The sequence below is a fragment of the Centropristis striata genome, chromosome 16 (genome assembly GCF_030273125.1).
Source record: "Centropristis striata isolate RG_2023a ecotype Rhode Island chromosome 16, C.striata_1.0, whole genome shotgun sequence".
NCBI classification, from domain to species: Eukaryota; Metazoa; Chordata; class Actinopteri; order Perciformes; family Serranidae; genus Centropristis; species Centropristis striata.
The window spans coordinates 18,728,360-19,713,489 of record NC_081532.1 but is presented as its reverse complement, the minus strand read 5'-3'; the positions used below and the strand labels follow the sequence as shown (position 1 = coordinate 19,713,489).

The 985,130-nt window shown below is 39.0% G+C and overlaps 10 protein-coding genes across 16 annotated transcripts; 5 read left to right on the top strand and 5 right to left on the bottom strand.

The window, feature by feature from the left end:
- Positions 1–161,221: 161,221 nt before the first annotated feature.
- On the bottom strand, positions 161,222–165,998 carry pcare1 (photoreceptor cilium actin regulator 1). The gene is made up of 2 exons (XM_059353552.1): positions 162,637–165,998; positions 161,222–161,754 (listed from the first exon to the last, which is right to left on the bottom strand). Exons 1-2 carry the CDS (start codon positions 165,996–165,998, stop codon positions 161,631–161,633), a joined length of 3,486 nt encoding a protein of 1,161 aa, XP_059209535.1. The 3' UTR covers positions 161,222–161,630.
- Positions 165,999–168,021: 2,023 nt separating this feature from the next.
- spdya (speedy/RINGO cell cycle regulator family member A) lies at positions 168,022–172,324 on the top strand. Its single transcript, XM_059353548.1, has 7 exons — positions 168,022–168,150; positions 169,304–169,600; positions 169,718–169,776; positions 170,653–170,738; positions 170,857–171,028; positions 171,220–171,577; positions 171,861–172,324. Exons 2-7 carry the CDS (start codon positions 169,348–169,350, stop codon positions 171,920–171,922), a joined length of 990 nt encoding a protein of 329 aa, XP_059209531.1. The 5' UTR covers positions 168,022–168,150; positions 169,304–169,347; the 3' UTR covers positions 171,923–172,324.
- A 792-nt stretch (positions 172,325–173,116) lies between these two features.
- Positions 173,117–179,675, bottom strand: trmt61b (tRNA methyltransferase 61B). 2 transcript variants are annotated; one of them, XM_059353239.1, is made up of 7 exons: positions 178,088–179,675; positions 177,869–177,971; positions 176,325–176,515; positions 176,147–176,238; positions 175,051–175,245; positions 174,807–174,895; positions 173,117–173,325 (listed from the first exon to the last, which is right to left on the bottom strand). In XM_059353239.1, the coding sequence occupies exons 1-7, from the start codon at positions 178,844–178,846 to the stop codon at positions 173,291–173,293; spliced, it is 1,464 nt and encodes a 487-aa protein (XP_059209222.1). In that variant the 5' UTR covers positions 178,847–179,675; the 3' UTR covers positions 173,117–173,290. The 2 variants fall into 2 exon arrangements, with proteins under 2 accessions (XP_059209222.1, XP_059209221.1); XM_059353238.1 differs by lacking the exons at positions 173,117–173,325; positions 174,807–174,895 and having other exon boundaries at positions 175,045–175,245; positions 176,143–176,238.
- A 473-nt stretch (positions 179,676–180,148) lies between these two features.
- Positions 180,149–198,544, top strand: wdr43 (WD repeat domain 43). The gene is made up of 18 exons (XM_059353237.1): positions 180,149–180,389; positions 181,242–181,376; positions 182,149–182,270; positions 185,385–185,505; positions 185,670–185,788; positions 185,883–185,985; positions 186,222–186,286; positions 187,024–187,183; positions 188,148–188,234; positions 188,386–188,511; positions 189,024–189,170; positions 191,348–191,434; positions 191,641–191,672; positions 191,832–191,895; positions 193,107–193,220; positions 195,160–195,229; positions 196,955–197,019; positions 197,434–198,544. The coding sequence occupies exons 1-18, from the start codon at positions 180,183–180,185 to the stop codon at positions 197,584–197,586; spliced, it is 1,977 nt and encodes a 658-aa protein (XP_059209220.1). The 5' UTR covers positions 180,149–180,182; the 3' UTR covers positions 197,587–198,544.
- A 102,061-nt stretch (positions 198,545–300,605) lies between these two features.
- alk (ALK receptor tyrosine kinase) lies at positions 300,606–808,377 on the top strand. The gene is made up of 29 exons (XM_059352649.1): positions 300,606–302,082; positions 491,039–491,149; positions 516,917–517,081; positions 604,763–604,967; positions 692,686–692,819; positions 714,675–714,806; positions 722,575–722,709; positions 724,503–724,606; positions 727,931–728,103; positions 731,983–732,077; positions 743,687–743,803; positions 755,730–755,895; positions 761,479–761,626; positions 767,811–767,921; positions 769,363–769,504; positions 771,964–772,131; positions 772,693–772,791; positions 778,260–778,415; positions 779,651–779,764; positions 782,176–782,362; positions 783,149–783,239; positions 784,548–784,612; positions 784,706–784,835; positions 785,047–785,144; positions 789,554–789,646; positions 801,601–801,702; positions 802,027–802,161; positions 804,976–805,066; positions 805,741–808,377. Exons 1-29 carry the CDS (start codon positions 301,317–301,319, stop codon positions 806,884–806,886), a joined length of 5,379 nt encoding a protein of 1,792 aa, XP_059208632.1. The 5' UTR covers positions 300,606–301,316; the 3' UTR covers positions 806,887–808,377.
- An 11,179-nt stretch (positions 808,378–819,556) lies between these two features.
- Positions 819,557–859,005, bottom strand: LOC131988207 (CAP-Gly domain-containing linker protein 4-like). 3 transcript variants are annotated; one of them, XM_059353280.1, is made up of 15 exons: positions 858,906–859,005; positions 853,188–853,319; positions 851,917–852,056; positions 851,411–851,504; positions 851,028–851,189; positions 849,126–849,244; positions 845,050–845,298; positions 837,977–838,112; positions 837,124–837,255; positions 830,475–830,654; positions 829,258–829,392; positions 827,077–827,200; positions 820,724–820,788; positions 820,503–820,581; positions 819,557–820,171 (listed from the first exon to the last, which is right to left on the bottom strand). In XM_059353280.1, the coding sequence occupies exons 2-15, from the start codon at positions 853,303–853,305 to the stop codon at positions 819,814–819,816; spliced, it is 2,091 nt and encodes a 696-aa protein (XP_059209263.1). In that variant the 5' UTR covers positions 853,306–853,319; positions 858,906–859,005; the 3' UTR covers positions 819,557–819,813. The 3 variants fall into 3 exon arrangements, 2 of the variants coding, with proteins under 2 accessions (XP_059209263.1, XP_059209264.1); XM_059353281.1 differs by having other exon boundaries at positions 819,557–820,168; XR_009395864.1 differs by lacking the exons at positions 819,557–820,171; positions 820,503–820,581; positions 820,724–820,788 and adding an exon at positions 831,897–831,937.
- Positions 859,006–861,615: 2,610 nt separating this feature from the next.
- On the top strand, positions 861,616–862,671 carry c16h2orf50 (chromosome 16 C2orf50 homolog). The gene is made up of 3 exons (XM_059353755.1): positions 861,616–861,909; positions 862,124–862,163; positions 862,280–862,671. The coding sequence occupies exons 1-3, from the start codon at positions 861,680–861,682 to the stop codon at positions 862,475–862,477; spliced, it is 468 nt and encodes a 155-aa protein (XP_059209738.1). The 5' UTR covers positions 861,616–861,679; the 3' UTR covers positions 862,478–862,671.
- Positions 862,672–864,252: 1,581 nt separating this feature from the next.
- slc66a3 (solute carrier family 66 member 3) lies at positions 864,253–874,809 on the top strand. Its single transcript, XM_059352827.1, has 7 exons — positions 864,253–864,504; positions 868,606–868,688; positions 870,689–870,758; positions 870,882–870,939; positions 871,297–871,417; positions 872,902–872,943; positions 874,336–874,809. Exons 1-7 carry the CDS (start codon positions 864,359–864,361, stop codon positions 874,434–874,436), a joined length of 621 nt encoding a protein of 206 aa, XP_059208810.1. The 5' UTR covers positions 864,253–864,358; the 3' UTR covers positions 874,437–874,809.
- A 391-nt stretch (positions 874,810–875,200) lies between these two features.
- Positions 875,201–923,868, bottom strand: rock2a (rho-associated, coiled-coil containing protein kinase 2a). 2 transcript variants are annotated; one of them, XM_059352825.1, is made up of 32 exons: positions 923,001–923,868; positions 904,057–904,138; positions 903,846–903,946; positions 903,328–903,465; positions 902,858–903,118; positions 900,318–900,465; positions 900,004–900,142; positions 899,581–899,672; positions 899,269–899,428; positions 899,096–899,150; positions 897,138–897,226; positions 896,980–897,028; positions 896,401–896,536; positions 894,961–895,052; positions 893,975–894,221; positions 891,821–891,927; positions 890,292–890,451; positions 889,419–889,579; positions 887,724–887,908; positions 887,546–887,615; positions 886,991–887,094; positions 886,601–886,787; positions 884,780–884,873; positions 884,607–884,701; positions 884,313–884,507; positions 883,955–884,123; positions 883,138–883,208; positions 882,965–883,053; positions 882,745–882,823; positions 881,619–881,883; positions 881,317–881,521; positions 875,201–877,613 (listed from the first exon to the last, which is right to left on the bottom strand). In XM_059352825.1, exons 1-32 carry the CDS (start codon positions 923,103–923,105, stop codon positions 877,610–877,612), a joined length of 4,134 nt encoding a protein of 1,377 aa, XP_059208808.1. In that variant the 5' UTR covers positions 923,106–923,868; the 3' UTR covers positions 875,201–877,609. The 2 variants fall into 2 exon arrangements, with proteins under 2 accessions (XP_059208808.1, XP_059208809.1); XM_059352826.1 differs by having other exon boundaries at positions 881,327–881,521.
- A 4,888-nt stretch (positions 923,869–928,756) lies between these two features.
- sobpa (sine oculis binding protein homolog (Drosophila) a) lies at positions 928,757–982,305 on the bottom strand. 3 transcript variants are annotated; one of them, XM_059352654.1, is made up of 8 exons: positions 981,958–982,305; positions 967,137–967,257; positions 964,486–964,695; positions 960,015–960,166; positions 958,239–958,262; positions 945,276–945,371; positions 937,782–939,810; positions 928,757–935,085 (listed from the first exon to the last, which is right to left on the bottom strand). In XM_059352654.1, exons 1-7 carry the CDS (start codon positions 982,051–982,053, stop codon positions 937,783–937,785), a joined length of 2,727 nt encoding a protein of 908 aa, XP_059208637.1. In that variant the 5' UTR covers positions 982,054–982,305; the 3' UTR covers positions 928,757–935,085; position 937,782. The 3 variants fall into 3 exon arrangements, with proteins under 3 accessions (XP_059208637.1, XP_059208638.1, XP_059208639.1); XM_059352655.1 differs by lacking the exon at positions 981,958–982,305 and adding an exon at positions 981,704–981,814; XM_059352656.1 differs by lacking the exons at positions 945,276–945,371; positions 958,239–958,262.
- Positions 982,306–985,130: the final 2,825 nt, after the last annotated feature.

The following is a 985,130-nucleotide window of genomic DNA, read 5'->3' as shown; positions in this document are numbered from 1 at the left end:
CTCCAAAAAAACAACATTTTCTGATAAACTTACCACAACTAACTGAACTCTACAACTCTAACAACTTCACCTGGTTACCTGGTTAAAAACATATTATTACTAAGATCTTCTCGACAGAAAATATTTCTGCTGAAACTTTCAGAAATTTACATTTTGAGTACTTTTTTTTGAGTACCAGTGCATACAAAATTCCATTCACCTCCACTGTTTTTGGGGCGGAGGCAGATATTTCAAAGATGGATATCACAAACCTGTGTAAATACAACCAACACCTCTTCATGGATAGGTACCTATGGAGATAGATGAGAAAATGGGTTAGTTTTTTCTGTAATCTGGTCAAAGTGACTCTTTAACCTGCCCTCTGTACCGGTGACATCATGTAACACCTCTTCCACTCTGCTAACTGAGAATACAGTTTAAGTGTGTACTTGACTCGACATAGTCATGACTCTCACCTGAGGTTCTAGGACAAAAACAAGAAAAAAAAAAACTGTTTCTGTGTGAAAACATTTTGCTACAAAAGAATATAAAATATTGATTAATTCCTATGAACCAAACTTGCTCTTCTGTGTTTTCTCTTCTTGCAACACATCACAAATGCAGCCTATTATTTCATATGGTTTGGATTGCAATCACATAAGTGTTACCTTACTGTGCCTACCACAAGCCACATAATACAAAGTAGCTAATGGAGTGTCCTTCCTGTCTTGCTGTCTTTGTTTACCGGGGTTGAGCCAAGGGTTTTCCTCCTGAGGTCCAGCTGCTGTAATCAGGCCAGTCGCGGCTGACTCACCTCAGCGCTGCCCTCATTACAAATCACCGGTACATGCAGCTCCTGGCCAGAGCCCATAATAAGGCCTTAATTCATATAATCTGTCAGGAAAGGTGCTTACAGCAGCAAAGAGAACATAAAATCTCCACCGGGGCCAAGCGTTGCATGATAAGACGGCTATATGCACCTGCTGGAGGCTTAGGAGGGAACATGTATGTAAGCAGGTTGTTATTATCCGGCTTTGTGCAGTCACGATACAGAACACATTCAGTCCAATACACAAACAAAAGAAAAATTAAAGGTGTGTGCTGAAAAGTCATCTGGCAGCAACACGAGTGTAATAAGAAAGTAAGTAAACCGCCTTCACCAGTACTTTCATAGCGATTGAGTCATCTACAGCTATATTTGTGAGAGCAGGTGAGAATATCTCACCTTGCATTAAATAATACTTTTGAAGTAACAGTAAAAAAAGAAGGCACCCCGAACAAAGCTGATAATATTATTCTTACATTTTCTCAGAATGTCTGTTCCTCTCTGTTAGTTGAAAGTGACAATTTAAACAAAAGCCGGATGATTCCTGTGATATCCTCTGAAAACCTTCAACGCCATGAAGATATGCGGCTCGTTATGTTTAAAAGTTGACAGAAAACTGGAAAAGGCAAAGAACAAACAAACACCAGAATTTGAAGTAGAGTGCAACTCTTTACTCTTCTCTGCTCCGTCACTGTGTGTGCATCTGATTTTCCCAGACTTTTCATTTCATTTGCACTCTGCAGATGATCAGTCAGTGGTGATAAATCAGGTGCGGAGGACATTTGTACACATTTCCATCCCCCCTCGCAGATGTTGCACCTCTGAACAGGAGCAACTTAAAATACATATTACATGAGAACATTTTTCAGCAGTGCCACTTTTATTCCTTTTCACGAGCACAAACATCAGTGCGGTCGGCCCTTTGGGGGGATTTGTGGCCTTTTTTTAGGTTCCACACAGTAAAATTGCAGTTGTCCTTACTCCCTACAGAGCCATGCCAGCAGCTCTGAGCGTCTGTAATGCGGCACAGAAGAGCTTTAAGCAAAATGCATCAGTATTCAAACGTGCTTAAATGCTGATATTCAGGTATGATATCCACCTTGTTCACCATCTTGGTTCATGAACATCTTAAAATGACTAAAAACAAATCATAGACTAATGCCTGACTGTTGAAGTGCCTTAAACCCGCATTCTGTCTCATGGCCAGCAGGGGGCAACTCCACTTTCAGTTCATTGAAAAAATCTTGTTCAATGTTTGGTTGTACTAAAGGTCACTTTTTTCCTAGTTATTTAAAGCCTTTCTTTGCTAGCCAAATTAGCATCACAATCAATATCACAGTTACCTTAAATTACAGATACATCGCTGACCAAACCAGCTAGCACTAGCATCTTAACACCTGAATATGGTCACTTTTGGCTCCAAAAAATCAAGATGGGAACAGCCAAACCAATGGGTGACATCAGGGCGGCTACGTCCACTTTTTTTATATGCTTTGTGGAACAGATCTGCAATCAGTTCTGCAGGTATTTGATCAAGAATGAAATTGAATACGACATTCTGAAAATCTGTCCCCATAATGGCTCAATTTCTGGATGCCTGTGAGATCACGATTATGTTATGTCATCCCTTAACAATTATTCCTTTAACACCTAAGCCTCAAAATGTCCACCTGGACTTTTTTGCTTATTTTGACAATAAAAGGGTCAGAAAATGTCCTGTGAGTTAGTGCTTTGCCCATTTTTGCAGAACACTTAGAACTTTAAATATCTGGCAGTTACTTACAATTTACTGCATGTTTTAAGAGTGAAATAACAGTCTAAAATGAAGAAAAATTGTGGGGGAAAAACAATGCAAGTGAGCAACAATAATGGATTTTTCAAGTAAAACTTTAGTGTCTGACTCCGGAAAGAAGTGGAAGTGGAAAAAACAATAAAATTCCCCTAAATTACTGAATCACTAGCCCTAAGCCTAACCAGATGAAACACATTGAGGCTATTCCATGTGATCTTCACGAATGTAAAGTTTTCTTCACTTCCATTCACTGAGCCTCCCTTCAATCTGCTTGGAGACCCCCTAGTGAGGCCCACCTCCCACTGTGAAACCTCTGCATTAGATGGAAGGTAAAGGGATCAGTCAGGTCAGTAGGATTTATTCTCCGGCGACTATAAATATCTGCACGTTTCATGGCAATCCATCTAAGAATTGTCGGGATATTTCCGTCTGGAAAGCCAGACAGACAGACAGAGCGACCGGCGTTGACATCCTTCAGAGCCCCGCTGTTAGCACGGCTCAAAACATGAAAATTGTTGCCATTTTCAATTCAGTCTAAGTTAAAGAGAAATGTCAAAGAGGAAACATGCCCTGAGTCTTTTTATTAGGCATGAAGCAAGTGATTTGACAGGACTCTTGCACATGTGCCAACACATTCCGATTCAGTGCCATCACTTGAGTGGAATTACTGGTTTGATATCCTGTCTACTTGGACAAATCAAAATAAATACTTCTTTGTAAGAAACAGATGTTTGATGCATACAAAAAAAGAACAGAGGATTTGTTGACTATCATTGTTAATTTGACTGCGATGCCTAGCGGGGACGTTAATTCTTTTACTCCTCTCTCATCTACGACCTTCACTGTCGGCATTTTATTCCAAAAACTACAACAAAGTTTTGTTTTGCAGGGCAATAACCCCTTTTAGGCTTCTGAAGTATTTTCTCTGCAGTTTCTTTTATGCAGCATTTTCACACTAGCAGCCCTGCCGTGCATCTATCCATCATCTTTTATGCCTGAGCACGGCCCGCAGCAGTGTGTTTTGTCTTTTTATAGAGAGAAAGCACACTATATTGGAGGTCATGACAAAAAGTTTGCATAAGGGGACTCTCATATTCCCCATAAAAGTGGGTGTCCAATACAGAGAGCTGAAAGCAAACTTTATCTATCGACGGCTTCTGCAGCCTCATCACCACTTCCATGGGGATTCTTTACTTCCAGAATCCTATATTAATAACCTCATTATTAATAATGCCTGAGGTAGCGGCTGACTGTGTGTGAGGTTTGTTTATTTCCCAGACAAAGTTGTCTGGCTGGAAAAGTTCTCCAGTAGGATTGGAGAGGGAAATTTGAGCCTGCCAGAGTTTATTTAGTCTCGCCTCAGACCTCACTCAGTCTTAATAAGTATCTCATCCGCTGTCACTCTTTTTCCTTCTCTGTAACAAGCAATTAAGCGATACCTGCTGGATAGTGTAATAATGTGTCAGAATGCAATAAAATGATCCTCTGGATGGCTCGAAAATGCAATCACATCACCACATTATTACATTACCTGTCAATTATGGCATTTCTTCATCAGGGTGTCACACATTTTTAACTGGTAATGTGATCAAACCTGATGTATTCATGTCTGGCATTATCAATAAATAATATTGCGGAATTTGAGTTGATATATTTTGAGTAACTATGTTTACTTATATAAGAATCAGCAGTGGAAGATGTACTCAGATCATCACTAAAAGTAATAGTAACTAATTGTAACAACAATACCGTATGGTAATATACTGTAATTACTAGCAAAGCATTCAAAACTTTAGTCAAAGCTGCACTGGTCAATACTTTTATATTAAGAATGGATGAAATGACTGTTAGTGGATGTCACTCACACACTTTTGGTTTTACGAACATGTCCTTATACCTAAATGACAGAATAATTATACTCATAATGACATATACACTCACTGGCCACTTTATTAGCTCGTAGTAAGGTGTACCTAATAAAGTGGTGGTGTGGTCTTCTGCTTCAAGGTTGGACGTGTTGTGCATCCAGAGTGTCTTCTGCATATACTGGATTTAATGAGTGGTTATTTGAGTTACTGTTGTCTTTCTATCATCTCCAACCAGTCTGGCCAGTCTCCACTGACCTCTGGCACCAACAAGGCAATTTGGCTCACCGGTTATTTTCTCTTTTTTTGAGCATTCTCTGTAAACCCTAGAGGTGGTTGTTAGATCAGCAGTTTGTGAAATACTCAGACCAGCTCGTCTGGCACCAATAACCATGCCATGTTCAATGTCACTTAAATCCCCTTTCTTCCTCATTCTGATGCCCAGTTTGAGCTTCAGCAGCTCGTCTTCACCATGTCTACGTGACGAAATGCATTGAGTTGCTGCCATGTGATTGGCTGATTAGATATTTGCGTTAACGAGCAGTTGAACAGGTGTACCAAACGAAGTGACTGGTGAGTGTATGACCTCTTACTTAATATACCCAAGCAGCAACCTCTAGGGCTGAAAAAGGAAGGCAACACAGAAGTGTCTAAAACTGCAGTTATACATATGGCCACTTGAGATTTGCTCCAAAAAGCAGTCATTGACTTATTTATTTGTGATTGCTTGCAGAGTGTCCAATAATTCCTGACAACTGACAGCTACTAAATAGTTCAGGTAAACTGTCTGTTCACCATTCTAAATTAATGCTCTGGCTAACAACTTGGAGAATATATGTCTTCAGGAATTAGATTCAATTGGGCAACTTTTAATTGTCCTTTCATGTCAGCTTGTCTTGACCGGCAGAGCAGAAACAGCTGATCAGTCATGTGAGTTAAATGTTCGTTACGTCAGAACTTAGTCAGAAAAAGTGTTTCCATCCGTTTACCATTACTACTTTTTTGAATAAGACAAAAAAAAAACACATCAAGCTAGCAAAAAAAACTTTCCATCAAGGCTTCCATCCATTTCTCATGCAAATTTTTCTTGAATTAAGTTGTACTTTGTATCGCATACGTGATCATCTCACATCCCATTGGCTACTTCAGGCTGCATATTATATATACTATTTAAATCTTGCAAGCATAACTGGCTAACAGAGCCAAAGCGCTCTATATGGCGAGCAGACTAGAAATATCTCCTTTTGTCATGTCATATTCAAGGTTTGTCCTTGTCCCAGGTATTAGTTACCAAGTTCAATTGTTACCAGGAAAACTGATACAGATGTTTTTTTTTTTCTTTGGAAAGTAACCATAATGTAAGTGGCTATTATTATCTCCAATGTAACTATAAACAGGAATAAATGGATGACATGGAACCATCCAACATGCAGCCCTATAAATAATAGTTCTGGCTTATTGGTATGAATGCATTAAGCAGCATATTTGTTGCAGCTAGTCAAGGAAAAGCAAACTCATATGCATTAGGCACTTTTGTCAATAATAGTGCTTCAGATTGTATGAACGAATGACGTATTTCTCTGTAAAGTAGAAAATTATTCAAATTAAGGAGCATAAAATGAAAATATTTGTGGTACATTATTACCTACTGTTGTATCATGATTTAAACCATTAACAGGGCCATTTCTGTATCGCATTGAACTGTGTTCCCTAAGTGTTAAATAGATTTCACCTTCACTCTTTTATTTCCTGTTTAATTAGTTAAATCTGGCTAGTTTTGAGAATCGGGAAGAGATTCACACCCCTGACTGATAGACTTCCTCCTGCGATGCACCTCCATTACGCCTGAGATCCCTCTCCCTGCAGGGAGACATTCAGTTGTCAAATATCCAATCATCGTGTGCCTCGTGTTGCACCAACACCTCTCCACCTCAATTGATTCTTCTTTCACCGTCTCCAACTTCTCATCTCTTTCACTAAAAGTATGTCCGAGCTCAAGGACTACTGCAATATTTTTGACCCGTCGTTCACCTCGTACGTGATGAGAGATTTGGCAGCGGAATCACCTCTGTCTGCTGTCGATAGCTCCGTCCTGTGAGCATGTCAATACTCGCCGCTGCAGACTATGAACGAGCAACTTGTAAAGCTCTTATCTCCATAAAACTAAAACCCAAATCTCTCTGTCAAATAGTCTTATCAACAAACACACATTTCAATAAATTAAAGTCTGTTTGTGTACAAGGTTTTACACTTTATCTTTTCCCCGTTGCAGTCGTACACCTGCCAACTCAACATATAAATACTTGGCTAATACATCACTCACTTGACAGCTTATCATAACAATCGGACTGAAAGTAAGCTCACAAATGTTTGTGTTGACTTCACCCAAAAGAGAGTAAAAAGAGTAAAATTACAATTATAGCTGCGCAGTTTGGAAACGTCTCCGGATAGGAACTGGAACTTTGACGAATGTCTTTGAGTGACAGTGAAATAACATTTCGACATCATCTTGCTTTCCTAATTTCATACGTTTCCTTTCTGAACAGATTGTTAGCGGTATTGCAGGGAGACGTTCGGCAGCTCAAATCAGTGGTTCACAGTTTTGTTTGAGAGAAGCAGAGAGAAAGGATTGTTCAACAATCTGTGACAGTTTGAGTCGAATTAGTGACTTACTGCGGCTTGTTGCTGTAATACAAACATTTTATTCTGTTTTTAGCGAGAAAAAAAACTTGCATAAACTCACTGTAATCTAATTGCCCAGAACCAAACAACAGTGCTAGTTAGAGATGAGTGAACAAGTGGACTAAGAGCCAGAGTGCGTATTAAGAGTTGTTGTGTCCCTTAATTAGTTGAGTGGGAAGAAACCCCAGCTGTTTGCAACAACAACTTTATTTAGCGTAAATTATAGGATATGGTTTTGTTGCAATATATTACTGACAAATGTGCTTGCTTTATGCAAATGAAAGAAGATTTAGTATTTAAAATCAATTAAACAAATACTATGTTTGTGTGTGTGTGTGTGTGTATGTGTGTGTGTATTCATTTATTTATTTAAATATCTCAGAATCAGCAACACTATACTGTATTATACTACTACTACTACTAACAATAATAATAATGATAATATAACCTGCTGAAATGAGCTATTCTGTATGAGGAGTACTTTTACTTTTGATACCATAACCCTTTATAGGGCACTCCTGGAAATTGAAAATGTCAACCCTGAAGTGTTATTGGAGGATATTACAAGACTTTTTTCAAAAATGTTTCATTTTTATATTGCAAATCAAGGTCAACTGAGTCTTTATTATTATTATATTTATTATATTATAATATCTCTTTCCCACAGCAACCCTAAATCAACAATAACACATCATTTGCATCCATCAGCACTTTATCTTTTACCTTTAATCTATTTATTATCTTTTTAGACTACTTATTATAAATGCATAATATCTGAATGTCTTTTTAAAGCACCTTATATATGAGAAGTAAATTTAGTCGGATACTTTTTTAATACAGTGACAATAAATGAAAGCTTGAATCTTGTATGATTTACTGAAGCTCAAGTTACCAAATATGGTTCTTTGCCTGATAAAGGGTTAAAGCAACCACCAGAACTTTTTGAGTGGTTTAAAGTTCAAAACTTAGACAAAACGAATTATAGCAAGCGGAATGGAAGAGCCTATGTTTACATTTTCCCAGCAGGCAAAGTTTGGCAGTGAGTCCTACGTTTAAAGTTTAAAGTTTTCAGTTTAAAAGTAGCAGGAGGAGATTTTTCACATTTCTTCAGAGAACTATATTTTTGATGGTATATTCTGTGATTATGGCTGATACTGGGGCAGGATCAGCAAAGACAAAAGATAAAAGGGACAGTGATAGAGCACAGGCCAAAAAAACACAAGTCGACCTTCAACAGATGGAGAGAATTGATTTGAAAGGATTCAAAACTTATCCTGAACCGACCCTCTTCCTTTAAGACAGGTTTGTCTATTTTATTCATGAAATGCATTATGCATGCATTTACATCAGTAGATTAGTTAATGTTGGTGGTGATAAAAAAGTTTGCTTTGCTATGTAACAGTTCTTAATGTTACATAGCCATAAATAGATACCTTGCCTCATCACGATGCATCGTGCAAACAGCTGTTTGTGTATTAAAAAGTTTAAAATATGTCAAGTGTTTCTTTCAGTTGCTTCCAAAACAAATACATGCACTCATCAGATCAAGATCTTTACAACACTGGGCGAGGGGCTCATGGAATCACTGCCACTTTTCTCCACAGGGCGAGCCAAATCAACAGATAATGAAAGTTCTTATTGTAGTTCTCATAGATTTTATAAATAATGCACGTAGTCACTGTGACGTCACCCATTGGTTTCGTGGACTGCCCGTTTGAGGCATCAAGTTCAGCGTTACACTCGTCGCCATCATGTGGACTGTGGAGGAGCGAGAGGGATCTGATGACATTGACTACACGCCTACATTGGCAACCTGACTGAGCGAAGCCACTGCTAATTCATGTTAGCATTAACAGTAGTATTAACTGGGATGTTAATTTTGGCTAGCAAAAAACAAAAACAAAATGTATGTTACTTACTTGGAGTGTCCAAGTCCAACCAAACGCTGAACAAGACATTTTTAATGAACAAAACAGTCAAAAAAACTGTCGTTAAGTGAAAATACAGTATTAAAGGGTCAAAGTTTTGAGACGAAACTGGTAAACATCCTTTTTTTTTTTTACTTTATTGACACAGTGCCGTGGATACCATTATTCTACTTCTCTTCGCTTTGTTAGTGACCTGTCAATCAAAGGTAGCAACACCCCAAATCATACGATTCTTTATCTTCTATTTTCTTCTAAATGGGGCCATTTTTAACACTATTAACATCAGATTGTCTTGAAGTAGACTTTTTACTAGCGAATGAGACCATAATGTTGTCCTAAAAAAAATCTGAGGTAATAAATCAAATAAGAAGTTTTCTCATTTTGTATTGAAATTAATGGACCAAAATGCTTTTGCAGCTGCCGTCAGCGCCCCCCTGTTTGAATTTTCAGTGGAATGCAGCTTAAGGCACTTCCTGGTTTGCCTCACTGCTCAGACCCAGAGTTTGCTGTCTGGTAGTTCTACTTAAGTAGTTACTTTTTTGGAGTATTTTTCGGTGTAGCATTGCTACTTTTACTTTAAATGATCACACTTCTTCCACCACTTATAGATCATACTGGTAATAGATCACAAATTACTATAAATAACATCTTGATGCTGGCCTAACCCTCGCCGGCAGATACTTTCTTGCGACGCATCTGCAGAATCACAAGTTGAAATATGAATACCATCCAAGGTTTTATTTGCAAAGGGGAAAGCAATGTATTGATTCCTGTCTGAGCTGTAGCTCAAACAACCAGCAGTGAGCACAGAATAATGTGGATCAGTATGGCATCTGAAGCGCGGCGTGATGCATCTCAGCAGCTCACCTCAGCTCACCTCTTTGTAAAACATTGTGTAAATGTCACTCAGTAAATACAGCAGAGGAAGTGTGTGTAACCTTGAACCATTTCTCTCGGCTGCTCCCGTCCCCGACGCGCCCGCACCCGCCTCCTTGTCATCCAGCTGGTTGGGATGATGAATGGGACTAAATCATTGCATCCAACTGTAGCAGGTATACGTGATAAACTTGTTTGCAGATCTCATGCATAAAAATTTCCGCTGTAATTGAGGCGAGAGATTTTCTTTCTCAACAACAAGCTTTATGAATATTTTATGGCATACTTTCAAGTCGTAAATGGTCCAGGAAATAAGCTCCATCCAGAAATTGTATTAACTGAAATGATATTTTCTCAGGCCTATCTGCCAGGTAAGCACTCATCCTCTGGTTATATCTGTTTTGTTTGCCTTTACCAGTGGGGGAAATTGGAGTGAGACCAGCAACGATTCAGATTTATTCTGGCGTTTCCACACATTTCCCAAAGAGGAAAATGAGCAGGAAAATGAATTTGAACCAGTGTGTTTGTTGTCTGCTCAGGTAACATGGGACACATTTATACTGTGTACTCTCTTTTATATGATACCTGTTATTTTCCTCTCTTGTATAAGTCTATTTCATGGTGTTATAATAAGGCAATGCTTATCTAAAAATACAATAAAGCCAGAAGATACAATACACATTTGATCAAAAAAGAGAACAGGATCTGACTTCTGCACACTGTATGTATTTATTATATTAGCCATAGAAATGTATAATTTGTGTGAAAGCAGCATATGAAATGTGCAGTGCTTTGGACAAATGCAAAATGTGTGAGGCTGTATTTTAATAAATATGGATCAGAAGATTTTTTCAGCCGTTCAGTGGCAGGATCAGAGAAGTCTTGGTTCATGCAGTAATAAGCTTATCACTGAGGTGGACTCAAACAATCTATCCAAAAGTAGAGCTTTCACCATACAAAGTGCACTAATGGGGTGAATTTCCTGCAACACCTGCAACGTTTAGACAGAAAACAATGTGTAAACATAACAATAAAAACAAAATTGATACCAACTGTTCAGTGTCAACCCAGCAGCCAGCAGCAGTCAAATCCACCTGTCCTCTGAGACAGTAGCAGAGGTTAGGAGTGTCTCTCAGACAGATAGACTGAGTCTGAGTAAAGCTGGCTGCACTTCTGTGTCCTGCAAGCATACCCTCCGGCCATGTCTGAAATCCCACTGGACTACCAGTGGAATCTGCTGACAAACACAAAGAATAAGTCAGAAAAGCTGGATATTATTTGAAGTGGAAAGAGTCACTGTGGAGAGCTTACTGCTTTTCAGTTATGTCAAAACTGACGTCAACGGCACGTGATTGCACTGTTACAAAGAAAAGTATGAGACTAGTACTAGAAAAATACTCCACCTTCTTACAAACACTTTGGTTTAAACAATATCTTGGATATATATAAACCATTGCAATGTATTGCCACACATAGCACTAAGGGACGTTACTAGTTGTCTACATAATTGTGCCTGAAAAGGCATAAAAATAAGGCATTCCAACCTTTCTACTACACAGTTGCCCAGTCTAGTATTCCAAATCCGTTATCTCAAATTAAATCATGTAGTTACTCCTCACTGTACATTAGAGAGCTGTAATGTTGGCCATTCTTCTTCCAATTAGACACATTTAGATAAATTCTAACTAAAGTTAAAATGTTGATGTAATGTATCTACATTTCCCGAAGATAGATCTTTCCGGCAAACAGCACTGAGAGATAATGATAGAAACCGAACAATAACTAATGATCCATCTCCGTATGCAGCAATATGAGCACTGATGAAAAATCTCACAAGATGCAATAACACAGTTTGTCTCGGTGCGGCAAAGAAATAAAGACATAAGGATATCAATGCACACACTACAGCTCCATATGGCTGATGTTTAGTGCTGTTCTTCGCTCCATTAACCTGCAGCGTTTAGCTACAGCAGGCATCTATGCAGTACATGTGGGTAATTAGTCCTCATGTGTTTCCTTGTTTTTAGAGCATTGTTCAACATTGTACTCCACAATCTACATGTTAACTTGAATGTTTGGTTTCATGTGTGGGCTGTATATAATGGAAGAAGATCACATCTATTCTTTACTCTCGCTCGAACTCGTGGTACACACAGTAATATACGCTGACGGGACATATCGCATTTCTGGGATTGTCCAGGATTGTCCCGTTTTCCGGGATGGGCCTGAATTGTCCTTGTTTGTCCAGGATTGTCCTGGGTTCTCCTGTTGGGTCCTGGATAGTCAAGGATTGTCCAGGACTGTTTTAAACGAGGTTCCCTGAGTCCTGGGAAATATCTGTAAAATACTAAAATATCTCAGTTTTCAACATTCAGTCCCAAATTGTCCTGGTTTTCACCACAATCAAAATAATAATTGTAATATGATACTTCTTTCAGCACTTAAAGAGATATTCACCATCTTATTATTGGTCCACCTCATTATTCCTAACCTGATTAAAAAAATAAGAATAATAACCATGATGCAAGGCAAGTCAAAATGCAAAATTGATGACACCTACAGTATGTAGGAGGGGCTTGCCGGTGCTACAGCTCCCCCTAGTGGTGGCATAGCACCCCCGCAGCACCCCCATGAAATCCAATAAAAAATCATTAAATAAATATATTTTTAAGACACTTTGTATCAGATTTCTGTCCGAAAATGTCTTAAATTAAATTAACTATGTGACGAAATGTATTTCTCGATATTAACATGAGGTCAAAGGTGAAATGTCAGGTGGCACGTATTTGCGTCGGCTATGTTATTATTATTTGAATGATGTTTGTCTATGGTCGGCTGAAAAATGAAGCATTTCCTCACCCCAATATCACCATCGGACGGCCCCCCTACTTCTCGTCGTCCTCCTATCTTGGAGAAAGATTCCGTTATGGACAACAGTACCTCAGAGTTGGATGGGGAGTTGGAGTGTACGGCGACTGCCTCAAGCGTTGGTTCCTGCCCGCACCCGGGGAGCTACTCAACAAAGGAGTTTTAACCGTGCTTGGTATGGACAATATGGATGGTTGGAGTATTTAGTTACCAAGGACTCAGCCTTCTGCATTTTTTGCTGGCACTTGGTCCCCGTGGCTAGTGGATTTCGTTTCGCGCCTGCTTTTATTGCGTCTGCTTTCCAGAATTGGCATAAAGCACACAAGTCTTTCAAAGCCCATAATGTCAGTGCAGCACATAAATATTCAATGCAGGCATGGTGTGAGTTCAAACAGAAAAAGCAGGATGGTTCCACAATATCTAAAATGTTGGGTGAGGGGCATCTAAAACTGGTACGAGAAAACCGGGAGTATATGAAGGCAGTGGTGGAGAGCTTGCGATACACAGCATGCCAGGGAATTGCTTAGCGAGGCCACAGAGAAGACGATCAGTCTGATAACAAAGGTCATTTTATTCAGCTCCTAAATGTTATCGCTATGTTTGACAAAAATGTTGCAAAAAAGACATTACAAAACCTGTCAAACGCAAAATATACCCACCATGAAATACAAAACGAAATATATAATATCATATAATGCATATACTCCAGTGACTGTGCAGTTATTAAAAAAAACATGACAAGACAACATTAATCCGACTAAAAAGGAAATAGAAAAAACACACTGATATACTCTAAACTAAGTATACAGTTAACAACAGAAAACAACGACTATTCAACAAATCAATTAAAAAGGCATAGTGCCAGAGTGACCGTACTGTGCAAAGTGATGATAAAAATGTATTTCTAGAAGCATCCCCAGTCAATGCTGGATCACACTCACAGCACCTGCAATCAAATTTTTCTGGTGCCTTTTTTGGTTGTGCATGGAGGAACTGCAGATACAAGAGATTATTTAAGCAGCAACTACAAGCAGGAAGCAGCACCCTTGCGACCTACTTCAGCAGGGCGAATGCCAACGATCTGAAACGGGCAGTCAGGAGGAGACATTTGCCTACCACCTTGTGAAACACAATCAGAATTTCCTATCCTTCAACAGTCCAGAAGGTCTTAGGAAATTCTACAATAAGCATTTTACATGCACTCGCACCAAACCCAATTGAAAGCAACATAAATGCCCCTCACGCCAAGGAGATGATGCAAGAGGACACCATGGATCTCGATCTTTTTATCTGTAAAGTGTTCTTTAAAGTTCTTTAAACCAACTGGACTGGCTTTTGGCTGACAACATTAACACCAACAGCGTGTTAGAGTAGGCTGCATGGCACGCAGAGTGCACAACGCAACACAGCCTGCAGCAGATAGTCTCCAGTGTTACATTGAGAGCTCTGTTGTAAAGGCTTTCGGATTCTTTCATATCGACACTAACCACACAGAAGACCTGAAAGAATACTGGACCTTTGTCATCACACTCTCCTGGGAAGGGGCAACATTGGCTGGCTGTCACTTGGACATGCAGTCCAGAGGGTCCTGAAGCTTTATTCTGCATCACAGTTTTATTTCAGCTCCCAGGAGAAAGCCACCACTGCAGCTCTGATCATCCTCAAAGACCTCGAGTGTGAGGCCTGGATGTGGTTTATGCACCACCAACTGATGGTCTTTAATGACACCATAATGATGATGGTGAAACAGAAAGTCACTGTCAGTTATTGTATATAATATTTATGATGTTTCAAACAACCACAGCTGCTTAAATGTGCTGAACAGGATGAAAATATCAAGAACATGAGCATGAAAAACTCTGAATCTTTAAGAGAGGCAGCTTTTTACCTTGGCTAGAAGTCTTCACTAAAAAGAGTGTTTTGACAAGTGAATTGATCTGTTTGTCAAGTTTAAGGTTGCTGTCAAATATCACACCAATATTTTTAACAGAACATTGATTTGAAGATATTAAAGGGCCTAGAGTGTCAAGAGTATTCAACTGCTCAAGGTGTCCAAACATCACAATCTCAGTCTTATTTTCATTAGGATTGCAAAGGTTTAAAGCCATCCAGATTTTCATATCTTTTAAGCAGGTCAGCAGAGAATGCTTAGAATCTTACTTTTTGTTTTTGAAGACGTATAGGTATGGATATTGTCAGCAAACAGTGCCCCAGCTCTTCAATATAACCTCATTGATCTCCAGGAAAAGATAGTAAGAGAAAGGCTCTTTATTGGACTGAAGGTGAGTTTAGTTCAATTAAAATATATGGATATAAGAGTTTATTAAAATCCAGGTGTTAAAGTGGCACAGTGACAGAATTATATAGGCTACAGACAACTAGAGAAGGTAAAACAAGACAATAAATAAAGAAATAGACACAATTAGAACTGCATACAACTAGTTTAAAGGTAGAAAGTAAGAAAAATAGAGCCATACAAAAAAAGTTAATCAGTAAAATTGTTACGGCTCAAAAATGACATGGTGTGATTAATAGCAGCAAGTCTACGTACACAGTAAACACTAGAAATATATTCTGTGATTAAGTAACAATACTTAGTGTTTTCTGCATGTATATGTGTAAGAATAGGACTATGATTTAATAAAAAAATATGATTATGAGTCACTTGTTGCAATAAGTGCATGTTTTTTGGACTGTGGGAGGAAGCCGGAGTACCCGGTGAGAACCCACACTGACACAGGGAGAACATGCAAACTCAGACACAGGAGAGCCGCAGGCGGGAGGTGAACCAGTGACTCTCTTGCTGTGAGGCGAGAGTGCTTACCACTACACCCCCGTGTCTGTTAGTCCAACCAAACGCTGAACAAGACATTTTTGATAAACAAAATGTTTAAACAAACTGTCATTAAGTGAAAATATAGTGTGAAAGGGTCAAAGTTATAAGACCAAACCAGTAAACGTTCTTTTTTATATCTAGATAAGGTTATATATAACTTTATTGACTCATTGCCATGGATACGCATTGCTCTGCTTCTCTCCTGATGACGGCCCTCCTTGTCAGTGACCTGTCAATCAAAGCTAGCCATGCCCCAAATCATACGATTCTTTATCTTCTATTTTCTTCTAAATGGGGCCCTTATTAGAACTATTGACATCAAATTGTCTTAAAGATGATTTTTTACTAGCGATTGAGACCATAGTGTTGTCATGAAAAAATTGTCTGATGTAATAAATCAAGTGAGAAGTTTTCAAATTTTGCACTGAAATGAATGGGCAGATTTTTTTTGCAGCCAAACTTAGCACCCCCTGCTAGAATTTTTGTTAGAATGCAGGCTTAAGGCACTTCCTGGTTTGCCTCCCAGCTCAGACCCGGAGGTTGCCGCCTGACTAGAACATAATATCAAATGTAACTATGGGACAATATCATAAAATATTTTATGTATGTAGTAAAATATGGTATATATATATAATACAGTATATAGTATGAAATTAATAGAAGTATACTGGAATATAGAAATATATATTAAATAAATAGGAAAATATTTTAATAACTCAGTCCAACATAGTGATGAGTTTGCCAGACAATGTGGCCATTGTGTGTTATTATTTATAGGCTATCAACAAAAAGTTGATTATTTTTTTATTTTGCTGTTGTTATAGGTGAAGAATCTCCTGACGGCCATTGGTGGTCCACAGAAAGATATTCCACAAGGTGTCTGTACCCTTGACCACTGTTGCCTCTCACAGGAATGGAAAAACAGTATGTAACCTCAAACACATTGGTGTCATCTGTCAGCACTCCTTGTGTTTACCTGGCATGAATGCCCCTGTGTAACATATCTTTTCCATTATAAATAACACCTGGATGGAGTAGAGGAACCGTTTTGGGACTGACAACCAAAGCACTCCTCATTACACAAATAAACTTTGATGAAAGCTGCACAGAGTTCCACACAAAACTCCTGGGAAACCACGGTCGCAGAGAGAAGATCCTCTCCTCGAGTTTGAGATTTCGGGCTATTTGCTTCCATAACATGTTTGTAGTGGAAAGAAAACATCCAAAATACACATTTGGGTGTTTACTTCACTACACTTTGTCCTCCTGTGTCTGTAGACTTCTCCACAATTAACCAAACGTGAGCAATAGATAATATATTATTTGCATATTTAAACATAGAATTTAGGAAACCTGTTTAAAAAAAAATTGTTTCAATATAAGTAATCAGTGAGGAACATTTTATGATTATACTTTTTTTTTTAAAACCCTATTTTTCTGTAGTGTAAAGGCCCTTCCTGGTTATTGTTATGAATGAGGTGTAATAGTGTTTTAATTTTTTGATATTTCTAAATTCATGACCAGCTTGTGGCATTGTGTTGTGATGATGTATGTTGTGTTATAGGCTATGATAGGCCTTAAAGGAATTTATACCATACATACTACCTTGTGTATTGTTTTTTTTTTTTAAAGTATGTGACAGTCAATAAATAGTTCATCCAGTGTTTTGTGCTTACTTTTGTTTTCACAAGGGGACGTGAAAGTCCGCTGTTTGTTGTCTAAGCTCCATCCACAAACAAGAGGTCTTTTCAACGAGGTTAAAAAAAACCCTCATCAAACTAATCTCACTACAACCCATCTTGCTCTGATGCATGTTCAGGGGGATATATTGAACAGTTTTGGACTTTGATGCCCTCTTGAGGGATTTTATCAGTGCCAGCCCGGAGAGAAAGGCCACATTTGGAGTTCTGCATGCAGGCTGGCAGCAAGGTAAGACAATAATAGGCTATATTTCTTGATTTTGGCTGATAGGTCTGTGTGTTTGGGTTGATTTCTGTGCTGTCGCTGTGCAGCCTGCAGTTGTGTTTGAAGATTACATGTGCTATTATACTTTTTATTGGCATCTAAAGTCAGACACAATCTTACATTCATTTCAAAACTGTTATACAAGCATAAGCCCTCATGTATGTATAAAATGCCACATTTAAACAGAAAAGAGGAAAAGTGAAAATAAAATGGGGGAGTGAACTGTCACCACCTCATTACAGGTGTGTAAAAATAAATTCTGCCCTATGGGGTGTTACATAGTTAACCCATCTTTCCCAGCTGGACATGAATAAATCCAATTATTATTTAACATATAATAATGTCCACTCTCCTGCAATAGCCATTGAATATATATATTCAAGACATATTTGTCTCTTCTCACCCATCCTTGAGGCATGAGTCCAAAAAAAGAGTTTTACTCTCTGGGGGGAACTGCCATCTGAAAATGCCTTGCATGGCATTAGGCCTATATATTTCTTTCCAATAATGCTTGATAACAGGGCAATCCCATAGAACTTGGTAAGACTTCTCTAGATACCTGCAAATCCGGCATTATGTTACAAAAGAGGTGAAACTTGTAACAGAACCTAATCAAAAAGGCATGCGATTAAAATACTGGTGGAGGAATTATTTCATGTTTGTGTAAAGAACTGTTACACCATAAAGACCACTCAACTATAGGCGCGTTTCCATAAGGGTAAAGAGTGGCTGCTGGGAAAGTCTCAGGCTGAGCCCTCTCAAATGGCCGCTCACTCGGCGTGTCCCCATTACAAAAAAAAAAGGCCCCAGAGGGATTTACAAGACTCCAGAGGTGATGTATGGTTTTCGATCATTGCTTATTGTAAACAAACGGGCTTATTGTAAACAAACGGGCATGCTAACTGTGCACAAAGTGTCCGCCGCTGATCGTAAATTAACTGGCATCACTAACTGTGCACAGAGTGTCTGGTGCTTGTTGTAAACAAACAGAGATCTCTAAGTGAACACATACTGCTGCAGCACACACTGTACTATTACAGAGCTTACTGTGTAGCCTATTAGCACTAGCGCTACTATGCACCTTGTTCAGTGATGCTGGACTGCACTATGAAAGGGCAGAATATCACACCTTCATGGGATCACTATGAACCTAAGGCAAAAAGCCGGCACTGATCTTTCCAGCAATATAGCGCGACATTTGCGGGGCCGTACTATGAAAGGGGCTTATGTTTCTTGTCGCTTGTGACTACTCGTTACTTCGCCGGCTTTTAAAAATACTGTTGTGTTGTGCTGTTGAGTACTACGTCACATCCCCCTTAGTATTCTATCCAATCAGCAACAGGCATTTTTCAAGAAAAATGGCCCTGCTCTTCGACAGGGCCAAAAAAACAGCCGGTCAAACGGCCTCTAGGGACTGCTCACAGTCAAATAAGGGGCGTTTTGGCAAGTGAGACCCGCCTCATTCCAGGTATTCATCTATAGTGGAAACGCACCTAATGCATGTTAAATCAAAATGTGAAAAGGAAGGGGGGGTATTCATATCTAATGAAGGATCGACAACAATGTGGATGTATTAATGGAAGTGCACTTGTTCACACAACTGGAGGGAGTTTAGCTGGAAATGTCTGATACTATAATATTACTTTACACCATCCCAGAAATTCCAGTACAATACTAACTTAGTTTTAGGTTCCATGCTGCCGCCGCCCAGCCTGCAGTTGTGTTTTGGAGATGGTGCTTTGGCTATAGGCATATGTGTCTGTTTCGATGCTGCCGCCGAGCAGTCTGCATTTGTGTTGATGTTTTTTTATGTGTCATGCATGAATCAGAGTTGATGTTCAGCACCATGGTCATCGTGAACAACAGCACGGAAACATATCAAATTGAATACCAACTGTTTCTGGTCAGTGTATATCCAGTAGTAACCCAGCAGCAGCAGCAGTCAGAGCTACCTGTCCCCTGAGACAGTAGCAGAGGTTAGGACAGTGTCTCCCAGATATGCAGCTCCTGCCACAGTAAAGCTGCCTTTACTTCTGTGTCCTGCAAGCATACCCTCCGGCCATGTCTGAAATCCCCCTGGAGGGCCAGTGGAATCTGCTGACAAACACAAAGATTAAGTTAGAAAAACAAGACATGACTTGGACTAGAAAGTTGGAATTACAGGTCTTAACCACTCGCAGAGACTCGCTGTGGAGAGCTTACTGCATTTCAGTTGCGTCATTATTATTGACATCAAGGGCACATAATTGCACTTTTACAAAAATGACCCCTTGACATGCTTATTCATGCATTTTCTTTACCTGCTAATTAGAGTTCAGGGTCGCAACTGGAGTTCATTCAGGCAGGCAGCTGGACAGAAGGCAGAGAAACACCCTGTGTGAATCATTTCCTCTCTTTAAATGAACAATAATCAGGCTCTTTCCTGCCCTATAATCCTTAGATGAGGAGGATAAATATGTTAATCAACATCAGGGTCTCAGGCAGCTGACCGATGACTAGTGGATGAAAGGAATTGATGAGAAAACATGGTTGGAGCCCTGTTGTTAGACTTTTAGTGTAGCATTATATATAATTGATCATATGTTTTTTTTTAATACATTTTTCTGACTTTTAATTATCTGGTGCCTTCAAAAGTTGTCGTACTTATAGAAACAGCATACAATGTATTCTAATGTTGGGTTAGTAAATCTAGCAACTCACTTGACCTGGCAACTGTTGAAAAAGAATTAAACACATTGTTCTATGATGGAAGTAGCTGAGCAGTGAGCCATCTCGCTTCCTTCTCATCTTTTTTGTGTTGCACATTTGCAGTTCCAATCTGGTTCTCAGAAAATGGTGGTGAACCAAGACATAAGCCCCTTTCATAGTGCGGTCCCACAAATGTTCCGCTATATTGCCGGGAAGACCTGTGCCGGCTTTTGCCTTAGGGCGTTCATAGTGATCCCGCGATGGCGTGATATTCGTGCCCATTCATAGTGCAGTCCGGCGTCATGGAACAACGTGGGAGGAGACGATAGTGACGTGCGACAGAGCAGCAGGAGTGCAGCGCAGTAGCACAGTGCTAATAGGCTAAACAGTTAGCCCTGTAGCAGTACAGTGTGTATGTGCTGCAGCAGTATGTCTTCGGTTAGCAACCTCGGTAACACTTTACAATAACCATCATTTATAAATGGTAAACAGATAGTTTATTAATGTTTAATCATCATTTATAAACCGTATATAAACCATTTATAATGGTAAATACATAATTTATTAATGTTTAACTAACTACATTGTTTATGAATGACAAATAGATGGTATATTAATGTAAGTTTATAATTACTTTACCATAAACAATTAAATTATAATTAATAGTTAATTAATAGTTTTAGTTGCACTCATTATAACATTTTTAACACCATATTAAGTATAATGATTTTGAAATGATCCATATATATTTAAGAAATTGGTTGAAAACATTTAAAGATTAAATATGTATAGCACTTTGTAAATGGTTAATAATTGGTTTATAAACCATCTATAAACATCACTTAGTTGGTTATTGTAAAGTGTTACCGCAACCTCTGTTTGTTTACAACAAGCACCGGGCACTCGGTGAACAACTAGCGATGCCTGTTTATTTACAATCAGCGCTGTGCACAGTTAGTGACGGTGGCTGCAGTGAACAGTGATTCAATGACTGTCGGACCAAGTGGGAGGCGTGTTAGACGCTCAACGTCAAATATTCCGCCTTACCGGGAAGGCCTGTTCATAGTGGTCCCGCTTCCAACCGACCCACCAATTTTCTGCCTCTGTGACTACCTCTGGAGGTGGAAAATTGATAACAGGAGTTTAGTTGGGTGGTGTTAAAGGATTTGGGCTAAACTCCAGCTCTGTATTGCACGATTTGCCATAAGTTTAAGAGCAAGGCAGATAACGTGGGGTCATTTTCAAAGGAAAAAACTTTGCAGACAGGTTCTTGCTTACATAGCAGCAGGGACGGCTGTCAGCAACCCCATCCTCATTGTTATTTGATAACTAATAAATAAAATGTGTATCTTAGAACATTAATAACAAATAAACCCTTAGTGTGCATCAAAGGAGTAGGAGTTGAATTATTTCTTGAATGGCTTGCCATTCATTTAACAGTAATTGCAATGTATGCAAATGATTCCACAATATATATATCAGAGTCACATCTGGATAAAGTCTTAAATGAGGAACTGAACTTAGTGAGAAAATTGCTCAAACCATGCAGCTAATGCATAATAGTAGGAAACATCTGACCCGTCCAGTAACCCAGTCACTGCTGGGCTTCTGTGTCTGTGGGTGGGTTGATTGTATATATTTATATGTATATTTTTATAGCCGTCGGTGCTGGGGCACACAGGCCTGTTTATCTAATGGTGAATGTTCGAATGACACTTTAAGTGCCATGATGAACCATCTTATGTGGTGCCGTTATTGTAAAATAATGTTAATCATGCAGAAAAATAATAAACTGGACTTAGTTATTTGTTTTGTGGCTGGAATTTATTTGCATTGTTTTACAATCTGTTTGTAGCTTACACACCTGAACAATTTGCTGCTTTACAAGCTTTAAAAATATGTCAGCAATTACATCCTGTAACATAGTTGAAGGCACAAATGTACTGTGCTTGTTCCTCTTGATATTGCAGTTCTGTGTTTCAGTACATTACAACTGAGCTTCTGCACATTTGGTTTCTGTTTCTCAGATTTTTTTCATTATTTTTGTATGAGCCGAGAAATCCTGCTTATTATGCCTTTAACAAATAGTTTTGTGTACAAACCAAATCAAACTATAACCATAACCACAGCAGTCATGCAATTTTAATTTGTAACAATGTTGAATATTTAAATATCTAATATTTACACTGTGTCTACGCAAAGTTTAAGACATATTTAACAAGTATGTGAGGGAGAAAAACGTATATTCTCCAGTCTCTTTCATCAACTTCACTTGAACTCTGAAATCCAGCTGTTCATGAATTTTTCCTGTCTAAAAGTCTGCTATTAAATATTGATTGACAGCGCTAATGGCTCACATTACATTGTGCAATGCACATCTGTCTTTATTCTCCCTTCCTCAGGAACCAGCAGACACTGGTCCCCGGAAAACCAGCATCAATGGTGCATGCTGGGAAACGGTACAGCACTGAAACCACGGGGGGCTGCGGGACATCGAGTGCCTTTACTGTGAAGTGTTATCCCACAGCAGTCTGCAGAGTACTGCTTGGTGTTGTGAATGTACTTGTGGCGTCTTTATGTTCTACAAAGCAAGTTTTCCTTCCACCAGTATTCAGCGATGCATAAAATATCGGGGAATTTCAGATAACTGAGTCAACTTTTCTTCAAACTGAAAAGAGCAGGTCACATTCTGGATTTTAAAATCTTGTACAGGCATTATGCTCTCAAGAAAAAGTTCAGCATTTCTTGGCAGAACTAGGACAAATGTAGAGGAAAGTATTATTTTGGCACACTGTGAGCAACCCAAGAAACTAAATTATTGCTACTGAGAGTGTGTGCTATTTATAAGACACCCCCGAAAAAAATGACAAAAGGCCTGGAGGGATCAGTTTGAATCCACCTCCTAGATGATGCTACTTAGCTCTGCCAGCTGAGTCATTTATCAAAAGGTCAATCCAGACATTCATCTGAGGGCTCTTTAAGAAAATCAATGGCAAATTAGCATATATTTGGGGTTGTTGAGGAAAATAATCAATTCTTCAATAAAGCAATTGGCGAGTTCTCAAAATAGCAAATTCGAAGCCTTAATGAGCAACAAATTTAAAAGTCAATGAGCTATCACTGACTTACCCTGTCGCTGTGTGTTCACAAATTAACCTGTAAGTAAACAGCATTGTGGGACTGGTGGAACATGTTAAACGCAAATCTTGATCATGGCTTCATTTATTCATATAGAGTTTTGTTCATGTTGTCTTTTGTAGTGCCTTTAAGGTTTAATGACATCATATCTGACACAGACGGTAAAATGGATTTGAGTGCTCACTGAACACTGACAGTCAGACAGGCCTGTGCTGAAGCAGGGCTCCACTACATACTCTGCATTTAAAGACTTTGGAGAGTGTTGTTGTTGTTTTTCCAGTCCAGTGTAGATAGCATTCACAGCTCTGTATCTCCATTAGATTTGGGGAAACAGCCTGTGTATCATGAACAGTCTGTTAGCAGAGCAGCGGGCGGATTATTGACGAGGCTAAGAGGTCACCCATGTTTTGGCAGCGCTCAGAGGACACAAACATTGTAGATGCGTGGGTAAAATGGGGTAAAATGGACTTGAAGCGTGCTTTGCATCGCATTTACATGTTTACATGTTGTCCTATTTACTTGTACATGCAGTGAAAGTAAAGAATGAGGCATTACGGGGCCTGTGGAGTGCAGCTCAGGCCTCATATTTCTGCCTGAACCTGACCTGAGTATGAGAGAGTAAAAAACGACTCGAAACCACACAGCCAAACCAACCCGAGCTCAGTACAGACAATGTAAGCTGAAGCACTAAGTTTGTGCTACCTTGTCATATTTCTGTACATAAGGCTGTCTGGGAGCGCTGCTGGAGCTGTAGAATCGTCTGGTAGAATCATACAGACAATATCTTCACCACAAAGAACTTGAAGCAGCGCCAAGAAGGCCGAACCCAAGGGTATACCAAGAAGCAACAAGATCTCAAACCTAAACAACAGAATAGGTTGTCTGTAAATACCAAGCGGCAACCCCTTGGTCTGAGCAGTGAGGCAAACCATCCATTCATTTCAATAAAAATTAAGAAAACTTCTCACTTGGTCTCAGTCGCTAGTAAAAAATCTTCTTCAAGACAATATGATCTTAATAGTATAAATAATGATCCCATTTAGAAGAAAATAGAAGATAAAGAATCGTATGATTTGGGGTGTGGCTCCCTTTGATTGACAGGTCACTAACAAACCGAGCTGTCACCAGAATAGAAGAAAAGCAATGCGTATCCACGGCACTGCATCAATAAGGTTTTTTTTTTTTTTTAATCAAGGCCGTTTAACCGTTTCCTCTCATAACTTTGATGCTTTCACACTGTATTTTTACTAAATGACAGTTAATTTCAACATTTTGTTCATTAAAAATGTCTTGTTCAGCGTTTGGTTGGACTAATAGACACTTCAGGGAGTCGCTGTTCAGTTTTCAGGTAAGTAACATACATTTTGTTTTTTGCTAGCCAAAACTAACATCCCAGTTAATGCTCCAGTTAATGCTAACATGAATTAGCAGCAACTTCGCTCAGTCAGGTTGCCAGTGTAGAGAGGCGTGTAGTCAGATCACTCTTACTCCTCCACAGTCCAAATATGGTCTGCTCCCATATTCCGGAAAAAAGATGGCTACACAAGATAACGATAAGTGTAAGGCTGACCTCGATGCCTCAAACGAGCAGTCCACAAACCAATGGGTGACAACACGGTGACTACGTCCATTATTACTACAGTCTATGGTCAATACCACCCAAAACGACCCATATGAGCATTTTGCTGGTACAGAGCAGATTATTAAAAGAAAATAGTGTATACGTCATGATACCAAAAAGTAATGTTCGCTGCAGTTTTGTTGGATTTAGGCCACAAAACCACTTCTCTAGGCTTAGGGTGAAAAAGTTCCTGATTAGGCGTTATAAAAGACAGTTTAAAAAGGAAATAAATGCACATACAGTTGAAACCAGAAGTTTACATACACTATATAAAAAGACACATATGCTTTTTTTTTTCACTGTCTGACATGAAATCAGAATCACTTTTCCTGTTTTAGGTCCGTTAGGATCACCAAAATTATCTATTTTTGCTAAATGCCAGAATAATGAGAGAAGGATTTTTTTAGACAATTTTTTATTACTTTCTTCAACGTCAGAAGTTTACATACACTAACATTATTGTGCCTTGAAACAATTTGGGAAAGCCCAGATGATGCTGTCATGTCTTTGGAAGCTTCTGATAACATTTGAGTTAATTCACACCTGTGGATGTATTTTAAGGCACACCTGAAACACACTGCTTCTTTGTGTAACATCATGGGAAAGTCAAAAGAAATCAGCCAAGATATCAGGAAAAGAATTGTGGACTTGCACAAGTCTGGTTCATCCTTGAGTGCAATTTCCAGATGCCTGAAGGTGCCACATTCAGCTGTTCAACTAATTATACCCAAGTATAAACACCATGGGAATGTCCAGCCATCATATCAGATGAATGTGGCCCCTTCAGGCTGATTTTACGTTTTTAGTTAAGGGTAAATATGGGTTGTATTGAGCTGCTTTTAGAAACGCCCTATAGGGTCGTTTTTAAGGGGAGGACAGTCCTCCCCAAAAGGTTTGCATGCAAAAACAGCATGTTTTCGTGAATGCTGACATGAATGTATCCCTCGAGGATAAATAAAGTAATTTTGATTTGATTTGATTTGACACTAATGAACATGAGCATAGCAAATTCTGGATTAACAAGGATGAATGATACTTGTCCACTTTTCTCCTGTGTTTCCCTGCTGTTAAAAATTACACTTTTTCCTTATTGCTCCCCTCTGTGGTCAGGGGTAGAGAAGCCAGAAAAGCCAGACACTTAAAATGAGGTGTATCAGATGGAATAAAATAAGCAGAGGCAGCACAACAGCACAAACCCAGGGTGCGTTTTCGTACTTGTGTACCCATATGTGTTGACGAATCTATCCATCCATCCATCCATCAGCAGGAGTATCCTGCTTTTATCACACACTGTTGACAAAAGCAGCTTACCTCAGTCTGAAATCAAGGACACTTTATTACTGAACATCTCAAGTAGTTTATCTCCCACTGTTATCAACATAAACTGCATCTGTGACTTGCACTAATGGAAGCTTAGCAACAGTAATCAATAAGAGGTTGTTGTTTTTTTGCTTTTCATCTCAAAGGATTTGGGATAATATGACTGTACATAAGCTTTCAGTGATCAAGGGTTGGTGTTTACAGAGTTACACTAACTGGCCTACTTGCTGCTGAATCAATGGGAACACAGTGCATCAAACAGGAGCAGGGGGAAACATCCCTCCCAAGAGTCATGACTTTTCTGTGTGTGATCCCCACAGCGCTGAACCCCCACATCAAGCAGCGCAAGTGTTTTTTTATTCTCCTAGGCTCTACCCCACCACTGCTCTTTATGAAATAAGAAAAAAATTGAAGTGCATGCCAAGGCCATTTCTAAGGCGAGCCTGGTAATGGTGCAGCAGGGGAAAAAATATTGCTTTTTCCAAACAGTGAAACTCCCTAGTGTATTACTTAACTTGTAACGGAAAGGTCAGGTCTCACAGGAGTGGAGATGCAAGGACAGCAAAGAGTGAAGGGTTTCAATGAGAAAATGCTTACTGGTGTAAATGATCCTGTAGTGTATGTGGATAATCTGTCTCTACTTGAAAGACTGACTTTGAGCCACTTGAGTTTTATTTTCTGCTACAGATTGTACTCATTATGAATTAAGTTTGCAAACATGAAACTTTAAAAACAAATATAGTCCTTGGATTTTTTTATTTTTATTTTTAGCCTCTGGTTCTAACATTTGTGTTTTATTTGTATTTTATTTGGCTCTGTCTGTAGTTCCTGCGGTTAAAATAACATCTAAAAACTAAATCTGTTAAAACTGACCTGGCCAATACAATTCCAGTATCAGATACGTTATAAATGCATTTCAATCAGAAAACGAATGTAGAAAGGATCATGATGTTAATGTAGAATATGTGCATTGTAGATGCTCTGTGTGTATATGGACTTCTTCACTCCCCACAAGTATGAGGTGCCTTAAACCTGCATTCTTTCTAATGGCCAGCAGGAGGTGACTCCACTGGCATGACAAGTCAGATTGTATAGAAGTCTATGAGAACATGACATGACCATAGCTTCTCACTTGACTAATTTCCTCAGTAAAAATTATCATAATGTATGTATGATCTCAGTTGTTAGTTTTTAAGTCTTCTTCAACACAGCATGATGTTTGTTTAGTAAATAATGGTCCCATGTAGAGTAAACTAGACAATAAAATGGTATGATTCAGGGTGGGGCGAGCTTTTGATTGACAACCATGGTGCACAGTGTGTTTTCATTTCACAAAAGTTAAGTGTAACAATTTGGTCGCAAAAAATTGTCTTGTTCAGTATTCTGTAGTGGTGGGAGTTGTTTTCAGTGAAGCCTGCTGAATCTTTAGAATCCGTTTTTTAAAAAGATTCGTACCCCGAATCATCAGTATTTAACCGGAGCTCTGTGTGTCAGTACTCACTGAACTGAAACATGGCAGAGCGCTCTGTTCTGCTCGCTAAGTGAACTAACAACGACCATACATGAATAAGCCAATGAGCTGAGAATTAAGTTGGATAAAGCTACAGTTTGAAAACAGAAAGTTGCAAAAACAGTTATAAAGACACAGAAATACAAGAGTATTAATTGGAGCAACACTAGCTTACTGTAGCAAACCTTGCTAGCATGAATTACTAAGTTTAATTTTATCCAATACTTATTTAAATACAAAAAATACTTAAATATGCAAGATTACTGTGAAAACTAACCTTATGCCTCTTTGGGGGCTAAAACATTGAACTCCTTGGCGATATGTTTACAGTATAATCTCACTTGATTTAGTTTTCCAATCAACAGGATGTCTCTTTTCGTCCTGTCAAAATAAAAGCATCTATTATCAAAACAGGCGACTCCCACAGGGCTCCAATTCACTGTACCAGTACTTCAGTGAACTGAATGGCCGAGGCAGTATGTTCTTTGAACATCTCACTGAGTGAGACAGAGAGCGAATCAGGAATCTCGTTCAACTGTACCAGTACTTCAGTAGTTGAAATGAAACTAGGCGGCAACCTCCGTGTCTGAGCATGGAGGCAAACCAGGAAGTGCCGTAAGCCTGCATTCTACAGAAAATTCCAGCAGGGGGTGATAAGTTTGGCTGCAAAAAAATATGTCCATTCATTTCAATGCAAAATTTGATTTGATAACGTTATATAGATATAAAAAAGGACGTTTACTGGTTTGGTCTCATAACTTTTACCCTGTCACACTGTATTTTCACTAAGTGATAGTTTATTTGAACATTTTGTTCAGTACAGTCTGGCGAGAGACACAGGAGAAGGGACGGGAGTTGAGAAAAGAAGAAAACTTTTCAGGAAGATTCAGTACGTTTCGTGCTGCCAAGTAATTCATTCTTTAGCCCACATGAAAAGGGTTAGATTATTATAAGTATTATCGCAAAGTAAACATGCACAGAGTGTAATAAACAATGGTGTGTCATGTTCTACTCGTTACATGCATAGTGGCTTTTCAAAATAAACCATTCACAGGATACTTCTAACTTTAGGCAATAAAACCACTTGACTAAGGTTAGGGTAAAAGGTTAGGTTAAAAAAAACAAATACTCCCACACTTTATTACCCGATGTAGCTCAGCAGGTTGATTCCAAATAATGACACTGCCTCTTTTTTTCCACACAGAGCACGAACACCGGTCTCCAGGGTAGAAGTCTAGGAATTGTTTGACCCATCCACCTCCCCTCCCTCCCATCCTGAGTGGACCTTTGCTCAGCGGATGTTTTCTTGATGTTTACATGACATCATTAACCTCTAACCTGTCAAATTTTGCAGATGTTTAAGGGTGCCATGTGCGTCTGAGTTGTGCCTCTAGTGTTAATTGGAGATTTTGATCATATTACATGACCTTTATCGGCAGGTTGAAGGTGCAATTTGCAGTTTAAAACACTTAAAAAAAAGTGAAGAAGTGACAGTTTTGACTTTATGTCAAAGACATAAAACATATTGTTTGGTCCTTGAGCGTTCAGCCAGCATCCACTATTCTTCTTCCATTTGAACGCTCTGTTTTCCTTTCAGTATGAGACAGCTCACACTTATTAAGTCACACTGAGGCACGTGGCCTTGCAGAGTTACTGCTGAGCGCTACAGATTAATCATGTGGGGGATCGGCGGGTTCATCCTGCTCACACACCACCATCCTTTTCCCCTCTGTTGTCTCTTTTCACATCATCTCACCTTTTTTGATCTCACCTGACTCTTATTTCACACGCCATGGGCAGTGGAGGAGTTTTTTTTCCTTCAGACTTACAAGGATGAGAGGATGTGTGCTTTTTAAATAGAGCCTTCTAAGACTCCCGGTGGATTGGAGCCACGCTGGGACCTGCACATCACAGTCTGTCTTGTGATTTTCTCTGAGTTACGATATCAGGGCTTGACCTCTCAAGCAGCCACTCTAACTGTTAGATATTGTCACAGCGGAGAGAGAGAATGGGTTCAGCCGGTCATCTGGATTTAGATAAAAACCTGCTGTATGGTGGGGTTGCATCGAACTGAGAGACAGTGCCTCCAGCATTTCAAATTAAAATGTGAATGTTATGCTTCCTAAGTCTACTTTACCCCCACTCCAATCATTTTGCACTCCATGTGGAATGTAATTGTACTTCTTGACATTTCATCACCTTAAAGGGTAACAACTTTATTGTGTCAAAGCTGAATTACCTGCTGCGCCTGCTCAGAAACCCTGAATAAGAATAGAGTTTGTAGGTGAATGATGTTGAGGGATCATTTTTTCACCGACACCTCTATTTCTTCCTGTCAGTGTCAGTTGATTGACAGCTGACAAGTAGCTCAGTGCAGCGCAGATGTAAAAACAAAAAGAAGAAAATGTGTTTATCCTATTGTAATTTTTACAAATGTGCATTGAACAAAATCTCCAGATTCCTCAGAGGGGGGGAAATTAGTTGAAAGGGACTTTTTCTTTAGTCTGATTTTATTTTATTTTTACATCCCAAAGTTGTTTTGTTTCCAACAGCAAGAATTTGCTGATCACCGTAGTTCACAGTAAAAGGGTTCTTTTGTAGTGAGTGCTGCTCAGAAAATGCCTTTAGTAATAGAAAATAAAGAGGGAAAATGGGAGAAAATGCCAGCGAGCTGCTGACTATGCACCAAAGCCCCTTAAAGTAATCAAACATTAAATCACAGAGTGAAACTTCAGTGTTGTATTGGGGTTTAAACCTCAGAACCCAAAGCAGTTCCAGGCTGTTTTCTGCTCACTGTCGCCTCGTGTTTCACTGCAATATATAAGTCCCGGACCTCTATTGAAACAGCACAACCATGGCTAAAAGTATGGAAAAATCCAAATGTCCCTTGTGCAGTAAAATATAGTTATGAAACCATGATAATTTATTTGACAAAAAGTGTCATTTATATATAGCCTACATACAACATTTTCCAAGTGACCACAAGTTACAAACCTGACCTCACTGGAAATTGTTTGTAAAAGGGCAGAAACGTTCATTTATTTATTTATTTTTTGTCCATTATACTGGGATAAAATGCATTTTGCAGTATATTGTACATTGCAGTTGTGGTGTCTGGCTCACCATAACTCACTTACTGCTCTTAGACAGGTTATAATTTGTAGAAACACTAGTGCAGTGCCCGTTTAAGGGTTCCTGTTTTGAATTATTTGCATGGGAAGACTTGAAGAAAGTGTTCCTGGGGGCAGGAGAGGTGTTGCATTCACCTGCAGGCGTAGGTCATGAACACACATCCACGTTGCTTGAGCACAGCAGAGCTGTTTGGGGCTGACCTTTGCTCAGTTCTTACTGCCATCACATTTCTACACGGCACTTTCATGAGATCACCTGTCAATCAAACAGAGTGGGCTCACTCGAGGCTGTTCTTACCAGAAACTTGCACTGGTCATTGGTTTGAATGCTGAAAACAACCTTTGTTTACAATTTTCTGATGATGACTTCTTGTTGGCATGCAAATCACTGCTGCTGTGTTTGTGAAGCGTACAGATACAATACAATGACTAAGAGCCCTTTACCAGAGATCACTGAGTATCGTGTCTCCTATCAGCAGTCAATGTTGGTGACATTTTAAGATGACCACAATCTTTTCCAACAAGATCTCCAACCTAAACGACAAAATAGGTCATTTGCCAATACAACTCACAACGACCCACATGAGCATTTGTCAGAACAACCTATATGAGCGTTAGGTACAGTTTAAACAGTAAATAAATGTGCGTAAATGGAGGGCCGGAAGTGAAGTGGTTACGAGGACGACGTGACTACCACATAAACGTAAGGTTCACAGTTGTTAAAAAACGTCTCCAGTTTTGTTGAATTAAGGCTACAAAACTGCTGGCGTTATAGGTAGAGTTTAAACAGAAAAGAAATGTGTGTTAAAGCCGAAAGTGAAGTAGTTAAGAGGGAGTGACGTGACTACCGGAAGTGACACAGTTACATAAAAACGCAATGCACAGAAGTGATGTTTGAATCACATGGTTTACTTTTGTTTTCACATGGGACATAAACTCCGATCTCGTGGGCCACCACTCCACCTGGCCCGATTGCTACTTTTGCCATTTATATGCCGAATCGGCGTCATTCATAATTCCTATGACCGCTAGAGGAAGGTGGAGGAGAGTCTAAAACATTAATATGGGTTGTATTTTGCGCCTGTATAAACTAGTGATGTCTCGTTCTTGAATGATTTTTTCTAAAGAACGAAAAACATGGTCGACTTAACGTACTGAATCTCTTCCTGAAAAGTTTCGTTCTTTTCTCAACGCCGGGGTCATCTCTTGTGTCTCTCACTCCAGACTTTTTCTTTCTATTTGTGTTTTACCTGCAGTTTGCAACCAGCAATAGGTGCACTAGTGCCACCTTCTGCCCCGGAGCTTCCTCTCGCCCTCTCAACGGAACTGCCATTTCCTGTCAGTGTTTCAGTTCATGTACTGAAGTACATACTGCCTCTGCCATTCAGTTCACTGAAGTACTGGTACAGTGAACTGGAGCCCTGTTAGAGTCGCCTCTTTTGATAACGAACCCTTTTATTTTGAAAGGACCAAAAGTGACTTCCTGTATATCGGAAAAACTAACTCAACTGAGATGATACTGTAAAGATGTCAAGGAGTTCAATGTTTTATGTTTTAGCCCCCGAAGAGGCATAAGGTTAGTTTTCACAGTAATCTTGCATATTTAAGCATTTTTTATTAAACTCAGTAATTCATGCTAGCAAGGTTTGATACAGTAAGCTACTGTTGCTCCAATTAATACTCTTTTATTTCTGTGTGTTTATAACTGTTTTTGCAACTTTCTGTTTTCAAACTGTAGCTTTATCCAACTTAATTCTCAGCTCATTGGCTTATTCATGTATGGTCTTTGTTAGTTTACTTAGCGAGCAGAACAGAGAGCTCTGCCGTGTTTCAGTTCAGTGTGTACTGATACACAGTCAGAGCTGTGGTTAAGTTAAAAAGAACGGATTCTAAAGATTCAGTACACTGAAAAAAACTGCTTTTCCCACTACTAGTATAAACGACCTATGGGGTTGTTTTTTCCCAACCTTAATTAACCCCCTGAAGTCACAGAAAGCATTGGCGCAGTACTTCTTCATGACGTCAGGACATAAAAACAAAGCAGCAATGAGCCCTGCCGCCAACCGTCATTATATATATTCATTAATATATATTTGTAGTAGACGATAATTGTAAAATTAAATAAACTGCTCAAACAGGAAAGATTTGCTTCAGCCTTCTAGTGTATGAGACTTTCTCTGTAAAGCTATGGTGGCTACAACTGATTCTAACATTCTAACTATGTAACTCTTTTTGTTCAACAAAATAAAGCATATCATCTTTGCCAGAAAAGATGAGAAAACTTTGATGACCTGGGTTTAAAGCTGCATGTATTCGGACATTTCCTGAATCTAAACTGGTGGCTATGAGGCTATCCTACAGAGATGCAAGGGTGCACTGCATTGCTGCCATGTTATATTTAGTAATATGCAGTGTTTTTCACTTTCTGTGCATTGCTCTGGCTTGTACCAGCTCGCCTCCTCCTCCAGCTCAACCTCTCCCACGATCATAACTGAAAACAGCAGCGTGCTTCCCCCTCAAGCACCTGCATCTCACTGATGTCTGTGAATTCCAAAAGCATCAAAACATCCTCCCTTCCTCTCTGCTTTCTCATTTCTCACTCTCTCTCTTGCTTCATATCCCCGAGCCTCCCCCCGCCCCCTCTGCCTCATAGTCAGAGACAGATAATCAATATCCGTGGCTCGGCGTCCCAAGCCTTATTGACTTTGTTTTTCAGGAAGACTCCATAAAGAGTCATCGGGGAGATCCTGTCACTGCCTGTTCCATCCCCTGGCATTAAAACCTCCTTCGTTGCTGCCAAAGACAAGAAGTTGCGGATGAGCTCTAGCTGCCCGCACGACCACTGGAATACCAAATAACAGTGAATGGAGACAGCAGTGCCACTTTCCACTTGCAAGAGAGACAAGGTTCAACAACGTGTGATGAGAATACAAACAACACCAGGGGTCCTTCAGAGATTGACAAAACACTCCTGTGGTTTTCGGATGAGGCTGCAGGATATTTAGAAGATTTCACATGATAACCTGCCTTGGTGAAGCGTGTATCAAAGGGGCAGTAGGTTTCCAGGGACTGTCCTGCCCCTCAAAAAACACCCCAATAGGTCATTTGTACAAGCATCTCATTAGGACCCATACCTACGTTTGTTTTATAGGGCAGCAATCACAAGTGTGTAGTAGTTATGACATGAGCAAAATAGGAAATAGGAAAGTATAAAGAGCAACAAAGTCCACATGGTATTCACATACTTACATACATACTGATTTTAACCCATACCATGATCTTTTCCTCAACCTAACCAAGTAATTTTGTCGATATGAGGTATGATTATTAGGTATGAGGAAGTGTTGATCTTCATGGGTAGAAAATTATCTTGTGGGTTGTATTACAAGGTAAGAACAATTGACCTATGCAGTTGTACGGGTTGGAGGACTTATTGACCAGAAAATATCCACAGGATTTGCTGGAGTTGTTGATTGATCCATACAATAGAATAAAGTTTTGCTGGTATGATGCATTTTTGTAGGCCAAGCTGGCCAAGATAGGCTCTCATTGTCAAAACTGAAGTATTGATGTAATACAGATGTATTTTATGTCAAGAACAATACATGAAAATGTCTTAAGCTTGTGTTAAGGACAATGATAAATAGTTCTACCAACCAACTAAGAAAGATATTTTTTAAGCAGCTGGAAAACTGTTAGGTTTTTGTCTCAGTTTCAATAGCAATATATTAACAGCAGAAGAAAAAAGGCAACGGAGACTACAATGTTATTAATTCATAACTGAGGATAGCAAAAGTAGATGTGAACCAGCCTGGATTACTAACAAGGCGGAGTGGACAACTGCTCAAGACCCCAAGAAGCCAAGTTAATTGATTTTTTTTTATGACCACTGACCACTGCCTTGGTTGGTAGCCGATTGGTTATGGTGCACGCAAGATATTAAACCAACGCCTGGGTTTGATTCCTGTCTCGGAACTGTTGTTGCCTCTCATACCACTCTCTCTCTCCCACTATTCTACACTGTTAAATAAAGGCATAAATGGCAAAACACTTTAAAATCAACACATAAATTGGAAAACTGCAATTTTGCTGCAGAATTTTCATCACAAATCAACAAAGGTTGAACGAAGGCTGTATCATTACTGTTATGTGTCTCTCAATCAATATAATAAAAGATAGGGCAAGACCACTCACCACTAAAACTGCCAAATGCAGCAGTATCATTGCAGTCAGTTTCTCACAGTTCTCACAGTTTCTAAAAAAAAAAAACAGTTTTCTCTGATGCTGTTCGACACGCTGACTCAGCTTGTTTCTCTGATAACTTAAGGTCCAGATGTATGATGAATTAAATCCTTCAACTGGTTATAAGTTGAGTTATTGAGTATACAGTTAAGTTACCAAAATCTAGAAAGTGCATCGAAAAAATGTGGTTTGAAAGTGGATAAAAACTCTTGGCAGACAAGAACACAATAGACAGGCGACAAGAGCAGAACTCAACAAAATACATGAGATAGGTTGAGTCGTTTCTCAATATTTTAATGCATAAATGTTATATATTATACTCCTACAGCAGTACTTTTACATTAGTTTTCGCATTTCCATTAAGCTGTGTTGTTGTACTGAGATATATTATGCTGATGAAAACAACATTAAAATCAAGAGGGAGGGTAAAGTTTGCATCAACAGCAGATTCAAAACAGGAGCAGAACAAAAAACAGGTGGATGTCTTACTAAAATATAAGGAAATATATTTATTATATACAAGCTCATAAGGCCTGGTTCTCTCTGCAGCTGAGGGGAATATATGTAAGAATGTATGAGAGGTATGTTATGTAGGAAGATTGATTCTGTTTTTACAGCAATCCATCTTTAACAGAAGCATATGCAGTGATGATGCAGACAGATGTGGTCACAGAGTACACAGACCAGATCATTCCAAGCAGCCTACACATCCCCTATGGTGAACATGTGGGATAATCCCATTAAAGAAAGGCCACTGCACATAGCTGTCATAATGACGGGGAATATACCAGGTGACAAAGCTTTGAGGATAAGACAGGATCATCTTAATTTGCTTTAGCACAAGATGCATGGATCTATAGAAGGATTCTCACCTAAAACACATGCAGGACATGCCTCGTTAGCAAGAAGTGTGGGTGTGTGCTTACAGCAGTGGTGCGTGGGTGGCTGTGTATGTATGATGTGTTTATTTGTGTACTAATGGAGGCCCATGCTGTCAGTCAAACAGCTGGTGGAAGTCTTCATGGTGATGTGCACCTCAGGAGATCACTTTTGACTACATCTATTAATCATCAATCAAATTTTATTTTCCGGCGCAGCCACCTCTTAATTTCACCCCGAGAGCTCATGCATGATGTTTACGCAGACAGAATTAGTCTTGTGAGGACAGTATAGAGTGCAATGTAGCAGTGTTATTAGATCAGTGTCTGCAGATGGCTCTTTCATACAAAATTACAGTCTTGCAGGTAAAGTTTTGTGCATTTTTATTCTTGTCATTCTGGACTTTGAATGACCTTGTTTTAGCTGGCCTGCCTCCATAAAATCAATAACCCTTTTTCCACATAAAAATGTGTGAAGACTGGTGAGAATTTGCTTATTGCATTTGAAAATAGATTACTTTATATTGCTTGAAACCTATGAGGCTTACCAGTCCAGTTATGAGCTTCCATAAGCCCTGATGGCATTAGTTTATACCTTTGTTGGTAGGCGGCAGTGGGATATGAACGATGTGTGTGCCGGACAATATATAGATCCAAAAATATACAGCATATTGTAATATTTTATACCTACTGTGCATAGGAAGCCTGATCACAGCTATTCTATTGAAGAATGTATGAGAAAATCATTACTCATTTGTGCTTGCAGGTCCCAGAGACGTGTACTGAGACAGTAATCCATACAGTAATATATTTTTATTAATACCTCCAACAGAATCCCATTAATGCTAAGTCTTGTCTAGCCGACTGGAAAATAAGACTCGCTCGATACAAGAAGTTTAGTTGAACTTTACCGTGTTGTGTCTCTCTGTTTTCAATACTGAGGCAGCTGTCAGCCTGGCATGGATCTGTGTTCATCGATAGCTTGCTGTTGCAGGAATAAATCAGTACTTAAGCATTTAGTTTCCAGATAAGTAGAGTCAGAAGGGACAAAACACAATTCTATTTCCATCACATTCTATTAGTAAGGGCCAAATGAGTGAGGTGATCTCAGGACGAAACATGTTACACCGGAGATTAAAAATATGTTGGGAGCTCTTGAAAAAAACATAAAGAAATTTGGAACAACAGAAGGAAAAAAATATCCACTTTTACGATCTAGATTTATTTTGACTGATATTGCAATTGCCATCTGATCCATGACATTGGAACAAATGTTTTTTCGCATCTAACTGCATATATGCATATAACTGCTACAAGCAGTGTAGGGTTGTATGTACCCTAAGCTCTAAAGTAAACCAGACATTATGAGATGTTTGGGGCAACAAATATAATATAAATGCTGCAAAGGGTCATGCTTTTTGTTGGATGGGACAAACAAACCCCACACTTTGAACCAGAAGTCCTTATTTGGAGTCGACCTAAATTAGTGCATCCAGTAGTTATGTGTTGTAGTAGTTGGTTTTTAGCCCAACCTTTTGTGTTTTCACCCTGACATTAGTCAAGTGGTTTTGCTGCATTGGGGGTTTATTTTGAAAAGCCACAATGAAATTAACAAGTGAAAATTTACATTCCCGGATTAACTGAATAGGTTTTGGAGGTTAGACGCACAATGACCTCATGCCAGTCTCATTCTTTGAGCAAGTTTGAAAGTTTGAAGAAATTGCAAACTAGAGGATGGAATAACTTTAGAAAAAACACAAGACAAGTACAGCTGCCCTAACCCGGATTGGAACTATGGTTGCTGCGGCAACAACGCATAGTGATAACCACTATACAATCACGTCTACTTGTGTTACTCAGTGCTTGGTGTTTTGATAGCATATTTGAACTTCTGACCAAATCTACCATTATTTTGTCTGATTGGGTTTACCATATGAAGTTTAAAAAATGACTGCTCCATTGATGTTTTATCTTGCACAGCATTTTCTTTTATTTTGGGACAATCTATCTATCAAAACAAGAAGCTTCTGTGTGTGTGTGTGCCTAGAGCATATCTCGCTGACCGTTAGTCAGACTGACCTAAGATTTTGTATGTGGCTTGCGCATGGCACAAAGGTGTGCATCCTCTATTTTGAAGATTTTTTAAATTCATTTGTCAAAATATCATTATTTATGTAGGACGCATTGCACTGATCGGGTGCCTTTTAGGGGAGCTCGGGCCCATTGTGTGATAGGCCTACACCTGGTCAGTAACCCAATTCTCTCTGGATTTACACGCCTGTCTCATCTCATATGGAAGTCTATTCAGCCTACCTATTTTTCAGAGTTTTAAAGTGCGCTACAAGGTTAGATTTTCCAAAAATATTTAAATAGTTTCCAGCGAATATCAATGTACAATGTGTATGTGCTGGATGGTGTGGTACCTTATGAAAAGTAAGTGTTTTATGGAGTTACAGACATTGTAGTGGTCTGCATGTAATGTACAAATTCTGTTATTCACATGCTAAGCAGATTTAACTTCATTCACTTCTTATGTTGCATTACTATGTAATTCAGGGATGACATTCATGTTGCTTAGCATAATGCCCGTAATCATTTGATATGAGATATTTACATGCAATATAGTATATCAGCTAATTGGGTTCATGTTAATGTACTTTTAGTGCAGCATACTGCATAATGTGCTATCTCAAGATTAGCATCCTAACAAATACATACTCCCTATGGGCACTGCACTAGGTTTTTTAAAAAACATATGAAAAGCTTGTCATACTAGCAAAACCACAGAGGCTTTTTAAACGCTGAATGACATTAAGGTGTTCCGAGGAATTTATCACACATAGGAAGACCATTTACCCATAATGTGGCTCTTTCCAGATATTAATTTAATAGAGAGTTTGTCAAAAAGGTTTTTTTTTTAAAAGAGGCTCAATGATTTTAAGCTAAAATTAGTAAGAGTGTAGAGGAGTTACCCATATTTTAATCAATATTGTAATGTAAAATAAAAAGTTAATATTACTACGGACATATTGTATTTTATTAAAGGCCACAATACCATTACTGCATACTCTATGTTTATATATATATTAACAAATATATGTCTTGGTCATTTGAACAGAAAGATCTGATGTGAAATGAGTTGAAGTTTTTCAGTCTTGTGTCTCCTCTCTGAGCTAAATTCCTGCTGGCCGCTGCCAGAATCACACATAAACTTCAATTTCGGTGAGTGTTGGACCATTTCGTGCCATACAGGCCAGGCAGAGTGGAGCGACTGCATCAAACCTGCTTTAACAAATCTTCTCTGACTGCTGCTCAGTCATTGGCCAAGGCCAAAGTCAGTCTTTCAAAGCAGGAGGATAATCTGAGGACCACCATGGCCCAGTGCTGACTCACACCAGTGGCCACAATGCTACAGCCGGGCACAGCTCCAGAGCTAAAATACACACTGTGACCTTCCCTTCAGACATGTCCAAGAAAGAGATTATTCAACAATATGGAGGAGAATCAACTTGGACAAGGCTATAGCTTTTTATGTGCAGTTGTCAGGAACCACAATGACAGAGCTGTTATTGTGTTACTTTGTTTTCAAGGGTTGTCTTTCTGTGAAAATATAAATGTTCTTCCTTATTTTGTGAGGTTTAAAGCTTATCTTTCATCTAATATCACGATTATGTTCCTCGTTTAACTTACCCCGTTTATACTTTGTTTTAAAATGCATTTTGGGCAATCGGATCACAAGTGGTTAGCGCTAATGTTGGGACAATGAAGCTTCATAAAGCATTTGCTTTATTTACAGAGCCCAAGAGATGGGACACTCAATTACCATTGCTGAAGCCTTTTTTTAAGCCAAGACCGCCATCTAGTGGGGTCAAAAAATAAAGCAAATGCTTCATGAAGCTTCATTGTCCCAACACTAGTTAGCAGTACATACAAGTGTAAACAGGGTCCAAGACACATTATGATCGGATCACTCAAACCACTTGCTGAGGTGGTCTAGAACAGATTTAATCACATATAATGTAGTGTAAATGACGATGTGTCATGATGCGTCCTTGACAAGGGCATAACAGGAAAATATGCCATAAATAGGGAGGTCTTTAAAATGAATCAAATCAAAATCATATTGTGGAAAACTTTGTGATAACTGCAAATATTGTATCGTCCAGAAAGAAACTATATACAATTATTATTATGATGATCAATTGTGCTTTACACCTGTACTAGGTTTGGGTGTTAGATAAATCTAATATTTTAGTGCATTTTTTAGCTGCAATATACAAAATATTGTGATCAGCTCCTGATTTACAATTAAAGTACAAAAAAATGCATTACATATATTTTCATTGTGAATTAAAAAGTGGTCATATAAATGGCCATGGGCTGTAGTTTGATTATCACTGCTGATCACACAGAAGTTACAGTGGGCAAACATTGTTACAGATAATATTTGATATTTGATGCTCCTCAGGCCTCGGGACCCAACTCTCTTCCCGCTGGCTTGCAGAGTCCCCAGATGTGAGTTCTACACTCATTCTGTTGCTCCAAACGTCTGATAAGATGCAAATGTAGCAATTAATAGCAATTAATTAGATAGAATGATTGGAATTCATGACTTGTCCTCACAAGGATGAGATGTGCTCACTTTGAACCCACATTGCTCATCTCACCAACAACACTCAATACTCTGCAGGAAAGTCTTTTGAGAGTTTGTGTTCCTTGCTTAAGACTGCATTCTCACACCATGCCAAGCAGAGGTCAACTGAATCCTGCAGAGTCAGGAGACAGCGATATAACACCGACAACCTTCTCATCGTTTTAGACCTGCTCTACGATAGGGCCAGCGACCCTCCCACAGGCTCTATTATTTTCCTCCTCTGATATAATGGATCAAGAACCTCCTGTAGAGGGACCAGATGGTCAGAGCTGAGCATAACCCAAGGTACTTCTACCCACGGCTACTTTTCTTTTCCTCTTTTGTAATTATACCTTAAGGGGAACAACCCGAAGTGGCTTTTCAGCTTGCAGCTTGAGCTCCTGACTCCGTCTGAAAGAGAGGGATGTCGTGGCTCGGATTGTCGGGTCAGCGTGACAAAGAGAACTTCAGCTGAGCTCGGTGGTTTGAGAAGATTAAATCCTAGAGATGGAGTGAGGACTGAAAAATACACTGGACCTGTGCAAATCACATGTAAGGATGAATAACATGAGGTACGAACTGCACTTGCTGGAAACCATTAAAGCACACAATAAGGCAGGAATACTGCTTCTTTTAAGAGCCAAAAAATGATAAATGGGAATCTATTTATTTTTTTATTTAAAAAATGTCACAATAGCAATAAAGGGCCAGAGGTTAACTTATTATTAAGGCATCAGCGAGAGAGAGAGAGAGAGAGAGAGAGAGAGAGAGAGTATAGTTAGGGCTAGAAAATATAACTTCCTGTTATTGTTTTTGATGCGTACATCTTAGTATGTGACCTTTTTCTGGGTTATGAGAAATTAGAGCAGCTATTAAGAACGACCTCAGCACAGCAGCAAAGCACACACAGACACACAAGTGAAATACCCTAGATTGTGTGTCTGGGTAAATTATGAGGGGCTGAACAAAGAGAGCAGACTGTTTGTGATTCTTCCAGAAGAAAGAAAGAAATGCAATAAGTGACCTCGAGCACATGAGGACAGCCTGAATTGAAAAAAGGCAATTTGTCCAGGGCAAACCCTTTTCGCTGCGTGACAATTCACACAAGGGAAGGGTGTGTGAGACAAGCCAAGCCAAGTGAGACCTTCTCATACACTTTTATAATTAGTTTGCTATGGAATCTTGCTTAGTTATAAGGTGTCATTACCTAATTTTTCAATCTTCTTCTTTTCCATCATAATACATTTCCAAATTGCTGCCAAGGGAAATGTAATTAGCTCTTGTTCATCTGCTAGCCACAGTCACTATCAGCAGGTCATTAACAGTCCAATCTCATGCTTTGCTGCCGACTTGTTTACCTAATCTCAAACAACAATGCAGCACAAGAGAACAAAAAGGGCTTTATGTTTACAATTTAATTTCTGACTTGTAATTCTGTAATATATCTGCTGTGCTGAACAAGCACTATAGAAGTAATGGTATTCAAACAGCATTGGGATTTATATAAAGTTTGGGGTTGTTTTAATTGAAAGTAGGAATCTAAATATATCCCAATAACATTACAAGACGTGCACCGTATAAAGTACAACATTAAAATGTTGTTTATAACACTTTGTTTTGTCTCATGAGTAACAATTGTATTTCTTTAGCTAGCAACTAAAATGGTGCTACTACATCCATACAGTTAAAACCATGTCCAAGAAACGAACATTGTCATGTATGGGTCATACATGGTGATATCTTACAAAATGTTATGTCCAACACTTATTGTTTCTGTCTGGTCTCATTGTCATGCCATGGCATTAGGCGCGTTTCCATTAGGGTAAAGAGTGGCCCTTCGAAAAGCTTCAGGCCACAGCCTCTTAAATAGCCGTTCACTCGGTATGTCTCCATTACAAACAAAAGACCCCAGAGGGATTAACACGACTCTGGAGGTGACGTATGGTTTTTGATCATCGTGTAATCGATTAGTGTCAGTTTCGACTGTGATGTCAAATATGTGATCGATTTAACATGGGAGATGCGGCAAACGTAAACAATAAGGAAGGAGACGCCAAGATGGAAGGAGCAGAGCTTGCTGTGTTTCTTGTCGCTGTGTTCATGCACATGGCGACGATGATTATGGACAAGAGGAGACGAATCCTCTTGCTGCTACCGCTCGGCTTTTAAAAATGGCGCGTGTTGTTGTGGCCTCGAGTACTATGTCACATCTAGCTTAGCGTTCTATCCAATCAACAACCAGGCATGTTTCAGGGGAGAAAAATGGCCCTGCTCTTCGACAGGGTCAGAAAACGGCTGGTCAAACGGCCGCTAGGGATGGCTCACATTCAAATCAGGGGCGTTTTGGCGAGGGAGACCCGCCTCATTCTGGGTATTCGACGATAGTGGAATCGCGGTTATTGTCCTCAGAATGTAAAACGGCCACACCATAAGGCACCTTTTCTTGTCCGTATGAGAGGCACTGGGCTTTCCATTAACTCCAATGTAAACCCACCCATGAAAAAAGTGCACTTAGCGCAACAGATGTACAAAAAAAAAAAAAAAACTGTTTTCGGCCACTTTGCTTATTTACACATCCAAACACTACTGTCAGTGTGTAGTCATATTTGTGTCCAAATTATAAATATAAGCAATATTCATGCTTTCTGCTCAGTCTTTTCCAGTACCTGAGAGAAATGTGTGGTTATTCAGATGCTAAGTGCTTCACCAGCTAGTTGATAACTGTGTCTGTGTGCTGAACAGGAGGTGTATGGTTAGTTTCCAAAGGTTTTCACCAAAAACAGCTGCAGTCTAAAATAATGCGTTGTGAGTGAGTGAACCAGAACAGTAAAGTTGAAGGCCGGACAGATGAAAATTAGCTGAATTTTCTATAAATAAAGCTTGTCATTTTGATACATTGTTGTTTTTGCAACAAAACAACAAAATTAGAATATTTGGAAGTCCACAGAAAGTGAATTGTGGAATTGGATAGCACCAGCAGACTTCCCAGTAACATGGGCGTTAAAGGCATAGGGATAGCCAGCAGTCGGTTAGCTTAGCTTAGCATAAAAACAGGGACAAACAGCTAGCTTGGCACAGGTCAAATTCTCACTCACTTAAAATTAAGTGGAAGATCTCCCCCCCGAATAATGTGGTGGTGTCTGGATCTGCAAAAATCTTGTCCTCTGCCAGTATTTTCCGTTTTCTCTATATTTTGTTGTGCTCGGGACATTTTTGGCCATGAAAATAGCAAACACAGCACCAAAAAAATCCCAAATGCAAGTGGACAAAGCACATTTTGTGAGAGTGAATCAGGCTTTTGCTTCACTTTTACTGACCGGGGGAGGGGCCAAAATTGAATACAAACAGTATGCAGCAATTCCTGCATAGTGTAGCTTTAATTAGTTATATGTTGTTTGTATTATTCATACATGTAACAACAGCTTGCTGCTTCAAAATACTTGCATGAATTGTTTAATAACAAGCATTTTAGATGGCAGTGAGAACCCAGACACAACCTATTTTCATGAAGTAGGACGACTTTTCAGTGCCGTTTCTGTAGAAGAACAAGTCTGTGAGAGGTCTCTGATCCTATTGCTGTCTTTTTTGAACACATCTTTTTTGAGCAACTTTAAAGTATTTAATGACTGCAACAAAACAGATACCGAAGTTGAAAGGGAAGGATACCCAGGAGATGAAAACAGGACGGGAAAAAGAGCATTTATTGGATCAATCAGCAAGCCTCATTTCAGGTGAGAAAAAGGATTCTGAAAATCTGATTTTGAAATTAAACTGGCCAGTCTTTCATCTCGTCTCACCCAAACTTTGAGAAATGAAGCCACGCAGTAATATTAGTAGCAAATAGACCATCAAGTAAATGTGAGGTGTTGTGAATGTAAAAACCCAGAAATATTTTCTTTCAAAATGACAGACCATGGCGCAAACAGAAGCTTAATTAAAATGATTAAAATGATTGACAGCATCAGAGTTAGACGTATAATTATGGTGCTTTCTGAAGAGTAGCAGGTACAGAACATTGAGGTAAAGAAAACTCTTGGAGAGATTGTCAATGATACATTTTAAGTAATTATTTTTCAGCACTTTGGGGATAAAAACACTCCTTTCATGTGTACTTGAACATTCTGGACTTATTTTGACTGTGCTCCTGTCAAAACAGGTAGTTTCCACATAAAGAGATGACACCCGTGTGCTATTTTCATCAGCGGCTACAGAGAATTTGAATCGTGTACAAATGCATCCCAAATTATAAGTGACGGGGAAGAACAACACATCTTCCTTGCAATGTTTGAGTGAAGTTTAAACTGCAAAGCTTGATTCCACCTAATGTGGAGGGTGTGTGTGTGTGTGTGTGTGTGTGTGCATGCGCGTGAATTGTACCAGGAGCTTCCATGCCTCAGAACCAATTAATCCGGCCCATAATAGACTGTATGCCAGTGGATTATTTTACTGATTGGAAGGTTCAGACACCAGCAGTTAATTAGCTTTAACAAGTTCGACTGACATCCACATCTCTCTTAACTCCCTAATTTAATTTTCAATCCTAATATAATTATCACAGACCTAATTATTGATCAGCTGCAGGTATGCTGTCATTCAACAGGAGGAGAGAAATAATTTGTTTCCATTGGAGACAGGCAGAAATACCAGCTGCTCCTGTCTCCGCCTGTCCACACTCTAATAAAAAAAGTTACATGAGGACACATGGTGTGAGCGGAGGAGCAGACAGGGTGTCCAGCACTGTGATGGGAACTAATTGGTGGCGACAGGGAGCTGATGGGCTGACATGATCCGGGTCATGGTGTCACTGGGAATCTTCCATCTTTCATCACTGTCCAGCACCATTTTTAAAGCAGAACACTTAAGAATTTGTTATTTTACTATGGATTTTTGGTAGTTATTAAACATTCTATTCTACATTGGGAGGTACAATTAGGGTTGCAAATGGGTGGAAATTTCCAGAAACTTTCCACTGGAAGTTCAGTCGGGGAATTTTGGAAATTGCAAAAAAACAACAACAATTATTTAATTGAACAACAAGAACGTGAATGTTGAGTTAAATATTACTCACCCCCACCCCTTCAAAAATTATGTAATATGACCCCCCGCCCCTCCAAAAATCCCCAAAAAGTCCCATTCAACATGTAAATGTTGAATTGAACATGTTATGGAGGAATGCACGGTGCATGTTTCTAAACTACAAAATGTCAACTTTAATGAAGGGTCCAAGTTCAAAAACAAAAACACAGTGCACTGTGCTCGCAGCCTGTTTATCAAACGGTAGTTATGCCTTACAATACACCGTCTACTTTATATCGTCTACTTCACTCTGAATGGGACCATCATTTACAAAATGAACATCATGCTGTATTGGAGAGACTTGAAACTTAAGATTGAGACCATGAATTAATTTTGAGAATGTTTACTGAGGTAATAAATCAAGAGAGAAGTAGGTTCATAATCCTACAGACTTACATACAAACAGACTGCAGCCAGTGGAGTCGCCACCTGCTGGCCATTAGAAAGAATGCAAGTTTAAGGCACTTCCACATTGGCTTCACTGTTCAGGCTCAGAGGTTGCAGCCTGGAGATAAACATCTGACACTTTTGTAACCTAGTTGCAAAACATGGTTATTTAAAGATGATATAATTAGAAATATACATATCTACATATATATATATAAACATTTAAAAGAAAAAGTAGTGTTCTAGGCTAAAAAGTATTCAAAAGTATCTTAGAAATGTTTGTTATCATTTTAAGATTGTATTTGTTTATTCATTTAGGTAGGAACCAATGTTCTGGTAACTGTCTGTTCTAATTGTATGAGGTGGTCTGAGCGTCTGAGAGGCAGGTTTTTCTCACGGACGAAAAAGGGGGGGAACAGAGAGTAAGGGGAGGAGAGACGACAGATGTATGAAAAGGCATGAGTGAGCATGAATGTGATGACCAAGTAGCGAAAGTTTTTCAAGAGTTAAAAAGTGGGACACTGTGTGTATTTGTGACTGCGAGTGTTAAAGCAACAGTCGGGACAGTACGAGTGCATGACAGTTTTGCCGTGACTTCAAAACGAAACTGCACGGTGTGTCGCGCTGATTAAGAAGGAAGCTAACGCTACGAGGACAATGCATTAGTTGAGTTTCGCCACAACACGTGGGCGTACTAGGGGAACTGCCAAGCTAACGCAGCTGGACGGAGCCGAGAGGAGCCGCTGTTTCAACGAGAAACGGAGGAGACCGGAGCTGTGTGTGTCATCCCGTGGAGGGACGTGAGGACGACTGCTGGAGGACGTAGCGGCACCTGTGCGGTTGGTTGCAGACACAGACAGAAACGTGAAGGTACCGATTCATTTATTTTGCTCAGCTGGAGCATAACGGTCATTTTGTTTGAGGCCGCAACGAACCCGAGCCACGCATCAGGCCTGCAACTTTATTTTGATTTGCATAATTAAGTAGTGCCGGTGCCGTGCCAAAAAGTGATTGCCTGCCAGAATCTGATTTCTGGCTGCGGGAGCGCGCACGGCAGCCCGTTGAGCGGTAGCGTAAACACGTCTGCTTTTCTCTGGATTAAACGGTCTTAATATGCAGATACACACAACTGTATTATAATGTAATTATAGCAAAGGCATGTGGCTTCGAAAGTTTAACGTTTGTTGTTGCGTAATTATTACAACTGTGGCCAAAAGAAGTGTAGTTTGTAGCGAAATCAGACATGGCAACTACGTGATAGACACGTCTATTTGCTTGGTATGTCTGATGACTTTGTTTAGCCCTGTCTTTGGAAATTAGACAATAATGAATATGATTTATTGTTGGGGTTTCAATAAAGATATGATAACTTTTGCAATGATCCTCGTGACTCTGCATTGTTTTTTATCTGATCTGATCCCTACATAGTTTTTGCTTCCCATGTTTGGATGTGTGTTGCAGTTTTCAATCAGTTTTCACCTCGCAAAAACTGATTGAAGGCATAGTATAGTTACTGAGAGGTTATTTCTGCCTAAATATGACTTGATCTCATTCATGAGCTTCATAATGTAAACACTAGAGCTCACAGGACAGCTTGGAATTATTTTAAAGGACCATTACAACACAAAATAGGCATTTTCACCTGCCAAAAATTGATTGACGGCCAAATACAGTTACTCAAATACAGTTCATTATTTTTCCTGCACACTCATTGATACAATCTAATCACAGTGCCGTCCTGCCATTACATTGAAAAATAAAATGGCCAATCATGAAACTTGAATTTGCTTGACAATAACTTTTTTCTTAATCCAACTGGATAATTAATTGCATTGCTGTTTGGGTGGAAGCCTTGTAACTCCATATTTTGTTTTGGACACACTAGGTTTCCAAAAGTGACTATCTAAGGATGGGTCAAGCCTTGTATCTTATTTCTGTGAAGTCTGACCAACAAAAAAAAAGTATTTTCATGGAGGGATTGCCCCTATGGTCGATCATAGGCTATTTCTTATGTGAGAAATTATTTAAATATTAAATAGCTTTCATAGTAAATAAACATACATATCTTATTTGTAATTGCTCATAATTCATTCAAATTCATTAACTTTTTTTTCTCTCTTTTTATAGAGGGTCACTTGTACTATGTTAAGCACAAAGGACAGCCTCATTGTATAAAGGTAAAGGTGGTCCGTGGAAAAGAGGAGGCCGATTCGGTTTTCGTGGACTTTCATGCCAGTAGCACTGGTGCCCACTGTGGCCAGAAAAAGACCAGAGAAGCGATTGCAAAACGGTTTTACTGGCCTGGCATGTCAGAGGACATCAATCAGTGGGTCAGTATGAATCTATGCTTTCCTATTAGATAGTTGTTAGTCTAAGTCACAGTTTGGGAAGATTATATATATATATATATATAAAATATATATAAAAATTAAATCAAAAACTGCAGAGGAAGTGACACAGTGCATCCTCAAGTTTTTTTACCAATTCGAAGCCCCAAAGAGGATTTTAACTGATCAAGGCCGGGAGTTTGTCAATGACGTATGTATGAATAACCACAAAAATTACATATATATATATATGTATATATATTGGTAATCACCATTTTAACACTGCATAGGCTCTCTCAGTCACATCTTATTCCATCTATGACTATTTTCTAATTTGCTGTCTTCATTTCTTTTCAATACAGATCAATCAAAAGGTATGCCAAATGCTTGGTATCAAAAGAAGCCTCTGCTCACCTTACCATCCTCAGACCAATGGACTGGTGGAAAGGATGAATGGGACCATCCAGAGGTATCACTTTGAAATATTAAATAATATATATTTATTTCTTGTCAAACCAAAAAACGTTCAAAACGTATTAAGAATTGTTCTGTCATTTTTCTTTTTCCTAGGGCACTGTCCAAATTGGTGCAAAATACACTTCTTTTGGCCACAGTTGTAATAATTACGCAACAACAAACGTTAAACTTTCGAAGCCACATGCCTTTGCTATAATAACATTATAATACAGTTGTGTGTATCTGCATATTAAGACCGTTTAATCCAGAGAAAAGCAGACGTGTTTACGCTACCGCTCAACGGTAAAGTAAATAATTGAGGTTTCTTTACTTCAAACTGGTGTTTGATCATTTTATTTGCATGATTCTGAATAAGGATTTATTTCATAGGTTAAAAGGACAAATAGGTTAAAGTTTGATAAAATAATTGATATTAAAACCAGTGAATTACAGAGTTTAAAAAACAGAGGGGTAATATCATAGAAATACAAGATTATATCTAAAGTCTGTAAAATTAGGGTTAAAAGTAATATTGCTAACAGAATAAAAGAACCCAAAAGCTCTCCCCTTATTGAATATTATTGAGGGAAGCGCTACACTTTATTTATCTTAATTGTGCACAACATACAATGACTTTCTGTTATCAATCATAGCCAAAATAACCAGTATTGCTGCTTTGTACTTGTGGTGGAAGTCTCTGATATGTCTGAAATCTAAATTCTGTCATGTCTGGATTAGATGGATCAAAAGGATTCCAACATATGCATGTCATAATGCAGACAAGTAAAAAGTCTGAATTAATGCTTGTCAGGTCTATCTGCAGGACTGCATAAAATGTTATGCTGAGTGCATCGTTCTAGCTGACAAGGCGTTTTTAACGGTCAAGTTACCACATTGATGAATTGTAAGAACTTTTTATCTGGTAAATTATCAGGTCAGGATTTTCAGTTTGCTTAGTGTATTGCTTTATGACCAAATACTAAGAAAAAGAATTACATTCTACAGCCTAACAGAGGCTGCTTATCTTTTTTGACAGGGAACAGAGTTTATGTAGGATATTGATGTTGTATTTAGCTATTAGTTGCTCATAAATTACATGGATACCACAGGTAGGTGGTAATGGGTAGCTCAGGGACGTTACAGGTCTTGAAAAACTCAAACAGTTGATTAAAGCTGCTGACAAACAGAAACTCAGCCACCTTAGTGTGTCTTTATAATTAGCAGGAGGCTGGAAAAATAATAAAACTGTCTGGTTTCTGCATCCAAGTTTGCTACATTTGCATGATGTAATAAATCCATGGAGATGGTGTTAACTTTTAAGGCTGTGTTAGTCTTTTCCAACGAAAAAAATGTTTGTGACATAAAGCAATGCCTCAAATTCAGATATAGTACATGCATGATTTAAGTTGTTGGTGAAGTAAAGAAATAAATAATATAGTCAATAATTCTTTGAGCGTGTCCCCTGTGAGGTGGTTATTAGTTTTCCCTCGCCTCCTTTGACACATCTATCTCAATCAGCCGACACACTATGCTCTATTGAATTGCACGGCAGAAATAGATTTGCAAACTTTGACAAAGCAAGTTTAAGAACGGTGCGAGAGGAGGACGTCACTGTGAGTGCAGTGATTAACATGACAGGGTTGGAGGTAGAGAGCAGATTGATGCAGCACTCACACTTTCCTACTGTTCATTAGCAGTTTCTGAACCGTAGGCTCTTAGTGCTATTTGGAATAAGCGAGAAACACCATCAATCATTTTCAGACTGCTGGCTTTAACCTGCATTGTGTAATTTTTCTTTCTACCACTTGACTCAATTGTCTTGCTTGCTTGATCAGTTGGAAAGCCTTTTAGCTCAGCCACTACAGGATTTATGGAGCGGACTTACATTTGTCTATATAAAAGGGATGTGAAAAGTGTTCATGGCAACACAGCAGACCATTAAATATTACCTCACTGCTAATTCAATAAAAATCCATTCGCTGGTGAAATACAGAAGAGAGGAGCTCCTTAGGGAGAAGTGAAGGGTTAAAGCTACCATTTAGACCCATGTGACGGGTGAGACATCACAAACAAATGTTCCCTGTGAGTCAGGCATCTATTGTCTATTGTCCTGTCCTGACGCTCACAGTGGCCACTGAAGGCTCAAGTGGTGACTATATCAGCTATTGGCTCATTTAACAAGCAACAGACTCAGGGGAGCTAATTAAAGAGCAATCAGGTGAAGTCTTACGATTTCTAATTGCCTCCCGGGGGTCTTAGGGCTGTGAACTGAAAGAGAGTACGACATTAAAGTGGATTTATATACTGTATAAAGAAAAAGACAGAATAAAAAAGTGCCTCGAGGAACATTTTCAGTTTGACTGTGATGGTCTAAATGTGAGGATAAGGAGATTTAGAGCCAGCTGTAATGTATAATTTGACCCTGTATTTAATGTGCAACACATAAATCACAGCAATTGTGAATTTCACTGATAAAAATTTAAGCAAAAATAACTTTTTGGGATAGCAGATAGATACCACAAAACATGATGTAGCTACACATGCAAGTTAAATAACATGCATAACTTAAATTGATAATGTTGACTTATAGTTTTACTGGGGACACAAACATCGGTCTCCTCAAAGTCCTGTTTTTGCTTGACCCATATTCTGACATATAATCATCATCCCACTTCTTCCAGATAATGAGTAAAATTATCTAGCATCACTGATTTATATTAGGGTTTCAAAATTATGGGAATTTTCAAAGTTGGAAACTCAATGGGAATTAACGTAAATTAGTCGGAATAAAATTGAATGTTGGCCCTTAACAGGGAACTTAAATATAGTTGGGGAAAATATATTTTAGCATAATATTGACTTAAACAACCAGATGTCATACACATAGCACACTGCTTACTGTAGGCCATGCCCTCTACAGAGGCCACGCCCCTGTACTGTGCATTCCTCCATCACATGTTCAATTCAACATTTATATGGGACTTTTGGGGGATTTCTGGAGGGGTGTGTGAGTAATATTTAACTTAACATTCATGTTTTTGTTGTTCAAAGAAATAATTGATTGTTCAATAAAATAATTAAAACTTGATAAAGTTCTAGTTACTAAAAAGTATTTTTAAAATGTCATGTTTTTTTATTTGAAATATTTCCAAAATTCCCCAGCTTAACTTCCCATGGAGTGTTTCTGGAAATTTACTGGACATTTTTCACCCCTTTGCAACCCTAATTGTGATATGATTGTGATTAAGAGCTGCTATTCACAGTCAGCAGGTTTCATACATACTGAAACACATTGTGATGCCCAGATTTGTTGGCTGGAAGCTACTGAATGAGATTGGATCATTTTTGTTGAATGATCTTTTGGTCAAGATCTTTGACTGCATTTCAATTCTGTAAAACAAAAAAACAGAAATATTCTTGCTCTCTAAAAGTGTTTGCAACTTGCTTCTGTTGTGGATAATTCCGACAAGAAGCTTACAAATTGTAAGTCCTTGGATTTTACGCTAAACTTTGGGTTTTTGTCGGTGGCAATCTGTTTCTTTTTACTCCAAACTGGCCTCTTGCCCAACTCTCGGCTTGAAGTAATATGCAAAGCAGAGAAAAATATTTTTGGACAGTGGTGAGAGAAAATGCAATAACGGTTTCAATCAATGAGCGTGATTTCAGTTCCTGTTTCTGCTGTTGGAGTGATTCGAAGCAAATGCATGCCGAGGGCTTCCTGGGGAGTAAAGTGCTTTGACTAAGTTATTGTGGAGAGGTTCTGACTCACTGTCATTTGTATTTGGCTGTGAACTAGCTGTAAGCTTAAGTGTAAATACAGGGTAGTATAGATGAGTGCACTGTAGTGCTTTTAAATCAGGTGGCTTTTCAATGTTGAGTGCAGAAATGGGAAAGGTGTTTATGGAACATGAGGTACTTCAGTTTTACTCAACCATCCTGTCTGCTCCTTTATTTAACACCCAGTCAACAGTTTGAAACTTATTTACATATTGATTGACACACAAATGACAAAACTGTTATATTGGACAGTTTTACCACATCTATATGATGAATGATAAACTTAACACTTGCATTGAGCACATACTGCAGATGTTCAGCAAAGTGTTTCTTTCAGGGGCAGGGTTAGGGAAGACACAATATGCATATAACTTGACCTGTGATTATTAATAATGAGTAGTGTTGCTCTACGAGAAAAGCAGATAACTTAAGGAATAGCTGTAGTGCAGTGTTTTCATGGTAAAGTGAAGCAGCGTTTAGAGCATCTTTAGCTTCTGTCATGTCACGTTTTCTGAGTGAAACAGGATATGTTAGCTAGGTTTATTGGGGGAATGAAATCAGATCAGTTTTCATTGGGTCGCTCCATCCTCACAGTGTCTGTAAAGCCTAATTTCCACCGGGCACGTAACGGCTGCACCGCGGTCACTAGAGCTGATCGCTGCCACTCTAATCAATGAGACCATCCCCACTGGGCGTGCTACGTAACGTCTCAGCAACATCCCAGTAGCGACTCTCCGCTCTGCAGCGTGATCAATCCATAGCACTTCTATTTTTGTTGCGAGCCGTTGCTAAACCGCGTGAAGCTCAACAGAGCAGATTAAACCAGACAGGAAGTCCAACATGGAATCAACACAATTCCGCCCCCTACCAAAAATGAAACACAATACAATTCTACAATGTCATTTAGCAGATGCTTTTATCCAAAGGGACGTACAAATGAGAGTTAATACAACACAAGCAAGGATGAAGTCAAGAAACATAGCAAGAGTAAGTGCCGTTAAGTTTGAGTCCATTAGGACACAAGTGCTTTTTAGGTCGCAAGAGTGGTCAGTGAGATACTTGTCATAGTCATCAGTGTAGATCAAGAGTGAAGGTGTTCAGTAAAGAGTTGGGTTCAGTCTCTTCTTAAAGATTGAGAAGGACTCAGCAGAACGGATGGAGTTTGGAAGTTCCACCACCGGGCACTACAGAGGAGAAGAGTCTATGAGACGTAGAGGCCTTCAGCGGGGGAGGAGCCAGACGTCTTTCACTCAAAGAGCGTAGTGGCGGGAGGGTTTGTGGACCTGAACAAAGCAGGGGCTGTGCCCGTTGCTATTTTGTAGGCAAGAGACAAGGCTTTGAATTTGATGCGGGCTGCGACCTGGAGCCAGTGCAGAGAGATGAGGAGTGGAGTGACTTGTGCTCTCCTGGGCTGGTTGAAGACCAGACATGCAGCCGCGTTCTGGATCATCTGCAGAGGCTTGGTGGTGCAACGCGATAACACAAGGGCCTGAACCAGGGGTTGTGTCGATTGCTCGTTCAGGTAGGGTCTGAGAAGGGTAAGAGAAACCATGATTGTGCCAAGTGAGGTGGTGTAAATTGAGAAGAGAAGGGGACCTAGCACTGATCCTTGAGGCGCCCCAGTGGAAAGGTTTTGTAGTTTGAACACTTCTCCCTTCCAAGATACTTTTTCAATTCAGTTTGTGTAGCCTATCACAACTTCACATCAACGTAACCTCATGACTGGGGCACCAGGTCAGCAGTCAATCAATCAGGGATAGCATACAATCATTAGTCATTTATGACCTAACACATCCTTTTTATAAGGACAATGGACGAAAGGACAAAGACTGGCATTTACCTGCAGGATTTTGGGGAGTGGATGGTGAGTACAAACTACTACTTAAGATGATCGCAGGGTCTCGCATACGTTCAGGATTTCGCATTCTCTCGTGTGAATACAGCTGGCTCACTACGCTGCCGTTACCCACCCGGTGGGGATTGATGCCGGGCAGAGGACGGAGCAAAACCGTGGCGCAGCCGATATGCCCTTGAATAGTCCCATGTAATGTTGATGCTAGCTAACGTTAGCCAGATACAGTCTGTTCGCTCACAACTCCATGGCTAGCCAACATTAGCCTGTTAACAAATTCTATCAACCCAATCGTTAGAATAAAATGTTCTGTTTCAATGGTCATTGTAAAATGAAATGTTTGTGTTATTTAATACTGCATTAAATTGACTTGACTTGACTTGACTTACCTGAAACTAAAGGACTTGGAACTTGGGTCAAGTGACTTGAGTCACATGTCTGAATCATGGAAAAAATATTATACCAACCTTTTTCTTCAATTTCTCATTCATTTTAATGCCTGGTACAACTGAAGGTACATTTATTTGGACAAATATAATGATAACAACAAAATAAGAGTTTATTTTAAGAGCTGATATCTAGCCATTTTCATGGTTTAATGGATAATCACCAAAATCATTATCAAGAAAACCATGGAAAATGAACAATAAATTGAAGAAAACAAGGGTGGTCTAACAATTTTTTTTTTGTATATGCTATCTGTTAACACTGACAGAAGGTCAACTTTACTTTTTGAAATTTAATTTCTTGTACATTGCTGCTTTAAAGAGTCTGCAAATCTAATCCAACAGATTTTTTGGCTCAGATTCGGAGAATATCACTGAAAGTTGAGGAAAAACATAAAACAAAAACATAATGCTTTGGATTAAATACCTTAAAATTGTTGTCTGACTCACCTGGTCTATAATGTTGGGATAAGCCTGCCATTGGCCGGTTGTTTCAGACCGTATTCTCCTCCCCTTTTACTTAGTATTTTGCAGGGGCAAGCACAAGACGAATGTGATTAGTTAAAAGAAATACAAACAAGCCAGAGCATTATCCTGGAATTGTAATGGTTGCAGTCAGATCTCCAGCGCTGCCCCAACACTGTGGGGGTACGTCAGACTGTGTTACACTGCCTTAAAAATAATATCAAAAATCTACTCCAGAACAGCAGGCTCCCCTTTTAATCAGCCCATAGAAGTTAATGGAAGTGTGCACATTTGTAATTGTCTTTGCCCTATGAGGGACTGGCAAAATGTCTAGGTGTTCCCCGACTTTAGACACAGTTTCCCGCCAATCATTTTCCGACTCAAGTACACTAGAAAGCTCTGACTTTGATTAAGTTAGTGGCCCACTTAAAAACACCTCTGGTGCACTGGCTTGTGTTGCAGCACTACAATATGTCCCATGGCAATGCTATGAACCAGGAAAAATGACAGGGAAAACAGTTTAAGTGACAGAGGGCACAGGTGTATCTGAGAGAACAGGTGCTGCAAGTGTAGCAAAAGGAAAGAAGAAGAGAAAGAAGGAAGGAAGAAGGCCCATTTCTTTGTACTTCTGGGGAAACTGGAGGTTATAGAGGCAGAGAGACTGCAGACTCCTCGCCAGTGTTCATTTGTTTAGTCATCAGGCCTTTGTTGCTTTGCATGCATAATACAGGCCAGTGTAATTTGATAAAACCTCTTCGCTCTCGTAAAATGAGTGTAAGCACTGCAGAATAATATCAGGAGAACATTCATTATTAGGCGCTCTCCGGGAATCTGAGCTTTGGGTATTGAGCGGTTACTCAGTTGTTTTCTCAGACAATGCCTCTCAGCCATCTTTCTTATCTCATGCTGCTCTTATGGGCCAACTGCCACTGTCAGTGTTATGGACTCATTTGTTTTTCTCTACCAGAGGATATTGTACTGAGGTGCCAAAGGTGGTGCTGAGAGTCTGATCTGTCTGTGTCTTAGTTTTCTCCACGCCTTTAAGCGGTGGAAATGGTAACATCTGCATAATGCATTTCTACTTTTCCACGTGCTATCATCACCTGCTTTGGCAGAGCTATTTCGCTTTAGTGCATTATTCCAGCAGAACCTTTGCCATCGAGCACTTTACTCCCTTACTTATGTCACAGGAAAGAATGATTATCATAATAAACACGCTAAAATGAGAGAAAAGTGTGACATTTATGCAGTGTCTTCAGCTTCTCTAGGAGCAGCACTCTGTCATCAACTTCATCACAGATGAAGCAAACTGCCAAGGGCGGACTGAAGCTGTACGAGGTACAGGGGTGGGAAAAAAGGGCACCAACACAAGGGCCCACCCACAGAAATGGCTTGGGCCCTGAAAGGGTCCAGTGGGCTGGAAACTGCTTTACTCATTTAAATATATCCAAGTGCTCTCTCTCTCTCTCTCTCTCTCTCTCTCTCTCTCTCTCTCTCTTTTCTATTGAATACCTGGCTTCCCATGGGAATTTAGTCCAACATTACCAAAAGGTTTATATGAAAAATTTTCAGGTAATTTGATTGTCATCATTTTTGCAAAATAAACAAACAATGTCAAAAAAAACAATAACCCGTACAATTTTCATTCAATCATTAAATTTTTCATTATATACTAGTCTAATTTGTTTCTTTGTTTCTTTATTATATTATAAAGAAAGACGTGTGAAATGCAAGACTGTTAAGCTGAAGCTATGCACATTGTATTTAAATCTATGTATATATACAATATTATTATACATGTATTATATAATAACAATTAAAACCTAAGACTAATCAAAGACCGTAAAAACTGAAAACCCAAGTGGTCCCAAAACATTTACTTCATCAGTCTAAGCATTGCTGCAATGAGGCAGGTAATGATAATGGATTCATGAAAAATAGATATAAGAACAGGGTAACTAGTTTCAAAGTCGTGAGCCATTTAGGGTATTCAAGCTGTAACTTATTTTAAATGTAGTTGCTGCCTTAAGTAAGCCCATATCTGCATTATAAACATAATTATAATGTGTTGTAATTGTATAGAACTTTATGAATACAATTTTCTATAACAAATTATAACAATAATTATAGCACAGTATAAGGCATTTTAATGACTTATAAGGTCAGTGGCATTATAATTAATCATGTTTTTGCAGTCTCATGTCTGTTGTGCATTAAAATTATATTATTTATTAATATATACCTAACCTTATAATCACATTATAATGCATTATAACAGTGATTATAATGCATTATAGCACTTATAATGTATAACATGTATGGGAATTATAATAAACTATGATACTCAAGATTATAAGTCATTATAAATGCTTTAAAATGTGTTACGATTAATGTTATAAGGCAGTATGAATTATTTTTTATTGTTAACTGTGCAAGCAAGCCTAATATAATGCATTACAAGTACTATTTCAGACATTGGCATCACAAAAAGTGATTGACCCAAAATGATTTATGATAAAATTATATAGCACAAAATAGTGTAATACATTACATAATAGTAGAAAATAATATGATATAATTATGAGAACCTGGTCTCACAGGAATCCGTGAAATAGCCACGGATTCGCTTAACTCAAAATCCATGGAATAGCCACGGAATCACTCAAATTTCCGTGAAACTGACACGGATTTCGCTACAATGCAAGTTCGTGACAGTCATATCCCGTGGCTATTCCATGGATATTTTTTCCTATTGGTTTGTTCCAAGTCACGTGACTTTCAAGGTCCAGGCGGTCAGAACAAAAAACATGGCGGACAGTTCTCTCACTTTTAGTGAAAAAATTAATATTTTGACTTAGTTTCTGCATAAAAATGGATTTTGATCACATTTCTAGAGAGAAATATATGTTTATTTTTCTAAATATTCACTCAGTGAATGTACATAATCACTTTGTATGTTAGAATAACCTCGGGATATGACTGTCATTAACTTGCATTGTAGCGAAATCCGTGTCAGTTTCACGGAAATTTGAGTGATCCCGTGGCTATTCCACGGATTTTGAGATAAGCAAATCTGTGGCTATTTCACGGATTCCTGTGAGACCATGTTGAATTATGATAATACTATTGTCGCATTATATAAATATGAAGATTTTAATATAATACTATGCTACATGGAGGAAAAACACAATATATTTTATAACACATTGAAAATCATGATGTAACCCTGTAAGATGTGCTTGTGAGCCTGGCTGCTAAGTCACTCTAAGATGAGCCCGCATTGCATCCTCCTCTCCATCTTTACACAGGCTCTGATGCTGAGGAAGACTGATTCCACCAGGGAGGCTGCACCACCTGCCTCACTGTGTTTCCTTCCCTCTGCACTCAGCTCATATTCTCCAAACACACGCAGCATCCTCCATCACAGACCCAGCAGGACCTTCACCCTGCACGCCATATGAATTCATAAATGACCCCACCGAGGGTTATGTGTGTTTAACAAATAATATGTTCTGGGTGTTTTACTGCTGCAACCCCATGCGACTGCAATACAAGATAACACTGTATGTGATGTGACATAGTACCAGAATGCAGGATATATATGACCTAATATCACATGGTATGAGGCAGATACAAACCTATTAAACTTTATGTGTTACATAAAACAAAATAATGATACAATATTGTGTGTACTACTGAACACAGCACACTATAACAGAATCCTGTCCCATGTAATTTATGGGGCAAAACACCTCATAGCAAAGAAAATTAATAATCCTTATCCATATTAAGTATTTGTATACTGGAACACAGTGATCTTAGTGCACCATAATAAAATATAATACAATGTGATATAAAGTAAAACCCATGTATGTAATGATACAAGCTGTAATACTGTATGAAGTAATAAAATAATGGGTCATACAATATGAGATGGGACAATATGTGATCTTTAAAAATCTTTTAAGTCATAAAATATCAGTGCAGTGTTTATAATGAATAGATTCACAATCACATGTAGTTTGTTTCTGAAAAAAAGAAGTCACTTTTCCTGGTTACAAAAAGAAGCTCAAATGCATAGAAGTCTATGAGAAAATGGCCTGATATCTCACTTGATTTATTACCTCAGCAAAATGCATTACATTAAATTACAGTACATTACTACATTTTGTTTAAAGGTTTTTTTGAAGGGCAAAATATGCATACCAATTAGTTTCATAGTCGACCGAGTGGCGAACTACAAGGCTGCAATGTAAAGCCAACACAGAAGTGCCAAAAACTGCAATTCCTTGACCAACGACTTGAGGTTGGCTCAAAAAGGAAGTCAATCCCCATAGACCCCCGTGTTAAAATGCCCCACTTTTAGCTGGAAGTCAAGCCACTTTGAGCTTCGTTTCGGCTCTTCAGAAACCTATACTGCCCCTTCAAAGCCTAACTGCAGTAACTATGCATAGGGTAAAGCTGGAGAAAAAAAACTGGAGTTTTTTAAAAGTTTTTTACTGGCAAGCCAAAGGGGTTATAGGTAGGTAAGTGATACAACACTTATTGCTACATGTATTGATGATGTCATTTTTATGCTCAAAAATCATGATAATTTATTTGACCTTTGACCCCTAAAATGTAGTTACTGCACTCTGGTTTTGCATTGCTGTAAAATCGTCTAATAGTAATGGACAAACAGTGCAGTTACTATAATGTTGCTGTCTTCTTTCAGCTTTTATATTTTGTTTTCAGTGAATAAACATTTTCAATTTGATTTTGTTGAAAGTGTATTTTAAAGTGTTTAACTCTATTCAAAGATTTGCGTATTATAGACTTAATATTATAAAGTAATGTTATATTTTATTCTAAATATAATTCTATCTCACTTTTTTTACTTGATCACTATCTAGATAATAATTTCCCAATCAAATAAACGTATCATTTCTATTATTCTTGTCTTTAATATTCAATACAATGAAGAAATACAAGGCTACACTGGATCACAGTCAAATCTGAGCACAATATATACAAATGTGTTATATATATATCTTTGCTTGTGTCATAAAGACCCCACCAAAAAAATCACTCATCATTGGCATTACTTGTACAATTAGGCTGCAGATCCACCCCATGTTTTGAATAATGACTAAGATCGCATTTATTCTCAACATTAGATACAGATGTGGATGGAGCCTTCGCTCCATAATCTGTATTCATTTTGTCTGTATTTGTGCATGTTTCCTGAGAGCTTTAGTACATTGACAAAACATGAAAAGTACCAGCAGAAATCATGGGGACAGAGTAAGAGTACACAAGAAATATATTTTTTTAAATGGGATATTAGTGCTAAAAATTCTCCATCCACATGTTGTGATGTAATTAATGACCTCACAGGAACTTTTGTCCCTGAGCTGGGCTGCCCTCTAGTAGATATTTTTGCTCAACAACCATGCCAATGTACAGGACACATGGAAGTATGTGGCAGTATCTACATTGTGCGTAGAGGGAGGATGAATGAGGCTTAACAGGTTGAGAGAGGATGAGAAAGAGCTCTCTTGTTTTTGATTGAAAGGACCCTCAAAGTGCATGGAGTAGGATACAAGTCTGACTGCAAATGGGTGCAATGCAAATGCGTTACTATGGTTACCGAAAAATGTACATAAATATTGCTTGCACAGATCGATTATAAGGTTGCTTCCTGAGCAGGGAGGATTTATAGTAGTGTAACCTTTGAGTTCTTGCTGAAATTCCTGTTATCAGAATTTCTGTGGTTGGTCCGACCACAAACACACCACACCAGACTCCAAGCCCTATTTTTTACTTGGTATTGGTCCATATGTTTGGTCCACATCCAGGTTCCATTAACAGCTGTGAAACCAGTCTTGATATTTGGAAAAGATAAATGCACCAGGTTTGTTTTAACCAAACCAAATAGATTAAGTGTGAAAGCACCCTTAGAAACATTGCTACTGTGTTTCATTACACGCCTGCACCACTTGCTCATAATAATAGTCAGGACTGATCTGTAATGATGTATATTTAATGCACTGGGTCATTTGTCTTTATATAGGCCCAACAAATTCATAAAAAGCGACATTTCACTTCAGTTTATCCCCCGCGCCCTCTTTGTAGACATCTTTTGCATTTGAAGTATTTCTTTTCAAGTTGCAACTTCAGCCTCCTTTCGTTCATGTGTGAGTTAAGTGTAGTGGTGGTGAGAAGTAAAGGTTACAGTGTAATTTCATACCAATTGGCTGTAACAGGCCTTTCCTTTCAATGTTCTACATGAGAGAACAGACTGTGCTCTTAGACTTTGTAGCTCAAAAGCAAACAGCCTACATTTAATCTCAAAGTATGAATGCATACACCTGGTCTATTGAAAAAATATCTTTTGGAAGAAATGATCACAGTCAGAGATGTGAAAGAGAAAAATCCAAACACAGGCACCATGTACCTGAACAACAAAGATGGAGTCAAGACAAACTAAAACATTTTTTCTCTCTATTTTTTAACAGTAATGGACCCATTTACCATTGTTATAGTCAGAACTCTGTCATAAAAATTTGGTCAGTGCTTTTTCAAATGTTGAAGTTTAGAGTGTATAACATTGTGATGGGAGTACATGATGGGCATCCCCATGCTCAATTATGTCTCATAAATTGTTGGGCAGTCTTTGGGTTGATACCATTTCTTACATATATTTGGTGCTAAATTTAACCTTTTTTTACCACTTGAGAATTGATACAAATAGTCATAAATTCCATCTAAATATCCAAATAAGACACAAAGAATTCAAACAACACCATAGGAAAATCCATAGTGTGGATTGGTTTCGAAAACTTTTGACACTTTAGAAATTTCTGCAAGGATTGCATTTTTCGGTGGCTGTATGGCAAGCACTTTAGTTCTGGAAACTGCCGGGAAACCCTGTTATCGTCAGTATACCTAAATCAGCCATACCTGTGGTTTTGAAGTTACGAGTCTGTGATTATCCTCAAGGTCACAACAGGTCATTTTATACAGGAAGTCAAGTTTTGAATGACTACTATGACTACACACATGAATAAGATCAAAATCAAAATCACTTTATTTATCCCTGAGGGCAAATTCGGTCAGTCTGTTAGCCCTGGAAGAATGAGACAGCCTGATGGCTGTAGGAGTGAAGGATCTTTTGAATCTCTCCGTCCTACAACAGAGAGAGAGGAGCCGTCCACTGCTGTTATTTTGGTCCATAAAGGTTTTGTGTAGCGGATGATCTGGGTATTTCAAGATGGCCTCGAACATCTTGACAGTGCATCTCTCCACCACCTCCTCCAGTGTGTCCAACCTGGCTCCAACCACAGAACCAGTTCTTTAGACCAGTCTGTCCAACCGCCTTGCATCTCTGTCTGATGCTGCCTCCCCAGCAGACTGCAGCATAAAACAACACACTACCACCACAGACTGATAAAACATCTGCAGCATCTTACTACAGATGTCAAGAGATCTGAGCTTCCTTAAGAAAAAGAGGCGGCTCTGCCCCTTTTTGTAGAGAGCGTTAGTGTTTAAGATTGGGCTCATTGAGTCCACAACAGTTTCAGCTTTCCAGTCATACCCGATTTATGCAATTCCAAGACTCTTTAGTGACCCCAGTATGCAGAAATATATAGTAGGTGAAATTAACATATTTATACAGCATAAAAAAATGCATGATTATTGCCCCACACTTGCATGAATTAGCATAAAACGTGGATGTCTGTAAATGGGGAGACTTGTTGGTACCCATTTCCATTTAAATAGCTTGAGGTCAGCGGTCAAGGGACCCCTTGATCAAAATTTAGCGGAAACTAGGAGCGCTACTTCCTTCTTGACAAAATATAATGACATGCTGGTTGGTCCCCAGGATTCCTCAGGTCTTCTAGTTTCATATGAAACCAGTACCACGTGTTTCTTCTGGCATAAAAAAGTGAGCCGGCTCCGGCCTCTGAAAGAAAGGAGGACCACCAAGGCGTTTCAAGGAGGTGAAGAGTTCGAAAAGAAAAAAACAATGACATTTATGTGTCTCTCTGCTTTCTCCTGAGTGCTGATGACGCCTTTAGTGCAACCCTTGAAAAATCCCTCAAAGCACCGAGCATAAAGGATCAAGCAGCTCCAAGTGGAAGGTTATTAGTAATATGTCTGAACTTAACAGGCATGAAGATGCAGTCATTACATGTATGTGAAGCTATTACTGTTACCACAGGCCACTGACTATTAATCTGTCTCCTCTGATTAAGTGCAGCTATGAAAGAAAGAGAGAGACATCAAGAAGAGATAAGAAGACAAATGGTTGAGGCGTGATAAGCATTATAGATGTAACAGATGCCTACTGTACATGAGCTAAGGTGACTATAATGTACTTTAAACTTAGGCCAAAATCAGAAGATACAGTTTCGCTCAGGGAGAATATATATGACATGGACAACAGTTTTAAAAAAGAAAAAAAAAACACTCTTGAATAGCAACAACTGAATTAGTTCAGCTATGACTGAATTTATATTTCTCTATGTATCAAAAACCCAGTTGAATCAACCTAGATATTTACCATTTAACAACCTCAGTTGTAAATAACAACATCAACAAATTTTACAGCTTGTAAAAATACTGTTCAAAGTGCAAATGAAATAGAAAAAAACTATATATGGGCCCAAAATAATAAATAAAACAAAGTCCAATAAAGTCCAGGAAAAAGTCAATTGTCCAATTAAGTCAGTTTGTCCACAGTTTGTGTGTTAGTCCTTCAATGTATGGTGTTGTAATTGTTCATCTACCCGCGTAGTGTGATTTTGTGTCTTATCTGTATGATGTGATAAATTTGCTTTCTCCAGATGCACGATGAGCTGTTTCCCATGTCAAACCCTCCACGCATGTAAGCCGGTGTCCTGCTCCACGTTCCTCGGGTTTGGGCTCTGGCTCGCCATCAGAATCGATTCATACACCAAAAAAAAAACAACTGGAATTTTCTCTCGAAAAAACACAACAATGGGGCGTCCCGGTGTCTCACACCGGTAGAGCGCTTACCATGTAGGCTGAGTCCTTGCTGCGGCGGAGCCGGGTTCGAATCCGGCCTGAGCTCCCTTTGCCGCATGTCTTCCCCTCTATCACCCCCTTTCTATCTATCACTATCAATAAAGCAAAAAAAATGCCAAAAAAATAATCTTTAAAAAAAAAAAAAAAAAAACCACAACAACATGGTAATGTCCGGCACCTCAAAAACCTCCTCACGGTTGCAGATACCTCCTGGGATCAATAACTCAAGTCAAAATAAAGTTTTAATGACTTTATGTATAGTTATTAACATTAGCATGCTCTCTCTCTGCTGTAGTGTGTCTGTCTTCATCAACAAGCAAGTAATCAGGGATCTACAAGTGTGAACGGCGCTTGAGTGTGAGGAATGCGCACTGTGTTGGTGAAATTAAAGAACTACAACTATAGACTCATTCAGACTGTATAGCTCAACATGGTTAAACTAGAAATATTGGGGATTACACTGCCTGTGTAACTCAATGGTGTTACATAGAAATATACAAGTGTGGAATTTATGCCAATCACAGATATTGTATCTGTCCTGTTTGAGTTTGCTTGAAGTAATTGGAGACTAAACCCTGACCCTTGTGGTGTTGAAATGGAGCTGGTTAAATATCCATTTAATTTAACTGTTATTGGATCTCTTTCATTTGACCCATTAAGTCTTGAATTTTGACTTTGAACTCATTCCTTCTGTTAATATTTGCCGCCTTTGCATCATGCTTTGGCTTTATGCATAACTTTTAACCTAAATCTGAGCCGCCAAATGAAAGAGATTTTTGTTCAAAGCTGCAAACTCTTCAGTATTGCATTTCACTGAAAGGTGCTTATTTACATTCTGAACACATCATGCCAACAACCTGTCAAAAGGGTTTGCCTGCGTTATTTCAGTTTGAGTAACACATCTTTAACCTTTGGAAGAGGCCTGCTCTCTGCGCCTTTCATGAAGGACATGCAGTAGATTGTTAAGACAGAAATATGTGCTTGTGCTTCCTCTGGCTGTGTCCAGAATCAATCTCTATTACTGGACTATTGTGCACTATATTTACTGTCTCACACTTTATTTTACTGTCTGCATGTGGTGGGATTTTTTGCTCTAAGTAGGGCAGACAAAGAAGACATCCAAGTTGCTTGAGGTGGTAAACAGAGACCCTCAGAGATTCAGACTAAAGTCTTTGGGGCGTTTTTACACCAGTGCTTTTTAGGCCAGTAGCGAGCCAGCCGTATACACGCGAAATAACGAGAACACGCTATAATCCTGAACGTACGGGAGACTGCGAGGTGCCCGGTGGGAATGGAGTGGCAGCAATCAGCAACAATGACCGCGGCGCAGCTGGAAAATCAGGTTTAACGTGAATCATGTTTTTGAACATAACTTACGTTTTTTACATAAATTGCGGCAGTCACGTGACCCTTGTAACTACTTCATTTCCGGCATTTATGTACATTTATTTACTGTTTAAACTGTCTTTTAGAACGCCTTACCAGAAGTTTTTTGCCCTAAACCTAAGGGCAATAGTTTCACAACATAAATCCACAGAACCTGCAGTCTTTTTTACAACCACGTATGGTACATGTGTGCTATTTTTAGAATGCACCATTGTACGTAACATGTGCCGCAAAATGCGATACGTGCCAACGTGCCGTAATTTGTGGTACTGACACACGACCTCTTCTGTTGTTTATGTTGGAGAACTTGTTGTGTGATTAATTTGGGCAGGTGTGAACACTGTAATCGTACTCTGGGATGGGCCAGAACAACTGCATGGAGACCCTTTGAGCAGGTGGTCTCATTCCAGTCCCAAACAAACTTTGTAGTGGGAACATGATCTGACCTCATCCCAACCCAAATACCAGATGTACCAGAGCTCCTGTTGCCAGGTGTGCTTTGCATTATGGGATGTAGCAGAGCATGTACTTTGCAGCAGCTACTGTAGATGGAGAAATACAGCAAAGTTTCTCTCACAGAAATATACTCCACTCTTTCTGGTGTCACCCCAGACAGTTATGATGAACAAGCGGAGTTAACGTTCTCACTTGGTTTGTAGTGATGCATTTCGGTTCGCTTGGATTTTCCTGTGTGAAAAGAAAGACAAGATCCCTTATTAGCTGCGCATTGGGGTGTTTTTACAGTGTTACAGCAGCAAAGTGGATAGTGCAGCAGCTACTGGTGCCAATGATTCAATTTCATTATTGTTCTATCTTCTATCTAATACCAAACTAGAATGGCACTCAGAAAGCACAGTCCTTCGCCAAGACCCAAAATTGTTTGGATTCTTGCTTGGACCATGCTTCACCCTTCCACCAAATTTAATGAAAATCAGGCCAGAAGTGTTTTTGTAATCCTGCTGACCAACAAAACACACTGAAAATGTATTTTTCTAACAACATTTCTACACTATTTGTACTTTTTGTTATCTGGTGACACCACAAATTGCAACAGCAGAGAGTTTGCTTAAGAATTGAACTTTTACAATTGTATGTTTGTCTGGGTAAAATATTTTTAAAATGGCATTATTAAATATTCCTGTGCTTCACTTCTCCTCTCATTGAAGGATCTTGTCTGAAATGTTGGAGATGCAAAGTTACAATCTCCTCCTCGGGCACTCATACGAGAGTTTGGCATTTGGGATGATAATTCTATCTGCAGTCTCTTTGTATTAAGTAGTTCTGCTTGCTGAATTGGAAAACAGTTGAGGTCATTTATAAATAATTCAGGTCAGTGTGAGGTTCAGGAGACTGGAGGACGAGATATAACCGCCAAAGAGGCCAATGAATTGCTGTTAATCTGACCTGCACTTTTGCTATCAAATACATCATTTTGAAGAGCAGGTTTTGCAAGTTGGCATACTTTATATAAATCTCAACTTAAGAGACTTGTATAAGTCAATATGAATGTGAGATCAGGGGTGATAGAGGATGAACGGTTTCATATGTCAGTATAACAGCAGGATTTCTATGTCTGGCTAGGTTTTATTAGCTTTTAACACAAAAAAAAAAACAACTTTTTTTGCAACTCATGGCAGTGGATATATAATTTCCATATTTTTTCATTATTATTGGTCAATTTTAGTCAAATATACAAAATTAGGCCTCATTTCAAGAGGAAAAAAAAGTAATAAAACCTGAATATTTTTTTCAATAATTATAGTGACATAATAATTTCTTGATGGGAATGCACAGAGTAAGTTTTGTGAAGTTTTAGTCAAACGTATAATTTGACTATGACTATGGTTTTTGGATGGTAGCAAAAATTTAAAAATAATCACACCCATGGTCCTCAGGGGCCAAAAACCAGTCTAATGTCATGGGGACCTTTTTGACCCCCGAGGACCATGGGTGCTATAAAAATGTATAAAACGTGTAAAAATGTATGGAGAAAGTTGAAATTTATTTTATTAATAAATATAGCAGAGAGGCACATATGCAAGCAAGTCTATGAAAGTTAACATATATTAATGATATGATGAAAATTATTTGGGGTCAAAAAGGACCACAGGAGGGTTAAACTGGTAAACTAATCAAAAAGCTAAAATGATCCACTCACATGCATTCAGTCTTTGCTTTTTCACCACAGTAAGAATTCCTGCAGCAAAATATAAGCAACCCGCTCTGCCTTCACTGCCACTTTTAAAAAAGATGCTATGTGAAGGCTCAGGGAGATGCAAACAGAAACCAGCCTTGACCAAGAGCTTTTGTTGTCCTTCGCGCTCCTATTGGATTTGACAGCAACATTTGCCAGCAAACTAGCCTGTTTTGAGAAGTAAGGTCCTTAAAAAAGTTCAAGGGTGACTTCAAAGTAATGTCTCTCACACTTTGATGAAATTGGACTTCCCTGCATTTTCTTTTCTCAATCCATTTCCCTCTGAATTTCAGTGTTCTTTTGCTCTCAAGCCACTATTTGTTCTCCGAGTGACTGGACACTGAGAATTTTAATTTCTCTGGGTCGTGATAAGCTGTATGCGGTTAGAGCCTGACTGATAAGGGCTTTTTCGGACAATGCAGATTTTGGAAGGGAAAAATTAACTTTTGATTACTGATATGGCAGCAAATATAGTGACTTTCCAACCTTTTCAGTATGGGTTGTGCATCAATTTCGCAACCAATTTGACTGTACAAAGGTACTCACCAGGCCGATTTCTTAAACAAATAACTTTCTAAGAATATGATGTTTAAAATGATTTTATATTATACATAGAATTGATTATATTTTCAACCAATTCTAGAGATGAAACTGGGAATATATAAATACAAACCAAATCAATTGCAAAAAAAACCATTAATACTGATGTTCAGAATCTGACAATTATTGACCGGTTAAATAGAGAATAAATAAAAAATCTAATAAATAGCTACATAAACATTAACTCTGTATCTTCAGTAATAATTTATTGCTGACTATTTAAATAATGGGATATATAAAACCACTTATCCGCACTTGGGTCACGGGGGGCTGGAGCTGATCCCAGCTGACATTGGGCGAGAGGCGGGGTACACCCCGGACAGGTCGGCAGACTATCACAGGCAGCTGACACATAGAGACAGACAATCACGCTCTCATTCACACCTACGGGCAATTTAGAGTCACCAATTAAACCTATGTTTAGACTGTGGGAGGAAGTACCCGGTGAGAACGCCAGTTCACCTCCCGCCTGCGGCTCTTGTGTGTGGAGTTTGAATGTTCTCCCCGTGTCAGTGTGGGTTCTCACCGGTTTCTCCGGCTTCCTCCCACAGTCCAAAAACATGCACTTAGGTTTAATCGGTGACTCTAAATTGCCCGTAGGTGTGAATGAGAGTGTGATTGTCTGTCTCTATGTGTTAGCCCTGCGATAGTCTGGCGATACCCCGCCTCTTGCCCAATGACACCGCGACCCGATTGCGGATAATCGGTTAATGGTAATGAATGAAATGAATGAATGACTTTATAAAAGAGTAGCGAAATAAACATTCAAACTGTTCAGTATCAGTCAATTGCTGTCCATTTAAATAAATAATGAATAAAAATAAATACCATCCACATTTCTGAATCCAAATGTAATTTTCTGTATTATTCAAAAAGTTTAATTCTGCATATTGGACAACATATACGCTGATACTGATAGACTGCGGTATGTCTGTGATAGGCCGATAATATCAGCTGACTGATAAATCGGTCGTGCTCTCATGCTGGGGTAAAAGAAAATTAAATGTGCTGCATTTAGCTGCAGGTTTGACAAGTCGCGACAGTTTCTCAAATCAATTTCTGTGAAGATGACTAATGGAAAGTGTCAACATAGTTAATGAGGAAAGAATGCTGACCTTAATACATTTTTTTAGATGCAACCATGATAACAAATGATTCTGTGCAGCCTGTCCTCGGAGTCTGCGACACACCGTAAAACGCTGACCTGAGACCTGCATGAAAGACATAATCACCAGGTGCGCCAGGCAATATCTCTTGATTTATTGAAGTATTGATTTTGTTACTCAATTTCAAGATGGGGCCGTGGTAATATGGGGCTGGTGGATGAAAGATAAATGTTATAAAAAACTGACATACCAGCAGAAAACGTGATTTACTCATTGCATCAGTGTTTTGCGGAGCTAACATGAGGAAGATGTGAAGCATGGAAGCATGCAGTGCTGGTCTTCACACACTTCCAGCACTCATCTATCATCTGCAGTGCCCATATCAAGTTATGGCATCTGTGAAAAATTAAGAATAGGTTTATGGAGAGTCTCATAAAGCGTATAAATGTAATATTTTCCAAATCCCACTTCAAAGAAGTCACTTAGGATTATTTACTTCAATGTACTGATGAATAATTGATGCAATGGTTCCCTCCTTCCGTTTTGTGTCCAGAGTGGAATAAAAAATAATATTTATGCTTGTTTATTCTGCGCCTAAATCATGGAGGCTGTGTAATATTTTTTACTTGTTGTTGATGTTTTTCTGTGTCTGTTCTTGGCGGCAGGCCTAGTCACTCTGTATTCACTGCAAATACAGTAGTAAACAAACAGTACATTTAGAAGAATTTCATTGTGATTTACTAAGACCATTAAAATGTTCCATTAGTGTACTCCAAGCAAAAAGAGCTTATGTAGAGTAATGACTATATAAACTAGTGAAAGCCTGTACTTAATGAAAAATAGATACTTTCTGTGAATACAAAGCATATTCCGCGCATATGGTGACCTAGCAGCAAAAGGAGATGTAATTGTTTTTCCATGCTCAATAGGCTACCTGGCTTTTTTCCCCTTAAAGTGCACATTATTAGCTTGTGCACTGCAAGCTATTATGTTGTATCTGCTCTGCTCTTCACACCGGACGGCGATGCCTCCCTGGAGGATGAGATGAGGCAGTAAAGCGAGTTTTTAAAAACAATCAAGATAAAGGCTGCAGCTAAAGTGTTTTTTAGATTCTATCAGCTGTCCACTCTGATCTCCTGGAAGAGATCAATAATCATATATACGATGTGTTATTATATCTGATAGAAGATTGGAGAGATAGCTGTAGTCAGCAAAAGTGACTGTCTGGAGTTTCTTTGTTAAAGCTCCTTTGAATTCAGTATGTCAGCCAGTTGGTAGTGGTGTAATTAAATGATGCCATTCTTCACTAAGTGTGAATATTATTTGCATGAACAGCACTGTGTATACAGCTGTGAAGTAGATCTCTCAACTTAAGTTGGCAATATATGAGTTTTACATGACTTCTTCAGCATTTTGGCCATTGCCATCTTGGTTTATGGCTATCACCTTATTGTTTTTTGCAACCAGTGGATGTGCAGAATGGATCCGAGTTGGAATGACGCTATTTCATCAGCTAATGCTAGTGCTAGGTAGCTAGTTGGTTAGCAACGGACAGTCGTTCTTCAAAATTAACAGCCAACTCCTTGTGTCTTTTGGTCCAACCAAACATCGAACATGACTTTTTTAAACAATATACTCATTGAGTTTTGTTTCACAAAATAGACACATAGGTCTCAAGAAAAATACAAAACAAGCAAACATACATGAACATGGCGGCCGAAGGTTACATTAGTTAAGAGCATGAGTCCTTGAGGATCCATTCAAAAGAGAGTACTAGTGTAGAGCATAGACTGTATAAATAATGGATGTAGTCACGGTGACGTCACCCATTGGTTTGTGGATTGCCCATTTGAGGCTTCGAGCTCAGCGTTACACTCGTCGCCATCCTGCATCACCATCTTGTTTCCGATACGGGGTGCAGACCATATTTGGACTGTGGAGGAGTGAGAGGGATCTGACGACACTGACTACACACCTCTCTACACCTCAACCTGACTGAGAGAAGCCGCTGCTAATTCATGTTAGCATTAACTGTGGCATTTACTGTTGGATATTCATTTTGGCTAGCAAAAATAAATAAATAAATGTCCGTTACTTACCTAAGAAAAATGAACAGCGACTCCTTGGAGTGTGTATTAGTCCAACCAAACGATGAACAAGACATTTTTACTGAACAAGACGTAAAATAAACTGTCATTAAGTGAAAATACAGTGAAAGGGTCAAAGTTATGAGACCAAACCTGTAAACGTCCTTTATACATGTATAACTTTATTGACACAGTGCTGTGGATACGAATTGTTTTAGCAACCTGTCAATCAAATGTAGCCACGCCCCAATCATATGACTCTTAATCTTTTATTTTATTCTAAAAGGGGCCATTATTTACAATATTAACATCATATTGTCTTGAAGAAGTTGTTTTATTAGCGACTGAGACCATAGTGTTGTCCTAAAAAAAAATGCTGTGCAATTGCTGCCTGGTGTACACAGCAAATGGACATAAGTACGCAGAGGGTATAATGATTATGCTCCAGGTCTGTTCACTTAATGAGCCAGATTATTGTTCTTAATATAATGTTTAAATCGTCCCCATACTCTTTGAAACACCTCTTGTTTGTCCTTAAGTGTATATGTTATTCTATCCAAGGGTAAACATAAAGCAAAATACTGGTGAAATACTTGGTTTAGCAATGTTTTTCCATGTTAAAGCAATCACTCTCTTTGCCTGTAGCAAACACATATTAAGAAAAATGTGTTCATGATTATTTATGTTATACCCCTCTGGGTATAGACCAAGTAAAAAAAGTTTGGGCTCCCAACTAGTCTAATCGATATTATCTCCTGAACTGATACTCTAACCTCTTCCCAAAACTCTTTGATTCTTGGGCACAGCCAAAACTAAGGAAAAAGTGCACCTTTATATTCACCACATCTGGTGCATGAATCAGGTATGTTACTATTAAGTTTGTTTAATTTTACTGGTGTAATATACACTCTACTTAACCAATTAAGAACAAGACATTTTTAAGTGACCAAGAAGAAAACATGCAGATGTTTCACTCTGAATAGGGCCACACCCTAAAGCACATCCTTCCAAACATCATCTCATAGGAAGGATGTGACAGTTTGACCAATGCTGGGGCTTGATTAAGGGTTTAGTCCAGAGATTTCAATCAATAGAGGAGAACACTGAGGCCAAGCCCAATTAAATGCATGGGCCCATTATATCAGAACTGATTGCATCGGCAGCACAGCTCCACACTCGACAAAGAGAGCAGTGATCAATAGACAACCTCTCAAAACGGACAGGCTTAAGATTGTAGATTTTGAGGCGGTGAGTAAGACGACTGAAATCCTTTAACTACCTTTGAGTTGTACTTCTGGATATGGGACACAGATTTATAGATGTGGAGAACTATTAAAATGGAAGTATGTGGTTGGCCAATATTCAAAGAACTGAGCTTCACACTGATTTACTTCTAAATATAAAAGATGTGCCTGAATGGCCTCCCCACAAAATGACATGTATGGCAGCCATGCTTCTTTTCGCATAAGTAAATATTCACTGTTTATTATATGGTTGATATTTTATGTATACGTGTATGTCATTGACTAGAACATTAACGTGTGAGCGGTAACACCTGCATCAACAGGCTAATGTCCTGTCATCTGAAGTATCAAAATGAACGCACCAGTGCCTGATTTACTGTTAATAAAAGGACTAAAGCTACTTTAAACCTGTCATTTTGACAACAGACATTTTTAATTTCACCGTGCGTATTACTGCAATTTCATGCTCTGCTGGATTTGTCCTTGATTGTGACCCTTTAGTCCACTGTTCCAAGCTGATGGATATTCCCTCCTGCAATGTTTTAGTTTTTCTGAACTGCTTTGACAAGATATTCGGGCAAATGGGAGATATGTTTTGCTTGGATGACATAATGAGGAACAACACGTTGGCGGAGCTGCTGGGTGCTGCTGCACTCCTCATTAATCGCTGGAATGTAGGAGCCAACGTAGTCTCATCCAAGTGCTTTCTTGTGCATGTAATTTATCAGCAATAAAAAGTATGCAGCTAATTACATACCTTAAATAAACTGTTTGCCAATGCAATCAGTCTAATTGCTTCAGAGTCGATGGAAGGCAGGTCTTTGAAAGCCTCGTAAATATGTAATTTGTAGTCGTACAGTGTGCATAATAAATACCATTTAAAAATACCAGAGTTGCAAGTCAGTTTACATGTTTGCCTGGAAACACGATTAAGGAGAAATGCATGAGCACTGGATGCAGAATTACAAAGTTTTGCCACAAGGAAGGTGTACTTACTGAAAAATTAATTAGTTTGCAGTTCTAGCATGAATCTGGACATCCACATTTAAAAAGAGTAGGAGAAGGAAAAGGAGGACTAGCCCACACAACAAATCGCTAAAATTAGTAATCTGTTCATGCAACTATCAGGGCTGTTTGTGGCACAGGCCATAAAACTGTGACATTTATAAAAGTGTCAAGCTACAAAAAAACAGCTTAAAAAATATTTTTCCATGACCTTTTATATGAATATAGTACCTCTATGACCTCTATGTATCTATATTATGTATTCATATTTATTATTTGTGCACATATGAGTGCAACTTATTCACATCCCAACTCATCTGATCCTCATGCACAAGTGCCGGGGATGGTTTATTAGTTTGCACTAGTTACATCGTGGCTTTTCACACACAAAAAAAAAACTTTTATGTTCACGGGAAACTTTATGCAAGTTTATTTATATAGCACATTTCAGCAACAAGACAATTCGAAAATGCAAAAGCAACACGATATAAAAGGACATTTAAATAGAATTAAAATGATTATAGTTACAGCGCAGTATCAAGAAGGACTAATTGGTTAAATCAAAGGCATGACAAACAGAAAAACACTTCTGTCTTGATTTAAATGAACTGAAAGTTGTAGCAGACCTAAAGTTCTCAGGGAGTTTGTTCCAGATATGTGGTGCATAAAAAACGATGCTTCTCATGTTTAGATTTGACTCTGGGGAAAGAAAGCAGACGACGAGTGATCTAGATGGTTCAGACTGTATCAGAGGATCAGAAATGCACTAATGGCCCTAAACCATTTATAAACCAACAATTAAGGTTTTAAATCAATTCTCCAACAGACAGGAAGCTAGTGTAAAGACCTCAGAATTTGATTGATGTGGTCCACTTTCCTAGTCTTAGTGAGGACTTGAGTCCTTTGTAGTATGTGAATAGTATTGCTTCAAGAATGAGTTGGTAGATACGTTTTTGTCTGGTATATTTGGTAATTAAATTACTTTGTTCAATCATTTTGGACTAGACAAACTAGGCAGACATGTAAAAATAAATTGTGTTTTCAGAAAATAGTCTCATATGAACTGTTCTGAGCATAGACTGTATATAAAAAATGGACGTAATCACCGTGACATCACCCATTGGTTTGTGGACTGCCCGTTGGAAGCATTGAGTTCAGCGTTACACTCGTCGCCATCTTGTGTCGCCATCTTGTGTCGCCATCTTGTTTCCGATACGGGGAGCAGACCTTATTTGTTTGTGGAGGAGCGAGAGGGATTTGACGACACTGACAACAGGCCTCTCTACACCTCAACCTGACTGAGAGAAGCCGCTGCTAATTCATGTTAGCATGCACTGGGATGTTAGTTTTGACTAGCAAAAAACAAAAACAAAATGATCGTTACTTACCTAAGAAAAATGAACAGCAAAAAAAAAACGTCAAAGGGTCAGAGTTATGAGACCAAACCGGTAAATGGCCTTTTTTAACAAAAAAAAATGTATTGACACAGTGCTGTGGATACGCATTGCTTTTCTTCTCTTCTGACGACGACTCGCCTCAAATCATAGAATTCTTTATCTTCTATTTTATTCTACATGGGGCCATTATTTACACTATTAACATCAAATTGTCTTGAAGAAGATGTTTTACTAGCGATTGAGACCATATAGTTGTCCTAAATTAAAATTTCTGAGGTAATAAATCAAGTGAGAATTTTTCTCATTTTGTGTTGAAATGGATGGACCTAAATGCTTCTGCAACCTTCTTCAGCACCCCCTGTTGGAATTCTTTGGTAGAATGCAGGATTAAGGCACTTCCTGGTTTCACTGCTCAGTCTCAGAGGTTGCTGCTTGGTTCTGAGTCATGCTTATTGTTGTTGTTACCTCAGCAAAAAATCAAGTTACTTATTTATTGGTTGCATTTTTTGGCCACATCAGGTTGTCTATATGTGTGTGTTGTCTGGTTATGGAGGAACAGGCAGCCACTCCTGTGCATTGTGTATCCTATGGGAGACTCTTCTTGCTCTTAATCATTTATGTGCATCCCACTCTGGCCTGCTTCAATCACTACTGTATTTAATGGTGAGGACATAGCTTGACATCCTCAGTGGGATTCTTTATTCTACACAAGGTGATAGGACTGTGAGAGAAGATATAGAAGACAGCCAATGCAAGCTTTAATCCAGGCTAAAGCTTTAATAAGTGTTCTGGGGGGACGCATGATGCTGTTACATTGTCAAGACAAGATTCCTTCTTATAACTTTTGATGCATGTGACTGACTGTGTAGAAGGAATAGCTTTTTACAACCAAAACTAAGATAGCTAGCATGATAATGCAAACTTTAGTAATAAAAGTGAAGCCAATGCAGAAGTGCCTTAAACCTGCATTCTTTCTTAAGCCAGCAGAGGGCGACTCCACTGGTTTCAAAAATAAGTCTTACACAGTAAGGCTACAGGAAAATTACACTACTTCTCACTTGAATTATTACGTCAATATACATTATTTTTTGGTCTTCATTGTTAGTTTTCATCCTTCTTCAATACAGCATGATGTTCATTTTGTCCAGTATGGACCTATTTAGAGTAAATACAGTTGTAGGAATGAAGTCCTAAAATGTGGAAATTTGGTAGCATTTTAGCACTTCCAGTTCCCTTGTCTGAGAGTCAATGTTTTTTATTCATGGGTTTTTGATTAGATAACTGAAATAAGCACTATGGTTAACACAAGCTTAGGAGATTTTCAATATTTGTTCCATGACATAGAAGAAGTCAGTTAATACCCCACTCTTGAATTTGAATGCTTTTACGTATCTTAAAAACAGCGAGTGAGAGTGGCTTAACGAGACCACAGAGGTTGTCAGGGACAACTTTGTTTTCTTTTGGTGATGTTGAAGTTGTGACATCGTGCTGTAGTTTGTTAATAGTCTAATGCTGGCTTTTTGCTTCTGGCAATTGCATTTATGTTTTACAAATCATAGAAGTGGTGTTTATTTGTGAAAATTATCAAGCTAAACAATGCATGCAAATATCATAAACTCTTGTTTGCCACAGGGAATATTTTGTGCAATAATCCAAAATCCTAAAATGGAAAAATCCCATGGCTTTCTTTCAAAGGAACCAGAGTTTTGCGCACTCCTGTGTCGGCCTAAAAAATACATCATCCCTCCACGACTCTTTTAACAATAAAGTACAATTAGCTTGAGGGTGGGGCTACCTTGTGCTTGACAGGTCGCTACCATGGTGCACTGTACTGTTTTCAAGACTTTGACCATTTCACAGTGAATAAATCCATACAAATCCATTTTGAGTATGCGTTGGTTGCAAAAAACAAGATGCTTATTGTCAAAAACCAAGATGGCAACAGCCAAAATGCCAATCTGAAGGCCTCAAAAATACGTTCATTATTTATCGACAGTTTATACTTAGTAGTGAGATTAAAGATTTCTCAGGGCTTTTTTTCCCCAAATATTAGCTAACAAGTGAGAAATGAGAGGCATGAGGTACAGATGTTTTTCGATGTTAACTTTATGGTGCTGGATAAGATACCATCTCTACTTTTGTAATTGTTTGAGATAACAACGGCAGCTTTCAATTTCTCTCCTTTCCTACACCATTCTGTTGCTTCCTGACCTTTCCAATCCGTTCCAAGTTTGTGTCCTTTGCCAAATGAAACTAATCAGTCTCTATCTCCAACCTTTGCCACCATTCTGCCCTGTCTTTTATCTATACACTCACCTGGGGGGTAACACTCTTCAGCCCACCGCTCATCCTTACCATCCGTTCTGCCCTTTTCTATCCTCATTTGTCCGAACAATCAGCCCTTCTTCTATCACATCTTTCCACTGCACTGCTGAACTGATGATGTGCTGCAAGAGAACATATCTGTATCCTGAATTTCATCCGTGAGAAAATACTGTATGTACTCATGTAAGACATAATAATGAAAGCATCTTCCACCGTGGAATCTTAAATCCAGAAACAAAGCTTTACGATCCATCTTTATAGCTGCATCCATGCTCATTGATTTACATCAAAGCTTCACTACACCTGATTTTGTTGTGCACATCTGGATTGTGTTTTATAAAGTGAGAAGAAAAGGTTCAAGAGCAAACACTCCTCTGGGAATAGGTGATGCCATGATGGCCATCATTTTCAGCGAGAATGTAACAACACAAAGCGGCACTGCTTGTGCTGGAAACTATTTATTCTTTAGCAGCATGTTGGTTGAGAAAACAGGATGTTACCTCTTGGGAGTTGAGCTATTTGTTTGTTCTCCTTTTATGAGCCACATTCGATGCTTTTCATTTTTTTTCCTTAGAACTGTTAGCAGAAGCTTTACCAAGAGCCACATTAGGCTTACTTGAATATTCTCTCACGGGTGGGCAGGAAGGAAGAATTGTCTATTATTGTCTGCACTGAGGGATAATTGAATTGATTGAACAAGTACTTTGAGAGCCAGTTTTGTTTAATTTCTACTATTTAAGGCCTTTTTAGGGGCCCTTAGCTGTTGTTAAAGTAGTTACCTTTCTTGTTCCTCCCTGCTCTGCTTCAGCGCAAATTATGGGGTTATTTATAACAAGAATATTGCAGGCAGAAATAACAAAAAAAAAGGCTCTTTGAAGGCTGAATCCACCTGTGTTTTTTTCTGGGATTTTGACATACAAACACCAACTAGGCCTTGGCAACAAGCAGTGACGTAGGCTAACCAAAACCATTGTTACAATGACATTTACTTAAGAGTGTTTAGGGACACTACCAAGGTGCATCATGACCAAAAACCTAAATATGTCAATTAATGTCTCTGTTGCAAAATATTGAATAATTTTGATTGGCCGTACTAGCGGTATGTATCAAAGGATGGCCTTGTTGTTGTTTGCTCCACTACTTTGGTCCTAACTGAAATATCTCAAAAACTGCTGGATGGATTGAGAGAACATTTGCAGAGTAATGGTCCCAGATGCAAATTCAAATAACTTTGGTTGTGCCTTGACATTCAGGTACCAGCATGAAGCTGACATTGGTGGTATTTTTGAGTAAAATTTCTCAACAACGGTATTTAAATGGATTCCAAGAATTTTGTACTGACATTCAGAATGGATTTTGATTTGGTGATCCCATGTCTTTTTCATCATCAGTTCTTCTGCTTGTACTGGAAACTATTTATTCTTTGACAGCATGTTGGTTGAGTAAACAGGATGTTACCCCATGGGAGTTTAGCTATTTGTGTGTTCTCTTTTTATGAGCCACATTCAATGCTTTTCTTTTTTTTCCTTAGAACTGCCCATTTTTTCACCCATTGGTTTGTGGACTGCCTGTTTGAAGCATCAAGTTCAGCATTACACTCGTCACCATCTTGTGTCACCATATTTTTTCTGTAAATGGAAAGCAGACCATATTTGGACTGTCAAGGAGCGAGAGGGATCTGACGACACTGACTACACGCCTCTCTACACCGGCAACCTGTGTTACTTACCTGAAAACTGAACAGCGACTCCTTGGAGTGTCTATTAGTCCAACCAAATGCTGAACAAGACATTTTAAAGAAGAAGATGTTTCAATAAACTGTCATTGTCCAGTGAAAATACAGTGTGAAAGGGTCAAAGTTATGAGAGGAAACCGGTAAACAGCCTTTTTTGTTTTATTGACACAGTGCCGTGGATACGCATTGTTCTGCTTTTCTCTTGATGATGGCTCGCCTTGTTTGCCACCTGTCAATCAAATTTAGGCACACCCCAAATCATATGATTCTCCATCTTCTATTTTCTTCTAAATGGGACCATTATTTACACTATTAACATCAAATTGTCTTGAAGAAGATTTTTTACTAGTGACTGAGACCATAGTATTTTCCAAAAAAAAAAAAAGGCACTTCCTGGTTTGCCTCACTGCTCAGAGCCGGAGGTTGCCACCAGGTTTTGAAGTTGTAGTGCTGTATTGAAAGTAGGACCTGTCCAATTACGCAATGATGCACATCTGCATCCATTCCAATGTCATTTGTGTTATACTAATGATGGGAAGGACCCTTTTTTTGCCTCTGTAGGACCCAACTTGCAAGGACCTGTCCTATCAAGGAAGCATTGACTTTGGGAAACAGCATTAGTCATGTTTAAATTTGAGTCTTCCAAGTACGCCAGCTATCGAAGAGCACGCCTCTGATTTCTTCATTGATTCAGATAAATCATGTGCAGTGTGGTGGACTGTTTTCAAAAGAAAGGGCTCAAATTATGTAAACTGGATTTCAAAACTGAACTAATTCTAACCACCAGCATCATTAACCTATTATTATTTGTTCAAGCTTTCGACCTTTCAAAAAAATGTTTAGTCCAGGGACTGGAATACAATAATTCTTAAAAACTGTGTATAGCCTTGTCAGCTTAAATAAAAAACAAACTTAGTAAAGGGGCTTTAGAGTCACCAAATCCAGTAAGAAAGTTGGTTCAATGTAAAAAAAATAAAAAATAAAAAAAATAAAAGTTTCATTCTTCTGTGAACTTCTGTGTGAAGTGAAAAGGTTGTCAGTGAGATGGATAAGTTACTTGCTTCTCCTGCAAAACAAAACAAAGTAAGCCGCTCTCTCAACATGAAGCAGGCTTCAGTGAACACAATGTCAGGCTGTATTTATGAAGTCAAACAAAATAGCAATTCAGTCATGCTGATTTCCCCCATTTGCCCTTCATGTAAGCATTAAATGTTTACTGTCTGGCATGTCTATCAAGTCACAAAAGAAGTGATAGATATTTTGTTTTTCATAATAAATAAATGTAATATTTTATTTTAAGGAGTTAATGAGGATAGCAAGCAGACAGCTTGCATGGTTTCTCTTATCCATTAAGTCTCTGAGGGCTGGGATATTTGCAGATTCTTATTAGGTTCGACATCCTATTCTGTGCATGATTCTTCTGATGAATATGACTGATAGTACTTTATTCGATCAGGACCCATTTACTTTGTGCTGTCTGACAGATTCTGCTATAAATTCTATTTACATCAAGTCTAAACAGCTTTTTCTCTGAGTCTCTAGATATTACTGCCACATCTCATACTCGATGTTTATGTTATATATTTCCTGTCTGCTCTCAGGTTTTTGCTGACTTGCTCCTATCTGAGTCTTGAAAGATGTTTTCAGTTAAAGTTTAGAGTAACATCAGAAATCATGGCATTTCCTGGCATTTTTCATCTTTAGGGAGGCATTTATTTGACACGGTGGTGTCACCTCAGAGCTTTCTGTTACAGTGGCTGCAAGATAAAGGAATGTGTGTGTGCGTGTGTGTGTGTGTGTGTGTGTGTGTGTTTGTGCGTGTGTGTGTGTGTGTGATTTCTTGAGACAGAGAGAAGGAGCACCCTTCCACCTCAGCTCTCTCCCCCTCCCACACACCCATCTTCTCTCCTCCTACGCCATCCGTTCCATTACAATGATAATAGGATTTGGAGGGCTGCATTATTGCTGCTGTCTGAGCTGGGCCTTGTGATATCCCTGTCCGCACCGCGCCTCCTGACTTGCATGTTAGCTTCCTGATTCATACTCTATTCGCACAGGCCTCCATTAAAGACTGAGGGGAGTCATTTGGTTCAGGGACGTTATAGCCCTCTGCTATATGGACTGCTGAGTTTTATTCTTGGCGGACTGACCAGTCAAAGAAAAAAATCTGATCTGAGCTTCAAGGGACTCCTGTTTAATGGCTGCTCTGCTGCAGCCCCCAGCGAGGCTTATTTGTTCAGACGGAGGTTATGTTTATGGCCATTCATAAGGGCAATTTTGAAAAGCCATAATTTCCAGTGCCCACTGCTGCCTTTTAGAGTTTTGCACTCATTTTTAACAACTGAGAAGTGAAACAGCATTGCCAAGGTCAGAACTGAAGCCAAATCCCCACTGAAGTTAACATACAGTATGGTAGCAGTGATAACATGGCAACTGCAGAAAGCAGCCGCACAGTTTGCAGCACAACATGGTCAGCAGTGCCTCTTGCCATATTTACACAAAGACAATTTATCATTCATATTATTTTGAGTTTATTATTTTCTATTAAATTCAACATTTATGACTTATTTTCTGTTATTGGCTACTGGCAAAGTGGTGAAAAACAATAATCATCTGATTAAAATGTGTCAATATTCATTGATCAGAAGATCAAGTCAAAGTCAGTTATACATGGTTTTCTAATCAGCAATAAATAAGCAAATAAACACAGAGGCTAAGTCATCACCAGAATGATATGGGTGGGTTCTGAGACTGTCCACCGTCAAGACATTTCATTAAGAACCAGGTGGATCACTGGTAGAGTGCATACCACTAAGGCTGACTCCTTGCCGCAGCAGACCCAGGTTCAAATGTAGCCCTAGGTCCCTTTGCTGCATGTCTTCCTCTCTGTCTCCCCTTCCATTCTTTCTGTCACAATCAAATAAAGCATGAAAATGCTAAAAAAAGAAAAGAAAAGAAAAAAATAACCAAATATGTCAATGATGCAAGACGAAAAGTCAAAGGAATCCCATAGTCAGGAGGATTCATCTTCTGGAAACCATAGACCCTGTTTCCATTTAGCAGTAAGATGTGGTCTTAGTGATCCGAACACAAGTGTAAAGCTCTAAATACAGGTGAATACACTGTCAGGACGCATTGAGATCGGATGTCAAAAACCACATTTGGAGGTGGGTCAGGCCGAATGTGTCCACATTCAGATAGTAGTGAGAATGGTTATGTGACTCTTGTCCACAGTAGTGGAAGCATGTTACTGCTAAATGGAAACAGGGTCATAGACTCTATAAAGAAAGGACAATGCGTCTCTTGCAGTGGCATCCCTTGGCTAAAACATTCAGGGCTATTTTTTATTTTTATTTTTTTTAAGATCACATCCTCAAACTACGGTTATCTTATGTCGAAGCTTCGATAAAACAGTGTTTTTGGACAGGTTTGAGTAACAATTAATTATTTTATTTTTTAAAAAGCCACTAGGCTACTTTGGCTTTGGCACACAAGTGGTTAACACCTCCAGGTCTCACGTGACATCATTCACCCGAAACAGCGGTGTCAGGCAGCAGGCGCACTTGACAACAGGCAGGCTTGACAACAGCAAGCTGTTCAGCTGAAGTGTAACAAGATATCATGTTACAAAAAAAGATTTCCATGTTTTCCCCCCCAAAGGTGGTCAGCAATCAATGAGGTAATGAGAATAGAAATATAATAAATAATATAATAATAAAAAAAGAATAAAATAGAAATTATCTAAAAATGTATAATTTCGAAAAGAGTGTTGCAGCTGGAACTACGAGAGGGAAGTAGCTAACGTTAGCTAGCTAGCAGCTAGTTGATCTTACATGGGGGAAAGATCTTTTATTATTAGCATCTGTCTGTAAATACAATTGTAGTGTGTGCGAATTGTGTACCTAAAAATAATTAAGTTTCTAGACTCTAGAAGAAGCCCAAGCTTAATTATTTTAAGGTACACAATCTATGAATCTAGAGGGGAAAGTTGCTAAAGTTAATGTTAGGCTATAACGTCGAACCATCTTCTCTATTTTCTTTTACATGCATGATAGCTCGAGCTAGCAGACAGGGATCCTGCACAGCCTGCCTCTTTTACTGTAGCTGCTAATGTGTTAAATGGAAAGACAATGTGTTGTGACCTAGCTAGCTAATGTCAGTACATGGGTGCAAACTAAATTCAAAATGGGTCATTCATTTGATGATGGGATTGCATCGTTTTCACCTTTTTCACCGGTGATATGACAGGTTTGCAGTGCACCCCTGTACTTAACCAAGCATTCGTCTCTGAATGGTAAATGGTAAATCGACCTGCACTTATATAGCACATTTGTAGTAACTTTGCGACCACTCAAATCGCTTTACACTACAGACTGCGCTCATTCACCTGTTCACACACACACATTCATACTGGTGGCAGAGGCTACCCTAAACAGTCCCACCTGCCACCATTGGGAATTCATTCTCACACCGATGAACGCAGCATCGGGAGCAATTTTGGGGTTCAGTATCTTGCTCAAGGATACTTCGACATGTAGGCTGCCATGGACAGGGATCGAACCACCAACCCTCCGATCGGTGGGCAACCCAATCTACCAACTGAGCCACAGTCGCCCCCAAGAATGCAAGTGTGAATGGTGTGTTCTTAGGGTATGTGGAGAATGTCTCTATATCGCATCTGCTTAACGCCCCTGGTCTCTTCTTCCTCCCATTAAACACGGTGAAGCCACACTATCCTAGACACAGAAGCTGCCATCTTGCGTTGGTGATGTCATTTGGAGCCAGAATCTGTGCAGTAGTGATAAAGAGTTTAGTCCATGTCATAGAGTTCCCACCTAAACACCCATCCGTCAGACCAATCCCAAGTCAATTACAGCTGTCAATCATTACATTACACCCCCATTTTATAGAATCAAAAAACTAATTAAATCCAAACAATCAGAAAAATGAACACTTGAAATTAATGCCTAAAATGACAGAAACCATATTGGAAAAACGTATTTGACCTCTTCTTTAATATTTCAGTTTGGCTCATTTCCCGTCCACTAACAGGGTGGGGTTTATAACCTATACTGCAACCCGCCACCAGGGGGCGAGTAACATGTTATGGCCTGACTTGTAGGGAGCTATCCATCTTTATATACAGCTTATACTGCAAATAATGAATTATACAATCAGTGTCCATGTCTTGGCAGTCCATCCAATAGTTGTCTAGACAGATGAATCAACTCACTGAATAGTATGGCTGAAAATAAAAGAATGGGAAGTGATTTCTGCCTCTTCAAGCAGGATGCAATGACACTAGAATAGCAGACGCTCTAGACCTCCACTGTCACCGTGGCAGGGATGGCACCGTTGAAGAATGTCATGCTGCACTCCAGCTCACAAGTAGGTGAGGTAAATCATCTGCAAACAAAAATATTTTTGCTCTTAAACCTCTCTGCTTCTTCTCTCCTCAGTCACTGTGCGGTGGCATTTGGCACTTCTAGCTGTGCTCACCGGGCTACTTCCTGTCCCTGCCACAGCTAGATCAATCACTGTTGGCCTGACGATATGGCAACTGTTCAGAAAACTGCATCTGTGGCTTGTCTGCTGTGCGAGGAATGGGCTTTTTTTAGGGGTCACTGCAGTTCAAAAGCACTTCCTAGAAATGTGTCCCTCCTGGATAGTTCTTATAATTAACTCAGTGGCAGTTTAAGTCTCACTGTGGGGAAAAGGAATGAAAATGTATTTATATTTGGTTATTTGGGCGTTCATGTCATCCTTGAAGATAGCTACCTCTCTATTTCTGTCACTTTACTGTATTGTACTGCACAGTATGTCTAGTATATATTAGCCTTTTCAGGAATTAATGAGCAGACTGCAGCTTCATGTATGATCAACACATTGAGAATGTGTTTGAGCTATATTCAGCTTCACAGAACCTCATCCTGCTCAGTAACACGCATCTCACGAGTTCATATACTGGCTCATTAATGGTTACATACAGAGAAAACTTTAAATGCCAACCTGGTTTCAGACCTCTGCCACCCACAGCTTCCACGAGTCTATGTCTTTCTATAATTCATAAAATAGTTGCAGCAGAAGTACAGAACACATGTGTATATACCGTTGAAAATCGTAAGGGCTATAAATAGGGTTGCAAAATTCCGTGAATTTTTCAAGTTGGAAACTTATCATGGAAAGTAACGGGAATAAATGGGAATTAATTAATTAATTTTTGAAAGGGTGGGGTCAGGGCAGACTTGTAATATTTAACTCAACAATGAAATAATTGATTGTTCAATAACATACTTAAAACTGGATAAAGTTCTACTTACAAATAAATCTGTTGACTGACTTTCCTATGTAACGTTTCTGGAAATCTACCGGAAATGTTCCACCACTTTGCAACCTTAGCTATATATTATAGTTTTTGAGCAATTATTATCTGAATGAAGGCTGTCACTTTCCATTTATCCTGCCTCTGATTTCCCCTGTCACAAGACCTTCCAGCTCACACAGGTGTATGGTGATTGAATGTGATATTTGGCTTGTGTTGAGCGAAATCCCTGGCTGACACTGCAGCTTACTGGTCAGACCCGCTGCCTTCCAATCCAATCGTCTGGGGTGCAACTCCTACAACACCCAATATGTTTGTTTTATCAGTGTGCTGTCCAGAACAGCTGGTTGTTTTCAGATTTCTAAGCAGCTTCATATGCACTTACGACTTAAGCGAGCATATTAAAATGTACTTTTCTAAAATTATGTCTTTTCAAGTCGATGTAAAATATGATTAAATCAATAAATAGCACTCACCTCCAGGGATTTGTTATCTTTTGCACCTGTTCAGCACACTACGTGAACTGCATGAGGTGGTTTTGTTTCTTTTTGCAAGCACTTTTCATCCATTTATTAAAAAGATTACAGACCTTGTAACATAATTGATCTGAAACAAGCCAGTGTTAAAAGCAAAGCATAACACAGTGAGCAAATCAATTAAGGAGGTGGGTATTGTATTGAATAAAGGTGAATATAACAAAGAACAGCCCTGTATTTCATTAGAGCTGGTGACAAGGAACTAACTGTGCATCGCTGATGCCCAGCAGCATTTTTGCCATCTTGCAATGTGCCTCAGCAGGTTCTGTGCAACGTCTTTACCTTTTGCAGCTTTGTCGTTTCTCCTAATCACGCTAGTTCGGAGAACTTTGGGTGTCAAGCCATGCAGCATGGCTTTTAAAGCTGGCATCATCAATCTGCTGGTCGGTCCACCGCCTTGGTTCAGACAAAAATATCTCAGCTACCATATACACACTTGATTGGTTCATGAAGCTTCATTTGGACATCACCACAGATATCAAAGATGACCAGGGGATGTATCCCAATGATACTGTCTTACTCTCCCATACTGGCCCCCCAAAAAATCTCCAAAACCAAATAATAAAATAATAAGAGCATATAAAAACATCAAAGCCACATTTGTGCACATTTATACTCATGGCATTGGCATTGCAGTACATTTTTAAATCACACCACATAATGGTTACAGGTTTGGTCAGGATATGCCAATTATTAATGATTTATGTTTCTGCAGAGGTAATGTTACAAATATTAAAACGATTTTAGAACATTTTTATTTTAAGTAAAGTTTATAACAATAAAAAAATCTATAATAAAATATTATTTTTTTGTTTGTTTTTATTAGAATTTTTGGTTCACTTCTTCGAAAATAAATAATAGCAACCAATATTAATGCAACCAACAAATAACCACTCTTTAGTGTTCTGTTAGTAACTGTAGGCTAGATGCTGTCTTGTTGCCAAAAAAGACCATTAATTGTACATGGTCAGGATTTTCAGCTTTCCTCAATAATAAATTCAGGTAATAAAAAGATATTGTGTGCCACTGTCAGCATTGTGTGTATTAATATTTGGCCTTGTGTTAATGTTGTTGGAACTGTTTTATTCCCTGAATACACTGCAGTTTTTCTCATCCCTGTTTCCTCTTACCTTAACCTGCACCCAACCTTAACCCTAACCCCAACCACTCCTCCTATGAGATACTTAACCTGACCTCAAACAGTTATCTAAGCTACACCTAACCTTAGGGCTTACCCCTACCACAGAGGAGGAAAAACTCTGACAGGAGGGAAACACTATTCAAAGGGCAAGCAAACTTCAACACAAGACCTGTATGTTTAAATGATCAGTATATCCCCCCCAAAAAGAAGAGAAAACAACAACAATGTACTTTCTATCTTACCTCTGTATCCATGTCCTTAGTCTCGGTTTCACTACAGATTTGAGCATCTGTCGAGGTTTCTGCCTCCACCTACTCAGTGCACATTACAATGGGGGTGAACAGGTAACTGAAATGGAAATGAACAACCCTTCAAGGTAACAAGAAAATATGATGGTAGGTACGAAGGGAGATGGTTTGTAACTGTTTTAATGAATTCTTTCTGACCAGAGATGGTATGACCTGTGGTGGTCAGGAGGAATGAAAAAGAAGGTGAGTTACAGATGTAAAAAAATATGTAAAAAAGGTTCTATGAAATCTGGATTACCACAAAAGTGAGTATTTCATACCGTCTCTGGAAGTCACGAAGAATGAAAATTAGATTTTTTGGTTTTAGGCAATGCTCATTGTTTCAACACATACATTTGAAGCCAGAAGTTTACACACACTAAAAAATACACTAATAAAAAGCTACATAACCTTTTTTTCACACTGTCTGACCTTAGTCAGACTAAACTTTTCCAGTTAAGATTACCAAAATGATTTGCAAAATGCCAGAATAATAAAAAAATCTTGAGAATTCTTTATTACTTTATTCAAAGTCACAACTAAAGTAATGAAAAATTATTTAGAAAATTCTCTCTCTCATTACACTGGCATTTAGCAAATATAAATAATTTTGGTAATCCTAAGAATTACCAAAAAAAATAAAGGTTTTATAAGTTTTTATACAGATACTTAGATACAGGGATCAACTGGTCCTACAGTCTGAAAAAAATACACCCTGAAGTGTAGTGAATGCTGACGTGCTTCTTCAAAAGTTGTTCGTTTTAATAGTGTGAGAATGCTGTTGTTAAGAAATGGTGGGGTTCAGGCCCCTGAATAACTTGGTGAGGGTTAAAGAAAGATCACTTCTTGGGACTATTAGACCATCAGCACCTTTGGTTTTTTTTTCTGTGGTATCGAATTGGGTATGGAGAATCATGGAATTACACTGGTATTAGGTCAACTCCTGAATTTCTGCTATCATGACAGCCCTAGCTGCAAAGCCATATTGATGGAAGAATTTATTTGGAAGAATAACTGTACATTTATGACTAAACATGTAAAAAGCCAAGTTAAACAGGTTGTTACCACCACTATTTCGCCCGGTTCCCTCTTTGTAAAACCTCACAAAGAAGATAACGCACACTGAAGTTACCAGGCGGCAACCTCCGGGTCTGAGCAGTGAGGTAAACCAGGAAGTGCCTTGAATTGCATTCTATCGAAAATTCCAGCAGGGGGTGCTGACGGCGGCTGCAGAAGCATTCGGTTCAATTATTTCTATACAAAATGCAAAAACTTCTCACTTGATTTATTACCTCAGAATTTTTTTTAGGACAACATTAAAGTCTCAATCGCTAGTAAAAAATCTTCTTCAAGACAATTTGATGTCAATAGTTCTAATAATGGCCCCATTTAGAAGAAAAAAATGGTCGATAAAGAATGGTATGATTTGGGGCGTGGCTACATTTGATTGACAGGTCACTAACAAGGCGAGCCGTCATCAGGAGAGAAGCAGAGCAATGCGTATCCACAGCAATTTGTCAATAAAGTATATGTATTTACCAGTTTGGTAACCTTCCACACTGTTTTTCACATAATGAACTTTATTTGAACATTTTGTTCATTAATAATGTCTTGTTCAATGTTTGGTTGGACACTCCAAGGAGTCGCTATAAATTTTTTTTTAGGTAGGTAACGAACATTATGTTTTTACGTTTTTTGCTAGCCAAAATGAACATCCAAGTAAATGCTAACATGAATTAGCAGCGGCTCTCTCAGTCAGGTTGCCGGTGTAGAAAGGTGTGTAGTCAGTGTCATCATACCTATCTCGCTCCTCCACAGTCCAAATATGGTCTGCTCCCAGTTTTCAAAAATAAGATGCCGACACAAGATGGCGACGAGTGTATCGCTGAACTCGATGCTTCCAACGGGCAGTCCACAAACCAATGGGTGACGTCATGGTGACTACGTCCATTATTTATATACAGTCTATGGATGTTACAAGGCAGTAAGTCAGTTTTCCAATTCTATGTCAACACTAAAAACTTTTTGTTTTTGTTTCTGCATATCTTCACCCGGGAAGAGTTTTTAGTTAGCTAAAATGGCCAAAATACACAGAAAGAACTACTCTTTAACAATACCTGTGGACTAGACCTTTGTCACTTCATCGCCCTGCCTGTTTATTTCCAACAAAACCAATGCAGTTATTTCAGTCTGGGCGACAGCTGCATGTGGGAACGGTGTTTAATGACAACTCTCGTCTGCAGCCTCCCCTGTGCCAGCTTCTCTCTACTCGACCGACCATTACCACATCCAAAACAAGCCGGCAGATGTGCTTCTTCAGCGGAACCTCTGGCTCATTAAGCTGCTGTTGTTGATGGACTTGAGGAGTCCACTCAGGGCTCTTCTCAGTCTGATTAGTCTCAGAAGTCTCTCTGAGGATAGCATAATTGTAATTACCGGCTTTTTCATCACTTTCAGATTGAAAATGGCTTTGATGAGACAACTTGTTGTCCCTAAAAGAAATAATGATCTCAATGGCCTTCAGTCTTCTATGCTGGCTGCTTTTCTTTTCTCCATCTGAGGACTCTACTCCGGTCTCGTCTTACACCTCAGCTGCTATGATTCTCACTTTATATAGGTTGTCTGCTTAGTAAAGGTTATGGGAGATGTTTCAGAATAAATAATTTAATCAAATGGAAGTTCCTCCAGACAATAATCTGCCCATTCTATGAGGCAATCAGCTGGACCAAATCAGGGGAAATTACACTACGTACTGTAGTATACCAATCAACAATCTAAATCCTACAGTCCCTTCCCGAGAATCAACCTCATTCCCCCTGAGACATTTACAGGCTTTTAAATCCTAATGTTCTTTCAGAGAATTATACCTGCAGCCATGAGCAAAAAATAATCTATCTCATGCAGCTTTCAGATAATTGATTAAGCATTTCATGGTAAACGTATGGACCCATACTTTGCCTGATGCACAATTATATCTGGTAGATTTCCCCAGCTGCACAAAACACAACAATGTCAGTTTATCACTATAGCAACAACCTGTAGACTATAATTTACACCACTTGTTATTGATGTGGAAAATAAGCCCAATGTGAAATATTAACTTTATCAATAATTCCCAGACAGCAAGATGTGTAATCTTTTTCTGATCGTTACAGTTGAGATCAGTATGTATTAGTTGTGTGTTTAGTGTGTGACGGGTTTATAAGCCCTCACACATCAATACTTTTGCATTGTGTGACCAGTAGAGTATGTCACTTATATACACTAGTTCTTTATTCCAAGGACAGGTCCAAGAGTCTCAAACTGACAAATAATCTTTTATTGAAATAATACCACTACATTTGACATGTTTTTGTGGATACTCTCCAGAGCCCAGGCCTGGAGAGTATTGTCACAAAATTTCACCCCACTTGTGATCACACTGTTCATGAACATTTATCTGGTACAATCAATGTTGGAATCATTTACGATACAGGAGGGTGCATGAATCAACTAGGTACATTTCCCCTGTGGTTGCCTGATAAATTCCCCCTGCACTGGAATTGCTTCTAATTTAATCAAATCCTCAATACAGGACCAGCTGAGGTCACATTTGTCCAATAATGCAATTATGGACTTTTTTTTTTTCCATTTACATTCCGCCTTAATAAAAGGGCTGATTGGGATGTTAGTTTTACCCATATGTTGAAGTCACAAAAGTTTATCAAGTATTGTTGATAAATGTACATATGAGTTATTCTTTAATTCAAATGAGTTCAGACTGTAAGATTTTACTAAGGATGTGAGGTTAACTATTCACTGAGACAAAAGATGTGGATGAGCTCCACTGCACTGCATCTGTTTTGCATAAAACAAAATAAGATTTCCAAATGCTCATGCATACATGCTAGTACTGATTTAATACTATTTTCTATGTTAGTGTAGCAGGGCGCAGAATGATGTCACACAGGCTCAATCTGGTGCTACACATTTAATTTAGGTTGTTCTGCACATTGCAAGAATAATACTTTACGTTTGCAATTGCTACACAGCGTTTTGTGCTTCCCTCTAGTACACAGGCATTCTCATTATCTGACATGCTCTATTTAACCACAAATGAAATTCACAACCATATAACATAAAAGATAGTTCCTCCTTTCAACATACAGTATGTCTAATTATGTTAGCTGGAATGTGTTCGACTAGTATAAAACCATTTTCTTATTAACAATATTTTACATTCTACAATGAGAAGTCGATTAACTCGGGCACCCTTGGACGAGGGCTCATTGTCAATGTTCTAACAAGGGCGGTCCGAGGCCTACTTGGTAGCCGCTAATGAGATAGCATTACATACTCATCTTCACAGTCTAATAAAACTACAAGAACTAACACAATATTTACAGTGGGTTACAGTGTCAACATTAATCACTCACAGGGTATCTCTATCACATCAAAAAATACATTTTGTTTTTGTTTTTTGCTAGCCAAAACTATCATCCCAGTTAATGCTGCAGTTAATGCTAACATGAATTAGCAGCGGCTTCTCTTAGTCGGGTTGCTGGTGTAGAGAGGCGTGTAGTCAGTGTTGTCAGAGCCCTCTCGCTCCTCCACAGTCCAAATATGGTCTGCTCCCGGTATCGGAAACAAGATCGAGACACAAGATGGCGATGAGTGTAACGCTAGACTCGATGCTTCCAACGGGCATTCCACAAACCAATGGGTGACGTCATGGTGACTACGTCCATTACTTATATACAGTCTATGTCTCGTACACAGGGATTCTCATTATCTGACGTGCTCATGCGGGACTTCATCATACTCACGCGGGACTTCATTGTACCCGATACCCTGGCACCGCTTGTACAATAACACTGGCAAGAAATTACACTGTACCCATCATTTTGAACAACATGAACACTTAACAGCTCTAAGTACATTCAAACATATAACACAGATGAACACTCTTCCTTACTCCCTGGAATTATTCAGTTTCACAACCTGTGTATGACTTATTGTGCCACATTAGCATTCTAGTTAGGTGTGTAAGCATGCTAACATTAACTCATTTGCGCTAACACAAAATAATAGCTGAGGCTAATGAGAATATCATTAGTTCTGCAGGTATATAGTCATACATTTTTCAACAAATTAAACCTGCTAAAAGCACTTATTGTAAAATCATAGGATCACCAAAGTTATCACTTGTCACTTCCCGTCTGGACTAATGCAACTCTCTCCACTTTGGCCTCCCTCACAAATCACTCCATAAACTTCAACTGGTCCAGAATTCAGCTGCCTGCATCATAACAAGAACTGCCTCTATCCACCACATCACCCAGTGTCCTCCAACAGTTCCGTATTCAATACAAAGTCCTCCTGGTAACTTTCAAGGCTATTCACAACCCCGCCTCCCCATATCTGTCCGACCTCCTCCATGTTCCCACTCCCTCAGATCCTCTTCCTCCATACATCTGTCTGTACCCTCCACCCGTCTCACCACCTCTGGAATTCATAACCACCCCAACTCAGAAACATTGATTCACTCCCCCAATTTCAAATCACAATTTAAACCACATCTGTTTAAAACTACCTATTCCCTCTGATGCCAATTGCCCTGTCCAACCTATTGTATTGTTCTTAATTTTGTGTATTTTATTGTTGTTTCTTTTTTCCATCTTTTTTGTACTGTGTCCTTGAGTGCCAAAAAAGGCACCTACTAAATAAAATGTATTATTATTATTTATTATTATTAAAATTCATCATTAAGGGAAACAAGAATATTTAAACTGAATATGATGCTAATCAATCTTGTGAATGAAATTTGGTGCTTCTTTCATTGTGGGATAAGAAGTAGGCGGCAACCTACTTGATATTCGAGACGCAAGGCCTTGTGGGTACTCAAACTATGAACTTAACTTTGACAAGACCGTGAGAGAGGGATATGTGTAAATGAGTGACCTCTGACCTTAAGTCATGAATGATAGTAGGAAGATAGGGCCGCATTGGGTCTTTCTGAATGGCCAACGCTGAGAAATACAACAGTCATAAGTCGAGCCGTGTGTGGTTTTGTAAAAGAGCCATTCAGAATAGGGCAGTGTATGGAATATGAATGTGCAAATTAAACCTTCTGAACAGAGTATTGAGTGCTTCGTTTCTGGTCAGCTCACCCATTAACGTAGTGTAATCCACAAAATTGCCACAACGACCTGTAATCCAGACTCATGTCAATGGAAACCAACTAAATTATTTGTATCTGTATTATGGACCGATTACTAGTACTTTTAACCGGAGGTGGGTGGGACATAACCACAAGTTGATATTTTAAGTCTGAATTTATGGGTTGAGCAGAAGTTGTTATGTTTACTATTTTATAGAAAACTACTTACAGAACAGACTCAAAATTGAGATTCAGATAAAAAATTTTGATCACAATAGTAAGACAAACTATATATATAGACCACAGCTAGCACATTAAACTTCAGGCAGTGAGGTAATCCAAACAGCTGGCCCCTACAAGAGTTGTTTACTCATTTTACTTAAACGATATGTGCACTCGTAAGTACATTATCTGTACTGAATGCTTATTTTATCCAAGTATCTGGCACAATCCGACTGGAAACTAATACTGACTGCACTGTGGTGCCAATCCATCCATTAGATATGTTTCTGGCTTCGTAGAAACTTTGACCTGCCTGTGATGCTCAGGGTCATTGTCTGGTGACCAGGAATGTATTTTTAAAAAATCATGGCAATCTCTCTTAAAATGGCTGAGACATTTCAGTCTGGACCAAAGCAATGGGCCGACCAACTGGCTGACTGGCGGATCTACCAACAATACCATCCCTAGAGCCATGAGCCAAAAATAGCTTTATTGGAGATCAAATAAAGTATTGGCTTGGTTCTGGTTTGGAACCTATTTTGTCTCTTCAAAAATACAAATATGAGGTGCTGGCAGAACTTTTCTGCATCATTTACACAGCTATAATCCTTCATACTTGATAACAGAAGGTTTGGTAAAGAAAAATAATAAAAAGCTGTGGTTTCCTCTCAAGCTCAGGGACGCCTGTCTCACACCTGTGCATCCATCCATCTCTGCAGCCCCCTGTGACTCCCACCACCTGCAGCCACCGCACTACAAACAGTTCAACACGCCTTAGGTATTTATTTTTTCCTTTGTTTCTAAGCTAACACTCTGCACTGACAGATAAGAGACAGAGACAAAGAGAGAGTGGCTAGGCAGGTGACAAAATTTGTCCAAGCTACGCTGCCCTACAAAGCCTAACTGCAGAAACTATGCAAGGGGTAAAACTGAGAAAAGCTGCTTTAAGGTATTCTAACTGGCAAGCCAATAGGTTATAGGTTGGTCAGTGATATGACACTTATTTCTACATGTATTGATGATGTTATTTTTATGCTAAACAATCATGACGATTTATTTGACCGTTAACCCCAAAAATGTCGTTACTGCAAAATGGTTTTGCATAACTATTAGAACCTTTTACAGCAATGCAAAACCAGAGTGCACTAACTACAATGTTGTTGTCTTCTTTAAGCTTTTATATTTTGTTTTCAGTGAAGAAACATTTTCAAATTGATTTTTTTATAAGTGTATTTAAAAGTGTTTAACAACTCTATTCAAAGATTTGTGTATTTAAGACTTAATATTATAAAGAAATGTTATATTTTAATCTTAATATAATTTTATCTCACTTTTTTACTTAATGACTTAATAATTTCCCTATCAAATGAACTTATAATTTCTATTATTCTTGTCTTCACTATTCAACACAATGAAGAATTACAAGGCTACACTGCTTTTGTTTTATGTTTAAATGAGTATATATATACTGCAATTTTATATCATTATTTCTCTGAAATAAAGAAAAATTGAAATCTAAAACTTTGTCACAAGATAAAACTGACATCAAGGAGTTCATTTTTAAATATAACTCAATTTTGACCAAAAATGTAGTTACTGCAGTTAGGCTTTGTAGGGCAGTATGGTATGCACATGTGAGAAAAAAACAGAATAGAATGAGACCAAGAGACATGTTTTTCTCCTGTTCATTCCTGAAGACCGTTTACTATTGGCAGCATGTGGTAGCTTTGGGAAAAAGTAGCAAAGTAAATTGGGGACTGAGCTCATGGTTCCCCTCCGGTGACTTTTTTTCGGCCTCTAGGGCAGAGGAAGTGTTGGTTAATCCCAGTGTGTGTGAACAAAAGCAGCATGCCGGGTCAGGGGCAGGTAGGCAGCAATGTAGAGAGAATACAGCCATAGTGTGAGCATGGTTGCATGTGTGTGTTTGTTTGTGTGGGTGGGGTCTGAGGTGGGTGGAATGATAACTGCCATTTGTATTCCATGATGGTGTTATAGACTCACACCAAAGGACAAGCACACAGGGACACAAGAAATCTCCTGCCCGGTAATACACAAACACAGTTTCAGGCTGTGAGCCAGTAGTTTTAAGAGCCTGTATTCCCTACAGGGCCAAGAGCAACATTATGATGTATGTCCTCCTTTCCACCCGGCAGGTTTGGAAAACAACCGATCCTTCTAAAGCAAAGGGTTAAACACCTTGTCATCCCCTTACACATCATCCCCTATTACCCACAAACCCTCGGCCCAACTCAGCAATCTATCTGCGCGCTAATAGTTAGGGGAAGACAGGTGCGTCGGCCCATTGGCTGTCCCTCCAGACTCAACCGTCCCTGTAAGCCTCCCCATACCCCCCACTTGAGGGGCTTGTTGCGTCGTGAGTGAATCTGTCACAGATGTGCTGCAGTGGGGCTCGAGAGTTATGAAGAGCGGCTTCAAAGACTGAGCAGGGACATAATTCAGCACTTTAGTAGTTGGATTTCTTCATCTTGTCATGGCGGTGATTCAGTCCCAGAGCCTTGAGAACTCTCCAGTGCTTTTATTAAAACTTTCCGTCACAAGGAAGCGCTTCGGCAGGAATAAAGGTAGCGGCTCAATATTCCCTGATGGAAATTGCTGAATGTATAGAGGCTTCAGCTCTGATTGAAGACGCTTCTTAAATGCATTGCAGCCATGCCTGCATGTCATAAACATGTTCTCTGAAGATGTCGTTAAATCAAAAATATAATTTTCCAGCTATACGACCACATTGTGAGTAAATATCACTGTTATTAAAACTATATATTCAGTGATATTCCTTGAATATTTAACTTATTACAAAATTAATCTGTGCTCATGTTTATTAATTTTCCAAACTAAGGAAATCACCATATCTCTGCTGACATTTAGGTCCAGGAGGAGAGCATCTCAGTCATGGCATCTTAGTGCCAATTACTAAAACAGACTTTCTGACTGGCTTGCTAGTGACCCCGTAGGCATTAGCTTGCTGCTGCACCAGTTTGTGGATGCGTCAACTCCAAATGTTGGATTCGCCATCAATTTTCATAAACTGCCATGTTTTAAATTACAATTTCTTTGGATTTCTTGCATAAAATTATCCGAAGTGAATACAATTTTTTGTTTTTTGGCAACAAATGAAAGGTTAATTTCCTGTAATTGGGTCAGATTACATTTACAGTGCAATTGAATCGCACTAGGGTTTGATTGGAAACGGACTGAGACCCCCTCTTGCAAGTGGTCTTGGACGGGTTGTTTTGGTCCACACCAGAGTACAATTGGAGTATTCACAAGCGACCAGATGAATTGTAACAGGGATTTAAACTAGGGTTGGGCATTAGAAGTTATACCCATATATGTTAGAAAGACATATGTAGTTGAGACAATATCGCCATACCGATATATAATATCTTTTGATGTTGATGTACTTATGGCCACTATGTGTTACGGCCGGTTGCTCCTCTTTGTGCCTGACAGGCACTGAGCATTCTCTGCTGCTCATACTCTTTGGCTCAACCCTGCCCCTTGCAAGTGTATGTAGGCTTCTCCAACACAACGACGCAACACAACAAACTTTTCAAAAAAACATGGCGGACACGGTGAAGGTTGATAAAGAGCAAGAGCTAGTTCGTAAGAAGAAAAAAAACAATGGTTCTGTTATTTCGAGGGATTATGGATTTCAGATTGCAGATGAAGAGCAACACGACGTTTGCAAAACATGCCGCATGCAAATTGCTTCAAAAGGTAGAAGGTTTTTTGAAATTGATAAAGTCTTTAAATAAAACAGGTTGATGATGATTACTTGTGAAGTTGAGTTAAAACTAAACACTTTGCATGTTATGTTTAAAATAAAAGCAATAAATCCAACATATGGTATATCACCATTTGGCCTAAAAATACCAGGATATGAGTTTTGGTCGATATCGCCCAGCCCTAAATGAAACGGACTAAACTTTGGGTTGTGAAAGCACCAAAGATGAGATCTGTATTGATATTAAAGGCATTATTCCGAACAGCATGATATTATTGTGTTACTCATTATGGGACTTAATTTACAAAAAAAAAAAAAAAAAACGTACTACTTAATACTCAAATCAAAGTCCTTGCACAAATGAAGCAATCCCCTAAACAATCAAGAAGCAACTTGCAAAGAGATGTGATTTTTTTCTTCTGTGGGAGTAATCAAAAAACCAATAATGACTCCATTATTTTGTTTCTGAGCAAAAACCAATTTATGTCATGTCTGAATGAAAACACAGCTATCACAAAATCATAAAAAAAGCAAAAATAATGAGTGTGCTCAGCACTGGGCTTGCAGTAATCTCTTCTGACAGAGCATGTCTGAGGGAAAAAATTTGTCCAACAGTTTAAATTAGTGGTGTTACTTCTTGGTGTTGCAGCTGGTGGCCTTTCAGGTGCTTGCTAGCACCTTATTTCCATCTCCAATCCCTTCCCTAATAACCCTTCTTGACTGTCTACCCTCATGCCATCACCACGGGGCGTAACATTTGGTCTCTGTCTTTTCTACCTCTCCTCCTTCTGCTCCTCTAGACCTTTCCATCTGTCCCCACCTGCCTCGGGAGTCTGAAGCTTTTTGTACTAAACTCACAGGGCTGCAAACATTTGAGAGAAAGTGGCAGAAGCCTGGCTCCAAGACTGACCTCTCTCTCTTTCAGTCTCTCCTGTTTTCAGACTTGCTTCTTTCTCTCCTGGTATCAATCTTTTCCAACTCGATTTTCTGCATCTGACTCTTTTACCCTCTTTGTCACTTTGCCTTTATACTCTGAGAAGGTTGATGTCTCCCAGCTACCCTCTAGCTCTGTCACTAAAGCTTGTTCTTCCCTTTTTATCTAACCTCACGTAAAAAAAAACTGCTGCATTTAGCTGTAATTCAACATCAGTAATCACTCCCAGTTTACCTTATGTTTAATTATGAATACAAATAGGCTACTTCTACTTCTCTTTGTATTTACATGCTGCAGATTATATTAAAGGAATTTATAGCACAAAACAGCAGGCATAGCAGGGATTCTCAAAGTGGGGTGTGGGGAACCCAAAACATCTGTGGCACCCTGCCACGGGGCCCCTAAAAAAGTTCATCATCATATAAATGTATACCAAAAATGTATATATATAGTATATAGATTACATTTAATCTATAAATATGTCTAACACATGTCTAATACATTTCTCTTGTCCTTTCGCATAGATAAACTATAGACATTAAGAAAAAAAGGCTATGTTATTCAAATGAACATAAATGCAAGGAGTCATCAGTAGTGTTTTCATACTTCAACTTTATACATGCATTTTGGTAATTCACATGAGCAAAGCTTGATTGAAACACTAAAATTCAATAAAACTTTGCAAATGTTCAAAAAAGTTTTCACGCTCGCTTGAGGTGGTTTTTGTCTTTTTAGAAAACTATTTAATGCGCTAAATTGGAGATGTAGCGAACATTTAATCACATGACTCAATGCTCTGACATGAAGGAACAATTATAATTTGCCCATCTAGAATCTAATTCCTGTAGACTCTCCATTTTCTCTCGTGGGTGGCCAAAGTAAACAAATCTCTTTTTTGTTGTTGTTTTTTCTCTCGTGCACATTCTCATCTTCTTCTACTGTTAACTGACTGATTGACCTACAGCAATTACATTCCCCTGCCATCTTCTGACCAACGTAAGTTTATGCAGTTTCTCAAATGCAACTCTTCAAAATTCTGCCTCAAAATTTGCTTCGACTTTTAATGGAAACACGGCTGGTGGCTAAAAAGAAGAAAAAGATTGAGAATCTTGGAGCAAAAGAGATATTTCCCACAGGAGTTAAAAGAGAGTGGATATTGGATTCACCTGGTGGGAACACACACATCTCCAAATACATGATTATATTACACAACTGCCGGATGTGTAAATTGTGTGCATTGTTCTACTACTTGTACTTGTAGGAGACCATGCAAACCGTTCATGAGAACAGCCTGGTCAATGTTGTGTTTACAGCTTTTTTTGCTGCCCCTAATTGACCACAAATGAATCTATGTATGCAGATTTAAGGATTCAATATACAGATTGCTTGAACCAGCAGGCCCATCTGCACTGTCTCTCTACAGACCATTGCTTTTAATCTGTAAAACCACCTGCCTCTCAATAACCCCCCCCCCCCCCCCCTCTAAGACCGAAGGCGAAGCATCTATGCAGCTTCAGATCCGCCACAAGAAATCCATTTTCAACCTCCAATCCGTTCAGTTTATATCTCCACCATTATATCATTTCTTCCCTTTCTCTGTCTCCAAAACAAGCCCCCCTTTGATCAGCTCTGCCAATATCACAGCAGCCTCTCCATCAGCACTGGCTTCAAACTGCAGCACCGTGTTTACTCTGCGCTGTCACTGTCTTTCCGTCGAGCCAGAAATCACTGCTGAGCCTATAGTGGAGGTGTCATGGGTCTAATTCAATAAAACATCCGTGATACCCGCATTCACACACTCAACCTTGTAACATTTACATTAGGTGACTGCTGAATGGTGCTGCCTGTTTAATGGTCCTGCAGATTGATGATGGCATACCCTGATGTTCTCTATTGTCACCACTGTGGGTTAGTAAATTATCCTATTGACATCTGAATTGGGTTTCTGTGTGAATCCTCACTAAGCTTATGGTAGAGAGCATTGTTGTTTTACTGGAGCCCCTCCAGGCTAAAATCCCCTCCCTACTTTGGTTAAATTGGATCCTGCATCCACAACATTTATCCCCATCCAGTGTCATCCCCAATTTTTCATACTATAGTTACTGCGACAATGGTTAACACTCCTTTCTTCTACCATGGTGTGAGTTATAGCTGCCGTACAAAGCTTAAAGTGCAGCCAAAATCTAATCCTCAGAAGCTGCACCACACGCGTTAGCCATCTTAAATCTAAAGTGCAACTCCCCCCTGAAACGTTGACCCACGGCTCATTAAGACCTTTGCAGGCCCCCTTCCCTTCCTCCTCTACAGATCATCTTATCTCACTTTCCTCTTATACTCCCTCCAATGATGGCCTGTGGCTACTCAATTCCAAACTCCTGTGCTGATGTACAAGGCTGCAAAAGGATTTGTACCTTCACATCTCCAGCTTATAGTTCAGCTCTACCGCCACTTCGCCTCCAGGTCCACAGCTGAAAGTGAGTCTCATCAGAAGTTTGGGTAAGCCAACACAAGTTTCACACTTAACTTGGCAATTTGTTCAGTTGCACCATTACTGTTTAACGGCAAACGTATCATGTGTGATATGCAATACAAAAAGACGTGGTACAAAACCGTGTAGGTCCCTATAAGGGGGACAGGAGGGGTGGTGGATGGATCATACAAACCCCAGCTTTCAACCAAGAGACCGGTAGACAGGCATTCATGTCCCTTTCATGTCCTTTTGGAAGTTATACAGAAGTATTTTTATGTAAACCAAACCCTGCCTTTTTTCCCTAACCTTAAACAAGTATTTTTGATGGCTAAACCTAATTTAATACTTCCATTCCATAACATTAATAATCTGTTTAAAATAGTGTTCATACAGTGATCGTCATATTTCCCAGGAAAGCATACAACTTCCAGTGCATTACATTTTGTAGGAAATCAAAAGATTTGCATCGAAAGGAGCCAGCTGAGATGGTTCGGGCATCTGGTAAGGATACCTCCTATTAGAGGTGTTCGAGGTACGTCCACCTGGTAGGACGAAGACCGAGAAAATGCTGGAGGGACTATATCTTTCGCGTGGCCTGGAAATCCCTCGTAGTCCCCCAGGAGGACTTGGACATTCTGGCTGGGGAGAGGAAGGTCTGGAATACTTTGCTTAGTCTGCTGCCCCCGCGACCCGGCCCTGGATAAGCAAATGAAAATGGATGGTTGGATGGTTGGATGGATGGATGGATGGATGGAGGACTCATATGAACCCGGTTATGAGAATACATTGATCTTCATAGCATGCTTCGCATTCTGGCCCTTTTCCAGCATTCTAGCATGTTTGTCTACTGGGTCTGTGACCTCAGTGTCTCACATGAATCTCCCCCTGCAATCTCTACATGCTGGGTCTGTTTATGTCAAAGTCACTTGTGTCTCTGAAGTGTGAAATTCACTTGTGAATGTACATAAATGCCTACACAGATAACTCTGATTCTGGAACATTTCCAGTGCACTTTGCCAGATGCTGTGTAAAATTGGCATAACAGAACAACAGCCAAGTCAGGTGTAATGAAAGTATTGTCACAGCATAGTGACAGCTTTTATCCTGTGAAGCAATTGGATGATGCAGGAGAAAACAACAAGAATAATTACAGTTAGTTGTTATATAAAAGTCCTGCAAAACAACAACAACAACAACTTGCAAATATATATAAATACAATATTTGTCAAATATAACATACTCATCTAATATGAATCAAGTAGCAACCTCTGGGCCTGAAAAATGCAGAAGTACCTTAAATCTACATTATGGCCAACAGGGGGCGACACATCCCATTGTATGAATGTCAATGAGAAAATGTGCCTAATTCTCACTTGATTTATTACTTCTGTTAACATTTTTAAAATTACTTTATGGTCCCAATCACTTATTTCAAGTCTTCCTCAATACATCACGATGCTTATGCCAATATTAAATAAATGCAATCATTTGAAGACTGAACAATTACATTGCCAGTGAATATAATGTTAGAAAATACAACATTTTGGTGGATTAAACTTGACGTCAGGTATAAACTACACCCACATCCTGGCATCTCTATGCACCTCAGGTGTAAACACGTCTCATGAATACTATCAATCACTTTTGTGCTCCAGTTTATTTAAGATAATAGTGGCATTGCCGTATTTGACCTCTTTAAAAAGGAGTTAAAAATTGAAAATATAGTGTTAATGAGGTAGTACCACCTTTAAAAGACCACAGAACAGAGCAACAAAAAAAATCCTAGCCTGCATAATGGTGTAAGTTAGTAATAGTGTAACTGCCACACTATATTCAAACAAAGCATGGACTGCTTCAGCAGCCTGCACAGGTTCTTCCACTCCTACACCCTCCCTGGACAGCCTCCTTTATTTGCTCTCCAGTCTGTGACATAATGGCCCCCCATTGGTGGATTGACCTCTCCTCTTAAGTCAGAACAGGAGTGTACCCCTCATCTATTGTAGGTTAAGGATTCTTTTTTTTAACTGGTACAATACGTCAGTCTCTCTGAGTCACATGCTTTCACCTCTGCTCACTCTAATCCCTCTCACAATTTCTCTTCCTCTTCTCCTTGTTGCTCATTTTCCTTCCCTGCTACTTTTCACTTATACAGCAGTTCAGTGCTCGCAGAAAATTGTGAGGGCACCGTGACTTTGAACTTTGCAGTTTTTTGCACTTATGAATGCATGTGTGGGGAATGGCTTGCTGCTGTGGTTGTCACGCAAAATATGATTACACATTCTCTTTACAATGGAGAACAGGGGTGGAGCAATGTAGCAAATGACTGCTGCCAGGGCTCGGTGTCCCTCGGGAACTACAGGGTTCAAATCAAATTTACATTGGAAAAGGAATAATAATGACATAATAATCTGTTAGTAATTAGCTTACCTGATTGATGGAGTCGATTGAAAGTGTGATTGGGGGTCAAAGGTTTAATGATCCCAATACAAGCAGCAAATAACTTTTGGATGATGGAGAGGCTTTGTCGCCTTCACATAAATTCCTCCGCCAACGGTTCCTTTTGAGGATGGAGCAGCAATGAAGGCAGTAAATCAGTCTGTGATTATGGATGAACGCTCTTGTATCACATAAGCAGCTTCTAGCGTTGCACGTATGCAGTTTTCAACTGAGACAGATATGTACTCCTTGAAATATGTGCCAGTTCTTTTAAACAATTTATCATCTTTTTTGGGACCGGAGTTGTACTTTAGTCAAAAGCAAACAAACACAAGCCAATAATTATTAAAAAGCATTGACCCGCATGTCACTACTACCTCCAAGACCAATTAAATTTTACCCAGGAGAAAGCTGTTCAAGTCGGGTTAAATCAGCCAGAAAAGATCTATAGTTGAAAACATTTTTTTTCAATAAGGACAACACAGAATAAAATATTTATCAAGTACATTTCAGCTCATGTATAACACTATAATATAGTTCGAGCTGTATGCTGTTATGCTGTATGTACTACAATTACACCATATTGTGGCCCCACTTACTTTTTCCACTTGAATGGTTTATTGCCAATGGATTTTCAACTACAGGTGCTCCAAGAAATCCTCCTACTCTTTCAGTCTGAAGGATTCACCAATCTCCTGACATGACAAAAGATCTCTATGCATATACAGGTCCCCAATTTCATTCAAGTTCTACATTGGGCAAGGCTAGCCATCCTTTACATCTTTGATTTCTTTTTTGTCTGGGAACTTTTAGCAGCAAATTGGGGCCAGAGAATACCCACAGCCCATCAGTAAACAGTCATGCAACATGTATAAGAATTTCTTCCCATGTGAAACATAGTCTATACACGGCCTCAAAAATATATAATTATTGTGGCAAGCCGCACTTATCCCCAAATAGCAAGTCTAACGCCTGGATTCCACTGGATGCGTAACGGCTGCAGATCCGTCGTCGGAGCCGTTACGCACCCATTATAATCAATGTGTGAGATTCCACCGACTGCAGATCCACTGCGTAATGAGTCCGACAACGCATGGCCATCCGACAGCCCTCGCAACACTTGCGCAGAGCTTCTATTTTTGTCGGACGACGGAGCACTACGCATAAATTCAGCACAGAGCAGATCGTTCGGGACAGGAAGTCTTGCACAGACACAAAATAAAACACCGGTATATTTTCAAAATAAAATACCTCGGGTTCACTAACGAGGTCGGCCGGCTTGTTAACGAGCCGGCCGCTCGTTAAGACGGAGTCGCTGGATTTGTCTCCAGTCATTAACGAGGAGATGTTGATTATCTTCCAGTTATATCAATTGATTAGGCGTGAATTTGCGAGATCTCGTGCGTCCTCGGGACTCTGCTGTCCGCAACAGCTCCGACACAGACGGATCCGGTGGGTGTTGACGGACTGCGTAGATACGCAGCCGTTGCGGACAGACCCCTGTCGGAGTCGTTACGCATCCAGTGGAATCCAGGCGTAATGCTGTGTCTAAATGTGCGTATGTCTGTACTTACAGTTGGTATTTTGAATGCATGAAGTGAACACGATGGCATAGAAAATTGCTGTCCAATTGCACTCATAACGGCAAAAAATTTGAGAGTGGAGCGGTTACCGGACCAATTTAAACCTAGTAGTGAGGAAGCTGCTGCAGTCGTCCAATAAAATGCCAAACACCATCTTTAAAAAGTAACGTTATACATCTGTTTTTTCCACCAAGTACCACTATACCGTGGTCAGATAGAAGCCATTGGTGGGTTAATTTCCCATTATTTTTTTTCAAAGATTATTTTTTTGGCATTTTTTGCTTTTTATTGAAAGTGATAGACAGAAAGGGGGTGATAGAGGGGAAGACATGCGGCAAAGGGAGCTCAGGCTGGATTCGAACCCGGCTCCGCCGCAGCAAGGACTCAGCCTTAATGGTAAGCGCTCTACCAGTGTGAGGAATTTATGGGAATAAACCGTGAATTTACTAAATTGAAGGTTGGCCCTTGACAGGAATCTTAAATATAGTATATTTTAGCATAATCTTGACTAAAATGTTGTTCAATGAAAGAATGAATGGCTCAATTAAATAATTAAAACTTGATAACGTTCCACTTACAAATAAATCTGTTGAAATGTCATGTTTTTTAATTTTGAATATTTCCAAAATTCCCCATCTTAACTTCCCATGGAAAGTTTCTGGGCGTTCATAGTGATTCTGCGAAGCCGTGATATTCGTGCCCTTTTATAGTGCAGTCCGGTGTTGCGGACCAAGGTGGGAGGAGACGATAGTGACGTGAAACAGAGCAATAGTAGTGCTGCACAGTAGCACAGTGCTAATAGGCTACAAAGTTAGTTCTGTAGCAGTACAGTGTGTATGTGCTGCAGCAGGATGTGTTCAGTTAGCAACGTCAGTTTGTTTACAACAAGCATTGGACACTCTATGCACAGGTAGCGATGCCGGCTTGTTAACAATCAGCGGTGGAAACTTTGTGTACAGTTAGCATGCCAGTTTGTTTACAATAAGCAACAGATGCTGTGCACAGTTAGTGACGGCTGCAATTGTTGTGCAGCTGCTGATTCGATAACTGTCAGACCAAGTGGGAGGTGTGTGTTGGATGTCAAATGTTCCGCCTTGCCGGGATGACCCGCTCATAGTGGTCCCGCTTCCAACAGTCCCACCAATTTCCCGCCACTGTGACGACCTCTGGAGGCAGAACATTGGCGGGATATTTGATCCCGGCATCCCACTACTGGATCGTTCATAGTGCAGGCAAGACGTTACAGAGCCATACATGTCCTGGCATGAAATGGCACTCTGAAAGGGGTTAGCCTTGGAACTACAGTTACACTATAGGTTACTACTGTAGGGTTACAGTAAAGTTAAAGTTTTCAGTTTATGGTTGAGCAGAAAAACACACTGGGTAGTTCATTCTGAACTGTTTTTCTGAGAAGGTGATAAAAAAGCCCAGAGGCTCCAAACTCATGAATAAAGTGCTGAATACACTCCAACCGCAGCCTCATGCATACCGCTTTAACATGGAGAAATTCAAGGCTTGACAGACCTGCCATGCATCATTTCAGATGCATCATTCAAATAACAGGAGACATGGATGCATAAGTAGGCAAGAAAGGAAAAAAATAATCTTAACCTTTAACAAATCTTATCACTTACTTGTCATATAAGGCTGGAGGAAAAGTTAATTACATTCATTCAAATCCCAGGAAGGAGCCATACATCATCTTGATCCTGGCTGCCTTCATCTTTTCCTTTTTTTGCACTGTTTTATTATTTTTCCAAAGGCGACACTCCTAGTGCATTTAACATATTACAAAGAGCTCAAGGTTACATAAATTGTTGTCAGTTTAGAAATGATTTTCAGCCATCAATATTTCCCTCTAACTGACCGAATGCACCCAGCAGACTTCATAAAGACGGAATATCTTATCTTGTATGCAGTGCCTACATAGCTAGGGGCTTCTATAGCAACACAGCAATAAGCTGAAATCCCTGCTGGGAGTTGGCCGAGATCCCAGCATTCTATATTTACCATCTTCAGTGTTTTTAAGTGGGAAACTCCGACTGACAAGCTGATGCTTTGCGTTACACGGGGCCAGCAAAGAGCAAAAGCCGAATTTAAAATAGGATCATGTTTATAAAATAGCAACAAAGACACTAAGTGTCTTTCGGAAGAGAAAGATATGATGTAAAATTCAGTTTACTTCATGTGTTGATGTATTTTGCTGTCAGTAGATGGCAGAAACTGCAGTAAGAGTGATGCAAGAAGGCATTGTTATTACCTTCTTAACTATAAAGGTTTGGAGAGGCATTTTGGGCAACTAAAGTGACTTTCAAGTACATGTCCTCAGAGGACATGATGAATTATTTCATGTTTCATTGCATGTTGTCAGAGTCAGAGCACGTTTTTTATGAGGCAGAGTGCACCGCTGAGGAAAAGCAACAAAGAGAGGCAGATGCACAGGCTGGTTTGGCTGGGCAGAGCCACAGCCGGCCAGATGCTACCTGACAGACACCAAGTCACTGTGGCAGAGTTTTAGAGCGAGGACTGGTCTGGGGTCCGCCGCAAACGCCAGCTCAGAGTCACTGTTGCTTTGTGTGACGCAGGGAGGCTGGACATTTCCATAAAATTCAAAATAGACCATCAACGCCAACAGAGTGAGCAATGGCATAATTCTGACAAATTATGTTCATATGCAAATGTTTTTTGACTCACTACCTGAATGTTCACTGACATTTTTCAAATGGGAACTTTTGGTAATTATGAATAAAGTCTCTTAAAGTATACTCAATATACTTCAAAGACCGTTATCACTATTTCTGTTGTGATGGCAATAAAATGGTCTACTAACAGTATTATAAGCAACCCTTAGATTAAGATGTTCTTTTTATGAACATCAGCTTTCAGCTAGGTGAGAAAGGCTGGATACAACTGAGGGATGAAGTTCAGGTGAATTAATGATGATGATAGGTCAGCTGTGCTCCCACTCGGTTGGAACAAAACCCTGCAGCAACAGCGGCATTTTCATCGATCAGTTTGACACCCTGAACAAACAAAGAAAAGAGCAATGGCTAAGAAACAAGTGAAAATCAAAATTAGATCCAAAAAAACACACCTGCAATTACCACTAATTGCCAAGATTGACACCGTGACATCACCCATTGGTGGACCGCCCGCTGGAAAGCGTCGAGTTTAGTGTTAAACCCATCTTGTGTCGCCATCTTGTTTCCGATATCGGGAGCAGACCATATTTGGACTGTGGAGGAGTGAGAGGGATCTGACGACACTGACTAGATGCCTCTCTACACCCGCAACCTGACTGAGCTAATTCATGTTAGCATTAACTGGGATCTTCATTTTGACTAGCAAAATAAAAAAGAAGAAAGTTTGTTACTTACCTCAGAAAAATGAACAGTGACTCCTTGGAGTGTCTATTAGTCCAACCAAATGCTGAACAAGACATTTTTAATGAACAAAATGTTCAAATAAACTGTCATTTAGTGAAAATACAGTGTGAAAGGTATGAGACAAAACCGGTAAACGTCCTTTTTATATATTATTAACACGTTGCCGTGGATACGCATTGTTCTGCTTCTCGCCTGATGAGGGCTTGCCTTGTAAGTGACCTGTCAATCAAAGGTAGCCACGCCCCAAATCATACAATTATTTATCTTCTATTTTCAACTAAATGGGGCCATTATTTACACTATTAACATGGACTGAAATTAGCAGCCGCTGTCAGCACCCCCTGTTGAAATTTTCTGTAGAATGCCGCTTAAGGCACTTTCTGGTTTGCTTCACTGCTCAGACCAGGAGGTTGCCGCTTGCTTTGAAGAATGCATAGATGACTGCTTCAGTTCCCCGTCTTAAAGGGCTGTCTGACAGCAAGGTAAAGCGGTGAAACTGTTCTAAAAATAGTGTACACTTAAACTGAAATAGATGGTAGTCCTTTTTTATGTAGCTAAAACATGTTTTGTTTTGCCCCGTGCCAGTACATATCACTCAAAGCCACCAAACTCCTTTGAAAAAACTGTAATTTTGAGGAGTTGTTGCTCCACTGATGCCTTGATCTTTTAGCTTGTTTATTTTGTTGTGTGACTTTTGATCTAAAAACTAAGGAGGCTTTGACAGCGATACTCTTAATGTACTGTAGTACAAGCAGTGCTTAGCTTTGGTGTTGGTACTCTATCAGGTCATACGAGAAAAAGTTTTCAGAAGAGCTTGGACAATGGCAATATCCCTCTAAAACACACAAACTTAGACAGAAATGTGAATGTTTGGATATGAATACATCAAGGAAACCTACAGAGTGATATAAAAAAAACCCTCAAAACGATGTACAAAGAATGGGGTCCAGGACAGACTGGATCATCTGTACAATATGCCACAAAAATACTTTTAATGGTATATGACATAACTCATTTTATGGTTCAACACAGTTCTGAAAGCATGCATTTACAGCCTCAGAAGTCCATTATGGTATATACATAAACAGCAATTATCAAAGCATAAAAGTTCCATCATCCACTTAGCAAGGCAGACATTATTTACTTGCAGACAGGTGCTGTGTTTCTCACATTATTTGAGGAAAAACAAACAAATGCAACAAACTATGTTTTGAAATCTGTGAAGTGGGAGAGTACTCCTCCCACATAACAGCAGACAGACGTAGCGAGGAGGACGAGTCATGAGCTTCACAGCATTTCGAAGCAGTTTTAGATGAAACAACTGTTTTCCACATTTTGGACCAGGATTTTAGTTTTTTTTCCTATGAACCTTTCTGTGGGCCTAAGTAGAGAGAAGCAAGTTGTGTTTTTATGCTGCGACATCAGACATCTTTCCTAAAATAGCTGAGAAATGTAAAATGACTTTAAGAAACTAGAGGAGAGGTAAAAAATAATCTTGCACATAATCTTTAAGTCAGGACCGGAGCCACTGGCGAACAAAAGTAAGATGAGAATACGAGCTTTGTTATTTCTAAAAATATTCCAAAAATAATGAAGTAGCTGCAGGTGAGTCATAGAAGTGCCTCCTGTTCTCCTTACCTGCTGTTAGAAGTTGTTACAAAGCCAGACACCTTGCAAAGTTTTTGGAGAGACTTCACATTTGATTTGAACTCATTTGCCTATAGCTAAGCTAGTCTTTTTCTATCAACTTTAATTATAGACAGTTACAATGACAACTTATTTTACAGCTTTACGAATGAGTCTCCAAAAAAAGGATTGCCATCAGGATTCTCTGTACATTTTTTAAAGTGATGCCAAAAGAAACACAGTACTTGTTGCAAGCTTTCACAACATGCCCAGTTAACACTCTGGCAACCGCAGCCACAAGCTCCAGAGCTTTTTTCAGATTTGTGACTCATAACGGTTATTACATTTGCTTCTGTGTGAAATGAACATGATGAGTTTTGGCACTCTGAAGAGTTTGGCATATAAGATTCAAATATACTTTTGACCTAATTTTGTAGTGACATGAGTCTCTAATGAGCTGGATAAGACATAAAACTGTTGTGACATTAATTCAAAAAGAGTCTGCAGACATGCAAGCTGTGCTAGCATGATAATATTTGTTAATTAGCAGTAAGCACAGCTGAGGATGATAATAATATCATTACCTTTGCAAAAGTACTCCAAACCCGATTCCAAAAATATTAAATTGGAGAAGGTACAAAGACAATATGTTTAATGTTTGACTTTATCATCATGGATATTTGAAAATGCCTTTTATGAACCAGAAAAGTTGGAACAGGGGCAACCAAAAACTGGGAAAGTTGTGGAACGATCAAAAGGAGACTGGTCTCCCCTCAAAAACGTCAATATAAGGTGTTTCTCCCTGTTTGAACAAACATCACTATGAAGTGCATTGGTAGCAAATCATCTGATATCAAAATCATGTCAGAGAAGAGATGAGAAGTTTTGTTTTGAAACAAAATTTTGAACTGAGGCATGTTGGTTTTGAAAAAGCTGACTTTTCAGAATGAAATAGATCACACATGCAGCCAAATACAACTCACATTTACATTTTAGACAAGCGGCAACCTCCGGGTCTGAGCAGTGAGGCAAACCAGGAAGTGCCTTAAGCTGCATTCTACCGAAAATTCTAACAGGGGGTGCTGACGAAGGTTGCAATAGCATTTGGGTCCATTAATTTCTATACAAAATGAGAAAACTTCTCACTTGATTTATTACTTTAGAATGTTTTTAGGACAACACTATGGTCCTACGGGAATAGAAGAAAAACAATTTGTCAATGCATATCCACGGCACTGTCAATAAAGTTAAAAAAAAAAGGCCGTTTACCGGTTTCCTCTCATAACTTTGACTCTGTCACACTGTATTTTCACTTGACAGTTAATTTGAACGTTTTGTTAATTAAATTGTTAATTGTTTTTGGTTTTTGCTAGCCAAAATTAACATCCCAGTTAATGCTACAGTTAATGCTAACATGAATTAGCTGCAACTTCACTCAGTCAGGTTACCGGTGTAGAGAGGGATGTAGTCAGTGTCGTCAGATCCCTCTCGGTCCTCCACAGTCCAAATATTGTCTGCTCCCCATTTCGGAAGAAAAGAGGCAACACAAGATGACAACGAGTGTAACGCTGAACTCGATGCCTCAAACAGGCAGTCCACAAACCAGTGGGTAACGTCACGGTCACTACGTCCATTATTTATACAGCTTATGGTTTTAGACTGGTTATGATCAATGGCAAACGCAGTTTAAATGCTGGATGTCACACTTGGGGTGGATGGTCCAAACAAATGGCAGACTTTCACCTAGGAGAACAGGGTTTCTGTCCTGCGTGAAAACTTATGTTGTGTTACATTGTTTATGTAACTTCTGTGCCTCACGGTTTGTGAATCAAATCATTTTTTTATGCAACATATGTTTTTTATGTAACTTCAGTGGCTCACATCACCCTCGTAACTACACTAAATACATTTTTAAACACCCATATGTGTCGTTATGGGTGGTATTGAAAAACAGTCTATTCTGTCGTTTAGGTTGGAGATTTTGTTGCTCAAAGACATCAGGTTGTTAAACAGATTAATTGGTAACAGGTGATTATTGGGTATGAAAGGGGCAGTTGTTCACAAGCAAGGATGGAGCAAGGTTCACTCTGCCAACAGTTTAAGGAAAACGTTATTTATTTCTGGTGGATTGATAAAGTTATCACTGCTGCAGCTAGCAGGCACTGGCATCATCGACAGTAATGAAATTGTTTGTTTATAGTAAATATTGTAGAATGTTGTAAAACATTTTGCAGTATCAGCTTCAGGAGTTTTCTTTCGTTTCTTTTTCTTTTCCACTCTAGCTTTTTGTCTGATGAGGCCCTTATTATCCTTTTTATTTGTTTTTTCATTGAATTATTTCAAACTTGATATCCGACATTACATGGACAGATCCACTTGAAGTGGTAGGGGGAAATGGCGACAGTTGGTCCCACTGTCTGCCTGAGGGAAGGCAGCTGATTGACAGTTTTGGGACCATGTAACCCCTAATCCAACATCAAGTGGGCTGCTGCCAACAGCCTCCCGATAGGTGGGCCAGCTTATCTGTCGTCTGCTAGAACTGCCAGATTGTCAATCCAAACCTGCTAACAGACTTCATTTGATCACATTTTCTCTCTCTTTCTATGTCTCTCTCATGTTCTTTACATGAGTTTGGGTGACATTTATTTTTATGTGTTTTTCTCTCCATTATATAGAATAAAGTGACAATGCAGACTGAGGGAGGATGGAAAATGACCAGAGGGTTACAGCTAATGGCATTATCAGTCAATTATCAGTCTCTCTCACACACACTTTTCCTCCCATTCTTTACATTAGCAGCCGAAAATAATTTGCTCGAACCAGAATAAAAAGACACATTGAGAATACACACATGTATTATTTCATAGATAGTAATTATTGTAGATTAATAAAGACAAGATTGCCATTAACATCCATCTTTAAGAAAGAACTGAGTCTACATGGACCAAACTGTGGACTCTTGTATTGCATTGGAACCCAAACATCTGCCACTGGGGCAACGGCACCATCATCACCCATGCCTGGACTTGCCACAAAGGAGAGATAGAGAGAGTGTGAGAGTGTAATTGAGAAAGTGAGAAGGAAAGAGACTGACGGAGAGATTAAGTGACTATAGTGTGTGTATCCAAGGACAATGGGAAAGAAAAAGCTTCATGAGTTTTGTTTTCCATTTGATTTAACCTATAGCAGAGGTCAGATGTTGATTTCTTAAGGACATCAAATCAGCCCAACATTCATTTCCCAAAGTCAGCCTCCGGATCAACTCAAAGGTCCTTCAAATACGCATGGTTTAAATCCATGGATTGAGTTGACTCAGAAGTTAACAATGCCTTCTGCCATAGCTGCGGAGTTGCTGAAAAGCTAAAGTTGTTTTCATTTCAAACTGCAAAGACGGAGCCTTCACTTCCCGTGGTTTTGGTAACTGGAGGAAGACAAGCATGACATTTAAAACCCATGAGAAGTCGCTCGTAAAGAGGCAAAGTCCTCCTACCACTTTTAATTGTATGAAGATTTACTTGGAATGTAAAACAAATTATAACCTCAACATCCCCCGAGAGAACTGCAGAGGCCACTCTTATGATGGCTGGGTTTCCGGTATCCAGGCAAGAAAAAAGAGGATACAGTCAAATGCCTTCCCAGTACACCATTGACCTGGTCCAGGATTGGGTCAACTTTGTCCGGAACTCGGCAAAGCGACAAACAAACATTTCTGGCTACTGAGGAATGTTCAGAGCCCCTGCTGGGCCTGAATCACTGGCCCAGATATATCCTCCAGATACCCTATCTCCCACAGTCCGCCAAGATCAAGCAAGCTTGGACTATGCACTACACTCCAGCCACTATTCCCAGTGGTACTGCTCTGTTTCGTGTCCGAGAGGTTTCAGAAAACATGCATGAATACGGACTAAATGAAAACAGTGTATGGACAGAAGGCTCCATCTGTAGCCGTGTCCAATACTGACTAAATGAGCCTTTCCTTGCTCCTTGATTCAGCTTTAGTGATTGAGTAGTTTCTGTTTTGTTCAAATGTGCACTCACACAAAGGCACAGGCTTCTTTATACTATACTATATTTTAAAAGAAGATCATTCAGTCAGACTTTTTCTTTCATTACAGAATGATGAATTCATATTTTGTTTGTTAACTACAAAGCACCATTTTAGTGCTTTGGACATCACATATATTGGCAGTTGTTAAGTCCATTCAAATAAGTGTGAATGCAATTAAATATATTTTGCCACGCTGAACTGAAAAACAACAATGTTGTTCTGTTGATGCTCTTTGAAATGTGTTGCAAGCATTTTAAATAAAATGTATGTCTTTTTCCCAAAGGGAAATGGATGAGTTACTTATACTGAGGTGAAACTTATGTTTTCATTAATGTTCAATCATTTGTTATTACACAACAGGAAAAAAATTAGTCTTTGTTTTATTTCGAAGAAGAAGAGCAGCAGAGAAAAGTGTTCGGCAGGTCAGGCCACATTGTTCTGCAGCTAAGGAGAAGTAACTGTCCTCTTAGGAGTTGTTGGAGCTTACTCTTGACACACAGACGTGTTCTCTGCTTCCAAAGCGAGGACGGCTTCAGGCGTGGAGTGCCACCTCTGGAAGTTGTGGAGAGCCACTGTTGCTTTTACAAGCAAAACCACATTCTTAGGGCCCACTCCAGTCACCCACTGGTGGATCCTCCACAGCCTTCAGGCTCGTGAGAGGGAATAATTGAAGTTCCTCTTCTGCCAAGAGAGGTTTCTTCAAGGATAGGGCAAAAGTCCTTTATATAAATCAAATGCGTAGAAGAAGATATAAAATAAATACAATTTATAATATAAACATAATGGGACAATTGTATGTGTTGATATGGTATAAAATAATGTACATAAATGAATATAGAATAGCAAGATCTGCGTAATGGGCAGGCAGCAACCTCCGGGTCTGAGCAGTGAGTGAAATTCCAACAGGGGGTGCTGACGGCGGCTCATAACTGTGACCCTTTCACTGTATTTTCACTTAATGACATTTTTAAGTGAACAAAATGTTCCAGTAAAATGTCTTGTGCAGCGTTCAGTTGGACTAATAGACACTCCAAGGAGTCACTGTTCATTTTTCTTAGGTATGTAACATACATATTGTTTTTGGTTTTTGCTAGCCAAAACTAACCTCCCAGTTAATGCTACAGTTAATGCTAACATGAATTAGCATCGGCTTCAGATTTAATCCGGCCCGCGAGATGATTTTGCAAAGTACAAAAATGAGCTGTAATCTTTCCATGAAACAAACTGCTGTTTTAAATGTGTCCACTGTACCACTGTAGTCCATGCCTCTAAATCAAACCACAGACACATTTTGATACACCTTGCTATGTTTTAATTGCAACTTGAATTCTTATTAATACACATTTACATGGATTAAGTTAAAAAAAAATCTTCTGACTGAAATTGTCTTCGTGCTACAGCCAAGTCACGTGCAGTGTGTGAAACATGTTCCAGGTTACTTGACACCTGCTTGAGAAAAAGTAATGCATAAGAATTCAGCACCAAATGCAGCCATCACATTTAAATGATCAACCAATACTGTTTTACAGGAGGATTTTAAACAGTTGTTCTACTGTATCTATTGCATTTTTTTTGTCTTTTCAATTTTTTTTATTTTTTGCAAAGCTTGTCTTTACTCTCTAAAATAATCAAGCATCTACACAACTTTTCATTACATGTTTTTATTTTTCTTACTATTTCAAGTAAAAATTTTATATATTCTGACTGCTCAGAGGACCTTCACAGCTTCCCTCAGTTTTCCTTTCCTTTTGTTTGTTAAGCTTGGAGTGGACTGGTCCCGCGCTGTCAGCCTGGCTACAGATGGTGCACCCTCAATGATCGGGAGAAAAGCAGGTTTTGTGACAAAGTTCAGAGAAAAAGTGCAGACTGCAAATGGAGGACGGGATTTTTGGACTTCTCACTGTATCTTGCATCAGGAGGCTTTTAGATTAAGATCCATTAAAGATGGATAATGTCATGAAGGTGGTCGTCCAAACTGTTAATTTCCTACAATCCAGAGGCCTGAATCACCGTCAGTTTGACAGCCTTCTCAGAGAGAAAGACCACAACTATGGTCTGCCGTACCACACCGAGGTAAGATGGTCAAGCCGAGGTGATGTGTTGAGGCGTTTCTTTGATCTTCCCGAGGAATTTGAACAGTTCATGGCAGAAAAGGGCAAACCAGTGTTAGAATTTCAGTCCACAGAATGGATGCAAGACCTTGGACCTTATGGTGGATGTTACAGAGCACCTGAATAACTTGAACAAAATGCTGCAAGGGAGCAATAAAGTTATCACGCAGTATTATGATAGCGTATATGAAGCTTTCATTGTGGGAGACGCAACTCGCAGCTGGTGATGCAGCTCACTTTCCTTGCTTGAAAGGTGTGAGCGCGACCCAATATGCCGCAGACATGAAGTGGTTCAAAGACAAAATAACAGAACTATTGCGGGAGTTAGAGCAACCCTTTCAGATTCTTTTGTGAACTAGAGAAAGACTTCAATGTTTTTCGCCATTCACCATGAATGCTTCTGATCTGCCCGTCAACATCCAGCTTGAAATAATAGAATTGCAGTGTGACTCAGATTTAAAGGGCAAATTTGCAGAAGCTGGCTTGGACACATTTCATCAGTATCTCTTGCCAGGTTACCCCAACTTGAAAGCCTTTGCTGCAAAACTGTTGTGCACGTTTGGAACCACATATCTTTGTGAGCAAATTCTCTCTGTAATGAGCATCAATGAAACAAAGCTGCACTCAAGGCTCACGCACAAGCACTTGACTAACATCGTGAAATTGGCTGCCACTCAGGATGTGACACCTGCTATTGATGCACTTGTGAAAGCTAAAAGATGCCAGGTTTCAGGAGTAAAATAAACAGTGGGTAACCCCACTTAAAATTTTGCATGACACACTGCACCCTGATATAGTTCTGTGAAAATGATTGTCTTCTGTGGAAATTTAAAGAAAGTGAACAGTGTGTGATGTACTGCAATGCTGTCTGTCACTACACTTTATAAGTTTGGTTTGTTGAAATTGTTCATGCATTGCACAGCTTTTATTTTTCTATCAATAGTGTAGCCAAGGAAGGGAGTAACTCAAACCTCTTGAATAGTTTCTACCTCAGTGTGTATGGTTTGTTGAGTTTGCACAGGATAATTTGTGGAAATGACAAATGAGGTATTTAATACCTATAAAAGTTGTTTTATTCATTTATTATTTATTTTGTATTTTGTTCAATTCCAGATAGGCTGTGACTTACAGTTCAATGGCTTTGTAGATACTCTGAGACAAGTCCAGTTCCAGTCACTGAGGCATTGTGTTCTTGAAATTGGACCAATTATTTCCTCAGAATTTTCAACTAACTTGTGTGTTTCATCAAGAGGATTATTTGTGATGTTGTCTTGTACAATTTTGGACCAAAGTAAAACAAAGAAAACAACCTGAAGTTGTTGTAATTTTTAAGTTATTATGCCATGGTTTTACCGGTCCGGCCCACTTGGGAATAGATTTCCCTCCATGCGGCCCCTGAGCTAAAATGAGTTTGACACCCCTGGTTTAAACTGTGATCTAAGTGATTGAAACAAAAAAGGAAACGCTGACTGATGTTATCTACTACATAGTGGAAGCCTTTATAAATTCAATATTCTGAGGACAGGCACTAGACCATGCAAATCTTGTGTGTAAGGCATACAACTTTAAAATATCTACCAAGACTTACCTTGAGAGAAAGGCCGCAACTCCCATGAAGACATGAGGCATGGGGCCCTGGTGGTTGGCGTGTGGGAGAGGAATACCCTTTGAGAGGTCCAGCTTCTCTGCCCTCAGAGCTTGTCCGAGAGTGGAGGCTCGTCACTGCTCCAACCAAACGCTCCAACATCCACCATCCTGAGAAGATATTTGGCGTCCACAAGTGCCAGAAGTACAACATAGTATGTGCCGTTGTACTTGAACAAATGGGAACCTAAATCTGCTGGTGCCTGGATCATCACTTTCCCATCCAACGATCCCAGACCTATAGCCCTTAGCTTAGCATTTGGCACAGTCAGAAATTCACCCTCTAAGCTGTCCCAAATAACCTCAGTCATGTTTGGCACAATGTCTCCTATACTGGAGATGCCAACACAGTAACTGGAAGCAGTGGTGCTTTCGGAGTCAACAGTTGTCAGGAATCTAAAATTTAATAAGTGCAAAACACCATTTGTGACATTTATTGTGTTCCATAGTGACACCACAAGACACCAGTTTACACCCAAACCTGCTCACACCTTCCCTGCTGCAGGGATATAGGTGGACATACAAAAATATATACAATCATGGAAAAATTAGACCACCCTTTTCTTCAATTTTTTGTTCATTTTAATGCCTGGTACATAGCATTCTTGATAATAACCAAAATCATTATCAAGAAAACCATGGAAAATGGCTAGATATCCGCTCTTAAATTAAACTCTTATGAGCTATTTCTGTTGTTATCATTATACATCCAGGTATTGAAATGAACAAGAAACTGAAGAAAATAAGGATGGTCTGATATTTTTTTCCATGACTGTATATAAAAATTCCTACATTGTAAGTCCATAACACATTAACAAAAAATTAACAACTTAATCAGCATTGTTTGCATATATATATGCAAACAATTATTATATTAGTGTATTTATTTAATTTATTTTCTTTATTTGGTTTTAAATGGGTTATCAGCTTTTATTTTTAATTCTTATATTATATTTTCATACTATAGTGATGGACAGCAGTGTAGTATACGGAGGGAGGCCTCATTATTACATCTCCTATTTGTCCATGGGTTTAAAAGAAAAACATACATAAATGTTTTATCACTGTGCTCAGTGTAACTTTGAATTTGTTCAATAGAAATATTTTTTGAAAAGCCTTTTATCTTCAGCTATGCACTGGGTTCTAAAGCGGTTCAAATGCACAAGAGATCAGAGGATGGTAATAAATCAGAGAAGCATTATCTCTATGGAGCTACGACTTTAACTGCTCTATAATAATAATAAAAAAGTGAGGTTACATGGTTCATATGTAACAACAGAGCTATAACTGCAGGAGCTGTCTTTGTACGAGATATTTAACGGTGGTTGTCAAACTTTTTGGCTCGTTTAAATGAAGCAATCCCCACTGGCGACCTCACATGACAGGCTTAATACGCCCACCAGAGGTGAGCAATGATTCAGCCTCTTAAGGATGATGCTTTTGATTAATTATCAAAGACCTGGAGGCTTGAAATGATTCAGTAAAAAAAAAGAAGCAAAAGCTGATACCAGATAATTTAGTGTAGAAGAAATATGATCTTTCTTTCCTCTTCTATTACTCATCTCACGACCCTTCTGGCTTATCTCGTGGCCCTGCAGGGGGGGTTAACCGCTGATTTAGATGCTCCCAGCTTTCTTTAGGGGTCCACACCAAGTGACAGGCCTCTAAATCCGGCTGGCAATTAAGTTCCAACATAGCTGGGAGTCGGGTCTCGCTGGGTAAGTGTGATTCGAAGTGTGATTGTAACTAGCAGGAGATAGGAGGGAGGTGGCCTTTACTTTCACACAAACACACACACACACACACACACACACACACACACAGATACTCGTCTTTCTCTGTTAAACACTTAAAATTCAGAGACTGGACCCCCTTAAAAACGTCAATACAAGCTGTTTGTACATGCAGCAAAATGCGACTCATATTTACGTTAGACTGTCCTCCGCCGCCATCTTGCAGACGTAGTGGTAATGATTGATGGCGATGCAGACTTTAAATGGTTGATATCACATTCAGGGCAAGAGGGAGGGGAGGTGGGTGGGTCGAACAAACGTTTTTTGCATAACTTACGTAACTGCCATAGGTCGCGAGTTTGTGAATAACATTTTTTCCAGCATTTACGTACATTTATTTACTGTTTAAACGGTCTTTTATAAGGCCTTACTAGGATTTTTTTTGCCCTAATATAATAATAATAATAATAATTAAATAATAATTATAATAATAATTTGTCTCAATAATATCTGCAAACGCACAGAGGGTGATCTATAAATAGTCCTTGATTTGCACACATGTTTTGTTATCCACAAATATAAATTTCTAATTTGTAACTTGTATTTTGTTTTTTACAAATACGTGTTTATTTGTAAATATATTGTGTATTTGTAAATACCTAATTTTCCATTTGTTAAAACAAAATAGACATTTGTTAAACTGAAAATTCTGTTTGTGAAGTGTGACTCTGCATTTGTGAATCATCAATCACAAATGTAATGTAGAGCAAGGAAAAATAGTTTTACATATGTACCATGGCTTTACCGCAAAATCGAAACTTAAGTGTAAGTCCACCTTAAGCAGAGTCCAAACCATGGACTGTATATAAATAATGGACGTAGTCACCGTGACGTCACCCATTGGTTTGTGGACTGCCCGTTGGAAGCCTCGAGTTCAGCGTTATACTCGTCGCCATCTTGCGTCGGCATCTTGTTTCCGATACACGGAGCAGACCATAATTGGACTGTGGTGGAGCGCGAGGGATCTGATGACACTGACTACACGCCTCTCTACAACGGCAACCCGACTGAGAGAAGCCGCTGCTAATTCATGTTAGCATTAATTGGAGCATTAACTGGGATGTTAGTTTTGGATAGCAAAAAAACAAAAACAAAATGTATCTTTCTTACATCAGAAAACTGAGCAGCGACTCCTTGGAGTGTCTGTTAGTCCAACCAAATACTGAACGAGATATTTTTACTGAACAAAACGTTCAAATAAACTGTCATTAAGTGAAAATACAGTGTAAAAGGGTCAAAGTTATGAGACCAAATCGGTAAATGTCCTCTTTTCTATCTATATAACGTTATATATAACTTTATTGACACGTTGCCATGGATACGCATTGCTCTGCTTCTCTCCTGGTGACGGCTCGCCTTGTCAGTGACCTGACAATCAAAGCTAGCCACGCCCCAAATCACACGATTCTATCTTCTATTTTCTTCTAAATGGGGCCATTATTAGAACTATTGACATCAAATTGTCTTGAAGATGATTTTTTACTAGCGATTGAGACCATAGTGTTGTCCTGAAAAAAATTTCTGAGGTAATAAATCAAGTCAGAAGTTTTAAAATTTTGCACTGAAATGAATGGGCAGATTTTTTTATGCAGCCAAACTTAGCACCCCCTGCTGGAATTTTCGGTAGATTGCAGGCTTTATGCACTTCCTGGTTGGCCTCCATGCTCAGACACGGAGATTGCCGCCTGGTCCAAACCATAGACTGTATATAAATAATGGACGTAGTCACCGTGACGTCACCCATTGGTTTGTGGACTGCCCGTTGGAAGCCTCGAGTTCAGCGTTACACTCGTCGCCATCTTGCGTCGCCATCATGTTTCCGATACGCGGAGCAGACCATAATTGGACTGTGGCGGAGCGCGAGGGATCTGACGACACTGACTACACGCCTCTCTACAACGGCAACCCGACTGAGAGAAGCCGCTGCTAATTCATGTTAGCATTAATTGGAGCATTAACTGGGATGTTAGTTTTGGCTAGCAAAAAAACAAAAACAAAATGTATCTGTCTTACCTCAGAAAACTGAGCAGCGACTCCTTGGAGTGTCTGTTAGTCCAACCAAATGCTGAACAAGACATTTTACTGAACAAGACATTTTACTGAACAAAACGTTCAAATAAACTGTCATTAAGTGAAAATATAGTGTGAAAGGGTCAAAGTTATGAGACCAAACCGCTAAACGTCCTCTTTTCTATCTATATAACGTTATATATAACTTTTTTTTTTTTTTTTGCCGTGGATACGCTCTGCTTCTCTCCTGGTGACGGCTCGCCTTGTCAGTGACCTGTCAATCAAAGCTAGAAACGCCCCAAATCATACGATTCTTTATCTTCTATTTTCTTCTAAATGGGGCCATTATTAGAACTATTGACATCAAATTGTCTTGAAGAAGATTTTTTACTAGCGATTGAGACCATAATGTTGTCCCTGAAAATTTTTTCTGAGGTAATAAATCAAGTGAGAAGTTTTCAAATTTAGCACTGAAATGAATGGGCAGATTTCTTTTGCAGCCAAACTTAGCACCCCCTACTGGAATTTTCGGTGAATTGCAGGCTTTATGCACTTCCTGGTGGCTTCCATGCTCAGGCACGGAGATTGCCGCCTGGTCTAAACGAAAGCTTCGTCAATGCATATAACAACACTGCCACCTAATGTTGAGGAGCGCGGGCCATTTGTGAATCACTGTGTGTTTGTGGATTCTCTCAACAAGAATGTCCCAAAAATACATCATTGAGGAAAGAGATGCGTGTGTGTGATTGGCGATCCACAAATGCTGAATTGCTGCCATTTACAAATGGCTTTTTTTTTTTTTTTTTACAAATACACATTTATTTGTAAAAACCAACACACAAGTTACAAATCATATGGCGGCCCATTTGTGAATCACAAGCTATTTATTTGTGGATCTGTGTGGATCTTGCCAACAACATCTCAAAAAATGCGTCTTTGAGGAAAGAGATGCGTGTGTGTGTGTGATTGATGATTCACAAATGCAGAGTCACACTTCACAAACAGAATTTTCAGTTTTACAAATGTCTTTTTTGTTTTTACAAATGGAAAATTGGGTATTTACAAATACACAATATATTTACAAATACACACATATTTGTAAAAAACCAAAATACAAGTAGCAAATTAGAAATTTGTATTTGTGGATAGCAAAACACGTGTGCAAATCAAGGATTTGTATTTCTATTTGTAGATCATCCTCTGTGCGTTTGCAGATATTATTGAGACAAATTTAAGCCCATATAAATCTAGGTCAGTAGTTTTGTAGCCTGAATTCTCAGAAACTGATCCTTGTTTACAACCGTGAACTGTATAAATAATGACGTGTGCTATTTTTACAACGATCTGCAATACCGTGAGTCGTGGAACCAGCGTTGCCAACTTGTCACTATATTTAGCGACTTTTCAGACCCCTCTTGTGCCAATTTTTCAAAAAATCGACCAGCGACAAATCAATCGACTTTTTCTGGTGTTACTGGAGACTTTTGGAGACTCGTTGTTAGAGTGTAGGGTTTTTTTTACTCACTTTTTGTCTCTCCCACAATGTTATTCCTCTCTCCTACAGTGTCCATTACAAGTACATGCACATGGTAAATTATGCAAATTAGGTGGTGATGTAATTTAGCGACTTCTAGGGATTTTTAGGACAGCCAATAGCTACTTTCCCGAGTGAGGACTTGGCAACATTGCGCGAAACACTCATTTTGACAAACGCTCATGTGTCGTTATGGGTGGTATTGACAAACCATCCATTCTGTTGTTTAGGCTGGAGATCTTGTCGAAAGATCCAATACTCCCATCGTTCTCATCTACCCCTGTCATAGTCTCCTTCACATTCACCCTAAACTCTCTCACTGTCTCTCTATTTCACACACACACACACACACACACACACACACACACACACAGACCTGAGTACACTGACACTTTGTACAGCATGTCAGTGTTATCATTGCTTTTAGAATTAGCTTAATTAATTACACTTCAAGCGCCTGGCACCTGAGAATGAAAGAGCATACATTTACAGAAGGAGGAGCAGAAGTGATTAGTGTAGTGTAGTAAGTGCACTCCAGTTCCTTTAACATATGGTCCTGGTCAAATGTCTTCAGCAGGCGACGGATAAACTTAGTTTACATTTCTATTAGTTGTCTCCGTGTTATACCAAGACAAACTACAATTCAACTCATTTAAGTTTTTCTCTTACATTAACTACTTAAAGTATTTACAATTCATCTACTATTTCAACTCTTGCTCAGTTTAAGTGCTTAACCTTTAGCTTACAAATTAATTCTGTCCAAATACTATGTGTTCAGTAGGGCTCTAATAGTAGGTGAAACATTTGATTCGGTACATCCTGTAACCTGCAAGTCAAAATAGTAACTGTCTACCACTTGCAAATGGAACAGATATTTCGAAGCACAAATTTTACACAGAAATCTTTAGCTGTAGTATGCTAGTTAGCTTACAAGGATACAAGAACAAACTGTGTGTCAGACTGTAAATTTGTTTTGTGAATTAAGGCTGTAAATTATTCCCTTGGGATTGACAAGTTGCTCACAATCAGAATGGAGGTGTAGCAAAGTGTATCCCTGGAACTGTATACATTTAAAAAGCTGTGAACCTATTTTTGGGTGTTTGAACATTTCATACTGTGTTTTCATTTCATCAAAGTTAGCTAAAAATATCTTGTACACTGTTAGGTTGTACTAAAAGACACTCAAGAGTCAGCTGTTCCATTTTTTCAAAGTTAACATGAATTATGAATGCACCTTGCTAACCAAACTAGCTAGCTAGAGCTAGCGTTGGTTTGTAAATGTTACGCTTGCTTTGCTAACAGTACCTGGCCCTGCAGGGCTGGTAACCTTTGGTAACCAAAGTTTTGCTAAAAATAAACATAATACTGACGACCAAAATGCCAAACTAAAGCCTTCAAAACAACACTCCACAAACCAATGGGTGACATCGTGCTTGCTACTTCAACTTCTTTTATACAGTCTGTGATAATGAAGCAAATCTTATTAAAACACAGTGATGCACTTGGACCGAAATGAATGGACACTTAAGCTAAAAGAAGCTTCAATCACTATAATGATTCTGGCGTATTCTTGGAACAGCTTTATTACAAGCCACTGAATAGAGTCCAATAGGGCTGTTTTCTTTTTGTAAACCGATAAACACACCAGCCGGCCGAGCAGCCAGAGCCACATTTGAGGTGTGCATTTATCTGGTCACTTGTTCAAACAATAGGAGTGGATTTATTGATTTACTGCGAAAGAGGCCGGGATAAGCACAGCAAAAATGGAATGCTTGCAAAACCCTGACAACACTGCGGTAGTGACTTACACGCATACTAAAATAGACTGCCATACACATGCACACACACTATAAGTCAATGCAATCAAGTTGTCTTTGGAAGCACACAATGAATCAGCAGTGTGCCTGTGTTTGAGCCGAAAAAGAAAGATAAGAGAAAATGTATCCACTTTATGTGAATATGAGGGAATATATCAAAGCACGGCATCCGCTATGAGAAAAAAATACCCATTCAGCGGTCTATAATTTCTAATGAAATGTCTTTTTCATCATATGTTTTCATCCCTCTGATTCCAGCAGAGTGTAAGGGTATGTTTTTCCGACCAGTGGTGATAGTGTTGCGGCCTCATTGGCTCAATCCCTGAACCTGCTGAGTGCAACAGTGCAAATGGAAAAGAAACAGAAGGCTTATTCAAGTGAAATAACACACTCTCTGGCAATTGTCTTGAAGGTCTTTTTTAGGAAAAAGTGGCTATGTTTCTAAAAGTATAACCATAACATTTCAACCGTTTTAATCTTTTTTTTTCCAGCTGTGGGTTGAGCTCAATCACCCAGATGTCCCTCTCCCCACCCAGGTCCTGCTCCTCCTGAGGGATCCAAAAGTAGTCCCAAGGCAGATGGGAAATGTTATCTCTCCTGGGTCTGGGTTTGACCTGTTTGCTGCCAGTAAGACACACCACCAGGTGCACGAACAGCCCCAACTGGCTCCATTACAAGAAACAGAAGCTCTATTTCAGTACCTAACACAGGTAGGGAAATTCCTTTTAGCTACTTATATCTGCAATCCCATTCTTTCACTCACTACCCAGAGCTCATAATCACGGGTGAGAGTTGGGACTTACTTCAGTGTCGTAGTGCTAGGCTGATATTAAGTGAGCTTTATTGTATATTCATGTTTACCGATAGAATGCTCGCTTAAATACTCTGTAAACGTTGCTTGCTGACCTTAGAAACATTAACAACTTTAATTTAATTGGCTTACTTGCTATTTCATTGATAAACTGTCTCAATAATTGATCCTGGGATTAAAAGAAAAAACTGACTGACATCACACTTCAAATTTTCCTTTAGATTTCAATGCCAATGTTAATGTTAAGGTGAGGGGCAGATTGTGGTGTCTGCAAATACATTATGTCATGCCACTGTTGATGTTAGGAAACTGCAGCTCTTGTTATAGGTTACCCCCAAAATCCACCGCGTCATCGCGAGTAATTTGTGGCAATTATAGTCAATTTATCAACCTCCACCGGCTCCGTAGCGCTCCGTTTCAGACGCTTGGCCACGCATCTGTTCTTTTTTTGACACTTGATGCGAGTAGCACGCATCAAGCTGGACAGAGAGCTGACCGTTCTGACAGGAAGTCAGACAGAAATTGCAGAGCGAATCCGGTCATTTTTCAAATTAAACAGCATGAGCAGCCTCTGGGTCGTATTTCACGCAAGACACGCTTTATTTACGCTCCTGGTGGGAGTTAACGCTGCGTGGAGATCGAAAACAGAAAAAAAGAGTTTCACGGCTCACGGTACAGCGGTGCATTCTAAAAATAGTACACATCATTACACATACACGTATGGTTAGCTGTTTTAAAAAAAGCTGCTGTTATATATATCAATCAATATATCAATAAAAAATATATATATATATATATATATATATATAGGCTATATATATATATATAAGTGTTTAAATAGTAATTAAATGTACGTAAATGCTGGAAATGAAGTAAGGCATGGGAATTTACGTTAAGAATGTAAGTTACATTTAAAGTAATTTACTTTTGTTTTTACACAGAGTTAACCCAACCCTAATAAACATTTGTGGCCTAACACCGGACTGCACAGGTATACTAGATTTTGCCACTAGGTGTTGCACTCGACACAGCAGCTATTTCAATGAGTGTGTGGAGATTCCAGTCCATGTGATGGTAGTAATGCACCTACAAGCTAAATAAACAAAGCAAGAGAGTGAGGCTCGACTCTTTCATCAAAATGTTTCCATATTGGCACAGGACCCATTCTCAGCTAACAAAAACACTAATGATTCTTAGTTTTTAGGTGATTATACAATGATAAAACTTGATTTTGAATATTCTATTCTATTTCTCCCAGAGGGAAATAGATCCCCTAAATCCTTTAAATAGTGAGGCATGGAGTGGTCCAAAATGGACAAGATTACTGATGATACTGAGCTGAAAAGCTGCAAATCAGTGCATTAAGTATCTCTATGTAAAACTGGCCACGTTTATATATTTAATCTTGATTAAATCAAAACCACTTCTCCCCTGGACCTCAATCGTGGTGAAAGAGGAGGACTTGGACATTTATACTGCAACTGCAAAGTTGCCATAACTTGTCAAGTCGTTGAGAATTTCTGGGCTCCTGTCCTGCGTCGTCCTGTTCATTAGTCTGCTGCTGGCCATGCGTAGATACAGGGGGACAGAGACAGTCTCTTGACAGCCGAGACTGCTGCGGCAGCACAGAGAAAAAGTTGACTGGAGCTCTGCTACAATATCTGCATTCTCATCATCTACTGTACTGTATGAAATCCTCCTTCTGTAGTAGTTTGCCGTTCTGTGTGAGCTTGTCAGTGAAGAGAAGCCAGTTTTTACTCCTCAGGCCACCTGTAAATTCCCTGCAGACTTTTATTCTGTGCTCTACTGCGTGTACAGAGCTGGGACTGCTGGAGAGAATGCATTATAGCATGGTAGACATTTTCTTCAAATGCTCAGGGCTCATTGATTCCCCCAAAAAACACACTCAACAATTAAACATGTCTGACGTTGTTTCCTCTAATATACTTTACAGGAACTGAGGGGGTGTTTTTGTCAAAGAGAGAGGGGGGTTTAGAGTGGTTGCTCCTTAAGATTGGGGTATTTCTAAATTGGGCATTTTAAGATGGCTGAATGAGGAACTAGTTCACTGGATTATGTTTATTTTCACAGAACAGGAATCTTTTGAGAACAATATCATGTTGTTGAAGTTTACATGTGTTGGGGTGAACTGTAGACTGAAAGTTGAAGAAGTAAAAAAATAGGAAATAATTTGCTCATTTGTTATTTAACCATTTTAAAATGATGATTACAAATTGTATTTTCTAAAGAATCTTCTGTTGTAATATCAAATACTTTGTATTTATATTGAACCTGGTGCCATGTGTGTAATATGATAACATATACATAGTCAAAACAACATAAGATATATCATCATCCGGCGTGTCGGGGTTCGGTGGGGGAGCATTGGTGGATGGGTCAAACAAATCTCAGACACTAACCCAGTTAGTGTCCCATGTGAAAACAAAATCATGATGTGATTAAAAAAATTCCTTTTATGTAACTATATCACTTGCAGTAGTCCCGTCGTCCTTGTAACAACTTCACTTCCAGCATTTACATGTTTTTAATTACTGTCTTTTTTAATGCCTAAACAGGACGGGGTTTTTTTGGTCTAAACCTAGATAAGGGGTATACTGACGTGTGCTATATTTTAAGAACGATCTGCATTTTTAGGTCGTATTGACGGATGAGCTATTCTGTCATTTAGGTTGGAGATCTTGTTGTAGGGAGATGTCATAAACCTCTTTTACACAGCCTGTTAGATACAGTAATAGTGTGACTTTATTCTGCTGTGCCTTCTGTATTAAAGTTACGGAGGAGGAATAGGGCAACGGAGTTATTCGACCTCTGAGCCACAACAGAGGAGAGCCAACATCTGGGTAACAAGAACAGCCAGTGTGGTGGACTACACGCAGGTTAACCAATAAGTGTCAAAGCAGCATTCAGAGTTATTAACCCTTAATAGGGAACTCATTGAAATACTTGCAAATTCCAAATTTCAACCCTAGAGGATATTGGAGGATATTACATACAGCCAGAATGTGTAAAAAAAAAAAAACATACAGACCTGGGGGAGGCGGGTAATATTTTGAGAAATAAATTTACGAGATTAAAGTGGCAAATCTACTAGAAAAAATGTGTAGATTTATGAGATTTAAAGTGGTGAATCTGCAAGAAAAAAGCTTTTTTTTTCACTTTAAATCTCTTAAATCTGTGACTTTTTTCTTGTAGATTTGCCACTTTAATCAAGTAAATTTGCAACTTTTTTCTCGAAATATTTTTATTTTTTATTTTGGATATCCGCTGAAGTTACCAAATACGGTTCTTCGCCCGATAAAGGGTTAAGAATAAACACTATGGGCTGCAGTTCACCTTCCACACATTTATCCTTCTGTCTTTATCCTCCTCTTCTGACACTATAGTGCATAAAGTTAGCGTTTACAAGTCGGGTTTGAGTGTTTGATCATGTCTCTTTTGATACTGCACTGCCAGCATGCTGTCTAAAATCACTCACTGGAGCGGCATTATGCTGCTGTTGTTTGTTGTTCAGTATAAAAAGACAAAGCTGGTGTAGAGGCAGACCTTCATTACACCAGTATAGTGGAATATCTGTGTAAAAGACACCATGGATAGACAGAAGTCTCCCATGACAAAATCCCTTACCTCGCTGACTCAGACATCCACCCCAACTTTGTCCCTCTGTGGACTTTATCCGTGGACGTTCTTGATAATAGCTTAACAACTTCCTCCTTTGCTCTTGATGGATATGATTCATGATTCAAGGCGTGGCTGGGTATTTATCTGCCAGCTCCCTCTTATAATATGCTAAATTCCTACTCTTTGTGAAGCATTTTCTGTATCCAAGAAATGTCTGTGATTTATTCACGCCTGCTGATGCCTCTATTGCTTCTGTCCCTCGTCTTCTTGAGGACCCTACCTCTGGGTTTGGCAGCCGTTGTCTGTCTCACATAGTGAGGTCACATAGGGAGTCATTTTGGCAGCTCCTGCCGTCAGAGCTTGCCAGTCCTTTTCACAGCCATTGGTACACGGTGCCAAACTGAAAAATGAAGCGTGTTATCTGTAACTAATACTGTCCATCTCTGCTGTGGGAGTATCTGACATCTCAGACTGGGCTGTCCACTGTGTGAATTGCTGCTGATCTACCTGAAAGATCAACACGCTGTAGTCGGAGCAGCTGTAAGCCTGCTTGATATTTTAATAAGCAGATTAGGGCATGGCATTACAAGACGCTAAGAAGCAAGAAATGTTGAACCAACTGCAATCTCAGCTGGAAAACTAAGAAATATCCAGTTTGTTTTTTATGCTGTAAAATGAAAAAGTGATTTTTTTAACGGTGCATTTGATGCCTTTGATTCTACTATATTGCACACTTCAAATGTTTGTTTAGACTGTAGATCACATGAAACGCTAATCGCATTTGTTCTCATTTACTCTGATATAAAGCAGAATTCTCCGGAGGCTCACTCATGCATTAATTCATCTTTTCACGGCAGATTTAGAGCATTCTTTTGTCCGCGAGTCACCACTTTCTCAGAGTCAGCTGCACCAACACAAGCAATATCTCCATAGACAGAAAACAAACAGTGAACAGTCATGTCTTCCAGGCATGCGGTTGACAAAACTGCAGATCAGTGGGTGTCAATTTATTTACAAAACACATCTAAGTGTAAGCTCGGAGTCAAATGGAGCGTCCAAACTTGCAGTTTGTTTATGTGTGTTGTACAGAGCGCTGCCCTGGGGAAGGCTACGCCATCCTCTCTTATTCCTGTTTGTTTTCCTCTGTTCCAGGGCCGAGGACACGCTGGTGAAAACACTTTCTATGCTGACAAGTTTATAACTTTCTCTGTGGCGTGCTTTAAATTCTCAGGGATGTGAAGGAAGACATAAGAAGTTTGAATCCTTATTTTTCTAAAATGAGGTATTAAGAGGGGTAAATACGAAATTCATATGGGAGTTAGATTAAATGGATTATATTCACAACAAGTATAAAACATCTTACCTGTGTCCCATATAAATGAAAAAGAAAATACCATAATATTTTGCTGTGGTTTCTCTCCGGGTCCACCATCTTCCTCCCACAGTCCAAAGACATGCAGCTTAGGTTTAATTGGTGACTCTAAATTGCCTGTAGGAGTGAATGAGAATGGTTGAATGGTTGTCTGTCTCTATGTGTCTGCCCTGCGATAGTCTGGCGACCTGTCCAGGGTGTACCCCACCTCCCTCCCAATGCCAGCTGGGATAAGCAATTAAGGATAATGAATGAATAATGAATAAAGAAACCATTAAATTGTAAAAGAAATGTCTTTATTCTTGGACTTTTTGGGTTGCTGGAGAAAAAAGAGAATAATTCCTGACAATTTCGTATTGAAGATATCTTTGACTACATACAGATATTTGATGTCCATCATGGTGCCTTGAAACTGCCAATACCATATAATGTAATCAGAAATTATTATGTTTGTAGTCAGAAATGCCCTGACCTGAAAAATATTAGTCATTGTCAGGAGTCGTGTTTTTGTAGCACCTCAAGTATTTGGGAATGTAGGTGTTTCAATGTAAAAAAACCCCGAAATAAATAAAAATGGGACTTTTACTTTGAAAAATCTGTACACAAATGTGTCACTGTCAGCTCGATCTGGGCCCTTTGCTTCAAATGCATTTAGGTTGACTCGACCCAAACATAAGTACCAAAAGGAAATTTACAATATTTTGTTTTCTCAACATAAGTTAATTTTCACACTGTGAGTTCTAAGACGAAAACCCAGACAACACCCAAAAACAAGTTCATGGTCGTTTAAATGTAAACGCATTGCTAAGCCTCTATCCTGATTGACAAGTCGCCGTGTTAACAACTTCTTACTTAAAGGCAGCCTGCTTTATCTTATATTTTACTCTCAACAAGACCATAATTTACTAAATGAACATCATGCTGTATTGTCAAAGACTTGAAATTAACAATTGAGAAAAATAAACTCTTTACGAATTTGTTTTACTGAGTTAATAAATCAGGTGAGAATTGGGGTTATTTTCTTATAGAGCTATCTACAATATGACTTCTTTTTGCAACCTGTGTAGTCGACCCCTGCTGGTCATTAGAAAGAATGCCGGTTTGAGGCACTTAGTACCACTCTTGTGCAGCCTCTGCTAGCATAACACAACCAAATATGTGACCTAACTGCTTGGTTGCATTGTGACTAATGTAGGCACCAGGTTTTAACAAGGACAGGTAATGTTAAATAAGCAATAGAAGTATCTGTTTCTGCTGTATTAATTTGATTTTACTTTTTTTTTTTTACTTTTAAACTCTCTTTCGACACATTTCCTGTGTTCTGATAAGATGTAGTAGTGTTTTCCCTCACAACTGTTATTACCCACCTCTATAATAAACAGACAAATAACATTATCCATTTTTTAGATTGCAGATAACCACAATTCTAAACCTGGGAAGTGTGAGTTGTAATTGGTGAATTCACATGAGCCTGTCTATAGAGGACCCTCTTTTGCTGGATGGATCATCAGTTAAGTGAATGTCTTCCAGGTCTTAAAAGATGAAGGGAACCTGGAAATGGGCTGTGATTGTTAAGGATTTCAGGAACAAGGATGAGCAGGATTTTAATCTTTGCTCCTCTAGCAGGCTGAGGGCACAATTGCAGAGGAGAAAGTATTAATGAGTGTGAACAGAGGGGGACCATAATGAGCTTGGCATTGAGAGTGTAGAATCGCCAGCATGTTGGTTTAGTGGCAAGTACTAATTTGTTGAAGGTATTAAGAGATACTGTCTGGGGAAACTGCCTCAGACTGAAAGATTACAGGTGGATCACAGGACACAGGAAGAGCATACTCAACAGGAAGCACAACTCTGGTTATGTAAAATGTGAATCATCTCTGATTAAGTTAATTTGTGATTAAGGGAACTTTTTAAGTCTGTTGACATTAAACAGAGGGGAAGGTTTGAAATGTCATCATCAGTTTATTGTGGTTGTCCTACTCTGTTTTGTAGAACTACCTTGTTTGTTGAATGACACTTTCAACAATGTTAGTGATTTTTTAGTCTGAAGGCCAGAGAACAAAACACCCACAAATGTGGCTTTTGTCTCTCGTGCGGATGGTTACAATTGTCATTCATTCTCAGGATAAATTACTCTGCAGTAGGCATGGTAGCCAGTTTGTTGGCCCCAGCTTTGATCTGCAGTGATAGAAACATGACAGCAGGATGGAAATGCTACTGGAACTCTGACTGCTGGTCGTGTGGCTGCAAAGCAAGATCCAAGTCTGTGTAGGGCAGGTTTGACGCTGCAGAGTCCGCTAGAGTCTGAGCGAATGAAGGTTAACGAGAACCTGCATAATTTCGTCAGAATCTGACCTAATGGCACCATGGCAGGCATTTAGAATAATCATACAATGGCCAATTTTCTCGCTGACATTATGTAGGTCATTTAGAGGCATTAATATTAAATTGAGACAGTTAAATGTTCCTTGTAGTTGCTTAAAGGCAGACGAACATTATCTGGAAAACATCAGATTTATTAACTTTACATTGAGCTAAAATTATTACCAAAATATGTTGAATCCCGTTTGCCAAATAAGTTGGTGTGTTTATGTGTTGTAAGAAATCAGAAATTGTCTATTGGAAGAAGCAGATACATTTAACAATACATTGCTAAAGGTTTCCTCTGAAAGTAGGAAACAGCTTTATTTACATTTGAATCATTTTTATAAAGATTGTGTGAACATGATTACTGGTGGCGTTTCTGGATGTCCAATAGTAACATCTTACTTTATTTAATTTACCTCACATAAAAGTGATGTATCCTCTGTGTTAATCCAAATGTGTTTAATTGAGCAATATGTTAATGGAGTCTGGCGAGAAGTAAACACCAGTGTGCTTGTGACGTCGAACATGACACACAAGAATAAAATAGAACTGCATACACGTCTATTAATATTGGGAGTAGAATCTATCGCCTATTTTAAGTAGGTATTCCCACGTTTAAAAAACATCCATATACAATGCTATTTTGGTTGGATGAGTGTATAACATTTTTGGATCCTGCCACTCCCAGCTGCCCTGCAGTCACTTCTGTGATCGCACTATTCCTCATTAGCTGACCTCCCCTGCCTATCTGCACAGGTTCAGCCCAGCAGCATACCAACTGGCCCATTTCCATTAATTCCCTGCCAGATTGTCTATTGTGTTTCTGCCTTAGTGGTCCAGTCATTTCCTCTGTCTGCCTGAGTTTTGCCTGTTAGGACCCCTGCCTGCCTTTGGACTACACTGATCCCTATTGGATAAGTGTGCCTCACCTCCCCTGCCTGCCCTTTGCCTGATTTCAACCTTGAGTAAACTTGGAGGTTTTTATGGTCTCAGAGTTTTTGAGTTCAAGCCTGTTTTTATTGTGCTTTTCCAAAGGAAAGTATGTATTTTCTGTTGGCTGCAGAATACATGCAACTTTTTCACACTTGCTCAGGTGTAGGAATACACTGCTGTTGTTGATCTAAATCATCATCAAACACATCTTTAATTCGGATGAGTTCTGATGAAGTGGTGGAGGGGTTATTAATATTCTGATAATTCTAATTAATTTAGCTATTTATCCTTGATGTGATGCAATAATATTTGATGTTTGCTTTTATGACATTACCCGACTGTGATTGAAAATCACACCAGTGTGCCTGCAGGGGAATGTTTAGTCTGCAAACAATAGAAGAGCATATCATAGAAATGACTCCACTTGTTCATCTGCAAATAGCTATTTAGTGCAATCTTTCCTTTATGTTGGAGGTCCCACTGGGATCAGCTATTCAGCTTCAAATGGTTTCCCACTCCGCAGGAATAACAACGATTCTGCAACATTTTTGAAAACTATATTTATTAGACTCTTTTCTTATGTGCATTTGTATACAGTACCTATACAATAGTAAACAAACAAATGGCTTCCACCTCAACCAAAGCTTACACTGAGGCAATATTTGCTGTAACGTCTCAGCAATGAGCAATCTTTTGTACATCCATAAAATCCTAAGAGCATGTTAAAATTTAAAGAAATCATCTTTACAGAAAGAATCTCTACTGCGAGATTTTCATCAGGGAGGACTTGTTCTTCCTCTTCATCATCTGATAGATCAAAAATGTAATTCTGTTTCCCTTTTCATGAATACATCACTCTTTATGAAGGAATGATTATTAACATTTGCCTGACCCAGGGGTTGGCAACCCTTACAAACAAAAGAGACATTGTTGGCAGAAAAAAAAATAGAGAAAAAGTCGGAATGGAGCCACAAAACTTATTTAGGGCCTTACAAAGAAGATAAAACAGCCTATTAGTCTAAAATAGGCACACAATGAGTATTTATTATTTAATTAGGTTTTCTTTATTACTATATTTGTGTATGATTTTATCGTATTTTAATAACTGCACAGCATATTGGTCAACCAAGGTTGTTTTTAAATGTGCTCAATAAATAAACTTTGACTTGACTTGACTTGACTATTAATATGATTTTGTCAGAATGCAGCGAGGACCCAAGTGCAAATTAAACCCAAAAAATATTTTAGGAGATTTGGATTTGAAAGGAAAACACAAAACTAGACTTGAAGCTGGCAAAATTTAGAGGTTAAGGCACCAGGATGAGACTTTTGTAAGCTTTGATGCACATTTTAGCTGCTGAAAAAAAATGTAATGCCTTATATAAGCTACACAATTTTACAATTATAGAATACAAATTGCTTTGGGCCTACACCTGTGATAAATTAAAATTATAATGTAAGGTAATAACCATTTTCAGAATAACCATACTCAGAATTCTCAGGTGAATTGGACAGTAATAAATCATAGAATTCTGATGTTTAATTCTGAGGGTTTATTTAGGAAATGTTTTGACTTGTTCCAATAAAGCTTCTGTGTTGAAGGTATCTAAGAAATATTTTCTATCTAGGTCATGTTTGTACCTTATTTCTTCAAATATCAGTGTTAGTTAAATACAAATCCTCACTTTTTTTTCTCCTCCATTTGATGCCCATATTCTAAAAACAGCATTTGCTCTTCATAATTTAAAACACTGTGTTCTTTCATGAACCGTTTACCTTTATCATATTTTTGACAAATTTATCTGAATATAAATTACAAGAGTAGCAGAAAACGTAGGTATTCTAATTCAATTTATGTCCACTGAAAAATATCTCTTGATGCAAAATAAAACTTGCGCCAAATAGTACCAGATTATATTCGGACATTTCAAACCTTTTTACTATTTGTGTAGTGTAGAAGGGGGCAGTCCAATTATAGCACAAGTATTTTTCCATAAGTATTTTTCTACGTGTTTTTAATAAATTCAGTATTTTAGGGAGTGTGTTCATTTTCAACTGTTAATTCTGACAATCAAGGACAGATAAATTTAACTATATTAGTGGGACAACAAATAAAGAGAGATGAAAATCTATTTCCAGAGAGAATGGTGCCCGGTGCAGCAAGGTACAGTGGTTCAATTCTAATTAAAAGTTCACTCTAAAAGTTCACTAAAAGATCACTAACCTTTAGACTGGGCCAAAAGGGTCAATAATACATTTCAGATCAGGACTTAAAATCTGAAATGAGAAAATAGTGTGGGTGCAGTTGTTAATTTTCTTAGTTTGGTTTATTTCATATATTGGATCATGAGGATAATTAACTGAAACAGATTTCACTGAGCACCAGCTGTGTGCTCATTAACTTCTTCTTCTCCACACAGCATCTTTCTGATGATACATCCAGACTTTTTACACATCAGCATCATTTTGTACTTATTTTGGCATACTTTTGATTAATTTATTGCAATCAAGTCACAGCAGAATCAGTTTATCTTGTGTCTATACTGATGTATTAGTGCAGCAGTCATCCAGACACACTTCCAGAAAAAGGTTATGAAATTCACTGAGCTGTGTGCACCTCCTGATGATATTATTCAGCCCGACATTCTGACGTATCTGGGATATTCACAGCTACATAAAAGCAATTGTGGCTACTTTGGCCATGGCTGATGACGGACTTGAATGTTAATGGTGGCGTTGTTTACACAGGTGCATCTCGCGTGATAATCATGAATAAACACAGATGTGATCCTTTCAAGCCCACCAAAATAAAAGCATGAGGTGAGGAGGAGTGAGGAGTAAATCACGATTAGCAATCAATAAAACGGCTTTATCAAAAAATTATGAAATGTTAAGTGTATTAAGTTACTTAAGGTTAGCACTTCCGCCTCACGGCAAGAGGGTCACAGGTTTGAAACCGGCTCTCTACTCTTCTGTGTGGAGTTTGCCTCCCCATGTCAATGTGGGTTCTCTTCGGGTGATCCGGCTTCCTCCCACAGTCCAAGGACATGCAGCTTAGGTTTGATCATAAACAAACCGGCATGCTTACTGTACACAGTGTCCGCTACATTGTAAACAGGCATCGCTAAGTGAACACATACTGCTGCACCACATACACTTACTGCTACAGAGCTAACTGTGTAACTGTATAAACTGTATTAGCACCATGCTACTGTGCACCTTGTTCCGCAGCACTATGAAAGTGCAAAATATCACACCTTCAGGGGATCACTATGAACGCCCTAAGGTGAAAAGCCGGCACAGACTTCAGCAATATAGCGTGACATTTGCGGGGCCGCACTATGAAATGGGCTTGATGTTTCTTGTCGCTTGTGACTACGCACTACTTCGCCGGCTTTTAGATATGATGCATGTTTTTGTGGCTTCGAGTACAATGTCACATCCCGCTTAGCGCTCTATCCACACAGTAACCAGACTTTTTTCAGGGGAGAAAAACTGCCCTGCTCTTCGACAGGGCCAAAAAACAGCTGGTCAAACGGCCGCTAGCACGGCTCACATTCAAATTAGGGGTGTTTCGGCAAGGGAGAACTGCCACATTCCGATATTCAACTACAGTGGAAACACACCTGTCTGCCCTGCCCTGTGATAGTCTGGCAATCTGTCCAGGGTGTACCCCGCCTATTGCCCAATCTCATCTGGGATTGGCTCCAGCCCCCCACATCCCAAGATCAGATAAGTGGGTAAGGATAATGAATAAATGAATGAGTCACCACAACCATGAGAGGTGTTTCAGCAGACAGTATTATAACAGACAGATTCACAAACACGTGATCTTAACTTGTCCTGCTGCCCAACAGAGGCCAATCTTTAAAACTATGATTATAAGAACTCAACATCAGATACATGATGAGTAACAGAAGAGAAGCAATCAATACTCTTGGTTAAGATTGACACACAGCAAATATTGCCCAGAAAAAAAATTTCATGTTTAGAGGTGAGCCATGCAGCTAAAGTTTGAACAACAGGCAATAGATTTATGAAGAAGAAAAAATGAATGAAGATCGATAGATTACGCTTTTTACAAAATCAGGGACTTATTTCTTTCTAATTCCTTTTTTATATTTGTCTTTCACATGCTCATCAGGTATTCAGGTTTGGTTCAGACATGATTCAAATACAAACTACTGAATGCTTTGAGAGTGCACACAGGGCAGAGAGAAGGGAAGCCACGTGTACAGGAACATTGTTTAAACAGTGACACCACAGGTGAGAGGAAACAGAAGAAGCACAAAGGGTCGACAGCTACTGTGAGGCTGAAGAGACGAGCCGGAGGAGGGGGATGGGGAGGGCATGCTGGTTATCCAGCTCTGCATGAATCACTGTTCCCTAATCCTTTATGTGTTACCAGGTTCAAACAAGTACTTTGAAGGCCTGTACCTTTACTGATAAAGCTGGAGGAGGCAGAAATACTTTGCGTCATTTGGCAAAAAATCCATGAAAATTCTTAAGTATATTATAATTCAAGCAGCGTGAGCTGTGCTATATATTTATTTTATGGCTCACTATCTATCTTTAAGCCCCTCCCACCAGTTGAGCACACGCTTGATGCAGGAACCTGTAGGAGTACTTGTCATTTATTTTAATCATCTGATGCTGTTATATAGCTGCATTTCTATGAGAATTGTCATCATGTGTTCTTTGCAGACTTTTTTCAAGTGTTTGAGATGACAGACTGGCTGGCTCCATAAACATGAAAAGCTGAGGCAAATTCAAGACTACATTATTAGATAGATGGCAATAAAGTGCCTTATATATCAACAGTGCAGTGCAGCACAGAGGAACCAAACTGTGGAAAAGTTTGTTGAGTTTACTGTTGCCAATGGTACATATTTTTTTGCTAATATTTTATATTTCACCATGTTTGTGCACCTACACTGTCAAGGATATACAGAGTTTCCCCCAGTCTAAAACACTTTCTAGGAATGAATGTTCTTATACCAAAGTCCATTAAAAGTCTCCATTCAAACTCAAAATAATGAAATAATGAATGACTCTAACTCTTCGGCTTACATTACACTGAATAAAAAGTTAATGTCTGAGCAAAATTAAAGTTTATTGCAGGTTTTAGAGCTTGATTCTGTATAGATGGGAAATTAATTTTCATGGTGTATAACTCTGGCTGTCCATTATGCAATATATTTAAGAAGGTATATTTTATGGCTTTTTTTAACCCAGTATATCTTTGGTGTTTCTCTTGAGTTGTGTACTTATTGGGTGAGTCCATCATTCGGTCAATAAATCAATACAACCAAACTAATGATCAGCCTCTGTTAGAATGTAATATATGACATCCATGCCCCTATATCAAGAGTGATGTTGTCAAATATGTTACCTAAAACCTAACCTTTTATTTTTGTTTTAATTATTAATAATTTTGATATTTATACTTGTTTATACTGTATATTGTTAATACTTTTTTTATTTTTTACTTGTTTATTTGCTAATACCTCGTATATTCTAGTTTATACTGCTGTTTACTATTTATTGTTTTGTACTATGCACTTTGCTGCTGTAATTCTTGAAATTTCCCCATTGCGGGACTAATAAAGGAAATCTTAATCTTAAAAGCGATTATTACCCAAAAAAAAAAAAATCTCTCTCTCTCTCTCTCTCTCTCTCTCTCTCTCTCTCTATATATATATATATATATATATATATATATATATATATATATATTTATATATATATTTATATATATATATATATAATATATATAGATAGATTAATATAAAGGTTAATAATATATATAAAATAACAATAGCAAGATTTTTATAGGTAAATATATTTAAATACACACACACACATATATATATATATATATATATATACAAAAATTTGGCATGCTAATAAATTATATTTATTAATTTAAATTAATTTATTTTTTGGCCATCTACCTTGAAAGTGTAATAAAATAATATAAGTAAAAACACTAAATGTTGCAAAATGGCACACATATCAATCAAATGTAAATATGTCAGAAGACTATACAGTATGTTGCATGTATAAATAATTATATTCATGACATAAATATCAATTAATGTATTATACATATACAAACAAACATATTTATATGGGCTGGACATATGTTAAAATATGAAATTGTTCCAATTTCGAAAATGTTCCATATCAGGGTTTCATTTATGTTTTAACTTCATATGTATATTTCATCTATATAAATTGAATATACGGACATGCATTTCTATTGGTAATTCCCAAATGTTAAACCAGAATGGTGAACATGTTGAACATTATAACATTGACTCATCATGCTGGCAAACAGTCTAATGGGGAGGCATGATTGGTCTTAACCACTCCATCACCAGCGACCCCGGTACGCTCCTCCACCAGTACTGGTGTTATCCTACCAGATAAGGTCCCCTGTCAGTCACATCGACCCCTGGGACATTGTGACATTTGGTGAGTAGAACAATGTCACAGCTGCTTACCTGACCTTTCACAAAGCCTCCTACAACAGCATGTTGGAAGAACCGCAGAGTTGCTCACAAATGCATGTGTGGACAATCTCTGGCATGAACTCAATTTGTGCTGTGGAGAAAAAGCTGTAATGACGTTGCACATGCAAGATTCTTTCATTGCCACTTGCTGATTGTCCTGCACAACCTCTTTTGTGGGGGAAGAGGGCATAACATATTCTGTTTTACATCTGCAGAACTTCCATCATGGGTTTGGTTTTAATATCTTTATAGGGGGCCTGTTAATATGTGCCTCTACATGCAGCAAAATTGAGTTAGGCGAGGAAAAAAACATTCAATTATATTTTCCTGGAAATAATCACCAACATTAAAGATCCCATGACAGGAATCCCTTTGCTAATACTGCCCCCCGATGCACAGGAAAAGTATTACACTCATTTCCCTGCAAGGTAACAGCACTTTTCTGTCTCACGGTGATACAATGGAGACAATGCAGCTCCAACACAATACCAAAGCTAAGTGACTTTATTCAGTAACACTAACTACAGACATTATCCAAAGAAATAAAGCAACTGTTTTCACTGCATTTATCTAATCATGCATGCTCTTAGTTTGCCAGTATTTGTAGTCCAGCAGAGTTTACAGACCTTGCATGCTAATAGTATTATTGAGATGCAGAGCATGCCAGCACTGTGCTGGGACCCGAGCCTTCATGCAGTGAGAGAGTACAAAGCCTAGAGATGTATGTACACGCTCTGAACTAATAGCCTATACAACATACACATACACACACACACACACACACACACACACACACACACAATTTGTCTTTAAAGATGTTAGGGCATCTTAAAGCTTAGAGATCTATTCCTTATATGCTGATTCTGCATTCCCTCTGCTCTGAATACCAATAAACCTGACCCGTTTGCCCTTCCCTCTCACTTCCTTGCTATTTATTTTCATTATTGCTTGTTTTCATACGTGGAACTGATTGAACCTGCTTCTGTTAATCATCAGTTTTCATCCAATCATCACTTGGAATCTTAAGCAATCTACAAATTCAAACGCTCACGTCATCGCAGATCTTTGATTGTGCTATCTATATGCAAATAACCTGTGCAATCCGGCAGTAGCTCAGTATATAGCAGACATTTTTTGGGAAGACTGTACCAAGAAACCTGAGTAACTCAACATCATATATATAAAAAAAACAAGTCACATATTCAATATGTTATAAAGAAGCTTTCTGGGGTTGCATTTTTATTTATTTGCAGCAGTCTGGCATAACTATCATAACAATATTCAGCCACAATCTAGTCAATGCAGTGTGTGTACAGCTGCTGGATGTCTTGATTTCTCTGCTATAAGCTTCCTTGCCAACACTCTATATGATTGCATATACAATACATAGCACAGCATGCAAATCTCCCACATGGTAATGACACATGATAGGCTCTTACACAAGGTGGAGATGAATAACATTTAAATAGAAACGCTTTAATGTAATTTAGTATCTCAGCTCTGAGTTTTATAATTATAGGGCTTTACATTTTCCTTGTACAACTGTAGAGGAGTGAGATGTCACAGAAGCACACTTGTGATGTGTGTGCTTTTAATGTTAATTAATGTATGTTAAAACATGTATAATTAAGCAATAGTGAGCTATTGCTTTTATAAAACGGTTACCAACTATGGCAATATTAAAGTGATGGATATATTCCAATTTAAACAGTGTCTATTAACAAAAATCATCCAAAAAGCATTGTTCGTACAAAGACATAGGCCGCCCTGGATGGTGGTTGCTATGGAATGTACTTTCTTGTTGCTGTCCTGTTAGCTTATCCTGACATAGCCTACTGGTTTAGCCTTATCCCTGCAGTCAATCCAACCTCATAACCTGATTGACTGTGTTAACAATCAATCAGTAATGGAAATTGCGATAAATTAATTTTCAGAGCCGATACTACGGTGGCCCGGAGAGCTCACATCGCTGCAACTTAAGAAAACACATCTATAGACAGAAAACACAAGCAAATTGAAAAAACATCTTCATCAATTTGACACAAGTGCAGCATTTACAAAACGCGCTGCGCAAGACAACACAATAAGAAAAAGTTCTGCAAATAGACCACAACACAACACAATAAGAAAAAGAGGTGCAAATAGACCACAACACAATTTTGCACGTGTGGACACACTTGTGAAATTATCACGTTATTTCATGATAATGATATTTTCATGCTTTAATGTGATATATAGCGTTAGCCCACTAGCATTAGCCCACTAGCCTGTATCAATCACATTGCAGTTAAACAAATCAAATAAATAAATGATACACATTTTAGTTGGTCTCTCTCAATGGCACCAAGTTGGTCTTGGTCTTGCTAGCCCGCTAACATTAGCAAGCTAACATTCACCGGCTAAAGTTAGCACGCTATGATCGGCCGCTAACGTTGGCATGCTATGATTGTATAATTGCGCATCGGTGTGTCCTTTATTCATTAATTTCCAACTAACCAAAACACATGTGAACAACCGGAATATAAACAATGAAGATACGCTACCTTAAAGAAGTAGCATCAGAGACTAAGCATATATAGCTGAGTAAATGACACAGTATGGTGAATTATGTCCAGTGTCCACTACAATTTGTTACATGTGATCATATAAGTACAATGGCAAGTTGGCACTGCTCGGCGCCGTCTGCAGTGCTGAACTGGTGACGGCCGAGACAGTGGAGATTTCTCTCTCTCTTAAGAACATTCACTTAAACACAAACAAAGACTGGAAGGATATAGATTTTCGGAGGGTCTCTCTCCATTTATTTAGTCCATAGGCGACTATGGAGGTCGAAGTTGTCCATAAATGTTTCCATTTTGTAGGCTAGAAAACTAGTTTGATAGGCCTACTAATAGTTTGATAATGGGAGATTAAAGAGACTGCCGCTGTTTTGGTTGCTTAGTAATGGCAGGAAGTCCCAAGCACCTCATATGAAAAGATGAAAGCGGAGTGCTATAGAATTGTGACAAGGATTTGGACATCATAACCGTGGTATACAGGATTTATACAACGGCTAACAACCAATCAGATTGCTTGATTAAAGCCATCCATTTTACTTCCCAACGTTTAATTAAAAATGGTTTTGTCACTCTTTGTAGCTGTTTTGTCTTTTTGGAATCTATTTCTCATTTTATGTTTTGTTTTTTTGTTGTTGTTTTTAGTGTCTTCCTGGTTGGTGTGTGTCTCTTGAGTGGCATTTTGTACGACCCTAATTCCAAAAAAGTTTGGACGTCATCTAAAATGTAATTAAAACACAATGTGATAATATATTAATCCTTTGTGACATAAATTCAATTGAAAACTGGGCAACAATATTTTTTCATCTCTTAAAACCCACATGCCTTTCTGTGGTTAAGGGCAGAAGTAGAGCAAATAACTTTTTAACTGATGGAGTTTCAGTGTTTTAGCCACTAAACAAGCAGAATTGCAGAAACTAGCAGATGTTACCTTTCAAGCGAAACCTCATTCATGCATTTTGTCTTAATAATTTTTCTGTTATAATCCAAACCCTTCCCCTCACCCTAAACATACCCAGTCAGGTGGATTTTAAGAGGTTTCTGTTCTAATTACTAAACTTTTGTTTTTGTAAATATAAACTCTGAATTTGATACATTATTTTTGTATTCATGTTTCACACATCACCCCAGATTCTGTAGAAACAGCTTTGTAGGTAAAGGCCAGGGGAGAGTGTGGTGGGAGGTCGAATATTGCAGGGTTTTTTTTTTTTTTTTTTAAAAGCAAGAAGCTTACCAACATTTTGTAGTTTAAGTCACGTAACAGTGACTTGTTCCACACAGGACACAAACACCGGTCTCCTGGGTCAAAGTCCTGAGTTTGTCTGACCCATCTCCCAACCCAGGGGTGGGCAATTAATTTTCCGAAGGGGCCACATGAGATACTGTGAAGTAGGCCGGACCAATACTCTGCTCAATATTAATTTAATTGCTTGATAAAATGTTGTAAATGATATGGTTTTGAGCTGCTACTGGTAATAATACATGTTAATGCAAGACTATTTTAATGTGGAGTAACTCAAATATAGCAGTAAAAAACTGCTAAAACTAAAAACCAGTCATTATCTCACTTTTCCATTTATTTTAAACATAACATACATTCAAACCACAGAATAACAGAGAGCATGTATCTTATGCAGTAAACCAGCAATTTATTAACTTTATGCAAAAAGCATTTTTCACAAGCTATCTCAGTGTTTCTTGTGGAACACATTTCTGTGCATATGTATATGCATGCGTGAAACATAGGTAAATCGCCTTCAAAATAAAAGCACAGTGGTTGTAATGATTTCTAATTTCCGGGTAACCTCACGCTGGCCAGACAGGGATAGCCAATGGGCCAGATGTGGCCCCTGGGCTGCCTAATGCCCAGGTCTGTTCCAAACCTTAGTTGACCTTATTGTTCTTTATACTCTGTATTTTACCTCCCTTCCTTTCTTTTACACTCGGTATAATTTATATTATAAAAAAACATTGTTTTTTCATTATTATTTAACTTCAGATTTAAATATGGGTCAATTTAAGCTGCTGTTAATATTACTCATGGGTTGTTTTTTTATGGGGGGGACAGTGTTGACTATTTGAAGGCTGAAATATAAATTTGGGCTGAGGAAATAATGAAAATGTTCTCTCAAAAAGCCAGACTACCTTCCCTTCAGCAAAAAGAAAACCCACCTTTTCTTTTCTTCCTCCCTCTTACCCTCCCTAATAATTTTGTACAGTCTCTAACAGCTCTAAAACGCTCATGTTCTCTGCCTGTGTCTGATACCTGATGCTTGCAGGAAAATAATCTAATAATCAAGTAATTTACATAAATATCAACACACGAGGCAAACCAGTTTGAATGTTTCCTAGCAAGCAATCAGCAAAAATGAACATCATGAGACTCAGTGTGAGCTGCATTGTTAAGAGATGAAAGAGTGTCAGAGCCTGAGGGCAGGCAGATAACAAAACAAGAAGCAGCTGATCTACAATAGATGAAAGACAGCCGTATATGCAAGAAGTGTGAAGAATCCTCTTGTGAATACTTCTGCATATGGCATTTTAATAAAGCACAACACTTTGGGAAACATGTATCATGATTTTAAAAGCCTGTCTTATTGCTCTTTTGTTGTATGTCTTGCATAATAGAATTAAAATTTCAACATCTAGTGTCCCCATTCACTCAAATTTGTGAATGAAAAAGTCTCATGGATCACTATCATATCAATATCAAATTAACTGCCACCTACATTTCAGCTATTATTGCTCGATTGGGGAAATAAATATTTCTTGTTTGCTCAGAATCAGGAATTTAGTGGGTTTTAAATATCTATTTATGAAGGTCTTACAACTACCCTCACCCTCACTAACACTCAGGTTCAAACATGTTCTGCTTGGTTTTCGCTAATATCTTCCTATGTTGCAGTATATAGCAAATTAAAAGGAATATGTGATATAATATGCTTAGAAAAGATTAAATATATACATAGAGACAGATGCATAAAGTTGGGATATTAACGACAAAACAGAAAGGGAAATACAAGAAAGGGACTAGGTTTCAGATAACAGATAAGAGACTCACTGAATACTGTATGAAGTTTATTATAATTGGCTGACAAGTCATGTTAGAAGTTAATTTTTGCTGTTACAATACACATCATTTTGGCATGTGATAATGGCTTGTCACTGGCCACAAAAGTACAGCTGCACCCTTGACAATGGCTTGGGAATGTACAGAATATGTATCGATTTTTGACTCAAAAAGTACACATAGTTGAGGTCCAATAATTAGTCCTCTGGGGTATATGTAGATTATACATTAAGGGACAGAAATGGACTCTTACTACTCTCCTATTGCTGATAAGACTATTTTTTTTCGTTTTTGAAGGCCAAAAAAGCAGCCGTACCTTAGAGGGTATTGCCACAGTGTCAAGCCAATGTGCCCCTAAAGGTACAGATTCAGCACATTATTTCTGAGAGTGTAGGTATTTTGAGGCTACATCTGTTGCCATCTCAGTTTCATGCCGTTGCTATGGTTACAGGTGTCATCCTTATTGCATAAAGTAGAGATAGCTTCTTTCTTTAGCAAACATCCAGAGGAAGATTGAGATAGTTGACATTAATCCTGGAACTTTTTCATTTCTTCCAATATCAACATGGCATACAGATAGCCGACTGAAAGTTTAACATTAGCACTGGATCATATTACATTAGCTTACCTTTTTGTAAATGTCAGCCTGCTGCCTGCATATTTAGTGGTTTGTCATGTCTGTTTCGGTCTTGTTTTTCTAAAGAGATACAGTATGTTGAGCTGCAGATATAGGCTACATTGTGTGATTCTGCATATGCATGCAGGCCATTGAACAACTATCATAGGTTACTTTTTAGGTTTAAACACAGCAACAGCTCTCAGCTTTGTACCTTTCAAATCAAACAAACAGGAAGGGCAACCTCTCGCCCAACATCCCTCTAAATAAAACCTCCACTAACATTTTAACATCCCCATCTGACCCTAACCCTCAGACATAGGGAAAATAAATAAAACAGATTTTTTTAAAAATACATAGATGTATAGCAACATGCCTTTACTGTTTCATAAAAATACACATGTGCCTAAAACTTCAAAGAAAGACATCATATACATATACATATTCATACCTATATCCATGCATGCACATTTATTATGCACATACAACCAGTGGTGGAAGAAGTATTAAGATCCCTTACTTAAGTAAAAGTACTAATACCACACTGTGAAATTAATATGTAAAATGTACTTAAAGTAAAAAAAAAAAAAACACCTTATCACTTTAAATGTATAATAATTTAAACTGCAAAAGCATCTAAAACTGTCAGCTAAATGTAGTGGAGTAAATACAATATTTACCTTAAATTGTAGGGAAAGAAGTATGAAGTTACATAAAATGGAAATACTCAAGTAAAGTACAAGTACCTCAACATTTTTACTTAAGTACATTACTTATGTAAATGTACTAAGAAAAAATCCACCACTGACTGGGAACAGCTATTTCTATGATGTTGCTCACATTTCTTTAACTACAGACATGAAACCTACATCAATATGTTCAGCAGAGCCTTATCTTTCTGATGAGGCATACTATTTTGTTGTTTTTTGTTGTTTTTTAAAGAGTAGTTTGAGTGCACTCTCCATTAAATGACTCAGCTGTTAGATATCAAGTGATAGTGTGAGCCCTTGCCCTCTCCACTCTCTAATGCTGCATCATCACCAAAGCAACCAGACCACATGAATGAGACAGGCCATGATAACCCAGACATTCAAATTAAAAGCCCCACAAAGTAATTTGTATAAAAGTTTATGTTTTTCAAAATAAAATTCCCCACATAACTATGTCTGTAGTTTGAAAAATAAGAGCCTTAGAGCTAACAGGAAACCCAGGACAAAGCTGTTTTTCAAAATAAAAGCCCCACAAACTATAACTGTATCTCAGTAGTTTAATAAAAGAAAAGCGTAAAAGAAGAGTAGTTTGAGAAGTGAGCTCTCCATTAAATGAACTGACTGATCTGTTAGACATCAACTAATAGTGTGAGCCCCTACCCTCTCCACTCTCTAAGGCTGCCCTCATCACCATAGCAACCAGCCTGCATGAGTGAGACAGGTCATGATGACCCAGGCCTTCAAATAAAAGCCCCACAAACTGACTATATCTTAGTAATTTAGTAGAATAAAAGCCTGAGAGGTTATTGTGTCTTGACAGGAAATTCAGGGGTACAAGTACTCATAGAACTAGTTTTATGAGTTTTATTATATTATGGGGTTTTTTCATATTGAGAATGGATAAAAATGGTCAAAAAACCCTCCAGAATATTGCATCAATACACCAAGACCTTTGGAAAATCCATGCTGTGATATAGCTTCAAAAAAATGTGTCACTTCTGTTCTCTAAACTGCTGAGAAACCCCTTTATTGTCAATATACCTAGGAAAGCCATACATCCTCTGAATGTTTGTGGTTGTAAAGTTTCATGAGCTTGTGATAAATCTAGAGGTCACACACAGTATCTCAATTTATACACTGAGTTCGAGACTCAAGAAATGCCCTTACTGCAATGAACTGCCTACTACTGATGACTAACATCATCCCACATGAAGAAAACTGGGCTCACTGGATTCACATGAGTCTCAGCTTTCCAGTGATACTCAGTTCATGTAATTTAAAGCCAGTTAAAAAAATAAAAACACAATTTAAAAAAGAAGTTCCATTGAAATTAATAGAAGATTGACATGACAGGTGTTGTTCAGAAACACCTACCGGTAATTATGTGGCTGTGCCATCTCGCTATACCATAACGTAGAAAAAACATTAAAGTTTCACACGGTCACACGGTTTTCATTCAATTGCAGTTTAGGTTTGGTGATTTTTTTTCCCCAGAGCGTTTCATAGTTTATAATGTATATTGGATGGAATGTTCAGAGTAAAAGTGGATGACATCACTGGAGTGGAGAGAATCTTGGAAATGATCTAAAATTTCTTTCTTTTCAAACAACCTGTCAGACTTACAGAATTGGCTCTGTAGGCCTGAATGCGACAGCAACTCCATCCAATTGTCCCATAGAGTCTGATGTTAACTGGGACTAGTGGTGGCAAAAAGTATTCAGATCCCTTACTTAAGTAAAAGTACTAATACCACGTTGTGAAAGTATAGCCGTCAGCTAAATGTAGTGGAGTAAAAAGTACAATGTTTAGCTTACAATGTAGCGGAGTAGAAGTATAAAGCTACATAAAATGGAAATACTCAAGTAAAGTACAAGAAGTACCTCAAATTTTTACGTAAGTACAGAACTTGAGTAAGTGTACTTAGTGTACTCCACCACTGCATACAACACACACAAATAGACAAAGTTGCAGTTTTTTGTTGGAACCCCACAGTTTAATTTCAGTGTATTTTTATTGTGAAACAAAGGTTGTCAACAAATATTTTTGTCATAGTTTCTATTTAAAATTAGTTTCAAGAGAGCAATATTTGGGTTCAGGCCGTATCTTACACCCAGCACAAAGCAGCCAACAGGGCAGCACAACTGTCATTGGTATTTTTTAGTTTTGTGGGGCACTGGACTGGGTGACAGCTGTAAGGGTTTTGCTTTGGGCTTTGAGCTTTTCAAGTCTGCAGTACTCAGCACATGTGTCTTCCCTTGGTGAATGTCCCTCGAGCAAGCCAGCTCCCTGCCTCTCCAATGTCTGCTCTTTTTATGTTTTCCTATACAATTAACAATGTTGTATATATTCCTGTGTCCAGCTCTGGGCGGCAACAGCAGAGGGTCAGCTCACCTCTCCAGTTTGCCAAATCCACCATTTAAACACCAATGTCCATGCGCACCTTTTAAAGAGAATGGGAGATGACATTGATTGGTTCATATTACGCTCAAAACACACCTATTTTTAATAAAGACTAAATTTGATCCATTTGCCACTTGTGCCTTCCTCCTTTCCTACATTATTTGAAGTTTAAATTTAAAAAAAGTGGAGTTTGATATTTGAAAATAACCAGGGGAATCCAAAAACTTCACTGAAGACAAGATAGTTCATACAGATGCATAATGCTGTATATAATAACTGCTTGTTGTGGGAACTCAAGGCATTCTAGTGTTTAAAGGAGACATCATGTGACCATGCAACACATCCAGCTGATAACAGCATTTTGGAAGCATATGTAATGGCATCAATTTGTCTTTAATATAAAGACATGCATTTATCTTGCACAAAGTTACCATAAATAGCAGACATATATGAACAGAAATGCTTTTATCTCAGTGGTCAGTGATGCAGGCATGCAGATGAGATATCTGTGCGAGTCCGTCTTGCCAGAAATGTCTGAATGCTCGCCACACTCATCCCTCCCAATAGGCCGTGTTTTCTGCATCTCTGCATCCGCATCCACGCAGCCCAGCTGGAGCTCACCTTCAGGTTAGGGCCATTTGACACAGACGGTTATCAGATAGTATTATCTGGGAGCTGCCATGTTCGGACCAGCACTGGGCACACACAGGGCCTGATAAGAGGCATCCATGGCAGCTGGTGGGTCATGTTTTTCCTCAGCCCCACTGGACCTGAGAGATCAGTAGCTGTAAGCCAGCCGGAGGAGTCAGGCTGTGCAAACGGGATAAAGAGAGACACTGTGGACTTATGTATTTACTTTGGTTTCAGATTTGTGTAATGAATGGAGTCTGGGCCACCGCAGCAATATGTGGAGAGTTTTAGATAGTGGTACTTATTAATATTGTGTCAGAGATCTCCTGCAAAGATAGCTGGTGCCATCTTGGAGGATGCATTGTAGCGTGGTGGGCAGATGCTAAATGTTACATTATAACCACATTGAAAATAAATAAGACCTGTCTAAATCAGATACAATGTTGGTGAAAATCCAGGTAAATTATCTGAAAATTTGTCTCTTTGATGTAAAGCTTGTTGTGACTCTCCAGCAACTCTTGAGGGAAATATCTTTATTTTTGTTTGCTCAATGCTCCTCTATGGTCACTAGCAAATTGATAACTTTGCAATCTTGCTGTTTGGTGCCTGAGGCTACATTAGCCACGACAAGCATACGTATTATACTCAGCCCTCCATTTTTTTTATTTTGCACTGGCCACTTACAGTACTGCAACTATAAATCCCCTTGTGGCTTTAATAGCGTTTTCCCCATAGACCACCATTATAAAAGAGGCGTCTGTAAAACTTTTGTCAGGACACCTAGAACTGAGAACAAGGTCAGCTTTGTCTTTTTCTTATACATTTTGATCCATGGAAATTTTGTATGTGTAATACGTCCGGCCAGAAAAAAGCAATTTACAGATAAACAGTACAGTAAAGGCTGAGATGGAACTCAGGAATAAAGGAAGGAATAAAACCAGAAGTTTTGGGCATATGGCCAATCAAGCAATTTTCAATGACTGAATAGGTGTCTTTGAGTTCGGTATCTGGTTAAACATCCATAAGCATAATACATCTCCCATTGAAAGTTGAGAGACATAACGTCAACTTTAGGTTGTTTTCCAATTTTGCAGATTTTGTTATTTTAACTACACAATCTTTTGTTGAATGTCAAAATTAATTTGACTTTTTATTCACATTAAAAATGTATCCTAAAAGTATGAGCACTGTGGATTAATAGCAAAATTAGTCTTGCAAAAAGGACAGGTGCTTGAGCACCACCTGGGGTCTGTGCTCATGCCTGTGCCAGATGGTGCTTGTTTTTTTGTTTGTTTTTTTTGCTACTTTTTGTCTTATTTTGCAGGTAAATATATAATATTTGATTGCTTTGATTGAGCTATGTTTTTATCAGTCAAATCTGGCAACACTGCATACAAATCTTTCAACTTTGACACCAGAGACCATCTGTCCATCCTGTCTCCCCCCAACAGTATGGATTGTTTTTGGAGGGCACTGCCAGGCTTTAACAGGCTGTTAAATTGTGTAGGTTGGAGGGCTTGTTGCTGTAATGACTTTAGTAAACCAACTTCAAAAGTGTACATTCATGGATCATACACAAATTTAACATGTTTACATATGCAGCATGTCAGCCAGAAGGCAGTGTGCTCATTGTACATGTACAAGTATTTCTTCATTTCTACAATGATTAGAATTCATATTGTTATTTGTATTATTAATGTGGACTTTTTTCTGTTAGTCTAGTTAATGTCTGCACATCTACTGTGTTTGTTTTTCCAGCGTGGGTGCTGTCCTATGTGAATTGATGTGGACCAATCAGAGCCAGACAACAAATGCAAATTTTGGAATCGTGACATCCATTGAAGAGCTGGAGAACAAGGCAAATGTTGATTTCACCTCCTGACAGGTTGTGCAGACATGCAATAACAATGTGGAGTAGGCAATTATGAGAGGAACTCATTCAGTAAATACCACTTTAGCTCCATCTCATTAACAGAGAAATAAACCACAACAATACACAACATTAATACATAATTTAACTCATCATTTACCTCCAATAATTAACATGCCGCATGATGCTTTTTATATGGGAACGAGTGCGATGTTAATTGCATAGTACAATGTTCCTGTTCTGATCATCTCATAGCCAGAGAGCTGTGATGTCGTGCTGAGGTTCAAAATGTCCTTTGATTTCTGTATTTATGATGTTTCCATTCAGCTAAACGCAGAGGCCATGAACAATAGTACGTCTCCCAGCCAGGGACAAAAGTCATAGTTCTCACACTGTGTGGCAATCACAGCAGGTTGGTATGATCATAATGCAGCTGAAACGTTTTTCCCGACATAATAATAATATCAAAATTTCTACTGGCCTCCTACATTTCAAGGCAGTGGAAATTAGAGCCCTTCCTCCAATCAGTGGTAATTACCACCAGTGGCGGACTCAGGCCTCCATGGTTGAAAAAGCGCGCTAAAGTCACCTCAAGAGTGGTGAAAACAAGAGGAAGTGCCTTATTGGCTGCCCTTTACACGTGCAAAAAATGATTGGGTGCCCTCTAGGGTGCCCCTTCGCACAATAAATTATGAGTTTGTGCCCTCTAGAGCAAGAAAATCTGATAACGTGCCTTTATGAGTGCCCTTCTGGTGCCCGTCTGCTCGTCTGGTACCTCCATGGTTGAAAAGGTGTTGCTAAAGTGCCTTCTAGATGGTAAAAACGGAAGAAAGTGCCTGATTGGCTTCCCTTTACACATGACAAAAATATTGAGTGCCCTTCATACAATAAATAATGATGATCTGCCCTCAATGCAAGAATATGGCAAACCAAAAAAACATGTTGTGGTTAGCTTATGAGGTGCAGACGTTCCTCTCTTTGGTAGCTGATGAATGGGGAATACAAAATAGGCGTTGCTTTCCTTTTGGCGTCGTTATGACGAATGTGAGGTGTTTGTGTTCTCATTTAGCTCTCAGAGTGCACAAGATTGATGCATTTTACTTAAAAATTTAGACATTTTCTCACGGGGGGGCATGCCCCCGGACCCCCCTAGATGGTTCGATTCGATGGTTTTAATTGTCAATACCATTAATTACTTTGATCTGGATCTCCTTTTAACTTAATGCTAATCTTAATTAAGGATGAGGACTATTTCATCATACATCAGGCATCATAGCTTTTTGCGCGTTGGTGGGGCCCCATGTTGTGCAGAATGTGCCCTTTTTATTTTTTCGCCCCTGCCCTTTAAACAGTCTGAGTCCACCACTGATTACCACTAACAACTGCTGTTTCATGTAGTATGAGGTTATAATAACACGTACCTTGGGTGAAGGGTCTCATTGTATAATGGTTTCTTTTACTTCAAGCATTGTGGACCATTTTTAAAAATGGTTGCATTTTACCTTGACCTGTAATTCTAGGATTTTTCTTGCATCTTTAAAATCTACAGATCAAACTCAGATAAGACAGTTGGCTCTTTAAGTCTTCTTAGTAGCTCATAGATCTATTTTGATCTGATAAACATAATAGCTGTGGTGGTTTTGACAGTAAAGTTGTGTGGCTGATGGTTGGAGCTCTTCTACAGCTTGGATGGGCAATAAACTCTCCTGGTTAGATAATTATTACAGAAGAACATCTGAACAACTGTCTTAGATCATAAGTGGTTGTTTGATATATATATTTTTAAAAAGTCAAAGGTATGAGTCGTTTACATTAAACCACTTTTTGTGGTAGAACTTTACCACAACTACCAAGGTGCAGAAAAAATATCACAAACCTTAAAGGGAAATGTTTGTATTTTTCAAATGAGCCTAATGGTTCCCATGTTTTGTGGCTAATAAAGAGTTATCTATAGAATACCTTTTTGTTTTTTGTGTTTATTGTATGAGGGACCTTTAAAAAACTGGTTGCTGTTGTCTTGAGCGCACCTGATTGGTTTGTTATGACGTAGAAGTCATAACATTTGAGTAGAAGACGTAGAAGACATTTGAACGGATTCTTATAAAGATGCTCTTTTGCTGTCTGAACACGCTGTCACGTTACTTGAATATACCTAGAAGAATACAGTTGCCGCCCAATAAGGGGCTCAAACCCATGACCCTAAGATGAAGATTCTCATGCTAACTGGGCTACAATCACATTTAAACACCCTTTTTTTTTTTGAAACTGCATCATGAAGGAATCCTTCAAACCTGTTGGACCAGTTTTTGGGTTCTACCAACACCAGCACTGCAGTTAAACACTGCAAGTAATAATACCAAACAGTAACTTTCTTGCAGTTGTTAGCAAATGTACACAAAAGGTAAAAATGAATCTGTAAACAAAACAGGAACTGGGTAATGGAAGGCCCAACAGCCTCAGCTTTGTGTTTAGCGCTAAATACCAATAGTTAGCATGCTAACAGAATAAACTTCGATAATAAACATAGTAACCACTATACATGCAAAACATCAGCATGTTAGCATTGCCACTGAGCGCATGCATGTTAGCATGTTGATGTTAGCATTTAGGTCAATGCAATGCCTCACAGAGCTACTAGCCAAAGTGTGAACTCTTACGCCAGTTATAAAAGCTTAAACATACTAGATACAAAAGAAATTATATATCACATAAATGGAAACTTAGCATGAAGAAACACTTCACAATTGTTTCCTGTATGCTAATCAGACTCCCGTGATGTGTTTTTGCATGTAAGAGTGAGTCTTTGTTGCACTGTGATGTGTAATTTTCCCCTCGTTTTTCCCCCAACAAGGACCAACAATTGATCTCAGTGGCAGTCTTTACAAAACCATCTTCAAATTGAGAAAGGCTATAATTATACACACATAAAGCACTTGTTAGTCTCCCACCACTTGTTATTCATGTGCCTTCAGCATTCGATTTTTTTTTGTAGTCAATAAATGAAGACCAGTGGGGAGCCTTTATGAAATACCATTGAGACTCACAAGCTAAGAAACTGTAAATGTTAGATGGACCAGACTGTATTTACAAAAAGGCGAAAATACATGCATGGAAATTAGTGTGCTTTTCATAAATCCCTTCTTTTGTGATAAAGTAGTGTATTTGTGTGCACATTCATAATTTATTTATGAGGCATTCGGATAGATTATTGTATTTTATTTCTATTTCTAATAAATAAAGACATGTATGAATGTAAACTTGTTTCATAAGGGAAAATTGTCTTTGGTGACATTTGCATGGCGACAATCTGATCTAAACTGACCTACATGAACCTACATAGCTGTCACATATTGGTAAAACACAGCACCACTAAAGGTTATTTAACATATATAATAAGGCAATTAACTCAATATGAACCTAAAAGTCCCTTCCCTGTCATTCTTAGGGAATACTGAAAGATAAAGACTTGAAAATGAATAAATTCTCATGTAAACATTCCCTCATCAACCTAAGGATTGTTATATTTAGTGTAACTCCTTTGGTATAATCCACATATGTTTGTATTAGTGTCTCTGAGGAGAGGATTGAGATCCAGCAGATGTATTCCACCATGTCCTCCTTTACATTTCCTACACGTGAGAATTGTGTTTCAGACATATAATACATACACTGTATAAAATAGGTTTCAGAAGCAGCAGTGTTGTCTGACACATAAGATCATTTGATGATGTTTCAGATGTTTGTCCAATAATCTAAAAATAACACATTGCATTTGCATTCCATCTATGTCCGTGCATCCTAGCCAGGTGTCATATGACTGCAGAGGGTGATGGGAGATGGATTGTGGGGTGAGATACTCCTCTGGTGGAGAACACATGTTACTACAGCCGGTGCCGTTTCCACCTGAGGACACATAGTTACTAATCCACCAATCACATTACTGCAGCTCATGTGCGTGCAAAGGTTGCTTTAGTGAAAGAAGTTTTTTTGCAAAAGATAATTTATTATTTAGTGGATAATATATTTATATTAAGGAAATAAATTGCATTGACTATGAGTTATTAATGTTAGGCCTAATAGTCTTTTAATTGTAGTCCCTTTGTTGTTGCACTGAACAATCTTTTCTTCTGTGTATTTTTGATGAATTTAAATGTAGATTAAATTAAAAAAACAACAATAACAACAACATTATATTCAGATTGGTTTCAGCCCTTAGATAAATAGTTTAAAATGGCTAAAACAGCTCCTCTGTTTGTTTGTTTGTTTTTGCTATATACATTTTTCAGAAAAATTTTATCAATCCCATACTTGGGAAATTCAATTTAATTTTTTTTTTTTTTTTTTTTGTAATTTTTGTGAAGTGTTTTGTTTAATTAGTCAATTTTAACTGAGATGATTAGAAAGTTTCCTGCACATTTCCTGGTTATTTTTCTGTGCATTTTGATGAATTTAAATGTAAATTACATTATAATAATTTATTACACATCCATCAAGAGTGATTTTAGCCCTTAGATAAATAAGTTACGGGGAAAAAGGATGGGGTATGCCTAAAAAAAAACACACTTCTGGACATAATTTCCAGCACCAAACAAAGGTCTCATGGTTGAAAGAGCTGGGGTTTAATCCATCCATCAGTCAGGCCACTTATGTGGCATTTCATAATAATTTGCTTTGTTACTGGTCAAAATTCTGTGGGATACCCACAACATCCAGTGCGTTACTTTTTGTATGAAATGGATGTAATGTTCATGAGGGCAGCCATATGACCACATAGGTTGTTTGTTCCTTCCCTGTTATACTACCCATAGAAGCACTCCTCCCAGTTTCAGGAGCCCATGATGAGCCCAAATGTATATATACAGCAGACGGGGGATCTAAATGTAACATTTGCCGTTTAAAACATGTGGTTACCACTGTGAAAAGAATTGCAAGTATGTAAGTTTAGGAAAAGAAAGTACATGGTTAGGCTTAGCAAAAGTGGTAAAATAATGGTATATGAATGATACTGACTACCAGAAGAGAGGTAGTTATAAAGATGACGTAACGAATGAGTTAAAATGTGACATAGACGCAACATAGCTATTCACAGACTACGCACTGACTTGGTGTCCTTCATAATAACAACAACGAATTTCAACACTTTTGGGGGTAGGAGAGTCTCAGTGCAGCACATTGTCACATGGTTGCGGCAAAGCTGTCCTTGCTGTCTTTATGAAAAGAGAAACCACCTTGGAACAGCTCCACTGACTGACGCACAGAGGCACAGAGAGCATTGTGACTGAGTGTCTGTCTGGGTCAAGTCAGTGCACAGGCTTCAAGTTTGTATTCATCTCAGTCTTCATCATGTGGCAGCTTTAGTTCCCATGATGGGAACTTACCAACAGGATTGTTTTGAGCTAATCATCTTTGCAGCTTTCTTCGAAATCTGTCAAGAGCTCAAACAAACACACAAAAGTGCTTCAAATGAAAACATTTAAATGAAAGGAAGTGTCTCCAAAACATAAAATGAAAGGGAGGATATTGTTCCTATTTGAAAAATATGAATTGAAAGTATTCTGCAATTTCTGCTTGGAAATCTTGACCCTTGAAACCTTTGTAAACTTGATTTGTACTGTGGTGTGCTTTTATGAAATTTTGTACTTGAATGGGTGATGTGTGAAGTACAGTCATTGCTGTAGGCTATTTTATATTTTTCTATCCTCGAAATGTTTTTTCTTTATTGTTTTACTATTTATTCTGTTTGTTTTGAGACATCTCTATGGTGAAACCAAAGAGGAATTTCCACTCAGTGGGTATTAAAGTTTTCGTAAAATATATCAGAAGTAACAATAAAAAGAACAGCATTATCCAAATTATACATATTTTTTGTGAAATGCCAAATTTATATTTCTAGAGTTATAGAAATAATACTTTTTAATTTATGTACTTAAAAGTCTGATGACACATTCAGTCAAGTGATTCATAAAAGCAGTACAGTAGGCTACAAGTTCAACTATTATGCTGTATAAATATTCATAAAGGAAACTATTTTTTTGCCTTGGTGTTAAACGAGCAAAAGCTTATTAAGTATTCTTTCCTTACATCAAAGTGTCACAATCACTTTCAGTTTTTGTTGCCAACTGTTATTCTATTGTTGTATTATTTCCTTATTGAGTTAAATTGTGAGAAGGAAACAGATGATTTATTCAATACAGGAAAAACAATCTTCAGTGCAGCCTCATTATAATGCATGATTCTATCAAAGGCAAAAACAGAAAGTACTCCCAGTGCTCCGGCACAGGTGCTGGACAGGCTCTTCATCAGCCTGAAACAAATGATTGTAATGCACTTTCAATAATGTCACACTGGCCTAAAGGAGATGATGATATTGTCGATGTTGCATGAAATGTAACCAAGAAGTGATGTGCTGTCAGGCTCCTACAGATTTAGAATTTGTTGAATTCTCTCCAACTAAAGAATTGAAAAATCCCATGACATTTTATAACAAATCATCTCCAGCTTTACTGGATCTATGCTTAAACCGTATGCCTGGTGTTTTGTTAGTGGGCTAAAGGTCTGTACCTAAGTTAAGTCACAGTTACCACTGTAAAATCTGAATTATTGCTCCTCCAAGTCCAATAAGCTGACCCTCTTTTTCACCGACTGTCATTTCACTGGTTGTTGTTTAAGGGAGCTGTACTGTATCTCCTCATGGATTTGTTCTGCTTCAAGGCTTCAGACACTAGAAGCTTTTGTTGACCACAATTTGCAAAGCTGACGGAACCGAAGCAAAAATAAATTAGCTTTGACGTGTTTGAACAAGGGACTGACATTTACTGCGACATGAGCAAATCATCTCAAAGCATATTTATAAAAATTGCGAATAAATTATTTGAGGGAATTGACTCTCGTTAGCTTCTGTTTGCAAATACAGCTAGTCAAGACTGACCTAGAAGTAGTTTTCCAAATCATGGTCTTGTGTGCACATTATGCTAAAAGGAGCATATTATGCCTCTCTCCTTAAAAAGCCTTGTCTGTTCTGATTGGTCAGCATCGGAGAAGTTGCACCTTCAGAGCTTTCTGCCACAAAGCCTTTCAAATACTTAGCTAATATTGTGAAATTGTTTTTTTTTAGCCCAAACCCTGCTTTTTTAAAATAAACCTAACCAAGTACGTACCAAAATCTATAAACTGCAAATGAAATCTGGGGTTCTCCTGAATGAAACATGTACACTGATTCATTCATCCACCACAACCTTTGATTGAAATTTTGTCACCTTCCTAAAATTCATTTTTTGACAAAAAAAACATTTTATCTTTTTGCCAAAACATCTCCTCACGATGCTGGCCCCAGTTGTTTGTGTTTTCTAATAATACTTTCTGGAATGACGCTTTCTGCAAGGGGAGCAAAATCTAAATGACTTGTTAAATCCCATGTTTTCTGATCCAGGCAGCCCACATAAAAACTCACTAGGTTGTCTTATTTTACACTCCAGATATCCAAATTTATATACAAATGCACTGAAAAATTTAATTTTTCATACGTCCCATTTAGCAGGTGCTTCATCAACTTTACCCATGAAGATCAATTTACTTGCAGTAGAGCTGTACTCATCTTATATGCATTTAAATATAACCCTGAGGATGTCATCATCAAGCCTGCAGTGTAAACCTGAGTAGAAATTACTAGTCAGGGTCTAATGACAGTTGCTGCTGAGTTGCATCGTGGGTATTGTAGGATCCAGTGTTTTTGGAACTTGACTTAAATATCCGTTATCTTTACCTCTGCTGCCTCAATTTTGAAATGATAATTGATAATGGAAGTGCAATACTGTAAACTCTTTTAGTGATTTCACTGAAGCCCACTAGGTATTTTTTAAACAACTGACTGCTGAGTTAATGTATAAATGAAGGACATAATTGATGGAAAAGATAGTATAATAGGACATGCAAAGGTATGAATGATTGTAAGAGTTTTTTTATTAATAAACAAATTGTATAAATGTAACGTTAAACAGAAAAATAACAACAGATTTAAAAAAAAAAAACTGAACTGAACTTGAAAATGCTGGAAGATGACTTTCTTATATGATATTATAACAGTTATATGATCTTTCATTTTTGATGGTGACATACTTGCTTGGATTATTCATTTCTAAAATAATTATTTATAATGACATTCAGATCCTGGAATGGTTCATGGCACTGATGTGATCATGTTACTTCCAGTTCATTCAATGATGTGTTTCATTTGTCAGTAATGCAGCAATACATCTCAAATTAATATTTTTTTAATTCTTTTTTTTTTCAAGGGATAACAGTTAAAAAATGAACTGAGTGAATGAACTGAAAGTAAACTTACAGTATGTTACTTTGTGTGAAGCTCCTTTAACTGTAGTTTTTTAATGAAGCCAGGCTATGGTTTTATATATTGTTAACATGAATTTGTGTGTATATTTTCTCTCTTTAATACATGTATAATTCACAAAGTTAAGAGCATAATTATGGCCACACAATGCATGTCCATGCAAAGATGCACAGCTTTTTACCACACTTTGTTAAAAACATTGGGAAGGTTTGTTATTGCAAACCTTATTGCAAAGTGAATTAAATTAGCTCCTCCTCTCCTCACAGCAGCACACTGTCTTCTTAAATCCTTGGTAAAGCCTACTAATCTATAATCCCACTGGCCCTGCTATGGCCCCTTTAGTCTCTGTGCAAGGCCTGTCCAACAACACACAGGTCAGGGTGTGATGCTGAGCGTAGTGCAGCTCTGAGGTTTGATTGACTCCCCCATAGTTCTTCGTCCCTGGTTGGTTCATCGTCCAGCCTATAAGAGTGAATGGAGAATGTTGTCAACAGCAATTAGGGAAGTGGGCCAGGTGGGTTTGTGTCAGTTATAAACAGGAAGAGTGCATGACTGAGATTAGCTTGTAAAGTGACACTCAATTACCCTGGAGGAAATCATGTAAGGCCACATATGTGCAGAACTGAGAAAGATACTAGAAACTAGAGGTCAAATAACCATCAATACACGCAACGTTTTAGATGATTTCTGTATTAAACACAGAAATGGCATGATAAATACAGTGGTGGCAGAGAGAATTAATTGCAGAGAGATTAAAAATAATGGCTTTATATCTTTTATACCGTATGCTATACTTTCTTGCTGATGTCTCTATAATTCAAATATTCTCTTTTGTCCTTAATATACCCTCACTACTTCTCAAGAACATGTCTTTATGTGTAGATGAAGCTTGAATAAAAGGTCGTTGAAAACTTAAACAAGACATTGTATTAATACATCATTATCAAACACTACTGCACAAATGAAATATGCATGCATTGGTTATTCTTATTAAATATGTGTAGGACTAACAAACTAAACTCTGTGTGTGTGTGTGTGTATGTGTGTGTCAGCCATTTTTGAGGGAAATTAGCAATGTAATGTTGACTGAGTGATGGTAATACTTTTTACAGGTCCCTTACTTTCCCATGAAATTTCAGTAATTTTTTTTTAGTAATTTCCTTAAAAGAGGCTGGATATGTCCTGTAATTACATGAATACTCTACTGGTAGTCAAAGTTAACAAACAAAACTAAGAAATAACCATTTCATACAAGCTAATTTACAGGAACCATTGCATTAAGGTACATGTAAAATAAACCATAAAGAAAGATTGAATGAAAACACATATTTAAGAATCACTCACCCCTGTGACCATATTGCTGGCTCACTTCCACAAGTCTCGGCCACTGAGATGCCGGGTGATCTTGGTGGCAGAGTCAGACTTGGCCTTCGGTCTGAATGGCTACGTCGAATGAAGGGTCGAGGTCCTTGAACAGAAACAGGAAACCTCCCACGACTCCCCCAAGAACGTGAAAGAAAAGAAACTCCGGTGGAGGTCCATGCTTGAGGGGGTCGAGGAACCGAACATGGCTGGGCCTCAAACAGGGATGGGGAGACAGGGCAGAAGACTGAACGTGCATTACTGATCATCCGAGTACTAGATGAGTCTTCACTGCTGTTCTCCCTTGACCATCTTTGTACTTTTGGCGAGGCTGGTGGAGACGGTGCTTTGAAAGGAAAGGATGTGGATGAATTTGAGTTTAGAATATTCTGCTTTGCCACAGGTGGGCTAGGGAGCCTCCCTTGAACTCCTGGTGGTGTGGGGAGTTTCCTGTTAGCAGGGGGGCTAGTTGAAGAAGGTGGAGTTGGTTGCCTTTTGAAGTTATTGGGACTGGGAAGTCTTCGATGTAAACCGCTTGCTGTAGAAGGTGTGGAGGGTAACATTCGTCCCCTATACATCGGTGGAGTGGCAGGTGGTTGGCTCCTAACCACTGAAGAAGGAGGCACTGTGGTGTTAGAGCCAGGCACTGAAAGGTTGCCACCATCTTGTATGTCTGCTGATTCTTCTTGACCAGCAAATGAAAGTGTTGCTACATTACTAGTTGATGATCTCTTTGAGTCTAAAGAGTGTCTTAGTTGTATGAGCCTTCTGTCTTGCTGGTTCAAGGAATCTGTTTCCTTTCCTCGTTCTGCCTCCAGTTGAGCATCTGGTTGACAGACCTTTGACGGAGCAGATGTGTCTTGTTGATCTGCTCTAGCAAAGATAACCTTGGAAGCTTGTGGCCGGCCTCCTTTACTCGGCAGCACTGACTGAACTGAGGCCCTTAGTCGTTGGGATACTGAAGTCCTTTTTAATATAGGCGATTTTCCAACTTTTGTAGCCCCTTCATCCACTACACCCGTTGAAAGACATTGGGCACTTTCAAAGGAATTGTCCATTAATACTTCCAGTGGAGGTGGAGGAAGACTATCCAGATCTAAATAACTGGTTTTCTCAGATGAAGTGGAATCAGATCTACAGCTGGTTATCCCAGTGCTAAGCACAGCTTCTACATTCCCTAAACCAGGTAACACAGGAACACCACACTTCCGTACTCCTTTAAGAGGCCCCAGACTTTTAGCACCTTCTTGATCCTCTATTCCTTGACTGAAGGTATCAATGAGTTTTTTGACTGAGTTCCGGCCTCTGTAAAGGCCTGAAGATGGTCGTGGTGATGGCGGAGGGCTAGGGGGTGGGGTGGCTTTTATAGGACCTTTCCATGTTTTCTTTTCCTTCAGTTTATCTTCTTCAGCATCACTGGTTACCTCCTGTTTTTTACTGTTGCGCCCCGTGAGGCCTGCTTTGTCATCAAGTGGTTGGGGATTGCTGTTCTTCTGTAGTGAGGGATGTTTGCGAGTTATTGCTGGAGATTGTGCTGGTGAGGTTCCTTGATTTTGTTTTGACGGAGTACTCTTTATGTTTCCACGAGACTTGTTTTTACCCATTCTCTGCAACCTCTGGCTCAAATCCTTCTGGGTCCTTTCAAGTTCAAGCAGAGTAGGATCTTCACCTTTGCTCCGCAGGGATTCTGCGGACTGGGAACGTCGATCTCTAGTTACCAGGGCCTTTTTTACCACTGCCTTCCGAATAGGTGCTGTTGTTTGAGGCCTCCTTGGAGAGGGTTCCCCCTCCTCCATCCACTGGCATCTATTGGTTTTTGGGCTGCCAACTACCTTTGTTTTGGCACTAGTGTTCTGTGATTGAACAAACTGTATTTTACCACTTATGGCATTTTTCATTTTGAGAGTCATTTCCACATTTTGAGGATTCTCTATGCGCTTTGGGGGTAGACGGCGTGGTGGTTGTTGTTGTTGTTGTTCACAGTCTTCAGGTGAAGAATTTGATCGCTTTCTAAACCCTACTTGCACATCTTTCACTCCTCTGTCCGTCTCCTCATCGTCATCATTGTCATCTTCCTCCTCATAGTCTAAGGAGACTGATCCTAGCAATGAGTCTCTTTGGTCATTAGCCATTATGGTACATGTAGAACCTAATGAGATGAGTGAGCTAAGGGAAATACTGGGACTTATTTGACTTCCAAGCTTTTGCCCTGGTGCTCCTTGCCTAATGGTCATGGAGGTGTATCCCATAGGACTAGTTCTATTTGTCCCAGTAGATGCACAACTTTCTCGTCTATGGCGTCTTTCATAACCAGCAAGGGATTCATTCTCAGCCCCGATACCACTGTCCTCACTGAAGAGAGCTGAATCCTCTGGCCCAGGCTTGCGCAGGGAGGCCATTTCAATGCGAGTTAAGAGTTGCATTAGCCTAGTCTCTGTTGCACGCTTGACTTTCAGTTTCTCCTCTAAAAGCTCTGAGACAGAGGCAAAGTACTCCACTGCCTCCTCTAAAGCAGAGTCCCCAATTCCACCAACAGTCTGGCTCACATTTCGCATTCTCTGTGTAGTGTACTGAAGCAGCTGCTGCAACAAATCCGGAGGGGGCTCAATATTAGCAGAGCCAGACTTCAAAGGTGGAGAAGATGAGAGGTTTTTCATTTGACTTGGCCAAGCAAGATGTTCTCCATTTTCTTTTAAAACTTTTTCTCCCTCGTCTGCCATTTCCTCCAGACCCTGAATTATTTCCTCGTAACGTAGAGCCATAAAAGCAACCATAGTTTGCACAGAACCCTGTGTTTGGGTTGCTTGTTCCAAAAGTCCCAGTAAAAAGTCATATTTGTCTATGTTAGGATTCAAAAAGGCATACGCAGCTTGGTGAGCTTTGACCAAAGGTTCTGGGAAGTCCACTTTTTGCTCTGTAGATGGTTTATCTTTGTCCTTCTTCTTTAACCCCTTAGTACCTCTTGTATTTTTTTTAGGTTTTCTGACAGGCTTTTTTTCTGTGACATCCTGCTTGTCAATATTTTTGTCCTTTCTCTGTGAAACTGGGTTATTATCAAGTCCTTGACTCCCCTGTTTATCCAGGATTACTGCTTCAGGCGCTAGCTCACTCACATATCTCTTTTTTTGTGGTGTATTATGAGCCTCTTTCTGAAATACCTGGGTTTGTCCAACTGTCTTCCTCTCCTTGGTATCACCATCTGTTGATCCAGTTGAATGACGATTCTCTCCATCTTCAAAGTGGGAATCTCTGGGGCTTTCTTGAGGTGCAGGGGGAAGCATTCTCCCCTTCCTAGTTGGACCCAGGATTCCAAACTGGTTACCTTTGGATGGTGAGCAGCCCATTTTGGATGTTTTCAAAAATACAAGCTGATTTTAGCGTCTTCTTTGAGACATCAACACGGCAATGCAGTGATGCAGAAAATAGCCAAGGTCCTTAGCCACCTGCTGTATCTGTCATTTTCAGATGGCTCAGGTTGTTGAGTTTGATAAGATCCCTCTCCACAAGGATGCCACCAAAACAAAACACTAATACATCCATTTTGCAAATCTCTCCCACCTGTCATAGATAGGCAAAATAAATCCACAGATCGATGGTCATGTTTATAAAAATGTCCTTGTAGCGTGCGGTGAAACGCATCCTTCCCTACCTTACTAAGGACAAGCAGCTGAAAGGATTAGTGAGGCTTTCAGTGAACTCCTCAGCATGCACATATGCCACGTTAAGGCATATAAAACTCACCTACTTGTAAGACTATAAGCTCATTTGCTTAATGAGAGCTGGCCTCAGGTGGCTTTTTATAGCCTGCAAAACAATATCTCCCTATTTAGCCTTCAGGCCATTTCCATTGCAAAAAAGGAAAACAAATCAACTCATTTTAAAAAGCTCAAAGGCATTTATTTTCAATTGCAGTTATGCAGACAACATGTACTTATAGCATTCAGACTTAAAATGTAAAAAATAATTAAATAGCCTTGTGTTATAGCTGTACAGTAAGTTATTTTGGGGGGTTTGCTGATCTTCTTTTAACTTCTATATCTAGCATCAGTTCACTGGAACAGTCAGGCAAGCTTTAAAAATACCCCTGCCTCTCTGTTATAGATACAGGAAAACCATGATGCAATAAAGGCTTTTAAAAAAAACATTATTATGATTTTTGCAATTTATTTGTTACAGCTGGTTTGGTTATGTAATGCCCACATTCCTTATGAAAACATTTCCAATACTCTCATTTTGTAACTCTTTTAAAACCTTGTAAACCTTGTAAAAATTAACTGAATCGTTTTACTATGTCAAAAGCTTAGCACTCATGACTGTGTCCCTGACTTCTTGCCTTCCACAGGGAGTCAGATCACAGCATGACGACAAAAACGAGAACTACAATCAATTTTATTATCTGTGCAGAGGAAACTAACCATTTTGATCGTATCCATGTCTTATACCTATTATAAACATATTCTCATAATAAATAATTTATTTGGATTTTTTAAAATAAAAAATATAATCATTATTGAGCTATGTTGACTCATTTACATGTATTTATAAATCTATTGCCTTATTTATTTATTTTAGGATTTATTTAATACCCATATTTTATAGGCATATCTATTCATTTTGCCTATGTATTTATTTAATATTGATTAACCTATGGTCTACAGATTATAAAATGGTCTACAGATTATTAAAAAATGGTCTACAGATTATAAAGAATTTATTAAAGGGCTCTTTCACGGAAATAACTGATAAGGTTAGGTATGCATCTGGTGTCATGATTTCCATAATCATCTCCAGGTCTTAATCTGCTTTTTTTTTTTTTTTTAATTGTATTAAACTCTATGATTCTCTCTCCCTGGTTTGTTCTGCTACACCCCTATCAGGTGTTGGATTTATTTTTATATTTCAGACATCAATATATAGCCTACCACCAGGTGGCGCAATGAGTCTGAAGCTGTGGATTAAATGAGAGAGAGAGAGAGAGAGAGAGGTTGCTGTTGTTTGACCTGAAAAGTAACTAAAGCTGGCAGCTAAATGTAGTGGAGTTAAAAGTACAGTACCACCACTGATTTCAAATAAATAGAACTTTGTAAAATAAATGAATACAACAAAATATTTTATTAGCTATGCATTTATAACAGTATTTCCCAAAGAATTGAGAGGTCTTGTTGTTTGCAGCAATGTTAGAAAGAGATATTGTAGTTAAATCATATACTGTACGCCTATAAGGGAGTTAAACACAGTAAAAAAAGATGGATATTAGTTGTGTGCAAGTTTAATATTAGAAATACAGACGGGAGATAGAGGGACGTTTCGCCACTACTTGAGGAAGATAAAGAAGAAGAAGTAGAAGAAGAAGAAGAAGTAGAAGAAGAAGAAGATAAAGAAGTAGAAGAAGAAGAAGAGCCCCGGGATTGGTCTTTGGCCCTCGCGTGCGGATGCACTGCTTAGTTAGTGGCGCGCATCGTGAATAAAGTAGTTCCCAAGATACCGCCTGGTCTGGTGAGTGCCCCGTAAGACTGCTTTATTCTCAATTTTAGCTTTTTAAAAACGTTGTAATTGTTCGCATTATGTGCTACTCTCAACGACATTAATCACTTCAGCTCTTGGCGGTGGCAGGTTCTGCCCCGTAGTGCCGCTAATTCACACGGGAACCTGTCGAGTTTGGTCGGTTTTAAATCTCAACTCTCCTCGGTTTACTAAAGGAAGAACCGCGGATGTGAGGATTTGTTGTCAGGATTAGGTCCACCTTAACTGAGACTTGTTGGCCAAATTTATTGAGCTAGAGCTTGTTCGGAAATAACGTGACATTCAACGAAACAACGTAAAAAAACTTCCTGTCAGCCCGTGACTGACAGCTTAGCTTAGTATCATTGAGATGTATTGGGTTAAAATAGTCACTAAGGCAGGGGTCTCAAACTCAAATTGCCTGGGGGCCGCTGGAGGCAGTATCAAAATGACCAAAAAAAGACACAAAATGACTGAAAAAACACGAAATTATTTTTAAAAAAATGACAAAAAATACACAGAATTACCAAAAAAGACACAAAATTACTAAAAAAGACACAAAATGACCAAAAAAGACACAAAATGACAGAAAAAACTAAATTACTTAAAGACACAAAATGACCAAAAAAAGACACAAAATTGCCGAAAAAGACACAAAATTATTAAAGAAAGACATAACATAACACAAAAAAGACACAACATGACCAAAAAAATACACAAAATTACCCAAAAAGACTCAATTACCAAAAAAGGACACAGAATTACCCAAAAAGACACAAAATGACTGAAAAAGACACAAAATGACAAAAAAGACACACAGTTATTAAAAAAAGACACAAAATTACAAAAAATAAGTAATTAAAGGGACCTTCCACACACAATACGGTAAAGTGCCATTCATATAAAACTCACATTAAACTTTCATATCAAGGTGGGGGCAATATCGTCACGAGGGCCGCAATTGGCCCGCGGGCCGCAAGTTTGAGACCCATGCACGAAGGTAAACTTAGCTAGCTGTCTGACTGACACTAATAGTCACATTACATACTGTCAACTGCTTAATTTTATAACTTTACTTGGGTTTACAGCTAATTATGTAATGGCCAGTGGTCATTTTTCAACCTCACACTTCATTGTTTGCTTTCAGAATACACCAGTAAACTCCCCTCCTCAGATGATCTAAACTGAAGCATGATGAGGCACACACACAGTTGGTGTGAGGCTACTCCCTCAACAACTGTTGGAGTGAAACCCAGTAATTCACACTCCCTCCAAATCAGAAGAGGTCTCCGGCTCAAGAGAGCCAACGGCAGAGACGCCCAGGGCCCACCAGGGAAGAGCCAGCCGAGCCAGTGTCGGGATGAACTCTATTATAACAAAATGACCACATCCTCAGCTATTGTCATCCAGCGGAAGGAAATGGCATCATTCTTTAGGCTTTTGGGTAAATTAATGCCTTTCACAAAGCATGTTTTACTTCATTGGTGATCTATATCCCCTATAATCTTGAAAAAATGAAGAATATTTGGCATTTGTGTGAAGTATTTATGCTTGTTTACAGATGATGATGTGATCCATGACTTTCTGTGGATGGACTGTTGCTGTAAACTGACTGACAAGGTAACATGTTCATCCCTTGATGGAAGATAGCAGGTCAACTGTATACCACATACAGTTCTTTCGTATTCATTTCAAGCATACATGAACATTTACCTTCTTTATTTTTGTATGTGAACGAAAGGGGAAAAAAACCCAATAAAGAGAAGTTTAAAAAAACACATAAGATAGCAGGACCTTGATGAACACCATAAAAAACTTTAGACATTTTGGAGATGTCTACAAGAATTGTATATTTTCAGTGATGGTAAGCACTTTCATTCTGTAAACTGCAGAGAAACCTCTTTATTGTCAATATACCTAGGAACCTTACATCCTCTGAATGCTCTAGGTCTCTTGTTTGTGGTTGTAAAGTTTCTTGAGGCTGTGATTATCCTAGAGGGTCATTTTATACAGTGAGGTTAAAGTTTAAATACAATGAAATGGCTTCTATGGGGACTGACATCATCACACATGAATACAGTTGGCCTCATTTAATCAACAAGAATCTCAACTTTCAAGTCATACCCAATTTATGCAATCCCAAGACTGTTTAGGGATCCCAGTATGCAGAAATATTCAAATACATTAGGCAAAAATAACACATTTGTACTGCATGATAGTTACTGCATGGTTTCTGTGCCAAAACTGCATGAGATTAGTAAAAAAAATTGGGATTGCCTGTAGACTTGCAAGTATGCATAGAACCCATTTTATTATTATTATTATTTTTTTACTTTTGGAGTGTAAATTTAACCCTATAATGACATGGCTGATATTGATGAAGTTTTATAAGGTTGAGTCTGCATGCTGTCAAAATGTTTTGGGGGTCAAGTAAATAATTTGATGAAAGTGATCAAATCTCTTGACTGAATCCTAATTGTCTCCTTCATTCATTAGTACCTTCTAGCCATGACCTTTGTGTACTTCAAAAGGGCCCACTTCACTATCGCTGAATACACCAGGAAGAATTTTTTCATTGCACTGTAAGTTTAAAAAAAAAAAAAAAAAGCGATTCTGCTTTTGTTTCTTGTTCTCTTATTAAGTGAACTATGTGCCTTTACTTCCACTGCTGGATAACCCTAAATGTGTTCCATGCTTTAGGTATCTTGCAAACACCATGGAGGAGGATGAGGAGGAGAGTAAGTATGAGATTTTTCCATGGGCGCTGGGCAAGAACTGGAGGAAGCAGTTTCCCCGCTTCCTCAAGCAGCGAGACAAGCTGTGGGCTCGCGTTGAGTACAGAGCTGCCGTCAGCAGGTGCTGCTGTGAAGAGGTACACACGAGTATAGTTTCCTGAGGGAAATGATAAATGATGTTTCTCTGGGATTCTTTTAAGGGTCTTGTTTGTGCTGCACAGTGCAGTTTTTATTACTTTGGTTTATTGCCAGAAGTGCCATCTCTGTTGTTTTTTTCTCTGATAAAGCTGTACTTGTGTATTTCTTTATCTGTGTCTCCATGCTGCAGGTGATGGCCATCGTGTCCTCTCACTACGTGTGGCAGAGAGAGCGCTCAGTGCACCACAGCGGCGCCCAGCGGCAGTACGGAGACAAAGACCAAACTCGTGTACCCCGCGGGCCCTCTGCCTCCCCGCTCTCCTGTGCCCTCTGTAACCCCGGCAAAATGTTGGCTCAAGACCGGGGCACCTCTTCTCCCTCCAGAGGCTCTTCTGCGCTGACCCATGACCCCGCCTTTTCACACCCCTTCACCTCCGCACTGAGGTTGGAGGTCACCCCACCCAGGGCTGCAGCCTCTCACAAGAAGGCAGCGGAGACTCAAAACCAGGCCAAACGTTCTTTCTGCTGCTGTGCTGAGGGTGTTCCCAGTAGGTATCACATTCACAGAAATAAAAGGCTGAGATAATCCAGGATTTTGAGCACCACCTTAGCTGAATGACTGTAAAATCATTGTGGAGAGAAAACTAACCTAATGACTTTTATCAGATCTTTGCAAGTTTTGATCAAGCTTATTTGGGAGTTATTTATTAATTGCCTGCTCTACAGTGGCTTTTTCAACTTTTTGTACACAATTGTGTTAATAATATTCTGTAAATAGTCCCATGTTCAAGTTGCACTAAACTACATTTTTCTATCCTTCCTCTTTGTTAGAAGATAAGTCTTCGTGCCATTCCACATACGACGCCTCCATGGACTGGATCGGTGAGGAGTAGACTGTCACATCATGTCAGCAGTACAGAACAAGCTGTTCTGTCTCTCCTCTTTAATATAACTCTGAAGTAAAGGTCTGAATCACAAGTGCAACCCATTAGTTTAATGTTGAATCAGTTCATATTAAAAGAGGTAAAAACAAAACTGGTCAGAACAAAATTAACTGTTTAAATGTATGTAAAGATGTTTAACCTGCACTGAGTTTTTGTATTTATTTATTTATAAATTTATTTATGTACTGAAGCACTTCTGGGTTATTTATTTACTTGTTTATTCACAGATGTTAAATGAAATGGTCATGTCACATAGTTGGTTTCTACTGGGTGTTTTTGATATTGTTGCCACTGCTCCTGTTAATGAGCCAACACTGCCTTCTGGGTTTTGAATAAAGACTTGAAATGAAATTGGTCTTTTTGAAAGTGTGTTTTGCCAATGTCTTTTATGCACAAGGGACAGTAAACCCCAAAATCAAAAATAAGGTTAATAAAGCTTTTGATAAGTAAAATGGAAGTACTTTCAAGGTACCTCAATCACAAACTATCAAACTGTTGTTACTATTAATACAACTACAAAAAATTCAATTTAAAGAGAATTTACACTCGCAACCGATTTATATTGACACTATTTAATTTACGAGCTGTTTGTGTTAACTTTGTTGTGATTGAACCTTGTTCAGTTTAATATACAGGTGCATCTCAATGAATTAGAATATCATGGAAAAGTTTGTCAGTTATTCAATTGTGAAAATAACAGTTATTTAATTTCTTCTAATTATGATTATGGCTTACATTTAATGGGGACCTAAATTTCAGGGTCTCAAAAAAATTGAATTACAAAAGACCAATTTTTAAGTAACCTTAACTTAACCAGTTTTTAAGTATGTTTAATATGGAAATGTTGGCCTCTGAAAAGTATGTCCATATATATGCACTCAATACTTTGTTGGGGCTATTTGACTTGAACTACTGGAAATGGACTTTTCCATAATATTCTAATGTATTGAGATGCACCTCTATTGTCTTTGTACAGTTTTAGATTTAATGTCAAAAGGGCATTTGTAAGTGATCCCCACCTTTTTAGATTTGAGGTTGAAAACATCAAGCGGATTGTTAATAAATCAAGCATTTTTTGCAAATATATTGCTCTTTACATGCATGAAATGAACATGTATATTCATATTGATCCATACATACAGGGCCAGTTCACTGATAATTTATTGTCTAGGATTTTTACAACACAGACTTTTCATTAAAATGCATATCAAGAAAGTACTCTGAACATTTTGACCACCTTTATTCTCAAATGATTTACAGTAATAATTTGGTTAGTATGTAACACTCTTTTTGTCCGAGGTTCCACAGTCAGAACAGCTACCGCACACACTTCCTCAGCTGCACCAGGAATGCTGAAAATGGAAAAGCAGACATAGATTAAATCTACATCATCACGTACTGTTAGACTGAGAAATGTTAAATGAAATAGTCAACAACGTTGGCTGAATCAAAGTTCAGCAGCTATACGTCACATAGTTGGTTTCTACTGGGTGTTTTTGATATTGTTGCCACTGTGCCTGTTAGTGAGCCAACACTACCTCCTGGGTTTTGAATAAAACCAGTAAAGTGACCTTATTCCACCAGGTCACCTTACTGGTTTATTTGCACTATCTCTGTTTACATCTAACCAAATTAAGCTTATCTTAAGCCTGTAGCACCTTATAATGTAAATGGTAAATGCAGCGCACTGGAATGCGCTTTCATCCAAAGTGCTTTACACTACACGCTACGCTCATTCACCCGTTCACACACACATTAATACTGGTGTTAGGGGCTACCAGGACACACTGGTGCCACCTGACACCATTGGCAATTAATTAATACATCGATGAACGCAGCATCGGGAGCAATTTGGGGTTCAATATCAAGGATACTTCAGCATGTAGGCCACCAACCTTCCGATCAGTATACAACCGCTCTATCAACTGAGCCACAGCCGTCGATTATAATATAATTTCCTGACAATGTAATAAAATGTGCGCTTAACTCGATCGAAAATGTAAGAAAACCCAACAATGTAATAACTTCACCAATAATGTAATAAAATAACTTAACATATCAAAAGCATCACAACACTAGTGACTGTATAATGGAAAATCTGATATAAACATGTTACTGACATTACCAGCAGACAGTGTTGCAGAAATTATGTCACATCAATAAAACGGGATTTAAATCTTTAATCTTAGAAATAACATTCAACTTCAGAAACCCTGTACAAACCCCAAAAAGGAGTTGACATAGAGTAAGATGTCAATTTGGCATTGAAAGAGATATAATAACCAAATATCAGTCGGGATATTTTATTACATTATTGGTGAAGTTATTACATTTTTGGGTTTTATTACATTTTCGATCGAATTAAGTGCAAACTTTTATTACATTTCCAGGCGTTATTACATTATCAGGAAATTATTACATTATAGGGTGCTACAAGTATTTTTCTATATAATACCGTATATATGTCATTTACCACTTAAACTATACTGTGTATATCTTTACATATATTTAAATATATTTATTTATTGATGTTCATACTACTATATGCAACAACTTATTTAAGCAATTTAACATGCTAAAATATGTTTTCTCCAATGTGCAATATCTGTAAAATGCAAAGTACTTTCAGGAAAACAAACGCAAAAAATATATATTAATAATAAATGCCAAATGGGAGAAATGTATGTATAGAATGTATGTGTATGTCTTATTTTTATATTCTTTATTCTGTTTTCTGTATCTATGTGTCTGTATCTTGAGCTGCTGTAACAACTATATTTCCCCACTGCGGGATAAATGAAGTCATCTCTTATCTTATGGAGTCACATCTGACCTGTGTGGCTTAACTGCTCAGGATGAGGTCTGGCTATGTAGGGGATGCTCCCGAAGGCTGGGTGTTTCTCTTTGGTCATCTCTTCTGAAATATGACAGTAAAAGAATATAAATAATGACAAAATAATCACAATCACAATCACACAGTTCTATGGTGTCACTTTAGATCACCTTCATCAGCTTCATCAGCCTCATCTGACTCCTCCTCCTCCTCCTCCTCCTCCTCCTCCTCTTCCTCCTCTTCCTCCTCTTCCTCCTCTTCCTCCTCTTCCCTCTGGTCTTTGTTCAAGATTGGGGCTTTCCTCACGCAGTAGTTCCCGTCTTTCTTGAGGGCCGGAGCCACCACCCAATATCTGATGGGTACCTCGATGATGCGTTCACACAGCAAAGGGAGCGCCAACCATCGAATGCCTTCCAGCAGTTCCATAACCTGTGTGATACTGTGTTACAGAGAGAGAGCAGTTAAGTGTCTGCTCTGTTGCAACATTAGAAGAAAATGCAAAGTTCTGGACTTTGGCTTGTAATGGAGACATTTTTTGTGGGGTATTAATACTTTTACTTATGTAAAGATCTAAATGCTTCTTCCACCGTAGTGTAAAGTGAACATTTGTTTCAGGTCGTGTCCAGAACCAACATGAGTATGGTTCACACTGTCACGACACTTACGATCAGGTCTTCTAGCTTCTTTTTGTTCTGCCTTCATCCTATTTTCTCTCTTATTCTTATGCAATCAAGACAATCTAAATTTCACATTTTGAACACTATGTCAATCAAGCCATATCCTACTTTTAACCTTCTACAAGTGGGATTTATTTTTGCCTATTTGGTTTAAACACAATTCATACCATATCAGTTCAAACATGGTCCAAAAAGTGGGGTTTGCTTAGACCTTTTGGTAACGCTTTATAATAAGGTCCTTAATAACCATTAATTAACAAGTAATAAGGCATTGTTCTCGCTTTAGATCCGGTAGTTGCAAAAAGCATAGTTAACTTATATTTAACTTATAATAGATGAGCAATAAAGTATATTTTAATATCAATAAGCAAACAAAATAAGATTAATAAAGGCATGGCAAAGACATAATGGGGGGGTCATGGGTGTTTGTAATGCCATTATTAACACTTATATAAGCTTATAAACACACAATAATGTTAATAAGCATTTTGTAAGGACTTACAAGGGCCTTATTACTTGTTAATTAATGGTTATTACAAGGACCTTAATATAAAGTGTTACCGACCTTTTTGGTACCTTTGGACAGACTCGGGCTAACAGTTTCCGTGTTTCCAGCCATTATGCTAAGCTAAGCTAAGCATCTGTAGTTTCAAACATACACACTTGGCGATGTAGACGGCACACACAGCTCCATTGTGCAGATGTGGAAACACTGTGGGTAAAACCAGGTGAGGGTTGACCATGTCGAGAGCAACCTGTAACAGACAGAACCCATGTGATGAACGATCAGATCACTGTCTCACTGTCTGTTTATGAAGTGTTCTTTAAACCAGACACTGACCGCGTTGAACCCCCGAGCAGTGAGGAGCGAGGACTCAGTTCGGAGGTCAGTGTTGTGAAAGTGGACGTTGTCGGGCCACTCGTCTCCTCGCCGAAGACTCCACGCTTTCCTCCAGCGCTTGTAGTTAAACATGGCTATCTTGTGGTGGTCCTCCCTGACCTCCACACTCAGCACGCTGCCCTTACTGCCAACTGGGGAAAACATACTGAAATGTCAAACCTCTTCTATTCAGACAGACATTTCATTACAGTATGCAGTAGGGTTGTCAAAAGTATCGATACTCAAAAAAGTATCGATACTAAAACGTTGTATCTGGATACAATACTCATTTTCAAAAGTATCGATACCGCCAAAATATTATGCCAAGTCCCCAGAAGCTATGAAAATAAACAGAGCTGTGGCAGAGTACATATGTATGGATCAGGTTCCTATTTACACCGTGGAGAAACCTGGGTCCCAACAACTTATTAAGCAGCTAAACCCAAGGTATGCTCTTGCCTAATATTGTGCACAGCATACAACTTCAAGATATTGTTCTAATTGTTATTGTTTATTGTATCTATTTATTTTTTGCCATACCACAGACCTGAAGCTTGTTAACATAGTTGCAGTTTACTTTTGCACAACTGTTTTTTATTATAAATATTTAACCTGTGGTTCTGTTAAATTTTACATGTTGCATTTTTCTTGTTAATAAAAATATTTCTGTTCAATGTTTGGGTCTATCGAAAATGGTATCGAGTATCGAATATTTTCCTGAGTATCGGTATCGAGTTGAAAGTTTTAGTATCGTGACAACCCTAGTATGCAGGAATACAAAACATACAGAATTCCATGATTTGCATAATTTGTTTTTAGGTCATTTTAGCCACTTTTCCCCATTGCACTGTAAAACATCCTAACAGTTAATCACCTGACATATAGACTATCACTGGATATATCAGTTGATTCTCGGCCGACATTTCCTCATCAAAGATATATCATATTGGCATATGTGTTGTTTTATATGTGTCAATATCAAATGTTGTTATTTTATAGACTACAATGCAGAAAAAGATGTTTGGTTAATTCGAAAATGGTGAATTTGTATAGCAGTGATGGGAGATTGGACTAATATATTGGCTATCGGCTCTGGTTAAAAACAAAGCAACTGTTCTTTTGCCTCTGTAGAACTGCCACGAGAGTTCAGGTGGCTAAATTGTACCTAAACACGGAACACAGTGGAATCCAGGTTGAGCTGCTTTTCAAAAATAAAGTCAAATTTGCATTTTGGAACATAAAACAGCAACTGTATGAACCACTTAGCCCATTCTGTGGATACATTATATATATGAGTGTAAGAGTAATGATATATACAAGAATATCGACCAATACATTGATATCTAATTTTTTTTAATTAGATTTTTGTCCCCCAATATTGCCATCAGCCCCAAAAATCCAGTATTGGTACACCTCTAATATAAACTCTGTCACTCTATAATTTCATTTCAGTCCTAATGCAAGACAGTCAAAGTGAGACAGACAGAAGTATGATGGGTCCAAACCTGCTCTGGACAGGAACAGAGACATGGCCCCGGATCCAGATCCTGACTCCAACACGTAGTCTCCCTCTGTGATATCCATCATCATCAGCATCGTCGCTGCATCCTGGGAGAAGAAAGAGCAAGAGACAAAATATCATCTAGAACAGAGAACAAATGATCAACCTGAGACAGTGAAACAGGAACACATGTGGGCTTCTGACACACAAACAGACACTGTACCTTAGGGTAGGTGATGGCTGGCCCCCTCTTCATAAACAGTACATAATCCTCCAGACTGGACCGACGTATGAAGATGAAATCCCCTTTGCTTGTCTTTAGGAAGCTACCTGCAGGCAGCCCGGCTATATCCTTGTGCATAATAATCCCCCAGCTGCTCATAAGACGAGTCCCTGGCTGAAGCTTAAACATCTTCCTGAACTCCACCCGGCCCTTCTTATGATACTCAGCGACAAGCAGCTCCCCGAACTCAAGCAAACGCTCCCCAGGAGGAGTGGGGGATAAACTTTTTTCAGCTGAGTTTAACTGAGTGTCTGGAGTTTTTGTCTCCATTGCTGCATCTGATGCATGCTGGGTCTCTTGATCGTCCTCTTTTGGGACTTCTGCATGTCCTCCTTCCTCTTGTGTGTCTGATACTACCTGGGTGTTTGTGTCTTCTTGCTCGGTCTGCTCCCTCAGCTGCATCACCTCGTCACTCAGGGCATCCTGGGGCAGCAGGCTGCTGATCCTCTCCAGGGGGGACAGGGGTCGCCTCCTTCTAGACAGCAGTTCTTGCCTGGAGGTCAGCTTGGTGCTTGGGACTGATGAGTCCGAGATGTCTCCCTTATTCTCGTTACAGTTCACAGAAGCAGTTGAAAAAGCTCTTGTCACCCTCCTAGATTCATGGAGTATGTGCCTACTGAGGTGTCTTTGACTGAATGTGCTAATTCTTACCAGTTTGTGCATAAACAGGAGTCCAGAAAAGGGCATCTGCGCAGCCATTACTTTAAACTATAAAATAATATATTAATTAAATCAAAGTTGTGTCCTGAGATCCTAGCGAGTGCATTAAAAGCAGATGAAAAATAGAAAATGACAGCTACAGTTGTAAAATATAATAAAATCGCCAGCGAAATACGTATCATTATAGCATTATTGTAGCAGTACACCTGCTTGAAAGTTCACTTACTCCACTTATAGTGTAACAACAATTCGTCGGTCTTCATTTCTCCCACCCGGCTGTATTTGCTATGGGTGTATAAAGAGACGGAGGTCACCATGCTGGAAAAACACACGTGATTCACGTCATAACTCAGCGACCGATGTAGTGATTTACGTGTACCAGCAGAGGGCGACATTACATCCTTAATTTTTTTATACCCTTGCTTATCCAAGTTTAAATGCATTGTACGCTGAAAATTCAGCTGTTTCAACACTGTAATTGTTGTGTTATTTAGTTTTATGTCTTTCAAATGGGAATACGTGGCCCACTTTTTTTTTGTAATACTGGAGCCACAGAAAAAAAATGTTAGATTATTGCCACATTAATTAATGAACGTGGGCTACGTAAAATGCAAATAGCCTATGACCTGGTTTTGGCTTGAAGACAGATCTACAAAAGTAGGGATTCTCAGTATATTCTCAGTAGAAAACTTCATTGGTTGTTGATGCATTCATGTACAATAACAAAATCGTATTAGTAGCAATTATGGTATCCAAAACGTGATGAGAAAAATAAAAGTAGCCTAAATATTAGTTAATCCAACCAAGAATAGAAAGAAATACAATATAGTTGAAAATATGTTAAAGTACAGACATACGAAAATATAAAACTTAAAAAATATATAGACTTATGAAAAGATAGACTTAAAAAGTATACGAGCGTAAAAAATATACTTTTTTTAAATAGACAAAAATATACAAACTTAAACAATTTAAAGACTTAAACAATAAACACAAACATATGGAAATATACAGAATTACAAATTGTCTTAACAAAATATAACACCTCTAAGAATAAAGATATCTTACCTTTTTAAAAATTATTCAGACTTTTTTTTTTTTTTTTTTTAAAGCAAAAGCAAATAGAGATCCACAATCACCGCGACAATCAAACAGAGGTACCGGGGATAGCTCACTTTCCTTCCTGAGTCATTGCCGTTAAGAACTAGGTGAAGCTTTGGATGTTACGAGGAGCCCTGAATGCAGCATGACGGACGCTTGTTGTGTGGTAGCGGTAGCAGGAGGGCGGGGCTCCGACGCTCTACCGCGCATGTCCCCAGCGGTCCACACGTGGTTTGTGTAAACCACGCACGCAGACGCAAGCAGTGGCTCAGAAATGGCGGCCGATACTGGCAGCTCTGCGCTGCAGCTACCCTGCGTTTTTTCACCAAAATCACGACAGTACTTAGCATTGTGTGCCCAGGATGGCAGACTTCGCATTTGGAACACAGATAGTAAAACAGTTCACCAAGAATACGTGCCTTCAGCCCATTTGAGCGCCACTTGTATCTGCATAGCTTGGGGACCATGCCGGACAGTCAAGGTACGTGAGGCTGAATTCTCTGCTGTTAGCATCAGTAGCTAGTGAGGCCCGAGCAAGCAGTCTATGGTAGTTTCCTTTTAAAGTGCATACAATACAAATGAGAAAGTGTCAGTATTGCCAAATTAAATTTTACAGAAAGCGTGGAAGCTTCTGCTATGTGTTAATACTGACGCTTTCATGTATCCGACACAGACTTGGTTAGTAGGGAGCCACGTTAGCAGTTAGCTTTCAGCAGCTGCGCAGGACGCACATGTTAGCCCCACATGGTAGTGAAGAAAACATGGACATTATTTTAATTTGGTATTTCAGGGTGAATTAACTCCAAAGAACATTTATCATTAGTAAAATTATCTGACCATTTATTTTTTCAGTCTGTTGAGAACGTTAATACGGCAAATAAACCCGTTATTCAACTTAGCATTCAGCTTGAGAAGCGTGTGCCACCATGACACTTCTTCTAGTTCGAGAGGTTCAAAAAGTTTCACCCCAGTGCATTAACTAGTTCACCGTTTCACTCAAGTAAATATGTTTCGGTTGTGGCACAAATGTAAACTTTTAGTTGTAGTTATGTTTTTTAGTAGTGTCTCAAATGTGTGACCCATTTTACATTAGTGTCCACTACTTAAGAGGTTGTTGAGCATGCAAATAATGCAATTTTATTTCAGTTAAAATATTATTAAGCAGCAGTCAGAAAAAATGTCTTGTTTGCTGGTGTTGAATATTAACCCACTTAGTGGAATAAAGGAGCTTTTGATACAAGCAGAGATATTGCCTCCCAACTGGATCATTTCACATGTATCATTATTGGAAAATATTTAGGTAGGTTTACATGATATAGTGCTTTGTTTTCAGGAGGGGCCTCAGAGGAAGAAGAGGAAATCAGAGGCAGGGCAGGTGGAGGAGAAGGCAGACCTGTTGGCGATGGGCACAGCAGCGGGTACTGTGCTTATCTACAGTACAGCAAAGGGAGCACTGCACTGTACTCTGGTAAGTCTTAACACCTACATTCTGCATAGTGATTGATACATTAGGACGATTGAAGTCATGTAAAGATTTAAACTTTTGTTTCTTCCCAAGCCTTTTTGTGTTATTAATTATGGATATTTATTTACTTGGTCCATTTTCTAAAAAATGTAAATAAGTTACTTGAGCAAACAGACACTGTAAACAATAACAGTGCTAAGTAAAGGTTCCTATTAAGTTGGGAAGTTGTGTTAAATGTGTAAAGTTGTTTGATTTTCTCCGATGCAAAAAAATAAGATAACTATCATCATGAAAAGGCCAAATTGGCCGACCTGCTTTGGATAAACCACTAATCCTGGCTTGTAGACTACAACACAAATGACATAAAAGTTTAATTTAAAAACTTCACAATGTATTATATTCAGAACTATAATGTGCACTTCTAAAGACAAAATATCACCAGTTTGAACATGAAATTTACTGTCTTTGTAGTTTTCAAGTGAATATATGTCAAACAGGATGAATACATTATCACAATTTAATTATGGTAAAGACAATGTCCCGACATTTTTGGAACAGCCTTTGTACATCCTATAAAAGGGAAATTAAATTTAAGATGGTACAAATGTTGTTTTTGAGATTCCCAAAATTATATATTGGCCCATGGAGAACCTGGAAATTAATCTGTGTAAAAAAGAAAAACATTTTTTAAAAAAAATCATTAGTATTGTATTATAATAGTGATAATTTACCATTTGTGTACCCCTGCTAACCTATAATTGTCTGTCTCCGCCAGGATGGAGGCCACAGTGGAGGAGTGAATTGTGTCCAGTGGCACCCTGAAGACAGTTTATTATACAGCGGCTCAGATGACACAAACATCATAGAGTGGGACCTGCAGACGGGCAAGGCGCGAAGGTCTGTATCTAGTTTATTGGAGATAGAATTTAAAAATAATAAGGAATATTGTAGGAGGCGCTCCTGAGTCCATTCAGAACTAGTTAAACCAAACACATTTGCTAAATTGAGTAACAATGTTGCATTTGCTGTTAGATTTATGAGAAAATGGCATAGAGGGTTAATACAAAGTCTTGGAAGTTTGGAAAATGCTTAAGACTTCAATTTCGGGAGTATATTCCTTCCAAAAATGCTTGATTTTCATTATAATTGAGTGTTTGAACTTCACAATGACTTGGATATAAACCTAAAATCATTTAAATAGATGAAATGAAACTAATTTTTTTGTGGTCACACCAGTTGAGCTAACCTGATAAAATAAGTCCCCTGTTGATCCCTTGCTCTGGAAATTTGTTAGCATTAAATAATCCTAATCAAAACATTAAATAGAATTTATTAGGAACAGCTGGTTATATAAATGAAATAAACACATACATCGATTGCTTTGGGAATAAATTCAACTGGCAAGTTATTTTTAGCAATTGAATTTGTAGTAACAATTTGTGGGATAACAAATGCTTTGAAAATCTGGATATATTTGGTTTAGGGACCTTGAAAGTGCTTGAAATTTACTCTTAAAAAGCTGTACTAACCATGAACACATAACATCCAGAGGCAGCTTCAGTCAGAAATACTTTTTTACACTTTTACTGCATTTTTTTTCTTCTCCGTAGGTCTTGTTTAAATACAAAAACACACTCTGTACACTAGTATTACAGAGCGTCTTTTCAACTGCAAGCAATCTTTGATTAGTACAGACACAGGCTTGCAGAGGGCACATAAATCTGACAGCAGTTTCCTTTTTGCTGTTTTATCGAATGCCACCAATTAACGACAGAGGACATGACCTGCCTCCGGTGACATTTCTTATTGTAGCCGATGAAAGCAAATATAGCAACCAGGCAAAAATTAAGCCTGTAATCTAAATATTTCCTTTTTCAGTCCAAATATCCCCTTCTGTTCAAACTCAGCACAAATACCAACAAGGCTGACATGCTGTTCTAACAGCATTGTAAAACGTACAATGTGATTAATCTATCACTTTTCATCTTAATGTCTCTAATGACCCATGTACTGACTGGTGAAAACAATCTGCTCACTAAAGTGCAGCCCTTATTGCTCGACTGCTTTTTCTCAAAACTAATACTTTTATAATGTTTAGTCATATTAGGCATGGCAACAACGTTATAATGCAAAAACCCTAAACTTCTCCACCAATGGCAGACATCTGTATATGTTTGGAAATTGGAAGGTTGGTCTGGAACCGTTGTCGGAGAAAGTTTAGGAACAGGATTTGGTAGACCTCAATTCATCCCAACATGGACCAACAACAAAAGTCTAAGTGCAACTGTACTCAATGGAATGTAGGTCAAAGGATTTGCAAATCATTGCATTCTGTTGTATGTTTTTCAATGTGTCCCAACATTTTTGGATGCAGGGTTTCAGATTGACTGGCAGGTGTTTAAAATCATACAATAGATTCTGTTGCCATTGTTTATCCGTCAAACAGAAACGGCATTTGTTTGAACGACATGAACAATCCTTCAATGAAGCTTGGTCCCAGTTATGGACTCCCTCTCCACCTTTTAATGTACCAGGGTTATTTACTTGTGTATTCAAACAGGAAAATGATATTATAACCATAAGCAAACCCACCAGAAGTTACTTGAGTTTCAGTGATGAGAAAAAAAAAAGTCCTAAACCCATTTGAAGTGCAGGAGAAAAACATCACAGGGTTGGTATTGTTCTGTAAGTGACAGTGGGTGAAAATCCTTTTAAGAAAATGACAGACTGGCTGTTGGAGATGTTTTCATCAAGTCACTTCTGCAGAATGGAGTGCCAAAACGTATTGATTCTTTCTCACAGGGATATCTGTTTTGATTTAAAAACAAAGGCTGTCTTGGTTATTTATGGCAATGAATAACTATCAACTTTTCTATCGGTGCGCCATCTGTTTTGTTCTCATGGCTGTAAAGTTTCAGCTACTTTTTATACTGTCAAACAATCACCTCCCAGACGAAAACGTGCTTGTAGTTGGCTCAGAAAGAGTGTCCAGTACATGTTATTTCTAGACTTAAGTAGTCAGTGATAGGTCAGGCCCACGTTCTGGTTGTTGAAACTAATACCAGAGACGTCCGGACCTGACGCATCACTCACAAACAGTGCAATACACCAACAAGCCATAACATTGAAGGCTCGAACATTCTCATTCACTCTCACTGTATTTCATCGTAAACACCTTTTCTCTGCTGATGTAGTAGCCGCTAAGTCAGCAGGTAAAATCATGTCACCATGAATCCTGACTAGATGCCTATTTGTGGTCCGCAAATGGTTTGTATATTATTTGTGTAATGTATGCTCTTGAATATAGCTGTTAAGTTTCAGGCTTGTCACTTAAATATAAAGAAACGCTGTGATTGTAAACTCAACAGAGGAAGTGCTGCTCAGACCTGACAGCGGTGACCAAAGCAGTTGCTTCTGGTGCTCCTGATCTGGGTGAAAAAGTCAATAAAATAAACAAAATCCCATGAAATGCAGTTAGATGAGCCCAAAATACATTAACACATGCACCAACAGTTGTCATTAACCCTTTTCATACTGCGTTAATGCAAAAGTGCTGTAACAAGCTCTGCCGTCATTTCGCCATCGAACCTTAAAACTGGCGTCCACAGTCTGAATTGCCATTGACATCTGGCATTGTGGATGAGTGTAAGGACACGGTAGTGCCATTTAATAGGGCAGCAGCAATACGTGTACAATAAGCGACGAAGATCTGCCAGTCATGCTGTTTCTCTCTGCAGAGATTCTACAAACTCTGCAAAGTTGTTCTGCATTTTGCTGATTACTGTTGCACTCAAGTGAGAGGTGTGGTTTTGATGATGCGCTCCACTTTTCTTTTTACCTGGATGTTGGTCCTAATGTAATGCCTCTGTCACTCTCTGAAGGCGGCACAGAGCCGGGATTTCCCCCATTACGCCTCTTGGTCGTTCACATTGGAGGCGAAACATCAGAGGCATGAATATCTCTGCTTGAAACGGCAGTCTGAACAAGCCTTTTGTGACTTTGTTTCCACAGTAAGTGGAAGGCGGACCGTGCAGCAGTGACCAGCTTGTGTGTGAGTCCTGATGGCAAACTGCTGCTCTCAGCTGGTCAGATTATCAAGATGTGGGACTTGGACACCAAGGAGGTTTACAGGGTGAGTGTCTGGTTTCCATTCATACTTGTTGTCTTCTTAGACCAGGATCAACTATTCTGGATTTGCATGTCAGTCTGCTAGAAGCCACACTCTAACTGGTCCCAGTTTAGTTGAAGAGAAACAAGATTCGATTGGTCTGCTCTTTGTCATTGTTCCCTGTGCAGAAGTTCACAGGCCACTCCACAGCTGTGACGACCCTGTGCTTTGCCACCACGCGGCCTCCTGACAGCAACGGTCTTTATTTCCTGTCCGGTGCTGCACACGATCGGCTGCTCAGTGTTTGGTGAGTGTACACGTTAACAGCCAGTTATGTTGCTGTCAAGCTTCGATTGCCAGGATTATTTTCATGGAACTGACATTAAGTTGTCTCACTGCAGGCAAGTACGGGAAGATGGAAAGGACAAGAACTCAGTGGTGTCCTTCACACTGACGGACGAGCCACGACACGTAGACCTCGTCACGTCCAACAGCAAGGAAGAGGTCAGAGTGGACGAATGTCTCAACATTGCATTACTTTAGCAGACGTCTTAATGTACACCAGGAGTGTAACGATTAAATTGTTTGGAGAGAGAGCATGGAACTGAAGCAGTTGCTTAAAGCGCTGCTAAAATGTTTCCCTGTGGTGTAATTATGTTGGAGCTATACAGACATATTGCATTTTTTCTCTAACCAATTACCTTATGCAAATGTTTGTGTGTATTATTTGTTTTACACAGGCGGTGAGGTTGGCAGTGGTGTGTAAGGACGGGCAGCTGCATCTCTTTGAGCACTTTTTAAATGGGTAAGCTCTCAACTCAACTGTATGTTGTACGAGGCAACATATGTTAAATAACTAACGTAACTGTGAGAAACATTTGAGGGAAAAGCTATGTCTTTTGTTCACAAGACATTTTGTTTTCTACTCCTAAGTTTTAAACTTGTTCTCTCTCTGTCCAAACCTAAAACCAAACATTGGATATAATGAAAACCAGTGTGTAAACTGAAAGGACTCATTTGTTCAAGTTCAACTCTGAACTGCACAGGTGTACTTTTAGATGCAAAGCACCTCTGTGGAGGAAGTCATTATTTATCTGTTTAGTAGCTCACATTTGGTGTGTGTGCCCCCTCATGGCTGTTAGGGGACATTGCAAGACCAACACATGACCTGAATCAAGAGATATTCACTTCTCTCTGCAGTAAATCTTAATTTGTGTTGAACACTGGGTTCATACAAAGTATGGAAAATACTAATTTTAACAGTAATGATTTCAAGGTGAGAAATATGCTTGAATTTCAGTATAAATAAAAACAATGTTTGGGTTTCCCACATAATCTGGTGTTTCATTTACAGTTTTATATAAACTGAATTTTTTTGTGTTTAAAATAAATCCTCTTATCATATTTCTTGTCTCCTAGAGTGAGAGGTGGTATAAGCTCTAAAAAGCTGTATGAACCCTGTGAACAATAAGTCTAATCTACCACATTTTATTCACTGCTGCATACTAGCCGTGCTCATGGCGTGTCCAAACCTACACACAGGCCCTGTAAGAAGCCGTTGTCACCCTCGTGTACGGTGCAGATGACGGACACAAAGGACTCCCCGGTGCCAATCCCAATGCTGGCCGCTGCCCTGGGAACTGATGCACGGACTCTGCTGCTGGCCTACGGGAACCACCTCCAGCCAGTCATGGAGAAAGTGGTAAGTACACAATGAATGTGTGTTTAAGGATTAGACCACTATGAAGTGGTAAGCTTCTATAATCACACTTCTTCTCCATATCTGCTTTATATATATCTTAGGGCCGGGACTCGATTTAAAAAAAAATGAATCTAATTAATTAGAGGCTTTGTAATTAATTAATCGAAATTAATCGCATTTTAATCGCATATAAATATTTGAGAAGGACAGTGAGAAGTAATTTTTTTCACATGGATTTTTAGTATACCATTGAATAATGACTGAATACATAAGCTTAAGCAACAAAAATATTGTTTATTTTTGTTCAAGTCCAACAGACCAGTGCAATTTTTGCCATCAAGTGTAGCGATGGCATATTCAGACGCTAGCTGCTATAGGTTTTGCATTGAGGTGATACTTGAGGCTCGATGTGCTGCGGTGATATGCGAATTCCTTGTTGCATAGCAACACAACCATGCCCTTATCAGCGCTTCCATCCGTTCGTTTTTTGTAACAAAATTTCCCATCCATGGGGGCCAACCAAAACAGTCTCATCAGCTTCTTCGTTCATGTTCACTGTGGTTTGTTGTTTTCTGAACTCATGAACGTTAGTTGGTGCTCCAGTATAATCGGCCCGCCTGAAACTCATCCAGTGAGAAACGTTCCGCGGCGCAAAATTTTTTTTTTACCGCTTTAAAGTCCCGGCCCTAATATATCTGCTTTATACTATCTGATCTAGGTGTTCATCGACTGTACTAAATGCCAAACAGCATAAGTGATGTCTTAGCTGTAACTATCTGTCAGATTTAGTTTATACATTCCTGATGTTTGATGTCAGTCTGTATTGGTGAATTGTATAATTTGAATGTGTTGATCAGCTTTGGTAGCTTCAGAAAAATCCTGTTTGTATTATTATCAACATTTACATACTTTGTTGGTCACACCCTTGATTTACCTGCCATGGTCCTTCCTCCTATCTGTGCAGGAGATAGACACAGCAGAGAGACACGTCTGTTTGACTCGGGATGTTCACACCAGCTTGTCCCTTTCAATGGAGACCACAGTTTCCAAGGTAACAATCAGGTCCTATTTTGATTAATGAGTCAAGATGACCAGTATTGACTTTGCATGTTCTCCAGACCCTTTTAATGCTCCTATATCAATTCATGCTCGGCGGATACATTTTGAAAGATGAAAACCCGTCATTCTGCTTTGTGTTCCAGGTGAAAACCCCGATTGTCAATGCCAAGAGCAGAGTGTTGGTCCCAGGGCTTCCTGGTCACCAAGCCCCAGTGAAGGGAACCTCACAGGGATCAGAGAAGAGGAAAAAAGACACCGACACCAAAGAGGTGGGTTCAGTGTTGATGATGTTGCACCAAACCAGTGGCTCACTGCTTCTTTCCATTTCTCACTCTGATGGCTTTTTGGCTCAGACTCCAGACTATTTAATAAATACAAAAATGTTTGCACCACAGTGTTGGTGCAGAGATTAGTCTCACACTGATCAGAACAAGCCGGTCTTGATAAACGTGAACCAAAGGACCCATTTTTACTTTTTTAGAACAGTGTATCTGCAGCAGTAGTTGTGGACAGCTTCATGTATTTACTTAAATGCCTTGTTACATCTTAATTACTACATCTTCTTATTGAACAGTTTAATCTACAGGAGAACACATAGACTCCTTTCTGAAATCCACAAGATTCTGGTTACATTGGATAAAAAATGACTTATTCAAGTATAAAGTATTCTGCATAGTACTGCCCTGTTGGCTTTTCATGCTTTCACTAGTTTTCAGTGATGTGGTATTGGCGTTAAACTTCTGCCATTTTGTTGACCTGAAATAACTCTGTTCTCCTGTAGATGTCAATAGCAGAGCGACTTGGTGAAATCGACCTGTCCACAGTCTCCCAGAAGGGTGCTCCCAAGGGGACGGCCTCTTTACAGACGGACAACTTTGCGGTGCTGTTGGTACAGGGACTGGAGAGCAACGACCCCAACATCCTAAACGTAAGTGTTCTCCTCAGAGTCTGAGCTCTGAAATAAAACATTCAGCTTTGATAGATGAAAAACCAAAGTGAATTTCCTACGTTTGTTTTGCCCACAGATTTGGCTCATTTGCCATCCAGAAGGTTAAAAATGCATGTTCCACCAGCAAAAAGTTAAATTGATTTGGGTAGGAAAATTAATAACTGAATCCCTGAAACATTTTTCACAGTCTGAATGTTTGACCTGAATGTCCTGAATATTCCACTCATGTTGGTGCAATCAAGAGCCTCCACAGGGGTGAAACATCATGCAGAAAACATGGAAGGAATTTTATAATAAAAATGGAGTCATCTGCCCGTGAACAACAGGTGGTTTAACTCCAGGCACATTACAGTGAAAGAAAGCTTCCGTAACCTGGATACGGAATTTTTTTTGCTGTTACCTTCTGACAGATTAGACATGCTGTGTCTTTATTACATTCCACTGCCAGCTGCCTTGGACGTAGCCAATGCACCGCCCAATACTTAAATTAATCTCATTTAATTGAAAGTTAGCTCTGTGTTGATGATGTATTTTCTGAACCATTTTTGTTCAATTTAGAAGTTTAGAAATGGTCAAATTCAGTTGTCAGCAGTGTGTAGACTTGTCCTCTTCATTTACTTATGTGAAGTGAATTTATAGAGTTAATCTACTTTTTTTTAGTTGATTTAAAAAACCTTTCATTCTTTCTTTGAGAAAAAGAACCAAGGTATTATCTTAACCGTGGCTCAAACTGAGGTCTGAACTGTGCTTTTGGAGAATTGTGACACTCCCATCATGTTCCAAAAAAGTAGCCAAATAAAAAAAGGTTCTACCGAGTGAAAATGTGATGCACAATTCAGAAGACAAGTAAGATTCAGTAATAAGAACTCACTAGAACTTCCTGATGAATGTTATTTTCATGGGGAGATGTAACTTTTTCCACCTTGTCCCAAGCAATACTGGGCTCAGTCTGAACCTCCCTGATATCTGAGCAGTGGTCACAGGTAATGCAGCCTGCTGCCTGAAAGCATACAGAGAGTTTCAGAAATGTGTGATGCCCAACAGTGTGCATGTGACCCATCTCTGCCATGTCATCAATCTGCTGGATGAGACGTGCCAGCACTTCAAATACTGCTCCTGTCGGGGAGATCTGTCTCCTACAGACAAAGGTTCCGAGCAGTAACCACCAGATGAAATATCATGCAGAGCATGTCCATCTGCTGGCACAAGATTCATCATCCAAGGAAACAGAAGAAGGTGCACGCCCTCACAGTCAAGCTCATCTCCTAACTGATGATGCTCTGACAGTCCTGGAAGAATCCACCCTCCCACAGCAGTTTCTGCACACAATGTAATGTAGGCTTTGGAGTTGTGAATGGGATGGCCAAAGCATGTGGGTATGGTGCCAAGACAGATGAGCTACTGAGAAAGACGGGGATTCAAGAGTCTCACTCCACCTGGCTGTCACAAAGTTCTCTAAGCACCAGGACACACATCCAGCCAAAAGAGGTCTACAGGCTAGGTTAGAGTGTTTGATCCCTGACATGCTCCAGCCATGAAAAAGTAGATTGAAGCCTTCACACAACCAAACTCCCCCCGGCGAACCCATCAGCAGAGCTTAGTGGAGAATGGATTGCCTATTAACCGTGTGTGTGCAGGGAGCCCTTCACACCTGGTTTGGAACTTGTTGAATCCTGGAGGGGGCCCCTGAGTGTGAGACTTCTGAGGGTTGCAGGGGTGACAGCGCCCTACTTCTACTTCCCAGTCAGCTCAGTCGACAGAGGAGCTGCAGCAAGTACAAGGCTCTCCTCGCAGATAAGCAGGAGGCACTCGCCGAGCTCAACACAAAGAGGCCGACAATCATGCACTCGAAAAGAGATGTCTGTGAAAGATGAAAGACACAAAGGCAGAGCTCATCAAGCACTTCCACAAGTTTAGCCTGGATTGCACCAACAGATTTTCATTTTTTTGTTTCATTTATAATGTGAAGCACCTGATGTTACAAAATTATGGAATGTTTTGTTTTTTAACTGTATTAAAGCACTTTATTTTTAGTTTATTTAGTTTTGGAAACCATCACCCTGGCTGGAGTTTTTCCACATTGGTTGCATGTTTTTTTATTTTTTGTTTTATTTGTGAACAGTATTCACTCAGAATTTCCCTTTTCTCTCCCACAGAATGTCCTCCAGACTCGTAAAGACATGGTGATAAAGAAAACAGTTGCTCGGCTACCCCTCCCTGCTGTTTTACCTTTGGTGGAAGAGGTGAGTCAGTTTTTCTGTGCCATGTTCAAACCGCTCCATATTCCTCTGTGACACATGTCAGGGTTCATTCCTTTGTTTGTCTTCTCTGAGCTGCTTTACGCCGCACATATCGGATGTCACTGTGAGGATTTCTGAGTGAACTTCTGTTAACTCAGTTCAATGATTTACTGCAGCTCTTAATCAGCTCTTTATCTCTTTTCCTGTAGCTCACAAAGAGGCTCCAAGGTCACCCTTATGCGTAAGTCGAAGCATTTAATTGGCTTCAGTTGACCGTGTTTGTACATATAGACATAGGTCACCAATTCAGGCAGTGATTTTTGATGAGCCCCAATGTGTATATACAGTAAGGCTCTTCTGGTTCCCACTTGACAGTATATTAATTTTCTCCTCCCTACAGGGCGGTTTTAATGGTACGGTGGCTCAAGGCTGTGCTCATGCAACACACATCATACCTGGCATCGGTGAGTCCACTTTACCAACATGTCATTGTGCCCGTACTGCTGCTGTGAGGCCACCAGACTCCTGTTTTTGGAGCTTGTTGGACTTGTTCTGCAACGCCTTCTGTTCAGATGCACATTTAAGGCTCTCCACGGTCTAAACGGTGCATAATGTGATTCCCCTAACGCAGCACACGGCAGTTTAAACAACACAAGCATACAAACAAACACACAGCATCCTTCTGTGCATAGCTCCTTCCTTTGTCAACATTTATGTTTTAATCTTATTTAGATCTACAGCCATTACCTCCACCACACAGCAGAGATTAGGCATCTGTCCGCTTGTGTTACTACGACCAAAATATCTGTATAACTACCAGTTAAGCTATACCAGGGTGTCCATTTACCCTGCACAGTGCTGCTGTCCCGTAGCACCATCAGTCTGCTAATATTTTGATTTTCAAATGACAAATCGTAATGCTGCATTGACAACACTGCTATCATATTAAACTAGATCTCAGGAATAAATAGGTACCAAACATGTCATGATGTCTTGTCAGGAACAGGAGCGTAATAACACTTGCCCTTTACATTTTCAAATTGGTCCCTTGACCTCTGACCTCAAGATATCTGTATGAAAAGAGGCTATGTGGTTAGCCTTGACTCTCCCCTTTTACAGAAATGTCAATTTTATGCTAATCCCATGAAGTTTTCATGCAAACAACCTCATGTGATTTTCCCCAGTGTAATTTTCACTAAACTAAAATGATGTATTTGAATATTTCTGCACACTGGGGTCCCTAAACAGCCAGTTTCGAGAACAGAAGTGCTCCCCTTTCCAAAGTTTGCTAAACCAAATCACAACATGGATTTTACTACGGTGTTCCTCAAGGTCTTGATATATTTTGGAAGATTTCCATCAATTCTTGAGTGGTTAAAATTGTTTTTAACCACTCAATAGTGTTTTTATTGTTTTTTATTTTTTAAACAAATCTGTACACCAAAAAATGCTGCATCTACTTATAAGACATAATTAAGCATTGGAAATTACTTCATATACTTCAAACATAATCTCCCAGTATTAACATTTCCATATGCGCCTTAGCAAAGCAGTGTTTTTTCCAGATTTATGACCAGAAAAACTGAGTGCTGGCTTGTGCTGCTGAAATGGGTTTTTTTGTTTGTTTGTTTTGGGTGTTTTTTTTTACCTCCAACTGATCTGTGTTTCCCAACAGCTGCCAGACCTGGTTACCCAACTGGGAGTGCTTTATCACATGATTGAGAGCAGAGTCAAGATGTTCCACAAGCTAACGAAGCTGCATGGGAAACTCTATCTCCTAATGACACAGGTAGGTGTCACCATGTACACAAATCTGTATCTTGTACTAGATATAATGGGTATGAATTGGGTCTTAGGGTGTGTTTAAATCCCCTCTTGGATGCGTAGTGCCAAAATAGCACCCTCAAAGTGCACAATGCTCTCCCAGCTCACGGTTTTAAACTTGACTGTGAACTCCTGAGCTTCACCTGTGTGCTGAAAGGATTTCTGCATTTGGTGCACTTAAAACAGGCACTGTGGTATCAAAATGATCTTTCATGCTGAAGTTCACTGCCTTTCTCTCGTCCTGTAATGTTCTGGATACATCACTGTTAGAGTGCAGAGTGCATTGAGTAGTTTTGTGCAACGCTGCTAGTACCAAAAATGTCTAAAATGTTGAAAAACTTGACAGGGGTTTAAAGAGTGAGCAGTTGATTTTGTGTCAGCAAGTTACTCTAGTGGATATATTGAAGAGTGCATATTCTGCTCAGCTTCACATTCATGTTTTTTACTTGAATATGTTTGCTCACTTTAATGTTCAAAAGACACATTTTCTCTTTATGTTGGAATATACTTGAATTTACCCTTTAGTTTAGTGTCTCTTTAACCTTCTATACTGCAAAAATACAGTTCATAATGGAGAGAATGTCAAAAACAATCGGGCCTTAACTGATTTTCAATTTTCTTTATAATTCATTTTTAAAAACTGAATACATTTTTCAGTCTGCTGGTATTATTTTTAACCTTGAGTTTTGGCTGGTGCTTTCCAACCCAGTCCTCAGGCACATCTGTCCCACAAGAACTGCTGCCCGTTCCAGAAATGCAGAGCTGATGGTTGTAACCTTGTGGCAAAAAGTTCTTTTCACGTCCTCTTGGATGCTGCAATCTGTTTATGAAAATGGACAAATATTCTTCCAAACACGTTTTAGCTCCGTCCCCGACATCATCACACAATAAATTCAGACAAAGACGCATCTGCGCGGTTTACAAGGACAAGGACCTACGGGGACGATTATCAGTTCCCAAAATGCAAAGTTGACAGCTTCTGACCTTCTGGAGAAAGCAGTCAGCAGGCGATCTGCTTGAGAGCAGTGTGCACCGATGAATTTGCACCATTAAAATCACTGTTGGAGCTGTCTCTTGTAGAGGTCCTTTTTATTTTTCCAGAAACAATGCATGTCAGTGCCTTTGCTCCACTTCTGCTCTGACACACCTAATCCAATGAAGGTGTCAGGAAAATGTAGAGTCGCTGATTGGATCAAGTGTCCCAAAACAGGACTGAAAAAAGCCTGTTTGCTTTAAGGACCGGGCTGATGAACAAACACAGTAGCTATATTTCCATTAAAGTCTGAGCAAAATTTTGAAATGTTGAATTAAAGTTTGTTCCAAAATGTATAATAAATAAATAATAATATAATAATATATAATAATAATATAATATATATAATAATAATAAATAAAAATAAATAATAAAAATAATAAATAAAATAATATAATAAATGTTCCAAATTTGCATAAATGCAAATTTGGAACATTTCCATCAACTGGTTTAGAGCACTTAGCAGAACTTATTCAGCGTTTCCATCTCCCATTTAGCTCATTCACTTTTTTTTCTGAAAAAGACAGAAGCCACCTCAAGTGAGCATAAAAACATTTTTGTGCATCAAAAACATTTTTTTCATCACACTGGTGTTTCCATCAATCTTTTGTCATGCGAATCTTCAAAATGTACAAGAAAATTTGCTGATGGAAACAGTTTTTATCTTGCAGATGAGCAGAGTACAAGGCTAACATTCATTAATGTGAGATCAGTGTGATCTTTGTTAACCTAAACATGGCTCCATATTGCATAACATGCCCTTTTTTTTGTGACAGTGAATTTAATTAAAAAGTGACATGGAATAGAATCATGGTCTGCACATATCCTTCATTGGATCTCTAATACTGGATGGCTTCCCTTTCACCACTAGGTGGCGACAAGTGACAGCAGCAACAGGGTGACAGATGTTGACCACACAGCTAAGCTGGTGTATGAAGAAGGTGAGTGTTTGTTCTTATGTCCCTCTTTATGTTCAGCCTTACTAATCCTCTGTTTGCCTGCTGCCCTGATGCCTTTAAAACCTTCTTCCTCAGTAGCAGCACAGTTTGTTAGTCTCTTCAGATGTGGAGTCACAGTGTAGGTCATGCTATCAGGGCCAGCAATGATTCAGTGTGACGAGTGGTGTGAGTGGCAGCTGACTGAAATAAAATTATCTCGTTTTGACGTCTAGCTCAGTTGTACATTTGAGCTGCGTGATTGACAGGAGTTGCAGTGCAACAGGTCATACTGATGCTGCCCTGACAGACTAATGTTGTCTGATTATTCTGACTGGCATTCATTATCTCAGTGATTCACCTCAAGTCATTCAGGACTCTTCATGAAGTCCGCGCTGAATCAGTTGAGATTTATGAAGCCAGCGTTGGCCATCATGCAGCCACTCTTGGCGATGCACCGCACGCAAACATGACTCCTGTTGCCTGGCAACCTGACCGGCAGCGTTCAGATCCTCCCCTTTGAGCGGAACAACAAGGCCCCGCTCTGTTCGCTCTCATTTCTCATTACCGTACTGTATAAGACGCTTTATTGAACCACGTAGAAAATTGGCTTTCATGAAATAATTAAACAGCTCTTTGAGTTCCAATACCCCTGTCAGTGGTCCAGGATGTGAAGGTTCATTTAAAACAGAAAAGTTCATAAAGAGAACTGATGAACAGGAGGTTGTTACAGTCCTGTGTGGATGCTGATGTGCACTGGGCTTATTATGGCTCCAACATGGGAATCTGACAGGAAGATGGGAAGCTTCAGACTTCAGTCTACTAAGTCAGGTTGTGTGGACAGTAACAAACTGTTGTTGTGCTCTCATTGAAGTGGTTGTTGTTGTGTAGGTAACATTCATTTTGAACTGACTAACACTTTTCTAACATGAGTAGCTGGTGAAATGTCTGCCATAATGCAGTATCACATTAAGGCCTGTGTAAATGTACAACAGTCTCACAGATAATGGAATGTTAAAGAAAAAAAATAAATGCCTTTTTTTTTGTCCCGATTGAATTGAGGTTGCATGTTCCAGTAACGGTAATAGGCTTTCAAGTATGTTTCATCCTCCACTGTATTCCTGCCACTTGTCTTTCAGTGGGTATGTGTGCATATCCATGTTACCCAACATGTATTGTTGGTAAAAGCCCCTTAAATGTCAATTAGCCTGTATTGTGTTATTTGTGATTGTGGCTCAGGAACAAACAATTTCCTCTCTGCTGAGGCTGTTCCCAAGAAATTACATGTTCCATGTTCTTTTTGTTATAATTACCTCTGCCTTGCTTTCCTTTTCTACAACATACAAGCATATTAACATTATGACACACTGTGTTGGAGTATTTAGTAATATCTTTATAAAAGTCACTGTTGGCTGCTGATGATGTCAGGCTGACCTAATAAGGCAGGTAGCCTCAGCGAATCATATTGACATTCCTCCCTCCTGCTCTGCACAGTTGGTATTGTAGTCATAACCAAACGGACCCGCTACGGTATTGAAATGCAAATATCTGCCGTCGCTCGCATGATATTTATACATAAGAGAGGGCATGGGAGGCTTTTTCCTTTCTCTTCATCCTCGCTGTGGTTTCCTCCTGTGGGAGGGGTTGTACCAGCATTGATGTGCTGGAAACACTTTTTTTTTGCAGCAGCATCAGTTGATGGATTTGTTTTCCTTTGTGTGCCCTTTACAGAATCATCTGATGAAGAGGAGGCTTCTGGTGACGAAGGTCTTCCTGACGACGGCGACGACTCTGATGTAAGTTATGAGAAACTGGCAAGTCGAGACAGATCTACAAGTGTCTGTTCAAAGAAGACATACTACAACTAGGGCTGACACCTCCTGGTTGGTCGGTTGATTAGATGTTTCGTGTGTCCACCAAAGCATTTTGTCCCAGCCGAGAAAAACAGGCATTCTTCTGACACCAACTTACTGATCTCTAGAGAGCTCTGAGAGGGGCAGTGTTTTTTTTTTTTTTTAGCTGAGACACTGGTCAGAATGCAGAATATCCACATAAATACAAAAAACTTCCTATGGATGAAAGCAAAGATGAAACTGGGAGAGAAGAAGAACCGGCTGTACTGCCGTACTGTTGCTGCTGTACAATAGTCCAAGCTCACGAACCATGCTTTTATTAGACTGTTTATATTTTTTTCTTTTGCTCTTTCTCAGAACTGGGAGGAGGAGGAGGAGGCGACAGAGGAGAAAATGGAAGAAGACAAGAAGGATGAAGCAGACGAGGAAGAGGACGACCCAGACAGAACAGATTCCAAAGCCAACGGAGAGGAAGACATGGAGCATGAAAACGAGAGCGAAGAGGAGTGAGAACAAATGAGGAGAAATGCCAATCATACATTTAAAGGATGGACCTGAAAGAGTTATATATACTTTCATTTTATTTTCATGCTTTTGATTTTATTATCAGAACAAAGTATGGTTTTACAAAACAAGGGACACATGGTGTTGAAACGTGGGCAGCTCGGCCCCCTGCTTCACCACAACACTGTTCAGCCACAAGGTTGGTGATGTCATACCCCCCCCCATCTTTTCCCCATCTGAGGAACAGATGCAGCATTTTGTGGAGGAGGGCAAAACATTCTGCAAAATGAAATTCATGCAAGTTCCCCTTCTGTCAGTCCAGTCTGCATCCCAGCTCTATAACCTGATTGTTTGCATTGAAAATGACTGAATAAATCTTTCTGTGGCGTTCAGTTTGCCTACACTGCAATCTGCATTCCAAATTTTATGTTATGTAATAAATAGTATTAATAGAGTATATTGTATGACCATCTTAACAGTAGACGAGGCAGCACTCTGATCAGTTTATATTAAAACACCTCTGTAGGCCATCTGGTACACGCCTTGTTATTCAGTGCAGGTGTAGAGTTGGGATGCAGGGCCCTCATACAGGGCCCCCAGCTGTTTGTTGTACAGAATAGTGCTCAATTCAGAGGTGGATACATCATGTCCCCACACTGTAAATCTGTATGTACAGTGAAGTGTTTGTATGAGCTCTTCCCTCTACAGCTATCCCCCTGAAATGCTTGGGATTAAATGAATCTCTGTAAAGTCTCTTGAATGTTGATTTTTTTTTTTTTTCTTTTTTAATATTGTTTACTGATTTGTTGCAGCCCCCTTGTTTTCCTTGTCTTCTCTTTTTGTGCGTTTAATATTTGGACATGCCCTGATGTCCACTGCCTTGAACCCATAGTCACAGCAGCAACAGAAAAAAAGAAAATGTGAACTTTGCTCAAATAGGTGAATAAATGGGTTTTCAAAACGGCTTGCTGTCTGATGGGGACGGGGGACGGGTAATAAGACACATGAAGGGGCCAAATCAGACTACACAGAAAGTTGGCATTTTAAACTGCCCGTTATAATTTTTAAAGTAACGAAAGTTGTTCACATGTAGTTGAAGAGTGTGTGATACGCATACAATTCTGTGTAATGGTATATTTTCTAAAAATAATTGTGATAACAGAAGAATGTGCTTTTGGCTAATCCAGTAAATTAAATAATTGACAAAGGTACTTAATTACATCATTGTGAGAATATAAAAATCCAATATTGCCATAAAGCATTTCAGCACTAAGCACAAAGTCCCGATGCATATATGAAAGGGGTCCTGTAGATATTACAGCATTCATGCTGTGGAAAAATATCTTAATGGCTGATGCATTTGTATCATATTGTTCAGGCTTGTTTGCCTATACTCCCAGAAAATGAAATCTTTAATACAGTTTTCTTGAGCTGTAAGTATATCAGTTGATTTCCTCACATTTTAATGGAGAAAACTTGAAAGAACTCTTCAAATAGAACATAAATCTTACTCCCGTTTAATTTAAGTGTTGAATGTGCTCATTCTTGCCCCTTGTGGCTGTTGAGGGAGAAACAGAATGAATCATGTCTGAAGTTGCTCACAGCTCAATGAGCTCCATCGCCTTCTCCAGGAACTGCATCAGGATGACTACCGGTTTATCGCTAAAACATTGGTATGTATCCAAAATAAACTGATTTAGCTGTGATTTAATTGCAATAACCAGATGCAAAGTATGCAGAAATGACTACAGCATGATGCCGATGGGAAAGAAGTCTAAATGTTATACTTTCAGGTCTCTCTGCAAGATGACAAGCAAACAACTTTTAAAAAGCTTGTTTTTCGAATGGAGTTCAGGGCGATCAAGACTGTGCTGCTACTACAGCATATACTCAAAATAAACTCATTTTCCTGTGATTTAATTGCTATAGGTGAATCAAAAGGATGCCGAAATAACTACTATAACCTGCAGAAGGATAAAAAGTCTGAATTCATGCTTTGTCAGGTCTGATTGCAGGACGGATCTCAGATCAACCGTAGCTGTGCCATTCCTATTCTCAAAGTAGGGGTGTGCCATATCGTATCGTTCACAATAATCTCGGTATATTTTTTTAATGGTTAAAAAAAATGCATATCATGATATTGGCAACGTTCTTACTTCTTCATGTAGTGGTTAAAGTTGTTTTAATCACAAAAAGCTACTTACTCCCTGTCGCTAAACACATGCAGCTTTCAAAATAGGAGCACAGTGTGTTAAGAGAATCCACCACAGAATTTACAAGAAGACTGTCAAAATAAGATGCCGTAAATAAAACATACAAAAACCTTTATTCTCCTTTACAAAATGTCAATAAAAATAACCATTTAGGGGTTCCAGGGGCATATTTTAATGTTTGCTCATACTCAAGAGTAAACATTTTTGTATTTGGAAAATGTTGAGATTTGCACTTCAAACAACATTTTAGATTTTTTATTATTTATACAGAAAATAAAAACATATTTTCTATATATTTTTAAGTATTTCCTAATATCGTCAAGAATATCATTATCGCAAAAATAGCCTGCAATAATATATAATGATATTCGTTTAGGGCTATATCGCCCACCCCTATCACAAAGCCTGGGAGAGATCTGCACTCGGACAAGCCCAAATGCTGTGGAGAAAGCTCTATTTTTCGGGGTGTTAAGTCATAACCACTATAACATAACACAACTATTACAGGTAATAGCAGTACATGGTGTAGTGAAGTGTTTCAATGTGACCTTAAAGATTCAAGGGGCAGACAATATTAATAAAGGTGAATGTATTTTCAAACTTTGAAATCTGTTGTTGTTGGCTTTGTTTTTGCTGTTTGTGTTTATATCTGCTCCTGAATCTTACCTCGTCATTTATTTTAAGTGTACCTCCCTGCCAGCGATCATATAAAATATCAAAATTTAATTTGGAAAATGGAGTGAATTTATGAATTGCAGGGGGAAAGGATGCTCCCCGGTGTTCCAGCACCACTTTGTGATTTAGGCTGACAAGGTAGGAGGCTCTGAATGTTGAGCAAAGTGCCTCTGTGGTCCTGGTCATTTCACACAGAAAAGGATGACTATCCATCATGCATTCACCGCTTGGTCTTTGTTCTTCTCTGAAGGAGCCTGGAGCTGCATACCAACCATCTCATGTCATGAGTGCAACAGAGGATTTGGGAAAGTGCAGACATGCCTCGGGGTTGTATATTGATATCTTTCAGCCGGGGAGCTGTCTTTGACATGAGTGAATGGCATCTAAAAATTGTGTTTTTAATAGCAAATATCAGCAGTTACACTCACAAACAGGCTTTCTACGCTGCCTGTAACAGCTGAGCGAGTCGACCATGATGGAGGTGATGGAGCATGAGTTCTTGGTCCCCTGGTGGGAGTCCGCAGCTATGAGACTTTTACAGTTAATGATGATCTCCTCACACAGAGCCACATCACCAGTGAAGCCACGGTTACTTTAGTAAATCTGGGTGTTTTTCAAGAAATTATTTTTCATAAAGGAGGTTTACAGACTGAAGTTACTATGACAATTCATCCCTCCTGTGCAACCTGGTTCAAAGCGTTTCATAAAGCAGGATTACCCATTAGACCAGGAACCTGTTTCAAAAAGCCAGTTTACCAAATATGCCAGGCTTATTTCAGCAAAGTCAACATAGTTTCTATGGCAATGCTGAAGAAGCAGTTATATTTGCTTTATATTTTCTCACTTATTGAGGAAATTGTGTTTTCATACACCATACATATTAAACACACCTATATTATATATATATATATATATATATATATATATATATAGTTTCTACCGAAATGCTGAGGAAGTAGTTATATTTGCTTTACGCTACGGCAGAGGTCAGCAACCTTTATTGACAAAAGAGCCACTGTTGCTTCTAAATAGAGAAAAAATGTTGAAATGGAGCCGCAAACCTTATTTTAACCCTTAAAATGACCATAAAACAGCCTACTAAGTCTAAATTAGCCTACCAGCATTACTAATAGGTCATAATGAGCATTTATTGATATGATTTTGTCAGGAAGCAGCGTGGAACCAAAAGGGTATATAAAAGGCTGGACAGAAATATACAAGAAATATCTCACGAGATTTGGAATCGAAAGCTAGACTCGCTAGACTTGAAGTTGACAAAATTTTGAGGTTAAGAAGCCAGGCCTTAGACTTTTGTAACCTATGATGCACATATAAGTTGACTAATATTTAAAAAAAAAAAGTCATATAATGTCATATATAAGCCCACGTTTTTCCAATCGAAGAACACAAATGTCTTTGAGTCAACAGGGCCTACACTAATGTTAAATAAAAAAGAAATAAATGTTTCATTTATCGTATAAATGTTTTGGTCACAGCCAAAGGGAGCCACTGCAGACGGCCTAAAGAGCCACATGTGGCTCTGGAGCCGCAGGTTGCCTACCTCTGTGCTATGGCAATGCTGAGGAAGTAGTTATATTTGCTATATGCTTTCTCACTTTTTGAGGAAATTGTGTTTACATACACCATACAAATTAAACACACCTGTATATTTTCTTAGTGAGCTTCACTTTAAGCTGAACCATAGTTACAGTCAATCAACACAGTTTTTCCTCCCATGTCCTGTGTAGCACAGGACTTTTATTTTGAAGAACCACTAGAGCATGACTCATGCATAGCCACAACGACAGACAGTCTGAAGAGCACAGGGGACATAATGCACAACGAGGCTGGTATCATTTTTCTCAGCACAACCTTATCGACTGTATATGACGTCATAATTCATTTTTCACTTTGACTTACTGGATCAAAATTTTAAACCAGAAAAAACAAGACATGATATTCAATTTTCAAAATTATGTTGTTTTTTATTTCAAAACACAGTCATGCTCAACGGATAATTTTAAATGTTGTAAATGTGAACACAGGTTGCAAATATGACATCTTAAAAGGCAAATGTAGGTATATGATGCCTACGTGTGTTGAGTCAGCAAAGGTAATGTTAAATGAGAAAAGTTGATCTAAGAGGAGAATAAATATTTGAACACAATACTGAATGTCTGAGAGCCTAACTGCAATATTAAATTGTTAAAAGTGTCAAAGGGTGCATGGTTTTTGTGTTCATATTTACATTAAAAAATTGGCAAATACCAATTCATAAGAATGCAGGAACTGAAGACACTCATGTTTTCCTCGGGGAGGATCTCTAGAGCCTCCACTTAATATGTGTCCACTCCAATGTCTGACATGAGCTGCACTTCTAGTGTATTTGAGCTCAGTCTCTAAGGTATCTACACAGACTTCCACTCAACATACAGTGTGTGCTTCTGAAAGCACTGCAATTAAAATAAGACTAATGATGAGCCTTTTACCCATGGCAGTAGCATTTGTTCAGTCTTTATAAATGTAATTCAAAGAAACTTAAAGAAACAGACACAGAAATAAAAAGACTTAATAGAAGCGGGCAGACAGCTGATATAAATGTATTTAAACATTATTTCCACCATATGGAGTCTATCCTGTCAATTGTACAAACCAAGAATTTACATCCAACTGAACTTTTACTGAGAAAATGTTACATTTATTTTCCTGCTGTCAAATAAATAATTTGTCTAGGATCCTGTTTGATGTTTTAAAATCATGTCAAATCTCTCACATCTTGTACAATATTTTTTAGCACTGACAAAGAGAATATACATTATAGGGCTTGACATGTTTACAAGCAGAATGTTGCAACAAATTGAGTCAGCAGAGTAATCTCTAAATTGTGTTAAAGTCTGGCAGAACTGGATGCCAAAAGTTTTATGCTTCATAATTTGCAGTAATGTTGTTAGTTTTATTAAATGAATCTCCATCATTACTTAGTGTGTTTACACCATCCATCTTGTTTTTGTTGTTCAAAATTGGCGGTTTCCCACCTTTCTCCACTTGTTTATTATGACGTAATAGGTCGTCGGGAAAGGGGGCTGTATTAACCCGCTGAAACTACGCATATCGCCACCTATTGTTAAGGAGGACACGTTCCGTCAGTTATTCAATTTTCTCAGTTGCATGAAACTGGGACAAAGACAGAGTCCGATTAGACACCCAAATCAATTTTTAAGCATAGCTCAATTAAACTGCATGTAAACGCACTGACTGATTATCTGGGTGTCTTAATTGGAGTTGGAGAACTAACACGTTTTTACATGCACTTCAGTTGTCCAGTTATAATCGGATTAAAGCAATAATTCGTTTTTTTCGAGTGTCATGTAAACATAGTAAGCATAGTGACATTCACCGTTCAGCTCTGCACCCTCCTGCTCATTCCTGCAGCCAGTACCTTTCAGCTCCTCCCACCGCATCAGCCAGCTCCACTCACCTGTGCACCCAGCTGCCTCTGATCACCAATCAAGCCAGTAAATATTATAACATATATTATTAATAATGAGAATAATAATAAAGCCGTGCTTCACACACACATTGCCAGATTGTTTGACGATCTCATGCAAGACTTTCCATTGGACTGCTTTTCTATTGCCTCTGACTCACCTGCTATGTTGACTCCCTGGTAAACGCCTCAGTCTTCTGTCTCCGACCATGAGTGCTATCTCTGCTCCTCCTGGTTTCTGTCGGCCTGCTCCAGCGGCTGTTTGGCTTCTTCCTGCCTTGACATTGCCAAGTGAGAAGTGAGTTTACCTGTACATACTTACCTGCTGGCTTCTCGATCCCTCGCTTGGCTCTCATCTACTCACCTACAGCGTCGGCTGCCACAAGGTGTGTTCTGTTGTGTTTATGTGATACCCACCTCGCTGTACTCACCTGTTGGACGGCTTGGCCTGCCTCGCTTCGGTCTCCAAGCCCTCCCCAGACCCATCGAGACTCTAATCCGTTTTGCTGGATTGAACTGTGCTGCCACTTACCTGTCTGCTCCTGCCGTTGACAATAAGTCATTACAAACTGTTCCTGCTGTCGGCTGTGCTGCAATTGGGTCCAAACCATACCTGTTACAATTACTATGTTTAATGTGTTTCACTGCAGCTGTCTTCCCTCCAGATATGTTTAAGAGCATCCAAAAATACCGTACTATGATTACTATTTTGCTTAACATGGTTTTCTCATGTCAGTCAGGGACACTCATCATAGATTTAACCATTTTTTGCGACAAATGGAAATACAGTTAGACTTGGCGGTGCTGAAGGTTTAGTTACAGAGTGCTCCCTGGATTTTGCCAAGCAGCAATGCTATGCCAAAACAGGGAGAGGAATGCAGAAACCCTTTTAGAGGGGCCTCTAACAAGACATTACAACCATTTCTTAAGGTTTTATTTTGATAGGGAAGGATTCAATCAGAGGGCTATCAGCTGGTTATAGCTGGGGAGTAATGCGTAGCTTAATTTACTCTTAACCCTCCTGGGGTCCTTTTTGACCCCAAATCATTTTCATTGTACCTTTAATATAGGTTAACTTTCATAGAATTCCATGAAATTCAGCATATGTGCCCCTCTGCTTCCTTTATAGATAAAATAAATTTCAACTTTCTTCATACATTTTAAACCCGGCTGAGGAGGACAGCGAGCAAGAGGTTGAGGTCAAAACGTGTGTTTGCACATATTGTCCATTATGCATATAAAGGCACATGCACACACTCACAAACACACACACACACACACACACGCACAGGTACATAGGACACACAAACACACTCACAAGCAAACAAGCATGCATGCATAGTCAAACTTGAAAATTAGGCCCTAATATTGTATATTTGACTACAGTCTATGACAAAAACTGACCAATAATAATGAAAGAAATATGAAAATTATATATCAATGTGTTGGTCTTGAGTTGCCGTAAAAGGTGAAAAAAAAAGTTGTTAATTTTTTTTCTGTATGTCCTAAAACCAGTCTATTGTGTCCTTTTTCACCACAGGTGTGATTAAAATAAATAAATAAATAAATTAGCTGTCATCTAAAATGTACAATGTTTTCAAAACATAAGTTTAATTAAAAGTTGACATAACCTAATCTGTGCAGATGCTTTCCCCACTATAACTATTGGAAAAAAATATTCAGGTTTTATTGCTTTTTTAAGATTTGAAATGAGGCCTAATTTTGTATATTTGACTAAAATTGACCAAGAATAATAAAAGAACATGAAAAATTATATATCAATTTGTTGGTCATGAGTTGCCTTAAAAGGTGAATAAAAAAAAAATGTTTTCTACATTCTAATGTCATGGAGTTGTGTTCACAAGATATCACACGCACAGCTTTTAGATTCATACTCACATAAAAACAATCCTAACCTGAACAATTTCTCAGATTCACGTGTATGAAAGCAGAATTTTGTGTACAACTATTTTATTGACATACAAATGTTTAACATTACAAATACAAATGGTTGGAATCATGCACACATCTTTATGACAGCTATCTTACTCCATAAATAAGCAGTCTACTTAACCATTTTCATTAGGGTTTTTTTTTTTTTTTAAATCACCAATGTGACCTGTGCTTTAGTTCTGTGCCTTTTATGAATCTCCCATCTGGTCAGTTTAAGCTTGATTCCACCTGCATCCATCTGTAAACCCTCACTGATTTAGTTCCAGCCTGTTTTCCCGTAAGATGACAATAGGTTCATCTTGGTGCAAATCACCACAGGACTCGTCTGTTGTCAAATTTACTGGGTGGAAGCCACATTCTCTTTGACCTTGGATTTGCCCCGTGGGTCTCAAAGATGAGAGAAAGCTGTCCAATGTATTGATTAAAACTCCCAAGAGAGACCTCTTCCTGTCATGTTATTGACCACCTCTTGGCCCATAAGACTGAACATGACGGAGAGAAAAGATGTTGGCTCATTAACGGAGCCAGTAGTTGAGCTGAGGTTAGACGAGTTCAGCCGAGGGAAGAGAAAACCATGTCGCTTTCCAAATGATTGGTGATGACTGGTTACCCGGAGCCACCAGCATCGGTGGTTAACCATCCATGAAGTGTTATATAAAATGTCACTGTTCCACTAAAGCTATAATTGTGTGAATGAACACCAGAATTGTTGCACATTGAATAATGCATTTATGACTGTGCATGAATAATGGACGGGATGCATAATTGAAGCTGCGGCTATAGTTCAAACTTTTTAACGGTGCAACATTTTAAAACCGTCTGTGTTTCAGAGCTGACCCCCGACTTCCTGACATGACGCTGAGGTTCTGCAGAAAGTCCAATCAAACACGAACCGCATCAGTCTATCTGGATGAGCGGGGAGGTTAGTCAAACACTTGAGCGGGACTTTTTGTAAATGTGGCATGAAAAGATAATATATTACATAAATGTGAAAAAGAAAAGAAAGTTTGATAATGGTAAATGGAGCTGAACATTCTGTGATGTTCGCTTGTTTAATGAGGACATTTTTCTTTCGGGTTATAGAAATGTGTGCGGCAGAGAGACTCGTGCCCCGTGTCCTCCAAATAGGACATTTCTGTTATGTAAATTAGACCTTTTGAAATGTTTTCTCTTTGAAAGTGTGGATCTCTTCATCATAATGTCCCATGTGATCATAATGGTTGCTATTGCTGTAAAATGTCTTGTACAGTTTTAGGTCCATCCAGGACCTGGCTGGACACATTTAAATCAGTCAAAGAATGAAGCCATGGTCAGGTGTACCTGCTGGGGGGCCCTGAGGCAGAAATATGCTGCTGTGTGCCTATTAAAGCTGTTCCTCATCCTCTTTGTGCTATGTGGATAGTGCAGTCTTGTCTTACTAGGAGTTTTCGATGTCCTTTCCGATTCGAAAATGTCTTTTTTCACAATGGACTTGTTTTTGGTGGTGTAGGAGCATTAGATCAATTGAACATTGGCTCAGAATTTTATACCACTCTTTCAGCTAATCCTTTAAGGATTCTGCTGCTCCTGTAGTACACATTTAAGTGATCCTCCTTAGAAAATCTGACATGCACCTTATATTTTACTGCTCCTGTGCTAAAGTGGTTGTCAGCCTCGGGGTCCTGAGATAATTTCTGGGGTCGCCAGATGGTTGTGGAGAAAAACGCACACATTTTAGATTGCGGCATGGTTTTCACATGTACTAGCAATATAATTTGCCTTAGAATAGTTTTTATTGAGTGTTTGTAAGTCAAAGAGGATTCTGTTCCAGCAGGTCAAAAATCCATAGTTCCTGAAGCACATGAGATAACACTCACACAGCAAACTAGATTAAACTTTAAAAAAAAAAAAAAATTAATCACAAACAAAGCATTATATATTTATTAATTATTAATCAGAACTTTTACAATAATCATTCAAAATCAGCAAGGGGAGGCACTTTTAAACAGCTTGTTTGCATTTCTGTCTCTGCCTCGTTGACTGTCCCTTCACCTCCCAGTTGATTCTCTTCTGTCTGAGTGCTACAAGGGAAGGAAATGAAATTAGGGCAGAGAGTTCTATTTACAACCTTGAAAAGCATGCAGGCTAAGGAACTGTGACATGTTTTCCCTTGTCTATGTGTCTATCAATCCCCTCCACTCCATTTCAGTGTTATGGACAAAATCCACACACTGACCATCTCATTTAACATTTCACAACACAAACGCACACTTTCTTATTTGTGCTGCTAATCATAGAACAAAAATAATTAGACACCTGAAAGCATTAAACCACTTGCCTCTGTGGGGGTGAAGAATCGCGCCTCTAGCTGAATGTATGGCCTCTGTTAAAGAATACTATGTAACATTTCCACATTAAAATGTATATATAAAAAGTTAGAAATCTTGACGAGTTGTGTTGGGTGTTATCCCAAATAATTTTGACAATGTTCAAACCCAAATCTGTAATATAAATCAAGAACATGCTCTGTGTCCATCACCTGACAGTGAGTCTTATCTCCAGTATTGTTGTCTGCCAGAAGTTGTCAGAATTTATTTATTTTGTACACTTTTAAACTTCAGTTTTATGGTACACTTTTGAGACCTTGGTTGTTTTTAACTATACATTTCAACTGTATGAAGGATTTTAGTCATCGGACATCTGCTTCTTAAGTAATCAGAGAAACAAGCTGAGCGTATGGCTCCAGCCCCTCTGTCGGTGTGCTAAACCGCATCAAAGAAACGCTCAATTGTGAGGAAAAATGACTCTACTCAGTGTTGTTACTGATTTAAATTACCTAGGGCCTCATGCATTATGCCATTAAAGTGGCTGCGTATGCACAAAAACATTGCGTACTGTTTTTCTTGCACACACCACATATATGAAAAGTGAACTAGCTGTGAGAATGTGCGGACCGCTGCGCAATCTTTCGAGCTGACGTGAGAATGCATGGTGGCACCGCAAACCTTTGTCTGGAGGAAACTACTGTCTTTTATGCTCTATTTAAAATGTGTTTCATATCTAAACTAAAACTACACCAATTGGCATTGAGTTTACAGTGTATAGCTCTAGGACAATGGAGGAAAATTCCTTTTTCCATCCTTAATAACCCGTTTTAAATAAGAGGAGGATAGATGATTTGAGATGCAAAGGCTGCTCTGTTCGCTCTGGAGGATATAGACAGCCGTGGATTTTATAAGGAGCGTGTGTGTAGGGACACTTCTGCCATGGTACGGGTTTCTGTGACACCTTGTTGCTGATCCCAGAGCCGAGGCACCAATAAGCACATTTTCCTGCCTCCACTTCGGAGATCACCTTGTCCACCTGGCGCGCAGTGGCAGCACGTTGATTTGCCATTGTACTTTCGACAATCAGCGGGCATGCTAGCAAATTTATAGTAATTTGCATGTCATCTGCGTATTTATTTGTGGGAGGAGCCGGGGCGTGGTTGGTGGCTGGTGCATGTGCGCTCAGTTCCACGCTGATTGGGATGTATCAAGGAAAGGTGTGCAGAACCTGGCAGAACCTTTGATACATATGGAGGTATGTTTGCGTACGTACTTGTCTATTTTTGGGAGTACGGCATCTTTCAGTATGTATCTTTGATACATGAGGCTCCTGGTTCATTTGATTTTGAAAGGAGGAGCCCTCTGCAGACAATTTGGCTTCGGGTAAAAACCTCCTGAACATCTCAGTCCTCAGTTATCATGGAAAAAAGATGAACAAGCGTTAGCAACAGGTGTTGCTAAAGCCACACTTAATTGGTTCCACTCTTACATTACTGACAGGACACAGTCTGTTGTTGCTTATGGTGTCAAATAACCCCAAGGTGTTCCCAGGCCTCTCTAGGAGGCATCCTAATCAGCTGCCAGAACCACCTGAACTGGCCGCTTTAGATGCAAAGGAGCAGCAGCTCTACTCCTTGCATTCATACTATTTAATAATAAAGTCCATGGAAGCAACATCCATAAATATACGGCTAATATTTGATGTCTTCAGCTTCTATCTGCACCAAATGGAAGCATGAACATTTTTTAACTAGCCTGATAGCTTCACATTTTATTATCTTCATGCTTCAATTTCCTGTGTAAATGTATGTAATAAGGTGATCCACCAGTCTCCGGAGGGGATGGCACTCCAACAATACCATGGCACATCTGTCAGAAAACCCCTGGATGTGGCTCTACTGGAGTTCCCTCGTGAATTTCTATAAGCCCCTTCCAGCTTTGTCCCATTTCAGCTGAGCAAACCACAGGAGATGAAGGGGGCAGAGGGCAATGCTAGATGTGCTTCAACTGCCAATGGGAAATGTCAGACCCTCTCACAGACGAGGAATAACAAATAGCCTCTTGAGTGTCTTGACAAGAGATGGTGGCTGCAGCAAACTTAACTTCACCCGATGTCCACAGAGAATTATGCATGACATGAGGAAGAACAGCCTGCCGCTACCTGGGAAATTTATCTCATCTAGTGCTTGAAGGCATTTTGACATGAGTATCTTACATATTTCATCACATTTCTCTGGTAATGCAAAGTGGTACCAACATCCAGTCATAAATTGAGAAGGTTTGACATTATTTACTCTCAGTCTGAAAGCTGAACATCGGCTCATTATTTATGTCACAGTGCATCAGCAGAGAGGGGAATAATTTTTCTGATTTAATTCAACATTTTAGTCCCGACATACACTCGGTTTCAGTTTTTTCAGTCAAAACTGTCCAATACATTCCCTTTTTTTTTTCTTTTCTTCAGCTGCTAAAATGTTGCCAAGAGTGATTTCCTGCAACTGCAAACACTTTCGGAAACTTTGGGAAAAAAGTGTTTATGGGTGCACACACTCTCACACAGCAGGTTTGTCCATGTTAAAGTGAAATCTTCAGTGATGGCCCTTGACATTTGAAGTCAGACCATCTTGGTGACACAAAAATTACATTGATTTTACACTTTTCAACCCACACACTGACCACTCTCCTTTTCAGTGTCTGTCACCCCCACATCTGCCTGGAAGTTTCATTTAAAAACATAGAAATATAAATGTAAGCCAGTATTCCCATCTCAACTTTTTGTCAAATACAAAATGTGACCACTACCTGTAACACCATCTATAAATTTTGTCAGGTGTATTTTTCCAAAATGCTGACTCCTCATTTTTCTCTTACTGATAAACACACACATTCCTAAATCGATAAACACATTCCTCTTTCTCATCACTTAATGACATTCAACCAGTGATCTCTTTGTGCTTTGCCTGATTATTAGATCTGGTCAGTTATTAGCTTTTGTTTGATCACTTAAAGGTGCAATGTGTAAGATTTTGCAAAAAAACCCACAACTAAGCACATCAAAATTATGCTTTATGATGCTATAGGTCTAGCAGTGTAACTAATGACATTCCTATGTTTCGGTATTCCACTATTCTGACAATATTTCATGAAGGTAATGATATCCATGATGAAATTGTCAGCATTTCTGGAAAAACGGCAGCCTTCATTCTAATTACTTTTCCTTAACATTGCAGGCTTTATTGTACACTTCATACTATTCAGCCATAAGAATTGTGAATAATAAAATTCATCAAGAACCAGCTACCATTTTTTTAGATTTAATTATCTAATATAATAATTTCATTGCCTTCCGCCACTTATTTTTTCAAATTTAGTTCTAATTAGATATATAAATTCCAAGTTAAATGTTTACATTAAACTGAGGAAACTTGGTTTTACAAATTGCACTGAGCAGTAGATTAATTAATGGGAGACCACTAGATGTCGGTATTGTTCAGGTTTAAAAACATGCAAAATTTCCCTGTGATTTGGGGTAGAAAAAAGCAGAGTTTAAATAAATAATTTTTTTTACATTAATTTGAGTTGCGTGCAACATGATGTGATGGTCATACCACAACACCCAAGGCCATTCCCTCCAAATCAGACCAGCTGCCACAATGCAGAAGGTCAAGTTACACAGTGACCAGAATGAAAAGATTCTCTCCTCTTGCTGCCTGAGGACAGCTCCAGCAACATGTCGCACTTTTGATGTGCATGTTGGTGTGTGAGTATCTGTCAGTGTGTGTGTGTGTGTGTGTGTGTGTGTGTGTGTGTGTGTGTGTGTGTGTGCTTTTGTTTTGGGGGGTTCAATAACCTTGCAAGCTCTTGCTGTGGCTTTCTATTGGTTGTGCTTATCGCCCAGAGACAAGGTCTATGGTTATCACTGCATGAATTTGATTCTGAGCATCAGTGCTTTGCAGTAATGCTGATTGAAACCACTTTTACCAGGCCTCAATTGCCTCCATTTTTAGCATAAACTGCTGAAGCATGATAGAAATTTACAAACTAAGCAAGGAAGCGCTCAATAGAATGCAGAGCTCCGCCAAGGTCTAATCATCTCCTCCTCAGTTAGCTGTTACTACCACAGAACATTATGCTTGGCAGGAGACAATATTTATACAGGGATAGCTGAAGTTTGGACTGATGGAGACACTAAAGGAGAGGTCACTGTTGGGACCCTTGATGTGCACAATTTTGTTCATTTAAAAGCTTTTTTCTCCTGTAATGCTATAAGTAATACATGCTGTTCGATGTTAGCTACGCGGACCAAACAAGGTGATATTTCCTGGTTTCTACAAGTGCTAAAATGCTGGGGAAAGTCATTTCCTGCAACTGCAAACACTTTCAGATACTTTCAAAAGTGTTTATGGGCGCGCACACGTGCACACACACACACACACACACACACACACACACACACACACACAGAGCAGGTTTGTCGATGGTAAAGTGAAATCTTCAATGATGACCCTCGACATTTGAAGATGGACCATCTTGATGGCACAAAAATTACATTGATTTTACACTCCTCAACCCTGCGACCACTTGACACTCTACTTTTGATTTTTCCTCTTTCATACTTAGCTAAATACTAACACTGACCTGCCCTGCACGGTGTTGCAGGTGCAGGCTTGAGACCATGCATACAGATAAGACTCTGTTGTGAAAATAATAATGAGAGAGTGGACAAAACAAGGTGCTGTTCCACAGGTTTCTCTTGGCAGAAATTATTTACACATTGTTAGAAATATAATTTTCAAAACAGCTGCAATACAAGGAAAATGTTTTTTGAAAATGTATTTCCATCTCTTTTTAGCTTAATTAGCAAGCTGCAGCAGTTCAAATTGACTGTTTCATACACGCCTGAAATTAAGTAACCAAGTTCAAAAAAAGTTGAGTGGTAAATCTCTCATTTTTATGTGTACTGCTGCCATTAGTGACTTCTGTATAGGGACAGACTGCATTTAAACTCCGCCCCCACCAGAGGATAAAGCAATCCATCGCTCTCCATTGACTTTGTATTGAATAAAGAGAAGCTTCCTTGGCAATTCTGTCTATTAGCAAACAACAGAAAAATGTCTAAAAGTTGCTGTGTGGTAAAATGCAGCCAACAGGGTAAAGAACCCACAACAAAGTTTTTAAAATCTGACGAATTAAAAAAATGATCATTTTAAGAGGACAAAAGTAGATGCAGTCGTGAGACATCAGCAGTTACAATCCTGAAACTCAGTATATGTAACGTTAGCTTACATTTGCAGTGCAAACATTTTTTGATTTACTCCTTTTGTTGGCTTTTAAAATGCAGCATGTATGTAATTGAATGGCCATTTTGGAAGATTATGGCATTCCATAATTCCAAATTGGTTCAGTAAAAAGGCATGAAATTCATGTCATGAACACATGGGGACCTGGTCTTTAAGAATGCACTGGAGTTTGCTGATAACAATTTGATGTACTTATTTTATTGGAGCAGCATGAATGCAATTGAATGGCTATTTTGGAGTCATGCAGCTGACTTTATAGATGTTATCATGTACTTTTTCCCACCCAGGTGTTTCCTTTTTCCCAATCCTCAGTATTTTTGCATCCTTTTCTGTTTTTTTTCTCGGAGGAGTAGTAGTGGCATTACTGCTCGAAGGTGCATCGCCCCGTAAAGTTGTAACCTACACATGCTGCTTTGTTGTCTTCTGCTATCTTCTCCTCGACCAAGGGATGAGCATATTCTGCATATTCTGTATATTCTGTATTGTCATACTCGTGTGTGAATATGCTGTCAGCTCATTGGTCACAGAGCAGGACGGGGCCTGGGAACAAGTTTACTGTGAGTTTACATATAAGCGCCTGTTATTCATTTTTCATTGGCATTTACTGACTATTTTTTGACTGTCACAATAATATGGGACAAAGAGAGTCCCTTTTGCCCTAATCCTAGGTAAGTGGTTTTGAAGCCTTAATCACAGAAACTCCGGCTTTTTTTTTACAACTGCAAACTGTATGTTTATGGATATTGATGTGTGAGCAAATTTTTAGAACACTATGTGGTACCGTGAGCCGCCAAACGCTCATTTTGAACGCTCATATGTTTAGTTATGGGTGATATTGACAAACGGTCTGTTCTGTCGATTGGGTTGGAGATCTTGTTGCAGAACCGCTGGTTTACTAGCCAGCGATCCGCTAGTTAGCTAGCTAATTCTGCCCTGCTTTCATGCTACACAGGTTCCAGAAAATGAGCTGAACAGGGTGGGTTGGTGGCCGCTGGGTCTTACCTCTGGCTGCTAGTCGACTACTTCACCTGGTTGACAGGAGATGACAGCTCTGGAGATTAACAGCTGGCTCTGAGCTGCTTCAAGGACCCACTGACGTCAAGTCAAGTCAATTTTATTTATATAAACCAGAATCACAAATCACAATTTGCCTCAAGGGGCTTTACAGACTGTACAGTGATGTGGGTTATCACGGTTATAGCTGTCATCATTTCTATATTGCATCTACCTGCCAAATGACCATGGCAACAAGTCTTTTCACTGTTTTTATGTCAGTGAATCCTTTTAAGATTGCCATGTGGAAAAACAAGGATATGGAACTCTGAGTGACAGCAGCGAGTCAGTGGAAAAACTGTGTTTGTGTCAGATGCATGAGTGCAAACCACATATTAACAAGAAATTAGTCAGCTAATTTCTGAAAGAATAAGGAAACAGATGGGAGGGGGGGCAGACAGGTTGAAAAACGCTGTAATCTTCTGAGATCTGGCATCGCAGTCTGCTCTGCTTGATGTTCCCTTCACTCTCCCACAGGAGATAAGACAGAAGACAGACGAGGGAGGAGACGTGCAGGAGGTGGAGTGTAAATAAATCACACAGACTCATATATAGATGTAGATTATTTAGATAGGTGGTGTACCAGGGAGTTTTGTTTGCTGAACTTGAGTTATGAAAATACCATTTAGAACTGTCATCTCAATTCTCTCGCAGACAGACAGACGGGCAGATGTTGTCATCCAGGAAAACAGAAAATTGGATTTTTACTTATACAAACATTTCTCAGAGGCAGAGCTGTCGGGTGTCAGAAATTGGTTCAGTTAAACCTCGCTGGGCAGAGAACCAGTTTTTAAATCTGCCAGTTAGGATGTCAAAGAAACACTAAAACAAAAATGATACATATGACATTTTATTTTTGTCTTCCACAGTGTTAATCAAAGGGCTAGTTCCCAACCCATTCTGTCCGGGATACCAAGACAGCCCTATGGACCCTTTATTGACACCACCTGTCATATGACAAGTGTGTTGAATTGACTTTAACTTGAATATAATATATATAACACGATATAAAGTTGATATTAAATAGGACAAAACTGCAGGGTCCCTTTTTAATCTTCTTATCTGGGCCATTTCAGTCAAGTTTGCACAGTTTGTAATATCTATATCTAATAATCTATTCTATTTTATTCTGACTTCCCTGCTCATTTGCTAACTAGCTCTTTTGAGGTGTTTAACATACTTTCAATAGCAACACTTCCTGTTCAGGTGTTATGGCTGCCTCAGGCTGGTGGAAGTTGGGCAGGTCAAGGACGACGAAGAAGGGAGGAGGTGAGGGTGGATCTCAGGGGCAAACAAACAGGACTTTAACCCAGGAGACTGATGTTTGTGTCCCAATTTGTAACAATGGCAGTCAGTTAACGTAACGTCAGATAAGGTAAGGTCAGTAAGCATAATGTCAGTTAACATAATGATGCTACAAGTATTTAAACCCAAACGGTGTTCTTTTCCTGATGATAACTAATAACCAGTAGTTTGGTTTCACAACAGTTACATGACCTTTATCATCACAAACTGTATTTATAAAAGTGACTGTGTTTTACAGAACTTTATTTGAAAACCTCTTAAAAATCTGGGCTTCCTTACTTCTAATACACTTTTATATGTCAAATTTGGGGAGTATCTCCTTGCGAGCGTGTTTGCGTGTGTGTCCCTTATGTCATTAGTTTTCATGTTTTATTTTGTTACCCATATTGTCTTGTTACTCCCTGCTCCCTGTGTGTTCCCGCTTCCTTGATTACCCACACCTGCCCTAATGTGTCACACCTGTGTCTCAGCCCCTCCTTTTTCAATATTAAAGACCTATCCTCCCCTTTGTTCTGTGCTAGTTTGTCTTGTACCCTCGTGCAATTCGTTTGTACCAAACCGTGCTTTAAGTAAAGAATGTTCCTAACAGTGAACTGTGTTTATGAGTCTGCTTTTGATTCCTCATCCAATTTATTTTTGTTTTGAACTGAAATATTAATGGCCGGCTAATGTTAGCATGCTATGATCGGCCGCTTACGTTAGCATGCTTTGATTGGCCGCTAACGTAAGCATGCTATCGATTGCCGGCTAACGTTAGCACGCTATGATCGTTACAACATGAAATTATCATTATCTTGAAATAATGTGATAATATCGATAATAAGCGTTATCAAGCGTGTCCAGACATGTGTATCACTTTTAAGTGTCCTTTAGAAACACTTATGTCATGTTGTGGTCTATTTGCAATGGCTTTTTCTTATTGGGTTGTGGTCTTTGCAGTGCGTTTTCTAAATGCTGCACTTGTGTTGTCAAATTGATGAAGATGTTTTCTCAATTTGCTTGTGTTTTGTGTATTTGCATGTTTTCTTAAGTTGCAGCGCTGTGAGCTCTCAGGGCCACTAATGTCCATTAAAAATAACAGGAGTTTATAATGAAATTACATTGCAATCTGTTTTATATTTTTTGATACTGACGGATCGACCGATTGTGTCGTCCCTTGAGTCCTGACACACGGATGGCTACAATAACTGATTGACAAGTATTACAACAACATCTACTGGAGGCAGCAGGAAATGGGAATAGCTGATTATGTATATCATAATAAAGAACACACGGCTTATTATTGGATTCCTCATACATGAGAGAGACTCTGGCTTATTGGCTGAATAATTCGATCAAATATAGATTTGACTAATTGGATCAGAATAAAACGGGAAGAAGAAAAAGACCTTGAGGTGAAAGTAATAAGAAGTAAAAAGTAGAAGGTGAGAAGGTAAATTGCTCCATTAGACAACTTATCATGGCTAAGATGTGTCTCTATTTCTGTAACAAGACAGACAAAGGATTCAGATAAAGCGTGAACACTGAATGTCTGAGATTGTTGATGGTGTTTTGGCTGAAAGCTTTTCAAGCTGCCAAATGTGGACCACCTGTCAGAAGACAGGACAACACTGATCAAAGCTGAAGTAGGCAGGAAACTGGAAAGGGCAAAAAAACATACCCACAAAAGAACAACACAGATTTTCATATTTTCTCCTCTTCATTTCCTGTCATTATGGTTTTGAGACACAATCATCCCTCGTTGTAATTTCTAATTTGGTGAAGGGAAAAGCTGCGTACATAGATTCTGGGTTTGATATTGAGCCTGGCGAACACTGGAAAACAAGGCTATATAGGCTATAGACCATAGACTGTATAAATACTGGATGTGGTCACCGTGACATCACCCACTGGTTTTTTCGACTGCCCGTTGGAGGCATCGAGTTCAGTGTTATACTTGTCACCATCTTGTTTTCGGAAATATTTGGACTGTAGAGGAGCGTGAGGGATATGACGACGCTGATTATACGGCTCTCTACACCAGCAACCTGACTGAGCGAAGCCGCTGCTAATTCACTGGGATGTTAGTTTTGGCTAGCAAAAACAAAAGCAAAATGTACGTTAATCACCTAATAAAAATGAACAGCGACTCCTTGGAGTGACTATTAGTACAACCAAAAACTGTGTAACTGTGTGAAAGGGTCAAAGTAATGGGACCAAACCGGTGAATGTCCCTTATATATATATATATATATATATATATATATATATATATATATATAACTTTATTGACACAGTGCCGTGGATATGCATTGTTCTGCTTCTCCCGATGACGGCTTGCCTTGTTAATGACCTGTCAGTCAAAGGTAGCCACACCCCAAATCATACAATGCTTTATCTTTTATTTTTGTCTAAATGGGGTCATTATCACTATTACCATCAAATTGTCTTGAAGAAGATTTTTTTGTAGCGATTGAGACCATAGTGTTGTCCTAAAATTAGCAATAAGCAGCCAATGCGGTGACCAGCTCACTCCCCACCCAACTCGTAATACTGTGACATGTAGAAGTCCTACTACATGTCTTTCTGTATCTCAGCTGGGCGGCACTGAATCAGTTGCTAGCACCTCATTTTCTGGCTTTACACCCCTCTCTGAGAGTGAGGTATCCAAACTGTTGACATGTTGCCGTCCTACTACATGCTCGTTGGACCCTATACCAACAAACATTCTTCAGCCCAACCATCACGCCAGCTATCACACATGTGATTAACGCCTCACTGTCCTCCGGCACTTTTCCCACTGCACTCAAAGCAGCTCGGGTAGCACCTCTACTCAAGAAACCCTCTCTCAACCCTGCTGAAGTCGAGAACTATCATCCTGTCTCACTTCTTCCATTCTTATCCAAAACTATTGAACGGGCGGTCGCTAAGCAACTTTCAGAATTCCTTCTACAGAACAATCTTCTTGATCCAAATCAATCTGGTTTCAAAAGCGATCACTCAACTGAAACTGTTCTGTTGTCTGTGACAGAAGCCTTAAAAGAAGCAAGAACAGCTGCAAACTCAGTTCTAATTCTGCTTGACTTGTCAGCTGCGTTTGACACAGTTAACCATTGCATCCTCCTCTCTACTCTCTCTAAAATGGGCATCTCTGGCTTGGTTCTGTCCTGGTTTGATTCCTTCCTGAAAGGACACTCATTCAGTGTATCCTGGCATGGACAGTTGTCTACTTTGCATTGCCTCTCCACAGGGGTTCCCCAGGGCTCAGTGCTGGGACCGCTGCTATTTGCTATCTACACCACCTCTCTGGGTCAGGTTATCCGCTCACATGGCTTTTCCTATCACTGCTATGCAGATGACACTCAGCTCTATCTGTCATTTCCTCCTGATGACCCATTGGTCTCTGCACAGGTCTCTGACTGCCTCTCTGACATAGCCACTTGGATGAAGGCACATCACCTCCAGCTGAACCTTTCAAAAACTGAACTGCTGGTCCTCCCTGCTAAACCTACAATACACCACAACATCAACATCAAAATTGAAAAGTGTCTTGCCCCCACTAGGGTGGTGAGAAACTTAGGTGTGATGATTGATGACCAACTCACCTTTTCCAGTCATGTCACCTCAGTTACCCAGTCATTCCACTTTGCATCAGAAAAATCAGACCTTACCTAACTCAACATGCCACTCAACTCTTGACACAAGCTGTTGTCATCTCAAAACTTGACTACTGTAACGCCCTGCTGACAGGCCTCCCAGACTGCACAATAAAACCGCTTCAGATGATCCAGAACGCGGCGGCGCTCCTGGTCTACAACCAGCCAAAAAGGTCACATGTCACACCGCTGCTCATTGAGCTCCACTGGCTAACTGTTGCAGCCCACATCAAATTCAAATCTCTAATGCTCGCCTCCAAAGTTGTCTCTGGTACTGCTCCTACCTACCTGGACGCCCTGATTCAGACATATGCTACCTCATGACAGTTGCGGTCTTCCAATGAACGGCGTCTGGCTCTACCCCCCGTTGGTCCAAGGCAATCCAGACTCTTTGCATTTCTTGTTCCCCGCTGGTGGAACACACTACCAGTTCCAACCAGAGCAGGGGCGTCCCTCTCTACCTTTAAAAAACTCCTGAAGACCCAGCTCTTCAGAGAGCATCTTCTTTCCTAGCACGACACAATAATTCTACTCCTTAAAGAATTGTCACTAGCACTTATTGATGCACTAATAGCTCTTATTGCACTATACCTTGATTGTTTGCTTTTATTCTTCCTGTAAATCGCTTTGGATAAAAGCGTCTGCTAAATGACTAAATGTAAATGTAAAAAAAAATCTGACATAATAAATCAAGTGAGAAGTTTTCTCATTTTGTATTGAAATGGATGAATGCAAATCCTTCTGCAACCTTCGTCAGCACCCCCTCTTGGAATTTTTGCCTCACTGCTCAGACCTGGAGGTTGCCGCCTGCCAGAAACGGTGTGTACCACTGTATATAAAGATGACAACATGACTGCTCCCTACTAGTGAGGTCAAAACATTTTGATCGCCCCCTGCAGGTGGGCGGCAGTACAGGTTATAAATCTTGCCCATGTCATAAACCAAACTAAAGACTCAAAGTAGAGGTCAAGTACATGATTCACAAAAATGGCTTCTGTCAGTTTATGTAGTTTTTATCACGCAGATGTTTGTTCAAGTTTGATCTTCTGATGGTTTCCGTTTTATTAAGTTCTGTGATGTGAAGAAATCACATGACAGCTTTAATTGACTCAGGGCAGGTATTTGTTTGGTATCGTGGGCTCCACTGAGTCATTACTCAGTCATTACTGAGTACACTCTCTGGCCCCGTGTGATGTCCCCATCACAACACCGCCTCTGTATCCAGGATATTAAGGCCTTGATGAAGTGGATGCGCATCACCAATTCTTTATATATTCTATTGCACGTATGCAAGGTTGTGTTTTATAAATCTAATTTATGTTGGAGCTCTGTAAACATTCTCCTCCACTCCCACAGTGAGCTATAAATGGATGTAGAAACACTGTTTGCACATTGTTACTTGAGCCTGCTCTACCTCTTATTAGACCTGTCAATAAAAATACAGTAAAGAGGAAGTTTCACCAAATGTCGCATCTGCGTGGTTCAGCAGAGAAGTTACATTCCATACATGTGGCTGTGGCTTTTTTATAGCATTCATACCAAAGGTTTCAGCAAACCATCATGTTGTTAAATCTCAATTAACAGCAGAAGCTCGATCAATGATTCATTCATAATGCTGATGTTGAAACTAACTTTACAAAGTGCTTCATAATTCAGCATAAAACAAAACGATCAACAGGAGAATTCATAAATGAGTCCCTGTCTGACATTTAATGCCGTGTAGCAAAATAATAATGCAATCAGTGAGAGTGACATACAACCTTAAAAACAATTTTAACTCTCAATTGACATTATAATACCCAGCGTTATCTCTCCCCACATATTCATTCATAAATACCAGTTCATGTGACAGAAAATAATTTACACATCTGGTCCTAGTAGACTTAATAAAACCCATTCTGATGTGCCAATGCTGTGACTGAATTAACTAAGGAGGTTTGTAAAACTACTGGTAATACAAAAACGCCAATAAACAGCGATTAAAAAAAAATCAGTTATTCACTGATAGATATACTATGTAGTAAAAGAAAAACTTAAAAATCAATCTATTTGTTGACCTTGCTGCCCTGACATGTGGTCTTTGTGCCCTCTAAATACTGAGAACACCAAAGGCCAAATGACCTTGCCCCTAAGATGTTTAAATTCCAGACCGGGCACAGAGTAAGTTTTCTAAATCAATGGCGTAAAAGTGGCGTGGGACACAATTCAAGGGAATGAGTTGCTTGAGCAAAACAGCCAGCACACAATGGTGAAATGTGTACAAAAAAATAGTATGATAGAATATGCTGTTTTATTGATTTATCATTTGTATTTTACACATGAGTAACACTGTGCTGTAAACAGAATTACACTCCTTGTGACTGCAGAACACTAACGTTATCAAATTAAGCACGTTTTTACACCATAGAGGCCCATTTCTATTTGATTTCTGTGGGTTTTTTTTGTTTGTAAAACTGTCGATTGATAGATCTCATGCATTGTTGCGGGGCAACACAGCTATAAAAAATAACTCCACAACATATACATACAGCCAAGTTATAGGCCCCGGGGTGGGTCAAGTACTGAAAATCATACTCAAGTAAAAGTACAACTAGAAACTGTGTTATTGAGGGTATAATAAGATCACTAAACATCACTAAAACATCGGCAGCACGGCTACTGAGCTAGCTGACCGCAGCTAACAGTAGCTGCAGTTAACATTACTTTAGGAACAAGTAAAGCTTTCTGTCCATCAAGAAACTCCATAAATCAGTCAATACAAAACATCACAGAGAAAACCAGAAAACATTCAACCTTAAACAGTCTGTTGCACTTGCACAATAATCCTAATAGTGATGGTTTCAACAAGTTATTTAGATAAAAGTTCCCTACTGTAGCTTTAAGGTTCCAAGGTGGTAGATTCAGCCCAATACGAAAACACAAAAATGATTTTGTTTCCCTGCTGGAGAACTCTGAACTTTCAGAAAATGTGGAAATTATGCGCTGTTTTAAAGCTTTAAATACGATTGATGTGCTGATTTGCTCTTTAAAGCAGAAGTGCCCCCTCACACCACAGCACTGGAGTGTATTTTTTTGTCCTGCCTTCGTCTGTCTCTGTGGGTCACATTCACACCTCGACACTTGTCACTTGTCTTGATGAGCCTTCTGTACTGAAATGGCATCCCGCCTCAGGCTGAGATATCTAGAATCCATAAAGTCAAAACAGAGAAGAAGAAACAGATGGTGGATACAGCCAATGTGCAATAAAAAAAAACTGTGATGGTGTCTGTCGTATTTTGGGTTGACGCTACCCTCTGCTCATTTAACCTCACTTTTCGTTTTGTTTGTCCATGTTTTCCTCTGTTGTTGTTGCTCTGACGTCCATATACAACCCGACGCACTGCTACGAACGCCCACACCAAATGGTTTACAGCCCAGAACTTTCCAGCTAAGTACATACCTGAGGCAAATGCACATACATACTCCAAATCTATATGCAACTTTTGGCCAAAGCAGAAGTTTCACATAGAGTTATCTGGAATAACTTTGTGAAAATTTCACTCAACCAGTGAGCTTATTTTCTCCTTTACAACATTCTGCTTGGGTAGATGATCTTAGACCTTTTGAGTGTTGTAGAATAAAGACTACAGTCATGTCTACCCATAATGCCCTTCCAAAGCCAAGTACATTTTTTTGAGGTACTTGTAATTTACTTGAGTATTTCCATTTATGTAACTCTATACTTCTACTCCACTGCATTTTAGCAGCACATATTGTACATTTTACTCCACTACATATAGCTGCTGGCTTTAGTTACTTTTCAGTTCAAGGTTAGATTTGAAATTATGCATTAATATGCTTTTTTTATATAGTGCATTGATTTCAAAAGTGACAGACAAAAAAATACTTGCCAGTGAGAAAAAGTACATTTCAGACCCTGCATACAGTCTCTGGAGAGAAAGCACTGACGCTAGCTTTTTCTTTTTATGTATAAAAAACCTTCCATAAATGATAAATATAGCAACATACAAGCACTTTGTCCAGACAGAGAAAATCAAATATTCAGCTTTTTCATTAATCCCCAGTAGCTTCCTTCACGTCAGCCCAGAACATATGCTCAAATCTAATACAATTAGAATAAAACTCGCTTTCCAAATGCATCCCATTGAAACGTCGCCCAATTTAGACTCCAGCTTTGGTGACTCTCTTTCATATCACATTAATAGTGGTGCAGCACGGTGAAACGATGGCATAACTGCTGATTAGAATGGTGTCTTTCCACATGAGTGCGACAGGAAGCACACGCTGGCAGTTTTCTAATCGCTCTGTGCACCGTCGCGTGGGATTACGGGGATGAACTATTTGCTCCGGATGAAAATTGAGGTAAATCAATTTTCCATTTTCTTTTAGGACTTCACTTCTATCTGGTGTCAAGCTAATGACAGCACGAGCCACTGGGACAGGAGTCATTCATCAAAGGCGTTTAAAAGCAGACGCCGAGCCGGCTCCTCTCTCTCTCTCCGCTCATTAGTTCAAACAAAATTACTTCTGAGGAGAGCTGCTTGAAGCTATCATGCTCTGCTTGTATTGGAGGGTGGGGAAGTTGGGGGACGGTGGGGCAGCAGTCTCCTGCTTTGACATAATTATGATCTTTTCATGATGGGCTCAAAGCAAACAAAAGTCAATCTTCAATCTTGCCAGTCTGAATGTGGCAGATGAGTGATGAAGGTCGGGAGTAATGGAGACCGGGATAGATACTTATGGGAGATTTGAATAGTGAGGTGAAGTTCCTTTGTCACTGTCTACAGAACACCATGTACATTGGTAACAAATTAAAAGAAAAACCTGAATAAATGACTGGAGAAGGACAATGCCAATGAGTGCCATTGACTAATCACTTAGTTGAATTGCTCAAAGCCAATCGAAAGGAACCCTGATAGCATCACCTTGGTTATTTTCCCAGAAGACACTGTTCTATTTTCACAGGTTGTATAATACTTCTTAGGATAAATGTGTAAAATCAGTGGTGTACCTCTTTTAAGGTGCAATGTATAATGCATGGCCAAATAAAATGGGTGCAGCATTTCAACTCCCACCTTGCTATATACTCCATAAAGTATAGGGCACCACAGGAATGCGTTCTTAAACCTTTAAGTAAATTAGCATGTTAGCGCCCTGGTGTCTCTCCTCTCAAATTCAATGAGGATTTTGAATGGGCTTTTGGTTAGATCCGTGGTTAACACAAGCTTAAGAGATGTTCGCGTTTTGTTGTACGTTGTAATACGTTGCTAAATACCCCCACTTGAGTTTTGGAGTTTTTACGTGTCCTTTAAAAAGGTGTTGTTAACAAGTGGCGAAATGAATTTACAGTGGGTTGTCGGGGACATTAAATGTCATCATGTCGGACACGGGTGAGAACTCTCACTAGTCGGCCTCACTACCTCTAGTCATGTTTTTCAGTGCTCTTTGCAAACTCTTGTAGATTATGTTATTATACTAACGATTTATTAGGCTACGGATTAGCGACCTTGTCAAAACTGCTGGTTAACTTGTCAGAGAGCGTCTGAAGCTCGTGACGTAGAAGTCATGCAGCCATGGTGTAGTTCACTATAGCATAACATTAGCTTTTGACGCTTCACACATCATAAAAGTGGTGTTCATTTGTGAAGATTACCCTGCTGAACAAAACATGTAAGCATCAGAAACATGTGTTTGCCACAGAGTTTATTTTCAGCAATGATTCAAAATCCAATGCAAAAATCCCATAGGTGAATTCTCAATAGACCCCATAGCAATGCTACTTCCGGGTTGGCCTACAAAAATACGTCATTTCATTTGCTCTCTATAGTGAACTTAGCAAACTTCCAATCTTGCCTCATCCCATACAGTAATGCCAAGTGGTCACAATATGGTGGACTGATCGACTTGCATTTTTTCAGTCAGTCTACTACTGGGTCCTTACTATCTAAATGTACAGTTACTTACTAACAAGAGGGCAAGAATATTCTTTTTAATATCACTTCTATCTTTTTGTGGAATTGTGGATTCTTGCCCGGCAGTTGGGATGGAGATAAAGGTCTCCAAGAGCTTCAGCCATCTTTGTGTTTGTCTTTGTGTTGAGTCAGACTGCTCACTAAAGCATCCAAACATTTCATCACATCTTAATTTATTTTGGATGCAGCATAAGAGTAGCCTGGGAGCGGAGAGAGGACTGAGTGATGGGATATTCTTGTATTTAAACAGTCATGTTAAAATGTATCATTTTAAAATAGTGGCACCAATCTTTGGGTCAAAATGAAGTCATATTTTCCAGACAACGAATAGCTCTGTACTGCCATGTTTAATTTAAGTTCAGGCGAAGTGAGACTATTAAATTAAATTCCAATGAACAATGAAAGAAGTTCTCATTTAACCACAATACAAAGATGGGTTTAGGCACTGGGAGTCAGGAGGTGAATTATATATTCATGAAGGTTTTGTAGCTACTTTATTGGCTTTAGGCTAGACCTCAGCACCGAGCCTGTAAACTGAGTTTGACAAGCCCCCATGTAGAGCAGCAGGAGCGGGAATAAGCCTCTCACTGCTCATCCCTCCTTTACTGCCTGGAACCTTCTGGATCACAACAACAGCAAGTACAACATGAAGGAGCTGATATGGAGATCAGCTCCCAGGGAGGTTAAGCGGTGGGTACCCACATCTACTTCTCTGCATTTGCGGAGGTTGGTACGAAATTTTTTACTTTGAAGGAGGAAATCCTCATGGAAGCTGAACTGCAGGATACTGTTTCTAATGTGTTGTAAAGTTTTGTCAGTATTTGTCAGTATTTTTAAAACATGAACGAGTCTCACAGGACGGTATGAAGCAGACAGCTGTGTCAGGAGACAGAATGTGCACTGTGACGGTGACAGGGAGGCAGACTGTATACTAAATGTTTGAGAATTTACACTCCAGTGAGGTTAATTTAATAGCCGTTATCAAGACACCCAAAGTTTGTAATCAATAAATATATCTCTAACCCTGGAAATAGACTTGCATGCACTGAAGACATGCCACTCCAAATGTAATATACCAACCCATATAAGCCCATAGGTCATTTCTTTCTTCCCTCTAGTACGACCCACAAGAGCATTCCCTAGATTAGCACCCACACAGATAGCAGGAGATCCACACCTCCTCAGACCTAAATGCAGTGGTCTCAGTTTTAAACACAGGATTAATATGTGAACAGTTACAGTCAGGTTTCGGACAAGATCAAGATTCGGTTTAATATAAGAATGCTTGTTCCATAATTTAAGTTATGTAAAGTGCTTAAAAAATGTATTAGACCACCTGTCATAAAAACAAGAAAACATCAATATTTTAGAAATCTCTGAGAAGTCAGAAGATGACTCAACATAACATTTCACCACTAAAACAATTTTTTTCTGTTAAGGAATGCAAGTAAGTAACTATAATTTGACAAGAAATAATAATGTGCTTCATTATTTTTACAGTCTTTTTTTGTAAAACAGGGATGTTTTTAATGGATAACATTAATAATTCTATTTTAGCATTGAAAATATAATTTTGGTTAAAGAGCTTCTTCATTCTGGTGTATTAACTATTACAGAAACAAATAATGACAATTGAGTGTTCTTTCATTCCTTTTTTTAACACAGAGCTCCCTCTAGTGGTATCAGAAAATAAAGGAAATAGTTCATGAAGCTTCATTTGGCCACAGTACTTTTGTTTTTTTACACAGGACCTGAATAACTTCCCTAGATAGTACTCTTTGTCGCTCTTTATACTAACAAGAAATATAAACATGGGCTGAAATAAGCTGCTTGTACAAACAACCTAGAAGGTAATTTTTGGGGCATGGGTTTTCTATATTCAGCTCACTCTTTTCAGAAAATGGGACCTCTTGGTGTCCTGTCAGCTAAGCTGAATAAAAACTCTGTGTAAATTCACCAAATGCATGAAGAAATCTCCCCTTTCATGGCCTTCAAGGGGAAAACTGTTAAAAATGTGATAGGCGGTTATACTCAATGTTTTGGCTTTTTATTGTGGCATAACAGATGATCTCACTTTATTCAGTGAGTATTGCTGTGATGCAAACAGGTGCTCTTGAATATGCATGATGCAGTCAAATCCTCCCAAACTAAACTTCAGAGTGACTCGCAGCAGGAGAGCGTTACTCACCGCCTGACTTGTCAGTCAGTGACAGGTGCAGTCACCACCACTATTTCCCAAAAAGCCAACTTAGGTACTGTGTGTGCACATATTGAACACAGAGTAGTTTTTTTGTGCAGCTTTAACTGACCTTAAGGCTCTGAAATTCAGTATGAAATGATCACAAATCCATTTTAAGTGGTAGCTAGGTTCCATTCTGAGGTATCTGCAGTGGGAACCGTAAAGGCTGCCTCTGCAAAATGACTCCTGGCATTAAATACAACTTATTATCACTTATTGAGGTTCTTCAGAGCATTTTTACATCTTTGTACAACGTAAAAAGAACTCCCAACAAAGAAAGCATTTATATTTTAAACACAGAATCCCCCTCAACATTAATTTATTTGCTGACAAACTCAAAACTCTCGACTGTTTAATTTGTGACAGAGTGCATGTTCTTACAGTCTGTCTAACAAGGAGCTCCTGAAATTGGACATCTTACAATACTTCCTTAATAGATATATAAACTGCAGCTAACACTGAACCAGGGTCTGTCACTGGATTGTGTGGCGGCCTTTGTGTCTATGGCAGTAACTCCAAGTTGTAATAAAGGTAAAGGTAGCAATTTTGTTTCTCCAAAATGGACACACAGGCCGAGTATGAAACCCTTCATTTGCAACTAAGGACAGAAAGAGAAACGGTGTGAGTCACAGTGCAGCAGAGCCACAGAGGGTCAAGTTGGTCCATTTAATCCCAGACAAGAAGCCACAGGTCCATCTTGTGCTGAGCACATTCAGAAGTACCCATCTCAGTGGACAAATGCTCTCCGTGATGAAGATCAACAGGCGGGCTGACAAAAACCTCCTCTTCGCCGTGAGAGCGGCCACGGCTCGAGACTTAACTGCAAGGATTGATGAAGTCACATAAAAGCAGAGACAGCGGCTGTCCAGAGGGAGCGCATAGGTCAGAGATCTCCACAGGACTGTGGCTAAATACCACACAGCCACTGGTGCGTCATGCAGAGGCCCCTGACACAGGCTGTGTGTCACTTCTATAGCCAGCAAGTTCAATATGCTGTCATTTAGTCCAGGCACTTAATAAATCAGCAAATACTAAATCGGCTTGTCACACGTTTCCTGTCCTTGAGCCTGTGAATCAGCATTTACCAAGTAGGGATGTCCCGATCAAGTTTCTGATCAGTATAGATATTTAAAAAATATTTGTATGCAAATAAATTCACAATCAATATGAAAATAAATTAAAATGGTCATAATTATTTCTTTTAATTTCGTAATTTGTCTTTATTTTTCCACATTTTTGCCTTTACTTTTCAATCATTTCATTCAATTTTTTTTATATTACTCCTATGACTACATACCACAGTGCCAGATACTAGTAAAAAAGTAAATGTGTCAGCTCCAAACAAACTGAATTTATTTTCCTGTTACATATGTTTCCTGTCCTTGAGCCTGTGAATGAGGACATATGAATAAAAATGTCCCAAAAGTTATTTTACACGAATAAATGAACTAATCAATGTGAAAAAATGAAAAGAAGAGGGTTATAATTTTTTATTGTAAATCTTCCTTTACATTTCCAGATTTGTTCATTTTATATGTATCTTTTTATTTATTCCTTTTTACATTGACACATTTATTTTGAATATTACTCCTATGACTACATACCACAGTGCCAGACAAAACAGTAAATGAGTAAATGTGTCAGCTCCAAACAAACAGTGAATTAAAGTGCAAGGACTGGAATAAATAACTCACATTTGACATCCCCTAACGCTTTCATGAGGAACTATATTTGGAGCATCTATGCACACAATGTAAAAGTTTGTAAGAGCCTAATGAAGCCCATGGGTCATGAGTTATGCATCGCAGATATAAACTGTGATGAATCATTGATCTCTCTTGATGGTCCTTGTTGGAAATTCTAATATTACCTTGTAGTCCAACACTGTGGTTGAGATGAAGCCCAATTTTCTTCAGTGGAGCTCCCTCGTGGCTGAGAAAAATGTCACGATGCCGGTTGAGCAAAGCTCCCAGGAGCTCCATGACCTATATAGAAAAGCGGCTAATTTGGATGTTAAAACCGTGTTGGTGGGTGGTCACAACAATCATGTACAGAAGAGTATACACTTTTTTGTAGTGTATTGTATTAGCAGAATGCATGATTAAATGCCAATTAAAGCGAGGTGTCTTTTAATAAAGCTGGTTGTAGTTAGGATAAAAGGAAATTCAATGTCAAATAATTAAATTACACTTGCTTTTATAGTTCAGGCTTGTGTGTAAAGTTAGCCAAATGGACATACGCCTTCCGTCTTTTACTCTTTCCGTTTGATCCCTCAGTTTCCCTTTAAATTATATTAAAATGATATATCATCATGCTGCTTCCATTTTCAGTGGATGGATCACTGAATATATTAAAGCTGGGTCCAGGTGGAAATTGCAAGAGGTCTAAATAAAGTACACTGATGATGGAGTGGGGACTCAATAGCTTGACATCACATGTGGATGAAATGATCAGGTACAGCAGTCAGTGATGTATATCGTCATACATGTTGACATCTGAAGCATGAGTGTTTTCAAAGATCTGCAGTAGTTACATTTGTAAGGCTGAAATCAGTGAAAACATAAGGGACTGATGGGAAAAAAATTAAGAAAAATAAGGCTCTATTGTGCTGGGCTTTTTAGGGAGGGGGCCTTAAAGAGACAGACACCAAAACAGAGCTTTTTAGACAGGGGGTTAAATACAGGCATATTCAAACAGACAGTACATGTTTGTTATTTTACATTTATGAATGTAAACAAGTATTAACGTGAAAATAAGCCTAATATGTCCCCTTTAACTTTGCTGTCTTGGAGCAGCTGGTTGGATCTAGATGGTAACCATAGAATTGGGTAAAAAAATAACCAACAACAACAAAGATTTGAAAAAAAGTGAAGCTGAAGAGAAAATTAAAGCAGGTCATGACCTGCTCTCCGGCTGCACAGTCCTGCTCCAATTACCGACCAAAAATAAAATTAAACTCAGCGTCTTTACTGAATCTGCCCAAGCATCTCCTGTAATTTCACAAAAAAACAAAGTGGAGCATTATTTAAATTCTATTCAGGAATTTGACCCCTCTTCTAACCAGACAATTAATTAAGATTCAACTCTTCTTTGTTTGTGGGATGAGATGGACCTGGCAGAGATCTGCACACTACTGAGTGCACTTTAAAAAGACTAAACTAGTTAAAAAAATATGCTTTGATTCTTCCTTTTTGTTGACCAATTGGACCGCAATCTGCAGCGATATATCGACATCACGTCTATTTTCTCTACGCTAATTTGACAATTTAACAAGAAAACACTATTAAAAATTATATAAAGGATAGCCTGTGTTATATATAGATGTATAAAGTATTTTATTCTGCCTGTGGTTGTGGCCCACAGGCTGCCAAGTGTGCAATTAAACCACCACAATCTACCTGCCTAGTGTCACATGAAGACGTTTTTTCTGTTGTTGTTTTGAATGACCCGTTAGGTCTTTAAAAGCATTTATGCACAGTGTGCTTATACGGACCATTATCTCTTATTGACTGCTCACGTTATGTCAATCTCAAAGGAGAAATAGATAATTAAAACAATCAGTGAACAACAGAAGGGTTTTAATCTTCAAGGCATCAATTCTGACTACAGCTCAATATCAGGAAGGATCTCTTCATATTACAGCATTGATTGCGTGGTAGAGAATGCACAAAGCTTACGTTAATGTTGAGTATTATTAATTCCATAAAAGTGTCATTGTTTTTCTCCCTGGACTCTTTTCTTTATGGGTTCTTCCAGAACATACATTGAGCACTTGCACAGCAGCACTCTTTGACTGCCCATGTCTTTGTTTCTGGTAGACACAGAGAGGTGGCATGAAAAGAAAAATGTCTCTCTCCAGAGACAAGCCAATCTTTCTTAACAGCTATGATGGCAGGGCAGGAAAAACTAAATCACTGTCTCTCACAGGAAATTTCAGACTGTCTATGATTACTTACCAGGAAGCACAATTCTCTGGTTTATCAGCAGCTGTTTTGGCCACTATTTTCCCAGAATTCAAACTGCCTTACTTTTTTAATATAAACACGCCTGCACACAAATACATATGTACTATTTGTGCATGCCTTCACATTACTGAAATCCAGTATTTTAAAGGCCAACTCCATCCATTATTTCATACGTTTCTGAAATGAAAACACCCACTCAGCCTTCACAAATAGCAGTGATGTAGGTCGCCACAGTAAGCAAGCGGGTACTTAGTCAACAATAGCTGTGCTAACTTTGGAAATCACGGCATAGGAATACTGCTGTAGATGTCACATTAGTTCTGATACAAAAGTCATACATTAACACAAACAAACTAATCCAATGAGGCGTCGGTGTTTTGTACCAGCTCCTCCTGTGTTCTGTGAGGTTGAATTGCAGTTTTTTTCAAAGGAGTCTGGTAGCCTTGAAGTCAGCATAGATAATTGCTTTAGTTCCCTGACGTTAAAAGCTAAAAGGAATGAAAATATCCCTAATATACAATGCACTTAAACTGATATAGATGTTTGAGGTGGTCCTTTTTAAGCTTTCTAAAATACATTTTGCTGCTGCCTCCGTCCACTGCAGTAGATATGGCTCTCCTCAAAGCCCCCAGACTCCTTTGACAAAAAAACTAATTTTACCTTGTACTCAGCAGTGGTTGTTTGTTTGTGTTATATGTACTTTTTGGTCTTGGATCTGAACTAAAGTGGCGTCCGCAGCTTATTACTGTGCTTCACTTCTGCGCCAGTACTGCTTCTCTGAACAAAGAATACACCAACCACTGTTGTTAATACACACTGGCTATGTATAAGGATATTTATGTAGCAAGGTCATCATCCAGAAAGCCATGTCTGGTAATGTTTTGGTAAAAAGTTTTCAGAAGGGATTGATGGTAGCATTTCTGCATTAAAACACACCCTTTGACCAAAAATTGCATGTTTGGATTTCAATGCATAAGGAACACTACTGGGAAGCTCCAGAATTATATAAAACTGCCGTTTAAGCAGCTGGCCAGAAAAAGATATGTTTTTAACATCCATGAATATTTAAGCAACGCAATGAAGACTTCACCCTGATTTTCACATGAAGTTTGTAAAATGCGTTTTGCTGCTGCCCCGCAGTAGATATGGCTCTCCTCAAAGCCACCAGACTTCTTAGACAAAAACACAAATTTTACCTTGAAGTCAGCAGTTGTTGTCTACCGCCACATCAATCAGTTTCTTTGTGTTATTATGTACTTTTCGGTATTGGATCTGAACTAAAGTGCCGTCCCCAGCTTATTACTGTGCTTCGTTTCTCTGCCAGTACTGCTTCTCTGAACAAGGAATGCACCGACCTCTGTAGTTAATACAAATTGGCAATGGATCTTGATACCCAAGTCAGGTAATGTTGAAAAAAGTTTTCAAGAAGGGCTTGGATAGTAGCATTTCAATGCGAAAACACATATACTTTAACCAAAATGTGCATGTTTGGATTTGAATAAATGAGGGACACTACTGGGAAGCTACAGAATGATCTAAAACTGCTCTTTAAGCAGCTGGCCAGAAAAAAAAAGTTTTTAACGTCCATGGAAATATAGCCCACGCAATGAAGACTTTACCCTGGTCTTCACATGAAGTTTGTAAAATGCGCTTGCTGCGCTTTCTTTCTCCCTCTCTCCCACCATGACTCAGTTTTTATGTCCCTTATCTTGTTGTCTGAGGCACTCTTCTTGCCTTTAAATCAATTGCCTCCATGGGGATTAATAAAGTTGAATTGAATTGAACATGAGCTGAAGCAGATATGAAGATGCGAAGGCAGTGTGGCATCTCTTTTCACATATTGAAATGAAATATAATGTGCTTATCCTAAATGCCTCTGACAGGATTAACCGCAACGATTTAAGGTTTTTCCCCAGGGAGTTCAGCACGAGAACCCCCGCCCGCCCTCCTCCCACAGACACACACACACACACACCCCACGATTGGACTTCAATTGCCTTGGTTGGGGTGGTAAAAGCGGGAGAACACACAGCAGCAACTCACTGGTTCAGAAGTGTTATTTATGAGTGTGCTGCTAGCTCCAGGCCAAAACGATACTGTCTCTGTCAGCATTGTGTGTTGGCCCCGAACAAAAATGTAATAACATGCTCTGTGTTGCTGTTGTTTTTCCAGACGACTAACACTGTTTGGGCCGAGGACGAATACGTCCTGGGGCGCCGCTGTCGCTGCTGGTGGTAAATATGAAGTCTGTCTATAACATGGTTTCCTTTTATGGTTGTCTCATTCATATCTGACAGAAGGGGGTCCTGCAATGAAGTGACGGGGAAACTTCCACAGAGCCATAGTTAAAATTAAGGCATAATTTCCCTATATGAGAAATGATAATCATGCATATGTGTGTGTTAATATGCAGAGTTTTCATAACTCCCACTCAAAGTAATGATACTGGCAGTGAGAATGGCAGACAGCCTACGGCATCAGACAGCATGCATCGACAGTGACAGCTACAGGCTTCATGGTGTACGTTCTGCATACCACAAACATCAAATACATCAGTAGAAAGATTTCCAGCCTCCCTGCTCCACAAAAGAGGCACATTTTTCCTCAGCAGCTGCTTTCTGCAGGGTGTATCCCCAAAGGGACAAAACAGCCCCGACCACAAAAGACAGGGCTGCTGTAATCGACGGACGCCTTGGCTCACATCAAAGCGCTTGGCGAGCTGAGATTGCATCTCTCTCTCCACCCACTGTTTCTGTCCCCAGCCGTCATTCTGGGCGAGCGTTTGAGCTGCAGCCATGTCTTGATCACAGAGATGTGGTAGATAGTGTGATATGGCTAAACTGCTGACACAAGGCTCTCGGGCAGATGGCACCTTTTGATTCCGGGCCAAAATGTTTCCTCCATTGGCAAGGAGCTTATTTTGTTGCTATTCATGAAATTTTCATCGACTGAAAAAAAAGGTAAAAAAACTCTATTTCACTAAAATGGGTTTCAAAGGAAACAGTTGTTATAGTAATAAAGAATCACAGCCTCCCGCACTACATTCTGTACAAGCGACAAGAGTCGTCTTTAACATGCAAACTCATGTTTAATTCATTCCCTACAGCAGCGTAACCTTAGCTGCGATCCCAATTTACATTTTAAATGACAATCCTCAATGCTAACAAATTAGGCTACTGTATAACAGAAGGGAATCCCCTTGGTGCCGCACATAAAAAGACAAACAATCATAGATCTTACAAAGGGAAGAGATCAGCTGCACTATCACGTTCTTTTTATATAATTTTATATCTTAGGTCACCCTCAGCTAGTTTAATGACTGAAATATCAACAGAAAGACAAACCCTACCCAACTGTGCTGGTCAGAATAACATAATGACAAATTATATGGGGCAAAATGTGTTCAGCAATGATATAAATGGTGGGAAAAAAATGACTTAAGTGCCACTTGATGCCTCTGTGGTAGATAAAACATGATGAAGTGCCCTCTGAGTGGACTAAACATGCATACAGCACCACATACAGCAGGTGTCTTTCATAAGATTTTTCTGCCCCGCAAAATGTCCGCCAATGATTCTCTGGTTTATGTGACTTAAATTTGTGTTGTGCTTGTATGCTTTGGGTGGATGCCAGTATATAAGCAGGTTAGAGTGTCCATTATACAAACAAATTTAAGCAGATCTGTTCCAATAATCTCATCGGTTCAATCGCAGCTTTTCACATCAGTCAACTAGTTTGCCAAATCTTTGACTAGACAGTAATTTGATGTCACCTTCTGCCAACTGGCAACGTAAAGTTTTTGAGAAGCCCCACTGAATGAAAGTCTCCTTCTATGCTTTTTCTCTGCAAAACCGATGCATGGATCCTACTAGATCAACCTGTTTGAATGACAGGCTAGTTCTGCTAGCTTTAACTGAGGTAGGTTTTCTGTTACAAACGTCAACTTCCAGGTCTGAGCAGTGAGGTAAACCAGGAAGTGCCTTAAGCTGCATTCTACCGAAAATTCCAACAGGGGGGCGCTGAAGGCGGCTGCAAAAGTATTTCGGTCCATTCATTTCAATACAAAGTTAGAAAACTTCTCACTTGATTTATTGCCTCAAATTTTTTTTAGGTCATCACTATGGTCTCAATTGCTACTAAAAAATCTTCTTTAAGATAATTTGATTTTAATAGTGTAAATAATGATCCAATTTAGAAGAAAATAGAAGATAAAGAATCGTATGATTTGGGGTGTGGCTACCTTTGATTGACAGGTCACTAACAAGGCGAGCTGTCATCAGGAGAGAACGGGACAGAAGGAAAGCAATGCGTATCCACCATAGACATAATAAAGATTATTATATTTATTATGTCTATGGTATCCAGCCGTGAACTTGTTTGTCGTTGTCCGTGTTTCTGTCCGGTTTCATCTCATAGCTTTGACTTTTTCACACTTTATTTTCATTTAACAGTTAACAGTTATTTAAAACATTTTGTTCATTAAAAATGTCTTGTTCAGCGTTTAGTTGGACTAATAGACATTCCAAGGAGTCGTTGTTCATTTTTCTGAGGTAAGTAACATATTTGTTTTTGTTTTTTGTTAGCCAAAACTAACGCTACAGTTAATGCTAGCATTAATTAGCAGTGACTTCACTCAGTCAGGTTGCTGGTGTAGAGAGGCGTATAGTCATGTTGTCAGATCCCTGTTGCTCCTCCGCAGTCCAATATGGTCTGCTCCCCGTTTCCAAAAAAAAGATGGCGACGCAAGATGGCGACAAGTGTAGCGATGCACTCGATGCCTCAAATGGGCAGTCCACAGACCAATGGGTGACGTCATGGTGACTACGTCGATTATTTATAGAGTCTATGATCTACTTCTATAAAATGTTACTTTTTTACAACTTAATGCATACAATGCGATCCCCTCAGCCCCTTCAGTGGGTGCATTAGTTATAATACAGCTAAATTTGTCCTGATTGGCACACAGAAAAAGAGTCAGTTGATTCAATGTTGTCGTCTGACACGCCAGGATCCAGCCAAGTCTTGGTGAAACAAAAGACACCACAGTGAGATAGTCAAGAGATGGTCTTGTCTGAATCATACCTGTCCATCCTATCCTCAGTATTTACTGTGATTTTTATATTTGTATTTGAGAACCTTAACCAGCCAGATAGCAGAATTGTCAGCAGGGGAGTTGAGTTGATTTTCCAAACCTGATATAGCGTACTATATCAGTCACAAAAACTCTAAAGTACATGTAACAGCCTTCCCTTCATCTTGTCCAATCCAAAGTAATACTAAAGTGAGATAGCTTTAGATTTGATTGCTCAAAGTGAAGACCCACTGAGTTGTTCTGATGTACAGAAAAGTTCACCTTGTGTTTGTTTCCTGTTGTAGGTGAGTGACATAACAGCACAGGATGTGTGTCAGAACACTTGCATCTTTTGATCTTTATCTGAAATCCCACATGTTGGTGGTATCTTGGCATCAGATCCGCTCCTTGGATTGGCACAATTTGGCAACTGTGCCTTGAGTACAGCAGTCAGTGTGAGTTGCACTAAAAGGATAGTTTCACTTGAAGCTATTTTGAAGTGGTGCCAAGAGAGGTGGTCATGGAAAAAAAGTGGCAAGAAATATGCCCTCAGGCTCCCCAACAGGAGTTCAGTTTAAGAACTGTCACCTTTTCAAACAGACTTCCTTTGCAGACTTGGTCATTAGAAACAGGCGCAACATATATATGATACATAAGGTACTAATGGTAATTATATGTGACCATAGTTCTTAAATCAGCTGCTGCTCAATTTCATGATAGGTAACTGGATTTATATTACCATTAAGGCCTACCTCAGTCAGGCTGAGTAGAAATTGCAGCCAATTGGAGCAGATGATAAAAGCACCAATAATTCAGAAATGTCCCGCTAATGAAAAATGTAATGCAATATATCTGTGTGACTGTAAACATAAATTCAAAAACAGTAATTATAATTATAAAAAAATAGTCATATGTTCTTTAAAATACATAGTTTTGAATGTCTATCATTGGAAAAATAGAAAAGTTTAACAGAGTACAACACCTGCATGCACGCCTACACACACACACACACACACACACACACACACACACACACACACACACACACCAGGGTACTTCCTTACTTTGTGACCTTGGTAACTCAGCTTAGAGTGATAAATGTCTTGGCCATCTATTAAAAGGAGATTTTCATTAACCCCACTAGCCACCCACACACACATGCAGAGCGAAACACTTACAGTAGAGTCTACACCTCCACTCCACCACATTTGTGCAGTTGCCTCACTGTGTCCATGATTGCCATTGAGTGCCCTCATCAGCCACTCACTGAAGCCACATGGCTCACTTTGTTCGTAATCTAATCCATCTAATTATGACGACACTTACTAGACACAGTTGTGGTTGCTGCTGAATGACTCGCTTTCTCTAAAGACCATTTCTTTTTCCATAGAACATACAGCTAAAACATGCCACCACAGGGGGTAAAATATGTTCTTATCCATATCAATGAACCACACAGTAAATACTGAGTCACTGTTATTTTCAGTCAGGTTAAATGAATGCCAGGAAAAAAGTGGTACAAATGATGAGCTGTTCGAGCAAAAAAAGGTTTAAGAATTTTTGAAATGTTTCTTCTGGTCAAAGTTTATTAACAACAAATTAACATTTTCTTATCTATATTTAAACCCATGCCAAGTAATGTTGACTCTTCTTTGGATTCTTCTTGAAAAATATCTGGCTCTGTAGCATCCAGAATGTTTTTTGTTGCATGTAGGCCAGCCTATATATCACTGCAATATCAGTTATATAGTTTTTTCTACTGGAAGGCCACCCTTGAGTGTTCCTACCCCAACCCTGAGTCCAGTATTCATAATCAGAAGTATTCAGATGCCTTACTTAAGTAATAGTACTAATACCACACTATGCAATTACTGAAATTAAGTAATAGTGCTCGTTATACTGAATGGACCCAATCAGACTGTTTTATATATTCTTAGATTATTTGTACTGATGAATTTTATGTAACAGTTTTTTTATTTTGTAAAGGAAGGGCTCATTTTAACCACTTCATATACTGTTATAAAGTTTAATAAAAGAAAAAAAAGTCTAATCACTTTAAATGAAGCGTGTTTTTCATGTTAAATCTCAACCTTCAAAGTTACTAAAGCTGTCAGCTAAATGCAGTGGAGTAAAACTTACAATATTTTCCTCAAAATGCAGTGGAATAGAAGTACAGTAAGTAAAGTTACACACGATGGAAATAAAATAATCAAGTAAAGTATGAGTACCTCAATACTGTATTATGTACAGTGCTTGAGTAAATGTACTTAGTTACATCGCTACACTGGTAAACAACCCACCATCAATTTTGTGAAAGCAGGGGGGGGGGGGGGGGCGTTGCAGAGTTAGGTGATAATTCTCTAGAGGTTCATCAATTTCGATGGTAGCTACTTTGAAGAAACTTGAAACCAGTTTTTTGTCAAACATGTACGTGACTGCACTATTTAACATTTAAAACATTTTCTTACTAAAGTTTGGTATGTATTTATGCCGCTAATAGCTTGAAATGAGGTAGATGTAGTGAGAAATAAACTGATACAAATGTATGATTATACAGTAATGCATGTCAATTGTAAAACAAGAATACATTACTGGTAAAGACTTTGATTTCTGACTTAATGGAAAAGCATCAGTGCATTTTGCACAAAGACTAAAGTTTTGGTCCTCTTTTTCTTCTAGCACCTACTACAAACAAGCACCAGACCGCCCAAAGGCACAAGAAGGCATTAAGACTTTCATTATGCGATTGATTAACCACTGAAAGCAGTATTTGTAGTATATACTTCAGAGCTAATGAGGAGAGTCGGGCAAATTTGGAGGCTTTGAAGTGAGGAGCTGAAACCCAAGTGGTCGGCTTTCACACCCACTGGCTGATTTAAGCGCATTATCTGCCATGATTGGTCCAACTTAGCTCCCCCATTCCTGCTTTTAGTGAGAGAGTGACAGCTGAAAGCAATGGCCTGATGAAGGAGGGGAATCAGAACAACGGCTCCGCGGAGACACCGACAGGACAGAGGACTAATGCAGAATATGTTGCTCTCCTCACGTACTGCATGACGGACTTGTCTGTAGTCAAGGACGATGTAGTTTGGACTAACGCTGTGTCACATCCAGCCAGGGGTGACAACTCGGTGCTACGTGTAAAAGAAGCTCTTATTTCAAACATTTATCCAGGCAAGGTTTTAAAAAACTTTGAGGTTTAATATATACAAATTGCCTTTGTGCTTCTTCCTCTTTCTTTGTACAACTCAACTCAGGAAGGAAGGACTAAACTTTTACAGTTTGACTCATCGCCATGCTAATATCCTAACCTGACTGCCTTGAGTATCGTAAAACAACATCGTAGCGATGATTGGAAAACTAAACTAATGAACACGACATGACAATTTATCTTCAATTAGATTTCATTCACATCTCCCAGGCCGTGGAGATGAAGAAGCATAAAGCATATAAATGACGTAAAGCGGCAACACAGAGGATGCAATTATAGGAACGAAAAGATGAAGAAGTGAGGAGCGTTTGTTAGTGTTGAGGCCTAATTGTGCTGAAGGTAATTAGGTGAGCAAGGTACGTCATCATGTTCAATGCAACAGAGGAAATTACATTGTATTTCCACCTTTCCAATGAGCCCTGACTCATTATTATCATTCATTTGCCTGGGGTTTCAATGAAAAACACATTTCCAAACTAGCAAGGGAATCCTTCAGTAAGTTACGGAAAGAGATTGTTATTTGATTGTCAGTTCCCGGCAATTACAGGAAACAAAATATGAAGTAATACTGAACTGATTTCACGTGCGTGTACTTCCTGTAATGAAAGGATTTTTATTTAGCTTTCTAAGCCACAGCTGTGGCTAATTCAAGGCTAAACTATGAGGTAAGAGAGACATTATTGTCATCTAGCTATATACATTGCAGTAGAGCACATAGAGGAATTAAATAGTGTAAAGAGGTAGTTCAGTTTATTGTCCAGGGAGTGGACATTTGCTGTGAAAAAATCAGGAATAATATAATCAAGGTCTGTGGCTGTGTGGAAGACTTTTTTATTCGGTTGTTTTATGTTTGTTTGATAAAAAAGGCATTGATGCTGATATAGATAGTTACAGACATCTGACTATTATAAATACAGGCAATACGATAATTACCAAAATAGTTAGCAAATACCAGTGCTTTATGTTTTCACTCACACTGCCTCTGGTGTCCCTTGGGTCAGACTGCAGCCGCAGTGACGTGGCTTCAGGGTCCGGTCCCTCTAGCAGGCCAAGGCTGCACAGCTCCTCCATTAGAGCAGCTTCAAGGTTGTGTGGAACTGGGTTAATATATACCAGCAATATCAGGCAGCCGCAGAGGTATCAACATTAAAATCAACACATAGCACTGTGTTTTTTCAGGCTCGGAGCGGCCTGGTTGTCCTTGCTTTATCTTTAGCTACAGTTAGCAGAAGGCTTAACTATTAGCAACATTTTATCTCTATCTTGGAAACATTTTGTATATATATTAACTTGCATTTATTGTCTGAGTCATAGTCTAACACATATTGTAAAACCAGACGGCAACCTCCCGGTCTGAGCAGTGAGGCAAACCAGGAAGTGCCTTAAGCTGCATTCTACAGAAAATTCCAACAGGGGGGGTATTATTATTAGTAAGTATTTTGGTCCATTCATTTCAGTACAAAATGAGAAAACTTCTCACTTGATTTATTACCTCAGAAATGTTTTTAAGGACAACACTCTGGTCTCAATCACCATTAAAAAATCTTCTTCAAGACAATTTGATGTGAATAGTGTAAAAATCGGCCCCATTTAGTTGAAAAGAGAAGATAAAGAATCGTCATCAGGCGAGCCATCATCTGGAGAGAAGTATAACAATGCATATCCACAGCATCAATAAAGTTATATATATATTAAAAAAAGGATGTTTACCGGTTTGGTCTCATAAGCAGACACTCCAAGGAGTCACTGTTCATTTTTCTTAGGTAAGTAACATAGATTTTGTTTATGATTTTTGCTAGCCAAAATGAACATCACAGTTAATGCTAACATGAATTAGCAGCGGGTTCGCTCAGTCATGTTGCCGATGTAGAGAGGCGTGTAGTCAGTGGCGTCAGATCCCTCTCGCTCCTCTACAGTCCAAATATGGTCTGCTCCCCGTATCGGAAACAAGATGGCGACAAAAGATGGCGACGAGTGAAACCCTGAACTCGATGCCTCAAACGGGCAGTCCACAAACCAATGGGTGATGTCATGGCCACTACATCCATCATTTATACAGTATATGTGTAAAACGCTTGTCAATATTGATTGCATTTATTGTCAAAGTCGCCTGAACCTGCCAGGATGATGGGGCCTAAAGCTGTGGCATGTCCTACTGCTTCCACCTGATCAAGGAGACGCTGGAGGCGGCGTGAGAGGTAGCGAAGTGTGGTTGACTCATCGCCATGTTAATATTCAAGCCTGACTGCTGAGTATTGTAAAATTGGGTCGCCCACTGATCGGAAGGCAGTCCAGATTGCAGTCTACATGTCAAAGTATCTTTGGAGAAGGATACTGAACCCCAAATTACTCCCGATGCTGCGTCCTTGTGTATAAACGTTAATTAGCAAAGTGGCAGGTGGCACCTTCGAGAGTAGCCTCAGACACCAGTGTATGGATGAGTGTGAATGAGTGATTTGACTGGCTGCTATTACTAGAAAAGTGCTATACAAGTGCAGTCCATTTACCATTAAAACAACACTGTAGCGATGATTGGAAAATCATTAAGGAGCTAATGAACATGCCATGACAATTATTCTTTAATTAGATTTAATTCACGTCTCCCATGGCCACGGAGATGGGAAGCATAAAGCAAATAAATGACGTAAAGAGCAAACCGTCAAGATGAAGAAGTAAAGAGCATTTGTAACTGTTGAGGCCTAAGGTGTGGTAAACGAGCCAGTGTTCATGTTAGTCTAAAAGCTAACTCTAGCAGACAGGAAGCTCTCCTGACTGTTCCACAGCAAATGTCTGCTCAATGGACAATAAACTGAACTACCTTTTACACAGCTTGGCTCCTCTTGCACTGTTGATAGATAGATGACAATAAAGTGTCTCTTATCTGATAGTTTAGCCTTGAATTAGCTGCAGCCTTCCATGTTTGTGTTGCCAGACAGAGCCTCAGATCATCAGCTCAAAGTGCTTCACAGGTCCTCAAGTTTGAAAAGAGGCTCTTGTTTTCGAGTAAAGAATAAAAAATAAAACTAAAAAAAGAAAGTATGAAGCACGTACGTACATTGGCACAGACGGGAGAGATGCAGGAGGAGAGCTGTAGCTTCAAAGTCTGGCTTTTTTTTCTTACCAGAAAAATAGCACAGCTAGCACCACTTGGATTATAATATACTGAAAAATTATTATGGAATTGTTGCCTAATGATGCCAAATATATCTGCCTCTTTAAGACTATATTGAAATAAATATACATAAAATAATCCAGATTTCCACAGAAAATTGTGGTCTGAAGCTATCTTTACTTTGTCTGATGTGTTAAAATTATGATTTCGTTTGACACTTAAGCAGAGTTGATTGATTGCAGGTGTTTCACTTAACGACATCCAGCTGTGTTGGTAGTCATATGCTCGTCTCACTTCAGCTCTACACTGGCTCCATCCTAGTGGTGTGTCATTAATGAACGTTATATTTACTTTGAACTAATCTTTTATATGTCTGGGGAGTAATGAGTCGTCTCAGTGATTCGTTCATTTTCATGTAGTACGTTCCCTAATCTCATGGCAGCTGCATAAACTCAATCAGGACCATAGATAGGGTTGCTTACCGTCCCTTGAAAAACATGTCACGTATTTAGAAACAAAAGCACCCGTCCCGTATTGAGGTGAAAAGGGACGCACTTTGTCCCATATTATTCTGACAGTCAAAAAATAGTCAGTAAATGCCAATGAAAAATGAATAACAGGGCGATTTATATGTAAACTTATGGTAAACTTGTTCCCAGGCCCCATCCTGCTCTGTGACCAATGAGCTGACAGCATATTCACACACGAGTATGACGACACAGAATACGCTCATCCCATTGGTCGAGGAGAAGATAGCAGAAGACAACAAAGCAGTATGTGTAGGTTACAACTTTACGGGGCGATACACCTTCGAGCAGTAATGCCACTACTACTCCTCCGAGAAAAACCCCCAGAAAAGGATGCAAAAATACTGAGGATTGGGAAAAAGGAAACACTTGGGTGGGAAAAAGTACATGATAACATGTATAAAGCACACTGCACGGTGTGCCGGCACTCTTCTTCCATAGCCCATGGTGGACTGACTGATCTGAAACAACTTACAGTTTCCAGTACTGTGGTCACGCCATCTGCACTTTAAATTTTAGTGCACAATTACATTGCACTTTACGGTAGCCCGTTTGTCAGCTGCATGACTCCAAAATAGCCATTCAATTGTATTCATGCTGCTCCAATAAAATAAGTACATCAAATTGTTATCAGCAAACCCCAGTGCATTCTTAAAGACCAGGTCCCCATGTGAAAAAACATAAACAAAACTTATGTTACTTACCTCAGAAAACTGAGCAGTGACTCCTTGGAGTGTCTGTTAGTCCAACCAGACGCTGAACAATACATTTTTACTGAACAAAACGTTCAAATAAACTGTCATTAAGTGAAAATACAGTGAAAGGGTCAAAGTTATGAGACCACCTGTCAATCAAAGGGAGCCACGCCCCAAATCATACAATTCTTTATCTTTTATTTTCTTCTAAATGGGGCCATTATTTGAACTATTAATATCAAATTGTCTTGAAGAAGATTTTTCACAAGCAATTGAGACCATATTGTTGTCCTTAAAAAAAATTCTGAGGTAATAAATCAAGTGCCGCCTGGTCAGGTCGGGAAACAGAAATGATTTGTTCACGATGCACAACAATGCTGCACCGATCAGCATCCCAGTGGTCCCAGTACTGTGGTACTTCTTGATTGTGACATTTGTGTATTATACTTTGTCAACTGAAGCAAACCATGGTTGCCTTCAGTGTTTGAGAGCTGCTCTCTCTTTTTTTTTTGACATCGCCCTCAAGAGGGCTACAGGACCGCACTAGCTAAAATGAACTAAATTACTTAAAAAAAGGTTCATTAAATTTTCGGTCCAAGAGTCAGTGATCCAAGTTAGAACTTCCCAACAGAACTCTATCCTCTGTGCCCACATTAAAATTTCTAGGTCTTTCTCACTTCCCACAGCTGTTACCTCCACCAAGGAGGTTATGTTTTCGGTTCACTTTGTTTGATTACAGAAAAACTGCTGGCCTGATTGTCAGAAAACTTGGTGGAAGGGTGTTACATGGGCCAAGGAAGAACTGATTACATTTTGAGACAGAACCAGTGACATGGAAGAATGTAGCCTGTGCCGAACCTAAATCCAATGCTCAATGAAATACCCACAATGCACTGCACAAAGGAATTTGAGGAGACACCAGGGGTGTTAGACCAATTAAAAATATTGGCCAAATCATGGTGCCCCAAAAAGACTTTTCCCATTTTTTTTGAGGCACATCATCTTCCCAGGACAAACACTTAAATAGCCCCTATGTAAATGCCGTATGTAAATCCATACGTCCTAAAAGTTGTAAAGTTTCCCAATATTCCTTCTTCCGCTCATGTGAACGAGCCTGAGAGTGAGCGGTTGGGAGACGATTCCAAAGGGTATAGTGCTATTTCACCATGGCCCATAGATGTGGAAGATCCGGATAATTTCTATACACAGATGTTGAACTTTTTCTGTCTGTATGCAACTTAATAGAACTAGATGGCTCTCCACCTCTAATGCTGTATTTATTACTCTTTATAAATCCATGATGCAGAACAACACCAGTGAAGGGCTCATCTTGTGAAAATTTAATGCAAAGCTTTGAACCTTTGGGAAAAATGTTCCTTTTTGTTTTATTTGCAGTAGCATCACGGCAGAGCAGGTCCCTTATTAACTGCGGAGTGTGTTCTGTTTATACATTGAAGTGCCCTTGAGTGAGAAACTGAACACTTCAGTGATCCTAAAGTGTGTCGGAATAAACTTTAACCAGCTTTGGATAAAGGCGTAGATCGTGATGGTACAAATTGGTGGAGTATATTGTTTTCTTACCTACTTGCAAAAATTTTACACTATGACAGTATAAAGTGCGATCTTTGCACAATTACAGCACTATGTGAAATGTTAGGGCTGTCCCAGACGCTACAACCATGCCTTTCTGAAGACAGGACCAATAATTTTGGAGCCTCGTACAATTTACTGTGCTTGAAATGCATATTATAATAAAAAGACACTGCCCCAGGCTACACTTTAACAAATTCCTCTACTACAGGACCTATGAGATATTTAAAAATCCCCTTCCATCAGTAGCATGTTTTTCCTCATTGCATTCTTTTTGTAGAAGAGTCACACATGTTGACTTGTATTATGGCTGCACTTATTATACAAAATCATTATTCTGGATAAGAGTGTGAGTGAAGAGCTTAACTTGTGCACCATGAATCATTAACGCTGCTATATTTCGTACAAAAGAGGAGAGACTTGCCAGTGTGAGCACTCACTCACAGGCTGGCTTTTCCATACACCCACAGCCACACACACAGAGTCAGCCTCTGAACACCCTGGGAACAGTTGGATGTTTAATGTGCAATTGCTGTGAAAATGAAACCCCCCCCCCCTTCCACCCTGAAGTGGCTCTCATCAAACATTTACATTTGCAAGAGAGGATTAGCGACAGAGAGATTCCTGATGTGACTGTGATAGTGTTGTGCCTGACACTGCAACGGGGCAACTTTGTTCGACACATTGATTCGGTCTTCTTTGTAATCGCCGGATTAAAGCTTCATGGAGCAACTTTTCAGAAAAGGAAGGATGTTCATGTGCGCTGACATTTGACTGCATAGAAGTGCAGAGATAAAATCATACATAAGCTTTATAAGAAACATAGTGCAGCAGTGATGATTCAGCACAGAGAAACCTGGACCAACATTGACAATAAGGTACAGAGAGCGGTATTAAGACGTGAAGGTCTGTGTATTCACCTCTGTGGAAAATGTTAGAACTGTCCTTCGCTAACATTCACACTGACCCATAAAGGGCGCGATGAAAAAAAGATGTCGAATATTTGCATATAGATTATAGCCTGAAATATGTCACGGCTGTAATGTGATTGTCTATCTAATGCTCGATTCATCTGAAGAATTCTCTGATCTGGTGCCATGGCTGTTATTTGCCAGACTTTCCAAATGTGTCAAATCGACTCTGAATATTGTTTCTATTTTAACATCTCTCTCTGTCTTTCCCTCTCCTTCGATTTCAGTCTTTTGGAATAATTGAGGTATTTGGGTCATGCTGTCAATAGAATAGCATCCCTTTGTCATGTAAGGACTTCCTGGGGAAGATTATTAACCAAAATAAAAGATTATCAGCATACAGTGAGGTCTTCATTGATTTGCCCGTAGAGAGGGGTACTCAGCGTGATAAATGAAGAAATATTATGCTGTGAACTGCAATATTGCCAAAACGACAGCAGTTTTAGAGGCATGATATAACCATTCCGGGGTTGTTATTTTAGACTAAACTATGTCGTTAAAAAAGATCCCAGCAGTAACTGCTCAGTAAATCACTGAATACAAAGATGTATCCATCATCTTTCAAGCTTTTATGTCACCAGAGAGCCAGAAGTGGGCTGGAAAACACAAAGAAGCGTCTCCTGCCACATTCATCACTAATAGAGGCTCGGCACTTGCGTCACAAGTCTCCTGGCTGTGTCTTGTCTGCTGGTGTCATCAAGGAGGTCCGCTTGAGATTTGCAAATAATATCTAAATATATAACAAGTGGGCTAAAGGAAGAGAGGTACCTGAATAAGAATGTTGCTGTGTGCTTGGCCCATTCAGGACAAAAGGGAAGGGCTGATAAGGTGCATTAGTTTCTATTTTAAGTTACATAAAAGTGTGTTATCTGTAGCCCCTCTGGTCCTGTCCTTACTCTGAACCACTATGAGGTGCAGTCTTCTAAATTAAAAAACTGCACCAGTTAAGGTGACAATAGACAACTTTAAACTTTCTAACCTGTGCCCCTCCAAGTTCTTCTAAGTGGTAAAAAGACAACCAGATGATCTTTGGTTTTCCTCAGAGGCTGCAGCCTAGTTACTGCCAACAACACAGGACACAGTGCACTTAATCCCAATTTCCATGAAAAAAATTTGACTTTTGGACTGCTGGGGGAGGAGGAGGAGGAAGAGGAAGAGGAGGAGGTTTTTCGGATCTGGGATGGAGGGTGGGAGCTGGTGGGGGGTGTCGCCAGTGTTGCACCTGAACTTGAAATAGGTTAAGCAGCCACTAATGACATCATAACACAAAGCTAAGAGACTGAAGAGCATGTTGACAGAAAGGCTAAGAAGATAAAATAAGGGTGAACGAGCAAGAGGCCGCCAGACAAGAGTAAATCTCATTCTGGCTTTTAAAGAGCTTTGCAAAACAAAAGGCTGGAAAACAGATACCAAGCTGGTCATTGATGTTGGACTAGTGAGTAATATTTGGTGGCCCTGCTTTGTTGTAGTTCCTGGTTCATTTTAGCGTTAGCAACATGGCTATTGAAAGCTGATATAACGAGTCCCAATTTGAAATCCAATTTCAATGCCATAGTTCCATCGTTTGCCATTTCAGCTATCTGGGGAAAGCTACTGTAGGCTATGTTATTAAGTTTTGGGCTGTTTTGTTTAGTTCTAAGCTATTTTGTTGAGTTGCTTTTGTGAATTGTTATCCATTTGTTTTTTATTGTGAAAGAAAGCAACAAAAGTAGTGAAGCTGTGATGCGCTACTGTTGACAATATACGGCCTTGGTTCAGACTATGGATCGTCCCTGATCTTATTATTATACTTAAAACCTTCATGAGTATAGCTGCTACTCATAAGAACTTTCTTGGTGCCATAAAGTGAGCCTTCATTTTCCCCAGGAGATCGGACGCGTTAACAAACCCATCTAAATGCTGAAAATGTCATTATTCCATAGCCATTACACTGTGCAATCAACATTTACTTCATAACGATAAATTAAAGCAAAAACGTGTCTATTTCAACTTTAAATTTCTTTTTAAATTTGACTTGTTCTTCTTGCCATTGCTGCCCTTTAAAACTCTGATCCCACACTTCCCTCCTGTGAGTCTTGAGCTCCCATTGTTTGCAGAAACCCAGTAATACAGCTTACAGGGGCAAACTGCTGCCTGGCCAAATTATATGCCATTTACGAAACCAAGCTTTATTAGCGATCATTTGATGTGGCTATTCTTTTATCATCTGCAATAAGTTTTAATAATGCAAAAGACTGCTGCACAGTTATGCTAAAAAAGGAAGAAGAGCAGAGTGAAAAATCCATAGGTTCAGTACATTGTACTGTATTCAGCTGTATTCTACATAAAGAGTTAGAGTTAATAAATCTCTTGCAAAAGGACAATAGACAGAGCCTGCATATTTTATCAGCACTCAGGGCTTGTACGAAACACAATAAAGTAGTTCACACTGGGTTGGGATTTTATCATAACACATTTGGATGTGCTGCTCTGGTTCTGTTTCAGTACTTAAAATCCATCAGGGGTGAGAGATTACCAGAGTTTTTTTTTTTCTTATTCATAATGATAAGTCCAGGCTCCATCTCACACTGATGCGAGGGTGTTTTAAATAGAGCATTGGTTTACAAAGCACTGTTTTTTAAGCATTAATCAGCACTGTCTCATTATCTTATGACTAAACTGTCTCCACAGATGATAACCTCATTTAGCTTAATAAGAAATTACGCCCAAGTACATCACTAGTTTATCATTCAGGAGCAGGGTTCAGGAGCGATGCATGGGTCTGAATTGTTATGTGACAGTGACAGTATTATATATATATATATATGTATGTATATATATATATATATATATATATATATATATATATATATATACGGTATGTATATTAACAATATAAATGTATTTTAAAGATCTACAGGAACATTACAGAGGGATTCATTTAAATTCACATCATTTATGGGAATATTTAAGTATCCATAGAATATGCTCTTTTCCAGTCTAATGTTACATATCACATTAGTTATTCAGGTCACAGATACAATGATATGTTCATCTCAGCAGTTCAGTACAGATGAATATCACAGTGTGTATGCTAACCAAGCAGCAACATCCAGGCCTGAAACATGATGTCGAAAAACAGTTGGCCACTTGAAGTCAATCCCCATAGACCCCCATGTTAGAATGCACAATTGTACAGGAGAAATAAACACGTGTACAGCCCAGTAAAAACAACTGTCTTGGTCTCTATAGCTTATTTCTTTGTTTATGATAACTGTCCATTCATCCATCCATTTTTATCAGCTTATCCGGGACCGGGTCACGGGGGCAGCATGCTAATAAAAGCACTCCAGACCTCCCTCTCCCCAGCTACAATGTCCACTGTTACTGTTTTAAATCATATTAAGGCTTAAAGTAATGCACACTTTAGAGTGTGGTTGTTTGACAGGTCGGTGCTTTCACAGGTTTCAACAACCTGACTTGGCCCACCTCAGCTAAAACATGTGCCATTTTAGAAAGACTTAGAAGAACTTCCAAGATGGTGATGGCTGAAGCAACGCACATTGAGCTTCACATTGGCTCTTCAGAAACCTATGAGCAAAGTCGCAGAGACTACGTTCATATATATGGAATATCAATATTGAAATTTGTTCCTCCCTAATATCGGCATCACCCCTCAAAATCCTGTTGGACTCCAGTGAGCATTCTAACATTTGCAAAATAAAGTACAGCTGGAGCAGAAAGGAATATCATTGCATGTAAGGCACATATTGGACAAAATCATTGGACCTTGATGCTAGACATTCACATCCCCTGCAGGGAATTTAAGTCTGAGCCAAAAATTAGCTGTTTAACATTTCACCCAAAACCACAAATGTCAAACTCATGGTAGCACTTGAGAAAAAGTCAGGAGCTCACCAAAGTGATTGGGATTCATCCTCAGGGGGCCATTTATTTCAGCATAGTTGTTGAGATTTTTTAAGTATGAACAAAAGTAGTGGACTTTCCAACAGACTGACATTTCCATCCCTACAGCCATGTCATTAACATGGCTTAAAATGTGAGAGAATGTACAGTATGTAATCTTTATGGATGGTATACAATTCCAGCCTAATGATGGCTGAGCTCAAGAATTGCAACAATTGCAATGACCCATTTATCCCAATTGCTGGCGGAAACATTGTCAGCTAGCTGCTGTATTTTCTAACAACCTACATTGGTCATTAGTAAAGTCCGACAAACCATCTAGAATAAATAAGATCTTGACACTTGCACCTTTATGTTCACTGTAGTTAGGAACAATGATTAAAACACAAGCTACAGTTGAAAAATAACAACAAAATGTTTAATTGGGTCAGGCAGAACAAGCAGTGTAGCCATGCAGCTAACAAGAAACTAAGCAATTATCTGCAACAAGAGTAAGGAGCATGGTGCTGTAGCAGCAGAGAGTTGTAGCACATGTAGAGTAGAGGAAGTGATCATTAAGTCTCCAGTAAGGACAACTGTTACTCACTGCTGCTGCTGGGAATGCTAAACAAGCACCGACGCTAATCAAACTGCATCAGAAAACATAAAGCATGTAATTTATGTCTTCAATCTTATATATGTCAATACAAGAATTCTCCATGGAGCGCTGGTCGATCTGGTCTAATAAATCTTGGTTGTCAGCAATGGCTGTCCTCACCATTGAGGTCAATGAGGTCAGGACCTCCGAAGTGTATATAATAAAACTCCTTAAATAATTTATTGGTAACACTTTACAATAACCATCATTTATAAAGGGTAAACAGATAGTTTATTAATGTTTAATCATCATTTATAAACTGTATTTAGGCCATTTATAAATGGTAAATACATAATTTATTAATGTTTAACTAACTAAATAATTTATAAAAGGCTAATAGATAGTTTATTTACCATTGACAAACAATTACATTATAATAAATAGTTTATTAATGGTTTTAGTTGCACTCATTTTAACATTTTTAACACCATATTAAGTATAATGATTTTGAAATTATCCATATACATTTAAGAAATTGGTTTAAATCATTTAAATATTAAATATGTATAGCACTTTGTAAATGGTTAATAATTGGTTGATAAATCATCTATTAACATTACTTAGATGGTTATTGTAAAGTGTTACCAATTTATTTAATAAAGAAATTTAATTTTGTGTGTCAAAGATATTTTTGTATGACGCCAACATGGCCGACTTGCTTGTGTGTGGTTAAATGATCTTGTCAACATGTGGTTCTTTGATCATGTCAACAGCTCAAGAAGCTGGATCCATGTGAACCATGATACTGGCATTGAATTTTACCAGTGAACTGCTTATAGTTAATTCATCCCCATACATGACCTAGCCAATACATCTTGTGTGATCATGCTATTTAGTTTCACATACATTTTGACCCTGTTTACTTTTTTCAGTGAGACAGACAAAAAATATAAGACTCTGGCTCTCATTTATCAAACGAGTGTACGACAGAAAGTGAGCGTAAAGTGGGCGTAAGATTATTTCTATGCAAGGCTCGGCATTTATCAATTTGGACGTGAGTGGAGGGTACGATTAGATCTCAGTTTGCTCTCAGCTTGTGTATGCAAATCTGAGTCAGCGTGAAGTCCACATGTCTGAGTCAGAGATTGATATTAGACTATTGTATCGATGCCTGGAGCTGATAAAACTCTTTGGTGTTTTGTTTTTTAATGGTGACAAACCAAAACATGTTTAGACTACATAATTTATCATTAAAACATAATTTAAAATAAATACACCCTGCGAAATTGTGAAATTCTTTAATCAGAATACTAGCCGAGGCTATTAAATATTGTTATCTTCTGCTGTTTATCGTTATCCAGCTCCGACACCGGAGCGTCAGCGTCTCTTTTACCAGCGGTGCTGCCCGAATAGAAACATTTCCAATCAACGCTGCCATACGCTCCTCTAACTAGGACATCATTCTTAGTAAATGTAAAGAGGTGAATAATATCTTTCCATAATAAAAATAATAACAATATTTGGATATTATATAGATTATTAGGCTTTATATATCACAATGTATTTAATTACTCAAACCTCGCCGGGAGTTTAATGCTCCACTGCTACTCTGCTGACAGCACCACTGATTTCCTTCCTTTTCACTTTTTATGCTGCCAAACAAAACCAGTTTGTTCTGTTGCAGCTGTTGGATGTCCGCATTTCATTTTCTGCCTCTGAGAAATTCCTCTTCATTTTGTATTAAAACTTACTTTAAAACATTGTTTACCTCCTTCAACCAAAAAGCTGTGAAAACTTCTGTGAAAAAAAGTCTGTGCTCCAAATGTAAAATATTCAGTGAACATGGTTGAGTTTATAACTATAAGTACTTTTATTTCATAAACCTCTGTCGCTGCGTATTTCTGTATATGTATATGTCTATATCGCTCCTGTTGTCATTTGTAACGGTGCACTTTGCTAATAAAGCTGACTTTAGGGGGGGAAAAATTTGGCCGCATTGCGTCCTTCGGTGTCGTAAACTCTCAGGGCGAGCCTTCTGAATCAGGTATATATTAGGGCCTGATATTTAAATTACATTGGTTTGAGCCGCCACATTTATCAAAAGCTGATCATTTTTACGCTGTGATTGGTGAGATATGATCGTTTGATGAATCCCAAGCGAAATATACGCTCTGTGCCCGTTTGATAAATGAGGGCCTTTGTCACTCAAAGATCAACTTTGAGAAGAAAAAAGACGGGACAAGATGAGGAAAGAGAGAGATGGTCTTTATTTGATTTCTGTAGTGTAAATTTCACTTACCACTTAAATTAAATGAAGCAAATGTTGATTTTCAGATGGTTTGTGATCAATACAGCCCTTTTCTGTATTTACAGATTGTAGTGTGACTCATTTATGGAAACATTTCACCAGATTGTTATCTCTTCCTTTTTGGTGAATCATTTATTCTACTGTCCCCTGACATGGCTTCAAACATATAAATAAAATAAATGATAATAAAATATGTTTTACCTCTTTCCATGAAATGATTGTGACAATTTATTATTGACAGATAAAGTGTATAGCTTCTCAAAATGTATTGATCAATCTCTTCCAAATGTATCACAATGAAAATCAAACCACAATTAACAGAAGATTGTGTCTGAAAACAAAAGTATTGCAACTTTATGGGCTGCCGTGTATTAAGAACAGAGAAATCAAAAAGTTAGCCTCCAAGTAAGCCAAGTTTTTGGACCTTGGTGTTTCTGAAATCATACATACAGTCATGGAGTCAGCTTGAATCTCTTCGGGACCACCTCCAGCTTCTGTGGAGGTGTAGCTGTGAGAAATAATTTTCTAACCACCTGCTCTTCTTGAATTTTTCCAAACTTCTGTAAACTGTATTTAATGGAGGTGACAAGTTCACAGAAAATTCAATTCTTTTTTATCTCAAGCAAGTATCAAGGACTCAAAAGAAACTGCAAAAATAGTCAGAAACTGAACAAAGAAGAAACTCTATTGAGATCCTACAAATCCAAAAACATGAAACATAGAAGTACTTAAGCGTAGGAGGATACAAAAAGTGATTTGTAAGGACAAAAAGTAATGGAACTTTGACTATACTGTGCTTAAGGCAGATTCCCTATCATCAGAAACATGTGAAATTGCAATGAGTTGAAGCATATGAGGCAGAAGAAACGTGGTTGGACATGTTTTTCTCGTCTCATATGCTTCAAATAGGACAGATGGGACATTGGCCAGCGCCAGCTTCTGTGAATGTAACTGTCATGAGGAGGCACCGTGTTGGAGATGGGATTCAACACACACAGAATCACAGGCAGCATTCATATCAACTGCTAAGTAGGAGGCAGCACCCACACACACAGCCGTACAGGAGCTGTGCTGTCCCCAGTCCGGGCGGAGGAAGACAGGCGGACAGGTAACGGTGTAAATCACGACTCATACACTCACACTGACACAGATAGCAGACGTCGGATTAGTGTGATCTCACAGCAAACACAGAATGAGTTTCCATCAGGGTCCCGTCTGCAGATTTCTATATCAGTGCTGCGAAAAGAGATGGAAATACTTCCAAGCCAGAGTCTTCTAGTAGTGATTTCAGTTTGTTTTTTTTATTGCAAGGATGAGATCAAACCAAAGTTCTTTCTTTAGATTCAGGACACCACCTCCTCACTACAAAGGTATTGCTTTCCAAAACAGAAACAGCAGAAGAACTTTAATGTGAGACTGTGGCTGCGGTCGAATAGTCAAATTTGCTTAGGAACCTTCCTAACTGAGTGAAATGACCCGGAAGTATTATCGTAGCCGCCATGATAAGAGCTGTTCGAATTCTCTAACTGTTAAGGAAAGGAGCTTCAATGCTTCCTTTAGTATCTCCTTTAGCATAGGATACACCGGACCATCCTTTACGAAAGGAAAGGAGGTAATGCCGTCCCACAATTCCTTGCGGTAGCAGCATATAAGGCCGACCGGTCACGAGAAGAAACGACGTCATCAACATTCGCCGTCGCATGATGACGTAGACTAAGTGTAAGTGCAGTCGGATTCTCTAAAAACCGCGATCGTCTTCTCCTATCTCCTCATGAATTCTCCTTCTCATCTTTCCTTGACCTCGTGACGTTTTCCATTGAGGTTAAAGAAAAGTGGTTAGGAAAGGACTTAGGAGCTGATTTTTTTGACTATTCGACCGCAGCCTGTGACTGACCGGAAGGCAGAGTGCTTTCCACGACACAAAGACAGTAAAAAAATAATTACTTTGTTTTAAATGTTTTTTCATGTGTTTTTAAAATTAGGTACTGTACATCATTGTTATAAAAGCACAAGTATAGTAATGATTCTGCCCCAAGCTTTTTCAACAAAAATAAGAAGTTGATAAATGTAATTTTGGATCACTATAAGAAGTTTCAACTTTACTATGATGTTGAAACAAAGATTTGTTATTTCGAGCTCACATGTATAACCCAACCCTGCTCTTTAACGAGATCTCCAAGAACATGTCATTGTTTCGTCATTCGGCAGCTGGAGGGCAGGAGAGGACAGTCTAAAACGTAAATATGGGTCGTATTAAGCTGGTTCTAGAAACGACCTATGGGGTCAATTTTAAGGGGAGAACATTCTCCTGTTCCTTTATCCTAATTGTAGACAAGCCAAGTTAACTGTTACCTGTGAACACCGAAGTTTATTTTAAAAATGACACATCATTCCTGACACATCGAAAACTGACACGAGATGGTGGTTTGTGCATTGGCCCTAATCCTCTTCCGTAGGTATGACATGCGGAGGGTCATGACAAAGTGTCAGTATCTGATGGATTGGGATGAGAATGTGTTGAGTATTCAGTATTAATTCCACACTGTGTTCACCTGTAGTATGTAGTAGGATTTGGTTCTGACTGCAGCCATGGACAGAGACAATTAATACACATATTAGTGGGCAATTTAGAGTAAACATTTAATCTAACGCCTGCATGTGTTTGGACTGTGTATGAAGCTGTCACACTCTGACTCAGAGTGAGGGTATGTTGCCGTTTGGCAGACTGGAAAAATTCCCCCAAAACCAATTTGTAAGGGAAAACTAACAAAAAAAAAGCCTTACAAAGACAATGACAAGCCGCTGTCAAAAAGTGAAGGTGCAAAAATCCCATTCATTATGGTCAACCACAAGAACTATTTACATCAAAAGAAAACTACCAAAACATCAAATAAAAATTAAAGAGGAAACAAAAATACATTTTCTACAAGGTAGGGTCAGCCCAGCTCAGCAGTCCCGCAGCAACTACCCTAAGTGAGCAAAAAAACTCCCAATATAAAGTTCCTAAAGTATAAAATATAAGCTCCTCCCTCTGGAACAGACCATTCCAGGCCATTAAATAATAAATTCATGTTTAAATGTTTACATAAGTACATTGGACATCATCACTCAAATATTTCAGGCTTATATCAACATGGTGATACATATTCTACAGCAATACTTAAACCAATAAGCCCTGAAACAAAGAGGAATAAAAGAAACATTGGTTTGGCCCAATTATGTCCCACATTCCACACAGGCAAATAAAAGGGCAGCATTCACTGTCCTCGGGTCCTTTCACCGACCAGGAAGTACTGCAGGCGGTAAGAAAATAATGCATAACAAACAACCAAAGATACATAAACTGTGTAAATGTTAATGAGCTACTATTTCTAGCTTTAACTCTAGTTCAGTATCACATGTATTTGTTGTTGAGATCTTAATATTCCATTCAAAGCATTTGGTTTGTGGAAATGATGTTTCTATGGCAATGCGCCTGAACCCATTCACACAGACTGCATCCTGTATCCTGCGTCATACCCACCACATTGTGCTAAAATATACCCTTCACATCAATAACAAATAACTAAAAATAAAAATACATTTGTAAAAAATGTACAATAATGCCCTTTTTGTGATGACAATGACAGCAAAGCGCCATCCGATCATCCCTTTGGCTCAGATCTGCATCACCATGATGAGCCGCCAGCAATCAAAGTCCACTTATAGCTCGCACAGCTGCCTGCTCAATGGAATCACAGGTAATATGTGAGGTTGACCTGCCACATAATAGGTTGTTCATGCTATATGCTACACTGGAGATCAGCCTCAATTGTTCATGTTTCACAGGAGGAAGAGCTCTTGAAAGGACTGATTCATATGCTGTGGTTACAACCATTGTTCCAGCGCTGCACTTCTCATCCACTCAGGCCGTGGCACATTAGGTGACAGGTCTGGATGGACTCTTACAGAGATCAGATACGGACGAGGTCAGGAGGTTGATCTGTGATCTGAGTTCTATATTTTTTGGACGAAAGCAATGAAAAAGTACAGAGAATACTGCAGACTTTGATTTCAGTATCTTTTATCTCTTGAAATATATATATAACAGTATAAACTTACAAAAAGTAGATACAAATTCTTGCCTTACAAATTTGGGAACTGTGAGTCTGAGTTTGACGTCATGACCATGAAAGACTTGACAATATTTTCTTCATGTTTCAAGTAGGGAGAGGATGTAATGGCCTTGAGAGGAACTATCTCAATTCAAACTTATCAATGAAGCATCAAGTGGTAAAGACAATGCTGCAACAGTTTTCTATGCAGTTGTCATTTAAAGATGACATTCATTTCTTAAGCACACTTTTCATCTATTAAGCACCAAACTTTCTATATGCTCCTATTAAGAATAGGCTATAATCATTTATTTTGAAATCTGAGCGCTTGATCAAATGACTACATATATGTGTCGTGCAACATATTCTCATTCCAACTCGCTACTGACGCTGTCATGACCATCAGTGTCATACCAATGAATAAAGCATCCTTTTGACTCAGGGACGGTGTGACACTTTCTGCTTGTTACATGAGTAGTGCCTTTCAAAATAAACTTCTGTTGTCACAGGAAAGGCTTAACAGGCAATAAAACCACTCGACTAAGGTCAGAGTAAAAGGCTTCAAGGCTGAAAAATGCCTTCCTCCACACGAGAGGGATCTGACAACACTGACTACTGAGCGAAGTCACTGCTAATTCATGTTAGCATTAACTGAAGCATTAACTAGGATGTTCATTTTGGCTAGCCAAAAACAAAATATGTTGTATGTATGTTACTTACCTAAGAAAAATGAACAGCGACTCCTTGGAGTGTCTATTAGTCCAACCAAACGCTGAACAAGACATTTTTAATGAACAAAATGTTCAAATAAACTGTCATTAAGGAAAAATACAGTGTGAAAGGGTCAAAGCTGTGAGACCAAACCAGACGGAAACCCAACGACAAACAAGTCCACGGCTGGATACCATAGATGCTGGATACACATTGCTTTTCTTCTCTCCCGTTCTCTTCTGATGATGGCTCGCCTTGTCAGTGACCGGTCAATCAAAGGTAGCCACACCCCAAATCATAAGATTCTTTATCCTCTATTTTCTTGTAAATGGGGCCATTATTTACATTATTAACATCAAATTGTATCGAAGAACATTTTTTACTAGAGATTGAGACCATAGTGTTGTCCTAAAAAATTTTTTGGAGGTAATAAATCAAGTGAGAAGTTTTCTTATTTTGTATTGAAATGAATGGACCCAAATGCTTCTGCAGCCGCCGTCAGCCCCCCCTGTTGGAATTATCGGTAGAATGCAGCTTAAGGCACTTCCTGGTTTGCCTCGCTGCTCAGACCTGGAAGTTGCCGCCTGCGTCTGTCAAAAGGCTCCCAGCTGATTACGTGCTTTGCTTGCTCTGAGGCTGCGTTTTGGCTTGTGGATATGTGTTATTTACCCTAGACAACGACATAAACCCTTACCAAATTATTAATAGCATTTGCTTGTGGCTTTTGTTTGACACTCCCTGCTGTTTTGGCTTTCCTTTCTGACTCGTTTGTTGTGTGCACCACCAAGTATCTCCCTCTCCTCTGAGCTCTGGGCCTGGCTGCCATGCCACTTTTAAGGACACATTTATGTTTTGCATTACTTTCCCTTTGCATTATGTTCTTTTGTTGCATCACTGGACAATGGAGTGTGAATGAAAGTGAGTGGGTTTCATATATATTGACCAGTGTTTCCTTTTTGTTTCTGTCTGCTCACCAGGATTGTACAGCACCTCATGGGAGTGTTTTAATGACTCACTTCTCTTCAGTTGACAGGTGCTACGGGCACAAGGCGGCAGACCGATCCTCTGGTGGAGGCGTTTTTACTCACAATTCCCTTTTTTTTGTTGGTGTGCAGTTTCACAGGTGGTTAGTTTGTGGACCCTTCCCCCTTTGATCTCCTGCTGCCGTGGTAAGCCCTAGCCCTGTCCTCAGTCCCCTAAATTCCTGCCTGAGTGCAATTTAGGTCCTGGTGTTTATGACATTTTAGTTGAACATTGAATTTTGTTAAACTTTTGTTAAATATATTCCTTTTTTTTAATTGTAATACATATTTAAGCCAGTGGATTTATTCAAACCTGTTATCACATCATTGTAAAAACACTCTATAAAACACTCTGAATAACTTCCTTGGGTGACATTCCCAAGGTTGCATTATCGCAACAAACAAATGAATTTTAGAGACTGGATGTTTTCCTGCTACAGTTGAATCTTACTTGCCTCAAGATCCACCTATATAACAGTTATATAGACAATGTAGAGGCTGCCTCTTTATGGTGTTGAAGGTTGAATGTGTAGTATGTAGAACAAAGCAAGGCCAGAGAGAATGGTGTGCTACGCTGGGCCTGAGGGTCAAAACACTTCAAAACATCACATTTCAGAAAAAAATCATGCTAAAAAAAAGAACTCAGTCGGTAGATTCGCCGCCCACTGATTGGAAGGTAGGTGGATCGATCCCTGACCTTGGCAGCCTAAATGTCGAAGTATCCTTGAGCAAAATACTCAACCCCAAATGGCCCACTGATGCTGCGTTCATCTTTGAATGAATGAATTCCCAATGGTGGCAGGTGGCACTGTGGTGATGATGATGACTTTCTTCATTTTTATTAAGAAACTATTTTTGTCATTGTGCTTTGGATGAGTTGCGCTTTATATATTGTTCATATATCACGCCAACATTCCACCCACTCCCTGAACCAACCAGCGAAGCTTTAAACGTCATCAGTGATGTCACTCACCCTTAAAGAAACAAGCCTCGTTACGCACTTCATGAAAGACTTTGGGATTTCTCGACACCAGTCCGAAGCCTTGGCACAGTCCGTCCCATCACTACGTCCCAGCTTTCTGAAAAGTTGCAGTCATTTGCTCTGCTTACACTTTCCTGCATATAAGGTGTGTGCGCGTTTTTTCTTTAAGTGATTGCGTCACGTCAACTACCTGAGTCCTTAGGTATACAGAAAGTAATTTAAATCCTGTATTAAAGCTATCTAGCAGTTTGCAAACACCAGGAGTTCTCTCAACATGCTGCATTTAGGTATACTATTATCTGCACTGTGCACTGACAATTAAGTTGTCAAATTGTGGGTAATATTTGCACTTTTCACAACCCAACCCCAAGAAAACTTTGCAGCAACTGGTCTGTCTTTACCCCAAGAAGACCAGCCAGTGCTTTGGAGATTACCTCCCATGCTTCTTGTTATTGACATCATTATAGAGAGGAAGAGTGGTGTAGAGAAAGTACAGCCACACTACTTGTCCAATAGTTTCTTCTAACAGAGCACAACTTTTTATTTGGAGGTTCTACTAGAAAGGAAAAGGCTGTGGTTAGTGAGAATATTAGGAGTGATAACGTTCTGTGATAAAGTGGACAGATTTTTCATAAATGAGAATGGCTTTCATTTTGTCAAATATTATCAGCTCATCACTTTGGTCAAGCACAAGAACCATGTTTTTCTTGTCTTAAGTCCCTTTCACTTTCACTCATAAAATGTAAGTGTTTGACTGACAGTTTGACAGCAACAGCTTCTCTTATATCTTCTTTATAATCTGCTGGGGGAAAAAAAGATGTGAGCTTCAAGTAGCTGATGTCATTCAGCAAAAGTAGAGCACAGCTTCTTTGATCATTGTTTTTCTGTTTTCACTCAAACCTGAGTGTCCAGACGAATGAGAGAACTGTTTGCTCTACGTAATGAGTGATGTAATGGTGCTTTGCCCTCAGAGGATGATCAGGAAATAGTGTCTTTTGAAAATACAAGTAGTCCTCTTATCATTACCTTTTAAGCAGGCGATCTATCCAGAAGCAATGGCAGGTGCTTAAATGAACCTCGCCATCTGTCGAAGCTGCAGGACAAGTTGCCACACATCATTATCAGCTGGTTTCCTAATCTTGTCTCCAATTAACACTGGCAGCAATCTCAGGAAAACCCAGTTCTGAACAGTGTCAGTGTCTCACTCCCAGGAGATTCCTAACATGGCTTATCATTCGCATCATTGCCAAGGTACTTGATGTATCCATCCATCCAGTTCTTCATATGAGAATTGTTTGCAGCCAGGTGTGTACGCCAAAATCACGAGACACAATACCTTCAAAGAGATCGTGCCCAGTGCATGGAAAGAAGCCACAGCTCACTGAATCATAAATTCGAATTTGACTCTTTCTCGTCTGGTGCACTTCATCTTTCTGGACATTACCTTTTTTCTGAGGGGGCCTTTTGAAGGCAGGTCAGCTGCAGATGTGAGTCTGTCAATTTCACTGAAAGAAAATGTTGTTGCTGACACACCCAGAGGAATCAGAGTCTTGATTATCTCCTGCAAAGAAACATACAATCCCTTTCTGAATGTGACTAGGGATGGGCGCTTGGAAGAAACCTGCCAAATCGATTACCTATAACATTAACGATCAATTAATCGATTAATTGATGCATGCATACATGGTCAAAAAACTATGAAAAAGCCTGTTTTGATAACGGACGCTTTTATTTTGAAAGGACAAAAAGAGACTTGATCCTGTCAATCCTAAAACAAAATCAAAATGAGGTGATACTATAAAGATAACGTCAAGGAGTTCAATGTTTATGTTTTAAGCAATCTTCATATTTAAATGTGTTTTGTGTTTAAACAAGTTTTGGATAAAATTAAACCGAGTAATTCATGCTAGCAAGGATTGATACAGTAAGCTAGTTTTGCTCAAATTAATACTGTTTTACTAGCTGTTTATACTGTATTTCTGTGTGTTTTATAATTGTTATTGCAACTTTCAGTTTGCAAACAGTAGCTTTATCCAACTTAATTCTCAGCTCATTGGTTTATTCATGTACGGCCGCAGAACTGAACACTCGGCAGTGTTTCAGTGAGTACTGATACGCAGTCATAGATACAATTAAAATGAAAAAATACACAAATCGATTTAAAATTCCATGTTATCGATCAAATTCTTAACGAACATTAATCGATCATCGATTAATTATTCCCATTCCTAAATGTTACCATCGGGCAGTCGGATGCAACTGACCATGAGGTCTTTGAGATCCTTGACCATTTGTCTCACTACCACGTCTTGAACAAAGTACTTAAAAATTGTGCTCTCTGCAAAGCGATCAAGTTGCATATGGTCAGTTGTTGATTGTTAGCCAGATATCACTTTGCTTTTTTTTTCACAAACCCAATGAACCGACTACTTCAAAAGTGTCCAAATGACTAGATACCTGAACTAAACATATTTTCAATCCCAAATATCATTCGTAATGTCTGTGTCATGGACTTCACTTGGTGCATTTGTCGTCATACACAGTAGGATGAATGAATTGTGCAAAACTCTCTTTTCTCTCCTCAGTGTTACCTCAACAGATGGGAACTGGCTTGCTGTAGTTGGAGCTTTGTTAAAACACAGTTTTCCTTCTGAACTGTTTCCAATGTGAGTGTTAAAAAATCCAAAACAATAGCATCCCTTTTAACCTCATCTGTCACTGTTTTTATCTGTGCCTTAGGAGGTGTGAGAAAGACCAGTTTCTCATTTAGTTTTCTGAGCAAATTTGACTGGCTGATGTCATGTGTTTCTTGGAAGCCTTTAATGACAGCTTGAACAGAAGAAGGAAACAACAACCTTGCCTCTAACACGAGCTAAAAAAGAGCCAGATTTTGCATATCCACCAGACTGCTACCTTGATTCTCACTTGTTCCCTGAACAATTAGACTGTGCTCAGTCTTTTTTTTATGGCATCTTGACAAAAGGGATGAAAATGTTGACAAAAAACTCTCCTTAAACTGTTTAATTGGTACTGCTGTTCCCTCTTTCAATTACTTTTTGGATGTAATAAGAAACAAGTCTAACCCTCAGATACATTCAACATGTAACGTCAAAGCTAGCCTGTCACTATTAGTGGACTCAGGGGAGGGGTGGGGTGAGAGGTCGACCACTCCCTCTTGAATGCCTCCACAGTAGAAATAACATGGAGAAAACTTGAAAAAGTTCCCTTTAGGCTGCCCTTCTAGTCGATAAATCATGATAAAGTGCCGTCTAGGGTAACTGCAAAAGGAGAAAATGTGATAAAGTGTCCTTTAGAGCGCACACAGAGAGTCTGACTGCTTATGGTGCGTTCAATGTCTACACGAATGTCAGAATTTTCGATGTTGTTCCGAGCACCAACTTCAGACTGTAAATTAAACATACCATAAGGCGTTACATTAAGAATGTGTTAGGCCCGCCTTAAAAATAAAAGAAAACACATGTAGCTTTCAAAATAAAAGCACGCCTTAAATAAAACCCTTATTCTCCTTTACAATGATTCATTAAAAATATGCAAATATTAAGAGGGAATAGTGGCATTAGAATGTGCGTGAGGCACCGAATTTAGGCTTTTAGGGCAAAAATGCTCCCCCGGACCCCCTTACTGTGTTTGGGTCCCCCCATCATAGGCTCAGAAAATCCTGACAGATGAGAAAATGCCCAGCAGTATGTTCAGGGCGATGAAAGGAGGAGAGATGTTTTTGGGTCCTTTATTGAGTCAGCTTCAAGTCAGTAAATTTGTTTGGCTGCACTGGGAATTTCATGTACAAACTTATTTTTATTTATGTAAATATGTTGGTTGTTGTTTACACTACAGTTCATTTAAAAATGTTTAAATAATAAATAAAAAATTGGTTAAGGCATGGAGTGGAAAAGTAACTCATTGAGTTGAAATAATTTGCTTACAGCTTTGTCCCCCCCAGTACAAAAATCCTATCTGCGCCCCTGCTCTAGAGTGCCCTTAAATGGAGAAAACTAAGATGGCCTTGAAATTAAGAAGAAACAATGCAGTATTATTGACTGTCTAATGTTGGAAAACTTGCATACTGGTGCCCAACTGCATGCAGTTGGAGCATTTTTTTTTGTGCCCCTTCCCCTCTTACAGCCTGAATCCACCACTGCTGTCATTATGACATATTTAAGTGTGAATGTGACTTAAGTGCATTAAATGTTTTGGACACCACACTGCATTCCATGCTAAAAAGCACCCATGGCAAATCCCTGATTAGTTTCATATGCGTTGAATATTGCCAAAACAGGATTAGTGTTATTGTCCCCAGAATGCATTGCTACTCACACAATAATCTACTGTATGAGGAGCAGCCAGCTCACTTTTTACAGCAACTCATTACAGTGTATCCCATTAATTCATAGATTAAAAACAAAACAATGAACTCAAAGTAGATTGCAGAGGCAGAGTGGGTTTGTTCGGTCATTTCTGGAGCCTTTTTAGCTGAGAAACTGTGCATTCGTCCAGTTTTTAGTGATTTATAGCTGTACACAGACTCCCAAGGCCCACCGTGTTCACTTGTTATGGAAACAGTGAAAGAATAGTCCCTGTGGTCCTGTAAGTTTTCCTGTCTGACAGTCATTACCAATCTGTAATCTTGGAACTGTGTATTTATTTCGACAGCGGACAGGAGAAGATAATAAGATGGTTAAATATGAATTTATATCTGCTACGAATCTCGCCTAGATGTTCTCTTTGTCATCTTTTACTCCCACTCTTCACTTTTCTGTCTGGCTTGGTAACAACACATACGATAGGCTCTCACCTTGCTGGTTGCCAGGAGGTAATGAATTTTTCATATACAGTGTATGGTACTACACACAGGAGTGGCGGAATCCTGACAGTGGAGCTCTCGTGGGTGGGCATGTCAGTCCGTGGAGATGGAGGCATCGATTAATGGAAGTAGGAAGTGCAAACAATTACAGTTTGGGTAGCACAGACAAGGCAGCAGTGAAGCCTGAGCGGCTCTGTGCAAGGAAGAGTGAAGGATCTGGGATTCAACCTGCAGTCCCAGGTATCAGCTTCAGGAAATTACAGAGGAGCTTTGAATTGTTAAATCGCTCCGCTTAATGACGAGAATAGATCTCAGCCACGATACTCCAGCTTACATTTAAATGAAAGAAATGCATAATGGAAGCTGGTGTAAAGGCATGTAATCCATATGCAGCAGCTAGGTGCACCGGCAGGCTTACCCCAGGCATGCATTTTCCACTTTTTGTGCATTAAAGCAGTAGATGGATTACTGGCGTGTTCAATCACAAAATGACATTTTAACATGAACTTTTAACCTCACTTTGTTCTGCTAGTGCTCACATCTGTTGCTGGGTTTGAAGATAAAACTACATGGAGCCTTTGTAATGAAATTCACTGAGCTAGGAAAGATATTATTAATCAGGACATGATGGAGTTTGGTTTTCCCATATATCTGGGACTTCCACAACACGTACAAAGCAGCAACAGTGATTATTTCAGTCATGGTTTCTGCAATTATGAACATTTATGAGCGCATTGTTTACACTGGCTCCTGCAAGTAACATGATAAAAACAAGAAAAATATTGCACATCTTTTTCATATACAGGTGCGTAGAAGAGGCAGTGGTGGAAAAAGTATTCAGATCCCATCAGATACATCAGTAAAAGTACTAATACCACACTGTCAAAATACTCCACTACAAGTAAAAGACCTGCATTCAATACTTACTGAAGTAAAAGTACAAAAGTATCAGCATCAAAATGTACTTAAAGTATCAAAAGTAAAAATACTTGTTGTGCAGAATGAACCCACTCAGATTGTTTTATATATCCAAAATATATTATTGGATTATTATTATTATTATTATAAGATAAGATAAGATAAGATAAGATATACTTTATTCATCCCAGCAGAGAAATGTAGGTGTTCCAGCAGCCAACATACACACAACACAATGTATATGTATATGTATACATACATATTCCACCTATACAGAACATGAGCCCACAATACATAGCCTCGTATAGAAGAAGTGGAATGGATGGTCCATGTGCTTTAGTAGCTGTTACTCATAGATAACAGTTACAGCAAGTGTGCAAATATACACTCAAGTGTCGGAACAAAAAACACATTTGAGGTGGGTTGTGTGACAGCAGAGCGGAGAGCCAGCAGCTGGATTCTGCACACATGGTCAGTATTAGTATTGTGTGTATAGGCAAACAAACAAACAACATCAACCGCAATGACCATTATTCATTGCGTTATGACATTTGTGGGAAGTTATTACAATATTGAAAGTTGAAGATTTTCACTTCCCCACAAACTTAATAAGTCCCTGCAAACGTAATAGTTCTTACATTTGTGGGAAATCGCGTGTTACGTTTGTAGTAGGCAGCGGCTATTACGTTTGTGGAAAATGTATTACGTTTGTGGGATTATTGCATTAAAAGCTGCAGATTTTTATTACATTTGTGGGCATTATTACATTCTCTGGTGTTACAAACGTACAACTAATTTAAAATTGTACTAAAGTACAGTACTTGAGTAAATGTTCTTAGTTACTTTCCACCACTGAGAAGAGGGATGAGTAATTCAAAAATGCAAAGGAGACTCACTGTACATACGGCACACTGTCAAATCATGCAAGACATATATTTATTGCAATGTTTTGGGTGCTAGACCTTCATTAGGCAAATGTTTTTTTGAAAATGAGAAGCCATTTTATACAAGGAATGTGTCTGTGAGCCTGCAACCAGTCACGTGCCAAAGAAAGGCATAAATAGCAAATATCAAATCAGAACAATCAATTGTAATGAAAATAAATGTTTGTCTCTGCAAATTACAGTATGCCTGGCAAGTTAGAAAGAGTCTTTTTTGTATTTTTTGACATGAATAAATGCAAATGTCTTCCTCAAACTCACGGGGCGCTGAAATAAAAAGCATTAGGATCTACGATGCTCAGCAATGCATATGCATACGTAATATAGCCTGCAACAGACCAGGTAAGGCTTGTTTTAGCTTGGCTGATTGCTGGAAAGTCAAATTATGAATTAATGCAACCAGGAGAGGTCCTTCAGCATACAGTCATAAATGTGCAAAACAAATATGAGAGTGATTGGTTCGCCCGTTCATCTCAACGCTTGTAATTACATGTGATGCACTTTATCATGCTGGACGTGCTGCAGTGACTCAAGGAAAACTGGAGCAAGCAGCCACTGACTATTCTGATTGTAACTCTGATGGGAAAACATAGGCTTTAAAATTAGTATGCTCAATCAGAGAACACATACCAACATAGAAACAAACTCAGCCCTGACAGTGTTATTTCTTCCCCATTTCAAACTCCAAGCTGATGCAACTGTGTGCAGGCGCAGCTCTCCCCTCTCTGCAGTGTGTTCTTGTGAGGCCCGAGGATGCTCTGAGACACTCTGAGACAAAATAATGAAGTCCAGTTATGTGATTCAGTATTCAATCCTTTCATTCTCTCATTGACGCAGATGAAGCTTACATCATTGTTAAAATACCAAAGCTTTCTCCTCAACTCACCATACACCCTAGAATTGTTAAAAATAGATAAATATGAGGTACTGTCTGCATGGATATTAGTTCAAATTAGAGAGGACATCAATTTAGGATGTCTGCTCGAGACCATGCTAATTTACATATTTTTTCCCTGACCATTAGCAGACTATTGTTAACTGATCATTAACCGTTAACTGACATTAGCATGCAGGGGTGCTATGGTTGAAGCCATATAAGTGTCAAGCTGCAATGATAACCCAATCCAAATAAACACTCGACATTAGCGCCTGTCCACTTACCCGGGGCAAGTAAACTCTATGTTCTGGCAAGTGAAAAGTAAATGTGGTGTCTAAGGTAATGTTAACGTAACTAGAAAACAAACTGCATGCTGTATGGCTGAAGGATAGCTTTTCCAGTTGAAAAAAGTTCAAGGAATGATGAGCAAAATCTGACATACTGGACTCTATATAAGGGTAATGATGCTTTTACGACATAATTTGCTAACATTAAATATCTCCAGAACTCTGGACGTGATTAACTTACTTTTGTTTCGCCAGGAAACTAACCGCTGTGCTGTTCCAACTAACACTGTTTTTTGCATCAGGCTGTAAACATGCTTATTGCTAGAAAGTTGTGCATTTAAGAATGGGAGTATAAATTACCTTTAGCATGGTTCTTTGTGGTGTATTTATACTATATAGCTTTATGTTTTTCCATGTTTGCTAATTTTCCAGGTGTTTCACTATGTTGTGTGGCTTTTATTTTGAAAAGGTGCTTCTAGTGTCCTTGTGGGGCAGGTGTTTTTTTAAATTTTTTTTAAAGATCGTGACAGGAAATAGAAAGTCGAACGTAATTTAAAGATGAAAAGTAAATTAAAAACTGTATTTTCTTCTGTCAATTATATAAGTGGTTATTTTTGTGGTCTTATCTAATTTAAAAGTGTTTGTGCTGATGCTTATATTTGGCAGTATTTTTCCTTCTCATAGCTCTTAAAAAGGGTTCAAAAGGTTGCCAAGGAATGTTTTATTTTAATATACATTTTTGTGGTGCTACGGTCTTTAAATAAAACCATCAGTAAAAGAGTTGACTGTCAACTGCCAGCCAGGCATTTTGAAGCTAGCCTCAAGTGACCAGACGAGGAACTGCAACTTTTGAATTCTAGATAATTCGGATCAGCTCTTACTTGACCCATGCTGCACTCTTCGACCATAAAAATTGGGTGAGTATTTTTTCTCAGACAGACAATGAAACCTACAAACAAACCAAACCAGTAAAATAACCTTCCTGGCAGGTATTATAAGTAGTTGAACTTCTATTAATAAGGGTAATAAGGTAACCCCTACTGGGGTGAAGTCACTCGGAAAAGTCATGCACTTGAATTCATAGCCATCATATTAAATGCTGTCCAATGATGAAGCAATGTGATAAAAAAAAGCCCTGATAAGGAGGGAGGACAACACAACCAATCTAGTACTTTCCACTGGAAGATGGTGTTTGTATTGAGTCATTGGAGGTTATGGCCGAAAATTGTGTTTTTTCAGCCTTAACCAAGAGGTTTTGGTGGCTTAACCTTAACCAAGTATTTAAATATTTTTAAAGTGTTTAAAACTTGTCACATGTTTGCAGCAGCAATGGTCGTTTTTGTAAGAAGTTATATCAACCTATTCATAAGAATACTTTGAATCACTGCAACCCAAAAGAACCCCATCTATTGCAATGAAAATCTATAAATAAAACTCTAGCCACACATTCTCCTACCTCACATCAAGCTAGTAAACTCCAGCAGCTGTGGCACTACAAAGGTAGAGAAACAGTTCAGAGTTAAATAGCTATCATCTAGCTGTTCTTGCAATAAACAGCCGTTGTAAATGCTAATCGGTGTTCTGTCTGTCAAACAACACGGAGCAGCTGCTGTTTTACACAGCTAGCAAAGGACAGAAATGTTGATGATGCTGCATATTGTCATACTTTGTCCCACAGACACTAATACCTGTCTCCCGCTGGGAGAATTGTGGGGATAATCAGCTGTGTATAACACAACAGACAGGTTAATAACTGCATAAGAGAGCTAGAATATACAAGTGAGTGACGGTTTGGAAAACAAACCAACATCAGTGTCTTACTAAGGTGTTGGGCCGACATGAACCTCCAGAATAACTTCAAAGCATCTTGCCATAGATTGTACAAGTGTCTGGAACTCTACTTGAGCGGAGTCAACATGTATTTGGACTGACAGGTTAGTTATTTCACACTCACCCTGCTTCATCAGTGCTTCATTAAATCTCCCATAGGTGTCGAGTTGAGTTGACTGTAAAGGCCGTAGCATATGATTCACTTCATTTTCATACCCATCTAACCATTCAGTGACCCTTTCTCCTGCCATCTTGATGGAAAATTGAGGTCAGTAGGGTCTCCTCCTCCTTTTTATGCGTGTCACAGAGCATGATGGGATGTTAATTGTTAAATTGTATCATGCATTTCATCTGTGAGTCCTTGAAAGCATCAGCATTCGTTCTGTTTCTACAATCATTTATTTAATTTATTGGGTCCATATGTAATAGAATAAAGTCTGGGTCAATGGCAAAGTGTGAGAGAGCAAGGTGCAATGCTTCAAATCAGAGACAAACGTATCCGGTAGAATGTAGAGTTTGCAATTATGCATCTATAAGACCAATTCAACCACTTCCAAGTTTCAAAGATATCAAATATGTAGGCTTGACTGTGTTAATACAACAGAAACTGTCCTTACATTCTTGTGAGTGCAATACCCAAATAACGCTTCAAAGGAATTGGACTCATGGATGAACTGATTAGATTTTGGGGGTCAAAGGTCAAGGTAATTGTAACCTCCTATCCATCTCCTGGTGATCAGAATATCTCAGGAATGGCTGGAGGGAATATCATAACATATTGCACAAATAACCACTTGAACTCAATGAGAACCTGATTCGATTTTAAAGGTCAAAGGTCACACAAATTTCACACAAATGTCTAATAGGCCAGGGGTGAGATTGTATATCAAGAGGTCAAAGGTCAACTTCACTGTGACATCATAATATTCTGCAAAAACACTTTTCTGGACAAAACAACAGGTCAGGGGCGGAAAGTATAAATATTCTTTCCTGCATATATTTTTTTCTCATATTCATGCCTGGAAGAATTATCTTATATGATTTTGTGACACGTTTTTTTCTGCTAGGAGAGGAGTGAGTTCAAAGTTGTAAGATTAGATGCTGTATTAGTACATCTGCCTACTTGGTACTAGGACAGTGCAGTATTGTGTGGGTCTGTATGTGTCTGGCTGGTGTCTGACTTGCTGGCAGTTTTGTTTTAAGAATTCTGTGTTGGTGACCCATGACTAGAAATGTTGTTGTGTGGTATGTGCCCCATGAGCTCTTGTAATGGATTTTATTTGTCATCGTCTACAGACTGCGGACCTCAACAAGCAACTGTACGGATCAGGGGTCAGCAACCTTCACTAACAAAATTGTTGTCCAAAAAAAAAAGACACAAAATGTTGGAGTAGATGGATAGATAGATAGATAGATAGATAGATAGATAGATAGATAGATAGATAGATAGATAGATAGATAGATAGATAGATAGATAGATAGATAGATAGATAGATAGATAGATAGATAGATAGATAGATAGATAGATAGATAGATAGATAGATAGATAGATAGACTTTATTTATCCCAAGCTGGGAAATTACAGTTTAGCAGCAGCATTACACACAGAGACCATAACAACACAATTAAATAAAAAATAACAACCTAGGCATACTTTAAGCAATAAAAAAATATGAAAATACAATTAAAATACAATAAAAAATAAAGTGTCTAAAGAAGGAGTATGTATTAAGGAGTAGAAACTCCGGCCCCCACGGCTCGTTAAGAAAAGTAAGAAAGAGTCTCCAAAAGTCACCAATAACACCAGAAAAAGTCGCTTGATTTGTCGCCAGTCGCTTTTTTGAAAAATATTCTCTAAGGGGGTCTGAAAAGCCACTAAATTGGCAACAGTGTTCCGCCGGCTTTTACAAATGGCGCGTGTTGTTTTGGCGTCGAGTACTACGTCACATCCTGCTTAGCGTTCTATCCAATCAGCAACCAGGCTTTTTTCAGGGGACAAAAACGGCCCTGCTCTTCAACAGGGCCTAAAAAAGTCCACTCCGGACAGCTCAGCATTCAAATTAGGGGTGTTTTGGCAAGTTAGATCCACCTCATTCCTGGTATTGGGCTGTAGTTGAAATCAGCTATTACTACACTTTACTACTGGATGCAGTTAATGTAGACTGACTACCAATAACCACATTGACTCTTGGTGTCCAGGGTTTGTTTTATCCATCCACCACAACTCCCTTCCACCCTGAAGGGACACGCTCTTTATACTACATCAGTTACTTGAAGCATTTAATATTGCTGCGGTTGAGTTTTCATTGGCGTGAATGGTAATCCCAGTATGTCTCATACAGATAATAAAGAGAGCCTTGGAGTTGATATCGGACACAGTAGAGTGACAAAGCAACAGTATCTGTTCAGTTTTGAGTTAGACCGGACTCCGAAGCCATAACACAAGAGCAGACAGACAGTTTGTGATCATATTTCACATTTGGTTGGATACTGAATTTGGTTGGATACTCATCTTGGGTGCTGTCATGGTTACATATGAGTCTTTACTGTTTGGCAGAAGCATACAACCATCATTTTAGTTTTAATTACTTGTCGTGCTAAAAGGGCATGTTTACATTTCAGCTGTATAGCGATGCATTTTTAGATGACTGTAAAATATAAATAATGTGGGGTGCAATCACTGGAGGTAATTCTGGCTTGATCGGATATGCAGACCTTCTCCTCAACAGGTGAATCATTAAGAGCAGAAGTTTGCACGAACATTACTTTAGAGAATAAAGTATGAATGCATCTAATGCCACCGCAGCAGGAATAACTTCAGGTCAGCACTATAAAGGAGGGGAGGTATTAAAAAAAATAAAAAGACATGCTGAAAAGCAGCAAATTCAATGTTTCTGTATGGTTTGTATTCACATTTGCACTTTGAAGAAGAAGTGTTTTTAGTGTTATACTAAAAAAAAATCAACATATTCTTAATTTAACAGAATAACTCCAGAGAAACTAGACTAAATCAAATTTTATGAATACTTAACTGCAGCTGTGTTTTAATTTTATAATCAAGTCGTTCATTATCACAGGGTAGCAAGTGTTACTTTAACCAGTAAAGCATGACATACAGGGATGGACAAAATGATTGAAACATCTTGCAGTAAAATTCACTGCAACAACAACAATTATAAACTCCACCTGACAGGAGGACTATTGGATTGGAGTGGGTAATTGTTCATGTTTTTCTATGCATCTGTCTGAAAGAGTGTACATCAGTGTTTGAGCTGCATCAGACATGTATATAGGATTCTTCAGAACGAAGGTTGGATCAACATCATCTTACAAAGTGTTGCTTTGTTTATGAAATAGCACAAGAATCATTGCATCATATAATCTTGTCAGCTTCAATACAAACATGATTCAACAGATGAATCTATTAGCGAGTCCTTGAACCTAAAAGACTGAAACAATTTCAGTATAAATTAATTTCATTACTTCTTTTTAATCAAGTGTTGTGCATTGATCACCACTATTCTATCGTGTCTCAAGCTTTTGACAGAGATTTCGAAAAAAAATCCAGACACAATAGAAACTGCAACACAAACAAATTGAATTATTTCAATAATTTGTGAAGGCTGAAACTAAATAGCATTTAAGTACTGAAACAATAAAGCACTAAGAGCAATATCTCAAAGTAAATGAGAAAAATAGCCCATGGTGTGATTATAGGAATACAGAACAGAGTGGAAATATACCAAAAAAGGGTCTCTGGACTCCTTGAGGACCTGCAGTTTAGTTTTTAGAGTAGCTCCCACTCTATAAAGAACAAGCTTTAGAGCAAGTAATGGGAGAAAGTTGATGTAGCTGGGGCAGAGTGGTCTGAATGCGGCTGGTCCTGGAGGTGAAAGGAGTTTATGTGAGTGAGAGAAAGACTGAGATTACATGGATCAAGTCAAAATACTCCCTGAAGTACAAGTCGTCCATCACTGCCTCTCAAAAGCTGAACGCTGGAATTCTTGAGAGTTAGAGAGTAAACTTTGGGTAAGAACCTGCTTCTGAGGCAGATTTGAAAGAATTCTGGTGTGGCCACTGACTTTTTTAAAATACTTTTTTTTTACATTACACACTGTGGGAATAAGATGACTTGACACTTTCAACACAGACTCGTCTGCGAACATGTGAGGCTGTCTTCAAAATGGGGATGTTAGATAAATTGGATCAAACAAGTCTTCTGTTTTCCGTTGCATCTTCAAACCACAAGAGGCATGCCTTCATTGCCTCCGTGTAGATTCCATGCGTGTGTCAGCCCTGTGCATGAAAAACCTCTTATCATCCATGCACAAAGGGCTCCTTCTGAAGGGATGCTGGTGGTGGTGTGCTCCTCGGGTCTCTGCTGTTTTCCCTTTTCCCCCAGCGGAGAGCACCGTCTGTCTAGCGGCTGTCTTCCTCTCTGTCAGGAAGCCCGTGTTGTTGGGTGGAGTGACGCCGAAGGCTTGTTTACAGTCGTCCCCGTGGGGGGAACGTGATGTGAAATAAGAGGCGCCTGAGCTGTTAGAGGGGCTAAGGAGGGATCACTCTTGAATGTGACTGCGCTATAGTTTAAAACCCTTAAATCCCAGGGGAGAAGTGCAGAGTCAGCGCCGCAGACTTGTAAAGTCTGCAGGTCTTGCTCTTGCAATGCAAAGTCTGCTTGTAGGAACACGGCGGCGTAATGCAACCCTAGTAAAAGCTTAAGTGGAGGTTCCTGAGGGGACAACAAAAGGTTTATAGTCGAGTGAGTTACTGTATCCAGTGAAAACGGTCCGCCTGCAATCTGACTTCATTGTGCATTAATGACATTGTTGCTGTCGACCTCCATCAGCATCCTTTAACATGAAAAGATCTCTTTTCTGTCCAGCCATAAAACCTCTTTAGCCCTGGAAAGCAGCCACTGAGAGGATGTCAGAGGACAGCAGGAAGGAGGTCAAATTAAGTCTAGACAATCATTCATTCTTTACTTATGAAATGGGTTTCTCGAGATCGACATACAGTACAAGGACATTTTTTTCATGACCTCTACAAATGTCTTTGAAGCTGTCCTGCACACGAATAACACAATTGCCTTGAAATATATTAGGAAACATTTAGAGAAAAGATGGAGAGTGAAAGAAGCGAGAGAGCGGACGATGGAGCTTGCAATTATTTTTTTTTATAATACCTTTGTCCCGAGACAACACAATAATTAAATTGTCACCTTGAGAGAATGAGTTTTCCGTTCCTCACAATAACGAGATGTTGAACTCATTATCGCGTGAGAAACAAGGTTTTGTTAGCTCAAGATATTGAGATTAATAACTCTGTAAACTGGAAAAACAATCTTGAGATAAAGAGGTAATTAACTTGTTATCTCAAGAAAAATCTGTTTCTTTTACTGTTCGTCTTATATTGTTGGAATCACAAAATCAAGCAATTTTTATTGTATCAACTTAGAGATTTTTTCAAAGTAAAAGTCTCATATTTGTAACTTGGAATACCTACATTTTGGATACTTCCGGTGCTAATCTTTGACGATGATCAGTGTAGAATATCTGTGACTTCACCCATACTGACAATCAAATATCTTTTCCATATTAAAAGTCTCTTTTTTAAACAACAACAACAACAGCAACAACTTTGCAATGATTGCATTTCTGAATTTGTGTGATGTTATAAAAAAAAAATCTTTATCATTTCTGATAATTACCCATATGAGTTTAGGACACATTTGACTGCAAACATACTGAAATGACTTAAGTTCTAAAAAGAAATAGAGCTTTCTCACAAGCTCCATGGGAAATCTCTCAATTGATGCAGGTAAAATGCTAGAAAAAATGTTTTTCATTCTGTTCCTCAGCACAGATGTCCTGAACCAAAATATAGGCCTATAAGTCATTGTCAGGAATTATGGATCAATGTGCTTTTATAGAATATTAAGTATTCTGAAATCTAGGTTACCTAGTTCAAAGTACAAATATGGGACTTGATTCACCTGATTTTGTGTTTGTGTGTAGTTAGAAATGTCTTCATCGTAAATCTATCAGTGTTTTGTCTGGAATTACTATTACTACTATTACTATTACTATTCATTTTTTTTAGCAACCCAAAAATCTTGAGAATAAATTTAAATAATGAGATAAGAGCATTAAAAAAAATTAAATTGCAAGCACGGCTGTTTTTTTGTTTTCCCTGTAAAAGCTGTATGCTGGTAGCCTGGCTAACACCAGACAAATCTCAAATGAGATGTGGTCTGGGAACCAGCCGTTCATTTCTCTGTAGAGGAGGTGTGCTTTACGATCCTCCGGAGCCGTTTATTGGGCACTTAGAATGTCTATCAAAAGCGTCTGGTAGCTCTTAGCCAATCGTATCAGTTATACCAGATGACGTAGTAGAGCAACAGAAATGGATGTTTGTTGTGTGTGTGTCTGTGAGAGAGTGTTGCTTGCTGCGTTGCTTCTCCAGTTCTCGCTTTCTGCAAGATTTATTTTCACGCTTTATTCCCCCTCATGTCATTCAGCCACACACATCCACTGATTTATGGGCAATAAACAAGCTGCTGCGGGTCTCTCGGCGGCGCTAATCACCGGCGCTAGCGTAACGGCGGTGATCTCGCTACGAGCCGGGGGACAGCGGAGCCGCCGAGAGACCTTTCGCCTTTCAACGTTCGCTCTAAACTATTAAGAACACCATCTACAGCTAAAGAGAGTTTCGCGTCTGCAGCAGCCATGTTGGATCCGTAAGAAAGCTACAAGCTTCCAAGTGCCGAGTAGTACGCGTCATCGTCTTGCCGTCCCTCCCCGCTCTGTGATTGGATCCCTAAAACAGGGCTAAGAAAGCTTCCTGGTTTCCAGACCGCCTGGAGGTTCAAAATTAAATTCGAGCACGCAAAGCAGTCTGGGTATACCCAGGCTAGTATGCTGGTGTCATATTCTGCCAATAAGTCAAAGCCTTTGTGATGAGGTTATATAGGGAAGTGTGGCCCTGCTTTATAGAAATGAATAGAATCTAACAGAGAAAACAAGTATGACAGTTATACAGCATGCCTCGAGGACAATCCAGCACATAATGTTAAGAATGCCTGAGTGCATGGAAAGAAATAGTCACCCTGACCTTACAATATCATGCAAACCCTTTTATACCTCTTCAATTAAATTGCTGTGTTGCAGTTTTGTTTCATGGAATCATTTGATTTAACTGGTAACCTTGTGCTTTTACATTTATGAGTTTTTTCTATTGCTATGATGCAAAGGACAGCTTAATGTTCTGAATGTATGACACCCTCTTTCAACAGAGGGGAAATATATATGACACGAACCCCTGCGCTGCGTGCAGAAAGGCACTCAGGATGTGCAGCTCTACTGTCGTTGGAGCTCTTGCTTTGGCTCTATTTGAGCAATTAATCAAGCTGACAAATGGCATTCTGTAATGTCGGTTGTTAAAAACATTGCTCCCCTAAATATTAAACCCATTTACATTTGCTGGGCTTCTGGTAATTGCCATAGAAATTGCATAAATGTAGCCACATTATTAGTACACAAGAGAACACAGACAGATATTTGTGGACAGAATCAGTACTTATGACAGGAATGTTGGCAGATGCGTGTGTTGCATGTGTTGCATGTGTTGCATGGTATGGACATTGACCATAGACTGTATATGTAAGGAGATATATAAGGAGACAACGTAGCTCCTGCGATGTCACTTATTGGTTTCTGTACTTACATTTTAAAGCCTTGAGTTTTCAGAAGTTACCATATTTGGATAAGAGGGTGGATTGAACTGACCGTGTTCTGCAAATTCACTGCTGACACTACAGGAAATATCAAGGGATCACCAAAGTCATTGGGGTCCATCCTCTGAGGATGATGAATGTGCATGTACAAAATGTCAATTTATCCATTAGTTGCTTGTTTTTTTCAGTCTGGAACAAAGCGATGGGATGACCTATTGATTGCCCAATAGTGATGTCCAAATGAGGCTTCACACACCATTAGTTGTATTTGTTGACCCCACTAGATGGCGCTAACTGGCCCGTAACTTCACTTTCGGCATTTACATATATTTATTTACTTTTTTAAACTGTCTTTTATAATGCCCAACCAGGAGTTTTTTTCACCCTAAACTTACCGGGAACTGTACGTGTACGTATAATGACGTGTGTGCTATTGGTAAAACGTTCCACGGTAACGTGAGCTGAAAAAGCTCATTTAGACAAACTATCATATGGGTTGTTATGGGTGGTATTGACAAACTGTCTATTTTGATGTTTACGTTGGAGATCTAGTTGAAACTTCACACAGTTTACCTTGTGTTGAATCTATTGGACAACCCTAATAGTCCAAAACTGATGAAAAGGGTACCCTGTGACCAAAGAGTCCTAAACGGTGTCACCTGCCACCATTGGGAATTCATTCACACACCGATAAATGCAGCATTGTGAGCAATTTGGGGTTCACTATCTCGTCTAAGGATACTTTGACATGTAGGCTACCATGGTCAGGGATCGAACCACCGACCTTACGATCAGTGGGCGCTGCTCTGCTAACTGAGCCACAGCTGCCCGATCCTTAACGCGAGTCAGTCGCTAAAACACTGGACCCTACAGAATTCCCATAATGCACCTCAATAGCATCTTGTCAGACCCTTCTTGCATAATAAATGCCCATATACTTAATACTTTAGATACCACATACCAAGTTTGTAACACAGGCTTTTGGATAAAGACCAAAAGTTCAAGCAAAGATAACCCCGATGACATCATCAGGGTTATTTATCTAGCCATTTCCTCCAGAGTCACAGAGGGCATTTTACAGGCTGAGTCGTTCTCCCCGAGACACGTTAAGTCATGTATAAAATCTGTTGAGTGCCCCTTTAATTAAAAATTCTAAATACTTCTCCCACCGCTGTAAATTACAAACAGTGTCAGAGCCTCCATGCTCCATTAAGCACGGTCCACTTGACCTGTGTGAACTCCTAACTACTGCTGGATAAACTGCCTTTGTGCTGGCTCACTCTTTTCCCCTCCCCATCTGCCCTCACTCAAGCCCAAGACAGTTTTTAAGGAAGAGGTGAAAATATTTATTAGCGAGCCATTAATAATTCACTTGAATTTAATGTGCATTCAAGGACATACTGCGAGTCACAATTAGAGATTTAAAGCTCCAGTAAATCTTCAACATATGGCAAGAAGCATGCAACAGCCACCGCCCAGTCTGCTCCGTTTCTTTGGATATGATTCATTCCAATGACAACGCGGCGGCAGTGCTGCAGTACGGCCAGGCGCTTCTTGCGGTGGCAACTTTCCACGTATGCTATTCATCATGAACGACACAGAAGAGGTGTCTGCCAGATGCTCTGCCGTCGCTTTGCAAAGTAGCATGTAAATATAATTAAATGATGACATAACCAAATTATGTAAGAGCCTCTAATGGAGTCTGTAACCTCTTTCACTTCTCCTCATGAACATTGTTGTGTCAGGCAGTTTGGGAAGACGTGGACCACAACCGAGCAGCAGAATTAATAGGGAGGGAGCGGGAATAAATGCAATATTATGGGGAGCTCTGACCCTTATGACTTGGTTTAAGGGTGTATTAAAGGGAATAAAACCTGACTGCATGAATGAGCTGATTCTCCATGCTGGGCTAGACAAAGTGAGTATGACAGTGGTGGGACAGGCGCACACAGAGAGAGGCAGACTGCGAGTAACACGGAACAAATAAAAGCATGAGTCACATTAGTGGGAGAAAGATGGGGTGCTGAGAGGGGCACACAAGTAAACAGGATTATGAAACAAACCCTCAGGCAAATGAATATCATTGAGAGGTATATCACTGCCAACAAAGATGAATCAACTCCCTCTGGGTGAAAAACTTGTCCCACAACCAAGAAAAACAAGGCAAAAAAATCTCCTTACTTACTTTTTTTTATGTTGGGAAAAAAATGGCCATCATGTTCTGTGCAGTTTTTCTTTCGCTTCTAAAGTAAAAACGCCTTAGATTCCTGATGAAATACTCACTTCTTCAATGTACAGTATATTTTACTCCCATGGGTGTTCTATCTAAACTGAAACCCAGCATGATACAACACGGTGCACAGTGGCCCTCCAGGAGCTTTAATCATGGCTCCACCATCCTTAATAGAGTGATTATTAGCACAGGGATTAATCGGCTCATTTAAATCTCACACCGGCCCCCTCATGATTTACTTCTGGTGGCGACTTCCAAGTGCACAAAGGAGATGAGACAGCAGGAGGGGGGGTTAAAGAGGGTAGCATTCCCCCCATTTATTCCCCTCCTGATGTGTGAGTGTCTGCTTCACAGGGGCTAACAAGGAACGCAAGACACTTTAACCACTTTATCTCCCGACTGGATAGCTTCATTAGGTTGCCTGGGCGAGGTGAGTTGAGGACAGGAGCGCGGAGAAGCAGGCGAGAAGAAGAGGGCAATTAGTAAACCCAGATAGGGTGCTTCTTTAGTAAAGCTAACAAACAAGCCACAGCTCGAGCTACATGTTTCTCTGCTGTTGTACTTATAGAAATTCCTGCAGTAGTATTTGTGCTGCAGTTTTGCTGTGCTACGTGTTGTGGCAGTTTTATGAGGCAATTTTTCTCAGGATGCGTGAGTGTGTGGGTGTAAGGGTGGGTGGGGTGGTGGGATGGGAGCATTGTGTCCAGGGTAGATATATATGCAATGTAAGCACAATGCCCTTGAATCTGGCCTTGGACCTCTGTTGCATTTCTTCCCTCTCGCTTCACTGTCAAGAGATCAAATAACAGCAAAACTAACTCCAAAAGTAGAGAGGCTCTGGCCTCTTCTCCTGCTATTGTGTATGCTGCATATACTGCAGATATTTCATTGTTCTGGTGTAATGATATTTTAATATTTTGTGTATATTTTCATAATGTATTGTCCATAATCTTTATTCATTCTTCATTCTTTAATTTAGTTCTAAAGTTGTTCAGTGGTGGAAAAAAAAACAATTAATAAATTCATGTCCTTCACTTATTTGTTGTGGTGTAGTTGAAGTTCAGAATGGCTACTGTCGGGTAGTTTAGTCTACATTATTACACACTGTATATAACAGACTGCTACTAATTATAACAGACTGCTACTATGTATGACAGACTGATACTAATTATAACAGACCGCTACCATGTGTAACAGACCACTTCTATGTATAACGGCCTGCTACGATGTATAAGAGACTGCTACTATGTATAACGGACCGCTACTATGTATAACTGACTGCTACTATGTATAACAGACCGCTATTATGTATAACGGACCGATACTATGTATAACAGACTGCTACTATGTATAACGGACCGCTACTATGTATAACGGACTGCTATTATGTATAACGGACCGCTACTATGTATAACGGACTGCTACTATGTATAACAGACCGCTATTATGTATAACGGACTGCTACTATGTATAACAGACCGCTACTATGTATAACGGACTGCTATTATGTATAACGGACCGCTACTATGTATAACGGACTGCTACTATGTATAACAGACCGCTATTATGTATAACGGACTGCTACTATGTATAACGGACTGCTACTATGTATAACGGACTGCTACTATGTATAACGGACTGCTACTATGTATAACTGACCTCTACTATGTATAACGGACCGCTACTATGTATAACAGACCACTACTACGTATAACGGGCCGCTACTATGTATAACAGACCACTACTATGTATAACAGACCACTACTACGTTTAGTGGACAGCTGCTATGTATAACTGACCTCTACTATGTATAACGGACCGCTACTATGTATAACAGACCACTACTACGTATAACGGGCCGCTACTATGTATAACAGACCACTACTATGTATAACAGACCACTACTACGTTTAGTGGACAGCTGCTATGTATAACTGACCTCTACTATGTATAACGGGCCGCTACTATGTATAACTGACCTCTACTATGTATAACAGACCACTACTATGTATAATGGACAGCTGCTATGTATAATAGAATGCTACTTTGTATACAGACTGCTACTATGTATAACAGGCCATTGCTATGTATATTAGACCATTGATATATATATAACAGACTGTTTCTATCTATAAACCCTCTCAGACTGCTATTCAAGCAGCAATATTTACGCATTTGTGACATTTCACCATCAATCTGAATGTCCCAGAGGCGTAACGGGATAACCAAGTGATCTCTGTACCCACTTCGGAGGTTGTAACTGTAGATTTAAAATGACTCCTTAAGAGCAACGTCTAGTCAAACAAAACACTTTTTTGAACAAGACATTTTCAAGGCTCTTTTTGAATCAGACTGAGCAGATGTGCTGGAGCTGTAAACTATTAAACTCAATCAAAAGTGCATCTGCAAACTCAAATCTGTGGAAAGATCTTTTCTTCTTCTTTGAAGCTTTTGGAGATCTTCTTCAAGGCAACAACAGGTGACAAGTGAATGCTTTGCTGTGAGAAATGACTTAAAGGGACAAAGAACTACACAAGACAGAAAAATCGACAACATTGAAGAAGACAGGCATGAAGTAAACACTGAACAGAACACGGTACAGACTATGGCAGTGTTGAAAGAATGGTTAATTGAAAAGAAATAACAGTCAAGGGGCAGAAAAGATTTACGTTGCTATGGATGCAGTTCCAACTGTTTTATTTACTTTTTCGTGGAAGCAATTAGCTTATTTTTAATCAATAAATTACTATTTGGGTGGATTCAGATGTCAGCCACAGATGTAGACAACCTAGAAAAATGATGTTCATAGAAATGAGTGCTGGATCTGAATGAAATGAATTTTTCTTTCCTTTTGTGAAAGGCTGGCACCAACAGTGTGTGTGTGTACCTGCATGGGATACAATATAGTGGAAAATCTATGGAAGAATGGATAGATTAATACCACACAGGTTATATGGGAAAACCTTGACCTATCATGGTTCTTAATACTGAGATGACTAGTCTCAATGTTGAGGTTGAGCATGTATATACTGGTATAAGTGCTAAAGGCTTTTCCATTCTGACAGTTATGTCTTCTTAATACATCAACAAAAACCTATTTTGTGTTTGTTAACAGAGCTGGAGCGACACCATAAAGCCAGAGAACATAAGGTGCAGGCAGGAAATGTAGTGGGAAAATAATGACATACCTTTGAGAAAAATTATGGATATTTATGTATGTATACATATTTATATGTGTGTTTACGTGTTTGAATATGAAGGCACCATGGCACAGGCTTTATCATGTAACCTTGAGAGGGATTTCTGCTTTAAATTCAATTAAATTCAATACAATTTTATTTATATAGCACAAAAACGCAAAACTGCCTCAGAGGGCTGTATAATCTGTACAATATGACCTGCACTCTGGACTCATTGAGTCCACAAGAGTCTCAGCTTTCCAGTCATACCCAATTTATGTAATGCCTAGACTGTTAAGGGACCAGTGTGCAGTACACAAGTTACTTTTCTCAGTATGTAACATTGTAACGCAAGTTGCACTGGTCTTACAAGCAAAAACTGGGTCCTTTTGGAGGGAAAAAAACTTAAAAATGACCCTGCCGCGAACAAGTGTCAGAACCTTGCAAAAAGGATTACAAATTGTACAAAATTATACTTATGTTTGTTTTCTCATCTGCCAACAACTAAACTACTTTGTTAGCAGTGCAGAGATTGTTGTTTCGCTGCTGTTTCTAAGGTCAAGAGTGAATTCTTAAACCTTAAATAACTGTATACTATTTACATAGAGCAGCTGTGTGAACAGTGCAAACCGAATAGCACACACTTGCCACACTAACACATGATAAATTTAAGGACAATATATCCAACTCCTGAAGGAAATATCTGGCTCTTTAGCAGCTTAATGCTCCACTATGTTCACCAGTGAGTCTCTAACTGTGTCTGTCTGCTGTTTGGTTTGCAGAGCAGGTAGAGTACAGTAGGTGTGAGCTTTTATGCTATAAACACCTACCTGCTGTAACTGGAAGGGAGGTCTATGAGAGTCATTTGGGTTTTTGGAGCTTTTTGCTGAAAACAACTGCCATAAACATGCTAAGAGGTCAGTGGGAGTGAATCAAAGCAGTAAAGTTGCAGGCTGCAAAACCAGTGAGCTGAAAGTCCCTCTTGACCTATTGCATTTTAGCAACAATGAAGTGTTGAATGTTTTGTCTTTTAACTTCCATTTGCATCAGAATATTTCCCATTGTGTAAATCTGCATTTTAGCAAGTTTCCAAAAAGTACTGTTTTTGTACAGTTTTCAAGTTGTTTTCCCTTGTTACCAAGTCATGAATGCATGAATTAAATTTGCTTGTCACATTTATATTTTCCCAAAACTTTTACCTTCCCTGGCACACCAGTTGAAAACACATAATATGCTTTATTACTGTAATGTTGCCTGGGGTCCATACAGCTCTCCAATTCTGTCCTCCAGATAATAGCTTAAATTTGCAGATGCTGAGCATACAGCTGTACAACAACAGAGGTTAGAGAACCTTTCAGTTTAGAAGGTTCAAGTCAGTGGAAAAAAACAGGTATTGTCTGTGATGATAGTAAAGGTGGACATTTAGAGCCTGTAATGAAAAGCTCAATACTCATTTGTGCTTACAGTGTGTCAGTGTTTCCCAAAGCTTGATATTTATTAGTGTTAATGACTCTGCAAACAGCAGTGGATTCGCAAACTAGATAATGACTGCACAGATACCCACTTTCAACTGTATTTATACATAGATTTTTTTAAAAGAGTGTATACTTTAATGAAATGTAATACCTTTATACATTAGAAAAAATAACAATATTGCATCTGGAAGAAAAGTAACAAAACAGGAAATGCAATTAACGCCAAAAGTTAACACATTCTCATCCCAACTCATCAGATATGGATGCTTTGTCCTTGCATCTGATACCAACGCAGAGGTAACCCCTCTGGTTTGGTTTTCGACAAATACATTAGACTTTTTTAAATTAAAGTTGAAATTAATTTTGGAGTGAAATTTTGAAATGTCGCATGAACGAAAATGGGAATTAGGGACGTTTCCATCAACTGGTTTAGAGCGAATAATCAAAGCTGCGTCAATGTACTTTCATCAGAAGATGGCAGTGTAATGTGTTGCTGTAGGCTAATCCATCAGTAAACAGGAGAAGAAGTAGAGATTGTCCAAGAGGGAAAAAAACAACCACAAAGAAGAGGTTGCGAATCTCACAAATTTTGCCATCCATGAAAAAGAAGTCTTCAGGAATTAGATCAAATTGGGCAATTTATAATTGTTCTTTCATGTCAGAGCGGAAACAGCTGATCAGTCATATGAGTTAATTGTTCTATACATCAGAATGTATTAATCTCCCGTTAAGCACATTTATTATCTTTACAAAAAAGAAAAAAACACCTCAACCATTGAGTGTAAAAACTTTTCATTTTGAAATTATTAAATTTTGATGTTTCCATCAAGCTTACTCCTGCAAATCTTCAGATTGTGCATTGAAATTTGTTGTTGGAAACACGACTAGTGACTCTTGGTTACATTTAGGACACAGCATACATTAGTGTTAAAAAAAAATAGCAGTTCAATGTGACTAACCAGATTAATCCAGGTTTTTAGTATATATTTTTATTGCTACATGGCAAACAAGGTTCCAGTAGGTGCAGTAGATTCTCAGAAAACCAACAAGACCCAGCATTCGTGATATGCAGCTCTTAAGGCTGTGCAATTGGGCAATTAGTTGAAAACGGTGTGTTAAAAAAAATAGCAGTCTGCCGTTGACTTTACAAACTCAAAACTATTTTTGTACAAACTTTTTTGTTTCTATGATTTAGCAATCCTGTGAATCACTAAACTAATATTTAGTTGTTTGACCACAGTTTTTTTACAACTGCTTCACATCTGTGTGGCATGGAGTCAACCAACTTGTGGCACCTTTCAGCTGTTATTCCACTCCAAGATTCTTAAACAACATTCCACAATTCATTTACATTTCTTGGTTTTGCTTCAGAAACAGCATTTTTGATGTCACCCCACAAGTTCTCAATTGGATTAAGGTCCGGGGATTGGGCTGGCCACTCCATAACATCAATGTTGTTGGTTTGGAACCAAGATTTTGCTGGTTTACTAGTGTGTTTGGGGTCATTGTCTTGTTAAAACACCCACTTCAAGGGCATGTCCTCTTCAGCATAAGGCAACATGACCTCTTCAAGTATTTTGACATATGCAAACTGATCCATGATCCCTGGTATGTGATAAATAGGCCCAACACCATAGTAGGAGAAACATGCCCATATCATGATGCTGCACCACCATGCTTCACTGTCTTCACTGTGTACTGTGGCTAGAATTCAGAGTTTGGGGCTCGTCTCACAAACTGTCTGCGGCCCTTGGACCCAAAAAGAACAATTTTACTCTCATCAGTCCACAAAATGTTCCTCCATTTCTCTTTAGGCCAGTTGATGTGTTCTTTGGCAGATTGTAACCTCTTCTGAACATGCCTTTTTTTTTTTTAACAGAGGGACTTTGTGGGGGATTCTTGTAAATAGATTAGCTTCACACAGACGTCTTCTAACTGTCACAGCACTTACAGGTAACTCCAGACTGTCTTTGATCATCCTGGAGCTGATCATTGGCTGAGCCTTTACCATTCTGCTTATTCTTCCATCCATTTTGATGTTTGTCTTCCGTTTTCTGCCACGTGTCTCTGGTTTTGCTCTCCATTTTAAAGCATTGGAGATCATTTTAGCTGAACAGCGTATACTTTTTTGCACCTCTTTATAAGTTTTCCCCTCTCCAATCAACTTTTTAATCACAGTACGCTGTTCTTCTGAACAATGTCTTAACGACCCATTTTCCTCAGGCTTTTAAAGAGAAATGCATGTTCAACAAGTGCTGGCTTCATCCTTAAATAGAGGCCAACTGATTCACACCTGTTTTTTCACAAAATTGATGACTTCACTGCTATATTTTTGAACAGACCCCTTTCAACTAATTACCCAATTGCACAGCCTTAAGAGCGTGTATATCCCGAATGCTGGGTCTTGTTGGTTTTCCGAGAATCTACTGCACCTACTGGTACCTTGTTTGCCATGTAGCAATAAAAAATAGACTAAAAACCTGGATTAATCTGGTTAGTCACATTGGACTGCTATTATTTTGAACACTACTGTAGGTCTCCTGGGTCAAAATCCTGGTTTTCGGTATCTGAAGAGTTGGAGTGAGAGCAGACTGAAAGGGCGGACTGGATAAGGTCAATGAAGCTCTGTAGAGAGAACTGCACAGTCGAGTGGTAACTCTCTGTGGGCTCATCACCACAAGCGACATACAAGTGGCCCTGTGATCCATTATTAATTTAAATATATTGATTATAGCCACTTTAAAGTTGTCAGAAAAATGTCACAGTCACACACTTTATTAACCCTTTCATCCACATACTCCTCCGTCCTGAAGGATTTTACAGTCTGATAACGTTGTTCCACCTTTACTCTTGACAGATAACAGTTATTATTCATGTGATATATATATAATGTGTGGTGTATTACCACAAAAAGGTGTTGGACATTTCAGCAAGGGCACACACACATATGCTAGAGTGAAAGGACTGACACGTCATGCTAAATGCCAGCCAGGTGGTCAGCTTCAGGCAAAGCTGAGGAAAAGGTTCTCCCTGTCAGAGCAATCCCTCGTCTGGACTTCAGGCAGAAACACATCGAAATGACTTTCAATTAGAATTCCTGCAGCTGTGTCTGACTGCAACTGATGGGAATCTATGGAGAACTGTTTGGCAACACTGTTTTAGTATACAAATATCTGACCAGGCATTTTAACATTGAATAGCTGTTATTATAGCGGGCTAATCTTGTGTGGTAAATGTGGGAATATAGCATGAAATTGAGATGGCTACATTGTTTTGTGAAATCAGGACATAAATATCTTTTTGATATTTGCTCGAAAGACTTCCAAAAAAATATATTACTGTCAACATTTTGTGCTCATCTGGGCACAGCGCCTGCATGTAGGTCAGTTTGAACAACAGACTGAATGCACACTGTACAGAGCTGGCTGAAGACACACACACACACACACACACACACACACACACACACACACACACACAAGGGAAGTGGGGAGGCAGAGAAGTCAGAGCCAAGATGGCAATAAACAAACCTATAAGAAATTGAAACATTGGGACACAAGGCCAGTTGATTTGGGGGCCGCATCTGCTTTTACTAGTAGCAATTTGGAGAAAACAAGATACTGAAATGAGGGCAATTTCTTTTCTGCCAGCTCTCGATGGTCAACACATGCTGTAACTCCCCCCACCGGCCTGACTGTCTCTTTTTTTCTGCATGGCAGTAACTGTAGCTGCATCTGGAATCCTTTTTGGTACTACATTCCTGCAGCTGCACTTCTGCAGTTGCTTTTTTGGGGTGAGGGAGCAATGAAAACTCTCAGATATGAATACTAAACAAACGCTGTGATTTATATTCCTATGGACGAACGGGCTCATCACACACACACACACACACACACACACACACACCGTCTGTAACCAGGAAACAAGGGTAAAGACGGAAAGACGACAGGAGAGAGGAAAAATAAACTGATGCTCCTTGCAAGAAGAGAAAGAAGACTGTGCATTGAAGATACACAGTAGCGTTGCTGCAGTCTATTTTTGGCACTCGCTTCCCCCCACGCTGCACCCCAAATGCCACCCTCTTCTGAGATTTTCCTTTTTTACAACTTGAGTCATTGATATAAGGTTTGCTCTTTCCAAAGGCATAACAAATTTTATCTTGTGCTCACCTCCTCCTTACTGTATCCATCCTTCACACCGACCCTCCCACTGCTCCGCTGACATCAGATAATTCACTATTAATTCACCTCTAACCTCTCCCCTGTGATCTATGTCACCGAGTCAAATGGCGGGCATGGCCTGTATCATGCTCCGTTCAGCCAATATATCATTTTCAACCTTGACGTAGTGCAGCCCAGCGCCGGATCATATTGACAAGGGGCCGGTGAAAAATCACCCGGCGGCTTCAATGGCGTCCTCTCCTCTCCCATCCTTTTCCTGCGAAGCTTGATCCGTGAAGGAGATTGAATTGGTGCTCGCCATCCAGCCACCCAATTGCCCCGTCTGTGATTCCAGAGTGGGGATTCATCAGATGTGGTGCTGAAGCCGACCGCCAATGGCCCATTAGGCTCCGGCAGGTCGATGGTTAACTAATTGAGAGGAGATCTAACAGTGACTTCTTCCTTGCCCATCCGTCCAATCCATAACTGTGATTGAATGATCAGTCAAAATCCCAGAGTCTACGAGAACTACCGTGATTGGCCTGGATGCATTAGCTGAATCTCAGACTGATCTAGCCTAATAAATCAAAAGAATAAGTCTTTTCCTGCATATTAGGTTTTTTTTTTTTTTTTTTTTTTACTGATTGCTTAAGCACTATTTTAAAAATAGACACACACACAAGTAGGAGAAAACTTTGGATCTCTTTCAAAATGACACACTTCATTCAAAACTGTCCACCTTATTCCTATTACAGGTGAAACTTCTGGCTGAACTGGAAACAAACTAATTAATTGAGGCAGCGGAGATCAACGGCTTCCCTGTTCTGTGAGATAAAATTACTGTTTTTTTCAATGGAGTCTGGTGGCTGTGAAGAAGGCTCAGTTCATATACCTAGCCTGATGCCTTTTACAGCGCTTACACCTGATTGATGTAAAGTGTGTCTCGCTTTTGCAAAACACCGGGTTTTGTTTTTATTGCTAGTTTGATAAAAATCATGAAAAATTGTAATTTATGCAGGATAACACTGAGTAAAGGAAACAAACGGTAGTTCCGAGGATCCCAGGTGAGCTCCATGAGTGCACTGGGTCAGATCAGTAGTGTGTTTCTAGAGGGGTGATGAATGATCCTCAAGCTAAACGCATTCCAGTGTACAAAGACAGGACTGTACTTATTGATATAGGAATATAGGAAACGCCAGCAAGCCTTTGAAAAATGTGCTTTTATAGATGGAGGGATAAGCCTTAACATGAAGAAAGCTGCCTTTGGAAGCCTTAAGCATATAAAACCGTGGAGATCTAATCCCATGCCTGATGATAAGCACTCATGGTATTGTTTGTGTGTGTGTGTGTGTGTGTGTGTGTGTGTGTGTGTGTGTGTGTGTATGTGTTTACTTTTATAAGAACCTCCTTTTGCCCGGACTGCTTCCCATTTTAACCTACATCCTTTTCATTATTTTGGAGGCCTGTGCTTGTCGAAATTCATTTTCAGGGAAAGATGGATTTCTATGGAAGTGGTCAGCTTGTCAATTTTTAAACATTTTCGATAAAGCCCCAAAGTAGTGGAACGAACGGAGGCAATGAATTCATTATGAGGTGCCCAGCCAACAGGATAAAGTGATAAGGCAAACACAAACGTATTCCAGCTCCTAACTCCCCTCCTCCTCTGAGCCTAAAGAGAGAAGATGGTTTGCGTAGAGGAATATGGAATGATGAAAAGCTCAACCATATCATCCCCAATCAATTTAGTGAATAATCTCGTAATTTGCAATGATAGAGATTAATAGAATTGTGTTGTCGAAGAAGTAATGCTACTGCACCAAACTTATGATTAAAAATTTCAGATGTTTAAATGAAATTATCCTTCTCCAGAGGCTTAATGTATTTGATTAAATGCATTTCTGTGAGCAGGGGTTACGAGCCACTCGACAGTATAAGATGGAAGTATCATGGTACTCATGCAATTAGGTATTGCACTTTCTGTAAAGCTGGAGCACTTGAAAGTGATTAAAAAATGGAAAGGTTATAAGTGATGCAGCAGAGGCTCAGATATAAAAACTTCCTGTCCCTGGTTTGGGTCAAGCTCCAGCTGTAATATACCTACACCTCCATAATCTAACTGGATAGTACTCATTTAACCCCGCCTGGTTTACTTGACTGGTTCAGGCTCATGCTTTTCAAACAGATTTTAATACACAGAAACCAAGTAAAAAGTGTCCACAAAATGGGATTTTGCAGCCGATCTAATGTTATCACATGACTGAATGGCATTAAATGGGCTGCTATATTAATTACGAATTTTGAACAATGCCAAAGCAGAATTGATGTTATGTTTAGAAGTGAAGGGGGAAGCAAGAAAATTAAATATAAATTATAAAAAGTTCCTAAACAAAGCCAGGATGTTCGTGTTTTATGTGAAAACAAAAGTCAATGATGTTATTGACATGACACAACCTCTGTGCGTCATGTTTTTATGTAACTTTGTCACTTCCAGTACTCACGTTGTAGAAACTTCACTTTCAGCATTTACGTGCATTCATTTTACCATTTAAACATCTTTAAAACATTTAACCATGAACTTTTTAGCCCGCACATCAGAGAGGTAGTTTTTTTTGCGTGAATGCCTGCAGGCCCATACTTGCCTATCCTTATGCTAATGATAGCCCATTCAATTATGTGATAATGTTCAAAACAGGTACACTCAGAGGCCACTCAAACACCACAATAATGCAATTTTGCAATGTTAACTAAAGTGAAAAATTATTTATGTTTCTGCCCTATTATTCAGTTCCACATTACAACACGAAATGGGTTCGAAAAATGTAATGAAAATTGGGTCAGTGGCTTTTTTTTAATACTGCTGACAAACAGACAAACTGGGGGAGGTCATTATGATTTGTCATATTGCATTCATAATCTTATTTTTTTCAGCGACACTTTCTGTAAAATGTATTAAATATGAAAATGCACTTTTACAGCCTTCGACATATTGCCTGGACAAAAATTCTGAAGCTTTTATTTATCTAATGCTGCACTAATCAACATATTTATATTGACAATGGATCAAATGACTGTCATCAACCTCGCTTCCAGCCACAGCAGGAAACTGCTTTCAGTATAAAAGCTCAACCTGCCCAGCACCAAATGGCAGACTGACACAGTTAGTGACTCGTAGGTGAACATAGAGGAGCATTTAGCAGCTAAAGAGATGCATATTTCCCTCAGGACTTGGTAGAGACCAAAACAGATCTCAAAGAAAGTGAATATTGGCTTTACATTCATCAAGTAGACACAAACATGACTACAGATGAATGATCACATTGCTCTGTGACTGCTGGATGTTTCAATAAGTAACTTTTTGCAGACGCATTCACTAAAACAGCTTTTTAACCTGAATATATCTATATGTAGTATATGCAGCTAATTGCCTTTGTAGATGTAAAAGTAGTTAAAGTGGGTGTACACAGAATTGAGAGCGTATGGATTGCCTGCACACAGCTGGATCTGAATCCGTCCACAGTGGAGTAGTCGCTGCTGGAGTCTGAACTGAAAGAAGTTATTGAGAATTTGCAAAATTTTCATCTGATATAGTCTAAATTGGGACCAGTGGCACCATCTCAGGCAATAAGAATAACTACATCGAAATAGTCAATATTCTCACTGATGGTTTTGTTACCATATATTAGTGCAGTGCCTGTAGTAAGTATGTGTTCGTAGAGTGGGAGATTAAGTAGATTTTTCAATTATGGCCAAATGAGGTTGTGTGTAAAAGTGGGATGTACAATGAGGTGTAATACTCTTGCGTAGTGTTAATATACAATGTGTATATTGGGTAATACATGGATGTACATTGAGATTTAAAAAGACACAGAAATAGTTATTATAAGGAGTGAATAAAGCTAAACCTCCGATTAGCATGCTAATCGCGAATAACAGAATTTGCACATTACACGCAGACCACTACAACGTCTGCAACTCCATAAAACACTTGCTTTTCATAAGCTACGCACACCATCCAGCACATACACATTGAACATTGATATTCGCTGGAAACTATTTGAATATTATTGGAAAGTCGAACCTTGTAGCGCACTTTAAAACTCCCAAGGATAGGTAGGCTAAATAGACTTACAGATGAGATGAGTCAGGTGTGGAAATCCAGAGTGAATTGTGTTACTGACCAGGTGTAGGCCTATCACACAATGGGGCGGAGCTCCCCTAAAAGACGTCCGATCGGAAACAGTGCAATGCTACTCCTACGTAAATAATGATATTTTGAAAAATGAATTCAAGAATCTTCAAAATCGAGGGTGCACCTTTGTGCCATGCGCAAGCCACATACGAAATCTTAGGTCAGTCTGACTAACGGTCAGCGAGATATGCCCTAGACACACACACACACACACACACACACACACGCTTCTTGCTTTTATAGATAGGTGATATATCAGTAATAAATTAAGCCTGTTTTATAACCAGTTAAAAACTCCTTGTAGTATGTCTAAAAATAGTGAAATCATCCTTTAAATTACCCAACGTGTATACATTTTATGTGTTTCCATTGTACTGATATATGACACAGGAATATGTAAAGTTTTCATAACATGATATATGTAACCTTTACCTCTTAGACTGTGTCAAAATAGTTCAAATGTGTCTATAAAACACTTTTAAGAAGGTCATCTAAAAGTTTAGATGTTACAAGAAATATACTGATATTAAGATTCTACCTGAACTGAATAATGCAGGTGTGAGATAAAATACAGACGAGTTCTGTGCCTTACAGAGAGGTTTGTTTTGCCTAAATCCTCATTCATATAAATGGGATGAAACAGGAGAAATATCAGTCAGTGTGATGCAATACAATTCGATGGCAACACTGACATTATTATATAACTGTTGACATGCTAAGTAGTCGTCCAAATTACTTGTAAATTCACTTTGACATGTAAAATGCCCATTTCCATTTATGCAATTCAAGTTTGAAACCCAGAATTTCCATTTCATGAGCTGTATTTTGAAGTAACCAGGGGAGCAGCAGGTATACATTACCATATGGTTAGAGGCGCACAGAAGAGCGGTCGGTCTTCTATGTGGTTTAGAAAATGAAGTTTGGCAAACATGAGCACACTCCGATAAAGAAAGCAAAGAGAATATTCAAACAGCTGAGCCGCTTCAGAAAAGTCCTGGAGCAGTTAGGTCAAAAGAGTCACGATGAAAAAACATAACTTCACCCACCGTGCACCACATGTAGTCCTGCAACCAGAGACAGGATTTTGATCTAGGTGGGGACATAGTTAAGGCACAAATCATCAAAAGGAAACTGATCAATATCAACACATATTCATCCCGACTCTTTTGACAGGATCCATCATTTTCCATCATTTTCAGACATGTCAGGGACCTACTGCTTGGGATAAGTTCAAATGTGCACTAATTGTGCCTTGATATCTACTTTAAATCAATATGAATATCAAAATGTGTATTTATTATATAACTAGAGTCTAGAAAAATGAATCAATATTTTAAAAGAAAGTTACTTTTCCTGTAATATAATGGTATGCTGACAAAGCTCAGGTCATCACATTCAAAACTTAGCACAAAATCAATTAGGGTGATGCAATAAAGTGTGTGAAATGAGCGATACCATGAATGTTTTATGGAACACAAGTGTGTGAAAATAACCACAATATTTTAATATTTTTGGAGAAAGATCAAAAATGACATTTTAACTCAATTGGGATTATTACAGCCTATGAACTCAATATTTCAAAAAAACATCTCATCTTTGATGTCAATGTTTGAACTAGACACAACAAAAAACAGTATAATATATTCTGTTTTTTAGATTTTATACTTATTTTTGTAATTCTTTTTTGTTTTTAATTTCTTTCAACTCATTTTCCTATATACTCTTTATGAACTCTGTGTGGTAAGAGTGCAGATGTCCTCTGTGTCCACCCTGTAAATTATGCCACTGCCACCAACCTTTTTATGGATTAACTCTCTGTAGTATAATGGTGATATACCACGGCTTCTTGTACATATAACTTTAGTTTTTGAACTTTAAAAAATGAGGGAGTCCAAAACGTCCTCCTAAAAAGTGCAAGGTACAACCATGCCCTTGCCTGCAACTTGTTTTTAATGGATTTATTCATGCTATGTAGTATAATAGTGATATACCATGGCTTCTTGTACATTACTGCTTCATTCTTTGTTTTTCTTATATAACACAAGTTTTTGGACTGTAAAAAATAGACTGGTCCCAAACCCAAGAACCCCTTGCCTGCAACCTTTTATGGATTTATCAACTCTATGTGGTAAAATAGCGATATACCTTGGCCTCTTGTACATTGCTGTTTCAGTCTATATTTTTTCTAAAATGTGGAGGAGCCAAAAACTGCCTTCTGAAAAAGTGCAGGGGACATGCCCCCCACCGTAAATTCCACACTTGTCTGGATGAATCTACAGATTTATGCCACTCTTTCCCACCTTGCTGAGGAGAAGCTGGCATTTGATCTCAACCTTTATAAAGACTAATGTGTGCCATTAGTCTAACTAACTGTAGCCACTTTTCACAGCTGTCTGAATCAAATGTCCTGTTATGTAGGGAATGGTGGAAGTAGTAAAGTGACATTTAGCAGGTCAAATTGTTCACACCGTGGATCTAAAAGGCAATGTAGATTCTAGTCATTTGTTCCATTGTCCAATCCAATTAGCACTATTGTCCAAAAATTATTAATATTTTTTGGTTGTTGAGTAAATTATACTAAGGGTTATGCTTTTGGGAGGCACTTCAGTAAATCAGCATTGCTAGTGACATGCTAACTACGTGGCTAAAGTCAGGCTCAACCCTCGCAGTGCAGTGATTAATGTGAGTGCCGGTCATGCAGAAGGCTCAGTGGACCGGAGCTAAAAGGCCGACATTTTTCACATCCACTACCCAGGGAATTGCCACTTATCAAAAGTTTTACCCCCTGCACCTGCGAGAGAGATGACCGCCCCAAATTCTTATTACAGCTGTCAACAGGAAACTCTGCAAATCCTAAACACTTTCTGTGCAAACGCCTCTTATTTCCCCCCATTATTTTCTTCAAAAGCAGTATTTCTTTTCTTTAACTCGGCAGGTCTGGGGATTTGATTTATGGAACTAAGGGGAAAAATGTCATGAGGTGGGAATGCGAAAGGAAGCGGGACTGTTGCCTCGGCATTGTAAAAATGCATGGCTCGGGTGCGTGAGACTCAGCGGCTCCTTCCTCAATCATTGCAGACCCGTGTTGTGCATGCACGAAAGCAAAAACAGACAAAAGATAAAAATGGCTGTGAAGCTGTGAGAAAGGAGGTAGAGAGGCAGATTGACAACTCTGGAAGAATGCTTTGGGTTTTTTTTTTTGTGTGAGAAAACATCCATCTCAGCTTCTGCTGCGCCAACACTGATGAAACATGCAGGTGGATGGACCGAGCCGTGAAGTACGATGGTGCTGGCTCAAAGGGGTCGCTGGCTGTGGGGACTCAGCTGCTGATTTATGAGGTTTACCACGCGCCATGAAAAGGGGTGCTCAAGAGGGGGGGAGGGGGTTCTTTGTAAGAACTTATCTGTGTGTAATTTATCACACTACCACTCCCCCACCGACCTTTTTTTCTGTGCGCTGACCTGTGAGCTGGATACCAAACATGGTTCAAATGAAATGGACACCTTAGCCTGTGAATTCTTGGAACCATCGGTTTTGTGGGGAACAGATATCCAGGCTTTGTTTCATTTTAATGCATAAGGACTGAAAAGTGGAAATGAGTGATCAATCAGAAAGTAATTAAGTTTGCCTTGGCGGTGTGTTAAATGGCTTTCAAAGTGCAAGCCTATTACCAAGAATACAGCAATAGCTGTTAACAAAGTGCCGTTCATCTCAGCCCAAACGTACTTCAGCCCATCTCGTTCTATTTCGCCTGCAGTGCTGCAAATGAACTCATCTGGGTCACAATTATGCACATAAATATCTGTTCATCAAAATCAATTTAGTGTGAAAAATGGAACCCGAGCTATAATGCTTTACTTTGGGTTTTCCTAGTTAAAAATCAATTTGGCCAACATTACTGATGTGCTTAATCTATTATTAATAACTCCAGATATTGTCTTGTTTCAGTGAACAGTTTTATACCATTTCCACACATCATTTGCCTCTGCAGCCAAATAATCAAACATGCATTTAGCCGCACACTAGCGAGAAACCGGTGGCACAGGCTCACCTCCACTCAAGCAATTATCTAGCAGAGTCTCCAGTACTGATGTACAATATCATGCAAAGAAATGGAGCGGGCCGGTGGAACATTGTACCGATGGCTCGGTCGCTTGTAACTACAGCATTACAGATTAGATATTGAATGGAGTTCAGGGTGTCTGTGTCACCATTTCTCCCTCCCTCTCCAGCTCCCATTGCGGCCTTATTCAGTCCCTCCCACACCATTTATGATTCCTCACCTTCTCAGACTATGAATAAAACAACTTGTCCTGAATAATGTGTTCAGATATTGGGTAGAATGCATGATGAATAAAGAACAAAGTATTTCACTGATGTGCTTCTGGGTCAGGTTTTCTGCTCTCTGCCGCTGTTCCAACACAGGTTAGGGCAAGAGATGCAAACTGCCTGAAGATTACACTCATCTTATATCTGCAGTGTATTGGAATTTGCATGAGGGACAAACGTGTGTGTGTATGTGTCAGGGGGGAATGAAAATGGAGAAAACAAGACAAAGGATTGATGATAATGCAGTTGTAGCTTCAGGTTTGCCTCACAAAGCTTAAATTTTAAGCTTTTTCAGCACTGTTGAACACAATTTCACCTGATGTGTGTGTGTGTGCGTGTGTGTGTGCGTGTGTGTGTGCGTGTGTGCGTGTGAGTGTGTGTGTGTGTGTGTGTGTGTGTAGTGCCATCACAAATAAACCAATACTGCCTTGTCCAATCAATGAGATAGAGTGTAAATTAAGGAAGCAAGCAAAAAAGAAGAATAGAGACAAAGAACAGCCTCTGCAAAGGACAGTTCCATTATTGGGAAGTAATTATGCAGTCAGAAGGCAGTGATCAATCAATGATAAATATATTAATAATTGCCTCGCTACCATCTCGATTAACCCCTTAAAAAACATTTATATTTGATATTATATTTGAAACAGAGCACAGATAAATAGGGCTTGATTAGTGAGAGGGTATGTGGTCGTATTGTGCAGAGCAACAATTGAGTTCTTCATGTTAATATTTAATCACAATCACCTGTATATTTCTTGGGGCTTTAACAAGAACTAATGCTTTGCAATCAGCAGTGCTGTGGATGCTGAAAGCAGTAAAAATAGCCATAACAATAAATATGGGGTTACATCACACTGTAATACTGTAGATCTGCAGTGTTAGCAGCATCAGTGCTTTGCTAAATGGAGGTAGAAGTACAAGGTGGTCAACATGTGCAGTAATTGTTCTATCTTTAATTATTTTTTCTCTTTGGTTAAGTATATATAAAGAGGAAAAGAGAAAAAATAAATCAATGTATTAGAACACCGGTTTATGCCACAGCTGTCCTAAATTACCAGCATTAGTTATTAACAAAATCATTTTTTTTGTTCCTGTAATGTTTAATACACCAGCAAGTAGAAGCTTTTTAAGCAAAATTATATTTTTAATGTTAAAATATAATGATTATTGTTATCCATGACATGTTTTACAAAAAACAGTAAAAATGGTAAAGCACATTTTTATTTATTGATTTAAGATGTCAGATTATAGTTATTTACTTGCATTCCTGAACAGAAAAATGAGTTTTAGTTGTTGAATGTTATGTTTATTCATTTCTGACTTCTCAGAGAAGCCCAGTGAGCCGACTCACATTTGGGTATATAAAGGCGAATTCAGTTTGTTATTTGCCAAATAAATAATAATGTTTACTTGTTTTTATGACAGTTGGTCTAATAAAACCATGTATATAAATTCCTATTTTTAGGGGTGTCAATCTGTTAAAAAATAACTTATTATTGTGTAATTTAAGGTGATTAATCACTTTTTTGTCTTTAGACTGAAGCTTGTAATGATGGATATTCGTCTGGTCTTAGTAGTTTAATATGATATCAATATCTTCTATCTTTAAAAACTCAGCTCACTGCAGAGCAGAACCTTTATTTTGCGTAGTGTGATTTTTTAAAATAGTTTTGTTTATTCATTTTTTATTGCATTAAATATTTCAAATACATTGGTGCATTTATTTTGACAGCACTATTTGTTTTCTCTGCTGATTCTGAAAAATCTGATTCTCTCATGAAACTAATTTTCGCATCAGATAAAATGAGGCCAAGGATTCCTTTGGCGTTAAAAACTGAGTCAGCAGCCCACAATGACTGAATATAAGTTATTTCCAGAGGTGTTGACTCGTGATGCACGACCTGGACTTGAGTCAGACTCAAGTCACAAATGTAATGACTTTAGACTTGATGTGACAAAATCATTCCGCACCTCGGCTTGTTCTTTAACACCAATGACTCGTGACTTCACTTTGATTGAACCTTTTGTCTTGAAAATACTTGACACCTTCCCTCAAGCCATGCTGCATGCTGAGAATGCAATGTCAGCACTACTTTGTTTTTCTTATTTCTTTTCTATCTATCTATCTGTCTATCTATCTATCTATCTATCTATCTATCTATCTATCTATCTATCTATCTATCTATCTATCTATCTATCTATCACCAGATTTCAAACTAAAAGCTGATCAAATCACTGACCATTATCTTGGTAAGTTATTTCCACAAACCTAAATATATGTTACATGTTAATGAGTTGATAATCTCCACATCCCCACATATAACACAAAATGTTATGACTTTACAGAAAAAAACTGAAATCTGATATAATTCTCTGCAATTGTCCTTTAACTTCACAGTTCTGACTTTATTCTCATCATTCTGATCCCTCTGCTCATATAGAACTTTTACATAAGACCATAATCCTCCTCTATAGATAAAGCTCTAATGAGACAGTGTAAAAATTCCAGAGCAATTAGAGAATTAATGGATTTGTCAGTGAAACTGAGGAGAGTGAATTACCATAAGTATGTGCTGACGCCATCTAGCGGCTGTCTCATCCGATCAACTTTTAGAGACAGGGAGAGGGAGTGAGGGAGAAGGGGGGAGAGAGAGGTGTAGTGTGTGTGTTTAGGTGAGGGAGGGGGGGAATAAGGGAGCATTTTCCCGGCATTTCTCCCCTCCTGCCCCAAACATTGACCCCTTGATTCCCAATTAAGGAGCTGGTCTGTGCGGAAAATCAACTGGCAAGATGGCAAGAGAGCTTCCTGATGTTTTTAAGGACATAACCCCCCCCATCCCCTCCTCTCCTCTCCTCTCCTTCCCTGCACATAACATAAAACAAAGCCAAATGGGCTCAGACCCAAACAGCCTCCCTCTGAAACTATTTGATTTGCACACAACCGGGAGAGTGCGACTAATCCAATCCAATTTCCGGACACACAAAGGCTCGGTGATTCATTGAGAAATCACGGGAGACAAACTGTGGAGCTGCGCTGCTTGTACCTCCTGGCATTTAGTAATTTCAATAAAGATACAGGCACCATTACGGCTGCGCTGAGGGCGCTCCAGACGCGTCCACCACGGCGGAGGCTCCTGCGCGCACTGCTGAGGGGCTTTTTTTTTCCTCGCAAAGGGGAGTCGTGTTGGGAGAAAAAAAACGGCTTATATTGACGTCAAATGGATGAATGACTTTACCGCATGTGCTGGTATGACAGAGGCGATCGGCACTTCTTGACCAAATGAGCACCGAGATCCTCAGCAGATAATTAACCTGAGAGACTGCCGCGGGGCTTTCCAATTAACCAACACTGTATTATATTTTTAATTGATGCTGTGTTCCTCCAAAAACTCCTTGTGAATTCATGATTTAGTTGTGAGAGGAGGGGGTGAGAGCGACGCTGCATCCCGCTGCTGACAGAGAGACCACTTGTACCGCCGTCACAACTGTGCCAAGAGACAGGGAGTCTTTGAAAGCCACCGGAGCGGACCCGACCGGCATATCAATCAGCGTCCCGGAGAGCGACTCGCTCCGTTCGCACCAAGGCATTGTCTTTAAAGGTGCGTGTGCGTGTGGAGGGGGGGATACAGAGGATGGAAATGGCACTTTTTCCGTTTGAAGGAAGGAGGACAGCAACAGTCAGCGGCAAACAAATGTAAGAGCCCAGCTGTGATCGTCTTGCCACGGGTGCGCACCGGCGATAAGGCGCAGGACCCGCAGGATCATCGATTCGCACTTTGTGATCTTGCGCTTGCGTATGTGACACGAGCAGAGAAGGAAGAAGAACGGTGGGATTAAAAAGGGGGTGCTTCTCCTCAACAAACACTCAAATTGCTCCACCATGGACACCAGGATATTGTTTTTGCTTGTTTGTTCTGCGGCATTTTTCGCCGGGCTGCAGTGCGCCTCGCCAAGGACCACAGCGGGGATGGATCTCCCCACCGCCGGCTCGGGCAGCATCAACAGCAGCGGCGGCGGTGGTGGAGGCAGCAGCGGGGAAACCGGGAGCAAACGGGACTTAAACCAAACCATAAACTCCAGGCTCAAGAGGAAAACCCTAGCTGTGGATTTTGCGGTCCCTTCTCTGTTGCGCTATTACCTTGCGGAGTTCATAAAAAGACCCCTGAACGGCGACTGCCAGACTTTTAGCGGATGTTACACGGTGCGCGCAAACTTGACAATGCAATGCATACCTTTGCAGAAAACCGTAGCTACTTTTGTGGACCCCAAGTCCTCTACGGACCCAGCACTGAGGAATGCGTCCGCTGATGGACAGCTCCCCTTCTTCTACAAGCGGCCGCTGTCCAAAGTTCTGAAATTGGGCTTGACGAAAGCCAGCAGGAAATCCAACCAAGTTGTGGTGGAAATAGGAGAGGATATAGTCAGGACGGGATGCGGGGGACTGTCTGTGTACGAGGAGGCCCCGGTGCTCACCCTGGGGATGGACCTCACAACTATTCTGGAGTGGTGGCTGGGCGCGGAGGGGGGCCGGCTCAGGGTCCGGCTCATGCCCGAGAAAAAGGCGCAGGTGCCCGGGATAGAGGATCGGTACACCGCGGCCATACGCGCTGCAGACCCCCGCCTCTTCCTTCAGATATCCTCCAGGGGTGAGCTCCTCTTTTCCTCTCCCTCCCTCTGTATCTCTCTCTCACTTTTTCCCATGTTGCCCCCCCCCCCCGCACACGCACGCGCACACACACACACACACACACACACACACACACACACACACACACACACACGTGCACAGGCCCCAATTCATATTGCTCCGTCACGGTTGTGATTGGAGCTCTGCTGTGATTAATGTTTGATGTTGGATCCAGTGTGTCTAAAGATGCTGTGGCTGCCTCTAATGCTGAAATGAGCGGTGAAGAAATATCAGCACATGGGAGGAAAGACCTGCTGTTTGTAATGGGCTGATGGGAAAATGATGACTGAACTATGTGTGTGTGCGCGAGGAAGAAAATACCATGCATTTTGGTGTGTTGCTGTGATCCAGGGGACTCTTCAGACTCCTGTTTTATTATTGATGCCCACAGCAGCACAGAGAGACGCGCTGCATGTTGATTTAATTCCCAAACTCTTTGATAATATCCAGTTGGGATCCATGCTGGGTATATGCTCCATCTTCTATGGTTATCACTTCTGAAATGTTAATTATTTTTTCATTTGGCGGGGAAAAGGAGGCCTTATTGCCTGATCATCGCGTGTACATTACATAAGGTCTATATGCAATGATATTCAAGTTAGAAAAGGCCCCCAGATGGGCTCTATTGGTTTCTCTCTCTTACCTTCTCCATTCCCCCGAGCCGCCCATCGCTGAAGGAAGGTTGGAGATTTAAAAGAACAGGCTTTATTTTGATTAGGCACAAATTAAGCCGTTATCTCGAAAAAAGCTTTAGCACTCAATACTCGAGGGTCCTTCCCTCGTTCTTCTGAGCATCGGCACAATCAGTGTAATTGCTTAATCACTTTGATGAGGGAGGCTGGCCCAGAAAAATGCAACAGAACCTATCAGACACAGAAGCAGAGCAGAGGCTGGTTCGGCTGAGCAGGGAACCCCCCTGCAGGCGCCTGAAATGCAAACAGTAACTCAGAATGCATAGAAGCTGTTATTTTGTTTAAGGCCAAAACAGCATCATTTTGCTCGCATTTTTTAAAATAAAAAATGCAAAGACACGTTGTAAAACCAGCTTTATGTTAAATGCATCGGTACATTTCAACAGATGCACACACACACAAACATGGTTTATACACATGTGAGGGGCTCATCCCTGCAGCTCCCAGCAGGCATTGCAACAACACAGCTGGTAGTGTTTGCAGGTGGGAAGCCAGCAGTGGATTGTGTCATCTTCTTAGCTGTGTCTTAGGGCAACTTTTTCTCATAACAACCATTTAAGTGGTTTTTAGTTTTAACTGAACTCTAAAACTGTTGAGCTGCTCAGGGGCCAGTGACTGGTTACACTGGGGAGGGTCCAGCTGTGAATGTGTAAAACAGCTTCTGTGCTCAGCATGCCTGCTCTTTATAAACACAGGTTTTGGAAGTACAAAAAGCTTAGTCTGCCTGGGTTAAACATGCACAGCAGTGAAATCTCAGCGACACGTCGTGTTTCTGCAAAACTGTCCTCCGGAGAAAACAATGACATCATCTGTCATTTCAGCAAAATCCTCCCCCAAACATATTCAAGTTGTTTTTGTGCCCAAATCGAACCAGAAATAGCAGGAAAAAAACAAACAAAATAAATAAATACCCACTCACTACGGCCTCATTCCAAGTTCTTCTTTTACTCCACAGAGACATAATATATGTCCACTGCAGCTCCCAGCATGCATTCCATCCAACACAGCTGGCCCTGTTGGAAGGTGGGAAGCCAGTGGGAGATATGATTTTAGACCTCAGCTGGATTTTATACTTTCTCATTAAAACCACTGAGGTGCCTTTATTCTACATGGACAAAACCAAACTGTACTTGCGGGTTATGAGACAATGGGTCCCTAGGCACACACATGCAGAATGCCCCACCACCTCTCCTACATACTGTAGGAGCAAGACACTTATAGTTGTTCAGACTGCCTTTTTTTCAGCTCTTGCTGAGAAGTTTGTGTCTTTGAAGTTGTTGTGTGTTACTTCATTTTGCCTGTTTAGCACCTCTTTGTAGTCATTTTGCATCTCTGTAGTTTGTTTATGTCTCTTTGTAGTCATTTGGAGTCTCCCTGTAGTTGCATTGTTTCTCTTTGTAGCCATCTTGATTCTCTTTGTAGTTGCTTTGCCCCATTTCATAGTCGTAGTGAGTCTCTTTATATCTCTGCTGCTGGTTTGTGTGTCTTTGCAGCTGTGTAGTCTTTGTGTGTCTCGTTGCAGCACTTTTATGTGTCTTTGTAGTCATTTAAGGTCTCTTCCTGGTTCTTTTTGAGTGATATTTTGTAGATGAAGACCAGGGGGTGCCCTGACACTTCTGGGCCTGCACTCAGTAGGCCTGTTCAGTAATCCATCCATGGCTGTGTAAGATCAGATCAGGTTTTTTGGTGCTTCAGTGATTTGTATCTGTTTGGATGCATGGTAGATGGGCACCAACAATGCCCCACTTAGTAGCTTTTCCTAAAACATTTTACTGTCTTTTTCTGCAGACCGGGTTTGCTCAGTTGTCATAGAGAAAGGCAGGGTAAAACCTTTCGTTTATAGTCAATTTCATTATTTTTTATTTACTTTTGCGTACATTTACCATATTTTGTGATTGGCTATGCATAAATATTGGAACATGTAATTCATATGTTTATTTCAACTAGGCCTATGTGACCAAACCATGGCCCCACGACCATGCACCTCTCACAGTGTGCATGAGGACAGAAAATGTAAGGATATTGAAAGTCGTAAAACGACCACTGTGTGATATGCAGGTGCAAGCCTGATACTCAATAGGATTATCCATAAGCTTACTTCAACACCAACTGTGACATGTAACATTCATTTTTGAAGCTGTTAAGAAGGAGCTTTTGCCTGCTTTTCATTCACTGTTCAGAAAGGAAGAAAGTGACAGTTGTCATGAGAGCAAACACAAGTCTAGACTTTGGTTTCACACACCGCAGGTGGACTCCCCAGACTCTATAAGCCTCACACTGTATTCCTTTACCGCTTCCTAGTAGATTACTCTGCTGCCTGTTTGCAGAGTCGCAGTTATTATCATAAGCGGTTATTATATTATGAGTTTTCTACAAGGCACAACTGTGTTTACACACTGTTGATGCACAGACAGACCCGCCAACACCCCCACCCTCCTCTCTTTGCCCATCCTGTAATACATACTCCCTTCTGCCAGTGTTACACACTCCCTCCTCCATATAAAATGACTCAACTCACGGCTCCAGTACGTATTATCTCGCTCTATCAGCTTCTTTGCACCCCTGATTGGCCAGTGTTTGGCATTTCTCTGTGTACTGTGCGTGCTACACTTGTTTTTCCAGCCTCCGGTAACATGCTGACTATTAGCATGAAATAAATACCAGCCATGGCACCCGGAATAATTTGACGATCAAGCAAACGTGCCTACGGGAATCAAGGCATTAAACTCTGCACAGTACATTTATACTTACTCGCCCTATGGGCCCTATGGGGAAGATCATTAATGAGAAATGCTTCTATGAGTTATAGTGTACGAGAGGGGAAAACAGTGCTGGGCAGGTGTGATAAAGAGTTGACCTCTACTTTATTAACCTCTGTTATGTTCACCAAGCGCTGCCATAAATAGGTTGCAGGAGAATCATTAAATGATCTCAGCATTAGGAGTGGGAGGAAGTGGGGACCCCTGCTTCATTAACTTGCACATACCTGCCGCGGAGCTCTTTAAGATGTTCCTCGGCACACCATTACCACAACGAGCGCCTAACAGGATGTGATTGAAGCCCCGGAGCGAAAAGACTGCTTCCATCAACTGCATATGTTGAGGCTCGTCTCCCCGTGTTTGCCCCTCAGCTCTGCCCCAAATGCAAACACACACTCTCATGGTTCCCTATTGAGCGTCCCCAGTCTTCCGTTTCCTTTGAGAGGCTTAATCCCAGTGTGCGAATGTCTTAGCCGTTAGGCAAATATTGCAATTTCTTCTGAATCATAAAGAAAGTCAACAGTAAATTTAAAAAAGTTAGATTACACGCTTGGCACTTTGTTTACCCTGTGTTGCTCGTGGCCCTTTTAGAAGAGGTTTCTCCTTGAAAGATGAATACACTTTTCCGTGTCCCAAATGCTTTTTCCTTCCTCTCCTGACAAAGGAGCTGCCATATTAGCCTCAAGAGTAGTTACACTAGTTTTACTGAGGGTGTGAGAAAGTGAGGGTTGCCTTGTTTTTCTGAATCGAATTACTGCATGGAAGTTTATTTTGTTGCTTTTTTGTATTTACTTCTTTTATGTTCACACTGTAATTATAGGAACTTGTAAACAAGAATGCAAGGAGGGACTTATTTCATCATTATTCATTATTACTTTTTACATTATTAACTATTGAAACACTGGGGTGTATTTTGAAATATGAAATGTATGAAAGCACCCAAGGAAATCAGATCTGATCCTAATTACAGCTGATAATATTTTAATAATCAATACATTGTTTAAGCCATTATGCAGAACATCACATAGTTCCAGCTTTAACAATGAGAATTGTCTTTATTATATCTGACAGTTAACAGAAGATCTTTGGGTTTTAGACTATTGCTCAGAGAAATGTAACATTTTAAAAACCTACCCTGGGCTTTAGGATAAAGCAAAGGGAAACAGAATCCCTTACTTTATATAACAGTGGATTGATTAATAAAGAAAATAATCTTGAGTTGCAGTTTTCCTTTTCTTCCATGTCCAAAACTCTAGTGACATCATGCTGCTGCACCAATTTCAATCTACTCTTGAGGCTAAAAGAATAAGTAATTCAACTGTACCGGGACTGTCCCTCCCCCCAAAAAACTACCCCATGTATTGTTTTTATAGCAGCTTAAAACGACCTATATTTGTAGTGGCGGAATTGGCTTTATGGGGTTTTTTTTTAAAGGAGGAAGTGAGTATACAAAGTATAAAGAGTGACAAGGTCCACTTAGGGTGCATGGGAGGGAGCTGATGTATGGGTAAACAAACACAAGGAGACTGTTGAGAATTGTAACAAAAGAGGTATGTGGTTGTATGGTTTGGAGACTTGGAGATGGGAGATCTTGACATACTGACACACAGTCCTGACCTTACCCAAACTGATAATACTGAAAATAATTTGGAGTTGACCCCTAAAAAACCTTTAATTAGAATCTAGGCTTGCAGCTAATGCTTCTTTCCTTTCTCCAGTAATCTTTAGATTCATTTATGGATAGAAAATGATGAAATCCATCCATCAAAAGGTTTCACAGTCCAAAGAGATTTTTTTTAAAAAATAAAAGCGCAAAAGTCACACAAAAATTGAAATGATAGAAAACAGCTAAACAAATCCACACATTGGTGAGATGAAACCAGCAAAGAATTAATGATCAAAATTTAGTGTTTCTGTGGTCGTCTGATCAAATAATGGATTGCTTTAGTGCCATTTGACTGCCAGTCCAGACTGTGGTTTTATCTCCTTGCAATTTGGCACGCTAAACCTGCCAGCCTTTTATCTTAGTGTTGTTTTCTCACTTTTTGGACCAAAGGGGACTTTCAGGCATTTCATGCTGTGAAGTTGGAGTGGTATCACTCTCAGAGGCAGCAGGAGTAAACACGAGCATCTGTTTGATAGGAAGACAGCCGAAATGCAGCTTGAAGACAGGGTGCACCTGTTGACCTTTAATTTAGTCCATCCAGGTGGAAGGCTGCGACGCCACCGGAAAAGTGCCATGACATTGCGAATGAGTGCGTGGGCTCGCGGTAATCAATGAGACTCCTGACATTTAAAGCTTGTATCAATCAGCTGCTAATGGGAAAATCAATGGGAAGTCAGAATGACATGCCACTTTATTATTTATGCATTTCTATGATCAATTCAGTCAAGGAGTTGGTGGCGTGCCGCGAAACCCCCGACAGACCCTGCCCAGCTGATCGATACTGCAAGTTGCACAGAGCATGATCAAGTGCACGGCTCTCACTGTTACCCTGGACTCCAAGACAGAGCAATGGAATATTGAGGAGAGAGAGAGTGAGGAATTTAAAGGGAGAACATGCTCTGCTGCAGCTCACTAGCAGTTGTTGGTCTGTGATAAGTACTGTAGTTGTGCAGCAGGCTGTCAATCTTTCATTTGGAGTAGTTAGATTCATTGATTCATTCGTCTTTACAAATGTAAATAATTAGACTTTCACAGCATCTGTGATATAAACACCTTGAAGCGTTGCTCAAAAATCATTGCTGCTTGACTGTGCAAACTAAGCACAGTGATGACATCATTACAGCCCTGCACAGTCACCACATACACATCCCCATGAAGACCTTTATCAAGCACTGCAGCCATTCTAGTCTGCTGGCCCCCGAGTGAAGAAAACAGCAATTCTCAGTGTCACCATGTCGGGTGTGATGGTTAAAAAAAATGAGTGCCTTTTAATGAGATGCCCCCTGAACCTGCTCAAATTCATTCATGACGGTCACATTCGACCGGGCTGCTGTCAGTATAATGAGACGGCTGATTCTTCTTGACTTTTACAAAGTGAAGAAATCATTTATTTTTGGACTCTTGAGCTGGTGAAATGTACGGCCTGTGCACCGGCCCTCACATTAGTTGGCTCCAGCTCAAGAGCTCGGGGAGCGCAACTGTTGCCCAAAAAGACAAGCTGTTAGCATTCTGTAGCCGGGCATACTTAGAATAAAATATGAAATTGTGAAGCTTGCCAAATTGGGAGCCACAGATAAACACCTTGACAATGTAAACAGCGGCTAATGCCTTTGACGATATTAATCACCCTCTTTGTAGTTAATGCTTGTGTCACTGTTTTGTAAATTAGAAGCAGTCAAGGTGACTTTGGCTATGATTTCCCCCTTTTTTCACTTCTTACTTCTCCCTTCTTTTCCCTGATGTTTTAGTTATTTATGCCACTTTTTTTGTTCTTTCAAAAAAGCCGCAAGCTGCCTGTTTGATTAATGGTGATGCATATAAGAGGCCTCGACGCAGGAGTTTAGCTCAGAGCTAGGTGTGGAGAGGAATGTATACTGTACAGGAGCTGAATGTGAAGCTCATACCCTGAGATGCTCCACTTCCATAATGAGAGAAATAAATAATGTGCATAAGTGAGTGGTCACACTTTTCTGGAAGTTATGTACTGTACACTATGTGGATATCTATTTTTGTATGTGCTTGCCAATTTAAATGCCATGGTGCTACACAGGTCCAATTTAGCTCCTTCCTAGCTTTGTTAGCAAGCTGTGTCATCTTTTGTGAAATAAATGAATATACTAGGCATTCTTTTTACCACTATATAGATTTAAAGGGGATGAAAACATTTGATACACATAGTAAGATATCCTGCACACAACAATCTGCAGCTTTAAAATCCTCCCTGGCCCAGTCTAAATAAAAATCAACCAGATGTAAATATGAAAGAGCTATTGGATCGGGATTATAAAATATTTGGTGTAAATACATAATTTGCAAAGGCAGTTATTGAACTCTAATTAAATTAAGTGTTAGGTCTCAAAACTCAGTAAGTCAGTTTGTATAGTCGCATCCTAAATAATGATTATAAACAGATTTCTGCATGTGAATGCAGAATCTGTAGGCAAAGGGACAGGGTTTTGGTTTAAGTGAAGTCAAATGAAGCTTCATGGAACTTAATAATTAATTTCCTTTATTTCCTGAGCTTACTAGATGGCACGTTATGTTAAACAAATGGTTAAGAGCACACTGAATTGTCATTCCATTATTTTCTTTTGAAAAGTGCTGTATTAAACAAGTTTATTATTGTTATTATTCCGTGAGTTTGTCCATAATTTGCATGAAATCTGGTTGTTTTAGTCAAAATTATGCTAAAATATAATTTCCCTGATTTAAGTTGCGTTCAATTTAGTAAATACCCTGTTTATTCCCGTTTATTTCCATAACTTCCCATAAATACCGATGGAAAGTTTCCAACTTTTTTTATTTTACAACCCTAGTAGTAACCAGTCACATTTCCACAGTCCATGTGGAGAGCAAAAGAAGTAGAATGCATTGGCTGAAATGTAGTCTCAGAACACGATGGTTATTGTCTGTCAATGATTTAACTTTTTATGATTTTTTTTTAATGCATTTGCATTCATATTCAGACAAACAATGTGGTCATATATTTCTTCTTTCAACACCAACTCCATTCTTGTGTCTCAAGTTGCTAATTAGACTGAATATAATGACTTTTGGCCCACCTCCGAAATATCTGCCATTGCCCTCAGAGGCTAAATCACAATCAGATGGCTGATTGGTTCTGAGATTGTGGGCAAAAACAGCTTAGAGATAACAAAACTAATTAACATGTTTGGTAATGACAAGATTTTCACTGCCTGTATCACTAAAAATACAAATTATACACAATATAAAATAATAAAAGAGGATTTCTGGTCCACTGTTACTGCATGTAAGTAAACTTCTGACTTTCAGTGATCTTTCTTAAATATTTTCATATCTCCCAAGAAAAATAAAAATGTATGATGGTCTCTGTGTAGCCATCTGTGTTTCCTGCTGCTTGTGTCCTCTCTTCCCTCACTCGTTTCCTGTCAGTAACTAACTTGGAGGGAATGAGGACGAGTAGAGAGGAAAGTGGATGAGAGCAGGAGGCAGAAGTAAACAGACTTGTAACAATAATTTGCCTTCGGTCTCAAATAGTCTCATCTTCTAGATTAGTATCTGAATTTAAATGAGCATAACATAAGGCACAGCAAATGTAGAAAACGACTAAACAGCGGTATGTGAAGCCGAGGGCATATGTAGGCCATAAATCTCTTTGACTTTAAAACCTTTATGATGTATATAGACTGTAAATATTTTTGTATTTGCTGAACAGTGTAAATACTGAACTAACAGAAGTTACAGAGTAATGTTTCATGTTTCTTTGGAACCTAAAGCAGCATTTATTCTATTATTATGGCTACTTGTGGGCAGTAGAGCAAGCTAAAATCTGTCTTTTGACGGATGGGATAAGTCGGATATCCCATGTCTTTCGGCTCTGTTTTGGTCTCCACACACTCCTGAGGGATAAATATGTTGCAGCCAAATGCATCACCAGCTAGCTGATGTCTTGTTGATAGCCATGATTTGATAGCCAGGGGTCATGTTCAAGTTTCTTAGCTTTCTGACTATTGTATTCTCATAAACAGGTTTAAATTATTTCTTACGAAAACGTATGTAACACGTTTTGAATGAAATCCCTCAAAATAAGGGTCTCTGTTTTTCATTGGTATTGTTGGGAGGTGGAGGGGTCAAACAAATGGCAGACGTACATCCAGAAGAACAGGGTTCTTGTCCTATATAAAAACAAAAGTAAACGTTTTATTTTTTTTTACGTAACATCCGTAACTTCCGTGACTCACGGTTCGTGAATGACGTTTGTTTATGTCTACCTTCACTTTCAGCATTTTTGTACATTTATTTACTGTCCAAACTGTCTTTTTTACAACCGCGAACTGTATGCCTATGTATAACAATATGTGTGCTATTTTTTAGAATTCTCCACTGCACAGTGAGCAGCAAAACGCTCATATGGGTCATTTTCAAAAGACGCTCATATGAGTCGTTATGGGTGGTATTGACAAACGATGTTTAGTTTGGAGTTCTTATTGACTTTGTTTAGGGACATAAACATCTTAGTTAAGTTCAGGCAACCAAACCACTAGTTTAAGGTTAGGACACAGATACAATGGGGATGTAGAGAGTTCTGTGATAAGCTGCCCCTCTTAACTTACTATAACATGTGTTATATATGAATTGTAATGCATCACTTTTCGTAAAGAAGAACAGCCCGTACAGAGCTGATGAGGAACTGCAGAATTTGGTTCTAACTCTTTCTGGGTTCATCACTACAACTGACCCCTTTCACAATTTAATGGAGTATAATATAAAAATATTGATTAGTGCAGCTATAATGAGTGGTATTAAAAATATACATCCAGATAGGAGAGTGTTTTAATTCCTCAGGGCTCCATGAGGAATACTTTCAGCCTTATTTTTTTTTATTTCTTACACTGTTTGACAAGATAAAAGCAAAATGTACAAACTTGATTCCAATTTTTTTTTTGATGCATTATGTTTTTATTCAATTTACACAGTGTCCCAACTTATTTGGAATCAGGGTTGTATAAAGAAGGAAGGAAGGAGGCATTTTAAGGAAAGTGTAACACACCCGTTGTCTTTCCAGTCCAGTGAAGCACTACCACAAAGCTTTTCTCTGTTGTCAGGCTGTTCTTGGTTTTCACACATCTTAAGCCAAACTCACATTTGAGCTAAATCAAACCAGTCCCTGTGACGTTAACCACTGAGCACAGAGCATCAGACGGGAACGTGGCGAGTCTGAAGAAAAGCTCCCAACATTCACCTGGAGTTAAAAAGACATTAACTGATGTGGCGCAGTCGCCGTACACACAAAGCCCGGCTGCCTTAGAGGAGCAGCCTGAGTGCTCTCAGGACACATCCCCAGCTCCCTTTATGATCTGTAATGGGATTGTTGAGGAGCGCCAGCAGCATCCTCATCACAGGACAAAACCCACTTAATGGGATATGATTCGCCATGAAAGGGCGAGGAAGAGCAGCTTCTCACTGAACCCACTTATCCCTTGAAACCTCCATACCCCCACATCCCCACCCCGTCCATTCACCTAGTGGAGGCTGGCATGTCGATTCACTAGCGGCCCAGCCATTCCTGTGGCGTGGCTGAACTTGAGTGTGTGTGTGTGTGTGTGTGTGTGTGTTTCGGAGAGGGTAGCACAGACAAAGATGAAGAGACGGAGCAGCAGTGCCATGAGAGACGCTGTTTGTGGCTTATCGGTGCACGAGCCCCAGCATGTTCAGTGGCCTTGACAGGCTCAAGGGATGGAAGCGCAACTTGTTCGGCTGCTGAGATCGCTGGAAGTGAATCCCGAGCGTTTCCGCTGCTGTTTTTGAACTCGCCAATGCCTCGAGACGGCTTATCTTCTCAGCTGGAGCACAGAGGAGTGCACTGACGAAAAAAAGTTTGATGAAGTCTCAACTTGGTCTCAGTCATTTTTAGCTCGGCTTTGCTTGTGGGGTTACAAATAGTTTCAGTCCGGCTTTGTTCAGCAACAGTCACGCATACAAACAACCCAACCACATCAGCCAAGGAAAGTTTAAAGGTACACGACACCCCAAAATCAAATATACAAACTGTTTCTCTTACCTGTAGTGCTTTTTATCAATGTAGATGTTTTTAGTGTGAGTGTTGGAGACTTTTGCAAGAGAGATGTCTGCCTTCTCCTCAATATAATTGAACCACAGATAGATGGCACTCATCTTGTGGTGCTCAAAGGCACAAATAATACATTTGATAAACTCACAGTCCATCTTGTGAGCAGTTTCATGTAACTACTATCATAGAAAGGAATAGTTTGCACATGGAACTGCTTGCAACAAGGTCTGATGATTATCTTGAGTAATGGGACGTCATTTCTGGAAATAGACATTGCTGTTATGGTTTTCAGGTGTTTTTTTTCCCCTTTGAGCACCACACGCTGAGTGCCATTTATCTGGTGTTCCATTTTATTGGAGAGAAGGCAGCCATCTCTACAGTTTCTTAAAGTCTCCCGCACTCTGCCCCGGTTCGTTTGTTCTAGACTTGGTTTTTTACAAAAGACTCAAAACAACTGAATACAGTTGTATGAACCATATTCATTTTTGTATTTCATGTAATTTTGCTTTTCGTTACATGAATATATTATGAGTTAAAGTAATTGGCGCTGTATGATGTATGAAAGGGAAAATAAATCAGCGAGATATTTTGTAAACATTATTGCACTTTCCGTTTTTATATGTTCGGAGCACACTGGGCGCACGTCTAAACTAAATCATCCGTATTACCAACCAGTACTAGACTTCTTTTAGGACTTAGTCAGTACAACAGTTTACCATTTATTGAAAGAATAAAAGCCAAATGCAATGAGCAGCTCTGGTCTCTGTTGTGTCCACACCAGGATCACCAGTCAGGGTGCCAACAAGTTCCTCTATTCACATTTTTCTTCTGGGTGTGGGACCCAACCTGACAGTAGGTTGGACTTTGTTGGTCAATTAAGGATGGTGAAGCAGTAGCCAACACATACTAGATGCTTCGTGAAATTTCAAAACTAGACACCTTCCCTTTTTGTGAGGCCTATGGTGTCTTGTATGTATGTTTCTTAGTTCCCTGTTTGAGGTCTATGTGTATGCCTGCAACCTGATATAGTTCTAACATGTTAACCTATAGCCAAATAGAATAAGTGAGCCTTGCTCAGTATGAGGGTAGGATGTGCCCCATTGACCTGCAGTTCAATAGAGGAAGTGAGCCTTAAATTCGCTGAGCACTCTTCTGCAAAGTCACTGAAGTTTTTTAACAAATAATAATTTTAATACTTCAGTTACAGCTAAACTAAGCTAAGCTAAATATCCCTATCCTTCAAGTTTATATCTCCAACACTCAGCAGCTCACACCAAAACATTGTAGATTGATAATAGCATGACAAGTAAGAGGGAAATATGTATTTTAGATTTTTGGGTGAACTGTCCCTTTTAAAGAAGGTTGAGTTTAAGTGTTGTCCTCTAAAGCTCGAAATATGCTTTGTCTGAGAAAATAACCCTAATTATGTCATCAGTTATATTATGGGAAATGTAGGATTCAGGATATCTGAAACACACTTTAAAAAAAATCTCATCCCTCACAAGCCTCCTGACTTTATGGATGTGCGATAATTCAATAAATAAATAGTCTATAAGAAATAACCACATTTTTAACCTATTTTTATAATCCCGGGTATATACCATACTTGACAAATGAAATGTACTGAGAATTTTCTGCTTTAGTTTAGAACATAAGTGCAAATTGAACATAACAGTTTCAAGTGAAAGTCCAATTATACACTGACTATGTTTACGTGCAGGCGCACAAATTATATATTCAGATTAAGACAATAGTTTGATTGAACTACACTGGAGTATTCCCATAAGCAGAACATAAGCTGAACACACTGCACACTGCTGTTGGAAAACACTACAAGAAAAAACATTTTGGTACTAAGTGGGCCTTTACACATTATTCTCCACCATTATTTTTTGAATTAGTAAATGCTACCTACTGTCAATTTAGACAGTGTAATTGTGTGATATTATAATAGGATACATGATTTTACAACGATACGATTCCATTGAGCGCCAAACCTACTTAGATGCTATATGTACATAATTTTGAGAAAGTTATTGGTTAGTGCTTGTCATGTTTAAGACAATATAAGTTTTAAGAGGCTTCTGTGGTCTATGGTTGCCAGTCAAGATGGTTATTTTTTGTCCTAGTTATGCAAATAACATAATTGAACTCTTCACTTGGCGACTCAACTTTATTATTATTATTCTGCACAGCACAAGGACTGTTGATTTTATCCCCTATTTCTTACAGTGTTGTCACAGCACAAGGCAGTCCTCTGTTCATGGCCACAGTGTGGAACTGAGCAACGATTACAATGATCAATAGGTCTCTCAATGCACATGTTGCATGAGCCAATACCCTTTTTTTCTCTTTAATAACTTCTTGTTTGGAACCAATCAATCATTTTTATGAATGGAGCCACTGTATTTCAGAATGGAACTACTCATTCACAATGGGTGGTGGGTTTGCTATTAATTGTCTTTCAAACTGCTTTTATCATTCTTCACAGCTTCTCTGTTAACCTTCTGGCTCAGTCATTTTAGTAGGCGGTGGTCCCCACCAATGCCCAGCAGCAGACTCTGGTCTTCAGTCTCTTATTCCTGCTGTGATAAGTCGTACAATGAACAAGATGCACTCAACTAATGCTCAAAATTAATCAAATTTGATATCAATGCCTTGTCAACCACAGTCTGTCTTCAGCACTGACAAAAAATAAAAAGCAGATGAATGCTTTTAAGAGACTTAATTTAGATTTATTAAATATCACATATTTGGCAGGCAAATTATTTTTATTGATGATTTAATTATCAAGCACAATCTGGATTTTATGTTTATAACTGAACTTGGTTAGACCCAGACAACAGTGCAACAGATACAAGCTAGAGTGCAGGAGAAAGGCGGTGGAGCTGCCACTTTGTTTAATAATTCTACCCAGTACGAGCAGATGTCCTATGAAAAATTAGTTTCTTTTAATTACATTGGTCTTCAGTTGAATTCCCCACGTTGAGCAGTATTCGTGAACATCTATAGGCCTGAACTGTGTTATAATCTAGATAACTAACTCTGGAATGACACCTCCATGTTATGAACTCCACACACAATAGGGGTACTTTCTGGTTGTCATCATCTCCAAGGGTGCCATCATGTCTAAGGATACAGGGACTGATGTCTGAAAATCCCTGCCTCTTACTGAGATCTCTCTATTTCTGTGCACACAATTTTATAATCAGAGCTCTTCAGAATCATCAAAAACATCAATTAATTATTCACTCAGGCATTACCTTCCACACCTGCCCCACTCGGGTCTCAGTCAGTGATCTTGTAGATAATTTCAGTATTCAGTATTATTGATGCTTTCACTCTCACTAAGGTAAAGGTAGTCTTTGATAATAAAAAAGAGCACCAGAGAAATGCCAGGCTGGGAAAAATTAACAATAGAGAATGTTGAAAAGCTGAACGCAGGTGGTGATAAAAAAAAAATCCCCAGGTGCATTATGACTCAAAAAAAAGCCTTAGTATTTATCATTTTGAATAGAGAAATTCAAAGCACTCCTTCTCTGACATCACTGCCAAAGACAATAATGCACCTGCCTTGTTTGCTACTGTTGACAGGCTGTCAAACTCCTGTGATAGTCACCCTTAAACTTCTACCCACAAACTCATGCAATAATATGTACGCATTTGCTAAAAAATTTCCTCCACATCAGATGGAGGATCTGCATTGTCCTTGCATCCACTTAAAACTACTGAAATAGCATAACACAGTTTGATCCTATCAGCCCTTAAATCTTGGATAAAATCATGCAATATCTGGAATCCAACTCCTGCAGCCTTAATCTTCTCCCTACAGGCTTTGCAAAAATGTTGTTTTTTTTACTGCATGCATCAGATCTTCTGCAAATACCCAACATTTCTTTACTCACAGGCTATTTTCCACAAGCTCTATAAAATGTGGTTATTAAACTACTCTTTAAAAGGAACAATGACCACAATAATGAGCAACTATCCACATATCATTTTTAAAATATTTATATGAAATCACTGACATTGAGGCTATTCGTGGTAAGCCCTTATAACATTTAATCAGTATGTTAGGCAGCAATTTAGTTTTCACTAGTGGAAATTATATTTTGGAAATGTTCTGACTCTTAATCACATCATTCCCATTTAATTCTATTCATACTCAATTACCAATCTACAAAATTTAGTTTTGATGGGTTTTAATTCCAAGCCAACATGTCTATCATAGTATTTTGACTATTCTAATCTATATTACATTTCTTACAAGTCAAATTGTTAATTATTGATCTAAACCATTGACTTCTATTCAAAGTCAGTTACAGAACTATAATTGAGGCTGTATTATAATTCCAAGTCCACATATATGCTCCTACTAGTTTATGGATTGTGGGAAACAACAACATATCTTACCATTATTATGCAGATAACACAGATTTATATTATCATATCTCCAGGTGACTAAGGTCCAATTCAAGCACTAAGAAAGTGCATTGAACCATTTGATGATTGGATATGACACTTTTTTATTCATATCTTGCACTGCACTGTAAATGCACTGTCATTGTTAATCTTATTCTATTTTGGCTTTTTTTTTTTAATAGATTTCATTTGAGACTTTTTGTATTGCCTTGTGTTTATTCTGGATATTTTGTTACTGTATTTATGTTTTGAAAGCTGCTATACAAATAAGCTTGCCTGGCCATCTCTTGCCTTGGACATTCGAGGACCTCTCTCAGGGTCGTTTTTAATCCGTTTCTTCCCCCATTTACTTTGTACAAATATTGCTTGCTTTTGTTACCAAAGAGGACCCTGACCCTTATTCACACAAATCATTGTGTAACCAGTAGGTTAATTCATCACTAGCATGTTCTATGTTTGTAAGCATTGCAAATTGATTTTTAATATTTGAGCTGAAAAACAAAACTGACAATAAAGTTTGTTGCAGTGTTTATTTCCCTTTTGGGTGTGAACTGTGCGGAGTCGAAAGGTCTGGCACATTTCCCATCTCTTGTCTTCAGACATCAGCATTTCAATTGTGTTTGTACTTCTGCACAAGCTTGGCCATGGTTGCATACAGTATGTGTGGGTGTGGACTTGAATGTGAATGCGAAAGAGCACCTTGTGAATGTGCTCATGTCAGTGTGTACGTCCCGGTGTGGGTTTGTGTGTGGATTACTTACATTGTGGGGACATACATCTGTTTACACAGTTACATTGTAGGGACTTGCTGGAATTGTGGGGACAAAATATCTCCGGCTTCATTATGTAAATCAGTTTTTAAGCAGAAGACTTGTTTTAAGGTTAGGTTAGGGTAAGGGTAAAGTTTCATCAACTGGTGAATAAGTCTAATGTAAGTCAATGTCATGTCCCCAGAAGTGATGGAGACAAACGTGTGTGTGTTCATTCATGTGTGCATGTCCACTAGGGAGCACTGGGGTGCTTTCAGGCAACACAAAGCCTCCTCCTCCTCTCGCTGATCTTGCTGGAACAGTGAGCTGGAGCCAGCAGCTAGCAGCCACATCAGCAGTGCAACATGGGGGGAAAAAAAAAATCAGCACCTCTGATTTTTTGCTCAGTGCCAGCTGGACGACATCATGTTGACCTTGCCGTGCTTGCACCGAGTCCATGAAATCAAGCCACGACCCTGGCCTCAGGACCCTTACCTCCAACACACACGTCCTCTTGATACACACACACATACACACATACGCACACCTTTCCTCCGTGTACTACTACTACTACAGCCTGACCTTGGTTGATGTTCTTGTGGCGCTAAGTAGAAAAAGAACAAGGGGTCAGAATGAAGCAGTGGTGCTGGCGGTCGATCCGGCTGAGGGGAACGGTTCAAGCACTGGGTGATGCTGCTGTTGATTGCGGTTCAGAGTTTTGCTTATCATAAATGTGAAGGTTTTGCTGACCTGAGAATACATTGAAGATAAGACCCCTCTCTTCCTTGGAAGGAATTTGCCGTGATGCAAGCAATCACTATGGCTGGACACTGCTGTATTTTACAGCTGCAGAGGCTCTGCAGGGAGGCTCATCAGCAATGTGCCACAGTAAATCATGAGCAAAACTAGCAGTGGTTTGTCAGTCCAATTATGTCCAAAATACCCCTTCTGTTGTCTGCCTTTTGGTTGTGTGTATCTCTAGATACAAACTAGCTGCGATTAGCCAGATGCTAAGGTATGATTTTTTTTTTAGCTACGCAGCCTGTTAGGTAACATCTTGTATAAGCAAAAACCAAGAAAAGGGTCAGATGTTTCAAGTTAGCCCCCCTTCTTTCCTTTTATAGCCCTCTGAAGAAGACTGTCAGGATGCTAATGTCAAATGCGTCATGAAGTGGTATCAGATACTTGTGGTGAGTGGGTGTCAGGGTTAGTGAATGGGCCAATATGTAATCTCACTGTGGTGACACAAGCACTTTGAGACACATACGATTCAATCTTTCATTCTCGCCTGCCGTTCTGAAGAAAAGCCTGACTCAACTGTCATGTACTCTGGATTCACGCTTCAAGTTTCCACAGGGCAAAGCCGCTGACTGACAAGTATGAGAGGGGCCTTATCTGTCACCTTACAGGCATTTCATTATAAAAATGCTTGGCTACTGCACTATCAAAGGAAAGATGGTGAATGTGGCTGCCTTCAGGCTCGCTGTGTAGAAAAAGAGACAGGCTTTAGGACAGATTATGTAAAGGTTACAAAGTGAACTTGGACACCGCCAGTTTTGTTTCTCCTTTATCATTCTGAATTGCGGATCTTCTAAGCGTAATGTGACATGGATCAAGCTCCAACGTATCACGGAGGAATAAAATGGGACACAAGAGATTTGGATTTGTACAAAGGCGACGCTGTAGTTCTCACAACTCTTCTTCTTCTCTGTGCCGAAATACCACAGGGCGTCGTTAAATGACACGAATGACTGGGTCCATCTTCACACAGCAATGACAAGTCACGTAGTGGACCGGCTCCGGTGACTCAGCCTTGGAACTGATGGTGTGGCTCTATGTAGTGTGACGGCTCTGACATGGTCCCAGAGCAGCGCTCTTGTGGTCAGGGCACCGGCCCATTTAGTAAAACGCCAGGATCGTGGGGAGACCAGCTAGAGCTAATGACATAGGCGAAGAGGGTGAGTGTTTTTCCTCAGCAAGTAGAGGTTGACAGGTTCTTGACTTGATGTATCTTGGACCACGTTCTAACTCCTTTCCCTTTTGCCCAGTCACTTAATTCACTGATGAGTAACCATCCTCATTTAGCTCTGCAATATTTACTGCAGAGTGCTCATTAATGACTCCAAAGGAGCAAACATATTTGCAACTAAAGAGACTTGAAATGGTGATGAAAAATAGTTCACATTTGTCTGTAGCATCACCAAATGTGTGTGTTCTGATCTCTGAAATATTTAAGGTGGAGGGTCTGCAGGTCTCGTCTCTGAACAGGTTTGATAATTTTAAATTTGTGCAGTTTTTCAAATTACATTATGACTTATGCTACCTCAAGTATCTTTCAGAGAAATGGAACAATTAACGGTGCCACCAACTTGTGTTGGCACCAATCATTTACTGGTCTGACACCTTCAAAAACAATTAATGGAAATATGACAATTGACCAAAACCAGGTCAAAAAGTAATTTCAGGAATGGATAACATTTTGGAAAATACTCTTATTCGCTTTCTTTCTGAAGTATATATGTTGTATATAAGCAGCCTGCAGAACTGGCCTAGCTTAGCATATAGAAGAAAGCCTCTCTAAGAGGTAAATAAAAAATCAACCTTGAAGTACGCCCATCTCTTATTTGCCATAAAACAATTGACACTTCTTTAAGTCTCGCCCCTTAAACGCAGACCAGCTAATCATAGCATAGCTTTGGCCAGCTCTGAGCAGGGTCTGACAACTATACAACTCTGCTCCATAGACTCCCATGCTATCATTTCAGATTTTCTCTATTTTAGGCTGGTTTTCTTTGCTACGCTAGGTATTGAAGGTCCCTCTTTGAGTGAACAACAAAGGGGTGGAGCTTAGTGAAGGGTCAATTACAGCATATAACTCACAGGCTCAGTGTTTCCCTTAGCGTTCAGTCTGTATGCTAAGCTAAACTGATGGCTTCAGCTCATCAGCACTTCAATTCATTCAACATTTTGGGGAAAATGCAGTGACTTCCAATCCAAGAATTAGTCTGGCACATAATACCCTGTAAAAACAGTTTACACTTTTGTTCAGATTAAACAAAGCAGATACGCTGTGTTAATCACTGGGCTTCAGGGGAGGATTCTGTTCCCTTTGGACAGCTTCCCCTGGCTCCAGTATTTGTATTAAGCTAACTTAACCATCTCCAACTTCATATGTTAGGCATGGACAAGAGATCCATTTTATCAACTAACTCTCGGAAACAAAAGAAAAATTTGATTTTTAAGAAAAAAGCTTCATAGTGTGGAGAACTAATAGCATCTAGCAGTGATTTTGTAGATTGCAACCATCTAAATATCCTTACCCTCACCACACCCTTTTCAAACGTGTAGGAGAACCTATGGTGGCCTTCAGATAACACAAAATAATGCTAAGGCTCTCTCTAGAGGCAGTGTTTGGTCTGTCTATTCTGCACTACTGTAGAAAAATGGCAGAGCAACATGACAACTTGGAAGAGGACCTGCTCCCTATGTAGACATGACGGGCTCATTCTAAGCTAATAAAAAGCACAGTGATTCTTAGTTTCAGGTGATTAAAAGCTGATGAAAACATTGTTATGAATATTCAATTCCCTTTGTGCCAATAGAGCTCCCTAAATCCTACACACTGCTCCTTTAAATTATCTAATTACCCCCAATATGAGTGGCTGCTGTGAGTGTAATTGACTTTACTCCATCTCCTCCTTCAGTTTGTATCTGTTATTATACAGCTGTCAGTGCATTCATCTTTCATGAATGATGGCTGTCAGCACTGTAATGACAAAGCTGAGGTACATTTTTTTAAATGCAGCACCATATTGTATATAGCTCCTGCCGAATTAAAGGATGCACTACAATAATTTCTGTGTCGCTTTACTTAATCTTTGCTGGCCCGCTCGCACAAGATTGATCTCCCTCCTTCTGGATCTGTTATAGCAGTGCGAGCAATTTTTCTTACAATGATTTATGCTACAATCTGCTGTTGTATCTGCTAGTAAACAAGTGAATTTTGGATAGCTCCTTGGCATCACTTGTGGCAAGTTCCCTTTAGAAATATGCCAAATGTGACAGTGACAAATTTTGGTGCACTTGTGAAATTAATGGATCTTATTCGGGGTAGAAAAGCCAACCTAATGTCCAGTTTTCAACTCTTCGACATTATTGTTGATGTAGTTTGGGCACTGAAATGTGTTTGGCTTCTCCATTAAAATATGTCCACAGCGAATGTGTTGTGATGGCTGTGACAGCCAAAATAGATGATACTGGTGATAAAGGCAATTGGGCCCATGCATGCCAACTCAATGTAAAAAAAAAATGATGAGAGTTAATTGAAAAATGAAGAAGTAGGTGGAGCAGAATCATCCTTTTGATGAAGCAGTTGGAACTATGATAACTACCCCGCCTGTTTGTTTGGGCCAGTGAGTGTAGTCATTGACCAGTTGTGGCTGTGAGTCGTTTATCTCCGATGTAGTCGCTGCTTTCGTATTGAACAGGACTCAATCAGGCGGGCGCTGAATGCCAGCTGGCTTTTAGGGCAATAAAAGAAAAAAAGAAAAAACAAACAAATGAAAAAGAGAAGCCAAATTAATGGATGCCAGCAGAAGCGAGACCCAGCTCTTACTCTGATTAAACATCAGGGCCATCAAAGGGGAGGAAGCCATTAGAGATAGATTGTATTGGCTTCGTAGCGATCTGTGCTTCTATTTTAAAGAAAGACATGTCAGCACAGAGAGGTTTTGGTCTCTTGCCCCACACCAAGGATGTGTTTGGTCAAGCCGAGTGAAGGAGAATAGCTTTCAAATATATATTGAGTTTCCATTCTCTCTATACAAAAGAAGGAAAGTTGTGGGTGAAGCCGCACAGCTGCAGACAAACAGCTCAAGGCAAAAAGAAAAAAAACATGGCAGAGTACAATCGCTCCTGAAAATCCATTATTGGTGACCATGTTTGCAATGACAAAGTGAAATGAATGAGTATCTAGCCGCACAAAAATGTTGAATGTAAAGCCCTGAGAATGCACAGAAAATTGTCATCATTAGTGTGATTGCAAACATTGCCAACCGGTGACACACAACATAATTTATTCGCATTAATGGGAGGCTGTTTGTAAGTTGTGACATTTTTAAGCATTTCGCTGCTCATTGTAAAGTGTATGCCATGCCTGTTTGGTTTCAAAGCTCACAGCCCTAGGTAGCTACCATCTGGTTCATCCCCGTGGATGCCAGCAAGTTGTAAGCCAAAGGCGGGGCGCCGAGGTTCCTGCCACCAACCCGAGTGTAATGATCGATTTTCAACATGCATCCCACAGCCTTGGCAGGCCGGAAAGAGAAAAGACACCGGGCTCCTGAGCACAGAGTAATCTCCCCACGACACGGTGTTTGACACATGTGCAGCTGGGGAGAGATTGTTGAGATTTGTGCATTGATCCGCACACTGGCCCTCTCCACAGGCTCTCTCATTTGAATAAAAAGGGTAGAATATTTTTGTAGAGCGGCGCGAGACCATCAAAAGAGTCAATATGTCTCCATGAAGAATGGACTGAGGGTCGCGATCCACAGGGGACGTCTCTAGGAGAATGAGCGGCTGATGTGAATGACTAATGAGGGAGAAGGCGGTGTGCAGGGAAGATGATTGGAAGGAAGGAAATGGGAAGTACTAATCAGGAGCTAACTGGAGAGAAACAGATGTAATTTTTTGCCCTGAATGACGTACTAATAGTCTCATTCTGTAAGACAGGGAAGATGAAGTGAGAGATAAAATACCGGAGACATACAGCATTACAGATCTGTATCATTACGATGAGTTATTTAAAGCAATTTCTTAGATTAGAATGAGTCCTTTTCAAACTTGACCCCAGCTGGAACTATTAACCAGTGAGCATGGTTGTATTGTAGCTTAATTTTACATCAGTAATGTGGTAAGAGTGTGAATAATATTAGCATCAGGCACTACTTATCTCATAGGCTTAATTATCATTTAAGGTAGACTGATCAAAGTTCAAAAAGTCACATGAGACCTATGCTAATTTACAAACAAACCCTCTTGAGTGCATATGGCGACTTTATTGAAGAGATGTAGTGGATAAAAAAAAAAAAAACAGAAGCAGGTAACATTAGAAAGCACTTTTTCTTCCAAGTCATAAATTTGCTGGGCACAAAGACAAGCCTCTTATCACTAAAAGGTCATAAACTTGCTCAAGGGGGCCGTTAAGCGTGTCCTCTGGCTCTTTCTCACTCTCTCTCACTCGCTCCGATCTCATTGCCGTGCCAGCACAAGAAAGCAGTTCAAATCATAGGGACCCACTTTTTCCATCAGCGATGTGGAAACGGAGCCACGATGGAGGAAACAGGCTCGGGTCCGAACCCTGCTAATGAGGACAAAGACTGGAATCACCGAGCAAAAATCTTTAACAACGCACAAACGGTCAAAGCACATCTGAGCGAAATGATGAGAAATCGATGTGTAGGAAGACTCAAACACTTCACAGCCTCGTTTAAATGAGTTACAACCTCACGTCCAGTGTCTTACTCGACCCTTTTTTAACACTGAGTAGTAAAACTGCAAATCCAGTCCTTTTTTTCCTTCTTTTGACCCAGCGGGAACACAGTGATTAATTACATCTTCGTGCATTGTCTTCCATCTGGCAGGGTTACTTATCTCCCCAGGATGAATGACTGCTTAAACTGCTACCGTTTCATCTACAGTTGGGTCTTTTTGCCACTAAAAGTGGTAATAATTTGAGTACAAATGAGTCATTTTCTCCAGTAATTGAAATGATTTTCTTATTAACATGTACATTAGCAGTACGTTTCATGATATGCATGGATATTACCACTGTTGGACCGAAGGATATTCCTGAATGTGAGTTTAGTTTATAAAGCATATGCTGAGATTTGTACATTAAAAAAATGACTTAAAGGGAGGCTATGTAAGTATTTAACTTTTTCAGAAAAGCTTGAATCGCGGTGCATTTACGTATGGAAATCTTGAACTTTTTCAAATGGTGCCATTGCAAAATACTGTGAGGCCAATTTTCCTTTCCACTTTAATTATGTATTGTGTATCAAAGTTTCTGACAGAAACCCAGTACAACAGAATAGGTCATGTATTCCTATATTAGAACTGGTTGGAAAGGATGTTCAAGGATGATACTACATACAGTTAACAATATATAATATATAACACAACAACAACAACAACAACAACAACAACAATAATAATAATACAATATAAAAAATGTAATACAATAAACTTTAATTCAGGTGAAACATTTATCATGAACAATATAATATACTATAACTTACAATGTCTGTTGCATGCATGCTGTGCAGAGTTTTAACAATGTTAATCCACCCGGACACTACAGGGACTATAAAGAGTAGAAACATACTCAGTAAAACCTCTTAAACATACAACAGCTTAATGGGCTGTACAGCACATTCAGAACATGAATACAGCAGTAAACAAGTATTTATTATATAAATATGTAGTTGGAGTAGAATATTGTTGGTGATTGTCACTAGTGTGCAGACACTGAAGTATTTCTTGACCATGAAAACATAGGAGTAGACAGCACTCTCAGCATTCTGGGTGATCTTTTTTTTCCAAAGACATGATGCAAAATACATAACCCAAAATAGTCCCAAAATAGCTGTGCTTCCATGCTTTTATTTTTTTTTAAAAAGGGAACACATCATCCCATATTTGGCACATATTACCTGGACTAACAGTCTTATTCTAAATAAATAAAAGTTGAATTCAAAAGCCACACACACACACACACACACACAGTACAGTCAGGAAATTAGTTGCCAGCAAGTTAGCAAAGAAGATATCTGACTGTATAATGAGGTAGTTCAGTGACTTAATGCGTCCCACAAGGAACAATGACAAAATATAATGAAATGCTAACACATTGTGAGTAATTAGTAATTAGAAGTGGCATGGTAGGTATTCAGAAATATCTCTACAAAGTTAGCTAGCATTAGCATAATAAAGTAATGCCTTACTAATTGTTTTACTTTTATGATAAAAAAATTAAAATGTTTATCTCTGACATGCTAAAATGTAGTCTCACATTAGCACAAATTTACCACCATATAGCTAACTAGCTTAGTAAGGTAATTTAGAGATATCTAGCTAAAGTTTGCCAACCTAAGCTAACACTAAGTGACTGGTCATACCACACCATTTAAGAGTTTATCTGCAAAACCTTGAAGTGTATTGGATATGGCACATTTTGCATTTTGGTTTTAAGTCCGACAACACTGTTATTCTCAAATACTCAAGAAAGCTGTGAAATTCATTATAGCTTGTTTGACCTCACGATATCTCCCATGAGAAAAAATGTGTCATTTCATTTAACCACACGTCAGATGAAAACATATCCAGGTTGCCCCCATGAGTTTTGCCACTCGATTCAAACCAACCTATGTGTGACTCGCCTGGGTTTGATGCTGCTTCAAAGTATATGCTACATACCGATGTAAACACACTCACATGCCCTCTCCTCAGCTCCAGCTGCAGTGTCGTATGATGAACAGCGAGATAAGGCTGTCTCTGAGCGAGCAGGGAGTTATAGACAGATATTCAAATAAACAGGTGCTGAAGAAGAGAGATGAAAGATAAGACAGGCTCAGGATTGGAAGGTGAGAGAAGAAGACAGAGGAGAAAAAGATATGTGATCCGTAGTGGAATCAACACTGTTGAGTTATTCATGCGGTCTCAAAGTGAAACTTCAAAAAGAGTAGACAATATTCTCTCATCTTTCCTTTTCTTTGTCTTTTCTGAGGAAAAGGCAGCATGTAAATCTCAGGCCCATACACTAGTGAGGTACCACTGTTAGTTTCCAGGTTCATTAATTGTCTGACATTTGCTTCTTCTACTTCTTCTTTTCCTACGTATCTTTTTGTCGCTGGAGACTTCCTTTGAGTTTGTGAAAGAAAAACATTGCAGCAAGAAAGTGGTTTGAGGATCCAGAGCAGGAGTGATTTGTCTGCCAGCCGAGTATTTTCACAGATTTTGGAAATTTCTTTTCAATTTTGATAACTTGGTTAAAAAAATAATAAGCACTCACTGAGAATGAAACAGCACTGCAGGAGTGCATACTACGTCATGCAAGGCCACGCTATCCTATTCATTTATCATTTCAATCACAGAAAACCTTCTGAAATGTTCAGTAATCTGAATCTTATTAACATCTCAGTGAAAAAATATATCATAGTAAAAAATATATATAATACATTTTTACTCCACTACTTTTATTTTAGTTAATTAGCGTAATTTTACTTTCAGTACTTTAAGTACATTTTTATCCTAACACTGTTGTACCTTTATTAATGTGAAATTTTGAATGCAGGACCTTGATTTGTTTACACTTTGGTATTGTTATTTTAAATTAAGTAGAATGTCTGAGGGCTTTGACCACCACTGCCTGTAACTAGTTGTATAATATTTTACGTAAATACAATAAAGTATATGTTATACATAATATGTAAAATATTTATGCTATGCTATGCTTCTTCTAGTGCATTGAAACACATTGAAATACAGTCTTGAGTGTAAGAAAAACCAGGGTTAATTCACAAATATTGGTTTATATGGTTTATCATTCCACCAAATTACCCAAAATGACATTTATCAAGTTCATCCTACTAGTTAACACAAAAAAATGAGATAAGACAAGCTTAAAGCAGACATGATAGGATAAAGTAAACCTTACAAACTGTTTTTATAATAAAAACAAAACATAAAAAAAACTCAAGGTTTCTTGGTCTCCTGTTATATAACCAATAGTTTTAAAGTCTTGTACATCTCTTTGCTCTGAGGCAAAGCCAGAAGTTTAGTAAAATACACTGGAGCCACGGTATCTGGAGAGGCAAGGCAAGAAAGTGTCCAGGCTTTGATATAGCTCGTTGCCTGCCTCAATGTGTCTGTGAATATTGAATCAATGAGGCACCATAGCACAGAAAAACCAATATGTAATTTCCCCCCAGACGCTCCCTGGGCCTTCGTCTGTTTGCACCCAAGAGAGAGCAGCGTTCATGTAATAGCCGCCATTCAACTGAAAAACCGCAAATGTGGAGACCACGCTGCTTTTTCCAGAGAAACGCTGCACACAGTGAAACTTCAGAGTGTCTGCATCTGTGACAAAGACTCTTGGATGCTGAGTAAATGTTGTAATGCTCAACAAAATGTGTAAGAAAGAGAGCAAAAAATAAAGTGCCTCATATGAAAAGTTTTTTTACATTCCACTGCAATGAAACGGCATCTTCACTTGCAATGTAAAACACATGGTTAAAGTGGGGAATTAGAATAAAACTACTTGGTTAGGTTAAGGAAAAGGTCATTGTTGGGGTTAAATAAAGTACATTTACAGAACTTGACACTAACCTTTGCCACTTTACCTATTCTTAACCTATTTCTGGCCTTTGGCTGTCATCTTTTGAACATAAAAAAGGTATCCAAACAGCAAAACAGGCATCCCAAAAATGAATACATTTTTAATACTTGCTGTTTTAACCCATTTAGGCCTAAAACGCCTGGAAAAAATGCCTGTAAAACCTATGGGCGATTTGAAAAATAACCCCCTAAAACCTGAAGTTTTTCTGGAAATTCAACAAAAGTGTCAACGTCTACTAAATAATAGATTTTTCTGCCTCTATAGCAGATAGAAATGAAATTCAAAAAGTATTTCAGAGATTATACCTGTTATATCTGAGTTTCCTCCACTCTAGTCGTCTTCCGCCACGATTTCAGTTCTGGAAAAGTCCCATGTTGCATTGCGACACTCCCACATGAATTCTGATGCATTTCATTGGCTAAGAGATCGAAAATAGGTGGAAAAAACTACAAATACTACTACTATACTTACTGGCAGAATAACGCAAGAGCGCCCCTGTTTTTAATGGTAGAAATGCGGTAATGCTTTCCCGGCTTAAATGGGTTAAGATAAAATATTGCTGAGGATTCTGTGACCTAAATGGCAAGCTGCACTTCTGGTGTTTTCGGTTCCCAGGGTCGATGGTGGACACAATGACGTATAATTCTTAATCTTAAAATTCTGCAAGTATCAGATAAAACACAAACAATAAATCATTTTATCAGGTTAGTAAAACTAATAAAGCTAGTAAAGTGACAATAAAGTAATAATAAAGCTTTTATTCTCTGGTCACATTTTTATTATAATACTGATGTATGACTGAATTGTATCATTACTCAAAATGCAAGGTGACTATATATGGCAATCATATTTTCATTATTGGCAACCAAAAACTCATGCTTATATATTTATTTTGACTTGTAGTGTTAGACTTGTGTAAGACTTTCTGATTGAATGATGTTGTTGATTTATATATATATATATATATATATATATATATATATATATATATATATATATATATATATATATATATATATATATATATATAGCCAGTGTGTATTACAGACAGAGGTTGGTACGTTCCTTTTTGGAGAGTACTGACACAGATGCTAAACAAGCTGTTCAGATCAAAGATCGACGGTCACACAAACTAACTAACAAATGGACCAACAACTCCTGTGTTTTGCAAGGTAAAAGCAGTCTGGGGAGGGACTTGAGGGAAAGTGATACTGCAGTGAATGGGGACCACACCTAAACTTACTTTAGCCATCTAAAAAAAAAAATCTATGTTTGTTCAAGTGCTATATTAAGACTATTCCACTTTACCTTACCATCAGACAGGAGTGTCTTAAATGTTCGTGAAACCTTGTATGAGTAATTTTGTCTGTGTTATTGTGTGACTTTGGAACCAATGTGCTGTCCATTGCAGAATATTCTGTGCTGTGATTTTCAAACTTACCAACAGTGACTCAGCAAGTGCTAGTGTTCAGAGCTTACTGCGGTGACCTATATCAGTGCAGAGTGGGTGTTTCCATTAAAAAAAAATAAAAAGAACACTGCCAGGGCCTTTAAAACAAGTAAGTTCGTTAAGTTACTTAGGTTTGCAAAATAGGTCACTATTTGTTGCACACGGGACAAAGTCCTACAGTATGTACATGTCATTTTTAGGAGACCAGATTTAAAGTTTGCATAAAACACCTCTAAAGGTGGGTCAGATAAAATTGAATACCAATTTGCCACATTTGCCACAAAAAAGCGCTTTGATATGAAAGTGTTCATACATGAGAGAAACAGAAGATAAGCAGGACATCAAAGAGGCGGAATCACCTGCGCCCCAAACTGCAGGTGCAACCGTCCAAAATAAATCTGCTGATTTATATAACATGTCAAGCAGAACAGTCTGGAAAATGACGAAAAAATTCTGTATGATAAGCGGAGACAAACTGCACCGACAGAGAGGAATAGCAGGCACAATTTAAAACAAAAAGAGCCATGTAGCACTCACTGTAGCTGATAAGTAGCATGTATTGAAATAGAACTCACCCTGTCGCTGAGGTGAGTAATTGACTTCAAAGCCCTTTTTTCATTTCAAGTGTAAATCAAATTTGTTCCTTGTATTTATTGTCAGTGTTGGGGAAAGTAACTTTTTCATGTATTTGCAAAAGCTCAGCTCAGTCTTTCAGAATAAAGGTCCCTGAGGCCAGTGACTTATGTAAACTAATTGAAAAAGAATTCTCAGGTTCTTTCCCTGTGCTTCATTACTGTAAGTCATGACTGTATATTAAATAAAGAATTACCGTGTGTCACTCTAACTCAGTTTATAGATATTTTCCAATTTTCCGCCTTGGAGATGGAAGCAAAACGTATCAAAGTGTGAATCTTTCTAACGAGAGATTTCATCAGAAACATGCAATTACCAGCAGATTTCCCATTCCTCCCGAAAACTTATTTACACTGTGAAATTGTGCGTCAAATGTTTAATTTACGTTCACGTTATTGGATTAATGTGTTTTCGCTGCCAAGGTTACAGATGGTGTTTGGCTTCTCTCTATATGTGAAGATCAAACATTTACAAAGCAAAGAATAAAACATGCAGTACAAGATCATTATTCAGCTTGTAAATTATTAATGCTCAGAACTTAACGATGTCAGGTAATGAGGTAGAAGGGTCACAGCTTAGGTAAGGTTGTTTTTTTTCTCCCAGATTCCAACATTGAAAGTCTATTTTGGTATGATTTAAACACCAAGAAATGCAGTTTGTTCCGTTGGTCTTGTTGTACAAATGACTGTAGTCGAGATGATGCTATGGAAAAAATAAGTATGAAATTAGGCAATCAAGGAAAATAGAGCCATATTAAGATAATTGAACCTGATGGCAATGGGTCGATTTGCTAACACAAATTTAAAAAAAAAATATTGCACAGTAATATAGTACTTTATATTCACACATACTCACCAATTACTAGCTGCTTATTAGCACTTTTTTAGCAGCATATTGGCTTTTTAATAGTAATTTTAAAATACTTAATTAATACCATGTCTTGGCCAATAAGTATTATATTAATTGAATAACATTTTGTAATTCTTCTCTCTCTCTCTCTCTCTCTCTCTCTCTCTCTCTCTCTCTCTCTCTCTCTCTCTCTATATATATATATATATATATATATATATATTATGTTTAAATAGATAAAAACATACACACTGAATTCTGATTTTGCAGCATTGTTTTTATTAGTTTTACAAATTTTGGAATTACTATTTTAAAGTTGCATTAATGATTATAATAATAATAATAAGGTTTATAAAGCAGTAATTTGGCCCTATTAAATCTTTCTTTGGTGATCTAAAAAATGAATTTATATTTCTGCATTGATGATATCTTTCAAAATAATTTCTATAGAGGTTTGTATAAAAACTCCAAATGAAGTCTTTCTAACTCAGAATATGTTCACAATACTGAAGTTCACAAGGTTCATAACTAATTAACTAGTGGTTTGTTTGAAAATCTCTGAGGTCAAAATTTATTTCTACTTGTGCTGACCTTGTTCTTCTACCACTGAATGAAAATAGAACCTGTGCATCTCAATTGACCTCCACTTTTTTCAAGCTGCAACCCTTCACTGAAGAAAAAGAGTTTGTTAATTGCAGTAGCTGGGTGTAATGGATTAACTGTGAAGTGTGAAGTGGAGGTAAACTTTAGAACAGTGCACCTTTGTGGGTTAATAAGTGTCAAACTACTTGTGAATTAGTGATGAGGAAGACCTCACTTTAGAACGGACACCATATTAGAAAGACTTCATTTTGAGTATTTCATGTTCTTTAATTATATGAGAATAGACCAAATGTATTAAGTTTTATTGAATTTCATAGGGAGAATAAGTAATATTGTAGTGCCACCATAATATATTAATCAACTATGCTGTTATTAAGAAGTTATTTAGGTAAAACCTCTGGCCTAGTAGTTGTGAAAAAAAACAACACTTTTTTAAATCAATATGCAGTTATTAGGAAGTTATTTACATAAAACATCTGGCCTAGTAGTTGTGAAATATAATAACAACAATAACAATAACTTTATTTATATAGCACCATTTAAAAACAACCAAACTAAAAAAAAAAATACAGTGTAGGAGTAAAAAAAAGAAGAAGTTTTAAGAAGTGTTTATAAAGAAATTAAATCACTTCTATAATCATGCACAGTAAGTTATAATAATGATGTATAACAAAGAGCCAATATGCAACAAATATGCATGCTAATAAGTTACTGGTTAATATACAGCTACAGCAGTCTATTAACTATTCTCGCAAAGCTCACACTATTCCTATGTCACATGCCAGTGATTAAATTGAAAAAATAAACAATATAGAACCTGAGTTTGAGAGAAAAATACACCACAGCTCACACAGAAACAGGAACATCTCCGAGCCAGCAGTGCTTCTTTTCTCATGTTAAACAAGGGCACATCATTTCATGTAATGGCATTGCTATGCACCGTCATTAACTGCACACACTGGTTAGATTTCCCATTTTCAGTCTCTGCACACTGACTCCCTGCACACATTTTGTGTCCACTTAACTCCGATCTCATCCCTCTGCCTGAGCAGGAGAACCAGATGATGAAAGATGACCTAGATTGCTTTTGTAGAGTCGAGGCTGTGTGCAGTCACTGTGTGAGTGTGTGTGACAGAAAACAAGGTGGCGTAAGCTAAGCTAGCCTTATTCCCTCTGGCCCTCATAAAGAAAAGGCACAAACATAGCAATTCTCCACAGACTGGTGGAATTAAAACTTCCCAACCACTTATGCATCCTTTGTCTTTAAGTTTTTGCTTTTATATCTTCGGACAGCTATGCTTGCCAGACATTCTTGGCAGCGTCTCAAACTACCTTGTATCCAGCCGTGATAATAAGGTGAGCGTTATTTTGCTAATTTTGCCTTTCTCCGGGGAGATCTTCCATCCAAATAGGGCAGCTGTAGTATGTAAACACTACCTCAAAAGGGAAAGTGTGTTTCTAACCACAAACGCCTTGGACCACCATTTCACACATATTACCTAACACTTTGACCAATTTTGTTTAACAGAACATCAGCACTTTTTTAAGTTTTCAAACACATTTTATAATTCTTTTCCTTTTTATTTAGAGATCATGAGTTCTTTGCAACCACTGGCTGACTCAGGGAAGGGACACTGGGGGCCAGCGTCCACCTTGTTGTCACAATGCTTGACAAACAAAAAAAAAAGTAAAAGAGAAAACACGATGCTCCCTCTAAGGTGTCCTTCTAGTAAATAGAGTGTAATGATTCTTCTCTAGAGTGCCTTTATAATGGAGAAAATGTGATCAAGTTTACACTGCACTTCTAGTACAGAACATGTGATGAAGTGCCTCCTAGAGGACCCATGAATAGAGAAAACATGATAAAGTGCCCTCTAGGGTGTCCTGAAAGGGAGGAAACTTGGAGAAACACCCTTTCGGATGATCTTAAATGGACAAAACTTGATAATGCCCTCTATGGTTCCTTTCAATGGAGGAAACTTCACGAAACGCCCTTTAGGATATCTCTTAAATGGAAACTACTTGATAAACTGTCCTCTCAGTAAACTGAAAATGAAGAAAACATAATAAAGTACCCTTAAATTGAGAAAACATGATAAAGAGCGGCCCAGAGTACCCTTCCAGTGGAGAAAACTTGATGGAGTGCCTTTAGGGTGCTCTTAAATGGAGAAAACGTGATCAAGTTTACTCTAAGCTGCCCTTCTCGGACAGAAAATGTGATTTAGTGTTAAGAGTATGCATGGACAGAGGAAACATGATAAAATGCCCTCTAGGGTTCCCTTAAATGGAGGAAACTTGATGAAAAGCCCTCCAGGGTGCCCTTAGTGGCCAAAACAGTGACACAGTGAAGTGCCCTCAATCAAGAAAACCTGATAAAGTATCCTTTAGGGTGCCCGTAAATTAATAAACCCTGATGGAGTGCCTCATAGGGTGCCCTTATTTGGAGAAAGTATGATGAACTAGTCTAAAATGGAGAAAACATAATGAGGTGACCTCTAAGCTGTCCTTAAAATGAAGATACATAAAAAACTTTTTGCCCCTGGCCCTCACACAGCCTCAGTCCACCACTGTGTGCAACCACTCATTATTAGCAAACAGACGGTTTGATATGTATCTGAGAGGCAGGAGACAAAGACATGACTTTGCTTTGAAATGTCCAATTTTTGGTATTTATAAATGTAAAATAGTAGCTCAGTGCTAATGAGGACTTAATGAGGACTATTATACTAATAAGAGCACACAGTCAATACTAATGTTTAATCAGCATAATGCGACAGGCTGTTTGTCATCCTGATTCACGTCAGTCAGAATACTCCAAAAGAGTGACGTGATCTTTAACCCCGTCCTGCAGCAGCTACATGTTCCCACTGATGACTGTGAACATCTCTGGATCACGACCGCAGCTCCAGCCTCTCTCTCCTGCCCAGACGCCGCAGAGCCTAATGGCTGTATCATGGAGAGCGAGTCTCCTTAAATACAGTACGTGCCTCTGAGGCTTTCTCAGCCGGCTGACAGGCTCTGTGCCACTCCGCCGACATCTGCAGGCATAATTAAAATTTCCTCTGCTGGCCGGCGCACAGGTCTAATTGATCTCAGGCAGAGGCGGGACATGCTTAGCGGCACACACACTAATGTATGCACACACACACACACTCCTCTCTTGAGGCTGCATGGGCAAATAGATGGGAAGAAAAGGTACTGTATGTGCAAGCAGACATTTACATATATAAGTGCATAATTTAAGAGTGTTTAGAGTCCATAACTGTGCACGTGGGCTGCCTTCTTCTATTCCTATAATTAATCAATCGATTAAAACCGGAGCTTGACAGAACAAAAAAAAAATCCATTAGCATATTTAGTGGTTTTCAACTCTGAACTACTTTCATGGAACACTTTTACCAATTATGTTGATTACATACGGTGGTCTTTGAAATCATCCCACACATTCACATTGGTTGTGTACTTTCTAGAGCTGCAGGCATTTGTTAAAGTAAAGAGAAAAAAAAAATAAAACTGTAGAAAAGCAGGAGAAGCAGAAAGCAGGAAAATCCATTCAGATCTCATGGACATAATTCAACATTTTAGGGTTTCTCTTCATACTTGAGAAATTTCATATCTATAAGTTCTTACATTTTATAGGGAGAGTGAGACTCCGTAGGCTGTCCTCAACTAAAGAAACTCTCAGTCGACTAAGACTAAGTATTGTGACGACTAATGAATTAGTTAATTTCATCGACAGAAAGAGTTATGAAAAAGCACCACTTTAAATCAGAGTCGAAGCGACATGGGGTTTCTGAGGCTGACACCAAAACTGATTTTACAAGAGAAAAATTAACTCATAACTGATACGGCAGCTGATAAAGTGATTTTTTTAAGTGATTCTTGGTGGATTGTGCAATTTTGTACCCATATGACCATGTAAAGGTACTCATCAGGCTGCTTTCTTAAACAAATACCTTTATTAAAGAATATTAACCATTATTATACATTAAACATACAATGTATTACATTTTCAAGCAACTGTGGAAATGATGACAAAATATAGAAAAAGTACAAATGAAATAAATAGCTGAATAAACATCAGTAATGTATGTTTAGTGTCAGTTAATGTATGTATGTATGTATATATATATATATATATATATATATATATATATATATATATATATATATATATATATATATATATAAGTCATATTGGCATTGGACAACATATAGGCCAAGACTTACATATCTGTGACATATCAGTTAGTGATGTCCAAATGAAGCTCCATGAAACACAAGTGACACTTCATTTGGCCATCAATAATATCATTCATCCCATGTATTAGTCAGACTATCTTTAAATCTTGTGTTTACCAGAATTGTGCCTACAAGTATCTTGGAAATAAGTCATTCAGCAACCAACACCCAAATTACTGTTTAGTCATCGAGGGGGCAGCCCGGGAGACTTCAAATAACACCAACTGTTAGTGTCACAAAAAACAAACAGAAAAGCTTAATATAGCAGATATAATTGTATGTTTCACAACCACAAATGCTGTGTCAGCCCCTGCCAGTTATAGGCTAATAACTACTGACTGCACTGCTCTTATATTAGTCAAACTAGTACGCGAGCAGCATGATGGGTGGGGCGGAAGCAAGATCCAGAATTTCACAGTGAGTGAGGAAGTCTAGATGTGCTTTCAGCTCCTCTTTAATCTCAAATTCTTTACTTGACTTTCATGTGGGAAAACCATGTTGAATAGATGATGAATCATAGTGGAGTGTTTTTACATACTTTAAAATGTGTCTGGAGGTACAAAATTGGTTCTAATGTGGTTGTAGTGTGAAAGGACACAATCACTCTCCAGGCTAGTTTAATTTTAGAGGGGGTTCAAAATCATCCCATGGAGGATTTGCTGCAAATGTGTCGCTCATTATGAAATAAATTGTCAAACCATCCATCAGCTCATTCTCCAGCCTCTGTGAGCGGCTTTCTGTTAGCATATTATGTTAGCCTCCCAGCGGCTTTTGATGCATAACTGGGCTGTTTACCATTTTATGGCGGGGATGTTTTATGGAAAATGATGCTTGTGAATTCTCAAATTGGACTAAATGAATGCATCAAGCATATCAGTTGGCCATCATTTGCAATATCTGTTTTTTTTTTTCATTTTGATATTACACTGTGTCATAACAGCTAATGCTGCAGCAAATCCTACACATTTTTGAATGCATATTTTATTGAATCCTGTACAACATAAACAAGCAGCTAATCCGACAGTACATTAAATCTAACTGTGAAATTTGTTGTATGGGCTTTTACACACCTTACTGATGTAGATTTCCCATCATAGTTCTCAAAGGGTGTCTGTAATGCCATCACATACCTTTACTCTAACCCAATAATTGTCTCCTTTCACTACATAAAAGTAAAGCCCCATGCTTTTATGACATGGGAGTGGGGAGGCGCACCTCTTTACGACACGAAGCATATTGGCGGAAAGATTTAAGAAGCAAAGAATAACATGCAGCAGTCTTTGAAAATATGATCATAAAGATGATGTCCCCTACACAGCCAAATTGTCTTCAGGTTACGGCTGCCATTACGGCACAAGCAAACTTCACAAAGACATTATGTTCTAAAGCCATGATAAGCAGAGTGAGGGGAGTGCCTTTAAAAACACCTGGGGTGTCTTGTTTGTGCTTGGAGCACGACTTTAAAACTCAAACAATAACTAGAAAGCACTCAGAGAGCGCACACCCCCACCGAGGCTGTAAAATCCTTTACACTGTCAGTTTTAATGAGAGAAGCTGTTACCTCATCACTTGAGCTTTATTAACAGATGGAGAGTGCCAGTTGTCATGGAACTGTAGCCATTTGAATTTCTATTTTTATTCTAAGAGAGGGCTTTAAAGACCTACATGCTATACACTTATACAAATATGCAATGTATTAAATGTGGAAGACTGGAAGAAATGGAATGTATGAATTAACCTTTTACACATGCAGTGCAACCCTGAAATGATCTTACCTGGACCGGACATTAAACAGACTTCACCCTGCCAGTTCCAGAATACAAAGTCTGTGTAATGACCAATTTAGTCCCATGTGTGAGTAGAGCAGGTCGTGATTTGTAGAGTCCACAGTGAGCAATTGGGCATGCAAGGAAAGAAAGGTCATTTACACAATGATGCCGATGAAAATTTCCAACTGCAGACATGACAAGATTTGAGAACTTCTGTCAGTGACAGCAAATGCCAAAATCGCCATGCAAAACTTAATTATGACCAAATTACTGTGTCATGTCCTGCCTCCTGCAGGCTCAACACAGCCCTCAACTCGCCTGAAACAAACAAAGTAATTCTAGTCAGTGACATAACAAGCTCCTGTTGTGTGATACATGTGTGAAAGGGTAATGTCCAGACCTGATTCTACGGACATTGTCCAGAGTTCAGATGAGAAAATACCTTCAGTAATATGTGGAAAAAAACGGCTACTATATGTCTGATGATTAATGAGACTATGGACTATCTAGCTCATATGATTTGTTGTAACAAATATACCAACAAACAGTATTACAGTTATCATTAAATGACAGTGAAAAAAAACATCCATGTGCTGAGGCCATTGCCAACAATTAACCTGTATATATAGATAGAAAAATGAGTTGTAGTTGAATGTTATGCTTGAATAATTTCTGACCTCTCAAAGAAGCCCAGTGAGCCGGCTCACATATGTGTATAAAAAAGTGAATTCAGTTTATTTTCCAAATAAATGACGATAATATCTTTAGTTTTAAATAAGCTTTTAAAAGATTTCTAAATTATTTATGTTTTCTCATTTTTATGTCAGGTGGTCTTATAAATGTGTTAATAAATGTGTGTGTAAACATAATACAGTTTTAAATGGTTGCAGTATGATAAGATTTTTAAGTCTGGAACATATTTCTTAAATGGTAATAATAGTGGGTGTGAATTACACCATTTCTCCCGAGTCACTAGTATTTTATAATGGAAGGGAAATCTCCTGTGGGAATACTGAGCTGTGGATCTGTTATCTTTAAGCTGCCACTTGTGTGGCACCTCTTCACAGAAATATCACTTTGAGGAATTGGGCCGCAAATATTGTGTTTGTGGGCAAGAATGTTGTTCATGCAGCACAACCATGAACCAGAGGTGTCTTAGTAAGAAACTGACCTGAGGATTGTACGATGGTGGGCGGGGATGTTGACTCTGCATGGCTGAGCATTACTTGAGCATCATTGAGAGGTACAGATGTCTGGAAACAGACTGGGGACTCTGTCTGGGTGGGTGGTAATTTTACCTGTTATTTTTGAGCCTCTAGTATTATCTTTTTTTTTTCAGAAGCAACCTACCACAGTCAGTTCGGGCCATAGATCTGTCAAAATTCTGTCCTGGTGGCTCTTGCACGCATCCAGATGCTAATGGTATCGTCCTTTTACACCAAATAAGTAAATGATTCTTGAACCAGATCCATTCGGGATTCTAGAAACTGTCTTGCTACAACTGGTGCTTTCTAGTAAACTAACTCAACTTACCTGTAAGACTTTTCTGTTATTACCCAAACTTTTTTATTCAAAATTAAGCTTTTTAAAAAAACGTTTTCTCACTTGACTTTCCATTGTTGCCTTCTCCATTTTGTTTTTCTAATTTGCAGAATATGAAAAGTTCACTGATAATGTCATGGTTTGCACTAGGGTTGGGCCGATGGACAGTCGATGACCACTGAGCCCCACATCATGATTTAAACCCCCCTCCACTCCAACATTGGACCATGGTTTTGCAGTGGCATTTGTCCTGATTTATAAATGGTGCGTGCATAGGGATGGGCTATAGAGCTGTCACTTTTTCCCAAAATCAAGTTTGAACACATTCAAAGTAAAGAGAATTCATTTTGTTATGGCCACACTTGTTTTCATTCTGTGAAATGCAGTAATTTCTTGAAATTACAATTGACCTTTTGGTCATAATGGTCGATATACAGTAGCTACTATTCCCAATATGTTTGGATGACTTGGGCAGATTACATCATTCTCCATGGTGATGGTTAACTTTAAACATCGTTATATGCCAATTCAGTAGATAATTTTGGATTGCTTGCCTGTTTTTGCCTTATTACTGGGAGGAAATCTTGGGTACCTTTGATGATGTCTTCACGATATAAAGGCTCTTTTCAGCCAGACACGGGTAACGGTGTAATTGCAGAGCCGGAGACATGCTGAGGAGGACAGGAAATAAAAGCACAAGAACAAATTTCCGTTCTTCTGTCTTAAGGTTGTCTCACATGTAATACTTGTGCGTGTTGTTGTTGAAGGCAAAGATTAAAGGGTTGATAAAGGGAGTATAACATGACATGATATTATTATAACTGCACAGTAAAGAAATGGGCAAACCCACTGAAAATCAAGATGCTTTACTTGTGCTTTCTCATTCAATTTATGGGCTCAGATTACAATTACTGCAGTGGTGATCCACATGATGCACACTGGCCCCACTGACATATTCCCACTGGGCTTCATTAACTTTGAAAACCCCACCTCGGAACATGAGGGAAGTAATAGATATTTCATGATAGCCATCATTACAAACGTCTGTCAGAATTATTCAAATTTTACCTGGGGGTATCTTGAGATTTGAATTTTACATGACTATTACTAACTATGTAAAAATGTTACACACATCTGGTCCTTCTGATTCTTGATCTGAACCCAAGTCAAGTGAAGCTACTGCTGTCCAGGTTTGCATGAAATATTACTGAGGTCTGCCGCCAAATGTTGTGCAGCTGCCAGATGGCTTTTTTTTTTTTTTTAGAGGAAGAAACACTTATGTTTTGCCCCAAGTTTCCAGATGACCCTGACCAAATACACTCAAAGTGCTTCTTCAAGGGATGAGGGGTGTGCTGGGATTTCGCGGTGGGATTTCATGCCCCAGTGGGAATGGCTGCTTAAGCTTACAGCGATGCATATGGAAGGCAAACAGCGTGATCACTTCCTGTTCCCCAGTGACTCAGCACAGAGATGGAGATAAACAGAAGGGTTCATCTGGATGAGTCTAGAGTAGCACAGTGTAGAGCATGTCAGCTTAATAGTTGTGCCTTTGGTGATAAACTGATTGGCATTGCTTTTGAAGCAACCTCAAAATTGCTGGTTTCCTTTGCACATGAAGTAGCATGTTAAATCTAACATACTTGGCATTTTACCCACGACACGTTTTTAAGAAATACATCATTCAATTTACACGTCTAGCATTGCTTGGCACAAATAAACACTCCTCCCAGTGCAGATCAGGGCTTATTTATTCCACACTAATTAATAAAAATACATCATAATCCTGTTCTTTCAGGAATCTTCTGCCTTTCCACTCAGTGCCATCAACAAATAGTGACCCAGATACCAGAGAGCTAACATCATTATGCATGACAAATGACGCTGCCGCACTTACTGCAACAGTTGGCTTTCTTTTTTTTTACCCTTCACTGTTTATCACCAGCTTCCAGCTTGAGGTGTAACACATTAGAAATCTTTACTCCCCCGTCACTGGCTGTAACTAAGACAGAGCATCAGAGAGCGGCCAGCGTAATATCATGGCATCTGAATTGATAATCAAACCAAGTAGGCTTTATTGATATGTATTGTTTCCTTGGTTTCCAGAGTGTGCCGCTGACAACTAATTCCTCACTCTGAATAGAGCCCCTAGAAAACTCTGAATGCATTTGCTTTCCTAATTAGGACACAGATAAGCAAGTGGCTGCTGATGTTTGGGGTATTCTGTGAGCACCTGTCTATCTGGAGATCTCCAGACGGCATCGGTACAATGGCTGGTTTAACAGCCATTTAACGCTGCAATCACCCCACACCCCCAGACGCCAATAAAAGACACTGTGCATTTAGTTTGAAATCGACTGAAATCATCTGCTTTTGAAGACGGCGATACAAGGACAAGGAAACCAGGGGAAATAACATTAAGGAGAATGGGCAGTCAACTCCCCCTCTGTCATTTTATGGCCTTTTGACAGAGATACAGTCATGAAAGACAAAGATGGGGCTCAAAGGCGACTGTGACCAGGGTAAACAAGCCAAATCTCATTTAAAGCTACAGTGTATTCGCAGAACAGAGTTTCTCATAATGTATTGACGTAAACGTCAACTGAGATTATTTCCTAAGGATTTAAGTTTAAAAAATATTGCCACTGCTTTGTGACTGCACTGCTACATCTATAATTGTCTGAGTATGATCAAATGTAGAGTATTAAATCGGCATGAACAGAAGATATAACTGTATATTTAGTAGTGATGGCCAATGGAGCTTCATGAAGCTTCATGAACCATTTTTTCTCTGAGCCACCTAGATGGTGCTCTCTGTTCAACAAACCATTGAAAACACACTGAGTTATCATTCCTTGAGTCTTTCTTTAAACTGAGAGCACCATCTGGTGGGATCAACAATAACAACTAATGGTTCATGAAGCTTAATTTCACTAATATAAAATCACTAATATATAGCATCAGAGATGGGCACAAATGCATCAAAGAGTATCTTATACATACTTTCTCATCAAATATATATAAAAAAGTTTGAAGTGGCCAATCAGGATATATCCCATACCCTTACTTACTAAGCAAGCTAGCTTGTGCTAGCATTAACTGAGGGTGCTCTTTGGGAAAACCCAAGATGTTGTGGGCCAAAACGCAGATCTCAATGCTTCAGACGAGTCCACAAACCAAAGGGTAACATCACATTGACTATGTCCTTTATTTTTTTATACATTCTATGGTCAGGTCACTGTATAGGGTCACTTTCAGGTAAAATTTAACAATGAATAAGGCGGACAACCTCCTAACTATATGGAGGAAAAAGTACGATTTGTGAGTTATAGTTTAAGCTTCAGAGCTGTTAGATTCAGGGTCAAAACGGGGAGGGGGAAGTGGGGGATAAATGTTGCATGAGGCACTCATTTGTTGGAGCCATTTGTCTGTGGAACAGGAGACAACTGTGACGTTCTGGCAGAGCGAGACTATTTACAGCTATTGGCAGGCCGCTGCGAACACCATATCTCTCCCCCAGGGTGTCTGTCTGGTAATCCTTCCAATGCATTTCCTTACCTGTGACACAAGGAGACTGACTGTTCCAAGCTGCAGAGCAGTGTGCGCCTGCCAAAAGCCAATTTACATATATTGCTTAATTAACTGAACACGTGCATTTGGGAATCAATAATCAGATGTGCATGACGCTTTCTTAAATACTAATTCATGATACACACCCACATCACATTAGCTCATAATAACACTCTATATGCTTTGTACTTCTAGAGATAGAATGTGAAGTAAGTCTGGGTATTGTGTGCCTGACCAGGTATCTGGAATACTTCATAGGTCACAGAGATATTTTAGCACCTTACATTTATGAATGCTAATCAAGCGGAGGCTACAAAACATAAGAAAACGTCAATTATTCATACTCTTCCCACAGCTGGCCTCCCACAGAATAAAGTGTATGGAGAATTTGTCTGGCAATAATTTTCAATTTAGCTGAAAGACAAACTCAAACATATGCTCATTACAGTGGTATAAAATTCACTCTAAGAGTTTATACTCCTCTCAGAGATGAGCTGCAGCAATTTATTTATGTGTGAATGCAGTGCTGGCCGGCCAATGAAAGTCTGTAAGCAATCACAGAGACACTGCTTGCACCTGCTGAGTTGACTTTATAGGCTATACTTTGTGCGCTCAGGCGGTATTTGCTGAGTTGTGGAACTGTTGGCAGTATCCTCCCGTCAGTCCTCTCCCAACTGTTGAGAGCTATTATAGTCCGTCTAGATCTCTTCCCATATTAGAATGACTATTACTTTTAATTAGTGTTCTTTGTTCATTGTGGCAGTAGGCTTTGTTGTTTTCATGCTGTGTATGTCTGAGGTGTTATACTGTAATTATAAAGGCTTTAGAAGTAAACTCCTGAAATCTGCACCTACTTCTGGATCTACCATTGAGTCAAGCTCAAAAAGTATATTATTACAAACAGAGTGCCTATCCTATTTTGCCTCACAACAATGTATATTCCTGTAATGTGTTTGAAAAGTAGTCAATACCAATACCTGTGAAACTCCATGATTTCTTGATTTAATAAATCTCATAATTCTACCGAACGCCAGAGACGGTATGAAATACCTGACCAACGTAGTTTCAATGTCTTTCACGTATTTCTCACCATCTCTGGAGGATTTTTCTTCTTCTTTTATTTTCACAGTAAAGGATGTAGTGATGACTCTGTGAGGAGTCTGCTAACTTGGTGCTTTCACTACCAATATCATCTGCTGTGTTTCAACAATGATTAATGGAAGTATTGGTTCTCGTGTAATCTCTATGTCCATTTCCTGAACCTCAGGCGGTCAAACGGGTTATTCACTTGGTTAGCGCTCTGACCCCCAACTCGTCCTGTCCAAATGTCAAAGTGTCCTTGGGCAAGATACTAAACCCTTAATTGCTCCCAATGGTGAGGCAAACACCTTGAATGGTGTCCTGTTGCCATCAATGCGTGTGTGTGTGTGTGTGAGTGAAAGAGAGGCAAAGTGTAAAGTGTGTCGGATAAAAGCGCTACACCGAAACTCATGGTTCTCCCACCTTCCAAATCCCCCTTCACCCTTGGTTACAAACATTAGCACATTAGCTCACTTCAATATTATATAGGATGTTTTTAGGGTCGATACATTATTTATGTGGAAAACCCCTGAAACAATAATAAATCTGCTTGAGTTTCACCCATCACACAGAGTTAATGTTTATTTGCTAGTTGGATAAACTTGCCAGCAACAGTTGTCACGTCAGATGGCAAAATTCATGGTTGGCGACTAAAAATGACTTTGAAAAACCTACACATTTCAAGTGGTAAATCTCTCACTATAATCACAGTAAATTATATGTGCAGTGTGAGATTTGAAAGCTTGACAGGCGGTTGGCAACAGTACCTAAGGTGTTTCTGGCTTCGAGGAGGTGATCATTTTCTCTATTGATAGTCAAAATTGGCCGATGCAAAATTATCAAGTACAATCTTCAACATGAATGCTCACATTTATCTGATCAATACCAAGACTCTTTGGAATATCCTGACGGCTGATAATTCAGAGCAGCACCGATGGGGGATAAATGCATATTTGGTCCTTCACAGAACAGCTATGCTGCAGGTAGTTAACCTATTCACAACCCTGTATGGTTCAGACCAATACACCATGTAGTTTATACCACTCATTTACCCTAGTAGCATGCTTAAACACCCCTGCTATACCATGCTGCTAAACACCTGCAGCTAACACTGGGAACTCTATACAGATACTGCATAAGCCTGTTAAATTTTAAACTTTTACAACCCACAAGTGTTTATCACCTATCAAAACAGGAAAAAAGCAAAAACTCATACCACCACATACAGCATCATTAATGGGGAAGTAGACAGCTGTTCAGCTACTTAGTGGGCTAGCTAGCTAACAAGTAGACTGTATGGGCGTAGTCACCGTGACATCACCCATTTGTTTGTGGACTGCCCGTTGGAAGCATCGAGTTCAGCGTTACACTCGTCGCCATCTTGTTTCCGATACGGGGAGCAGACCATATTTGGACTATGAAGGAGCGAGAGGGATCTGACGACACTGACTACACGCCTCTCTACAACGGCAACCTGACTGAGAGAAGCCGCTGCTAATTCATGTTAGTATTAACTGGGATGTTAGTTTTGGCTAGCAACAAACTACGAAAAATGAACAGTGACTCCTTGGAGTGTCTGTCAGTCCAACCAAATGCTGAACAAGACATTTTTACTGACGTTCAAATAAACTGTCATTAAATGAAAATACAGTGTGAAAGGGTCAAAGTTATGAGACCAAATCGGTAAACGTCCTTTTTTTCATCTATATAACATTATATATTACTTTATTGACATGTTGTTGTGGATATGCTTTGTTCTGCTTCTCTCCTGATGACGGCGCCCCTTGTTAGTCACCTGTCAATCAAAGGTAGCCACGCCCCAAATCATATGATTAGTTATCTTCTATTTTCTTCTAAATGGGGCCCTTATTAGAACTATTTACATCAAAATGTCTTGAAGAAGTTTTTTTAATAGTGATTGAGACTATAGTGTTGTCCTAGAAATTTTTTTCTGAGGTGATAAATCAAGTAAGAAGTTTTCTCATTTTGCAGTGAAATGAATGACAGATATTTTTTGCAGCCAAATTTAGCACCCCCTGCGAGAATTTTCGGTAGAATGCAGGCTTGAGGCAATTTGCCTCCATGCTCAGACACGGAGATTGCCGCCTGGTCTCACCATGGCTCTTTTTAAAAGGCCAATGGTCTTTGTTTATGTCATGTACAACATACGTTAACAGTGGTTCCCCATGAGCCTTGTAAATAAAGCCATAAATTAAGGCTTGCTGGCACACTAGCTAACGCTGGCAGCCATAAACAAACATCTATGCTCTATTGTCCGTATGTTTAGCAACATAACATTATATCTGCATTGGTCAGTACTGTACTTTGGCAATGTTTAGCAACATAACATTATATCTGCATTGGTCAGTAATGCAGTTGTAAGGGGTGTTTTAGGACAATAAATGATTCATCGGTAGAGTGAAGGCTAATTAGCTATTTTATGTTGCTTACTGCGGTCAAGCTAGCCGTTACTCGCATCTCTGTGGTCAAACCAGCTACTGCAAAAGTTGCAGACACAGTTGGAGCATAACATCTGCAGTAATGCAAAGCAACAGCAGCTTCTGGAAAATTATTGAAATTAAATAGCTGGTTTGACCATGGAGATGTAGTGAAAGTCAGCTTGACCGTAGTCATTGGTTGCATTGGTGATCAGTTTCAGTTTCAGTGTAACGTATCTCTCGCCAGGAAACGCGGGATGTGTAATTGCACAAATCCACAGTTTCCTCCTCTTTGGGTTTTTGAAGGTTAATTAGCTATCTAACATTGGTAACTGTGGCCAAGCTAGCAGTCTTTCACATTTCCGTGGTCAAACCAGCTGCTGCAAAAGTTAGAGACACAGTCAGACATATGCAAAGCAAGCTGAAAGGGCTGTGACGTCACATGAGAACTATGATTTACAGTATAACACAAAGCTTATCATACTTGTTAGTTGCCCATGATATTACACATGAATGGCAGAGAGTAAATGAGATGGTACATCTGTTGTCAGGATTAGTGTGTCTCTTGATAGCAGGTGAAGACAGGGTGATGAAGTGATGAAACCTGCCCGTGACTGTCAACAGCTCACAGCAGCAACATAATGGATTTATCACAGCCTACAGCTGGGGTTTACTTTTTCCCTCAACACCTTAAAAACTCTTCTTGAAGATAGCCGGGCATCCTCCCAAAAAAACGCTTGCTGCTCGTTTTTGTTGCTGTTGATGTGATCTAACTCAATAACTGGAGGGAATAAAGGAAAAGGTCTCTTATCGTAAACTAATTAAAAAAACTTGCTCAGGACACAGAGAGCGCCTGACAGAGTGCCATCCGTTTTAATCAGACACGCAGCTTCACTATAAAGACATCACCTCAACAGATGCCCCATTTTCTGAAGGGGAAAGAGGGAGTCTACTATGATGACAGGTGTTATTTATTTTTTCTTAAACCCAAATAGATTCTCGCGTTTTGGCAATGGAAGTTCTCTGAGATAAGGGTGGGGGTAGCTTTGCATGTGTTTGTGAGAAAGATTAGGTTTTTTTGTGTGTTTTTTTAGCTGAACAGGAGGCAAATGAGAGAAGGTGTCACAGTGATAAGGACACCTTTAGCGTGAACTTGCAAACAAAACTGATGTGTTTTTTGGGAATAAGTTGTGTTAGAAATGTAATTACTAAGTGTAAAAGAATCCATCATGAGCAGCCAGGACTCCTAATGTTTTGGATGACTGAGCTGCCATTTCTTTACTGTTGGGTGGCTGTGGCTGCCACTATCGAGAATGTTTTGAATAAATTAAATTTAGTGTGTGTAAAAGAGGAGATGAATTAGGCTGTTTAATTTATGAGTGGTTTCCTGGTTGAGCATTACTGGCCCGTAATACCGCATTTAATTGAATTAAGCTAACTTCAGATCATATCATGAAGCATCATTGGATTGCTGTGGCATCAGCAGGGAGAGAAAAAAGCTGCAGCATTGACTGCAATGCAAGACCCGAAAACACATTCCTCATCTGTTTTTATCACACAGTGGTTGATCACATTATCATAAAATTTCATTCTACTTGATGGTGGATGGTGCATCAAACTGCAGGCACATTTCTGCTCATAAAATCTGGCCTTTGGCAGAATTGTAGATCTAACCTTTATCCCAATGCTTTTGTAGGGAAACACAAAATGTTTCATTTAATTCAAACATTTTCTTCACATCTTTTTCAGAGTCATATTTCTCACTTTCACTTTTTCTGTGGAAAAATAAAGCTTGCTTTCAGTTATTGTGTATGCTCGACAGCCCTCTGACATGTTCACATTTCATGTATCGACACCATGATGAAAATACTTTTTTTCATCTGCAAAACAGTAATAATAAACTACAGCTCCTATATTTGTGTTAACATAATTAATGTTTTAAAACTGGAAATGGTAGGCTATAATGCTGCAGGGCATGAAAGCTGAAGAGGAGCCTAAAATACTCATGCTAATCCCCCATGTAATATTTGGTGAGGTTGCATCAGTGACTCATTGTCGCCATATATTCACCTGATGGTATTTACACGGCTCTTAGACTCCAGACTACTTTGATTATTGCTGCCATGACACACCTCGCTGTTGCAATATTCATATCTGTGAAAATGTATGTCTCGTTACTGAAATATGGGCAGTTTGACTGTGTTCCGAACCCATTTCCCGCTAACGCCTTTCCCCTAATTAGATCCGGAGGTCTGTTCTTTTCCTCTAGATCTCTTCTCCGCCCACACACACACACACACACACACACCTCCTCTCAGTCCCGGTAGATTCGTGGAGTTGAGATGAAGGCAACAGAGCTAATTGCATTAGCATCAATTTACTGGTGCGGCAGAGGACAGCTGTGCAATCCAGTGATGTATGGCCCCAGCTAACAGCCCAAAAAAATGTAGCAGGCACTCTATGTGTATGTGTGTGTGTGTGTGTCTGATAGAGGGTGTATATTAGCCTCTCCAGAGAGAGACAATAGGCAACCGCATTTTCACACTGATTATGATTATCAGAATAATTTCATTAAGCCACTTACATGCATTACATTTCCACGCAATCTTGCCACAGTGATTACTGATAGAACAGATTGTCATGATTCTTCTTCACCACCAACTACAAGCAACATAAATCATTTTCTGTCTGTCACCAACTGCGGTCATATTTTTCCCTGCTGTACTTCTTTTATTCCCTTCTCACTTTCTCACGATACCTCTGGAGGCGAGACTCTGGATGTAAACAAAGCCATATCAGGATGCTCAGCATGCTGACAGACTTACAGCATGAATAGACCACTTCATTTTAGCTTTCAGCTTAAAATAGTGATATTTCATCAAAATCACTTTATTCTATAGGTTTCAACATTTAACCAAAAATAAACAATTTGTACTTGTAGTTGTTTTCAGCACAACTGGCAATCCATGAATAAATTAAATAAATTGGAGACCAACTCAAGTGACAGAAATTCTATGAAACTTCAACTGAACTGCAAGCTGTTTACACAGAGCAGAGAGGAGAGGACAGGAGAAGTTGTATGAAGAGGTTATAAATATGTATATAGTCATAAAATATATAGTGCATGAAACACCATTTTTTCCAAATACCTTGAAAAATGCTGTAATCATGATGTTCATCTTAATGCTTTGATCCCCATTCTAGCCATGATTGTGCTGTGCATAACTTTACTCAAGTGAAAAACAAGGCTACAGTGGGTAAATTGTGACATCAGAAAAAAAGAAGAAAGAAACGCACTGAAACTACTTGGGGTTCAGAGGGTTAATGATATGGCTGAGTGAATGTGTTATTCACAATCAAGGTCTGATCCTCAGCTCATATTATAATGCTGAAATTGTGATGAAGTTATTTCACACCATGTAAACTGATTTTAAATGAGAACTGATTGATTGAGTCAGACTGGGGTGTTTAGGTCGTCGGTCAACTTTGAAAGGCATTCAACCTGCGATCAACTGCTTGGCTTACATTTGCTTCTGTGCAGTGGTTTCAGGCAAAATCTAATCATTTTTTACTATCTTTTTTTTTTTTTTAAATCATCACAACACCCCATCAACTTAACGAGTTAGCGCAGTTTCTGTGTCTGACAAGCACTAATTAGGCAGCATTATCCAACAACAAACGTAAAGTGACTTCAGACTGTGACACAAAGAATTTATGCATCTGCTCTGAAAAATGTTTGTTCCCAAAGTCTTTTCATTACGTCTTGTATACCAGTGCAAAGCTTTGAACAACATAAAAACATATCTGTGAGGTAAGTCAGAGGCATCTTCCCAAGAGGAACACAAAAGTACATTCAGTTCTGTACTTAGTTAAAGTTTGAAGGTGTTGCAACATGATGTGACTAATTCAATTTTGTGATGCTTAATTCTTATTTTCAGAGGGACAACATCGGATGTGATAAAAATTATGAAATTATTGAATTTCTCTCAACTCACCGCTTTCAGTTTTGAACATTTTGCTGCTCATCCATTACTGTATTGGTACAACTCTATATAATTGTAATTATATTATATTGTATCCAATTCTTGTTATACCGTACATCCATGGTTCTTAGTTGCTGTTGCTAAGTCAGACAAGTTTTACAAAACAAAAACACGGTGAAGCCAGTTCTGCTGAGCTTGTTGGTCGTTAGCTAACACATTTCTTACATTAGCTAACTTAAAATGAGATTGGGATGCAGTCAGGGAGTGTTGCTTTTACAGGTCCTGGAACCACTTCTTATAACCATCTTCTAAATATGGGTTTCACATAGCACATAGCGTATCTAACATTAAGTATAAAAGGAAAGTGAAAAGATAACCAGGGTTCTGAGTCTGATTAACCTCTTATTGAAGCACAGAGCAAAAAGAGGTAAGACTTAGAAAGGCCAATGTCAGCTAACTTGTTAGTAAAGAGTTGCCTACTTAAGTACACATTTAGCAGATGCAATGCAACATAAAAAAAGTATTTAATAAAATTAGTCATGTATTGCAATATGTCCAGTATTCACTCTCATATCTCTGTTGATCTTACCCACTTCCTGAGATACGTCTGGCTCTTTAGCAGCTAAATGCTCTACTATGTTCACCAGCTAGTTGCTAACTTTGTCTGTTTGCCATTTGGAGCTGGGCACCTCTCACATTACACATAGTCATTTGAATTATTGTTAATATAAAATTATTGACTAGCGCAGCTTTAAACTCTGATCAGTCATTCAGCCTGTTGACTGATCACACATCAGCTGAGCTTAGCTCACCACTCTACAGTAAAGGAGATGGACTGCCAGGGACAAGATGATATTGCCAACAGTGAAATGCATTTTGCACTTATTAAGTAATAATAATTCACGGCACACACCAAATTCTGTCCCTGGTTGCGTATAGAGAATGACTCTGGTGCACCTTGCAAATACTGTAAGCTACTATACACTATGTTGAGTGATTGTAAGTATAATCTAGGAACTAGGAAAATGAAATTTGTCGCAGCTCTAATGCTAAATGGCAAGTCATCATGAATGATGTATGGCCAAGTCTGGCAGTTTTTGTGTGGGAGGTAAAATTTACATGAAATATGATTGGACTGTTTCCCTGTATTACATAGAATGTAAAAGGGCTGAGGAACAGTAGCTAAAGAGATGCCATTGCACAGTGAAGAGCTTACCTGTAATTATTCAAAATCTATTTGCTATTATAATTATTCCATTTCATATGAAAATGTGGTGTCTATACATTCATTTAACCCCTTGACAATCTGGCAACCCAGCAGTGAGCCCGGCCAACTTTCTGTCTTCCCAACCCGTTCTCATTCCCGAAGCATAAAATACAGACGATTTGTCACGCCCCTGAACGTATCATACTGACGAAAAGGGTACCCTTCCACGTGTGTGGGGAACGCTCTGGGTTCTCAATTGACTCCAATATAAACCCGCTCGCGGTGCTGACAAACGCTTAGAGCAGAGGCTTACAGCCGTCTATTCACTTCAATAATATCCCGACCACGGCCCTCCATTACGCTGCCAGCGACAATCTGAATGGAGAACCGAGGACCCTGTGCACGGAAGTATTTTTCTCCCTATTTTAAGAATTTCTTTAAATGACATCGTCAACATTTCTCAACACAAACACATCAAAGTCTCACTGATAATTCAACAATAAAATAGCTTCATGTTGTGGCTCTCAGTATAATTTTTTTCTCCTTCGATTCTAAGAAATAAACTTTTATTCGTTTGTTTTACGGCATTCCACTGGCGGACATTTCTCTCATTTTTAGTGAAAAAAAATAAATATTTTGATATTTTGGTGATGTATTTGGTTTAGCTCTATGACAACCCTAACCCTAACCCTAACCCTAACCCTTTTTTCACATCTCGCACTCAGAGCACTGAAAGGGCTGTGGGGATGTAAGTCTGTTAGGGCAGATTTCCAAGGTTTGAAAAAAATAAAACTTTGTCATAGAGCTAAACCAAATACATCACCGGAAAGGTCTTGGCCTGGAGAGTAACATATATCAATTTCAAGGTTCTATAATATTCTTGCTTTGAGATATTGACCTTTGAACCTTAACCCTGGGGCATATTTAAATGATTATAACTAAGAGACAAAAAGGGTTACAGACATGAGACCTACTGTTATAGAAAGGTGTTGACATGGACTATAATGTGAGCATAGTCACTAAGGGGTGGGAGTGGGGGGGCTTTAGGATATATAAAAAACAACAAATCCCCCATTGAACAAGACAATATTTAAATTCTGATGCCAAAAATGTGATTGACATCCCCTCAAACCCCTGGAAAGCCACTAATTAAGTATTTCCAACTTCCAATTTGAGGGAAAAACCTGTTTTATTAAAAAAAACTACAACTCCCTAGACCTCTCGTTTTGTAGTTCCCTATTAGGGCTGTGAAAACCTATTTTTACCCAATATATCGAATATCACACACTGTCTAATAAATAATTACACTGTATGTATATTATCTATGCTAAAAAAAAGACAACAATGTTTGTTTAATGAAGATATTTTAACTAAAACAGGAGAGCAGAGTCGGGGCCATTTACAGTGAAGCGCGATTCAATGAGATCGCACAGCACATCCGCGAGGATAGGACCACATCCGCTATGATCGCGGTAATTAAAAAATAAAACAGATTTCAAAATAAAACACAGCAGATCGTCTTTTTCTGGCGAGATCTTCGCCACAAAGTGATTATGTACATTCACTGAGTGAATATTAAGAACATAAAACATATATTTCTCGCTAGAAATGTAATCAAAATCCATTTTTATGCAGAAACAAAGTCAAAATATTTATTTTTTTTCACTAAAAATGAGAGAAATGTCTGCCAGTGGAATGCCGTAAAACAAACGAATAAAAGTTTATTTCTCAGAATCGAAGGAGAAAAAAATTATACTGAGAGCCACAACATGAAGCTATTTTATTGTTGAATTATCAGTGAGACTTTGATGTGTTTGTGTTGAGAAATGTTGACGATGTCATTTAAAGAAATTCTTAAAATAGGGAGAAAAATACTTCCGTGCACAGGGTCCTCGGTTCTCCATTCAGATTGTCGCTGGCAGCGTAATGGAGGGCCGTGGTCGGGATATTATTGAAGTGAATAGACGGCTGTAAGCCTCTGCTCTAAGCGTTTGTCAGCACCGCGAGCGGGTTTATATTGGAGTCAATTGAGAACCCAGAGCGTTCCCCACACACGTGGAAGGGTAACCTTTGCGCCAGTATGATACGTTCAGGGGCGTGACAAATCGTCGGTATTTTACGCTTCGGGAATGAGAACGGGTTGGTCTTCCTGAGACTGAATCAGGCTCAGCTTATTGCTACAAGATACTGGTAACATTTGAAACTACACTGTTGCCCAAGAAGTTGGAATAATTTTGTTTTTAGACACAATTCATTGTTCAATGTCATTGTTGTTCAATTTTCATTGTGATATGTTTGCAAGGGATTCATTAATACAGTTTTGAATATATACACTTTATATGTCAAGAATAAATCACATTGTCACAGAGGTAAAAATATTTAATCTCAACTTTATGAGCAACAGTACTATCAAGTAGGCTAAATAACGCTCCAAAGTAAGGTACAATTTTGTTGAGGGAAAAACTGACATGGCCGCTTTCAAAGGGGTCCCTTGGCCTCTGACCTCAAGATATCTGAATGAAACTGGGTTCCATGGGTACACTGTAAAAATAAAACTGAGGCAACAGATTGCACGCGATATTATTTATTAAATCTAACTACGTTACAAGTTGAGTTAATAACAACTTAACCGGAAGTGCCTGTCAATTAAAAACGGACTAATTCTATTGTGTTGGATTCATTCAAAATTCTTTTGATTTAGATTTACATACACATAAAGATTATATTTAATGTGATCAAAATAAGTAGATTCTATCTCAAACATTTTTATATTAAAGTGACTTAAACAACTGCCTCAAAATCAATGATGCATTTATATTTAATATATTTTATCAAGTATATTAAGTAAAATTAAATTACTACAGAATAATTTATTACAGTGTACCCACTAATCTACCCTTTACAGACATACCCACTATATGCTCATCCCATTCAGTAGGATGTGATAGGATCATAAAAAATACAAAAAGAATTACATTTCCTTCAACTCAAAGCTTTTGGTTTTTCACTCCAATTTTATTGAAGTGAGAGTATTTTTTTAAGTTGACCTCCCTGTGTAAAATAAATGTCATGTTTTTATTGGAACTGCCTCATACTGAAGAAATAGTTCCAATGAAAACCCACTGACAGTTAGGTGTGGGGATTATTGAAAGTTACAGGAGTACTGTCTCTGGAAAGAACCTTTCATGTATTTTTTCGGTGCCTCACCTTCACAAAAATAAAATGACATTCACATCAGGTGTTTTGAGGTGAAGGTAGAAATCTCAGTGGTGGATATTTCAAATTCTCAGCACAAGCTACAGGCACTTGGTTTTCTTCTTGTCATTGGTGTGAGCTGATTCTTTGGCAGGTGAGTTGACCAACAGGCAAACTTGACATGTACCTTTAAGGACACTTAACCCTCCACCAGCAATCTAACCGCAGTGCTGTGAAGAAACATGATTTAACTGGCTTCAGGGGTCCTGAGCAGAGCCGTTTCAAATACCACGTCACATCCTGTTAACATCATTGGTTCATAGCAGCCATACATACCCATTATGTCCTCTTAGTGCGCTCCCAGAAACACTGTGAAAGTAAATGCCAGCCTGTTTGGTGCGCGCGTACGTTCGAGTGCAAGCCTGTGTACACTGATGCCACTTTTTGTCATCTCAATTTCTCCTGTGTTGCGCAGGATCAAACGTCATGCCAGGTTCTTTTCTTGCCCCCTCCAGTCAGACAGAGCAGGAAATGAGGAAATTGAAGATAAATCCTATCAAGAATAATTATTTCCTACCTCGCTGGATACGCACAGGATGTGCTCAACCTGTGCGAGCGCTGATAACACATTTAATAACCGCGCCTTGCAACTAATCTGCGTTGAAATGGTGTTTGAATTCCTCGAAAGGTCAAATTGATCAAAATACCAAAAGTTATCCAGAGCTCTTGAGGGAGCTTGTTGCAAGAGAAGTGTCATGCAGGCAGGCATTGACAGTCGAAATGATGTTTGTTTTTCTGTTACAATTATAGCAGCAGGTGAAGTACCGGCACAGTTCAATATTTTATTGAAAAATTATCTGTAGTGTGGAGGACAGAAGCTGCTCAACGCAAAGATACACGGATGTCCTATGGCATTAATGAAATAATCAAATGTGACATAAATTGATATGTCTGTTTCATCTACTTCTTTATTTATTTACTTTTGCATTGAAAGAAGAAATTCATAAAGAAATGTATAGAGAAAATAATACAGAAATAAATAGGTTTGGTGGAATAAATAAATTAATAGATAGATAAATAAATGCATCAATAAAAAATAAATAAAAGAACTTAAATAAAAAGTAAAATTCAATTTAGATGCAATAAATAAATAAATGAAAGATGCATATAAATAGATTAAATTCATACATAAATGAATACTTAAATAAAGTCCAGAAGCTAAATTAAACATACTTTATGCAACATTTGCATCCATGCCTACCTTTTTTAAAGTATAGTACATTTAATGGCACAGTAATAAATTCATTGTATTTCTCTCCTCCATACTTTAGACTGACTGTTACATGCAGGTTATGTATTCAACATGTCAAATGCAGAAGAAAATAAACTTTAGAGACTGTAAAAGAACACGATTGGTTTTGTTCCTTCCCTTTATCGATCAATTCACACGTAAGTAATGCCTAAAATAGATAAGATTCCCTGAACTCAAGCTGTTGAGGTCTCCTGAGCTTTCATTCATCTGAGCACATTCTCCCCCTGCACACACATCAGGCTGCTCACCTAAGCCACAGCCGCCTACACAGGCTGTCAAAAAATAAAATCATCACGCCTGCTCATTGTTTCCCCTGCACACTGCTGAGCAACTCTGTGACGCTAACAAAGTTAGCACCTCGCTCTCTCATCCACATTTTCATTTTTTGGCAAGAAGAAAATGTTTTCACCCACAGCGATCAATATCAAAAATGTACCAGTGATTTGTATATAAATATTACTGCATCACTGGGAGCGCTAATCAAATATGCAGTGACTGAATCTGAGAGAGCTTTGAAGCTGAGACTCAGACTACATTAAAATGTTACCTTTGTTTTATAACACTTTTTTGGGGGGGCTGTTTTTGTGCACCTAGTTCTGTTTATTTGCAACAGTTATGTGACCGATGACTGAAAACAGTCGATGAGAGACAGCTTGTTTTCTGTTTCTCTGCAGCATCCAAAATCTTTACAGAGATTACAATTATTGTCTTGTTGTTCACGTTGCCTGAAAAGAGTGAAACATGAAGAGGGACAACACACTGAACAGCATGCTGTGTGTCTGCGCTGGGCTTTGTGCTATCTCTGGAGTCTCTGCGCTGTGCTTGCTAAAGCTTGCGTGACCTTTAAACATCATTAAGTTAGCTTGGTCTCATGCACATGCATTCACACACACACACACACACACACACACACACACACACACACACACTCTCACCTTAATGCTGTGCAAAAGAAAGGGAAGTGGGGACACCACTTGCAAACACTGCACCTACACACACACAAATCTTTTTCTCAGCGAGGGGCCAAATCAATACCAAACACACCACACCGATTCTATTTGCATGGCTTTGATGTCAGACTGACGCTCTCTGGAGAGGAGAGTGTTTCTCTTCCCTCTGTAAGACTTGGACACACACATGCGCATAAACAAATGCTTACAAATGATGAAAACACACAAAACATTAGAGGCATGTGTTCACACACTCTTGAAATCGGGGCTATTATTGTCTGCCTGTATTTATTCCCCAGTGTCGTTACATAGCAGAAGGATCCAAATTAAAACGGCCAATCAGTTAAATTAGGGAGGTTGTCTCAATTTAACAGTGACGGTACTTTACTTTAAGGGCAGGTATGTGTGTGTGTGTGTGTGTGTGTGTGTGTGTGTGTGTGTGTGTGTGTGTCTACATAGTGAGGACCAGAACAAGTCTTTAACCAACAGAGTGAGGACATCTTGAGAAGTGAAGACAATTTGGCCAGTTCTAACTACCTCAAAGACCTGATAAAAAAAATGTTAAATTTCCCTTCAAAATAACACATTTAGAGACCAAGGCCTTGTGCCACACCAAAAATAATAATAATAATAAATCATGCAGTGATTTGGTATCAAAACATGTTTTCACAATTTTTCAGTCAATAGATGGAGAACACACATTTTCTGCAAACTGCTGAGAAACCCCCTTATCATCAATATACCTAGGAAAGCCATACATCCTCTGAATGCTCTATGTCTCTAGTTTGTGGTTGTAAAGATTAATGGGGCTGTGATTATCCTAGAGATCACATCCGGTCAATTTATACAGTGAGAAATGCTAGTCTTGGGACCAGAATCATCATCACACATGAATAAATTTGTGCTCCTTGAATCCACAAGAGTCTCAGCTTTCATTCATGTACATTGTATGCAATTTAAAGACTGTTTAGGGACCCCAGTATGCAGAATTATTTGAATACGATAGAAATTGCAAATTTTTACTGCCTAAGGAAAAAAAGCATGTATTTGCATAAAGTGGGCATGTCTGTAAAGGGAGGACTCATAGATACCCATAAAACCCATTTTCATTCTTGAGGTAAGAGGTCAAGGGTTCCCTTTGAAGATCGACATATACATTTTTTTCCTTGCTAAAATGTACTTCGGAGTGTTCTTTAAACTGAGCCCACCACAGCATGTTTGAAAAGTGTCTTATGGAAATATGCAACACATTCTCACTCCCAACTCATCAGAGCTTAAGTGTAGGCAACAAAACTACTTGGAGGGTTAGCGTTAAAAACAACTGATGTGATGTAACCTACAATAATGAATTTATGTACCAGAGTTTATTTATGTGTTACCTTTAAATAACTACATTGAGTCTTGGTTTCACTTGGCACATGAACACAGGTCTATTGGGTTAAAGTCAAGGGTTTGTTTGAATTATACACCAGCCCTTGCGAACTGCCCTTAATGGAACTCTTTTCACTGTATATGGCATTTGTTGCTCTGATTGTCTAATTGCGTTAATGGAGAGCTAGGTGAATCTCATAAAGACACTAAAAGCTGGCTGGTGCTTCCATATCTGATGCTGAGGGGCACTTACCAAAGGTCATTACCGGGATCGTTGGGAAATAATTCTTACTCTTCTGAAATTTTAGAGTTGATGTGTTGCCAAAAGACAACAGTGTTAACATGAGTGACAGTTGGAGAGTGGAGTTTTCATTTGTTGGAGTACAGGAAGCGTAGCTTAGTGTTATCTGAAACATTTAAATATAAGCAGTAGTTTGTGCATTTCCTGATTATGCCAACAGAATGTCAATGTCAAGCAACACTTTCATAGATTACATGTATTTGAAATGACCAGTGTGGCTATTTGTTCTACAAATGGATCATAACACTGTTTAATGCTAAAGTGCAACATGGAGCAGCTTTCAGAAAGACACAAGTTTTCATTACATTCGTAGACATTAGTTCTCATGGGATCAGTTATATGTATGTACTTGGCTTTCATGTCTATGCCATGCTTGCACACACAAACACACACACACACACACACACACACACAACTGTAGACAACTCCTTATTATCCTCAGTTTCCAAATCGACTCCATTTCCCATCATGTTCTCTTTTCCCAGCATGCTTTTTCTAGCTTGACTGGTTGATGCTGTTCCAGTGCAGCTTAATAGTTGAGGAGGCAAGCCACATATCTGCTGCCTAGGCTGTTCTAATTCCTCTTTTTTAGACACACAGTGTGTGTCTAAACAGATCTAGCTGCAAGAAGCATCCGTGCTTTACAACAACTTAATACCTAACCCAACATTTACCCTCACCCTAACCTTCATGTAACTCAACCTTAAAACCAAATCTTTACCCTAAAACTGGCATTTGAAGAAGTGAGGACTGGTCAACATCCATGGTCAAACTCACTTCCAAAAATGTCCCCACTCTTTTGATTAAAAACTTATTTCGGTACTCAGTAGGAAGTACATGTAAGTAACACACACGTGCGTGCACACACACACACACACACACACACAAATCTTTGGAATTATAACCTTAACATTAAAACCAAGTCTTAAGAGCAGGGTATCTCAAAAACTGCTTCACTGACCTAAAGTTTGTGGAACGGAAGAGGCCATAGGCCAAAGATTGACTACTTTAAACTTGAACAGTAAACTTCAATTTGCTTCCAGCCTAAACTTGCACAGAGGCACTGTGGCATTTACTGGAAATACTTCCGGGCGCTCGGCTACTCGCACATGCTACATGTGTGGGTGTTGAGACAGACCCACAGTTAAACACGAGTCCATTTTGCTGTGAAGGAAAGAACTGTAAGCCAAACTGATACACAAAGAAATGTTTTATGGAGAAAAATAAGACTACACTGTCCAAAACTTGCCAGTATTCTTGCTTGCAATTTCACATTCAAAATGGATGCAAACAAAACATTTCAGCTCTAACTTTCAGTCCCACAGCAAAGTGAACAGATTGCGAAGACACGATAAGAGACAGCGCGTACAACTTTGGGGGCTGTCTTGGCAAGTAGCAACCTCATTTTGACTTATCTGCTCCATAAAGTGTGAGAACAAGTGTAACAATACTAATAAACACCAGTTTGTCCGTTGAAATCCAAGGGGAGATTTAATTAAGTTGAATGTTACAGGTAAGACATGCCCTCCCCATGTCCCCATACCAAACAATATTACTCTGCTGGCTTGGTGCCTAGGCAACCCTGTCCTGTCCCGTTCATAGCAGGCTGGGAACCCTGCCACAGTGGCCGATCCTCATTTATTAAGAGGTTGGATATATGATCTGAAACAAGGCTACTAATCCTCAGAAAATCAGCTTGTGTGTTGAGTGTTGGGAGAGACAATTAGCATCCTAACATGCAGATTTTGATGCCCAGACTAATTTCCTGTCCAGCAGTCAACAGACAATGGGAGCTCTTACTTTGTTTCCAATCACTGCGGCCACATGAACACAAAAGCCTCTGGAAGTCATTTAGAGTCCGACTTGTTTTCACACTCAGCCAGCATGGCCTCAATTACAGCCTTTCTTATTCACACATAATCTCATAACTGTGCATTGTCTGAGTAAGAAAGCAAAAAAAGACAGTAAAACCAAATTTTCTTTCTTCAAGGAAATAGCCATAAGGCTGGGTTTTAGAGCTGGATATGTGTCAAGGAATCCTAATTTAGCTGAGAAAAATTAATTACCTTTCTAAATTTTCCCAGGATCAATCACTTAGTTTGTTGACAACAGGGTAGGATTAAATTAGCCAATTTCTCCAGTCTCACAGAAATGCAACTGTCAGATCTAATTCTGTTGAGGTGTTCAGCTCAACAAGCTGAATGTCAACCAAACAAATCACGCTTTCATCAGTTTCAGTGTAAAAGCGGGGGAAGGTGCTATCTGCCAATCAATGTCCAAAAGTGTTACCAAGTTTGCTGAGTCTCGCTGTTTTAATTTCATTAAGAGTTGCTCCTTTACTTTTGATTTGTCACATGCAAAGACAATGCTATCAACAATATCTTTGTCAAGAAATGATGAAAAACAAAAAGATTTAAAAAGACACAGCAGCAGCGCAGTATTTTGGTACCTTTTTAAGGAGCTAGATGAAATGTCAAAAGTCAAACAGGCTGATACAGTTGAATAAATGATAATACAGATGATCCTGACACATGATTGACATTATAAACAAATGCAAACAATTTTTATTAGCATTGTTGACAAGGAAACCAGCTGATGTTCTTTGAAAGATCATAAATCTGAAAGGAACCTTGTGTAGCAAAGTAGCACTGAGATTTAATGATCCTGCTTTTTTTTTTTTGCAGATGTTGTCCTTACTTATTCACAGTAAACAAATCACTCCCAAAAGTCAGGAGTGATTTGCATGCTGTGAAGCTGAGAGGTGAGAATAAAAACACAGTGATTGGCTGTGTGAGGGAAACAATCATAAAGCGACAAAGCATTTGTATTCTTTCAACATAAAAAGCTATTTTGTTGTGGGTGCCAGCTAAGCTTCAGATGATACCGAGCGCCAATTGTTTGAAAAAGTTTATTTTGTTTGAGTGTCTGATTGCAATTTGGAGTTGTTAAGAAACACTTTGGATGGACACTCTTTGGCTCTGTGTTGAACGTATCATTTCTCGTTTCCATACCCAGTCCTGCATCACGCATTCAGCTCCAAATGAGCCACAATGACAGAAAAAATTACCAGTGATAAACCCATGAGCAATCAGATTTCACCTCCTCTATCCGTGTTCTCGTCTGGGTTCTCGTGATTTACAGCAGCACTGGTTCAAGGTGCAACAAATAATGAATTACATTTTTGAATATATTACAATCAAGTGCATTTCATTATAGCCAAGCACATGCAACAGTAACCACTGAATCTCATTCCATTACACGTCCAATCTCTATAAAAAAAAAAACCCAGGAGCTGATTTGTATCAGATTTGCTAATTTCCAACGTCTGCCACAAGGGAATTAACAACAGACCTGCAAAGCTAACAATCCATGATTTGCCTGCAAGCCATAAAAACTCTCATTTTTCCAACTGAGACACAAAGTGACATCACATTACCTTCATAAATGCCATGTTTTATGGAAGATGGGATGTGCCAGAGTTAGGATATATGGCTGCAGCTAAAAATACAGCAGTAGTTAAACACATTATTCAGACTTCTGTCTCTGGAGACCTTGTCGCAGACACAGTCAAGACACCTGAAGAAGCAGATTTGATTATAGTAGTATAAAGGTCTGGCTGTGTGGGAAATCTCTTCTTGCAATTGAATTATAAGAGATGGTCAGCGGATCAATGGGTTTTTAACAGCACAGGAAGGGTGTAAGTGTGGCTGAAAAGGACTGCTTTGGCTTCAAGGGTAAGGGACAGCTGCTCTCATAATACTGAGCCACAGATTTGATCACACTTTTTTTTTTTGCCGCAAGCTTCTTTGACTTTCAGCAACAAATGTCTCCTGGTTTGCTTCTCTTAAACCAGTGGTGCAGTCCTTTGTTTACACTGTGCAGTCCAATTACAAACAACATTACTTTCTAGATTCCATAAAAATAACAATTCATCTCCCATTAAACGGGATGATGTTTGAATGTATGCTGTCTAGCCCGTGCAGCCATTACCTCCTTCCATTTGTTCTGTATGAGCTCATTATAGGTCTTTGTTTGAGACTGCCTGGATAAATTGTGCCCACAGGAATGGCTAATAAAAATCAGTTGCGAGTTTTCACAACCTCCCGAACATGCATGGTTGGTATGAATATGAATTTGTAATGGAGTTGTGTTTTGCTACTCAAACTAGCTCGCAGACGGTGTCATACAGCAATAGGATCACTGCATGAGCACTTAGTGTCTATCTACCAGCAGCAGCTTGGAGGCTGAGATGGGAATAAAAAGGTCAAGGTGGAAATCCCCGACAGCGGTCAGGCATTTCAGGGACACTGTGCAAAGGTTTCTACACTCACACACTCACTAAATGTATGATTACTTCCATGATGTCCTTACATTTTATTTTTGGTACACTGACTGATTCATGTATTTGTGATGATGGATACCAATCATTTTGGCGAACCATGTGTGGGTCAAGTGGTTCTGCATGTAATGAAGCTTCCATTTGCAGAACACATTTGTAAAATCTGCCGTGTGATACATGCGTCATCTTGGACTTGTGGTCTGATTAAATTCATGGATGGATTACTGGAAAGGTCTGTCAGGCACAGGCCCAGGAGTATAAATTGTCAGGGCCCACCTGGTCTTCACATGCGAAATGACACTCCAAAAGAAGAGACTCAAAAAGACTACAAAGAAGCGTTACTCAAAAGCTACAAAGATACACGAAAAGACAACAAAAGGATTCTCAATAATTCTAAAATGTGGGAAAGCAACCAAGAAGAGGACTACAAAGAGACAAAAAAGCAACTACAAGAGACTTCAAAAAGATTGAAAATGATAACAAAGTAACATAAAATGGCTACAAAGAAACTCAAAGACTTCAAAGAGACCAAAACAACAGCTGCAAATAAATACATAATTAAGATAAAGAATCAACAGCTATTAAAATGGGCAAACCAACCACAAATAGACATAAGTTGACTAAAGGAGACTCTAAGCAACTACAAAGAGACTCCAAATGACAACAAAGAACCATAAAAAAACATAAAGGAACATGAAACAAGTACAAAGAGGCATGAAAAGACTACAAAGAGTTGCAAAACAGCTGCAAAGAGACACAATGAGACAACAAACAGACACACAACAACTTTAAAAAGGGGAAAATAACCACTAAGATACAAAAAAGACCACAATGGGACAAAGAACAACTAGAAACAGGCACACAATGACACATAAAAAGTACAAAAAGACCAGAACAATTACAACTACAGATGCAAAACAGCTTCAAAGAGGACACACAGCAACTATAAAAAGGTGCAAAACAAGCACAAAGATACTCAAAATTACTACAAAGAGACAAAAAAGGAACACAATGGGATAAAAAACAACTAGAAACAGGCCTAAAATGACATAAAAGTACAAAAAGACCAGAAAAACTACAAAGACATTCTTTTCATCCTGTGTAGGAGAGGTGAAGGGGTTTTTGCGTATCTGTTCCCTGGAGCCTATTGTCTCCCAATGCTGCGTCAACTTTGGACCAGTTTCTGTCAGTTTCTTGAATCATTCATCTGATCTGGTGATGGATCTCACCATTACATTTTCAAAATTACACTGATCAGGCCAAGGGAGGTTCTCTCCATCATTCATAAATTCCTCTGTGCGTCACATGTAATTTCACAGACACTCGTGATTGGATTGTGGCAAAGGGGTCACGATGACCTCAGTGTTATGAGATGCATTATTGTCTATCCACATGAGACTGATAGGCTTTAATACCATGTTTATGTTCAAAATGAGATTTAATTTACATGTTGAATGACTTTTTTGTTGCTTATTGCTGACATTAGTATTTACATTAAGGCTTTTCAGTACATATAAAATACTGAGCATGTGTCTTGCTGTTTTGTCTTGTCTGTTGATACAGATCTATCGTATCCCTCAGAGCTGTGATATCATTAGAACAGCAGTGCCTGTCTGAATGCTTTTGGTGGATACAGACTGAGGTTTAGACTACAGGCTCAAGGCGGCGTGCTCTATAATCTCTTTAGCTGCTTTAAAGCCTTTGACACACAGGATACTGGGCCAAGAATCTTTGCAAAAACAGTGGTACATGAGGTACAGCACAGAGGAAGTATTTGGCCGCAGCATTGCATTATGTGATCTAAACAGTGTGCCAATGAGGACAAAAATAGAAGAAATAGCATTTTTTCCCACCTACTCTTCTTTTTCTTTTTTTAATAAATGAAGAGAGGAATTGAACAGAAAAGTGCTATTATTTAAAAGCTGAAACCAGAGCTGAATGGACTGCTTTAAGCATGTGGGCTGGAGTACCAATCAATAGAAAGCTGTTATGACGCATTAAGCAGAGATAATTGGAAATTGTGTGAAAAACAAGAAACAGATGGATAAGCGAAAAATGTGCTGTACATTTAGACACGGAAGCTAATTCACTTTAGCATTTTGAGAGCAATTACATGTAGCAGTATATGTGTGTATTTTGAACTACTGAATCAATACCGTATATGACACAAAAAGGGGCATGGTAAAATTAGAGCATCACATTTGTGCGAAATCATGCATGTGTGCAAACCAGTTTATCCATAAATAAATACAGTGTGTCTCATTATTCAGCGCAGTAACTTTTACCCATACCATGTCTACCATGTCAAGTAGAGAACAGGTTTAGTGATCACTTGTATCACTGTATGATGTATAAGCTGCCTGCTTTTCTCTAGATTTCAAGTCACTCCAGCTGCTGCCTTTAGGTACCATGCCAAACTACTGCTACTTATTCATGATAATTCAATTTACTTCAGATGTGAACCTGTAGATGCTGCTGTCACAGGTGTTCAGTTGCACCTGGTGAATGAAGAGGAAAAAAAAGATTTGCAGGTGCGGATCTGAATTTGGAGAAGCAGCAAAGCTTGTAGAGGTAGCACTGAATGCTGAGAAAGGATTCCATTGGTGGAGCTGTGGTGGGAATCGTGATTCTGGCAAAGAGGGGTGTCATGGGTAACCATTTGTCTGATATCAGACAGACTGTCAACTTGTTTCCATCCTCAGTCTGACATTGCCTTCACCTTAACTGATTTATGTGTTGGAGAGGAATTCAATTTTCCCTTACCAATCACAAGAGAACAACATATCTGCTGAAATCTAATGTAATTTTACAATCAACACTGACGTGTAGCCAAACCAATGAACTTGTGTTAGAGAGCACTTCATCAAATTGGGAAAGTAGAGTAGAGCAGAGTAAAAGCAGCATACTGTATATCTTGTCTTTAGTGGTCACCATTGCTGTTATCACTTCCTCTTGGTTCTGGGTACAGCTTGACAACAGCTTGACGACTGCATTTGTCAAGCCCATGGTGCTGATTGGCTAACAGATAGTCCCCCTGAAGTGTTTATTGGGCCCATTGTGTTTTTGCAAAATGCATTGTGTATAATATATTTCTATTTTGCTTAATACTTCTACTCCACTACATTTAGCTGCCAGCTTTAGTTACTTTTCAGGTCAAGATTTAACATGACAAAAGTAATTAATCTAAAATATTATGCATTTTTTAAAATACATTTAACAGTATATTAAGTAGTCAAATTTAGCCCTACCTCAACGACAGTAAAATGCTGCTTACAGAAATACATCAATAATAATAATAATAATCCAATAATAATAATCCAATAATATATTTGGAATATATAAAACAATCTGAGTTTGGGCGTTCCCGGTGGCACACCTGGTAGAGCGCGTACCACAGAGGCCCAGTCCTCCTAAGCGGGCGGCCCGGGTTCGAATCCGGCTCGGAGCCCTTTCCCGCATGTCTTCCCCTCTGTCTCCCCCTTCACTCTCAATATCTCTCTCTCTCTCTCAATAAAGCTACAAAATGCCCAAAAACAAAAAACAATCTGAGTTTTACCATTCATACCATTACCATTGCATACCAAGTACTTTTAGTACGTTTAGTGCAGAGCTGACAACCCCCAACAACACATCTTGCAGCCCCACACATCAAAAAAGTGATTGGTTATTCCAACTTTCTGAGCAGGTTTTTTAAATAAAAAAGATATTCATACAAATACAAATGGAACATCCACTCTGACATCCCTGCACACACACCAACAGTTTTAACCTGTATGCTGTCTAGAATAGTTTTGTATTAGGGACCACTTTGTTTTTATTGGAAGGAAACTTTGCTTTGTGTCATTGCAGGGTGTGGGTTGTAGGCCTGTATGCAGATTAACGGTATTTGGCTTCCCTCCATGTTGCCAGTGCCCCGAGCTCACCATTCATTTGCTGATTCTGAAACGCAGAATCTGGTGGACTTTTGTGCGTGGGCATATACTGCGTATTTTACAGCCTATTTTCTAACCTTGCCAAAATAAAAGTTAAGCACTCATAGCTATGGTTTTCTTACAACTACCAAGAAAAAACTATCTTCGTTGGATGGTGCACTTTTTAGTTTGTGGAGGAGTGGTGGTTATTGTACTTCCAATTTAATCCCATCTAAATCCAATTTGCAACTTAATTTGCATAGAAAAAAAATGTAATGGCTCCATCAGCTCTTCCTGTGTGGCTTTTTTTGCATTTGTCCCTCTTACTCACTCAAACTTGCTTTAATAATATCCTGTACCTGACAGTCTAACCATTAACACATTCGGCTAACAGCACTAAATCCCTCAGTTTTACAGCCCTCATATGCACACAGTCAGACTTTGAAACATGTGAAAAAATAATTATGTTTTCATTACTGGAATAGCTGTTACCCGTCGCTTTAAAATCCAGTGCAGAAGCAGCGGGGGGTCTCCACTGAGGAACTTCAAATATTTAAATGAGAAATGAGCACTAAGCAAACCATCTAGACCCGTGCCAGTACCTTCTGAAATTATTACTGCTTGTAAGACACTGGAAATCCACAGTTGTTGACAATATTGGACTCATGCCATTAAATGCACATTCAATCCTCATGAATGTATGCTGTCTATTCTCATACACAACCTTCAATGTACCAGTCAGTGTCCATTTTTCTCGGCTCAGTAAAGCCTCAGTGTAGCTTCAAAGGTGAATTTCTTGTCAATAATACCCCCAGGGTATATATTGTTACTGACTGATTGCCATTGACTGCAATGACAGCAGAGGGAGGTCGAGTCCTCCTAATGTCTTTTGCTCCATCATTGCTTTTTAAGGTATAAAAGTGCAGGAAAACAATCTCTGTACCAATCAACCCAGTCAGTGAATGCGTCCCACAGGAGACCGAGCATCACACTGTCACCTGTGATCTTTACAATATGTCTGTCCTTGTAATTGCATCGGCAGTTATTCATATACTGTAACAGCTTTACAGTATAAAGCCCTGCAGACATCTGGCGGGCTGACTCTGTGACAGCATGTGAGGTTACAGAACGTTGAAGGTGATGAAAAGAATATCATCAGCAGCCTTGCATGTGTCTACGGTCCCTCCGGTTGTTTGTAGTCGAGGCTCAAACGGGTTAAAGTGGCTGCACGCAAACAGCGGGGAAGCCGTAGTGTTTTCACTGCTGCAAAGCGCTTTTTAAATTGTTTTCTCAAATACTTTCATTACTGAGGATGTTAAGGCCATCGGGTGGTAGTCATTCGACACCTTGGGGCAGCAACTCCTGGCAACTGGAGTGAAGTGCCCGTTTTTCACATTTTCTGGCATCCTGTACAGGTAACATTGTGAAGATGGAGAGGGAAATGAAGCGGTGCGCACAGGATCTCAATATCTTGCCTCTGATATTGTCAGGCCTCTGACTCGTTTTTTTTTTGTTGTTGCCAGGATTGATCTGCTCCGGCTCAGGAGGGCCGGAGGCTTTTTCAGATGATTCAGCACTGTTGTGGAGGCTCGGTACAGTATACTGAACCTCACACTGGACTGAAGATTAATGTTTATGTCTGGGTCTCACTCAGCTGTTTGAGCATTACATTTGAACTTTTCCTGGACTTGTACTTGATAAATGTCATACCTTACTATTTATAGACGAAGATGTTCATAGGCACATCACACCTCAGAATCTGCAAATGTAAGAACCAATAAGACCTTTCTTATATAGATTGTGCACCAATATGACTGTGCAAATGTACTCAGACGGCTGATACTTAAAAACAAAAACCTTTTTTTTCTGGCAAAAAGTGTGTGGGCATGTATTGCAATGACACAAAGTTGCTTGAAAATTGGCAAAGTTTCACTGGAATGGATATTAGAGTATTTTACGGCCTTTTTTTCAACCCTGCCAATTTTTACATTTTTAAATGGGGCTCATGTGGTAGAGTGTTGAAAATGCACAAAGCTTCAAATGACTGAATACATATGCCCAAAGTCGTGTTCAATAATAACATGATGTTCTACCATGCTACACCCCACATTCTGAGCCTTACAAAAGTTAAGCACTTATTGACACAGTTCACTACAGGGACTCAGGCGCAGAAGAAAAGTGGCTGAAACCAGGACTGGTGTACAAAAAATCTAACCTTTAATGAAAATCCCAACGAACGAAACAAAATCAACAAAAACAGTAATCCACAGAATAATCCAAGAACAGATAACAGACAAAAATCAGCTCTCAAGAGAAACATAGGGTACATAGGGTAAGAGGAAACACAGGGTATATCAAGGGGAAGCCTAATTACAAATGGGACACAGGTGTGTGGGTAAAAACAGGAAGTAAAACTAGACACTACATACAAGAACCAAAACTAAAAAAAAACAGAAAGTGCACACACAAAATAAGCAGACCATTACACTCATAGCTATGGGTTTCTTGCAGCTACCAAAAAAAAAGCATTTCCTTTGAATTGTGCACTTTTTGGTGCACTTTATTTACATTAATATAACTGTGCAAATGTACTCAGAAAGCTGATACTTAAACAAAGAAACTTTTATTTTTGTATACAGTATACACCAAATTTCCCAAAAAAGTAACATTGTGTAAAACATAAATAAAGACAGAATGATTAAAATTCACAGTGCATATTGACAAAAACAAAAATTAATCACTTTTACATTTAAAAAAATGTCTACCATTTTGAATAGAATATATGTCACAAAGAATTTGCAAATTATCACAGTTTCATCTTGAACAACATATAATATCAGCCTAAAAGCTTAAAAGATGGATGTAGTAAATAAAGTATATTGATATCACTAAAAAGGATAACAGGCTTGTTTAATATAAACAATTAAAGAATCTGCAATCTTTTTTTATGTGTACTTTGATGATGAAAGGTTGAAATTGTAAAATCCATGCTGTTAATTATGTGTCTGTGATAACAGCTAAAGGTTTAAATAGTCGCCTTCAGCTTTCTACAGTCAGTGAGCAGCTGTCAGAAACAACCGTCTCCTATTTGTTGTCTCTGCCTTTCTGTTAAATGTGCTATCCAATCACTGCCCTGGAGTCCACACTAAGGTCTCTTTCTTCTTATCCCCCCGTGTTTTGTATGCAAAGGCCCTCAACACGCAGCATGTCTAATCCTTTGAGAAAAGAGGGTGAGAGCGCGGCCTTGTACGCTGCAAACAGAAAGATAAAGAGGAAGAGCTGAGCAGCTCCCTGACAAAATAAGAATAGGGGCCTTTTTTTTTTCTTTCTTCAATCTCATCAGCATCAGGAGAGGGCACAAAATATGCGGAGCGAAGTTGGGAAAATGCGAGCGATGTGGACAGAAAGAACACGGGAAGGAGCAAGAGCTGCTGCTCTTTTTCCTCACCCATATGCACAGTGAATGCTGAAGCACGGATCTGAAATCAAATTATGAACACTAGGGAGATTTTGCCAGAGGGGGTTCTGGGAGATGAGGAGCATGCGTGAATGTGTGTGTGTGTGTCTATATTCCGTCTGTGTTTGGCGCTCAGTGTTTCATAGACACACCAATGCCCCTTGGCTAATAGAGGTACTTGTGATCTTTCTCTCATTCGCTTCATACCTATCTCTCTGTGCGTCTTCCTGCTTGCCTGTCTGTCTCTCTTCCTCTCTCTGTCACTATGTACATCCCCAGCCTGCCTGCTGGCCCCCGAGTGGCAAGCTTAGCATCCATGGCGCAAGCCAGCACTTTGAAAAAGTGCAAAGCTGCAGACCAAAGCGGCTTAGAGAGGCAGTGCACACAGAGGCCTCAATATGAGGCTCTATTTTGCCACAATCACCCCTGCTTGCCCTGCTCTCATGCTCCCAGCAGGCTGTGGTGGAAGATACCAGTGTGTGTGATCACACCTGACGGAGGGCAGAGTTGCACGCAGGTGCCCCACAGCTCTCCAGGAGTGCAACAAGCTCAGTGTTGATCTCTGGCTGCACTCAGCAGTATGACCCACAGGCTGCACTCAAGTCTGCCACTTCATCCACCTTTTAACAGACATCTTTAATTCTACTTTAAATGCCTCTGTCTTTAACCATGCCTCAGGAAATAGACAGAGTTGTTTTAATATTCCATGTCTATCAAGTTTTATTTTCAGAATAGTAATTAGTTGTGTACGAGTTAAGATATATATATGATATATTTCCCCAGGCAATTTGTAATATATAGTTTTTATTGGGGCACCTGTCTCCTTAGACAAATGCAAGAGAAAATACACATTTTGATGGAGTGCAAAAATGGTAAATTGACTGCATTTATATAGCGCTTTTCTAGTCTTAGCGACCACTCAGAGTGCTTTACATCACAAGCCAGCATTCACCCATTCACACATCAGACTAATACACTGGTGGCAGAAGCCATTTTGGGTTAAGTATGCTGAGTGGAGGACTCAGGGAAGGGGGAGTGACTGCCCTCCTTGTTGCCCACATGATAGGGAAAAATGCCTCAAAGTGCTTTCTTGGATGCCCCCATGCTAGATTAAATAAAGTGCCCTTTTTTGGCCTGTGAATGGAGAAAATGTAACCTAGGATATCTTTATATGGAGAAAACATGATAAAGTGTCCACCAAGGAGCCCTTGCGGTAGAGAAAATGCAATACAATCTCCTCTAGAGCATTTTTAAATGAAGAAAGGGCAATGAAGTGTCTTCTGGCATTACATTACAGCAGAGAAATTGTAATTCAGTGCCCTGCCCGTAAATTACAGTTAAAACAAATACATTACTCTACTGTAAAATACACTGGCAATATACTGTAATATATATATATATGCTATCATTGTGATTTTTGCATTTATTTTTTTGTAAAAATACTTTTTCTCACCTTTAAATGTACTAAACACTATATCTCTAACAAAAATATACTGTATACTTTAATGGTAAAATCTTTAATTTATGCTGCATTTATTAATTATTTTCTGGTCTATTATATGGCAGAACAGCGTTTCTTTTGATGGAAAACATTTTCTTTTACGGTAAAATATGAAATAAATGGAAAATCAACAGTGCTAAAATCCATTTACCGTAATATTAGAGAAAGTTGCACCATATTTATTATGGTAAAGTTCTGGCAACCACAGCTGCCGTTTTTTTTACCGTAAAAACAACATTTTATTTTATTTTACTGTGTAGGATGCCTTTTAATGGAAACAACACAATGAAGTGATCTCCCAGGGGGCCTTCTTGTGGAGTAAATGTGATGACATGCCATCTAGAATTCCATTGTAGTAGAGAATGCGTAATTTTGTGTAAAATAACAATAATTTAGTGCCCTCTAGCATGGCTTTAAATGGTGAAAACGCAATAAAGTGCAGGGCGGTCTAAGAAAGGAAGACACAATGCAGTGGGAAAATTGGAAATGGACTCACATCCTCCTCCTGTCTTGACTCGGAGCTGCACACACTGAAGCAGCAGCCTTGCCTGGCTTCCAGATACTGGGATGGGTTCAGTGTGCAAGGTGCCAAAGACTGCTTTCTGTTGGCCTTGCTGGCAGGACTACTTATAGCTTGTGAAGTTATGTAGAATAATCAGATTTTTAAAACCAATTAACGCCCCCCAAAACACTCTCCCCAGAAGTTACTTCAGATTTATTATACAAATGTATTTCCTATTCAAGGATTCCCCACAGGTTGGCTAATGTGCTGGATAGCCCAGCAACAGTATTGTAACAGCACTTCAATCTTGTGCTTGTGAAATAAAGCATATGGCTGTTAGCTGTAGCTGAGGTGACAGACAATAGTTGTCCTCTTCTTTTAAGTCTAATTACTTGTGCCATTGTTGATTATGAAGGTATTTCAAAAACTTAATGGTGTGTGCATTTAACCAAATATGGTGTACAGGGCTTTCTGAGTGATTTTGCAAGTAAGGGCCCAAGCACATACTATGGAAATTATATGTTTATGATATATTTTTTTAAATCTTTTTTGAGGGGCTAAAGGTGCTTGAAACTCACCAAACTTTGTACATGCAGCAGAACTGGTAAAAAAAAAAAAACATATACATTTTATGGGTCTAATGTTTGTGTCTCAAAATATTACGCTCAATATTGCCTCCCAAAAAACTTCAACATTAATGTTTGTTCCCCCTAGATGTGCGAAATTTGGTTGGCATATATATAATGTCCAGACTTTAGAAAAAGCCTCTTTGAGCCATCAAACCAACAGGATGACAGCCATTTTTGCTCAGTGCAATGAAAAGTTGTCAAAAATTTGAGTTTTTCACGGTACAATGTGGGTGGTGGCCATTTTGCATGTTTAAATGAAGCAAGAAGTTGCTGTAACTCAAATGTGACCAATATGTCTCATGCTTTAGAGTCCAGGCCTGAGGACATCTATATGCCAGTATTTACTCATGTTCATATCACCACCGACTGATACATCATTCAATTTACTTAAGAGTTATACAGAGCAACATAATGCATGCTTAGTTCAAGTTCTCATAGTGGACACAGGAAATTATGCAACGTTTGTAATACATCATCTCAGCATCTTGCACAAATGCACAACTGAGTGGGTAGCTTGCAGCTTTAATTACCTTTGTTTTACAGCAACCAGTCAAGACAAACTTAAGTCAGGAGTCCATGATTATCACTTCTGCTGATTTACAGATTCACAATTCTCATTTTAAAACTCAGACAGTTTTATGTTTCTTTCAGCTGAATCTCATAAAATGCTTGCAGCTCTCCACATGCAGGGTGCGACTCAATCTGTCTGGTCTCTCACAGTATGTGGCCTAATTTTTTTTCCAACACATCATATTCACTCTCACACCGCCTCGGGTAACAAGAATCAAACTTTTGTGAGACAGATAGATAAACTTGGAGCTAAAGCCAGAGTCCTGCCTGAAGTGATGCCCGCTCGGCACTGAGGTATTGACGCTGGAAATATGTGGCACCGGAGGGGCTGCTGCGGAGGCACGTGTTAGGGGGGAAATTCAGGTAAATTTGACCGTCTTTTATGCCGCGGCCCAGTGGGAGCTTGCGAGATTAACTTTAGCACCCGAGCTTCCTCGAGGCTGCCATCAAGGCCCTTCTGTTGGACGGCGTGAGGAACAGCTGTTACTTCATCAAAGCCTACCTTTCTAGATTACCAGGGTGCTTCTAGATGTGTGTGTGTGTGTGGGTGTTAACTGTGTCTAGGTGGTAGGTGGTGTACCAGCTTCCTCTCCTTCCTGCGTTTGTTCTTTGTTTCATTGGCAATCCACCTCCTAATGCCCACAGCTTGCCGGCTGTCAGGATGCTCATATTTTTTGGTTTCTGACTTGTGTGCTGAACCCTCACAGCACTTATGTTTGGACTGTACAGGAGGTCAAGTGTTATTGAGTTGAATCAGAAAGTCTCTGCGAGTCAACCGTAAGACGGTGCGTCACGGCGTCTGTGGGCGTCTGAAGGTGCACTTGTGTGTGAGTGGGTAGATGCGTGGGATTATGTTGCCAGTTCTTGCTTCACTCGGGTTGTTCTTTGTCTCTTACAAGCCAAATATGAAGAATTATTGTGAGTAAAAGGTCCCCACTGATAAGGAAGCTCCAGACAGACCTTTTGTTGGAGATCCTCAACAAGCAAGAATGATTTTGCATGGATGAGGAAATGTGATCAAATGAACGCCTCTCATTAAAACACAGGCTTTACGCTTTTAATCATACCAAACCAAAAGATATTATGTTTCCTGAATAAACGGATGGCATTTCTCCATTTCTTCAGACAGACGCATCATTCAAGCTTTTATTGGTATTTAAATAGCATCGGCACATATCCATAGTAATAAGGCTGCACTGGATGTATTTCAGGTACGCAAGAGTGTGAATCATCAGCTCTACATTGAGAGGTAGGGACAGGGACTTATCCCTCACAGCAGCATCTCTCAAATTCTGATTAACCCAAGGTCAGGTTAGCCAAACATTTGCATCAACACTGCAAAACCTCATCAATAATTCCATAGCACAGCTTATCTGTCTGGGTATTCTATTATGCAAGCCTTTTCCTCGGATATCTTAATCTGATTCCCAGCATTTGGTTTGGTTAAACATTTTCTTTTCTGTCTCCACCTGGCCCTTCGGCTCATTATACAGTTAAATGAATGCAAATGATGGTAGTTTAGGCGCGACTGTCGTTCCTCTGTTGTAAAAATTCCAAACAACTGAGCACTTCAGTATTCTTCAGCTGTGAGATCAAAACGTAGCAAATAGCAGCAAGTCGTGACACTGCGCCTCTCCACACAGATTATTAAATGTTTTCTCACACTTATTGACAACAGATGCTTCTCTAATAGGTCCTGTCACTGTTTAAATCTGCGTTACTGTCACTGCAACAGGTGGAGCCGGTGTTGGGAGGATCCCTTTTAAAATGTATTCTTCTACGGATGACCGAAGACATGACATTTGTAATGTATCCCATTAGATCATATCTTAATACTTTGGATTACATTTGGATTTCGTTAAAATGATCGGTAACGCTTTATATTAAGGTCCTTGTAATAACCATTAATTAACAAGTAATAAGGCCCTTGTAAGTCCTTACAAGATGCTTTTTAACATTATTGTGTGTTTATAAGCTTATATAAGTGTTAATAATGGCATTACAAACAGCCATGACCCACCCATTATGTCTTTGCCATGCCTTTATTAATCTTATTTTGTTTGCTTATTGATATTAAAATATACTTTATTGCTCATCTATTATAAGCTAACTATAAGTTAACTATGCTTTTTGCAACTACCGGATCTAAAGCAAGAACAATGCCTTATTACTTGTTAATTAATGGTTATTAAGGACCTTATTATAAAGCGTTACCAAATGATCTTGCTGAGCTCATTTGTTGTCTGTAAATTTCCATGCAAAGAAGACAAACAAACAATAACTTATATACGTTCCAGGGTGTGCATCATGGCTAAGCAGGAATCTCCAGTCAGTCAAGTGCCTTGAATCTGCATTCTATCTAATGGCCAGCAGGGGGTGACTCCACTCATTGCAAAAAGAATTTTGTATGAAAGTCAATAGGAAAATGACTCTACATCTCACTTGATTTATTACTTCAGTAAACATTCTTATAATAAGTTTATGGTATCAGACTTTTTCAGTACAACATGATGTTTGTTTTTTTAAAATTATGGTCCCATTTAGAGTAAAATAGATGACAAAGCAGGCTTTGCTTTAATGTGGTACTATCTTGTGATTAATAGCCGATATCACAGTGCACTCTGTGTTTAAAACTTTGACTTTTCTCACTGTGTTTTCAGTTCATTAAATTTCATTGTTACATTTTGGTTGCTGAAAAATTCTTGTTCAGTATTCGGTTGGACTAAAACACTCTGTAAGGAGTCAACTGTGTTTATTCTTTCCTGGTTTTAAAGCCTTTTATTCATCAGGCTCAATTATTTCTGTAACTTGTTTTATTCTTGTACTCAATTTGTTAACTTCCTGCCCTCACGTGTTTTTCACCTGTGTTGATTACCTGCCCTGCCCTTGATCAGTTTCACCTGTTCTTCATTACCTAACCTGTCTTGTGTATTTAGTCTGGCCATTTGTCTGTGTCAGTTCATCTGGTTTGTTAGCCAGACAGTGTTACAGCTTTTATTTCTCATGTTTAGCAAAGTAAAATGTAGTGTTGTCCAAATTACTCTAATATTGCCAGCATGGTGATATAGCAAGAGACATTTTTATACTATTTTCATGATATTTATTGTGATATCGCCCAGCCCTAGTGCTTATTATGACCAATTTGGACGATGCAATTGTGTATCACATGATTTCATTATGACACAATTTAGATAAAAGACAATAAATGTAGATGTTGCATTATTTCCCAGCTCAGAAAAGCACCGTTCTGAATTGTAAATGCATCAGAATACCCGTTACTCGCTTTCCGCTACTTCCCTACCCTGCTCATCACCTCTCACAGGACCCAGGCTAACCTCGGCAGCATGCAAAGCTCAAGAATAAATTCGGCAGAGTTTGCAAAATGTCAAGCCAGTGCAAGAAAAAAGAAGACGATTCATTGGATGTCACGTTCTACCAGGCGGTCTTGTTACTTTGCAGCAACGAAGAAAGATCAAACTCATAAATATTGTCTCTTCTGGGACTGATGAAAAACAAACAGCCAATTAAAATCCAGCTTGCCTCTGCTGGTTCTTCACTCTCACTTTTCCCCTCTTCTTGTTCTGTCTGTCATTCTGTGCGAGGTACAGCCTAGTTTGCAGAACTAGGTTGCAAAGGCACTGTAGATTTTTAATGATGAGGACCCAGGTAGCCTTGTCTAGCAAAGCCTTTCCTTAATGCATACCAACTATTTGCCTTTCACAGCACCTCTTTTCTGGGGTTTATTTAAATCAACACTATGCTGACATGCTCCCATCCATCTGTTTTTATTCATATCGTTTTGACTTTTAAATGTCATGAGTTAGGCTGGCGTGTGTTTACTCTTCTCAGCTGAGCTCTGCTTCCTGGAAACACTGATGATGGCAGAATAGGACACGAAGCACAAGAAATGTGCCATCCCCGCTGTTGTATCTCCCTTTGAAAGGTGTACAGGGAAAGTGGAAGCTGACATGTTGTTGTCACTGACACGAAATGATGTCTTTGCAGATCAGTCCCACAGTCATGCTCGTGTTGTGACCGCTCAGGTTTGAATGCTCAAACACCGGGAATCGCTGACAAAAAGGCTATTTGAACATTGGCTCAACATAAGTCGGAGTTATAAAAAGCAGCATGGCATCGGGGCTACAGTCGGCAAGAGAGGGAGCCCAAATCAAATCCTGTGCACAGCCGTAACCCTTCTTTTTTTTCTGGATTTCTCTCCCCTGTGCCCATGCAGATTAACTAGACTGGTTTTGGCTATAAAGACATCTGTGACCTAAATGCAATCCCAATGAAAACATGTTTTAAGTTCAAACACTAGGATTGGGTAGTTTCACCTCAGTTTTTTGTCTTCCTTTTGAGGAATAAATCAGTAGAGAAATCTATTTTTAAGTTATTCTCTGGTATTTCAACAACACACAAAACTTAATTTCCCGCAACGATCTCTGTGCTCTGTATGAATCTGAAATAAACATCAAAACTTCCCATGTTTTGCAGAAACAGTCTTACTCTCTTAAACGCACGCACACACACACACACACACACACACACACACACACACACACTCCCAAGTGTCAGAAGGCAGAGGCCAATTACGATCTTTTCAACATGCTGCTGATATTGCTTTCTGAAGACTGAACACAGCCCATTAAGTTTCATTAAATGAGCGCAAAATCAAATGCAGTTCACAGTTGTTTATGTTCCTCCCACAAATCGAATTGGGTGACAATAGCATGAATTATACATTAATTTCCCAAATCCATTAATGGTTAAGTTTAGGCAATTAAATTATATTGATTCATTTTAAGCGTAAGGATTTGGCAGTTATAAGTTTGAGGGGAAAAAAAACTTCATTAAAGTTTAAAAGGCTTCAGTCAAGGTTAAAAAAGAAAAACCCAATGAAATATTTATGTCTTCTTCACATACTGTGATTGTGGCAGGAATACATTATTTTCATCATTTTCCATGGTGCAATCACATATTTGCTTTCATCTCACAAAATTTCAGAACAGCTGGCTCAGAATTTGCCTTGACAATGTCAGGGGTAAGTACAAAGGGAACATACCTCAGCTGTCCGTTGCAGTTATCCACTGTGTTGCAGAAATCTGTTGGCCCCTAGCTATGTTAACTTTGGTAGGTCAAAGAATGCATTCACATGCTCCTCAGATAATCCCATTACCCAAGACGGAGAGTCGCTACTTCTTTCTTTATTTGTCCAAAGAAGAGAACATAACAAAAAGAAGAAACAACATGAGAAAATGTACAGATGTGATGAAAAAAGGGCTTGTTAAACCCTGATTCCAAAAAAGTTGGGATGCTGTGTAAAATTTAAAATTCAGAAATCAGAAACTAAAGTTGATTAAATATATAATTATTATATAATTAATTTTATATGTTGTGTTTTTACAGTTTGTACATTGTCAGAGGATAAGAAAATTATAGCATTCTGTTTTAATTGGGGTTTTTTTCACAGAGTCCCAACTTTTTTTTTTCAGTTAAGCTGATCTTACAGTCATGGAAAAAAGAGTTTTCCATGGTTTTCGTGATAATGATTTTGGTTGTTATCAAGAAAACCATGGAAAATGGCTAGATATCAGCTCTTTAATTAAATTCTTATAAGCTATTTTTGTTGTTATCATTATATTTGTCCAGACAAATGTACATTTAGTTGTACCAGCCATTAAAATGAACAATGCATGGAAGAAAACAATGGTCTAATAAGTTTTTCCATGACTGTATAAGGATGGGGCAAAGATGAATTTAGATGAAGATTAATTTTCCAATTCTAATGGCTTGAAAATCATATAATCACTCCTTTTTTTTTTACATTATAGGGAATTTTATTTTTTGTATTTGAACCAGATATCGAGCCTATGTAGAACATTGGTTTTATTGGTTGTCAACTTTTGATATCGGTAGCGTCAGCATATTGCCAGTTCTTCCAAATCTGTTTTTTTCATGAGCTTTAAGTCATAATGTGGAAACAAAATTTAGATGTGTTGTATTTCATTGTTCAAAGTGTTAAAACAACACATTTATTTTCTGAAAATATTGTTTTACGATCTTCTAATCAGGGTTAATGCAAAAAAAAAAATCACTCAAGGTGGACAACAACTAACTAATACCATTATACAAATTATTTAACAAATATGTATATGCAATATGTGAATAAATTATACCTTTCCTACAATAAATAAACCCATTATTTGCTTTTATAATATTACATCAACTTGGCAATGCATTCACCAAAAAGTTTGGAGTTTTGGAATTTGGAGTCCAATTTGAGGGGGCATTTACGTGAATTTTCCGAGTTGGGAACTCATTCTTATGATTATTCTGACACCACTTGAATGCAGCAGGGACGAGACTAAAACTGGAAGACATCAATACAACACACAAAGACATGTTGGTGCTGGGAGGACAGTGGGCTGGAAGGGAAGGAAAAGAAATCACGTTTGAGTGTCAATAAGGAAGGAAAAGCATCATGACTTCTCAGTGTCAGGTCTCTTGGGGAAACAGCAGGCAAAATATTCTGTGACATTATTACGTTTGTGAAAGAAACTCATCCAGCCAAAAGAATCTAGAGTTTTGTTTTGTTTTTCTGTATAATCCCTTATTCCACACTTCAGTCTAGTTGGGTTAGGGTTAGTAATGCAACTATAAGCTCTGCAACCACCAATAAACATCACAGAGGAAGATGAATGCAGCAAAGGTTGAAGCAGGAAGTAGCTCTGCAATGCAGTGAATATTGAATATCTTCAGTGTTTAGTGTACGTCCAAACACAGGTGTTTTACACAAGTAGATTGGACCAGATTGTTTAACATATCTGAACATGACATGACATGACATGACATAACATGACATATACGAATTGCAATGCTTCATCTCTGCATGCTTTATCTATCTAAAGTGAAGCTGGTGAGTACAGTCTCATCACCTTAGCTTTTCCTGTATAATTTAAATAACCCCTTTCATAGTGCGGTCCCGCAAATGTCCAGCTATATTGCTGGAAAGATCTATGCCGGCTTTTCGCCTTAGGGCGTTCATAGTGATCCCTCAAAGGCGTGATATTCATGCCCATTCATAGTGCAGTCCGGCGTCATGGAACAATAGTGGGAGGAGACTGTAGTGGAAATTTCTCTGCTGCTGGTGAAGAATGAAATGGAGACTTTCTGCTGGCAGACAAGGTTTTTATTTTCTTTGCAAAGGAAAGGCCATTCAACACGCAAGCGGTCAAATTGAAGAAAGACCCCAAATGAAGGGAAAACTGTGCAATTTATGCCTGGGGAACGCCCCCCTATAGATTGTGTGTCACACCCCTGTGCTCACTGGAGGTACCGGGCCGACACCCTGCCCCCCTGGGTGGCCTCCTGCAGTAATTGCATTTAGTTATAAAATTAGGTCTACACATCACGATTTAAAACACAAGAGGACCTTTCCAGGTGTGAAAACCTCGTCTGGACATCACATTTTATACACAATGGGGACCTTGATGTAGTGGCAGGAAAGGGGGAGGGAGATTGGCATCTCAAGTGGCTGAAATTAAATTTACTTTTGGGGTAGATCGTCTGGGAGGAGACGATAATGGCATGCGACAGACCAGCAGCAGTGCTGCACAGTAGCACAGTGCTAATAGGCTACACAGTTAGCTCTGTAGCAGTACAGTTTGTATGTGCTGCAGCAGCATGTGTTCACTTAGCGACCTCCGTTTGTTTACAACAAGCACTGGACACTCTGTGCACAGATTGCACAGAGTGCACACTTGGCGACGGCAGCCGCAGTTGTTGTTGTGCTGCTGAACAGTGATTCGATGACTGTCGGACCAAGTGGGAGGCGGGTTAGACGTCACGCGCAACGTCAAATTTCCCGCCTCACCCCGATGGCCCATTCATAGTGATCCCGCTTCCAACAGTCCCACCAATTTTGGTGGGATTCTTTGATCCAGGATTCCCGCTTCAGGCACATGCATAGTGCAGGCGAGACGTTACAGAGCCGTAAATGCCTCAGCATGAAATGGCACTACGAAAGGGGCTTATGATATCACTATGTAATCACCAGACAGGAATAATGCCCAGATCAACTAAATTATCCTTAGAGAAACCAGCCAAATGACAGAATCACTACATGTATGGTAATACATGCCGCCCTTCAAATTTGTCTTTTGATTATGTTCAGCCACAACTGGAGGACAATCAAGCTTCAAGCTTGAATGAGTACCATTGTATCTGGTGATGATCTAAAATCTTCTTCTATTGTTTGAAATGAGTATTTTCCTCATAAAGTCAATGTAAGTGATTGTGAGAGTATGATCACATCAGATAAGCTCTCCATGTTCATTTGTGCTGACTGCTGCTCGTGTCAATAAAAAGAGCAAACCTTTTGGCCTCTGAATCTCTTTTCATCCTCAGTCAGTCCAGCAGCTAAATTATGCCAAAGCATTTTCTGTCTGCTTCAAGGCGAGAGCCCTGATTGCCTCATCACTGCCAGCCAACACTCCATGCCAAGTACAGCCCTTATCTGAAATACTTGCCAATCAATCATAGGCACAACTTTCCCATCTGATGGATGCTGGAAACCCACAGAGCGCATCCGGATTGTTTCAGAATTCAAAGCAGCTTCCCTGATCTCCATTTTAGGCACTGCACTTCTTGTCGCAGGCTTGCCATTTTCTCAATGCTTTCCTGTCGACACATCTATCTGCTGTCTGGCAGACACGTCCCGCCATTCGGCCTAATGACCATCTGCGTGTGTCCTGGTCCTTTGAGGAGGCAGCAGCCTCGCTCTTTTCCGATGAGTTTTGTCCTTTGCTGGGAAAAAAATAACCGAGTCCTGCGCATCTTTTTTGCAGTCAGTAGTTTCTAAATGAAAACAACTCTAAGGCAGATGGATTAACACAGCCAGCACTCCTAAATGCAACTGTTTCCTGAGTGTTGGAAGCAGCACTCTGGTTTGTGGAGGCGCTGCTTTTTTCATTAGACGGCAGTCTTGTTAGAGCCTCTCATTTATGAGCTCCTGGTTTTTGCAGTGTGGCTAAAGCGCCTCGGGGCAGAATAAGAACTACAACACACACCTGAGCTAAGAATACACAAACACAGACGCAGCCAAGCACATTCTCTCTAACTTGTGCATTGTTTATTCACCAAAAAATAGGCCTCTGTCTTTCCCATTATGCAAACTGCTCATGTTTTTGAGGCATTCTCAGCTATCTACCCCATCAAACTCTCCTTCTCCTTTTCCAAGCTTGTCAACTCTGGTTAAGTAACGTGTCAGGACTGAATAGACAGAGGCCGATTAGTTTGCCTTCTCTTTTCCTCACTGCTCCATGCAATCATCCCCATCCTATCGCTAACATCTCCGATGACGGATAGATTGCTCGCAGCATTTCCTGTCCTCATTGGATTCCCTTTACCCCTCTCTCACTCCTCCTCTGGCTTCGTCTTTTGGCGGTTGAATGCCATGTGTATTCACCATCCAGAAGGTTGTGCCAGTAAAGTGAAGGGTGTAAGAAACATTTCCCAGCGGGTTGTTGTAGGATTCTCCGTTTTCCCCAGTGAGCTCATTTGAGGTGAGATTTTGAGGAGTTGAATGAATTATGAACAACATTGGCTCAGTTCAGCATCCTTCACTGTTCTCCTTCTTTTTGCTCTCTTTCATTCTTAATACTCCCGTGTCTTGATAGCATCCTCAGCACTGAAGCTATCACTAAAAGAGCTCAGTACCAGTTAGGGTTTAGTAGCAAGGTAGAGAACTTAAAAAACGTGAGAAGTGAGCAAAAACAGGCTATACAAGACCTCTTCAGTTGGACTTTGATTGTCTCTGACTGTCAAAGGCTGAAAATTTTGACTTTATGTCCATAAATGGCACTGACTCTGGGACTGCTTATTCCAATGTTCCGTTGGTCAGACGTATGTGTGTGTATGTGTATATATATATATATATATATATATATACACACAGTGCTTAACAAAATGTATTAGACCACCTGTCAAAAAAAGGGAAAACAGATACATATATAAATATATAAATAAAATAAATATATATAAATATTTTTTAAATCTTTCAGAAGCTTGTTTGAAAACTAAAATGTTATTCTCATTTATTGGCAAATAACAAATTGAATTCACCTTTTTATAGCCCCATTTGAGCCGGCTCACTGGGGTCAGTGATTTTATAAGTCAGAAATGAACAAACATAATATTCAACCGCTAAAAATAATTTTTCCGGCCTGCTTGCTCACGAGGACTAAGCCTCCGTGGTAAAATTTGAAAATTCATGGATAACAATAATAATTATATTTTAGCAATAAAATATTTTGGTTAAACAGCTTCTTCATAAGGCTGTATTAACCATTACAGAAACATAACAAATTAATTTGGTAATTACTAATGCTGTTAATTTAGGACAGCTGTGGCACAAACTGGTGGTCTAAAAAATAAAATAAAAAAATTGTTAAGCACTGTATATATATATATATGGGTCCAATGGCCCAAAACACAATGGAGACCAATGAGTGCAGACTTACTTCTTAGTATGTGATTCTTAAAATCTGGTCCAGGAATGGTTAAGTTAAGCCAAAAAACCCCCACTTTGTTAAGGTTAGAGAAGAATCATTTTTGGATCTGTTGGACCAATGGATCACTGATGCAGTGAAATGGCACTCCGATCCATATTTCACAACGGACCCAGAAGAAATGGGCCGATGAAAGCTTAATAGGAATCTTATTTCTTAGGCATCAAGGTGGTAGGATGTGACCTTTTAAGCCGCATGAGAACAGTTGGTGTGTGAAGTAGATAAGGGTTTAAAAATCTGACCTAAATCACGATGAAATTAATCAACTGATTGATTGAAGTGGTGAATCGTTGTAGGTCTGTATTCATGCAAGCTGATTGGTAACCGCCGTTACAACATGGTGCTGAGAATTTTCTGGATATGTCAGCAAATGAAAATTTGTTAAAAAAAATACTTATATCTTAGCAGTTCCTCCATGTTAACTCTTCTTTTGTCCAGGTTCTGTCTGTCTATCTTTGTTATTTCAGTCTTGGGTAATAATGCTCATAATCAGTTAGGTCTTATGTGTATCTGTAACACCAGATAACATAAATTTCATTTTCATGTACATTTTTAATTACCTTTCAGTCCATACTTCTTCATGTTTACTGCTCTTAGTTTGTTTATAAAAAGCCAGTATGAATCAAACCAGAACTAACAATACAACAAACAGCAATGTATCATTTTTTCCCCTAGGTTTGGACCAAATGAACGTAACTTACAGAGTTAAAGCAACCATAAAAGACAATAGATTCTGTCTTTTATCCCTACAGCAGACTTAATTGGAACATTATTTAAACTGTGGTGTAGTTTGGTTGTTATGCCCTATAAAGTGCAGTAGATAAGAAAATGTATAGACTACCCAATCATCCCCAACACAAGCACCACATGGTGTAAGCATAACGGTAACACATTTTCCTCCAAAGTAAAAGTCAGAAAAATTGACAGAGGAGGGATACGCTCAGCAGTCACTCCAGTGATGAGTAAGGCCCTGTTGCATTAGCATGACCACACTCTCTTTTACACCTCGCTTCTCATCTGGCAAGGCCAAAGCTCCCATTAACTGTGTTACTGAAGCATGAGAGCACAGGTAGCCCGCATGCTGCATAGATATGCACCGGGCCCTTTGAGAGGAGCCCTGAAATCCATGTCAAAAATGAATCTGGCACCCAATGCTCAGTGAGTCCAGCCTGACGGCCCCGGCACGGATAATGAGCAGCAGGTTGTGTGTTTTCACCAGCTAACTGTTTAATTTGCTGATCAATAAATCAGTCAATTAATCAACTTACCCATGAATTTTTATTTGCTTGTGCTCACGGCGATGTGTGCGCCTGTCACATACTGTATGCTCTCCAATCAAAACCACAAGGGTCACTTTAATTAAATATGAAAATTGCAACAGCTTCCTGCTCCCCCGTTCATCTCCACCTCTTCATCTACGTCTGTTATTGTCCTCTTTACACCACCGCGATTGACGTGCAAATTGGCTCCATCTCGATCATCTCTCTAGTTGTGTTCCTTCCCCACTGCTCATTAAATTGCAATGTACTTAACATGGGGAAAAAACATCTACGAGGGCTCTGATAGGCTGCTAATGTTTCCTCATCAAGTGTCATTAATCACACTTTGAGAGTGCTAAGCGACAAAGTTTAGCTGCTTCGGTGTACTTATGTGTCAAGAGTACTTTGATCATAATACCTGACAGGTTGGTTGATGGTTAACCCTTCAGCGTGCTGGTAATTACCCAGAGCCTGCAACCTGATACTGTACATAGTAATTCTTAAGGGGCTGAAAGCTGTGTTGTAACTAATGTGTTGCATTGTACATGATGGCCTAATGTAACTCTAAATACAGATTCATAAATATAGAGCATTATGTCAGCAGAAAGCAGAGACACATGCAAATACCTCGTGGCATTAAAAACCCATCATACTTATGGCTCCATGCACATTATATTCAATGAAGCTGCAGACATAAGGGATTCTTTACCTTGCTATCTTTTAATAATGCCATGCGTTCCTAGCGCGTGTTCGCTGTTCACTTCGCTAAGGTTTCATTAGTGCTGCACAATAAGCAATATCACAAAAAATTTCCATAAAATGTCTAATTATGTCCCCTGTGTGGGATATTAACTGGGATTCATTTCATGTTTGCTGTGATTGTAGCTTGTCATTACTTTGGCGCAGTGTGTGTGTGTGTGTGTGTGTGTGTGACGCAGATTTGTACTGTCTTGACATAAAGAAGAAGAAAAAAAAGAGCAGGCAATACAATTGTAAAAAGTCCAAATTTCATTTTTATCAATTTCTCTAGGGTCAAATGCTGCTCCTGTTCAAATGCAACACAGCAAACATGCTGCAGATCTGATTATGCAAAACGATACAAAAATCACATTAATAATATTCATGGGATTATGATGATTTCGACAAATGTTCATCTCTTCATCGACTATAGACGGAAAATTAAGTTGACCTTTGAATCGGCTCAATATGCGACAGCATAACAGCATCTCTTAATGGAAGTCAAGCACAATGCATCTCTGTTTATTATTTATTTATTGACATGGCATTTTGATTAAATTCATTGCACCATTTGTGTTGTACAAGACAGTAGAGAACACAATTTGTACCTTGCTGGAAGGGGTTGGCTGTAGTCTAAAGGTTAGACCAGCAGTTTTTTTTTTTAAATGTCACTAGTTTGAATCCCTGATCAGCTCTCATTGATAATTAATTAGTTTTATTGTCAAGCTTTGACTGTCAGAAACTCCTCTTTTAGTGCAGCTATGTCTTTGATTGCACTTCTGATTTATTCATTTCAATTGTGCTCAATAAGTTTAATTCCTTATTGAAAGGGGTAATGTTTCCCCATGAGCTCATCTTCTGTCTAATGAAGCAGATGTGCAGTACGACAAATCTGCAGAAGGGTTTCAATAGACTGAGCATCAGTGGAGTTTTTTTTCATCATCTAAATGCTGTTTTAGACATTTTTCCATCTTGACTAGAAACGATATGTGGGAAAAACATTGAATTACTTTTTCTTTTGGCATCAAAAAAACATCAGTCAAACCTAAAACTGTGGACCAGCTGAGAAAGTCTGGAAAACTGAATCATTAAAGCTTGGCAGTGGTTGGGTGCTTAGCAGTGTGGGCTTCAAGGATGGAGGACTCAGGTTAAATTCCTGGAGCTGAACCTTCTTTTTACTATGCTACATGTTCTCTCATGAAGTTGAGTTTTTCGGCAAGGGTCCAAAAATATGCCAGTCAGGTTGACTAGGGACTCAGAACCGGCCAGAGGTGTGTTTCAGTTGTGTTTTTGAGGAACTAAATCTTACATTTTATAATAAATACAGCATTTTAAACATTTTTTAGGTAACTGCACAAACCTGTCCTCAATGCATAGCAGTATGTAGCTAGTTTTGCTATCAAACAGTGATTGTATGATGTCGTGTTGTCATGATACTGGAATTTCTGACTTTGATACGTTTAAAAATATTCAATACCACAGTAAAAAAACTGAACATGAAATCATCTTTAATGAGCTAGTACCATGACAAAACCCCTAAATTATTATATTCAACCATATGACAAGATCTCCAACCCTAAACAACTAGTATTAAATGATATATTTAATCTTTCACTGGGCGCACACAGAGTTTCACAGAGCGGAGCGTTTCCAAAAATGATGACACACATTGTTAAACATAAACATAACCTGTTTCTTACAACGCTGTTGTAAGAAACAAGTTGTAATTTTGTTGAATTTAGGCCACAAAACCTTTTTCTAGGTTAGGGCAAAAGAGTTCCCGGTTTAGGTGTTTTAAAAGACAGTTTAAGAAGTAAAAAACTGAAAGTGAATGCCGGAAGTGAAGTAGTTACAAAAATGATGTGACATAGTTACACAAAAACATCACACTTTCACCCAGGAGAACGGAGGTCCGTGTCCCACATGGGTCACGTTTTGTGAATCACGTTTATTACGTAACTTACGCTTGTCATGTCACCCTCACAACTATTTCACTTCTGGCACTTACGTACATTTATTTATTTTCTTTTATAACGCCTTACCAGGATTTTTATTGCCCTAAACCTATAGGTCAGCGATTTTTTTAGCCTAAATTCAACGAAAACTGCAGGCTGAGGAACCGTTTATGTGCTATTTTTTAGAACAATCTTCTCCTGATCTGTATCGTGTGCTGCGAAACACTCATATTTGTCATTATGGGTGATATTGACAAACGACTATTCTATGGTTTAGGGTGGATATCTTGTTATAAATATGTTTTGTATTAAGCTGCTTGTGGGCACTGCAGCGGTCTGTGTCAACTCACTGTCAGAGAAAAGAGAGAGCAGGTAGCACAACCTGTCCATGTGTATCTATTCAGCTGAAAAAGATCATTAAAATCATTCCAAATATTCAGTTTCCATGTGTATCAACACTCAGATATTGTTGACAACACTAGTATGATATTATGTGAATTAGTGTGCCTGTTTAAGTACACAACCTTCTTGGCTTGCTCAAGTGTAACCCTAGTCATAAATCTTTTAAAACCAAATAAGAAAACCTTGCAATGTTAAATGTTAATTATGTATAAGGATCAGCAAGGGGGTGTCATTTATATTTCTAGCCATGTGTCAGCTATTCCTTATATGAAGATGCATGACTCTGCAGCCTGCTACTAATTGCTGCCGCACCAGAGACCTTTCACTTTTTCTAACTCGATGTCTCCTCGATATTCTTTGTATTTTCTGTCTTGTTAACTCACACACGGACAGGCCTCTGTTCCGTGCACAGTGCAACCTGAATTGCAGTAGTCATTTTTACACAGCCTCCTCTGAATCATCTCCGTCCTCTGACAACTATAATCTTATTTTATAGTCGCTGTCTGTCTGTTTTATTAACATTGTTTAATATCCAGCTATGTGCCGGCACAGTTTGCATATAGCCGCACGACCATTAAATATTATCCTTGCTTCTTTAATCAACATCAGCAGTGTTAGGAAGTACTTTCAGGGGAATTGGCTTTTCTTTTTCTTGTCTTTTTTTTGATAAACCATTTCTGCAAGACACAGAAATGTGGAAATACACGACAACTTGTAAAATTAAATAAAAATATTCTAATTTCATAAAAGAAATAGGCAAAAAGTCAATTAAATTCAGCTTTATATCTTTAGAAATTCCAACATAAAATAATCTATGATGTAAATTGCATTTTATTAGAAAAAAAAAAAAACCTGCCACTGTATTGCAGCCCTTCGACTTCTAAGCAGTGCCACATTACAGTCCAGGCATAAAATGTATTATGCAGCACACATGGATGATTGATATGATGATTGATTGTGTAACTTCTTCGCTCAATATAATAAACATGAAACGTGATTGAATAATAGCCTAGTCTGCATTCATTTCATGCTGTAACATTGAATTGGTGAACATAAAAAAATTGTCAGCGACTCTGGGGGAACCTTTAGAAAAAAGGCACAATACTCAGAACCTGAAGGACAAGAGGCGTCATGTGATGCTGCACTTAATAAAGACTAGGAGAAGAGATGTTGATGTAACACAGCTCTGGAACAATAGGGACACATGCTTCACTTCTCAGTGACAATTTTCAAAGAGAGCGTTCATTTGTGACAAATGCCCAGAAGTGTTCTTGCTCCTCTCAAGGATGCTATGTGAGCTTATTCGCGTCAGTGTCATGAGCCGGATTAATTTCAACATATAAAGTTCTGAGATACTTTCATGTGAGAAATTAACTATTTAGATTCATAATATGTGGTCACTTCATTCAAATAATGAATTGAAAATCTGCTCCAGCATTTTTTGAGATGTATAGAGTCACCAGGCTAACTAGAAGACCAGCTAATCAATGTCCATGTTCATTAGGGTCATCATGGCATATACTGGTGACACTTATGTTGCTCAAGTGTTCTGTACTCAAGTTTTTATTCCTGATGTGTGAAGCCAATACAGAAGTGTGTTAACTAAACCTGCATTATTTTTGATGGCCACAAGGGGGCGACTCCACTGGTTGCAAAAAGAAGTCTGTTTATATGTAAGTCAATAGTTATATGACCCTACTTCTTACTTGATTTATAACCTCAGTAAAGATTTTCATTCCCAAGCTGAACCCTTTTATTTTTCCTAATCTTATGTTGATGGATGTCAGACTTTCACCCAGGAGAACGGGGTTCATGTATGTCCCATGTAAAAGCAAAAGTAAACAAAGTGATTTAAACGTCACTGGACTTCCATACCTCCCAATATGTGTATCACATTTTTAACTATGTCGTCCTTGTAACATCTTCACTTCCAGCATTTTTTAAAACATTTATTAAACCTTACCAGTATTTTTTTGTTGTTGCCCTAAACCTAGATCAGTGGTTTTGCAGCCTTAATTCAACAAAGCTGCAACCGTGTGCACTATTTTTTTAGAAGATCCCCTGCGCTCTCTACTGCAATTAAAAAAAAATCCTGCATTTTTCTCAGTTAAATGTTGGCTCCCAAACTAGCACAATCTGTAATCAAAACTGTGAGAACCGATGGACTAGAAAAAAATGTGAAGCTATCCCTTTAAGTTTTTGTAACATTGCTGTAGTTTCCACTGGTCCTACAAAGGTCATGCTTGACTTCATACAGCACATCTCTGAATATTACAATCTTTTTTGCAATTATAATTTCATTTATTTGCACTATCTGCACATGAGTTTGAAAAGAATGGTGTGAGAAGCCAGCTTGCACACTGAATATAACCCCTTCACACCCACAGACACTAAATCCTCCTCCAGCACACTGAAAGCTATCAGGTCACAAATAGGACGATCTCAGAGAGGATCAATCTGCGGTGGAGGGACTTAATTTTGCGCAGTTCTAAATGTGCCCTTTGAGACGGAGCACAAGAGTTGCTGAGAAAATGAGACAGACTACATGAAAGCAGAAAATTGCCTGTGTGATAAAGAAAATATGAGGAAGGGATGGGGAGGAGGAGAAGGGGCTGTTAAAGCATGAGAGCAGAAACAAGAAGCTGAAAATAGGGAGTTGTGTTCTTTGCCGTTATTTATCCCAGTGCACTCCAAAATGAATAAGTCCTGCCTCATCACGCCATCTGCTGTAATGTGTCTCCCTGCCTCATCTTGTTCTCCTCCTGAAATAACTACTCTTTCTCTACACACACAGAAGAAAAGTGTGTGGTAATAGTGACAAAACAAGGCTGCCAGCATCCTAAAAAAGGAGGCTTTGTCAGGCATCATGCATGGGCTGCCATGTGAAAATGTTCCACGGCGTCTTACTAAATCTTCCCATTCTTCGCCCTCCGTGATTTGGGAACACCATTACAAGTGGGATCAACAAGTTCCCAGGTTGATGTGATTAGCCCTGCCCCCAGGCACACAGGGGCCACGGCAGCCAAGAGGAACACCCTGTAATCAAGACTTTCCTCTGCTCTTTCCAACTTACTGCTTGACTGCGTTCCCAATGAAGCCAAGCATGAGGCTCCCGATTACATGCGCCCCACGCATGCACAACAAGGAGCAACGAGGGCAACAGTACATCACAAGAAAGTGGAAGGAAGCAACAGCACTGCATTAACAGTGCATTAGTCAGACATGAGGCGATATGTGTAAAACATGTTTTTCATATAGCTAAAGGCTGCACTGTGTAACCTTAGATCAGCATCTCCTAAAGGCAGAGAGGAGGTAATTAAAAATCTAACTAGAAAAGTTGAACCAATAGAGTGGAGATCTCCACCAGGCATTGAGAATCTTCTGCATAGTATAGCTCTGATCGATCCAAACTCAACTCAAACAAACATTTTCAAGGTTGTTCTCTTGTCTCCTTGCAGACAGACCTTACAAAACATGAATTCAGAAACATCAGCGTCATGTTGTGGTATTTTAACCATACTTTTGTTGCAATTAAATCACAGGAAAATCAATTTCTATTCATACCGATCTATTAGCGCTGTACTGGCAGTCATCAAGACACACTTCAAGGAGAATGCATTAAAAAAATTAATGAGGTGTGTGTTCCAGGTGATATCAGGCCAGGCCAGTATCTGGGACTTCCACAACAGGTAAAAAGCAGCAATAGTGGTCATTTCAGCAACAGTTTATGTCATTAAGTAAGAATGGCCTTTCCACATGTGCATTTCATGTAATTAACATGAATTAACAAATGTGATCTTGTAGTCAAACTTGAGGGGTGCCGAAGTGGAGTGAGGTGTCAGCAGTCAATGATGACATAAAACCAGCAAGATTTCCAGCCTTAACGACAGAAAAGGTTGAGTGTAATGTACAAATCACGACGCATTTCGCGTTGTTCTAAAAATAGCACACACTTCATTTTACATACATGTACGGTTGTAAAAAAAGACTGCCATTTCAGTGAATTTATGTTTTAATAACCACTGACCTAGGTTAAGGGCAAAGAAATTCCTGGTAACTGGAAGTTAAGACAGTTTAAACAGTAAATAAATGTATCGGATGTAAATGTACTTCGGATCGCCGTCAATCACTACATACTAATACTAAAATAGTATTAGTATATAGTATTATACTAATACTAATATAGTATTAGTTTGCATATATACTAATATAGCTCGTATTTCGCTGCCTGTACGTACAACCTATATTGATGTTTTTCAGGGGAAACCAGTCTGCATAAAACACTCTAAAATTGTCCTCAACCACAACCACAAAAGGTCCTCGAGTCTTGAATATGCACGACAGGTATTAGTCTGATTGTTCCAGTAGTATGAGAGATTAGCAGCCAACAAACAGATACACACACACATGCAAACACAAGATCAACACATGATCCCCTGCAGGCTTACGCCTGGTAGTGATAAACATCGTAAAAAGTTTGAGGTGAAAGGAGTAAACTAATCTATTTTAAATCCAGCTTTCTGTTCACTGCTGTTTAGCAGTCAGTTTGTTTTTCACTCTTGAAGGATAATTCCGGTTATTTCAAACTTAGTTTTTTTTTTTTGCCATCAGTGTGATTGAGTCTGTTAAAAATTCAATAGATGAGTGGAGCTTGATGCAGCTTTACTTTGCCTTTTCAGCAGTTGGACCCGGGAAGGGATTAAAACATGTCCTTCCAACAAAATAACAATCACAGAACAATAAGACCTGACTTCAACCGATTTTCAATTACCCATTGCCTCAAGCATGTAGCACATTGCGGTATTGGATATGTTATTTCAACAAGCACGAGCTGAACTGCTCAAGTCCCCTAATGCTGAATTCACTGCATTCTTCATATTCTGTAAATACAAGCTGCTGGCTGGGGGGACTGTGAAGTAATAACAAGTAGAGCAAGGTTTTTAAAACTCTGATATCTGCCACCTGAGTAACACATTCAGGATGTGTGACAACAAAAGCAATAAACACAGCAGCCAATCCTCTTGTCAATAGACTATGGTATTCAATTATTTTAATTAGTGAATCATTAATTGGAATAACAAGTTATTTTCGTACTAATACAACACAACACTGTTCTATCTGTAACACTGACAATGCGTCAGTCACAGCTACTTTAAGGAATGTTTATGAGGACATGCTTTTATCACGTTTTAGCTTCATAACACACAACAATTCCTTCAGTCACACTTAAGCCTACATGCTGGGAATATTTAGTTGCACTTCACAGGTTTCTTCAACGGTGGGTTAATTAAAAAGTAAAATGTGTGTGCATAATAGGATCCAACAACAATCATGCTGGGTAGTGAACATCAAAGTTAATGTCTCCATGTTGTAAAAAGTTAAATTTCCATGTATTTAAAAAAAAATATAAAGCATATCTAAGCGCTATGTAAATATTGTAGTATATTAAAAAATGCCCAATCCATAGAGAAATGCACACAAACCCGCATTCAGAAACTGTGCCTTTAAACAAGGCATCAGAACTTCTGCCAGGTTGTGGTGCCAGAACTATATGTATGTAAGTGTTACTACAGTGCTGTTACCACTTCTTCAAACCATACGACCACATGCGTAGAACGACCGACAAGAATTTTCAAAATAAAGGCTAATGCATACTCCAGAAGAACAGAGAAATTTGTTTGTTTTCTCAAGGTGGAAAGAACAAGAATGACACAATTTCTGGCCAGGACATTTCATACTTCACGTGTAACTGAAGTGCAGAACTCCTGGGAAGTCCTCATAGGGCCCTCCCACTGCAGCACACGTCAAATTCAAATTTCTGACCAATCACATAATAGTTGTCGGAGACCACAAAAGGTCTGCCCGGATGATGTGTCAACAACAAAGAAATTTGTTTACAGTCATTCTGTCTTGCAGCCTTGGGAGAGGGAACACATTTCTCTGTTCTTGGCTGCAACATTAACCTTTATTTTGCCCTAACACTGGCAGTAGATTAACATATCCTCATACATTAACGTAAAGAGGGTGTTTGAAACGTTAATATTTTGACATGATCACGGCTTGGTTAAGTCAAGGCAAAAAAAGTACTTGCCTAAGCTTTTGTTTAGCGTAGGAAAAGGTAGTAATAAAAGTAAATCAAACTTTGGTAACTTTGAATAACTGGGATAACTTTTGGTTTCATACAGGACACGAACAAAGTGTCCTGAGTCTGAGTTTGTTTGACCCATTCACAACAACTTCCACCCACTCCAAGCGGACCTTTTCCTTTTTTAAACTCTGAGTTCTGCCTTTGCTTGAACATTCTGTAAGGTTACTTCCCTCTTGGCATCCATCATAATAACCACTGCTACTAGAGGGTGCTGCTACATGAACTAGAATACTACACTGCAGAAATGGTTGCCTCCCATTATTTCAGCAAATTTGGAAGCTTTGAATGTTCTTGCAGTCTGTGTATATATTTGTCTCAAACAGCCAGTGTACCATATGCAAAGATGTAAGCTACAACGAGCTAGCTAGCCAAACACTTACCGTTTGTGAAGAGAGCTCATAAAAAAGTTTAAGCTATTTTTCTGTTTTCTTCTTCTTCTGATTTTGCGATAAAGCCATACAGTCTTGGTATATGCAATTAAAAATGTAGAATTTGTGCCTCAGCTTCACCAGGGGCGTTTACCAGTTGCTAACATTAGCTAACAGTAGCTACTACACCAGTTAAATTCAATATGGGGTGTTTTTTGCTAATCAATTCAACTTTAAAAGGAAGATTGTGCCAAATAGCTGATGATTAAATTGAAATACATGACAAGTTATTTGTTTTAACCTTGGACAAAATGATCATGTGCAGTTATAACGGGGGTCAAATGGTTAATGTGTTGTAGTCAAACATAATGGCTACTCTCACTCGACTCCAAAAGTGTCTCAATGGCTTCAAAATTATGTTAAATTCTGGCGTCTGCTGAGGGCCTTTGCATGTCCAGCGTGTTAGTGTCTCCTCTCTTGAGACATAACTACTCCAAAAGCCAAAACACTTGTTTCACTCCCATTAAATGCTGTTCAGTTGCTTGGCACCCATTGCACACACACTCTTCAGAGGATTCTAATCATTTTTTAAGGAGAGCTGAACTACTATCAAACTGATTTTTCCACTTGTGCGTAATTATGTATTTTTCTCCTTTCTGTTCCTTGCGACAATGCAAAGAAACTTGTGGACAGAAATGACTCCTCTGTCTCTAGAACAAAAGCATGGCATAGCATAAACTCACAAAGGCTCATTATTTCGTTGTGGGGTTATCAGTAGGGGAGTGGAGGCAGCTCCAAATGGGAGTGCATACAGTTGTAGGCACTAAACACTCTGTTTAATCACTTCACCACTTTGTGATTCTCCTTCGCATGTTTAACCCATCTTTTCTCCCTCAGCAAGAAGGTTAAATGGCTCCTTGTTAATTGGTTGTGTGTCTACGCGTGTCTCTTTCCCATCCATCCATCGCCACACCTTTGGGGAATTAGGTCATTAAACAGAACCGGTGGCTCCTCCTACACGCACAGCTTTTATTTCAGGCCGACCTTGCAGATAATAGCAGATTATCAATGTACTGTTGTCACTGGCTGCAGAACAAATGATGCTGCAAACTGTTGCTGTTGCACTGCCTCCTAGTAATAATCTATTTGTCATCATACATTAGTATCTCATGCATAAACGCTTTAAGGAGTTTGATACCTGACCGGCTGATTGTCAGCTGTTTCAAGTCACACCGGGGCACAGCTTTGGCTCTTTTTTGAGGAGGCTCCATTTTTTATCCTGCCGCACTGTGTGGATTTGTCAGCATTAATGCCGTAATTAAGCTCATAATGGATCATTTTAATTGCAACATATTTTTAATGAATGACCAAATGGAGAAGGCTATCTTTGGCATGACAATGTTGAAAGCTTAATTTGTTTCAACATGGTGCAAATTGACATGCTGCCTAGCATCACATGCTTTAACGGGATAGGCTTATTAATTCCATCCCTCACAATAAATACCATAATGAATGTAATCTGTCGGAGTCAGAAATCGCTTGTGATAGGTGTCACCGTGACCGGGAGAAAGATAAATGAAAAGTGATACAATATGGAAGTCCTACATCAAAGCCGCGGCCTGTTGCTATCCCTTCAAAGGCAGCCATTATATCCCAGTCTGTAAAACTGTGGCACTTTTTGTGATTATATAGACACCGCACACCCCTGCTTCTCTTTCTTTCATGATATTCTTCTCCTTTAATCTTTTTTTCCCTCTAAGTTAATCATCATATGGCTGATGGGTTTTTGAAACGGGATGTGGGGAGGGTGCAGGACAGGACCCAGGCACGGGATGACCCCTTTATCAGCAGTGAGCAGACTGTGACTGGGCCCAAGTTCTCGACTAAATGATTTCCCTAGAGAGTTGTGGTTCTGGCACCAAGTCAGACTCTGCCTGCTGTCACACGTAGATGTATGGAGGTTACCCGACCCTTCTGCTGGCTGTCCGAGAGACTGTGCTGTGGGAAGATGATGCATATTTTATCACTAAGGGCTTCACGCTGTCTGTGGAGAGGGCTGGATTACATTGTGCTGTAATTGGTAACCAACCACTACTAGTGTCTGAGCGGATTCGAAGCTTTCTGACCAATTGCTATTCTTTTTTTTTTTTTGTTCCTTTTTTTTCTGTGACTGTGACACTTCTGAGTGCTCAGGGACTTGTGGCACATTCCCAACTGAGGATGAAGGACAGCCTGCTAGCAGTGTCAACTGCAGCTTTTCAAAAATAATGGACTATTTTGGATAGTAAACAATGCAAAGGGAAAGTGCCAGCAAAAAGAAAATCCAACCGGGTAATAACTATTACATTTTATTTTGGCTCTTCTGGTTGGAATCCAAAAGGACTGTACGAACAATAAAACAGCTTTTTGTTGCTCTCCCCTGCTATAACACAATAATGAATCACTCTGCACCCAGTTAAAGAAGCTTTTATAGTTGCTGCTTTAAATGCCCAGTGGTTTCTCTTTTAGGCAAACGATTCTCTGAAATAGTTTGTTCTCAGGAATTCCCTTTACCAGCATATTTAAAACGAGAAGGGGAACTCTGAGAGCCCCTGTCTGCACCCGCAAATATTCTGACCATGCAACATAAGTCCATCATTAAAATATGATTTATTATGATTTTTTTATCATTTTAGAATTGTTCCCCAGTGAGGCTCTCCTCATCAATGTTTCAAATTATTTCCTAATAGAAAATAGACATACCATGAAATCTTGGGAGATGATGAAGCAATGTAATATTTAAGCCACATAATTTGCCTCTGTCAAGTGGAGGAGGAGTGGTTCAAGACCCAGGAAAACCAGGAGGCCAATGTTTGTGTGCCATTCTTTCCAATAGTGTTTCAAAGCCTTAACGATGTTCTTTTTTCTCATCTTGGTTTTACCTAAACTTAACCCTTTTACAGTATTATGTTAAATGGTCTTTAAAACAATGATTTTGATCATGCTAAAAAGTTTTCATAAGAAATTTGACCCATTTTTTGACAAAATATTCCATAACTCCAAACACAACACCGTGTCATATAAGGAGAATAAAGAATTGGAGAAAATCATTTTCAGGTTCCCATTATGCTCTAAAGCAAGGGAACATAGAACCGGGGGAGCACATATGTAGAACTTGGGAACATAGGATAATTCATAATTCCGTTATTCGCTATCTGGAGACTACAGGACCCTGGGAACATAGCAATGATTCATGACCTCCTTTACTCTTCCTTTATACTTAATATGCTGACTCCGTCCTTCTGGTTGGCACTTCCGATCGCCCGTTCTCTTAGTTAAACCGTCCATTCCTTGTAAGATCTCAAACACACTGCAGTCTTATATGACCAATCTTGCAATATTTTAGGCAATTTGTGTATCTGCCTAGTGACTTCGATCCACTCCAAAATGTAATGGGTTCTTCCTTGGGCCATGCTGCTCCCTTTCACCAAGTTTGAAAAGAAAAATCAGGGGTGTCGTTTTTCCCTTATCCTGCTCACAACTAGGCGGACAGACAGACAAATGAGGCAAAAAGCCTGACGTCCTTGGTGTAGGCAACCATGTAGAACCACTGGGTGTGTATGAATGCTGGTAAACCTGTGTGTGTGTCTCATTTAGAGTCTCATTGGCATACCAGGCTCATGCTCCTCTCCTTATAAAAATGCACCAGTGTTATGTGCGAGAACTGACTAATTATTTTTGCACTGAGAAGGATCCGTTCCTTCGCCAAACATGGGCCCACACAAAGTAGCTGCTAAAATCTCTAAGGTGTTAAGATGCTCGCTCCACTATTCATTAAAAGCAAGTCAAAGACATACTTTCTGTGTTATAACTGGTTGATTTCCATACATTAAGCAGAGACAGAATGTATTTTCAGTACACAATGCTAAGTGGTAGACTTCATTAGTTTATCGATTTCAATGTCAGACTTTATTTTAATCCAAATATTAGGAAGTGCAGCTGTAGCCACAGTTTTTTTTATGTACTGCTGCTTTTTGCCCAGAAATAATGGCCAATTACAAGATTTACACAGAGAGCAGCAGGATGCTTTTGGAGAAATTGTGTGCCTTTCACAGGAGATGTTAAACATTGTAAAGCATCGCTTAGAGAGAAACAATAAGGCCAAAAATAATAAAACTGCTGCAGATTTCCATTTTGAGTGCTGCAGGGCAGTTGCTGTTTAACAGATGACATTGTATTTCCTCAGTACATACAATGGTGGTTAACAGAGTGGCTGTTACAGGATTTTTTTTTTCCTCCAGCATCTTTGCAGTGGATTCATTAAGAAGGTCCAAATAGTACCAGGCTTAATGATCAGTTTGATCATGGAAGCTTTGCATTTGGTAATTGGTGTCACTGTCAACCAGAAAGACATTGCTCTCATTAAGGGAAAGCATCATGGGATAAATATGGCCACTTAAAAATGTTACATTATTGATTAAACTGTCACCAGTGCTTTCTAAGATACTAAATTTGATTTCACCCCAGGCAAATAAAACCAATGCAATTATAAATACTCAAATAATTAACTTCCTGTTTGTGCTGACCATGTTTTCTTGATATACAGTTGATATCCTTCTGTGTTTTGTCAGCTTTAGCTAGCTAGCAGAGTAAAGACACATGTGATGTATTCAATGTGTTTCTCTTTTATTTCTTATATTTGCTATTGGTATCACATTACAAGAAAATGTATCTTTGGTGCTACATTGAGCCATGTAAAGGATAAGGCAATTTACTCTTGTCCGCGGATACTTGCTCGGTCACTCTCTCCTTTTTCCTATATCTTCCTCTGTCAGTTTTTCTTCATTCTCTTTGCCCAAAGCTTCCATAGATGCTGCTAAACCAGGTTCCTCTGCCGTGTCGCCTGGCTCAGGCTCTGGCATGACACCAGTGATGCTCATGGCCAACATTTCCCCCCATGCCCTCTTCCTCCAATCTTCTGTGCTTTAGGTGTAAAAACTAACAATCTCACGATACACAGTGTGGTCCTGACAGCAGTTAGCATTACTCTAGCAATAAGCTGATGTTAAATTTACCGGACTTCTTTCTGAACATTTATATGATAGAATGCGGCCTCCAGAGTCAATGATCAGTACTCATAGCAGTATTCATAGCAATAGTCTGCTATATGGTGTTTTACATGCGGGTGGTCTGCTCCTCACAATTAACAGACCAAAGAATGCTCTAATTAACCAATCAGAAGCAAGTATTTATCAAAGCTATGAAATAAAAATGTAGAATCTCATGACATATCAATGAGTTTCTTTAAGAACAAAGCATACCATAAAGCAGCTGTACTATATTTGACAAGCCTCACCATTCCAAAGCATTCACTAAACGCTGTCAAAATCAGTAATGTTCCCACTATGGTTGACATCTCTTAGCAAGGGCCATTGCACAACATCAGTCTAATTGCCCCACTTTTAGCAATCATCCAACTCTTTGTCCTGCCTAAAAGAGCGTGTATTAATATAATGCCCAAACTCAAGAAAAGAAACTGTGCAATGGAGAATTCTGACAGTCAGGACAAAACTCTTTCTGTGATTGGGAAAATTACTTTTTCTGCTTCAGAGAAGGAAGTCGACAAGAATTTGAGCTCGGGATGTGGGCTGTGTGAAAAAACAATGTTCTTAAGTAGTTTTTCCAACTTGAAAAAAACCCATCTGTACTGTTTTCCTTTCATGTTCCAAACTTAAACAAAGGGCACATAGGCATACACTTTTGCACTGGTTATCAAACCAGAGACAAAGAGATTCTCGTCTCGACATGTGCAAATATTTAGTAAATATTTGTTCAAATTAAAATGTCTTTGGACCTTTCCAAAAGCTACTTTAATACTATGACAACTCAGATGACATGGTTCATTTTATGGAATAGCCTCAATATTTTGAGCCTCTTATTTCCTCTCAACACAGCCCTTTACTACCAGCTTCAAAAACAGCATGCTTTAATTCTTTAGCAACATGTTATAGTGCAGTAGCCAGCTATGATGAAAACACAGCTTTCCAAAGTCAAGCATATTCAACTTGAGGCTGCAGACTAAAAATCCATCAGAGGATTTGGCTCTGAATTTGAAGCTAAGGCGTGAGAGGCTGGCTGGCCCTGATTTTACATTGAGGTTAATGTCAGGGGCGATTATTTCCCGAGGCAAGCCGCGGCCATTTATATTTATTAATGACTAATTGTTGTGTAAAAGTCGAGGGCAGAACCACATTTTCTTGGAGAGGCTGTTGTGAGTAAGTTGTTTGGAGATTTCTTCTTCTCTCACCCCGGCCTCTTGAGTCTGCAAGCTCTGAGTCATTGCACAATTGACTTGCTCGCTTTCCAAAAAGTGAGAACAGTTACTCAGAGGTCTTAAAGGCTCTGCTGAAGTGGAACATCAGCAAGTTGTATCATGTGAAAAATCGACTGCAAAATAGAAGACTAACACATTTTGTCTTTGTGGTTGTAAATTACTTGTTGGGTTATTATCATCAATAGCATGGATGGTTAGTTTTTGTCTCATTCACAAAACAGTTATGTCCAGAATTGGCTCAATTTACACCAGTGCTCCTAATGCCTTTAAATAACAATTACTCGATAATATTTGGAGTACGTTTCCTCCTCTGCAGTTGACTTAGTGGGAGGGTGATGTGTTGTTTTTCGTGCCACCGAGTGGGAGTACATGTAGGTGCTGCTGGATCACTTTCAACAGTCCCACTGTGATATTGCCAAAGTCAGTCAGGTAGATGAGATGAGCTCTCAGAGATTACCCACCATCGGCAGGCAGTGGCACCATAAAGGACAAATGTTGTCCAATTCTAAATGACAAGGCAGCACAACTCCATTATATGACAAGGTCACAAACAGGGCGGCGGAGGGAGGGAGAGGGCTGTATAGCAAATGGATTCTCAGCATTGTAGATAAGACTGTGAGTGCTGTGTAACCGCCCACATGATTGTATTACTTTTATACCCCACTGTTACTGCTACTGTTTTGTGTCTTAAGATATTGTGGCCTCAGTAGGTCGTTCCACTCTGTAGCTTCGGAGCACACATTCAAGTTTGGCTGGACTATGGTATATACAATGATTATGAATTCATGAATGTTTTTTGGTTTTCAAATGACAATGTCCTAATTTACTTGGTGCAATGTGTCTGTATGGTTGGGAGCGAAAATTGTTTGTGATATCACTTCAATTCTAACAGAACCACAGTCAATTAAACACCTCAGGGGGTCAACATTGTTATCCATTAAATGCCTTCCATTCACCCTTTTTATATGCACATTTTCTATTTGGGCACTGATTAAAACAACACCTCACATTTGCATAACATCAGAATTCACATTAATTCTCTTTTTAATTTACAAATTTCCTGAATATTTGGTAAGAATTTGCTTCACATGAATGGAAACATGACTAGTTAAGCACCAGTGCCATCTGGGATTTTATGTTGCTTCATGACATTTATGTTACTCTGTGACTTTGTATGGCACTTTGTTGTGTTGTGATTGGAACCATGGTGTAACATATGCAATTCTGAGGGTATAGGACTACTGATGCTGTGAGGTTTGACAGTCATTGGTCCTTTTGCCATTACCTCAAGTGGATCCATGAAAACAGACAACTGAAACTGGTTAGATCCCCTCCTCTCCTTACTTACCTGGTGCAAATAGTAGTTTGCAGTTATTATTTTCAAGCCCAGTGCCCATATTGTGGAAGTGGCAAATGTACTTGTGGCATGCTGGTCCTAAAATTAGGTGTGGTCAGGCCATCTGTGGCACATTGCAATTTTGAGATAGCCAAAACTGTGCCATTGACCGACAAAAACCTGGTCTAAAGTCAGTGGTGCAGTATTTTCCTGCTATTTAAGGGCTCATTGTCTTGACATCTCATTAGTACGATGCATAGATACACAGTTTAGTAGTCTGAAAAAAGAACACATACTGGAGTCCATTTATTGCTGGAGTGCTTCCCAAAATGCTCTTGCACCATGCACTTTGGGCCGCAAGTGTGTAGGAGCGTCAACTGACTCTGCATGTGTTGAAAGTACCTGAATAGAATAAAACATCTAGTGGGATTTAGGGCTAGCTTTACCAAGTGAGCAAAGTAGGATTACTCACTCTTTCCAGGTGAGCCAGTCAACATGACTTGGGTGTTTTCAAATGTTGAATTGTAATGGTCCATCATCAATATGTGTGATTGAAAAGTTACCCCAAAGGCTATACCGAGCTATAATGTGCTCCAGTCAGTAGTGCACCATGGACGTTGACAAGGTGTCTCCTTAAAACACTGGCTTTCAAATGTCAATCATCTGCTACTCAGAGACTTGTCCACCCAGAGGCGCACAATGACCTGTATCATTGTAGGTTATATTTCCTCACACTAAAAGTAAAAATTCGGATTTCAGTTGAACAAGATGAACACACACATTAAATCAAAGCTAAGATGATAGTTTTCTCCAACAGTAAAGCTAGCTGACATGATTCATTCCTGTTCCTGAACCTAAATAATGCAGCCAGCAATCATAATTTCAATCAGAAAGTTCAGTTTGAAATGCAAAGTTTATTTTTCTGTCACAAGGGCTACATTTGTATTTGTGGCAGAGCAGCGGGAAAAATTACTAGGCCTAAAATAATGAGAGCTTTTTGCTACCTGTCAAACGTGTGATGACCAGATGTCCACAGGAGAAAAGAAACATTCACCTTTCATTGCCTTTCATCCCAAACTCAGTCTGTCACATTTAGACGTAATGTGATGTGTCACCTCAGGCTGTCTCTCACCCAAATGTAACTAGACTTTCTTATTTTTCTCCACCTGAAGCCAGAGGTACCCAGGAAAAACCAAATGACATTATGTACGTGACTGACAGATGCTTGTGAAAGGTATGCTTCTGATCCTGATCCGACTGACACAGATGGGAGGGATCAAAGGTGGCTGAGATCTCTGTAGCTCAGAGGAATCAGTCAGTGTGAGTCATCCTGGTTTCTTATTGTTGACAATATTCAGTAGTGCATGACCAGGGACAGGGGAGATAAATCCTCAAATAGTTTGTGATGCCAGTTCTTGAAGTGCTCACTAGACCTCTAACTGTGTACCTCAATCTGCGGGCACACATACACTTTACTGATTTTCGACCAAGGTGGAGAAAGTCGGCTTTGATGCATTTAAGTGGAAGCCAATTCTGTAGTGGGTTATAGTCTAAAATATATATGGATATTTACAAAATGATTTAACTTTTTGTCATTTTGTCCATCATCTGTATCCACTACGATAATATAATACTCACCAAAGTAAAAAATAATCGCACAGGTTGTGAACAGCTGAGGTGGTAAAATGTGTATTTATTTGTTACATAAGTATGAATAAACTTAATTACCAGCAGCGGTAAACAAATTTATTAGACCACCTGTCATAAAAACGAGAAAACATAAATATTTTAGAAATCTTTCAAAAGCTTGTTTAAAACTAAAAGTTATTGTTATTTATTTGGCAAATAACAAAGTGAATTCACCTTTTTATAGCCAGATTTGAGCCGGCACACTGGGCTTCTCTGAGAAGTCAGAAATGAATAAAGCAGAACATTCAACCACTAAATCAATTTTTTATGTTCAAGAATGCAAGTAAATAACTATAATTTGACAACTTAAATCAATAAATAATAATGTGCTTTAATATTTTGACAGGGTTTTTTATAAAACAGTACATTCATAAATGCATGAATAACAATAATAATTATATTTACCCTTAAAAATATAACTAGGGTTAAAGAGCTTTGACATACTGGTGTATTAACTATGACAGAAACATAAAAAAAATATTTTGGTAATTACCAATGCTGTTAATTTAGGACAGCTGTGACATAAACTGGTGGTCTAATAAATTTGTTAAGCACTGTATATAAAAAAAGTAGTGCTGACTTTGAACTTTTATAGCACATAGCATAGCTTTGGGGAAGATATCAAGCACAGTATGGCAATGTGACAGGACCCAAGTGTACTATGCTAATAAAACTGTTTTAACAGTCATATACTGTAACTCGCTCACTCTCAAACAAACTCATTGTCTGCATGTTATGCACCACCAGCAGTGAAAACGCCTTTAAGTGCATCTATTTTGGGGCATATTTCAGCACCATGGACTGAGAAATAATGGCTAATCATCATTAGTCATCTGTTTAGACTTCACAGAAAATAATGAAAGGCTTTGAATGACATGCTAATTTTCCAGTAGGTGTCCAAGGGATGTTCAAAACAAAAGGCAAAGTTGGCACAAAATAGGCACATTTAATGCAGTTTGAAAGTACTAAGACCCGACCACACAGTCTTTAATAACATGTTTGATTTAATTTGTTATTGGGAAAAAACATCATGTTTTTGCAATCATGTACAGGCATTATGTTTGGCATCTATCAAAAGCATTGAGGAAAAATGCGTTCATAACACACTGTCAATCAGAGCTTATACAGACTATTCCTGTAAAAAAAAAAAAATACTCAAATGATGCAGCTCAAATTAGACTATTGATACGCTATGTACCCTTATTTACATTTTTTCATGTTCAAAAAAGGATTCCAATTATGTGAAGTGAGGATTAAAGTCCAAGTCAAGTTATAAGGCGTTTTTTCAATTTGGCAAGTCAAATCTAAAGTAATTACATTTGTGATTCGAGTCCAATTAATGTGGCTGGAATCCACACCACTGGTAAACAGGCTAACAGATATTGCATATTATATAACCACTTGATTTGGAAACCGAATCTTTTTTCGAACCAAAAGTGAATGCACTCAAATGTCTGTAATAATCTGCAAGTACAGCAGTTCAAAGTTGGAGCTGAATACGAGTCTGTAAATTGCTCTTGGCATTTAGAACGGACAGTTTGGGTTATAATTGAGTTTTATCTTACAAATAAATTGAATTAATCTGGTGGTGGGTTGTTGTGGGTTGTCTGACTGATGATGTTTCTTTCCTGATCTGACTTCCATCTGACCTCAGCAGTTAGAGGATAATGCTGTAGTCTGTCTCTCAATACTTACTGACTTTCCGAGTCTCTTTTTGACAGGAAGGTAAATGCCACTCCGGCAGGAGTAAATAGTGCTTTTGTTGGGGACTATTTTCAGTCGGATTTGGTGCGCTAGTGAATAATTACAACGGAGGTCGGTGTGTGTGTGTGTTTGTGTGTGTGTGCTTGATTGAAAATAAACCACAGTGTGTGTGTTCATTGTAATGAAGGAACATGACACTGGTGTAGCTCATTGATGTGCTTAATAGGTTTTTGACAACAATGGAGCTCTATAACTCAGAGAAATAAGATATATCAGGCTTTGGATAAGCAGGTTGGAAGGATTGTTGGGTTTGGTCTTTTCATGGGTTTTGTTGACAAAAAGAAAAAAATAGAATATATCAAGATTTGTCCTTGAACTTAGTGGTTTTTATCAAAGTGGAGAATGAATGCACGGAACTTCGTCAGTAGCGCCCAATTTATGATAAACTGGAATTTTCCTTATAGTTACCACATTATAGATTGAACAGAGACACATGTATATTTCTTTTGTTAATGTTATAAAACTAGTCAGTTCAAATAAATGTCACAGGTCCAGTACAGGGTAATTGTGCAACATCCAGACAGTTGGGGGAAGAATAAATGGTGGAATGAAGCAAATGTAAAGTACGTATTGCCTGAACTGCAATCTGAGCAGATATAATGTCTAAGAATGCTGCAGCATACTGTATATAATGAAAATGGGGTCTGATGGAATCTTATAGATACAGCAGCCATACTGATTCTTATTTATAGGGCTCTGCTCAGTAATTGGATCAGTGGACAGTGATAGGCGTGGTAATGGCAAACACAATCCAATGCACTTGTATTCGTAAGGAATTTCTGCCATATGTGAGCTTGTGCTGTAGGAGATACGAAGGCATTAACCGGTCTGAGACACGCTTTGCATTGAATTATAGAGGCTGCAGCATCCACTATAGCTCAGACAAAATAAACAAAGGGAGAACAACAGAGTGTGTACAGTGCTGAACACATTACATTTTTGCAGCGTCATGCAAGACATTGAGGCAGAGAGAGGCATGCAGCCAAGCAACAACCCCACCAACTGGAGCTGCAACACTCAATTAGACAGACATCTGTCAGGGAAATACTCCATCTCAATCGGAGATAATTTAACATGAGATATGGACAAGTGGGAAGCTCTGAGAACATATTGCAGTGGTGTTCAGCCCTGATAAAGCTGCTGGAGTAATTAGATTGTTTCATGTGTCTAACCAGTATCCCAATCCACTGTGTCAAAGGTGAAGAAGTTGTCGGCAGCAGGTTCACTTTATTTAAGCAGGAATGTCTTCTGAACCACACAGTGTTCCATGGTTTATTGCTGTAAATGTGCAATGTGTAAGATTTTGCCAGATTGTTTTTGTTAAAAACATTCTAAGAACTAATTAGCATTATCAACAGAATGTGAAGATAACAGTGTTTACAAAATGTCAAAGATGGCTGTGTATTGTGCTGCAGAGATATTCACTGAAATTAACATGCTAACCAGCTAGCTGCAGCCCATCCTCTCTTGTAATCTCTCTTGGTGCCTCAAGAGGCGATAGTTAGTCACTGTTCCATCCAGTTTGTCCATAGAGAGGATGGAAAAGTAGCCCCAGCTACACTGTTAGCTATACAGCAGTTATTACCTTTAGTTTACAACTAAAATTAAGACCTAGACATGACCTGAGATTCTGCGTTTTAAGGGACTGTTGTAATATTTTCAGTGTGGAGGGTTTAGCTTCTTCCCAGTAAAGATTGCTTGCTCAGTGAAGCACACAGAGACCAACAGCCAGTAGAGAGGAATCACAAGTGGTGATGCTGGACGAAGCAGAAGTGAGGCAGTCAGGCGCACATAAACAAACCACCACACTAACAGCTGCATATGGGGGTAACAGAAACCTGGCTACATGCAAACAACTTAGCTTAGCCATGGAGCTAGCAAGCTGCATCATCCCAGCACTCTCCTCCACAACACATCCAGCTGTGACTCCTCTCTGCCGGGCCGTTGCTCTCTGTGCCTCGGCTGAGGAAGTAATGTCTTCTGGGATAGAGAGAAGACTCTTCAGGGTCCCGTCCATTGCAACAGTTTCTTAAACCCAGAATACTGGTTCAGTTGGAACTCTTAATTTTAGTTTGAAAAGTTCTCTCTACATATATGTATTGTATGTCTAACTGTAGACAATCTTGAAGTATTATCTCTGCATTTAATAAATCATGCATTGCCTACACAAGGTGAAATGTGCCCTTTCATTAGAAATTGCACTTCTGAAAAAATCTACAGAAGTATGGGCCATTTATTTAGTGTTTCTTGATAACTGCAAGTACATGATTATGAAGCAAGATGTGAAATTTTAGAGAACAAAATCAATAAAAAAAAGTGAAGCATAACTACTTTTCCATGTGCATTGATCAATATTTCATTTCGGTTGTCGCTGCAAGAGGTTTATTGTTTAAGAGCATCATCTCACAGAAGTAATACCACTATTATTGTATTATTACTGCACAATAAAAGCCAACAAATCATTTGCTTGTTTCTCTGGCATTCATTGCAGCAAGCAGTTACATGAACAGAATGCTAGCAGGTGTTGTCTGCAAAGACACTGAAATGAAACATTTTATGGCACGTCGTCTTTTGGTTGGCTACAAATGGCTGCTAAATTGTTGAGGGAAAAAAATGTTTCTGCCTTTGTCCTGAGCATTTTTTAAAAACAATTCTTTCTTTGATTTCCACAGCCTGTGAATCTGATCTCTAAGCATTTGTTGAACTCTGTGAAATCAAGTCTGCCTGCTAACCACAGCCAACAGACTTTGCTCTACAGACCCTTGCCAGACTTTTACCTCCCCGTCAGGACAAATGTGTGTGCCAGCAAAGACAGACAGCACTAACCCCATGAGCTAGCCTCCTACTAGTGCTCTTTCTCGCTTTCTTTTTCCTTCACTCTCTCTTTTTCCTCTACCCGTCGTCCTCTCTTTCCTTCTCCATCTGTCTGTGTTGGCAAATAAGTCTAGATGTTATCCACCAAGAAGATCTAGCGCCGGGTGAAGAGAGGCTGCCCTGGATCCGACTCCAGACAAGCATTGCCACAATCATTTCCTCCTATATTACAAACCAACATTTTTGGCCTATTGTTGTTTGCTCCAAAGTCGAGTCTGTGTGTTTATGTGCCATAATCAACAACCTCAGGGAGCCTTTTCCTCCCAGCATGCCTTTCCTCTGTCTGGCTGCTCCTTCAGATGAGGAAGTCATTGTAGGGAGGAGTCGGGTTTAATTCAATAGGCAAGCCTCCGCCGACTGTGCCCGCATGTGTTTTCTTCTCTGTAGCACCACTGTGAGCATGCAGTAATATTGGCAGTTTGACAGTGTTACAGCAGATTCTGACACGAGGAGGTCTACGCAAATTAGATTTTTTTTTCCAAAGTGTCTGATGCGTGAAGCGTTTGTTTGACCCAGTTATACAAATGTTAATTGAAAATTTAGAGTTGAAGCTGGGTGGCTTTTGAAACAGAGCTGCCTGTTGTGGAGAGGGGGTCCCAGAATCTGATGGTGGTGGTGAAAGAGTACGGCCCAAGTCCTCCTCATGTCAAAAATATCTTTGTGTTTTATTAATGCTTTCTTAAATGCCTGACCCTGACTGTACTGACTTGTATCCTGTAGTCTAAGACAATTGTGATGGGCCTTGGGCCATGCTAGTTAATACAGTAGCTAACGTAGCTATATTATTGTCTGTCAAGAATTATCATTATCAAAATCTGAGCTTCAAATTTACGCCGGGCAAGCTAGATTGGGTATGTCACAGTTTCAAAATTATTGACCGATATGTGTTGTCCATTTGACATATTTGTGCTTGTTAGGGACCGAGCACCAAGGGTGCGAGGACCCTATTGAAATTGGCCTGTCTATTATTAAATTAATCGCCTTTTTTGGGGCTTGATCGTATTCCAAAACTCACCATATTTGGAATATATGTTAATCTCCCAGGAAATTTACGTATTCTAGTATTCGCAGGAATGGACGTTGCAAAACCACTAACTAGCACCCCCTAGAAATTTTCAAAAGAGCCTCACAATATAGGATTATTTCACGTAGACACACAAAATTTGGTACATATGTGTATCATGGAAAGACGCACCAAAAAGTCTCTAGAACCAATACCTGATAACGAACAGGAAATCAGCCATCTTGGATCGACTTCAAACTTGGTCAGTACCATCACAAGGCCTTTGGAATCAAAAGTTATCAAAAGCTTTACTGACGGTCACACTATGTTGGTGTGGCATGGCGGCAAAATATGACATCTCGCCATAAAACACGAGATCGTTATATATTTTCTATACTTTGTTCGATCTGGTCCAAACTTCTCATGCTTCATCAGAGTCCAGCCCTTAACACTTCTAAATAACAATATTTCATAAAGCCCGCACCTTATGCTTTAACCACACCGCCTACAGTTTTAACCTGATTGACAGATTTAACCTGTTTGACTTCAAAGGTGCTCAGTATCATCACAAGGCCTTTGTGATCAAAAGTTATTAAAAGCTTTACTGACCTTCACAATATGTGGGCGTGGCATGGCGGCAAAATATGGCATCCCGCCATAAAACACGAGACTGTATAACTTGACCATACATTGTCCAATCTGTCCCAAACTTCTCACACGTCATGTCAATATTGACACACAGTCATAGCGCCCCTCGCTGGCAACAGGAAGTAACATGTTTTACACCTAGCCCAAGCAGTAGGTTTCACATAGAGACACAAAATTTGGTACACATATGAATCATGTGGAGACACACCAAAAAGCCTCTTGGAGCCATACCTCAAACCCAACAGGAAGTCGGCCATTTTTAATCGAATACAGCTTTTTCCGCCATTTCCATGCCACATACTTTAACAAACTCCTCCTACAGATTTAATCCCATCAATTTCAGATTAGGTCAGTACCATCATGAATTCAAAAGTTATTAAAAGCTTTACTGACCATCACACTATGTGGGTGCGGCATGGCGGCAAAGTATGGCGTTTTCCCATAAAACACAAGACTGTATAACTTCACCATCCATTGTCAGGCATGATGATGGTTCATCACTGAACAGTTCTACTTAACAATATTTCATAAAGTCCTGCCCCTTATGCTTTAACCACGCCCCCTTTCATTACGAATGAACCATTTGTCCTAGAGACTTGTATCGCCCGTTTGTCACACACTCTTTTCAGAGGTGGCAACCGACAATAGCTGGACCCGGCGTGGCCAGCTCCCCCGACGGCGCCTACCCCGACGGCTCCACTCTGCTCGGTCCCGTTCAGTCCTGCTTGCAGGCCTAGTTATTCTGTGTTTTTATGTTCCTGCTCAGGATGTATTCATAAGCTCAGGGTAAACTTGATACTTAGGAATGTGTATTTGAGGAACTAGACTTGTGTCGCCACTGACAACTGGGACGGGATGTCAGCTATGACAGTTTGACCATATATTATGTGTGCTGACCATAGACTGTATATAAATAATGGACATAGTCACCGTGACGTCACCCATTGGTTTGTGGACTGCCCGTTGGAAGCATCGAGTTCAGCGTTACAATCGTCGCCATCTTGCGTCGCCATCTTGTTTCCGATACGCGGAGCAGACCATATTTGGACTGTGGAGGAGCGAGAGGGATCTGACGACACTGACTACACGCTTCTCTACACCTCAACCTGACTGAGAGAAGCCGCTGCTAACTCATGTTAGCATTAATTGGAGCATTAACTGGGATGTTAGTTTTGGCTAGCAAAAAACAAAAACAAAATGTATGTTACTTACCTCAGAAAACTGAGCAGCGACTCCTTGGAGTGTCTATTAGTCCAACCAAACGCTGAACAAGACATTTTACTGAACAAAACGTTCAAATAAACTGTCATTAGGTGAAAATACAGTGAAAGGGTTAAAGTTATGAGACCAAATCGGTAAACGTCCTCTTTTCTATCTATATAACGTTATGTATAACTTTATTGACACGTTGCCATGGATACGCATTGCTCTGCTTCTCTCCTGATGACGGCTCGCCTTGTTAGTGACCTGTCAATCAAAGCTAGCCCCAAATCATATGATTCTTTATCTTCTATTTTCTTCTAAATGGGGCCATTATTGGAACTATTGACATAAAATTGTCTTGAAAATTATTTTTTACTAGCGATTGAGACCATAGTGTTGTCCTGAAAAAAAATTTCTGAGGTAATAAATCAAATGAGAAGTTTTCAGATTTTGCACTGAAATGAATCGGCAAATTTTTTTTTGCAGCCAAACTTAGCACCCCCTGCTGGAATTTTCGGTAGATTGCAGGCTTAAGGCACTTCCTGGGTAGCCTCCATGCTCAGACATGGAGATTGCCGCCTGGTGCTGACAAATTTAGCATGTAAGCACAATGTGAAGCAACTTTCAATTTACCCAAACTATCTGGCACTGAGCCACAACTGTATAAATTGCCTTAACGTCCTTGTACTTGTATTCATTCTGCTGCATGAGAGATGAATCTGACGTCTTGTGCATTAAATCACATGCATTGAACTCCACTTCCTCCCCTCCCTTTCAACCAAATCTGGAAAGATGCATCATATCACCATTTTCTCAGTACTGTCTGCCATTTTTTTAGTTTGGCAACGCCCAGAAACATCCTGTACACAGCAGAAATAAATGAAAAGAAAAGACAAGTTACAGGCAGAGGGCTGGGTCTCTGCAGATACAGACACCACCACCACTTCTAATGGGTCGTAAGTGATGATTAATAGAGATTGTTCTAGTAGGAGTATATAAATAGATAATATACATTTTTAAGGAATGTTCTCCATAGCACAACTTTAAACATAATATTAATCATAGCACTTTTACATCCTTTAAAACGTGTCTGCAGGGGGACTTTAATGTTGTGTTGTGTGTGTTTCCTAGGTTGAGTAGAGAAGTACACTGTATATGTTCAATTGATTTAACTTTCCACTGGGTTTTGCACAGTAATCAAGAGTTCTGCCCTGGAGAGAAATATTTCTGGGAGAGTGCTTAAGTATTTATTATGACAGTCATAACACAAACACAATAGGCAGTGAGTAAATAAAAAAGGACACAGCATAGCCTGCATTGGAACCCATTCAGTCGCTAGACTCTGGCTTGTGCATAAGCTGAATGAGCCAGTGGGATCAATGCCTCTTTTTATTTATATGCATATGAAAAGAAGACTAAGGATGTGTCCAGAATCCCTCATTCACTAATCCCTATGTGATAAATTGTCAACAGTTAATTTAGTTATCGATTTCATTTAAAGCATGAAGCATGGGTGGGAGGCAGGTTACACCTTGAATGGGTCGCCAGACTATCACAGGACTGACACATAGAGACAGAGAGACAAATTGAAATACATTTCTGAGTCATCTATATCCAAGACTCAATCCCAAAAAAATGGGTAGTGTCATCAAGCCTGAGACACGGTTGGTCTTGAGACCAAAACTAACCAGGGAACTAATACACTTGGATGTACTTTGCACTTTGAGCCAAATGGTAGCATGCTAACATGCTCACAATGCTGCAATGCTGATAAGTTGCAACTATGATGTTTATGGTGAGATATATCATCTGGTTCACAACATTTCATGGTAGTGAGAATAGTTGTTTAATAAAAGCCTTTTTAACCTTGATAGATCACACACATGGCCATGTTGTACACCTATTTAACCATTTATGCAAAATACAATTTGACACAATTTCAAATGACACAAAATGAGTTGGCTTCTGTAAGCTAGTACAAACAAATTTTAACCAGTAATATCAAGAAATTCACCTGAGGGAAGTCAATTCATCTGAATCTGTAACAAATAAAGCTGAGATTCATTAGCTAGCTAGCTGGCAACAGCTGTGTGATGCTATTGCAGTGACAAAATCTGTCCACAGATAGACAACAACCGACAGTCCTTAAAACCACTTCTTAGTAACAATGTGGCTAAATTCTTTCATACACAGGAAGCTTTGTGTATTTTTGGCTGTCTCTGTGGCACTTTTGCCTGTGGACGTGTTTTTCTCTGTAGTTCTGTAGCTCCAGTGTTAGCTAGCAGTAGCTCTGCTAAACTCAAGGCCCGCCCACTTTTTAGCTGTCCAATCAAATCCCTCTTATAACTGTTCACTGCTCAAATATTATAACTTTTGTTTTTACTGGGACTCTAAGCCGGTGGAAGCACAAATCCCTTATGGGTATATGGGGTGTAAATGAGTCTTTATGTTATATTACTATAATAACATGACATTTCTATATTCAAGTCTTCTCCCTCTGTCTTTGTTCATTGCCATACATTTCTTTCCAAACACCCACCCAGGGCATCCTGATCTCAACAACTCTGTAACCTAGTCTCCTCATTGTGCATTTGTTCCCCTTTCATCACTGCGACAGCATGCTGGGGGGTTGGCAGTTCCCTCCTGAGGAAACCAGAAATTCGAGGCAAAACACAGCGACCTGCATATTTACCTCAGTCAAGAATGCGAACAAGAACCGTCAAAGCTTCCAAGCTGGGGGTTGGCTCCGAAAACAGAGGATGAAAAAGCCAAGCGCTCGCTCTGAGCTTCCCATCAGGCGCTTAGAGGCGCCAAAGCGGTGGAGAGAGTCGAAAGGAAAGCTTAATCGATCCTTGAGAATGAAATCTGAAGGCCTGGAAATCAAGCCAGCAAGGCACTCTTTCTCTCTGGCAGAGCCCCCTCTTGTATAAATATCCTGCAGATGCAAAAGAGTACATATATCAAAGTGGGTCAAACCATGCAAGGCATCTTAGTGCAGAAGAAATTAACAGATCAATCAAAGAGACACTCGGCTCCCCGTTGGCTGAGGTTGCGTCTATCCTTCAGGCATGTCTGATTAGACCGCCATATATGGATGTTTCTTTAATGACATATTTTAGTGAAGTAAATAAATCAGTGAAGCTCAGGGGAAATTAATGATCCACTTTGAGTACCTTTCATTTCCATATGTCCTCCTTCCTCATGTTAAGCACATGCTATTAAGAAGAACCAGTGGTAGGAATGAGAAGAGGGATAAAAAGCTTAGAAGGCTGCATGATGTCAAGTTCAAGGACCTTTAAACCTCCTGGAGAGAAAAAAGGAAACACTATTGAGATTAATTTCAGTAAGTCCTGCAATACTTTGTACCCCAGGCAATAACAAACATTGAAGCAAGACATTGTTATAAAAATGCAAAAGATGCTCACCTTTTCAAGTCTTACTTTCCGCAGGCATGCCAAGGCAATACCATCATAAGGAAAAAATGTATTTCAGACTCCAAAATGTCTTCACTTTATTAATTGAGTTGTGTAACCTCAACCTACGCCTCTGCTTTCACTTTCTGACTCAATATAGATTTATGGAAATGTTATATTATCGTTTGAAGACATAACTAGATCAAAAAACACCAGTCAAATCAGCACCCTTGAGTAATTTAAAAAAAAGTGCATGTACATGTATGCATGGGCATCTGTTTCATTCAGAAACTGAAAAGTAGAACTAAAAAAGACAGAGAAAGCAGTACAACTTGTATAAACCACCAACATACAGTGGGAAAAAATCTCATTACTGTTCAGCTCAGTAGATAGACTATAAATAATAGCATTCTATCAACATTGTATATCATTTTGAGAGTCAGTTATCACAACACAACCGCAGCCACCATAGTTGTGCCCGAGCATTTCATTTCATACAGAAAGAAAAACTGTCAGATACTTGACATATTTGAGAAAGGGCTTTCACTTTCTGTTGAATTGATACGTTTTGGAATGAATGAGACCAGCCAGAAGGTCCAATGCTCCATTATTGTCCTGACCTATGCCCAAATGTAGGATCCTTACACTGTATTCTATGGAGACATATATATTTCCCTCCTTTTTTGGTGATGTGTAGCAATTTGTATCTATATTTTTGTATTTTGGGGTAGAACCATAGATACGTTTACCAGTGTTTTTATTTTCTTTCTTTCTTTCTTTTTTTTTTTTACATATGAAACTCAATGAAAAGGAGACAAAATATATATATTCTTTCAAATATCTTACCATATATTTATAATGTGTACATAAGGAGAAGATAAGGTCCACCACATGTGTCCACCTTCTTTTTAATCATCTGAGCTAACCCCACCTTCATGTCATATCTTTTATGTTCTCGCCCTTCTCTTATCACTTCCGGGTTTTTGACCAATCAAATAGAGAACCAGTCACTGATTCCACTGTGCTGGTAAAGCAGGTGACCTTGTGCAACATACTGAACCCAAAATGACTCGTGTGTGAGTGTAGGTAGCACCTTGCATGGTAGGGCCACCAGTGTATGAATGTGTGTGAACGGGTGAATCTAACTTGTAGTGTCGTTACTTGACATTTTAAAGACATATTATCCTTATAAAATAGAGGCATTTGTATATTCTAACAATGCAATGAGCCTTTAACAAGATGGAAAAAGCACTTGTGTGATTACAACAAAGACCCAGCAGGGATTTCACTCCTTTGTGTGTCCCCCACCGTGTGAAAGACCTGCTGATCTATACTAGAAACATTCACATTATAATCAAACTCTGTTTGTGATACAAGTTATGATCAGAATGTGTCACATAAATAGCTGTTTAATGTATCTGCATTCAGTGATTACAGTGATTATATATAGTCGTTTCTATTGTTAGTAGTAGAGTCCCCCATTCCGGAACGTAATTCTGATTGCCTTCACAATCCAGCGTTATTGTTTGTGTTTGTATTACTGGTAGCACTTACTTAACGGTTTGCTTTTCGTTCCCCTGCAACTGCATCAGAGGTGTGTTAAAATTACAGCTGATGCAAAACCAACATTTTGACAGCTTCACCAGCATTTATTGTAAAAGTTGTCAAACATCCATCTACAAAACAAGACATTTATTAACTGTCATTCTATGACAGCAGATCAGTTTAAAGTGTTGCAGAGAGTAATGACAGAGTCAGGAGCAGTCACAGTGGGCTGTTAGCTACAAGCGACAGGCTGCACACTTGCAACTCCTCAGCAAAGGAACTAACTCCTATTGGATCTATTGTTTGGAAAACTACCTATGACCCATGCTACATGAAATTAGTCTGCTGTAATTATTACTGAGGGGCTTCTTTTTAAAAACAGCACCAGTTTGCTTTGCTGAACTATCAAAGGATGCACCAGTTGCTCCGCTTCTACTCTATATTTCTGACAACATTGCTGATCAAGTTTCCTGTTCCCATTGTAACCACGGGTGTCACCAAATCAACAAGGAATACAATCTTAAAGATTATAACTTCAAATCAGTAAACAAAGACATTTTTATTATGTATTATCTGAAAGAACCAAAAAGGTTTTGTATTATATTTTTAAGTAAAGGTTATGGCTCTACATAGTGTCATTATCAGGAATTAATGGACGCCATCCTCACTGCACATCACATGATTCTGGGCTTCCTGTCATCCTTTTAATCAATTCATGCCATGGTTACAAAGTAAAAAGAAAGAAGGCTACTTGTTTATATTTTCATGCAATCAAAATCTAAAGTTTTCCACTAGCCACAACTCTGTTTCCCTGCTATCATCTGAGGGGTATGACTAATGCCTGGAACAATCATTACCATCCCATAAGGTTCCCATTTGATGAAAACATTGTTCAACTTCACCACTCCGGTAAACAGAACCAACCTTAGATACGACTTCGCACCAGGAGATATTTTTTAGTCCGCTCAGCTCATAGGACCTTTTGGCTCAGCTGTTAGCCAGAAAGCTAACGTTATGCTAGCAAGATTCAAAATCAATAACATTGCGTACAGTCAACAAATAGTAAATAAAGTTTGACAGGATGTTTAACAACAAGACTAGTTAGCTATCCAGCCATGTCATCGTCAGGAAATCAATCCCAAGATTTTCACAACAGATTTACACAAACCTCAGGCTGCAGACAACCGTACACGTTATCATTTATAACGTGTACGGTTGTCTGCAGCCTGAGGCAGCAATAAATTAGAAGTCAGACGATCGTTTCTGTGATGATGTACAGTGCTTGACAAATGTATTAGAACACCAGTTTATGCCATTAGTAATTTTCAAAATCACTTTTTATGTTTCTGTAATGGTTAATACACCAGCATATAGGAGTTCTTTAACTGAAATGGTATTTTTAATGCTAAAATATAATAATGATTCTTATCCATGAATTTTCTAATTTACTGTACACATTACCACATTATTATTTCTTGATTATGCTGTCAAATTACAGTCATTCACTTGCATTCCTGAACAGAAAAATGAGTTTTAGTGGTAGAATGTTGTGTTGATTAATTTCTGACTTCTCAGAGAAGCCCAGTGAGCCGGCTCACATTTGAGTTTGAAAAGGTGAATTCAGTTTGTTATTTGGCAAATAAATAACAACAACATTTTGGTTTTAAAGAAGCTTTTGAGAGATTTCTAAAATAGTGTTAGGTGCTGAATGAGAATAACTGACTTCCCATTTGCTATAGTTAGTGCCACATTCATTTAAAACATTGAACAGCCACTTTAATTGGAACTACTTAGTAGGTGTCCATTGGTTCGGAATAAATGGACAGCCTGCAGCCAATCAGAATTGAGTATTCATTCTGGCTGTAGTATAATATCTAATTTATGGCCATTAGACTATTGATTAAAAAAAAAAGTGGTTACTAAAGATTGTTCTTCTTTCTCAGTGTATATTTGACTCCAGGAGGTTATAGTTATGCAGTTGTAAATTGTACAGTAAATAAATGCACTCTAGGTTACCTTGATCTTGCTCTCCGATGCACATGGCTGCTTGACTGAGTGAGGCATCCATGGGAGGGATAAAAAAAATAGTGTCCACATTGCACTTTAATGCTTTGGACATGTGATGAGTGGGAGAAGCAGGGCTGTGCAGCATGATCCCGGGAAGACATCTGCTTTTACATCAATACTTAATGGTATCATAATTAGAAAACATTGTATAGCTGCTCCCACTCTGACACCATGGATTACTTTCTTGATATATAAATCTTCTATATACCTCTGCTCACTTTTGCAGCCAGCACAGTTTCCATCTGGAGAATAAAATATACTCCAGGGGTAAAGTCTTTCTTGTAACCGGTGAAGATCATTGACTGAAAGACAGTAAAAAAAAATAAAAAATAAAAAGAACAAAATCAATGAAGCTAAATTGATTTCCCAGGCAAGTACACTTTCATATTTTCCACTGCTAAAAATCCACTCTTTGTTCCACATTTTATCGCTCATTGACTTACCTCTCCTCTTGAGACTCGCCCTTTCCTTCTTATTTCCACTTGGCAAAATGTTGCAAAGTAGAAGAATCGTTGTTACCTTTCCTCTGCGTTCAAAGGGAAAGATCTGTTTACCACTGCCCCTTCATGCTGCCTCCTCCAAATTCCAGTTCGGCTTTGGCCTTTGGGAACACTGAGGATGAGTTTAGATGCTTTGTTTGTTGCATGACATTGTCTCTTTTCCAATTCGTAGGCCGACCTTCGCTCTGTTTACATGCATGTTTTGCATCGTAGCTCACATTGAAATGAGATTTCAGTTTCATGGACCACTGGCATGTGATGCATTATGTGATCTGCTTTACACAGCACCCCCCTAAGTTTCATTTCCCCTGAACCCCACACATTTGTTTTTCACACCCGCGCACACATGCATTTCCCCAATCCCCCTCCTGCTCTCTGAATCTGGCCCACATTCACTCTCAGTTGAACAACATGTATCCACAGCGACATCTCATCACGTACCCAGTGTTCTCTTTGCTTCTTTCTCTTTCACACACATACACACACACACACACACAACAATATCTCCTCTCCTGCATATCTGGAAGCTCTTAGCATGTTCCTCACGTTTGGAAGTGCCGTCTGAGAAGTTCAATCAATAGTGCAGCCAGGTCTCACAGACCTGTGCTGCTTTGTGGACTGAATTCAGACCCGCCTTGTACTCTGCCCCCCCCCCCCCCCCCCCCCCCCCCCCCAAAAAGTACTGCAGCCCAAGCTCTCCATGGATCAGAGAGCAGCCTGGTTAACCGCTTCCACTCCAACCCGTCACACATCACAGACCCTTTTCGTTAAGGGGGAGATAGCAGGTCAGCAGTAGATGCCAGAGAGAAGTGGTGTACATCATCTGAAGCTGCGCTCATAACATTATGATTTAAGTATATGAAGGTTAGTTTCATGCTGAATTATGTCTCATGAGATGTTGCAGCAATTTTAGGGTTGATAGCATTTGTGACACAGATTTGGTGTTAAATTGTACCAATTATTAAAATCCCTACAAAATACCACATTGAGAGATCATGGCCATGAATCATAGAAAAAAATATGCTGTAATGTTATTTCAAAAAACTTGTAGACATTTTAAAGATTTCTGCAATAATTGCATTTTTTAAGCGATTGGATGGTGAGCACTTTTGTTCTGTAAACTACACAGAAACCACCTTATAGTCTAATACCTAGGTATGCCATACATCCTCTTTATGCCTAAGGTCTCTAGGTTGTGGTTGTAACGTTCCATTAAGGCTGTGAGTAACCCAAAAATCATTTTATACAGTGAGTTCAAATTAAAAGAAAGTCCCCACTTTCCAGTCATACCCAATTTATGTTCCGAGACTGTGTGGGAACCACAGTATGTAGAAATATTCCAAAAAAAATTGGCCAAAATAACATATTTGTACTGTATGAGAAGAAGTATATGTTTATCATGAAGCAGGCATGTATGTAAAGACCCAGAGAACCCATTTTCATTCAGATATCTTGAGGTCAGAGGTCAAGGGCCCCATTTGAAAATGGGTAGCGTATCCTCGCCAAAATGTAGCCTAACTTTAGTCCCCATCTCGACAGGATGTTTTTTCTAATTTCATAAGATAGTAAAAATTTCACTTTGCCATTAAAACTGAGCCTGCTATAGCCTTAAGAAGTTGAAGAGGTCAAAATAGACAGCAACTACTTATTCTCATTGCTGATGACTACAAATAGTTCATATGTCAAGGGTACATGTATTTGATACTCTCTCTCTCCACACACACACACACACACACACACACACCTTTCTCTTGACAAGCAGACTGAACAGGACAATATAAGCTGATCTGAAATCTATTACCCTCCCAGATCTATTGTCTGCCCTTAATGGTTGTCCTTTGTAAAAGACTATAATAGGGCACATGTAAATGGTCCATTAGGGCACCAAAGTGCTGAAAAACACTATTTAGCTTTGTCTTCAGGCCAATTTGTACAATGGATGGTCATAATCATAGTACCAATCAGTCTGATCCTTGTAAAATCATGTTCACCACGTTCCTAGCAAAGATGTCAGGTTGCAAAGTAGCAGCAAAAGGAAAACTTTCAGTTTTATCTGTGGTACGGTTCGGCAAAAGTGAAATATTTATCTGGTGCGACTGGTGCTCGAGTGTGAAGAAACAGCCGATAGTCATTGTTCTTGTTGCTGTACATGATGCAGGAATTTATTCGAGTGGACTTTATGCTGACTGGATTCTGTAATGAGCCTGGAAACAGGAGGCCCACTGTGGGGTTGCGGCTGGTGTGTGCATGCTGCCTGCTGTGGTCCTGAAGGCAACTCGGAGCAGTGGAGCTGTCCGTGGTGCTGAAACAGCAGTTGGACCAACTAACAAACTGTCCAGGGTGCTGAAATTCCATTTCAGCTCTGTTGCTTGATATTTTCCAAAAGTTTGCTTTGGCTACCTTTTTGTGCAATAATAATCTTTCAAATGATTCTACTGCAGACTGCAGTCATATGTAATTACATCTTTTGCACAATAATGATGCATTTGTTTCATGAAGACACCTATAATTATGGCAAATAAACAAAATAGCACAGTCTTTTTTGCTAGATAAATAGGTAACTTAGATTCTAGTTTTAAACCACATTTTTATGATACCCTTTTTTAGAATTTGGTTATTTTTAACCTTGCATTTTAACTACATAAAAGATTTAAATCATTGGACGTCTGGATCTTCAGCGATCAGAGAGACTAGCTGAGGAAATGTTGGCAGCTGAGCCCCAGTCCCTTCACTGGCATGCCAAACGGCCTTGAAGAAACACTGTTTTTAATGTGAAACTGCTTTAATTTGTGTTTCTACTGGTTTAAATCACTGGGCTCATTTGTTTTGGAGAGGAGGATACCTCTGTGGATAATTCTGCTCCTGGTAAATACCTGCTGAACAAAGTAAACTGAAGGGATTCTAACAGGAGTGTGCATAGACTGCATTGCTCTATCTTTGTTATTGTTTTGCTTGAGAGACCTGTAGCTGCAGAAAATGACATATTGCATGTCTACAATGTATCTACTGTTCTGTTTCTAGTTTTAGGAGATCACAGAAATTGGTTTAAATTCGATGCAATGTTTCATAATTGTTATTTAGTTGTTATTGATTTATTTTTTATTGTATCTCAGACCGGAATCTTTATGCTTTATTTTCAAGTCTTTAATACATTTAATGAATCAGTCAGCCAGAAAGATGCTGCAGTGTTAGCAGAGACTCCTCATGCAGAGCAGCCATTTTTGCATAGAAATTATGTATTTTCTTATGTTTTATGAAATCTCTCCACTGAGGGACCAACTAAGAAAAAACCATCATGCATGCAGTCTTTTTTACCCTCAATATTTTTGCCCTAACCCTATTGTACCATTGCAGCTCATCTGTCGTTTGCCTCCACTTTGCAACGCTGGCACGTCTTCTACTAATGGATTATTAATCACATTTTGCTTCATCTGAAACAACATTTCAGACAAAACTCCCATTGTGCTCCCAGGGTCAGTCGGTGCACGCCAGGAGAATGCCTGCTTTGACGTGAGTCAGCAAATGTGACATTCTCAAGGTGCGCATCACACTTAGAGAGTGACACTGTGTATAAAAGTATTTAGCACAATTGCTTAGATGTGCTAAGACAATGTGATTTCCTGTCTTGTTCTTTTGCCTCAAAGTGAAATGTTCCCGTCTCCTGTGTTAGCAGTGTAAAAGCTATTTGCATATGTTAACAAAAAAAACAGTCACCAGCACAGTTCTGGCATCCCACTCTGCATAAATCTGCAGTTATAACCCTGATTCTAAAAGAGTTGGGACAAAGACAATATATTTTAAACTATGCTGTTGTAACACGTGCAGAATGTGTCTTAGCTGAAATAAGCAGGGACGTCATTAGAAAAGACGTTGTCTGGATGGCAGCATGTTGCTCCTAAACCTGTATGAACCTTTCAGTATTAAAATTACCCGTAGGTGTGTTTCCACAAAGTACTTCCTGAGTACTTTTTGGAAAGCAGCTGAGTGTTCTGGCTACACCCACTAGTTAGTTCCCCTCGGCCTCTGTTCCCATACAGGTACTTTTGTAGCGGCTAACCAACGGAGTTCGGCAAGCAGTGTTGTCAACCTAGCGACTTTGTTTCTATATTTAGCAACTAGTCAGACTCTTTTTCTGGTGTTATTGGTGACTTTTGGAGACTCATTGCTCTTCTTAATGAGTAGCAGGCGCCGTCCCAAAGCACTCACATGCGGCCCAGTCCTCCCTCACCAGTCTCTCCCAGCTGCAGTCAGCAGAGCAGGAGATGTTAATCCTGTAAAACCCAAATATAGAAAAACGCAAAAAAAAAAAGGTTTTAATCCATTCAGATGTTGTTGTTGGAGGCCCATGGGGGTGAAAACAAGTGTTTTCAAAAATGTTGTGTTTTAGTACGTTTTTACAGAAATGTTGTAATATTGGAACAATTATAAACAAGCTCTAAATAAAATGTAGGGCGTATTTTCCACAATAACTACATATGTTCATGTTCTAGACACTGTAATAAACACACAAAAAAATATTCAAAGCATTTTACTTACTTGAATCAGATGAATCCACTCCAGTAAATTAAAGGGATGTTGCTCGATCAAAAAATTGGAGGTTGTGTGACTTCTTGACCTGGGGGCGGGCCTTATATACAAATGTTGGATCCAATCGCATTGTGAGTACAAACAATAGGACCCAATGATCATGTTAATGTGGTTGAAAAAAATTAGTTTTTTTGGGGATAACCAAAATTTTTGTAATTCTGCAACACTGGGTCTTACAGGGTTAACCCCTCAGCGTCCAGTATGCACCAGTCTGCAAATGAAATCATGCATGCGTGAAATTGTTGCCTCAGCCGTATCCAATCAGTGTTGACTAGTTAGTAAAGGCTCAGTAGCGGCTCAGAAAAGTACCTACCCAAGGCAGGTACTTTCTGAGCCGCTAACCGATGAAGTTGGGCAGATCTTGGGCGGATCCTCTCTCCCAAGCCACACTCATAGCAGCTCACTCGAGGGAAAAGAACCTAAGTGAAACGCGCCTCATGATGCCATGGGCCATGGGCACTAACACTCCCACAGCTGGCTTTGTGCTGGTAACAATCTGGATGGTTCTTTTCCTCTTTAATCTGGATGACAGGACATCCAGGATTTCCTAAAAGAGTTTGAAATGCGGGATCATCAGACCACAGCACATTTTTCCACTTTGCATCATTCATCTCAGGTGAGTTGGAGGCCCAGTCTTCCTGAGCCCATGTAGTTATGTCCTTCATACAATCATATCATTTTTAATGCAGGAATTGAAGGTCATGGGCATCCCATGTTGGTTTTCCTTGAGATTTTTCTGGATGCTCTGAATCTTTCAATGATGTTATCGATTGCAGATGGTCAAATTCCTAAATTCCTTGTGTACTGATAAGCACCTTCCACACCCGATCATGATACTATCACCTGTTGATAACAAGTCTGTTGACCTGTGAAATATTACAAACAGGAGTTCTTTTTATGGAACCACAACTTGTTGCCCTTGTCACAACTTTTGTGAAATCTGAATAAACAGATATTTACAAATATGAGTTTCAAAAGGTAAAAACGTTGAATTTATTGTCAGTTTTCATTTGAATACTTGTCAAAAGGGATTAGCAAATTATCACATTCTATTTTGTTGTGGGTTGTAGACACATGCTATATATTCACACACAATAACACACTTATATAACCTTTCTTCATTTCTATAAAGCAAACTGGATTGATTTTTTTAACCATAAAACATCACCTCTTTAACGAGCGAGCAGTGTCATCACTTGTCTCTTCTGGATGGAAATGAGTGTGGGAAGACACAGCCAGCATGCATACATTCACACACATATAATTACAGCTTGACAAATACCTCTGATTAGCAGAGAAGCTTACCGTTATTATAATACCACACTCAATGCTTGATGAGGTGTGTATCGAAAGATGTGTGCGTTGACACGTGTGTCAGTGAAAGTGGCTAAAAAAGTAGGCCACATGTCGCCACATACCCTGGGGGACTGTAGGAGTGCCTCCTTAAGTACTGGGGCGGGCAAAGTCAGCACACTGTTAGCAGATGGTGATTGGCTGTCTCCATTCTTCCCATCGTCCCAATCCACTGCTGACCTGAGGCGTTGTTTTAATCACTCTTGGTATGGCGCCGTGGCACAGCATGCCGCTGCACATCCACCGCACGATGTCCTCTCCACCTCTCCTACCCACACTCGTTATCTCTCATGCCCTCTTCACTCCTCTCTCTCTTTCTCTCTCTCTCTCTCACTCACTTGCAGAGCCACACTTTCAATGCACACATACATGTACACGTGTTGTGTTCGGGAGTGTTGATCCCTGCAGGCAGCAGCGGTAAATATCAGCCTGGAATATGCCGCCAAATTCCCTTTTGGACCAAATGAATTATTGAGAGAAGGGCAAGTGAGAATGGCTATCCGCTTAAACAGCTGGGGCCGGTTGTGTGTGTGTGTGTGTGTGTGTGGGTGGTTGGGTATAGGTTCATAGGGTCTATATGTCATAACAAGCAGAAAGTTTAGTGGGTTTTTTGCTTGAATTTCTATTTTCATAAGAAATAAGTACTCTTTCTTTTGATGTACATTTAGCGGATACAATGTTTCTCATGGAGGGGTTTGTCTGATTTTCTATGAAATATGACATGTCACAAGTGCTGTTTTCAACATGTTGTTGACACGTGATGACTGCTATTGAACCCTACGTCATAATCTGTGTTTGAAACATGTTTATGCTGTAAAACTGTCATATTTCAGCACCAAACTACTTTCTTATAGTGAAGGGGAAAAAACAGGGTTAAGCTTAAAAAAAATTTTTTTTTTTGAGTTTTTGAGTTTTAATCGGTCCAAACTATGCAATTTTAATGCTTATAGGCTTACCCAACATAGCAATACACATATTTCCCGTTTTGTAGCGATGCTGTCATACTTCCGGGCACGCCCCGGACTCAAGCTTGCCCTCTGTTCAGCAAATCACAAAAATGCCGGTATGGGGAATTCAAGATGGAAGAGGTCTAGCTCGAGTGTCTGCTCCGGTAGCTTGCCAATCCCTGGCAGCGAGTTTCCAGTAGTGATGGCTGATCGAGGCTTTGTTGAAGCTTCGACACTTTATACAAAACATGGTACATTGCTCGAAGCTTCAATGACACACAGTGCTCCAGTAGGACATCTAGTGGCCAATAAAATGAAGTGCAATCGAGATGCGTCATTGATTGGTTCATGGATTTGTTTTCAACTACACTAGTTGACTGTATGTTTCGAGTCGATACAACAACAATATTGCTAGTAACGGGGCGTCCCGGTGGCTCACACTGGTAGAGTGCGCACCGTTAAGGCAGAGTCCTTGCTGCGGCGGACCCGGGTTCGAATCCAGCCTGAGGTCCTTTTGCCGCATGTCCTCCCCTCTGTCTCCCCCTTTCTATCTATTACTGCATGAAAAATGCCAAAAAAATAAGCTTAAAAAAATCAAATAAATAATAATATTGCTAATAATAATAAAGACATTAACTATTGAAGACCATGTTTCTTATTTGACCTGTCTGTTACCCTATATAGACTTCACTATTGTGTTATGAAACATTTAAATGGTGCTGCTACATTCATACATTTTCACATGGGGCTGGTGCAAATACAGATTATATTATGGATTTTGGCAAAGAATGTTTTGGGGTTCATTGGTAAAGAGGTTCATGGGTGGGTGGGGAAAGAGATCAGCGAGGTAGCGGTTCACTTCCACAATAGTGTTGGTCATTCGGTCACGTGACCAAACCACGCCTCGGCACAGTGCTTCGGGACGTTTGCTTCATGAGCTACCGCGCATGTGTCGGAGCTTCAAGTGTCAGCGGACCATCACTAGTTTCCAGTCCGTGGTATTCTGTAGTGTTCGCTTCTCACCTTTGCCACTCATGGCTTCCACCCGACGGTTCTTCTCCGAGGTCTGCCGCAACCGGGAGGTAAAGCCGTGGTCAAAGCTGGTTTATTAGACACCGGAGGCGCCACTTAGTTTGGGTTTTGTTTGACCAACTTTTATTTTCAAAAACTGACTATTTTGGTTATTTATTGGGTACCTGAAGAGGACTATTTTTGGTTTAAAGAAAGAGACTATTTTTGGTGTTTGGCTGTGTGATTTATGGGTTGAATTTGGGGGCACTGAATTGTATAATAAACTGTGTTGAATTGCAAATTCTTGTGTGTGTGTGTTTTGTGTTTAATGGGTCGCCTTTGGAAAAGGTTGCTTATTTCTGGTTGTTAGTAGGGTCCATGCATGGGTCCTGTGTAAGGTTGACAAATCAAAAATATAAAATAAAATTGTCAGATTAGCTCTGACTGGCACCCCGGCACTGTCAAACCGCTACAGTTTGAGTGAAAACATTTGGGAATTTAGTGCATTCACATCATTGGTGTTCCATATATGCGTCATCTAGCACAAAATCGTTTTTTGCTTGGGTTGAAAAATGTCAACTTCTGCTAATATTCGCTTCTTCTGTGTTGAATTTAGAATATATATGTCATTTGTGTTGGATAATTTCCCTTGCCCCGCACAAATTCACATCTATTAGGGTCTTTGCACTGACGTTCTATGTAATCAAGCAAAAATTTTGCCTTCATTTTTGGCTGGAGTTGAAGATTTTCAACTTGATTTTCACAGCATCCTTGTCATTTGGGTAACTCACATCAAATTAAATTAATTCTGCATCAACTTGTGTTTTTTGCATTGACCTTCTATGTAATTGTGCTGCTGGAAAAAACTCTTTGTACAGTTTTCAATTGAGAATATTTCACAAAGGACTGGAAAAGAATCACATTTTTTTTCATTTATATATTTTTTAAATCTCGTTTTAGTTATAATGGAGTATTTTCATTTTTGTTGTCTTGATATTTCCATAACTCTACATGGCGATAAATACAATGTAAAATAGTCTGATACAGTTGACCAAATAGTCCACTTTTCTTACTGTAAAATAATAATACAGCAGAGATAAAGCAGTGAGAAGCAGCTTTAGGTCTGAAGTCCTAAGATTCCCATTGTGATGACATTTTGCTGCATTCACAAGGTGTCCTGTTTCAGTGCACTACCTGCACATACAGTACACATACATACTGCAGGCACTGCTTATCAGCATCAATACACTGTAACCACAGTCACCTCATTTGTCATAATTCCCACCGTCATCATCATCTCTCAGAAACTATCATCACCTAATCCTCCATGTAAATCCATAATGTGTCCAGCAGCCAGCCATGAATGTGTGGGTGTAAATGATAGCTGGATTATACAGATAATACTCTGGCTGCTGCATGGTGCTCTTGCATTGACTGGGTGAAGACAGCGATGAGAGCTTTTCCTCACATTTCTCCCACTCACACTCTTTATTTTCTCACTCCCTCACCATCTGATCATGATTGTACCTGTGAGCTCGCCTGCATACAACACGCCGTAAGCGCAAATGACACATTTCGCGACCCAGTCTCTCCTTTTTGTTAAAGCTTTTATGCTTTCTCTTATGTTTAGTCTGCCATGTGTTTAAGGTGTTAGTCCTGCTGGAAAGGATTTCAGCTTCATATCAGCGAGACTCTATGATGCCCACTAGTCTATTATGCCCACCAGGGTTAATTAGCATCTGGACCAGAGGAGCTTTGTGGCTGGTGAATGTAGAAAAAGCTAAAAAGAAAAATTCTGTATGAGACTAAAGCTGAACTGGAACTCAACTGTAATGAGGAACTGAGGAAAGTTCACTCTGGGATTAGAAGCTGTCACACTTGTGTGTCAACACTTGGTTAATATTTTAATACCTTTGGTAAATAGTTTGCCATAAGTTTGCAGGATACTTAATAGTAAAAGGCAGCATAAAAATCTCAGTATTTTTTATTTTAATATAACATGCCAGCCCTTTGTGAGGCTGCACAGCTGGTTCACCGCGGTCAGCTCAAACCCAGCACACTGTACAAAAACAGGTTATTTTAGTGCAGCAACTCACTAATTTGCTTTCAGTATTTCACATGAAATGACCAATTTCGCTCTGGAGCTCTGCTGATCACGCCAGATGAAAGTCAGAGGATCAACAAAGTGATTACAATTCATCCTGAGGGGGATGTTAATGTCTGAACTGAATTTCCTGGTAATCCATCAGACGGCTGTTGAAATATTTTACTAAAAACCAAAAATGTCAACCTCGTGGTGGTGCTAGAGAAAATGTCAGGGGGTCAGCACAATGATTAATCTTTTTACTCTGGGTACCATAATTGTTTGAACTAAAACATTTCATGGCAAACCATCTGATAGTTAGGTGAGATACTTCAGTTTGGACCAAAGTGGTGGACAGAGATGGATTACAATGATTCCGAAAAAGTTGGGACACTGTGTAAATAAAAACAGTATGCATCAAATTCAGAATTCATAGTGTAAATTCACAAAAACACAAGTTCATCAAGTTTTCAAAAACCCTGCTGTTCATTCTGGCTTCATTTTGGCTAAAATATTCATGACATTATCATGTAAACAAACTAAATGGCCATATTGTGAGATATATTGACACAAACAAGACATTCGTGCTGAGCTCATTAAGTCAATATTATAATTATTGTGCCTATGAAAGGATGCTGAAATAAGTGCATCATGATGCTGATGTGTTAAAATGGCTGATTTGATGCTTTGTCAGGTCTGACTGCATGGTGACAAAGAAACAACTTTTAAAATGCTTGTTTTCTGAATGGAGTTCAGGTAATTCAGGGCTGTGCTATGCAGCAGAAACTCAAAGGTCACAGGACCTTTCATAACACATTAGTATGTTTCCATTAACAATTTCTACATGCAATTTGATTTGCATGAGAAAAGCTTGATGGAAACACCAAGATTCGATGAAACGCATATGATGGATTACCCTACAGTGATACACTACACTGCCATCTTGTGGCGAAAGTATGTTTATGCAACTTTGTTTATGTGCTCTAGATGAAAACGTCCCTAATATGCATTTTCTTTATTGCAACATTTCTAAATTTTGCTTCAAAATTTGCTTCAACTTAAATGGAAACATGACTAATGTCAGACAAATTCCTTGCTTGAGAAAAAAAAAGTCCCCATGCACAAATTATAAGAATTTAACCTATTTTGTTCTTTGTACAACCAGATTCCAGAAAGTTAGGACAAAACAAAAAATGCATAAAAGATGCAAAAAAGTGGGTTTTCCCCCCCAATATGGGCATTAGATATAATTCTTTGTATTGTATTCAGTTGAATCTAGGTTACAAAGGACATACATACACATACATAATGCTGGTTTTATAAAGTTTTTCACAACATCGCAACTTTTTTGGGAATTTGGCTTTGTACATTTGGTGTGAACACACCATTAAAAGCACCTTTCCTCCACCTGCTTTGCCCACATCCTCCGAGCACTGGCGACTGAGTAGTGCTGTTTGAGCCGGTGCCAACGCGCTGCTGATGGAGGAGAGAGCTTTGCACATTAATTTTCTGCACTCAGCGAACATGGCACCTTTAAATGCCAAACAGAGGTAGTAAACATGCCCCTATATCAACGCATTTCATGACCTAACTATACATTCTTGGGTATATTGCACCCCACAGTCACCAATATCTCTCCCCTTTGTCTACATTAATGTAAATGTATAAATGCTAACACTGACGTGCCTGCACTGGAGTGCTTTGGATCTATTAATATCTATAGGCTATAAACGGCGGCAGTGATGTAATGCTGATGAGAAGTCAACAATCACATCCCACACAGAGGCGCTGGGAGCAATTCCTCGGTCGCTGGGGGCAATCACCTTGAAATCTTTTTTTCTTTTCTTTTTTTTCAAAGAATACAGATTTGATTCATGTTCCTCTGCCCTTGTGCCGTCTTTGCTGTTGGATAAGGTTACTGTGTTAGTCTGAGCACGGCGTGATTCATGCTCAGGTAGATCCCTCCAGGACATTTTGTTGTTTGACACTATAGATGCGCTATAAGACGTGTGAATGTCTCTTAGTGTGTGTATTGTAGCTTAGGCTGCAGCACGAGGACTCATTGTTTCCATCTTGATATCGTAGGACATGTATAAAGGTCTCTGAATGTGAGAGATTTATTGTCTGCAGTAACAGCTTTCTGGAATGGAGGGACGGTTCAGAGGTCATTTGTATTGGATCCCTGGCCTCAGTAGCCCCCCTCCTGCCACCACCACAAACTTCTACCCCACCCACCCAAGTAACCTGAGTTGTAGAGAGGTCCTGGAGAACACAGTGTGGCTGCAGATAAGGCAACACTGACAAATGAGTGGGAGCTTGTTTTCCTGAGTTAAAACAGAGAGCAGGGGGGAGACAAAATCTCTGCAAGGAAAAAAAGGTTTGGAGAACACTACGAGAGCAGCGAAGAAGAAAATAACTGATAGAGAGGGTGAGGAGGGTCACACGAGGTGATTTTAACATGGTCAATAAAGCAGTGTGAATGTGTTAACGGGCTGCACGCCTGCACAGCTATGCATAAGCATGCACCCAGGAAGCAAGGGGTCAGAAGGGGACTGAACCATTTACAAGGACACCCCTCCGGATGACAGTAAAGGAAATGGTGCAATGCTTTACAGACAGTGCTGTCATAACACAGATGAGGGGAGGGCACTGCTGGATGGCTGCAATCAGAGGATTTATTACACTGTCCTAAAGGTCATAGAGCTGTAGGTTAAACACAATTTAGTACCAATGCACACATCATGATCAATAATGAAAATAAGGGGATTGAAAATAAGGTCTTATCTTTTTATTTAAAAAAAAACATACACAGTTAAGCAGAATAACATTACCTGTCTTGTGATTTAATTGTAAAAATGTGAGCAGAAAATGCTGTAATTTCAAAATAAGGTTCAAGGACAAGGCTGTGATATTCTAGGCCTATAATTGTTTTTTTTCTATATATATACACGGTGTGTTTTAAATGATATCTTTAATATAAAGACACAGATCAACAATGAACTGTCTGTGTAACCAAGGCTGTAGAGTTCATTCCTTTGTGCCACAGAGCTCCAACAACTATTAAAAACACATCTGTGAGCCATATTATTGCACTGGGTTCATCATCATGAACCAATTTTCATTCAATCCCACATTCACCACCCTGCACCTAAAAAGCCACCGACACACCAAATGTGTAGTGATCCAAGAATGAAAATAGTCCCTGATAAAAGAACTTTTAACTCCTATTTGTAATGTTCACTAATAGCAAATGTTGAGCTAAAGATAAAAAGGTATTTTTCTAAAATTCATTGTTATAGATAAACCTTTGGCAGGGGTGACAAAAAAATATAGGAAATGAAACGGTTATTTCTTTACATTTTAATTTTTATTTATCAATAGTGTAGGCTCAAAGCAATTTATATTCTACAATTGGATAAATGTTTAGCTTATATATGGTTTCATTAGTCAACTAAAATCTGCATTTTAGCTTTTTGCACCCAATTTGTACTTGGGTCCTCTTTGCATTCTGACAAAATCATATTAATAAATGCTCAAAATAACCTGTAAGTAATGTTGGTTGGCTAATTTAGACTTAGTTTGTGTTTTTATCTTCATTATTTGGAGCTCCATGCCAACATTTTTCCTCTTTTCTTGGCCAACAATGGTGCTTTTGTTAGCAAAGCTTGCTGACCCCTGACCTATGGCAGTGCATGTTGTATTGAAAACGACTATCACTATTGACTTTGAACCAGTTCTCAATTCCTATTCCTTCATAGTATCATAACCACATTGTACCCATAACTGAATTTTTTAATTTCACGTGTTCTCTGGGCTTGCTAAAGATTAAATCTTAATAATGGGACTACAGTTTTTGCAATAGATTATATTGTATTAGCCCCAAATATTAGCCCCATGTGCACAAAGATTAAATATATACTATACATGGAGCACAATAGAGTATTTTGTATCTTTGAAATGACTAGTGGAATATCAAATGTATGCACACATACATAAATATTTCACATGGGAAAAAAATGGTTCCTTCCATTCCTCCAGTCCTTCCACTATTGATAAAAATATGATTTTCCATCTAAAAATGTCAACATTACACTGACATAAAATACACACCTAAAGAATGTCTGCACCAAATTTCAAACATTAGCAATTTTCCATATCATGCTAAATATAGTCTTTGGGCACAAATGGGTTAACTTGACTTGGTGAACTACTAAACAACAGATGGTTACTCACATCTCCAGCAGTGAGAAACATTAGCATTCATCTGAAGTCCTCTTTCCTCACCACCTGGTGACTGTAAGTCCAATAATCTCTCCTTTTACCTCTGACTTGCTCTCACCCACCTACTGGGGGAGTATCAGGATCTGCTGCTGCTAAATGCTCAAACATGCTCACCAGCTAACTCTGTCTCTCTTCCTGACAGCGAATCAAAACCAAAACACTGAGCTGAAATCGCTTCAACACTCCACAGAGCATAGATAATTACCTGTGTGGTTGCCACTATGCTCGACCCCTTTCACCTACACATAGTATTCAGATCTAATGTTAATTAAAAAACATTTATTATGCAGCTTCAATTGCTAATGACTGCACTGTTACCAAATAAAAGAAAAAGATTTAGACCATAGATTTTATAAATAATGGATGTAGTCACTGTAACGTCACCCATTGGTTTGTGGACTGCCCGTTGGAAGCATAGAGTTCAGCGTTTCACTCGTCACCATCTTGTGTCACAATCTTGCTTCCGATACGTGGAGCAGACCATATTTGGACTGTGGAGGAGCGAGAGGGATCTGACAACACGGACTACACGCCTCTCTACACCGGCAACCCGACTGAGAGGAGTTGCTGCTAATTCATGTTAGCATTAACTGGAGCATTTACTGGGATGTTCATTTTGGCTAGAAAAAAAAAACCCAAAATGTTCATTACTTAGCTCAGAAAAATGAACAGAGACTCCTTGGAGTGTCTATTAGTCCAACCAAACACTGAACAAGACATTTTAATTAACAAAACAGTCAAATAAAGTGTCATTAAGTGAAAATACAGTGTGAAAGGGTCAAAGTTATGAGACCAACCTGCTAAACGTCCTTTTTTTAATATGTATAAACTGTTAGAGGTGAGAAGTTTTCTCATTTTGTATTGAAATTAATTGACAGAAAAGCAGCCGACGTCAGCCCCCCCTGCTGGAATTTTTGGTAGAATGCAGCTTAAGGCACTTCCTAGATTGCCTCACTGCTCAGACCCAAGATCCAAATAAAGACAACTCTTCCCACAGTACACCTCTGTTTAGAAAAAAAAATGACAAAAAAAAATCAACAGATTGTCTTCCACAACTGCCATTGACACTCCCATATACGTCATTGCCACATATGGTCAATAAGATCTACTTTTGATTGACTTGTGCATTATGCAGAGTAATTATTATCTTGCATAAAGCCTTGGGAACGTGACAGCATTGTGTCCTGTCGTAAAACCTTTATGGCAGATAACACCTGTCTTCCTTTCACTACTGTGCATCATGCTGATGGCAGATTTACCCTTGCTGCTTAAGACAAACCTTAAGATAGAGGTAAATATCCATATAGCCTATAGCAATGAGACACATGGATGAATAAAATGACAGCGGGGTATTAAAACCAGCTTTGATGGCAGGTGTGATTAGCCATTATGGCCTGTTGGTTGTCCTGGCATTGTCTGAACAAAGAAAATGAGCATTTTGGACTAGATATATGTGCTGGATTCTGAAATAATACACTGTTACTATTATATCTGACGAACCTTATTCAAAGATTTGATGACAGTAATTACCTGTGACAGGCAGCCTTATTATCTCGCCAAGAAACCTGGACAAGAAGTTCTCTGGCACTGCAGTTTAGTTTCCTATTAACCCCTGTCGACCTTCCTGACAGGTATGGAAGGTGACAGTGGTCAAACTTCATCTGGTTTGCACATGACACATTACATAGTGTATTTTCTTTCAGGGGGACAGAAATAGCTTTGAGAAATCCTGACCAGACTTGTCTAGGCACGGAGGATGGTGTGAACACAAAGGACAAAGAAGCAATCCAGTTATATTTTCTGCAGGTTTAATGGGCTGGTTATATAATGGATTCAGAATGACTGCGTTGTTTCTGATGCATAGCTGAGGAGGTTCATTGTATAGCATGTGCTTGTTGATAAGGGTGATTCCAAGGCAATGCAGTGCTTAATTACAAGAAACAGTGGAAATAGTACGCTTGGTTCTTTTTTTACCCTTACAATGGTGCTCTATGACGTGTGAGATGTAGTGATTAAACAATATTTTAAGCTGCAATAAAACAGATGCTTGGATAGTGTGAGACATAATAGCCTCCCCCCATTTCTCCGCCCACAGGGTCATTAAAAGTGTAAAAACATCAAAGTCAGAACGTCTTCATTCCCATTGGATTCAATTAAACTACAAAAACTATCCATGGGTGACTTTGCTCTTGGCGATAATTTGGCATTACTACACATGACTGCGAGAGAGTTCTCAATCAGCTAACACACTGACTTTTCTAAACCAGAAACTCATGTCGAGGAACTCATACAATCATTTCACATTAGCACTTCTCTATCACTCATTAACACAACCTCAATTCCACAAAGGTTAGGATGTTAATCATGCAATGATTTGCTCTTCCTTTTTGGCATATATTCAATTGAAAACTGTACAAAGACAACACATTTTATTTTCCTACTGATAAACTTTTGTTTTTTGTAGATATACACTCATTCTGAATGTGGACTAAATAATTATAAACCAGATGGCACTTCAAAGGCACAGTTCACCCCAAAATTAAAAACACACTTTTTCCTTCTTATCATTAGCTGTGTTTTCATTAAAGTCCAAGCTAATTTTGAAACTAAATTTTAAACTGAGACAATCCGTCAACGGGTTTATAGCAAATTACAAAAGCTGCATAAACGTACTTTGGTCAGAAGATGGCAGAGTAATGTGTTGCTGTAGGCTAGTCCGTCAGTTAACAGTAGAAGAAGAAGTAGAGATTGTGCTAGAGAGAAAAACAGTAGTAAAAGAAGAAACTACATGAGAGAGAAAAACAACTACAAAAAGAGGCTGCTAATCGAACAACTTTGGAGAAAATAGAGAAGAAAAAGTGTTCAGGAACTGGATTCATTTGGAAAACAGCTTTCTCTTCTTTTGCATTTTCAGAGAAGAAAAAAATGATCAGTCAAGTCAGTTCGGATACAGTGTTTCCATCTCCTGTGTAGTGCATTTACTATTTTTCCAAAATAGACAAAAAACACCTCAAGCGAGCGTTAAAACTTTAGGCATGTCTCTTTCCAGAAATAATGACCAGGTTACTCAAATTAATTGATGGACTGTTGTAGATGTAGACTGTCAGCTATTTGAGAAGAATTCTCCTCCCCTTGTGATATCATCCAGAATTTAGCCCCGCCCACTTGATTGTGATTGGTTTAGAGAAATACAAACAATCCTCGAACGATAACTTATAGACAGTCCTTTCTCCAGCGCTGACACAGAGTTGTGGAGAGAGGGTGGCTTCACAAGACTATACCCAGCATTATAAAGTAATTATATTAGCCTAAGCTTTAACAGCTGCAACATCAGTAATGAGCACAGGCATGTATCATGAGTTATAATCCAGTTATATAAAATATGATTCTGAAACCCATTCCATTCTACAAATAAGTACTTTTACTTAATGTACTTTAAAGCAGCAGTGTGTAGAATTGTGTATAATCACCTGAAACTAAGATTTGTTGTGTTTTGAGCCCTTTATGTTCACCACCATATTTCTACATTTATCCAGAATGGACAAACCAAACACAGGAGCTGCGTACTGAAACGATTCTCCAAAAAAAAGTCATATTCTGTCAATGCAAGTAATCTGACAAAGGAAATCCTGAATCACGTATTTATTTGAACAAAGTTATCTAATATGATTCTAGTTAATGTAAACGGTTACACCAGAGGGAATGATTCTCCCTTTTAATACTTCTCCAACCTACATTATATTCAACAGAACATGACCCAGGTCAAGAAGACATCAGCTCCCTTCTGAACAGTATTGATCTCCAACATCTTACTGAAGAAGAAGCCAACACTCTCCATTTACCAATAACAGCAGATACACTCTCTGCTGCACTTAATCACATGTCCAATAACAAAGCAGCTGCACCCGATGGCTTTCAGGCTCAATTCCATAAACACTTCTGTTTCTTAGAAAGTGAGAGTTCTTGGCTCTCACTGACATGAATCTTCTCGTGTTTACCCACAGCAACAACAGCAACAACAAAAACTCTGTTAAGATGGAGAATAGAAGCAAAAATAAATACATTTGGCTTTAATGAATCCTTTATTAAAATGTCTTTTGCTTTAACTTATCATTGTGATAAGTAAATATTGATTGCACAATTTAAAGGCGGTAGAATAGAGACAACAACAACATTAGATTGCTTTCTCATAAGCCTTGCTTTTAATGTGAATTTGGTTGGATCTCCAGGGTAAAAACATGGGAAATTAAGGTGTGTCAACCACAGCCCGACCAAAACAGGGAGACAATATTGCTTTGTTTTCCTCAGTAGTCATGGGTCGTGTTGCGGCTCTTTTGGTAGATTGGTCGCCCAGTGACCAGACCGGTGTATAAATGTGTTTCATTAGCAAGGTGGCACCATGTAGGGTAGCCTTGGCCACCTGTTAAAGTTCTTCGAATGGTTGCTATGACTAGAAAAGTGCGATACAAGTGCAGTCCTTTTACTATATATCTATATTGTCTCGCACCTTGGTATTATGTTTCAGAATAAAAGCCCTACACAAAAGCCCATATACACCACATATCCTATCAGAGAGCTTTTTGCTATGAGGCAACTCAACAAAAACGTTTACAGTAGCTAGTACCCCAGATAGTGGAAAAGGCTGAATGTGGAATGATTGGAGTTACAGTAGAAACTCTACCACGCAAAACAGCCCCATTGACGTTAACAAAAGTTTCCACTTCACGAGTCATGGTCATTTATGTTACTGAACTAAAATTAAGTTATCACATAGTCGATTAGAGCCTCATATACAGTGCTGTGCAAAAGTGTTAGGCAGGTGTGGAAAAAATGCTGTAAAATAAGAAAGTTAATAGGAAAACATAAGAAAGTTAATGAAAAAATTAGAAATGTTAATAGTTTATTTTTATCAATTAAACAAAATGCAATGTGAGTGAACAGAAGAAATATCGGTACCGTTTTATAATAAGGTCCTTAATTAATTAACAAGTAATAAGGCATTGTTCTGGCTTTAGATCGGGTAGTTGCAAAAAGCATAGTTAACTTATAGTTAACTTATAATAGATGAGCAATAACGTATATTTTAATATCAATAAGCAAACAAAATAAGATTAATAAAGGCATGGCAAAGACATAATGGGTGGGTCATGGGTGTTTGTAATGCCATATAACACTTATATAAGCTTATAAACACACAATAATGTTAATAAGCATCTTGTAAGGACTTACAAGGGCCTTATTACTTGTTAATTAATGGTTATTACAAGGACCTTAATATAAAGCGTTACCGAAATATCTAAATCATGTCAATATTTTGTGTGACCCTTTAAGCCAGCATCAATTTTTCAAGGCATTTTTTCACACCTGCCTTAGAGTTTTTACACAGTACTGTATATGACTTAGAAGGGGTCTGCACCACCATTATCAGGCCATCAATGTCATGCTAGATTAACGTTTATTGTTAGTTCCCAATGACTTCTGACTGTAGTGATTATGACAGTATAAAGAGCCATGTGAGGAGGAAAGTTGGGGTTTTGGATGGCTCTTATAACACATGACTTTTACTCTTTTTTACTCATTATTATATCCTGAAAGTGTGCTGTCATGCATATATTCAGTAACATAAGGTATTTAATCCAAGCCATGATCTTTTTTCCTAAACATAATGTAGTTACAGCACACAAACAAACAACCAAGAAAGTTAGACCAAACTAAACTGAACGTGAAATCAAACTAAATTGCAACAGAACATTTAATAAGCTCATAACATCCTTCTGCCCCATTCCAACCCATTTTTACAGTATGAGGCTGATAACAAAACAGCCATTTAATGGGTAGACAATATCCAAAACAGGTAGGAAATCAACAAAGCTGAAACAACAACTTCAACTTCAACTTTGACTTTATTATCCCGAAGGATCTGCAGCCATAACATCACATCAAGAACCATGACAAACATGAAATATTGACAACAGTAACAATACAAAAAAACAAATTTCCACACCACAAATGAGAGCAAATACACCTGCCACACTAAACCTGTAGCTAATAAACAAGCTAAAAACATTATAAACAGCAAATGACATAATACATGTTAAGTTAAAACATAGCTTATTCTCTTGTTGCTATTTTTTAAACAATTACTCAATAGTACAGCATGATTTGTAGTGGAAGAGCATTTTTACAAGGCAAAGGAATAATGTACAGCAGCACTGTCGCTGCTGATCTCTTCACTGATCGCAGTCAAAGCTGTAACTTTCCTCCTGTTTACATCTAACAAGAGCGAGTCTATAAAACCATACATGACAGGGGCAACTACTCATTCCCAGGACAGTTTACATCAAAGACTGACACTTCACTCATCCATATATTGAAACTAACATTTCCACACAGACTTTAAAAGAGCTTGACACAGTCAAATAAAAACAAATGGGTGTAAAAGACTGTTGGGATTCAGCCATTAGACAGGCGCTGTTTGGGTCCACAATGGCGTGTTTGAACTTTTCTTGTCAGTCTTTAATCTAATCTGTTTCCCTTTGGCCCAGTTTGTGGCTGTCACTCCTAATTTTAGATAGAAGACGGTAAAGTGTGGTAGATAATAGTTAAAAAGAAACAGCAGATCACAGTAAATAGACGACTGGTGAGTTAGGTATGACAAGCATGAAGAAGGGAATGATGAGAAACATAATGGCCAAGCAAAATGCTTTTTTTTAAGGCTTTGCTTTGAGACATAGCCCGTCATTCCTTTTCTCCCTGAAGTGATGAGTGAAAACAGGGCCGACACAAAACATTTTGGAAAATGGGACGGATACTAATGACAGCCTGGGACAGTTTTGACCCCTGCGTCTAAAAGAAATGATGGGAGGAATTCAATGAAATAAGCTCCTTCTTCACAACGGGACGCAGCATTTCCCAGTGAATAGGTGTTGACGAGCGCTCTGCGACCGTCACTTCAAATATATTTCCACACTGTAAAACTAAAGGTGACAGGAATATTTCTCCAGCTGAAAAATATGCAATGAAAACATGACAGCGGTGAGTTTGTTACACTGAAATATTTTCTTTTTCTCAGAGCCGCATCTCCATAAAGACTTTTAAGTGCTATTCTGCTTCAGTACAACAATTTGATCTTTTGAACCACTTAATGTGGTCGGCCTTCATGGGCTGTAAACCGCTGGCAATAGCTGCCCCCAATGTGTTGAGTCATAATTAACGTCCTGGCTTTTTTTCCCCTATCTCTGTGTCCATTAGTGAAAATGGGCAAATTGCTTCCAAGAAAGTCTTATGTAAAATGTTTTTGGCCAGTCAACTTTATTTTTCATATTTTCAGTGGAAACTGATGAGCTTTCAGTGTTAGGGGCAAGTGAACAACATCATTACAGATACCAGGAACAACCAATTACAGTTCAGAACTTGTTCTATATGCCAGGTCATTGCAAGTTGTCTTTTCGTATGCACACAGAAGTGAAAAATCGCTTTTAGGAGAGCTGAGCCGTGTCTGTACGGACTCAAAAAACATGGAGGTTGTGCATACGCAGCTGGCAGACAGCACTGAGGACACTTAAAGTTTATAAACTACTTCTCTAACTTCTTCCTTGTTTACAGCAGGAGGCTCCTGCTCAATATTTCTCTTCCAACAACTGAAGTTTCTCCACCCCTGACATGCATATCTGGCCCCAAGAAGTAGTCCGTAACAAACTCCTCAACTTCAAAAGTATTCCTCCTGACATCTTCACACATTTTGTTGCAGTGTCTTATTTCACTGCCAAATTTCTCCACAACTTTCTTTTGATGTTTCTGAAACTGTCTTCAATCATTTTCCATTTCAAAACAATGATCTGAGGGGAATTTCATCTGAGAGCTATTTGGGGATTTGGGCTTTAACAAAAATTAGGGATCGGTCTTTGTAGCTGCACCAATCAATATTTTTGTAATAACACTGGCTGAAATGACAGTGTGTAATGTGAAAGCTTGTAAAAACAATAATAATATTTATTTATTTATTTAGCGCTAATCTACAAGGAGCCGGGTTACAAAGTGTTTTAGAAAATGCATTAGAAAACAATTGAAAGATATAAAAAAAGATACAATACAAGAACAAAGAAAAATAGGAAAATGACTAAAAAATATAAAGCAAAACAGCAACACAAAAGGTACAAATCATTCATCATAAAGCAATCATTTAAAAACAGGTAATGTGCTGTAAAGCCTGATTTTCTCAGGCAGAAACTTCCAGAGCTGAGAGGTCCTGATGGCAAAAACCTGGGCAGCCTTGAACTAAAGACTAGAACCGGACAGATATACAGTATATCGGTTGACAGATGTAATCTGCTGATATCGGCCTAACAAAGGCATATCTGTATCAATGTCTGATATTTTTTTAACAGACAGAAAATGATGCTTGGCATGATGTAGAATTGCTGTTAGCCATTCATTGGTTATTCTTTTTTTTCTTTTTTTAAATGAACATTCTTCGGTGTGGAGTTTGCATGTTTTCCCCGTGTCAGTGTGGGTTCTCACCGGGTACACCGGCTTCCTCCCACAGTCCAAAAACATGCACTTAGGTTTAATTTGAGAATTTTTTAATCGCGTAGGAGTGAATGAGAGCGTGATCGTCCGTCCCTATGTGTCAGCCTGTGATAGTCTGGTGACCTGTCCAGGGTGTACCCCGTCAGCTGGGATTGGCTCGAGCCCCCCAAGACCCGAATATGGATAAGCGGTTCAGAATAATGAATGAACATTAATTATGCTTATTTAGCTATTTATTTTATTCATATTTATTCTTAATTTTCACTGTTATCTTTTTTTAGAATTGGCTGACAGTGTAACACGTTATTTATAATGTACCAGTGCAGTGCCCGTAGGAAGTATGTATACGTACGTTACATGCAGACCACTACAACGTCTGCAACTCCATAAATCACTTACTTTTCATAAGGTACGCACACCATCCAGCACATACACATTGAACATTAATATTCGCTGGAAACTATTCGAATATTATTGGAAAATAGAACCTTGTAGCGCACTTTAAAACTCTGAAAGATAGGTAGCCTAAATAGACTTACAGATGAGATGAGTCAGGCGCGGAAATCCAGAGTGAATTGTGTTACTGACCAGGTGTAGGCCTATCACACAATGGGGCGGAGCTCCCTAAAAGGCGTCCGATCAGAAACAGTGCAATGCTGCAACATGTCGTACTTAAATAGTGATCGAGGATGCACAGTCAGCGAGATATGCCCTAGAGACACACACACACACACACAGACACTTCTTGCTTTCTGGATAGATAATGTAAAACAATGCTAAGTATTATTTAATAAAGTTTTTTGTTTGAGAAAGTAGCTCTCTGGGTAAATTTGCAGAGTGGTGATAAAACGGTGGACAATCCACATAAAAAAGGTTGAATTTCATTCCAGCTAAAATAATAACTATATATCGGTTATCGATTCACTTTCCCACTCTAAAATCAGTATTGGCATTGCTGTGGCACAACAGTCTAGTTTCTCTAATTGCATTGGCACACAACATTGTCACATACTTGTGAGAATTGATGACGCATGAAAATATGTACTGATAAAGAACAAAGAAAGGAAGTTAATAGCGTGCAGGCCAGGTCTCCAGAGAGTTAAATTACGCAAAAAACATTTCAGTATAAAAAAAAGAAAGACAGAAATGTGATGTTGTGTCATGTGATTCAGGTCCAAAATGTAACCATGTTACTCTCTTCCTCCTTCAATTTCTTACTTTACTTTTTAGATATTTTTTTTCTATTTTGATGTCAGCAGAGATAAAATTGTGCACCTAGAGGAGAAATTTAAAATGGTGAATCATAAATGACTCATTAAATGTTCTGCTCCTGCTGAAGGTCTTTAGTTTGTACCTACTAAATGTGATGTGGGGGAACTCATCAGCAATAATGCACCTCAGTTAAAGCTTTCTATGAATAAAAAAGAATAGGAACACCGCTTAGTTGATCATCTTGCCAGAAAATCTTTGACACATCATCACTCATCACTCCATTCAGTCAGCTGGGTGGGAACTCCCCTCTGTCCAACAGCCTGCCATGTGGAACCCCATTAAGCGTTAAACACCTGTTTCTTGCAGCAACCAGTCAACGGCAAATGCCATCGCGTTAAGGAACAAAGTGGTTTAACCGTTACTGGGAAATGGCAGCCAGCTGAATGGAATTGTGGGATAAAAGGGGGAAGATTGAGAGGGAGATGGGAATGGGGAGAGGTATTTGGGTGGAGAGATGAAGAGATAGATAGTGGCATTAAGGTGGAGGAAGATACAGGGTTCTGGGGATGAAGAGTCAGTGAGGAACAAACACATGAAAAATAGAGGGTAAGATAAGATGCTGGGAGAGAAATGGAAAAAAGTGTGACTGGAGGAAATGTTCAGTCAGAGAAGTAGATTTGCTTGAGGGCTTGAAGTGGTATAATGGAACATCATCCATCTATACCATCCTTCAGGGACCTCATTAAAAAATATCAACAAATGCAGTCTGGGACTCATTTGGACTATACATTAGATTCAGCGTGCCAGGATGGAGTGAGAACTAGCAGCTGCCTCGCTTTGAGGTCCTTCATCTCATTATCTATGCCCCATGCATCTATAGAAAGAAGATTGTTGTTGACAATGTGGCACCATAGCAAAGCTCCCTTTTTTTTTTCCCCAGCTTGACTAAATATTGGTTCTCCAGCTTGTGCACTGCTATTACTCTGTGACCCTGTTTAAACATTTGGAGCCACGGGGTGAAGCAGCAGTATAGTCATTTGTCTTTTAACTCCTATTTTCTATCTCATGTGTGAATTTCTCTGAAAAACACAATTTCCGTTCATGACAACAACCCCTCATTTGTTTTGCAGCAGGCAATTTGTGGCAAAAGGCATGAAACAAAGCAGCATGAGCGTACGTACAATTTACACAAATTGCAGCAGCTGAAGTGTATCATTTTCTGACATAGATTACAGTACAGATACTTAGTACAGATTGTGTCACATCTCCTCCTCTTGGAGACTACAGTTGAGGTTCTTTGATGGCGAGTTGGCGGTGGGTGATTGGCGGGTGTGACACGTATGGCCGCGCTTATGGTGTGTGAGCAGCGGGGGACGGTGGTGGCAGTAGCGCACGACACTCAGCTCAGCAGGCAGATTGGGGAACAGCTGCTAAGAGCAATTTGTTAGACAAGTCAGATGGTTGAGCTCTGGCGCAAAGGGCAACGAGGCCGCTTTACCTACTGACTCTTACCAAGGGTTTAGTCTCCACCGCGGAGCCGCTGGACTCAAAAGGCAGTCAGATGGCGGCGGTTAGGCCTGGCGAGAGGCTGGCAGCTGGGGATGTGGTGCAGCAGTATCAGGGGTGCTGGACTGTGTTCACTTCCTGCCAAGGGATACCCGATGCCGGTGCCAAGGGCAGAGGGAAGTTGCTTCAGTAAACACCCAGCTTGATTTAAATGCACAAAGGGAGGAGCGTTGTCCTAGAGGATCTCTCTTCAAACAGAATCTGTGATTGTTTTAATGTGTCACTGGTGGGATAAATGTCCCCTCGCTCTTTTATTAGCAATGTTACATGCTGGATAAGCATTTGGCATATGAACGTCTGCCATGTCTGTGCGGCGGCTATGATAAATGACAGAAGATAACAGGTTCGCGAGCAGACACGCGGTGGTGTAAAGTATCAGTTTAGCACATTTCTAAAGCCTTACATCTGCATGTTGTTTACTCTCAAGTTCTCACTGATGGTAAGTAAACAGCCAGCTTTGCAAACACACAGAACTCCAAGATGTTCTTGTTTCCCCCCATAACACATTCAGAATATAAATCATGCACCCAAACACATTTTGGAACAAATGTGGGTGATTAATTCCTTTCATTTTGCCCGTTTCCAACATGCAGAACACATATTGCATCGCATTTGCCAGCAACTTATAGTCGGCTGCTGAGACCCCCCCCCCCATACACACGCACACACCCCTCATTCCCTCGGTTTAAAGTCACTGCTTGCCAAAATTAAAAATTAATATGCATTTTTCTGCTTGTGCCTCCAGTGGCTTGTGTCAAAATATAGATAGATGACTAAAGCTATTTAACTTAATACGATTTATGCCCATTAGTTTAAACACACATTCCACACTACCCCTTCCTATGCTTGTCTTTGGAGAAGGGGGACAGGGGGGGTTTAGGGGGCGATAACAGGTCATTAGTTGATGCCACATAGAACATCATCTGATAGCTGATATCCTGAATTAACCTGAATATATTTAAGATGCAGCTCAGCACTGCGTGTCAATAATTTAAAGTCATAAATCTGTAATTAATTAATTCTAACAATATGTTTTGGTTTGGGGCCTACTCAGATGCTTTGTACATTATGATGTTGGGCTATGGAGGCCATTCACATGCTCAGAGACTTGTGTCTCATAAGTTTTTTGGTTGAAACTGGAAGGTCGCCGGTTCAAATCCCTGCCCTAACAGGTCAAGGGTTGAGGTGCACTTGAGCAAGGCATCTAACCCCTGGGTGCAGAAATGTGCATGGTGTGTTCACTGGTGTGTAAAAGGATGGGTTACATGCAGAGGACAAATACACTGCTGTGTGTGTGCGAAACAAATCTTAATCTTACATAGGCTTGGTGCAAAATCTTTTTTTACTACTCAGGAATTTATACAAATTGGTCAAAAATTCTTCCAAAATACCACATTAATACACCAAAGGCCTTGAGGAACACCATTAAGAAAACCCATGCTTTGATGTTTGAGATTCTGTAAGAATTACACTTTTCAGCGAGCACTTCTCTTCTGTGAAATGCTGAGAAAACCCTTATGTTTAATACACTTAGGAATCCTCTGAATGCTCTTGGTCCCTAGTCTGAGATTGTAAAGTTCCACGAGGCTGTGATCATCCTAAAGGTCAAGGGTCAAGTTCAAGAAATGCTCTCAGTACAATTAAATGGCTACAATAGAGACTTTATTGATCACATATGAATAAACTTGGCTCATTGAATCCACAAGAGTCTCAGCTTTCCAGTCAGACCCACTTTATGCTATTCCAAGACTGTATGCAGAAATATTGTTTAAATTCTATAAGCAAAAATAACACATTTATTCTGCATGAGAAAAATGGCAGGTTTTGTTTTGTCAACGTATAGGATTGGCATAAAGTGGGCATGTCTGTAAAGAGGAGACTCAAGGTACACAAACCCATTTTTATTCAGATATCTTGAGTTCAGAGGTCAAGGCATGTCTCGGAGCTTTCTGTACAAATGTCTAACTTTGCACTGTTATTTCACCCCCTTACTGACAAAATATCATGATATGAAAGGCAAAGGTTTCCTCAGGTCTTCATGTGAGCCTGCTACAAACAGAAACAGAAAGTCTGCAGAGGACGCTGGCATCCTCAAGGAATTTAGGATGTAAAAAAATGTGGGGGAAACTTGTTTTAATGAGTCACTGAAAATGAGTCACCTCGTACATGTGGGATATCTGAAATTCTGAAAAGCTTGGTTTAATTGCTAGTGTTTTGGTTAATGGAGCTTGGACATCCTTCACCAAAAGTGGTGATTTGAAAATTGCTCACTCTCTTCAGCACATTCTTCAAAAAGACAACAATCCCGGTTTGCCTGCTCTCACTATAATACCCTCACACTTCCCTGTGCTGACTTTGCAGTGAACGCTTGACATGCACAGATTTTTGGAGCGGCTGCTGCACTCTGAAAACACTGTGTGAGATAAAAATGATGGAGGTACCAAAGGGAGAAAAATAAGCATAGCCTCACAGAAGGACATCTGGGTGTTTTATTATGCCTCAGTTGACCTGACTGAGCCGTACTTTTGTATGCAAAGTTGGCACAAAGTGCAGCTCAAAATCGCTGCACAGAGTTGCTGCCGGATGAAAGTGTTGAAGAGTTAAATGGTGGATGGATTAGGCAATGAGGGAAGTGGGAGTCAGCAGAGCAGTTATACATTATCATAATATTTAGAGTTTCTGTTTAATGTGTTGTCTACAATCTCAATTTCACATATATAGCGTGATACAAGTGCTTTCTTTCATTTGCCATAATGTAATTTATTTCCATAATGTGATTTCTCTGCAGAGCACTCAGAGGAATAAAGAATCTAATAGTCCCTCATCAACTACTTAGGAAAATGTGCGCTCTAGCCTCAGAGACCACTCTTGAAAAATTATGAAAATAGATCACAAAAGGTTCTGTGAATTGTTGACAGTCAGCAGTGTTTACAGGAGCTTAAAGATATATTCATTGTGTGAAGCATGCTCACAGAAGCTATTAATTTTCTGATGTAGCTTTTCTTTTTCTATTTCATTCTTTTTCCTAAAAGTCCTGACTTTGAGTTCAGAAGAGCCTCTGAGGGGGTATTGATTCTGATTGGCTTCAAAGACAGTCTAGGGGGTGTGAAAAGGATCCCTAAGAGACTCTTTGACACCCAGGTCCAACGTTTTACCCTTTCCCATTCAGGACATTAGAAGGTTCAATGTTCCCCACAGCAGCAATAGGGTATCCATTTATCCTCTGTCAGCCTGGTAATTGAAGCAGGTTAAAGGAAAACGCTTTGTTCTGCAGCCGGGCATGTTGAGCCACATTATGACAGATGAGTGATCACACTTTGATGGTGTGCTCTTGATTATGTACATGTGTGTAGATGTACCAACATTGATGTCTGACTTACATTGGTTTTTTGATTAGCGATTACGGTGGTTGATATAGAGAATTTTTTTTACCTGGAATAAAAATAAAGCTTTTGTGTGTACTTTTGTTGCTTTATTAATATATTTCTTTATATAATTTTTAGGTTTTAATATAATTCTGTAGCTTAGTAGTTTTCCTTATGTATTCAAATCCAAACATTTGTATATTTGTTAAAGTATGTATGTTTTAGCATCAAAATGTTGTTTTCCCACGCATCATGACATACGTTTCTGGATGATGACCATTCTACCCACATCCTTATCCATAACAGAACCAGTAACACATTCAATAACACAGATCAACAACAGATCAAGGCAGCAGTAGACCAGCAACGCTGTTGTGTTCTGTGAGGTAAAATTGTGTTTTTGAAGAGAGCGATTAGCGCTGCTGTGGATGTGACCTAAGCTGTTCCTCTTGTTTAATGTCTAATGGCTGAGTGGGTGTTTACATGGGAAAAACATGGGAAAGAACACAGATGGAGTCGGCAAGTTACTAAAGACTGTTTACTTTGTTACACATACAATTTAGCACATGGTCAGCCAATTCTAAGAATCAAAAGAAAGAGAAATTAACATCAGTGCTGTACGCTTCGTAACAGTCAATTGCTGACAATTTATATAAAAAATACAATAAATAACTTAATAAACATCAATACTGTGTGTTTACAATAAAAAGATTAATTAATAAATAAATAGCCAAATAAACATCAGTGCTGCATGTTTAATGTCAGTCAATTGCTGAAAATTTAAATTAAAAATATATAAATCATACAATAAATAACTTTATAAACATCAATACTGTATGTTTACAATAAAAATTATTAATAAGTAAATAAAATAAATAAATAGCATCATTAATAAATATAATAAACATCAGTATCAGTCAATAACTGACATTTAAAAAATAAAAACAAATAAAACAAATAAATAGCTAAATGAACATCAGTACTGTGTGTATCAGTCAATTTCTGACTAAATAAAGACTAAATAACAATCTAATGAATTGCTAACACCATTCCTAAATCACATTGAGCATCGTTTCTGCATTATATGTTTTGTAAAATAAAGTTTTCACTTCAGTGCCTATTGCACAGCATGTATGCCATAACCATAGATACCAATATATATGTGTGATAGGCCAAAATTGATGGCTACCGTCACCGACATCATCTCATCCCCATCTCTGGACTCAGCAGCTCACCTCAAAGGCGACGTCTCCCATCTCTTCTCCTTCCTGACTCCTCCCCGGCTCTTGGGCAGCGCTGGCAGCTGTCAGACACAGAGTGGCATGCAGTGAGGCGTCAGACGTCCTGGCATTTGCCCTCTATCTGTGACAGCAGCTGACTGACAATTGCTGCCAGCCTGACAGTCTCTTACCCTTCTTCCCCGTGGCCTGGGTTCCAAATGTTATCATTACCGCGAGGAGGGATGTCATCATTTTCTTCCCTTGGAACATGGAAGCACTCACAGCGAAAGTGGCAGCAGTGCAGTGGCATTCAGCGTTGTGTGAATGACAAGATATTATAGCAGCTGTAGCAACAATAGTTCATGCTCACCAGGGGCCATAAAAGTGATTCATATGCTGTCTCCCTCTGTTTCTAAGACAAATGTAGAATTATATGACTCAACCTTCGATGCCCTTTGGCTGGGGAAATGAGCTAACGCCTGTGGACGGACATCGCCGTAAAAAAGAAGCTGGAATACATAGGTGAGAGACAATCAGTGGGGGAAATAATGGGCAGGAAAATCTTTAAGGGGAATTGCTTTCTCTCTGAGAGGCCGGACAACCGAGGCCAAGCGTCGTGCCAACCAATCAGGAATTAATTCAGTTGTCAATATTGCCTTAATCACTGCACCGGGGCCTGGTTCGCATTTCTCTTCCTGAAATGCCAAAAAATTACAAATGAACCCTAAGGATGGGAGGGACTTTCCCACCATATCGTTTAAAAGAAAGAGACAGAGAGTGTTTGATTCTGTGGTCAACTTTGACAGAGCAATGAGGACAGATGGAGGATGAATGCTGCTGGAAGAGGAGCTCCCAGTGATTAATTTGTGAACGACCCACCGGCACAATGAAGTAGTTCAGCTGATGGTCTCCACTGTGGGACAGGCCCATATCAGATTAATGGCAACGAGAGGGACAACAACTCTGATTATTATTTCCCCTGCCCTGCACTCCATTTGTCCGCTTTGGTCTCTCAGGGGTGCGAGTCGCAGTATAGACTACCAATGTACGTGATTACCTGCTTTCAATTTGCACTCCTTTCCATTGTTCTGCAGCCGCACTGCCCATGAGTCAAACACATACACACATGGGATTGCAAGAGCTCCTTTTCTTTTGTTGACTGCAACCTGATGAAAATTGCCACCTGAGGAGAGGAGCGAAGGACTCGACGGGGAGTGCCTTTCAGTGTTAAATTCAGTGGCGTGGAAGGACTTGCAGTATTGTTTTGTTTGTTGGACACTTGTGTGCTGCCATTGTGTGGCATGGTTATTTAACTGTCCCCTCAATCACAACACAGCAGGGAAGGACACTTGTCGCTCTATAAGACAGTTTACACTGGCTGAAATATTGCTTTGGCACCTTGCTTACACATAGATAAATGTACCAGTATGCACACACACGCCCAGATACTTCAGCCCTCACTGACATTGACTGACATTCACACACCCATGCTCACACACAGTCTTTTACTCCTTCTTTCTTACTCTTGCTCTCAAATACACACACACACACACACACACACACACACACACTGGCACTGTGTTTGCTATGAGCAGAGAGAGCGAAAAAGATGAAAAATGAGCCAAATAATGTCAGACCGAAGGCAGCACCTATCAAACGCATCAATGGGTCCAAGGTGTGCAAGGACGGGGTGGAGGTTTTATGACTGCTGCCGAACATAAATACTAGCTGGATGTCTGTGGTGGAAAGATCTCTGCTGGAGAAAAAAAAAAGCGCACATTTTGCAGAAAATAAATGTAAATGCTCTGAAGCCAAATTCAGCTTCTATCAGCTTTTTATCTGCATCCAAAACGCTCATTGAATTTTTAAAGCTGTATCCATTTGTGAACAAGCTGTACACAAACCAAACATCACATACACACATTGCTGGATTAACCTGCTGGGGTGCCCCGCGGCAAAAACAAGCTTCTGGGTCCCTGCTAGGAAGCCCCCCCACTAATCTCACTATCTGTGCCATGTGTACGGTGTTTCTCCACTGGAATACTACCTGTGGTCATCCCTTTGTCAGGATTATGCAAATTATAAACTAACTGCAGCAATGGAGATCTTAAAACTATATGTTTTGACACAGGAACAACACATTTCATGGACCAATCTGAAGGTGAAGTATCGTCAAACCTAACCTGAATTCAGGTAAGGTTTGACTATACTTCACCTTAGAGTTAGGTGCAAGTCTCCACCCAGGGCTGAGAATCTCCTGCATAGCATAGCCCTGATTAATCCGAACTCCATTCAGAAAAAAACATTTTGTTTGTCTTCTTGCAGACAGACCAAACAAAGCATGTATTCTAACTTTTTACACATCTGCATCATGTTGTAGTTATTTTGTCAAAATCTGTATTATACTTCTATAGTAGTGGCAGTCAGTAGGCTATAAATGTTAGCCCTGAGAGCTCACAGCGCAGGACAGCTCAGAACACAACACAATAGGAAAAAGCGCTGCATATAGACCACAACACAACAGAAGTGTTTCCAGAGGACACTTAAAAGTGATGCACATGTCTGGACACGCTTGTGATATTATCACGTTATTTCAAGATAATGATAATTTCACATTATAATGTTAAAACGTGAAATTATCACCTTATTTTATGGTAATGATTTTTTTTTTCATGTTATAATGTGATATATAGCGTTAGCCCGCTAGGGTTGGCCCACTAGCCTGTATCAACCACATTGCAGTTAAACAAATCAAATAAATTAATGATACACATTTTAGTTGGTCTCTCTCAACTGCACCGAGTTGGTCTTGGTCTTGCTAGCCCACTATCGATCACCATAGATATATAAGAAAGGCTAGATGGCTCGAGGCGGAGTCACCAGCGTCCGTATACGGCGGCCATCTTAGCACAGGCAGCAGGCCCACTCATAACATCATAGTCTAAGGTGCATGTAGCATTTAAATAACTATAGATTGCTTAATTTTAAACCAATTTTCAAACGGTTTTGTTTGTTATAAACCTCAGAGTTGTGGTTATGTTCCTGCATATTCAAGAATAATTTTAATATTTTTCTATATAAATTATTCGTGAGTATGCAGGAACATAACTACAACTGAGGTTTATAACAAACCAAACCGTTTGAAAATTGGTTTAAAATTAAGCAATCTATGGTTATTTAAATGCTACATGCACCTTAGACTATGATGTTATGAGTGGGCGAGCTGCATGTGATAAGATGGCCGCCACGCGAGGACGTCGGCCTCCATTGGCTAACAGCGTGCATGAGCCATCTAGTGTTTAAAAATATATCTGTGTCGATCAACAGCTAACGTTAGCAAGTTAGCACTAGCCCGCATGTGCATCACTTTTAAGTGTCCTCTGGAAACACTTCTGTTGTGTTGTGGTCTATTTGCATCGTTTTTTCTTATTGTATTCTGTTGTGATCTTTGCAGCACGTTTTCTAAATCGTTGTCAAATTGATGAAGATGTTTTCTCAATTTACTGTTTTGTGTATTTGCATGTGTATCCTTAAGTTGCAGCACTGTGAGCTCTCAGGGCCACCGTAAAGTCTACACCTAATCTCACATAGCTAGACTATTTCCACAGTGCTGTGTCAGTGCAGGAGAGAGGTCCGGCTGCACCTATTACCATTACAGGATAAAGCTCTGGCTTGTTTCTTCTTTAAACCAAGGGGTGAGGGTGCCCCTGCAAAAAATAGATAGCAGAAATAGCAGAAGGGTGAGGAAAAATTCCATCTGAAATAACCGGCCAATGGCAATAGCAGGTTTGTCCCTACTTTATCTGTGCTGGGTTGATCACGCTGAACTCTGCTCAAAAAAACAAGCAATGTAAAAGTTATTTGCTTCTTGTCTTGTAGACAGGCCTGACAAAGCAGAATGGGCGAGAATGTGCCCTTTTATCATGGTCAAACACAGAAATGTTAACAAGCAAAAATGCAGTAGCAACCTCCACTGAACAAGTTTTTGTTATGTTTCAAGGACTCATTTATCGAAATAATTGAAAGCCAGATTTCAACCTCCAGCACCAACAGCAAAAATGTAATCTGCTTCTGAAAAACAGATAACTCAACTGGGAAGTATTTGAGTTCCTTGACTTCTTTGAAAAAGTGAATAAAAATCCGCCTGTGCAGGAAGAATTATTTTAACCTGCTTTCAATACAAGTGAATTTGTTTCAAGTATTTTCTAAAATCAGCTTATTCTTGGCAAGCAATTAGTTATTCCCTCTTTCAAATTACTCATGTCTGTAACATTTTGAACAGGGAGATTTACGGTAGTTTTCAGAACTCAACTACTGAGAGAAATATTTCCACAAGTTTTGCTAATTAAAGTGCTGAGCACACCGTGATGCTTGTTTGATAGTTAAATTTAACTACACATCCACCAACAAAGATGCTGCACACACATGAACGCTGAGGAACCTGCATAGAGGACCAAGCACCGCACCATTGGCGACAGAGCCTTCTCCACTGCTGCCCCAACCCTCTGGAACTCCCTCCCTACTCACATCCGCAATTCCGACTCCCTCCACGCCTTCAAAAACCAACTCAAAACCCACCTTTTCAAAATAGCTTACAATACCTGAACTCATAATCTCTCATCTCTGTTTAGTTGTTTTCTTCTGTATTTTGTGTTTGTGTGTGTCTAATTTCCTGTCATGTTAAGCGACTTTGATTACCTTTAAAAGCGCTATATAAATTCAATGTATTATTAGGGCCTCGGGGCAATCGCACCGAGCACTGGTCCCATACAGCAATAGCTGTATATTATATTAAGGGACCAGTGCTCAGGGCGAGCACTGGTCCCTTAATATAATATACAGCTTAATATACATAAATATGTAATAAATATTGTGTTTTGGTCAGGCACCTATTAAAATATTTTAATAGTTTGTTATATGGGTTAATAACATTAGGATGGTAGTATATGATGGACATACCCATGGCCACTGCATTTAACATCATCACATGTTAATATAATTGGGCTCACTGGATCAAAAAGAATCCCAGCTCTAATGTGATACCCAATTTATGCAATTCTAAGAATGTTTAGAGACCCCAATGTGCAGAATTATTCAAATACAGGAGGAAAAAGGGGAGACTGCTGTATATTATAATATATAATACAATGTAGAATAATATTAGGCATTAAATTCACAAGAGTCCCAGTCATGCCCAATGTATGCAATTCAACAGTGTTTAGGGATCCCAGTATGCAGAAATATTCAAATAGAAAAAATAACATACAGTCATTTTCCCTGCCTTTCTTGATAATAATGAAAAAATGGCTAGATATATTGTTATCATAATATTTGTCCAAACAAATGTACCTTTAGTTGTAACAGGCATTAAAATGAACAAGAACACCAGGAGAAAACAAGGGTGGTCGAATATTTTTTTCCATGACTGTATTTATACTGCATGAGAAAAACTGCTTTAGATGAATTGGCATAAAGTGGGCATGTCTGTAGAAGGGCTTGTTCCCATCAGATCTTTTGAGGTGGTAGGTCAAAGGACCCCTTTGAAAATAATAAAGTAATTAGCCAATTCTTCCCTCACTAAAATGTATCACTACTTGGAGCATTATTCAGCACCCTTCTTCCTCCACTATGCTCCCCTGGGTCTCAGTGGGTAAAAAGCCCTATCATCATCTGCTTGATAAATACTTTTACTTTTCTACTTTTACTTCATTTTGCTGGAGATACTTCTGTACCTTTACTTGTAAAAGCCTTTACGTATGTCACATCCATAAATACTAAATGAAGATTTCTCAGTAAATCCATTGCTCAGGAAAGAAAGTGCTCCTCTGTGGATGTAATAGAAGAATGAATACATTCCTGTAACAGTTTTTATGTTGAATAACAATATTTTGAAGTGGGTAATGTGTGGTAAGGTTTGTTTGAAATGTAGATATATAGCCACAGCCTGGTTTATAATCCTGCACCAGGATCCCACTTTGAGGCCTTGATATGATTCACTCCAACAGTTCTGCCCAACAGGGGGAGCTGCTGCTCATCCTCAGCTACTACACACACACACACACACACACACACACCGACCATACATGTACCTACTCTTCACTGTTTGGCATCAATTCTCACAGATATTGATCTGTGCACGCTGTACCCTTGGGCAAGGTGATTTTACACTTATCTCCCCCCCACTTCTGCAACTCCCCAATCACAGCCCAGTGTCACATTCACTGCGCTTTGGGGATGAGGAGGAATCCCACTGGATTTGTCTCTGACTGCTTGTCAGTATTGCTATTGCCAGTGTGTGATTGATGTATTAGGTCACTTGTGCATGCACGCACACATGAAAGCCACACGTATACAGGCCTAATCTCTCTCACACACTCACACACACAAACGCATTCAATTATGGGCAATTTTGCTGTAGAAATAGCCACAATCATGGCTCATGTGAAGATATTGATCAAAGGATCCCTGCGAAGCCATCCTGTCTGTTTCAGTCACAAGAGCATTATTTAAGGGAACCTCAGGGATGATGCCACAGGAGACATTTTTATTAAAAGATCACTTAACCTCTAACATATTTACAAATCAGCTACATGAGGTACAGAAAACAGACACAGTTGATCAAACACATGGACCCTCCACAGTACCTTATAACCTCCCATATTCTCTTTTGTTGAAAGTAGTCAGACTGTTGAACATTAGCGCTCCCACATTGTGAGATATCCATGTATTTTTTTTATTATATAGCAACAACATTGTTGTGTAAGCATAGGCCACCTACAGTTCCCCCTTGGGTTACACTATAGAACGCCCTCTAGTGGCCATAGTAATTATGAATGATGCCGATGCGGAGTAAAACAAGCACAAGTTGCCCTGGAGAACGTCGAACGTCTCGAATGTGAAAACAAAAAGTAAAGAATGTGAATTAAACATCACTGAACTTCTGTGCGTCACGTTTTTTTGTAACTATTTCACTTCCAGTAGTCATGTCATCCTCGTAACTACTTTACTTTCAGCATTTAGGTGCATTTATTTACTGTTTAAACTGTCTTTTATAAGGCCTTACCAGGAAGTTGTTTACCCTAAACTTAGATCAGTGGTTTCATAACCCAATTTTAATGAAACTGGAGCCTTTTTTTTTTTTTTTTTACAACCATGAACCGTACAGTATGCATGATGATGTGCAATTTTTTTAGAAACGCTCCGCTCTTTAACGCTAATTGATCATATGTGTCGTTTTGTGTGGTACTGTCAAACTGTTAGGACTTTCATAAGGTTATCATGTCACAACCGTACTACATACGTGGGTGTAAATGCTGCTACAGTGCTGTTCAAATCATTCCCCGGCTGCAATGATGGTGAACAGATGAGAATGCAGATGTGAAAGACCCAGAAACACCAATCAGAGCAGAATGGACTTTTCTCCAGAGGGAAGCTTAAATAGACAGGTTCTAAAGAGACAGATGGTAAATACAGGTACAAGCACGATTCCAAAATAAGTTGGGACGCTAAAAACAGAATGTACAAGATTCTGATTTAGGTTTATTTCCAAAAAATATGTACTAATTTACCACATTCTGACAAGTCACTTTTCTGGAATCAGGGTTGTAAAATGATGTGTCTTTTTAACATTTAACTAAGCCGATTAATTGGTAAAAAAAAAAAAAAAAAAAAGAGAGAGAGAGAGAGAGAGAAATTTTTTTTTATCATAGCATACAATTGTCCTTTATCCAAAGCCGTCATATTCTGGTGGCTGTACATTTTTTCCTTAGTTTTGATCCCATTTCCTTCAGTGAGGCCTTCATGGTGAAGTGTGGCTCTCATGCGCCAATTACCATATATAGAAACACTCAACTTCAGGAACTAAATGCACATGACCGTCTGATGTACGAGCTTTACTAGCACTCACAAGAGCAGGAAATGTGAAATTATAAATAAGGATCCAGGAAGCTAACATGCTGACTCTTTTGATGATCAGTGTGCCCATGTGAGTGCAACAAATAAATCATCAAACAACAGCTTAGGGGAACATCCAAAAGTTTGGGTTATCAAAGGCTTTAGTTCCTGCTTTCGGGTGACTTTATTTGAAATAAAACAGTATACCCCATCTGTCTCTCCTAATGACCTGTAAAGTAATAACAATAGTGAAGCCATGTCTGAATCGCACCGCTCCCCATAAACTGCAGATACTTAAAACTTTGTGTTGTTTTTGCCTAAATCAAATAAGCCTTTAATTGAGAAAGGGGCATTGTTCTTAATGTGAGTGTGTCACATTGACTCCCAGCTAAACAACAAGCACTCTAGCCTGCTTAATGGAGTGATAACTGCTGCAAGCATAACCATAGAAACTGTATTTCTGCTATAATGCAGTTTGTTGACTATTTGGACACAGCAAGGATAGTATCAGAGGCACATTCCATATTATTCCATACTATTTTTAACATTTGCAGAAAATTGGTGGAATTCAGAGGAACATCAAATCAGCAACATCAGTTATTCTTTTTAGCTTTTTGACAACACTTTCTATGTAGCCCAAGTCTATAATGCATAATAAACATACGTATAATGCGTTATAATCTGCTTCTAACTATAATTACTATAAGCACACTTACAATAATCATAGGCTGAAGCTGATGCATCATGCACATTGAAATAATGACGGGAAAAATAAAGTAATTTTCTCTCATTGAAAAATGTAGGCAAATTGCCAAAAATGAGCCAACGAGATGCAGCTGCACCTACCATCCTCAGAGAGAGGCAGGCACCGTTTATCTGTATCAGCAAAGTTTCCCTTATAGTTCCCCCAGGCTTCTATAGTCTACTCAAACGACCACTGCTAGTGATGAGACAGAAAATGAATTTGCACCTGTGGTTGGAGCCACCCTTGTGAAGTGGATTAATATTGTCTAGTCGCGTAGTGCCTCCTTGAGCAAAGGGCTGCAGCAAGCTGTCTGTTCCATTACTTTATATTCATGGTATAAATATACAATGTTAATTTGATGCATGAGAAATATGGAAAACAAAGACATTTTGGTTATAATAACCACTGCCTATTTTGATATGACTGTAAGCCATTTCCACTGTACAGGTGCATCTCAATAAATTAGAATATCATAGAAAAGTTTATTTATGTCATTAATTCAATTTAAAAAGTGGAAATAACACATTATATAGATCCATCACACACATAATGAAACATTCCATGTCTTAATTTATTTAATTTCTTCTAATTATAATGATTATGGCTTACATTTAATGAAGACCTAAAGTTCAGTGTCTCAAGAAAATTTAGTGATACAAAAGACAAATTTTAGTAGTAAAGTATGTTTAATATGGAAATGTTGGCCTCTGAAAAGTATGTCCATTTTATATGCACTAACTTGGTTGGGGCTATTTCACTTGAACTACTGGAAATTGAGTTTTCCATCATATTCTAATTTATTGAGATGCACCTGTCTATAATCTTTCTTGTAAGTGGTTTTTGACAGTAAAAAACACTCTTAACTATACTTGATCATCACAGGTATTAAGCAGGGACAGCCCCTTCAGCCAGATCCACCCTCAAACTGGGTCAAACAAACATATTCGTTCCTGGTGACACCGGATTACAGCCTCTACAGGAGCTGCAGCAGCCAGGTGCACTGATTTGTGTGATGTTGATGATGGGTTGTCGAGAGGGACATGAGGGTGGTGTAGATTGCTTGGAGTGGGGTCAGCGTGATCGTAATGACAGTGGGAAGCATTAAATCTGGAGGGGGGCACAAGGGGGAGAGAGAAAGAGGCCAACATTGCAAGTTAGTGGCTTCTGCATGGGTGATAATGTGCGAGCCGAGTGGCTGCTTTTGTGTATGTGTGCAGATATAAAGAGAGCTCGCTCGCATGCAGACAGATGGAGACAAGGTAATTGTGTTTCACCCTGCCTAGTCTCTTCTCTGATGAGTTACTACACACGGTGTTTGACCAGCGGGTGGGTGGAAGGAACCACAGGAATTAGAGAAGTAGCAGGATACCATTTAAACATCACAGTGTGTCTGGAAAGGGCCGCATGCTTCAAGCCTCCTGTTGTTTTTGTGGCCTGTTAGCTCTCATTTTGCCATTTTGTGGGCACAGTGGGAGATATTCCTTTGTGTACATACAAATGCATGTTTTTTATCATTAGTAATTGCTATGTATGGACAGGGTGCAACAAAGCCTGATTCCTGTTTCGTTGTGATATTCGGCTCCAGCTCATAGTACATATGTGCCCAGGCTTTTTGACTGGGGCAGCCCAAGTGGGTCACTGACACAAGCAGGGGTGGCGTGAGGTATGTGCATACATTTCTTTCCGCGATACTCTACTATAACCCTTAGAGATCCACCACAGTGGACAATGCTGGTCTTTTTCAGGTGGACAGGAGGTCTATAGTACTGGAGATTAATATGAGCTCATCAAAGTGTGTCAAATTGTTGGTGCCATAAATCTATAATTGTGTCTAAGTTAAGCACTATTTTTACAGAGCAAAATTGTACCACTTTTTACTACTTGCGAATGGATGAAAAAATACCACCAAAATACCACAGTAAGACCAAGACCTTGAGGAACACCAGGAAGATCTGCTGTTCTCTAAATTAGAGAGAAGCTCCCTTATTGTCAATATACCTAGGAAAGCTGTCTATCCTCTGAATGCTCTAGGTCTCTAGTTTTTGGTTGTAAAGTTTCATAACGCTGTGATTATCCTAGAGGTCACAACAGGTCATTTTATACAGGGAGGTCAAGTTTAAACAAAATAATCTCAGTAATGAAATGGCTACTCCTGATGTCTAACATTAGGCATGAATCCACAGGAGTCTCACTTTTTCAGTGATACCCAATTTATGCAATTCCAAGACTGTTTAGGAACCCCAGTATGCAGAATTATTCTAATATAGCAGGTGAAAATTGGGTAGGATTAACATAAAGTGGGCATGTCTGTAAACAGGAGACTTGCGGATACCCAAAGAACCAATTTTTCATATTGATATTCTGAGGTCAGAGATCAAGGGACTTCTTTTACAAGATCATGTCTGTTTTCCTTCACTAATATGTATCCTAAATTTGGAGCATTATTTAGCACCTTTCTTACAAGGCAGCATGGCATGGTTGGTACCAATTGATCCCACTGGGTTTCATATGATACCAACACTTTCACTCTAACTTCCTTATTCTCTGTCCACCAGCTATGGAAGTCCCATAATTCCAGCTGCATATTCTGTCTGTGTTAATGTGAGAGGCATGGTGCAGAAGGCTGCAGGAGTGATCAATAACAGGAAGGGTGCAAGGAGAGACTGACAGAGACACACACATATGAAATATCCTACTTTCACTATGCACACAACCCTTCAAGATGTTCCTGGGGAAGGTAATGGGATTATGGATCAATACACAATTGTAAAGGCTGAAATAGCCCTCTGATCTGACAAAGGGAGCATTTCCTAGAATGTGGCAGTACTAATATTTTTAAGGTCTGCTGTGAGGTGTGACATAACTGCATTAGTCATGCTATGCTAATCATGTTGTTTCCCCGGAGAGAGCATGCTATTGAACATGCAATAGTGACATTCATCATCAATCATCAATATAAACAGTTTTCCAAGTTTGTGTTGGAGACGAAGATGGACCCTAGAGATGTCTGTCTTCTCTTGAATGTAATGGAACTTTGCTTGTGGGCTTGCTTGGGTTTCATGTAGGAATTATGCTAGAAAGAAAATAGTTCCTAGAAGAAACTGCACACGACTGTGGATTATTTTGAATAACCGGACGATGATATCCGGAAAGACACATTGCTGTTGAGTTTTTAAAATACATTAAGCAAGCCAAGTGCCATCGTTTATATTATATTTGAGGGACGACGTCTCCAAGACTCGTTAACTCACACCAAAACAATCTAGACTGATAAAAAGCAGTACAGGTAAACAGGAATATATATATATATATATATATATATATATATATATATATATATATATATATATATTTATATATTTAATTTGGGGCTGAACTATCCAATCAATGCAGTTTGTTTTTGGATTATACTTTTGACAGGTTTGTGTGAACCTGTCTCCTATTAAACTAATGTTTGTCATCTAGATTATCTCTGTTCCATCAGGTGATGAGGCTTTCCTGCTGAGCAGGTCTGTGATGCACATTCAGTCTCTGTCATTCAGACTCAGTCGTGCCAGGTTAATGGTTTAAGACTGTTTTGGCATTTTGTCCTCACAGAAAAGGAAGTATCAGCGGGTCATTTATCTTGATTTAGAGAAAGTGGTGAAGTGTGTAAAGGCAACTTGTGTCCTCCACAATTGAATCTGCAACCATGGTGCAAAAGACCAACAGCACAGGGGAGGCTTTGAGACACACACATCCTTCTTCAATCAAGAGGGAGCTGTTCCGTGTCAGGACTGTGTGCTGGAGGCTGACCTCAGCACTGAGCAAGCCAAGACTTGGCCAGATTTTTGGTTTCAATTGGTCATCATTTTTAATGAGTGAACATTATGAACAGAATGTGAAGAAGTGTCAGTTAAGACTATCCTCCCCTGAAAAATGACACCATAAGTTGTTTCTACAAGCAGCTTAATATGACCCATATTTACGTTTGAGACTGTCCTCCCCATCCTCGAGTGGCCGCAGTAATAATGAATTTGGGCGAGGTGGAGTATAAAGCACAGAAGTTGCACTTCAGATGGGAGGGAGTGGTGGACAGGTCAAACAAATCCTCGACTTTCACTCAGGCAACAGCATTCATGTGAAAACAAAAGCAAACGATGTGATTCAGACATCACTGAAGTTCCATACATCACTTTGTTAAGTGTTAAGTGACATGATGACATGATTACGTAACTTTGTCACTTCCAGTAGTCACGACATCCTAGGCTGTCGTCACAAAAATTTACCGATGTTAGCAAACCAACCAGCTAGACCCGGCCCACCCTGTCTTGTTATACCACCTGTGCCTCTAGTGGCAGAAGTGAGTCACTGCAGCCTCCAGTCTGCCCCTTTAGAGAGGGCGAAGAAGAAAATGGAGCTACACTGTTAGCTGTCATCTTTAGTTTACTACTGTTGGAGTTAATTTGAATTTGGAAGGTTCACAGTACATTTTTGAGGGCATTGCAGGTTCAATGTATTTCTAACTGCACAGTCTTGCAGAGTCTCATCCCTGCAATCAGTAAATCATTCCTCACTTACACAAGGTCCCTATATTTTGTAGCATGTAGTCAATAATTACAAGTCGCGCCTTTAAAATGCTGTGGACCATGTTAAACCACTTCACATCAGTTTGTGACCTTTAACATGATATGTTTTGTGTGTGCATGCATATTTAAATTGATGCATTTTGCATATCAGTGTGGCTTTGATGCTTTCCCCCTGTTATTCTGTTTGTTTGGATAATGGATGGCTTCGATGCAAAGACAACATCATGGTGTTTCCTCAGGTAGTGTGCTCTCACAACCTGTCAGAGAAGCATGTGTGTTATCTGATAAATGTTACTTTGATAATATGCAGCAAGTAAACACTTATCCTCTAAAAAATAACAAATAAATAATATCACCCGAGAGTAGAATGTAAATGCTCTTGACTTCATACCATTTATTTTTTCGAGAAACATAAAAAACACAAAATAAATCCAGTGTATATAATAACCTTGAAAATAAGAGTGAGTGCAGTATCAAGTGGAGTAGAGAGGCAACCTTAAACAAATCAGTTACAGAGAACCTCCTGTAGGAGTAAAAATATTTAAACAGTTTAGAAATACTGCATCGTAAATAAAGTCCAGGTTTTTATTCCAGGAACCATATGCTAAATAGTTTAAACAGAACAACATGCATAACTCAAAAAGAGAAATGCAGCCGCAGATTCAGTTTCAGTCCAGCTGTTCAACTAGCAGCTGAGAGCAACTAACCAACTTCATCAGTGTTAAACTAAACAGAAGTTACATCATGTCCTACCTCACATATCAGCTGATGGATGTTAAACTGGCTAAATTGCTTAATATCTGGAGGAAGTTTAATTGTGGCTTTGATAATTCATCCTCATAGGACGGCATGGAGGTGTCATCTGTAGTGGATGGTGACTTTGGAGTGTTGGCATCCACCTTAAGAGCAGTGATTTTTTTTCTGTTTACCTTCCACTTCATCCTCAGCCTCATCTGGAGGGTCTGATCTATCTATCTATCTATCTATCTATCTATCTATCTATCTATCTATCTATCTATCTATCTATCTGTCTATCTGTCTATCTGTCTGTCTGACTGGAAGATAAGATATGGGGGTGAACTTTGACCCTCTTTACACCTGGCATTAAAATGGGTTTTGATTATATCAGATAGTGCTTGACCACATGAAAGTACAGGTGTAAAAGCTCCACCCATGCATCTGTTGGTGGACTGATTGTGATCCAATAGAGAAAAAGTGCAAGAAGGAGCCTCCATTACGATTCAGTCTGTTGGCAAACAACAGAAAGGACTTTTATAAGCTTACAAACCGAAATACTAAATTTTCAAGAGGACAAAAATGGATACAGACTTATACAGCGTGAGGCATCAGCAGTTACAATCCTGACACTCAGTATATTTAACGTTAGCTTAGGAATGCAGTGCATTTTGTCACTAGGTGGCCTCACCAAGATCTGACTTTTAAACTGTCATAATGAAAACATGACAGAGACATTTGATTTTCTTGTTCATAAACACTGGTCAGGACTTTTCATCTTGATGACACTGACACTTTCATCGACATGAATACTTGCTTTTGAGGAATGAGCTATCCATTTTGAGCAAGTGACATGCTTTTGCAGGTTATCAACTACGTTTTGCAGTTTGTACTAATTGTTTTGAGAAATGTATTAACTGTTGTGCAAATGTTAATAGTGACTGAGAAAAACTGTAAAGTGCCTTTGCTTGCTAACATGTAGCTGACATTAGCTCGCTAACAACTAACTTGTCCTTTCTGGTAGGCATAGAGTGCTAAATTAACCAGAAACAGGTAAATTAACCAGAAACAGGTATTTCGTAAATTTTCAGCTGTGCCTGATGATGCACAGCGCTCTGTCTTTATAGGACAAACCATCTTTGGAGGTGGTAAGGTAAGCATTGTGACCACATTGATTTCAATGCAATTGCGTTTTCAATCCATATATAACACCCGGCCGACACCGGCATCTACCGGTCTGGACGCTGGATGCTCAGACACAAAGAAAATCTCCATAAAGCAACAAGACAGAAATCCAGTTTAAAATGGATAAATATAAATAACCATCTTGCAGCCTGGTGCAGTGTTGGTGCTGGGAGCTGACGGTGCACTTCCAAAACTAAATCTGGCAACAGGTCTACTCCATCCTGCAGTGAGCTGTAGCTGGTGTGCGGTGGTGCAGTTCGGTGGTGAGGCCAGACGGCTGCTTCCCCTCTAAAACTCCCGACAGCTGCAGCAGCAGGATACGTGAGGAGGAGGGCAACTTTGGTTGTTTCAGCTGGACCGAGGGGTTTGGATCTCAATATGGACATGGGGAGACATATATTGATACAAGATATTGAATGTAAATGCATTCATTCAATCTGGATACCAAATGCATTTTAAAGCCAAGTCGTTGGGTCTAACAGTAGTGTGGCCCCAGTTTGTGCTACTCATGTGTTGGGAGGGATAGTTTTAAAATGTATTCCCCTACAGATTACTGATTTCATGTCCAAATGTAATGTAATCTGTAATGTATTCCCTTGGATTACTCAAGTAAAGTAATGTATTCGGAATACTTTTCGATTACTTTTAGCACGCGATGGAAATATTTTAGCTACACACTGAATTGCAGTATACCTGTGCGGGCGTAATGCTACCTGCATCTGCACAGTGCAACCTGCGTTTAGTGCAGTAAAATAATCCCTACAAGTAATCCATTTTTAAGAAAGTAACTGAACACACCAATTTGAACTATAACTATAATGGAATACAGTTACTCGTACTTTGTATTTTAAATACGTAATGCCATTTCATGTAATCCATTACTCCCCAGCCCTGCTCATGTATTACCATGTGTACCCAGTGCCCTGAAGGAGGCATTTAAGGCTAAAGTTAAGGAACAAAAGTGTTAACAGTGCAGTTATTACACAAAAGAAGAACATAATACCTTGATGTGCATTGAGGTACCTCTTCCTGTTTTTAGGGAGATACAATATACAGTAAATCCTCCTACTCAGAGGAGGTTATATGCTGTACACCTCCAGTGTTTTTTGTCTAATGGAATGTTGTGCTGCTCTGGTTGATTCCCAGGATTCTACAATTGTTGTAATTATATTATGTAGATATTCTGCTGCGTGCACAGCCTGCCAGCAACAGCCAGTCTATAGAAATGGAGTTGCCAAGCTTAACATTTGGATTTGAAGAGCCCGGTCATGCTTTTTGCTCCCGGCCGACGTGACATTGTTCCGCTGCTGGAGCACTAAGCTGTTCCTGTCATTTCCTGCACACAGACGTTTTTTTTTTTTTTTTTTTGCTGGTGACCATCTGCAAAAGCAGAATTGCATTTTGCAGATGCATTTTTCCTTTTCATTGGAATCTAGCACAGAGCAGCTTAAAGACAAACAAACAAAAAAACCTCATTAAATGATAAACTAATCAAATTAAGTAGCCCAGTTTGGTTTTTAGAATGGCATTTCAGCATGCGGATGGTTTAGAACATAAAGTCCTGAATACATCACTAAACATTTCACCAAAGAAATTTCAGAAATGGCTTTCATGCATAAAAGAATACATAAACTTCAGGACACATTGCCTACACACACACACACACACACACACAGTCCCAAATCCTCCAGCAGCTACATCACATACACACACTCAGATCAGATCAGCAAGAATGTTTCACGGAGTAGACCTACAACAGACCCGGACTGAGAGCAAATTCAACTGTCGTGTTTCCATGTGAAATGAGTGTTTGCATTAATGTTTAATGCAGAGTGGAAGCATCCTGCAAGCTTAACCAGGTGTAGCAGGAGCTCTGTGAAAAGAATAAGAGTGTTTGAGAGACAGGTCCACCATTCAAACTTTAAAGCTGTAAAACGATAAAAGCATTGACACAAAAACCATGAAGATTGTTTCCTGTAAGACTTTATCATAGATTTTGTGATGCTACAGCAGAAAAATTCATCTTGGAGACCGAAAAACTGCAGTTTTGTCATGTAGAGTCAAATGAGTCAAATATACACAAGATATAAATGAAAAATCTCTGCTTACTTCTAGCAGCAAGTGAAAGCAACGAGAGACTGTGGAACTAAAACCGCTGAACAGCTCATGCATACATTACTCATCTGAGCTGCAAAAGAAACCTGCCTACACCAATTGTATTGAGCTATGAGTAATTACTCCATTTTAATCCACCCACTATTCTGTAACCATTACCAAATATATATTTATATTCCTACAATAAAAGCTCATTTTTCTTATGTCAGCATAAGGCAGGGTAGTGAATAATCCACAGGGAGTGATTGGATTTTTTTTTTGTTTAAAGGTCTCATATTTGAAAAAGTAAGAATTCTTTGTCTTTAAAAAAATAATAAATCAGGTTCTAGGTGTTATATAAAACTGTGAAATCTCCAGATCAATCTCCAGAGAATCGTACACAGCTTGTATTCAGACACTGTGATTTTAAACGAGCCGTCAGGACTATGTATTAATTGCTATTACAGTGCAGTTACAGTCATTACCCGGCTGCAATGACTGCGCAGAGACTTCAGGAGTGCAGGAGCAGGTGATCCAGAAGCAGTTGTAATGTGTCCTTTAAAGTAGAAACGAATTATGAAGTGGAATTTGTGAAATTTCGCATTAAAGAAGATGTGAATTTGGGACTTTTCCATTAACTGGTTTAGAAAAAATAAACAAGGATTCATTAACTTACTTTAGTCAGAAGATGGCAGTGTAATGTATTGCTTTAGGCTAATCTGTCAGTAAACAGTCGAAGTAGTAGATTGGGCCAGAGAAAAAAACAACAACAAAAAAGAGGTTTGTACAACTTTGGCCACCCATGAAAGAAAATGGAGAGTCTACAGGAATTGGATTAAATTAGGCAACTTGTAATTGTTATTTCATGTCAGAGAAGAAACAGCTGATCATTCATGTGAGTTAAATGTTTGCTACATCAGAACTTATTTGTAAAAAGCGTTTCCATCTCCTGTTTAGCACATTAACTATTCTACGAAAAAGACAAAAACCACCTCAAGCGAGCAAAAACACTTGTATGGACATTTTCGCAAGTTTTATCGAATTTTGGTGTTTCCATCAAGCTTTTCTCATTTAAACCTTAAAAATGTGCGATTTTTTTTTTTTTACACTAAAGCATATAAACAAGAAATCGAAGTACACATGCACTTGCCGTTTTAGAAAATTATAATATAATAGTCCCTGCAATTCAACATAAAAATGTTGCATCAGGATTGCATGCTTTTACCCTATCAAGTGAATATGTTTTCAGATGAGGCAGTAAAAACAACACAGAGCAAGCATGTTTCAAAGTAGGCAGAGGGCAGTGTGGGACTCCCACTTACACAAAGCTCCACTGAAGAGACGTCAAGGGGCAAACCGTTGAGAGGCAACAGAGATGATTTACTACTAGTGGCTGTCCTCTCTGTAGTGGAGGGGAATCACAGAGAATAAGGAGTAGGTAAGAGTCAGATTTCATGGAGAAAGAAAGAGACTGCTGCCGTGAAGAGGGAGCTGGAAGGACTGACTGCCATAAAAAAGGGATATTGTGTGTGTATGTGTGTGTGGGATTGAGAGGGCAAACAAGCAAAAACTGGTGAAAACAAGAGAGGAAGGAAAGATGGCAGGTCAAGAGACGGGCCAGATTTATAGAGTACCATTTCAGTTTTTAAAAGCCTGCCCGCATTACATTAACTCAAGTGATTATAGGGGGAGTGGGGAGGCGTTGCGGTAAATCATGTCCACTTTCATACAGCGGCAGCTCTTTCTTGATGGATTGTGTTTGTTAGTGGAGCCTCGTGAAGAATGCATGCGACATAGCCAAGATATTGCAAAATTTCATGGGGCAAAGGGAGCGGGGATGTGGATATTGTGTGGCAGTGTTTGATTTGTAGTTGTGAGACTGTCAGTGTCAGGCCAGTCAGCAGCGTCTCCTCTTAAATAATGTTTCCTTGTTTGATCTGTGATTTGCAGCAAAGACGTCAGAACTGTCACAGCTGTCTGTGTTTGCCAGCATGTTACAAATATTCTCACTGTTCTGTTCCGTAATGTAGTTTTTTACCGACACACACATACACAAATACAAACAGAACTTACGCATGAAGTCTATTTTCTAAATGAATGGGAGGACATGAGAGAGGAAATGTGTAGGTGTTTCAGGGAGGGAATTTAATGTTTGGCGTATTACTTTTCCAACACAAATACCAAAATAGCTCACTTGTTTTATAACAGTAGAAAGCTGCAATGTCAAGGTATTGGTGCATGGAGGAATTTTATTTCTGCAAAATAAGGAAACTGGAAAACAAAGCAGAATCTCTTTCTCATCTTTTTTGGGTGGGGGGTCTTTAGGGGGAGGTAGCAGGTAAACTAGTCATAAATCTCTAATAAACATTGTCTTTGGGTTAGGCCCCTATTCAAATGTTAAACATTTACGCCCCTTTCATAGTGCTGTTTCATGCCGGGACATTTAGGGCTCTGTAACGTCTTGTCAGCACTATTAATGCAACAGAAGAGTGATGCTGGATCAGATGATCCGACTAGTTTTTTGCCTCCAGAGGTAGTCACAGAGGTGGGAGATTGGTGGGACTTTTGGAAGCGGGACCACTATGAACGGGCCATCGGTGCGAAGCAGAACATTTGATGGTGCACGTGACATCTCACACACGCATCCCACTTGGTCCGACAGTCTTCCAATCACTGTTCACATCATCTGCCGCTGATCGTAAACAAACTGGCATCGCTAACTGTGCACAGAGTATCCAGCACTTGTAAAAAAACGGAGATAACTAAGTGAACACATTCTGCTGCATTACATACATACTTTACTGATACAGAGCTAACTGTGTAGCCTGTTAGTACTGTCCTACTGTGCAGCACTGCTGCTGCTCTGTTTGACGTCACTATCGTCTCCTCCCACTATCGTCTCCTCCCACTATCATCTCCTCCCACTATCGTCTCCTCCCACTATCGTCTCCTCCCACTATCGTCTCCTCCCACTATCGTCTCCTCCCACTATCGTCTCCTCCCACTATCCGTCCACCTCATTCTGAAACGCTGGACTGCACTATGAAAGGGCATGAATATCATGCCTTTGCAGGATCACTATGAACACCCTAAGGTGAACAGATCTTTCCAGCAATATAGCGGGACATTTACTATGAAAGGGGCCATAGAGATATAAGGGCTTAAAACATTATGATGGAAGTATACAGTGGCAATTACCATGCAGTGAGCATGTATGTCTTATAAGTTGCAGTATTTTCTGTGTTGATACCATTTGTTATACAGATGTTGTACCATTTTTGACCACTAACAAATTGATTTAAAAAAATGGTCAAAATCCCTCCATAATACCACTTAAAGCTGTGATTTGGTGTCAAAAACTTTTGACATTTTGGAGATTTCTGCAAGAATGGCATTTTTCAGCAATTGGATGGAGCACTTCTGAAAACTGCTGAAGAACCCAGTTATTTTCAGTATACCTTGAAAAGTCATCACCCCAGGTCTCTAGTTTTTGGTTATAACATTTTGTGAGTCTGTGATAACCATAGAGTTTCAAGTTTCAAAATATAGTGCCACGACAATGAAATGGCTCCAATGGGGACTAACATCATCACACATGAATTAATCGGGCCTTTTAATCCACATAAGAGTCTCAGCTTTCCAGTCATGCCCAATTTATGCAATTAGGAGACTGATTAGTGACCCCAGCTTGCAGAAATATTCAAATACGATAGATAATAATAACATAATTGTACTGCATGAGAATAACTGCAAGTTTTTTTTGCTACAAACTGCATGGGATTAGCATAAAGTGGGCATGTCTATAGACAGGAGACTCGTGGGTATCCATAGAATCCCTTTTCATGTCAGTTTTTGGCTTTCAAAAATTTTGCCTAACTTGCATCAATTGATTACTGAGGTCTACTTTCATTCGATATCAGCATCACTTATGTAGCTTTAGAACTGAGCTTGTTACAGCCTTTGAAAAACAAGAAGTCCGCCAATAACACCAGCATCCTCGAGGACTTGAAGAGGTTGACAATCATGCCAAGCTCACAGCTAAACATTGGAAAATAATACACAATTAGTTTGAAAGAACATGCTCAGAATAAATATGCCATTGGTGGCCTCTTGTCATGTATCATTTACCACTTCAATTAATGTTGTTTTTCTTTCTTTTGGTCATTGAAATGTGAGGGCCAGTCATGTAATCCTGACATATGTCTTTTCACAGCGCCAATTTTCATCACTGTTACCATGATTACGGCTGATACTGTGTTCGCTGTTGGATCAGCAGCAAACTGCTAAACAATGAGGAACAAGTCTCTCTGATGCACGCTGTCATGTTGGAGACATGCAGCTGCCACTCTTTGGCTAGTGGGCTCCTTTGTTGTATGATGGAGGAGAAAGTTCAGTGAGACGTTTGCTTTTTTTAAAAATAATTTACTGCGGGCCCCAAGAAAAGACGAGGAGAAGTTGAAGTGATTTCTCTCTCTCTAAATTGTAGCTGACACAACTAAATAGAGGATCACAACAATGTAGAAAGATGATGATGTGTAATCATTGGTTTGGAAGGAACTCCACCGTCACTGTACGTAGGAACATTTTGCTTCAAGACAGCAACCCCATCTTTTGTCAAATGCATCAGTCGTGATGAGCATGAACACCGGCTTGACAAGTTGGTTTCATAACTGGTTTTAAGGGGAGACACTACAGATAAATACGGTATTTTTTAAATATATATTTATAGATATCACCATTAAACTTCCCCACTTTGTAATTTAAGACAATATTTTTTTGCAGTTTTCAGTTTTCTGAAATGTTATGTTTATATATGCAGATGAGGTGTGGACCAATTAAATATGCACTAATTTGCATATTTTCAGGACAGACATCTGAAAATTGGATATAGTAAATTTTAAAATTATTATTTAATTTTGTTGATGTATTAAAGTCTGAATGTTGTTGTTTTTTGAGAGGGAGAAATTGGAATATCTCCTTTTATCATTTCATAAATCAGGAAATACTGTCAAAAGCCGTAAAAAATGAATTTTTGTCATGTTTTTAGGAACAAAATGTTCTATAAACCAGGGTATGAATGAGATATAGACAAACCCCTGTGTAAAAACCATCAGAATATAGTTAGGAATAAAAGTTTGGTGTCTATAAGTGGAGCTGAAGTTGAGATTTATGGCTCAGAGCATGAAAAAAAAGCGAGAAACGGCCTTTAAAGTTTTCAAACATTCGGAAATGGATCAAATATAGTAAAATATACACCTAAATTTATGTTTTGGATGTTTTTCTTCCCCATTATTCTGAAAGAAGAAATGTTATGGGAGGAAAGCATTGACCTGTGCATGAAAAAACAATGTTTTTGTTTTTGTAGTGTCTCGCCTTAAAAAAAAAAGAAGAAAATAATGAGCTGTGCTTGTTTTGTTTCATTAGTCACTAGGCCAACAGGGTGGGACTGGCACCTCATTCTTCATTGACTCATAATGCTGCTGATTGGCATATTGCCTGTCACGTTGTCCATGCAGCAATGTAAATACCAGCAATAGAGAATGTGAGATGCTGCTTTTACCACAGCGCGCTTGCTTCCTGGGTGTGTGTCCCGTGTAGTGCTGTAATGCTGTTGCCTGGTTACAGAGCAGAAAGCAGAAGGATGCTGCAAATCAAAGTGAAAAATTTAAAAATGACCTCTCCCTGATCTTCAAGCAACTCTATCAAATGCAACAGATTGGAAAGATTTTGAGTGTGAAACTCATGTATCCATGTCCTCAAAGTGTCAGAGGCAATGAACATAAGGAGCTGTAACATGACTGAGCAATGTGACCACAAGAAACATGCTTTGGGAACAGGCACAGAAACACACTTAGATGTATCATTTATAGGCAAAAAACAGCATGCAAGATGTTTGTCATCATTATGTCTGTAGTACTATGTTTGTTTTAACTGAATTTCTTCACAGTATCATCACATTTACAGAGTATTATTCGAAATGCATCTGCCCATCTTCAACACTTTAATCTCGTCAGCAAGTGATGTGTTCACATTTTCTTCCTTGAGTAAGACTGGCAGCTCTCTCCCTCTCTTCAGTGTGCTGGCTCACTCTGATGTGACGTGCGTGTCGCATCAGCTGTTGTAGCTGCAGGTGATTGATTGGTGAGCAGTCGGGGACAGGCAGGGTGTAGTGGCTGCAGGGACTCGAGCCACTGCCCCCTTGCTCTCAATGGGCTTCATTCACCAACCATGCTTAAGGAGATTTTTCTTTTTAACTTCTTTAACTCCTTGAGGAATCCCGGCGTCCCCGGCTGACTCTCTGTTTTTCAAAGGAGTCTTAAAGCCACAGTGAAAGAGCATATGAAACGAGAAGAGCTAATACATCCATCCATTGGTATGAAACATGTTTTGATGTGTTGTTGGGAAGCTGGCAAAAATAATGCTCAGGCTTAATTTCAAAGGGGTTGCTTGACCTCTGACGTCATGATATCTCAATGAAATGTGTTCGAATGATGCAGAGATGCCCGCTTTTTACCCCAAGCAGTTTTGGGCAAACATCATGCTGTACAAATGCATTATTTGTTGTACAAAAGGCAGTTTTTTTTACGTAACTTCTGTCATTTGTGTAACTTCTGTTGTTTGTGTAACTTTTGTTATTTACGTAACTTTGGTGTTTTGTGTAACTTTCGTTGTTTGCGTAACTTCCGTTGTAAGTAACTTCCGTTGTTTGCATAACCTCTGTTGTTTGTGTAACTTTCGTTGCTTACGTAACTTTAGTTGTTTGCGTAACTGTCGTTGTTTGTGTAACTTTCGTTGTTTGTGTAACTTTCGTTGTTTGCGTAACTTTCGTTGTTTGCGTTGTTTGTGTAACTTTCTTTGTTTACGTTACTATCATGGTTTATGTAACTTCCGTTGTTTGCGTAACTTCCGTTGTTTGCGTAACTTCCGTTGTTTGCGTAACTTCCGTTGTTTGTGCAACTTCCATTGTTTGCGCAACTTCCGTTGAATGTGTAACTTCCGTTGTTTGCGTAACTTCCATTGTTTATGTCACTAACGTGGCTCACAGTTTGTGAATCACATTTTTCTTTGAAGTAACTTACAATTTTTACATCACTTCCATGGTTTACGTCACCCTTGTAACTACTTCACTTCCAGCGATTGCATTTATTAGGTCAGTGGTTTTGTAGCCTAAATTCACAGAATTTGCAGCCTTTTTTTGATACCACAAACTGTACGTATATGTAAAATTACGTGAGTGCTATTTATTGTATTATTTTTTTTACCAGGAAAAGCGCTTCCCTTTACTGTGATTTGCAAAACGCTCAATTTGACAAATGCTCATATATGAGGTTTTATATGACAAATGGTCTATTCTGTCGTTTAGATTGGAGATCTTGTTGGTTTTCTCAGCAGTTTCCAGAACGGAAGAACTTGTCAGTGTTCCTTAAGAAAAATTGGTTACATTTTGTACGGCTTTCCTCAGTACACAGGGTTTTCATTCTGTGATCCGGTGAGCTATTATGGCACTGCATAAACCTGATTTGTGTGTTATTTATATCGACTACTGATGGTGCTAAATATATATGATGGATCGTTTGGCATTCACTTCCTGCAGAAGTACCTCCACTTAAGACCTATTCAAGTTGTTCTTTACGCTTGGAGTCTAGTGCTTTAGCCTTTTTAGACTTTCAATAGGACATTCTTGATTTGATGCTTACACTTTTCTATACAATTTTTGTGCAGTCTCAGGCCCTTTTATGTGTATTGGATGAATGTTTCTGCTTATTAGGAACTTCTTAAAAACACCTTTTCTTATCAAAGAATCTTAGAAAGATATAAGTACATGAGCCACTGTCCCTCTGGTACAAATGAAGAGATAATAATTATTATTATATTATAAGCGGGTCTTGTTTTTGTGGCTGTAATTCCAATATTCATTATTGTTATAGTGAGAAATCCTGCCAAGACGTCACAATCTTTGGATGTGCATTTATTTCTAGTTAAGAAGAAGCTTGCACTTTTGCCCTCTGCACAGGCTTACTTTCTGCATGAGTGAACATGAACCTTTTTTTTTTATCATAATGTAAGTGTCACTTTCTGTCTCTCTGTCCCTTCTCTCCAGCCACATTTCCTATTCCCCAGGCCCCTTCATTGCCATTTTCCATCCATCCACCAAATGCCCTCAGACTTTCTGTTTTTTTTTTTTGCTTTTGAACTTCTGTTACTCTGCCCCTTTACCTGTGCCTCCCTGCCCTCCTACTTATGCCTGCCTGCTTATCTGTACCTGCCAGTAAGCCTATATAATGCCAATAAATCCCAGAACTGATCTTATCTACCTGCTTTATCTGCATTTGGGTCCTATTCCTGTTACCTGTATTCACAGCAGCGTGGCAAGTTATGGTTGGACTGTAGGTGTATAGTGGAAACTAAGGTTATATAACTGTTTCATGATTGATAATGAGCTTAGAGAACATTGTATGGAGCCTGTTGCAACTCCTAGCTTTGAACCACCATTATATATATATATTAATAGCATCACACAATTGATATGTATGTATGATATTGTTGTGATTGACAGCAGAGGGCAGTTGTATTTCACGTGGTCTTTTGGGTTTATGATGGGAAAAGATGGTGGTTATTGAAGAGGGTAAACAAGTCGCTTTTATGAGAGTAAAGTTGGTTGATGGTGGCAAAGGTTTCACATGTATTGCCTTTATTTTTTTATTTAGGATCCCTATTAATTATTACCTCAGTAACAACTACTCTTCCTGGGGTCCTCACAAAAAAACCCAAGACAAGACATTCAATAAAATATATCATAGTACATTTTATACTATCCATATAACCTAATACTACTACTACTAACAATAAAAATAGAATAACAATAATAAACAAAATAAATATTCCTGGGAGGAATATGAATGATTCAGTGACTGGAGCAACCTGTCGGGGGAGCTCTCATGGGAATCCTTGTGGGGGAGAAGAAGAGGGAGGGCGAGAGGTGTGTGCGTGTGTGAGGTGTAAAATGTCAGTCACAGGTGTGGAACAGGCGACAACCTCCGGGTCTGAGCGGTGAGGCAAACCAGAGAGTGCCTTAAGCTGCATTCTACCGAAAATTCCAACAGGGGGCACTGACGAAGGTTGCAGAAGCATTTCGGTCCATTTATTTCAATACAAAATGAGAAAAGCTCTCACTTGATTTATTACCTCAGAAGAAGAAGGTTTACTGGTTTGGTCCTTTGGTCTCATAACTTTGAGCCTTTCACACTATATCTTCACTTAATGACAGTATTTTTTTTAAACATTTTGTTCATTAAAAATGTATTTTTCAGCATTTTGTTGTTCTAATAGACACTCCAAGGAGTAACTGTTCATTTTTCTTTTTCTTTCTTCATTTTGCTTTTTGCTAGCCAAAATGAGCATCCCAGTTAATCCTACAGTTAATGCTAACATGAATTAGCAGCGACTTTGCTCAGTCCGATTTCCGGTGTAGAGAGGCGTGTAGTCAGTGTCGTCAGATCCCTCTCGCTCCTCCACAGTCCAAATATGATCTGCTCCCCGTTTCCGAAAACACTGAATGCTGGATATCACCCTTCAAGCGTGAGTAAGCTAGTCCACAGTCCACACACTCAGTCATAGTAGTTTGTCTTGCAGACAGAAATGTCTTTTGTGCAGAATAACAGTTAAAATTACTTTGGGATAAATAGGAATAAAATAGAATTTTAATATACAACACGTTTCCAAGTGCCAAAAATGGGTCTCCACATGCTATACATATTGAACTATTTGTATTTTTTAAACCTCTACATGCAACCTCTCCTGTCCCCTCTTCTCGGCTCTGTGTAAGCAGCTTGCAGTTCTGTCCGATTTTTCACTGAATATTTGTCACGTGAACGTTCTTCTCAGCAGAAACAATCATGGCTTCCTAGTATAATTTAATGTCATTGACAGGATCTAGTTATTCCAAACGTTTTGTTTATGGTGACCTTTTAATTGAAAAATGCAAAATAAGTTGATTTTTGCCATAAATATCATATATATAATCTTTATTTTGGCTACTTTTTCTAACAGAAAAGTAGCTGATCATCTGTTCAGATTCTGTCAGAAAGAAAACTTCAGACGACAATGGCTGTTTTTACAGTTTCTTTCTATGATAAACATATTTCTAGTGATCTTCTAAAGAAATTACTTCTCATCGCTGTAATTACATGAGCAAAGGAGGAAGTGATGTAGTATAAGGAGCGACCATTAACGCAAGGGGATCCTAGTTCAAATTCTACTTAGCTGACTGGGGACATGTTGGCTGTTTCATATAGTTTACAGGAACAGAGCCCTCTAAAGACAGACAGAGGAAGATACTTTTGTCTCCCCTTTTGGTAATGTTGGAAGAAGACATATCAGATAGCATATTTCTATGTCTCATCCAGGAGCTTGTTATGTGCGTGTGTGTGTTTTGCTCACAGTTCATTCCTACATTTGGTTGCCAGGAGATTTGCAAAAAACTCTGCAGTGAGGAATAAGGAGCACTCCATGTGCAACAGCTAGCTCAGAGCAAAGAGCAGAGAAGGAGTACATTGTTCTGCAGTGCTGTTATAGTTACATCAGTATCAGCATGCATAAAACACAAGCTCAAAGTACACTGTTCCACTGCCCGCGTCTGTAATTTTAACTTCATATTGTTATTTTCATTCTCATTCTGATATTTATGTCAGTGCAGTCCATGGGAAACTGCAGTCATTTCACCTTTGTGATTATAGCCTTTTGTGCACAGAGTTGACTTTGAAATGTTCCCTTTGATGAATGATTCATACTGTATGTGCATGACATATCAAACTAGCCAGTTCATTACACTCACACACACTTACCTGTTAGTTGTCTTCTGGGTAATAAAGGAGCTACAAAACTAATCAATGCAGTCACTGAGAAAGGCTGATGCAGATCTTGCTCGGTGAGCTTTGATGATGTAACAAAACAAACACTCCGACATCACGGTCAAACACTTTGAAGTCAAGGAAAGACTCGATGAGCTCTGTAATTTTTGATATGGCTCAAACAGCAGGTTCCAGGAGTATATTTCACCCCAAGTCTCCCAAGAGGCACTTTGTTTATCAGGCATTACGATTAAAATGTAACTGTATGTAGACCCAGCATGAGCTATCACTGTGGAGGTTGAATGTATGTATGGAAGCGGAGGCCACCCAGTCAGTACGACTAACACTTTCCATGTAGAAAAGAGTTTAAATAGTTGTTATGTAAGCCTGTGTTGCCCAAGTCATGTCACTGGTTATGTGAATTCAAGTCATTAGATAAGGCAAGGATGACGGCTATAGATGAAGTGGAAACATTAAACATTTGTTGATGTTATGATGAATAGACCATCACATAATTTCGCGACTGACAAGGTAGTCTTCCAGTCATGACAACGCCGTTCCCAATGTTTACTCATGTACAGGTAATGTGTAACTGAAAAAGTAAAATGAACACAGATAAGTAATTTGAGTCATTATGTCTTAAGTCAAGTCTTGAGTCTTCAACTTCCAGGTCCAAGTTTAGTCCCAAATCATTTATTTTCTGTCAACTTGCAACCACCGACTCTAGTTGAGTTTAGTCCAAGTCACAAGCCGTGTTTTCCATTAACGTCAAAGAGAATTTTGAAGCAATATCTTGAAATTTTGCATTAAAGTTGCAAATTAGGGATATTTCTATCAACTGGTTCAGAGCAAATACACAAAGCTGCATAAATGTAATGTAATCTAATGTATTGCTGTAGGCTAATCCGACCAGTAAACGATTGACGATTGCACAAGAGAGAAAAAAAAACAAAAATTGGTTGTTAACCACCTCAAGCAAGCTGAAATACTTGTATGTGCATTTCGACCAGTTTTATCGAGTGTTTCCATCTAGCTTTTCTCTTGCAAATCTTAAATATGCGCATATATATATATATATATTTGTTGGTGGAAACGCGAGTACAGTGACTCAAGTTCACATCTCTGGGCGGCTGTATGGCTCAGTTGGTAGAGCGGCCGCCCACTGATCCAGAGGTCAGGTGTTTGGCCCTGACTGGTAGTCTACATGTCCATGTATCCTTAGGCAAGATACTGAACCCCCAAATTGCTTCAGATTCTGTGTCTTTTCTATGATTATGAATGTGTTCATTGGCAAGAAGGCAGCTGGCAACATGTAGGGGTAGCCTCGGCCACCTGTGTATGAACGGATGAATGCTGATTTGTAGCGTAAAAGCTATTTGACTGGTCACTATACTAAAAAGTATAGTCCATTGACCTTCTCTGTGGAGAAGTAGCGTATATACCTAAATGTCCTTCATGAGCTGTGGGCCGAATAAACGCTTTATAATAAGGTCCTTAATAACCATTAATTAACAAGTAATAAGGCATTGTTCTCGCTTTAGATCCGGTAGTTAACTTATAAAAGATGAGCAATAAAGTATATTTTAATATCAATAAGCAAACAAAATAAGATTAATAAAGGCATGGCAAAGACATAATGGGTGGGTCATGGGTGTTTGTAATGCCATTATTAACACTTATATAAGCTTATAAACACACAATAATGTTAACAAGCATCTTGTAAGGACTTACAAGGGTCTTATTACTTGTTAATTAATGGTTATTACAAGGACCTTAATATAAAGCATTACCTATAACTTTTCATTGTTCACAACTCTCACATTGGCATATCTCAGCACAGATAAAAAGGTCTGGTAGAAGCTACCTTCATTACTGGGTGAAGAAGAAATCTGAGCATGCTGTGAGTAGGACTCTGTGTGTCATTAGACGTCTTGCCTCTGTGGTGGTGTTGGAGCCCGAACTTTCTGAACTTTCTTTTTGCATTTCTATCGGAAACTTAGGAGCTCACAATGGGCCATTCACAATAAACAATGATCTTACATAATTCATTAAGTTTTCTATCATTATATCAGAAACACTGCAGCCTGCAAATAAGACTGGAAACTTTTTTCTGCAACTTTGATGTCCCTCTGTATCTGTGGAGTCATTTTAATGCATTATTTGTGAACACTGGGCCGCCTGCTATGTTAATAGGTGTTGCTGTATGTTTGAGAGCACAACTGGTGAAGCAACGCATCAAAGAAAAAGGCATCAGTGTAAAACAGCAAAATCATTTTCTTTAATGAGCATCAGTGAAGCCCAGTTGACATCTTCATTGTCACTGCGCAGCCCTTTCTTACCCTGGATAATGCTTTCAGACTGAAGCCTTATGATCCATTTCTTTTGAAAAAATATTTTGGTGTTCGCCTTGAGAGACAAAACAGTGCTTGATCTTACTCTATATTCCGGGTACACATGTCAAATGAACATGCATTACTTAGGGGAGCATCTTAAGTGCTGTCAGAAGGTATTCCTGTGATGGTGTTGCAAGCATTGGTGTTTGCCATCGCATGTTTCATCATGTTGTTAAACTGTCTCTGCTCATTGCGAGGTTAACTGCATTAGCAGCTCATCTACTGAATCTGCATGTTGAAAATCCAAAGCAAACAGCTAATAGTTCATGTGTTACTATTTATGACCTCTGTTCAGCTAGAAGTGAACATTTAACCCCCTGAGACCGACAAAGAGACATTTTGGTCTTTTTCGAGTGCATGGGGAGTGAGGTGGGAGGTATTTAGGGGTAGATAAAAGGTAAAATGTGTCAAGAGTTTCTAGTCATAAATCTTTAAGAAATAAAAAAAATGTTCTGCAGATTTGGTGTTACAGCTTACCATTTTTTACCACTCAAGTTTTTTTTTTTAAATCCTTCCAAAATACCACTTTACAAAAGCAAGACCTTGTTGACCTCAATAGAAATATCTATGCTGTGATTTGGTATCAAAAACGTGCAATTCTTTCCTCTGAATGCTTTAGGTCTCTAGTTTGTGGTTGTAAAGTCTCAAGAGGTCGTGTTCTAGAGGTCACAGCAGCTCATTTTTTAAAAATAGTAAAGTCAAGTTTAGAAAATGCTCTCACTAAAACGAAACTGGTTTGGAGAGTAACATCATCATAAATTAAAAAAAATGCAGCTCATTTAATTCACAAGGGTCTCCGCTTTCCAGTCATACCACATTTACGCAATTCCAATACTGTTTAGGGATCCTGTTTAGTATGCAATGATATTAAAATACAGGCAAACATAGAAAATTTGCAAAAATACATGCAAAAAAACCCTTCATGGATTATTTTTATCCATTTATCTTGAGGTGAGGGGTTGAGGGACACCTTTGAAAATGCTAGTTTTCCTTTGCCAAAGTCAAGCCTAACTATAGGGCATTATTTTGTCCCCTTCCCAAGAAATATCTTGACATGTTGGTTGAAACTGATGGATTCTGTAGCTATCCCAGTTTTATATGATGCCAGCATCTCCAGTGTAGTTTTGTGAATTAGCCTCTAAAAGACAGAAAGTCGTCCAGGAGCACTGGCTCTCCCACAGGTGTCAGATGTTAAAGCATAGTGTACTTCATTCGACTTAATCAAATTTGTCTTTTTAAGTTTTAATTCCAAATCTCCCCAGAATTGTAACATTATATCAACCATTTTTTCAATGTGCGAGTTGTAATCCATGTTGTCGTCTTGCTTTAAAATTTCAAAGTGCACTATCCAAGAGGGAGAAGTGATTTTGAAGGGAAGGGCCTCTTCCTGCAGAGAAGAGGTTGCCCTGTTGGAGGCCTTGAGTCAAGGTTTACAGGCGGCTCTCTGAGTTAATAAGCTGCATCCTACAGTTGAATCAAATCCCAGCTTGTTTACAAGACGGGGTTTATGCTTGAAATATTCACCAACATCTTATGACAAATGCAGAAAGCCTCTTAGAAACAACTTATCCCCCTCTTAGAGCTAACAACAAGCGCAGTAGGTGGCACATTAATATGAGCACTTGCCTCCTCTATTTAACCCTGTTTAACCTTGGATGCCGGTTGTTAGAATGAGACTTAAGAATTAGGAAAACTTGACACCTCTATTAATGCAGATGAGACGTTTATGAATTATTTACTGTCACCACACACTTGTTCAAAGACTGTTAATTGGAGAAGTGGTTACCGACTTGGCTCTGTTGGTAGATGTCTCCAGTGAGAAGTGTGATCGGTGTGAGGAGGACTGTGTACGCACACACACATGCATTTTGGGGTTGGCAACGTGTGTGGAATTCTGTGAAGGTCTTAATGAAAGTCGGAGTGCTTAGTGGACATGAGGGCTTCTCTGATGGAAATCAATGCGGTCTTTTGTAGCAGGCATAGAGCAGCCAATTCCAGGCCTCAGCTGCCTGATGTGGTGCTGGCAGACTTTGACGAGCATTTAATGACGCGTCACTGCACCGGACAGGTAATCAATTTATTTAGGCAGTAATGTATGTATCCCAAGGTAAATCTTTAATTAAGGGGCAAGAAGAAGAGGACAATTGTGATGCAGAAGGCCAAGGAGTATGAAAATCCAACAGCGCAAACGAATGGCTTTCTCATTTGCCTTTTAATTAGCTCTAATGGCTTGATACTCCAACTGTGTTACATTACATTTCCAAAAGTGTTCAGCTTGATCTTCTCACCCCAGCATGGCTCATAAGCATACATATTAGAAACGTCTATTTAAAGGGATATTTCAGATTTGTTTTTAAAAATGGGGTTGTATGAGGTTCTCATTCATAGTCAGTGTATTGTCTACATTAGATGAGATGCCCCCAGGTTAGAGAAGCACACAGGAGAACTGAGTTTGGACAGGGGCAACCAAATGTCCGTTTAAGTCAGTTTTAAGCTATATTAAGAACATATGTCATCAGGCCACCCTAAGTTTAAGTACATGTGAGGACTTAAGATGTTATGCTCACTGTAAAGCCACCAGACTCTATTGACAAAACAATAATTTTTCCTCTCAAAACACAGGAGTTGCTGATCAGCAACTGCCTCGATCCAAACTATTCCTCTAAAACACAAGTCACAAAATAACACAAACAAACTAACCGGTCAGCGCAGCTGTAGACCAACAACCCCCCTGTTCTGCAAGGTAAAATAACTGATTTTGTCAACGGAGTCTGGGTACAGACTGGGTACAATTGTACACAAAAATGAGAAATGTCATTGTCATACAAAAATAACTGTTAATGTTGGTAAGTCTCATTGCTTCAATCAATGTAGTTCTTCCAAATATGAGACTTTTAGCTAAAATAAAGGTTTTGAATGCTTAAATATCATTTTTGACGTTTTTTAATGTGCCTCTCTGATTAAACACTGGCCCCTCCTTGGCCCCCACAGTAAAATTGGTCTAGAACCACCGCTGCTAATAGCACACACTCAACTGACTTTATCAACTTTTGAGGGTTTTTTTTCTGTTGGTGGATTTTTTTTAATGGCTAAAATAGGTTGTTTTTTTTACGGCGGCCTTCCTTCTTAGTGATACATTTCTTAGCCTCTGTGTCTGTGGGGTGTGTCGGCTGCCCTCTGCTGTAGATAATAGAGTAACTATGGATAAGAACTCCACTTTAAAATTCTGAACTATATATTATACTTTTGCTGCAAACATTTCAGAAACCATCCATTTCCAGTGAAGACCACACTAGCTGCCAGGTCTTGCTCAGACCTACAGATCCGCTACCTGTCCATTTGCCCTCCCACCACTTTTCATGGGTAATTGGCTTCATTTCTGGATCATTGCACCAGCGTAAAACAAAGCCCACGAGCACCACATACATCATGTATACTGCCATCCTCTCAAAATCGTTCCTCTCCTACCTTGAGAGCTGTGTGCGTTTCTCCCTTGTGCTTTAGTGACCCATATTTTTTTGAAGATTTTTCAAAAAACTATCCACTTCAGTCTCACTAAAACAAAACATGAGGACGTGGACATTTGAGAGTCAAAAAGAGACAAAACTGAGAGAGATGTATGTTCCTGCTCAGCCATGTTTAAGTGACAGGTTGAGTCAAGCCTCATTGATAAATCCACTAAGCATTTGAAGGATTGTGGAATGTGGGTGGGACAGAATTAGACTGTTCACTGAGCTGAGTTAACTCTCACTCTGTGGTGCTGAATTGTACATGGATGAGTGATTGTGTGCACAGGAGTGTATGTGTTTGTTATGCACATACTTGTGTGGGTGACAGGCTTGCCAGAAATAATGTTTTACATGAGTACATTTTGAACAGCATCATTACAGAGAGCATTTTAATTGCCACCAAACAGAGAAATGGATAAATTATTAAAGGCACAAGGGAAAAAAATTGTATGTAACATTGTGTTGACATACAATTTTTTTTCTGAACAAATAAATACATCATTAATGAAAGACAAAGATGCACCTGCCTTATTAAACTTTCCACAAAATGAGCTCAGGTTCATCGGCGAGACAAATTAACCTCTCCTTTTATTTATTTATGAAATTGTCACCACACACCCAAATGAGCTGTGGTTTGATGATTAAATTGGATTCAACTGTCTAAACATAATCTGCACACCATGCTATGACATTTATTAATCCTTCTTTTCAAACCAAAAAAAATAAACAACATAACAACACAAACAACAACATAGGCTAGATGCATATATACATAAACATACTCTCTAACTCTGTTTTTGGATTGAGTTTTTATTGCTATTTTATTCTTTTATTGTTTTTAGCATTTTATTGTTTTCATTGTTTTTATTTATTATTATATTTGTGTTTGATTTTTATTGTATTTTAATAACTGTACAGCACTTTGGTCAACTGAGGTTGTTTTTAAATGTGCTCTATAAATAAACTTTGACTTGACTTGACATACTCACATACACCATTATACAGATGTACATATAAACATATAGCCTATATATATATATATAGTATATATGACTCTATACAAATGCATTCATCTGCCCCGTCTAAGTAATAAGATAAATAAAAGAACCAGTCGACTTAATATTCAATAGGCATTTCCTTATATCATTTTGGTATGAAAAAAGTCTGAAAATCCTTATTTCGGTCCTATCAGAGGAAATTCCAATCTTATGATATATTTCGATTAGTTGCAGCTTGCACTTAGTTGACCACACAATAGTTAGAGAAAATCTTGTTTAGCTTTGTATATACATACAATATTCTGATTAGACTATTGTTAGAAAAGGTTCATATTTTGAACTGGTTTGTGTGACCTTTTGTCAGTTTTAAAAATATCTTTAACTCTTGTTAATTGAAATAAAGCTAGGCTACTTGGTTAGGTTTAGTAAAATACTTAACTTTACTTAACTAAAGTTTAAATCAGTTAACCAGGAATTTTATTTTGGTTTCCCAAAGGATGAAAGTCCTGTTTTGTTTGTCCTTGTCTTTTATTGACAGTTTTAATCACATGGTTAACATTGTTAAGTGGGACTTCTTGGTCAAGTTTAGCAACAAAAAAATCTTGGTTAAATTTAGTAAAAGATTCTGGTCTGGGTTAAAAAAAATAGGCTAAACTTATGTATGTAAGTATAAATAACGTTAACTTTTCGTTCTACATGGGAAGTGAACAGCGGACTCCAAAGTGAAGACCCATGTGCACTCTGGCATTTCCTGTACGTGGACTTAAGCAGACTTTAATGATATTCCTGATTCCAAAAAAGGAATTCAATTTTTATTTCACTTTAAGAGCAAGACATCATCACACGAATCCAATTTAGATGCAAATCTGTTTTCCGCTCTGTGTCTAGTAAGCAAAGCAAGGTAACCTAGACGTCCTCCTTTCCAGCAGGATCCCTTACCTCTTTCTGGGGCCTTCTGAGATGTTTCCAGGCCAGCCAAGACACAGTGTGTTGTATAATCCCTCCAGCATGTTCTGTGTCTGCCCTGGTGCCTCCCCCCAGTTGCAGATGTCCAAAATAGCATCACCAGGAGACACATCCTGCTCAGACACCTGAACCTCCTTTACAGGCTCCTTTTAATGCAAAGATGGTTCAACTCCAAGCTCCCTTTAAAAGTCTGTTCTCCCTATGATGTGAGGGTGAGCTAATGCACCCTGAGACTCATTTTGACTGCTTATAAATCAAAGTTTAAATATTTAATTTGTGCAAGGTTGGTTTGGAATATAAATTGACCGATAAATAAAGAGCTTCATGTTGAGGCTTATGTCTGCCTCAAGTCTTCTTGACCTATGTAGTATATTTTGTTACTTTAATCATAAGACTTTTGCTGAAGTTTAGGCCCATTCTGACTGAGTGCATAAAAGCCAGCATCAAGCCAGAGACTCCTTTTAAGGTAACAGCTATAGGACTTTGAGATGATGGCAGATATTGGAGGCGTTTGGGGGCATAATATAAACAGTATGAGTTGTATCCTTTTATGGTTTAAAAGTCTAACCTTGAAGCCTGCATGTGTACGAACATGTGCACCATACATTGAGCTGTATGCCGTCACAATTCTGGTTTGCAGAAAGGTAAAATACGCCCCGACACAGAGAGAGACAGAGAACAAAAAGACTGTATTGGAGATGGGACCCTCCAATTCTACATTGTCATTTATCAGACGCTTTTATCCAAAGCGACATACAAATTAGAGTTAGTACAACACAAGCAAGGATGAAGTCAAGAAACATAGCAAGAGTAAGTGCCGTGGGTTAAGTTTGACTCGATTAGGACACAAGTGCTTTTAGATCGCAAGAGCGGTCAGTGAGATACTTGTCATAGTCGTCAGTGTAGATCAAGAGTGAAGGTGTTCAGTAAAGAGTTGGTCTTCAGCCTCTTCTTAAAGATTGAGAAGGACTCAGCAGAATGGATGGAGTTTGGAAGTTTGTTCCACCACCGGGGCTCTACAGAGGAGAAGAGTCTGGTTTGAGACGTAGAGGCCTTCAACGGCGGAGGAGCCAGGCGTCTTTCACTCGAAGAGCGTAGTGGACGGGAGGGTTTGTGGACCTGAACAAAGCAGTTCAGATAAGAAGGGGCTGTGCCCGTTGCTATTTTGTAGGCAAGAGACAAGCTTTGAATGACCCCTCTTTTGTAGCAGTCCTTAAGTTCTGATAAGTTGTTCTCCGGCTATACCGAGGCAGTGTAATTTGATGTCTGATAATAAAGAAAACAAAAAGGAACATCGACGTGCTCTTTGATTCATTCTACTCACTCAAGAGAGGAAGTAATTTCACCACACCTGCCCATATTAGGACATATTGCCAACGTGCCCCATAGACAGCCAGAAATGCTTCTCCTTACTGGGGATTTCCACCGGACGCGTTACAGCAGCAGCACGTCTCCACAGCGTTTTTGCTGCGTCTGTCAATTCACACCGGGCGCGTTACAGCAGCAGCACGTCAGTTTAGCGAGCCGGCCATACACACGCGAGATAATGAGATCACGCGATAATCCTGACCATACGGGAGACCGCAAGATCCCGTGATAAACATTAAACTCTATTTATACAGTCTATGGATAAACTGTGTGTATAAAGTAAACAACAACAAAAACCAACTTACTTTGCTTCTCTGAGGTGAAAGATATGTTGATCTGACCATCTATCCTTTTAAAAACAATATGTTATGTCATAAATGATTGTATGATGTTCCACTTCAACAATCAGTCTCTTGTCTTCCGTGTCGCCGATCCTCTGAGACCCTTTGATTGATTGATTGCCGATCTGGTGCCCCGGTCATAACATAATGTTGATGTGAAGTAGTTTTAGGCTGCATGAACTGCGTATTGTGTTTTATTTTGAAAGGGGCGGAAGTGTTTTACGCTGATTCTGAGTCGGACTTCCTGTCTGGTGCGATCTGCTCTGTTGAGATTCACGTGATTTGGCAGCGTCTCGCGGAGAAATAGAAGTCCTACCTAATGCTCGCGTAGAGACGCTGACGCGACGCTGCAGTAACGTTACGCTACGCGCCCGGTGGAAATGCTCTCATTGATTAGAGTGTTACCTATTTGCAACGTCATACGCGACGCTGACGTTACGCTGCAGTAACGCGCCCGGTGGAAATCAGGCTTTAGCCAGCCAGCTTGTCGACCCCAAGCTGTCAGTCAGTCAGTTTCACAACAGCCAATCAGCTCCCACAGTGGCTACTCAGCAGCTACAGCTACCAGCCAGCCAACCAGCCAGTCAGCTCAAGCAGCAGCCTGCCAGCTCATGCAGTATCAGGGCCATCCAGCCATCCAGTTTCCCCTGTAGCGACAGTGTTGACCCCAAACATAGCTCGCTGTATGGGCCAGAATCTCCTCTGGCCATCAATGGTGAAAAGAGGCGTCTCAACAGCTTGGTGATGTCCACATTCAAAAGACTTGTCCAGGCCCAGGACTGTTTTTGTCTAATTTCAAGACCCTCTGCCCTTCCAAGAGTCAAATAAAAAACAGCTTATTTTTCGGGCCAGGGAACGTGCTGCTCAGTACTGTCATGGGTAGATTATGAGACAGTGAGCCCCGGGGGACAGACATGCAAAAGACCCCACCATCTCGCCCACACAGGAGCAAGACACACACTTTATGGTTGTTTTGCCTATTTTTCTTCTTGTTGGTTTCTTTGTAGTCATTACACAGCTTTGCTGATTATTTTGTGTGACTTTTTAATTACTTTGGGTTTTTTTTTTAAAGTTATTTTTCATCTGCTGTTTCCCCCTCTTTTTGGAGGCGTTTTGCATCTCTTTGTGGTTGTTTTGTGCCACTTTGTATTTTGATTTTTTTTTGTTATTGTTACAAGAAAAAGGGCAAAACAGCCACAGATGAAAATCTGTGATTATGTTTTGTGTGATTTTGTAATTGTTTTGGTATGTTTTATTAGTTATTTTCCATCTGATGATTTTTTTTACCCCTTTTTGTAGGCATTTTGTTTCTCTTTGTAGTTGTTTTGTGTCACTTTGTGGTTGCTTTGTGTCTCTTTGTGGTTGTTTTGTCTTCATATTATTATATATTTTTTTCTCTGTTTTTGTTTTTTGTCCCTTTAAAGTCAATTTGAGCTCACTTGTAGTTGTGTGTCTTTGCAGCTGTTTTGCATGTCTTGGTAGTTGCTGTGTGTCTCTTTGACGTAATTTTTTGTCTCTTTGTGGTTGCTTTGCCCAATTTTAGCCATTGTGAGTGTGTTTGTGTCTGTCTGCAACTGTTTTATGTTCCCTTGTGATCATTTTAAGTCTCTTCCCCGGCCCAGTAATCCATCCACGAGAACTTGAACTCATTTTCAGAACATTTTTCATGCTTCAGTTTGCCAGTTATTGATGCACGTCTCTTGACCCTGTAATAAATCATTTTATTTTGTTCTCATTTATTTGGGTAAAGTCATTTTTTATAGCCTAATACATCTGTATTATCAACTCCTGTTGACCCAATTAAAATAGCTTAATAGCTAAACACATTAATATTGTGCTTGTTGCATCTTGTTAACAAGTCACTCTGTGCTTAGCCAATCCATTAAGGCTATAAAAGAACAAGCTGTAAACATTCCAATATCATTTCACATCACTGTTTACTTAATTAGAATTCAAACAGCCATCGTTTTGTAAATCATTCACTCAAATGAACATTCTTCTTCTCACCTGGAAGCATCTAGCTGTTTGGTACCTGCAACACAACAACTGCTGAGTGAACATTTAAAGCATTTAACATATAGAATTAACATGTTATCACTTGTACAAATCCACAGCTTATCGTGCATATAGGCTTGCTTAGAGCATTTGCATATTTTAGAAAGGTCAGCATAGATGTGTGGTCTGCTGTTGCAAAAGAAACAAGAGACTCACAAGTTAATTGCTTGCAGAGAGTAGAAAATAAAAGTTTAAATCCTTGGATAATAAAACTATTAAACTATATCTCTCACTGTACGCCAACACATGGTGTTAGAAATGTAGCATTTGTCCAAGAGAATTTTGACCTTGAGTCATGGAGAGCGGGCCTTGAAGTATACACAAGAACCATCTTCAGGTCAGATGCTGTATATGTAAGTTGAAGCCATGCCAAGAGAGAATGAATAGCATGCATGTTCTTTGGCCAAAATCAAAATGTGCTCTGTTCAGTGCCATGAAAGGCAGCGTTTACGATTAATTGCTCTTTAAGGCTCATTTGAAATGACTGCAGGATTTATGCAGGAGTCTCCTTCCTGGGCAGTGGTGTATTGGTCTGTGACTGTGTTCTAATTATCCATGGACTAAGGACAAAGTGAGAAAGATAGCGTGGTGTGTGTGTGTGTGATGGCAGTGTGTGAAGGCGGGTGCAGAAGTGTAAAGAGAGAAAGTTGTTGCATCTGCTTTACAGTAACGGACCACTTCGATCTTGCGATAATTAGTGTGAGTTTAGAAGGTGAGGACAGAGTCAAACAAAATCAGGTAAACTTGTCCCCCAGGTAATTATGCAGACTATTGATATCCAATAACCAATTCATATGTTTGTTTTTTTACTATGACCCAAGTTCATTTTGTCAATGTGTGAGTTTTCCAGCCATTAATCTGCAATACAATGCTGATGTGTTCTCCTAAATTTTAAGCAACAAGGACAAACTGTGAGATCACATAACATTGACAAATTATGAAAAGGCAAGTCGAGCCATAAGCCATAAACTAGACTACCAAATAAATGGGACCTCAGCATGGATGCCAAATCAATGGCAGCCCAAATAAACACAGCAAGAAGTAATCATTGAATGCCGTGAATGGGTTTCTTGAATTGTCTCTTATCTCTGTGACATATACTCATGTGGATTTGCTGTTTTTTATTTCCAGGTGAACCATTGGCTGGTACGACTGCTGCTGGCATTCCAAGAGGGTACTGGAGCTTCTCCTGGGTAGCCGAGGACGACCTGAGCTTCCCCAACGACTCCGTGCCCTCGTCAGGTGAGTCGGACATTGTCAGCTATCGTCAGACAGATGGACAGGCTGAGACGCTTCCGTCCTCCAAACATCCTTTGCTCCCAATTGGCCATGACACCTCCCATCAGCTCTCCATCAGCACACATAAACGTCTCTGTCCCGCGCCTGCCCTCTACCATCAGCTCTGGCGCCTTCACAAAACTGGCTTTCTGTTGATCAGCCTTTCTGTGACCCATTCAAGGACCCAGAAAATACCACTTCTAGTAACTATAGCAAAGACATCTGGAAGCTGCCAGTGTTTATGTAAATTGTCAGAATTAATTTCTCTTGAGAACCGGGGCTGGTTACAGTAGTGAAAGTATTAAAATAATACAGATATAATACAGCTATAAGTTTAAAAAGTACAGTTTTATTCTTTACGTTTCCTTTTATTTGTATACATGCATTCACAAAGTCAATATGTGTAAATAAGGCATACTGTTGTACAAGTGTGCACTGCATAAAAGCCAACTTGTTTTTTTTGCCTAAAACAGTGATTTAAGTTGGTAAAACTTGGAAATATAAATTATTGACATTTAGGGCAATAATGTAAGTTAGCACAACAAAGGAAGCAGGTTGTATGCTCGAATTCAAGTTTGTGAGTTGTTGTTATATCTTTACAACAAGGGACAATAGTTCTGCTAACTCTTATTTCTCTGTTGTGAAATGCGGGAAAGCGGTGAAATTCTGTCATTAGCGAAAGCTAGCGGCTAACTGATGCTAGCGGAGCTGCTTGTTACAGCTACAAGAGTAGCCATTAGCGTATCAATGCTAACTCAAAATTATGGTCGGAACATTAGCTGACATTTCATAGCGGCGTTACAATCGTGCCAATTCAGCACATTGCAGAAGTTAGCAGAAGTAAGGATTAAAAGTTATTACAATGTAAAATTTTAAGTTCAAAAATCTAAATTCAGAGTTGAGCAAACTCAAAAACAAAACTTAAAATATTTAGTTTAATTGTCCAATTTAAAATTTTATCGAAGTTTGTTGCCTTGAAATTTTGAGTTCACCCAACTTTTCTTTTTTTGCAGTGTGTCATCAAATTATCTCAACAGGTCCTCCGATCCTTACGACCGCATAGATAATTTCTTTCTCCCCTCTAATACGACAGACAGGAGCATTTCCTAAACGATGCCTACTGGTGGCATCAACATGTCCTCAGACCTAACGGTCTCAGTTTTGAACACATTGTTAAGTCAGTTTTGTTATTTTTAGTCAACAAAAGTACTTGGTTAGGTTGAGGGAAAAATATATCATATAAGTTTGTAAGAATGTGGTGTAGTTATGTACATGAGATAGAAGGAGACCAAGTTGCATGACATATTGTAACTTACAAGTTAACTTAAAATAAGTATGACCTGCACAGCTATCTCCTGGGCCCGGTTTTTCAAAAGGTTTAATCCGGATAAAATTGATCCAGATTTGGTCAGCCTTTTTATTTGCTTTCCATGATCATGTAATCCATTTTACTTTTGAGACGGTTTTTCAAAGCAGCATCAGATTGGATCAATCTGATCAGAATAGAAACTTTCAGGATCACCAAATCTGGATAACCAGCACCCAAATAGGATAGGAAATCACAATGTAGACACAAAAGTTAGACACTTTTTCTGATTTGGATTTGTTTTTGATTTAAAAAGTGATACAGTGATACCTTGGTTAGGTTTAGTGAAAGATTATGGTTTGGGTTAAAATAAGTATGTCTGTTACATAACTTAACTTTACTTAATCATCCGTGTCACATCAGACTCTCAAAGCCCATTCCCATCATTCGGTGGCAACAGCTCCAGCCTGATTGTCTGCCCTATCCAACCTCATGGAGAGTGGGAGGTCATCCTATAATAATAATAATAATAATAATAATAACTTTATTTATATAGCTCCTTTCAAAAATGAGTTACAAGGTGCTGTACAACAGAAATAAAACATATCTAATACAATAAACTGACAACAACAAAATAAAACCACAAAAAGAAATGACATTGGACTTAAAAAATGTAGAATTTAAAATCACCATTCACAACAAGGTTATCATACAACCATAATAAAAGGAAATTTAGAGAAGGTCAATCGATAAAAGTGAGTTTTTAGAAGAGATTTAAAAGAAGCCACTGAGCTTGCCTGCCTGAGATCGCCGGGCAGCGAGTTCCACAGCCTTGGAGCGCGGATAGCGAAGGCCCGGTCACCTTTTGTAATCAGACGGGACCTCGGGACCAGAAGCAAAGCTGTGCCGGCGGATCTCAGGCAGCTTTCAGGCTCGTAAAAAAGCATCTCATGGATATAGGCAGGAGCCTGACCATTCAGGGCTTTAAAAACAAGTAATACAATCTTAAAATCAATTCTAACACTCACAGGCAGCCAGTGGAGGGTTGGAGAGATATGGTCACTTCTCTTTTTACCTGTTAAAAGCCTGGCAGCGGCATTTTGTATTTGTTGTAGCCTACGGATGTTTCCTTTGCTAATCAGGGCATTACAGTAGTCTAATCTTGAAGAGATAAAAGTAAGTTTTGTTATTCTGTTTTATCATTGCATGCATCACTAAAAATATTCTAAAAACAAAACAAAAATATACTTGATTGTGATGCATATACATTAATTAGTGACAGAATTAAAGATATTATTTGTGGTCAATATTGACAGCTGTTTGGTGGATTATTTTATGAGGCCAAACTCTTTGCTGTGGGCCTATACTGAGAGGCTGAATACATTATAGCCTAATCACTGTATCACCCAATCACTGTAGCCTGATGGATGAACAAATCAAATTAAAACATTATGAATAAATAGGATATCTTGTAGGCTATACTGCTGATCCAAATATAGTATTATTTGATACAGTTTTAAAGTTTCATTATATTTTGGGCCTGAAATCCACACTGAATAGACCCTTCTGATGGGATCAGAAAAGAGTTTTTGGATCAAAGTGATCCCAATCCTACTAAAAAGTTCTAAAAAAAAAAACCCCAAACTAAAAGTTTGATCCGGATCAAAACCAAGATTGGATTACGTGATCTAATCATACTACGTAATCAGTTTTTTCTTTTGAAGAACCTATTTTCAAGATTTGATCCAATCTGTTGTCCAAAATCCGAGCAGATTACTTTTGAAAAACCAGGCCCTGGGTTTGACGTATTCATCTACCCCACCTCTTCCACACACAGACTTTGTCACTCGTTATTCCGTGTCAGTACTGTGTGGACAGTCTGACTTATCCAGTATGTAATGCTAGAATTGTTGGAAAGCTAAAAAATACAGATTTACCCCAGTCAATAAAAGAATGGTAATGGGATCAATCTAGAGGTTGTTTTTTTTAATGAAGAGCAATTCAGTTGTCAAACATAATGGAAAAAATGGAAGATGAAAATCGATCTTGGGTCCCAATTAGGGAAAATATAGGAGTCTTATTTTACTTTTTAAAGAACAAAGAATCAATTTAAAATAAAGAAAAAGTTGAAGTGAAAAAGTTTGTCTAAAATATCAGATAGTAATTTCACATAGTCAGAGTTTACTTTTTAAAAATAATCCTGGCATTATTACTCAAGTGTTAACTTTTTTGAAAGTTCCAGAATCATTCAGTCCTCTGAAGCGTGTAAGAAACATAAGGGCAGATATTGCATATTCAATCAACTGTAAAAGCCACACATTAATAATAATTATATTAATCTTCTATGATACAGGCGTGGACTGCAGAACAGGTCCCTGTAGATGATAGCAATACAGTTATTTAAGGGTTATTTCAGGGTTTATTGCTCTTTTAATACAGATCCTGAATGATCAATTCCTTCAGAGCATTGTTTCTCTTTAACAGAATACTAAGCCACATTTATGCAAAGAACAGATGTGCTCATGTGGGTGGCTGCTTTGCCATTATACAGTATTGGATGTTCGCTCACAGTTCACTAATCTGAATTGACTGTCAACCGCTGGTGCAGCCATATGTTATAGATACAATCACAAGCACTTTGCTGCAGTTAATAAAACAAATATGTTGTAACTCCTTTTACTCAGATTGTAAAAAAGACTAAATATTATAGTCTTTAAAGAAAAAGAGCTGCAGCCTCCTGTATTCCCGCATTCAGCTGGGTGTTGTGTGCACAGAATTTACAGAATATTATTGATGGTTTTAAACTTTAAAAATGAGATTTGCTAAAGAGCTGCAATTTCTACCATTACCATATTTTGTACATTTGATGCGTGACACAAGATGACTACATTCTGAGGTTTTCATGCCTCTAATTCACAAGGATCATTTTCTCTGACATCGGCTTTAATCAGCCATATTTTGCAAGCTGGATTCAAGAGGGTAGATTTTAGCATTACGATCCATGAGCTAAAAATGTCAAACATCATCATTTATGAGAAAGCAAGCTCATAGTGCAGCAGTCAAAACAGATAAGATAGCAAACCTCTTGAGAGGAATGGAGAGAGAATGAAAATGATGGAGGCTAGAGCAGGACTGTAGAGTTCAGTCCGAGTCCATTTCTGCACCACATCAACAATAAAATAGACAAGTTACAATTAATTCAAGGTGAGACACTACAGGACGTACACTGATCAATGAAGAGATTTTGGGCTATTTTTGTTCTGTCATTTTTTTTTATGTTTGAAAGAAAATATCCAAAATCTACATTTAACCTCCTGTAGTCCTGGGGTCCTTTTTGACCCAAAATAATTTTCATCATGCCATGAATATAGAAATATTGAAATTTGTGTGTGTGTGTGTGTGTGTGTGTGTGTGTGTGTGTGTGTGTGATCAGATTTTAAACACACACACACACACACACACACACACACTCAGACAAACACACACTCACAGGTACATATCTTCTCACAAGGACGCACAAACACACACTCACAATCACACACTCAAACTTGAAAATTAGGCCCTAATTTTGTAAATTTGACTAAAACTGACCAATAATAATGAAAAAAATAGGAAAATTATATATAAATGTGTTGGTCTTGAGTTGCCGTTAAAGGTGGAAAAAAAAGTTTTTACTATTTTTTTCTATATGTCCTAAAACCAGTCTAATATCATGGGGTCCTTTTTGACCACAGGTGTGATTTTTTTAAAAACTTTTTTTTTGCTGTCTAAAATGTACAATGTTTTCACAACATAAGTTTCACCAAAAGTTGACACAGCATTCCCATCAAGAAATCACTACTGAGAATGAGCTATATTTGTTGTTATCATGATATTTGTCCAAAGAAATGAACCTTTAGTTGTACCAGGCGTTAAAATTAACACAAAATTGAAGAAAAAGGGCTGTCTAATAATTCTTTCCATGAATGTATAATGACGTGTGCGCTATTTTTTTTCTGTACCGCAAAACCATACCCATATGGGTTGTAATGGGTGGTATTGGCAAACAATCTATTCTGTCGTTTAGGTTGGGGATCTTGCTGAGTGTACAGCTGTGTGTATAGTAGATGGTGAGAAAAGTCCAGTAATGGCTGGTGCTGGCACAGCTGAGTCAAAATTGACATTTGAAGAAAACAAGTCTGAGTGGTAAGAAAAGTGATGTGCCAGTATTCCAGTATGAGCATCTGATAAGTGAGCCCAGAGGCGCATGTGTGCATCCGTGTCACATCAGACTCTCAAAGCCCATTCCCATCACTCGCTGGCGACAGCTCCAGCCCGATTTCTTGCCCTATCCAACCTCATGGAGGGTGGAAGGTCATCCTGTAAGTGATGATTCAAAGTCCCGCCAGCACCGAACTGTCACCCAACTGTTTATGAAACACATCCTTGAATGTGGAACCCTGGGACACTGCTTCGGCTGCCTGTGGCTGTGACAGCCTGCAGTGGACCTCACTGTAATTGGTGTCAGTTAGACAACGGATCACCCCAACATTTTTGAATCAATCAATCCGTCATGCACACAGCCGATTACATTTTCTATCATTTCATATGATGACAGCTCTGACCTCTCATCTCTAGTATGTTAGCAAACCAGAAGAGTTTTTTTTCCCTGTGTGGTGATTAGTGATCCGAGCGTGATGTGGCTGGAGCGGTAAGGATCACATCTGGGCAGTAAAAGCCAGATGACTACAAATGCTTCAGATGAATAATGGCACAGTCCAGAGAAACACATCAAATCATGATTACCACAAATGCTGAGCAGTTTGCCAAAATGTTAATTGAATATACAAGAACAAATGTAATATGTTTTGCTTGTACTATATTTTATGTATTTTATGATATTGTGTTGTTCCAAACTGTACGTGCGGGCATATCTGTGCCTTTGTCTATCTATGCCAATGGGGACCAAATGTTCCTAAATGTGGTGGCAGAAGCATAACGGACACCCACGGTTCCCCCTCAGGTTACACTCCTTGCTCCGTCCCAACTGTTCCCACTTGTAGGACTGTTCAGGACTGTAAGCTGCTAGCCACCGGCTCAGCCGCTGCCATGTTGAGAGCCATATGCAGGCAATCAGTATGCTCTGAATTACATGTACAGCCACTTTAAGCCCCACTCCTGAAAAAGCCCCGTCTGCTCTGATTGTTCAGTGTTTCCAGGTCTTCCACATTTACGCTCTCAGCTTAAATTTAACGGCACTATGGCAGCACTTTTTACATGCATATGGTATATTTTTGACATCACAAGCTTACAGACGTCCTGATGGCTCATTTAAAGGCTCAGTTTCTGAATAAGTGCTGTGTGAATTTTGCCGTTTATTGAGCATTGATACTTACACAGTATTAATATGGCACCTAGACCTGCTTATAATTTAAAAAATCATGGAAATCTTACTTTTTAAATATGTAAAGTAATAATAATAACAATATTAATAATAACTTTATTTATATAGCACCTTTTTAAAAACAGCAGTTTACAAAGTGCTTCGACAGAGAGCAGGTAATCACAACGAGAATGATGCCATGAGGCTTAAAACAATTCTTACATTAAAAGGAAAACAAGAAGAGACAGAGGAGGAACAATCGCAAGACATTCTTAGATACACAGAAAATAGAAGGTAAAAGGAGTAAAAAAGTAAAAAGTGAAGAAGTAAAAAGGAGTGGTGAGATAGAAAGCATCACGTCAAAGCAAATCTATAAAAGTGGGTTTTAAGGAGTGATTTAAAAGAAGTTGATGACTCAAAATAATGTTAGAGGGGCTGGAGCTTAGCTAACACAAAAAAAACATAAGTGTAACATGTTATATGTTCTAAAAACTTTAGGTGGTGTTGCATGGTGTTACAACGCTTTAGAGGATCTGAGAAAAGGTTTGGAAGTACAGGTCTAAACTACATGGCTCGGTGAACATGGCTTTAGGCGGCGGTGATAGATCTCAGCTGTCCCTACAGCATCTGCTGTCCGCTGGCATTTATTACCTACCACAAAAGCCAACACAGAGCAACTGGACGCTCGCCACCAGCTGCCCCCGTACTCTCCCTCCCTCCCTCCTGCCTGCCTGCTTCCATTAGCAGCCTTTAGCTGCAGGGCTGTGAGGTAAGCCGGTGTCTGTATTTGCATTTCAGTGCTGGTAAGCTGACTTTATTGCCACTGTGCGTCAGCGATGTCGGAGCCCTCTCACCTGAACTCTCACCGCCTCCCATCTACAGTGCGTAGTTCCTTTGGGAGTAACAGCAGGGTAGCCTGTTGCAATACTCGGTTTGGAAACACCCCCCGCACCCCCATACGCCATCTTTCTCACTCCAGACCTATTCTCCTCATCGAGATGGATTGTCCTGGTTCAGCTGTGGCTGCCAGCTGTAACAGAGGCACTCAGATGGATGCTAGCCACTTGAGGAGTTGCCGTGCTCTACAATAGAACATCTGCCTCACTCAGCTGGTAGTGCTGTTCTTGTGTAATGAGACACAGCAGTGGAATAAAACACATTTGCAAAGGCGGGGGGGTATAAAAGATAGAGCAGTGGTGCAGGTGCTTAAATATGGCATCCTCCTGGAGTCACATCATTCAGCTCTCCCAACCCCTACTAGTGTGCACATTGTTCCATTTACACAGCTTGTTTCATGTTGTTGAGGGTAGCTTGACTTAAGCGTCCATGAGCATCTGTTTGCATGTGTTACTGGTTAAACGGATAAATGAAAAAGGTTTATTGTCAGTTGTTTTTAATATCATGGAAATATTCATCTGCAGGGTGACAAAGAGCACAGGTTTTTTTAATGTCACATTCGAGGGCCATTAGAAATTCAAATAAGGCAGCATTAGTGCAACAGAAAAAGAAGCAAATCATTAACACCAATTCTCAGCACCTCACTTGAATTCTTCAAACAACCAAGTTCTCATTACTATCATCACAGTATTCGTCTCACACATTTCCCACTCAGGAGATTATGTCAGACAACTTCAAATGTTTCAGGATTGTAATGATGAAAAATACAAAATAATGAATTTAAGGGAAACATCTGCTCAGTGTGAATTGAATCTAAAATGCACAATTGTTTATGTGAACAAGACAACCAGAACACAAACCCACAGAGGGGAAAGTTTTTAACTCGTCCACATTACTAAATATGTGACATAATATGTCATTATTTGAATATGTAATATGTGATTGCCAGTAACTTTAAATGCTGGTTGCAGTCCTAAACATGACTATTTGATTTTGAACTACTTGGTTATATTTAGGCAACAAAATTACTTGCACTACATTTTAAATTGCATAATATTCACTATATATATATACATACCCATGTGTATGATCATTGAACATACATATGTATAAAGAAGTGAAATAAACAGTATTGTGTAGCTTTTTGTACAGCTTCTTGAGCTGTAATTACCACATCAGTTTCTTAGAGCCTCCTCGTTGGTTGGAGATCAGTAACAATGGTAACTGATTTGGACCACAGCTCTACTGGCAACACCAAATAATGCTTAAATTACTGTAAAATGTATTAAACTAGCTCAATAGTTGTACTTTCCACTCCTAATGACTAGGTCCACTAAAGGTTGCTTTCCAACAACCAATGAAAATATGGGTTGTTATATTGTTAAAACAATCTGAAAGTTTTACAGTAAACTCCTATACATTCCCCTGTTCGGGCATTATCACACAATTGAATGGGCATCACCAGCAGTCCTTCTGGTAGGTTGAGATGGTTATTTTGGGCCCATTAAATTGACTGGTACGATGTAGGTGGCCATATTAATTAAAACAGGTGCAAAGGAGGAAGTGACATGTGTTTGCATCCTAATGTTTCAAATAAAAGGTAATCTTATATTCCAAGAGGTCCAAACATGTACAACGTCCAAACTATGATCTTTGTTTAAATACATTTAACTGCATCTTTTTGCTAATTTATGAGTGATTTTTTAAGATATTTAAACCATGATGTCTTTACCTAAATCTAGCCTTGTCCTTTATTATTTCTAAACCTAGCCAATTTTTAGCACCTAAACCTTACATTACTGCAACAATCTGAAGAAGCAGTGACAAGCCATTGAATTCTCTGAAAACGACTTTCTGCACCTACTTGTAGATGGAGTTGGCACCTTTTAACAAATGTGTGTGGTGCTGCGAACAACTCATAATGGCCACTTAATGGGCCTCATACTGTAGGTAGCAGCAGATTGCTATCTATTCTGCTGAACTCACTCTAATGTCACAGATGTTTTTCTGGGTGTTTAGATGCCCTGAAACGTGGGTTACACTGGAAAAAGTGTTCTCTGTCTCAGATGGAGATTCAATGACCAAATTAACAGAATTGCTGACAAGAATTTACTGCTGCTATTTACAACGGCTCAGACCTGCTATTGACTGGAGCAATGGGAAACTATCAAACAGCTAATGATTTGGAACATACTGCAAGGCAAAAAGGCTTTTTATGGTTTTGGTTCTGTCAGTAGTTTCTTCAATATCTTCAAGGCCATATAGGGTCTGTTGTGAAGGATTTCTCTTGACCCCCTGCCAGCATAGGCTGCCTTTGTAGTTTTGAAGAGTGTATGCTATAAGGATGAGGTGAAGGAGTGAGTTCACAGGGAATGTGGAGCCTGACATTTGACTTTGATCCCTTCGGATCTAGAATCAGAAACTGTCACATGCAGTTGAGCCACCACTCTGTATACTTCCAGACATCTCTCTTCTGCTTGCTTGGTGTCAATGAACACATTTGATCACGTTCAAACCTTTACTTTATCACAAAACCATGGAAGGGAGAAGACATATAATTGCTTTGCCAAAAGGGAGCACAACTGATTAATATCATACTGGGTAAAAAACACAAACCAAAAAATAAACACTTCCTTTTTATTTTGAGAAACAGAATAAGAGTTCTGTGTTTAAGATAATTTCGTTACAACACCTGTCATACCTGCTGTTTGTACAAAAAGAGTCTCTTGCCACTCTTCTCCTCCTCTGCATGTGTTTGACGGGACAGCACTGGCTTCCTTGAGGGAAAATGAATATGCCTGGAATACCTGGGCCATAAAAAGTCGAATGGATACATAAATAAACTCAGCCAGACACAATCTCATTGTAATCAGGAAATAAACATATTCATCATCTCAGTTAAGGGTTTCATGGGGAAATTTGTCAGCACAGTTTTCACTTGCGATCCACAAAGAGGCATACATCGTTAGATGTAATTTACTTGATGTCAAAAGCACTCCTGTGCAAATCCAGGATCTCATTTTTTTTCATGTAATCACATAGTTGTGCACTGTTGGGATTTGACTAGTTCATTTATATACAAAATTAACATGGCCACAGTTGCATGTCAATGACCTTCGACTGTGTAAAACAACACATCGCTCAATATCTGCTCCATCTGATGAATAAGGTCAGGGTCCTATAGGCATTATAGCCCTATAGCTGAGATAAGCTGAATGCTTTTTCAGTGCTAATGGAGTGATTAAAGAGTTAGAATAGACAGAAATTATCAATATATAAATAACACTGATCTATTTACCGACATTAAACTAATCTAATCCATCACGTTGGTAGAATCAGCCAGTCGGGCAGCGCTCTGTAAAACTGATCCTGAATCAGCCAGGGACAACATGGCCAAAAGCCGAGCCTGAGGCCAAAACAAAAAGTGGTCCCAAGACCGGATTCAACAACTATAGCCTAGGGATGCAACAGTACGAGGTAAAATACATACGGAACAATACGCCTTTATGGGGTTTTGAAATTCATTTTGCACTGATTCTTTACAGGCCTGTGTGTGTGTGTGTGTGTGTGTGTGTGTGTGTCCGCAAGGTAATGTCCAATCACTGTTGTGCCTCCACTCACGTTGTCACACTGTTGTAACTGAAGCCTGGTTCAAAGTGCAGCCATAGTTGTCTGGGCCCCTTATTATAAGCTACTTTGGGCGTCTTATTTTGAAAAATCGCTTGTAAATATTGGCAGTTGCGAGTTCCAACATTAACATCACATGGTCAGTGTTAATAAGAATGTAATTGCCGTCCATAATAGTCAAGACGAGCAGCAAAAATGTGTTGTACATGTCATGTTTGGATGCCAATGTAGGCTTACAAAGCCAGGAGCAGCATTTGTAAAGAGAGGATGTAGTCTGCCGTTGTTATTATTATACTTGGTGACTGCCATGAGGGCAGAGACATATACAGACGTAAACAGTGACGTAATGACGTGGCTCTCTAGCCTGTGGATAAGCGTTATATTATTAAGTACACCAGTGATACTGGAATTTGTTTACTGAGATATGCAGTTTTTGCAGACAAGCAAAATAAAGAGATCATTTTGGGAGAAAAAAGTTCTTTACACACTAAACACGTACCGAAACTGTGGCCCAAAAACCACGGTACGGACCACACCGTGGGTTTCCTGTACCGTTGCACCACTACTACAGCCCAATTATTATACAGTGATCCCGGCCAGGCCAAATAAATATATATTTGTAATGCCAACAATAACGGCAAATATCAACTTCCCCTATCTTTATTCTGCAGCAGTGTTGCAGCTTCTTTTATAGAAACTGCTATAATCATTTCAACAGGTCACATTGACCCAATCACCCTCCAGACAGGGATTCAGTGCTCTTCCCTCTTCACTTGCCTACTGAGAGAATTCTCATTAGTTCTTAATAATATGCAACATCGGCATAAAGCATGCAATTAACACTTTGCCTGAGGTGAAGTGAAGACAACATTGTTGGTAGCCTACTGTTGAAAAAACAGGCTCAGTAGACAAATTCTGTGATTTTGTGTTAGACCAGAGAATGTTTGGTTAAAACAAATGGGTGATGCTGTTTTTGGAGGAAATGCTAAGTGGCCCCAGTGCATTTTATGTGAAGTGGGCACTGAGCCATTTTAAAAAAAACAGCCTTTTAATAAAAGCTTGTCAGTAACTGGTCATATGGTAATTCAACTAATGGATTTTCTTTCTAAATTAGTGCTGTGTGGTGAATCTAATCTATGCCGATGTCAAGAGGGGTCATGTGGAGTTTGAAAAGTCATAGCTATATATTAGGAAAAGTAACTGAGCGTCAAAATTTAAGAATTGAATTTGATGGCCAAAACAGGCAATCTTGTGGAAAAACTGCCTCAAAATCACCTGAATACATAATTGCATGCATTACCATTTACAGGCCTTGTTTACACTGATGTCTTTATGTTAAATAACCTATTTATGTAATAAAAGCACCAATCACAGGGGAGACCTCCATTGCATATATAATTATATATAACATTATAAGCAGAGCTGATGGCATTGCAAGTATGTATAAATTATCCATGAAACTATAGCATCTTTCACAGAAGCCTTTAGAAACGATATATTGAAAAGTGACCCTGATCCTTCATGTAAGCACGGAGAGAGGAGTCACAAGCTATTATTGCAATGTTGTTCTCTTTGATTTTTCCATTTGCAGTGTATGCCAGTTTTCTTTTCATGGTGGCCAGGTCACATTAGGTTGGTTCCGGCTTTAAATTAACTTAATAATCATCCTCTCTTAATAAAATATGACATGCGGGATCAGTAATTGGCCATTTTGAGCTTCACACATTTACAATCTTTAAAGGCTCTCTGTAGATTTGCATCTGCAAACCCCAACGCTTTATGGCCTGAGCAACACCGCGACCAATGGCCACTATCTCTGGGGTGTTAGAATTCATAGATGGTCTTTAATTATCATCAAAGCCCGGTGTGCTGAGAACCCATTGAACCGGCCTGTGAAAATCAGCGTTTGAGTAATAGATCCAGTAAAAACAATGATAATGTGATTCTAATCAATATTGTTCTGTGGAAGCATTCATAATGCATCGAGTTACATCGAGGACTGATGGAATTATATTCAGATGAGATGACATAAAATAAATGGTGTGTAGATTGGGGAAGGAGGAAACCAGCCTTTTGAAATAAAATATGTTTGACTGCACCTGGCAAGTCACACCATTCACCCTGGTCCAACTAGCAGAAATATTAGATGGCATAATGTTGACATAAAGCAGTGCCATAATTTCTGTTATTGTGGCTTTTCTTAAAAATAATTCTGGTGTAACAAATATCTGTAAATGTCTGTCAAAGCCATTCAGCAGGCATCATTTCATTTGGCATGTACTGTAATAAAGACAGTCGATTCTGATTTAAATATTAAAGCAGTAACAGAAATGTGCCTTGGTTGATTATGCTTTTGCTCATGTTCTGCAGTTGTGTTACAGTATGCCATGAATTACAGCTCCTAGAGCTGGTTAAATATGTGCAGATGTTACAGGATCAACTAACCCCTTTGAGACTGGATTGAGTCTGGAAATTGAGTGGAAATACTGGTATTATTTAATAACTGGATGAGCCAATGAATCCATTGGTACTAACATAGCTTCTTAAGAAAGGGGGCTCAATAATGCTCCATAGTTTGGTGAGGGGAAACCTGGCATGGACATCTTAAAGGGGTCCCCTGACCTCTGACCTCAATATATCTAAATGGAAATGGGTTCAATGGGTTCCCACTAGTCTTCCCTTTACATACATGCCCACTTCATGCTAATCCCATTGAGCTTTGGTAAAAAACATGCAGTTTTTTTCATGCAGTTAGTTTCACAATTTATCTTGAAATGCTTATTCATTCTGGGGTAAACTGAGTTGTCTTGGATTTGCATAAATTGGGCATGACTCAAAAGCTGAGACTTGTGTATTTAATGAGTCCGATTGTATTTGTGTGATTATGTTAATCCACATAGTAGCCATTCCATTGTTGTGATTACATTGTTCAGTAATCTCCAGGTTCCCAGCTTTTAGATAATGTCCACCACTTCTATGTGGCTTGTACTGTTGACCTGCTATCTCCCCCTAATGACCCCCTGCCTCCCCTGAAAAAAGATAAAAGTGTCTATCAAGGTCTTTTATGTTGTCTATCCTTTTTTAGATAAAACATTCCTTTTTCTTGTTTTTGAGAACTGAAGATCTTGAAGTGTAGCCTTGAAGTAAGAAATCTTTTCAATTGAAAATCACTTACAATTTGAAGCTTTTCTAAAGTGTTTTCATTTTAATTTGATAGTTTTTTGCAGTGTGGGTCCCTGAATCATCATGGAGTTTACTGCTTGTCTCTTTATCCAAAAAGTTAAAACACAGCTTTCATTCAATCATTCATTAAATCCTATTTATAGCCCTGTTATACAAACAGCATGTGAAGTGCATATTCGGTCATGACTTGTTTTTTTTTTTTAAACAAGCACAAATTGTTCCCTCAGAGATATTACAGTTTCACAGTGAGCACCTGGTTCAATTTCAAACAGTGTTTCCAGTAATTACTCTGTGCTTGGGGACAAATCAAATATTAAAACAAACTTTGGAGAATGGGAAAATGTTTGTCATGACCCACTCCTAATTAACAGCGCTCTGCCAAAACATGAGGGGGCAACCGAGGATACGTTTTTGGCAGACACAAAAGGGAGAAACTCAAACCATGTGGGAAATACTTTTTTATGGTACCTGCCATTTCTCGAAATAGCTCTTCTAGTTGCTTTGATTAAAATGTGCAATGGTGTAATCAAAAGGTAAATGAACCCATGCAATGAACCCAAGTGATGTCAAAAAACGATATGATTACATATTCACAGGATATTATGGTTGTGAAAGAAATCAGGGATTTGATTGCGAATGAATGGCCCGTAAAAGCCGTGTCCCTGGTCATTTGGCAAGTCATCAGTTCTCCGTCACTTTACACATGCATAAGGTGGGCGAAACTGGATGACAGACCGGATCTTGTTGAATCATATCTCTCATCCCCATTTGGCAGCACACAGAAGTGCTTCGCTCGTCAGTGCGCCAAGTGCGTTTCTGCATGCATGAATATTGGTATGATATCTGAGGGAGGAAATATGTGAGGAGACAGCTTGGAAACTTGTGAATATGTTACTTTCGACAAGTATGTAAATATATGCATGTAGCCAGTTTTTTTTAAGCATTATACTATTTTTGTTCCAGATTATGAAACAACCAACTAGACACAAATCATTTGAAAACTCCAGATGTCCCTTCTCAGCACAAGATAGATTGTGTTACTGACAGCTGTTTGAATATCAGTAGTCATTCGGCTGGATCGTGCAATCAATGCAAACTTGAACCCAATCTGAATGTGTTTATATGCATATATATGAGTCATATATAGGGTTGTATAGGGATGGACATTTTTGGGTAAATTTCTAGAAACTTTCCATGGGAAGTTAAGGTGGGGAATTTTGTAAATATTCCAATTTAGTCCAAAAATCCCCCAAAATCCCATTCAAATTGTTAAATGGAAAAAAAAAAAAAAAGAGCCACTCTCCCTCGAAAAAAATCCCATTCAACATGTAAATGTTGAATTAAACATGTAGGGAGGAATGCACAGTGCATGTTGGGGGCGTGGCCTCGATTTGGCCTCAGCAGGGGGCGTGGCCTCAGCAGCCTGGCAGTAAGCAGTGTGCTGTGTGCATGTGATTGAGTAATGGCAGAGATATTCAAGTGTACTTGCTTGAAATCTGGTTGTTTTAGTCAAGATTATGCTAGAATATATTTTCCCCAACTATATTTAAATTCCCTGTTCATTCTCTTTAATTCCCATACATTTCTGTTAATCTCCATAACTTCCTGTTAATTCCCATGGACAGTTTTCAACTTTGAAAATTTCTGGAATTTTACCAACCCTAGTCATATATGATAACAAGTCAGTAAGTTAACATATAGTTAATGTTGTGAAACAGCCACAGTTTGGTGAGGTGTAGGCAACAAATGTACTTGGTTAGGTTTGGGAAAAGTTCACAGTTTGGGTGAAAATGCAGCACACAAACAGTGGTTTTCTGAAAGGATATAATGAAACACTCAACTCATTATTCAACACAATGCAAGATATCGGGTTCCTGATTTCAAATTAGATGCATGTGGTATTTACGGAAACAGTTGTGGCCATTTGATTAATTCATAAGGCCTTAGAAGTTGTGATTCTTATTTAAACTTTCTTCTGTGTCAAAGTTATGTTTGTTTGAGCTTTCCACCCTGACCTTTGTGGACTCTTTATACTCTGTGGTAATTATAATGGGAGCAAAGGAGCAAGTCATAGCCACTAGAAACCGCCACCAAAATACACATAAATATGTTTCATATAAAGCTGTTGTACCAATGACGTATGGGGTTTTTTTGGGGGGAGAGGAACACCTCATGAGAGCAACTGTGCTGATATCAGCTCAATGTAACTTTAAAGCCTCTGCTCAGGTCCAAATGAACACACTGCATCATTCCACCCTCGCTACATAGACATTTATTGAAGGAAAGGAAATTAGCTTTCACCGCAACCTTGAACTTCTCCGTTTCTCCACATCTCATCAGCCCTCAAGGTCCCCGTTGGTGATGGGCTACAGGAATCGATGTTTTTTGCCAAATGACAATTTTTAAGCATGGAAACCATTACCCTTACTGGCACTAAGTGGCTGGGAATGACTGCCACTACGATTCCTCTGAAGGCAGCTGCCTCCTCGAGTGGACAGCCATGTAATTTAAGGGCAGCCTAATGCAGCCTTGATGCCACCTCATTAGGTAAAGCTCCTTTTAAGCATTCAGTACGACGTCTCAATTCACTGATAACTTGTTCAAACCGTGTTTTAAGTCTCATAATTTATGTTAAATAGTGTAGATAAAAATATTTAAGGCGATTAAGGAGATCTTTGTTAATAGAGAGGGATATTTGATAGTGCTGTGGGGATGCTGAAAATATAATAGAGTAGAACAGAATATTGGACAGAAACTTTACTATTCACACAAAGAGCAGAGCATGATTGGCAAGAATATTATGAAAAGAATCAAGACAGTAAGGCAAGTTTTTAAGAGTCAAACTCGATGTTCAATGCCACACTCAACCAAGAGAGATGTAGGTTATATGAGGGCAGACTCAAGCAGAATCATGTAACCTTTGTTTGCAGGTTGCAGGTGACAGATTTGCTATAGGGCATTATTGACTTTAGTTTGTGTAAAGTTTGCTTTCGACTCTAGATACAGCATTCTGGCATTTATTGCAAGTGTATTTACAGACAATGCTCATATACCATGCTGCTCTGATAAAAGTTAACACTTAACATCAGACTTTATTGATAATTCAAGCTAGAGTGTGGTACTTTTACATATGTTTCAATCCAAACTGAACTTTTTGTTGATCCGGAGTGCTGATGGAATGTAGTTTGCGGTAATTCAGAGTACCACACTCTGGGAGCAACCTATCGATTTGTTAATCAATATAGAAATGGAAAGATCAATTTCTTTGAACAATTTATAGCGCTCTCATTTTCATGTAGAGCGTCAAATTTGATCTACCTTTGGCAACAACTTGGGCCCATGTTCACTTCCTGTCAGCTGAAGTCATTATATTGTAGCGACCCGGAAGAATGGAGCCACGACCGGGAGCTGGTTTCCTCTGACTTTATTCTCAGTTTGATAACACAGGCTACTGTGGGCCGTAGCCAACGCCAACACAATAAAACACGCGGCCACAGGCTATCGTAAACTCACAACACAACTCTCCGGTCTCTCTCTCTACCCACATACACACACACCGGCACGCCCCCCCTCAGTCCTCTGCCAATCCAGGTGCTACCCTGTACCAACGTCGCCATGGCAACGGCCATAACTGACAGGCTCCACAGCCTCTAACAACGCCACCTCCCGACGTCTCCCCGTACACTGCAGCACACTTAACAGAATAAAACTTGAACAACTCAATAACAGTATAACAACAAAGAACAACTGAATAACAGTCCGTTACAATATGTTGCTAGTGCAGTGCCCATAGGAAGTATGTATTTGTACATTACATGCCACACTACAACGTCTGCACCTCCATAAAAGACTCACTTTTCATAAGGTACGCACACCATCCAGCACATACACATTGAACATTGATATTCGCTGGAAACTATTCTAATATTATTGGAGAATCGAACCTTGTGGCGTACTTTACAACTCTGAAAGATAGGTAGGCTAAATAGACTTACAGATTAGATGAGTCAGGAGTGGAAATCCAGAGCGAATTGGAGCCTGGGGCTTAATTTGACTCAACGCGGGAAACCTCACCCGGCCCGGACACGGAAAGGATTGACAGATTGATAGCTCCCCTAAAAGATGTCCAATGGGAAACATGTCCTACGTAAATAATGATATTTTGAAAAATTAATTAAACAATCTTCAAAATCGAAAAAGCACACCTTCGTGCCATGCACAAGCAACATAAGAAACCTTAGGTCACTCTGACTAACGGTCAGTGAGATATGTCCTAGACACACTTGTGGCATGTTTATGACAGTTTGAAATAAAGATTTTTTTTAAAAAGACAGTAACCAAGACAGCTAACACACAAAGTTAACCAAGTGTTCACATTTTCCTATGTAAAGCAAAAACAAAACACTCAGGAGGTTCAGCATGTTTTCTATCTAAACACCAAGTTTAGCTGGAGCCAACAGAGCTGAAGTCAGCACGGCTTACCATGGTTAAGTGTCTTCAACTGGCAAGGAAGCTTTCAGGAAACAATGTGGTAATTACAGTTCAGTGCATCCGAAAAGAAACCGTTTATTTACGCAAAAGATAAAGACATTATGCATATTGAGTAGTGCATATGTTATTCAGCAATACACGTCCAAGAAATAAACTGCAATACATTTGGAATGTAATGTTTCAAACTGTAAAATGGCCTATACATTTTTTCTTTGAAGGTCTCCACAGACACCAGACAGCGCACCTATAGTATACTGTCAACAACATCTCCAACCTAAATGATAGAATAGGTCTTGTGTCAGTACCAACCATTACAACCGTTTCTTGAAATAGCACACGCGGCATTATACATACACGTACGGTTCATGGTTGTAAAAAAGGCTGCAGTTTCTGAATTTATGCTACAAACCACTGACCTAGGTTTAGGGCAAAAACTTCCTGCTAAGTCATAATAAAAGACAGTTTAAACAGTGAATTAGTTGCGTTGTTTATGTAAGTTACGTTCAAAAACGTGATTCACGTTACTTTCGTGAACAACGTTATGAACAGCGTACTTTACGTTAAAAAATGTTTACTTTTGTTTAAACAACGAACCCTAACCCTGGGTGAAAATCTGTGGATAGTTCGACCCTCCCAGCCTCTTGCAGACCGGTATTCGCCTTTTTGAGTTCGCATCGCGGTCAATTATTACTACTACGTCAGCAAGATGTCTGTGGAAGAATAGCAGAGGACGATGTTATAAGGAAATATAGCTCGTATTTCGCTGCTTGTACGTACAACCTATATTTACGTTATTGAGGGGAGACCAGTCTATACTGTCGTACTCTTGTGATGTCCAAATTAAGCTTCACAAACTAGTAGTTTTTTGGTTAAAAAAAAAGCTCAAGGACTGGCAATTCAGTGTCAACCCTTTGTTGAACAGAGAGTGCCATCTAGTGGGCTCAGAAGCTAAGGGGAATAGTGAATAAGGCTTCATTTAGCCATCAATAGTATACAGAGAAATACAGAAAGCTTTCCCTCGCACAATAAGCTTTATCAACATTGTGTGAACTCCGTTTGCAAATGCTTGAATGAAACAGATGTTCATTTATATGTTAAAGCCTGACACTTTAATTTCAAAGATAGTTTAAGATTCCCAGCCTGAGCCATGTCTTCTGCAGTCTTGTACAGCCTTAAGAAGTTAGTTTATTCATATATACTAAAACTCAAACATGAGCTGAACCGCAGCAGCCCTGTGTGGCATTGGCACATGCTCTCTGTGGTCTATTAGAAAGTCTTTTATCTGAAGAACAGCAGCACTGGGTTTGCAGTAAGAAGTGCGGTATCAGGGTTGTACAGGCTGAACTAAAATTTCAAAACAAAACTTTTACAAACAAGAGAAGTGAGTGCTCTTGCTCTAAAATCAATACACGAAATTGCTTCTGATTTTTTAGAGACAGATGTGGGAAAGTTTCCAAGACCTCAGCACAGAGTGAATGTCCAACAAATGCTGAGAAAGTAAGTTTTCCCTGTTGTATTACCTGCACTGTAGCTGTAGCATGTGTGGACAATATAGTGGCCAAGCTACTGTATTGATCTCATGACATTGCTCTTTTAATCTTAAGTATGATAGAAGTACCCCTTCAACACAGTAGCTCATTTTAATTCTAGTTTGAAAGGTTCAGTATCAATGTTTTTGCAGGATATTTTCATACCAAGTACATCCCTAGGTTCTTTAGCTATTCAAATAATTTTCTCATTGTCAGCTGGGAATTTTGTCTGATTATAGGGTTATTATTCCATCTAAATAAAAGAAAAACAGACAATTTTGGTTGTTTGCACTCAATGTCATGAATGTTTCATATCTTCAGACGCAGGACTTTCACCCAGGAGACTGCTGTTTGTGTGTGAGTCGCTCTTTATACGACTACTACTACTGCTACATCTTTCTGGCAAAATGGACCTCTGGCAGAAAGCCCTTTGTGACCAGACCAAGGCCACGTCCACACCACAGTGCAAATTACCGTGTTCTCATCTGCCCAACTGAACTGCAAGGGGAAAATTAACCACAATCCAAATTTAGTTGAACTAAAAAGTGTAGGTGTGAAAACAGTCTTAGAGCTCTACTTACATTTCTCAGAAGAGGCTCTCATTGAGGTTGAAAAAAACACACTTGCTGTAATGTACTGCACTGAATTATTTAACATGTTTACATGTATGCTGCTACATTAAACATCCTCAGTAGCTGAAGCATATAGATGGATGGATGGATGGATGGATGGATGGATGGATAGATAGATAGATAGATAGATAGATAGATAGATAGATAGATAGATAGATAGATAGATAGCAGAGGTGACAAGAGAGTGATAATATTACACAGATCATGTATGCTTTTAAAATCTGTATTTATTTATCAACATTTTTTTGCAAGAAGATTCTTCAAACACATTTGAAAAATAGAAAACAAATGCATAACAAGAGCATGTTGCACTATAACTAGTTCCACAGCAGTTTCTTTCCTGTCTTGTCTCATCTCATATTGTCTGTGTGTTTTTCTCTCTTGCAAATTTCGTAATGATGCTAGTAAAGTTACTTAGCCGAGAAGCTAGCGTTAGCGTTCATTCAAAACTGACCGTTCTTTGTGCTTCACAAGACGGACAAAGTTGGAAGTTGTTGCGTCTCCGTCTGTAATCTTCTATCTATGCATGTTTTGCATACTGCAATTTGTTTTTTGTTGACCACTTTGGAGTTTTTTCATACCCAAACGAAACTATGGTACTTTGGTATCATTTTTGCCAACTGACGCCATTTTTGACAGTCCTTCTTCATTGGTTGTCCTGCAATTTGATTGGATGGATGCTGTTGGATCAAAATTATGTGGATGGAATTTGATTGGATGTTGGGCCAGAAAGCCCACATCAGACACAGGGAGAGACGCATTTACACAGAGAGATAGAGCGATCCTTAGTAAGATACTTTTTATAATCTTTGGGTCATAGGGTACCTTTCACATTTGAACGATACGCCGGTACTCAACGGTACCAATTTTCGGTACTTTTGCGTTTGTTTATGTGGTAATAAATGTTAATTTGTTTAATAATAAAATCTAATTTCTTCAATTCAACATATTTATTTCTCAAAATATAAACTTTAAAAAATATATCAAAACAATATAAAATCCAGGATGAGCAGTGCTTTATTGTTGAGTGAACGTGCATTTTATAACATGACGGTTGCAGTGTTATCAAAGAATGCAGAGGAGCGCTCTCAGGTGGCAAGTGCACGGAGGAGAAAAAACAACAACTTGCAAGTGCACGTGTGATTTGTTGTGATGACGTCGTAGCTGTGCGGCGGAGCACCGGTCAGACAGTATTGTGGGCATGGCATGGTTGGAATAAACAAAGTTGAGTCGGGCTGCTCTGTGCACATATCGAGGATGACGCAGGAGTCCGAGGGATTTAATTTCAGCGAGGCAGTTTGGAGTAAAGTGGCGGGTAATATTCCTGAGTTGAAGAGTGGAGTATTAGCAGAGGACCAGAGATGCAGCAGCTAGCTGCTAGCTGCTAATGACTGGTCTACAGAAGAATGGAGAGAGCAAACGGAGTAAGGAAGGTCCAATCTCGAGGCAGACGAAGGCCAAGCCCGGGTAGAGTCTATGGTAGAGACATTGGAGAGATAGCAGCTGGCGGCTAGCAGGCCTAGAGCCGGCTGTTCGTCTCTGTGCTGGGGTGGAAGAGGGCAGCAGCTAGTGGCCGCGGTGAGCAGACCGGACCAGGCTACGAGGTAAATAAAAAAATAAAAAATAGTGCGATCGTCAGCACGCTTGTTAATCAAAGACGTCAAATGAAAACAGGTTGAAATCAATGATCAGTTTAAAGTTAACGCTGTTTAGGTACCGAAACATGGTACCGTTTGATTTTTACATGAATCGGTACTCGGTAGTACCGACGGAATTCGGTCGGTACCTATAAAAGTACCGAATTCGGTACCCATCCCTAGGTTCTGGGGAAAGTAGCAAGTCTTTTCAAGTCAAAAGGCTCAAGTCCAAGTGAAGTCACAAGTTATTAAGTCCAAGTCAATTTGTAAGTCCCTTTCTTTTTTGTCAAGTCGAGTCAAAAGTTATCAAATTTATGACTTGAATCCAAGTAATGTGACTCGAGTCCACACCTCTGATAGATGGATGGATGTACGGATGGATGGACGGACGGACGGATGGACGGACAGACAGACAGACAGACAGATACTTTATTAATCATTTACAGGAAATTATAGTGTCACAGCTTCTTCAAGACAGACATAAGTGCAAAGTTATTTTTGTGCATTATAAAAAATATGGCCCTGCCTCATCTCCATATGTCGTGTGACAAAATGTTACTGCTTTATTTGTAGTCCTAATGCTACGTGTGATCTTTGAATCCCCATTTTCACGCAGTCCTACAAAGTACAAGAATAGAAATGGGGGTCATTGGTCAGGTTCATTGTTATTTGCATTGATGAGTTCATATCATCTCCTTTGTGAGCTGCAACAGGATTAGTAGTAGTTCAGCTACAGTGAGAAACATTGCATTTGCCTCAATCTGTCACCTTTCTTGTGCACAGAATTGCTTAAAAATTAAACCAAAGCATGTTTTTATATGAACGAGTAATATGTGCAACTATCAGCCTGATGCCGTTATCACTATTACACAAATGTCTTCGTAGCTTTAATGTGGTCAATATAGACATGTTGGGTCCAACCTGCTGAAGCCAGCCTGCTTCTGACTACTTTATTGTAGCGAACTGTGGAAGAAACTGTCAGATAAAGTCCATAGAAAGATGATTATACAACACTTTAGTTCTTCTCCTCCAGAGCCTAGTGCGAGGAGTCATTTGAAAGTGACCAAGCCCCCTCAAACAGCGATTTACAGAGCCACAGGGATGAGTCTACATGAGGTCTGTCCACAGGGAGGGAAGGACAGATGGAGGCTAAGATAGAGACAGAGACAGAGAGAGAATGAGTGGGAGGAGAGCTGACCCTTAATTTTCTCCCTGAGCAAATTTTTAGGGAGTGTTTTACAGCAGTAATACCTTAACTTCTATTACACCGAGCCGTAGTCTTGGCAGCAGCAATTTTTAAATGAACACTGCATTCATATAACCCCCTCAGCTCCTTCCTGTGAAACAGTGTGCGCTATGCAACAGGATGTGTGCTGCTATTAAAGCTGTTACATCTTGCTTTGTGTTCTGACACAAAATTATGTTGTGCAACCAGAAGTTTGAGGCCATTAAATCTGATAAAACAAAATATCTAACTGACAAGGTTCTTCCTCCCCGAGCCTGTTGTTAGCGCTTCTGTCTGATCTTTTAAAGTTTTAGTGAAATCTGTAGTAAAGCTGCATATTTATCAGATTCTGCAACAGTTTGAAAAGTCTGTTTAGACTGTTGTTAAAATGCAGTAACTCATTTGTTGAAACTGTGGTCAAAAATGACAACAAAAAAAATCTGCTGCGGCAACATTATGTTTATTCAATTGAACACCTCTTCTCCCCTGGCACTATATTTAATTAAAAGTTTGGTTTGCTAATCAAATTAAAAAACGCTTGAGTTGGGTTTTATATTTCCAATCATCAGTGCCTGCTATTCTTTAAGCACTCAAACAAATACTTTACTGGTGCCATCAGTTTTCTTTCCCCAGTGGGTTTGGATAAATATGACTGTTGTAAGGTGGACTTCAAGATTCAGGATTACTGAATGGGCCTACAGGGAACAGGCCCAGAGTGTCAAAGAGACCAAAATTATTACAAAGAGAGGCAAAATAGCTGCAAGAAGACACAAGAGACTCACAACAACTATGAAAAGGGGCAAAACTATACGACAAATCGACACAAAATGACTACAAAGAAACACAAAGCAACTACAGAGTCAAAATGACTACAAAGGGAAACAAAATTATTACAAAGAGACACAAAACAACCAAACAAGACTAAAATAACTACAAAAAGACCAAACCAATTTAAAAATGACCACTACAAAGACACACAAAACAACCATGAAGTGACACAAAACAACTACAAAGACACACAAAATGGCCACAAATTGTCTTAAAAGAACTTCAAAGGGATACTAAATGAACATGGTCAAGACATAACTACAAAGTCACCAAAATGACACAAAATGACCACAGAGAGGCACAAAACAATTTCAAAGAGACAGAAAACAACAACAACAACAAAATAATCACAAAAATACCACTGAATTACAAAGTGACAATAAAGAACTACAAAGAGACTACAGAAAGATGCAAAGAGCTACACAAATGGGCCTAAACAACCAGAGACAAAACTACAACAAAAAGACCAAATCAAGTACAATATGATACAAAGCAACTACAAAGAGACATGAAACCACAGAGAAGTGCATTGACTACAAATAGACACATAACAACAAAAAAGTGGCTAAACAACAATAAAGTCTGCTTCTATCTAGGCAAGTTGATGGGGTGTTTGCATGTCTTTTTACCCAGCAACTCAATGCCACAGACTCATTTCTTAATTCGACAATTCAGTGAAGAATGAAGTTGTCGAACTCTGTCTTAACGAAAGAATAAATTATGTAAAATCCCCACTTTGTATAGAGAGAGAGCAAAAACTGCTCAGTGTTGACCAATTATTCCTAAACATTTAATCCAAATGGCTATAACTGAATGGTTTGATTCTGCAAACTGTCTTTTTAATTTAGAATTTCCTGTGTTCCACCCATGACAAAGGTTTGTGTTGAAATAAACTGCGTCTGTCGAAGTTATTGTTGAAGAGATCTCTATTGATAGTCATTTCTATGATAATGTTTGTCTACAAGTTCCAGCCAAAGAAGCATCTTCATATGTAAATGTATTTTATTTCTCCAGATTACCAATGCCCTGGCAATAGCAGAACATGTGACCAGCACCTGGAGAGTATCCCGGAGTACACTTGGAGTATCGTGGCTGCCGGGGACCTGCGGGAGGAGAGGAACGAGAAAAGTGAAAAGAAGGCAGGAAGCCCCCAGGGGTGGGAGGAAGGTAAGAACGAAGGTATCACGTTCCCCCATTGCAGGGAATTTCATTTTTCAACAAACTTTCTCAATCGTCTCATACTTGCATACATACTCTGCTCATGTTGAACTTTTTAAAGAATGCATTATCCATTACTTCCTGAGTCCCTTTTGTCAGTTTTGTCGTGTCATGCTTTTTTAGGTGCTCTGCAATATAAATACTCTGTTTACTTGAAGCTACCTTATTATGTCAGTGCAGAAACTTAAACAGGCACTAAAACAATCACTTAAAGCCAACCTCCAATTTTAATATCAAAAGAATAAAGCTGTATGGCCACTGAGATATTATTTTTCATAAGGTTTTCTCAGGTAAAGAGCTGAATATAGTTTACTGAGCCAGTAGTCTGCAACATCTTGTAGGCCCCTGCCTTCAAATCTTCCATATCCTCCAGCATCATTCATTTTCATACCTTGGAAGACGAGAAAACTGTTTCTGTCGTCTTATCTCCTGAGGTGATGGTGAAATGGAGGGAGACAGAGGGGTCTATTTATTTCCTTAAATGTTTTTTTTTTTCATCATGAGCCACAAGTCTGAGACCATATGGGTGGAGTGCTGGATGAAATTGGAAAAGTGAAATATATTGACTGGTAGGAGGAAGGAGTTGGTGTGAATGCACTGGAGAAATGATTGATGTCTGTCCTGTATATCTACTTTAAGTTGTAAATAAGGGCAGAGGAAGTGTGTTTGCATGTGTGTGTGTGTGTGTGTGTGTGTGTGTGTGTGTGTGTATGTTGGCTCAGCTCAGTGACAAAAGCATCAGCAGCAAAATAGCAACTGTTCACCCAAAAAAATGAGAGGGTCCCTTGATTTTTGTCATTATGATCAATTTTGAAAAATTGCTTTGTTTTGAATCCCACATAACCTGTTCATACTTGAGCATATATTTATTTCTGTGAGCATGCAAGTGTGTGCCCATTCTGAACAGGACTGTTGCTTGGCTTTGTGTGTTTCTTCTTCCAGAGTTTTCACAGGGCGTGCCCATTCAGAGCGAGTAGCCATCCAGAATGCTTGTCCGTCCAAAGCGGAAAATTTTTTTGACTCTGAGGAAACTATAAAACGTTTGAAGGTTCCTTGCTTGGCCCCAAAGAAGTGCTGCTCAGCTTCACACTTGAACTGCACTCCCCTGGGTCCTCAGCAAAAGACTTACCAAGTAGCTCTTGAGATTTGTGGAGGGCAGTCGTACATCGTACATAGACAAACAGTTCTTGCTTTATAGTTAGACAGGCAGTGCCTGTAGGAAGTATGTATTCGTATAGTGGGAGATGCAACATAAGAAGTGAAACTATTCGCTGGAAACTATTCGAATATTATTGGAAAATCGAACCTTGTAGCGCATTTTAAAACTCCAAAAGATAAGTAGGCTAAATAGACTTACATATGAGATGAGTCAAGCGTGGAAATCCCGAGTGAATTGGGTTACTGACCAGGTGTAGGCCTATCACACAAGCCCCATTGTGTGATAGGCCTACAGAGCTCCCCTAAAAGGCGCCCGATCAGAAACAGTGCAATGCTGCAACACGTCCTATGTAAATAATGATGATATTTTGAAAAATGAATTTAAAAAAATCTCCAAAATCGAGGATGCACACCTTCGTGCCATGCGCAAGCCACATACGAAATCTTAGGTCAGTCTGACTAACGGTCAGAGAGATATGCCCTAGACACACACACACCCACACACACACACACACACACACACTTGCTTTTATAGATAGATGTTCCTGCTGTAGCACCACCTTTTGGCCAAATGACACCACATTTACTGTAGTCACTAAGACTTCATATCTATGCATGTCCACAAAATGTGGCTGCAATAGCACAAAGAGTTTAGGAGATGCATGTATTGTAGGCACTTCCCACAGCATTTCAGCAACTTTAAAGACTAGCTATTGCAAGACTGTATTGAACATCAAAAATCTAGAAAAGTAGCTTTTGCTGGGGATTTCTCCAAATAGGAGGAGTAGGAATAACATTTGTCTGGCCTCCTTTTGTTTCTGAGATTAATGGTTCAAAAGTTAAAGACCAAGAGTTGTTGTTATGCAATCATCTGGACAAATTGCTAAGACATCCTTAAACCATACAACCACATAGGTGGTTCATCCCTACCCTCAAATAAGACCCATGGGATAAAAATAGCTCCCCTACTGCTGACAGGAGATCAACCCATCCTCATACTTAAACCAAAATGTAATGTTGGCATTTAACAATCCCAGCCAGACTGTTAATGTGAAACGGTCACAGATTGGTTAGGTTTAGGCAACCAAACTACTTGCTTAAGGTTAGGTAAAAAGCATGTGGTTAGGTATAGCAAAAACTGTAATAAACCTAAATGAACATAACTACCAGATGTAAGGTAGGTATGCAAGTGATGTAAAGCAACATACATTTTAATTTAAGTCTAAGGGTTTTTTCGTTGTTGTTTTTTTAGTCATCCACCACCACATCCACCTTCCCTAAGTGGACCTTATAGTTCTTTATTACTCTGTATCTTCGCTTTCCAATTTACATTTACACACTGTAATGTGTAACATCGCGCTGCCTTTGTGTGCTTCATATTAACTACAATCACTAGATGGCGCTGCTTATAACAAATGGAAATACATCTAATTTTAAGCTGCTTTGCACATGACCTATAAAGTCATTATTTGGGGGAAGACAATCTCCAAATTGCATCATGTTTGACACTATATATTGGTTCCCCAGCAATACACCCGACAAGTGTGAAGGAGATCCAATAAACAATAATGGGTGCCCAACGTTTTAAAGACAGAGTGCCAATTTAAGCAGCCAGCTAAGATTAAAGCCTGCACAGAAACAAGAAACAACAATCTGAGTTGTTCCTTCACTGAAATTGTTAACCTAACAGCACGAGCATTGATGACAGTCTCCATGCAACCAGTTGCTTTCTGCAAGTTGTCATTCCTAACCTGACAGGTGCTTGTCAAGAGGTCATAGTTTGATGCAGTAGCCGAGTAATGTGTGAAATATAAAAATAGCTCTATTGACTTGTTATGTACTGGACTTCTTCCAGCAAGTTAAAAGCTTGACTTTACTAAATTAATAACAAAACGAGTTTCTCTGCCCACCTAAAACAATTATAATTTAGTTAATCTTAAGGATGCCAAATCCCCAAAACCAGAGGGATTCAATTAAAAATAGATATTGATATTCACACAGATTTAAGAGATTTTCTACGAAGCAATGTAATTACAGGGGACCTCAGCAGCCTCCCTGACCCTGTATTTTAGCCATAGTTAAAGTCACGCATGTATATGTGCAAAAAAAAAAAGGAAAAGAAAATGAAGATGATTATGATTGAATGCTGGCAATGTGAAGTACAAAGGAAATATATGTGCATAATCATGTTGAAGCCCTCAGTTAGCCACAATACAGTTGGCGTGTTTTGAATAATTGAGCTGGGCGAGCTGCTGTCTCCACACATTTCACTGGCGCTTGCAATTTAAAAGGGATGGAAATAAGGGATGAATACTTAATGGCTGTGATGTGTGGAGTTGCTAGTGCTGTTTTCTACAGTATCTAAGTCAACCGTTGTAAGATGTGCGCCTTTGAAGCTTGTGAATGGACAGTGTTCCTTTTATCCACAGATGCTGCTAGTTAGTGTGAAGTTATGCAGACACGAACTGTCAAATGACTGTGGTTACCAAGATCAAGCGAAGTCCAGTTACCATAAGCAGAAGCTTATCACTGCTTTCTGTTGGTACGTCTGTATTTTACAGTTGTGGAAAGTAACTCGAGCACATTTACTCAAGTACAATTTTGCATGTATTTCCATTTTGCTACAAATACTACCACTCCTTTATATTTCTACTCCATTACATTATACATACATACATCATACATAACATACATACATAATATTGTCTTTTTTCATTACTCTTTTACTAGATGTTTTTTTTTTTTTTACATTATTTACTAGTTAGATTAGGATTATTTATACCAAATAAGAATAAGATAATACATGTTATATAATGGTATAGGTTAAGCTACCCAGCAGTATATAAAGTAATTACATCCATATTCACCAATTATAACAATGAAGTGAGGCTTACACATTAATGCATTACTATTATATTATATATCAGTAATATCACAAAGTATGTGAAAACTGGGCCATTTAGGTGCCCAGGTAACTAAATAGACTCCAAAAGTGCTATTGTTGAGCTACTTGAACTTTACTTGAGTATTTACGTATTATGGTACTTTATACTTCTATTGTACAACATTGTGAAACATTGTACAATTTACTTCACTACATTTATTTTAAAACATTGTTTACTAGTTATTTTGCAGATGTAGACAAGAAATACAAAATACAAATCAATTAGTAAATGATGATGTATTTTTATGGGTTAAGCAAACCTGGAAAAAAGACTGCTCATCTCCAGCATCTAATAGGTTCTAATGTGATTTCCAGCCGCTGTAATCAGTTTGATAGGACAAATGACGCCCAGTGCAACTCGAGAAACTCAGATCAAACCTTCAAACCTCCCAGCACTGATCCTGAATCTTCCGAATCTTCTCACTTTATTTTTTTTCAGAAAAGACATTTTGCTGACCTGTAATTTGAGAAAGTTCCTGACCCATCTATATCTGTCCTGCTTAAAAATGTACCAAGAACCACTCTGACTTGAACCTGTCACTCAGTTCTATGTTGGAGGTTTGGCACTTTGGAAATTAAAAGTGAACCGTGCAGTTTAGTTTTGCAGACTTTGTCGCTCTTTATATATCGTCGCCTGACTTCCTCCTTTGATGGAGCCCTGCATTTCCTTGAACACTGCTCACAATTATGAGAGTTATAAATGTGATATAATGCATTTCCTTTCACAGGTAAAAGCATGAACAGTGAATGAGAACAGCTTTTATATAGTGCCTGCTAATGGATAATTAAAGCCCCTTTTTAGTGTCAAGAATAAAATCTGGCTCCAACACTGCTGGGACTCAAGTTCCATTCCCGATGTGACTGAAAGGAATATAGTTTTTTTTCCTTTATCCCGTAGATCCTATTACACGTTAACTATGATTAAGTGACCTATTTTTTATTTCTTCTTCCATTTTTTGATTAATGCATGAAATGAAATGTGGCTTTAATGCAGTCATTGTCAGTCATTATCATGATGTTCCTGGCCAACAGTGGCATGTGAGTGCAGCACGCGGAGCACCCTGCTCCTCCCCTCAGGCTGATATGTGGGGGCGGTTAGCCACATTAGGGCTCTGGGTAAAGTAAGTAATGAGAACAGCATGAGGCAACGGTGCCCTTGGCAAGGCAATTAGCATAAAAGACAATGCTTAACATTTAGATCAAGAAAAATCTTAGCAGTAATCATGGATTGGTTTGACATAAGCTCTTTCAGCTGTGAGAGGGCACCATGGAGTGTTTTTGTATGCGGCGTGCGAGCAGGTGGTGACGTGCGGCAGCAGAGGAAAGAACAGCTCACGAAATATACATCCACTCAGTCAGACCACGCAATAACTATCTCAGCGCCAAATGCTTCTTCTGTGACACTAACAGAGTTGATTGAAAATGAGTCACCTCTGTCGAGTACAATCTAGGGAGATTTAGAATCAGGACGCTGTGGAAGAGGCGAAACAAAGACAGAAAATGATGTGAATGTATTTGGCTTCTCCTGTGTCCTTTCTGCACAGAGCGGGTCATCTCAATTCCATGTCTGCCCCCAATGTCTCCTGCCAAAGAAAGTGTGAATATGATTACACATTGATTTCTCGCTCTCACACACAGAAGACAGAAGCATGAGTTGGAGCTGGGAGCTGACTGGCAGGAAGAGATATCCAGTAGAGCGCTGTTTGCTGGAGCCGTTGATTTGTTTGTTTGTAATAGAGTGGCCCTGGGGCTGTCTGTCATCTGCCAACTCAGGGAGTCATCTGGATTTTCTTAGCTGGTCTGAGCTTTGTAGCATTCAGGATAAAAAAAGAGTCTTTCAGAAGCTAATGTTCTTATCCTACAGTGGTAAAAATGTTAAGGAAACACTATAGATGTCATTATTTACATACAAAATACTAGCTTTACCAATTGTTTCAGGCTTTGAAGGAGCCATATATCTGGAATGGACAGCTGAATAAATACAGTCTTCAAATTAAAAGGAAGTTTTAAATTATAGCACTTTGAACCCATCATGCTATTCATATACAAACTATCTGGAAGAATTACAGGCTATATATATATATATATATAGAAGTATATGTATAACTAAAATAGTAATAATAATAATAGATTATTATAATGAATGATTAAATTATTATAATGAATGATTATCATAAATAATCATGCCTTCATTGAAGTGAAATTGTAGGTTTTGAATGTGTGGTTTAGTAGTAACAAGATCATAAACTCAAGATAATAAAATCATAAAGGCAAACCAAAGCAATGAACACTGGAAAATATATTTTACTGAAGAGCTTAAGAATCGTCCAATAATAACATTATTCCCAGAAGGGGATGAGCTTTGCTGTAGTACAATAATAAAATATTGATATTGTGTATAATCGTTATATGGAAGCCCTGAAAGGCAAGTGGAACAACACATTCTGGTGATTTTCATCTGTGAAGTCAGGCAAAGTTGTTATTTTAATCCATTTTTGTCTATTTTTTAAACCTCTTCTGGAAAAAGAAAATAAATGCTATGAGTCCTTTTAAGAACATTGGGTAGTGGTTGCCTGGCTCCAGATCTTTGAATCCTTCAGCTCCATCAAGTTGACTGGTTTGTCCAGCATTATGACATGCAAAAAAAGATTTTAAAAAATTGATCCAGAGTGCCAGCATAGACTGTATGAATAATGGACTTAGTGACCATGACGTCACCCATTGGTTTGTGGACTACCCGTTTGAGGCATTGAGTTCAGTGTTAAACTCGTCGCCATCTTGTATCTGACGACACTGACACGCCTCTCTACACCGGCAACCTGACTGAGTGACGTTGCTGCTAATTCATGTTAGCATTAACTGTAGCAGTAAGTGGGATGTTAGTTTTGGCTAGCAAAGAAAAAAAACAAAATGTATGTTTCTTACTGCGACGGATTGCCGTGTTAGTGACCTGTCAATCAAAGGTAGCCAAGCCCCAATCATACGATTCTTTATCTTCTATTTTCTTCTGAATGGGGACATTATTTACACTATTAACAACATATTGTCTGGAAGAAGACTTTTTACTAGCAAATGAGACCATAGTGTTGTTCTAAAAAAAATTCTGAAGTAATAAATAAAGTAAGAAGTTTTCTCATTTTGTATTTAAATGAATGGACCGAAATGCTTTTGCAGCCGCCGTCAGCACCCAATGCTGACATTTTTGGCAGAATGCAGCTTAAGGCATTTTCTGGTTTACCTCACTGCTCAGACCTAGAGGTTGCTGCTTCAGTGCCAGGTTTGGACTAAGAATTAGCCAATCAGCACAAAGGGTGGGACAAAAAACCATTGTCAGGTGTTGTCAAGCTCAGCATCAGCTAAGCCCTGTCCATCCCTTTTACCTCTCATGGTTTCCCCACCTGCTTGTTACAGGACTGGGCTCATCAGACGACCACGACGAAGTTAGTTATCAAGTTACTTATATCATAGACTCTCCTGTTGCAGTTGTAAAAGGGTTGGTAGATCTATTTAGTGCACTTCAGCCACTTGCAGTATTGTAACAACAATCACTTTAAATAATTGAATCTATTTTACTGATGGAAAAGAAAAGGACTTTGAAATATTGGCAAAACCCACTTTTTTCTTAAGATCAGACATAGAAAATGGATCACCAGGAAAAAAAGCAATTCTCACTTACCGTTTCATTTTTGCAGAGAAAGATATTAGCATGATACAATATGTATGCAGCATAAAATGCACTATTATCCAAGTACCATTATATTTTTATAACTTTACTTGTGTTATTAATTCTCATACTCTTCAGCTGAACAGCCTGAATGGTCCTGAATACTGAAATGCCATCTGCAGCCCTCACATACTAAATTTGGTGGAGAGTGATAGATCTTTTAATGGCTGAACAGGCCTACACACATGCATACAAAACCACCCACACACAGAGGAAAGGTAGCCGTTGTGTGCAGCTGACTGGCACAAGGTTTGTTTTTACCGATCAAACAGCAACATGGAGCACATGAAGGTTGCAGCTAGTGGGCACTTGAGCATAGCTGCCCACAAACTTTAAAGTTCCTTTTGCAGTGCCTCAGTGAGGCCTTCTGGGAATACCTTCCTGAGCTCTTTCATAAAGGCCTGGGTGGACTGGCCTTGCACAGGCCAGAAGATATAAATTGGTAAAGACCACTGCAGTCGATCATTATATATTAGAAGCTCAAAAAAAAGCTTCTCAAAAGTTTGATTTAAAATGATCCAGAAGAAAACTTGTGACAGTGTAGTTACTTTTACCTCTACCCAGTGAGATTGCATCTGTACAGATCAATGGTCCACTTGCCGCGCAGGCAGGAAAGCCATCCAATGCCTTTGTCTGCACCCAGGACCCTTCTTATCTGAGCAAGTAATTATGAACCATTACCGTGGATGAGATGCAATTTGTTGTACTTATCTGTTTTGAACCTGGAACATAATCGCTCTGGCATTTGAAGCAAGACTGTGCTTTGGTTTGGCCCCTCCAACTGTAAACCTGACTTGTTAAACAAGGCAAAAACAGGATCTGGGATAAAATGTCTACCTCCATGACTACACACTTGGCCTGCCAGACCTGTGTCCGTCTATGAACTAAAAAAAGAACAGTGAGGCATAAAGAATTGACCATTTCTCTTAGAAGCAGAAAACAAAACTTGGCTGACCCAGTAAGGCTAGCTCACCCACACCACAGACTGAACCAATGTAAGTAACATTGTTAGACAGAGAAACTTTTCACTTTTGACCTTTTTTCCCATAACAAGCTCTTCATGTATGTTTCAGAAGACACACCTTCCGTTCTGAAAAGAAAAAGACATGTCGGGCAAGATTTTCAGTGTTTTGTGCAATGCTCTAAAGAATGGTGGTGTGGCAGGAAAATGCTTGAAATGTCTCTGTCTCCTAAAATAATAACCAACTTTTTGCAATCCAATCCAAACCAAACGGAAGAACTACTGAAGTACTTGTGAGCAAACATGGTGATAAGTATGAACACAGTCTGCTCACTACTGCTTTATATATATTGTTGGGTTTTTTTGTACTTCAATAAAATCTTAGGGTAGCCATTCCAGCTCCAACACATTTAAACACAAATTTGTAAGCTTCCAGAGACAACAACGTCACCAAATCTTATTGTATGATCAGGAAATAAGCTTAGCTATTAAAGCCTTGTGGTTATATGCCTCCAACAACCAGTTGCAGTTAACATCCATGTCTGCATGGCTCTGCATCATGGTGTTATTGCAGAACAATGTGATGTCACATTGAAGTCTGCGTTTGTGTATTTGAATATAAAATGCCGTTACTTTTATAATTTTACCAAATTAAACATTGCATTTGTTGAATTATTAAAACTTAGCATGAGTCCCTATATTTATGGAAAAAAAGCTTCTTTATGACAATGCAGTGGCCTTTGACAACCAGTATTTAATTAGTTCATCCATGAGTCCAAGACATTTATGCCAAATTTGGAAAAAAAAATCCTCCAGACATTTCAGAGATATTATGTTCATGAGAAAGAGACAGATTTGAACGAAGACTGACCAACATCTTTGATCAATAACCACTAAAATTTAATTTGTACATCATTGAGTCCAAGAGGATGATTTGACAAATTTTAAGAAATTTCTCTCCTGGCATTCATGAGATATTGAGTCCACAAAAACAGGACAGACTTAATGTCACAGGAGCTACTGACAACCAAAGTCAAATATATTCATCCTTGAGTCCAAGGGGACATTTGTGCAAAATTTGGAAAAAAGAATCCTCAAGACATTTCAGAGATGTCATGTTTATGAGAAAGAGACAGAACTAAGAATGGCCAACATCTTTGACCTATGACCACTAAAATCTAATTTGTACATCATTGAGTCCAAGAGGATGATTTGACAAATTTGAAGAAATTTCTCTCCAGGCATCAATGAGATATCGTGTTTTTAAAAACAGGACAGAGTGAAATATATTCATCCTTGAGTTCAATGGATGTTTGTGCCAAATCTTTAGAAATTCCCTCACTGCATTATTGAGATATCACATTCACAAGAAATGGATGGACACACATATGTGTGGATGAAAGTACCAGCTGACTTCATAATGCCTGGGGCCATGGCGCTTGCAGGTGCAGAGGCATCAAAGCGTAGAAAGAAAATGTGTTGGCTAACCACAAACGGGAAGAAGTTAAATGTTTGTGATTGTACATCAGAAGAACGGGCAAATCACTTTACCTCTTTATCTCTCCCTTTTTCTGTTCGCATCTCATTCTGTATTGCTATGATTTATGTGATGTTGGGTGAAGAAAAATGCTTTCATTGCTTTCATACGATATCTTCTGCATCCTTGCTACGTTAGGGCTTATGCTCCTTCGTCTCTCCAAATGTCCCTGTCAACAGTCCCAAATCCCCCGTCCTCTCCTCTTGTAACCAGGACATGCTGTTAAAAGTGGGGCTCATACCTGGGGAACCAAAGGTGCATTAAATAATGTCACTGAACAATGTACCTACACATATAAACAGTTTAAGTTGAATGTATAACGAGGCCACTTACTTATTTCCAGAGGGAGAATTTGTTGTTCTTGCCTCCCGTTCACTGCGCTCCTCATGTTGTGCATGCGCATTTTACCAGTAGGGAGTCACTTAGTCATTATAAGGAGATTAGGAGGAGATAATGGACTCTAACATACAGCGCACTGTAGCCGTTTGATGTCAAGGAAAACGGAGCACCTTTTGCAGATTATGGGCTAATGAGAGGAATGCACTTTACACTGAAAAGCCTCTTCCTAAAGGCATACCTTTGGGAAATGTGGTTTCTACGGAGGAAGCTATGCTAAGAGAGGTGATGCTCCAATTAGCATGGTAACAAGAGGATATTCAAGCTAGTGTTGAAGGTTAAGGGCCAGGTAACCAGATGAACCAGTGCATTAAAATAAATCTTGTTGGGAGTAAAAGTACTGATGCACTGACCCCTGTGGGTTAAAATGCATGTTCAGGTCTGTTGCACTTCTGAACAACATGGCAGTTATTTTGTTGGTTATGGCCCATTAGTCCATCAACCAAATAGTCCAAAGAGGTGATCCTAACTAGGGCTGCAAAGGGGGGCAAAATTTCCAGTAAATTTTCAAAAACTTTCCATGGGAAGTTAAGCTGGGGAATTCTGGAAATCTTCAAAATTAAAAAAACATGACATTACAACAGATTTATTTGTAAGTACAACTTAAGTTTTAATTATTTTATTGAACAATCATTTTTTTCATTTAAGAACGAAAACATGATTAACTAATTGAGTAAAATGCCCCACCCCCCTTCAGAAAAATCCCCAAACAGTCCCAAGAGAACATTCAAAATGTTCAATGAATAGAGTCCCATTCACCATGTAAATGTTGAATTGAACATGTGATGGAAGAATGCAGAGTGCATGTAGGGGGTGTGGCTTCGATATGGTTGTTGGCCTCAGTAGCCCTGCAGTAAACAATGTGTTATGTGATTGAGGGAAAGCAGAGCTATTCAAGTGTACTTGCATGAAATCTGTTATTTTTAGTCAAGAATATGCTAAAATATATTTTCCCCAACTATATTTAAGTTCCCTGTTAAGGGCCCGTTTATTCCCATAAATTCCCATGGAAAGTTTCCAATTTTGGAATTTTGCAACCCTAATCCTAACCAAGTGGTTCTTGTTTCTAAATTTGTGAAAAAGCACATTGGCAGCCACTGGACAGTGTGTATTTTAGGCTGTTGGATCCATATATATATATATATATATACGTCGGACCAATGGGGTGTCGGAGCAATAAACAGTCCCCGTTATGGACAGCTATAGTATCTATCTGTGGTTCTATCTTTCTTGTAGCATTACACAATAACCTGTGAGCAGTGAGGAAACAGAGCATCACTTCAAACATTGTATCAATAGAGCCTTGAATCCAGCTCATGACCTTTGTTGCACCTCACCCCCTCATATATACTCCTTCCTACTTCAGGTCAGGAAATCATTGAGCAATATAGACTAGCTTACTGAGGAGTAGTGTGCAAGATGTGAAACGCATATGAAATGCACGTCGATCAGACCTACCAAGAGGAATGAGGACGAATATGTGTCTGAAGTTGGACCCCAAGGCACCAACCAGTTCTTTAGTTCCAGCCTTCATTACTCAGAAACCAAGTCCACTTGATAACTCACTGCTAATGAGTTGATATGGATTCGCCAAGGCTGCTTTTCTCTTTTCATCAATGACGAAACCTTGAGGGCTTATGTGAGCCTAGAGGTTACTGGATCATGGAGACCCATGAGGTCTTGAAAGACCTGTTTTTAATACACCCACTAACCTTGGTCTCAAAGAGCTTGCTACATCCCCTCAGTCTTTGTTGTTCAGTGTTTCGTCAGAGGACCCAACAATTGTCAATAATCCAGCAAATGGTGCACCTTCGACCCTGCTTCTTTAATGAACTGCCCTGCACTATAAAAGCAAGGTCAGCGGAGTGCACCGGCACTACATTGAGCTCGTCACTCTTTACGTGCTCTGTTGTTTCAGTAATATATCACTACTCAGATTGTCTTAATTACCTTGGCCCTCAATAACATCACAATTATCATATCACCTTTTAACGGCTTTCAGGAGACGTGTCTGCTGGCAGCAGATATTCTTTGTTTAAGGTAGAATAATGGAGTAGTAGTATAAATGTTACTGCTTTAAAACACTTAACCTTGTGCTTCAACAGGAATATTTCTGGCTTTTAAGTTTTTATCTTTTTCCATAATTATGGCTGTGCTAATGAATAGGGAATTAATTTTAAATACATTTTTAAGATTAAATCTGACACTGGAAATAAAAATGCATTAAAATTGGTGTTGTTGCTAGTCCCAGACAGGGTAAAATAATAATACATAACATTTGATGGCAGATATTTGTCCTCTAACAACATCAGAGCAACTTTAAAGTGATGCACAAGGGTTAAAGTGAAAGAAAATATACAGATTGGTACTAAAACCTTCATGTTTTCTTTGGTGGCCTCCATGGACTGATCAGCTCTTCACTCCAACAGAGGCTGACACTATTCCTGGCAAACCATCTCCAGGGATAATAATTACCTGTGTAAGCAATGAAGACGCTGTCATTCTCCATTGTCTCACTCTCATGCGTTTAATGAACTTCATTTAACAGACAAATAAAACAGAAAGAAGCAATTACAATAACGACATACCTTTCAAAGACAGAAAAAAAATATCTTATTATCTTGATGTACATTCTGATGTAATTAGGATACAGTGTGTAGACTATCCAATTAGCATCCCTGCGCTATGTTGTTGACATCTCTCTCAAAGCATGGCTATTGTGTGTGTGTTTGTGTCTGTGTATATGCATGTATGTGTTGTTTTGTAACTGAGCCTACCTCCTGTGGTTCCAATTGTAATACATTCCTTTAGGGGGAAGGAACATACAGCAGAATTACCCAGCCAATCTGTCTCTGCTGCCCCTTGTGATATGCATTGTTAAGTCACAAAAGTCTGCTTTGTCAGAAAGGCAGTTATCTTGATTTCTAAACATTTCAGAATATAGAGCGAAGGCATCATTGTCTGTTTGTGTTCAACCAACTAAATGATCTGTATCTCTATTGTAACTCAGAATGATTGGAGTCTAAACCCAGATAGAAAACTATTTTCAGAACAATGAGGATTTTCTTTAATCACCACTACAGTGTTGCAGGTTTGACACTTTGAAATGAAGATGTGTGCTGATAAGAGTCAGAGCAGACAAATTATTGTAAAATAGAACAAAAGTACTTCCAATAAACCATAAACCACTCTAAAGCAGAAATATATAGTGCTTAACAAATTTATCAGACCACCTGTCATAAAAATGAGAAAACCTAAATATTTTAAAAATCTTTCAAAAGCTTGCTTAAAATTAAAATGTTATTGTTACTTATTTGGCAAATATCAAACTGAACTCACCTTTTTGTACCCAGAAATGAAGACAGAAATTAATCAACATAACATTCAACCACTAAAAATATTTTTTTCTGTTCAGGAATGCAAGTGAATAACTGTAATTATTAAAATAATTATTAAATAATAATAATAATAATAATAACTTTATTTACATAGAAACTTTTAAAAACAGTAATTTACAAACTGCTTCGACAGAGAGCAGTTAATCACAAAGAGAATGATGAAATAAGGCTAAAAACAATTCTTGCATTACAAGAAAAACAATAAGAGACAGAGCAGGAACAATCACAAGACATTCTCAGATACACAGAAAATAAAAGGTAAAAAGAAGTTTAAAAAAAGTAAAAAGTGAAGAAGTAAAAAGAAGTGGTGAGATAGAAAGCATTACATAAAAGCAAGTCTATAAAAGGGGGTTTTAAGAAGTGAAGTGATCTGCTTTACTATTTTTACAGTTTTGTTGTAAAACAGTACATTTGAAAATTCATGGATAACAATAATTATTATAATTTATCATTAAAAATATAAGTTTGGGTAAAGAGCTTCTACATATTGGTGAATTAACTGTTACAGAAACATAAAAAATGATTTTGGTAATTACTAATGCTGCTAATTTAGGACAGCTGTGACATAAACTGGTACTGTATGTCAACAGAAACAGCACTGCAGATACAAATAGAAAATAATAATATATTAATATAGCCCTGATTCCATAAATGAAATGCAGCGCTGTGTGAAACCTGAATTAAAAACAGAATGCATCAAGTTCAGATATGTTCACAAAAAACTAAATTTTATCAGTTTGAACATTAGATATCTTGTCTTTGAATGTAGGTTGCAAAGGATTTGCAAATTGCATTATGTTTCATTACATCTTTGCAACTTTTTGGGAATTGTAATGACCTGATTCATATAGCACCTTTAAAAAAAGCAGTCATCACAAAGCGCTTAACAACAAAACACAAAGGCAGTTCAAAACACAAAACTGATATAAAATGCAGGGATCTTTAGTAGCTTTTAGAAGTTGCCCACATATCTTAAGCCCAATGGGAGAGAGTTCTAAAGTTTGGGAGTTACAACCTTAAAAGCACATTCTCCTTTTGTCTGAAGCCTGGAGCGAGGAACAACCAACAAACCGTGATCAGAGGACTTCAGAGACCTGCTGCTGAAGTAGTGCTGCAGTAAGTCTTTAATGTAGGCGGGCCTCTGACCACTCAAGGCTCTGAACACGATCACTGATCCTGAACTTGCATGATTCTAATAGAAAACCAGTGAAAATAAATGGGAAAAAAGAAAAAATGGGAGTAACATGCGACATCTTGGAGGACTTTGAACTAAGTTTTGATCTCCATGATGATGTCAGTTTTTAATATGTGCATTAAATCAAGCAAGTCCATTTCTAATGTGCTTCATGTTTGCGGTGTAGTCACCGTGACGTTCCCCATTGGTTTGTGGACTGCCCGTTGGAAGCATCGAGCTCAGCGTTACACTCGTCGCCATCTTGCGTCGCCATCCTGTTTCCGATACGGGGAGCAGACCATATTTGGACTGTGGAGGAGCGAGAGGGATCTGATGAGACTGACTACACGCCTCTCTACACCTCAACCTGACTGACCTTAATCTTAACTGCAGGATTAACTGGGATGTTCATTTTGGCTAGCAAAAAACAAAAACAAAACTTATGTTACTTACCTCAGAAAACTGAGCAGTGTCTCGCTGAACAAGACATTTTTACTGAACAGAACGTTTTGAATGAAAATATAATGTGAAAGGGTCAAAGTTATGAGACCAAACCCGTAAACGTCCTTTTTTTTTATATTTACTAGCGATTGAGACCATAGTGTTATCCTAAAAAAAATTCTGAGGTAATAAATCAATTGAGAAGTTTTCTCATTTTGCATTGAAATGAATGGACAGAAATATTTTTGCAGCCACACTTAGCACCCCTTGCTGGAATTTTCAGTAGAACACAGGCTTAAGGCACTTCCTGGTTTGTCTCCCTGCTCAGAACCTGTGTTTACCCCACAGCCCGAAACAGTTTAGTCAAAATCGAGTTCATAACTACAAAAATAACTCAAAATTCAGCTCCAGGTCTTACTGCTGATCCCAGCAAAACAACACAAATCAAGAAATCAAAATAGGAACAGCAGTGTCTGTATTTATGGTTCATTGATTGGTGATTAGTTACAATTTACACACTGGGTACTCACAGTAGCAGTGATCAGACACACAGTCAGACACGTAGGTTTGCAGTGTCTGCCTTAACTCCACCAAGACTGGCAAATACACATCCACTGGATTATTTCTCTGTCTGACACATTCTCCATAAACAAGGCACATTTTTCAGACTTTACAGCACAATCTGATGCTGAGGTATATGTTGTTCCTCTCCTTCTCCTTCTCCGACCAACACCGACCAGCTCTGAGACACAATAAAAGACTTGCTGGAAGTTGTTTTCAGACAGAATTTTCTTCGTGGTTACTATTTAATTATTGGGAGACTCTGCAGCTCAACTGTGTAAAGCATTAATGAATCTCTGTCAGACGGACTACAGGTGGTCATGTAATTCTTACGGCTGGACGCTTAAACAGATATTGACATGTTTTACTCGGATGATGCACATGTTTGTGCCGGATACTGGTTTCTTCAGAGTTTTCGTCTCAAACCTGTTACAGAACACATAAAAATGAAAAGTTCAATCCGTGCCAGGTCCCTTAAAAGTAATCAGAAGCCTGGTTGGTCAATTACTCCTGCATTTATTTGCCATAAGGTCACAGAAATGCATTTCTTCCTCCGATATTAGGTGAACCTGTTTTAACTGCCAGATGCTTCTTACTTAGTCTTGAGCGGAGCATTGATCCTTAAAGGTCAGATCGATTGGTTTCTTGAGGGCCGGTGTCTTCCATACTCAATCCCAGACCCTCATCCCGCCCGCTGCCAAGATATCTGTCCTTACTCAATCAATCAGCTTATTGATCGTGACCGGAACACGAGGGCAGGAGGATGTGTGTGTGTAATGTTGAAGTAAGCGGGCTCAGACTCGCATTCATCCATGGAATTACTTGGGCCTGACTAAATTGTGCAGTGGAGCTCGACTCATTTGTACAATTGGAGTAAACTCAGGCCAGCAGCAGTTCACAGAACTGAATTCCTGGAGGTCAACAGGGGATATGATGTCGTGTAGAGTGGCGGGTTCTTCTCTGAATTCCTGTTTAGAGTTCCACCTGTGCCGCAGCTGGGTTCCATTTGATTAATTAGGCTCTTTTGATGGCATTTCCCCTAAAGGCTCCTTGATTGGAGAGGGAGCATCCACAATATTGCACACAAACACACACACATCCTTCGACATTACGGCAGTGGAGGACTCCCCGTGGCTGTGATCAGACAAGTTTCTGCTTCCACTGGGGACCCACTGAGGTGAGCAGAGGGTCTGATTCATCTTCCATCTTGGACCATGTTCTACCTTTGCTCTCGTCCCCCTGCTGGTCTTTGAAGCATCCCACATCAGAGACCCTTGTGCCACTGCTCTTGCACTTTGTACATTTTTTTCCTCCTTCAGTTTTTCACATCATTCATTCAAGGCAAAGATTAAGATACATACGCTCAGCGACAAATGTTACCTCTTAGCCTGGCTCATTCTTTTCTGGTTGTTTATTTTCACTGTAGAACTGTTAAGGTCCCATCACTATATGACAAATGCAGCCCAGATAAAGATGTAGTTCTACATTTTCAAACCTCTTTTCAAGCATTATATTTCCTATAAATCCACAGCATTACATGGAGTCCTTCCAGTAAAAACTAAACACATCTGTGCTTCGTCACTGCTTACTGTAGGGAATGTTTTGCAGGTAGAACGCAGCCTAAATGCATAGGAAGAGATGAGAGAGAAAGAAAACAAGCTGCTTTGCTCAAACACCATTGTTTCGTAATATCCAACAGAATGCAAAATAATATTTGAGAGTGATTTTGAAGATGAACACTGTGGTGAGTTTTCAGGCTGTATGGTAGTGTGGTTTGGAAGTGGCCTTGGTTCTCGGTACATAAAGCAGTGTAATAACAAAACTGATAAGAAATGCAGAGGAAGGGAGATAACGGCACCAAAGACACCACAGACAGATGTCACATGAAAAGAAGAGTAGATTTCATATAAGACTTTAAGATGAAATGTGCAGAGTGGAAGAATGGAGAATGATTTTGACTGCGTTCGTGTTTATCACATAGCAGGCATTCCAGATGGGGAGAAAAAAATACGGTCGAGACGTGACCAAGATGCTAATAATCAACATTAGCGTTAATATCAGCGTTAATGATGGAGCGCCAGCGTGGCAGAAAGTGACTTTTTTCTTAATAAAATGAAAACCAGTTGTCAATAAATGCTAATGGATTTTTAGAAGGGAAAATAAATCACCTATATTGTTTTTAGGCGTTATAAAAGATAAAAGGTAAAAAGTTTAAATGAAAATAAATGCATGTTAATGCTAGAAGTTAAGGTGTTACGATGAGAATGTGAGCATGGGATGTGACTTACACTAGCGCTCAAAAGTTCGGGGTCACCCAGAAAATGTCTGTGTTGTTTTCCATGAAAACAACTTGTTTTATTAATGAAATGAGTTACAAAACGAATCGAAAATATAGTAAAGACATTGACAGAGGTAGAAATAATCATTTTAACCTGTACAAATCTTCAACTTTACCTTTAGATACTGAACCAGCCTGATTTTATTGCTTCTCAAATCAGCACAAACAGTTTTCAGCTGTGTTAACATAATGCTCAGGTGTTTTAATGATCAATTTAACACTATAAACGAGGATTAACACAATGTGCCACTGGAACACAGGAGTGATGGTTGCTGACAATATATAATAGATATTCTATAAGAAAATCAGCCGTTTCCAGCTTAAATAGTGATTAACCACATTAACAATGTCTCGACTGTATGTCTGATCAATTTAATGTCATTATTTTAAAAACATTTTAAAGTGCTTTTCTTCTTAACATTTTTTTACGTGACCCCAAACTTCTACAAACAAATCTGTTTTTGCTTGTTACTGTTAGCTAATAAATGGTGCTGTGATTATACTGTGATACAGAGTCCAACAGAACTGCCTCTCATGTGTTATTGCCAGTGGCTGACTCAGGGTGTGTGCGAGGCAGGGGCCAAAAAAAATAAAAAAAGGGCACCATCCGCATGCTGTGGGGCACCAGCCCACAGAAAGTTTTTGTTGTAGTGTATTTATGTTGGTCACATAAAAATGTGACACATGGACATTAACTAACATTACTTCAAATAACGTTGTTGACTTTTGCTTTGACGTGGGGCACGACCCCACCTGTAGAGTTACCCACTTTAGTTTCCTTGCTTTCCCCTTCCAATTCACACTCCATAATGTAATTTCCTTCTTGGCGGCATTAATAATAACTCACGGCCGGTAGAGGGCACTGTTAAATAACACACGTCAATATAGTAGCTGCCCTTTCCATTGACTGATAACAGCCTACTGGCCTACCAGCATGTGGAGCAGGCCAGTTCATCTCAGAGTCATTTTTAAATACAAATACTTTAATTTTGCCAGCATATGACATTTAAAACTGTTTGGCACAGCAAAATAAGGATTAAAACTAGTAAACAGGGAAAGAAACAACTCTTGACTTTAAAAATGCATTAACTCTGCACTTCCCTCTATTGTTGAATTACACGGTCACGGTTGAATTAATTAAAAACACAAGTTTGTGCACATGCCCCGCCTTTGTTTGTGTATGTGCACAGGCACACAATTCATTTGTCATACTTGGCTGGTTTTGTTATTCATTGTCATCAACTTCTTTAGCAAAAAAAAAAAAAAATCAAATGCTGCTTAGAGACAGATTTTCTTCCCTTTGCAGATTATTTATTAAATACCTGGATCAAAACAAAGCCTCTTTGTATGATGCACTTTTTTGTGTGTTGAAGGGATCATCCTCTGTTGTGGAGGGCTCCTGTAACAGCAGAGAGAATTCTTTGTTACGCATGGAGAAGTCCAGCTGGAGTGTTGTATGTTGACATGTGCTGGGATTTAGCACACAGAGATAGCACAGGGTGCAGTTAGTCTGTGTGGAGTGCCTCAGGATATTTGGGTGGAATCTGGGATGATAAATCAATGTTGATTTGCACACTCAAAAACAAGGGGAAGCTCCACTGGAATATATTGGATTCAATCAACATTGTATTTTCCCTTTCTATTTAATTGCATTGGTCTGTATGCTGGTCAATAAAAATGAAAATGAAAAAAAGACAAAGGAAGAGAACGCCCTTTGTCCTCTGCTGGTAATAAAACAGCCATGAACTTTGACCACACTGGTGGTTAAAATACACCTCTGTCACATGCTTCAGATCCTGGCTTGTAGCTGGATGAGCAAGTGTCTCTGCCTCCTTTGACATGTACCAACAAGGCCATGTCACTGATGCTCGACAAGCAACCAACCAAATGCTAGCAGTGATGAGGGTGCAAAGCCGGATCTAGAGTTTCTTGATGGAAAAAGAGTAGATGAGCCCTTTTTCAGATTTTTTTTTTGCTGGCTGAGGAAGAGGCAGATGCTGCCTGGCATAGAAACTAGATGCCTCGCACAGGAGCATGGGCTACAAAAGTTTCTTAAGCAACTTTGTAAATGTAAGCTACTAATAACACCGCACTCATGAATTCAGACAAACCCGTAAAAAGAGCCACAGGCAGCAGCCAAAGGTTGCGTTTTGTTTTTCTGCTGCAGTTTGTAACTTCTGTACACAGTCTCAGCATGGTTCCCTTTACTGTACACGTTTCACATTACATTTACACTCCTGTGGACTTACAGTGCTTATTCAACTGAAAGAAAGGCAGCATGGTTCCATCGCCTCTTGCTTAAATTTTGCCCGAGGCTCAAAGAATCACTTTCTGTCTTTTGCTGTACTTCACTGTTGCCCTTCAGGATTAAAGCATCCATCCATGGATATATTATTCTTGTCCTTCCTCTTTGGTTGAAGAGGTGCTTTGAAGTCCAACTTGTGGAGATCTGCCACTAAATGAAAAGCTAAAAAAAAAAAAAAAAAAAAAGCTTGTTTGCTGACCAAGCTGACACTAACCATATAGGAGGATCTGAAGTTGACAATTTTCCGCCAGGGCGGTGTAAGAAGCAAACTGCAAGTATATATATATATATACATATATATGTGTGTGTGTGTGTGTGTGTGTGTGTAAAAAACAGGTGTAACATTCCTTGTATTTGTCCTAAACTGTTTGGAACAGGATGTTAGCTTTGACATATGACAGTTCGGTACACCCTGTGACCCAAACAATTACAGTCAAAATAATTTATTGAGTGTCTTGAAAAGCACACTATGTACTATTCACCGGGCTTAATCCTAGATTTTATTCTTCCATTTCTTCTGTGTTTTCTTTCGGCCGATTACTCCTCCCATAGTTTTGGTAGCACATACACTAAAAATGAATCAAATTGACAGGCTCGGCCATGACAAGTGTGCTATGACTTTTCTAAGGGTTTTGGCAAACGTTTTTCAAATTATTCGGCAAAAACACGACAAAAAAATCCCTCCAATGTTACCCCATGGAGAGTGGATGACATCATCGCTAGAGTGGAGAGGGAAGAAGAATGTGTCAAAAAATAAATTTGGAAACTGCGCTCAAGGCCGCAAATGCCACAGAGTTAAAGTTTGGGCATAGGACGCACAGATGATCCACCAACATGCACCCACAGCCTCATAGACCACCAAGGTAAAAGGGAGGGAACATTTCTGTGGGAAAGCAGAGGTACCAGTTTCTTCTGATCGCTCTAAAAAGATAATTTCTTTATTTTTCTTCACAAAACACATTTGTAGACATTCAGGAAGGACGCACGATCCTCAAAGTGAAGTCGGTTCACTGGTAGGGACTACGGTTTTTCCAAAATGCTTCTGTTCAAGGAAAAATTTTAGCTGTTTTTCGATCTCTGTCAGTGGCTTCACAGGAGCAGTTAATTTCAGTTGATTGCTCTGCTCTGATTGGTGGCCGCCACCTGACCCTGGTTGCTTAGCTACCAAAGCCTGCAAGTCGGGTATAGCAGTGGGTACACTTTTCATTTAGAATGGCATCAGCTCAAATGGCAGTGGAACGAGACAAAAACCAAACAGAAGGCCAGTCCTTGTTGCTTCCTAATGTTCTTGTTTGGCACTGACCTGGAATGGATTGGGTCAGGATAACCCATTGATCATTTTGACATTTGATCTTTATTTAGTCAGACAGCTTCATTGCAGTTTTCCAAGAGTGATCTGAGAACAAGTAACATTCGCAAAAACACAATTTGCAACTAAAACAACTGGGATAGGACCTGAAGAAGTCAGGTTTCTGGTACAGATCAGGTTGTGACAGTTCTTCTTCCGACAGCAATCAGCTAGCCTGGTATCAACAGACTGATTTTAGTCTGGAACCTCTCAGTTTGGTTTTGATCGCAGACCAAAATGCCTCTGGATAGGCATACAACCAGTCAGCGCAAAGAAGCATGGGATGTACCTAAAACATTTGAGGGGAGAAATAGGCAATGCAGTAACAGAACCTTGATTCATATTTGATCAATGCTGCCAAGTTTGACAGTTTGATCTGCTGGAAAAGATATAGAAAAATGGTTTTGATTTGGTCAAATGGAAATCTGTCTGAATGTGAAAGGGTCCAGGTGCATCTGTCAGGGCAAATGAAACATGAGCTTGAATGTAATGTCCAACTCCTAGTTTTTAGGTAGAATTGTGCAGTAACTGATAGATGCTGTGGTGAACTGATCAGTTGATCCAAAACAAATAAGAGGGGATCAAGCTATTGCTAAGACTGTAAGGCTTTCTAAGATTCAAATATATGAACACAGACAATCTGTTAAGAAGACGGAGGGCATAAAACGACAAAGAAACATACTGTCTGATCAAGCTGTTCAGTATTTGTCATCACACACACAATGCCTCCATAATGACTGTCAACAGACCCTTTGTTCACTGGTTGTACAATATATGGAAACGTACAGGTAAATGTACATGATACAAAGTAGCTTCCCTGCAGTAATGTGTAGACCTAAAAAACGTTAAAGCTAGTGTGCATGAAAATGTTTATGTACGTTAGCGCTCAAAAGTTTGACCAAAATCAAAACCTGTACAAATCTCCAGCTTTACCTCTAGATACTTAACTAGCCTGAGGACGGATCATTTTATTGCTTCTCAAATCAGCACAAAACAGTTTCCACACTGCAAAAAAGGGGTGTCTAAAGCAAGATAAAAACACTAAATCTGAGGGAAATTATCTTGCTGCATGGACAGATAATTTCACTTGAAAAGAATTCTTAAATTAAGATTATTAAATCTAGAAATAAGCATGTTGAATGCTTGAAATAAGAAATTAACTCTTAAAACAAGATAAATGATCTAACACTTCTAAATCTAAAGTTTTTTTTATCTTGGTAAGAAACAAATAATTTGCAGTGCACTCTGCTCGGGCCAGTTCATCGCTGCTTGCAGCTTTAATTTATCTTGTTTTAAGAGTTGATTTCTTATTACAACATGCTTATTTCTAAATTTAATAATCTTAATTTGAGAAATCGTGTCAAGTGAAATTATCTGTCCATGCAGCAAGATAACTCCCCTTTCAGTGCAGCTGTGCTAACATAATGCTTAGGTGTTTTAATGATCAATTAGCCATTCAACACTATAAATGTGAATTAACACAATGTGCCACTGCTACACATGAGTAATGGCTGCTGACAAAATATAACATATATTTAAGAAAATCTGCCGTTTCCAGCTTTAAGAGTCATTTACCACATTAACAATGTCTAGACTGTATGTCTGATCAATTCAATGTTATTTTAATTATATATATATATTTTTTTTTTTTGCTTTTCTTTAAAAAATAAGGGTATTTCTAAGTGACCCCAAACTTTTGAGCGGTAGTGTAAATAGTCAAGTATAGTCTAACGGCGGAACTATTTCTGTTGGCAGAGCCCAATTCCAATCCAACAGAACTCCCTCTCGTGTTATTGCCAGTGGCTGACTCAGGGTGTGTGAGAGGCAGGGGTAAAAAAAAAAAAAAAGGGGGCACCATCAGCATGCTGTGGAGCACCATTGCAAAGAAAGTTTTTGAGCAGGTATCACTCTATACGACACTGCATTGCATTTTCTTGATTTTAAGGCCACCCTTCCACTTTACCCTATTTTCTCTATTAGATACTACGTTTTTTTGTCCATTTTTTGGTTTTATTTGATTGTGGCAGGGAGTAGAGACAGAGTGAAAGGTGAAATCTGATGGGAAGACATGCAGGAAAGGGCCATTGCTACAAGGACTAAGCCTTAATGATATCTGGCCTACCAGAAACTACCACGACTTCCTGTTAGAGGGCAATTTATCATGTTTATTCTCGGGGCATTCACATTTGCAGCATTTTTTATTGTTTTTACTATGTGGGCACCAAGGAGGGTGGTGCCTGTCCCTTTCCTGAGTCCACCACTGCTTAAATGAAAACATAATTACAAATATTATATTCCATTTCTGCCAATAGATCCCTCTAAATACTGCAGACTGCTCTTTCAAATTAGCTCTCTCTCCTTAAGATAAGGTCAAATACTGAGTGATTCTCCCGATCTAAGAGGAATATGGTGAAGTTGATATGGTAACAAATAGTCTACTTCTGTTAAATATTAATTGAAATTATTATCTTTATTTTGTGTTTATTGGCCAAATAATTGAAGGGATCCAGTATTCTCCTTTTTTTTCTCCACACTCATCTTTTTCCCCCCTAATATTTTTTTCTGTCGTTTGTGGAGAAGAAAAGGAAATCTTTTCAGCCTTGAAGTACCCATGAAAAGATCATAACTACTGAGGATATTTCTTACTAGCTTAATGCACCTGGATACAAAGACACGCTTTTACACATAATGATCACACATTCATTATCAGCAAGTAATGATCAGAGCAGCATGTATACTATGATATAAAGCAGGTTAAAGTTCACATTAATGCTGCTCATTCTGAAAAACACCGCCTTAACATAAACAATCATTCATGGGATTAATACACAAAATTTGTAGCTAGGTTGTTGTCCTGGAGCAGATCTGAAAATGCCACAGGCTCAGCAATCACTCAGTGTTCTGCTACTGCAACTCAAATGTATAATTTTGTACGAACATCTTTGAACATCATGTTCCTTTGATATAATGATGGCAACACAAATAGGCTTTGTGTCTGAACATTGAAGGCAAAATCTGTATTATATTGAGACATCCGGTTGATGTGAGAGAGAAAAGAGAGAAACGAGAGTAAGAAAATAACAAGACACAAACAGGCGTATCGGTAGAATGAGAGACATTCAGAGATAAAAGACACAGCTGCTCATTCACATTTCAGGGTCCTCTGAAGGATGCAACATACAAAGGTGAGTCACTCAGACACGAAGGCTAACCTGTTGCTCAATAAATGGCCAACAAAGTCCTCAATGATAAAGTTTTCTTATTTCTTTCTTTTTTTATTATGTTTGATGGACAGCTGGCAAACAGTGCACATAATAATGATAAATAAATCCAGGGAGCCTCCATGTATCTTGAACAGCCTGTGTTTACCCACTTATCCAAGCTGAAAACAGGAAGAATTAAGGTTTTCTTTGCCTGAGTTATATTAATTACAGCCTGATGTGGGGTTTTTGTGTTATAAAATTCAACCAGTCGGGCAAAAAATACCCAGTAAACAAATAACACCATATGATGTTGTTGTCTTGACATGTTGGGAATCTTCTGAATGCTCCAGTACCACTGACTGGCATGGCCCAAAAGAGTATGTGTAACTGAGAGGTGTAAAAGACCACTGTGTGATTTCAGTGGTTACTATGACTAGAAAAATGCTATATAAATATTGTCCATTTAACATTTACCATATGTCAAAAGCAGGATTTTATTTGAATCTTTTTATTTGTTTTCAAATTATCTGTTACACACACATTACATACTTAACACACACAGCTCGGTTGACGTGTACAATATCACACTACAAACAAACAAGCCAACAAATAGGAGAAAAATAAAACAAGAAAAAAAAACAAGTTGCAAATAAATAAAACAAATAAAATGTAAAAAGTAATATTATAATAATAAATTGTATAAATTATTTAAAAAAATAATTACTTAATTAATTAAAAAATAAACTAAAATAACTTGGGTGGGTGGGGGGTCATGTTGTAAGAAGGTTGTACGTCTCACAAGAGGCAACCTTCAGGTCTTAAAAGTGAAGCCAATCTGTAAGTGCCTTCAACCTGCATTCTTTCTAATGGACTGCAGGGGCCGACTCCACTGGTTGCAATAAAGAAGTCAGATTGTTTAAAAGTTGGTGAGAAAAGGACCTTCTCACTTGATTTACTGCCTCAGTAAACATTCTCATAATGAGTTTTTGATCTCAATCGCTAGTTTTGTGTCTGTTTAGTTGATTATGGTCCCATTCAGAATAAAACAGACAATACAGCAGGGTTTGCTTTAGGGCATCAGCAAAGGTGCTATATAACAAAAGATAATGCATTACAAGCTGCTTCAATGGTATTAAAATGTATGTTCTTCCTGTCTGTGAATGTCAAGCATAATAAATGTATGTTTTCTTTGCTAAAACTAGAGCTAACATAGGTAACAGAAACATTTAGCATTACGAAAAATAGTTTGAACATTGGTTGATGTTAACATAAACATTTTGACACAGTTTGGCTAATGCTATATGTGCTGCCAGATCTTGCAAAGAGAAAGGTCTAAAACCAAGTAGATTTTTCCCTCATTTGACCATCTGAAAAATATCATTTGATGTCATAATGTTTGGAAGATGTATAGCTTGTGAAAAATGGGTCCGATATTTACTTTGGAAACTCTGAGGCAAAGAATTGGGGATTATCTGTGCTTACTTTCACTACTCCCATTGGAATGAATGGGCACAGGAGCTGAGGCTAGTCTACTGAAGGGGCGGGGCAGAGACCCATTTGACGCAGAAACAGGAAATGACTGCCTTTTGGTTTTTGTTAACTTGGTGTCCTCCTCCTCAGCTCCACCGTTCTCTGAAAATATGGTCATTTGGCTCCAAAAACCAAGATGGCGACAACCAAAATGCCAAACTTGAGGCTTCATATCTCCATAAACCAATGGGTGACATCACATTGGTTATGGCCACTTCTCCTCAACAGTCTTGTGATTTTTCAGCCTGTACTTGTAGGAGTCTTTGAGATTGGATTGACTTGGTTGGCCTGTGATGCTGTATTGAGTCTTGGAATGAGGATTTGAAGTTTAAATTGGATTTTTGCTTGTTGACCAAAATTTTTATTGAATACCTCAGATACAAATCAGTGGGCTGTTTTTTTTTCCCTGGAGTACATGGCCAGTGTCAGTGTCAATCAGTTACTCTGTGTCAGTTCAGTCAGACGTTATTCAGCTGTTTGTGTGTTTGTGCGGCCCATTTTCCCGGGAAAGGAGGAACCAACTCCCAATGTTTGTTTTCACCACCAGTCACACTAAATGTACGCCCTCTCTAAATTACATTTATGGTTATATTAAAGACTGAAGGATGATGATATACAAATTAAACGAGTAAGTAATGGGTTTGGTTAATCTCAAAATGTGTTAAAATATTACAAAATAATGAGCTTTAAATCATTCTGCCAGGATCAACAAAATCATACAGAGAAATCTGGTACATGGTTTTTCCTAGAGATTACACCATATTAATATTCCTTCCTGCACTGTACTTCATTATTCATGAAGCGCTTGTCAACTGCAGTCTAAGCCACTCTTTGAATTGGTGTTAGAAAGCAGACAGGAGCATGTTTAGAGACCACTGTGCAACATGGATCGCATGAGATCTGTTAAAATCACAGCTAATCTGGCTGGATCAGAAAAGCAGATTTAGTACGGTCCACAGTGACAGAGAGCTCTGGTGGCACACCCGTGTGTGTGTGTGTGTGTGTGTGTGTGTGTGTGTGTGTGTGTGTGTATGTTCCTACAAACACAAATGGACAACAAACACATTAATGCATTCCCGGGGTTTGATTCTGCTAATACAAAAAAAAACAAAAAAAACAGTAAGTAACATTTTTTGCATTCAGCTGCTGATTTTGTGCCAGGGTCAAAATCTTTTGATGATAAAATGACAAATATTCATTGTTTGTATCAGAACTGCATTTTTATGAGGTGGGAAAATAAAATGTGCGAAGAGAACATAAAACATGATATTCATGTCAGTCACTGCTGAATATTTACTCTGTTTTTTTACAAATCGTGCTTCTGCAACTGGAAAATGCCGTATATGCATGCACAAGATACACATATTCTATGATGACAAAGTGTGCATATCCATGCAGTGAAATCAGTTGATCTATTCCTCTCATTTCTGTCTTCATCGTCTTCCTCCATGTAGTGTTGCAGCCAATATACGTCCTCGTCCCTCCACGACTCCATATTCACCCAGAGGAAATACCATCAGTGCTGTCGGAGCTGACTCAGCTTAAAAAAAAGCGTTTCTTTTTCAAGTTTCTGTTTTTTATTCATGATAGTACTGCCAGCATAGTGATGGGAAATGATGGATCAGAAAAGGGCACCATGAAGGAGGTGGAGGAGCAAAAGTGCTAAAAAGATAATAAAATAATATTAAAATAAGAGACGCTGTCAAAGACTGAGTGAGATAAGTCTGGAAGAAGGATTAGGGAGAATAGGAAGGGGGGGTATTCGAGGAAAAGCAGAGAGATATGATGCGCAGAGTCGGCTTCAGAGGACCAGCTAGACCAGATGGGGAGCAGAAAAGAAATGGAGATGAAAGAGATCGTCTGTGATATTGATAGACAGAGGAGATGACAGAAAATTGTGCCTGGCATTTGATAAGCCTCATATACTGTATATCCACAGTAATTCAGTTCTACTTTCAGTATTTCCAATTACGGGAAGTCAACCTGGTACAGGATTATCGACCAGCTCCACACCTGTCTCTCAGGTCTAAACCCGGTTAAACACCAGGGGTTTGTTCTGCAGTGTTTTTCCTTCAAAACAAGCTGCTTAACTGACAAAACAAGTCGACTGAAACATCACTCATAACCCAAGCAAGATCCCACATTCTAATTTATTCTTCTAAGATTTATCTGTATTGTTTTTCAATGTGTTTCTTAAAGTTGCAGTGTGTAATATCTTACTGCAGCTCCCAAATAGCAAATAGCAGCATTTCATTTCCCCCCATAGACATTATACAGTTTGTTATACACATATATACATTATACATGTGTAATGTGCACATGTAACGGCAAGTTCATATATAATGGTGTGTTCACAGAATTGCTGCTTTTGGGCCTACTTTGGATCAAAAGTATGCTTAAATAACTATAACGTGATGGCTATTACATACATAAAGTCTAAAAAATTATTTGTCAGTGTAAGGATTTATTAGGGTGATGCTAGACATCTGAACCTAACACGAACATCTTTAACTGTAATTTAATTGCAGTAAACAGTAAACATAATAAATATACAACGAAAATGCAGTAAAAGTGTTTCAGGTCCATGTGCAGGATGACAAGCAGACTATATATATAAATATATATATAACAACACTTATGTGCATTTATTTGAATTTTTCTTTTCCTACTCATAACCATGTATATTTTTGCTAGGGAACTGGGAACTTTGTTTCCCAAACTGGGAAATAGGGAACCAAACTTTGACCGTTTGACAACCTTAACAACATATTTAAATTGGGGATGTGTTGAACTTCTCTGTAAGTGTGATATATTTAAAAATGCTTTTGGTTTATATTTATAGGTAGAAACCAACAAAGTTATTGGACGTATGGTTTGGAGGACATGTCGTATGAGTTGCACTGAACATTTCTTTTGCTTAAAGCCAAGGTTTGAAGTTACTTACAATATAAAACACACATTGCGAGTTAGCATCAAACTATATCTCCTTATTCACCAAGAGCTGTCTCCAGCTGTGGAAAGCCTCACCAATGTTTCCTTTTGCTACTTTTTATAGCGTTTGTTTCTTGGCCAATGAACGTGGTTTCAAGTGGTATTCCAAGACAGGATGGGCCAGGCTAGCTGGTTAGCATGGTGATTTCAATAGATTTCTCTGCAACACAATACATTGACTTCATTGACATAAAGTTTAAACTGTTACTACTTCACATTTTGTTAATAATGTGTGTTCACTTGAATGCTTTAAACTAAAAGTCTAGTATATATATGATATATATATATACATGCGTGTATTTGGATATATTTTTTTTTCTTGCTCAGAAAGTTATGAGCAATGCAGGAGAGCTTCATTTAGTTCACCCGCTCTATGTGTATGGAGGAGATGAGTAAATATAGAAAGGAAATGTAGATAACTAAGTTTTGTCAGTGAAGAATATTAAGAAAGATGGATAATGATGGCCTTTCTTCCCTCCTACGAAAGCTTAATGACGTCTTTCTTCCCTTCCTTGGTGTAAAATAATGTGACTTACTGTTCTCTGGTTGGAATTTCCACGTCCAGGAAGTCGATTGTCGACACTGAGGGAAATTTATGAGGCAGAAAACAAATGGCTTTAAGACAGAGGGCTTGGATAGGCCTGACAAACTGCGTATATTTTGTTGGGGGAGAAAGAAAGCAGCGCCGGCTCTACAGTCAACTATATCGGTTTAGAGTGATGCAGAAAATAAATTAGTATGCAGTTGTTCTTTGAGGAGGCAGAATTGGGGTGCTTTTGTTTGCATGTTTACCGAAACAACCAGACATCAACTGACGGAGAGATAAAGAGACGGTGGCACATAATTTGGGGAGTTCAGTCAGTCTTCAGATTGGCTGGAAGAACTAATGCTTCACAAACATCTGTGTCGAAGGTTACTGAGCTAATGAGGCCTTTGCAAACAAAAGCTTTTCGCTCCGCCGTCTTATAACTGAAAGCGCAGCCTGTCAGACTAGCGAGTTAATAGACGTTGAGTGTTGTCAAAGTGTCAGTCGTTCTTCAAATCAAACGAACAATAATGGTTCTTTATTCTGTTTTCTGCTCTTAATCCAGAAATATCACGTACTTCAAACAAAACACAGCACAATGCAGTCACTCATTGTTCTTTATCAGTTGCTGTCCTTTGATTAGCAGCTGAGGCAGGAAAGCACTCTTCTCTGCAATCCAGGTCCAGGATAAAATGAAATCAGAGGCCCTTTGTGACATTCTTTTGAGCTGGTTTTGTTAAAATCCATTTGCATGCCCCCTGTCAGTATGGATGTCTCATTGCAGTTCACCTGGCCAGCGACTACACATTAATAAACCCACAATTAAAAGAGTTATCAGTCTAAATTCCCTGGATGTGTGTTATGCAGCAGGAGGTGACGTGGGCGGTCAGGGTTAAAATCTTTCCACTCTCTCTGTTCTAATGGGGAGTCCAAATAAAATGAAACCTAAAGGGAGTTTTGTTGAGGAATACAAATGTTCACGCTGCTGCTTTCAACTTAAACAGCAATCCCATGGATCTACGAGGGATTTACACGGTGAAATTGTAATAAGATTCAGTCTTGGCCAAAGTCTCTTTATGTAGATGGAAATTTCACCCCAGCCCACCAGAGACTTTCTGGTCCAGGGTTGTTGTGCATATTTATCGGAGTCAGTTTGTACAGTGCTTATTGAAATAACAATGTTTTTATTGTCTGCCCACCACCTGTTACATCTCCCAGTCTATGTCCTTTTTATTGCACTTTTAAACATATGTTCAGTTTATTAATACACAACTACTTTTCAATATGTATGTACATTTTCACATTTTGCTTTCTGTGTTCTCACCCTCGGAAAATAATCCATATGATTTCTTACCATTTGACATTGCTTGCTGCAGAAGGCTGCATGTAGCGTTAGTAAAAATCCATTAGTTTGGATGGAAGGGAAGGATGAGCTAAATTTGTAGTTGGGGGCCAATTGAACTTTTATAAAGTTTTGGCTGTCTGGGGATTATAAGATGTAGTAGAATGCATGTTTTGTGATATAAGCTACTTGTACTTTGTTATACTTTTGCTGTGTACAATAAGAAATCCTAAAGTTTAAATGTCATGCTGAGGTAATGAGATTGTACTAGTGACAGTAGCTAGACCAGGGACAGAGCCAGATGTTATAATCATTCAGGGTCTAGCTTAAACCGAGGGGGTTCGAATAAGATCTCCAACCTAAATGACAGAATAGACCATTCGTCAAAAGCGGCTGATGGTACAGAGCGGCTCGTTCTTTAAATAGCACACACTTTATTATACATACACGTATGGTTCGCACTTGTAAAAATGGCTGCAGTTTCTGTGAATTTATGCTACAAAATCACTGACCTATAGCTTTAGGGCTAAACAAGTCCTGGTAAGGTGTTATTAAAGACAGTTGAAACAGTTAATAAATGTACAAAAATGCCGGAAGTGAAGTAGTAACGAGGGTGACTTGAGCCACCGAAGTTACGTAAAAAAACAAACGTGATTCACAAACTGTGAGCCATGTAAGTTAAGTAAATAACATAAGTTACGTATAAAATGTAAGATACATAAATAAAACGTAATTTTCCGCAAAAAAAAAACAACGTGAGTCACACACCATGAGCGAAGGAAGTTACTTAAGCTACATAAAAAAATGTATGTTATAAGTTGTTTACTTTTGCTTTCACATAGGACACAAACAATGTTCACCTGGGTAACAGTCCATCGTTTGTTCGACCCATCCACCTACCCTCCATCCCTCCCTTAGTGTGGCATCTGCCATTAAACCTCCATCATTGTCAATCATTACTACCATGTTGGCAAGATGTCAGCAGAGGACAGTCTAAAACATAAATATGAGTCGTTTTTGGAAGCCTTTACAAATGACCTACATTGACCATTTTTAGGGCAGTTTACAGTAGCTATATGCACTATCTTTGTCACCATTTGATAATTTGAATGCCTAAAAATCTCTACATTTAGGGAATAGGAAAATTGCATTACTACTAGTGGCAGTAGTATCGAACTACCTCCTATAATAATGTTTGGATGGATTTTTAAATGTTGATATTTCCCCTATTATAAAAAATGTTCCTCCATTGAAATGTCGCTCCAGTCAGAGGAACTTAGGAAAATGACACAAGGTTGAAGATATTTTGAAAGCCTAAAAGATTCGGGGCTTTTGAGAAAACATTTAGGAACATTGTTACTAGCCAATCATGAGTCCAATTATGTTTGCTTTTGTAAATTAACTGACGTGTTTATAGAACGATGTTGTACAGACAAAAGAGATCTTCAAACTGAGTTAATAAATAGAAGTTGCTTTTCAGATGCTTGATTCGAAAATTCCAGAATACTCTTCTGCTTGGACAAGTTGCCACAAGGATACGAATGTAGAAAATCAGGCCAGTGCACAATAGTTGCCGCTTCAAGGATACACAAGGAGATTTTTTTTTCCATATTAATTTGTATTGGACAGTGGGCAAAAATAGTTAGGCAACCTCCATAAGTCTTATAATAGTAGTTGAATCATTTGATGTTTCAACTACCCCCCCCCCCCCCCCCCCCCCAAAAAAATGTATTTTCAATGTAAAAATGTGTTGTCAAATGTAACAAAAAACCTTCAGTCTTTTGCTGTGGTGCAACCTCCAACACTCGCCTTCAGCAGGAAGCAGTGGAGCCTTTCTTTGGCCTCGGCCAGCAGCAGCTCTTTTCCCGCCCTCCCTAACTGCTAATGTACTTTGCTTGTACAAGGTCACATTGTCCCAGAATGATAGAACTGGCCTGAACACAGAGCTCAGTCCAAGCGTCTGCTCTCCTCAGAACACGTTCCAATGCCTGTCCGCTGTAATCAGTGTTCGAGGCAGGTCGTCCGTTTGTTGCTGGAACTTGTAACACTCAATTTGACCTATCAGCATCGCCATCAGCAACATGAATCTGCGAGTGTATTTGGCTCGGCCCTTAATGGCATTGGCAACAGGGCCCTTTGGAACATCTGGCCTTCCCATGCAGAGGTTGGGTCATGTTGATTGTTGATAGGTTTTATCGGATTGAACACACACAGCACCTGACCCTGCTCACCATCCGTCACACTGTCTCTCTCTCTTTCTTTGTTACTCACTCACTGACTCACCAAAACACACACATACACACGTCCTTGTACTTCTATCTTTGTGAGGGCCATCAGTGGAATAGTGAATTTCCCAGCCCCTTACCCTAACCCTTGACTTAACCTTCACCATCACAACTAAATGCCCAACCTTAACCCTAACATAAACCTAATTCTAACAAGTGAGGACCGGCCAAAATGTCCTCACTTCACAAAAATGTCCTCCACTCTGTTGGTTAAAAATGTGTTCCGGTCCTCACTATGTAGGAAGTACAAGAATACGCACGCACACACACACACACACACACACACACACACACAGTCACCCCCAACAGTAAGTCCAGGAAGGGTGGTATGGTTTCTCTCACACTGAGTTCATCCTGCTGCTCCTGATGTGAACTGATGAGGCCTGTCAGCGCTTAGCGCACCATGCTAATCTCATCACACTGCTTGTGGATGGGAGCCTTAGCGTCTGTGCTAGCTCAACCCCTGGCCCCAGCCCTAATTTTATGAACTCACATAGCTATGCATCTCACCTAATAGCATTAGTGTCAAATGGTTTGATAAAGACGGGTAGCCTCCTACTTGATTAGCTCTAACTGTTACTCCCTCATCCACCACACACACACACACACACACACACACACACACTTCCCCACCTGCTGAGATGTAATGAATGTAATGATGCTTGTGTGAAAGGACAGGAAGACTGAAATGACCTGGTGCAGAGGAAGAGAGAAAGAAAGATGCCATGAGAAGCAGCTGTGGTTAAATGCCACAGTAAAATGCCATATTTTAGTGCTTTGACCTTCATACTTATTGGCTTTTCCAGCACTAAAGCTGTTATTACGATGCTATAACCACACTGTCTGCATAAGAGTAGTTTGCAACTGTAAAACTGTATATGTTTCCTCTTCCATACTAGTGAAAAGTGAATACTAGTACAATGCCATTTGAAGCGCATGCACAATTTGAAAGAGCTGTTTGCTTAGCTTTTGATGGTGCTGTTTGCAGCTTTGTGGGGAGGCGTACCTGTTTGGCATGGCCTGATTGTTTGTTGCCCTGAAGAACTGCTCATCAGATGGACCCCTCCAGCAGTCAAGCCAGGGTAAAGAGCCGGTCCACTGTTCCACAGCCAGGATAGAATCCACATTGCTCCTCCTGAATCCGGGGTCCGAGCCTCCATTCCAGCACCCTGGAGTAGACTTTCCTAGGGAGACTGAGTTGTGGGATTCCCCAGTTATTGGAACACCCTCCGGTCCCCAGTTTTGAAAATGGGAACCACCGCCCTGGTCTGCCACTCTTCAGCACTGTCCCAAATTTCCATGCAACACTGAGGAGGCATGTCAACCAAGACAGCCTAACAGTGCTCAGAGCCTTCAGCGTTTCCAGGATAATGTGTCTCATCTGGCCTAGGAACGCCTCAGGGTCCCAAGGAGGAGCTGGATGTTTTGGGTAGGGTTAGGGGGACCTCTGGAATACTTTGCTTAGCCTTCTGCCCCTGCAACCCGACTTTGGATTAGCGGGTGAATATGGATAGATGGATGGACATCAGCGTGTGGGCCTCCAGTAGCTATAGCTATCACACCACACAGAAACAAGTGTCTATATCAGTTCTGTCATATCCATGAATTTAAAAACTCAAGCAGCATAGGAGCAGTCAAACTCAGCATGTGGCTGTAAATGTACAGTTTAGGTTAGTTTTCCACTGAATAAATACTCCGACTACTTAAGAGCAAACACGTTTCTGTGTCTTGCCTCCAAGCTGCTGGGCAACAGTGAGAGCAGAGTCTGAGGGATCACAGACCAGAGCAGAGTGTGCTGCTCTCTGGCACGACACACTCTGCTTTGCCTAGGTTCTGTGTGTGTTGTCAAAAAAATAGACTTGAAGCTTAATAAGCGCTCCAGGTCTTTTTTATGTCCGTGAGACACAATCCTGCATGGAGCTGGTGCAGAGCTGCATGGATTAAAATGAAAGTGGATTTGCTGCTTGAGACATGCAGATGAAAAACGCTTGTACAACGTGTGCGTTGTAGTCACAGGGTTAGACACAACATGGGGTTACAATAGCTCAACGCATTCAGGAGATATGACATTTTTTTCCCCCACAGCCTTTGAACAAACTTTGAGCACCAGCTGTGGTAATACTTTATGGAACTCCAAAAATCTGATACAGGAACTTTTTCTGGCTTTGTCAAGAGAAATTCTCTACCAACTTTGGTGACAGTTGCTCAAAATTTGTAGGGGGAGTAGAGAAAAATTAAAATTGGAGGAAAATTACTCTCGTGGCATGGCTTATATGGATAGATTCCTGGAGAATTTTGTTTCTGAGACTTCGGATTCAAAAATTTCAGGATAAAACATAAAGTTTGCTGTTATAGCGCCACCATCTGGCCACCAATTTGCACTAAATTTGAGAAAGTACTCACTTGGGTCCCCAGTAATACACCTGCCAAGTTTGAAGTAGATGAATGGTTCTTGGGATATATGAAGGACACTCTCTCACACAAAACCTTCTTGTTGCACAGTTGGATGCGATTCAGCTTTTTGGTCTTTTCATATCTTTTACATTTTGCAATAATTTTGCCGAATCAACGAAACACAACCATTCCAATCTAATGAACTCAGTGCCTGTGCAGTGTCTCAATTTTAAGTCTGTGTGAAATGAGAGATTTCACAGTGAAACATCCTGAGATGTCTGAGAACAGGGAGGCTGTACTGTATCATCTGTGTCCTTTGGATTTTCTGTTGTTCAAGGTTGTTTCCGTGTGACTTCCACTTCTTCTTCCCCCTGCCAAAACATAAAATGATTCACTTCTTCAATGTATTTTTCTTTGAAAGGATCCAGGCAGCAGGTGTGTAAATATCTGTTGATTCAAATTGGAAAATCTGTCTTTTCTTCTTTTAAACACCAATATTTTAAACATGCTGATTTGATTTTTACTTTGATTTAAAAAATGAATAATCACAGTCTCTAGTTGTGAAACATCTCCTTCTATGCTTCTGTGTCATGCCTACCTTTTTACAGGATAGCACAGCAAATTAAAAGTTGCTGTTTACCTGAATTACCTAGCCTCACTGACAAAGTTCAGTTCATTCTATAGCTGCTTCACAATAAAAGTCTCACACTGGTTCACTGGTCTAAAGCTTTAATAGGATGCAGCAGTAGCAGTAATGCTCAGTCTGTGTAAGCAGAAACTAAACACACTGTGAAAAGTATCAGTGAACAGTAGAATAAGAACAAGCATTACTGCAACTAGAAGGAACACTGTCTTTGAAGCTTAAGTCTAATGCACATTCATAAGAAATAACTTATTTAAAAGGCTTTATAAAATGTATTATACATGTTATTAATCATGCATGACAACTTATGATAAGTAAGTGGTAGACTTAATGTAATATAAATTCGGCATTAAAACTCATGCAAAAGACAATGTCTACCATTGGGCAGACTTGTAAGGACAAGTTGCTGGTGAATGTTGAAAACTGTTACAGACATTTGTTGGGATGTCCACCCTTTCCATTTTTTCTTTTCCTTCTTTCTTTCATTTAGAGGCTGTAGCAGACTCAGTTTTAAGGCTATAGTGAAGACATCACACATTAAAACACATTAAACTATGACATTTAAGAAACTGATTGGTACCAACCACACCATGATATTTTTCGGATGATGAGGCCAAGACCTAGTATATGGCTGACCGCATTTGGTCATTGCGATTCTGTGGGCAATGTAGTACAGGAATAGTTAATGGTAGTGTCTATGATGTGAACATTTTGGATATGAGTACACGGTCGCCCATAAAGTAAAATATAATAAAATAATTTTGTTTTAAAACACAATTATCTATTAATTGTGGTTTCATTTTCATTGAGATTGATTGATATAGTTTTGAGTCAATAATAAATCACATTGTCACAATAATTTCATGCAAAGAGGTAAAAAATATTTTATTCCAACTTTTATTTACGCTGTATAATACCGGCGGGCCAGCTCTGGTTGTCATTTGGTATTTCCTCGCGGGCCTAATATAATTATACTGCGGGCCTAATTTGGCCCACAGGCCAGAGTTTGACACCTCTGGGTTAAGGGAACTTTGCTGTGTAGTTAGTATGCTTTGTCCAAGTAATACAAACAAGTAATAATACCCTTAACAAAGTGTGATCACGCACTTATTCACTCACTCAGTCACATACAGAGCCATGTGTAGGACTTACCTCACCAGTCAGCCAAAAAATAGGCTTACTTTTAACAGAGTAAAAAATAGCATGGCAGTTTTCAAAGCTGCCCCTTGACCTTTAACCTGAAGATATCTGAAAATGGATATAGATATATGATATATGGTTTTTGGGTTTTTTTGTAATATTTTATCCCACGATTTTTGTAACCCATTTTTTTTATTTTTCACCCAATTGCCTATATCATGATCCTGGGTGCTGCCTCGTCTCTGTCAGTCTGGGGAGAGCCCTGAACTGGGCTCATGCTTCCTCCGAGACATGTGGAGTTAGCAGGCTGCTTCTTGTCACCTGACAGGGGAAGATTCCCTGGTAGGATGTAAACGCGTGGGAGGATCATGTTATTCCTCTCCCTCCCATCAGGCATCCCAACCAACCAGAGGGAGGCACTATAGCAACCAGGATCATTGCATGTGTTTGTGAGAGGTCCCTGTAAGGGGAACCTCGGGGGACAAGGGGAGAACATGCAAACTCCACACAGAGAGGCCCTTTAGCCGACCCCGACCAGCCCTGCAGGCACTGGAGACATGGAGGTGGGGACACGCCTCCAACGCCCACAGCGTCCCTGGCGGGGATCGAACCCAGAGATTCAGTTCCAAGTTCTAAAAGCGGCCTGCTAACTGTCATGTATCATGGAGGAAACATGAGCCCAGTTCAGGGCTCTCCCCAGGCTGACAGAACCCAGGACCTTCTAGCTGTGAGGCGAGAGCGCTACCAACTGTGCCACCATACCCCCATGATATATGATATATGATATATGATGTATGAAAATGTGTTCTGTGAGTTGCAATGAGTCTCCACTTTACAGACATTACCATTTTATGCTAACCCAATGCAGTTCCAGTTAATAAAACATGCAGTTTTTCACATGTAGCAGCTAGTTGGTTAGTTGATGCTTGAGAGACACTTCAATGGTGACTCAACGACAATTTAGCTGTAAGATTGTTGCTAATAGTTTGAACACAGCATTAAGTCCAAACCACAGAGATTCAGTTCCAAGTTCTAAAAGCAGTGAGGGCTATACACAGTGAGGCAGTGATATTTTTTTTTATCTCTTTATCCCATCACTAGCTCAGCTAAGAGCTGTTCGGTTTATAGTGCGAGGCATGGCTTGGTTTGAGAGCTAAATGCATGTGTTCGCAGCTCAGTGTGAGAGTAAAACTGTAGTTTACTGCCATCAAGCTAGCAGCCCTTGTGTCTATTAGTGCTGTGAAAGAAAGAGCTGTGGTTAAAAACATAATCAATGCTGTGAAGCATGCTTAATAACAGAGAGTGTATGTGCTCACCTGTTAGTGAGCAATTTGGCCTATTTAGGCTAATTAGTTTCTCATAATCAAGTCTGTAACACACAGGAAGGCTATTATCCACTTAGCTGCTCTAAAACAGAATAAATAAACAACTATTTTGGTTATGTCTGTGTTTGTACTGTGCATGAAAAGTGCTTGATTGTTTTTAAATGCTGCAACAAGTGTGCGATTCGTCGTGGTGCAACCTCTTGGCATGAAGTCAGTCTTTTGTATTCTGGCCAATACACTGTGTCAGTAGGTGCTGCTTTGATAGCAAGCCTGCCTCTCCTAAGGATTGATTTTATGGATCACTAACCAGGCTTCAGTTCCAGACATCCAAAGAGTTGCTTGTGTCATTTTTTTTTTCTCCCACAAATTGGCAGTATTCTCAGTTTATCAGTCCTGGAGGACGGGGGCCATTTTATTTTTCTATCACATGCAAGCTATTTTATTCAGTTTCAGAAGAAGAACGAAAGAATGAAACATCACTTAGAAGTTCTCTGAAGACTTGAATTTAAGTCACAGACCCACGTGTAACCTCTATTTACACTTGTGCCTCCCACACACTCATTACACTCCTTAGCTGAGACAGTGTTTTGCCTTCTCTGTCTCTCTCCCAGCCTTGTCTTTCTTTCGTTCCACTGCAGTAATTTAGGTGCTCAGTAGTGCACAGAACACACAATGACTGTACATAGATCATTGAGGTATTCATAATTTAAACTATTTAAATTCACAATATGTATTTTTCTGCCACTGGGGGTCTCCTTAAATTAAAACAATAACAAAAAATGTAGTGCGTAGGAATGGAAATAATTAATCGATTATCAATTAATGGTCGTTAAGAATTTGGTTGATCATGTGGAATTTTTAATCGTTCTGTGTATTTTTTTTATTTTAATTTTTATCTATGACTAACTAACCTATTGCCTCTTCAGGGGCTGAAACATAAAACATTGAACTCCTTGACATTATCTTTACAGCATAATTTCAGTTGATTTAGTTTTATTATTGACAGGATCAAGTCTCTTTTCGTCCTTTCAAAAAGTGTCCGTTATCAAAACAGGCTTTTGCATAGTACTATATAATGTATACTATATAATGATCATTAATGTTATAGATAATCGAGTTGGCTTCTTCAAAACGCCCATCCCTAGTTTTCATCCAAACGCCCATCCTTAGTAGCGCGGAATCATGGGTTGTTGTTGTTGTTTTTACCATCATTGGAGGAATCATTACTGGTATTTTTTTTGTAAGCAGGGAGCCAAATTATCCACAGAGATCTCCTCCTCCCCCAAACAAACAGACCTGGTGATTAAAACCAGTAAAGAGTAGTATCAAGTTAAAAAGAAATCAGTGTTTATCCGTTGCTGTTTGGCAGACAAATGATGTCCCAGATGGACTGAGAGCTGAGCTGCTGCTTACGTTTACTCTGCTTGTTTCTGTGATAACTTAAGATACAGATGTTTGACTAAAACCTGTCATCTGGTTAAAGTTAATAAGTTAAACAACCAAAATTCAAACACCAAAAATTTGACTTAAAACTGGATAAAGCAACATTTTTTTTTAAGCCATATGACATAGGTTGTTTGTTCCTCACCTCAAATACAAAAAACAGGAGCATTTCCAAAATTAGCAGTTAAACATGACACATTAAACATGTCGTTAATGTTGTGAAACGGTCGAAGTTTGTTTCTATTAACAAAAGTTACATGCATGTAGCTACTGCAAATGAGGTAGTTTATTAGGGATGTAATGTGTGTGGCATGGAAGGTAAATTACATAACATCAAATAACACGTTACTTTTGGTTTCCTTGGTTAAAGTCCTGTGTGTGTCTCGGTGGACCTCGTCATTCTATACACTCAGCATCCTTAGTTGCCCCTTTGTTTTAACACTCCACAACGTCACTTCCACCTTTGCATCCTTCATAATTACTATGACCTTTAGAGCGCACAACTGACAACAAATGTAAATATGGGTTGTAAACATGTGATACATGGGGTCATTTTTAGGGAAGGACATGCTTATGACAAACCACAAAATTGCCTTATGAGCAAAGGGGATACGATGGCACTAACAAGCGGGCAAATAAAATGGACAGTTACCTAAATTATTCATTCATTCATTATCCTAAAGCGCTAATCCAAACTGGTGTCTCAGGGGGCTGAATTTTTTAGGACAACACTATGGTCTCAATTGCTAGTAAAAAATCTTCAAGACAATTTGATGTTAATAATGTAAATAATGACCCCATTTAAAAGAAAGTGGATAAAGAATTGTATGATTTGGGGCGTGGCTACCTTAATTGACAGGTCAATAACAAGGCAAGCCCTCATCAGAAGAGAAGCAGAACCATGTGTATCCAAGGCAACGTGTCAGGACGTTAACTGGTTTGGTCTCATAACTTTGAGCCTTTCACACTGTATTTTCAGTTAATGACAGTTTATTTCAACATTTTGATCATTTAAAAATGTCTTGTTCAGCGTTTGGTTGGACTAATAGACACTCCAAGGAGTCGCTGTTCAGTTTTCAGGTAAGTAACGTTCATTTTATTTTTTTCTTTTGCTAGCCAAAACTTACATCCCACTTAATGCTACAGTTAATGCTAACATGAATTAGCAGCGACTTCGCTGAGTCAGGTTGAGGTGTAGAGAGGCGTGTAGTCAGTGTTGTCAGAACCCTCTCGCTCCTCCAAAGTCCAAATATGGTCTGCTTGCCTTTTCGGAAAAACGATGGTGACACAAGATGGCGACGAGTGTAACGCTGAACTCGATGCCTCACACGGGCAGTCCACAGACCAATGGGTGACGTCACAGTGACTATGTCCCTTATCCATACAGTCTATGGTCGCCAGACTATCATAGAGACAAACAATCATTCACACTCTCATTCACTCCTACAGACATTTTAGAGTCACCAATTAAACCTAAGCTGCATGTTTTCAGGGGAGGAAGCCGGTGACCCAGAGAGAACCGGCGCTGACATGGGGAAACATGCAAATTCCACACAGGAGAGTCGCAAGCCAGATTCGAACCCCCAAAACCTCTTGCTGGGAGGCGAAAATGCTAACCAGCTAGTCATTTGTAAACATTTTTTTGTGGAAAAACTACATATATGTTTAATTCAACACCGTCACAGCAGCTATGTGTCCACCTTTTGCAGCAATGTGCGGAAAGCCTGAGAAAGAGTCGAGTAATCACATGAACACTCATTTTATATTAATCCTGATTAGTGTCTTGGTGTACTCTGTATGACCCACGCTTTCTCTAGCCTCTTGCAAGAAACGTGCATGATCGGCTTTGATTATTTATCACACACACACACACACAACCTGCAGTGGTCCTCTAGTGTCCACTCTGGCTGGATTCAGCAGTGATCCTCCACCTCTTAGATTGAATATTACCCCAACAGGATGTCAGTTCACCGTCTGCTCTGATACGGGCTCTCCAAAGTCAGTACCTCACTCTGTTTAGATTACTGGGTATATCCTCGACCTTCCTTTCCCCTGCTATCTGTCTTTGCTGCCCTTCTCCCCTTGTGTCTCTCCTCTGTCACTCCCCTGCATCTTTTTCTTTCTCTTACTTTCACCCCAGTCCTGATCCCAAGTTCACTCTTGCATTTTACATGACTTTGTACATGGATTTTCCTTACTGGGCTCTTCTCGGTCTGTTTCGCCAAGTAAGGGTTTTTTGTTTTTGAATGTACTCTCTATCTCCACCGCCCTCACGTAGAAACGCAGAGGGAGACAGAAGGTATGAATCCAGATGGCCTATAAAGTCCAAGGCAATCAGAAAGGAAATGCATGTACAGTTTGTTCTTTAGGAAGGTGGTATGTCTTCCGAAAAACATGTTGTTTTCAGATAGGGAGATTTAAGAGATTGAAGACAAGTCCGTAGTTTGAGTATGTCAAAAGAGCTTTCAACAAGTCTATATCCTACTGTCCCCCGATGCTCTCTGCAGTCATTATTCCCACTTATCCACATTCACAGATGACGCTTTAAAACTGCATTTACAACCCAGATTCAAACTTCTCGCCTAACTTCTACTTGCACACAAGGTGAAGCGCGAAAACATCCAGATAAATATGCTAAGACTACATGTACCCACTTGCCAGCAGTGCCGCAAACCCGACAAATCTCCCACACGAGGGTTACCTGCCTCATCTCACTTTGCACTTCAAAGATGGCACGTCTGCCTTTTATTTTTTTACTTTTCTCTTTCCTCCTCGCCTCCCTTTACACGCTTAATTGTGCTGAGAGCTTTGATGGTGGGTGGGAAAGAGAGTGAGTGCCGTGTTGAGGAGAAGAGGAATTGAGCATTGACACTAATTAGATGGAGAGCAAGTGGAGGCAAAAAAAAAAAGAGTCTGCTTCTCAACACTACAGGCAGTATTGTCAAAGTGAATTGTTGGGAGTAAGGATGCGGTTCGGGAAGTTGAAGGCACAAGTAGCAGCAGGGCGAGTTCAAAGTCGTAGGCCCCGTGATGAATGCATCTGGTGGGAATAACGCCTCGGGGGTGATTTGGTACACAGTGCAAAGAGCATACAGAGGGTGAGAGGTGCATGTCTGCTAGCCCTGGGCGCCAGGATGTTGATGAAGTTGGAGCAGTTGTTGCCTATCCTGAGGGTTCATGCCTTAAGGCAGCAGAGCATGACGAAGTATTTGTTAAAACAGGTGTCTGCCTGACGTCGAAAAATAAACTTTGACGGGAAACATTCAGGAAGAAGCAGGAGAGAATCGTGGACGTTGATATCACTTTCTATGAAGGAATATGACTTATAATGCAATATAATCGCTTATAGCGCTATTGTAGATTCCATTATAAAATAGTTAATGCCTTATTTAAATAGACATAGCACAAAAGAGAGTATTTTTGATGGATGGATGGATGGATGGATGGATGGATGGATGGATGGATAGATGGATAGATGGATAGATAGATAGATAGATAGATAGATAGATAGATAGATAGATAGATTGTGCCCTCAAAGCATCAAATTTATTTAACATTGGTATGTAGTTTATTATGAAAAATATTTCCTTACGCTCACACTTTCCCCTTTAATTTCTCTTTGTCTTTCTCTCTTTTAGTTTTCAACTAAACTAAGTTTTATGAACTTTGTGAACCCACAACAAACTGATCCTGTGGGTCTGACAAAACCCAGAGCACCTTATTAATAACGTGCAGAAACTCTGCATGCAATACTCTGCCTTCTATCTCCTTCTCTACTATTCTGTCTCACTCAAACACACACTTAGTATGGAATATGTGATCATGTTGCAAACAGAATGGGTTTTTTTTATCATGTGGCCATGCACACTGATACGAATCGATTGGAGGAAACACATGAGCTGACACACAGATATTGAGTTTGGGCGCGGGGGAGCTCATCTGGCAGAACCTGCGCCCCCCTTTACTAAAGGCTGAGTCCTTGCCACAGGGTCTGGGTTCAGTTCCATCCTGTGGTCCTTGTTGTTGAAGTTGTTTATTTTCGTAGGATAAGCCCCTTGAGTTGTCACAACTCGTTTACCTACACACAGAACATCAAGACATAACACAACTCAGTACAATACAATGAAAGGAAACAAGACACTACAATACAATACAATACAATACAATACAATACAGACAATGAAATAAAATAAAATAAAACAGACAAGACAGACATATACAAAAATCACTAAGACGAAATTGCAACCGGAGTTTGAACAAATATTAGATGAAATATGGGGACAGGGTTAATGAAGACATGAGCAAGATGTTTCAAAATAGGAGGATAGCACTTGATTAAAACAGATTAGTGATTGCGATAATCTAATACCCACAGGTAAATGGTTCCAGTCGTTTATGTTCCTTTGAACATAAATACTTTTGTACCTATTGATTTCCTATTGTGAGGCACTGAAAAGTAGGGATAATAATAATAATAATAATTCATTTTATTCAATAGGGCGCCTTTCAAGGCACTCAAGGTCGCCTTACAACATGAAAAAAAAACAACAATGCAGAACATCATACACATCATACAATCTAAACAAATCAGAACATTTACGAATACATTACAATAAAGGAGGGGAGTTTGTGCGGAGGATCAGATGGAGTGAGCGAGTCTGAACAGGTAAGTCTTGAGTTGTGATTTGAATTGATTGAGAGATGTGATGTTGCGAAGGGAAGGGGGAAGGGAATTCCAGAGCAAGGGAACAGAGCGACTGAAAGCTCTGCTCCCCATGGTTACCAGACGGGCAGGGGGGACAGAGAGGTGGGTGGAGGAAGAAGATCTGAGTGGGCGGGCGGGTGTGGCAATGTGGAGGTCAGAGATGTATGGAGGGGCGAGGTTGTGAATGGCCTTGAAGGTGAGCAGTAGAGTCTTGTACTGGATGCGGTGTGTGATTGGGAGCCAGTGGAGCTGCTGGAGGATTGGTGTGATGTGGTGACTGGATGGGGTCCTTGTGATGATGCGGGCTGCTGAGTTCTGTACCAGTTGTAGTTTGTGAAGAGGTTTTTGCGGAAGTCCAAACAGGAGAGAGTTGCAGTAGTCAAGTCAGGAAGTGACGAGACTGTGGACCAGGATGGCAGCTGTGTGGGGTGTAAGAGAGGGGCGGAGGCGGTTGATGTTACGGAGATGGAAGTAGGCTGAGCGGGTTATGTGGCTGATGTGTGAAGTGTATGAGAGTGTGCTGTCAAGGATGACACCCAGACTCTTTACCTTGGGGGATGGAGAGATGTTGGAATTGTCTATGGATATTGTGAAACTGGGAGATTCTGATAGGGTGGTTTTTGTGCCAATGAGAAGAATTTCTGTTTTGTTACTATTCAGTTTCAGGAAATTGGATGAAAACCAGGACTGTATTTCGAGGAAGCAGTCAGTGAGGAAGGAGGGAGGGAAGGTGGACTCAGGTTCAGTGGATATATGGAGCTGGGTTTCATCCGCGTAGCAGTGGAAGTTGATGTGATGTTTCCGGAAAATGTAACCAAGGGGGAGTAGGTAGATGATGAATAAGAGGGGTCCCAGGACAGAGCCTTGGGGCACCCCTGTGGTGACTGGGAGTGGTTGTGATGTGAATGATTTGAGTTGGATGAAGTGTGTGCGGCCAGAGAGGTAGGATTTGAACCAGTTGAGGGGTGTGTGCGTGATGCCTATGGAGAGGAGTCTGTCATGGAGGATGGTGTGTGAGATGGTGTCGAGGGCCGCACTCAGATCAAGTAGGATGAGGATGGAGAGGAGACCGGAATCAGCTGCGAGGAGGAGGTCGTTGGTGATTTTGAGGAGTGCAGTTTCAGTGCTATGGAGAGGTCGGAAACCGGACTGGAATTGTTCAAAAATGTCATTGCGGGAAAGGTGGGAATGGAGTTGAGTGGCAACAGTTTTTTCCAGGATAAGTAGATTGCCTGGTTTGATAGTTGGATGTAAGTTGCACAAAATTTTCTGGACCTGTTTAACATATTAATCCGACAATTCACTTTACGTACAATACTTTCAGTATGTGTATTGAATGACAAGGTGGGATCCATCCATACACCAAGATATTTGAATTGATCGACCTTCTGCAGAAGTGTGCCATCTTTACAGGATATAGACAGTGAGCTTGATATAGATCTCAATTTCGAGTTAGAACCAAAGATCATAGTGACAGATTTGTTTTTATTAAGAAGTAATTTGTTGCACAAGAGCCAGTCTTCGAGTCAGAATGAAGGATGGCCTGCACTTCCTTCATGGGTAAGATTTTGATGTATAGATGACCGTGTCATTGGCACACAGTTGAACAGAAGAATTAGTGAAGATGGATGGTAAATCATTTACATATATAGAAAAAAGAAGGGGTCCCAAGTCATCTTGAGATAATCTGTAAATTATCTCAAGAATGGACCAGTTTTTCAAAGATTTTTGCAATTCAACAAATACCTGTCGCCCCCCCTCTCTTTCTCCCTTTTTTTCATCCACTTTCAGCTATCCTGTCAAATAAAGGCAAAACAAAAAGATGAATGCGCAAATTCATGTAGAATAAATAGTTAGCATCTATTTAATTGTGCTTTCCTGAATATCAATGTTAGATTTGGGATAGGTTGTATAGGTCGTTTGTACAGGCAGCAAAATACAACGTTATTTAAATTTTAGACTGTCCTCCACCATCCTGTAGCTGGCATAGTGGTAATGATTGACGTCGATGCAGAGTTTAATGGTGGAATTCACAAACGTTGGACTTTCACCCAGGAGAACGGAGCTCATATCCCATGTGAAAACAAAAATAAACACCTTGATTTAAACATCACTGGACTTCTATGGAACTCTTTTTTCGAATCATGTTTTTATGTTACTATGTCACTTCCGGTTGTCACGTCATCCTTGTGACTTCTGGCATTTACTGCTTTTATTTATTTAAACTGTCTTTTATCACTCCTAACCAGGAAGGTTTTTGTCCTAAACCTTGGTCACTGGTTTTATAGCCTAAATTTAACCAAAGTGCAGCATTTTTAACAACAGCGAACCATATGTGTATGTGAAACGGTTGCTATTTATTTTGAGTAATATCTTTATTGCATTTTCCAACATAGACAAAAACAACAAACAACACACTGTGGCCACAAAAAACAAAAACAAATTTCCAACTACTTATTATAAAATACAGACAATACAATGAAAATGCTCTGTCCCATAATTGACAGTGATGTAGCAAATACATATCTGGAAAGAAAGAAGAGTAGTAAAAAAAATTTGGTAACACTTTCTATGAAGACTACATCTATAGTGCATTATGAGCGCATTCATAGTGAATTATAATGCTCATTATAATCAATCATAATGCATTATGACTGCATTCATAAACACATATAAAGCTTCATGATGCACTATATCAACAGTTATAAATATAGCTTATAATGACTTATAAATCCAAGTGTCTTATGAGTGCTCTTGACTGGTTATAAACTACAGGCTGACTGATGAGGCTTATAATACATTACAACTACTCATACCCCTCTATACACACACCTCAACAATCAATTGTTATAAGGACTCATATGATGCCATAAGTCTAAATAAATGATCAATGTATGCTTTAAGTAAAGTGAGGTTCATATAGACGCATCTATAATGCAGTATAGCTAATCATGATAATCAATCACCAACACTGCTACAAATATAAAAACAAATTCTACAAATATAAAAACATACTTTACTGTATACTGTAGCTTTCAACTTTGAACTAAGTGTCAACCTTTAGTACAACGATTCATATTTACACTTGGGTAGCAATAGGGAGGAGAGTGCCCTCTTCCTTCATCTGCAGAATTCTCTCCTTGACCTCTGGGGTCATGGTATGTTTTTATGTTTTTATATTTGTAGAATTTGTTTTTATATTTGTAGCAGTGGTGGCTTTCCATGCCCGTTGCCTATGTTTGCTACAGTAGTTAATTAAGAAAGAAATGAATAAGAATAAGATGAGAAAGAAATTCAAACTTCAAATATTTCCTCACCACCAGATGGTTGATTAAGACTGTTTTAATTGATTGACTATTGAAATAAAGCTTGAAAAATGTACTGTCTTTTTCTCTCTTTTTTTGGTTTTATTCCTTAAACTGTAATTAAATCCCAAAACCAAAGTTTTCATATGTAAACCCTTATATCTACGTATTAAGTAGTGTTGGTGATTGATTGAGCTCCAAATCTTTGAATCTTAAAAATATACATTTTGTGGACAAAATATGCACGTGGATTGCCCCCTACAGGTTGAAACTGAGCTTTACCGTTACATTCCTAATCTTAGTGTAATTCTCTATATTTGGTATCTGACGAAATGACTTATGATGCAGTATAGCTTCTTTTAAATGCATGAAAATGTGTTACACTTTACTTAACGCCAACAATGAAACATCATGATTAGCTATACTGCATTATAGATGCGTCTATATGAACCTCACTTTACTTAAAGCATACATTGATCATTTATTTATACTTACGTTATCCTATGAGTCCTTATAACAATTGATTGTTGAGGTGTGTGTATAGAGGGGTATGAGTAGTTGTAATGTATTATAAGCCTCATCAGTCAGCCTGTAGTTTATAACCAGTCAAGAGCACTCATAAGACACTTGGATTTATAAGTCATTATAAGCTATATTTATAACTGTTGATATAGTGCATCATGAAGCTTTATATGTGTTTATGAGTGCAGTCATAATGCATTATGATTGATTATAATGAGCATTATAATTCACTATGAATGCCCTCATAATGCACTATAGATGTAGTCTTCATAGAAAGTGTTACCAAAAATTTTTTTTCAAGAGAAAATGCTGTGTTAAAAGTAATAATAATAATAATAATAATCATAAGTAAATTAATGTCCTGCATTATGACCCAAAAACATCAGTTAGCCAGTTTCGTTTTTTGATACAATAGTTGTGAGTCTTTTACCAGCATATTTAAAGGAGGGTGCCCAGATCTTTAAAAAAGCATCCATCTTACATTTAAATCTGTGTCTTAAATATTCCATTGGTAGTAAGTCAAATAACTTTGTGCCAACCCCAAATTGTTGGAGGTGCATTATCAATCCATCTGAGCAATATATTCTTTTGAGCAGCAAATGTGAGAATACTGAGCAGCCTTCTTTGATGAGTCCCTTTAATATGAGGACTGGGTAAACTGAGAAGCAGAACCTGTGGATTAGCACCAAGCTGGACAAACAAATTAAGTTTGCTAAGAATTTTTCCCTAGTACTCCTCATGGTTGCTATTTTTGAATGCTCCGCTCTGTACGGTGAGCCGTGAAACGCTCATTTATGTCCTTTTGACAAATGCTCATACGAGTCGCTATGGGTGGTATTGACAAACGACCTTGTCTGTCGTTTAGGTTGGAGATCTTATTGGATTGGGGTACATCCCCATCAGTTACAGAATCAGAGTGTATTAAAATTCTCATTACCTAGAAATCTTCTTCTACCTGAGTAATGATGAATGTGATTCAAAACCATGAGAGCAAGCTGTGAGAATGGCGGTCTGTAACTACTTTCAAACTGCCATCAAAAAGTACTGTCAACCAGTCTAATGGGCAACCATGCAGGGATGTCAAATTCTTTTAGTCATGAGCACCTTTTTCTCTCTTGCAACACTGTCTGCATGTATTGTGTCTGCTGTGTTGCTTTTCTTATGCTGCTCCTCATTGTGCTGCTTCAGTCTTTGAAATACTATAAAGTGCCTCTGGGGTTGTATGGCCAGTCTTGACAGAAAATAGGAATCTCTTCAATACCAGCGAGGCCCCCATTTTTTTCCACTTTCTTCAAAGGCAGAGACACAGCGAGGGCCGTCACCAATGGCGGGTTGGTTAACAGTAGGGAAGAGAAAGAAATGGAAGTGAGAGGGTGGGAAGAGAAGGGGAGAGCGACAAGATGGCCAGCGGTGACAGAAACACAAGTTGTGTGGGACAGGAAGAGAGAGAGAGAGAGCAAAAGATAGAGAAAAGTGGGGCTGGTAATGACGCAAAAAGAGATTGGACACAAACAGAGATTGGAGTTCTCTGGGAGATGGAGTGAAATAGCTGGCGTTGAAATAAGAGGGAGTAGGAGACAAATGAGACACGTAGACATAAGATGAGAAAAGAGAGTAGGAAAAATTGTCCCAGGCACTGATGGAGTAAAAAGAGATTAGAAGGGGAGAGATTTGAAGATAATGTGTGGCAGGGAGAAAGATGGATGCCAGAAATAAGAGGAGGATAGAGTATATTAGACAGTGATGGAGAGTGAAGACATCTTTGGTGCCCTAGTTACATCTGACATTAGAGGAAAATAAAGAGGCTCCTATGAACACAAAAAGAGTATAAAGAAAAGAAAATTACATCACAAAAAAGGATACATTTGTAAAGATTTGTATTGAATAAGTTCTGATAGTCTGGGATGTGTTTATCAAGAATCTGAGAATAGAAATCAGTGGAGCTTTTTTTGGTCTTATTTTAGGAGTAGGGGTAAAAATAAATAAATCTCAACTTTCTTTCTTTATTTAACAATGACTCCTGTCTTTGCCAATATAGAACAGACTGATGGTGGTCAGCCTGTGACCACTGACCTTTGTGATTTTGGTTTTTCATTATTGCCATATTGTTTTTTTGCAACCGGTACATGCCCAGAACAGGAACATCGCTGGCTTTTACAAATGGCGTGTGTTGTTGTGGCGTTGAGTACTACATCACATCCTGCTTAGCGTTCTATCCAATCAGCAACTAGGCTTTTTTCAAGGGAGAGAAATGGCCCTGTTCAAAAAAAGTCCAGTCAAAAGACCGCTCAGGACGGCTCATATTCAAATTAGGAGTGTTTCGGCGAGTGAGACCCGCCTCGTTCTGGGTATTGGACTGTAATGGAAACACCCTTGATGAGCAGCGGTGTGACATGTGACCTTTTTGGCTGGTTGTAAGCCAGGCGTGCTGCCACATTCTGGATCATCTTAAAGGCACTTCTGCATTGGTTTTTAAACTAGTCAGGCCTAGAGCTTGCTGCTTGGCTGTAACATAGTAGGCAGAATTAATCTACGATAAAAATAATAACAAAAGCTACCATAACCAATACTTCCAGCCATAATAAATCAGTGTGATAGCTCTAACAGTGACTCAGAGGACCAATGTTGAAGTTATTGTATTAGTTAAGCACAAGGTTACATTCTATGGCACGGCCCACAGATGGTTTACAACATCATCATTGTGTTGGGTATAATACAGTGATTTTAGGATGCAGATGAGTCAAGTTCGCTACTTGTTTTAATTGCACGTATATTATTTTTTTGAGCCCTGTGAGTTGGTTGTCAGTGTTTACTCATAGTCTGTAATACAAACAGCTTATTGAACTGCAGTGCTGACCTGCTTTGCTAACCTGGCTCATGGTAAATCCTTATAGACTAAGGCTAGCAAGCTTAGTGTCTCTCGCAACGTGTTGCATTAGACGTGAAGATGGAACCTGGCTATCCTAACCTGCTAATGTACAAGGTCATTTTAAATAATTAAAGTAACATTGACTTTTGGTTTCACATGACGTCCTCCCTACCTGGACTTATACTAGGCCTTGAGACTTCCTACCTTGGAGGGTAATGGGCTGCATCTCCTGACTCTTGATTATATATAAATTATAGTTTAAAACTTTTCGTAGGTGTAAGTAAAGTCAGTGAATAAAAGCAGCCTCTGACGTAACTCTCTTAATCGTCCTTCTCTTGCTCAGTCAGTGTAGGAAGCCTCATAAATAACTCCTACACTGAGGTAGAAGTATTTTTTGTCCTTGAATCACTTTCAATGTGTGACAAGATAGTTCCATAGGCTGCACCTTCCCTTTATAAATCAGTTTCATGGCAAAATTATTTAAATATTTCGTAAATATTTCATCTGTGGCTCCCATGAACTGAATGTTTTCTCCTACTTTATATTGTTGTAATATATATTCACAATAACAGATAAAAGTAATAGACTTATACAGTAAGAACAAGGAGTTCATTCTCCTGTAGTGTCAGGCCTCGAGCGGGGAACCACCGGCATGATCAGAAGACTTCACTGATCACACAGATTTTAAATTGGATTTGGAGTTTGAGAGGGAGCCAGTGTATAGACATCGAGATTGGTTTCACATGAGACCTTTTCAAGGATCTGGTGAAAAGGTTGGCAGCAGCATCCTGGACCTCTTGAAAGCAATCAGGGCATGATATGCTTCGCCAAGAGAAGAGAGTTTTATGGTCTAAAGAGGATAAAATGTGTGAATGATCATCTCCATCTCATCATCAATACCAAAGCCGCACTGGTATACTCAGAGAGGGGGCAATAAGGCCGACCAAGACCCCTTAGTTCACCTCCATGTTTGCAAAAGTGCCTTCTTGGATGTTCCAAACATGATGAAGTGTCATCTAGGGTGCCTTTACATGGAGAAAACATGATGAAATGGCCTGGGAGGTGCCATTCCAGCAAAGAAAAAGTAATAAAGTGCCTTTTTAGGGTGCCTTTCCAGTACAGAAAATACAATTAAGTGCACTAATGGGTGTCCATAAATGGAGGAAATGTGATGCAGTGCCCTTTCACTGAAGAAAATGCAATGCCGTGCCCTCAAAATTGAGAAAACAGTGCACAGAAGCAGTGCCATATCGGCTGCCCTGGTGTCCACTTTTTGGCCAGTGCCGCCAAATGCAAGAGTGAGCTGAAAAGTTTGTCTCTGAGTGCTGAAGTTACACATTTATTCAAAGTGAGTGATGACATCTGTCGAGATGGAAGCATTGCTTTTTCAAAATGAATCAATGTGATAGTCAGCTGGTAACGTGTTTACCCCTGTGACTGCTGATCAATCAGCTGATCCACATCGTCAAAAACGCAGGTGTATTTGCTGCTATCATTGAGGGTGGGGAAAAGAAAATCATGCTTGACTATGTGTGGTCCTTCTGACTTAGTATGCATTATTAAGGAAGAGGGAAAAATCATCTTTAAAAGTGAACAATCTAAAGGCCCTTTCATAGTGCGGTCCCGCAAATTTCCTGCTATTTTGGCGGAAAGATCTGTGCCAGCTTTTTGCCTTAGGGTCATCATAGTGATCCCACTAAGGCACTATACTCGTGCCCATTCATAGTGCAGTTCGCCTTTGCGGAACGAGGTGGGAGGAGACGATGGTGAAGTGCAGCAGAGCAGCAGTAGTGCTGCACAGTAGCACAGTGCTATTAGGCTACACAGCTAGCTCTGTAGCAGTACAGTGTGTATGTGCTGCAGCAGTTCGCGACCTCTGTTTGTTTACAACAATAAGCTGTTTACAGCAGCGGCCACTTTGTGCACAGTTAACATGCTGGTTTGTTTACAATAAGCGGTGGACGGTATGCACAGTCAGCGACGGCAGCCACCAATTTTTCCGCCTCTGTGACTACCTCTGGAGGTGGAAAATTGGTGGGATTACTTGATCCCAGCATCCGGCTTCTAGCACATTCATAGTGCAGGCGAGACATTACAGAGCCATAATTGTCGTGGCATTGCCAATGCCAGTATCCTCTTCACCTGGGTACAGGTGCCTGGGTGATTTGCTCGAATGCTGATTTTCGAAAATGGAACATGGGTGGTGGCAACGGCCGGTCACACTCATGGTTCTCACACTTTATCCATGTTCCAGGTTCAGTTTCTGGTGGGACTATTAACATGGATGCACCACTGAAGACAGCAGGTAGATCAAAGCCTACAGGTGGCAGTGATCAGAGCACAGTAGAAATAAACCGTCGTCAATATTCAGTGTTTGTACATGAATAAATGCTGCAGCCCCTCAGAACAACATATGAGGCTGGCATTGGGTGTGAGCTAGGTCAAGTAAGTATTAATTGCACAATAACATAGTAATCCAGAACAAATAATATTTTGAAACAGCATGATTTAATTGTTGCCATCATTGAATTAACCTCTGGCTATTGCTGTAACAGTTTGGCCACAGTTAAGCACTTTGACAGGCTGCAGCCATATAGCAGGTTTTGACCTAGTCTTGATTTTCTTTTTTCACCCCTGGCCCTCACACAGCCTTAGTCTGCCGCTGCAGGGAGTGGAGCAAGTGGCCCACACACACTGTATGTAACTTAAATAAACAGCTGAAACATTGCCGCTCCCACCCTGTCCGTTTCACTCGCCAGCTGAATCACACAGCCTGGTGCCCCTCCAGCTCCAGGGCGCCGACTCTCAGCCATCTTCTGGGTTTCATTCCAGCCAAACAGCAGCTGTTTTCACGGTTTAGACCCTCCTTTCCATTTGAAGAGATGCTCATACAGACTGCTGTAATGATTGATTAGAAACCTGCATACTCTTGATTTTGGGTGTTTGTTAAAGCTTACTGGAAGCAATCTTTGATTTAAAAATTAATTTGGTTCATTTGGTAGCAAAGTTTTGTGGGGAGACAGGGGTTGTAAGCTTTACTCATCTCAGAAAATGGCCAGGTAATCAGTGACTTACTGGTATTGATCAACCCACCAGCCTTCCTGCTGAAGCATTATGGCCATTTTACACAATGACACAGTTCACAACAGTGTGAGCTAAATGTGAAGTTGCTGAAGTCAGTGAACAATCTGAAGCCATCACTTTACTCTGGCAGGGAAATTGTGAGGTTGTCACTTTTTAGCTGCAGCCAGAAGGTACAAATCAATGTCAGGGAGGCAGTTGTCGGCTGGTTCTAACAACTTCAAAAAGGTACTCCGCAGGTGTTACTGCAGAACGGCAGTAAAGTCTGAATGAGCTTGATCACTGCAACACTTTTCAGTCCGTGAGGAAAGTAATTCTTAGCATTCTCTTTTCTGCTATGATATATATAATATTTCTCAGTGTGCATTATCTGCACCAATGCTTTAGTCTGTGTCATAAATGGCCACGTTTAATGATGTCAAGGACATGACTTTTCCAGGAATATATGATGTCATATAACAGTCACCAAAATGCACACATTTATGTAATTGGATGGAGGAAGCTATCTATTAATAATATTGTTAAAATACATGTGTTTGAATTGTGTTTAAATTAAACATGAGATGTTATATTACTTATATATGTTAAAATAGTTCATAAAAGTATCATATGTTAAAAAATGAAATGGAAGGGGGATCTGAATATCACTGGGCGCTGAATGGCTAAATATGGAAATTCAAATGGAAATATTGTTTTGATTTAGTCTCTTTATAATGTCGTGATTTAATCTTCTAATGATGCAATCACCTGTTTAATGCACTCCTTAGATTATGTACACAGAATATACAACTCAAAAGATTTTTGAACCATTTTTTGGAGATTAATTAATTATAACATTTTTGGTAAATATACCAGAATATAGAAGCTCTTTAACCAAAATAATATTTTTAATGCTAAAATATATTTATTAATGTTATCCACAAATTTAAAAATATACTGTTTTACAAAAAAATATCTTTCTTGTCAAATATAGTTATTTACTTGCATTCCTGAAGAGAAAAAATAGTTTTAGTGGTTGAATGTTATGTTGATTTGTTTCAGACAGCCCAGTGATCTGGCTCAAATTTAGGTATAAAAAGGTGAATTCAATTGTCATTTGCCAAATACATAACAGTTACAATTTAGTTTTAAACAAGCTTTTGAAAGATTTCTAAAATATGTATGTTTTCTCATTTTCATGACAGGTGGTCTAATAAATTTTGTATATGCTTCTGCTTAAAATCCAACCAATTCAGGTTTAATCCGAACCCGCTTATGGTTTAAACTCCATAAACCTCTGAGTATGGATATATATACAAATATTTTTTTGGGTTAAGCTGATACAGATACATAATAATGTCCTCCCTTATCCCTAATGTGAAAAATAAACTACTTGGTTAAGGTTAGGAAAAATATCAGAGTTTGTTTGTTAATCAATGCAAATAACTCAAAGTTGGCACATTAAACTCAGCACTTACACACGACAAGGACTGCAGTCTTCTGGGTGAAAGTCAGGTGTTCATTTGACCCTTTAAACCACCCTTCCGTACTCTGTCCGTGGACTTTGTTGCTCTTTATACTTCGCCACATAAAGTACCTCCCCAGGAGTGTCAGATATTGCTGAAGATGGGTTTTCAATGTTTTCAAGCAAAGGAGTTTAAGTATCTCTGGGTCTTGTTGACGAGTGAGGGTAGAATGGAGCGTGAGATGGGCAGGTGGTTTGGTGTCTCAGCAGTGATGCAGGCGTTGTACCGGACTGTCGTGGTGAAGAAGGAGTTGAGCCAGAAGGCAAAGCTCTCGATTTACCGGTCCATCTACGTTCCAACCCTCACCTATGGTCATGAGCTCTGGGTAGTGACCGAAAGAACAAGATCACGGATACAAGCAGCTGAAATGAGCTTCCTCCGTAGGGTGGCTGGGCTCAGCCTTAGAGATAGGGTTCGGAGCTCAGACATCCGGAGGGAGCTCGGAGTAGAGCCGCTGCTCCTTCGCGTCGAAAGGAGCCAGCTGAGGTGGTTTGGGCATCTGGTAAGGATGCCTCCCGGCCGCCTCCCGTTGGAGGTGTTATGGGCACGTCCAACTGGTAGGAGGCCCCAGGGAAGACCCAGAACACGGTGGAGGGATTATATCTCATATATCATCTCTCTTATGTCTCTCGGGGTCCCCAAGGAGGAGCTGGACGTTTTGGCTGGGGAGAGGGCCGTCTGGAATGCCCTGCTTAGTCTGCTGCCCCCACAACCCGGCCCCAGATAAGCAGAGGAAAATAGATGGGTGGATGCGTTTTCAATGCAGTTACTTAAATGCCTGGTGTGTCAACAGACGCTAAAGAGTGTCTGGTGCATCACTATTGGACGCTGACAGCTGTGTCAAAGTGTTTGTAGTATTTGTCCACCTGGGAATGGGAACAGTCACTGCATTTTAATGTTGTGTGTGTCAACATGATGCAAGATAACAACATCAGTTCAGGACACTTTCAGTGTTGTAGCATATAAACATCCGCAACATGTATGCAACAATCTTTGCATAAATCCATATCAAGTTTTTCCAAAGGGTATGGTTATTGTTATTTCAGCGCTAGTAAAAAATCCCATGCTTATCTTAACCTTGGCTTCCAAGTTAACACAGCTGTGTTACAGATCTGCCTTAAGACCTCTTGGATCAATCAGGCATGTAGTTAGAAACCCTCGATCAGGCAACTGATCACATAGTTGCTGACAAGGGTTCTCTTTAGGGTAATAGTGGAGCAGCCAAGCCCCTATTAGTGTCCATCAACTGCTGTGCTAAATGCCAGACTGACAGTGTAACAGTTTGGAAATACCACAGACCTTGGATGCCAAAGGGAGAGGAGAGATCTATGCCCTGCTAGCTGCATCTCCTCTGCCAGTCTGTGTCTGCCGCCAAGCTGAGCTACTGCCCCAAGCCAAAGGTGTAATAGCGCCTGCAATCAAGAATACAGTATCATTCCAGACACGGCAGGCAGAAGAGCCAGAGAAAAATATTGATGGAAACCCAACCAAGTTGCATTTTTTACTCGGTGAAATCAAGTATTCCTTCAAACCAAATGAATTCCAGTGTGTTTAGTGCTGAAGCTGTGCTTTTAATAACCACCTATGGTACACCAACTTCAGCTGTTTCAAAAATATTGGACCTGATCCAAATCAGACCTGTGGTAAATCACACGGCTCAGTTATGAGGAACTGATGCTAAGTTACTGTAGTGGAATTTATTGATTATATCAGACAAATGTTTCACCATCTGGCAAAACAGCATGGAACTGCTCAAAACAAGGTCTGTGTAATATTTTGAGTAACCAGGTCATGATTTCTGGAAACAGGCATTGCTGTTTTTTTTAAATGTAGTCTTTTCATGCTGAGTGCTATCTAGTTCCATTATATTCAAGCTGAATACATTTATACAGCTGATATCTCTTACACTTTGCAAGTCACACCAAAGCAATCCAGATTTGACAGCTTTTCATCCAGATATATTGCAAATTTTAACCAAATTTAGAAAAAAATTGTCAGAAAAAAACAAGTTCTCCAACCTAAACGATAGAATAAACCATTTGTCAATACCACCCATAACGACACATAGGAGCGAGCGCTTGTCAGAATGAGCGTTTTGCAGCTCATGGTACCGAGGAGCGTTCTAAAAGTAGCACACATGTTATTATGCATACAAGTATGGTTTGCAGTTGTAAAAAAGGCTGCAGTTTAGGAAGATTTAGGCCATGAAACCACTGTGGCCACATGTGGTCATGATTGCTTTTTGAAATACATTTGCATGAGCATGAGATAAATAATGACATTAAAGCTATGCATCCCCAAGATCAGATACCAGAAGAACAGTGGGAAGACTGTAGGAGTAACAGAAACAAAAATCTTGATTTAATTGCCTTACACATTATGTACTACTGCAGTGATCTCACAATTAAATAGTAACCTCCTGGAGTGTTGCCATGTTTGTTATGTACATCCTGAAAATCTGGTATTTCTGTACGGTCTGACTTCTCTGGTGTTCCCTCTAGTGGAATACTTAGCAACACGCATCAAAACTGCTTGGTTGTGTGAATGAGTGGTATCTCCTGTCTATTTTAAACTAAAAATTATGGAGTAGAAATATATAAACAGAAGAAATGAGGTAGGGTTATTGGACAGGTTATTAACAGGCATTGAAAATCACTCTTGCTTTGACTCTTTCTGGGTTGTGGGTAATTTAAATAAACGAACATCTTTCTCTATTTGCCTGAGATTATTCAGCAGGGGAATTGTTCTGCATGGCTGGCAAATACAACAATAGAGAAAAAAGTGGCCCACCAATCAAAGGCAGCACTTAAACCTGTGGGGAAAATAATACTTTGCATTTTCTGATATTTATAAACAGCTTTATTGTTCTCAGTATTTGCACAGCTCGATTACTTTAGCCCCGGCTGCTTTGCATCAGCACTTGGAGGTTAAAGAATGGTTATAGAATAGAAAACTCTGCACATATTCAGTGCATTGACAGTGGAGGGCTTGTCCACTTTTTTTCAAGGCGATCTGACCTTTGCCCCTCAGTACTCTCTGGGCTTTGTGGATGTGTTGAATTGTTATTGCTGGTTGCAGCCCAACAGTATCCATGTCAGTGGAAGTAGGCTTGGTTACCATGGCAATCACATTCTCTCTTTCCCACAAACAGAAATGGACCGACAGCAGCAAAGATGCAGAGAGAGGGAGAGGGATGAGTGGCTCTCAGAGGAGCACATTAAAACAGAGAGCAACACAGATGGATTTAGGCCTCCAGGGTTAGGCTTGGCTCACTGCTAGTGTATAAAGAAATATATAGCCTCCTGTAAAGACAGAATATATTACAAAAAAGGCTAGTGCCTTGTTTATGGGCCATGTTGATGAACTCTTTGTAGCTCTGGGCACTGCTTGTCCTCTACTGTCCTATAGTGTAGACACATGCCATATTTACACATCCATTATAAGTAATGTGGTTGAATGAATACAAAAATAGAGCTTTTTAATTCCAATGAAGTATAAATATATCATTGATAAAACCAAGTTGATGTTGCAGAGTGTTAAAGATAATGCTTGGTGCTGTTCTGCAGTTTCTTTGCATGCATCCAACCTGAACTATAGAATTAAAAGAGATTGCTCTGTGTATGCACAAAGTCAAAAATATAAATATGATATATTTTCATTGGATAGTGTTTCATAAATGTCAATCATTGCGCACAAGCCTCATTTCCACACCCACAGGAACCCATGAATAGATGTAGAAATGCATCCAATCATGCATATCGATGGTTGTGCCCGCTCTGCTCCACCACTCACCGACCCACCTGTCAATTAAAAATATACCAAAGAAATGCAATTTTATGGACTGTTGCATCGGTGAGGTTCTCCAACAGAGCAGCTGTCAATAAGTGCAAAAAACATGCAAGTTGCGGTGAAATCTCAATCATGTAGATCTTTTTGTTGGAATTTCACAAAATTATTATATTACAGTAGTTACATTTGCAACATATGAATTACCCCAGTGTTAAGGGTTCGGCACCAAGACCACCACCCTATGGTTAGGTAAAAAGTTAGGCTAAAACACACTTATTTCAACACGTTGTTTACATGATGACTGTTGAAGCCTACATCATATATTTTAGGCATCACAGTCGTTGTTTTAAACATGGTAATAATGTGAAATGGTTAGGATTAACCAAGAAACCACTACTCTAAGGTAAGGAAAAAAGAACAGGGTTGTGCTTAAAAACACAAATTTCACACCTACACACCTAAACACCTACGCCACAATCCCTGTAAAACGGATATATTTAGCCACCAAATCCAGGAGAGAAGCAGAACAATGCGTATCCACAGCAACGTGTCAATAAAGTTATATATAACGTTATATAGATATAAAAAAGGACGTTTACCAATTTGGTCTCATAACTTTGACCCTTTCACACTGTATTTTCACTTAATGACAGTTTATTTGAACGTTTTGTTCAGTAAAAATGTCTTCTTCAGCATTTGGTTGGACTAACAGACACTCCAAGGAGTCGCTGCTCATTTTTCTTAGGTAAGAAACATACATTTTGTTTTTGTTTTTTGCTAGCCAAAATGAACATCCCAGTTAATGCTCCAGTTAATGCTAGCATGAATTAGCAGTGGTTCCTCTCAGTCAGGTTGAGGTGTAGAGAGTGTACTCAGTGTCGTCAGATCCCTCTCGCTCCTCCACAGTCCAAATATGGTCTGCTCCCCGTATCGGAAACAAGATGGCGACGCAAGATGGCGATGGAGTGTAACGCTGAACTGGATGCTTCCAACGGGCAGTCCACAAACCAGTGGGTGACTTCACAGTGACTACGTCCATTATTTACATACAGTCTATGATATATACATATATTTGGTAACGCTTTATATTAAGGTCCTTGTAATAACCATTAATTAACAAGTAATAAGGCATTGTTCTCGCTTTAGATCCCTTTGGCTGCAAAAAGCATAGTTAACTGTTAACAAGTGCATAGTTAACTTATAAAAGATGAGCAATCAAGTATATTTTAATATCAATAAGCAAACAAAAGATTAGTAAAGGCATGGCAAAGACATAATGGGTGGGTTATGGGTGTTTGTAATGCTATTATGAAGAATTATAAGATACTCATGAGGCTTTTATTAATGTTCTTATTATACATCTCTTATAGCCTGCTATTAGCTGTATTATAATGCCATTATTAACACTTATATAGGCTTATAAACACACAGTAATGTTAATAAGCATCTTGTAAGGACTTACAAGGGCCTTATTACTTGTTAATTAATGGTTATTACAAGGACCTTAATATAAAGCGTTACCGTAATTTTTTTTACAATCAGCAGCTCCCTTAACCTCACATATGCAATCATCTATGAATTATATGTTATTGTGCAGCATGCCCTTAGTAATGGGTTCATTTCAATCAACAGCTTCTTAGCTCTTGACTTTCATCTAAACTGTACATAGTTGTTTTTTTTCGTGTGTGCAGCCACTCAGTCACACTAAGTGCAGTGGTGGCTGGCCCTGATGAGGGAAAAGAGGGATCAATATACCCCACCAGTCTAACCATGGTTGCGACAGTCAAGCTGTAATCATTGTTCGTTCTGGTGCATCATGTGGAACCTGTTTGTGTCTGTAATTGGGCCTCCTTGTTCTACACGGCTAGATGACAACGCTGATAGTTTTTTTGATTCCTGCTCGCCCCTACCCCTGCTGTTTTATTACTCATATCTGCTCGTTTCTGCGATCTATTAATACAAAAGCCGGCTCACTAAAGACCCTGTCCTCTCCAGCACAGTCACAGGGAATGTTCGAACTCGGCTTCAAATGTGTGTTTGTGTGTCTCCATATTATCACTTGGACCAAATTGTCTGGAAGGATGAGGACAGCTTTTGACTGGTCTTATTGTTCAACAATGTTCCATTATAGTCGACATATATGCCATAGTCATTAGTTAAGGAAATCCATGGTGAGTTTCTTATTCTGCAAGCTGTGAAAGACTTTGCTGGGTGCAGCCACAAGTAATTAAAAGAAGCGCCTGTTTGGCAGGATAGCTAATTAAATTAGCTTTTGCTGTGTGTGCGAGCATGTGTGTGTGTCTCCTTTGAGCTCCATGCATGCACAAACGGGCGGTGAGCCTTTTGAAGTGAAAGTGTATGTTAGCATTTTTATTGAGGGCTGAATCTACACGATCAGTGATGTGTTATGGCCCAGTCCTTAATATATAATCCACCCATCCCTCGGGGGCATCACCATGACCACTGCATGTGTGCAAACACAAGCTCAGACATGTGACCCCTCGACCAATCTGCCACACTCTGAATAGGTGAGGATGTGAGCACCAGCTAAGTGTTTACTGTTAACTCCTCCTGGAAGTCTCAATGTATGTGCTCAGCTCGGAAAGAATGACTAAGTGTTGAGGAAATAAAAAAGGTGATTTGTGTTGATGTCTGTCTGTTCATGCACGCCGCAAACCCACATGTCTCGCTCAGCACGCCACCCCATGTGTTTATATGTGCTGGTGAATTCGTCACCCGCGTCGTAAAGTGACGGCTGCCATCTGATAATAAACAGAAGGACCTGTTGAGCATGACTGAGCGCTCTTGCGCTTTGATTTTGCTCCGTGACTGAGGATAGCTTTAAATTACCGCAGTCCCTTCACTGTTTTTCTCAGCAGCAGCAAGCGCCTGCAGGAGTCTGTACGGTATCAGTAGTCTGACACCCCCTGGAATGGTGTGCCTTCTTCACTGCAAGCTGTGGAGCGATAGTATTGACAGCCTTACAAGCAGAAGTGAAGGAAACCACATATGTAGCTATATACCAGACTAATGTGGGAAAATTCCAGCACCACAACAGCATCACCAGGAATAAATTCAGTATGCACAAGCTTCGTGTACAACTGACTCAATGGTTCTCTCTAAATTCTATTGATTAGTTAGTCTGGAAATCAGGCACATTTGCCAGAGCTCATGCTTTATTTGCCCCCTGTAGATGGGTTTGGTCCCTCTCCCATTCAGACCCAATGGGGCCCCCACCAGGTAATAACCAACATGGTCTCACAGGAATCCGTGAAATAGCCACGGATTTGCTTAACTCAAAATCCGTGGAATAGCCACGGAATCACTCAAATTTCCGTGAAACTGACACGGATTTCGCTACAATGCAAGTTAATGACAGTCAAAGTCAAAATATTGATTTCTTTCACCATGTATCTCATAAAATGCGGGTTTCACAGGCAACTGACATCCAGCACACAACTCATGAGACTATAAACAAACTTTAAAACGATGCAGCGCAGAGCATAAATCAAGATTCTGTTGCTGTGTTGCCTAAAATGTTTTCAGAAACATATTTTAGTGACTGTTTCGCTATATTTTGATAAATCTGTGACCTGGCTGTTTCAAAACAGACCAAGGTCCACCTTAACTTGCATGTGTCACACAGGTCACACACTTTGTTGCTCAAAATTGCTTGAGGTTACTTTTTGTTGCTCAAATTGGTTCTGGGTCTATCCAGAGGAATTTTTGTCTGCTCATCTGGAAAACACCCCTTGGTAATAAAAAAAAATATCCCATCTCTCTATCCATCCCCATCTCTACATCACAGAGGGCCCTGAGGCAAGATTCATGGATCTTCTCTACTGGGCGTCCTCCTGGCCGATGGGCCAACACATTTTCCAAACTGTATGACCACATTCTGGTTTTACACAGGACTCTGTGTTTGTTGGACCACCTTCCCTAAGTTGGCCTTGTCTTTATCTATACTCCATATCCTCGCTTCCACCTTTGTTTTTATCCTCCCTTACATCACTTCTGCCTTGTAAATATTGTTCATGATCAGCTGCTGCACAAACCACACGTGGGATCATTTTTTGGGGGAGGACAGTTTCCAATGTAGAGGCATTAGATGGTGAGCTGGGCTGGCTCAGGGCTGGCTCAGGAGTCAGGAGTGTGTTTTTTTTGCCAAGACTTGGCGGGATCCTGGAGTGCTGGACAACACCATTCAACTGCGTAACTCTTTTTCTGTGTGCCAATTTGGCCTCCACATTCTGCTTTAGGATGAATAATGCACGTTGAAGGAGCTGATGAGATTGCATTAACTGCCGTTGTACCTTGAACGGTTTTATGTGACCAATAAAATTCATTGAGTGACTATTCTTTTGCAAATAAAAAATCTAGTTAGTTATTCTTCCAATCTCATTTTAGATTTGTTTGAATGGTAGCAGTTAAAGTTGTAGATGGATATTAACAAAACATTGCTGAAAGCTGTATGAAAAATAAGTGATTAATTCAAATGTGCAGAGTATTGGCCATGAAATATCACTATACCTGGCTAGAATTCTTGACCATATTTTGAGCATCCATATCCGATGCCTCGTTCCGGGTTAGAATGTGTTCATGAACTAATGTGAACAAGACTGTAATGGGCCATGAGCCATGAAAGAAACTATAAAACTATGGTTAAAATCCAACAACTGGCATAGTCTTTCAGTTGCACTGCACTGCACTGGCAACAAAATAAAGGATAGTTAAGATGTGTCACAGAGGAACTGTTCTTGGATTTATCACTGTTTATTTGCTCACTCCCACTCTCCTGGCACCAGTTTTTAACCAGTTTAGGAGAAATTATGTAGTGGATTCTTGTCACATTTCAGCTGTTTTACTGTGAATGTTGCACTTAATGTTTCAGTCTACATATGGAACAATAACAGCTGATTACTCATGACTTGTAGGCACTTCTAAACATATCCACATGTGCTGAGGCCAATTGGTGGCCAAGCCTGCAGAGAAATGAATGTTGAGCTGCTGATGAACACGGGTCCATAGTGTACCAGCATGTAATAACTGCAACCTCTTGTGGTTTCACAAATAGTGCAAATTATACAGTGGCATTCAAAGCAATCAACTTTTTTCTTCAAGGAATAAAGTACAGGAACCAAGTACAGTGCAGGTACATGCTCTAGTGCAGTGATTCCCAACAGGGGGGGGGGCTTGACCCCCCAAGGGGGGCGCCAAAGATCCACGGGGGGTCGCGAAGCCCTCTTGATTTTAAGGGGTGTAATAAATCTAATGTGTTAAATATAGATGAGTCAGCATTTAATTCATTAATGGGACAAAAACAACTAAATAAGGGCTACATTAAACGTTTATTCATTTATTTAAATAGAAAAATCACTATAGAAAAGTTTAAAAATAAAGGCTTTATCACAAGAATAATGGTGTGTGTAACATCCCTCCTGCAGTATACACAGGTAACATCACCTAGCGGTAACCTCACTAAGCGGTAACCTCTCCTAGCAGTAACCTCACCTAACAACAGAAACAGAGAGCTAATGGAAAAATGGCGAAGTGTCAGGGAGACAAAAATGCTGAATATCTCAAAAAGAAAAAGAGAGGGCACCATGAAAGTTACATTGAGTTCGGCTTCATAGAAGCAATGGACAATGGGGGGGTCGCCAAAGTTTACAATGGTAAAAATGTGGGTCCCTCAAGAAAAAGGTTGGGAACCACTGCTCTAGTGAACTGAAGGCTGTAGAAGATTATAAATCTAATATCATATTAGCAATGGTGGTAGTGATGCAGGTAGATGGGATATTCATCAAGACTAAGAAATGGGATATCTGATTCCTCCATTCCTGGAATATCTTTATGTCTCTCTATTTTTGTTTTGCCCTTTACACTCCATGATGTGTAATTTAACAAGAGCAACAAAGCAGGGAAAGAAAGTATGGTTGTTTCCATAATGACCAACCTATGTGTTATTTTATCGAGCAGTACAACACCTACAATATTGATTATGTTTCTGTCAATAACCTTGACTTTTTATTGACTTCAGGCTCCAACAGTGAAAACACAACATAAAAACAAACACACATTCTATAATAAATTCCATTGTGTAACCAAAACCAAAACCTACAAATATACTTTTATTAAACTTCAAACTCAGTGAGACAACGAACAGGTCATAGCATGTTGACATTGACTTAATTGTGAAAAAAACAAAATGCACTAATTTACTAATCCTTTGTGAGATATCTTCAATTTAACGGAACAAAGACGGTGTAGTTAATGTTAAAAATTAAATATAACATATTTTTTTCTAAATATACCTTGAATTCTGAAATATATATTAAGTAACGATTTATTCTGTCTCCCAACTTTTTTGGAGTTGGAGTTGTAAGTAAAAATAAGAACAAAATAACCCTGAAACACAGCTGCTTGTGTACTAGGTTGACCTGTAAAAGAGCAGACTCTCTGTCTGCAGACTCTCACGTCTGGTCTTAGAGAAAACATTAATTCTGTTGTGCACTAAAAACTGTGATTCTCAGACATATCAGTGATGGTTGTAGTTAATCTTTTAGCCTTTCTATATTGTTTGTTAGCATGTAATCGGCAGTGGCTGACACAGCTTTAGTAGTTGTGGAACATTAAATAATATCTGTTACAGTTTGTTTTCGCTCTCTGTATTGGCTCTACACTGGAGGTTCCATTTATGACTTTTGATTGGCCTTTCCAAGAAGGTGACGTACCTTATCTCCCTTGCTTAATGTACTATGTGTGAATCTCAGACTGTTAGGAAGTGAAGATACATCTCCCCCTTCAGTAGAGGAATGTGAAAACACCTCTCATATAAAATTAAGTAAAACACATTTTTGAGTGGAGGATAAGTTCAAAGTATAGCACACTTTTTCAGTCTTTAAAATTTCAAGTTTCCCTTTCTTTTTGTATTCTGATCTCAAAGCATTGCATATCTCCACGCAAGCACACAGGTACTAGACACACATTATATCATTTGAACTGAGTTCATACAGCCTGCTGCAATGTAAGCGCATAGATACTCTACCTGGTTCTCCCTGTGTGTGGTTCTTGGCTGCCACCCGGGCGTAGTGCTTCCAGGCCTCTTGTTGAGAGCAGCTTTGGGATTTCTCCCGGCGAGTAGGCCAGGCAGGAGGTGTTGGCAGGGGGAGGAAGTGTTGACTTTCCCCCACTGGATTGTGATCCATCAACCCCCCCTTACATATCCGAGAGGCTGCTGGCTGGCTGGATGGCCTTTAGTCTATAGGCAGTCCCTCGTCAGCTATCTTAGACCATAACACATACTCATAAACCAACACTGAGGAACAAAACTGCCTTCAGGTGGAACTGTGGCACTCTCATGCACTCGTTCTCATGCAAACACAAACACATTATTTCTAATCTGAGTAAATTAATTAAACATGCACACAAAGTGCAGACTGCACACTTTTTTTCCACATAAGCCCGTACACATGCACAATGGAGACTTTCCCCTGTTTCCACAGAAACAAAAAAGAAAATTAGGGAAAGGGAAAAGAAAGACAAGGGCTGAAGAAACATGGCTAAAGTCCTTAATGGATTTATTACAACCATCTCACTATAATGTTCCATAATCAGATAATATCCCAGCCCTAAGGAATTCTCTGCAGGAGATACTATCGCCATTCGCTTTGGGAGTAATCAACAAGCTATCTTATCTACCTTCCCACAGACTTCATGATTACCAGTTTCACTGGTGGATTTCTGTTGCCGAAAGGGTTTTTTTTTCATGAACACTTGGGTGCTTTTTCCGCTCAGAGGATCTGTTAATTTATGTATTCATTCCTTTTTGTCTTGACTACAAAGGCAGTACGTGTCCCAGTTCTTTATATATTTCCCTCAGCTGTTGGATCTTGAGCCTGCTTGCCAGGCAAGACCGTGTAACTTGCGCAAACCGTTCCCGCCCATACCCTCAGCGTTCCTCAGAAGTTTTTATTTTTCTTTTGTCAGTGTCCAGTCAGTATGTGAGCCTTTTAGTACATTCCTTTTTAATGAGTTTTTTTGGCCACACTATTTGAACATATTTTCAGTCTTTGTTCTGAGTCGTTCCGGAGTGAGAGGTTGCTCTGTGTGCTTTGATGACCTTCCTGCTGAAATGTTTACTGTTTGACTTCTACCAGAGCACACTGTACTGCTTTTCTCTGACACGGATGGAAGAGTATACGGCAGACCCAAAAATTAGTCAGAAATCTTGTTCGATTTTTTACTATAAAAAGGTGGCCCTTGTTAGCTCTGAAATACCAACTTCACCCAATAAAAACTATATAGTAATGTGACAGAAAAATCCATCTGACAAGTTTGATGCCTGGAAATGCTTCCAGTGCTTGTGGACCAAGGTTATCCATATTCTGTGTGGTTGTTGGTGCTTAGCCATGATCAGCCTGCCAAATAAACCCTTCTGTTCAGGGCTTGTTGGTGCGAATTCTCGATGGTCTGGGCTTTGATTTTTGAGCCCAGTATATGCTCGGAGATATGTTGGAATGCTATGACTTGGGGAGTTTTCAGGCATTTTATGTTTGTTGAAATGAAAGTGGATTATTTGCTCCAAGTAAAAAAGACATATAAAAATCACATTTACTCTTATTAGCTTCTTTTTTTATATGCTATTACTTTATTGTAAGGTGAGATCATTCGTGGTAATCATTGTCTTAATTGCTATTGACAATTTTATTTGTTTGATCAGCAAAAATAGACTATTAAAAATTAGGACTTAGTGTTTAGCATCAGGACTATACCTATGAAAACTGCAGCTATAGTGCATTAAGAGGGTGTTCATAGTGAGTAATAATGCATTTAAACACCTGACTAGTAGGGGCAGTGTAGGAATAGAACAAATCATTTTCATGACATGCTTGATTTAGGCCCTTACAGGTCATCTACGATGGCCCTGCTGTCACTTTTTTTTTGCTGTGATCTCACAAATAACAATATAGTAACCCCCTGGAGTGTTGCCATATTCTATTTACATCCTGGAAATCCGGTAGTTTGATACTGTCTGACTTCTCTGATGTGCAGATATGTGAATGGTTCCATTCACAACGCAGCCGTTTGTGTACACATGGTTAAACAGCAAGTATATCTCTAGCCCAAGGCAGAGAAAAATATGTGTGTGTCAAACATATGGTTTTGCTATCTTCTGGGGACCAGGTGATTTGAACACTGACCTTGTCGGGACCAGTTGACCTTATGGGGACCAAAGGGGACCCCTGGTTAAGGTTAGAGTTTGGATTTGGGTTAGGCTGTCCACAATGAATGGAGGTCAATGCAGCGCCCTTAAAGGAACTGCAAACAAGCAAACTGGCGAGAGCTCCGTGCACTGCATCTTGGACTTAGACCAGGGTAAGTCTTTAATCCAGACAGAACACCACAGTGGAACTTTTTCAGCTGTTGAAACAGAGCAACTTAAGTTGGTAGCGAGAGCAACAAATAAGCAGACTGCCAAGTTATCTCTACACATTTCTGCCCCGGTGTGTGTGTGTGTGTGTGTGTGTGTGTGTGTGTGTGTTTGTGCGTGTGTTATCCACCAAAAATTTAAAAAATGCCTTCAGCCTTGGAAAAACAATGTTGATATGACTTCTTTTTTTATTTTTTTTACTTATGAGCCATGTCAAAGACAAATGTTCTTTCTTTGGTTTGGACAAAGCAACTCTTCTGATTACTAACACAAGACTGATAACATGGCTCATGATTAATTCAGTGTTTATGAATCATTAGATACATTGTGGAAATGAGGCCAAATACAGGGCAGCTAAAAGCATAGAAGCTGGAGGAGGGGGATTTTTACAGGGATGGTTGTGGGGGTATGTGCATGGTCTCCATGCACATACACGTGGTGTCAACAGATTTCCAGCTACTAGCAAGGAGCTTCAGTGCTTTCCCATCTGCGAAGACTGCTAGTTTTGAATGAATGAATTACATTTTTTTGTCTGGTCATTTACATGACCCATCATTCATGGGAATATTCAGACACATTAATTTCCAACAAACCAAACATTCCAACATGTTAACCCACCATTGTCTCAAGCAATCATAACAAACATTGGCACATGGTTTGACTGCTCAAATAATCAACTGCTGGGAATTTAGCCCAGGTCTCAATGGTGGGGGGCGGGTGTTTCGCCTTTTGGCAGAATTTATAACATTATATTATCACAAACTTTGCTATTGCATTGCACTGCATTAACAATTCAGATCTGCAAGGATATATTGTGAAGTTATTGATGCAGAAAATGAAAACAGCTATTCCTCGGTAACCGCATGCCTGGATGCCTAATGCAATTGTTAGTAAAAACACGCAGTACACGTTTTGCATGAAAGATGTTTGTTGAGGCAGCAAAATGGCTGCACTAACTGTTTATGGATTTTGCAAAACAGTGGGAGCCAATAACTCAAGGTAAGACTAAACCTGCGGTATAGTACTGACAGAAAATGGTTCCTCGTGAAATTATATAATCATCCACTTAGAATTATCCACAATCCAAATTTCTGTTTACTTCCCCTGTGCACCTGTTGCAAATGAACACAGCTCAGCAGTGGCTGACAGCCCAGCGGATGGCCCATGGCATCATTCACTCATTTGGGAGAGCCCCGTTGGCAGCATTCGTATCGGCTCTATCTATAAACAAGGCCACTTAATCAGTCAGCTTGCTGGGCCCAGACACTTTGTCCCTCAGGCTGAAGTCACCACTAACCCTCTTTAAATCACTGCGAAGCCTCTCTGTTGACTTCCTTGTTTACTTTGCTTGGCACTGGCAACACCACACACCGCTAACAGTCTATTGTCTCAGCTCCACATATCCGTTTCCATCTTGCTCTTCGTCTCTCTTGAGTAGAAACATTACATCGCAGACAGTATGGAGACAGCTGCAGGATATTTGTTATTGGGAGTCTTTAGAAAGCTTCACAATGCAACCCACAAAATAACAACTTTCTCTATCATTAAAAAGTCCAGGTGTGTTAAATTGTGATGCATTGTGCAAAATAGCTGCTAGTTGTGAACTCTTTTGAAAACAAAGAACAGTGAAAAGGTTTAGGTCTCTGGCTTATAACAAATTGCACCCCCACTGAGTAAGAGTCCAGATAATCTTCCATCTTTGCTTTAGGCAAAATAGCTTCTTTGTAAAAGTTTTGTCTGCTCTTGCATTTAGTTTCACCTTCTCCATGGATAAATATTTTGCTCACTTTAGCTTCCATGACTAATCTCACAACTCATCAGTCTGATGACAATTCAGCCTTTGGGGTTAAATGCCGATATTTCATTCAGCTTGTGATGCAAGGATGGAATTGGATTTGAGAGATGACATCTACAACCTAGTTATTTCTCTGCCAATGAATGCAGATGCATTTTTTAAAAAGCTGATGAAATGCCAAATTATAAATTGTGTCATCTATTCTGCTCTCCACATTGGCACTGACTTGGGTAGGTAACATCTGATGATAGCATATCAATCGCTAATTATTGCTATAATTGGGTGCAGGCACTGGGAAAGGTCCTTTTTAAGATGTATCAACAATTGTGTCCCTTGGTGTGTCTTAACAACTGCAGTCTTCAATGGCCAATGTACCTGTACTACCTGTACCTGTGCAAATTGCATGGTAAAGTTCTATTCTATTCAGTGATGTTGTACCGTGTCAAGCCTCAATTACACACACAGATCAGCTAATTACATTTATTCAAACAGCATCACACTGTTGTAACGTAACCACAGAACCCCTTCTGTTTGTGTGCACATCAAACATGTCTTTTGAATAATTACTCTTCACTGTTTCTTTCATACATCAACAGGCACATCGGAGAATGACACATTGAAAACAGTTCACAGAGCTCCAATTGTAAATGGCTTAAAACTTATTGCTCTGCTTATAAGTCTCTGCTTATAATATCCATGATTCAATTAGACTTTTGCTGTAAATGTCACCATTTCTTTTTCAATTTATGCACTGATGGCTATGCCATTCTTAGACTATGGAGTCTTGAATAATAAAAAAAATCAACAGGTCATTGGTTTTATGCCTTGAACACAGTCATTTATGTTTTATAATTAGTCTTAGCTACACGTCATCTGGTTTGTTTTGGCCAAAATGTTGCCTGGAGGCTCCACATTTTAATTTATAATAACTTTCAGGTAGATGTAAAACTGAGATTGTTCAGGTTCAAGCTAAAGTTTTAAAATAATTTCCCTCCCAAGTCCCAGACAGAAGTTTCTATGAAGGAAGAGCTCAATCCACAGATGTGCCGATGAAGCCTGGCACCAAGAGAGTCATGACCGTTATACCTGGTGTAGACCACTTTATTTCCATAACATCTGAAAGAAGGGAGGGGGACGAAATTTTCCCTCCTACACCAAGACTGTTCTCCATGCATGCAACCAAAGCCTGTTCAAATGGTACTGGTCAATATTACTGAGACTACAATAGGACTACTAACAAAAAACATACACTGTAATAAATTATTCTGTAGTCATTTCATTTTACTTAATATATTTGATGAAATGTATTAAATATAAATGCGTCCTTGATTTTGAGGCAGTTGTTTAAGTATCTTTAAAATAAAAATGTTTGAGAAAGAATCGACTTATTTTGATCACATTAAATATAATCTTTAATTCTAAATCAAGAGGATTTTGAATGAATCCAACACAATAGAATTAGTCCGTTTTTAATTGACAGGCAGTTCCTGTTAAGTTAATTGAGTTATTAACTCAATTTGTAACGTAGTTAGATTTAATAAATAATATTGCGTGCAATCCGTTGTCTCAATTTTATTGAGTAGCTATTGTTTATCTTTTTTACAGTGTATGTTTCCGATACTAGAATTTTGTCCCGTTGCATACAGTTTCTGTATTCACCCACAGATATCTATTATAGAGATTGGGATTAGACTGATTTGTGGCTGACAGACAGTAGCTACTATTTTCATTATTATTTCAGGGCTATTAATCTGTATTTAAATATTAAATCAATTGCACTGTCAATATGGACGAGACATTTTTACACTGTAATAATGTACATAATATTCACTTAACAAACTTAACTTAATAAATGTCTTTGTTAGAAGAAGTTTAAAATGAAGAACTATTGATACGTTTTTAATGGGGTGATCAATGGCTTTTGTACTGTCGGGGGGAAAGCAAATGTATTACAATTGAATGTACTCAATTAGAAAACACAATACACTCTATAAGTACTTTGTTCCAATGGTGTTAGTAAGATAGTCTTTAAAGGAACAGTTGGGGTCTTATTCATTCATAAGAGTGGGATCTGTAAATACAGACAAGGGGAATCAACAATATAGTTGTTATTTGGCTTACAAAGTCATTGTTATATCTTCTGACAGAGACAAAATCACTACATTCTAAAGATTCATTTAAAGGATCAAAAAACCTTGGTCCAACAGTTCTCTTGATCTGTTGTTTTGTTTTGATATTCCAAGTGATTAATGAATCATGCACGGACTGGTTGAAAACCGCTCGAGGCATCATCAACACAGGAATTGATGCGGCTGCTATGAAACAGATTGTGGTGGTTGGGGGTAAGAACATTATAATCTATTGAAGAAGTATTTAACTGCATGAGAGAACTGTCTCTTTGATGGAGAGAGTCAAATAATTTATATTTCCAATGCAGCAATGTCATAATTTGTTGTGCGGTGTTTTTTAAAAAAAACCCTGAAAAATCAAAGGCGGTATCTTGCATACAAAAGAAAAAGATTATTGTTTTAATAATCACATTTAGTATTACAATGGGATGACCCGATCAACATGACACCTGACACTTCCATTTCTCATTCATTACTTTTGTGATTTTTTTTCTTTTTCCTGAGTAATTTGTTTAACAAATGGTATACCTCTTGAACTTGAATCACTAAATAAGATTAAATTGTTGTTCCAGAAAGGATTACCACAATAAATATACAAAAGACATTTAAAACAAAATGTTTTAAAATGTTGAAAAGTCACTTCAAAAACAGCATAATTGTTTTCGTAAGCATTTTTTTCCACATAATGCCAAGTCTGAAGGCATTTATTATTATTGCTTAGAGTTTATATCTGATTTTTTTTTTTCATCGGCTGTCAAAATCACTTTTAGTCACTTGTGCCTAACAATTTATTTTCTGCTATCTCACACCTGTTTGTCTCCTCCTATAAAATTATATCCTCATTGGATATAATTACTCTTGTTTAAAATATGTGTTCATTATACTACAAGCATGGCTGCAAAAACTACTGTGCATCTGGTTGCCTTCATATACTTGGTTGATACGCTACAGCAACAACTGTCCTTTTTAAGCAGCATTAAAGTATGAGAAGACATTAGCACAGAAAGTGAGGGACAGCTTGAATATTTGGTTAATTATAACCAGCATAATTAGCACAGGACAGTGGCCTGTCTGCCATGTGAAGTGGTGGAGGTTTACATTGGGGTTTTATGTGCAGTCAAATTCATTAGTGTCATTAAACCACAAACTGACTTCTTGGACTTTAGTAATGGGATCACACAGGGAGGCAAACATAGCCATTCAGACATCTCATTAAACACTAGTGGCTAAAATACAGTAAGTCCAAATGAGGTGTCCTAGTGGAACGCAGGCAGAGCAAAATGCCAAACCATGTTTTTGTCTCATACAAAATCATCTGGCCTTTAAATGGTCCCTCTTTTGTTTACTTGTGGTTTTGAGTCTCATTGCTTGTTACACTGTCATTTAATGGGAACATTTATTTTCAATCCAGTTCTTTTTGTACAATATCACAAAACTAACTCATTTTTTTCTTGCCATAAAGTCATTACTGCAGTATAGCTACAAATATCCAGGGTCATTGTTATATTTCTGACACAAAATTCAGATTTCAACTTTTGCTGCTACAATACTGTAATTGAGTGCAAGAACATTCTCAGTTATTTCAATTTGTTATCCATTTGATGTACTTCCGCCTTTTTGGACAAAAAATGCAATGAAAGCATAGTTGTGATCACATATCAGGCTGTTCTCATTCACTGCTCATACTCATAGCTATGAAAAAATAATGTACTATGATTCAAAGATAACCTGTTCAATTGTGAGCACAGCGTACGACCTTAGTGGCTGTAGTTATTATGACGTGAATAATAATAATAATAATAATAATCTATCTCATATAAAGAGCAACAAAATCTGCGCAGGAGGTGGTCAGCGTGGATGGATAACTAAAAGTTAACTTTTTAATTCATGTGTGTAAGTTCTATCTCATCCATGTATGCATGTAGGCCTACACAGTAAAAAATGATAAACAATAGCTACTCAATAAAACTGAGGCAACAGATTGCACGCAATATTATTTATTAAATCTAACTACGTTACAAGTTGAGTTAATAACAACTTAACAGGAAGTGCCTGTCAATTAAAAACGGACTAATTCTATTGTGTTGGATTCATTCAAAATTCTCTTGATTTAGAATTACATACACATAAAGATTATATTTAATGTGATCAAAATAAGTAGATTCTATCTCAAACATTTTTAAAGTTACTTCAAGGACGCATTTATATTCAATACATTTTATCAAATATATTAAGTAAAATGAAAGGACTACAGAATAATGTATTACAGTGTACTTATTTTAACCCAAAATCATGATCTTTTTTCTAAATTTAACCAAGTATAGTTCCATTTCACAACATTAACCATGTGTTTAAAATTGCAAATCTCATATTTTATAAGATATCGTACATACTGTTATATTTAGAGTTGCACATATTTTGACATAAAACATTTCCTTGTAGATCTCTTGATGGCTGAACAAAAACACTGACTTCAAAGCACCGAATTTTAGATATTTTGTCCTCTGCAGTGCTGATGTTTTATTGTTATGCCTGAGTTTTGTAGGTTGAGGTGGTGGACTATTGCCCTCATTATAAACTCGCTCCTGAGTCATGTACAGAGAACTTTAGTGCTCTGTGGTTATGTTGCTGGTGACACCAGGATATTTTGTTTCATATTTTTATTCTTGTCAGTGCTCAGCGAGGCCAAAACAACATCAGATCTTCCAGCTATTTAGTCGTTGACAACAAAAAACAAAAGTACATCAATCAAAGCGGTGGTCCTGATGTGGCTGAATGCCTAGGAATTAAAAAACACACCAGTGAAAATGACTAAAATGAACATGATTGGCACATTTGGCAGAGTTCCTGGGACTAACTACTGCACAATAAACAAACACTGCAGCCTCTTAACTCTGGCTTCAGTAATATATCATGTTGGAAGGCTGTGCAAATTCCAACATAAGTCACTTATTGTATCAAATCAAAGATGATGAAAACCATAATGTCAGTTTGATAAGCCGGTCTTTAAAATGTAAACAGAAATATAGAAATGCATTAAACATACTGTATGACAAGAGCTTGTGCAAAATAAAGGAAGGAAGAGTCTGTGTCTCATCTTCACTGTTGCACTAAATAAACACAAAAATATATAATCATTTTTATCTTTAGGTTGGTCACAATAAAAGGCTACTCTGGGCAATAATCATGCGGTCTGATCTTCATATGCCACACTTTTCAGGTAGATGGATTATCTTGGCAAAGGAGAAATGCTCACTAATACTGATTTAAACTAATTTGTGAGCAGAATTTGAGAGAAATAGGCCCTTTTTTCAACACAGAAAAAGTCTTGGATCTTTGATTTCAGCTCACGAAAAATTGGAGCAAAAACAAAAGTGTTATATTTTTGTTCAGTGTATTTGCCAGTGGATCCAACCAGAGGTATCTGTACTGCAGGAGGTAGCCTACTTCTGTTTTTGCCAGAGGGTACTTGGAAAGATTGTGAAGCAGCTCCACTAATCTGAACAAAAAACAAAAAAAAAACAACAGAAACTAAGTTAATTCATTAATGTCAAATCTGAGTGAACAGTAGCCTTCAAGTTGGAATGTGTGTACAAACTGTTCATCAAACGAGCATAAAAGTTTAAACAGGTAGCTACAAGTAATGAAGAAATTGTAGAAATAAATGGCTGAATGTAATGACTGAACAGTTCAAATAAGAAGCTAAAAGTAATGAATAAAAATAGCTAAAAGTAATGAATAAACAGTTAAAATAGTTAACTAAAGGTAATGAATAAACATAGTTTGCTAAAAGTAATGGAGTTGAAATTATTAGCTTGATGTAATAAATAAGTGGCTGAAATAATTCATTAATAAATAGTATTAGGCCTAGAATTGTAGTAGTAGTAACAGTAGTAGTAGTAGTAGGTTAGTAGTACGACTGTTGAACAAACCAAACCAAATTAAATGTTGACAGTTCAATTGCATAAAAATATTTAACAATATCCACTTTTACAACTCTGAACAACTTTGAAAAAAAAGTCTGGCCATTGTTTAAAATGTAAATAAATCAGAATGTGATAATTTGCTAATCCGAATTTAATAGAACATTTTAGAAAGTCATTCTAATTAACCTCTTCAAATCCACTGACCTGCCAGTAGCAGGGTAAGGTAGGTGAAAAACTTTTGGAATACTATATAAACTCTCAATATGATACTTTCTGTTTTATTTAAGCTTCAGGTATCCCAACTTCTTTTGAAACTTGGTTGTATATAGGACTATACATAGGCTTTATTGGGTAGTTTTTATTAGAGTTTATCTAATCAGGCTGTGGGGCTACCTGATACCTAAAAGGCTGAGCATTATGAACATCAATTACAAAGATAATGGAATAAAAAAAATGTAAAAAAATAGTTAATGTCTACTCAGTCCACTTTGTACTGTTTAAATATTATCAAAACAAACCTTGGAACAAATCAGCAGCCATGGGACGTGACATGTCTTTATGATAGAAGATGAAATAACATTGATTTTTTTCAGTGGTTATAGTTTAAGCTTTCCTTTGGTTTCTCGTTATGCAGCCTTGTACAATTAAATGCATCTGAAGCCTGAATACACCTTTAATTGACCCAGACGGTTTGATGAACTCCTTTACAATCACTGATTTTATTTGTCTTTTTTATCTTTTAGTGAGAAAGATTTTAAAACAATTTTGAAAAAAGGTTGTTAGTTAAGACTTTTTAGTCTTCACATCAATCATTGTATATTCTCTAAATGAACAATGAGGCTGTAAGTGTACATGCAATTTTTAGTCAAACAATCCCTAATTTGGATGCTATTCAGTTGTTACATCTGCACGCTATTCAAATAGGAGGTGGAGACCGTGACCCAAACACCCTCTCCCTGTCTACCGATATGACAATACATTTCCACAATAAAGTATTATATTTTTTAAACAAAGCATGTAAAATCACTCATATGAATCAAAGATAAATTGCACAGTGTTTGGTGCCCCCACCACCCTCCCAACCCAGATGTTTCATATGCTTTTATGCACCGTTCCACATCATGACGAGCAGCTGAGAGTGAGTTGCATTCACAGTAGGAAGCACATCTGAAAATATTGTCAGGTGTTATTTAGTTATTCTGTTTGTGTCATTTTTCTCTGTTGGCATTATCTCATATTATTTAGTAATTATGCACAATGTGCTTGTACTTCTTTAATTGCTTATCTGATATACACTAGCGCTCAAAAGTTCGGGGTCACCAAGAAAATGTCTGTGTTGTTTTCCATGAATACAAACTGTTTTATTAATGAAATGAGTTACAAAATGATTCAGAAATATAGTAAATACATTGACAATGGTAGAAGTAATAATTTAACCCGTACAAATCTCCAGCTTTACCTCTAGAGACTAGCCTGAAGAAGGATTGTTTTATTGCTTCTCAAATAAGCACAAAACATTTTTCAGCTGTGCTAACATAATGCTCAGGTGTTTTAATGATTAATGAGCCTTTCAACACTATGAACATGGATTAACACAATGTGCCACTGGAACACAGGAGTGATGGCTGCTGACAAAATATAAGAGATATTCCATAAGAGCTCCAGCTTTAATAGTCATTGACCAAATTAACAATGTCTAGAATGTATGTCTGTAAATTAAAAAAAAATGTTTAAATGTGCTTTTCTTTTAAAAATAAGGACATTTCTAAGTGACCCCAAACTTTTGAGCGGTTGTGTATATCGGTGCTGCTTATCACAAAAACAAAAAACCTTTCGTTGTAGCTGTAATTCCTATTTGCTACCTACTGTTGTAGTTGTTCACTAAACAGTTAATATGTAATAGTCAAAAATTGTTATGGAAGATCTGTATAGTGGGTTAACCTCTGATATTGCTTTTGTTGTGTTTTTACATAAACCATGAAAAATCTGATACCAACAGTTGATTTGCAGAGTAACACAGAATTGTAGGAATATGGAAGTTGTGCGGTTGAGAAATTGCAGCCCCAAAGTAAAGAGCTGCCTGTTTATATAATACATTTTCTAGATGTACTGTAGTGTACATTCAAACTGTCTTTTTTTATTTTTTTATGTGGCTTAAATGTGTTTAACAGTTGCCCCCCTCCACAATATATTGCATCGCTTCTGCCGGTACTCCTTCTCCAAACTTAACCGAAATCTATAGACTGACTATGAATAAATATCTTATATAATCCGACTTGAAAAAATCTGAACTATCTCATTAACCCATGTCAGCAAATTTTTCAGGAATTGATTTTATGTCAGTCCTCTTTGGGGCAAATATCTGAATCATTAGGAATTCGAAGGACCTTCAACTGGTTACTGGCTTTCGATAATAACCTGGAGCAAAGTGGTTCGTCATGCTTCTTACTGACACAGGGAGGGGACATGTGTTTCAACTATTTTGTTGTTTTTTCTATAATTGTTGAATTTGGCTGGAACAGAAATCTTTCTACAAACACTGACAATGGTTTTGTGCCCAAAGGACTGGATTGGTTCCACTAAGCTATTATCTTGATAATAATGTTTCCATTGCTTGTTCTTTCCCAGGATTGTGCCAAAGCTGCTTCAAAGGACTGGTTCACGTGTATGTATTATATACAGTCTGCATTATATGATATTGACTGTGATGCCACTGATAGTTAAAATGATACTAATCGTCTTCAAGTCGACAATTTCTTCTTTTTCACCAATAAAAAACAAAAATAACACTGGAATAACATCAAATGACAAATGACAGGTCAGTCTTAGTGATGAAAGTACAGAGAATTATAAGCTGAATGTCCAGCTTTTCCTCTCTGCTTTAAAGAGCTTTGTAGAGAATTTCAGGTCATTGTTTAGCTGTCCGGCCCTAAACTTTACTAGTTCACTTTCACAGCTCTGATGTATGGTACCAACTTTCCACCAACATGCAACTGGTTCCATTTGGGTTCCTGAACCAAAGTTTGAATGGTTCTAAGCATTTCAACCAAAAAATAAATTGATGTGAAACCAAACCAATTGTTTTAACGAAAAAGTAGCAGGTTTTGTTGACCTAAAGTGTGACCCAAAGTGGGCGTGTCATATTCTGCAGGTGGGAAGAAAAAGACAGGAGTCTTGCACATAGCACTGTTCTTCTATGTTTTCTTACCATTGATAGCTGGCCGATGCTTGGTTTTTGGATTTAAAAAAATTTCGCCATCTTGCAACATCATTTTACTTCTGTTATGTACAATGCAATAACCTCTATTGAGGACGCATCCTTTCGCCAAATTGGTAGAAATGTGGGCTGGTTTGCCGGATGGCACCAAGATTCCAAGAATCCGGACCAGAACCGGACCAAGGACAAGAGCTAATTTAGTAGAAAAAAAGGGAAAGTACAACGTTATAAGCAATTAGTTGATGAACAAAGTGGACCAATTACCAATGAAGGAGATCCATATTTCCTTTAGGATTTGGTAGAGACCAAAAAAAATTTAGCTAAAAGAGCATATTGGACGTTCAATATCAGGAGATCAGAAATACAACTACAAATTGATTGATTAAAAGTTCACCATGTCAACCGTAGTAGCCACGATATGGTAAGCTTGATTACGCTGCCGCCAAGTGGCCAAAACATTAAATTATTGCATGTTCTAAATTGAAATCACTGTAGCAAGAAACCAACAACAATACAAAACACAAAAATTCTGCTTATCAGCATGTCTAACATACATATCACCATCTACAGTGGAAGCTGTCACTGTATAGCATCAATGAATGGGTTGTAAATTAAAATGTGAGGATGAGAATTGTTGGGACCCCAAAAAGCTTGTGCTGGCCTTGGGTAAATGCACAATGTTATAAGAGGATTTGGCAGAGAATACAATTTGAATGGTTTGTTTTCCTCCTTCTCTCAGGCCTTTAGCTGCAATTTTATTATCTGAGGGAATTCTGTTCTCACCAACAGTTGGCCTGATTTGGTATGCTATGTCAACAAGAGCCTCAGTTGATTGAATCTGTAACCGCACAGAGAGCGAGAAAAGTGTTTACCAGCTTGATTCATTTGTACAGAATACAACTATCACTTTGGATTGAAATGTTTCTGCTTTTGCTTTTTTGGGGGGGCTTGTCTTCCTCCTCGGAGTGACAATAATCAAGTGCCGTTTTATAAACACTGTTGATGGAGCCTAAATCTCACAGATAAATGAGAAATAGCCTCCAACAGACTCCATTAACTGTAGCAAAACAGGAAAACGAGAGCACAAATGCTGGTGTAGGTTACAAAAAAAAGACGGAAACCTCAGGGTTAGTGGTTATTGATGTTTCCTTCCAGCAACAGAGTCTTTTAATCGAACATCTTTTCCATTAGGAATAGTTTTTAATGTACGATATCTTTTTCATAGCGTTTTAAGTCCGAACACAGAATAGATTATTGGATGGGTCTACTTCTAGTGGATTCCCACAGGTTGTCATTAAAGGCAATACTCAAGAAAACTAATCTTGAAGTTTTTTACTATGCAAAGCTGGTTTTAAAGGGGAAACAGACAACTTTTCAACTGCAAGTAATAGTCCTGGCTTTCTTGTAGCTCCTAGTTCCTTCTAGTGTTAGCCACATGGCTATTGCTAGCAGCCAGGCTCTCCTAAGAAATTAGCAAGCATATTAGCACTTTTGGTACACTTGGTCTCAAATTCAATGGGCTTTTGGTTTTGTGTGAATTTATCTTGGTGGTTAACACATACTTAAGAAATTTTCACATTTCGTTCTACAACATAAAATATGTTAGTAAACACCTTACTAATGGATCTTTTTTCTTAAAAATGCTAACAAGTGGCTAAATGTGACTACAGCGGCTGTCGTGGACACTACCTTCATAGTCAGCTTAGTAGTGATGATGGCATGCAGCTATCTGTTTAAACCCTAATGATAGCTTCATACTGTTGGTGATTGTATTTACACTTCAAAAATCCTTAAAAGTGGTGTTTATTTGAAAATATTATTCTTCTGAGCAAAGTGTGTATGTGTAAGCAAAGTCTCATAGTAAAGTGTTTGCCACTGAGCTTTTTTCTGCAAAGATCGAGAAACCAATAGAAAAATCTCATTGAACCAGGCTAATGTTAACTTCCAAGTTGGCCTACAAAAATGCATCATCCCGGCAGCACCTTATTGCCGCCTTTCAACCAATGTGAACCTAGTTCTAGTGCTGGTTCGCAGTTGGTTCAACTTGCAAAACTTCCCAGAACCTTTTTGCTTTTCCACAGACTCCAGAGCCAAGTCATTAAGTCACTGTATACCTCTGTATACATCTGCTTTCCCAGAAACGCTAGCGCCAACTTAAAGCTTAAAAATGTCAGACACAAAATTTTTGTTGGTCACGATAGTCTTGCCCCTAGCCCCTGACAGAAGTGGTTCTTAGTGCAAAGAGTTGATTAGGCATCAGTTCCAAACCAGCCCTAGAACTGCCTTGGTCGAAAAGGGGTATATTTCAACCCCATTATCAGTGCTATGATTCCATTGTTTGCCATTTCTGCTACCTGGGGATAGCTACTGTAAAATAAACTACTGAATTGTGACCTATTTTGTTTAGTTCTAAGTTATTTTGTTAAGTTGCTTCTTAGCAAAATGCTCTCTGGTAAGCTTTTATTGTGAAAGAACGGAGGTGAAGCTGTAATGCATGCTCTTGACAATGTGCAGCCCTGTTTCAGACTACAGAGCCTTTATGTTTGACTACCTTCATGAGTACAGGCACTACTCATAAGCACTTGCTTTGGCAGACAGAATTGCAAAGTAAAAGAGAGGCTTATATTGGACCAATCTAACCGCTGATGGTTTCATTATTCTATAGCTGTTACATTGTGCAATCAACATTTACTTCATAACGATAAGTTAAAAATCGTTTGTATGGCCAGTGTAAAATCATGTGTGTCTATGCTGCCTGAACTCCCAGCGATGATCATGTTGCACCATGCAGATTGGGACAGACAGTCGGTTGAACCAGGCCTTGTGATGCAGTAAATGAGAGCATCAAGCTCTGTTAAGCAGCAGTATTCACAGGTGAACCCGAGGTAGAAACCTTCTAATGGAATTACAGTCCTTCCTTTACAGTTGCTGTTATAATTTGTACCCTGCTGATAATTGCTCCCAAGCAGGTATTTCTTCATCTTATTTGGACTGGGAAACAAGAGTTAATAGGTTTCTGCCTTGAGGCCCAAAGCTCTTCCAGGCTGAGACTTAAAGCCTTTATATCAAATCACTGCTGGGTGTGTAGTAAAGGCGTGCAGTCCACATTGCCGGCAAACTTGTTGTAAGCACTCGGACTGCTCCTTGCCAAATTGTCTGGACCCTTTTTGCAAGGAGAATGCAAATGTGGAAGCGAGAGCAAATGAGGCTTAACTGGAGCACTCCAATTTAAAGGCCTCCAAATTCACCAGTTTTTCAGCAACCTCAGGGGACCGGGGAAAGCATTGGATATCAGGGAGGTTTAAAAGCAGGGAGGTTTCTCCTGTCTGTATCTATGGAGTCCTCTTTTGGCTTTTATTTCAAATTAAATGGTGAATTCAATTCTCTCTCGGTCTTTACCCTTGCGGCCATTGAAAGATTTTAGACAGTTCAGTTGAGGCATAGCTGGCAAAAAGTTTTTCATTCACTGGATAATGTAGACTTTTTGGGGGTATTTTGTTTCAATAAAAAGTCTTCTTTTAGACTAGTGGAAAGAAAACATCCGAAATACACAATTTGGTGTACACACTTTCTCTTTTTGTATGTAGAATTCTCCTATATTCACCAAAAGCAGTCATTAGATAACTCCTCATTTGCATATTTAAACATACATTTTCAGAAATGTTGTAATACAAAAAATGTATTTTCTTAATGTAAATAAAGACCTTGGTAAGGTTTGTGGTCATTTCTAGTGACCATATTTATTTAAAACATATATTACAAAATATAATTTCAATGTATCTTTAAAGGTCATTTTCTCAAAAGCAATTTTTTATTCATACTTTGAAGCAGAAATCTCCACTTCAGTCAGACCTCCAAACTGCAAACTTTCTATTTCCATTCCTATCTATATTCTGAAAGTTTTTACAGAGGGCTCTATTCATATTCTGATTCATAGAACTTTTTATTCTGAAGAGCATGGTGAAGATGGATTTTTTTTCATGGCTGTTGACAGTATTTTTTTATTTATGGGGCGATAAAAAGAGCTGTCCAAAATTTCTTGTATAAACCTTTTTTTATTAAAGATGTCAACAAACTGAAACAAGAATTTTGAACCTGGTTTTATCCAATGTTCAGATTTCTGTTCTGGGATTGTCTGCAAATAAGGGCATATTTAACAAGGTAATCCAACATTTTCATATAACATTTCAGGAACCGGCAATACAAAAAAAAAATTGTCATAATGTAAGTTATCAACTGGGGACGTTTCATGGTGATATACCTTATGGACCTGTAGTGTCTCCCAAGAAGTAGAAGAACTAGCATGACTCAATCCCTTTAGATTATACTTAAAACATATAAACATGTCTAATTAGTTATATTATACAGTATATAATGAGATATATTGGAGTAAATACCTATTAACAATGATCAGTGTTGTAAAGGCTGAATATTAGACCCTGAACATGTTTGTACAGCCCTTTTCCCATCCTTGCTTTGTTTGATAAGTACCAACATATAAACTGCATACACAACTATTGGCAAAGGGCTGTTTGAGTGCAACCGCTGACAAATACAATGAGGCCCAGTTAGAGATGTACACTTTAATCTGACCCCTGGGAAGCTGGTTTTACAGTTATCCAGAGGCAAGAGTGCAGTCTGGAAATGGAAAACCTACCTTAAAAAGGAAAGAAAAGAATATAGGTCAATATAGTTTGTGTGTACAGGCAGCCAAAAACGAGCTATATTTACGAATTTCACCGTCTGCTGTAATGCATCTGCAGCCATCTTGCTGACATAGTGATTGACAGCCAAGCAAAGTTTAAAAGGGTGAATTCCCACATTCAGTTAGAGGTTGGGGTGGTGGAAGGGTCGAACAAGCAGTGGACTTTCACTCAGGAGAACAGGGTTTGTGTCCCGTTTGGAAACAAAAGTAAACCATTTTTAACTTAAGTTAAGTGAATAACGTTTTGTAACGTAACTTACGTTTTTACAGAACTTGCGGCAGTCACGTGACCCTTGTAAGTAATTAATTTCCGGCATTTATGTACATTTATTTACTGTTTAAACCGTCTTTTATAATGCCTTACCAGAAGTTTTTTACCCTAATCCTAAAGTCAATGGTTTTATAACATAAATCCACAGAAACTGCAGCCTTTTTTTACAGCCGCAGACCGTACATGTGTGCTATTTGCTGTTGTGCTGTGAGATGTGCCGCGATAAGTTCATATGTCCCGTGAAATAAGAGCCGCGATACGTGCCGTATTTTGTGGTACTGACACACAACTTTTTCTGCCGTTTCTGCTGGAGAACTTGTTGGATGTTTAGCACCTGTCTCTTTAAGACCGCATCCTGAAAAAGTCATATTTTCTTAGTCTCCCACATCTGCGCTTCTATATCTCTGCACCATCATTGCAGCCGGTGAATTACTGTAATGGCACAGTGACATCACAACCTTAACAAAGTCATAATGGGTCGTTTAAAGGCAGTGTGCATTTCTCTGAGTGTTTTGAAACTTTCACAGTATTTTTATAGCGCCCACACCTGCTTTGTAATGAAATATGACATGGAAATCCAACAATTTCTTTTTACAGTATTGGACCTTTTAATATAATATTAAAATGCATTGCCTCAACAGTGGCACCAGGACAAGCTCACCTTGGATGGCTCCTGAGAATGATTTGAAGAAAAATCAATTATTCTGCAAGATTTTTGCTTAGCGTCTTTTAGCTTCTCCTCATCAACACTACTTTTCTTAACTGAGGATATTAAAAATGGATTTTCCTCCTTTCAAGTTTGGATTCTCTGTGCTTCCCCACCACAGACAGAGACACACACACACACACACACACACACAACTTTCAGCTTCTGATGAACTTTCTGCTTGAATGCATTAGGTTTGAAAGTGAAATGGGACTTCATATCAAAGCCTGAAAAAATTGTGCTTTGATTTTTCACCCGCTGCCCCCTCTTTCTTTCTTTCTTTCTTTCTTTTTTTGTGTGTGCCAGAGATGTCATTGACTGCTCTTTTTTAAAAGCAGCTTTATTTCATGCTTTTTCATCAAGTTCTTCTTCCAGTCATTGCCTCAGAACCATTTGAAATCACAGCCCATCACTCATCTGGATCCTGTACATACTGTAATAGCATGTTGTGTAGATAATAATTTCAGATTATTTGGAAGCGTTCTCTTTACAACTGATCTGTGTTTGTCAAGATGGATAAGACTCCAGGTTTTTTGCACTGTTTGTGTTCTACAGTTCTTTGTTTGTCTCTCTCTCTCAGGTCAGTTCCTCTGGGTGAATAGTTCAGCCTTCGGTGGCCCGTGGGTGCTGAGTCCTTGGCTGTGGGGGGGCCAGGGTCCCTGCAGCCTGGACATGGCTGTGTTCCTCCACCCCAAGCAAAGTGGGCAATACACCATTTGGCTCATAGAGCGGGACAAACAGCCACTTGCCCTTTTCTCCACTGACACCCTGCCACGCATCACAGGGTAAGCACTTGTTTTTATACACGTATACTACATTACAAGACTGAACCTGCACTGGGGGAAAAACAGATTGATGATAACATCTTCCACTACACCCTCCCTACTAAAGACCATTTTTTTCCATGTTGGGGGGGGGGGGGGGGGGGTGGTCGTCATGGGGAGATAGCAGGTCAATAATAGATGTCACATAGATCATCTGAAAGCTGGCAACCTGAAGATCAATTTCAGATGCAGCTCAGCACTGAGGGTCAAGTTGTTATAGTCATATATCTGTGATAAACATTAGACGCCTAGTCAAATTGTTAGTTGTTAGTTTCGAGTGTATAATGGCTTGGTACATATTGACGGGAGTATATGATGGTCATTTTCATGCTCAATTAAGTGTCATAGGTTGTTGCAGAAATCTTTGAATTGATACTATTTGGACACAGATATGGTATTGCTCTATGAACCAAGGCCTTCTGCTTTGAACTGGCTTCCATTAAAGGGGGCACTTGGTGCGTCAGTTGACTCTACTACCGGACAGACTGAGCTGATCAGCGGAAGGTGTTCTAAGCTGATTTTAACAAACGAAGACTGGTCCAGACCAGGTTAGCTGAGCAGCCTCAAAGAAGTCAATATAGGTTGTGTGTACAGGAAAGGAAATACAAGCTATATTTACGTATAACACCGTCCACTGTAATGCGTCTGCCACCATCTCGCTGACGTTGTAGTGATTGATGGCGATGCAAAGTTAAAATAGCAAATGCTGGCATTCGGTTGGAGGCAGGGGTGGTGGATGGGTCGAGCAAACAAACGGCAGACGTTACTGGTAGTCACATGACCCTTGCAACTACTTCACTTCCAGCATTTACGTACATTTATTTACTGTTTAAACTGTTTTTTATAACGTCTTACCAGTTTTTGCCCTAAACCTAGGTCAGTGGTTTTGTAACATAATTCCACAGAAACTGCAGCCTTTTTTACAACTGCGAACCGTACATGTATATATAAAGACATGTAGTATGCTTTTTTTAGAACTCGCCACTGTAGCGCGAGCCATGAAACGTACATATGTGTCGTAATGGGTGGTACTGACCAGGCGACCAGGCGGATTCTACCGGAAATTCCAGCAGGGGGTACTAAGTTTTGCTGAAAAAAAATCTGTCCATTAATTTCAATGCAAAATTTGAAAACTTCTCACTTGATTTATTACCTCAGAATTTTTTTAGGACAACACTATGGTCTCAATCACAAGTAAAAAAAAACCCTTCTTCAAGAGAATTTCATGTTAATAGCTCAAATAATGAAGAAAATAGAAGATACAGAATCATATGATTTGGGGCGTGGCTATCTTTGATTGACATGTCACTAACAAGGCGAGCCGTCATCAGGAGAGAAGCAGAGCAATGCGTATCCACGGCACTGTGTCAATAAAGTTATATATAACGTTATATAGATATAAATATATTAATATATATTAATGACAGTTTATTTGAACTTTTTGTTCAGTAAAAATGTCTTGTTCAGCGTTTGGTTGGACTAAAAGAGTTGGAGAAAATCCCACACTTATCTTGCTTACTGGTAGCCTGCTTGAAGAACACCATAGAAGAGTACATGCTGTGATTTGGTGTCAAAAACTTCTGTTGTGTAAACTACTAAGAAATCGCCTTCTTTGTCAATAGACCTAGGAAATACATACATCTTCTGAATGCCCAATGTCTCTAGAGTTCACAATAGACCATTGAATGAATACAGTCGGGCTTATTAAATCCACAAGAGCTTGAACTTCCCCGTCATACCCAATTTATGCAATTCCAACATTGTTTATGGACCCCAATATTCAAATACAGTAGGTAGAAATAATACATTTTACTGCATGCAAAAAACTGCATGGTTTTTGATTACATGGGATGAGCTTATAGTAGTCATGTCTGTAATTAAGTGTGAGACTAATGGACACCAACAGAACCTATTTTCATTCAGAGATCTTGCTGTCAGAGGGCAAGTGACCCCTTTGGAAATGGCCATGTCAGTTTTTACCTCTTTGAAAATTAAGCTTCACTTTGGACATAGTTGTGACCGATGGGTTACTTTCATTTGATCTTGATAGTATCCTCTAGTGTTAAAACTGAGTTTTGCTAAAGCCTCTGAAAGACCTTGAGCACCAGCTTTGTTTATGGGATTTCTAAGCATCACGCTCAGGTTCACTGTGTCCTGAACATACTCGCCTGGCAGCCAAGAGCTTCAACATGAATACCCAAACCTGTGTAAATGTGATCCTTTAGAAGGCAGAGATAGAAAACATTCAGCAGAATCAAAGGATTGAACCCTCATCGAAAAGCCTTTTTATATGGAGATTGTGTAAGACAGAGAGAAGTGGCTGGGTAAGGAGAAGGGAGGTTGTTTAAAACACATCTGGGTAACAATCAGCAAGTAATGCATTCATAAAAGCTTCATGTGTTACTAATCCTTCGTTAACACCAGATCTGTGCTCCTCTTACTGGAGCTAAACTATAATTAAATTGAACTATTTCATATATTTCATAAATTAATTTTGAGCCCAAACAAATCTATTTGTACAACATATTTATTGACATTCATGTCACATATATAATTTTGTATATATAAAAATATATACATACATGCATAGCAAATTTTGGTCATATAGGCTTAACATTAATTATGTTAATTGGTTGTTTTTATATATGAAAATATAAGATATTGACATGAATTTCTGTTTTTATGATGTTTTCATAAATAAGCAAATATAAGTCAAATGCATATAATTGCCATATAAAGTTGCATCATGTAATATATTAAAAAATAAATGGAGCTTTTTCTAATACTATATGCACATATATAATATATATTTATCTGTCTGTCTATCCCAAAGCCTTTTAATATTTTAATATTACATATGTTAATATAAAAGAGAAATGTATATATTAATAATATATAAAAATATATAATTAATAAGTTAACATGTATGAGCATACAGAATTATTGTATGTTTGACATATCGGCACAGTGTATAATACCATTAGACATTTTATCGTATACAAATTGAATTTTACATTTTTATTTTCTTCATAAAATATGTATAAATATGCTAATAATATATTGTCCTATAGGTGACATACAGTGCTTAACAAATTTATTGGACCACCTGTCATAAAAACGAGAAAACATAAACATTTTAGAAATCTTTCAGAAGCTTGTTCAAAACTAAATGTTATTGTTATTTATTTGGCAAATGAAAAAAAAAAATCACCTTTTTATACCCAAAAATTAATCAAGCATAACATTCAACTACTGAAACTATTTTTTCTGTTCAGCAATGCAGGTAAATAACTATAATTTGACATTCTTAATCAAGAAAAAATAATGTGCTTTACTATTTTTTCATTTTTATTTGTAAAACAGTAATCTTTTTAATGTCATGGATAACAATAATAATTATATTTAAGCATTAAAGGTATCATTTTGGTTAAAGAGCTTCTTCATACTGGTGCAAGGGCGCAGATAGTGTGTACGTCAGGGGGGTTCTGACGTACACAGATTCGAATGACCCTCAATCCGTCCCCCTCACTTTTATTCAAAAGACTAGTTCTAATTTACTGCTTTGCAACAACTCACATAAAACAGTCAGATCAAAGACGGACAATCATTTTGTTGAGCTGGGCAGGCTGCCTGCGTCGTCAGAGATTCTAATCTAAAAGTTACCCAGTCTCTCTGGCGTTTACGTCTCGAGCCTGGTTTCCATGGTTACCCAGAGCGCGTATGACAGGCATCAGTGGGACAGCCCCTAGTTCAGGATCCCACAACCAACGACACACGCATGATGAGGCCATCCAAACCAAAAAAGCAGAAAACAATTGCATCCTTTTTTCAAAAAGCATCAACTGTAAGTAAACTGTGCATTACAGTATCATATCACTTTGCATTTTTTGGGCTGTCTGTTCAGAGTAATGTCGCCGTGGAAGAAAAAAAGAGTAGAGACGGCCAGTGAGAATAGCGTGAAGAGAGGTGCCAATTGGGGAAGGGGGAATCTACCTTCATGCATTTATTTATTATCAATTAAATCGGCAATTGCAACTTTATTCTTCAGCTTGAACGCAGGCTACTGTGGGCCGTAACCAACGGCAAAACAATAAAACACACAATCAAACCGGCATATAGCATCAACATTAGCTCTGTCACGTCTCACTCCATACACATACAACTCCCCAGGACACACCCCCACAGGCCCTCCGCCAATCCCAGCTGGCTACTTCGCGCCCAGCATTGCCATGGCAACTGCCATGACTGACAGGCTTCACAGCCTCTGATAACGCCACTCCCCAGACATCACCCATACACTTCAGCACAACTTAACTGAACGCAACCCAAACAGCCACAGTACATGGTCCGCTACAATATTATATATGGCCATTTAAAGAACAAATCATACTAATGGATTAACAGTTAATAAATAAATAAATAAATACATTTGTTAAGAGAAAACGTTTATTCTATATATACATAAAAAATTAAAAATGTTTGTAGAGCTTTCTGTGTATTCTTTGTCAAAATGTTTATATTTGTGAGGAATACAGTGTTCAGGGATCATCACATAAATTAGTGTGGTTTAACTGTTTGGATGTTTGGTCATGGTCCCAAGGAGCCTGGTGGGCGTCCCTTATTTTCATTTCTGAAAGGTGGCAACCCTAACAGTAGGCCTATTTGAATCTGTGATTATACCAATGCCAAGCCTAATGGTGCATGTAAGTTGTTACAGGTTGAATCATGAGAAAAACGAACTTTAGAGCTAGACAAATGCCACTGCAGTGGCGCTATGTGATCAATTTACTATGAACAGTAATTTTAATTACTAACACTCAGTCAGATATCGTGACTGATATTAGCTGAACTGGACGTGGTTAATATAAAATCATTTAGACTGGCGCAATGTATTCAATTTAAGGCAAATCAGTGTTGGCGTTTAGTATAGCCTATATTGAACATCCATTGAATTTGAATGAGTGAGCCTGTTGGCTTGTTATCTTGCCAGACACAGTAAATTATTTTGAGTCCAGAATCTATCTTTGTAGGCATTACTAACCATGTAGACAAAAATGACTACACAAAATTACATATATTTTATTATTTTGAAGCTTTTGAAAATAAAATGTTTCTACTATGATGCTGGTTGACACACTCATTTATACAGACAGGAAGTTTGGCCCCCATAGCAACACAACATGTTGGCATATCTCTATAGAATCTTACAATCTCTTGTAGAGATATCCCGTCTGGGACTGGTAGCCTCTGTGGTAGCTTGTATGTCCACGTTAAGTTACTGTTAATGATGCTAATGCTTTAAACCAGTTATAATGTTTATAGTATATTAAAATGTTATCATGGTCCTGGCCTGCAGGTAGTCCCTGAAGATAGCAGTAAGAAAGATTAAACTGAAAGCGATCCACTGGAGGGAAGCAGCAGTAGTAGTGCATTAGGCCTACAGCTGGAAGAGGCAGAAGGAAGAGAGGGAGAAGAGGGAGGGACAGAAGAAGGTGAGAGAGAGGGAGGGTCAGAAGAAGGATGTACAGGAGACGAGATGGCAAGGCCAGAGGCAGATGGAGGAAAGGGAGAGGAGGTTGACATAATTACATATACAAAACCAAATCAACCTGACCCTAAATTTGTGAAAAAATCGTCCCCCCCAGTTTTAAAATCCTATCTGCGCCCCTGTACTGGTGTATTAACCATTACAGAAACATTACTAAAAATGACTTATAATACCTTATAATTACTAATGCTTTTTATTTAGGACAGCTGTGGCACAAACTGGTGGTCTAATAAATTTGTTAAGGACTGTATATGATGACATCACTCTTGTGGTAGGGACATACTATTTGTCATATCTTACATGTCTGTATGGGTCACGACTGGCAAAGGCCAGTACGATACGTAACGCTTTATATTAAGGTCCTTGTAATAACCATTAATTAACAAGTAATAAGGCCCTTGTAAGTCCTTACAAGATGCTTATTAACATTATTGTGTGTTTATAAGCTTATATAAGTGTTAATAATGACATTACAAACACCCACGACCCACCCATTATGTCTTTGCCATGCCTTTATTAATCTTATTTTGTTTGCTTATTGATATTAAAATATACTTTATTGCTCATCTATTATAAGTTAACTATAAGTTAACTATGCTTTTTGCAACTACCGGATCTAAAGCGAGAACAATGCCTTATTACTTGTTAATTAATGGTTATTAAGGACCTTATTATGAAGCGTTACCGTACGATACTTCATTCAAAAGTTTCTGCTCTAAATACTTTGTATTGCTTCCAAAGGCAGACCACATAGATAAGACCACACATATGAAGTCAGGATACAAAGACGGACTCTCAGCACGCTGCTACGGACATGTTTCATGCTGCTTGTGTGTGTAATCTCTTAGGGGCATTGGAATCATGTGAATGTCACGCTTTATGCATCTCCCCTCTGTGTGTGGGAGTCTGTATGTGTGTGTGTGTGTGTGTGTGTGTGTGTGTGTGTGTTTATGCGAATGGTGTGTCTCCTTAAGGGAGCATAGCGGGGACGTGCTCATTACATGTGTGACGGATTAGGCTGTGCGTTTGTGTGCTCTCATTTGTAGTCAGAGGCTGCCATCCGCCCACGCCATCACTGCCGTTTGGAGACTTGCTCAGCCAAACTCCACACATTTACACTCCGACGGGAGGACGCTGGCATCATAAAAAGAGGGGGCAATAACAAAAACAAGAAGAGCCACCCGCGGACATGGGAAGAATCAGTCAGCTTACTAATTGCCAACCCTTGCCCTTGAAATGTAGTCCTGTGTTATGACATGTTTGTCCAATTCAGTAGTCAGGACACAAGGGAAACAAAACACCGTTGTACATAGTGATTATTTAACAAGGTCCTCCGTACTTGAAGTTAGATTATGAGGCTTCATTGCATTCATTTTTAGTTCAAGTTTGTATTAAAATGATTCACAAGTTGAAGCGGAGACAGCAGCCGTGTCCAAATGAAACAAAAATATCCATATCGCAAGAACTTGGCAGTATTTGGACGCTGCCCACATAATTCTGCAGTAAAATTATCTGCGCTGATTCTTCTTAACAGTGACGTTATTACTGGAAAAATATATTAGGGATGCCCCAGAAACTACTGCTTAACTTAACCAAATTCCTGATTGCTCTTTTGCAAAGTTCTCCAACAAGTAACGTGTTATTAGCCCAAGCTCCAGCTCCACCACAGCCATCAGCCACTCAGGCAGCCGCTTGCTTTGAACCTCCTGAAAGCTGCTCCGTTGCGTTAATGTTGCGTCACATCTGATGGAATTGTCCAAGCACAAAAAGATCTTTGTGAGCCAATTCTCAATGGCTAATGCTTTATCCTCTATGAGTGCTTTGAAAGTAAGGAGTAGAAAAAAAAATGAGGCTTGCTTTTCTGTGGTGAATTGAAAAAGAGAGTGAAAATGGAAGTTAAGAGACCTTGACAGTTTATGTTAGACAGGTCAAGGTTGGAACCTGCTGTGCAAAAAGAGTTTCACACTGCTGGATACTTGTGAATATAAACCAGAATATCAAACTTTAACAAGTAGTCTGAGAGAGAATGTCACATTGACAGAACGTCAATGGTGATGCAACATGGGGCTCATTCATTCATTTAAACCTTACTCTAAAATGTATTGTGGGAATCACAAAGTAACTCATGATACGATAAGACTGTCCTCCTGTCCTCAACTAAGTAAGACCTGGACAGCAGCTTATTCCAACCAATATTTACATGTGTGGTTGGTTGGTGGTGCCCTCTAGTTGCCATAGTTGGTTAGTCAAGGTGGAAGTGAAAAGTCAACATTGTTGTTTGAGGTTACGTAACTTTACTTGCATGCATGCATGCATCACATCCTACATCCTAGGAACTATTTGTTTTATGCCAAACTCCCTTTTCCTAAGCCTAACTATATGTTTTTCCCCTAAACTTTAGGAAATTGTTTTGTTGTAAAACCCTTACAAAACAGAGACAATTTCATAATGTTTGACCATTACGTTTAGGTTCGAGTACATGTTGATCTCCTGCTTCTGCTAGATGCGCTAATTCAGGAAAGTAGGAACAAATGACGTATGTGGTTATATGGGTTGGAGGACATGTCGGATACAAAACTGTCATGATACACTGATTCTGCGATACTGCAATACATTGCAGTCACAATCAACTACGATACATCACAAATCTCTATAACTGGAGAAGAAGAAAAACGCCTAAAAGACAAAAAGCAGAAATGATCAATGCATTCACTGCATTCTTGCCAAAAATAGCACTAACCAGATCCTGTATAATACAACATTTAGTTTTGCACTTCTTGGCACACCTGGGAAGCAATGAATGACTGAGCTGAAACTAACTGTTTACACAGAGCAGAGAGGAGAGGACAAGACAGGTTGTAAGAATTTAAATAGTTCAATATCTATAGCATGTGGAGCCCAAATTATTTTCCCAATATAGGTATGAAAGAAATTGAACTTGCCTTCTTCTTTTTCATATTATACATATATATATATATATATATATATATATATATATATATATATATATATATATATATATATATGGCATTATAGCTGGGTTATACTGCGCAAAAGACATTTCTGAGTTCTCCAGACTTCTAGCTATGATTGTACTCTTTCCACTGAGTTGCTAGTTAAATACTGCAGTGAAAAACAAGGCCAGGGTGAGTAAAATGCGACACCCTGACACTGCTTGAGTTTTAGGGGTTTTGAATGAATCTTTTAAAAGAGCACCACGAGTGACTCTCACCGTCTGTTTAAAAAACTAAAAGACCGTTGCTGTGATAAAACAAATGACAGGCTGTATTTGTGCAGCTGAAAGCCGGAAACCATTAATGTGAAAATATAAATGGAAGTAATGTGTTGGCTCTGGGCCCTAGAGTCTCTCAACCCACAAGATTCTGGGCCATGCTAGATATGATTGTGTAGCTAACAAAATTAATCCCAAAAAGGCAAGTTAGAGCGACTTCATGTTTTCAATAAAAATATTGGTATTTGGTGCCAGTATTTCGATCACAGGAGAAAGAAAAATACAATATATTCCTGTATTGATATTTTGTTCCACTTCTATCTCATGTATTACTGATTAAAGTTCTGGTCGAGTGAGGACAATTTGTCTCCTCACCGCTTTACAAGCAGAAATTAAGGGTTAGCTTTTTATTACGCCTGCCTTAGAATTCATCGTACAGTGTATAACTGTACCTGAGGGAAGCATATTTAGGACCTCTGAACAGAGGCAGCGAAGGACTTGACTCATCAAACAGTGTCAGCTCTCACAGTGAACGTCAGCATCCAGCAAGTGTCTCAGTCAGCAGTAAGAGAGAGGCGGGAGGAGAGGAGACGGAGGGCTGCAGGATGTGTGTATCTGCCTATATCTCCACATGGATTGTGTGCGTGCATATGTGATGTCTCTCTATTTATGACTGTATGCAGCTAACGCAGTCCCAGCTAATGTATTACACCACAGCTATATCTCATTCAGCACTCCTCTAACCTCACACCCCATCCATTACACACATATCAGCATGCACGTACAGGAGAACGTACAATACATATTGTAGGCATTCATTTATTTTACATTAATACTGTATGCGCCAAATGGCCTCAGATGCAAAGTGCATTAATGTAATCCTCCATGCAATAAGTGTAGATATCAGAAGCACCCAGTGTGACAAAGTGCAGCCGTGCGTTAGTCTGGAAATTGTTGGATGTCATTTAAAGCGCGGCATTAGAGCGGTATCATCTTAAAACTGATCCATAGCTTGTGTAATGCGAGGGAGAGAAGCCTCAGAGGTGGCTGCTGTTAATGCCAAGTTTTGACATACAGTTGGAACATTATGGAAAGCAATATATGCTATTATTTCAGCTGCAATGCACATTTTCTCTGACATAAGCCGGCACATTAAAATAGTACAGGGGCAGTGTGTGCAGCAAGAATAACCAGAGCATCACAAGTACAAAAAGAAAGAAACTGAACATGATTTGCTCAATGTTGCAGTGTAAAATCTACGCTTTGTTTGGAAAGTTTGAATACATGAACCAAAATAATAGTAGATACAATCTGCATGCGCATGGACCATTGGAAGACTTTATTGTAACTGTCATGGTGATTATGAAAGTTGTCCCACACAATGGAGACAGTTGGCTGAAGACAAAAGCTGCAGCTGCATTTTTATTTCTAATTGAAGCTGCTGTAATCCCTGTAAGTAAAAAGGATTATTCTTGCCACTAACCTAATTATCCAATTTACAGTCGCATAAATGAAATAAAAAGCGGCCTCAACACTGACATCATATGCGCCTGTGTTTTCGCAGCAGATACACTTAGTAAGATGAATAATTGCCAACTGCTGCATTACTCTGCCTGTAAATTACAAGAAAGGAATCAATATGAGCAGTATGAGGCAGGTTGGAGTAAGGATGCTTTTAGTTCTCACTAGTAGTAGATCTATATATATAATTCTGAGCTGGGATGAAAATAAACCTTTTCAAGTGGATTTTAAATTTTTCACTGTAGTGCTTCCCTGAGTGCAAACCAGGTGAGCTTCACTGCTTGATAATTCAATTAAAAATGTTTATCTTTTCATGTTAGAATGATATTTCGGTGCTGTTTTCTTATAAAAAATAACCATAATAACCATAACAGCTGTTCTCTGAAGGTTGCTCCTGGTAGTGATAGCAGTAGGCAGAGAGGGCACAGTTCTTTATTACGGAGTCTGTTGGATAACTACACTTTTGAAGTGATATTAAATAATACAAATTTTCTAAGATATTTGGTCTCCTTAACAGCTTCATTACAAATAAATGAAAGCAAATATTAATTAGGTATAATCTTTACTGTTAATCGCTGTACACTTAAATGCTGCTGGATTACCACAGGGTTATCTAACTTGCTGGGCTTACACCAAAAGATTTAATAACAGAAAGTCTTTAGTAAATCTAGGAGTGTTACTGGAGTCACGGCGCGCTCCCGTCATCTCGATGTTTAAGTTTAAGGTAGTAATCTGCACTGTTTCATATCAGTCTTTTCTTAGTCTTGGGTTAGTGATCATATCAAACGTGTTTGATATTATCGCTAGTCGCAGTGACGTAACACAATCAACAACCAATAGATGAGCACTCGAAAGGTCCCCGGTTCCAGACCGGGCAGTAAAACCACTTAAACAGGAAAAAGTAACATCACAATAATGCTAGTGAGCTCAGTCCTAAATACAAATATAGTGATGTTACATATTTACGGCCACAATCGGGATTTTTGGGGGGGCTGTTTCTTAGTAAAGAGAACAGTAAGGAGACCCAGTTAAAATGTATACATGAATGTATACATAAATAAGTAATAAATAATTGATGATTAATGTAAGGTTAACTAAATGAAAGTTGATAGAGCTGATAAATATAATTATTCAATTAAACAAATTATAATTAAATAGGACATACGTAAGTGTATATCAAGAATTCATTTCTAAATGTTCCTTTCCTTTATTCTTCCTTATATCTATTTTTACTGTAAAATAGTCAACTTTTCATGTCAGAGCGACTCCTCCTCTTCTTTTTGTTGTTGTTTTTTTTCTCAACACAAACCACTGCACACACTAGAGCAGCTGGAGCCAAAAGCTGCTTCTCCTCCATTTTGTACGTTTTTACCAAGAGCATGATAGGAAAAAAATAGCATGGTAGGAAAAAAATGCTAAAAGAATCTAGTTGTAGTCTTAAAAAATAGTTACCCTGCAAGATTCACTGTCTGTCTAAAATCTCAGTCTGAGACTAGACTGGGACTAAAAACTCTAAACACTTGTCTTTAGATGTGAGCAGGTGTGAGCCTGTAGTTTTCCAGGAGTATTTTCCAAATATTTTCAAAGTCTTCTGATGTATAGGTAGCATTAGGTGTTATATCCCTTTTTAGTCAAGGATCCAAGTGCCTCTTTATATTTTTCTCGCTTCCATTATTGTTTCTGACCCCACATAGTATGAATTCTTTATTGATAAGGAGTAAACCCACCCCACAAAGTCTCCTAACAGCCATGTTTTGTGGGAACTTCAATGACCGAAGCTAAACTAGAGTCAAAGAGATGGGATACCTCGAGGCCTTCTCGTTGACAAAGCTGTGCATTTATCCCTGGCAGCCCTTTACTACTACTCCCTACACTTAGTGCTCGCCAGAGCTGACCTCCGGCTCTCGGACCATGATCACCACAGAACCAGGGCCGAGGGCGTCCTTATAGCTCTGTGATCTGGGAACGCTGCCAGGAGGAGGGCTGCAAAAGCTGGTGATTATTTGGAGAAAAGACAAAGGCAGTTTAGAGTTCTGATGTTCTGCTTTTTGGCCAATAGTGTACATAATGTCTCAAGGACAGAGAGAAAGCCATTACATGCCATATGGCACGCGATATGCTGGCAGTCATGGGCCATTGTGACCCAAGGCTCCACAGATTTTTATTGCAACCAAAACTCAGATGGCTTTATTGTTGTGTAACTTGAAAAAATGGATCATCTGTCCAATAGATTTAACTTGATAGAAAGCATATACAGTAATCTAACACAGTGAGATGGCTGTTAAAAGTTAAGAGGTTTAGGTTTTTGGATCCAAATGGGATTTTTTTCACTTTAACAGATAGAAAGTTTTTTTTATATAATCCATTCAATAATGTTTTGTTTTGTTTTCTTTTGTTTGTTTTCTTGTCTATATTGGTTTTCATGTTATTGTATTATATATTCTGGAGTAATCTCATTCACAGGCAAAACTGACGCACAATGACCATTTCATTAAAAAATATATAAGACCCACCTCACCAAAAAAACACCCTTAAACCATATGACCACGTATGTCTTTTATTCCAACCCTCAAATAACTCAACTCATAGCAGCCTTTCCAGTATTAGCACCCTTACTGTCTGCCTGAGACCAACACATCCTCATATGTAAATGTAACACATTTTAAACAATTTTAATATTGTGAAAACAGTCACAGTTTTGGCAACCAAACTATTTCCAAAGGTAAGGGAAAAAGGGTGCATGCTAAGGCATTAGAAAAAAGATAAATATTTATAAATAAATAAATAAATGCACTTAACTGCTGGACATTTACATTGGTGAAGTTACAAGCATGACACAAGTTAAGTTAGGTTACTTCAAATAACATAGTTCACTTTTGTTTTCACAGTGAACACATACGTTGGTTTTCTGGGTTAAAGTCCTTCCCCCTTTGCTTTCACACTAACATCACTCCTGCCCAGGCGTCATTCAAACAAGATCTCCAACCTAAACGACAGAAGAGACAGTCAATAGCACCCATAACGTCATAAATGAGCAGCTCACGGTACCACGGATGTCATTATACATACACATACGGTTCGCAGCTGTAAAAAAGGCTGCAGTTTCTGTGAATTTATGCTACCAAACTACTACTACTACCTAGGTTTAGGGCAAAAAACGTCCTAGTTAGGAGCTATAAAAGACAGTTTAAGCAGTAAATAACTGTACGTAAATGCTGTAAATGAAGTTGTTATGATGGTGACGTGAGCCACGGAAGTTACAGAAAAAGTAATTTAGTCTTGTTTTCACTTGAACCCCGTTCTCCTGGGTGAAAGTGCCGTTCGTTCTACCCATCCACCTCCGCTTCATGCTGCCTGTATGAACGCCTTATATTGACGTTTTTGAGTGGAGACCAGTCTCTACATAGAAAACATAAAAATGGGTCGTTATAATGCTATAGTATACAAACAGTGTTTGGGGTCATATTTTAGGGGAGGACAGTCTCACCCCTCTAGATGGGGCTAAATTAGGAGGTTAAAATATGTTTTGCGACTCCTGACTGTTTAGCTTCCATGCCAGTGCTCTTGCCTGCTTCTCTAAACTGGGGGCATGCTGACTGTTTGACTGACTGACATTTATACACTCAGTACGTTTACATGACACGAATTATTGACTCAATCTGACTATAACTGGACAACTGAGGTGCATGTAAACGTGTTGGTCCGACTGATGCCGTAGTTCACCAACTCCGATTAGGACATCCAGATAATGCGATAGGATTTTCGCCGGCATGTATGACAGGACAAAGCATGTGCGCATGCTCCGCCACCCCCGGAACAAAAACATCCAAGAAAGCTGGTCGCATTAGCCGGTCACACATTAGCCGATCGCAGTAGCTAGTCGCACATTAGCTGGTTGCATTAGCGGTCGCACATTAGCCGGTCACATTTGCTGGTCCCACAATAGCCGGTCGCAGTAGCCGGTCGCACATTAGCAGGTTGCACATTAGCCGGTCGCATTATTGGTCACACATTAGCCGGTCACATTAGCCGGTCGCCGGGCAGTAGCAACAGCACAAAGTGTCGAACTGAGGTCAACCGGTAAGGGGGCCATATTAACCCGCTGAAACGACGCATATTGCCACCTAGCGTTGAGGAGAAGGACATGTTCCCATCAGTTATTCGATTTTCTCAGTTGCATCTAAACTGGGAAAAGGACAGAAGTCCTATTAGACGCCAACATCGATTTTTAAGCATAGCTCAATTAAACTGTGCATGTAAACGCCCTGACTGACTACAAACTCTCCCTTTAAGGCAAAAGAGGACAACATTTGTAATAGCTATTTGAAGTATAGTTTGGTACATTTTAACATTATTTAATATCAGTGTTTTATTGAAAACAATTTATTGTCTTTAAGTGAGCTCTTATTGTATTAAGTCATGTGGCCTCTAATAAATAGAGGCAAACTACAGGCAGGTTTTCATCACAGCCAAAGCAAAGAAAAGAGTGGGTGTCTGCTTTGTGGGTGAATGCTCAGGCTCGGCGACTAAGAGGGAATCTAAGGGGACACATTTTTATTTCTTGAAATACTCTCTGTCTCGGGCTTTCTCTGGCTCTCCAGTAGCCCGCTTTGCTATTTTGCCATTTCAAATGTAAATGAGACTCGTTAAAGCATCGGCCACCGCTGCCACAACACTGTTCCTGCTGCCTTTTATACCAGCTTCCAGAGAAAGGAGTCGGCGGCATTATTTTCATTGACAAATACATTTTTCCTCTCCAAGCCTGCTATTATCTGCACATTAGTCAGCATCCCTTGATAAAACCTGTCAGGCATATTGACACAGAGAGTACAAAAAACATCAGTCATGATAACAGCAAAAATAAAAGAATGACAAAACTTGCCACCACATATTATATTTAAAAATGTTACATGAAAATCTGATTATACTGCATATGATTACATGCAGTCACATCTCAAACACTGTGCCACACACACAGTTCTCTCAACAAAATATCATTACACCGTCTCTGTCGTGTTTTGGTGGCGGCTTGTGATGGAACTTCATAAAAAGCTTCAGATATGAAACATTTGAGCCTTATATAGGCACTTGTGGGGAAAAACACATTCTATTCACAGATGAGTTATATCTTGTCATCCTCAGCTTGCATACTCCACAATCCTCTCCCTCTCATGCAAGCTCTCTTTATCTTCCCCTCTTCTTCTCCTCAGACAGGTTACATAAGGTACTATGGTTTTTATTCCCACCCTTCCCCCTGTGTTCACGGGGCCCTCCGTCTCATCTATGAATCTCTAATCATATTTCCCCAAAGTTGCATTGTACGTCCCTGACAGCTGAAGTTTTTACACAAGAGTAGACGAAGGTGAAATTTGGGGAAAGCAACAGTGGCCTAGTTTTTATGACAGAGAACAAACCAATGGCAAAAGCACTGGGAAATATCAAACCCAGACATTATGAGCTTAGCACCTTAATCACAAAAAGGGTTTTGCTGTGATGCGTGTTTTGCACCAAAGCAAATGCTGACATAGAGATAGTGTCTTTTCTTCTTGTTTGCCCTCATCCCCCAGACGGATTGTGTTATGTCTCTCATGTATGCAGTGGATACACAGTGTTATCTTGACATAAAAATGGCAGTTGCTCAGAGAGAAAATATGTCAAGTATTACTATATTTAAATATGTAGGGTTAAATATCAATGGATCATTAATTTTGAGACATTGTCATATAAACATTTGAGTTTCACAGTGGGTACATGTCACTAGAAATGTATTGTGTTGCTCTATACCAGGGGCTGGCAGCCCTCACTAACAAAAAAGCAATTTTTGGCTAGAAAATATATCGGAATGGGGCCACAAAAATTTTTTTGAGCCTCACAATGAAGATAAAACAGCCTACTTAGTCCAAATTAGCCAACCAGCATAACTAATAGGTCATAATCAGCATTTATTAGTATGACTTTGGTTTCAATTGCACTTGAGTCCTTGCTGCATTCTGACAAAGAAATTCCTTAGGAGATTTGGATTTGAAAGGGAAACACAAAACTAGACTTTTGTAAGCTTTGTAGCACATTTTAGTTGTTGAAACAGTTTTTTAAAGCCCTATATAAGCTATACATTTTTATATTTTAAAATTTTAATTTTTTATTTTTTTTTTAAATTTTAAAATGTAATGAATTCATTAATTTCATTAATTTTATATTAATTTTTCTGTCACAGCCACAGTGAGCCACTTCAGATGTCGCTCTGGAGCCGCAGTTGCCTAACCCTGCTCTATACACTCTCAGAATATACTATGTGCTATTTGTAACTTAAGGGTTACATTCACTGGGGGTAGTGCCCTCTAAGGTACAGCTGTTGACCTTGGTGTAGGAACATATATGTACCATTTTCAACCTTTATAAAGATACATATCTTGATTTCCAAGAATTATCCTTATGAGGAATAGGAGTTGATTTCTGTCCCTCAAGGTACAGTCTACATCAATGTACCCCTAAGGGCTAATTATTGGACCTCAACTAACAATGCATATTTTGAGGGCTAAAATTTTACATATCTTGAGGTCCTATAATGTGTGACAGGTCTCCCTGCGTGCACTTTCAAGCCTCTGCAGATGATCCAGAATGCAGCAGTGCGTCTGGTCTTTAACCAGCCCAAAAGAGCACATGTCACCCTGCTGCTCATATCCAGTTTCTGCCCGCATCAAATTCAAAACCCTGACTTTTCTCAACTCCCGTCTAACTCATTACTTAATTCTTCCAATGAAAGGCATCTGGCACCATCACTGATACAGGGCACTATGTCACTCTAGACCCTTCTTTGTAGTTCCCCGGTGGTGGAATGAGTTGCCAGACTTCATCTGATCTACTGAGTCCCTTTCAGTCTTTAAGAAGACACAAAGACCCATCTGTTTACTCAACACATTCACACCTTGTATGCACTGTTTGCTTTTTCTTTTTTTTGTCTACTGCCTGATGGCAACTACGTCCCATTGGACTCAAATGGAACCCCATGGCACTTTCTCATGTTTTCTGACTAGATCTTTGCTTCTGTTATGAACTCTCAGATGTATGTCTCTTTGGATAAAAGCGTCTTCTAACACTGTAGTCCTATAAGACTTACGTAACAGTAGGAGCCTTTTTCTGTCCCCCAAGGTTCAAGCTGTACCTGTGACAAGCTCTTGTACCATTAACGGTACACATTCAGCACATTATTTCTGACAGTGTAGTATAAAAGTCAAAATTATTTTAAAGTACAAGGTGGAAAGAGGATACAAACCTATGAACAATGGTAGAGAATGTAGTGTGACAGTGGTTGCCCATCTTTTAAGGGGTCCTATGTAACCATAAAACACCAGGACCAAGAGCTCTGACCAGTAACCATGAAGTTTTTATTCCCGATTTAATATGTAGAATGATTTCATTGGAGATCTTCACTGTCTTTTTATGTGTTTTCCCATACCACAGCAGGATAGTTGTTAGGATTTTATAGCTTAATGTAGTGACCTGGAGTTTGGCTAAGTCAGACAACATTTATTACACTCTGTAAAAATCAATACAGGCAGGAGATAGGCAGCCATGTGTCATGGAAAGCTGAGAGTACTAATCAGTGAAATCACCTGGTGTAGATTCGTTTGGAATAAAAACTACAATAAAAACAGTATACATGCCTACGCAGACAGTTTCACTTTCGCACACTTGGTGCTTTCTGCCTCTTTTCTAACTCAGTGTCTTGTTCATTCACAAACGATGCGTATTTCCTCTTTTTTGACTCTGCTGTCAAAGAATGTATCTCAATTTTGATAAGAAAAAGTGCAACATGTTTTTGCTTGTTACATATTTGATCCTTTTTGTGAGAATGCTGGTATTTTTTAACTGCTTTGTAAATACATTTTTTAAAAATCCAGTTTGATTAAAAGCCATTTTTTTCTGTACTTTGTGCCCTCTGATAAAATCAGGTAATTTCTTACACAGCATGATTAAAGCTTTTACACACCAGATGCATTTGTGTTTCCCGTGCACTTAATTGGAACATATACAGTGCTTAACAAATTTAATTTAATTCACCTGTCATAAAAACGAGCAAACATAAATATTTTAGAAAACTATCAAAAGCTTGTTTAAGAATAAAATGTTATTGTTATTTATTTGGCAAATAACAAATTGAATTCACTCTGAGAAGTCAGAATCAATCAACAGCTAAAACTCGTTTTTCTGTTCAGGAATGCAGGAAAATAACTATAATTTGACATCTCAATCAAGAAACAACAATGTGCTTTACTATTTTTACAGGGGTTTTTTAAGCAGTAAATTTGAAAATTCATGGAGAAGAATAATAATTTATTTTAGAATTTAAAAAATAATTTTGGTTAAAGAACTTCTGCATACTGCTGTATTAACCATTGCTAATGTGGTTAATTTAGGACATCTGTGGCATAAACTAGTGGTCTAATACATTTATTAAGCACTGTATATTTTTCAGATTTTTTTTGGTAATGAGTACATATTACTTAATATTACTAAGCTTTTCGCTGCAAATAAAGGCATCGACCAATCACCAGTTGCGGTGCAGACATACTCAAAATGTACATTATAGTGTAGACGAGGGTGAGTTGCGCCTTAATGCATGTGGATCAAAACACGTGGACGCTCTGTAGTCCGAGCCATGACAGCCAACTTCATTACTCCTTTCAACCTTGGCAAAGGCAGCACTTAACGGACTCAGTCCATTTGTTCTTACTTTTCGAATAAAAGCCCTAGATATGTACACTGTTACCCAGAAGAAACTCAAAGTCATTACCAAAAAAAAAAAACCCTTAATAAAATAGCTTAGAGTAGCTTAAGCTAAACAATAAATGACCTCAGACTGTCAGACGCTGTTTGGGGTCAACAGGATCCTGGTAGATGGTCATCTGTCTTGGAAAATCTATCTCAAGTGTTGTATCTGTCGCAAATTTAGGTCACTTCCAGTAGGAATTGTTTTACCGAATATTTTCATTGTGGTCAGTTATTCCCAACAAGATTTTAAACTTAAACAACAGCATAGCCCGTTAACAACACATATGAGTGTTTATGTATAATGACGTGCTATTTTTTAGAAGGATCTGCGGTGCTGTTAGCCACAAAATGCTCATTTTGACATGTACCGTTTGCAGTTGTAAAAAAGACTGCAGTTTCTTTGAGTTTAGTCTAAAAAAAGATAGTTAAAAGACAGTTTAAACAGTAAATAAATGTACGTAATGCCAGAAGTGAAGTATTTAGGAGGGTGTCGTAAGCCACAGAAGTTATGTAAAACATGGAAGCTATGAAAAAAGTAATTTACTTTTGTTTTCACACGGGACATAAACCCTGTTCTTCTGGGTAAAAGGCCGCCGCCTCATTGTAAAGAATGTTTGATACATAACCCAAAGTATTTTTTTGACATTTTCACATGATGGAACTTGATGGTAACTCAGGGATTCACCAAAGCTGACAAAGAATTCAACCAACAGTACAACATTTTACTTCAAACCACAAATATAAACCTCATTGTGGCACTGGAGGCAAAACCAGGGGAAGTCATTCAGATTCATCCTGTTGGGAACATGAATGTCTGTACAAAATTTCAAGACAATCCATCCAATAGTGTTGCCTGGACTACAGAGGTGAACCAACTGACAGACATTGCCATCCCCAAAGCAACGCCTTGAGCAAAGCTAAAAATATATATTTATTTAATGAGAAAATAAATTACTTTTATTGGTTAATTGTTAAGCAGCCTCAGTGCAATAGAGGATACTATTTCATTCAAAGGCCATACCTGACAAATTGCCCTGTAGCCTGCGGACTGGAGACATGAGAGACTTTAGTCAATATTCTTGCATAGTATGCAAATTTAACATGGTGACATCTTTTTGACACTGACTAAATATCCAGCATTTTTAAAAGCATTTTGCTTTAGAAATATTGAATAGTTTATTTGTAGCTTCTAGGCATCTGACCAGGCAGCCATTAGTCAAGTGTCAAACTGAAGTGTATAGAGCTCAATAAAGTGTTGCAGTTATATATCAAGTCTTTTTGTAGCCCCTGCGTGTCATCATGCAGGTCAGATAAAACTGTCAAAACTACAAAAGCATAGATTAAAGAGTGTTAAATGGGATGTATATTGCTCATTTTCTCTATTAAGAGTTTCTATTACATGTTTACCTACTTTTATAAACACAGTAATTGCTGCCTGTCTGACTATACCTATATTTACCCTGTTTTTAAAGTGGCTAGAAGCTCCCCTCCCAGTCTGCTCTGATTAGTGAGTGCTTTTGGGAGTTACGCCTTCTTTGTGGCAGAAATCTCATTGTTTTCTCATTTTTACAGTTGTACAGCTGTTTTTACAGGGTGGTAGGCACTCAAATGTATGTTCAAAAACATTGAAAAGGTGAGTTTTCCCACCGGTTTCAAGTGTCTCATACATAAAGGATTAGAAGGCGTCCGCTCCACCTACTATAGGTGCAGAAGGTTGTTATCGCACCATTAAATTACATATCACAGTTTCAGTAGCTTTAGGCGCCCGGGGATTCAGAAAAAGAAACTACATAGGTTAAGAAAAAAAAATTGGAATAAATATCTAACTTAACTTAACATACACTTGATATAAATGGCATGCAAGTGCTATATATGATGACAATTCCATCCACCCTGGATGTAAATCCCTATTAGTTATTAATACGGCCACTAGATGTCAACGATAAAGGTTAATATAGCAGCCCATTTAATAGACTGACAATGACTGATAGTATGCATATTTGTTGTGGGTTGATGAAGGAGGAGAACAAGTGGAGAGGTTGTTGTTCAATGCATTTAATCCACTCAACGTCAGATTCAGTTCTGGCATTTCAGAATGAATGAAAAGGTTACAGAGACTGAAACATCTTATAGACCAGTTATTCTGGTACATTTCAGGTTGCTTAACTTTGTGCTTACATGCTAAAAGTTGTCAACACAGATGTTATATACTGTATGTGTTCATGTGTGGTCAGCCTGTCACTATCCTAAGAAATGCATCTTAACAACGACCTTCTGAACCTACTAGTAGGTGGAGCAGACTCCTTCCAACCCATACCTATGAGGCTGATAACCACTAATAATGTAAGTAATTTAGTAAAGTTTGTTTATAGAGCAATTTTCACAGATAAAGTCGCAAAGTGCTTTATCAAAAAAGGAGAACATAATACAGTGAATACACAATATACAATTTTTTTACCCTTTTATTTGTCTTTTTATCTCTAACACTGTTCTGGATTGAGTTTATATTACTATTTTATTCTATTTTATTTTATTGTTTTTTTTACTGTTTTTAGTATTTTATTGTTTTCATTGTTTTTATTGTCTTATTTATACCTATTTGTGTATGATTTATTCTATTTGAATAACTGTACAGCACTTTGGTCAACTGAGGTTGTTTTTAAATGTGCTCTATAAATAAACTTTGACTTGACTTGACTTGACTACAATTAAAATTACAAAATAATTTGTACAATGCAGGCTGGTCATCCGTTTGGGCTGTCTGAAAAGGTAGGTCTTTAGGTGAAAAGCTCACAGAAACAGCAGAAAATAGGGGTGAAGGCAGAGAATTCCAGAGTTTGGGTGCCACTGATAAAATGATCGATCACCACATGTATTTATTTTAACGTCCATTTAAGTAGCTTTTACGACCTCCCTGACTGCAACCCTCCCCTCAGCCTATCTGAATACAAAAAAATTGACATACGTCTATGAGGAGATGCTCACTTTCTTTCAGAGGGTAAAGTATCTCTGTCTTTTTGATGCAGCTTCAGGTTCAGTTTAAGTGTCCCAGACGATTTAAAATCTGAGGCTAAATGTGTATATTACAGCCAATTTAAACCAGACCTCTAAGTAAGTGTCTCAATAGGTTTGACCTGGTCAGGAAGGCAGTATGACCCAATCTCTGAGCCACTCGGACATTTTAAATGTGTTTGCTTTGTGATGATAAGAGAAGGAATGCTTCTCAGATGTTAATTGGACTCTCTTTTCAGTGCATAAAAGTTGACCTAATGGTATTTTCTGTTTTTGCTGTTTAGTTTTCTTTGATGCCACAAATGAATGCAAACAAACAATTTTGCCTGAAGCTATTCTTCTTTTTCATGCCCCCATTTGGCACATTGTACTGAAAAATTATGTTTTGGTTGTGCTTTTGTGGGAGAATGATGTGATCTCAGCCCAATTTGGATGAAAATTGTTTTTGATCGAGTGAACTGTGAGCTGATGCTTAGTGAAGCAGGTGACTGAATAGTTTATTCAGTCACCATGCTTCGCTGAGTATCTGGTGAAGATAGGTGAAGATATACGACTATATCTCTCTGTGTTCTTAGTTAATTAGCTGACTAATTTCAAGGTCAGGAAGAAAAGTGACCAGTGGTTTAAAGAAGTACTCAGAACCTTTACTGAAGAGAAATACAGTCTAATTGGAAGGAATTTCTCACACAGAGAACACAGGCCTTTCACAAAAATGCAAATTAGTTTGTGTACTGGCCACGTGAGTCAGATCTGCTACAAACTAGAAAGAAAATAGTAACATAAAACTGCTCACACAAGGCATGTGGATTATCTGCAGCTGATATCTCCAAGTCTCTGTAAATCTCAACACAATTCATTTCGATTAAACAGAACTACAAGAAAGAAGAAAAACATTTATTTTTAATTGTGTTGTGACCTGTCACTTTGAATCGGTTAGTAGAAGAATGATTAATTAAGATATATTTAATTGAGGTCAGTATAATTGTTTATTTATTCACTTAGGACGGAAATCTATTCACCATTCATACATATACACAGCATGGATAATCAGCTGACATAAATCTGTATGCATTGAAGCACAGCAGTGAAAACCAGCATTTATTCCCACAGGCACCAATCTGTGAAACACACTGGTACTGGCAGACAGCCAGAGAACAGATGTCCTGTGCAACAGCCGCAACACCAGTGAGCCACCTTTAGCCTGAAAGACCACATTTTACATACAGTGAGGGGGTGCATGAAAAAGGAACTTTCACTCCTCTCGTTGTCCTCTCCCTTGGCACCTCTAAAATTGGTTACGCTGCTTCAGGATGGGCGGTTTGGTGCCAATAACTGCACAGGCTATTACAGTTCAGAGGACAGCAGGGAGGGGTGGGTTCAGGTTCATCATGGTTTTTGTTTAGCGGTTCAGAAAAAGGCTCTTTCTGCAGCTGCCCGCAGGGAGACTGATTCCCAGGTTTGTTGGACCTTTCCAGATGTATAATCACCTCCAATCAGGCCATCCTCCACTCAGCATTACCATCTGCTAGAATGGCACTTTGGTTATTGAGGTGCCTCAAAGGGCTGCTCTAGGGGAGATGAAAGGTCGCTTTCCTAAAACCTTGAAAACCTGTTTTTTCAGGGACTCGGGTCCCAAGAGAAAAAGGCTTTGCAGGACAATCAGGTCATCCAGCCAATCTAACTATAATAATGGTGCATTTTGTTTTGGTGTTGATTTATATTGATTGTATGAGCTCATAAACGTCTGCAATGCTTATGATTCCTTATTAAAATAAAATAAAAATTCTATATAATCATTTTTCTTAACTAGTCACACATCAAAGTACATTTCCATTAGATCATTAGGTATCTCGTTTTGTTCTGTTTCATTCTTGGATGTAGTCATGCTGATATCATGCATTGGTTTGTGGACACTGGTTGTTTTTTTGCAACCAGTGCAGGACGGAATAGGAGGAAAAATAATGCTACTTCATCAGCTAGTGCTAGCTATTGAGCTTGGTCAGCAAGGGACAATCATTTTTCTAAATGAACAGCCAACTCCTTAAAGTGTATTTTATTCAGGCTGGTCTCCCGCAAAAAAAGTCAATATAGGTTGCGTAGTACTGTTTAAACCAGGCCTGGAATATCGTCATTTCAGGGGCAAGGCCACATGGCCTTTTGTGTTGTCAATTTTTTGAGGCCACAAAGGCCCAAAGCCACCATGGCCATAAAATAAAACAATAAAAAACAATAAAACAATGATTTTAAGTCCATATCCATAATGAATTTAATTTAAGGACTAGTAATGACACTTCTGAGGTAGATTGGGAGTCTCAGTTGAAACTGTCAAGCAGGAAATGTATCAATCTGGTGCACTTTGAGAGCTAAAGGAGAGTAAACACCTCACTAACATTTTTCACAGTCAGGTGATACAGTATTGTAAAATCTTTGTTATCCTATACTGTGTCATTTTCAATTGCTGTCAACTTGCTTTCCACTAGGACATGTAGTTGCCAGCTAGTTAAATAGCTGGCTAGGAGGGTCTGGGGGCACTATTTCATCATATACACTGATCTTAATCATTGCATATTTTAAGAATTATTTTAAAGGACAATAACGGTTCTTGTATATGTTATTTAAGGCATTTTATTTTGACAATCTTTTTGTAAATTCTGTGGTCACACAGAATTCTGTTAACACACTGCGCTCTTATTTTGAAAGCGGCATGCATTTAGCAACAGGAAGTTATTCAAAACAGTGTGATTCAAACAACTTTAACTGTTAGCTAATGTTCGTTAGCCCGTGGCTAACCAACGGCATATGCAACAGTGTATCAGCGTACTTGGACCTCTGACCGCCCGGTAGGGTGGCCATTTCCTTCACATCAAAAAGGAGGACATTTTGCATACAAAAAAAATGAGACTCCCTCTTACTTTTTGTAACAAACCTGTGTTCTCTTGCCCAATCCGGGTTAAAGGAGGTCTTTCACTTTGGCATTTTCAGACTTTCAGTCGCTGAGAGCTTGATTGGCAGCCTGTTGTGGCAAATCAACACATGGCTCATTTGAATATTCAAATGAGCCATGTGTTGATGAAATTACTTATTTTGACACAGCTCTTTTTGACACACATTTTTAGCCAATGAGTATTAAACTAACAAGCTAACACGTCCAAAGACTGACCTTTTTTGTTATTTTCTCAAAAGGAGGACAAATGAGGCATTGAAAAGCCGGACTGTCTATGAAAAGCCTTTCATAGAAACAGACTTATTTTTGCAATAGGTGGTGTTATATGACTATATGCAGTGATGCTTTGCCATTCCAGAAACATTCCAGTGGGTTGCCATTGGATTGGTGTAGTATATGTTTCAGAAAAACATATTTTAGTGTAGCGTTAGGCTGTGAAATAGGAGAACTCTTATACCTAACCAGTATACACTAAAACATCTGAGGTGAAGCAACAACAGTGTGTTGATTCTTATTTGATTAGTGTTGGCAAGTTTGACAGTTTGATCAAATTTTGCGAGCAGTCATTGCCATGAGTGACAGCTGTATTATAAACTCCTGATTGGTTGTCTTTTACGACATGAGGAGCAGGAGAACATGATTTTTTTCACAGATTATCTGTCTAATATTGTCAGGATATAGCAACCGTAAAAAAGTGACCAACTGTACCTTTAATCAGCAAAGCAATTAAAGGTACAAGGTTAAACTTGCAACTTCTCCCACAGTTAACAGTAGAAACCTAGAGTTTTAGTCATTTAAAGTTAGTTGAAAACAAATCTAAACTTTTCTGATGTTCCTTTTTTACTTTCCCTAGACCTGCTGCACAAATAATGTTGCCACATTGTCAAAATAAATAGCTTTGCCATTAATTATGCTCCCCAGCCTGTTGGTTTTCCACAATCTCGAGCAAAGAAAATGTCGGTGAATATGTTATTTTTATGCAAACCTTCTGCTCAAAGAGGTTAATATTTTTGGGTAAATTTGCACGACTTGTTGTTGATCTCCCATGACCAAACTAAATGCACAGCTGTCACTGCTCACAGTTTTAGGGATATTTCCAGTGATATTCTCACACCAGCTCATATCTGGAAGAGAAACAGATGGTCGTTATGGCCCCCTCTTCCTGAGGGTTACTTCCCCACAAGTAGTTGCCACTTGAGCTGCACTCATACATATGTTCATTATCTCCAAGCACTCAATTGCTCCTCCACTACATGGCCTCTGGCATCCGGGCTGCCCGCTCCTCTCCGGCAGCTGCAAAAGCACATGTGCATATAATGATTTCCGCTTTTAGACTCTCATAACATCCAAAAAAATCCATGTACATGAGAGTTAAGCTTAATAATTGCTTGCAAACTGGCTGTGAATTTCCATACAATCAAAGTGGAAACTGTCCATTTTTGAGTGAGTGCCAGCATGGTAAAGCATGCACAAGGAAGTGATAACGATATACACACACAATTATAAGCATTCACAAGTCAAGTGCTTCACTGCAACCCATTCTCAGCCCAAACTCCTTGGTGTCACTTATTAACACACTGGGCCTTATGGCCTTATGCCTCGAACATGTGGTTAACATTGTATATTTCTGAACAAAATCATTTTTAGCCTTTGGTTTCACAGAACAGTGGTCTCCTGGGCGGAAGTCATGCGTTTGTTTGACCCATAAAATCCCCCCATCCTTCTCCCTATAAGGATTTTCTCGCTCTTTATACAAGGTAATCTGACTCCTGGAAGACTTGCTCATTACAACTGTGAGCAAGGAGGCGCTGCTAATTTTTTTTTTTTTTTTAATTAATATTTTTTAATAACCAATAAACAAAAAAGAACAGTGGATTACTTATCTTACCTTGAATTTGATTAGGTGTCTGTGTCCTGTTTAAAACTTGAAGTCAACTTGTAAATAAACTTCCATCTGTTGATAGATGACGAATTTGTTCCCTTCTGCTGCAACTGTGTCCGGTACTTACATATGGAAGTAGTTATTTTAACCCAAACCCAAACCTAACCAAGCAGATTTGTAAAACAGTGTTGATGTCATGTCTGAATCAGAAACTGCCCCACGTTTAAAAGAGCAACTGTGCGACCAGGTTTACAAAATTGAATTCTTGATAATATGTTGGTCATGAAAAAATATAATTTGGAGACACAACTTACTCTTCAGGGGTTTCTCCTTGTGAAAGATCTTGTAATGTGTGACCCTCCGCCATATCGTGTGGTCCAGACATTACGGGTCTTTTAGATTCATGTGCAGAAGAAAGCATGTCGAGTCTGCTGATGGTGCAGCTTCAACTTGCTAGACGATGTGTTGAACTCACGTAGCTGTTGTTGCTCTGTGAGGTGCTGCACCTCTGCTGCTGAGTGGTGGGGGTCCTGATGTGGGTGTGAGGTACGTGCTCCGTCCTTGCCAAGATGATGAAAGAAACAGAGCCCACATGATGAACTGGTAAATTGCATTAGGAGTTTATGACTTAGCTGTGGAGACTGTGTGTGTGTGTGTGTGTGGGCTGGGCATCAGCTGGATCTACACACAGATCTCAGCAAGCTTGCTTCAAATTCTTGTTCTGGCTAATATGTCAAATGTGTCATGCAGCCATATCACGCCAGTAGTTCACTTTATCAAATAGGGCACTGCAGAGTGAACAACAAACAGATTTTAACTTTTTAATTAAATCCCATAATTTTTTAATCAATCAAATTTAGGTTTGCTGAAAATTTAGACAAAATAAAATAATATTTTTACTGTTTTCACTCTTTGATTAAGCATGGTAATTTAGTTTAATAACAGAATTGGTGAATGTTTTTAATTTATTAGGAAGGATTTTTATTTTAGGCATCAGAGTACAGTGATCATCATAATTAGTCGTACACTCAATTTAGAATATTTTACAGCGGAGCATATTAAAAATAGCATGTGTCATTATACATATACGTACGGTTGGCAGTTGTAAAAAAGGCTGCAGTTTCTGTGAATTTAGGCTGCCAAACCAATGACCTAGGTTTAGGGCAAAAAACATCCCGGAATGCGTTAAAAAAGAGTTTAAAAAGTACATACATTTATGTAAATGCCGTCAGTGAAGTAGTTACGAGGGTGACGTGAGCCACAACAGTTACGTAACATTTTTGTTTTTGTCAAAAGAGTTGAACTGTTTGAAGTGAGCATTGATAATGGATTCAGCTCCCCCCATGTGAACTTAAAATGGGCTGTCTGACGGCATTGTAAGGGGTAAAAGTATTCTAAAGAAATATATTCTTGAACTCCTCTTAATTTTTTTTTAGGTGGCTAAAATACATTTAGCTGCTGCCATGTGCACAGCTGTGCTTAGTTTAGCTTAGCTTCCCTTATGTCATTCCTGCCTGTTTCTCCAAACCGAAGGGCATGCTGGCAGCCATCTACTGCAGGTAAAACACTGATTATTGATAAGTACCTCATACAACCCGCCTGGAATGAATCTGAGTCATCCCTTTAACCCTGAGGAGGTAGAGAAGAAAGGTGGAAGACGAATGACACAAAAGGATTATGATGACCACTGTACTCTGATGCTGAGATGGAAATTATAAAACAAATTAGCATTTACCATTAATATTAGCATTTAATTAACATTTATTATTACATTACTGCTATTAAACTCAGTTTGTGGCACCTTCACCAATAGCTTATATTCACTGGGCTTAATAGGAAAGAAAATGATTTCTGAAATGTTATGTTTTGTATAAACATTCAGCAAACTTGATTAATTCATTAAGAAATATTGGAATGAATACAAACCCACTTCATAAAATCTGATTCATCCTTAAAATGAAGATGTCTCAGGTATCATTACAAAGAACAAAATAAGTAATATGAAGAGGGTGAGACTGCCATGTCCACTTATTCAGAGTGGAAACTGAAGAGTGAGGACTTGCAATCAAGACAAAGTTTAAAGAAGCAGTGTTGCCACTATTTTTATCCTGCTTAACCTCCTATGAAAAAAGAAAATACAAACCAGTGTGGGTTTATCTATTTTGATTGATTTAACTGTCTAATGCTCTCAGCTATAAATATGTTTACAGCGTTAAATATACTGCAAGATGGTTGGTTCTATCCATCATAGACATGCAAGACAATGGCAAGGTTACAAATATTATTCTGTATTTCTTTTCCTGAAAAGGACTCTTGACAGGTGGCATTGATATAAAAGTCTTGTTTTTTGAACAGATGCAACTCTTCTCCAGCAGTGCTGAGTTTGTTTTTTCATCCTTGATTAAACTAATTCTATAATTCTTCAAATCTGTGCACAGTAGCTCAGTTTCCCTCCAACTGACTTTGAACAAAGTGAAGGGATCAAAGAGCGATCTAATCTGATATTCCAGCATCTGAGGTTATTATAGTAGATGCGAGCAAGATAGAAGCCAGCCACCCTCATACGAGGGCGTCAGTCATTCCTGCGCCAGATTGCATCTGTACAAATGGATCAAAGTGATAAGTGTCAACTAATTATTCTTTCAGCGTGAAGTAGTTCTTCTTTCAGCGTGGTGTTGAAATGCCCCAGTTAGTGTGTAAATGGAACAACACAGTCTGAAACAGAAAGAGAATAGATAATTGGTAACATTCATTGAAAGCAAAGATTGGTGTGTTAGAATGGATGTGGAGTCGTAGAGTAAATTTATTTTCTTATTTTCAGTGCAATTTTTATTTCATTTTTAGCTGTAAAAATAGGTATTTTTGGTGAAATTGAACTTCCTGAGAGTCCTTGAACATATCATTGATTAGGAAAGTTTCCCTTAGAAAACTAGGCAAGACTTTGCTTAAAATTGTGATATTTCTCTCAAAATCACTTCATTTTTTTTGTCTTATTTTATTATAACAAAAATAAACCAAAACGTTCGGAATAACTAGATTCTGTTTAAAAACATGAAATTCTGCACTTGTCAGCGACACTGTGAAGTCACGATTGTTTCTACTGAGACGAACGGTCACATGACAAATCAAACAGAACTGCAGGCTGTTTACACAGAGCAGAGGGGAGAGGACTCAAGAGGTTGTACTGAAAAATGGAAATAGTTCAATATCTATCGCATGTGCAGACCCATTTTTTCCCACCAACATTCATGACACCTTTGAGCCCTTGCAAAAGTGTTTTATAAATAAATTCCAATTTTTTAAAATTTTTTTATAAAATTCTTGCGTTTTATTTTTGCGATTTATGTCATTATTGCCGTATAATGTACAAGAATAATTTACATTTTCGAATTGTTCCCACTGACGTGCTGATTCCATAGAGGTGCAGGACTTGCAGGCAACAGTGAGTAGAATGTAGTCATGGAGGTAAATGGGATTTGGTTTGTGGTGATCAAAGTGAAATAGTAACTTGTTTCCTCAGAAACAATGTCCCAGTTGCTCTAGAAATACTTTGGACAGTTTTCATCAAGTATGATATTTCTGCTTCAGTTAACAAAAAAGAAGAAGAAGAATGGGAGCACTTGCGCAGAAAATGATGCCACCAGACATCAGAAAGCATGTTTCTCTCAGGAGTCCCTTCTTGCCTCTTAAGCCATGTAGACAAAGTGACACACTGTACAAACATGCAAGAGCAGAATGTGACTGGGGCATAAACTCGCCGAGAACATCCTGTTTAAATATTTCACAGGCACAAAATCTGAAAGGGGACTTGCGATTATGAAACACGGTTTCAGAGCTGCTGGTGTTCACGGAAATCAAAGCAAAGTTCAGACAACTCGTCCTCACGGAGGCTTTGTGACTTTAATGAGCTTTTTTCTCTGAAGCCCGAATTAACCCGCAGTAAGGCTTCTTTTTTAGCCTTTATTGCCTGTAATGCACAGTCACACTCACCTAAAACACCTTCATGTCTCCACTGAAGTTGAAAGTCCTGAAAAAATGTCTCTCTGTGGTGTATCACTTTAAATTGCTTTATTTTCACTACCACCAGTGTTGGGGATAAAAACACAGGAATGCAATTACTGCCAGTGTCTAATTTCCAATAAATAATTCCCTTAACATTAGATGATGAATCCATGTTTAATTAGAAATGGTAATTGATATAAACGTAGAAGTCTGGAGCGCTTAAACATGTCTTGCTTTATGATTATTTTTTTTAAGTATGAGGTTTCTGTTTCAACGTGCCCTTAGGATGCAGAGGCTGTTTATTATACAGCAGACTGTAGAGATTTGGCATTGAATATTAGGGTGGATAGTCTTGTAGTTTTTGGTTTTGCGGTTTTAAGGATTGGCAGCGTGTTTGTTTATTTCCATGCTCTCATATGTCCACCTTGGTTCTATACAGATGTGACCTTTTTTGCTGTTGAACCGACTTGTTTATGCAAAGAAAACAGGTGTGTGATAATAATACCTGTTTAGCAATTCTACAATGTCACAGTGATATGCTGCTGAAACATCTTCCCACACACTTATATAATTGTTTACCTCAGCGCTCTGTCTACAAGCAAACTGACATGGCCATAATCAGCGAAGATTATTTTCTACTGGTCTCCTCGGATGTATGGACACTGCTGTGGAATAAACAATCCATAGCCCCTTCTCCCCAAATTCTTTTCTGCAGTTTGTGGCTTTCACAATTGCAGCTTTTTTTAATGAGATACTTGAAATTGGCAATCGGAGACGAGGCCCTGATACATAATAGCACTTCGGTAATTAATAGTGCATAAAAATATCCAGCTGCTCATCAGTGCTTCATTACAAGAATTAGCCTCAATCAGCACTGAGCACTCTGTAACTCCTCTCTGACATAATGGAACATGGCAGGGTTTGACTAGCAGAGAGCAGAAGAAACAGCATTTAGTTTGGAACGCTGCATGCTGTGTTGCCGAGGCACATTTTTCAGGCTGGTGATGGAGCACGGGCACGACGAGAAGAAGCTAGATTTAGTTTTCAGGGAGAAACTAGATGGAAGGAAGCAAAGAATGGAGTGATGCAACAGGGTGACATGCTGTGGACCTTTGATGGTTGTGCTTCTCTAATGAGGGAGCTATATGATGGGGCTGGCAGTTTTTAATGATGTACATATACAGTATATATCAATGCATCGGAGGCACACAGCCAACATGGACATTGTTATAATAACAAATGAATGAGTGAATGAATGATGGATCTCAGGGTCTCTTTTAGAATACTACTACTACTTCAGACCAGGGGTAATCAACTACATTCATCCAAGGGCCAGACTTTTTCTAAGCAGACACTGTGGGGGCCGAACTTTAAAATAAAGAAAATATAATGTACTTATGCCTCGTTAGCCTATCATTGTTTGATATTTTCACTTTCTTACTAAATTCATGCTATTTTTATTTACCTATATCCAGGGTTGCGAAGGGGTGGAAAAATCCTGGGAAATTTCCAGAAATTTTCCATGGGAAGTTAAGCTGGGGAATTTTTGGATAATTTCAAGATAAAAAACATGACATTTCAACAGATTTATTCGTAAGTAGAACTTTATCAAGTTTAATGATTAACAATCAATTCTTTCAATGAACAACAAAACATGAATGAATTACTCCTTTGCCCCAAACCCACATGTACATTCATGCAATATGATTGTTTTAGTCAGGATTATGCTTCCCCAAACTATATTTAAGTTCCCTGTTAAGGACCAACCTTCAATTTTGTAAATACCCTGTTTATTCCCGTTTAATCCCGTTAATTCCCATGGAAAGTTTCCAACTTTGAAAATTCCCAGAATTTTGCAACCCTAACGATATCAGTGTCAACATACTCCTAGTAAACATGGGAAATCCATAATGATTGTGAACTAGAGTCACTTCACTCAGCAATGAAAGTTAAACACTGAAACGTCATGGTAAACATGCCAAATACCATAACACATTTCTTTCCTCCTCACATTTTCTGAATTTAGGCTATTAATTATTCTGTGGGCCAGGCTGGAAACTTTGGCGGGCCGAATGCCGCCAGTTGACGATGGCTGCCTTAGACTGTATAAAAGAAGTGGACATCGCCAATTGGTTTGTGGACTACTGTTTTGAACAGCCCAATCTCTTCAATCTGTTTAAAAATAACACAACTTTAGACCTTTAATTTACGTGATATGATGCATTTTTGATGTGGTTTGATGAAGGAGGAAAAGAACCAGAGAAGTGGCGTTTAATGCACATTTAATGCACACAAGCTGGGATTCAGTTCTCTCAAACTGCAGAATGGATAAGGCATACAGGGCAGAAGGCTCTTGTATAGTAGGGGCTCAGTGCCAGTTATTCTTGTACACTGAAGGTTCCCGAAGCACTACAGGAATGTATCCTTTCTTGGTCAGCCTGTCAACACAGAAGCAACATCTTACTGGAGGTCTGACATAAGTGACCTAAGTGTTTGGTCATTTGTGCTATTTCCCCAGTTGCATGCTGTGCAGGATCATAAAAAAAAAACATTCTAACACAATGCATATGCCAAAATCAAATTTTTCATGCATATGATATGCTAATCCATCCCCATGTTTACGCTTGGAATCATTGGGACCCTCTATTGGCCATAGTTATTATGAATGACGCCGAAGCAGAGTATAAGCACAAAAGCTGCACATAGGGAGGGTGGGAGGGGTCGTTGCTGGGTCAAACAAACCCAAGACTTTCACCCTGGAGAACAAGACTCATGTGCCAGGTGAAAACAAAAGTGAACAATGTAATTTGTGTATCACATATTTACCTAAGTATGCCAGTATTTACATATTTATGTCATGTCTTCCTCGTAACTACTACACTCCCAGCATTTACATGCATTTATTTACTTTTTAAACTATCTTTTATAACTCCTAACCGGTAAGTTTTTTGCCCTAAACCTAGAGAAGTGGTTTTGTAGCATAATTTAAATGAAACAGTAAACCTTATGATGTCCTGCAAATGGTAGGGCTACTATTTTTAGAAGCGTTCCCTTATGTATAATATGCATGCAAAATTTTATTGCCCGAAGTGAGCATATTTGCATGATAGTGTGGAGTTGGGGAAGAGCACTAAGCTAAATGTTAAGTAACCAGCTACCTTGTCATTCTGCCTTGACATTCTTTGTACAACAGCCACTGGAGGGCGCCCTAACTACAAATGTACCAGCCTGTTCTCCCGTCAAAAACATCAATATAGGTCGCGTGTACAGGCAGCAAAAAAAGAGCTATGTCTCTGTATTTCAACTTCCGCTGAAATGCGCCCATCGCCATTTTGCTGACGTAATAGTGATTGACAGCCAAGTGTAGTATAGAAGGGTGGATTCCCACATTCGGATGGAGGATGGGGTGGTGGATGTGTAGCTGTGAAGTAACTTAGGTTTTTTACGTAACTTGTAGCAGTCATGTGACCCTTGTAACTACTTAATTTCCAGGACTTACGTACATTTATTTACTGTTTAAACTGTCTTTAAACAGTAAACATTAGCCTTACTAGACATTCATATGTGCCGTGAAACACGAGCTGCTGATACTTGCCTACACACCGTAATTTGTGGTACTGACACACGACCTCTTCTGTCGTTTATGTTGGAGAACTTGTTGAATGTACGTATGGGACATTTTAACCTGCTGTACACACACACAACCCTTTTTGGTCAGTCTTTAAGACATGAGACAGTGATGCTCATGGAAACACAGCTGCTGTTGTCTACAGGGGGCGATAGAATCAACAAAAATGAAAGTGCCCGGTAGTTGCTTTAAGACAAATGAGTCAATATTTTTTGAAAATATAGCCCACATCTGTTGATGTTGGCAACCAAAAGTCAGTGAATGTCATGCCTCATGAAAGGGTTAGGGCTCATGAAAGGAAGAGGAGCACAGAAGAAGAAGAAGCGAGGTGGTGCACATAGAGTGTATTCCAGCCTCTCACTCCCTGGCTCCTGTGTGATACCCAGTTTGAGTGTTTGACTGTGTTCCAGTGACTTAACAAGACTCCCAGTCTGAGAACACCCTCACCTTCCCTTCAGACTCTTTCCCCGACGTTAACAACAAAGAACTTTCTGCCTCGGTGTCATTTCCCAATAATTACGGCAGCTTTCCAGAGCCAAACGCTACATTATCATGACATCCTTCAGCACAGGTTCATGGGAACCATTAAAATTTCACAGTGAAGAAATATCATCCCACTTTTGTGTTTCTTTGATGTTGATTGCCCAATAAAACCAAACTGTCGCATGAGTGATGCTCCCAGACAGATGGTGAGCGAGACTTCAAGGCCATCTAATGTCGGCCACGAATACACACCCGACAGTCGGCTCCACCTTGCTACAAAGCAAAGAAGAATACAGATCCACGGTGCAATTTGAGGTGTTTTGTGTTGATGATTACATTTGAATCACAGATATACCACTGTTTCCATCAACCCAAGCTACTATTATTTCTATATTTGTTTGGGTCAAGTGTGCAGAAGCATCTTGTGAAATGTGTGAAATCTCTGATTAACTATACACCAGAGGCAATATTTTTGTACACGCAGAAAATGTGAGTCTTTGAGGATTATGGATTGACAGGGTGTGTTGAATGACTTTCTTTTGATGAAAATGTGGCTTTTTTCTGCTTTTTTCCAGAGTAATCATCAATAAAAAAAGGAGTCTGTAAAAGCAAAGATAACAGGAGAGATTCACACTGGTTCTAGGAAGAACCATGCTGCTTCTTATCCCCACGTGGTCCTTACATAAGCCGGCTCTCCCTCCCTGCTGTATCATCTCCTCAGTATCCTATTGCCCTCTTCAACACAATTATGCACCCCCACTAGGCACACTTGCAGACCTCCCACTGTATTCGTGTTAACCCTCCGTCACCCAGCGGCCCCAGGGGCCTGTTTTAGCGAAGATGAAAGCATGGCAACTCCTTTGATAGCACAATTTATTACATGAATTCCCCCTGATAACTACAGGGAAAGGTGTGGAGGAAAACAAGAATGCATTCACCTTGTTAAATCTGAACACCACTGCCTAAGCTGAACTCAATTTTATTTGTCTGTGTAGTGACTGCTGTAAGCCGACAACTTCTCCTTGGAAACAGCTGGTTTTACTTGCTCTGTCAAATCAAATGAAATACAATGAGAAAGCAGGTATAAAAAATAATTTATGAAGTGCAACACAGGGTGTGGGCCAACAGATAAAAACATAAATCTTTAAACGGTGCTTGTTAAAGTGGTAAAAGCCAAATATAAGAGGTCTTTGTACTGTATTATTTTGTTATTTTCACCAAATTTAAAGGTGTGATGTATAAGATTTGGACCGATTTTTATTTTATTTTTATTTTTTAAGATATTTTTTGGGGCATTTTGTAGCTTTATTGAGAGAGAGAGATATTGAGAGTGAAAGGGGGAGAAAGAGGGGAAGACATGCGGGAAAGGGCTCCGAGCCGGATTCGAACCCGGGCCGCCCGCTTACGAGGACTGGGCCTCTGTGGTACGCGCTCTACCAGGTGTGCCACCGGGAACGCCCCTGGACCGATTTTTAAACATCAAATGATAAGTTTTAGTTTTGACGTTATGTCAGATGTCTATGCATTGTTTTGCAGAGATATCTCCTGAAATCAGCTTGCTAACCTGCCAGGCCCGGCTGGTCCATTTTTGTAATACCATTTGTTCTTAAAGAGGTGATAGTGGGTCACTCTAGTGTCCAGTCTTCCCTCAGAGAGGATGAAGAATTAGACACAACGACACTGTTAACAGCTTTACACCTTAAACTAAAGTTAAGACCTACAGACCAACATAGATTCTGTGTTTAAGAGACTGTAATGGTTAAATCCCTGAAATGTCCTGCTCCATCCTGGTGGAAAACACTTGCTAAGTGCAGCGTACAGAGACCAACAGCAGAGAGAAAGCATTGGGCAATCGAGCTGAGAGCCAGGCTAGGCTAAGAGCGGCCCTGCATGAACCAGCGTATGATTTGCATGATTTCTTACAAAACTTGCGCAGCACGATTTGCATGATATCCTATGAACCATGACCTGTGACGAGAACTGTTGTCAATATGTTGCAAACATGTGACTGCAACATATTGTTAACACATGGCAATTGTTGTTAAAACATGCTGTTTAGGTTTCAAAACACTTCCTTAAGGTAAGGAAAAAAAGAACATTGTTGGGCTTAAAAAACTATTCTTCCGAACATGAACAGTGGTCTCTTGGTTAAAAGTTTTGTGTTCTTTCAACCGTCCATCTCCCCTAACCAGGTGGATAGTGGACCTACTTAGAATAGCAATGAATTCCAAAGCATTACCTTTCTCGGAATCATTAGGGAACGTTCGTAAGACCAGTCTACATAATAGTTATATTGGGTCTAATTCTGAAAAGTCTTAAACATTGTCATTGCCGCAATTAGTGAGCCAGGCAATATTTGCACAATCTGCTGCCCACAATTTTTTTTTTTTTTTGAGCATGTGGCCAAGAATTACACAGCCCCTTTGAGAATAGCTTGTCCTAGAAGCAATCTGGAACTTACGGTTGTGGGGTACATTATAACGGTGGAATTACAATTACCTGGTTCATCACATGACACCATCGGGCCAAATTATGCTTTTTTTCATACACTTACATTAGGAAAGAGACATCCGAGAGATATTTTTTAAACGTTAAAAAACCCTGCAAAAATGACTGATTGTTTAACTATCAGACTATGATTAATTCATCGCTGTACTAGGAGAAGTGCTACAGAAGATCTGGGTCTTTTTATGCACCAAAGTCACACTTTTTTGCCTTCATGTGCCACTGAAATACATCAATGGAACCACATAAAACAAATCCTGTTTTATCAGGGTAATATAAATGCAAAACTAAAAGTAATTATTTAAAGTAAAACATGGACTCAGACTCATTCCATCCCAAAAAGAAATATGAGTAGAGTGTGCCTTGAGGCAATGTTGTTTTGAAAAAGAAAACCTGAAGAAGCACATTTTTATCAAGAATTCACCTGCTCTCTTCCTGAAAGCACTTCAGTCCCACTGGTATTTACCTCTGGCTGTTGGATGCATACCACCTTTAAAAGGACGGGTCTCGAAACAGAGTGTGCCCCAGGCTCACAGGATCAAGCCTTAAGAAGGAGCTTGAACTCAAGAAAATACTTTTTTTCCCTGGGTCAGGGGTGTGAATCAATGTGAATCTGTGGCGCTTCTTCACAGCGAGCTTCTCCTTCATTCCATCTGGCAGATGGGAATAAACATGGTGGGATAACCAGCTTTGTTTGCAATCATAGAATCTGAAATAAGATTAAGTTGATTGGAAGCAGCAGGAGTCTAAATATCAGTGCAAGGTGCTGCCTAGCACAAGATAAATGGACCTCTGAGCAGCCTCTGACACGTAATGACTCGCGTGGTAAATACTGTTTTTTGTCAGTGTTGTCTTTGTGGCTACCTCAATTAGGTTACTGGGATGTGTAATTCCTCTGACGGAGACATTTCAAGAGACGGGAACCTCATCATGTGCAATTTGCACACACACACCTGCCAGCTTTTTCATCATTAGGAGCCGACAGGTCTGGCCAGCCAAAATCTCCGCAGCCAGACACCGGCAGGGGAATCTGATTCTTCCTCTCCACATCCATTACTCCAACCAAGAGACCTTTCACTGTTCATTTGTAAAGTCCGGAGATTCCTGTGGGATCCCAAATGATGCACCATTCACCAGCCTGTCTCAGTCATTCACCAACCCAGTGGCCTGCCATCTTTCAGTGGTCTTGTTGGAGCCCTCACACACTGACCTCTTTCAAAGCGGCGCTGCTTGCTGCATTTTGACCATTGCTCACTTGTCAATGCTCGCTAAAGGAAGTCCAGTGTTGTGTGAAATGGCCAGGGACCTGTCCCCCCAACTGTTAAAACCCTGGCAACAGCTGCACCTCGATGAACATACACTTTCCCTGGTGATCCTTTCATTGTACAGAGCCACAGGATGCCACATGCCCCTCTTTTTTTGTCCCCCTTGTTCAGTCCTGGTGTTTTGTCCCTCCCCCTGCCGTTTTTGTCATAGCTTTGTATACAGCGAAGCAGTGCACCTGAGCAATATTTGGCAACTGAATGTCTCCTTTGGGGAATGTGTTTGTAACTCATCAAATGATCTTTTGAAGCTTGCTTGGTATTCAGGCAGCGAGGCATGCCTGGGATCATCAGAGGTGAAACTGTTTCAAGCTGCGGTCTGATTCAAAAGGTCAAGCTGCCAAAAGCACTTCTGCTAGTTAACTATCCTTAAACCGAAAAAACAAGTTCATCCAGTCTCTGCTTTATCAGGCAGCAGATGAAATGCTTAGCTACTGGAATGTTGAATTTGACACGTCCAAGTTGCACGGAAGTCTTCGCCACCGTATTGTCACTAATCGTGTGATGTGAAGTAGCATTTGCAAAACAAAAAGCCCTGTTATTTTCCTACTGATTGCAACTGATGCTTTCTACAGTCACAAAGCCAGAAGTGTTCATTCATAAAATACATTCATGGTTTTACACACTCATATTGTTATCCCTCATGCAAATGGATATGGTTATAGGGCCGACATTGGCCATCAGCAAATTTTTCAATATGCCTTGAGGCAGCAAATCAGAAACGAGTTGGAATAAATAGCCCATTTGCATAGCATATAAAATGGGATACAGCTGACATGAGCAGAAAGTTAAGCATTCATAGTGAATCAGGAATGTAACTGCAGATTCTTTTTATTGTGTATTTCATGTTAATTAGAAATAATTTAGCAACTAGTTTACTAACCAAATAAAATGCAGTTCAGTAACAAATAATAACAGGAAGCCAGACTGCTTTCCCAACATAAGTAAGACTTAAGTTACCGACAGTGTAAAAACTAAATGTTAGACATACAACTTGTGAACAGGCAAGGAACACAACTACTTAGGGCTGTTAGACTTTATTCACTCCTACCAACATATTTAACAACCAAAATATCAATATGCTAATTTATTTCCTCTCAAATAGTATTATGTAATTAATGTCATCTGAAGAAAGAACAGATTTGATCAAAGTCACGTTTTCCCCATTTGTGTAAAAGAAAACATACTTTCTTGAATACAAATTGTCCACATAAGTAAAAGATTAGTAAATATTATTATTCTTGGATTCTGGTATATGGTAATTAAGTATACGTTAACTCAATAACCTCCCTAAATGGGCCCCAAATTAAAAGTCAATTAAGGAAAATTAAGATATAAGTTAGGCTATACATTTGAAAGTGAAAAAAGAGGGGAAAGAGAAAGCAAGACAGTGGTTAGTGGATAATTCAATGACAACATAAAACAGTAAATGAGTGAATATAATAGCTGTTCTTTAGTGTAGCCTTTAGGGGTGACACATAAATAACTTCAGCTAGTAGACTTTCTGCATTTATTCACTCATGTTGCCGGGGGGCTCTGCTGGCTGGGAATTTTGCCTCCGGCCCCAACAGACTCTAGAATCAGTCTCAAACAGAAAACATGCAAATATGATGTATACATGCCACTATAATATAAAAAAGCAATGTTAAAAAAGAGAGAGATACAACCAACATGCTACAAAACTAAATGCAAAAACACAGAGTAAAATAAAATATTTGATTGCCTAGCAGTAACATTCTATCACATTTATAATAACTTTTCAACCACAAATATCCATCCTCTGACAGGACTGTGTGCTTTCACTATGTTGTATTTACTATAAAGCAACTAACAGATGTACAGCCAAAACTGGCTCTGTGGTTGGAGCCAGGTTAGACACACTGGAGTAGGTGGTGGAGAGATGCACTGGCAAGATGTTCCAGGCCATCCTGAAATACCCGGATCATCCACTACACAAAACCTTTATGGACCAAAAAAACAGCAGTGGACGGCTCCTCTCTCTCCGTTGCAGGACGGAGAGATATAAAAGATCCTTCGCTTCTACAGCCATCAGGCTGTCTCATTCTAACAGAGATTCTACCAGACTCATTTAATTTCCCCTCGGGGATAAATAAAGTAATTTTGATTTGATTGCAGTCTGAGACTAGGCTGGGACTAAAAACCTCTAAACACTTGTCTTTATATGTGAGCAGGTGTGAGCCTTTAGTTTTCCAGGAGTCTTTTCCAAAGTCTTCTGATGTATAGGAAGCATAAGTCCTTGTCCGCTGTGAGGGTCAAAGAGTGCCGGATGCTTTACAGACTGTTATGCACTTTGAGGTACATTTCTTTGATTTGATTCTGGGCTATGAAAATAGAATTCAAGCACGTCATTATGCAATTCCTATATTCTAGGGAATTTTATAGAAAAGTCAGATTGACTCCAGGAGCAGCACCATTGACTGGCATCCACCAGTTCGACTGCTCCAGGAGTTTTTCACGCTAATATGTATCAGTGCATATCACTGACAGACGGATCTTTGCCTATCGTACCTTCCCCACATCACTTACTGTTCCTCATGAAGCACGTCTTATCACTGTGATTGATTGGTTAGAGAAGTGAGAGTGATTACTCTAAATGTAAGACTGATTTTGGGATTGTCCCCATGAGGCAATAATATCAGAGCTCAATATTTCATGTTGTTTCCAGTGTGAAACAAAAGAAAAATGATGTTATTTGAAGTTTTGACATTTAACCCTTTATCAGGCGAAGAACCGTATTTGGTAACTTCAGTGGGGGGAGGTAATATTTCGAGGAAAAAGTTGCAAATTTACAAGAAAAAAAGTTACAGATTTAAGAGATTTAGTGGCAAATCTGCACGAAAAAAGTCACAGATTTCCGAGAAAAAAATTGGGAAAAAAACAACTTTTTTTCTCGCAGATTCACCACTTGAAATCTCATAAATCTGCACATTTTTTTCGTAGATTTGCCACTTTAATCTCGTAATTTTTTCTCTAAAATGATTACCCCCCTCCCCCAGGTCTGTACGGTTGTTGTTTTTTACACATTCTGGCAGTATTCTCTAGGGTTGAAATTTGGAATTTGTATTTCAATGAGTGCCCTATTAAGGGTTAACCTTTGTTCCCTGAACATCTTCACACAGTCAAGTATTGCATAGAAATGTCTTTTCCAGGTATCATGAACTGACATCCTCTCAAAGCCATTATCATTGATATATTCACTAACCTACTGCTGAGTGAATTTCCAATGCAATGCCTTGTACTCTAGTGACCTCTGGCAAACTGCATTACTTGTTTCAGCCTTGTTCTTAGAGGTCTGAATGTGACACACAACCTTCATTGGATATTGTACATCTATGAAGACGAATGAGCCTTTGATGTCAAACATTATCTACATCTTCCATTTGAGCCTTCCACACTCACAGGAACTGGTTTGTGTGTTGGTGCGTGACCGTGTGTATCCCTCCCTGTCTGTGTGAAAGGACTACTTTCGTGTCAAGGTGAGTCTCGACTCTCACTCCTGTCTTGTAAGTCGCTTAGATTTCTCACATGGCTGCTGCGGTGTTCTGTATGCAGTGTGTTCGTCTGTTATAAGTTCAAAGGTAGGTAAATTATACAGCGGGGGCTAGTTTGTCATAAGAAATTTAGAAGTACTACACTATACAAGATTTACAAGCATCAAATATTTGTTATTTTTCTGGCTTGTAAGATAAATCATATTGCTCAGAGAATCCTACACACAAGCTTCATCTGAACCCACCTGGACGATCACTTTCTCAACTAAACTTAACTTTTCTATCCTTCAGTAAAGATTAGTGTTCAGTGCAATTTAATTTTGACTGTCTGCTCCAATCTAGCTCTATTTATTGCACTATTTACCAACATGCGGTTACCTAACCACATTTTATCTTTACCCGGAGATGTGTAAAAACGCTTTATCATTTGAGACAGTGGGCCCTTGGACACTGATATACAAGAGGCTCTCTTCAACTGTGCTACATAGGAGCAAGACACAAAACCTTTGTGATGTTTTTGCCTCTTTTTGTTGTTATTTGTTATTTTAAATTTTTTTTTTTTTTGGGGGGGGGGGTCGTTTTGTGTCTCTGTACTCTTTCACGTGTCTTTGATGTCTTTTTGTTTTTCTTTGAAGTTGTTTTGTGTCTCTTTCTAATAATTTTAAATGTCCTCTGTCTGTGTACTCTTTTTGAACTTGTTTGTCTTTTAGTCATCTTTTAGTGGTTGTTTGCATCCCTCTGTAGTCATCTGTATTTCTTTGTGCTATTTGTAGTTGTGTTGCATCTCCTTGTAGTCTTTGGCCTCTTTCCTGGTTGTTTTGCATCACATTGTAGTGTAGTTTTTTGTCTCTGGTCATTTTGAAATTCTTCGTTGCTGTTTTCAGCTGCCTAGACTTCATCAGGGTGGTACCCAAGGCTGATTCGTTATATACAACACACTGATCATGAGATCGATATATCCCCATTGATATACATTCAACTTTACAGTAATCTTATTCTTTACATATACTATCTACAGAACCTATTTTCCTTAGTTCATATAAAAAACTTTTAAACAAGTACATTACAATCAACTTTTTACTTTATTTCATCATCAATCATAATTTGAAGTACCGCAGAAGGATTGTGTGACATGTTTTAATTTTCTAAGAAGAATAAACGGACATGAGTGCTATACAGCAGCCTCTATTGCACCTATTCACCACAGGCTCTCGCCGTGACAGGTTCTGATATATTGAAATTAAGCAAAAACACCAGTGCCTGTTTCTCAATTCATTTTAAAGTGAGCAGCCCTGACTGAGCTCAACTATTAGACCCCACACTCAATAATGTATTACTTCCATTTTAGCACTCAGAGAAAGAGGAATAATTGTAAAGGAACCAATTCCCATTGTACTATTGCTTTTCTAAGCGATCTGCCATTATTAAACCATAATGTGTTGGATTTAAAAATGTCACATTTCTGACGTTGGTGACTGCTAGTATTAACAAAAGAAGTAACTCTTAACAGCTTTACCACCCCATGGATCTAAGAGTCACTCGCCATAAAGGATTTCAAAGTAACATAATACCCTTTTTCAACCAACGCGAACCTAGTTATTTTGCTGGGCTTGTGCTGGTGCTGGTTTACAGTTTGAACCAACCGTATTTTTAATTTGTATTTCTGTACTGTTGGTTAATGTACTCGTTGTCACTGTAAATGAGGGTAACCTCAGTGCCTTACAAGTTTAAATAAAGTGTGTTAATAATGTTGTGTCGTGGGTGCCAATGTAAGCTGACAAAGCTATGAGAAACATTTGTAGAGAGTCGATTTTTGTGCCTGGCATATGCTTTTGAAGAGTGGATATAGCCACACTGTAAAAAATGTCTGTAGATTTTACGGTGAAAAACTGCTAAACCATGACAGTAAAAGACCATACCATATATATGATGGAAAAACGTTTTATTTATACGGTAAATAATTGGAATAAAATAGCAATCTTAAATGTGAAATAAACAGTGCTAATATCATTTTACCTTAATATTAAAAAAAGTTCTATGATATTTATTACGGTAAAGTCCTGGCAACCACAGCTGCCGTTTTTTTTCCGTACAAACAACAGGGTTTTTTTTTCACAGTGCAGTTGGCTTGAGAGCCACGTCATTAAGTCACCGTATACATCTGCATATATCTCCAAAATCAAAATACAGATAACAGACAAGTTAAATAAATAAGTTAAAATGCTATTAAAATGACCCAAGCTAAAAACAGTTGCAGAGAAATGTCTCTAATCAAGCCAAGAAATTAACAAAATGTTATGGGCGTATTGATCCTCCATGTAAGTTGAAGATGATTTCAGGTCGCGGGGGCATTAAAATAAAAGTCTGACTTCCCAAGTTCAGTCAGCACATGGGGAACTGTGAGAGTAAACCAATCGTTTGATTGTGTCAAATAGTATTATATATAATACTTAATTATACTTGTATACTTAATACATAATTCCAATTAAGTAGTCTTATTAAGTAGGGAGGTACTTTTCCGACATGAACAACACATTTGTGCTGCTTGTCTTGAGTGCTATGGCGGAGATTGTGTTCTTATTGACACTAAACATAAGATGTTGGTGTTAGCCTTTGTTGTAAGCTAACAGTAGCCCACTAATGCTAGCCCGTATCAATCACATTGGAGTTAAACAAATCAAATAAAAGTAATCATACAGGCATTAGTTGGTCTTGGTGGTCATGAAAATCCAGCCCCTGATGTAAGTAGTTTGTGGTTCGAGACCAGCAGAGAGTTGCTGTCGCTCTGGAACCAGTTTTACCTGGTCGAGAGCCGGTTCTTTGGCTGTCGAAAAGCGAGGAACCGGCTCTGAACCTGCCCTGGAACCGCCTTGATCGAAAAGGGATAACAGACAGCACTGGTTCTCACCAGGATTATCTTAAAGATGCTAAAATCAGATAAAACTTGTCTCGTACAAGTTTTATCAATAATTACAAAATAACCAATCAAATCAAATTCATCATGAGACATATGAGACATGAAACTCTTTATCCAAGGTGAGCACACTTACCAGAGATGGTTGAGCTCAAACACTATAGCTTCTTATAGCTCCAACAATAGAATTGATCTAATTAGCTTCTTCCTGAGTGCTTCAGGTGAGTGCTTTCTGATTTGTTGTGCAGTAGTTTGAAGGCTTTATCACTCTTCAACGTCTCAAGGGAACCTGCTGAAGAAACACCATAGGATGCAACTGTAGCTATTTCCTGGCCAACAGTGCAGTGCAATCACCATAGCTTTTTCTTTCATAATGTGCTGGCCCTGTAATTTGAACATAATTGGTCACTAAGCATATTTCCAGCAACTTGTTGTTGTTTTTTTTTTTTTAAATTGCCCATTTTAATCATGAAAAAACAGTTACAGAGTGAAATCATAAGATGGGACTACAAGGAAAGAAAAGTTCAGAACTTTTTCTTTTTTTTCAGTGTTTCTTTCAGACATCTGTCTGCCATGGTGGAAAATAGCTGTGCTGTATGTATATGATTCAACAGGCACACTGCAGCTGATTTATTTTCTGTAAATCAGCTTTAAAAAGCACTGTGCCTCAAAGAGGTGAGGGACAGATATTGGTCCAGAATGCTGAATAGCAAAACCTTTTGGGTCAGTAGACAGCAACAACTCTGTGTTCACTAAAACTGTTGGTGCTCCCTAGGAGCTTTGAAATATGTAAGACCCATACTGAGTTATTAGAAATCATCAAATGTACTGTATTTACTAAAACCTAGCTATACACTGTATTAAAGAAGTGGACATGTCAACCATGACATCACCCATTGGTTTGTCTACTACTGTTTTGAAGCCTTGAGTTTGGCATTATAGCCGTCGATATTGGTTTTGAAGAGCCAGATGGTGGAGCTGGGGAGGAGCTAGTTATAATAGTAGCACTAGCTAGCTAGCTTGGTTGGTTAGCAAGTGCGTCCGTAGTTCAAGTTAACCGTTATATATGGATGCTTATTTTGGCAAGAAAAAACAGGTTTAAAATGAAAAGAGGTTAGGCTTCTGGGAAAAATGAACAGCCAACTCCCTAGTGTCTTTTAGTCAAACCAAATGCTGGACAACACATTTTTAGGAAACCAAGATGTTATAATTGACTTTGAACTTCATAAAATGACTCAACATTTGGGCAGTTTCCTCCACATTTATGTAATGTCACAGAATTCTACATCGGCCGGCTTTTGGCTAACATACTATCAAAATTCCACATTGCCTGCTAATATAAATGGCCATGTTATGTTTACGATTCATTTCGTGGTGTGAAACTACGGTCTAACTTCTTATGTTTCAAACCGTATATTGTTTTAAGCTTGTACATTAGCCTTGGGTTAAGAGTCGGCAAAAGGACCGTTTCACCTTCCATCTCCTGTGAAAACAAACTGTGAAATAGTTACCAAAAGATGACCAAGATCACTTGAAGTGAAGGAAAGAACTGATATTTGGTGGCCACAGTTAACAAGTCAAGTGTCTTACCATCACACAATGTCACAAAGGAGCCTGTAACAGGGCCATGCACAAAAATGTAATGACAGCTCAACAAATCTTATTTAACTGTTGGTAAAATATTACTTTTCCAATCTGTATACTTAACATTCAGATTACATAAGACTTTGAGCAATAATAACTCCCACTGTAGCAGAAGTATAAAGAGTCTTTTTTCTGTTATTCACTGTTGGCTGCACAGTTCGGTAACTTAATGTCATCATTTCGGAGACATACTTGTTCTAAAGCTGTACCAACATTGCCCTGAAATATTTGTCATTAATTAGATTTTAGCAGCTGTTATTTCAAGCTGCATATAAAAGCAACAGATATCCACTTTCGTTTGAATTTTACAGTCATCATGCAGAGTGCACAATCTTGTTTTATTGAGCTTTACTTGTGTTTTGACTTGCAGCTGGAAAATAAAATCATGTCACTTTTCTCCGTTGCAATGCACATAGCCAGTCTAACCCAACAAACTGCAGTTACAATGTCAGTGACAGTCAGTGACTGAGATATGAAGCCAAGGTCACTAGCACTTATTGCTGCACTATACCTTGATTGTTTGCTTTTTTTCTTCCTGTAAGTCGCTTTGGATAAAAGCGTCTGCTAAATGACTAAATGTCTAAATGTACACCTGCATTCTTTCTAATGGCCAGCAGGGGGAAAACTCCACTGGTTGTAAAAAAAAAATGAATAAAATAAAATAAAAGAATTGTATCGGATTCTTTGAGCAAATATATTCCTTTAATAGCAGGTGTTAGATTTTTCTGCATTTACTGCAGTCAGAGGCATTCATTTAAATCCAGTGACAGATGAGACAACAGTCTGAAATCATCTGATGTCAAAATCATGTCAGAGAAGAGATGAGAAGTTTTGTTTTGAAACAATTTTTTTGAACTGAGCCATGTTGGTTTTGAAAAAGCTGACTCTTCAGAATGAAACAGATCACAACAGATACTCCTCAATAGATTTATTAGTTCAGCAAACATTTCACTCATGCGTTTATGGTCTCAATCGCTAGTTTCAAGTTTTCGGCAATACAGCATGATGTTTTTGGTTTTGTACATACTAGTGCAGTGCCCATAGGAAGAATGTATTTGTTAGCATGCTAATCGTAAGCTAGCACATTACGCAGTATGATGCACTAAAAGTACATTAACATGAACCCAATTAGCTGATATACTATATTGCATGTAAGTATCTCATTTCAAATGATTATGGGCATTTCGCTAAGCAACATAAATGTTACCCCCGATTTATAACATAAGAAGTGAATAAAGCTAAATCTTCGCTTAGCATGCTAATCGCGAATAACTGAATTTGCACATTACACGCAGACCACTACAACGTCTGCAACTCCATAAAACACTTGCTTTTCATAAGGTACGCACACCATCCAGCACATACACATTGAACATTGATATTCGCTGGAAGCTATTCTAATATTATTGGAAAATTGAACCTTGTGGCGTATTTTAAAACTCTGAATGATAGGTAGGCTAAATAGACTTACAGATGAGATGAGTCAGGGTGGAAATCCAGAGTGAATTGGGTTACTGACCAGGTGTAGGCCTATCACACAATGGGGCGGAGCTCCCCAAAAAGGCATCCAATCGGAATCAGTGCAATGCCGCAACACGTCCTACATAAAACTTGTTTTTGAGTTGTAGCATTTTGGTTTCATGAAAAAAACGTCATGCTCGGTGTTCAGTTGTACAAAAAGGCACTCTCAAGTTAGCTGTTAATTTTTTCAAGTTAGTACATTAAGTTTTTAGCCTGTTTCTCGCTAGCCAAAATTAGCATTCCAATTAAAGTCACAGCTAATGTGAATTAAAGATGCACCTTGCTGACCATCCTAGCTGACATTAGAGAAAGCTGATAACTCACTTCTTCTATGGTCACTTCTGGCTTCAAAACAACAAGATTGAGAAAGCCAAAAAATGCCTAATTGAAGCTCAACATGGTACTCTGTAATGTAGCATATATAAACATTTACCAAGCCCTGCGGCATAAGTTCATTAATAAGCAGCTGGTATATAGTTCTTTGAAAATCTTTTCAACTTTGATTCCAGATTAATATGCACACACTGTATAAATCCTATGAATGAATGCATTTTTTATAAAACATGAACTGTTTCCATCCAGACTTGGATACAATACAAAGCTGTTATTTAGACAATCAGCTTCTCCGATCAATAATGCAGCAACCGAGCTCAGAAAACAGAACGATGGCTCATGCCACATCCTAATAACTGTTCATCAGGGTCATTAGGTAACTTCCTATATAAACTGACTAGACAAGTGACAGTATTAATAATACTTTAAATTCCATTGTGCTATTAAAAAAGCCCCATCAGCATATTTAGTGTATTATCAGACATTGTTTTGTTTTTTTAAATCAATATTCACATTTAATAGGCTGTCTAAGCGCAGCTCCATTTGCCACTATCTTAATGGCTTATTATTATTTTTAATCTCTGCATTAGAATGAATAAAACAGTCCTCAGCTGTTAGTTTGATCTTGCAGACCTTTATGTTCTGAAGGGGTCTCTGTGAATGACAGTAAGCTGACGGCTCACATGTCAGTCATTGTTTGGGAGAGTGAAAGGCAGCAGGACAGGCTGCGTGATTGATTGCAGTGCTGATGTAACCTGGACTGGATTACACTGCTGCAGCTGTACAGCAGCACAGAATTCTGGGTATTTCATCGAGAGAAAGACACTGAAGAGATGTGCCAAAGATGGAAAGGGGAAAATGGAGAGACAGAGTGATGTGGGGTGCGATATTGAGCGATAGAGAGGACGAGGGATGGGGGCTGATGGTCAGTGATGGATCCAGGCGGATTGCTCGGGCGTGACGGGCTCTGAGCAGCTGATCTGGTGCATTGATGAGGAACGTGTGTGAGGACAGAAGCGAGTAATTGTCAGTGCTTCAGGAATGATGACTGAGGTTAAATGTTGGTGGCAGGAGAATAACAAGAACCCTGATTCACCCAAAGAAACCTTGAGAGTGCATGGAAGGTTTGTATAACACAAGTTATGAGGATGACAAACAGTAAGTTGCAGGATGCCCTTGAGGAAAAACAACAGTTTAGCTTTATTGCGTTGTGGGAGAGATGTGCTGTGTTCACGGTATCTGTCTCAATGCTGTGTGAAGGTAGAGCACACACTTAAGAGCCTCCTTTCAAATCCTGAAACCACTCTCAATAATAGTTTCACTTCTGAGAATATTTTTTCATAAAATGAAGATTGTCAGAGAAAAATTAGTTTTTAGAGAGCTCCAATGCAATCTTCAGATAGCAATCAAATCTTGTCTGGGGATTGACATCAAAATTAAAGCGACGTGAAACATAGCACAGCCTCACACAGGGACGTTTGGTTGAATGCCAGACAATGGAATTACACTCCAGGAAGAGATTGTCATGATCACAGTGTTCCCTGGTGTCATTGATAAACTAATACCTGAGACCTGTTGTGGTGTGATTGAAAAAGACAAATTGTTTTTTGCTGCTGGGCGTCGTTCCTATTGTTAACAAGAAGAGCATGAAGTGAAATCAGAGTATAATATTTATAATGCTGACTGAGAGAGAGGTGGGATCCTCCACATAAATGAGATGAAGGATTTATGGTGGGTAGGCCCCTCTGGATGACCTTGCGGCCTGGTGCTCTGCCAAAAACAACAAACGGGCTCCATTAGCAGTCTGAATGAAGGCTTATGCTGAAACACATTAGTCTGATGGGTCCATAAATACATGGTATAAATATGACAAATTATCGCCTTATTTCTCAAGTCGTTTCAAGTGTCATTATCAAAGTGTTTTTCCCAAGAACATGCAGACGACATATTTAGAATTTGTTAAAAGTTGATTTTTCAGACTCTCTTGATGTCATGTAAAAGTGAAAAAAATTCACAGATTTAAATACAGTCACATTCGGGGTCGCAAGAACAGATGCAAGCTATCTGCAGATTAATGGACACTATAAAATTATATTTAATGATTCTCAAGAATGCGGCAATGTCACATTACTACAACCAACTTTTTGCAGTTGCTTAACTGATAACTTTTCTATTTAACTCAAGCATTTTACATTTTGAGTATTATTTAAATACAAACTAGGAATTAAGGTAAACCTTTCTAGAATGCCTAGGTCTATAATGCCATACAGACATACTTATACTAATAATCATACTAATAGAAAGGTATATGATAGTTATAAGCACTAATGATTATTGTTATGATAATTTATTAATATTTATAACACATTTTAAAGCATTTTATAAAGACATAAGCTCAAGTGTCATCATTATTGCTGCTCACTCACTGGCATTGTATTTTGCATTGGAACATTATTTAACTTAAATATAAATGTACATTACTGAGTTAATCATCATCAAAAAATTGTGTAAAGATGGAGCATTTAATATATTTTATGACCCTCATTAATAGTATAATGAGTTTCTTCTTGCGTAGATTTAAAATGATTAAAAAAAAATAAAATGTTAAATAAAATGTTTACTTAAAGAAAACAATGGCCACTTTTGGTGACTTCTAGCAACATTATAAAGCATTATAACAGTGATATGAGTGTATAAAAATATGTTAAGTATTACTACTATGAGTATTAAAACACACTATGATCCTTGCAAAAATATGTCAGTGAGTGACAAGCAGTTATGAAGTATTATGTTTTGTAATTATTGTTATAAAGCATTGTGAAAATGTAGTTGTGCTTATATCTGTGAATTATACAGTGCTATAAGCAGATATATTAAATTGTAGGTATTATGTCTTGGGTCCAGTGATAATCTGTACAGAGTGGTAATAACCAGACATATATCTATATCCAGCAAATGCTACATTAGGTCGTGAGGCCATGAGGGCGAACTCTATGGCTAAAAGCTTTAGCAGATCAATGTCTATGAGTTCTGGAGAGAGGTTAAGGTCATTAATAACTGTAAAATGTCCTTGCCTTCCAGTATTGATGGAGTAACGGGGTCTGAAAATGGTGCTGAAAACAATCTCTGGATATTTTTAACTGTGATAAGGGTGATGAATTTAATGTTGCTGATGTTTCTAATAATGGTGGTGTGGTTATTAGATCTGATGAAGTGTGCTATACTGCTGGGAAATTGGCAGTGAACAAAGTGTGTGACCATGTGAAATATTACAGCCATAGAATATGTTTCTGGATTGTTAATGCATGGCATACTACCTGACTATATGGTGTCCATTTTATTAGAACCAGCAGTTAAAGATAAAACTGGTGATATAGACCAATTGCCCTGGCTAGTGTGCATAATATTCTCTTTTGGTTTGATGACAACACTTGACACTGTTCTCTTCAATCTGTATATGGATGGACAACTAGATGTATGGTGTGGTATAGTCTTATTAGCCATTTGATTTTCTTCTGATGAATTTGTCTCCTTATAGTGCTGGTTCAAGAGTCCGCTCAATTTATGGTGTGCAGTATGAAATTATTACTGCACTGTCAATTAATACGGACATTTTAACTCTAAAAAAAGAGCCTTATCAGGTTTGCTAAAACCGAGGAGGATCAGAAGCCAAATTTTCCGCCAATCTTTACAGCAGACCCAGCACCACAGAGTGGTAACATGTAAGTTATTTGGGTCACATCATGAGGGATGTGATGATGATGTGCTGTGCAAACTGTATGCACAAGCCAATATGCTGGCACGTACATTTTCATATATGCATAGAATATGTTAGTCTTACTTTAATATTTCATTCAGAATCTTACACGAATCTCCAAGATTGACAAGTGCACGTCAGATGTTTGTGACTAGAAATGTTCTATGACATCTATGATGTATTATATTAACACTAATACGGCCTGTATCCTGTAAGAGTGCACCCCACAATGTGGCAAAGCTCTTGATTCAAACAAATGGTCCTTATCAGGATCCGCATTTAGACAGAAAGGACTCAAAGTATTCTGGGAACAAATCCTAAAAGCTTCCCTCCTTAACAAAGTGTTTTTACAGCTTCCATCCCTCTTAGTGTATTTTAATTGAGGTACTGTAGCATTGAACTACATTCTGTGTTGCACAATTCTTGGTTTTTAGCTCATGAAATGTATTACCAATGCATGCTATACCCCATGGGTGTGATATGAACCCTTTGATTTTTATCTTTTTACCAGTACAAAGAGGTTTGAACTATTGTCTCTTTTGTAGTTTGAATTGCATCAAGCACCCGCACCACATTTAGAATCTTTCACCTTGTTTTTTTCTTCTTCTTTTGCTGTTTGAAATGTGCTCCATGTGGTCAGGGCAGATTATTTTTATATTTCTGTGTAGATTGTTTTTTCAAATATTTTAAAGACACCCAGTGAGTCTATTAAGCCTATCTATTTTTCGGAGTTTTAAATTGCGCTACAAGGTTCGATTTTCCAATAATATTCAAATACTTTCCAGCGAATATCAATGTTCAATGTGTGTGCTGGATGGTGTGCGTAACTTATGAAAAGTAAGTGTTTTATGGAGTTGCAGACTTTATAGTGGTCTGCATGTAATGTGCAAATTCGCAATGAACATGTTAAGCGGAGATTTAGCTTTATTCCCTTCTTATGTTGCATTACTATGTAATTCAGGGATGAGATTCATGTTGCTTAGCGTAATGCCCATAATAATTTGATATGAGATACTTACATGCAATATAGTATATCAGCTAATTGGGTTCATGTTAATGTACTTTTAGTGCAGCATACTGCATAATGTACTTTAGCATGCTAACGAATACATATTTTCTACGGGCACTGCACTAGTCATTTCAAATAAAAACAGTCTTCAGATAAAGAATCAAGTTGTTGAAATCACGTCTAAATGAAGCACCTGTTGAACTGCTCCATCTAAAACATTTTTTACCAGTTTGGAATATCAGCAGCCTATTAAATGGCAGTTATCAACCTCAGAATGTCCACCTACTGCATGTGCAGAAGGTTGTTATCCCACCATTAAATCTCGGCTCACAGTTTTGTTCGGATTAGGCTTCATGGTACATGGCAAATACCTTACAATACCAAACAAACGCCTGGAGACTTTAGCCCTGTTTGCACATGGGATAAACACAGTCTGTATCACATTCAGATTTACTGATAATAGGCCTGTGTTGGTGTTTTTGTTCTTGGGACTTATCTGACACCTGGCCATGAACCAGCCTACTCTCATCCCTGGCTCTCTGAAGCTCTGTGTGCCACTGTTGCCTGGAAGAGGTGGCATTGTCCATGGCATTACAAGGTGGATAAAAAAATGTACCCGAATCCAAAAATATGTATTACTACAGACATTTCATCTTACATCACAGTGTCTGCTGTTACTAGTTGACAGGAGGACCTTGTAACACCAGAATGTCAAAGTATGTTATCATTTAATGTGACCTTGTGGTCTGGAAATTTGTGTTTTAATACTTCTCATACTTCAGTGTTGCCAGGTTGGTTAAACAACACCATTTAGCCAGAAAAGAATATGAATATTTAAAAAAAGAAAGGAGAGCATCAACATTATGATAAACCAGGTTAAATTGTGTCAACCTTCCCAAGGATTAATACTATTCAGTTTTTGGCTTGTGTAGGTAATTTTTCAGTGGAATTTTTATTTTTTGACTAATCATAGATATGGCAGATTCCCACAGGATTAAGATATCAGACAGCCTCCACAATTATTACAAATCACTAGAAGTCCCCTGGTAATATTGCCCCTTGTCAATGGGACTATTTATTACATAAAAATACTTTTAAGTTACTTTTTGTTTCACACATTTAGTTTGACACCTGGTTGGAGGTCCAGTGCTTAAGAAGCCATTTGTCCTTCTCTGTTGTTTCATATGCAGCATCACTTCCTCCTTCGCTCATGTAATAATTACTATGGCCACTAGAGGTAAGCTCCTAACAATGAGTATTAATAATGCAGACAATTTACTCGAAGCAGGCCCCTTCCAAACCATGTCTATGGATCTGATAACCACTAATAGTAACGCCCATTCAATCGTGTGACAACATTCGATCCTTGGGTCATTTTAAACAACATACACTAGAATGAGTTCCCAAAGATCACATGGCCATGGGTCCCACCTCCCTCAATGTAAAGTGACAGGCTGCAGACATCCATGAGAGCTTCAGGGAGCAAAAGGAATACTGTAACTGCAGCCTTGTCACTACACATCAAATGCATGAGTCAGCACTGGTTCTCCGAGATCATTTGTGCACGGAGCCCTCCTCCTTTGATGGTAAGTGACAAGCCAAAAGATTTCCACAGGAGAACAGAATAAACAACTGCAGCCTTGTCACTGCTCCCAAAGCCGAGCTAAGTAAAGCACTGTAGGCACTGCCTCTGTACCTCACTTTATCATTGGAGGAAACTCATAAGACAGAGGTGATGGAAGAGGCTGGCTTACTGTTCATGGAGGTTATTATATGGTATGTCCCTACAGTGCTGTTTGCAACAATTAACATTTTCTTCTGCTTTGACTGAAAGAACCTTTCACAAGCCAAAGCATGGAAGAGAGAGACAACCATAAATGTTAAATCATTCGAATCGCATTTTGGCCTTTGGGACCTTGCTTTGAAATCTGCTGCATGATAATCAGTTTGATATAAATAAGATAAAGCTCAAGTGAGAATGAGTAATATGTTGACTGCTTTTTATGGAATGTTTGGTCAAGTTGTTTTTGACTTCATGTTTTTTGAAGTGTGTTTTTTAGGACACGTGCAATAGCACACAAAGCATTGCATCAGCTGACTGTCTATCAAGATGGACAACAACAGCTTCCAGAAAATGAAGCGAAAAGATCGTGATCGCCCCCTGGTGGCTGGTTGCAGTATAAGTGAAGCCAAAATTTAAATCCTGCCCCCTCTGCGTAAGTGAATGGGACAAAATTCAAAGTACACATCAGCGTGATAACAAATTACCTAAAATCAAAATAAATAATTGCAAAAAGAAAACTTGAAGTATGTGAAGTGTTATTTCTGATGTCTTTGGTTCAGAAAATGTGCTTGCCCACTTTTCATGAAACTTGGTGGAAGGGAGTAGCTTGGGTCAAGGAAATACCCATTCAATTTTGGAGCGGATCCAAATCACAAGGCAGATACAAAAATGTATTTTTCACTTTCGGAAACATTGCGAGATTTATGTGATGTCAGAATAATGGGGAAAATGATTTTCCCAATCATAATTTATGACTCAATTTAAGATCTCAGACAATTAAAATATGGCACTACTGTTTTGTGGTGTCCATGTTGTTTCCACATGATGACTTAAGGCTCCTGAACACATTGAAGTCGGAACAATTTTCCTACTCAGATATGGAACAGCATGTGAAACCACCACTGATCTTGGTGGTTTTTGCTGTTTGGTGCCATTTTATTTTTTCTCATTTTACATTTTTATTAGTTTTTTAATACTATAAAAGGGGGGTGTGACGTCATGATTGACAGCTGCACTCCAAATGAAGTTATGAGCGCAAGATGGCAGCACCTGTGTCCAGAATATTTTGGCTTCATTTTTGTACAATGAGGAAAAAGTGGCAAAGAGGCATCCATCTTTTTTATCATCTTTTTTTTAATATGGAAAAAGTAAAAGAAGCACCCCTTTATTAACATTTTATTCAAACGGCTTTCTAGCAGCAATAAAGACACTTTGGTGTTTAGTTGATATAACAGTTGGTGTGCAAGAGGATTCCTTTTGATCCAAGTCATAGAGGAGTTTTAGCTGCAGTTATGACGTGGTTGTCTTTATATGAATCTGTTAGATCCAAATTGATTGATTTTATACTATGTAGGAAGAAATAATTATTTTTATAATGACCAAAAATAATCTGCATGTGTCTACAACCCCAATCTGACTACTTACGCCGAGCCAAATGGTTTTCCATTAGATCAATGTCTGCAGTGATTTGTATGACGTTTTACCATTGGCTCATTACCTCTGTACAAGAAGAAAGAGACCATCTCTGCAGTTATGTGCTCAGGCCGTGAGAAGATTCCATTCTGAGTATTTTATGCCTCAAGCCTGTAATCTGTTTTGCCTCCCCTGTTGCTACATTCCATCTCAATGATGTCAGGCAGGTTTATGGTCAGCCATCACTCTTAAGAACAATAGGATCAAGGGTCAGCCAGAGCCCTTCTCTCAGCAACACCGTGCAATGTCACTCCAGAGACGAGCTGTGCTTTCCTTCCACCCATGCTTATTGGCTGAAATATCTGCTCGCTGTGCCACTTTTGACATGTAATCTAGTGCTGGCAGCAGCAGAGAGGGAGCCGGTTGATAAATCTTCCCTGGGACTGAATGTGTTTTATGGGTATCACGTCCTTACCGCTAAACTATGCTTGAGTGTTCCCTCAGCACTGGGGTTGAATGTAAAACAGCCCAGTATGGAGGGCAGTCTCTGAGGAGAGCAATGTGTTTTTCTGGTGCCCACCATTTAACCATGAAGGCTATTGAGCCCAGAAGGGAAAAACATTGCTGCAGCTAGTGCCAGGACATCAGCTATAGATAGTTCTGAATCCCACAACGACACGAGGCATGGTAGTGTATAATTACATACCATTGATATCGTATTTGACTAAATGGAACATATGTTCTATAAAGTGGTTGATACTTTAGAGAAATGTGTTGGACTCACAGTGTGAGATTAAAGGGAAACTCCAGTGAATTAGTATACCATTTCCATAACATTGAGAGACCTCCATCTTCACTTCAGTAAAAGTCAAGCTCCAATAACACTATCACTTTTTGATACACCATCCATGCCTGGTAAATTTAAATCAAAATTGAATCAAATCAATCAATCAATCAATCAATCAATCAATCAATCAAATCAAATCAAATCAATCAAAATCACTTTATTCATCTCCAAGGGGAAATTCAGTTAGTCTGGTAGAATATCTTGAAGAATGAGAGAGCCTGATGGCTGTAGGAGTGAAGGATCTTTTGAATCTCTCCGTCCTGCAACGGAGAGAGAGGAGCCGTCCACTGCTGTTTTTTTGGTCCATAAAGGTTTTGTGTAGCGGATGATCTGGGTATTTCAGGATGATCTTGACAGTGCATCTCTCCACCACCTCCTCCAGTGTGTCCAACCTGGCTCCAACCACAGAACCAGCTCTTTAGACCAGTCTGTCCAACTGCCTTGCATCTCTGTGTCTGATGCTGCCTCCCCAGCAGACTGCTGCATAAAACAACACACTACCACCACAGACTGATAAAACATCTGCAGCATCTTACTACAGATGTCCAGAGATCCTGAGCTTCCTTAAGAAAAAGAGGCAGCTCTGCCCCTTTTTGTAGAGAGCGTCAGTGTTTAGGGACCAGTCCAACTTATTATCCAGGTATACACCTAGATACTTATAACTTGGCACCACCTCGATGTCCACCCCACAGGTATTCACTGGCTGAAGAGGGGGCTTGAACCTGTGGAAATCTATGATCATTTCCTTCCTCTTTGAGGTGTTCAGTAGGAGATAGTTCTTGTGACTCCAGTCACTGAAGGCTTTTATCAGATCCGTATATTCAGATTCCTGTCCATTCCTGATACACGCCACAATAGCAGTGTCGTCGGAGTACTTCTGGATGTAGCAGGACTCAGAGTTGTATTTGAAATCCGCTGTGTACAGTGTGAACAGGAATGGAGCCAGAACAGTCCCTTGTGGAGCCCCTGTGCTGCTCATTTATGTCCCAAAAACACAGTTCCCCAACCTGACATACTGTGGTCTTCCTGTCAGGTAATCTGTGATCCAGGAGATGAAGGAAAGATCCACTCCCATCTCTGTGAGCTTGTTTTTAAGTATGTTGGGTTGGATGGTGTTGAATGTGCTTGAAAAATCAAAGAACATGATTCTCACATAAGCACCAGAAGCATGTAGAGGACAGCATCGTTCACTCCCATGTGTTGTTTGTATGCAAACTGCAGGGGGTCGAGTTTGTCTTTGACTTCAGCCCTCAGTAGGCGTAGAATCAGAATGTACATTCAAAGCAGTCCTTTAGAGCCTCAGTTGCCTCTGATGTCCATTTCCTGACTGTGAGTTTAGTTGCAGGCTGCCTCAATCAGTCAATCACATGGACGAGAAAATAACAAACCGTAGTCCTTTTCCTGCTTCTTTCAAGCAGCCTTTTGACTGCTATCAGACTATAAATTCCTGGTCCTTAAAGCCAAACTGACCTAAGAGCCTGTTATATATAGGTTGTGTGTACAGGCAGTGAAAAACAAACTATTTTTACGAATTTCACAATCCGCTGTCATGAGGCCACCACTATCTTCCTGACATAGTAGTGAAGTTTGAAAGGGTGGATTCCCACAGTCAGTTGGAGGCTGGGGTGGTGGATGGGTCAAACAAGCTGTGCTGCAATCGGGCGTGGTTCGTGTCCCGTGTGAATTAAAAAAGTAAACCATTTTTAACTTAAATTAAGCGAATCACGTTTCTGAACGTAACTTTTGTTTTTTACGCAACTTGCGGCAGTCACATGACCCTTCTAACTACTTCATTACCGGGATTTCTGTACATTTATTTTATAAATGTTTTAATTATGCCTTACCAGAATTTTTTGGCCCTAAACCTAGTTGAGAAAATTCACAAAATTCCACAGACGCTGCAGTCCTTTTACAGCCACGGACCGTACATGTTTGCTATTTTTAGAACACACTGTTGTACCACAAGCCGCGCTGCGATGCGTTAATATGTGCCCTGAAACACGAGCCGCAATAAATGCCTACGTGCCGTAATTTGTGGTACTGACATACAACGTCTTCTGCCGTTTATGTTGGAGAACTTGTTGGACCTATTGAAGCCAGCTGACATTATCAAGGTCATTGTCTCAGAAAAAGCTTCTCCAGAGACACAGACCACATTACACCGCTGTTTTCACTGCTTGAGTATTACTTTCCATGACTAGTAACTTTCTGTCCTTTTGTGTCATTGTAAATTAGCAGAAACATCTTTTATTTTAATTAAATCAAACTCAGACACAAAGATGTGATGAATGTGACTCCTACGTGCTTTCTGCAGGAGTTTACTTTGGATTAAAAGTACTGAAAAAGTTTGGGAACTTCTGCAACAAACACAATTTTAACACCTGAAAGAATGAATTAAAACTCAGCAGGAAGGTCAAACCACTATCTCTCCTGTGCATTTTAATCACAGAGACGTTTCAGCATTCTGCTCCAATTTCTCTCTTTTCTTACATGAACGATTCTGTTCACAACATCAACTTGTGGAGCTGCTCAAGTCTCCAAAGGAGATAGGAGTCTTTTGAAAGCAAATGTTTTAAACCTTGCAGGGCCCTGAAAAGGTTTACATTTCTCATCATTAAATTCTATGCAGTTATAACAAATCATATGCGTGCATGTACGCGACCACACACACGCACTTCATACACGTTAATGATGAGAAAAGACATTTTGGCCTTTCTGAGACGCAGGGGTTAAACTTAGATTCTATTTTGTCTTGCAGACACACCGGGCAAATTAGAGAGACGGAAAACTATGGTGCCGTTGTTTGTAATGACAAAGGCTATGGCAAAATAGAGTTGTTATTCCTTTTATCTTCCCCTAGTTACATAAAGTTTTCATGGCAAAGTGTTCTCACTGCCTATTCTCAGCAAGGTTTCTCTTTTACTGTGCTATATGTCAGTCACCCTGGCCCAGTTTCATTGTATTTGAATGGCATTCTGGTTAAATAAAAGAGGGTTTGCGCTGATTTGATGGAACACAGCAGAGATGAATTCATGATAGCTATTTACAGAGTGATGACGTCAAACATGCAAAAACGACATGGTTTAATGGCTCTCTGCTAGAACACTGTGACAGAAATTAACCACATAATTTCCAAGCTCATTCTGCCAGCCATAATTATTCTGATAACAAAGAGCTTTTGTGCATTTTGCAAACATATATATTTAATCAGTTTTAACAACTGTTAATTGTCATATTATTATTACAACTCCGATTTTAAAAAAAGACACTGTGGAAAAAATTACAATAAAAGGACAAGATATTTAATATTCAAGCTGATGAACTCTTTTTGTAAATGCACAATCTAAATTACATTTTACACCAGGGGTGGGCAATACATTTTCCAAAGGGGCCACATGAGATACTGTGAAGGTTGTGAGAGGCCGGACCAATACTCTGAACTTTATTCTGCTCAAAATTAATTTCATCACTTGATAAAATGCAGTAAATTGCTTTACGAGTACATTCAATTACTACTGGTAAGAATACATGTTATGATAAGACTATGTTAATGTGAAGTAACTCGAGTAGCACCAAAAAATAGTAAAAACTCTAATCATAATGTCACTTTTCCAATTATTTTAAACACAACATACAGTCTTCCCACAAAAACAATATAGAGCATGTATATTATGCAGTATACCAGCAGTTTGTATATATATATATATATGTATGTATGTATTATATAATTGTTAACGTCCACAGTATTTGTTTATTAAAAGGTACTACTCACCAGTTCTGTGTTCTGTTTACTGCGGTAGCCAAGCAACGATATTTCGTCGCCAGATTCACTGTTGTGTTTTTGTGCAATGACAATAAAGAAAGTCTAAGTTTATTAACTTTATGCAAAAAGTAATAAGTGTTCTTGACGAGCCCACAACTTTGTGTTTTTTGTGTTGAGTTTTTGGAGCAATGCATTTCTGTGCACCTTCAAAATAAAAGCACTGCGGTTGTATTGATTTCTAATTTCCAGGTAACGGGCCAGATGTGGCCCTCAGGGCGCCAAATGCCCAGGGGCCGGATTCACAAAAGTTTTCTTAAGATAAAACTTAAGAAAAAGAAAAACAGAGCAGCCTCAGAGAAGCTCAGATCTCTTGACATCTGTAGTAAGATGCTGCAGATGTTTTATCAGTCTGTGGTGGTAGTGTGTTGTTTTATGCTGCAGTCTGCTGGGGAGGCAGCATCACACACAGAGATGAAGGCGGTTGGACAGACTGGTCAAAAGAGCTGGTTCTGTGGTTGGAGCCACGTTGGACACACTGGAGGAGGTGGTGGAGAGATGCACTGTCAAGATGTTCGAGGCCATCCTGAAATACCCAGATCATCCGCTCCACAAAACCTTTATGGACTGTAAAAACAGCAGTGGACGGCTCCTCTCTCTCAGTTGCAGGACGGAGAGATACAAAAGATCCTACGCTCCTACAGCCATCAGGCTGTCTCATTCTAACAGAGATACCAGACTAACTGAATTTCCCCTCAGGGATAAATAAAGTAATTTTGATTTTTTTTTTTTTTGATTCACTGTAGCTGTTTTAAGACTGGTGAGGGCTTCTCTTAAAGCAGTGAAGAAATATGAGAAAGAATCTAAGAACTTTGTTTTCAAGAATCTCATTTGTTCTCAAGTTATATCTTAGGAAAAAAAACTTAAGAAGAAAGTTAAGAAAAAAACAAAGAAAAGATAAGCATTTCAATACGAAATCTTCTTAAATTTTTCCTTAAGAGCAAAGTTAAGCTCCACTTAAGAATGCTTTGTGCTTTTTTAATCTGGCCCCAGGTCTGTTTTACAGTGTCTAGTGTGGAATCAGGGTTTTTTTCAGATTCACTTGCTTTTTTGAACACACTGCTGATACTTTCATATAACTTTTAGTTTAGTTAATTAGTGGGTGTCCAGACTGGTGAATGTTTTGAACCTGTGCTCTTTCGTCCATGAGACAGCCAGGCCCTAAACACACCCCTGGTAGGAGCAGAACAATATTTTTGCATACTGTTTAAAATCAAATCCTTTTTTGACCCCCTGACCTCAGTAATGGAAGTGAGATTGAACAATTTAGCGAAACATACCGAAACATATGTGTGGGACTGAACAATCCCACCAAAGTCAGTAATTCCATTTGTTTTACCACACTGAGCCTTCTGCAGAAGGGTAATGAAATAAAAACCAATCCCCAGTCTATTTATTCTGCATAGTTTGTTTCGTTTTGATGTCATTACCCAACACGTTTTTTAACAGAACTGCTGGTAAAGCAATGCATTAAAGAAATGTTTAAAATAACAATGCATGCAATGAACAACCATGTAATGATCTATTAGAGCTTGCTTTGAAGAAAATCTGTAAAACACCCCATGTCATTATGGTTTTCTTTAGTTTTCAACCCACACAGCAAAAGCACGATTCCCAAAAGTGTCCTTATTTGTGCAGCTGTAAGACTTTTTGTCCAGATGACACTTTAACAGAGTGAATTAATAGAACTGCATGCTATACTGCCACTTTTTCTGCAGCTTTTCCCAAGTTGAATCCAATGTGCGCTGAAGTGCATGTTCCCTTAATATAAATAAAGCCCAAAAATGCTTCCATCAGCACATGATGGCTCTTCTTCTACTTCTTCTTTTTTTTTTTATAAAATGAATTCACATTTCTGTACCCTGTCAACAAATTCTGTGTGCAGTGATGTGCACCAACAGTTTTAATTTGAAAGATAAAGATGCACAGAGTAATCATATGTGCAGTTACAAATAACTTTGTAGCTGAATAATAGATAAGAATATATCATGTATGTCTGAATAATTATTTTGTTTGGTTGTCTGGAAGTCTTTCGATAAAGTTACATTAAAGGAATTATCACTGGCTGTACGTCTCCATGCACACAGAAATGCAATCAGCAAATAACCGAGCAGAATGTTGATATTGGATCGTTCTGCAAAAACAGGTGCAGCATAGTTAATAAGGCTGCTGAAACATTGGCATTGTGCTCAGTGTTTAGCATTGTATACAGTGTTAACTGTTGGCAGAAACAGGAAGCATACCTTGGAATCATTTGCATGCCAATTGACCACCAAGACCTCACACTAACTCTTACTTTCTGCTGCTGGCAACTTGCTGTATTGGCACCACAAGTACATTGTGTCATGCAGGATTATCCAATATGGATGGCAGATTAAGGTAGACTGGGCTCCTGTTTTAGCGGTTTAATGGAGGTAATATACAGCACTCACACTCCTCCTGTGCCTGCTGCTGCTTATGTAATATTCTGTGGATATGTAAAGTCCTCGAGCATCATTATCTACTTCAAGTGTAATGGAAACTTTTAATATCTGTTAAGTGTTGGACATTTTAGCATGTGGCACTAGAGGAAAGCCTAATGTTTATATAGTTATTTAAAGTCATGTGTGACAGTGAGTAGTCCACTAATGGCTCCATGCAAGAAGAGGTTTGTCAAACTCAAAATGGCCTCATAATAATGAAATATACAATCCATTAGTGAAAATCTGCACATGACTCCTACTACACCACTGGAATGCGGCAAGTTCTCCTCAATCACTCGTACCGCCTTTTAAGAATGAATCTTCTTGTTAGAGCGGTTCTTGCACAGGCCCAATGTGTCCAAATGTTGGTTAAATTGATTTTTCCTGCTCGACAGCAGAATTATTATACAGAAGCCCTGAGAGCAACGTGATCCATTTTCTATGTCTGAACTAAATTATGTTTCCTCCTGTGTTTGTGACTTAAGAACAGGTTAAGAAAAAAAGATTTTTCAGGATAATCTTTCTAAGTTCTTGTAAGTAATTGTTTTTCATATGTGAAACCGGTGGGAAGAAAAGTTTGCAAGGTGAAAAAAAAAGTTTTGTCAACTTTTCTCATGAAATAACTTTATGAACTGTGAAAAAAGGTGAGAAAATAAAGTCAGTTTCCAGGATAATTTAGACTGTACTCGTTATTATGACAATATATGCCATGTGGTTCTTTTTTTTTTTATTAAATCTCTGTCAAAACTAAATGATCTAAATTGTTTATGACCTAAGAACAAGTGAAAAAAAGGTTGATGAGTGATTCACCTGTTCTTCGCTCATAAACAATTTAGATCATTTAGATTAGAAAATTAATCATCAGATTTTTCGTTCTCACTTGCCTCTCAGCTGTGCTCAAAAAAGGGCTGTTACTCCCTGCTACTGGCACTTCTACTTTTGACTCTTTGGTGTACTGTCACTTTTTCTTGGGCACCAGCACTTCTCACAAGCTGCTGGTACTCTTTTCTGCCCTCTCTTTATCAGCCTATCTGGTCAATTTATATCTGCTCTAAATCAACTTCAGGGATTCACCTTTATGCATTTTGCTGCTGCTCCATAATTTTATGACATGTAATGACACCACAGTTACATGACTCTGTGGAGCTGTCTGCTCCACTGAACTCAAACAAATGGTCGTCTGCTCTCTCTCCACTCTGAAGAAGAGCAGCTGGAAGAATGACAGGACGTCAATCACTCACAAAGTCATAAAAACTAAATAAACCACAGTGTGATTTGTGCCAACTGCCATAAAATGAAGTGAACAAAGTGAGAATGCACCCTATTGTTTATTTCATGTGTCCTTACTTCACAGTACAGTTAGCCACCAGCTAATGACACAGTTGTGCTGCGAGGGGAAAAGTATGAGCATGTTTTGATTTGTCTTCGTTATTTTCTTTTGTTTTTGACAATAGGCAAATCGTATTTCTGTCCACTGTTTGAGTCACAGTGGACTGTGGATGCTGCTAGACTTCATGGTGCATTCAGGTTCACAGGAGAATACATACATTTATACCTTGAATTATCACCTGGTGCATAATGTTTGGGTTTTCCTTTACATAAATAGAATAGTAACCACAATATTGATACTGAAAATGCAGAAATTGTTGCATAACACAGCAACATGAATAAGAAGACTACCGCCACTTGTTTTTTTCCTCTCAAGGAAATGTCTGTCAGGTAAGTGTAAGAAAATTGCACTGTGTCCACAGCAAAGTTGTGTAATTTTTTTGGTGAAAATAAACTATAATAATAGTCCTTTATTGAAAAAATAAATAAGTAAAAGAAATGTAAGAACATGGAAATCAATGTTCAAATCATAAAAGATAAGAATTGTAACTCTTATGTGAATCCATTTTCTACCACCTACAGCCAGCAGCCCACTACAGGCTGAGATTCTGTTTACCCGGGGGAGAGTTTGATAATGTCATTCTGTGACAGAGTGACACTCAGTGACCACTGAGCTCAACTTTACTGTATGCTGCAGGGAGCTCAGGCACAGAGTCTCATCCATGTCAGATGGCTGCTCTGCCACTTTTTCACCACAGCCACAGGTCTGTCTCTGCTGGAAGCAAGGCTGGGTACAGAACTTTGCAATTTTAAGGGTACTGACCGAAGTACATTAGTACTTCCAAGTATGGAGATACATTCAATTAATTTGTGGCCGATTTCGGTATCTCAGAGAACATCCAGGAGGGTTAATTATTCCCTCTTATACTTTGCTGGGTTGTTGCTGGTTCGCAGTTAGTTCAATTTGCGAACCTTCTCAGAACCTGTTTGCTTTTCCACAGGCTTAAGTGAAATGGAAAGGAAATGTCTCCACTCTCCGAAAACATAATAATAACAATGGCGGAGTACATTGTCTCTCTACAAATGTCGCTCAGGGTTTTGAAGCCTTGTCATCCAAACACGACTAGTACAACACATTTGTACAGCTTGTCTGCTGCTACTGGCTAATATGTTCTTATTAACATTGAACGTAAGAAGTTAATGTTAGCCTTTGTTGTAAGTAATCGATCACATTGCAGTTAAACAAATAAAATAAAATTAATGATACATGTTTTAGTTGGTCTTGTTGGTCATGATAATGCCCCCGGCCCCTGATGTAAGCAGTTCGTGGTTTGAGACCAGCAAAGAGAATTGGTGCCGCTCTGGAACCAGTTTTCCTGGCCGAGAACTAAATAACTGGTTCGAGATTAGACACTACCTCTGAACTGACCTTTAAACTGTGTTGGTGGAAAAGGGATAATAGAGCAACGAGAGAAAGTGGGAGTGTATGTGTCTGTGTGAATGTATGTGTGAACCAATGTTCACATGCTGTCAGTGAAATGTTCTAAATAGGTTTTAAAAATGCTGAATTTGGGAAGTTTGGACTTTCTTTACAACTGAAATTACAGATTTTGTTATTAGAGAGAGTTAATTACTGAAAAAAGGTACTTTGGGTACCGATATCAAATTCCAGGTTCTGGTACCAGTTCAAATATGAATGGTACCCAATCCTAGCCGAAAGATACCGTACTTCTTGGAAAGACCCAGACGACTCATGCGATTGTTGCATGCTTCATCAAGCAGCTGCCCCTGTTTGCACAAAATGTAATCATGGTACCCACATTAGGTGAGTGAAATTGGGCACAGCTTTGGTAATATGCAGCACATCCCTCAGATTGGAGGCTATAATTGGAACAAACATGCTGGTCCTGCTGACTTCAGATTGACTCGCAGAGATTTAATCAACCAAAAGATCTGGCCCCATCATTCTGCAACACAGTTTGGATGACGGAAAATAAGCCAGGGCAAAAGAATATATCTCCGCTGTACTTGTATTATTGGCTAAGCCGCATAATAACACATTTTAATGTGCATGTGAAGCGCCTAATGGTCAAAAAATGTTGAAATAGACACAATAGACACAAACATTTCATTCATTAAAATTAATTTTGGAGCAGTGGATGTGTATTCATGCTCAGATGTAATCTGTGTAGGCAGTGGTGCAGGCGTATTTTTGGACATTTAAATTGCAATGCGCTGTCCGAAATTAACTGGCATTCCCTGTCATGGCAAGCTTGAACGGTCACAGGCAGAGTGTGTCATTCCACTGGCACAACTTCAATTAGTTTTCTCTGTGCAGCCCAAAATGTGCTTTCTAAATTACAGTTATGTATTAATAATTGCAAAATAGTTGTGTTCTGGGAGTCAGCCTTTACTCACTGTGATTAATTTTATTGTATTTTTCATGAAATGCATAAAAGGATCTTGGTGGAAGCGTTCAGTCATTATCCTGTGAAAAATGTTAACCTTAATAGGGTTTTGTGCATAAAACATTAAGTTACACTCACAGGAGGAAGGAGGATTTCCATCATGTTTCTGTACATGATGCAGATTATTCATGCAGAAAACCGTCATATTTATATAAAATAGTGCTTAATCAAGCTGCAACTAAGGGTCCAACAGTCCATACGACTATTTTCTCCCTTTTGTAGATACAGTTCTTGCTTTAGTTTTCTTCTTTAAAAGCTGTTTTCATCCCATTTTAATGGATGCTGATTGCCTTTTTACTTGAATTTAATTAGAAACTAGAAACCAGAAAACATTTACTGCTGCACAGACTCCTATAATAATTTTTAATTGCACTGATAACATGTTCTTCATCCATGCATAACGGCTTCAAAACAGCTACACGACCCATTCATTCAGGGATACAGATCCTGAATGTTGAATTAATACTGTATGTGAGACAGAATAAATGTTTGAGTGTCAAAAATGTCAAAAATCAGTGGTTTCCAAAAAAATGCAATCTCTTTATTTTAGAACTACAAATATGTTGAATGTTAACATTTCTGAACTACTGCAACCATTCAAGTCAGGCTACACTATGTTAAAACACACATACATTCTCACTCTTGGATAGTTAAAAGGTAATCTTAACTTTTTAATTACTAATATTTAGTTAAGCCTGAATTCCTCACTCAAGCCATATAGCATTGATTTTTGCTTCCCAACCTTTTTGCACAACTCCAGGCCTAGGTCTTCAAGTAAATATTGCTCACATATGCCCTTTTTATACACAGCTAAGCATTTGAAGTTCAGGGAAAATAGAACAGAATAATTTGAGCCTTAGTACAAAGAAAACATGAACATACATTGAAATGCAGTGCAGTTATCACAGTAGCTGAAAGCATTCAACCACCTTCAAATGCACTTTTCTTCTTCTTCTTTCTAATGAAATTAAGGTTATACACATAACTCAGTGCATTGCCCAAATCCTGGTAAACACATTTAATGGAGACTATTATCACCAGAGAAACACTGGCGGGGCCACCTGGCGAAACATAAATCATCCCATTTATTTTCAACTGACAGCAATAAAGACATTGGTAGTCTTGAAAATTCCGTGTGCACATCGTACTTTTAAATATTTAGAGATCTCAATCAACAAGAGAGTGTTCCAGAATGCAGAAACTCTTCCATCACCTGTTTGTCACTATGAGCCATGTCAATGGTTCCCAACAAGGGGTTGCAAGATAAATCTTGCTGAGGTATGCACTTTTATTTTGGCATTGCTCCGCAGAAATCCCATAATAACCTAGTGTTTTTTCCATGGTCTGGGAGAAAACTAGACTTATGCAACTCATCTTGGCTCTTTTTATACTGTGGTCAATCACAGGTCATTTCAAATAGAAGACACTCCTATTGGCTGTTCGACAAATCCAAATGTGTGTGCACTTCCCAGAATAGGGTTTTCCAGAATAACCTGATTAAATTGCTGAAAATCCTTCAGAGTCACCTGCTAATTCCTGTGTAGCTACTGAAGCATAGTGTATATGGAAGTTTACTAACATAAGTATCTAAATTAAGACACAAGACACTAACCCTAACAAAAGTTGCGATAATTTAGCTTCCTACTAACCGTAGCCGGCTGCAGCTAATATTTTCACGTATTGCTAACCATTAGCTCACAGCCACTGATCTCTGAAACCCTTCAGTTCTGTGTATTGACACACGTGAAGACCACGCACACTGGGGGGCGAAACCATCACTGCCACAACACACAACCATGGGCTGAAAAGCTAACAAAATGTCTGTTTAGCTAAAACTGTTAAGCATATCATATGAATATATAGCACTCTATGTATACCAGAAAGGAAAAGTTAGCTTGAGCAAGCTAATGTAAATGGTAAATGGTAAATGGACTGCACTTATATAGTGCTTTTATCCAAAGCGCTTTACACTACAGACTGCGATCAGTCACCCGTTCACACACACATTCATACTGGTTGCCGAGGCTACCAGGGCACACTGGTGCCACCTGCCAATGTTGGCTATGTGTTAGCAAGCTAAGGCACCTAATACTTTAGCTTCATGAATTAGCAACATTCTACAACACAAGTTACATAATGTCAAATGCTTATCTTAACTTTGATAAATGTATTAGCCTTAAACTGACTCTGGATATATGACTGAGTGATAAATACACTGTTAAGATAAATAAACTGAGTTTCAGGATTACACAGTTTTCCCCATTTCCCCAACTGCTGATGTGTCACGTCTGTGTACGTCTGTGTCCCCTTTTGTCCTGTTAAACGTTCAGTTTTTCGGATTGATGGCTGGTTAAAAAAAAGTTAGGGTTCTTTACCCTGTCGGTAGTGCATTTCACCACACAGCAGCTTTTCATCATTGTTCTGTTGTTTGCTAACAGACAGAATTGTCAAGGAGGCTCTTTCATTCAATGGAAAGTCAATGGAGAGAGATGGATTGTTTTATCCTCCGGTGGGGGCGGGGCTTAAATGTGCTCTGTCTCTATTGACACACATTTTTATAACTAAAGCCTAAAATCACTATCTGTCATCTGAAAGAGCTTAACAGAAACAAGTTTGCAAAAACAACAGGATGGTTATTCTAATAGAATTGCTGCTATATAGCGACATCAGAATCACAGTCACTATCAGGGTTATTGAATGATGAGTACTTGCACAGGTTATTGTATGAAGCATGTGCATATGTCCGTGCTCATCCATACTCATCTTGGTTGCGTTTTCCAGAAAAATGCATATCCTCACTTTAAAGGTAGAGGGGAAAAATGGCTTTTGCTATTTTTGTAGCGATATACAGGATAATTTTATATACCCAGGCCTCCAAAAATATTATAATAATTAATAATTATTATAATATTATTTTAGTAATATGTTGGCTGAACTGCTCGCAATTGATGATTAGGCGTTGCATTCTTCTAAATGGTGGTTAGCGTCTGTATTCTAAATCTAGAGAAGACATATTCAAACACTGCTGAAGTGTTACTGACTTACAATTAAATACTTTTCAAAAAGAGCTGGGCAATCTTGTAATTTAGGATGTTTGTGTTTTTTTATTCAGGCTGTCTACAGTGTACTTCCCAGCAATTTGTCTGTCCCATGAGTTGATAGTAGGGGGACTGACAGAGCATTCCTTTTCACATGTAAATCCCACTTTAACGTGTGACACATGATAGATTAGTTAGTTAGGAGAGGGGAACCGTTTCCTGTTGTCTTTGGCCATCGCCCCGTTTCCTGTAAGCTCAAACAGCAGCATTTTTATGTTACAAAGTGAACATGTTTTAATCACAAGTGCTGTCACTCGATTGGAGCAATTTCCTGTGGCTCTGTAAAGTATGAGGTTGCAAAGTAATTGAATTTGGGCCATAATTAAAAAGTGCAAGGAGCCATGTGATCTCTCCCCCCATGCCTTTCATCTTTGTAATAGCATAGCAGTTTACGTCTGAGAGGCAAAGTTTTCATCACTGAAATGAATGATTTATAGCGGTCTCCCATGCTTTATGTGCCATGTAAGGTACAGCAGAAGCCTTATTAAATTGGATATGTAGTTTAATTTGACATTGACAGGGAGAAAGCACAAATGAGTAGAGGATCAGTCATGGAGATAGCCGGCTGGGATGATGGGCAACAAAAAATACATTAATGACAGAGTTAATGGATGGGATGTGAGTTTAATGTGGATTCTTGCTATAATATCCAAGATAGTTTTCTAAATGTGAACAAAATTGTGCGCTCCATTGTTTGTGTGAGGAGAAGTGAGGGTGAGATTCTGTTTCCATTTCTCTGTACAAGCAGGGATCACATTTCCATGGTTCCTTGAAGCCCCCAGCGTGGATGTTTTCTACCTTACAATTGCAGTGATATTTCAATCAGCACTATATCATTAGGGAGCAGTGCATCTGTGGCGCTATAACCTCTGAATTATTCAGAACAGTGGTGGTATAGAGGGATAACACAGACTCGAAGAGTCAACGGGAGATCTTACACAGAGTAAGAAGCAATATAACAGATTGCAGCAGACATGATGGAAGAAACTATAGGAAATGAAATTGGATGGCAAAGGGGGGAAATGACTGAGAAAATCAGCAGCTACAGTGATAAATAGCACTAAAAATGGATGGGATAGCTTTCGACTTTTTTCTTCTGTATCACACATGATGTTTCTAGTAGTCAGGGCTATGCAATGCTTGCACTGTTGGTTGGTTGTGAGCTGGTGACATGTGAAGCTGCTACAGCAACAGCAGGTGTGGAAAATGTTGAGTCAACTAAGCGGGTACTATCAATTTAGGTGTATTTCTTGTTGTCACTGCTGCCCTTGTGGTTTGTCACTACTTGTAAGTCAAGCCAATGATTTACTACAATCTGTTATATAATCCTCATCAACCACCAGAGGTGTGGCACAGGCCATGCTTCATGTCACATGTTCTTTGCTCATTGTAGATGTTCAAGCAACTGACTAAATCTTGTGATCTGAATTTGTCCAACATTAATTTCAGTGTCTCACAATGGGAACAGCATTATCAGAATTAAAGCATTCAAGGGTTTTGTGGACGCCATGTTGCCACTTGTCAAAATGAAGCCACATGGTTACCCTGTTTTTGGTTTTGCATCATTTGTCATCAACTTTTTCTTCCTGCACATACTGCTTTGAGGATGAGTACAAGCAGAAACCACCATGGGGAGATGCTAAATGAAGAGCTGCAACAGGGAGACTTTTATTGTAAAAAAATAGATCTGTTTATTCACCACTCTATAGCGGTTCCTTTGACCAGAAGTCAGTTAATGAAACACCTTCAAGCGGGTAGCCTGGTTGTAATGGAGACATGAGACCTACATTTGATAAATTGGCCAGATTGTGCCCGCATGCTGTCCACACCTCACTGAGATCAGAACTCAATCCGAGCCAGGCCTCTTTTGCATGTGGTCTGGCTGATCAGATAAGACAATTGGCCATAGAACCACAGAATGTGTGTAAACTTAGGTTGTAGCACTGTAAGACAGCTTTTAGAGGAATGTCTTCATAAGCTCTGATCAATTTCTAGCGGTGAGCATATTTACAGACCTACAAACTGGGATAACTATTCTTTAAACATACACAATATACAATATATGTCGGTATGCAGTATGGCTAACTGTGACACTTAAAAAAATAGTTTTAACCAAACAAGTTTAAATCTCCTGTGACCTATAAATAACTTAACCGGCTATAACAGAAAAGTAACCTCTGCCTTTCCACTATACACAATCAAAACCATACTCATGCAGTGTGCAGAATGTGGCATTTTTTTAGCAAGCAGTTACAAAACAAGGGGTAGGCACCTTAGAGCTCCTTAGAAAAGACTGATTCATGACTGATTTATGATTCTGAATTCATCATGACAGGAAACAGTCAGCATACTGACAGGTTCTGTCAGAAAGAGCCACCGGCGTCATAACAACAGCCTTGAGACATACACACAAACAAACATGTTACGTGTCTATGGAAGTGCTGAAGTATATTATTACAATTCAGTAGTGCATTTTGAAAACAGGGTGTTTTGAGTGATTTTTGTCAGGAAAATCTAAATGGGTTGTGTGCAGATTGACGAACAGAATGACAACATCTTGCGCCCAGATTAGGAGTATCACTACAACAAGAAACAGCCCAGTTGCCACCAAAGAATGTTGGCATTGTACACCCCTACAAATATCTGAAATGAGTGTTTTTTAAGCCTAACCCTGTTATTTTTTCGAACCTCAATTAAGTGGTTTTGGTGCCTAACCTTAATCAAAGTGTTTGAAGGCATTTTCAAAGTGTTTAAGCTAGTGAACATGTTCATATTCAATATGTATGTGGTTCAAAATGTAGAGATAAAGTCAACTTATCTGTGGTTTTTAAAAAAACGTAAAATGCCATATTTATTCTGGTGACTGGGTTGGAAAAAAAAACTCATGCTGCAGTGAGCTGGGCTTCACACTTGTCTTTTGTAAAGTTTTTTTTTAACTTGTATGCCAGTGTGCCCTCCCTGGTGTACTGACCTGAGTGTGGGCTCTGTTGGAAAAATTGAAACCACCTGGGCTGGCAGCCAGTCACTCAGATAAGCTTATCAGGCAATAGAGTAGTCAGTATAGCTCCATTGTGAGATGCTGAGAGGACTGTTCCAGAGAACTCCAGGTTAGTTATCCTGTAACCTCTGTTCTCTGATAACATGAAAGAGGTGTCTCGCCAAAAGCACCCGCCTTGCATAAACTGAAAAAGAAGCAAGCTTATCTTGAATGATGAGTGACCCTGCTTCAATCACTTTTTTAATGGTTGGCAAAGGGCTCTGCCTTCATGGCTTGCTACAGAAGCTTGTGAGGGTAATGCTGAGAGGGCGCTCCCAATATTGAAACAACTACCTTGTCTTATCAGAGAAACGGGGTTACAGGATTAATAACCTTGTGTTTTCTCTTTGAGCTTACTGGCAAATGAGAACAACAAAATTGACCCGACTGGCCAGTAATGACAGACAGTAGTGACAGACTACAGAACTGTGTTGCAAGACAGTTCTTTTTTTTATCTTTTGTTCCTTTCATACATATCTGCTTAGTTTTACAGTTTCATGTTCGCATTCAGCTGTATACCAGTCATGTTTAGTTACTGCTGGTGAAAATACCAAATTTCCTGATTTTGGTATTTCAAAATAAAAGCTTTTAAGTGACAAAACAACTGGGGACCTTTATTGTGAAAAGTTCATAGGAAATAAAATGTTGTTTTGCCTTCCAGGCAAGTTCTATATTTTCTAAATATTTCTAATTTGTCTGTAATTTAGCTCCCTCTGCTGTAGAGTAGCTGTTTTGTATCACTTCCTGTAAGAACAGGAAGTAGGAAGACAAGTGAGCAGATGGTCTAGTGGAGGGCTAGAATTTGTGGCAGGAGCTCAAGTGTTCAATCTGGTGCCATCCGTTTATTTTTCCAACCATTGCTTTAAGTTGTTCAGATGTGTATTTAGCAGCTCACCTTAAAATATTGACAAGTATTTACGTAATAGTAAGAGAAATGTCATGTTTATTACCAAATCAGCCACTATTTTTCAGTAAAAACAAGTCTATTAATACTGCTTTGAGGAGAATTACAAGCAAAAACAGCTATGGAGAGATGTTAAATAAAGAGCTCCAACAAGCTGACTTTTATTGGGAAAAATTAATCAGAAAATAAATCTGTTTATCCATCATCTTATAGTCTGTCTTAAGACCAGTAGTCAGCTATGACAACATGATCGTATGACAAAAGTCGTATTAATAAGACAGGTGTAACCATGGCCATAGAACCACAGACACCCACAGCCCCCATATGGACACATCTAAAGAAATCTCAGTATGTGTGTGAACTTAAGATGTTCCAAACCTACTGAGAGAGGAATGTCCTTATAATCTCTGATCAGTTTATAGCTGCACAACACATCCACACACTCCTATTAAGCCAGCTGGCCCATGTAATGCAGAATCAAACAGAATGTGACATTTGTTTTTTGTTTTTTCTATCAGTATTGCAGGCCCACGTATCTTTGGGCAAACGTTAAAACTCCTCCAGATGGTCAGACTGCCCCTGGTTCTCGAGATTCTTCTGACTTAGTGGCATGATTAAATGCTGCCTTTTTTTTCTAAACCTCAGATACATGTAAAGTCATTACTGAAGCCCCTGAAAGTTGGCGAGTGATATCAGAGTGCAGATGGGCAGTCAACTGAAGCAACCTGCCAATCAGCAGTGAACAGCGAGATGCAGGATCCTGTTCCATTAGCTTTTTTTGAACTCTTCTGCTCCACTGCCCCTCGTTTCCATAACACTGAAATCATCATCTATGTAGTTTTGATTGGTTTCCTGGGACCCCATGAGCATTATTATGTCTCTGTAGTCGCTGATGTACTGATTTCTTTTTTACTGGGCCTACAGATGGGGCTCATTTCATTTAGAACTATTTTAATTCCTAAAGTTGAGCCACCAGTGCTTCCTCTTAACCCCTACCCATTGTAATATGCTCCACTCAGACAGCTTATTCATGATGGGATGTTCAACAGAAGACGCCAAAGACCTCATCTCATTACAGGACTTTCTAATGCAATGAACATCAGATCTGATACCACACTTACTCAAGACATTAGAAAAATCTATTAGCAAAACCTACAGCGCTGGAGATGGGAGCTCACAAAATGGAAATGGGGGTTTTATTGTAGACCTGTCAGTCTTTTGATGCATTGCCATCATGTACATCTAATACTAAGGCATCTAAGTCATCTGTTTCCATCAGTCTTGGCATGGCCTTCGCTGTTCCTTTCTTAATTTCTCTTGTAAATTATTTCATAGCTTCTGATCTTAGTCGTTATGGCCAGCCAATATAGTATCAGTTTGACCTCTATAAATTAGTTGCAGAATTTTATTCAGTTTTGATTTAAAACACAGATTCAAGTTTAGAATTTAAACCTCTTGATTTGCTGCAAGAGGATATTATGACCATGTTGCATAGCAACTAGTCTTATGTGAAGTTTCTGACAGTTTCTTATGCATCGGATGAGTTTGGCTTACTGTCATCTATTCATTTTTGAAAATGGCCCCCTTGATTAACATTATCCTGCTTAGACCATGGCAACTTGCCTAAGGAAAAAGTTAAGATCATTAATTAATTTGTCATGCATATTGCAATCAAAGTTTTTCGCAAGCCATAACTCAGTTTGACTAGTAGCTAGAACAAAAATTACAACCCCAAAGAAACAAGGTCAATTTCAGTCCTGCCCACACAGGAGGGGAAAATAATGAATTGCTGTCCATTGACTTCTGTTGTGTGAAGGTGCTTCTTTGTCAATTTAGAAAAATACCAAAGTGTCTGTTTAGCATTGCCACTTTGTCTTTTTTTTTTTTAACAAAAGCTTTTATCCTGAGTGACGTACATTTGAGAGTTCATACAGCACAAGTAAAGATCAACTCAGAAGACAAAAATGATTAACTGCCATGGTTTAGGTTTGAGTAGTTGCTATCAGCAGAGCCGGTCCAAGGCATAAGCAAACTAAGCGACTGCTTAGGGGGCCCCAAGAGAAAATACGAAAAAAAAAAAAAAAATCTTTATATTTTGCATGTATGACTGATGATTTCTATATGATCAAAGTACGGTGGCCCTGAAGTGCAAACTACACAAGCAAATTCACACAACACACAATGATTTATTTGCACTTTATTGTAATTTTTGCACATTGCTGTTGCGCAGAACTAGTGTGCACAAGCTGAGTTGATCTGAGCTGAATATTAATTGGCTTTTATAAAGTGGGAGGCTCTACACACAAATGTTTTTAGGCTGCCAAGACAAAAGTGGATACAGACAAGACCCTAAGCATTATCAGGATGAATGAAAACTCTATTGACACTCAGTATACTTAATGTTTTGTGTGCAACAAGCAGTTATCAAGCAAATATCTCAGTGTCAGTTCTACGCTAAATATATTTGTGTTAAGTTAAGTTTTTTGACGGTATGCAACTTGTGTTATAGCTGAATGCGGATAAATTACAGAGCTATGCACTGGTATGTTTGCAAGTACTTTAGCTTGCTTAAACAAAAGCTAAAGCTAACATTAGACAAACGGTAAATATAATTTGACAGTATGTTTTATAACAAGACCAGCTAGCCCCAAATCTCAAAGATTTTCATGAACAAATTGTGTTTTCTGCGGCCTGAAGTAGCCAGTTGAATAGCCAATGGGATGAGGGATACAGAGTACCAGTACATTCAGAGGGGCAGTGTACTTTTTGCAGCTTGTGCTTTTTGCAGTCTCTGTCCTGTGGTGTTAACAGTATGAGCCATGTTACACTCTGTGTTGGAAATAATTTCAGTAGATTGGTGGCTTTGAGTGCATTCCTGTTGCTATGGCTACAACCAGTCGGCGCATTCACACAAGTTTAACTGGAACTACTTAGTAGGTGTCCATTTCAGGGGATTAATAGACACCCTGAACCCGGTCATTATTGAGTATTCACCCCGATTGTGGTATAAGAAGCCATTGATGTAGAATTATTTCTGTACTGTGAAGGTGGCATGTCAGCCAATCATAACATGACAAATTGAGATCATGCTGAATCAAAGCTTTCTCCCAATGTTCCCCACAGTCTCCAGACTGCTATACAGTGCTTATGTATTCACCTCTGTTCAAATTGTAAATGTTTTGTAGTTGCATATTAATGAGTCAGAGCAGATTTAATGTCACACATGTATCACATCTGGACACTACACATGTTCCTAACTTGTTTCTTATTATATTCACAAGTAACACCAGTAAGCATATCTGTGCTGTGATCATCATCTTCACATCTAACTGGTCAGACACAGGTTGATACAGTTAAGTGGTTGGTGAGCAACTATCTAGATCATTATGCAGAACATATGCAGTACCCCATTCCATGCAACAATAATGGCAACACACTGGTAAAATTAGACCTGTCATTAAAGGTATACTTTCTTATAGTATTCTTCTTAAAAAAGACCTACTTCCTAATCCCATGGCAGCAGCTCAATGCATGTGGTCATTTTGACATGGTTAAGACGAGCTGCTGAAGTTAAAACTGAGCATCAGAATGAGAAAGAAAGGTGATTTAAGTTGGCATGGCGTGGCATGGTTGTTGGTGCCAGATGGGCTGGTCTGGCTATTTCAGAAACTGCTGATCTAACAACCGTCTTTAGGGTTTAAAGAGAATGCTCAGAAAAAGAGAAAATATCCAGTGAGCCAAAATGCCTTGTTCATGCCAGGTCAGAGGTTTTGAAGATTTGCATAAGAAAAGCTTGAAGGAAACACAAAATTTTGATAAATCTTGCAAAAAAGTTTTTACACCTGCTTGAGGAGGTTTTTGAATAAGTTCTGACTAACATTCAACTCACATGACTGATCAGCTGTTGCGGCTCTGACATTAAAGAACAACTATAAGTTGCCCAATTGAATCCAATTCCTGAAATCTTCTCTCCATTTTCTCTAGTGGGTGGCCAAAGTTGTACGAACCTCTTTTTTGTTGTTGTTTTTTCTCCACTTCTTCGACTGTTTACCAACAGATTACCCTACAGCAATACATAACACTGCCACCTTCTGACCAAAGTATGTTTATGCAGCTTTGTATATTTGCTTCAAACCAGTTGATGGAAACATCCCTAATTCGCATTTTCTTTAATGTGACAAAATCTGCTGCGACTTTAATGGAAACACGGCAAATAACCACTCAATACAATCAGTGTATGCAGAAGACCGTCTCTGAAAGCACAACACGTCCAACCTGGCAACCGATGGGCAACAGCAGCAGAAGAACACACCACCACTTTGTACACCTTGCTAGATAATAAAGGCCAGGGAGCGTAGTTTGGGCAACATACAGTTGGCTTATGGATTCTGAAAGCTAAAGACCTCATGTTTTCAAACAGTATAGCATTCATATCTTCTATTTATAAATTATGAAGTATGGATTTTTTTGTAAACATATGTTTACAAAAAAACCCATTCAGCAGGGTCTCTCTAGATGAAGAGAATAATATATATAATTGCTGGTTGGTGTTTCTAAACACACAGCATTCGAAGTTGTCTGCTCCTCCCCGCTGAGGGGCGTGACAAAACGATAGTTTTTGCATTGATTTTGGCTTGGGGTTACACACCCTGCATGAGGCCCAAAGGCTCTTTTCTGCTGCCCAGAAAAACATCCCGAAAACAACAAAAAAAGAAGAAAAGAGAAAATACAGTCAGAGGGTAGGATTTCTACAAATGTAGACACTGACTCACACTTCTGGGCCATGAGGGATGTCTGAGAATGCTTATTTTTCTGTGAGTCTATATGTTGTTTTTTAGGAAATTCTTCTATACTTTAAATACACATCTCTGAAGAGGCTCATTAGCCCTCTGGAAAGACGCTTTCAGAGTTGGTAGTCTTGGGATGGCGTGTGATATCCACTTGGTCAGGGTTCATGCTGAACCGTGTTCTGCAGTTTTTGTGTGTATGTTTTCAGGGCACGTGAAATTGACACACTGACATGAATCCCTGGTGGACTCCTGTTTTATCCTCTTGGTTTGTTTATTTGGTTTGGGTTGCTTTCATCCTCTGTAATTTGCTCTTGGCAGATTCTTCATTTTTCACTCACAGAATAATTTGCTTAGCACAGAAATGCAAGATAGATGTATTCAGGTGTGACTCATATGAATATACAATGACTAATGCTCGCGAGTACCGTCCCAAGTTTTAAATTACGTAAAAGCCTCACGATTGCTGTCGACTAAACTACTCTTCCCCAGTTCACAAACTGCCATAATAAAATTGTCCTCTAATTCATTGTCTGTGATGAGACCAAACTATGTTGTTTTCAGTGAATGTTTTTTCCCTATGACAAATATTTTTGAAATTCGGTTTGGGCCACTGTGAGAAAAGATCTTTAGAGCTTATTTAATCCATTTTAGCTGAACAAACATTGAATTCTGCCAAAAACATGTCCCCAATACAAGTGAACCAAGCTTTACCTCATCTCCCCTATCATTCCAGCTGCAGAACACATTTCCCTCTCTGCAGATCGTATTCAAATGTGTCCTGTTTAGTTTGGGGAAGTGGCACTCATTCAGCCGGGCCATGTCAGGCCATTCAATCTAATCTGCACTTCTCTTGACATATTGGCTTACGCCTGTTGTGCATTATGCCATTTGACAGTCAAAATCAATGTGGCTTAAGTAGAGATCCTGATCCTGCAGCAATCACCACAGCGCCCCCACCCACCTCCTAAGTCCTTAACCCCTGGCATCTCTATGCAGACCAAGTCGCAAGCAGCATCATTTTCAATCAATTTCATCTTTCCCCCTATAAAAAAACCAACTTCGATTTAAAACAGCCAGCATGATCGAAACCTATGGCGATGTCTCTTAGGGGGTAAAAATTCCATTACCATGTAAAGTAGTTTCCATTTCTATCCTCCGCTTCCTTTAGTTTTACTGCAGATGCATTCAACAGGCTGCTTGGACTTTAGGCATGATTGGAAATCTTTTCCATTTCATGCACTTAGGCCTGAGGATGTGAGTTAAATGGCTGCAAATGCCATCCACTATATATTGTTCATACCATACATTATAGGTTAAGTATTTTGTCATAGCATTACCAGGTTTAGTTTTGTGGAGTGCCATTTGAACGAAACGAGGAGACATTTCCGTCAGCTATGTGACCCAAGAGTGTCTATTTGTGTCTATTTGTAATACTTGATCATTTTGGGCACATTCATACAGCCACATCTCAAAACTAATTAGCTTTGGCATTTCGCAAATTTGTTTTGATGTTGACTAATTGCTGACAGAAATTCATATTAGCAGTTTTTTTCTCACCATGTGTCTCACCGCCTTTTCAGCGTTGTTGTTTCACTGTGGCCTTGCTGCAATATATAAGTTATGCACCTCTATGGAAACAGCACAATCATGACTAGGAGTATGAAGAATTCTAAAAAATATATATTTTATATATTTTAATGCCATAAATCCCCCAAAAGACAAAACATAAGCTGAATTTATTTTTTTACAACTGCTACGTCCAACCTGTCTTGTCCTCTCCGCTCTGCTCTGTGTAAACAAACTGCAGCTCAGCCCAAATTTCACTACATTTTTTTCATGTGACTGTTAGTCTCAGCGTGAATTCACAGTTGGGCTAAGGGGTGCAGAATTTAAGGTTTTTCACAGAGTCTGATTAGTAGAAAGGGTTTTTTTTAAGCAGAATTTAAAACGAGGCATGTAGAATAAGGTAACTTTGCTTGAATATCACCATTTTAAGCTTCTATTTGAGTATTTTTTCTGATGGAAGCGCACAAGAGCCTTTTGAGTGAGTGTTTTAAACTTTAAATTTGATAATTTATGTTTTCATGGCCTGTGTCTATGATACACTGTGTATTTTGGGTGATTTTTTTTAAAAGAAAAAAGCTTTTCAAACACGCTGTCAGGTTCGGGGATCAGAGGGTTAATATCTCTGTGCTATACTGAGTCATTCAGGGTGAATCTCCAGGAAAACGGACTGTGATGAGGGATGTGAATGTATTAAATTTATTGAAATTAATTGAAAAAAAAAGACTTGTAAGAACAAAGGGATATGCGAACAGCATGCACAGTTTAAGCAAAACATAACAGAGTTTGCTGTAACCTCTGGCCAGCTGTGGCCTGCTGTGCCTTTCCACAGTGTGCCTAATGTGCCACAGCGCCCCCTACAGACTGAATTGAACTTCTATTTCCATTTGTTTTTCTTCATATTCATCTTCTGATTCAATTTGCCATCTGTAATTGTTTCCATACTTCCAAACAGTGATGAAAAACTAACCAACCAAAACAACATGTGATGGGAATCACTGAAGCAGACCCAATAAACACACGGAAGACACTTGTGTAATGTTCTCAGCATCATCCTTTAGCTCCATGTCAACTATCCAGACAAACAAAACATTTATTTTGAAAGGTGGGTTTTTTTCTTAAATGCCCTGCACACTTCCACACATGTTTAGTTAACAAAGCTAATGGAAAAGTCTGGAGACGTCAATCAAACAGTAAGTACATACCCACACACACCTGAATAGGTCGAATCAGCCAAACTAAGTGTAATTACTAGTGTTGGTGTACCGAAGGAGTGCAGAGCCTTCAGTCTACATCTTCCACCAAATTACCAAATTAAAGACAACAAAAACCTGGTTCCTGGTTCTAAGCCTCACACACCCCTCCACCTGCTGAGCCTGTTTAAGACCCTGGTAACACCCCCAGCACTCACACATATACAATAAGTTCACAAGGCAACACCAACACTGCTGCTCCAAGAAGATTAATGCTCTTTGTTTTTGTTTTTCAAGGGGGGGAAGAGAAAAGGTTTTGTTTTATTTGTTTCGAGGTGGGTTATTATTTCCTCAATGACTATAATTTGTACTCAGCAGCACAAGAGAGGCAAAGAAAAATAGCAGGTACCTGGAAATGATTTTAAAAATGTTTTTCATGCAGCTCGTCTTACACAAGCAAATCATTTTATTTCTACACGAATCTTCAATCAATTCTTATAAACACGTTGCTCACATGATTCTTCATTTAAGAACAATCATAAAGTTAGTCGGTAGAACTTTATATTACAGCTCAGTAACAAGGTGGTAATAATAAGGTAATAGCTTGATAATAAAGAGGGAATAAGTAATACCATGTAATTACCAAAATAATAAGGAAATAGTTTGTCATAAAGATATTATTGGATATATCTGGGTTATATTAGACTAGAATGGATCGAACATGCATATGGAGCCATAAACAAAGGGTGATAATGGGGATTAACATTAACATTAACATGTCAAAAAGGAAAAATAAATTGGTGTTATTATATTTTGTAAACCATATGGTATAGTTTTATCACAATACAATATTGATTCTTTGGACAATGATACAATATTTGCTGATATCACAAAGTTTGCCACGATACAATTTAAATTCTATTCAATTAGGAGGCATGCAATGAATATAAGATAAGATAAGATATAACTTTTGTTATAAGAATTTTTTAGAGTGACCCTTCAATAAAGACAGTTGGATTCAGAGTATCAAAGTTTAAGTTGAATTTAATTAAAGTCTTGTACAAGATGAGCATTTAAATCATGCAACACAGCGAGTACGGTTACAGAGAAAAAGGCTCACATGATAGTCAAAACTGTTGGCTTATATGCATCCTATAGTGGGAGGTTTCCAACGTCTAGCTGACCTGTCTGACACAGATGCTGTTATTCTCAGTTCCCCAAAGTCAAAGGTATGGTCAGCAGAAATATGTCTGACCCGTGTCTGACTCCCCCTGTCATGTGTACTTCCCTTTATCTAAACATATAGTTAACGTTATCTAGTCTGCCAGCTTTTAGCAGAAACACTGGTCTGATGTAACCCAAAGCCAGTATCTCTACATACTGCAGACAGGATCACATTTGCTTAGTATGATTAAAACGTTGGAAAAACCCCAGATTAATACAAATTTTTATAACAACTTTATTGTCTGTTCTACAGTAAAAACTTTTAAATTTGTCTTTGGCACGGCAACACAAATTAAAACACACTTACAAACACATTCACACACAACAAAAAATAAATAAAAAATTCAGCCTATAAATGTTTTCCTGGGCCAGTGGGGTTCTGTATTGTCTGCCTGATGGAGTGGTGCAGGGGGTGGGAGGGGTCCTCAGTGATGAGGGTGGCTTTCCTCACCACTGAGCGCCTAAACAGTTCAGTCAGAGGGAGTCGGGCTGTTCTTGTTATTTTTCTGGCCTGATTTATTATGAGATATCATACCGATCAATTACTTACATTTATATCAATTCACACACAAAGAATCTGATTTTTACATTTTATTACTGAAAACTTCCAGAGATTCAAATAAAAATACAATCTGTAGTGGCTATTTATAAGATAGTTCTTTCAATTTTAAAACTTGCACAAAAGGCAACTGATGCACCAGTTCAATTAGGATGTAGTCAGGAAAAAAGAAGTCCGTTGTCCAGGCAGGATTCACGGTTTTGGTTCATTTCATTTCTAGTTCAAAGCAAACAAACGTTTCATGCTGCCTCTCTTTGCACTGGTTAAAAAATTGTGTCCCTTCTGTTGCATTACCTGTCATTACCACCTGCTACCCAGTACCTGTTTGATCTGGTGCTTGGTGCCCCTAATGTACACAAAATAAAAACAAAAGAAACAATAATTTAATAATAACCAAATTAATGAAATAGCTCCTACACAATATATTCCTCTTAAGCATAAAGTGGGAATTTCTAAATAACAATGATTATATGGATAGTTTGACTTTGCATCAATGAAAAATGATTGTTAATCATTAAATTGGTATATATTGATCTACATCAATGTATCCTTACACCCAGAGTAATAAGGTAATATATGTTGATGTTTTTACAATATTATCAGCATAAGACCTTTAAAATCACATGCAAGTTCCTGGAAGTCAAAAATGCATATTACCATATTATAATGCTGAACTTTGTCCTGCCTTATGCTCCACATATCTCCTTTAGTTTCAATGTAAAACAGGACAAATTATATGTTTCATGCTGACTTCTTACCTGGAAATCATTTATAATGGTTTCTGTGTAATAACCATAAATCAGCCAAACTAAACCTGTTAGTCTTCCTTTCTGCAGCAGCAGCCTCATCTGGCAATGTGACCAAGCAGGCCTCACAGTATTAGAGAAACATTTCCACTTTGTAAAAAATATGCAGCACACTTCTTCATGTATTGTTTGTCCTGATGGATGAGACTCAAAGCTAATGCAAACCAGATCCCACAAGACAAATAAGCCTTAATGTGGTTAGGATATAAGCATCCTGCATCCACACTAACACAGAGACACGCACACTACACCAAATGAAAATTAAAAGAGCTGCATTAGCCAGAGCGGAGCACTATGGGAGCATAAATGAATAGCATTATGAAATGAGAATTGTCAATTGGCAGCAAAGATTAGTTGGCCTGAGCTGTTTTGTTTTGTTTTTCTATGATGAAAAAAGCATCCCCATCATGGGAGAGGCTTTCACCAAACAGCAGTGTGAACAAAGGTCAGGTGATTTTAAATAACTAACAGGCCGTTAGGACACAAAGGAGCATAATGAGAATTATTAGCATCCGCATTTGGATTAGTCATGAATATCTAATCCCCGCATGAGGAGTCTTTATCATTCATTTCCATTTTATTTATTTATATTTGGGTCTGCTGTGCTTTGCATGGTATACTACTAATTAGGTTTAAATGTTTGAGTGATGTGCTCTGGCAGCTCCGCTCTGATCCGCTGCTCAGTTAATCAGTCCTGTGAGCGCCAGCGCAGACGTAGCGTGATAAGACATGAAAATAATTCAGTAGTGCAGGAGACTTGTGTTCAATTTTACACTGCGAGTAGATAGAGATCTGGTTTACATTGATCATTTTAGATTGAATGCCGTACAGCTCTGTCCATTTTATTATCAGTACATTGAGCATATGCAATGCCGAGCACGACTTCCTTTGTTTACACTGTTACACCTGGAAAGTTATAGACTTTGCTGATCCCCTGTGTGTGTTTCATACTGAAATATAGAGCAATTTCCTCCCTGTTTATCCTGATTTAAGAGTGCATGGCGTTGCATTGCTTTTGCACAACATTCCTGTACAATTACAATTATCTTGCTAATATAACAGAAAGGCCATTTCTATAGCTGGCCCTCCTCTGAGCCGGTGGTGAATCAAGCAACACCAAATGTATATGACTGTCTGCAAATCATTTCAAGGTTATCAAGGAGACAGGTCTTATCTGGGGCTTCATTTCCTTTCTATTATGGGATGTGGCAGGGAGCAGGTCCCACACAGCAAAGCTGTTCTCTAACAGTGTACAGTGGTGCTATAACATCACTTCCCATCTGGTCAACACCTTCACTCCACTCTGAGCAGTGTCTGGCTGTTGAGAGAGAGGGAGGGGTTGAGGCTGCAGAGAGGTGAAAGTGGTGAAAAAGCAGGAGGAATAGAGGAACATTAGAAAACGAAGAAAAAAGCATAAGAAAAGAAGCTGGCAAAGGTAGTAATGCAAAGCCTGTTGAGCCCGAGCACAGACATTGGGGAAATCAGAAAAGCTCAGAGCCTGTTTGTGTAGTTGTGGGGCTTGTGTGTGTGCGTGCATTTATGTTTGCTAGCACAATTCTACCCAAACAAAGCACAAAATAAACCCCAAAATAAACACAGTGCAGACACTTTCCTATTTCCCAGCGCACTTGTCATAATGGAAAGGTAGAGACCTACTGAGATCTGTGAGAATAACGCTATCACCAGGGGTCTGTGTCTGCTAAACCTTTAAATATTACTCACATTGTTCCAATTTGGTGCTCTTATTATTATGAGAAGGAGAGAAAAAGATATGTGAAGCTTCGGAGTGAAGGCAACTCGTTTGGATGTTGAAGGCAGTGTCTGTATGCCATTGAAAATGTTTTATATCCTCGTATATATATAGACAGTATTAGTTGTTCAAATATTTTATGTTGTTGAAATTTGTTTTTTATTTACAGCTGAATACATCTGAAGTTATTTCTGTGTAGGAAGACAGAGATGATGCACTGTAACATCAAACTGTCAAAGTATGTTCTCTGAAATGTGCAAACTGGAAGCTGTTAATTTAAACAGTGGTACAACAGCATGCTAGTGTGGCAAATCTTTAATGGCAAAGTTGTGTTGCAGTGTGCAGCGATGCATGTGTTACTGTGATGATTCAAGCACACAGTATGTCATTAAGTGTGTGTGTATAGACTGTAAACAGCAGCTATTGTTGCAAATGCATTGAGAAATGGCATTAGGGAAGTAAGTATTTACAGTGCATGCACTATATGTGACTGTGTGTAGAAATGAAGGGATGGGCAGGAGAAAGGGGGAGGGAAGAGTGGGAGAGAGAGAGAGGTAGTTGATGAGCTGGGAGCCAAAGAGAAATCAGCACAATTTGCTTAATAAAATTAGGGACAGTTAAAGTACATGAAGCCAGCCGCTGGTTGAGGGAGGACAGCATTCACTTCAGGACTGCAGCTCGCTAACACACAACTACTTGATCCCAGTGTGTCTCTTGAACACACACCTGCTGCAGCAGTGGCTTTACATTGTAGTGTGACTCCACAGCAGCTGTAAGAAAGGGATCACCTGGTGCCTGACTACAACTGAACCTCCACAGGGAGTCTGGGTGGGCTCAAAGGGGGGCCATGCATCAACACACAAAAGAAGAAGGGGACCCTCCCAAGATGGAAGGGAGTGAGGAAACCCCCATGACTGCTTCCGCTGAAGCCCTGGACAGCCCCTCCTCCGAGACTCTGGGAGCTCAGGCGGAGCAGGCCCGAGCCACCCGAGTCACCCTCACCCCCGACCCCCGCAGTGGCTGTGGGTTTTTCTGTCAGCCGTGGTGTCTGCTGATCTCACTGACCCTACTCCTGCTTTCTCTCCTTGGCAGCTGGGCGGTGGTCCACCTCACCCTGGGGACCCACGGAGGATCTCCTTTCCGGGTCTCAGCTAGCTACGATCAGCGGGTTCCACAGGATGACATGGCCACCATCGAGCCACACTTCACCACCAACTGCACCATGGGTAAGCTGGCAAATCCTTTCAAAGTCAAAGTCAAATTTATTTATATAGTGCATTTACAGACGGCTGAGCCGCACCAAAGTGCTTCACATAAAAGTGCAAAAAGTGCAATAAAATACAGAATTGACAAAGGTAACAAAAAAACTAAAACAAAACTAAATTAAATTTAAAATTAATTCAAAGAAGATGGGATATTTTTAAAAGCACTGTGGGATTACTTTCAGACATGATGATGCTGCTCTTTTTTATTTGTACTGTATGTTTTAGCAAAAAAAAAAAAAAAAAGCAAGAATATTTAACATTGTGTACCAATTCTAGAAATGAAAACTGAGGAAATAAAGATTATATAAAAAATAAAATGAACAAGTAAATAAACATCAGTATGTTCAGTGACAGTCAGTTGGTGACCATTTCAATAAATAATAAATACATTGAAAAAGCTAAATAAGCATCAGTACTACATGTTAATTGTCAATTGTGACAGTTGCTGACCATTTAAATAAGGAGAAATAAAATAAAAAGATAAATAAACATGAATCCTATGTGTTCAGTGCCAGTGTTCAATTGCTGTTCATTTAAATAAATAATACATCCAAAATTAATTAAAAAGCTAAAAAATTATTCGAAAAACTTCAGTCTCAGGAAGTTGCTGACCATTTAAATAAGTAAGAAAAATAAATAGATAGCTTAAAAAAACACCAGTACAGTTTGTTCCTGACTATTTCAAAGAATAAAAAAAATCAAATAATAAGTAGTAATACAACACAATTTCTTAATCACTCAAGCTTGATTTATGTATATTTTTTCTGTCAATTGGACAACATATATGCTGATGGCAATAGGTTGTTAAAGACCAATATCCGCCAATGAAATATGTTCAATACTTGCATCAGGCTGTAGTTTTATCAAGTAATTAGCCCACCAACTAGTGTGAGCATCAACAATGCAATAATATATTATTAGAAATTGAATAGTAAGCCAATACTGGCTGTTTGTGAGTCAAAGTAAACAAGTGTTGTTTATCACTTTGGGCTCTTGCTAGTTTTGATGGACATGTTATATCATTTTTGCCATTTCAAAGACGAATTGTCCAGTTAATCAATTAAACAATTTTAACTCTGACCTATATTGAATAATACTAGATAACTCAAAAGATCACATCCTTTGTTGTTTTCTTCCTGTCACAGTTTCTGTAATATCTTTGTGAAGTAAATGTGTCTCACATGTCTGCAAAGTGGCAGAGTTCCCAAAGCAGCTCAAACATGTCAAACTGAAAATTGCACAGCTGCATTCTGTGATTTTTAACTTCATTACACCATGTTGTGCAATGAAATGCGTAGACTGTTGGGCTGAAATAATATCCTTCTCTGTCAACCTCGAAAGCTCCTGAAATTGGATTAATACAACTGATTCAATTTCCTCTGAGCTGGATGCAGAAGCACAACAACTCTTGCTTAAACATTTCATGTGCATTACTGAGGAGATATGGAGAAAAGCCTTGTTTCCTCCAACAGACAGATGTTTGGTGGGCAAAGAGGTGTTAAATGTCACCTTATCTGTTTATTCATAAAATATCCAGATGTATTTAATATATGTCTCTATTTCTCAAGCAGCAGTGTAGTTTGAAGATGCTTATGTAAGAAAAGTTATCCAACTTGTTTACCAGACCATGTTAAAGTCTGCTGAACTCACATAAAAAGGAATGAAAGAGTAAAGGATGACCAAGAGATGTGCTCCTCCAGTAGCCTCTTAACTAAATCTTAAAGTTGGCAGCAGCATTTGAAAGATCCCTACATTGATAAGAAGTAGCTTACACAACATTGTCCTTACAAACCTACATTTTCAAAACCGGCATTCATCAGTGATGGAAGAAGTACTTAGATCTCACATCTCATATTGTAAATAGTGATATTCCCATGACCTTTGTATGAATAATAAATAAATACTGTGAAAGTATTAAACCACTCAGTCCACAGAGAAATCCACACAGTCTGTTTCAGACACTGTGCCTTTAAATGAGCCTTCACAACATTTGTATGATTGTTATTTCACAACTATACTATATAAAGGTAGAAAGTGCCACCACAGTGCCATTACAGTCATTTCCCGGCTGCAATGATGGTGCACAAACACCAGAAAAAATGAAGCCAGCAGAGAGGAGAGGCTTAGTTTGTTTTTCCTGTTTGTGGGAAAGAAAAAAAAAAGAAAAATATCATGTAAGTCATGTAATGTAATGAGAAACCTTATTGAAAAAACAACTTTGTATGTAATACGAATTTAGCATTTGAAGTAAATTTCAAAAAGTCATAATTATTGAGATGTTTTTATATTATTTTGAGATATAGGTCATTATTTTGAGAAAGAATCTCATTATTTTTGAGATGATGTCATTGTTTTGAGAAATGATCATGTTTTGTTTTAGATATAAGTAATAATTTTGAGCAATGTTCTCATTAGTTTTAGATGTGATTAATTTGAGAAGTTATCTCATTATTCAGAGATATATGTCATTATTTTAAGAAATGTTCTCATTATTTTGACATACTAAGTCATTATTTTGAGACAGTTATTATTATTATTATTGTTATTATTATTATTATTATTATTATTATTATTATATACATTATTTTCAGTTACAAATCATTTTTATTTTCATTATTTTGAGGTTCTCTGTCATTACTTTACCAAAGTTACTTATTATTATGACCAGCATTTTCTTTTTATCACATTGGTGGAAATATGCTCCCATGGCGACATAGTCGGTGCTACAGGACACAGTGGACAACTTTTCTCAATATGTGAACAATTGTTGTCACTCATAATCATCCTCAGCTGCTTTTATTCATGGTCAGACATTTTGGGCAGATCACTAAAACAAAAAGACTTTCAGATGGACTGGCATAGTGCAAAACATCTTCAAAGTCCACTGCTTGTCATGCTGCTCCTCACAGGAAGGAAGTTAGCTTTACTTTGTATTTTCCTTCAGAACTACAGAGATCATCTTTAAAAAAGGTGATCATTCCCCAAGGCCTCCTTTTTAAATTCAGAGATGCACACATTCCAGCAAATTTAATCTTCACTTCTTTTATAGAGGCACGGTCTCTTTGAGCTGCGCAACAATGAAATAGCTTTTATGCCGGGTCAATATTTGGCTCCGGATGAATGAGGAGCATCGCTCAACAGGAAAGATTTGTTTAGCTCTACAAATTCTGTTGAAACTGGCTGTTTTGGACTTGAGGTCAGGTCAGAGGAGTTAGTTACAGGGCCGACTCATTATTGGATGCAGCTGAGTTTCTCACAGCTGGCATCAAATCAGCAACACCTGACTCCCCGCATTACATTATCTGGTTTGGTTGTCAGATATGTAAATGTGCATCTGAGAGAGATAATGAAAAAGACAAGGAGAGGGAAACTTAAATGCATACTTAACTTTTAAATCCTGCTTTATTCCTAATCTTAAAATTTAAAGTTCAATCATGGCCCAAAAGTCACTTCCTCCAAGAGTCACTTTGCATGAGAAAAGCCTCATGCAAAACAAAGAAAAACATTAAAGATACTGAAACACACAAACAAACCAGTTCAATATCAGTGATTCACTGGTGATTCTTTGTCTAACTGTCTTTTCTGTCACTGTAAAGACAGATCGGAGCTGCTGCTGCTGCTCATGCAAATCCAGCCTCGCTTGAACAGTGTCTAATTGTTCTCAGCTCTGGGTTCACTGTGTTCCTGCAGCCAGGCAACACATAAGCTGCGGCTAGCAGAGAGAATAAAAAAAAAACTGCACAGACGTTCTGTACTCTCCTCAGGCACCACCTGGGTCCCTAAGCACAGCACCCACTATACACATCCCACTCCCAAACTAAGCCCTAATCCGTCTCGGCACGCTTGCCGTGTGGCCTCACCACATTTCGCGGTGTTCTAAACCTCCCTCACTTTTCCCCTGCAGCACCTGTCACAAACCTGGGCTCGAATTACCTTCCTTCCTACCTAGCAGAGAACATGAAGCCAGAGCCGCTCGATTACGGCTCTCACACTCAGTCCCTGGCAAAAATATTTGTTTGCTTTATTTGTTCCAGCCCCCTGCACTCAAAATTAGCTAATTACTCCTATTAATGACCTGTACTGTCTGGCTGTTTGGGGCGGCTGCCACAGAATCTAATCCCAAAAAAAATTGTGATTTTGATCTGTGGACACAAAATGTTGTGTATTTCTCAATTGCAGAACATTTCTCTGCATGACTCGGAGGAAATTAGCAAGAAACGCATGATTCATTCTGATTATTCTGAAATCAGGGAGACAGAAAAACACACTAATGATGAAGTTCATTTCCAACCTCTTGTGATATTACTTGTTGTGTTTTCGGCACGGTAGCCTTGAGATATACAATATTAACAGTCAGGAGTCGTAATATTCCCCTTTGATTCAGATTAATCTAAATCCTGTTCATAAATTCAGCTTTAATCAGCTCTCCTCTTGATCTTGAATCTGAATTGGAAATTTGACAATGTCCATTTCCTCCCTCTTAGATGTTTTCTTGAGCAGAAAGGCGGCGATTACTCAAGCCAGTGAAGTGCGAGGAGATATAGTCAATACGGGATAAATAAATGGAGCGGTGTCTGACTTCTTTCTCCATACCCTTCCACTTTAATTAACTCATCAGTCACAGGGCCAACAAGCAATCCAATTTGTTGCCCCTAAAGTGACTTGTGTGGTTATATGCCTATCTCTGCAGCTCATTCTCCTGACAGGAAGTTAGAATCCCGCCTTTGCTAGTATTGCTCTGGCGGCTGTGGCGTAGCCGTACACAGAACGTAATTATTCAAGCGCAGCAAACCTGTCAGTGACACTCTTAACCTCCTACAGTGTCTCATCCTGGAAGTAAACAGAGACGACTGCGATGACGGACAATCTCATTACCAGATTGTGTCAATAGCAGATTTGACTTTGCCTCTGCCATAGTGTCTGTGGCGATGCACGAGGTCATGTTTGCTTTTACACTTAAAAAATGTTTGTCCACTGAAGAGCGTATTTGCGCTCAACCCGCAAACTGTCACAATTCATTTCTCCAATTGGACACGTATAGCGAGACGAGTCAGCGGCAAACCCCCGTGGGAATTTGAACCGGTGACCTTCCCTTTCCCTGGCCCATTTCCCTAACCATTACACCTTGCTGCTGCGGGCCCTTAATGGAGCGTTACGGCGAGTCTATACTTTGCGATTAGGTACACAGCAGCGTGAGGGTGTCCCCAGGCCCATCAATCACACGGCCCTGTGGAGGCAATGAGGGAAATGGGTTTGGAGAGAGCCGCTGGAGTGGACAGAGTGTTAGACATGTGGATGGATGGGTGATGTGGTTTTGTACGGGGGAGGAAGAAAAAAAGCCATTCTGTGTCATAGCGTGGTAGTGAGACTCGCCTTTAAATAAGCAGAACATCTCCAGTATAAGCCTTTAATTGAGTTTTCAATTTCAATTTGACTGCATGAATAAAATAAACTCATCCCTGGAGTTTTTATTATTGGGTAACAAGTGCAGGCTGATAATAAAAAATATATATATATATATATATATATATATATATATATATATTTATATATTCAACAAAAAATAAAAGCCCCATACTGTCACAACAGAGTGAGAGTGTTCACGAGATCAAAAGAGTGTCAAAATTGGAGAAAAACGTATAAAGGGTTGAGGGATGTCATACAGTGACGCAGTGGCCCAAAAGGATGAGTGACGGAGTATAACTGATTTCCTTGTTTCATTGTCAGTCTCGTAAAGACTCATCAGCTCCGCTGGTGCTCATCAACCCGTTGACGCACACGTGTTCAGACTGAATGATGTCGAGCAGGTGTACAAAATGCTACGAGGAGTAGTTCCTCCCTGTTGTGAGCTCAAGGTGTGATTTTCCTCTGACACACAAAAACACACATCCTGTAAATGATCTTGGATTTTGATCTTGTGTCTGCACTGGATCAGCAAGTAAAGCTTAAAGTAGCAGGATCAGACTTCAAAAATAAACTTTTAATTAATGAATACCATCATTTGCTGTCAGAGGCCTCTGGCTTATGACACTCAAAGCTTTCATGTTGCACCAAGCAGCTATACAGCTTTCATTTCAAAGCTCCAATATGTATGGAAACCAGAGGCTGTCTGAATGGCAGGGGCGAAAAAAGGGATTAGCTGAATGTGGTAGGGCACCAGAACGCAAGTTTTTTAGCCTGTTTTAGCTTATATGACACTGCATCTTTTTTGGTTAATTTTATGACCACCCTAGAGGGCACTTTATCATGTTTTTCATCACAGGAAGAACACCAAAGAGCATATTTGATATTTTCTCCATTTAACCACACCCTAGTGGTCACAGTGCACAGTGCATCTTGTTTTCTCAATGGAAGGAAGGGATTTTATCTCCGTTTTTCAAGAATGTAACCCATATTTACTAACATGGTTAATACACATATTTTCCCATATTTCTTCATGTGTGTGAGAAAGAAACATTTGGAATTAAATAACAACATAGTAAGTGCCTAGAGAAAATCCATTTGGTTTTTACATTTTTTCTTCCTATTTAACCCAAAAAAAAGTAGGATATAGTTTGAGAGCAATATATGGGACTTCCCATATGCTGTAGGTGTACTGTAGGTAGGCTGGATTTAAAACTGTCGTTTGGTGTCTGAGCTGCATGTTTGTAGTCAGTAAACAGTTGGTGATGTGCTAGAAGAAGAAGCCACTGTGTTTAACCCAACCAAACATACAGTAGATGATATGTATCAGTTCCATGATCAGTAAGGAAACATTGTTTGTCCTATTAATAACGCTCTCCTTGGTGCTGAAGTGAAGTCACTGCAAACACAACCTGCATTTCTTTCAGTCAGTATGTATGCATGGCCACATACTTGTGTCCTTGTTGTTATTCTAAGTGTATTTTAAACACCTGCTGGATGAAGCTGAATTGCTGAATATTGGTTACAGTATTGGGTCCATATGTAGTGTTCTTTAAGGTACTTTAACTGGTGGATTGATTAGACATATTCGAGAAGATCTTGATTAAGACAGACCTGCAGTCTATATTTTTAACATTAAATATACTGTATACTGTATAATATACTGTATTTGTCCAGTTTTTAATTGAATATATGTCAAAAAGGATTAGCAAGTTATCACATTCTGTTATATTTATGTTTTATACAACACCCCAGTTTTTTTGGATTCGTGTTGTGTTTGCCCTCTAACTTTAGATGACTACATCACATTTTGATTAACATTTGCATTTCTACCAAAAGAATAAGTGTCCACAATCACAGTTCCATTGGTTTTGGAATTGGTTTTGCTTCACTGGCATTTGAATTCCCCATCAGAGCAGATGTTTAAAATAAGGAAATACGAGCGAGTAGTTGCTACTAAAACAGGAAACAGCAATAAAATGTCTGCTGCACATGAAAAAATGTTAACATCATTACAACATAACCTTTAATTAAATCAGGCCAACAGCAATATCAAATGGTTGTGTTCCTTTTGTTTGAAAGTGCTTTAGGTCATTATTTTGAGGCTCATTCTAATTTTAATGAGAATGTAAAACAGTATTTATTTTTTACATTTCAAATGTTTAATGAGGTTAGTTTAGAGCAGATATCGATGTAGAATATTGGATTGGTGTATTAACTTTAGAGACGCTAATGTTGAATCTGTTCTCTCTCAGTTCTACCAATAATACCCAATACCAAGTTACTACTACCCACTCACACATAACTGGACATTCAAACCATTGTTGTTGTGTGAGTGCAATCCAGTGATTCCCAAACCGAGGGCAGGCTATTTGGACTAAAGGGATTTGCCAATGGGCAAAGCTGGAAGTATCCCGAATAGGCTAAAAGTATATATAATACATGTTGCAGTTATACGAGGGTGTGTAAAAACTAGATGGCAAACAAGCACAAACAGGTTGCTAAAAGTAAAGAACAAACAGTAGAAATAGTTTGTTAATGTACTGACTAAAGAGTTCAAATATTTAGCTTAAAGTAATGGATAAACAGTTGAAAGACTAAGCTGAAAGTGCCATCTAAACACTTAGCTAGTTAGCTAAAAGTAATGGGAAAACATTTTAAAAAGTTAGAAATAGGCTAGTGGATAAATAGTTTGAATAATTAGCTAAAAGTAATGGACTTACAGTTGAACTAGTTAGCTTAATGTAACAGATAAGCAGTTTAAGCTAACTATTTGAAGTGTTTGGATCACACTTTCAGCTTATTATTTAAAGTAATGAGAAAACATTTGAAATAGTTAGCTAAAAGTAATGGACTAACAGTTCAAATAATTTAATGGATAAACACTTGAAAGACTAAGCTATAAAGTGCTACCCAAACACTTCAAATAGTTAGCTTAAAGTAATGGGAAAATATTTTAAATAGTTAAAACTAGGCTACTAAATAATCAATTGAAATAATTAGCTAAAAGTAATGGACTGACAGTTGAAGTAGTTAGCTAATAGCAGGCCTACTGTGTAAACGTTTCAAATATTAAGCTGAAAGTAATAGAAACACGTTTTAAATAGTTAAAACTAGGCTAATGGATAAACAATTGAAATAATTACCTTAATGTAACAGATAAACAGTTAAAATATTTAGATTAAAGTAACTGACTAAAGGCTGAAATAGTTCGCTTAAAGTAGGCCTACTGTCTTACAGTTCAAATACTTAGCTAAGAGTGATGGAAATACATGGTTAAAATAGTTGAAAGTATTGCACGAACTGTTAAAATAGTTGTCTTAAAATAATAGCTGGGTGATTGACACATTCAGCTTCAGTCCAAGTACTGTAGTACCAGTAGTAATAGAGATATTGGGAGTTGAGAATAGATGAATGGGTATGTAAGTTTATCTGACAGGGCTTCTGGGGTACCTCACGCTTAAACGGTTGCTTTGCTGCTTTAGATCATAAAGCTATCTCCAGGTAGGACATGTTTTCTACACAGCTCAGTAACAGTTCTCATTCATTCTTTGTTTTTGTTTTATTAACTTCAATATGGATTTTGCTTTGCCTGCGGGCCTAAATTATAATAACAGAACCAAAAAGTATTTTTTATCACAAGATACTTACTGCATCTCGGTTTCATAAGTACATTAAGATAAGTATGCTTAAATGAGACACTCTGGGAGCCTTGAGGGCAATCAGAACTTCTTCTACCTGTAGGATCAACTTAAAGGTAATATGATGGGTATTTGTTGTGGTTTCTGTGGGGTTTCTTATGACCTGGATCCTTGTGGGTCCCTTGAAAATGTGCTTTATGTCAAACATTGTTTGCCCAGAGAGAATTTCCAGTGGCAAAGTACTTGGAGCAAGTAAAAGCAAAAAACACAACTCATCAATTAACAGGAGATACAACCTGCCGAGACAAGGCCCTATCTGGCAGCACTAAGCTTCATCACATTCTACCTCTAATCTCTTGCCTTAGGCTTTTCTGCGAGCAGCATCCCCTCAACACAAACTGGGTTTCTGTTGCAGGCACCTTTCCAAGGCAATCTACACAGGCAGTTTCATTTTAAGATATTGAGCAAGTGTTAAATGGCCCAGGGCACCAAGTAGAGTGTTCCCTGCATACATATGCCAAATGGAACAGATGTCTAAATCAACCCTGACCTGGCAGGGAGGAGGAAAGAGGAAGAGGAAATTTCTCGATGTTATGGACTAAGCATCATTGAAGAAAAGTCAGTCATTACAGCAATCCTAAATCTCATTTTATCCTGGAGAGGGGATATTTGTACGTAGAATGCCAGCATAAAACACTTGAGTCCATTGCCATTGAGTAATTTCTATCTATTTAACTTCAAATGACATGCTTTACGGTGCTGTACACTGAAGTCTGTTTCATGGAGTCTGTTGGGAGCTCTAAAGAAGACTCACTAACTATTCTATGACCTTTACTTCAATCAACAACTGTAGACTTCAACAACACTGACAACTTTATGTCCTTAGAAAGTAGCCTCTGACATATCGCAACACCCGCTGAATCACTCAACGAGTCAGGAATGTTTAGCCCATCAATTACAAACCGCTTTGTCATTCTTGTTATGGTAGAGTTAAAATTGCAGTGATTACTCTGTCTGAGTTGAAGAAACCAATTACCTGTGTATTTCAAACCTTTGAATTTAGTGCAGTGAGTTGATTTCCTGTTTGAAATGGATCCAAACCTCCCATGTAATCAAACCAAAAAAATGTGAAACATCAAGGACAAGTTTACAGTGAGAAATCAAAGCTCTCCGTTCTGATGGAACTAAACAAAGGCTACTATCTCTCCTCGACCACTCCGTCTGTGGGACAGATGCTTTGAAGTCAAAGCCCCTCTGTATGCTTTGTCGATAACAATGTTTACTTCATAGACAAGTAGGTGTGGTTACGCAAAAAGCCTCAAAGGTGAAAAAAGCCAGCATATGATGCTTTTAGGATTCATGGGTAAGATACAGAGAAATGATAATGCACAATGTGAACGCCAGTCTTTTCAAGTAAATGACCACACAAAGTGCAGATAAAAGTAAAAGCAGCATGAAGTATAATTCCCACTGGTTTGGATCTTGTTCTTACTGTTCTGAAACTTGAGTATGTAGCAATTTAAAGTGTTTTATAAAGTCAGATCACCAGTTGGCAACGTAAAGAATATTTAAGCAATGATTACCATGAAAGTTAGGTATAATGTTCTGATCCACAGAATGAGTGGACATTCCCATTCCAATCAGTAAAGCAAGGACTTTGTAGCGGGCAGAGGTGGGTAGTAACGCGCTACATTTAATCTGTTACAAATACTTAAGTAACTTTTTGGATAAATTGTAATTTTAGGAGTAGTTTTTTTGGACCATACTTTTACTTTTACTTGAGTATATATTTGAAGAAGGAACGGTACTTTTACGCCATTCTATTTGGCTACGTGATTTTTTATTATTACATGCGAGATCTATTTCTACGTCTTCAGCTTTCAACCAATAAAAAACATTAGAAAATGATCTTGCCAATCAAATGCAGCTACTTGGGTCAGATGACAAGTGTTGTCATGTTGGTCATAGCCATAGCAACAGTGAACGCGCACTTTTTAACGGCTCCGGTTCCGCGCCGAACAAGTGTCCGTGGCTATTTTCACAGGAGCAGAACACGAATATTTTACGGAGAAAATGAAAGAACCCACTGAGCAACAACCACATCCCTGGCCTCACATACTAAGTATGTTTGAGTTAGATCATTTTGTCAGGGCCTGTGACATAGCCATGAATTGTTTAAAATTGTATATGTGCAAAATATCAAATTGTGTTATAAGTGTATTGGTTTTAATTAATATAATTCTGGATAAACCTAATTAATTTATTATAATTGTATTTAAAAGTTGATGTTTTTAATTTAGCAAATAATGAATACACTATATTACCAAACCAATGGGCCACCTGCCTTGACTCATATGAACTAAAGTGACATCCTATTCTTAATCCATAGGGTTTAATATGATGTCGGTCCACCCTTTGCAACTTATGGCAATATATTGTATCTTTATTTTTGAAGATTGCTGTTTTATATGTTGTTTGCTACTATTTTATACCGTTTGTGTTGGCTAAATGCAGTACTTGTACTCTTGAGTACTTGAGTAGTCTTTTCACTGCATACTTTTTTACTCTTACTTGAGTAATTATTTTTATGAGTACTTTTACTTTTACTTGAGTAATTATAATCTTAAGTAACAGTACTTTTACTTGAGTACATTTTTTGGCTACTCTGCCCACCTCTGGTAGCGGGTAACTTTTGTATAAACTTCTGGATAGACCCACTTGGAGTAAGTAGTTACCCAGTGGTGGAATGAACTTCCAAACTCCATCCAATCTGCTGAGTCCCTCTCAATCTTTCAGAAGAGACTGAAGACCCAGCTCTGTACTGAACACCTTCAAACATAGTCTACATGGATGGGAGGAATAAAAATACTATTTGCACTGGCCTTATGCACTTCCTGATAGCACCTACCTCCTTTTGGACTCAAACGTAACCCATTGCTCTTACTCATGTGTTGTCTTCTGACTTGATCTTTACTTGTGTTGTATGTACTCTCAAATGTACGTTGGTTTGGATAAAAGCATCTGCTTTGTAGAATTGTAGAAGTTGAGAACTCAGTGATGTGAGGTTTTTCTGTAATGACAAAACAAGCTGTTGAGTTGTACAATGCATGGAGAGCTAGCTGCTAAATTACTGACATTTTACAACTTAGTGCTTAATTAACACACGCACATTGCCAACACTAGATGAATGACAACTTTGCCAGGCTCATTTTCTGTAAAGTTGCCAACCATGCTTTCATGCTACACTGGACAGCAGCGCCGTAGATAGAAAAGCTAGCTACCTAACTAGCCAGTAGTCCATCCCCAAACTACTTTTTTTTGTACCTAGTCAAACAAACTGGTCAATGTTGACTCTACTGGTGCTGCAGCCCAAAAGCTCTAAAACGTTTTTTTAGTTTTTTAAGTACCTTCAATGTTTCATTTCCCTCAGTCGCTCAGACTGGACCTTCAGGTCAATGGATCAAAAGTTCTATTACTGGGGAAATATTGGGATCTGTAGGTCCGAACATCGTCATGGGGGCTGTTCTATGTTCCTACTACTACTGCTACTATTACTACTACTGCTGTCCTATTGCCTAAAGAAAGAAATGTTCTTCTGTTGATGTAATATTTACATCACAAATTGAAGACCACATCTACATTGTTGGGATCATCAATTTGCAATTAGAGAAGCCCAGATCATGACGAGATATATTTAAATGGAGCTGTTTTTTTGGGGTTTTTTTTACATTTTTACTTCTTCTTAGGAGTCCTTTGTCTTTTGGTTTTAAACTGATGATGACAGCTGGAGTTTGATGCAAAATATGATGCCAGCTCTACAGGTTGTTGTTTTTTTCCCTCTGGCAACTATCATGTTTATCCCAAATGTTGTACAGATTTAGGCATTCTATTAACTAATGGCTTGAAAAATAGTAATAATGGAGGTCCTACTTAGTGTTTAGTGCTAATTAGCAAATCTTAGCTCTCTGCTTAGACCCTAAACTAAAATGATGAACACGTACCTGCCTAACAGCATGTTACCAATGTCAGCATGTTGGCAATTAGCTCAAAGCACAGCTGTGCCAAAGTGCAGCCTCACAAAGTGGCTATCATGGCTCATAGTGTTGTTGCTTTAATGCCACCTGTGAGCTGCATGTATTTCTTTGGCTCCTGTTGAATTGAGTAGTTTTTGCTTTCCAGCACTTAGGTGAGTGGTTATGATGACACCTAGCTTTAATATCAGTGAACCCGTCGTGGAAATGTGCTCCTCATTAGACTAATAAGCCTCACAAGTATATTTCCTTGCCAAAATCACGTATTTCCACACTGATAAGACATGAACTCACCACACCTAGTCCTAGAGAAGCAGAGGAGATAATAATATCAGATCGGGTATGAACACATGCACATTATACCTATTTAGTCCACAAAAAAAGATTACATCTCTAGAATGTAGAATAGACATTAAAGGTATTATTTTCATCTTCCATCTCCTGCAGTCTGCTCTTGTGTGTGTGTTGCTGTCTCTCCAGCAGGGAGCATGACAGATAGTGATAGTGATTGGGCAGAGCTCTGACCAATCGAGCGTGGCTGTGTGCAGTTAATTGAATTCATGAGCGAATACTTCTTGTCCTGTCCACTGTCCAGTGGGAAACTCGGCTGCATCCATCTTCAGCATCCCAGGCACTGTAGATCTCCATGAATATCTCCAGATAGAGACTGCGGCGCCGCCCTCGCTTGGGTCCCTTGAGGCTTTCCTCCCCCATGACAGGAAACAGTCCTCCATTATGGCGTTAAAGAATAGACTGTAATGAATAGGCAGAAACGGATAAATGAGTTCTAACTACTGCTGATTTGTATGAGAAAGTCAATCAATTCTATGATGGTTTTTTGTGTGTAGTTTCCACTTATTTTCCATTCTGTACGCACAAAGCACACAAGCAGATTTCAAGCGAGGCAATTCTTCAGACAGTTTTGTGTTGTTACAGAGCACACAGAGGGATTTTAGGATATGACTGACATGCTTGCTCATCTGTATGAAAACAAAAGCCATATTAATTTCAGTACAAGTCTCCCCTCTCCATGAATCAAGGCTTCAGCTCCACTTCAACAACCGTACTTCTGTCTGTATTCAAATCTGCAAGCAATGTCCACCAAACCATAGGAAAAGTTTTATTCAAATGACCAGACAAGCTACTTTGCATGACCTTATGAAACCCTGCCGAGTGGTACATTGCTATCAGTGGAATCTCAAAAACGTGATATGCATGACACTGTTATGCAAAAACGCTCCAGTTTTTTGTGCTGAATTGATTTTAGCAAGTGTAGCGTGTGAAAAAGGGAACTGCTTCCCTACGCAGTGCATCACTTCTTTGTTCCTGTGCATACCCAAAAGTTTGAGCCGGGAGGAAAATGTTTGCTTCAGTGAACAGACAACACACCCTACACCAATACATCCTACTCCCACATTTTTGGCATCAATAATAACCACTTTATATGCATCATACATCTGACCCTCTTGACTTTCCAGCCACCAGTTGCCCTCCATAATGATTCTGTTTTTCATGAATAAGATTTGTTAGATTTTATTTTTATTTTTTAATACAATCTCAAGACACTACAGTCAAGATAAAACTTGACTACACTTCTTCTTTATTTTTTCAGTCAACATTTTGCTTTGTCGTTTTATTCCTGTTTTTCTTTGTTGTTTTGTTTTCCCTGAATTTCAACCTGTAAGCAGATTGCATGAAAGAAAGTTGAAAAAAGCAGGGCAACTTGGCTGGTTAATCTGATAAAAGGGATTTTCTGAAGAGGAAGACGAAAAACAAAACTTCAGGAAAAACACATTTTTTAAACATGCTCAACTGACATAAGAAGAGAAGATTGTATTAAACCCATTTGTGGGCAAATATTATATTTAGCTTGATAAGGAAAAATCCCATTCATTTTTTTAAACTGGTTCAGACTTACTTTGGGCAACATTGTAACCCCTGTAATTCTCTTTAGTAGATGATGGTGGAGCAGTTGTTGAGACAATGAAACAACAAGTGACCAAAACTATTGATGGTCGAGCAATGCATCGATTTAAGCTGCAGTGTCCCTAATCCTGGGTCTTAAATCTTCCACCTTCTTGTGTCTAACCACAGTATATACTGTAGGACAGAGTATCCTGCCTTATATACTGTGTTGTGATTTACATATTCACATTTAATAAAGATTAAAAAATATATTATGACTACATTTTAGGCCTTTTCAACCATAACATTGTGCTTGTTGTATGTGTTAATGTTACAACATGTTATCAGGTCCATATATGCTGTACAGCCCGACCTGGTACTGGATTTTTGGGGCTGATGCCAATATTAGAGAGTTCAAAACATCATTATTAATACTAATAATATTAATATCATTATTAATAGATTGAACATAAAATATATCTACTGTCAATGGAAACTTTTCAATTAAGTATATGCCAAATAGAATTAGCAAAGTATCACATTCTGTTTTCTCTACATGTTAGAAAATGTGCCAACAGTTTTGGAACCAGGGTTGTAACGGTGGCGGTTCTAGAGCAGTTTTACTGTGGGGGCCAAGGAGGGGCCAGTGTTTAATCAGAGGGGCATGTTTAAAAACTGCAAAGATTATATTTAAGTATTCAAAACCTTTATTTTATCTTATTTAAAAATCTCATTTAAGTATATTTGGAAGATACAAATACATTGATTGAAACAATGAGACTTACCAACAAGAACAGTTATTTTTGTACAACAATGATATTTCTCATCTTTGTGCACAATTACTTTTTTTATTTTGAAAGTGCAGTACAATCAGAATGATCTTTTCTTTAATATACACAAACTTTATTGCTTTTATTTTTACTACACAATGTACACATGTTGGGTTCCTTTTGTGTACAATGCGATATTGTTTGAAGAAAAAATAGGTAAGAATTGATCCATCATTCATCATTATAAATTGATCATTTCATTATTAATTTGACACAGGGGCCATGGGCTTCTTCACAGGGAGAGTGGCCCCTGTAGGCCCCTGTGTAGAACCGCCACTGGATGTATACATTGTTAAATTAGCTGTTTTATGTTCCGAAAGGTAATGTCTTGTCCCCTGTGATGAGACACTGCTTGCCATCAGATGACCTGCTCTTTTACAGTGATGTGGTGTGATGTGATGTGATGACACCATTTCTAGATTGCCCAGGCATCTTTTTCTGCAATATGTTCTGTAAAAAGTAAAAGTTTAATATGTGCACACACCGATAAACATTTGACGGCGATACCGATATATCTGTGCCAATATCGGTCAATAAAATTCTCTTATCGATATTTAGATCGGGCTCAAGTGTGCAGATTCCCAAAGCACATGTAAAGAACAACTTTAAAAAAAAAAAAAACATGACTCCACTTTGTCATGTAGCAGAACTGTTAGCGCTTTAATAGCTGTTGATACTGTCAGCGAGTAGAATGAAACCAATATACAAAATAAGCTCTAATGGGAGCATCTGTTAACAATGATAGACAAGTTAAACAGGTGGAAGCAGCAGCTCTTACAACTTATATCGATAGCATTTGCATGCTTTAATTAAGTCTTATCTGGTTAGTCGTTAATTGTTTAGCAATTAGCCACTGAAAGTTGCCACCAATCAATCCTGGTAACCTCAACGTTGTAAATGGTGACGGATGGCTCTGACTCTCTTTACCTCCTTCTGGCATTTAGACAAAAGCAACAAGGCTGAGGCGTACAGTAAACAGCAGTGTGTCTGTCTCATTGTCTCAACAGAAGATCAATGTCAGCATAGACCTGTATAACCCAGTGGACCTTGAAAAAGACAACAATGCAGCTGATATTATTCAGGAATGAAGCGTAGTTGGGAGCTGAAAGGCTGCAGTCTTAATAAAATGCTGTCATTATATTGTGCAGAAATATAATTTGCACTTATGAAAGCAAACACAACGGCGTCTAAATTGACACTGTGTGTGTCTTTGAGACAATATGTGTCACTTTATGAAAAGCTCCTTGTCCTACAGCATTTATTTCCATGTGAGTGAAATACAGTGTCTTTGTTGATCTCTGAATAGGTTTGCTTTGTTGCTGCATGAAAGGTTTCTTTTAGTGTTTTATCTGGCGGATTTGTTTTCTTTTCTAACACCTTTGAACATTCCTCATATACACCTGGAACAATAATCCTTTTTAAGTTGTCAACAGTATATCAGGTACAAAAGCTTGATCTAAATGAGCACCTTCTGCACAGCTGCTTACATTTTGTTAGTGAGTCTTAAACCTGCGTTAGATGAAATAAGCCAGTGAGGAAAAATATCCTTTTCACAGGGTGAGTGTTTTCAGTCATGCACAGAGACACTAGCTGTTAGCCATTTAGCCGTATCCAACAAGTACCTAGATTCCCATGTTTGCCTATCTATTTTGTCATTTATCAGTGGCTGCTGCGCCCTCTCCAGTCACCTCTCCAGCTCCTCGCCACTCATACATCATTCCCCTCACAAAGCCAAACCCCTGAGCACACGGATAACAAAACTCACTTACTCCCACAGGCAATTCATCCCCCACTGACCCACTTGTTTTCACAATCTGACAAGTGTGATTTAAGAACTGCGGTAGGCCAGGAGTGCAGCGGCCATGTCTGGCTGCACTTATCTGCTCCAAGAGCTTAAAGTTCAGCGACATCGTGAATTTGATACTTTTTTATTCCACTGTCATCAAACTAAGATAAATCGATGAATTTACATACCTCGCCCAAAGGTTCCAGCTAACTTTTCTCTCTCTTGATAAATCGTTCCGCTTGCGGTGTCAACATTATACAGAGAGGAAGCCAATGAGCACAACGGATGCATAATGCATGTGCTGAGCATGACTCAATACACATAGCAAGGCCGCATCTATACCCACACAGTTGGTCATATACAAACAAGCCTGTGCTGTATTTAAATAAAAATGGAATATTTGCTTTCTACTCCTGTAAATGTCACACATGTTCAAGAGGCTGTAATGCAGGGGTGGGCACTTGGTTTTCCCAAGGGGCCACATGAGATACCGCGAAGGTTGCGGAGGGCCGGACCAATACTCTGAACTTAATTCTGCTCATTAATTGAATCACTTGATAAAAGGCATTAAATGATAAGGTTTTGAGCTGCTACTGGTAAGAATACATACGGCTGTGGCCCCCGGGCCGTCTAATGCCAGGTCTGCTGTAATGTGAGAGTGTATGCACTGTAGTGTTGAAAGAAAAAAAAGGCGATTTGTAGTGTGCAGCAGCATTGATGAAAAAGGGTATTCATTATCAAAGTCATTTACTCGGGCTAATATGTTTTCAAAGAATTAGAACTGGATTATTCACTGACATGTTAATGTGTCTCTCTGCAGCCATTAAGGCCCTGCCACAAAAGTGGACTGTGGGAGGCCCCTGACTAATGTGTTTTTGTCCAATAAAAAATGCCACCCCCTCCATCTAATCCATTGAGTTGACTGTGCCAGTTCCCCACTGGGCCTCAAGGTTTCTCAGCCACAGTGACTGAAAGGAGTGAAGTGTGCTGTGAATCAAGCATAGCTGTGAAATTTCTGCCCTCTGCTGCATTATAACTCGACAGTAATTTCTGTGCAACTACCACACAAGAATGACAGTAACTAGTGCAGAGTCATTACTGAAACCCAGGACTTTATTAGTGCGCTTAAACTTTTTATATCACAGATTTCTTGAGCTGCTAATTAATTTGATTTGCTGTAGTTTGATTTGACTCATTTCACCTGAGACATACTAAATTACATCTATTACACCCACACATTTGTGCCTGTAAAATGTATTTTTCACTGGCAGATTTAAAGTTTTATCAGCATCAAACCTGCTAAGGCATGCAGCAACATAAATACACTGTATCAAATACTGATTTCATTTATCCATAACGGTAGCTCAGTTAACATAAACTTTAATGACTTCTATCTTCACATTGTTATATTGGTCTTTTTTTGTTTGGTTGCTGTGTGGAGAGCCTGGCAAGCTTGACGCACAACAAAATCCGGATACAGTGGTTATGTCACTGATGAATGGGGTTTGACATTTTTATTTTTGTTTTGTTTCTTTCTTTCTGGCACATGGCATTATAAATGTTTTTGCTTTGATTTATGTTGTATTTTATCTTGTCCTGCCACATATGTGAGTGTGTCACCCAAACATAAGTCTCAGCTTGAGAAAAGTAATACTGAAGTTGTATCAGCATGTCACATAAAAGACCTCCACGAAGGCCCTGCCGATCACCCGATTTGGACGATATCACACCATTGAATAGGCGTTTATCAAAGACTATCAACCCCAAGAACATGGGCGACTAGAAGCCTCCTCCATCTACTAGCAGGTTGAGCATTTCGTTGTCGGTCCATTCAGTGGGCTGTTATATTAACGTGTATTGTTAGGTATGGCCTTTAGTGGTTGTAGTAATTAATACAGGGTCAGTGTCAGAGTCCTATAAGTAATGTAAGGTATTTAGCCCAAAGGTTAGTTTTGTTGAGCAGCTCTGCTTCTTACTGGTTTTAACAGACGACATCAAATCACCCCGATTTTAGCTTCTTTGCACTGGCTCCCTGTTTTTTAGGGTTGATTTTTAGATTTTACTGATCACTTTTAAAGCTCTTTTAGATCTGGCTCCCTGCTATTTAAGAGAATTATTACCTCCATACGAGCCGACCCGCATCCTTAGATCCTCAGATCCTCAGGTGGCGCCCTTCTTACCGTTACAAAGTCAAAACTAAAAAGAGCGCCAGACTTTGGAACGGTCCGCCCGAGGATATAAGGCATGCAGAGTTGGTAACTTCTTTTAAATCACTTCTTAAAACCCATTTTATAGACTTGTTTTATGTAATACTTTCAATCTCACCACTCCTTTTTACTTCTTCACTTCTTCTTTTTTGCTCCTTTTACCTTTTATTTTCTGTGTATCTAAGAATGTCTTGTGATTGTTCCTGCTCTGTCTCTTATTGTTTTTCTTTTAATGTAAGACTTGTTTTTAGCCTTATGGCACCATTGTTGTTGTGATTAACTGCTCTCTGTGAAAGCACTTTGTAAACTGCTGTTTACACCAAAATCAAACCAAATGCACTATTTTCTAACCCTAAACACAAGTTTTTGCAGCTCAACCTAACAAAAGTGAAATTGAAATGCAAGGCGACCGTGACAAGCCATTGAATGGGCTGATAACAACCATCTGGATCTACTAGAGGGTGGAGGAGGACCCTACTTTCACATACTTATGGGGACTGATAAACATCTATAATGTATTGTAATAATGTCAGCCCAGGAGTCCTTTCTTTAGTTGGCCGATTGGTATAAACAGAGCAGCACCGTACAGAGTGGTTGATGACCTGCTTTAATCTTCTTTTCAACTTCAGTTGTTGACTTCATTCTTCTGGTTATCTCTAGCTAAATCCAAGCAATCCCTGTAGTTTATTTATTGGCTGGCTGTTTATACATCCATGGCTCCCAACAGCACCAAAGATAAAACCACCTGCTCCACCGATATTTTGTGTCCTCCCACGGGATCCCAGTCCCAATGTAGTCCTCTCTGCCCCATCTTGAAATGTAAAAAGTGAAAAATAATTTGTGTATCAACCCCGTGATTCAGATCCTTTAATTTTAATTTAGTGGCTTGTTCCTTGGCCTGTGCTACATCCTTCCAAAAGGTTTTTATGAAAATTGGGCCAGTAGTTTTTCCGTAATCCTGCTTGTAGACAGAACAATAGACAAACACACAAACCAGGCCAGAAACATGAGCACCTTGGTGGAGGCCATACTGCAAACTAAGAGACAAAGACTGAATTCATTACAAACTTTGTGTTAAAATTAGTGTAGCAGCTCGGCTAACAGCATTTGCTCTACCCTGTCTTGTCACAGTCTCCTACGTTATCACACTTCTGACTTCAAGTTCGTCTGACGAGAGAACAAATCTACATAATACAGATCAAGGGCAAACTACAGTACGCAGAGCCAGTCACTTGTGATAAGAATCACTTCTGGGTTTTTTTTTTCGTATGAGAGACAGAGAAAAACGAGATCCCCATCAGCAGATAGTTTTTTCCACTTTGCTTGTTCCCTTCACTGTGATCAGCTTCTGATGATTAAGGTGGAGGTGAGCAGTCACTATCCACAACCTGGAGATATCACCGCTCTGATTTGCATAGATATGCAAATGTCCCAGGTTACAGTTGAGTTGTTGAAGCCGGTGATATCAATTGTGTCTGTGTGAAGTGTCTGTGTGTGTGTGTTTGCTCCCTCCCCTTGTGCTACCTGCTACAGTATCTAGGTCATTGTTTTTGCTGCTTGTGTTCCTTGTCTGATGGATATGTACCGTATTCAAAGCCAGATGCTAATGCAGCCTGGGCCAAGTTATTTATGATGGTGCAGGCAGTCTGTGGATGTCATACAGGGTTTACAGTCAGGGGTTATATTAGCCTTTGTCACTGACTGATGTACTTTTATGTAGCAACTGTATATTTTCTACAGTAGTAGAAAGTAATATTTCCCCGAGCTACTGATTTGTGCTTTGTGTCAAATATATGCAGTAAATCTAGCAGTGATGCTCAATAAGTTAACCTGGGACGTAATCTGGAGCTATTATTCTACTGTAAAAGTAGTTTTTTTTTTTATTGTTTAATTTCCCAACAACCACATTTTCTATGCTGTGACTTCACATTTTGGTTTGCAAGAGATACCCTAACAATGGCTGTGTGAGGAGGCGTTTCATGTGACAAGTTTTCTTTGTCTTTCTTTTTTCAGCGTCCTCACCCGGCCCTAACGTCACACTGGAGGGCCAGTACCACTGTCACCAGGGACCCGGGATACCAATGGACAAACTGTGTGACTTCACTCCAGACTGTCCACTCGGTGATGACGAAGGCGACTTATGTCGTGAGTACACGGTGATACACAGCTGTTGATGGGAATGTTCAAGAGAATGCCTCACGTGTTGACTGTCCTTTCTGCATGTATTTCTGGATCAAAACAATGTGCAGTTGGTCAGTGAGTCGTCTTTAATGAAGCCGTTGCATCCTGCCCAATAGAGCAACAACTGAGCGTCTGCATGAGCTTTCCTAACAGAGAGGCAAGGGGGGGAGGCAGAAAAAAAGGCAGCATATCTATGCTTGGCTAGCATTTCTCACCCTTGACATATTCCATGGTTGTTATTTCTATCTCTTTGCACATTTGTTTTCTGCTTTTCTCGAGGCCTAGGAGGAACACTAGCCAAGTATGCTGACATCTTATTCACAAGTGAAGTCCCCCAGGCCCCGCTGTTTTTGTGTCTGTCTGTCTGTGTGAGTGGCGAGGGTCTTTTTTTAGTGCATGCATTTTCTCATTGTCTTCACGATTAATACAGTACATCCACAGTTCAAAACTCGTTGTAGTTTGATTCCAGAGTTTTTCACCCATATTAAACTGACTAGAATTAATTTGCTCCTGCCCACAGTGCAGGTCAGCCTCCCATGTGGTGCTTATTAAAATGATGGCTGCTCCCTTGTGCTTATAGGTTTGCTAACTATGGGAGCTGAGAGATAAGAGGGTAAGGAGAGGGTGAAAATGCCAGCCAGGCACAAACTCTCCTCCTTCTGAAGGAGGACTTATCACTGCTAATTGGCCTGAGAGGCTAACCCAAGGGTATAATCCCCATTTGAATGTAACAAATGTGTGCTTGTGTGTGTGTGTGTGTATGTGTGTGTGTGTGTGTGTGTGTGTGTGTGGGTGGGTGGGTGTAAAATTTTGATTGTAGAAGTCAGAATTGTGAGTTTGAGCATAAATAACAATCAGTAAAACTCAAAGCCAGCTTGCAATTAATTCTTCCACTATCTTCAGGAATGGATTTTATATTATGAACATTTGAATATTTCTAAATGACAACCATAATAACAATGGTAATTGTATATGTATTTCAGTCATAAACAGAGGAGGGAAAGACTCATATAATATCATTAACTGTATAAAAATAACGGGTGAGCAACCCTGACGTCACCCATTAGTTTGTAGACTTGAGTATATCATTTTAGCCGTTGCCATCTTGGGTTTTTTGCAACCAGGAGATGGAATGGCGTGGCTTTAGCAATGGGCATCTGTTATTAAAAATCAATAGCCGTCTCCTTAGAGTGTCTTAGTCTGGCTAGTGATGGCCAAATAAGGCTTCATGAACCAATTTCCAAGCCTACTAGATGGTGCTTTCTGTTCAGCAAAGGGTTAAAAGCACACTGAATTGCTATTCCTTGAGCCTTTTTCTTTTTCTCAAGAGTGCTTGAGGTCAACAAATACTAATAATGGTTCATGAAGCTTAATTTGGACGTCACTAAGTCCAACCAAACACTGAACAAAACATATTTAAGCGACCAAAATGAAACTTTGATGAATTGAAAACACACAAAGTTAAAAGATGAAAACAGTGTACCACAGTTGTAACTCGTCAATCAAAAGATAGACCTGCCCTCGAGCAAACCCTGCTTTTTTCTCTTAATGTTTTTACTCTAGTGCAAATCATAAAATCAGACTTCTTTTGCAACCAGTGGAGTTGTCCACTACTGGCCATTAGAGAGAATGCTGATTCAAGGCACTTTTTGCATTGGTTTCACTTTTCAAACTCATACAAGGTTGCTGCTTGTATAATACCTGACACAGACTGATGGGTCTTGCAGGATAAGGCTTATTGCTCTGAGTTGGCTGGGAAATGTTTAAGATCTGACGCCTCTTTTCTCTACGTCTCCATTTGCCTTTCCTGCTGTGTGCCCTCATAATACTGAGAGTAGGCAGATGCTCGATGGCTAACTGTCATTTGCTTCGAATCTCTTTATGTCTCACAATCTATTCTTGAATTAGTAATGACCTTTATTCCTTTTGATGAAGGACAAGGACCGACAATCCATTCATCAGTCCATTATAATCCTCACATACGTGTCTCCTTTTTCTTGCTGTCACCCAGAGTCTACCTTGGGCTCTGTATTTATTCCATTTTCCTCTCCGCCACAATTACCCCCCGCTACCCAAATCACAAAGTGTTCCGGCTCTGATACCCTATTCTCTATGATCCATCCACGAGTTATCTTCATCTGATTTGATCTATTTAAATCCTTCATAAGATGTGCCAAGGCTCATTAACAGGAAAAAAGCAGCGAGAGGCAGGAGGAACAAACTTAGCTTGTGTCAATCACAAAGATTCCTGACATATAAGGAAAATCAAGTCCCAGTGGATCTCCTTCACCATCCTACCCCAGCATCATTATGCACAAACACATCCTCCTCTTTGGAAGGCACAGCTTCCTCCGGTTGATCTTAGTTGGTCTAAATTCTGCAGACATCCCGCTGCTTTCCAACACTACGGTTTTCCTGCAACTACATAGAAATGCTGCTTTCATCAAAGGTGGACGGATGCAGAAATTTAAAGTAGTAATTTGCAAGACTCTTTTGTTTTTCTTGGCAGGCCATCAGTAAAACAGATCAGTGCTCCCCACAAAGATCACCACAAAGTGAGACCAGTACTGTTATCTTGTTTTTTTTCTATCTATGGTAGCTATTACTGCTCATGTTAACTACCAAGCCTATCTTTGATTGATAACATAGACCTATAAAGTGTATTAGAGAAGTGGACGTAGCCACTGCGACATCAGTAGACTACCGTGTTTTAGGCTTGAGTTTGGCATTTTAGCTGTCTCCATCATGGTTTTTTGGAGTTCCCATATTGGACACGGGACACTATGCACGCCCACTTAAACCAGCAACCTAACTACACCTGGTTCCAGCCTACGCAGTCACTGCGAATAAGGTTAGCCTCCATAAGTCAATTTAGTGGCCCTTTAAATGTACACATTTCCATAAATATGCATTGATAAGATTCAGACTGCCATGGTAGTTAATTGTCAATCACAAGTTAGCCCCGTCCTAAAGCATACCCTACTGTATCGTCTATTTAACTTTTGAATGGGACCATAATTTACAAAATGAGCATCATACTGAATTGAAGAAAACATAAAACTAGCAATTGAGATCATAAACTCATTAGGAAAATGTTTACTGAGGTAATAAACTAAGTGAAAAGTAAGGTCATTTTCTCTGCAACTGCAACTCCAGAGAATGACATCATAGGTCGTTTGTGCCAGCTTATTACAACCCATATTTACGTTTATTATTAGGTGGTGACCTCTAGTGGCGGTAGGAATTATGACAGGAGCAAAAGAGGAAGTCAGGTAAGGACTTTGAAACAGGAGACTGCTGTTCCAGTGTTAAAAGTCTGCATTGATTTAGATTATTTACATAAGGTACATATTTGAGTTACAAAGTTACATAAAGTTAAACTAACTATGTAAAGTCCTTTGTCAACGTTAAACCACATGTTTGACTTCGACTGTTATGTTTAGGTATCAAGTCGTCCTGACCTCCTGCTGCTAGCGTGGCTAATGTTAAAAAATGCTCCTGTGGGTCATATTAGAGGGTACAACAAGTAACCTATGTATGAGTTGGGTCTTGTTGATTTATATCCAATCTGACTTGTTTTTGCCACCAGTGGAGTCGCCCCCTCCTGGTCATTAAAGAGAATACAGGTTAAAGGCACTTCCGTATTGGCTTCTGTTTTTCCACTCAGAGGCTACATCCACTTCTTTTAAAGTCTATACAAACAGACAGCCCTTCAGTGAACCTGATTGGAAAGAGTATTTTTCTCTAGACAGAAGAAGAAGAATACTTTACTTTTATTTGACACTTTTCACAAGGCAAAGAAAATGATTCATGAAATGCCATATACATGTTATTACATGTATCCTGCCATGATGTGTTTTTTAGGCTGTGTGCTCATGTCAAGTTTTCATGACAGACACATAGAGTCGGATTGAAGTGATATTATTAACTGAATGACTCTACTCAACATTAATGAATATTGAGTAATGTTCATGTCAGTTTTCATAAAAAAGTAATGGCACTGTTATGTCATCCTTATTCACACCTCATTAAATAAAGTGTTTCAGGTTGAATCCATTTGAAAGTGGCAAAACCAGATAGATGGCAAGTTGATGAATGATCAGCTCTGGTAGCAAAAGTGACTAAGTGACATATGCTAATGTGTCTGAAGTGACATCATCACAGACTTCTTTATTCATGTCATGAGCAGCTGTCTTATGATTTGACTTTGAATCTCTGTGCTTTGCATGAAGAACATCTAAGTGCCACTAACTGGTTTATGTAACAAGGAGAATGACTCATAATATCATAAGACACAGAAGAACATGAAATTTACTTATTACCCAAAATGTTCACATTAGCTTGTATTTGCTTCAGAAAAACATGTTTTTCTTGCTATTTCTTTAAAATAAGAATCCAATGGTGTTAGTTTCACAATCTTGGGTCTGTGAAAACTCTTAAAAGCCCTTAGTATAATAAACAAAACATTTAAAAACTAGTGTCACTGATAATGGAAGCATTTTTCTTGCTTTTTGGCCCCTTAAAAATACCTTAAGAATTGTATGATCTCTGCTAAGGCCAGTTTCACTTCCATTATCTGGATGATGCCATTTCCAAAAAGCACACTGTTATCAGGGCACTTAGATATTCTCATAGGTAATGGGCACCCACAGACAGTAGTTTGGGATAAAAGGAACATAAAGAAAACTTAAGGTGAAAACTTTGAAAGTCTCAAAGTCTTATTTTTATTAAGTCCGAAGTCTGACCAATTTTAACCATTCAGCAACACCTAAAGTCATAATTTAACAATGTACGTATATGTCATCACTCTTGGAAATCAGGGTAAAAAAAGATACATTTGTTTCTCATTTAAGTCCAAAGTCTGTCCACTTTGAATGAAGTGTGAAGTATAAGAAAGTAAATTTACTTTTTTGTTAATGGAGTTTGGTGGATTTGGTGAGCGCTGTTTCTAAAAAAGCTGCTGTTTCTGTTAAAACAAAAGGGATTTTACTCTCAAACTAAACGGTTTATCTCTATAGGGATACTTTATCAAATGTTGTCAGACCATAGACTGTATAAATAATGGACGTAGTGACCGTGACATCACCCATTAGTTTGTGGACTGCCCATTTGAGGCATCGAATTCAGCGTTACACTCGTCGCCATCTTGTGTCGTCATCTTTGGGGAGCAGATCATATTTGGACTGTGGAGGAGCGAGAGGGATCTGATCACTGACTACGTGCCTCTCTACAACGGCAACCTGACTGAGAGAAGCTGCTGCTAATTCATGTTAGCATTAACTGGGATGTTCATTTTGGCTTGCAAAAAACGAAAACAAAATGTACGTTACTTACCTAAGAAAAATGAAATGGAGTGTCTATTAGTCCAACCAAACGCTGAACAAGACATTTTTTAAGAACAAAACGTTCAAATAAACTGTCATTAACTGAAAATACAGTGAAAGGGTCACAGTTATGAGATCAAACCGGTAACGTCCTTTTTTCTTTTATATATATATATCTATAACTTTATTGACATAGTGCCATGGATACGCATTGTTCTGCTTCTCTTCTGATAATGGCTCGCCTTGTTAGTGTAGTGACCTGTCAATCAAAGGTAGCCATGTCCCAAATCATACGATTCTTTATCTTCTATTTTCTTCTAAATGGTGCCATTATTTACACTATTAACATCACATTGTCTTGAAGAAGATTTTTTACTAGCAATTGAGACCATATTGTTGTCCTAAAAAAATTTCAAGTGAGAACTTTCTCATTTTGTATTGTAATGAATAAAAATAAGATATTTCTGGTGGGTGCAGTTTGATGGTCAAAGTTTTTAATGTTACATTGACACTGAGATGATCAAATGGATCAATTCCCACACTTTTTTTTTGCTTATTTCTCATTTACACACCATCATATGTAAACATACACAGCAAATTGAAGAGTTGAATTCTTGGTGTTAAACTAGACATACACTAGTAGAGTTAATTATACTCTGGATAGAGTTAATCCATTATAATTAACTCTCAGTCGATAAATAGTTGTTGTGAAAACTGAGTGTAAAACTCTTTTTGGAGTTAAAATTTAACACCAAAAAGAGTCAAATTTACACTAACCCAACACTCGAAAAAGTGTTAAATTAACACCCATATGTAACACCCATGTGGACCCATATAGACACTTTAAAAGTGTTAAGATCAACTCTTACAGTGTTAATTTGGGTATGCTGATTTTACTGTGTAGCTTAGGTTTATGTGTATAATGAAATTCACTTTTTCATTGTCGTCTTGTCCCGCTAGGTGATGTGGTGGTTTTGTCTGATCATCCCTAATATTTTCCTCAAAAATAGACAATATATCGTCAGGGAGTGTAGTTAGAGGCAGTGTGGGCGCCATACTAGCTCCGACAGCTTGAAGGACTAGCAGCAGCAAACAACAAAGCACCTATTAGGTAGCTTTACTTAGCAACAAGTAAAAAATTCTGTTCATCAGAAAAAAATCACAGAGAGTCGAGCTAGAGCAATCAGAGGACATGGGAGGGAAACTAGAAAGCATTTATTTTCTCCAAAAGATATGACCCAGATTCACCAAAACCAATTTTCTATGATAGTGCCATAGAGCCACTTTTCCTGCAAGATCATATCCGTCCACCAAAGTTACATGTAATAGTGCAGGAAAAAGGTGTATGGGGTACAGAGTAGGAATGACAGAGGCATCATTTTCTATATTACAAGTCAGAATCATCAACATGGGTAGGTATAGGTGAAACGGTTCCATAATGTTGCTTTAAATAATCCATGCTATATGGTTTATTTATATAGCTGGTGTCCAGCTATATAAATAAATTATATAATTTAAAAATACAAACCAATATAGAGTCCTAAATATACATATATACACAGCTCTGTTATCTGAAACTGAAGATAGACAGGAAAATAGTCCGGAAAGTGACAAATTCAGTGGGTCCATCAATATTTGCCTAAGTTTGTTTTTTTTCTCTCTCAGTTACTTGACTGAATATAAAAGAAGAGACCTTGTTTGCAAATCAAGTGGTGTGCACTTCTTTACGAAGACAGTGGAGTGGAGTGAAGACACAGCCTACAGACATGTCTGTCTCTTTTACACAAACTTGAATTTTATGCACTGCACAATCCAATTAACCCTTTTCACTGTACTGCAGCTCCACAGACTAACTTTGTAAATTGCAGTCAGTGCTGGAAATGCTTCCGAGGCTTATGCCATTCTGTGAAGTGATTTCAAGTTGATTGCCACCCCCAAAACACATCATGTCACCACCTCAGCTTTTTCATTTCCCCTCAGACCTCTTCCTTCTTCCTCTACTCTTTCCCATCTCCCCCTCAGGACACTTCAGGCCTTTTCCATTTTCTGCTTCTGTTTCTAGAGTCACTCTGAGAGTCCTCCTCCCCACCTCCCTCTGCACCTCAGCCCTAATTTCCACCAACACATTGAGTCCTGTGAGCCATTAGTCTGCACCCCCCACATGCCTCTTTCCTCTCAACCTCCTCGCCTTCACTGTCGCTCATCTCCTTGATCCCCAGTCCCCACCCCGCCCCTGTCCTTTTTCTCCTTGGCAGATTTTCCTGTCAGTGTTCACTCCATTCTCTCTTCTTTTACCCACCTGCCGGGCCTGTCCGCTCATTACGTGTCCCACCCCTCTCTCTCCCCACCCCTCCTTATCATCTTCTCCTCTCCTCCCCTGATATATTCTCTCTCCTGTCTCTCTCCAGGCCACTTCCTCAATGGCAGCTACTGCTCGTTTGAAGAGGGCGAGTGCAGTTGGCAGTCAATAACGGGCCGCAGTGTCTCCTGGAGAAGACTCCAGTCGCCAGCCAAGGCTACGAGACAGAGCTGCCCCTCATCAGGTGTCTCATGCGACTCCGTTATCATCACTGTTCTGATTAGAGCCTGACTGATATGGGACTTTTGAGACTGGTGCCAATATTATAGTGGGAAAATGTGTCAATATGACAGTAAATATAGTGTACATTTTTTTTTTTTTTTTTTTTGGGGGGGGGGGGGGGGGGGGGGGGGTTAAACTGATTTTATACTGATATGTGCACTGTAAAGGCACCCAGAAGTCTGCTTTCTTAAACAAATGCCTTTATTTAAATATATATATATATATATATATATATATATATATATATTAATTAATATATACAATAATTTAATATCAGTATATGTTCAGTATCAGTCAATTGCTGACCATTTAATGTATTTTAAATTTAAAATAAATATCAAAATAATCATCAGTACTGTATGTTCAGTATCAGTCAGTTACTGACCATTTAAATAAATAATAAACTAAAATATGTGTTTAAATAGAAATCATAACTTCAGTATCAGTCAGTTGCTGACCATTTAAATAAATAATAAATAAGAATGAATAAATATCTATAAGGCACCATTTCTAAATCAACCCAGCATTCTTGTTTTTCATACCGGTGCATTACAGAAAGTATATACACTGATAACCATAGATACGGATATATCTGTCAATATCAGTCGATAATATGGGCCAACCAGTATATCGGTCAGGCTCTAGTTCTGATCAAACGATGACATTTTCATGCTCTGCTAAGTTTGTTTACAGTTGTGTTAATGCCTCATTAAAACAGACTTCAAAGGGGCAGATTTTAAACTATGATCTTGAATATTTGAGTCTTAACAGTTTCTGAATGTGGAAACCAAAACCTCTGATGTGTCAGACACCAACATGTTGTCTTGTTCAGAGCTCAGTGCGCTGCTACAGAAAGAATCCCACTGGGTGTAAAAGCTGCAGCATGTAGACTCTGAGTCCTACATCCTCAGTTCATTGTCAGTGCAGTGACTCGAGAGTGTCTCTTGATGAGAGTATAAGTCTTGGTTTGCTGAGGCTTGTTTTTGTTCTCAACTATTTGCAGAAGTCTCAGAGGTAGAGTGAGGGAACTATAAATGGAGCATTGTAATTGTATACAATATTTGGTGATCTTATTTAGTTTTATTTTCTCTGAGGTTATTTTTTGATAAAAGTCTTTGGTTTTATCATTTACATTAATGATCCTGATTATGTTGGGTCTTTTTAAATGGATATATAATATATTATATTAAATGGATATATAATTTATTAATGTAAAGTTTGTATTAACCTGTGTTTATTTTATAGGAAGACTTTTATCAGTTATGACTTATTTGCACACATTGGTTTTTTTTCCCCATAAACTATTTATAAGTCTAATCAAGTACCAGGATAGGCCTATTGTTCTTTTTATTTTATATTTTTACTATATTTTTCATTTATGTTGTTTTTATTTTAAATATTCAGTATTTTTCATGTTATATTTTTTATTGTACATTATTTGAAATAGTGCATTTATTTAACCTATGTATGCACTAAGAGTAAAACATGTTCTGTTTGTATGTTCTGTTGTGCACTTTTAATTAGATGTATAAATAAAATAGGTATGTTATTTTAGCTTTATATTGTTATTTTTTGAGGATTTCGAAAAATGGTTGTTTTTCAAATTAAATTGAATAATAGTAAATTCTAAGTTAGGTTATACCAACGGCTCACCTTGGCTACAATTACATGTCAGACTTTATTACTAAATTTGTTAGTGTGTGATTAGTTCAATTTCTTCTTCTGCTATGATTAATCTGTGTGTTTGTGTTTAAGGTGCTACATTCAGTGTGGAAGGAGGCCAGTCCAAAGGGCAGCGTGGCTCAGCAGTGCTAAGGAGCCCTCTCTTCCCTCCTCCTCTGAGAAACTCTCGATGCACGGTGAGCAAAATATTGGGAGTAAAGGGAGTTTTTTCCACAGAATTTTGCCCTCTATGTACTCACAGCGAATCACAGTGAATGTACCAGTCTTGAACAGTCATTTATCTGATTGGTCACACTAAATTATGATATTGTTTGCTGATGACATGCTTTAGCCTTTGGAAAAAAACACAGATGGCCCTATTTAGACAATCTATAAGGCATGCTTTAAAGTGCATTAAGGTACAATCAGGGTGTGTCCAACTGGTTACATTGCAAAAGTTGGCACATGTTTACACAGCCCTGTGTTCCCTTATCCCTATATTCCCTCAAGCATTTGTTTCCTCAACCCTATGTCCTCTTAGCTCTATGTTCCTTCAGCCCTATGTTCCCCTAAAACTATGTTCCATCATCCCTATGTTCCCTCAAGCATTTGTTTCCTCAACCCAATGTCTCCTTAGCCCTATGTTCCTTTAGCCCTATGTCCCCTTAGCCCTATGTTCCTTTAGCCCTATGTCCCCTTAGCCCTATGTTCCCTTAGCCCTATGTCCCCTTAGCCCTATGTTCCCTTAGCCCTATGTTCCCTTAGCTCTATGTCCCCTTAGCCCTATGTTCCTTTAGCCCTATGTTCCCTTAGCCCTATGTTCCCTTAGCCCTATGTTCCCTTAGCCCTATGTTCCCTTAGCCCTATGTTCCTTCAGCCCTATGTTCCCTCAGTCCTATGTTCCTTCAGCCCTATGTTCCCTCAAGCATTTGTTTCCTCAACCCTATGTCTCCTTAGCCCTATGCTCCTTTAGGCCTATGTCTCCTTAGCCCTATGTTCCTTTAGCCCTATGTCCCCTTAGCCTTATGTTCCCTTAGCCCTATGTTCCCTTAGCCCTATGTTCCCTTAGCCCTATGTCCTCTTAGCCCTATGTTCCTTTAGCCCTATGTCCCCTTAGCCCTATGTACCCTTTAGCCCTATGTTTCCTTAGCCCTATGCTCCCTTTAGCCCTATGTTTCCTTAGCCTTATGTTCCCTAAACTTCCTAAACTCCCTCATATCAGTACCTCCTCCAATGAGATAATGTTTTCACCCCTGTCTGTCCTTTTGTTTCTTTACTTGCTCTGTTATGCTGTTGTTGGATGTTTTTAGTGCCAGATTACAACACAGGCCAAGGGAGAGCTGTTTAGACTTCCATGGATATAGATGTAACCCTTCACCCTGTTATGAAAGGGCTGATACTTAGAAAACACAGTGCCTTATTTAGATGGGAAATAAATTCATAGAAGCTGACGTAACATAGGGCTGACCCTCAGCTGACATAGCAGCCAGATACACTGTTTAATTAATTCCTTTCACTCCAACATCCTCCAAGCTCTTTAAATGCCTATTGTCATTCTTACTACAGTCAGCTGCACACCTCTTAAACTACGAATGTTATAGCATAAATATTTACTCCATAAAACTGTAAATACCTCTGTGTATGTGTGTCCAATTAATTAGTGGCTAAATCTGTCCCCCAAACAACTGTCTTTGACACCACCAGGCCTGCTGAGCTTTAGATTTCTCTTTGTGGTCCACTTGTCACCAGGAAATACACACATCCCTTCATACAACAGCTAATATTAAAAGCAGAAGATCATTATTGCATGTGAAATGTACCACAGGCTATGTGTTGATATTAAGGGTCATATTATAGTAAAATAATAAGTGTAAAAAATATTATAATTTGGATAAAGTGCTGTTTAGTTGCATTTTTCAACAGTTTCTTTTCCCAGTAACCATTTATATGGTTGTTGTTGTTGTTGTTGTTGCAGTAGAAATTTTAACGAATTACTTACTGAATAATTTAACTGCTCTCAGAAACAGTTAAAAAATCAAACGGTAATGTTCCGAGACAGCAGGTTAACACTGTGCCATCTGCATTTCCTGAGAGACCCTAACAGACAGAGAGGCTGACCTCGTCAATCACACATCCTATCTGCTGACATAGTTGTGAAAATATTAAAAGCCATGCATTATTTAGCTCGTGAATCTAACAGAGCAGGTCTCCAGGGGCACTTGTGTACTTGAAGTCTTGATTGATGCTGTTGCATCTAGCATTTAGAGCCATGTTAGTTATTTTAATTTTGCTCAGCAGGGCGACCTTTGGCCCCTCTGCATGTGCACTGTGCACATTCAGAGTCAAGGCGGGGATCGCTCGGAGGTGAGAGAAGCAGACACAGAAGTGTGGGGTGGAGGTGGGAGGGGATGGAAAGAGCGGGAGGTCAGAAAACAAGATAATAAGGCAGACTGAGGGGAATAACGTTTGTCTCGACAAAAGGAACACGCAAAGGAGCTGGCCGCAGGGAAGACAGATGAAAACCAGAAAATGCAGGAGGAGAAGTTTGCCGCTTCTCAGGTGTGAATTAGAGCTGTGTGATATTTGTGGACAGCAGTGGAGGCAGTGCTGCACCATCGCAGACCTTGCCTTCCAGCTTCTTGGAACACAGCCAAAGATTAGCCATGATTCCAGATTAACACTCTAAATCCTTCTCTCTACACTGAACCGGGGCTGTGCAATCTAGCCTGTCCGCTCTTGGACAACTATGTTGAGGATATTAGTTTTGGGTATTAGCTACAGACCGTGTTCACTTTCATGTCGTGCCCAGTGTGCACTGTGCAGCGCCTGTAATCTTGATGTTTAAACGGTCGCCATGTGGTCTAGCGGTTGATGATAAGAACCATAACCTGCTGTCAGCAAGCACAATGCAAGCACTCGACAGGAAATTCAGTTGTCTGGGTAGTGTCGTCTCCACGTGTACTTTTTCATCAGGCTTAAGCCAGCATCTGTTCCACTTAAACAGTGAAGCAAGAATTATGTTCTTGGCTCCACTAAAATGCTGCAGAGGGACATGGTCACATCCCGTGCTTGTTAGAAAGCTTTAAATGCAGACTTCCTTTTACTATTTAATTCCTGCTATGGCCTGCGTGTTGTTTAATTTGAAGCAGGTTTACACCCACCACATCCCTTCTGGAAACAGCAAAATGAGATTGATTTGTGCTGAAGCATGCAGGAGCAGCGGAGATAGCTAAATAACCCAAATCATGATCCAGGTTGAATTCTATTAATCTTAGAATAATTAGAAGAGAACAGATGGCTGTTGCTGATTGAGCTCAACGCAATTTTAAATGCATCCTTTCCTTGACTGATAACACACGTGGCTGGTTTCCTTCAATTCAAAAAATATTCAAAGGAAGTTAAAGTTTCCGTGGTGATTCATAGACTGACTTTATTTCTCAGCATGTAAGTCAACACTGTTGATTTATGCTCACTTTTGCTGCATATTTAATCTCATTTGAAATTCGACCTTGCTCCAACAGGTGCGGTTCTGGCTGTGTTCTGGAGGCTTCCAGAGGGGGTCGCTGTCTCTGTGGATAGCTGAGAACAGCACAGGCCCCGAGGTGCAGCGCAGACTGTGGAACTCAGCCAGCGAACTCAAATTTGAAAGAGGCTGGAAACTCGTCATACTTCCTCTTTACGGGCTGGCAGACTGGTACGACAAACACTCACGTTCCAGCACACAACTGGCAGCTGATTATATCAAGCTGCATGTTTGTTAAGGGTTACTTCTGTGTCTCTATTATGCAAAACGATCAACATTGCAAGCACAAAAATGTTTTATTGCAGGTAAAATAAATGTGTGATTAAAAATGTATTGTTATGGATCAAAAACCTTTTGTTTGTTTGCTGTTTTGCTGAATCTCGTGGGCGGGAACTACACTGAAAGATGTAAGACACAGGCCTATTGGCCAGTCTAGATCAGACTAACAGGTTGGAAGGAATTTTACTCATTGGCTAACATGGGACCGTTCCATAAAGCCAGTTTACTATATGTACTAAAACTTACTAATAAATAATTTCAGTTAGTCTGACTTGTTTACAGTTCCAAGTTTAGATATTTAGCATTGTCCAATGTACAGCTTTCATGTAAGACATAAACAGTAGGCAGTGAGAGTCTACCAAATGGTAAAATAAAAACACCCACTAATCTCATCTCATTCAGAGATGTTTTTCTGCATATATTGGATGTAACGAGGAGGTTATCTGTTGCCTTTCATCTTCAACCAGTCTGTGCATTCTCCTCTGACCTCTGGCACCAACAAGACATTTTTTGGCTCACTGGATATTTTCTCTTTTTCTGATCATTCTCTGTAAACACTAGAGATGGTTGTTAGATCAGCTGTTTTTTTAAGTATAGACCAACAACAATGCCACTTTCAAAGTCAATTAAATCACATTTCTTCCTTATTCTAATGCTCGCTTTGTCACCATATCTTCAGGCCTAATTGCATTGAGATGCTGTCATGTGATTGGCTGATTAGATATTTGCGTTAACCAGCAGTTGAACAAGTGTACCTAATAAAGTGGCCGGTGAGTGTATATTGACTCACAACTTTACACATAATTTTCTGCAGCATTCCTTATCTGCAGCGACAGTGTTGCTTTTGCTGTAATATTTTTCATATTCCTTTTAGAATTAGGTGTAACGCGATCAGTTCGTCTGAGTCAAAGGATGCACCAATTGTCCTCTTCTATGGGAGTGTGCATGGAGCCTGAAGAAGAAATCCTGTGTTAACAGAAATGATTGAGGAGTGTATGTCCCGCCCACATGATAAACAGAAAGTAAAACTGTTAGATTTGCAAACAAAAGGTTTAACATATTTAATGAGAAATTTATTTCACCTGCAATAAAACATTTCTTGATCACATCGTGTATAGTTCTGCTCTTAAACCTGTTCTGTTTAATGCATAATAAGACACAAAAGCAAAACTCATATGTTTTGACCGTCAGAAGGCACTTTGAGGTGTTTAATAGCAGATCCAACTGTTCTCCCAACAGACCTCCGACACACTCGCACACATACTTAAGAGCTCCCATAAGAATGGCTTCAGAAACAGAACCAAGAAGCTCTTCTTCCTTCTTATCACCTCTCATAAATGCAGATTCTCAACATTTACATTCCATTTTCTGGGAAACGTGACCTCTTAACTCTGCAGAGTAAATTAATCCCACAAGGACTCTACAATTATACCATGGACCAGCCATGTGTACAGTTGTACAAGACGCGCCCCTCTTTTCATTCCACTTGTCTGTAATAAAGAGAATAGAAATCAATACACAAGGCTCTACTCACCCTACTTGCCTTCCAATTAGCTATTGCCCTGATTTCCCCTCAAAAAAGAGTGAAGTTACAACAAAATAGAGGAAAGCAAGTCCTCAGCTCTGTTTGTCTGACTGGGGGTTTCTTTGCCATTAGAGCTTGGATAATCCTGCTCCCCTGAGAGTGATTAATTTTTGATTCCTGGGTTATGTAGTCAGCTGTGCTTGTGCTCTTAATTAGAATGTCATGTCCGTAACCACAAGTTGAACCTGCCAGTCTTTGCGCAGTGACCTTTGTAGAGCTTAAATAGAATCAGAAATACAGCCTGAAGTGCAGACAAAAGTCAGAACACAGCAGACAGGATAGTGGACTCTGAATGGGAGGGCTTTTGGTTTGAGAGCCTGTGGGCTGACAGCAACAATGGAGATGTAGTTTGACCGACTCAGGTTTAAGCAGCATGTTATAAAATAGGTATAAATGTATTACCCTCTACTGCACACATTATCAATCCATCATTGGAAAAATCTGTGTTTTTATTACTTAAAATTGACAAAATTGATATATAAAATATTTGTACATGTAACATTTTAGGGGGGATTTTTTGGGTTTTCATCTATCTTTCTATCTATCTATCTATCTATCTATCTATCTATCTATCTATCTATCCATCTATCTGTCTGTCTGTCTGTCTGTCTGTCTGTCTGTCTGTCTGTCTGTCTGTCTGTCTGTCTGTCCATCTATGTGATTTGCATGTTTCTCTTTGGTAACATAAATCATTTATACTTCCTATCTAAATTAATTTTAGTGTTAATTCCTTTGGATTTACAACTCTCATATACAGTTTTTCTTGTCCTTATTTTCATTTTCCTGTTTTCTTTTCCTGCCCCAGTATCAGCCATGATCACAAAATATTAAAAATAAAATAAAATTAAAAAATGAAATTCTCATCCTGCTTCCTTTTAACTGGCTAACATACTATTCACAGCCAAATGTTGCCTGGTAAAATGTAAACAAACTTCCAGTATGCGTGTTGTTAATCTGTTCGTCCAATTTCACCAGTAATCTGACCTGGTGACAGACATTAACTATATAGAAATAGCCAATCTTTGCGTTGATGGTCTCAATTACTCACTTAGGTCACATATAGAGATATCAGCATTTAATTGAGAGTGTTTCATAATCAGTTAAAACACTTAGCAGCTGCTTTAAAGAAAGAGTTTGACATTTTGGGAAATGTGCTTTCTTGCCACCATGCCTGAGAGTTAGAGAAGGAGATTGACACCACTCTTATGTTTGTACAGATGCAGCCACCTGGAATTTCCCCTCCTAGCCAAAGGCCTTTCAGCTGCCAGCCAGCTTGCTCCAAGTTCCCAGTCAACCTCCAGGCACTGGGAGTCGCCTCCCATCCTAACTAGAGGCGTGCCTAGATTACACTGTAAACACGGCCGTTTATTAAACTGCAGAATCTCACCATGAGGTGGTGCTTCCTTCACAAACACAGTGTGACTTAATGCTGAAAACCATATTTTCAATGGAGATACAACCACTGTTCAGTAACTAGATTTACTTATATACTACACTAAGGAAACATTTTTGAAAGTACTTTACTTTTCTTAAGTAGTAATTCAATTTGATGATACCTTATTCTGCCTAATATGAAGCTGGAGTGAGTAGCCTGTTATCTTAGCTTAGCATAAAGACCAGAGAAAGAGCGCAAAATTGCAAATTGCTGTTTTTACCCTTTGTTATTCGCACAGCTAATCAAATGAAAATTAATTATTGAGCTTTAGAGGTACTGGTGTGTGACGGTGATGTTTCCCTCATGTCTAGTCTTTATGCTCAGCTAACCAACCAGCGGTAGCTTCATATTTACAGTAAAGACATGACAATCTTCTCATCTAACACTTGGTCGGAAAGCAGCAAATGTATTTCTTTAAATGTCAAACCATCCCTGTAAAGATCTCGGACATATACGTTATGCCATGCCTGCTTAAATGATGTTGTGCATGAAAGTATTTTATACGAAAGCAGAAAATGTGTTTTATACATAAAGATGTCACACAGTTTTTTCTGTATCTCGTGAAAGAGCCAACAGTTCTTAACAATACCAACTGAGCTGGTATAAGGCGTACAATGCACCCCCTTCAAAGCCAAAGCGCAATGACATTTTTCTTTAAGCTCTATAAATTCTTTTTCACATCCTTTCCGTCAGAAGCTATCCAACCATTCAAAGCTTGTGAGGTAGTTAAAACAGCTCTGTCCCTCTGTAGGTTTTGGCTGCAGTTCAGCACAGAAGATGGACCTGGAACCGGTTCAGCCATCTCTATTGACAACATCTCTTTCAGTATGGACTGCTTCCTGGCATGTGAGTACTATATAAAAATGTTGAGTCTTTCTTTTTCCACTATTACTTTAGCAGACCTTGGTTGAATTAATGGGAGTGCTTGAGTGATCGCCTGAATGATTGACCATGACAAGCACAATGGAGGGACAAAAACTGGATTAGCCAGAAAAGTGTAAACTCTTTCTTTGGACTTCAGAGAGACTTAAGAAAACATTCAAAGTGACCTACGCAATTGAATTAATAATCAATATAGGTCTGCCCTATGTTCATGTTTTACAGAGATTAGATTTGACTGAGCTGCAGTTTTTTATACACTGTGGAGCAATCATCAAGGACTCACTTATCATTTTAATTCCCTTGACATCACCAGTTCTCAGAACTTTCTGCAATTCCCAGTGCCCATTATTAAAGTCTACTACACTCTTAGATAAGATATCTTTAATAAATGCACTGTAGCTTTGCTTAGATATACGGTAACAAAACCTTATGGAAATGATATATATTATTATGTCTCTTTGATATGTCCTGAAATGTCAGAACAGTTCAAATCTGCCACATTGCAGCTTGCTGATTGATAAGGGCTTGTGTTTCAATGTTGAACTGCAGGCTTCTAAAGGTCGAGCCTCACGTCACCTCTCCGGATGTTTTTGTGTTATAATTGAGATGGCGTATCTGTATGAAAACAGGAGTAAGATGACAATCAAGCCTGGCGTCGAGAGAATGAAAGGTTAGGAGTTCAGTGACTCCCTCCATCTCTGCCGATCTGGAGGAACCTGTTTGAACTGTGACAGGAATAATAATATAGCGTCTCGGCACCTGAGTAGAGTTCTGACAGTGGGGAAAGTGTTCAAGTGAAGCAGTGTTAGACTGAAGATACCCCGGCTAAGAATTAGACTCAAGAGGCGGGGGCACGGGGTCACCCTCTGACATGGACGTGCACTGACATTTTGAGAAGTTGCTGCTCTAAATTGGGAAAAAGGGCAACACCCAACCAGGTTTTAGATTCCATCCATTAGCCCAGACCTGAATAATAAAGAATATGGTCATTTAACTCAAATCAGTAGATAACACAATTTCAAATAGTCTTAAAGATGAATGGATAAGACTTTATGTTATTTTTGTTATATTTGTAACACTTTCAATTTCTACCTCATAATTGAAACATTAAGTTAATTATTACTTGCATAACTTGTTAGCATCTGCAGAGTCTGGAGTTTCAAAGTAAAGTGGAAACTAGACGAGAGACTACAGGCTATTTATTTTCACCAAATCTGCATGAAAACTTTTATGGGACAGATGAAGATGAAAAACAATGTTACAGTTTCACAGAGCAGGTTTTTCCACTGCAGTCTCAGTGGAGCAGAGCTGTGATGTGTCTCCAGTGAATTGTCTGCAGTTCCTCCTAACATTTACATAATTTGGCCACAGCCCCTTAGGTAATCAAGTAGAATATATTTTATTTTACAGATTTCTCATCATGATGTACAGTACCAGTCAAACGTTCATTCAATATATTTTCTTTCTTTGTCTTTCTTTCTTTCTTTCTTTCTTTCTTTCTTTCTTTCTTTCTTTCTTTCTTTTTTATTATTTTCAACATTGTAGATTAATTCTAAAGACATCAAAACTATGAAGGCACACATATGGAATTACATAATTAAAAAAGTGTTATACAAACCAGAATATGTTGTATATTTTTAGATTATTTTGCTTTGATGACAGCTTTGCACACTTCTGTTATTCTCTCAGTCAGATTCATGAGGGGATCATCTGGAATGGATTCCAAGAGTTAATTTGTGGAATTTGTTGCCTTCTTAATGTGTTTTAGAAAATCTAAACAAAAGGAGCCTACTTTAAAGAATCTAAAATATAGAACAGATTCTGGTTTGTTTAAGACTTTTCTGTTAACTACATAATTTCATATGTGTTCCTTTATACTGTTGATGAAGTCAAAGTCTAAAAAGGTTGCTGATTGGATAGAACACTAAGCGGGATGTGACGTTTTTAAAAGCCGGCGAAGATGCGGCGAGGATTCTCTTCTTGTCCAGGATCATCTGGATGCCATGTGCATGAACAAAGCGACAAGAAACACAGCAAGTTCTGCTCCTTCCATCTCGGCGTCTCCCTTCCTTATTGTTTATGTTTGGTGCGTCTCCCGTGTTAAATCCATCGCGTAGGTGACGTCACGGTTAAAACTGTCGCTAAGCGATTTCGCAACAATTGAAAACCATACGTCACCTCCAGTGTCTCTTAAATCCCTCTGGGGACTTTTTTTGTAATGGAGACACACCGAGTGAGCGGCCATTTGAAAGGGCGTGGCCTGACACTTTCCCAGCTGCCAATTTTTACCCGAATGGAAACGCGCCTTATAATAACAATAAAGAAAAACTGAGAAGGTGTGTCCAAACTTTTGACTGGTTGTTTTGGTTCCATTTTAAGCATATTTTGAAGTAGAAACTATAACATTATGTTTGTTCTTCATTTGTCCTATTAAAATAAAAAGCATGTAGACTCTTGTTTTCACTTACTTGGGTAGTCAAGATGCTAATTGGCTATGTTGGCGATAATCAGCTTAATGTTTTCATAAATGTGGTTGGAATTCTGCAGTAAAAGCAAATAAAAGCTAATAGCCTGTAGCTAATGAAATGGTTAAATAGCTAAATGTGCGTTGTATATACCCTGTTGAACACCCCCGAAGCATAGGTTGAGTGAGTAGTTCAAGTTCAACTAAATTAGTCTGAGAATATTTAGGTATATCTACAATATACTATATATAATATAATGATAAGCTTTTGAACATCTTCAGACAAAGCAAGACAGTTGGATTTTGGATCTCAACTAATAAGCTGTTGAAATGTTACAAATACTCTTTGAACTATCTGTTGTGCAATATCCCCATCATGGGACTAGGTTTATCTTATCTTATCTAAAAAACCCATTAATGAAATTAGAACAAGTGCACACTGTTTAGCGTTTTGCCCTCTGCAAATGTGGGGCTTTTTTTAAATGCTCTGTCAAGTGTTCACACTTCAAAGTGTTCAAGAACAAGCAAATTATGCAAATAGTGTGCTTGCCTTACTTTACAGCAAACATATGGTACAGAGAAGCTGGGTCAAGTTTAGAATCCAGTTCAGTTCATTTGAATTAAAATAAAACTTAATTCATCCCCTGAGGGACAATTAGTTGCAGGGCAACACTTCATATTCACTGTAAACACTATCTCATCTCTGGGGTTTCTTTCATGTCTTTATCATGCTGTCAAATAGAATAGGATGGACAGCTGAACTTTGCACACGGCCAAAAATGTTTTATTGCTATTTATGATTAGTAAAAGTGTTATTGTTTACACTTTCAAAGTTCTGCTTTGTGTTGAGCTGAATCTCGTGGGCGGGACCTCCACTTAAAGATGTAAGACAAGACTTCTATTGGCCATCATTGATCAGAGTGACAGCTTGGCAACATCCACTATTTAGGAGTCTATTTGAAGTCCACGGAAAAGATGGAGTGGGATTGTTGTTGCCAAGCTGTCACTCCGATAGAGATCAGCAAACATGCCCTGCATCCTTAGGCGTAGGCTCCATCTACGAGATTCAGCTCAACAGCAGGCAAAACTTTTGTTTTCAACATTTTAATCACAAATTTGCACTCACAGGCCACTTTATTCGCTAGTAAAGTGTACCTAATAAAGTGGCAGTGTGTTCTTCTTCTGCTGTTGTTGCCCATCTGCTTCAAGGTTGGACGTGTTGTGCTTTCAAAAATGCTCTTCTGCATACCTTAGTTGTACCGAGTGATTATTTGAGTTACTGTTGCCTTTCTATCATCTCCAACCAGTCTGGCCATTCTCTGACCTCTGGCATCAACAAGGCATTTTGTCTCACTGGATATTTTCTCTTTTTCTGAGCATTCTCTGTAAACCCTAGAGATGGTTGTTAGATCAGGAGTTTGTGAAATACTCAGACAAGCCCGTCTGGCACCAACAACCATGCCACTTTCAAAGTCACTTAAATCACCTTTCTTTCTCATTCTGATGCTCGCTTTGAACTTGAAGCAGCTCGTTTTCACCATTTCTACATGTCTAAATGCATTGAGTTGCTGCCATGTGATTGACAGATTAGATGTTTGCATTAACAACAGTTGCACAGGTGTACCTAATAAAGTGGCCAGTGAGTGTGTTTTATTTGCACTTTAATAAAACATTTTTTGATTGCAGTGTGGTAAGTTTTGCTCTCAGACCTGTTCTGTTTGAAAAGACACAAAAGTAACCTCATACTAATCTAGCACAGTCAAAGCCACATATCTCTACAGAACACAGATTGGTTCATGTGATTAAAATAATATAAGGTAAAATGTTTTTTACCGGTCTGAGTCACCCCATGTCTGTGTTCCGCTGAGTCAGCCTCGCAAATATTTGTAAAAGTTTCAATAATATGGTGATTTAATCTGATCAAATTTAGTGGCTGTTGTTGCTCGGGCAACTTCAGCCCGCCCTTTTGCACATCCCTGCCCTCTGACACAGACATTTGATGCATCACGATGCTGGGTCAATTATAAAACCAACCCCATTCAGTTTTTTTTGTCAAAGGTCAGAAGGTTTTGATAAGGTCAATGATAAGATAAACTGTTCCGTTGTGGCTAATTAGAGTTATTAAAACACATTGTTTAAACGCCAGTTTTTTTCAAATGCAGAACAAGAAATGACGAATGTGGCTGGCGCACATAATCTATATTGCGTTCACCTCCAACTCATGGTTTTGATTAATTTATTCATCAACCATAGATATAATCTCAGCACTGTGAAATGCAATCAAATAAAATGAGTTTATCAGCTGGATATGACATGAGAAATGGCTGTTGGTGCAGGCTGGAGCAGATGGCCCTGTATCAACACTGGCTTATTGGGTCAGAGCCTCTTTATTTAAAGAGATGACATTTTCCAGGAGTTATTTGCACACCAATTTGTGCTTTATGTCGACACTGGTACGCCATTGCTGAAGGATCATTCATATGGATGGATGGATGTATGGATGGAAGTTCACAATCTCGGCCAGGTATTCATTACCTACAGCTGCACTTGACATCACCACTTTTTATGGCCTATGAATCAGACCAGCCGATGGGAGATGCTGAAGCTCAGCAAAAGGTGTCGTTTCCAAGAGTGATCACTGTGAGTGATTAGTATGATGGATCCCGGAGCATTATGACACATCCCTGTAATACGTTTCAGTGGGAAAACATACTGTGATCACATTATGCAGAGAAGCAGCCATCCGTGGCCTTTATACGATACTTCTCTTGGTTTAAGTGTGATGTATAGTTCGGCACACACATGGGTTTGATGATGCATCCATTGCCCTTCAGGTGTTGGGCCTGCTTGTCACTTTTATCATTTTATCTTCACCAGCATCAATAAATTAGTTTATTGTGTTAGACCGCTCAGGAATGTACTGTCACTTCTTTTTTCTCACACTGTGACTGTGTCAGTGCAACGCTCCTCAAAAGGTTTGAAATTGCACATGTGGATGGAAATAATCAAACAAAATGTGTCATATCCATACACAGCTATTCATCAGGAGCTGCCACTGTCTTATTTACCATGGTAACTTGTGTGATACAACTAGGGATTACTGAAATGTATTCATTTCAGTAATTATCACCTGCACCTGTGGGTGTTGGGAAACATGGAGACACACCATGGACCAGTAGGTACAGATGCTCTGCAGTCCCCAGTGTGTTCTCAGTGATGACATATGCTGTACAGTAGGGCTAATTGCAGCAGCCTATTCAGATGTGTTGTCTCGCAGGTTTATCAGCCACCTGTAGATATAGTATCAGCATAGAAGCATTACAAATAAACAGATTAGAAATACAATTGCAATCCTCCAGTTTCTTTCAGGGCAGGATTTTCTAAGCTATGTTTTGTTTGTTTCTCTGTGGTGGGTGAATAAGGGGGGAAATATGGGTCGAATTAAATCAGCTACAACCATAAACAGTATAAATGTTAGGCATTTATAGGCTGAGGCATCTTGGCAGTTTTATCTCCCAGTTAAACCAAAAAAGGTAGCAAAGAGTGGAGCAGTGGTGAGCTGTATGCAGTGAGGAGCCACTCCATAATTATGTATAACTTTAAACTAAATAAAAATTAAATGAGTGAGCTATGCAAAAACTCAGGCCTGTCACAGTTGTCATGAAGGGAGAAAGTAGCTATAGAGACAGTAACTGTTTTTTAAACATGTTTATTCTGCTGTAAAGTTGGACATTTTCACATGGACGTCTTTGAGGATTGGCTCCCTTTTGGCTCCAGCCTCAAGTGGTCAGTTGAGGAATTGCAGTTTTGGGCACTTCCGTTTTAGCTTCACTTTTAAGATTCAAAGGTTGCCATTTGACTACAACAGGGTTTTTTTTAAGTCTCATTTATAGCCTTGTATTGCTTTTTGAACTTTTGAATACACCAGTTATATAAAAGAAAAACAGCCACTTTGTACTGAGGCATTTGTTAGTTTTGGCCTTGGAAAGTGGGAAAAACAGTAAAATTACCCAAAACTATTGTATTTCTGAATAATCTCTTTAACCAAATGGCACACATCCAAGCTATCGTATGCACTTTTTAAAATGTATAATCTAATAATAACCAATGCAATATTTTTTCACTTCCACTCATTTAGTCTTCCCTGAAACATTTTGGAATCCCCCTGGGGAATCCCGCCTCCCACTTTGAAAACCTCTTAATTATGAGAACACTTCAAAAAAACATTAGAAAACCCTCAGTTAACTTAATAAATTAACATATATTAAATTAAAAATTGCTGAAGATTTTTGTCCATTTGTAAACTGAACACAAACGGTCCACAAAATCAAAAACTAATTAAATTATTATGTGTCACATTGTCCCTGACCAAGGCAACACTGGCACATGTTCTCCTCACTGCAGACCGAACAGACAGAGAGGAACATTATCAATCCCACAGGCACGTTCTAAAAAATTCAAAAAGCATTGAGGCGTTTTGTCTGTAGTTTATTAGACAGAGTGGGAGTCACAAGCACCATGAAACCTGACATGTTTCCATAAAGAATAATACCAACTGTCAGCATGATATGTCTGTAGAATGGATATTTATCAGAGCTATAACAATCTTAAGATATTTTAGGATTGTGGCTGTGTAGAAACAAGGTGCCCCCCTTCATCCACTCTGTGTCTGGCCTCTGGTGGGCTTCAGGCAGCTTACGGCGCCCTGCTAATGAACAGTGACAGCCACGCCGGCTGTTGCCCTGCCCTCTGGTTCACGCTGCTCTGTGGTGGACCTGCTGAGTCCTGCTCCTGCTGCAGCAGCATACCAATGCTGTGTGCTCCAGCTCTGTCTGCTCCACACTTTCCCCATGCTCAGAATAACAATGCGCTCAGCCTTATTAGCGACTTTGTTGAAGATATCAAAAAGTTGCTGAACTTGTTGTGTACAAATAACACATCTAAGAGTCTTACTTACAGAGAGGGACCAGCCGCCCGAGCAATCAACAAATTGCGGTCACTCGTGCGCTGTATGTGATCCATCAAATCTGCACATAAACTCTATCTGTATCAAAGCTCCCAAGCAGCGGAGACTTAGACAATCATATTTATTTGAGGATTACAGGGAAAAGGAATGAGCTATTGATTTTGCAGCTGGCAGATTTGAGGTAAGCAGTGCTGAGAGTTTTTTTTTTTTTTAAAGATCTGAGGACAAAGTTACAAGATTTCTCTGCTCCAAGAAAGTTCCAGTAGAGAATTCTGATTTAAAAACAGCCCTTTAATGGTGTATCTGCTACCAGCCAGAGGGCTATTGGTGTAGTTTCATCTTTAGTATAAATAATAATAATATCTACTTGTTTTTTCGACGTCAAAGAAGGTTTTCTTGGACCAAAATGGAACCGTGCCAGTTACTTTCCAAACCTTTCAGCTGGTGTGGGAGCCCCCTGCCATATTGTCATAAACGGTGAGCCTTCAGCCTGAGGTGACAGGGGAGCCGGGATGGAGAAAAGGGAGTGTTTTTTTTTTGTGGTGAAAATGATTACAGAGATAAAGATGAAAAGTCTTGCGTCTGTCCCCTGACATCTCCAGAGTGATGGCGGGGATAGCAGACATGATTTGTTTTCACCAAGGAGGGAAATGACACCGTGTGGGCAGCTCATTGGATCTTCACAATTAGGAGACTCGTAGTTGGAGTTCTACTTGATATTCACCTCATGCAACTGTTTTCTGAGGATTGGATGCACCACCTGCTCACAAATTTGTTGTTTGTGTTATCTAACGCTACAACTTTTTACAAGCCTGATTCCAAAAATGTTGGGAAACTGTCTTTAATCTAAATAAAAATTGGCTTGATCATTTGTTAATTCATTTTTGACAAATATTCAATTTAAAACTGTACAAAGGCGATATCTCTCTCTGTACAGTTTAAGCCTATCTTTTCTTTTAACAGCCCTCAGTAAGCATTGAGGACCTGAGGACACTATTGTTGAAGCTCTGAAAGAGAAAATCTTTCAGATTCTACCTGATGTATAACTTCAGTAGCTCAACAGTCTGGGGTCTCTGATGTCGTATTTTACACTTCATAATATGCCAAACATTTTCAATAATGTGCAGAATGTGGCTCTGTATTGTCTCACTGAAATAGGCAGGGACCTCACTGGAAAATATGTCTGGATGGCAGCATATGTTGCTCCAAAACCTGCAAGAACCTTTCAGCATTAATGCTGACTTCACAGATGTGATGGTTACCGTTGATGCCATGGACACTAACACACCCCCATACCATCAAAGGTGCTGTTTTTGAACTTTCTGCTGGTAACAGTTGGGATGGTCCTTTTCCTCTTTAACCAGGAGGACAGGATGTCCATAATTTCCCATAACAATTTTAAATGTGGACTCATCAGACCATAGCACCCTTGTCCACTTTGCATCAGTCCATCTCAGATGAGCTCGGGGCCCAAAGAAGTTGGCGGCATTTCTGGATGTTGTTGATATATGGCTTTGCTTTGCACGGTAGTCTGAACTTACATTAATAGATGCAGCAACAAACTGTGTTAACTGATCAGTGATCTGCAGTGTTCCTGAGCTCATGGAGTCATGATATAAACACCATGATACAGTCATGGAAAAAATTATTAGACCACCCTTTTTCTTCAATTTGTTGTTCATTTTAATGCCTGGTTTTCTTGATAATAACTAAAATCAATATCATGAAAACCATGGAAAATGGCTAGATATTAGCTGTTAAATTAAACTCGTATGAGCTATTTTTGTTGTTATCATTATATTTGTCCAAACAAATGTACCTTTAGTTTGTATCAGGCATTAAAATGAACAAGAAATTGAAGGAAAAGGGTGGTCTAATACTTTCTTCGATGACCGTATATATCATTTTTCAGTTTTAATGCAGTGCTGCCTAAAAGATCAAAGGTCACGGCCATCCAGTGTTATTTTTCCGGCCTTGCCCTTTATGTGCAGAGATTTCTATGGCTTCTCTGAGTCTTTTAATGATGTTATGGATTATGGAAAGTGACATCCTTAAATTTGCCCATGCAGTTTTTCACAAAGTGGTAAAACTCGCCCCTCCTTGCTTCTTAACAACTGACCCTTTCAAGAATGCCCCTTTTATACCAAATCATGATGTTACCAATTCACCTGTTTACCTGTGGAAAACTGAAAACTGGTGTTTCTTATGGTTCCATAACTATTCCAGTCCTCTGTTGCCCCTGTCCCATCTCCCATCCCATTCAGAATAAACATATATTTACAAGATAAGTTAAAACATTTAATATATTGTTTTTGCACAGTTTTCAATTGAATATACAACATAAAGAAGTAGCAAATAATAACCATTCTGTTCTATTAACATTTTACACAGCGCTTGTAGCCCAGGAGCAAAACAAGTGAAGGAAAATACCCTCATGAAACCTTTAAATTATCCTTTGCTGCCATTTGCCATACAGGGCAACCCTATGGAGAATAACAAGCAGCAGTGTAAACAAACTGTGTGCTGTTTGCTGCTCTAGACAGACTAGTGTACAAGTGGAAACCTCCTTTTTTTGTCGTATGAAATGCAAATGAACCCTGAAACCATATAATCTTCCTCTCTACGCTCTATTCCATATGCAGAACAGAAATAGAGCTTAATATGCAGGTCATACACAGACATAGAGTTTAATTTACAATGCATTGTTTGCATGCCTCAAGTATCTACAATGGCAGTGTTAATAAAAAGACTATAAGAAAAACCTTTATTGGTGTTGATATGAAGCATTGTGGCAGTTTGTCTGAACAGCAGTGATATGTACTGTTCCTAAGCTCTTTGGGTGGCAGGTACAATATCTAGCTCTGTTTTAAAAGTTATAAATCAGAGGCAGAACGAGCAGAATAGCAGCTGGTCAAAGATCTGAACCCACGCCCTTGTTCGGTGTCATCGCATTGCTTGCTGGCAGCATTATCAGCTCCATAAACCACAGTGAACCTTATCTGACTCCTCTGAAATAATCTGGCATCTTTTGCTTTCACAGCAACCAACAAGGGTCATTTAGCATCAGAGCCACAGAGGGCCTTTTCTACAGAGTATAACATCAAAGAAATGAGATGTTGGACAGAACTCTTCAGAAAGCATGGCCTTTCTTTGGAAACAAAGTTGCAGACACATTTATATCTGGGTTCTTAAAATAAGAAAATTAAACCTTTGCCATGCAGGAAGAAATGGTGTTTGCATTTTACCCACACAAGCTGAAAGGAGTGGTACATTCTCTGCAGTTTCTTCAGGGACTTGAACTGGCAAATAACTAAGATTTTGTATTTGGTCCTGTAGAGTGTTGTAATACTGCTGTTAAGCATTGATTTTGTCATTTCAGCACTTCCTCAAGTACTGGAAAAGTATTTTGTTATCACCTGACAGGGTTGCATTGATTGTTCCTGTAGCCTCTGCAGTCCCTGATCAAATGTGGCAGCAGATTTCTTTAGCACCACTCAGGCCAATCTTTTAAACCACTGATTGCAGTGCGTGGACCTAATCAGAGAAAAAGATTCGTCTGTTCAGTGATTCACTCGAGCAGCCATGGGAACTCCACCTCTCAGGTTGGCTTAAGTGACTGTTTTTCACCATCCGGCCATTATAGTGGATAAAATTAGTCTCCCATATTTTAACATCTTGAGAAAAGAAGAGCAGTTCCTGTACTTGAGCTGTAATATCCAATCAACAAGCTGTTTGCCTCGAAGACTTAATTCTAAGTGAGGATTTGAGGGGGGAAGAGATCAAGGTACCAGCGAGCTTATGATCTCAGACCTGGGAAAGCGGTGAGGCTGGAGGCTTGATTGATTGCTACAAAACGCCCTGACTGAATGTGCTTACCCGTCTACTGTCGGAGACGGATAGAGACGAGGGGAGAGATGGAGAGGAGCTGGATGTTATGCATTCCACTCCCTCTGTATAGCCATTGGTGGTTCAAATGAAAGAATGACCCCTGCTGGTGGTTCCACATTTTCTGTACCAGTTAGGGGTCTGCAGCTACTGTGCTAACTCCTCTTCTTCAGTGTACCAGCAACAGGATTTCATTGCTGCACATGAGGGAAAGAAAGTACAGACTTTTTTGATAAATGCATAATATTTCTTTTACAGCCAATGGTGAGTTTCCACCCGTGGCCACCAGCTCAACCCGGCTACCGTCCAGACCGACCATCAAGACTACGCCGCCGTCCATCAGAAGCCCTTTGATCGACCCAGTCTCAGATTACTGTAAGTGTGATGACCACTGTTGAACTTAAAGAGTGAGTGATGTCCTCCATGCTGGGGGAGAATATTCTCCACCCTTTCTGTTTCTCCCTCTGTCTCTCTTTGTCTCTCCTTTGCTCACACACGTATGCTTCAGTGCATTAATGATTCACAATTACTCTACACGTGCTGAGCATGGCACGAGACATGGGGCTGCAACACAGTAAGTGTGCCCCCTGCTGGTCTGCAGCGCGTCCACATCTGAGTGAGTGCTGCAGAGATCTCCTTTGGCATTAAATGGAGCAGGACGGGCAGTTTTGAAGTCTAAAATCCTCCAATTTGTCTCCAGAGAATGTCAATGAAGCCACTTACACAGACTTGACATTTTCCACCTTGCACTCTCTCACTTCCCCGCTTCAAAAGGGTAAAGACAAGCAGAGATTCAATTTCTATATTTATGGCCATAAGTTAGAGTTACTTTCATATCAAACCTGCTCTAAGACACATTTCTTCTTCCAGTAGCTTTGAAGTGCAAGAGGTACACCGGACTTAAAGATATCAGCCACAACCATTTTAGAGTAACAGTAAATCTTTTCTGACTCATGCAGTTTTGAAAATGGAAGCTCCTTTTTTCTCTGAAATAATTTGTCACTAGGCATTTTGTGACACATTCGTACAAATGTTAAATGAATGTGAACTTTCTCGGTTTCAGTAACTTTGAGGACTTGTTTTCCAGTCCAAACAGATGATTGGACTGGACAGCTTCCCCACACTCCAGGATTGTAATTGCATTCATCTATATCTTGTTTTCTCTCCCAGGCTGCATAAAAGGCTTTTATGGCATTCATATGCTGTTAAAGCCCAGCAAATCAATTTTGTAGGGTGCACAGGCTTGCCTGCCATTTGAAACTGGTTAGAAGAATCACACTCCCACATTGCGGGCCATGAAAGGCCCTCTGCTTTGCACTGTCAAGTTGCTCTTGAAGAAATGAAGAGGCCGCAGCCAATATACATACATACCTCCTGAGCCTACATGAAAACAATTACTGCTCAGCTGTCTAGAGCTTGTTTTCCGAAGAACATAATACTAAGATGCACAAAGCATATGTTTGTCAGCATTGTTTGTTTTTCATGTGCTCAGAAGACAATCAAGCCTGTGGTGTTATCCTCGGAGTGAAATAAAGAGCAAAATTCTAGGCTAAATGTAATAAATTACTGATTAAATTCAATCTAACTCCACTCCAATACCCATTTTACACTTCAGAGTAGTCATATGTCTACAGTAGTACTAGCCTAATGCATATAACTTGCTCCAAAAGGAGACACGAAAGGCTCTGAAGTATGATTAGTGTCCTCAAGTGATGAACCTTTAGTTTAACTCTCTGTCTGCAACCGAATTGCATTGTGGGTAATGTACTGTAGGTGGCAGGTCTGACAAGGAAAAAGAGTGTGTGGAATAAAAACTACAATTTCTCTGCTCTTGCTGCATCAATTTCCGTTCCATCTGTCCATTGTGAGTTTGACAGTATTAGTCCTGTAGCAGTTTGATGGTAAATCAGTGGAGTACATTTTGAAGCCTGAACAGAGAGACAGACGGCGCTCTCTCCTTCACTGTCTGCACAACCGTTTACCCAGTGCTTCCCAGCCTTTTTGGTCTTAGGTGCAACTCCCAGTGTATGATCCAAATGTGTATGTAACACTATTCATTATATAAAAGTGGATATTGCAACATTTTTCATACAGTTGAACTGTCAATATTTAGGTTGGTACAGTAATCGTACTACTACTACTACTACTACTACTACTACTTAGAGTACTCTAACTAGAAGTAGTAGTATGACTACTTTACTGGTAAAGCTCAAGGTTTTAACCATTTAGCCATTAAAATGAGCAAATTAAGTATTTGAACTGTACTACGACTGCTAATGCTTTTAGCTAACTAGCCTATTTCAACTGTTTATGCATTACTTTTAGCTAAATATTTGAACTAGTCAGTAGATTTAGCTTACCATTTCTGCTGCTTATACAATACTTTAAGCTAACTATTTCAAGCGTTCATCTATTTCTTTTAGCTAAACATTTGAATAGTTTAGTCCATACTTTTAGCTAAATAGCCTATTTCAACTGTTTATGCATTGCTTATATAGCTAAATATTTGAATTGCTTAGTCAGTTGCATATGCAACCCTTTAAGCTAACTATTTCAACTGCATATGTTATATTGCAAACATTCATCAACTGAAATATTTCAACCATCAGTTTATCCTTGATTTTAGTCAGTCATTTGAACAGTCCTATTACTATTAGCTATTTATTTCTACTATTATTTATTTGTTTATTTTAGCTAATGCTACCTGTTTAAAGGTATTTGTTGCTTGCTAACTATTTTTCATGCATTCTCATAGCTGCAACATGTAGTGTTCAGGTTTTACAGCTGATACATTTTTTAATTCAGTCATAATTTCAATATTTCCAAATCAGCTACATGACATACTTTCCAAGTACCTCATGGTAACAACAGAAGTTCTCCCTAGGATTGGGCCACAAATAGACCCACCCCTGGTTGGGAATCACTGATTTAACATACGGCATTCCTTCTGCTGATAATAACCAACGAAGGCAAACGGTGCCTGACACACCACAGAGAGTAGGTTTGATGGACAACCACAATAACAATCCTCAACGTCAGACCAATGCAGACCAATAGTCAGCTTGTGTCAATCCCCTAATATATTTGTGCAACGACTTGTTTTATTCAATGTCTGTGATGTGGGTCACTCTTTAGTCTTGAACACAGAGCAGTCTGTTTGTCTCCCAAGAGTCAGACGGGGACAGTAGAAGATCAGGCATTAATGTTTGGCCAGCTGACATAATTTGATTATGTTACAGGATTATGCATTGAACTGGAGCCACAGACATGACTCAGTCAGCCAACAAAGACTACTCAGTCCAGCTAGAAAATCCTTTATGCTGAGAAGGAAATATGGCATTTGAGGAAACATTTCATAAACTATATTATATAAAAGGTATTTGAAATACAATAGGGGAGTTTGCTGGAAGGGATCTAGCTGCAAGGGCAGCAACAAAAGGCTATTTTAATGTGCTTACACAGGTAATACTCAGTATGGTTACAATAAAGCCAGCAGACTGAGAGAGAGATGGGACTGTGAGATCACACCGCTCTCGTCCTTGTGATTATCATAGATATTAACTCAGGGGGAAGAAGTTGAACTTGCAGTTATACATTGGCCATTTCAAAGACAGCCGTGAGCAGTTAACATTCGCCCGGCGTCTCGCTTCTCCCCTTCTGGAGCTGATGCTTTGACGTCTGCAGGGCAGGACAGCAAGCTTGATGAGGGTTTTGGCTCAGCGGACCTGTCACTCCAACAAGGCTCTCTTCTTCCCCCGACACGCTCAATGATTAACCCTACCAAACGTCAACGTCTCTTGTCTCCCCTCTCTCTCCCCTTCATTTTTCCTTTTACTCTGCTACCACATCTGGGCCGAGGACATTTTTGCTCCTTTGGTTTCTCCATTTGTCTCGGAGCATTTAAAAAGCGGTTGTTGACTGTCTGTTAGTTCACATTACTGCCCTCCCGCCCCGCTTCCACATCTTTCTGTCAGTGCTACCTCTGATCTCAGTCTGTTCTCCCACTTCTTCCTGCTTCTTTTCCTTCACCCTGACTTCACCTTCAATTGTTTCTTTCTACTTGTTCTTTCCCCTCATCTCCATCGATTCCCTACTTTTCTGGCAGCTTTAATTTCTCCCCACTGCCCCACTGTGTGGCACCCGCATCTCACTGCTGACTCATCATTTGCTTTCGATGGGGGTTGGGGGGTGGTGGTGAAAAAGTCAACCTACTGTAGATGAGCCTGCTTTCCTTTTCTTTTTGTGATTATCTCTCTTGGTGGGAAAGAAGCAAGTTGCTAACCTCAAAATGAGCTCCGGGCTTATTTGTCTCTGGCCATTCACTGCATGATTGTGTGTGTGTGTGCGTGTGTGCGTGCGTGCGTGCGTGCGTGCGTGCGTATGTGCGTGCGTGCGTTGGCGTGCATGTGGGTGTATGCATGCGAGTATGTGATTGACAAAGATTAGTATTTTCAGGTTCTTTTAAGACAATAAAACAACTTTGCACAATACACTGTCACCATGCAACAAAGCCTCATATTTACACATTATCTGCAAAAGTGTAGCAGGATGTACAAGCATTAGCTGCTTTGAACAGACAGCACATTTTCATATCAAGGTGTTCCACTTCTGCTCACACAACAAGAGACAACAACAAAAACATGAGTTCTGTGCCGCAGAAGAAAACTGGCATCAAATCAAAGACAGACGGGATGGTGATTGAAGCAATCCGATTGGCTCTTGAAAGTAACTTACGGCAGATGTTGCTCCCCGAACGCTCCGTGCAGAGAAGCAGTTTTGGCCATTACGTGCTCGCTAATTAGTTGCAGAGTGGAGATGTGAGTCTGTGCTACTTGTTCATAAACACTGGCCTGTGGCAATCAGTTAGCTAGTTGTTGTTACTTTGGGTTTTGGAGGGGGAACATTAGTCACTAAGACAGATATGAGACTGATAACGAGCAGTGCCACACAAAACAGGCTTTTGTAATTAATTGGACTCTGGTGACTCATAAGCGTTGTACTTAGCATTCAGATCCATTCATGGCGTGCCAGCCTTGATCCATCTTTCTAATGGCCAGCCCAAGGAGGACAACTGTCACCAGATAAGGAGGATACATGCTAAGAGAGGACAGCAGCGCAGAATTAAAAGTCTGCTTATTGTTATTTTTCGGGGGGGGGGGGGATGGCTGCATGCAGTTGTCCTAAAAAGTTAACATTGAGGTTTAAAAAATCCAGAAGACATGTAATACGATGCAAAAACAAGCTATCATTTATTATCCTTTTATTCCATTTATTTTAAGTTTTTTGCTCCGAAAAATAGTGGAGTAGACAACAAAAACAACAAGCGCATGATTTTTGGTGAGGATGGATCTTTTGTAACTCATGTTCAATTGAGACTTAATCGTATGATAATTTGATTGAACTACCCTTTAATTTTTTTGTTTGACTGCTAGGGTTGTTTAGCCCAAACTGATCAGCAGTGACTGATTTGTGGTTCTTATATTATAAAATATCTCATATTTTATAATCTCCACAGAACCTGCCATAGTGGTTGTGAAAATCGGTTAATTCAACATTTTTGATAAAAAATGGGACTATTAAAGGTCAAATGGTACAGATGTTATATTAATACTGTGAAAGTGTCTAAATGATCTATCTAGAGAGAAATGCACACAGTCTGTATTAAGAATTGTGCCTTTATAATTGGTCAGTCACAACTTCAGTCATTCCCCGGCTGCGATGATGGTGCAGAGACACCAAGAGCAGAGTGGGCTTTTTTAGAGGGAACCCCTTAAAGAGACAGGGGGTAAATGAGACCATTTCAGACAGACAGTAGAATAAAAAATAATGTGTTTTTTTGAACTATAAGTATTTAAACATGGTCTAGTAGAAACCTGAAATACAAGTACGAATGTAAAAATGAGTGAAAAGATTTGTTGGGGCATGTTGCTCTAGTCATGAAATACAATCCAGGAGATCCACTTTGTTCAACAAGTCCTTTAGATGTAGGTTTATCAGATGCCAAAGCACTGCACAGCAGTCTGAGATGGGATAGTACTACACTGGAAAGTTATTATGTTGAAGTTATTTTATCTTTTACAGCAGTGCTCATGAGGTAAATAGCAGAAATAACCCACTAAAAATCTGTGCTTGCATGTATTTGATTAGCTAACGCAGCACTTTTGTTATGTTGCAGTTAAAGTTTAGCCCAGTTAACTGTTTTTGCTGGACGACCTTGTGTTATTTTGCCTGACCCCCCATGTGTTGGCTGGCCTGCTGTGTTGACTGGCTCCATTAAATGAATGAGGGATGCATTTTTTTCCTGCAGGGCTACTGTCAGTTCACCTTGTACGGCAGCTGGATTCTTGCAATATTACAAGATCACAGGATCACATATCACACAAATCCTTGTTGTCAGGCTTTAAGATGTGTGTGCTTGCAAGAAGAAGTGACTTTTTGTTCAGGTTCAAAACAACAATTGCAGCTCCTGAAAAGGTTAGCGTGGATGCTGCAACAGCATCAGTTATATCAGAACTGGAGAGAATTTCTCTACAGACGATGTGTGACAATGATAGACAGATGGTTCATCCAATCATCTGCCAGGTATTTTTTGAAAGTGTCTGCCCTTTTCCAAACAGTTTCTAATGACGGCTTCTCAGGTGGTTCTGTGTAACACACCATCTGGCAGCAGCAGGTTAACTGTCGGTCTGAATGTGGCCTTATGTTGCTTGTAAGGTTTTGATTGGATCAGTTGGGGAAAGAACAAACAAGATCAACATGTCCTCATACTTAACGGACATAACGTAATGGTGACTGTTAAACATGTGGTTGATGTCATTAAGAGGTTCAGTTTAAGAAACAAGGCTACATGGTTAAGCTTTAGTTTGTCTTTCTCTTCTTCAACACAGCATGATGTATATTTTGCAAATTATGTTCCTTTTTAGAGTAAAATAGACAATAAAGCAGGATATGCACCACAGTGCACTGTGTTTTGTCTTGGACCTTACCCTTTCACGGTGTGGTTACACTTCATCAAAGTTAACTGGAACATTCTTGGGGCTTTCAGGGCACTTTCACAACCCAAAGTTTAGTCAGTTTCGATCGAACTCTGGCACGGCTAAATCCCTGTTACGGTTCGTTTGGTCGCTTGTGAACGCTCCAACCGTACTCTGGTGCGGCTCAAAACAACCTAGTGTGGTTTGATTGCACTGTGAACGTAATCTGACCCAATTACAGGAAATGAACCAAAACGCAGCAGAAAATGGGCTACCTGTGCTGGCATTTTGTGAGATATACACAGAGCTACAGATGCAACATGACTGGGAGAGGACCAACTGTTTGCTGGACGTCTGGGTATCATTTAGTAGCAACACCAAAGCAGGATTACAGCCAGTATAATCAATGTACTCTGGGTGTGTCCAGCTCCACGTTGCTTTGTTTATTTCTGTGTTTATATTTTCAAAAGCAACTTTTCAACCACTGTGAAAGCAAACCAGACTAAATACAAAACGAACCAAAAGTATCAATTTCACCGTTATTGGAACTAACCAAACAGACTAGACTTGGGTTGTGAAAGCACCTTTAAATGTCTTGTTCAGTGTTCAGTTGGACTAAAAGACACTCTGAGGAGTCAGCTGTTGATTTACAGGAATCATTATTGCTTGCTAACCAGGCTAGCGGTAGCGTTAGCTGATGACATAGAATGATTTGCTCCAATCCATTCTTTTCATGTACCGGTTATTATATTATTCCATTATTATATTATTATACAGTCTACGGTAAATAACATTGTTGACTTTTGGGTTCATTTGAGGACAACATTAGAATTGGAGCCCGCTACAGAAGTTCAATCTGATAGCAGTTTGACCAAGTGATGATAATTTTTCACAAAAATGAAAGAGTTTCATTGCCTCATTCTAGCAATTTAAAAACGATTCTGAGGCCTAACTGGGTGATGAAACACTTGTTTACTCATTACTGATTGGCCCAGAGACTGCCTTTGTCAGTCCTAAAGAATGGCATGTTTACTGTTTACTGTCTTGTATTAATAATGTTCAGAGGAGATAAAGACTGCTGGAACATTGCTGTCAGTATTGCAATTCAATCAAAGACATTTTTCTATACTGTGAGTCCCTTTGTTTCTCTCTCTCTCTATTCTTCACTGATGACAGCGTACAACATTGCCCCTTTCACTGATGGAGGCCAGTGTTTGTTATGATGATGGCATACCACCGGTGGCAAAGTTCACAGTAAAGGAGATTCATGTAATAGTCAGGCAGAGTCAGAGTATGTGTGTGTGTGTGTGTTGCGGGTCAGAGGGGCTGAGGAGTGTGCACACCACTTATTAGAGAAGACTGTCATCTGTGGGAGCACATCTTGTTTTTGTTTGTTCTGCCAAGTGCCTATCACAGAATGGCTCATTACGCCAGTTGGGTGGTGTGTTTGTCTGTCTGACTGTGTGGTCGTGTGTGTGTGTGTGTGTGTGTGTGTGTGTGTGCATAAGAACTCACTCATATTGATGGACCAACAAGATCGATCAGCTGGGTTGAAGTGTGAAACCAACCGCACCCTGGGGGGATGGGAGAAGGAAATCGAACAGAAGCCTTGGCTATCTTCGACACCGGCGGCGCTATTATCGAAAAAGTCAAGCTCATTTTACATAATAAGGATCTTATTCATGTCAGATCGCCAAGACCTGACGTCTCCAAATAAGAAAAACTATTCTTCCTCTTCGGCATGTGCTGCAATTACTGATTGCCATCTCAAAGTAACTTATTAAAGACAGTAAGATTTACGTCTAAATCGCCATTTGGCTTTGGAGGCTTTTCTGCTCCAGTGATGGATTTATTCCCAAGAGTCTTAACTCTTTTTACCTTGTTGGGTGTTGAAAATACTGACTTGAGGGATCAATTTACTTCTGCTGGATGGGAGCCAGGCAGAACTGCAGTCACCCCCACAACAGTGTGTGTTTTTTTACAGTAGGAGTGCATTTGCTAAGACCAGGCTGAACTCCAAATCGTTCTCTTACTATAGTGGTGTTTTAGATTGTTTTTGAAAGTATCGGCCTGCTTGAAATTGTCTCTGTTGGCAACACAGCAAACTCAAAGGAAGATATTTATGGGAAGACAGAGGGGAGACTCAGTATGAAGCACTGATGTTGGATCACTTACTGGGTGCCCTTGAACTCCACCAATCGTGAGGATCAGACTGACAAATAGGACGCTCCACATGCAGTCCATCCTGGTTTTGGGCAGTAATGCTAGTCATCAATTGGACTGGCAGCGACAGAAACAGGCACTCTGGATGAATGCTTTTTTTTCTGGCTTTAAAATGATTTCATCCCAAAAAATTAATTACTTCTTTCCCGGTGAAAGCACAATTTTTTTCTGCATAACTCAAATGTAGATAATTAATAAGAAAATGGTGTATATTCCCATTTTAGGTTGTTCATGGGTACACACAGGTGCATGCTAAAAATACCAGCTTCCTGCGGTTATTTTTCTCAGTTAGAGAGAGTGGATTTTGGCGAGAGATCCCTGTAAATACTGGGATCTCAATTCCTGGGCTTCGACTCTAATAGGCACTACACAGCAGGCAGCTTTAACAGCAAAAGGTGTTCTGGTGAGAGCACCGTAAGTTCGAGTTGCACTCCTGAGACTCATGCCATCTCCTCTATTTCCTGTGTATCCAGTCACTATTTAAAAGGTAGATCCATTTTATTTTATTTTTTGATGGGGAGTTTGGATTTTTAATATCATTTTGTAGCTTCCCAGTGTAGTAAATTTTGTCACTTTAGTCATCAGACTTTTGCTGAAGTTTAAGCCCATTCTGACTGAGTGTGTAACAGTCAGCTTCACGCCAGAGACTCCTTGTAAGGTAATAACTTGCTATAGGGCTTTGGGATTTGTCAGATATTAGAGGCATTTGGGAGCATGATATAAACAGTATGAGTTGTATCCTTTTAAGGTTAAAAGTAGACATAGCAGCTTGCACCATACATTGGGCAGTTGGCCGGCACAATTCTGGTTTACAGAAAGGTTAAATACGCCCTGACACAGGAAGAGAGTCAGAGAACTCAGGGCTGTATTGGAGATGGGAACTTCTTTTTAGTCCTTAAGATCTGACGAGTTGTTCTCCCGCTACCTAAGTACTGTAATTTGATGTCTGATAATAAAGAAAACGAAAAGGATCATCGACATGCTCTTTGATTAATTCCTCACTCAAGAGAGGTAGTAATTTCAGATTCAGATAAACCAGTAGTGCTACTTATTTATTCAATACAAACATTCACATTTTGGTTGAATTATGTATATTTTAGCATCAAAATGCTACTTTCTCAAGCCCTTCTGAAAAGCTTTTTCCATGTGACCTGGATGTGACTTCTGGATGATGATAGTGCTACATATATATCCTTACCCAGCAGTGTTTTGGTGCGGACTGCACTTTAGTTCAGATCCGAGATCAAAGTCACACAATAGCATATAAACAAACAGATCAAGGCACCACTGGACCAACAGCTCCTGTGTTCTGTGAAGTAAAATTGCTGTTTTTGTCAAAGGGGTCTGGGAGCTTTGAAGAGAGCAATATATGCTGTAAAACAACTATCAGTTTAAGTTATATTTAAAACTTTCATCGCTTTTTTTCATTCGTTTTTTTTTTATCTTCCCTTTACAACATGGAACTTAAGCCTAGGCTGTCTTCAAAGCTACCACACTACATAGACAAAAACAGCAATTTTATCTTTCAGAACATGGGAGGTGTTGGTCTAACTTTACCGCCAACTTGTTTGTTATATTTTGTGACTTTTGCATTCGATCTTATGTGGTTTACAAAAAATAAAAAAATAAATGTGCTGTGAGATAAAATTGCTGTTTTTGTCAATGGAGTCTGGTGGCTTTGAAAAAAGAACACACAACAGCTTCAGTTCCATGGCTAGAGGAGTGTCTGATGGCATGGTGAAGCATTTTGGTGAAAGTATTCTTAACACAGCATACCATTATATTTATATTTTCAGGTGGACAAAATACATTCAGCTGCTGCTCCCATCCACAGCAGTACATGTCAACCCGTCAATGTCAACACATTTTGACAAAAAAAACCCCACAAATTTTACCTCACAGAACACAGGAGTTGTTGGTCCATCGATGCCTCAACCAAAATGTTAATGCTTGGATTTTAATACACAAGGAACACTACAGAATTATATAAAAACTTCAAATAAATAAATATCCAAATAAATAAATAACTGGCGGGGCCTTTAAGCATGTGACTTTTAGAGAGAGAAAAAAAAGCAGTCTCCTCTTTGTTCCAGATCTTATGTAACCTTCCTCACGTTAATACACGAAAAAAATAGAAATGTTATAGTTTTATACAGTATTTTTACGAGTTTTGAACATCGCTCTTTTAATAACATCATCTTGTTGCTCACTCTTCTTCTGTAATGATGCAATGGTTTACTGACAGGATAATTAGTGCCACCTACTGCTCCTCTCAATGAACCAACTTGTAATAATCACATAATAGTCTAGTAATGGCAACAAGCATTCATTTGCATTTTCTTTTGTCGATTTTCTCAAACTTTTTTGTGCTAAATATGTTTGTATGGAAACCAGTCTTATGGGCCATCATGTGAGCTGTTGCAGGAATGAATTTAGCTCGTGTCAGATTTGCAGCCCTAGCTGCTTTTAAATTAATGATAAGTAGTCTCAGAGTGTTAGCAGCCAGGCACAGGGAGAAAGAAGAGAAAGTGTGAGAGAGAGAGAGAGAGAGAGAGAGAGAGAGAGAGAGGTGTTACAGTGCCTGGTGACTTCCCCACTGCTCTGTGTTCACGAGCCTTAAATCAGGATTTAGTACTGCTGCGTTAAGTCCTTCCACGTCCATCTGACAACACTAATCTCGTGCTAATTACAGTGAAAAGAACTCCAATTAGCAGCGACACATGGGATTACACGGAAAATGAGGAGAAATGTTTGTCACCTGTGATCCTGTCACTACGTCCCCTGCTGCAGTTTTGAATGTGATGATAGTAGCAGCTCATATGAGGAGCTTCCAGTTCAAAGCGTGCCTTTCCAATGTGTCATCATTTTCTTCATATCTGTTTATTTGAGCTTTATTGATGTGAAAGTGGAGCAGTGGGGTATGCTGAAGTGGAATGAATGTGGGACAAATACAAATGTAATGAGTCTGTGTTGCACTAAATTTCAGCCTCTCTGTCATCTTTAAGTCTTCTTTAGTGCACGTGTGACTGAATACAGAATGTATTTCTACAGCTGTGTGCTCTATGAAGTGCTAAATGTTCTTTTTTTTTCATCTTCATATGCAGCCAAGAAATGGATTTTTCAAACCTGTGGGGCTGTGGGCCCTGAAGGCCCGACTCCCACTCAGTGCCTCAACTTCTACAGGAACAGCAACGTCAACGTGACAGTCGGCACCCGAGGGCCCTTCAAAGGCATTCAAATGTGGCGGGTCCCGGAAACTGGCACCTACAGGTAGGGCTGCTGCCAGAGTATGAAGCCTCAGAGCAAACACACATCAGACCTTTCCATTATTCATACAACAAATTTTCATAAAACACCCACTCAGTACTAATTTTCTTTCTTTCTTAAGGACCTCAGAGCCTTGCTGGGCCAGTCATTATTAACACTCATCATACAAACAATCATTAAAGGGATAGAACAGATTTATTTCCATTAACGTTTTAGGGAAGGTTTCCATCAACTGGTTTAGAGCAAATAAACAAAGCTGCATAAATGTATTTTGGTCAGAAGATGGCAGTGTAAAGTATTGATGTGGGCTAATTGTCCAGAAGAGATTGCACAAGAGAGAAAAAACGACAGCAAAAAATAGGTTCCTAATGGGAAAATTTCAACTTCAAGTCTTCAGGAATTGGACTCAATTGGGCTAACTTATAATTGTTTAAAAAAAAATGGATTGTTCCTTACATGACCCGCAGAAACAGCTGCTCAGTCAATGTTGACTACATCAGAACTTATTCAGAAAAGCGTGTCCTGTTTATTGAATTAGCTATTTTCAGTATCGAAAGTTTTATCGAAATTTTATGTTTCTATCAAGCTTTTCTCATGTGAATCTTCAAAATGCTGAAACACTTGTTTCTGCCAACAAATTTCTATCATTTCTATGCGCATTCTACTTCTTCTACTGTTTACTGACGGATGAGCCTACAGCGATACATTACACTGGCATCTTCTGATCAAAATACGTTTATGCAACTTCGCTCCTTACCAGTTGATGGAAACGTCCCTAATTTGCATTTTCCTTAAAGCAGCATTTCCAAATTTCACTTCAAAATTCACTTTGACTTTAATGAAAACACAGCTAGTGTTGGGTAACATTTTGGCGAGAAAAGTAATTTCTTTAAGTACTTTTGAGGTACCAAAAAGCCAATGTTGGTTATATTACGGGCCTCAACGGCGCACAACCTGCTGTACAACTGCCTTTGAATCTGTTGACTCTTCTGTCCTTGCAGAGCCAATAATCTGTAAATCTGCAGGCTCATAACAGGATGACAGAAACAGTATCCCCTTTACAGCTCCATTATGTTTGATTACAAGCAAACATATGATTCAGGAGGGTACTAGGGCTCATGCATAAACCTGAAACATGTTCATACAACCTTTTGTAATTCAAAGTAAGTAAATGAAAGTAAATAGAAACCGAGGGTATCTGACTGCACCTGTGCAGCCTTTGGTTGCTAATGATCTGAACTGTGCAGAGGCATGTGAGACACAGCTGCCTCTATGAAAACAGTAAAGCACAGCTCATGTGGTTCCAGTGCATCATGTTTCAACAGGCAAGCAGTTAAATAGATCAATGCTTAGTTTCTTCCTTTTACCACACAAAGGCTGTCAGACGGTTTGGATACATTCCACTTGCACACAGCTAGCATTACTCTCCACGGAGAAGAAAGAAACTGAATTTTTTTTTTTTTTTTTGAGGCAACAAAAGAAACCGGGGAATACTTTTTTCTCCTCCAAAACATTACAATGTTTATAAACTAACTTTAGTCAGATGTGTTAAATATTACATTAAATATGTTCCTCAAAAGCAAATCATAGCATAAAAATAACAGGTAATAAGCCACCAGACTCCTTTGACAAAAATGGTAATTTTACAGAGTGCAGGCGTTACATTTCTGCTGCTTCCTTAACCCTATAGAACTATATTTGGTAACTTCAGGTAATATTTCGAGAAAAAAGTTGCAAATTTACTAGATTAAAGTGGTAAATCTACAAGAAAAAAATTGCAAATTGAATAGATTTAAAGTGTCAAATCTGTGCAAAAAAAGTCACAGATTTACAATAAAAAAGTTGGGGAAAAAGCAACTATTTTCTCCCAGATTCACCACTTTAAATCTCATAAATCTGAGCATTTTTTTCTCGTAGATTTGCCACTTTAATCTCGTAAACTTTTTTTCTCAAAATATTATTTTTGTATGTTTTTTTTTACACATTCTGGCAGTATGTAATATCCTCCAATATTCTCTAGGGTTGAAATTTGGAATGTGCAAGTATTTCAGTGAGTGTCCTATAAAGGATTAATCATTTAATTTGTGTTATTACAATCAAGGCAATGGTAGACAAGCATTTCCCGTGTTCTGCAATGTAAAATTATTGTTTTTGTCAGTGAAGTCTGGTGGTTTTGATGAAAGCATAGAACGGCTTCATTCCCACCCACTTAAACTTAAACAGGGCTGTTTATTGGCAAGGTAAGGCTGTAAAGAAATATTCTGCAGGTAATACACTGACTTAGAGACCTCAGGCAACCCCACTTCAAAAAATTGAAACTACCCCTTTCACCTCTCTTTCTTAAGTATCAGCACTGTAGAAATCAAATCTTTCACAACAATGCAGACTCGTCCTCACGCCTACATCCACTCCTGTGTGCATCAGCAGCACATCAATCTCCCAGAAGCAAACAGAGAAATATTACTATCAGATTCCTGCAGCAGGGAGCAGAGGCTGGAGTAATGGCAGCTAAATAACACGATTTCCTCCACACATGACTTCAAAATCCCCCCAAAAAACACCCACCACCACATCTATGTTGGTGGTCTTTAAGGCTTCAAAATACTTCAACAATCAGCTTTAGCACCTTGACCTCAAACTGTGTACTGCTTCAGGATTAATGCTGTAATATCCACTACCGTGTGTAGAGATCAATAAGCCTCCTGTGGGCATTCATGACAACATGAGGCGTTTAACTTGGATTTGACTTAGATGCTTCAAACAAAAAAAAGCTTCTGGCCTCCCACATCAACACAAAACAAACACACACACACACCGCTAAGCTCAGCCAAAACTCTTGAGTCTTAAAATACCCCACTAACAACTGTGTGGACAGCTCTGTCTTAACGCATGTCCTGGAGTTTTAGAAAAACACCCTCTGTCTCTGCACAAAGTCGAGAATTGTGGTCTTGATGCGGCCCGGTTTAGCTGGCGGAGCCTGTAAATGAAGCTGACAGACGGTCACAGAGATGAATATTCGCTCTGCATCTCCCAAAAGTCATTAGGCAAACAGCTGAGGTAGCTACTGAGCACCGGGCAGCGTTCTCTCTCTCCCCCACCAAGCACGACCACCAGGGAAGAGAAATATCGAAGCGCTACCAAAAACCAATCAAGTTGGGGTTTTTTTGTTTTTTTTAACTGGCAAGAAAACTGGAGCGTTTGAAAATGAGTGTCCTCTCCTGCAAAGGTGTGTGTGTAATTGTCTGTCTGTGTGTTTGTGTGTCCATGCACTCTGTAGTCTGTGTTTGGATTTGTGTGTATGTACCAATTGTGCCAGTTCAAATAGCTTTTTATTAAAAACACCCAGAGTGAAAGTGTGTTTTCCAAATTAATTTTGGTTGTTATTTAATGTTGTGAGCTCATGAAATCGCAGGTGGAATACAAACCCGATTCCAAAAAAAGTTAGGACGTTTCTAAAATGCATATAAAACAGGATGTGATCATTCGCCAATCCTTAAATGAAATCTATTAAATTTTCTAAATGTATGCCTTTTCTGAATTTGATACTAGTAACACATTTTCAAAAAGTTGGGGAAGACTAGGGAAGTTGTGGTACACTTAAAAAACACAGTGTGGGGGCGTCCTAGTGGCTCACACTGGTAGAGCACATACCATTAAGGCCGAGTCCTTGCTGCAGCGGACCCGGGTTCGAATCCGGCCTGAGGTTTGGCCGGATTCCCTTTGCTGCATGTCTTCCCCTCTGTCTCCCCCTTTCTATCTGTCACTATCTAATAAAGCAGTAAAATGGCAAAAAAATAATCTTAAAAAAAAAAAAAAAACAGTATGATCAGTATAAAAGGGTTATCCTTGAAAGGCTCAGGTGTTCACAAGCAAGGATGGCACAAAGTTCACAAACACAAATAATCCAACAGTTCAAGAACATTTCTCAACAAGGAATTTAGAGAAGTCACCATCTACAATCCATAACATCATTCAAGGCCTCAGAGAATCTGGAGAAATTTCTGCACATAAGGGCCAAGGCCGAGAAACAATAATTGTGGAAATTGTGATATTTTTTTAGGCTGTGAGAGGAGGAAAAGCAAGCGTGCTGGCTGTGAGCGAGTCCTGAAACAACCCTGGAATAAAGCCTTTTTGTATTTAGACACGTCCAAAATACATTAATGTGTCAACACTACTTGTTCTCTTACTGTAAAACAGAAAAATTATGTTTTTGTTTTTTTTATTGATGGCAAGCTAGATGCAATAGGATGCCCGTGACCTTTGACCCTTCAGACAGCCATCAAAAACCAACATGCTTGTATAAAGGACATTAGTACATGTGCTCAGGAACATTGTTGTCAGTGCAGTTTATCGCTGCGTCTATTAATGTAAGTTAAGACTCTACCATTCAAAGCCATATATCAACAACATCCAGAAATGCCGCCAACTTCTCTGGGCCCCAAGCTCATCTGAGACGGACAAAGTGGAAAAATGTTCTGTGGTCTGATGTGTCCACATTTCAGATTGTTTTTTGGAAATCCTGAACGTCGTGTCCTTCAGGGAAAAGAAGAAAAGAACCATCCAGACTGTTACCAGTGAAAAGTTCAAAAGCAGCAGCATCAGTGATATGGGGGTGTGTCAGTGCCCAGGTACCAGACTGGCCTGCCTGCAGTCCAGACCCAACAAGTCTTCCAACATAAGCAGCAGAAGAGGTTGTGTGTCAGAACCAAAAATTACGGCACGTAGGCACAAATTGCAGCTTTTGGTTTCATGGCACATATTAAGTATCTTGCCGCAGCTCTCAGTACAACGGCGCATTCTAAAAATAACACACATGTACAGTCCACGGTTGTATAAAAAAGACTGCAGTTGCTGTGGATTTATGTTGTAAAACCACTGACCTTAGGTTTAGGGCCAAAAACGTCTGGTAAGGTGTTATAAAAGACAGTTTAAACAGTAAATAAATGTAGGTAAATGCCGGATATGAAGGAGTTACAAGGGTTACGTGACTGCCGCAATTTACGTTAAAAAAAATGTAGGTTACGTTCAAAAATGGGATTCATGTAACTAACGTAAAGAACGTAACTTAAGTTAAATATGGTATACTTTTCTTCCCGCTCTCATGGGTGAAAGTCCACCCTTTAAAATGTCAATCACTTCTAAGTCAGCGAAATGGGGGCGGCCTCATTACAGCGGACGGTGAAATTCGTAAAAAAAGCTAGTTTTTAGCTGCGTGTATACATAACCTATATTGACGTTTCTGACAGGAGAACAGACTGCCAGACCTGTCACCCATTGGAAATATGTGGCACATTATGAAAATAATGAAAAAAATGAAACACGCACGTCAAGCAGGAATGGAAAAGAATTTCACTTTCAAAACAACAACAACAACAATTAATGTCCTTAGTTCCTAAACTGAGAAGGTGATGTAACACAGTGCTAAACATGTCCTTGTCCCAACTTTTTTTTGGTCCCAACCTGTATATTTACAGTAAACAATAACGTTCAGCAGTTTGAACATTAAAGGTATTGTCTTTTTACAGTTTTTCATTGAATATATATCAAAATCATCACACTCCATCCTTTCATTTCCTGTATCATTAGGATCACAGCCTACGGTGCAGCTGGCGGTCGAAGTGTGTTGGCTATGAGCAGGTCACATGGCGTCTACATCACAGGAGACTTCCCGCTGAGGAGGGGCGACCTGCTTTACATCCTGGTGGGACAGCAAGGAGAGGACGCATGCCCCAATGTAAGTCTACTATCAAGCAATAACATATGAGAACCTAGAGGGTTCTTTAAAAGATGCAAGAGTTTTTTCTTGACGTCATATTTTCAATCAGGGCCAAGAAAAAGTGGGTAGGAAAAAGGAGCAAGTACCACACCAGCATTTAACTGGACCAAAGTTACATTTACATGCTGTTTAATGTGCTGCAGCTGAGCAGCTGATTACCCTTTGAGTGCACTTTACCCCGTGAATGTTTGCTTGGTGAATCGGTCCACAAGTTAAAGTCAAGACGTGTGTTCATGGTTTATATGAAGGAGAAAACTGCTGTAGATTGTTGTTCAGAGTCTCTGGCCCTTGTGTTGTGTAGCAGGCTGTCTGGCTCAGTGTGGCCATCTGCTGTGCCTGTGGTAAGACACTGATGTTACTGCTTTATGCAAAGATTTGATTGTGTATTGCAAAAAAGGTCTCCATATACAACACAAATGGAAATCCGGTACCAAGATGAAACTAAAAAATAGAAATTCCTCCCTCTTGCTTTCCTCTTTCAGAGCAGATTTGTACACTGTGGCAGACAAAGCTTTTAGCTATTTAGTTTCAGTTTGACTTTAATTGGATAACTTTGACATTCTGGAATTCAAGGAACCAGAGATCCGGTAAGCTTCCCCATGGACCCTGATCTCACTTTGGACCTCACTTTTTTATGTGTTTTAAATCGTAACATTTTATGGCCACCTACTACTGTTTAAATCTGCGATGGAAGCTCACAGTGATCTCCCGGTTGTCTCTTCTAAGCGTACTTGTGTTCCTTTGCCAGTGGTGGCTGTCATCCATTATGCTCTGGAGTTTCTTCACTGGCAGCACCGCACAATGCTTCCCCTCACAGTTCACAACACTGAGACTAAAACTCCCACAATCCCTCTAGTCACGATCCATCATCCGCTATTTAAACGTTTGGAAACTAAGGCCTGCCCCGCCACTGGAAATATAGTAAAAAGAGCTTAGTTGCCAAAGTTTGGCATTTATCATTGCTACATGTTTCTTTTTCGCATGTCTTTTTTAGGTGCTCTGTATATAAATACTGCTAAGGCTCATGGTGCGTAAAAGTCACTAACGCTCTGCTGATGCCATAGCTGAAGAGTTCCGAACTTCCACTGCTATTAATGTGAGAGAGGGAGCTTCATGGATGGGGTGAAGCAGTGAGATCTGTAGTGTTAGCCTAACTGTGTCAAAAATTTTAGCTTATGTTAACTAAAATTCACATATTACCGAGATCTTTTATCATTCTAAATATGACTGTTAATTAATGTTAGCAAAAGAAAAAATAAATGAATTATGCGTGATGTTAATAACACTTACAACACGCTCACTCAGGAGACAGGAAGTGTATACATTTCAGCTTGTAATGTGTTATCTTTAGTTATAGGGCACCATGAACTCGCTTCTTACCCTCAAAATCTACTAGGCTTTAGCCAGTAATAAGCGACCATCAACCTCCGTAGTGCTCCGTTTCAGACGCGACCCGGACACGTTCTATTATTTTACGCTCGACGCGAGTAGCACACATTTAGCACACATTTAGCTGGACAGAGAGCGGATCGTTCTGACAGGAAGTCGTAGTTTTTCAAAATAAAACACCATGAGCAGACTCCGGGTCGTATTTAACAGTCAATACACAGACATAAAGCTTTCATACACGTAACTTATAACTGTAATTTAGGCAATAAATATAAGTACACAGGCTATAGCAAGAAAAGGTATGAAATAACAATAAACACAAGTTAAATCACACAAAAGACATTTAACTACGAAGCCTACTTACCCATGGTAGAAGAGCAAATATCGATGAAAACGATCAAATCAGCAAGTAAACACTGTCGGACTAAAGGTAAACACCGTCGTACCAAAGGTAAACACTGTGGATTTAAACGCTCCCCGTGGGTGTTGACGCCGCGTAGAGGACAGAGCAAATACACGATGCTCACGCAAACGCGCCGCGGACGGACCCGGTGGATTTTCAGTGTTACTTACGTTCTTCACTGACTCCTAAAAATCAGTAGCTGCAACCTTCAGTCATGAAGAAATTACTAGTATCTGGACTGTTTTTGGTGTGCCCTTATCTTAGTGTGATTTACAGAGTAACCTAAAATTAGTTTACATTACAAACATGGCAGATTTAAAAAAAAACATTTTTTTAAAGGATTAAGGACTTTTTGACTGCGGAATGTACTTGTTCTGTTACTGAAAACTGCTCATTTCTGTTGATGTAAAGTTTTATGTTTGTTTTTCATCATTCTAACTTCATGCTGCTTTGTTTTTATGTGAACAGGACTCCTTTTAAAAAGAGTTTTTGACTCTCAGTGTAATATATCCTCGTGAAATAAAAGCAAAATAAAACTTTTTTGGTAAACGATGTAACAACAGTGCTATTATAAAGACTTGGGAACAGTGGCCAATCAGAGCAAATTGGGCTTTTTGAGAAGAGGGTCTTAAACAGAAAATAATGTCTAAAATATGGTGTTAAATAAATAAATAAATACAGACCCGGGGGAGGGGGGCAATATTTTGAGGAAAAAGTCATAAAAATTTACAAGATTAAAGTGGTAAATCTACGAGAAAAGAAGTAGCAGATTTACAAGATTTAAAGTGCCAAACCTGCGAGAAAAAAATTGCACTTTAATCTCGTACATTTGCGACTTTTCTCTTTAAATATTACCTCCTTCCCCAGGTCCATTTTTTTTTTTTTTTCATACTCGACCCTAATACACCGTCGTAAAAGAGTCACCAGACAGTATGAGAAAAATAGTGTGTTTTTGAACATTAAAGCATGTAAACATGTTCTGGCAGACAATGAATAAGAAAGTCACAAACTGCTGTTTTATTATATAAGCGCTGTGTTATGCAAAGCCAGCTACAGTATGTCCACACAGAAGTATCTTCTACATAATTTGTCAGTCTTATTAATGTTCCGCTTAATTAATTCACTGGTGAGAGCAATTATCTTTAAAAGACAAGTGTTTCAGAAAGAGCCGAAAACAAGGAGCAGTGACAGCATGACAAGATAGAAGACAGTAAAAATGAGATTGAAATTCACATTAATTATTAATGTTTACATGACAATACTAACCGTTTTAAGAAGTTCATATAGGGTGGTGCTGATTTAGCGGCTGTTCTTGTGTGACAGTGGTTATAGCGGGACAGCTTGAGTGCCTGCTCTTTTTTTGTGGCTTTGTTTCCAGAGGAAGAATGTGTAGCTTAGCAGGCAGGGGTCCTCACCACTGTCATCCGGTTATTAGTTTTTAACACAGTGTGTCTTGAAGTGCTCAGCACAGACAGCAGAGAGGGACCGGGCTGTTCCAAAGTGAGTCTGAAGTCGTTTAAGGTCCCTCTTATTTCCCTCCAGTTCTGACAGCCACTCTCTCCAAAGGGGCGCTCTCAAAGTGATTTGTGCTGTAGAACAGTGTTTTCTCACACCTAGCCTCCCCTCTGGTGAGGAAAATGATACCCCCCTTGTCCTTACAAATACCCGCACACACATACACAGCTTCTCCGGCACATACACACCTTTGTGCTGTTTTTTTCTATCTTAGACACAACCTTAAAGTGAGGAGCTGCAATGACAGAGCCGGCTGAGGGGGAGAAAGAGTGAGGAAAACTCTCTCAGAAAAATTTGAATGCACTGCCTTTTACTCCTTCTACCTGTCAGTCACACTCACTAAAGTCCCGCCCCCCAGCTCCCTCCCAGCCCCGTCAGAGCTTCGGTTTAGACAGATGAGGGAGTCGAGGGAGAGATGAGCGACTGTAAGTGTGTGTTTGTGTGTGTGGGTAAGGTTCAGACAGAGCAAGGGGGGTGGGAGGAATCCTGTGCCCTCTCCCTCTCAGAGTAGGACTGGCTCCAGGCAGTTCAGCATGATAGCACACACAAGGCAGACACATCAATTCACAAAACTCAGCTATGGCAAAGTCTCTGCATCTAACATCCCCTGCCAACAAAACGTCCAGTTCCATTTTTATAAAGAGGCTGTATTTCTGGGACAACGACAGGCTGGCTATCAGACTGTCTTTATTGGTTAACATGATTAATCAATGTATTCACATTGACATTATAATCATTTTTGACTGTTTTTACATAGTGATTACAAAGGTGACTTTTGTTATTGGTATGCAGTAAAAATGCCACCAATTGACTGGGTGATATGAACATGAATATATTATCAAGTATATTAATAAATACAGGCTGGTGTGACAAATCTGACCTTCTCTCTACAGCAAACTATTAATAGGGTCTCCGGTAGAGAGGGATTTATTGGATATAGCATTCATTTAATGTGATTTTTGAAGACAGTCTCTTAACTTATAGAAAAAAACATTCTGCCTTTTTTTTGAGAACATCTGCAACAAAATAACCTTGGTTAATGGTCTGGGTGAATACTCTGTTCTGATTGGCTGCAGGGTTTCCCTTCATTGCTGGTAATGTACACGTAGTTAAACTAGCCACTTTCAGACTGTGTTTCCGCAAAAGTGCCTGAACAATCGCTGCCGTCATTTCACCAAATTCATACTGATTCCGCAACAGCACAATATTGGTGTTTATTCACATTGCACAAATTGCACGAAGTGTGAGGAGACGGTAGTGCCGTGTAACACAGCAGCAGCAGTATGTGTTCAATAAGAGACGGCATCGGCATGTGCATTCAGAACAATATTGGTGGAAGAACTGCCCGTTGTGCTGTTTCTCTCTGTAGAGATTCTACATACTCAAAGTTGTTCTGCGTTTTGATTACTGTTAGACTCAAGTGATAGGCGTGGTTCTGATGATACGGTCCACTTCCTTTCTTATTACACGAGTGTTGGTCGCACAAATAATGTACGTCACATATTTTTCATCTTCTGGCTCTGCTGGTTCACAATGATCGCCAACTTAACACCTCTAAACACGGAACAGAGCCGGGATCACTTGGTCCTCCCATTACGCCTCCGGGACATTAAGATTGAAGATGAAACATCAAAGAGGCCTAAATATTGCTGCTTAAAACGCCAGTCTGAAAGTGGCTGCTGCTTGTTCACCCTTCTAAATGTATGTGCTGCTAATGGTGTAGCCAGAAGGCTGGAGACTGAAGCACACAAGCTGCAAGACGTGCACTGTCCCTCTGAATTTAGCGGTAATTTGTATGAGCTACTCAATCCGCTGTTTAACTGGCTACTTCAGGCTATGACTGACAGTAAACTAGTTGTGTTATTTTTTTTGTGAAAAACTTGGTATTGATTGGGAGACAATGACATGGCTGGAGAGCTAGTTTTGTTAAACATACTGTCATAATTTTATTACTATTTGTTGACCGTACACATTGTTATTGACTTTGAATCTTGCTAGCGTAACGTTAACTAGCTAACTACAAAGCTAACTAGCTTTCTGGCTAACAGCTGAGCCAAAAGGTTCTATGAGCTGAGCGGACTAGAAATATCTCCTGTTGTGACGTCGTATCAAAGGTTTGTGAACAAAGAACCTCATGGGATAGACATGATTGTTCCAGGCATTAGTCAGGCACTCAGGTGTTACCAGGGAAACAGATTACTAGCTTGTGAAAAAACTTTAAATTTTGACTGCAAAACTTATTAATGAATGGTTTTTAATGAATTTTCTTTGGCAAGTGACCGTGAAATAAGCAGGTTAATGCCCTCCGAGTTGTCCACAATCAGGAATTAATGGACTCTGCGGAGGCAACGGTCCTCCGCTGTGTGTAGACCATTAATTCCTGATAATGGACACCTCATCAGGCATTAACCCTTACACACAGGGAGTTATACTGAATTAGATTTGTCAAACCTATCAGCCTCATTTACTCCAGTTAGCTTCCAAACGGCATAGAAATCAGCTCCAGAGATGTTTCATTCAGTCAGCGACATTAATCCATCACTGTGAACAGGAAGCTGTTCTACAATAGTCTGACAGATTTTCAGTCATGTAAACAGGAAATCAGTAAATACTCAAATCTCAGTGGAATTGTCTTATAAAGGGAACATTGGCCGCTGCCTCTCAGTTCCTGGGTGTGCATCTGGATATTTCTGCATGGTGTTTGCTCACCATTATAATGCTAAAGCCTTAGACTCACAGCAGCTGGGGTTTGGCAACTGCTCAGCCTTCTCATACACAACTGACATCCATGAAAGCAATTCTTTGGTGCACTGACATCTCTCTCCCTCCCTGCAGTCCAACGGCATACTGAATAGGATCTGCCTGGAACAGAGCGGCCCGATGGTGAACAAAACACAAGTGAAAGGAGGCGGAGGAGGAGGTGGTGGCGCTACATATGTGTTCAAGGTAAGAAGGTGCTGAGGGAACGACACACTAAGGGACAGGGAGATATTTTTATACTTTTGGAACTGCACATAATTTGGAGATTTTTTTTGTGTAATGATGAAAATAAGAAAATCAGCCCAGTCTCTTTCTTGCTACATGTAGATTACATGTTAGAATGCAGGTTTTTGGGATATTGACATGTTGTCAGCTCCCTGTAACATTCAGGCGATAAATATCACAGAAATAATATTAGGAACATGCTGTCAATCATATTAATGATCATGAAAAACTAACCAAAAGTCCACCAGGGACACAAGCTTTTTCATCACTAAGTAGTTAAGCTACCAACATGCCAAGCTTCATAACCCCAAAGAAATAGAAATATGCATATTTGCTTTCTTGCACAGAATTAGATGACAAGACTGATACCACTTTCATATATGTTAATTAAATACGACAAACAACAAACATACTGTTAGCTTAGCTTATTGTTGTTTTTACTTTTAGGTTTGATTCAAGTAGATTTTAACTAATGAACCTCGAGAAGTAACCTTGCACAGGATTCTCACAGGATAATGTGATAATTATGGGATCACAAGGTCACACAAAAATCCATCTTATTAGGCTTCAAGTCATGTCTTGTGAGGAGTTTTTGGCAGCTGCGGGTGAGGTTTACATGTGTTTGACATAACAGAGAGGCAAATTTGATCAAAGCAACATTGGCGGCTACTAAAAGAGCAAACGATGGCATTGAAGGTTTTTATAAAGGAAAAAAGTTTTCATTCATCTCCTAATTGGCTTTCCAAGAGTTTGCTTTACCAACTGCCTCCGCTCGTAGTGAAGAAAGCAGGAAGGATGCTGTTTGGTTAAAGTTAGCCTGTGATTGACATGATAGACAGATGGTTCATCCAGTCTTCTGCTCATTATTTATTGAATGTGTGAGCCCTCTCCTGAGCAGTTTCCAATGATAGATTCTCAGTTGGATCTGTGTAACAAACCATCTGGCACGTCAGGTTACTTTAGAGGTGATGGTTGACTGATTTTGCTACCTTTGTACAGAGTCAGATGAGCTGTTTCTCTCCATTTCTTGTCTTTATGCTAAGCTAACCTAAACAAGTAATGGCTCCAGCCAAAATTACCATACAAATTCTAGCTGGGATTAATCTTGTCATCTGACTCTTTGCAAGAAAAGAAATAAGTGTATTCCTAAAAATGTTGATACCACTACATTAGTCTCCAGGGCCGGAATGGTCTGGCTGCACCCATAATCATTACAGTACTGGGGGAAAAACAGCTCTGTCTAGTTTGTTCTTCTTTAAACCAATCACCATCGTCCTGGGAGATGCTAATCCCAGAATGCAGTGAATGTGCTCTTGTAAAATAGAGTCAAAGTAGGGAATGGAAGCATCCGGTGGGTCAAACTAACACTACATAAATCTAACTGTAAACAATAATTACCCAGGTGGACAAAGAAGTGTTTATCCCCCTCATCATCGCTGCTGGGGGAGGTGGCCGGGGCTACAGCAGCCTATCAGAGACCCAGCTGGAGCAGATGGACTATGACCCCAGCCAACCGGGACGCAATGGGAAGTCAAACGCTGCAGGTACACTACACACAGCTTTGATATGTGTGTGTGCAGCTGACTGTATGTTATGCATGTGCAGGGAAATGCAATATACTCAGTGCATTGTTTGTGGTTGCAGTTAAGTGAGTGTAATTGTGGCCCCACACTGGGAGATAAGTGGCAGATATTGGGTCCAGCCAGCCCCTCCTGACAATCACAGAGGTGTTCATGTTTCGCTGTCTGACTGAACCGATTATAGTCCTTCAAACCATATCGTTTGAATCTTCCCTCAAGTACAACCCATGTGTTTTCCAAATTAGCACCCTTACTGGTGACAGAAGATCAACACATCTTCATACCTAAACAGTGTTGTTGGGTTTAAGCAACAAAAAAAACACTTTATACCCTAATGTCAGGGTATAAATGTTCATGGTTAAATATTACAAAAGATGGTTAAAAAGTCAAATAAAGGCACATATAACTGTCTGATGTAGCGTAGTTATGTAGCTAACACAACTTACCTTTGAGCTAATTATGTTGGTGACGTACAGCGTGATACACAGAAGTTAAAGGGAAAGTTTGGATTTTTATGAAGTGGGGTTGTATAAGGTACTTACCCTCAGTCAATGTATTACCTGCAGTAGATGATGGTATATGCATTCCCAGTTTGGAGAACCAGGCAGCAAAAGAATGATTGTATTGCTGCTCACAGGGACTGCAACAAAATGTATGCACTTATATGCTTCATGCACAGCTGTTTTCATAAGAATACAGTTGAGTTGAGCAACGTGCCAACCATCATCTACTGCAGGTAAAACATGACTTTTCCCAAAAAAATTCCAAACTATCCCTTTACGTTTTGCTACTTCAAATAACATTGTTTGCTTCTGGTTTCACATGGGACATGAACACTGGTCTCCTGGGTAAAGGTCCTGTGTTGTTATTCTTGATACTAGAAAGTATTCTTTGTCACTTCTGCCTTATTTTCTTCATAATTCCCACCAAAGGGCACTGTGTACTACAAAGCTAAATATGTGTTATAATAAGCTGCTGTACAAAAGTAACATGGTAGTTTTTTGAGGCAGGATAGCATTGATAATCCTGTAAAGTGAAGGGTTTACAGGCATACTCCCTAATTATTTACGACAGTCCAGGAAATCGAGACTATGCTAGTGTTTATTGGTAGCTCTCAAAAATGTATAAGTCATGCTGATTCCGTCTTCTTAACCATCAATATTTTATTTTTTTTCAGGACACAAACACAAAATTGCAACCAGGCAACTGCCATGTTTGTTTTTATCTGAAATCACGTTTGATCACGAGTTTCTAAGTGATGAGATTGTTGTGTGAAGTGCGTGATCCTATGTCTCCATTTGTCTGGTGCTGCAAATATTTAAAATGGATTAAATCTGCCGTCATGTCTGTGGTCTCTGACGTTTTTAAAATCGCTTAAGATTTGAAAATCCTTCAGTGTTCAGCGGGCTTAAGTCACAGAGCTTTGTTCCAGGGAGAGACGGCATAGTGAGTGTGTATGAGATGAGCAGATGACTAATACCTCATTACAGAACTGTAGTGTCTATAGCTTATCTTTCCATGAGAAAGACGCTGTGTATTGTGTTCCCCTCTGCATGCACACAAACTAATAAGCTGAGTTTCCAGATAGCCTGAAGTGGAAGTGTTTATTTGCATGTCTACCTGTAAACACATCCATTTATCCTGAAGGTGTTTACCTCTGTCTTAATGTGTTGGTTTCATAGACCTTCCACCTCGGTGTGCCAGAGTTGGTGTTTTGGTAAAAACAAAACACAGCGTGGCCCCCACTCATGATTATTCATATCGAGCACTTTGTCCCCCGTCGTTGTTAGGCGAGCTCCATTCTACCAGTCTAATGTTACAGCCATGCATGCAGCAGGTTGCATTATTCATGAGCGCAGAGTTGACGAACGGCCCAGAAAACACAAGATATTGATTTTTACATCTTCACAAAGCCCAAGGTTTACTTTTGAGGAAACTCTCTGAATGAAAAATGAAATATGCAGCATGTCTTGCGGGTTTTGTTGCCAGTGTGGTGAGAAGTGTTTTGTGGGTTTTTTTTCATTTGTTTGTATCTCTCAGGCGTCGAAGAGGGAGGGAAATGAAAGGGGGAAAATTAAATTGGCTACTGTTGGGGAATATGGGAGGGATTAGTTTTAACTTTATGAGCTATAACTTTAATCTTGTGTTACCAGGTGTCTTTTAAGGGATGTTTTTCTGCTCTACAAGTGCTTTTAACACTAAAAGGGGTTTACTGTGTATAAGTGAGTATACTTGATGCTGTGCTTATATAGAAATGCTGCATGCACTTTTTCCGACAACACTGACCCATTTAAGAGCTCACTCTCTCTTGCTCCTCCGCTCTCTCTCTCTCCCTTTCTCTCACACACGCACTCACACACACTGATCCACTACACAGCATATTACTCCACATCATATCAAAGGTGTGTTGTGTTCGGTGACAGGTGGAGGCGGAGGTTGGAACGACACTGCTCCTGTCAGTCATGGTGGCAGACCGCTGGTGCTCGGAGGCCAGGGAGGGCAGGCCTGTCAAAAGTTCTGGCAGACCCGTGGCGGCTTCGGGGGCGGCGGGGGCGGCTGCATGTCTGGGGGCGCAGGCGGAGGCTACAGAGGTTAGTCTAAGAGATTTGCAAGGGAATGTCCCAAAAAAAGCAAGTTAACTAAAAAAAAAAGCATTGTCAAATTTGACCCAAATGCACATCTTGTGGTGCAAGTGACCTAAAGAGTCCTTTCTGTCTGTCCTCTCACTCTAACCGCTCCATTATAACTCACTCTGGATTATATATTGTTCATAATTCAGACAGATCAAAGTATGACACCAGCGTATATCATTAAGCAGTGTGTTTGTCGTGTACGATAAACTTTAATGATCCTCAGTAGATAACTGGGTCATAACAACAGGGGGAAGCACACAGCATTAAAACAAATATAAATAACATTAAAGCAAATAGAGTGGTAAGCAAAATGCAAATAACTGTTACATTAGAATACACTGGCACACACAAGGAGGAAATATGTAAATACAAACATGTGTATGTGTAGGAAGGGGGCACAGTTAGTGTGACTGGGATTACAGCAGATTACATGACACTTACAAAGGTCCTATGTGTCTTTCAAAGGAGCTTTTTAATGTTTTTGTACATCGAATAAAGCATGTGTTCCTGTGTTTCTAGGTGGTAACACCTCTTTGGATAACAACCCCAAACACGACGGTGACGATGGCACGTCCTTCCTCGGCCCCGAGGGAGAGCCCTTCCTCTACCCTCTGAAAGGTAACGTGAAAGGATAAATAGACAAACAGTCAACCCTGCAGTCCATACATTTGTATTCAGCGTTTGAAACCTTTGTAGTGTTTGCAGGTGAGAGTTAATGTGTTTGTGCTTCACAGAAATGATGAGGAAAAACTCTTTCTGCTATTGACATTTTAAATGAGTTTCTGCCGTGGTACACCTGGTTTGCTTTCTACAATACAAGCTTTCATGACCCATACTTAATATAGATTTATACAGCAAGATGAGAATGAATTGCTTCATAAAGGCACGTAAAAAGAAAAAAAGGATATAATCTAAATGTGCAGCAGATATGTGCAGACACACCCTGATTATTTCAAAGGAGGATACATCTTGTGTTGACCTGTTGACCCTTCTCTGCTCTATTTACATTCACATTTACATTTCAGCTTGACAGGTACTAGGACACACTGTCTGACTGAAAATTTCAGCTGCAGTGATGGCCATTCATACATCATCTGAGATCCCCCCTTCACTCGGCAATATGAGAGAAATTGGGAAATGGAAAATAGAAACTGAAGTGCTTTGAAAAATTGTCTTCCATTGGGCTGTAGCAAAGTACGCACTTTGACAGTATCCCTCTCACATTGAGATTTAATAGGGGTGGTGCTGTCTGGTGAGGCAATGCTCCTGCCGACAGTCACTCTCCCCAATTTGTCATCAAACTCGCTTCATTTCCTCTGGAGGAAAAGTGAATTTCAGCTGCAAATAACACTGACATTATGTGTTTAACTGTGTTGTTAATTAAAGTCCAACTAATGCTGTGACAGGCACTGCCAGTTACAGGCAAAATAACTGCACTTATCATTCTGCTAGTTGCCGACTTTGGTGCACAACAGACTCCAGACCAGTCCAGTGTTTTCTTCTAACGCAGAAAATAGACCAGACACTGACACCACTGCCACCCTTGGCTGGCTCCCACTGCTCTTTTACCGGTCAGTACGTGAGCAGCCACAGTGTGTGGGACAGAAGCCAGATCCAGAATATCTCATGAGGGACAAAGAATAGATGTGCTTCCAGCTTGTTTTCAAAGCTTGTTTTTTTTGGTAGAAAATCATAGTATAGAGTATAGAGTATTTTACACTTTAAAAAGTGTCTGGAGGGGGACTTTTAATAATGGTTTAAATTTTAGTAGAATTTCCTTGTTTAATCTGTTTTCAAGTGAGCCATTTTTTTAATTTTCTGATCCCACTAGATTGCTTTGTTCAACATAGAGTTGAAAGCACACTGACTTGCCATTTCAGTCTTTTTCTTTAAATCAACAGTGCCATCTAGCGGGATCATGAAGCTTAATATGGACATCAATACTATTCTTACAACAAATACAACAGATACAACTCTTGTGGCGGTCAGGCAATAAACGTGTGTTATTTACGCAACAACTGCTTCTAAATACAGATAGCAGTGATACTCCTTTTTTTTTAAATCACAACAACAACAAAAATTGCAACCACCTGCACCGTTGTTATCCTGGGTTATGTTCTTGTTTAACAGCATTCTCTCTGTCCAGAAGTACCCATTTTGAAGTGGATCTCATGGTTCATTCAATTCAAGATGGCTGTCTTCCTGTTGGTTTTAGCGTACGGGTCCAAGAGGCTTTTTTTGTACGTCTCTGTATGCTACATCTGCCTAACAAATTACATTTGTCTGAGTTAAACCTCCTGCGGGGGCTAAATTAAGAACTGCATAAAAAATGTTATCTCCTGTCGCCAAAAGGGAGCACTATGACAATGTGTCAAGATTGATCGCCGACGTTGTTGAGGCTTGGACCCGAATAAACTGTACTCTGTATGTAAATAAACTTTGTGACAGAGCATAAAAAAACGTCGAAATAGAGTTCCTGCATAAAAAAAAGAAAAGAAAACTGCCAAGTCAAATTAGATGATAAGATAATAAATAATAAGTTAATGTATCAGTACATTTGAAAAAGAAAAAAAGAATTTGAGCTGTGGGCCATTAATCCTGTTGAGCTTTTTTGCTCTATTTACATTTGCATATACATTTAACCTTGACTTGAGGTACTAAGATTCACAATCTCACTGAAAATGTCAGCCGTAGTGATGACCATCCATACATCATCTAAGATCCCACTTCACTCAGTTATATAGAGAAAAAGTAAATTAAATGATTGCACTAATAACATATTGTGCCTGTTTAAAAAGTTAGTTCATTTGAAAATAATGAATGTCAAAGAAAGATGACCTTGGGCTTTTTTTAATGTTTATTCATTTGATCTGATAAATATAAATGTTTCTTTGTTAACTGGTAAAAGTGGCCAAGCAAATTGAGCATCCCTGACCTTTAGTGTCCCCATTTTTGTTGCCTCATGACAAAGAAAAATGACACATTATATGAAAGATAATAAATATTAAAGTAAGAACTGTGTTGTCCACATCTATATATATAAGAAACTGTTCATGTCCTGAAACTAGTGTTGGAAATGTTTGAGTATATATGCATGGAAAGCGATAGAAAGTGACATGATTTATAAGCAGTGAATTACCAGAAGGCCAGAATCATTACCATAACACACAGGGCAAAATATCAGGTAGATATATCTGTAATTTGATAACGTAAAAGAATATCATCTGTGTAAAGGTCAGGTTTAAGGCCATTTGTGGTTTGAAGTTGTAATCACAAATGGCTGCAGCAGTAATTTCCTTCCCAGCTTGAAGTGCACAGGCTGGAGCTCAAATAAAAAGCAGCAGGTGATGCCGGACAGCCCTGCTGTGTGCATTCAAAGACCTAAAAGAGGATCAAAAATCATAGCATTAATGCTAACAGAGGCAATGCATCGCCATAATCCACTGAATACAGGCTGTTTTAAAAGCAGTCACAGGAAGAATGCAGATCACTGTCACTAGACGGTGGTAGGCTCTGAAGAAAATAACTGTGTTATTAGAGGCCAGGAGGGCTTCGGTAAATCTTACTCCACCTGTGTGGAGGAGAAAATACAATTTTTCATGTGCATGGCAGTTCAGGCAAGTCATTATTCAACAAGCTAAAAGGGAGGAAAATTATTTTTCTGTACAGGGACACTTATCTCGCTTTGATAGTGGAGAAACCATTTCAGTTTGACAATTATATCATTAAGTAATATTTGTGAAATTCAGTATAAGACATCATCACCTTCCTCACTCCAGGAACATTAAGGGAGAGCCACAATAGAGACAAACACACCCCCACATTAGTATGCAGTCAACATCTGTACTCAGAGACATTTGTATTCCTCCTTTGGTACCTTTCAACTGTTTCTAGGTTAGATTTATGTATTTGTACTTATAAAGCTGATAACAGAATGATGAGAGAAAATAGATTCTGCAGATGAGTGCATTTGCTTTGCTTACTAAACAGTACAAGGCTTCACCGACAGCCCCATATAACTAATTCATGTTAGACTGGTTTGTCCGTGCTTGCTGTACTTTACAATTAAGAGAATGGGATCTTTTTAAATGTAAATTAAGTAATGGCTGTTGTAAAAATGTTTGTAAAACAATTTATGATGGTTTGAGCGGTCGTGTTGTTGTGGAGGGCAGAGTCTGCAGGTTTCGTTCCAGCCAAGACCACGGCAGATCGTTTCGCTGATTAACACACCTTCACTTCCAATCAGGAAATTTATTAAGTTTGAGGTAAAAGACGGCAGGAATGGAAACGTGCAAGATGGTAGCCCTCCACACAAAATGATGACACACCCTGGTTCAGCTCATCTCTCATAGTTTGTACCACCTGTTTAATGCTCTTCGTGAAATGAAGACGGAGCTCTGATGCTGCGTGGATCCAGGTTCTGTCAGTTTTAACCACAGGCAGTATAATGGAAGTGGACGTAGCCACCATGACGTCACTATTGATTTGTGGACTACTATTTTAAAACCTCAAGTTTGGCACTTTGGTCGTTGCCACTGCCTCCCGCACTCTGCCCCGGTTATTTTGTTCTAGACTTGGTTTTTACCAAAGACTCAAAACAACTGAACACAGTTTACCATTTATAGAACGAAGTGCTAACAAGTTCCTCTTTTCACAGTTGTCTTCATCATTGGTCAATTTAGGATGATGACGGCAGTAGCCAACCCATACTGGTCACCCTGTGGTTTATGTCTTTTCAAAACTATGGTGTCATACATGTATGATTCCTAGTTCCCTATTTTGAGGCCTATGTGTATGTTTCTTACTAAAATAGCTGCACCCTGATCCAGTTCTAACCGGTTTTCAGGAAAAGTTCAGTAAGAGGTGCTCTCTTAACCCATAGCCAAATATGAGAAGAAGTTCTCTCTTTAACCTTTAACCTATAGCCAAATAGAAGAAGTGAGCGTTGCTCAGGACGAAGGCAAGATGTACCTCCTTGACCTTCAGTTCAATAGAGGAACTAAACTTTAAATGTTTGTTTGAACACTCTTGGTTTTTTGGAGCCATACGTGACCAAATTAGGATAAGAGGGTTGAGCTGGGGAGGAGGATGCTAGGCTACCAGCTAACATTAGCTTGCTAGCTTGGTTAGCAAGATATATCCATAGCTCACTTTAACTGTGATATAAATGGCTTCAACTAAAGAAATCCTTCATCAACTAACACTCATGGGATTTTGTCAACTTATCAATCAATCTGTAAAACTGAGCAGCCCGAGATATTAATTGGGATGCTTCTTTGGCTAGCAAAAGTTAGACTTAAAACAAATATATACTGATGAACAAGGGAACCAAAATACTGCCACATGCCTTAAGGACAATAGCAGTAGTCCATTGATTCCAAAGAGAAAATGAGAGCGAGCACAGATTATGAGTCTTTTGTCACAGAGTTACCAAAGTAAATATCACACCCATTTTTCACAGGCTATATGTCATTCTGACACAAAAACTGCATTTTTCTGATGGACAAATCAGGAGAAAATTAACTTTGTTTTAGACATTTCTTTGAAACTTTTCAACTGATTCTCACGAGATCTGGCAACAGAGATAGCTTTATCGTTAAGTTTGCAAGACTGGGTCAAAAACATTTACAAACATCCTAAATAACGAATTATCCTAATGCTAAATGTGACTGTTCCTTGTTTGAATATCTAATATTAACAAAAGGGAATATGAATAAAGTATTTTTCATGTACTTCCAAAGGAGTGCATGGAGAGGTGACCGAGCTACTTAGGAGACAGGAAGTGTATTCCACCACCTCCACCATTCTTTGCTATTATTCCTATATGGTTCGTGTAAGTGGCTGTATGCAGGGTGATGATGGTGGTGCGAATAAGACCTAGGAAAGTTATCCTCTTACACTCTTTATTAGGATCATTTCTAGTAAATTGCATTAAAGTGTTATTGAACTTGTGCTCATTTTACAGAGAGACATCCCGGAGATTTCTAATCAAACTGTGTTCATTTTGGAAACCTTTTCTCTGCACTCACACTGTGTGTGTGTGTGTGTGTGTGTGTGTGTGTGTGTGTGTGTGTGTGTGTGTGTAGCTATGGAGGGGGATGGAGAGGTGATCATCAGTCCTGTGCAGAACTGCAGCCATTGTGAGAGCGGTGAATGTCACGAGACCAAGGACAGTATCGTGTGCTACTGTGATGACGACCTGGTCCTGGCACCAGACAGGGTGTCCTGCATCAACGTTACAGGTCTGACATATAGTTCTACACACACACACAGACACACATATTTTACAGTTTGTAATGAAGAACCATGGTCCACTTCCCTCTCTTCCATATGAGATTAATCCAAACATAGAAACGAGTGAAGCTGAATGTAATTGTACCTGTAATAGACTGTGACTCAGTGAATAGATAATGAAATAATCTGCAGAAGTAATTAAGCCTGGGAGGCTCTGTACTTTATTGAATCTTTATCTGAGGAAACGTTTTTTTAATAGTGCCTTAATCATTCATAATAATAATCAATCCGTAGGATAAGCTAACCCGTTAATGAAAATGGATATACCTGTAGCAGTATTAGCTGCTTCAGTCCTGCTCTGTGATTTATCGCCGCACTACAGTCAGATAAATGGTCTTTATCTCATCATGTCAAGGATTTAGACTAAAAGGCTTCACCTGGATACTCATATTATACAAGGGATTTTGAAAGCATTTCATAATGGGCCTAATGAGCCTAAGTCTATGCAACTGGCTCTGCCCATTAGACCATGTCAACCTTCACTAAAGATCGGTTTTCCACATGTGCCGTGTCTTTTTCTCGTGTTAAGCTACAACAAAGGAATGCAGACAAACCCCTCTGGACCTCGAATTGCTTCTTCAATTATGACTTGTAATCTCAGATGAATCATGAGTATATGAATGCAGATCGGAAATGAATTAATATAGCGGAATGTCACTTTATAATTTGAAGCAAAATAACAGGGCTATTACCATTTCAATGCTATCTTAATGACCTAGAGTATCTCCCTGCCCTATGATTTGCAAATCTGTTCTCAGTAATGACAAGCAGTAGATAATTCTATGATGCTAGGTCATAAAAGGTCACAATCTCAATATGGTCGCTTTCGGTGTGCAGATTTGTTCCTGGGCTTAGACAAGTGAAATGAGATCTTCCCTTGCCACTGAAAAGTGAATTGACATGCGGCAGTCGTCGCTGCTCCTAAGCTCTGTTGTGTCATCGCTTTCACATCATTAATTAAGTGGGGGATCAGAGTGGAGAACTGAATGTTAATACTCCTCTGGGGAAGATAACAACTGTGAAATGCTGTTGTTTCCCCTTGTCTTGCAGAGGTGTCCCTGCTGCCTCCCCAAAAGGGTCGAACAGCAGTCTCACAGACTATCCACTTCACTACACAACACACCCTACCTGAAATCCATTCCTAACCTTAACAGTAATACTGTGTACTACTGTGTGTTCGCAGGTGTTATTGTTGTGCCTCCCAAGGAGCCTCCCTCCCACCCGTTGCTGATTCTGTCTGTGGTCACATCAGCCCTCATTGCCACCCTGCTGCTGGCCGTGTCCGGAGTCATGATAAGTAAGTCAGTAAGGAAAGTAAAAAGACAGTATGTGGTATGCTCATTTCCAGTGCAAATACAAATCTAGTATAAGTCTGCATATTTGATTCTAGAGGATAAGCAATTGCATGCTGTATATATTTAGAGTGTCTTTTAGGACCCGAATTGTCACATGGTAGCTATTCAGCTAGTTCCACCTGGCCTTCAAGTAGTATAAAGAATGATAACGTACATGCAGGTGTCGTTGTGGATAAGTGGCCCAAACACAGGATTTTTACCTAAGTCTGGAGTTTGAACTCCCTGAGAAACCAGTTTTGATACTAAGCTGAGTTATTATTCTTATGTTTTAAAAATGATTTTCAGTTTCCTCGTTGGGTTTTGGCAACAAAACTACTTGGTTAGTTTTAGGCAATAAAACTACTTGGTTAGGTTGGGTAACAAAGAGACATGGTAAGTGCCATAATATATATCCTTATTTAACCAGGTAAAAGTCTTAATTTAAAAAATCTCTTTTCCAAGAGAGACCTGGCCAAGAAAGCAGCATAAAAAGAGACAAGTTACAACATTTTAACACAGTTATCATAAACAATTAAATACAAATACAGCCATCACAACAACACTGAAGGAGCCTCAGTAACCGACTTATAAGGAGCAGTCACAGCAACCAAGGGAAATGATTTCTTTATTCCTTAGAATCGATTTAAATTCACCGATTGTTATCAATTCAGACAATTTCAATTTATTTTGCAAATTGTTCCATGATAAAGGGGTGGCGTAACTAAAAGCCATGACCATGACCATGTTTAGTTTTGTTTCGACACATGTATGAACACAGGTAAATGTGTTCAAATGGCAATTATTGGCTTCTGACACACGGGTGCTGATTGCATCTGCATTAGGTTTTTAGGGATGAAAATGGGGTCATAATTGTACTCATTCGGAACAGCTGGCTTAGAGAACAAACAAGAAAAATATGACATGAACACAATAAAATCTACGGCTGACAAAATAAACATGGAGAAAGTGGGAGAGGTTGAAGTAGCTGTTCCTGACCATAAAGATCCAGCCTGAGCTGCTAAATGCCTTAGAGGTTCACATTACATCAGTATTTGTATTTTCTGCTCTATCTTCTGTTTGCACAATAAACACATATTATCTCTCTCTCAGACAAACACACACACACACACACACACACAGCTCTCCAGTGTCTGTCCTGGTCCCTCTCAGACGGTCCTTAACAGGTTGTTGTCAGAATGGGAAGTGGACCTTGCGGCGAGCGCAGACATCCGTCTGTTCGACTGCTTTCAGGCTATTACAGCGAGACATATATGCTCTCATTGAGCTATCATCTCCTCCACACACACACACACACACACACACCACACACACACACACACACACACCCACGCTCATTCTTACAGTTGCACACATACAGACTCCCACCTACACTCAGTAGACGAGACGGGAGCTGAGGAGGTGTATGGCTACCTCCGTGATGAATGAAATGTGCTAATGATGGATGGCTGCTTAGCCGGTGGCTGACAGCACTCGTACATTAGAAAGCACTTGGTAAATAAATAACTCCCCCACACACACACAAGCATACACACATAAACAATTCTCCCTACGACTAATGTGTTCCCTGCTCAGGTGGAGGCTTCTAGCACTATAAAGTGTGTGTGAGAGAGAGAAAAAGCAGTGTCTTGATGCAGTGGGCTGTTCTACATAAAGTACATTTGTTTTGTTGTATAAAGGAAGCAGGTGTAAGTCGTCTTGGTTGTGTGCATCCACATGTGACTGTGTCTTTTTACATGTACACATCTCCAAGATATATTTATGCATTGACGGTTTCATTCTGGCATATTATCAGTGGTGGAATGTAACTAAGTACATTTAATTTTAGTATTTCCTCATGTAACTTTATACTTGTACTTCACTACATTTTAGGGGCAGTATTGCACTTTTTACTCCATTACATAAAGCTGACAGCTTTAATTACTTTTCAGGTCGAGATTTAATATAAATAACATGACACATTTAAAATGATTACACACGTTTATAAATTAAACCATATATAAGCATATTAAGTAGTATTTAAGTAACAGTAAAATGCTGCTTACGTAAATGCATCAAAAATAATAATACAATAATATATTTGGAATACATAAAACAATATTTTTCCAAAGACAAATTTGGCATTGAATAAAGAGGGATCAATATTTCACAGACACAAAGGAAATCTATTTTATAAAAATTGATGTATTACAAGCAAAATGTCTTTAGAGGGATAATAACTGTAAAAGCTTTCCACTTTGTGTGCTTTGGCTGCCAGCAATAATTTTCTACAAGATGTGTTCAAGGTTTTGTTTGCTTTTTTAAATTGGGGATATCTCAGCAGTGGAATGAAACTCTTTCACTTTCATCTCACCAGTGTACAGACGGAAACACACTGAGCTGCAGTCTATTCAGCTGGAGCTGCAGAGTCCAGACTGCAAGCTCAGTAAGCTGCGGGCATCCACCATCATGACCGATTACAACCCCAACTACTGCTTCGCCGGCAAGACGGCGTCCGTCAACGACCTGAAGGAAGTGCCGCGCCGTAATATCTCCCTCACCAGGTAAAAGAGCCCAATCAAGAGTCTTATAATGGGGACATTTTGATCTCATGATTTAAAAAAAGACTTTATGAGTTGAATACACCTGCCTACATCTACGGGGACATTTCTGACTCAAGTATGTGAACAGACTCGTACAGACAATTTAAATGGGATGGGCTCATGAATACAGCATGGTGTGAGAAGTAGAAGTTTAAATAAAGCCTGCAATATTAAAGTGTGAAGTCTCACAGTGTATAGGCCTACTGCGGTGATCCAAGCGGCTGGGAAATGATTATTGCAGGGTTCTTTTCAATTTTTAATGTATCTTTCATGTGTTTATAGTTCACCAGTTTATCATTCCGGTTCTTAATCTTTGTGATTAATTGTTTTTCCTGTGAACCCATGAATATTTTCCTGGATCTAGATTTATTTAACTCATGAATCAAGTAAAATGGCTGCAGAGGGGGTAATCGAAACTCAACTTTCCACACTTTGACATCTGCAGCAAGGTGTCACACGGAGACAGTTATTTGTCTTTTGGGGCTGAAAAGCTGGTGAACCACTAATTTAGCATGTCTGCTGAGATGTTGTTGATTTTCTTTCATGGCTCTTATTTCTTTTCCTAGTACTTAGCACTGAAGGTGATCATTCAGAGGACACAGTTATATTTAGGACATATCTTACTGCTGGCTGCTTCTCATATCTTCAGTCTAGAAATCACGGTTCCTGTTTGTCCCCACCTGTGTGAAGGTTTCAGATTAATGTGTGAAATATGGATGTAACTGTAAATAATAAATGTGTCTCCAGGGGTTTGGGTCATGGTGCTTTCGGTGAAGTCTATGAAGGGCTGGCAGTGGGAATACCAGGTGAACCAAGTCCGCTGCAGGTGGCAGTTAAGGTGAGGTCTCAGCCAGTCTATTATTGAATCAAATCAGATCCACAGGGGCTTCTAAACGAATAACACATCATCAACTTTTGTACTTTTTGTGAGGTATGTTTTGCATTGCACACAGTATGTAATTTCAGTCAAAAGACGAACCAAAGATGGACTTTGATGATAAAGTAGCGTAGAATCGTGGAATCAAGATTTCAAAATTCAAGATAGTTACTTGATCGGCCTATCAAACCTCCACCTTGTTCAGTTTAAAGGGAGAAACACATCAGGCGCTACATTATAACAAAATGTCATGGAGCGCCGCAGGAATGAGTTCTTATACCAGGAAGTAAGTTAGCTTGTTAGCGCCCTTTTCTCTCAAACTCAATGAAGATTTTGAATGGGTTTTTGGTCCGATGCCTAAAATAAGGTCTGTGGTTAACACAGGCGGGAGAGATGTACGTTTTGTTTTACAATATAAAATACGTTAGTAAATTCCCCCACTTGTGAATTTTGAACTATTTATGTGTCCTTTAAAAAGGTGGTTGCTAACAATTGGCTAAATGAGACTACAGTGGTTGTCGGGGACATTAAACATAATCATGCTGTACATGGACGGGAACTCTCTCACTAGTCCTCCCTACAGCCTCTAGTTGTGTTTTTCAATGCTCTTGCAAACTCTTGTAGGTTGTACATTAGGTTAATAAACAATTTATTAGGCTAAAGTTTCACTAGCTTGTTAAAACTGCTGGTTAGCTTGTCTGAGACTGTCTGAAGCTAACCGTAGTGATGTGTAGTTCGCTATAACATAACATTAGCTTTTTTACTTCAGTCAGCTGCATTAACACTTCAAACATAACACAAAAATACATAAATTTGTTTACCCCACTTGTGAATTTTTAAGTTTTTAAGTGTCCTTGAAAAGGTGGTTGCTTACAAGTGGCTAAATGAGACTACAGTGGCTGTCTGGGACATTAAACATCATCACACTGGACATGGACGGGAACTCTCTCACTAGTCCTCCTCACAGCCTCTAGTCATGTTTTTCAGTACTCTTGCAAACTCTTGTAGATTGTACGATTAATGAACAATATATTAGGCTAAAGTTTCACTAGCTTTCAAAACAGCTGAGACCGTCTGACACTAATGGTAGTGACATTTAGTTCGCTAAAGCATAATGTTAGCTTTTTATTTCAGTCGGCTGCATTAACACTTCAAACATAATACAAAAACACATCATTTTGTTTCCTCTCTATAACTGCTATAGGCTATATACTATATAAAACTTATAAGCATTCATTACACTGAGATTTTGTTTTGTATTTACAACAGACTCTTCCTGAGGTTTGCTCTGAACAAGATGAATTGGACTTCCTCATGGAGGCACTGATCATCAGGTAAGAGCCACTAATACAATGAACAAAATTATGTCTGTCAAACGAGCCTGATTCCTGATTCATGTGTCCCTGCTGTGTTTTGTGTCCCTGCAGTAAGTTCAGCCACCAGAACATTGTGCGCTGTATAGGAGTCAGTCTGCAAGCCATGCCCAGGTTCATCCTGCTGGAGCTGATGACCGGAGGAGACCTCAAGTCTTTCCTGAGGGAGACCAGACCCCGGCTGGTGAGAGCCACTGCTGCATCACGCTCAAGTGCACATAGTCATTAAATAGTGCATTTCTTTCTTACCAACTTAAGCTACAACTTCTGTTCTGTTCAAACTTGTATCAGTGAGAATTTCAACCATATTCTCATGTTTTCTTTTACATTCTCAATATTTTTTTCCAAACCTGCCTCACTAATATTACATTCTGGGTATTTCTGTGTTTGTTCAGGAGCACCCGTCCAGCCTGACCATGGTGGACCTCCTCAATGTGGCCAGAGATATAGCTAAGGGCTGCCAGTATCTGGAGGAAAACCAATTTATACACAGGTACTCCACCAGATGAGATAACAGCACATTTTGCATATGAATATTCAAAATCAACATAAACAAATACAGCGAGAGGATGTATTGTATTCCTCCTACCTAAACAGATTAGCCAGGAAGAAAAACAAACAGTTTACAGCGCATATGGGTATGCATATACATATGGACGGCAAAGGAAAACAAACAGTCCACATTCATTTGTCGAATTCTCCTCCACAATTATGAGCTGACTGCATCCGTCCGAGCGTAACATATGGACTCTGCATGCCTTTTGCCTTCTGTGTGATCTCAGAAAGAACAAGTGATGAGTTTAGCATCAGAGCAGCCAGATGGGGTAGCCGGCTTGGCTTTTTATGGTCTGTATCCAAGACATAAGTCCCCTTCTCTATCCATACACACAGTGGTTGGTGACAAAATCATTTTAAAATCAAAGATCTCCTTCATAGAGGAAAGTCAAGTTCATGTCAAAAAGGAAAAAAGGTCAAAATTGCTGCCACAATCACATCAAGACAATTAAAGTGCATCCTTCTTCCTTCATGTCTCTTATTGACTTTCGAGGAATTGGCCAATGACAAACGAGGCCTATTAAACCTTGTTTGCCCCAACGTGGCTCAGTAAAGCCCCATCAATCCATCTAATGGCCGACTCTTCTCCGGAGGCTCGTGAGCTTCTATACAGCCTGCTTTTCTGCCTTCAAGCCAGTATTAAAATTCATCCTAACGCTGTCCTTGAGGCTAATTTCAATTTTTATGGAGGTGTGTTTACTCTGGGGTTGAGTAAAGGGCAGGTGAGTGAGGTAGGGTGGAGGAGTAGCCGCTGTCAGAAAATGCAGCTTTTTCTCAGGGATTACAGGGTTGTATGATGAGCTGTGGGGTGCTCCAACAGGTTAAACCACAGCTTAAATGCTCTCTCTGTGTGTTGCTGTGCTTCTTTCTGTGGTGGTATTATCTGTTAGTTTTGTCCAGTGGGTCACGTGATGACGTAACGTTACTCTTACGTTACTTGATTTTACAGCAGGCTTGGTACTCAGATTGCCAGGTGGAAATGAACATATATGCCCCAACATTAAGAGTGAAGTTGCAATATATATCACCTATAGACGATCACATTTATACATCCTCTGGATACACGAAGATACAGGTTCATGATATATATGAAATTACCAAAATAAGCAAAATGTGTATATTTATATATATTAAAAATATCTATATGATGATTTTCTATATTGTATTTTATGTTGCGACTATAAAAGCTTCCCATATATATTTAATATGTAAATGTAAGTTTAAAAACACAAATGATTTATTATATATATACACATAGATAGATATAGATATATAGAGAGATTAAAAAAATGTAAATATAGCAAAAACACATTTTATTATATTATTAAATCATAAAATCATCATAAAACATAACTCATATTATTAACAATTAACAAATATTATGAAAAACACTAATTATAAAAAAGTTGGGACCTTGTCTAACACGTAAATAAAACAGAATGTGATCATTTCTTAATCCTTTTTGACATATTTTCAATTGAAAAACTATACAAAGACAATATTTTACTTTTCAAACTGATATTTTGTAAATATACAATCTTCAGACACATATACTATGTACTAGTGACATATGTGCTACATATATGAAAAAATCTGCCTTGCATGTATGTATAATTTGTATATAACCCCAATACCAAAAAAAGTTTGGATGCTGTAAAAATAAATAAATAAATTAAATAAGTATGCACTAATTTGAACATCTTGCAAAATAGATTCAATCAAATACAGTATAAGGACCAGATATCTAATGCTCAAACAGATAAACCTTTTGTAAATATAAACACAGAATTTGATGTGTTTGTGTGTTTTACACAGGTTTGTACATGTCTGTTTGGCTGCAATAGCTTACTGTAAAGAATCACTGTGCTGAGGAGAGTCGGACACTTTAATCTAACCTCAGGTGTTAAAACAGACTAATACCAAGAGGTTGTTTTTATAAGTGCTGCAGTGAAATGGGTCTTTAAGCTGCAGTTAAAATGAACTGTAAATAAGGTCTCCAGTATGAAGCCAGTTAAGATTCTTTTAATAACAGCCGGCTCCCACATCGCTGTGCTGCATGTACAATAGCAGCGTGTCCTTCCCCTAAGCCCTCAGCCAGCAGTCTGTGACAGCTACTGCTGCATTTCAAGGCTCGTCCTTGCCTACAAGCAAAAGCAAATCATTTGCATGAATTCTTCCGAGCCATTAAACAAGGACTACTTGAATTTAGCTGCAGCACCTCACCAGAAAAGGACTTTATAAAGCTTCTGAGTGTGTTTGTATACTGATTTCAGTTATGCTACGATAGAAACGATTCAGTTTTCTGAGTTTCCCCTAAATGGATTGATTCATTCACTACTTTTTCATCAAGAGGAAATGTTGTGGTGCAATACCACAATTTAGTAAACTCTCTGTAGCTGGTTTGATGACTCATTTAGCTGCTTCGGTGTAAATTGGATTCAAACTGAGTACCAAATGGATGCCCTTGACATATTGTTGTTTTTATTTCATACTGAATTATTTCATATTCAACTTGAAGTAGTACTATAATATTAAGAGTTGGATAGTTCCAAACACTTCTGGCACATTGAAGTGGGGCAACCATGCATACTGTCTTAAAAGCCCTCAGTTTAAATCAGTCTGAACTATTACTTTATCCTCATTGTGTCATTTCACATCCAAGTTCATCAGAGTGTGGAGGCTAAACATCAAAACAATGTGTTGCTGTCTACACACTCACAGAGCTCGGTTTGGATCGTTGCTAGTTTTTCATTTCCAGCCCTGCCCTATCTCATGATCCAGTTTGAGCACAGTGTCACATGATGTTATTTTGATGTTAAATTCTGGGTATTTATTGTCCCCAGTGCACACTTGTCTTTAGTGTGATGAGGAGCAGCGCGCTCACGACGTCACTTCTTAAGATGTTAAGAAAGTTAGACGCCTGGGGAGCAGAATACAGTGTGTGGGCTCTGTTTTCTTTTCCCCAGACAGGAGCAGAGCATGCTGTGTGAACTACTACATTCTCTCAAAGACTAACCAACCCGGTACAGTGCAAATATGAGTTTTGTGAATTTTCTCCTCTAACCCACTGTGCCTGCAAATACTGTGGAACATTTCAATCTCTTCTCCGGATGCACCATGTGGGCAGAGCTATAAAGGCACTGTAGGAAACTGTACACTTTACCAGCTTGCTCGGGGCAACTTGAGATCCCACAGAGGTCTGTAGGTGTTTCATACATGGAGCGCTCTTATAGATGCAAATGTATGGAACTAGTGAAGAGACGAGGCATGAGAAAAGCTGTGTGAATGTCAATGTTCAGTAGTGGAAGTCTTCTATACCCCCATATAGTATTCACAATCATACAGTCTCACTCACCAGACTGTTGGTAGAAATCTGCCATTGGGCGTGTACTTTAGACAGCATTCCCCTCCCGTCCACTACCTATTCTGCAGGATCACTGTGGCCTTAGCACAACCCCAGATGACTGGTTTCACTTTCTGTCAGCCCAGCAGGCTCAGTTTAAACACAAGACCGTTTTCAAAGGGGTCCTTTGACCTCTCACCCTTTGATATCTGAGTGAAAATCCGCTTTACAGACATGCCCACTTTATGCCAATCCCATGCCATTTTTAGCACAAAAAAAAACATGTAGTAAAATGTGTTATTTCACCTGCTGTATTTGAATATTTCTGCCTACAGGGGTCCTTAAACAGTATTGGATTTGCATAAACTTTGCATGACTGGAAAGCTGAGACTCTTGTGGATTCAATGAGCCCAATTTTATTCATATGATGATGTTAGTCCCCATAGTTGGATTTCATTGTAGAGAGAGCAATTTGTTTAACTTGACCTCAAGGATAATCACAGCCACATGAAACTTTACAACTTTACAGCCACAAACTAGAGACCTAAGACATTCGGAGGATGGATGGCTTGGGGATATTCAGCAGTTTCCAGAACGGAAGCGCTCACCGTTTATTTGCCGAAAAATTCAATTCTTGCTGTAATTTCAACAATTTCAAACATTTTATTTATATCAGATCACAGCATATATGGTATTCCTCAAGGTTTTGATGTCCCAAAGTGGCATTTTGGAGCGAATTGGAACCATTTTTTTGTCAATTTTAGACTGCTTAAAAATGGTTACATTTGCTTAAAGAGTAAAAAGGAGGGTCAGAGTAGAAGAGGTTAAGCTAGAGCATTTTTTTTCCCTCTTATCCCAGAATGAATGATCAGCAGCCGAGTGTGTCTGGCTCTGTGAGACTTATAATCACATAATAAATAATAAGGTGACCAATCTCCATCAGACCAAGCAGTCAGTACACACAGTAGCCTGACAGCCTGTCTGTGTTTTTACTCTTCTTTCAGGGACATTGCAGCTCGGAATTGCCTACTGACCTGCAAAGGACCGGGCCGTGTGGCCAAGATTGGAGATTTCGGGATGGCTCGAGACATTTACAGGTACAATTGATTGACTGGTGTTTGTCAGGCCAGGTTCAGTTGAATTTGGGTCTGAATGGGGAAAGCTTATACCAAACACAAATAAGAAAGAAAATACAATATATACAAGTGATTTTGATTTTACATTCACACTGAATACCAGAAGTGGGACCAAGTCATTGTTACGCAAGTCTCAATTCAAGTCTTTGCACTCGAGTCCCAAGTCAAGATTGTATTTTCGAGTCTGAAGCAAGTCATGAAGAAGTCTTAACTAAATGTAATGCCAACAACATAGTAATGATGTACGTACATTTACAAAAATCATGAAAGCTTTTTAAAAATTCTATTTATTTGTCCTTCATTCTCTCTCATGGTTGCATCAAAGTGAATTTGAGGAATAGAGTGTCCTCTTGTTGACAATGAAGAATGTTAGTTGATTCAGGAAATGAAGGGAAATTAATTGGTTTGTGGCACAATTTTTAAATAAAATGTTCTTTCCTCTTTGGGCTTGTGGAAATATGTCAAGTATTTTCAAATCAAATTGCTCAGGTCAAGTACGCAGCAGAATAGGAAATATGTATTTTTTTATAAACTATCTTGATAAAGGATTTTTTCCAGCCCTATTCTTTTTCAGCCCTAATCAGTCAGACTTGAGTCCAAGTCATGTGACTGAAGTCTCTCTCTCTCTCTCTCTCTCTCTCTCTCTCTCTACATATATATATATATATATATATGTATATATATGTATATATACATGTGTATATATATATCTATATCTATATATATATATATATATATATATATATATATATATATAGTGATATATCAACGCCTAATGAGCCTTACCACTGCACTAAGTATTATTTCTTTCAGACAATGCATCATTGCATTACATTACATTATTTGCAGAGTGAGCGAGAGAGAATTCTTCAAGCCCTCCTACCCAACAATTATTCATCACAGCATACAAAAACCATCCATATGAGTATAAAAAGTGTATATTAATCACAGGCTTCCTGGGTAAGTTTCAGGACTGTTGCAGCTCTGAAAACATGCAGCATCATTACTTTGATGTGGTGTGGGTGAGGTCAGAAGTGTGTGCTTGTTAAAGGTGATGAGAAGATCTACTTATCTGTGAAACAAATTGAGTCCATTGGTGTGTGAGATAGAAGGCAAACCTTGTGTCTCATTAGAACACTTCCATATACTGTGCACACGACGTGCTGACTTTTGGGTGAACTTCAGCAGGGCAGTGTTGTCTCATACGTACAGCCGGATGCTTGCTTTACCAGCAGGTTTATGGAGTAAGACCGCTGTCAAAAAAGATGTGTCCATGTTATAAGCATTCGTATTTGTAATGATAAACATTTGTGTGTAAATAAAAAAGTTGTACCCAAAATTCTGCTGTCACACACATGAGTCTGATAAATTATTAGGGTTAGGATTGTTTTTATGTGAGTATGAATCTAAAAGCTGTGAGTGCAAAGTCTTGTGAATACAACTCTAATTTCTACGACTACGAGTCTTCACTGTGAACACGAATTCAAGTTTGTGGGTACGAGTCGAAAAACTGTTGAAATGACGTCACAGGCAGGTCACAGGCAGGTCACAGGGGAAAGCAATCGAACCCCGAAAAATGCGCCGAAGGATGGCTGACAACATGGACACCGTCGGGGAAGCATCATCATCATCATCATCACAGGTAAAGTAAATAACACATCCAACATTTATTTATTTTTATTTAGTTGTTTATTTCATGAAATTGTACTGTTTTAAATAATATGAAGTTTATGGACGTTAAGACATTCTGCTTTAGCTTACAAGCTAACCACATGTCAGTTACTGCTTGTGTAACCAAACAATAGAATTAGTCAGAGTCCTGACAGCAGTTTACTATCAGCAGTTTAGTAGCAGTTTACTGCTTTTACTAAAAGCACAGGGACTCTCTTGGGAAACAGCTACGTGGATCTTACTTTGCAGGGATAAAAGACACTCCACAATTTCAGCTGGGATGTTTAAAGTACTTGAGGCAGCCGTCACAATGAATGTTTCTTGATTTACAATGTATTGTAAATAGTCCAAATTCAAGTGTGGTTGATTCAACACATCTGTAATCCTTGATTTCAGACGTTCCAATAACCGAGCAGCTACTGGTCCCTGTAAACAACAAGTTTGATGCATTAGGCTAAATGCCACTGTTAACATAGTCATTTACCAACATACAGTACTCTATCCCACATAGGCTGGACAGACATAAAAAATAATTTTGTATTTTTAGCAAAATAATGTATGCCAATCATTAGCATGCAAGTTAATACAACAAATATCAATTATTAAATTATTAATTAATATTACTAGTCTGGACCCATGCAAACCACACTTGTGTGTCTGATCTCAGATATACACGTATATAATAAATAAATTCTGGATTGATAGTAAACTGCTGTCAGGACTCTGACTAATTCTATTGTTTGGTTACACAAGCAGTAACTGACATGTGGTTAGCTTGTAAGCTAAAGCAGAATGTCTTAACGTCCATAAACTTCATATTATTTAAAACAGTACAATTTCATGAAATAAACAACTAAATAAAAATAAATAAATGTTGGATGTGTTATTTACTTTACCTGTGATGATGATGATGATGCTTCCCTGACGGTGTCCATGTTGTCAGCCATCCTTCGGCGCATTTTTCGGGGTTCGATTGCTTTCCCCTGTGACCTGCCTGTGACCTGCCTGTGACGTCATTTCAACAGTTTTTCGACTCGTACCCACAAACTTGAATTCGTGTTCACAGTGAAGACTCGTAGTCGTAGAAATTAGAGTTGTATTCACAAGACTTTGCACTCACAGCTTTTAGATTCATACTCACATAAAAACAATCCTAACCCTAATAATTTATCAGACTCATGTGTGTGACAGCAGAATTTTGGGTACAACTTTTTTATTTACACACAAATGTTTATCATTACAAATACGAATGCTTATAACATGGACACATCTTTTTGACAGCGGTCTTACTCCATACAGGTTATAGTAACTGATATAACACTGTGTTAGCAGTAATACAAGTCAGACTCACAATTTAACCCAATAATGGCTTCTATCTGACTACAGTATAGTATAACTTAAATTTGTATAGTTATGGTGTTCCCTCCACTTTCGATAACATTATAAGTTCACCATCCAGTGCTGCATGCTGCCATACTATAATCAGTATGAACACACTTCATGCACTCAAAAAAGCAAATGTAAGTACAGAAGTACAAAAATTAGGACAGAGCACCAATCTTTATCTGTTCGTACATTTTTTTTCCCCTCCTACTCAGTTTAGTCTCCAGCAAAAACTGTTTTGCTTAGTATGTATCTTGGAACCACAGATACTTGTAATTGCAACATGCCGTTTGTATGATATTGTAGTAATATGGTTTGTAAAGCTGAGTGAGTGCACCACTGGAGGAGGGGAGGGGGATGGGACCAACTAACACAGGACTTAAAACTGTGAGACGAGTTGTTAGGGTGCTTTTTTGTGATTAGTATGCAACTGTCAACTCAGCACAAAGTTCTGTAATCACGAATGTGTGTGCACTGTCAGAACTTGAGTAAGATGTTGCTTCTGTGTTGACAGACTTGACTAAGTGAGGACAGATTCTCGTTATACCTTTAGGAACCTTCAATATACCACAATAGCTGGCACTGTGCCACGACTATATAAGATTCATTCTGCAGCTGAATCTGAGCTTGTGTGCATTAAATGTACATTGAATGTCACTTCTTCGCTTCTTCTCCTCCTTTATTAATTCACATCAAAAACGCATCACATCACTGGTGTTCGAGTCCCGTTGTTGGGAGTTTTCTCTCGAAGAAGTGTTTTTGTGTCGCATTGTTGGAAGTTATGTCTGGAATGAGGGTTTTTTAAGCCTAACTGTGATTTTTACACAACCTTTACCAAGTGGTTTTGTTGCCTCATGTTAAAGTGTTAAAGTATTTTAAACAAAGGTCGCCATGTTTACAATGTGTTGCAGTCGTCATGTGTTGTCAGCCTCAAATGAGAAATCAGAAATGTTTATCTCCAACATATTTGTGGTTCAAAAATACGAGGATAGAACGTATGCCAAATTCATTCTGGCGACTCGTCGTCTTTCTTCCTGCTTTGGCACTGAACATCAACATGGCTCCTCTTAAACCATTTGTACAAATAACTATTGTTTTCATATGATCTAAGATTAGCTCTAATTGTATTGAAGGCTTGACACTAAGTGTGAAAGTCTGACAATGGACAATTCTTCAACAACAGGATGTGAGAAATGAAAATACAAGAGCGAGACCCCAAACTGTGTCCCTAAACAGCCGTGAGTGAACAGAGTCCAGAGAAAGCTGGACTCAGACACTGTTAGATCTTCTTCCTCTTTATTCCCTTCAGAATCATTTGGTATAAATACAACTGGCTAGCCAGATTAACATGAGCATACTGGGTGCAAGATATTTTTAACTGCATGAACAAATAAAATATATAAGAAATCATATTTTAGTAAAGCACCAGCTCAACTAAGGAAGAGCATTTCTCTGCATGTGATCATTCATTTATTATGAAGACTTTTAGACTGGTAAATGTTGAATCACGGCTGTGGAAGTGTTTTCTATTCTCCATCACACTGTCACACTGATTCCTGCTTTTAATCTACATCAGCTCCACCGGCGTCTCATTATTCTTAGCTCAAACTTTTTTAATATAGCTAGCACAATTTCACGTGACACCATTTAAATAAATGCACAATCCAGCGGGGAAATCTCCCAAGCCCTTCATCTTCTACTGAATTAGAGCAGGGGAAATATGTCACAACATTCAGATATATCAATGCAGCACTGTCGAATCATCCGATGGAAAAGTCACACGAGAGCAAAGTCACTCTCAGAGCATCCGGAAGAGACTGTTGCACAACACCCCTGGGGAGCCGCATTAGGAGCGCTTGATTTAATTGCTGATGTCAGTTTTTCAGGTGCCTCTGTGTGATTTATTTTTTATCTCTCAGCCTGGAGCAGTGGTGCTGGGGCTTCTTTTTTTGAGATTATTATTATTTTGAGAGGGAGGGGTGCTTGTTTTGTGCACTTTGCCGTCGGTGTGTTATTTCTGCTGTTTCATGATGTGGCCCTCCTGCTATGTGACGAGGGACGTGGGAGTGATTGTGAGGCCGTGGCAGGGGACGGGCGTCACGCTGAGGGGCCAGGACAAGGCTTAATGTCAGCTTTTTATTTTCTGGGAGCAGAGCCACGGGCATGCTTGCACACGTGGGTTTTTTCCATAGACTTCATCCTCTCTCGCACACACACACATATTCCCTCACACAGTCTCGCACGCATGCCTGCACACCAGCGATGCGGTGGTAAATAAAAAGCTGGGTAAACAAAAACTGCCAGTCAGTAATCATCCGGAGGTAAACAGCCGCCACGATGAAGAGAGATTCACTGCGCTGTCAGAATTGCTTTTGCCTTAAATGACCACGTAGGAACTATTAACAATGGTGTGTAGCATGACTTTAGGTTGTATTTATTAATGCACACACACACACACACACACACACACACACAGACACAGGGTAGGCATTGAAGTGAATGAACAGAAGCAAGTATTCGGCTCTACACTGTGTCCTCAGGTGCATCTTCTATCTTCCCCTCCATTCAGCACAGTCTGCTCTGCCTCTGTCTCTTACTGTTAGTTTTTGCCTCTAATGCGTCTCTCTATCTTCCAGCTTCCCTTCTGCACACTGAAAAAAAACATATAAAACAGCACCATTTGTGCTATAGATTTCCTGGGACTGTATTTAAGCCCTTCCTAATCTGCAGCTCAGCTTTCAGTCTGTGTCGCTGGTGTTAGCAGTCGTAATATATATGTCCATAAACCCTGGTGCTAAAACAAACACACACAAAAAACAGGTCGATCCACTGATAGGGGGATTATCAGTCTTATCCTCTACATTGCACCATCCTTCAATCTTTTAAAACATTTCAGCGTTTTCTAATGGGCAGATAACAGACTGAATGGCAATGCACAAAACTTTTCATTTTTTCACTTGCTGAGGTCAGAAAAATAAGTGGCTGTAAATCAAATACAAGAAAGAGTTAAGGAGAGTAAGTCCTTGCCTTATAAGGTCGTAGTACCAGAAAAAAAGTAATTCTCCTGTAATAACACTTACATTTTTTGGTTTATTCTTAATGTAACAAGACACAAAAGTGTTTATTTGTTTTTTTACATTTCCACAAACTACAGATATGTTAAATCTCTATATTTTTTAACCACAAATATAATGAACATTACAGTTTATCTCAGTCACTTTGGTGCATTTCTCACATCACTATTTCAATTTGCACAACAGTTAATGCTTTTCTCAAAACAATTAGAACAAACTGCAAAACCTAGTTGATAACCTGCAAAAGCAGTTTACTCTGTAAATGTTTTCCAATGCAAAATAGTCAGATCTTGGTGACATTACCTGAAAATGCTCAAGACAGCACTATATGCTTTTTGCACAGCCATTTGAAAACTACAGTAAAGTTACACATTACTGTACTTAGTAAGGTAAATGAGTACAACACATTGAATATGTATGTTTCACATTTTTATTGCATATGCTCTTTTCAATTCTAATTTGTTTACAGCATTGTGCAAAAGGAAAAAAACACCCTTATTTACAACAAACATAAACTCCCTATGGTTGGAGCTGTGCACAGTACAGTGTCATAGTGTCCTGCTTGGTTCATATATGTTGTAAAGTGTTTATGGGTTTATGGGATTCAGCTCTGAGTGATTGTAGAGAAGTGGCTTATCATTGGTTGCAACTAATGCTTCACACAGCCCTTCTCATCAGTGAAAGCTGAGGTTCACCTTAGAGAAATTAATTCAATTCCAGAGACTATTTCAGTAAAAAAAAATAAAAATAAAGATTTAGAAAAAAATATATAAAATTTGCTTGACAGATTTTGACAACTAGTTCAACATTTTTGTATGTAATAACTCAAGCAATGAAATGAGGACTATTAGTTTTATATGGAATGACTGTTCAGCATTCACAAGTATAGTTAATTTTGACTGACATGACATAAGCAAATAATAAAGTTATAAAACAGCAGAGAGTTGTATAAAACAATTGCATGTCCAAAAACTGAAACTGTTTCTGAATCACTGCAACCTGTTCCTATTGTGACACATGGCAGCTGCTTTAAACGCTCTATAAACCTGTGATGATACCAACATAATGTAACGGCCCATCACGTTTGCGGCCCATCACTTCTGAGGCTAGCTAGTGGAATGACGATGACACGGTGGCTGGCGTTTAACCGGAGAACCAGGTTTTGTTACCCTCTTGAACAGGCTAATAACAGAGTTGCAGGGCTGACCAAATGCTGGTAGCTGAACACTAGATAACTAGCAAACTGTGAAATGTTGCAGTGCCTCTCCCCGAACTGCCCTCCTCTTCGCTCCCGCTCCCCGCCCTCCTCATCCCAAACTGGCCTATCAGGCTGATAAAAAGCATCCCATAGTCCTGCAGGGTCACTACAATATTGTAAACATGTGATCATTTTTTAAAATACTTTTAAAGCACTTTGATTAAGGTTAGGCACCAAAACTACTTGGTTAGGGTTGGTGAAACATCATCAACATGTAATGATTGTTGTTTTAAAGACTTTGAAAGCACAATTAAAACACTTTGGTTCGGTAAGAATAACAGAGTTAGGCTTTAAAAAAAAAAAAATCCAGACATATCTTCCAACAACAGGACACAAAAACACCTAATCGGGGCGAAACTTCCAGAACTCAAGAACTCAAACTCTTGTCTCCCAGTTTAGGTCTTGTGCTGGTTGGTCATGCCCACCCAGCGGTGTACTTACACAGCTTAAACATCATATTAATACAATATCAGTCTAAGAACATGTTGCATAAAGTAAGAGGGCAGGGATGTGTGAGCAGATAATGGAAAACAAAACACTACTTCGAGACAACATTTCAAACAACGGGACACCAACACTGGTCTTCTGGTTGAAAGTTCTCGGCCGGTTGGTCCCATTCAGCTTCCCTTCCAACCTGCACAGCTTCTAAAATCATATTCATTGTCTGTCAACAGTTTTGGCTTGTGAATGACCTGCTAATTCAATAATAGTTTGTTTGAAAACCTCTGAAATGATCCATTAGTAAAGATGTTGACTCTGTTCTTCTAGCACTACATGAGTGTATGAATAAAACCTGTGCATCTCAATAGACCTCTGTTTCAAGGTTTTCAAATTTTTAATTAGCTGTGTGCTGTAATGGATTAACTCTGAAGTGAAGAGGAGGTAAACTTTACAACGGTGAACCAGTGTGGGTTAATAAGTGTCAAAGTACTTGTGAATTAGTCATGAGGAAGTACGCACTGTAGAATGACATTAGACAGACACTAGAACATGGTGGTAATTGTAGTTTCTAGAAAATGTAGGAGGTAACTTATTCCCATCACTGATATGAAGAAGTTTCTAAGTGATAGAAGGCGTTTCTGTCCTGAGGCTCTCAGCAAACAGACCCAACTAGTGATTATTTTTTTCTGCTCCATTGATTGTGTGTAATTCTCTTCAAGGCTAACTTTTATGTCAATAGTTTACTAATCTATATTTCCCTTTGAGCCATACTATCTGACAGCATATCATCCATTGTCATCTCTACACACTGCTCCCCTGAAGACACACAGCTGTAGAGTTAAAGTGCTCTCGTTGTTTGCCTTGAGTCCACACTTGTTATCCTTTCACCTTTAAAACCTGGATGTCTATTATCACACCAAGAAGATGTTTGGAGCAAGTAACAAACATGTTTTTTTGTTGTTGTTTTTTTCATGTTTGAGTGACTAACCTCACCTGGTGCAGCTACATCTGTTTAAGCTTCCTGGCACCAGTTGCATTTTATTTTTGGATTCAGTTTCACAGATGACTTTTAAGGCATGCAAGCTCTGGCTTTTAACAGCAGTTCAGACATTTGTGCCCCTGGTGAGCCAGAGCACAGCTTGAAATCCTCCTCAACTAAAGATAAACTAGACAGACAAAATGTGATGGGTCATGCAGCCCAAACCCCCATAGGCTTTGGATGCCATATCTGAGGAGCTCAGGCTGCCAAAACCACCATCTTTTTTATTTATTTTTTTTGCTTGTTGTCCCATATTTTATTCAAGCTCATTTATTCTTTGCCACCCCATGTTTGATGTATTTGCCATTCTTTTCCTTTCTCTATTTTATTTTTTGTTTGTTTGTTGCTTTTATTTGTCTGGGGACGGCCAACTGAGCATAATGCTTTATTCTCATCCTGCTTCACATTCACACCTGGGAGCTGCCCGCTGTAATTACAGTCCTTTCCTGCACTGCCATGTGCAGTGGGTGCTTCACTTCACTTTAAGGTGGAAAGAAAGAGACTGTTACTGCTTTACTTCTCCAGAGATTTCAACTGGAAACCTTCCAGTCACAAACCTGTGACTATTACACTCCTATTTATTATGAAGCACTTGCCATGTTTGCAAACAACTGCTTAGGGGAAAAAAATGTCATATTTATGACTAAATCACTTGGGGCAAACAGATTTACTCCTCTGCAACAGCAAACAATGCCAAATGATGCCTTTTTCCGAGCCAAACACAGCTGACACCACTTAACTCGGATCGTGATGTGTGTCCATTTTTTCTGTGTGGACACTTTGATGGATGGGGAGGCGAGCAGTTCATGTCTGTCCTCGGCGTGTGCCTCGAGCAGGGCGAGATGAACCAGGCAGTGACCTCCATCAGCAACCAGCAATCAGATAGAGCACGCATCAGATAATTTCTCTAGCCCGAGACAGCATTAAAGATGGCTGAGACGGGGCTCGGCCTGGCGAAGAATCTGCCTCTTCCCTCTTGCCGAGATAAGGAGTTCTTAGAGGGTCTCACAGCAACATGTTAGGAAGCTACAGATGCGATTGGATCCGAGTGCTGATACAGACGCTGACAAACAGTGAATTAATTGCTGGATGTTAGATTTTTTTTTTTTTTTCTTACCCTCTGCTTTTGAGGGCAGCGGTGTTGCCATGGTAATGGTGCTGCAAACTCCAGATCCTGATTTTCATTCAATTCAAGTTTTCCCTTTCTTAAAGGTATAATATGAAATGTACAGATAATGCAAATATAATAATACTGATAATCAATCTCAGTTTATGTCCATGGGTGGACAGTCACAACATACCTTAACTGTGCTGTACATATGTACAAGTACCTGTACTTTATTTGAGTATTATTATTTTTGGAAACGTATGACCAGTGGTGGAAAAAATATTCTGATCTCTTACTTAAGTAAAAGTACTAATACCACAGTGTGAAATTACTCCACAAGATAAAGTCCTGCATTCAAATCTAATTCTAGTAAAAGTACAGAAGTATCAGCATCAAAATGTAATTACAGTATCAAAAGTAAAAGTACTCGTCATGCAAAATGGACCCACTCAGATTATTATATTCCAGATTTATCATTGGATTATAATTTTTTTTTTCGCAAGGTAGGGCTCATTTTAACTACTTAATATACTGTTATGCGGTTTTATTTACAAAAATGTCTAATCACTTTAAACTAATCATGTTTTTTATGTTAAATCTCAACCTAAAAAGTAACTAAAGCTGTCAGCTAAATGTAGTGGAGAAGAAGTATAAAGTTACATAAAATGGAAATACTGAAGTAAACTACACGTACCTCAAAATTGTACTTAAGTACAGTACTTGAGTAAATCTACTTAGTTACAATCCTCCACTGTCTATGACTTATACTTCACTACATTTCTATGAAGGTTACAAAGTAGTTTTTACTTTTAAAGCTTTGAAGTTAGCAGATTAAAAGTGGAATAGGCCATACACTGTGTAGGTATGAGTACCTAAACCCAGTATTAAACAGTCTGAACAATTAATTTGCATTTTATTAGACTAGATAGACAAGTGCAATACGCAAACTGCAGAAAACTCAATATTTGTTAAAAGCAGAATATGTGTACCATTCTGAATATATTACAGTACTGTGGTGCTGCAGATAATCGACAAATTGTATTCTACGGACAAAAAAAGACATCCATAAAATAAAAAAATCTTTGTTTAGTACAGATTTTTACAAAAACCCACATCATGATCATTTAAATAAATGTTTCATTTAAAATGAGAATAACAATCCAAAAAAATATTGTGACTCAGCAATCGCAATATCAGTCCAAATAATCACAATTAGATATTTTTTCTACACTCCTTACTGTAAGTAAGTGCAATAAATCATTTTGTGAGTACTTTTCTTCTTGTTTTGCTGTTTTAGAGCATCTTTGGGCATCAGTAGAGTCTTTGGGCCCCATGTGGGCTGTGCACACCATTCCCAGGTCTTGAAAACTACCCTTTCATTACGCCCCTCTGCATCTAATACAGACAAACAGCTCACAAGACACCTTTTAGCGTTTATGATACAAGGTGGTGTTCTTCTTCAGTGAACTAGTTGTCTGCTGTGCACAGTGGCCTATTGGTCAGTGTGTCTGTTTTACCGACACACACACACACACACACACACACACACACACAGCCACAGCATGAAGCTCGTATTCACACAAACACCAGCAATGTGGCACCTTCCCGCAGGGTTGTGTGGAGGTGGGAGGGTGTTTATTTGGGCTTTAGAACAAAACTGTGAAATAAGGTTTTATTCCTCTGATGCACTGCTTCGTTTTTGCTAATGCCGATCCTTCTCTTCATTCACTGTGGCGCTCACTCGGCCACGCTGAGAGACTAACTTACTTTTTACATATCTTACCTTTTAAGGGAACATGTTTACTTGTATTCTATGTCCTCTTGATATTATTAGTGCACAAATAAAAAACCTATATTACTATTTTTGTATTTACCACTTAGTCATCAAGCATTTTACCATTCAAAATGTGTGTTTGTTTGTTTGTGTGTGTGCATTTGTAGGGCCAGCTATTACAGGAAGGGTGGACGTGCCATGCTACCAGTGAAGTGGATGCCACCTGAAGCCTTCATGGAGGGCATCTTCACATCTAAAACAGACACATGGTGAGAATCTCTCACTCTTCTCTTGCAAAGACTGAGCACAGTCTTCCTGTGATTTCACCTCCTATGTTTCACACTCAGACGTCTGCTGTCCCAGCCTGCCCTCTTTCTCTCTTTCTGCACTTACCTTCCTCTGTCCTTCAGCGCCTCCTGAGCCGTATGTTGGCATTCAATTCCTCATCTTGTCTCTATCTCATTCTTGTCCTCTGCGCTCATCCTTTACAGCTTCAGCTTTGATGATGTTTATAATTTATGACTTGATTGTCCTTAGTCTCACCCTCTTGTCTTTCCCTCGCTGTAACTAATGTGTCCTCCCATCATCCACAGGTCATTTGGGGTTCTGCTGTGGGAGATCTTCTCATTGGGCTACATGCCATATCCAAGCCGCAGTAATCAGGAAGTGTTGGAGTTTGTAACCAACGGCGGAAGAATGGACCCACCTAAAAACTGCCCTGGGCCAGTGTAAGTGCACATTCTAGACTCTATATAGATAATGGACGTCACCGTGATGTCAACCACTGGTTTGTGGACTTGAAGCATCGAGTTCAGCGTAACGTCATCTTGTCGCCATCTTGCTTTAGGTTGGGCCTTCTTTGAAACCAGGAGAGACTAAATTTGGACTGAGGGGGATGGGTGTATCTAAAAATAAACTGTTTACGCTAAATCAAAACGTTACTTACCAGGAAAAACACTCCGAGGAGTGTCTTTTAGTACAACCGAACACTGAACATTTTTAAATTAACAAAATGTTCAAATATGCTTTCATGAATTAAAAACACTGTGAAAGGGTCAAACACAGAGGGAACAACAAACAAGTTGAGGGCAATAGATTTACACAGTGCCATGGAAATGCTTTGTTTTGCTTCGCTTCTATCCAGATTCACAGCTTGCTGTGTTACCGACCTGTCAATCAAAGCTATCCCCCAAATCATGAGCTTCTTTATCATCTATTTTCTTCTAAATGGGACAATTATTTACACAATTTACATCACATTCAGTATGTTTACATGACACTTGAAAAAACAAATTATTGCCTTAATCTGACTATAACTGGACAACTGAAGTACATGTAAACGTGTTAGTCCGACTGATGTCGGAGTTCTCCCACTCCGATTAGGACACCCAGATAATGCGATTGGAATAGGATTTTCACTGGCATGTATGACAAGACAATGCATGTGCGCATGCTCCACCCCCACGCTGGCGAATGACCCCGGAAAAAAAACATCCGAGAAAGCCGCTCGCATTAGCCGCTTGCACATTAGCCACTCGCATTAGCCGCTCGCACATTAGCCGGTCACATTAGCCAGCCGCCGATCGGTAGCGACCAGATAGCGACGGCAGAAAGTGTTGAACTGAGGTCAACCGCAAAGGGCGCCATATTAACCCACTGAAACAACGCATATCGCCATCCAGTTTTGAGGAGGAGGACACGTTCCCGTCAGTTTTTAGATTTTCTCAGTTGCATGTAAACTGGGACAAGAACAGAAGTCTTATTAGACGCCAATATCGATTTTTAAGCATAGCTCGATTACTGTGCATGTAAACGCACTGATTGTCTTGAAGAAGACTTGAAACTAGCGATTGAGACCATAGTGTTAGAAATTTTTCTGAGGTAATAAATCAAGTGAGAAGTCGTCTCCTTTTGTATTGAGATAGATAGGACCGGAGTTCTTTGGCGCCCCCTGTTGGATTCTTGAAAGAATGCAGACTTAAGACACTTCCTGGTTTGCTTCACTGCTCAGACTGGGAGGTTGCCGCCTGCTGCACATCCACACATACTGATCATATGCTTCACATGATCACAAGAATAATGTGATCCCATGAGGTCTAATTACTCCATAACATAAACAGAAGCTTGTGTACACAGTAGGCATAGCATATAAAAGAGGGGGGAAAAAGAGCAGACGAAGACATGAAAGGCTCTGATGAGTCGCTGATATTGACACGTAAACGAGTTGCGACCTCGAAGCTGTCAGGAAATTTTTTGGGCGATGACTCTCAGCGCTTTCAATATGGAAACCACATTAACAGTTTTCTTTCATGTTTGCCTCCCAATTTAGGAGAAGTCATGGGAGGCTGATAGAGAGCTTGAAAACCATTTCCATATCACACTGTATTTTTAACTCACTTCTCAGATACCACCTCTTATACCGACTCTATTATAAAACGTATACGGGCAGATGCACACACACATTTTCCCTCCTTCTCGTATGTGCTTTCGAGCCACACTCTGGCACACTCTCTGTGATTTTTCACAGCTTTTCCCTTCACACCTGTTGGCCGCAGCTTTGCAAATGAAACCTCACATAATTTTCCAGCCTGCCTCGCAAATTCCCTGTAAATGTGTATTTCTTTCTTTGAAACAGCAGGACACGTTGATTGCTGAATGCAGCTCAGCTCAGCAATTAAAACCATATCTCAGAATTTAACTTCACTGTTAGCTTTTCCTCTTCTCTGCGTCCCCTCTTGAACACAATCACTCAAACTGGTGGGAGACAACTATTAAGGATATTTTTGTCAAACATGATCAAACTGGCGTTTTATCAAATCAGCAGGGGAGATAGTGCTGGTCAGCCTCTATTTTTTCCTCTATGTCTGCAGTGAGTAGAAGAAAGGTACTTTTTGAAGAACTGTTGGTGTAATGACCAGTTTGTAATATGAACGGATTGTAATGTAACTTAAAAAAAATTAGACCTTCCCTGACTTTCTAAAAAGCCTGTGGACTGATTTCTATGGAAAGGACTTTTTTGTTGTTTTTTCCTGGAAAATTTAGAGGGTATGGATTTCAGGCTCTTCTCTTCAGCTCCCCTAAAGTGCCAACCATGTGAAACACTGGCTTGTTAACCTTATCACTATCAAAATACTACCTTGTCAAATTACTTTATGATGTCAGAACAAAAACCCAAACAACGTCGAGCCCTTCCGTCACCTTTGAACCTCCATGCCAGTTTTTTGATGATGATAGGTCAAGTTAAACTGGAGATATGATCAAATATATTTAGTATAAAAATACAGAACTAGATGTTACCCTCATTTACCTCCTAATTGTTATATTTGCAATCTGTGTTTTGCAACATTTAAAATTCTTCATATAGTATGACTGTGTTTTGGAAGTATAAAAAACAACATTATTTTGAAAATCAAAATTGTTGATCCAGCAAGTCAAAGTCAAGATGCTTTGTTGTTTCATCAATAACAACAAATTTCTTGATATTTTTTATATTCCCTTTTAGCATTTTCCTCTTATATGTCTTCCCTCATGTGTCACTTCAGGTACCGTATAATGACCCAGAGTTGGCAGCATCAGCCTGAAGACAGGCCCAACTTCTCAACTATCCTGGAGAGAATTGACTACTGCTTACAGGTAACTAAACATAGCACACCGTGGGATTCTGCTACCATGAACACATGAAATGGCAAAATAAATCATTTGAGGAAGTATTTTAATACATAAGTGATTATGCCCTGTAAATTCCAACTCCAAGTCTGTACTGGATGTCTATAAAGGACAACACAATATATTTTTGTATTAGCAAAATCAATGCATATTTCTGCATGAAAAGTTATTTTTCTTTATAGTTCAGCCACGGTTCAAGTCAACTATTAATTACTCAATGCAGTTTTATGTACAACAAAATGTACTCACATTGTGTACTTAAAAGGTATATTTGACATTTATTCCACATTATTTTCCTATATAATAATGACTTTCAAAGTGAGATTATTTTCATAGATAAAAGTTTTATAAGTGTCCACTTGTGGAGACCTGGTGGGTTATTGACTGACAAGAACAACAAAAATTTAAACAGTTCAAATATCAAAATTAGAGTCGCAGTTCTTTCTCGAGGAAAACATCTACGATCGACCGTATTAACAACAAAGAATATGATTCATACAGCAGCCATGAATGTATTTAGGCTACAGATGACTAAATTAATTTTCCTCTTAGTCAAAGGAACTGTTGACTAAATGTTCTCACCTCATACTTGCAGTTTAGTTTTATCCAACTCTGATGTCTTGGTGTCTGCCTCATTCTAGGACCCTGATGTGGTTACCATGCCCCTGCCTGTAGAGTATGGACCAATCCCCGAAGAGGAGGAGCGTGTACCCATGCACCCTGACGACCCCTCAGCTCCAACTGTGCTGGTGAATGCCCAGGTGCCTGATGGGGAGGTCCTGCAGCCGCCCCCATCCTATCCCACAGAGGAGACCAGGAGAGGCGGGGAGCACACTGTGGAGATGAGCACAGCATCTGAGGCCAAAGCACAGACATCAGTCCAGCCCCAGCCCCAGCCCCAGCCATACCTCCACCAGCACCAGCAGCCTCACACACAGACCTCCATCACCATTACAACCACTAACACAGCCACCTCCACAGCCTCTACACTCACTGCCAAGGGACCTCATGTCACCACCCAGCCCAGCCCTGAGGGGGGCCACATCAACCTGGCGTTCACCCAGGGCCACCCAGCAGAGAAGGATGGCCACAATGGAAAGAACACAAGTCTGTGGAACCCGACGTATGGCTCGTGGTTCCTGCAGCAGAGGAAGCAGCAGCAGCAGCAGCAGCAGCAGCAGCAGCAGCAGAGGCAGGGAGGGGTGGGGGGAGTGGGAGGAAGTGGCAGCCGGGTGCCTGGCGAGGGGCAGGAGCACGTGGGCAGGACTGTGGCTGAGGTGGCCGGAGCTCTGGGTCTCCAGCACCAGCACAAGCAGTTCCAGCATCAGCTGCAGCAGCAGCATCAGCTCCAGCAGCAGCATAAGCTCCAGCTGCTGCACCATCAGCAGCAGCAGCAGCAGCAGCAGCAGGGTCTCTGCAGACCTCTGCTGCCCCCACCACCCCCTCCTGCCGCCCAGTCCCCTCTGCTTTTAGATTCAGCTGCCTTGCCCCCGGTTCCCCTCTACAGACTGAGACGCTTCCCGTGTGGGAACATCGGCTATGGCTACCAGGAGCAGGGCCTGCCGCTGGAGGCCGCCCACGGGAACCCCAACGCCCCTCCTCCACCCAGTCAGCCCCAGCAGGGTATCTCCTCAGCAGCCCACCAGAGAGGGGCCTCCATCCCCACCTCAGTGTCCCTGGGTCGCTCAGGCATGTCCGAGGACAGCCGTCCACTGCTGGTCACGATGGGGACGGTACAGGACCCGAGGCTGCCAAGGATGGAGGGCCACAACGCCACCGTGCTTTAGCCCAAATGCCTGTACCGCCGGTCTTTTTTTTCTGTCTTTGGAGACTGTGTGTTCAGGACACATAGCAGGAAACACTGTGTCAGGACAGAGACCGTTTTACACCACCCGTACCGTCCCAACATTTTGGTTTCTTTCTCCAGTTCTCACTGAAACGGAGCTGAATGAGTCCATCAGGCTTTTCCCATGAGAACCCTGGAGGTGTGTTCAAATCCCCGATGGATGCTAAAGCACATCAGAGAACTAAAAAATAAAAAAGCTTTGAGAGGCAAAATGTAGAGTAAAGGCTAGTTTTAAGAGTTTAAAAATGTATTTTTTCAACGCTCGACTGAGTGAGAATACTGAGAATGGAGAGTTTATGTGACAGGAGGACACGAGGACAACTTCCCATGTGTTCATTGACTGCTGAGGTTGTCTCCTGAGAGACAGAAAAGAGAAAGGACTATTAGCAGGATTCAAATCTCTATATTTTGCCAAACTTTAAGACTTAGTCACAAACTTTGGTGACCAGTTTGACTGTAGCAACTGTAAAGTTGTCTGCAGCTCCAAGCCACATGTGTCCGTTCTCCTGCAGAACCCTCACACTGTTCCTGATCCACATCCTTTTGGAAAACAAACAGTGTGGTAAGTAACTTGTACCAGACCATTTTTCAAGAATATCACAGAATTGGACACTGGATTACCAGAGACATTTATACGAAGAAAAAAAAAATACTGGGAAAAATGTGTTTGTTGATGTTTGCTTGCCTGCTTGTTTATTTATTCATTTGTTTATTTATTATTTGGAAGTGGCTCTATAAATTATTCATGAATACGCTTCGAACTAATTCATTTTGCATCAACTGGTTTTCACTATTTTTTCGAGCCGCAGGATTTTTTTTTGCTAATGTGGTGATAAGAAGAAAAAGGTGATAAAGGAGAGATTTTTTAAATGCTAAATATCCTGAATGGTTTGTCACAACGCTGATACAGTCGTGTCCTTTACGGTGGCCTTTAAGGTGGAGTAGACGGATAAATAGAGCGCTGATGCACGTTGGGGAGATTATTTGACAAAAGAATAAAACGGATTACAGACAAGCCACCCTCAGCAACATTTAAGAGTTCAACTTTTTACGACTGCTGAAGATTTGTAATAAGTCGCTGCCCCTGCTACTATTGAAATCACTGCTCTGCGGACTCTCCTTTTGTTCACATCTCCATTCTGTTGAAAGAGTGTATTGAGACAGTGAAGTTGAGGCTTTTCTTTTCTTATGGCTTTTTCAGTAACCTTTTATCAGTTCATTTCTTGTCAAAAAAAAATCTTTCTTTCCCTTTTTTTTGGTCTGGATTTAGAAACATAGTGGATATTGCTGAATCAATCTTAACCTTCAAATTGCCATCTCGAAGCACTCTACGTTCCTAAATTTGCATATTTTATCTTTTCTATTATAGGATGACTGTTGTGGAATACAAATGAGTCTGAGTGGAAAGTTTGAATACAAACTGCTTTTGCTTCACATGTGAATGAAAGCTGAGACCCGTTTGAGTCTCGCTGCTCATTTTCACCCACATGGTGTTCCACTTGTCTGTGTTTAAAGTCTGTTTCTTTCAGTTTAAGGGCAGTTTCATACAGTATATCTATCGAACAGCACCGCGAGCGCGGCCATGTTGATATTAAGGTGAATGACGACAACCTATGTCCGTTTTTTTATGCTTTTGCTTGACTGTTTTTGGCAATCCTGTCAGTCGTTCCGCTGTGAAGCACCATGATGAGCTGCCGTGTGTGTGTGTGTGTGTGTGTGTGTGTGTGTGTGTGTGTGTGTGTGTGTGTGAGAGAGAGAGAGAGAGAGAGAGAGAGAGAGAGAGAGAGACTCAGTGACTGATGAAGATAAATGCATTCCTGTAGGTCAATGAGCAAGTTCAAAATTGGCCAATGAAAAGTATTTTGCTTTGTCTCTGGTACCTGTGTTTCTGTGTTTGGCTCACAGCTCATCTCCATTGTTTGATGTAAAAAGACAAACTGCACCTGTAAATGTTGTAATTATAAAGTATTGTACTATGGCTCTGGTAAAAGCTGTAAATTGCCCTTCAGAAGACATTCGCCAAAATTAATAAATTACTATATAATAACTGTTTTGCAGTCGTCTGTCTACTGCACTCCTTGGGAATTGGGCCAAGTTAATTAGATTGATTGAAATAGGACTGGTGATTACATTATAATTCTGTGATTACATTTTTAAAAACACAATCATCAACCACAGACGTACAGCAGCTTGTTAACTGCTCACATTAGTAATGCCCTGCTTTGTCTTAAAACTGTGAAGTAATGCTCAGAAATGGGGCTGTAAAATGGAGATCAAACCTTTACTTGACACTTCTCTATTACTTTAGAACATCCAGTTTGGCAGCACTTGCTTTTAAAGTTATTGGCAGCACAAATGATTATTGATGCTGAGTGGTATTGATGAAAGCCTACAGTGATGGATTCGAGAGGTGGGGCTCATTGAAGCAGGGGTAGGCTGTTTTCTGAAAAACAAAAAACCTGAATTTAAATGTAACTCTTCTCCTGCAGCTCTACTTTCTCTTCATACAGTAACTTGTACAAGCACCACTCATTTATTTCAATCATCACAATCATGATGTGGGTCTGTAGAGTAGTGATGACCAAATAAAGCTTCATGAACCTTTTTATTTTCTGAGCCCACTGGATGGCGCTCTCTGACCAACAAACAGTTGAAAGCACACTGATAAATTACCATTACTTGAGCCCTTTATCTTTACACCAAGAGTGCCACCTAGTGGGGTCAACAAATGGTCAAATACTAATGGTTCATGAAACTTTATTTGGACATCACAACTGTAAAACCCTTTTGGATTACATACTGTGATTTGAGGGTCTAGCTAGCTACATAAATATGAACTTCAGTTAGTCACAGCTGTGAACCTTTTGCTACAGTTAGCAAAAGCAACATTTTCTTGTTAACGTTTTTTTTTATGTTTATTGTCAGACTTTTTTAAGGTATTTCTTCTTCAAGTTGTTTTGCAGTGTAACAAACAGCCCAGTCTGCTGGCGATGTTTGAGCAACTTTTTTGCAGGATTGTCACTGCCACTGAGTCAAGCTTTCATCATCTGAAGGGTCATCTCGCATTTCCATGACAGCCAATAGGAACGCCCTCTCTCTGAACTCTCTCTGAAATTAGCTGTGATTGGCCAAAGTCACTGGCAAGATTTTCTCTTACATTTTGCTTGAGTTGCAAAATGTTTCCTGGAGTTCTTGCCCAGCACTGCCAACCCTTCTCATTTTCAGGTTCATACCAGGCGGCAACCTCCAGGTCTGAGCAGTGAGGCAAACCAGGAAGTTCTTTAAGCTGCATTCTAACAAAAAATCCAGCAGGGGGTGCTGACAACAGCTGCAGAAGCATTTCGGTCCATTCATTTTAATACAAAATGAGAAAACGTCTCACTTGATTTATTACCTTTTTTAGGACAACACTATGGTCTCAATCGCTAGTAACAAATCTTCTTCAAGACAATTTGATGTTAATAGTGTAAATAATGGCCCCTTTTAGAAAAAAATAGAAGATTAAGAATCATATGATTTAGGGCGGGGCTACCTTTGATTGACAGGTCACTGACAAGACAAGCCCTCATCAGAAGAGAAGAAAAGCAATGTGTATCCAGCATAGACATAATAAAGATTATTATATTTATTATCTCTATGGTATCCAGCCGTGGACTTGTTTGTCATTGTTTGTGTTTCCGTCCAGTTTGGTCTCATAACTTTCATCCTTTCACTTGTATTTTCATTTAATGACAGTTTATTGGAACATTTTGTTCATTAAAAATGTCTTGTTCAGCATTTGGTTTGACTAATAGACACTCCAAGGAGTCGCTGTTCACATCATATTGTTTTTGTTTTTTGCTAGCCAAAACTAACATCCCAGTTAATGCTCCAGGTAATGCTAACATTAATTAGCAGCGGGTGTAGAGAGGCGTGTTGTCAGTGTCGTCATATCCCTCTCGCTCCTCCACAGTCCAAATATGGTCTGCTCCCCGTTTCCGAAAAAAAAAGCACTTTCAGCCCACCCTCCCAAAAAAAGCCTGTTCTGATTGACTTGTACGTCCCATTTAAAACAATAAGCCGTTTCTGCACAAGCTATTTAAAATATTGTATCATGCATCCAATGTCATGTTAAATCCAAATAATGTTATTTAAGGAGTTTAAGGAGAAACTTACAAGTTTCAGTTAATGATAGAGCTGGATCAGCCTCTATACAAAACCCTAATCAAGCTCAACAGACAGATTATTAGTCTGAGCCCCTGACTCATTTACATTATAAATTGAGTATTATTTGACAAATTCCATCTCCTTGTGCCAAAAAACAATAATTAGGGCAGCTTCTTACAGACTGTATTTGTGTTACAAATGAGACAGGAAACGTGACTCTACTCTATAACCAGGATGATTGGAGTTTTCCTGATTTTACTACCATTAACCTCGGCTGCTGACCTCAGCACAGTGCAGACGACCTCCCATTCAGCTCTTACAGGGGTCAAACAGCCTGCTGTGTTCTATAATTCAAAGATCATTAACATCAATTTATCACATCACTGTTATTTCTGTCTTTATATTAAAGGGCCCGGCTCGTCCGACTGTCCCCTGGTGATACGGCGTTTAGTTTCGTCTCTTACTAAAAAGCATTTTTTTAATATATTGTCTGTTTTGGCAAGCTGCATGTGGTAAATTAAAAGCTTTTTGAGATTGTTGTAGTTGATTTTCTTAATACTGAGGAGCTTAGTTTCCCATGACTCTGTTGCCCCTTGCAGGAAAAAGGTAAGAATATAGACTTTACAATAAGAAAGAATGCACGAGTAACAGACGAACAAACAAACATGATAAAAGAAAATACATTAAGTTCATTTTGTGTCATGATCACTTCGAATGGATCTGAAAACTGGAGGAACAAAGGGGCAAGAAGAATGCAAGTCCCTGTAGACACTCATACTCAAACAGACCGGTTTTCACACATTCAGTGTGAATTATACCGAAGCTTGTTTCACTTCTGTGAAGCACAATAGTGCCGGGCTGAGTGATGACCTCTGCAGCCGGCACTCTGAAAAGAGTCCATTCAGTTTCACAGTAAGAAAGTTGAACAGCTAAACTTTGTGATAAACAGGTTAGTTGAGGAGAGAGAAGGAGAGAGAAAAGAAGAGAATAATTGAGAAATTTGGCGTCGTACATGTCTTAACAGAAGTATTCCAGATTTAATAATACCACGTTGAACTTTTATTGCACTTATGAGACTAGAACTATTAAAACAGAGAGGTGTGGAGCCCCAAAGCTCTCAATCTTTCTCAGCACAATTAGAAAAAAAAAAGCCCCAAAAGCTTCATAAGGCCTCTTCTGCTCATCATTTAGTCTGACCTTGCTTCCAAGAAGTGTTTCAATCCAAGAATTATGTTTTCATATAACAAACTAAGTCAATTTTCATTGTTGGAGTGGCGTTCTTTGTGTGTTTTCTTGTGTTGCCTGCTCTCTTTCCACGTGCTGTGAGTGTTTGAGCACACCAGTGATTTTAAATGACCAGGAGATCCAAGCAGAGGGGGCCTGCAGGCCATTTGAAACTGGATTTGTGGTGTTTTACTCTAGTCCAGAGGGAGGGTTTGTTTTTGTTTCTGTTCTAGTTATGTCTTTAGTCTCTGTTTAATTAAGTAGTTAATTTCTTTCTTAAATATCACTCTCTTTTGTTTTGTGTAGAAAGTACTTTTCACATCTTTCGGTTTGTTGTAAACTTTTAATATAACCCATGGAACCCCAAGCCTTTTCAAGGTGTTTTTGCTCTTTTTACATAATACTCACTGTGGCCTTGTATTTCACTGCAATAAATAATCATGGCGAGACATGGAAACAACTCAGAAATGTATTTTGTGCAATATGACAAAGTTATAATGCCATGTATCATGAAAAAAAAACCACAAGTTAAATTTTTCTGAACAATTATTTATTAATTAAATTGGAATAACATGGAATTTATATATACAATACTTCTCCAAGTGCCCACAAGTGTCACGAACATTGGGGAAAAAATTGTTTCTCCACATGCTATACATATTTATTATTTACATTTTAACAACCATTACTTGCAAACTCTCCTGTCCACTCCTCTCTGGTCTGTGTAAACAGCCTGCTGTTCTGTTAGATTTTCACTGAAAATTTGTCACGTGACCGTTCATCTCAGGAGAATCAATCATGGCTTCACAGTTGTGCTGAGGAGCGCAGAATTTAATGTTTCAAAAGTATCTAGTTATTCCAAACAGTTTATTTTATTTAAACTTTGTTTGCTTATTTTTTATAACGGAAACTTTTGCAAATGACTGTCTGTTCAAGGACTGTCTGAAAGGTCAAATTTCTATGATAATGCCTGTTTTTACAGTTCCTTTCTACAATAAAGGGTGGACTTTTTTGCGATCTTTTAAATAAAACTTGTTTTTTGGGGTTCAGAGGGTTAATACAATCTTAATGTTTGTTTGTAGCTGTTAGGGACGTAACACACACCCCAACCCATACATCGTGATCATCAACTTACGTCCTGGGGCCCAATTGTGCACGTCTGTAGGATAGAAAATGCTGAATTGTGTATTTTACCTGTTTAACTGACTTTTGTATTGAGCCCAATGTGAGTAAGAGGCGTAAGATTTATCTCCTCAACTGTAGCTGACAACTATAACTCACCCAAAAGCTTTTCAGATGGTCCCTGAAGTAAATCTTATCAAATGGGGGTCTGTGACCGAATATGTATCAATTTATGGATCCTTCAAACATAAAAGGTTGAGGATGAGTGCATTAGATGGCAGACAGTGAAAATATTGTCAATTACCTGACTTTTAATTTATTCTTTAAGCTCAAATTTGTCAAATTGCCCACAAGACAATTAGCCCCACAAACTTTGAGAATTTATTGTCACATCTGACCCACAAACACATTTTTGATTTTCTGCCAGTCTTTTATTTTAGATCAATCATTTCATTTTCTGACAAGACTGCAAAATCACTGCAAAATACTATCTTTAGGTCACATTTAAAAAGGAAAATATTGTAATTGCAGTCTGATATTTGTGGCCAAAGTGTTCCATCACAACTCTCAGTTTTAGAGATTTAAGAAGTGTTTGGAATGATTTGCCTCGAAATACGTTGTTTTGCAGAGGTTGTGTTTTTATATCTGCTAGGATGTTACAGTGTGTTTTCACTCTCCGTATTGATGAGTCTGCTCTGCACTGGAGCTTTCAGGTTTCTTTTACAGCTTGTATTGGCTTTTCGAGGTAGTGATGCACCTAATCTAACTTGCCTGGTGTATGTTTGAATCTCACATTTGAACAAAGTGCGCAGACATCTCCTTCTTCAACATAGTCATGGTCATTTAAATAGATCCAACAATAAGAAAATCACATTTTTGAGTAGAGGGAGACTGTTATTTATTTGAAAGGCAACAAACAAAGAAACATGAGGGCCATCTGTAACTATGCTTCACTGCTGAAGCACTCCAGACTGGCAGTTTTTAGAAAAGGTCAATTGTGATTTTTTTTTATAGAATATATCTGATTCTATTCCTATCTGCAAGCAGAAAGCTGCTGATCTCCAGTAGATATTATAAAATGTAAGAAAAAGAAAAAGTAATAGTAAAGTATGTCGTCAAAATTATGAAAAAAATGTCATAGTTTAGTATGTCGTCCTTAATTTTTTTTTTTAAAGTGGGAAAAAACCCCATCAAAGTATAGTATGTTGTCAAAACTATGAAAAAAAAGTTTTGTATATCGTGCAAAATGTGTTAAAAAATAAGTCATAGTACAGTATGTCGTCCCTAATATTTTTTAAAAAGGTCATAGTATAGTATGTCGTCCAAAATGTGAAAAATGAGTCATAGTATAGTATGTTGTCAAAACTATGAAAAAAAAGTCATATGTTATACAAAATGTGGGAAAAAAAGTCATGTTATATTATGTTGTCCAAAATGTGAAAGATTAGTCATTTTCACGTCCAAAACGTAGACAAAAAATTATAGTGTAAAAAAGTCATAGTATAGTATGTCGTCCAAAATATGAAAAATGAGCCATAGTATAGTATGTTATCAAAACTATGAAAACAAAGTGATAGTATAGTATGCCGTCCAAAATGTGAGAAAATGGGTCATAGTATGTCACCCAAAATGTGGAAAAAACGTCACACTATAGTTTTTTGTCAAAATCATGAAAAAAGTCATGGTATCATATGTCATGCAAAATGTGAAAAAAAAAATCATTGTATAGTATGTCGTGCAAAATATGAAAAAAAAAATGAAAAAAAGACAAAGTCAGCATTACTGTGCACTGCACATAAGTATGCTGGGGATGGGACGACGAGAGGAAAAGAGTTCATCTTTCTCCCTGTAGGAGAGAACAGCATGGCCAGTGGCTCCGGGATCACAGGCTGCAAGGATCTTAACATGGTGTTTGTTTAAATGTGTTAAAGGTACTACATCAGTGTTTGGAATAAGCTTTGACGTGTTCTAGTAATAATAAGATCATTTGAAATCAATAATCTGTGTTGAACCATTACAGCTCTCTTTGGTAAAGTAGTTGTGTAATAAGGAGGATTATGTACAGTGAGCTGGTCATTATTGCACATAAGCCCTGACAGAGTGAAAGGAGACCCCAGCAGGATTATCCTTGCATTGTAAACATGTCTACATGTCGAGGCTTGTGCAGCTGCCAGGGTGTATTTGCTAGCGATAGCAAACTGTATTCGTTGGGTGCCAGCTGTGCCAGCGCTGCTCTCCATCATGTTAAAAAGCAGACACGAGTCTTTCTTCATGGTCTCACTAAGATCGTTTGTCTCCCATCAGGGATCAGCTCTGCACTTGGTGCAAAGTGCTGATGGTGCAGCTCAGCACACTGTGCTACAGTCTGAGCTTTGTTTCAGCTTCAGCTCATATTAAACTACTGATAGCAGCTATTTTAATACACCATGCAGGGGTCTGGGAGTCAAACTGCAAAATGATGTTTCACCAGGAACACTCCCTATTATCCCTAATGCTATATCCATGATATATATATATATATATAACATTAATTAGCAGCGGCTTCGCTCAGTCAGGTTGAGGTGTAGAGAGGCGTGTAGTCAGTGTCATCAGACCCCTCTCGCTCCTCCACTGTCCAAATTTGGTCTGCTCCCTGTATCGGAAAACAAGATGGCGACAAGTGTAACGCTGAACTTGATCCTTCCAATGGGCAGTCCACAAACGAATGGGTGACGTCACGGTCACTACGTCCATTATTTATACAGTCTATGGTGTCAGCATGTGTTCTCTCCGGGTCCTCAGGCTTCCTCCCACAGTCCAAAGACATAAAGCTAAGGCTTAATTGGTGACTCTAAATTGCCAATAGGAGTGAATGAGAATGTGAATTATTGTCTATCACTATGTGTCTGACAAAAAATCCAAGGTGTTGTCGTGAACGCTATTTAAAAGTTGGAAATTGTGATTAAGAAGAATTCTGATCTGACATTAACAAAGTAATCCTCCTGCCTCGCCTTTCTGAGTGGACTGATGTTCTGCCTGACCCTCTCTAATGTCAAATGAAATTCCTTCTCCCCAGCAAACCAACCCTGTGAACTCTTTTACTCTCCTGTTTCATATCAAAATTGGACAAATTGTAAGAGACAAGCATCCGGAGGTTTAAATCTATTCTGGAGAATGTTGTACAGCAGTCTGGCCAATTGAATTGGCCAGTCTAAAGAGTCTTGTTTAGAGAAGCGATGGTGTGATGATCCATATTCAGAATGAGCTGGTGCTGCTCCAACTTTTACTTATTTTAACATTGACTGTATGTTTCATTTCATTCTTATCTTTAAATCAATCTGTTGGTCAGAAGTTTGAACAAATATTGCCTCCCTGGACGTTTTCTCCTGTTTGGACTACAAAAATAAGTAACAATAAGCATAAAAACTATTTAAAGCAACTATACAAATATGTATTTATTCCACAATTAAGGCATAAAAGAGTGTGTCACCCACATTTAGACTTGATTTTGTGTACCCATGCTGGCGGTAACAAACAATGCCACTCCAGCAGCAGGCTTTTTCAGCTTTGGCTCAGACGAGCCCCAGTGGAATCAGATGGTAAGCGAACAGACGTGTAACCATTTCAAAGTGCTTGTGCGATTTCATTTTAATTCCCTGAAGGCAACACTCCTCTGCACTTTATGAACAGTCCAGGGTAGTCAAGCAAACCTCTTTTTCATTAGATAAGGCAGTGAGCCAAAGAAGATATACAGTCGCAGAGATAAGAGGTCAAATTAGAATAGAATCTTTTATTTTCATTTTTACAAATAGTGTTATTTTCCACAACATGTAAATGCATCAGACCAAATCCCTTTCTCACACACTCACACCTCAAATATACATATCAGGAAGTTTATGAAAAACAATCGGTTACCTACAAGAACACAGAGCCAAAACACTTTCATACCCATCAGTGGAATTAGAAATCACTCATGCTGTAATACAATTGGGACTGCAGATACACCAAAATATGAGTTAATCTAAGATGAGGTTTGAAATGTGGAACACTAATAAATGTGACAGAAGTTATCACAGAGATGACCTTGATGAAAATGAAAAGCTATTTTTGAAGCGTTGACTCTAATGTTTTAATAGCAAGCCGGAAAGACTTTGCTTTAAAGACGCACACTCATTTCATCTGTTAGATCCGAGGCTGATATTTCAGACAACCTTGAGCTCTGACCACCGCTGCTTTTCAATCACAGGGGGCCTGACCAGACAGATCAATGAGGGAAGGCCATTGGAGATTCTACGGCTCTTGTTGTGGCCTACACACCTTAATTGGATGGTACATGAGTGTTTTGCTGAATATTGGGTCTGTTTTTCCACATGCACAAATCGATGACTTCTTCTCTGCTGAGCTGACCGAACGGCTCTAATCAAATAGCAGACCCTATCCTTGAAACTTCTGGGTGATTGCATGTTTCCTGTGTCAAGTTGCTTTAATTAAGTGTCAAATGCAATCATAAAACATCCACTGCTCTGAAGTGTGGTCTTACCATACTGTAATGATACACACATTCAGGTATTTGGTTGTAAATCAAAAAGTTTGAATCCTCAAACCCAACACAAGTCAGTTTTATAATCAGGCTTTCAACCGTCAAATATTTTTCTAGCTCAGTGTTTCCTCTATAATTGTACGGGCATGGTGGCCTGCAGGGCCAACAACAACAGAAAAAGTTACAGAGAGATTGACAGCCAAGGGGCAACCTGGAAATTAAATCTGAAGCAAATACGATAGTGTTTTAAACCTGCATTCTTTCTAATGGCCAGCAGGGAGCGACTCCACTGGTTGCAAAAAGAAGTCCATTGGTGTGCAAGTCAATACACAGCAATTAGTAAACATTTTCATAATGAGTTTATGGTTTCCACTGTTTAAGTCTTTAATCCAGCATGATGTTCATTTTGTAAATTATAAACTCATTTAGAGTAAAATAGACGATAAAGCAGGTTTCTTTTTAGAACGTGGTAATCTTATGACTGACAGGTCGCTACCACACTGCACTGTGTGTTTTCCTCTTAGAACTTTGACCCTTTCATAGTGTTTTTGCTTTAAAGTTAACCAACATTTTGGGGATTAAAAATGTCTTATTCAGTCTACAGTCAGACTAAAAGACACTAAGGAGTTGGCTGTTCAATCTGAATAGCTATTGTCCCTTGCTAACCGAATTAGCTCGCTAGTGTTTGAGTGAGCTGATGATGTAGCATCATTCCCAGTCACTTTTTAATACAGTCTATGTTCGCACCACACTCTCCCAAGCTGACAGGGATTCTGCAATGGGCTCTAGCCTTTTAAATGCTACTGTACATTGCTTGTCAACTATCAGTAATCAACTATCTTTCTAAATAAGTGCTGTGCGGTTGATCGAGGCCAGAGCCGTCAACCTAGGGGAAACACTGCAGCTAAAATAAGTTTATCAAGGAAACCTTCAATGTGTTATTTAATTGCCTGTGTATCCAAATGACATCACTGCTGCCGTTAGTGTATTAGTGTGCTGCTAACCACAACAGAATCACAGCAGATAGATGGGAGTTGCTGCCCATAGCCCCATCATCTATCTTTGTAAGGTTAATGGACAGAGAGTGATGTACGTAGGAGGGAACTACTTGGGTTGATGCAGTTGGATTCTGATGAGGTTGATAGAGGTCTCGACTTAATTAAATCCTGTTTAATTCACATTGACTCAAAGTGAAAACCCAGTTTTGCCTCAACTTCCATCAATTATCTGTGCGCCATATGATGACCCTGGAAAAATCAATCCATCTCTCTTGTTTCAAAGTGCTCTTAATTAACACACACATGCACACGCAGACGCGCACCTCATCACAAACACATGCACACTTTTGGTTAGAGAGTAGGCTACATTACCACCTAAATTATCTGATAAAAATCTCTACTTGATGTGATCAAAATTAGCTTTTGGTATTATAAATAGATTTTCACATGGGCACATCCATACCCGCCAGTATATCTTATTCTGATCTATCATTGATTGATATAGTTTTTCAGTGCAATCAGATTAAAAGTAGTGCAGTGTTTTTATGTCTTAAGACTTTTTTCCCCTGTATCCTGCCGAGACAAATTCTAATAAGAATTCATTGTTCATATTTATAAAGTGCCTTCTTTGCATCCAATATTTTTCCAAAACCTAAATCTAGTAGTTTAAATTTGAACTATTATTAAGTGGTTTTACTACTGTAACTTACCACAACTCTAGACGAGTTCAGAGGACTACCTACATGAATGAAAAATAAAAAGCTATGCAAAAAAAAACCCCAAGAAGTTTAAACTTAAAACTTTTGCCTTAACTAGATCATAAACAAAGTAAAAACATCAGCACTCTGGTTCGCAGTCCTTAGCTGCTTTCATTCACCAAGCGTGAGCCATTGATGCCCCGGTAGGTGACGCGGCTGGGGCGGACCAGCACGCCGTAGCCGGGTCGACAGGTGAAGTAACGGCGTCCGCCCACGGAGCCGTCGTTCTTGCCCTTCGGGCTTCGGAGCTCCAGACCCAGCCAGAGGCCGGGGGCAAAGTCCGCTGTGCCCAGGTAACGGATGAATGCCATCTCGTTGGCACTGCTGAGCAGCACCTGCATGCCCACGTGGAGGCAGACCTGTCCGTCGGAGCTGGGCGAGGGGCTGGTCGCTGCTCTGCTCCCGGGAACCCCCCCGCTGAGGGTGCTCCAGCGCCGACGGTGAGGGTTGGAGCGACTTCTTTTTATTTTTTTAAAAGATGATTTGTGGCAGCACAGGGGAAAAATACAGCAAGAAAGATTTATGAGAAAAGATACGCAGTGTGAGAGGATATCTCAAAAGTAAGTGGGAGATTGATGGCAGCTTGATGTTTGAGTGATTGATCTTCAATTCCATGCTCTCTCTCATTCTAACCACAATCATACTCTAGCCATTTAAAAAGGAAACTTTGCTGACTAATACCACTGCTTCTTATCCGTATTGATTCTGCCACTGCTGAGGATGAAGTTAAAAAGCTCAGGGAGGGTGAAGTGTGAGAGCTGTGTGGAAAAGAGAGAAAACAGAGGCACACCTGGTAACAGGACTTCTCCTGCTCATCTCCTTCGGGGGGGCGATGGCCGATGATGTGCTGAAACTGCGACGGATTGTCCCTGCACGGCAATCACAGGAGTCAAGTACTCCCACACTGATTCTTGCATAGAAATTACTTCACAAGCTCTCACAGCATAATAACTTCAATGGCACATTTCAAATAAATCGGGAGTCAAAGCTTGCAATGAAAGCAGAACTCACCACTCAGAGGATGACTGAGGCGTGAGGAGGAGAGCTCTGAAAGGCAATCAACAGATCCGTGGATCCTGGGAGTACAAAGGAAGAAACAAACATATGCGTGACACAAGTGACATTTTTTACTTTTAAGATATAATTAGTACCAATAAGGCGTCTACACTGTGCAGAACCTACACTGACACAGACTATTTTTTTTTTAAAAAGGGCACCTTTTTTGCTTTTTCTTCTGTCATATGTAATGCTGGGTGTTCATATTAAATGCGGCGAAAAAAGAAAAAAAATGCTGTAAATGTACAACTCTGATTCCAAAAAAGTTGGGATGCTTTTAAACAAAATTAGAATGCAGTTTTTCAGTTTGAACATTTAATATATTGTTTTTGTGTTTTTTAATTAAATATGTCCTTTCTGGAATCAGGTTGTATGTAAAAGTACAATCATGAGCAAAAACAAAACAGTCTTAATATGGTGATCTGATCCAGGCACACTACTGCACATACTGCTACATGTAGCTTCATGCTAACATCAGTGAAACCTGTAATCTTGCTTGACGAGACCATTTCAGGCAGAGGGTGAATAAAGATGCAACAGCCATGGACAGTATGAGAAAAATAGTTTTTATAAATATTAAAGCATGTAAACCACCTGAAAATGAGCTTAACAGGTCACTTTGAAATTAGGCCTGTCAAAGTTAACACAAATTAGTTTTGATGCCGCTAATTGTTTAGACACATTAACAAAGGTTGTATTATAATAAGCCTTTGCCCGAAGTCACATGTCACTAGCAAGCAATGGATAAAGTAAAATCTATTTTAAATGGCAAGTTAAGCTGCAAAGCCCTGCAGAAGATATTTGGAGTTACAGTCAAAGTTACCAACAGAGTAAATCATAATAAGTCATAATAAGCACACATCTAACAGTGCAGACAGTCCTGTTAGCCCCGAGACATCCAGTTTGCTGCAGGTGAATTAACATTGCAAAGGAAGAGGGTCTATGTGAAATCACCACCACCACATCGAAGATAAATTTCCAGGAGACTCTCAAGAAGCCTATGATTTACGACAGACTATGACTGTTGCACTCACTAGGGACTAGTGGACTTCATTCAGTAATCTAAGGGAACCAGACCAGCAGCTGGAAATGGTATTCACTGGACACAAGTCCAGTTCTATGAATATGTGCGCAGCCCACTAACTACTGTTTTGTTAATTGATTTCCAGTAATGAATCTACATACATTTGCATAAATAAAGAATATTCATCCATCCTGTATTGAATGCTTGAAAAATCTTTCTGTAAAAAGGTCAATTTTGAACAAATTAAATAAATAAATAATTTGGAGCTAACTTTGGGCATTCAAGCAATTACATGCGATTAAATATTTAAATTGATCGAGAGCCCTTCTTTAAATACTGCATTTCATACAATCGACTAAGAATTAATGTGGACCAAAATAAATTGGAATGTCCATTTTGGAAACTCATTAAATACTACCACATTCCTGTACATGCATTTTTAAGTAAAAAAAACGAATGAGTTTACTGGGCCTGCATCTGATGTCGGCCCCCTCTCTGACAAACAGGATAAAAAATACCATTTATTCCATTTGCAGGAGTGTGCCTGTCCTGCTCACTGATGTTTTCTTAAACCACTATGTGACCATAACAATGTTAGAGTTCTGAAAGCCATTAAGAGGGAGACTGCCGTGTCGAGGAATGAGCAAAAAAGGAAAAATGTGTTTCCTTGTTTTCTAAGGGATGTGCGTGGAAGGATATAGAAACAAAAAGTATGTGGGGTGCATAAGAAAGGCTGTTTGTTTCCCTAATGGGTTGTGATAGCTGCTGACAGGAGAAGAAAAGAAGAGGAGAAATAAGGTCCTGGATGGAGATAATGTGAGATTCTCCATTAGACAGAAGGAAACCATGTACTTACTTGAGCACACTATACGGCCATAAGTTAAGTAGAAAAAAAGAGAAAGGAAAAGGACTAGTATATAGGATGGCAACAAAACTCAGGTGCTGACTTTCTAAAAGCAGCTTTTATCTCATGGAAGATGTAAACAGTGGGTAAAAAAGCCCAGTGAGAGTGATGAACAGACAGAAAGAAAAAAGAAGAAAGGTGGATCTGCACGGAGATGATGCACAAGCACCAAAGGAAAGGTGAAGAGACTAATTACCTCGAGGTTTAAAGGTGGAGTGTGTTAATTTAGCCAACAATCCCTCAAACCTAAAGGACCAACCTCTCCTTTAAAATAAACACAATGTGGATTTTAGATATCAAGTGCTTTTGAAACTGTAATGGCTTCCATTCAGTTATGACACACAGAATGCACTTGAGGCGTTGTGCTGTTAATGTGCCAGCCACTAAAAAGGTCAACAGTTTTTATCAACTTGCAGAAAATGTGAAGCAAAATCAAAACGCTGTCTGGCAATGAATACCTTATTGGTTTGTGAATATGTATGCGAGACAATGCTTTCCATATCCCCAGGATTAAATGATCTCAATAAAAAGCCACTTGATACATATGTAGAGTCAACACTTTGTCCGTGTAGTGATCTGATGTACAGAAACATTAAGGCCTCGAGTGGAATTCGCCTTTGTTCATTTGTGTGTGTGTGTGTGTGTGTGTGTGTGTGTGTGTGTGTGTGTCTAGGGCATATCTCGCTATTCAGACTGACCTAAGATTTCGTATGTAGCTTGAGCATGGCATGAAGGTGTGCATCCTCGATTTTGAAGATTTTTTAATTCATTTTTCAATTTATCATTATTTACGTAGGACGTGTTGCGGCATGTGTTTCCACTTGTTTCTGATCGGACGTCTTTTAGGGGAGCTCCGCCCCATTGTGTGTGTAGCCTACCTATCTTTCAGAGTTTTAAAGTGCGCTACAAGGTTCGATTTGGCCATAATTGAAAAATCTACTTAATCTCCTACTATATGAATACATACTTTCCACGGGCACTGCATTTGTAGATGTAAAACTGAGAAGTGGAAAAAAAGGTCTTAGCAGTTGAAACTTCCAAACTCCACGGTCCAAATTTAAGTTATGTTAAGTACATAATTTGGCAAACGATGAAAAATCTTTCCATCTGAATCTTGAATGAAAGATTCAATGCATATTTGGCACCAAAGAAATAACTCATGATTAACATGCAAGGCTAAAAGACAGCCCCATGTTGGTGACCTACTAACTCTGGAAGTTTTAGTTCAGGGCACTGTTTTTGTTGTAACACAGTACACAAAGTTAGACATTGGTGTTGCCAAAGTTGCCTTTTGTTTTTCTAATGCATTATTATGCTGGATGCAGGAATGTCACAAGATTGATCCCCCCCAGAACTTCCAAAAACAACAAGTAGAAGATAAAAAAAAAGCTTTCTGAGAGTTATCAAAAAATAGTTGTGTGAAAGTGCTGTGTGTTTGAGGTAGCTTGTCAGGGATTAACAATAAATTTGCAAAAACCAGTGTACGAACATTTCATTAGTTTAATTTGAGACAATATGGCTTTTGCAATGGCAAAACACTAAAGGCCAACATAATGTAACCAGAGCTAGTAGACTACCATCCTGTCTCCTGTCTGCTTCATCAAAATTTAACGTTAACATTTTAAATAATATTTGCAGACTAGTGGCCTTGTCACCATGCACTCGGAGTTCAACCTTTATATTTTTATTTGTAAATATGAATGAATGAATGCTTTATTTCGGTTACAAAAAACAACAACAACAAAAATCAAAAACAAAACAAAGACAAAATAAAATCATGTTTTTTACAAAAGAATCCATCAGACAGCACAAATATCTTAATTTACTTAAGATTGGCATTTGTATTCATATTGTTTTAAATCTAGTGTAGCATGCTTTTTACTTTTTACCTGTATTTGTTTACAGAAGTACTTCTTTTTCTATTCTTATACAGTAGCAACTGCAACAAAAAGCAATTTCCCCCGGGATAAATAAAGTATTTCTGATTCTGAACTTCTATTCAAAGTTCAGCAGCACAGACTGCTTTTGCACTGTCGAAGTACACAGGATTTCTTGTTTTGTTTTTGTACAGGTTATTGAATTGGTAAAGTCACGTAATTTCACTGGTAATATATTTTTCAAATGTATAGTATTTTTCTAATATCCAGGTATTGTATGTACTGGCAAAACACAGATTGGAAAACAACAGGTAGCAAGTGTGTGTATAAAAGGCAACTTAATTCACATCCAGTTCATGAAAGGTTTTGCCATTAGTGCTGAATTGTTTAACACTATGAAGGAAGTTTTGATCTGTTTTAACCAGAAGCTCAACCTGATCTTCCTAATAAAATATGTGCAGACGAGTGACTAATGACGAGTCATGATGTCATTCACAGTCCTGCCACGTAACAATTTGTGAGACTGGGAGTCACTTCTGTGGGAAATGCAAGCAAAACAGCGACTAATATGCTAAATCAAACACTTTCTTGGATGTAAAAAAATTAACAAACTTTTCAGGTTGAAATGATAATGTTTCAACAGTAAATGTCTTCATAAGTATTTTCAGATTTCTCTGAAACATTACACATTTGTAAAGAATCAAGTCATGCCTTTTAATATTATTATTATTATTATTATTATTACAGGACTGTGATGAAAAAAAAACATACCCAAGTGAAATGTGTATGGAATAAGTTTACTCTAATTATATGTTTAGCCAAGAAATACTAGCTTGGAATATATGACTGGGGCAGATTGCACACATCAGAAAGCCTTAAAAAAAAGAGTTTGATTAGACACCTCAAGAGACGAGTGGATTTCAGCTGAGAGCATCTTTTCAGTGGGGCTCCCACCAGTCTAAAATGGACTGGTCTCTACTTTATGTCTCCAACAGATGTTGCAGGCACAGAACACTGATTCAGTAACACTTCCTCACAGAGAAGGTTGTTTATCAGAATTTCAGAGACTTGGCTTGAATTTAAATTGCACCGAAAATACTCAGTGGCACCATTTAGCCCAACTCAAGCTCCATGCAGGTAAAACAACTTGAAAATGTATTTATTAAAAATTATACATTATCACTAAAGTTACAAACATTCCTACAAATTGACCATCTATTGATCTAGATCTACCTAGATCAATAGGCCTAGATTTATAGATGAATAGATCAATAAATCACACATAAACCACTTCTTTACAGTAAGCACAACACAACCATACATTTCACCTAAATATTGCCTCATATAGTGACAATTATTAAGACCTTTTTTATCACAACCTAATATGGCAACTAAACTTGTGATCTGTGCTTTATACAGTCTAATATTCTACAGTTCTACAATATCCTTTAGCAGATGCTTTTATCCGTTAGGACATAAGTTCTATCAGGTAGTGCATAAGGACAGTGTAGATTATGTGTGAAGGTGTTCAGTAAAGAGCGGGGTCTTAAACATTAAGAGGGACTCAGCAGATCAGATGAAATTAACTTCATGTATCCACCTTGTTCTCGGAGACACTACTGCACAAATTATTAAGGGTGTAACTTTGGTGAGTGGAAGTAGCAGTAAACTAGTAAAGCAAACTAGCAAATACTGCTTTGTTTTTAACAGATATTTAAATGGAATGTTTGGATTTTTAAAGTAATGTTGTATAAAAACCTCATCCACAGTCAGTGTAAAACCTACCGGAGAGGAAGAAAAACTAAGCACGAAAACTCAGCAATGGACAGCTAAATGTATTTCAGCGATACGAAAAATCAGTATCGGTTTAAGTTTAAGCTGTATTTATAATATTATTATGAGTAGTATTATATCCTTACTAGCCCTTTCTGATGGGGAACTGAAGCTGTTAAATCCATCTATGCTCTATTCAAATTAACAACATTATTTTGCCATTTTAAAAAGGTATCCTCTAACATATTCCATAACCTGTTAAAATATAACCTCTCTACATCTCTAACCTCAATAAAAGATGTACACATATTCATTATTCAGAATGCATGTTTAAAGGCGGGCATGGTGGCGTCTGGCTCAGACTGAGGTGCCACATTAAACTGAGGAGTCACGCCAGCCGGGCGAGGGCCCCAGGCTTCACATTTGACAACTCACACTCCCTTTAATCACAAGTACAGAGGAAACTGTTTGCCACACAGAGGGTAAAATCAAATATGTCAACACTCACACAAATGACGCTGTCAAAGGAGCTCATTAGTGTCATCACGTGTATTGATGAGGGCGATGAAACACAACCTCAGGGTTTTCAGGGGAATGTTGTCAAATTGCTCAAATATCTGCTCTGAACTGACAAATCTGTTTTTGTTACTGTGAGTGACCACTGGCAAAACCCAAAGGGACCCACGAGTCATTAGTGCGAATATAAGCTAGTCTTAAGGGCCGCACTCACCTTTGAACACGAGACGGAGGAGCAAAGACACCATGTTTTGGTGGGCAGCTGAAGTACCTCACTCCTCCCACTGATCCGTCATTCTTACCACTTGGTTTGTCCAGCTCAATGCCCAGCCACAGCCCTGCATGGACAGAGAGACAGGCAGACCAGCAATCACACAAACTGTCAAGGGACCACTGACGGATAAGGAGAGATCAACCTTAAAAAAAGATTAAAGTCATGAGTAAAAAAAGTAGTCTTCAGGTTTTGTAACTGTAAAAATGTTAACATTAGCAAGACAATCATGTCTGCTGGATAGACTGATAAAACTAAGAAAGAAGACAAACTGTTAAAGAAAGAAGTCAATTTTCTGTGAAGTTTTCAGCAAGATGAGCTGCTTTCGGTATAAAGACGCACTCCTCAATGCACCGAGGATGAGATAACAGAGCATTGCTAGCACTGATTTAAGAGAATCAAAGGAAACTTAAGACTGAAATCCCCTCAAACATGATCCTCAGTGGTGTGAGATACGTTAGTACTTATTCATACATGGATGACGCCTGGGCAGAACTACTGCTGAAATGTTAATGAGTCCTGTGAGCTGTTTTCTGTCTGGGTTTCAATGGCTTTTGCACTTGAGCAGCTCTCTCATATCTTTTTTTTTTCAAGTATCTTCTGTTCAACTAAAGGTTTGCTCCTGCAATGACTTGCGACTGAGCTTGCAGCGCAGTTTGTGCATGTTGTAAAAGGTTAATAAGCTTAATAAAACCTGTGTATATATTTCTCCACATACAACTAATTTTAAAGCAATGCTTTAAATAAATATGCAAACTATTCTGACATTTGCTGCTACAAAGAGGACAAAATAGAGATTGCATATTGTACTGGAAATAGAGATTGAACTTTACTTTTCTTGCTGTATCAACTAAAGCTGCAACACATAATTATTTTGATTCTATAAAATATCAGAAAATAGTACAAAAATATCCATCCCAAAGATTTTCAGTCTAATATGATATAAAACAATGAAAGCAGAACATTTCATGCTGAACACTACATTTCCTGCAAACTTTGCATGAAAAAAGTTGTTGCCAAATAGTTGCCGATTATTTTTTCGGATGCAGCTCGAGTATCAACCTGAGGCAAGCAAGGCAAGTTCTACATTTAGAGACAAAACTGCCAATCCCTGATCCTGATCATTACTTCATTCATGTAATTTATTTGGATAAAACATATACAACATTTGTGAAATTGATTTGATTTGTCTGTCTTTTATAGGTGTTTCAGATCATAATTGTGGCCTTTGTTACGTCTCTGGAGAAGCCTGACTGTCGGATTCTTGAATGATATAAAAAGAAAATACCTTGTGTATTTTTAACCCTATAATGGCAGTATGGTTAGCTAAGCTATGCAGTCACCATGATTTACATGTATTTGCTCAAAAACTACAAGATCATCAGTTTACTGCCCAGTGTAAAATTTGAGGATACATTTCGGGAAACATTCAAGGAAACCGCAGTAACTCTAATTCTTTTTGTCAGTTCTGAAAACAGGAAGGCTAGCCATGATTTATTAAAAGCAATACATATTTTAGAAAGACCTTGAAGGCTTTTCCAAAACTTTTTGTGCCATATAGCTAACACTGATAAGGCATAACATATTCCACAGTACAGTTCTGTCCCCTTGGTCTTATTAAACCCTAACATTAAACACACATACTGTATGCTAAGAAGAGGTTGAATTAATAATATAATCAACTGTAAAACCTTTCAGTGGGCACTCAATGGCATCAATATCAATACCTATTAATTGTAAAATAAGGATTGAATCTGTTAAAATGTTCGGTGACGCTGCCCATGAAGCAATGAGACACTGATTTTTATTTATCGTTGATTATTGTCGGAGATTCCTTGTAAATTAAACTCAAGAGAGCATTTCAACATGCATGAGCATCATTCACATTTCGAATCATACAAATATCCATAATTTACGATTCACATAAACTGATGTTTTGTTTTGTTTCAGAAATTAGGTTCAATAACATGTTTGTCCTAATGATGATGTGATTTTAAGTGTCATCCAGATTACACAGATTAAAAGCAACACTGCAAGGCATCAGTGGATTAATTGTGAAACATCAAAGTATACATTTTCAACTGTCAAGTCTTTGTGGGGAGAATAAATATTTGAACAACTGACCTGGAGCAAAGCTGGTCTTTCCACAGAACTGGACTACACCAGTTCTCTGGCCTACCACCAGCACCCTCTCCCCCAGGCGCACCTCAGGGCCCCCACACACAGAGCTGCTGGCTGAGGGGGTTCGGCTTCGAAGACCTTGGAGAGATGAACAAAAAGTGTTTCTCCCTGTAATAATTACGGCCCTCAATTTGATTCAATTGCATCTGTTAAGTTCTGATAAAATCCTGCAATAAAAGGGATCCTGATTAAAGCTGGTGTCATAGGAGCCAGACAGATATTTTGACTGATATTATTGACCGATATTGGCCTATCGATATCAATGAATATACAGGTGCATCTCAATACATTAGAATATCATGGAAAAGTAAATTTCCAGTAGTTCAAGTCAAATAGCCCCAACCAGGTATTGAGTGCATATAGATGGACATACTTTTCAGAGGCCAATATTTCCATATTAAACATACTTTTTAAAATTTGTATTTTATAATATTAAAAACTTTTTGAGACACTGAATGTAAGGTCTTTATTAAATGCAAGCCATAATCATTATAATTAGAAGAAATTAGATAAATTAAGACATGAAAGGTTTCATTCTGTCTGTAATGGATCTATATAATGTGTTATTTTCACTTTTTTTTAAATTGAATTACTGACATAAATAAACTTTTCTATAATATTCTAATTTACTGAGATGCACATGTATGATGTCTGATATATGCCGTTATGAAAACGCAATGCAGAAAATGTTGCTTGGCATGATTTAGAAATGGTGTTAGCCATTCATTGTTTTAGTCTTTTTTATTACATAGTCAGCAATTGACAAACTGGCAATCCACATAAAAGAGTTCTATTTTCATTCCAGCTCACATAGCTTACTACATCAGCCACCATATACGTTATCAATTAATTTCCCTCTCTAAAATCAGTATTGGTCTAAAATATCCCATTTTCATCAGGCTGTAGTGTCAACACAATAGTACATCAGTTATACAACCCTGATTCCAAAAAAGTTGTGACAATGTATAAAATGTAAATAAAACAGAGGGTAATCATTTTTTACATATATTCAATTGCAAACTGTACAAAGAAAACATTTAATGCTCGGACTTTTAGATTGTTTTGTAAATATACACTTATACCGAATTTGATGCCTGCAACAACTTACAAAAAAGTTGTGTCACATGACCTTTGGAACTGGGAGTTGTGATAATACAGACCTGTAGTAGTAAGTGCAGCGGTGTCGGGAGAAGAGCGGAGGGCCGGGGAGGATGTGGTCCTCTGCTCCCTTCGCTGCCTGGCAGGAAGCCGTTGCCTTGGCAATGGACGAGGTCGGGTACCTGGCCCGTGCCGAGAGTCCAGTGAAGAGGATGAGGAGGAGAGAGAGCGGGAGAGAACACCTGTGGTGAAAATGACACAGGAGGAGGAAAAAGTGAGAAGAGTCACAGGTGACGGCTTATATAAAGAAAGAAATCTACATCGTGAGTGAAATAGAACACAAGGTCCAAAGTTAATGAATACAACGCTTTCTGAGAAGCAAATTACACAGAACGAATCATTCAAAAAAAGGTGCATAAACTGTTGCATCTAGTGAGACATTAGTTGTTAATGTTATTCATTCGGTTTTCAAAAGATCACACAACACAAACTGTGTGCCTCCCTACTTAATACTGAACCCACCATCCATCCATTCAGGCTTATTTCAAGGAATTTTGCAGTTCCATTGAAGTAATGAGTCACAGCCCATTATTCATTTTTCCATTTTGTTCTTCTGAATGTGACAGTGCCTACAGCTCTCAGATCCAGACAATTACCGCTGTGCTTTTTTTCAGAAATCCAAACAGCTATGTCACATGATTCTGTGGCAGCACAAATCAAGTGAGCTCAATCTCTTACAGTTATCGAGGCCCAATTATGGGCCAACATGCTCATCGCCTTCTGAACTTGGGGGCGATGAGATGGAGGAGCGGGTCGTCCAATTTCACTCTTAAGAAGCCATTTGGACGCAGGACCTCATTAAGCTTTTAACTTTCACAGACCTTCACAGGCCATAGGTTCATTAAGTGCCCAACTCGTAGAGGCTAATTGATTAAATCTGTGCCAAAGTGCTTTAAGACAAACGCAAGACTCAGCTACAAACAAATTGGAACCCAGACAGTGATGGGCAGAGAACTTCTCAACCTTTGCCAAAAGTTGTGTTCAGTAGTAAGCCTTAGCTAATGGGCCCCCAAGAGTGGGAGGCAGTACACAGAAATAACAGCTGAAACTGCTGATTCTGTCGTTTCTCCTGAGTTAATCAATCCCTCATTTCCTTAATTGATCACTGGACTTGTGATCATTATGCATGAAACCAAAACCACATAACTGAGAGCATAGTGCATTTACAGGTAGGAAACGTAGCACTAATGAGACTACACAGTAGTTTAAGGATCATAAAATACAGTACTTGTGTTTTAAAAGCATTCATGTTATTGTTGAAGATCACTCAGATGGATTACGATGTTGGATTCAAGCATTAAGGTGCACTGATTATCAGAGACAGGTGATGATTAAGACTGTGTGGGACTGTGATTTAGAGCATTTCCACAGTTCTAACTAAGGATGCACAATATAGATTTTCTGGCAACCAAATAGTGATTTACCTGCTTCCCATGGTCAAAACCATTAGACAGTAAATGCACACCTGAGGACAAGGAAGGCTAAGATTTAGTTGGTAAAGATGGATGATTAAATATTCCATAACTCTGACCTAACCAAATCAAACTGTTGTTATTAACACAATAATAACAAACAAAAGTTCTAAGAAGGGGTGTCAGGGGTTCTCCAAATCCACGATTCTCCACAATTTGCTTTAAAAAAAAAAAATTTGTCGGCCACTGTCGACTATTGAGTCTTCTTGATTCATACAGATCATTCGATTCATGACCTGACAGTTGTTATTCACATTTTCTATTTCTTTAAAAAAAGAAAAAAAAGGCTACATGGTATCAAGTGTGATGTACTACATTTTGCCAATCTATGACTTGAAAGCTCATTTTATATGGTTTTTCGACGTAGAATAAAAATCATGAAACCCTAATTCTGGCTCTTCAATCATTATTTAACCTTTTCAAGTACAGTACATAAAACATACTCAAATACCTGTGTATTGGTGGATCGCAAACCAACTTTAAAAGGTGCATACCACAACGAAAGGAATTTGGCGTCACATTATTTGGTTATCGGCTATAGTTTCATTATCAGAGTTAGATATAATAATATACATGATTCCCCATTATCAGCCAGTTATCTGTAGACCCGATATGTATCGTGCATCCCTAGTTTAGCCCAAATAGAGATTATACTAAATACTGCAAACTCACTTCCACATTGTTCTCTGATGCACAGTGCATTAAAGCCCACTCAGCTGTACCTGCAGTACCTGTCTTTGTATCTGAGGCGTCTCCCTCTGTGCCCTTGTTGGGACCAGGTGGACTTTTATTATCAAGAGGTTTTTTGACAGATGGAGGTAAACCTTTCCACCCACACAGACAGACAAGAGAGACACAGTGACTACTTTTCAAAACAGAGAAGAATATTCACCCTAGTAAGGCAAGTATGACAACTTATATTTATATTATTTTGTTGGAATTAGCTGAACCTTATACATGTGTCACTCAATTCAACAGAAACTATAGAAAATTAATATGATGCAATGGTTTGCATTTAAATATATGTGTAGGAGGGAAGTTTATAAAATGTATCAAGTTGGTAGAAATAAATAGAATTTATAAAAATAGAATTTGCAAAGGAGGAAACTAAAAAGACACAGTGAAGCTCTCCATAAGTGGCTGAGTTAAAGGCAGAGACAAAAAAAGCTACACCGAAAAGATAAAACACAGGAGCAGGAGAGTGAGGAAATGCAAATAAAGGACAGCATGACATTGTCGAGTAGCGATGAAACAAGAATTACTGACACAATAAAAACACTTAAATATGCTGAGACAAGCAGTTACACCCACACAAAGGCCCAGATGACAGTTAATACAAAAGAACAAAAAAAAAAAAAACCTCAAAAGGAATTTTGGTACAAACTCAAGGAGCATACATTGAGAAATAACATTTCTTTCAAAAGTAGACATAATTATATTCTTTAACTAGTTTAGTGCCCCAAAACCTTACAACAACTTCAAGCTTTTTATATTGTTCGTTTAACTGAATTAAATCTACCATTAAACTGACAAAAGCCTTTTAGACTCCGTTCCATAACCGGCTGTAAAATTAACATCCATGTATCTAAACAGATTTAGGGAAAAATAATCACCTCTAATGAGGATTTAATTTATACCTAAATCTCACATTACTCTAAACTCATTAACATGTCACCCAAGTTGAAACTTTATATTGCGCTTTAAAAGCTTTTGGAAAAATCTCAAACCAGCCTGGTATTTATTGATTGCCATTTCAGTTCACATTTCGGAGAGCTGGGAAACGTTCCCCTCAGAGGCGGAGTTGTGCCTTTCCTTTGAACTCCAAAGACTACATTTCAACTCAGAATACCAAACATTTCTTGTCACTTGACCTTTAGCTTGCAGGGACCTCCTGGCTCTATCTATCCCTTCCACATACTGACATTCCCTTCAAGTGACAGACTGCAGCACATACTGAGGCTTTATGAATCAAGCAGTGGTGCTTTGTGAACGCTGTCTATGTTCCCACCGCCCTTTGAGGCCTGAGCTGCAGTTGACACGCTTTAATAGGGGCCAGTCTGGCATTCTGCTGTGTTGGTCTCTGCTGGTTAGCCAGACGAGACAGTCCCACAATGACCATCCAATCCATAGATGTACACAGCAAGCTGTCTGCACTGCAGCCAAAGGGATGCTTTAAACACCGGTGACTCTAAAGGCCCTGAAAAGTGTTTGGCCATGAATTTGTCTGGTTCCTAGGTTGTATGGAGGTGAAGACACGCCCTCACATGCATTGCATGCCACACATACACTCACATATACCTTGTGATGAATGGCTGCCAGGTTATTCAGCCCGTCTATGCTCCAGTTAATAAACTCTGCTTAATTGGACTATCAATCACAGAATTCCATAGGCCACTGTGGATATGCTATTCCAGTCACGTCCACATCAATTGGCCTTCAAACCCTTTAAATATTACACCACCACAATAGAGCTGTAAACCAAAGAGGGCGCAAGAACCAAAAAAACCTACCAAGACAAGGTTTCTTAAATGTTCTAAGGTGACTGGACTGTATTATAAGAGGACATTAGTCAGGAGCTGAGGATATGGGCATCCAAGGACTGTGAGAGCAAGGTCTTGTCAGCAGTCTCATTTATGCTTTGTCCTTTGGCAGTGGTTCAGAATCTACTTTTCAAAGAATTTGAGGAAGATTAATATGAAAGCCCCAATGAAAGTGAAATCCTGTCATGCAGTGACATGGCTCATACAGGCTAGCAAAGTTGTGAAAATCTCTTTTTTGGCACAGAAGAGGCCATCAGCTGGAGTCGTGACTCATCTGGACACCATGGATGACTCAGTCCCTCCATACTCTGCTAAAAGCCCACAGTGTCAGCATGGAAACTGTCAGAACAGGGATCCCATTTTGGTACTCTGTGTTCCCACAAAAACTACTATTAACATAGCAACACATACTAGTTATTTTTTTAATAAAACACATTTCCTTTTACTAGATGATGACAAAATACATAGTTCATGCATATTTATGATACGGTTGCTTACTCATGTACTTACTGGAAAACTGTTACAATCACCCTGAAAACCAGGCTCAGACTACAGGAGTTTCGGACCAATTGAACCTGATTCACCCTTTCTGACAATCAGCTCAGGAATCTGGTCTTGGACCTTGGTTAGTACTGATGTTTGGCCCAGATTATCTGGTGATGTGAGAGGTTTACAGATCCAGTCTTCACCCTCCTGAAGTGCTGGCAGACTTATTTTTTTATTTAACCTTTATTTAAGAAGGGAATATCCCATTGAGATTGAGAACCTCTTTCTCAAGGAAGCCCTGGCCAAGAGGCAGCAAACACAAAATACAGTTGAAACAAAATTTTGAACTAAGCCATGGTGGTTTTGAAAAAGCTGACTCTTCAGAATGAAACAGATCACTTTTCAGATGCCCTCATAATTAAACATTTTTGAAATTCTAGCCATTGAGCCGAACATTAGCCATCACACTGTTGACAGAAACGGATCCGTAAAATCTCACCTGCAGTTCTCACAGACAACCTATGTTGACAGCGTCTCTCCACTCTAAGCTTTCTAAATGTGTTTCTCCTCACTGCAAAAATATCCAGCAGGATGCTGCACCGTGTTTAGTCTCCATTTGTTTGCATCTGCAACCTCATGAGATCATGTGAGAGAGATAACCTGAGGTGGTGTAATGCTTCCTCTGGCACGATAATCTAAATATCCTGTAGTGTGTGATGCAACATTCATTTTCAGATGTTTCAGATTAGAGAAAAGAACACTGTGATGATTTTCCTAATGGTCATAATGGAAGCTGTTTTCAAAACCTGTTAGGATTTAAAAACTCCTGTAGTCTCCAGCTTAACAGAAAAAAATGGACACTTTGCTCTTTTATATCTTACTAACATATTAAGAGATGAATGTAAAGTCAATGTAAAGGGACACACAAAAAATGTATACAGACAACAAATACATACTATAGATTTCCATGTATAAAACTGAATAAGACTGCTGTGAGTGTATGCCCCCTCAGCCAAGTTATAAGTTAATGTGTGCAGACAATGACATCCGACCAACAGGACCTTCTTTGGCTTAGTGAAGTAGTCCACTGGCTTGAGGTTACAACCTCAGTGTTCTGGTTTCACAAGCAGGGATGACCTTCATCATAAAATGGGCAGCCAAAAAATATTTAGTTTGAGCAATCACAGAGTACAAATTACATTAGAAGATATTTTGAGGATTTTATTGCAATTTCCCAGACCTTCTTCCCTTGCGTTCAGTAGAGTTCGTCTCCCTCTGGATCCTCCATACTTCAAACCCTTGCCAATAAATGGCAATAAATGTTTACAATCAATCCAAGGTATATTCTACTGATAAATTCACACAGTGCTTGTAGAAAATTCTAGTACCACTAGTTAAGAGGAATTAAACAGCGTTTTGGTAAGAATATGTTTTCTTTAACCAGATAGCAGTGACAGACAAGTGGTTCAGAATCATAAGAATATTACACAGGATGTGGACTCTGGTAATCTAGTTAGTGGAGAATGGGGGTCCATTACTGCCAAGACTTTTTCAGCACATCCTCCCCGAGGTAATGAAAAAATGGACAAGAGGAGGCCCCTGTTTCTATTGGTGCTTGTACTCTAAGTCTAAGTCCCAAACCCCCTTAAGTGAGCAAACTTGAAGGATTATTTCTTCAGCTAACAGGCAATATTAGGAGTCCATTCATCTGACTAATGTCGTTACTCCAAAATGTTTGGGTTTCTATAAGGTTGGTGCAGCGGTTCTTCTCCACATGATATGTGGTCTCTAATAATGTATCCACTGGTGTCCTCCAGGGGACTGTACATGAGATTACATGTGACATGAGGAAACAGTTGCCCTTGTAACAATTTTTACCTGTGTTCAAAAAAGGTTACACATTTCTTTGCCCTCAGGACGCTGCAGGCTATTCAAGTTCCCTGCCTTTGTAGTTTATGTTTTGACTTGATAACGTCTTTTTTAATTTTACAGTACTTCGTGCCAGAACTCTGCAGCTGGAGCAGTGCTAAAAAAAAACCCAAAGCTCTCTCAACAAACACTTCAAACAACTCCTGTATGATACATCATATATATACTTTTAACATTTTTATCAAATGTAAAGTGCGCCAAACTGTTTGCAACTTGTTCTTTACCTGTGTTTATCTTTGAGGTGATGCGGGACACATCAATGCGGCGAGGAGGGCGTGTGGGTGTAGACGTCTTTCTGCTGCTGGTTTTATGTCTTTCCAAAGGTTTGCTTATCTTGGAGAGGGGAGCAAAGATTCCTGTGGAAAAGTAAAGATTTTAATTATACACAAGTTAGAAGATGATTGTTGATATACAGCGTGATAATAGTCAATCAAACTATTTGGACAGCACCTTTAATACAGTTTGGTGCAGATAAAAGTGGCTCACAGATGACTCGCAAGTCAATAAGACAGAACAAGAAAAATCATAACAGGCTAAAAACAAAAATTAGTAGACACGCATGGATGCAAGACAATAAAAAAAAGGAATAGAATATAAAGATAAAAATAATGACAAAAATAATAACAATAAAATAGATTTAAAAGCTATAAGTAAAAGACAAAATATATTATATATAAATATTAAAATAAGAGTTACAATAAAACAAGGTAAAATTTTACCACAAAAATACTAAAAATATAGTATAATAAAGCAACTGGTTTACAGAAATTATTAATAATAATAATAATAAAATGGGCTCATTAAGTAGGTTCTAGGTTTACGTTTAAAAACGTCAGCATTTCCAGCCGCTCTCAGATCCTCAGGCGGACTGTGAAAGCTGCTAGCAAATAAATAAAACAGCAGCAGAGGACACACTACACATATGTTAACACATTCAATTTACTTATTGGCAAAAAGGGCGAATCCAATTCCCTTTGTTTGACAAGATACTGCTGAAACCTGATTGGGCCAATTAAGTCCTATAAATGTCAGTAATTGATGAAGCGAGTGGGGGAGTCAATGTGTTTGACGACTTACCATGTTTAGTTTGACAGGTGAAATACTGAACCCCTGCTACCGAGCCATCGTTCTTCCCCTCCGGTTTGTCCAACTCCACTCCGGCCCAGAGTCCTCCAGAGAACTCAGTGCTACCACAGAATCGTAGAATTCCAACCTGCGGACACATAATTATAAACCACACACAGTCAAAACAGATATAAACACTGTGTGCAAAACAAATCAAAACAAAGGAAGACATGCAACAAAAGAAGTGGCCAGTGCATCGAGCAGCGTGTGAAATTACATCTTCATGCCACGCATTAGGCCGAGGGCAGAGCCCCTATCAGAATCTCACAACATTTCCAAGTGTCTATGTGAACCTAAGCAGCAGAAGACACAAACAATTAAAAAGGGAAAATAGAGATCAAAGCACAAGACTGTGCCAGAACTAGTTGGGGAGATAATAAGAGTTTTGATTAGCCAGTCTTTACAACTTGGCACACTGTGATTCTGTTCTCAACGTGGCACAAAAATCTATTAATGGCTCATTCTTTCACAGCAAATGTCCAACTGGGCTAGAATTAGTATTTACTCATAGTTTTATCTCTATGCATCGCTGGTGTGCAGTTTGGATGGCCAAACAGCACGGGCTCTGCAGACTACAGCCACAAAAATACTTGACTATATAGGGATTTCAAGGGATTAGATCACAAGAACTGGGACTGAAAGTGGTGGCCATTGGTTTTCATTTTGTCACCATTACTTCGAACAAAAGCTGGTATCAAACATCCATGATGAGGTTAAAGTTTTGTCATCAAAAACATTTTTCTCCAGGGTCCATGTCGGCTACATGCTGACGTGTGCTGGGCTTATACCAAAAGATTTTCACGGTCCCAGAGTAAAAACTGAAAGTCTTTAGTAAATCTAGGAGTTTTACTGCAGTCACAGCGCGCTCCCGTCATCTCGATCGTTAAGTTTAAGGTAGTAATCTTCACTGTTTCATATCAGTCTTTTCCTAGTCTTGGGTTTGATATTATCACAAGTCGCAGTGATGTAACACAATCAACAACCAATAAATGAGCACAGGAAAGGTCCCCGGTTACAGACCAAGCAGTAAAACCACTTCGACAGGAAAAAGACATCACAATAATGCTAGTAAGCTCAGTCCTAAATAAAAATATAGTGATGTCATATATTTACGGCTACAAGCGGGATTTTTGGGGGCGCTGTTTCTTAGTAAAGAGAACAGTAAGGAGACCCAGTTAAAATGTATAAATAAATGTATACATAATAAATAATCAATGATTAATGTATGATTAACTAAATGAAAGTTGATAGAGCTGATAAATATATTCAATTAAACAATAATAATAATAATTAAATAGGACATGAATGAATATCATGAATTCATTTCTAAATTTTCCTTTCCTTTCTTCTTCCTTATATCTATTTTTACTGTAAAATAGTCAACTTTCCATGTCAGAAAAACAGAAACCCCTTTTCAGCTTTGTGGAGGTGCATTTTGTGGCGTCTTCTCCTCTTCTTTTTGTTGTTGTTTTTTCAACACAAACCACTGCACACACTAGAGCAGCTGGAGCCAAAAGCTGCTTCTCCTCCATTTGTGAGTTTTTACTAAGAGCATGATAGGGGAAAAATACATGGTAGGAAAAAATGCTAAAAGAATCTAGTTGTAGTCTTGTAAGTAGTTACCCTGCTAAATTAACAGTCTTTCTAAAATTTCAATCCGAGACTAGGCTGGGACTAAAAACTCTAAACACTTGTCTTTAGACGTGAGCCGTGTGAGCCTGTAGTCTTCTGATATATAGGTAGCATTACATGTAAGCTTGTGGTGACGAACAGACATGGATCTATATGGCATGATTAGGTTTCTAAGATTCTCAAGGCTTTAAGACTTGCTGCTTTCAATCTATTTCCACCAAAAATGTTCTTTGCAGTTAGGTTAATGCAAAGCTAAAGGTGAGGTACAGGCCATCTCCATCGCTATGCACTAACAGCAGAAACATCCTTTTTGTAAACAGTTCACCCTGTACCTACAACAGCTGCCTTTGATTTTTCTGCGAGCTACATGTACAGCACTTGCATGGTAAGTCTGAAAAGCCTTTAAGCCAGTGTTTACATTGACAGACAGGTGGAGCAAATTCAGACAAGCATCCTGAGCCAGGGAAGTTGTTTTCAACTTATTTTAAAATTCACACTTCCTTTAAAGCATTAAAAGGTCCGTGTTATCTCTCATGGCCGTAAATTCGAAAACATCACACAATTTTAAAGCTCCATTTAACTTCCATTCCTCAGTCATGAAAGTACAAAAAGGCACTCTGATATAATAAGCATCAATTGTCGAGATCTGTGAGAAAAGGTAGAATGAAAGCAGGTTTTATGCCACAGAGGTCAAGAAAAGTGTTTCATAGTGCCACTGTATAGCAACTTATTTGTTTTCAGCGATCTGCAGAAATAAAAGCACACTCATTAAATGACTCTGAGATAGCTTTACTCAAATGGAAGAGAAATTAAGAGGCTTTTACACCTTCTTTTGTTCAAATTAATTATTTCTCCAAAACACTGAATTTATTGGTTTCAATGGTTGCTTTAGCCAGTGTGATTAAATGAAAAGCTGAGTATGTACAATATAATGCTGCAAGTCAGCCTCAAGTGGTGAGGAGTAAAAACAACTGGTCAAGTTGAGTACTAGTATGGAGGTAATTAAAAAAAACAACTAAGTTTTAAAAAGAAACAATGAATGAAGAAACAAGAACTAACTCAAGACATCAAGAAACATTTCAACTTAAGGAATGTTAACCCCAAAAACAAAAAACATATTTCTACTCTTACATGATTTATTTATCTTGATGCTTTTGGTGGGAGTTGCTGAATGTTTGGGATCCCTCCGGGTTTTAACTTCTCTTGAATGTAATGGAACTATATGGCACTCAGTTTTTTCACTTCATGTATTTTTTGATCCCTTGAGCACCACAAGCTATTTTCAGATATCATGACCTGTACGGTTACTAAAGAAAATCCACTACATGGCAACTAACATCATAATAATCTATATTAATAACAGCACTACAAGTAAAGGAAAAACTGTAAGAATTAATTTCACTTAATCTCAACTACAAGCTCATGTTTTATAACATGTTTTTCTAACCTTATCCCTGTGTAATCGGGCTCTCCTGTCCAGTCTAAAGGATGACATGAAGTGTCTCAACTGTATTTTCCCTTTTGTTTTAATACCAACATCATTATTTGCCATTTTGAATGACTCTGGTAGTCTGGTCTCGTAAATACTGCCACACGCTTTCAGCACAGGCGTAACAAATTTAGCAAATATACCAATGTGTAAAAAACTGGTGCCAGTGCCGAAAGTGCAGAACAGAGCGTGAACAGTGAGAACACTTTAATTTATCCATCTATGAAGAAGGAATGTGGACAAAAGAAAACAAATGATTGGGCAACCACTGTCTCATTCAGTATTTTCCTAACCTGTGTTGACGATATTATTGGACAGAGTTATGATGAAAAGTGCAGCAGCAGATGTGGAAACAGCAGTTTGTGTTTAGTATGACTGATGCAACTGCAAAGACTAGCACAACAATTAGTCATACTGAGGATAGGAGTAACCTTAGGCTTTGTGGAATTCAGGTGCCCATAAAAGTTACAGGCTTTTGGTCATATTAATCTCAGGTATTTGGGGTTCTTGGTAGAGACGGGAAATGTCAACCTTAAGTGCAAAGTCAGCTGCAAGTGAAGAGAGAAAAGGATGTTATGGATATTACTCAAGCAAGCATCTGGGCACGTACTCGTGAAGCTGAAGCACCAACGACTGCAACAGAGGTGTCTGAAGGTTTTGTGCATAACAGTGGATGTCTCTTTCGCCTGCTTTGTTGGATCACTATGCAAATTCAGGGTGGACTGAGCTCATGCTGTCAGCCTGATGACTGAAGGCACACAACAGTCATTGGAAAAAGGCCGGTTTTGTAAAATTTAGCACGGATTTCTGGGGTTGTCATTGCTTTTTTGGAGCAGGAGCACTGTGTAAGAAATTGACAAAGTCGAACTGTGCCATGAACATAGTTAGAGAACAGTAAATTATTTGACCTGTGGGGCTAAATCTCCTCTGCTTTCAAAGCATGCTTCTTGTCAAAAGGATTACACATGGCTTACACCACCACACTGAAGTCGGGTGGTTAGGTTGATGCAAAGTATTTCTTTGCATTACATGAAGGTATTGGGCAAACTTGACAGTTGGGTGACATTTTTGGCCTAAATTCATAGTTAAGGACGGGTTTAATGAACTGTACAGAAGATAGAAAAAAATCTTAAAAGCAGCAACTGCTGGAAAACACCTCATCGTGCACATGCAAAAATGTAGACCAGCTACAGTGATTCACAGTAAAGTGCATGTTTTAAAGACATTTTTAGAACAAATACTGTATTTACCTGCTGACTGGACTAAATACTTATAGTGCAAACAAAAGGATGCACTGAAGTAGTTCCGTAATAGCACTATATTTATATATGCATCCATTTTGATGAGCCCATTACCCTTTTCCCAGTAACAAATAATAAACCAACATAGTTTAGCTAACACTGACAGCTGTGCACAGCATTGGTTGTGTGAGGTTCAAGAACAGGATGATCCACAGACAAAAAGGAAGAGTATGAACATTTAAAAACTGTCACCAGACATCTAACAGAATCACAATTGGAGTTGGATGAACTTAAACATGCTCAGATAAATGTTGATGATATGCCAGAATGAACTGTCAAACATAACCCTGAATGCTGGAGGAATGCCAAAAGGGTGTTGCCTAGCAACTGGAAACTATTTTTTCTTGGTTGAGGGATGAAATAATTGCAGAAAAATTAACCAAAGCTTCTGTGTTTGTTTAGGATAAACCACAGCACAGCTGCATGGCACTGATGTGATGCGGCTACTGGCACAAGGCTGATTGTGTATCAATCCTTTTACACTGTTTTTTATTTTTTACTAGTCATCTATGCTGCACATTTTAATTTTACAAGGTATTGTTAGCACAGTAGCTGCTAAGATATAACAATTCAATCAATAAACCCACCGAGAAAAAGATCTGTGCATTCACTTCCAACTCTGAATAAGAAGATGGCAGAAATTCACCTCCAACATTTTATTCATAGAAGCAAACAAAAATCTGCTCAGTGCCACTGAGTAACTATATTTGTGCTGTGTTTGCAGTAGTGAGTCTGCTCCCCCTCCTGTAATGTCTCTGTAGTAATACACAGAGAAAAGCTTTGTTAATGTAAACATTTGGATAACTGCAGGGACTCCGTTCACTCCCCAACCGAGGTGCTTCCAGTTTAGCCTGGTGCACACAGTTTGTAGGACGGGAAGCTGTTGAGGGATTGTGTTCTTGTCACTGCACTAAAAACTCATGCTGGCTGGTCTGGCTCCTCTACAAAGGGGGGTGGATTGGACTAGTGTCATCCTCCCCACAGAGGCTCTGTGTCACTGCAGCGATGTTTTGCAACATCATGCGGGAGGCTTTAACTGGCAGACAGGGAGCGCTGGGCTCCGGCTGCTGCTACATGGAGGAAGATGGGCGCCGTTCATCTGCATGTAGCGCCTGCACTGCAGTGACACAGAGCAAGTTTCCCTTTAAGCCCTGCTTATGAAAGATTTGGGAACCACAGAAGTGGACATAATCGTTATGATCACCCATTGGGAGTATTTGTGTTTTTTTAAAGATTTTTTTTTTTGGCATTTTTGCTTTTATTGAAAGTGATAGATAGAAAGGGGGAGACAGAGGGGAGGACATGCGGCAAAGGGACCTCAGGCCGGATTTGAACCCGGGTCCGCTGCAGGAAGGACTCAGCCTTAATGGTACGCGCTCTATCAGTGTGAGCCACCGGGACGCCCCTATGGGAGTATTTGTTTTTGACTGTCACCATACAGGTATTGTTTGCAATCAGTGCATGCGCAAAACGGAGCAGGAGCTGGAATGACACTGCAACATCAGCTAATGTGGATGATGCGTAAACATACTGTGAAAGGGTCAAAGTTCTAAGATGAAAACACACGTGGGCTGTGTGTTTTCATAATTTATGTATAATTTACTAAATTAACCTAATGCTGTACGGAAGAAGACTTAAAAGTAGAGACTGAGACCATAAACTCAATATGAGAATGTTCACTGAGGTTATAAATCAAGTGATCTTGACTGTATAAAAAAACTGACATATTTTTGCAACCAACTTGTTGGACATTAAAAGGAATGCAGGTTTAAGGCAGTTACGCATTGGCTTTACTTGGTACTACTTTCCAAACATATAAGATTAGGATCTCTGATGAAATTACCTAAACATTTTCACTGGTGGTGTAATGGTTCTGAAACTGCAAACAGCACAACAACCACTGATTGTGTCGTGTTTCTGCCGTTCAGATGTTAAATCTGACAAAGACCTCTAGAGGAAGAGAGGAGGGTCCTCTCAGTAGTCCCCAAACTATAGACTCAACACCCCAAAGCTTCTAAGTGAAATTTCCCCACTGGTCCTGTCTGTTTATTCTATAGAGAGGAAAGAATGTGCATTTCCTTGGTTAGGAACAATGTGATAATTTGACAAGTTATTATTTAATTATCCAAGTCATTTGTGTTCAGTTTGGAACTTTATGAAAGTGTTTTTTAGTATTCCCGGAGTGTTTTTGTAGTTGATGTAATAAAGGCCAGAAACTCATGCAAAAAAAAAAAAAGCTAATTGGGGCTCAAAAATTGAGGTCTGAACCATCTGTGCAATTGAAGAACAACTATTACACCCCTACTTTTCACTCTTAGTAAAATGTAATAATGGGTTAATAATTGATTCAGTTAATTTCACAAATGTTCTCCCTGTAACGGTAGAAGTGTAAATTCTTTTAAAATTGAAAAAAAAAAAACTGATCCTCAAAGTTTTTGATAAAGTAATTTTGAATTTGCACAACTTTGAGACATGGGAAATTACAAAAGGGGATATTTAAGTAGAAATGCTGGCACAGCTTTAAGCAAGACTGAATTACTGCAATCAAAGGATTAAAGATATTTATAATAGTTCCTGCCTTTTGATAGCGACCTACCACACACCTTCTGTCCAGCTATCACCACGCGGTCACCAAGTCGGATTCCCATGGTGGCCAGCTGTATCCTGGCTTTATCGGAGAGAACAGGAAGGGACTGGCCTTGCAGTGTGAGGGACAAAGGGGAGCTGGGTCGGGGTAAAGCCTGTCTCAGCAAAGTCCGGAGCTCTTTGGCCACGGCGGCTGCATCTGCCATCTCCAAGGGCATGTCGAGCGGGTCAGGGACCACGTCTGCTGGGCACTGCCCTTTTTCATTCTGTTGGAACAGACAAGGAAAAAGCACAGAAGATCGATGATAAAATGATGAATAACAAGTGAATTTCAGCCAACTTTTTTTTTTTTTTTTTTTTTTAATTTCCCAGAATGCCAAGTAATATAAATGATCAATATTGATGAATATCAAATGCGGTATCAACCTCATGACAGGCTGCCAAGGCATCAAAACCCAACCTTTATTTTTGCTGCCATTATCCAAAAATTGAGTTATTACTTCTGTAACGAGGATGCCGGGCTTTAATCTCATCTGTGATCCCAGAAGAACCCCTTCATTTTGTGTTTTAAAGCAGCTGATCAGCTTCCACACAGCATGGGGGTTTAGTCAAGTAGCTCAAAGAGACTAAAGTCAGTGAGAGTTGAGACAGAGTCAGCAAGAGTGAAGTAAGTGAAGGTAGAAGGAAACGGCTGTGGAGGTGGTGGGGACCTCTTTGGGCACTACTGTGCTGGAATAACTGGGGCCCACATGTGTTCACCATCCCCTCCAGCAACAAAACAAGTGGTCTTTGATAAACATCAAACAGGAGCTCGCTTTTCATTGCAAAGTGTTGTTGTTCACATTATTGTTCCCAATAACAGTGAGCCAGTGTACACATAACTTCATCTCTTCACAGCTCATCTTTTGAGACACTATTTCACAGGACTGGTTCAAGGAAAGAACTGTTCAGTTTAATGGGGAGTCTTTGTACTAAAACAATGCTTATTTTTTAATATTTATAATATTCAATCTACTCATCAGATTTGCAGACATGTGACCACTGGTTTTGCGAGATAAATAAGTCATTTTTTGTCTCCAACAGTATAAAAGGATAGATTCTGATTTTCTTAAAATCTATAACAATGAAAAATGAGTTTCTAGTACATACATCATGCGAGTTTTGTAATAAGATACATTTATAGAAATATTTTCATCAAGTTGTGAGCTCATGGGAACAGTTACAGACAATGTTTTAATGTTTAGTCCTACTGTATATATCTCTTACATATATAGAGGACAGAATATTGGAAAAATCTCAATATATTGCAATGCAAAACAGTTCGATAAATGTAGACCAAGCTTCGATCGATTCGATTCAACTATGGAATCGAGAAGTCGCTACTTTAAGTAAAATTGATTAATTCCAAAACTACATGGATGATAAAACTGAAATGTTATATATCTGTTGGTTAAACAAAAAGGAACAAGATATTATACATTTTCAAAAACATTTGTACTGTATACAGTTCATGGCAGATTTGCCTGCCAGGAAAACATTATGGAGATGACTTTACTGCCCATCAAAAATCCAGCAAACATGCCAAATAGAGTTTCAGCAGCAGTGGTTTCAAATCTGAAACTGGAAGTAAGCAATCCATTGGAACAACTTGCAACTCAATGAAAGTTGATTGGGTTGCTTTAGATATAACATGTAAGGTAAGAGAAGCATGAAAGGCCAGCAGTATTGTTTGTATTCTTCCATTTCCTTAAAACGTTCTACAAATACAAGGTTTTATGTGAAGAACTTCTGCTGAGCCACACAAGAGAAATATCAAACTAAACCTGATCCAAATCTGACCTTTACTCAAAAAGATTTTAATCTGAAATGATCTCTTTATACTCCAGTGTCAGCCACCACCAACATTTTTCACATGCAAGTGACACAATTTGATAAGAGCATTGACATACAATAAAGATCAATGAGAATAACAAAATATATCCAACAGTGATACAGTGATAAATTATATGCTTTTCTTTACCTCTACTAAAATGGTTTTGGTCACAGTAAACATATTGCTTTCCAGCTATGAAGAGGATTACTACTAGGAGAAAAAAGGAATAGCAATATCAGAACTTGTATAACTGATGCAACATTTCTCTGGGGCTTATTGGAAGCAAAGACTTGATAAATAATAAAGTAGACAGAAAATAATCTTCCCTCGGTGGAGTTTAAACTTTAGCTTGGAAAGATAAGAAACAAGCTTCCATTTCTGTGACCTAGAAAATCTCTAAATAAAGGGTTAAAAAAAACAAGCAGGTTCATATCAACCAGTGTTTATGTGCTCTCCAAGCTTAGCATTCATATGATAAAAAAAAAAATATAGAACCTCTGCATTCATCTTGGAGTATAGGAATTATTGGATTATGGTGTGCAGTGCTTTGGTGACCTCCAGTGGGAAAGTTAGCACACACAAAGAACAGGCACCATTTCTCTTCAGAAAGAGATTTAATGCATCTGAAAAAAAACATATGTTTAATATTAAGGATATAATGGCATATTGAGAATTCTAGCATGGGTAGAAACTTTCAATTTAATTTATAGGCTATGCCAGAGTGTATGGTCTCAATGCCACATCACCATCTGCTGGGAATCTGCTGTACATCCTTCAGTTCAAAGGAGCAGTTGATGAGGGCTGTTCAACAAAGCCCTTAAACAAGGCTCTAAATGACTGCAACTGAGAGGCACAATGCAGACAGACTGAGAACTGAGAGATGCTCCATGTGGTAGATCTAAGCTTTTTTGGGGTGGTGTCATCTGCCAGCAGAGCCAGAAAATGCAAAAAGGACAGAATATCTGTAATTGGATAATTGTGAGGCCTGAGGGAGGATTCGCAAGACTGGAGTCCGTTTTATTTTTTTAACTGGTCATAAGGACTTCTTGTGCAAAGGTCTCCATCAAATTGATGTAATTCTGTAATGCAGTAAATAAAGGAGCCAGGTTTACATCACCGAGAAGGGCTTTGTAAATGTGATGGTGGGAAAATAGTGGGAGTGAATTTTCTATTTCCAGTGAGCCCTGATTGATGACATCTGTGAGCAAATACGGGGGGCGGGAGCGGTATCATGAACACCCACAGTCTGACAAAATCCAATACAACAGCCACGAAACAAACAACTTTTGCGAAGTTTATAATGTTCAGTTTTGGCTGAGAGTATCAGAAAAGTTCAGTAACATTTTTAGGACTGTGGTTCGTGGTGGTGGAGGTGTTGTATTGGAATGCATTATGTAAAAGGTGTGGACCTGGAGACACTGTTATACTACTGTAGCTGGATCTACCACATAACAGGTTTTGAGTACTGTGCCAGGTGATATATCCATCTGTGAACAGATTTTGTCGAGGTGATGGCATCACATACATCCAAGACACAATCACAAAACTTTGCAGGGCTGTAGGAGATAAAAATGAAGGCCAAGTTTGAAGATGGGTGTAGTCAGAGCAAAACACGGGAAGCAGGTTGGTAGGAAGAAGAGAAGGGGCCACAGGACCCGTCCCACTTTGCATCCCTGTTGATCACTGGGATAGGATTGTGTGTCATGAAGTGATAAATAAATCAAAGTGGCTTGGAACCATTTTATTGAACTAAAATGCATTGATAGTGCTGCTTAAGAAAGACTATTTATTTTAATCTGAGGGAAAATTTAAATGTCAAGAGAAAGGCATGGCTCTTGCGATGGTTAAGTACATCAATTATTAGTTAGTACCTCATATAGAACTTTACTGAGTTTGTAACTAAATATGGGTATAGGATTAAATGTAATAATAGTTTGGATGAAATGGTTAAATTTGTCAACATTACATTAATTTAGCTGACACTATTATCCAAAGCAAATTGATTTGGTCAAATATGGTCACCAACTCCAAGTGCCACAAACAAGAGTAGATAGAAAATGGACTGTTTCACTTTTTTTATTATCATTATTATTTCATTGACCAAGGTACAATCTGAACATTTGAGTTTTCATTCTGTGACAGAAGTTGTGTAAAGTTCAACAAACAGTCATGACAGTCAAACTTGCATGCGAGTGTATGTGAGAAAACAAAGTCACTTACTCTGAAAGCAGGGTTGGCTCCCAGCTCCAGCAGACATTTGACAGCCGATATGCACAGGTTGGACGCAGCGATGTGCAGGGCGGTGCCAAAGTCAAAGTCACTACAGGTGGCATCTACCTCTACACAAAAAAAAGGCAATCAGGAGGATGTTTCTGTGGGATGGTTATGCATTGTCTTACATCATTATCTAATAGTTACTCAAATTTAGACACTGACACACAAATATTACTATATACAAATAAACGTTATCACACCTCACTGAGAATAGACTTGATTTGACATGATCATAAGTACTGGGAGTTCAAGTTCCACCACGCCAGCAGAGCTGTTGGGTTTTTTGAATAATGAAATCTATAGAGCATATCATGTAAAAGTTGTAAGGAGAAAAAGTTTGTTCATGAATCAGCTATACCGGCTTTACAGAGTTATCTCAGATTTGTTGAGTAAAATCCAGAACCCCATCAAAACTGCAACATGGACTGGAAGAAAGACCCGCCAGATAACTCAGCAAACCTGCACCTGTGAACAGGACCCTGGTGCATTGTTGAGTCGCTACTACAGCAGCTGGCAGCTGTTATCAGGGCCAAAGGTGGTCACGAACAAGGCCTTCGATTTTTCCGGTCTCTCAGGGTATTTAAATACGCATATCGTGACCTCTTACAACCCTTGTTGCCCTTTCTCGATAGTAATTAAAACCCTGATTCCAAAGAAGGGGGACAAACGTAAACAAAAACAGAATGCATCCAATTGTGTATATCTTGTCTTTCTACTGTAAGCAAGTGAATGTAGGTTTGAAAAGGATTGCAAATGATTGCTGCTTATTTTTATTCAAGGTTCTTAGCAATTGGAGTAAATAATTCACAGATCAATGAGTTTTTGTTGTTCAGTAGCCACACTTTTTTATACATTTATGATACAGATCTAGTAAAATCTAAAGGGTCCTCTTTGGTGCTATATATATATATATATATATATATATATATATATATATATATATACACATATATGCACTTAAGTTTTTTTCAACAGTCAATAACCAGAACAAGGGATGTCCCTTTCCAACCTCAAAGACTATCAAGACAGTGCAAGGCACTTTTCAACTGATCATATCGGCTATTGAGCCTGCTCCTTGTCTTTATTTGGGGTGTTTTTACTTACAAAGCTTTCATGCAGAGCAATGCAAAGACCTGAACAGCTTTGTATGCTGTGCAGCAATTTGTATGGACACTTCTTTAGAAGCAATATACTGTACATTAACTGAAGGAGACCTTCAGTCAGGGTCCTTCTTCATGACAGTGCACAATGCTTTCACCATTATTCTTTGTTTCACCTAAATTCCAACACCATCAAAACAAGGCTTCGCCTGCAGAGAACTGATTTGTATAAATTGGACTCCATACTTATGTGGAATAAGTGATCATTTTAAAAAATGCAATCAATGTGCAGTAAACTCCTACTGCCACTGTCAAGTCTATCCACACTGCATCATCATTGTCTGTATACAGCGAGTTGCCAATAAATGCACACCATAGTAATCCACTGACATAAAGGAGGAGGACAGAATTTAAAAATTCTTAGCACATAATGCAAAAGCACCACAAACTACAACCTCCATGGAATAAAATTACACCTTACACCTCCGACTTACACCTACAAGAAAAAACTTGAAGTGGTAGGCTTCATAAAATCAGGCTGCGATGCAGGGTTGTTGTATTGGATTGGATCAAATGTAGCTGCAGTAGGCACACAAATAAGCTAGAAACATCATATGTTTACGCTAAAGGATAAATTACTGACTAGCCACTGCAGTTAGTTTATTATCTTTTTAAATAGAAATGTTTGCCCTGACTGACTGCAGGTCAACCTTCTGTCGCTCTCCTCTGACTGAAGCTCTGCTCTCACCTCCAGGATGGGAGGCCTGCAACACCACCCGGATGAGCTGGGGCACGTCAAAGTAGGCAGCGTAGTGCAGGGCTCTCATGTTAGTCCAACGTGAGCGAAGGTTGGGATCAGCGCCCAGGGCAAGGAGCTGCCGGGCAAAGCTGGCTGCTGTCTCTGCATCACCTGAGGAACATAGGAGGGATGAGTGTCTGAACAGACCGTATACCATCTGCAGACATTGTGCTGAAGAAGTGCTGGTGAATAGCAGTGTTTACAGTCATACAGGATTGTGATTGGTGGTCAAACTAGCAAGATAAATAAACTAACACACAGATATAGTAGATGTGTACACACTTTTACAGCCCAACTGAGGGTGTTTATTCAACACTCCTGCATGTACTTACCGATGCCCGGCGCCCCGGCCTTGCAGCAGTAGTGCAGGAGGCTCATATCTGTCAGACCATCTCGATCATTTACACCGCAGCCTCTCTTTAGGATCTGTGCAAACACAACATGTGCATTGTGTCACTAGGGACCGCTAGTGTCACTGTGCAGAAATATTACATAATAGGCTATAAAGTGAAACTACAGGGCACTGATCTGATGAATGACAAGTAAGCTGGGCCTCTTATGACTCTACTCATTTTTAAATTGGGACGAGAATTGTTGCACAAACTGACATCGAAACGAGGCATTTATTTCTCAAGGGTAGCGGTTATTAAGTGAGAGAGAGAAAATAATCTCCCTTTTTTACCCTTGAGACAAGTGCTTCCCTGCACAATTTACTGCATTGCAGCTATTCTGTGTAACTCTGCGTGGAGGTGGTTTGGGGGTGGGTTGGCAGGGCCTCCACTAACTACCAGACACACAGACAGTGAAAAATGCTATTTTTAAAAAAATGAGGCGTTACCTCATTGCCGATGAGGTCGATATTCTTCTGAACCTGGGGGACCCACTGTCTGAGGACAGCAAACAGTTCTGGTATGGTGGTGCTGGGATCCAATAAAACCTCCTTGCACTGCGGCTCACTGGGGTCAAAGAAGGAGAACTCTGGAGGTGGGAAGATGACAAAAATGACAGAGACACAGTTTAACTGTCATGGAATTCACCTTGGACCTGGGAACTGGAAATCCAAAGCGTTATACTCTACTTTTTCACCTGTATATGCACGTGAAGATGTGTGAAACTCTGCAGTACATTAACTTTCTGCAACACACTGTTCAATCGATTCAATCAAATTAGTAATCTTGGGAAATGCCCTTGCTGTGCTTGCAGAGGCGAATGAAATCAGATGTGACAGCGGATGGCATGCCGTGAACCAAATGAAGCATTAGAGAGCCCGACTGAGGCTGAAAACAAATGGGCTTGGCCTTTCACTGTGAATACCAACACTTAGAATTTGACCAGCATCAAACCTTTTGCATTTGCTTTACTGACTGTATTAAATATAACAGGGGCCAATTTAAGAGCTATGTATGCTGATTAATGACCACATGATCCCATTCATGGTATTCTGGAATGAAAAACTGATTGTAACTCACTCTACTCCATTTCAACGTATTTAGGAAAAGATAAGTAATTTAAGTTGTAGAGTCTCTGTCACACACATTGAACTGCACAAGGTGACAAAAAAGAAAAGCGGAACCACATACACCTGCTATTTGAAAATCTGATATTTCAGAGATCAATCTGTAAGAAATGTGACATCACTTTGTGTTAACCTCAGCCATAAAATATGCATTTAACTATTCACAGTATTAAAAATGATGCCTTGATATATTACAATAATAAATTGTGAGCAAGAAATGGATATCTGCCTCCCTAAAACTGGAATCATCAGTCAGCACAGTTATTGAGTGCGGTTTCAGGACTCACTGATATCTCGTCCCGTCAGGATAATAATCATCATCACTGATTATTACCACTTTAATCTTGATTAGTCTCGCCTAGTGGTGCTCTGGTCTCATAAACAACAATCATAACTCACCGATAACATTTTTAATATGTCATCAGTTGATCGTTTATTTCACCTGCATTATCAAAAACATTTTTCAAACTCCAGTCGTAGAGTGGCTTCTATCCAATCTTTCACAGTGTGTTCAGTACTGCAGTAAGGCTGGTAGTCAACCTGTCACACAGTTTCACTGTGTAAACTGTATGTGTACATGTGTGGATCCTCACCACAGTCACTGGGCATGGGTGCAGAGGCCACCTGGTGGATAACCGACCGCTGATGGGAAGAGGCCCAGCCCAGCACAGTGTCCCCTTCAAGAGGCTCTGAAACATCCTCCTTTGTCATCTCCCCCTCAGGGCCTGTGGCAAGAACAAGATTAGAAGACCTATTCTGAGAACTCAAGTACGTCTAATTTAAACAAAGCAATAAGAACTTGTCTTATTTTATGAGGAGGCATGACTCTGTGAAGGTTTATCTGGCACCATCCCACCCAAACCGTGAGCTTCTCTGTATGTTACCCAGAAAATTGGGTCTGATTGAATCTCAAGGTGGAAAATACTGGTTAGACAAAAATTATATAAAGGTGTAAATCTCACCTGGATTATAAAACCCAGATTTGTTGTCTAATATAAATAAAACATTATTAATCCTTTGATAGTTAGTTCAATTAAAAATGTTACAAATACAATATATTTAACCTCTTCAAACCCACAGCTAAGGGTTGGGGGAGGGTTTGACCCCAAAACTTTTTTGAATTGTTTCAGTTGTGTTTTAGCCACATGCTTAACAAGCACAATTCATAAACAAGAAGATGTTACCTTTCAAATGAAGCCTTTGACATGCATTTCAGCTTTACAATTGTTCTGTTATAAACTTTGGCTCAATTCTTCTTTGTTTTGGTTCTAATCCCAACCTTTTCCCTACCCATAAACCTACCTGTGCATGTGGGTTTGAAGAGGTTGATGTTTAAACTGATAAACTTATGTTTTGTAAATACATATTTAGGCCTGAGAATTAGAGACCGAGTAGGCCTTTATCTGAGTCAAAGAAAAACTTTACCGCCAAACAAACAGTGATGACTAAAACAAATATAGGTTTATGGTGAACATACGCCTAACAACTAGCCGAATCATGAAAGTCTGACAATATAGAAGAAAAACAGGGGGCTAGGGAAAAGGACAGAAACCCTAAGAGGTTGAACGACAAGCACACGCACACAGGCCTAAGCCTGGCAAGGCAACACTGAGCCTAAAAGCTTCCAAACCAACCAACACTCACTGTCATCTTCTCCTTTATCCTCTTTCTTGTTGATCTCCATGAGAGCCTCCCAGTGCAGCTAAGCTGCAATCAAGAGACACAGACTGGGTCCAACAGAACATCTAAACAAGCTGCTCTCAAAATAACTTCCAAGCACAGGCAGTCCCCTCATCGACCTCCAAAGAAACACCCCTCGCTCTGTTGATCCCCTCACTCCCAGGTCCAGTGGCTATTTACAGCCGGTTCTCACTTCAGACTCTCCCCGGCTGGAATGTCACTCTCACTTTCTAGTCCTGTGCACTGCTGACCTAACTGCCACCTAATCTGACTAGTCAACCATAAGACCCACCACGCAGAAACTGTGTCTTCAGGGTGACAGTGCAAACAAACACAGTGTAAAAGGGCAGCAAAGCAGCAGTTGTGATTAGGATGACTGTCCTTCACCGAAAGGCCAGTGTCCAATTCCCCCTGACAGCAAGCATTCATCCAGCTAAAGCACCCATTGGCAATAGACGGAGTGTCTTACAGCCCCAGAAGGGAGGTGTAGCTGAATCTAACCTGTGTCACCTCTCTAAAAAATAATTCTCAAATTTGGACACCATTAGAACAGGGTCTCCAAGAGTAATTATAATTTAAGATGCAAGCTCCAGAACTATGCACCATATTAGGAAAAGTACAGGTGTTACGAATAACATTGATGATGTCTCCGTTCTATTCAAGTGACCCAGTAAATCGTGGCAGTTTAACAGTGAGAGCGCATACACAATAGCGGAACCCTAAAACTGAGGCAACTAAATGGAACTCAGCCACCCCGTTATTCATTTTATCAAACATTTAGGATCCATGTTGCTTCCACATACATGAACACAACAAAGTTGGAAAACTAACTTCCCAACTCTGGAAATGGAACTATTCAAGCAGCATGAGAATGCACAATTGACCTTGTCTTTTTGATTGACTCTTAGCAAAGCTCTAATAAAAAACATTATTTTGAGTCCAGTTCGATTTTGGGTCGAAAAAATCAGTATCAGAGGAAACATTAAAAAATAAACAAGTTCAAGATTTTATCATGGAAAATATATGATACAACCTGTCAGGGTTATTGTCACATGTAGGCCTGTTACAATAATTACAGTAGCAACTTATAAAGCTCAAAGTTATCAAGGTCATGTAATATAATATCGCCTGATGTGTTTGTATCCATATTTGTTAACATAAGAATGTCACCAACATTTTCGCAAACATGATACCATACAAAATCCAGGTTTTCACAGCCATTATAAGGTTCAATGTAGTGTCTAGGCACTTTTTTGTCTAAGCTAGATAAACAGTAAAAAAATAACTATGCTGAGAAGAGTTTTGCTGTCATTTCTGGTAGCGCTGCTTCTGTCCTCTCATCTGTTCTCTGCAAGTTTCACAGAGGAAAAAAAGAAAAAGTCTGTACTTGCTTTATTATGCTATTATAATTATAAATTGTTTTAAACTGAAAATGATATTGTTTATCCCAATTATTTCTTGGACAAAATGTTGTTATTGGGACTGGCCTAGTCACATGGCCTTGTAAGCAATTTCTTTCAGCCAAATAGAGATAATTATATCATACATTACGGTTTTATGTGCAGTCAAAGTCCCAAATGTGAAAATGTTTACATCACTCAGCCTTAATGTTCAATGCAATACCGCAAGAATTGCCTTTGTGGGTAAGGCTATATAATCTATTTTTTTCCAAGTACAATTGCTGTGTGATGGGTTGGCTTTAGTGCTATGAGATATAGATAATAACAGTTGAACTTTCTCATGAATACCAATAACGTACTGCAAAGCTGACAGCTTTCTATTGAAATCCAGGACAGTTCAGGCTCCCGTGGTCCCATGTGTCCTGCGCATGACAGTGTAAAATTGTAAGACTTTAAAGTGAGAGCCTGAAGCATAAAGGATTTTTTTAAACACCACACACACACTGAATAGGTGTTCAGTGTTCCATTTACCCTTACAGAGTAAAGTACTGCACGAGGGTGGTAGAAGACGTGTGGAGACCTTGCCAACTACATGTAACTGTAGACTATTCAGTCTCCATTTCTCTAAGGAAAACTTTATCTGCCAAACACGTAGCCACAAAGGGCATGCATTTACTAATGAACATTGCTTGAAACGTCAAATCAAACACCAATCTCAGATGAAAAAACCCACATGAACAGGATTTCTAATACCTGAGCTGATGCATGTGAAACACAGAACATAAGTTGTCATTTTAGTCAGCTGTTATAACCAACTTTCATGCTGCTGAAAAGTGCTATGAGATGTTCCTGCTGCCTCTCTGAGGTCACTGACAGGCTGTCTGGAGATTAGGACTTTGCAGTGTGACTTGGGACAATGGCCTACTTCTGAAATAAGCCTCTCCTTGTTTGTCTGACCCATGATGTCACCCTGTTCTCATCCTCACAGCTAATGGGGAGACAATACTGTGACATATTTCAAACAAATCGCTCAGAACATTTTAGCAACCAATGCAGTGTGACTACTTTTTCCACACATACAAACTACCCCTATTTTCCACAGTCAGTTAGAGCCCGACAGTTTTATAGGTCGGCCAATATTGGCCTTTCAAAGACTGTTGGTCTTTGCATTTATGTTTTCCAATATTGTATGTGCCAATTTGAAAACTTCACAAAACATAATGCAGATTATTTGGGTGATTGGTGTCATAGATGTATTTTATTATTTATTATTTATTTAAATAGCCAGCACTAGACTTCTAGTGAACATACAGCACCATTCCTTTTTTATTTATTTATTTATTTATTAATTCTAAAATTGGTTGATAATGTAATACATTGTATGTATGATGAATAACAATGTTAAATAGTCTTTAATAAAGTTTTTGGGTCAAGGAAGCAGCCTTCTGAGTACATCTGCATAGTCATACAAAAACAGTGCACAATCAACATAGACAGGGTCTTTTTTCATTCCAGCTCAAAGATTTAGTATATCGGCTGCCATATTGGTAATCAGTGACATTTTCTCAGTTGGGCACTTCTATCATTACAACAACAAAGATTGTTGTAGAAGTTTGGAAGTGCATACAAGCATGAGCGGGCTGATCCATGAAAGGGCCATGTGGCTGCAGGTTTTTGTTCCAGCTAAGCAGGAGCACACCTCCACATGGCCCTTTCATGGATAGGTTGACACTCCTGTCTGGAAAACTGTTCATTATCTGGATAAAATAAATTATTACAAAGTGAAATCAACATACTTAAAATACATTATATGTTGTTTTGGTTTTATCTCAACATTTTGAAGCTGCTCAAGTTCATTAAAAAGCCTTTTTTCACAGCAATAATTTTGAACTTGTCATAGCTGGAAAAGCACAGCTGGAACTAATTTTATTATAGTCTTACAACAGTCATCTGTAGCAACTCTCTAAAAAAAACAGACTGTACCAAGACATCTCTGTGTACTTTATAGTATCACTTTACATGTTTTTTGTTTTAGATTGTAGACCTATTTGACTGCATCTATTTTTATTTGTCTCATGTCTATGCAACCAACTAATTTACTGCCAAAAAAACTCATACAACATAGTCACCAAATATTGTTTGATAGCTATATTATATTGGGCTGCTTATTCCAACCGTTAAGCCATCAATTCCCCGTATTAACCCTCTGGAGTCCATCTATTTATTGAAAGTACACGTTTTATTTACAGTAATAACTTTATTTATATATGACATGTAGACAAGCTGAGAAAGCCAGTTGAAAGTGCAATCATAGGAGCTTTCAGTGTCCCATTTATGTTTCTAGACCATTTTTAAAATGTGAATTTTCTTTCTACAATGGAAACTATTACTATTTTCAATTTACATGCAAATAGACTATTTTGTAGTTTTATCATTTGTTATTTTTTCTGCTGTTTTTGTGTGTACAAATGGTTAAAAAAAAGTTACATTTCCAAAGACACCTGTGTCTTTTGTTAATATTTTTGGTTCCTGGCAGCTTTATACTTTGTTAAAATAAATTGGAAAAATCTGACTGATAGCCAAACTTGTGTCGAGAAAAAGGAGCCATACATGTGATGTAAGGACAGACTGAAAGATGCTAAACAGAGACAGAAACGATGCATAGGAAGTTGACAAATTTGAACCAAAATCTGCTGGACTTCAGAGATTTAACCTAACGTTAGATTTAGCTAGTTTTAACTATAGTGATACAGCCGAAGAGGTTAAGCTAACTTATTCAGCAGTGACCACTCCCTCCTCTCAGAGGTTTGTAGCGCTGAAGGCAACTGTTAGCTTATCAACTGACACTTATTGAACAGATTTGACATCAACTTCTCTCTTAAAATATCAGTTTTTATCCTGACGGTAGGTTCGATAGCTGACAGTAAACTGTTAGCCGGCTAGCATATGTTAAAAAGCCGGCTCTTGCCTTAGAGAGAACTACACTATGTACGTATATTTTATTAATATGCCTGGTAAATAGAAAAACATTTATGCTCATGCTTTCAGGAAAAAGTTGCCAAGGGAGATGAAGCGCCTCTCTAATGTTCACTCACGTTAGCTCCTCAGAGGTAATGTTATGTAGCAGAGATACTGGGCCAGGCGTTATACCTGCTTAAAATGCACTTTACGACTAGAAATAGACATCAATGTCACGTTTGGCTAACGGTACAATAAAACGATTTCCATTACCTTGGCCTTGTTGCTCGTTTCAATTTGCTCATGGGGAAAATGACTAGAAAGTGAGTAGCGGATTTAATTTCCGTCTATTCCCACTGTTTCCTACATAGCTAAGCTACTTCCTGTTTCAGCAATCGGATTTCAGAATAAAGGCGTTCACTGTACTTTTCCGGTTTTCAAAATAAAATGAAAACAAATAAGGATGACGGTTTCAACAGCATGATATCGTCACCCTGTTAAAATAATCGCCTAACTAATTTTTTCAAGTTTTGCAGGAAACACAAAAAACTTCACCAAAAGTGTAACATATGACATTTATTGATCATTTCACTCAAAAAGGATGTAACAAAGGATGGCTATTGGCATAGTAATAACACTGTGTGTAAATTATGTAACTTAAGAGAAATAAATGACTTAGGCAATTTTTTGAACATGCCTTTGTGACTTAAGCAAGATATGGTAACACTTTATTTTCAAAGGTGTCTACATAAGAGTCACACAAGCCTGTCAGAAACATGACATGACAAGTATCATGAGCATTAATGTCACTTCAAAGTGTCATTAATGTTCATGACACATCCCATGTCATGTTTATGACACGCTCATGTCACTCTTATGTAGACACCTTCAAAATAAAGTGTTACCATATCTTGCTTAAGTCACAAAGGCATGTTCAAAAAATTGCCTAAGTCACATTTGATTTTGACTTAGGCATAATAAATCCGCTTAAGTCACACACTTGACATAGGCCATTATCTTAAAGGGATAAAATCACATGATCTGATCAACCGAGGATGTAGGCGATTTTACCATAGGTGGTCGGCGTCATGAGGAGATGATTTAGGCATTTTGACATTGTGACGATATAGTTCTTGACAAAATGTTTTCACATTAAATGTTATTTTGAATATAGAAATGTTTCAAAATCCTGAGATATGTGTCTTGTATTTACAAGGAAACAACTTCTGTACATTTTTTTATTTAGTTTTATAATTCTCATTTATTCCTCTTAGAGAGGACAAATGCACTATTACAATTGATAGGATTGGGACACTCACTTTGATGATTCATTGAGCTCTTTTAGATCATCTGGACCCAGTTAACTAACAGAAACCACTCAGAAACAGAAAATGCAATGTCATATATGCAAGTGCTGCAATGTGACACAGATGTGTACTGAACATGGGGATACATTAAAGTCCAACACCTCCTTCATCATTTAGCTATTGCAAAAGTCTTGGGAGCTAAATCCACACACAGGGACATAATCCATATCCACGCTCAGCAGATGGTTATTTCCCAGCCAGGGACATCGGTGTGGCACTTGCAGTTTTTCACAGTATGTCCACAAAAGTAAACATACTGTGAAAAACTCACTTTTCCAGTGCTTACATACATTTTGGTATCTACCAAGCAAAAACCTGTGATATAGGACAACCCAGTGTCTTTTTGTGAGCTTGACCAGCATGCAACAGCCTAAAGTGTACTTAATAAAACAAATATAAAGTTTAATAGACAAATACTTTTATATGTATGATTATTTTTTTATCTTATTTTGAAATCTCAAAGGCAAAGGTGATAAAGATGACATGAACATATAAGAAAAGAGAGAGAGAAAAGAGAAAGATCATACAAACAACTAATATTGAAAATGAAAAGCATAAAGTAATGAGAAGTACAAACTTCTAAGTAATTCTTACCCCTTCTCCATAAGTTATAATAGATAAAATAAATATATTTTTAACCAGCTTCCTTATATATCTGAACCTACAGACTAATTACTTGTCTTAAATGTGCATTATGTTATTATCTTTTATCCCTTTCATACAGTGGCGGACTGTTTATAGGGCAGGGGCGAAAAAATAAAAACACATTCTGCACAGCAGGGGGCCCCACCAACGCACAAAAAGCTATGCATGATGTATGATGAAATAGTCCTCATCCTTGATTATGATTAGCATTAAGTTAAAAGGAAATCCAGATCAAAGTAATTAATGATATGGTACTGACGATTAAAACCATCGACCAACCGTCTAGGGGGGTCCAGGGCTATGCCATTGCTTTGTTATCCATTGCGGATTTTAGTACCACTCGATGTAGCTGTTTCTCATAGCAATGCCACATGAAAGCAATGCCTCTTTCACATTACCCGTTCCTCGGCTACCTAAGAGAGGCACCATGGCACCAGAAGGGCAGAATAGCACTAGAAGGGCATTCATTAGGGCACATTATCGAGTTTTTTGCACTAGAGGGCACATCATTATTTATTATATGAAGGGGCACCCTAGAGGGCACCCATTCATTTTTTGCATGCAAATGAAAAGTGGCAGCCAATAAGGCACTTCCTCTAGTTTTCACCACGCCCAATATTCCCCCCCCCCCCCCCCCCCCCCCCGTCCGCCACTGCTTTCATATAAAAAATATAAATTAATACTGTTTGTAAAGTAGTCTACAAGTAGGCTACTTAATTATAGAACTTGAGTAAATGTACTTAGTTACATTCCACCACTGTTAATAATAATAGGCTATAATACAAATATGTTATATAGAATATACAATCTATATATAATATAATACACTACGTATTGTATGTAAATTAAGACCTGCTACATTTTATTGTGAAAGTCTTGTTATTCACCCTCAGCTGGTGGAGGCAGTATAATTACCGGAACGCCGCTTCCATGGCAACGTAAACAAAACTTCTTCAGTCCTGGCAGTGATTTCTCTTCACACTCAGCTCACTTTTCCTTCAACCACTTTTAAAACCTAGTTAGTTACGACAAAAAATGGACTTGAACACTGTCCGGCGTGTGTCCTCTGCGGGCTACCGGTTACCGGAACGAGCCAACGGGACTAGACCGAAAACAACCCAGCCTCCACCACCGGCGGACCGGGCGCACCACGCTAGAGGAGACGCGGTGTCCGCGGAGCTGAACATGGACCGGAGTGACCCGGTTAAACAGGACCAAGTGTGGAAAGAGATGGTGTGCAGTGAGAGGAGAGGAGTCAAAGAATGGTTAGTGGCAGAATGACACAAGAAGAAGATACAAGATGTTTCTCTTTATTGTAACTTTCATACAATAGAGGTATAGAAGTATTTTTCACTAATAATGTGCAATATTTGTGCAATATGAAATTGAAAAATCTGGAGTCTAGTGAAGATGTGGCACTTCATATTGGTATATTGAAGCTATATAGACTAAACCAGTAGCCTACATTGTGTTTCACAGGGAGAAGAACTGGAACTTTCTCAGGAACTATGATCAGCTGGTAAGACGAATCATGTGGAAAAAAAGTGAAATTAAGAACTGTACCTCAGTACCTAACATCAGCTTTATCTGTAAGCCATTATGTAGCTGATTGTCATGACCCCTGTGTGTTTGTAGGGGCAGCTGAAGTCAGAGGAGCCTCTTCCCAGCTACGTGCCGCTCTTCTCTGACCGCGTCCCCAACACCACCAACCAGATGTTTGGCAGCAGACTGTCCACTCCACTGGGGAAGGAACTGGTCAGACTGGACAGGCTGCTACTCTGGTCTGGAGGCAATCACAAACGCAAGCTGGATCCAGAAATGATGCCCTGCTAGACCGATATGAAGACGGGTCACTTCTGGACGTCAGGTCTTTTTTTTTTTTTTAAATGTACCCTTAACTCTAAAAAACTGGGGGCTGCAGTGTCCTCGTGGAGCTTGGAGTGTGGATCTTAGGTCAAATATACAAACTTAGAAGCCATATCAGGGAGAGAGTCTGGACTTATAATAGAAAGTTATGTTTGCGAGCTCCATTAGCTGCTTAATCAGATACTTGATAAACAAGATACCTGATCAAATTTGGATGAGTGAAGGGTTGTATCACCACTACATTTTTCTGTGCACTCAATTAGTTCTGCAGGAACAACCAATACACACAGAAAAAACCTAGCAGTTTACAGCTAGAATTTACATGTTACTTGATGATACTATTAGAATATATGTTATTTTGGGGGGGGGTTCAACTTAAAAAGTATATGTTACATATTGTTACATGTTTGCCAGGACGTCTAAGCCATAGTTCCATGGTGAAGGCAATAATTAATTTGTGTAATTTTCATGATTATGTAGCAATTACTCATGTGCACCTTATGTGAGCGGCAGCATATCTCAGGTTGTTGTAGCTGCTTTAAAATGTCATTCTTTATATTGTTGTGTTGTTATAAATAACTGCCCCTTTGGTCTAAAATTTAAGAAAAATGTTGGCCTCCAATGAATATGAAAATCTTGTATGCTCTGGATCAAAGTCTCACTGCAATAAATAAAAAAAACATTTAGCATTTTAAAGTCTGGGTGTTCTGAACTTTTTTTTATTTTATTTTATTTTTATTTTACTTTTATTAATCCCACAATGGGGAAATTCAACCTCTGCATTTAACCCATCCTACACACAAGTGAACACACCATGCAAGGAGCAGTGGGCAGCACATTACTGCGCCCGGAGAGCTGTGCAGGGGGGTTAGGTGCCTTGCTCAAGGGTACTTCAGTCCTTGACCTGTCAGTACCTGTTTGTGGTATAAGTTAACCTATTTTATACAGTCCATGGTTAATACCTAATGTTAAATCTATACAGCAGTCTGTAAGCATTTGCTTGTAGTAAGTGGACAGTATCTTTCTTTTGTTCTTTTTAAGCTTCATTGTTGTTGTTGTTGTTGTTGTTGTTGTTGTTGTTGTTGGGGGTTTTTAAACAATGAACCAAATTGCTTTGCACCTTTCTATGGCAGCAGGAAGTGGCAGGGGTGTTTCTCACCAAATCACTGAATCTGTTTCAACTTTGCCGCCTCAGGCCGCTGCTGGGATTCCCCTAATCACACAACCCCCACTCACTCAAATGAGTGGGAATGGGTGCGGGTTTTTTTTGCTGAACACAACCTAACTGCATATATATATACTGCATTGTATGCTTTCCATCGTGACTGAGGACTTTGTCCCCACAGTGTATAGTGCCAACATGTGAAAATGCTCTCATTCAAACTAGCAGACAGGAAGAGAGAAACATCTCATGCTCTAAATTCAAAGACCTGTGAGCACAACCAGCCAATCAGCTCTCAGTAGATGTATGCGGAAGTGAGGGAATGCCGGCGGACCAGCTTTACAGAATAACCAAAGAAACAAACAACTTTGCTTTCAAAATAAAAGTATGTATCTAATTTAATTTAAGGAAATATTGAGGATAAACTGCATTTCAGGCTTACAGCTTATCTAAATTACCATTTATTTTTTTTGTTTTTAGAGTTTATTTTGCAATATATACATTGCATGCTTTCAAACTAAGCGCCCCTTTCTTTTATTTGGAAAAAGTAAAGCGGAAACGCTTTCTAAACTCGTCTACCTTGACAGTGGTGACAGCTCAGCAGCAGCATCAGGCTGCCACTTTTAACAAAGTCCTGTGAGATCAGCCAATCTAAAGCTCACATTTAGTCCTTCTATCTCCAGATAATGGAGTCAGATACGTTGTTGCACGCCGCGAATTTCAGCACCTTGTTTGTGTGCATGGTGCTCAAGTTCCCGCAGATCTTTGTACTGATGCGGGCGAAATCCACAGCTGGAGTCAGCCTCAACAGTCTGCTGCTCGAGTTGACCGGGTACGTGATTTTATGCTAAATGTTGTTATTCGTCTTTAAAATGTGCAACTTTATCCGGAAGTGCAAATTGATTATAACCACTGTGCTAAGGTAAACAAGGCATTACTAATATTATTCAGTGCTGGTGTTGATGTGATGTTGTCTTCCTGTTCCTCGACTACAACTTCAGTGAGGAGAACCCCACCTCCGAACTCCATTTGAAATATGTGTAGTTTATTATCAACGTGGTTATAGGCAAAAACGCACACAATAATTTAGTGATTTTAAACTGCTACTGAATCTTATACTTATAATGGCGTTTTCGGCATACATCTGAACCGCAATGTACCTTTAATTTAGATAAAACTTTATAAAAGCTACATTTTTGCTCCACTATCCTCAGTAGGGGAGACCGGGGTCAGTTGTCACACGTTTTACTCCTACTTTAATTTCTCATCATCAACACATCTTACAACAGCCATTCCTATATCCGAGTGAAGCTCGGAGTTTTAAATTGAAGTGAAGAATAAGTTTCATTCTAATAACTTATTTTAACAGGAAATTATTAATCACCAAAGACATGGGGCTGGTCTTACGGATTGGCATTTCAAGCAAAAATAGGCCACTATTAGCTATTCACTGGTAACTATTTAACGATTTTTTGAAGATCAGGCAAATTATGAGGAAAATCTGATGATCTCAACACTATAGAAGTTAACAATGTTGTATATGACATAATATACTAACGTTAAATATCTCCCCTACCACACTGCTGGCCTTTGATGATGGAAATAAATGCATTATGAGCATTATATTGGTGTGAGCATATGGGTGTAAGGCCAGTTTATTTTCTAGATGAAGTGTAAAGTAGGACATGTAACCTACAGCAGAGATTGTCACATAGTCAGTCTAGCAGCGTGCACTGTGGTTTATAATCCAGTGGCAAGCAGCAGAGACTGAAAGACACCAAGCTGCTCTCAACAACCCGATAATTTAATTCACCACAGGGGTCAAGAGATTAGAGCCACAGCTGGCATCAGGAAAAGTAATATTTGCATTTTGGGACAACAAACTGCAAATTTCTGCCCGAATGTTATTACATAAATAGGAGTGTAAAAGTGAATGTACATGTATATATATACTTAACTATATCGTCTGATATATCTATATTGGAATTCTTTTACTCCCTATTTTCTGTATTTGTCCCAAAAATCCACTATCAATCAAGCTTAACTTTACAGTTAGTATTAGCTAGTGAAGATATTAACTTTCATATTTTTTTTCCTTTCTCTTATTACCAACCTGCACACAGTGCTGGTGGAGAACAAGTCATTGAACACATGCCACCACATTTGTTATAATGTGAACAGTGATCAACATTATTAATGTTAGGCCTACACAGTCTTTATGTCATTATTATTGCTGTTAGTATTATTTTTTTCTTCTCTTATGTTACTTCCCTTGTAAACGCAATACAAGGTATCCGTTGGTTTACCCTCTTAAATAAGATACATTAAATAAAATAAAACAACTTTATTCTCTTCTCCCTTAGCTCATCTGTGCGAAATTGGGTTAAAAATCTGTGGAAATTCTTAATATAATTTAATTCAATCAACTTTTTAATAACAGAGATAACGTCTTATTTTAAAAAACAAAACAAAAAAAGTTCTATTTATTTTTTACTATTCTTTTTTTTTAAGAGAAGTTGCACTCGGATACTATGTAGTTTGTGTTTCTAAGGCTGTATAATTTCTCAGTGTCCCTCTGCCTCTTCCCGGTGCCTGGCAGTCCCTGCACTGTCCTTAATGTCTCTGCTGTGCTGGTGAGCGATGACCTGCTGTTTTTGTGCATGCTACAGTGAAACAGCGAACCCTTAAAGCTGCACTAGGTATAATAAAAGTTATTCTGTAAATTTATATATTCACACTGCCATCACTAATTGTAATGAACCTATGATGTTGCCTTTGTCACTGGAGGGAAATCTGACCACATCTCACAGGTGAAAGAAGTAACATTTTTTTACCCCACAGTATAAAATACCTTTATTAAACAAGTTGACAGTAAAAACTCACTTTCCAGCATGTGTTAGAGCAAACACTGCTCCAATATGATCAAAGCTTTTTGCTTGTAAAAATGAATTACCTCTTCATGTAAATTATAAGCCTCTGTAGGATGATGTGGCATATCCTTGTTCAGATAGACCTTGAATAAAATGACTTAATGGCTTTTGAAAGTGTGAAATTTAATTCTGTCTCAACAACTGGTGTCACTGAGAGATCTTTATATTCTATGAGTGAATTCCTCGTGCAGCTTTAACTTGAATTTGGTCTTGATTGTTTACCATTATTGCAGCTTCACCTCACATCCGTTCCACAGCCATCACATAGAAACCTATACACACCAGCAGTGTGTTAGCTTGAAGAGCAGCAATGGCGCTTCTAATAGGGGGCAAATGGAGGCCAGTGCCACTGTAATTTGAAGCCTGGTCTCTGATTAGTTCTTAGCCAACTCTCATAACTGCCTTAAGAAGCTCTGTTTTATGACTGTAAAGAATATACTGTATATATATATATATATATATATATATATATATATTTATATATCATATGAAACAAGAAGACCTAATTAATCCATTGGTACCAACCATGATATCTTGTAAGGAAGGGGGCTAATTAACGGCCCAAAGTTAGGCTAACTTTCAGCAACAGAAAAATTGACCAATAACAAAGGGGTCCCTTGACCTCTTACCTAAAGATATCTGAATGAAACTGGGTTCATGAGTCTTCCCTTTACAGACATGCCCACTTTATGCGAATCCCATGCAGTTTGGGGCAAAAGCATGCAGTTTTATGCATACTGAGGTCTCTGAACAGTATTGGAATTGCATTAATTGGATATCACTGGATATCTGAGACTCTTGATTCAATGAGCCCAGTTGTTGTCATGTGTGATGATGTTAGTCCTGATAGTAGCCAATTTATTTGAGTTATTTTAAAATCTGAACTGACTGCAAAACAAGTCCTGCTGCACAACCTCATAAACCACTAACTAGAGACATAGAGCATTCAGAAGATGTATGGCTTTCTGAGGCATATTGACACTAAAGGGGATTTCTCAGCAGTTTCCAGAACAGAAGTACCTGCCATCTAATGCCGAACTTTTGCTTCAAACTGTCAAAAGTTTGTTAAAAATGTTTCAAATTATTTTTCTATGATATTCCCCAAGGTCTTGGTCTTAATGAGTTTGGAGGGATTTTTGACCATTTACTGTATATCAGTTCTGGAGTGGTAAAAAATGTATCACAAACCCAAATACTGCTGCTATGAGACATAATTGAGCATGGGAATGACCGTAGCATGCTGTCACCGTTATTGTACTTGTGTTTTTATGATTGTGGCATGTAACACATGTGCTTGTAGAACACCATTGGTAAACAGGTAGGGCTGGGCGATATATATTTAGGCTGAATATCGATATACGATATATATCCCGATATTTTTATCCCAAAGCGATAGCAAATGTTAAGTCAAACTCAAAGCCAAATATGACAAGTCACAAGTAGTTTTATTGAAACCGTTTATTTAAGTGATTATAAATACTGTATAACAACATGAGTACCTTTTTTTTTCTTAATCAAAGCTCCATAAAGTGCACATTTAAATAAAAAATATCTTAAATAAAAATAGCCTATGAAATAAAATAGGCCAATCTTTTTCTGAAATGAATATATTTATATGAGAAAAGAATAACGAACATTACAAAAGAACTAAATATGACAAACCCTAGTAAGGGCAGCATTTATACATAAAGAAAGAAAAGATGTGAACTATATTGATATATGTGATATGGTGTAATTCCATATCACATTTAAAAATATATCAATATATTTTTTATATCGATATATCGCCCAGTCCTATAAGCAGGATGTGGAGTGATAAGATATTCTTCCACTGAAAACTACAATTGATCAGAGGCTGAGTTTGTTCAATTCCACCGCATCAGGCTTGTTGTGCCACTCACACAGTTTTTCTCATTTGATCATGAACTTTGCTTATTGCTTCATCATCATCAATATTAAACATTATATCACAATGCAGTAACCTGACACCATGTGCTTTACAGGTTCATTGTTTTCGTAACATACCAGATGTATTATGACTACCCACCTCCGACATACCTGGAATACCCGATCCTTATTGCTCAAGGTGAGTTATCATAGCATGGTTATTATCTTGTGGGCAAATATGTAATTTCCTGAGGAACTTATCTGATTCTGGTGTAGCAGCAGGGCTGGACTGGGACAAAAAATCAGCCCTGGCATTTTTGCCCTGACCAGCCCACCACAACTGATTACTCACAAACTATCTTAGTAGTCTACTGAACATGTAGATATAGTCAAGTCAATTTATTTATTTTATTTATATATACTACACTGCAAAAACCAACTGACAAAAAAATAAGAAATAAATAACTAGAACTAAGCAAATACATGCTTGAAACAAGTAAAATGATCTGCCAGTGCAGTAAGTAAATTTTTCCTTGTAAGAATTCTTTTAGTAAGTAAAAAAACCCAATGATGTCTTAAAATGAGTCCAAATATACTTATTTTGACCAATTGTGGCTTGAATAGTCCAACTGTTTCAGTATCTGTGGGTAGATACTGGTGGTACAAAATGCTTTCGAAATAGCATTTAAACTACATGCAACTAAAACTCTCAACTGGAACCAATATTTTAGGTAAAAACTCACCATATTCAACAGTTGAATAGCTTGAAAAGCATGAAAAAGCTCACAATGCCAATCATAAAAAAGAAGTCTTTACACAAGACTGAAATCTCTGTGTAACAATGAATCCACAATCCTCGGCTCTTGGCCCTCCCTCCACCTGTTTTTTTTTATCATTGGCCCAAAGACTCTACCAGAAACAAGGTAGTTCGGCCCAAAAGACTTGTCGGGCCATTACATCTGTGACTGATTGATTGATTGACAGCAGAAGGGGCCAAGGAGACCTCGGCCCTCTCTCTGCTGTTTTATTGTCCATTGGGCAATCAATCAACCAAAAAACTAACAAATATATATTATCGGCCCAAAAGACCTGCCGGCCCACCAGTATGCCAGATGGCCAGTCCAGCCCTGTGTAGCAGAGCATCAAACTGACCACATGGCTTCATATTACTCATGAGCGTTTGACAGAAAATCAATAGGCCATCTTTATGGTTGATGTGGGCAGTAATTGATGTCATGTCAGAATGTTCTAGTACCACAGTAATCACATGTAATGTAGAAATAAATTACTTGACATGGGCATTAAGTCATTTGTGACCTTTTATGGATCTCACTCCTACTGAACTCAAGCCTCCAGAGCACACAGCCCATATTCACTTTTACTGTTGATACTTGAAGTATATTTTGATGCTGGCACTTTAAGTAAGTTTTTGAATGCAGGACTTTTACTTGTAGTGAAGTGATTTTGCAGTGTTGTATTAGAACTTTTACTTTAGTAAGGGATCTGAATACTTCTTTCACCCGAGGTGAAATGAAACCCAGTCCTGTGAAACATGCAGCCCACTGATCACCAGTAGTGGAAAGTACATTTACTCAAGTACTGTACTTAAGTACAATTTGAGGTACTTGTACTTCACTTGAGTATTTACATTTTATTTAATTTTATACTTCTACTTCACTACATTTTGAGGCAAATACTGTACCCTTACTCCACCACATTTAGCTGACAGCTTTAGTTACTTTGCAGGTCGAGATTTAACATGAAATCATGATCAATCTAAAATAATAATAATAATTACAAAAATAATAATTACAATTTTTTAAAATTGAATTTTATAACAGCATATTAAGTAGTAAAATGGGCCCTATCTTTCCAAAATAAAATGCTGCTTACATAAATGCATCAATACAAATAATGTTATAATATATTTGGAATATATAAAACAATCTGAGTGGGTCCATTCTGCATAACGAGTACTTTTACTTTTGATACTTTAAGAACGTTTTGATGCTGATACTTTTGTACTTTTTGAATGCAGGACTTTTGCTAGTAGTGGAGTATTTTTGCAGTGTGCTATTTGAACTTTTACTTTAGTAAGGAATCTGAATACTTCTTCCACCCGTGGTGAAATGAAACCCAGCCCTGTGAAACATGCAACCCACTGATCCCTCCATGTTCTAACCTGCCCTGTGTCCCCAGACGCCATCCTTCTGCTCCTGATCCTTCACTACAACGGCAGCCTGCGGCAGAGCCTCCTCTACGCCCTGTTGTATCCTTTCATCACTTTCCAATACAAAGTGTTCACTCTGTTAAAGAAAATCAATGGCCCATCAGGCCCGTGTTGTTACCTCTTACACTGTCACGTGTTGCTGCCTTAACGTAACGTGTCCAGGTTTGTCGGCGGCTGGAGGCTCCTCACTCTGGAGAAGTGGATCATAGATTTGGCGATGGTAATAAATCAGTGTAACATCAATCATAAGTCACAGTATGTCACAAAGTAAGCAAAGAGATGGCATGTCATCAGTCAGGAGTAATGAGGTGGAGATCTGAGCAGAAAGTCATCCAGACCTCATTGCACCTGGCCTGTCTCAGGAAGACACCCAGACCTTATAAATGCCAAATGGTCTTGTTGGTTAATGAGATGAATGTGTCTGAAGGTGTGTTGCATATAAATAGGCGAGAGCTGTGATTCCATCAAAAAGTTTTCACAGACTGAAACTGAAACTTTAAAGCTGAACTGTAGAGTGAAACTGGTCAAGTTGTTCTATGAACCAGCAGAAATAACAACCAGTATTCTCTCTCCTCAGAGCCTGTGTACATTCATCAGTGCAGCCAGTAAATTTGCCCAGCTGCAGTGTCTGTGGAGGTCTAAGGACGCTGGACAGGTCAGCGCCCTCTCCTGGGGGATGGCTACCTACACATGCACGGGTGAGTATCAGTACTGGACATGAAAACACAGCAGCTGCTGCTCACTGTCCAAACATTGACATTCCAGAACAAGAATAACTCGTTTTTTATCTAATGTCCAAACTTTTTGCTCTCCACCACCTCCTGAGGGAAATATTTTGCTTTTTAGCCACTAGATGCTCCACTATGTTCATCAGCTATTCACCAATTTCCTCTACTATTTGTCGGTGGATGGGTAGCAATATAGTGGGAGATTTAACACTAAAAACAGCTGGAAACTATAGAGTATTAGTTCACTATTAGAGTGAAACAAAACATGTGTTGCAGGCTGTAAAACCGAAACAAGGAGCTGAAAGGTGCTAAAAAGCAACTTATACCAGGGGAACTGCAAAGAAAATCCAAAGAAATGCAGCAAAAGTGCCCTATTTGATGCACCTATGGTTGCTAAAAAATGATAAATTGTCCTCTAGAGCCCTGTTAGCATTGGACTTGTTTTACCTGCAGACCTCTAGTAATTTGTAATGATTGTGATGGTCATCTATGATCTTAGACCACTATGAATCTGTGCAAAAAGTAAAAATTCAACGATTTGACGCAAGACTACAGGATGGTCCGTAGTAATATCCTGAATTCCTTTGAATTCAGGTACATTTTATCGACTTCATATACAAGGTTTACTGGCGGTCCCTGGGAGCTGTGTGCTTCTGACATTGCCATCTCTTCCAGGCAACAGCAGCTTCTGCAGATCCGCAAATATAGAGCACCAGAACAAAAACACCAACAAACTAATGGCAGTAGTACTCTGCTGAATGAAATCCAATAAATATAATTTTCTAAAAATTTCTAATCAAATCAGACTATTTAATTAAGTTAAGTCAATCTATATTGTTCCTAAAAAAATGTTTTTCCAAATCCGTCCTTTTGTTTAAATTGTTACTTTTTTATATGTCTTTATACTTTTATACCTCTTCTGGTTTATATTGCTTGTTTACCATTTATTGCTATTTATTGTTGCTTCTTTCTATTTTTGCTGCTGCAACATTGAAAATGTCCCCATTTAGTTATGGTCAGCTTGTGATCACTGTCCGGTCTCTTATAATGACAGTCAGTAGCTCATTAATTGTATAATTAAGTGATAACTTTGGAAAATATCTCATTAGAATCAATTAGTTCAGGTTAATAAAGTTGTAAATCCCCAGAGTATTCTTGGATACAATAAATATGTATCAAAAAGGCTGCTCTCCACTTTTCAAACATCTTCTTCTTATCCTTATAAGTCATGTGTTTAACATTCCTAATATATTCTGAAATGCTCCACTCATTTATGAGACGTTGTCTTCTCCCTGAAGTACTGTTACTGTAATGTTGCTGTTCATGAATATGCATAATACTATTTACTCTGCTCCTAATTTAATAAATCAGCAATTCCACACTCCATTAATTAAATATTAGATGCTCTCTTTGATAATGAGGACGTCATTAACTCGGCTTCCTCTTTGTTCCAGCGCGGATTTACACCACCACAGTGACAACTGGAGACATGCAGGGTGAGTCAAACTGAATGACAAATGACTGTGGGATGTTTTATGAGCTCTATAAACATTTCAGAAGCAACTCTCTAAAAAGATTTGTTTCCTGAATAACCATCATCATAGTTACACATGAGCGAAGGAGTTTTTTGTGGTCTGGTTTGTTGCTGAGGAAAACTGACGTGCAGCAGGGAATCTTCTGGGTGCTCAGTCAGTAGGATCTAGCAGTATAGTATGTTTAAAAAAAATCTAAATAAGTAAAGTCTTTTGTGTCTCTTTGTGGTATTGTTCTCTCCTTATGGTCACTGTGTGTCTCTTTATGGTAATTTCTTTGTTTTTGTGGCTGTCTTACATCTCTCTGTTGCCATTTAATGTCTCTTTATTGGGGTTTTTTGTGTCTTTAGGGCTGTCTTGCATCTCTTTGTGGCTGTTAAGTGTCTCTTTGTGGTCAGTTTTTGCCTCTGTGTGTCTGTTGTTGTTTTATGCATCTTTGAAGTCATTGTGTCACTTTATGGATGTATTGTGTGTCTTTTGTAGTCTTTGTGACATGTCTACGTGGTTGTAAGTAATCTGTGTTTGTTTGTTTTATCTCATTGAGGTCACTGTGTGTCTTTGTGACTGTCTTAATCCATTTGTTGCTTCTAGGTGTCTCTGTTGTTTTAGGTCTCTTTGAGGCCACTGTTTCTCTTTATGGCTGCTTTGTGTCTTTGTGGCTGTCCTGCATCTCTTTCTGGTCTTGTCTCTGTTTTATATTTTATGTCTTTGAGGTCATTGTGTCTGAAGCCCATGGTGGTCATTTTGCATCTTTCTGAAGCCCTTTTATGTCTCTTTGTGTCTGTGTTGCATTTCTTTTGTAACTGTACTTTAGATAGTGGCCCTCCGGCTGTCTGACCCTTTGTGCACACACAGGCCCTTGTGGCTAGTGTGCTTGTATGTATGCATCTTATACCAAAATATTTCTTTACAACATAAGAAAAGTATTGCTATTCCTGTCTTAAGAATCAAAGGGAAAGTGAACCAGGATACTGAAAGAGAATCTGCCTAATGATAAATAGCCAATATTCTGACCAAATGTACACATTTAACAGAAAGGAAGCAGCCTTATAAACATGGGTGAATTTTGCAGGTCCAAATGAGTGATTTCACCAGTTCAAAGCCTCTGAGTTTATTTATTTTGCCCTTGTCCATCTGAACAAGCTACATTTTCTGCAGAGGAGATTAATATTTTGTGATTATTTGTACAGAAGGAAATATTTACTCAATTTAAATGACAACTTGTAGCAATTATAAGTTTTTGGAGCACCAAAGGACATTCAAATCAGCATGTAAAAAACTATTCCTTGACACCAGTGTGTCTGAATCCTCATTATGTTGCATCTTAAATCTTACTAAATCTCTCTCTTGTCACAGTTCTGGTGCGCTTCATCGCCATGACTTTGCTCAATATGTGGGTGCTGCTCACTGTGCTGTACTACCAGAGGCACAGCAGCAGGACCAAGAAAGAGGACTAAGCTTTAAAAAGGTGGATCCTGAGACCTGTAAACGTGCGGTTCCCTTCCGTGTCTTCCAGCTGCATCCCTCCGGACACAGCCACGACTGAAAAACAAAACTGATTAATAACAACGGTTATAAACAGCTTTTGTAATACTGACCCATAAAATGTGCTTTTTTTAAAATCTTTTTACCTCAGTATTAAACCCATACACCTTGATTTAACATTCCAGTGACAAAAAAATCTGCTCTGGCTTGTAGTAAGAGCAGTGAACAATGCATTTTCATACTGTTGTGTTATTAGATAGATGTTCCTACTCAGGATATGAAATACTGTATTTTGAAAAGTACTTTTCTGAACTATTTTAATAAAGCAAACATTCAAGCTTCTTACACGGTCGTAATTTCAGTCTCATGCATTAAAAAACATGTTATAGAATTGTAGCTTTCTTTTCTTTTAGAGACAGAAAAATAATCAAAACCCAAAGGCACATCCATGTCTTTATTGTTGAAGTAGTTATTATTATTATAGCGCTGTTTGATAGCAAACATGCAATCTGGATGTAGAGCCCTTAAATACAAAGTGGACAAGGCTGTATAAATAATATAATGTGCACTGTATGGCATGTAAAATATATACTGTGTATATTTATATGTATAAAACATGCTTCTTGGTTAAAGGAGAGCACTCGGTAAACACTCACACACACACGCACACACACACACACACACAAATAGTTACTCTCTTGCTATATAAGCCACATACACAACAATGTGCCCAAACTCAGAGTTTGGTTACTTTTAATACAAAAATATCAGGACAAACACTTTTAGAAAAAACTTTCAATGGAATAGTGCTGCTCAGTATTTTGACTCATGGGATATGATTGCATACCTTCATTATTTCTGCTTCTTATTGGTTAATTCCCCTCGATCATTTTCACTGCCAGGAATGACTTAAAAACTACATTTCTATCAGGTGGAGGCCTGTGGGTGACAGCACTTGAAGGGATAGTTTGGATTATTTGGAGTGGGGGTTGTTTAAAGGTAATTCTCCATAGTCAGTGTATTACAGGTGGTCAGCACAGCCCCAGTTTAGAGAAGCAGACAGGAGCACCAACACAGAAGTTAAGTATGTACTGCTCAGGTCAGGGGCAGCCGCTAAATGTATTTTAGCCACCTAAAAGTAAAAATGTAAACAGTTTTAAGGTCCTGTACACGACATTCAGAGGTACATCTCAGAGCCTGAGCTGGGATTTCCTCCACTGGGTACTCACATGCACAAACTGGACCCGCTACCCTGTAAGAACAAACTCAGAATTATACATTACACAGAGGGAGCCAAACTTAATCCAAATATCTGTTAACTGCTATGTTTATGCTCTGAATGTGTACGCTTTATTTACAATTTTTTCACAGTTTTACCTTCTGTCAGACAGCCCCCTGGAGAGCTGAGGCTACGCCCTCTTCAGATCCAGCAGACTCCATTGACAAAAGCAGTAATTTAACATCACAGAACACAGGAGTCGTCAGTCTACTGCTGCCTCGATCGATTTGTTTGTTTGTGTAATTGTGTGACTTTGGTGAATTGGAACCAACAACTTAGTCACACAATAACACAAACAAACTAGCTGATGGAGGCAGCAGTAGACCAGCAACTTGCATGCTCTGCAAGGTAAAAAAAACTTTGTCAAAGGAGTCTGGTAGTTTTAGAAGAAAGCATAGATGGACATAACAGCCTCTGTTACATGTTAAAGAGTGCTGTCTGACGGCAAGGTAGAAATATTCTAAATAAAGCACACACGTAAATGAATATCGATTTTTTTTTTAAGGTGGTTAAAATATGTTTTGGTGTCCCCATCCACAGCAGTACATTGCTCAGCTTCTGTGTTGGTACTCCTACTTGCTTCCCCAAATTGGGGACATAGTGACCGTCACCTAATGTAGGTAGTAATACATCGAATGTGGTTGAGTTCCTCATTACAACCACATTCCAAAAAACCTGAACTATCCTTTTGAGTGTGAGGCCTGAAAAGGCAAACACATGCAAGTTCACTCAGAGTAGTTTGTGATGAAAGGGGGCTTCAGTCAAGTATATTTGGATACAAGTAATACAATGCCTGCGTGTCGTCTCTGGTAAAGCCCAGATGTACATTCAAACAATAAAAGGAGCCGAGCTCGGATCAGAAAAGCATTAACGGTGCACCCCGATGAACTCAGTAAACATTAACCATCATAACTGACTTATGGGATTGTGAGGATCTCATGTCTGGGCCTCCATTTAATGCCATTCAGAGCAGGATTCTGTTCACTTAGAACCGTTACTGTAGTCATACAACGACAAACTGGTGATTCAGAGCGCGCCTGAGTCAGAAATCTGAATAAGAGGCACTCAAGGAATTATTTGTTCAAACACTGGAGGAATCTGACACTCCTTCCCCACCTTGCAGACTTTCCTAGGAGCTTCTAAGTACCTCATTCAAGTTTCTGTGACCCGTGTGGACGTGCACCTGAAGCAGAATCGTGAAAAGCAAGAAGCTACAATCAATGTGTTAAAGAGTTTGAATAAGCCAAAGTACAGATACTGTATCTGGGATCAAGTTCAACAATCTCGGCTGTATTCAGCCAACAAATGACAAATGATTTACTATCTTCTGAGTGTAGTGTTCCCCATTAAACCCTTCATATCGTTCATAATCATTAAACACAAGAATGTCTTTTTTAATTTGGCCACAAGAGTCCCCAAAGGCGGTGAGGAGGAGCTGAGAGTCCAATCAGACAGTGTGTCCTGGTGAGAAGTGTTGAGGTAAGTGTGTCCCCTTCCTGCCAGCCCTTCTGTTCTCTTCTGTGGGAGCTCCACGAGCCACTCCAGCCCCCCACAAACACTTAATTTCTCTTGTCGAGGGCCCAAGAGAAGACTCCGGCTAATTTGCTTTCCAGCTTGGCGAAAAGATCACAGGTGCTCAGGTGAGTTTGATAGTCGTTACCGCTTCAAGTGCCTGGGAAAGAAGTTCGACTAAAGGGGGAAAAACAGACAGTAACTCTCACAGGCTGAAGCACGACGTGGCGGGATGTGGAGAAGTGATGTGGAGTTCAGTGTGCTGATCTGCAAACGGAGCTTTGTATAGTCTTTGATTTGGGAGGACACACACACCAGCACCACCCTGATGAAGCGCCACACTCTCAAGCGAGGTTAACTGAGGGGAGAGAGAGAAACAGATGCAAGATTAGTCTCAGCATACCTGTGGTATGTTCAAAGGGTCATGTCCTCACAGGATATAAATAACACTGACTGAAGAACGCTGCACACATCACCTGTACTCAATTATTCCACAGTGTTTCAGTCTGCAGACACTCAAGACGAAAAGTTTTCTTCACAGTGAAGATTCTACTGTGTGTACACACTTGTCAATAATTGGTGTGCGAGAACTTTGTTGTAATAATATCTGGGAGTTTTTCCAGAGATAGCAATCGATCCTATGGATGGGTTATGAGAAGTTTTGTTTCTGGCTTTGATACAAGTTTTGTACCTCCATTTACCTCAATACTGTTGCTATTCATAGAAACATCAAATGATAAGCCTCTCTTTAAAGAGCAGTGTGTAGGATTTGGTGGCATCTAGTGGTGAGGTTGTAGATTGCAACCAACTGAATACACCTCTCCTCACCCCTCCCTTTCCAAGCATGCAGCAGAGCCTACGGTGGCCCTGGTTGTCTGTTAATCTGCGAACTCTCAGTGTTTGTGCAGGAAAGCTGTTGAAGTCTGACATCTCTCTGCAAAAAATCAAAAAAATGTAAGAAGAAACTATCAGGTAGCTTTCTTTCCATTTCATAATGAACTGAGGATATTTTTACACTTTTCAATCTGTGCAGTCCGCCCAGGGATTCAAGTTGGTGAGTCATGGTGGCGTGCTGCTAGGTTGGCTTGAAAAGGGCCAAGCCAGGTTAAGTGGGTCATTGTCTGGTTGTGTGTTTACAGCACTTCTTGGTATTATTAGTGCTCGCTGTGCACACTCTCCCTGTGGGGAGGCACAGGGCCCTCCAGGCATGACTGAGCGGACTGTCTTCAGTGCATCGTGTTGCCAATGTTGGCAACCAACCCAACCTGTCTTGAAACACGAACCCTGTCTCATTTCCATGCCCTCTGAGTGGGACTTTTTTGCAATGTTATTATGCATGTGAGTCAATTGACAGACTTAGTTGAAATATAAATTACAGTAGCCTAACTTTGTTCCAAAATATAAGAAATCTGCATGCCTTGAAGATGTCATTCTTTATATAACCTGCTTATCTATTGATTTTAAGCTAATATTTGTCTAGAATTTATCCCATTTGGCCGGAAAAGTGCATTTTTTTCTGACAGAAACAGTTGCCCTAAGGTAAAAACGCAAAAAAAAAAAGTCCTCTCTAGAGCTAGTATTACACACTGTATGTAGATGTACAGGGCTCTTTCTAAGTTTTTAGTTCCAGATGATTAAACACCAATTAAAACATTATTATTAATATTACATCCCATGTCTGCCAATAGATCCCGCTAAATCCTTCACACTGCTCCTTTAAATCTGTTTTTCTAAAGATATATGGCTGAGATATAAACTTTGAGGGACATTTTATAGCTGGAAAATAAACGTGTCAGTGCTCTCTGGTGGAGAAACTACATCATGAAGACACTGTTACTAAATTACTACCAACATATCTTTGTATACTGTAAGTTATAGTCCAGCGTATACCAATACATTTTATTGCAAACAATGATAAAGTAATATTATTTTAAAAACAAGGAGATATACTTCATTTTCACAAGAGTGCATGAGAAAAAGGTGGCATAATCAGACATTATCCAAATATTCAGCCCCTAAATACACATTTCAGATATTTCATTTAAAAACACCCAGTGGTGAACGTGATCCCCAACAAGCACATGCACTGGGACCAACATTTGTGGACAAAGTCCACCACCAGCACCACCACACACTGACAACCAGGACTGTGTCTGTACATTCAGTGCAAAAAGACTGGTTGTAAACTATACACACATTTATGGATTGAGTCGTTTACAGGGAAACGTCTGGGCAAAGGAAGAACAAGGTGGGAGACGTCGTCATTTGTACCACTGTGTACTGAGGGATTCTTCTCGCTTGATTTTGAAGCCATTTGAGCTGCGAGGGCTGAGGTCAGAGGGCGGAAGGTCATGTTTAGGTGAGACATGTTTAACGATTATGTGACTAGAGAACAGCTCCTTTATACTCAGCAGCTTCAGAGACAAGTTTTGTCTTTTGAAGTTTTCATGGTCTTCTAACGCTCAAAAAATATAATGGATCTTTCAATTCTTCAATGTAGCAGAGAATAAACATTCAGATTTAATATCATTCTCTCTTCACAGCAAATTGCAGACAGTAGCTTTGTAAACTGATGCTTCGTGGAAACGCTGTTCCACTGCCACTGAAATCAACACACTGCACAGCACACACAGTGTTACCATATGAGGTCATCAGAAATGAATAGAGGAACAATCATCATCGATATCATCCAATGCCCAGTGCCAGTCCTGAAGACCAAAGTCCTCCAATCTGAAAGGGGAGATTAGTTGTGACGGCACACACAGATTGGTTTCCATTAATAACGTCTATTCTGCTCAAGTGTAGGTACTTATTTAAAGAGATGATTAAGGAAAAAGGAGTTGGTTTCACACACCACGCAGCAACTTCAATAGGAATAAAAGGGGCCCGCCTCCAACACTGTGCCCTGCTCTCTTTATGCATCCAAGGTGAGCCTCACGCTCTGTTTTTTTCAGTTTATTGGCGGTTGGCAAGAGAGGAGCATTACCACCAAGTGGACTGGCCTAATATCAAACTTTTTATACCAACCCATTCCTAACCATTACCAGCAAATTTGGACTTAATTAGCCAGGAGCTAACAGTGGCCAATTTTCAGCATATCCTAATTTGACAATTAAGTCTTTTGCAATATTGTTTGCATTTCCTCTTATCCACAGGAACAATTAGTTCAGTGCCAGACTGGGCAAACACTCAGAAAGGAGGGATGATGTTTTATTCTATTGGTGAAGAAAGCATTAAGGCAAGGGGATTTAAACCCATGGTGCTTCTATCAGATATTACAGATATAATAGCTTCAATACCAGGCTCAGCATGAAGGCAGCAGCGGCTAAAGCTTTGTCATCTAATGGCTATAGTCATTATCACATCCACAGTCTGCCTCAATCAGCCAAGGCAGCACTTGCTGAGAGAGCAAGGTTAATTACCACCGCTGGTTATCTATCCAGCAGCAATGATACAGACTGGCGCCACCGCTGAAGGTGCACCCAATACGTCATAATTGAGCTCAGCCTTTTCTTTATAGATCAGACGGAGTGCAAAAAAATGTATTGCAGGGAATGCAAAGGAACTGTGACCTTCTAGGAGCTTGGTACAGAAACTCAGGATGTATGAAAAAGCAGTACTGTCCTGCAGTACAGGCATAAGAATCATTTGGGCATGCTGTAATAAAATGACACTATATTATAACGGGACTAATACACACAGGTATCATTAAGGAAGAGTAAGAACGAGTCTCCAAAAATCTTCAGTAACACCAGCAAAAGTCGCTAAATTTGTCACTAGTCGCTTTTTAAAATAATAGTTGCCAGAGGGGTCTACAAAGTCGCTAAGCTGGCAAGTTTTTCTGGACACAGATATGACATAATATAATCGATTCCGGGGAGAAAAATCACCCCATAAAATATTGCGATATGTACATGAATCGATTATTTTTCCCACCCCTACTATATACTGTTCCTACTCTAGCCTGTATGCAGATGATTGTTTAACTTCTCAATAGTGTGTATTAAAACACACAACCTAAAAAAAAAAGTTGCTCAAAATAATTTATTTTGTTCGTCTACCTGCTCTTACTGGTCGGGAGCTGTCGGCTGGGCCTCCTCATGGACTGGCTGGGCTGGACCTTCATTGAAGCGCGTGGCGAGGATCGTGCAAAGTGCTCTGCTGGTGGAGGCTTCTTGGGAATCTTCTTCACCAGTCGGTTCACCCACTTCTGCTGGTCCTCCTGGGACACGGCCAGCAGCAGCAGGTTCTTGGCATCATAGTTCACTGGTGGTGGAGAAAAGTTTTATGGCCAAGTTTTAGTCTTCAGTTGCACCAACAAACTCTTTACTTCACAGATCAGTCCTTATTGAAAGTTTCCTACCTTTGCATGGAGCGATGATCTCCTCCTTCTTGTCCATGTGGTCCTTGTGGCACTTGATGTGGCAGCGCCGGCACTCCAGAGCAGGTGGAGGCTTGAACATGTTCCATAGCGGCTTGGTGCACGCCTCACAGTTGGTGGGGAAATGGTAGAGCGTGGGGATGAACTCGTGGCCCTTGTGGCAGATGTAGCTGGACTTCTCTCCAATGGGCACATCAGCAGGAAACTCTGGCTCCTTTTTGCTTTCGCCTTCATTGGCATAAAGAATCTAGAAAGATAAAGAATGAGGAAAATGAGGATTTTTGTCTACATCTGTGCCTTTGAAACGTATCGATCATCTAGAGGTTTATATTTAAAAGGTACTTTGTGCGAATATTTACGCGACTTTCTTGGTTGCCTAAAATAGCCTGTGGACTGATCTCTATATAAAGAACTGAATTTGGTTTTGCCGTGAAAATCCAATGGATGTTTATGTGAGAGTGCCTTGTGTCTCTTCAGCTCCCTTACAGCACCAACAGTGTTAAACAACCGTTAAATTAGCTTAGAAATGGAGTTAGCACAAACGTCTAAAAGCTGTTGAGTTGTGAAATGCACTACCAACAGGGTAAAGAAACAGAACTGAGTTTTTAAAATATGATGAACTAAAAAACTGAACTTTTAAGAGGACATAAGTGGATACAGACATGAGACATCAACAATTACAATGGGGAAAACTGTGTGATCCTGATACTCAGTATATTTAATGTTTTTTGTCATTTTGTCACAAAGTCATATATCCAGAGTCAGTTTGAGGCTAACTACACTTCTGTAAGTTAAGCTAAAGAATCTGACATCATTTATCTTGTGTTGTAGTATAATATGGATAAATCAGAAAGTTATGCCGTATTAAGGGCCTTAGCTTGCTAACAGCCAATTTGCCTATAGAGCGCCAAAAAAATAGTATGATATGCTAAAATCTAATAGTTTCAGGTATTTTGTTAGCTTCTGAGCCCAACGTTGTGTATTGTCGCACTGATCGTTTGTTCCCCCTGGTGGGCGTGGTCTTCAGAGTATGACACATGAGGCTCCGTCTCTATAGTTAAACACCCATTCAGAATTTCAATAATAAAACCATTGTTCTGGGACAGACCTGGAATATCCTTGGAATCTCTTTGGCGTCAGCACGGTATACATCTGTTTGAGTGACAGGCCTCACGTGGAAGAGTTTGCTGTGTGAAGAAAATAAATTAATGTCAGTTTCTCTCAATAATTCAGCTGCACCTCAATTCAACAACATACAGGAAATACTCATAACTCATGAACAAACTAAAAACTGACATCACTTCTGCGTAGAGGAGGATTATACTCACTCAATATCAAGCACCATGTATGGGATGGACTGCTCTTTGTCTTGCTCGTTGTTGTAGAAGAGAATCTTCTTGCTGCTCACAACAACATACTGCAGTAACAGAACACATGGTAAGGTTATGTTAAATCAAGCAGAGACTGTTGTACATCATCAAAGCAGCCTTATTTTCTGTACCTTTTTCTCCCATCCAAACTTCTTGGTGTTGTTTCTTACAGGGAGCGAAAGCCAGCCCTCCAGCCTTGTTTCTGAGTGGGTGGAAGAACAAGAGATGTGGAGTTTACAGCATTGAATTATTATGATCATCTCTGTGTTTCTATAAAATGCATTTTCCAACCAACTTCAATTTAACTGTAATTTTTGAATGCATTTTCTTTTTTTACATGCAAACTAAATTGCATTCGATCTAGTGTATAGTAGGGCTGGGCGATATGGACCCAAACTCATCCTGGTATTTTTAGGCCGAATGGCAATATACGATATATATGGCTCTTGCTAGTGTGCAGAGAGGAGCAAACAAATAGCGGTCATAAGTTAAGGCAAGATCAATAGATATTATATATCGGTATGGCGGTATTGTCTCAACTACATCTGCATCTCTTTCTAAAATATATCGGTATAACTCGTAATACCGATATACTGCCCATTCGTAGTGTATAGCAGTGATGTGAAAGCTTTTAGAATTTTGTGCTACCTTATACTTGTACTACATCTCCTTCTACAACAACAAAAATAGTGTACTTTTCCTCCCCTTCATGTCTAGTAAAAGCTATTAGTCTCCAGATGTGTTGATTTTAGATGTTTCGAATAATCTGAAGGATTGAAAAAAACTCCCCTACTTCTTAAACTAAAACGATTTGTAAACACTTGAATGCACAATGAATACATTTACTTTACTTTTTTCTTGAGGTAAAAGTAAAGTGCAGGACCTTTCCTTGTAGTAAAGCTGTTTTTACTTGCTTGGGAAATGTTTCCTCAGTGGTAGAGCTCTTACCTGTGTATGCATCATCAGTATCAAACTCCGGCCCACTGCTGACGCTGGCAGAGTCCATTGATTGAACACTGAGCGTCTGCAGGAGGGTCCTCAGCTGCTCGATGTCACTGTCCTTACTATCCAGAGCCATCTGTAGCTCAATACGCATCTGGCTCTCTTCAGATAGTTGCTGCAATTAAAGAACAGAAGAAAAACATGTCAAATCTAAGATGGACATGCTGGTCCAGACTATAAAAACTATTGTTTTTAAGGACTGGGAAATGATCTTCTGCTTAAAATTATATTATTAATAAAGAATGATCAGAAGATTAGAATACCGGTTCTACCTCACAGTGTAAAAGGTGTGTGTTCTACTGACCGCCTGCATTTCGTTGATCTCTCTCTGGTATTTGATGATGCTGCTGTTGAGTTTTTCCTTCTCTGACCTCAACTCCAGCTGCAGCTTCCTGTTCTCCTTCTCCTTCCGCCGCATGTCTGTGTCGTTACCTCGGCCTCGACCGCCTCCGGCACGATCCGGCTTCCTGTTCATGATCTCCATCAGCTTATTGACGGCCTGTAGACGGACACGAGCATAACAAAAGAAATGTCAAGCTGCTGTCTGTGTGTAGCTCATGTGCGGTTTGACTAGTAGTGAAGGCTAACACGGACTTACCTGAATTTTCAGCGTCCTCTCTGACTGCAGCTGCTTCTCATACGTCTGCTTAATCGTGTTGATCTGCTGCTCACAATCCTTCGACTTTTCTGATTCTGGAAAGAATGATAAATGTTAACCATCACAATATTTTGCTTACAATACTTTTTTTTTTTTTAAACATTTTGAATTACCTTCTATTGCCTCCTTTAGTTTGTTGTTCAACTCCTCTTTCTCATTGGCCAGGTTGGCTACATCACTGGTCAGGGTCCTATTGGCTTCCTCCAGCTGAACGGAGCAGGAAATACTGTCAGATTCACTATGATATGGGTAATTATGAGCTCTGTCTAAGCTGTCTGCAACCACCAACTGAGGGGTTTACCATGAATTTAGTTGGACAGAGCCAGGCTCTCTTTGCCATAGCTGGCTCAACAAGCCTGAAGCCACAATCAGAGATAACAGTCCATTAGCCCAGGTTTTCTTATTTAGATTGTGTGTACATTGCATTAAAGAGGCATTTAATGCATTACGAAGGTAACTTTAGCATATATAAAACCTATTACCTCAGCTGCTCATAGATTGGAAATTGACTACAGAGTGACACTGTTTCCAGAGGAGTTAAGTCAAAGCTGCTTTAAAGCTGATTTCAAGCTGAAAACTCAAAACAAAAAACGGCCCAGACCAGGTTTCCTGTGAACATAAGTAATTATGGCCATCTTAGCTAGGTTAAAAGTAGAGCCTGACGGATGTATCGGTTCACAGATATTATCGGCGATATTGACCTAATATGTGCCGTTATGAAAAGTTTTTTTTTCCACAGTTTATAATGCAGAGATAGTTTCTTGGTGGGATTTAGAAATGGTCTTATCTATTCAATTCATATATATTTTTTTATAATGAGCAAACAGTAATGATGTTTATTTAGCTATTCATGTTATTCCTATTTATTCTTTATTTTCTTAGTTATCATTAATAGAAATAGCAGAGATTGTTTGTATCATGTATAATAATGTATAACAATGTTAAATATTATTCAATAAAGTTTTATGTTTGAGAAAGCAGCTCTCTTGGTACATTTGCAGAGTGGGGAAAAATCAGTGCACAATCCACATAGAAACAATGTATTTTTGTTACAGCTCAAAGAAAAATACTATATTGGCTACCATATTGGTTATTTGTTCATTTTCCCCATTTTAAATCAGTTTTGGCATCTGTCTGAAAAATCCCATATCAGTCAGGCTCTAGTTAAAAGACAGCCACAGAAAATTGTGGCTTTACTGGGGATTTCCACCGGGCGTGGAACGGCTAAGCTGCGGTTTTGCTCCGTCCTCTGCCCGGCGTAAAATCCAACCGAGCACGTAACGGAAGCGTATCGAGCCAGCCGTATACACGTGAGATAATGAGAACACGCGATAATCCTGACCGTACAGGAGACTGCGAGATCCTGTGATAAACTGTGTGTATAAAGTAAACAAAAACAACAAACAGCTTACTTTGCTTCTCTGACGTGGAAGATCTGTTGATCTGGACATCTATCCTTATAAATGTGTTATGTCATAAATTATTGTATGCTGTTCCACTTCAACAATCAGTCTCTCGTCGTCCATGTCGCCGATCCTCTGAGACCCTTTGATTGATTGATTGCTGATCTGATGCCACCGGTCATAACGTAATGTTGATGTGAAGTAGTTTTAGGCTGCATGAACTGTGTATTGTGTTTTATTTTGAAGGGGGGCGGAAGTTTATTACGTTGATTCTGTGTCGGATTTCGCACCCGGTGGAAATCAGGCTTTAGATTCAGTGTACCTCACTAACACTCTATCCGTGGTACACCTCTCTGCTATCTGACTTGGGCTCCATGTCTTTATACAGCTTGGAAATGCAAACTATTATTGTACACCAAGTACTTCGTTACTCTCACCCTAATGTGATGAAAATGTGCTTTTCAGATTGTACAGTTTTTGTACAGCATATTAGTTGTGAAGGCAGGAGACAGAGGGGGTGATGTGACTCACCGAACTGATGGTGATGTCCTTCTCAGATAGCTCCTGACGATGGCGAGCCATCATCTCCTTCAGTTCCAGCTCCTTCATTATCTTCTCCTTCTCCAGGTCTGAGTACTGCTCCTCAGCGATGGAGCGCGCCAGCTGCTCTGAGTCAGCTTTTGTCAGTGTGATCTCAAGCTGAGCTGCCAATGAATCCCTGAAGGAAATAATAAAAAAAAAGAGAACAAATATTAATCACAAACCCAGAATATAAATATCTAATTCAGAGATGTAAATGAACATGTCTGCTTCAACTTTATTTTGTCTTGGTTTTGGCCACAAAAACAGCTTCTGACTTTTGTCACTGATGTTTAAAATGGATTAAGAAGAAAAGATATAATAGATTTTCAGTCAAAGCACCTCTCCTCCTGTTGCTCCTGCAGAGACTGCTGCACTTCTTTGTAGAGTTTGTTCCTCTCCTCACATTCCTCCTTCAGTTCACGGACCTGGGTCTTGTACAGCGTCTGCAAAACGCAGGAAACATGTCAAACACACTCACAGGTAATGCATTAACACACATTGTGATGCAACTATTTGCCTCCATGCACCTCATGAATGCAGCAGCCTAGTACTGTGCAATAACACTGGGAGGACCAGAAATGAAATAAAAATAAAAACAAATATGAACAGTGTAAACAGGCCATAAAATAAAAGGGAAACATATAATTTGTGTCATATTAAGCATTATCATATTCCATTTGCACAGATCATGTAAATGGAATACAGAGATGCATGAAAAATCATCATCTATTTCACAAACATAACAACATGCATTAGCTCCCAATACAAAAGGAAGGTTGTTCTGATGGCACATTACAGCCCACACACACAGCAAGCAAGATGCACAACCACAATGTGTTGCTCTTAGTCATCTGACATCCACATTCGTAATTAAAGAGCTGAATAAAGACTCACAGAGAAATACTGTTCAGCTTCTAACTGGTCCTGTAGTTCCTTCATTTGCCCGTCTGTGTCCTGTCTTTCTCTGCATTCATGAAAAAAAGAAATATGACATTACTCTTCATCCTCTTTGCATCAAAATATGAAGTTGAGTATGAATGCTTAAGAAGAATTAAATCAAATGGAAACTGACTTGCGCAGCTCTTGAATCTGTTTCTCCAGGCTGCGTTTAATGTCAAGCAGGTGGTTTGTTTCCTGCTTGAGTTGCTTCTCGGAGGTTCGCAGAGTGTTGAGCTGCTGGTTCTGGGCCTTCAGGTCATTCTGAGTCAGGTTACGCTTCTGGGTCTCCTGCTCGATCTTCAGCGTCAGATTCTTCACCTGAAGGAACAAACAAAATTAAGCTGTGTTAGAAATCACATTCAAATCAAATTTCCAAGCAGGCATTACTTGGATAAACTAGCTACACGTAGTGTTTTTAAAAGGTTAATTTCTCGCTTGAAGAAATATTAAAACTTAATAAAACCACCAATGAATAATAAGAACTGGATAAGGTGCAGTTGTCAGCCTTCCAGCCAATTTTTTTCCCAGTGGCCACCTGTGGCATTGCAGCAAAAAATCCCCCTGCAGCCCAGAAAGCATTTTCCCAAAAGATCACAATAGCAAAAGAGATGTCTAAAGACTGCAGACAGGAAACTTTGAATTGCAGACAAGCTCAGTTATGCTTCTTTCTATTATGAATTTTTGATCTATGAAGGTTTTATGTTTGTACAACTTTCCTCCAGCTGAGAAAAACAATTTTAAGGACTATGTGCAGAGCTCGAACTCGCAGATGGGGTGAGCAGGGGAAATACTGCTTCACATAACACGGAAGTAAACTAGGAAGCCAAAAACTTTTTTGCCATATGCACCGGGCAAGCAACTTGAACTGAGGCACATTCTATTAAAGTCGAATCAAATCTGATGCCAAATTTTGAAATTTAAAGAAAATGCTTCCATCAACTGGTTTAGAGCGAATAAACAAAGCTGCATTAACATACTTTTGTCAGAAGATGACAGTGTAATGTATTGCTGTAGGCTAATTCATCAGTAAACAATAAAAAAAACAGTAAATCAACAAAAAAAGAGGTTGCTAATCGAACAACTTTGGCAACACACAAGAGAAAATGGCAACAGCAGAAACAACTTCTTTTGGTTTTACCAGCAGAGCGGAAACAGCTGATCAGTCATGTCAGTTAAATGTTCGCCCGTTAAGCACATAACTAAATTTTGGTGTTTCCATCAAGCTTTTATAATGCAAGTCTTCAAAATGCAGACAGAAATTTGTTGATAGAAACACGACTTCTCACATCCTTGAAAACGTTACAGTAACTTTCCAAACAAGTGTTATTCGGATAAACTGCCCAAATATTGGGAATCTGACGCCTACTTTCTTGCCTGAATATTAAAACTTAATAAAATGACAAATTAATCTTGTTCATACTGTTTTAGCCTGGCTGAAAGCTCCAGTATTGTGTAGTCTGAAAAGGCACAATGCATGTTGGGGTTATTGAATTATAGTTATCATAGTTATTGAATATAATAAGTACAATAAGCTCAAGCTGTAAATGTAGTATGACATCCAGGCATTTCTAACATTGATAGAATCCACATACTATGCAATGTGAACGTACTATATACCGATTTCTACGTCACACTTCGTTTCAATAGCATGTAAGTATGCAATTTGTAACCCTTTTATTTAGATGTCTGTACTTCCTGTTTTTGTATTAACTGAATTACAGCTTCTCTACAGCTCAGACACATAAGCTGCAAGATCTGTTTCAGTAGGTGGCATTTCATATGTAAACACACACTTCTCCGTTTCCATGTACACATTATAAACACTCACCTCCTCCGTGAGTCGGTCCTTGTGTCTGCGCAGCTCGTCTAGTTTCTGCAGAGCCTGTTTATAGTCACAGTCCATCATGCTGCTGTGCTTCTCCAGGTCCAGGATCCGGTTCTCCAGCCGCATTTTGGCCCCCCGCTCCTCCGCCAACTTCTGCTCAATCTCTGCATGGGAGATGTGAAATTAATGTTAATTAATAAATGAACATTGTGTGTGACTTGTAGCAATGCATTGAAAGCCAAATTATTATTAATCTTTTTTGTTTGAATCTTGCCAAACTGCCTTTCCTTCATAACATCTACTAAGGGTTCGTACAGCTGTTTAAGAGTAAAATTTAGGCACTCTTCAAGCACTTTCAAGGTGCCTAAACCAAAAACTTTCAAACTCTTAAAGCATTTATCATAATATCTAGATTGATACTATAAATTCAGATGCAAGAAATAATATATCCCTCCAGCAATCAATTTAAATTGACATTTAGTTTATTTTAACAACTGTTTATATTAACTTTGATTGCATGTTGTTATCATAATTATTTAATGCTTGCTAATTTCCAGAGTAAGGTATCAACAGAGGATTTATCTGGCTATTAGCTAGCTTAGCTCGTCTGGTGTGGGACACCATGAGACAACAAAGAAAAATAAGCATTGGGTTGTTTCATTTCAAATATTAAGAAAAATAAAGATTTTTGGTTTAGATGACTGAAATGACTAACTCGATTATGTTGAAAAGTAAACATTTTTCAAGTAGTATGTTCAAATTCAAGTATATTTCTTACCTTGAAAACATAAAAAATAAGCATTTTCCAAAGTTCCATCAGACAGTTGAAGTAAAGAAGGAGGTATGGCAGAGAAAAGAAAAGGCCGGTGCCCTCACCCTTCATGGATTCTGACTTGGCGCCCTCGATGGTTACTTTGATCTTGCTCTTGTCAGCCAGCAGCGCCCTGGTGGCCTTATGAGAGGCCTGCTCCTGTTCCAGCTCCTGCTGCAGCACCTTCAGCTTGTAGGTCAAATCAATCTCCTTGTTGCTCTTCTCCTGCACAGAGAAACCCAAGGCAGAGATGTTCTCATGAACCACATGAAAGCGTACGAAAACTCAGCAACACATCCAAGAATATAATAATGACTTGATGCCAAATGCTGTACACTTGCTTAGACTTCCTACAGTAGAATATAGCTCTAAAGAGAGGCACTTAAATAACATAATCTGAAATCATTTTAAAGAATTAAAGCACTGAAGTATTATAATCGACACTTACAATACATTCATATAGTCAAAGAACAAAGATGTTCCCTGAAGTCTTTAAGCTTCAGGTACAATAATCTCTAAAAACAAAAAGGCGTTAAGCAGTCATAAAGGCAGCCTCTTAAATTGTTTTTTATATGATTTATCTTTCCTCTGTTGTGATGCAGAAACTGTGTCATAAAGAAAACACGAGACAAAATAATTGAATTAATGAAGAAAGTTTTGCGGGTACCAGATAACTCAAGACAAAATACTCAGATGTATGGCACAGATTTTGGCAAGTGTGTGAAGTTTTCTTCCAATTTGGGAAGTTCAGCTTCAGCTCCTATAATAAGTCTATAATAAACTCTGTAGCCAAATGACAGACACTCTTAAAGACAAAAATGTCCCATTGAAACCAGTCTAACTGTTCAGGGAGCTATGAAACCTAAAGGACAGCTTTTCTTCCATCATTCTTCACTGCTTGCTTGTGTCACTATATTTATTATGTCATTGTTTGCACTTTGAAAGGCCACCAGTAAAGGAGGTCGAAGTTCATATAATCAGAATTTTGAGTGCAGCGCTCGGTGGCATTGCAATGCACAACGGCAAACAACGGTACAGCCAGCGCACAGCCGCTTTACCCCTGATTATGTGCAGCTGCCGTGGTCCTCTGGAGTCCACCAAAGTGCTGGTGCATTACTTCTTCATGATGTCATGACGTAAAAACAAGGCAATGTCGAGCCCTTTTGTTTGATGATGATAGGCCAAGGAAAACTGAAGGTAACTTAAATATATTTATTAAAAAAATATATAACTAGATGTTATCCTCATTTTATCTTTTATATGTTTTATTTGCAACCTGTGTTCACATTCGCAACATTTATAATTCTTAGTTGAGCATGAATATGTTTTGGAAGTAAACATTTTCAAAGTCTGATTTAATGTTTTTGTTTCGTTTGGGTTAAACATGTTGATCCAGTGAGTCAAAGTGAAAAAATAATTATCAGGTCATACAGGTGAGGTTGTGCTGAAAAAAATGATACCAACATGGCATGGTGAACATTATTTAGGTGGCAAAATTAAAAGTATTCAAAAAATGGGCAAAATAGCCCAAAACTTGAAAAAGGAGTTGAAAAAGGGAAAAAAGACACATCTTTAGTTTGCTTTTCTGGTTTACCTTCTCCAGGTCAGTGTGTTTCTCCTGAAGCTGTCTCTTCTCAGTCTCAGTTTTGGACATAGCCTGTTTCTGCTGGCGCCCCTCCTCCTCCAGGCTGGAGATACGTGCTGCAAGACAAAACCAACAAAGAAGCAGGTTTGAGAAAGAATAAAAAATAATTCCACAACCACATGCAACGTACAGCAACCCAAACACTTTAATCATCATTATATGATCACACACAACCCCAGCAAGCATCCATGTCTTTATTTTTTGCACCCACTGATCTGCAGCCAGCAAGAATGGAGCTGGACTGTGCAGCCTACAAATGAGTGTGTTGCTTTTCTTTTCAGCCATGCCAGTTTGTTTATACACACACACACACACACACACACACACAATAGCCTGATACCCAAAATAATCAGCTTAAGGCAATATTTTGATTAGGAATATTTACATGGTTCAAATGAATGCTATTTCTCCAGTATCCTGATTCCCTCACACTATGTTGTTTGATTTGCAAATACAACATCTGGTAACTGCATCCAAGGACCAACAACTGCTGTCTAACAAGAGCCAAAAAGAAAGCTTACTGAGGAGATTATAAATGGAGAGCTGAGCAGAAACCTGGGTGCGTTTTGTTTGCTTCAAGTATGACCTCACCTCAATTAACCCAATCAGATACAGCTTTTACATGACAGTTTAAATAGCCTGAGTGCTGTCTTCATCAGATTAAGGTTAAAAAAATGATCCTTGATGTTAACACACTCCCTTGTGCAGTTACAGAAATACACAGTCTGCTACTGTTACACACACTGACCAGCTGCTGCTGTGGAGAAACTGACAGGTTTTATTAAAAGGCAGAGAGAAAAGAGTATTTCATTTTTTACTCTCTGTGTTGGGATTTGTTTAACCAGTGTGACAAACGGGGCTTAAGCCTTGTATTTATTCTTGTTTTGGTCAAGGCCATTGTGGCTCTGTCAAGCACTTCTAGACAAACCTGTTTTGATAAAAGCTCTTACAAATACATTCAAATCAACCACACACACACACACACACACGCACACACACCGTATTTAGACACGAAAAACACAAAACATATATGGGTAATCACATCAAGGCAGCATCCCTTTACACATCAAACTGTATTGACATCTTTAGTTTTTTATCGTCCAAAAGGCGGTGCGGCCATGTATGTTATTATTAAGAATATTTTCCCTGCTTTACCTTGCCTTTAGACAGGCCTTTTCAACTAGTAACTGACTCTTCAAAGCCATCAGACTCTGAAAAAAAACAGTAATTTTGTCTCACAGAACACAAGCGTTGCTGGTCTACAGCAGTCTCAATTTGTAGGTTTGTTTGTGCTGTAAAAGAGCCATTTTGTTTGTTTGTTTGCTAAAACTCCCACCACTTGGTGGAGAAGGGCGCTCACTAAAAGTTCAGAGGTAATGAGTAGAAAAAGGCACCTGTGTATGTTTAATTGTTTGTGAGATGCCCTGGAGAGGCACACAGTTTGGTAAATTAGAAAAATTGTAAATTTATTTGTCATTTGAGGAAAGAACACTGTTGTTTGAGAAGCTATAAAAATGGTATTAATCTTCTGAAACTGTAGACATTTTATTTGTGCGTGTAAAATACTTTACTGAGTTCTCACCATAATGGTGGCATTTTTGTTTTTATGAATGGAAAATGGGTCACTACATAACCCTTTAAAACACCACATTCACATAAGAACAAACTAACTGATCGAGGCAGCATTAGACCAGCAGCTCCTGTGTTCTGGGGGCTAAAATAAGTGTTTTTGTCAAAGGAGTCTGGTGGCTTAAAAGGGAGCATAGATGGATACAGCAGCTTCACTTCTCTAAGGTAAAGTAGTGAAAATATTCAAAATATAGTGCACACTAATGCATGTTTATATTTAATACACTGACAATGGATAAGTACCTTATACAAGCCCACTTTAAAAACATCCAAACTATCCCATGAATGTAGACTTTTAAACAGTAAATTCCATTTCCCTCAATTTTATCATGCACCTCACATTGCTCTGTAACTGTATATAAATACATATATTTATATCAAACACATATATTTAATCCTATCTTAAAATCATATGACTAGTTATCTTTGGAGATGCCATATGAAATATTTTGTGTGTGTGTGTGTGTCACCCACCCATGAGGTCGCTGATGGTCTCGGAGCCCTGGCTGTGCTCCCTCCTCTCCGTCTCCAGTGCGGCCTGCAGGCTGATGCATTCCTTCTCCAGGCTCAGCTTGCTGCGCTCCAGCAGGCAGCATTTGTCCTGCAGCTCACGCACGTTGGCCTCCAGCTGCTGCAGCTGCTTGCTGCTGTCCGTTTGGGTTTTACGCAGCCTCGTCGCCGCCTCAGACTCGGCCCGCAGCAACGTGTTGGCTTCTTCCAGCTGATAGAAACAACAATGAAAAAACATGAGGTCAGATTAGTTTTAATTGGTGACTCACCACTTTTCCATTTATTAAACAGGTGCAGTATGTACCGAGTTCTGTTACAAACAAACCTAACAACCAAGTACTTTATTTTGGAAAAAAGAGAAACGGGTTTAATGCAGTTTATACACAATTTAGTACTTTCTCTGTTTAGAGAAATGTTTATATTTCTTTTGTTTTTTTTTCTTTTTAGTGGTATTTTAAATTAATACAAAATGAAATAAACACAGCTACAGTATGATAATCCTCTTCCATATAGACTTACAGGTACATAAGAATAAGTTCAATGCAAAAAATAAATAAATACATACAACATGTAAAAAAATACAATAAATGGAGGAAAAACTTAAAAAATATTAAAATTAATAATAAAGTCAACAAAAAAAACAAAATTGAAAGGTAACAAATAAAAAAATAAACTATGTATTGTATGGGGTCAATTATTAAAAAAAACTACAATATAATATCAGTATTGTAATTTTTTCCTCCTTTTTTTTCCTAAATCAAGGCTTTTATTACATAATTACATCTCTGTTTTGAGAAATACAGTAAACTGCTACATAATGGTTATAATCCCATAATTCCCATTCACTATTTTTAGTTATCTTTCAACAGTTATTTCTGTATTTTACAGGAGTAGTTTGCATTTTAGACATTAAGTGTCGGCACCCACAGACTATAAATACACTGACTGACCTGTTTCTGCAGATGGATGTTCTTCTCATTAGAAATGTGGGAATTCTGGTTTCTCCTCTTCATGTCATCCAGCTGGTCTCTGAGACTGTTGACTGCACATGAACACAGAACAACAGTTGATCTTTCAATGCACCGAGCTTTCTATTATAACAACACTCTTACATTAATCCCCCATTATTACGTTTAAATCAGTGATGTGTTTGGGTATCACAGAACAGAGCAATAGTTGTGATCAGTAAAAATATATTATATTAAACATACTATATCCAAAAAGAAAAGTCATTATAGAGCAGAGCAAAAGAGTAAGCCTTCGGACTTGTTTCTCTGGTGAACACACTGTAATTCCACACTGTAAACTTGACCAGGTGATGGCAGTAACGTCCACATTATCTCAGTCTGTCTGTAAACTTCCAAAAACTTTTTGTAGTTCAAATTAAAAGCATAACAACTGGGATTTAGTAAGTTTCATTGCATCCTACATTAACTGTGACCTGTTTACTATCATGAATTGGCAGCAAAACGAAAGTTTGTCACTAAAAAAATCTTCACAAAGCATCAAATTGCCTACTATTTGATAAAGCAACAGGATAATTAATTAATTATGTCACATTAGCACGTATCATTTATTTATCATGCAACAAAATAAATGTAACTTTAGACATATAAGATCATACATAACAGCAGAGGCATGACCACTCTGAAACCAACTGAGTCCCTTTACAAACAGGCAGCAAACACAATTGACCATAAGGCCAATAGTTTTCCTCATTGCCATAGAGTATAAGCGTAAAATTAATTTAGCCTTGATAGGTGTTTGGAACATTTTGTAGATGCTTGCCGGTCTTTAAGGTTCCCACACTGAGTCAATTCCTAATGTAGAAGGATAGCAATGGGCTAAAACGGCAACTACAAAAGAGTGATGTGAAATATAGATATAGCAAGTTTGAGAAAACTGCCTTCTCGGTCACAGCTGCACACTTTTGGAATAGTTTTCGTATTGAATTAAGAGAGAGCTGATTTCCTAACCATAAACTGTTCATCCCAGAATCAGAAATACATATTTTGCCTCTAACCTATGGTGTAGTGCGTGTTTAATTGAGGAGCTTTGTTCTTTTTAAGCACAAATTTATGCACCACATTCGAGATGCCATTTAGTGCCATTATTTTTGAGAGAAGGCAGACATCTCTACCACATACTTTAACAGTATCTACATGAATCGGATACTTTTATTGTATGTATTATATCATATTGTATAGTGTAATATCATGCTGAACTTGCTGATGCATTGATTTAATAACATTAGACCACTAATTCATTTGACTACAGAGCCAATTTGGCTGATTGGCAAACTCATTGGCACATTTACATGTTGAATAACGGGTATTGTGTCTGAAAAATTAAAATAAATAACTAAATCCAACGTGTGAGTCTCATGTCACCTTCATTCTCCAGACAGCGCTTCCTGTCGGCCTCGCTCTCGGCCTTGCGGTGGCTCTCCAGGCTCTTGTGTTGCAGCAGAGCTTTCTCTCTCTCCAGCTGCCTCAGACTCGACTCCAGGTTCTTTCTGCCGCTCACCTAAAAACCAATCATTAAATACTTTGTTCAGCATGTCCTTTAGGGCTGGTTTCACGCTGCCGTGATTCCATAATTCGCTTTATGAGAAATGGTTCCTGGGAAACCAATCGAGGGCTCGACACAAATCCAATCCCAATAGACATTTTAATGTCGTTATTAGAATTCGTCCAGCACTCCGGCTGAACCTTATGGGATACGATGCGTTGGCATTCAACTGAAACATGGTCAAGTGAAAAGTGAGAAATCATTATTCTGACTTAAGTACAGTTTTTAGGGAAAGGCCATGAAAGTGAGTGAAAAAGATGGAGCTGAAACAATCCTGGAGGGGAAACCGGGTCATTGCACCAGCAGAAGTAGGGCAGAGCCAAAAATATGCGAGGGATCTCCAACACTAACAGGTGTCTGACTGAGTCTTCACTGTTGTTTCAGGGGGATTAGCTTACCTCGTCCTCAAGTTCTTTGGAGACTTTGTCTAGACGGCAAGTAGCAGCTCTGCAAAAAGAAAACAGGACATTATGTACAGGAGCTTCAACGGTGTTGGTCACTGCCATGTCTGCCAGTGGTACAACACTGTGAAGTAACATGTCTACAGCTCCTGTACCTGTGTTTGTGCTCTAGGTCACATTTGGCCTGCTTCTCATTATTCAGCAGCACCTCTATTTGGCGCAGTTTCTTTTGCAGTGCTGCTGACTGTGGAGACAAAAAACACCCAACCAATCACACACAATCCAGTGTTTACATTCATGAACTGTTTGAAACTTTTCCTCAATATCATCTATCGATCCTATGAGTCCACTGTGTACTGTGCAGTGACACATTAAACACTCTCAGGACTGCACAACAAGCTTTAAAACAATACAGACATATAATCATATTTTAAGTTCATATGGTAAACTTGTTAGTACATATTTACACATCCACCAAATACAGAACAAGCCTTTGTCTGGGGTGTCCCATAGTAAATATATTTTTAGCTCAGTTTGAGTCTTCACCTACTTCTTAGTGAATTATTCCACTCTGTTCATCAACTGCTTGTTGTTTGTGTAGATATTTTGCCACTAAAAATATGTTGTTCAGCATTGTTGTAAAACGTACTTAAAAACATTTTAAAGAGTCAACAGTTTCTTTCCAATAAGCACATTTTGTTTTAAGCTTGTTTTCACTAACCACAATTAGTGTCAATCTTAATATCACTGTTAACAGAGTTAAGGATGTAACTTGGGAACCAAGCTAGCTGGAACGCCAGAGTTGACTGATTTTATTGTATGGATAAAAAGGCAACAACAACACAATCCAATGGACAACATGCAAAAGTGAGAACACTTGTTTCCAGCATGGTCCCTAATGTCAGAAAAACAAAGACAGACAAAACACATGACATGCATAGTATCCCCTAAACAATCCCTGTCATAGTAGCTTTCTTTTTAATCACAATCAATATGTCCTACAAGCATGATTAATGCAAACATATTGGAAAACACAACATCCTTAAAGTCGATGAATCCTAAAAGCATCTCCAAATAAATAAAATATAAAGAAAAGAACACAGTTTACACAAAGAACCTGCCTCTCTACGTGGTCATCTTCTCACTGGAAATCTTCCTGGACCTGACCTCTAAAAACCCCTCTGGATTCTTACAGTTCGATGCTAAGGGGAAGGTACACTGGCCCTGGTGTTGTGACTGCGCTGAATATGGACCCTGACTATCTGTGAGCCTGAGTAGTCTGGCTGCAGGTCGACTGATGATGTTATACATGTGGTTGAGTTTTTACTGTTCCACCCTGAGCTGCACTGGTAGAACGCTCACTTTCTTGTTTTTTTTTACTTGCTACATGAGTTCTGAGAGGTACATCTAATGGATAACGAATTATGTAGTTCTGCATAACCTGCATTTGTTCTTTAGTGTTATTGTATATCATAATCGATAGTGGCACTTTATCGGTGCTGTTACAAGGAGTTTTTTTAATTGCAATATCAAACTGCATCGTTCTGCAATACAGGAACTTGAGTTGGTTTTAACATGTTAACCCATGTGTCAATGTAATGGTAGCTATTCTGTCAAAGCCTGATAAAAAAAAGGAAATTAAACAGACAATAAGCTTGAAAAATGTGTTTGTTTGTGTGCACTCGCATATTATATTTCCGAACTTTAAAGGATTAATGAAAATGTCTGTGTCCCTACATGATGTTATAAACAAAGCCAGTGAATGAACAGAGGATGTGAAACTGAAATCAAACTTTATCAATTTCCTCCTCAGCTCGGACTGAAGTTAGTAAGAGATTAACTTGTAGGTCAGCCGCTAACACTAAAAGCTGCTGCTTAACTATTTCTATGTGACTAAGAACATTGAAATTCATGGGATCAGAAAAAAAAATCTGTTTCTGAGTCATTTTCACCATAATCCTTCAGGTATCACAGTCTGAAGCTGGATTGATTGCAGTGTCAACAGGCCTGTGTAGTCATGTTAACTGACGTCTGGCTTATTCGTTTCCAGAGAACATTTTGATGGACAGTATCACTGGAGTTATAATGTGAGGAAGCGAAAGAGAAAACCCACCTCTCCCTTTGAATTATCATGAGTCACTGAGATATTGTTGGAAGCATTTAGTAACCTGAAGAAAGGAAATGGACAAAATCAACACAAATCACGATCACAGCCAAGAACAAATGTCTCTAAGTGCTGAAGGTCACTGAAATTATAAGATCCAGCTAGTAAAACAGATGACTTACTGGTCTTCTTTGAAGTAAGTAAAGCCAACAAAGGGTAACTGGTTTCCAACGAAGGCCTTTGGTGTCGGGAACGTTTCTACATCGCCTTTGTCATCTTCAATCTCATCAAAATTACTGGTGTCTATGTCACTGCTCAGCTCCGGGACCACAGGGGCAACCACTGAGGAGGTACAGAGTGAGAAAGAGAGAGAAAGAAAAAAGAAAGAAAGAAAGAAAAAAGAAAGAAAGAGAAAAAGAAAAAAGGAAGTGCTGTCAAACAAAACGTGTGAGTTTAAGTCCAATAAATAACTATCTCTCTCTAGGGATACTAACTGTCTCTGATGGTGTCGAAGGTCCACTGGTCGTTCTTGAAGAAAGGGTGTCGCTTGATTTCCTCCACGCCGTTTCGGCCCAATCGCACCTCCCTCAAAACAAAGAGAGTGAATGAGTTGTAGAGATATTACTACATGTACCCTTTGTCCTCAGTTCAGCAGTATCAGTGGCAAAACAGGCAAACATGACCTATTGATACATATTCTTTAGAGACATTAGGAGCAAATAAATTAAAGCCTGGGCAAAAATATACAGACTTTGTTTGTTTTGGCCTTCACAACCAAACAAGTGGTAAAAATAAGTGTGCTGTGTGCAGCTCAGTAGCATCAACGTTATGTGATGTCTGAGTGTTGCAGTATAAAAGAAGCACCCTTATGTTCCATTAGAATCACGCATTTGGAAATGTGAAAGGACTCTTTATACCTGTCTGTCAGGAAGGCACAGATGATATTCTTGGCATCCTTGGAGATCTCCACGTCATCAGGGAAGTTGAGGGAGTTTTTGTGGTCCATGATCTTACTGTAGGTTCCCACCAGAGAGTCGGCGTAGAACGGTGTGTCACCTAACAGAAAATACAGCAATTTAGATCAAATGAACTGCACTGGAATATTGTAATCAACAGTTGTTTCTTGTACCAAGATGATTCTAACACATTATTGTATAAAGCAAATATATTTTCAGAAAACACTTCTCCCCTCGTTCTGTAAAATAACTGGCTTTGTTAAATATTTACTAACCAACAAGCATTTCGAAGATGAAGACCCCAACGGACCACCAGTCACACTCTCTTCCATAATACCCGTCTCCTCCCTGGGACTTCAGCACCTCTGGAGAGATGTAGTCCGGAGTCCCGACAGCTGTATCACAGTGCACCATGCCGGTCTGCTACACAAACACAGACACCAGCATCCTTTAAAATCCAACAAGTACTGTATGTCTTCACCTTTTAGCCTAACATCTGCTTTGTTGTCTCATCTTGTCTCATGTTTAATACAAAGGTATTATCGCTAATGAGTGAGTGGCTTGTAACATACAACTGATGCTTCAGACATGTCATAACTAAAGACATTTTCCTTATTTAAATATATTTATTCATTTTATTTTCTGTAATCCTAAATCATTTGCGTTATCTGTTTATTCATAAACATATACCGGTACATAGGGCTAGGAATACTTGTGGGATGGATTACCTCAAAAAACAAACGAAAACATAAAACCTAAACAGACCTCCCACAGCTTTCTTGGTTGCCTATAACCTCTGGGTAAATAATGTGACATGTGTTTTCCTGAATGCCTTGACTCCTTTTACTACCAGTGTGCAACACTAGTTAATGTTAGCAGTACATTAAGTCAGCTGATGTCACCAAACAATGGCACCCACTACAACACAGTCCAACCTTTATTACTTACTTTATTTGTAGGGGTGTGACGATACACTCAGCTCACGAGACAAGATGACATTTTAAGAAAACTACAATGACACAATATATGACTGGACCAACAGACTTTTATTTAACTGAGTTGCACATGCATTTTAAAATGTTTTATTATAACTCTTTACATGCATGATGTAGGCATTTGCTTTTAATAATCTTCTTATTCCACAAATTGAAACTAAAACAAAAATTTATAAAAGTTAAAATAACATGAATAAAATTAAATATTTCTCTCTTTTTTTAAAGTGCAAACACCGGGACAGTCTCAGGCCAAGCCCTCTCAAATGTCCGCTGACTCTGCGTGTCTCCATTACAAAAAAAGGCCCCGAAGGGATTTACGAGACTCCGGAGGTGATGTATGGTTTTCGATCATTGCGTAATCGCTTAGCGACAGTTTTGACCGTGATCACATAAGCCATGGATTAAACACGGGAGAAGCAAATGTGGCCGCCGTCGCTAACTGTGCACAACATCAGCAGCTGATCAAAACAAAGCAGCATGGCTAATTATGCACAGCGTGTGCTGATCATAAACATAGCAATCGTGAATTAACCGGCATTGCTAACTGTACACAGAGTGTCCGGTGCTTGTTGTAAACAAACACAGATCACTAAGTGAACACCTCCTGCAGCAGCAGCACATACACACTGTACTGCTACAGAGCTAACCATTAGCCTGTTAGCAATTTGCAGACTCCGGCTCTGCAGCTGTAAGAGACTGCTGCAGGAGGACTGTGCTGCTTCGATTCGTTCTTACTCTTCTTAACGAGCTGCTGTCTCCTGCGAAGTCATTCTGGCTGCCTGCTGCTTCCCCTCCTTCTCCTCCTCGTCTTCTTTTCCTTTTACTGCCCCCACAGGTCACAAATAGAAGTTTGGATAGCTCACAAATCTTGTGAGACAGATTTTTAACGCGACGAGAAATATAGTGGAGTTTAATCTTGCGAGATCTCGTCACACCCCTATTTATTTAATGTTACAAAGCAACCAATGCCAGATCCATGAAACGTGGCTAAGCTACTGAGTGGATATGTTAGTTGGCTAGCTTGCCCAAATATTTCACCTGCTAACATCATTCATAATACTAACCTATAGTATGAATAATCGCAAATAATAAATAAATAATGCAACTAGGGATGGGAATAATGAATCGATGATTGATTAATGGTTATTAAGAATATGGTCGATCATGTGGAATTTTTATTCAATCTGTGTATATTTTTATTTTATCTATGACTATGTATCAGTACTCACTGAACTGAAACACGGCTGAGTGTTCAGTTCTGCGGCCGTACGTGAATAAGCCAATGAACTTAGAAATTGGATAAAGCTACAGTTTGGAAACTGAAAGTTGCAATAACAATTATAAAACACACAGAAATAAAAGAGTATTAATTTGAGCAAACTAGCTTACTGTATCAATCCTTGCTAGCATGAATTACTACGTTTAATTTTATCCAAAACTTATTTAAACACAAAACACACTTAAATATGCAAGATTACTGTGAAAACTAACCTATTGCCTCGTTGGGGGCTGAAACATAAAATATTTAACTCCTTGACGTTATCTTTACAGTTTAATCTGTTAGTTTTACGATTCACAGTATCGAGTCTCTTTTCGTCCTTTCAAAATAGCGTCCCGTTATCAAAACAGGCTTTTGCATAGTACTGTATATATATATATCTTTTATTTTTCGTGCATTTATGCATGTAGCGGGGTTTTTTTGCAAGTAATATAAGATAAAACTATTCCTTTGAACTTTCAGTGAAAGAAACAAGTTGGTTGCAGAAGGAATAATCAAGTTTGTTAGAAACAGAAAGTTTTAATGACGGCACACAACTCACAGAGTCCATCTTCATGCACGTGCCAAAGTCAGCCAGCTTGAGGTGTCCAAGTCTGTCCAACAGCATGTTGTCCGGCTTGACGTCCCGATGGATGAAGCCCATGGAGTGAATGGCATCCAGGGCCATCACAACCTCCGCTGTGTAGAACTTGGCCCATTTCTCCGGCACGTCGTAGGTGCTGGTGAGGTTGACCAGGTCGCCTCCTGGCATGTACTCCATCACCATGTAGAGATAGTGCTCATCTTGGAAGGCACAGCACAACTGAATGGCCCAAACACAAGCTCTCATTACTAAAAGTGGCTATCAAAAAACTCTTCAAAAAGTGGTATTATATGGTATTTATTAACAAGGGGGCACCACACGCAGTCTACCAGCAAAAATATGCTAACTGTTACCTCTAAAATTGAGGATTAAACCGTGGAAGCACCAGAAAAAAATATTCACAACCTGAACAGAATAAAATGACATACCTGCACAACCCAGGGGCTGTTGGCAAAGGCCATGATGTCCCTCTCTTCCCAGAAGAAAGCTGAGTCTGAGCGCTTGATCATCTCAAACTTGCTCAGTAGCTTCATGGCGTAGACCTTCTGAGAGGCTTTATGCCGGACCTGAAGGGCAGTGACTCACAGTTATTCACAATTTAAAAAAACATGCAGAGTCTGAGAAGATTTCCTCAGAGTCTAACTTTTTTTTTCTGAGTCACATTTTAACCAAATGGTGTTTACAAAAAACAAACTATTCAAATCAGTGACTGTCTTTAAATGTAAGTCAGTTTAGTCATAACAGAGAATTACATTTTTTTATATTATTTATTAATTTTTGTGTAGTAAGTAAGAAAGTGTGGAAATAAAATGTACACAGTGGTTATTAAGTGATGCTATCAGTGGCGGCAATCATTCTTTGTGAGTTCGCCCATCCTTAATTAATGTAATTACATAGCATTTATTTTAAGTCTTCCAGAAAGCCATAAAAAAAAAACAATACTCACTAGCTGGACTTCACCAAATGCCCCTCGACCGATGACTTTAACTCTGTCAAAGTCTTCAGACTTCATCTGGAGGTCTCGAGTCTGTCTTATGACTTTCTCATCTGAGCGTAAAGAGAAAAAAATCTCTTTAACGATGTTGTGAATTAACCAAAACAACATATTTAAGGAGGCAAAAACAAAGCAAATGTCCTCCATCTCAAAAACTACTTACATCTGTTTAAGAAGGTTTCAATGTTTTTGTTCTTGCGTAGTGCAGGGTAGTCTAAGTCTAAGACCAGGGCGTTTATCGAGTCCTGCAAAAAAAGACAAGAGAAGAACAATGAATCATTAGTCATGACAAAGTTGCATCCCCCTGGTATGAAATATGAAGCCAAGGTGGCAGTGTCTTAAATCTCCTCTCTAATGGCCAGCAGGGGGCAACTCCACTTGGTGCAAAAAGATTGTACAGACATCTATGACAAATAATGCTACTTCTCACTTGATTTATTACTTCAGTAAACATTTTCAAGAGTTGCTAAGTTAAGTCTTCTTCAATACAGAATTATGTTTGATTTGTAAATTATGGTCACTTTTAAAATAAAACAAGACACTAAAGCAGGGTATGCTATGGGGTGTAGCTACCTTCCAACAACTCGCTACCATGACAAGTCAATCAGGGGCATGTTCAGTCTGAAAATCTGTGCACACCAAATGCCAAATTCAAGGCTTCAAAACCGATGTCCACTAACTCATGGGCAGCTCTTCTATACAGTCTATGGTCATGATTGACGTAAACAACATGGGTAAAGTAGTCAGAATGGGTCACATCACTATCAGGTACGTATATATTGGAGAGTTAATATTAGGAACATGGACCTTGTGACCATCTGAATGACGCCAGATAGAAAATAAAACTATGCAGTGCTGCAGAAAGAATAAAAATGAGTACAGATGGTGTGATCACACAGCATTTTAAAACCTGCAGCTTCTCTATTTGCTTAGAGTAAAGCACAAGATATAACACATTCTTTCCAAAGAAGTTTACATGATCATAAAAGGTTACGTCATACAGTCGAGTCACTGTGTTGCAATAAAAACATGACAACTACCAAAAGAGCAAGAAGTGTTTAACAATTTCCGGCATTTATTCTCACACAAGAGGAGGATTATGAGATGTGTCACAATATTTAGATTCTAGTCATTGAGCCTCATGCTGGACATAATGTATAAATAGTTTTGTATAGTGTGAACATCTGATTCTGACCCACTGCAGCGGAAATGTGTCATTCTTTATGTGTCACACTTAACTTTGACTCTTTGCTTGATGACAACCACACTGTGTCATCAGTGACACTGAAAATGTAAGACGAAAAAAAGAAAAATGTTCCAGACTCATTTACAAAACATGAAGCAAAGACAAGCAGACAATCTACCCAATAAAGGCAGTGGAACTGGAGGACTGACTGGACTTCAAGCTGTACTCCTACACTCAAACTTAACATTACTGAGCACTGACTGCATTTCTGAGGAGAGTTTATTTTCTGTATATTTTCTCACCACTGCACAGAACAAAAACAGTTCCACATCACTGCTACCCAAACTAACAGTTTCGCTACAGCGTCTCATTCAGCACTGATCAACTTGATGGACTGGATACATAAACAGCAACTACATGCAAAGAAAATTGTTTCTCCCTAGAGAGAGAGAGAGAGGCGGCAGGATGACTCATTTCTCCATCAGCAGCAACCTACTTGATTCTGTCAATGATATTCCTCTGCTGACAACCAACATTGTTTCTGTGACCATTTAAAAAAACAGTCTGCCTCAGGATGAGTGAAGTGGAGTTAAGAACAACACAGATGGTACCACACATGAATTGAAAATGTAAAAGACAGTGGATCATAAAAGTTCTGCTCTGGTTCCGACTAACACTAATGCAACAAACTACATTTTTGATTTTGTCTGCATGTTTTGCTGTTCCTATTTTCTACATGGTAGAAAGTGCTCGCCACTGATAGCAACCAAAGGCAAATGGTTTCCAATAGGGCAACACAGGAATTCGTTAAACCAGGAAATAAGTTAGCATTTTAGCAACTTGGGGTCTTTCCTCTAAACTCAGTGAGTATTAGGGATGTCACGATTACCCGTTTTCACGATTAATCGCGGTATTTTGTTTCCTAAATACCGCCAATTTCCGGAAAAGATTATGCTGGAACCATGTTGGTACATCAGCGAAACTCGCCCGGAACAAAAACAAAGTTACACAACAACCGCATGTCACCACTTGTGTTGCTTTGTTTTCGATCCGTGCAATTGCAGACGGAGATGACAGGAGGTAAAGCATGGAAGGGGAAGAGCTATTCTCTCTGAAGAAAGGTGTGAAATCACCCTTGTGAGAATGTTTTGGCTACCCAAAAAATTAGTTGTGTCATGTGTCATTGTTGAAGACGTTCTGCCCAGGTGTAAAAAGTGTCGCTGTGCAATGGCCTGTATAAAAAAAAGGATATGCAATCTTCTTAAGGTCCTCAGTCAGTGAACATTTATCATTACCTCCCTTTTTTTCTGTATTGAGCAAAAAGCAGTAAAAGCTCTATGGGATGTCCCTTTCATTTATTACAAATGTATTTGTGACAATGTCATTTAAAAATAAAATTAAAGGACCTAAATAATAGATACATATTTTTATCTGGCCGGATAAGATTAGACAAACAAATTATTAAAATGATTTTGATATCTTAAACATTTAGTATATATTACATTTCCCTTGGAATTATTATAATTTTTCTTGTACTTTTTGGTTACTTTAAAAGAGGGAAATAAATAAAAAATAAGACCTATTAAGGAGTGTTCATGTGATATAAACTTATTCATAGTAGTGTGAAATTAATTAATGAAAAAATAATCGTGATAATCGTAATATCATGATTAAAAAAAATATCTGAAATCGTGACAACCCTAGTGAGTATTTTAAATGGGTTGGAGGTTAGAAGCCTGAATAAGGTCTGTGGTTAACACAAGCTTAAGAGAGGTTCATTTTGTTGCACGACATAAAATATGTAAGTAAATACCCCCACTTGTGAATATTGAAGTTTTTACATGTTGCTAACAAGTGGCTAAATGAGAACAGTGGTTGTCGAGGACATTAAACGTCATCATGTGGGACAAGGATGGGAACTCTCTCACTAGCCCTTCTTAGTCATGTTTTTCAGTATTCTTGCAAACAGACTGTAAATTAGGTTAATAAACTATTTATTAGGCTACGGTTTCACTAGCTTATCAAAACTGTTTCAAGTCATTCAAGTCATGCGACAGTGATGTAGTTCGCTATAGCATAACGGTAGCTACAAATCAATTTAAGAGTATTGCATCTTTGTTGGTGGTTTCACTCTCCACTCTGTGAACAGTGTATGTGTTGCAGCAGCCTGAACAGAAACAGCGGCTGGGAACTGGACCGCAGCGCTGCAGCAGCATGTAAGGTCAACTGAACACAAGCTGACTATTTGTAGCATTCAGTCATTTGATAGTGGATACAGTTTGACCCAGGGCAATGTAGGGAAATCATTAAATAAGCAAAAGACAGACTGATGCAAAGCCCCTAATCGTTACAGTGTGTTACAATAAGGAAGTCATCTATCAACTTTTGTCAGCTACACATTCCTGAACGGTCAATGAGGAGTTGTTTGAAACACTGGACCGAGCCAAATGTTCTAACAGAGCACACAAGAACCACACTCTGACCCAGTGGTCTAAACTGGTTTCTTTCAAACTTTCTTTCCTCTTCTTGTTCTCCTGTCATTACAGTACTAGACCGGATGGCACAATCTGTTTCATGTTTCCCTCACATCCTTCGTACTCATTTCTCCTCCACTTTTTGCCCTTTTCTGCAGCTCTCTTCCGTCTTATCTGCCTGCTCTCTCCATCGTTCTCCGCTCGGCTGCTATCTGTCTGCAGCGAGCTGCACACTCCGTTTCATCATCCCCGTTTCACTTCCCCATTAAAGGACTGACCTCACACAAAACTACTATTTAAGGGAAAAAAATACACACACTGGGGGGTGGAGAGGGCTTTGCGGGGCGTATGTGCACATACACACAACACACACACGACGAGGATCTCCCTACGAGCACAGCAATACAGGAAATGATCCACCCCACCCCACGGCTGGCAGATAATTTCACTGTGTCATGTAGCCAGTCCCTGTGTGCAAGTCATTTCCTCTGAAGCAGCATTCTCTGCTACTGCTGCTCGTCTGCAGCCAAAATTGTATTTACACATGCGTGGCAGCTGCAGGTATGACCATGTGCAAAATGCATTCAATACATTTTATATTGTTTGTGCTTAGACACATGGATTCCCTGCAAAAACATCTGCAACATTAGCTACAATGGGAATCAAGTGGCATTAACTCTCTGATTTCCTGCCTACACACTGCGCGTCCATAATGTTGTCATGTCTCAATGCGGTCAGCTTGAGAAGATGAAGCCGCTGCTGTACCTACATTACTGGAACACTGTGGTTGTGTGAAGCTACAGCAGAAAAAAAACTGCTCTAACCACAGAGGATACACGGCTTCACATTTCTAGGTCTAATTCAATGTCTTTTTTTAAGTTTCAGATTTAATAGAGTGGTAACATATCTCATCCAAAAATGCATTTTAGTTGGTAAAGATGGTGGAGTCTGATAAATATATATGACATCATGACTGGTTGTTATAAAGCAGCAATAATAAAGCTCAGATATCAGAAATATTTTTTTTACCAGCACCAAAAACATTTCCAGTTAAAGGGTAGTTACTTGGTTAGAGGGTGTCATATCCTCTACAGATTATAAAGTCTGCAAGGCAAGCTTGTGGTTTTGATTCTGGGCTATATAAATAAAAGTGTGTTCAATTGAATTGAATTTAGTGTATTTGTCCTTCTGCACATTCCTACACTGCTTCACCCAGATCACATTGAAGTTACATTAATATACAGTAAAACTACTTTATGTTATGTTGACAAAAAAAAAAAATCTCGTAAGACGAGGCGTGTCCTACATAGCAAGCCATTTAGATATTAAATCTAAGTCACTGGGACACATAAGAAATTACATACACATCAATAATGAAAAAAAACTGCTATGTCAGACAAATTTGGTAATCTTTTAAAATCATAATTAAACTCTGAATTCTGAATTTGATGCACTGTTTTTATATTTACTTCTTTGGATTTAGTGTTGTATGACAAATGAATGCTTGTGTATTTAAGTAACTGATTTATTGCTGTTATCATTTAAACACATGGTTTCGTAGCAACTTACGATCCAAACCAAACCTCAACCGGCTGAAATCTGCCGGTGAAAATAAAGCTTTATTACTTTTGCAAATAAAATCTCTGAATATGATTATTGGCATGACTGAGCTGATTTCTCAGAAGCAAATGCGTAAACTATGAAACCGCAGCATCTTTCAAGCTCCTTGCAGTGAACAAACTGGGGCTGCTGCCTGTTTGTCCCTCAGCTCTGTGGTCACAGGGAAAAGGCTTGATGGTTTGCAGACACGCAGCTGGGACGGGTCACATGTGGAGCTCATGTACCTGAGCTGCGTCGGCTATTCTGTCCAAGGCAGTGGATGGAAAACAAAAAACTTTCAAAGCAAATACAGATCAAGTGTCACTGAATAGTTGAGAAGTGTTTTGTGAGGAAAAGGTCATCGCTCATCACAATGATCCATGAATAATCAATCATGGACATACTGTTACAATGTTAGGTTGGAGGTGCTATAATCACAAGAAGAACAACAAAGCAGCATGGCAGGTGGAAGTACTGTAGCAAAGTGTTTAAAGCAGAAACACTCCGAGGCTGAGGAGAATTCACTTTAACACATTTCCAACTTTGGTCATAAAAAAGATGACAAACGCTGTTGGTCGACAGTTGCCACGAAGAATACAAAATAAACACTATTGCGGTGCTTGGACTCGCCACAGGCATGTAGCAAACATTCCCTATCTGCAAACTGACGGACCTCTTGGTGACATATTATTCCTTTCTCTGTCATATCTACATCTCCCCATTAAACAAGATGAATCAAGTGTGGAGGAAGGATAAATAAATAAATACATGTTGCCCTGGTGATGGCCAGAGGCGCCCGAGGCTCTGCAGTCAAGATGTAAAAAGATGTAAGTGGATCTATGTTAGAATAAATAGTTTTGCCTCTTGCAAACAAAACAGCTTATTGTACTCTGATGGAGACGAGGAGTGACACAATTTCAATTCTGAATAAATAATCGATTGAAGCAAGCTTAAAAAAAATAAAATTGGCCTTTTGGCAATGGCAGATAGATCACACTTGTTACATGTATTCTTTCTTTTTAAAGAATAATTATATACATATATCCTTTATTTAACCAGGTAAAGAGTCTCATTGAGATTTTAAAAAATCTCTTTTCCAAGAGAGACCTGGTCAGGAAAGCAGCATAAAAGTGACAAGTTACAACATTTAAACAGTTAACATAAACAATTAAATACAAATACAGCCATCACAACATCAGTGAAAGAGCCTCAAGTAGAGACTCATACGGAGCAGTCACACTGACGAAGGGAAATTATTTCTTTATCCTTTAGAATTGATTTAAAATCACAGATGGTGATCAACTCACACAATTTCAATTCTTTTTGCAGACTGTTTCATGATAAAGGGGCGGCGAAACTAAAAGCTTTCTTACCTAATTCAGTTCTCACTCTTGGTACCAGCATCTGTACAATATTACTATGTTTAGTTTGGTTTCGACACATGTATGCACACAGGTAATGGGGAAGCAGCCCAAGAATATATTTATAGATAAAAACTAACCAATGAGACTGCCTGCAAACATACAAAGATGGCATTTCAGCCCTGGCATACAGAGTACAATGATACAATGATTTCCCAAGCCAGTAATGAAATGCAGAGCACAATGATAAACACAGTCCAACTTCTTTAGGCTCTGAGTTGTTGCATTCATGAAAAGCAGATCACCATAATCCAGTAGAGGCAAAAAAGTTGCAGAAATCAAATATTTCTTTGTCAGATGAAGAAACAAGATTTGTTTCTAAAAAAGAATCCTAATTTTAGTTTTAGTTTTGTCACAAGGCTTTCAATATGGGGCTTAAAAGACAGCTTCTGATCAATAGTGATCCCTAATTTGAAAATATGAATGAGTAGGGCTGGGCTGGGCGATGTCTACTGAACTGGTAGATGGATGAATTCAGACGACATAAAAGTTGGAATAGTTTTTGAATAAATTCTCTATTTTTCTTTTCATTCATCAAACTTAAATGTCCAACTTTAGCGGCACTCGCATAATCAAACTGTGCCCCACTGATAAATCATAATGGGTGCTTTTAATGCTTTATGCATGCCACTGCGAACCAATGCCAAGGTGTTGGAATAGACGATGGTGGGGGGCTTTTAAATCACAATATTGGGCTCTGTGTTCGATGACTGTCAGCCATCGGCGCTTTCATGATGAGCCTGTGAGTGCTGTTATTATGCTTCGTGTGGACAGGCACACAGTGCCTCAGTGTGAGCTCAGCAGCTTCTCCCCTTATATTTCAAGTGTGCAAGTGTAACTGCACATAGTCTGCGGGCCCTTCGCCACTAAACTACAGCGTTTTGGGGGTAATATCTCTGTGCATTAAGCACTACCTCTCCAGCAGTGCCCCAGCTGCAAGTCTGTGCAAAATAGAGACTTCTAGTGACTCTAGAGACTTCTGCTCAGCCCTCTCGGCTCACTAGAAAGTTTGGTAACATGGAAGAGCTAAGTTTAAGAAAAAGTTGTGCCAAATGACGGCTGTGGGTATCAACAAAAATGGGTGGACATATCATTAATATAGCATACACAGAAATGGGTGTAACATTTTTAGGGTGGGCCTTTGTTGTTTGAAAGGTCCCATCTGCAGTCTGTTTCCTGCCTAGACCAGCATCTACTACACATCCCTATCTAAGGGTAAGTACCTCATACAACCTCATTTTTAAAAAAAACCCTATGCCTTTAAAATAAGGAGAAAAAAGAAAGTCCTGAAGGAAAACTTCTCCCCTGGGTTGGAAAACATAAATTATTCTTTGCCGTGTTCCCTACATTTCTGGTTGTGAAGAAAACAAAACTCTGCTCTTTTGTTTTTCAAAGAATGAACTGTACATTGATTGTAATCGAAATGTGGATTCGAAGAATTGCGCGACCCCTAACGGCGACCAAAAGAGATGCCGGATGTCAACTGGGCCTGTTTGTAGATTGTGATGACATATGGTTTTGAAAATGGGTGGCATTCCCCACTTTATTTAACCACATTAGCAGATATTTCAATACATCCTGACTGGCAGAGGACTTGTAGGTCATCCATAACAAGCTGTTTAGTGTAATGGAGTACCACAAGAGAAATGGCTGCATGCAGCTCTTTCAATTTGCTTCCATTAGCGTTACTGTACAAAAATGCCAACAAGACTCTGGAGGACATTTCTCGGCTACTCAGTCGAAGCAGCTATTTATAAATATTAAACGACTGACAAGTGTCTGGGGAAGTGTAAAGCTGGTTCAACAATTTAAACTTTAATGCATTTGGACGTCTTCCAGACAAACACAGATCCTCCCTTCCTTGTCCACAGTAACGTTTGCTCCACTTACATCAAAAAGGGTTTTTTTTTGTAATGATGGATGTAAATAATTACCAACCATGACATCAGATCCTATACTGCAGCTTAACACTTCCCTGTACAACTTACAGTAATGTCTCCCTGAGCTGATAGGAGTGTTATCCGTCCTGTTAGGATTATCAGTAGGAGTTGTTATGTATCTATTAGATAGCACTTCAGCATTTTATCTCTGCTATACTGTATGGGTTATGGCTGGTTGCTTAGCAACTCCTGCAAAATACAAAGAGTTAAAAGCAGTTGAAGCTACAGAGAAGCAGCATGCAGGAGTTTTATAAGCACCCTGTTTCAGCACATTCTATTCTTCCCCATTTTATTTACCCAACCTGCTGTTGACATTACAGAGCTGTCGCTCTCCCTTCGCCTGCTTCCACTCTTTATCACTCTATAAAAAGCCACGTGGATCCACCACTCAGGAATGTGATGATATTGACCTGAAAGAGCTAAACACAGAGAGGAATAACCCAATTATTCAAAGCCTCTCAAAACACAAACTCTCCCTGCTCAATTTGCAGTTATTTCCCGAAAAAAATACCCTCTTCCTGCCCTCATACCCATCTCATCACTAGGCATGTGGAACAGAAAACAAGCAGCACTGCTCTGGGCTTTAAAAGGATTGAGCAGAAAGTTAATGTTTTGATTGAATTCCAGCCGTTTTAAAAATAGTTGTGGGGATAAACGGTGGGCCGGGCAGAGTGAGGGGACTGTGCCAGGCAGGGCCCGTAAACTCTCCAAGAAAGACAAAACGGCAGGAATCCTGCAGAGGCTCACAAATAGCACAGCTAATGTCTCCACAGGGAATAACAAGACTATGTCTTACTCTTGCTTTTGACAGATTTCTGTCCCATGCTCCTGTGCCCTGTGCATTTTTGGCACCCATGCTTTATTATAAAGTATACTGAGGAATGTGCCAGGAAAAATACATAGCAAAGGGAGGACTGCATGTGCATAAAGTCCTGCTGTATGGTAACCTTAAACTTGCCTTTATAAATGTTCCTAATGCTCCACTAAGAATGAAGGGAAGATGATAAAATGGGGGAGAGGGGTTATGTTTCTGATTGCAAAGCAACCATACTGTGTCAAACATTTATGTGCATGCTATATCCAATTAAACCATACACAGATACATACACACATATGTGTGATATATCAGCTGCAATCAACAGTGGTATTTACTATAGATTACCCCAATGGTTCCATCCTCAACCTCAAATCAGGAACCTCCCAACATAAATCTGAGGGCCCCAAGATGCTTAAAAGCTAAATATTGTCAGATTATGAGAATGGATGAGATTCACAGCAGTTTATTTAAAGGTTAATCATACAACCAGATGGGGAAACTCAGCTGTACCATACATGTAGCAGTAAGAATAGCTGGAGCCATGTCTTTATTTTGTTGTTGTTTTCCATGGAATTTTTGCTGTTCTCTTGCAAAATACTGGATTTTTAAATGACTCAGATTGGGATTGAGGGTAAAACAATTGAAGCCAAGAGGGCTTTGAACCACTGGCTGAATCTGATTAATTTTGCGATTAATCAGTATGTAAAATGTGAATTATTTGCTCCTATAGTCCATGATTATGTCTTCTTGTGTCCGACCAACAGTCCAAACCCAAAGAAAATATGTTTACTATCATATAAGTGTATAAAAAGAAAAAGAAAGAAAAAAAAATGAAGATGAGGAGTGAAATTCCACTTAACATACTTCCTAATTAGTTTATTTTTGTATTATTTTTCATCACATAACTCCTTATCTAAGGCAGAAAACAACCCCTCGATAATGAACAGATATTGGGGACCAACATGCAGTAAAAATCCAGTAACAGTATTAGAATGTTTCAATTGACGGTTTCGGTTTCAGCCCTTAATTTGTATGTAAATATTTTTAGTAAGGGCACAAACTATTTGAATCATAACTGTCAGCTTGGACACTAAAACACAACTGGACTTAAGCTCTATCACATACACACACTCAAACATACACACAGACGCTGTTGTTTGGGTTTGTTGAAGGAAATGAAAGCTGCACTGACAATCCATAGCTGTTTGGTAATGTGTTGTATTGTTCTATCGTTGCTGCTGGTTGCACACAATGCACCTTGTGTGTTGCTAAGAGCAAGTGAATAACTGGTTTGAAAATGAACTCAAATGTGTGTCCATGAATATGAAAAAGCCTGTGCATATGTACGTGAGAGAAAGTGTGTGTATGTGTGTAGGAGGTTGTGTTTCAACAGCAGGTTGTGATGGAATGATAACGCTGTGGCCAGATGGATGGGTTATGTATTGTGCGTGGGAGACTCCTGTTCTCTTCTCTTCCCTTCTCACTCACACCCTCATTTCAAACTAAAAATACACCAAGACTCAGGTATCAAACTCTTTAACACTGGGGAAAGATTCTGCACAACCCAAGGACAGAATTTAACAAAAAGATCTGTGCATTCAGCCGCTGTCAACTGCATGTGTTGTTTTGCATAACCTGCTTGTCACTTTGATCAGTTTCGAAAGTGAAACTTCTTCAAAAGTCAAATCTTTCATTGCAAGAGCTGTGATGTCGAAAAAATATGCACAAAAATTAGCGTCTGGTCGCCGTTTGACTTAATTGCATTCACAAGCACAGTCGTTTTTGAATGCAGCGTTGTGTGCATGTACGGCCACTTAAACTCACGGTCTTTATGTCTAGACATGAAGATCCATCAGATTAAGACAAATCTGCTGGTGTATGTTTCCTTTCACATGAGAACCATATACCATTATGAGCACCCCAACAAACCCCATTCCAGCTTTCATTTAGAGTCCAAATGTCAGATTATGAGAATGGATGAGATTCACAGCAGTTTATTTAAAGGTTTATCATGCAACCAGATGGGGAAACTCAGTTGCAGCATCGACGCAGCAGTAATAATAATTGGAGACATATTTTAGTTTTTCTGGACACACAGCATGGCCATTCATTTCTAGAGATTAGGTTCTTCCCAATTTTTTGCATTCCTTCTCACATCTCTGAAAGGTGGATCTTGGACCGGCTCATGTCTTGTACTATTTGTCCAAGCTATTATATAATGTGCTGTTAAGTATGTGTATATTTATATATGTGTGCCTGTGTCTGTGTGTGCTGAACTTTGATTTTTGCTCAGTTTGTAATAAATGTTTTACAGCAGGCCGGGGAAATCCTTTTACCCGCTAATGCAAAATAACATGACAATAAGGATTTGTCCGTCGCTGTAATTTTTGTTCCAAATACTTTTAAGACATTTTGAGAGAATATACCTGCCAGTAAGAAGTGCTTTTAAGGTAAACAAGTAAAGAGTCTCTTGTACAACCCCGATTCCAAAGATTTGGGAAGATGTGAAAAACATTAATGAAAACAAACTGTATAAAATCCACAGATCAGAGTTCATATTCACAAATATAACCCTCCTGCCTCAGTAGGTTTAGGAAACTATAGTTTCTGTTATTTACATTTTAACATCCCAACCTTTTTTGGAATCAAGGTTGTATCACAGCAGCTGGCAGGACCACAACAGTCCATCCAATTCAATTAAAGTCCAGCTAGTTTTCCTAGGTTTTGTCCTTAAAAAAAAATTTTGCTGAGGAATCCCTAAATAGAAAAACTATTTAACATCTATATACAAGCAAAAATGATTTTTTTGTTTTGTTTGCATTTGTCATTTTGATACATTCCAGCAAATAAAAAGTAGCCTATATTAGCAGCCTGTGCTAATGGTGTCAAGGCACCAAATCCAACTAGTATTTACCGCAGCAACATGTGCTACCAGTGTTCAGGTGTAAGCAATTACATTAGTTGTAATCAACGTATACCTGCTACAGGGCTATAATGATATTACTTTTTTTTCGCTGCAGTAGAAAGCAATGTAACCCTGCAGTTTGGCAGTTACCCTCAAATGCCTCTGTCAAACAGAGCTAGGCTACAGGTTTCCCCCCATTTACAGTCTTTGTGCTAAGCTAAGCTAAGCCAACAGGCTGCTGGGTACACATACTGAGGTACGAAGCTGATAATCTCACTAACTAAATGTCAAACTATAACTTTAAGAACATAAACTTCAAAATGACTTTGCACAGAGACAAAACAAATCAGGATTATTTGCAGTTCAAACTAAAGCCCTGACACAAAGCATATTATAGATATGAAGAAAATCTCCGTTGGCTTTAATAAACAGGGAAAACCCAGATACAGTTACTTAGCTCTGACCACTAAAGAAAACCAGACGACACATAGCTGAAGTGAAGTGTGACATTTTCAGCCTGCTGAGGGCTTGCACACCCGGAAGACACCAGGTCTTCTCCACTGGAGTGGAGCAAAAACCAAAAAAAGACTGTGGAGAGGCCCGACCGTCTCACCAGAGGAGGTGTGGAGCAGGGAGACTGGCTTGTTTTGCAGAAAAAAAAATTGGCCGGGGCCACCGTCCCCAGTGCCTTATAAGGCAGTGTTTCTATCCAGCTAGCACATTGAAGCCGGGACTGCTGCTGCTTGCCTGAGAGCAACTCAACTGCACTCCAGAGACGGAGTGGACACTCAGGTCGACTATCAGGGTAAAGACAGAGAACGAGACACACGGGGGTTATCCCCCACCTCCCTAAAGAGCTCAACAGAAAGGGAAGAAGTTCCAGTGTGGGTGAGGGGGGTAACAACAAGATAAGAGTAATGGAAAAGAACAAAGAAGGTTGAAACAAAAAAGGGAGATGATGGATGAAAAGAAGAGTGATAAACATTGGCTGGGAAAAGAGTGAAGAATAGAGCTGGGCAATATGGCCAAAAACATTTAGGCAATTTCATGTCTCAATAACTATATGCATCACTATATAGCGAGTTTTCTGGTATTTCAATAATAGTGCATGATATAGCAAACTTAGAAAGGTGTACAAAAAAACCCAGTTCCAATAGCACATTTTACAAGTACTGGTACCCTTAGATAAGAGCAGAGCCTATTTCCTATGAGTTGAGTGGATGTGTGTGTCTGCATCAGTCTGCTTTAGAGGACTGTATTGGGTTTGGGATACTGCAGGAGCAACTGGTGCATGAAAAACTGCAGGTCCCCCGATTTAGGTAGCCTAACCAGAAGGATGGAGTCAATAAATGACAAGAAGATGAAAGCAGGTCATGAAGCACCCACCGCTGCAGCACAGTCCCACTCTAAGCTGGTGTCTGTATCAGTAGAACTGAAATAAAAACAGGGAAAATAACAAAGTGTCTCTCATGACAGACCAAATGTAACGATAAACCTAGATTCACTCTATCTGTATCTTTCAAAGCACCTTTTGTAATAACACATAATCCACCAAAGACTACATGTTTAAGTATTATTTGTTTGCATTTTTTATTTAAAAAAGTGTACAAAGACCAAAAGCATGTCAAGAACGTCACTTAGACACAGCACAGCACTTTCTACAGTTACTTATAGTTACTTATATTTTTAATTAATACCTTTTGAATTATTAAAAATGTCCAGTGTTCAGTCAACTATTATTCCATTACTTTTCTTAATGTTTTAGGTTTTTGCTGTGGTTTAGTGTCAGTATCAGTATGGGGATATTTATGCATGTTATCGTATCAAAGTCGCAACTTAAGTATTGTGACAACACTATTTAATACATGCAGTCTATTGGAAATAACCACATAGTAAAGCTTAACAAACTGAGAATAAGTTAAAGGAAGTGGAGGAGAGAAACAAACTGAGGAAAAGAGGATTGGATCAGTGGTGGAATGTAACTCAGTACATGTACTTATGTACAATTTGAGGTACTTGTACTTTATTTGAGTATTTCCATTTGTGTAACTTTATATTACATTGTAGAAGCAATTATATAACTTGTTACTCCACTACATTTAGCTTTAGATTTCGGGTCAAGATTTTATATGAAAAACGTGATCAAATATCGATCTGAGTGGGTTCATTCTGTATAAGAAGTACTTTTACTTTTGATACTTTAAGTACATTTTGATGCTGATACTTTTGTACTTTTACTTAAGTAAGTTGTGAGTGCAGGACTTTCACTAGTAGCAGAGTAATTTCACAGTGTGGTACTAGTACTTTTACTTAAGTAAGGGATCTGATTACTTTTCCACCACTGGATGGGATGAATAACAAACATGAAAAGAACAAATAAAGTGCATGATGTTATTATATATCTTGGGTCACCTAATGCTCGGTAAGAAGAGGATATACTAGGAAAGAGACAACCAGGGTCTGCCCCCAAGACATGATCTGGAAAACATCACACAGGTTCTTAGCCATCCATATCTCATATCGTTCACACTTAAGTGCTGTGCATAAAGTTATCTGGCAGTACCAGGTCTGCATCTGTATCAAAAGGCTTTGGACTGGAACTCCAGTTAAAATACCTGCAGTGTGTTTAACAAGCCTGAGAGGAGGGGCTGAGCTGCAGGCCGAGAGAGAAACAGAGCCAGAGAAAAAGAGATAAGGCTGAAAAAGTGAAAGGGGAAAGTGCAGTCATTCGCAGGGACTTTGAGCCCCATATATAGCTGCCAACTATTTACTCAGTGAGGTCATTTCCTTTAGAACGGCAGAAAGGCAACTTATGTGACTGTGCAATCAAGTGTCCATATTTTTCTTTATCTCGAGAAATGCCCTTTCTTTTGCTTGCCCTCAACAATCACTCCCTGTGCTCGGACCTGCCAAGTCAGTCCAGCACTTCAGTCAGCAATGGTGTGCTGCCAAATAAAGATCACTACAGTTTGCACAAGGGGAAGGTTGCTGAGACTTCAGGTTACATTTGATCGAATGCTGATAGAGGCAATAAAGTGATTTGCAGTTTATATGACCACAGTGTATGGCCCCATTAAAGCACCATTTGTGTGATTTTCGCTGAGTATTCGGTTATTTATAGAAGCAGACGTGACTTAAAGATTCATTACAGATGACAAAATTGTTTACGGGGGAATCTCTGCTGCCTAATTCCAATATAAGAGTGCAATACTGTATATTCCAGCTTAGAGAGGGTCAGATTTCTTTACAGGAAGGTCACCGAGTTTACTTGACAGATGCTGCAGATTCCTCACTGTCAGCTTTCCGTATCCTCAGGGTAGTCAGCCCACTGCTCCCAGGCAAGTCCTAAATACTTCAAGCCGACTGAAAAGTACAAACCCAATATTAATTACTGGGTTTCTTTTACAAAGCGGTTATTTAGGGGACTATTTAATAGTCCACAAAGCAGCTTCTTCTGGTGCTTTTTTTGCCGTTGCTATGCCACAATAGCAGGGGATGTGTGATTCATTGTTTACTGAATATGAGCCTATGAGCAATTATTAAGGCACTTAGACTATGCATGTTTTTATTCCACCTGCAAAAAAAAGGACATTTCTTAGCCCTTAGTGTTTCGATCCCTCTGTAAGCAGCAAAACTTCTTGATCCCTGCGACAGCTCAGAGGCTGCTAAAAATGGAAAACTGCAGCCTGTTCTCTCCTACGCATGCTTCCCACTCAACTTTTGTCTCCAACACTCAACACCTCTATCTCTCCGGCTCGCGTGCAGGAAGTAAACACCACCGGTGTTCAGGCAAGTATTCTGCTAAATGTTTTAAGGGAAGAGGGAAGAGAGCGGGAGCGCCTCAAGTAGTGGAGGGAACAGGGGAGGGTATGTACAGGGGGCCCCAAGCTCGATGGGGCCCATTAAAAGGGGGGTGAGGTGATGCTTTTTAAGATAGACCCGACAGTGTGTTTGCCCTCTGTCAGGTCTAGTTAGGGGACCCAGAAATTCAAACAACACCACTAAAACTGGTGTAACTTTAACTTTTAAGTAGGTACTGTGTGACACAGTGCTGAGGGACTGAAGGGTGTCCTTGGGTCCAAACTTTATATACAGGGTGACATCAGGCCCAACGTTAGTGCTTCCAGCTCTCTCTGCTCCGAGCACTCAAAGTGCTTTTATTTTGGAAAAACAGGTAATCTTAAAGGAGTAGTGTGTAAGAACTATTAGCACAAGTTGTGTATAACATTCATACCCATGTTTTCATTTGTGGATAATCACCTGAAACTAAGAATCTTTGTGTTTTTGTTAGCTTAGAATCAGCCCTTCATATACACAGGGAGTCCACCATGTTTCCACAGTCGCCCAGAACAGACAAACCAATTATTTCCTTTGACTTCCATATCTGACATCATACTTCAGGTTTGGCCTATGCATCGATTTTTTGCAACTAGGATTTTGTCTTCCAACGATTATGAAAACAAATAATCAAGCCAAAACAATCATTGTGATGCATTCTGTTTTGCAATGATGCTCTTGTTTTGTTATATATTCAGAGCACCCCTTCCTTTATAACATTACTTATATTTTATCGTATATTTGCATCTTTTCTTATATATTTTTTGCCTATGCTGCTATGACAGCTTTATTTCTCTATCTATCTATCTATCTATCTATCTATCTATCTATCTATCTTATTGTTATATTTATCTCATTTTTACTTCTTTTTTTTTTGTAGAATTATACATTTACATTTCAAGAAAACCCACTGTTTTTCCAAAGTCAATGACTAATTATGTTAAATAATCATAATCCAATCATTGACTTGAATAATTGTGATGAGGTATTTTTTCATAATCAAGCAGCTCTATGATACATACTGGCATTACAGTTTAGTAGTATTAGTGTATTCGTAGAGGACTTTTCAAATACTGACATCCAATTTTGATTTTGATTAATGTGTTTAAATACATTAACAGTGCTGGTCTATCCTGAGTCTGATAATTAGACAAGTCCATATTCTGATGTCATGTCATGACTGTATAAATCTGTGATTCAATCATACAAGTGTACACAGGAAAATTAGACTTTGCTGCTTAACAACTAAGAAAGTCTCCGGAAAATCACAACTTCTGACCACGTCAGAAGAGTTGTGAAATGGCACCAGCTTGCTCCTCAGCAGAGCAGAAAAATTCATCAGAATTTTATCAAAATTGCAATATGGACTGGTATTATATCCAAAACACAGGAACACAATATTAGTTTTATAAGCAAAATATATGTCAATATACTATTCTGAATTAAGTACTGTGGTGCTGCGGTGATGCTCGAGTCTACAAAATCAAATTCTACAGACTAAAAATGGCACAGATCCTCGCAAAATGTTGATTATTTTAATATTTTTTGTCAGTCAAAATAATCCCAATTACATATTTTTTCTAAAGCGTTCTGCATGACACAGAAAAATATGTGGGAAGCAAGACAATAAACTGCAATCAGTATGATTCACATGCTGTATGCAAATGTCAGTCTGCACTGGCTTCAATGTAACATCTAGAGATGGAATATAAGGGAAATTCACCAAGCTGACAGTTCAGGCATGCAGTGACTGGTTTAGTTTTATGTACATGTATGCATATTAAAAGGGAATTTAGATTATTTTCAATTGATCATGCCGAAGTCACAAGCCCTGTAGTTTGTTGTTGTTGTTTTTTTTGATGATTTAGTAGTTCATATTTGGCTGGGAATAAAGCTGTAGTGTAAATTGTATCCTATTGGTTTCAGGAGGACCCACTGACCAGAAAACTGATTTTAAAATACACATTTTGTGAGTTTTTGTTTTGACAACATAGGCTGTATCAGTGCAGAAACACAAGATCTTAAGGGTAGTGGGACAATCCTGGTGTGGTGGGCCCAACCGTTACCCAGGAGGGAGTTTTGGCCGGAAATATTAGTCTCCATAAACACACCAAGTGGGACATTCTCCACTAGTTAATCCTAATCTGTAGACACGCTTCACAGAGCCACAAACTGCACTGTCTGCACTCAGTCTTAACTATTAATCAGACCTATCTACAGTATCCACCATTCATGACGTTCTTATTTTCTTTTACTTTGGGTATTATGGCATTAAGATATCTGATTTCAGGACAGCATGGAAACTGTGGAGTTTCATAACTGGTGGAGATGAGGAAATAATAAAGAATGAAAGAAAAGTCCTGCAGAGCATCAGTCTGCATAATGCAAAAACAATGCTAATAGCAGCAGGGTATAAAAAGAAGAATGATGTCAATAGCATGACTACCATTGCAAGACAAAAACAACATGCACTGAAAAAAAGATTTTGGCCCTGTAATTATTATTTCAATCATCTATATAAATTATGTGAAGAAATACGAATTCAGTGCTTTTACTTTAAAATAGCAGTTTTCCATGTAGTGCATTACTTAGTGATTGTTTGTTATTATCGTCCTCAGTTTTGTATGTAAATTGAATCATTCGTTCCAAGTAATATTCACTAAAGCAGTTCATTGGCTTAATTAGTTGATATTTCCAAGTAAAATGTAATTGAGGGACATCAGTGAATCTGCGATTTACTTGTGTATTTTCAATTTTTTTTAAGTGGTTCTATTAAATAAATATTACTAATATTAAACAGCCTGAGAAAAGATTACAAACACTTTCTGTGTGGAAAAACTTGCCTAGCTCTTTTTTAAGTAAATGTCACTCCAATTTTTTCAGTGTGGCATCATTAATAATCTATGAGGTGTATACCATTTGACTTACCAGCAAACTTTCCAGGTTTATGGCAGATCTGGGCTCTCTGATCATGTCCTCCAGCTTCTTCAGCCGCGTTTCCATCCTCCTCTCTGCGCCCTGCGCCTGCGACATGACTGCAGCGTCGGGTCGTTAAAAGTTGAGTAAAAAAGATAATATATGACGAGCTATTCGAAACCGTTTTGGGTTTACATGTGAAACCCTCTTTGTTCCTGGCTAATGGCCGTTGGCCTAGCGGAGCAGCCTTGGGCTCTCAGCCCACCCAGCTCGCTGTCCAACAGGAATAGTGTGCACAATGAAGAGAAAATATTCCCCAAAAAAAGCAGAGACGTCCCAAAAACTTGCCAAGTGAGGGGGCTTTTAAGTTAGCTCGCTAGTTTGGCGGTTAATAAAAAGACACCGACACACTTGAATTATCACCTTCCGTTAAGTGAATGATGCATTTTTCCAACTCGGCGATAAAGTTTGAATGTGGAGATACCAGCAACAGGCAGCAGCAGCAGCAGGGCGTTTTCTTTGCCCCCCTCTCCTCCCCTTCCCTTTTGGGTTTTTTGGCCGCTTTAAAAAATGCTTTGGACTCGTCGTTTTAGAGAAAATTCGGCCTCGTTTCACCCCATTCAGTGTTTGAAGTCCGTTAGTGCTGTAGTTTACCCTCAGTGCTGCCACAAGTCATCCGAAGAGGCGATAATGTCTGTTCTCCCGCGCTGAATTTTTAATAAGCACACACTCTCTTCCTGGATTTCTTCTCGCATTTTCGCATGTGTCCTCTTCGTCCCGTCTTTGTTGTTTCCTTTATACACAAAAATAAGTAGTTTTTGTCGCAGAGAAAAGTCCTCCAGCGGCTGAATTCTTCGCCGTATACTCACAGCTACACACCAACACACACTGACTGAGTCTGGAGTCTCTCCTCCCCCTGACATCAACACCGAGGACTCAGTTACCCACAAGCCACCTGTCCTCTCCTCCAGCACCTCCACCTCGCTGACAGTATCTGTCCTTGTTTATACATTCAAACTTTTAATTGAATTTATTTGTATGTCTCTTACTATTATTTACTGTATTTTCCTTTTTTTAGTCTTTAATTCGGTTTTCTAATAATGATAATTATTATTGTTGTTGTTTTATTGTTATATATTATTTTCTATATTTAATAACAAACAATAGTTATTATTATTGTTGATTATATATATATATATATATGTTCAATATATGTGTGTATGTGTGTGTATACATATATATATATATATATATAGTAATAATAATAATAATAATAATTATAATTATAATAATAATCTACAATACCAATATCACGGGGGTTTGAAGAAAATTTCAGGTTAAGACCCAAATACAATTAGTTATTTCAGGTCCAAGGTCAGCCTGTCAACCAACTTTCATGAAAATGCATCAATGGATTTAACCTGCTCCTTGTAGCTGATAAAACTATGATTAATAATAGTTGTCTAATCAATTCTTAAGGATCATATTAGGGGTCTCTGATTAATTAGGTGAGAACTGAAATCAACTTAAGGATCTCAGGTACCTGAAAATCTTTCTTGTGTAATAATTGTGATAAATAATTATATCCCACTAAAGTGTGGGAGTTTATGGACAGAAAATGTGATGTATCCTGTTTCACACAACAGAGGGAGCAGTTGCACCACAGATGCATCCTTCACCGAACTCCAACTTAGTCATGGCTTGTTATAATGTCATGTTGCAATTTTTTTTACAGAAATAACTACTTTGCTTCTGATCCTTTCATTTCTTAGAACAGCAATCATTTGATTTGCAGCCATTTATATTTGCTCCTCAATACACAGCTGGTGTTTGCCTTCACTCTTTCCTGGGAAAAATCCTGTATCACCAACAGGAAGTGATGCATTTTTACATTTTCTTTATATGGAACATGTCCCACCTACAGAAATACACACTTTAGTAACAGGAAATTCAAGGAAAACCTCTCATACTTTATATAGTAAATATCTGGGAAATGTAGAGTAAAATAACAGAGTGATAAATTACATGAGACACACTTTTAGGAAACTGCAGTTTAACCCATGGAGGGATTATGAAACAATAGGCTCCAACATCTCTCCTATATACTGAGACTTTATAGTTGTTTAGCCACTTTTTGTTGTTATTTTGTGTCTTTTTGTAGTTGTTACATAGCCCTCTGGTTTGTGTTTGTATGTGTCTCTTTGTAGTTTTTGTGACAATTTGTTTGATTTGATGTGTTTAATTTTGTCTTTAATGTAGTTATAGAATGGAGACTTAGAGAAAAAAGGGATATTGCGGCTTTAGTAAGTCACATTAGCTTTCACCACATGCTGTATTAAAAATAGATTACAGTAAGATGTTTACGCCAGTTAAAACACAATCACTCATTGCTGCAGCCAGTTATATATTATCAATAATATGCTACTTATTAATACCTCAAAAATAAAGGAGACTATGCATGACCACACAAGAGGCTATAGACTTGTGCTTGACATCATGTCACAATGCAGAGAATTATTTTAATGTGCTAATATTCACAGCCTTTTTCACAACAGCAATCAGAGGTGAGAGAAGGAAACAAGCAGCACCCCTGCTGACTGCTCCTGTCTGAGAAAACTCTCATTATTTTCCACTCTGGCAAAGATTTTTGTTTCAACTTTTATTTGTTTTTTGGATCAGTCTAGTTCATATCTAAACAGGTTTTGGTTTTGGTTTGATTTGCTCAATTCTTTATTTCTGTACAGTGATGATGTTGCTCATACATGTGTAAAGTCTGTTATTGTGTAACTGTATGTTTAATAGGCCTTTTTCACAACATACATTTTCACTTGTCATAGTTGAAGAAGCACATGCATGTTTCTAATAATACTCATGATACCTCAGCATGCATAACAATACTTGTCAAACTATTATTGTGTCTTATTCAGAGTTGATTAAAATGTGAAGTTTTAACAGGACAATAATAGGAATATTGCAATAATGACAAATATTATGTTTATTAATGTTAATAGCAATTTATCATTAGTATTTATTTTCTAGGCTGTTGTTGTTGTTGTTGTTGTTGTTGTTGTTGCTGTTATCATTATTATTATTATTAGTAGTAGTAGTAGTAGTAGTAGTAGTAGTAGTAGTAGTGGTGGTATTAGTATTAGTGGTATTAGTATGAGTAGTATTGTTGTTGTTGTTGTTGTTGTTATTATTATTTAAAATATTTAAATTTACTTAATTGTGTTCTTTTACCGTTGTTATCCATTTTTTATTTTTCATAATTTCTATATTCTATACATTTCTCTTTTATTTTGCTCCTTCTAACTTCTAACTGCTTTATATATTAAACTGCCTTTCCTTAATTGTTCTAAACATAGTTAGATGATATTAATTATGATGAAGGTTTATCTTATTTTCTAATGTTAATAGTTTTTATTGTAAGGTTGTCAATAACGTTTGATAACATACATCTAGTGTTGCTGACATCATATTTACTGTATATCTGAATAGTGTCAAACAATATAATACAGTACAATAATCTTCAGCATTACAGTTCAGTTTAACACGTATACTTTAAGAAGAAATGTGTTCATGTTTGTATTTTTACATGTTAAATATCATGATTTAAATCAACTCAACACAGTCTCAACAAATAATGATTAAAGTAGGATTCACAAGTTTTCCCCACACAGCTGCATTGGATGCATTTTATTGTGTGTTCATTAAATTGTGTCCACTTCCTGTTCAGTATATCTTCCTACTGAGGAAATCAAGCCTTTCCCTTTTCCCCTCCCTCCTGAGGAGCATGGCATTACTTCCAGGAGCCATAGGATGGAGCTAGAGACCATTTAATCCACATTTCCCACTTCTCATTTGCAGAGCTGTGACCTGAAAGTCAGATATCCCTCCAACTGTTCACAACAACAAATCAGATCAAAACAACTGCATTATGTTTATGAAATAATGCCTGATTGCTACTATATCATCCTCGGCTGGTTACATTATTTTAAAGATTTTGTGACATTTTATTGGACCATATAACCAAATCATAAATCATTACTTAATTACTAACAAGCATCACTGGTGGGCTAATTATCAGTAAGAGTAAGGGGTAATTACTGAGCTCATTATTCAGTGCTGTTTTTATTTTTCAACACAATCCATCTTAGTCATCAATATTTAAACAGTGTAACCAAAGTCTAACTAGTTATGAATGATTCAATATTCCAAAATGTGTTTAAACACGTAATATCTTGTGCATTAATTATTAATAACTTTTTAGAGCTGTTTGCATGAATGCACTTGACTGGTAGGTGCTTGCTTTTTAAGGATCTGCATGGTTTTTGTTTGCATCTTAAATTATTTCACAAACGATTTGTTGCCATGTTTCTCAAACAGAGTCAGACATTATGCTTACATTTACACTAGTAACACATATGTTGCTTTTTATAATGCTAATAATACTGTATAAAATCCATCACGATGGAGTCGGATAGCCCTCCTTCTATTCTCTGTTCTCAGAGGTTGTTACTTTGAACAAATAAGAAAATATATTAATGGTAAGATAACTCTGCACAAATGGAATAATTACATTAAATAGCTAAATATAATCTGGGAGTTAAATATAATCTTGACCACAAGGGATAATACGTGTGGAAAAATTTGAATTTTGCCGAATTAGGGTGACTGGGTATGAATCAGAGCAGATAATTTAATTAAAACAAATTGTGTCTCTAATACAGGTGCATCTCAATAACTTAAAATATCATGGAAAAGTCCATTTCCAATAGTTCAAGTCAAATAGCCCCAACCAAATATTGAGTGCATATAGATGGACATACTTTTCAGACTAACCCTTTCCATATTAAACATACTTTTTAAAATTGTTTTTTTGTAATATTATTCTTTTTGAGACACTGAATGTTAGGTCTTCATTAAATGTAAGCCATAATCATTATAATTAGAAGAAATTAAATAAATTAAGACATGACATGTTTCATTCTGTGTGTAATGGATCTACATAATGTGTTATTTGCACTTTTTGAATTGGATTACTGACATAAATAAACTTTCTATGATATTCCAATTTATTGAGATGCACCTGTAATGTAAGTGCAGTTTACAGAAGAGGGCAAGTAAGATTTTTTTTTTCTGACTGCATACATTTTTTCTCAATACCCTTTTTCTTATTTTTTTTTTACATTTATTTTTACATTTATTTATCTGTGACAACCACTGTTAGAGATGCCAAAACAAACTGAGGAAAAAAAGACCACAACTTTTTTTCTTCTTTCTTTCTTTTTAGTTATTATCAAAGACAAACATTTTTTTCTCTCACTTTTTGTCAGAGATGGGGTAAAAAACAATTTTTAAAAATGTATTTATTTTTTATGGACCAGACTTTGTGGTCATTATGGTTTCCTTCTTGAGGAAAAAAATGGAATCAAATCAAAAAGTAAAAGAAAATATATATTTTATGAAGTGTTTTTATCAAAATGATTTTTCTTTTCGTATTTCCATTAAGCCTCACAGCTTCTTCTGTGTGTTTAAATTAAAGGTTTGACTGAAGCACATCTTGATTTCACAGTGTGACACATCAGTTATCCACTGCTTCTGGGAGGTTCTCTGCTGTGTGGTAAATTATGTTATGAAGTGATGTATCAGGTCAAAATTACCCATTAAATAATGGTGGTTTTTTACAGTTTGATGAGATCTCCTATGGTATAAATCTAATACCTTCTGTGTGCATGTTTCTTGTACATAAAATGAGCAGATATGACCCATGTGAAACAGAGTTGTGTGTGCCTCTTATTTATTTGTCTTCATGAGCAATTCACTGGATAAAACAAATACTGTTACAACACAAAAAATGATTATTTTCCAAAGCAATTTTGGCCACATGTTATGTACATGTTACAACTTCATAATAAAAAGACAGAAGATCATCTCCTCATATCGCTGTTTTCTCCATTTTAATAATTAAAAAAGCTTTTCACTGTTCACCAGGCATTTACATTGGAATAGAATGCTCAGGTCAAACCACCTTCACTCTTTTTTTTATTATTTGCAAATGCAAAACTTGTCAACAATAAATAATACTATAAAATGTACACAAAAAGATTGACAGTCCACCACAAGTTAAAACGTTGAACAGATTGGATGTTTAGGAACAAGGAAGTCAGGGGGAGGGGGTTCTTCTTAGCAAAAATGTGACAGTCCATACAAGTTACAGAAAAAGCTGATCATCTATACATTGACACTAGCAAGATAACAAAGTTGTTGTTTCTGGTATATTTAATTTTGTACAAAGAAGGGAGAGTCTTCTTTACAAGCGAGCATCATTGTCTTAACTGTAGAGATTATACAAGCAAGAGTTAAGGCAACTTCTCTGTTGTTTTTGAAAAGTAACATGAAGTCATGTCATGTTTTATTCTGTCTGTGGATCCACTTGTCTATATTAGGGTTGGAGTTCATTGTCATTGCATAATTCAGGCTGCTGACCAGGCCTGTAGTCCATCATCAAAAAAAGGAATGCTGGAGATTTGTCACGAGTCTGTTTGCCATCACAAAGACTGATTCAGTGGTCCAGGATTTCCATGTGAGAGTTAAGCTCTCGTATCTTCAATATCTGTCTTAGACAGGGACAGTATACCATTTGCAACGCCAACACAACATGGTGCAGATCAGGGTCAGACATTACATGCATGCTGTTTTGTCACTGTGTGTCTGAATGTGTGTGTGTGTAACGATGTCAAGCAGGAGAAAAAGCTGACATAATAAAAGATTCTCACAAATTCCTCTTCAAAAAGTCAAGCCCAATTTAGCTTTTAGTGTCAGTATGAAATTTTAGTTAAATATAATGCTTGAGAAGTGTGGGAGATCAGCCAACTGATGGACTAAAATTGTACATTTAGCCTGATGGTGGCATGAGAAGGAAGGTCAGGAAAAGGTCAACAAAACAAGTAGCATTTTTCCTCTGTGGAGCAAATTTAAAGGAAATTACCATTTTGGGAAATTTGCATAAGAAGCTACAGCTGTTAGCTTAGCTTAGCTGGAAACCCACAATATAAATGGGGGTTAAACTCAACCCGGACTCAGGCCTATGCTCTTCTATGACATCAGGCTAGCTTTTTCACTGTTTCCTGTCTTTATGCTTGGCTAAACTAACCAACAGTGGTAAAAATATTTTTATTAAACTCTCAGCAAGAAAGTCAGCACATTGCCAAAAAAAGTTGAACTACTCATTTAATTGAAAATTAGCTTGAAAATTAGCTTTAGATATTACACCTGGACGTGAAGATGGTGCTAGAGCCACGATTGACTGTATATAGGGATGGATGACAAGACAGTTTCCTAAAAGTGAAGTCAAAACCTCTTGTTCGCCCCCTGGTGGCTAGCTGCAGAATTGGTCATAAATCCCACCCCGGTTTATCAAATGGGACATGAAAAATCAAAGTCAAATCAAGTAAAAAAAAAAAAAAATCTTCACAAAGATGTTTTTTGTAATTTTAGGTTCTTCTTTTCATGCTGTATGTTCAATTTTCTCAGAAGTTTAGAAATTTGATGAATTAAAAAGTGGGTGTGATGTCATCATTGACAGCTGTCATGTGACAAGCGGGATTGAGCTGGGTGGTCGTATGGGTGGGACCTTTAAACTGCAACTTCAACCAATCACTACTGCACAGACTGGCTGCAAATTACTTCACCAGTGCAAGATGGCAGTGCCCGTATCCAGAATACTGTGGCTTCATTTTACGTTGGGAGGAAGTTGAGAAATAGTGTCTATCTTTATATATAGTCTAGCAGGACAAAAAAATAACAGTCTACATGTCATATAACAACAACACTGACTGGCACCTTTCTTTTTCTTTAGGTTGGCCTTTTTGTTTTTAAAAATGCTAGCAGCTTGTTTGCTATGGTGTTAGCTTGAAGCAGTAAACAAAAGGAGCTAACCAGCACACTCGTAAGTTTAGCTAGTTTTAGTTTTTCTTTGTTATTTATTAAATGTCTGAGGAAAATGTTGATATATTTATTAATCATGTCTTTGCATTTCCTGTTACATGCTCACTGGCCTGCTAAATTGTTTGCCATGGTATCCACAAACTCATGAGTCCCATTTAAAGGCAAAATGTAACCTGCTTCAGACTAAGAACAGAACTGTATCAGTGGCTCAGTTTTGTACAGGGTTATAGCTACCATTGAGAATACTGAGGTCATGTTCTCTGTATGTTTTTGCAACCTGGGGGGACTTTACGTTCTAAACACCTACACACAGAGAGTATTTTATAAGTTTGATAGATACAAAATTTACAGATGACTGAATAAATTAAACTAGAAAAAATTGAAGTAGTTAAAGACTTTCTTTTTTTGGTTTCTGGTTAAAATGATGAGAGGTGTGTTGGGTGGCTCATGACCTCTAAAATCCTGGCTGTGGCCTTGGTTTTGTATGACTCCCATATAACAGACATTAGAAACTACAGTGTCCAGTTTCTTGGTTACATCAGCCCTGATCTCTGTTCTTTCACGAGCAAGACTGGAAGAAGAAAACTCAACAGGGGAAATCTCCATTTTGGAGCAGGGGTGCAATTCACAATCCATTCTTCAGATATAAACCATCACTTAAAAAAGGCTGTGCTTACAGATATCTGTGAAAGAATGACAGAAGGGGATATCTCTACTTATGGACAATTCAGCAGAGGGTAGAAGAGACAGAAACAGGCGGCTTATAAAGAGCATTTTCACTGCCTTCGATTGCAGAGAAATGAAGCGGGGGCAAGGAAATGCTTAAAGTGACACCAAAGCTGGGCCTTGGCAAGCGGCAAGCTAAGCCTAAATGCCTGACTAACAGGCAACAGATAGAGTTGCACACTACTTACTCTGAGTCAACACTCTGTAATCTCAACTGGGCTCTCTGCTTGCACCTGCCTCACACAAACACGTACACAGTTGAATTGACTATGTGCATTGTGTGTGTGACGTGAGTATATACGGTGTGAATATGTGTCTGAGTGAATGTTGCGCCTTATTTGGACATAGAATGAGTCACAATAATGAAGGAAAATAAAGCAAAGGCTCCAGCAAAACCAGTGATGAAAAGATGGGACTGCAAAGCAATGTACATATCTAATGTGGGTCACTCAAGTCCTGTATTCATTTCTTAATCCAGATTTCACTTTACTCACAGTGTGGCACATCCTCGGCCTTTATAGATTGAGTCAACCATAAAGAGAGGAAACGGGGTAATATTGTTTTTGACATCCACTTGTGTTCCTCTGTATCTTCCCTTCTTTTTTAAAAAATAAGTGCTTGTTATTTTGGCAACTATAAATTATCTGGTCAAATCTTCAGTTTGAAATCCCATTTCCACTGAAAACTAGGCGACATGTTTTGTTTCAACACACGAGAGGCCTTTGGCATATGATAATACCTTGTCTTGCACTGGTACAATGCACCTCCTCCATAGGAGTGTAAACTAAATGCTGGCTTTGTTTGATGTCCCAGCTCGCAGGCTCAAGCTGCGGTGTAACTGGATGGGTGACAGTTCACCTAAATTGCCAAAATAACCTGTACATACAGCATGCTGTTGAGTTGAGCACAAATTTGGCTGAAAACAAATAATGATTGGCAAACAAATTAATCAACTTGGCAGGACTGGTGGACAAGCAAGAAGCAAGGTTTTAAATGTTTCTCAAATGACTTCCAAAATCTTCAGTGTGTTTATTGTAGAAAAAAATCTGTAGTGTTACTTCAACAGTATTTTCTCCAGGTCCCAAAATGATTATTTATGAAGGAGCTGGCTTCACTCTGCCCCCTCTAAATTCAGTGCAGTCAGTCTCAAACCAGCCCATTACAGAAACATCACTGGTAATCTATTATAGAAAAGATGAAGTACTTGCCTGCGGTAGCAAGTACCCACTGCAGGTTGGCAGATTTTCTACATTGCCATGCCATCCTGGTTCTTTTGGAGGTGCAGTACACCTCGAAATGTTTTAAAACAGCAGGGACTCCTATTACTGTTACCAGTATGGCTTACTGTTTAAGCACACACACAGCATTCCAGAGGGTGTGAAAATATCAATAGTAGGAATGATTATCATGACAACTCTGTGTCATTCTTGCGTGACGACATACAATTCAATTCAGTGAAGTTTAGGAGCCAGGGGCGGTGCCGGGCAGTAGCTTAGAGTTGCTTTAGTAATACCAAGATTAACAAATCGTTTTGATGCTTTTAACAATAAGATTTTACATTTGTACTTACAAACAATGAAAAAAAAGATTGTCTAAAACTAGTTAGTTGCGAGTCTTTTGAGAACAGGTCAGGGCTACGAGTCATGGACTTGGTTATTGTAGCGTACTTACACAGAAATACTGTAGTGAAATAAAAAGTACTATAACTAACTTTAAAATATAGCAGAGTAGAAGTAGAAAGTGACATGAGATTAAAGGTGCAATTTGTAAATCTTGGCTGCATGTCCCAAAACACAGGGGGCAGTATTTCACCTTGTGCATGTAATGCATGATTTACTAACTGCAATGTCCTCAAAAATTTGACCTACAGCTGGACTGATGTTCTACCTTTAAGAGACTGTTGCAATGGGGCAGAAGACTAACATGCATAGCAGAGTCACAGGTGGATGCAATTTGAAATCGGTGTTGAGACAATGCGGCCTGCTAGCTCCATGGCTAAGCTAACTCCAGTATGTTTTTAATGCAGTCTGCTCTCTGACAGTGACTCAATACCGCCCCTTGAGGTACAAACGATATTACAAGACTGGATGGGCTGCTGCTAGCTGGTTAGCATGCTAGTTTCAGTAGATATCTGTGCAACAGAATATATAGACATCTTTGATATAATCTCAACACTGTCACTTCTTCACATCCTGATGATAATGTTTGATTATTTTTAGGATGCTTTAAACTAAAAATCTGGCCAAATCATACACATTGCACCTTTAAAACACTCAAAGTACCTTAAATGTGTTCTTAAGACAGTACTTGAGTAAATATACTCAACATTAGTTACATTCCACCACTGTGCACAGGCTAGAGCCATTCATACTATTGTAATATAACCCAGGCCACATTTGTATATGTATTTGAAAATTGATAAGCAACTACTAAGCTACTGCAGAGAAAAATCCCTGGCACTGCCCATGTAAAGAGCAAACAAATGGATGTTACAGGGAAATGGCAGAGATTGTTCCACCCACACACCATTGCTTGCTGGTGAAGGTTAATATTTTATCCCCAGTTTGCTGATTCAGTAGGAATAATTCTCAACACAATTGGTGATTTTATTTGCAAGACAGTTTTACCAGCCTCTCATTGAAATATCTCTTTAAATTGTCCTTGAGTCATATTGCATTAAGTGTATTCATGCTTGTTATGGTTCTTTTTAGCAACCACCCTTCAAAATTACCCAGAACACTTTGTGTCAGGTTGGCAAGTACATTCTTGCTGGTTTTTATAGGGCAGAATTTCTGCTATTTTTTGCCTCTACAATTTAAACCTTGTGAAATCATTCTATACTGTACCTTAGTGACAGGTTGTGTGAGGAAAAATAACACTTACTGGAGCAGAAATGTTGTACCTGTGGTGTGGCATCAGGCTGGAGCGAAACAGGAGCATTTCATTGAGGGATGAAAATCTCTCTTTGGGGATCCTTCACTAATCACTCAACAGACAATACGGAGAGCACTTGCTTTGATATGGAAGGGTGGATAAGGTTTAAGGGGCAGTGTGGGCTGAGAGTCTTTAAATGAGGAGAGAAGCAGCGGGGTGAAGTCCTTCTGTTGCAGGGATATACTGTCTGCAGTTCAAAGGTCAAGCAATCCTGCTGGCCACGACATCAAGTCTGTAGAAGTTCAGTCCATTAAGAGAGACAAAAAAAGGAGTCCTATCCGCTCTACTATGATACACATCAACATGTTTGGTTGGACTCTCATCAGTCGTCGAAGGCGATTTGTGGTGCTGGTAGACTGGACGATGAGTGAGAAAAATCTGTATGTGTGTGTGTGTGTGGTGGTGTGGTTGGGAGGGGTGGGATTCAGAGGTGGGGGGGTGGACAAGTGAGTGTCGTTGATGGCACTGTGGTCCTCAGAGCGTCCATCTGTGAAACAGAGTGGGAGGAGAGTTAGACTGAATCCACCCTACAAGGCTGTTTTTTGCGAAGTCGATGCATGAATCCAAGCAGGAACTTTCATTTCAAGGTAAGTGGGAGAATGGAGGGGGGTAAGAGCAAGAACCACACAAGTGCAGATTCGGTGTGGAGGATCAAATTTATAAAAAAAAATACTCGTTTTCTGCAGGGCTTCCTAATTTGAGGATTATTCTCTTCCCTACATGCAATCAGAATCAGCTTGAGGACACTTTTGGGCAAATAAAGAATGAAATATTCAGCATCTGCTTCTCTGGTGGCATAAATTTTACATAATGTTTTAGATAATTCATAATGAATGCCTTGTGATATTGCAGACAAGTGGGAAAGGTGAGATAGAGCAAACAGATTTTGTATTCTCCCTTATCAATAATAAAAAGAAATGGTATCGTTAGGAATCTGAAGGTTACGGTACATTTTCTCTCAGCTGCTGGGTTGCTTTGAGCCGTTCTAACGGTGCATGGGGCTTGATTTCCATCTTTTGTTGTAATTAATTACTCCAATTCAGAGCACTCGTCTAATGTTACCACAACTTGAATTGGTCTTCAATTGCTCTTGAATACAATTTCATTTAATTAACAACTCGTGGAGTGCATCATTAAATTTGGTATTAATGTGCTGAATAAATCCATTGACATGATAGACTTCCCATTTCCATTCTGTAGCTCATGAAGGTAATCTGTCAGCCAAGTAAAGCAACATGTAATATTTCTGTAAAATGGGAGAAATGTGCCAGCTGAGGAAATATATGCGGGAAAAAAATAATAAAATGAATATGTTGGTAGAGTTCAACATTAATGTTTTTTCCGGTCAGAAATATCAAAATATTAGTGACTTTGTTTAAACCGCCTTTCTCTCAAACTTGTTTCAGACTGCTCAGTACATAGTTTGAGTTTCGCCCACATTCTCTCACACCGGCCAACAAAACTCCAGTTTCCAGGATAATTGACATGCTCACTTGCACATATTTTCATGCCGCAATTTTCTTGTGAGTGCTCACTTGCTGCGCATGTGTTACACTCAACACAGAAAAGACAAGAAAGATAGATGGCTCACTCCCAGCAAAATAATAAATGTGCTTTTTTATCACTTGCCTGATCATGTAAGTCAATTTACTAGCACAAAGTGGCATTTCACTTGCCCCTAGCAATCATTATTGTTGAGCCCTGCTTGGCCAACAGATTCTCATCCCAACTTATCAGATACTATCGCTTTATCATGGCGCTCAGCCTGTGATACCGATACTCAAGGAAACCATTTTCAACTGTTTTGGATGTGTCAGGGATAGAGTATTGCTTATACTCGTTACATGCATGACGTCTTTTCAAAATAAACTTCTCTGTTCATAGGAAATGGTTAACTGTAAGGATTAAAACCACTAAATACACACAGGGTTGGGCTTAAAAACAATTCCACACTTAACTACTGGACATGAAGCGAAATTTTTAAATGTAATATTAAAGAAAATGTGAATTAGGGATTTTTCCATCAAGTGGTTTAGAGTGAATAAACAAAGCTGCATAAACAGAAGATGGCAGTGTAATGTATTGTTGTAGGCTAATCCGTCAGTAAACAGTAGAAGACGGAGAGATTGCTTGAGAGAAAAAACAACAACAAAAAGAGGTTGCTAATTGGACAACTTCTAATCAGAGTTTCTCCTTTTTGGTTTTTTTTCTGGCAGAGCAGAAACAGCTGATCAGTCATGTGAGTATAATGTTCCTAAAAAATCGTTTCCATCTCCTGTTTAGCGAATTAACTATCTTTCTAAAAAGACAAAAAAAACTCAAGCAAGTGTAAAAACTTTAATGCGCATTTTTTTAAAAGTTTTAATGAATTTTAAAGCTTTTTTCATGTGAAACTTAAGAATGTGCATAGAAATGTATTGATGTAAACATGACTATTGTTGACTTAGCGTCTAATATTGCTGCAATAGGTTTACATTGGAGTTAATAGAAAGCCTAGTGCGTCTTTTGCTAAATGGTGCCTTGCGCATTGGTGTCAGACGCCAAGGCGTGACAAAGCATCGGTATCTGACTAGATGGGAGTGAAGCTGGGCTGGGTTGGCTAAATAAATAATATGAATGCATAAAAATCAAAACAAAAAAATGCACATGCATGATATCTTGTATGTTGTCATTATTTAAAAATATATATGTATTATTTGATAATCTAATATCAAGACTTGTTATTTTAATGTTATTAACAAGTTCCTCTTGGTCACACAGTGGTTGACACTCTTTTTGGATTACAATTCCCTTCTTGTTTGACTCCTGTCTGTGAGAGAGCACATCAAGCATCACATTGTTAAATTCTGATGAAGTGATCAGACTTATTGTTTGCTACACTGGACAAAAAAATAGTCGTCTTGCCAGAATCTCCCCAATTTTAAATGAGAAGAGTTAATATGAATAGTAAACAACTTGTTTAAAGAACATTTTAGAAGTAAAGGAGATGATTTCAAATAGTTCAAGGATACACGCTGGGGAGTGAGAGACATTTAAAACCTCAAAAGCGACTGATTATTTGATGAGGTACCCCACTGTGAATTACAAAATGTCAATGAATAAATCTGTGTAAATTCATACTTAAATACAGAGTCTGCACAACTGCACAAAAGTGTTTGTAAGAGCACACCGGGGTAAACCCACCTCATTTGTTTTGATTGCGGATTCGCAGACACCTCCTCTTCAGCGGGGGTTCCAGCTCAGGGCTCCCGTCTGCTGATAAAGGGGCACTGATGGAGCAGGACAGGATGGCCGTCTTGTCAGCGCCGGGCTTTGGCACAGGCTGGATGACCACGCAGCCTCCAGTGGACAGCAGCGGCAGGGCATAGGCGTGCTCACCCTCCTCCATGTTGGAGTCAGGATCTGGCTTACCCTCCACTGCGTCCGCCATCTCGTCTTGGACTGAGCCCCGCTTCCCCGGCTCCCAGTCTCCAACCGAGCAATTGTTCTCTTTCAGTGCCTCGTGCTCCAGCTCACCATTGGCTGGGTGCTCCTCTGCCTCTCCTTCTCCTGCAACACTGTCTCCTCTTCGGTCAGGGTAGGAGTCAAAGGCAGGAGTGAGAAGCGGATGCCATCCTGTGCCATTGACGATGACATTACAAGGGGCAGCAGGGCTTGTTTGGAGCTGGGGCAGGGACAGGGGCTGGGTCCGTGCTGTGCTGGGTAAGGGTGGTGGGTTAGAGATACAGGGGTTTAGCTGGCTCACTGAAGAAGGGCTGCTGTTGCTGGAGGGTGGGCCTGATGATTCCAGTGTGTTTGGGTGTATGGCCCCTTCCAGATCTGCAGCACTGAGGAGGCCCTGTGACATGAACTCTTCCCCACCATCATGACTGCCCTTCCCTTCCCAACTCAGCCCAGCAGCTGGTGGAGATCCTGATTCAGCCTCTGCCTCTATTTTGACCTGGACCCCAGGTAGCATCCTCTGAATTACCTGCTGTTGGCATGGCCTCTGGCCCACAGTTAGATCAATCACCCCATCCATCGGTCCAGGGCCACTGGTGAGACACAGGTTGCCCGAATTTTCCTCTGCCTTCACAGTCAAGTCCACCATTGCTGTCCTGCTTCTCTCTGAGCGTACAGGAGAGAGACGCTCTGCACCACCTGGCTCTACTTTCTGCTCCCCTCTGTCACCTCCAGAGGAACCTGGAGAGTGGGGCCCAGAAGCTGAAGCTTCAGAGGACTCTGGAGCAATGCGAAAGGCGCTACTGCTCTCCGGCTGGTCCCTGGAAGTTTTGGAGTTGAAGGGAATTGGGATTGGAATAGGGATTGGGACTGGGAGGGGTACAATGACAGGGTAAGGGACCAAGAGAGTTGGTGGGGGTACCAATGGGGCCAAGGATGGCATGCCAAAGTTCATCAATGGAGGCAGAGGAATGCGCCCATTGGGCATCATGTTGACTGGGGGGAAAGGGGGCAAGCCCGGCATGGGGAGACCAGGGTGTGGGGGCATCATGCCAGGGTTGGGATTGGATGAGGGATGGACATGCGGAGATAGCATGGGCCTGTGCATAGGGCTTGATGCTTGACCCATGGTCCTTGGGGGAGGTGGTGGACCAATACCAGGGATCATAGGGTTTGACAAGGGGCTATTGGGCCCTCCTGGGTGACCAGAGGGCCGCATATATGGTGGACGCATCTGCTGCATCATTTGATGCTCCATGAACAGCGGCAGGGGCATGGGTCCCCGGGGCGTCATCACCATGGGAGGGCTACCAGGAGGAACTCCGACAGGTGGATGCAAAGTGGGAACAGGCGGAGGGTGAAGTGTGGGGCTCTCGTGGGGTCTGGGTGTTGGGATTTTAGCAGAGGAGGAGGATGGGGAGCAGACGGCAGCAGTGTCAGAAGGTGAGGAAGAAGTGCAAGGGGCCAGTGCAGAGGTGGTGGAAGGCCCCCCTGGTGAGGGAGCTTTACGCCGCAGGTCTGTTAACGGCGTCCCCCAGGATTCAGGAGTGAGCAGCTGTACCCCTCCACCGCACTCCATCTTACCCTCCCCACCACCCCCGTGTCCTGGGTTACACAATGCTCCAGGCAGTGCAGCCTGGGTCTCCTTGTAGAAAATGTCCATCTTGTATTGGTTCAGGCATTTGGCACTGCAGAACTGCAGCCTCCGCTCACCAGCACCAAAGTCCAGATACTCCTTAGTGTGGCGGATGTGTTTGCACCAGTCACACACCTGTAAGAAAAAACACACACAGTACACACACTGCATTAGCACCTGTACCTCTGCATACAAAAGGCTTCTAATTTGTTTGTGATGAAATACAACATAATCTCCTGTGAAGTACCCTGGTAAGCAGAAGTTCAGCCTCCAAACCATCTGGAGATAAACACATTTAAAAAAAGATTCTTTTTGAGGAAATTGATGCTGTTTCTAAATTCTTTTGCAAATCTGTCAAGAGCAAACACTTAACTTTGAAGCTTGTTTATGCCCATGCATGTATGTACTTCATCTATATAATGCAGAGGGGTGTATTTCTGCACATTTCTAAATCGATGTGTTTCCCTCACTGAGAGCTAAATGTGCACATGATGACATTCTGCTGCTAAGTGGTGTTGAAGCGACTTTGTCTTTAACTTTCTGTCCTAACAAAGAAAGGCCATTTGCACCTTCTGTTGACAATAAAAACACTTTCAGTCTCATTTAACAATAGATCCCTGGGAGACTGCACCAAGAACAGCAAGACAAGAAGATGATTTCACTCTGCCAACTAGTCGGCAGACATTAGAATTTCTTCAAGAACGACTGATTGATCAACACTGAAGTGCAGAGAGAATGGCTTCTGCAAGTTTCACCATTTAACCATTTTGCACTTAAGGCCTCACCCCGAATAAGTAATGATCTTAAAAAAATAAAAAGGTATTTAATAGATTATTTACTTAAGGCATCAGGTCATTATTGCAAAAGCTTCTTGCAGAGCTTTCTAATTTTGTCATTTAAGCTCCAAAGTTAACAAAAAACAGAAGTGTAGCTAAAAACTGACAAGGTATTTAAGGTGATTAATATTCTTATTCCTTTGTATAACTGGCTGAACATACTGTACACTATATGACTAATTTAGTGGCCACTGCAATGCAGATTACTACTGAAAATGGTTATTGATATAAAGCCTCTCCTGCAACTGAACTTTAAACACCAGTCAATTCAAATTTCAAACAGCTTTTTAAAGTAAGTAAAAAAAACACTGCTATGATTAATATTTTATTTAACATGGTTTACAAAAAGTGAGAATTGGACTGGGAAATTCTGGATCTGGCCTCTGGTCGTGAACAAAAGCAGTCCGCGCCAGCCACGAGTTCAAAATCAAGAAAATGTCACTTACTATATCAAATTATGGAAATTATACATCAATAGGTTGTTTTTCTAAAACTACTCCAAATCAATATTTGTCCTTTATGTAATACTGTAGCTATCAAAATAACAAGATCACACTCAGTTCCTTTTTCTAGAGTCACATTAGGATTTGTAAAATGTGGGCAGAGCCAATCATTTCCTTTTTAATTGGATAATAAAATCATGTTTCGTCATTGTTGTGCTTGAAGGAAGGATCACTGCTGTATGCCGAAAGCAAACATGATGAGGCTGAATTGAAAAGTTGTCTTTCTTGCTCCCTGCAGTGGCAAAGATCCCAAAAACACCCTGCTGCACTGTTTCATCACTGTTCTACACCTTTGCAGCACAAAAAGTGCAAATTTTTCTTTGGGAAGAAAATGAATGTGACCCTGGTAGAGCAGATAGCAGTGGGCGAGCCCTGAACACGGCGTTACTCGTCAGGCCACACACAGCTCACTCTGTCAGCTCTGGGAGGAGTGGCAGGTCCTCGCTGGAGATAATTAAGGCATTAATCAGTTGTCAGACCCCTCAACGACATCCATCCATCACATAGACCCTTAAGCCCCCCTGCTGAATGTTAATAAGTTGAGGGATGCAACCGGAAGGTGGATAAACTCTTTTTGCATGCTGCATAGCAACATTGGTTTATTTGGCAGGATCCTGTCTGGCAGCCGCTGAAAGACAGTGGACTCACATGGGCTGGTTGGGCAGATGCACTGTAGCACTGGCCAGGATTTCAAAAGAATACATAGCATGCTGTCCTGCAGCTGCTACACGTGTTAAACATCAGGTTCTGTGCATATATTATGTTTTACATCAGATTGTCTGATAAAAGTCGGACTGAATCAAGCAAAAGGCTCTTCCAAAAGTTTTAAAAGATCATTAAGCCGTGTCACTCAGGAAGGATAACTTGCACAAATGCAATTATGGATGAATTTCTGCACTAACACATGAATGGAGCTGCAGACAAACAGCTGGAGAACATACCAAACTACGGCAAAAACAGATCAGAGACTGAACTACATTGCAAACGCTGTGCTTAACCAGTACGCTGGTGGTGCTCAGATGTCAGTCCCTTGAATTGTACACGTTTTAACTGCCCATTTAGTCCTGGCTAATTCAATGAGCCATGACTGAGTAAAAGTCAAAAAGGTGCTCTCGCAAGTTGAGTTTGATAATGGTAGGCCCAGGATATTTTAAATAATAAATGTGCTGAAATTTTCCTCGACTCAGAAAGACAGATGGAGAGCACTTAACGACTTTCTGCACTGTGAGTGAAATTTCACTGCGCATTACGCTAATGGAGTTGTGCTTTCTCTCCCTCACTCGTTCTCTCTCTCCCCACTACACAGATGTTTGGAGTTGAACGTAATTATGGTCATTTATTTCCATCGTGGCCAACGAACCAGCATTGGTGTTGCAGTTTAACTGTTTGCATTACAAACAAGTGCAACCACCTCACCAGCCACCGTTCTCCAGCCTCCTCTCACTTTTTATGACCCAGTGACATTTAAGAATCCCAAGTTTTAGTGCAGATTAAATGAACAAGTTATTGAGATGATGATCAGAGGTAAAGGGTTTGGATGAAGAGTATTAAATTGCTTCAGTCATGGAGCTGAAGGAGCAGGTTGTGGACCAACAGGTTGCAGAGGAGAATGAGAAAGTTTCAGGCAGTGAAGAAGAAGAGGTTGCAGATGTTAAAGAGATTGCAGAGGATGTGGAGGATTTAGATAATGAAGAGGAAGAAGAGGAGGCGGTTGCAGAGGGTTAAGAGGCTGGAGGGTTTGAGACGGCGCAGAGATTGTAAGGTTTCACAAGAGGCTGTAGCGCTTGGAGTGGTTTTATATGTAGAATGAAGAGGTTTAAGCAGTAAAAGTGCATAAAGGGAAAGGCTTGTATATCCCCCCGTTAAGGTTGATATGTGATTCTTTTGACACTTCTCAGATTGCTGCTATAATCACATAGTGCAAAACACAAGGATTAAACCCGTGAAAATGAACCAGGTGCTTGAAGCGAGCCAGTCCCTTGGTTTTTAGTTAAACTGTGTCACACTCCAAACAATCTGCTGCAAAGTATCCACTCTTGACAATTCAAAGTCTATCAATGAAAGCAAACAGAAACACTACGCTTGTTGCATTATGGATCCAGTCCAAAAACTAGATTATGTAGTAAGAGACTGCCATCTTAAAGCACCTGGTCCACTGGAAAAAGAAAGCAGAATAAAGCTTCCACTAAAGTTTACACAAGAAAATTAAACTTTGGCAGCGCTTTACAGACCATCTGCAACATATGGACTTGTTACTATGATTATCCAGAATATCAGTTTACAGTGGCCTCATTTATTGGAATATCTATCATGATGGTTATAATTACCTGGCTTACCAAAGGGGAAACTTATTTGGTTTGTAATATTTCCTAGTGTTTTAAATTGGATACACTGTGTACCTTATGTCTTCATTAAAACCTGACTGCATGAAAAGTTTAAACTGTAGATAAAAGCCAAAGAAGACCAGAGCTACACTCCCTGTAAGGCCGCTCTTATCACAGCCAGCCATCACCATCAGTCATTATACATGTGACATACAAAGGCCATTCACACCCGGCCAGGTGAACCTCTATCACACTATATTTAACAGCATACAGTCACGCACGCACAGTGAGCAAAATAACCCGAGCTGTAAGAATGATGAGACAGGCCTGGTGGATTGTGTTTGAATGTCACTGCAGCAGACTGGTGCTCACTGAGATGAAATATCCCTGTTGGCATGTGGCTGTTTAGTTTATGTTTGCTTCACCATATGGGGAATCTTTACTTAAAGCAAAAGTTTGACATTTTGGGAAATATGGTTCCTTTCTTGTTGAGAGTTACATAAGAAGCTTTTTAATGAAGCTTTTTAACATAAAGACTGGCAACAAGGAATGAGCTAGATTGTCCAAATTAAGCGACAACCTTCAAGCCTGAGAAGTGAAGCCAATGCGGACGTGCCTCATATCTACATTCTTTCTAATGGCCAGCAGGGGGTGGCTCTACTTTTTGCAAAATCAAGTTGTTTGAAAGTAAGCCAATAGGAAAATTAGCGTACTTCTCACTTAATTTATTGCCTCAGTAAACATTCTAATATTGAGCTTATGGTCTCAATCATGAGTTTCAAATCTTACAAATCTTATGGTCCCTTGAATAGTAAAATAGACAGAGGTATTAGGGCAGGCTACCTTATAATTGAGGGGTTGCACTGTATTTTTTGTCATTTATAAATTGGTTGTTTCATGTTCAGTTGGACTAAAAGACTCTAAGGAGCTGGCTGTTCATTTTTAGCAACGGTTGTCCCTTGCTTACCAAGCTACCACTAGTGTTAGCTTTTGTCTTAGTGTGGGTTGCAAAAAAACAATATGGCGTCAGCCAAAACACCAAACTCAAGGCTTCAAAACCAGTTTCCAACAAACCAGTGCATGCGTTAATGTACCTACGTCCATCATTTTTGCAGACTATTGTCCAAATGTAGTCATTTGCCATTTTTGATATTGTTGTTTTTCTTTTTATACAAAAATATTTGGCTAACCCATAAGTGTGTTGATTGCTTGTGTTTCTTGTCCCATCTGACTTCTTGTTGATGATGTTGCCACAATCCAAGATCTCAGCAATTAACTTGATAAGTACAATGCTATTATTAGACATAGCATGCCACAGAAATGACGGTTAAAACTTTGAAAATCAGAGCAAAGTTGTAAAAAACTTAAACGTTTCTTTCAATATTCATTAACACCATATACTGTACATGGTCAGTTTGTGGTATATATCTGTTGTTTTTATGTTGTTGTGATGAAGGGTCCACCAAACTGCTTTCTTTCACTAAATCATGATCTGTGTAAAATATACATAATATAATTCTCACTAAAGATTCAAAATAAACAAGTAAATAAATACACACAATTCACTTCAGTTTACTCTTCTCATAAATTCTACAAATCCCCAACACAAGTCACTGAATTTGATGTATAATGAAAATGAGCAAAGCAAATGATTACGCATGAAAAAAGTTATGAAAAGCTCCAAATTAAATGTGTGAAAACTTTATGCAAAACATGAGTGCCGCTTGTGTTCTGTGTCTAAGCTTTTGGGCTGACCTGAGTCTGGTGGCTGACATCTACTTTTACAGTAATGCCCAAATATGAAGCAGTCTATTGACATGTCAGGAGGAAATGAGCTGAAAATTATACACTTTTAACAAAGAACAACATCAAAACATATTTGTGCAGTAGCCATCAAGCTTAAACTCTATCTGGTGTTAAATGGTTATGGTCCTTACAAGCACATCGCTGTTTGTCTTGAAGACAAGCCTGGGCGTGTCCTGAGTATAGCTGTGCTGGGGTAATTTCCCACCGAGGCCATCGTCGTCTCTCGCCTGGGGGGGAGAAATAATGGCTTCTTTTTACGAATGGACAAAATAAACAGGTGAACAGAGGCAACAAGGAAACTCAGAAATGGAAAACAACACTGAGAAAGATGAACAGAAATGGTGACTGTAAAATGGGTGAACAGTCGTTGGTTTGTCGACAAACCAATCAACAGGATTCTCTGAAACAAAACTTTGTGCGTATGTGTGTGTGTGTGTGTGTGTGTGTGTGCATGCATGTGCGTGGTTGAGGAGTCTGCAAGACATTTAGTTTCGACATTCAAAGTGTTGCCTGCTACCACAGCAGGGTGGGTTCATTCATATACCCGTTTATTAAAGGTACAAACAAAAGATTGAAGACATGTGAATACAATAAAAAATGCTTTAAAACATTAAGGATTTCAAATAAATACACGTTTCTGAAAAGATTTCTTTAAATTAATTTTAGTGCCTTTGTAGGTACCAGATTGGCTCGGGGTCCTTCGTCTGTTGATTACGTCACACATTATGATTGGATGTATGCTTGAATGGGAGTACATTGTGATTGGCTGTATGTCGGACAGTTGTGATTGGCTGTAGTCATAGCAACCGGCTGTAGTCATAGCAATGAGATGTAACAAGATGCTGTATCTCGGAGAGGTATTTTTGCAGTGTTTCGGTGGTCTGTGGTGTTTCTGTGATCGGCACCAGCTACAGAGAGCTTTTATAAGGAAATTAAGTAATTTTCTACAAAAGAGTGTTTTCCACACCTTGACTATATATATATATATATGTCTGTCTGTCTATCTATAAGTCAAATGCAATTTAGTTTTTCCTAGTGGCGTTATTGTAGATAGCGTTTTGTGTGACGAAATCAGCAGACGAAGGACCCCGAGCCAATCTGGAAGCCGAGCCGATCATCCCAACAACTTCACACTCGACACTGCGCTTCCTTGGGTCCTAAACAATGTACTTGCCAAGACCTAGTTGTGTCCCCATGCAGTACTAGAGTATATGGCTAATTAGCTATACTGCCACAGGCTATCTCCTGGAACAAAGGAGTTCATTCCAAAAGTGACATTGCTGATGTTTGAAATGTTTGAGGTTTGCCACAATGAAATATCTCCGATCTTTCTTTCTTCATCTGGTCTTGATGTATTGTAGCGAGTCACACAGAGCGAGCAGTACCCAGCATGCAATATGGTAGTGTAAGAGTTAGAAGGGGCCCCCTCTCAATACACTTCACAGTTAGATATTTGCAGTAGTACCGCCATTGTTAAAGTGCAGTGTATAAAACAGGAGCCTTAACCAAGTAAAGCAGTCAGTAATTCTTCAGTCATGCTTGTTCACGTCTTGTATTTACTCGATAAATTTAATAGGCGGTTTGATATATTTATATAAACATATAGATTGCTGCACACCCACACAGGCAGATAAGAATGCTCATCACGCTAGCTAGGTGGCTACGTGATTTTACCAACTCTACTTTAGCTTATCATCGTAGGAAAAGCACAGGTGTTACTTATTATTACTCTTACATTTCAAGATGATTAGCACCGCTGCTAATCTTGTAGTCACACTGAATAAATTAATTGCATTAATGGTAACATTGGATTTGATTTGGATTTATCTGTGGTGCATTTGCAGCCATTTTGCCTACAATTTGTTGTCACCTCCATAGTTTTTTTCCAACAAGTGGGAGTTGTTACCATTGTGAGAAATCCCTGATATCTTCTATTTCTAATGAAGTCAAAAAGTGTGAAAAAGAGCACAAAAAAAGTAGGAAAAAGCACCTCTGGGCAACAATATATTCAAAGAATATTGTTGTCCTTTTATTCACTATATAGCATAAATAGTTGTTCTTATTTTTGCGTTTGGGGTTACAAAGATCAGTAAATCTCTGGTTAATTTCTGGGAAGTTCTGGGAAATTTAAAGGAAAGTTAAGGTTGTGATTTTGCCATATTTCAATTTAAAAATCTTACATTTTTAATGATGAACTTATTTATTGCTGGGAACTGGAATGGTGGGAAGGTGCTGACTACTGTGAGGACACAATCTTCAAGGTATTTAAAAATATTTGTTTTAAAAATTGCATCATGGCTATGAGTGTGAGACTATTTCTTTCTTTTCTTTTGCATTTGGTTAAAAGTATGCCCATTTAACTGAATTATAACCATGCATTGCATTCAGCAGCGCTCTTCCATCACATGTACAGATGATTTGACAGCATCCCATTAAACAGGAATTCAGCCCACACTACTGCCAACACCACTGGGCTGTCTGAGCCAAAGGAATACATACCTTCATGTATGTTTGAATCATACTACTGGAATAAATATATTTTATATGTTTTAATATTGTTGACACCCTCTGAGTTTTTGCTAGCTAGCTCTGTGATGTAGCTTGATTGAGCTTGGCTTGGAGCATATGGTCACATCAAATATTAGTTACATTTTGGACTGAACCCTGTAAAATAAAGCAGATTAAATAAAATAATACCAAATTAGCATTTTATATCAGATGGTTAAATTGCTGTGTAATAAGCATACATAAGAGATTTAGAAAAAAAAGCACTGACTTGGGTCAATATCTATGGTCAATATGCTGTACTTAAAAGTTGGTTGGATTGAAAATTAGTATAATATTGCTGTGAATTACTGTGGTTGACTGGCTAACATTACCTCACATTATCTGGCAGTTTGAGGTGAACAGGGGAATCCCTGCACTTGGCGACCCTGCCAAGAATGTTTTGCACGTTAGCGGTCAACATTCAACAGTAACTTATTGTATCCCAGTGGAAATAACAATAACATTGAAGATAATACGTTTAATTTGCTAACAGTAGTGGTTGTGGATTTAATTTCCCATGCTAATATTACAATACTACAATGGAAAACTCCTTTAAACATTCATACCATCTGAAAAGGAGCCATCTTCTCCTGCTCTCTGTGAGTCATTTATTATGTGCAGTGTGAAAACTGAGGCAGTCGATGCTGTTATGCCAGGTGTGGGCAATTTTGTTCCAAAGAAGTTATTGGAGAAGCTTTGTCTGGCTCATAGCCAAATTGCTCCATTGTGTTTCATTAAATGAAATGCACTTTTATATAATATAGACCTCAGTGTGATATAATTAGATCATATTTTACAGCCACGGGGGCGCTGAGCTACCGTTATCAGAAATGGAGATTTAACCTCAATTATACATGTTCGTTGTGCCCCCAAGCTGACGTTTCACACTGAGCCTATGCCACTGACAGGTGAGCCACCGGCCCAAGCAGCTCCCTTTCATATTATGTTCCCTTTAAATTGCTCGCTGCAACCTTTGATTTGTCATGGGTAATTTGGCCTCCAGCTCTGCTCATCTCTCAATGATACCAAAGGGCAATTCTGCTGTATATCCTGCTTTTTTGGGGGGGTCCAAAGACTGATTGAGTTTGCAACTGCTTCCATCTGCTTCCCTCACCTCCAGGTAGGGTATCCAATTCCAAGCATGACATAAATCAAATACTGCCGTCCTTTGTGCTGCTATTTTATCAGATGACATTTTACAATTTAATGCAAAAAGGGCGAAGAAAAAAACATTATGAGGTCATGGTTATTTAAATATGTCCGTGCAGTAAATGAACAGTAGGTGTAGCCCCCCCCCCCCCCACACACACACACACACACACACACTTAAGCACCGTGTCTTGTCAGCATGAAAACACACACACATCACACTCAAAGACACATAAACATACATCAGTGTGGGCAGGCATTTGAGGACACACACACAGACGCACACAAAGATGCACCATTGTGCTATTATTCTGTCTCCAGTTTGTGCTCTGACCCTCTGGCCCTGCGCCAGTTCATTTGCATATTGTACTAATGAGGTGTTGGCACTGTGAACGAGGCGTGAGGCGCACACAGGGAGCCACACACAGATAAAGGAGATGGGATTAAGATAGATAGATAGATAGATAGATAGATAGATAGATAGATAGATAGATAGATAGATAGATAGATAGATAGATAGATAGATAGATAGATAGATAGATAGATAGATAGATAGATAGATAGATAGATAGATAGATAGATAGATAGATAGATAGATAGATAGATAGATAGATAGATAGATAGATAGATAGATAGATAGATTCAATCAACACTTTGCTGTTTAACACTGGGGAAATGCAGCTTCAGTGCCAGTTGTGTTGCTCTTTTTAAAGGTGTTTTTCCTGCTTATTGCTGATCCATCATGCCAGCAAGCTGCAGCTGCCACCCAGCTGAAGTTCCTTATACGAACGACAGAGCAGGACATCGGCCGCCGAGCTCCCCTCTGGCGACTCCACCGTCCTGAGGGGGACGTCACACCAGCTGCCACCGCACTAGCTTCCATCTGGGCACGGATACATGTCCAGGTGTGTGTGCCTGTCACCTGCCAAAAGAGCCGCATTTCCCAAAGAAAGACGCTCGTAGGCAGGCTTTCCAAATCCAAAGACAAACACAGCCGAGCGCAGCCGAGCTCATCCCAAATCCTGAAATGAAGGTGCAGTCCTGGCAACGCGCAGCCGAGAACACACAGTCTTCCAAAAGAAAAAGTTTGCCTCTACTTTTTATGTTATGAAAAGCCATCTTTAACACCAGTTTGATTCTGGGTGAGCTTTTCACACAAATGCACAGGGATATTTTAACTTTGCTAAGGCCATGATCTTTTGATTTTTAAGAGAGTGCACAAAAAGGGGTTTTCAAGGGTTGTCTGGAAAGGATAGGGTATTTTATGCATTGAAAAAAGTATCATTTTTTAAAGAATTCAAAAATCAATTCAGGGTATGAAAGAATTCAGCTAGTTTTTGAGCTTTCTTCTCAGTTCTATTGGAGTATATTTCTGTGGCTATCATCTCGAAATGTATCTTTATTACGGCAAGGCCATTTTATTATATTATACCCTCTAAACCCAAAACTTGCCAGCAGGTTTGAAAAACGGCAAAAATACACAGCTTATCGTAGAAAAAAAACTGTAAAAACAGACATTATGGACAGATTTTTAATTTTCCAATGGTCCTTGAACGCTTCCGTAACCAAATAGAGGCTTAAAATTGATTGTTTTCCTTGGAAACTATAATGTTGAACGATGTACAGATTTTTAGGCATTCTAATGATCTGAAATGGCTTAAAAATAGTGCATATAGTCGCCGTAAACAGGATAAAAAACCTGGGAATACATCAATATAAGTTTCTCTGAAATATCTTTTAGATCATGAATTTTGAAGTGGCAAACTGTTGCTTAAGGTCATCTTCTGCGGAGAAGTACGGTATGTGGCGTGCTTGCAAATGCAAAAATTACTTTCATTCTTCACTGCACTTTCTGCGTAAGTCTTCACACCTACAAGTTTAAGAAGAGACACAAAGACATGTGAGTTTGTGTGTGTGGCTCTACTTTTACAATCTCGACGCCTAGTTAGCCGGAGTTACTTTTATCTTTATTTCAGCTGAATGGCTGGCAGCTATGAGATAATCACCTTCCTCTCTGTGCCCTGAAGCTGTGTCAGGCAGGCCTCAAGTCTTTCTAGCCTGAGCTGCAATATGCAGACACATTACACACTTCATCACACACACACAATTTCCACAAGCACATTCATACATATACAAGACACAGTTACACACATGCACACTCAGACACCCTCTTATTCATTTTGCGTGCGTGCCCTCCTCGGAGGGCGATGGAGATGCAAAGTAAATTGTGAAGGAGCGGGGAGGCAACCACAGGGCGGTGTGTGGAGGAGGCATTTGTGTGTGCGTTTGAGGTGATGTGACATTTCTGGGCTGACATGAAGCGGCACTCTGCCCCCTCGCGCCTGGAGGGAGCTCCCGGGGAAAGACACTGATGGAGGTCTGGGGTCTCCTGGGGGGAATTTCATGGTGTGAACAAAAAGCCCTGCGCTGCGGCAGAAACGACCTGTAAAATACAAGCTGGAGTCTCCTCGCTACCTGCTTCATGCTATTTGGAAATATTGTGAAAACAGAAGACATGGTTCATGTGTTTCTTTGATACATAAAGATATATGAAGATAATTATAGTATATATAAATCGTAACATATTTTAGTTTGAGAAACATGATTTATCACCCGACACATGACACATATTAAGGCACTGAACTTCTTTCTATCAAGATCGTTAACAGCCCTCCCTCTGACTGTATTTCATCCACAACAGACCAGTTTACAATCAAACATTAAAGGCATACTATGCAAGATTTACCCCCCAAAAACAAAAAACAAAAAAACAATGTAAGCTGAATCACACAAAAGTCCAGACTGATACTGGATTTTTTTTTGTCAAATGCTGACATCAATCAATACAGGATATATTCATCTAACATTGCCATTACACTTCTTTTTATGCTATGATATAAAGACAGAATGAGCTTAGTAGGTTGTTAAATTTGTGTTTTATGTTCCAAAATACAAATGCTACTTTTCTTGTTGCTAGCTGTATTTTGTTAGAGTGAATGAAGCCCTTAATAAGGAACTAATTGAAATTTTATTTTTTTATTTTTGTGACTTTTTTCAAAATGTTTCATTTTAAAGTAGAAAGTCAAGGTCAATAAAGTTATTATTATTATTATTATTATTATTAATTTATTTTTTACACTGGTTGTCAGATGTCATGGTGTCACTATCTGTGACGTAGCCTGATCTTTGCTGATTGGCTGAGAGAAACCATGTTGTTCTACGATCTAACAGAGAGGCAAATATGTTTTTTTGGTGAGTTTCATTATAGGGTTGACGTGCCGTACAAATCTTTTTGTGATACTTTGTTACTGGCCACAGCATTGCAAGTCAGAGCGTATTCTGCTGGACTAACTAATGCTATGATTGCATTTCTAATTTTCCCAAACAAATTTGTCTGCATTATGTTCTGGAGGAAAATATCATCAAATATTGGCAAACATATATGCCCAAACTCTGCCTTCTGCCTGTATGCTCTCTTATATTTTAATTCGGCACATATCTGAGTGCAAGCCTTTGCCGAACAAATCTGCAAAAATAATACAGACAGTGTTAAAAAAAAATTGAATACAGCAAGGCGAAACGCTAACAAGACCAAACTCACTTACTTTCTTTGAGTTGGGTAGGAGGGGCCAATATGAATGTTGTGTTTATAAACGTTAAGCGATAATTCCTGCATAGTATACCTTTAAGCCTTGTCGTTTTAGGATTTCAGGCCCTATAACTTATCAACACAAACCATTCTGCAGAGAAAAGCAGATTGTTGGCGCTATTGCAACAGCAACAAGCAACATTTCATCACAATCGATGTCACAGCAACAGACTCCTGCATGCAGCATTTTTTAAAAATCCAACCCCAACTGATATGTGGACGATATGTGTCCCAGTGGATTATAAGGCTGGCTGACTCGATGAGAAAGCAAAGCATCCTCTAACCTACACCTTTTTTTTGCCGCTATGCTTCACACTCACAGAAGGTAATTCATCACTACTAATTGCCTAACTTAATCTTGGCACTGTGTCCAATGAGCAAGCATGTTTATCGGTGTATGTGTGGGTGTAAGATAGCGGGAGAAACCGTACAGCTGAGTGTAAAAGCGTGACAGCTGAGCAGCTTCTACCTGCAGCTGAAAGCAAAACTCCACCCTACATTTAAACTAATGCTTTTAATCCCTGAAACTGTCCTATATTGTAGCTGTTGTATGTGTCAATTCTCGGTGAACCTTCACTGTTGGTATCTTTTCACTCAAACTGGCTTTTGCACAGCATAAACCAGCAAAGCACAACCTAAAGTTGCAGAGTATTAAAATGGAAAAAGAGCCGAGCTATGTGTCTGAATCAATAGTGGACAGTCAAAAAGTAAATGAGAGTGAGCAGGCAGAGTGAGGTGACAGACAGAATAATTGAGTAGTGCGAGCAGTGAGGATGCAGCACCTTCCATACAAACTAATCCAGAAGCTTAAGGCATACAGTAAACAGGCACATAAGTGATTAGCCCCACTTAAACTATCAATCATCTTTCGCCACACACAAACACACACTACATTATATAGAGTTATGCAGAGATGTGAGAAAGTAGCAACCATAGTCACCCTAGGAGGGGATTGGGTTTCATGGATGAGGCAGCTGAAGATATTTCATGCAACATAATGCCAGAGCCGTTGCCCGCCCCCTACATCCCCCCTCCTCCTCCCCCACGTCTCCTCTCCCCTATCCAAAGCACACGCAGACATGAGATACTTCTTTTCAGCCATGACAATATTTTTTTTTTCAGTTGGAAAAAAAAAGAAAAGCCTGCAGGCCGTGTTGTTGTGGCCAACCTTGTGGGTGCATGAGAAAAGAAACATGTGGGTATCGCTTACACAAATGGCCTGCATGAATGTGTGAGAGCCAGACAAAATATAGAATCTGAGCCGCTGCGGCAGAGCAGGCCTTTCCTGTGTTTGTGATGTTTCAACATGTGCATTCTGCTGATGGATGAAGGCAACATCCAACATGGCTCTAACAGGAAAGTGTGCATGTAAATTATATTAATTCTATAAACTGATTGCCTCTTTATCTGTGCAAAACACTGATAACATTGGTTGGCTGTTTTTGTACATTTCTGTTTTACTGATGCATAGAAGGTGCTCTTCTTATGCAGTGATAATCCTAAAGCTGCCACACGTTAACACTTTATATCAATAAATGACATTATTATAATCGGATTAAACAAAAAACAAAAAATCTGAGAAATTTGCTGGGTTGCCTAATGTCGGTTACTGCTCATAGTAACTTGCTAATGTATGGCCACCTCAACAGAACTGCATATATCAAGTTTAAATCTGTGTGGGTTTAAAAAAGAATAGAAGAAAAAAAGATGTCTATTCCTGGAACACCACAGTATCAGGTTACAAATTGAATCTGTCCATTAGTAGGCTAAAAGATATTAAGTAAAAGGTAGGTTTAACATAATAATCAGCTAGTGAGCCATTTAGTTGTGTTCTACTTACATTAAGGATTGGTTGGTTTGCTAAATAAAAATGCCAATTTTGGAAATCATGGAATCTGTATTGTCTCACAAAACTGAACTAACTAAGTAACGCCCATTCACAAAGAAAAGAAAAACGCAAATGGAAAAAGCCATATGATATAGGAACTAGTTTTGACACCAAAATAACACTGTGAAAATAAAGAGTGCTTATAGTATTGTGTATTTGCCTTCAAATCTAAGGTGTGGGTTAAAATTACCAACTCAGAGGTTTATAGCTTTACAGCTCAAAATTATGGAAGATTATTTCCCAACAAGTCCTCCAACTCATGCAACCTCATAGGTTGTTTATTCCAACCCTCCAATATAATCCACTGGAACATTTCCTAAAGTAGCACCCTCACTAGTGGCAGAAGATAAACACATAATGGATGCAGTTTTAAACATGGTTAATGTTGTGAAACGGTTGCAGTATGGTTAGGTTTATGCATGAAAAAAAATCACGGTTTGGGTTCAAATAAAAGTCAGTTTGTTACATAACTTAAGTTACGTTCACAAGTTAACCAACATTATGTGGCTGACGTTAGTACCATGTGATGACTATCATATGAACTTAAGTATAAATAAGTTCATTTTGACTTTTGGTTTCAAACAGGACACAAACAAGTCCTGTGTTTGTTTGACCAGTCTATCAACCCTGACTTCCTCCCCTGCCTACATGGACTTTGTTGCTCTTTATCCCACATCAACTTTTTGCTCCCTTCATAATTACCACAGACACCTAACATAAATGCCAGTATAGGTCATAATTAGATGCTTGTATAAACGACTTGAAAGGAAAAACCCACCATCTAAATATTTTTGTCATGATTATGACTGAGACAAAACGTCACATTTATGAGTAAAGGTATATTTTAAAAAGTTTGTTTGGCAGATATGGGGTTCCATATAAAGTATGTTCTTAATTATCAAGAGGTTGTCAATCATTATGATGTTGTTTGTTTTCACTAGTAATTCCAAAGTGTCACATTCTATCATCATGTATTGAGAAAAATGTATTTTTACCTGCAGGTGTAACTAAATTAAATGTATTCCTTAACCATGCTTAACAGAGTTGTTTGTATTATCATTATTTTTTACAGTGGTTAACATTCTTTGTTGCAAATTAAGTAAGCCCTTAATCAAATATTATTGCATAAAGGGCGGTTACTGTAATGAATAAAGTGTTTAAAGCACCAGGACTGATTGCACATTTAAATCATAAGATAATGAAACATAATAGTAGTGTATTTTTTAGAACTTTGGTGGGAAATGTGATGTTTATCAGAGCTCATAAGGCAAAATATTTTCCCCAAGATTGATGTTATCGAACCTGTCACTTTGAAATTCAGACGTTTCTTGAACTACAACTTGCATGAAGAGCTGTCAGCACAGTGAGAGGACAGGCTCTGAAATGACTGTCAAGTCTGAAGCTGATAAAGGGGAGTGTATAGAGAACTGGAAAGAGTATTGGTGTATTTCATGTTTTTTTCAAATACTTTGCTTACCTCGAATGATATTAAAATATCTTGCAGCTCCACTGTCAACAAGCACATAAAGCCAGAACTGAATACTGGTATCACTAATATTTACTTTTTTTTCAGGTGGCGACCTCTAGTGGCCATAGTATTTATAAAAAGAGCAAAAGAGGAATGTCCGGTGGCCTAGTATAAAGAGCGACAAAATCCGTATAGCAAGGCAAAAAAAAATGTCTAGGATAGTGAAAGCATAACCCGCCCTACTCCTCCTCTGATTGGCTTACTCTAACCTTTCCACTCCTCATGCCTAAACCTAACCAATCTCATGTGTGAATGTAGGCGAGTGACCAAGACCATATTTGCTGTCCGGCACATGATTGTAAGATTTGCCTTTTCACTCACATAGAAGGTGAATGTTCAACAATGTTAATTTTGCACATCGATGACTGTGCCCTAAACCTGACCAACCCAAACAATTAGATTTAGATTTAGATTTAGTCGTTTATCAGACGCTTTTATCCAAAGCGACTTACAGGAAGAGTAAAAGCAACAATCAAGGTATAGTGCAATAATTAAGGTAACAGTCGTGTTTCCATCAACAAATTTCAATGCACATTTTGAAAATTTGCATGGGAAAAGCTTGATGGAAACACCAACATTTGATAAAACTTTCGAAAATTTGCTTAAAAGTATTAACACTCGCTTGAGGTGGTTTTTTTGTCTATTTGGAAAAACATTAAATGTGTTAAACGAGAGATGGAAATGTTTTTTCTGAATATGTTTTGAGGTAGCGAACATTTAACTCACATGACTGATCAGCTGTTTCCTCTCTGACATGAAAGAACAATTATAAGTTGCCTAATTGAATCAAATTCCTGAAGACTTCTCTCTATTTTCTCTCTATTGTTGTGGGTGACCAAAGCTGTCCAATTAGTAACCTTTTTTTTTGTTGTTGTTTTTTTCCATCTTGCACAATCTCTACTTATTCCACTGTTTACCGATGGATTAGCCAATACATTACACTGCCCTCTTCAGACCAAAGTACTTTTATGCAGCTTTGTTTATTAGCTCTAAACCAGTTGATGGAAACTTCTCTAATTCACATTTTCTTTAATGTGACGTTTCAAAATTTTGCATCAAAATTTGCTTTGAATTAAATGGAAACACGACTAATGCCTACTGGCCAATCAGAGGCAGAGTAGGACAGATGATGACTTTGCTATCCAAGAAAAAACAACTGGCTCAAGGAAGGAGGTCAGGGTGGATGGACGGATAAAAAACAAATGCAAGACTTTGACTGAGGAGACTTCTGTTTGTGCCTGTGTGGAACAAAAGTCAATGTTGAGATTTCACCTTCGCTACCTCTGTGCAAGTGTTTTATTCTGTGCTAAAATTATATCTCTTGTGCAATAATCAACATGTCCAATAACCTTTGACAAGTCTGTTACTTGGATTATTATCTTCACTGCACTTTAAATGTTTACCGGGACTGTGTCCTTCTTTACCCTTTTTCTTTTTCTATGTTTATATTGTGTGTGTCTTTACATACTTATTATGTGCCTAATTCATCTTGTTTTAGCATTTTTTTAAATTACATTTCCATTGCACTGATTAGGTGGAGCGCCAAGGCTATTCTGTCCACTTCTATTCTATTCTATAACCATATGTCAAGTGGAGTTTGACTCATTATAAACTAAACCACGACCTTTTCCTAAACCTAACCAAGTAGTTCTGTTGCCTAAAGGAGCAAATGACCTATGTGGTCGAATGGGTTGGAAGTTTAACTGTAGGAAAGTCATATTGATTCAGATCAGGGAGCTTTGTTCAGCTTAACATTTGAAGTCATGTTAACAGCCTCTCTGATTGATACGGAGCTTCCTCTTTAACTTTGTTGCCTGTCAAATGGCACACACTTGTATCTCCTTTTTTTCTGACCTCCTCTGAAGCTCAGACAGGAAAATAAAAGCAGTTCAAAAAGCTGCGTTTTCATCTGATATGAAGCTCAAAAGCTCTTGCAGCTGTCACGCGTTCTCCCACGAGGTTTCAACATGTCAGACTCCGCTTGTCATCACCAGGACAGGACAGATCATTTGTCATCATTTCAACATTCAGTACAATGAAAACTACAAACTTTCTATAAAAGTAAATGAGCTAAAATGTTAAAGGTAGAAAATGAAAAACACATAGTATGAGCAACAGTACAGTAGACGCAAGGCTCAGCTTGATTCTCATGCTTTGGGAAAAAGTGTCAGAAAAGAAAAGAAATTGGATATCACTAACTGAAATGAACAGACATACTCTAAGTGCACCCCTACTTATTCCTGCTCCAGTGCAGTGCTTGAAAAGTGATTATGTTTAGATGAATAACTGACTTCAGGACAGACAAGCAGGAGAGTAAAACACGTCATACTCACAGCGTAATTCCTTATATATCCCAGCTTTGGTACAAGAGAGAAAGGAGATTGTTTAACTACAGTCATCGGGGGGAAAATGAGAACACAATAACAACTTTGATATGTGCTGTCTTGCGTCTTATGCGCCACGGTGACCAAGCCATTTAAAAGTTGATTGCCTGAAGGTGTTTTTGTAGTGAAATCCATGATTTTTTTCTCAGTGGTTTCTAGCTGAATGTGTTATGTATTACGCATTTTATATTCAAGCCAAACCTGAAAAAGTAATGAGAGGGCTTTTTAGTTGACACTTTTATGCAAGATTTTTAAAGTTAAAATGACCTTTTGATGTCTTGAGTCAGAATTAAGCGTGATAATTGCTGAAGCTACAACAGATAAAGCTCCTGCTCACAGCATTAAGGCTATCAAAATGTCATGAAGACTTCATTTAGCTGTCAGACGCAGAATATAGTGCATGTTTATAAAGAGCTTAGCAGATGAAGTAACATTTTCTGGCAGCCATATTAGAGGCATTCTGCCCTAGCTCTAATACAGATACAGTAATTGAACTTCTGAACTTTGCTGTCCCGGCAGACATAGTTTATCTCTACTCTTTTAAAAAATAATAAGTAAAATGATTAGGTTTTTTTGTGTGTGCAAGTAATGATAACACTTAGCTAGTACCCTCATGTTAGCTAACGTGAGTCTTACAAATGTTAGTTTCCTGTCAGTAAAGTTAGTCATTAGCTAATGTAGCAAAGCTAACATAAATATTTATTCGATCTGCTGAATCAGTTTACAAAAATGTAAAAAGAGTTTTTATTCTACCTGGAATTAACTGGGATGACCTCTAAAGCGAGGAGTCCAGTCTGTGTATAAAAGTGCTTGAGATCACTGTGTAAACTAGTAAAAAATAAAAACTATCTTTTCAGCCTGCTGTCATCAACATGAGTGTAATCTTTCAAAAAGCTAGTAGGACAATTGTTTCCCCTCCACAAAAATATCACCGCAAATGAAAAAGGTATGACTTGAAATAAGTGGAAGTGAAAAGGAGTGCTGTCATAGTAGGAGAATGCAATTTTTATACCAAGTTCTCGTGTTCAGTCCAAGCAGTACAACTTAAATGTTTTATTTCAGATCATAGACTGTATCAAAGAAGTGGTAGTAGCTTCATTGTTCAAGGCAGAAGTGCCTAAATCCTGCATTCTTTCTAACGGCCAGCAGGGGGCGACTGCAAAAAGAAGTTGTATTATCGTATTGAAGTCTGTGAGAAAAGGAGCCTACATCTCACTTGATTTATTACCTTAGTAAACACTTATTAAATGAGTTTATGGTCTCAATTGATCATTTCAACTCTTCTTCAATACAGTATGTTCTTTTTGTAAACTACATTCTCTTTTAGAGTAAAATAGATGATAAATCAGGCTACCTGGCGCATGGCATGGCTACCTTGCGGCCTCTTCTGGCTCCAAAAAAACAAGATGATGATGGCAAAAATGCCACACTCAAGGTTCCAAAAAGGTAGTCCACAAACAAATGGGTGATGTCTTGGTTGCTACATCCACTTCTTTTATGCAGTCTATGTCTCAGAAGTTCTTTTAGCTACCAAACAACAATACATTTCACATTAGAATAAGATTTATTTCATGCTTGTTTTATACATTTTTGTTTAACTCTGGGACTTTCCTCTGGGACTCACTCGTGATGATCACATGTACTTTCCAGGACATAGGCCTGGTATGTGCAAAGCCTGTGAAAGATATTTAGAGTGTCCAGCTGATGAGAAGGAAGGCATTTTACCTTATTTCTCTTAAAATAGGCTCTGCGGCAGGCGGCGAAGCACTTCTCACTGCAGAAGCTCTTCAGCTCACTCCCCATGCTCAGAGAATATCGCTTGACACCGACCTTCTGGCACCAGGCGCACATGATCTGCACATTGGATGCATCTTCATCTGAAAAGAAACAGTGGAAATTAGTTAGGATGGAGCTCAAGTTCAGTGTGAGGCCCATCAAATACCTTCAAACTGCAGACCATTATTTTGGAAAGTCAGGCCCGAGGTGCCATAAAAGGTTATTCCAATATTTTTCAACTTGAAAAATACAGAAACCTTTTTGCAAAATGGCTATTTTTTGCTTTACCATACTTTGATAAATACTAGAGATACTAAAACTGTTATTTAACACCCATAATGTTTTAAGTTGTCACCAAATCGCCTCATGGCTTAAACTTCATGATCAAAGTAGTCTGATTCTGATTACAAAATACACTCAAGCACAAGCAACATCTATTATATTTTAAGTGCAAAGAGTATGAACATACATGTAACAACGACACAAATTAAACACAAGGACCAAAAGGCATTAACTCCACTGACTCAGCCCAGCTAAATCCGCTCAAGACTCAGGCCACAAAAACCACAGTAGGATTTATAATGAAGGCCTGCCACGGGTAAATGCAGCAGAACCGGATGAGCCAGGGACATGGGAAGATGCCTATTTGTGGCTGTGCTCTGTGGGTATTAGAGAACCTGAAGTGGACACAAGGATGTAAACTGATGATGCTGGAGATGTTCACACAGGAGGCAGAGACAGTGTTTTTACTACACCAGAGATTTTTTAAGTTATTCTCATAGTTTGTGTTCTAACATCAGATGTGTGAGATTTGTTTTACGGAACAACATCTAAGTAAACACTGATGAATTCAAGAAGGTAGGCCTTCATTTAAGACAGTTTGGACTAGAGCCTGACCGATATGGAATTTTTTTATCGATATAGTTCCAATTTGCAATGTGATCCTTACTCCAGGCTAGCTGCTGCTTTTATTTAAGATATTTTTTTATTTAAATGCGCACTTTATGGAGCCTTGACTTTAAAAAAAAGGTACTCCTGCTATACATTATTTATGTTCACTTAAATAAACGGTTTCAATAAAAGTACTTGTGACATGTCATATTTGGCTTCAACATTGACTGAACATTTGCTCTCACTTTGCGATAAAAATATCGGGATACATATCGTATATCGATATTCAGCCTAAATATATCAGGAAATTACTTTTGGTCCATATCGTCCAGCCCTAATACTGAGGGGACAATTCATCAATAACCAATATGGCGTCCCATATAGTTATTTTTTTAGCTTGAATGAAAATTAACCTTTTTTTTATGTGGATTGTGCACTGATTTTTCACCACTCTGAAAATGTACCCAAAGAGCTACTTTCTTAGACATAAAACTTTATTTAAAAATATTTAACATTGTATGCAATATTATACAAACAATGTATTTCATTATCAGCCAATTCTATAAATGATAACTCAGAAAAAAAAGAGAATAAATAGGAATTAAATAAATAGCTAAATAACCATCATTACTGTGCAGTCAATTGCTGACTATCAAAAAAATAAAATACAAAAATTATAACTATTTCTAAATCATGCCAAGCAACAATTTCTGCATTATATATTATACATGAAACAAATATTTCATAACGGCACAGTATATAGACCTATACCAATATGCCTTTGATAGGCAATATCGGCCGATAATATCTGTCAACTGATATATATCGGTCGGGCTCTAGTTTGGATCACTTTCCCCTTACTGACAATTTACACAAATCCAATCTGAACTGACCTGAAGGAAACCCCACCCATCTATCCATCTACCACACAATCCCCACAGTTCATTTTGTTTTTTTGTTCTCCCTTGTTTATTCATGGTGAGGGCACTTTGAGGGCAGAGAAAATGAAAAAAAGAAACACAAGGAAAACAAAGCAGGATTCGCATCACATTCAAACATTAGACATAAAATGAAATAGACATTAAGTCCGAGTTATGTAAGGTCAGGGCTATGGGATGTTAATGATACATAATGAGTCTACATGGTGATTTCAGACAGTTACTGTTGTGAGTGTGGTGTGTTCATACCAAATGCAAAGCAAAGCATTTTTTTCACACACAGACAACACAAAGACATAAATATATAAAGAAGAAGAAATTAATGTGGCACAGTTTTGCCAAAGTCTATCAGCCCTGATTAATCAAAACTCAAATCAGAAAACAAGCATTTTAAAAGTAGTTTGCTTCTCCTCTTACAGACAGACTCGATGAAGCAGGAATTCAGACTTTTTACACATCATGTAGAGGTGATCCGGCAGCCAAACTTAATCAAGTAACCCAAGGCAAAAATTATCTACATGTTTGATTTAGCACTGGTCAATTATTGGAAGAAAATAAATTCCAAAAAAAGCTGAATTAACTATATGCTGTATTAACATTACAAATAATAAAATTGCCAATAGCAGTTTCAAGTAGTGTGCGTGGATGTATATTTTTATGTGTGTGGGCATATTTGCAGCACGGCTCCAGCAGTTAAAATGAACTGCAGATTATCAGTAAGTGGAGACTATGTTGAGTTTTCCACTAGATTTTTTTTTTTTGGTTGATAGTATGTACAGGATTTGTGTAGGCTTATTACTCAGATAAAAAATAATAATAATAATAATGAAAAAAGAGAAGGGCTTAAGGGTCTAGAGGGATTTACCCACATCTCTTCTGAGTAAATCTACACACATCCTTCCTTGAAATAAAATGAATTTTGTCTATAAAAAGTTCCCTGGGAACAACAAAATGTAATCCATTCAGTAAAGGCTTCAAAACCAGCTCCTTGTTTGAACCTTTGCTTCAGAGGTTTGTGGCTGCAGTGCGGTCAGTGTGGGCAACAAATTATTTGAGCAGACCCTCAGTGACAGTGAAATGCCTCTTCTGTGGTAAACTGTGACTGCTGGTGATGAGCTGCAGGCTTTTAGTGCCAACGCTGTTGCAATAAGAGAGATCCTCCGAGATTCCCTCCAGTATCTCCCAATTATCACATTATGACTACGCGGGTGTGAGGGCGAAAAAACGCAGGCCCATTAGTCTTTCACCCCTGCTCACCTCCTTATCGCACGCTGGCCAGGCTTTTCACCTCTTGTTGAGCTTAATGGATCTACAGGGCCATCAGATTTTAAGTAAAGACTAACTCACAATTAAGGGAATAACTCCCAGTGGCCCTAAAGATAGCACAGTGGACCAACATGCATATTTTATGTCTCTCCTCTCCTCTGTGCTCTACCTCATTCCTACTCTATAGCCCCTCTGCCTTTTTGTGTCTATCTGGATTGCTGCCCACTGCAGCGATAACAGAAAAACAAGACATAGTTTCATTCTGGGCCGACTGGGTGGGTGGATAAGGGTTTGTACATAGCTTGGAATAATTCTGCACCACAGCGTAATGAACAGGATCGAAGGCCAACATGAAATCACAACATATTTCAAAATATCTCAACATTTTCATACAAAGAGACATCTTGAGGTGGAGTTGTTTTTCGCCTTCCCACGTCCTGGCATCTTGTAAGAAGCCCCAACATCTGCATGAGGGGGGGGGGATAAAAAAACCTCCGCCAGTAATTATGCAGCCTCCATACTAAATGCCACCATCATCCGCCTTACCTGCACCTCAAAAGGTCCTTTGTCGGATTTTGCGGGGCACATGAATAATTCAGCATATGTGTGGGGGTGTGGGGGGCGAGTTGAAGGGGGTGTCGGCCGGGTGGTGGGTTGGTGCTGGTGCTTTAAGTGGGACCACACCATCTGTTTCCCCGCCTAGGCAGGGCCAGCGGGGACTCCTCTTGGGTGATGCCAAGGCAGTTCGCTCCCTCCACCACGCCGCACCAACCTCCTGTGCCACAGCAGACGCAAGGGATAATGAAGCCCTCTGTCTGGCCGAGGAACGCGGACATTTCCTCAGAGAGTTGATGGGGTTATATTGACACTTGGGCAGGTGGAGGAAAACAAGGTGTACAGCAGGTAGCTAGCTCATTAGTCCACTGTCCCTGCCTGCTTTGGAGGCTTTCAGGCCATTGCACAGGCAGAAAGTTTTCATGTTGCATAAACATTCAGTTTTGCTGGAGAATCAGCAAGTAGGTTTCATTACAATGTAATCTGCCTGCTGTGGATACGATCTTCTAGTTAGATATGAGCTTTCGGGCGGAAAAACATCAGCAATCTGCAATGGCTTAAAAATGACCTTGATCTTTTTGGAAATGTAAAATGTTGCCTTGTTCAAAACACACACATGCATAAAATAGTTATGTTGCAGCTTTGGAGGAGGGCTGGTTTGCCAATTTGACTACATTTTGATACTGATTTCTACTGGCAGTCATAATGTTTCACTGTTTTCTTGACTTGGATAAGAAAAAACGCTTTTCAAAGGTGTCTGTGCTCCCTACCTGCAGGGGGCTTGATCAGCGGCGGGGGGATCATGGGGACTATGATGGGCATGTTGCCATGCTCCTTGGTGCCGGGCATGGAGGTGGACGGTGTGGTGGAGGACTCTGTGACTCCGTTCCTGGAGGCTGGCAAAGACTGGGAGCTGTTGGCTCGATCCGGAGAGCCTTCGCTGCCCTCGGTTGAAGCTGAGATTTTTGGCAACAAGTTTTCTAAAGAGGGGAGATTAAAATGAAGTGTCACTAAACAACTGGTGAGATGCTGTGACACAAGAAGGCCAGTGGGCCACAACGTTATCAAATAAAATGAAAAATGCATATGGAGCAGGGCTGGGCGATATATCGATATATTTTTAAATGTGATATGGAATTAGACCATATCACATATATCGATATGGTTCAATTTCTTTCTATTTTATATATAAATGCTGCTCTTACTAGGGTTCATCATATTTAGTTATTTTGTAATGTTTGTTATTTTTTCTTTATTTCAGAAAAAGATTGCCCTATTTTATTTCATAGGCTATTTTATTTAACATATTTTTTATTTAAATGTGCACTTTATGGAGCTTTGATTTTAATTTTTTTTTTTTTTAAAGGTACTCCTGTTGTTATGCAGTATTTATGATCACTTAAACAAATAGTTTCAATAAAACTACTTGACATGTCACATTTGACTTTGACTTTGACTGAACATTTGCTCTCACTTTAAAAAAAATATCGGGATATGTATCGTATGGTGATATTCAGCCTAAATTTATCAGGAAATTACATTTGGTCCATATCACCCAGCCCTAATATGGAGTGTGCACACCTTTTTTCTACTCATAGGTCGACTTCAAGTGATTAGCACCTCATCACAACTCGACCTCAACTCACTGCAAATCCTGACATAATGTGAGAGCCTAAAATCTACAATGCCAAAGTTGAGTTGTGTCTAAAACGTAAGTAAAACAGAATGTAATAATTAGCTTATCCTTTGTGACATATATTCAATTGAAAACTGTACAAGGTAATATATTTAACCTCTCAAAATCCATCTGTCCACCAGTGGGCAAGAATAGGGGTAAGGGTTTGACCAAAAAACATTTCTTTTTTTTTTTTAATTTATGACATTTCAGCTGTGTTACGCCTTAATGTTAAAAAAGAAGAAGACGAGAAATGGAAGATGTTAAATGAAGCCTGATGCGTGTATTTTGGCCTTACAGTTCTTTCAATATAAACTGTGGCTCAAAATTGTTGAATCAAATGACCAAATGTACTGTGATAAAGGTCACTCATAGAGACAAGCCTGCAGAGAAATCATCCAATACTGCACACAACGTCATTCTTTGGGTTTTCCAGCCCACAACTATACTATTTTAGTTCAGTCTCACTGCTCCCAGTCCCGTTCTTCTTGCAGCAGGCAGCTGTTTTCAGTAAAAAAACACTGAGTTTATGCTACCTTCCCGGCTCCAAATGGCAGATTGACAAAGTTACCAGCTAGCTGGGGAACATTGTGGAGCATTTAGCAGCTAATGAGTCAGATATTTGGCCTCAGGAGTTAGTGAAGACCAAAACAGTGTGAATATTGGTCAGGTGGACACAAAAGCCAATCCAAAACAACTGTAGGCATCTGTTTGTTCACAAGCTCATCATATCAACTTTATAACCTATTTTATTAACAGTCAATTATAGATAGATAGATAGATAGATAGATAGATAGATAGATAGATAGATAGATAGATAGATAGATAGATAGATAGATAGATAGATAGATAGATAGATAGATAGATAGATAGATAGATAGATAGATAGATAGATAGATAGATAGATAGATAGATAGATAGATAGATAGATAGGTGACTTCTGAATTAGTTTATAAGGTGCCAAATACTTCTTTGTGCTCCTTGTAGTTCTTGAGATGTTTTTCCTTTTTCTTTCTCCCATTTTTTAAAAAAAATCGTACTTTATTTAGTCTCACATGGGACTACTGTTTTTTTCCTAAAATACAATGACATCTATTGCAAAAACAGTAGTCCCATGTGCCCAAAGACATGAAAAAAACCCCAGTTAAATAGAAAATGTCTTCACATTTGTGCTGATATAAATAAGCATAAATAAACATAAATATTTCAGTTGCCAGCAAATAAGATAGGATGATATGTCATTGTTTTGTTTGCAGCTTGCTTTTATGTGGTCAAAAAATAATTAACACAGGTTTAAAGTTCAGGAAACATCCTTAGTTTAGCATTTAATAAATTCAGCTAATCTGCTTCATCGGAACTGTGTGGGAGTGGATTGACAGTGCAGATAGCAGAAGCAAACAGTCCATCTGTTGTCACATTTTCATTCACATTTTGCTGATTGGTTCATGAGCCCTGCCCACTTAAAACCAAGGAAGACAGAAAAAAAGGCAGAAACTTCCCAAGTGTAACATAAAGTGTGTCCATGCTGGACCCCATCATTTAAGATTTAAGGGCCTTTAACACACAATCACTTAATGAGCAATTCATATTTTCACAAATTAAATTTTCTTTGGATGCACCACACAGTTTTTATGGTGGATAGTGAAGAAAACTGAGTGTTGAATGGCAAATATGACAAAATGCATGTGCTATTAGTTTAAAAAACAACTCTAAACAGGTGTCCTGTCAGTCAGAGACAGTCCATACCTTTGAGGACAGAGATGTGCTGTGGCGTCTCCCCTATGTCCAGGTTGTCAGAGTCTCTCAGCTCCACCTTGTCGTAGCCGTACCAGCCCAGCAGCTCGTTCATGGTGTTCTCTGCAAAACTCTGCAACACACACAGTCGGCTGGTGAGACTCGAGACAAAAGTCTTCATTCATTCTTTCATGTACCATATTGCAGTTTTAATTCCTGCGATACAAGCTGCTACAGTGCAGATAAAAAGTGATTTAGTAAATAAACAGCAAGAAATAAAAGTGAGTATCACATGAAATATAAATGTAACTCAAGGAAACATGTTGACATTTTGATATGATGATGAAGACGCATGCATGATGCAACATTGTAATTTTGTTACTCTATTTGTTACTCTCAGCTGCTGTGCTTCTCCTGAGACCTTGACTTTAAGACCAGCTTCTGAGATTTGACCACAATACCACATTTCAACAACTAATTGGACAGAAATATTATGATCACACTTAGATTTAAAGCTGTGTCCTGAGAAAACCACAGTATACTGTAGGTTTTCCACCTGGTCTCTTCATTAGTACAGATCAACCTAATTGGGGTTAACTGTCCAAACGCTGGACAGCCGAACTAATGGCCCCAATCACAGCTCGCTGTTAACAGAGCGCATTAAAGACTGATAATAACCCTATCACTGCACACTAAGCAGCAGAGAGAACTTATCAAACAGAAACCATAGCACAGTAACGACAGAGTGACAGCAAAGATAAGGCTTTGACTTGTGGGTTTTTGGTTGAAAATGTTGTCTCTGCATCCAAAAATGGCACAAGGGTTAAATGCAACATGGACCACTACTGATTTGTGAGGCCCAAAGCCAAAGAACCCAACAACAACATGCCAAAAACTATTTAAAAAAGACTCAGGGCTGTCATTGAGCTGCACAGAGATGTCATATTTATTGGTTTAAATGGAATGAGTTATCTTCATAGTTCTCAGCGGACCTTAACCCCTAGCAAGAGCCAACTTAAAGGGCAATATGTTAAAACCCCTTACAGTTTTTTTTTGGTCCCCATGGACCGCCGTGTTGCTGACACTGCAGCCTTTGCCAGGCAATAGCAGAGCTTCAGAGAGCCCAGGAGGAGAGCAGACAGGCGGGCCACAGTGTCTGATCCGTTTCTTTTGCCACAAACCTTAAAATTTGGCAAATTTTTGAGACAAAGCAGCCCCACCTCCCTCCACTAGCAGCACCTGCATGATTGATTCACCTTGGCAGAGCTGTTCTCCATTCTTTCTATAGATCAACTTAGGGCTGGGCGATATGGACCAAAAGTCATATCCCGATATATTTAGGCTAAATATCAATATATTCATCGCAAAGTGAGAGCAAATGTTCAGTCGGCTCACAAGTAGTTTTATTGAAACGGTTTATTTACGTGAACATAAATACTGTACAACAACAGGAGTACCTTTGTATTTTTAAAATCAAAGCTCCATAAAGTGCATATTTAAATAAATAAAAACTCAGAAAAAATAGCCGATGAAATAAAATAGGCCAATCTTTTTTCTGAAATAAATATATTTATATGAGAAAAGAATAACAAACATTACAAAATAACTTAATATGACAAACCCTAGTAAGCATTTATATATAAAGAAAGAAAAACATTTGAACTATATAGATATTTGCGATATGGTCTAATTCCATATGACATTTTAACATATATCGATATATCTTTAAATGCATAGATAAATGTATCAAATAATAATGGAATGTATATGTATAAAAATTAAGACTTTTTTGTACCTTTTCAGTTTTGGCAGCCCACCGCACAACACGACACGTTCAAAACAATTATACAATTCTACAATGTCATTTAGCAGATGCTTTTATCCAAAGCGACGTACAAATGAGAGTAATACAACACAAGCAAGGACAGATTACAACTCTTCCAGTGAATTAAGCCTATACTTCTGATACTGCGTGCACAATCGTGTGTGATGAAAAACAACAAGCTATATCATTCAAATACACTCTGAAATGTGCTAAAGGTAATTTACAATAGTAGGTTAGTAGATATACTTCATGACTAAATACAGTGTATTTCAGTACTACACCAAGCCATCATGGTTATCTACCAATCAGCCAAATAGTATTACAGCTGTCACTGAGCAGTAAATAACTCTTCACAGTTAAATATCATCGTCACGCCTTGTGACAAATGTCATCCAAGTTGGGTAAAAGTCACCAGCAGCACAGCAGCACAAAGTGCTCTGCAGATAGTTAGTGCAGGTATGCAAAAATAAACACAACTCTATGCAGGTGAAACAAAAACGTATTTCCTCCATGACAGCCTCTCGCAACACAGTCAATAAATGCTGTACTCAAAACAAAACCATAACCCTGCTAATGCATACAGCCCATTATCACCACACACCTCCCAGCTGGAACATTCCCAGAAGCGTCTATTCACTGAACCCTAAACTATGGTAAACGGTTCAGCTATCGTCTGACTCGCAAATATAGCTGAAAATGTTCTTTCTGGAAACAACCTACAGCAGCGACTGAGGATGAATCAGCTCTAATTATTTGGTCTGTGTGTTAAAATATTAGTCACAGGTCACTTAACTATCAGCTTAGAGGGAACACTCGTCCTCGCTGCTGTAAATAATGTTTTCCACATATTACTGCTGAATACATTTTTGTAAGTGTTTCTTATAATGATAAACACAACAAGCAAATTCTGACTAAATTAGCCTCAGGTAAGGGACGAGCCTGTCAATTAGATTGTGTTACAAGCTTGCAAGGGCAAACACTCACCATGCAGCAGTGTATTTGCACAGTGCGTTGCCACAGTGATGACCCGCCTTGTCGTGCCATTGGTGGGCTTGCTCCAGATCAACTTGACAAGACTGGAGTCGGTTCATTATTTTATAGCCAGTCCCACTTTTACTCTGTGCATTAGCTCTTCATGGCAGCAGCCAACACTCATCAGTCACTGCATCAAGCAGTTAAATGTCAATTATAAACAGCTCCTGTCGATATGTCAGAGCAGGAGTGATCATGTCGGAGTGGTTCAGTGCCACCCAGCACATCTGACTCTTAGATGATCTAAATTTAACAGCAAAATAAGGACGTACACATCGGCAGAAGAAGAGAGAGTATGTGCATCTGTTGTCTGAAGTTGTCATCAAGCTATTGCTACATTCAGAGAGAAAAAGGGTGAAAAATGTGGTGTAGATCCTTAGTAAAGAAGTGTGGGAATGAATAAGCCTTAACTGCTGCCTGTTCATCCATAATGAACCAGGAATGCACCATACAAATGCAAAATATCATTTCTATCTAGATTTGACGGAAAGGATGCTGACCCTTGTATAGATTTAGCATCAATGTTAACTTTATAAGTGCACAAGGTGACTTCCTATGTTTGCAGTAAAAGTTAGAAAAACCAGGCTTGAAGTGACTTGCACACAGAAAGTTCATGTCCATCAACCAGGCTGGTCTATGATGTTTTACTCCAAGAGGACGAGAGAGAGTAAAAAAGTTCTAACTTGAGTGCAGATATCTCTGGAGAGTGTGCACTCACTGCTGGAGGCAGGACTGAAGTATTGATTCGTGATTTCCTGTGGGTGGAAAAGTGACCGTCTCTCAAACCAGAATTTAATTTGGGCAAATAAAGTGAAACTACAAGGTCTCAGTGGAGTTTGTATGTTGTATTCTAGAGTATTTTCACAATAAAATACATTATGCAGCTACCAGTCAAGTTACAGTTTAGATCCATGTATGTCCACAGTCATAGTGAAGATTTTAAGGAAATTTGATTGAAGTATTAAGTATGTGAAGTTATGACGATTCATTGCAGAGAATCGTTTCCAGTGAGAAACATGCTGGACACTACTTTTACAGTGCATAGGACTAACAGAGAGCTTTTCCACATGGTGCACTCAAATGATCTCAACACCAGCAAAAGCAATGAGCTTATAATTAATTACCAGGGGAAGAAGATAGGACATAACGCTGTACTATGACAGTAGACAATTCAAAAATGAATGTTAAGCTATAAATTCTAAGACGTGGATGCTTCACACACTTCTTCAACCCAGAAGCACAGAAGATCAAGTTGGGCACCCCAAATTAGTGTCAGCAATCAAGTATCCGACTAACTATGAAATATGGTCTCAGCCTGCCCTTCGATTTTTGAGTTTATGGCATTGAATAATGGCCAGTAGTGTTTTTGTAGTAAAAAATGAGGGGTACACGGTGGTGGAGTGGTTAGCACTCTCGCCTCACTGCGGCCCTGTGGAGTTTGCATGTTCTCCCCGTGTCAGCGTGGGTTCTCACCGGGTACTCCGGCTTCCTCCCACAGTCCAACAACATGCACTTAGGTTTAATTGATGACTCTAAATTGCCCGTAGGAGTGAATGAGAGTGTGATTGTCTGTCTCTATGTGTTAGCCCTGTGATAGTCTGGCGACCTGTCCAGGGTGTACCCCGCCTCTCGCCCAATGTCAGCTGGGATAGGCTCCAGCCCCCGTGACCCGAATGCGGATAAACGGTAATGAATGGTAATGAATGAATAAGTAAAAATGACCTTTGATGACCATTTAATATCACTGCAGTCTTCTATTCTTAACAGAATTGTGTGTGCAATTTTTAGTGTTTAAATTCCAGTTTTTTTTTTTCATTTAAGGCCAAAAAATGTTTTGTGAGGTCACAATGATCTTGACTTTCAACCACCAAATTATCACCAGTTCATCCTTGAGTTGGACGGTCATGCCAGATGTAATTAAGTTCCTTCTAGGTGTTCTTGCGATATCATTCTCAAGTGAGAATAGGATGGGCATGAGGTCTCACTGAACTGGTTCCTTGACCACATAATTCTAATCAGTTCATCCTCAAGTCCAAGTGGATGATCTTGCTTAGCCTGCTGCCCCTGCAACCTAACCTTGGATAAGTGGAGGATGGATGGAGGACGGACGGACGGATGGATGGTTAAATGGATGATTTCATGGATGGATGGATGGATGGATAGAAAAGCCTAAGAATATGGTAATACATTAAACTTGCATTCAGCAGGGAATATAACCCTACTTCTCAGATAATTTATTACCTCAGTTAGTATTTCCCGCAGCAGCAGCTGTTACTTTTGACTTCTTCAGTTAACTGTAACATTTTGATTGCTTAAAATGTCTTGTTCAATGTTTAGTTGTACTAAAAGAGACTCAAAGGTTTTGGCTGTTGAATTATGGATGCCCCTGGTTAACCAAGCTAATGCTAACTTAGTTAATAACCCAATCCATTCTACACATATGCAGGTTGCAAAAAAACAAGATGCCGATGGCTAAAAAAGGCCAGTCTCAAGGCTTTAAATCCAGAAATTCACATACCAATGGTTGATGTCATGATGACTATAATCTTTTTATACAGTCTATGAGATCTGTGAACAGACAATCCCAAAACGAATGCCTCTGGCCACAGCTATCGCCAGCATGGAGGCAAAAAAACAAAAGAAAGAACTGTCTTGAATGGCCCATCAAGCACGCTGACACAGCATGGACTGTCTGAGTCTACAGCCTGCAGACAACAGGTTGGTCCACTGACTCAATTACCTGATACAAATTCAATTAACAGAGCACCAACACAAAGCGCAGTTTGGATATTGCTTACAGTGGTATTATAGTAAGGTAGACACAAGTGGGAATGAGCCCACACACACACACACACACACACACACACACACACACAGCCGCAGCACACACATTTGTTTAGACTGAGGCAGAAGTATCTTTTTGCATATTTGAGACACTGTGGCACAGTATAGGAGTGACAGAGGCAGATTTCCTCCTGCTTCATCAGCACATTTACTTTGTTTCTAAGCATTTTACAGAGAAATCCATGATGTGCTTTATTTGTATCTCAGAGTAGTAGCACTCCTCTAGGATCGGTTTTGCCTCGGTTTTGCTTTGTACATGCAGAGCATATAGTTTTTTGCCATTCTGTGCAGAAGTAAATTTGCCACACAGAGTAGAAGGACTTGGTCTAAATGCTAGAAAGGCATTATTAATGAAGAATGACAGAAGTTATTGATCTGCCTGTTATGAAATACCACTGCGGTGGGGTGGTCAATGCATAGATGTGGCACAAAGGTGCAGGACACGGTTTCAATTCAATTACAGGTGAAGTCAAGGCACTATGTTGTTGCAACTAGAAGCACCAAACTGCATCTGTCAGAAGGTTTTTGCACATAGCCTGCTAACACATGTGAGGGAACATCTGGAACTCTCAGCGTCAGCATCCAACAATGAAAGGATTTGTCGTGATTATTTACAATAATTAAAGTCTAATCCAAACACTTATAATCTCAGCCTTTTTTGTCAAGGAGGTTTTTAAAAGTGGTGGTTAAAGCAGTGAAGGCTGTTAATGAGGACAGCTCGTGTTTGCTCATGTAACAGCACTTGTGCCTGAACAATGCTGAGTGACAGCAGCGCTCACTCTGCCTGAAGGTTCCTGGAAGTCAGATTTAGTACCACTTCCTGAGCAGAGCTAAAGTTAGGTCCTGACAGCTATATACACAATTGTGTTTTTTTATCCATGGAGACACCCAGTGTTTTCATGGCATTTTGCACCACTGTACATTTTTTACTGAAATGGCCTATACATTTATTTATTTTTTAACTGTGTGTGCACTTTAGTTCCTGTCCATTCTGTGTGGTATTTGCATGTTTTCTCTGTATTCGCCAGGGTTTCCTTCCAAATATTACATCTGTAGATCAGATGAACTAGATGTAGTAAACAATCCACAGGTGTGAATCACAGACTGTATGAAGCAACAAAAAATTGACCGTTTAAAGCGGTGGTGTCAAACTGAGCAATGAAAGGGCCATGTGGCTGCAGGTGTTTGTTCCAACCCAGCAAAAACACACCTGATGCAACAAAGAATGTTCAGGTGGTTGAATGAGTTGAACTAGGTGTGCTTTTGCAGCCAAAATGGCCCTTTCATGGATCAGTTTGACACCCCTGGTATAAAAGAAGTGGATGTAGCCACCATGACATCACCCATTGGTTTGTGGACTACCATTTTGAATCTTGTATTTTTTGGAGGCAGAAGTGACCGTATTTGGACAAAAGGGTGCATCTGACTAAGAACCCAGGGACACTATGTACACCCACTGGGGTTGGGCTATGTCTGCTGAATTGGCATATGACAATATCATATACACAATGGATGAGGCTATCAGCTACCAGCCCAACTCAAACACCCATCTATACCAGCAATCTGACTTCCCCTGGCTCCTGGCGATGCCTTGCAAGGTTTCTGCTACCTAAGTAAGCTTCCATAATTCGGGTAAACCAAATATCAAGTTAAAAGCTATATAAATGTACACAGTGCCATGAACACCTATTGCTACGCCTCTATCTTGGTTGACATGTTGCGTTGGTAATGACTTGTCCATCACTAGGTAGCCAAGCCCTAAAGAATGCCCAGCTTTTTCATCTTTTTACTCTAAATAGGGCCATCATTTAATAAATTAACATCATGTTGTATTTAATTATTTGTTGACTGAAAAAATATTGATTGAAACCATAAACGTATGTGGAAAATGTTTATTTAGGTAATAACTAATTAGAAAAGTAGGGTCATTTTCTTCTATACAACCTGACTTAATTTAAAGATCCAGTGGAGTCGCCCCCTGCTGTCCATTTGAAAGAATGCAAGTTTAAGGCACTTCTACAGCCCCTAAATTTTCAGACTCAGAGGACACAACCATCTATGGTGTGAACCCAAATGGTCCAATTGGGGTGTTTCCAAGTCTAAACACATTGATTTGAAAATTATTCTTAAAATAATGAAAGTGAATAAGGTAAAGACGATCTATATCTTAACTGAGAAGCAGTAATTTCTCCAGAAGTTTCCAACACGGTCATTGTTACGTCAACTCTTAAAAGTGAACTAAAAGTAACAGTGCTCTGGCAGACTCAAAGGGTATATACTGGCAAGCACAACTACATGGATGAAACCTTGAGAAGAAAAATTCTTCAATGAGAAAATCCTCCTTTTCAACAAATGACTTGGAGCATAACCCAACCTGAATGCACGCTTAAGTAAAACGGATGTAGCTGTAAAATAACCACATCACTGAGACAAAAACACAGCATCTCTCTGTGTCTCCCTTTCCTTCCTACCATCCTGTCCTCTGTGTCACCCTACTACTTTGAGAAAGTGGGAGTGATATTAAGAGTGGAATCTAATCCTGGTTGGCGGCTCATCAAAGCGGCGGCACCAACTTTGGCTCTGGGTGAGCTGGGGAGGAAGAGGCGTTGGAGGCACAGAGGCAGCTACAGATGTCTATATGTCACGCTGGATGTATAGGCTTTTTATCTGGTTTAACACAGACAAAATCTCTTTTTATCAGCTTTTATTCATCCCAAAGACTTTCAAGAATAATGTCGTACAGAACAGAGGTACCCTGGAAGCGCAGTTTATGTTTCCAGCTACCAAACTGTTACATGTTAGAAAAGCTCAAAAAGGCAGCATTTGCTTAAATGCATGGATGGTTACTTCAGTGGGTCCATTCATCTTTCTTAGGGTTGACCTTTCAAACCTGCCACCATCAAAATTTCCTCTTGACCAAAATTTTGGTCCATGCCAGGGTTATCTTTAAAACAAAAAGTCAGGAGCTCCCTAAGTTTGGTTCTGGGTATTTCGCCTCCCCAGATAGTTAATAGAAATCACATTTTTTTCCTATAGAACCATCACATATCAAGAGGTCCACTTGTAAACCATAAACATACAAATGTAACAGACAGGTTGCCATTATGTTTGCTTAGCTCAAACATGCTGCCAACAGGTTCCATTCTGGTCAGGGCATTTCAACCAAAAACTGATTGGTTTCATACTCCAAAAAGTTGTTTCCCAGCTGGAACCAAGAAATAGCAGGTTTTCTTTTACCTGAAGTTTTAACTGAAGGGGACATGTCATATTCTGCAGGCAGGGAAGAGACGGTCCATACTGTAATATGTAGTTACAGAATATGTGATCCACCATCTTGCATTATGTAATGCCCTCCATTGATGATGCATCGTTGATTACACTGGTTCCACTTCAAACTGCAGGCTGGTTTACTAGATAGCACCAAGGTCCCAAGAATTATGAACGGTTCAAGAACCAGAGCCAATTTGGTGGCAAAAAATATATCTTGAGTGCCAAAATGAGATTAAAATATACATCTATGAAATTTACTTAGAACATCCTGTTCTCGAAACCCTTTAAAAAGCTGTGGGACTGTGGTCTTTCCTCTGACAATAACATTGGAATAAACTCTACAGTCTTTATTAACCACAGTGATGATGAGACGACAAATTCCACCTCTAGTACTGTGGGGTGTCATGATAACTGCAGCCTTTAGGAGTCATACCAAACTTTACACATAGTGTTTGGTCAACAAAGCAGTAGCAATGGAAGCAAATTGACATGGTCGAATAAAAATGAATGACAGCAGGAGCTGATTGCTTGCTAATCAGTGTGGTGGATGATGGCCTAAAGCAGAAGAAGAACACAAAGGGTGCCATTTATATCAGCTGAGAACATGAACTGGAACACTACGATGGCAAATCAACAATTGAAAGATAAAAACATTGGAACAACATTGCCTGATATGATGACTCTCTCTTCTGCTGCAAAATCACACGGTAGGGTCAGAATTTAGAAATGAAAGCATGGCTTCATCCTGCCTTGTATCAACGGTTCAGGTTGCTGGTGGTGTAATTATTGTGTGGGGAATATTTTTTGGCACACTTTGGGCCCCTTAGAACCAATTGAACATCATTTTAACCAACCTGAGTATTGTTGCTGAGCATTTCCATCCTTTTATGACCACAGGGTACCCATCTTCTAGTGAGTATGTGCACCAGTAAAACACACCATGTCATAAAGCTCAAATCACCTCACACTGGTTACTTGAACATGACTGTATTCAAATGTCCTCCACAGGCACCAGATCTCAGTCCAATAGAGCACCTTTGGGTAAGGTGGCGTCATTGACAAACAGCCTGACAAATCTGCAGCAACTGCCTGATGCTATCATGTAAATATTAACCAAAATATGTGAGGAATGTTTCCAGCACCTGGGTAAATTTATGCCATGAAGAATCAAGGGAGTTCTGAAGGCAGAAAGGGGTCCAACCCAGTACTAGCAAGGTGTACATAAGTCTACCATTATTGTCCTCATAATTTGTTCCCCCTGCTGAAGTGTCCATGTATATGGGATGCCTTTTGTGGAGCATTAGTTGATACCATAAACTGTAATTATGGACTACATGACAGCTCTGCGTTATCATGAATCCCATTCCTTTTCTGAGCAAAACCAATCCTGTGTTTCATTTAAGTGCAATCAAACACAGTTAAAGTTAAAGTTGTTGGTTTTAAGAGTCTTTACAGGACAGGTAGTGATACACTCAGGTCTGTCACAATAACTACTTTTTGTTGGACAATATATTGCCCCAGAAATAATCATGATATACAATACTATTTTCATTTTAATACCACTTCATGCCACTAATGATAATATAACAGCTTAATAATGCAAGTACTGTTCAGCCTTTCAAAGAACAATCACTTTTAATTCGTATTAATATCAAATTCAGACATTGGAATTGGAATGTATTAAACATATTCGAACATCCCAAATAAACACACCTCGCAAAAACATAAATAAAATGAAGTCCATCCAACCTAATAGAGCCCAAATCAAGTCCAAGGCCAGGTCCAGTCAAGACAAGAGTCAGAGCAAATTGTATCCTGTTCAAAACCATAAAAGTGACTTCCCAATGCTAATATGGTAACTAAGGAATTCAAATTGATAGAGATAATCTAATGCATAAACAAGACAGATCTATCTTCTACCACCATTTAATCAACTGATCATCAATCAACAATCAGGACCAACATGACCAATAGCCGAGCCTGAGACCAAGACAATACCGAGTGCAACAAGGCCCAAGACCTGGACAACTGCAAGACTTAAATAAACAAGTGGTCTCAATACTGAATTCAAGTACTGTAGCCCTGCTCTCTGTCTCTATTAACAAAACATTGCACTTCAATGAATATTAAGCATTTGGCAAGGGCGGTGTAGAGAGTTTATATTCTACATGTGAAGTGCTTTGGTTAAAAAAATGTAATTACTATTATTAATATTCATCCCATAACAGACAATATACTGCCAATCCAGTTCCTCAGTGGTTAGGACCTTTGTTAACCTCTGCATAGTTTTTTCTGCTCATTCAACTAAAAAATACATTAAGATGATGTTCCCAAGTCTTCAAATGGACAGAAGAAAAAAACAGCTCTTAAATCTGCCATCATGATGGTTAATGTGTTGGTGGCATTCTTGTGCAAACAATGTACAATATATGGACATGACAATAATTTTGCTGAGCTCACAAAGTCATTCAATCAGGTGGAGATACTTTGTCTACAGATAAACAAGCTGGCACTTCTCGGCCATATATATTCAGCAGCGGATAATGATGAAAAACATTTGGACCTCCACAGTAATTCCCCTTGTTTCCCTCCAGTAAGACCTAGTCGTGGCCAGTAGGGCTTGTGGTAATGATGATGGTGGGAATTGGATACCTTGCGGGTAGAAACCAGAGCAGGTCACTGTACACCGTGATAAAATTCCTGAATCCACACGCCAAGTTTCCCTTTTGCCTCCTCCTTCTCCTCCTCCTCTACTTCTCCACTTTTCCACTCCCCTGCTCCCTCTCTCCTCCTCTGCCTGCCTCTCCCTCTCCTCTGCTTTCATTTCCCTCTACTTTCCTTGATATCGGATCCAGCAGAGACACTCAGGTTACAGTTTTTACAGCTTAGCCAGCCCCGCGCTGTATACATTCCTTTCTCCACTGTTTCTTAAACCACTCTCCAGCCTCTCATATCCCCTCCATGCCCACTCCTCCTTGTCCTTGATTACTCACCGGGGCTTATTTTACCGTGGCACACATTAAGCAGCCAGATGAAGGAAACACTGTCAGACTGTTTGGTTTTGCAGAGTATGATCCCTCACAAGGGCACATTGTGTATCTGTCTGTGTGTGCGTGTGTTTTCGGCCTGTAATATTGAAGATGAGAGGAACTACAAACTGGGTCTTTTTGTTCTGAAAAACTGGAATAGAAGAGAGTTTTCTACAGGAAACCAATACGTTAAACTAGGCTATTAACATGCAGCCATGGCACAGTTTTAATTAGCTGCAGCTTCAGATTTAAAGTCTGATTTCTATCAACACTGTCATAACCCCAATGACTTCATTTTTATATCATATCAGATATTTATTTAATATCATTCAACTTCTCATAATGTCACAATGAAGGTATTGAAAAAGAGGCTGCAGCTATTTTCTATCTATGGATCAGTGTTTTCCTAAATTAAATCTGCAGACAGCCGCGTAAGTGTGTCAACGTGTGTAAGCATGTGTTTGTGCGTGTGCGTGGAATCGGAGATGAAATTCAAGGTTGCGTAATGAGCTACAATCGAACTTGTTTAGCCTTCGAAAGTGTTTTGACACCTTAACCACATCTGCTGCTGCGTTCAGAAGCCTTCCCCTGGTATTGGCAGAGATGCTGGAGTTGTCATGAGAAGAGTAATGATTTTTTTTTCCCTAAGCACCAATAATGCAACACCATATCTGCTGTATTTTGGACTGACATATCTAAAAAAAAATGTAATTCAATTTAGCCAAAAATCCCAAAACTTGCCTCTTTTTTACAGTCATATTACAGTCTCTGACCCTTGACCCTAACATCGGATAAGGAAAAAGTCCTAAAAAAAATGATATAATAAAGAAAATGTTAAAATAAACACACAAGCTATTTACAGTTTTGTTCGCTCAGGTTCATCTTCATATTCAATAATCCACAATTTGACTGATCACAGTTTCTTACACTGTGCTTCCAAATCAAATAGCAAATTAAGATGCTTTTATATTTAAAAAAATGAGATGTTTAACTGACACGTCAGCTCTGCAAAAAAATTCACAAGAGATGTCAATTCCCTGACTCCTGAATGATGACTCGCCTCACAGCATCTATCATCTAACAGCACAACTCACCTGCAAATAAAACATCACTTCTGACTGACATCGTATAACGACATGGTCAATCTGACAAATTACAAGAAGGAGACGTTTAATTAGATTTTTTTTCGCAGCACAAATAGATTTATGGTAATATTTTCTCTCTGCTGTAATGATAAAAATGACCAAATAAAATCCGGACAGACAGCACTTTATTGTGCCTAAATGATGCTCATAAAGATTTCATCCATTCTAAATGCTCCACTGAGACTACCCTCAAGTGCTCCCCTGATAAGAAATAAGGACATTTCTACATGGAGAGACCCCCACCACCTCCACCCTGCAACCCTCCCTCCTGTCACCAGGACCAGACAACAGGAGGATGGCTTTTCTTCTCAAACTGAGGACTTTTTATTCATTTATTTTATCAAGAAAAAAATAATTGAAGAAATTCACTTTCTCTATAACTCAGATGCATTTCAGGCAACAAGCAAGGACAACTCTGAATGCAGCTGCAATTAAGTAAATAACACTCAAGGAAGATACCTACAAGTATTACACTGCTAAAAATGTAGATTTTAAAAGGCTACATTATCATGCTTTATTACTGCCTGTTCCTCATTGCTCCACCAGCAAAGCATCTAGATTGCCATCAATAAAATCATCATTATTATTTATGTTTTAAAATGAGAGAACAAGAAGTGTTGACACCATTAATGTATTTTGGACCTGTCTAAATACAAAAAGGCTTTATTCCAGGGTTGTTTCAGGACTCGCTCACAGCAAGCATGCACGCTCGCTTTTCCCCCTCTCACAGCCTAAAAAAATCACAATTTCCACAATTATTCCCGATGTGATCACCTGCATATCCACCCAGAGCAGCAGAGTGCAAATGTGTCTCCTGCCAAATGTGTACAAACAATGAAGAGATGAAGACAAAGCGGACACACAGCCTACCACCCTCTCTCTCTCTCACACACACACACACACACACAGACACACACATGCCAGGAACACTTTCTTTCCCCCCACAATGAACCGCACGGAGCTCAAATATCACAATGTGCACCGTGCAAATACAAAAAAAAATAGAAACAACGTGTGGGTGAATATTAGGAGAGAAGCGTGCAGGCCGAACGCTGGGGACAATGTGCTTCTTGTCGGGTGCGTAAAGCTCACAGACGCACATCTGGATCTCACGCCTCTGGGCAGCTGGGCAACACATAAACACACACCTCGACTTATAGAGGCAAAGCCACGACGTGGACCCGCAAAAAGCATCGCGGATAGGCGGGTGTTCCCCCATTGATTTATACTAATTATGCACATTGGCTGCCCTCCGTTGCGCCGTAGTGTAACAGTATTAATAGTAATAGTAGAGGCACTGTTGACGCCTTCACTGACGCACTGGATTTTCCATTTACTCTGGGCAAGCCATGAAAGGCAGGGCACACAAACAGCGAAATTGTGACATGAAGCGACAGGAACGTACACTGTATTCCTCATTGATTCAAAACTTACTACAGTAGCAGTGAATGGGTGCCGCATCCATTGTGCAAGGCGGTATACTGGCAGGGTGCGCTGCTCGGGCTGCCATTCAGCGTGGATATATGACAATAGAACTTAAAAAAAATCATAAATCAAAGTTTGACTATCATGCAGCCTATTGAGTGCATATATTCCACTGCCTGGTTTTAGTGCTTCTACAGACATGCATGCTCCTCACAAGCTCTCCACGCGTAATCACATGCAACCGGGCACAGATCCCCTTTTACCTTCATCTCTTCATTTATTTCCCTTTTCACCGGGTGAGCTGGTTTTCGGCTTCTTTTATTTTCCGGAGGTCTGCCCTCTTTTTCCATCTCTGCCATGTTTTCTCTGAGATACTTCTGTCAATATTTGCGGTGAGGAGGGGAGTGAGGAAGGGGGTGAGAGAGAGGCAGCGGCAGCTGTTTACAGTCGCCAGACGGCGGATGTCTTGCAGCTTTTCAGCGGCCCGTGTGACGCTGGTGATGCCGCCGAGGGCTCGCGGTGCCCGGCTAAGTCAGCCATCTTCTGCCCGTATCCTCCACGGTCCGTGCACCAGTGGTGAGCCGCCTCTGTGAGTCAAAGGAGAGGTTGAGTGAGGGGAAAAAACGAGACAGGGGGAGGGGCGTCCGCTGAAACATTATATGACGCGTTGATGATCAGAGGTAGGCTATTTCTTCTCGCTTTCCCATGGAGTGCAATCAGAGCAGTCACATCCACTTAACGCTGCTCCCGCATGGTGACAGTCTGCAGGCAGCAAACAGGTGCCCACACAGGCATCCAGCCACACATTGTTCTTCAAGGGAGTCTTACTAGGGCTGGGCATTAGTCTTTCTATCTGTCATTTAACACCACAAACTCAAGTCTGGAAGTTTCAGTGCGTTTAGTTGCATGTTGTGCAGGAAGACACTTTGGTGCAAGACTTCATCAGAGTAACTGTGCAGGTGGAGTGGGCTCAGTCGGTGCCTTGCTTAACTACACATCAGTAGGTCAGTGGATGTTGCAGGGATTAAAAGCACTTATGGCTTTGTTTGTTTGCTGAAAGTGAGCTGGAGCAGGTGCAGGGTGATGGAAGTCCTTTCAGTTCCAATAAGATATTGTATATATGCAATCAGGATAAAAAATGCAGCCTAAAATGATTCATCATAGTGAGGCAAACGGTTCAGCGTTCTCAAGGCCAAAGGAAACTTTTAGGTGTAGTGATTTTTTTTTTTTTTTTAAATCGGAACCATCGTGGTTTAAAATAAAGTTTCCTTTATTTTCTGTCAGGTTTTTCCCTCAAGCAACAACGTGCATGGCGCAAATAAGCCTACAGGTGTCTCAGTTTTCATTTTGGGTACTGTACTTGACTATGGTTTCAACATTTGCCCCTAATTTACCAGGAATACTGTACAAGGTAGAGGCAGAGCGTGCAGTCACCTGCCTTGGTGCCCTCATGTTCGAAAAACAAACAAACAGAAAAAGTGCTCTCTTAGATGCCCCAATGGAAGTTAAAACGTGATAAAGTGCCCTCTAAGTTGCCCTTCCGGCGGAAAAATTATGATGAAGTGCCCTCTTTGGTGGCCTTAAAATAAAGAGTATGGCTGATTAATTTTTTACCGCTGCCTCTCAGACAGCCTGAGTCCACCACTGATCCTAGTTCAGTTATCAGACTTGTAAGAGGCAGAGAAGATTGAGGACAGAGAAGCAATATGCCAAATTCAACCCCAAGACGTCACACTTTCAGCCTGAAAGCAATTGCAATTAGTTATTTTTAACATATTCTCAAATAACTGGGAGCTCCAGTTCAGTAGTTTCAAGAAAAAACAATTCTAACACTGATTGATAGAGTTTTTGTAACAGTCTTGGACTGATCAAGTATAATGAATATCTCCATTTCAGTCGAAGGTTAAAAGACAATTCTGGAGACAATCATTTCCTTCTTTTTTGAACATGTATTCCAGTAAGAGTAATAGTTGTTAATTTAGATGCATACAGTACAAAGTAATTTATTGCCCCATTGGGACATTGTTTCCACAGCCTGTACATATCTCACATGGATAACATACAGATGCATGCTAGGACCTTCTTCATCGCTGACAATTTGACTTTTCATGGGAAGGAAACGGTAGGAAAAGCACAGGTGTACTTAACATTTATGATAGCTGCATTCCACTTAAGGAAGGCTGTGGGAATTGTGCATGCTGGCTCACTGAAATACCTTACTGGGACATAGTATGCTCATCTTAAGGTCCACACTTTGATTTTGGTTTCTGCTAGAACACATTATAATATAAAATAATATAAAAAAACACATTATTTTCTCATGCAGTCTGTCTGAACATACCTGTTTTCACTGTCTGTCTATAAAGTTTCGTTTTAGTGCCTGTCCCAGTCCCCCTCCTGAAATTGTCTGTTTAGATTGGTCAAAATGTAAGAAGTGACCCCTTTGCAGCTTTCTGCCAGAAAACCTCCCAGACACGTCATTTGGTCAAAGGGTCTATTTTAACCCAAAAAAACATATATTCCTAAATGTTAATGTATTTTTTTCTGCCTAAAATGGAATACTGAAACAAACAAACAAAAAACAGAAAAGTATAAGTCCACTACGTCTTAAAAGTCTGGATTCACATGAGACATGAACATCGATCTCCTGGATTAAAGTCCTGTATTTGACTCTTGCCTGCATGTACTTTAGATACTCAGATGAGGGGCGGTATATCCTTCATGTGACATAGGAATCTGAATAGCTTGTTGAATCCAATGTTTTCTCTTTTAGACAACCCACAAAAACTTGACTGGGTTGCCTTAACGGGTTGGTAGGCACTCCGTATACCCTAAGTGTATGTGCACAAGCACTAAAAAGTGAGTTTTTAATGATGTTTTTAATTTTTTTAATGATTTTTATCAATTTTACCTGTGCTTTTCCTACAATGAAAAGTCAAACTGTTCACTGTGAAAAAGGTCCATTAATAATAATAAAAACAACTACATTCAATGTAAGCTGGTTCCTGTTGCATGCTGGCTCACTGCATGGTTGACTGGGGACATGTAATACAACTGAGCTATTATTAAAGAAAGTTGTTTCACCTGTGCTTTCCCTACTATGACAAGTCTAAAGGTCTGCTGTAAAAAAAAAGACCCATGTGCAGATTCACATTAATATATCTCCACATATAATTACATACACATGCATTAAGATGTATGTTTTTGCACCGTTGTTTGGATTTGCTGTTGCTCCTAAAGGGCTCATTAATGATGTTGAAATGACATGTTTTGACAATGTTGTGTCAGTGTCGCAGCATGCCACTCAGTTAATGCAAAATAAGGTCATTACTGGGATTTGAAATAGATACAGATCCCTTTAATAAATCATTTTTGCTTTGGGCATGAATTTACCTGCTTCATCTGTGTGCTACATGCTGTCCTCCGACTTTAGCTG

What these genes read in the sequence shown, in the direction of transcription:
- pcare1 (XM_059353552.1), bottom strand. Translation starts at nt 165,998, where the DNA reads ATGGGCTGCTCACCATCCAAAGGTAACCAGTTTGGAATCCTGGGTCCA. An exon ending in CCAGCAATATGGTCACAGGG is followed by an intron (nt 161,755 to 162,636) that starts GTGAGTGATTCT and finishes TCACTCTTATAG; the next exon opens with GCTGGACGATGAACCAACCA.
- spdya (XM_059353548.1), top strand. Translation starts at nt 169,348, where the DNA reads ATGATGAGGCACACACACAGTTGGTGTGAGGCTACTCCCTCAACAACT. An exon ending in ATCATTCTTTAGGCTTTTGG is followed by an intron (nt 169,601 to 169,717) that starts GTAAATTAATGC and finishes GCTTGTTTACAG; the next exon opens with ATGATGATGTGATCCATGAC. An exon ending in GCTGTAAACTGACTGACAAG is followed by an intron (nt 169,777 to 170,652) that starts GTAACATGTTCA and finishes TTCATTCATTAG; the next exon opens with TACCTTCTAGCCATGACCTT.
- trmt61b (XM_059353239.1), bottom strand. Translation starts at nt 178,846, where the DNA reads ATGGCTGCGCAGATGCCCTTTTCTGGACTCCTGTTTATGCACAAACTG. An exon ending in CAGCCATCACCTACCCTAAG is followed by an intron (nt 177,972 to 178,087) that starts GTACAGTGTCTG and finishes TTCTTCTCCCAG; the next exon opens with GATGCAGCGACGATGCTGAT. An exon ending in GAGGAAGAGGAGGAAGAGGA is followed by an intron (nt 174,896 to 175,050) that starts GGAAGAGGAGGA and finishes TTACTGTCATAT; the next exon opens with TTCAGAAGAGATGACCAAAG.
- wdr43 (XM_059353237.1), top strand. Translation starts at nt 180,183, where the DNA reads ATGGCGGCCGATACTGGCAGCTCTGCGCTGCAGCTACCCTGCGTTTTT. An exon ending in ACACATCATACCTGGCATCG is followed by an intron (nt 191,896 to 193,106) that starts GTGAGTCCACTT and finishes GTTTCCCAACAG; the next exon opens with CTGCCAGACCTGGTTACCCA. An exon ending in TAAGCTGGTGTATGAAGAAG is followed by an intron (nt 195,230 to 196,954) that starts GTGAGTGTTTGT and finishes TGCCCTTTACAG; the next exon opens with AATCATCTGATGAAGAGGAG.
- alk (XM_059352649.1), top strand. Translation starts at nt 301,317, where the DNA reads ATGGACACCAGGATATTGTTTTTGCTTGTTTGTTCTGCGGCATTTTTC. An exon ending in CGCAGGCGGAGGCTACAGAG is followed by an intron (nt 772,132 to 772,692) that starts GTTAGTCTAAGA and finishes CTGTGTTTCTAG; the next exon opens with GTGGTAACACCTCTTTGGAT. An exon ending in ATGGCTCGAGACATTTACAG is followed by an intron (nt 789,647 to 801,600) that starts GTACAATTGATT and finishes GTGCATTTGTAG; the next exon opens with GGCCAGCTATTACAGGAAGG.
- LOC131988207 (XM_059353280.1), bottom strand. Translation starts at nt 853,305, where the DNA reads ATGACAAAGGAGGATGTTTCAGAGCCTCTTGAAGGGGACACTGTGCTG. An exon ending in CACCTGTCAAACTAAACATG is followed by an intron (nt 837,256 to 837,976) that starts GTAAGTCGTCAA and finishes ACTTTTCCACAG; the next exon opens with GAATCTTTGCTCCCCTCTCC. An exon ending in CCTCCGTCTCGTGTTCAAAG is followed by an intron (nt 820,789 to 827,076) that starts GTGAGTGCGGCC and finishes TTGTACTCCCAG; the next exon opens with GATCCACGGATCTGTTGATT.
- c16h2orf50 (XM_059353755.1), top strand. Translation starts at nt 861,680, where the DNA reads ATGGACTTGAACACTGTCCGGCGTGTGTCCTCTGCGGGCTACCGGTTA. An exon ending in AGGAGAGGAGTCAAAGAATG is followed by an intron (nt 861,910 to 862,123) that starts GTTAGTGGCAGA and finishes TGTGTTTCACAG; the next exon opens with GGAGAAGAACTGGAACTTTC. An exon ending in TCAGGAACTATGATCAGCTG is followed by an intron (nt 862,164 to 862,279) that starts GTAAGACGAATC and finishes GTGTGTTTGTAG; the next exon opens with GGGCAGCTGAAGTCAGAGGA.
- slc66a3 (XM_059352827.1), top strand. Translation starts at nt 864,359, where the DNA reads ATGGAGTCAGATACGTTGTTGCACGCCGCGAATTTCAGCACCTTGTTT. An exon ending in CTGCTGCTCGAGTTGACCGG is followed by an intron (nt 864,505 to 868,605) that starts GTACGTGATTTT and finishes TGTGCTTTACAG; the next exon opens with GTTCATTGTTTTCGTAACAT. An exon ending in AGCCTCCTCTACGCCCTGTT is followed by an intron (nt 870,759 to 870,881) that starts GTATCCTTTCAT and finishes TAACGTGTCCAG; the next exon opens with GTTTGTCGGCGGCTGGAGGC.
- rock2a (XM_059352825.1), bottom strand. Translation starts at nt 923,105, where the DNA reads ATGTCGCAGGCGCAGGGCGCAGAGAGGAGGATGGAAACGCGGCTGAAG. An exon ending in TAAACCTGGAAAGTTTGCTG is followed by an intron (nt 904,139 to 923,000) that starts GTAAGTCAAATG and finishes CTTTTTTTGCAG; the next exon opens with GACTCGATAAACGCCCTGGT. An exon ending in CTTCGACACCATCAGAGACA is followed by an intron (nt 899,429 to 899,580) that starts GTTAGTATCCCT and finishes GTACCTCCTCAG; the next exon opens with TGGTTGCCCCTGTGGTCCCG.
- sobpa (XM_059352654.1), bottom strand. Translation starts at nt 982,053, where the DNA reads ATGGCAGAGATGGAAAAAGAGGGCAGACCTCCGGAAAATAAAAGAAGC. An exon ending in AAATAAATGAAGAGATGAAG is followed by an intron (nt 967,258 to 981,957) that starts GTAAAAGGGGAT and finishes TGTGTGTTGCAG; the next exon opens with AGTTTTGCAGAGAACACCAT. An exon ending in AGACAAACAGCGATGTGCTT is followed by an intron (nt 939,811 to 945,275) that starts GTAAGGACCATA and finishes TTTTTCTTACAG; the next exon opens with GTGTGTGACTGGTGCAAACA.